The sequence below is a fragment of the Aotus nancymaae genome, unplaced genomic scaffold, assembly GCF_030222135.1.
Source record: "Aotus nancymaae isolate 86718 unplaced genomic scaffold, 86718_ANA_hifiasm-v0.15.2.pri h1tg000029l, whole genome shotgun sequence".
Taxonomy (NCBI): Eukaryota; Metazoa; Chordata; class Mammalia; order Primates; family Aotidae; genus Aotus; species Aotus nancymaae.
The window spans coordinates 15861271-17006660 of NW_026988442.1; the positions used below are offsets into that span (position 1 = coordinate 15861271).

At 47.0% G+C, this 1145390-nt stretch overlaps 19 protein-coding genes, 2 long non-coding RNA genes, 4 other non-coding genes and 1 pseudogene across 93 annotated transcripts; 14 read left to right on the plus strand and 12 right to left on the minus strand.

Moving 5' to 3' along the window:
* Positions 1 to 8703: 8703 nt before the first annotated feature.
* On the minus strand, positions 8704 to 8826 carry LOC135277130 (U4atac minor spliceosomal RNA). Its single transcript, XR_010344729.1, has one exon. It is a non-coding gene; the product is annotated as a U4atac minor spliceosomal RNA (small nuclear RNA).
* A 13529-nt stretch (positions 8827 to 22355) lies between these two features.
* EPB41L1 (erythrocyte membrane protein band 4.1 like 1) lies at positions 22356 to 165425 on the plus strand. Of its 30 annotated transcripts, XM_064382363.1 has the most exons (26): positions 22356 to 22408; positions 42351 to 42404; positions 105656 to 105846; positions 107416 to 107580; positions 109835 to 109939; positions 110516 to 110558; positions 114351 to 114426; positions 117565 to 117783; positions 120446 to 120533; positions 121432 to 121584; positions 123490 to 123587; positions 123850 to 124025; positions 126695 to 126843; positions 127778 to 127813; positions 130663 to 130845; positions 133613 to 133717; positions 137545 to 139467; positions 139988 to 140095; positions 141175 to 141585; positions 143947 to 144051; positions 146042 to 146125; positions 150588 to 150674; positions 151457 to 151540; positions 153588 to 153668; positions 154002 to 154118; positions 161934 to 165425. In XM_064382363.1, exons 3-26 carry the CDS (start codon positions 105670 to 105672, stop codon positions 161940 to 161942), a joined length of 4782 nt encoding a protein of 1593 aa, XP_064238433.1. In that variant the 5' UTR covers positions 22356 to 22408; positions 42351 to 42404; positions 105656 to 105669; the 3' UTR covers positions 161943 to 165425. The 30 variants fall into 30 exon arrangements, with proteins under 30 accessions (XP_064238433.1, XP_064238434.1, XP_064238440.1 ...); XM_064382364.1 differs by lacking the exons at positions 22356 to 22408; positions 42351 to 42404 and adding an exon at positions 57873 to 57960; XM_064382365.1 differs by lacking the exons at positions 22356 to 22408; positions 42351 to 42404 and adding an exon at positions 85462 to 85524.
* Positions 51010 to 51113, plus strand: LOC135277139 (small nucleolar RNA U13). Its single transcript, XR_010344737.1, has one exon. It is a non-coding gene; the product is annotated as a small nucleolar RNA U13 (small nucleolar RNA).
* Positions 165426 to 168284: 2859 nt separating the features above from the next.
* Positions 168285 to 191460, plus strand: AAR2 (AAR2 splicing factor). The gene is made up of 4 exons (XM_012455082.2): positions 168285 to 169068; positions 172499 to 173309; positions 177006 to 177235; positions 188249 to 191460. Exons 2-4 carry the CDS (start codon positions 172553 to 172555, stop codon positions 188414 to 188416), a joined length of 1155 nt encoding a protein of 384 aa, XP_012310505.1. The 5' UTR covers positions 168285 to 169068; positions 172499 to 172552; the 3' UTR covers positions 188417 to 191460.
* Positions 191461 to 291386: 99926 nt separating this feature from the next.
* On the plus strand, positions 291387 to 461408 carry DLGAP4 (DLG associated protein 4). Of its 12 annotated transcripts, none has more exons than XM_021665844.2 (14): positions 291387 to 292014; positions 294296 to 294622; positions 296777 to 297007; positions 358105 to 359175; positions 362419 to 362660; positions 366377 to 366491; positions 369328 to 369378; positions 373465 to 373705; positions 426312 to 426673; positions 429157 to 429245; positions 429767 to 430218; positions 457592 to 457683; positions 458633 to 458859; positions 459601 to 459688. In XM_021665844.2, exons 4-13 carry the CDS (start codon positions 358177 to 358179, stop codon positions 458843 to 458845), a joined length of 2856 nt encoding a protein of 951 aa, XP_021521519.1. In that variant the 5' UTR covers positions 291387 to 292014; positions 294296 to 294622; positions 296777 to 297007; positions 358105 to 358176; the 3' UTR covers positions 458846 to 458859; positions 459601 to 459688. The 12 variants fall into 12 exon arrangements, with proteins under 12 accessions (XP_021521519.1, XP_021521521.1, XP_021521518.1 ...); XM_021665846.2 differs by lacking the exon at positions 429157 to 429245 and adding an exon at positions 428823 to 428902 and having other exon boundaries at positions 291799 to 292014; positions 426312 to 426457; positions 458633 to 458788; positions 459601 to 461408; XM_021665843.2 differs by lacking the exon at positions 429157 to 429245 and adding an exon at positions 428823 to 428902 and having other exon boundaries at positions 291806 to 292014; positions 458633 to 458788; positions 459601 to 461408.
* LOC135276966 (uncharacterized) lies at positions 450878 to 549322 on the minus strand. Of its 4 annotated transcripts, none has more exons than XR_010344538.1 (5): positions 549238 to 549322; positions 545454 to 545540; positions 541605 to 541654; positions 514589 to 514692; positions 450878 to 452621 (listed from the first exon to the last, which is right to left on the minus strand). It is a non-coding gene; the product is annotated as an uncharacterized LOC135276966 (long non-coding RNA). The 4 variants fall into 4 exon arrangements; XR_010344537.1 differs by lacking the exon at positions 450878 to 452621 and adding an exon at positions 510601 to 511383; XR_010344536.1 differs by lacking the exon at positions 450878 to 452621 and having other exon boundaries at positions 512873 to 514692.
* Positions 472286 to 479491, plus strand: MYL9 (myosin light chain 9). Its single transcript, XM_012455069.3, has 4 exons — positions 472286 to 472348; positions 475601 to 475810; positions 477786 to 477947; positions 478801 to 479491. Exons 2-4 carry the CDS (start codon positions 475627 to 475629, stop codon positions 478971 to 478973), a joined length of 519 nt encoding a protein of 172 aa, XP_012310492.1. The 5' UTR covers positions 472286 to 472348; positions 475601 to 475626; the 3' UTR covers positions 478974 to 479491.
* Positions 499395 to 499501, plus strand: LOC135277031 (U6 spliceosomal RNA). The gene has a single exon (XR_010344644.1). It is a non-coding gene; the product is annotated as a U6 spliceosomal RNA (small nuclear RNA).
* Positions 515802 to 535830, plus strand: TGIF2 (TGFB induced factor homeobox 2). Of its 2 annotated transcripts, none has more exons than XM_064382398.1 (3): positions 515802 to 515851; positions 521309 to 521534; positions 533838 to 535830. In XM_064382398.1, exons 2-3 carry the CDS (start codon positions 521343 to 521345, stop codon positions 534357 to 534359), a joined length of 714 nt encoding a protein of 237 aa, XP_064238468.1. In that variant the 5' UTR covers positions 515802 to 515851; positions 521309 to 521342; the 3' UTR covers positions 534360 to 535830. The 2 variants fall into 2 exon arrangements, with proteins under 2 accessions (XP_064238468.1, XP_064238469.1); XM_064382399.1 differs by lacking the exon at positions 515802 to 515851 and adding an exon at positions 516337 to 516451.
* A 141-nt stretch (positions 549323 to 549463) lies between the features above and the next one.
* On the plus strand, positions 549464 to 560510 carry RAB5IF (RAB5 interacting factor). Of its 2 annotated transcripts, XM_021665838.2 has the most exons (4): positions 549474 to 549768; positions 551126 to 551229; positions 557349 to 557478; positions 559969 to 560510. In XM_021665838.2, exons 1-4 carry the CDS (start codon positions 549655 to 549657, stop codon positions 560008 to 560010), a joined length of 390 nt encoding a protein of 129 aa, XP_021521513.1. In that variant the 5' UTR covers positions 549474 to 549654; the 3' UTR covers positions 560011 to 560510. The 2 variants fall into 2 exon arrangements, with proteins under 2 accessions (XP_021521514.1, XP_021521513.1); XM_021665839.2 differs by lacking the exon at positions 557349 to 557478 and having other exon boundaries at positions 549464 to 549768.
* Positions 559972 to 590301, minus strand: SLA2 (Src like adaptor 2). Of its 5 annotated transcripts, XM_064382393.1 has the most exons (9): positions 589350 to 590292; positions 589035 to 589177; positions 584115 to 584248; positions 577245 to 577344; positions 575827 to 575913; positions 574882 to 574985; positions 563188 to 563337; positions 562275 to 562407; positions 559972 to 561955 (listed from the first exon to the last, which is right to left on the minus strand). In XM_064382393.1, exons 3-9 carry the CDS (start codon positions 584203 to 584205, stop codon positions 561835 to 561837), a joined length of 786 nt encoding a protein of 261 aa, XP_064238463.1. In that variant the 5' UTR covers positions 584206 to 584248; positions 589035 to 589177; positions 589350 to 590292; the 3' UTR covers positions 559972 to 561834. The 5 variants fall into 5 exon arrangements, with proteins under 5 accessions (XP_064238463.1, XP_064238462.1, XP_064238466.1 ...); XM_064382392.1 differs by having other exon boundaries at positions 589035 to 590292; XM_064382396.1 differs by lacking the exons at positions 589035 to 589177; positions 589350 to 590292 and adding an exon at positions 586380 to 587909.
* On the minus strand, positions 573799 to 573939 carry LOC135277181 (U4 spliceosomal RNA). Its single transcript, XR_010344766.1, has one exon. It is a non-coding gene; the product is annotated as a U4 spliceosomal RNA (small nuclear RNA).
* A 9275-nt stretch (positions 590302 to 599576) lies between the features above and the next one.
* On the minus strand, positions 599577 to 685889 carry NDRG3 (NDRG family member 3). 6 transcript variants are annotated; one of them, XM_064382415.1, is made up of 17 exons: positions 685832 to 685889; positions 667454 to 667555; positions 653409 to 653444; positions 635928 to 636033; positions 634387 to 634507; positions 631055 to 631117; positions 629473 to 629533; positions 627417 to 627503; positions 619247 to 619303; positions 612096 to 612199; positions 611343 to 611408; positions 611170 to 611221; positions 607278 to 607325; positions 604046 to 604081; positions 603908 to 603959; positions 602658 to 602696; positions 599577 to 601583 (listed from the first exon to the last, which is right to left on the minus strand). In XM_064382415.1, exons 2-17 carry the CDS (start codon positions 667508 to 667510, stop codon positions 601402 to 601404), a joined length of 1167 nt encoding a protein of 388 aa, XP_064238485.1. In that variant the 5' UTR covers positions 667511 to 667555; positions 685832 to 685889; the 3' UTR covers positions 599577 to 601401. The 6 variants fall into 6 exon arrangements, with proteins under 6 accessions (XP_064238485.1, XP_064238486.1, XP_064238482.1 ...); XM_064382416.1 differs by lacking the exon at positions 685832 to 685889 and adding an exon at positions 685295 to 685500; XM_064382412.1 differs by lacking the exon at positions 685832 to 685889 and adding an exon at positions 684275 to 684585.
* On the plus strand, positions 638280 to 639683 carry LOC105719165 (acyl-protein thioesterase 1-like). Its single transcript, XM_012455067.3, has one exon. The coding sequence runs from the start codon at positions 638398 to 638400 to the stop codon at positions 639088 to 639090; it is 693 nt and encodes a 230-aa protein (XP_012310490.2). The 5' UTR covers positions 638280 to 638397; the 3' UTR covers positions 639091 to 639683.
* On the plus strand, positions 685012 to 716166 carry LOC135276967 (uncharacterized). The gene is made up of 3 exons (XR_010344540.1): positions 685012 to 685208; positions 709434 to 709489; positions 716090 to 716166. It is a non-coding gene; the product is annotated as an uncharacterized LOC135276967 (long non-coding RNA).
* Positions 690952 to 713055, minus strand: DSN1 (DSN1 component of MIS12 kinetochore complex). Of its 4 annotated transcripts, XM_012455063.3 has the most exons (11): positions 712928 to 713055; positions 710367 to 710415; positions 709827 to 710147; positions 706120 to 706193; positions 705054 to 705126; positions 701793 to 701880; positions 698444 to 698503; positions 698002 to 698076; positions 695585 to 695732; positions 694038 to 694125; positions 690952 to 692516 (listed from the first exon to the last, which is right to left on the minus strand). In XM_012455063.3, the coding sequence occupies exons 2-11, from the start codon at positions 710398 to 710400 to the stop codon at positions 692413 to 692415; spliced, it is 1065 nt and encodes a 354-aa protein (XP_012310486.1). In that variant the 5' UTR covers positions 710401 to 710415; positions 712928 to 713055; the 3' UTR covers positions 690952 to 692412. The 4 variants fall into 4 exon arrangements, with proteins under 4 accessions (XP_012310486.1, XP_012310487.1, XP_064238489.1 ...); XM_012455064.3 differs by lacking the exon at positions 710367 to 710415; XM_064382419.1 differs by lacking the exon at positions 709827 to 710147.
* A 524-nt stretch (positions 716167 to 716690) lies between the features above and the next one.
* Positions 716691 to 810027, minus strand: MTCL2 (microtubule crosslinking factor 2). Of its 3 annotated transcripts, none has more exons than XR_010344539.1 (16): positions 809347 to 810027; positions 784403 to 784627; positions 775519 to 775677; positions 761478 to 761540; positions 759188 to 760369; positions 755878 to 756018; positions 752104 to 752229; positions 750646 to 750876; positions 747742 to 747846; positions 746623 to 746790; positions 744159 to 744410; positions 738781 to 738852; positions 736810 to 736880; positions 732620 to 733970; positions 721004 to 726151; positions 716691 to 719690 (listed from the first exon to the last, which is right to left on the minus strand). XR_010344539.1 is itself a non-coding variant. In XM_064382401.1 (16 exons), exons 1-15 carry the CDS (start codon positions 809416 to 809418, stop codon positions 731216 to 731218), a joined length of 4305 nt encoding a protein of 1434 aa, XP_064238471.1. In that variant the 5' UTR covers positions 809419 to 809456; the 3' UTR covers positions 726068 to 726151; positions 731171 to 731215. The 3 variants fall into 3 exon arrangements, 2 of the variants coding, with proteins under 2 accessions (XP_012310485.2, XP_064238471.1); XM_064382401.1 differs by lacking the exon at positions 716691 to 719690 and adding an exon at positions 731171 to 731302 and having other exon boundaries at positions 726068 to 726151; positions 809347 to 809456; XM_012455062.3 differs by having other exon boundaries at positions 716691 to 726151.
* An 8667-nt stretch (positions 810028 to 818694) lies between these two features.
* TLDC2 (TBC/LysM-associated domain containing 2) lies at positions 818695 to 833727 on the plus strand. 2 transcript variants are annotated; one of them, XM_012455060.3, is made up of 7 exons: positions 818695 to 818757; positions 821507 to 821588; positions 823248 to 823424; positions 824398 to 824550; positions 825947 to 826042; positions 831692 to 831765; positions 833065 to 833727. In XM_012455060.3, the coding sequence occupies exons 2-7, from the start codon at positions 821556 to 821558 to the stop codon at positions 833198 to 833200; spliced, it is 669 nt and encodes a 222-aa protein (XP_012310483.2). In that variant the 5' UTR covers positions 818695 to 818757; positions 821507 to 821555; the 3' UTR covers positions 833201 to 833727. The 2 variants fall into 2 exon arrangements, with proteins under 2 accessions (XP_012310483.2, XP_064238470.1); XM_064382400.1 differs by lacking the exons at positions 818695 to 818757; positions 825947 to 826042 and having other exon boundaries at positions 821502 to 821588.
* Positions 833728 to 834229: 502 nt separating this feature from the next.
* SAMHD1 (SAM and HD domain containing deoxynucleoside triphosphate triphosphohydrolase 1) lies at positions 834230 to 894631 on the minus strand. Of its 2 annotated transcripts, XM_012455058.3 has the most exons (16): positions 894357 to 894631; positions 889707 to 889773; positions 884781 to 884853; positions 876375 to 876535; positions 871618 to 871733; positions 869847 to 869917; positions 863173 to 863331; positions 860802 to 860902; positions 860575 to 860683; positions 855970 to 856061; positions 854621 to 854736; positions 850505 to 850644; positions 849308 to 849400; positions 842183 to 842287; positions 841562 to 841699; positions 834230 to 836796 (listed from the first exon to the last, which is right to left on the minus strand). In XM_012455058.3, the coding sequence occupies exons 1-16, from the start codon at positions 894562 to 894564 to the stop codon at positions 836662 to 836664; spliced, it is 1884 nt and encodes a 627-aa protein (XP_012310481.2). In that variant the 5' UTR covers positions 894565 to 894631; the 3' UTR covers positions 834230 to 836661. The 2 variants fall into 2 exon arrangements, with proteins under 2 accessions (XP_012310481.2, XP_012310482.2); XM_012455059.3 differs by lacking the exons at positions 860575 to 860683; positions 860802 to 860902 and having other exon boundaries at positions 894357 to 894610.
* Positions 894632 to 897083: 2452 nt separating this feature from the next.
* Positions 897084 to 898802, minus strand: LOC105719159 (perilipin-2-like). The gene is given in 3 exon segments (XM_012455057.3): positions 897084 to 897779; positions 898112 to 898259; positions 898261 to 898802. Coding segments are annotated over 3 exon segments (1326 nt in total). The 5' UTR covers positions 898743 to 898802.
* Positions 898803 to 916376: 17574 nt separating this feature from the next.
* RBL1 (RB transcriptional corepressor like 1) lies at positions 916377 to 999468 on the minus strand. Of its 5 annotated transcripts, none has more exons than XM_012455055.2 (22): positions 999313 to 999468; positions 991272 to 991405; positions 981560 to 981757; positions 980533 to 980597; positions 980303 to 980431; positions 980030 to 980190; positions 979021 to 979070; positions 977450 to 977636; positions 976486 to 976652; positions 973900 to 974012; positions 972957 to 973060; positions 964098 to 964235; positions 961486 to 961650; positions 958204 to 958336; positions 953183 to 953449; positions 950969 to 951180; positions 939923 to 940099; positions 937263 to 937334; positions 934603 to 934693; positions 924747 to 924895; positions 921423 to 921587; positions 916377 to 918473 (listed from the first exon to the last, which is right to left on the minus strand). In XM_012455055.2, exons 1-22 carry the CDS (start codon positions 999466 to 999468, stop codon positions 918303 to 918305), a joined length of 3204 nt encoding a protein of 1067 aa, XP_012310478.1. In that variant the 3' UTR covers positions 916377 to 918302. The 5 variants fall into 5 exon arrangements, with proteins under 5 accessions (XP_012310478.1, XP_064238472.1, XP_064238474.1 ...); XM_064382402.1 differs by lacking the exon at positions 999313 to 999468 and adding an exon at positions 918861 to 918941 and having other exon boundaries at positions 991272 to 991401; XM_064382403.1 differs by lacking the exon at positions 999313 to 999468 and adding an exon at positions 918861 to 918937 and having other exon boundaries at positions 918389 to 918473; positions 991272 to 991401.
* LOC105719022 (ubiquitin-ribosomal protein eS31 fusion protein-like) lies at positions 965178 to 966694 on the plus strand. The gene is made up of 2 exons (XM_064382232.1): positions 965178 to 965270; positions 966209 to 966694. The coding sequence occupies exons 1-2, from the start codon at positions 965178 to 965180 to the stop codon at positions 966692 to 966694; spliced, it is 579 nt and encodes a 192-aa protein (XP_064238302.1).
* Positions 999469 to 1026971: 27503 nt separating the features above from the next.
* Positions 1026972 to 1070379, minus strand: MROH8 (maestro heat like repeat family member 8). The gene is given in 14 exon segments (XM_064382411.1): positions 1026972 to 1027190; positions 1036608 to 1036768; positions 1039597 to 1039703; positions 1039706 to 1039748; positions 1042359 to 1042483; positions 1045724 to 1045859; positions 1053789 to 1053893; positions 1057105 to 1057200; positions 1058433 to 1058577; positions 1059616 to 1059695; positions 1060631 to 1060753; positions 1062311 to 1062456; positions 1064696 to 1064817; positions 1070093 to 1070379. Coding segments are annotated over 14 exon segments (1824 nt in total). The 3' UTR covers positions 1026972 to 1027042.
* On the plus strand, positions 1027377 to 1027461 carry LOC135277177 (small nucleolar RNA U3; annotated as a pseudogene).
* RPN2 (ribophorin II) lies at positions 1069973 to 1133263 on the plus strand. Of its 4 annotated transcripts, XM_064382407.1 has the most exons (18): positions 1069974 to 1070239; positions 1075274 to 1075467; positions 1089602 to 1089697; positions 1090442 to 1090617; positions 1095539 to 1095614; positions 1096418 to 1096552; positions 1099770 to 1099946; positions 1101310 to 1101428; positions 1105271 to 1105376; positions 1115456 to 1115547; positions 1117254 to 1117368; positions 1120227 to 1120421; positions 1121634 to 1121720; positions 1123959 to 1124054; positions 1125665 to 1125740; positions 1128242 to 1128371; positions 1130028 to 1130075; positions 1132943 to 1133263. In XM_064382407.1, exons 1-18 carry the CDS (start codon positions 1070227 to 1070229, stop codon positions 1132953 to 1132955), a joined length of 1944 nt encoding a protein of 647 aa, XP_064238477.1. In that variant the 5' UTR covers positions 1069974 to 1070226; the 3' UTR covers positions 1132956 to 1133263. The 4 variants fall into 4 exon arrangements, with proteins under 4 accessions (XP_064238479.1, XP_064238477.1, XP_064238480.1 ...); XM_064382409.1 differs by lacking the exon at positions 1123959 to 1124054 and having other exon boundaries at positions 1069973 to 1070239; XM_064382408.1 differs by lacking the exon at positions 1130028 to 1130075 and having other exon boundaries at positions 1069975 to 1070239.
* Positions 1133264 to 1138678: 5415 nt separating this feature from the next.
* GHRH (growth hormone releasing hormone) lies at positions 1138679 to 1143476 on the minus strand. Its single transcript, XM_064382895.1, has 4 exons — positions 1143394 to 1143476; positions 1142995 to 1143099; positions 1140794 to 1140921; positions 1138679 to 1138725 (listed from the first exon to the last, which is right to left on the minus strand). The coding sequence occupies exons 1-4, from the start codon at positions 1143474 to 1143476 to the stop codon at positions 1138679 to 1138681; spliced, it is 363 nt and encodes a 120-aa protein (XP_064238965.1).
* Between the last annotated feature and the right edge of the window lie 1914 nt (positions 1143477 to 1145390).

The window sequence follows — 1145390 nt, forward strand, 5'->3', positions numbered from 1 at the left end:
AGTCTGAGAAACATTGGTGGAATGATTGTATTGGCTCTAGTGTCACACTGTCTATATCAGATTCTCAGTGCTACTACATAAGGGCTATGTGACTTTGACTAAGTTATTGAATCTTTCTGTGCCTTTTCTCATTTGCATGCTTGGTATAATTATGATTACCTTAAATTATTGTTGTACATATTAAAATATATAAAAACATCAGCATGGCTGGGCACGGTGGCTCATGCCTGTAATCCCAGCATTTTGGGAGGCCGAGCAGGTGGATCATCTGAGGTCAGGAGTTCAAGACCACACTGGTCAACATGGTGAAACCCCATCTCTACTACAAATACAAAAATTAGCTGGGTGTGGTGGTAGGCACCTGTAGTCCCAGCTACTTGGGAGGCCAAGGCAGGAGAATTGCTTGAACCTAGGAGTCAGAGGTTGCAGTGAGCTGAGATGGTGCCACTGCACTCCAGTCTGGGCGATAGAGCCAGACTCCATCTCAAAAAAAAAAAAAAAAAAAAAAAAAAGCACCATCTCAAAAAGAAAAGCGCACAATTCCAATTCTGGGAACATATCCTGTGGACACATTTCTTTTTGTTGTTGTTGAGACAGAGTTTCACTCTTTTCGCCCAGGCTGGAGTGCAATGGCATGGTCTCGGCTCACCACAACCTCTGCCTCCTGGGTTCAAGTGATTCTCCTGCCTCAGCCTCCCTAGTAGCTGGAATTGCGGGTGCCCACCACCACGCCCAGCTAATTTTGCATTTTTAGTAGAGACAGGGGTTTCACCACGTTGGCCAGGCTATTCTCGAATCCCTGACCTCAGGTGATCCACCCACCTCGGCCTCCCAAAGTGCTGAGATTACAGGCATAAGCCACCCACCACACCCAGACCCATGGACATATTTCTGCATATGCTGAATGACAAATGTAAAGGATATTCATTAATGTGTTGTTTATAATAGAAAAGAAACATGCTCTTATTTATTTATTTTTGAGATACAGTCTCACTCTATCACCTGGGATGGAGTGCAGTGGCGTGATCTCAGCTCACCACAACCTCTTCCTCCCGGGCTCAGGCAATTCTCCTGCCTCAGCCTCCCAAGTAGCTGGGATTACAGGCATGCATCATGACACCTGTCTAATTTTTGTATTTTTAGTAGAGACAGGGTTTCATTCTGTCGCCCAAGCTGGAGAGCAACGGCTCAGTCTCAGCTCACTGCAACCTCTACCTCCTGGGTTCAAGCAGTTCTCCTGTCTCAGCCTCTTGAGTAGCTGGGATTATAGGCACACACCACCACACCCAGCTAATTTTTGTATTTTTAGTAGAGATAGGGTTTTGCCACATTGGTCAGATTGGGTCTTGAACTCCTGACCTCAGGTGGTCTGCCTCCCAAAGTGCCAGGATTACAGGCGTGAGCCACCATGCCTAGCCAATGCACTCATTTCTGTAAAAAAAAAAAAAAAAAAGAAAGAAAAAAATTTCATAAAATCTTTATACAGATATAGGCTCATGTACATCTGAAAGGATACTCAACTGTTAACAGTGGAAGAAGAAATGGGTGGCCGGAAATAGGAGAAGAAGGAAACATTTTTACTGTATCTACATCCTCTTATTACTTTTAGATTTTGCAGTGTGTGCATGCATTTTCTATTCACAAAAATGAAATTTTTTAAAAAAGGGGCAGTACTTAGCACAGTGCCTAACAGTGGTAGCGGTGGTGGTAATAGCCTTTTTGCAGTTCTGGGCAGACAATTCACTGCAGAAATGCAGCCCAGAGATATCTAGAGGTTGGCCATAGCCTCCAGACTGTCCTCCCAGCCTCTTGGTCTCCCTTCTTCATTCTGTATGGTCCATGTTTCCCCATTGGAGAATCTTTGCATTTTAGAAATGTAAAGGGGCTTTAGATTTTCTACTGCAACTGTTTTATTTTAATGATGAAGAAACTAAGTCCCCAAAAGATGTCGTAACCAGTCCAAGGTTATCCAGAGGGTTCAATCTAGGGCCTTTTTCACACCATCCTAAGTTTTCTAAAATTCTGCTTTTATCCCATTACTGCTCTGCCTGTGACTCCTCAACCTGGCTATTAAGACTAGCTGTGGTATAGACCAGGCACAGTGGCTCACGCCTGTAATCCTAACACTTTGTGAGTCCAAGGTGGGCAGATCACTTGAGGTCAGGAGTTTGAGACCAGCCTGGCCAACATGGTAAAACCCGTCTCTACTAAAAATACAAAAATTAGCCCCATGTAGTGGTGCACATCTATAATCCCAGTTACTTGGAAGGCTGAGGCACAAAAATCACTTGAATCTGGGAGGCAAAGGTTGCAGTGAGCCCAGATGGTGCCACTGCCCTCCAGCCTGGGTGACAGAGTGAGACTCTGCCTCAAAAAAACAAAACAAAACAAAAGACTAGCTGTGTTTAACTCTCAACCAAATTTTCCAGCCTTATTTGCTACCCTTTTCAATGTGAATCCTCTACCTTAGCCAGAGCTCTTTATTGACTCCAAATGCTCCTGCTTTCCAGATGCTATACCTTGTCAGTGCTATGCTGTCTGCCTGAAATGCCTTTCTCTTTCCTGTCCATTTATCGTGGAGATTCTATCCAAACATGGAAGCTAAGCTTAAATCATACTTCCTCCGGGAAGTCTTCCTTAATTACTTCAGTTCACAGGCCTCTCTCCCTCTGAACTAATTTAAAAAGTTCTTGTGGCCAGGTGCAGTGGCTCCACCCGTAATCCCAGCACTTTTGGAGGCCAAGGCTGGCAGATCACTTGAGGTCAGGAGTTTGACACCAGGTTGGCCAACATGGCAAAACCCCATCTCTACTAAAAAAATAAAATACAAAAATTAGCTGGGTGTGGTGATGTGCGCCTATAGTCCCAGCTACTTGGGAGGCTAAGGCAGGAGTATTGTTTGAACCCGGGAGGCAGGGGTTGCAGTAAGCTGAGATCATGCCACTGCACTCCAGGCTGGGCGACAGAGCCAGACTCCATCTCAAAAAAAAAAAAAAAAGTTATTGTAAAAAACTCCTGCCCCTTAAGAGGGATATAGGATGTTTGTCTGCTCCTCGAGCAATGGGAAATGAACTTGGATAAAGCCCATTCTTTATTATTTTTCCTGCAGCTATGAAATTGGGCCAATGACCTTAGCCCTCCTTATTGTCTCAGGAAAGCCCTGGGTGAGGATGCCACTGAGCCTGCCCGGAGCCAGGAGCTGGTCTGCAGAAACTGCTGGGCCTGTTTCTACTCTGATGTTTACTTGGCCTGGAGGCCCAGTGTGATGAAACCCGGCCCTGTTGCCGAGCACCTTGGGAGGCCTCCCTCCAGGGTCCCTCTGTGCTCAGACAGTGGCCCTTTGTGGAGTGGAAGAGCAGACTGAAAGCAGAGCTGCTGGAAACCCTTTCCTCCCCCCTGCCTCCAGCAACCTCCGGCAGCCACGGACCATCCTGTGCCTGGGTGGCCTCTGCTTTAAGTCTGTGGCTGCTGGGGTACGATAGGGTCTCTAGGCAGCTAGCTACGCTGGAAGGGTGAGGAGGGGTCCTGGCAGGATGGCCAGCTGAAACAGCATCCCCTAACTCAATACAGACTGCTTATAATGGGGCTTTCCAAAGAGGAGACTGGCCCATACAGGCAAGACTAACATTTTACCATCCCGTGCCACCACCCATTATGCCCCTAAGATTTAGGCCAGAACTAATGTGGTTTGTCCCTTCTGTCCCTACTTCACTAGCCCCTATACTCACTAGGAGGAGATTGGGAATCCTTAGACATAATCCCAAACCTGGTGGAGTAGGAGTTCAGTAAAGGGAGAGGAATAGGGACAAGAGGAAAGAGGTTTAAGAGTGTGGTGTAGGCCGGGCGCAGTGGCTCATGCCTATAAACCCAGCATTTTGGGAGGCCAAGGTGGGTGGATCACCTGAGGTTGGGAGTTGGAGACCAGCCTGACCAACATGGAGAAACCCCATCTCTACTAAAAATACAAAATTAGCCGGGTGTGGTGGCGAATGCCTGTAATCCCAGCTACTTGGGAGGCTGAGGCAGGAGAATTGCTCGAACCTGGAAGGCAGAGGTTGCAGTGAGCCAAGATGGCACCATTTCATTCCATTACTCCAGCCTGGGCAGCAAGAGTGAGACTCTGTCTCAAAAAAAAAAAAAAAAAAGATTGTGGTATAGGTGGAAGGACACTTACTGGTCTGGGGGCAGGGTGGGTTGGAGGTAAATAACTGGCAGGATGCCTTCCATAGATTCACCCGCAGTCCCCAGGCAGCTTCTCTGCCACTAAGATCTCTTCCCCTTCTGTTTCTCCCCCTCTTTTTTCCACCCACTCTGAGGGCTTCTTGTGATGAGATCTAAAAGCTGTTTTACTTACAATTGTCTTATCTTACCTATCTTTTGCCCTCAAAGGGAGGAGACTGTGCACAAGCATGGAGGGCACTGGCAAGTCTGGTGGAGAGGGAAGGAGGTCAGGAAATAAAGGAGAGGAAAATTAGGGGGAAGTATTGAAAGAAAGCTCTGGGAGGGAGAAAAGGAAGGAAAAGGGGAGGAGAGGAGGTGAAAGTGAAGGAAAGAGGTTGAGTGCAGTGGTTATTCCTGTAATCTCAGCACTTTGGGAGGATCACTTGAGGCCAGGAGTTCAAGACCAGCCTGGGCAACATGGCAAAACCTCATCTCTACAAAAAATACAAAAATTAGTGGGACATAGTGGTGCACTCCTATAGTCCCAGCTACTCGGGAGGCTGAAGTGGGAGGATCAAATTAAAAAGAAGAAAGAAAGAGAAAGGGTGGAATGAAATAGTAGAAATGGGAGAGAAAAACAGGAAGAGAAATCGTAGGAGAAGACCAGAGCCTGGGCAAACAAACACGCAAGTGGAGACATAGCGTTTTCTAGGACAACAAACAGTTTAGTTTGGCTAGAGCTAAGAGTGTGGGAGGTAGACAAAGTTAGAATCAGATTATAGAAGTTCTTGAATGCCAGGTTAATGACTTTGAACTTTATATTTCTTATTTTCTTCTGCTCAAATCCCCTGTGATAAGTTATTTTATTTTATTTTTTTTGGAGTGGGTACCAGGCAAATTTCTGGGTGAAATCCAGAGGAGCATTTTTATTCCTCCATCCATTCAACAAGGTACTATGTCTTGTCCAACTTGTATCCCTAGAATATAGCACAACGTCTGCACATAAGACAGAAAGTAAGTGCTTGTTAAATTGAGCATTTAGTCTGGGTACACTGGCTTATGCCTGTAATCCCAGCACTCTGGGAGGCCAAGGTGGGTGGATCACCAGAGGTCAGGAGTTCAAGACCAGCCTGGCCAATATGGCAAAACCCCGTCTCTACTAAAATTACAAAAATTAGCCAGGTCTGGTGACACACATCTGTAATCCCAGCTACCAGGGAGGCTGAGGCAGGAGAATCTCTAGAACCCGGGAGGCAGAGATTGCAGTGAGCTGAGATCATGCCATTGCACTCCAGTCTCAGCAACAGAGTGAGACTCCATCTCAAAAAAAAAATTATTTTTTAGCATTTGGAGAAATCAATAGTTGAGACATTCTCACAGAGAATATAAGAATAATCATATTAAGGACAGGCACAGTGGCTCATGCCTGTAATCCCAGCACTTTGGGAGGACAAGGTGGGCGGATCACTAGGTCAAGAGATTGAGACCACCCTGGCCAACGTGGTGAAACCCCATCTCTACTAAAAATACAAAAATTAGCTGGTTGTGGTGGCGCACGCCTGTAGTCCCAGCTACTCAGGAGGCTGGGGCAGGGGAATTGCTTGAACCTGGGAGGCGGAGATTGCAGTGAGCCGAGATCACGCCACTGCACTCCAGCCTGGCAACAGAGTGACTCCCTCTCGAAAAAAAAAAAAAAGAATAATCATATTAAAAGGTAAAAAGTGCTAGGCACCCAGAGAGAGGCCCAGATAAGGGAGATCAGTGGAGAGTGAGACAGCCTTCCCTGCTACCTTTAGTAGAAAAGTCCCAAAGAAGATTACAATGGGGCAATCTTGGCCACATGAATTAATCCTTGTGGTCTGAAAGATAACATTCTGTTGGAGGATATTGGGTTCTGTCTGTCTTCTGAGTGAAGGGCAAAGAGTTCTCCAAAGAAAAGGGAGGGATTATTACTGGAAGAAGGGAAATTAAAACTGTCATGTCCGCCCCAATCCGCTATAGTGGAACAAGGTGAGGCATGTATAGGGAACAGTGAGAAGAATTAGGAGCTGTTCAAGACTGATAGCAGGCCGGGCGCGGTGCTCACGCCTGTAATCCCAGCACTTTGGGAGGCTGAGGTGGGTGGATCACGAGGTCAAGAGATCGAAACCATCCTGGTCAACATGGTGAAACCCCGTCTCTACTAAAAATACAAAAAATTATCTTGGCATGGTGGCTCGTGTCTGTAATCCCAGCTACTCAGGAGGCTGAGGCAGAATTGCCTGAACCCAGGAAGCGGAGGTTGTGGTGAGCCGAGATCGCGCCATTGCACTCTAGCCTGGGTAACAAGAGCGAAACTCCGTCTCAAAAAAAAAAAAAAAAAGACTGATAGCAGTTAAAAATAGAGCTACAGGCCAGGTGTGGTGGCTCACGCCTGTAATTCCAGCATTTTGGGAAGCTGAGGTGGGAGAGTTGCTTGACCCCAGGAGTTTGAAACCAGCCTGGGCAACATAGTGAGAACCTGTCTCTACGAAAAATAGAATACTAGCCAGGTATGGTTGGGTGTGGTGGCTCACGCCTGTGATCCCAGCACTTTGGGAGGCCAAGGTGGGTGGATCACCTGAGGTCAGGAGTTCGAGACCAGCCTGGCCGACATAGTAAGACCCACCCCCCCATCTCTACTAAAAATAAAAAATTAGCCAGGCGTGGTGGCACATACCTTTAAAAAAAAAAAAGGAAGAAAAGAAAAAGAGAGAGGTGTACCATGGAAGCCTCAAATACCTAGTTGTGGAGTTTGTATGGAATGGACCAGAGGCCAGAAGACCAGGACTGATAGGAAATTGTTCTGGCATGTCCTCTGGCAAAACCTAAGCACAAGATCCTTCACCCACATCAATGTGTTTTCCACTGAAACTTAGTTTTTGTTTTCTTTTTTTATTGTTGTTCTTCCTATTCTAGGTCAGAGGACTCAAAAAGATGAAAGGTCACACCTCTGTCAAGAGACACTGTCCTTTTCTGGTCAAGTCTCTTTTCTTCTGTTAGGGCTGCAACCTTTTCACCTGAGAAATGAATAGTCCTGTGATTTACAAGCACAGGTAAGCACCTGCAAAGAGCTTTGAAGATGGATGGGCAGAGTTTCCAGCTCAATTTTTGGGGAGTGTCAGTATCAGCAGCACCCTCTCCCTGGCTCTGACATAATGATGGAAGAAGCAGCTCCAAGGCATCCTGCTTTTGAGCAGGAGGTGGCCCAGGCCGTAGCCTAGAGTCAACTCTCTCCTCATCCCAAATATCTCCACAAAGGAAGACTCTGTAGCATAGCCTAAGAGGGAGCCTAAGACTTTGAATCAGGAATCCCTGGTCTCGGTCCTGAGTTGTGCTTCTTCCTAGCTCTGGTATTTTGAATAAGTTATGTAAGTTATCTGAGCCTATTTCCTTGTATATAAAATGGGGGTTGTAATACTAATTTCCTGGACTCATGAGAGTAGAGTAAGCTAAAGCTTAAAAAAAAGCACTTGGCACAGTGCCACACAAGCCACAGGCACTCGACAATGTGAATTTACATTCATTTTTTAAGGAATAGAGTCCTTAATGGACTGGTGTGATATATTAAATTAAAAAAAAAAAGAAAAAAGAAATAGAGTCCTGTACTGTTAGAGGTAGAGAGGTGTTAGATATTCCTAGTCCAATCCTCTCATCTACAGTGGTGAAAGGACTCCGAGGAAGGTTTTCTCTTAACTAATCTAATTCTCTTCTGTCACAATATCTGCTGATTCTATTCTCAACTAGAAGCAGAGAACTGAGCTCTTCCTTCTGTGCTTAGCTACATAAATCCTCTGTGAGTTCTGTACCTGTTCAGAAAAGGGTATTTTGGTTCCTCCATTTTTTCCCCCCAAGAACATTTGCCTGTCATTTGCTCTTTGCTCTGCTAAAAGTGAAGTCAATTAGTGTACCATACTCAAAGTGATCATGAATATGTGGGAAGATTATGAGCAACACAGTATAGGTGAATCCTAAATAAATCCTGCAGTCCTGGAATATCTGAAGGAATTTGCTCCCAATTATTCTTAGATAAGCTAAGAAATGAATACAACTGTTAGTTATTGTGTTTGTGTTTTTGTTTTTACTCTGCTTAATTTTTTAACTTTTTAAAAATTTCTATAATTATAGAGATGGGGGGGCGGTGTCTTATTATGCTGCCCAGGCAGGTCTCCAACTCCTGAGCTCAAATGATACTCTTGTCTTGACCTCCCAAAATGCTGGTATTACAGGCGTGAGCCACTGTGCCCAGCTTCTGCTTAATTTTTATTACCCAGTTGGCAGGAGCTCCTACTTCTTTAACTTTAGTCTTTTTATTGGATAAAATATACATAATGTAAAATTTGCCATTTTAATATATATATTTTTTGAAATGGAGTCTCGCTTAGTCACCAGGCTGGAGTGCAGTGGTGTGATCTTGGCTCACTGCAACCTCCACCTCCTGGGTATAAGGGATTCTGCTGCCTCAGCCTCCGGACTACAGGCACACGCCACTATGCCCAGCTAATTTTTGTATTAAAAAAAAGTTTTTTTATAAGCACCAAGGTAAAGCAAAGCTCTAGTTGATGCGAGTGTGTTGTTTAGGCGTTAGCAGCACTGCCCTCACTATGCGCTCATTGGACAGTAGTGCAACCTCAAGAAAAGGATGGTTAATTTTTTTTTTTTTTTTGAGACGAAGTCTTGCTCTGTCACCAGAGCTGGAGTGCAGTGGTGCGATCTTGGCTCACTGCAACCTCTGCCTCTCGGATTCAAGCAATTCTCTTGCCTCAGCTTCCCGAGTAGCTGGGACTACAGGCATGCGCCACCACACCCAGCTAATTTTTTTGTATTTTAGTAGAGACAGGGTTTCACCATGTTGGTCAGGATGGTCTTAGTCTCCTGACCTTGTGATCCAACTGCCTCGGCCTCCCAAAGTGCTGGGATTACAGGCGTGAGCCACTGTGCCTGGCCTAATTTTTCTATTTTTAATAGAGATGGGGTTTTACCATGTTGGCCAGGATGGTCTTGGTCTCTTGACCTCTCCCATTTTCCTCTTCCCTTGGCCTCTGGTAACCTCTATTTATTTTTGTCTCTATGAATTTACCTATTCTAGATACTTCATATGAGTATGAGCAGAATCATATTATATATCTATATTTGTTGTTATTGTTGTTGTTGAGACAGAGTCTTGCTCTGTCTCCCAAGATGGAGTACAATGGCAGGATCATAGCTCACTGCAGCCTCAACCTCCCAGGCTCAAGTGATCCTCCCACCTCAGCCTCCTGAGCAGCTAGGACTATAGGCACACACCACCGCATCTGGCCAATTAAAAAAATTTTTTTGTGGAGACGGTGAAACAGGAAAGGTTCCCTTGTCCCTCTCACAGGGCGTGCAATGGGGGTGTGGCTCGCTTCTTCAGTGCCCTGCTGCACAGACCTCTAGGGGAGCATACAGATGGGCAGGCTGTGGGGCTCTGACCCTACCACAGTGTCTAGGTGTGAATGTTTACAGCTGAAGCCCCAGTGGGCGTGTGTTGCAGGGAGCTCTTTTAGGTTGCCGTCTGTAGGCAGCTTGTGTTAACCAGGTCAATTAAACCCCCTTCCTTATGACAAGGACAGCGGGATTTCTGTATCCTGGGGTTTCTAGCCTTGGTGTACCTGGAAGAATCGGATCATGTGGGCTTGGAGGATGATTGCAAAGTTTTATTGAGTAGAAGTAGCTCTCAGCAGATAAGCCAGAAGGAAAATGATTTTCCCCTGGAAATGTTCTCACCATGTTCACCAACATGATGAAACCCTGTCTCTACTAAAAATATTTAAAAACTTAGCTGGGCATGGTGGCAGGTGCCTGTAATCTCTGCCACTCGGGAGGCTGAGGCAGGAGAATCGCTTAAATCCAGGAGGTGGAGGTTGCAGTGAGCGGAGATGGTGCCATTGCACTCCAGCCTGGGTGACAGAGCGAAACTCCATCTCAACAACAACAAAAAGAAATATCTTTTTATTAATATCTTTGAGCTTGACTTAACTTTCGCAAAACAAGAACTAGAACATTTCTCCGGTGTAGGTCTTTGATTCCAGAATTTCCTTTTACTTAGGGATAGACCCATGACTACATGGTCCTACCATGTCCCAGGGGAAATAACTTAGTGTCAACTCAAATCTTTCATTTCACATATTAGGAAACATAGGTCAGAAACAGAAAAAAAAAATTATTCCAGAATCACTCAGTGAATAAGAATTTCCCCTCAGTTACCAGTCCCCTCCCTCCAATGTCAATTTCTGACAATTTCTCAATGGCAGTTTGGCTCTCATGTGAGGAAGATAATTTGGGGGCCCCAGAAAACCTGCCTCACACTGGAGCTGCTTTGGGCTGATACTCTGAACTGACTCATTCCACTCTAAGATTTGCACTGGCGGGCTGGGCACAGTGGCTCACACCTATAATCTTAGCACTTTGGGAGGCCGAGGCTGGCAGATCACGAAGTCAGGAGTTCAAGACTAGCCTGGCCAAAATGGCGAAACCCCATCTTTACTAAAAGTACAAAACTTAGCCAGGCGTAGTGGCAGGCGCCTGTAATGCCAGCTACTCAGGAGGCTGAGGCAGGAAAATCGCTTGAACCTGGGAGGTGGAGGTTGTAGTGAGCCAAGATGGAGCCACTGCACTCCAGCCTGTGTGATGAGAGTGTGAGACTTCATCTCAAAAAAAAAAAAAAAGATTTGCACTGGCTTCTAAGATGGACCTAGCCCTTCCTTCTCCATGCCCCCTGCCATAACCGTCTAAGATACTTCTCTCTATGGGGTCATCTACAGCATCCTCCTGCTGGCCTTCTGTTTCAACCCAAACTAGATACCATCACAGCACTCTTTCTTTATTAAACACTAAATTATTACAAAAATAGTTATGTAAAAAAGCATAGTGCATACAACATCGCACTCATTAGGATGGCTGTAATAAAAGAGAGACAATGAGGGAGGATGAGGCAGGAGAATTGCTTGCAGGAGGTGGAGGCTGCAGTGAGCCAAGATCATGCCACTGCTCTTCAACCTGGGTGACAGAGAAAGACTCTTGTCTTAAAAAAAAAAAAAAAAAAAAGAGAGAGAGAGACAAAACAAATGTTTGCCTGTAATCCCAGCAATCTGGCAATCTGGGAGACCACAGTGGGCAGATCACTTGAGGTCAGTAGTTCCAGACCAGCCTGGCTAACATGGCAAAACCCTGTCTCTACTAAAAATACAAAAATTAGCAAAGCATGGTGGCACATTCCTGTAATCCCAGCTACTCGGGAGGCTGAGGCAGGAGAATCACCTGAACCTGGAAGGCAGAGGTTGCAGTGAGCAGAGATCGAGCCACTGCCCTCCAGCATGGGTGACAGAGTGAGACTCTGTCTCAAAAAAAAAGTAGGGGGGTGGGTGGGTGTGGTGGCTCACGCCTGTAATCCCAGCACTTTGAGAGGCCGAGGTGGGCGGATCACCTGAGGTCAAGAGTTTGAGACCAGCCTGGCCAACATGGTGAAACCCCATCTATACTAAAAATAAAAAAAAAATTAGCTGGAGTAGTGATGCTTGTCTGTAATCCCAGCTACTTGGGAGGCTGAGACAGGAAAATCACTTGAACTCGGGAGGCAGAGGTTGCAGTGAGCCGAGATCGCCTCACTGCACTCCAGCCTGGCAACGGAATGAGATTTCGTCTCAAAAAAAAAAGTTTACACCAAAACTTGTACACAAATGTTTATATTGTTATTATTTCTTTTTTTCTTTTAATTTTTTAATTTTCTCCTCAGTTAGAAGCAATATTGTTATTATTTCTGATAGCCAGCAGGTAGAAACAACCCAAATGTCCATCAACTGATGAATAGATAAACAAAATGTGGTATATCCATATGATGGAATATTATTCAGCCAGAAAAATGAATAACATACTGATTCATGCTACAATATGGATGAACCTTGAAAACCTTATGCTAAATGAAGGAAATCAATTACAAAATAACACACATTGTATGATTCATTTATATGAATCAATCAAGATAGAAAGTAGATTAGTGGTTGCCAAGGGATAGTAGGAAGGGGGGAATGGGGAATGACGGTTAATAGTGTGACTGCCCAGTGGGTTCACCTTGCCTGCTGCCAGGACAGAGCTGATTTATCAACACAGGGAAATTGCAATAGAGAAAGAGTAATTCACGCAGAGCTGACTGTGCAGGAGACCAGAGTTTTATTATTACTTAAATCAGTCTCTCTGAGCATTCAGGGAGCAGAGTTTTAAGGATGACTTGGCAGGTGGTGGGAAGCCAGTGAGCCAGGAGTGCTGATTGGTCAGAGATGAAATCACAGGGAGTCAGAGCTGTCTTCTTGTGCTGAGTCAGTTCCTAGGTGGGGGGTCACAAGATCCGATGAGCCAGTTTATCAATCTGGGTGGTGCCAGCTGATCCATCAAGTGCAGGATCTGCAAAATATCTCAAGCACTGATCTCAGGAGCAGTTTACAGAGGGTCAGAATCTTGTAGCCTCCAGGTGCATCACTCCTAAACCATAATCTCTAATCTTATAGCTAATGAAAGCAATCTAGTCTCCCGGCAAGAAGGAGGTCTGCTTTTGGAAAGGGCTATTATTGTCTTTGTTTTAAGCTATAAATTATGTCTAGGCGAGGTGGATCACACCTGTAATCCCAGCACTTTGGGAGGCTGAGAGAGGTGGATCACTTGAGGTTAGGAGTTTGAGACCAGCCTGGCCAACATGGTGAAACTCCCTCTCTACCAAAAATACAAAAATTAACCAGGTGTGGTGGTGGGCACCTGTAATCTCAGCTACTTGGGAGGCTGAGGCAGGAGAATTGCTTGAACCCAGGAGGTGGAGGTTGCAGTGAGCCAAGGTCATGCCACTGCACTCCAACCTGGGTGACAGAGTGAGACTCCATATCAAAACAAAAACAAAAACTAGAAACTAGAAACTAAATTTCTCCCAAAGTTAGTTCAATCTATGCTTAGGAATGAACAAGGATGGCTTGGAGGTTAGAGCAAGATGGAGTTGATTGAATTAGATCCTTTCACTCTCTCAGTCATAATTTTGCAAAGGCGGTTTCAATAGACATGAGATTTCTTTTTCGGGGTGATGAAATGTTCTGGAATTAGAGAGTGGTGATGGTTTCACAACTTTGTGGATATACTAAAAACCAACTAAATTGCACACTTTAAAATGATTACTTTTATATGTTAATTGTATCTCAAGAAAAAGTATAGTATTGAATAGTAGGCACCCATGTACATACTACCTAATTCAAGAATAAAACTGTTACAAATACAATTCCAATTTCCAATTATAATTCCGTTCCATTATAAATTCCATTCTCCCATCTCATTCCCCTCCCTCTCTACCCAGAAGTGGCCACTACCCTGAAGTCAGTGTTTATCATGGCAATTGTCTTCATTTATTTGGGCTGCTATCACAAAATACTTTAGACTGAGTATTTTATAAGCAACAGCAACTTATTTCTCACAGTTCTGGAGGTTGGAAAAGCCAAGATTAATGGGGTGGTGGTGTCTGGTGAGGGCCCACTTTCTCATAGACTGCACCTTTCAGTGTCTTCTCATGGTGGGAGGAGCCAGCTAGCTCTCTTAGATCTCTTTTATAGCGCACTAATCCCATTCATGAGGGTACCTACTCATCTCCTAAAGGCATCATCTTCTAACACTACCACATTTGGGATTACATTTCAATGTATGACTCTTGGGGACATACAAACATTCAGAGCATAGCAGTAATACATGTCTTTTAACATTTTAACAAACATTTTAACTTTTAACAAAGGTATGAATATCCCTAAACAATATATAGTATTTCTGTGTGTGTGTGTGTGTGTGTGTGTGTGTGTGTTTTTCTGAGCTGGAGTTTCATTCTTGTTGCACAAGCTGGAGTGCAATGGTGTGATCTCAGCTCACTGTAACCTCTGTCTTCTGGGTTTAAGTGATTCTCCTGCCTCAGCCTCTTGAGTAGCTGGGATTGCAGGTGGCTAACTTTTTGTATTTTTGGTAGAAACAGGGTTTCACCATGTTAGCCAGCCTGGTCTCAAACTCCTGACCTCAGGTGATCCGCCTGCCTCAGCCTCCCCAAATGCTGGGATTACAGGCCCACCATGCCTGGCCTCTTTGTGTGTTTTTAAGCTTAATATAAATCATATAAGTTGCATCCTCTGCAATATTCTTTTTTCCTACCAACATTATGTTTTTGAGAATTATCCATATTCTTTTTTTTTTTTTTTTTTTTGAGATGGAATCTTGCTCTGTCACCCAGGCTGGAGTGCAGTGGTGCCATCTTGGCTCATTGCAACCTCTGCCTCCCGGGATCAAGTGATTCTTCTGCCTCAGCCTCCCGAGCAGCTGGGATTACAGGCACGTGTGCCACGACACTCAGCTAATTTTTGTATTTTTAGTAGAGATGGGGTTTCACCATCTTCTCCAGGCTGATCTGGAATACCTGACCTCAAGTGATCTGCCTGCCTCAGCCTCCCAAAGTGTTGGGATTACAGGCATAAGCCACCGTGCCTGATGAATTATCCATATTCCTACCTTTCACTGTTGGGTAGTATTTCATTATATACTATGCTATATTTTGTATATTAACCTATTGGTGAACATTTAGGTTGTTTCTGATTTTTCAATATTTCAAGCAATGCTTCAGAGAACATCTTCAACAGGTTTCCTTTTGCACATGTTCATCTCCCTGGGTTTTATATTCAGGAGCAGGATTGCTGAGTCAAAGGCCTGCATATCTACTTTGTTAGCTATTGCCACAAGCCCATTACTAGTCAGGTGAAGCTTTTTCATGCTTATTGGTCATTTGTATTTCTTCTGTGGCTTTATGTTTACATACTTTGTCCATTTACCTAATATAAGTTTGTTAGGAATTCTTTATATATTTTTGAATTCTCATCCTTTGCCAGCCAAAACGTTGCAGAGATTTTCTCCCAATTAGTAGTTTATCTTTTTTCCCTTTATGACATAGTCTTTTGATGCACAGAATTTCTATATTTAATGTAGTTGACCATATTAAGTTTTTTTTATTTTTTATTTATGTGATGATTAATTTTATGTGTCAACTTGACTGGGTCATGGCATGCCCAGATACTTGGTTAAACATTATTCTGGGTGTGTCTGTGAGGGTGTTTGTAGATGAGATTAACTTTTCAATCCATAGACTGAGTAAAGCAGATTGCCCTTCCCAAGTGAGTGGGCCTCATTCAATCTATTGAAGGCCTGAATAGAACAAAAACGTGGAGTAAGAAAAGTCTGTCTCCCTGTCTGACTGTGCTCATGCTGGTACTTTGGTCTCCTGCCTTTGGACTTTTTTTCTGAGACAGGCTCTCTCAATCACCCACGCTGGCATGCAGTGGCAGGATCTCAGCTCACTGCCACCTCCGCCTCCCGGGTTCAAGTGATTCTCCTGCCTCAGCCTCCCAAGTAGCTGGGATTACAGACTCCCACTACCACGCCCAGCTAATTTTTTTGCATTTGTAGTAGAGGCAGGATTTCACCATGTTGGCCAGATTGGTCTCGAACTCCTGACCTCAAGTGATCTGCCTGCCTTGGCTTCCCAAAGTGCTGGGATTACAGGCATGAACCACTGTGCCTGATCTGCCTTTGGACTTTTATTTGGACCATTGGCTCTCTTTGTTCTCAGGCCTTTGGACTCAGACTAGAACTAAACCATTGGCTCTCCTGTGTCTCCAGCTTGCTGACTGCAAATCTTGGGGCTTAGCCTCCATAATTACATGAGCTGATTTTTTATAACCTTTCCCTTCCCCAGGAGAAGGACAAGTGTAAGTCCTTCCCTTATGTAGTCTGGGCAAGTCTCTACTCATTACTCCTAGGAGGACTGGAGGGTGCAGAGGAGGAAGCCCTGACAATCAGCAAGACACCAAACTGCACCATGGAAGACTTTACTAATTTGTCCAAGTGATTGAATTTACCTTCTCTGAGCTTCAGTTTCCCCTACTATAAAGTGATGACAACACTGATCTTGCCCTCCTCCCTAAGTTGCTGCAAAAAGACACAGTAAAAATCTTTAGGGTGCTGGGTGTGGTGACTCACTCCTGTAATCCCAGAACTTTGGGAGGCTGAGGCCAGTGGATCACCTGAGGTCAAGAGTTCAAGACCAGCCTGGACAACATGTTGAAACCCTGTCTTTACTAAAAATACAAAAATTAGCCAGGCATGGTGGTGGGCACCTGTAATCCCAGCTACTCAGGAGGCTGAGGCATGAGAATCACTTGAACCTGGGAGGTGGAGGTTGCAGTGAGCCAAGGTAGTGCTACTGCACTCCAGCTAGGGTGATGGAGCAAGACTCCATCTCTCCTTTTTTTTTTTTTTTCTTTTTTTTTAATGGAGACAGGGTTTTGGCCAGGCTGGTCTTGAACTCCTAACCTTGTGATCTGCCTGCCTCGGGCTCCCAAAGTGCTGGGATTACAGGTATGAGACACCGCACCTGGCAAAAAAAAAAAAAAAAAAATCTTTAGGAATGCAGCCTTAGACTCACACAGACTTGTACTGGAATCCTTCTCATAAGCTACATGACTGAGAAAGTTACAGAACTCCCTGAGCCATTACAGCTACTTCCCAGGGTAAGAAAACTATGTAAGTAAGTTGCTTAGCATATACTAAGTACTCAATAAAGTTGGCTATTCCTATATGAGATGATCATACTTATTATTATTTAAGGAAAGTCTCAGACGAGGCCCCATCTATAAACATTGAAAGGAGGGAGTACAGAGGCTAACTTTTCTTAGAATGTCTGCTTCTTTTAGCCAAGTATAGGGTGTGGCTTGAAGGAATGAGGAAGCAGTTTATGAGGTGACAGGGCACAGAACACTGTCTTCACAGACCTTGGGGGAGAGAGGGAGTGGTCAGCTGACCCTCCCGAAAGATCAGAGATCCTTGTCGCTCATCTACCCACTGATGCAGTCCTCTTGACTCTGTCCTATCCTCTCCTACCAGTCCAGTCACCAAGTTCTGGTGAGGCTGCCTCTGAAATAATAATAACAATAGTAATTGTTGTGATGATATTGTTACCTTGAAGTGTACAAAGGCTTTCTAATACATTATCCCAATTATCCTTCATTATCTCTCTTCTGTTCTTAGGAAGGATATTGCAGATCATTCTGCATTTTACAGATAGGAACTCTGAAATTGGAATAAAGGAAAGGATTTATTCAAGGGCTGGGATTTACCTGAGACTATACAATAAGTCAATGGCAGAGGCAGGACTAGAACCTGCAGCTTCTCACTCCCAGACTAATGCCAGTGCCCCTTTCAAGTCACACTTGCGTTGGCTTTCCATTCCCATGGCCTCCCAGTCTACTCTCTTATCTTCTGGACCACTACAGTGGTTCCTACTGGTCCTGCCTGCCTCTGATCCCTCTCCTCCCATTTGTTCTACACAGGTAGTCACATTAATTGTCTGGAAGCGCAGCTTTGATCTTGTCTTTCCCTTCCCAATATAACTTGCCCATTTTTTCAACTTGAGGGGTCACCTGGATCCTAGTTCAGTTTCCCAGTGAAGTCCTAATCTTTCCTTGAATACATATATTGACAAAGAATTCATCACTCCCAAGGTGGTCCGTTCCATTCTTGGGTAACTCGGACTGTTAGGGAGTTTTTTATATTAAGCTGAAATTGTCTTCCTGGATATCTGTTCACTGGAGCTGATGGAATATATATATATTTTTCTTTTTGTAAGACAGGTTTCTTTTATTAGTTTTTCCTAAACTTGTCTCATTTACTGAATGATTTTCTTAGTGTAAGAATGTGACCTGGAGCTTTAACAAATCAGTTTGCATAATGCAACCTGGATAAATGCTTGTCTGTACACAAGCCATAAATTACCACTCTCTGGCCTGGCCTCTATGTAAATCCAATTGGTCTTATAGCCTGTCTAAGCAGAGAGCTAGCAGACCACATCATCTTGTTTCTAGTTTTAACTTCAAATTCACCCCCATCCCAACACCCACACCCTTCCCCACACACATACACCCCCCCAAAAAAATTTTTTTTGGGGGAATTTTTTTTTTAGGGCATTTCCATCATCATGGAAAGTTCTATGGGACTGCTGTGGTTTGAACATAAGAGCAGGAGTTTATAGTTACTCTGAGGCACTGTATCTTGAGAGTTCCAGCTCAGCTTCCAAGGCTGCTGAGAGCTTTAAGAAACTGATTCTGAGGCTGGGTGCGGTGGTTCATGCCTGTAATCCCAGCACTTAGGGAGGCTGAGGCAGGCGGATCACCTGAGGTCAGGAGTTCAAGACCAGCCTGGCCAACATGGTGAAATCTCATCTCTACTAAAAATATGAAAAATTATCACAAAGAGTTTGTTTGGAGTTTTAAATTAAAAATTAAAAAAAATTAGTTGGGCATAGTGGTGGGCACCTGTAATCCCAGCTACTCAGGAGGCCGAGGCAGAATTGCTTGAACCCAGGAGATGGAGGTTGCAGTTAGCCAAGATCGTGCTATTGCACTCCAGCCTGGGCAACAAGAGTGAAACTCTGTCTCAAAAAAAAAAAAGAAAAAAGAAAAAGAGCCAGGCGTGGTGGCTCATGCTTGTAATCCTAGCACTTTGGGAGGCCGAGGTGGGTGGATCACCTGAGGTCAAGAGTTCAAGACCAGCCTGGCCATCGTGGTGAAACCCCATCTTTAAAAAAAAAGAAAAAAAGAAAAAAAAAAACTGATTCTGGTTGGTTTCTGGAGTGCTCACTTTCCCTCCCAACCTAATAACAACAGTAGATTTGATCAACGCTTTGTACCTTCCTCAGCTTCATTTAAAACTGACTGATAAAAATGCCCAGCAGAGCAGAGAGGCCTGCAACTGAGCCCTCTGTGTGGCACCCTGCTCTCCAGCACCAGGCGGCAGTTATGCCATTATTTAACAAATTAGGCCTCTATTCTAGGTGCTCTGCTGGGTACCAGGTAACTACACGGAAGACAGAAGACATCAATTAAAAAAAAGTTGCTGGGCACGTGCCTGTAGTCCCAGCTACTAGGGAGGCTGAGGCTAGAGGATCACTTGAGTCCAGGAGTTCTGGGCTGTAGTGCGCTTTGCCAATCGGGTGTTTGAACTAAGTTCGGCATCAATATGGTGACCTCCCAGGAGCAGGGGACCACCCAGGTTGCCTAAGAAGGGGTGAACTGGCCCAGGTAGGAAACAGAGGAGATCTAAACACATGTGCTGATCAGTAGTGGGATTGCGCCTGTGAATAGCCACTGCACTCCAGCCTGAGCAACATAGCGAGACCCCATCCCTTAAAAAAATAAAAAAGTCCTACTGAGTTGGGTGCTCTAGTAGTTCAAATGTCTTTGCCTCCCTTTCAAGGCTGCTGCTTCTGTCTGTTTTCTGCTTGTTAAAAGTGGAAGCTTGGAGCTGGGCTAGGTGGCTCACAGATGTAATCCCAGCACTTTGGGAGGCCAAGGTGGGCGGATCACTTGAGTCCAGGACTTCAAGACCAGCCTGGCCAACATGGTGAAACCCCATCTCTACTAAAAATACAAAAATTAGCTGGACATGGTGGCACATGCCTGTAATTTCAGCTACTCAGGAGGCTGAGGCAGGAGAATCACTTGAACCTAGGAGGTGGAAGTTGCAGTAAGCCGAGATCGTGCCACTGCACTACAGCCTTGACAACAGAGTAAGGGTCTGTCTCAAAAAGAAAAAAAAAAAATGGAAGCTTGGGAGTCAGCTTTCCAAGTTTGGATCCTAGTTCTGCCACTTTGGAAGCTATGTAATGTCTTTGTGCATAACGTGGGAATAAGAATAACCTCTAGTGTTATTGTGAGAATTTTTTTTTTTTTTTTTTTTTTTGAGACGGAGTTTCGCTCTTGTTACCCAGGCTGGAGTGCAATGGCGCGATCTCGGCTCACAGCAACCTCCGCCTCCTGGGTTCAGGCAATTCTCCTGCCTCAGCCTCCTGAGTAGCTGGGATTACAGGCACGCGCCACCATGCCCAGCTAATTTTTTGTATTTTTAGTAGAGACAGGGTTTCACCATGTTGCCCAGGATGGTCTCGATCTCTTGACCTCGTGATCCACCTGCCTCGGCCTCCCAAAGTGCTGGGATTACAGGCGTGAGCCACTGCGCCCAGCGATCTATTGTGAGAATTAAATGAGTTAATGCAAGTAAAACTCTTTGAACAAGAACCGGAATAACACAGTAAGTGTTCCAACAAACAAGTTAGTTATTACTGGTTCTTATTTATTTATTTTTTTTGAGATGGAGTTTCACTCTTGTAGCCCAGGCTGGAGGGCAATGGTGCGATCTCGGCTCACCTCTGCCTCCTGGGTTCAAGCGATTCTCCTGCCTAAGCCTCCCTAGTAGCTGGGATTACAGGCATGTGCCACCACGCTCGGCTACTTTTGTATTTTTAGTAGAGACAGGGTTTCTGACAGGGTTTCTCCATGTTGGTCAGTCTGGTTTTGAACTCCTGACCTCAGGTGATCAGCCTGCCTCAGCCTCCCAAAGTGCTGGGATTACAGGCATGAGCCACCGCACTCAGCCTATCAGTTCTTTCCAATTTTTAGTATATGTGCTGCCGAAGCGAGCACATGTTCTTATTGTTAATCATAATCTTCCTTCCTGGACAAGCCATGTTCAGTTCCTCTTTGGGGCCTCAGTTCCCTTAGTTTTGCCCTCCTTTGTGGGTCCTTGGAGGCCCAAACTCTGCCTCTTCTCCCTGCTTTCTTATGTTCTCAGCTGCTTCACTTTGCATTTGCTCTTAGTATCCTATACCTGAGGTGTGGACCACAGTGAAGAACCAGAATTGTTGGGCTTCACTTTAGCTCTGTGCTGCCTGGAGGGGAGGCCTGGGATAGGCTCCCATCTGCAAAATGGGGGTAATCCCAGCTGCCACTTAAGTGAGACAAGTAGGTGAAAGCTACTTGGTAGGCCTTTGCATATGTCCTGACTTGCCTGTCCACCCTGGCAAGCGAGTGACTTTTGCTTCTTCCTTCTGTTTCTGCCTTTAGCATCTAACAAAGGAGGCCCAGGCTCATTATTCTGGGCACTTCTGGAGGGCCTGGCCCTGCCCCAGGAGCCCTAGGGCAGGAATTCCTTTCTTTATCTAAAGATGGGAGACACTTCATCCCTTCCCCATCTTCTTCTAGATGCTATCTTGGGCTCGCTGAACACGGGTTCCTCCTCTCTCCTAGCCTCAGTGTGTACTCCAAGCAGGACCTAAAGGAGCGGCTATAAGGGCCGTGGTGGTTATAACCCTAATTTAGAAAAGTCCTTTACTCTGGGTGTGTTTGGGCTTGTGGAGGGTGGGCGTCGGGAACCTGCAGCCAGGGACTCGGCCCTTGGAGAGCCCCCAGAGAGTCCAGAGGTTGCCACCTGCGAGGGGCTGGAACGCGCTGGGTGATCCTCCGCGAGCCCTGGCCGCGGGAACAATGGGAGTGCAGCGTGGAGGCGGGTGGGCGTGGGCCAGGTCTCGGCTGGAGGTAGACGAGGTCGGCGAGCTGGGCGCGGGGCCGCGGGGTTAGCCCGGGGCACCGGGCACAGAGCCGAGAAGTCTAAGCCAGGGAAAACCGAGGTCAGCGCTGGCGGGGACCCAGGAGGAGGCAGGGGCCCCGGGTGGGGTCTGCTCCTCTTCTTTGCCGGGCCTCTGAGCCCAGCCGCGGGGCAGGTAGACGCCGGGCCCACGTGGGGAAGCCGGCGGCGGGCCCCCAGCGCCGGGAGGGTTCGCTGGGCTCAGCCCCCTTCCTTGTTCCCTTCCCGGGGACCGGCGCGGCGGCCCCAGCTCCGGCGGCTCCGGCGCTCCCCTGGCGTTGGCTGCTCGCCGCTGCTGCCTGCTCTTTCGCCCGCCCGCGGCTGCTTGAGGGGCCGGGATCGCCGCCGCCTCCTCCGGGGGAGCCGGCCGGGGCGGGGCGGAGCGGGGAGAGGGGGTGTGGGGTGGGGGGCGGGCGAAGAGGGGGCTGAGCGCCGTGGGAGGAAGAGCAGGAGCGAGCGCGCGAGCGAGCGGGGCATTTCTGCGCAGCTCGAGCGCGCCTAGGAGTCCGCCGGGGCGGCCGCTGGACGCCAGGACCTCGAGACAGCGCCCGGAAGCCGCGCCGCCGCCGCCAGGTTAGCCGCGCCCGCCGTCCCCCTCCGCGTCCCGGGGTCCCCGCCGCGTCGGGTCCCGCGTGTGCGTGTGGGGTGGCTGCCGAGGGCGGCGGGCTAGATCTCCGATCTTCGGGCACTGACAGGCCGGCGGGCCATCTCCGGGAGCCCCGGGCTTCGGTTGGTGCGTGTCGGGACTGGCGCGGGTTCTTGTGTGGGGCTCACGTCTCCGGGTGTGTGTTAGGTGTGAGCGCGCGTGTGCCTGTGGAGCTGTGCGAGCGGCCGCTCGGGGTGCGCGCGTGCGTGTGTGCACCGTGTGTGCGCGTGTGAGGGTGTGTTCCTGTGTGTCTTCGCGCGCCAGGGCTGAGCGGTGCGTGCGCATCTGGGTGAGGGTGCGCGTGTCTGTGTGTGTCCGTCGGTGAATGTGCCTGTGAGAGGGTGTGTCCGAATGTGCAGCAGCGTATACACCTCTGGGCGAGAGCGTGTGCCCGTGGCTTCGCTTGTGGCTGGAGCCTGTGGCGGGTGTGTGTGTGTGTGTGTGTCGCTGTGTGCGCTCCAGTGTGACTCCCGTGTGTGCGCGTGTGAGGGCGGGTGTGCGCCCGCGTAGCCCTGCGTAGCCCCAGTGTGCGTGTGCGCGGCTTTGTCTTCGCACTGCCGGGAGGAAGGGGTGGAGGCGGCTGCCTCGCTGCCGTCGCTGGGAGCTGGGCACCTGGCTCGGGCAGAGGGTGGCGGCGGTGGGGGCGTCCCTTCCCGGTCGGGCGGAGACTCCCTGCTGGCAGGTGGGCGGCCACACCCCGGGGGCCGTGGGGAACCGGGCTGACAGCGGATCCCGCGTTCTGACCTGCGCTGGAGCGGAGGGCGTGTCCTGCCTGAAGCGTGTGTGTGTGTGTGTGTGTGTGTGTGTGCGCGCGCGCGCGCTCGTGCGCGTGTGTGGATGTGGGTGTGGGTGCAGGGTGGTGGTAATAGCAACAGCAGTTTCCAGGCTGGTGACCATCCGGTTCAGGGATTCATTTCCTATTGTGGCCAGGACCTTTTCCCGTTGGGCTCCCCCAGTCCCCCACCAGACCTAGCCTGTGCGCCCAGTCTCACCCGTGCAGCGCTCTGGGTGGGTGGGTAGTTAGGTGGGTAGAAGCTCAGGTGCCCTGAAAGGACTAGGAGGGAGAACCACTCTCTTAAAGGGCCAGCTCCTCACTCCAAGGAATCCCTCCTCAGGAGACCTCTACTTTCAAAGAGATGCCTCTGGGTATGTCGTTACCCCTTTTCTTCGAGTACTGCTGCAGTGAGGCATTTCTAGATCTATAGTGTGTGCGCATGTGTCCCCTCTGTGTACTTCTTGTACATTTGGGTGTATGGTGAACAGTGAAAGTGCATCTCTTGATGTATATGTGCATGTGTTTTTACAAGTTCTGGTATATTTGTTTTTATGTATGTGTAGTTGTTTGTATATTAGTCTGTGCATGTGGGTTTGTAGAGAAGTGGCATTTTGCTGCCAACTGGAATAGGATAGAAACATTCTGTCCAGGGCCACTCTATTTTTGAAAAACTGAGTGAAAAGGAAGTTTGGGAATTTAGTCTGTGGCTTTGTAGGTTTCAGATACTGGTACTGAAATGTAGGTAGATTGGATTTTGACTGTGATACAAGGGTAGAGAGAAGTAGAGCCTTGCAGGACGAAGGAATCATCTGCCAGAAGGATATCCAAGTGCAAGAATTCTTCCTTTGGTTCCAGTTCTTCCCCATAATGTCACCTCTCCCGTTGCTGCTTGGCTTGCCAGGATATAGGACACAGGATTCGGAGTGCAAAGGGAGGGAGCTGCAAGTGTGAAAGGAAGGAAGGTGGATGGGTGATAGGATTGGGGGCCAGCAGCAGATTTCTGCAAGTCTTAAAAATGTTTCCCTGCCAAAGGCAGCAGAGGCTGGGGAAAGCCGAGCTTGCTGTCTCCTCCTTGAATCCGAGATTCCCAGGATATGGGGAAAGCTGGCCTGGAGTTCATGAGCTCTGGAGTCTGGGCCAGGGATCTCTCGTCCTGTTCTGTCACCCACACTGGAGTGCAGGCACTGGCACGATCTCAGCTTACTGTAGCCTCTGTCTCCTGGGTTCAAGCGATTCTCCCACCTCAACCTCCCCAATAGCTGGGACTACATGCACATGCCACCACGCCCAGCTAATTTTTTTTTTTTTTTTGAGACAGAGTTTCTCTCTTGTTGCCCAGGCTGGTGTGCAATGGCACAATCTTGGCTCACTGCAACCTCTGTCTCCTGGGTTCAAGCAATTCTTCTGCCTCAGCCTCCTGAGTAGCTGGGATTAGAGGCACCCACCACCACGCCCAGCTAATATTTGTATTTTTAGTAGAAATGGGGTTTCATCATGTTGGCCAGGCTGGTCTTGAACCCCTGACCTCAGGTGATCCACCCGCCTTGGCCTCCCAAAGTGCTGGGATTACAGGTGTGAGCTACCACACCCAGCCTAATTTTTGTTTTTTTTTTTTTTTTTTTTGCCACCAAGTTACCATGAGATAATTTTTGTATTTTTAGTTGAGACAGGGTTTTACCATGTTGGTCAGGCTGGTCTCGAACTCCTGACCTCAAGGGATCTGCCTGCCTTGGCCTCTCAAAGTCCTGGGATTACAGGTGTGAGCTCAGGATCTTCTTTTGACTTTAGTCAACCCCTTTATGTGTTTATGTCTTCACCCAACACTTTTTATTAAGCTTCTTTATATGAAAGAGCCTACACTCCATAAGCCTCGATTTCCTTGGCTGAGCAGCTAGCAGGCTAGTTTGGAACTTTCAGGCCCCTTCCCTTGCTCAGATTGCTAGAGTTTGTCTCGTTTTTACCCAGGTTTGGGAATCCACCCTTCTAGTCCCCAGAGATCCTGGCCATGGTCCTCACTACTGATCTCCCCACCCATATACTCTAGTCTAGAGCTATGGTTCTTTCACCTTGCCAACAGCAGCAGAGTCACCTGGGAGTTTGTTAGAAATGCAGTTTCTTGGTTCTCATGCCAGACCTAGGAATCAATAACTCTGGGGGTATGGCCCAGCAATGTACGTTTTAACAAACACGGGTGATTCTTATGTACTCTGGAGGCTCAAGAGAGGTAGAGACAGGGAGCTGGGAATCGTCTATTAACTGAAATATTTGGAAAGCCTCCTGTCCCTCCCACAGGTGCCTGAAATAGCCCTCAGGCCCCACCTGGAAGGTAGGAATTCTGCTTTCAAGTCCCAGGTCTTGTGATCTGGGATAAGTTTCTCCTTCAGTGACTAGTGCAGTGACTCTTTGACAGCTTGCTCTGGCCCAGGTTCTGAGCAAGGGGGTTCCCTGATCTGCTCAGTTTCTCCAATTCTTACTTTGATCTATAAGGCCCTTCAGGATCTGGTTCCTGCCCACCTCTGTGGAGACCAGCCACTTTCGCCTTTTAGTTCATCTAGGCACCATGATCTCTTTTGCTTCTGTAATTTTGCACATTCTATTCCCTCTGTCTAGCATACTCTTCCCCTGCTTCTCATCTTGATTAACTCTCACTCTTAATACCTCAGCTCAATAGTCACTTTCTCAGGGGGGCCTTTGCCAGCTCTCCAGGCCATATCACTTTTCCCTGTTGTATATTCTTAGAGCTCTCTGCGTCTCACAGGGCCTGTGGGAATTTGTAATTGTTGTTGGATTTTCTTTCTCCCTTCCCTAGACTGTAAATGCCATGTGGGCAGGAACTTGCTTACTAATCTCCTTAGTGTCCCACATGGTGCCTGATTTATGATTTGTGTTCAATAAGCTTGTCAAAATGAATTAATTTATAAAATGGCAGATTGCACTAAATGATACCCAAAGTTTCATCTCAAGCCCTGACAATGTGTAATCCAAGCAGGCCTCAGCCTTTTCTCAAGTAGATGTACCTGTCTTTTTCACTGCTGTGTCTCCCATCTCTGGGCCATAGATTTGAGCACTTGCCGTGTGTCTAGGTCCATGCTGGGCTCTGCTCTGGCAGAGGCAGGAGGAAGCTCCTCAGGAGATACAACCTAGCTGGGGTTCTGTGTCCTCCTGGATTAGGATTCTGCTGGAATGAGAAGAGGAAAAGCATTGGAAGAGGAATCTAAAGATCTGGGTCCATGTCTTGTTATATCACCGAGGGCCAATCACTTTCCCCTTTCGGCACATGTCTGCCTCTGTAAAATGAAGGTATTGGGATGGTTGCCATTCTTAGTAGTGGTTACTAGCATTGGCTCTGGAGTCATTCAGGCTTTGCCATGTGCTAGTTGGGGGGACTAGGGCAAGTGATAACATCTCCTCATTTCCTTACTGTAAAATAGGACCAGTACTAGTATCTGTTTCATAGGATTGTTTTGAGAATTAAATGAGATAACATACATGAAATGCTTAGCATAATGTGAGTACATAATAAACATTTGATAAATGTCAGCTATTGTGACCATTATGGCTACTCCACAATTCAGCTCAACATTCTTTTTTTTTTTTTTAATTTTTCCGAGACAGAGTCTCACTCTTATGCCCAGGCTCGGGTGTAGTGGCGAGATCTTGGCTCACCACAACCTCTGCCTCTTGGGTTCAAGCCATTCTCCTGCCTCAGCCTCCCAAGTAGCTGGGATCACAGGTGTGAGCCACCACACCTGGCTAATTTCAGCTCAACATTCTTGAAGGCCTTTGTATCGGTTGGCCTAGAAAAACAGAAATGAATCCAGCAGTGTTCACAGGCTGAGGGTGGGAGCAGACACATAAAGATGCAATACCACCACAAGGGCAATGTGCAAGCTGCCAGGGCGTGGCTGCTTATGGAGGAAAAGGCTTCCTGGAGGAGAGAGATGGTGTTTGGGCTGGATTTCACCTTCTGGGTATTTGGAACAACATGTGCAAAGGCAGAATGGCTTCTTAGGGGAACCCCAAATAGTTCCACTTGGTTGGAATAGGAGGTGGTGAGTGGCGGGGATGAGGGTGGAGGAGTGAATGACTGGAGATAAGGCTGAGAGGAAGGTTGGGGGCAGATCTAGCACAGGCCAAAGAGCCTGACCAAGTCCTACAGATGGTGGGGAGCTAGGGAAGAGGATTTAGCCAACCAGGAAGGATCAGATTTGCATTTCAAAAACACAGCTCTCCAGGTGGTGACAGAGGATGGTTGGCTGGGAGGAGGGGGAAGACTTTTGACCTGGAGACCTGGACACAGAGGCTGCTAAACAAACTCAATGGGAAGGCCCCACTGGGGTCGTCAGACACCTAGAACAGGCTGTTGTAGGAAGCCTTTTCCTCTATAAGCCTGTCTTCAGCCTGTTTTCAGGACAGCCTGGCCCCGGAAGGTGCAGGAGAGGTGAGAGTGACTTCTCATGAGGAGCCTCCAGAGCCTCCTCTACAGCTGCCTAATGAGTGGGAATCTGAAAAACAGAGTTTGAGGGTCCTGCCTAGGTCAGCTACTGAAAGGATACACAGTGTATTAACTTCCTAGGGGTGCTATCACAAAGCACACGAACCAGGTAGCTTTGAACCACAGACATTTATTCTCCCAGCTCTGGAGGCTAGAAGGCTGAAATCCAGGTGTCAGCAAGGTTGGCTCCTTCTGGAGGCTCTGGGGCGGTCTGTTTCCTGCCTTTCTCCTGGCTTCTGGTGGTTGCCAGCAATCTTTGGCATTTCTTGGCTTGCAGCTGCATCTGCCTCTGTCATCACGTGGCTTTCTCCCTGTTTCATTTCCTCTTATAAGGACACCGTCATATGGGATTTAGAACCCACCCTAGTCCAGTATGACCTCATTTGAACTTAAGTAATTGCATCTGCAAAGACCCTATTTCTAAATATGGTCACATTCTGAGGTTTTAGGTAGATGTACATCTGGGCAGGGAGTAGACACTGTTCAACCCAGTATATGCAGGAAGATGGGGAGGAGTGCAGGCCTTTTCCACAAGTCTACATCCAAATTTAGGCTTTGCAGTGGAGCCTCTATGAAATGGGGACAGTAGGCCAGGCTTGGTGGCTCACGCCTTTAATACCAGAACTTCGGGAGGCCAAGGCGGGCGGATCACCTGATCAGATTTGCATTTCAAATCTAAGTGATCCGAGGCGGATCATTCCTGAGGTCAGGAGTTCGAGAACAGTCTGATCAACATAGTGAAACCTCGCTCTACTAAAATACAAAAATTAGCCAGGCATAGTGGTGGGTACTTGTAATCCCAGCTACTCAGGAGGCTGAGACAGGAGAATCACTTGAACCCAGGAGGTGGAGGTTGCAGTGAGCTGAGATCGCGCCACTGCACTCCAGCTTGGGTGACAGAGTAAGACTACGTCTCAAAAAAAAAAAAAAAAAAAAAGAAATGGGTACAGTAGCACCTACAGTAGTGTCATGGTTGTGAGACTTGATCAAAATAACATATGAGCATGCCTAGTGGGGTAGTACACAGTAGGCACTCCATAACTGCTTCCTCTTCAGCGCTCCCTTCTCTGCACTTAGGAGGTTGGACGAGTCACCTAATCTTGCTTCACTTTCCTCATCTGTCAAATGTGAATAATCATCATCCAGCCCTGCCTGCTTCACCAAATTGCGATCCCAGGAGATAATGAGAAAGCTCTTTGTAAATTGCTTAAGGGTTTGTAGCTGTGATTTTTAATTATAATCGTCATCATCATAATAACCCTTGGCCATTGCCATATCCACTGCATTCTCCTCAGAGCCCAGCCCAACCCGCTGGCTCCTCTCCTGAGACAGGTCCTCTTTGCCTCTGTGCTCAGAGGCATCCCGTGAAGTGTGGCCTCTGTCTGGGTTGGGAGGACCTTGGAGATGGTCCTTGCCATTGCTCTCATTAGCCTGAGGAGGGAAACTGATGCTCAGGGAGAAAAAGTGACACCCACAAAGTCACACAGCTGGTCGGTGGCAATTGGAACACCTTATCTGTGGCTCCTGTCTTTAGTCTGAACAGTGCTTTTTCCCTAGTTACAACTTCAGGCCCAGAAGCAGGAGCTCGGGGCAGAAAGAATCCTGGAGTGAGCTCTGTACATGTTTCAGAGATGAGGATGCAGCTGGGAGTGTCCTGCTAAGTCAGGATTAGAACCCCAAGAGAGGGGTCCCTGAGCTGTCAGTGAGCAGGCTGAATGGGCGGGTTGTTCTGTTATCAGTCTGGCTATGACCATCTCTGCCTACTCTGGTGGGAGGGCCACCATGTGGGGCTCTGGAGTCTGGATGTAACCTAAGGCTTCAGTGTCCCTGTTGACAGCCAGAGTGGCATTTCTCAGCAGGTCCTGTCCCTCTAAGCCTTGCCATGGTGGGTCTAGGGAAGGCTCTGGAAAAGAGAGAGGGCTTACACTGTCCTGGCAGTTTCCGGCAAGTCACCTTCCTTTTACCCCAAACTGGGGAAGCCAGGCCCCTCCTTGGCCACTTGATTCTTCTTTCCTGTCCTCCCTCCTCTTAGTTTGCTCTCACTCCCTTCTGTCTGCTTTCTCCCCACCTTGTCCCCAGATTACAAGTCTAAAGATAGAGTCTACATACAGGCCCACTTCAGGTGGGTGGTTTGGGTTTGCTTGAGGCCACCTAGAATTAGAAAGTCTTGAGTCTTCCTCGTAAGAGGCTCACTCTGGTGACTTATAATCAACTGCTTATGTTTATTGGCTTACTGTGTGCCAGGCCCTGTGCTAAGCGCTTTACATACCTTATGTCTTTTAATCCTTTCAACTACCAAGCGTGGCAGAGATGATGATCCCCATCGTATTACAGGAGGCTAAATAACTTGCCCAAGGCCTATACAGTCCTCAGCCAGCAAGTGGCACAGCTGGGATTTCAATCTAGATCCATCCGAAGCCCACTGGCACTCTTGAGTCTTTCCTATACTGCCTGTGATGGGGCCTGCGGGAGCATTTAGGGGTCCACGGAGGGGCATGCGTTTGCTCAAATTCAGAGAACAAATTTTTTTTTTTTTTTTTGAGACAGAGTCTTGCTCTGTCGCCCAGGCCGGAGTGCAGTGACACAATCTTGGCTCACTGCAATCTCCACTGTCTGGGTTGCAGCGATTCTCCTGCCTCAGCCTCCTGAGTAGCTGGGATTACAGGTGCTTGCCACCATGCCGGGCTAATTTTTGTAGTTTTAGTAGAGACGGGGTTGCACCATCTTGGCCAGGCAGGTCTTGAACTCCTGACCTCGTGATCCACCCACCTTGGCCTCCCATAGTGGTGGCCTTTTAGTTCCACAAGGCTATGTCCAAATTTAGGCTTTGCAGTGGAGCCTCTATGAAATGAGGACAGTAGGCTGGGCACAGTGGCTCACCCCTGTAATCCCAGCACTTTGGGAGGCCACCGCACCTGGCCGAGAACAAATTCTTGACTCTGCGAGCAGGGCTTCTAATACAGGAATCTTGCCTCCTAGGCTTGCACTCTGCCAGCACCTCTGGGACCAGCCTTTCTACAGCAACAGCCTTGGAGCCCGACAGGGCTCTGAGCCCATCTCATTCTAGGCAGCTGCCCACCTGTAGGAGAGACACTGCATCGGGGGTGGGGGACAGGGCGCATCTGAATGCACTTGACTTTTTTCCTAGTTACTGTTTCGTCACTGGCCACCTCAATTTTTCGTTGCAGAGTCTTCCACTTAAAGAAGATGCATCTGCAAAGAGCATCAGTTTTGTCACCGTTTTGTCTCCTCGGAAGGGTGCTTGGGGGCTTGGATATGCTGTCAGGCTCAGTGGCAGGTGGAACTCTGGAAGAAGTGGGGAGAGAAGCAGAGACTAGAGCCAGGAGACCTGGTTCAGAAGTACACATCCACCAGAAGAGAAAAAGGAGCTGGCCTGAGGGACAGAAGGAGGCAGCCTGGAGAGAGGGAGGAATAGAAAACCTGTTCTCACCCCAAGTGCAGCCCAGGAGTCCAGACTCCTTCCCAGGCAGAGCTGCTGATCTCAGAGTATCCCTCAGGAATCTGGGCAGCTGCAGTCAGCTTGCTGAGCCTCCACCCACCCCAATCAAGACCATTATGTTGGTCAGCCTGGCCCAGCTCAGCCACCTGCCTGCCTGAGCAGGTGGCTCAATCAGGAGGGACCTTGGTGAAGGAGTGGTGGCTTTGAAACTTCTAGCCATAGAGCCACTCTTCGTGGGCAAGGAATCAGAGTTCAATTTGTGAAACAGCTAAAAGGGGAAGCAAGTTAGCACCTCACCCCATCCCCCTCCCTCCTAGGCTTCCCTAAGGCTGGGCTTCTCAAATTTTTCTCCCTCTAAGAGCAATAAAGGTGGGCGTGCTAAAAATAACAAAACAAAAACAAACAAAACCCTGCTGGGGGTCGCAGCGGCTCAGGCCTGTAATCTCAGCACTTGGGGAGGCCGAGGCAGGTGGATCACCTGAGGTCAGGAATTCGAGACCAACCTGACGTGGTGAAACTCCGCCTCTACTAAAAATACAAAAATTAGCTGGCGTGGTGGTAGGCGCCTGTAATTCCAGCTACTCGGGAGGCTGAGGCAGGAGAATCGCTTGAACCTGGGAGGTGGAGGTTGCAGTGAGCTGAGATTGTGCCATTGCACTCTAGCCTGGGTGAAAGAGTGAGACTCCATCTCAAAAAAAAAAAAAAAACAACATCCTGGTTTGGGGTGTTGGGGGAAGAAAATTAAAAAAACAAAAAACAAACCAATACTCTTCCAGGACTCACCCAAGAAATTCAACCCAGCTGCTCCACGGTGGGGGTCAGATCTGAGGTGGGACCCTGGAAGCAGCCTGCTCTAACAGGCTCTCCATCGAGATGATTGGGACACAGATGGTTCTTAGATTGCCCTTGTAGAAGGCTGGTCTCAGGTGCTGGTGAACTTCTCAAATGGCATGCACAATTTTAAGGGTGTATATTGTCCCCAGGAGAGGATCCACAGGCACCATCTGGCTTGGAGTCACAACCCATAAAACTTTAGAACCGCTGTCTTCAGGGTTGTTTTATGGAGTAAGAGCCTAACGTCTAGAGAAAGGTCACCAGGGAGCCAATGACAGAGCTGGGTGGAGAGGGCTGGTCTCTCATGCCTCTCAGCATGTTGCTGGCTTTGCTGTGAAGGTGGTCAGGGACTGTAGACCTGCCCCTTCCTCTGTCTGGGCCTCAGTTTCCCCAGCTATAAAATGGGGGTTGGACAGGATAATCTCAAGGTCCCATGCAGCTTTGATCTGTGGTTCTGAAAGTCATGTCTCCTGTTGCCCAGTCCAAGTTCTTTGTCCTTTTCTTTTTCTTTTTTTTTGAGATGGAGTTTCGCTCTTATTGCCCAGGCTGGAATGCAATGGCATGAGCTCAGCTCACTGAAACGTCTGCCTACCGGGTTCAAGTGATTCTCCTGCCTCAGCCTCCCAAGTAGCTGGGATTATAGGCATATGCCACCACACACGGCTAATTTTGTATTTTTAGTAGAGATAGGCTTTCTCCATGTTGATCAGGCTGGTCTTGAACTCTTGACTTCAGGTGATCAGCCCACCTTGGCCTCCCAAAGTGCTGGGATTACAGGCGTGAGCCACCGCACCCGGCCTTTTTGTCCTTTTTCTTGCTGCCTCCCTGGCTTCACCCACCACTGGGGGATCACCTCCTTTAGCATGTTCCATCTTCGGAGATTCTGGACACAGCCTGCATTCTGGCCCCTGGAATCCCTTCTGTCCAGCCACATGCCCAGGTGCTCAAGCCCTTTCTCCCTTTCCGTCCCCACTCACCATAAATAAGCAAAGTACCCCTGAATCTGGGGATGCTCAAGGTGGCCTCTGTTCAGGGCTGGACCTGTGGGTCAGTGCCAAGGGGAGGGCTGTGAGAACTAATTTCCTGAGGCTCCTGGGACATGCCCAGTGCTTCCTATGTCTTTGCCCCAGCTCCCTCTGTTCCTACCTGCCAAGAATGTCACCCCCTCCATTCCCCAATCACTTGAATTCCTGTCTGCCTTTTCAAGGCTCAGCTCAGATGCCAGCCTATGTCCCACAAAGCCTTGTAAGCCCTCCCCCTCACCCCAAGATGAAATTTGTCTTTAACTCCTCTGCATTCCCTTAGTACCTTATCTGTCCCCCTCTGGGGGATGAGTTCTGTTTGGTCTTAGCTTTTTCTAGGAGGCAGCTTTTTCCTTCCACCAGGTTGTGAGCACTGGGATATCTTATGTCTTATTATTTGCTTCCCAGCACCTAGCATGGGGCTGTGCACAGAACGAGTGCTTTCTTGAGGCTTACTAAATTTTATTTGCAGAATCTGCCTCCAGCCCTGGGCTGGGCTGGCCTCTTTAGAGCCCCCGTGGCCCACGTCACTAGCAGGCCATGGTTTCTCACATGGCCCCTCCTCTATTTGTGGATTGGAGGGAGGCCAAGTAGGGCAGTGAGTAAGAACTGAAATTCCAAGCTTGATTCTTCCATATCTGGGCTGTGTGACCCTGAGCAGATCGCTTCCCCTCTCTGAGCCTTAGTTTTCTCAGTTCAAGAGGTAGGGATGAGAAGTTTATTTGGGGCTTGGGAGAATTAACTGAAGTGCTCTGTGCAAAATACTGATAAGAGCATTGTAAAGAACACATAGCCAATAAATGATGATGATTTATTATTTTTTGGTTAATAGTTGTTACCATTGTTTCAACAAACATCTACATTCTGAGCATTGTGCTGGGGGGCTCAGGGTGAAAGACAAAAAAAAAAGTCATGACAGGAGTTCCTCGGTCTCCAGGGTCTTAAGGTCAAGCTGGGCAGTAAGACTCTAGTACAAGAAGTCAGTGTCTGGCAGAAATGTGGCTGAGTGAGTTGAGGGGTAAGTCATTAGTACAGACGCCAGGCTAGAGGTGACATTTGAGCCAGAAGGGCATGAAGGGCAATGACAGGCTGGGAGCAGACCCATATTTCCTGTGTAGAATGGGGAAGTAGGGTGCATATTTGGAGAGTTTTAAGAACGATGTGGGAAAGAGCAAAGTGGAAACAGAGTTAGACTCTCCCTGCAGAAGGGGCATAGGGTCGGTACCCAGGATGGAGTGGTTGCTTCAAGCTTTGTTTTGCCAAGAAGAATTTGGGGTAGTGATGACTCATGATGCCACCATTGAGGGCAAGAGAGAGATTGCCGGGAAGATGGGGTAGAAAAGTGAGGCTCTAGGCCGGGCACAGTGGCTCACGCCTGTAATCCCAACACTGTGGGAGGCAGATCAGGAGGTCAAGAGATTGAGACCATCCTGGCCAATATGGTGAAACCCCATCTCTACTAAAAATACAAAAATTAGCTGGGCATGGTGGTATGAGCCTGTAATCCCAGCTACTTGGGAGGCTGAGATAGGGGAATTGCTTAAACCTGGGAGGTGGAGGTTGCCATGAGCAGCTGAGGTCACACCACTGCACTCCAGCCTGGCAACAGAGTGAGACTTCATCTCAAAAAAAAAAAAAAAAAAAGCAAAGTGAGGCTTTATGGCAGATGTGGCAGAGGGAGTAGGGACCAGTGAGGTGGGGAGAGATTGTCACTCTCTTCCTAGGCTTGAGCTAAGCATAGTGGCAGGTGGGCTTCAGTTTCGGGCTTCTGCAGGGCTGCCTGTTTATCTGGCCAAGATTGGGATTTGAACACTGATGTCTGAAGTTAAAGCACGAAATGACTCCAGAAATGTCAGAATCTCTATATATCAGAGCCCACAGCAGAAGCGATCTCCGAATCCACCTCCCTCATGCCACACTCCACAGGTGGGAAGCAGAGGCCTGGGAGGAGGAGTTGCCACCCAGGAACACTGAGTGAACTGGTCCCGCACGCTCTGGACAGGCTGAGGACCTAGGCCTGTGTTAGGGTGAGGAGGGGGCCAGGGAACCCAAGGAGGATGAAAATTACAAGCAAACGTCAAACTGGGAGCAGTCTGTTGCTAGGGTGTGTGCGTGATCCCAGGTGAGTGGGATGTGAGTGGGCCAGAGCCGTCATCATTCCAGGCTTTCCTTCCTGAAAAGGAGAAAGGGCCACATAGGTGGGAGCCAGGGGACTACTGGGATGTGGGGGAAATCAGGGGGTGGCCTGAGAAGAGGAGGCTGTTGCCAAGCAGCAGCAAGAGACATGACTATGAAAACAGCATGGGCACCCGAGTGTCTGTGCACCTGGCTCTGTACAGACAGCCCTGGTTGTAGTGGTGTCACCTCCATTACAGGGGAAGAAACCAGGGCTCCCAAAGCCAGAGCTAGGAAGAATGGAGTCAGGAGTGGCATCCAGGACTGGGGGACGTCAAAGCCATGTCCCTGGCATGCTCTGGGTGGTTACCATTCCAGTTCTCGTGAGGTCCTGGGGTCAAAGGGGTCAAGGAGGTGTTCAGCCTGGGACAAGCCGTCTTTCACTTCCTTTCACTTCTCCAACAGTCTGCCCATCTAGCAGGCCTATTTTCTTCTATTTACCCACCCCCCTTAATTTGTTGATTAAAAATATTTATTGAGCACCTACTATGTGCCAGTCACTGCCCTTGATTTCATGGAACTTATGCCATCACCTCTTGGCACGGAGGACTATCCCACATTGCCAGGTAGGGATGTGAAGGAGGAGGGGAGGGGGCCACTGGCCACTCCTCTCCCTTCATGTTAACTCCTCCCTCTTCTCAGCTTCTCTCCCCTTGCAAATACCCCTAGCCCCAGATGGTTCTTGCTGCAACTACCTCCTGCTGAAATGAAAACTACAGTCAGAGTTAATTGTTAAACCTAATAGCTGGTGAGAGTTTCACTCTGCTGGGCTGGTGGGAGGGAGGCTGCACCCCAGGAGTTGGGTGGAGTCACCCAGGTTTTTCTGGCTGGTACCTGCCACCTTTTCCCTACTCTGGAATCTGCTTCCAGGGCTCTCTTCTCCCCACTTTGCCAGGAGTTAGGCTGCCAACTGGCCCTTTCCCCTGCCTCTAGCTAAGGTGACCCTGGGAGGTGAGCATTGGCTCTGGCCCTAGTCCAAGGGCCTCTGGGTGAGTGCTCTTAGGGGAGGTATGGGGGAGGGCCTGGTGCCTAGCCCTGGAGACCTGCCAGAGGGCAGGCAGCCAGTGGACCTTGCTGGCTTTGCCTCTTGCTGGGTGTTTGTGGGGGGAGCTAAGGATGGTGCCACAGCCTAAGCCCTGTACTCAGGACCACTGCCCATGCAGCCCATGCCATACCTTTGTCCTGCTCTCCTTCCCTTTTGTCCTCATCATTGGGTTTCTTATTCTGGGCCATTCTCTGCCAATAAACTGGGAGATATGGACACCCTGAGAATAGTGGCAAAGGCTTATTCCTTCTTTTAGAAGGCTGAGCCTCAGGGCAGGCCCCTGCCAAAGTTTAGGGACAGAGCTGAGGCTTCGGAGTCAGCAGGCATAGTCAAAGCTGGGTGACTTTGGGCAGGTGACTTACCTCTGTGAGCCACAGCCTCATCCTCTGAACACTACAGGAGGTCCTATTTGGGACTGAGGGTTCAGTGAAGGACACTGGGTAGTCAGATCCCACTGTCACCATCACTGTGTAGGCACCAGAGGTAAATATTAATATTAGGCTCAGTAGGGGTTTGTTGAAGGAGTAGATGCCATTCTATTCAGATTCAACTTTACCTCCAAGGCTTAGCTCTGGGCTAGGGCCAAGGAGGTCACCAGCCCAGGCCCTCAAGGACTTGACTGCAGAGCTGCAGATGCCCCAGACAGCATCCATTAGCCACATATGGCTAATGGACTTGTAAAACGTGGCTAGTGCCATGGAGGAACTGAATTTTTTAGACAGGGTCTCCCTCTATTGCCCAGGCTGGAGTGCAGTGGCGTGGTCTTGGCTCATTGCAACCTCCGCCTCCCAGGCTCAAACAATTTTCCTGCCTCAGTCTCTGGAGTGGCTGGGACTACAGGCATGTCCACCTATGCCTGGCTAATTTTTTTTTTTTTTTTTTGAGGTGGAGTTTCACTCTTGTCCAGGATGGAGTGCGGTAGCACGATCTCGGCTCACTGAAACCTCTGCCTTCTGGTTTCAAGTGATTCTCCTGCCTCAGCCTCCCAAGTAGCTGGGATTACAGGCATCTGCCACCATGCCCAGCTAATTTTGTATTTTTAGTAGAGACGGGGTTTCACCAAGTCGGCCAGGCTGGTCTTGAACTTCTGACCTTGTGATCCAGTGGGCCTCCCAAAGTGGAATTACAGGTGTGAGCCACCGTGCTTAGCCAAATTTTTTGTATTTTTAGTAGAGATGGGGTTTCACCATGTTGTTCAGGCTGGTCTGGAACTCCTGAGCTTGGGCAAAGTAATCCCAAAGGATTACAGGCATAAGCCACCATGCCCAGCTGAATGTTAAATTTTATTTAATATTTAATTTTATTCGATTTTAACCAATTTAACATTTTAAAAGAATACTCCATTTATTTACTGACAAATTATACTTGTTTGGAAACTTAGATTTGTGAGTACACTGTTTTTGTTTTTGTTTTTAATTGTAAAGGCGGCTGGGCTCTGTGGCTCACTTCTGTAATCCCAGCCCTTTGGGAGGCTGAGGTGGGCAGATCACTTGAGGTCAGGAGTTTGAGATCAGCCTGGCCAACATGGTGAAACCCCATCTCTACTAAAAATACAAAAATTAGCTGGGTATGGTGGTGTGTGCCTGTAATCCCAGCTAGTCAGGAGGCTGAGGCAGGGAATTGCTGGAACCTGGGAGGTGGAGATTGCAGTGAGCTGAGATGCACCGTTGCACTCCAGCCTGGGTGGCAGAGCGAGACTCCATCTCAAAAAAATAAAAATAAAAATAAAAAATTGTAAAGGCAAGGAGAATCTAAATATCTTAGGAATATTTAGCATCTGAATCAAGATGTGCTGTAAGTATAAAATACACACTGGATTTAGAAGATCGTATAATAAGAAATATAAAATATCTCTATAGTCTTTTTAATTTTAGTTTTAATTTTTTTCAGAGACAGATTCTAACTCTGTTTTGCAGGCTGGAGTGAGTGACACGATCATAGCTCACTGCAACCCCTCAACTCCTAGACTTAAGGGATCCTCCTACTTCAGCTAGTAGCTGAGACTATATGCATGTGTCACCTCACATGCTGAATTTTTTAATTTTTTGTAGAGACAGGGTCTTGCTATGTTTGCCAGGCTGGTCTTGAACTCTTGTCCTCAAGGGATCCTTCTACCTTAGCCTCTGAAAGTGCTGAGATTACAGGAGTGAACCATAGTGCCAGGCCTATAGTATTTTTGTTTGTTTTAGACGGAGTTTCACTCTTGTTACCCAGGCTGGAGTACAGTGGCGCGATCTTGGCTCGCCCCAACCTCCGCCTCCTGGGTTCAAGCAATTCTCCTGCCTCAGCCACTCGAGTAGCTGGGACTACAGGCTCGTGCCACCATGCCCAGCTAATTTTTGCATTTTTAGTAGAGACGGGGGTTTCACTACGTTGACCAGGATGGTCTCGATCTCTTGACCTCGTGATCCACCCGCCTCGGCCTCCCAAAGTACTGGGATTATAGGCGTGAGCCACTGCGCCCGGCCTAGTATTTTTTACATTGATTACATGTTGAGATAGATATATTGGGTTAAATGAATATATTATGAAAATTAATTTCCCTTATTCCTTTGTGCTTTTTAAAAATGTTAACTACTAAGGCCAGGCATGATGGCTCACGCCTGTAATCCCAGCACTTTGGGAGGCTGAGGCAGGCAGATTGCTTGAGACCAGGAGTTCAAGACCAGCCTGGGAAATATGGAGAAACTCTCTCTACTGAAAATCCAAAAATTAGCCAGGCATGGTGGTGCATGCCTATAATCCCAGCTATTTGGGAGGCTGAGGCATGATAATTTCTTCAACCTGGGAAGGCTGCAGTGAGCCAAGATTGTGCTACTGCACTATAGCCTGGGTGACGGAGTGAGACTCTGACTCAAAAAAAAAATAAAGTGAAAAATAAAATGTAGCTACTATAAACTTTTAAATTATATATGTGGCTCACATTGTATTTCTATTTGATAACACTATTGTAGCCAGAGTTGAGTTGGACACATTTGATTAATAATAGGAGACTATATAAAGTCTAGTTATTTGGGGAAGGTTGGGAGGTCAATGAAGGACAGATATTCCCCACCTCACCCTAGCTCAGGCCTTGCCCCTTAGTGGAATGTTACCTTGGACAGCCCCATAGCCTTGAGGGTCAGATCAGGGCTTCTGATGGCAAATGAAGAACGTTGGTCTGGGTTCTCATCTTGGCCATGCCTTTCAGTTGCTCTGTGTGTGACCTTGGGCACTTCTCTTTGCTGAACCTGAGCTTTTCATCTGCAAACTGAGACTAATGGTGGTTAAGGGGATGGCCTGAGAAATAATCCAAAGGAGTATTTAGCACAGTGCCTGGCATGCCTGAGCAGTCAAATATTTGCTGTGTGGTGGTTGCTACTATTATGGGTGTGGGGGCTGTTGGCGCGACAGTACTGTTGCAGCCAACAGCTCATATTCAGTTATTCCATGTGTCTCAAGGGGACACTGGCCAGAGGGGAAGAAGTTAAAACAGCTTGAGGGTGGGAGTTGGGATGGGGATTTTTGGGGTGCTTTGTATGATTCCTCAAGAGATTGCTTGGCTTTCGGGTAGCTCCTTGGATCTTCCTTTCTGCAAGTGATCAGGCAAAGATAAATTCCCATTTACAGATAAGGAAGCTGAGGCCTGTGAAGGGAAAGTGATGTGGCGACACAGCCAGAACCTGAATGCAGGACACCCCGTCCCTATTGTGGTAGTATTGGAACCAGCTAACGCCACCATTCGAGGTTGTAGGAGCAGCGCCTGACCAGAAATCCAGAGTTTATTAGTCTTCTATAACTGGAAAGGATCTTGACATTGTTTAGTACAACAGTCTCATTCTGAAATTGAAGAAACAGAGATGAGAGAGACAGAGAGAGAGAACTGCTGATCACATAGCAAGTTGGTGGCCAAGCTGGAACGGATTCTGTTTGCTTAGATCCAGCCTCTAGCTCAGCCCCAGCACGATGGATAGCCCTGCTTGTTAGTGCCGTTCTTTCCTGCCCAGTCCCCAGAGAAGGCTTCTGAGAAAGCAACTTTTGTTTCATCAGCTCCTCCTGGTTTCCTCTCAAGGTAGCTGCACACATATGCGTACACACACATACACACACACTCTCACACCCATTGGCTCCAGTTTTCATTTATTACACACACACACACACACTCTCACACCTCATTGGCTCCAGTTTGCATTTCACACACACACACACACACACACACACACACATACACCCATTGGCCCCAATTTGCATTTGTCCCTATTCCAGGTTTAAAGGGCCCTGAAATTTGAAGCCTATCCACACATATCTACTTTCTGGGCATCCATAGAGAAACCATAGGCTTTTTGGTCAAGGAGGCTTGAGTTCAAATCCTTTTTCTACCTACCTTTGATTCTCTCTGTGACCTTGGAGAAGTCACTTGTTCTTTTTTTTTTTTTTTTTTGAGATGGAGTCCCATTGCCCAGGCTGGAGTCTCAGCGCAATGGCACGATCTCGGCTCACTGCAACTTCCGCCTCCTGAGTTCAAGCAATTCTCTTGCCTCAGCCTCCTGAGTAGCTGGGACTACAGGTGTGCACCATCATGCCTGGCTAATTTTTTTTTTTTAGCAGAGATGGGGTTTCACTGTGTTAGCCAGGATGGTCTCTATCTCCTGACCTCGTAATCTGCCCACCTCGGCCTCCCAAAGTGCTGGGATTACAGGCATGAGCCACCACACCTGGCCTATTCACTTGTCCTTTTTTGACCTCAACTTCCTCATCTGAAAAGCAGGAATGAGAATGGTATATGTACAACATAGTGGTTTAGCTGGGCCCCAGACCCCAGCCACCAGTATCGGGGTCTTAGCTCTGCCACTTATTCACCACCTGGTCTTCAGTGAGTCATTTCATCCTTCTAGGTCTCAGTTTCCCCATCTTTGAATGGGGCTGCTACCTCTTGGATGGTTGTGAGAAGGCGCTCTGCTGAGCTGTTCACAGGTGTCATCTCATTTAGTCCCCGCTGTTAGCCCGGTGCACAGACACTATTACTCCTATTTTCTAAATGAGGAAGTAAAGTGACTTCCCTGGGTCACATAGCTAGTAAATGTTAGAACCAGAATTCAAACTAGGTTTGAGTGACTCCAGAGTCTAAGCTCATAAACCACTGTACATTCTTCCTGTTCACCCGATTCTCATATTCTACATGAAGCAGGAGCACCTCATCCCATCTGGAGACTGGCTGTTCTGAGTGTATGAGTCCAGAGTGCCTGACACTTCTCTCTCTGATCTCCTGCCGCACTGCATACTAAGCCCGACCTGCAGTTGGAGCTCAAGGAAGATTGAAAAAGGACTTACATACTCTGAGTGAATTACACCAGAACAGGATATGAATGCTAAAAAGACCCTGAGGGATCACTGATTCCAACCATATTTATTTCACAGATGGGGAGACTGAGGCAAGGATAGGTCAAGTGGACAGCTGCGGGTATAACCATGGCACCTGAGGAGGCACCTGGAGGTGGGGACACCCCTCCTGCCTGTACATCTAGTCCACCAGCAAGTTCTGGGGATACCACTTCTTAAATACCTCTTGAGTTGGAGTCTCGCTCTGTTGCCCAGGCTGGAGTGCAGTGGCACAATCTCTGCTCACTGCAACCTCTGCCTCCTGGGTTCAAGGGATTCTTCTGCCTCAGCCTGCAGAGTAGCTGGGACTACAGACGCATGCCACCATGTCTGGCTAATTTTTGTATTTTTACTAGAGACGGGGTTTCACCATATTGGCCAGGCTGGTCTTGAACTCCTAACCTCATGATCCGCCTGCCTTGGCCTCCCGAAGTGCTAGGATTACAGGTGTGAGCCACTGCGCCCTGCCCAGTACACCTCTTTCTCTTCTGCAACCACCCTAGCCTAGGCCCTCGTAATATCTTCCCTGGACAATCACAAACCTCTTAACTGATGCTCCTGCAGCTTCCCCTGCCCCTCTCCTGGCCAGTCTCTACCCTGCAAGTCAGTGGCTTCTCTTTGCTCTCAGAATAAAGAAGGAATCTTCACTTTGGCCTCCAAGGCTATTCGCTGCCTGGCGCCTGCCGCTGCTTCAGCTGGATATTTGTTACTTTCTCTTTTGCTCTCTGGCTTGTCCTAAGGCCTTGTGTTTAACAGGTTCAGCAACTTCTCTAAGGTGCCTCAGAGAGTCAAATGCCAGCCTCTCAATTTCCAGCACATGCTGGCTGGGCTGTTCTGAGGAGCTAACGCTGTTTCCTCCCTCTAGGTGCCTGACTGACGGACCTTCTAGCCCTGGAGAGCTGGTGTGGACAGAGGAGGGGTGAGTGTTCTGGAGGCACAGCCTTATTATTTTCCTGCTGAGGTTGGGTGAAGAGATCTTCCAGGCCCTCAGGCTCTTGATTTTGACATATTTGACTGCTGGGGAGGTGTGAGGCTTGTCTAGGCCACCTGCTTCTGGTGGAGTCGAAAACGGTGGCAGTTCTGGGGGCTCTCCCTGGTTTTCACTTGTTTTGGGGTAGGGGCTGAAATGCGTATTCATCAAGCTCTGTAGTCGACAACAGCTTTGCCTCTATTGCTCATCCATGCCACCATGGCTGGTGAAGGATGGCACTGGGCCTTGAAGGAGGGTTCGACTAAATGAGTTGTTTTCAATCTTTCCAGCAGGGAAATCTCCTTTTCCAGTGCACTCCAAAGACTCTCAAGGTACAAAGCAGCTGAAGGGGTTGGCGTGTAGGTTGGAGTTGGTGGAGGGCTGGCCAATTCCTCAGCCCCCAGCGGCCTCCAGACAATGCAGCTGACCCTTTCTTGGCTTTGTGTGAGACTTTGGAAACCACTATCCTGGGGCGTGTCAAAGCTTCTTCCCAACTGGGAGGTGCTGTGACTCTGGCAGGGTGAGGGAGGAGAGAGGGAACTCAGCCAATGGAGTTACGTTGATTGGGAAATTGCGAAGTAGCATGCAGATGTCACTGTGGGGTTATTAGTAAGGCACAACTGCCAGGGCTGTGATGTTGTCATTCTGGAATCCTCTGGTTTTTGATTTTGGTTTGGTGTGAAGTATCTTTGTACCCCTAGGAGAGCTTTCCATTTCTGTGTGTGTGTGTGTATGTGTGTGTGCACATGTGCATGCACATGTAGGGGCCAAGCCAGGCTGCGGCAGGTAGAATGAATGGTGGGCAGAGCTGGGAGTGTGTTGCTCCTGGGAGTGGTGGGGGTAGGGGGTGGCTGTAGCTCAGTTAAAAGGAGTGATTTGGCTCCTTCCTACATGGGCCCCATAGAGATCTCTGGGCAGGAAGCACTGGGAACAAGGAATCCTCTGTCCACAGCCACAGCACAGCCAGGACAGTGGAGGTGGATTAGGAGTTCCCGGGAGGGGCCTGCCCAGCCTTTCCGTGACATTTGGGCACACGTGTGGGGAGACGGGGAGCTTAGAGTATGTGCGCATAGGGGAGGCAGGCTAGGTAAGAGGAGGTTGAGATCGGCTCATACATTTATTCCACACATTCCTCAAGCTTCCTAAAGCCTTTCAAGTTGCCAAGCTCAGAGGCAGACAATTCTGTAGGAGTCACAGCCAAGAAAGATGAGACTCTAGGTACTAACCACCATCAGTTTACTGCAGGAGACAGGAAATGGGAGAGATAATAGACTTTAACAGGCAGCTGGGTGCAGTCGGAGCTATTTGGCCTGTGAGTCTAGAGCACCATGTTCAAGTCCTTGCTCTGCCTTGATGGTCTCATGACATCCCCTTTCTGAACCCTCGTTTCTCCTTCTGTAGAAGGCAGATGAACACATCAGCCCTAGCTACTGCTCTACGCTCTTCTAAGTGTCAATTTGAATGGAGTTTTTTACATCTCTTTGGGCAGCAGAAACCCAATATTGTAAGCATTTGTAGCGGAGTTTGTCTGGTTCTGGGGCAGTTTACCCAGAATTTTGCCCTCCTCATGGCTCTTAGTTTCCCAGGTGCTTTTGGAGATACCGCTGTAAGTTCCCAGGGCTCTGGGAAGCAGGGTCTTAAGACCACTGGGTCAGGGTATTCTTGAGGACATGCTTTGAAAACTGCCCACTGTAACCCAGATGATAGGGGTGGTGCCACATACATAAGAGTAGTTAGAATACTGGCTTCTGCTTGGCCCTGCCCATGGCCAGCACTGACCTTATCTTAGTTAGGATCTATACAATTGGGCATGGCTTTTTTCAGAAACCAGTGACAAAAACTCAACTCAAAGTGGCATTAGGCCGGGCATGGTGGCTCATGCCTGTAATCTCAGCAGTTTGGGAGGCTGAGGCAGGCAGATCATGAGGTCAGGAGATTGAGACCATCCTGGTTAACACAGTGAAACCCTGTCTCTACTAAAAATACAAAAAATTAGCCAGACATGGTGGCACACAGCTGTAGTCCCAGCTACTTGGGAGGCTGAGGCAGGAGAATTGCTTGAACCCAGGAGGCGGAGTTTGTAGTGAGCCGAGGTCACACCACTGCACTCCAGCCTGGGTGACAGAGCGAGACACCGTCTCAAAAAAAAAAAAAAAAAAAGAGTGACTTTAAACCAATAAATGACTTTAATGGATCCTGGGGCAGTTCATGGGACTGAAGAATGAGGAATCAGGTTGACTCTTTCTCTCTGCCATCACTGCTTATCTCTCCCTTTTAAACTGTCTGCTGCTCCAGCTTAGCAATCCAAACAGAAAAAGGAGACTCTTTTTCTTCTAGAGTCTATATGTCAATCCAAGGGAAGGACTCTGAGTGGTTCAATCACTGTTACTGGGAGGGTAGGAATATTCTGAGTGGCCAGATGTGGGTCAGGTGCCTACCCATGTAGCTAATGGAGGGGCAGAGCTAGCACCATACACAAGCGGGGTAGAAGCCAGTTGGCAGACCATGAGAACATGCTGAGATATTAGTAGAACCCTTGGTTGTAACAGCTCATAGACCTGCAAGAGGCTATAACTCCCCTCTTCAGTTATAGTAATGCAAATACCAACAGTAATAACAATAGCTAATGTGCATTGAATTACTCTTCCTGTGCCAGGCACGTTCTGTTGCTTTATGTGTATTCTTTCATTTAGCTCTCATGACAGTGTTTTGGGTAGGTCTTATTATTACTATTATTTCCCCCTCTTATAGATGAGGAAACTGAGGCCCAGTTAAGGCCACACTTTGAGTAAGTAAGGGAGCTGGGTTTGAAGCCCAAGGGGTCTGGCTTTAGAACCCATGCTCTGACTACTGCATCTCCAGCCTCTGTCTGGTAGACCAAGTGGCCATGTTGCCTCTGCTTGTATGTACAGAACTCATGACCTACAGAGGCAGCCCAGGCCCAGGTTGCACTGCTCTGCCTGTTGGAAAGGGCTTCCCTATGCAATGCACACATCTACCTCCATACAAATCTATCCAGTCAGCATATGGCTCTGTGTTAGGTGTTTCAGGAGATGTCAAGACAAATCATCCATGAACCTGCCTGAATGGTCACCATCACAATAAGGCATATTACTAACATTGTGCCAGGCTCCATGTTGAAATCTTTATGTGTATTATCTCATTTAATTGCAACAACAGGCCACGCATGGTGGCTTATGCCTGTAATCCCAGCTTTGGGAGGCCGAGGTGGGTGGATCAATAGATGTCAGGAGTTCGAGACCAGCCTGACCAACATGGTGAAACCCTGTCTCTACTAAAAATACAAAAATGAGCCAGGTGTGGTGGTGCACGCTTGTAATCCTTGTAATCCTGGCCACTCAGGAGGCTGAGACAGGAGAATCACTTGAACTTGGGAGATGGAGGTTGCAGTGAGTGGAGATTGTATGACTGCACTCCAGCCTGGGCGACAGAACAAGACTGTCTCAAAAATATGATGATAATAATAATTGTAACAATAACTCTAGAGAGTAGGTTCTGTTATTGTCCCCATTTTCCAGGGGGAACTGAGGCTCAGAGGAAATAAGTGACTTACCCAGGGTCCCATGACTAAGAAACTGCAAAGCTGGTATTTGAGTTCAGGTCTGCCTAGCTCCAGAGCCTGTATCAGGACCCACTGCTGCCAGCTGTGTCCCCTAGAGGGGGAATACATGTGTGCAGATGTGACCAAGACACAGTCAGCATGCAAATTGCCATTAAGAGGGACAGCAAAAATGCAACTGGAGTTCAGAGGAGAGAGATCAGGGAAAGTGGGAGAAGGGGACGTTGGATCTGATCTGGGCTGAAGGGTAATAGAATTTGGACACTTGGTCCAGGGAGGGGTCTCCAGGAAGGTTTGGAGAGAGAAGAAGGGATAGTGTTTGGGAGAACCAAAGAGCTGAGGTGGGGGTGAGGATGAGGGGTGGTTGTGGCCAGCTATACTTTCAGGCCTCACACAAGGTGCCTCCTTCTTCCAGACTGTTCTCTTCAGAGATGTGAAGAGGTTTGATCTTCTCCAGGACAGCTCAACACAGGTGCCCAGTTCCTTCCTTTCCTCCTGATGTGAGGTGGGCAGGCCCCATATGGAGGGTAGACAAGGGCACCTGGGCACCAACAACTGTCAGTGCTTCATTCCCCTCTTCCTGGTGGTGAATGGAGGGAAGGGAGGAATGGCCCATTCCCCAAGGATCAGCACTTTCTCCAGACAGCACAGAGCTCCAGGCACCAGAATGGCCTCTATCAGCCTTGATGAGAGAGAGGGTTCTCCAGGTCCTCCCTGGACAGCAGGTTGAAGCACGTGCCTCTCACCCATGGAGGGTCTCCTTCCTCCTGTGCCGTCTCTTAGCTAAACTCATCTGTTTGTTGGAAGGTGGATAATGGCCCCAGAGGACTGGGCTCTGTCCCTAAAGTGCCTTTGGATTTTTCTCCAAACAGCACAGATGGGAAATTAGGGGAAAGAGTATGATGTAGTGCTAGGAGCTCTTGGTTTCCAAGGATAGAAAAATAGCAGTTATTTTTGTTGAGCTGGACTCACAGTGAGTTAGGGGTTTTATCACCCCATTTTGCAGATGAGAAAGTTGAGGTTCAGAGAAGGAAAGTGATGCAAATGTAGTTGTCACATGAAATATGAATGGCTGTGTCACTGACTCCTGAAGGGGGGACATAGCGTGGAGACTCAACATGGAAAACAGCCCCTTCTCTCCCCTGCTCTTGACCGTCAATTCCTCCTCCTGTGGCAGTGGCTCTGAAATGCTGACTCTGGATACCCTGGCTGCTCTCCAGCCTCTCCCCTACGTGGTAACAGATGATTCCTCCTGGCTTGCTGCTTGCCTGAGAGCCAGAGGGGTGTCTCTGGGGGACCCAGGCCTCAGGAATGTCACCCACATAAGGTCCAGACACCTAGTATTTCTTCTGTGACTCTTATGGTCTCTGGAGTCCCTGGATTTCTCCAGTCCTTCTTGAAGGGAATCCAGCATTTCTGTAAGGGAAAAAGAGGCAGAGAAGGGCAGAGAAATTCTTTCTTTAGGGTCCTTCAACCCCATAGCCCTTATCACCTGGCTCACACTAGAACTAGAATCAAAGTCCTGTATATTTTTTTTCTACAAAGGGCTTTTCAGTGTATCATCTCATCTGATTTTCCTTGTAATCCTGAGAGGTAAGGCAGGAAGGGCATAATTATCCCCATTTTGTGGGTAGGTTAACTGAGGCTCAGAGAAGGTAAGTGACTTCTCCAGGGTTACACAGATGATACTGGCAGAACAAGGCTAGAAGATAGAAGCCAGTGTCCAGGAAACCCGACCTTTATTCTTAGTGCCCAGTGCTGACAGCTACTGGGAGAGCCTCTGGCTGGCCTCTAAGTCCCTCTCCACCTCCAGGACCCCTCCCTGGTTCAGCCCAGTCTAGGGGGTTCCTGTTCTGAGTTCAGACCTTCCCAGGCTTCCTAAGGCCTCCCAAGTAAAGCCTCACTCACCAGTTCCGTATTTGAGCATTCCCCAGATCCAGCTCTTGCTAATCTCAGCTAACATAACAGGCTAGACTTTTCCTTCTGACAAGGTGGACAAGATTAGCCATTTGTTAGGGGGCATCCCTCTGTGGGCTATTGGAGGAATGGGTTTCAGCCTGCTTGCTGCTCAGGGAGTAGATAGGGAAACTGAGGCAGGGGTCAGCACAGTCACTGCCTTCAGGACAGCTTAGAGAAGCAAGGCTAGGAAAAGGCTTGAACTGGGCTGATATGATGGGCCTTTCCCCAGGAAAATCTACCGCTTTGTTTCATTAAATGAAACACAGAGTGTACTGAGTGCCTATTTCTATTCCTTCCAAGGGATACCCTAGGCTTTCCCAGAAAAGTAGCATCTGGGCCAAACCAGAACCAGAGACCCAGGTTCCTAAGGAGCATTGGAGGTTACAGCTCAGCACTTAACAGCAAGAACAACTGGAATTCTGGAATTAGTGATGATGATTGCACAACTCTGCATGTAAATATACTCAAGAGGAATTAATTGTATGCTGTAAAGTGGTACATTCTCTGGCACATAAATTATATCTCATTTTTTTAAAAAAAGAATACCTGAGATCATATTAGAGCATGCCCTGCACATGTCGGTGCTTAATAGATATTTGTTGAATGAATGCATTAATGGAGGTAACATTTGTTTATTTATTTTACTTAAAAACTTTGTTTTGATGTAATAACATCTTTTTTTTTTTATTTTTTTGAGACGGAGTTTTGCTTTTGTTGCCCAGCCTTGAGTGCAATGGTGCAATCTTGGCTCACCACAACCTCCACCTCCCAGGTTCAAGCAATTCTCCTTCCTCAGCCTACTGAGTAGCTAGGATTGCAGGCATGCACCACCACACCCGGCTAATTTTGTATTTCAGTAAGGATGGGGTTTCTCCATCTTGGTCAGACTAGTCTCAAACTCTCCACCTCAGGTGATCTGCCCGCCTCGGCCTCCCAAAGTTCTGGGATTACAGGCATGAGCCACCACGCCTGGCAAGAACATCTTAAAAAGCACATTTATTTGATCCTCACAGCAGCTGTGTGTGGAGGAGGCAGGGCAAGAATAATGATCCCCATTGAACAGATAAAGAAACAGAGGCCTGGAAAGATTAAATGACTCACCCAGGGCAATTGATTAGAGTGTTAGAGGGTTGAAATAAGTTTTTCTGCTATCTGCTCCAGCCCTTGATTCATTAAGCAAACCTTAACCAAACACTTCTTCTATAATTGAGCTGTCCCTGAGGATGCTGAGAAACTGATATCAATGTGACAAGACCTCTCTCATTCCTTGTAGTCGAGAGGGAGACTCAGAAGAAGAATCAAGCACGGACAACATGGTGTGATTAGGGTTGAGCAGAGGTGGGCTCAGGGGCTGCAGTGCCCAAAGGGGCCCTGACCAGCTTTGGGGAAAGCAGGGTGACTGCCCAGGAGGCTGACAGCTGATTGGACCAGGGAGGATCAGAAACATGGCCAAAAGAAAGGGCAAGGTATGGCTGGGTGTGGTGGCTCACACCTGTAATCCTAGCACTTTGAGAGGCCAAGGTGGGCAGATTGCTTGAGGTTAGGAGTTTGAGAACAGCCTGGCCAACATGTGAAACCCCATCTCCACTAAAAATACAAAAATCAGCCGGGCATGGTGGTACGCGCCTGTAATCCCAGCTACTGGGGAGGCTGAGGCAGGAGAATTGCTTGAACCTGGGAGGGTTGTAGTGAGTCGAGATTGAGCCACTGCAATCCAGCCTGGATGACAGAGCAAGACTCCATCTCAATAATAATAATAATAATAATAAAGGGCAAGGTGGGCAGGGCAGGGTGTCTTCATGCCAGTCCAAGATGCCCTGGAATCCTGTGATGAGATTAGGGCTGGCTTTGATTCAGAAGAGCAGGAGGAGTCACTGATGAATTTTAAGCAGGGGTGGAACAATGATAGATTGCCCACTGCCCTCCATCCAGGGCAAGCCCATCTCAGCCCATTCTTCAATATCACTCTCCATGCCCACCCTTCTCCTCTGAACCCTCTGTACTTGTCACGTGGTGAGCCTGATAGAGGTGAACTTGAGCCCAGATGTCCTCTCTCCCAGAGCAAGCTAGTCCTTGCTTCGTCACTCCAAGTGGCCCTCCTCAGTTTGAGTCAGCCCCTGACATTGCTATTCTGGCCTTCAACTGATCACAGCTAGAAACTGTCAGTAACATTATTACTAAGTGCTAATAACCATTAAAACAGATGACCATTCATCAAGCCCCTACTCTAAGCCAGGCATGGTTATAAGTGATTCATTTCTGTATGACTTAAAGTCATTTAATCCTCATCCTAAGAAATAGGTCATAGTATAAACCCTAGTTGGCAGATCAGAAAACGGAGGCACAGAAAGGTGTCATAATTTGCTTAAGTGTTGGTGAAGCTGGGATTCAAAACCAGAGGCTGTGCTGAGTCTTACTCACCGGACTATAGAGTACAGAGGAGGGAAAGGGCAGCTGGTTTAGCTGGAGACTGAGTGAGCGAAAAGGGACTGGCCCCGTGAACTTGGCAAGCCACAGAAGCACACACAGGCCTTGAAGTCCATTCATTCAGCATGATGGGGGCAATCTGCCTTTTGCCTTTGAACGCAGCATTTCTGAAGCTCTAGGCCGACAGTGTCCCTGCCTGTGTGATGTAGCCTGGCTGGAGCCTGAGTCTGGACAGCCAGATTCATATTTTCTCTCTCATCTGTTTCTCGTTCTCCTACTTACCACCACAGTGCTTGGGCCTAGAAATGGATTCTGCCTCCAGCTGCTCCTCCATCGGGTCCTGATTTAGTCAGCAAATTTTTATTGAGTTCCTACCATAATCCAGACACTGTCCTATGTACTGAGAGAGGCGAACATGGCAGGTAAACACATGCTATGGTCTGGATGTTTGTGTCCCCCTGTAATTTATTTGCTGAAATTGTAACTGCCAAGGTAATGGCATTAGGAGGTGGGGCCTTTGGGAGGTGACGAGGTCATGAGGGCTCCACCTTCATGAGTGGAAGAACGTCCCTGTAAAAGAGATCCCAGAGCCTTTTGTAGTTCCTGAGCATGATGATTCAGTGTTCACACACATGTGTGAGATGTGCCATCTTTGAACCTTGTTACAGTGTCAGCGTATTACCTGTCTGACACGAAAAAAAAAGAGATCTCAGAGAGCCAGCTTTCCCTTCTACCATATGATGACAAGCTAGAAGGCGCCATCACTGAAGTAGAAAGCAGCCATCAGTAGACACTGAATCTGCTGGCACCCTGATCTTTGACTTCTGGCCTCCAGAAGTGTGAGAAACACATTTTGTTGTTTATGAGCCACCCAGTTGATGGTGTTTTTTTATAGCAGCCTGAAAGCAGAACTTCATACCATTCTCTGGCATTTCCCAAGGGGTATTGACAAAGATGTCTCCTGGTTCCTCCATGGGATGCATGATTTTGAATTTGGAAAAATACCTCTGTTGGGGAAGGTAGCATGTGCTGGGAGCCCTGGGCTGGGGGTCAGGCTTGGGCTGTGATCCTGCCTCTGCTATGGCCTTGTTGGGTGACCTTAGGCTGGTCCTTGACTCTCTTGGGTTCTCTTCCTCCCCATCTACCAAAGGAGAGGATTGGTTGGGATATGAGAACAGTCCCTGGCATTTGTGGGGCATTTGCCTGGCCTATGTCTCATGTGCTCACAGGAGCCCAGGCTGATTCCAAGTTCCCTTCCTGCCTAGCAGTTGGCTCCTGGGTCTCACATGCCCTAGAAGTGACCTCTGGGATGGGTAGCTCATCAGCTCCCCCATACTTTAGCTTGAGGAGTCTTCTGCTGGCTTCTCAGAGCTGACGGAACAGGTTCCAGCAAGGCAGCCCCTGACACAGGAGCCAGACCTGTCCAGCAGGGACCCCATACACTGATGGGTGTAACCTATTATGCTTTCCTTTGAGCAGGAAGTGGGGAGGGCTGGAGTGCAGCTGGAGTATGAGCAGACTTTCAAGGCCCCCGAAAACTATGCAGTTAACCTAGTCCTGCCTCAGGAAGGGTGGTGAAACCGAAGCCCTAGAAGGGCCTCTTTCCCCAAGACTTTGCTGAGTGCCACCAAACTATGCTGGGACCCAGATCTACTGACCTCTCCCTGCATAAGTGCATTGTGTGCTCAGCTGTTCCTGGGCCTTGCTCGCAGAGTAGGGGAGGGCAAAGGATAGAGTGTGTTTGCACCCGGCCAGGTTTTTTTTTTTTTCCCAACAATAATTGTAAAATTTTATTTTCTAGTAAATTGGGACATACACATAGCCTGTGATCCAGCAAGTCTACTCATAAGTCAACATAAATAATACTAGTTATAGCAAACAACACTCAAACCTCAGTGTCTTACTGCAACAGTTTTATTTCTTGCTCATATCATATGCTGATGTGAGTCAATGTGGCAGGAGTTCTATTCCACACGATTACTCAATCTAGTGGTTCTTCTAGTGGCCACATTTTATCCTGGTGCTTTGGTTGGGGGGTAGAAGTGTCTCCATGTCATTTGTCATGTTTCCCTGCCTCCTGTCATGTTTCTCAGATAAGTTTCTGGGTCTCTTGCCCAACTGACGCAGACAGCTGATAGATTGAGTGTCCAGAGGAGAGGGCGATGCAGAGGGCAGGCCTTTGTGCCTAATGGGGACAGGAGGCCTGGTGAGTCCTGCTGTGCGCCATTCCTGGTGGTGAAGCCGCTCAGCGGTGAGTGCCCGTCCTCTCTCCAGGCAGTGGCCATGTGGCCTCAGCTAGCAGGCCTGGAAGGGCCTCTCTGTGTCCTTCCTGACCCCTGGTTCTTGGTGTCCACAGCCTCACCCACACCGCTGCAGGTTCGGGCTCTGTGACTCGGCTCTGGCACAGAGACTGGTTTGGCAGGTTTGACCACACCTATGAACAGTGTGAGGGCTGGGAGCTGGGGTGGGGCAGGTCTGAGGAGGCAGTGCTGCCCTGTCCTTACCGCCATGCCCCCAAATCCCAGCCTCACTTCTGCCGCCTTTTCACCTTTCTCAAGGGAGGCTTCCTGGGAAGCTGGAAGGCAGAAGCCACGCAGACTTCTAGTCCTGATTCTGCTGCTTACTTGGTATGTGGCCCTTGACCAGCCCCTTTCCCTTCTTGGACCTCAGTTTCAGCACCTGTACAATGGGGTTTGAGCTCAGCAATCCTCAGACAGCCACGCTGTATGATTCTAGTTAGGGCTTTGCCATTGTCTCTCCATCCCTAAATAAATGATAGAGCACTGACTGCTGTAGGTCCTGGCTGGATAAAATGAGTGCCTCGACCCCTGCTTGCTTCCTGGGGATGTTGATAGGATCAGCCAACATCCTAGCAAGGATCCAGTCTCCATGGGAAAGTTTTCTTTCTACAGTCTGGCCTGCCCTTATCTGGCTCAAGCAGAAGGAGAGAGGATACCTAGAGAAGGGGCTTTCTCTAGGTCCCCTCCCATGCTCCACTTACCCTGAGACCATAATTGACTGAGAACCAGGCTTTCTGAGAACCATGATCAGGGGAGGGGCAGAGGTAGAGAACAAGAACAGAGGAAAGGCCCTTGTACTTGCTGCTGACCTTCAGATCAGCCCAGGGTCTAGTTCAGGAGAAGAGGGGAAGGCAGGAAAGTCGCACCACTGCTACAGGCCACCTCTGTGACACTGGGAAAATTGTATACTCTCGCTGGACCTCAGTTTCCCTATCTAACCAAGAAGACACATGTCTTCCAGATCACATGTCCTCAGAAAATTTAAGTTCTTTTTTTTGAGACAGAATCTCACTCTGTTGCCCATGCTGGAGTGCGGTGGTACAATCTCAGCTCACTACAACCTCTGCCTCCCAGGTTCAAGCGATTCTCTTGCCTAAGCTTCCCAAGTAGCTGGAATTACAGGCATCCACCACTATGCCTGGCTAATTTTTGTATTTTTAGTAAAGATGGGGTTTCACCATGTTGGCCAGGCTGGTCTCGAACGCCTGACCTCAGGTGATCCATCTGCCTTAGCCTCCCAAAGTGCTGGGATTACAGGAGTGAGTCACTGCCCTGGGCAGAAAATTTAAGTTCTGACAAGGTATAGATTAGAAGAAGGAATGGGAGTTAAATGAAGAGGATATTCCCAGCCTGAGATGGGGCATAGAGAGAGAAGGAAAAGGGAATTAACATTCATTAAGCACCTATGTGCCAGTGCTATGCCAATTACTTTGTGTGCATTACATATGAAAGAAGGAAAAAGGGAATTAACATTCATTGAGCACCTATATGCCAGTTCAATGTGAATTACTTTGCGTACATTACATACACCATTTATATTCTCAAGTCTCCTTTCCAAGTGGCAGCCAGAGTGAACTTTGCAAAACACAAATCTGACCATGTCACTCAGTGCCTTTCCTCTGCCCTTAGAATAAAATCTAAACTCCTTACCATGGCGTACAGAGCCCTGAGTGAGCTGGTCCCTGCCTCCCTGTTCCAGCCATCTGTCTCTCCATTGGTCATTTACATCAGCCACAGGAGTCTTCTCTCTATTCATTTAGAAAATTCATTCCAGCCTCAAGACCTTTACACATGCTTAGGTTCCCTCTTCTTAGAATTCTTTTCCTGGCTCTTTGCCGCCTTGGCTCCTTCTTATCCTTTATGTCTCCATTTAAGTTAGTCTTCCCACTCCGTGCACTGCTTTCTGCCACCACCTCTTGATTCCTCCATAATGCTTATCACAATTTGTAGATATTTTTCTCTTTCTTTCTCTCTCTCTCTTCCCTCCCTCCTTCCCTCACTTTCTTCCTTCCTTTCTTGAGTCTGTCTGTCACCCAGGCTAGAGTGCAGTGGTGTGATCTCGGCTCACTGCAACCTCCGCCTCCTGGGTTCTAGCAATTCTCCTGCCTCAGCCTCCCGAGTAGCTTAGTGTCCGCCACCACACACGGCTAATTTTTGTATTTTTAGTACAGACGGCGTTTCACTGTGTTAGCCAGGATGGTCTCAATCTCCGGACCTCGTGATCTTCCCTCCTCGGCCTCCCAAAGTCCTAGGATTACAGGTGTGAGCCACTGCGCCCAGCCCTGTCTTTTTCTTTTAATGTCATGTTCATTCTTGATTCCACATGGCATGGCACACAGTGTATTCAATAAGTATTTGTTGGATGAATGAATGAGTGACTTGTAAGGAAATGAGAGAGTGCTGCTTGAGTGCCTGGCATAGGGTATGGCTCTTAGGTGCTCAATAAATGGCAGCTTTTAGTGAGAACTGACATGCAGACATAATAAATACCCACTGATAGATTGCATACATGGCAGTAGGGGACGCATCGGGCAATTAATGTTGGAAAGTGATGAGCTCGTGCCAGATCTTGCTGGTCCCTGATGCTCGGCCAAAGAGTTTAGACTTCCTGAAAGACAGTAGCTGGAAGTAATTGCTGGGCCATTAATGTAACTATAAAGCTCTGCTTCTGAGGTGTGAGCTCAGCCACTTTTCATACTCAAGGGGCTGTGCTGTATGGTGGTGGGGGTGCAGGGTTGGGGACAAACCCAGAGAGAGACAGGCTGGGAAACTTCCTGGCCTTTACACTGTTTCTAGGGAGCGGAGGATAGGGGTGGCCTAAGAGTCAGATGCTTGGATTTCTATTTGAGCCCCTTCCCTTGTCAACCGTGTGACTTCTGCCAGGCTCATCCACATCTCTGATTGTGTTTCTTCATCTGTAAACAGGCTGCTGTTCGTACCTGCCTCATAGTTTTCTTGCAGAGGATCAATGAGGTAGAACCTGCAAAGGGCTTAGGAGAGAGCCTGGCACGTACTGAGCACTCAGTAAAGGTGAGATATTATCTTCCATTCAATGGTGGGGGATTCAGAAAGGTAGAGTGAACAACAAATGCACAGAAAAAAGCATAGTGGCATAAAACAGGAGGATGCTTTGGAGTGGCAGGAGTTTCCTGTGTGTGTTGGGGATGGCAAGGAGGCAAGTGGAGCAGCCAGTGGGTCTAGCTCCTGCAGCCCGTGTGTATATTGGGCCAGGAGCTGGCACTTAACCTGGAGAGTGATGAAGACACTGCAGGGTATTAGGTTGGGAATGATGTGATCTGATTTCTGGCAGTGGGAGAATGAATTGGAAGGATAAGGCTAGAGATCAGGAGACAGATGGCAGGCTGTTGGTGTGGCCTGGGGAGAAGTGATGGGCTTCATCTCAGGCTCGTGGAAGTGTAGAAGAGGAAACAGATCACAGAGTGAGTAGAGACCGAGAATGGATGGAGTGTGGGGCCTGATGGGTGTGGGGGAAGGGAGGGGGAAGGAAGGAACTCATCTTGGATAACTGCAGTCTTTCTCGATGGGGTGGCTAACGAGATTATAAAGCTGAAAAGTATGGACAGTGCATGTGGGTTTTGATGCCTGTAGTTTGACTTTTCTGGGAATTCAGTAGCTTCCTGAGAAACCTCTCTTTTATCTGACTCTCAGTGTAGAAAATCTTTCTAAAATCTCTGACTGATGAGTCCTCCATTAGGGATGAGGAGGGCCCCCCGTGGGGACACTGTGCATACCTCCTAAGGAGGGGTGGCCGCTCAGCCCCTTTGTGGTGACAAAGCTGGGGATTTTATTTGGAAGCTGTATTTCAGAGTCTATCAGTTTTCTTGTGATTTTCTTCAAAGCATGTACAAAGAGGCAGTTCCAGTTAGTGGAGCGTTTTGTGTATGTATTCCTTGGCTCTGGACCAAGGCTAGGCAACTTTTCAAGAGTGGTGAGCTCCTGCTTGCTCCCTCTTCCCATTATTTTCTTGATGGATATGGATGGGAAGCTCACACTCCAGAGAAACTTAGGTCTTAGATTATCCAGTCTAATTTTCCTTATGGATGGGAACAAGAGAAGGTGCATGAAACTTACTCATCATTGTGAATAATGCCTGGGCTTGGCCCAGGCACCTCACTGGCAGCTACAGGCTTTCCCATGGCATGCAGCTGGCACTGCCTCTGTAGAGGAGGATGAGGTAGTGAACTGATGAACATCAGCACAACCCCTGGCCCATCTCAGAAGCACACACCTAGTGGCAGCAGGAGGACCCTCGCAGACTGGAGAGGACTCAGCTATCATTCTAAGCCTCCAATAGTGAGGCTCATCCCTACTCCGCCTGCCATCTGAGACGAGCTCAGGGATATGACTGAAGTTTCAGGGCTAAAACCAAAGGGATTGGGTTGGTATGCCTCCTTATCAGAAGGGGAGAGGAGAGGCCTGTCTGGGTTGGGTGGAATACAGTCTGCATCCCCACCCCAGCTGATTGCAGTGATGAGGAGATGCCTTTGTCTGAGTTGCCAGGGGAACCAAAGTTTCTGCCTTATTCTGAGGCCCTGATTGGCTCCTGCTGGAGCTGGAGCTTTGGTGAATGGAAGGGCATCTCTTCTGCCTACAACTTCCCTGAGGTGAGAGATGAGCAAGGCTGGAGTCCCCATGGATGCACTGTGTAGGTGTCTCTGTCCCACCTCCTCAGCTTGGGGTGCCGGACCCCCTTGTTCATCCATCTTTCACTAATCCCAGGCAGCATCTGCTCCAGGTCTTTCATCCTCCTAGGTCCAGGAAAACTAGTCTAAGAACCAGGAAACCTATATACCAATCCTGACATACCCAGACTTACTCTTGGCCTTGGGCAGGTCTCTTCTCCCTGGGCCTCGGCTTCCCTGCCCTATAAAAATGAAGGCACTGGGCTAAACTCTGGTCCTTCGAGCTCTGACTTCCCTGACCACACAGCCCAGATGCCTTCCTCTCTGACCTTCCATAGCCCTCCTTATGCCTCTTGCGTGCCTCTGACTGGATTCTCTCTCTTGTAGATTCCCTTGTAAGATGCAGGTCAGAATAGGGGGTTGCAACCAGCTTTGAGCATTGTTTTGGTTTTCTCTAGGAAAATTGTGCTCCCTGAAGCCTGTCCTAGAAGCCCCACATCCTGCAACCCCTGTTGTCCTCATCTGTCTCACCTGGACCAAGGCCCAGGATCAGAAGCCGGGAGGAACGAATGATGGGTGCTCGTGTCTGCTGCAGGGTAGGGCTGGGCAGCTAGAAGAGTCCTGGAGCTCAGCAGTCCTGGGTTCCAGGCCTGACTTGTCTACCTGCTGGCTAGGTAACCTGGGAGGTGGCTCAGTTGCCCCATCTATCACACAGGAATAATAATGCCATTTCACGGGGCTTGTTGCCAAGATGACATGTCTGCCATATAGGAGATAGCAATTCCCTTCCCTGCTCTCTCTTCTAAACAAGGCAGGGAGATGGGAAAGGCAGGGAGATGGGGATGAGGAGGGACCATTGGCTGCAGTACCTGAGGTGCCCCAGGCCAGGCCTTAGATACTGCTCACTCCTGGCAGTGCCAAAAAGCAGGGAGAAAAAAGTATTGCCTTGGGTGGATGAGGGAGGCTGTGTGTCAGAGCTAATGTTTGAATAACACTTTTAAGATCCTCCAGGGAGCTCAAATGAGGATTTTTCAGATGAGTTCGAAATGGAGCAAAGTAATGAGACTGAGGTCACTGGCAGGAAAGGGAGCAGCTTAATTGGTACTGGCCCTGCCTTGGCCCAGCGACACTCATTACCACAGGCTACCCAGGAGGATGACCTGTGCATTTGGACTGTAAGCAATGTCAGTTTCTTAGCATGGGGGGTGATGGGGTTGCATCTGGTAGTGACTCAGCTCCTCTTCTTGTCGACTCACCAGATTGAGGGTCAGAGGGGGCTTCTTAGGTTGTCGGCCTTCAGAGCCTGGTTTAGTTTTTAGCTTTGTGACCTAGCCTCCCTCCACCTCTGGGCTCTGGAGGCAGCAGCCTAGACCTGGCCACTGTCTGTCACAGGTGTGGTGGGAGGCAGGGATGGGACGTTGAAGTCAGACATGAATTGCTGGGGGACCTTCCCTCCTTTGCTGAGGTTTGCCTGGGATCCTGGATGAGGTGAGTGGAGAGAGGGAGGAAGGGGAGTTCTCAGAAGAAAAAAGGCTGATGGGTGTGTTGGGAGGGTGAATTTGTGCCAATGAAGATGTGACTCTCAGGGCAAGCTTGTGTAGCTTACATGGAAGAGGCACAGAATCTAAGGGACTTGTCTCAAAGAGGCTGAGGGATGAGCCTGGGAAGCCAGCATGGGTTGGGGTGAGGAGCGGGTCCTGGGGATGTTTGCAGTCCCCGTGGAAACACAGGTGGTAGAATTGGTGAATGGTATGGATCAAGAGAGTCCTATCCTGAAGATACTAGGAAATTCTGACTAGGCTATTGTACGTGAGGCTGCTTCTGTTTTGCTTGGGCTGGACTGGGGGTGAATGGCCACAGGTGGGTGTGTTACCGCTTCTCCTGGGAGCCCAGTTTGCATTGTAAATACTGCTCCTGGGGCCACTGGTCATAGTGGGGGCAGTTTTTCAGGCTCCTTCCTGGGGAATGTGTGAGGCTCGATTATTAGATCATTCTTGGCACCTGGTTTGCCGTTATGAATGCCACTAGGGGGGATAAGGGGAAGTGTCAGGTCACTGTTGGGTCCCAGGCCACCCTGACCCCAGGCTCACTGCTCCCGAAGTGCTCCCTCTCCTTGGTCTCTGGGACAGCACACCCTTTCCTTTGGCTTTCCCACTCCCTCTCTGGCCTGCCCTCATTTGCCTGTTCCTGCTCCTTTCCTTAACTGCTCAGCATGTGACTTCCTCAGGGCTGCATTGCAGTTATTATTGTCATGTTTAAAATAATACTGGTTTTTAATTTTAAAAATTCGATTTGTTTATTTATTTTAAAAAATAAAAATGAGATCTCACTATGTTGGCCAGGCTGGAGCGCAGTGGCAGCTCACAGGTGTGATCACAGCCTCAAACTCTTGGACTCAAGGGATCCTAGAGTAGCTGGGATTGCAGGAGTGTGCCACTGCACCCGGCATTTATTTATTTATTTTGAGATGGAGTCACACTTTGTCACTCAGGCTGGAGTGCAGTGGCTCGATCTCAGCTCACTTCAACCACAACCCGCCAGGTTCAAGTGATTCTCATGACTCAGCCTCCCAAGTAGCTGGGATTACAGGTACCCACCACCACGCCCAGTTAATTTTTCTATTTTTAGTAGGAATGGGGTTTCTCCATGTTGACCAGGCTGATTTTGAACTCCTGACCTCAAGTGATCTGCCCTCCTCAGCCTCCCAAAGTGCTGGTATTATAGGCATGAGCTACTGTGCCTGGCAGTTTTTTTTTTTTTTTAATTAAAGCCATAATAGCATAGTACCAAAATTTGGGAAAACAGGAAGCAGAAAAAAATTACTCCTGAATATGGTTGGGAGTTTGGTGTGTTTCCTTTCACCGGTTTTCCTTTGCTCTTTCTTTCATACCCATAATTTCTACTGCATCATCAGTACCGTCCTGCGTTTTTCTCTTAACAATGTATTGGAAGCCGCCTTCTGCGTCGTTACTGAGGATTCTATTAAACACATGATCGACTCATCTCTCTTCCTGCTGATGGATATTCAGGCTGTTTCCAGTTTTTGCTGTTATGAATAACAGTGCAATGAACATTGCATAAAATGTTCTTCCTGTATTTCAGATGATGATGTCTCTTGGGGTGAGGACCCCGGAAGGGAATTCTGGGTAAAAGGCTGTGGCTGCCTTAATAGGCCCTCGGTAAACTTGCCAAACTGCTATGCCAACCTTTAACCCCCAGCATCCAGGGTAAATGGGCAGGAACTGTTTTTTATTTCTCTCTCTCTCTCTTTTTTTTGAGATGAAGTTTTGCTTTTGTTGCCCAGGCTGGAGTGCAATGGCGCGATCTTGACTCACTGCAACCTCTGCCTCCCGGGTTCAAGTGATTCTTCTGCCTCACCCTCCTGAGTAGCTGGGATTATAGGCATATGCCAACATGCCTGGCTAATTTTTGTATTTTTAGAAGATAGTTTACCATGTTGGCCAGGCTGGTCTTGAACTTCTGACCTCAGGTGACCCACCCACCTCGGCCTCTCAAAGTGCTGAGATTACAGGCGTAAGCCACTGCACCCAGCCTTTTTAAAATTTCTCTTAGATCTGAAGAGTCCGTTTCTTGTGTATAGGGACTGCTCCCAACCGTCCACTGTCCATCCATTCATTCCCTCTAAGGCGGGAGGCAGAATAGGGCTATGGAGTGGGCTGCCTGGGTTCAAACCAGCCTCCCCTCTTAACCACCTTGAGTCCACTTCCTCAGCTGTAAAGTGAGCATCATGACAGGGAGCCACCTCACAGGGTCCCTGTGAGGCTTTCTATGCGTGAAAGCATGTAAGACACTTGATATACAGTGAGCCGTGATGACAATGGTCAGGCCCAGAGAGAAGAAGGGGCTGGTCTCTCACCACCTGGTGACACAGGGGCAGAGCTGAGGCCAGAACCAGGCTTCCTGCCTCCAGCACTCTTTCCCTGATGCCAGGCTACTGCTGGGGATGGTGTGGTTTATGGGGTAGGTGGCCCTCTGTTCAAGAATATGTGGGAGGGGTGGAGTCCCTGGATGGAGCTATAAGGTAGGGTTTCTCCCTTGCCTCCCAGAGCCATCACCTTCTTTCTGGGGTGGTTTCCCCCACAAAGTTATCTCTCTAGGGTAGAGCTTGGGGCCCCAGCTCAGGCTTCTTCCCCAGAGGTATATCCAGGGGATATCTGGATCCACGGAGTCTCCCTGGCCAGCCTTTGAGGAGGGAGTTTGGGTCTGGAGGGAAAGGTGAATTCTGAGGACGCCTCCCTAGGTGGCTGTGTCAGTTTTCTAATGCTGCCCTAACAAATTGCCACATACTTAAAACGACACAAATGGGTGACCTTAGACTTCTAGAGGTCAAATCTGAAAATGGACCTTATGGGGCCGAAGTCAGGGTATTGGCAGAGCTAAGGGAGCACCCTCACCTGGCCTTTTCTAGCCTGCAGGCTGCCCACATGCCTTGGTTCATGGCCCCTTCTAGTCGCTGCGTCCCTCCCACCTCTGCCACCGTCATCATGTCTCCTCTGACTCTGACTCCCCCAATTCCTCCTTTGGCTTACAAGAGCCCTTGTGGTTACATGGAGCCCATTCAGATAATCTAGAACCATTCTCCATCTCAGAACTCTTCACCTGCTCACTTGTGCAACGTCCCTTTCGCCATGTGAAGTGACATTCACCTGATTCTGGGGATGAGAACATGGATATCTTTGTGGGAGGCATTATTATACCTACCACAGTGGCCAGTACCAAAGATCTCTCTGGATTACTGGACCTCCAGGTCCTGCTGGAATTGTACCACTAGCCTCCAAGATAGAGGGAGGGCTTGGGAGTCCAGGCCTGATGTGCTGTGGCTTGGGAATGGGATGCGAGATTCTCCATGATGGGGGGCCCAGAAGGGAGGCAGGGCACCTGTGATAGTGTGATAAATGTGTTCAGTGAGGCAGACACTGGGAAATGTCACCCCTGGCCTTCAGCGGTAGGCCTGGTAGGTGTGGGACCTGCTGTGAGGCACTGCCCACAGAAAGCCAAGCGCCCGCTCCACACACCACCATCGCTGCTGTGTGTGTACACGTGCTTATGTACGTGTGCACTCATCTGTGTCTCTGCATGAATACTCTTGGGAGGGCCAAGAAACCACTCTTGAAAAAGGTCCTTTCTGTTCTTGTTCTAAGAAAAATAATTACACAAGTGACTAATTTTATCCCTAATCCCATAATTACTTTATTATGTAGCTGGTGAGAGGGCCTGAGCTGTGCCTTTGGCGCCACTCTGGCTGCTGGCCCAGTTGGCCTGGTCCACCAGCATGGAGCCCCGCCTTGCTTCTGGCCTGGGACTGCTGTGAGGGCAAGGTGACTCTAGTTCCATTCTGGCTGAGGTCCAGCTACCCTTTGGTATTTGGGGTCTGAAAGACCACCATTTCTCCCCGTAAGCCCACGCACAAAGTAAGAGCTTGTGTTTAGGGAATTAAGTCAGTAGATTCAAGAGATCTGGGTTCTAGTTCACCCCTCTCATTAACTTGCTCCTTGACCTTAAGCGTGCCATTTCCCTCTGGATCTCAGTTCTGTTGTCTGTGATACAGGGCCTGGCCAGCTTAACACTCCATGACTCCATGATGAGAAATGGGAGAACTAGAGCTTTGAGAAAGAGGTACCTTCTTGTTACCTGCAGAAAACATACTCCAATCATAGCATTAAAGCTAATATTAATAGCAGCTGGGCACAGTGGCTCACGCCTATAATCCCAGCACTTTGGGAGGCCACAGCAGGCAGATACCTTGAGCTCAGGAGTTTGAGACCAGCCTGGGCAATATGGAAAATCCTGTCTCTACAAAAAATGCAGAAATTACCTGAGTGTGGTGACACATGCCTGTGGTCCCAACTACTCAGGAGGCTGAGGTGGGAGGATCGCTTGAGCCTGAGAGGTGGAGGCTTGTGGTGAGCCGACATCATGCTACTGCACTCCAGCCTGGGCAACAGAGTAAGACCCTGTCTAAAAAAAAAAAAAAAAAAGAAAAGAGAGAGAAAAAGAGATAACAGTAATATCCATTATTACTTCATAGCAAACTTTGTACCCAATTCTTCATTTATATTTTTCTCATTCTATACTTGGAAGACTAGGTGAGGCAGGTTTTACGGAAGAGGAAGCTGAACCAGCAGTTGATAAAGTGACTCACCCATCATGAAATGGCAAAGCTAAGACTATAGCCTATGCTCTTAGCCTCCGCCCCCATTGTCTTTTTCTACTATATAAATAAGTTAAGGGCCACTTGGCAAGGAAGTGGCGGTGCTGGGATTTGAACCCAGGTCTGGCTGTCTCCAAAGTTATTCCCTTTTTCATAGTGCCATCTCCCAGAATTAGACTTGCAGGGGCGACTAGACTCTTGAACTTTGAATATGTAAACTTAAGCTTGACACAACAAGACACAGGGATGGTGAAATAAATCACCAGTAGACCAGAGAGGTGGTAGCCCAAGGTTGTGTTCTAGCTTTGCCACTGGCTCTCGCTGTGAACTTAAGCAGGTCCCCACTAATCTCTAGGCCTTAGTATTCCCATCTGCATGAGGGTTGGGATTAGACGGTATCCAAGGGCCTTCCTGGTATTGATGGTTTGACATTCTCGGCCATCTGGTCCCAGAAGGTGCTGTGGGGCAGGAGACCAGCCCATGATGAGACTAATGGGTGGGTGAGTTGGCAGCCCTAGATGTTTCTATTACATTTATTCCCATGAGAACAGAGACTGCTTGGACTGTGTCCCACAGAACATTTGCAGAACAACTTAGCCAGGTCATGGAGTTGAAAACAGAGTGGAGGTGGTAGTTTCCAGGCTGTTCCTGCAAGGCTACTGCCCAGCCTGGGCTATTTAGCTACTCAGGGGTCCAGGTCTGGCATCTGCCTTGCTCCATGGGCTGCACTGGCCTCAGGTAGGCAGAAGTAATGGCTGCATATCTGTCTGTGGGAGTCTGCGAGGAGTGCCTAAGCATAATAAATAAGAACAACTACTTTGTATTTTCTCTTTCTTGATTTTTTTTTTTTTTTTTTTGAGGCAGGGTCTCACTCTCACCCAGGCTGGAGTGCAGTGGCATGATCATGGCTCACTGTGACCTCTACCTCCTGGGTTCAAGTGATTCTCCTGCCTCAGCCTCCCAAGTAGCTGGGATTACAGATGCAAGCCATCATATCTGGCTAATTTTTGTATTTAGTAGAGACAGGTTTTGCATGTTGGTCAGGCTGGTCTTGAACTCCTGGCCTCAAGTAATCCGCCCACCTCAGCCTCCCAAAGTGCTGGGATTACAGGTGTGAGCCACTGAGCCTGGCCTACTTTGTATTGTCTAGTATCACTGCCTGCAACCCACTTTCCTTGAAATATTATGTTTAATTCTCTTAAAATGTCTGAGGCAGGTGTATGGTCATTCCTACTTTACAGTTGAGGAAACTGAGACTCAGAAGGTTAAGTAATTTCTTTCAGATCACACAACTAGTGAGGGAGAGTGGGATTTGGGATTCTGCCTCCAGAGCCCACGGTCTTGACCTTAGGGACTGATAACATGGACTGAAGCAATAAGCATGAGGTCAGGAGTCAGCTGGTTTGGAATCCTTGCTTAGCTCACCATCTGTGTTTCCTTGGGCAAGTTACTTTATGTCTGGATTTCCGTTTCTCTCTCCATTTTAGGAGAGAGAACTATGTACCCATTTTAGGGTACATTAATACCTGCTGGTTGGGATTAGCTTAAAGGTTACTGAGGTGTCGGGAAGTGCAAGTGTCTAGCCTGTGGCCTTTTGCCTTTTGCCCCTGCCTGCTTCTTGCTTCCCGCTACATACCTGAGGCTCCTGCCGCCCTGGAGGGTTCCCATGGTAGCTCATACCTCAGGCCTTTGCACAAGCTGCTCTTCTGCCTGGAAGTTGCCATCTCTGCTTGTTGTAAAGATAGACTTCCTTCACATCTAGACTTAGATCTTTTATGGTTTCCTTGAAGATTCTGGAAAGTGTAAGAGGGTGAGGTAGATTCTCTCACAGGCCTGTTCAGTGATTATCAGAACAACCCCTCTGTAGGGGAAGAATTGAGGGTAGCGGGTAGGGTCCTGAACACCCTGGAGGTATAAATCCCTGCAGAAAATCTCCTCCCGTTATACTTGACAGCTTAGGAAGGGTGTGCATGGAGGTGCGTGTTTCGTATTCCTATGGTCTCACTGTTACAGTTTCCCCTATTTCTCTGGCATTATCTCAGCCTTTTACTTGCTTGTTTGGTTTTCTTACTAGAACTTACAAAAAAATTTTCAAACTTGTGGTAAAATATACAGAACCTAAAATTTATCATCTTGGCCACTTGTTTTTTGAGGGAGAGTCTTGCCCTGGTGCCCAGGCTGGAGTGCAGTGGCGTGATCTTGGCTCACTGCGACGTCTGCCTCCTAGGCTCAAGCGATCCTCCTGCCTCAGCCTCCTGAGTAGCTGGGACTACAGGCACATGCAACTGTGCTCAGCTAAGTTTGTTTGTTTATTTGTTTGTTTTTGAGAGACGGGGTTTCACCATGTTGCCCAGGCTGATCTGGAACTCCTGGCCTCAAGTGATCCAACTGCCTCGGTCTCCCACAGTGCTGAGATTATAGGTGTGAGCCACTGTGTCCCGCCCATCTTAACCATTTCTAAGTGTACAGTTCAGTACTGTTGGGGTAGGTTCATGTTGTACAACACCATCACTACCACCCATCTTTAGAACTTTTAAATCTTCTTTCTTTCTTTCGACAGTGTCTTGCTCTGTTGCCTAGGCTTGAGTGCACAGGTGGAATCATAGCTCACTCTGTCCTTGAACTCCTGAACTTAAGCAGTCCTCCTGCCTCAGCCTCTTGAGTAGCTGGGACTACAGGTGCACGCCGTGGTACCTGACTAATGTTTTTATTTTTCGTAAAGGTGGGTTTCTTGCTTTTTGCCCAGGTTGGTCTTGAACTCTTGGCTTCAAGTAATCCTCCTGCCTCAGCCTCCCAAAGTAATGGGATTACAAGTGTGAGCCCGAATCTTTAAATTTCTTTAAATTTCTTTCTTTCTTTCTTTCTTTTTTTTTTCATTTTTCTTATATAGGACTCAGCCAGCTAGAATAAATTTATTTTTTCAAGGAGACTCTCGTTCTGTTACCTAGACTGAAATGCAGTGGCACAATCACTGCAGCCTCGACCTCCCAGGCTCAAATGATCCTCCCACCTCATCCTTCCAAGTAGCTGGGACTACACATGCATCCCACTATGCCTGGTTATTTTATTCTTTTCTTTCTTTCTTTCCATTCTTTCCTTCTTTCTCTCTTTCTCTCTTTCTTTCTTTCGACAGGGTCTTACTCTGTTGCCCAGGCTAGAGTGCAGTGGCTCAATCTTGGTTCACTGCAGCTTCTGCCTCCTGGGCTCAAGGGATCCTCCCACCTGAGCCTCCCAAGTAGCTGGGGCTACAGGCATGCACCATCACACATGGCTAATATTTTTATTTTTTGTAGAGACAGAGTTTCATCATGTTGCTCAGGCTGATCTCAAATTCCTGATCTCAAGTGATCCACATGTCTCAGCCTCCCAAAGTGCTGGATCTATAGGTATGAGCCACCGTGCTGGGACAGCTAATTAAAAAAAATTTTTTTTGGATAGAGATTGTGTCTCACTATGTTGCCCAGGCTGGTCTCAAACTCCTCGGCTCAAGCGATCCTCCCACCTCAGCCTCCCAAAGTGCTGAAATTATAGACATGAGTCACCATACCCATCCTAATTTTTTTTTTTTTTTTTTAGGACCGAGTTTTACTCTTGTGCCCAGACTGGAGTGCAATGATGCGATCTTGGCTCACTGCAACCTCCGCCTCTTGGGTTCAAGCAATTTTCCTGCCTCAGCCTCCTGAGTAGCTGGGATTACAGGCATGCACCACCATACCCAGCTACTTTTGTATTTTTAGTAGAGACAGGTTTTCTCCATGTTGATCACGCTGGTCTCGAACTCCTGATCTCAACTGATCCACCCGCCTCAGCCTCCCAAAGTGCTGGGATTACAGGCATGAGTCATCACGCCCGGGCAAACTTTTTAATATTAAAAAAGTGAAACTCTATATCCATTAAACAGTAACTCCCATTTCCTCCTCCCCTAGCCTGTGGCAGCTGCCATTCTCCTTTCTGTTTGGACTAGATACCTCAGATAAATAGAATCATACAGTGTTTGTCTTTTTGTGACTGGCTTATGTCAGTTAGTATAACGTCCTCAAGTTCACCCATGTTATCACGTGTATCAGAATTCCCTTCCTTTCTAAGGCTGAATAATATTCCACTGTATGTATGTACAGTATTTTGTTTATCCATTCATCTGTTGATGGACACTTGTTGCTTCCACCTCTTGGCAATGTGAATAATACTACTATGGCCTTGGCTGTATAGCTGTCTCTTTGACACCTTGCTTTTTTCTTTTTTTTTGACAGAGTCTCAATCTGTCACCAGGCTGGAGTGCAGTGGTGCGATCTCAGCTCACTGCAACCTCCGCCTCCTGGGTTCAAGAATCAAGCGATTCTTCTGCCTCAGCCTCCCAAGAAGCTGGGACTACAGGCATGCGCCACCATGCCCAGCTACATTTTGTAGTTTTAGTAGAGACAGGGTTTCACCATTTTGGCCAGGATGTTCTCAATCTCTTGACCTCATGATCCGCCTACCTCAGCCTCCCAAAGTGCTGGGATTATAGGTGTGCGCCACCACAACTGGCCTGACACCTTGCTTTCAATTATTTTGGATATAGCCTCAAGAAGTAAAATTGCTGAGTCATATGGTTAGCACTTTTTTTTTTTTTTTTGAGACAGAGTCTTGCTCTGTCGGCCAGGCTGGAGTGCAGTGGCATGATCCCAGCAGCTTCCGCCTCCCAGGTTCAAGCAATTCCTGCCTCAGCCTCCCAAGTAGCTAGGATTACAGGTGTGTGCCATCACACCCGGCTAATTTTTGTATTTTTAGTAGAAATGGGGTTTCACCATGTTGGTCAGGTTGGTCTCAAACTCCTGACCTCAGGTGATCTACCTGCCTTGGCCTCCCAAAGTGTTGGGATTACAGGCGTGAGCCACCATGCCTGGCCAGCACATTTTTTAAAGCCACTATTTATTGCATACTTAATATGTGTCAGGAACTGAGTTAATGATTTCACATATATTGCCTCACTCAATCCCTAGTATACTCGGAGAATTATCTCCAGTTTGCAGCTGAGAAAATAAAGACTCAGAAAGGGTAAGTTACTTCCTCAAAGTGTCACAGTTAGAAAGCTTTGGAACATGCCCTGGAGCTTTGACCTGCCGCCAAAGCCTTGCTTTTAACTATTGTGACATGCTGCCTCCCAGTGGCCTCTCTCTTCAGCTGTCTATAGAATTTTCTGCCTCTGTTGCATCCCATTTTTCTTCTCTCTTGCCTTGTGTGTTCACTCTCTCTGGAAACTTTGAGCAATTTGAGTAAAGGCCCTTTGATTGCCAAGAAGTTTTTGTGAGTTGGAAACCTACAGTGGGAGGCCTGTAATTTGCTTTCTAATCATAGTCCTCTGGATTTATAGCTCTGCCTGTCTCCCGGTGACTGACAGAATCTCATTCAGCCTCAAGTGGTGGTTGGCTTGTGGATCCACAGAAAACCGGCCCAGGAGGGCCAGCTTCCAGGCATAGGGACACTGTACCTCCAGAGAAGCAGTGTAGGAAGGGAGAGGGCCTGCCTAGGCCAATGAGGATTCTCTTGGCTCACTGATTTCCAAGAAACAACAGAGGCAGAAAATTTTATAGAAAGATGGGGAAAGAAAGGCTATGAAGTAGGTTACGCTACACTTGCCTTTTTCTGATTTTTAAAACTATCAGAGCAAAACTATTCCTACATTTGGTGATTTTACTAATTGTTAAAGTTCAAGCCAGACTTCAGATTTGCATGATAGTCATCTTTCTGTTATCCTTTTTTTTAAAAAAAATTTTTGTTATGCAAAATTTCAAGCATACATAAAAGTAAAGAGTCTAGTGTAATGCGCTTCTGTGAACCCATTGCCCAGGTGTAGCAATGATTGCTATAGAGTCACAGCTTGTCTATCCAGTAACACAGAAGTTTACATTTTTCCTCATTTACAGCACTAGGTCAGTGCGTCAGACCTAGTTATTACTCAGTAAATAAATAGATGTTGACTTACTATGAAGTCCTTCCCCTCTCTGGGTCTCAGTTTCCCCATCTGTTCAGTAAAGGCATAGGATTAGGTGCTTTTTTTTTGTTTCGCTCTTGTTGCCCAGGCTGGAGTGCAATGGTGCAATCTCAGCTCACTGCCTCATGGGTTCAAGCAATTCTCCTGCCTTAGCCTCCCAAGTAGCTGGGATTATAGGCACGCACCACCACTCCCAGCTAATTTTGTATTTTTAGTAGAGACTGGGTTTCTCCATGTTGGTTAGGCTGGTCTTGAACTGTTGACCTCTTAGGTGATTGGACCACCTTGGCCTCCAAGTGCTGGGAATTACAGGTATGAGCCACCCTGCCCGGCCTAGGTGCTATTTTTTTTTTTTTTTTTCAGACAGAGTCTCACTGTGTCACACAGGCTGGAGTGCAGAGGCACAATCTTGGCTCACTGCAACCTCCACCTCCCAGGTTCAAGTTATTCTCATGCCTCAGCCTCCTGAGTATCAGGGACTACAGGTGTGCACTACCACACCCAGCTAATTTTTGTATTTTTTTTTTTAGTAGAGATGGGGTTTTGTCATGTTGCCCAGGCTGGTCTCAAACTCCTGGCCTCAAGGGATCCACCCACCTTGGCCTCCCAAAGTGCTGGAATTACAGGCGTGAGCCACTGCGCATGCCCGGCCAGGATTAAGTACTTTCTAAGAGATGTGGTAGTCAAAGTATACACTTGGATGTCAGACACAATTGTTCTTCTACTTATTAGCTAGGTGTCTTCAGGTAAGTTAGGTCTCAGTTTTCTCATCTGTAAAGTGGGGATACAACTTCTCAAGGGTGGTTGTAAGCACTGAATAAAGTAGCTGTTTTGTTACTAATATTTTCATTATTGCTATGTGCAATATTAACATTCTGGTGGGAAGAATCCATGTATTTCAGAAATGCAAAAATAAATTGGAATGGACTAGAATTCATGATCTAGGATTTGGCTTCTTTTTTTGTCCCAGTCAGTAGATAATCAGAAGCCCAAGAAATAAGTAGTGCAAGAGCAGGCCCAGAGTGAGGGCCATCCAGGCTGATTTCATCTCCTTGCTTCCCCTGACCCTGCCATGTATAGGTGCCACAGCCCCCACCCCCATGAGAAAGCCCACAGCCCCCACCCCCATGAGAAAGTCCCCTAATGAGACAGGCCTGAGATGGAAGAGCCCAGAGATGGAGAGAGTGGCATTGCAGAATGTCTTATTGCTAGGAGATCCAAGGAGGCAGCAAGAGCCCGTTTCCAGAGCTGGGAGGGAATGATGGGCTACTGTGTAGACATAGGGCATGTGGCCCCAGATGGGATTTTGTGGGATTCTGGGCAAGGGATGGCAGCTGGGAGAAGGGGCTGGGGGCAGGAGGAGGGGCTTTGTAGAATATGGCCCCTTTCATAGACGGCGGGCTCAGGATTACCTGTTCATTTCTTCCATTTAGCTCCTTATATGTCAGTTTCAGAGCTGCATTTGAATCCTGACTCACTCTACGACCTTTGGCAAGTGTTGTGCTGCTATACTGGCTGGCCTTCAGTTTTCTCACCAATGGGAGGGCTAAGTGAAACATTTATAATAAAGTGCTCTGAAAAAAGGAAGACAAAGTAGGAATGTGAAGGTTTGCTACCACTGTCATCTTTATTATTATAATTATTTTTTCTTTTACTGTCAAATGAGGGAATTGAACTCTGTTTAGTTCCTATGCATGAACAGGGAGCCCTGGAGGGCACTTCCACTGTGAGGACCTGTGTCAGGAGGCTGTGGGGATTGGCTAGATGGGCCCCGTTAGCAAAACTCCAGGGGGCATCTGAGGCAGGCAGTGAAGTTCAAACCCAGAGAGACCGCCCAAGGTGGGCTGTGGTTGCTGAAAGGTGGGGCTGAAGTAAGATTCCCAGAAGGACTTATTTCTTTCTCTCCCTCCCTCCCTCCCTCCCTCCCTTCCTTCCTTCTTCCTACCTTCCTTCCTTTTTTCTTTTTCTTTTTCTCTTTGTCTTTCTTTTTCTGTCTCTCCTACCTTCCTTCCTTCCTTCCTTCCTTCCTTCCTTCCTTCCTTCTTTCCTTCCTTCCTTCCTTCCTCCCTCTCTCCCTCCCTCCCTCCCTCCTTCCATTCCTGTTCCTGTTTCTTTTGTTTTCCTTTCTTTTCCTTTCTTTCCAGAGTTCCACTCTTGTTGCCCAGGCTGCAGTGGTACAACAGCCCGATTTCAGCTCACTGCATCCTCCACCTCCTGGGTTCAAGTGATTCTCCTGCCTTAGCTTCCCAAGTAGCTGGGATTACAAGCATGCACCACCATGCCTGCTAATTTTGTATTTTTACTGTTAAAAATGGAGAGACAGGGTTTCTCCATGTTGACCAGGCTGGTCTTGAACTCCTGACCTCAGATGATCTGCCCACCTTGGCCTCCCAAAGTGCTGGGATTACAGGCATGAGCCATCGTGCCTGGCCTCCAGGAAGGACTTTCAATGGTTCAGGCCAGAAGTTTTGAGTGAGGTAAAGGTAACAGACCTTTCTAATATAAATATGTTTACACACATATACCAGAAAGTAAGCAACAAAACAAAACCCAAACATACACAAAAGAAATAATTTCACTCTCATAAAACAACCTCTGGAAAATGTTTTAAAATATTTCCTTCCAGTTTGCTTTTTTCTAGGCATGTACACATACATACATACTTTATAGAAATTGGGGCCGGGTGTGGTGTATCACGCCTGTAATCCCAGCACTTTGGGAGTCTGAGGTGGGCAGATCACTTGAGATCAGGAGTTTGAGACCAGATTGGCCAACATGGTGAAACCACATCTCTACTAAAAATATAAAAATTAGCCAGGCGTGGTGGTGAGTGCCTATAATCCCAGCCACTTGGGAGACTAAAGTGAAAGAATTGCTTGAACCCAGGAGGTAGAGGTTGCAGTGATCCAAGATCCTGCCACCGTACTCCAGCCTGGGCAACAGAGCAAAAACTGTCTAAAAAAAAAAAAACGACAACATATTTTATAGAAATTGGATTATTTGTTACATACCATTTCCTATCTCCTTTTTTACCTGTATTGTGTTAAACAGGATTACATGCCCACATATAGATCCACAACATTATTTTTTAGTAGCTGAATAGTATTTCAGCATATGTATATATCACTATTTCTATAATGTAGTCACTATTATTGGACATATATACGAATTCCAGTACTCTACTTCACTCTTGTATACAGTGCTTATGCAAATGTTCTTAGAGCCACATCTTTGTGTCACTCATTGTTCTCTGAGCATCAATTCTTAAAAAAAGAATTTCTGCATTAAAAGGTATGTACACTTTCAAGGCTTATCATATACTTTTTCAAAGTGCCCTCCAGAAAGGTGAAACCAGTTGATAGCTGCATTGACACTGTCTGAATCTGCCCAGTTTATTGGAGGCTCATTGTTTTAATAACCTGGCAGTGGTGGCATAGGGGTGGGAGGGTCACTTGCATGGATTAGGCTGAGGGAGGCATCATAGCCACTCTAAAAGGGACTTTGCAGAGAGAGGCCCCAGGTGGCCTGGTGGGGCTGGGTTGGACTGTATAGAAGGGGCTTACCCACACAAGCCATGCTGTGCTGCGCTGTGTTGGCCTGACTGTATTGGTTATGGTAGGCCATGAAGGGCAGTTGGTCTGGGTCGACTGCACTGGCTCAGGCCTGGCGGTCTTGTCCCTGGTGTGATCCTGGGCTCAGCCTGGTGTGATCAGCATGGTCACCAATCCAAGACATTCATTCTAGAAGCTGGCGTGGCCTCCCTGGCCATGCTGACAGGCTTGTCCATTCACGTAGTGGAGAGTGATTCATCGGAGCTGGTGGTAGCAGCAGTGACTCTGACAGAGTGGAACTGCTCTCACCATCCTGTCACTTGGCCTCTAAAAATAACTCTTGCCTGTTTCGAGTGACCGCACCACCAGGTGTGTGGAGGTACTGTCCTGTGGTTGTGGCTATGTGAGGGAGGGCGTGTGTGTGTGTGTGTGTGTATGTATGTGTGTGTTTTGGGGATAGAGGGACCATCTGGGGGCCTCTTTCTTGGTTGGCCGCTGAGTCAGGGATTTGGGGTTGGGATATGAGAGGCAGACCAGGCTCTTTCTTTTCTACCCTCTCATAGATGGGGACAGAGACAGCTAGTGGGGGTAGGGATATCTTTCAGGACTGTATGCTCACTCCCTGCTAAAAAAGGGCGGAGAGAGCGCAGTGGAGAGGGTGACTTCAGAGGCAATATGACAAGGGTGGGGCAGGCTCTGGGGAAGCACAGCATTTAGCCAGTCAACATCTGTGTCCCACAAAAGCTCATTTCAAAGCTAATCTTCTTAGCCAAGGCTTTAATGTAGGGTTCCTTTAAATTAGATACAAAATACAGACAAATACAGCTAATTTCTTATCGTGGCTGATTAGAGATTGTCTAGCCCAAGCTTAACCAAGTGTCCATGGACTCGGGGTGGGTGATCTACTCATGGGCTTCATGAGGTCTCTTGATGCCTAAAAGATAATAAAGGTAGAGGTGTGTGTGTGTGAGAGTGTGTGTGTCTGTGTGTGTGTGTGTGTGTGTGTGTGTACCTGTGTATACCCATGTACATTTTTCTGGGAGAAGCTCTGCAGTTTTCACGGCATTTTCAAAGGAAATCACGACCTATAAAAGGTTTTCTTTTTCTTTTCTTCTTCTTCTTTTTTTTAGATGCTCCCCTGTACAAAGACAGAGGGAGGGTGGCTCCAAAGCCAAAAGAGAAGTTCCCTCTCTTTTTTCTTTTTTTTTGAGACAGTCTCTCGCTTTGTCACCCAGGCTGGAGTGCAGTGGCACAATCTTGGCTCACTGCAGCCTCTGCCTCCCGGGTTCAAGTGATTCTCCTGCCTCAGCCTCCCAAGTAGCTGGGACTACAGACGTGCATACCATGCCTGGCTAATTTTTGTATTTTTAGTAGAGATGGGGTTTTACCATGTTGGCCAGGCTGGTCTCAAACTCCTGACGTCAGGTGATATGCCTGCCTTGGCCTCCTAAAGTTCAGGACAGGTGTGAGCCACTGTGCCCAGCCCTCTAAAAGGTTTAGAACTAACCAAGTCCAGCCCCCTTACATTACAGATAAGGAAATTGAATCCAGAGGGGAAAATGACTACCTAAGATCTCACAGCAAAGGCCAAATCAAGGTGTCTTTATGCCCAGCCATGCACCCTCTGCCACACAGGACACCACCTTCCGCCACACAGGACACCACCTTCCCCTATCTGATTCCTTGAGCCAGGGTCTAGCTACCTACAGTGGGCAGGATCACAGAACCATTTTCCGTACCCTCTTGGCTGGCATGGATCCAGCCGAACAGGCTTGAGGCTTTCAATCACAGTGGGCAGCTGAGCACTCACCTCTAGACCTTCCCACTCCCAGGGGAAAACCCACGAAGCATCTCCTGACTCATTCCTTTAGAGGGCATCTTTGTGTAGGACAATTAAATCTGTCTCATTCTGGCAGGACACTCCCTGATACAGGAAGTGCCTCTGCCTTGTGGGAAAGGAACTGACCCTCGGGTCCTGGAGGAAAGGAAATGGAATGGGTGAGTGGGCCTGGGAGTATATATGATGGAAAGGCAGGAGGTCATAGCTAGTGGCAAGAGACAGATGCTCTCCCATTATATATGGGAGGAATTAAACTGCCATAGGTGTTAGTAATAGGACTGATAAGCAACATTTATTGAATTCTTACTGTAAGTTAGATGCTCTTCTAAGAAATGTACAAGTATTACCTCCATTAATCTTTATAATAACTCCATGTGGTTGTTTATTTTTATTTTTATTTTTTCTTTGAGACGGAGTTTTGCTCTGATTGCCCAGGATGGGGTGTATCTTGGCTCACCGCAACCTCCACCTCCTGGGTTTAGCGATTCTCCTGCCTCAGCCTCCCAAGTAGCTGGGATTACAGGTATGCGCCACCATGCCTGGCCAATTTTTTTTTTTTTGTAGTTTTTAGTAGAGATGGGATTTCTCTGTGTTGGTCAGGCTGGTCTCGAACTCCTGCCCTCAGGTGATCTACCTGCCTTGGCCTCCCAAAGTGCTGGGATTACAGGTGTGAGCCACTGTGCCCAGCCCCTTATGGTTATTATAAAGAAACTGAGGCACAAATAAATTAAGCACATCTAGGAAACAGCTGAGCCAGGATATGAAGTCGGGTCCTCTGACTCCAGAGTATAGATCACTCTGGAGCCAAAGTGTAGGCTCCTAGCCTCTGTGCCCTCAGACCTGAAACTTTAGCGTGCGTTAGACTCACAGGAGGGCTGATGAAGGCACTGTTGCTGTTCCAAACCTCCTAGTTTCTGACTCAGTAGATCTGTGTGGGGCCTGAGAATTTGTGTACTTAAGGGTTCCCAGATATTGCTGCTGTTCCAGGGACCACACTTTGAGAATCACCCCTGTTTCCTGATGGGAAGAGGTGAACAGAGGGAAAAGAAGTGGTGGCTGATCTCACCTGGATTACTGCAGTGTTCCACTGTGGTTCCAGGCTTCTCCCACCTTCCCATCACTAACTCTTCACCAGGAGCAAACTAATTTTCCTAAAGCCCATCTCTAATTATGCCTTTGCTCAAATCTCTGGATTCGCTGACACTATCTACCATCGCCGTCCAGTAGAACTGTCTGCAGTGATGAAATGTTCTATATCTGCACTGTCCCATATGGTAACCACTAACCACATGTGGCTATGAATTTTACATTTTGTTCCATTAAATATAAATAGTCACATGTGGCTAGTTGCTAGATAGTGCAGGAAACCACCTGGTTTGTCATTCAAGGCTCTGCTTGGCCCCAGCTCCTGTCCATCTCCAGCCTCAACCCTCAGCATCCCAGCCTCCAGGCCATTTGCAGCATTTCCTGATTCTACCTTGTAATTTCCAGCCACTGTGGCATGTGTTATGCTCTTTCCTCACTCTGCATTGTCCTTCTGCCCTGCCTTTTATGCTCACCCCACAGGTGACCTCTTCCTCAAAACTTTCTTTGACACCTGCTGCTCTCTAATCTCTTTCTCCTCTGAACTCCCTGAACACTTTGTCCTCTTCTTACAACCTTTGGCGCTTTCAGTCTTACATGGCAGTTGACTGGTGTTGGTATTTTCTCTTACTAAACTGTGAGCTTTTGGAGGATGTGACTGTTTTCTGTAGAGAGCTCTTGCTTCCTACCGCAGGTCCCTCCAGGTACACAGAGGAGCTCGACAAATCCCACAAACCTTTGCACTGGCACTCTGGGGATACAGAGATCAGTACCATAGCTTCCCTGTCCTCAAGCTGCTCACAGGCTTCTACGAGAGTCTGATTCATGCCCAGAGAACCATTGAAGCCAATAGTTATTTTGGGCGGGAGATAAAAGCCACAGAGGGCCCAGTTGGCGAGGGGAGTGCAGCAGGAGCTGCATAAGCAGAAGGCTGTGTTTACACACACAGACGACTTCTCTGCCCAGCCTGGCCTGGTGTGGGGAGATGGGAACACTCAGGCGTCGCTGCCTGACTGCCCCGTGAAGCTGGGGATTAACCAGTGATGCAGCGGCTGGTCTAGCTGTCTGGTCCCTGCAGATGGATGGATGAAGAGAGGGTTGAAAAGACTGCAGAGCAGTGCCAGCCTCTGGAAGTGAAGTGCTGGCTGGGTGGAGTGGGAACCTGGGCTGGGAATGTGAGTGCAAGCAAATGTTTGTGATCTGACAGCAGACAGCAGGTGGAATTCTGCTGGGTCTGGCTTGGGGGTTTGTGAGGTCTTTGTAACAGTCCCTGTTTGAAATGGAAAAACTGTTGAAAAGAAGAAAAAAAAAAAAAGGAGGCCAGGTGCAGTGGTTCATGCCTGTTACCCCAGCATTTTGGGAGGTCAAGGTGAGTGGATCACTTGAGCTCAGGAGTTTGAGACCAGCCTAGGCAACATGGCAAAACCCCGTATCTACAAAAAATATAAAAATTAGCAGTGCATGGTGACATACATCTGTAGTCCCAGCTACTTGGGAGGCTGAGGTAGGAGGATTACCTGAGCCTGGGGAAGTTGAGGCTACAGTGAACCATGATCACACCACTACTAGTAGTCCAGGATGGATGACAGAGTGAGACCCTGTCTCAAAACAACAACAATAACAGAGAAAAAAAAGATAGAAACAGGTTTCTAGCTTTACACTCTAATCTTAAGAGTGTTTTACACCCTGGGCCAGGCGTAGTGGCTCATGGCTGTAATCCCAGCACTTTGGAGGCCGAGGCTGGCGAATCACAAGGTAAAGAGATCGAGACCATCCTGGCCAACATGGTAAAAACCCATCTCTACTAAAATACAAAAATTAGCTGGATGTGGTGGCATGCGCCTGTAGTCCCAGCTACTCAGGAGGCTGAAGCAGGAGAATTGCTTGAAGCTGGGAGGTGGAAGTTGCAGTGAGCCAAGATTGTGCCACTGTACTCCAGCCTGATGACAGAGAGAGACTCCGTCTCAAAAAAAAAAAAAAAAAGGTATTTTACTCTAGCATATATTCATCTCTGGGACAAAGTCATAAAAAAAGTAAACTTTATTGATGTTATAACATAAATATAGAAAAGTGCACAGATCATAAGTTTACACATACTTGTGTAATTGCCCCCAGACATGAACAGAACATGTCAGTATCTCCACAGTAAATCTGTGTGAAGCCTCATGTGTGTAGGATTAGTGATAGAACAGACAGAGGCTCTAGAGTCAGGCATGCCTGGGGTTGAGTCACACTACCTACTAGCAGTGTGACCTTGGATGAGTGACTTAACTTCAGTTTCCTCTCCTGTAAAATCAAGGTGAATCCATCATCTCTGCCTTACAGAGAAGTAGGAGATTTAAAACTGAAGATAGGCAAGCTGCTAGGCATAGTGCCAGCACTAAGTGGGGACTCAGATGCTCTCTGCAATGGCCATGTTAATTGATGGTGATGCTGCAGTACCTTCTGGCACCCGGGACCATGGACACACACAGCTTTTCTCCTGTTGCCTCTCACTGCTCCCAGCCTCTGTATGGTACTCTCCAAGCTCTCTTCCAACTGCAAGGAATTAGTGACGCTGTGATGATGCAAACCTCAGCTGATGCTTTGGGCACCCAATGGGAGGCTGGGTGGACATCTGTATCCAGCGGTAATATAGCCAGATTTTTCAGGTTCTGGCCTCGGGAATGTGGCTCCCAGACCTTCTAGAGGGGCTGATTTCCCAGGGAGCAGCTGGAAGCATGGGGACCCATTAAGAAACATAGCTGAGGTAGAGATGAGGCAGAACTCAGCCTCAGGGATGTCCTGGCATCCTGGATGGACTCCTGACCCCTGCTTGCTCCCTGGCCTCTGGCTCTCGGTGTGAAGATGGCCAACACATACTATACATGCATTGTGAACTGGACACTGATGTGGGCCTTCAGGGGTGTGTGTGTTAGGGGGAAGGGAGTATGATGAAAAGTGGCCCCTACCCTAAAGCTCATAGTGCAATTACAACCCCCAGGCAGGTCACATGACTCTGAACTTGAAGGTTGCAGGAGGGAGAGAGGCTAAGACATTATTTCTAGCCAGAGCAGTGTGTCACAGAGGAAGGGATCAGGAAGGACTTCCTGGAGAATGCCTAGAAGAATAACTATGGGAAATGGGAAGAGGATCTCCCAGAGAAGAGGGCACAACCACTGTGCCCTGGGAACCTGGAACCAGCCCGTTTGACAAAGCTCATCACATGGAATCTGAGAATGAGGCTGGAGAGCCAGGTGAGACCAGGCTGTGGAAGATCTTGAGAGTCGGGCTGAGGTGTTTGAGTTGCTTTATCAGAGAATGGGGAGCCACTGAAGCTTCTTCCATTGAGGAAGCAGAGCAGGACCAGATCCTCTTACTGTGCTCAGTGGAGACCAGCATTGTTTTTAGCCAAAGATGGCAGTCAGTGTCCAAGCCACTAGAGTGGGCTGTGAGAGCCTCTGGGATGCCCAGGCATGTATAGGGGGCCTTGGCTGTGGGTACAGAAGAGGAGGAGGGGCATGGACTAGATCAGGCTCCTAACTTTGAGAAACGGCAGTCTTAGTGGAAAAGTTGGAGAGCCTCATGACAACTGAGCCCCAAATTCAGAAGTAGAGGCAAGGATGAGCTGAGGATCCAGTGGGCAGAGAAGAAGAGACTGGCTAGGGAAGCATGCAGGGAGGACACGGGACTGGGCTTTCTGGAGGGTAGGCAACCTTGAGAATAGGCAGGCTTTGGAGAGACTGGGGGTACTGCAGGGGCACCCTAGTGGGTGCACCTGAGGTGCAGAAGGGAGCTTGGAGCATGCCAGCACCACACAGAGCCTTTGTGGGCATTCTTTCATATCATTCTCATAGCTCTGGAAGACGGTGCTCATATTATTCCCACTGCACAGGTGGGACAACTGAGGCTCAGTGAGGGTAGGGCCTTGCTCAAGGTCATGCAGCTCCTATGCTAATAAATGTCCCCCATCTCTGCCCCAGCCCCCTCGCCAGAGGTGAACATTGCCCTTCGGCTCTTCAACAACATGACACTAGACACATATAGAAAAGTGCTTTGTACACTGTGACCTGCTGTGCAGTTTGGAGGCATCCTCCTCATCATTCCACACTAGAATAAGGCTTAACACAGGAGGGTGTGGTCCGCATGGTCTGAGCTGGATGGAAGGTTATAGGGAAGGGTAGGGTCTCTGAGAACTGCCGTGCTTTGAGAAGCTTCTTAGAGGAGATGGAGAAGAGGATGTAATCGGGAGCCAGAGCGGGGAGGTCCCTGCAAGGTGGGCACTGCTGTCTGTCCACCCTGCCTACTTCCTCCTCCCAGACACAGCTGCCCTGTGCTGCCCTCCGCAGAGTGCCAACCTTAGTGAAATGGCCTGCCAGGCAGTACTTCCCAGGCTGATGGGTCATTCTGCTCTGGAAATTTTGGCTCTGGTAGCTCCCTCCCTCTGGCCCAGCTCCCAGTGGCCTGGGGCTGTTGCTGGGCCCAGCTGCCCTCCAGGGCAGGAGCCAGATGCCCTGCAGCTCTCTTGTCTTGGAATACCCTCCTCCCCATGACCTCACCTTTAACCCAGCTTGACTTGGTGTCTTCTCCAGGAAGCCTTTTCTGATCCCCATGGGCTGACTTAGGACTCCAGAGTATCTAAACTTATACTGACCAAAATAAATAAAATGTGAGCCACATATGTAAGTCAGATGCAATTTGAAATTTTTTTTTTTTTTTTGAGACGGAGTTTCGCTCTTGTTACCTAGGCTGGAGTGCAATGACGCGATCTCGACTCACTGCAACCTCCGCCTCCCGGGTTCAAGCAATTCTCCTGCCTCAGCCTCCCGAGTAGCTGGGACTACAGGCATGCGCCACCATGCCCAGCTAATTTTTGTATTTTTTAGTAGAGACGGGGTTTCACCTTGTTGACCAGGATGGTCTCGATCTCTTGACCTCGTGATCCACCTGCCTCGACCTCCCAAAGTGCTGGGATTATAGGCGTGAGCCACCGCGCCCGGCCCCCAATTTGAAATTTTTTAATAGTCACGTTTTTTAAAAAAGTTAAAAGAAACAGATGAAATTATTCAAATGATTGTTTAATTTAACCTAGTACATTCATAAAGTCACTTTTTTTTTTTGAGATGGAGTTTTGCTCTTGTCCCCCAGGTTACAGTGCAATAGCATGATCTCAGCTTACTGCAACCTCTGCCTCTTCAGTTTAAGCGATTCTCCCACCTCAGCCTCCCGAGTAGCTGGGATTACAGGCATGCGCCACCACGCCCGGCTAATTTTTCTATTTTTAGTAGGGATGGGGTTTCACCATGTTGGCCAGGCTGGTCTTGAACTCCTGACCTCAGGTGATCTGCCCCTCTTGGCCTCCCAAAGTGCTGGGATTACAGGCATGAGCCACCATGCCCAGTCATAATGTCGTTTCAGTATAAAAATTATTAATGAGATATATTACCTTTTCTTTTTGGTATGAAATCTTCAAAATCTGGTTTTTACATATATAGCACATTTTGATCTGCACAAGCCACATTTCAAGTCCTCCATAGGGCTAGTAGCTACCATATTGGTTAGCACAGCCCTAAAGACAGGGAGTTTATAAAGGTTGAAGCTCAGAGTTTGGCACCAGACAGATCTGGCAGTCATATTCTGGCCCTGCCATTTATTAGCTGGATGAACTTTGGGAAGTCGCTAACCCTTCTGAGCCTCAGTTACTTCAGCTGTGAAAGGGATTAATAATTTCAGTGCTTTGAGGATTAAACAAAGAATTGCTTTGAGGATTAAACAAATGAATGTGTGTCTAGTGCCAGGAACAGAGGAAGTACTCAGAAAATGGTGGTGGTTAATTTTCTAGTACCCTCTGATGTGCAGGGGTACGTACCTCCACTGGATTGATTGCAAATTCAAGGGCAGAGGCTGTATTCAATTCCTCCTGCCTTCCCCAGTGTCCAGGGCCTGGCTTGGTGTGAGCGTTACTGCTTGCTGAATGAAAGATTAAGTCCTTGGGCCAGGAGTGCTCCCCACCCCACCCTGCTTGCCCAGGAGTCAAGGGCCCTTGTGGCTGGGAGTCAGGAGACCACTGACTACCTGTGGGTGACCTTGGCAAGTCACTGCTTTGCTGAGGGCCTTGGTTTTGTCCTTGGAAAGATAAAAGGGAGATAAGAGGGGCCCTGACTGATATGTTTGGTTGAGTCTCTGCCCCGCAGTGACCTTGGGGGCTGTGGCTGACTCTGTGTCCCTTGCTTTCCCAGACACTGGAGTAAATCACTTCCCTCCTCCTCCTGACTTTCCTGTATCCTGGACTTTTGCACCATTAAGCTCCCTGCAGTTAAAATTTAAGAGGAAAGAATTTCTCCTGCCTCTTAGAGCAGAGAGGGGATGGAGGGTCCTGTCCCTTCTCTTCTACCAGTATCTGCTGATTTCCCATTATAGCAGCCCAGTGACAGACATGGGCAGGGATTCTCCCATTTTATAGGTGAGAAAATTGAGGCTCAGAGATGTCAAATAACCTGCCCTTTGTTGGATGGGCTCCTCTTTCTTTCTTTCTCCATGAGACTTGGTCCTGGCTGGGTTGAGTCCTATCCCCATGCCTCAGTTTCCCTGCTAGGGGAATGAAAACAGTCAAGTAACTAGAGTAGTAATTTGCAACTGATAGGGACCATATGATCTTAAGTGTCTCTCCTGCTTCCTCCAGCCTGATTTTTCTGGAAAGGGTTACTGTCGGGTAAAGTGGAAAGTATCTAGTCCAGGGAACCAGCGTTACTGTGCAAGGGTAACCTTGGACAGTCACTCCCACTCTGAGCCTCAGCCTGCCTATTTATAAGATGAGAGATGATATTATCACACAAGATGCTGTGCAGATGACACACAAAAGTACTTTGCAAACTGGAAAGTGCTAATAGAAATGTTAGTGAATAATAATAATCATCGAAATAATGAAAATAGCAGCCTCATTTTCTGTGTGGGCTCATTGACCTGACGTGAATTGAGCCCTTTGGGTATAAATGCAGAATGATGTCTGGGAACTTCCTGCCTTGGTCTTTGGAGTGTAGCCTGGATTCTCCTGGGAAAGTGAGAGGCTCCATCTGGTTGAGGAGGGTGGGAACGTGGCCCTGCCCCAGGGGAGGAGTGGGGAGGGCTTCAGCCTGGGGGAAGGAAGGAAAGGGAGAGGGCCAGGGAAGGAGAGTTGAACTAAGAGGAACAGAGAGGACCTTAGCCACGCAGCCCAGAGCCTCCTGCCCACAGGAGCCCATGACTGGGAAGGCTCAGCCAGCAGGGGAGACTGAGTCTATTTGGAATCAAAATATTTGAAGGCAGGCAGTCAAGAATCTCTTAGCAGCTGTGCCTCTGAAACAATAAATTCATCTGGTGTAACTCCTGAGTTTTACTGGTCCTTTCACTCATTTCTTTAAATACATGTGTGGTGAGCTCAACTCAAACATAGCACCTTGTGTGGCAGAGTGACTTGCCCAAGGCCATAGCCCCAGGGGCCTGCGTGAGACTCCCTGGGGAGCTCCTGGGAAAAAGTGAATTTGAAAGGCTGGGGGATGAAAAGTCCAAAGGCAAAGGGCAGGATTTGTACAGAAGGTTGCCAAGGAGGCCACTGGTCCTTCTGTCAGTCAGCCTGGACAGATTTGTCTGTCTTCCCACCTTCTGTCTGGAGGGTGAGCATGTTCTCTGGGACTGGGAGGAGCTGGCTTCATTCTGCTCTCTGCTTTTCATCCACTCCTGAGCCTGGTGAGCAGGGGGAGTGCCGACAGTGGAAGCTGTGTCTCGAGACACCTGATGGAGGTTTAACTTGGAGAAGAGAAGGTTTGCTTTGGGCATGGCACAAAGGGGCACAGTTGTATCTTGAGTTCTCTAAAGGGTGCTGGGGAGAGAGCCTAGCCTCATTCTCTGGAGGCCCTAGAGTGCATATGAGGACCCAGGGTAAAAGGTCACCATGATGGAGCTGCACACTGGGAGGAAGGAGTTGGGGGAAGGAGGTGCCTGGTCCTGTGGTGTGTGACACACAGAGATGGAGAGCCCACTGGTGAGGCTGATACTGAGGGAATCGCAGCAGAGAAGAATGGAGGGCTCAGCTCACCTCAGGGCTGCTTCCCATCTCAGGGCCTCTGTGCTTCCCAGGGCAGTGAATTCTGTAGTAAGGAGAACCATGGCCCGCACATGGTAGGTGCTCAGGAGTGATATGGAGAATGAATGAATAGTTGTGAATGCCTGGGGGTAGGGGTGGTGACTGGGGGGTCGTGGTCATATGGATTGCAGTGGACCCATGGACAGAAATCTTTGGAGATCATGCTGTGGTTACCTGCCATTCTCTCCATGCCTTCCCCATGAACTAGGGACGCTAGAGATAGGAATGTCCAGCCCTGTCTTCATCTGCAAATGAGGCCCACAGCATGGGAGCAACTTGCCCAAGGGTACTTGCTGAGCCAGTGGCAGAGCTGGACTGGAACCCAGGCCCTCTGCCTCCCAGAGTCCTCTGTGACTTGTGGTCTCCACCTTTGGATTGTGTGAAGTGGAGGTGCCACAGTGGCTGAACTGGTTTTTGAGCCTGTAACAGTGCTCCCGGAGGGAAGGAGCAGGGCTTAGCTAGGTTTTGAGTGATGATCTCTGCCACAGGCCGCTTGGCCACCCCTGCCCCTTCCTGGAGCTCTGGTGTGCACTCAGCCCGTGCTCACACACATACAGCAAGCCCGCCTGTACACAAGCCCCGTCCCCAGTAGGTCCCCGGACTCACTGTTACACTTACTGTCATTGTCACCAAGGCACATGTGGACAAATGTATACACAGACACCCTCTAGACACACTCAGAGGCACAGAGGATTCCCAGGAGACAGTTGCAATACCTCCTCCCGGTGGGTAAGGACGCAGAGTCCCAGGTGGGTTCTGCCATGCGCTGCGCTGCGCTGCAGGGGTGGTGAGGGGATCCAGCTCCGGTGGGATGGGAGGCCCACTGAGGCTGAGTCACCCCTTCTGAGTCAGGGATCCATCCCCCTTCTTCTGTCCTCCCCCTCCCTCTCTCGCTGCTGAGCCCCCCAAGAGGACTTGGCGAGAGCGAGGAGGCCCGGGGCTGTCTGGGACCAGGGCGGGGGCAGCCGGGGCACTCGAGGGGCCTCCTGCAGCACAGTCCCGCAGTGGTCTGGGAACTGCCTGTGTGTCAGGGATCCGGAGGAGGTGGCCTGGGAGCCTGAGAGAGAGGGCGGGGGGAGAGGAGACGGGCAGAGAGGAGGCGGAGGCAGGGGCTGGGCCGCCGCGAGCTGGGAGGCAGGCGCGAGCAGCGGCCACCCCTGGGCTGGGCTCCGAGGCCGGAGCGGGGGCTGGCCGCGCGTCGGGCGCCAGGCCCGGGGCTGTGGGCACCGTGCCCAGCCCCCGGCGCACGCCGAGCCGCCGCTGCCGCCGCCGCCGCCGCTGCAGTCAGCATCCATCAGCGGGCGGGGGTGTCGCGGAACAGGCTGCTCCGCAGAGCCCGTGGCGACCCCGCGCCGCCCCGCCCCGCGGCCTGCTGGCCAGAGGAGCCGAGGGGGCCGCCCCTCGCCCAACCTGCCAGAGATGGGGACCCCTGGGCCCAGGTAGGCACGTGGGGGAATCAGGTGGCTCTGGGGGCCGGGGACTTGCAACATCTAGGCCTAGCCTCCAGCCCTGGGGGGAATGGGGGTGAGACCGGGAACTGAGTTTTCTGGCTGTTGGTCCCCTGGCCAGTGTGGGGGAGGGTCTCTCAGTTCCTCCCCACCTCCTGGCCGGCAACCTCCCCCAAGGCCTGGAGAGAGGATCAGGAGGCTGCGGGGGGCTGGTCCTGCTGTAGGAGGAGCGGTGCGTGGGTGCTGGGCTCCCACCGACTGGCCCACTCTCTTCTCGGAGAGCACTCCTGCTACCGCCTCCGGAGGCCAAGGGCTCTCTGGATTTCTCCGGCTTCAGATGCTGCAAAGGAGCTCTTGGCTGGAGCCTGGGATGCTGGCGAGCTCTTGCCCTCCCTCATCTGTCCTCACTGTCTGGTTAGGGACCCTTCCCCGCTGTAGGCTTGCCTTGCCTCCATCCAGTCTCTCTTCCAAGTCCCTCAGAGCTGCTAGCAGGGATCTTAGCTCTAGGACTTCTGTGGCTCTGGCCTGGCATTGTCCTGGCCAGCGACTGTCCCCTAATCAAAGGGAGAGGACTTGTGTGTCCCACTTGCGTCTGGCACCTTCACACTTGGGGAGGTCCAAGGGCCCAAGAGGCTGGGGTCTCAGGGATAGGCATGGTGGGGGCAATGTCTACAGTCACTGGGGTACTTACTGGGTTCAGAGGCCATGGACCGGCAGACCTATATGGCTCAGAGTGGTCCATGGGGACCTTGAAGGCCAGACAAGGACCAAGAGGGAGTTCTGGGGTTGCTGGTGTCTCCCTCAGCTGCCAGCCATAGTTGTTGCTTTTCCCTCGGAGCTCTGAGGATGCATTGGTGGGGGAGAGAGTACCACGTGTTCCCACATTCACTTCTGGATCCGCATAGCACCTCCTCTGCACCCAAAGGTGGGAATGTGAGACGGCCGGATTTAGGACCTCTCCAGGGCTGTGCGGGGTCCAGAAGCTTGGCTCCATTCCCATCCCCGTGCCCCCACCCCCAGCATTAGGAGCCTTCCAGAATCAGGAGCAGTTGGGCCAGCTCGGGATCTGGGGCCTGGATGGTGCCCTCAGCAGCTCCTGGAAGACCCAGTGCCTCCTGTCCTGGGCAAGGGTGTGGAGAATAGAGACAGCTGTGTGCCTGTCTGCCTACCCATTCCTCCAGATGGAGCCTGCGGCAGAGGCAGCCTGTGCCAGCCTCCTCTGTGAGCCACCGTGGCCCAGGGAGGCTCTGCCAGCTCTGTGCAGGGATGGAGCTGGCTTCTCCTGGCCAGCCTGAGGTCATACCTGCCTGGCAGCCTAGGCACAGTATTTGTGGCATGCAGAGCATGGTCCCTGGGATTTCAGGGGCACCTCAAGCCAGTCCTGGAAGAGATCAGTGCAGAGGGCATTGTTCCTATTAAAAGCCTTCCTGGGCTATGTGACAGTCCCCCTGGGCTCAGCCCTGTGAGCTCCTTGAAGAGCTTCTTCCATAGAACCCTGCATGAAAACAATGCTTGGTCAGGTAGTCCTCACTTAGCCGATATTGAAAGGTTGAATGGGGCCTAGAGAGGAAGAGTGACTTGGCCAAGGTCACAAAGCAGCTGAGTGGGAGAGTCAGCACTAATGTACCCAGGTCTTCCAGCTCTTGCTCTGGAGCTCTTGCAGCCCAGATGCCAGCTTCCCTGCTGCGGTCGCTGTGCCATAGACAAGACTCTGCCAGGGGCTAGGCATTGTAGCCTGGAGCCTGAGGCTACCTGACCCCTTAGGAAGGGCCTTATGTTGGCCTCCAACCCTTACCCTCAATAGATGAGCAGGAGAGGCCAGGGCTGAGAGAAAGGGCCGCCAGTGGCCCTGGACCCTCTTGGAAGTGCATAGAGCTGAGAGGATGGCAGATGCCCAGGGATGTTCTGGCCTGAGCCTCCAGGGGGCAACAGAGAGGGTTTTCTGACTTGAGGCTGCCGTGGGAAGTGCTTTTAGCACCAGCCCAGACTTCTCTAAGGGCCCCTTTCTGGGCTTCCCTGTCCCATTTGTTAAAAGGGGATCGTCACCTCGGCTGGGTGCAGTGGTGCTTGCCTGTAATCCCAGCACTTTGGGAGGCCAAGGCAGGCGGATCACAAGGTCAAGAGATCAAGACTATGCTGTCCAACATGGTGAAACCCCGTCTCTACTAAAAATACAAACATTAGCTGGTCGTGGTGATGTGTGCCTGTAGTCCCAGCTACTTGGGAGGCTGAAGCAGGAGAATTGCTTGAACTCGGGAGGTAGAGGATGCAGTGAGCCGAGATCACACCACTGCACTCCAACCTGGGTGACAGAGCAAGACTCTGTCTCAAAAAAAAAAAAAAAAAAAAAAATGCTAGTGGCAGGGTGGGGGAGGAATGCCTGGAGAGTAGTACCAATGATTACACAATCAAAACGACGGCATTTATTGAACACTTACTGTAAACCATGTACTGCAAGAAGTGCTTTGAGTGATTTCACAGTATCCCTATCAGATAGGTATGATTAATTATCTACTTTTTACAGAGGAGAAACTGAGGCTTCAAGAGGTTATATCACCTGCCTAAAGTTACACAGCTGGCACATGTGGGGCAGTCTGAGTCCAGAGTCCTTCTTTCTACCATGACATTTACTGGGGGCAGTGTCTGGAAATACCAGCCTGGTGTCCAGCAGAACCAGGCAATTCCTTGGTAGGCCAAGGCCGGTCCAGGTGGAGAGGTGTGTGTGTGTGTCTGGCGAGGCAAGGTGGCTTTGTGGGCTGAATATTACTATGGTCCTAAGGGATAGGGGCAGATCGGTACTGACTAGGAGCTCTCAGGGAAGGATCAGCCTTGGCCTTCTGCTTCCTGGCCAGGATCCCCCAGAAGTGAGGAAGCACCAGACTCTCTGCTCCCATTGGCTTTTAGGGGATATGGGCTGGCCCTGGACACATCCCGAGGCCCCAGTGGGGACTGGGCTGAGGAGGCCCTGTGGGCAGGGAGCTGAGCCTGGGTGGATGGGTGGGGGTGGAGCAGGCTGGCACTGCTTCCTTTGTGGGCTGGAGGCTTGTGGATCAGAATAGTAACAGCTAACATTTATTGAGCATTTATTATATGCCAAGCCCAGTTTTAAGGGCTTCCTTGTAGAACTCATACGTTTTTCAGAAAGCCCTATGAGGTGTAGATGAGGTATAGGAGTTATTATTCTTCCCATTTTAAAGATTGAGGGAGCTGCGGCTTACACAGTTGTTCAAGGTCAAACAGCTTGGTTGTTGGGGCATCAGGATTCAAACCTAGGCAGTGCAGGTTAGAGCCATGTTCCTGAGGGCCATGCCTGTAGTTTCTCAGAGGCCATACTCTGTTTTGTTCAAGCTGAAATAGTCACTTAGTCAGATGTATCCCTCTCCTCAAAGGCCTCCCGATCTAGCTGGGAGAGATGCAGACATGACACTTTGAAAGTAAAGAATGTGCCATGGCATATGCTCTGCATAGATTCCTATTTTGGTGCTCAGGGAAGGCTTCAAGAAGAGGGGGGGCCTTTGAGCTGGGCCCTGAAGGCCAAGTTGGATATCAATGGTTGAAGGGGGAGGGGCACTCACTTCCCCAGGTCAGAGGGGAAGGAAATAGGAATGCCTCTGAAGAAGAGTGGGTGGGCTGGTGTGCGCGGGACAGATAGTGTGTGTGGCAGGGTGTGAGCTGGGAGGTGACTCAGAAAGTCAGCTTGTATTTGGGTTTTTGATGACGCTCTGGAATCCACCAGACATAGGCTCTAGTCACAGTACTGCCTTGTACTAGCCATGTGGCCTTGAGCACGTCACTCAGCTGGCCCGCGCCTCAGTTTCCTCATTTGTAAAATGTAGATAAACATGCCTGTCTCATAGGGACCACGTCGTGGTTGTTACATAAAGCACCTAAGTGTAATGCTAACACATTGCAGGAACTCAGTAAACATGACTTCTCTCCCCGTTCTGTCTCTCTTAAATGTCAAGCCAAGGTGTTTCAACTTGACTTGAGCCTGAAGGCTCTAGGAACCTTTGCAGGATTTTGGTCTGCTGAGGAGCATGTCAGAACTGTGTTTTGGGAAGGTCCCTTTGTACAGGAGAGGATGGACTGTGACCTTACAGGGAGAAACCTTAACTGTGGGCACCTGGAGGGCTGGGGAGGGAGCAAGATTGGCACTCACTAAGGTGTTTCTCCAGTAGTGGGTGGCCAGTTTGGAGAAGGAGGAGCTTGGAGTGGGTAAGGCCACAGGGGTCAGGAATTCCTTCTGAGGCCTGGTGAGTGTGAGAAGAAGGGCTGGTCTCCCTTCAGTCATCTGGAAGATTGGGCAGCATCTTTTTTTGCGCATCTGGCCTGTTTTTCTTTTGAATTATTTCTTTTGAATAAATCCCCATCAGAGCTTCCTCTATAATAGCAGCAAATTGGGACTAAGTGCCCAACAATAGGAAGAGGATGGAGAATGCTTTGGAACATCCACTGGATTAAATAATATGCAGTGGTGAACAGCCACAGAAAAACTGTTTGCAGTGGATGGAGCTGTACAATTGTAAAGCTCTTTTGCATCCTTGATTCATTTTGTGCTCATGGCTGCCTTTCGACAGAGGTGGGGCCAGGGCTGTATCCCTGTGTGTGAAGAGAATGAAGCTAGACTCCAGTCTCCTTGAAGGCAGAGTTCACATTTTATTCATTGTTTAGTCACAGCATGTTGCTCAGTGGTTTGCAAATGCTTGTCCAATGAAAGAATGAGTGAACTCATCAAGAGGGGAAGTGACTTGATTAAGGTCACACAAGTCGTAAGACATAGTACCTGCCATATTCTTGCTATTTGCTACTTCCCACATTCTTCTCTCTCACCACTCACTATCTTCCAGGGGAGTAGGACAGAGAGGTTCCCAGTGAGGACTTGGGACTTGCATAGAACAGGGTGTAGGTCTTGTTTCTGTTTTTACTTGCTGTGACATTGGCAAGTGAATTAATCTTTCTAAACCTCAATTTACCCAGCTGTAATGTGGATAGTCCAAGTACCTGCTTTTAGGGTTGTCATCAAGAGTAAATAAGTTAAGGCATGTAAAAATCTTGGTATGGTAACTAGCACATAGTAAAGTATCCATGAATGTTAGTGGAGATGATAATGTCATATGTGATGTCATTAACTGTCTGATACAATTAATTTTTTTTTGAAACAGAGTTTTGCTCTTGTTGCCTCCACCCCCACTCTTTTTTTTTTTTTTGGAGACAGAGTTTCGCTCTTGTTGCCTAGGCTGGAGTACAATGGCATGATCTCAGTTCACTGCAACCTCTACCTTCCAGGTTCAAGTGATTCTTCTGCCTCACCCTTCTGAGTAGATGGTATTATAGGCATGCACCACCACACCTAGCTAATTTTTCATTTTCTCATAGAGACGGGGTTTCTCCATTTTGGTCAGGCTAGTCTTGAACTCCTGACTTGAGGTGATCTGCCCTCAAGTGATCCACCCTCTTTGGCCTCCCAAAGTGCTGGGATTACAGGCATGAGCCACTGCGCCCGGCTACAATTAATGTTTAATGGGAAAAAAGACCCATAAAATTATGAGTATTCATATTAAAGTGGTATAAAATTAGGTATGAACATAGATACAGATTGGAAGAAAACAGGCAGAAAATGGAGTAACAGCAAGCATATGGGAAGTAAATAAAACAGAAAAACAAATCTTTCTTTACTGATGTATTTATTTTTTCTTTAATTATTTATTACAAAAGAAATTTGTGAAAAATCCTAATAATTCAGAAGTGTAGGCTAGGCACAGTGGCTCACACCTGTAATCCCAGCACTTTGGGAGGCCAAAGCGGGTGGATCACCTGAGGTCAGGAGTTCAAGACCAGCCTGACCAACATGGTGAAACTCCATCTCTATTAAAAATACAAAAAATTAGCTGAGTGTGGTGGCAGGTGCCTGTAATCCCAGCTACTCAGGAGGCTGAGGCAAGAGAATTACTTGAACTGGGGAGGCAGAGATTGCAATGTGGTGAACCAAGATCACACCATCACACTCCAGCCTGGGCGACAGAGTGAGACTCCGTCACAGACAAAAACTGTATTCTCCCCTTAGATCCCCAAGCAAATCTCACTCTCCAGTTGTAGCTAATAACAGCACAGTGTGTATTCTTCTAGGATCTTTTCTATACCAACATAAACATACAAACCAGAGTGGGATCATACATTGCATTATTGTTTTACAACTTGCATTTTTCACATTGACATCTTTTCATGTCAGTAGATATAAAATCTATCTTACAACTTTTTGCAGTAGGTATGTAATACTTTTATAATTCATTTTTTCATGGATAAACCCTAGCTAATTTGGCCAGCCCCCTGTGGATTGACATTTGACATTGTGCCCAATTTTACAGTATTTTAAGTAACACTGACAATGAACTCTAACAGCGTTTAGACAATTAATGAAAATCAAGTGAGAGAAAGAGTCAGAAACCATGAGACCGTGAGAGTTGCCCTCAAAGGTCTGCTGCTTCTCCCTTCTCCCGTTCCCTCCTCTCCTCACTGGAGCCTGAGGGGACTGGTCTTGGAAGAGGCCTCTCTCTGTCACCCTCAAAAGGTGGTGATGTCCCAGGGAGACCCCTTCTTTTACCCACCCAGTATGCAGCTCTCCTAGGAAATTTTCAAATTCTCTTAGGATGCTGTAAGCTGCTGCTTGGGCTGTGCTGCTGGCCACACCCAGAGCATCCTTAGACAAGCTTTTTACCTTTTTTGCACCTCAGTTTGTCCATCTGTCTGGTGGTGATCAGAGCCATTGCTGCCACTGACTATCTATTATATGTTAAATACTGTGCTAGAGCAAGCTTCATGCACATTACCTGGTTTTCTCTTTTTTATTATTTTTTTATTCTTGGATTTTTTTTTGAGGTGGAGTCTTGCTTTGTCACCCAGGATGGAGTGCAGTGCTATGATCTCAGCTTACCACAACCTCCGCCTCCAGGGTTCAAGCAATTTTCCTGCCCTGGCCTCCCAAGTAGCTGGGATTACAGGCACACACCACCATGCCTGGCTAATTTTTGTATTTTTAGTAGAGACAAGATTTTACCATGTTCGCCAGGCTGGTCTCAAACTCCTGACCTCAGTAATCTGCCTACCTTGGCCTCCCAAAGTGCTGGGATTACAAGCGTGAGCCACCGAGCCCAGCCATTATTCTTGTTTTTTTAAAGACAGGCTCTTGGCCGGGTGCAGTGGCTCACGCCTGTAATCCTAGCACTTCGGGAGGCCAAGGCGGGTGGATCACGTGAGATAGGGAGTTTGAGACTAGCTTGACCAACCAGGAAAAACCCCGTCTCTACTAAAAATACAAAAAATTATCTGGGCATGGTGATGAATGCCTGTAATGCCAGCTACTGAGGAGGCTGAGGCAGGAGAATCACTTGAACCTGGAAGGTAGAGGTTGCAGTGAGCCGAGATTGCACCATTGCACCCCAGCCTGGGCAACAAGACCGAAATTCCATCTCAAAAAAAAAAAAAAGAATGATAGGCTCTCACTCTGTCACCCAGGCTGGAGTACAGTGGCATAGTCATAGCTCATTGTGACCTCAAACTCCCAGGGTCTAGTGATCCTCCTGCCTCAGCCTCATGAATAGCTGGGACTACAGGTGTACCCCACCATGCCCGACTAATATTGAGGGGGCACAGGGTAAAGACAGTGTCTTGCTCTGCTGCCCAGACTGGTCTCAAACTCCTGAGCTCAAGCAATCCTTGCACCTCAGCCTTCCAAAGTGCTGGGATTACAGGCGTGAGCCACCACACCCTGCCTATCTCCTTTAATTCTCACTATACACCTTGGAGAGGTGCAGGGGATATTCTTCTCCATAGAGGTTAAGTAACCTGCCCAAGGTCACCAAGGCTGTGGCATCAGGATTCCAACTCTGACTCATAAGCCCATGTCCATAATTGCTATTTCTTGCCCACTCTCAACAATAGCTAATTGGTGAGATCCAAGCAAAATGATAATTATAAAAAGATCCTTTAAATTGTAGAGTGCCCTGCACATGGGAGGGACTGATACTGCTGTTATTATTTCTATATCCAGAGCAACAGTAGCTTTGGTTACATGGTATACAGCAAGCTGGAGGTCATGGGATGTAGCAGCATTGAGCGGGGAGAGCACTGGATGTGAGCCAGCCCACCTGAGTCCTAGTCCTGGTTCTCCTTGGAACTGATTAGCCACATGGCCTTGGCTTAAATAAGGTAGGCTTATTTAAGCCTACCTACTCCGTGTGGCCCTCATCCAGCTCAAATGAGATAAAGCCCCGAAGACAGCCAGCATGCTGTGTGGCTCTCAAAGGATACCCTGCTAGCGGGAGGTCTCGGTCTGCCTCCTGTACCATCATCAGCATGGGCCAGGTGGGACGCATTTCTCCTTTTTGATGCTGTCACTCTGCAGTTCTGTGCTGTCACATGGTCCCCGGCCCACCACTGCACATCAGCCTGAGGCTCCCCAGTGCCGTGAAGCTTTTGGGCAAGAAGCTAAGGCTGATGGGGGGTGGCCTCTCAGGTTGTTTGGTTTAATTTGAAGTGGTGTCCGTGGGTACCACAAGCCTCTGACAAATTGTCATCTCCCCACTGCCATGTACAAACCTGAGCACCAGACAGCATGACCACAGACCCAGCTCCCTCTTTGATCCTTCAGTCCTGGCTGTGAAGGTGGTCTGAGGCCTCAGAGGTGGCTCTCTCAGCCTGTACTCTCCCCTTCTTTCATTCATGTCCATGCAGGCACTATCGCTCAGGGAAGGGAGTGTGCCCTACTGGGGAAATACCCTTGGGAAGTCACATCATCTCTAGCAAGTGAGAGAAAGAATAAGTCCTAATAGGCACCCTTTCTGGTTTTTTTTTTTTTTTTGGCTGTAATTCTTTTTTCCTTTCTGACTTCCAAAGTAATGCATGTTTGTAGTAGAAAATTGAAAAATACAGAGAAAAAGGCCTCTTTTTCCTTCTCTAAGGAAATGCTATTGTTAGCATTTTAGTCTTTGGACTTAATTGGAGAATAGCTAATATTTCTGGAGCAAATATTTCTAATATTTTGGCACGTGTTTAGTGTTTTACAGGCATGATCTGATTCCATTTTCACAGTAAGCCTGTGAGGTAGGCAAGATTATCATCATGACTTTACAGATGAAGAAACTGAGGCACAAAGAGGTTAGGGGCTTGCTCATGGTTCCTTTGCCTTCCTTGACTTCCTAGCCTCTTCTGCCTCTTCCCAGGCTCCCCTCATCCTCAATGAGCATCAGGTGGTGGATCAGTCAGATTCTGACAGGAAACAGAATTCCACTCAGATGCTTCCTCTGAGGAGATGTTAATAAAGGTGTGAGCAGTGTGAGGGGAACCCACAAGGGATGCTGAGGCACCTGCAAACTCACAGTGACAGCAGATGTTACCAGCTCTTAGCCTGAATGAGCAGGAGGTGGTGGCGTTACCTGAGTTCTGTGATGGGTAAGGGTGGGCAGGGAGCTGTCACAGAGGGCTCAGCCACCACCAGGACCACAGGGAGAGAAATTGGGAAAGGTATACCCAGGATCTTTCTCCTTCTGCCTTCTGACTTCCTGCCAGTGCCTTTTTTTTTTTTAAGATGGAGTCTCACTCTGTCTCCCAGGCCTGAGTGCAGTAGCATGATCTTGGCTCACTGCAACCTCCCACTCCCAGGTCTGCCTCAGCCTCCTGGTAGCTGGGACTATAGGTGTGTGCCACCACACCTGGCTAATTTTTCTATTTTTATTAGAGACAGGGTTTCACCATGTTGGCCAGGCCCGTCTCAAAGTCCTGACCCCAAGTCATCTGGCCACCCAAAGTGCTGGGATTACAGGTGTGAGCCACTGTGCCCAGCCTCTGCCAGTGCCTTCTATTGGCCAAATGGAACCAGCAGCCAGCAGTCAAGGGACAGTCCAATGGGTCAGCCTCCTGCTTCTTCAAGCAGGCCGTGGATCTGGGAGTGCAAATGGAGACTAACAACCCAGGTGGTAGTTGTAGGGAGATGGGGGAGACGTGTCCCCTGATTTCCCAGAAAGAAAGAGTTGTCTTAGTAACTGGTTTTTGAAAACATCATTCAAGGCCGGGCACAGTGGCTCACACCTGTAATCCCAGCACTTTGGGAGGCTGAGGAGGGCGAATTACGAGGTCAGGAGTTCAATACCAGCCTGGCCAACATAGTGAAACCCCGTCTGTACTAAAAATACAAAAAATTAGCTGGGTATGGTGGTGTGCATCTGTAATCCCAGCTACTTGGGAGGCAGGAGAATCACTGGAACCCGGGAGGCAGAAGTTGCAGTAAGCTGAGATCTCGTCACTGCACTCCAGCCTGAGTGACAGTGCAAGACTCCATCTCAAAAAGAAAAAATAAATCATTCAAAACAAAAGAGTTTTTTCTGTCTGGCAGTCTCTTGGTGTTTTGATGTCTCCTCCCTCCCCTGCCCCCCATCTCTTCTCTCACCTGGCTCAGAATTCCTAAGAAAACCTGGACAACAGTCTTCAGTGTCATCAGTGTGCAGGATTTAGAAGAGACAGCCTTGCTGTGATACATGTGGTTGTGTATGTTCTCATGTTGTTTCACTGCTGTGCCTATGCATACAAAAACAAGCTTCTTGTGTACATGTCATAAGCATCTATAACATACTCTCCTCTGTATCCAGCAGGACGTTAAGTTTTTTAAAATTTATTTATTTTTGAGACAGAATCTTGCTCTGTTGCCCAGGCTGGAGTGCAGTGGTGTGATCTTGGCTCACTGCATCCTCTGCCTCCCAGGTTCAAGTGATTCTTCTGCCTTGGCCTCCCGAGTAGCTGGGATTACGGGTGCATGCCACCATGCCTGGCTAATTTTTGTATTTTTTATAGAAATGAGGTTTCACCATGTTGGCCAGGCTGGTCTTGAATTTCTGGCCTCAAGTGATCCACCTGCCTCGGCCTCCCAAAGTGCAGGGATTACAGGTGTGAGCCACCATGCCCAGCCCAGGACATTAACTTTTGTATCTCAAAGTCCTTCCATTCTCTGTAATGGCCTTGATCTCCATGGCCGCCTTCTGATGTGGAGGACACGGGCTCTCATCCCTGTTTGACAAATGAGGAAACTGATGCTCAGAAAGAGAAAGTAGCTGGGCACGGTGGCTCATGCCTGTAATCCCCGTACTTTGGGAGGACAAGGTGGGTGTATAACCTGAGGTCAAGATTTCAAGACCGGCCGGACCAACATGGTGAAGTCCTGTCTCTCTAGAAATACAAAAATAGCTGGGCATGGTGGCAGGCACCTGTAATCACAGCTACTCTGGAGGCTGAGGCAGGAGGAGAATCATTTGAACCAGAGAGGCAGAGGTTGCAGTGAGCCAAGATTGTGCCACTGCACTCCAGCCTAGGTGACAGTGAGACTCCATCTCAAAAGAAAGAAAGAGAGAGAGAGAGAGAGGGAAGGAGGGAGGGAGGGAAAAGGAAAGGAAAGAGGAAAGAAGAAGTGACTTGCCCAAAGCCGATCAGATCAGAAGTGGAAGCAAGGCAGCAGTGGTCCTGATTCTGAGTTCAGCTCTTTTGATATATTTCTTCTTCAATGGTGGGAGGTCTTTCTTTAGCCAGCTCCAGCCCTGGAAGAAATCAGTACAGCCTGAGCCCCCTGAGGTTGTTGGAATGCCATACAGTGGGAAGAACTCTGGAGTCAGAGATGCCTGGCATAGCCTTATGACCTTGGGCAAATCCGTTGGCCTCTTTGAGTCTGTGCATCCTCATTAGTAAAATAAGGAGAATAACATCAGGACTTTGGATGGAAAAATCAGGGGTTGAGATTAACAAATCATCAGGAGAGGCTGGCTGGCTGGTAGCCACAAAGGCTCCCAAGGTGAATGCAGCCCAGGTCTCTAGCCCATTTGGGTAGAGTAGAAATTGTCTGTTTGTGTTCTATCCATCAGTCATCCATGTGTTCAACCTTTTATCCATCTACCCAACCATCTGATGCCAAATCTGCTGAATGTGAGTTCTGGCACTTCTGTTTACTAGCTGTGTGACCTGGGGCCAGTTTCTTAACTTCTCTGCTTCAGTTTCTTCTTTTGTAAAATGGGGATAATAAGAGTATCTATAACCTATTACAGGTTATTTTGAAGATGAAGTGAGTTCATTGATGTAAAGTACTCAGATCAGTGCCAGGCAAATAGCAGACTACAAATGATAATGTTGTTATTTATCAAGAACTGCGCTGAGCCCTGGGGATAATGGCTAATGAGACAAAATTCTTATCTTTATGGAGTTTATTTTTGAAGGAGGGATAAAAAGAAATAAGCAATTCTTCTGCCTCACTCTGGCACTTTGGGAGGCCAAGGCAGGCGAATCACTTGAGGCCAGGAGTTCAAGACCAGCCTAGCCAACATGGTGAAACCTTGTTTCTAGAAAAAAATATAAAAATTAGCCAGACATGGTGGCACGTGCCTGTAATCCCAGCTACTTGGGAGGCTGAGGCAGGAGAATTGCTTGTTTGTATTAAAAAAATAATCGATTGATTTAAATCGATGAGAGAAGTTCAGTTTGTGATAATTACTATGAAAACCAACCACCCAGCTAGGCATAGTGGCTCACGCCTGTAATCCTAGCACTTTGGAAGGCCAAGGAGAATGGACTGCCTGAGCTCAGGAGTTTGAGACCATCCTGGGCAACACGGTGAAACCCCATCTCTACTAAAATCCAAAAATTAGCTGCAGGTGGCTGCATGCGCCTGTAGTCCCAGCTACTGGGGAGGCTGAGGCAGGACAATTGCTTGAACCTGGGAGGCGGAGGTTGCAGTGAGCCGAAATCATGCCACTACTCTCCAATCTGCGTGGCAGAGCAAGACTATCTCTAAAAAGACAAAAAAAAAAAAAAGAAAGAAAACCAGTCACCCAACCCAGCATGCTTGCTTAATGGATTCAAAGATTCTGTTTGGGGTGATAAGAATTTTTGGAAATGGATAGTGGTGATTTTTGCATAACATTGTGAATGTAATTAATGCCTCTGAATTGTTACCCTTAACAATGGTTAAAATGGCAAAATGAAACAAAAACAAAAGCAATCTGGCATGCTGTAACCAAAAAAATAGGGGAAGAGACTTAAATAAATTAGACAGGGTGGTCAAGAGGCACACAGATTCATGATCTGAAGGTGGGAGCTGCCAAGCTATCCATGCAGAGGGAACATTACAGACAGGCATTAAGGACAAAGCCCCAATGCCTGGCACAGTAGAAGAACAGACGGAAAGCCAATGTGACAGGCTCATGGTAATGGTGGCAGCGTGGGGAGGCAACAGGGGACCAGTAATGGTGGGAGCTGATGCTGAAAAGATGGGCAACAGCCATATACAGAGGCCTGTAGCATTGATAAGGAGTTTGTGTTTTATTTTAATGGGAGGGCCTTGGGGGTTTTAAAGAGGGCATCTGGCCGGGCGCGGTGGCTCTTGCCTGTAATCCCAGCACTTTGGGAGGCTGAGTCAGGCAGATTGCCTGAGCTCAGGAGTTCAAGACCACCCTGGGCAACATGGTGAAACCCCATCTCTACTAAAATACAAAAATTAGCTGGGTGTGGTGGCGGGTGCCTGTAGTTCCAGCTACTTGGGAGACTGAGGCAGGAGAATCGCTTGAACCTAGGAGGTGAAGGTTGCAGTGAGCTGAAATCACACCACTGCACTCCAGCCTGGGCCATGGAGTGAGACTCCATTTTCAAAACTAAAAAAATAAAGAGGATGGGCCAGGTGCTGTGACTCATGGCACTTTGGGAGGCTGAGGTGGGCAGATCACTTGAGGTTGGGAGTTCAAGACCAGCCTGGCCAACATGGAGAAACCCTGTCTCTACTAAAAGTACAAAAATTAGCCAGGTGTGGTAGCACATGCCTGTAATTCCAGCTACTTGGGAGACTGAAGCAGGAGAATTGCTTGAACCCAGGAGGCAGAGGTTGCGGTGAGCCAAGATCACGCCATTGCACTCCAGCCTGGGCACCAAGAGCGAAACTCTAAAAAAAATTTGAAAAATAAAATAAATAAATAAATATAAAGTAAAAAAAATTAAAGAGGGTTTTCATTGAGAATTTTGAAAGTTTCTCATGGCTGCTTTGTGGATAATAAAGTCTAGGAGGGCCCAAGTGGTCACAGGGAGACCATGAAACAGGCTGGGGCAGCTGTCCTGGAACAAGCTAATAGTGGCTTAGATTTAGGCAGTTGCAATAGTGATGGAGAAAAAGAGCAAATCCAAATTACTGGACTCAGAGGTGCTGACTCATGCTAACCCTTGCTAGAGGGCCTGATGTATAAAGCAGATACCAGTTGATTCATTTTTAAGGCATGATTTACTGCCAGGCTGAGTGGATATTGCCTCATCTGGGCTAGGACACCCTCTCCCTGCAGGCCACCCGGATAAAGAGCCACAGATGAGAAGGCTGCTGAGTGCCCCTGGAAGGTGAGCTAGAGGAGCCAGAGGGTGGTTGCCATGTTGAAGATTGTCAGATGCTGACAGCCTGCTGGGCCAGCCCCAGCTCAGCCCAAGCGAGCATCCCTGGCCTCACTGAGCCCCTTTCCCCCAGAGAGCAAGTACGGGCGCTGTCAGCATTTACTTCTCTGACTGACCTTTCTCTTTTCTAATCCTGTGCATTAGGCCTTTCATATGTTAGTGTCATCAGTCTGGCCCTGCTGGCCTCTGTCTCTTAGAAACATCTCTTTCTCCATTCGTTGTGGGTGGATGCTTCTGAATTCCCGTTCTCAGGCTCCTCCTCACTGTAGCTTCCCATTACTGCTGGTAATTATAGTCCCTACCTCTCAGGCTTGTTTTATTGGGTGCATACCATGCTAACTGCTTTCTCTGTTATTTTCCTAACTCTCCTTCAGTGTCCTGAGAGGGAGGGAGGAGTGTCTCTGTTTTATAGAAGACGCAACTTAGGCTCAGAAAAGTGAAGTCACTTGTCCAGGGTCACAGAGTGAGCAAGCATTGACACTAGGCTTTGGGTCTGGGTCTGCCTGACTCCAAAGCCTGTCCTATGAACCACTGAGCCACAGGGCTGCCTACCCTACCTCCCTGCAAGAGGTCCATGAATGACTGTGTGAAGTCTCTAGCCGTGGGCCTGGCTGGCAGCAGCACTCAGTGATGGGAATCCCATCCTTCTCCGGCACAGAGATGCTCCTGACTCTTGCAAGGCTGCCTGCACCCTCCCAGCCCTGTCACTCCTCCTGAGCTCCAACCAGTCTCTCCTTCCAGGCTGTTTGGTGCTTACCCTCCCCTCCTTTTTTTTTGAGACAGAGTCTTCCTCTGTCACTAAGCTGGAGTTCAGTGGCCTGATCTAGGGTCACTGCAACCTCCGCTGCCCGGGTTCAAGCAATTCCCCTGCCTCAGTCTCCTGAGTAGCTGGGACTACAGGCATGCGCCATCATGCCTGGCTAATTTTTTGTATTCACCATGTTGGCCTGGATGGTCTTGATCTCCTGACCTCATGATCCTCCCACCTCTGCCTCTCAAAGTGCTGGGATTACAGGCATGAGCCACCATGCCTGGCCGGTGCTCACCTTTATAGGCTTCTCACTCTGAAGTGCCAGAATGTCAAGGTCTCCTGTCTGTCCCCTGTCTAGTCCCCTTGTTCCCATCTCTGGGCATCTGCCCACATGGTGACTCAGCTCAGATGCCCTCCCTGCATCTCCTGTCTAAATGGCTCCCTTTTTCAACACCGAATTCCACATTCACTCCCCACCCTAGAAGCATCCTTTGGGAACTCCAGGCTACAGTCCAGATCACCAGGTCCCCAGACTCTGCTGAGAGGCTGAAACATACATGACAAATCTAGATCGTCTCCTTCCGGAGTGTTTAGCCATTTCCTGGGTGAGCATCCTCCTCCCACATTGCAGCCAGCTCCTAGAGAAGCAGCACGTGCTTCACTCCAGGGGCCACTACGATGCCTGGCCTGGCCTAGCTGAACAGCAGTCTCCATCAGTCTTCCCACCTGGGCCTGGAGGGAACCATGCCCACATGGCGGGCTATGTTAGAAGCCAGGCCAGGCCCTCAGCTCCCTTTCTGTGGCCTAGTGAGAGTACCATGCTGTTGTCCTTGGATTTGTGAAATTAAGATTTCATCCTAGATTTTTTAAAAAAGATGTTATTTTTGATTTATAAATTTTTAAAAGGTTTAAACAGACCTTTTCTCTTTCTCATACTGTCATACCAAGCCACGTGCATGAGAAACATTTCTTTTTTGACCTCTCACTTAAACCCATTCAAGGAATCTCCAAGTATAGTAGCAAAACCAAGAAGTACAGTTAAACAGAAAGAAGAAAAAATAATAATCTGTCTTCCTGCCACCCAGAAATAACTATGGTTAATGCTTTGCTGAATTTTCCATATCTGTGCATGTGTATTCATTAAAATAGGGTCAATCTGTTGACATGATACACAAACTGTTGTGTATCATGCTTTTTTACTAAAATATTTTCCATGATTGTTTACATTTTTTTTTTTTTAACTCTGTAGAGTGGATGAGCTATCATTTATCTCACTAGTCTCTGGCCATGGAATGCAGAGGTGGCTCCTGCTGCATCCTTGGCATTCAGCCTGAGCTTGAGTGCTTTCTCCTTTGGGGGTTCTTTTGGGGTTTGCTTGAGTTAGCCAAGTACAGTGGAGAGAAAGCAGACCTAGAGTTAGGATCTGGGATTTCCAGGGGCTGGGGAGGGAGGAGAGTGGGTGGAGGAACCGGGGAAACCTGTCTGAGGAAATGACCATCACTTAAATCTTTTTTGCTCGACTGTAAAGGGGTCTCACCTGTAAAGGAAGAGGAGTAGAGTGAATTATCTCAAAAGCATCCAACTCCTCTGTGGTTCTGGGAGCGCCAAGCGTTTGCTGCCAGCAGGATCTGCTGGAGACCCAGGCAGAGGAGGACTGGGATATTTATTTAAGGTTGCTTTCCTGGCTATTTCAAGAACCCTCAGGCTCGGGAAAAGTTCCGAGAGTATGAGCTGAAATCAGATTGAGGCCATCTGAAAGGGAGGAGTGGAAGTGTCTCCCGGCTGCCTGGGCCCACGAGGGGTCATGTAGATTCTGCATCTCACAGCAGAAAACACACAGATGAATCTGTGGATGCTTTTTTTAAATTTGTAAGCAAAATTAAGCAGGCAGTTATTTTAAGGGTTCTTGCCTATCGGCCTTATCTGACATGACCAGTATCCTTAAGTGCAGGCTCAGAAAAGATCCTGAGCCTGGCACACAGGTATCACGTGGACACTTCCAAGGCTGCGTGCTCCCCTGGAGCAGCTCTCATTGCTTTGTATCCTGGCCTGGAGTCAGCACACATTGTCCCATATGTGACAGAAAGCCTTTATCCAGCTATGGCTTTAAGTTATCCCCATAAAGCATAGAGTAGTGGCTTGAGTGGAAAGCATTTCTGGGTGGGGAGGAGGCAATGGGGACCCAGGCCTTCCCTTCTTCCTCCTCTTACTTCTTAATAGCAGCATTAATATCAGCAAACCCTATCATTTGTACTCTAAGCTTCAGCCTACAAAGCCTTTCCCCTGTCATCCACTCTGTGGTGGGGCTGAGGATATTCAGGGCCCCGGAGCTCTCCTGTGGCTGAGTGGGGTGCTTGGGGTGCTCAGGGTCCCTGGCTTTCTGTCCAGTGCTCTTGGCTTTGGGCCGGGCTGATGCCCATTGAGATGCAGGGAGAAAAACTGAAAAATGAAAAGGAAGTGTGGGGCAGGGGACCTGGAGCACTGGCTAGCCCAGAGTGGATGCTATGTCTGTCTGTCTGTCTGTCTTTGTCTGTCTGTCTGTCTGTCTGTCTTGTCTGTCTGTCTGTCTGTCTGTCTGTCTGTCTTGTCTGTCTGTCTGTCTTGTCTGTCTGTTGGTCTATCAGAGTCCTCCCACAATGGATGGTGCAGGGGAGAGGGCCTGCCAGGTCTAGCCTGAATCTCTCTCATGTAATATGATAGATTTAGAGGAAGGGCCTGGACTCAGGGGGAGGGTTCCTGCTTTCCTGCTCATTTCTCTCTATTTTCCTGGTTTTAGCTTTAAAGTTTTTTTTTGAGGCTCTGTTGATTGGGGGCAAGAATGGTTGCATTTGATGCTCCCTCCCCTACCGAACCTTTTTAAAAAGCTAACTTGTGAATTAAAAAATACATATGTGTATTTTATTTATTTATTTATTTATATTTTATTTTATTTTGAGATGGAGTCTCGCTCTGTCACACAGGCTGGAGTGCAGTGGCTCACTGCAACCTCTGCCTCCTGGGTTCAAGCGATTCTCTTGCTTCAGCCTCCTGAATAGCTGGGATTTCAGGTGTGTGTGACCACACCAGCTAATTTTTGTATATTTAGTAGAGACGGGGTTTCACCATTTGGCCAGCTAGTCTCAAACTCCTGACATCAGGTGATCCGCCCGCCTCAGCCTCCCAAAGTTTTGGGAGTATAGGCATGAACCACTGTGCCTGGCCTATATATGTATATTTTAAAAGATAAAAGTAGTTCCAAAGCATATAAAGTGAAAAGTGAAGTTTTCTCTCTTATGTCACCCTGTTCCCAGGGATCTCTTTTGTTTTCCTTTACCCACTTCTGCCTTACCAACCTCTCTTAACAATTTGGTGAGTATCCTTTCAGACCTTTTACTAAATGTGTGCAAACACAAATATATGTTGTTGAGGTTACTGTTTCGTTTTTCTTTTTTTTTGGAGACGGAGTCTCGCTCTGTTGCTCAGGCTGGAGTGCAATGGTGCAGTCTTGACTCACTGCAACCTCTGCCTCCCAGGTTCAAGTGATTCTCCTGCCTCAGCCTCCCAAGTAGCTGGGATTACAGATGTGCCCCACTATGCTGGGCTAATTTTTGTATTTTTAGTAGAGACAAGGTTTCACCATGTTGGCCAGGTTGTCTCAAACTCCCGACCTCAGGTGATCCGCCCTCCTTGGCCTTCCAAAGTGCTGGGATTACAGGCATAAACCACCACGCCTGGCCTGCTTTGTTTTTCAAATATAAAAATGAGACCATGCCATTCTCTCTCTCTCTTTCTCTTTCTCTCTCTATAACTTGCTTATTCCAGCAGAATAGCTGGGCAATGGGTCTTTGATTCTGAAATCTCATTTACCACTAAAAGGGGAAAATGACAAGAATAGTTTATCCCAGAGAGTATTTCTCTACGTTGTTCACTTTTTTTTTTTTTTTGAGACGGAGTTTCACTCTTATTACCCAGGCTGGAGTGCAATGGTGCAATCTCGGCTCACCGCAACCTCCGCCTCCCGGGTTCAGGCAATTCTCCTGCCTCAGCCTCCTGAGTAGCTGGGATTACAGGCACGCACCACCGTGCCCAGCTAATTTTTTGTATTTTTAGTAGAGACGGGGTTTCACCATGTTGACCAGAATGGTCTCAATCTCTTGACCTCATGATCCACCCACCTCGACCTCCCAAAGTGCTGGGATTACAGGCGTGAGCCACCACGCCCGGCCCCACTTTTTGGATGAGTCCCAGAGAGGTGAAGTGACTGCCACATTTGTGGCCAACTGGGGGCCTGAGCCTGGTTGTTTTTTTTTGTTTTTTTTTTTTTGACTTTTACATCGTTAGGGCTGTGCAGTTTTTTTGTTGTTTTTTGTTTTGTTTTGTTGTTTTAAGTTTCTTCCTGTCATTCTCTTTTTGGATCCATTCTGTGAAGCTAGCAGGGCAGGAATTATTGAAGCTTGGGGCATGAAGAGGTGTGCCCAGATTCAGCACTGGAAGGGTCTGGAACCCAGGGCTCTTTTGGTTAAATTCTGTGCATCCAGCTTTTCTGATGGGCAACCAAGCACCAGGTGAGGTGGCTGGAGAGACAGCCTGGCTTGGGCCCTGCCTGGATGCGGTCACTGGCTGCCCCGTGTGCTCCTGGCAGAGCAGAGCTCCCTGGAAGGACTCATCATCCCTAGCAAGGGCCAGAGATTAGGGTCCCTGAGGAGCTGCAGACACAGGGTGGCAGGGTGCCTGTGACCTCGGCCACTAACCCCTCACCTCCCGTGACTCTCCCCCATCCCCACTTCCTCTGTCTCTCCCTCCCTCCTCCCTTCACCCTATGACTCTTTGTCCCTTTGCCTCCATCTGTCTCTCTCTGCGTGTGGTTCCTGCCCCTCTTGCTGTCACACCATTGCTGTCCCTCCCTGTCCAATGTTCTCCTTCATGTCAATGCAGACGTGCTGGTCACCATGACAACAGAAACAGGCCCCGACTCTGAGGTGAAGAAAGCTCAGGAGGAGACCCCACAGCAGCCTGAGGCCGCCGCTGCTGTGACCACCCCTGTGACCCCCGCAGGCCACGGCCACCCAGAGGCCAACTCCAATGAGAAGCATCTTCCCCAGCAGGACACGCGGCCTGCTGAACAGGTGTGTGCCTGAGAGCATGGACATCCCTTTCCTGCCCAGACTGTCCTCCAGGGCCAGTTCTTAGGGCCCCAGTATTTTTTCTGGAGGGAGGAAAGAAAGAAACTAAGATTTATTAGTGACCCGTTACATGCCGAGCACTGTGCTGGGAGCATCGTAGTCATTTTATTTTCTTTCTTGAGACAGGTCTCACTGTGTTGCCCAGGCTGTAGTGCAGCCTCAATCTCCCAGGCTCAAGCAATCCTTATGCCTCAGCCTCCTGAGTAACAGGGACTACAGGCGTGCACCACCACACCTGGCTGATTTTTTTAACTTTATTTATTTAGTTTTTGAATTGGAGTCTCGCTCTGTCACCCAGGCTGGAGCGCAGTGGTGCCATCTTGCCTCACTGTACCCTCCACTGCCCAAGTTCAAGCAATTCTCCTGCTTCAGGCTCCTTAGTAGCTGGGATTATAGGCATGTACCCCCATGTCTGGCTAATTTTTGTATTTTTATTAGAGACAGAGTTTCACCATATTGACCAGGCTAGTCTCGAACTCCTGAACTCAGATGATCCACCCGCCTCAGCCTTCCAAAGTGCCGGGATTACAGGCGTGAGCCACTGTGCCCGGCCATCATTTTTTTTTTTTACTTTCAGTAGAAACAAGGTCCTTCAGTAGAGACAAGGTCTCGCTATGCTGCCAAGGCTGGTCTCAAACTCCTGGGCTCAAGTGATCCTCCTGCCGTGGCCTCCCAAAGTGCTGGGATTGCAGGTGTGAGCCACCAAACTTGGCCCATTGTGGTCATTTTAAAATTTTATTCTCTCAAACTAAAGCGTAACTACCCCATTTTACCCTTGGGGAAACTGAGCACCAGCAGGATAAAGTGAGTTACCCAAAGTCACATTGCCATAAGGTGACAGAGGTGAAGTCAAATCTTGATCTGATTTTGAAGCCTGAGTTCTTTCCATTTCTTTTCCTACCCCCGAACTTGTCTGTTCTAGCTTGGCCAGCCCCACGTGACCCCAGAGCAAAACCCATTGCCCTAAAGCTACAAGGGACTCACCTCCTCATGTAATTCACAACTTCCTTAATTCATGACAGGCCTGGAGAGGGCAGGGAATAGGCCAAGATCACCAAGGGAGTCGGCAGTGGAGTTAGGATCGGGGGGCAGGTCTCTGGCCTTCCTTATCTCCTTTAGCTCAGTGCACAGCTCCCAGCCTCCTGCTAGATCCAGTGACGAACAGAAAGGAGGAGACCAGATGGATGCTGTGATGACTCGTGCGCTGCTCTAGGAGGGAGACAGGGCAGCTCAGGCCACTGGCTTTGGTTTCGTGGGATGCTCTTGCCTCAGAGGATGCCTATAGCAGCAGTAGCCTGCAGGGAAGATGGGACCCCTCACCACATGGCAGCCCTGGCTCTCCTCCTGTGCACACCAGCCATAGGTCCTGGTTGCCCTGTGGGTCTCAGAGAACAGTAACTCTCATTCAGGGGTCTGTCTTGGCCCCAGCTGCCTCCATATTGCTTCTTATTTATATGAAAGGCCACGGCTTAAAATTCACTGAGCAAACTCTTCCCTTGCTTGGTCCTGCAGAGCCTAGACATGGAGGAGAAGGACTACAGTGAGGCTGACGGCCTGTCAGAGAGGACCACGCCCAGCAAGGCCCAGAAGTCACCTCAGAAGATTGCCAAGAAATACAAGAGTGCCGTCTGCCGGGTCACTCTGCTTGATGCCTCGGAGTATGAGTGTGAGGTGGAGGTAGGGGAGCACTCCGTGCCATATGTCCCGTCAGTGGTTGGCCAGTCTCAGGTCCAGGGCAGGCTCCTGTGTGTACCCAACCTGGTCCAAACCAGAGGAGTCCTGGACCGGCTGCAGTGTCCAGAGAGATGACCTGGCTCAGAGCTCCTTTGTACAGATGGTTGCACCAAAGCCTGAAGAGAGTGGTTATGATTGCAAATAGAATTAGACGAGGCACAGGGCTGGCACCAGGGGAAGATTCTGCAGGGTGACTGTACCTTGGCAAGGATACCAGCATGTAAGGGCTGATCTACATCCCAGTAGACCTAGGAGCTGAGCCCTCCTATTCACCCAGGAGAGTGATTTCCATTAGAATCATTTTTCTATACTGGTTGGAGAGAGGGGTTCTCCCTTCCTAGTGAATATCCCTGTCCAGGGCACCATCTCAAGTCTCCAGGACAAACTAGTCACCTGAGGGTTCTATGGGAAGCCCGCCACTTGGTCATAGGGAGGCGGCCCACTGGGAGGATGTCACCCGGGCCGTGTATAAACCCTGTGGGATGGCCCTGCCCCATGGTGGTGACACAGCAGACGCCTCCTTCTGGGGTTGGCCCTCCGAGCCCCATGTTTAGGTCTCCTTTTCCTGTATAGGTTCTGACTCTCACCCTAATTCTGAGGTCTTGATTGCCCCCTCTGTGAGTTAGAGGCTCTACCCCTGCCAAGACAGCATCTCTGGCCCTTCTCTGCATGTGTGAAAGGGCTCAGAGGGTGTCCTTGCAACTGAGATTTACAGGAGATGCCTCCTTTTCTCCCCCATGCCCAGGTTTTAGTGATGTGACTTACTCCTGAGCCCTGGGAGTCTGAGTCCCTCTTCTCTACGGGTTTTTTTTTGTTTTGATTCTTTTTGCTTTCTTTCTTTTTCTTTCTTTTTTTTTTTTTTTTTGTCTTTTTGAGACAGAGTCTTGCTCTGTTGCCCAGGCTGGAGTGCAGTGGCACTGTCTCAGCTCACTGCAACCTCAGGTTCAACCTCACTCGGGTTCAAGCGGTTCTTCTGCCTCAGCCTCCTGAATAGCTGGGATTACAGGCGCTCGTCACCACGCTTGGCTAATTTTTGTATTTTTAGTAGAGACGGGGTTTTGCCATGTTGCCCAGGCTGATCTTGAACTCCTGGCCTTAAGTGATCCACCCGCCATGGTCTCCCAAAGTGCTGGGATTACAGGCGTGAGCTACTGCGCCTAACTGTGTATGTATTTTTTCTTTAGAAAGATTTCACTTTCCCTGTTCCTGGGACAAAAGAAAGGGCTGTCTTCTATGTCGTCTCTCCTACCTTGATGGGCCCCAAGATGCCATTTCTGCCTGCCCTAGAAGTGCATAAAGGGTTTGGCTAAGGCCAGGTCCTCTTTCTTTGATGATCTCCAGGTGTAGGAATTCCCGGTCAGGCATGGTCCTGAGGGCCCAGCCAGACTTTACAGGAGCCTCTCTCCCTCTCTAGAGTCCCTGCCTCTTTGGGTGGTGACTGCCTCCTGTTCCCCTGCCCTGTGATCCCCTTATTGGTGATCATCTTCACCCCTGTGGGTTTGGAGTGCCCAGCTGGGTTCTGGGCTTCGTCATTTTGAATGGTGGTTCAGAGAGCCCCAAGCCTAGCTATACAGGAGTGGGAGGAACCTACCCTGCTCTATCAATGATTCCAGCCGAAGCTGAGTGAGGCCCCATGAGCCTCTGTGAAATCTCACTGGCTGTGGGGAAGGGAGTGGTGGGCTAGACTGGGCTGCCCTGGATTCCACTCAGTGAAGGGGAGGGGCCCAGGAAGGGAGGGTCACACTGGGACCCTGAGTCCCAGGCCTTCCCCTTCTCCCCCTGCCTGCTTCTGTCATATTCCAGGGGCTTCTTCTCTTCCTCTCCACACCCAAAGCTTAGGACTTGGTTTTCTGCTCCTTGGGTCTAAGTTAGTCTCCTTCTCTTAATCACTACAAAGGAAGGAGAAAGCAGTCACTTCTCATACCCTCCACTCCAGCTTCTCCCCAAGCAAGCTCAAGGTCTAGAAACCCCCACCAGAACTTGGAAGAAGGCCATCAGGGGGCTGGGCATTGTTGTCACCCCCAGGATCCCTGAGGACTCAGAGGGCGGAGTCAAGTAGGTGGCAGGAGCACTGCATTCCTGTGTAGACGCTGAAGGCCCTTGGGGTTTCTGAGTTGTCCTGGTGGAGCCTAGGGTATCTCCCAGCTCCATCCCGGGGTGTGCTGCAGCCTCACAGCCACTCTGATTGCCTCCTTAGAAACATGGCCGGGGCCAGGTGCTGTTTGACCTGGTCTGTGAGCACCTCAACCTCCTGGAGAAGGACTACTTCGGCCTGACCTTCTGTGATGCCGACAGCCAGAAGGTACCTGGGCTGGGGAGCGGGGCAGGGCCTCCTCTTCTGTTAGGCCCCTGTAATTCTGGCCACATCCCATGGCTTCCACTAGTGCTCAGATCACTAGGCATCTTCTGTTTGCATGTCCCCAAGGTTCAGCCAGCCCTATCCACTCTCGGTTCTCTGTCACAGCCATTTCTTGGTGACACACAGGTCACCCCCAGATGGGTATTTGCAGAGCCCTGGTTAGGCTGCTAGAGTTGCTGGGGAGGCAAGGAGCTCCCTGCCAGAGCCTCTTCCCTACCCTTGGGAAGCTCTGCCTGAGTTTCCTTCTTCCTGCCAGGCTCCCTGCAGCTGTGTTACTTGCTCACTGGAACTGCCTCAGGGCTGTGGTGGCTCCAGGGCACTGAGTCCAAGCCTGGTGGTAAACCCCAGCCCCATTCCCCTCACCCTCTAGTCCCAAGGAAAAGGAACCAAGAGGTTTAGACAAGGAAGTGTGCTCCCCACGAGGGGCTGTTGACCGGCCACCTCAGGATAGTTCTGTCCCCAGCCCAGTCAGGTCCTTTGCTGCATCTTCCCTCTGAAGATCTCGATCTTTTCTTTTAGAATTGGCTGGACCCCTCCAAGGAGATCAAGAAGCAGATCCGGAGTGAGTGGCTTGCTGTGGTTGGGATGTGGGTGGGTGAGGGGATCCAGACCATGAGAGCCCCCCTTGTATTGCTCTTTTCTCCTTTGGAAAGTGCACTCAGGCCGGGTGCTGTGGCTCATGCCTGTAATCTCAACACTTTGGGAGACTGAGGCAGGCGGATGACTTAAGGTCAGGCGTTCGAGACCAGCCTGGCTGACATGGCGAAACCCTGTCTCTACTAAAAAAAAAAAATACAAAACTTAGCTGGGCCTGGTGGCTGGCACCTATAATCCCAGCTACCTGGGAGGCTGAGGCACTGGGACTGCCTCAAAGCAATTCTCTTGAACCTGGGGGGCAGAGGTTGCAAGGAGCTGAGATCACACCACTGCACTTCAGCCTGGGCAACAGAGCAAAACTCCACCTCCAAAAAGAAAAAAAAAAAGAAAGTTTATTCAGATCCATGAGTCTGTGTAATCCACATGGCAGATCTCAAGAGAAGCCAGGGCAGGAAGGACAAGTCTAAGGCCCAGAGAAGAGAGATGACTGTGCAGAGTCACACAGCAAGTTAGCAGAGGAATCAGAAATGCATTCAGGACGTCAGTTCTAGAAGGGAAGTGCAGAGCCATCGAGGACAAAGGACAAGCAGATGGAAACAGCCACCCTGCTGTCCAGGGATGGCGCAGACTTCAGTAAGCAATGACCCTTCCCTCAGAGGCTCAGAGAGAGGCAGTTATTACCTAAGGTCACAGAGCCAAATGTTGGCTGAGCCAGGTCTTGAGCCCTGGTCTTCCAACACCATCCTGTGCTCTTTTCAAGGCCTGGGGTGAAGGCAGATGAACAGACCAACAGCCTGTCGTTTCTGGCCCAGAGAGAGAAAGCATGTCGGGAGGGGATGGGGCAGCTCCCAAATGGCAGAAGCGGGAGGTAGGTGGCCTCAGCGAGCCAGCCTGAGCAGGTTGGGACCTGGAGCCTCGAGGCAGAGATGCCTCTACCCAGGGCCCCTCCCCCTTGGCTGTGGTTGGTCTCTCCTGGACTCCCTGGTCCCCTGACTGGAAAGCTGTAGCTGAGCCTGTTGCCATGACAGCGGGCAGCTGGGCCCAGAGATGCCAGCTGACTCTGCAGGAGGGGGCTCGAGGAATTCTTCCTGTAGGTTCCGTCAGTTGGAGACAAAGAGGCAGGCACACAGACAGTGCGCACTCCTCGGGGGGCTGACAGATCCTCTGCCTGGGCTTCAGACTGTCTCCCAGAAGCCCCCACCTGGCTGGGAGGCCTGCCTCTCCTGACTAAAGGGATCGGAATACATACAGGAGTCGAGCGTGCAGTGTTTGGTTAGGACCAGGAACTTGGGAAAGACAGGCGGCCGGACCAAATGGTCAGGTGTCAGCATCTCTCTCAGAGCTGGCCTGCAGCCCAGGCCTGGTGGATGTCACTCCTTGTAGCCATCTCAAGTCACTGAGTAATAGTCTTGATCCCTAGCAAGTGTAGAGCCACAGTCTCTGACTCTACCCCTATAACTTCCAGCCATTCATCCTTATCCTACCTTCTGGGGCCCCAGTGGAGCAATTTGTTACCCTCTTTCTTCTGTTTATGACAGCACCTCAGCCTTCTGAAGGTGGCGCCATTGGTCCTTGTGGCCTGGGCTTCGGAGTTGGGTGTATCTCCTCCCAAACCTCAGTGCACCTGGGGCAGGGTAGGGCAAAGTAGGGTACCTGGGGCAAGTTCTCCACATCTCTGGGCCCCTGCTTCTCCTTGGCCAGTGGGTTAGTCATTCCTGCCTCACTAGTTGGGGGTGACAGTTAAATGACATAGGTATGGACAGCACCAAGCACATAGTAGGTGCTCAGTAGCTGTTTTCTTCTTGCTTCCCTGAGGCAATCTGGTGTGATTGTTAAGCAGACAGACCCTGAGGCCAGCCCACCTGGATTTGAATGTTAACTCCATCACTGCTTCTGGTGTTGACTGTACTATGCCTTGGTTTCCTCCTCTGTAAAGCAGGATACTTATATTTACGATGTTGTGAGGATTGAATGAATATTATATGTAGAACAGTGCCTGCACACAGTAGCACCCAGTATGTATCAGCTATTATTTATTATTATTATTGATTATTACCATTATTATTCCTGAGATAGGAGTTCCTGAGGCTTATTATTCCTTGAGGCTGCTTTTTCCAAGAAGTCGGTGTGGTCAGAAGTGTGGGCTCTGGGGCCAGATGACCAGTTAGGATCCCGGATCCCGATTCTCTACCACTGACTAGCTGACTTAGTTGCTCTGAGTGATTTAACCTCTCAGAATTCATCTATAAAAAAGAAAGTTGGGCCAGATGCGGTGGCTCACGCCTGTAATCCCAGCACTTTGGGAAGCTGAGGTGGGCGGACCACGAGGTCATGAGTTTGAGACCAGCCTGACCAACAGGGTGAAACCCCATCTCTACTAAAAATACAATAATTGGCCAGGCATGGTGGCACATGCATGTAACCCCAGCTACTCAGGAGGCTGAGGCAGGAGAATCCCTTGAATCCAGGAAGCAGAGGTTGCAGTGAGCCAAGATCTCACTATTGTACTCCAGCGTGGGAGACTGAGCGAGACTCTGTCTCAAAAAAAAGAAAAAAGGAAGTCAACTTCAGGATGATTATGAAGATCAAACCCCTATACATGTGCATAAGTTCTTAGCAAGCGCAATGACTGGCACCGAGTAAGAGTTTGAGATGTGACCTCTGGATGGTGCAGATGGTGGTTACTGCAGGGACAAGGATGGTAGTGGCGATATGGCCTACAGCGGTCCATGGCCACAGCCCTGCCCTGGATGGGCCTTGCTTTCTCACTTTGTCAGGGGCCTCTTTGATCCTGGAACCTGGAATGTCCCAGGCGTGGTCTGACCAATTTTGTCCAGTGCCTCATCCCTGCCTGCCTTCATCCCCTCTCAAGTGGCCACCCCTTCTCCAGGCTTGCAGAGCTTGCATCCAGTGATAACCTCAGCCTTTATTCCCCTGTGTATCTTCTTAAATGTATATCACTGGTTTCCCACATCTAACTGTGGAGGTTAGCGTTCGTCCCCCTAAAATATCTCTTTGTTACATTTAGCCCATTATATTTGCTTTTAGGTCTTGTTTATAATCCAATCCTGTCATCCGAGATGGAGTCAACATGATACAGGGCAGAGTTTTCTAATGTGTGTTCTGAGAAGCATTAAGCTTTCAGGATGCTCTGTTAAAAATGGATACAACAGATCGAACCATTTTTGGAAATTCCTGAATGCATGTTCCCCTCAGAGAGTTGCAATGCACAGTAGCAGAGTGAGGGCTCTGACAAGTCCCGATTTAGGAAACCTGTTTAATATGATATTATCTAGAGTTTTTTCTTATCACTAACATCCTGTGACTCAGACTAGGATGTAGACCAAGGAACCAGGTGGCATTGCCACTTCCAAGTGGGGTGACCTTGGGCTGACTGCTTTACTGCCTGGGCCTCAGCGTCTGCAAAATCGGACTAATCATAGGACTTACTCTTGGGGTTGTGGTGAAGTTTACTGAAGTCATGTTTGTCAAGTAATGAACAGTGTGCCTGGCATGCAGCATCAGTTTTCTTTCTTTCTTTCTACCTTCCTTCCTACTGCTAGCTCACAAGTCTCTTAACCTGGGCCTCAGTTTGTTCATGTGTCAAATGAGAATAATGTTCCAGCCTTCCTGATTGGATTGTCCTAAGATTAGAGATAGGAGAAGACTTTGAAAAACTGCCCATAGGATGGTGCATCTGGACCACCCAGTGGGATGACAGGGCCTCTCTGATCTCTCTCCCACCTTCTTCTCTCAGGTAGCCCCTGGAATTTTGCCTTCACAGTCAAGTTCTACCCCCCTGATCCTGCCCAGCTGACAGAAGACATCACAAGGTGAGAGCTTGAGAGCTGTTGTGGGAGAGACAGGTATGCTGGCTGTGTGGGACAATGGATGAGGGCCCTTGGCCCTGGGGACACAAGCAGTATGTGACAGCAGCTGCAAATGCAGGCACCTACTGAGGTCAGGCAGACAGCATCAACCCAGGAAGCCAACTAATTGTTAAGAAACACAGTGTTGCAAGCACAGTGGTCAGTGGCAGCTGACCCTTGATGTCAGAGGAAGAGGTATCACAGGGAGCTGTGGGGCCCTTGTAGATTTAAGAGGACAGAAGCCACCTAAGACTGTTGCTGTTCTCCTCCATGCCATCACTGTCATGTAGGAATTGGGCCTGATTGTTGAAATGAACCTAGAGATTAAAGAATAAAAACCACAGTTTCTAAATGTTGGGAATGAATGCAAACTTTAAAAAACATGGCACGGTCCATCTCTGGGTGGGACATACCAAACCCATGTGAAGGCTCCTGTGCTGGGTGACTCACCAGTTTGCAGTGTTGAGGATGTGGAGAGGGTAGAATGGGATGCCTTTGCACGTGGGAACTTTGGTCTGCATGCAACTCTGTGCACATGTCAGACATGTGGAAGTCAAATGGGGCTTGGGACTCCCCCCAGAGAAAAGCCTAGACTGCCAAGGCAAGCGTGGACTGTGCATGCAGTCTCGTTGTGCCTCAGGACCAGTAGATAACATGGCCTAAAGATTGGAAGTGAGTGCAAAGCATCCTTCAGTATGGGAACTTCAGTGGGGTCATCTCATCTCTGGAAACCAGAACAGGGGGAAGCCCTTCTCTTAAGCCCTTTCTAAAGAGATAGTCTCACTTCATGATATCCTGGGGCTGTGTCATCCAGGTGATGGGCCTTATACCCTCAACATAAGATATGGGCTGGAAGTTCCCCTACAGCAGGGGAGGGGGTCCTAAGCCGGGCAATCTCTCCCACTGGCTCCCTCCTTCACTTTCATGTCGATTGCCTGTTTACCAGGCCATCGATCAAGGTCAAGATGCTGACTCTGGCCTTGGGAGGTAAGACAGATGTTCCTGGAACAGATCAGGCCTGGGCTTTGGTGTCATTAACCCTAGTTCCAAGCCCTGAGGTCAGGTGGGGGATAATGTGGCAGCAGCAGGATCTGAAACCTCCATTCCCAAGTGGACTGTGTGGGTTAGGCCAGTACAGCCTCCATCCCCCTGGTCTTACCTACTGATACCTCCCCTCTTTGTGCCAGAGCCTGGGCACTGTGCTTCCAGGCACACCGAGAAGGAAGTTAGGCCTGCCTAGCACAGATGGCCCCAGGAGATGGGTGCTATAGCAGCTGATTTTGCCAAAAATAGTTAGGCCTGAAATAAACTGGTCAAAATGACAAATTGATTGAAATGAAAGATTGGTCAGAATATTTGGCAGTGATTTCTGAATTTTGAGACTTTTGAACAGAATGCCCATAAGCTTCTACTCAGTGCTTATGATATCTGAGCTCCTGCTGATTCTGACTCCTTGACCCTGGGCACACACTGAGGCTGCATATACTTTTTGCCAGGACTTCAGTTCTGACTGTGAAATAATATCACAGGGTAGTAAAAATTATATTAAGTAAAAGGTACTTAAAATAGGCTGGGCACAGTGGCTCATGCCTGTAATCCCAGCACTTTGGGAGGCCAAGGTGGGCAGATCACAAGATCAGGAGTTCAAGACCAGCCTGGCCAATATGGTGAAACCATGTGTCTACTAAAAATACGAAACTTATCCGGGTGTGGGACAGGTGCCTGTCGTCGCAGCTACTCAGGAGCTGAGGCAGGAGAATCACTTGAACCCGGGAAGCGGAGGTTGCAGTGAGCTGAGATCGTACCACTGCACTCCAGCCTGGGCAACAGAATGAGACTCCGTCTCAAAAAAAAAAAAAAAAAAAAAAAAGGCCAGATGGGGTAGCTCACACCTGTAATCCTAGCACTTTGGGAGACAATGGCAGGAGGATTGCTTGAGCCCAGGAGTTCGAGACCAGTCTGGGAAACATCGTGAAACCTTGTTTCCATAAAAAAATACAAAAATTAGTTGGGCACAGTGGTGTGTATCTGTAGTCCTGGCTACTTGGGTGGCTGAGGTGGGAGGATCACTTGAGGCTGGGAGATCGAGGCTGCAGTGAGCCAAGATTGTGCCACTGCACTCTAACCTGGGTGACAGAGTGAGACCCTGTTTCAGAAAAAAAAAAAAAAAAAAAAAAAATAGGCAATTGAAAAAAAATGGTAAAAATAACAAAAATGGGCAGCATGGCATCATTGGCTAAAAATGAACGGAAACATTTTTTTTTAATACACAGTAACCAAAAAAGCAATAAAAAATGCTTTTAAATGGTTCTAAAATTGTAAAATCTTCCAAGTATGCATAGAAGTTATAAAAAATCATGGCCTGGTAGTTGGAAATGTTTCTTTAAACCAATTTGTTTTCAGACAATTTACTTAGAGCTGGAGGCAAAATAAGAAAGTTTTGGGAAAGCATTGGCAAGCAGGTTCATCTGGCAATGATATACGACATGGAAGTTAAAATGAGTGGGGTAGAGTGACGTGTGCTGACATGGAAAGGCTCTAAGGCCTGGGTGTGAAAAGTGAGCTGTTAGAATCAGAGGCAGCATTTGATGCCCTTTACAGGTAAGAAACACCCATAGATCAAAACCACATACATTTCTGTATGTCCAAGGAGAGGAAATGTCTAGAACACCACTCGATAACTCTGGAGACTGAATGAGAGTCATCAAGAGGAAATAGAGTCACCGCTAAAATGTGCATTTTTCCTCCACAATATGAATACAGTATATTACTTGTATAATTAAAACTACACCACATTTTGTGATGGCCAAACCAGCAAAGTAGTCCTATTTAGCTTGAAATTGAATAAGAAATTGAAAATGCTCTCATAATAGAAAACAAACCCCTCAAATTTAGAAATACACAAAAATGCTTAAAGTCATGTGAAATGTTGCAAAACCATCTCATGAGACATACCCAGATCGTCAACATATGAAGCACCAGTGTCTACAAACATCATTTTCTGCTGACCTGTGTTCTGTTTGGTTCTGATGGACAGCTGTGCTTGGGGGATCTAGGGAGGAGTAGGGCCCTGTGCCCATGCTGGCTCTCCCCTATCTCCAGATACTACCTGTGCCTGCAGCTGCGGGCAGACATCATCACGGGCAGGCTGCCCTGCTCCTTTGTCACGCATGCCCTGCTGGGCTCCTACGCTGTACAGGCAGAGCTGGGCGACTATGATGCTGAGGAGCATGTGGGCAACTATGTTAGCGAGCTCCGCTTTGCCCCTAACCAGACCCGGGAGCTGGAGGAGAGGATCATGGAGCTGCATAAGACATACAGGTAAGAGGGTGCCAGCCAGGGCCTTCCTTGACTCCTTAGCCAGTGTGAGCCTTCCATGCAGGTCTGAATGTCCTAAGCCACTGCAAGCTGTGCTGTTTGTACTCCACCTGGCTCTGCCCCTAACTCGAGGTCTAGCTGAGAGCAAATCATCTCTGCAAATAGGAATGATAGCGACTGGCTGTGTGGCCTTGATGACCTTATGGGACCGAAGTTTCTTAAGCTCCTATATAGGTGTGATAATTCCCTGTCCTTGGCCTCTGAGAATCAGTTTATCTGCCAACTGGAGATAATAATCACTACTGTGTGTCTCTGAGTAAGTGTCCTGCTGTCTAGATCTTGGTGTAGAGTTCAAAAGTTTGGACCTGAAAGCTAGCCTGCTAGGGTTTCTGTTCTGGCGCTGCCACTTTCTAACCAGGGGATTTCGGGAAGGTCTTTCACTTCCTGTGCTTTGGTTTCCTCACCTGTTCAAGGTGGATGCTGTGAAACCCACCTTGTAGGATTGTTGGGAAGCCTAGACAGCACTTTTTTTTTTTTTTTTTTTTTTTTTTGAGACAGAGTCTCGCTCTGTCACCAGGCGCCAGGCTGGAGTGCAGTGGCGCGATCTCGGCTCACTGCAACCTCCGCCTCCTGGCTTCAGGCAATTCTCCTGCCTCAGCCTCCCAAGTAGCTGGAACTACAGGCGTGCACCACCATGCCCAGCTAATTTTTGTATTTTTAGTAGAGACAGGGTTTCACCATGTTGGCCAGGATGGTCTCGATCTCTTGACCTCATGATCCATCTGCCTCAGCCTCCCAAAGTGCTGGGATTACAGGCGTGAGCCATCGCGCCTGGAGACAGCACATATTAAAGGCACATTGCATGTTGGCTATTAGTGTTGCTGTTTGTGGAATGAGGGGTTGAATAGTTGATCGTGCAGGGAAAAGTACTCCTTCCAGCAGTTGGATGGTAATGAACTAGTGTGATTATAGGCTGGGTATGTAACCCATCTAAGCCCCATTTTTCACCTGTATATGCACGAAGTTAGATTATCAGTGTCTCTCAACTGTTGGCATTTGGGACAGGGGAATTCATTGTGCAGAATGCTTATCATCCCTGGGACCCAGTAAATGCCCACATAACACCTTCTCGGTCATTGTAACAACCCAGATACTCCCCTTTGCCATTGCTTCTGTACAGGCTCCCCTGGGGAGGAACCGTCAGAACTAAATGATTTCTAGGGTTCTTTTAAGCTGGAAGTATTTGGGGCTGTAAGTCCAGGATTGTTATGGGAACACGATGTAATTAATAATATGAAAGTGCATTATAAGCTGTAAAGTGCTGTGCTCAGGGAAAGGAGTATGGTGATATTGTCTCATTCCTGTTGAGGATGGAGGGAATTAGGAGGCTTGTGTCCTGTGGGCTTCCTCTGGAGAGGCGGGATAGGGCCAGATGTGGAGGGGTTATGTACTTGAGGCAGAGCCTGCTGAGGTGTGATGAATGCTAGGTCAAGGGTGGCAAATGCTGTCTCTGAGAGTCACACAGTAACTCTGCTTCACCAATAATGACTGCTGTGGTGTTGTGTTGAGTAGGACCCTGATTCCCTACAATGCCCAGGTTAGCAATGTACCTACCACCTGGGCATAGGAATAGGGAGTAGTGGCTTGCTTCCCATCTATTTGTCATCCCTGTCCTAGATAGCAAGACATCTTAGGATTTGTAAGTCATAATAATTCAGAGAAAGATGTTCAGGTTGATATGGGCTGGAGAAATACTCATGGCTCTCCCTACAGCTCTTTGGACCTAAAGCATACTGACATCTAGTGTCCAAGTATCCCATACAGCAGCCCAGAGGTAGACAGGTCACAGGAAACAGGCCTGGAGGGTATACCAGACATGTAATGAAGTGATTAGGAGCATACACTCTGGAGTCACATTGTCTAGATTCAAATCCTGACTCTTCTCCTTAATAGCAGTGTGGCCTTGGACAAGTTACTCAACGTCTCTGTGCCAGTTTTCTCATCTGTAAAATGAGAATAGTAATAATACCCACCTTGCAGAGTTGTTATGAGGATTCAGTGAGTTAATCCATGTAAAGTGCTTAAAGCAGTAACCAGCACATATACTCAATAAATGTTTACTGTGACTAAGTGTAAAATGTCCAAGTTTCCTGGCAGCCAAAGCAAAGAAGGAACTTGATTAATTACATAACTCTCCTTTTTGGAAAGGAGAATGTGCATCTGTTCCTTAGGAGAGATTAAGTGGCTTCCGATACTAAATTCTGCAAGAAATATCTTATGTGAGTAATAATTTAGGAGCCCCTGGGTGGTTATAATGAACAGTGTCCTTAACAATGGTTTTACAGTCATGGAAAAGTAGAATTTATAGCTCACAGTCAACTCCGTGGCAGAATGAGGCAAAAATCCTGACTCCCAGCCCAACCCTTGTATGCTCCCTGGACTAACAAGACTGGACTTGAGCTTTGGCAGAAGATGGGGGTTGGGTGGGCTGAAGTGGAAGTTGGGGTACACCCTCCTGCTCTGAGGGCAGAGGGAAAGGATTAGGGTGAGGCTCAGCACATTAGACTTGCTGGAATCGTGAGTTCTGATGGTGGCCACCTTCGGCCAGCAGGACTCAAGGCTGGGCCTTTCCCATGGTCACCTGTTACCGCTTTCTTTCCCTCAGGGGGATGACCCCAGGAGAAGCAGAAATCCACTTCTTAGAGAATGCCAAGAAGCTTTCCATGTACGGAGTAGACCTGCACCATGCCAAGGTACCACTGGCTTCCTGGGTTCCCCTCGTGTCTGGGTGGTGCACCCGAAGGACTATCCGGCCTTTCCCTAGGGCTTGGTGTGTCAGAACCTATGTTACCTCCAACTTGAAACCTTTTCTGTTCTCATTCTTCTTCCTCAAAGTTCCATAACCTTTTATTTTCTCATGATCTTTATCATTTTCTACATGTATTTTATTTATGAACCTGTTTGAGCCACTGCTAGATTGGGAGCATCATGAGGGAAAGACATAGGCCTTAGTTTAACTATTTCTGTATCCCCAGCACATGGTACATAGCCTGACACCCGAGAGTGTGCCACTGAATGTTTGCTGGGTGAATGAATGATGCAATGATTGGCAGAGCAAATGATGGAACAAGTGAGTGGGTGAATAAATACCTAAATAGGGGCTGGGTGTGGTGGCTCACACCTGTAATCCCAGTACTTTGGGAGGCTGAGGTGGGCAGATCACCTGAGATCAGGAGTTTGAGACCAGCCTGACCAATATGGAGAAACCCCATCTCTACTAAAAATACAAAATTATTCAGGCATGGTGGCGCATGCCTGTAATCTCAGCTACTCGGGAGACTGAGGCGGGAGAATCGCTTGAACCCAGGAGGCGGAGGTTGAGTGAGCTGAGATTGCACCACTGCACTCCAGCCTGGGCAACAAGAGTGAAACTCTGTCTCAAAAAACAAAAACAAAAAATACCTAAATGGATGCATGAATGACTGAATGACTGTGAGAGGGACCGGTCAGTGGGACTCCAGCATGGAGGCTGTAACCCTGTTCCTGAGAGCTCGTTACAGGCAGAGCACAGGGTGGCGTTTTTGGGGTGGGTAGCAGGCCATTCCCAGGCATGGCCCTGGGCCTCCTCTTCCATGGTCTCTTCTCTTGCAGGACTCTGAGGGCATCGACATCATGTTAGGTGTCTGTGCCAATGGCCTGCTTATCTACCGGGACCGGCTGAGAATCAATCGCTTTGCCTGGCCCAAGATCCTCAAGATCTCCTATAAGAGGAGTAACTTCTATATCAAGATCCGGCCTGGGGAGGTGAGCCTGCCTTGGGAAACCCACCTCCGCACCGGAATCAAGTAGAACGGAGTGGACCCTGGCAGCTGGGACTGGGTGTTTCCTACCCAGGATACATGGATGGGAGTTCTGGGGTTCTGAGTAGGGGGAGGTCCTTCTTCTTCTGTGGCTCTCTACATAGACTTCACACCTTAGGTATGTGCATGCCAACACACACACACACACACACACACACACACACACACAGAGAGAGAGAGAGAGAGAGATAGAGAGAGAGACAGAGAGAGAGAGAGAGAGGAGCCTAAATACAGAGAGAGAGACAGAGACAGAGAGAGAGAGAGGAGCCTAAATAAAAGTATAACCACATACGGGTGGGCACGATGGCTCACACGTGTAATCCCAGCACTTTGGAAGACCAAGGTTCGAGACCAGTCTGGCCAACATGGTGAAACCCTGTCTCTACTAAAAATGCAAAATTAGCTGGCACTGCACTCCAGACTGAGTGACAGAGTAAGACTGTCTCAAAAAACAAAAGGAAAAGACGGGGAGGTGTGGAAAATGAGAAGTATAACCATATGCATTCAGGTCACACAGATAAATGAACACATGTCTGTGTAAAGTTTATATATTTACTTACATGTTGTAAGTATGGAAGTTTGTACACATTTTAAGATACATAGACTTGGCTACACGCATAGTACCCACAAATGCAAACATGTATATATCTACACCTCTTTTCCTTCAATCCCCACATCTCACCCATCAAAAAGCCCACTTGGTTGTACCTATAGAACACACATGAACCCATCTGCTTCTCCTCTCCACCACACCCACCTCCAGCAGCCCCCGTCTTGCACCTGCGCCTACAAGGGCCTTCTCACTGCCCTCCCTGGCCTCTGGGGCTCCCCAGGCCATTTTCCTCGCAGCTGCAAGAGAGATCTTAAAAGTCTCTTAAATTAGATCATGGCAAGCTCACTCTCCCTTCCCACTCACGCCCTTGCTTACACCTTTCAGGAACTCTCTTTAGCTTTTGGGCTAAGGTCCAAACTCCTTCTGTGGCCACCCACCACTTCTACCCATCCCTGGCCACACTGCCCCACGCCCAAGGTGCTTTAGTCCCTTTGGCCTTGAGATCTTTGAATAAGTCAAGCTCTTTCCTGCCTGAGTGCTTTGCATGTGATGTTTCCTCTAACTGAAAGTGTCTCCCCATCTCTTGCTTCTCACATAGCTGGTTCCTTTCCATTCTTCAACTGTCAGCTCAAGATTACCTGTCTAGAGGGCATCCCCTGCTCTTCCTTAGACGGCAGCAGCCCCCATGCCTTCCCAGTTCTGCCACACCACACATCTCCCTTCCCCTGTAGCCCTGATCAGTCTCTGCAATTATCTTGTTTTCTTATGTATTATCGGAGGCCCCCTTCCCCCACTAGAGTCTTCTGTCTTGGTCTCCACATGTTTCTAATGTGTAGCAGCGGACCCATCATAGAATAAGGGCTCAGTCACCATTATTGATTCAGTGAATGAACAGGCCAAAGTTTCAGATGCCTGAGAAGAACTCAGAAAGGATTTTACTCACATCTGTGATCCCAGCACTTCAGGAGGCTGAGGCGGGAGGATGGCTTGAGCCCAGGAGTTGGAGACCAGCCTAGGCAACATAGTGAGACCCATTCTCTACAAAAAAAATTAGCCACATGGTGCCATGTGACTGTAGTTGCAGCTACTTGGGAGGCTGAGGCAGGAGGATCCCTTGAGCCCAGGAGTTCAAGGTTACAGTGAGCTATGATTACGCCACCACACTCCAGCCTGGGCAAATGATCGAGCCCCTGTGTCTCAAAAAACATTCAGTAAATAAAATAAAAAACAAAAAATGGGCTAGTGGTGAGAGTGGGCTCAGGCTCTGCCTCTAACCTGCCCTTCTTGGTTTTCCAGTATGAACAATTTGAGAGCACAATTGGCTTTAAGCTCCCAAATCACCGGTCAGCCAAGAGACTGTGGAAGGTCTGCATTGAGCATCACACATTCTTCCGGTGAGCCTGACCTTGGTTGGGGTAATGGGGATGGGGCAGAGGCCATGCGTATGGAGGGGAGTGGGGAGGGGAGCAGGGGGAGGAGTTAGTGAGAACTCTAGGAAAGTCCTCCTCCCTTTCCCCAAGTCTCTCTCTTCCTGGACCACTTTGAGTTGTCATAGTTGGTGGGATGAAAAGGTGGGATGAAAGTCCAGCTGTGGTCTAACCTTGGGCCTGGAATGCAGGTCTGATCCCCCTCCTCCCCTCCATCCCTCTGCTGCAGGCTGGTGTCCCCTGAGCCCCCACCCAAGGGCTTCCTGGTGATGGGCTCCAAGTTCCGGTATAGTGGGAGGACCCAGGCACAGACCCGCCAGGCCAGCGCCCTCATTGACCGGCCTGCACCCTTCTTTGAGCGTTCTTCCAGCAAACGGTACACGATGTCCCGCAGCCTTGATGGAGGTATGGCCCAAATTGGAGGGCTGCAAGGGAATGGTCTTTAGAGGGAAGTGGTTGAGTGGACATGCTGGGTTCTGCAGAATGAGCAGGAAAATGGTAGATGCATCCCAAGTTCATCTACACCAGGCTGGCCCCTCAAGACAAATGCTGTCCCTGGGCAGCTCTTGGTGGCTTAGTCCCAACCTACAGCTCACTCCCACTTGGGATGTGATACTACCACCCTCTGGATTTCCCACAGCTTCCCTGAGTTGTGGTCTTTTGGGGACCCAGGTTCAGCCATGTGGTTTTGGGCCACCTACCCAAGAAGCTTAGCAATCCACTGGTCATCGTCATCATATTAGGAGAATGGTGTCTTGTGAGTGCAGTGTGGAGCTGATGATGCCTTATCTGCTGGGAGACCAGGGCATAGTTCCTGATCAGTCTTTTGGTTCTACTAGGCTCTGGGCTGATTGACAATCTAACCACATGGCACTCTCCACTGTCCCCATTTCTGTTGGACTGATGGGTGCCTTTAACATCAATGAAAACTGGTCCTATGTAGTCCTGTAGCAAGCAGACAGGGCTTTACATGTGGTGCATAGACCATGTCTCAGAGTTGCCTGTGACATTGTTAAACATGAAAATTCCCTGTTCTGCCCCAGACCTACGAAATCAGCACCCTTCAGGGCCCAAGTCTCTCCCCAGGATGTACATACTAGAGTTTGTGGGTGATGTTCACAAGTCACATGGGGCACTGGGGAGATTCAGGATTATGCAGATCTGAATTCAAATCTCAGCCTTGACAGTCACCAGCTGTTCTCTGGACACAGGAAGTGGCTCATAAATATCTGAATGATCGGATGTGTGACCATAAGCAACCTGTTTCCTCTTCTACGAAATAATTAGTACCTGCTTTTGCTGTGTTCTAGGGAAAACTAAGTGAGATCATGCCTAGAAAACATTCCATGGCATATAGTAGCACCTTAAGAAATTGTACCCATTATTACTATTTTTAGATTTGTACAGAGTGGCTTAAAGGTGAGAAGTGAGGACTTGGGTGGGGAAACCATGGATGCTCCCAGAACACCTTGGGGCAGGCCTCCAAGCAAGTTCTACTTATATTTTCTGAGTGTTATATGTGTGCCAGGCCTTGTGTTGGGTCCTGGGTATAGTATTTAGAGTGAATAGATTTGGCTCTTTCCTTTGGGGAGCTCATAGAATAGCAGGTTGTAGGCATTTTGTTGTGGTTCAGGCAATGGGAGAAGCATGTGCAGAAAGCAGAGCAGCCTTGAGGAGGGAGGAATTAAGTCTAGGAGGGGCAGAAAGGGCTCTGCAGAAAGGGTGCCACCTGGGCAGGGTTTTGAAGGATACCTAGGAGTTTGCCAGGTGATCAAGAAAGTCTGATACTTTTTCTGGTATATGAAAGTGAGACCTGTCTCAGGACTCCTGTGCATGTTTAAAAGATGTGTAGTTGTGCAAGCGTTCGTCTGAGGCTGAAGAAGCTCCTTCTTCTCCTTGGGTAGACAGAGGACTGACACCTGGGGTTTATGCACAGGGAAAGGTCCCTCCTCTGTTACTTCCATTATACATCAGGGGCCAGATGAAGCCCAGATTCTGGCAGGCAGCCAAGGTTAGCCCGGAGCTGGTGAAGCTCATTGGAGAGGAACAGAAACTTGGACTCTAAGCCAGGAGGCCTTGGTCCTTGTCCCAACTCACCAAAGGGTCACCAGTGGGATATTTTCTTCCTTGACATCTCCAGTTATCCTCTGTAAAATGGGGATAAGTCATTCCCATTCCAGCCATCAACACGGGGTATTGTGTAAATCAAAGGAAATGTATGCATAAATGGGTACTTTGCAAAGTGAGTGTATATGAATAGAAAGGATAATTATCCTCTTTTTAAAATCTAGGCCAACCCCAAGGATAATCTGAGCTCTGGTTATTTTAAACCTGTGTTTTTCAGCCTATTTTCCACCAAGACATAATCCATGGTTGGGCATAGTCGGATTATGCCCAATGCCTGTGGAGAAGTCTGTAATTCTACCCCTTCCATTCCTATTCAGAAAAGCAGTTTGGAATACCAGTGAGTGAGAAGCGTGTTATCGCAGGGATGTCCCTGAATTCTCCCTAATTTATAAAGAAGGTATATCAGTTGAAAGCTTTAGGACTGTAGCTTTCACTAGTAAAGCTAATCTCACAATATTTGTGTGTTGCTAAATGATGATCAAGTGAGTTTCCTACCACAGCCACCACAACCCAAACAGCAGCATTTATGGGCCGCCGTTGATGGAAGACTCACTCTGTGCCAGCCGCTCTTCCATAAATACTTACATACATTAGCTTGTTCATTCCTCACCTCTGCTTTCTAAAGCAGGCACTGCTTCTAGATGAGGAAACGAAGACCCCACAGAGACTGTGTAACTTACACAAGGTCACACAGTCAAGAAGAGATGTTGAGATTTGAACCCAGGCTCTAGTGCTGTAGAAATCAGGAAGGAGTCCTGGGTTGAGAGGCAGCTCTGTCACTCCCCGACCATGTGACCAGAAGTCTACTTCACCACTCTGGGCAACGGGTGAGGGGTGTGGAGGAGTTGGCTCCACTCCAGGCGTGGTTGGGCAGGGCCAGGCTGGTTCTCTGTCTGTTCTCTGGGAGGGGCCTCACATGGTTGCCCCGCCATCTCCACCCACTTCAGCAGAGTTCTCCCGCCCAGCCTCGGTCAGTGAGAACCATGATGCAGGGCCTGAAGGTGACAAGCGGGAGGAGGATGGCGAGTCTGGGGGGCGACGGTCAGAGGCCGAGGAGGGAGAAGTCAGGACCCCAACAAAAATCAAGGAGCTAAAGGTAGGAGCCTGGCTTTCTTGTACCCTCTGCGCTGGGGATCAGGAGGCTGACCTGAGGTCTCGCCTTGGCCTTGGCCTTCATGTGCCCCCAGCCGTGGCCACGCACCCTTGCTATGGAGTGCACCATGGGCAGGGCCTTGCCTTTGGGTCATGCTCAATACCTGGCCCTCCCCGGGCTGAGGTGGGCGTGGGGGTGGGTAAGCTGCCCGCCCTGTACCCTCCCTGACTTTGCCCTGCTTTTCCAGAGGGACACTCTGTCCCCTGGAGGACTCAGTTCTCATTTTGCACACTCTAATTTGCCCCTTTGACTGGGATTGGATCTGAACCACTCTTTTCCCCCTCAGAGCATGACCAGGTGTCACCAACAGCTCTCATGAGTGTGAGGTACAAGTGTGTCCCCTTCCTTCTGCCCTACACCCCAGTCAGGTGCACACACACTCCCAGTATCTGTGTGTACATGCTTGTGCAGGATTGCATGACCTCAGCCTCATATGCATTCAGTAACAGATGTATGCACCCCTCACCCTGAGATCCATGCATGCAGATGTGCAAACATGCACACACACAGGTTCCTCTTGTATTAAGCTGTTAAGCAGGTTTCTTTCCATCTACCTTGTGAGCACAGGGCCTTGAACATGCTCCCACTGACAGCAAGAGACGGGAAACCCCATCCTCACATTCTGTCTGCTGAGTGTGGCTCTGCCCACTTGGCCTCTAGTTCCCTTCTCTGCCTTCCTGGGACAGCGCCCTGCTTCACAGCTGCACCTTCTGACTACCTCACTGCCCTGCTGGTGGCCTGCCCAGCTGCCCTGGCCTCCACTTGGTCGAGTGTGAGTGCTCTGGGCTCCTTGCTGGACCAAATCCGTCGTGGCATCTCTAATCCATCTGCTCTACTGACCCTGCTGCTTTCTTTCCCTCCTACTACATCCCACTAGCCGGAGCAGGAAACCACGCCGAGACACAAGCAGGAGGTACTGCATGGGACTTGTCCCTCCCTACCCAGCCGTTTCCATCCCCAGCCATTTGTCACCATCCCACAGGTCCATCCCAGGCTCACTTCCCTTGTACCATCCCAGCTGCAACTTCATCTCTGCTCCCCAGCCATCCCCCTCTGCAGCAGCCCTTGCTCCCTATTCTACCACCCCCTAAGCTCATCTCTCCAGCTCCCTTCGTAGACTCTCCTGGCCAATCGGCTATCTCTCCCACCTTCCTCAGCTTTCTCCAGCTCGCCTGGTCCTCCATACTTGCACCTCACCTGCTGACCATCTCTCCTGTGCCATCAGCTCTTCCAGGCCATTCTGCACTTTCATTTAGCTCATCTCCCCCACCCACCCCTCCCCTAGATTCATCTCCTCCCCCACAGCACTGTTTGGTCCCACCTCCATCTCATCTTTGTCCCGTGTCCTCATCCCAAGCTTCTTTTTGTATCTATTGGCGACCAGATGTGGGAGTGGGGATTGGGGTGGGGAGGGAGGCACCTCAGAGCACATCTGTCTGCGTCTGCCCCAACTCCAGTCCCACACCTTCCCCAGGCAGGGCCAACCACTGCTCAGCTCTGGCAAAAACCTCCTCTTTCTCTCCTCCTTTCCTCGTCTCCTTCCTATCTGTTGTTTTCCCCAAATTATTCCTCCTGTGTTAACCACTTATTACCTCTCACACAGTCACTAACTCTTCATTTGAACTATAACTGCAAGAGAAGTGGGTTTATTCTTGGGCTGCCAGAGGAAAGGGTCAGAGTCTGGGACATAAGAAGAGCCTGGCCTTGGAGTCCTGAGATCTGGGTTTCAACCCCACTTCTGCCCTCAACTCTTTGAAGGTCTTGGAAAAGTCCCCTCAGGCCCCAGTTCCCTGCCTGCACAGCGAAGCATTCAGACTAGGTTTCTCCAACACCCTTAACCTTGTTCCCCATAGCCTTCAGGAGCACAACACACCCACAGAGACTGTGGGGCAGGTTTGGATGGAAGATAACAAGCCATATCTCAGGCTGGGACTCACTACTCATTGCAGCCCAAACCCCCTCCCGTGCAAACACCGTCAGGTGTGACCTGTCAGACAGCCATTGTCCCAAGGGCAGCTCAGCTTGGGAAGAGATGCCTGAAGAACAGACATGTCTGGAGGGAAAGCAGGGCCTTCACTGGGTTGGTTTCCTTCCTGAGGGACATTGGGAGTCAACCATAGTGGATCCTTGGGTACCAGTGATGAGCCCAGGGGAAGATTCTAGCTTTGTCCAAGGGTAAGCTTACCTTCCAGGGCCCCAGCCCAGACCTACTGAATCAGGTATTTGGATTCAGTGCTGGCACGGGTTCTTCCAGAATCACCTGATCTGACTTTAGTAGGCTGAGACTGTCCATTTCTTATCCTGAATTGAGATAACATGAATTTTTAAACAGCCTTGCAGATAAGGGTCCTTAGGCTGCCAGCCACCACTTTGCCCCAGAAGTAGGCAGATAAACAGCTTTTGCAGGTCCCTGCCAGCTCCTGTAAAAAGCACGTCCTCCGTTGACCTAAGGAGATGACTCTGTCATGCTGCACTGGCTTGAGCTCAGACTTGGTAGCAGTTTTTTTTTGTTGTTGTTCTTTTTTTGAGATGGAGTTTCACTCTTGTCACCCAGACTGGAGTGCAATGGCGCGATCTTGGCTCACCACAACCTCCGCCTCCCAGGTTCAAGTGATTCTCCTACCTCCGCCTCCCGAATAGCTGGGATTACAGGCATGTGCCACCACACTCGGCTGATTTTTTGTATTTTTAGTAGAGATAAGTTTTCTCCATGTTGGTCAGGCTAGTCTTGAACTCCCAACCTCAGGTGATCCACCCGCCTCGACCTCCCAAAGTGCTGGGATTACAGGCGTGAACCACTGCGCCCAGCCAGACTTGGTAGTTTAATGGGGAACACTACCCTATGTAGTTATAATCCTATAACTCCAGCCATACCTGGCTCAATTCTTGTGCCCAGCCTTCGGACTTAACCGCTCTTTTTCCTGGTCTCTAATTCTCCTAATCTTCCTGAATACTCCACAGCATCCTAGTTTCTCTATCTGGCTGTATCTCGCCCTGTCTGCTATTGGTGAGTCAGTACCTGAAAGGTATCTGGAAGGTCCGGGGTGGCTGGGGAAGGTAGTGGCCCATTGCAGAGGAGACTGGACACAATCTGTTCCTGCCCCTGTTTCCTGGCATGGGAGCTTGGCCATTCTCCTGGATGTCCCTGGCCTGAGGAGGATCTGTACTGTGGCCTCCCCAGGGCCTGAGCAGTTGCGCATGTTGGGCTGGAAGGGGCCCAGACTGGACATCCTATTAAGTACAGTGGCCCCAGTTCTGACCAGAAAGTGGACACTGGGATCCAGGAGGGATCTAGGAGGCCCCTGAACAAGCCAGAGCAGCCCAGTGAACAGGGTTAGTGAGTTCTTACAGCTCTCTGGCACTTGCCGCCTGCTTTGCCTTGGTTGTAACCAGAGGGAAGTCTCCTCTGTGACTAAGCCTGGGCTTGTAGCACCAAAGGGAACCACCCAGACCTGTGGGCTTTGGGTAGAGTTGGGTGTTCAGAGGCTATGGAGCCAGGCAGGGAAGAAGCAAAGGTGGCTTGACTAGACGTCTCCTGTTCTTCATCTTCAGTGCTCTGTGTCTTGGGCTGTGCACCTGTTGGCGTGGTTGTCCTTGTCCTGGTTGACCTCTGGGGCTGCCATGAGGGGTGACACAGGCCAGAGTGGGAACCACATTGCTGGTGGAGGGTGGTCATGATGACTGCCGCCATCATCCCTGCACCTCGCATCTCCCACTTGGAGCCGTTCCCCTAACACCACCACCCTCTCCGTCTGTCCCTAGTTCTTAGACAAGCCAGAGGATGTCTTGCTGAAGCACCAGGCCAGCATCAATGAACTCAAGAGGACCCTGAAGGAGCCCAACAGCAAACTCATCCACCGGGATCGAGACTGGGAACGGGAGCGCAGACTGCCCTCCTCACCAGCCTCCCCCTCCCCCAAAGGCACCCCCGAGAAAGCCAATGAGGTAGGTGTCGCCCTGAACCCCTGGATAGGGGCCTTGGGTAAAGAGGCATTGGGGTGGTTGCTACCTACTGACTTACACTGATCCTCCACATCAATATGCTTCCCCCATTGCTGCTTAGGGGCTGGTGGGGATGGAGAGGGTAGTAGATGAGGCTGAGGGAGATGAAGTCACTAAATCTGGGTCCTAAAGACCAACTTGAAACATGAAAAACTCAAGACTCATGGTAGCTTGGCGTACTCCCCTTCCATCAGCCAGAGTATAATGGGGAAGGGGTGCTTGTTAGAAATGCAGGTTTCAGGGCTCCAGCCCAGACCTACTGAATCGGGTATTTGGATTCAGTGCTGGCACGGGCATTTGAACAAGTGCTGCAGGGGCTTTTCATGCACACGTTTTGAGAATCCCAAAAGCTCCATCCAGAACCAGATCCTGTTGTGCCTATTGTGAAAACACAGATCCGGGAGTGGTCCCTTGTGGAAGGGGCTTCAGAGCCCACTGGAGGGGAATGGACTTTTCCCAGAAATTAGACCTGCTTCTGAGGCTTCAGAAAAGGATCCCACATGACCTGCCTTTCCTAGTGGAAAGCGTAGGGTGTTTTCTTGATTGCGAAAGAGATGAAGTTAGGATTTGGGGAAACCCTGCATTTAGACTCTCAAGTCAGTATTTTTAGCCCTCGCCAAATCTTGGTGATATTTACCCCAGTTTAGACTTAAGTATTTTCTCCCTAGAGCTGTTGCTTACTGGTCTCAAACCCAATTGTGACGTAGACTTATACTGCCTGGGTTCGAATTCCGGCTCTGCTGCCTGCTAGCTGGATGGCTTTGGGCTTGTTACTTAACGTCTCTGAGATGCGTTGGGTAGAGATAATCAAAGCACCTACTTCATGGGGATGGATAACGCGCATAGGAGGGACCAGCAGAGTACCTCAATGCGCAGTGTGAGTTATTGCTTCACTTGAGAGTTCCAGACTCTTCCACAGAGGAGGTTGATTTCAAATCAGGATAAAGAAAGCATGTTTCAACCCAAAGTGTTAAAGTCAAGCATACTAATTTAACTAGAGGCATTCACAGATGACTTTTCTTTAACAAATAAAATCTCTCTTTCTCAATAAAATAAAAGTTGGAAGGATCCTGGGAACCTGCTCAGAACCTTCATTTTACAGACAGGGGCACTGAGAACCAGAAAGAGGAAGGACTTGTTCAGTGTCATAGCTGATGGAAGAGGAGCCAGAACCCAATTTTCTTGTGACCCAGGCTATTGTATTTGCTATTAAATCACAGCTGCCTCGGAGCAAGACCAAATCATATAAAGACCCAGGTAGAGAGTCAATTGTGTGTGTGCTGCCCTCTAATGCTTTGAAAATTGGTGATGCAGCCATGATCTAATTAGCAGATCATTTGATTGGATCAGTACTACCCATGGCCTGAACCTGCCAGATAATAGAGGGCTTTGTCTAGTAAGGCATGAGTCCAGAGTAATCTACTGTGGTGGCTCCCTCATTGGTGATTTTAAGTCTGGTGCCATGGAAGAAGGGCAGACCTCTTTGTACATGAAGGGCCTCTGTTTGCTTCTGGCACAACCAAGACCCTGGACTGGGTGGCGGGGTCTGGTCTAGTGGTCCAGTGAACAGCACCCCCTCCTGCCCTTCAGCGTGGCCTCTAATCAATCCTGATGTGGGCTGGCCAGGCTTGGCCTGGCTATGGGTGAGGTGGGATGCAGAGGCTACTGAAAAGAGTGAGACTCCAGAAGAGAAGGGGAGGATGAGCCCTGGGGAGTGGGGTCTAGAGCTCTGGAGAGTTTCAATGTAGCCTGGTGTAGGGTATGCCCCACCTGCTGGTGATAGCTAGAACTGCTAGATGATGAGTCTTAATAAAAGGTAGCATCTGTTCAACTCCCAGCCTTTCCCCCAGTCCCAAGAAGTACAGTACACTGTCTGAAAGAACTATGGTCCAGGAGCTCACCCTGGAGCTATGGACCATCCATTCAGAAACTGGCTTACAGGCCCCCTTGGCATTTAGGGACTGGGGAGATGGGGAGGTGTCATAGACAAGGATTGACTGGGTCCTTGGGTGAGTAACTTCCCCTTTCTGAGCCTCATTGCCTAGTCCATCTGTAGGGGGACCAGAATTGTCATTCCATAGGGTAGTTGGGAAGGTAGAAATAATGAATATAAAAGCACTTTCTCAACTGGAAGGTGCTGGGCGGTCATGGGCCTGTTGCTGATGGTGACTAGAATCCCTGATCCAAAAACCAGCCTTGTGGGGAGTGTCCTGCAGATGCCTGTATCATCCAGAATTCCTAGCAGCTTCCTTGTATATTGTTGGGCCCCATCTGGGCCAAGGGGAAAACAGTGGGAACTTTTTTGCCAAACCCAAGTTTGAATGTTTAAAGGGAGCTGTAATCCATACTGCAAGCTTGAACCATAGCCTAAGCCAAAGACATCCAGGGAGGAGCTGGAACCAGCATCTGAATGGTATGGCCCCAGCATCTCTGAATGAGAGTGGGCAGGCCATGGGAGAAGGGCCCTGGGGCTGACTGTGGGCCTCCCTCCCTCAAGTGGCTCAGAAGGGTAGTCCCTCCCTAGCTCACCCCACAGAGCGGCTTACTCCCTGACCTAATCCGCTAATCCTAAAGATGTGGGACTTTATGGACTTTATGTGTGTGTATGTGTCTCTCCTACTTTTTCTCTCTCCCTCTTTCCCTGTCTCTGTCTCTCCTTCTTCCCTTCCTCCCTCTTTCCCTTTCCTCTGGCTCTGGGCCTCCCCTGCAGTCCCAGAGGACCCAGGACATCTCTCAGCAGGACTTGGTACCTGAGCCTGGAGCAGCCGCAGGCTTGGAAGTGTTCACTCAGAAAAGCCTCGCAGCGTCTCCTGAGGTTACTGTCTTTACCTACCTGTGCCCCTTCCTCCTGCCCCCCAGAACCACCCTCTGTGGTCTTAAGAAAACATTTTCTCTGGGGTGAGGGGAATGTACCAGATTCTGCCAAGCAGATGGAAGCAACAGGTAGCCCATGCTGTGATAAGGAAATGTCCCCATCCCAGAGATCCATAAAGGGCCAGCCCCTCCTTCATCCATTGTTTCTCAGGAGGGACAGGACTGCAACCATTCTGGGAAGACAGAACAGCCTGTATTGCCTTTGGCCTTGAAGGGGAGGCAGGAATGCCCTCCCTCCTTCAGGCCCTGGTGAGGCAGGTGACTCTAGAGGCAGGCTCTGACTTCTAAGCTTAGGATCAGGGGTCATGGCACCCAAATGCCTTCTGCCTTAAGGTCTTGCCTCTGTTCAGAAGCCTGAATAAGGTCTAGCAGTGGCTAGTTAGGGTATGACATTCCAGCCATCTCCTTCCTGCATCTTCTCTGACTCCTTCTCAAAAAAAAAAAAAAAAAAAAAAAGCAGGCCCCAAAATGCGACCCAGAGCTCCAAGAGGGGCCTGAACAGCCTATAGTCAGGAGAACTGCTGGGCTGGAGAGTTCCCTGTCTGTGCCTCGGGTGCTGACAGCTACAAGCAGAACTGGCTCGATTTCTCCCAACCCCTGTTGTGTAGTTTCCCTTGCTGCAGTTCCCCCAGATGACGGCAGGAGGCGCTCCGAGCAAGGCACTAACGGTCCCCTAGCTTGGGAAAGAATGGCTGCAGAGCAGCGGCTACCTGGGGCTACCCTAACAATATCCCATCTTATGAATCGAGCTAGAACGACTTTGACACCAACCCCTCGGGCCAAGTGTGTAGCTCCACCAGTGCTTTCGTACCGTGGAAGTTTTTCTCTTTTTTGTTCAGTCTTCTTTTCCTCTTCAGGATCCTACATTTTACTTCGTCTCCCTGCTGCTCAGTCTGTGATTTTGTGCATGGCCCCTCCCCTCTGCGATACCGTTTCCCCTTCCGAAATAAGGATGACGATATGTGCTTCACAAATTGCCATTTGGATTAAATTTAATAATTTAGAGGGCTGGCATTGCTTGTTACATAGTAACTAACAATCACCACAATTCCCCTTTCTTCCTGCAGAGTCTTATTTTTCATTCTCTGCCAGCACCTGCCCCACTCACTCTTGCTTGTCCAGCCTAGTTGCTAGTTAGAATTGGGGCAGGAATGTTCCAGAAGGAGGCTTATTGATTAGCTTTGGCCATCATTGCCAGGTAGATGATGTGAGTACAGCTGGAATGGAGGCAGCCGAAGGAACCCACTTCTCAAGGAGATGAGCAAAGGGACCTGGCTTCTGTGGGCTCTCAAAGCACATTCTTTTGGGATGGTTCAGGAGCTGTGGTCCTGAAGGCTTAATGACCAGAAGTAAAAACTCAGAAACCTACCTCAGACCTTTCCTAGACCTTCCTCCTTCCTTTTTTTTTTTTTTTTTTTTGTGACAGAGTCTTACTCTGTCGCCTGGGCTGGAGTGCAGTGGCGTGATCTCAGCTCACTGCAACTTCTGCCTCTTAGGTTCAAGCAATTCTCCTGCCTCAGCCTCCCGAGTAGCTAGGACTACAGGCACGTGCCACCACACTGGGCTAATATTTGTATTTTTAGTAGAGACAGGGTTTCACCATATTGGCCAGGCTGGTCTCAAACTCCTGACCTTGTGATCTGCCCACCTCAGCTTCCCAAAGTGCTGGGATTACAGGTGTGAGCCACTACGCCCAGCCTCCCCCTTCCTTTTATCTCACTTTCCCGTGGACAAGATTATCTTAATGGGTTCTGATTCCCTGGCAGTCAGAGAGATTTTGCCAAAATGCGGTGGCGAACAGAGGGTTTTGGTCCTTCAAAATTCGTCAGATCTTATGGGATCTGACAGACTCCTCCCAGTGGGGTGGGATGAACCGACTCCTCATGAAGTCATAACCTGAAAAGGATCCCAAGGTCATATAAACCTTCCCCCTCCTGCTGCCAGGAGCAGTTTTGGGCACATCTCCCTGTGGAGGTGGTTATGGTAGGGTGGAGAGGACACACTTCACAGAACTTGGCATCAGAGACGAGTTCGAGGCCTGCCTTTCCACTTGCTCCCTGTGTGGCCTTGGGCAAGATGCTTCTCCAGTTCTCAGTTTCCATACCTGCATCATGAGGAGCTCTAGTTTTGGCAATGATTTCAAAGGACACAGTTACCTCAGGGCACTAAGGCCGCCCACACCCCCACCTTCACCAGGGCAGCTCTGTATTTCTGTCACATCCCAGACTTCCATTAGAATTCTGTGGGAAGTATCCTGTGGCTACAAGAAGATGAAAAACCCAGTGACCTTCCTGCTTTTCTAACCATTTTAGAAGTCCATCATCCCCTCCCAGGCATTGTTTGATGAACTCTTGGGGGAGGTAGAAGCCGTTAGGAGATGGCCTGACAGTGCTTTTGGTTTTTTGTTTTGGTTTGGTTTTTTGAGACGGAGTCTCGCTCTGCTGCCAGGCTAGAATGCAGTGGCACAATCTCGGCTCACTGCTACATCTGCCTCCTGGGTTCAAATGATTCTCCTGCCTTAGCCTCCCGAGTAGCTAGGATCACAGGCGCCTGCCACCACACCCGGCTAATTTTTTTGTACTTTTTAGTAGAGACAGGGTTTCACCATGTTGGCCAGGATGGTCTCGTTCTCTTGACCTCGTGATCTGGCCACCTCAGCCTCCGAAAGTGCTGTGATTGCAGGTGTGAGCCACCACACCGGCCTCTGGTGCTTTTGATGCACGATGATGCTTGGATCTTTAGCTCTCTCCCTTCCTTGATGCATTCTGGTCAGTCCTTTTCTGCTCTTTTGGTGGGGTTTGTTAGAATTAGAATGGGCCCTGGTATTTGTTTCTTTTAGATTGAACCCCACAGTGTTCAAGCTGTTTAAGCCATTGTGGTGCCTGGCACTAACCTGGCCATGTGGTATCTCCACAACTACTCTGCTTTCTTCCCAGAAGCCCTCGTAGAAAGGTTGGATTTCAGGCTGCGGCCTATGGAACTTAATGCATCCCTTCAACTTGACGTTAGATCACAGTTGGCACCCATATCCTGTGGTTGTGAAATAAGTTAGAAAAGATCTCCAGCCTCAAAAATCAGGCTTTCTTTTCCTGACTCTGCCTTCTCCTAACAGTGACCTTGGGCGAGTCACTGACCTTCTCCAGGCCTGTTTCCTTATTTACACCATGAGGAGACGAGACTGGATAACATCGTAAGAGTACTTTCGGCTCTAACATTTAAAGATGCCACGTGACAGAAACTACCTCCCCCTCTGACAGTGGCAGTTATGTTATTAAAAGAGGAAGTGGGGCCAGGCAGGGTGGCTCACACCTGTAATCCCAGCACTTTGGAAGGCCGAGGGAGGATCACGAGATCAGGAATTCGAGACCAGCCTAGCCAACATGGCAAAACCCCGTCTCTACTAAAAATACAAAAGTAAAAAAAAGAAAAAAGAGGAAGAGGAAGGGTCCTGACCCATCCATGGATCTCCATTTCCTCATGGCTGACATGGGGGAAGGCATAATACCCCATCCCATTTTATTAAGTTAGGGGAAGTGGTTGAGGAAAATTGGTCAATAATTTATCACGTGCCTGATGGGAAAGAGTGACCTCGATGAGAATAGCTGGCACTGTCATGCCTTCCTCTCCCCAGCCAGTTCTGGGGATGTGCTGTCCCAGAGTCAAACCTTTCCATGGTAGATTGTTCCCCTCTTACAAAGGGAAAAACTCACCCATTTTTCAGGTGCCTGATATTTCATGTTAACTCTTCTTGCTCCAATTGAAACACAGGGTTCAGAGCATTGGGTATTTATAGAAAGACAGTATACTAGGCCAGAAGATCTCGGTCTCCTAAAAGTGACCACCACGCAGCAGGAAGAAAGGCAGGCAGACCTTGCTGGTATCCTTGCCGACGGCAGACTCTCCAAGGTAGACATTCTGGTGGACAAGTTCAAAGTGGAAGTGGCCATGGAAGAAATGGTGGGAACCAGAAGAGCAAACACCCAGCAACGAGGAAGGATGATTGCAAGTCCTGAAGACTTTGAGTCAGTGTGGGAGGGAGTCCCCTGGATCAGGGAAGGCCCAGAAGGGGCTGCCCTGGCTTCAGGCCACACATTGGCGGAAAAACTCCTCGAGGGCTCTGAGCTCAGGGCAGATACTAGAGAGGCAACCATCAGGGACCGCTACATGTCAGATGGTCAGCTGGAGGGCCAGACAGAGCTGAGAAAGGGGCTGGAGGAGCCCCACACTAGTGGGAGGCCCACTGCTCCAGGGACCAGGCCAGCAGAGGTGGACGTCCTCTCTTCAGCCTCCAACAAGGGAGGACTCCAGTCGTTTCTATTGGATCCAGCCCACACAGAAGCCAGAGCTAAGTCGAGCGACGAAACTGATACCTCCTTTGCAGAGAGGAGCTTCTATTTAAACTATGAAGAAAAAGACTCAGAAGACCAAGTCTTCCCTCCACCCCTGGAGGAGAGACAAGGGCGCCTGGATGCCCCTCCTGGAGGTGAGCCCAGGCCGTCACTGAATTCCTCAGACCTGAGGGGTTCTGCCACCGCTTCTAGCAGGAGCAAGGACGAAGCCCACATGGCTTCCCCAGAGGAGGGGGCAAGGACCCTCAAGAACCATGGAGGACCTGGTGACCTGAAGGGACCTACTACAGCACAGACATTTGCTGGAGACTGCGAGGATGCCCAGTGGGGAGTGGAAGGATCATTTACCCACCCAACAGCCAGCACAGCCTTCGAGGAGGAGGCCCCCATGAGTGGAGATTTGCTGGGAAAGGCTGAGAAAAATCCCACAGAGGAACTGAAGAACCGCCCTCTTCACAGAGGAGGAGGTATGCATCCCGACCCCCAGGCCTGCGCCCTTCCTTGGGCCGTCCCTCCAAATGTCAGGAAGCCAGCCAAACCAGACAGAGTCAACTTCCCACCCAAAGACAGGGGAGCAGTTCCCACCCAGAAAGGCGGGGCTGAGCTGAAGGACTGCGAGGCCTCAGCATTTCTTCACATGGAGGTGATCATCCCCCTGCTGGCCTCCCCCAGTCATTCAGAGGACCTGGCGGCTCAGGAGGAAGCTTCTCCAAGCCCAGCCTCCCATGGGTCAGGGGAGCCCTCAGAGCTCAGGGAGCCCTTTCTCAGACATGTCCATCTTTCGAAAGCTAGTCCAGAGCCCAAGGACCAAGCAGGGTTTGTGGTGTCCCCTAACACAGGAGTTGAGCGCAGGCCACCTCCCATCACCAGCAGAAAGCCCAGAGTAGTCCCTGAAGAAAGTGAGGGGCGCATACCTCCGGGGTTAGTGTTCCCTTCAGGGAAGCAAAGGGAGAGGACCTCTTTCCAGGCCGGGGGCCAAGAGGGCTCCCTAGAAGATATTAGCAAGACCTCAGTGGCCAATAAAATTCGAATATTTGAGACCCATGGAGCTGAAACTCGCCGAATGAGCCAGGGTGATGCAAGGGCCCTTCCAAATGACTTGTCATCAGAGGCCCCTGTGGGACCTGCAGAGTGGCAGTGGAGTGTGCTCTCAGACCTGGGCTTCGTCCAGCTCCAGCCCCCAGGGGACTTTGCCAGCCCCAAAGCCACAGTGATGCCTCTGGCTACCAGGCACGTCAGGGAGGACACTTCTGCATCCCACCAGGAAGTACATACAGAACTGGGGCCTGTGTCCCCCGATTCAGGCTGTGAAACCACGCTGGCAGAAGCTACTGGAACTGGGGTAACTGGCCGTGTGAGCCCCCACCCCCACTGCTGCTCCCCACCCATGGGGGCTGGCCGCATGCTCTGTAGCTCTTAGAAGCATGTTTCAGTGGCCCCTCGTCATTACTGCAATCAGAGGCTGCTTATCCATCCCTGTGAGTTCATTTCCCTAAACGGGCCTGGTGTAGCTCAGGCTGAATGATGGGCTTCTCCGCTTGGCCCATGTTAGCTTGGCCACAAAGACCCTCAGCTTTTGGTGTGACCTGGTGCCCAGAGGGCCACACAACCCCCATGGAGAAGGTGGCACCACCACCAGCAAATGACACACCTGCTTTGCCTTGCCGCTCCTACCCGCTGGGTTCCTGCCTACCTTGCTTGGCTTGTCCAGCGATCTTTCTTCATCTTTTCCCATCCCTGGTTCTCCTGCCTTGGGAAAGCTGACAGTCCAGAGGTTTCCATCCTTCGCTTCTGGTTCCCTCTCAATCCCCGTGCCAAGTTTCTTTCTGACTCCTTAAGACTAACTGTCTTCTCTAATCCAGAACAAATCCGGAGATGCGGTCAGGGAAGAGAAACGCTCCACCAACTTAGCAGCCAACACCCCTGGGAAGGGGGGGCTCCTGAGATTCGCCAGCCCCTCAGGCCCTCAGGTCTCTGCAGTCCCTCTGTGCCCTGATGACCCAATCACCTTCACCTGGCCAGGATGCATCGCCGCCTTAGGTTCCCACCTGCTGTGGCAGCACCTCTTGTGCTGCTCAACTCTGGCTTGTCTGGAATGTCTCCCTCACACCTCTCAACCTTCCAGAAACTGGCTAAATGGAGGCTCGCTTAGCAAGGGAATGTTTAAGCCCACTGAATCCCTAGAACCAGAAGCCACGTTCTTTAAAAATCTTTCATGGGTATTAGGTTGGTCTTTTAAAAGAATGTCATGAACCAGCCAAACATGTGTGTGTGGTGTTTAATCCCTGACAGGCCAGTTGAGAGGTATGTATGTCGGACAAGAGTTGCTGGTTCCCCCAGGCACTGCCTTGGCCCGCTGTTGTCAATTTCACTGATGGGACCAGAGCCTCTGACCTGCCTGTGGTCCACTCATGGTGCTCAGGGTGGAGCCGGCATAACACTCAGCTCCCAAGAAACTCTTGCCCAAAAGGCCTGACCCCGAATTGCTCCTCCCTCTAGTCGATGCTGACCCCTCCCACAGAGACTCAGTGGAATTGACAAATATGTTGGCTTCCTCTTTTTTTCCTCAAAGCTCTTGGCTCCAACCTCTCTCCATTCCCTTCCTGGGTCTCCCTGAATCCCTGGGTCTCCCTCCTTAGTTTCTGTTTCTCAACGCCCGCCTGCACGGATGGGCCTGGGGTCCAGGCTTCCATCCCTGCCTTTTGCGAAATGCCGCTTACAGTGAGCTCCCAGATTCAACACCCTTGGATGGAGCCCCCTGTCCAGGACTCACTGGCAGGACGTTTGCTTTGTACTTGCTTTTGCCATCAGTGTGAGGCCCTCGGAAAGGGGCATCTCCACTCTTGAGTCGTTTTTGGTTTTTTTTTTTAAGCTTGTTATGATTTCAAGGAACCTTTCCTGGGGGTGTTTTTAGTTTCCTGGCCTGCTCTTCCATTCGGGATGTCGACATAGCCCCGAGGCATCTCCTGACATTCACCATCTTGATTTCTCTCTTTCTCTCTCTCTCCCCACCCCACACCCCTGTCCTTTTGATTTTATCTGGCCATAGAGAGCAGGGCTGAGGGAGGGCTCCGAGGAGAAAGTCAAACCACCACGTCCCCGGGCCCCAGAGAGTGACACGGGCGACGAGGACCAGGACCAGGAGAGGGACGCGGTATTCCTGAAGGACAACCACCTGGCCATTGAGCGCAAGTGCTCCAGCATCACGGTCAGCTCTACGTCCAGCCTGGAGGCTGAGGTGGACTTCACGGTCATTGGTGACTACCACGGCAGCGCCTTCGAAGATTTCTCCCGCAGCCTGCCTGAGCTCGACCGCGACAAAAGCGACTCAGACACTGAGGGCCTGGTGTTCTCCCGGGATCTCAACAAGGGGGCCCCCAGCCAGGATGATGAGTCTGGGGGCATAGAGGACAGCCCGGATCGAGGGGCCTGCTCCACCCCGGATATGCCCCAGTTTGAGGTACAGTGGAGCTTCCTCAAGAGCTGGGTCCACCAGGCACCGCATGCTCAGAGGGCCCTGGGCCACCCGTGAGAAGACGGAGCACCCAGCCTGCAGCCTGAAGCTCTGTCTCGTGTTGCATGACCGCCCCTCCGCAGAACAGCATGGTTCTGTGCTCGCATGTTTGCCGTCTCGGTTCACCCCTAATGCGCTCCTTGGTGTTTTAACCCTGTGACCCCGTCGCTTGCTGAGGTTGAGCGATAACAGGTCGTCTGGTCTTATGTGATGCCCCCACCCTGCCTGTGTTGCATGGCACCTGCAGAGACAATGTGTCTGTGGACTCTCAAGGGCTCCTGCAGACTGGTCTGAAAGTTGAATGGTGTTTCCTGATCCGGGGGCCCAGGCTTATCTCTCTGGGGTCTGGGCTTTCTGGGGAAAGGGAAGCAGTTTAAATTCATCTGGCCTTCGGGTCTCAGGGTGTTAATGGAAGCTCCTGGAAGAGAGGAGAAATGGTCATTGAGGAGGCACAGACTGTGTCTGGGCCTCTCTTTGGCCTCCTCTGCAGAGCTGCAAAGAGATCTCTCTAAGGCACATCTGCCCATGTCATTTCTTTGCCTCCTCATCTCTTCTAGACCCAGCCTCCCTCCCACACTCTCCTTTCCCCAACGTTCCAGGCATTGAAATACGAGCTTAGCCCCTCTGGGCTCTCACTTCATGCTGTAGTCTCTGAGCAGAAGGGTTTTTTTCTCCCTCTCTGTGCCTTACAAACCTGTCATGTTCCAGGACCAAGTTCAAATGTCAGTTTCCTAGCAGGGGATTTCCTGATCACCCTGGGCAGAAGTATTGGCCCCCTTCCCCTGCAGTGCCTATGCTCCAACACTATCCAAAGCTGTCAGGTCAGTGGCTGATGAGCCTGCTCTCCCACCAGGTGGCAGCTCCTCTAGGCCTGGCGTATACTAGGCACTAACAGATGATTAACTGGATGAATGGCTGGGTTACAGGGTTGTAACCATCTATAAGAATCCCCTTCAGCCAGGCACAGTGGCTTATGCCTGCAATCCCAGCTACTCAGGAGCTGAGGCAGGAAGGTCACTTGAGCCCAGGAATTTGAGGTACAGTAAGTTCCAGTGAGATCATGCCACTGCACTCCAGCCTGGGCAACAGAGTGAGACCTTGTCTCTAAAACACACACACAAACAAACAAACAAAATGGCTGGGCACAGTGGCTCATAGCTGTAATCCCCAAGCACTTTGGGAGGCTAAGGCAGGTGGATCACCTGAGGTCAGGAGTTCAAGACAAGCTTGGCCAACATGGTGAAAGCTTGTCTCTATTAAAAATACAAAAATCAGCTGGGCATGATGATGTGCACCTGTAGTCCCGCTACTTGGGTGGCTGAAGCAGGAGAATCACTTGAACTCAGGAGGTGGAGGTTGCAGTAAGCTGAGAGATCTCACCATTGCACTCCAGCCTGAGCAACAGAGTGAGACACCATCTCAAAAAAAAAGAAAAAGACACTCAGAGGTCACAGTCACAGTTGGCCACACCCAGATAGATCCCACATGCTCTCTAGTTAACCCCAGTCCTCAACAAACCCTCTTCACTCATTGGCCTCTCTTGCCTGGATGCTGTAGGCCTCCTAGATGTGTGGCTGCTCTAAAGAATAGTCCAGGCTGGGCGAGGTGGCTCACGCCTGTAATCCCAGCACTTTGGGAGGCTGAGGCCGGTGGATCACTTGAGGTCAGGAATTCGAGACCAGCCTGGCCAACATGGTGAAATGCTGTTTCTACTAAAAATACATAAGTTAGCCCAGTGTGGTGGTGCAGGCTTGTAGTCCCAGCTACCTGGGAGGCTGAGGCAGAAGAATTGCTTGAACCTGGGAGGCAGAGGTTACAGTGAGCCGAGATTGCACCATGGCACTCCAGCCTGGGCGACAGAGGGAGACTCTGTCTAAAAAAAAAAAAAAAAGAAGAGATCAGCTGAAGCAGCTGAGAGGTGGTAAGCTCACCATTGAAGTCATTCAGGATTCGGTGAATTATATATACAAGGAAAACAATTAGCCCGGGCCCTGGTATAGAGTATGTTAATGAAATAGTAGATGTTCTAATTGTAGCCTAAAAAACAGCATATAGCCACCATGAGGGTGCGTGGCACAGGAGCGTGGAGCAGGCCTGCCTGGTCCTGGTGGTGGTACTGGCTCTCCTTGTGGGCTGTTTGTCTGTGATATCACACCACATATCTGTTACCCTGACCTGGGTACCCTTCCAGAGACGTGGCCAGCTGTGGGGATAGGAGATATCTGTAAACCCCACACTGCAACTGCCTGTGAGCAAGGGTCATGCCAGGGCTTCAGTTACAGAGCATTCTCCCTTCTTTCCCTACAGCCCGTGAAAACAGAAACCATGACTGTCAGCAGTCTGGCCATTAGAAAGAAGATTGAGCCGGAGGCTGTACTGCAGACCAGAGTCTCCACTATGGATAACACCCAGGTAACCTGTGCCTTCCAATGTACCCTGAGCATGGGTATTGGGCATTTAGTGGTAGGGTCCCCACTGCTGTGGCCAAACCCCTTGGCCAATCCTTTTAATCTCAGCTTCCCTGGAACTCCCATTTTAATCCTGATGCTCTTCTTTGCCTGTGTCCTCCCTGAGCTCTGGGGAGGGGCAAGAGGTAAAGCAGGTTCTTGTCCTGGGAAGACCATACCTCTTAAAGCCTCTTTTTAGCCATCCATAAAATGGGAATGACCCTGTCTACCCCTTCCTCCTGGACATATTGGGAGGACTGTACTGGCTAGTGGATTAGGACCTTGGTGCTCACATTGCTTGGAGGAGTTGGAGAGGTTTCTTGAGGCATCCCAGGAGCTGCTTGGAGAGAGAAGAGGGAGAATCCCAATTTAGCTTCAGTCAGAATAGCTCACCTTGGGTCATTTTTTATGCATGCAAGTTCCACATCAGATCAGTAAAATGAACAAAGTGAAGGAAGAAAACCAAAAATCGTGTGTCCTGACAAGAGGAAGCATCCTGCCCACCCTGGAGAAAGCCACCGTGCAGAGGTGATGTGCCCAGGTGCACGACTTCCAATGCATTCCCTACACTCCTGTGATTTTTAAACCTAGGAAATTAAGATTGAGGGTCTGATAGATGCCCTTTTGGTTTTTCCTGGCCAGAAGAGCTACAATGCTAGGAGCTTTTTTGCTCTGAGACTAACCTTTGTCTCAAGAACTGAAATAAGACCAGGCACAGTGGCTCACACTTGTAATCCCAGCACTTTGTGAAGCCGGGGCAGATCGCCTCAAGCAGATCATTTGAGTCCAGGAGTACAAGACTAGCCTGGGCAATATAGCAAGACCCCATCTCTGCAAAAAATATAAAAATTAGCTGGGCATGGTAGCACATGCCTGTAGTCCCAGCTACTCGGGAGGCTGATGTAGGAGGATCACCTGAGCCCAGGAGGTCGAGGCTGCAGTGAACTATGAGCTATGATTGCACCACTGCATTCTAGCTTAGGTGACAGGGAAAAAAAGAGAGAGAGAAAACTGAAATAAGACATAAACAAATACAACATGAGCAGTTCTTTTGTTCCCAGAATTTTTTCTTCCACTCTTATAATGATGGTAGGAGTTTATGAAGCCGCCTACTACAGGTCAGGACTCTTGAGTTCTGATGAGCTGTGTGACCTTGGGCAAGCTGCTTTCCCCCTCTGTCCTGTTTCGTTTTAGTAACATGTGTTTCTGTCGTGTTTTCATACAGAAAAGTATAAAGAAACTAAAAATAGCCCTAGATCCCACAGCCCAGTAACCCTTATTGACCTAAAAACAAAACAACAAAAAAAGTTTACAGTTATACAATTCAAGCAGAACAAAATGAGATTTTTCGTATAATACCACCCAGAAAAAAATGAAGCTGATTCCAACACAGATAGCTACATCTTTATATACTTAAAAAATGTTTACACAGAGGTGATCTTTTCCTACACCTTACCTTTTTTCTTAGTAATTGTTTTGGAGATCACTCCTCGTTGGCATATATAGCCCTACTTTACTCTTCCTCATCTCACTTAGGAGGCAAATCCTCATTTCTTTCTCTGTCTCCCATTGGCGGGCCCTGTGGTTGTTTTAGTCTTGTGCGATTCATGATGAGCGCTGCCGTGAATTTCCTTGCTCATACTTGTGGGCGAACTTTTCAAAGGTTATATCCAAAGAGTCGGTACCCAGAGATTGCTAGGTCAAAGATTACACACACTGAAATTTGGATAGAGTTTGCCAGATAGTCTGAGATTATTTTTTCTTTATCACATGAGTTGGTTGGAATGTAATGAGGGCCTGTTGCCCCTCTGTGAGCTGGTCTGTGTGCAGCCCCCTGCCAGTGGTGTTCCCTCACACAGCCTGTCGCTTTGTAACTGGAAGGCCATGAGCCCAGGTGACAGATGCTGCAGGTGTACCTGGCTCTCCCCAGCTCTAACGACTCCTCCTCTGGTCAGCAGGTTGATGGGAGTGCCTCAGTGGGGAGGGAGTTCATAACAACCACTCCCTCCATCACCACGGAGACCATATCGACCACCATGGTAAGTTGAACCCAGGAGGCTTCCCTCTCTGACCAGCCCCCTTGTCCTGCCAAACAGCCAGAGAACAAGCTAACACCACCTGGCTGCTTCGGGAAGCCGCGAGCTGCTCTCGCTGCCTCATGTGTGGGACATAAGTCAGCTATTTATTTTCTGGGGCTTTAGTTGCTGCAGGCCTCAGTTTTCCAAAGTGAATAATGTGGGTGGTGGAATTCCTGAGAGTCAGTTATCTAGACCATCTCAGCCACAGCAGGGGGAGAGAGAGGATGGTCCTCTTTGGTTATTTGCACCCACGAATCTCATCTTGCATTGAGATTTCATTGGCTTATCTCACCTCCACTCTGAAGGTGAGGCTGGAGTCCTTCCTGTGGACCCATCCTGGTGGCTGCACGTTTTCTTGTGTCTTAGACCACTTCCTTGCCTTGGTCCGCAGATGGTATGCGGTGACCCTAAGTTGGAAACAGGAATTTTTGGGACCGCCTGTTGAGGGACCTCATGGTTCTGCTACATATTTGCTGTCTAACCCATTAAGGAAGGTCCTTGGCTTCAGGTGTCCTCATCTGTAAAAAAGCAATAATCCCCATTCTGCAGTTCGTTCTTAAGAGACCTCTTCAACACTAGCTCCTTTCACGATTAAACAGAGCACATAGCGGTCAGCACACAGGCTGTGGTTCCAGGCAATGTGCTGAGACTCCTGAGTGGATAATCTCAGTGGATGCTCTTCCCTCCACATCCTCTACAGATGAGGAAACTGAAGTTCAGAGAGATAAAACGACTTACCCAAGGTCACACAATCAGTAAGTGGTAGTGCCAGGTTATCACCAGGTGCTCTGACACCAGGAGCCCCACTTTCGACCCCAGCTGCTCTGCTCTGCTCTTCTCCCTTGATCCTGACCATGGTGAACCTCAGCCGCGTGGGGCTGGGGCTGCGGTTGTGGCTGCTGCTGGGTCTAGGGAAGGTAGGGATGCTGGAGCCAGCTCTATCTTGAGCCATTGAGAAGTTGTTTTCAAGATACTTTTTCTTGCCAACCCCCTGACATATACATAGGAAGGGAATTCCATCAATCTAGACTAGCCAGCAGATAGGTTTTAAATACACAGAAACTTTAAGATCAGTAAGCCCAAGTTAGTTACCAGCTTGCACAGCTTTCCCTGGTCACTCAATTCCTCCTCTCCCCTCAGTCCTTCACCACGTGTCATTGGGATGTTTGTAGGGCTATATTTAAATCCGTTCGTATGGTAAGCAGGCACTTATACCATTCATTTACTCATCCATCCATCCATCCATCCATTCATTTGTTCCAAAAACATTTATTAGTCTGTACTATCTGCCTGGTACTGGGGATACAGTTGAAGAAACAATACTGCCTGCTGGGATTCATTCATTCAAATGACTGTCATGAGCACCTCTAATGTGCTATGCCCCTGTATTTAGGTTCCGGGCTTACAGTGGAGAACAAGGCCCAGCTGTCCCACTTCCTGGCTGGATGACCTTGGGCAAGTTACCTGAACCTCTCCAAGCCTCAGTTTTCACTTCTGTAAAATGGGTGAGGGTAGAGAGCAGGAATAGCACATACCTCAAAGGGTTGATGTGAGGGGGAACCAAAGCAACCTGTGCAACGCCCTGAGAACAGGGCCTGGCGCATAATAAGTGGTCTGTAGATGTGAGCTGCTGTTACTTCTTTCCTGCCTTCATGGGACAGTGTAATAACGCTATCCTAGGGGCCACCAGGAGGACAGCTATGGGGTGACATCTGTGTCAGGAGGAGCCGGGAAAGGCTTTCCCTAGGCAGGGACATTTGAGTGAGCTATGCTTGAAGGATAAGTTAAGGTGCAGTCCTAGGAGAAGGCATTCTAGACAGTGGGAATAGCAAGTGCAAAGGGCAGAAGGGAAGATGTGTAGCATTTGGGGAAGGGCAAGTGGTCAGGAAAGCCAGATGTCAAGCACATGGAGGAGGAGCCGGGGGTGGGAGGTGGTGGAGGGGAGGAGGCTGGAAAGGAAGGTGAGGCCAGAGCTTGAAGGCCCTCAAATGTCATATACCAAGTTCAAACCTCTGTCCTGCAGAAAATGGGGAATCACTTAAGTTTTTACATTAGGAACATGATGTCATCAGATATGTGTTTCTGTGTTTTAGAAAGATTATTCTAGCAACATGTGTGGAGGAGGGACTGGAGCCAAAAATTCTTCCCTCCTTCTCTCTCTCTCCTTCCTTCCACAAATATTGATTGGACACCCATGATGTGTGCAGTTCCGTAGCAGGCTCTGTGAATCCAGGTTGAAGAAGGGAATATCTCTGAGCTCTGGGGCCCACAAGCCACTGGGAAATACAGAGAGAGAAGGCAGGGAACCAGCTTAGATGCCGGTGCCCAGGCTAGGGTGGGGCTGGAGGGCAAGGAGGTAGATGCAGAGAAGGGGTCAGGGTTAAGGGATACCTGGAGGGGAGAAAGCACAGGATTTGGTTGTTTGTAGAATGTTCAGGGGACAAGAGGAAAAATGAGCTTGTGACACTGTTCACTAGCCAGTGGTTCTCAAAATGCAGTTCCAGGAACCTGTTAGCAAGGCAGATCCTTTGGGCTCCTCCTTAGACCTATTGACTCAGAAACTCTAGGGTGGGGCCCAGCCGTGAGTGTTTTTCCAAGCCCTCCAGCTGATGCCTCTGAAGTTGGAGAACTGCTGATATAAACAGAGTGCTAGGGGAGGGTGCTCTGTAGTGACAAGCGTGTGTTGGAAGTGGAGGAAGCAGTGAATTCCATTCGAGATCGGATGAGTCTGAGGTGCCTGTGGGACATTTCCAGGGGAAAATGTCCAGGACACAACTGGTTTTAAAGGCCTAAGATCCAAGAAAGATCTGGGCTACAGGTGAAGGGATAGAGGACTTTGACCTCGATGAGGCAGCAGAAGCCCTTGAGTAGCTGAGGTGGCCTAGAGAGAGGGTGGCGAGTGAGGAGAGCCTGAGTGTGGAAGAACAGAGGGCTGAGTTTGCCTTGGTCAGGGAGAGGAACCACTCCTCCTGGAGGCAGGTGACGGGACTGGCCGAGGATACGGGAGAGGAAGGGAGGAGCAGAGGGTGCCTTGTTTTGAATGATTGATGTCCCTAGTGGTGGCCTCTGTTTTCAGTGTGAAGGTGGAGGTGAGGCTTTGCCTTGGGAAAGACAGAACAATGAGAGAATAAGAGGCTTTAAGGGAGAAAGGCCCAGAATGATATTAGGATTCAGAGGGGCTAGTGGCTCTTGCCTAAGCCAGGGGAAATGAAGTATTGAGCCCAGACACTGCCCTTGGAAGGCCTGCTGCTGGGCCACATTCTGGGACTGCAGGCGCATCTGGAACGTGCCTTGTGGGTGCAGTACCAAGGAACCAGACTGCTGGCAGCCTCAGCTGCAGGCAGGTGTGGGAGGGGCAGGGGAAAGTCAGTGAGTTTCTGTCCTCACCTGCCCCTTGGTAGGCAGAGGTCCACATCTAGTGCCATGCCTGGACCAGAACCAGAGGTCAAGCCACTGAGGACCTGCAGAATGGACACAGTTCTGGGCCCCTGGACAGACAAGGCTGAGCCCTGAGATGGTGCAGAAAGTAGGAGGTAGAAGCAGGCAGCTGGGCCCTGGCCAGATGGGGGGCAGTGAGTCCGGGGACAATTCCAGGAAGCTCTAGCAGTTAGAATTTAAGGTAGGGCCAGGAGAGCTGTCTGAAGAGAAAGAGTCGCAAGGGCAGAGTGACGTGCTGAAAGAGCGTGTCGGACTTAAGAGTCGGACAGTGTGGAGTTAAGTTCCAGCTCTGTCACTTACTTGCTGGAGGACTGAACATTTAACTTTCTCTCGTCCTCCAGTTTCTCATCTGTAAATCAGGAATATTTAAAATAATGCCCTATGGGTGTTATGAGAATTAAATGAGATAAGGCATGTAACATCCTTAAACACTAGCCTAGCACATAGCAAGCACTCAGAAAGTCATTATTATTACATTCTAAATATCCAGCTTTTATGCCCCTATATTTATCCTACGTATTTTCGTTTGCAAAACCTTTTCTACTCCATTAGCTTCATAGGTTCTCTGTGGGATTGGGGCAGGGGGCCCTTTTTACAGATGTATCTGCAAGGTGCATAGAGAGGAAGTGACTCTGCCCCTGGTCACGTGGCTCGAAGGTGGCGGGGAGGGACATGAGCCTGAATCTGGCAACTCCTCTGCTAGTGCTTCTGGAGAACAATGCCATGTCTTGATTACTACAGTGTTCCTAACGCCAGACTCTCTGTAAATGTTTGTTGAATTAGTGAGTGTGTGAGTGAATGAATGTGTGCCTGAGCGAGTGAGGGATGAATGAGAGGAAGTGGAACTGAATGATGCCTTCAGTCCTTTGCTTCTACTGTTACTACTCAACCTTGTGGTCGTGAGAGCTACATGGCCATGTGCTCCGGCCATCCTGGGGGCCCATCCGCCTGAGAGCTGGCCATCTGAGCACTATTGTTTCCCCAGGAGAGCAGTCTCAAGTCCGGGAAGGGGGCAGCTGCCATGATCCCAGGCCCACAGACGGTGGCCACGGAAATCCGTTCTCTTTCTCCGGTAAGTGGGCAAGGCCAGCTCAGGCTAGGGGACTCCGCACTGAGAATATGGGCATGGACCCATGTATGGCTGTCAGAAAGTGCAGCGTTGAGCCCAGAAGGTACACTTCTAGGTGCAGAGCCAGGAAACTGGACCCTTTTCGGATGCCCACAGGGCTCCCTGGTGCCCACTAGAATCTCATGAGTGGCCCTCTCCCCCCCAACCCACACATGTACGCAGGGCACTGGTGGCATGTGAGGGTGAAGCGGCCCCTCACCTTCGTGGTGCCTCTGATGGTTCTTTTGCATCTGACCTCCCTACTAACCAGGAAGAGCAATGGTCTAGGAGGCCAGAGGCTTGGAATCTGGAGCTGCCTCTGTTGGTGCCTGCCCGGTAACCCTGAGTCCATCACTGTGAGGTCTCTTCCAGCTCTTGCATTCTCCAAGTCTGTGGTTCTCATTGTTTAGCTCTGCAGAGAGTGTGCACCTGGCTGTGACAGGATGGGGCATCAGGAGGATTCTGTTTCCACCTTGGATCCCTTTGGTCATTCTTCCATGATGCCAGGATTCTTAAATTCTAGGGTATTGTTAGGATTCTGAGCCTCAGGAATCTTAGCATCTAGGAATCTGAGATTTGGGTATAGGTTTCTGAAGATTCCAGTATTCTTGAATTCTTAATGGTTCAAAGCATCTTGGCTTTGAAACGTCACCTTCACGGGGCCCTTTACCCCACCCCGCCCCCACCCCTCCAGAGCCCAGTGTCCTTACCTGACACCCTGGGTGGGGGGTGGTTATATTCTGCAGATCATCGGGAAAGATGTCCTCACCAGCACCTACGGCGCCACTGCGGAAACCCTCTCAACCTCCACCACCACCCATGTTACCAAAGTGAGTAGCAGCAGGGCACCCCATGGCCCCAGCCGGGCTGCAGGCGAGAAGGTCATGACTGTCGTTCTGCTTTGGCGTCGCCATATGTAAAGCGGACAAAGAAAGCCTGTAGTGTTTGCCAGTTTCTGGAATGCTGTGTGCTTTGTCCTGTGCCACATGTTGTTCTAGGCACGGGCCCTTCTCTTACGGCGTGGACAGCCAGGCTGGGGGCACAATACTCTTCTCTTTGAAGTAACTGTGAACCGTGGCATGTGCGCCTTGTAGATGGAAAGTGCTGGAGGAATCTAGATGGGGTGATGCTATGGGAGGCCCTGCAAGAGTCAGGAAGCATCTCCTGGAAGAAGTGGGGACTGAGTGGAGTCTTGGAAAGCCAGGCAGGACACCTGAGGGAGGAGAAGAAAGGTGCAGGTGTTTTAAGAGAAGCAGAAGAGGGAAGCAGAAACCGTGTGTTTGATTATTTGTTTGTTCGTTGAGCAGATGTCAGTGAGGGTCAACTTTATTTGTGTTGGCCTCTGTGCCAGGGGCTATTGGATGTAGCCATAAGTGAGGCCTGTTTATGGGACATGAGAAGCACATGTAAGGGGTATAACTGGAAAATTAGGTTGCACTGGAGGCAGGTAGGTGGAATATAAAGCAAATAACACAAATACCAGGACACATTTGACTCTGGAGGATCTGGGCCTTGGGGAGATTGGAAAGCCAGGAAAGTTTTTAGACTGGAGAGTAACCCAGTGAAAATAGATTTAAGGAGAGAATAGCAGGTCCACTGGGATATGTAGATAGGTGGGAGAAAGAAGAGGCAGAAGTATGGAGAGAAACAGATAATAAATAACTCAGGCCTGGTGGGGAGGGCCTGGACCAGGGTGTGAGTCAGAGCCCAGGCAGAAAGAGGCAGGGACAAAGGAGGGAAGCCTTCCTGGGTGACCCACAATGAGGACAAGGGCTCATTGGGAGGCAGGCCAGCTGATGCATCCACACCTGTGTGGCCAGGAGGAAGGCAGGAGGGCACCTAGCCAGGGCTGGAGGCCTGGAGCAGCCAGCTTGAGGCGGGTCGAGTTGGAGGCTCTGGTGAGCCATCAGAGGCAAATTCTGGTCAGTTGCACTGGGCCTTCGTGCACAGACTGTCCTGGGCTCTGCCTGTGCCTCTGCAGGACTCAGCACTTTCTCACAAACCCCACAAAGAACCCACTCTCAGCAAAAGCATTACTGAGCAATTTTGACTTCTCTGAAAGCTTTATGAGAGGCTTTACATCCCACGCCCATAGCAGACAGCTCAGGAAACTCTTCTTCCCAAAGTCCCTGCCAACTGGGAGCCCCTTCTTCTTTCTATCTGCTCCTGACTCCAGCTGGGATTCCCCACAGACACCACCCTGCTTTAACATGCCAAACCATTAGGTCCTGCCTCAGCTATTACTTCTATACTTGCCCAAACCCCAGGCCTTCAGAAAACAGTGGAGGTCATAAGTATCATCAATGTAATTTTCTCTTGTACTATTGTTTGAAGTCGTTTAAGGCAGAACCTTGTCGCCATTCACATTTCATTCATGTGTTCATTCAACAAATCTGCATTCAGCACTGCCCTGGTTAGACTGGGTGAGGGAGTGGGGAGGAGGGAGTACAGAGATGAACAAAATTCAGGCCCTGCCTTCAGGAGCTGGCAGCTTGGTGAGGTGAACAAGGCCACAGACACACATAAGGTCAGCACCAGGCAGAGAGGTCCAGAACTGTGAGAGAGACAGAGTTAGGGCTCGGGAGTACCAAAGCAGGAAGGCGGAAGCATTGCCAACGAGTGTCCGGGAGGCAGCAATGGAGCTGGGCTTGGAAGATCTAGATGGGGTGGTTTGATAGTTGCGGGGAGTGGTGGCAACCAGGCAAAATCTGCAGTTCAAAGTCCAAACCCAGAAAAGAAAAAATCTGAGGAAGTCAGGAGAGAAGGTAACTGCTGGTTCTCAGCTCTGCCCTTGAGAGATGCTTTGGTTAGGTCCCCTCTTGAAGCTGTTGCCCCAGTAGGACCCAAGAGTGACCTCACCCCCCTCTCCCTTTGCAGACTGTGAAAGGAGGGTTTTCTGAGACGAGGATCGAGAAGCGAATCATCATTACTGGGGACGAAGATGTCGATCAAGACCAGGTATGGGGGTAGGGATTGTTCTTCCCAGTGGCACTGCCCAGTGCTCAGTCCCTTCCATGTCGGGTTATCCATGGATGGCTGCCCTCATGGGCAGAGAAGGTGTCCACTTCTTGCTGACCCTGTTCAGATAAGAAACCCCCAAGGAAGGGGCATTGAATGGGAGCCAGTAGGATCCAGAAGACCCGAGCTCTAGTCTCTCCCTTTAATTGTTTGACTTTGCCCCTCCCTGGGCCTCAGTTTCCCCAGCTATGCACTAGAGGGCTTATTGTTCTCCACAGTCTCTCTCATCTTAGATATTTCATGGTTCCATCCTTTGCTGTTCTTTCCCACCAGGCCCTGGCTTTGGCCATCAAGGAGGCCAAACTGCAGCATCCTGATATGCTGGTAACCAAAGCTGTCGTATACAGAGAAACAGACCCGTCCCCAGAGGAGAGGGACAAGAAGCCACAGGTAAGGCTCTTGATGCCCAGCAACCATGAGAGAGAGAGGAGGGAGCAGTAGCAAGATCCTCTCAGGGCCATTTCCATCTGAGAACCCAGTGGCTTGACCCCCAGTGCAGCTTTGACCCACCCACCCCCACCCTTCCTGATTTGCTGCTCAAAGGAGAGAGGCAGCTCCCCAAGATACAAGTCAGTGGGGAAAGGAAGGAAGACTGGTTCCTTGGTTTCTTTGGGGTTTCAGGCTCCAGATCTAGAAAAATAAATCCAGAAGTGTTTTCAACAATTTTTTAAAGGGAAGGAGATGAGATGGAGAGAAAATCGACAGTCGATATTGAGGTAGGCCAGATGGAAGCCCTCATTTTCTCACTGGCTATTACCTATAAACTGGAAGTCAGAAAAAGTCCTACTAGGCTCAGTGCCACATTCTTGGCCCTGAGTCTCTCTATCATAAGTCACTGATTGTTGTTAAGGGCACATCATGACCAGAGCCCTTGATCCCTTCTGTCTTGCTTGGTTGCAATTTTTTTTTTTTTTTAATTTTTGAGATGGAGTCTTGCTCTGTCACTCAGGCTGGAGTGCAGTGGTGCAATCTTGACTCACTACAACCTCCACCTCCTGAGTTCAAGCGATTCTCCTGCCTCAGCCTCCCAAGTAGCTGATACTACAGGTATGCGCCATCCCACCTGGTTAATTTTTATATTTTCAGTAGAGACGGAGTTTCACCTTGTTGCCCAGGCTGGTCTCAAACTCCTGTTCTCAAGTGATCCACCTGCCTCAGCCTCCCAAAATGCTGGGATTGCAGGCGTGAGCCACCATGCCCAGCATGATTGCAAATTCTTGACTTCTGAGACCTCCAGGGGCCAAAATCTTAGGGACCCTAATATTCTCCTGTTTCATTGTGGGCCATCAATGCCTTGATGAATAAGAGAAATAAGATGACATTGGGGCAGGCAGGGCTTTTAGCAGCCTAAATTAGGAGAGATGTTCTTCCGGGCCCTCTGGAAATTTGCCAGATTTTATTAGATCTACAAAACAAAATCCCATAGACATTGAGTTGGGTGAAGTAAGCCAGGCACAGAAAGTATAAAATGTATGATTCCATTCATAGGAAGTCCAAAAGCAGGCAAAACTAATCAACAATCTTGAAAATCAGAATAATGTTACTTCTGTGATGTGGTATTCACAAAGAAGAGGGAAGAGCACAATGGAAACTTCTGGGCTGCTGGAAATGTCACATTTTCAGCTGAGTGGGTTACATGGGTGTATACATATAAACACATTTGTAAAATTCTTCTCACACTTAGAGTTCTGTACTTCATACATTTTTTTTTCTTTGAGATGGAGTTTTGCTCTTGTTGCCCAGGCTGGAGTATAATGGCACAATCTTGGCTCACCGAAACCTCCACCTCCTGGGTTCAAACAATTCTCCTGACTTAGCTTCCCAAGTAGTTGGGATTACAGGCATACACCACTACGCCTGGCTAATTTTTTATATTTTTAGTAGAGACGGGGTTTCTCCATGTTGGTCAGGCTGGTCTTGAACTCTCAACCTCAGGTGATCTGCCCACCTCAGCCTCCCAAAGTGCTGGGATTACAGGTGTGAGCCACTGCACCCAGCCATTTCACATATTTCCTGGGTTCTACCACAATGAAAGAAAGTCCATCTCAAAGACCCCACAAATAACTGGTCTCCTTTTTGCCCTTTTCCTTGAATGAATAAAACAAGTCTTTTCTAGAAAGATACAAGAATATTTCTCTTCCTTTGATTATGAGACCCCTTAATGCCAGAAGAAAAAGCACTGAAACATTTTCCTGCCGCTTTGAAAGGCTGCTAACCTCTGGTCTGGGCTAGGGCTGTTCAATAGAACTTTCTGTAGTGATGGAAGTGTTCCTTCTGTGCTGTCTGGGATGATAGTTGCTAGCTGCACATGGCTATTGAGCACTTGAAATTGGCTAGTGTGAAATGAGATGTGCTTTAAGGATGAAATATGTGCAGGATTTTGAAGATTTAATATGAAAAAAAGAATGTAAGGCCGGGTGGTGGCTCACACCAGTAATCCCAGCACTTTGGGAGGCCAAGGCAGGCAGATCACGAGGTCACGAGATCGAGACCATCCTGGCTAACACAGTGAAGCCCCATCTCTACTTAAAATTAAAAAAAAAAATTACCTGGATGTGGTGGCACACGCTTGTAGTCCCAGCTACTTGAGAGGCTGAGGCAGGAGAATCGCTTGAACCTGGGAGGCGGAGGTTGCAGTGAGCCGAGATCTCGACACTGCACTCCAGCCTGGGCGACCGAGCAAAACTCAGTCTCAAAAAAAGAAAAAAGAAAAAAAGAATGTAAATGATCTCAATACTTTTTACATTGGGTAAATATTTAAGTGATAAGGGATATATTAGATTAGGTAAAATGTACTATCAAAATTAATTTCACCTGGCAGGGCATGGTGGCTCATGCCTGTAATCCCAGCACTTCAGGAGGCAGAGGCAGGTGGATCACCTGATGTCAGGAATTTGAGACCAGCCTGACCAACCAACATGGTAAAACCCTGTCTCTACTAAAATACAAAATTAGTGGGGTGTGGTGGTGGGTGCCTGTAATCCCAGATACTGGAAAGGCTGAGGCAGGCGAATTGCTTGAACCCAGGAGGCAGAGGTTGCAGTGGGCCAAGATGGTGCCATTGCAGTCCAGCGTGGGCAACAGAGTGAGACTCCATCTCAAAAATAAAATAAAATAAAATTAATTTCACTTGTTTCTTTTAAAATCATTTTTAATGTAAACTAAAATTGAGAACTTTAATTGTGAAATTAAAATTTTCTATTTATCTAGAAAATTTCAGAAAAATAGAAATATATAGAAAATTTAGGAAATGTTATCTAGAAAATCTATTATCTAGGAAAAACAATTTTTTGGGGGGATGGAGTCTCACTCTGTCACCCAGACTGGAGTGCAGTGGCACAATTTTGGCTCACTCCAGCCTCCACCTCCTGGATTCAAGTGATTCTTGGTGCTTCAGCTTCCGAAGTAGCTGGGACTATAGGCTTGTGCCACTACACCCAACTAATTTTTTGTATTTTTAGTAGAGACGAGGTTTCACCATATTTGCCAGGCTGGTCTCTAATTCCTGACCTCAAGTGATCTGCCCAACTCAGCCTCCCAAAGTGCTGGGATTACAGATGTGAGCTGCCACGCCCGGACCTATCTAGGAAAATTTTAAATTCTATGTGTAGTTCACATTCTATTTCTATTGGACAGCACTGATTTAGAAGTGTAGGTTGGCCATGGGTGGAGCCTACCTCCCAGCCTTCAACAGACTTTCATACAAGTGATTGTCATCCCTATTCCCTCAGTTTTCCAATAATTCTTACTTTATTCCCCCCAAATCTCAGAGTGGTAAACTGTAGGCCACTTGCTGAGCTGGGTGTATCACCTGGGGAAGCCTGTTTAAAAGCCAGGCACTAGAGAACCCTCTCAGAAAGTCTGATTTAGAAAGACTGGCCTGGGACCTGGGATCTGTATTGCCTGGGAATCTTCATTTATACCTTGGTCCTTAGGGAGTCCCCATGCAGCCAGCTCTAGGAGCCACTGCTGCCAAGAACTCTGTACTGGGAATCCGGAAACCTGGCTCAAAAGCTATTCCGCTGACTGATGTGTGACCATGGGTCCATTTCTTCCTGCATGGGGACTCGGTTTCCTCATTTGTAAAATGAACAGGTGGAGCCATCCCCTTTCCAATTATAGTCCTCTGGCGATTTGCTTTCCTGGGGTTATCTGTTATGTGTTTTTCATCTCTTCTCCATCCCCTCTCTCACGCCTCCTCATCTTTCCCAGGGCATTCAGAACCAGGCCCCCAGGCTCCCGCCTTCCCATTTCCCTAGCCATTCAGAGCTCTCCTCTCGGCCTCCACATCCTGCCTGCCCTGCCACCATGCAGTCTTTCACATCTGCCCACCTGGCTGCTCCTTTTGCTGTCTCATTCCCTCCTCCTAGCCTCTCTTTAGTTCTTTCTTTGCTGCCATTGCCCCACGCACCACCATGCAGCATCTCTGTGTGTTCTGGGTTGTTCTGCAAAGGTCACCTTGTTTATGTTGCCCTGGCAAGCTGGCAGTTTCTCTCTCTTGCTTTTTCTGCCCACATGCTTTACCAGTAGTTATGGTCAAGTAGAACCCACGTCTGACTCGTAATACAGTCGGACTCACTCATTCTGGAAGATGTCTCTTCTGAATTAGAAAACTCCTTTTTAAAGTGCTTGGAAACATTGACTTCATGAATAGATGCCTCATGGTAACCCAAGGAAGAGCTCTGTAATCCTGCAGAGTCTCAAGCCCTGCCCTTTATTAGCTGTGTGACCTTTAGCAAATCATTTAACCTTTTCAGCCTGTGTTTCCTTGTCAGCCAAATGGCAGTGATCATCACAGTAATGACAATTGCCATAATTTATGGAAAGCTTACACAGTGCCAGGCACCAGGCCGTGCACTCAACACAAGTACTGTTACCTGCTCATTCATTTTACAAACGAGGAAACTGAGGCTCAGAGATGTTAAGTGGCTTGCTCGCAGTCATGAAGCTGTGAACGTGACTGATTAGCGAGTGAAACCCAACCTGTTAGACTAAAAAACCAAATGGTTTTAACCTTCTCGCCACACTCATTTTTCTTTTTCTCATTTTTTGAGATGAAGTCTTGCTCTTGTCGCCCAGGCTGAAGTGCAGTGGTGCGATCTTGGCTCACTGCAGCCTCTGCCTCCTGGGTTCAAGCAGTTCTCCTGCCTCAGCCTCCTGAGTATCTGGGATTACAGGCTAATTTTTTTTGTATTTTAAGTAGAGACAGGGTTTCACCATGTTGGCCACCCTGGTCTCGAACTCCTAACCTCAGGTGATCCACCCTCTTCGGCCTCCCAACGTGCTGGGATTACAGGGGTGACTGGCCCACACTCATCTTTCATAACATCTGTCTCATAGGGCTACTGAGATCATCCATGCAGCATGGTAGATAGCACAGTGCCTGGCACATAGTAAGTGCTTAATAAAAGTTCATTATGATTACTATTACTACTTGAAGTAGGCTAACAAAATGCTGCATGCAGGGTCCATACTGTGCTGTAATAAACCAAGAAGAAGAAATCATAGCACTGTATTGTTTAGATGTCTCTGGTACTTCTGAAGTGTCTGTGGGGTTACAAAGACATCCCACATACCCAGAATAATGATTACATTGACTTATAGGGCACCCACTTCATTAATTGATGCACAAACTTAAAGTGCAGCCTGTCACTGTAAGGAAAAAAATAAAAATAAAAAATAAAATATAAAAACCCCAATGCCCAGTTAGGATGTAGTAAAATTGAGTAGAAAGAATACTACTGAATTTTGACCAGCAGCCAGGCACAATGGCTCACACTTATAATCCCAGCACTTTGGGAGGCCAAGGTGGGAGGATTACTTGAGCCCAGGGTTTCAAGACCAGCCTGGCCATCATAATGAGACCTTCATTTCTATAAAAAATGTAAAAGATTAACTGGGTGTGGTGACTGGCACCTGTAGTTCCAGCTACTTGGGAAGTTAAAGCAGGAGGATTGCTTGAGTCCAGGAGGTTGAGGGTGCAATGAACTATAATTGTGCCACTGCACTCCAGCCTGGCAATAGAGCAAGACGCTGTCTCAAGAAAGAAAGAGAAAAAGAGAGAGAGAAAGAAAAAGAAAGAAAAGAGAGAAAGAAAAACAAAGGAAAGAAAAAGAAAAGAAAGGGGGAGGGAGGGAGGGAGGGGGAGGGAAGAGAGAAAGAAAAAGAGGGAGAGGGAGGGAGGAAGGAGGGAGGGAAGGAAGGAAGGAAGGCAGGCAGGCAGGCAGGCAGGCAGGCAGGCAGGCAAGCAGGCAGGCTGACTTTGGAGCTGGAAATACCTTGGGAGCTGTGTACCCAGAGGAACCTCTCTGACCTCAGTTTCCTCATCTGTAAAATGTCATTAATTTATAAATTGGAGTTGCTGTAATAACTAAAAAACACCTGTGATATACTGGATCATGTCTTGCCTACAGAAGGTGTTCAGCAAGGTGAACATGCTTCCTTGTCCCTCTGAGGTTTTTCTATGTTTAAGGGTTGAAGAGTGCGCTGAGAAAGTCAGACCATAATTGTCCACCACCAGCCTAGTGCCTGATGCTCTGTCTCCATGAGGGTGTTCATGTGGCTGGTCTTCATCTTCTCTTCCCTCCCTGAATTCTCTAAAACATCTGTCCCTGCTTCAGCTGACTCTTCATCTTCCCTCTTAAAGTTCTTCCTTCTTGAAGGTCTTGCTATGAGTGTAGAATGTCACTCATCTCACACAGAACCTTTTCCCTTCTTTCCCTGCAACCTCCCAGGTCAGAAATCTGGCTTCTGCTCCATCTTCTACCACTGACTTACCTCCTTCCAAGAGGGCCTGTCTCCCAAACGCCGCCCACAAGAGGGCAGCACTTGCCCAGCTTCCCAGTGCTTCCTAACCTTCCAAAATTGGTAAAAAATGGACCTGTTCCCAAACAGGAACCTTGGGCTCTAGTCTTGGTTTTGCCAACTTGCTAAGCCAGTGAAGTCCCTAGGTCTCAGTTTTCCTATCTGTCAAATTAGCCAAGAAAGATCTGTTTTCTGCTATTCCATTAGCACTTGACTGTATGCAAGCAGCAGAAATGATATTTCATGTGTTAAATGGTTTTGAGTAGTTGTTATGTGCCAGGCACAGTGTTGGACACTGAAAAGACAAGAGTCAAAAGACAGCCCTTGCCCCCAAGAAGATCAGAGTAGTGTGTGGTTAAATTAGCAACAGCAACCATCGTAATGATAAGAGCAGCCAGTATTTATTCAGCACTTACTATATGGCCCTTGCTTTGATTCCTCCCTGTAATAGGAGGCAGGACCCATTTTACAGAGGAAGCAATTGAGGCTTAAAGAAGTTAAGAAACTTGCCAGGCACTGTGGCATGCACTTGTAATCCCAGCTACTTGGGAAGCTGAGGCAGAAGGATCACTTGAGGCCAGTAATTCAAAGTGGTAATGTGCATTGATTATGCCTGTGAATAGCCCTGCACTCCAGCCTGAGCAACATAGTAAGACTCATCTCTTAAAAAATTTTTTTAAGTAAAGGAAGTTAAGTAACTCACCCAAGATTACAGAGCTGGCAGGTCAACAGAGTGGGATTTGAACTCAGGGAGTCTGGTTTCAGAGCCTGCTCCCTTAAACACTGAGTTTTGGAGCCAAACCTGGAAGCCAGGCTCCATTTCTTTATTTAAACATGGCTGTCTGTGGTTTAATCTCCAGGATACAGCAGGCCCACAGACAACAAAAAGGAAAAACAAATGAAAAATGAACATCTGCAATCATGACTAAACATTTCTTAAAACTGATAAAAGATAGGAAGAAAAAGTGAAATGATGATGGTCTTAGCTTCTCAGTGTTAAAGGACATTTAACACATTTTCAGGGCAAAGTACATCACCTCCCTGGAAACAAGTGAGCAAACACACATGGGCTCTGGAGTCTGACAGATGTGAGTTCAGTTCTCTGCTGCCACACACATGCTGTATGGCCTTGGAGTGCAGTGGCTATTCACAGGCATGATCATTACACATTACAGCCTCAAATTCTCACCTCAAGAAATCCTCCCACCTCAGCCTCCCAAGTAGCTGGGATTACAGGCGCAAGTCACCCTACCTTGCTGAGTCACAATAAAGGGCATACGGTAAAGGGTAGCAAAAACAACCTCTTGCCATATATTTAAAAACGAGTGACAGAAGTTACTAATGTTTCTTGTCCTCTTCCTTCCTTTACCCTTCTTTCTACCCCATACCTCTGGCTTCCAGGAATCCTGACCTCTGTGAAGAGATCCTGGCATTTCTGCTCCAACCCAAGCCAGAGAACCATTAAGAAGGGGCCTTCATTCTGGATTCTCCGACGCAACACCGACGTCCCAGCTGCGACGTACTGTCACTGACGAGAGACTGGGAAGGGAAAAGCATATATATATAGATATATAGAGATATAGATATATATACAGGAAACACCACGTCCTTGCACTGCTGCTGGGGCTGGCAGAGCAGTTGGCCGACAGCAACAACCAACATCTGAACACCTACATTTCCTTTGCAGACAAATTGAAGAACTGGTGGGATTTTTTTTTTTTTTCCAGGAAAAAAAATTATAATAATCATAATCCCTTGCTCACCCCTTTTCCCCTGCGAAATAACAAAAGCAAGCCAGACCACGATGATCGTAGAAGTCCCTCCCACCCTGGTTCTGCACGTTGCAGTTAGCAGACGAGTGATTCCATTTGTTCTTCTCCAGCATCTCTGTTGCCCACTCTAATGCAAAGGAAAACACTCACGCAGCAAAGCAAGAGAAGTCGCAGCAGCAAGACACGCACAGCCAACCATTTTCTGAGAAAGAAAGAAAGAAAATTCCCCACTTGGAAAGAAAGAGGAGGAACACTGGATTCTTACTTTCTGGATCTTGACACTGGGCTGCAAAATCCACCTTCCTCTCTCCCACCTCCCCTCACCCTCAACTCTCAATGTCTTGCTGTCATTTTCTGTCTCAGCTTCTTCCTCCCCCTTCCCCTACCCCACATGCCTCACCCTCTGTGTCCTGGTCCTGCTGAGGGCCACTGCAGATGACTCTCCTTTGAAATGAGAAAAAGGAAAGAAAGCAAGTACAGAAAACGAAGCCACAGGAAGGGAAGTAGACATTGTGTGTTTATGGTTTCTCATGATGAAGGTGCAGCTTGTAGGAGATTTGTACGAATGTGCTTTTAAGTTATGTATATTACATATAACGGGAAACAAATATTAAAATAAACAGTGCTGGTAAGTATGAAGCTGACATTCTAACATTGTAATTATCTGACTGTGATTGATGTATCCTGAGGTTCCTAGATCTCACTGAACTGGCCCAGCTAAGGAGACCTGGACTCTGGGTGTGGCTTGGCTCACAGTAGGGGCTGATGGGTTCAGTGTAGTAATACTGTGTGTGGTGTTTGTAATTGGTTGATTGGTGGGGAGGGGTGGGGCCCCATAATGGAGAGGTGGAGGTTTGGCAAGAAAGATGCAACACAGATGTTCCCAAAATGCCAGTCCGAGATGCCTTCTCCCTGCCCCCCAGGTAGTAGCAGTCAGGGCCTGGTCTGTGTTCAGGCACGGGGTCCCCAGTTTGGGACTCTGCTGCTGGAGTTCCCACAGTAGAGGTTCCTGGCTTAGTCCTCCTACCTCCCTATGGGGCTTGCCTTGGTTTTCAGTCTTCTCTTTCTCTCTCTCTCTCTCTCTTTTTTTTTTTTTTTTTGTTTTTTTCCACATCCTGCCCTTCCCTGACCCCATTGTAATAACCAACTCCATATATATCCAAAGGGAGGTGGTCTCCCAGCCATAGTAGAAGATGGTGGTTTGAACCTGTCTAAAAATTCTCAGCTCAGTCTTTTCCTCCACCCCCTCTGAATCATTTGTTCTGAATCATTTCTTCTTCTGGGGCCAAAGTAGCCATGGTAAGGAGGCTGCATGGGGCAGACCCTGAGATCCAAAACTGTATTTGCAAAGGGCTCCCCGTCCCAGGACAAAGCTGAGCGAGACAGGCGGTGCTGCTCAAAGGCTCCAGCTCTGCATCAGACCTTGGCTTTAGAGACCTCCCTCTCAGTCAACGTCTGAGCTCTGGGCTTGTGCCCAGAAATTGCCCCAAGACCACAGGAGCTCTTCAAGAAGCTCCCGTCACAAGCTGGGCATTGCCTTCTGCCACATGTGGGCTTCCTCAAGCCTGCCTGTCACAAGCTACTTCTCTGAGCTCAGCAAGTGCTCCTTGATAGGGGAAAATGTCCCACTGCACTGCTAATTTCTCAGTTCCATTTACCTCCCAGGCCTCCTTCTCAAGCAGTTAATAAAGTTATTCCACAAGTATTTACTGATTACCTGCTTGTGCCAGGGACTATTCTCAGGCTGAAGGAGAAGGTAGAAGGGGAGGGCGGAGCCTGAGAAGCCACCCGAGCCAGCTTTATATTTCAACCATGGCTGGCCCATCTGAGAGCATCTCCCCACTCTGGCCAACCTATTGGGCATTGCCTAGGGATACTCCCAGGTGGCCCAGATGTGCCCCCTTGGCTGGCTTGTCAGCGATGACATACACCTTAGCTGCTTAGCTGGTGCTAGCCTGAGGCAGGGCAGGAAATCAGAACAGTATTTGCTTCTCTGGGCAAGTGGGAAGTTCAGTGGGGCAACAGAATCAGCTGCATTCCCCGTGATGTGGGCCGGTGGGCCCACTCCAACCCCCCTGCGTGCAGCAGCACACTTTCCATACACCGGGTTCTTTCTGCAGTCCTGGTGGGAAAGCCACAGAACCTTCTTCCTGCCCTTCTTAACTTGAGAACTCTCTCTCTTTCTGGGTCGAGAGCTGGAGTGGTGGCTCCATCCTCTTTGGGCCAACTTTGGTCCAGGAACTCATCTTTGCAGGAACCAGGAGTCCTGAGCACACTGGACACACCTCAGAGGGAGGATCCTTGTTCTGAATTGTGCACCTGCCTTCAGGGCCGGGATGAGGTGATGAGGCTTAGCTTGCGGAGCTTGTGGGCCACCTGGGTTTTGGGAGATGGCCATCCCATGGATGCTCTGACCTTCCTTCTATGGAGACACAGGCAGTGCCACTAGGGAGGAGGGGACCTGCAAAGCTAGAATCTAGGGCACTGTTTCCTCCCCATCCTCCTCTTTGTAGAGAATAGAGATGTTTGTCTTGTCTGTCTTCAACCTACTTTTCTCTTTTTTTTTCTCATCCTCTGTGCTGCATCTCCACCCAGGAGATCATGTAGCATAGTGGAAAAAGTCCTGGAGGACGGTTGGGAGTTCTGCATGACCATCCTGGCTTAGCTCCTAACTCACCATGTGACATCAGGCTATCCCCGTTCTCCCTCTTGGGCCTCAGTTTCCCGACTTGCAAAATAAGCAAAGAGAACCAGATGCTCTCCAGGGTCTCTTTCTACTCTGCCATCTCACGGGTCTTCATTTTCTCTTATATTGTTTTCTCTGGATCTTTTCCATCCGAGGGTATAGGAAGTGTCAGGACCTGTTTCAGTTTTTGAATCCTATAAGCACATTCCAAGACTGGCCTGAAATTGCATGAGCAACATCACTCGATATACTTTTTTTTTTTCAAAAGCACCTTAACAACCAATTGCGATGCTGTCCTGTTCCTTTTTACTCACACCCTTCTCTCCTCTCTCGTCCCCATGCTCCCCCACCTCAGTGCTCTGTGCTGTATGCGTGTGCTCTCTGTTCTTGTATACTCAATAAAAGTGAAATAAATGTGTTTGATGCCGAACCATACTTCCTTGGCACCTCTCCTCTCTCCTGTCTCTGTCTCTGTCTCTCTCTCTCTCTCTCTGTCACTCTCTCTCTCTCTCTGTCTCTCTCTTTCTGACCTTGGCTACTGGTACAAGTTAGCATTGTGGGAAGGGCTAAAACCAAAGTGGAGACATCCCAACTTAGAACATGTTTATTCAACAAATAATTGGAGCTCAGGGTGGTCCAGGCCTTGGTGACTCTCCAGGCACAACACAAACAAGACGAAAGTCCCAGCCCTCCAGGAACTCACAGACTAGTGGAGGAAACAGATGCCAACACAGGCTGTCAGTTACAGAGTAATCAGCACTAGACAGGAAATACACAGGGAAAAGAGAAGTAAGGTCACTGAAGGAGACCACTTTAAATACGGTGGCCAGGTAAGGCCTCCCTGAGGAGGCGATCTGTGAGCTGAATGAAGAGAAGGATCAATCAACAAAGATGAGGAACTCAGGTGCACATTCTAGGAGAGGGGGACAGCAAGCATTCAGGCCCCAGGACGTGTAGGGGGTTGCTGAGCGGAGAAACAGCATGGTCCCTCCTCTTCCTGAAAGAAGAGTACCTACATTGGAGTCTCTCTTCCTGTAACCCTTCTACATTAGAGCCTAGTGGAAAAGAAAATACAACAATCCTCAACTTCAGCCTTTGCCCAAAACCTCTATATATGTTCCCATATCCTCATACCACCTGTCCCATTATTCACTTATTTTTATTTAAATTGACTCAGACCGAGTGCCTGAGTAATCCCAGCACTTTGGGAGGCCGAGGCAGACAGATCACCTGAGGTTAGGAGTTCAAGACCAGCCTGACCAACATAGTGAAACCCCGTCTCTACTAAAAATACAAAAAAAAAAAAAAAAAAAAGCCAGGCGTGGTGGTGCGCACCTGTAGTCTCAGCTACTTGGGAGGTTCAGCTGCAGTGGGAGAATCACTTGAACCCAGGAGACAGAGGTTGCAGTGTGCCAAGATGATGTCACTGCACTCCAGCCTAGGTGACAGAGACTCTGCCTCAAAAAAATAATAAAATAAAATAACTAAATTGACTCACTTTAAAAGCAACTGTATTTAAAAAGGAAACTATATTGTTTCCACAAATGAAAAGCTTATGTCATTTTCCAAGAAAGGAGATCTTCATAAAATAAATGCAAAAATACTAAAATTAAAAGCCATCATGCACGTAAAACCTAAACTCATCCCTAGACCACCTAAAGTGCACACACCACACTGCTTTTATTGCACCAAGCAACTCATCTCAGGCCACTTTGCTTTATTGCTGCAAATCTCCCCAGCGAGTCTTTTCCATGTGTATGTGTTTTTCCAGAGTTGAAGTCATCTTGTATATACCATTGCAAATACTTTAAAATATATATATCTTGAGCATTTCCTTATACTTTCAAATACCAAATACTTCTTTTCTTTGGAAAGATAATTCATTAAATGATAGACTATGCAGTGAAAGGTGATCCTTCAGCCTTCTCCAGATATCTGTCTCTTGTCAAAGGCAATTGCTGCGAGGAACATCATGAATCCTTCCCCGAATTTTCTCTGTCAGTCTCCTTTAGCAATCTGTTATCTCTAGGGCTCTGGAATAGGACTTGGTTTACAAACAGTGGGTCTCCATACGATTTTTCAGGCCCCGTACACCCTGATCTATATTTCTGCCTCCCATAAAGGGCCATCCTCTCTGCTTTCAGGGAATAATCAAAGGTAAGTTCACCCAGATCATTATTTTTCGACTGGGTTGAGGGTGGGGGAGTGATCCCTCCTCCTTTCCCCCAAACCCTTTGCCACCCCAGGAACATTTAGCAATGGCCATCACAACTGAGGGGTGCTGCTAACACCTAGTGGGTAGAGGCCAGGGCTGCTGCTAAACATCCTACGATGCACAGGACAGCCACCTGCAACAAAGACTTATCTGGCCCCAAATGTCAATAGTGCCGAGGTTGAGCCATTCTGATCTAAATGGACATGTAACCCAAAAGGTGGGACTCCTAGGTCACCATATACAGCTTCTACACCCAGTGTTCAGTGCCCTGGAGTCTCTGAGAAGATGGTGAGCCCAACTGAAACCAGGGACTTTGAGACCAGACCACAGAGCTCAGCGCCAAAGACTGGAAGTTGGGGATGGGTGGAGAGGGAGCTGAGCTTCTTCATGCAGGAAATGAAACTTGACAAGACAGGCTGAGATTGATAAGCATGACTGTGACTGATGGAGGCTGTCTCTGGTTAATCCTGCAGCAGCTCATTGTGATTAACCATGACTGCAGGGCCCTGTCTAGTCTGCAACCCACTAAGAGATAAATTTTGACCGAGACAGATTGGCGTGTCCAGCTGTCACTGAGGAAATGTGACAGACAAGCTAAGGAGCAGCAGCACAGAGATAAGAACACACAGGCCTTGGTCTGCATTCTAGCTCTGCCATTCTCTGGCTTTGTAACATCATCTCTTTGAACCTCAGTTTTCTCTTCTGCAAACTGGGAATATACATACCTACTTACTAGGCTAGTGTAAGGATTAGAAATACCCAAGTGGCCTGCCCTAAAATCACATAAGCCAATTCTTTTTTTTTTTTTTTTCCAGACGGAGTTTTGCTCTGTCACCAGGCTGGAGTGCAGTCATGCAATCTCGGCTCATTGCTCTCCGCCTCCTGGGTTCAAGTGATTCTCCTGCCTCAGCCTCCCTAGTAGCTGGGATTACAGGCACACACCACCACACCCAGCTAATTTTTGTATTTTTAGTAGATACAGGGTTTCACCATGCTGGCCAGGCTGGTCTCAAACTCCTGACTTCATGATCCCCCTGCCTTGGCATCCCAAAGTGCTGGGATTACAGGCGTGAGCCATGGCACCTGGCTTCACCTAAGCCAATTCTTTGCAATAAATCACTTAATATAGATCTCCTACTGGCTCTGCGTCTTTGGTGGAACCCTGATTAATAGTGCAGAGTTAGACCCACAGTATCGTCATTATTCACTAAATGCATAATATATGTACTGAGCTGAGCTTTTGTGCCTGGCTTTGTGCAAGGTTCCAGGGAAACAGTGCAGAACAAGACAGGCAGATTCTTTCCCTCATGCGTTGATAGCCTGACTGAGATGTCGGACTTGGCCTGCAGAAAGGACACTGGGTGATTGTGGGCAGAGGGACTGAGGTAATGGCTGCTGCCGCTGCAGCCGCAGCAGCGGACGCTGGTTCTCTGGGCTGGTGGCTGGGTTTCTGAGGCTCTCCCCGAGGGCTGAGTGTGACTGGAAGCTGAGACACTGTGACCGGGATAGAGATTGGCTGACAAAGACTGTGACCGAGCGCCTGACTGACTACTACTGGATAGCCATGGCCTTGGTGGTGCTTTAGTGACAATGACTGCTTGAGCCCAAAGTAAGATGGCTGGTGGCTGTGTTTCTGGATGGGGATATAAAATGCATAGGTTAGTCAAAGTTGTTCACAATTCAGAAGCTAAAACAAGACACTAATAGCAAAAGGCAACATTGGATCCGGCGGAACCTGCAGGCACGGGCCATTCTTCCCGCGACCCAGGGCTCCGCCGGACCGCTCTCTCCGTTGCTCCAGTCAGGCGCCAAACAGGAGAACTTCCGGTGTGTTTCCGCGGTACCAGAACGCGGGGCGAGGAGGTGAGTGTGCCCTCCTGGCCTCTCTTTCCTCTGCTGATTCCGTGTGTGTGTGTGTGTGTCCTCTCTTTCCTCTCCTGATTCCGTGTGCCTGTGTGTGTCCTCTCTTTCCTCTCCTGATTCCGTGTGTGTGTGTGTGTGTGTGTGTGTGTGTGTGTGTGTGTGTGTGGCCGGGCCGCCCCTCTTCTCGGCTCGGAATCGCGGAGTGCCTTGAACTAGGCCCACCTCGTCCGGGCGGCTGGTTCTATGCCTATGGGACTCTTGGTGTTTCTGGAGGCCTTTCCTGAGAAGCCGTCGCCAGGGCTTCCTGGGACACTCGGGGTTACTTCGCGTTTTTTTTTTTAACTTTAGAGCCTGGGGCCGTAGACCCTTACTGCACCGAACCTGGCTCTGCCCTACTGTCTGCGTGACTTCCAGTGAGGTCTTTTCCCGAACTGAGCGTTTGTTTCTCGTTTACAAAATGGATATCATACTTGTATTAAATAAATATTTACTAAGCGTCTAATGTGTGCTAGGAATACAGCAGGACTCAAGTCTCGTGACGGCGACAGGCCTCAATCAAACATGCAAAACTGCAGTGGTCATAATTGAAACGGACGGGTACAAGGCACCCCAGAGTGTGTCACAGGAGACCTGACCTAACCCCGGGTCAAGGAACCTTTACTGAGGAGGTGAATAGTGAGCTGAGATCAGAAAAAAGATTTGACAAAATGGAGAGGGAAGAGTTTTCTATCTGGAGAGAGAGCCTCCAATTTCAAGGTCGAAAGGGGAACAGCGCTTGTTGGGGACCATGGTGTGAAACAAGTTAAAGGAGTTCCCAGAGGTCAGACCATGCAGACTTTATAGGTCATAGGAAGAATTTTGGTTTTCTGAGAACCATATGGGAAACCACTCAGAGGCTGACATGGGTGGTGATGTGATTAGATTGGCATTTTGAAACGGATACTGCTGTTGATTGGAGAATGGATTGAGAAGCAGGCACTCTCTGAGTTAGGGACAATGGTAGCTTGGATTAGGGAGGTGGTGGAGAGAGGGGGATGGATGTGATTTTAGGTGTTCCAGGACCGTGAGGAACTCACAGAGCCGTCAGTGACAGGGGTTGGTAGACTGCAGAGTTCTGTGCATATTGAATAAACCTTTTCCTAACATCTCCTCTGTGCCAGGCCATGTGCCAGCTGCTGGAGATATAGTGAATAGAATTACAGGCTGGTGGAATTAGAATGCAAGAAATGTTATTATCAAGGAGGAGCACACAGATGTCACAGGGGAAAATGGCTAATTGATGAGAAGTTATTCTAAATGGAATCTCTGTTCATTCAGCAAATATTAAGTACTTTCTGAATTCAGAATTACAAATAGAAAGATACAAATTATTTAGAGCAGTGTCTTTCAAACTTTTATGACTGTGACCTACAGTAACAAATATATTTTATGACACAACCAAGTGTACACACAAACACACAAAGCTCCAGAAAACAGTACTTAGCTTCACTACTTATGATGTATTGTGATATTCAAAATTTCTGTTATTTTCATTTAAAAAATAATGCTGGTTGAGATCTTTACATTGATTTCCTAATCCATTGATGGGTTGTGACTTGCAGTTTGGGGGGAAAAAATGTTGATTCAGGGTAAGAGTCATTTGTAGTGGTTTTGGGGTAATGATGATAAAATGTACTCTTATTTTTGGAACAGGATTTGTTTTCCTTTCCACACTGTTTTTATTTATTTATTCATTTAAAGTAAAAAGAGTAACAGGGCTGGGCATGGTGGCTCACACCTGTAATCTCAGCACTTTGGAGGCTGAGGTGGGTGGATCACTTGAGGACAGGCATTTGAGACCAGCCTAGGCAACATGGTGAAACCTTTTCTCTACTAAAAATACAAAAGTTAGCCAGGTGTGGTGGTGCACACCAGTAGTCTCAGCTACTCGGGAGGCTGAGACATGAGAATTATTTGAACCCAGGAGGTGGAGCATGTAATAAGCCAAGATCGTGTCATTACACTCCAGCCTGGGTGATGGAGCGAGTCCCTGTCAAAAAAAAAAAAAAAAAAAAAAAAAGAGCAAATAAAATTAAACAGGTCAACAGGCAGCAGGTTTTCTGTGTGTGAAATTTTGGCATCTTGTTTGTACATCTGGCTAGATTGGAATTGCCTAGAGGGCAGTGACTGTCTTAATCTCTGATGTTTCTTCAGGGGCCTGGCAAAGTGCAGGCACTCAGTGAATATTTGTTAGATTAATCAGGTAGGTATTTTAGGACTAGAAGATTAGATAATGGTTTGTTTACATTTGTTCATGTTGGAACCATTCTTGCCAATATCCCAGAGGCACTGTCTGGGATATTCAGAAGTAGGTAAAATAAGTGTACTAAGCTCTTTCTCTTCTGGCCAGCTTTCTCTTCCTAGGCTAGCTTTATCACCTGAATTCATTCTGGATGAATGATCCAGAGCCACCACTGATTGTGGGCTCTTTAGGAAGTTGTTTCACTCCCTGAAGTTTAGGTTTTTTACAAGTGAAAGAAGAGGAGATTTGTGGTTGAAAAGCTCTCTAGACCTCAAACCAATTTTAGATGCTGAACCTCCACTTTCTACCTTCTGTCCGTTTCTGGGCCTTTCCTGAGGCTTACGGGAAACTGGGCATGTACTTGATTTAATCTTTCCAAATCTTTTGGGATAGTTTCCTGCAGAGTTGTAGCTTCAAATGATTGGGCATAGTTATAGTTTAGAGTGAGCCATCCAGGCATTTTCCACTCTCACCTTCTGTTGTGAGAAAGAGACCTGAGAAGATACTAAGAGTGGATGGTGGACAGAAGAACACTGGCCTACAGGCTGGGTACCCAGATTCTAGTTTGGGTCCTGGTATGACCATGAGCATGTCACTTTTCTTTCATTGGTATCATAGCTGTGAAGTGAGTGTCCTTGCATGTTAAACCAAAACACAAATTTTTTTGTTGTTATTGTTGTTTTTTTAAGATGGTGTCTCATTCTGTCACCAGACTGGAGTGCAGGGGCGCGGTCTCGGCTCACTGCAACCTCTGCCTCCTGGGTTCAAGTGATTCTCCTGCCTCAGCCTCCCTAGTAGCTGGGACTACAGGCGCACGCCACCACACCCAGCTATTTTTTGTATTATTTTTTAGTAGAGATGGGGTTTTACCATGTTGGCCAGGATGGTCTCAATCTCTTGACCTTGTTATCTGCCTGTCTCAGTCTCCCAAAGTGCTGGGATGATAGGCGTGAGCCAGCACACCCAGCCAAAAATCGTTTTTTTTAGTTCTCATTTTCCTCATCTGTAAACTCAATGCACAGTTGTCATGAGGATTAAGGGAAATAATTATGTCAGGGGTCTCATTGAATATCTGGCACATACAGAATGCTTAGCAAATAAAGCATCTTTCCCCACGATCTAATTAACTCTGATTTCTTTCTTTCTTAGCTGTTCTGGAAGACTAAAGAAAAATAGTTCTTTTGGTCACCCACCACTGGCCCCATGGCTGCCATGCAAATGGATCCTGAGCTAGCCAAGCGCCTCTTCTTTGAAGGGGCCACTGTGGTCATCCTGAACATGCCCAAAGGAACAGAGTTTGGGATTGACTATAACTCCTGGGAGGTGGGGCCCAAGTTCCGGGGCGTGAAGATGATCCCTCCAGGCATTCACTTCCTCCACTATAGCTCTGTGGACAAGTCTAATCCCAAGGAAGTAGGCCCTCGGATGGGTTTCTTCCTTAGCCTGCAGCAGCGGGGGCTGACAGTGCTACGCTGGAGCACAGTCAGGGAAGAGGTAGACCTGTCCCCAGCCCCTGAGTCTGAGGTGGAAGCCATGAGGGCCAACCTTCAGGAGCTGGACCAGTTCCTGGGGCCTTATCCATATGCCACTCTGAAGAAGTGGATCTCACTCACCAACTTCATCAGCGAAGCTACAATGGAGAAGCTACAGCCTGAGAACCGGCAGATCTGCGCCTTCTCTGATGTGCTACCTGTGCTCTCAATGAAGCACACCAAGGACCGGGTAGGGCACAATCTACCTAGCTGGGGCACTGAGTGCAAAAGCTACCAAGAGGGCCTGGCGCGGCTACCTGAGATGAAGCCCAGAGCTGGGACAGAGATCCGCTTCTCAGAGCTGCCCACACAGATGTTCCCAGCAGGTGCCACGCCAGCAGAGATAACCAAGCACAGCATGGACCTGAGCTATGCCCTGGAGACTGTCCTCAACAAGCAGTTCCCCAGCAGCCCCCAGGATGTGCTTGGTGAGAAGGAACAAGGCTCTTTGGGAGTGGGCCAAGGGGAGGATATTAGCAGAGGTGCTTTAGGATAGGGAGTACCTCTTGTGTCAGTCCAGCAGTAACTAAACCTGGCTAGGAGGCTGAAGATACAGGTGTATCTTTACCCTTAACCCTGGAGATTTTGCTTCAAAAGATCTGGAGTAGGGCTTCAGCAGTTTCTGTATATCTGTCAAATAAACAGGCATCCTAGGCGTGAACCTGGTGCAGATAATCTTCTGTTTGGGAACCACTGATAGAGCCCAGTCCTACAGAAGGGAAAGATTTGGCCCACTGGGTGACTGAACTGAAACCAGACCTATGCTCGTTGTAGCCTCTTAACTATCCCCGCAATTTGCTCCTGACCCTCAAGATGTTCGTCCCTCAACAGGCTTAGAACATAACAGTGATTTTTTTTTTTATCGTTACAGTTTTTATTGTTGTCTTCCCTCTTTGTTACAAAAATGATAGATATTAATCATAGAAGAAAAACAAAATTCACTTCAAATCCCACCACTTAAAACCATTTGTACATTCTGGTATATTTACGTTCCTTTTTTTCTGTGTATTTCTATGTATTTCATTTCAATCTCTTCTCTGTTTATTTCTATGTATTTCCTCTCAGTCTTTTAAAAATTTAGTATATGCATCTATGTATATATGTGAGTTTTTATAAAAACAGGATTGAAGTATATTACTTTGTAATCTGCCTTAATATAAACGTTTTTCCATGTTTTTCCATGAAACAGTCACTTTTTTAGTGGCTATTTCATGTTCATAGTTATTGGACCAGTTCTCTATTATGGATCATTGAGATGTTCCTATTTTCTCTATTATAACTATCATCTAGTGTCCAGGTGTGGTGGCTCACACCTGTAATCCCAGCACTTTGGGAGGCCAAGACGGGTGGATCACCTGAGGTCAGGAGTTTGAGACCAGCCTGACCAACATGGTGAAACCCTGTCTGTACTAAAAATACAAAATGAGCTGGGCATGGTGGTGGGCACCTGTAGACCCAGCTGCTCTGGAGGCTGAGGAAGGAGAATCATTTGAACCTGGGAGGCGGAGGTCGCAGTGAGCCAAGATCATGCCATTGCACTCCAGCCTGGGCAACAAGAGCTGTCTCAAAAATATGTATATACATATGTCATCTAGTGAACATTCTCGTATGCACTATGTGTACATTTAGGGATAGAATCATTGGGTCAGACTGTGCATGATGCCCGGAGGTTTTACGTCCTTGCTGACTAGTAGGTGGCTGTTGCCCATCACCTTTGACAGCATTGGGCATGGCAGTTTAACAAAAGCCTCTTCCAGTTGGATAGTTGAAAAATGGCACCTTGTTTCTATTTACATTTCTTAAATACTAGTGACAGCAAATATGTGTCACATCTTAAACAGCTATTTATATATATGTTTACAGATTTTCCAGGTAATTTGCATATTTTCCTGTCGGAAGTTCAGCGAGAAATTTGAATTTAGGACTTTTTTTTTTAAGACAGGGTTTCACTCTGTTGCCCAGGCTGGAGTGCAGTCACACAATCATGTCTTACTGCCACCTCAACCTCCCGGGCCCAAGCGATCTTCCTGTCTTGGCCTCCCAAAGTGCTTGGATTACCATGCCCAGACAGGACTCTTTATATCATTGGTTCAGCTGATGATATAAGGTATATTTTAACAGGTACATCATAATGTGTTAGTATTTTCATGTAATAAGTAACATTTGAAAGTCTGGCTTAAAAATGAATAGAAATCCTGTCCTACTTCTTAAACATTTCAGTTCTTCAAAATGTATCTTGTGAAAAGGTCTGTTACAGGAGTAACTTTGTTGGTTGCTTTTTTTTTTGGAGACAAGGTCTCACTGACATGGGCTGGAGTGCAGTGGCATGATCACAGCTCACTGCAGCCTCAACCTCCTGGGCTCAAGTGATTCTCCCACCTCAGCCTCCCAAGTAGCTGGGACCACAGGTGTGTCCCACCATGCTCAACTAATTATTTTTGGTAGAGATAGGGTCTCCCTGTGTTGCCCAAGCTTGTCTCAAACTCCTGAGCTCAAGCTATCCTCCTCCATTGACCTCTTAAAGGGCTAGAATTATCCCTGTCCCCCGACCTGTCCAGGGATAATTTTGAATCTGCATCACAGCTCTTTGAAATTATTTTTGGTGTCATAATTTAATTTTAGACAAGGTCAGAAATGCACACATTTAAATGTATGTCCTAAATGCAAAGAATACCCTAATACTTACTTTCACAAACTAACCAAGTAAAGCCAGTTGAAGAAGCAAATCATTAACCTATATTACACAAAGAAAATTTGACTGTATTTGAAAATATTGGTCAGACATCCAAAATATCTAAACCAGGTAGCTAGTCACACAAATCAAACTTAGTTCCATATACTTAGGAACAGGGAGCTAGTTTTTCCAGGTCTCTGGAGGTGGCAGAGATCAAATGCCATGCATTTGAAGAGGTATTTAGTGTTGAGTACATCTCTTCTTTTTATGGCCCACATGTATGTATACCTCATTAAATTTATAGCCACCTTTGAAGCTAGAGAGAATGTCTGTGATCAGTAGCAGTATTTCTGTGGTAACCAGAGACCCAGTTGCTTGCCCAGAGACAGTGGTGTCTGAATCATCAGGTCTCTTTGTTTGAGATGAGCACCTGATAGAAATTGGGAATATAATATTATTTGAGTGCTACTTTGTGCCATGTGTTATTCTAAATGCTTTAAGTGTACTATATCCATTCATTTAATATTTGCTGCAACCCTCAAATAAGGAAATTGAGGCCTTAATAGATTAAGTAACTTGCCCAAGGTCACACAGCTGCTAAGTGGCAGAGCTAAGATTTGAATCTAGGCAGTTTGGCTCCAGAGCCCATGCTCTTAGCCACCAAGCTTCTCAAAGAGATTAAATCACAGAGCCCTGTGATTAAACAAACAAAAATAATATGGCTGGTAGGCTGACACTGGAATAAGTACTCATGAATTTGTCTTTTGTGGGAGGTTCTAGAAGTGTTCCCACCCAATAGCGAATCTGTTTTATCTTTCCATTGCCCACATTGTGCAGCATTAGATGTGCATGGCCTTGGGCAAGCCCTTGACTTCATCTATAAAATGAGGCAAATACCACCTTCCTGATTGCCTGATGGAGTTAGGCTGAGGGTTACATGGTGTAGTGCAGCATTTCCATGACCCTGGAGCAGATCATCCGTTATCAGAAGCACCCGGGAAGCTTGTTAGAGCTACAGACACAAAGGCCCCATCATCTCTTCTCAACCAAAACCTCTGAGGGTGAAGCTTGGGTAACTTTAATTTTAACAGGCTCTCAGTGATTCTGATGGGCAGCCAGTTTGAGATCCACTTGGTATAATACCCATGAACACATTTTGTAAACTTAAAATGCCAGGAAGATACTAGGAATACCTTTTCTCTTGCAATCTGATTTTACAGAAATCCAAAGCCACAGGTTGGTTTCCCAGGGCTTTAATTCATAGCAGTTCAGCAAACATTTATTGAGTACCTATTAAGTGCAAAATCCCATATCAGGCTCTGCAAGAGTGACAAGAATAAAAGGTCACCTGTTGCTGAAGTCCAGTGGAATTGATGACCTTGTGAACAGTGATGGAGAGTGTCAGCTGGTTCTCCTCTCCCTCAGAATCACTTCTCTCTGCATCTTTCAGGTGAACTCCAGTTTGCTTTTGTGTGCTTCCTGCTGGGGAATGTGTATGAGGCATTTGAGCATTGGAAGCGGCTCCTGAACCTCCTGTGCCGGTCAGAAGCAGCCATGGTGAAGCACCACGCCCTCTACATCAACCTCATCTCCATCCTGTACCACCAGCTTGGTGAGATCCCCCCTGACTTCTTTGTAGACATCGTCTCCCAAGACAACTTCCTCACCAGCACCTTACAGGTGAGTAGTTCTTCTGACTGAGCTGATGCTGATGTGGGTCAGAATTGAGGCAACAGTGAGTGTTTTGTTTCTTGCTATTTTTCCATGACCCGAAGATTTTTAAATTTCAGTTTCCTAATCTTGGGATATTTCCTGGTTTTCTCTCTCTTACTCAATTATAAGTGCCTCTGTACCAGAAATTGTCTTTCTGTACCACCCTCGCCCCACCTCGTCCCCAGAATGCCTAACACTGGGGTTCTTGGATTTGAATTCCTTCCATTGCTTTGGTTTACTCAGCTTAAAACAGATTTTCTTTCTCCCTGTAGCCATGAATTGCTACAACCCAGTAAAGCAGAGTTCTGAAGCTTGTTATTCCCAGTGAAACATCTGCCTCTTCTTAGATCTCATTTAAGCATTAAAATAACTTTGATTTCCTGTTCAAACAAAATGTGCCAGTTTCTGCAGAGATTCTATGACAGAAAAAGTGAAATTTGCTTTTAACTTGGCAATTAAATTTTCATTATGAGTGGTAATTAGGAAAGAAGCTTCAAACAACTTATAATCTTCATCCTATGCTATTTCCTTCCTTTGCAAACAGATTAGCTTCCTTTATGTACTTGGGACAGCCTCTGTCACTCACATTGTGTAACTTTCAAGAATAGAAGAGGCAGAAGCTGCTAACTGTTGGTTTCCATGCTTTCCCTCCCATGAGCTGCTTTCTTCTCCTTATGTGTGGTACCCCATGAGGCCTGCTCCATATAAGGCCGCTTTTCACCAACCTTCCATTCCTACTTGGGGTAACGGAAGAAACGAGCATTCATTAAATACTTGTTGGGGCTGGGCGTGGTGGCTCATGACCTTAATCCCAGCACTTTGGGAGGTGAAGGCGGGAGGATTACTTGAGCCCAGGAATTCAAGACAAGCTTGGGCAATATAGTGAGACCCTGCGTCTACAAAAAATTAAAAAATTAGTCAGGTCATGAACAACTGTAGTCCTAGCTACTTGGGAGGCTGAGATAAGAAGAAGTTTGAGGCTATAGTGAGCTATGATCATGATTGTGCCACTGCACTCCAGCCTGGGCAACAGAGTGAGACTCTGTCTGTAATAAATAAGTATTAAATAAAGACTACTGGGTATCAGGCACCATGTTTGTTACGTTCTGTGGATTCACTCATTGAATCCCTTTGGAACCCTGTAAGATGGGAGTATTATTCCCATTTTACAAATGAGAAAACTGAGAAAGGTTAAATAATTTACTTGAAGCCAGACAGCTGGCAAGTGGGTGTCAGGATTTGTATTCAGGCCTGAGTCTTGGTTTCCTGCCTGTGCTTATGCCCTTGTGTAGTGAATACAGTGTGAATCCCCCAAGAAAGGATTCTTGATTGACATCAGTAAAGACTTCATCAAGGTCCTGTTTCTCAGGGGTACAGAACACTTTTCTAAAGCTGGCCTATTGTTGGGCGAGCCCCTGTGAGCAGGCATCTGACTTGAAACTGGCAGTTGGAGGACCTGTGCAGACCATGGCAGTGAGTCAGTCAAGTGCATGTCTTGAGCCCGGTTTATTCTACTCAGAAGAGCTATAGAACTGTCTTTTTACTGGTTCTTCATTTAACAGAGAAATTAAACCCCTTTGTCCTTCCTCTGTGGGGAAAATTTTCCCCAAAGGTACTGGTTATGGGTTGTGAGGCAGTGTGAGGAGGCATTAGCCTGCTAACTTGCCTCTGGCAGTGGCTGCAGCTCAAGAGAATGAAGTACTTCCCTTGTGATGCACGTGGATGCTGTCGCACAAACACAGGAGAGCCAAGGTGTCGCTGGCTGTCCAGACCATTGTTAGCACAACCACAGCTGAGCTCTAATTGCCAGGCGTTGTTCCCAGCAATGATTTACAAAACAGAAAGTGCCCAGCTGGATTGCTAGATGCCCAGGTGGATTGTGCAAAGCTGATGGTTGGAAACATTCAGTCTTTGGACTTTCCACCAAGAAAATTTGATGTCATTATTTGGAAAAATCCAGGACATGTACCAAAAAAAAAAAAAAAGGAAAGAAACAAAACAAAACAAAAAAACACATGTCTTTGAGCATCCTTCATATATAACATTCTACTGAAAGTGTTGAGGAATATATATATGTGAGTTAGCCAGGGTTCCTGCCCTCAAGGGATTTATTCATTGATTTAGCAGGTAATTGCTGAGCACCTGCTGTGTAGAAGACTCTGTTCTAGAACTGGGAATATAGCTGTGAGCAAGACAGAGGCACTGTCTTGACTCTTGTATTTTGAGAAAGTTAATAGAAAGTTAACTAACTCCAGATAGCAGACTCTTGTATTTTGAGAAAATTAACAGAAAGTTAACTAACCAAGCAACTCCAGATAGCAGTAAGTGTTTTAGAAGGCAGTCCTGACCTGGTACCATTTCCCTAGCCCTGGCCTTTTGGTCTCAGCTAGACTGCTTACCCTTGTTACCCCATCTCTCCCCATGCTGCCACCTGAGGTGCTGCACCATAATGCAGCTATGATCCTGCTTCTCTGTGGCTCCTCATTGTCTAGAAGATTAAAAGCCCAAACATTAGTCGCAAAGGCCATTCTGATCTGGCTTCTTAATTCTGTTCTCCAGCTTCTTCCTCTCCGTGTTTTTCCCCATCAACTCCAGCAACAGTGGTCTCCTTGCAGATTCCCAGACAGGCTATGCTGTTTTGCTGTTTCATGCCTTTTTAAAAATTGTGGTAAAAAAAACATGGCTGGGCGGTGGTGGCTCATGCCTGTAATCTTAGCACTTTGGGAGGCCAAGGCTGGAGGATCACTTGAGATCAGGAGTTCAAGACCAGCCTGGCCAACATGGTAAAACCAGGTCTCTACTAAAAACACAAAAATTAGCCAGGCATGGTGGCGGATGCCTCTAGTCCCAGCTACTCAGGAGGCTGAGACAGGAGAATACCTTGAACCTGGGAGGGAGAGGTTGCAGTGAGCCAATATTACACCACTGCACTCCAGCCTGGGCAAAAAGAGTGAGGCTCTGTCTCAAAATAAATAAATAAATAAAAATAAAATTGTGGTTAAAAAACACAATTTAACATGAGATATGCCCTCTTAACAGATTTTCAGTGTTCAGTACAGTATTGTTAACTGTAAATATCATGCTGTCCAGCAGATCTCTAGAAATTCTTCATCCTGCATAATTGAAACTTTATACATGTTTTAGACCTTCTTGCCCAAACCTGATTTTCCCTCTTCCTGGTACAAATTTGCTCATTCTATAACATGCCCTCAAGGCATTTCTCTCTATCAAACTATCCCTCTTCTCCCCTCTCCCCTCTCCCCTCCCCCCCGCTCTCCCCCCCAACTCTTAGCCTACTTTGTACTTGTCACTGCTATATTGCGTGAGATGTGCTTACTGAAACTAATATATTGTCTGCCTGACTCCCACACTGAGTCATGGGCTCCTTTTACAAGAGGCCTATTTTTTGTTGATCTGGTTATCTTCTTTTTTTTTTTTTTTTAAGACGTGATCTTGTTCTGCCACCCAGCTCGATCTCAGCTCACTGCAACCTCTGCCTCCCAGGTTCAAGCCATCCTCTGGCCTCAGCCTCCCAAGTAGCTGGGATTACAGGCACGCACCACCATGCCCAGCTAATTTTTTTGTATTTTTAGTAGAGACGAGGTTTCGCCATGTTGGCCAGGCTGGTCTTGAACTCCTGACCTCAGATGATCCACCCAGCTCACATCTGGTTATCTTCAGTATGTTGTCAAGGCCTAACATTTATCTCATTTGATGTTATTGGGTGTTTTTAGATGGATAGAATTCATAATTCTTGTGGCAATATAAATATCATAGGTATAAACAGTGGAGTCTGGTCAAAGGGCATTAGGAGCACCAAAGAGGGAGTGGTTAATTCTGACTGTGGTTGAGATTTGAGGGGATAAAGGACTAGAAATGGCTTTATGCAAGGGCAGAAGGTAGGGGGCATTTGACCATACACTTGAGGGATGGCTGAGATTTCAAAAGGCACAATGTGGACAAGGAGATTACAAAACTTTTTTTTTAATGGAGAGTCACGTTGATGCCATGTTGGCAGTGAGAGTCCAGTTCTCCACACAGAGGCATTCACTCAGGGTATTTGTGACTGAATGAATCAGCCCATAAAAGCCTTCCTCAGCCAGCCGCCTGCCCTCGCCCCAGGTAGTCAAGTAAGTGGAACTGGCTTTCTTACTTAGGAGCTTAAATGGCTACTACCCGTGGAGAGGGACTGGTATTTGTATGTGTAAGCACTTAAAGACAGCCACATTAGCATGAATAAAATCAGCCAGTAATGGAATGCTCTTAGCCATTAATTTTTTTCAACTTTCCCATGTGAGGCCCTTTTGAATAGAAGCCACTAGTTTTTACAAATCCCTTGGATTTCACTTGAATCAAAATGATTTGTTTTACAAAAATAGATAGTTTTTTCTTTTATTTAAAGCAATGTAAGTTCCATCATTCATTTAAAACCAATGAAAGGATGATCTGAATATAATGGTATGTTAGAAAATGAGTAATGTGCAAAATAAGGAGTTATTGCTGATTGCATAGTGTTTAGGCATATAGTCATCTAACCTGTTTTTAAAAATAATTTTAGTTACAATAGGTCATATATGCTTTCCACCTTGTTTTCTTGCTAGTATTCTAAATGGGTGTCCGTTTTTTTTTTTTTTTTTTGAGACGGAGTTTCGCTCTTGTTACCCAGGCTGGAGTGCAATGGCGCGATCTCGGCTCACCGCAACCTCCACCTCCTGGGTTCAGGCAATTCTCCTGCCTCAGCCTCCTGAGTAGCTGGGATTACAGGCACGCACCACCATGCCCAGCTAATTTTTTGTATTTTTAGTAGAGACGGGGTTTCACCATGTTGACCAGGATGGTCTTGATCTCTTGACCTCGTGATCCACCCGCCTCGGCCTCTCAAAGTGCTGGGATTACAGGCGTGAGCCACTGCACCCGGCCCATGGGTGTCCGTTTTTAACTCTTGAAGGAAAACACCGACTCTGACAGTGAGGTCTATGGTATTTTCATCACGCACCCATTATAATAAATTTGCCTGCCTACTCCTATACCTCTTGCTGTTAGCTATCACTTTTGCGTGCTTAGTCTCATTGAGCCCCCACAACAGTGCTAGAAGCTAGGTCTGCAATCCCATTATACAGATGAGGAAGTAGGCTTAGGGAGGTCACACAATTTGCTCAAAATCAGCAGAGCTAGTGGAAGGCAAGGCTGAACTTTACATTCTAAAGCCTGTGGTGGGCTCCCCGTATATGATTGGAGTCCCAGATGAAACATCCCAGATTTTTCAAACTCACCTCAGATGATTTCATTCGTGCTGCTTTTCACATTCCTGGGCATCGTTGTGAAACAATAGTCTTGCTTTTAACATCACTTTCTTCTGCTGTAAGTGAAAACAAAATCTTTACCTATTGCTAGTTTCATTCTAAGTTGAGTAATTATTTGGGAATTGAAAAAATTAGGAAATGTCATCTTTTTGGTCTAGCTAAAAAAAAATAGGGTAAGATAGTGACATAGCTACCTGCCTTGATAATTTGAATTTCTTGAGGTGACCTGACTGAACTCAGTTTATTTAACTTAGGTTTAAGAAAAGCTTTCACATGTATGACTAAAGTAACTTAGAATTTCATAATACACAGATTAAATGATTAAAGTGTTCATGCTTTATTTTATATTTGAAGAAAAACACCCAGTAGATGTGCTTTTTGTTTGAGATAAATGCATTTGTTTGCAAAATGTTATCCTAGCTCAAAAAATTTTAAAAATATTCAGTATTAATCTGCTGACATTAAGATGATTTATGTCCCAGTATGTTAAAAAGTGTTGACTTGATTTTGTTTTAGTTAATAAAATAACCAGATCACTATTAAGTTTCCTGAAGAAGGCATAAAATTAATCTGAAAATAAAAGAATCAGAATAAGTTATTGCTTGGAAACTGTTATTTAAACATATTCATTTCTGAATTGTGAGTAGTTTTTAAAAATACCAAGTTTGTAAAACCGTGGTCAAAAATAGATCAGGGGATGCCAGATGGTAGGGGTGAGGAAGGGTTTGACTGCTAAGGGGCAGCATGAGGGAGCTGTTTGGAGTGATGGGATGGTTCCATGTCCTATTTGAGGTGATGGTTACACAAATTTATATGTACTTTCAAACTCAGAACTGGATACCAAAAGTAAACACTATGAACATATATCATATAGTGGTTGCATGGGTATATATATATTTGTCCAAATGAACTGAGCATTTAAAATTGTAGAACTTACTAACCTGGGCAACATAGCGAGAACCTGTCTCTACAAAAAATTTAAAAAAATATTACCAGGCTTGGTGGCTCATACCTGTATAATCCCAGCACTTTGGGAAGACAAGGTGGGTGGATCACTTGATCCCAGGTGTTTGAGACCAGCCTGGGCATCATGGTGAAACCCTGTCTCTACAAAAAATACAAAAATTAGCTAAGTGTGGTGGCATGCACCTGTAGTCTCAACTACTCAGGAGGCTAAGGTGGGTGGATCACTTGAGCCCAGAGGTTGAGGCTGCAGTAAGCTGTGATCACATCACTGCACCCCAGCCTGTGTGGCAGAGTGAGACCCTGTCTCAAAAAAAAAAAAAATTATGCAGGTGTGGTGGAGTATACCTATAGTCCTAGCTACTTTGGATGCTGAGGTAGGAGAATCCCCTGAGCCCAGGAGTTGAAGGCTACAGTGAGATATGATCATGCCACTGCACTTTAGCCTGGGTGACAGTGAGATCCCGTCTCTAAAAAATAAATAAAATAAAATGAATAAAATTAATTGTGTATAAGTTATAGCACAATAAGGTTTTATTTTATTTTTTTTTAAGTCAACCCAGACTGTGCCCTGTGTCCTGGAGGCTGCAGAGGGGACAGTTCCACAAGCACCTTAGTTCCCCACAGGGCAGTGCTAAAAATAAATATCAGGATGGATTAAGCCTCTGTCAAGACAAAACTTCTGGGTAGGAGAAGGATGAAGCAGAGATACCTCTGCTTGGACAGGACTTTGCTCAGTTTTTGTCACTACATGTTGCAGCATGCCTAGCATCCCACCTCTACAATGGGAATAGTAAAGTCCTGTACCTCCCAGGCTGTGGTAAAGACCAACTTAATGAGTTCTTTAAAAAGGATGAAGCACTTTTTAAATTAGACACCTTATTTGTTAAACTGAAGGCATCTCTTGTGCCTGCTTCTAGTGGATTTTACTCCCAGACAGTGTTTGAGAGGTGCTTCAGGAGGATGGGTGATGAGCATGAGTCCAGCTTGTTCTAGCCTCTCACAGCTGGCCATTGCCAAGTGCAATCCCTGGGTCTCATTAGGTCATCCAGTGAGCATCCTTTGGGCCATGACTCTATACCTGGCCCTGGGCAATATGCTTTGTGGGGCACATTGATAATTAGGATGCAGTGCCTACTTTTAGAGGGTGCAGATTACTGTGATACAAGCGCAGCATGAGGAATGCCATGAGGGAGGCTCGGGCACAGTGCTGGGGAACAGGAGTCTGAGCAATTCATGTCACAAGGAGGTGGCTTGAGAGCCATGGTGTTCAGGGGCCTGGTAAAGAAGCTGCCTCCTCCTTAGGATGAACCTCTCATTCTCCCCGGCACCACCACATCATTATTGAACAGCTGTTTGGTGCCAGGCACTGTACAAAAGTGAACCAAAAATTGAACCTGTGGTTGTCTTCATTCTTCTGTTCATGAAACATCTCGTGGGTTCTTCTTGTGTGTCAGGCGCTATGCTGAGAGTAGAGCACAGTGTGAAAGAGCTACTGCTGTGGGGTTGCTCCTTGTTTGGTAGGTGAGATCAACAGTAAATGGCCTGTTGACTTACTGAGACTGAGACCATGATCAAGGTAGCCCTGGGGCGGAGGGCGCGCAGAGGAGCACTCGCTCCATCCTTGGCCTGGAAGACATGCTAAAGGAGGTGATATCTGAGCTGAGCCTGAGTCCTTTAGGAGAAGTTGGTTAGGTGAAGGAGGAGAAAGCAGGAGGTAGAAGGGTGTTGAGAGCAGAGGGAAAAGCATGTGTGCAGAGAGGCACAGCGGAAGCAGTGGCACACGTTTGGGCGGCTGCTCAGTGTATCTAGAGAGCAGGGACTGTGTGGAGAGTCATACAATTCCCGTGTAAGGAAGGGAAACAGGAAGGGACTTTTGCTTATTCAGCCCAGCAGGCTCACCACAACCGCTGGGCATGGCCTAATGGGTATGCAGGGCCTCCAGAGCCAAAACTGTTTGAGAAAAGGTTTCTGTGCTGCCCATACCAGGCCCCTCCCCAGAGTTCAGCCTTGCTCCAGGCAGGTTCCACTAGCTGCCTACAGACAGGCCTACCGCTGGCTTCCCCATGGCCCTCACCACCAAGATCACACAGCCCCTCTAATTAGTTATTGATCTGGCATTTTGTTGTGGCTGTGCTTCTCACTCCTGTGTTAGTCAGTTCCCAGTTAATGAAGCTGGATTCCATAGTGCCCTCCCACCCAGCCCCCCATCACTTCTCCCTGTGCTACCAGTGCTGCTACTCCAACGGAATGACTCCAAAGACCACTGCAAACGAGCCGCACTCCTGCTAATAGGAAGACGGCGTAGAAGCGGGTGGGAGGAATATTGCCCCTGGAATCAGCTGCAGAGGACGCTTGTTGCCTTTGTCAGGTCAGGTCTCCTGGGGCCCAGCATCTTTCCATGGTGGCCTGAAAGCCAGCTGTAGCATGAGGGTGCTGTGGATCAAAGAGCTTCTTCCACCTTCACACCCCTGTGTCTCTGGGTGGGCCTGTAGGGTAGCAGATGGTAGTCTGGGAAAAACCAGTTCTTTCTTTCTGGGTAATTTTTATTCAGTCATTTAATTCCTCTCAGCTTCCATTTCCTTAAAATAGGCATTCTGTTGTATCTTTCCAGGGTGTTGGGAAGATCCAGTTGGATGTTCTGTGAAATTTCTTTGAAAACAGTAAAATAGTTTAAGAAGGAATCATGGGTTTGCTGTTACTCTTAGGAAGGGACTGGGATCCAGGAATATCTGGAATGGGGTTTCAGATGTGGAAAAATTACCATTCTACTCCCTGCCTATGTTTGTATTAAATGAAACTGTTTATGAGAGCATCAAAATAAGGGCTTAATATCCAGAATATATAAAGAACTCCTATAACTCAACAATGCAGAAACAACCCAATTTAAAAAATGGGCAAGGAAGTGAATGGACATTTCACCAAAGAAGATATACAAATGGCCAATGTGCACATGAAAACATACTCAATATCCACTGATCATTAGGGAAATGCACATCAAAACTGCAACTACCTCCCACCTATTAGAATGGCCATTATTTAAACACACACAGAAAATGCCAGGTGTTGGCCAGGATGTGGAGAAATTAGAACCTTTGTGTGTTGCTGGTGGGAATATAAAATGGCACAGCCCCTGTGAAAAACAGTATGGCAGTTCGTCAGATTTTAAACAGAGAGTTACCATATGATCCAGCAGCTCTGCTCCTGGGTTTATATGACAGTGTGGCAGTACATCGGAATTTAAACAGACAGTTACTCTGTGATCCAACAGCTCTGCTTCTGGGTTTATAAGCAAAAGAATTGAAAGCAGAGACCCTAGGAGGTGTGTGTACACCCATATACCCATGTTCATAGCAGCATTATTCACAACAGCCAGAAGGTAAAAACAACACAAATGAACATTGACAGATGAATAGACAAACAAAACGTGGTGCCTGCATACAACAGAATATTATTCAGCCTTCAAAAGAAAGGAAATTTCGACACATGCTGCAACATCAGTGAACCTGGAAGGATACTTTGCTAAGTGACATTAGCTACTCGCAAAAGGACAAATGCTGTACAATTTCACTTAGATGAGGCGCCTAGGGTAGTTAGATTAATAGAGATGGAAAGCAGAATGCTGGTTGCCAGCGCCTGGTGGGAGGAGGGGATAGGGAGTTGCTGTTCAATGGCTGCAGAGTTTTGGTTAGGGATGATAAGGTCGTTCTGGAGATGGATGGTGGAGATGGTTGTACAACAGTGTGAATGTACTTAGCTACTCAACTGTACATTTAAAATAGTAAATATGTATATCTTGCCACAACTTAAAAAATAAAATATTTTTTAAATGATTGAAACAGTAGATCTTATGTACAGGTGCTCCTCAGCTTCCCATGGGATTATGTCTTAATAAACTTTAAATTAGATATACCATAAGTCAAAAATGTACTGATTATACCTAATGCTCCTAACATTGCAGCTCAGCCTAGCCCACCTCAAACGTGCTCAGAACACTAACACCGGCCTACAGTTGGGCAAAATCATTTAACACAAAGCCTATTTTATAATGAAGTGTCAGATATCTCATGTAATTTCTTGAATACTGTACTGAAAGAAACAGTTCAAAGTACAGCTTCTTCTGAGTGTATATCACTTTGCATCATCATAAAGTCGAAGTGTCGTAAATTGAACCATCATAAGTCAGGGTCTATCTGTATATTTTACCACAATAAAAAAAAATCAAAGACAGCTTTTAAAGGGGATAGAAGCCTCAAACTGGCAGCCTGTGGCCCATTTAGAAGATTAGAGCAGCAATTCAGTCTTGTTGGCTTGGGGCCTGGGACTTCATGGGATCCAGGGGCTTATAGGCACCCTCAAACCTTTCTTAGGACCCTAGTACCAGCTGGTTTAGCTACTACCTGTTACTCTGAGTTACTGCCCAAGTGTCCAATAGAACCCCCCAGGGGGTGGGGCCAGGGTGATAGCCCCCAGCATTATTCTCAGTGGGGCATCTCTGCTCAGATAGTAATTTTCCATTCTAGTCCTGCCCTAGCATCTCAGCTGGGTTTGGACCTTCTTTCTTGGTTTGAGGGGAGCACAGCAGGTGTCCTGGGCCTATGCCAGCAGCAGCTGATCTACCCGCCCCAGAGAGCTGAACACCATGAGGAAATTTCCACAGCTTTCTCGGCCCCCTCTGTCTTCTCAGGAGTGACTTATCCTCTGTTCTCTGTAGGTTTTCTTTTCCTCTGCCTGCAGCGTTGCCGTGGATGCCACCCTGAAGAAGAAAGCCGAAAAGTTCCAAGCTCACCTGACCAAGAAGTTCCGGTGGGACTTTGCTGCGGAGCCTGAGGACTGTGCCCCAGTGGTGGTGGTGCTCCCTGAGGGCATCGAGATGGGCTAACTCGGAGTGCTCTCAGCCTCGAGGGGCCCCTTCCCACAGGGCTGCAGTCCTGGCCTCTCCATTTACTGCTTCCCATCTTGGGACCTGCCAGGGCCTCAATCTCTCCAGGTCCTGCAAAGATGGAGCCAGAATTCCCTTTTCCACTGATACATATGTTTCTTCATTGCCAGAGAGGCTGTACCAATCCTGAAGACACATGTGTGGGTTCCCCGTCAGCCAGGCCTTGGTGCTAACCTGACTGAATTTCACACAGGCTCTTACAGAGGCACCTGGGAGAGACCTGCCTACCAAATTCCCTCTGAATGGAAGGAATTGAATGAGAAGTCCAAGAAAGATCTGGTTGTTTGTTCCATAGGAGCTTAGAAAACAAGAAACCTTGGATTGCCCAGGGAGTCTGAGAAGTCAGTTAAATGGAGGGTGATGGGGAGGTGAGCCTGAATTGCTGCCTGCCCCTTGGTGAATGGGAGCACATCAAAGAGGACTTGGGCCTGTGCCTCCTCAGGAGCCCTTGATTGGGAAGAGAGTGTCAAGGGAGGCAGCTGGATTCAGTCTGGCAGGTGGTTAGCTTCAGCTTTCTCCATCAAAATCCCATTCTCCTGTCCAGAGACCCAGTGGGTTATCTCCCAAGGTGGGTGTGGCTCTGGCCTCAGGGGCCTTGCTGGTGCTGTCACCTCCCACCTGTTCCATTCCGAGGCCTCACCCAGAAGTGGGACCCTCCCATACGTCCCCTCCCTCACCAGAGCCACCATGACTGTTTCTGATGACCTGGAGAGTCAGCAACAACCAGGAAGGCTTCTGCCCAGAGTAGGCTTCTTAAGGCCCTTATGAAGTTGTGTGCCTTCCATGCTGAAGAAATCCTGGTCAACCTAAATCTTCCAAGCCCTGCTGTGGAGCTGTCAGTCACCAGAGTAATGAGCTCCTCGTTCCTCAGGAGTCCTTGGGGCATGCCCATCGTGCTGTGTGGCAAGGTTCCTCTCTAGACAAGCACACAGGCGCTGCCACCCTGACATAAAACTGTTATACTATGATCACAGTCCCTGTGCCATCCTTTTCCAATGCTGGGGCTCACACCAGGTTTTTTGAATGAGAATCCCTGTTGGTTAAGACTTTTGGTTCCACTTATTTCCTTGGAGATGTTTTTCCAAGAGCATAATGTACATTAAAGTCTTCGAGTTGAGACAGAATCCCCTTGTGTGTGTGTCTCTTGCAGTTAATCCACCTGATCTCCAGAGCAGCCAGGCTGCTGTCCATAGACACACACTTCCATCCAGTGTCTGGGAGACCCTGCCCTACTTTTGGAGTCTCTGGAAGAGTCAGGCAGCCAGTGTTCCTCCTGTTTCTTTGAGGCCCCGGAGACAGGCACACCAGAAAGAAGGGATGAGGCTCTGGGTCTCAGTAATAACCCAGATTTCACCTCGTATGAATGTCCTCCTCTTCTTCTCCCAAAGGCCACTCAGAACTACCTGGGGAGCTTGTGAAAACTGTGTCTTAAAAGGAATGAAGTCCTGATACATACTACATGGATGAACCTGAAAACATGCTAAGCCAAAGACACAAGGGCCACCTATTACATGATTCCATTCACATGGCATATCCACTATAGGCAAATCTATAGAGAGGGGGAGTTGATTAGTGGTTACCAGAGAATAAGAGAGTATGGAATGGGAGTGACTGCTGATGAGTTTGGGATTTCTTTTTGGGGTGGTGAAAATATTCTGGGATTAGATGGTGATGATGGTTGTACAACTTATGAATTTACTAAAAACCACTGAAAGTATGCACTTGAAAATGATGAATTTTATGGTACGTAAATTCCATATCAGTAATTTCTGAAAATGCAGATTCCCAGGTCCCATCCTGCAGGGATTCTGAGGCAGCAAATCCAGATGGCTCCTGAGTTCTGAGGCACACTCAGTTTTAAGTAACATTCCCTGGAAGTGACAGCATTGTGATTAGTACCTGGAGCTCCCCTGAGACAGAATTTGTCTCCCACTGGCATTGTCAGGGCAGTTCCTGAAAGTTGGATCATGTAACCTTGTTCCCTAAGCTTGTCAGTCAGTATTCCTGTGTTTACACAGATGCATGCCCCCCTACACCAACACACACATACCAGGTTAAACAAAACTAGCTACTGTTTATCAAGGGCTTTGTTCTGTTACTTCACTGAAATCCTCAGCAATATGTGGTAGAACTATAATTATCCCTTTTTCTGATAGGAAAATGGGCTCAGCTGAAATCACTTTGCCAGGGTCAGAGCCAGTGAATACTGAGAACCAGTCAAGCCCCTGCCTCTGGTGTCCACGACCCACTCTGCCGCTGCATTCACAGCTCCGATTTCCTTCCTTGCTTCCCCCACGTGTCCAGGGCAGCCTTTCCCTCCACTCTGCTCCCTGGGCCTGGCCTTGGCCCTGCCGCCAGCCAGTTGTGTGATCTTGAGCAAGCTGCTTATGTTGTCTGAGCCTCAGCTCCTTGCATGAAATAAGTTGGCTTTGGACTGGGCACGGTGGCTCATACCTGTAATCCCAGCACTTTGGCAGGCTGAGGTGGGCAGATCACAAGGTCAAGAGATTGAGACCATCCTGACCAACATGGTGAAACCCCGTCTCTACTAAAAATACAAAAATTAGCTGGGCGTGGTGGCACACACCTGTAGTCCCAGCTACTTGGGAGGCTGAGGCAAGAGAATCGCTTGAACCTGGGAGGCGGAGGTTGCAGTGAGCCAAGATCACGCCACTGCACTCCAGCCTGGCCAAAGAGCGAGACTCCATCTCAAAAAAAAAAAAGAATTGTCTTGGATTTAGGTATCGATATAGAATCTGCAGGCTCCCACAGGTATTTAAAAGTTGGCTCTTGTGTTATTTTTTAAATTTTTTCAAAAGGGAAACTGTACATTTATACAGGATAATATGGCTGGGCTGACAAAAAAAAAAATAACAATAGGTCTCTTTTGTTTGGGGCTTCAGTGACATCAGCTTTAGGTCTTCTGCTCATCCCAGCTGGCAGTCCTCTGTGTGTATTTGATGAATAAAAAATGTGAAAACAGATTAATTATTACTTAATACTTGCAGTATTTTTGGAAGGCAGATGCCTTCAGAACAGAACCAGTGATGTTGCTGATCTCTAAGCTCCCTTCCAGCTCTAAGACATCTACGTGTGAAGCTATTGGCAGGACCTGGCCTGATTTTAAAACCCTCTCAAATGCAGGCCTCCTGGGGTCTAGCTCTTATTTGCAAGGCTGGTTCATGCTATTAGAATCAGCAGAGGTAGCCAGTTTCTAACCCCTTCCACTGTACCCACGACAAACCCTCCCACTGTGAGCATCATTCCCATTCAATATCTCACCACTTGAGCAGTGGAGGAGTTCCCCACTGTTGACTGCCTCTTACCATTGGTAATTATCTCCCCACCATCATCCCCTTGTAAATATTACTTAATATTCCCAGGGCACTGGGACATGCCAGTGTCTCCAACTAATCAGACTTTGGCTTGACTAAGATGCTGTTCCCTGCTGACATGTGGGCTAAAAATGCAGAGTGAATGCCATAGTCAACGCCCACACTGAGTCACGTCCACCAGATTGGAAGGAGAACCTGTATTGGGAGGCTCACCTGAGCTACCCAGTAATCCTGGGAACCCATGTGGTCCTTCAGCTCTGCAGACGCTGCTTCTCTTTTCAGTCCCCCACTGACCGTGGATGGCACTTCCTCATCTCATATTCAACAGTTCTGGCCCGGACATGCTTTGTTTCTATTAGCGCTTTCTAGACCCTTCCATCTCCAGAGCATCCAAATTCTCTGGTACTGGCTTGTTCTCCCCCAACCCTAGGCTCCTGGCAGGGCCTCCTTGCTGAGAGGTGGGATGAAAGCTGAAAATAATGTCAGCTGCTCACTGCTGGGGGGCAGGGTGCACAGGCATTAATCTGGCGCTCAGCTCCCCTTGTCCCCTGCCTCACCGCCGCGCCCACCAACCCCCGGCCTGCCAGGCTTACTGTCATGTGTCCTGGATCTGTGTTGACTCCCTCAATTTCTCTGGAAAACAGGAATCCTGAGCACTGTCAGGCTGACAACTGCTTGGTGGGAGGAGGCAAAAATAGGGGCGTCTCAGGGGCATTGTCCAATGTCAGGTGGCCTGCCCGAAAGAAACTCAACAGGTCCTTCTTCCATGGATCTTTGTCTTGCTGATTCTCTCTCCTGATTTCTCTCTTTTCCCTCTGTCCACCTCCAAAAATGTGCACCCGGCTCAGGTCTGGCCTCTCACTTCTGAAGGAATGCAGACAGATGGAGTTACATCTTCAGGAGAGCCTGCTTGCAGTGAGGAGCACTGGAGAAAAATATAGGACCTTCACCCAAGAGCAGAGCAGTGGGAGGGCTGGCCTAAGGAGAAGGTCTCCACATACTTGAGAGTGCACAGTGGGGACCCAGAGAGAAGCCACAGGGCAGCCAAGGTCAACTCCATGCCTGTGGCAGCCAGGCACCACGCCCCTGCCCAGTGAGCTAACATCCTCGTGGGGGAGCCACATAGTAAGTGTGCTAAGTAGATTGCAGAGTGTGCGCATCCTGAGAAATGCTCTGGGAAACCAAATAGAGCAGTGTAAGGGGAACGGAGAGCCCTGTCAGGGTGAGGGGAGATGCTGCAATTTAAAAGGGGTGGCATTTGAACAAAAATTTAAAGGTGAGCAAGTGAGCCATGTAGGTGTCTAGAGAGTGTTCCAGGCAGAACGAACAGTGAAGGCAAAGGCCCTGGGCCAGCAGCCTGTCTGATGTATTGGAGGAGCATCGGGGGTCAGGGTCAGCAGGCAGGAGTGAGGTGATCAAAGCTAAGAATGGTAGGAGAGGAAACCAGAGAGTAACTTACAGAGGGACCTGGTTTTCCAGGGCCTATGGGCTGTGGTAAGACCTTTCCATTTTACTCAGTGAAATAACACATTTGAGGTGTCACACAGAAGAGTGTCATGACCTGGCTTCCATCTTTTTGCCTTTTTTTTTTTTGAGATGGGGTCCCACTACATTGCCCAGGCTAGGGTGCAGTGGCTATTCACAGGTGCTATCACAGCACCCTACAGCCTCAAACTCCCAGAGTCAAGTGACCCACCTCAGCTGGGACTACAGGCATGAGCTACACCTGGCAGCTGACTTCTGTCTGTAATGGGATCCCAAGGTGCTGTGCTGGATGTAGACTGCAGCGGGTGGGGATGAAAGCAGAAGGACCACTAAGGAGCTTGTGTGACAATCCAGGTGAGAGATAACAGTGTCTCAGGCCACAGTAGCGTCAGGGGTGCAGGCCCTGCTGTACCACAATTCAGAAGAGAGACAGACTGGATGTCTTTGAAGGTCTCTTTTAGCCTGATAGTCCCCACTTCTCCAAGGTCGCAGATCTGGGCAGAATGCCAACTTGTTGGGCCCACACCCCCAATGGGAGTTCCCTCCTGACTGTCCCATCATGGGGTATGTTGACCCTTCCTATTCTCAGATGTCCATGGTACATTTGGGGAGGTGAGGCATTGATGAAGGATTGAGAGGGCTGTCACAGGGCTGCTGGGTGATAGGGTGGCATGGAGGACTTGGAATGGCCGTGTTGAGAAGCAGTGGGTGAGTCAGGGCCCTTAATAGATGGTGGTTGCACCATCAGCACCTGTGTGGATGTTCTTGCTGCCGACAGGCAGTGAGGAGGGTCCTACTTACTATCCAGGTATCCATATGACTAACAGAGAGTTGAGGGCCGGCCGCGGTGGCTCACACCTGTAATCCTAGCACTTTGGGAGGCTGGGCAGCTTGCTTGAGCCCAGGGGTTCGAGACCAGCCTGGGCAACATGGCGAAACCCCTTCTCTACAAAAAATTTTAAAATTAGCCAGGCATAATGGCACATACATGTAGTCCCAGTTACTCAGGAGGCTGAGACAGGAGGATTGTTTGAGCCCAGGAGGTTGAGGCTGCTGTGAAGTATGATCATGCCACTGCTCTCTAGCCTGGGTGAAAAAGCAAGATCCTGTCTCAAACCCCTCCAAAACAGGAGTTGAGGGCATGTGAATTCTCTATTGGTACGTTAATGGTTCTTGGTTGGAATCATTCATACACCCACTTCTGCAGGATTTCCTGGATGTAGAGGTGATTACTAAGAGCTGGTGTGTGTTGGGGGCTTCCCTCCTGGCTGCTGAGCACTGTGTTAGGCCCCTTACTTGCCTTCCTCAGTCTGAAGCACTAGCGTTCCAAGGAAGGTCTCATCCTTCCTCCTTGTCCAGACAAGGAAGAAGGAAACCAAGGTGAAGGGACTTTCTGGAAAGCAGAGGCTGCCAAGCCTGACTGGCATTGGAGCCCAAGCCTGTGAATCCCACCCTGCCCTTGCCACTGTGCAGCACTCCTCAACAAAGATGGTTACTTAATCCAAGGTCATCACCAGTGGATCCAAGGCTGCCAGCCTGGCAACTGGCAGTATCAGTCACTTACAAGGTGGCAGCCAGGCCCCACTGGCCTCTGGAGTCATGACAGCTTGCTGATATTTCCACCCACACCCTTTGTGTCTGTATATGGGCCTCTGGGAACACCAGACTGACCTGGCTCAGGGCAAGGTGGTAACTGCGGGTGGAGTTGCTTCTGATCCAGAAGGAGCCTGCCTCTGCCCTCCTTGGGGACAATGAGGGCCAGTGAGGGGCCACTCGGGGACAATGAGGGGCCTCCCTCCTCTCGCCCATCCCTGTCCTACCAGAACTGCTGTTGATTTTTGCAAAAGGTATCTGCTTTAGATAAAGGTGCTGCATACGGGTGTGGTGGCTTACATGTGTAATCCCAGCACTTTGGGAGGCTGAGGTGGAAGGGTCACTTGAGCCCAGGAGTTCGAGATCAGCCTAGGCAACATGGCTTGAGACCCCTTCTCTAGGAAAAAAAAATAATAATTAAAAAATAAAAAGATGCTGCCAAAGCAAAGCCCCTAAGGGGCTGACTCGAGGACTGGCTGTCCTCTGGATAGGCCTCGCCTCAGCTGCCCGCCCTGTGGATCAATAAACAAGACACCACCACTCCAAGTACAGCAGCCTGAAAGCAGGAGCAGGATAGGTTAGTTAGAGATCTCTGTGGTCCACTTGAACGAAGAAGACCACACCATCGTTCATTTCCCTTTTGGAAATTGTCTATTCATGTCCTTTGTCCATTTTTCTCTTGGTGTCCTCATATGTTTTTGAAACTATGCATTTATTGTATCACAAATATGTTAATAATAGAAATATTTCCCCCAGTTTGCCATTTCCTTTTAATGTTTTGATTTTGAAATGTATGCTTTTTTTATGTTATATATGTCAAGCTTTATTTTTTATTTTTTTCATTGCTTTTTAAAAGTCCATTCTCATCTTAAGATGAAAGGTAATTAATCTATATTTTGTTCTAGTTTTTCCTAGTGTTATTCTTTTTTTATTTTGTATTTTGCTGTGGTCAAAATCATGTTTCCTCAGCCCCACCTGGTTCAGCCCCACTGCCACCTTTCATTGCTCACGTTTCTTCTTGACTTTTACTCTCCTCTTAAGTCCTAGCATGCTGCCTCACACCTCCATCCTTGTCCCCTCCTTGGACACCAAGGGCTTCTCACAAACCTTCCAGACCCCTCCCGGCATTTGCAGCCCAAAGAACCACACATGTAGCTGGCTCTGGGTGTCAGAGTCTGGTAGAGTGGAGTGTTTTCTTGTTGCTTCTCAGGGACTAGAATCGTCTGCTCAAGGTTCTGCATGCCCATGCTTGGAAGGTCATTTACATAAATACTTCATTGATTGGAAGATTTCCCCCCTCCTCTGTCCCTGCACTGAAGGCCCCTAGAATGGCCAGTGGTTGCTGTTATTTTAGATTTCACAGACCATTTCTGTTCATCTGTCTTCTGATATCAGGCCTCCTTTGCTTTCAGGAAGACTTTTTATGCTCCCTGTCATCTTTGGTGAGAGTGCCAATCACAGTACCTCACTCACTCCATCCTTCTACTCACCGGGATAGACACACAAGTCTAGCTAGGCCAACTGGCATCTTCCCTAGGATGCCTCTTGAAAGAGGCACAAAAGGACTTCAGGACCTCACTTGCTTTTAGAGCTGTGGCTCTAGAGGACTCTCAGTTAGACCTCCTAGCGGGTCAGCATCCCCATCACAGAAAGCCCTTGTACCTGAGATGGGGATGAGCCCAACACAGAAGGAAGCTGATCTGAGGGACAAGAGCAAGAGAAGCCAAGAAAAATCTTTGGAACACCTGGATCCAGCCTTGCCTGCATCCCACAGTCCCCAGGCTTCCTCCTACATGAGCCAATAACGTACCTTTTATTTTGAGTCCCTTTATGACAGGTTTTTGCTAAAAAATCCCAATTCCCTCCTGCATTGTGACGCTTTGGCCTTCATTGCCTGCCCACCTGCAAAACTCCTAAGATGTCAAAGCTGAAAGGGGCCTTAAAGACCACAGTCTCATCCTGCATTTGGTGAAACCAAGGGAAAAGAACTTGTCCAAGGTCACGTGGTACATTGTTTCCTGCCCTCAAAAGAAAAAGAGCTTAAACTCACCGCCCAGCAGCCCGGATGGTGCTGTGGTCTCTGTGATGGCATTGCAGTGCTCAGTGGCTATTGATCTGTTGTTTTGAATGTGTTACCCAGCCAGGATTGCCATTGCCACATGAGTGCATGTGCAGCACAGGGAGAGCTCTAGGTCTGGGCCAGAGCAGGGTTGGGGAAGGAGGGCATCATTGCTGCTGCTCCTGACTCTTCAGCCCGCTTTGGGAGAGAATGAGAAAATGGTGGTGATGAAGACCTTGCTGGCATTTGCCAATACTCACTATGGGCCACGCGGCATGTTAAACGGGTGCAGTAGCTTTATATTCGTTCTTCTCAGCCTTGCAGTGTCTCTGTGAAGTAGGTGCTATAGGAATCCCTGTCCTATCAGCGGGAAAACAGGAACTTCCCAATGGTCACAGTGTGATTGAGCCACACGCTTGGACTAACCGGAGTCAACCCGACTCCAGAGCCTGACCCTTGCACCAAGGAGAGGCAAAATGGGATGCCACAGGGGTCAGGCAGGCCACATGGGTGAGTGGAGGGCTACATGAGGACTGTGGGAGAGCGTGCCTTGGCTCCCCAGCTCCGGCCCAGGGCAGCCAATTCAAGGCAGACTTGTCAGAGCTTCCAGTTTTTTCAAGAGAAGCCGGAAATCTGGATTTTTATGTGAAATGTCTCTATTTTTAAATGTTGGCAAAGAAATTCAGATTAAAAAAAAACACTGTTCAAGGCAACCCAAACCACATTTGCAAGCCAGCGGATTGCAACTTTTCGACTTTACTATAATCCTTCTGTGGCTGGAGGAAGTTCTTCTAACTCACAGGACTCTGTCCATCACCTGGCAGGAGAGGGGACCTACCTGGATGTGATTAGGATGCCACCCTGCCCTGCCCACACTCATTCCTGAGTGTGTGTCAGAGGCCAGCTAATGCCAGAGGCAAGGATTGGGCACGGTATGGGGGGCGCAGAAGGGGCATATGTGCTTGCTGGGGAGGTCCAGGAGCGCAGAAGAAACCTCCTTATCCAATGTTACAGGTGAGGAAGTTGAGACCAAGTGAGGCTGTATAAACAGCTGGGTCCCCAGCAATGCATGGAAAGGAGCTGCTGGGACCATGTCCAAGTTCTTTCTGAGCCATAAGTATGGTCCTCTGAGCACACATTACCCTACTGTTGGCCTTTTGACTGGTAGAGGAGACACCCGGATTTTGGGATGTGACAGATCCCAGCCTTGCCCATGATAAGAATAATAAGGAAGTCACTGAAACTCTCTGAGCCTCAGTTTCTTCATCTGTAAAATGGGCATCATAGCCAGCTCTCAGGATAAGAGTGAAGAATATGAAGAGCCTGATGCAACGCAGGCCAGGGCTCACCTCCTCTCCTTCCCGCTCTGTCCAGGACATGGCCAGAGCCTGGAAGGCAGAGAAAGAGGCCTTGCCCGTGCACTTCACCCAGAGCACAGTCCTTCCTGCCTCCACTTGGGGACTCTTACTCGGCCCACCTGGAACACCAGCTTGGTCATCTGCCAGAATAGATCAGAGGGCAAGGCAACAGGGAGCCAGCTGACAGCAGGGCTGTGTGACTATGAAGATGGGCTGGAGAACACACAGCCAGCTCAGCTTGGGGGTCCCCGGGGCAGTGCGGGTCCATGGCACATGGCACCTGGCTGCTGTTCAGGCTCTACATGTTTCCTGCCTCCTGTGGGGCCAGTGAGACCTCGAGGGGCACTCAGGGAGACTTGCAGCACTCAGGCTCACAGGAGACCAATGCCCAGAGGGCCCTCATGATTCCCTGATTCCCTGACCCGGGCAGGGTGCATCCTGGTGCCACACACTGCACTCCAGTCTCTCACAATGTGACTCATTATGACGCTACCCTTTCCTTCTCAGCAGTGCCCCAGGCAGCCATGGCCAGCAGCAGGAGGCTGTACCTGGAAGAAAACTTGCTTGTCCTTCCTTACCCAGATCTAGCTCCCTGGCCTGGAAGTAGGGGAAGACAGGCCCAGAGAGGGTGAAAGCTTTATCTAAGGTGGCCCAGCACATTTGTTCCAGGGCTGGGGTCCAAGCCATCCCGTGTCTAGGCCAGGCTGCTGCCAGCCCCTACCAGCCTGGGGTGCAGCTCAGTGGACAGGTGACCCCATGGCCTCACCTAACCTGCTCTAAGCTCAACAGCCCCATCCACGTGCAAGGCCTGGGGATCTTACATGTGTTCCCCCTCCGGAAACAGCAGCTCTGCACCTGTGTCTGGAGTCCTTACCCTGCCATCACCCCTTGGACAAACATCTCTCAGGCTTTCTTCTCTGTAAAATAGAGCCTTGGCTCTGCCCCCATGCCCATGTAAAACTATGGCACCCAGTCCCAGAGGGGTAGGGGGTGGCAGACTTCTCACCTCTGGGAGCAGGGGACTGAGCCAAAGATACCTGCAGCCCCCTCTGCGGTGCCTCTGGGGCTGGGACTATTCTGGGCACATGCTGAGTTATGATGACACATCCAGAGCTGAGTCTGTCTCTCTCACCTGCCCAGTCCTCTGGGACAGGAGTGGGGGTCAGGAAGGTGAGGGGGTCTTCATTTCCAGGTCATCAGCCCTCAGCCCTGGGCCTGGCACAGAGGAGAATGAGTGAATGCATGAGAGGATGGATGAACAGAATCCTAACAGCAGTTCTTGTCCACACCCCCACCGCCCGTGTGCCAAGCTCTTAGCACACGACATCCTTCATCCCAGTGGAGTCTTGTGCTGTGGGGGGAGCCGCAGCCCTGCCCTCATCCGTTCACCATGCATGCACCCCTTCTTTCCAGGTGGTGGCTCCCAGCTCTTCCCAGGGCCCAGAGTTCCCCCCGAGACCCTGACCCAGGCCCAGCCAGGGCAGCCATCCCCAAGCTTCCCTGGGACACTTGGCGTCAGCTGCCTCCCCCATCCTTGGCCTGGTGGGACCTGGGGGCTCTTAGCTACCCTACCCAACCAGGAGATTAGCCCCCGAGCAGAACGGCCCTCCCTCAGCCTCTCGCTGTCTTTGAGGGTTCTCAGCGCTTCATCTGGCCTCAGAAGCTACCTCTCAGCCTGATGGGCCCCACAGGCTTTGGACTGACGCCCCCTGCCTCGGCATGAATGATGGAGGTTGAGCCTCATGGGCACCAGAGGGCAGGGCTGAGACCCATGGGGTGAAGCCACGGGAGGCAGATGGAAAACCTTAGTGTGAGGTACAACTTACCATCAAAGCTGCCTAGAATGGAATGGGCTCTTTGTACGAGGTGTTTTCTGTTCCCAGAGATTTGGAAATAAAACTTGCAGCCAATGGTGCTAACACAGACGTCCACTAGGACAGTAGCTTCACTAAATGACTGTGAGGTTCCCTTCTAGTTCTTAGACCATGAATCTCCTTTCTAGGGTTTTTCTCCCGAGTCCACCCGCTAAGACAGACACAGGCCTTAGCAGGCCTGATTCAGGGCGGAGGAAGGGGAGGCCCAGGCTGAAGCCGAATTGTTTGCAACCCACAGCTGGGCTCAGGAGCAGGGACGCTGGAACCCAGCTGCCTTTTTGCAGGGGCTTTACCAGTCCTCCAAGGACCAAGGCCATGGCTGATATGAGTGCCCGATCTGGCCCAAGAGGTTCCCACAATGGTCCTGGGTGGTGGGTCCAGCCACTGGGTAGGTGTGGGAGCTGAGGGTTGCAGGTTCAACTTGGCAAAATATCAGTACACCCACGGGGGCAGGCAGCTTTTCAGGGGCCCAAGGCCATGGAGCTCCGAAGGAGGGCAGCAGGGAGCATGCAGAGAACTGTCCCCACCCAGCTCCCCTCCCACAGGCTCCATGGATCACACTCTGTCTCTCTCGCACGCTCCAGGAGAGACACGGCAGCACACAAACAGGCAGACACAACCAGCACTCACATCGGCGTGCTCACACACACCAGACACGTCGTGCACGTCGTGTGGAGACACCCACACAGAGACACAGATACACACCCTCCCGGAGCCACACAGACACCCACATGCACACAGGCACAAACAGGCACTACCTACTTGCGAACCAACTCCACCTCCAGCACGGCCACCCTGGCTGGGGAAAATGGGCCAAGAGGTGGGTGCCCTTGCTCTGGGAGTCCCGATCAGCTGAAAGCCATGGCCTGCCTCTCCCCATGGCCTTCCCTGCCCATCGGAGATCTGCAGGGTCAGGGGCTACCCAGAAGTAGCAGAGCAGTTCAGCAGGGCCCTGGGGTCAGCTGATCTGGGTCAGGTCTCAGTTCTCCCACCTCCTGGCTCTGTGACCTGGGCAAGTCACTGGACCTTCAGTGGAGCTTTAGCTTCCTCATCTGGAAAACGGGCATATCATAGTGCCAACCCGTTGAGTCCTATGATCTCTATAGCACCCAGGTCTGAAACATCCTAGGGGTTCAGTAAACAGAGACTGTTGCTGTCACCCCGGGGCGGGAGCTCCGTTGACAAGTGGCCACTCACCCATTGCAGCCTGGCATTTGGTAAGTGCACTGTATTCATGAGCTATTATTTTCATGTCTACTTCAGGGGGATGCCTAGGGTCTGAGCCTTACTTGTAGGGATGCAGGATGTCAGTCTCCATGTCCAGAGTGGCAAAGAGAGCCCCACGCCCCTGGCAAAGGCAGGGCTCAGCTAGGTAGTCTTAAACAATAAGCAGCCACTCAGCTAGAACCTAGACCGGAATCTTCACAATTTAATACTGTGGCATTCCAGAACCACAACTGCAAAAACCAGAGGCTTTTCTTGCTGGTGTATTTTAGACTCTCAAAGATCTCAAAGCACAAATCTCAGAATGTCAGAGCTATACAGAGGCCTTGGAGACATCTAGTCCAGCTGCCTTGCTCCTAAGATGTAATCCCAGAAACATGGAGCCTCAAAGTAGGACCAGAATGTTGAGTCCATTCCAGTCCAAGTTGACAGAAATTGGGAACTGAGGCCCAGAGAGGGTGAGTGACTGAGCAAGGCTGCACAGTGAGTTAGTGGAAGCGTTGAGACCAGACCCCTGGTCCCGGCTTTACAGCAAGTTTACATTCGGCCCCTCTATGGAGGCCTGGAGGAAGGGAGGCAGAAAAATAAACATTTGGGCCAAAGTGAGGATTTTCTGGAGAACTGTTTTCAAAAAATCAAACCAAAAAGGAAAATGGGAAAAGGGTGCTGGCTTCCTCTTATTTTCTGCCTGTCTTCCTCTGGGCACTCACTTGCTGCAGCTCTCAGCCGGCTCTGGCTCTGCTCACAAGCTGCTTCCAGCCGCCCACGGACTTCCTAAAATGGTCTCTGCGAGCTAATTCCAGAGGGTGAATGACAGAGAGCAGCGGACCTGCAGGGAGGGGTGGGCGGGGGGCTTCCTTAGCCAGCGCAGGCGCAGAGAGACTCCACATCAGTGTTGGACTGGCTGCCCCCATCCCCAATCCCCTCCCCAGGGGCTTCCATGGCCCCCAGTTGCCAGGACCAGGGGACCCAGCTTTCACCTCTTACTGCCTGACCTCTTGGTTATTCTTCCTTCTCAAAGAATTAATTTTAAAAATTATGTAATAATACATATTTATCATCAAATAATCAGGAAAATATAAAGAAGAAAATTAAGATCAGCTGTGATCAGCTCCTCTAAATGAAACAACCATTAGAAATTAAGCATATATCCTTCCAGTCTTAGGACTCAGCACGTATTACAGACAGAGGGGCTGATTCAGTACATAATGTTCTAAAACCCCTTCTTGTCTTCCAATCATATATTCACAAGCATCTTTCCTAGTCAATAGTTGCACTTCCACAGCATGATTTTCAGTGGCTGCACGGCACCTTGCATATGACTACAGCACAATCACTCAACCAATCCCCAACGCCCAGCAGTTTAGCTTGTGTCCATTTCTCCCCTATGAGAAACAGCACATGGTTTATTCTCATAGTCACATCTTTGTAATCAACCTAGTTATTTCCTTAGGACAACTTCCTGGAATTGGAATTACTGGCCAAAGGATTTAGACTTTTTAAAAAAGATAAAATGCAAAATTATAATACTATTCTCCCTTCCTATAATGAATGTGTAATAATTAGGTAATAAATAAAAATTAGAAAATATAGATAAGGAAAAATAAGAGAAAAAAATCACAACCTTCCCCAAATCTTACTACCAAGACATGGTTAAGAATTTTTGCTGTAAAGCATCTAGACTTTTTTGTATGTGTGTGTACGCATATAATAGGATTATACTATACATGCTGTTTTGTAAAACCATTTGTTCACGTCAATAAATAAATTTACATTCCCAGTATCACTTTTTTTTTTTTTTTTTTAGAGACAGGGTCTTGCTCTGCCACCCAGACTGAATTACAGTGATGTAATTATAGCTCGCTGCAGCCTGAGACTCAAGGGCTCGTATGATCCTCCCCCCTCAGCCTTCAGAGTAGCTGGGACTATGGGAATACACCATCACACCTGGCTAATTAAAAAAAAAAAAATTTCTTTTTTTTGGAGAGATGGAGTCTTTCTGTATTGCCCAGGGTGGTCTTGAATGCCTAGCTTCAAGCAATCTTCTGCCTTGGCCTCCCAGAATGTTAGGATTACAGGCACAAGTCACCACACCCAGCCCATGGCATCATTTTTATCTACCACAGCGTATTTCATTCTGTGTTTATACCTTGGTATAAACTCTCCTGTTTTGGGGAACTAGGTTTCTGGTTTTGCTCCAGTATAAATAGCTCTGTAATTAACATGCTTGGAAAAGTAGCTTTGCTTCTTGTCCATATGCGTTCGTAGGCTCTGTAGTAGTAAAACTGCTGGGTCAAGGTTTTTTGTTGTTTTGTTTTGTTGGTTTGTTTTTTGCTGTTGATACCACATCGTTTCTGACCGGAAGTCTAAACAGCAAACCAGCACAGAGGCTCCGCTGAGTTCCATGGACGTCTATGGGAAGTGCCCGAATCTGTAGAACCAGTCAAGAGCTTGTGCTGCGTCTCCTGTTCTCCAGGCTGATTGCTTAGAGAAAGGCCTTGGCCTTGAATGGAGCCTTTGCCCAGGAAGGCTCCTCTGTGCCAGGAAGCCAGCCTCAAAACTAGCCCCCCCAGAAACCATGAACACACAAGCTGGTTCCTGCTGGCTTTCCCAGTCTACTTCCTGCATACCCGATACCTCATGTGCCCTCTTCGTGTCTCCAGATCCCACTCACCTGAGACCATGCACAGCGGGAGAGCGAATGTGACGTGTTACAGAAAGGAGGAGAGAGGTGCAGCCAGGGCACTGCCAGGGCAGGTGGCCTCGAGACTGGGCAGGTGTGAGCCCAGGCGTCGGGTCTCAGAGGCTCATGGAGGGTCAGCCCAGAGAGGACAGAGTGTGGGGCTAACCCACAGGCTCAGAGCAGGAAGGACCTGGAGCCTGCAGAGGGCAAGAAGGGGAACAGGCCCGGGGAAGGGTGGAGAGGGCCTGCCCAGAGCTTCCGAGGGCTCTGACGGCCGGGCCAGCTGGGACGCCATCTCATCTCTTCTCGTCTCGCTCCATCCTTCACTGCGCTGTTCTGATCTCTGCGATCTCACTCCATTCGGAGTTGGGAAAGGAAAGATCCATCTGAGGAAAAGGTGAGCTGAGAACTAACCAGAAAGAGAGGGAGGGAGCAGGGGAGGAAGGGAGGGAGGGAGAGAAAAAGGAAGAAAAGGGAGGAGAGGCCACCACCCAAGAGAGGAAGCTATGCCCTCCAGGCTTCTGACTGACCAGCACAGGTCTAAGTGAAGAACTTCCCTGTGGTCCTCTCGGTAGTGGCTGCAAGCCAGGCGTGGTGGCTCATGCCTGTCATCCCAGCACTTTGGGAGGCCAAGGCAGGCGGATTGCCTGAAGCCAGGAGTTTAAGACCAGCTTAGACAAAATAGTGAGACCCTGTCTCTACAAAAAAATTTTTTAAATTAGCCAGGTGTAGTGGTGCGTGCCTGTAGTTCCAGCCTCTCAGGAGACTGAAGTGGGAGGATTGCTTAAGTCTGGGAGTTAAAGGTTGCAATGAGCGGTGATTGTCCCCTTTCACCCAGGGGACAGCTGGGAGCCTGAGGGCAGGGGTCTTGGAGAAAGAACAGAAGCACACCCTTGGCTCCTTTAGGTAGGGGGTGAGTGGAGTGAAGAGAGGGGCTCTTACCTGAACCATCAAATTATAAAGCTGTGAGGAGCTGACCTGGCGTGGTGGCTCATGCCTGTAATCCCAGCACTATGGGAGGCCAAGATGGGTGGATCACCTGAGGTCAGTAGTTCGAGACCAGCCTGGCCAACATGGTGAAACTCCGTCTCTACAAAAAATACAAAAATTAGCCAGCATGGTGGTGTGTGCCTGTAATACCAGCTCCTTGGAAGACCGAGGTAGGAGAATCACTTGAACTTGGAAGGGAGAGGTTGCAGTGAACCAAGATCATGCCACTGTACTCCAGCCTGGGAGACAGAGCGAGACTCCATCTCAAATAAACAAACAAAAACTGTGAAGAACTGACATTTAAGCACGCTCAGGATGTGCCTGGAACTAAGTACTTAATTGTTAGTACCTTACTTACAGTCACAGGAGGTGGGTGCCACCATCATCCCCATTTTATAGATGGAGGAAACAAGGTGCAGAGGTTAACTGGCCCAAAATCTCACAACCAGCAGGTGGCAGAGCTGGATTTGGAGCCTGTGATTGTCACGCCCAGCCAAAGTCTAATCAGGCTTTCTGTCCTCCAAGCTCTGCCAAGCCATCCTTGGCTTCCCAGAACCTTTCTTTCCCTGGTCTGAGCTCCCGACCCACCCTCTGTCTGGGCTTGAGAGAGGAAGTCTGGAAGCCACCCAGTCTCCATCCAGTAGGAACACGCTCCTGCCCACTGTAACCCCAGTGCCTACACAAGTGCTTGCAATATAGTAGCTGCTCAATAAATATTTGCTGAACAAGGGCTAGGCTTGGTGATGTGTACCTGTAATCCCAGCTACACAGAAGGCTGAGGCAGGAGGATCTCTTGAGCCCAGGAGTTTGAGATCATATATTGAGACCCCCCCATCTCAAAAAAAAAAAGTTTGCTGAACAAGCTCTGCCCTATGTAGCTGGTGCTGGGACTCACAGCAGGCCTGTAGCAGTCAAGAGAAAGGCCTGGAGTCAGGCTGCCCTATCCAGTCCCAGCTGTGTGACGCTGGACGAGTCATCACATACTTCTGGGATGCACTTCTCTGCCTGTAGAAAGAGAGATGCCCTAGTGCCTGGCTCCCTTCGTGGAGCCCTGAACACACGCTCCGTGGAGACGTAGCTGCTGTTGCTGCTGTTACCCCGGGACACCATCCGTGTTCGACCCTGGGGCTGGCAGAACGTGGTTCTCTCCCGCCAGCCCCTCTCCTTTTGCTGCTGGAAGCCTGTGGGGGTGTGAGGAGCCCAGCCTGGCCCAGGTCCTCCCCTCACCAGTGTCAGGAAAGAGACTTTGTCTGCACCTGTCCCCAGCACCAGCCCAGCTGCTATTCTTAGTCCCTCCCCATATCCCTCATCTCCAGGCATTTTCCCTCCTAAACTTGCTCTGTGTTTCCATGGGAACCAGGGGAGGGTGGAGATGGGGAGAGGGTCCTCCCCCACGGAAGGGAACTTCATTTGGGGCTGTTTGGGAGCCGCTGGCAGTGCTGGTGGAACTTCCCCCATTGCGCCTCTCCCCTCCTCCTCAGACCCCTCCTTGAACAGCCTGTTCCTCCGACCGTTATTTTTAATGCATTTATCCTGCCGCTTAATTTATCCCGCATTGTGATCAGATTTAGCTGAGAGCGCTCCGCAGCCAGGCCTGCCTGCATATTCATGAGCCAGTTCATTCATGCCACCCCCAGAATACCAGGCAATAGTGGGCAGCAGTCTCATCCCCTAGTCCCACCTACTAAAAGGGCAACAGGGGGTCAGAGGTCAAGGGCCCAGGCTGCAGCCAGAGGTTGGTGTAGGATAGAGCACCTGTGGGTAGCAGGTGGGGGGTGTCCCTAGGTGGAGGCTCTGGAGCCAAACTGTGCTAAAATCTTTCTCTGCCATTGCTGATAAAATCACTTCACCTCTCAGTTTGCTCATCTGCAAAAGGGGACAATAATATCCCCTGCCTGGTTCACTGGAAGATCAAGTGAGAGAATACACATGAATGATCACAGTGGGTATTCAGGGTGGTCCATGTCGTCATTGTCGTTCCTGCTGAGCAGTGGCTCATCGTGGCTCTGGTTCCTGGAGAAACAAGGCAGCAGGCTAGTGCACAGGTCTGCTCTGGCGACGAGGCTGTGGGCTGTTTCTGTCCAGCCTGTGCTGCTTGCTGATACGAGTTTCCCTCAAGTGAGGGTCAGGAGGCCAGTTCCCAAAAGGCAGGAGGGGCCCGAGGATGCAGTCTGGTATCTCAGGAAGGACCCCTGGGATCGTCCCAGGTATGCAGCCTGAACCAGGGCCAGCGGGGAGGCTGGGGCTCTGGAAGGAGGCAGGGCTCTAGACTTCAGGTTCTTCTAGCCCTCAGGAAACTAGGTCAATTACTCCATTCAATTATTCATTCTGTTATTTTACTGATGCCAAACCCATGCTGGGCACTGGGGACATCGCCCTGTCCTCAAGGGGACTACATCCCATCAGAGAGGTGAACCCCAGGCTACAGATTGGTCAGGGCCTGCAGATGAGCCAGATCAATTGCCTGGGGGTTCAGAGGGGAGGAAATCATCCCAACTGGGCATCAGGGAAGGTTTCCTGTAGGAGGCAGCATTTAGGCCGAACCTTGAAAATGTGGCTGTTACAAGATTGGACAGAGTAAGATGGACATTTGGGGTCTAAGGGACAGCAAAGGCAAAGGCTGGTGATAGGAACACAGCTTGGGAAGGATCAGCTAGATGGAGGCTGGGAAATCCCTGAGCTCCAGGTGAGGGGGTCCCAACTGACTTCAGCCATCCCCTGAGGTGGGAGCCAGAGGGGCCTTACCTTTGTACTTCACAGTCATGTGTGCATGCAGGGGTCACATTCCAGCTTGTTGGCAAAAAGAGAAGAGCTCCTGCCTGGGTCTTCTGATTAATCTGTAATTAAATCAGCACAGAACCATGTTGTCATGGTGGTGGGCAGACACTGGCCTTTTCTGGAACAAGCTCTTGAGATGGTGGGCAGCTGGTGAGGGCAGACTGGGATTTCCCTGGGAACCAAGAGGCCTGCCGGCTAGCTGCAGCCCACACCATGCACGGGCAGCCTTCAGGGATGAGCGGCAGGCACGAGAGGCCAGGGCCTCAGCCAGGAGTGAGAAAAACAGCAGCTCACTGTTGGCCATGTACAGTGTTACCATCACTGTCTTGATTAATCCTCATGACATACCATGGGTGGGGCCAGGTGGGGTATTATTATTTACTCCCATTTTACAGATGGAGAAACTGAGGTGTAGAGAGCCAGACTGGATCCATGGATTTTGGAATCAGAAAATCGTGGGTACAAAATTCCCTTGCCATCTGTGTGCTCTCAGGCAGATTGCTTACCTTCTCTGTGCCTCAGTTTCTCCATCCGTATATTGGGGACAAGATGCTATCACTTCAAATCATTGCTTAAGGATTGAATGAGGCAATTCACACAAAAAATTTAGCACAGTGCTTGGTGCTTGGCAAGTACTCATCAAATGCTACTACTTACATTTCACTGTAGCCGCTTCTCTCTTGTCCATCTTTCTTACCAGAATATGGGCTCCATGAGGATAGGGACTGTGTCTGTCTTGTTAATTTCACAGTGTTCAATAAATTGCTAGTATTTAAGACAGCCTTTGGTAGCTGCAAAGTGCAAAAACAATTAGATACTATTTTCTCTATCTATGTTCTGCCTTGCTCTAAAAAGGATTCAAGGAGACAAGAATTAATATGATTATCTTTGTTATTATCACTGTTATGTACCAACTGTGATACTCAGAGGTGGTTCTTCCTTAAATGAATATAGAAAAAGTCTAGGCCAGGTGTGGTGGCTCATGCTTGTAATCCCAGCACTTTGGGAGGCTGAGGCAGGTGAGTCATTTAAGGCTAGGAGTTTGAGACCAGCCTGGGCAAGATGGTGAAGCCCCATCTCTACTAAAAATACGAAAATTAGCCAGGCATGGTGCTGTGTACCTGTAGTCCCAGCTACTGAGGAGGCTGAGGCACGAGAATCACTTGAACCTGGGAGAAGAAGGTTGCAGTGAGCGGAGATCTCACACTGTACTCCAGCCTGGGTGACAGAGTAAGACTCTGTCTCAAAAAAAAAGAAAAGAAAGAAAAGAAAAATAGTCAAGGAGCCTCAATTCATAGGTGGCCACTAAGAGGTGAGGCAGAGACCCGGCTTCTGGAGGGAACATCTAGATACAGCTGCAGAAACCTTTGGGCCAGCCAGGGAGCCACATCCTGGGAGTCCCTGGAAGAACTCGGTCTTGTAATTTGGGAGGCTCTGGACTTTCAGCAAGACCAGAGGGGCTGGAGCCTGCAGCCCACCTAAGCAGATTGAATCTAAGGAATCTGCCTTTGAAGAGTGAGAGGGCATTTGGGGATCATCATTATCTCCGTGGCACAGTGGTTTCCACACTCTCCACTGGGAACTGAGGTTTCTTACACAAATAACTGTTAAAGTCCCAGATTCTCCAAATGAGTTACTTTAAATACGATCAACTAGAGCGGATTCAAAGTTATCCCTGAGGCATTGGGGCCCCATGCACCTGCATTCTTGAGTGGACAGTGAAGGACCAGAGCTGTCTGGAGTTCACAGAGCCTCTCTCAACTGTGCTCAAGCCCCTGAGGAGCGATGACTGTTGACTGTCCCTCACCTGTAGACATCACGTTATAGCACAGTGCCCTGCCCGCATTCCCAGAGGTGACTGCTGAGGGCTTCCTGTGATTCTGCGCAGAGCCCATTCCTCTAGAAGTACCAAGACTTGATTGCCCTCAAGCAAGGGACCTGGGAGCTGGCCAAGAAGGACTTCCATGCCCCTCAGTGGGACAGTCATCCACAGCAGCAGCTCAGGTCTCTACTTCCCTCTCTTTCCTGGCTCGGTCCCCTTGTGCCAAGTAAACTACTTGCACCCAACTCCTCATCCCAAGATCTGCACTTGGAGGAACCCAACCTAAGACACACTCCAAAATCATGGGTGTTTTACTGTCCTGCAGGAGTTTTTGAGAGGTGTCCAAGTCTGTGGATAACCCTGGGAGGGCATCCATCATGTGAGCTGGGAGGGCATCTGGGACTTGGGTGGGACAGGGTTGGGTGCGGGGGCGGCAGTCAGAGGATGGTTCTGGTCAATAGAGGCTGACGATAAATTGAAAGCCTCACCTCAGTGCCTGGCAGGAGCAGGTGCAGATCCTGAACTGAGGACTCTGTGCTGAAGCAGAGAGGCACCTGATTTGTGTGGTAGTCGCCAATTAAGCACCTACTGTATGCTGAGGATAAAACAGGTGAATGAGATGGCAAGCGTCCTTGTCCCTGGGGAGGTCCGAGTCTGTGGGTGAAGAGAGTCGAATCAATACATGGATCAAGGTTAGAGATGAGTGAAGAAGAACTTCAGAGGACTCCAGTAAATTCATCGATTCATTGAAGGCATTTATTGAGTACTTATGGCATATAAGTCACCGTGTTAGGCCTCGTGAATGAGATAGGCTATCATCACACTCTACTCAGAAAGGAGGCAAGGTAACATCTGACATTTATTAAGCTCCTACTGTGTGCCGGGCATGGAGTAGGGTGCTTTCCATAGTTTATCTCATTCCTTTTTGTTTGCTTGTTTTTGTTTTGTTTATTTATTTTGAGACAGAGTCTCGCTCTGTTGCCCAGGCTGGAGTGCAGTGGCGTGATCTCGGCTCACTGCAACCTCAATCTCCTAGGTTCAAGCAGTTATCGTACCTCAGCCTCCCAAGTAGCTGGGTCAACCTTGAGACAGGGTCTTACTCTGTTGCCCAGGCTGGAGTGCAGTCATAGTTCACTGCAGCCTCAATCTTCTGGGCTCAAGTGATCCTCTCACCTCAGCCTCCCAAGTAGCTGAGACTACAGGCACACACCACCACGTCTGGCTAATTTTTGTATTTTTTGTAGAGATGGGGTTTCACCATGTTGCCCAGGCTGGAATCTCATTTCTTATCACAACAAATCTGTGATGGGGGTAGCTATTCTTATCCTCACACACAGAAGAGGCCCTGAAAGGTGATGCAACTCACCAGACCACATGGCTGGAAAGTGGCAGAGCTGGGCTTCAACCTAGATCTCTCGGATTCCCAACCCCCCATACTATTTTTTCCCCTCGCATCAGACCAAGGTCTCTGGCTTTTGTCTTAAATACCCACTGAGTGAACCAGTTTTAAAAAGAACAAAACCTGGAAGCAAACCAGGCCAGGCTCAGATAGAGTTAGAACAAGCTTTTGCTGGAGTCAAGCTCCTGCTCTGAGGCCCTGCCTCTTCTACAGGGGGCCCAAGCCTGGTCTGTGACCCCTGTCTGTAGGGAATCCAGGACACCTGGAAGCTGACCTCATTTCACCCTGAAGAGTCAAGGAGGGAGGCTTGGGAGAGGCCCTGCTCCCTATGCCCAATGGGCCTCCGATGTGGACTGATACATGGTTCAGCAAAGCCCAGACCCTCCCCACCATCTCCCCAAAGGTAGTCAAGGCAGGGCCTGGCTGCTGATGGGAACATGTTTCTATTATTATTACAGGAAAAAAAAATCAGCCTAAATCTTAGTGATCTGAACTAATGATTTTGTTACATTCACAGACTCTGTGGGTCAAGAATTTAGACAAGGCACAGTGGGGGCGTGGCCTAGTGTCTCACCTTGGAAGACTAAGTCACTGGGGGCACCATGACAGCTGGCAGCTGGAATCATCTGAGGATCATCACCCATGTGTCTGGCGGTTGATGCTGGCTGTCAGGTAGGACCTCAGCTGGGCTGTCAGCCAAAACAGCTACCTGTGTGATGTCTCTTCCTGTAGGTTAGTTTGGGCTTCCTCCCAGCATGGTGGCTGAGTTCTAAGGGCAAGCTGGGTTCTAAGGGCTCTCTTCCTGAGAGAGCCACGTAGAAGTTGAATCTCTTTTATGTCCTAACTTTGGAAATCACATAGCCTTGCATCACTTCTGCAAGAGTCACAAGTCCACCCAAATTAAAGACAGGGGACACAGACCTCACCTCCCAATGGGATAGCATATGGAATTGGAGATACTGTTAAGGACATCTTTGGCCTTATAATTTACTACCGAAGACAGTAGGGAGGAATTGGATGTCCAACTGTGAATGGTTGCCTCAAGGGTGGAGGGGCACCTAGCATTGAATGGGGGCCAGTCTGAGGGGATGACAGGGTGAGCAGCTTAGATTGAAGTTGACTTCTGAGATCCAGGCAACAAGGCCAGAGATACCAAGGCAGAGCTTCAGTTGGATGCAGAGGAACAAACATTATTTTATTTATTTACCTACTACCCCTCCATCAGTCTGGCCACCCTGTGTCCTGTCTATCCATCCATCCACCCATCTACCCATGCACCCACCTATCCATTAATCCTCCATCTGCCCACCCACCTATCCATTCATTCATCCACCTATTCATCCATCACCCATCTATCCATTTATCCATCCATCTATACTTTCATCCATCCATTTATTTTACCCACCTGTATATCTTATTCACTTTCACTATGACTCAGTTTCCTCATCTGTAAAATGGGAATTGTAATCTAAACCTCATGGGGTTGTTTGAGGATTCAATGAATTGATCAATATAAAGTCCCCAGCACATACTAAGAACTCAATAAATAATATCTATTTTTATTAACATTAGTATGATTCTTACTGTTATTCAAGCATGCACCCACCTATAAATCTATCTTCCCATCCACTCTCCCATTCATCTGTTTTTTCACAGCAGTACAGTTAATCATATGCACATTTCATTTATATGAGTTCAATTATACTCTTAGCAATAAAGAGAGACAGAAAACCAATTTTAAAAGCACAGTTGACTTTTTGCGCCATTTTGCACAATGGGTGTGTGCCCCAGAGGGAATATGAGGTGAGCCATGTTACTAATTGCAGGGTGAGAGCAAAACCATGTAGCTGCTTTGCTGGGGCAGTTTATTGGATTTTGCAGGGTAATGTTAACTATTCATGGTTCATGCTGACTTTCCTACCTTTTGGATGGGATGGGACCCACCACAGATACAGTAGGACCTGGTCCTTGGCCTCAATATGCTCACAATGCATGGCACATTCAGTGGCACAGACACATAAACAGACCATGACCGTGTAGTGTAAAAACTTCAAGCTGGGGAAGCACTGTGGGGCAAATGGCTGCTGTGGGGAGGGCAGAAAGAGCAGCAGGCAAGCCTTGGTGAGTGTGTGACATTTAAACAAAATCTTAAAGCATATGAGCGTAAATTCTCAAGACACTCAAGAAGGAGAAGGGCACACCAGGCAGAGGGAACAGCACATTATGCAGAGAGAGGAAAGATCACAGGGTGTGGAGAGAAGAGAGAAGGTGGGAGGGCGGGAGCAGAGTCTGGAGGTGCCATCAGGGCCGATCTGAAAGGGCCTATGGTACCAGCCAGGGGAACATGGATTTTATCCTACAGGTGGCGGGCGCTACAGGGAGAGAGTTGGGCAGAGGAAAGGTAAGGGTCAGAGTTGTGTTTTCAATATATCGCTCCGGCTGCTGTGTGAACGATGAACAGGAAAAAAAAAGTCTGGAAGCACAGAGATTAGACAGGGAGGCTGAGCCTCACCTTGCTTCTAATGAGTTCTGGAAGGGTGGGACTGACACAGAGGAGGTTTTGGAGCAAACAGCCCTGAAGACAGTGAACCAAGGGCCCCATTATTGGGCAAATTTCCCACTCTGGGCTTGAGATTCCTAATGTATGGCCTCACAAGTGTTCTAAGTCGAAGCAGCAGATGGCTCCCCTCAGGGTCAGCTAGAGGCTTAGGTTCTGCACCCCATAAAGCCTGCCTGAGGCTGGAAAGGGCTCCTCACTGGATATATGATTTCATTTCACTGGTTTTTTTTTGTTTGTTTTTCTGTTTGTTTTTTTAGATGGGGTCTTGCTCTGTCACCAAGGCTGGAGTGCGGTAACATGATCTCAGCTCACTGCAACCTCTGCCTCCAAGGTTCAAGCGAGTCTCCGACCTCAGTCTCCTGAGTAGCTGGGACTACAGGTACACACCACCACACCTGGCTAATTTTTGTATTTTTAGTAGAGACAAGGTTTCACCATGCTGGCCAGGCTGGTCTTGAACTCATGACCTCAAGTGATCCGCCCTCCTCAGTCTTCCAAAGTACTGGGATTACAGGTGTGAGCCACTGCGCCCAGCCTGTTGTTGTTTATTTTTAAAATTTATCTCCCTTGGGGTTCATTTTGACTCCTGAATCTGAGAGTTCATGTCTTTCATCAGTTCTGGAAAGTTATTTGAATGCATTCCCTCAGTTATCTCTTCTTGGAACTCTAAGTAGAGGTTGTCAGACCTTTTTCATCTATCCTCTGTGTCTGCCTTAGTTTTCCCTCTCTTTCTTTCTGCTGTATTCTAGACAATTTCTTCAGATTCCAGGTCACATTTTTTTTTTTCTCTTCAGCTGAGGTTAACAACCTGTTGTTTAACACTTCTAAGAGTTAAAAAATTCTAATTATTATATATTTTTTTTTCTGGAACTTTGACTTGGTTCGTTTTCAAACCTGCCTGTTCTTTCTGTCGTGTCCCTCACTCCCTATTCATTGTTTCAACTTCCTCTACTCTGTCTCTAAACACATTGAATATATTTACTGTATTTTACATTTTGAATCCTGCAGTACCAATATCTGAAGTCTTTGGGGATCTGACTTCGTTGTTTGCTGTTTCTTCTGTCTTGCTCAGGGTGGCATGTCCCTTGGATGCTTTGAATTTTATTTTTATTTTCAGTTGGACCTGTAGGAATTTCACTGAGGACCGGGCTGAAGGTATTTTCTTCCAGGGAGAGTACAAAACATTGAAATTGAATTGTTATTGAGGGAAACATACAATAGAGTGCATTAATCTTAAATGTACATTTTAAATAGGTATACATTCCCATAATCATCATCTAGATCAAGATACAGAACGTTCTCCGCACTCCAGAAAGTTTCCACATGTCCCTTTCCAGTCTACCTGCACCCAGAGAGGGAACCACCATTCTAACTCCTACCAAATCACTGATGAGTTGTGAAATGATATGCAAATGAAACCATATAGTACTTTTTTTCCCTTGTTTTCAAGACAGGGTCTTGCTCTGTCACCTAGGCTAGAGTGCAGTGACACAATCACAGTTCACTGCAGCCTCAAACTCCTGGGCTCAAGCAATCCTCCCACCTCAGCCTCCCAAGTAACTGGGACTACAGGTATGTGCCACCACACTGGCTAATTTTTAAAATTTTTTTGTAGAGATGAGGTTTCCCTATGTTGCCCAGCTGGTCTCAAATTGCTGGCCTCAAGTGATCCTCTGGCCTCAGCTTCGAAGAGTGCTGGGATTACAGACATGAGCAATCTTACCTGACTGTAGTATTGTTTACCTTGATGTATATCTGTGAGATTCATTCATGTTATCTCATGTGGCAATACTGTATTTATTTTCATTTCTTTATAGTATTCCTTTGTATGAATATATCACAATTCAGTTTTCCATTCTCCCGATGAGCTATCCAAGTTACATTTGGGTAATTTCCAGTTAGGAACTATGATGAATAAAGTTACCGTGAGCATTACTATATATTACTTTCTGTGGGCATTGCATTTGCTTTTATAGGGTAAATTCCCCAGAGTGAAATTACTGGGTGATGGAATATATGGATATTTGACTTTAGTAGATCCTGCCAAAATTTTCCAGGGCAGTTGTGCCAATTTACTCTCCCACCAGCCACATATGATAATTCTGATTACTCTACATCCTTCCCAGCACTTGGCATTGACAGTTAATAACATTTGCCATTGTGGTGGGAGTGTAGTGGTATTTCACTGTGGTGTTAATTTTTATTTTCCTGATGATTAATGATGTAGAATACCTTTCCATGTTTATTGGTTATTTTTACCTATTTGATGTAGTGCAGTCTGTTGCCCCCTTTTTTTCTGAACTCAATTAAATGGAATTCACTGGAAAGATAAAGTGGCTTATATTCCAAGTTATATAACACCTCCAGCACAGTGTAGGGCAGTGATGTGCTGGTAAACTGGTTCTCAGATTTTTTTTTCTTTCTTTTTAGACAAGGTCTTGCTCTGTCGCCCAGGCTGGAGTGCAGTGGCACAGTCTCGGCTCACTGCAGCCTCAAGCTCCTGTGCTCAAGCAATCCTCCTGCCTCAGCCTCTCGAGGAACTGAGACTACAGGAATGTGGTGCCATACCCGGCTAATTTTTGTATTTTTATAGACAGGGAGTTTCACCATGTTGCCCAGGCTGGTCTCGAACTCCTGGGCTCGAGTGATCCGCCCACCTCGGCCGCCCAAAGTGCTAGGATTATAGACGTGAGCCACTGTACCTAGCCAGATTGGCCAGATTTTTTTTTTTTAGTAGCCTGATTTGTAGTATTTTCTGATTTCCGTGATATACATTCTTCAACCGTAGACAATTTCAAGCTACTGAATGGCTCGCAAAATTCCTGACTATTTAACAAATGGCTCCCATGAGCCAGGATGGATTGGCTCCAGGATACCACTGCGTCTAGGGTAGCACCTCTAATAAAACTAATTGATATTTCTGCAGCAAACTGTGTAAATATTCACACCAATTGGTATAAAACATCTTCATATCCACTGAGGTCAGATTTTTGCCTGCAAATGAGGCAACCGTGAATTAACTGTAAAAAAAGGACTTTCAGTTGAGAAAGATCTTTGGATTTTCACCTTGCACATAAAAGATAGTGGGTCTGTTTCTGCATGGATTCCACCAACTGCAGATTTGCTGATCCTGTTTGGATCCTTTGGGAAATCCTGTTGAACTTTGTGAATAGCAGTGAACAATGATTTTGAGATCAGTGATTTCCAAGGTACCTTCTAGTTCTAGAAGTCTATGGCTAAAAATTTAAGAAATATTTCACTTAACTGCCCATTTGGCTTTATTTCTATTTTAGTACTACTGTGGGCTGGAGTCTTTTAAAACATGGTTTCTGCAGCCATGGAGTGCTGGTTTCTGGTAAACCCAGCGCTCACGTGGTCCTTCCCACAGAAGATTCTGGAGTCAGGCTGCCTAGATTCAAATCTTGCCTCCACCACTGGCTTGCTCTTGGATTTGGGGCAAGTCACATGAAATCCCTCTGTGCATTTGTTTCCTCACTGCTCACGAAAACTGAGGTTTAAAACACAGTGGAATTCCTGAGGGCCATCTCTGGGCTGCCTGCTGGGGACTTCCTCAGACATGGGACCTCAGATGGCACTAAGCATCATGAGTCAGCCAGCGTTGGCCAGTGGAGGGGGGCAGTTTGCAGTAGCCACAAGAGAATCTAACTCCCCATGACTTAGCACCCCGGTGCTTCCCCATCTTCCCTGAGGCAGCTTCTTGGTCAGCAGCGCTCAGGCCCAAGGCCCAACCCTTCCTTAGGAAATCCTTTGCCTACCTGAGGAAACTTCACATCCAAGTCCTCCCCCAACCCTGGCAAAACTTTGAAATCCATCACTGTGCGGTATCTCAGACCTGGTTTCTTGAGTCTTTTTCTTCCTGTGGGGCCTGTTGGGAGAACCTGATTTAGATCTCGCTTTTCTGCTCCCTCTAGGGTCAGTGGAAGCTGTGACCAAGCTCACACTTTGTGTCCTGGACCGTCCAGGCTCAGGGAAGGCCACCTGCCAGAGGCAGGGCCAGTGGCCACTCTTGTGTCTATTTGTAAAATTGGGTTGTCTGTCTCATTCCTGTAGATTTCTGGGAGCTTTTTGGTCTGGCTATCAGCCATCAGTCAGATATCTGTATTGAAAACAAGGACTCCTAGACTAAGGCTTGTCTTTTACCTCTTCTAAATGAAGGGTTCAATATTAACAAAGTCTAATTTATTATTCTTTTCTTTTATCATTAGTGTTCCTTTGTTTGTTTGCTTTTCTGAGACAGGGTCTTGCTCTGTTGCTCAGGCTGAGTGCTGTGGCATGATAACAGCTCACTGCAGCCTCAACCTCCCGGGCTCAAGTCATCCTCCCACCTCAGCCTCCCGAGTAGCTAGGACTACAGGTGCACACCACCATGCCCAGTTAATTTTTGTAGAGATAGCATTTCACCATGTTGCCCAGGCTGGTCTTGAACTCCTGAGCTCAAGTGATCCTCCTGGTTCAGTATCCCAAAGTGCTGAGATTACAAATGTGAGCCACCATGCACAGCCAGTGTTTCTTACATCTTTTAGGAAATGAAGATATTTATCCATGTTTTCTTGTAGAATCTGTATTGTTTTTGTTTTCACATACAGATCTATGAAATTGATCTATCTTGAAATTAATTATATCTTCAATTAATTTTTGTGTATGGTGCATAAGAGTCAAAATTCCTTTCTGTCATATGGATATCTAGTTTTGATGGCATTATTTATTGAAAAGACCACCCTTTCCCTCACTGAATTTCAGGGTACCTCATGAGCCAGGTGACAGGTATGCGTCCAGTTTTGAACTGTCTTCAGTACTTCTGATCTATTTATCTTTGCACTAATGCCACATTGTCTCAATTACTATAGCTTATTTTTATGTAACATTTTGGTCTTGAGAGAATTGTAGATATGCATACAACTGTGAGAAAGAATACAGAGAGATCCCACATTCCCTTTACCCAGTTTCTCCCAATGGTAACATCTTGCAAAACTGTAGTATAATATCACATCTAGAACGCTGATATTCATACAACCCTCTGGTCTAATTCAGATTCCCCTAGTTTTACCTGTATTCATTTGTGCATGAGTGTGTGTATGTTTAGTGCTGTACAATTTTATCACCTGCGTAGGTTTGTGTATCCACACACAGTGGAGCTTCAGAACACTTCCATCACCACCAGAATCCTGTGTTTCCCTTTTTTTAGCCATACTGCCACCTCCCACATTCTCTCTCCACCCCACCCCTAAACCCAGCTCCTGACAATCACTAATCTGTTCTCCACTTCTGTGTTTTTATCCAGAAATGTTATATAAATGGAATCACACAGTGTGTAACCTTTTGGGATTGGCTTCTTTCACTCAGCGTAAATTCCCTTGGGATGCACATGGCAGTTCTGCATGTCAGTAGTTTGTTCCTTTTTATTGATGAGTGGTATTCCATAGTGTGGATGTACCAATTTGCTTGGCCATTCTTCCGTTGAGGGATATCTGAGTTGTTTCCAGTTTGGGGCTACTCTGAATAGAGTTGCTATAAACAATCATGCGAACATGATTTTTGTGTGAACATAAGTTTCTATTTTTCTTGGATAGATGCCCAAGAGTGTAATTTCTGGGGTATATGGTAATTGCGTGTTTAAGTTTTTTTTTCAATTGGCTTTATTTTGTAGAACCATCTTACATTCACAGAAAAAAGTGGAATGGAAGGTATGGAGAATTCTCACGTACCCGAATCCCAAAATACATAGAGCCTCCTCGACCTCAAAATCCCACCACCAGAGTGGTACATTTGTTACCAATGAGCCTAAATTGACATATCGTTATCACACAGTGACCATAGTTTACATTAGAGTTCACTCTGGTGTACATTCTATGGTTTTTGGCAAATGTAAACCGACATGTGTCCCTCATTACAGTGTCATTCGGATCGTTTTTGGTGCCCTGAAAATCCTCTATGTTCTACCCATTCCTCCCTCTCTACCCCCAGCCCCTGGCAACCACCTGATGCTTTTACTGTCTCCATAATTTCACTTTCTCCAGAATGTCATATACAGCTGACATTTAAACAATGCAGGAGGCAGGGGTGCTGACCCCTTGTGCAGCTGAAAATCTGGGTATAACTTTGGACTTCCCCAAAACCTAACTACTAATAATCTACTGTTGATCAGAAGCCTTACTGATAACAAACAGTTGATTAACACCTATGTTGTATGTTATATGTGTTATATACTGTATTCTTGCAATCAAGTAAGCCAGAGAAAAAATCCACATGTAAGTGGACCTGTGTGATTAGGACCTGTGTTGTTCAAGGGTCAACTGTAGTTGAAATCATACAGTAGGTAGCCTTTTCAGATTGGCTTTTTTCCCTTAGTAATATGCATATAATATTTCTCTATGTCTTTTCATGGCTAGATAGCTCATTCCTTTTTAGTGCTGAATAATATTTCGTTGTCTAGATATAACACAGTTTACTTGTCCACTAACCTACATCTTGGTTGCTTCTGCGTTTTGGCAATTATGGATAAAACCGAAATAGACTTCCAAGTGCAAGTTTTTATGTGACATAAGTTTTCAACTCATTTGGGTAAATTAAAAGAGCATGATTGCTGGATCGGATGGTAAGAGTATGTTTAATTCTGTAAGAAACTATCAAACCATCTTTCAAAGTGGCTGTACCATTTGCATTCCCACCAGCAGTGAATGAGAGTTCCTGTTGCTCCACATTCTCAGGATTTTTGCCATTCTGATAGGTGTGTGTGTAGTGGTATCTCATTATTGTTTAAATTTACAATTCCCTGATGACATATGATGTTGAACACTTTTCACATGCTTACTTGATATCCATCTATCTTTGGAGAGGTGTCTGTTAAGGTCTTTTGCCCAGTTTTAGGTTGGGTTGTTAGTTTTCTTATTGTTGAGTTTTAGGAGTTCTTCATGTGTTTTACCTAACAGTCCTTTACCAGGTGGGTCTTTTACAAATACAGTCATGCACTGCATAATAATGTTTCTGTCAATGACAAACCACGTATATGAAGTTGGTCCCATGAGATTATAATGGAGCTAAAAAAAGTCCTATTGCCTAGTGACATAGCAGATGTCTTAATGTTCTAGCCATTCTTCATGTGTTTGTGGTAACGCCAATGTAAACAAACCTACTGTGCTGCCAGTAGGATAAGAGTCTAATGCATACAATTGTGTACATTTGATAATGATAATAAACAACTGTCACTGGTTTATGTATTTACTATATCATGTTTTATTGTTATTTTAGAGTGTACTTCTACTATTAAAAAAAGTTTACTGTAAAACAGTATGCCATGGAATGCTGGCAGCAGCTCATGCATCTCATGTTTATTTTTGTACAACTGTACAATGTGTTTGTGTTTTAAGCTAATTGTTATTACAAAAGAATCAAAAGATTCTTTTTGTTGTTGTTTTGTTTTGTTTTGTTTCTGAGAGGGAGTCTTGCTCTGTTGTCCAGGCTGGAGTGCAGTGGCACAATCTCAGCTTACTGCAACCTCCACCTCCCAGGTTCAAGCAATTCTCCCTGCCTCAGCCTGCCAGGTAGCTGGGATTACAGGTGCCAGCTACCATGCCCGGCTAATTTTGTATTTTTAGTAGAGACAGGGTTTTGCCATGTTGGCCAGGCTGGTCTTGAACTCCTGACCTCAGGTGATCCACCTGCCTCGGCCTCCCAAAGTGCTGGGACTACAGGTGTGAGCCACCATGCTCAGCCAAAAAGTGTTTTTTTAAGTTTAAAGTTCATAAAGTAAAAAAGGTATAGTAATCTGAGTTGAGTTGCTGTTGCATTTTGAGAGTTCTAGGGTTAATTTATTATTGAAGAAAGAAAAATATTTTTTATAAATTTAGTGTAACCTAAATGTACAGTATTCATAAAGTCTACAATAGTTTACAGTAATGTCCTAAGCCTTCACATTCACTCAGCCCTCACTCATTGACTCACCCAGAGCAACTCCCAGTCCTGAAAGCTCTGCTCAAAATAAATGCCCTATACAGGTATACCATTTTAAAAATTTTTACACCATATTTTTACTGTAACTTTTCTGTTTAGATATGTTTCAATACACAAATATGTACCATTGTGTTACAGTTACCTACAGTATTCAGTACTGCACCATGCTATACAGGCTTACAGTCTAGGAGCAATAGGCTATACCATCCAGCTTAGCTGTGTAGTAGGCTATAGCATCTAGGTTGGTGCAAGCACGTTCTATGATGTTCTTTGCACAAGGACAAATTCACCTAATAACGCATTTCTCATAACATATCCCCATCATTAAACAATGCATGACTGTATTTCCTCCTAGTCTGTGTCTTGTCTTCTCATTCTCTTAACATTGTCTTTTGCAGAGCAGAAGTTTTTAATTTTAATGAAACGCAGCTTGTAAATTATTTCTTTTATGTCTCATGTCTTTGGTGTTGTTTGTTTGTATCTAAAAACTCATTACCATTCCCAAGGTCATGTAGGCTTTATCCTATGTTATCATCTAGAACTTTTATAGTTTTGCATTTTACATTTAAGTCTATGATCCATTTTGAGTTAATTTTTGTGAAAGGTGTAAGGTCTGTGTTTGCTCTTTTTTTTTTTTTTTTTTTTGGCATAGGGATATCCAGTTTTTCCAGCACCATTTGTTGAAAAGACTATCTTTGGCCAGGCATGGTGGCTCACGCCTGTAATCCCAGCACTTTGGGAGGCCGAGGCAGGTGGATCATGAGGTCAGGAGTTCGAGACCAGCCTGGCCAATATGGTGAAACCTGTCTCTACTAAAACACACACACACACACACACACACACAATTAGCTAGGCGTGGTGGTGCACACCTGTAGTCCCAGCTACTCAGGAGGCTGAGGCAGAAAATTTGCTTGAACCTGGGAGACAAAGGTTGCAGTGAGCCAAGATCACGCCACTGCACTCCAGCCTAGGTGACAGAGTGAGACTCTGTCTCAAAAAAGAAAAAAGAAAAGAAAAGACTATCTTTGTTCCTCTGCATTGCCTTTGCTCCTTTGTCAAATATCAGTTGACTATACTTATGTGGGTCTATTTCTCTGGGCTCTCTATTCTGTTCTATTGATCTGTTTGTCTTTTCTTTCACCAATGACCATACTGTCTTGACAATAATAGCTTTATAGTAAGTCTTGAAGCTGGGTAGTATCAGCCCTCCAACTTTATTCTTCTTCAATGTTGAATTGGCTATTCTTAACCTTTTGCCTCTGTTTATAACTTTTAGAATCAGTTTGTCAATATCCTTAAATAACTTGTTAGGATTTTGACTGGGATTGTATTGACTCTATAGATAAAGTTGAAAAGAACTGACGTCTTGACAAGATTGAATCTTCTATCCATGAACATGGAATAATATTTCATTTATTCTGTTCTTCAATTTCTTTCATCAGAGCCTTATAGTTTTTCTCATATAGATCTTGTACATATTTTTTGTTAGATTTATAACTATTTCATTTTGGGGATACTAATGTAAGTGGTATTGAATTTTTAATTTAAAATTCCACTTGTTTGTTGCCAATAAAAGTAATTGATTTTTGTATATTAACTTTGTATCTTGCAACCTTGCTATAATTGCTTATTAATTCCCAGAGTTTATGTTTAATTTTATTTTTTAAAAACCTGTCAAACTGTTTCCTGGAGGGGCTGTACCATTTTACATTCCCACTAGCAACATATGAGTAATTGAATTTTTCTGCATTCTTGCCAAGATCTGGTGTTGTCACTGTTTTTTACTTTAGTGCTTCTGATAGGTGTATAATGCTATCTCATTGTGCTTTTAATTTGCATTTTTCCTGATGGCTAATGATGATGAACATCTTTTCATGGGCTTATCTACCATCTGTATGTCTTCTTTGGTGAAATGTCCACTAATATCTTTTGCTCATTTTCTTATTGAATTGTTTGTTGTTGTTTTTAAAAAAAAAAAAAAAAACTGTTGAGTTTTGAGAGTTCTTTATACATCCTAGATACTAGCCCTTTTTTGTAAATATTTTCTCTCAACTATATGTTTTAATATACCCTGAAATCTAGTAATATTAGTCCTATAGCTTCAGGCTGTTTCTTCTATATAGTTTCTGCAATTGAAGGTCTGTTGGATTTTCATATAAATTTTAGAATGAGCTTAGCAAGTCCCCAAGACGATGTTAATTGGGATTGGGATGTATAAGATCCACGTGGGAAGAACGGACATCTTTCAAATAGTGAGTATTCTAGTCCATGAACATGATATATCTCCCCATTTATTAAGTTCTTTTTTATTTCTTTCTGCAGTGTTTTGTGATTTTCAGTGTAAAAGTCTTACATCTTTCATTAGAGATATTTCTGGGTATTTTATGGGTTTTGATGATATGTGTTATCTATTTAAATTTTCTTGTTTGGGCCAGGCATAGTAGCTCATGCTTGTAATCCCAGAACTTTGGGAGGCCAAGGCAGGCAGATCACCTGAGGTCAGGAGTTCGAGACCAGCCTGGCCAACATGGTGAAACCCCGTCTCTACTAAAAATACAAAAAAATTAGCTGGGCGTGATGGCATGCACCTGTAATCCCAGCTACTTGGGAGACTGAGGCAAGAGAATCTCTTGAACCCAGAAGGCAGAGGTTGTAGTTTGCTGAGATCATGCCACTGCACTCCAGCTTGGGCGACAGAGCAGGACTCCATCTCAAAAATAAATACATAAAACTTTTTTTGTTTGTTGCTCATATGTAAAAATACAAACAATTTTTGAATATTTGTTTGTGTACAGAGACTTTGCTAAACTCACTTCTTAACCCTAATAGTTTGTAGATTCTTTTGGATTTTCCACATTCACAAAATGTCATCCGTGAATAATGATATTTTTACTTCTTCAATTTCAATTTGTATATTTTTTTCTCACCTTTTTGCACTGACTAGGAACGTTAAATAAAAATAATGACAGTAGACAGTTAATCTAAAGGGAAAAGCATTCCAAATGTTTTTCACCAATAAGTGTGATGTTAGCTATAGGGTTTCATAGGTGGCTTTTATAAGATAAATGAAGACCTTTTCAGTTTCTGGTGTGGAGAATTTTTATTTTGAATGGGTATTGAATTTTACCAAACATTTTCCACAATTTTTAAAAATTTTTTCCCACATTTTTTGAAATTATCGTTTCTTAGAACTTTTTTTAGTCCTGAATTTTATTGACTTGTTTGTTTGTGTATTTTTCGAGACAGAGTCTTGCTTGTCACTCAGGCTGGAGTACAGTGGTGAGATCTCGGCTCACTGCAACCTCTGCCTCCCGGGTTCAAGTGATTCTCCTATCTCAACCTCCCAAGTAGCTGGGACTACAGACATATATGACCACGCCCAGCTAATTCTGAGGCCGTGTGCGGTGGCTCACGCCTATAATCCCAGCACTTTGGGAGGCCGAGGTGGGTGGATCACCTGAGGTCGGGAGTTCGAGACCAGCCTGACCAACATTGAGAAACCCCGTCTCTACTAAAAGTACAAAAAATTAGCTGGGCATGGTGGTGCATGCCTGTAATTCCAGCTACTCAGGAGGCTGAGGCAGGAGAATTGCTTGAACCCGGAGGCAGAGGTTGTGATGAGCCGAGATTGGGCCACTGCACTCCAGCCTGGGCAACAAGAGTGAAACTCTGTCTTAAAAAAAAAAAAAATTAGCCAGACATGGTGGTACATCTCTGTAATCCCAGCTACTCAGAAGCTAAGGCAGGAGAATCACTTGAACCCTGGAGGCAAGGTTGCAGTAAACTGAGATCACCCAACTGCACTCCAGCCTGGGTGACAGAGGGAGACTCCATCTCAAAAAAAAAAAAAAAAAAAAAAAATTCTGAGCTTGAATTTTTTGGTATCACATAAATATTTAGAATTCAGGCCTTGAACTCGTTTGAGGGCCAGTCAATATCCACAACTTCTCAGCGGGTACTCCTCTTTAATCCCACCCAGACCCAAAGCTGAGACAGATCATTTTCTTTGCTGTCTGCCTCCATGGGGCAGGATTTTTTTTTCAATCATGCCTTCCCTGAATCTGTAATTTATGTAGGGTGATCTCTGACTCATTTGGCTCTCTGTCCTGTATAGGTTGCAGACTTTGTATTACCTAAGTTAGAAATGTCTGCATGACATCCCACAATGTCAGTGTAGGCTGATCTCTTAGGACTCATATTCCTGCTTTGTTTCTGGCACAAGATAATTTTTCTACTTCTTTAAGACTTACTCATTTCCATATAATTTTTAAAATTGATAGCATTTAACAGTGGTGAGATAGTAGTATTTCTCACCTTAGGGTTTTTGTATTGGCTGTTCCCTCCAGCTGGACTGCTTTTCACCGAGATATCTGCAAGGATGCCTCCTTCACTCTGTTCCTCAACCCTTACCTTCTCAGTGAGTCCCACCTGCTTCCCTATTTAATAATCTTCACCAACTCCAGCACCCCCCTTTCCCCTGACCTTCTCTGCTTTTCCCTTTTTTTTTTTTTAGTTTCTGTATTTGTTTGCTTTTTTCAGACAGGGTCTTACTCTGTTGCCCAGGCTGGAGTGCAGTGGTGCAGTCATAGCTCACTACAGCCTCCATATCCTGCACTCAATCCATCCTTCTGCCTCAGCTTCCTAAGTAGCTGGGACTGCAGGCACAGACCACCACGCTTGGCTAATTTTTAATTTTTTTAGAAGAGATGAGATGTGGCTATGTTGCCCAGGCTGGTCTCAAACTCCTAGGCTCAAGCGATGCTCTCACTTTGGCCTCCAAAACTGCTAGGATTACAGACGTGAGCCACCATGCATGTCTCTTTCCTTTTTTTCATAGAACTGATAACCATCTGTGTCATTTATGTCATTTACTAATTTATTATGTTTTTTATTTATTGACCAGTTCCTTTTGCTAGATGTAAGCTCCATGAAGCCAGGTTCTTTATGTTTTGTTTACTCCAAATTCCTAGAATAGTGTCTGGCACATAGCAGACTCTCAGTAAATATTTCTCAGTAAATGTTCTTTTTTTTTTTTTTTTTTTTTTGAGACAGAGTCTCGCTCTGTTGCCCAGGCTGGAGTGCAGTGGCGCGATCTCAGCTCACTGCAACTTCTACCTCCTGGGTTCAAGCGATTCTCCTGCCTCAGCCTCCCGAGTAGCTGGGACTATGGGTGCCCGCCACCATGCCCGGATAATTTTTTGTATTTTTAGTAGAGATGGGGTCTCACCATGCTGGCCAGGCTGATCTCGAACTCCTGATCTCAGGTGATCCGCCCGCCTCAGCCTCCCAAAGTGCTGAGACTACAGGCATGAGCCACTGTGCCTGGCCCAGTAAATATTCTTTTAAAAAATGTCCAGAAACTGAAGCCCTTTTATTGGACAGAGGGAAAAACAGGAGTGTAGAGAGGGAAAGGGATTTGTCTAAGGTCACCTGGAGAGACAGTGGCAGAGCCAAGACCAGAACAATTTCCTGTGGCCAGTTACGATATACACTCTGTCTCCTCGGAGCCTCCCCCCAGGGCTCAGGTGTGGGTGGTGCAGAAGCAGTCTGCATCTCATAGCACTGTGGGCCACTTGCTCCCTGGGGAAGCACAGTCTGCCCTGACTTCTGCACACGCCGTTCCCTGTTTTCCTTCTCCTTACCTGCTCACATTCTTTTAGCCTCTTTTGCTCAACCCGTGAAGTAGTGGCTACTTCCTGAGGCTCTGCCCCGATCACTTTCTTGTGTCTCTCAAGGCTCTCTAATTGAATGACCTTGCTTACTCCATGCTTTCAGTCATTCCCTCTCCAAGCCCAGCCTCTCCCCTCAGTGCCCATTTTTTTGAATATCTCTTTGCAAGCCTCTGGGTGCCTGGCAGGCTCCTTTTGTGCAAGAGAAAAGCCTTGGTCTTAAAACAAAATACCTGGCCCACACCCACTCAGTAAACCTGTGGGTCGGTCATCACCACTCTCTGAGCTTTGAAGTCTCCCTCTGAGAAAAAAGATGTCTTTTCATTCAACCCCTACAGGTTTGTTGGGAGACTGTGGATTGACAGCTCTTTGCAAACTTAAAACATGGTGCCTACATGAGGAACAGCACTCTGTGCCCCATAGACACTGCACACAAGTCCCCAAGTGGGCCTTCCTCTTCCTGCCTCCCCCTCCCCTTTGCCCAGACCTCCTGTCTCCAGGGAAACGCTACCAGCCCCCCACACCAGATATTGGAGACTCTTTTTGCCTCTTCCTCTCCCCTCATCCCACTTTGGGATCCACCAACAACAATATTGGTTCTGCCTACTTGGTATCTCTTTCCACTGTCCCCTCCTCCTGCTTCCTACACGCCAGCCCAGTCCAGGCCCATCAGCTCTCCCTTGGAAAGTTTCAGTGGCCTCCTTCCTGGTGACCCTGCCTCCTTTCTATTTGGAAAAAGCCTCTCCTTTCCTAGGCTTAACCATCAGATGTGAGAGTTGCCTCTAAACCCAAGATTTGGGTTAGTGGGCTCAACAAGATGGGCTGCTTATTGGCTGGGTGCAGTGGCTCACGGCCTGTAATCCCAGCACTTTGGGAGGCAGAGGCGGGTGGATCACGAGGTCAGGAGATTGAGACCATCCAGGCCAACATGGTGAAAACCTGTCTCTACTAAAAATAAAAAAATTAGCTGGGCATGGTGGCGGGCACCCATAGTCCCAGCTACTTGGGGGTCTGAGGCAGAAGAATTGCTTGAATTTGGGAGGCGGAGATTGCACTGAGCTAAGATCACGCCACTGCACTCCAGCCTGGTGACAGAAAGCAAGATTCCATCTCAAAAAAAAAAAAAAAAAGAAAGGGTTGCTTCAGTGGGGTCACCAGAGGATGCATGAGTTGATGGTTGACCAGGTGTTCACTGGTAAGGCCTGTTTATGAGATGCTTTGAGTGGGATCACTAGATGCTGAAGCAGGCAGGGTTTGGTTGTCCCTCTACTTGGGTGAAGGTGTCAGATACCCTGGTGAGGTCAGGCCCAGAGGGAGTTGAGGCCAGAGAGGAGCTAAGACCCATCTGTCTACATCCCTCTATTTCTCCCTCTCCACCCAAGGGTCCTTAGGTTCCCAGCCACAGCCACCTCCCTCATCCCACTTTGTATGGGTCTCTGGGGGAATTCCAGCAAGTTGTCTTCTGCCCACTTCAGCATAACCTGGGATTTTATCCTGGCTTCACCACTTACTCCCTTAGAAAAATGCATTTACTTCCTTGGGCCTCAGTTTCCTCTCCGAAAAATGGGGTTTTTAAATCCTCCCAGCTGAGGTATTGGGAGAATCAGTTGAAACAGTCTCTCTGAAGCCTTCGGTGCTATGCACAGGAAATACATGGGCCAGGGATCACTTTCTCTCTATTTTTCCACCCCTCCCACTTGCCCTACACTCTGAGCATTTGAAGGGAGAAGAGCTTGTCTTGTTTCTGAGACACTCCTCCTACCTCATGCCTGGCCCCAGGGCCTGACATACGACAGGTGCCCAGAAATGTTTTCTGAATTGAATCAAGGAAAGGAGAGTATGTTGGGAAACAAGCAGTGCCCTGGTCAGGACATTAGGACTTGGGATAGGGACAGGACTCTCCCTTTTAGTCCCAAACACACCTTTCCATCCTATCAACAAACTTTGGCTTTCAAGTCTTACAGACCTGGGTTTGAATCCTGGCCTGCTCCAAGGCCTAGCACAAATGATCTCAGGTATGCGAGCCTCAGCTCCTCATCTGCAAAGGCCCCGGAACAAACTCCAGCTCACAGGAGTGCTGACACACAGTAGGTGCTCAGGAAATGGCACCCAGCCCATATTCCTCCTCCCCTTCCTCCTTTCTGCCTTTCCTTTCTTCCATGTGAGAGATGTCTCCAAGGAAACAGGAGGAATTATTTTAAGAAAAGAGCCGAGGACTTGGGTGGGAGTGGATGGTGGCTCGGGCATCTGGGAGGCAGAGGCAGGCTGTGCTGGCCTTTCAAGGAGACAGTGGGACCAAGGTGCCTTCTCATCTCAGACAGCACCAGGCAGGGCCTATGGCAAATCTACACTGAGGGGCAGAGGAAAAATGCTCCTAGCACCACAAGGTAGGAATAGAGCAATGGACCCCACTCTGCATTTGCCTCACTTGGTGGCCTTGAAAAAGTCCCAGCCCTCCAGCCTTGTGGCCTGGGGGTGGGTGGGAGGTACTACTGCAGGGGAGGTGGGCAGGGGGAAGGTGTATTGGGGCTGGTGAGTTCCGGACTTAGAAGAGTATATGCAAAGGTCTCAGGGTGGTCCTGAGTAGGGCAGAAATTAATTAATTAATTAATTAATTCACTCATTCATTCAACTCATATCTACTGAACTGAACACCTTCCTTCTCTCTTCCAGCCAATGAGCACACCTCATTTCACATTTTCCTCAGAATATCCTTGTTGTGGGATTTTTGCCCCTATTGTACAGATGCGAAAACTGAGGCTCTGAGAGGTCAAATGAATCACCCACGTCCACAAAGTCAAAGATTCAAGCAGGGCACGGTAGCATGCACCTGTAATCCCAGCTACTGGGGAGGCTGAGGTGGGAGGCTCACTTGAGCCCAGGAGTTTGAAGCTGCCTTGCGCCATGATCACACCATTGCACTCCAGCCTGGAGCCAGACCCCATCTCCAAAAAAAAAGTCAACAGTTCTTTCCCAGTCTTGTCCTCATTTTCTATAGATCGCTGTCACCTTCAATGGCAAGTCCTGACTCCTGGAGAGTCCATCCTGACTCACGGTCATGATGATCCAGCCCCTGCCGACCTTTCTGGCTTCACCTTTGAGCTCTTGAGGCTTCAGTCTCAGTGAGCTGCCAAAGGTGTCCCAGCCTGGCCTCCAGGTCTCTGAGTACGTCCTTATGCTGCAATGTCCCCTCTGTTTCCCCTTGCTCTTCAAGCTAAGTCCTGCACAGCTCAGGGGTCACCTCTTCCTGGAAGCTTTCCCATCCTCTCCCAAGGCTCAGTCAGTACCCTCAGGAGTGGTGGATTTTCTTGTGTCTCCTCCATGGACAGCAAGCCCCTTGAGGCCCATGACATTCCTCATGGAACTCTACATCCCTGGTACCCAGCAGGGGCTGGACCTGGGTGGGTATCAGTGGACATCAAGTGAGTGAGTGAATGAATAAATGAATGAGATAAGGAACAATGTGGAATTGCTACTCCTAGCCTCAATCATTTTGTTCTCCATTTTTCAGGCACCTCGTCCATGCCAGGCCTGATGCCAGCCCCAGGGAAGACGATAACTCAGCCTTGCAGTTCGCTTTGTACTTCACAAAGTGCTTCCATTATAAGAGTCACAGCCACCCTGCAAAGTAAGTGTTTGTATTGTTTTGGGCTGTGTCCATTTTTTGAATGTGGAAACTGAGACCCAGTGAGGTTGGGTAACTTGCCCAGTCATAGCCAGTGTGTGGCAGAGCCAAAATAGAAATCTAGGTCTGCTCACTCCAGAGCCCACACTCCCTCCACACTGGGAAAACAAAGCAAAACAGAGCAAAGGAATACATGACACTTCAAACTTTATTTTGGAACAAATTTGGACAGTACGGAAAATTTGGAAAATATGTGAAAGGAGAAGAAATGAGGTAATTCTGCATAGTTCCCCTCCCCTGGGATACATGTCATTAAATGTCATTAAAAGTTTGAGAATCTTCCGCTTGTTTTGGCTAAGCCTGGTCAAGCTCATACAGAGGCAAGCAGGACACAGTACGAACCTAGACAGTCAAATGCTGCCTTAAAAAAAAAAATTTTTTTTTTGAGGCAGGGTCTCACTCTGTTACTCAGGCTAGAGTGCAGTGGTGCAAACATGGCTCACTGCAGCTTTGACCTCCTAGGCTCAAGTGATCTTCCCACCTCGGCCTCCCAAACAGCTGGGACTACAGGCATGCACCACCACACCCAGCTAATTTTTTAATTTTGTAGGGATGGAGTCTCACCATGTTGCCCAGGCTGGTCTTGAACTCCTGGCCTCAAGCAATCCTCCTGCCTCAGCCTCCCAATGTACTGGGATTACAGGCATAACTATACCAGATCTCAAATACCACAATTTGAGATGAATTTAACGTGGCCTGAACTCCAAGGAGCTACTTCTAGTCTTGTGGGAGAGGTGGAAATATTGGGTATACCTAAGTGTGGGTTTCCCCTAAGTGGACCCTGAGACAGGTAGTAGAGTGCAGCTAGTTTATTTGGGAGGTGATCCTGGTCTGCAGGAGGGAGACAGAGAAGGAGGGAAAGTCAGTCAGATGTGTATTTGCAAGCAGGGCACCGCTGTGGGCCACTGGAGCTCCATCCTGCTGGGGACCTTCTCAAGAACGGTGGAAAGCATACCTGATACCGTCTCCCTGAAGGTTTGGAGGCTTAGGCATATCCTCCGTGACTCTCTTCTCCAAGGGACTGAAGGTTCTGCTGGGGGCCTTACTCTCCTGCATTTCCAAGCTATCCTGTGCTTGGATGGGACAAGCTCCTGCAACTTCAGAAAACGCCATCAGACAGAAAAGTGGAGAGACCTGGTGGGTGCTTGCAGAAGACCAGGGTTCAGGAGCTGTCCACCAAGGCTGTGGCAGAACACAATGTGGGAGCCAACAGCATTTGCTTTGAGACATGGTATGGCTTTATGTCATCATAAAGTATTTTGGGGGTGTAAAACCAGGAATGAGACATAGAAGTCAGGGATGATTTCCCCAGAGTAGGTGACATATGAGTTGAATTTTGAAAAGTTACTACTCAATGGGAGAGGAGGCATTTCAGGTAAAGGCCGAGGTGTGAAACAGCTTGTTGTCTTCAGGAGAAACTGCAGAGCTTGTACCTGAGTCATGGGGTTTGGCCAAGATCAAGTTAGGAGCAGATGCGAAAGCCAATTTGTGATGGGCTTTGAATACCAGGCTCAGGAGGTCAAACTTTATCCCCAGGTACTAGGGAGCCAAGGCAAGCTTCTGAGCAGGGGAGGGGCACAGTCAGATCCATGTTATAGAAAGATCTCTCTGGGGCTGGTGTGGAGGATAGATTGGGAAGTGGCAGACTGGAGCCAGAGCCCTGGGAGGAGACTCCCTGCATCGGTCCTGGGCCCAAGACAGACTGTGAGGGTCCTCCCTTCCCATTTCCTTGAGGGGCTGGCCCTGCCTGACATGTGCTTGATGAGCCCAGAGAACAGCACTGGAGTGGGCATTCCCCACATCCATCTTGACCAATCTGGACCTTATCTGGTTTGGTACAAGCTCAATGTCATCATTAGCTAGATATGGTCATTATCCGGATTTAATCATTATCAAATTACAGACCTGGCTTATATTCCTCTCTCTCTCCATCTCTGTGGCCCTCTCCATCTCTTTTTGTGTCTTTGTCTCTATGAGTTTCTCTCTTTCTTTTTAAAAATATCAGATAAACACAAGTGAGTGGAACTGAGTCCTTGGTTCATGACATGCCCTCAGCATTGGCACATCAAGTCCTACAATGTTTATAAGATAAGATAGTATAAAACATAATATAATATATGCACCTTGAACCACTACTCACCCCAGGAACTAGAACAGAATCAATATCTGACATCACCTCTGCTGCACACCCTTCCCATCCCCCAGCTCTCTGCTGGAGGTCACTAAGATTCTGAATTTTGAGTTTATCCTCCCCTGGTTTCCTTGTTTTTAGTGTTATTACGGGTATGCATACCTAATTAACATGTAGTTTGTTTTTACTTGTTTATCAATTTGATGTTAAAGTCTTGTCTTTTCTTTTTAACTCAATGTTGTCAATGAGAATGTGTCCATGTTGTTGTATGTAATCACGATTTGTTTGTTTTGAAGGCTGTATGTGACTATACCATTATTTATTTATTTACTTATTCTCTTGTCAATTGACAATCAGGTTGTCTTCCAGTCTTCTGCTGTTGCAAACAATGCTGTGTGTCTATTCCTGTGCATAAATCTTTTTTTTTTTTTTGAGACGGAGTTTCGCTCTTGTTATCCAAGCTGGAGTGCAATGGCACTATCTCGGCTCACCGCAACCTCCGCCTCCTGGGTTCAAGCAATTCTCCTGCCTCAGCCTCCTGAGTAGCTGGGATTACAGGCATGTGCCACCATGCCCAGCTAATTTTTTGTAGTTTTAGTAGAGACGGGGTTTCACCGTGTTGACCAGGATGGTCTCGATCTCTTGACCTCGTGATCCACCCACCTCGGCCTCCCAAAGTGCTGGGATTACAGGCGTGAGCCACCGCGCCCGGCCGCATAAATCTTAAAGCTCTGCAAAATGTAGTCTGGGCATCCTCAGCCTGGGTATCACCTGGAAACTTGTTAGAAATGCAGAATCTGGGGCCCTGCCCTAGCCCCACCAAAACAGAATCTGCGTTTTTTTTTTTTTTTTTAGACAGAGTCTTGCTCCATTGCCAGGCACCAGGCTGGAGTGCAGTGGTGCGATCTCAGCTCACTGCAACCTCCGTCTCCTGGGTTCAAGCAGTTCTCCTGCCTCAGCCTCCCAAGTAGCTGGGATTACAGGCACGTGCCACCATGTCCAGCTAATTTTTGTATTTTTAGTAGAGAAGGGGTTTCGTCATGTTGGCCAGGATGGTCTTGATCTCTTGACCTCATGATCTGCCCGCCTCGGCCTCCCAAAGTGCTGGGATTACAGGCTTGAGCCACCGCGCCCGGCCCAGAATCTGCGTTTTAACAAGTCCCCTGGGGGATTCACTGGCACATTCACGTGTGAGAAGCACTGGCCAAGTGTACCTGTGCATGGGTTTCTCCTGGACGTGCACATCAGGAGTGGAAGTGCTAGGTCACAGCAGGAGGCCCAGATCACTCTCCCGGCAGCGGCTTCGGAGCTGCCACTGAGCTACGGCTTCCCCAGCTCTTGGTGTTGTCCCGTGTTCTCATTGTTGCCAGTCGACTGGGTGTACAGTGGCATCTCATCATGGTCTTGACTTTCATTTCCCCCATGACTAACGAGGTCAGGCACCTCCTCGTCTGTTTACTGGCCATATGTTTCCCCTTCTGTGAAACGCCTGTTCCTGTTTTTTGCTCTTTTTTCTTTTAGGCTCACTCAACTCAACTCTGCCTTTGCATATGCTGTTCTTTCCATCAGAAACACCTTCCCCCTTCGCTGCCCTGTGTCAGTTCTTCCAGGAAGCCCTCCCTGACTGCTGCTTAGGTCATGAGCCTCCTCAGCCTCACAGGCAGGAAAACTCGGTGCCATTGTCTGTTCATTTCATCTCCTGCAGACTCGTCCTCACCGGAGAGACTGCAAACCCATATGGCTTGGTCTGTACAGAGTTAAAAATTTTTTTCACTTTAGTTGCCACAATTTTAAGGAATTTTCTGAAGTTTTATATTTCAGAAAGTCTTAACTGCTAGTTTCTCTTGAAAAAATAAGATACGGCTCCACTGTCTCCTTCCCTAGATGGCAAAATCAGCTGGTGCTTAGTAGGGGCTGCCCCTGTGGGACCATGGGTCCCAGTCCCCACAACTCCAGGCTCATGACTTGTTTAAACAACCCGTCTGGGCCCTGTGGGCACTTAGGTTTGTGACTCTTGCATAAGCATGCCCAATGTATATGATTCTAAATCTCGCCCTTCCTACCCTCCTCCCCGTAACCCTGTCCCTGTTTCCACTCAGGCCCTTGCATGTCTCCTCTGTGCCATCACACTAGCCTCCCTTACCTTCCTTTCTCTAGTCTTCCCTCTTCCAGTCCACTGCCATGTCACACTCCTGCTCAAGAACCAGCAATGGCTCCCCATTGTCTTCCCAGGCACCACCTGACTTTCTAAAAAACAAATGAGTATTACAGTAGGAATACTTTATGTCCACAAAAAAGTCTAGAGAAAAGCATGACCAACACCCACGTGCCACCACCTGGCTTAAGAAATAAACCATCACAAGTATATTTAAAGCCCTTATAACAACATTCCCTTCCCTCTCTCCCTCACAGTCACTACTCTCTTGAATTTGCTGTCTATCACTCCCATGCATGTTTTTACACTTATATTTCATATGTATGTGTCGCTAAACAATATATGGTATTGTGTGTTTTCAAACTTTATATATCTGGCATAAAATTATGTTTTCCATCTGCAACTTGCTTTTTCCATCCAACAATATATATTTTTATTTTAAAGATTGTATTGAAGTATAACATTCATCCAAAGAACACACAAATCATAAGTGTACAACCCTGGGTTTTCACAAACTGCATCAACAGTGTTTTTGAGATTCATCCTCACGATGCATAAGCCTGCATTCACCTATTTTGAGGATTGTGGAGCAGAGACAGTTTTCCATTATCTGAATGCGTTGCTATTTGTCCAGTTTCCAGATAAGGGACATTTAGGCTGTGTCCAGCTTTTCACTCTTACAAATGATGCTGCTATGAGCATCCTTGTGCAACCCTCCTGGGCCCCACGTGAGGTGTTCTCGAGGGCAAAGCCTGCTCATCTTCAACCTGATCATATATATACTGCCAGGTTGCTGCCCAGCCCCTGGCTCTCCCCCGCTCACAGCTCATTCGCCAATATCTTCCCACTGCTCCAGAGAGCCCACTCTCCTCCCTGCTGACATCCTGCCCAAACATGTCACCTCTTTGCCTGCTGCATACGAGTGTTAAACTTACCTCTCTATCCCGGCTTTACGGAAGCCCCGCCTCTTCCAGGAAGCCCTCTTGGGCAGTGCTGGGCCTCAGGGTGTCATCTCCTTTGAGTGATTGCCTCTAACCCCAGTTGTTAGAACCAGAGAAGATAGAGACAAACCCAGACCAGACACTTGGGGGAGAGGCAATCACTCAGTCCAGACACTTGGGGGAGGGGAATATGTTCAGGAGAAAGGAAACATGGGTAGGCTAGTAGGGAGTGTGAGAAGCTGGGGTATGAAACAGATGGCTCTGGGCCTTGATGGATGAGTAGGAGTTTGTCAGGTAGAGAGGTAGGAGGGCATGGCAGGCAAAGGGAAAGGCAGAGGGTGGGCACTGGAACAGCAGTCATCACTGGATTAGGGATGTGAGCAGGGTGGGAAGGTGGTGGAGGAGACTGGAACAGGGTTGTGAGGAGCCTTGCAGGCCACCCTTTCACGTCATTCTGACCCTTCTGCATTTAGCAGGCATTCTCTGTAGATGGCTATGTGTGGGAGCCAGGGAAGGCAGGCACATTCATTTGACACCTACTGAATGCCAGGCACCGGCAAAGAGCTCATACCCATTATCTCTTTGGTTTCTCACCCAAGTTGGGGATAGAGAGTTGTGGTGTCCCCATTTTACAGGTGGAGGAATGGGGCCAAGAGACGAGCAGTCTTTTGTCTGTAACCACAGCACCAGGAGAGGTCGGGCCAGTACGCAGTTCAGGTACATCCCATTCCAGAGACTGCTTTTAACCCCAGTTCAGCCAGTGGTGAGAAGGCCCCTGGGAGAGGGTTCTGCAGAAGCAGGTCACCAGGAGGGGGCACCCATTCCCAGAGGCAGGAGCCCCAAGTTCTTGGGGGTGGGGTGGTTCCTGACTCGCTCAGTGTGACCGTGGCCAGTCTCGTTCTCTCTGAGCCTCAGTTTCCCTCCTCCAAGGGGCGGCGATCATCTACACGGGTTCCTGCCGGCCAGCCCCATAGCCTGGGGTTCCAGGCTCCCGTGCCACCGTGGCCCACGCTGTGTGACCTTGTTCTAATAGCTTGCCTTCTCTGGACCGCCGGCCGCGGATTTCCAAGCGCTCTTCTGGCTCGCGACAGAGCGTCGCCTGCTGCGGAGACCCTCCCCCTCCCCCAGGGTTGCAGGGGTGCTGGTGGGGGCGGGGAGCTAGGAACGGCGCGGTCTCCCCAAGGCCCTCCCTTGCGCCCTCCCCAGCCCTGCGCCCGTGGCCCGATCCGCGCCTGGTTTTGGACGCAGCCGCACGGCCCCCTCCCCCGCGCGCCTCTCCCCGCCCTCCGCCCCCTCCCCGCCGCTCTCGGGGAGCCGGGGCCGCGCGGCTCCTCCTCCCGCAGCCGCATCTGGGGCGCCGCGCCGGCCGGAGGAGAGACATGGGGCGCCCACGGACCGGGGCCGGGGCCTAGGCGTACGGACCTGCGTGCGGACCTGCGAGCGGACCCGAGCGGCGGCGGCGGCGCAGCGGAGCGGCCGAGCGGGCCGTAGGCGGCCGAGGCGCCGGGCGCAGGTGAGGGCGCGGGGGTGGCGCGCGGCAGCTCCTACCCCCTTCCCGGGCCGGCGTGCTCCGTCCCTTGGCTAGACCCCCGATCCGGTCTGCTCCCTGACAGACCTCCCAGAACCGGGGGGCGGTGCTGGCGCAGAAAAGCCCCCTCCCCTGCCAGTTCTGTCCTCCTAGCCCGGGTCCGAGGGGCCGGCTGCGAGGCTGGGAAGCGCCTTCTCTGGGTGGGATCACCCCATCCACGTCTCCTCGGACCCTCAAATCGGGGGCGGCGGCAACCGGGCCCGGAACCCCTGTCCAGGGCCGGACCCCCATTTTTCCCGCGGACTCCCTGGCACCCTATATCAAGCGGCTGCCAAAGCTGGGAAGCCCCCTCCGCAGGCCCGCCCCCCAGTCTGCAAGGCGGCCTGGGGGTCAGGCGGACCCCTCCCGTGCCCAGCCAACCTTGGCGCTTGGGAGAGCAGGGCTATGCCGGCCGGGGCATTCCTCCATTCAACCCAGCTGCCTCGGATCCCGCCTCGGTAGCCCCGGGAGCCACCGGCTCCTTCTTCCCGAGCTCTTTCCCGGACCTGACATCTGGGGAGGGGGCGGGGGCAGCACCCCCCTCCCACTGCATAGCGCCCCCTCCCTGTTTGCGTGCCTGGGAGAGGCTGGGCTGACCCGGGCACCTGGGCTGGAGGGGGGAGGCACTCACATGGCTACCGGAGGCCCCCACGTGCGGCGCCCCGCGGAGACAGGGGTTCGTGTTTGGAACCGGTGGCTAATGAACCAGGTGGCCGCGGGGACCAGCTGGGTCCAGATGTGCCAGGCCTGTTGGGAGGGGACAGGTCCTATCTGGACGGGTGATGGCCCCTGGTCTCTTTTGGCCGAACCTGCTGCTCGGATCCCCCTCCATCCCTCCGTCCCTCCGTTCCTTCTCCCCTTCTTCCTCCACTGCCTGTGTGCAGAGAGGGGCTGTCAGAGACTGTTGATGTGGGAAAAAATGAAATGGGGGAGGGGTTGTGATTGCAAAGGCCAGTTGTGTGGGGGCGGTGGGTAGAGGAGGTGCCCTGAGAATGGGAACCCCTAAGCTTGGTGGAGGGCAGCGCTGGTGAGGAGAGGGTTCCCGGCACCCCCACCTGCCTGGAAGTGGAAATGACAGAGTGGGAGGGGGCTGCAATTCCAGCCCCCCCGGGAGACTGGCCTGCCCGGCCTCTACCTCCACTGCACCTCCTCTCTTTGCCTAGTCCCCACTGGGGAGGAGGGAGTCCTGGCTCTCTCTACCTCAGAGCCCTCACTTGCTGGAGGGGGCTGTTTTCCACCAGCTGGAGGTGGTGGGAATCGGTTCTACAGGACCATCTCTGAGAACGCCTGTTGGAGGAGCCCTGTTTCTGTCCCTCCTTAGAGGCCACCTCTCCCTTGCCTTCTCTGCCAGAGGGCACTGGGCTGCCTGGTCCCAGGGTGGGGCTGCAGAGCTGTGCCCTGGCCTGACCGATGGGTGGCTGGAGTGTTGGAGCCACCAACAGGCCCCAGAGCCGGCCGTTGGGGTCAGTCAGCGGCAGACTCTGAGTGTGTTCCCAGCAGGTCCGCCGACGCTGGCTGTGCACGTGGGGCTGGCGAGAGTGCCTGTGACCACGCTGTGGAAGGGGTGGGCCAGGGATCCTGGGCCCTCCAGGAGCTGGGACAGCACAGCTCAACTTCTGGGAATGTGCCTGTGTGTGGTGTCCATGGCCACGTACTCACCTGCCAGAGGCCTGGTGAGGCCTGTGCTGGGCTCAGGGGAATGTGATGGCTGACAAGATCCATACCTCAAGAAGCCTGTTTTGTGTGGGCAGGGGGGCAGCCTGTGTCAGGCATTGGAGACAGTGTCCATGCTGAAGAGAAGCTGAGCTGGATGGGACCTGATGGCTGGGTTATGTGGAACCCCGGGAAGCATCCGGCTGGTGCCAGCCTTGAGATGGAGCCGCAGGTCTGAGGGCTATGCCCCGGGCATGAAGCTGCCTGGCAGCCGAGTTGGTGTTTTTGAAGGAAGGCTGTGCAGCACTTGGGAAGTCGGAGAGAATGTGTGCTTTGGAGCTTCGGGAGATGCTGACGTATCGGATGTATCAGGGCACCCACTGACATCTCATTAGGTTCTTGTGTGGTTTGTGAGCCACAAGCTTCGTAAATGCCGGCAGTTTCACATGATGGGAAGGCTCGGAGGAACCATATCCTGGGCACTCTATGTGACAGAAGCAGATGATCCCTACCCTCCTATACTTCTGTGATGGGTACTCATTCATTCAGAAAAGCATCAGAAGCCAGGGTGGCTCGCCCCTGTAATCCCAGCACATTGGGAGGCTGAGGCAGGTGGATCACCTGAGGTCAGGAGTTCGAGACCAGCCTGGCCAACGTGATGAAACCCTGTCTCTACTAAAAATACAAAAATCAGCCAGGCATGGTGGTAGGAACCTATAGTCCCAGCTACTTGGGAGGCTGAGGCAGGAGAATCGCTTGAACCCAAGAGGCGGAGGTTGTAGTGAGCTGAGATCGTGCCACTGCACTCTAGCCTGGGCAACAAGAGTGAAACTTCCTCTCAAAAAAAAAAAGCATTAGAAAATCGTATTCTTTGACATCAGTGCATTTGAACACTTTTCATTTAAACATTCAGAAATGTGAATTAATAAAATTTTGAATGCAGGCTTTTGTTTTGTTTTTTTTTAGAAAGCACACAGTAGGTACTCAGTAAATGCCATGGCTCCCCGCCCCCTCCCACTTTGGCTCAGGTTCCCCTAGCCTGCCTTCAGTTCCTGGAACAGGCCACGTTCCCTCCAGCTTCAGGGTCTTCACACATGCTGTCTCCTCTGCCTGAACATCTCCAACCCCTTCCCCCATGTGCCTGCTCAACTACTGCTCATCACCCAAGCTTAAGCATTACTTCCAGAAGAAAGCCTTCCTCGATGCCCAGGCCAGGCTACATCACTGTCACCACCTGCCCAGCCCCGTGGGCCTCTGCTTCATTACCCCATTCCCCATCCTTCTTGGATGTCTCTGGGTGTGGCTGGTGTGGAGAGGGGCAGGGTCATGTCTGCCTCTTCATGCCATTCTCCTGGTCCCAAGAAGACAGCTTGTCTCAATGTGGGCACTTGTCTATTTCTTTTGACTTTTGACGACCTGGTCCATTCTGAGTGGAGGGCTGAATGCTGGGGAATGGGGGGAGACTTGGCCAGGCCATCGCCAACATGACTGTCCATGTGTGTTCCCCGTCTCCAGCTGGGTCTGCATACCCAGAGGCGTTTAGCCAGGATCTGTAGGAGTTACAGGCCTGTAGCCTCAAAATCCCAGTGGGTCTGTGGGACCCCAAAGGCTCTACAGGAGGGTGAGGGGCCATGCTGGGGCAGACCTGGCATCTTTGGGGGTGTGCCCCCAGCCAGGCGCTTCCCCCTGTGGCCATTGATTTGCTAGCATCATTACCTGTTTCCCTGTTCAGCCCTTCCTTCACTTGCCAGGTCACTGGCCTGTTCACTTTTCCATTTCCTAGTCCTCTGTTCGTTCTTTGGGCTACTAGTGCTTCCTGAGGCCCACTCAGTACCCAGCCCTGTGCCAGGCTCGGGGACGCAGAGTCAAACCTGCAAGGACCCCACTCTGTAAACTGTAGCCATCCTGCCAGGCGCTTCCTAGTGATGGATACTGGTGCTGTCCAAGGGCTGGAAGTGCTTCCTAAAGGACGTGTACTTGAGCTGGGTTTTGGAGGATTTAGGGTTTTGGGTAGATGGAGGATACAGGGAAGGACACTGCTGGCTGCAAGAGCTGCATGGACAAGGCACAGTGGCCCATGCTTGTAATCCTAGCACTTTGGGAGGCCAAGGTGAAGGACTGCTTGAGCCTAGGAGTTTGAGACCAATCTAGGCAACATAGTGAGACCCTGTCTCTACAAAAAAAAAAAAAAAAAAGGAAAAAAGAAAACTGTATGGATAAAGGCAGGAAGGCAGCCACATGCTGGGTGAGCTTGGGGATGCTGAGGGTTATGTGTCCTTCTAAGAGGAGATGGCCACTCCTAAGTGGGCCTCAGGGAGGCTGGTCATGGAGGGAGTAGGGTGCAGTCATGATAGGCATCCACTCTTCTAGGAGCCCTGTTGCTAATTGCCGTGTTTCTTTGGATGAGGCGCATCCCCTCTCTGGGCTCCCTTTATCAAGTAAAGACTTAGACCTGGTGATCTCTGAGGGACCTTCTGCCTTCTGCTGTCCGAAGTCTGTGCTCCTGAGAGCCCTGCATCTTGGGGCATCTGGTGGGCTGTCCTCCCATTTTATGGACAAAGAAACCAAGTATTAGTTTACTTATTAGTAAGGTCTCCAAGGCTGCACAGCTGATGAGGTGGCGGTGCCAGGGTTTGGATCCAGAGCAAGCCACTGGGTTTGCTCTAGTGGCTTTGAAGGGCAGCTTTCATGTGTAAGCTCCCAGGGCTGGCGTCACCGGGGGCTGATGAGGCTTGGCAGTTTCTTCCAACAGATGACCCTATTGGTTAAGGGAGTGAGGGGACTGGAGAGCAAACTCACTGGGCATCTTTGGGAAAAGCTGTCACTGAGGAGTCCTGTGCATTGCACCAAAGACAAGCCCACTTCCTAATTCATCAGAATATGGGGGGACGCTTTGAGACTCACATGACTAGACTTTCTTTCGTTGTGACCTTTGGGGGAGAGGGTTGCCTGTTCTGTTCCTACATCCCCTCCATAGTGTCTCCTAGCAACTCCTCCAGGCCAGGACTGGAGTCGTTAGGGGTATGTAGCACTCTACAGTTTGCAGAATTCATTTAATCCCCCCATCTTCTAACCACAGCCAGGGTTAGGAATGAAAAGGGATATTGTCTCCATTTGATAGATGGGGATACTGAGGCTCAGAGTGGTTGGGTGGCTGGCCAAGGTCACTCGGAGGGTGGGGGTGGACCTGCAGCCGAGGCGCCCCTCTCATTGGGTCCTTGGGAGGAGGGCAGTGTATAGGGGCTTCTCACTTGCAGATCGCTTATCATTTTCTGAGCCGAGGAGTGGGGCCCGGGATCCTTCTGTGCTGGGTTTCGCAACGCCGCCTCCTCCCCACTCAGCTGTCTGACGTGGCCTTTTCAAAAACCCAAAATGAATGGAAGCACATTTTGTTTGGAGAATTTTGCTACACCCCTCACCAGGGCTGGTTGCAAAACCAGGCTTGGGGATCCCTGCTGATGTTGACGATGATAATAATAATAATAACCGTATCATTGGCTAGCATTTCTTTTCATTCATTCATTCCTTCAACAAAGCATTTTAGACCATCTCCCAGGCCATGCACACTGCTCAGCCCACTGTTAGTCAGTCCCGACGCAGTACTTGATGTCCGGACTCTCTTTCAGCCCCCATCACATCCAATTATTATTATAGCTCCCATTTTATGGAAGAGGAAACTGGGGCACAGAGAGCCCAAGGCTGCACAGCTGGTGAAGTGGAGGTGCCAGGTTTTGGATGCATGTCAGTTAGAGTTTAGAGGTTGGTCTTAGCCCTGTGTTCTGGAGATTCTGAAGTTCCTGTTTGTTCCATAGCAAGCATTGAGTGGGGAGGGAATTAAGTGGAGCAGACCCAGTTTCTGGCTTTGGGGAACCTGGACAGACGCAGTGGTGACGGAGCTGGGCCTGGTCCAGAGAGGAGCCTCAGGACGACCCTTGGACTCAGTGGCCACTCTGCTGTTGGCAGCCACCCCTCCCCAGCCCCACCAGAGGCCCCATCTGAACTGTGAGGTTCACGGGTATCGTGGCCTCTCTCCCGGCTCCTCTGCGCTTCCCTGGCACACAATTCTGGTTAAGCCAGCTCATCTCTCAGGCTTCTCATGGGGAACGGGGAGCAATATGAGTGATAAGAAGTGACTATGACTGGCAGCCCATTGATAAGGAAGGACAAGATGTTTGGTTCCTGGGACCGTTCATGGAAGGGTTAGACCCCTCAAAACACACACACAGACACACACACACACAGACACACACACACAGGGATGGTTCATGGAAGGGGTAGACGCCTCAACACACACACACAGAGGGATGGTTCATGGAAGGGTCATAGACCCCTCACACACACACAGATACACACACACTGGGATGGTTCATGGAAGGGGTAGACCCCTCAACACACACACACACACACACACACACACACACAGAGTGCAGCCACCCCCTGCTCCCAGGCGCAGTCACAAGGGTGCAGAGGCCCCTGAGAAAGCAGCAGAGCAAACATCACATTTGCACTCCTCTTGTTAGGAGAGGGAAGGCCTGCGCAGGTCACCCATCTCTGGGAGTTTGCTTCAAAAGTGGCTAACGGAACATTTGGTGCGTCAGGGGGTCATCTTTAGAAAGCACAAGATATGGGCAGGTTCTGTCTTTGATGATGTAGAAATGGGGCAGGCATCCTGGTGTTTAAATGGAGCAAAAGACTTATTGAGGCACTTATGGAGTGCCTGCTGTGTACCTAGCACTGTGCTCGGACTCGGGCAGGGGATCAGAACCACGCCCTGAAGAGGTGTTGTGCTGGTGGGGGCAGTGAGATTCTGCACCCCAGGTGCTGGGCTAGGAGTGAGCACTTGGTCTCTGGGTTCAGGTGTTTCTCTTTTTTTTTTTTTTTTTGAGATGGAGTTTCACTCTTGTTGCCCAGGCTGGAGTGCAATGGTGCGATCTCGGCTCACCACTACCTCTGCCTCCTGGGTTCAAGAGATTCTCCTGCCTCAGCCTCCCAAGTAGCTGGGATTACAGGCATGCGCCACCATGACCAGCTAACTTTGTATTTTTAGTAGAGATGGAGGTTTCTCCATGTTTGTCAAACTGGTCTCTAACTCCTGACCTCTCAGGTGATCCACCCACCTCGGCCTCCCAAAGTACTGGGATTACAGGCGTGAGCCACTGGCCAGGTTCAGGTGTTTTTCTTCCTGCAGTGACAGATAAGCCTGCAGGGGCAGAGGTGGGGCCAGGAGGCTTTTTGTTGCACCTGCCAGGAGATGGGTGCTGGGTATTTGGGGGTTTGTAGTAAGAGGAATGAACAAGTTTGCTGTTGTGTGTCCCTGACTGATTGCCTGCACTTCTCTGGCCTCCATCTACTTGGTGGGAATAGAGGTGGGAGTTTGGTTTCTGAGTCTTTCCCAGCTTAGCCCTCTGTGACTCCAGGGATGAAATGCGCTGGGCTTCCCTCTGAGAGGTGTCAGGGAGCCCTCACTGTCCTCACCCCTGACCGGCTGCCTGACTTCCCCACTGCCCTCTGTCTTCCAGCCCCTGTCACCGGGAGGAAGCCTTTCCTTCCGCCCACTGCAGGCTGACTGCGTGCGGTGACGCAGCACCCGAGGACTCTGGAGTGCAGCTTGGAAACAGGGATCTGGGTTTGCTAAAGACAGGGGGAAAGGTTCTTCCCACCACCCCCAGCTGCCTGCCTGCCTCTCTCCCTCCCGTGGCTGCCACCAAGCCCGGGCGCCTCCTCGGCTCTGCCAGATCCATTTAGGGAGTGGGAGGCTCTGGGCTGGAGGCTTAGCTGAACAGGGCCCAAGTTGGGGTCTTAGCATGTCGGGGCCTTGCTGTATGACCCTGACATGCTTGCCTGCCTTTTCTGGACAGTGTGTACTCTGAGGGCTGGGCTGTGGAATTCTGGGCTGACCAGGCAGCTTTTCAGTGATAGCTGTGGGGGGTCACCTGTAATTGGGGAGGAGCTCCTGGCTGGACTTGGCCTGCTGCTGGGGGGACAGAGCTGTGGGTTGGAGATAGTGCCAGGGCCCTCTGCCGCCTTTGTTTTCCATGGGTGCACCCTGCAGCTGAGGGAGCAAGGTGCCACGGTCATTCCTGTTTTACATCTGGGGAAACTGAGGCTACACAGCTGGTGTGTAGTAGAGCTAGGATTTGAACCCAGGTGTGTGTGATTCACCCAGATTAGAAGGTAGACCTGGGCAAGAGGCCAGCTGGGCAACTGCACACCTCCCTGTGCCCTCTCTGAGTCTCAGTTTCCCCATCAGAGCAGCAAGAGTCAGGGGGTGATGTTGGGGTAGCCTCACCCTTCTCTTAGCCCCAAACTGCGGGGAATTGATCTGAGGCTCCCCACCTGACCTCCAGCTCCCATCCTCAAAGTGAGGTGTGGCGGCAGGCGAAGGGGTGTCAGCATCTGGCACTTCCTCAGGGACCTGCCACCTCTGGGTGTGAGGGATTCCTGGAGGACTGGGGGTGGGGGGGGTGGGGTGGGAGTGCACAGGGCCTTCCAGGGATGGCACGCTGGGAGCAGAGGTGTGTGCAGAGGCAGCTTGGCTCTGGTCTGCCTGGGGATCTACACTAGACCCAGGGCCAGGCCCACCTCTGCCCATCTATGCATCTGACCCTCATAGAGCTGGTTCACGGGGGCCTCTGAGAGAGTGCAGGTGGGGACAGGGAGGGAGGGGTGCCCTTGGGGTCCTTCCCACTCCCTGTGTTTATGGGTGCGTGTGTGTATGGGGTATGTGTGTATGGTATATGTGTGTGTATGGTGTGTGTGTGTGGAGGGAGTGTGGAGGGTGTGTGTATGTGTATGCTGTTTGTGTGTGTATGTGTAGTATGTGTGGTGTGTGTGATGTGTGTGTGGTATGTATGTGTGGTGTATGTGCATGGTGTGTGTAGTGTGATGTGTGTATGGTGTGTGATGTGTGTGGTGTGTATGGTGTGTGTGGTGTGTATGATATGTCGTGTGTATGGCGAGTGGTATATGTGGTGTGTGTGTGTGAGGTATCTATTTGTGGTGTGTGTATAGTGTGTATGGTGTTTGTGGTGTGTGTTTCTTGTGTATATGGTGTGTGTGTGCTGCAGGGTGTGTGCTGTGTGTGTGGTATGTATATGGTTTGTGGGGGTATATGATAGGTATGTATGGTGTGTGTGTGTGGTGTGTGTGGTGTGCATGATGTATGTTTGGTGTGTGGTGTGTGTGATGTGTGTGGGACTATGGTATGTATGGTGTGTGTGGTGTGTGATATGTGCATGTGAGGTATGTGTGGTGTGTATGTGGTGTGTGAGTGTGGTGTGGGTGTATGATATGTAGGTGTGTGTGGTATGTATGAATGGTGTGTATGATGTGTGGTGTGTGTGTAGTATGTAAGCTTGGTGTGTGTGGTGGCATGGGATAGGTTGTGTGGTGTGTGTGGAATGTATATGTGATGTGTGTGTGGCATGTGTGGTATGTTGTGTGGTGTGTGGGGGTATGTGTGGTATGTATGGTGTCTGTGTGTGATATGTATGTGGTGTGTGTGGCATGTTTGTGATGTGTGTGTGGTATGTGGCATCTGTTGTGTGTGTGGTGTGTGTGGTATGTGTGCTGTTTGGTGTGTGTGTGGTGTGTATGGTCTGTGTGTGGCATCTGTATGTGTGTTGTGTATGTGTGGTGTGTGTGTGTGGTATATGGTGTGTGTGGCATGTGTGGTATGTTGTGTGTGGGGTATATGTGGTATGTATGTATAGTGTCTGTGTGTGGCATGTGTGTGTTGTGTGTGGCATGTATGTGATGTGTGTGATGTGTGGTGTGTGTGTAGGGTGTGTGATGTGCGTTTTGTATTTGGTGTATGTGCTGTGTGTGGTGCATGGTATCTGTTGTGTGTGTGGTATGTATGCTGTGTGTGTGGTGTGTGTGGTATGTGGTATCTGTTGTGTGTGTGGTGTGTGTGGTATGTATGCTGTTTGGTGTGTGTGTGGTGTGTATGGTCTGTTGTGTGTGTGGTGTGTGTGGTCTGTATCTGTGTGGTGTGTGTGACTTATGTAGTATATGCAGAGTGTGTGGTATGTGTGTGGTATGTGTGTGGTATCTGTATGGTATGTGTGTAGTATGCGTGTGTGGTATGTGTGGTGTGTGGTGTGTGTACTGTGTGTGGGATATTTGTGTGGCATGTGTGGTGTATATGTGACATCTGTGTGGTGTGTGGTATGTATGCTGTGTGTGGTATCTGTGTGGCATGTGTGTGGCATGTGTGTGGTGTGTATGGTGTGTGGTGTGTACAGTGCGTGGTGTGTATGGTGTGTGGTGTGTGTGTGATGTATATATGTTGTGTGTTTGGTAGTTCTGTGTGTGGTGTGTGGTGTGTTTGTGTGTTATGTATGATCTGTGTGGTGTGTGAGGTATCTGTGTGGCATGTATATGGTGTGTGTGTGGTATCTGTGTGGCATATGTGGTGTGTGTGGCATCTGTGTGGCTTGTGGTGTGTGTGTGGCATGTGCATGGTGAATATGTGGTGTGCATGTGTTGTGTGTTTGGTGGTTGTGTGTGGTGGATTTGTGTGTTATTTATGGTGTGTGTGAGGTATTTGGCATGTGTGTAGTGTGGCAGTATCAATGTGGCATGTGTGGTGCGTGTGCCATATGTGTGGTGTGTGGTGTATGTGATATGTGTGTGTGGTGTGTGTGTGGTATTTGTGTGGCATGCATGTGACGTGTGTGGTGTGTGCATGGTCTGTATGTGATGTGTGTGTGTTTGGTGGTTGTGCTGTGTGTGTGCTGTGTGTGGTGTGTTTGTGTGTTATGTATGGTGTGTGTGTACTATGTGTGTGCGTGTGGTGTGTGTGTTACATATGGTGTGTTTGTGTTATGTATGGCGTGTGGTGTGTGTGTGGTGTCTGGCGTGTGTGGGGTGGGTGTATGCTGTGATATGTATGTGATGTGGGTGTGTGGTGTGCGTGTTATATATGGTGTGTGGTGTGTGTGTGGTGTGTGTTATGTATGATGTGTGTGGTGTAGGTGTGGGGTGTGGGTGTGTGTGTGATGTGTGGTGTGTGTGGTGTGATGTGTGTGATGTGTGTGTGCTGTGTGTGCTATGTGTGTGGTGTGTTATGTATGGTGTGTGGTGTGTGTGCTATTTGTGTTATATATGGTGTGTGTGGTGTGGGCGTGTGGTGTGTGGTATGTGTGGTGTGTATTATGTATGATGTATGTGATGTGGGTGTGGTGCGTGTGATGTGTGGTATATATGTGGTGTGTGGTGTGATGTGTGTGATGTGTGGTGTGTGTCGTGAGATGTCGGTGTGGTGTGATGTGTGTATGGTGTGTGTGATGTGGTGTGTGTGGTATGTGTGTTTGTGTGTGTTGTGTTACATCACCTCCCAGGTGAGTGTAAACTCACATGAGTGACAGGCACTGCGACCCAGGAGAGCTAAGAGGAGATGGTAGCTGTCTTGGGGTCTGGGAGCTAAGACCTGAGAGTAGGAGGGGTGCAGTGGTGGCAGCATGGAGAGCCAGGGGTCACAAGCCTGGAGAGAGTGGCCAGGAGCTTGGAGTGAGGAGCAGTCAGGGCCAGCTACATGGGCCTCATGGGTCACATGGAATGCTGACAGGAGGAAACTGAGGCTCGGAGCCATGAAGCAGCCTGCCCAGACAGGACTGGAAACTTGATGGACGTGGTTGGGTCCCTGGGGGTTCCTGGATGGTCTGCCCTGGCCACAGCTAGCAGAGCCAGTGGCCATTGCTGAATCCAACTGAGGACATTTGAGCAACATTCCTGAGGCCCTGCAGCAAGTTAGAGTGGGGCTGGGCCTCCCCTTCCCAGTCTCTCAGCCTCCCTTGTGTGGGTGCGTCCCACTGAAAGAAATTAGGGAGCCACAGAAGGTTCCAGAGCAGGGCAGACCTACAGTGCTCTCCTGGCTGACCACTCCCCAGGCCTTCCTGGCACTGGCATGGGGTGTTGGCTGCCTGCCTGCTGCTGAGTCTGAGGCCAGAGCTGAATGACCTCTGCTGTCCTAGTCTGTGGCCTCCCTCTGCTGACGCTGGCTGGGCAGAGGCAAAGGCAGTGGGCAGCCTGGGAGGGCATGGGTGGCCCACCAGCCCTGTGGTTTTCAGGAACCATTTGCAAAGCTGGGTTTGATCATGACAAGGCTGGTCCTGGAGGCCAGTAGGGAGGCAGCCTCTCATCCTCAACCCTTGAGATGCATCTGGGGGATCAGCAACAAAGCGGAAGTCGGGCTCTTTCCCCACTGCACTTCCCCTTCTCAAGCACTGGCCTTCATGGCCTCTGGCCAAGATGACCGTCCCCACCTCCTACCCGATTTTCTGCTCGTATGTCCTCCACACAGATTAAGTTATTAATCCAGTAACCACACCCGCTGCTTATGGCCCAGATCCCTGAATGAGGCCATCACGGCCCCTGTCACCTGCCTCTGTGCACTTCCTCAGCTCTCTCCTGCTGTGCCCCCATCACACCCCACCCCTAGCTCACCTGAATGACTGGGCATGCCTGGAAGCTTCCATGTCCTCTGGCCTTCCTGCCTTTGCCCTTACTGTTCTCTCTCCCTGGAAACCCTTCCCCACAGTCTTTGCTTGGTAACTCCGATTTATTACTGATGGCTCAGTTCAGACCTCCCATTTCGAGGAAGCCTGCCTTTTCAACCATGCGTGTCACCCTACCTCCGCCAGCGGACTGGACTGTGAGGGTCTCCCACCGGGCAGAGACTGGGGCCTGGCACACAGCAGCAGCACAGCTTGTGAGTGTTACCTGAGCATCGTTGAGCCTGGTAGTCCAGGTGGGGCCTGAGAACAGGTGGGAGAGGAAGGGCAGCCCAGCTCACCAGCTCATGCCCCTCAGCAGTGCTCCCAAGCCCCCACTCACAGAGGAGCTGAGTCACCCAGGGGTGCCTTGGACAGCAGCCCAGGCCAGCCTGTCCCATTGCAGCCCGTCACCCCTTTCCTCCCCAGCCTCTTCACCCACACCTGGCACTGAGGAGGTAACTGAGGCTGGGCAAACAGGGAGCTGGATGACCAGCTGGCTTTTCAACTTGGGAGAAGCTCAACTGTTTGAAAATCTTTCTCCAGGATAGGAATAAATTTCTTGTTCTTTAAGGCTTTGAAAGTTTAGAGTCTGTTTATTACTGTAGCCTAGTCTACACTAATATGAATATGTGTTATGTGCCAGAGATTATTCTAGGCACTGGGAACAATAATATTAACCTCCAAGGAGGCTACTATGAAAATTTTCTTCCTTTCTCTCTCTCCCTTTTTCTTTCTCTCTCCCCCCCTTTCTTTCTTTTCTTCTTTTCTTTCCTTCCTTCCTTCCTTCCTTCCTTTCTTCTCTCTCTTCCCCTTTCTCTTTCTTTTTCTTTCTTTCTCCTTCTCTCTCCTTCCTTCCTTCCTTTCTTCCTTCCTTCATTCCTTCTTTTCTTTCTCTTTCCTTTTTATTTTATTTTTTATCTTTGAGACAGGGCTCTGTTGCCCAGGCTGGAGTGCAGTGACATGATCATAGCTCACTGCAGCCTTGAACTCCTGGGCTCAGTCTTCCTGCCTCAGCCTCTCAAGTAGCTGGGATTACACTTGCACGCTGCCATGCCCAGCTAATTAAAAAAATATTTTTTTTAGAGATAGAGTCTTGTTTTGTTGCCCCGGCTGGTCTTGAACTCCAGCCTGGGCAACAAAACAGGCAGTAGACTGCCTCAGCCTCCCAAGTTGTTGAGATTATAGGTGTGAGCCACCAAGCCTAGCTCTGTTGTGAGAATTTTCTGAAAACTGAGAGGTGAGCACCTCTAGCTGAGTGCTACACATAGCTGAGTCAGATCCGTTCTTGAGTCCAACACAGTCATAAAGAGCAGCCACACGGGGCTTGCTGAGGTTGGCAGGGGTGGTCCGCTAGACAGATCAGGGCCACTAGAGGAAAGAGCCCTGGGTGTGCCCAGCCTGGGAGCATGGCCCAGCACAGCCTCTGAAGCCAACCCTGGTCCTCTCCAGCCTCTATTCTACTCTGTCTCAAGGCTCACCTTCTATACTCGCTACCTATTACTGTGGAACAAATTACCCCCACACTTAGTGGCTTAAAGCAGTAATAAACGCGTCCTCTCTCTCACACACACAGTCTGCTCCAGGAGTGACTTTGAGGCCATCCATTTTACCCTCGTGATGATCAGGCTAAACAGAGTCATAAAGGCTGTTCCAAGTTGTGATCCAAGCCTGGGTCACAACTTGACAGCAGCTGTCTCTCCAAAATGTCCTGGGACTCTAAGCAGAAGGGGCCACTGTCCTCACAGGAGGGGATGCAAGGCACAGAGAGGAATAGTGACACTCCTGACATCACCAATCTGGCAGCTGGTGGACCCAGAATTGTCCCCCTGTCTCCCAGGCTGAAATGCAGTGGTGCAGTCATGGCTCACTGCAGCCTCCCACTCCTGGGTGCAGACGATCCTCCCCACTCAGCCTCCCGAGTAGCTGGGACTACAGAGATACATCAATGGACCTGGCTAATTTTTTAATTTTTTTGTGAAGCTTGGGTCTCACTTTGCTGCCCAGGCTGCTCTTAAACTCCTGGCTTCAAGTGACTCTCCCTCCTCAACCTCCTGAAGTGCTGGGATTACAGGTGTGAGCCACAGCACCCAGCCCTGGCCCAGGCTCTTAACCACTGCACCTTCCTGCTTTGGGTGAGACGGATGCAGGCAGGGAGGCTGGGTGGGGTCTTCATGCCTGTCTGGAAATGAGGTGTTCTTAGCAGTGAGTGTCGATGACTAGCTGTTCTAATGAGCAGGGGTTTTTTCTGATTTTGTTTTTCATTAAGAGCAAAACTGAGGCTGGGCGGCAGTGGCTCATGCCTGTAATCCCAGCACTTTGGGAGGCTGAGGCAGGTGGATCACGAGGTCAAGAAATGGAGACCATCCTGGCCAATGTGGTGAAACCCCGTCTCTACTGAAAATACAAAAATTAGCTGGGCATGGTGGTGCGCACCTGTAGTCCCAGCTACTCAGGAGGCTGAGGCAGGAGAATCGCTTGAACATGGGAGGCAGAGGTTGCCTGCACTCCAGCCTGTGTGACAAAGTAGACTCCATCTCAAAAAAAAAAAAGTAAAACTGGTTGGAAAAATGGGCATCTGTCTCTGGAGGGAGGGAGAGAGCTGATTTTGAGGGGTGGCCCAAGTTTGAGTCCCAGCTCTGCTCACTGGGTATGTGAGTTTGACAGGCAGGTCACAGAAACTTTTTCAGCCTCAGTTTCCCCCTCTGTCCTCGGAGGGATAATTGTGTCATTGCCTGTCTCAGAGGCTTGGTTTGAGGGTGAATCGAGGTCCTGTGTGTTTAAGTACTGAGGACAAAGCCTGACATACAGCAGGTCCCCTGAATAAGGCAGCTGGTGTTACTGTGCTCTCTCCTGACACCCGCACACACTCTGGAAACTTCTGGTACTCCCTCCCCCAGCCTAGCCCAGGGCAGCTCACAGAAGGACCAGCCTGGGAAAGTGGGCCAAGGGTGAGCACTGTGGGCAGACCCCTGCACAGAGGGCACTGTGCTTGTCCCCATCGCACAGAGGGGGAACTGGGGCCCACAGATGACTGGCCTAAAGGCCTCAGGGGTGGAGCGGGGACTGGATCACAGGTCTCATGACTCGCAGTCCAGTGCCTTTCCTGCTGCCCGACTCCTTAGGGATTCTTGGGAGAACTTGTAGGAGCTAAAGAGAATTTTAGGGGCTCCCAGGGTGCCTAGGAGGCCTGGGAGGCAGGTGCTTGGGCCCTCCTCTCCTCGCCACCCCAGGCCTCTGTGTGACCCTGTTGGAGGTGCCTCCTCCTCTGTGCCTCTGTCACAGCAAGGCAGTGGGGAGAGCCTGGAATCTGGACAGCCTGGGTTTGAGGCCCCTCCTCCAGGCCTTCCTCTGTGTCTCCCTCTCCCAGGCCTCCTTCTGTGTCCCCTCCTCCAAGCCCTCCTCTGTGTCCCCCTTCCCCAGCCCCACCCCATGTCCTCTCCCTCCTCTGGTGTCCTGGTTTGTGCCTGGCCCACATTCAAGGCGGCAGCTTTGGGGTGGGAGCTCAGGCAGTGGGAACCCTGCTTGGAGGGGCCCAGCTGGGCCCACCCTGACCCTCGCCCCGGTGAACTCCCTCTGCCAGGGCAGGTGGCAGTGGGGCTGTGGGGCCGTGGGGCTGTGGGCGGGGGCTCCAGTTCTCCCAACACTGCAGGTCTGCATTGTGCCCCCCACTCCCTTGCTGCGTGCCCTGCATTGGAGAGCAGATATATTTAGACGAAATTCTCTGTTCCACACAGATTCTGCATACACTGTACTTGTCAGCGCTGGGGGAGGCGGGCCTGTGAGCAGCCACACCTGGTACCTGGAGTCTGGGCCTCCCTGAGCCCTGTGCCCATCTGCCTGGGACCGCTAGGGGCTGCTGGCTGGATAAGGGGAACACTGATCAGACAGAGGCCTGGCCTTCTGCTTACTGTGGACGGGTCTCCCTCTGCACCCTCTCTGCTACCTAAGGCCACGTCTCTCTCTTTACCTCCAAGTCACAGCCAAATCAATCCTTGGCTCCCCATCTGCCTCTGACTTCCTCTCAGTCCCTGAGTCCTCCTGTACCCCTTCCAGGACTCAGTACTTTGTCCCTTGTGTAGTCAGTCAGCAAACGAGGATTTGCGCCTGCTGTGGGCCAGGTCCTTGCTGGATGTAGGACATGGAGATGAAGGCCCTCAAAGGAGCCACATCACAGCCTAGGAGAGGGATCATAGACCACGAAGACGACAGCAGGTACCTGCGTGGCAGCAAGAAGCCCTAGGCCAAGGGCACTGATGCTGCGGTGATGGTCAGGGAAAGTTTCTCAGAGGAGGGAGTGGTCCACGCTGAGACTTGTCAGTTAAGTGAGAGTGAGCCCACACCTGGAGACAGAGCAAGCCTTCCTGGCAGAGGGAACAGCACATGCGAAGGCCTGGGGTTGAGAGAAGACCTGGCTGCACATGGGAGAATGAGGAGCAAGAAGATGGGCAGGGATGGGATCTTTCAGAGCCTCAAATGCCAGGCTGAGGGCCTCAGCTGCCCCATGGGCCCTGGAGGGCTGCGGAAGAGTTTCCAGTAGGGCAGTGGCCAGGTCTGGTGTGAGCATGGCTGGGGCAGCTGGTCATTGGTTCCACCGCCACTCGCCAGGCTTCTACGGCAGATGCGCACTGTCCAGCCTGGTGGGAGTCAGAAATAGCTCACACGTGCTCAGTGCCTGGTGAGGCGCTCCCCCACCTCAATGCGTTTCATCTGCGCCCGAGTCAAGGAGGGCTCAGTGCTTGAGAGCTGGGTGACCTTCTCACTCCTGCTTATTCATATGCTGCCCACTTGGGCTGTAGGCAGAGTCGGGAGAATGATTGTGGAGAGGGAGCGGGGGGTGGGGAAAGGTGGGAGTCCCAGAGCAGGAAATGCTGAGGGCTTGGAAATGGTACCTACCCACCAGAACAACATCCAGCAGATAGATAAACCCCAAATATAAAGACAAATGTGCAGATCCGCCGTGATCCACTGCTGTAGTGACCACATTTTGATGTCCGCCTTCCAGAGGTCTCTCCAAGTCTGTCTGCCGTGGCAGATTGATTGATTGATTGATTCATTCATTCATTCAACAGATATTTGTTGAGTGCCCACTCTATGCCAGACCCTGCGGTGGGCAGAGGGGACGACATGGCTCTGAGTGAAAGGGACTCATCCTGGCCCTTAGGGAACTCAAAAAGGTAAAACAGTGATGAGGCCCATGGGGGAGGGTCACAGGAACTATGGGCCCTGACTGGAGTCACGAAGGCTTCCTGGAGGAGGTGACGCTTGAACTTGAGACCTAAGGGATGAGGAGAAGTTGCCCCAGCAAAGAGGAGCAGAAGAAAACATCCCGGCAGAGGGAACTGCAAATGTGCAAACCCTGGGGTGTGAGGAAGGTGGGGTTTTCAGGGAAGAGAAAGGAACATGATGAGCTGGAGTGTTGGGAAGTGGAAGGAGGACAGGTGAAGCATTAGAGGATGGCGGGGGCCAGACCATATGGGGCCTTCTGTACTGTGGTCAGGGTTTAGAGATTTACATAAGAGCATGGGTTGTGGTGCCGGAAGGTCTAGATGCAAATCCAGCTCTGCTGCTTATTAGCTGCTTGACTTCAGCAAGTTACCTAACTTCTCTGTGCCTCAGTCCCCTCATCTGTAAAGCAGGGGCAGTTATGGTCCCTGCCTCATAAGACTGCTGTGGGGATGAAATAATACCATAACCTGCTTAGGACAGCATGTGGCATACAGCAAGTGCTTAGAAATGACAGCTCACATAATGTCAAAGTCATCTGAGGATGGAGGGCATCTGTGCAGATGATTTTGCAGTAGGGTCACATTAGTCCTGCTCATCTGCAGCTCCTTCTCCCCTTGAGACTCCAGTCAGGGCCCATGGTTCCTGACTCCCCATCCTCCTGAGTCACTGACTACCGAGTATTATTATATTTGAAATATCTGAGTTGTGGTATAACACATGCTGTAGAGTGTACTCATCTTAAGCGTATAGTATAGCTTATGTATATGTCTCACCCTTGTAACCACCACTAAGATCAAGATACAGGATATTTCCAGGCCAGGTGCAGTGGCTCACACCTGTAATCCCAACACTTTGGGAGATTGAGGAGGGCGAATCACTTGAGCCCAGGAGTTCAAGACCAGCCTGGACAACATGGTGAGACCTCGTCTCTACAAAAGATACAAAAACTAGCTGGGTATGGTGGTGCAGTACCTGTGGTCCCAGCTACTCTGGAGGAGGCTGAGGTGGGAGGATCGCTTGAGCCTGGGAGGTTGAGGCTGCAGTAAGCTGTGTTCTCACCACCGCACTCAGCCTGGAGTGAGAGGGGGACCCTGTCTCAAAAAAATAAAAATTAAAATTAATAAAAAGATATAGGATATTTCCAGCTCCACCAAAAGGCTCTGCCATGCCTTTTCCAGTTAATTCCCCACCTCCCTCCCCCAGGGGCACCCACCAGTATTCTGACTCCTAAAGCCATAGCTTCATTTTGTCTGTTCTGCACCTTCATATAAACGGCATCATGCAGATTGTCTCTTTTGTGCTAACTTCTTTTGCTCTTCACCTTGTCAATGAGATTCATCACAGCTGTTGTGTGTATTGGTAGTTCATTCTTTCATATTGCTGCCTAGTATTCCACTTAGTGAATATGTCATACTCTATCCATTCTATTGTTGATAGACTTTTGGAATATTTCTAGTTTTTGACTATATAGATAATGCTGCTTTGAGCTTTCTTAGAGATGTCTTTTGGGAAATTTATGAGGTTATTTCTGTTGGGCATATACCAGGAGTGGAGTTTATTTATTCTGTGGATTGTCTCTTCGCTTTCTTGATAGTACCTTTATAGCAGGAGTCCCCAGCCTTTTTGGCACCAGGGACTGGTTTCATAAAAGGCAAGTTTTGGGATGAAATTGTTTCACCTCAGATCACCAGGCATTAGTTAGATTCCCATAAGGAGCATGTAACCTAGATCCCTCACATGCACAGTTCACAATAGGATTCATACTCCTGTGAGAATCTAATGCCGCCGCTGGTCTGACAGGGGAGGGGCTCAGGCGGCAATGCTGGCTTGCCTGCAGCTCACCTCCTGCTCTGCTCCTGCTCTGCGGCCCAGTTCCCAACAGGCCACAGACTGCTACAGGTCCATGGCCCAGGGGTTGGGGACCCCTGCTTTATAGCTCAAAGTTTTAAACTTTGATGAAGTCCAATTCATCTATTTTTTTTTCTTTTGGTGTATGTTCGTTTGGTGTCATATCTAAGAAACAGCTGCCTAATTCAAGGGCATGAATATTTATGCCTGTGTTTTCTTCTAAGAGGTTTATAGTTCGACCAGGCACAGTGGCTCATGCCTGTGATCCCAGCACTTTGGGAGGCCGAGGTGGGTGCATCATTTGAGGTCAGGAGTTTGAGATCAGCCTTGCCAACATGGTGAAATCCCACCTCTACTAAAAATATAAAAATTAGCCAGGTGTGGTGGTGGGCACCTGTAATCTCAGTTACTAGGAGGCTGAGGCAGGAGAGTCACTTGAACCCAGGAGGCAGAGGTTGCAGTGAGCTGAGATTGCACCATTGCAGTCCAGCCTGGGCAACAGAGTGAGACTCTGTCAGGAAAAAAAAAAAAAAAAAAAAAAGAGCTTTATAGTTCTAGCTCTTACATTTAGGTCTTTAATCCATTTTGCGTTAATTTTTTTGTGCCTAGTGTGAGGTAGGGATTCAATTTGATTACTTTGCATGTGAATAATAAGTTGTGCTGACACCATTTATTGAAAAGACTGTTCTTTCTCCATTGAATGGTCTTGGCACCCCTTTTGAAAATCAATTAACCACAAATGTGAGATTTGTTGTTGTAGTTGTTTTTAGATGCTCGATTCTGTTCCATTGATCTGTCCTTATGACAGTTCCACACTGACTTGATTATTGTAGCTTTGTAGTAAGTTTTGAACCTTATTATCCTTTTAATATCTGTAGACTCTGTAGTGATGTGTTTCATTCCTGATATTTGTAATATGTGTCTGATCTCTTTCTCATTTTAAATTTTTGATCAGTCTGGCTACATATTTATTCATTGTGTTGATCTTTTTGAAGGACAGCTTTTGGTGTCACTGATATTTCTTGTTGCTTATTTTCTCTTTTAGTGATTTTCTGTTCTGGTGCTATTTGCTTTCTCCTACTTAGTTCAGGGTTAATTTGTTTTTCTTTTTCTAGTTTTCTTTTTTTTTAAGGTAAAAGCTGAGGTCATTAATTTTAAAGCTTTTGTCTTCACAAATATAGGCATTTGGTGCTATAAAGTTTACCCTAAGTACTGCTTTAGCAGCATCCCACACACTTTGATATATTATATTTTCATTTTTATTCAGTTCAGAGTACTTTCTAATTTCCCTTTTGCTTTCCTCTTTGACCCATGGGTTATTTATAAATGTGTTATCTAATTTCCAAATATTTGAAGATTTTTCGGGAATCTTTCTGTTAATTGTTTTTAGTTTAATTCCATTGAGATTATATAACATATTTTGCATAACTTGAATCTTCTAAAATGTATTGAGAAGTGTTTCATGGCCAGGAATCTAGTCTATTTTGGTAAATGTTCCATGAAAAAAGTATGTATTCTATTGTTTATCACAGGCGTGAGTGTTCTCTAAATGTCAGTTAGGTCAAGTTGGCTGATAGTATTCAAATCTTCTTTATTCTTATTTATTTTCTGTTCACTTGCTCTACCAATTATTGAGAGAGGGCTGTAGACATCTCTGACTATATTTGGAGATTTTCCTGTTTCTCCTTATATTCCTATCACTTTTTGCCTTATGTATTTTGAAGCTTTATTATTTAATGCATTCATATTTAGGATCATCTTTGACCTGTTTATTATTATGAAATGATTTTATAATATTACAAAATATACTTTTTTTTTTCTGAGACTGAGTCTTGCTCTGTCACCTGGGTTGGAGTGCAATGGTGCGATCTTGGCTTACTGTAAGCCTCCACCTCCTGGGTTCAAGAGAGTCTTCTGACTCAGCTTCCTAAGTAGCTGAGATTACAGTCAACACCACCATGCCTGGCTGATTTTTGTATTTTTAGTGGAGACAGGGTTTCACCATGTTGGCCAGACTGGTATTGAACTGACCTCAGGTGATCCTCCTGCCTTGGCCTCCCGTAGTGCTGAGATTACAGGCCTGAGCCACCGTGCCTGGCCTGAAATAGACTTTTTCTGATGTTAATGTAGCCCTCAAGTTTTTCAAATTAGTGTTAACATGGTCTATATATTTTTTATCCTTTTACTTTGTACCGGTTTGTGTTTTTATATCTGAAGTGCATTTCTTCTAGGCAGCATATATCAACATATCAAAATTTGCAGGGTGCTGTTAAAGCAGTACATACAGGAAATCCAACAAGTTGGACCCCAGATTCACCCCAGGTTTAAATCTTTTATCTCGCTATTTGTTTTCTATTTGCCCTATCTATTCTTTGTTTCTCTTGTCTTCTGTTTCTGCTACTTTTAAAATTAATCAAATTTTTGTTATCCCATTTTATCTCTTGTTAATTATAGCTATAACTGTTTTATTTTAGTGGTTGCAGTATGGCTTACAGCTACACTTCTAATTTATCGCAGTCTACTTTCAAGTGATGTTATATCAGTTCCTATAGAGTACATCACAATAGCATACTTACATCTCTTTGATCTTTAGTATTATGTATTTGACTGTTATATATGTAATAAATACACCACCACATTGTTATTATTTTTGTCTCAATGGTCATTTTAAAGGTATTTAAATAATAAGAAAAATAATCCTATATATTTACCCAGGTGGGTATCATTTTCAGTGCTCTTCGTTCCTTTTCATAGATTTGTATTTCTCTCTGGTATCATGTTCCTTCAGCCTAAAGGATTTTAACAGTCCTTGTAGCATGAGTATGGTAGTGAGGAATTCTTTCAGCTTTTCTATGTCTGAAAAAGTCTTTATTTTACTTTCATTTTTTTAAGGTATTTTTGCTGGGCATAGAATTATAAGTTAACAGATTTTTTTTCTTTTGGTGTTTTAAAGTTGTTCCACTGTCTTCTCACTTGCATTGTTTTTGACAAGAAATATGCTGTCACTCATATCTTTGTTACCAGTATGTAATACATTTCTTTTTTTTCTGGCTACTTTTAAGATTTAGTTTTTTTTTTTTTGAAACAGTTTCACTGTGTCACCCAGGCTGGAGTGCAGTGGTGTGATCTCAGCACACTGTAGCCTCCACTACCCTGGTTCAAGTGATTCTCGTACCTCAGCCTCCTGAGTAGCTGGGACTACAGGTGCATGCCACCATACCTGGCTAGTTTTTGTAGTTTTAGTAGAGACAGGGTTTTGCCATGTTGGCTGGGCTGGTCTTGAACTCCTGGCCTCAAGTGATCTGCCTTCCTCAACCTCCCACAGTGCTGGGATTACAGGTGTAAGCCACCATGCCTGGCCTAAGATTTACTCTTTACCACTGGTTTTGAATACTTCGGTTATGATTTACCTCCATATGGCTTTCTTCATATTTTTTGTCTTTGGGTTCATTTAGTTCCTGGAATTTGAAGATTTATAATTTATAATTTTACACATGGCAGAGTGCACCACAGGAATAGAGAGGATGTGTCAGAGCCAGCAGCATGGTGGAGGCCACGCCTGACTCAGTTTCTCCATCCATCAGGTAGGCTGAGGGATACCTGCCTTCCAGGACATTCCACTGTTCCACATACATTATCTGGTTAAATTCTAAGGTTAATGTGCACAGTGGCCGAGTGGCCAGTGTGTCAGATGGTTGGGTGTGCCCCTTAATTTGATCACTCAGTTTCTCCTGGGTACCTTTGATGCTGAGTAGAGCTTCCAGCTAGGAGGACATCAGACTCTGACAAGTTGGGCCCTAGATTCACCCTGGAAGCTAAAAGCTCACAATAAGATTAAAGAAACACCATTAGAAACAGCAATGGTTCGTCTTATTTGTATACAACACTGGCAGGTTTTTTTTTCTTTTTTTAAAATAAAGTCCAGCATAGACAAGAATGTAGAGAAATTGGCCTTCCCAGACTCTACTGGGAGGGCTATAAATCAGAAACCACCCCGCCCTCCGCCACTTTTGTAAGGTAGGTTGGTACAGAATTGTCACAAAGTTTGGATTTTTTGGTTTTTTAGGTGGAGTTTTGCTCTTATCACCCAGGCTGGAACGCAGTGGAGCAATTTTATCTCACTGCAACCGCCACCTCCTGGGTTCAAACGATTCTTCTGCCTCAGCCTCAGGCATGCGCCACCTTGCCCAGCTAATTTTTGTATTTTTAGTGGAGATGGCATTTCACCATGTTGGCTAGGCTGGTGTTGAACTCCTGACCTCAGGTGATCTGCCCACCTCAGCCTCCCAAAGTGTTGGGATTACAGGCATGAGCCACCGTACCTGGCCAAGTTTGGAATTTTATATATGCTTGGCCTGGCAATTTCAGCTCCAGGAAATTTTAAGAAAACAGTTTAGATTATTGGAGCCAAACAGCCATGAGTATGAACCTGGATGTACTAGAGGTCACCAGTTATGTGACCTGGCACAAGTTACTTTACCTTTCTGAAGCTTCATTTGCTTATCTGTAAAATTGGGATTTTAATACTTATATTATCTAGTTGTAGTGAGGTTAATCTCAACTACCTGGGAGGCTGAGGCAGGAGAATCACTTGAACCCTGGAGGTGGAGGTTGCAGTGAGTGAAGATATTGCCACTGCTCTCCAGCTTGGGCAACAGAGCAACTCTGTCTCAAAAAAAAAAAAGACTAAAGAACACACACTATAATATCAGAAGCAGTCATCTCTGGGAGAAGAATGTTTTTATTTTCCTAATGCCTTTCTGTTTTCTTCCAAATTTCTACAGTGAACATATATTGCTTTTGTAATGAGGAAAAAAAAATGATGACAGTGAAAACACAGCGCGTCTCATTCTTCCAGAGCCTACCTTTGAAGGAGTGGGTAGTCCAATGGGCCAGGGCAGAAGAGGGTTTTGTGGGGGAGGTTCTGACCATATTGGTGGGGGCTGCAACCATTGTAGTGGGGGCGGCAGGACTGGAGAAAGACCAGGTAACTTGACTGACCCTCTACGCCCAAGCCCAGAGCTGAGGTTGGACTCTGAGTGGAGATCATGGAGGGAGGTGGTGGACTATATGACTTCCAGAGGCAGACCTACTTACCCTCCGTGGACCTCAGCTCAGCCCATTCATTTCTCTGTGCCTTGGTTTCCTCATCTGTAAAATGTGCCTATATGGGACCCACCTCATAGGGTCACTGAGGCTTCAGTGCCTTTTGAGTTTTTATTACAGTGCCTTGTGGACTGTAAATGTTAGCTATCGTCACTGTTGTATTGTTATTATTAGTATCATGATTATTATCATCCATCATTCCCTTGCTTCCAAGTCAAGTGGTGAAGAGAGAGAACTGGCCTGTCCCTCACAAAGTGGAGCATGTGAGAGAGACATGCCCATCCCAACTGGTGGCCTGTGGGGAGGCCACTCCACCTCCCTGGGCCTTGGCTTCCCCTCTGACCTGTGGGGATGGCCGCTTCCACCTTATGAGAAATAAATGGGTCCTCCTGTCCAGTGCCCACACTCCAAAGGCACCTATTGAGCATCTGCTCCTGGCCCTTCAGGGAGGACCCATGCTGTCAGGGAATGAGGGGAAGAGTGGGAGAGGCCAGGTGGAAGGGTCAAGTTGGAATCAGGTGTCCCAGCCACTGGGAAGCCCATCTCCTACAGCCCAGCTGCCCCTCCTCCAGCTCGCTGATGGCCTTGGAGGGAGCAGGACCAACACGGGAACATTAATCCACCTCATTACCTCCCTTTGCTTGGGAGTTGTAGCAATTAGACCTGCGTCTGGACAGCATTAGGAGCAAGGCAGGGGTCACCCAGGCTGCTGGCCCTCTGCCCGCCCAGCCTCAGCCAGGACTCACTGTATCCCTGGGGAGAGGGGCCAGAGAAGGGGATTTCCCTGGCAGCAGAATTTCCCACAGCACTAAAGAGGGATGCAGAGATGGAAGTCTCAGCTTTTTTCACTTATCCACTCACAGGCATTTAACAGATGTTTTTATGGAGCCCCTACTGTGTGCCCTGGAGACAGATGTGGTCCCTGCCCTCACAGAGCTCTCAACAAAAGTAAACTAATTGCTGCAGTATAAATGCTGTAATGGAGAGCAGCAGGGTGGGAGGTGTCTTCTGGGGTGGTCAGGGAGGGCCTTTCTGGAGAGGTGATATTTGAGTTAAGGCCTGAACACTTAACCAGTCTTTTGAAGATCTGGGATGGGGTGGGGGGTTCCAGGCAGGGAACAGACGGGGAGGCTGTGCTGGTGGCCATGTTTAGATGTGGCTGGAAAAGAGTCGGGGGAGGGTAGGGGGAGATGAAGTCAGAGAAATAAGGACAGGGAGTGTGTATAGCCGTAGGAAGGATGTGGGATTTCCCTGAGTCAAACCAGAGACATTGGAAAGCTTGGAGCTGGGAGATGATGTGATCAGATTCATGGGCACGAGAGTTCATCTGGAGAAGGGATGCCCAGGAGGAGGCTGGGCCAGTTATCCGGATGGGATGGAGAGGATGAGGTCTGGGTAGGGGCAGGAGGTTGGTTGGGCTGGGCAGGGGGTTCAGAGCCTTCCAATGAGTCCTTCCCAGCCTTTAAGCCTCATCCTCTTCACCAAGAAATGGACCGATCTTCACGGCTCCCATTCTTCCCTCTCCTTTTGACACCTACAGCCTTTCTGTGTCCTGCCAGCCATTCCCTGGGGTTTTTTTGTTTTGTTTTGTTTTGTTTGAGACAGGGTCTCACTCTGTTGCCCAGACTGGAATGCAGTGGCATGATCTCAGCTCACTGCAACCTCCACTTCCTGGGTTCAAGCGATTCTCCTGCCTCAGCTTCCTCAGTAGTGGGACTACAGGCATGCACCACCATGCCTGGCTAATTTTTGTATTTTTAGTAGAGATGGGGTTTTGCCATGTTGGGCAGGCTGGTCTCGAACTTCTGACCTCAAGTGATCTGCCTGCCTATGCCATCTTGGGTGCCTTGCTGTGTATTATCTGTCCCGGCAGTCCCAGGAGATATCCCCATTTTACTTACTTTTCACTTTTCACAGGTGAGGAAGTGGAGACTCAGAGGGGAAAGGAGTTGCCCGGGATCAGAGCTGGGCCTGCCTGGGTCTCCATTCTCTCAGGCACCTCCTCTCCCGTCCCAGCCCCCCACCAGTCAAGGCCCCCTCTGAGCCATGACCCCAATTTTCCAAGGTAAGGCAGCTTGTTAGCATCTCAAAGAACACTCTCGCCTGCCACCATGTATATTCATGGAGCTTCAAAGAGGAAGCTCCAGACAGGAGGCTCTTTCTTTCCTTCCAAGAGCAAATTCTCACCCTCTCAGATGCAGGATGTAGTCTGGCTGGAAAAAGACTTATTTTTTCTTCTTTCTCCCTCTCTTTTTTTTTACTAGCTAGTAAAAGGGAGATGCTACCTCCAGCTCTTAACGACTGAACATTTGTTCTGCCTGGTTGGTTCGAGAAGTTGTGGGGGCTTCAGAGACCCTGGCCTTGCAGTGGATTCCGAGGCCATCTGGTCCCATTTTGAGGGTCACAGAGGGTGGGGACAGGGCTCAGAGGGCATCAGAGCAGCATACTCACCCTGCTGCAAATGCACGGTGAAAATGAAGCTCTTTTCCTTGTATTGGTGTATGCTTGACATTTTTCGTACTAGGAAGTTAATAGAGGAGTTTTTTTAAACCCTGAAAACAAAGCATTCTGCAAGCTGGTATCTTTCGGGTGAGGGCTGCTGCCTCCTGGGCATGGCATCCCAGGCCATTCATAGTTGGTGTCTCTAGGGTAGCCACAGGGGATGCCTGGTCTCTGCTCCCTGAGCACCTTATTCTGTTCCAGCCACCCCCCTTTTACCCGAGCTTGCCCGCTGCCTGATGCGCCTCCGCGTGCCTGGTAGATTCCCGTGCATGTTTCAAGGCTTGGTTCCAGTGTCATCTTCTCTCAGAAGCCCCCCTTGACTCCCTGGGTGGTCATGACTGCGCTGTGCTTCCTCCTTTATCCAGTGGATGACTGTGATTCCTCATAGCAGTCCTATGAGGAAACTGAGGCTTGTCCAAGCCTGCATAGCATGGGTGAGGATTCGAATGTGTGGGTGCCTGTATGACTCCTCTCAAACCACTCCACTCTTCTGTCCTGCACATCACATGGCATTCTGTAGCCCAGGTCTTCCTGGCTGGGTCTGTCCCTGCTGGCCTTGAAGCCCTTCGAGGTGGGGGGGCATGGGTCTGGATTCCGGGTACCCAACTTGGGGCTGGCACTGAGGAGGCACTTACACGTGTTTCCCAAATGGGTGAAAACCTAGATAATTTTCCCCAGTCCCTGCCATCATGGAGCTAAGGCAGAACTTGGGAAGCTCATGGGACCTGCCTTTAGAGACACTAGGAGCAAGAAACACAGGCAGGCTGGAAAGCTACTGTCCCCACCCAGTGACCCACAGGGGTGACCAGCTATCTGGGGAGTGGCAACTCTGTGGACAGCAGGGATGTCATGTTTGCTGGGTCATTCAGAAAATATGGATTGAGCTCTGCATGCCAGGCACAGAGTGGGGCACCAGGAGCACAGCTGTGAACAAGCCAACCCAGCCCCTTCCCTCCCAGGGCTATCACAGGAGAGGTGGAGGGTGGACAGACCAGAAACTGACAAAAATGCTACAGTGCGGAAAAGAACAATTGGGGGATTGGTCTGCAGGGCCTCTGGGGCAGGGGGAGTTATCAGAGACTTTTCAGGGGGTGTTACTGAGCCTGAGCTGCGCTGGCCGGTCAGGGAGGTGTCTGACCAGTGTACTGCAAAGGACCCGAGGTGAGAGAATCTAAGCTCACTCAGAGAAGAGATGAGAGGGCGTGTGACCTGAGGGCCAGGGGAAGGGGAGCCATTGATGGTCTGAGGGGCATAGCAGCAGGGGCAGGGCTTGGTTGTGGTTTGAAAAGCCCCCTGTGTGTGCAGCTGGGAGCGCAGTTTGCAGGGGCCCAGGTGGCCATGGAAAACCCATGTAGGAGGCTGGTGCTGTTTTCAGGGGAGATGATGGTGGCTTGAATCAGGACAGGGGCTGGGGAGGTCAAGGCAAGGGGCCAATTCATTTTAGTGGCCGAGCCTGCTGGCTTTTGTGCTGGGCTAGGTGAAGGGTGAGAAAAGTGCTGAGCCCTGCAGGTGGGGAATGCTGGTTACTGAGATTGAGTGGTGGGGGCTGCTGGAGACCTAGCAGCTAAGGCTTTCTTTGTGAGGATCCCCCACAGTGGCCTGGGGCAGCTGGGTTCCTGGCACGGGATGGTTCCTTTTCCCTAGTCCTGCTTCTCAGCCTGTGTCTGGGACCGACATGTCTATTGGAGGTGAAAATCATGCCTCTCGCCTGAGCCCAGTTGCCCCCCGGGGGTGGCAGAATGCCAGGTACCCGTTTTAATTCTCCGACAGTCATACTGCTTTATTGTTCCTATTTGGGATTTTATTATTATTGCTGCTAATGGTTTGAAAAGGCCTTTTAATTAAAGCTGCAGGTTGGAGCTGGTGTCTGAACCCCTGGAGTGGGTGGGAGGAAGCTTTGCCAAGCGCTCACCTCACCTTTTACAGAGCAGGAGGCTTCTAGATGAGGGCTGTGACCCCTTCCATGGGGAAACGAAGGCAGGGAACCCTGCCATTGAGACCATGGTACAGCCACTGCCAGGCCTCAGTTCTCTGCCTGTGATACAACCAGAAGATTTTCCCAGCACAGATGGCATGACATTTGTAAATGGACCTGGTGGTAGGGAGCTGGTGGGACACACTAGGTTCGAGTTTCATCTTTGCCACTTACTGGCTGCAGGACCTTGGGCAAGATGCTTAAATGGCTGCAACCTCTGTTTGCTCATCTATAAAATGGGAGTGCTGAGTTCCTGCCTTCATAGGGCTGTTGAGGAATAAAGAGATGATCCAACCTCTGGCCCATGCTGAACCCTCAATAAATAGGGGTCATATTATTGTGAGTGTCGAGACTGTGGGGATCAAGTGAGGCTGTGTGTCTGCCTAGCACGTGGTAGATGCTCTGGACATGTCAGCTGCTCTTACAGCAGATGTTGCTGCCTTCTCTTCCCCTTCTTCCTCCCTCTTGTTCCCCAACATGCAGGAGGTTTGACTTGTCTTTGCCTTTGCGCATGCTGTTTCCCCATCTGTTGTACCTCCCCTCATCTTTTGCCCACCTGGACATCCTTTTAGACCCAAGTGTGGAGCTGCCCCCTCTGGGAAGCCTTCTCCAGCTCCTCCTTTGGGACCTGGTTTCCCAGAGCTGCCCAAGCATCCCCTCTTACGGGCCTGGTCTTCCTGCCTTTAATGACTGGTTTACTCCCAGGATTTGCAAACTCAGGGGCCTGCAGGACTTGGCAGATCAGGTCAGAGAGGAATGTTGTTGAGTGAAGGATGACAGATTCCTGTTTCCAAGTGCTGCTCCCACCTTGTGGCTAGGGCCATCCTCCCCTGCCTCCCGAGGACAGTTCCCTTTAGAGAGCTTGCCAATCCAGTCCATGCCCATGGAACACCTATTGTGTGTTGCCCTGAGCTGCAGGGCCCCACCAACAACAACGTTCTCCATTTCCATCCTCGTACCCGCCTATGACATCTTTCCATGCCCATTTGGCTGATAATGAGACAAAGTCCACAGAGCTGAAGTTTCTGGCCTCCAAGGTCACCCAGGAGACAATTGCTGATGCCCCATCCTGATTTCCTCCCCTGACTGATATTGGCAGCTCCATCAGAATAATGTTCTTCCCTAGGATCTTTGCACTTGCTGTTTCTTCTGCTGGAGTCTCTGCCCCGAGACACCTGAGGGGCTTCCCGCCTCATTTCCTTCAGGCTGCATTAAATGTTCCCTCCTCAAAGAGCCCTCCTCTCATCCTTCTCCCTTCTCTGTTATGCCTTATGGCTATGATCACACCCTGACATGTTGTACATTTGTTTGTTTAATCTCCGTCTTTCCCACTGGACTCCAAGTTAGCAACCCTGTGTGTTTTGCTCACGTCTTATCTTCAGTCCCTAGGATGATGGCTGGTATGAGTACCAGTAGGTGTTTGTGGATGAGTGACTCTCCTAACAGTGGGTGTGGGTGGGACTAAGGGGGTGATGGGGGTCAAGCAATTTCAGGGGCAGGAAAACTGGGAAACTGGAGGGCCCGGGGGCAACTGGTCCCCCACTTCTCTGGTTTTCTTTGCTGCCTTGATGTGCCCTCCCTTGACTGTGGCCTTGTATCTTACCAGAGTGGGCATCAGTCCAGCTTTGCGCCTGCCTGCTGTGGAAACAGCCAACCCCCTTCTCTTTCCTGGGGCCACGGGAGCCCAGCAGACCCCAGAGGGAGCCCCCAGCCAGTATCCAGTCTCCCATCTCAGCCCCCTCTCTGCTGTGCCCACATCCCTCCCTCCTCCTACAGCAAATACATTTTGGACTTAAAATAAAAAGCAGATACAGCATAGGGAGCTGGGGGGAGTCGGGAGAGAGTTGGTGGGGCCCAGCAGCAGCTGCAGCAGTGTTTCCCCATGCTGGATGGGGATGACCAAACCCATGCTGCGCATCAGAAACTGGGTCTCAGAGAGGTTAAGTGACTAGCCCAAGGGACAAAGCCCAGATTCAGCCCCAGCATAATCTACATACATACTGGAGGTCAGGCTTGCTCCAGCCCTGAGGGCAAAGCTAGAACCAACAGGGTGTTCTAGGGGTTACTGCTCATTCACCCAAGAATTTGTGGAAATGACATGGTGTGCCCAGCGGCAGGCCGTGGTGGGGGGATGGGAGGGGAATGGTGGGGGCGGTGCAGGGGCGAGGCCTGCTGGGTAGGTGCAGAGAAGGCTCCAGGTTTGGGATGTGAAGGATGAGTGGGCATTTCCAAGCAGCAGGGGAAGGCGGGAAGGGAGTCCAGGTAAAGAGGGAGGCCTAAGCTACTCAGCACTGAGTTGAGATGGGCCTGAGAAGGTGGGTCTGCCTTCTCTGTGAGCTCTGGAGGGTGGGTTCAGGCATAGATGGGAGGCAGGGACACTGGCTCCTCCTCCTGGGGTCTCCTGACTCTGGGGTCTTGAGGGTTAAATTTGCAGTGGATGCAGTTGTCACAATAAACCCTCCTCTGGGAAGAGGGTGCTTCCCTCCCAGGGTGTTTTAAGTCCAGACTTCCCCACCCTACTGTGTCCCTCTGCAGCCCATGGCACTGTGCCCTTTCTGCCTCTTCTGGTGGAAAAAGGCCTAGACTGGTTGTTGCCTGCCACTGCATTAGGATTGGGGGTATGCCTGTGACCCCTCTTGATGGCTATCAACGTGCTGGGCACCCACAGGCCCTTTCCTCCCCTCCTCTGCCTTTCTTTATCCTCACCACTATGCCAAAAGGGAACAGGGCTTGGCCTGTGCCAGGATGAGGAAGCTGAGGCAATAAGAGGGGAGGGGAGGGAGGAGTGGGACTGGGGAGTCTGGCAGGCCTGGGTCTGCCCCAGCCCTATGGTCCACATGTGTGGGCAAGTAGCTTGTGCCCCTTAATCTCATGGTTCTCACTGCCCGGGAAGCTGGAAAGGTTGTGGGGTTGGGAGGGGAGCTTCCTAAGCTGTCTGTGATGCCCTGGATGCATGGTGTGGGGAGCTCTGTCTGCTGAGAACTGGGCTTGAGAACTCAACCACGAGTGCAAGAGCGAGGCAGGAGGGCCCATCTGGAGGCTATTGGAATGGTAGTAAGAAACACCAATCATTCATTTAGTCATGTATTGAGCACTACCTGTGTGTAAGGCCCTGGGCAGACTGGCCTCTGTCCTCAGGGAACCCTTGGTCCAGTAGGGGAGTCAACAAATGACCACAAAAAAATAAATGAATTGCAACTGTGCCACACAGAGAAAGGTCCCAACTCGGTCAGGGGCTGGGAGGTCCTCCCTGGTCAAGTGCCATTTGAGCTAAACCCTGAGGAAGAAGTTACAGCTACCCAGGTGAAGAGGGAGAGAAGGGCATTCTGGGCAGGGGAACGGCATGGCAAAGGCACTGAGACAGCTGGGGCAGAGCAAGCGTGAAGGACTGGGAACATTGGTGATCCAGGGAGCAAGAGCCAGAGGGAGGAGGCTTAGAGGGGCTGGGGACTCAGCAGCCACCTCGGGAGACATTGAGATTTTATCTCAAGAGCAGTAGGGAGCCATGGAGGGCTTTAGGCAAAAGGTAATATGATCTAGTATACATTTATTTTTTTGAGATGGAGTCTCACTCTATTGCCCAGGCTGTAGTGCAGTTGTGCGATCTTGGCTCATTGCAACCTCTGCCTCCTGGGTTCAAGCAATTCTCGTGCTTCAACCTCCCAAGTAGCTGGGACTGCAGGCCCTGCCACCACACCTGACTAATTTTTGTATTTTTAGTAGAGATAGGGTTTCACCGTATTGGACAGGCTGGTCTTGAATTCCTGACCTCAGGTGATCCACCTGCCTGGGCCTCCTAAAGTGTTGGGATTACAGGCATGAGCCACCACACGCAGCCTGTTTTTTGTTTGTTTGTTTGAGACAAGGTCTCTATCTGTAGCCCAGGCTTGAGTGCAGTGGTGCGATCTCTGCTTGCTGCAGCATCAATCTCCTGGGCTCAGGTGATTCTCCCACCTCAGCCTCCTGAGTAGCTGGGACTACAGGTGCATGCTATCTATCCTGGCTAATTTTTTAAAAAAAATTTTTAGAGACTAGGTTTTGCTTGAACTCCCACCTTAAGTAGCTGGGACTGCAGTGGCATGCTATCACTCCCAGCTAATTTTTAAAAAAAATTTTTTAGAGGCTGGGTTTTGCTCAGACTCTCACGTTGTCTTTCCAAAATGCTGGGACTGCAGGCCTGAACTATGGTGCCCAACCCAGTGTGTGTTTTGATGTGCTTACTCTGCCCCCAAGTAAGGGAGGCTGGAGGAAGCCAGAGTGGAGCAGGGGGATGGGGGACACAAACTCCCCGTGGGCCATCTGTGGGCCAGCAGTGTGGTGTTTCCTGTGGAGGGGCAGAGCCAGGGCTGGCATTTGCTTGCGGAGGGGGCGCATAGCTCCGGCAGAGACGTTAAGGTGGGAATGGCAGAGGAGGGGAGATCCTGGAGGGTGTGAGCTCCGGACCTCTGGCAAGAGGTGCATGCTGGACAGGCAGTGGAGGCTGGGTAGGGGAGCCAGGCCGAGGCAGCTGCAGCAGAGCCAGGAAGGAGAGGAGCCTGGAGTAGCCAGGGGTGTTGATTAGTATATTCATGATCTTGACGCCCACATGAATATGCTAATAAACCCTGTGGAGTTTGGGGTTTTTTCGTTTTCCCCTCTGTGGTAGAGGGAGGCCTAAGTTCCCAACACCCTCACCTCTGTGAACAGAGCCCCAAGTAGGAGTGGGGTAGGAGGGGCCCCACATCCCCAACATCAGCTCCTCCCTTCTCCTGGCTGCCCGACAGCCCCTGCACACCCTCCCTTTCTTGGGAATTTCTGGCTGTTCCAGAAGTGGAGATGGTGAGGAAGGGGATGTCCTTGGGATGCCTACGCTGCACCCACACTGCAGGCTGGGCCAAGGCTGCCCAGCCCCATGCTGTGGTTCCCTGCACGTGGCTGCTTCTCGGGAGAGACCCATGCGCGGGTCTTCAGTGACTCACCCTCTCCGTGGCACGTGTGGCGGGGAGTGGGGCGACTCAGGCAGGAAACACCAGGGGCTCCCCACAATCGCCAGCCCGTGCCCTGGACACATGCATGCCCCAGCCCAGGTCAGGGGTCTCTCCTGGCCTCCTTACACCCTAATCCCTGTGGCTGGGGAAATGGCCACATCAGATTAGCAGCCTTGGTTGTGTCCCCACCCCTGCCCACCCTCTGGCATGAGTTCCTAGGTGGCAGGGCTGAGTGCGAGAGAAGAGGCGGAGACACTGCTGCCCAGATGAGGCCTCCCTCTGGCATCTGGGCAGAGACCCCAGGGGTCTTCCCAGTTCAGCCTGGTCCCTGAGGGGGGCTGTCAGGAGCCAGAGAGCTTGATGCAGGTGCCGCGATCCCACGGGTGGAGCGGGAGGCATAATTAGCTGTCACCGAAAGAGTGAGTCAGGCACCACTCGTAGCTTTGAGTCAGTCCCAAAGAGGAAGGGGACATGGCCAAGGTCACATGCCAGCAAATTGGGCCAGGTCTCCCTAAGCGCCTCCCACCCCTCCCCATGCTCCTCCGGGAACAAATAGGGCCTGCTCTGAGTGATAGCTCTGAGGAGAGCTGGGAGGCACTTCCATCACCCCATTGCACAGAGAGGGAAACTGAGGCCAGAGAGGGAACATGCTCCCTCTGCATAATCCTCCCTGCCTACACAGCTCTCTGTTCATGTCCTTAAGCCTTTACCAGGCTGCTCCCCACCTCAGGACCTCAGCTTGGCCACTCCTTCTGCCCAGAACACTTCCCTAGTTCTTATCCATCAAGACTCTCCACCCGAGTGTCCTTTTCAAAGGAAGCTTCTGTGACTGTTGTTTTGGCCCCTGGTTTTCTCTGTCCCAGGCTCTTGGGACAGTTATCACGACTTACAATTGTTTTGCCAGTTTTGTCTCACCCCCTTGCCAGGAGCTCAGCGTCCTCATTTGTCTTGTTGACTGCCCCAACCCCATCCCCTAGCAAAGCACCTGGCATGTACCAACAACGGTGATGCCTGGCACTCATCGATATGCACTGTGTGCCAGGCACCATGCAACCACCTCCGAAGGCCTTTGTGCCTGCAGTAACCCTTTGAAAGAGGCCCGGTTTCCATCCTGCCTGGTTTAGAAATGAGGAATGAAGTCCAGGGGGCCACAGGCCTTGCCGAAGGGCACATGGCTCCTGCAGGGAGGAGGTGGGGTCTGATCTCCCTGAGCTGCACTCGGGTGGGCCACTGGGCTGCCATCCCCTCAGTTCCTCTGCTCTAGTGCACACAGTAGGTGTTTGGTAAATATTGGGTGGATGAACAGTTGGGAGAACAAGCTTCTCTCAGAGTTGCCCAGACATCTGGGGAAGGGCGGGCCTGTTGTCCCAGCTTCCGCTCTCTGGAGTTTTCCTAATGCTGCTGGGGTGCCGTCCTCAGCACCCAGTGGGTACCACAACAGCCTCCAGCCTTCCTGCAGGCTGGCAGAGCACGCTCAGCTCCCCAGGCACACCTCATTTGACTTTGTCCTCATTTCCTTGAGCAGATTGAAGAGTGGGAACAGTAGCAGGCTGTCGGATCGGGGTGTCAGGCACAAGAGAGTTCTTTCCCAGGAGCCCCTGGTGGCCGGAGTGGACCCCTGAGCTCCAGGTAGGAGGCTGTGCACATAGTCCCCCACCACATTCTTTCTGGGCTGGGGTCTCCCCAGCCAGGGGCCAAAGGTCAGAAATTTAGAGCCAAGGGCCTTCATACATTTGCTATGTGGCCTTGGGAAAGTCACTCCTTCTCTCTGTGCCTCAGACTCCTCTTTGGCAAAGTGGAGAACAAGATGTCTCCTGTCTCTTAGTGCCACTGCAAGAACCTGGAAGCTGAGGCGCTGCCTCCAGAGGGGATAATGGGAGTGCTTGTTGACTGGAATTGGGGGCTGGATAGACAGACAGGTTGGGCCAGTGAGTGTGTCTGGGTACGGGCCTATCAGGGAAAGGGGAGTCTGTTTGTGGCTTGAGGCCTCAGCCCCACAGGTTCCCAGGCTTGAAGGCCAGGCCCAGCTCCCGCCAAGACCCTATGGCAGCCTCAGTACTACCGATGCTGATGAATGACCGGGCACCAGCAACCGCCCTGCTCAGTGGAATCAGCTGTGATTTATGGGATTGGGGCCCACAGGGAGCAACTGTGTGAGCTCAGAGAAGCCTCAGAAAAATGGGTCAATGCAGGGTGGGGCCGGAATGGAGGTAACCTCTGCCAGCTGGAAAGGCTCAGGGACTGGTTCCTTTGCTGCAGAGTCTTGGTGGGGAAACTGAGGCCCATGGAAGGTCCTTTACTGGCAGTGAGGCCCTCTAACTGGCAGCAGAAATCAAGAACCAGAGCTAGTGTCCAGTACTGGGAGGTACCTTAGACTGTGGGGTGACCAGGGAAGGCCTCTCAGCAGAGGTGACATTTGTGCTCAGCGCTGAGGCATGAGAAGGAGCCAGTTGTGTGAATGCTGGTAGGAGGTGAGCCAGTGGCAGGGCCAGCAAGGGCATGTGCTTGGAGGTGGGACAGAGGCTGGCTGAGGCTGGCATGTTCAGGGAAGAACGAGGAGGGCAGGGCACCTGTGGGGCTGAGTGAGGAGGAAGGGAAAGGGAGAGGATGCTAGAGAGGAGCCGGGACTGCTCAGCCCTGAGGGGCCTTCTGGGCCTCAGTCCCTGTTTGTGCCTTTCCCTAAGTGCACTGGAAAGCCTCTGAGGTGCCACCAGCTCACTGGCTCACATTTTACAAAGACCCCTCTGACCTCTGTGGAAGTGAATTGGGGCAGCATGTGGAACACAGGGAGTCTAGGGAGATGGCTGCAGACATCACGGTGACAAACAGCTGTGGCTTGGACCCAGGGTGGCCAAGGAGGACCCAAGCCTGGGGGCTGGGATTTGTCTCTGGGATTCCAGTTTAAGCCACTCATCCCCTCTGGGCAGTGACCAATTTTAATGTCTCAAAACTGTGATCCCTTGATGCCCCACACCAGGGCCCAGGAACTGTGTTTCAGAGTCAGTGCCACATCAGACCAACTTTATGACATGCTCAAGGTCAACCAGCTTGGATGGAGCAGAGCTGGGATGGAAAGCCGGGTTTCTGAGTTCCACCCCTTTTTAATGCCTCATTTGCCCCCATTCCCACTGGAGGAGAAGGCTGCACCTCCTCAAGGAAAAACAAATGGATTTTTGAGGCTGCCAGGTCCCCCTCACCCCCTGTTGGGTGAATTTGAACTATATCTGTGTCTGCACGCATGCATGCACATACTTCACTCAGCAGAAAATTTGGGACAGGAGCAGCTTGGGTGATTGTCTGGACCTTCTTGCTGGAAAACCAGGCCAGAGCTGGAGGGGCCCCAACAGTTCTGCTCTGGTGCCACCCTCTCGCTGGTACTCAGATGCCTGCTGGCAAGGGCACTGGTGGGCCCTGAGTGGCTGCTGGCCCATGGCTGCAGCTGACACACATTGTTTCTGCCTTTGACAGAGAATCCTCCAGCAGGGCAATGGGATCACTACAGAGGGAGCTACCTGCCTGCTGTTCCGGCCGTGGGGGTGAGGGTGAGTCCTGTTCACCTTGCCAGGGGAGCCTAGCTTGGAGCATTGGGAAAAAGTCTGTGCTAGGAGGTGGAACTGTGGGTTTTCTGGGTGACTTGTGGTAAGTCAAGTACCTCTCTGGTCCTCACTTCCCCCATCTGGACAGTGGGAGTGAGGTGGGATAGATTCAGTGATTTCAAAGCTAGTCTGAATCTCTGCTCCCCACTTCACTAGCTATGTGACCTTGGGCAATTAACTTCAGCTCTCTGAGTCTCAAATACTCATCTGTATTCTTATCCCCATGTTAATACTTACTTTACTGGGCTGCTGAGAGTAGAAACTGGTAAAATTCTTGAAGATGAGGCACACAGCAAGCACCCAAGCAATCAGCCTCCCAAAATAATAAGTCCACAATGTAACAGTGATGGCTGATGCTCACTGGGCCCCTCCATCCACCACATGCCTCATCTGCACTTGGTCTTCACTACAGACCCATGAGGTCAGTGCCTGTATTGTCCCCAATTTATATTTGAGGGGACTGAGGCACAGGAGAGGAGCTGGCCTGAGATCACACTGCTAGGATGGGTAGAGCCCAGCTGACCATGGCTCCCTACCTGTCCCCAGGTACTAATCTTCCTTTCTGACTCCTGAACCTCCACGTGCTCTCAGAAGTGTTTTCCAAGGGGAATCTGGTCTGGGGAGCCTAGTTGGGATTTCAGCACCTCGGACAGCGCCCACTGGACCTGGGCCTCGGCTGGGCCTAGGGCCCTGGGTATCAGGTCCTATTCAGTGGGATGAGACCCTCCACTTCATCCTGGCCTTGTGGAGGCAGCAGGGCTCTGGATGAGCCAGCAAAAGCTAAGGGTCCCCCCTCCTTCCCTAAGCACAGCAAGTCCACTGGACCCAGAGTCCCTTCCTCCTGGGAGGGGAGGAGCCAAGGCCCTATTTCCAGGTCCTAGCACCTCCACACCCCTCCTAGGGCTTGCCATCACCGTGGAAATGGGTGGAGGATGCACTCCCAAAAACCCCACTTCAGAAACTTGGCCTTTGGATGCTCAGGACTAAGTTTGAAGGTATCTAAAGTCATTACTGGCTCTGTTCTCCCTCCAGCCCATTATACAAGATGGAGAAACTGAAGCCTAGAGAAAGGAAGGTTTGATTCTTGAGATATCCCAGCTGGAAAGTTCCCAAGTGTCAGCTGGCCCCACTATTCCATTATATAGATGACAGAACTGAGGCAAAGGGACCATCTTCAGAGAGACTTGCAGTAGGTGCCCCCTGCAATTGGCTTCTGGAGGAATTGCTTTTTTTTCCTTCCTTACAGGTGCCATCATTTGAAGCATGTGTTGTTTTTGTGTTTGGTATCTCTTCTCCTGCTGGTGAACAAATCAAGGCCAGGGCCATTTGTTTATGGTCATATCCCAGGGTCTGGTACACACTGTGGCAGACAGAGCATTGGCTCTGGGGCCAGCTGGCCTGAGTGCAAATTCCAGCTCTGCCAAGGCTGTGAGACATTGGGTGGGTCACTTCTCTTCTCTCTCAGGCTCTTCATCTGTAAAATGGGAGAATGATGTCATCTGCATCATAGGCTTGTTTTGAAAATTGACTCTGATTGTCTAAGCCTCCAGCCTTGCCTATGGCAAGTGTATAGCCAATATCAGCTGTTACTATTAGTGGATGCCCAGTACATATTTGTTGAATGAATGAGCAGAATCCACCCACCTGTCCCACTGTAAGGGCTTTTCCTCAGGATGTCTGGGGCTACCTCCTCCCGACTCTATTACTTTTTTTGAGATAGGCTATTGCTCTGTCACCCAGGCTGGAGTACAGTGGCATAACCATGGCTCCCTGAAGCTTTGACCTCCCAGACTCAAGTGACCCTCCCACCTCAGCCTCCCAGGTAGCTGGGATTATAGGCATTCACCACCACACCAGGCTAACTTTTTTATTTGTGTAGAGACAGGGTATCACTATGTGCCCTGGCTGGTCTCAAACTCCTGGCCTCAAGCAATCCTCTTGCCTCAGCCTCCCAAAGTGCTGGGATTACAGGTGTGAGCCACTGTGCCCAGCCTCACATTTTTTTCATTCCAGCAGACATTGACCTCTCACCTGCCTTGTTAGAGGGCCTTGAAATTTAGCATAAATTATAATCCCTTGGAGGGACTTGATGTGAATCCCTGGCCTCACCAAGACTACTGGGATCGAGGTCTCTGTGGGCAGAGTCCAAGGTGTGATGGCCGTGGGCACTCCATGCTTGTCAGTGGCTCTGGCACTGTTGTGGTTGCTTCGAGGGGTTCAGTGAAGAACTGTGCTGTAGCCATTGTGCTGACCATGTGAGTGAGACAGCCTTGCTCACTCTCGGCAGGAGCTCTGCCCTCTGGGACAGGTGTTGGAAGCTTGAGCAAGGTGCTGGGCCCAGAGAGGAGCCATCCGGGATGGCCTCCTGGAAGCAGTGGGTTTTGGCCAGGCCTGAAAGAGTGGGATGGATGTTGCCCAGCTGAGATTGGCAGATGGCATTGTGGATAGGGGAACAGAGCCCACAAAGTGGTGCAGGCAGGAAAAACAGGTTGTGCCTGGTGTGTGGTGTGGGATGAGCTGGTAGATGATATATTTGGAGAAGTAGGTGGGATTTATCTGGATTGTCAAAGACTTCAAATGCTACATCTTATACAAGCCCCTTGATTTCCTTTCTCTATTTTCCTTCTGTCACTTGGGGGTTTTAGGACCCATTTTTTCCATTCGATGACCCCAATTTCTACTCTTCCCCACCAGCTCCAGTTCTTTCCCACTCCCCATCTCCTCTTTAAACTCATGCATATCCTGACCTCCCGATCTGTTTTCTATGAAATGAATCCATGCTGAAGTCGCAGTGGGCAAAAATGAGTTGATTGTCTCAGGTTCGGGGAGGGGTTTCTTGTAACAGGGGCCTTCAGTACCTCAGCCCAAGACAGAGACTCCAGCGGTGGAAACTTGGGCAGCACAGTGGGGACATCTGAGAGAACATTGTTAGGTCTGTCACCCCACAGTGTGTGGTGTGGCCATTTCCAGGCTCTCTCTCCTTCCTGAAGTTTTGCCTGTGTCACTCCCTGTGCTGGGCACTGTCACTGCCCTCAGAGTGCTCTTTCTGGCTAGGAGATGTGGTGGTGCAGGACTTCCAGATCTCCTGGAGGCAGAACCTCAGGGAAGGCTGAGGCTGGTCCATCATCAGCAATCCTAGCTCCCAGCTAGGGCCTGGCCCAGAGAGTTACTCAGAAGAGGGCTGACTCCCTGTGTCTATGGACTTGACAAGAGTCAGGTAATAGGATCAGATTAGAAGCAAGGCTACTGGGGCTTAGAGGGAGGAGAGATGGATTCTTTAGCGTGTGTGGAAGGGGCAGTGGGAGAGGAGTCAGGGGGCAGTTGGGGCCAGATCGTGGGACACTGAGCACCAGCATCAGCCCAGTCCAAGAGAAGCAGTTGTCATCTGCTTGTTTGTCCATTCATTCAGCTAGTATTTGTTGAGCACCTACCATGTGCTGGCGTTGAGCACCTACCCTGTGCTGGGGTGCTGTGGAAAATGAAACATGCTCACACAGGCGTGATGGTCAGGGTATGCATTTTGGCACTTTCATGGAAAAGCTATGGGACTCTGGCTACAAGTGACAGGCGACCTCAAAAGAATGTGGCTTACAGTTTAGGCAACATAGCAAGACCCCATCTTCACAAAAATTTAAAAATTAGCCAAATGTGGTGACATGCGCCTGTAATCCTAACTACTTAGGAGGCTGAGACAGGAGGATCACTTGAGCCCAAAAGTTTGAGGCTACAGTGAGCTATGATTGTGCTACTGCACTCCAGCCTGGATGATAGAGCAAGACTCTTAAGTAATAATAACAACAACAGTAGCTTAGATAGGATGAAAATTTATTTATCTCCTAAGTATGAGACTGGCTAGGCAGTTCAGGGCCTAATTGGTGGCTCCATGATTATTAAGAACCTAGACTCCTTCAATTAGGAGTTGTTACTGTGCCTTCCATATAATGGAGCTTCACTTCATGATACCCGATGACTGTTCCAGCTCCAGCCATCTTATCCACATTCCAGCCATATTGTGTGCATGACCCCTGAAGCTGATTTTCTTAGAAATTGCACATAAGACTTCCGTTTAGATCCTTCTGCCGAAAACATAGTCACATGGCCATACCTATCTGCACAGGAGGGAGGGAAATGTATACTTTATTCTAGATTGCCAAGGGCCCAGCTAAAATCAGCAGTTCAGTACCGAAGAAGGAAAGAGGAGATATGGGGGAGCAATTAGCAATGCCTGCCACGCTGTTTCTTCATCAGACTGGAGGTCATTACTCTTTGTTCATTTATCCAACAAATATTTAGTAAGCATTTACTCTGAGTTATGGCCACACTTTGAATGCTGTAAAATCCTTGCTCTCACAGAACTTTCTTTCTTTTCTTTTCTTTTCTTCTCTTCCCTTTCTTCTCTTCTCTCCTTCCTCCCTCCCTTCTTTCTTTCTTTCTTTTTTTCTCTTTCTTTCTCTCTCTCTCTCTTTCTTTCTTTTTCTTTCTTTCTCAGTTTTGTTCTTGTCTCCCACGCTGGAGTGCAGTGTATGCTATCTCAGCTCACTGCAACCTCCACCTTCTGGTTTCAAGTGATCCTCCTGCCTCATCCTCCCAAGTAGCTGGGATTACAGGTGCATGCCACCATGCCCAGCTAATTTTTGTAGTTTTGGCACAGATGAGGTTTCACCGTGTTGGCCAGGTTGGTCTCGAACTCCTGACCTCGTGATCCACCTGCCTCAGCCTCCCAAAGTGCTGGGATTACAGGCGTGAGCCACCTCACCCAGCCGAGCTTACTTTCTAGAAGGGGAAACAAACATTAAACAAACAAATAACTTCAAGCAGTGAAAACTATTATGATTTTAAAAAATCAAGAATAAAGAGTGATACAGGACCAGGCACAGTGGCTCACGCCTGTAATCCCAGAATTTTGGGAGGCCAAGGCAGGCAGATCACCTGAGGTCCAGAGTTCGAGACCACACTGGCCAATATGGCCAAATCTCATCTCTACTAAAAATACACAAAAAATTAGCCAGGCATAGTGGCATGCACCTGTAATCCCATCTACTTGGAAGACTGAGGCAGGAGAATTACTTGAACCCAGGAGATGGAGGTCGCAGTGAGCCAAGATTGTGCCACTGCACTCCAGCCTGGGCAAGACAGAGGGATACTCCCTTTCAAAAAAAAGAGTGATATGGATGTACAATTTTAGGTGTAGGGAATGTAGCCTGAAGAAGAGATATTTGAGCACAGACCCAAATGAAATAAAGGACAAGCCATTAATGGAAAGGGGGCTCTGAGCAGAGGAAATGGCAAGGGTCAAGGCCTTGAGGCAGGAGGGCGCCTGGTTCCTGAGGAACAGGAAGGAGGCCGGAGCTGCTGCAGTCACTTCATGGGTCACTGTGAGGATAAAAAGGGCGATGGATATGATGTGCCCAGCATTCATCCCAGTTGTTCAACAAATAAGGTACCCACATGTCATGATTTGCCCAGGACAGTTCTGGAGTAATTACTAACAGCTTCCTTTTCAAGCTCATTTTCAATCATCTCCATTGGGATAATAAAGTATGTGGTCATCACATCAATAAATAATAGCTATTTATTGGGAAACTAAATTCCCCAAGGCATTTCTGGGAAAGCAGCATCCCCGCATCTCAGGGGATGAGCTGTCTTCCCCTGACTGCCATCCTCCCAAGCACTGCCCCGTATTCCTGCCCTGAAGGAGCAGCCCCACCAGGCACAGCTGTGCCGATGCCGGGCCCTTATCCCCATGGGCTCCCGAGCAGGTGAGTGCACTGGTGTCTCACAGTTGCCACATTTTTAGCCTGTGGGTTCCAGGCGGCTTCTTCATGTCCTCAGACATGTATCTAGAGGAGGTGCCATGGGGACAGGATGGGGATCTGCACAGGGAGGCAGGAGGCTGGCAGGGGCCACGCCTAGATCATCCCCTGAGCTCAGCTTGCCCCTAGTCCCCCCAGCCCCTCGGCCTCAGTTTCTCTTTTTGTGCTGGAGACAGTTTCCTTGTGGACATGAGGGACGCAAATGACGTAGCGGATGAGTAGCCCAGGGGCTGTGGGAGGCAGGAGCAAGTGCCTGGGTGAGAGCAGTCCCTCCTGGGTGGGGCAGTGGGGTCCTGTAACCTTATCCATCCACCTGGCCCTGGTGAGATCCCTTCTCCATCCCCAGCACTTGCCTCGTCCTGACCCCGCTGAGACTCAGAATTCAGCTTCCTTTAATATCTCGATTTGCAGGTGCTTAATAAAAATACATGCCTCACTTCCTTGGTCTTTGAAATGGGCCTGATAGTGTCCATCTGTCATTTCCCTGGGGTGAATCAGATGATACAATGGCTAACAAGCTCATGCCCTCTATACCAGGGCAGCAGGTGAGGAGGGGCCAGGTCATGACTTCCTTTTTTCCAAAAAGTGTCAGCCTGGGCCTCTGTACACAGGTGATCATGAAATGCTTCTCACAGCAGATGGCAGAGAGGTGATATGTGCTGAGGGCTGCTGACCAGTTTGGCTTAGTCTCCCTTTTGCAGATGCTGGAGGGGACCGTCCTTCACTACCTTACTCCTTCCCTGGTGGTCTGTGGGCCTCTGCTGCCCCAGAGGCTGCTTGTGAGTCGGGGAAGGGGGACTGCTTCTACCAGCACCACAAGTCTGTCACTCAGGAATCCCAAAGGCCTGAGGTGTCAGATGCCACATTGGGGCAGCTGGATTGTTGGTTTATGTCTGTGGGCCCAGATATATCTAAGCTTCAGTCCCGACTCCAGCATGTGCCTCGGGCCCTCCAGCAAGTGACTTCAGCTCTCGAACTTCCGATTTCTCCTCTGTGAAATGGCGATCGTAAGAGAGGCTACTCCTGGAGTGGCTGGGGGCACCCCTGCCTGGCACAGAGGAGGGAGTGGCACCTACTGCTCCCACTCTGTTGGGATTACTGCCATCTTTGTGCAGTTTTTTCTGGGTGGGCAAGACCTGGGTGTCATAGTACTTTGTAAATGGCAGATCACCTACAAGAGGAGTCCCTAATCCTTGGGCCATGAACAGTACTGGTCCATGGCCTGTTAGGAACTGGGCTGCACAGCAGGAGGTGAGCAGCAGGCCTGTTAGATCAGTGACAGCATTAGATTCTCATAGGAACTCAAACCCTGCTGTGAACTGTGCATGCGAGGGATCCAGGCTGAGTGCTCCTTATGAGAATCTAATGCCTGATGGTCTGTCGCTGTCACCCATCACCCCAAATGGGACCGTCTAGTTGCAGGAAAATCAGCTCAGGGCTCACACTGATTCTGCATTATGGTGAGTTGTATAGTTATTTTAGTATATATTACAATGTAATAATAGTTACGATAAAGTGCACAATAAATGTAATGCACTTGAATCATCCTGAAACCATCCCCACTTCTCTGTGGAAAAGTGTGTTGGTCAGGAGGATAGACAATATCTCCCCTCCTGGAGCTTGCTTTAGAAATGAGGGCTCCTCCAAACCCACCTGCCCTGGTGCTGAAAGGATTGGGGACCACTGCCCTGAGACAGCAGGACAGGCACAAGGTCACAGTCTTTCATTTGTTTGACAGATATTTACTAAGCACTTACTATGCCCCAGACACTGTGCTGGGGGCTGTGGGTGTGATGCACTGCCGGGTTGGGTGGTATGAGTGCTAAAAAGCAAAATGACCAGGACAAAGTGCTAGGAAGTGCAGGCAGACAAGACAAGGTGTCTGGTCCGGGACCAAGTAGGCCTCTCTGAGGAGGTGACAGCTACAAAAGCTCAGGGAAAGGAGGGAGGGAGGGAGTACTGGGCCATCCAGGGAAGAGTGGTCCTGGCGGCGGAAACAGCAAGTGCAAAGGGCCTGGGGTGGAGTGGCTGCAACTGAAGAAGAGCCAGGAGGCCAGAGTGGGGGAAGGAGGGTGTGATGGTGAGAGTGGGGGGTGTCAGAGATGTGCATGGAGCCAGACCTTGTGGGACCCTGTAAGCCAGGGCGCTCTCAGCCTCCACTCAGTGAGATGGGAGCCAGTGAGGGCTTTGAGCAGAGACTGTCTCAATAGGACCATCTGGCTACGGTGTGGAGACCAGGCTGAAAGGATCATGAGTGGAGGCAGGGAGGCCATAGGGCCTCTAATTTGGGGGAGAGGTGATGGTGGCTGGGACCCAGTGGCTGAGGTGGAGGTGAGGAGGGACAGCTGGATTCTAGTGATGCTTCGAAAGGAGGAGAAGCAGGGTTTCCTGGAGGATTGGGTGTAGGGTGAGAGAGAGGAGTTCAGGAAGATGGGAAGGTTTTTGTCGGGACAAAAAACCTGGAGCCACCCTCAAGTGGGATGGAGAAAACTGCAGGAGGAGCAGGTTCAGGAGAGGAAGGGAAGGTGGTGAAAATGGCCCAATACCTTTTAGACATGCAGGTGGAGAGGTCCCGTGGGCAGTGCTGCATGGAGACATCTGGAGTTTGGGGGAGGCTGGGCTGGATGTGCCAGTGAGCAGGACAGGAGGCTGGAAGGGTCACCAAGGAGTGAGTGTTGGTGGAGGGTGAGGGGCTGGGGCCCTCATGATCACTTCAGGCAGGGAGGTGTAGGTGACAGGAAGTGTATCTGGTAAACTGAAAGTCTAGATGTTGGTCTGAGTTATAAAGACATAAAGAAGACTGGGCCCCTTGCTGTTATATAACATCTACGAGAGGGGGCAGCAGAAATGAGTGGCTACTCAGGAGGCCTAGGTTCTGTGCTGCCCCCACCTCCTCCTCCGTCCACTGTGTGGCCTTGCTCATGGACCTGCCCTCTCTGGGCCTCGATTCCTCAACTCTGATGAATTGTCCTTTTGGCATCTTCTGTGGAGGTGCTGGGGCAGCCTCAGAGACTCCAGGGGCCCTAGAACCATGGAAAATGGGGAGAAGGGGTGGGCAGGGGTCCCGATGAGCTCAGAGTGAGGGTGGGGAAAAAGCTGGGCCTGCAGAGCAGCTTTCCTGGAGGGGTTTGCAGACAGGGCAGCCACAGCTCAGAGAGAGGAAGACCCCCTCCAACCCACTCTGCCCTGTGGCAGGTCCTGCTGGGATAACTGAGAGGGGGCGGCTCTGGCAGGAGTCCCATGGTGACCTCAGCTGTCCCTGCAAAGTGGCCGAGTCAGCATCTGGGCTGGGCTGGGCTTCAGTGCCCAGGTGCGGCTTCTCCATGGCCAGACAGGAGAGAGGAGGCCCCTTCCGCCCTCTCCCCAGCCTTGGGGCCTTTTTTCTGCTGCTGACCTTTTTGAGGACTCTTTTTTGTTTTCACCATAAAGGGCAGAAGCATTTCTTGTAAGTACCTGGTTACAAACTTAGCACATGCAGGCCACAAGGGGCCCAGGAGCCATATGGCTGGGGAAGCTTAGGCCTGGTGTTGGAGAGGGGCTTGTCCTGGTCACAGGAGCTGGAGCAGAGCTGGGGCTCCAACCTGGGTCTGCCACTTTGCCATTCAGAACTCTGAGGAACTTAGGGGATCGGGGAGGAAGAGAAGCTGGCAAAGGCAGTGAGAAGATGCAGCAGCTCTGATGGCCAGCTCAGCCCAAGAGGCAGGAGGCCGCACTTGCCAGGGGCTTCCTATAGATCCAGTTCTATACAGAATGTCCCATGTGCTGCCCACAACTGTGCCATCATCATGTCTGTATGAGTCAGACAGGTTGAGCAGCTTACCTAAGGTCACCTGGCAAGTGAGGGGCAGAAGTGGGTTTGCATCCAGGTCAGCTCCCTCAAGCACCTGCTCTATTTCCCCCACTGCCCCTTGACAACCGTGGAGAACCAAACGGGAGGCCAGCGGGGGTCAGGTGGGGATGGGTGTGAGAAGGACAGAGTTCTGTGCCTGCTGGCCAGTCTCTCACCCCAGACCACACTCTCTCTGGAGGATTTGTCAACTCCACTGGTGTCCCTCTGAACACTCACAGTCCCCATATGGGCAGCTCCATCCCTGACCTTTCCCTGGAGCTCTCCTGGACGGCATTCCCAATGTCCTGATTGAGCCCAGAAGTTCAAAGCTGCAGTGAACTGCTGTCACCCCACTGCACTCCAGTCTGGGCGACAGAGCCAGACCTCAGCCTCCCAAAGTATTGGGATTACAAGCATGAGCCACTGAGCCCTGCAGCATGTTTTTGATGTTCATCTATGTTGTTGCATGTATCAGTGCTTTATTCCTTTTTAATGCTGAGTAATATTCCATTTTATGGACATTCCACATTTTGTTTATCTTTTTGCTGGTCAATGGGCATTATTTCCAGCTTGGGGCTATTATGAATAATACTGCTATGAATATTCACATACAAGTATTCATGGGGACGTATGTTTTCATTTCTCTCATATAACCTCCCTTTTTCCATCCCACCAGACCTTGATTCCTGTTGAGGAGCCACACAGTTGTAGGGAAACTGATGCTACCCCTCCCATGAGGATAGAGCTCAGGCCCCAGGGTAAGCCAGTCAGGGCATAGAGCTCATGATCCAGGCTAGGCCAATCAGTGTGTTCCATCCTCCAGGCTTGATGATTGGTTCTTGGATGGGCAAGTGAGATAAGCCAGTCCAATCAGAGTGACTCTTAGGACTGGGACTGGAACATTAGTCCTTTCTCATGCCCCTAATGGTATGCTTGTTTTATCTGGAACAGACATCCTGTGTGCATTAGCAAAGCCAGCTTTAGGATGTAATTGACACACGGAGGAGGACAGGGCTGAGAAGCTGGAATCCTAATTCAACCGTGCCTGAAGTACACCACAAATCCAGACTTTCTCAATTACATGGATCAATCAGTTCACTTTATTGTTAAAGCCAGCTTGAGATGGTTTCATTGTAGTTCTTTTTTTTTTGAGATAGAGTCTGATTCTGTCGCCCAGGCTGGACTGCAATGGTGCAATCTTCGCTCACTGCAACGTCTGCCTCCTGGGTTCAAGTGATTCTCCTGCCTCAGCCTCCCAATTAGCTGGGATTATAGGTGCCTGCCACCATGCCCAACTAATTATTGTATTTTTAGTAGAGATGGGGTTTCACCATGTTAGCCAAGCTGGTCTCGAATCCTAACCTCAAGTGATCCACCGCCTCAACTGTGCTGGGATTACAGGCATGAGCCACCGTGCCTGTCCCATTGTTGTTCTCGTTTGTATCTCAGGGGTCAGCAAACTATGGCCTATGGGCAGCCTGTTTTTCTTTAAAAAAAAAAAGTTGGAAATGCCACTTACTGATGTATGTCATATGGCCTGCAAGCCTGAAATATTTACCATCAACCTTTTAAGACAAAGTTTGCAGGCCCCTGTTATAACCAAAAGCTTAGTATTCAATATACTCCCCAGTCATCAGGACAGAAACCTGCGAGTCATCCCTGACTCCTCCCTCTACCTCATTCCCCGCATCAAACCAGCCCCAAATTGGATTGATTTTTAGTTGAAGTGTCTCCTGAATCTGTCTGCTGTCTTCGGGCCCCAATGCCCCAGGTGAACCATTGTCAGCTCTCGCCTGAGTCATGCCACCCACCTCCAGACTGCCCCACATAGCTACTGGGTGATCTTCCTTCCATACATACTTGATGAAGCCCCCATTGCTCCCAGGGTAAAGGCCAGACTCCCTGGATTGTTACTGCAGGACCCTCATAAGCAAGCCCTCACCTGCATTTCCAGCCCCGTCTCTCCTCTCCCTCTTCTTCTCCTTCCCCAGAGCATACAGACCAGCACCTGACTTGTGCAGGAGTTATCAAACATGGCATGCTCTTCCCTCTTCCCGGCTTTTGTGCCATTTGTTCTTTCTGCCTCCAATGCCCTTCCCCACTTTACCTGCCTAGTAGACACCTGTGTATCCTCTAAGGCCCAGCCAAAGCCTTGCCTCCTTTTTGCTCTTTCTGTAATCACCCCAGCCTGGGTCAGGGCTTCCTTCAGCCCTTGGGGCTCAAGAAGTGTTGGTTTGTGATACAGTATTTCTGCCTTTTGCTCCAAACCCACTGTGAGGAATCAGAAGAAGGTTTGAATGAGGGAAGATTTGAATGTGGACTGTCTGAGCTCGGTGTGATTAAGGGGATATGGAAGGACTGGAACTGCTTGAGTTTCCAAGGCCCAAAGACCCCAGGCAGGACCATCTTTAAGAAGCGCATAGAAATGCCTCCCAAGATGAACAAAATGAACTAACGATGAGATCGGAGGATGGTTCCGGAAAAGAAAAGTAGGGCAGGCGAGAGTGGGCCACTGTGGCAGGCCCTGAGAGTGCGGAATAGAAACAAAGAGATTACAGGGAAATGTCATTAAAGTGAAGATTTTCCACAGCCTTCGGAAGTCACCAAATGGGACGAGAGGAGGCCAGGTAGCCATGAGGGGGCCGCGGATCCCATCAGAACTGCCAGAAAGTTTAAGGATTTACAAGACTAGCCCTTTGGAGGGCTTAGGGAGCATCTGATTTCTAGGTTCTCAACTGAAAACAAATTTGGGCACCACCTGGCTGGGTCCTGAATGAACCTTCCCAAGAAGCAACTGTAGAGGATTCAGGGGAGCACTGGACAGGGAGTCAGAGCCCGCTCTGCTGTCACTTGCTGTATGGTTCTTGGCTGCCGTGTCCCAGGATTTAGGGCTGTGGCCCACACTCACTGCTAATTCTGGAAGTGAATCCAGGGCACAGAAAACCAGAAACCAGTTGGGGCCTGACCTCCCCAACAGGGCTATAGCGAGGCACGCATGAGTCAGTGGACGTGAAAATGCAAACTGCAGTGCGGTGGCCCCACGTCACTGTCCCTCCTCTCACTTCTCCAGCTGAGTCAGTCCCCATCCTCGTGGCTCCCCAGCTGGTGCACAAACCTCACTCTTACACTGCTCTGGTTTGGAACCTAATGTACAGCACGCCTCCTCTCCTGCCAGGCCCTGAGTCCCTGAGGAGAGGGAGAAGCATGTCAGGCTCCTGTCCCCGACATGTGGTACAGTGCCTGTCCCAGAGCAGGAGTTGGGCAACTATTTCTTGAAGGACTTTGAATTGTAAAGAAACAGTTAACTTGAGAGTGCTGGTCAGCCTCATTTTATAATAGCAGAGACCAGGTGGATCATGGTAGAAATCTTTCTAACAAATTGGCAAAATATTTTGTGAGTTGTCAAAAAATATAAGTGTCCCAGAAATGCAGTCTGGGGTTGAGAAGGCTAAAAGTTTCCTGGCCCCGAGCTGTCCAGTAGGGTAACCACAAGCCACATGTGGCCATTGAACTTCAAATTAAATTTAAAAATCAGTTTATTTTATTTATTTTTATTACTATTTGTTTTTTGAGACAGAGTCTCTCTCTGTCACCCAGGCTGGAGTACAGTGGCATGATCTCGGCTCACTGCAACCTCCATCTCCCGGGTTCAAGCAAGTATTGTGCCTCAGCCTCCCAAGTATCTGGAATTGCAGGCACGTGCCATCACACCTGGCTAATTTGTGTATAAAAATCAGTCTTTTAATTGCACTAGTCACATTTCCAGTGCACAGTAGCCACATGTGGCTCACAGCCACCCTATGGGAGAGCGCAGATTAGAGCATTTCCAACATGGCACAAATTCTATTGGACAGTATTCCTCCATGCCTTGAAAATCCATGCCCATGTGTTATCTTAAGCCCTGATCCTTCCACAGGGGCTTCTGAGCATTAGGGGAGAGAGCTGGGGCTCTGCAGTCTGACCCAGAGTTCAAATCCCTGCTTAGCCATTTACTTGCTGTGTAGCCTGAGGCAAAGGAACTTCCTTCTCCTCCCTGAGGCTCAGTGTCCTCACCTGCAGTCCACACAGAGCTGTGGATTCAAGGAGAAAGCTAGGTAAAGGGCTTCCCAGTTGGTACTGTGTGCAAGGACCTGCTATGAGGCACAGAGCGGTGTTCCTAGAGCTGTGAGAGACTGCACGGGCTGTTCCTATCAGAACATTCCTGGAGGGGATACCTCCCAGGCCCTTGCAGCTTGGAGCCACTGCCCATGCTTCTCAAAATGAGGGCAAAGCATGTTAGGAGTTCATCGGGGCCGGGGGCTGATCTGGAACAGTGGCCAGTGGGTATGACTGGCTTGGGGCAGTTGGTAGGTAAGGGCAAGGCTAGAGCTGGTGAGGCTGGGAGGAAGGGCCGGCCCACTGAATCCTGGGCAGGCACATGTGCCCTCCCTGCATAAAACTCCGTTGTCTACTTGCTGATTGGGGGATAGAATGATATGAACACAAGCGGTCACAGCAGCTTTATACTCCTTGAGCATTTCCCATCTACCAGACACTGTACTAAGAGATACTGAGTGTTTGCATTGGCTCAGCCCTCACAGCAGCCCTTTATAATAGGTATGTTATTATTGCCATTTTTCAGACAGGGAACACTGAGGCCATTCATCCAAGGTCACACAGCTATGAGGCAGTAGAGCTGGGATCTGACCCCAGGCTGTTTAGCTCCTCAGAGTCCATGCTGGGATGAAGTCCAACTCCTGACCCGGTCCTGCAGGCCCTGCGGAGCCAGCCTCAGTTGCCCTTTCCACCCTCGTCTCCATCGTTCCCCACCTTCTTCTGGTCAAGTTCTCAGACATCCCAGGTGTCTCCCTCCAACATCTGTGCCCTTACTCACCCTTCGATGTAGATGCCACTCCTGGTCCCCTCCACCCTCTGCAGATTCCTGTTCACCTGCCAGTACCCCATTCTGGTATGTGAGCATCTCCAGGCTGAAAACGAGTCTAAGTCATTTTTATGTCATAAAGTCCTGTCATGGCTTGGGGCATTGGGGCCATGGTGAATTGTGGGTGGCGGCTTGGTGGGTGGGTGATGAGTAGCTGGAAGGGTGGGAGGAGTGGATGAAGGGTGAACCAAGGGGCGGTGGACAGACTGGGGGAGGAATGCATGGATGGTGCACGCTGCAGTGCCCTGAGGGGGATGGGGCCTGAGCAGAGCATGGGGGTGGGCATGGGGAGGGATGGGAGCACGGAGGGGTCTAGGGTGATGCCTACTTTTCTAGCTTGGAGACTTGAGTGGATCATGGTGTCATCAGGGAGGAGTGGGTTTAGGGGAGAAAGGGATGAGGTCCCTTTTGGACGTGGGGTTGTGAGGAGCCAAGGGTTCAGGTGGCCGCTGGGGAGATGAGCCTCAGGTTCAGAGGCAACGCTGGGCTGCACAGAGAGACTCGGGAGGTCAGTATGGGTTGTGATTTGAGTCATGGGGGCCAATGGGGTCACCGCCTGGGGGCTGGGTGAGAAGGACTCAGAACAGAGGAACAGCCACATCTCAGAGCCAGCAGGGGAGGGGGGAAGAATTATAGTCCCAGAGATAGAAAAGCCAGGAGTGTCAGAGCAATGGAAGAGGCTTGCGGAGAGGAGAAAGAAGGTGTGGGGGGTGAGAGAAGCCCCTAGGGCATGAGGGAACTCCGTCAGTGCTATTTTAAAAAACTATTTTTCCATTTCAGTTCAACTTCACAAATATTCACAAATATTTATTGAGCTAAAATGTTCTATGTAAATCCATTTTGTAAATTAAATTTTTATACAACAAATACCATTTTAACTGGGCCTGGGGTGGCAAGGTTTGGGAGACCATTCATTATCTAAGAAGCCCTGAGTTGAATTCTTTTGAAAAGCCTTGTTTGGTTTGTTTTTTGAGTCAGCAAGGATTTTGGCTTCTCAGGCTTGCAGAGTGAGGCGTTCATTTGTTCCACATGCGTTTTGAAAAGATCCTTCTGGCTGCTGCAGAGAAGATGGGCCAGGGAGGCCACTGGGCACCTAGGGAGGAAGCTGGTGCAATGTCTGAATGAGAGATGGTGCTGACCCGGACGAGGGCGACTCTGGGGGTTCAAGGAGAGGGGATCTGAGGGATGTGTAGGAGGTTTTTTAAAAAGATAGGACACAGCCAGGCATGATGGCTCACACCTGTAATGCCAGCATTTTGGGAGGCTGAGGCAGGTGGATCACTTGAGGTTAGGAGTTTGAGACCAGTCTGGCCAATATGATGAAACCCCATCTCTACCAAAAATACAAAAAAATTATTAGCAGGATGTAGTGGTGTGTTCCTGTAGTCCCATCTACTTGGGAGGGTAAGGCAGGAGAATCACTTGAACCCAGGAGGCAAAGGTTTCAGTGAGCCAAGATTATGCCACTGCACTCCAGCCTGGGCAACAGAGCAAGACTCTGTCTCAAAAAATAAATAAATATATATATATATATATATGACATTGCCAGGTGCAGTGGCTCACACCTGTAATCCCGGCACTTTGGGAGGCCGAGGCGGGGCAGATCACCTGAGGACAGGAGTTCAAAAGCAACCTGGCCAACATGGCAAAACTCCATCTCTACAAAAAATACAAAAAGTATTCTACTTGGGAGGCTGAGGCACGAGAATTGCTTGAACCTGAGGGGCAGAGATTGCAGTGAGCCAAGATTGCACCACTGTATTCCAGCCTGGGTGACAGAGTGAGAATCTGTCCCCAAAAAAAAGAAAAAAAGATAGGACAGAGTCTTGGGCTTTACTTCTGGGTGAAAGAGATGGAGGTATAGAAGCCTCCTGGCTTCTTGGTCACCCCGTGACCAGGTTAGATGATACTGGGCTGAGTGCAGAGTCTCCAGGGAAGGACACAGACTGGGTCCTGGATACACTGAGCACACAGTGTCTGTCCACAAGATGGCCAGCAGAGCTGCTGCAGGAATTTGGAGCTCAGAGGTATGAGCTGGGCTGGAGAGAGAAAAGTCACATCTGTGACTGGGAAGGAGGGAATACCTAGAGCTCATGACAATTGGTCAAGAAACATTTCCAGCGTTTGAAAATATTTGTTGAATGTCCCAGATACTCGGGAGGCTGAGGCAGGAGAATCGCTTGAACCCGGAAGGCAGAGGTTGCAGTGAGCTGAGATCACGCCAGTGCACTCCAGCCTGGGCAACAAGAGCGAAACTCCATCTGAAAAAAAAAAAAGAAAATATTTGTTGAATGAAGTATTCATGCAGCTCCTCCATGTGCCAGGTACAGTGTGTGGCAGTGCCCCTCGGGGCTGACACTTTAGTGAGAGGAGCAGGAAATGATCAGGATAAATTATGCAGTTACATGGCCTGTTGTATAATGATATGGGCTCAGAAGAACAGGAAAGCAGGCAGGGACAGGCCCAGAGCATGTGCTGTGGAGGGCTGGGGAGTGAAGCAGACATACAGGTTACACTCACTGAATTCATTTGAGCCTCACAACCTTCTTCTATGAAGAAGGTGCTATAACTACCCCCATTTTAGAGATGAGCAGCTGAGTTGCAGAGAAGATATTTGCCCAAGGTCATGCAGCTACGTAACTAGTAGAGCCTGGATTTTTACCTGGAGTTCATACTTTCAAGTTGAGTCCTCCCACCATGCTAAAACCACCTCTCCTTGACAAGGCCAGGTCTCAGCAAAGATTCTGAAGGAAGTGAGAGGGTAAAGTTCACAGACATCTGGACACAATCAACATTCCAGGCAGAACGAGAGCACGTGCAAAGGCCCTGAGTCAGGCATGTGCCTGGTATATTTGAGGAACAGCCCAAAGGCCAGCATAGCTGGGGCAAAAGGAGCAGGCGGAGGAGAGACTTGGAGGTGGCACAGGGTTGCCAGCTTTTACTCAGGGTGAAGCGAGGCCATGGGGAGTATGGAGCAGAGGAGGAGCAAGTTCTGACTTAAGGTCCAACCTGATTCCTCTGGCTTCTGTGCTGGGAGCAAGGGCAGAAGCAGGACACCAGAGAGGGCATGAACAATCTGGGCACAAGGTAACGGTGGCTTGGTCCACAGCAGTGGCAGCAGGGTGGGTGAAGGGGGGCTGCTGGCACTGCTGACAGCTTGCGTATGAGAGGGGAGGGTGGGAGCGGTCTCAAGTCTGGCTTGGGCCTGAGTGGCTGGAAGGACAGAATTCTGTTGACTGAGATGGGGGCAGCTGTGGAAGGAGCCACTTCATAAAGAACTTTCCATGTCCATTTCCCTCTGAATCCCTGGCTACCCTGAGGTAGGTATTGAGACTTGAGGCAGTTCCATGATTTGCCCGGGATCACTCGGCTGGAAGGTAATAGAGCCAGGGCCAGAAGCCAAATGTGCATCTTAGGGTTTGGAATTTTGTCTCATTTATTCAATCAACAAATATTTCAGGAGTACCTCCTTTGTGCCAAGTTGATGGAGAAGGCCACATCAGCCAATGATCATGGCAATGGTTACCTCACATCTGCATGAGCAGTGGTGAGGAGAAGCTGAAGGAGCCCTAGGAGCCAATAACGGGCAGGAGGGGAGGGTGCTGGGGGGCCAGGGAAGGCTTCCTGGAGGAGGAGAATATGACATACAGGGACCACAAAGGACCACAGGTTCCCAGAGGACGACTGTCCATTGGGAAGTTGCAGAATCTTTTGTTTTGTTTTGTTTAAGTGTTAATAATTGAGATATAGAAGCTAAGTCTGGTGGCACATGCTTGTAGTCCCAGCTACTCAGGAGGCCAAAGTGGCAGGATCCTTTGAGGCCAGGAGTTCAAGAGAAGCCTGGGCAACATAATGAGACATCCATCTCTACAAAAGTTAAAAAACTAGCAGCCATAAAAAAGGATGAGTTCATGTCCTTTGCAGGGACGTGGATGAAGCTGAAAACCATCATTCTTAGCAAACTAACACAAGAACAGAAAACCAAATGCCACATATTCTCACTCATAAGTAGGAGTTGAACAATGAGAACACATGGACACAGGGAGGAGAACATCACATACCGGGGCCTGTCAGCAGGAGAGGGGCTAGGGGAGTTTCAGCATTAGGAGAAATATCTAATGTAGATGATAGGTTGATGGGTGCAGCAAACCACCATGACACGTGTATACCTAGGTAACAAACCTGTATGTTCTGCACATGTATCTCAGAACTTAAAGTATAAAAAAAAAAAGTTTAAAAACTAGCTGGGTGTGGTGGCTCACGCTGTAGTCCCAACTACTTTTGAGGCTGAGGTGGGAGGATCTCTTAAGCCCAAGAATTTGAGGCCAGGCCTGGACAAGGTAGTGAGACTCCATCTCTAAAGGAAAAAAAAAAAAAAAGAATTGAGAGATCATGCACAAACCATACAACTCACCCATTTAAAGTGTACAGTTAATGGCTTTTAGTATATTCACAGGGTTGTGTATCTATTACCACAATCCATTTTTGAGCATTTTCATTACCTCCAAAAAGAAATCCCACAGCCCTTAGCTGTCACTGCCTCCCAGTCCCTGTCCCCGCACCAGGAAGCCTGAAGCAGCCCAGATCTACTTTCCTTCTCTACAGTGGCACCTGTTCTGGACATTTCATCGAAATGGAATCATGCAGTGTGTTGTCTTCTGCATCTGGCCTCTTCCACTTAGCATCACGTTTCAAAGTTCATCTGTGCTGGAAGCTGCAGAATCCCAGCCCGGACCCAAGAGACTGTCTGGGGTGCTTCCCGACCATTAGAAAGAAGTGGGGCCAAGCACCCTGGCTCATCATGCCTGTATTTCCAGCACTTTGAGAGGCCAAGAGGCCGAGACGGATGGATCACCTGAGGCCAGGAGTTTGAGACCAGCCTGGGCAATATAACGACATTTCATCTCTGCAAAAAATACAAAAATTAGTCAGGTGTGGTGGTGTGCGCCTGTAGTCCCAGCTACTCAGGAGGCTGAGGCAGGAGGGTCGCTTGAGCCCAGGAGGTCGAGGCTGCAGTGAGCTATGATTGCATCACTGCACGCCAGTCCGGATAACAGAGCAACACTGTCTCAAAAAATAAGAGGAAGGGGGAATCAAGGAGGAGACTTGCTGTTCTGTTAGCAAGGAAGAGGTGGGGAGTTTGAGGAGGTCTCGGGCTCCTAGGCCAGGGCCCTGCCACACCCTGCTGTGCTGTGCACAGCCCGCCACCTCTTTTCCTTCAGCTTTGGGCTCTGGGTGAATTTGGCTAAAAGTGATAACTCGATCAGGAATGAATCTTCTCAAACACTGGTCTTTCCCACCCTGGCAATTTTCACACCTTATAGTGAATCTTGAAATTTTTTGTGCATCTTCAAGAATTTGTTTCTACTGACTCAGAATGTTTTGGAGTTTGTATTTTATTTTCCTGCTCCTTAACACTTTTGTTCAGGTGGCTATGCCTGTTTTCTTGGTTTGGTGATGTTCTCCCTGGGGGAGGCTGCATCGTCCCAGAGTCAGATGCCTGGGTTGAAGGCTCTGCCCTGCCTCCTCCTGGGTGTCTGGTTGTCAAAGCTGTCTGTGCCTTGCATGCTTCCTTTGGAAAATAGAGATGTCATTGTAGGGCAGTGGCAGGAAGGAAGTGAGGTAAAGCCTGTTACAGGCTTGGCACAGAGTAGGTGCCAGAGGTTTGTTTCTTGATCAGATGCTCAGGAGAGATGGCGAGGCCTTTCCAGAGCCCTGAGATAGCGAGGGGAGAAAGCTGAGCCTCCCCTACTGGGGACCACCTTTTTCTCCTCATTCCTCCCATCCCAAGGCGCCTTGGACCTGGACCTCTCCTCCCAGGGCTCAGATGTGGAAAGCCTGAGTTCAAATCCCAACCTACCACTCGGATTCTGTGTCCCCACACCAGCTTGGCTTCCTACTGTGTCTGTTTCTTGACATGTAAAATGGGAGGGCAGAGGGTGGAGGGTGGGAGGAGGGTGTTCCACTGAGGCCTCCAGGACAGCTGGGAGTGGGTATGGAATAGAGGGGCCTTTTTTTCTCCCAGTAGGCCCTGGTTCCTGCTGATTTGCTGGTTTGTGGTCTTTTGTTTTTTGAGACAGTCTCGCTCTGTCACCCAGGCCAGAGTGCAGTGACACCATCTGGGCTCACTGCAATCTCCGCCTCCTGGGAGGTTCAAGCAATTATTCTGCCTCAGCCTCCTGAATAGCTGGGATTACAGGCACACGCCACCATGACCAGCTAATTTTTTTATTTTTGGTAAAGACAGGGTTTCACCATGTTGGCCAGGCTGGTCTCAAACTCATGACCTCAAGTGATCCACCTGCCTTGGCCTCCCAGAGTGCTGGGATTATAGGCGTGAACCACTGCGCCCGCCTGGTTCCTGCTGATTTAAAGATCCAGGCAGGAGCAGTGACAGCTGTTCAGGGGAAGTGGGTGGAGAGGGACACCTGGCTTCCCTCTGCTGTTACACGAGACGTGCCACATGGAGGTGCTGATGCAGTGAAAGACCTCTTAGAAGGGCCTTTATTGGGCCTTCTAAGAGGTCCTTCACTGCATCACCACCTCCCTGTGGCATATACTATGTGCCAGATATTTCACCTGCACTGTCTTCTCAGTCCTCACAGTATCCTTCAGAGGAGGCACTCTTGTTCCCATTTGGCAGGTGGGGAAACTGTGGTTCAGAAAGGGGAAGCTGCCTCCCTGATGTCACCCCACAAGTGAGAGGCTGAGCTGGGATTTGAACTCAGGACTGCATGCCCCTTTTCCAGCTCCCTCCATCTGGGGAAAAGGAGGGAGAAGCAAGACAGGGAAGGATTTGAGCCTTTGGAACCCAGCTTCCCAGCTGCTGTGGGGATTCTGTGGGTGGTGGGAGAGGCATCATAAATATGCATGACATGCAAACACTCCTCTAAAAAAACAATGTGGGTGCCCACATGAGCCGGGATGCCAGGGTGCTCTGGAAAATGTAGTGTTGTATAAACACTTGGGTTTCTGTGACCACTGCTGCATGTCGTCCCCCTCATGTCCGCAGGGCCGGTCCAAGGGTCTCAGGTGGAGGGCTTACCTCCAGCACCTCCTAATCACCATTCCTCCCCATCCCTGCAGGCACCCGTGCCTCCCCCTGCCAGGAACCTTGGGGCCCTGTGTGTGACGAAGACCTGGTGGCCCCCGGGGCACTGGCAGGGCCCCTTTCCCAAGCTGCTTCCCGCCAGCACCTCTGATGGAGTGCCTAGAGGGATGTGTGCGCCAGCCCTCAGTCCAGTGCCCGCTCCTGAGCTGACACCTGCTGGGCCCCGACAGCTTGCCGTGTTTCCTGTGCCCGTAACTCTCTGGTTGGTAAGTAACTGCGTCCACAGGCCTGGGCTCCTCACCAGCCCCCATGCTTGGCACAGTTGGGAAATGCCCAGCCTCACTTCCACTGGCACCCACATGCTGGCAGAGGGACCTCAGTGAGAGTTTGTGTATGTCTGGGCACCATTTATAGTTCAACTGGCCCGTCTTAGCCAGTCCTCCCTACAACCAGGAGGTGGGTGTGGTGATCACACCCATTTTCCAGAGGAATTAGCCTCAGAGAGGGGAAGCCACCTTCCTGGGGTGCACAGCAATCCCAGCTCTGTCCACCTCAAAGCCCAGCTCTTGCCACACCCAAGCAGGTGGGGGCAGGTGGTACACATAGGCTCAGAATGGGAAGGGAGCTGTGAGCTGTGCTGTAGACCATGGAACCTTTAGGACCCCCAGGGCGGCTTGAGGGGAGACCATCAGAGTTCTTGAATCTTGGGGGGCCCTGCATTCCTGCCCCTCTGGCCTATTCTCCCCATGCTCCTCGAGTTCCCACCTTGACAACGAGATGAGGTGCTGGGCCCGCCCTTATCTCTGACCTGTCTTTCTGGGGGTGTGACCACAGTGCCACCACTTCACCATGCTGCTTCCATCTTTTCTTCACCTTCCACCTCCCAAAGCTCTGCTGTCACAACAGTCTAGTTCACAGATGAGGAAACTGTGGCTCAACCAGGCCAAGGGGCTTACACGCAGGCTCACCCAGCCACCACTAAGTACTACATGGGGCCACTGGGGTAGGATCTGCCTCTTTCTCTGGCCTCTGCTCTACAAGGACAAAGAACAGCCACTTCATTCCCCTCTGGCCAACCAGCAGCTGGCCCCATGCCTGGCATACAGTGGGTACCCAGCAAATAACTGTAGAAGGAAGGAAAGAGGGAGAGAAGAAGGGAAGCCTCTCTCACTTCCCTTTACCCAGACAGCAGCAGTATCTGAGAGCCTGCTGGCCTTTTGGCCAGTACCAGTGCCTGCTGCCCCAGATGGCTTGCAGTGAGCCCATGCCCTCAGCAGGGTGGCCAGCCCCTCTGGTCCTGATTTTCTTGTCTGCCAGAGGCTGCTCAGCTTCCCTAATGGGATGGTTATGAGAAGGGAAAAGATTTGTAAATATGTATAATATGCAAATGTCATGGGATCATTTTTTTTAAACCTGTGAATTTCACTACTAGATAATGTATGTAGAAGTGCTTCTATGAGAACAAGGAGCTACATGCTGGGGTGGCGCCAGCCTCATTATGACTAACCATGAAAAGGGCCCCATTAATTAGCCGCCCTCCAACCTGGCTTTTCCGACCCAGCTCCTAGTCTATTGTTGCGGCTGCAGATAGCTGTTGCTTTTGGCTGAGAAGCTGGTGCAGGAAAGGTGATAAGGACAGCTTGGTCCGAGAGCTGTGTCTGTGGGGTTTAATCATTTGCAAATACTCCTTATTGTGCTCAAGAAATGCAAGGGCCTCTCCAGAGACTAAATGTGTAATGAGGACCAGCTGAATAACAGCAAGCATTTCTTGAGCAATTACTATGTGTCTGGCATCGTCCTAAATGCTTTGTGTTTTTCATTATCTCAGTTAAACTCCCCATAATCCTGTGGAAGGTGGAGGGGGAGACTGAGGCAGGGACCTGGGGGTGAGGGCTCATCTGTTAACAGCCCTCCTTTCAGGAGTCGTTCTTGAAAATTACTGCCATCCAGTGCCCACTTCCACCCACTGGGCCAGGCTCTGAGAACGCAGCTGAGCAGACAGCCCCTGGTGTGTGTGGCCCAGTGACGAAGAACGGGATTCCTTGGCATGAGCTGGGTGAGCAGCCGTCAGCATCGCGTGGAAAGATGGAGGCCTGGGCGGCAGTGAGGGAGGTGTTACTGCTGCTATTTTGCTAACAAGCTGGTTATTTAAAGAACAGACGAAGCCGGAGCTGGGAAATGGGATGAGGTGTCTCCAGGGCAGAGGCAGCCAGGAGTGCCAGGTCCTAAGACCTGGGTACCTGGCTGGATCACAGCAGAGTGGCCACACAGTCATTTATTTTTTTCATCCACTTATTAATAATAGTAATGGCAGCCAGGCACAGTGGCTCATGCCTGTAATCCCAACACTTTGGGGGGCCAATGCAAAAGGATTACCTGAGGTCAGGAGTTTGAGACCAGCCTGGCCAACATGGTGAAACCCTGTCTCTACTAAAAATACAAAAATTAGCTAGGCATGGTGGCATACCCCTGTAATCACAGCTACTTAGGAGGCTGAGGCAGGAGAATTGCTTGAGCCTGGGAGATAGAGGTTGCAGTGAGCTGAGATCGTGCCACTGCACTCCAGCCTGGCCAACAGAGCAAGACTCTGTCTCAAAAGAAAAGGAATAGGCTGGGCACAGTGGCTCACACCTGTAATCCCAGCACTTTGGGAGGCTGAAATGGGCAGATCATGAGGTCAGGAGTTTGAGACAAATCTGGCCAACATAGTGAAACCCCATCTCCACTAAAAAAAATACAAAAAATTAGCCGGGTGTGGTGGTGGGCACTGTAATCCCAGCTACTTGGGAGGCTGAGGCAGGAGGATCACGTGAACCCAGGAGGTGGAGGTTGCAGTGAGCTGAGATCGCGCCATTGCACTCCAGCCCGGGCAACAGTGTGAGACTCCGTCTCAATAAATAAATAAAAAGGTAAAATCATAATAGTAATGGCACAATAAAGGCTGGAAAAGGATTGCCTTGGTGGAGAAAAGAAGGCAAAGGATTGGGAGGAGAACCTCAGGGGGTTTCTCAGGGGCCAGCGGTGACCTGGGTGGTGGTTACATAACTATTTCCTTTTGATACTTTATTGCACTAAACATCTTTGTTTTGTGCACTTTTCTCTCTATATCACATATCACAGTAAAAAGGATAAAAACAATTGTAACGATAATATCTAACATTTATTAAGCACTTACTAACAGGCTGTTTGCTAACCATTTTACCTTTTGTCTCCTTGAATCCTCCTGGATTCTCTTATTCTGCCCATTTTACAGAGGAGGAAAGTGAGGCTTGGAGAGGTAAAGTTACTTGTCATGCTGCCCAAGAGCGAAGGAAGTGAGATGAGAAACCAGACTGACTCAAGCCCCATGTGCAAGGATCAGGGGCCAGGAAGTTCCCCGCAAAGGGTCAGGGGCTCCTCCATTTGTGCCTCAGACATGTCTGTGCCTCTTGAATTTTTAAGGCTTGGGAGGCCAGGCAGGTGTGTGCAGTCATAGGTAGCAGATGATGGGCCTGGGAGTCGCCAAGGGGTCAGAACAGAGAATTTAGCTGTTTAACAAGTGTCAAAGAACCGGGTGCAATGGCTCATGCCTATAATCCCAGACTTTGGGAGGCTGAGGTTGGAAAAGTTGCTTGAGCCCAGGAGTTCGATTAGCCTGGACATTATAGTGAGACCTCATCTCTACCAAAAAAAACAAAAAACAAAAAAATTAAATGGCTGAGTGTGGTGGCATGTACCTGTAGTCCCAGCTACTTGGGAGGCTGATGTGGGAGGATCACTTGAGCCCAGGAAGCAGAGGTTATAGTGAGCTTAGATTGTACCACTGCACTCCAGCCTGGGTGACAGAGTGAGACCCTGTTTCAAAAAACAAACAAACAAACAAAAAGTTTTAAAGGATAGGAGTGGGACATTCCTAGGGACAGCCCCGGAGGGAAAGCCAAGGCATACTCGGGTCTCATCTAAAGTAATAAAAGAATGAGGTGGGAGAATGGCTTGAGGCCAAGAGTTCAAGACCAGCCTAGGCAACATAGCAAGACCCCCTTCTCCAAAAGAATGAAAAAAATTAGCCAGGCATGGTGATATGTACTGGTAGTCCTAGCTACTCAGGAGGCTGAGGTAGGAGGATTGCTTGACCCCAAAAGTTAGAGGCTGCAGTGAGCTATGATCATGCCACTGTACCTTAGCCTGGGCAACAGAGCAGGACTTTGTCTCTTAATAAATAAATAAATGACATAAAAATTTTTTAAAAGTAAACAGGCCACCCAGGTGAGACAGGGTCAGACCCACCTCTGAACTCACTGGATCGGGAGTGGGGGCAAACAGTAATTTTCTGAGGACCTATTATGTGCTAAGCACATTTGTTACCTTCTTTAATCTTCAGAACAGCTTTGTGAGATTAGCAGTATTGGCCCCATTTTACAGATGAGGGGACTGAGGCCTAAGTCCACACAGCCAGTGGGTAGTGGAGTTGCTCTGCCAGACTCCAGCACTTTGTATCATGTGTGTGCAGAAAGCCTTGCTTGGTATGGGGTCCCTGGCAGGGCAGGCATCTGGGCATAGATGCTCCAAGCAGCACATGGCTGGAAGCGAGTTCCAAGGCAGCTCTGTGGGGTCCTGAACTGAGGCTGGGGACATGTCATGGAGCGGGGCATGCTGTGCTGAGAGGGCATCTCTTCATTCATGCGTTCCAAGGACATCTCTTGAGTCTAGTCCCTGCCAGTCCACACCCTTCCTGGAGCACACAGGCTTGGGGAGGGACAGATATTATACAGTCATCCAAAGACACAAACAGAATGAGGAGAGGCTCCATTGGCGCAGTGAGGGAAATTAGCATGGTGACATCATGAAGATGAACCGGGTAGGAGACCTGTGTGACATGGCACTGTCCAGGATGGCCCTCTCTAAGGAGATGGCACTTGACCTGAGACCCGAAAGGATGACATGGATCCAGCCATGCTGGACAGTGCTCATATAACATTGTTGCTGTTAGCAGGACAATTGGGGACAATCCATTTGTCCATCACCACAGGACCAGTTAAAGCCATTTTACTGCAGCCACACAGTGGCGCCTGCTGCAGCTGTTAGAAACGGGGCCACGGAGCTAAATTTATTGTTGCATAAAGAACTTCATAGTGTGTCGTAGAGTTTTTTTTTTTTAAAGAGGTTATAAAACAGCATGGGTAGCATTATATCATTTCTGTAAGAATTATGTGTGTTTCTGAAAACTGCACAGTGCTCCTCCTGGGAAGTGGGGGCATGGGTGATCTTTGGTTCTTCTTTCTACTTTTCTAGATTTGGAGTCTTTCCTGAGTTTTAGGACTTGTGGGGAGGAACAGAGGATTTTAGCGTTCCCATGGTCTTGCCTAGGGTACTTCTTCTCTCCTGCTATCCACCTCAATGGGATAAGGCATGGGCTGGGGAATCAGCAGATCTGGGTCATCCCTTTGACTGTGTGAACTTAGAGAAGTCACTTGCCCTCTCTAAGGCTGAGTTTCCTCTTCTGAAAAACAGAGATAAGAATAGCATTGGAGGATTGGCATGGGGCTTAAGTGAATGAAAACATGTGGAGGGCTAGGGCAGTGCCAAGGTTGCATCCCTGATGGCGCTGCTGCCGTGACAACTGTGACTGCCTGAGGTGGCACCTACTGTGTGTCACCATGTTCTGCCAGGGCTCCCAGGCTTACCTCTCCCTCCATCAGTGGGAGTCATACCCAGTTGGGAGACAAGGTCCAGGGTGGTGGTCAGCTTGGCTGGGCACAGGACCAGCTGGACCTCGGGTTAGCACCACCTCACACCCCACCTCCCTCCCCACCACCTCCCTCGCATCTACCACTGAGCATCCTTGCCAGAGACATTGTGATGGGGACACCCTGGCCCAGGATTTGCTTTTTTTTTTGTTTTTTTTTTTACAACTAGTACACCTTCAGATACTACTTTACAGCCACAAAGAGAATCTTAAAGAGAATCTTAAATCTCAGGCAGAACAATGTACGCTATTGTAGTCAAACTCTCGGAATTGTGGAATCTTAGTCATAAATAATCTGGCAAGTGCAAACATATGCATTTTGCAAGTAAGTTCACTGCACCTTTCTTGATTATAGTGATAAATTAGAAACAACCCAATTCTCTATTTATGAGAGTTGGTTAAATAACTTACATCCGGCCAAACAATGGCATTCTCTGCAGCTATAGAAACAGGGCTCTGAATCTCTATTTGTTGACATGGAAACTTGTCCATGGTACCTTGTTGGGGAAAAACAGGAGGTTAAAAATGGGTGTCTGTTGTGTGACATCTTGATTTGGAGTCTTTCCTGAGTGTCAGGATTTGCAGACAGGAACAGGATTATCTACTCATATATCTACTGATTTTTTCACTTTTGTTATGAAAAATGTATATGAATATATGCATGCTCCTGGCTCGGGAGATGCTCAGAAGGTTTATCATTAAACTGTTGATAGTGGCTTCCTCTGGATGGTGAGATATAGGTGAGCTCTATTTTTATTTTTTTCATATCATTCAGAGTTTTTTCCAAGTAAGGTGACAGAAAACCCACCTCAAACTAGTTTAAAGAAAAATGGATTTTATTGACTTGTAACTGTAAAGTTCAGAGGTCTGATGGCTTCAGGCGCAGCTGGATCCGGGGGCTTGGGGGCCACCAGAACCTGATTTTTCTCAGTTTCTCAACTCGGCTGTCTCTGGGTTATTCCCATGTTCTCATTAAACTCTCACGTACAGGTAATAAGATACCTATCCAAAGAAATAAGCAAGAATTTTTCCCCCAATTGCTCAAACTCAAGTCCCAGAACTGAGTCTTGGCCTTGATTGGTCAAATTTGTGGGTTACCCCCAACCCTCAATCAGTTGCTGTTGCTAGGGGGAATTCAGCACTCTGATTGGTAGCCTGGGCTTCTGTATGCTCCCCACCCCAGCTGGGGGTGGAGTCAACACCGCTGGAACCTCAGGAGTGGAGAGTAGAGAAAAGTAGCTTCCCCAAAAGTAAATGTAAGCTATGGCCTAAAGTAGACCAAATAGTGGCCGAACCCAGCAACCCCAACCTCCTGTAATTATCTGAATTTCCCAAAATGCATGATTTTCATAATCAGAAAAACAAAAAAGCACCTATTGAAAGGGGTCCTGGCCAGGTGTGGTGGCTCACGCCTGTAATCTCAGCACTTTGGGAGGCTGAGGCAGGTGGATCACCTGAGGTCAGGAGTTCAAGACCAGCCTGGCCAACATAGTGAAACCCTGTCTCTACTAAAAATACAAAAATAAACCCAGTGTGATGGCCAGCCCTGTAATCCCAGCTATTTGGGTGGCTGAGAATTGCTTGAACGTGGGAGGCGGAGGTTGCGGTGAACCAAGATCATGCCACTACACTACCGCCTGGGTGACAGACTCCGTCTCAAAAAAAAAAAAAAAGAAAAGAAAAGAAAAGAAAAGAGTTCTGAACCCAGATCTTACTTTCAGAAGCTCACTGGGGCAGCCTTAGACTTTCTTGGAGTCAGAACATTGGAATCTCTGAAGTACTGATTTCGCTCAGGAGACATCGACCCACTCTGTCCTTGAAGGGAGCTGTCCTGGCCCTCTAAACGACTGCAGTCTTTGGAGGATGATTTGTCTGAAATGTGAGTGGTGTTAAGGTGGATGTGCATACAGGAGCTGTGGGAAGGAAAAGGCCAGCCTGGGAGCAAGGAAGCCTTCCTGGAGGAGATGATGCCTAAACTGAGAAGCCAAGCAGAGTGCTGGAAGTATGTTATAGGCAAGAAAAACAATGTGTCAAAGGCCCAGAGCATGTGGTGGGGGTGCAGCTATAGGATGAGAGGAGCCAGGCTCAGACCATAGGAGCCTTCAATGCCAGGGTAGAAACTTGGACTTGATCCTGAAGGCAGTGGGGAGCCTTTGGGGGATATTGTGGGATGAGGGAAGTGCCAGTGAGGTCACTCTGTCTTGTGCTGACAGCATAGCCTGGAGGAGTTAGATCGAGGCCCCACATGAGGAAGGAGAAAAAGAACCCAATGGCCCCTCAAGGGAGCCTTAGATATCTACTGGCCTAAATTCCTTCCCACCCTGAGTCAGAATTCCTGTCCTGAGATGCCCAGCCACTGCTTGTATACCTCCAGAGATGGGGAGCTCACTACGCATTTTCTCCACTGCTAGTTAGAAAGCTTCTTCACAAGACGAAGCCCACAATTCTGGTACTGCTCAAGACACTGAGGGCTGTCCCCCAAATGACTGCTGGGAGGGCAGGCAGAAGCCTGCATTTCCAGCTCGGCGGGGGGAGGTCCAAGATTAGGAAGCCCTGGATGTCTGCAAACCCTGCTGGGAGTTTGAATGGAGGGCAAAGAGTCCCATTACCTTGACAATAAAGGAATTTTGGCCTTTAGACACACATCTGCTGCCTCAGTTAACTTTCCAAATGCCCCCTGTGTTTTACACAGAAGGAAACTGAGGCTCAGAGAGGCCAAGCCACCTATGTGACAACACAGAGCAAGTTGGAGGCAGGGCTGGGACATGGACCCAGTCTCTCCACCCTCACCACCTCCATGGCCCTACTCCTCATCTCCTGCCACCCTGCAGGTGGGATCTGGTCGCTTCGTCTACTTGGGTTTGGGCAGCTTTTTTCTGGAAACTCCAGTCATTCCCAGATTATCCCCTGATTCCCTTCTAAATCCTCAAATGTTTTGTGACTGTTCTAACAGCAGCATCTTTTGTTTCTGATATAGCAAAGTTATGACTTGCACAAGCTGTGTTTCATGGGTCATCTCTAACTTTATCATGCCCCACGGTCTTCATTTGGTCATTCATCCCCACACTCCACAGACATTTATCTGTGCCTACCATGTGTCCGGTGCTGCACTAGATGTGGAGCTACAGGGACGAATCAGAGCTGCCCCTGCCCAGGGGAAATTTTCAGTTCAGCCCAGGAGAGAGGCATCTCCATCAGTGATGACAGGTGAGGCATGAGAGATGAGAGGTAAGTGCTGATCACTCAGGGATCTCCAGAGCCAAAGCAGTTGATTCTGTTCCTCTAAGCAGTGTTGAAGGATGAATAGGGATTCTCCATGGAGAAGCAACTGGGAGGGGCTCTGTGAAGATCTCACCTGCCACCTGTTTAGCTGTTAGGCGGGAGGGTGTGAGGGATGGATGTTGGGGAGACACAGGGCTAGAGAGGTAAGCCAAGGCTGGAGCTTAAAAGGCCTCAACTATTGGGCTGGGGTGTTTGAATTTGACCCTTAGGATAAAAGGGAGCCAAAGGCAGGTTAGGTCTGGGTGTTGGAAAGATCCTGGCTTTGTCCAGGAGTTCAAGGCTGCAGTGAGCTATGATCCCACCACTGCACTCCAGCCTGGGTGACAGAGCAACACACACACACTCTCTCTCTCTCTCTCTCTGTGTGTGTGTGTGTGTGTGTGTGTGTGTGTGTGTCTGTGTCTGTGTCTGTCTGTCTGTCTATCTCTGGACAGTGTCTGTTTGATCTGTTGCCCAGGCTGGGAGTCCAGTGGCGTGATAAGGGCTTATTGCAGCCTCTAACTCCTGGGCTCAAGCGATCCTCCTGCCTTGGTTTCCCAAAGTGCTGGGATTACAGGCTTGAGCTACTGTGCCCAGCAGAGACCCTGTCTCTTTAAAAATATATTTTTTTAAATAAACCAAGATCCTGGGCTGGTCTTGGAGGTGACAGTGGGTAGGACAAGACCATGAGGATAGCACAGACGGGTGTTTAGCAGGGAGATTCAACACAAATTGGGGACTGGGTGCTACTCAACAGGAGAGAGAGGATTAGGAAGGCATGGGCTTGGGGCCCTGTGGACTGGTGTTGAGATGAATCCTGGCAAAGCCTGGGTCAGTGTCCCCAGGTGGGGCCCGCAGGGACCTCTTCAGCTTCATGAGACTTAGAGCAGCAGCCTGGTGAGGCCTCCAGGGTCCTGCATCTCTGCTGAATGACTAGGACAAATCTCTTCCCCTTGCAGAGCCTCAGTTTTCTCCTATGTAAAGCTGAGGTGATGAGAGTACCACCCCAGGCATCGTGGAGAAGGTTGGAGGACAGTGTGTTAAGGGAAGGTTCTCCACGGTGCCTAGCACATAGGAAGTGCTTGGTGACTGGAGGCTGTTCTGGTTACCATGGTCCAGGGGCAGAGATGGATGAGAGAGCTGGCTGGCACTGGAGCTCCAGATCCCTGCTTGGGCAGCTGTGTGAAGACCTGGAGTGTGTCACCTGGAGAAGGGAAACCAGAGAGGGGCCTAGCTCCCTGCCTTTCCATCACTTTTGTGGGAGGCAGGGTCTGGGTCTGATACTCACAGGAAAAGCTCCAGGGAAGGAGATCCCAGCTTAGGCTAGGAAAACCTTTTGGATACGAAGAATTCTCTGCAGATGGGCTAGCTTGGGTGGTAGGTAGCAAGCTCTTCATCACTAGGAGTGTTCAAGCAGCAGCTGCACCACAGCTTGGCAGAGAGTCTGTAGAGGATTTGTGATTCAGCTGAGGATCTGAAAGGTCCTTTCCAGCCCAGAGAGTGTCTGATTTCAGGTCCTTCCTTCTCTGAACCTTGGTTTCCTCATCTGTAATATGAGGATAACAGCAGCCCCCATCTTAGAGTTGGTTGCAAAGTTTAAGTGAAATCATCCAAATACAGTGCTTAACCCAGATTTGGCGCATTTCAAGCGCTCAGTGAATGGTGGCTATTATTACTGTGGATGTTGTGCTAGATTCCTAGGCGTGTCACTTCCATCTGAGAGCCTCAGGCGCCTCTGCTCATCAGGGTGCTCCTGCCTGCCTGCCCTTCGGGACCCACTTTCTGCCCTTCTCATTGCCACCATCTCTGTCTCCAGCTCCCCCTTCAACCTCCCTGGGAGGTGGTGGGATTTCCAGACCCTTCTGGGCCCCTTTTAGCTCCCACTTGAGCAAGAGTTGGCAGGTTGGGGCGGCGGATGCCATCCGCCTCCCATATGCTTCCTGCTATTTAGAGGAAAACTCTCCCCGCGTTCCTCCAACCACACGGGCTGACATTTCCAGACAGACGCTGGAATCAGCTCTTCGGGGGATTGGCAGATAAATTTGGCCCAGGCTCTTGGGAAAATCTTCAGCCTTACTGGGGAAGCAGAGCCCAGGCTCAGAGACTTCCGTCCACCCTGCGACTCCTCGGGCCTGGTCCTGCAGGGGGCTGGAGCACTGTTCTACAGCCTTGCTGATTAGGGTAAGTCTTACCAGCCCAGCCTTCCCCCAGGAGATCCCCCCTCCGCTGGGAAGTTGCTGCTTCCAGCCTTTCACTCAGAGGCAGCTGGAGTTGCAAGGGGAAGCTCCTCCCCCCAAGCCAAGACACCTGGGTGTTACCCTTCTCAGCCTGGCAGAGGAGCAGGTTTGGGATGATAGATACCTGAGCTCCAGACCACTTCCTGTCTCTGTGATCTCAGGTGACTCCACCTCTCTGAGCCTCTTTTTCTTCATCTGTAAAATGGGGATAATAATAAGATCTGTTGATTAAAAGCCTTAGGATGGATGGTGCCTGGCATATGCTAAATGCACAACAAATATTAGCCACTATTATTATCATCATCCTTGCTTTCATTATTATTTGGGCTAGAATGGCGCCTAGCACTTAATAGGGGTTCAGTAAATGTGAATGTTTTTTCCCTTCTTCTTTCCTACAGCTGTGGCTGCTCAAAGAATATAGGGGCATTTCAGACTTAGCTCAGGTTGGTGTAACCAGTGGCAGAAATGCAAGAAGAAAGACAAGCAGAGGCTGCCACATTCAGGGTAGAATGTAGACGGCCAGTCCCCCCATACACACACACACACACACACACACACACACACACACACACACACAGGCGCACGCACCTATGTCCCAAAATCTCATTCATCCCATCAGAATCTGGAATTCCCCTCTGCTTGGTTTTGCTGGGCGAAAGGGAAGAGGAAGTCCCGGCAAGGCCCGGGCTCTCTGCGGGCCTGGCTGGAGGCAGAGTCCAGGAGACACTTGGGTGTCAGCCACAGTAGGAGGGTTCGGGGAAGCTGGAGTAGTTCTGTTTGGCTGGAGTAGAAAGTGGGTGGCGGGAAAGCGTAGGAAGCAAGTTTGAGCTTCATTCAGCACCTCCTGATTGAGCTCAAGTACCGGGCCTTGTGCCAGGGACTGGGGAAATGGGTGGAAAAGATGGGCACGCTTCCTGCCCTCAACAAGCTCTGGTTCTGGGACGGAGAGGCAACGGCAAACGTGCCAACGGTAAGCTAGCAACACTCTGTGTTACACTCAAATAGCCCCAGGTGCCGAGAGAGAGGGAGCCACAGGACAGTGGTAGTGGGTACCTGGTGGAGACAGGGTGGTCAGAGAGGGCCTCTTTGTCTCCTCAAGCACACGCTGGAGCTGGCCCTGCGAATGCTGGGTGGGCAAAGTAGCAGGAGGCAGAGGGGGCAGTGAGAACAAAGGTTGGGAAGGTGGCCGGAGCCAGACCCTGGAGGCCTCGAGGGCCAGGCGCCCATGAGAGATGCTCTTGAAGATTATTCTGTGGTGTGTGTGGGACATTGTCGGGGGTAAGAGATGGAACCAGGAGACCTGTCTGCAGAGATGGCTTGAGCATCTGCCGTGCATGCTATTGGAACAGTTGGGGGGATTTCTGGACTAGGGAATGGTGGATGAGCAGAGAGCATCTCACAGGGTCAGGCTCTGAGCAGAATCCTGGGACTCCAGGCACATATGTTTTGAAAGGAGGATCTGGACCTGTGTGTAGCTCAGGTGGGATCTGGTAAGAGAGAAGCATCAGGGAAACTTAGAGCCAGACCTCAGGGTAGTCAGGAAGAGTTTTAGAGGAGAGCTCAGTAGTGGTTGTGGAGAGGGGCTTCCTGGCAGCCTGGGACTGCAGGTGGGAACGATAGCACACAGGTGGAGTGAGCACAGACTTTGGCATTCAACCCAGCAGCCAATTCCAGATCTGCTTACTTGCTGTGTGACTTTGGGAAATTCATTTGACCTCCCTAAGCCTCTCCTGTTATCATAATACAGAATCAGTTAAAATTGCATTTGGCTGCATGTAACAGAAGAAAACAAGTAACATTTGTATAAATACCCAGAAGGCTATTCTTCTCATGTAACAAGAATCTCAGGGCTGTGGCTCATACCTGTAATCCCAGCACTTTGGGAGACCAAGGTGAGAGAATCACTTGAGGTCAAGAATTTGAGACCAACCTGGGCAACATAGTGAGACTCTGTCTCTACAGAAAAGTTTAACAATTAGCTAAGCATGGTGGCAGGCACCTGTAGTTTCAACTGCTCAGGGGACTATGGTGGGAGAATCGTGTGAGCTCAGGAGTTCAAGGAAACAGCAAGCTGTGATCATGCTACTGCATTCCAGCCTGGGCAACACAGCAAGACCCCATCTCTACAAAACATTAAAAATTAGACCAGCCTCGGCAACATGGCAAAACCCCACCTCTACAAAAAATACAAAAAAAAAAAAAAAAATAGCCAGGTGTGGTGGTGTGTGCCTGTAGTCCCAGCTACCTAGGGGGCTGAAATGAGAGGATCACTTGAGCCCAGGAGGTCAAGGCTACAGTGAGCCAAGATGGGACCACTGCACTCCAACCTGGGTCACAAAGTGAGACCCTATCTCAAAAAAATAATAATAATTTAAAAAATAATAATTAGCCAGGCATGGGGCTATAGTCCCAGCTATTTGGGAGGCTAAGGCAGGCCTCTGCCATCCTTAGCATGCATCTTTCATTCTCATGGCTACAAAATGGCTGCTCCACCACCATATGCTGCATCTGAATTTCAGGCAGGAAAAGGAGAGTAAAGCCTCCATGCTTCCCGAGTTTCCTTTTCTTACCAGGAAAACAAAGATTTCCTGGAAGCCTCATTTAGTGGATTTTTGCCTACATCTCTTTTCCCAGATTTGGTCACATGGCCACCCTACCTGCAAGGGAAGCTGATGAAGTGAATATTTCTAACTGGGCCCTTCTGTTAGGTAAAAGGGAAGAATAGCTAGCAGGATAGCTAGCATGATCCACCTCAAAGTACTCACCTCACAGGGAAAGATTCCAAGATATATTTAATGTGCATAAAATAATTGGCAACCTCTCAATAAACAGCGGCTGCCTTTATTCTACTACTCTACCTACATGTATTCATTCATTCATTCATTCAGCAAGCATATATTGTGTTTTGGGCACTGAACACAGTACTGGGCATGACAGTGACAGTTCCTGCCCCTTTGGCACTCACCACAGGTAGGGAAGATGGACAAGGAAACAAATTCACTCTATTTCAATCAGTGTCAAAACAGAGGATTTTTGTCTGTGTTTTCTTACTGCTGTGGTTTCTCCACCTAAAGCAATGGCTGGGACACACTAGGCACAAAATAAATAGTTATCGAATGAATTATATAGTTTAAAAAACACCTACTAGGGGCTTACTACATACAAGATTCTGGATTGGTTAGAGAAAGTGGGTGACACATTGTCCCTCCCTTCAGAAGAAGCAGGGAAAGAAAGTCACTTTGTTGTGGACTTTGAGGTGGGTGCTGGGGACCTAGCAGTGAACAAGAATGTTGAGACTCCTGCCTTCATTGAGGCCCCAGTCTGGGGATAGAGGCACTGGAGGAGTCTAGAGTCCTGAAAACATTCTGTTCAGGTGTCCTGGGTTAGGTCCCTTCCAGTCCTTGGGTTTCCATTTTCTCACCTGTATGACAGGTATGATGGGACCTGGTGGGGCTGTCACTGATGCTGGTGATGATGGTGGCACGTGTTTCATGAGCTCTGCTCTTCTGTATGTGTAGGAGGCTGATACAGAGCTGGGGTGGGGGTTTCTCCTTGCCATGTTAGGAGAGGAGGCAACTGTTGCAGGAATGGGAGTGGGCTGCATCTGAGCCCCTTGGAATCGCATGGGGTCCCAGGAGGGCAAAGAATCTGGGCCCCGCTTCCATCCTTGCCCACCCCAGTATCTGAGTCTGGCAGCTTGTTGACAGCTGGCCAGCTGGGCATCCAGCATCCAGCACTGGATGTTGGCAAGCAGTGAATGGGCTGTGCTGGGTACCTGAAGGTGAGAGATGAGGATGATTGTAATTTTGAGAGGTCTGGAGGTGGAGAAGCAGCCTGGAATTTGAGGGCAGAGATCTGATTTTGTTACTTGGTTGGCTGTGTGACCTTTGAGAGATTTCTTGGCCCATCGGGACCTTGGTTTTCTTTTTCTGAGATAGAGTCTTGCTGTCTCCCAGACTGGAATGCAGTGGGGCAATCAGAGCTTACTGCAGCCTTGAGTACCTGGACTCAAAGAATCCTGCTGCCTTAGCCTCCTGAGTAGTGCCACTGTGCCTGGCTTTTTTTTTTTTTTTTTGTAGAGACTGAGTCCTGCTTTGTTTTACAAACTAGTCTCAAACTTTTGGTCTCAAATAATCCTCCTGCCTCGACTTGGTTTTCTTCTTTTTTTCCTTTTTTTTTTTGAGACAGAGTCTCACTCTGTCGCCTAGGCTGGAGTACAGTGGTGCGATCTCGGCTAACTGCAGCCTCCATCTCTTGGATTCAAGCAATTCTCCTGCCTCAGCCTCCCAAGTAGCTGAGATTACAGGCATGTTCCACCATGTTCAGCTAATTTTTGTATTTTTAGTAGAGACAGGGTTTCACCATGTTGGTCAGACTGGTCTTGAACTCCTGACCTCAAGCAGTCCACCCACTTCAGCCTCCCAAAGTGCTGGGATTACAGGCATGAGCCACTATGCCTGGCCAGCTTGGTTTTCTTATCAGCAAAATGGGTATAATTGTCCTTGTCTTGTCTAACCCTCAATACCTTGACCTAGCACATAGTAGACACTCAACATGAGTAGTGATCATCATTGCCATCATTACATTGTCCTTGTTGGGAAGTGGGAACAGTTGTTTACCAAGCCCTTATTATGTGCCATGCTTGGTGCTGGTCACACCATCTCATTGCATCACAACTCTGAGGAGGTGTCCTTCCCATGTATCAGAGGACACTGGTGATCGATTGTGTCCCATCTTCCCTTCAGCCACTGTAGAAGGACTGAGTTGCTGGCTCTGGTGGGGTCTCCACTGAACTAAAGTCCTGAGGGTCCTTAAAGAAGGGCTCAAGACAGCTCCAGCTGTTTGCTTTGAGACCATGTGGGCAACCAGTGATGTCAAAGAGGTGGTCAGGGCAGGAATAAATCTAGCCCTCATCAAATGGGTGAGGAGCCAATAAAAGATGGCCTCAGGGATGATTGATGGAGTGGGACAGGCTGAAGGATCATAACTTCTTCTCCTTATTCACTTTCTTGAGAACAGGGCCACAAGGTGAGATGAAGTGGCATTAGGCCTGTCCCTTGCTGCTGCACTTTGCTGTGACACTGTATCCAGTGACTGTCCCCACTTGTGTCTGAAATGAAGCCAGTAGGTGAAAAAAAAAGGAGGGGGGAAGGTTTGGGAGGCTCTCTTGGCCTAGGGAGGTGTGTTTTCATAGTCAAGAACCTCCAGAAAGCCTTCCTGAGCTACCCCAATCCAGGGAACTTCACTGGGTGAGAAACACGCCGGAAAACTGGCCCCTGGAGTAAAAGACATGCAAATAGAAATAGAACTGGAAGTAGCTTCTCGAGGTCTTAGTAATTGTAAGGCAGGTAAGTAGCTAGAAAAAAAAAAAGAAGAAGAAGGTTTCATTGCCACTTCAGGATGAGAGAAGGGGATTTTTGACACTTTGACCTTTGAGCTGTGCTCTTTGGGGTACAGGGCACTCATTTGCCTCTGTCCTTGGTGCTGATGTCAGGGGCGTTGTCCGTGGTGCTGAAGATAGAGTACGGATTTGAACCGTTCCCAACGCCTGGGGGTACTGTGCTCGGTTCTGTCTTCAAAGAGCTTTCATGAATCATTTGCAGGACTGTGGTTTTCTAGGGACCCAACTGGGAGGTCAGAAGCTTTGGCCCTGGCATTGTGCAAATCTGAGCAATATCTGAGGTAGGATTTGAGCCTCTGTTACCATCTCCCAGGCACCCTTTCAATAACTGGACAGGAGGCCAGGAGTGGTGGCTCATGCCTGTAATCCCAGCACTTTGGGAAGCTGAGACAGGCAGATCACCTGAGATCAAGAGTTCAAGACCAGCCTGGGCAACCTAGTGAAACCCCATCTCTACTAAAATACAAAAATTAGCCAGGCACGGTGGCATGCACCTGTAATCCCAGCTACTCGGCAGGCTGAGGCAGAAGAATTGCTTGAGGCTGGGAGGCGGAAGTTGCATTGAGCCAAGATCGCACCAGTGCACTCCAGCCTGGGTGACAAAGCTAGACTCTGTCTCCAAAAAAAGAAAGCAAAAGAAAAAACTTTGGATGTATTATGCCATTTATTTCTAAACAGCAACCTACAGGGGAGGTACTGTTATTTAGTCCCATGTTAGAGAACAGCAGACTGAAGGTTAGAGAAGTTGAGTGACCTGGTGACTGTATCTCTAGCCCCAGTTTCCTCACTGGTAATAGGAAGGCTGTTGATAATGTAGCAAAAACTAATGAGTCGGGCAGGCTTTGTAAACCAATGCACAGATGTGGTGGCGTTAGTCTTACACACAGAGGAAAGCATGAGTGGATTGTCAAACACAGATACTCTTGGAACCTCATAGGACTTCCTGGAAGGTCTGAGGTTTGAGCTGGAAAGGAAACACAGAGGTTGAGGGTGGTGATGTGTAGGGCTCAGAGATTCTGTGGAAAAGAAGGAAGTGCCCATTTACTGTGCACCTACTGTGTGCCACACCCTGTACTGGGCACCTGACAAACCTGGTCACTCTATCTGCAAAACCACACTGGTGAAGAGCATCTAGCTTCATTTTACAGATATAGAAATGGAAGGGGGTTACTTAGGAAGGTTACTTAGCTGGGAGATGGTGGAGCTGAGAAAGGCCTTGAGAACTGGAGACTTGAGTATCTAATCCTGGGTGTCATCTGGTTCAGCCCAGAGAAGGGGTGTGACCTGCTGGGGGCATGCTGAGTTGGCAGCAGGACTCAGGCTGGATGTGGCTTCCTTTAGTGTCTTTCCTCTCCTAGGAATATGGCACCACCACCCTCCCCTCACCACTAGCTTCAGGAAGATGAAGAAATAGTGTTGTGTCACAAACAGGGGCTGTGTGTCAAAGAGGCCTATGATTCAAATTCTAGATTTGCTAACTGTAAGCTATGTGGCCTCAAACAAGTCTCTGGGCCTCAGTTTTTCCACCTCTAGCTGAGCAGAAGAGCACTGTAATCACTGCTCTGTGGGTGGTCTTCAGGATCAGAAGAGGGAGTGGCTGGAAAAGGGCTGGCAGGTTAGTTCTTAGTAGTAGAAATAAGACCCAGAGGAGGGAAAGACCCCACCCTCACCCCAGGAAGCACGGTAAGAAGCAGAAGCACAAAAGGGCCTGGAACTGCAGCCCTGAGCCACCAGTGCCACTTCCCAGCAGGACTAACAGCCATGGCTGGGGCAGCACCTGGCAGCCCCAGCTGACAGACATTCCTTCAGGCAGGCAGTCTTGAGCCCCAGCGCCAAGCATCCCTGTGGGGGGTCAGTGGCTGGGCCAGCTCTGGCTGTTCCTCCACCAGCCTTCCTAATGGCTCCAAGCTGCATATACCTCACGGGGCTGCTGTCATGCCTAATTAGGCCGTCCTCAGCCACCCTCTCTCCAGGGCCCTGTTGTGGCCATCTGAGGCTCTGGACATGATTATGGCAGCTGCCCTTTGCAGCTGTTTGGCTTTTGGAAGGAGGTGGCCACCTGCTCTCATGATCACCTATGGCCTAAGAGATCTGCCTCCCCACTTCAGCCCAGGAGGCTTAGCTCTGGAGCTCTGGGCCCAGAGATCTAGCTGCACCCTCCCCACACACCCTACCCTGGCTCCAAAGCCTGGCACTAAAGCAAAGTGAAGAAGGAAAGGAGAAAAAGATGGCAGGAGTGATAGGGAGAACAGGAGGGAAAGGAAGGCGGGGGCCTCAGCACCACCAGTCAGCCTCCTCAGCAGAGGCTGGGATCATTTAGGAGACAACACCTGCCTCATCCACACTCTCCTCTGAACCTCTCAGCAGCCCATGCAGCCAGCAGGACACAGAACCATTGGGCAAGCAAGACTGACACATTGTCTGAGGTGAGAGCTTAGTGTGGGGCCAGGGTCGGGGTTGTTCTGGGGCTCAAATCATAGGGGAGTTCCTTGCATAACAAGGATAGAAATTGGGGCCTGGACCTCATGTTCAGCACCTGTCAGCACAGAGCAAGTGTGTTTGCTAAAGGCAGGAAGGTAGAGAGGGAGGAAGGGAAAACGGAGGGAGAGAAGGAAGAGAGGGAGGAAGAAACAAAGAAGGAAAGGAGGGAGGGAAGAAGGAAGAGAAGGGAAAGAGAGAGGGAGCAAGGGAAGAAAGAAAGAAGGAAATGCTAAAAGGCATTCCATGCAGAGGGAACTCATAAACCCAAACCCAGGAGTTTTGCTTGAACGGTTTTCTTTTTGGGTCGGGGGGAGGGGGAGATGGGGTCTCACTCTGTCACCCAGAGTGGAGTGCAGTGGCACAATCATAACTCACTACAGCTTTGACCTCCCAGGCTCAAGTGATCCTCCCACCTCAGCCTCCCAAGTAGCTGGGGGACTATAGGTGTGCACCACCATGCCTAGCTAATTTTTGATTTGTTGCAGGGACGAAGTCTCACTGTGTTGCCAGGGCTGGTCTCAAACTCCTGGGCTCAAGTGATCCTCCCGCTCAGCCTGAATGATTTTCTTATATATATTATATCATAACCAATTAATATATTTGCATTTTTCTTTCTGTTTTCACTCATTTTTGAGATGTATACAAGTGCAGCTATAGTTCGCGCATTTCTTCTGCTGAATAGTATTCCATCGTATGCTTACAACATATCCTCCTGCTGGTGGATGTTTCAGTGGTTCTGGTTCTCCACCATGAAGATCTCTGTGGATGTGCATTACTATTTCTCTGGAAGCAGGATTTTCTGTGTTAATAAATACTGCCAAATTGCCCTCCAAGGTAATTATGCCACTTTGCACTCCTGTTAGTGATATATCTGAGTTCTCATTTCCCCAGCACCTCAGCATCAGTTGATTTATCACTCTTTAATTTTGCCAATGTGCTGGGAGAAAATATCTCATTTTCATTAGTGTCGCCTGACTGTTAGAGAAGCTCAGTGTCTCATGATGTGTTTAACGGTCATCTGAATTTTTCTCTTCTGCAAAATGCCTGTTCATATATTTTGCCCAGTTTTTTATGGGTCACATCTTTTTCTTATTAATTCATAAAAGAGGTTTATATATGTGAATATGAATCCTTGTTATGTTTGTTGCAAATATTTTCTCCAAGTGTGTTGCTTGTCTTTTAACTTTGTGTCTTCTTCATTCAGAAGTTTAAACTTCAGAGGTAGTAAAATTTATTTTCCCCTTTATTTGCTTTTATTTCTTTGTGACTTCTCCACCCAAGGTCATAAAGATATTCTAGATATCTTCTAAGTATTTTCATTTTATTTCCTTTTATGTTTCATATTGAGATCTTTAATCAAGTTTAGGTCTTTTATCTTTGCATGCAGTGTGAAATAGGGATCTGATTTCATTTTTCTATGGCTGGCCTATGGTCCCAGCAGCATTAATTGAACACTCTGTCCTTTTCTCACTGATTTGAAGTAGCATCTCTGTTTTATGTTTAAGTGCCCATGTATTTATGGATCTGTTTCTGGGAACTCTTTTCTGTCTCATTGATCTCTTTGTCTATCTCTTTGTCTATTTCAGTTCTACACTAATCACTGTATCTCATCGTTTTTTAACAAGGACATCTTGGCATTTGGGGTACAACAATGCTTCCTTGGGTGGGACTGTCCTGATCATTAAAGATTCTTGAGCACCCATCATCCAGTCCTTGGCACTCAGTAGAACCCTCCCCTGAGTCAGTGTTATGGACAAAAATGCCCCCAAGCATTTCCAAAGTTGCCCTAGGAGGGCAGTCCCTTGGCTGTTGAGAACTACCACAGATAGCTTGATATCCGGTAGGACAAGCCTCCCTCTCCCCACTACTTGATTCTTCTTTTGTATGTTCTCTTCCCACTGTGCGCTGCCAGCAGTGGAATCCATAGCATGACAGTGTAGGCACCTCTGGAGATGGGACTCCCAACAGCCAAGGCAGCCAACTGCTTTGTGTGTGTCTGCTAGGGACCTGATTGTTAGAAAGTGCTGTCTTACACTGAGCTGAAGTTGACCTCCCTGTGGCCCACTTCCTCCCCAGCTCCTGGATCCCCAAGAACACACATCCCTCCCCCTTGGCCCACCCTTCATTGACCTCAGAGAGTAGACATTTCCCTTCCACCTCTGCTCTTCTCTCCAGACTCCCAAACTCAATAACCCCAGTTCCCTCTGATGCACGTCAAAGACTTGGCTCAGTGGCAGACAGCATGATGTGTTTCAGCTTGAGTCAGACACATTGGGGTAGAATTCCTGCTCGCTCACCTATTAGCTGTGTGACTTCTGGGAAAGGCAGTTAACCTCTCTGTGCCTCATTTGTTAAATGGGGTTAATAGATCCTCTACCTCAGAGGGTTGATGAGAGATGTAAATGATTCAGAGCATAAGGCCTGAGCCTGGTGTGGGTGCCCAGGAAGTGATAGCTATTCACATTTTTCTGGCGATTATTACTTCTTCATGACACTCCTGGTCACTGTTCCATGCCTACTCATCAGGAGAGGTGCCCTGAGCTGAAGGGGCACCCAGATGGGCTCTGGCCAGGGCAAGGACCACCACTGAATCCTCTGCACAAGAAACTAAGATGACAGGATTTGCTGTGGGGCTGGTTCTGGGGATGACAAAGAGGAGTCAGGGCCAAGTCCGGGGTTTTGATCTGATTTATGGTGAAGATGGTGCTCCCATCAATGGGAAGGAGAAGATTGGGAAGAGCAGATTTGCGGGATCAGGAGTTCAGGTTTAGACATGTCAAGTTGGCGATGCCTGTTAGACGTCCAAGTGCAGATGTTGAGTAGAAAATGGGATATATGAGTCTAGGGTTTGGCAGGAGGAAAGATTCCAGGCCTGATGTGTCAATGTAGGGGATCATCAGACCTTCCCAGACCATTTCCTCTGCTACTGCATAGACATAGTTTTATTTTGAGAGGTAGGACAGCACAGTGGTTAAGAAGGCTGGTTCTGGAATCAGGTGGTTCAAGTCCCAGCTCTGGCTCTTTCTAACTGTATGTTTTGGGACAAGTTACTTACTTTCCCTGTGCCTCTGCTTTCCCATCCACAAAATGGGTAATAGTATTGCCCACCTCCCCCTTATAGATGTCGTAGGGATTACAGGAGATAATTAATGATGCCAAGTCATGGGCTTACCTAAGACCTTTTGTACACTAAGCACTCTATATGTACTCTAGTAATTATCATTTTTAGCTATGAGTCTAAGCTATGGTTTCCTGATTGATTCCTTTGTTCCTTTTCTTTCTCTCTTTTTAAAAAAAATTCTCTTACATAAGCAAGAAAAATAAATAAGAGAGCAGGAGAAAAGATAGAAAGAGATCATTCTAGGTTATACTTTATTAAATAAAGATAGGCTATAAATTTGCCTCTGAGCTTCCTAGTAGATAAAGAAAAAAAGGAAACAAGAAGTAGCATGACTCACTTATACCCCTGAAAGGAAAATAAGTCAATTAATTGCTCAGGTGTCTGCAGAGTATCCATGTCCTCAGAGCCATTCATACAGTAAATACAGTAACAACTGGGGCTGCTGCTATGACTCTAGTCCCCAAAGGCTCTGGGGTTCAGAGGGGCTGACTTTGGTACTCTGAAAGCCATGAGACCAAGGCATGGGTGGTGGAGCGTGGGCTCCTGGCCTCTGAATTGGGGAAACAGACAGGACCACACCTATCCTGCTACATGGCAGTGTGGGCTCCGGGCTGAAATGGGGGCAGAGGAGTGTGCAAACTGGACCAAGGGGTGGTGAATTTCAGCTGGGAGAAGACTTCACAAAGGATGTCATATTTGCCCTAAATCTTGAAAGCTGAGTAAGGCTCTGTCTGACCCCTGGAGATGACAACGGAGGTCATGAGTTTCGGGGAGGAGCATCGTCCACAGCCTGTTACAGATAAAGAGAGCTTAGAGATTCAAGTTCAGCTGCACTCCCGTGATAGGAGAACTGAGGCTCAGAGAAGGAAGGGCTAAAGCTGGAGTCACATAGAGAGGCAGGGACCTAGCAGGCCTCAAACCCAAGCTGCCTGCCTCCCTGACCAAAGCTAGTTCCTCTTCCTCACTCCCACTACAGCTTCTTCTCTGGGTTCTGACGCCTCCTGCAGGGTCATTAACCACCTACTGCTTGCCATGTGGTGTCCCCCTATATTTAACTCCCACGCTATGACTTACAGAAGCTCAGAATAGCAATCCTGAGTGGGGGGCATGCCTCCACTGTACCCCCCTCTAGTCTAACTGAACTTCTGGTCACAGCTCCCTTCCCCAAAAGAGGGCAGAGTCCTGGATCCTGGATCTGTGTTACTGCAAGAGGAGAACTAGCTTTTCCCTAAGTAAGACTTAGTATAAGGAGTGAACTACCCACTTGAGGAATCTTGGATATACACTGAACCCTGATCCTGGCTCCAGACTGAGCCTTGATCCCTATCCCCAGATTGAGCCTTGATCCCTGCTCCCACACTGAGCCTTGATTCCTGCCCCCAGACTGACCCTTGACTTTGATCCCAGACTAAACCCTGACCCTGGTCCCAGACTGAGCCCTGATCCCTTCTCTAGGTTGAACCGTGACCCTGGCCCCAGACTGGGACCTGACCTTGATCCAAGACTCAACTCTGCCTCCTTCTTCAAGCTGAGCCCTGACCCTGGCCTCAGACTAAGCTCTGAGCTCTGGTCTTGACCCAGATGGTTGGCAGTTGGGGACATGAACATAGTTGGGAGTCCTTCTCTCCCTTTAACTGCTAGAAACTCAGCTGAGGGACCCCACCCCCTTTTAGGCCAGTGACTTAGATTGTGCCCTGAGGGTTCTATCTCAGAGACTGCCCCCCACACCCTGGCCTCGGCTGCAGTAGCCTGGGGACCTGTAGCCATGGGTGATAGACAGAACCATTCAGGCCGCCCACTCTGACCATGAACTCCTCTGCAACCCCAAATGGGCTGCCAGCACAGCTGAAAGCTCTCCCGCCCCTTCTGCTAATTTGCCTCCTCTCTAATTCTCCAGGCCATGCGATCTGTGGTGAGGGCTGAGATATTTATAAAATCTGTGTCCTTCATGATAAAACCAGCCCCAGGGACCAGGTTCAGAGCAGCTCTATTCATCCTCTAAAGCCCCAAAAACTTCAAACGCACCCACCAGAGAGGGCCCTCATCACAGTCCCACCTGTCGCCAATTGAAGTCACAGCCCTTGCATTTCGGAACTGCCTTCTCTCTTGTGCCCAACACTGTTCCCAGCAGCCATGAAGCCTGGCTGGGTGGAAGTGGCTGGGGCGCTGGAGGCTGATGACAGCTCTGCTTCCTGACTGGGTGTCTCAGATGAGTCACTACTTGGCTCGGAGTGCCGGTCCCTTTGTCTTGCAAATGGAACAGCGCCCACCCTTCACCCCCTAGTCTATAGTGCTGGGGAGTGGGATTCTGTGAGGTGCAAAACACTCAGCTCTGGGCCTGGCAGAGAGGAGCTGCTGGGTGTTAATGCCATCTCCAATGCAAGCAGTTTCACATGAGCAAGTGGGCAACACCCGCCGTAGCTTTCCCATAGCTTGTCCCGGTGCCTGAAGGTGCCCCATCAGGGTTATCCAGAAATCTCAGTTAAATCACAGATCGCCCTGGAGGGGAGCTGGCTTGAGCTTGTCCTTTTGGAGGAATTGCAGAGGTTCCTGGGAGCATCCTTAAACTCATAGACTTCACTTGGTGGGCCTCAGGGCCTGGGTGATAGGCAGGGAGTGACTTGGGGTCATGTCCCAAACAGGAGGTGGTGGTCTGGTTCAGAGTGAGGCAGCAGGGATGGAAAGCCAGTGAGCTGGGGGGAGGAGCTATTGAAGCAAGAGCCAGGGAGCCAGGGGACCTCAGCTGCCAGCACAGGTGCTAGGGGCTGCCACTAGGAGGGAGACAGGAGAGGAGCAAGTCTGTCAGAGGAGACCTGGAATTCAGTTCAAATGTGTTGAGTCTCAGATGTCTGGCCAGCATGCAGGGGAGACAGCCAGGAGTGGGTAGAGTCTCAGGATTGCCTGTCATTCATTCACTCATTTGTTTATGCATTCATTCACTTGACAGATATTTATTAAGCTCCTACTATGTTTCAAGCACTGTATCAGGCACCAGGCTATTGCAACAGACAGGACCCAACCTTAACTTTCCTGAGGTTCTCAGTCTAGTGGAAGAGGTAAACAATAAGTGAAATAAGTGAACAAATGCTGTGTTCATGGGTGACATGGGAATGAGGAAGGGGGTCAGGGAGGCATCTGAGGAGGTGACATTTGGGCTAAGCCCTGAATGAATCAAGGGAGAAGCCACATGAGGGTCTGGGGCAGAGCATTCCTGATGGAGGGAACAGCCAGTATGATGCTCTGAGGCAGGAAAGAGCTCAGTGAGTCCTAAGAGGGAAGAGGAGGCCAGGTGGACTGAGGACTGGGAAAGGGAGGCTGGGAGGAGGGATGGGAAGGGTTGGAATGGTCAGGAAGGAATCATGTGGCCTTCATGAGGGATTTCCCAAGAGCTCAGGGGTGAGACTGCGGTGGGACCGGAGAACTGGGAGTCATTAGGGCAGGAGAGGTGGAAGGGGTGATTCGAATCCCAGGAAATGAGGTGCACCAGGGAGGTGACTGAATGGGACACAGACCTAAGAGCTTGAGCAAGACTGGAAGTGCCCTCTTAGCCTTGGGTCAGAGAGGCCTGGATGAGAACCCCAACCCCTGCTCTCCCTCACTATGTGACCTGGAGTCTCCACTTTGCTGGGCCTCAGCTTCCTCACCTGGTAAATAACAAAATTGATCCCTGCTGTTCACTTATGAAGTGCTGGGTTCCTGGGAGGCGCTCTGGGGTCTGTAAGGCCAGCCCTGTTGGCGAGCTGGGGAGGATGGGGCTGGCCTGGATTTCTGGACTTATTTCCCCTGAGGTCTCCACACCAAGCCTCTGGGGAGCACAGGGAAGGGAGCCAGCCACTGTGGAGACTGACCCAGACCAGAGCTTGTCCCAGTCCCAGCCCCTTTAGTGAGCTGATGACCAAAGTGGGAAACTGAGGCTGACCCTGGTACTTAGGAAGGAAGGAAAGGGAGGCTCCACTTAGTAGTTACTCTGTGTCTGTACCCTTTGTGGCCCTTTAGCCATGTTGCCTTGGAATTAAACCTAGATCGGGGCCTCCACTGATCAGATGAGGAACTGAGGCACAGAGAGGGAAGTGACCTGCCCAAAGTGATACAGGGATTGTGTGCATTCGAACCCCAGCCTGTGTCTCCAGCAGTCCTGAGGCACCTGAGGAGGGGACTCATGGACTCATCCCTCACCTGCCCACAGTCTGTGCCCCAGGCCCTCCTGTACACACGGGGAAGTGGCCTTCACTGGGCGCCCCCCTCCCTCCTCCATGCCGCACTGGTCTGCCTTCTATTTCTCGGAACCTGTGAATCTTTTTCCAGCCTCAAAGCCTTTGCACATGCTGTCCCCTGTGCCTGGAAAATTCTCTCTCTCCCTGTCTTTCACATACACAAACATATTATCCTGTCATTTCCTACTCATCTTTCAGACTTCAGGTCAGACCTCACTTTCTCCCTGTGAAGTACTCTTGTCAGCCATCTACCCCATCTCCCAGGCTCTGGCGGCCGCCGTTGCTGTCATCCGTCCGTGTGATTAGATGTTTATGATCTCTCTTCCCTGACACACTCGTTGGGGCCTATCACAGAACAGGGCCTGAGGAAGCATTGGCTGGATGACTGCTTGGGGCACTGTCATGCACCTCTGCCCCATAGGGATGTGAGCTGCAGGGAGTGTCCAGGAGCTCTTGGAAATGTTGCCCCCTTCCCTACTCCTGAGACGGACTCCATGGTCCCAATCTCCCCCGAGACGTGACGTCAGTCATTAAGTGGCTTCTGCAGTGAGCCATCGCTGTGTGGGCTCTGGTGCGTGTGTGTGCACGTGGCCCTGGGTACATGCACGTGTGCACACGGGCCTCCATGAGTAATTCCAGCGGTGCTTCTACACGCTGTCGCCATGGAGAGGCCGCCCCCGCCCACCCAACCCCAGGTGGCTGCCTCTGCCACCCTTTCTGGTCCCTCTCCCAACCTCTCCATGACCCAGATTCGACCTGCCTTGCCTCCCACATTCACAGGCCCTGGCTTCTGGAAGCTCAGGGTTCAGAGGCCTCTACCTGAGACACACCTCCCATTCAGGATGGGCTCCAGGTTCCAGCAGTGCTCGTGGAGGCCATGTGGAAAGAGTGGGCCCTGGCATGCCTCTGCCTGGGCAGGCATCTGGCTCCTCCACCCCGATTGTGCAACCTGGGGATAAGAATGCCTCACTGGGAGATTCAGAGGTTCTGCTGTGGCCCTCCAGGACCCTCCCTAGAGCTGCCCCTCCTCTTACAGCCTCACCTCCCCGTCGTTCTCTCTGCTCCAGCCACACCAGCCTCCTTGCACCAGTCCCTCACCCAACACACACACACCAGCTGCACACCCATGCTACACTCACCATTCCTCTACCAGGAATGCCCTTTCCCCAGGCATCCACAAGACCCACCCCTCACCTCTGCCCAAATACTGCTTTTGCAGAAAGAGTTTCCCGACCCCATCACACTGCATTCTTCTTTATCTGCTCTAATTGGCTTCCAAGAAGCTATCGTTGTCTGACATTACATTATATATTCATTTAGCTGTTACATGTCTCCCCAGCTAGAATGTAGACTCTGTGAGGGTAAGGACTTAGTCTTCTTTGCTGTTATATCCCAGAGCCTTGAGTGCCTGACACATAGTAGAGCTCAATATCTAAATATCTGTTCAATGAATGAGTGAACCTAAAGCACTTAGCCCAGAGCCCAGCACTCAATGATTACAATGTAGCTAGCACAGTCAGCACTGCTTTTTTTTGAGATAGAGTCTTGCTCTGTCACCCAGGCTGGAGTGCAGTGTTGGCCAGGCTGGTCTCAAACTCCTGACCTCAGGTGATCCACCTGCCTTGGTCTCCCAAAGTGCAGGAATTACAGGCATGATCTACTGCACCCAGCCAGCACTGCCATTCTCGACCATGCTCAGAGCAGGAGTGTGGTGAAAGTTGGTTTCTTTCTGTTGGACAGTCACACATATTTGATCATTTGTTGCCCTCATGATCAATTCCATGAGACAGATACAGTTATTACTAGTCCCATTTTCTGTATAAGGGCATGAGGCTTCAAGAAGTCCCAGAGGTCCCTGAGACTGGCTGGGCTGATGAGATTGAAGCCCAGGCCTGCCTGGTCCCTGCCTCCAAGCCCTCATCAGCTCTGAGGAGCCCACCTGCAAACACAGCAATATTGGGAATCCCACTGAAATAGCATCATGGCAGTGGGGACTCCAGCCCACTGAGGAGAGAAGCACCACCTCCAGAAAGGCTGGAGCCCCAAGGTCTAGTCCAAGGTGGACATCCGTCTTATGGGGTGACCTTGAGCCAGCATCTGCCTCTCAGCACCACAGAAGTGTAGTGAGTGGGGTTACTCAACTGGCCAGAGACCTCTTCCAGGTCTGATGTTTCCACATCTAAGAGGATGATCATCTCAATCCCCTCACCCAGAACCCAGCACACACACACACACACACCCCCCACATATACCATGAGGGATAGATGGAAGTTTTGACCTTCCTCTGGGGTGATTCCAGGGACCTATTGAAGATGTCTCACCCTGAAGGCGGCCTCACTTAGCCTCAGTTTCTCCATCCATAAAACAGGGACCATAACGAGCCCTGCTTGCCCTCTCAGGGCAGTTGTATTCAAATGATTCAGAAGAGGGAGAGTGGTTTTTGAGAGCTGGGCCCTGTTAAAGAGTGACAACCCACTCTGGAACAGGAAGTTGACCTGTGCCCCAGGGAGGAGTTTCTGGGAAGAAAAACCTTGAGGCACCCAAAGTTGCAGAGGAAGAACCATCTTTATTCCCATATTCCAGGCAATTAAACTGAGGCTTAGATTTGGAACATGATATCTGTAAGTGGTATGGAGCTGGTAACAAAAACATCAGTGGGGAGGAAGGTCCCTAAGGGGAAGGGCGAGTTCCCTTAACAGACACGCCTGACCTTGTAAGTTTCCCTGAGGCAGCCCTATACTCCCTTGCCATAAGGGATAAGGATCAGTACAGGTGGACTTGCCTGAGAGCTTGTTAGAAAATGTAGGTTCTGGGGTCTCACTCCATTTAGACTCGAGTGAGTCCTAATTCAGGGGTTCTGGGAACCCAACTTGAGAAACGCTGACATAGAAACGAAGTAGTAAAAAACCAAAACTATTGTATCCAGAGCATGCTTTCAACTGACATTCACTAACAGCCCTCCCTTGTCACGCCCTGGCCAGCCTGCACTGAGGACCCAGAGATACCCCCCAGTGCCGTACGGGAGGAATATGTGGAAATTGGCAAGCATTCCACCCTTCTGCCTTCTTTGGATTTATTCTGGTATTTCTTTTCTAACTTTTGTAGTTGATGTTTATCGTGTTACTTTTCAGTTTGTTTTTTCTTTTCCTTTTCTAATATAAGCACTGAAAACTACACCTGTCTCTAGATACAGCTTTAGCTGCATCCCACAAATTTTGATATATTGTATTTTCATCATCATTCATTTCTTTTTTTTTTTTTCTTTTTGAGACAGAGTCTTGCTCTGTCGCCAGGCGCCAAGCTGGAGTGCAGTGATGCGATCTCGGCTCACTGCAACCTCCGCCTCCCGGGTTCAAGCAATTCTCCTGCCTCAGCCTCCTGAGTAGCTGGAACTACAAGCATGCACCACCACGCCCACCTAATTTTTGTGTTTTCTTTAGTAGAGATGGGGTTTCACCATGTTGGCCAAGATGGTCTCGATCTCAATCTCGTGATCCTCCTGCCTCGGCCTCTTAAAGTACTGGGATTACAGGCGTGAGCCACCATGCCTGGCCTATCATTCATTTCTAAGTCTTTTCTCATTTCCCTTTTGGTTTCTTCCTCAGCCCATGAATTATTTAGAAATCGGTGTTTTTAAAATTTCAAACGTAAGTTTCAGTTATCTTTTGTTACTGCGTTGTTTCTTTGGTATTTGTTGAGATTTGCTTTGTAGCTGAAAACTTGACCAATTAGGCCGGGCATGGTGGCTCATGCCTGTAATCCCAGCACTTTGTGAGGATGAGGCAGGTGGATCACCTGAGGTCAGGAGTTCAGGACTAGCCTGGCCAACATGGTGAAATCCCTTTACCAAAATACAAAACATCTCTACCAAAATACAAAAATTAGCCGGATGTGGTGGCGAACGTCTGTAATCTTAGCTACTCAGGAGGCTGAGGCAGGAGAATCACTTGCACCCAGGAGGCAGAGGTTGCAGATACCTGAGATTGTGCCATTGCACTCCAGCCTGGGTGACAAGAGTGAAACACTGTCTCAAAAAAAAAAAAAAACTTGGCCAATTTTTGTAAATGTTACATGTGTGTTTGAAAAAACGCATATTTGCTAACTGTTGGGTTCAAAATTTTCTCTGTTCTTGATGTTCAGTGGCAATTCTGGTGTGTTAGAGAGAACCAAAGGCTGTGGGAGCCAAAAGGAGATTCCTGATCCAGTCTGTGTGTCTCAGGGAAGGCCTCCTAGAGGAGATACTACTTAAAGATGTGTTAGGCTAGGAGGCAAGATGGGAAAAGCATTCCACCCAGAGGGAACAGCATGGGCAAAGGCATGGAGGTATGGAGTAACTCTTGGCAAAAGTGGAAACACTGATAAAATTTGCTAGGGATAAGGGTGAGGTAAGATCAGTCTGGTGGAGGTGGCATGGTCAAAAGAGTGATGTTATTAGAGAAGATACTACTAACACAGCCATAGAGAAGGGCACATCAGGTGGCAGGAGCTGTGGGAGCAATAATACCAGCTAGGATCCATTAAACTCTTACTGCTTGCTAGACACTGTGCTAAATGTTCTGTGTGATTGCCTCATTTAACCCCCTTTAACAGCTCTGTGAGATAGATACCATTATCTCCATTTATAGATGAGGAAATGGAAACCAGAGAGGTTAAGTAGCTTGCCCCAGGTCACACAGCTCCAAGTGGTGGAGTCAGGATTTGAAGTCAGCCAGATACAGTCTGACTCTAGCTCCCACATTCTCAGCCACTATGCTGTGGTTCCTGGGTATGATGGGAGTTGCTGAGAAACAATGTGTGACTGACTGTGACTGGCTGTGACTGGCTGTGACTGGAGTTTGGATTACCTGAGACAGAGCAAGGCTAAAATGCACAGGCTGGCCGGGTGCAATGACTCACACCTGTAATCCCAGCACTTTGGGAGGCCGAGGTGGGTGGATCACTTGAGGTCAGGAGTTCAAGACCAGTCTAGGCAACAAGGCAAAACCCCATGTTTACCAGAAATACGAAAATTAGCTGGACATGGTGGTGCACATCTGTAATCCCAACTACTTGGGAGACTGAGGCACAAGAATTGCTTGAATCCAGGAGGCAGAGTTTGCAGTGAGCCAAGAGGTTGCTGGAGGTTGCATTCCAGCCTGGGCAACAGAGTGAGACTCTGTCTCAAAAAACAAAAATAAGCAACAACAACCAAGAAAAAAAAAAACATAAAAAGCACAGGCTAGACAAGATGAGGGCTTTACATTCAAGAGAATTGGGTTCCAGTGCTACTTCCTAGCTCTGTGACCTTGGGCAAGTCACTTCCACCGAAGAGCCTTGGTTTTCTTATCTATAAAATGACATGGATACTCTTGCTCTGCCGGCCTCACATTCTGTGTAAGCACTACATAAGATCATGCCTGCTTTGCGGTCTCTGAAGTGCTCTGCCTGTGTCTGTCATTGTTGGATCAACCCAGAGAGAGCTGGGAATGGCCAGCCAAGGGAGCAGAGCTGCCTGCTGCCAGCACTGGGGAGCTATGGGTAGGCCTTGAGCTGGGGAGGGGCAGGGAAGCCTGGAGCCTTTGAAAGTGAAGCTAAAGAACCTCACAGACCCTTCAGTTAGCTCTGTCAAATTCTATAAATATTTGTAAGAGTTGAATGAGTTTGAACTCTGAGCCAAGTTTCAGCTCCTGAGCTAATTCCAGTGGGTTGCATAGAGTGCAGAAATGAAGATTCTAGGCCTTATCCCTTGGGTGAAAACGTGAGGTTTCCGTTAGTTATGTCTGCCACAGGTACAGGAAATACAGCTGGTGGTGAGTTCTGGATCTGCCAGTCAAACTGAGGCTCTCAAGGGCACAGTAGCACCTCCCAGGGGCTATTTTTGTTACCACAGTAACTGGGCAGGGACTACTAGTGTCTAGAGGGCAGGAAACTGGTAACATTCAGGCCAAACTTTCACAATGAAGAATTACCCCAGCTGTGTTCCATGTGACTTTCAAATGTCCTGCCAGCCATTCCTGTAGGCAAAAATAACCAAACTGAAACAAACAAAAAAACCTGTTTGTAACTCCCTGAGCCTGGACACTCACTATATTTTATACACAAGCATGAAGTATTTTTTTAACCCAGTTTTAATATACCAGGAATGTAACTGTCATGAGTGCCAAAGAAAGGATGTGCTTCTTCTATTGGTTCAGAATTTTACCAAGAGTTGGTCACCATTTTAGAAGGATCACCCCCTCTGGCTTGTGGTACCAGTGATATTTGAGCAGCTGATTCAACAGCACATCTTTCTCTGTCTGCATTTGTAACTGTCACGGATTCTGCATGTAGGTGCTGGCATCTGATTCCTTCATTATGCCTTCTTGACGAGTTGTGTCCCAGCATTTGTGCTTTATAATACGACTCGTATTACAAATTACTTTCCTTTCACCTCTCCTTTATATTTCAGTTAGGGCATTGTATGTTTTTAAATTATGTGTGTAGGTAGGTAATATGATCTATGAATTTTATTTCAGGAGAATAAAAGGGGACATTACAAAATATTTCCAAAAAAAATGGCATTTGGGGTCTGAGGGGGTTGGGTGGCAGTAGGAACGTTACAACCCAACTCCTTCCTTTTGATGGGGAAACTGAGGCTGGGGGCGAGGAAAAGGCTTGCCTTTGTTCGTATGGAAAGTGGGAGGCAGAACTTGAAACGTACACTTCAGAAAGATCTGTCGCATTCTGGAGTGGGGGAAGTCTGGGGGCAGAAGACCAATGACGTGCCTGGTGCAGGAGAATGGGAGTGAGAGGAGTGGGTGACTGTGGCAATGGTGATGAAAAACAGGTACAGAGTTTCAAGATGTTTTGAAAGCTATCAGGCAGCTGTCATTGGGCACTGGGGGACCCAGGGTGAGGGGGAATATGCTTTCTTGAGGAATTTCTCCCTTTGCCGGAAGAACTGGCTTTCTGTGGCTGGGAACCTCGGAGGAAATCAGGCCATCCCACAGAGAGGCCAGTCAGACTCCTCCTGCCACCCTCCCCAACCCCCCAGCAACCAGAAACCCAACCTGGCCCTGGCCAATTGGGCAGCCTGAGGCCAAAACAGCACCCACCCAATCCTGGGCGGCAGAGGCTGCCGCTCCCTAAGAAAATGATGTGTCTGTTCCAAGAAACCAAATATCCTACAATGAATCCAATTAGATTTCATAGGCACATGAAAACGCGATCCATCTTAAATGTCCTCTGCAAACCTCCAGCCACAGATAAATATTTTATTCCATTCCAAGCAGTCCCGGGCAGAATATCAATTAGCATCCAGCTGCCTCCCTGGTGGGTCCAGACAGTCCTGGCTGAGGAGGGGGCTCTAAGCTGAAAGGCGAGCCCCCAGTCTTTGCCACATGCTGCTGCTTAGCCCTGGTGTCACCCCAGGCAGGTCTCTTTTCCCTCCCAGGCTGTTTGGTCTCACCTGCAGAATGGGTTTGCAACATCACTCATCCTGCTTCTCCCACGATGTCCTAGTGCTGAGCAAGGAAGTTCATGTTCATTCATCTGACAGAGAGTCTCTGAGCAACTGCTGGGTGCCAGCATCGTGGTTAGTGTTGGGGACACAGCCTTGAATAAGATAGGTCAATCTCTCCCCTCTGGCAGAGCTCACAATCTGGGAAGAGGGTGGCAGAAATAAGCATGTAAATGAAGACCGCTTTTGACAGAGATGAGTTTTACAAAACACACAGTTAGGCTGCTGTGATAGAGAAAAACAGGGAGCACCCATTGTAGACCGAAGGATCAGGGAAGGCCTCCCTGAGGAGGTGACATCTGTGCCGAGATCTGAATTGGGAAAAGTATTCTAGAAAGAGGTACAGCCAGTATGAAGGCCCTGAGGCAGGAAAGTGCTTGGTGAGCTGAAGGATTAGGAAAACCAGTGTGACTGGGAGAGAGGCAGGGCCAGAGTCTGGGGGGTCAGTTCATGCTACATCTCTGTTCCGTAGATGAATTGTGAAACCATTCACAAGTGCAAATGAGCAGGTCCAGGAAGACACATGTCATGCCAGTGGGAGGGCCACCAAGTCAGTGCAAATGCAAACCTGGGCCCAGGTTCCTTGCCAGGCCTCTACTGATAAGAATAGGCTGACAAAAAGGAACTGCCCATACTCAGGATATCCCTCGACCTGGTCAGAGCCGTTTGGGGTTCAAATCTCATCTCTACCACTTACCAACTGGGCAAGTCACTTTGCTTCTCTGGATTCAGTTTCCTCCTCCTCTATAAAAGAAAAGGCATAATCTCACCTATACTTCAGGTCTGTTAAATGGGCTAATGTGTGTCAAGTGTCTGATGGATCATATGTGCCTAATGAATGAAACAGTTCTGTTGGCAGAGTGTGGTGGCTCATGCCTGTAATCCCAGCACTTTGGGAGGCGGAGGTGGGTGGATCACGAGGTCAGAAGTTCAAGACCATCCTGACCAACATAGTAAAACCCTGTCTCTACTAAAAATACAAAAATTAGCTGGGTGTGGTGGTGTGCACCCTGTAATACTAGCTATTCAGGAGGCTGAGGCAGGAAAATCGCTTGAACCTGGGAGGCAAAGGTTGTAGTGAGCTGAGATTGCACCACTGCACTCCAGCCTGGGCAACAGAGTGAGGCTCTGTCTCAAAAAAAAAAAAAAGAAAAAAAGAAATAGTTGCTATTACTACTGCTATTATCATCATTACGGTAATTCAGGCTGGGTGCAGTGGCTCATGTCTGTAATCCCAGCACTTTGGGAGGCTAAGATGGGAGGATTGCTTGAACCCAGGAGTTCAAGACCAGCCTGGGCAACACAGTGAGACCCTGTCTCTACAAAATATTTAAAAATTAGCTGGGCATGGTAGTGCATACCAGTAGTCCCAGCTACTTAGGAGGCTGAGGCAGGAGGATTGCTGAAGCCCAGGAATTTCAAGCTTCAGTGAGCTATGATCACAAACTCCAGCCTGGGTTAGAGACAGAGCAAGACCCTGGCCCTAAAAAATTTTTTTAAATAAATACAGTAATTTATTTATCCTCCTAGTCACCCTCTGTTACTACCTTTATCTTAACAGTGGCTCAGAGAGGGGAAGCAACATACTCAAAGTTCACACAGATAGTGGAGGAATTGGAATTTTAGCCTGGGTCTGCTGGATCCTGTAACTGGTATTACTTCCTCTTTGCCACTGAGGTCTGTGATAATCTGAACATGGCTTAAAGCGAGCACAGAGTGGGTAGAAACCTGGAGCCTTGTCCTCTAAGAAAAGCGGACAGAAAAAGGGGTGGGTTTGCCCAGGGCTGTGTAGCTGGCAGAAGAGGAGACAGCCAGAAGGGATATGTCTCAGTCCATTTTGTGCTGCTGTAACAGAATACCACAGGCTGGGTAATGTACAATTAACAGAAATGAATTAGCTCACAGTTCTGGAGGCTGGGAAGTCCAAGATTAAGGTGCTGGCATCTGGCAAGGGCCTTCTTGCTATGTCATAACATGGGGAAGGCATCACGTGACCAAAGGTCAAAGAGAGAGAGAGAGAAACAATGAAAAGAGGAGGTGAACCCACTCCTGCAATATCATTCACGAGGCAGAGCCTTCATGACTTAAACACATCTTAAAAATCCCACCTCCCAAGACTGTCACAATGGCAATTAAATTTCAACATGAATTTTAGAGAGGACAAACATTCAAACCATAGCAGGATGCAATCCCTGCATGGCCGGCCAAGGTCAAAGGGAGCTTGTGTTACCTATAATCCCACAGGGCAAAGCTGGGGCCAAAGAAGAAACCTCAAGGAGACAGATAGTCTGAGCTGCCCAGTGGTAGAAAAGACTGCTATGTAAGGTACTGATTTGCCCATCTTTGGAAGTATACAAACAAACTCAACATGTTTCCAGAGGATATTTGTATTGCTTATCTATTGCTGCAAAACAACTTTAGCAGCCTAAAAAAACACTAAACACATGTTATCACACAGTTTCTGTGGGTTGAGAATTTAGGAGCGGCTTGGCTCGGTGGTTCTGGCTCAGGGATCTCTTATTAGACTGCAGTCAGGATGTCAGCCAGGGCTGCAGCCATCTGAAGGCTTGACTGGGGCTGGAAGATTTGCTTCCAAGCTCACTTATAGGACTGATGGCAGGAGGTCATGTGGGTCACTCCATAGGGCTGCTTGTTGCCTTCGTAACACGTAGATGTCTTCCCCCAGAGCAAGAGATCCAAAACGGCAAGTTGAAAACTGCAGCATCTTTTATAATCTAGCTCTGAAAGTCACATACTGTCATTTCCACAATATCCTGTTAGTTACACCGGTCAACCCTAGTCAGTATGGGAGGGTACTGACTATTCCAGGCTGCGAATACCAGGAGACAAGACTCACCAGGGGACACCTTGGAGGCTGGTTATCACAAATTGAACTATGAAATTTTGTATTTTTTTGTTTGCTTGTTTTTTTTTTTTTTTGAGACAGAGTCTCACTCTGTCACCCAGGCTGGAGTACAGTAGTGTGATCTTGGCTCACTGCAACCTCTGCTTCACAGGTTCAAGCAAATCTCCTGCCTCAGCCTCCCGAGTAGCTGGGACTACAGGCACCCGCCACCATGCCCAGCTAATTTTTGCATTTTTAATAGAAACAGGGTTTCACCATATTGGCCAGGCTGGCCTCTTGTGATCCACCCACCTCAGCCTCCCAAAGTACTGGGATTACAGGTGTGAGCCGCTGTGCTCAGCTGGACTATGAAATCTTAACTGTACCTTCCAGTGTCAAGTGTCCCCTCTAAACCTCAGTTTCCCCATCTGTACAATAGAGGTTGTATTTGGTGATTCCTAAGAGTTCCTGTAGGTCTATGGTAGGGTGAACTCAGGGGCAGTGTGTCAGGCCAGCTGCAGAGCCCCAGGTGGTGGAACTCAGGGGCAGGGCATGCCAGAGGGGGACATAGAGGCCTTTGTGGTCACCCCCAAAGTCCCCAAGAGGCATTGATGCAGGCTGCAGGCTCTTCCTCTGGAAGGTACCATCCCTAGGCACCAGACCACCTCATTGTAAAAGAGGCGTTTTAAGCAGATAGGCTGAGACTGGCACATCCCTCCACTCCTGAAAAATCCCACGTAGATCAGATCCTATTTCATCCATCTCCCCTTCCAGCAAGCTTTTTCTGAAAGCTCCTCTATGAGAGACTGTGTATGAGGGGGTGGAGTGGAATGGGGGGAGCAGAGAGGACGGGCATGCATAGATGGTATTCCTGTGCGTGATGTCAGTCCTCCCCACAAGACAGATCTCATAGGGAGCACTGACCTATCCCATAGGAGATGTTTACAAATATCTGTTGGATGAATGAATGAATGAATGAAGCAGAGACAAAAATGAGTAAGCTGCCATTGCAGCTTGTGCAGAGCCCACCAGTCCTGTAGGGACCCTCATTCCAGCTCAGTACAGATGATCTAGCAGCCTCTGCATGGTTCAGGGCCTCCTGGAGGGAGGTGGCTATGGTTGAGAGGGTAGTTGAGGAGTAGGTCAGGGAGGGCCAGGAGGGCCTCTGGAGGAGGTGGTGTGTGCGCTGGCCCTTGCTGCAGACCCAGGGGAGGAGAAGACCAATCAAGGCAGAAGGAACACACAAACAGCCTGGAGGGAGTGTGTCCTGGGAAGAGTAAATGGCATGGGCTGGAGATGCTGCCGCAGAAGTGGGTGGGGACAGGTTGCCAAAGGCCTTGAATACCAGGGATGCAGGGCAGCCAGGGGAGGCCCTTTAGTCAAAGAAGAGAAGACTGGCATCAGGAAGATGTGGATAGTGGTTAAAAGTATGGACTCTGGACTTAGATGGCCTGGGTTCAAATCCCATCTCCATGACCTTGGGCAAGTTACTTATTTTCAGTGTCTGTTTCCTCATCAGCAAAATGGAGATGCTGCTAGCAGCCAACTGTCTCAAGGAGCTGTTGGGGGTGAAAGTGAGTTAACAGACGTAAGGTGCTTAGAACAGAGTCTGATACATCATGAGGCAGTGTAAGTGTTAGTTATTCTAAGTATTATGTACACATGCGAGGGAGGCTGGGACATTTCTGGCAGACCACATGAGAAATTCCAGGGAGTACACATGGGGCGCCTAGGTGGGAGGGAGACTTACTATTCTTTGAACACATCCTGGGCATGTGCTATTTTAATAATGATGGTGGATGGGGCAGGGAGGCTGGAGCAGGCTGGGGACTAGTTGAGCCAGAGCTGATGGGACCCAACCATGCAGAGAACATGGGGATGGGAGCCAGGACTGGGTTAGGATGTTGGGCGCTGCCACTTTAGAAGGACCTGGTGCCTGTTAAATGGGGAGTGGAGGAGGGCGTGGAGGGCACCCCAACGGTGACACACCCATGTTAGGACATCCAGGCCCACCTGGACTCCAGGTTGGGGACCTCCAGGAAGGGGAGACCAAGGAACCGTGCCAGGCTGGTCCCCGAGAGCAGGGCCCAAAGTAAGAGCAGCCCCTGGGGTGCAGTAATGCTTCTTCAAAGGTGCTGAGGCAGTGATCCAAGGAAAGTATTGGTGCCACCGGGATGCTGGAGCTGCAGGCTCCAACTGTGGCACTGGCTCTTGGAAGCTGGGGCCATAAGGAGAGAGTTCAGCCCCCCCGTTCTACCCATTCAACCCCTCACATTGGTGGCAAGTTGAATGGCAGTGAAAAATTCACCCTTGAAGTCGTGCTGGATGAGTCATCTCTGCTCTGCAAGGCACAGATGCTCTGCGTGTCTTGGTCACAGGGCTGGGAAGGGTGACAGAGCACCTGTGGGGACCTCCTGGGGGCTAGCCCATCAGTTGTTGATGCCTCTCTTTAAAGTGGGGGTGCAGCTCATAGCAGTATGTTTGGATACCATGGATGATTCCCAACGCTAGAACACAGCTTTGTAACTACAAAGTACTGTGTGCAACCCCCCTTCCCATCCCCGAGTGAGGAAGGGACAGGGCAAGTCCCCTTCACCCAGGGCAGTGGGTGGCCACACCCTGGAATCCTAGGCTGTGTGAGCTGTAAGAGACCTTAAAGACCCCTTTTCTAGCCAACCCCTACATTGCACAGACAGGGAAACAGAGGCCCAAAGATTAGTAGGGTCCAGCCTCAGATTATGTAGCGAGTTAGGGGCCCAGTGAGACTAGGCTGTGCCCCACTTTTCTAGAGTAGGGGTGTGGGGGACAGTGGGAAGCCTTCAGGAGTCCAACAGACCCAGGTTCATAGCCTAGCTCTGCTACTTACCAGAGGAGTTAGAGCCTCAGTTTCCTCATCTTTCAATCAGAAGTAATAATATCCTTTGGGAGGCCGAGGGGGCAGGATCACTTGAGGCTAGGAGTTTGAGACCAGCCAGGACAACATAGCAAGAACCCCATCTCTACAAAAGTGAAAAAATTAGCAGGGTGTTGTGGCACTTCCCGTGGTCCCAGCTCCTCAGGAGGCTGAGGTGGGGGGATCACTTGAGGCTAGAGTTTAAGGCTGCAGTGACCCATGATTGCATCGGGGCTGGAGCACAGTTGACCTTCAGTGAGTGGTGTTCCCCTCTCAAATGTGATTCTAAATGGTCATTGACTTCTTCCTGCATTGTTCATTCATTCATTCACCAGGTTTTTATTTAGCACCTGCTGTATACCAGGCTCTGAACTGGGCATACAGACGTGACTCAGACATGTATTTCCCCTCAAGGAGCTCACAGAGCGTGGGAGAGAAGACTCCAGAGTTGCTGGAAGGGTGACTCGAGCACCATGTACCCACCAAGAGTCAGAAGAAAGGGAATTTGGGCCTGGCCACGGAGATGAGTAGGTGTTCCCTTGGCAATCAAGGAAAGGGAGACCATTCCAGACAGAGGATATGGCAACCGGCTGTGGTCAGTTGAGGAGCAGTTGAGGAACAAGTCAGGGAGGGCCTTCGGAGGAGGTGGTACAGGCGCTGGGCCTTGCTGCAGATTCTGGGGGAGGAGAAGGCCAGCCAAGGCAGAGGGAACACACAGCCGGGAGGCAGTGTGTCTTGGGAAGAGTAAATGGTGTGGGTTAGAGATGCTGCCGCAGAAGTGGGCAGGGGCAGGTTGCCAAAGGCCTTGAATGCCAGGGATGCAGGGTAACCAGGGGGGCCCTTTAGTCAAGGAAGATGTGGTTGGAGTTAGGAAGATGTGGAGAGTGGTTGAGAGCATGGACTCTGGACTTAGGCAGCCTGGGCTCAAATCCCAGCAAAGTCATGGAAGTCGGGGACATCAGAACGTGTTCTGGGAGCTCCAAAGGGCCCTTTGTGTATGGCTTCCAGGTGGGAAGCTGGTGAGGAAGAAGACATGGGGATCTGGCTAAGGTCGGACTTAGGGGCCAGGCCAAGGCGCTTGGGTTTTATCTTAGTTTGAGTTTTCTTGGAGACCCTGAGACAAGGATTTCGGGGAGTTTGTTTGGGAGATAATCCCCTGAAACTATGGTAGGGGAGTGAGGAAGGGAAGAACAGGGAGTAGGGCGAGGATTATTATCCAGGCAGTTATCCCTGTGGACAGCTGGGCTCAGCTCCTCTGGGGACCCCTGGAGGACCAAGCAGAATATACAACTCAGAATTATCTGCACCCGAGGACTAAGCAGGAGGGATGTTTGTTTATCCACCAGTTCCCCATCCATCATTGGTTGAGGGCCGCTTCTGCGGGTATCATCTCCCAGATACTTCCTGCTTGGCCCATGTCCAAGCTGAGCTTGTTCCTGTAGGCAGTCACAAGCATTTGCAGTAGGCAGCTCCAGCGGCCTCTGCCACAGGTTTCATCCTCCCATTGCCTTTGCGGGAAGAGGGACCAGCCAATACCTGTGCTGGGGGAACCCTCAGAGTAAGAAGCTGCTGTGCACTCTTTGCACAGCCTGGGCTCACCTTCCCCAGGTGTCTAGCCCTTAGGTGCCATCCGGTAACCCCCAGTCAGGTCATGCCTGCTGGGAAACCTTTGAGGACTCCCAGAAGCCTGCAGCTTATTATATTTTAAAATAAATTTTTGCAATAGATAATATATTCATATGATTAAAATTCTAATGACTAAATGCAATGCAGCATGCTCAACTGGATCCTGAAACAGAAAAAGGACGTTAATGGAAATGGTGAAATCTGAATAAAGTCTGGAGTTTAGTTAATAGTAATGCACCAATGTTAATTTCTTGATTTCGACAAATATACCACTGTTATATAAAATGTTAACATTGGAGGAAACCAGGTGAGGGTTGTACAAGAACTCTCTGTACTATCTGCAACCTAGAATAATCTAAAACTATTGCCAAATAAAAGACTTTTTTTTTTTTTTTTTTTTTTTTTTGAGACAGAGTCTCACTCTGTCGCCCAGGCTGGAGTGTGGTGGCGCCATCTTGGCTCACTGCAATTTCCGCCTCCCAGGTTCAAGCGATTCTTACGCCTCAGTCTTCCAAATAGCTGGGATTACGGGCATATGCAGCCATGCCCAGCTAATTTTTTTGTGTTTTTAGTAGAGTCAGGGTTTTGCCATGTTGGCCAGGCTGACCTTGAACTCCTGGTCTCCAACTCCTGTCCTCAGCCTCATAAAGTGCTGGGATACAGGCATGAGCCACCACACCCAACCTAAAAGACTTTTTTTTTTTTTTTTCATGTATCCCAGAACTTAAAGTATATTTTTTAAAAAAGACTTTTTTTTTAACTCTAAAGAAACATAAGCCAGGCGCGGTGGCTCATGCTTGTAATCCTAGCACTTTGGGAGGCCGAGTTGGGCGAGCAGATCATCTGAGGTCAGGAGTTCAAGACCAGTCTGGCAAAACTCCATCACTACAAAAAATATAAAAATTAGCTGGTCATGGTGGTGTGCACCTGTAATCCCTGCTACTAGGGAGGCTGAGGCAGGAGAATCGCTTGAACTCAGAAGGCAGAGGTTACAGTGAGCTGAGATCATGCCACTGTACTCCAGCCTGGGCAACAGAACACGATTCTGTCTCAAAAAAAAAAAAAAAGAAACATAATAAAAAGTCCTACCCTTTCTTCCATCTACCCTGTTCCTGTTCCTAGTTTCTTGGGTACCCTTCCACTGATAAGCAAACATGAATAATATTCTTTTGCTCCCTTTTTTAGAGGATTAGTAGCCGCATACTATAGCAGACACTGTCAGTGCCCTGCCTCTACCACCTCAAGCTCAGTTTGGTTTATGCCAACCACTTCCTTCTGGAAAAACCTGCATTTCTCCAGTTGAGGGCTTTCTTTCAGCCTGCATTGGGAGGGTAAAAGTGCTGAGCTGTTCATTCCCCCAGGGGCAGCCCTCAGCCATTGCAGAAGGAAGTGGAGAATACATACCCCAGCTCCCTCGCCCCTCCATGGGATAACTCTGAGATACGTGTTCCACCTGAAGTGTAGTTGTGTTAGTCCAGTTTTGTATCACTATAAAGAAATAGCTGAGGCTGAGTAATGTATCAAGAAAAGAGCTTTAGGCCAGGCATGGTGGCTCACATCTGTAATCCCAGCACTTTGGGAGGCCGAGGTGGGCAGATCACGAGGTCAGGAGTTTGAGACCAGCCTCAACAACATGGTGAAACCCCATCTCTACTAAAAACACAAAAATTAGCCTGGTGTGTTGCTGTGCACCTGTAATCCCAGCTACTCAGGAGGCTAAGGCAGGAGAATCACTTGAACCCAGGAGGCGGAGGTTGCATTGAGTTGAGATCTTGCCCCTGCACTCCAGCCTGGGCAACAGAGCAAGACTCCGTCCCAAAAAAAAAAAAAAAAAGAAAAGGGTTTTAATTGGCTCACAATTCTGCAAAGTATACAAGCATAGCTCCAGCATCTGCTTCTGGTGAGGGCCTCAGGAAGCTTCCAAACGGCTCAAGGTGAAGGGAGAGCAGGCACTGTCACATGGCAAGAGAGGGAACAAGGGGGATGGGGAGGTGCCACACCCTTTTAAACAACCAGATCTCCAGTGAACTACCAGAGTGAGAATTCACTCATCACCACGGGAATGGTGCTAAGCCATTCATGAGGGATCTGCCCCCATGATCCAAACACCTCCCACCAGACCCCCACCTCCAACACTGGGGACGACATTCCAACATGATATTTGGAAGGGACAAACATCCAAACCATATCAGCAGATTTCCTATCTGGGTTGAGCCTGGGTGCCCACAGCGAGGTTGTGCAGCCTTCATTGGCTCTCCTTGTGTCCACACTCCCACACTGTACTTCCTGAGATCACCTCCCAAATAGATTCAGATTCTTTTTTTGTTTTGGTTTGGTTTGGTTTTTTGAGACACAGTCTTGTCCTATTGCCCAGGCAGGAACGCAGTGGCATGATCTCAGCTCACTGCAACCTCTGCCTCCTGGGTTCAAACAATTATTTTGCCTCAGCCTCCGAGTAGCTGGGACTACAGGCACATGCCACCACACCTGGCTAATTTTTGTATTTTTAGTAGAAATGGGGTTTCACCATATTGGCCAGGCTGGTCTCAAACTCCTGACCTCAGGTGATCCACCCACCTCGGCCTCCCGAAGTGCCAGGATTACAGATGTGAGCCTAGCCTTAGATTCAAATTCTTATCTAAGAGTCTGCTTCTCAGAGAACCCAAATCAAGACAGATGCCCTAACGCTGTTCTGCCCCTTGCTGTTTTCACTTCACAGTACCTTTGGAGGGCTTTCCATGCCAGTACACTCAGTGCTGCCTTATTCTTTTTGACAGCTGCATAGTATTCCATAGTGTGCTGGGTGATCATTTACCTGGTCTCCTCATGGACAGCCATTTGGGATGTTTTCAGGCCTTTGCTAATACAAATCATATGTCAGGAAAGGCCCCACACATCCATTATTTCCTATGTGCATAAGGCAAGACTGCTGGTAATTCCTAGAAGTAGAATTGCTGGCACCCATGGCCTTTAGGGGGTCTCTATTTTGACGGGTGATGGCCTACAGTTTAAACCAGAGTTCCTAGAGGGGCAGGGGGCATCAAGGCCCTCCATGATCTGAGCCCAGGCATCTGCTTCCCTGTCCCCCTCAAAGCCCACGCCCACCACATGGACAGTTTGCTATCTCCAGCACTCCCCGAATTCCTCACCTTTGGCCATGATTTTGTCTCTGCTTATCCCCTTTTATGAAATGCTCTTCCCTGTACTTTTGTCTGTTGAAATCTTACTTGTCCTCAGAGATCTGGCTGAAATGCCACCTCCTCTGGGGACCCTTCCTGATGCCCCAGTGAGTATTAATCTCTGTCTTCACTGGGCTGCACATCCTGGCTTCAACACTCTGGGATTTATTTTTATGTGTTGTCCAAGTGCTGTGTGTATTTCTGCCTCCTTCACTTGTCCACAAGCTCTTTAAGGGCTGGGACCATCTGAGTCACAGAGCAGGCCCTATAAATGTTGGAAGAATTGAATTAAATGTGCTGGCAGTTGCTGCATTCTGACCATTTTGTTCTGCTGTTTGCCAGCATGACCTTCTAGGATGGTTCCCTAGTGGGGGCCGGAATGAAACAGGCCAAGGCAGGTGGCCTCCAGAATCTGCCTGCCTCACACAGAGCTTTGGGGCTGGAGGGCAGGGCAGCATGGACAGCCTTTGCACAGCCCTCCCCTAAGAGTCATCTCCCAGCCCATCAGAGGAAGGTTTTGGTGACCCCACAGTTAGAGGCTGTGTCCCCTGAGCATGGCCCAGGTTCAGAGTTCTGTGAGGTGGTGGCCCACTGGACATTGTCTCCTGAGAGCTGAGAAGCAGCACAGGAAACTCATTGGTGGCATAGGCTCTGGAGCGAAACTGCCGGGGTTCAAATTCCAGCTCTGACATCTGTGTGACCTTGTATAAATCATTTCTCTCTGTGCCTCTGTTCTCTCTCTGTAAAATGGGACCAACAATGAGACCTCCTTCGTAGGACTGATTTGAGGATTCAAAAAGATCATCCAAACAAAGTGCTTATGTGTATGCAGGAAACACTTGATCAGTAAGCTCTGAAGAGGTCTTGATTCACAAGAGTTTTGGGAGTTCCTGTAACAACCACAGCTCCTCTTTATTGAGCACCTACTAGAAACCTTACGGGGTGCTCTCTGTACACACTCGTACTTGAGCTTACAGGTACATCCTCCAGTTGAAATGCTTTTTAAAATTGAGGTAGAACACATATAAAATTAGCCATTTTAGTATGACAGATTGGATTAAATCTTAAATTTTTTTTCTAAGTTAAAATTTTTTTTAAATAATTGGCCATTTAAACCATTGTAGAGTTACAATTCGGTGGCATTAAGTATATTCATAGTGCTGTACAGCCATCACCACTATTTATTCCAGTTTATTCCAGAACTTTTTTTTTTTTTTGAGACAGAGTCTCACTCTGTCACCCAGGCTGGAGTACAGTGGTATGATCTTGGCTCACTGCAACCTCTGCCTCCTGGGTTTAAGCAATTCTCCTGCCTCAGCCTTCCGAGTCGCTGGGATTACAGGCATGTGCCATCATGCCCAGCCATTTTTTTGTATTTTTGGTAGAGACAGGGTTTCGTCATATTGACCAGGCTGGTCTGGAACTCCCAACTTCAGATGATCCACCCACCTCAGCCTCCCAAAGTGCTGGGATTACAGGCATGAGCCACCACACCCAGCCTTATTCCAGAACTCTTTCATCACACCTGGAGTAGTCGCTCCCAATTCCTCTGTCCTCCCATCCCCTGGCAACTACTAATTCACTTCTAGTTCCTATTGATTTGCCTGTTCTGGACATTTCATATAAAGGGAGTCCTACCTTACATGGCTTTTGCATCTGGCTTCTTTCACTGAGCATGTTTTGGAGGTTCATCCCTGCTGAGTCATGGATCAGATCGTCATTCCTTCTTATGGCAGAGTAATATTCCATTGTATGGCAGTGAAATGTCTGATACATGCTTCCCAGGTTAAGAAACGAAGGCTCAGAGAGGCCAGCTGACCTGCATAGGGTCACACCATGAAGAAGATGTGGAATGGGATTTGTACCCAAGTCAGATAAGGTCCAGACCTGTTCTCTTCCCCCTTTAGGGATGTCTGGTTTATAAGCGCATTCCCATCCAGCTGGTCCTATTTTCCCCTCACAAGAGCCCCACACCTTTGGGATAATCATCTCCAGTTTCAAATGGAGAAAACTGAGATGGAAAATGTGACTTGCCTGAGGTCACAAGGTGAGTTAGCCAGCACTGGGGTCCCAGCCCCCGCAAGCACAATAAATACTGCTTGAAAATGGCAGCCAAGGGAGTGATCGAGATCCATCCTGCCCATGCTGGAATGGGAAGGGGGACAGATCAGCGCCTGCCCTGGACCCCTTCCCAGCCCTAGAGTTGTCCCATTGATGACCTGGAGAGGTGCCTCTAGGGCTGACCGGTGCCCACCCTGCAGCTATGGCCAGCTGTCCCTCACCAGCTCTTCTGCAAGGCCCCAGGAATGTCCATACCAGGGTGGTTTTTGGTATTAATTCATCAGCAAAAACTCGTTTCTGTTGACCAGCACCTCTGCCAAGCATGGCCAGGCTGCTGATTCTCCAGCCTGAGTATGCAGAAAGCTCAGAGTCGGGAGAACTGAGCCCTCGGCAGCCTCCACCTGCTGTGTGACCTTGGGAAGTGTCAGCCCGTGCCTGAGCCCAGTTAGCAAAGTAGAGCATGAGAGAGTTGGACCAGACATGACAGGTTTAGGGCTGAGTGACATCCCACAACCCATAGGCTTTAGAGAGTATTCCATGGGGGCTCCAGAGGGCAGAGGCCCTGTTCCTGTCCCTCTCCAGTTCCATGTAAGCCTCATGGAGAACACTGACATGCAATGATCACATTCTAGGCCAGTGCTGCCTAGGGAGAACTGTCTGTGCTGATGGAAATAGTCTGTATCTGCACTGTCTACAGGGTGGCCACTAGCCATTTGTGGACACTGAGCACTTGAAATGTGGCAAATGCAACTGAAATTTTAAATTTAATTCTATTTAATTTTAATCATATGTCTAGAGCAGGTCTAGACAGTTGTGCTCTGGGAATACAAGGAGAGATCAGGGCCATGCAGAAAGAGCTCACAGCCCAGAATACACCCAACCTTTGTTGGTTCAAAGCCTCCAGAGAGGGCCGGATGCAGTGGCTCATGCCTGTAATCCCAGCACTTTGGGAGGCCAAGGCAGGTGGATCACCTGAGGCCAGGAGTTCGAGACCAGCCTGGCCAACATGGTGAAACCCCGTCTCTACTAAAAATAAAAAAATTAGCCAAGGATGGTGGCACATGCCTGTAATCCCAGCTACTTGGGAGGTGGAGGCATGAGAATTGCTTGAACCTGGAGGTGGAGGTTGCTGTGAGCCAAGGTTGTGCCACTGCACTCCAGCCTGGGTGACAGTGAGACTCTGTCTCAAAAAAAAAAAAAAAAAAAGACAAAAAAACCTCCAGAGATCGTGGCCTAGGAGTCCAGAGGTCTGGGTACAAATTGCAGCTGCCACCAATATGCTGTGTGACTGGGCCAAATCTCAGTCTCTCTCTGAACTTCTAGATGGCTAAACAGAGACAGGGCCCAGCACTGTCTGGCTGTAGAGCCCACACTTCCTCTAACACCCTGACCTCCTCTTGTAAGTGCGTCTCATTGTTAGGGTTAGTAACAGCAGTACTTGTGTATTTGCTGTATGCCAGCTGCTGTGCTGAGAGCCATCTGACTGTGTTAACTCATTGATTTCTCCCAACAATCCTTTTAGGACACTGGGGCTCAGGAAGGTTAAGTAAGTGGCTCAAGGTCACACAGCAAGTAAATGTCAGCACCAGGATTCAAACTCGAGGAGGCTGGCTCCAGAGCCACATTCCCAACCTCCATGCTGCATGCACATATACACTACCTGCAAGGGTGGGCTCGTACTCAACCTCCCCTGAGACCAGCACAGGGAGTGGCACCATGTCTGGCTAATTTTTGTATTTTTAGTAGAGACAAGGTTTCACCATGTTGGCCAGGCTGGTCTCGAACTCCTGGCCTCAGGTGATCCACCCGCCTTGGCCTCCCAAAGTGCTGGGATTACAAATGTGAGCCACTGTGCCCGGCCCCACTTGTTTTTTTGTTTTGTTTTTAAAATACTTATTTATTTATTTATTTAGAGATGAAATCTCACTCTTGTCACCCAGGCTGGAGTGCAATGGCACGATCTTGGTTCACTGCAACCTCTGCCTCCCGGTTCCAGCAATTCTCCTGCCTCAGCCTCCCAAGTAGCTGGGATTATAAGCACTCACCATCAGGCCCAGCTGATTTTTTGTATTTTTAATAGAGACAGGGTTTCACTATGTTGGCCAGGCTGGTCTCAAACTCCTGATCTGGTGATTCACTCACCTCAGTCTCCCGAAGTGTGAGTGGGCCCAGCCCATTTGTTTGTTCTTTTTTGTTTGCTTGTTTGTTTTTTTCCTGAGACAGAGTCTTGCTCTGTCACCAGGCTGGAGCGCAGTGGCGCAGTCTCGGCTCACTGCAATCTCTGCCTCCCGGGTTCAATTGATCCTTCCGCCTCAGCCTCCCGAGTAGCTGGGACTACAGGCGCATGCCACCATGCCTGGATAATTTTTGTATTTTTAGTAGAGACGGGATTTCCCCATGTTGGTCAGGATGGTCTCGATCTCTTGACCTTGTGATCCGCCCCCCTCAGCCTCCCAAAGTGCTGGGATTACAGGCGTGAGCTACCACACCCTGCCTCATTTGGAGTTTTTAAAGGACAACTCTGGTTCCATCTCTGTAGTCTCTTTGTTCTGAGGGTCTAGAAGCCTTCAGTTCTTAGGTCTGTGTTTTCTTATCCTTTCTGTGTCTACCACACAAAGATGAGTGCTGTGTATGGAGACTCTGTGACCCATATAGTCTCAGCTGAGGCCAGGCAGGTTTCAATGGGGTGGGGTCACAGAGAGGCTGAGTAAGCAGCCCTGTCCCTACCTAGCCCCGAGCCCCTGGGGAGCTGTGGCATCCACATCCTGGGTCCTGTGTTCAGAGTTCACTGTCAGGATGGGCCCAGGAATTCACTTCTCATGGTTGCCTTCAAATGGAGGAGGGGCCCGAGGTAGGAGCAGTGTCATCACATGTCCCCAGCAGCCATGGCCTGCTATCTTGTTGACCAAACAACTAGTTGATTGAATGTCACGCTTTTCAGACAGTTGCTATGGACATGAACTTAGGCTGGAAACAATTCAGACCTTGAATACATCAGGATTAGGAGCTGTCTTAGATTAAAAAAATCCCGGAATCTCAACTCAGCCTGGTGGGCAGGGCCATGGAATGTGGACTCAACAATCAGACTCAGATTTGCACCCAGCGCCACCTTCTCCTGGATGTGGGGCCTAGCGAGGTGACTTCAGCCATCGAGCTGCCACTTCTCCTCTAACATGGGTGAATTCATGACCTATTTCTTTCTTTTTGAGCTAGGGTCTCACTCTTGTCAACTAGATTGGAGGGCAGTGGCAAAATCATGGCTCACGGCAGTCTTGACCTCCCGGGCTCAAGCAATCCTCTCACCTCAGCCTTCTGAATAGCTGGGACTACAGCTGTGTGCCATCACACTCAGCTTATTTATGCTTTATTTTATAGAGATGGGGTCTTGTTATGTTGCCCAGGCTGGTTTTGAACTCCTGGCTTCAAGTGATCTTCCTACTCAGCCCAAAGTGCTGGGATTACAGGCGTGAGCCACCACACTTGGCCTTCAGTGACCTATTTCTGCATAGCAAATCACCCCAAAACTTGGCCATGGTTTCTAACAATAAATTTGTATCATCTCACAGAGCTTCTAGGGGTCAGGAATCAGTTAATGGCTCGGGGACTTTCATGAGATGCAGTCAAGGTGTCAGCTGGGGCTGCCACCATCTGAAGTCCTAACTGGGGCTAGAGGGCCCCCTTCTAAGGTGGCTTACTCACAGGGCTGGCAAGTTAGTGCTGGCTCTTAGCAGAAAGCCTCAGTTCCTTCCACATGGCCTTCTACTTAGGACTACTTGAGTGTCCTCACAACATGTGGCTAACTTCTCCAAGGGAGCAAAGCAGAAGCTGCAGTGTCTCTCCTGACCTAGCCTCAGAGGTCACACTCATTCATCTCCACAATGTCCTTTTGGTGACACAGATCAACCCTGCTCATGTTGAGAGGGGTATACACAAGGATGGGACTCCAGGAGGTGGGGACCACTAGGGTGTATCTTGGAGGCTGGCTGCCATGGTGGCCGCAGCATTCCCATCAGGAGGAGTTGTAGTGAGGATTAAACGAGCTCACATATGTGAAGCACCTGGTACACAGTAAGCACTCAAAAAGGATCACACACAGCTCTCTCCACTAGCCTGATTGGCTTGAATGGAAAGCTTACTACCCTGTAGCTGCCTCACTTTCTGCATCGTTTCTTGGCACCCCTAAGCCTTCCACCGCTCTTTCATTCAACACAATCTTTATGAACATCCAGGCCCTGTGCTGGATGCTGGTGGCACAGCAGTGGCAGAAACACAGTCTGTCCTTGCTGTTCCAGCCCACAGGCTGCTTTGGGCATCCATCCAGGCGAGATAGCAGAGAGGGGCTGGCAGGTGAGGAGCTGCTTTGGATGGTGTGGTTAGGGATCACCTCTCAGTGGAGGGAGCCTGTGAGCTGAGCCCTGAATGAAGTGAGGGGGCATTGTGTGGACACAGGAGGGAAGAGCACTCCAGGCAGCTGAAGCAGGCAGGGCAAAAGCAGGAGCAAACCATCCATGTCCCAAGAACAGAATGAAGACCCAGGGGAAGAGGGGCAGGAATTTAGACTGGGAAAGCCAGAAGAAGACTGGTTTTTAGGCCTGGCACGGTGGCCCACACCTGTAATCCCAGCACTTTGAGAGGCCAACCAGGCGGATCACTTGAGCCCAGGAGTTCAAGACTGGCCTGGGCAACACAGGAAACCTCGTCTCTACAAAAAATACAAAAATTAGTAGCTGTACATGGTGGTGCACAGCTGTAGTCCCAGCTACTCAGGAGGCTGAGACTGGAGGATCTCTTGAGCCCAGGAGGTCAAGGCTGCAGTGAGCCATGAACTGCACTCCGGCCGGGGGCGGGGGGGCGGGTGGGGAACACACACACAGCAAGACCCTATTTCAAAAAATAATACTAATAAAGAAGGCAGGCCGGGCGCGGTGGCTCACGCCTGTAATCCCAGCACTTTGGGAGGCCGAGGCAGGCGGATCACGAGGTCCGGAGATCGAGACCAGCCTGGCTAACACGGTGAAACCTTGTCTCTACTAAAAATACAAAAAAATAGCCAGGCATGGTGGTGGGTGCCTGTAATCCCAGCTACTCAGGAGGCTGAGGCAGGAGAATCGCTTAAACCCGGGATGCGGAGGTTGCAGTGAGCCAAGATGGTGCCACTGCACTCCAGCCTGGGTGACAGAGCAAGACTCCATCTCCAAAAATAATAATAATAGTAACAACAACAACAACAAAAGAACAATAAAGAAGACTAGGGGCCGGTGTGGTGGCTCACGCCTGCAGTCCTAGCACTTTGGGAGGCCAAGGCAGGTTCAGGTTGAGATGATCCATATTTTTTGTTGGAAACCATGGCTTGAAGTCAGGAGTTTGAGATCGGCCTGGCCCACATGGTGAAACCCTATCTCTACTAAGAATACAAAAAAATTAGCTGGGCATGGTAGCATGCACTTTTAATCCCAATTATTTGGGAGGCTGAGACAGGAGAATCGCTTGAACCTGGGAGGCAGAGGTTGCAGTGAGCCAGGATTGCACTGCTGCATGCTAGCCCTGGCAACAGAGCAAAAATCTGTCTCAAAAAGAAAAAAAGGCAGACATGGTGGCTCACACCTGTAATCCCAGCACTTTGGGGGGCCAAGGCAGGCGGATAACCAGAGGTCAGGAGTTCAAGACCAGCCTGACCAACATGGAGAAACCCTGTCTCTACTAAAAATACAAAATGAGCCAGGTATGGTGGTGCATACCTGTAATCCCATCTACTCGGGAGGCTGAGGCAGGAGAATTGCTCGAAACTGGTGGGGTGGAGGTTACGGTGAGCCAAGATTGCGCCATTGCACTCCAGCCTGGGCAATAAGAGTGAAACTCTGTCTCCAAAAGAAAAAGACTGGGTTTTAGTCCAAGGGCCATGGGAGTCTTTGAAAGGACCTGAACAGCAGTCATCTGAGTGAGAGACAGTGGGGACTTGGCCTGGGGCAGGGCTGTGGAGGTGGTAGGTAAGTGGAGGAACTCCGGGGAGATGTGGAAGGGAGACTTGTTTGTAAAGTATGTGCTGTTGAATGGGATGCAGGGGTAGCGAAAGAAGAGTCAAGAGTACTTTCCGGCTTCTGACCTGAGCAAGCAGGAGGGTGCTGTTGTCTTGAGTGGAGTCAGGCAGACTGTGAGCGGAGCAGGTCAGGGTGGGTGAAAGATGGAGTGTTCTGTCTTGGACCTGTCAGACATCCAGGGCAAGATGTCAAGGAGGCAGTTAGAGACCCGAGTCTGGTGTCTGAGAGAGAGATTGGGCGGAAGATGTAAATTCGGGAGTTGTCAGATAGGTGGTGTTTAAAGCCACGAGCCAGGATGAGATCAGCATGGGAGAGGGTGTGTTAGAGCGAGGCGAAGAGCACCCGGGTCCTCTAGCGTTTAGACATCAGAGGAGAGAAGCCAGCAAGAGCCAGAGCAGGTATGAGAGGTGTGGGAGGAGCATGGGAAGGGTGCCCAGAGACAAAGCCACGGCTCAACACAGCAGCCACTCTACCTTCACCCCACCCCAGGCAGCAGCAAGGCCTTGGGGGCCCCACAGAACTCATCCTTCCCCTTCCATACATCATCCCTTCAGAGGTTTAAGGCAGAGGCTGTGTCCTCCATGGACTGCTCTATGCATCCCCAGAATGTTCAGCCATTCCACCTCACTTCATTTCTTTTAAATTTTTTTAATTTTTTTTTTAAATAGAGACAGGGTTTCATCATATTGGTCAGGCTGGTCTCGAACTCCTGACCTCGTGATCCGCCCACCTCGGCCTCCCAAAGTGCTGGGATTACAGGCGTGAGCCACCTCGCCTGGCTAACCTCACTTCATTTCTAAGCCTTCATCACCTAACTCAGCGTTGAGTAGGACAAACCCTCCCCTCACTTAGACTCTCTACCTCTGTTAATGCAACCTTAGACAGAAGTAGGCTTTCTGGTAGCAGCAAATATAGAAGATATGAATGGGGAATTGTAAGGGATCCGGGCTGGTTAAAGGGAAGGGCTGTGAAGAAAGGAAATGGCATTGGTAATGAAAAAGGGTTTAGGGTTAGATCAGTGAGGGTCTTGATTGCCACACCAAGCAGGGTGGACTAGGGGGCGGGAAGAAGGATTCACAGAAGGTTTTGGTTTAAGGGAATGATGCAGTCAGGCAAGTTTTGTGTCAGGAAGAGCCATGCTGGGTCCTGTTCCTGGCCTTGTCCCTAATTAGCTCTCCCTTGCTCACAGACCCATCGATGAGGTGAGGTAGGGCAGGGAGGTCCCACTCTGGTATGTGGGGGTAGCAGCTGCAGACACAGAGGCATGGTGGAGCAGGGAAGTTCCCAGGGAGGCAGCAGCTTTGCTGGGCCCTCCACGTTTCCATGAGGGCAATGAGGCTTATATTAATGAGCGGTAATTATGGGCACCCGGATGGGCCTAAGTATAGCTCATTGACAAAGACAGCTAGAGGCAGCCAACTGCTTCCCCCTGCAAAGGCAAGGCCTGCCTATTTTAAGACATCCCCAAAGTAAGGATTCTTCCACCCTGGATGTTGGGTGGCTAAGGGTCTGGCACCCAGTGGGCCAGGAACCCTGACCAAGGGAGCTCAGAGTAGTCAGGGTGACCAGACACTCAGACCATCCTCACTTGAACAGCACCCCCCGCCCCTCCCCCGCCCAGAGGAGGAAACTGAGACACAGAATGGGGAGGGGACCAGTTCGAGGTCACAGCAAATAAATAGCATTAGAATTTAAATCCAAGGAGCCAGGCACAGCGGCTTATGCCTGTAATCCTAGCACTTTGGGAGGCTAAGGCAGGCAGATCACTTGAGGTCAGGAGTTTGAGACCAGCCTGGCCAATGGTGAAACCCCATCTCTACTAAAAATATAAAAATTAGCCAGGCGTGGTGGTAGGCACCTGTAATCCCAGCTATTAGAGAGGCTGAGGCAGAAAAATTGCTTGAACCTGGGAGGTGGAGGTTGCAGTGAGCCGAGATTGCACCACTGCACTCCAGCCTGGCCAACAGAGTGAGACTCCATCTCAAAAAAAAAAAAAAAAAAAAAAGTAAGGATTATTATCCCCGTGTTATAGAAGAGGAATCTGAGGCTCAGGAGGAATGACTGAATCACCAAGTGCCCTGCAGTGAGGAAGGAAAGGAGTAGAATCCAGTTCTGTCCTGTCTCAGGTCAGCTTCCCCAGGAAACATACTCAGGTTTCCATGCAGAAGTTTCCTTGGAAGTCTTTTCGGAACACCTGTGACAGGTGAAGGGACAGGATTGGGCAGAAGGAAGAGTTGAACCTTGATACAGCACAACAGAGGCCTCAGCGAATCCCACGGGGAGCTCTGGAACTGGGATGGCCCTTTAGGGTTGTTATGAACTGGGGCAAGGGAGCCACACCTTGGTACCCAAACATTGACCAGTTATTGGATGCAGGGTGCCCCTGAGGAAGGAGTGTAAGGACAGACTGTGGGTGGAGAGGTCAGGGTAGACAGGAGATTGAGTGCTCTATCTTGGACCTGTCAGACTTCCAGGGCGAGATGTCAAGGAAACAGAGATCCGAGTCTGGCATCTTGGGTGAGGCAGCTTGAGCAGCTCCTAGCAGGAACTTGGCTATAAATTGTCAGCAGCCAATGTTCTTGGCAGCTGGGGGTGTGAGTGCCTCAGTGCAGGGGGGACCTGGGTGGCCACCACAGTATCCACTGTGCATCCATTTCCAGAGCCGATCTCGTTCCTCTGCCTGCAGATCAGAACCAACCCCTGCTCTCAGGAAAGTTAGAGTACATGGACTCCTGGTTGGTTGGTTGGTTGGTTGGAGTGCAGTGGCACGATCTCAGCTCATTGCATCCTCCACCTCCCAGATTCAAGTGATTCTCCTGCCTCTGCCTCCTAAGTAGCTGTAATTATTACAGGGGCTAGCCACCACGTCCGGCTAATTTTTGTGTTTTTTAGTAGACATGGAATTTCACTATATTGGCCAGGGTGGTCTCGAACTTCTGACCTCAAGTAATCTGCCCACCTTGGCCTCTCAAGGGATTACAGGCATGAGCCACCACGCCCGGCCTTGGACTCCTTTTCTTTATGGTGCTCACAGGCCAGGGGATGCTGGGGGGAAGGGAGGTCATCAGTGCTCATAAGGAAGGAAAGAGTGAGTAAGTGGCCCGTCTTGGAAGAGGAGAAAAACACTACCGAAACCCCTAGAGACAGAACGGGAGAAAATATTTACAAACCATATATCTGCTAAGGGTTCAATATCTAGAATATATATATAAAGAATTCCTAGAGCTCAACAACAAAAATGACAAATAACCCAATTATAAAATGGGCAAAGGACTTAAATAGACATTTCTCCAAAGAAGATAGACAAACAGCCAATAAGCACATGAAAAGATGCTCAACATCATTAGTCATCAGGAAAATGCAAATCCAAGCCACAATGAGATACCAGTTCACACCTACTAGGATGACTGTAATTTTTTTAAAAAGGAAATAAGTTCTGGCAAGATGTGGGAAAATTGGAACCCCTGTACATTGCTGGTGGGAATGTAAAATGGTGCAGCTGCTATGGAAAACAGTTTGGTTGTTCCTCAAAAAGTTATACATAGAGGCCGGGTGCAGTGGCTCACACCTATAATCCCAGCACTTTGGGAGGCTGTGGTGGGTGGATCATGAGGCCAGGAGTTTGAGACCAGTCTGACCAACATGGTGAAACCCCGTCTCTGCTAAAAATACAAAAAATAGCTGGGTGTGATGGCAGGTGCCTGTAATCCTAGCTACTTGGGAGGCTGAGGCAGGAGAATCGCTTGAACCCAGGAGGTGGAGGTTGCAGTGAGCCAAGATCATGCCATTGCACTCCAGCCTGGGCAACAAGAGCAAGACTCCATGTCAAAAAAAAAAAAAAAAAGTTAAACATAGAATTACTATATGATCCAGCAATTAATTCCACTTGGATATTAACCCAAAATAATTGAAAACAGAGACTCAGACAGATACTTGAACGCCATTGTTTGTAGCAACATTATTCACAATAGAAGCGAAGTGTCCATCCAAAGATGAATGGATTAAACAATATGTACTGTACATGCACAATGGAATATTATGCAGCCACAAAGCAGAGACTGTGAGACTCTGTCTCAAAAGAAAAGAAAAGAAAAAAAAGTAAAGAAATTACCAGGTACTAGGAGAAGGAGGAGGAAAGTTTTTGCTTAATAGGTATATAGTTTCTGTTTGGGGTGATGGAAGGATTTTGGAAATAGATAGTGGTGATGATTACACAAGTTCTAACACATGCTACAACATGAATGAACTTAGAAAACATTATGCTATGTAAAATAGGTCAGACACAAAATGACATATGCTATATGATTCCACATATTGAGAACAATTTAGCATAGGCAAATTCAGAGAGACAGAAAGTAGGTTAGAAGTTACCAGGGGCAGCTGGGCACAGGGGCTCACGCCTATAATCCCAGCACTTTGGGAGGCTGAGGCAGGAGGATCACTTGAAGTCAGGAGTTTAAGACCAGCCTGGCCAACATGGTGTAACCCCATCTCTACTAAAAATACAAAAATTCATTGGGCATGGTGGTATGCGCCTGTAGTCCCAGCTACTCAGGAGACTAAGACAGGAGAATCATTTGAACCCAGGAGGGGGAGGTTACAGTGAGCCGTGATCACGCCACTGCACTCCAACCTGGGCAACAGAATGAGTCTAAGACTCTGTCTCAAAAAAAAAAAAGAAATTACCAGGTACTAGGAGAAGGAGGAGAAAAGTTTTTGCTTAATGGGTACAGAGTTTCTGTTTGGAATGATGGAAAGGTTTTGGAAATAGATGGTGGTGATAGTTACACAACATTGTGAGTGTCTTTAATGCCACTGAATTGTACACTTAAAGATGGTTAACATGGCAAATTTGATGTTACATGTATTTTACTACAATAAAAGTAAAACCTATGGGAAATAGGTAAATTCATAGATATGGAAAGTATCTATGGATTGTGGTTGTCAGGAGCTGGGAAGAGGGGAAAATAAGGAATGACTGCTTATTAGGTATGGGGGTTTCTTTTGGGGTTATGAAAATGTTTCAGGGCTGGTCACAATGGTTCATGCCTATAATCCCAGCACTGTGGAAGGCTGAGGCAAGAGCATTGCTTGAGCCAAGGAGTTCCAGACCAGCCAGGGCAACATAGTGAGACTCCTGTCTGTACAAAAAAAAAATGTCTTTTCTAAATAGCTGGGCATGGTGGCACGTACCTATAGTCCCAGCTACTCGAGAACCTGAGGTGGGAGGACACTTGAGCCCAGGAGGTCAAGGCTGCAGTGAGCCATGATCACGCTACTGCACTCCAGTCTGGGCAACAGAGTGAGACCTTGTCTCTATAGAAAGAAAAAGAATAAAATAAAATAAAATATTTCAGAAGTAGATGGAGATAGTGATTACACAACATTGTGAACTTACTAAATGTCACTAAATTGTGCACTTTAAAATGACAAATTTTATGTTACATTAATTTCTCCTCAATTTTTTTAAAAAGAGAAAAAAGGCTGGGCAGGCTGCAAGTGGTGGCTCACGTCTGTCATCCCAGCACTATGGGAGGCAGCGGTGAGCAGATCACAGGAGGTCAGGAGTTTGAGACCAGCCTGGTCAACATTGTGAAACCCCATCTCTTCTAAATATACAAAAATTAGCTGGGCGTGGTGGTGCATGCCTGTAATCCCAGCTACTAGGAAGGATGAGGCATCAGAATCGCTGGAACCTGGGAGGCGGATGTTGCAGTGAGCCGAGACCACACCTTTGCACTCCAGCCTGGGTAACAGAGTGAGACTCTGTCTCAAAAAATAAATAAGCAAGCAAACAAACAAATAGGCACGAAGGTCAGAGTCAGAGGAGATGTGCCAACAAAGGCAGAGATTAGAGTGATGTGGGGACATGAGCCAAGAAATGCAGGCAGCTTTCAGAGGCTGGCAGAGGTGGCTGGGCACAGTGGCTCACACCTGTAATCCCAGCACTTTAGGAGGCCAAGGCAGGAAAATTGCTTGAGGCCAGGAGCTTGAGACCAGCCTTGGCAACAAAATGAGACTGTATCTCAAAAAAAAAAAAAAAAAAGATGGATTCTCCCCTAGGGCCTCCAGAGAGAATGTAGTTCTGCAATCCGTTTTAGACTCTGACTTTCAGAACATCCTGTGAGACAACGAGTGCCAGTCTGGGAACCAGACAGCACAAAGCCACACAGAGCCAGGCCACTGTGCCCGGCCATGCCTGTTTCTTTTTTTGTTTTGGTTTTGAGACAGAGTCTCATTCTATTACTTAGGCTGGAGTGCAGTGGCACGATCTCAGCTCACTGCAACCTCCACCTCCTGGGTTCAAGCAATTCTCCAGCAGCATCAGCCTCCCAAGTAGCTGGGATTACAGGCACATGCCACCACACCCGGCTAATATTTTTTAGCAGAGATGGGGTTTCACTGTGTTGCCCAGGGTGGTCTCAAACTCCTGGCCTCACGTGATCAGCCTGCCTTGGCCTCCAAAAGTGCTAGGATTGCGATGTGAGCCACCATGCCCTGCCCATGCCTGTTTCTTACAGGGACTGAGTGATTAGGTTGTGCCCATCCAGATAATTCAGGATGGTCTCCCCATCTCAAGATCCTTAATTTAATCACATTTGCAAAATAACCACACCTGCAAAGTTCCTTTTGACAAGGTCATGGGCATATTTGGGGGCCATTATTCTGCCCTCCATGCTGTGTGTCAGCCAGAGCCTTTGCGCTGTGACCTCATCCAGCCCCTCCGAGAGCCCTTCCTCCATGACCCTTGTCCTCACTTGCTCTGCTCCAGCCACACTAACTCTGCCAATCCTCAGCACACCAGGCTCACGCCAGACCAAGTCTTGGGACTCTCACATACAGGGCCAGTGGGGGCCAGGGGCTTAGAAAGCTCCCTAACCTCTGCTCCATGGTAGACAGAAAGATTGAGGCCCAGGCCCAGAAAAGGGAAGGGACTTACGTAAGTTTTGGACTAGTATTTCCAGGATGGTCCTGGCTGGAAAACTCTGGAAATGGGTCCAACTACCCCATTTTATAGCCGGGGAAACAGAGGCACATCCACAGCACCTAAATGCCACCCCCTTGTGAGGCCTTGCCTTCCTGAGGATGTGCTCCTATTACTGACTCTGAGAGCTCCCTTCCAGCCCCTTGTTGCTTCATCTCGATTGGAAATGATGGGCCTGTGGCCCTGTTGGCTTCTTTGGTGTCTGAAGCTCTCAGCACCTAGCCCAGCAGTCCCACTCGGTAGACATTTGGTGAGGGGCAGAGCAGGTTTTTGCAGAGGGCTTACATTTGGCCATAAGAATTTCTGTTAAAGAGTTAGATGGGGCCAGGCTCAGTGGCTCACACCTGTAATCCCAGCACTTTGGGAGGCCGAGGCAGGTGGATCACAAGGTCAGGAGTTCAAGATCAGCTGGGCCAAGATGGTAAAACCGAGTCTCTACTAAAAATACAAATAATTATCTTGGTGTGGTGTCAGGCGCCTGAAATCTCAGCTACTCAGAAGGATGAGGCAAAGAATTGCTTGAACCCAGGAGGCAGCGGTTGCAGTGAGCCAAGATCGTGCCACTGCACTCCAGCGTGGGCAACAGAGAAAGACCCCATCTCAAAACAAACAAACAAAGAGTTGGATGGTACTGCCCTCAGACCTGGATGAGATGGGCCCTTGCCCTGGGTCCTGCTTTTTGGAAGGCCTCTCTAGCCAGGCACAGTGGCCCACAGCTATAATCCCAGCACTTTGGGAGACCAAGGCTGGAGGATCGCTTGAGCCCAGGAGACCAAGACTGCAGTGAGCTGTCTGTGGTCTTGTCTCAAAAAAAAAAAAAAAAAAAGGTCTGGGTGCTGTGGCTCACGTCTGTAATCCCAGCACTTTGGGAGGCCAAGGTGGGCAGATCACTTGAGATCAGGAGTTCGAGACCAGCTTGGCCAACATAGTGAAACCCCATCTCTACTAAAAATACAGAACTTAGCCAGGTGTGATGGTGGGCACCTGTAATCCCAGCTACTTGGCAGACTGAGGCAAGAGAATCACTTGAACCCGGGAAGCAGAGGTTGCAGTAAGCCGAGATCACACCACTGCACTCCAGCCTGGACAACAGAGTGAGCCTGGACACTCTGGACAGCCTGGACAACTCCGTCTCTAAAAAAAATGAAAATAAAGGCCTCTCTGGCCCTCTAAAAGTCTGTGATTTTCCCCATAAGGCAAGGAGAATTCAGGAGCCCCGGGGACATGCCCACCAGCTGCCTGCATCCCCCCGTAGACCACTGTGGATACTGGGCACCCTGGATTCCCTGCCCAAATGACCCAAACCTGCCTCCAGGGCCAGTACAGGGTCCTCCCGTGGGAGGCAAACACTGCCACAGGGACCATCCTGGGGTTCCAGGGTGACTGTTTGGGGGCCTGTGGACAGAGTTTGGAGATGTGGGCTGGGGTATTTGCCTGCATGTGGCCCCTCAGGATGAGGGACAGAGTCAGAAACAGAAAGAGAGTGGAGGGTGGGCAGCCCCTCCCCTACATATTCCATCATGGAATTCAGAGGAGACCCAGAACTCTGGGTCTGAGCCTGACTTTCCAGGTTGTTATGAAGATATAGTTATCAAGCTAGAAGAATGGAAGATACTGTGTTTGTCTAACAGTTGGTAGCTTGAGTTGTAACTTTGATTTATACACAGAGTACGCGGACCTCTGTGTGTACTCCTGACCTCAGCCCCACAACATTGAGGACTGGCTTCAGAGACCCTCCCAGCCCTGCGATCTGACTTTCCCAGCACCCTCCCCTCCAATCCAGCTGACCAGCTGACTGCTCTCTGTCTTCTCTCCTCAGGATAGCTGCCGCCCGGGAGAGGCGACCCTGGCGCCCTGCTAGGGCGACGGCCCCTGCCCTTGGCCCGGGATCATGAAAGGCCTCGGTGACAGCCGCCCCCGCCACCTCTCCGACAGCCTAGACCCACCCCACGAGCCCCTGTTTTCAGGGACTGACCGCAACCCCTACCTGCTGTCGCCCACAGAGGCCTTCGCCCGAGAGGCCCGCTTCCCCGGGCAGAACACCCTGCCGGGGGATGGCCTCTTTCCCCTCAACAACCAGCTGCCCCCACCCAGCAGCACCTTTCCCCGCATCCACTACAACTCCCACTTCGAGGTGCCAGAGGAGAGCCCCTTCCCCAGCCATGCCCAGGCCACCAAGATCAACCGGCTGCCTGCCAATCTCCTGGACCAGTTTGAGAAGCAGCTGCCCATCCACCGTGATGGCTTCAGCACCCTCCAGTTCCCCCGTGGCGAGGCCAAGGCCCGTGGTGAGAGCCCTGGCCGCATCCGCCACCTGGTCCACTCAGTGCAGCGGCTTTTCTTCACCAAGGCACCCTCAATGGAGGGCACAGCGGGCAAGGTCGGTGGCAATGGCAGCAAGAAGGGTGGCATGGAGGACGGCAAGGGCCGGAGGGCCAAAAGCAAGGAGCGGGCCAAGGCTGGGGAGCCCAAACGGCGCAGCCGCTCCAACATCTCAGGCTGGTGGAGCTCCGATGACAACTTGGACGGCGAGGCCGGCGCCTTCCGCAGCAGCGGCCCAGCGTCTGGGCTGATGACACTAGGCCGCCAGCCAGAACGCAGCCAGCCACGCTACTTCATGCACGCCTACAACACCATCAGCGGGCACATGCTCAAAGCCACCAAGAACAACACCACCGAGCTGACCGCCCCACCACCTCCACCTGCACCCCCAGCCACCTGCCCCAGCCTTGGAGTGGGCACTGACACCAACTATGTCAAACGGGGCTCCTGGTCCACTCTGACCCTCAGCCATGCCCACGAGGTCTGCCAGAAGACCTCGGCCACCTTGGATAAGAGCCTGCTCAAGTCCAAATCCTGCCACCAGGGTCTAGCCTACCATTACCTGCAGGTGGGTCTCTGCCAGGGTCAAGGGTGGGGCAAGGGCTCTGGGGACGGCACCAGTTTTGAGGCCCAGCTGTACCAGGGATTCATGTGGAAAGTCATTTCATTCTGGGCCTCTGTGGCTCAACTATAAAATGGGGGGCCGGTGGTACCTGCTAATCAGGGAGTACTTCCACTAGTCATGCTCTCAACAGATTAATTAGTGCCTTTCTGAGCCCAGCCCTGTGCAGGGACTAAAATATGTTCCTGCCCTTTAGAAGACAAATCTGGAAGCTGTGCCATCCCAACCCCTCACAGAGCCAATTGCATAGCATTCTTATTGCCAGCCTCTGCCTGCCACCCCCATCAGACTGACAGCTCTTTGAGGACAAGGATCACATCTGATGCAGCCATGTGTCCCCAAGGCCCAGGATAGGGTCTGGCATGCAGGAAGTGCTCAGGAAATGTGAGTGAGGGGGGGTAGATGGGCAGATGGACAATTAAATGAACAGAGTTGGAAATAAAGACACAGTCCCAAAGATCAGGATACTGGGAAAGACATGGATGGTCATGTCAGTGTCGGCAGCACCAAGAGCTGCAGGAGCCCAAGGGGTCCTAACCCAGCTTGAGGAAATAGCCTTCTCCCTTCACATGCTAACACTGATTGGGGAATTCGCTGTATACCATGGTCACATGGCTTGAAAGTGGCAGAAGGCTGAGACATCACTGTGGCTGCACACTTCCACGTGACTCTCAAGGGGAGGGTGAGGGGCTGTGAACTGGATGGCTCCCCAGGGCAAAGCCAGGCTGTGGGTAGAAATTACAGGAAGCAGATTTTAGGTGGAAGCAGCTGCTTCTGTAGGTAGTGAGCATCTCATCTCAAGGAGAATGCAAGCGTAGGCCTGGCCAGCCCTTGGGAACTCTGATGAGAATCATTTTTTTTTATTTTAGGCAGAGTTTCGCTCTTGTTGCCCAGGTTGGAGTGCAGTGACACAATCTCGGCTCACTGCAACCTCTGCCCCTCCACCTGCTTCAAGTGATTCTCCTGCCTCAGGCTCTCAAGTAGCTGGAATTACAGGCACCCACTACCATGCCCAACTAATTTTTTGTATTTTTAATGGAGATGGGGTTTCAGCATGTTGGCCTGACTGGTTTCGAACTCCTGACCTGGTGATCCAGTCGCCTCAGCCTCCCAAAGTGCAGGGCCTGAGCCACCTCGTCCAGCCTTTGTTTTGTTTTGTTTTTTGTTTCTTTTTTTGAGACAGAGTTTTACACTTGTCACCCAGGCTGGAGTGCAATGGGATTATCTTGGCTCACTGCAACCTCTGCCTCCTGGGTTCCAGTGATTCTCCCTGCCTCAGCCTCCCAAGTAGCTGGGATTACAGGCATGAGCCACCACACCCGGCCAATTTTTGTATTTTTAGTAGAGACAGGGTTTCATCATATTGGCCAGGGTGGTCTCAAATTCCTGACCTCAGGTAACCACCCACCTCAGCCTCCCAAAGTGCTGGGATTACAGGCGTGAGCCACCGCGCCCAGCCATGAGATGCATTTTGAACGAGATGATCTTTGGGGTCTAACAAAGCCCTGAGTTCTTATCATTTTGTATGAAATTCCAGAAACAGTGAGACTATTTTCTTTTTCAATAGGAGGAAACTGAAATCCAGGCAGCACTTGATATGTTTAGGACTCTTGTGGTTCTAAAACTGCTTCCTTGGTTTAGAAGCATTAAAGAGGGTGATATGTGACCTGGCTTCCTCTCAAAATGGTGTAGTTGGGTCTGATCATGTAACAATGCCGCAGAAATACCATGAGAGGGTGGCCCTGTGGGCTCCGGAGTTCGTGCTGCCTGCTTGGGTGACAGGAGGTGAGTAGGTGGCTTAGCAACAGTTTCTGAGCAGGGATGTACAAGGCCACATTCCCAAGGGACAGCAGGGGTAGTGGAGCTGTACTAGCAAGTGACTTGTGGGTAGAATGCACTGGCCCTAGGCTGGCAGTTTGCTGGGAAGATATGGGAAGGCTGGACGGGGCTGGTGTGGGAGAACTGGATGGCACCTTTCCTTTGTGGAAAGTGGGCCCCTGGCACAGAGGGCACGGAGAAAGGTGCGGTACCTGTGTGGGTGTGGCACTTGGGGAGTGTGCATTTGTGTATGCAACAGAGAGTGGGCATGCTGTGTACACTGAATGTGTGGGCTTGGGCATCTGTGGTGACATGTGCAGCCCTACTGAGGGGTACGCTGTGTGCATGCTGAGTCGGGGACAGTGCAAAGTGGACACAGGTTGAGATGTGTGTCCACAGTGCAGTAGTTGCTGGTGCGAATGTCTAGAGGGAGGGTAGTGGGAAGGTGGGTGTGCTCTGTGTATATGTTGCATACTTGTGGAGGGGTTGCCATGATGAAGTGGTTGCTGGTGTGTGTCCTTGGTGAAGTGTGTGGCACACTGGGGGTACTCCCTGAGGGGCATGGGGCATATGCTTGTTCTGTACATATTGAGATATGTGTACAGGATGAGGCATGTTCACTCTGTGCACAGCCTGTATGTAAGTATCCCCTTGGTTGGCTACTGCCACCATAAAGACTGGGGACTCAGAGACCAGGGCTGCCCTCACAGCTGTCACCTTACCTGCCCTATCACAGCCTTGTTCCACGGACAGAGTCACTGAAGTTCGGATGGGAAAACTGAGCCCTTTTTCCAGCCCACCCCGTGGCTACCTCACCCAGGGAAACCCCTATGCTTTCTGTACCTCAGTTTCCCCACCTGGGGGACAAAGAATAGCCATTGGCTCTGGGACCCCATGCCGACGTGCCAGGGTCCTCTGATTCCCCCATCCTAGGCTCAGGCTCTGGATCCAGATCTGGGGCCTCTTTCTGCAAGTGCCTGGCATCCCTCAGGCCTGGTGTTCTCATCTGTGCAGTGGGATCATAAGCATCTCCTGAGACAGCCCAAGGGACATGACTGTGGGGCTCCATAGAGATGGCTACAGTGGAGGCCACTGTGCCCACAGGGCCTAGGGCATTGCTTCTGGGCAAACCCAGCCTGAGATCCATGGAGAAATCCGAGGCTGGAGATGCTCTGAAACCTGGGTATTCCTCCCAGCCCAGGGCTCTGCTCTGCTGCCGCGTGGTTTCAAAGGCAGGAAATCCAGCACGTGAGGCCGAACTCTCCAAGGAACGAGGGAGCTTCAGGTCCCGGAGATGGGGATTGTCGCCCTCTACTCATTTTCCACGGTGGCCCCGCTGAGTCCTGTGCCCTATCCTTGCCCCATCCCCAGGTGCCCGGCGGCGGCGGCGAGTGGAGCACTGCGCTGCTGTCCCCACGCGAGACGGATGCCGCGGCCGAGGGCCCCATCCCGTGCCGGCGCATGCGCAGCGGCAGCTACATCAAGGCCATGGGCGACGAGGACAGCGATGAGTCCGGCGGCAGTCCCAAGCCCTCACCCAAGACCGCGGCGCGGCGCCAGAGCTATCTGAGGGCCACGCAGCAGTCGCTGGGAGAACAGAGTAACCCCCGCAGGTGAACGCGCAGCGCCACCCCTAGGGTCCCACCCACAGGCAAGCCCCACCCACTATGAGTCCTGCTGTCTGAGAACCTCCCATTAAAATAAGTCCCGCCCGGCGCTGTGTCACGCCTGTAATCCCAGCACTTTGGGAGGTCGAAGCCGGTGGATCACTTGAGGTCAGGAGTTCGAAACCAGAATGGCCAACATGGTGAAACCCTGTCTCTACTAAAAATACAAAAATTAGCTGGGCGTGGCGGCAGGCGCCTGTAATCCCAGCTACTCAGGAGGCTGAGGCAGGAGAATTGCTTGAACCCGGGAGGTGGAGGTTGCAGTGAGCTGAGATCGTGCCACTGCACTCCACCCTGGGCGACAAAGGGAGACTCAGACTCAAAAACAAACAAAAGAACAGCCCCATCCGCGTGGAAGCCCTGCCCAGAGACAGTTTTCTCCCCTTCGGGTGAGCCCCGCCCACTTGTGAGCCCTCCCGGGGAAAACCTCTTTCAGTAAGTACAAGTCCTGCTCACCCGCAAGCCTCGCCCACTAAGTGAATCCTCACAGGTATGCCCCACTCTGGGAGCCTCACCTTCCTCCCATTCGGCCGCCCCCAGAAAGCCCAGACCACAGATGAATCCTGTCCCTCAGCTTCAGATCCAGGTGAACTCGCTGCTATAATGATCCAGGCCCCCTAAGTGAACCCGCCGTCAGGTTAGCTCCCTCAAGGAGATCCTCAGACTGGCCCTGCACTCTGATGAATTGACTTATAAGAGCCCTGACAATTGGAGACCACCCCCTGAGCCCCACCCACAGTTCAGCCCTGACCACAGGTGAGTCGCATCCTTTGGTAAACCCGGATAATGAAAATCACCCTCAGGGTATGGGTCCAGGGAAACCCCTCCCACAGGAGCCACATCCCCAGGTAAGTTCCGCTCCTACAGGGGAACTGTCCCAGGGGATCTTGGTCTCCAGGTCAGGAGAACCTGCCGTGAGTGAGTGCATCACCTGTAACAGCACTGCGCAGGGAAGGCCAGAGCCCTCTCTACCCTTGCCGCTGTAACTGATCCCTTCGGGGAGCTCTGAGATGGGGAAGGGAGGTGAATCCAGAAGCCAAAGAGTAATGGAGAGACTTTGCCTGTCCCAGTGCCTTCCTGAAATTCACCAGCCAACCTCCATGGTGTTGCTGCTGTAAGATTTGGAGCAGTGAGAGAGAACAAGCTTATTCCTAGATCTTCAACTACAGGTGACAGAAGCCAAGGCTTCATGGAGGAGGTGGCCTGAGAAGCCTGGGGAAGAGAACAGGTCAGGTAACACTGGTACCTAGGCAGGAAGAAGGCAGTGTTCTCGGAGCAGCTAGGAGTCTAGGTGGCTGGGCAGAAGACAGGGAATGGCCTCCAGTTTGCAATTCAGGATACCACCAGCCAATACCAGGTCTGTCCCTGTCTGAACCTTAGTTTCTCCATCTTTTTGGGGGGGTTGGGGGTGGGGAACAGGGTCTCACTATGTCACCAGGTTGGAGTGCAGTAGTGCAATCATGGCTCACTGCAGCCTCAACCTCCTGTGCTCAAGCGATCCTCCCACCTCAGCATCCTGAGTAACTGGGACTACAGGCATGGGCCACCATGCCCAGCTAATTTTTTTTTTTTCTAGACGGAGTTTTCTTCTTGTTGCCCAGGCTGGAGTACAGTGGCGTGATCTCGGCATACTGCAACCTCCACCTCCTGGGATTCAAGCGATTCCCCTGCCTCAGCCACCCTAGTCTGGGATTACAGGCACCCACTACCATGCCCAGCTAATTTTTTGTATTTTTAGTAGAGGCGGGATTTCATTATGTTGGCCAGGCTGGTCTCAAACTCCTGATCTCACACAATCCACTCGCCTTGGCCTCCCAAAGTTCTGGGATTACAGGCATGACCCACCACGCCCAGCCAAATTTTTTTTTTCTCTATTCTTCTTCTCCACCTTGGTGGAGAACAACAGCCAAATTTTTTAATTGAATTTTTTGTGGCCGGATGTGGTGTCTCACACCTATAATCCCAGCACTCTGGGAGGCCAAAGCAGGCAGATCACTTGGGGTCAGGAGTTAGGCACCAGTCTGGTCTACATGGCAAAACCGCATCTCTACTAAAAATATAAACATTAGAGGAGCTTGGTGGTGCACGCCTGTAATCCCAGCTACTAGGGAGGTTAAAGCACAAGAGTCATTTGAATCTGGGAGGCAGAGGTTGCAGGGAGCTGAGATAGTGCCACTGCACTCCAGCCTGGGCGACAGAGCAAGACTCTGTCCCCCTCACAAGAAAAAAAAAAAAAAAAAAAAAATATATATATATATATATATATATATATATATATATGGAAAGAGAGAGAGGGAGTAAAGATGGGGCCTCACTATGTTGCCCAGAGTGGTGTTGAACTCCTCGGCTCAAGTGACCCTTCTGCCTTGGCCTCCCAAAGTGCTGAGATTATAGGTGTGAACCACCATGCCTGGTCAGTTTCCCCATCTTTTTGTTGAGATGGAGTCTCACTCTGTTGCCCAGGCTGGAGTGCAATGGCACAAACTCGGCTTACTGCAACCTATACCTCCCGGGTTCAAGCAATTCTCCTGCCTCAGCCTCCCGAGTAGCTGGGATTAGAAGTGCACAGCACCATGCCTAGCTTATTTTTGTATTTTAGTAGACACAGGGTTTCACCATGTTGGCCAGGCTGGTCTTGAATTCCTGACCTCAGGTGATCTGCCTGCCTTGGCCTCCCAAAGTGCTGGTATTACAGGCGTGAGCCACTGCACCCAGCCCATTTTCCCCATCTTTAAGTGAAGAGGCTGAGCTGGAGGATCTCTAAGATCCCTTCTAGTACTGAGATCCTACAGTTCTATGAGTGACCAGTGGGCATTAAGGTGGGAAAGGCAGGAAGCCTAGGGTTTAGGCCTAGAATTCGAGGGAAGCAATAATAACAGTAGTAGTAGTAGCAGTAATCGTAACAGCTGCTGTCAGCACTTGCCCATTGGCCACTGTGCCTGACCTGGTACCCTTTAATCTGCATTACTGAATGAATCCTCACTGCAGCCCCAGCAAGCAGGCAGTGTCATCCCCATTTTAGAGATGAGGCAACTGAGACTTAAGTAAGGAGTCATGACTTGCCCCGGACCACCCAGTAGAGAAAGCTGGATTCCAATCCAAACCCTTCTGTATCAGGGGCCCGAGCTATAGGATGCTTGGATTTTATCCCCAGAACGAGGATTGGGAGAGGCCCAGGGTCAGGTAGATGTGAGACAGATTGAAGAGCTGGGGCCATGGAGGTACCGGTTGAGTCTAGGGGCCTGATAGAAGCCACTTGAACATCGCAGCAGAGCTGATGCCCTTTGGGAGCCCTAGACTGTAGAACTTGATCCACCTCTATCCAGCCTCTGGAAATGTCCCGGACTTGCAGGGAGGAAGGAAAGGAGCTGTAGAATTGGGCAGGGCCAGCCTTGGGCCTTAAATGCAGGCCGGTGCTGCCACCCCGTGGCTACAGGGGGCATCACAGGTGCAGACCACCTGTGCATCACAGATGGTCAAGGCCTCCAAAAGCTGGGTGTTCTCCCTTTGCTCATCACCCCCACACTGCCCAGGCTGGCAGTGACTTCCGTTTTTCCCTCTGCCACTGGATGACCTTGGCCAGTCTTTTTCCCTCTGGGCCTCAGTTTCCCAGGCTGAACAATGGGTGAGCTGAGCCCTGTCTGCTCCCCACTCCCCACCAGGAGTCTGGACCGCCTGGATTCAGTGGACATGCTGCTGCCCTCCAAGTGTCCAAGCTGGGAAGAGGACTACACCCCCGTCAGCGACAGCCTCAATGACTCCAGCTGCATCAGCCAGGTGAGGGTAGCAGGCAGGCTGGAGGGTCAGGGGGCTTGGGAGAGCACTGACTCCCATCCGGGAGGAGGACTGATGTCCAGGCCCAGCCCCTGCTGAGTGACCCTCAGATGTCTGCACTGTGCTTCTGTTTGGCCCTTGTTCCCAAAGCCTCCTGTATGTGTCTCTGCCCCACCAACTGTCCTGTGGCTGGAGAGCACAGTTATGAGGCCTGACCCAGGACGCCAAGGGAAGAAGCCCACACCACCACTGTAAACACAAGCTGCCAGCGGGGCACTGGGCTGTGTCACTTCTCAGTAGGTTCAGAACCATGAGGATAGGGAACTGGAGACCTGGGTTCAACTCCTAGTTTTGTCACTTGACAGTATGAACCCAGGATAGTCACCTTCCCTCCCTGAGCCTCGGTTTCCTGATATACCAGAGGAGGATGAGCATTTCTATTCAGGGGCTATTGAGAGGAATAAGTGGAATCATGATTGTGATGTGCTCAGCAGGAGGCATCTGCCTTTCTGGTTATTATTAGCATCTTGTGTGACCTCCAGCAAGCGACTGCTCTACTTTGGACCTCTATGCCCACCTGCTTAGTGGGCAGTTGGGATCCCAGGTGCAGGCAGCTCTGCCTGTGTCAGTGAGGAGCACACTGTGCTGCACATTGGATTCTTATGCCACCCTCTCAACCTGCAACTCCTTGAGCCCTCCACCATCCCTAGAGGTGGCCTTGTTATCCATATCCCCATTTCATAGGTGAGACAGCTGAGGCTGAGAGAGGTGAGGTCATGCAGCTAGGAGAACTCAAAAGTTGGGCAGGGATCTGGAGCTGTCCAACTCGGACCTGGACCTCAGCTCCTGCCATGTACTCAGCACTTTAGGGTTTGCAAAGGGAGAACCAGCTAGAACCGAAAGGCACCCCCTATGGTGTGGATGGGGAGATGAGCGCCCCAAGAGGGGCAGACACCTGCTGGTAGTAGCAGACAGTGGAGCAGCCAGGTGCAGGCCCAGGACCAGGGCTAGAGGACTGCTTAGAAGGTGTTGGGACCCCAACTCCTCACAACTCCATTATTCCTGGCCTAGCCAAGCCCCTCCTCCACCCCTGAGAGCTGGAGAAGGGTAGAGTGCCCCAGCCCCGGGAACCCCCTGCCCCTGCCACCCTCATCCAGGCCCCACCAAGTCACACCTAAACGGCTGTTCTCCAGTCCCATACTCAGTGGCAAAAGGGAGCTGTCAAAGCCACACCCCTGCTCCAAACCCTCCCTTGGCTCCCACCTGCCCCTGCGGGAAAGACAGAGTCCTTCCTTGGACCTGGGAAGCCCTGTAAGACCTAGGCCCTGCCTCCCTGTCAGACCCCATCCCTTGCCCTGCTCCAGCCACACTGGCCTCCTTTCTGCTCCTGATATACCTGCAGACCATGTCATTCTGCCCCGAGCTCTCTGCTCTTGCTGTTCCCTCTTGCAGGAGCTCTCTTCTCAAATCTTCGCACAACTGGCTCCTCCTCGAGTTTCAGGTCTTGGCTCAAATATCACGTCCTCAGAGAGGCTGCCTGTGATCGCTGTGTCTAAAGTAGCCCTCCCAGGCGCTGTTCCCTTACCCCGCTTAACTATCACTGCCTGGAATTAGAATCGTTTGCTTATTTACTGAATGTCTGTTTCCCTCTTAAAACTGGGATCTCCTGGGGGCGGGGGCCTTGCTGTCTTGTTCCCTGCAGTGTCCCCAGCACCTGGCACAGTGCCTGGCACAGGGCAGATGCTCAGTAGGTGTTTGCGGAGTGGACGGCATCCTTCCCTGTCTCTCCCATCCCACCACATTCTCTTGTCTCAGTCTTCCCCTCTGTGTCTGTCTCCGTCTGTTTTTCTCTCTCTCTTCTCCCTCCCCTCATTCACATTTTTCTCTGACTCTCTCCAGTGTGTCTCCATCTCCATGTCTCTCTGTGTGTCTGTCTGTCCCTCTACACATCCCATCTCCACCCCCTCCTGGGCCTGGCACCTGGGACACCTTTGACCTTTAACTATATAAAAAGACTTATGAACGGGCCAGGCTGGGACCCCAGCAGACCTCACCCACCACCCGCTGCCCAGTCCCAGTTCTGTCCTAGTCCAGGATCCTCTGACCCCTCACAGCCTCACCCTGGAAGCTTGAGTGACCCAAGCCACATATTTGGCCCCAAAGTCAGAGATATCTGAGCCTGGGGAAGAGCAGGCTCTGGGGTCCATTGGTGGGCTGCCTGCCAGATGAGAGGCAGCAGGCAGAGCATCCATGGTTCCAGGGGCTAGACCTAAAGAAGGACTTTTATTTAATTTATTTTTATTTTTATGTATTTATTTTTTTGAGATGGAGTTTCGCTCTTGTTGCCTAGGCCGGCTGGAGTGCAGTGGCGTGATCTTGGTTCACTGCAACCTCCACCTCCCAGGTTTAAGTGATTCTCCTGTCTCAGCCTCCCAAGTAGCGGGGATTACGGGCATGCACCACCACGCCTGGCTAATTTTGTATTTTTAGTAGAGATGGGGTTTCTCCATGTTGATCAGGGTGGTCTCAAACTCTGGACCTCAGGTGATCTGCATGCCTTGGCTTCCCAAAGTGCTGGGATTACAGGCATGAGCCACCATGCTCAGCCAAGCAGGACTTTGAAACAGCAGATTATAAGTCCTCAGTAATGCCCAGTCCTAGAAGGAGTGAGCCCCCCATCCCTGGAAGAAGCTGAGTGAGACCTCCTAGCCCTGGGTCCCAGCCAGTCTGGGGAGGAGGTTATACCAGCCAGCTTCAAGTTTCCTTGCAACTGACCCTGAATCCCCCACCCCAGCCCCAGCCCTGACCCTCCCATAACCCTCACCCTCTCTTTCTGCAGATTTTTGGACAGGCCTCCCTGATCCCCCAGTTGTTTGGCCATGATCAGCAGGTCAGTATGTTTGCCCTTCTCTTGCACCCTGATCCCAGAATCTAGGCCTGGGTCTTAGGCCTGCCCTCTGAGTGGTCCCAGCACCCAGCCCAGGCCAGTACGAGCAAAGCTATCACCAGGAATGCCACTTCCAATGGACGGAGTTAGGCTCACATTGGTGTTCTGACCCTCCTCCCCTGCCCTTATTGCTTCACCTCTGTGTGCCTCAGTTTCTTCCTCTCAAAAATGAAGAATGAGACAGGTGCTGTGGATGGGGCAAGAAATAACTCCAGGACTCCTGCCCTTCTCTCCTCCTGAAAAGCCTGAGTCAGGCCCCAGGAGACTGTTTGAGTCGGACCGGTCAGGGGCTGGGGGCTGGTGATATTAGCTTCCAGGACCCAGCCCCCAGATCCCTTAGCTTTTTTTCCTTTCTGGAGCCCCAGGGCGGCATTTAAGGATGTTGGGGTGTTGGAGTGAGTGTGGAGACTTTCCAGCTTCACACAGGTTGGTGAGATAGTGCCGCTCATGGTACTGTCTGGCTGCCCGGGGGGCACTGCCTCCCAGACACTCCTATCCTGCCCCTGGAAGTGGCTCCCTCCTCCCTCCAAGGCCAAAGACCAACCAGGGGCAAGAAAAGTACTTCGAGATCAACCCCACTTTGTAGCCAGGAGGGGACAAGAGACTTGTGAAGGCCACACATCCCACAGGGGCAAAACTAGGGCCAGACCTCCAGCTCCTAATTCCAGCTGTAGATGCCTCGTGTGACCCTCTCCCCCATGTCACAGGAGTTGTGTGTTCCTCTTTAACACGATTCAGGAAGTTGTTTAAAGAGCCCACAGTGGGACAAGCAACCTCTTCCCCACCTACCTTTAATAGATGAGTGGTAAGGGTGTGATGTGTTAACATACAAAGCCCCCGGGACAGTGCCCCCCACACAGTAAATCCTCAGTGATACACACACCAGAAGCGCTGACCAGCTGGCCTCCGCACCAACAACTTGAGAGCATCTTAACCAACGTTGACAGACTCCACAGAGCTACCCTGTATTTGTGGGTGGAGGTTACTAGGTGCATACTCTCTTGGACCGTATCCTAAGCCTGTGATATGAGTTCTCTCATTTCATCTTGCCCACAACCCTGTGAAATGGGGACTATAGTTAGCCCTATTTTATAGGTGGGGAAACTGAGGCACAAAGTGATTAAGTGACTTGCCTACATTCATATTTCGAGGAAATGGTGGGCCCAGGGTTGGACCCCTGGCAGTCTAGTTCCAGAGCCATGTGGTTCCTGTGCCACCCTGAAGCAAGACCTCATGCCCCGAGCAGTCACAAGGGTCTCTTCATAACTTCAGGCCGCAGTTTTGGAGGAGAAACACCTATCTCTTTAACACTCCTTCTGAGTGAATTTGGGTATGCCACATGGCCTATATTTTGATTTATCAGTGCTGTACAGTAGAACTTGGCAGTGATGGAAATGTTCTATAATCCACACTGTCCAACAAGGTAGCCATTAGCTATATGTGACTTTATTTATTTGTTTATTTTTGAGATAGGGTCTCACTCTGTAACCCAGGCTAAGTGCAGTGGTGCAATCATGGCTCACTGCAGCCTTGACCTCCCAGGCTCAGGTGAACATCCCACTCAGCCTCCCAAATAGCTGGGATTACGGGTGTGCACCACATGCCTGGCTAATTTTTTATAAGAGACAGGGTCTCGTTATGTTGCTTAGGCTGGTCTCGAACTCCTGAACACATGAATCCTCCCATGTCAGCCTCCCAAAATGCTGGAATAACAGGCGTGAGCCACTGTGCCTGGCCTGCCTGTGGTCTTGAGCAAGTCAAATGTGGCTACTGTGACTATGGAACTTTATTTAATTTTAATCAATTTTTTTTCTTTTTCTTTTTCTTTCTTTCTTTCTTTTTTTTTTTTTTTTGAGATGAAGTCTTGCTCTGTTGCCCAGGCTGGAGTGCAGTGGCGCGATCTTGGCTCACTGCACTCTCCGCCTCCCGGGTTCAAGTGATTCTCCTGCCTCAGCCTCCCGAGTAGCCGGGACTGCAGGTGCCTGCCACCACACCCAGCTAATTTTTGGTATTTTTAGTAGAGACGAGGTTTCACCGTGTTAGCCAGGATGGTCTCCATCTCCTAACCTCATGATCCACCTGTGTTGACCTCCCAAAGTGCTGGGATTACAGGTATGAGCCACCATGCCCAGCCATTTTTTTTTTTTTTTTTGAGACGGAGTCTTAGGTGAAAGTCTTGTTCTTTCATCCAGGCTGGAGTGTAGTGGCCCAATCTCCACTCACTGCAACCTCCTCCCCCAGGGTTCAAGTGATTCTCCTGCCTCAGCCTCCCAAGTAGCTGGGACCACCAGCACATGCCACCACGTCTGATCAGTTTTTGGATTTTTAGTAGAGACAGGGTTTCTTCATGTTGGCCAGGCTGTTCTCAAACTCCTGACCTCAAGTGATCTATTCGCTGTGGCCTGGGATTACAGGCATGAGCCACCATGCCTGGCCTAGTCAATTATTTTTGAAAAAAATTTTTTTAGAGACAGGACCTTGCTTTGTCCCCCAGGCTGGAGTGCAGTGTCACAGTCATAGTTCACTGCAGCCTCAAACTCCTGGGCTCAAGTAGCTGGGACTTGAGGTGCATACTACCACACCTGGCTAATTTTTGTATTTTTAATTTCTTTTGTAGAGCTGGGGTCTCACTGTGTTGCCCAGGGTGAATTTTAATTAATTTATACCTTAATAGCCACACATAGCTCATGGCTGCTATATTGAAATGCACAGATGGGGGCGGGGGTGAAAAAAAAAAAAAAAGAAATGCACAGATTTAGACATTTCCATCCACCCTCCAAACTGGGTGAACACCCATCTAGTTGTTTGACCTGATGCAGTCTCAGATGAGTCCACAAAATCCATTTCATGTAGATGAGGAGAAACTGACCCAGAGAAGATAGTGATGGCCTGAGGTTACACAGCTGAGTGGGACACAGCTGGCGCCAGGACCAGATCAACCCTTTCCTCCACATGGTCATTCAGCTTGTGCCCCTCCCCATCTGGCCCAGGCCAACCCCCAGGACGTCCACATCTTTGGCCAACTGACTCCCCAGCTTATCCTCTGTGGTCTTCAGTTACCAACATGGCCTGAGACATGGGTAAGATGGCCCTTCCAGAACCCTCAAAGGGTATGTGCATGGTGAGACCCCTCAATGCTCACACCCTTGACTTCAGATTTGCAGGGTCTTAGACAGTCATTTGTGGAGAAATACTTAGAAACTATCTACACGAAGTTGAACTAGATGCAAGATAGCATATAGCATACACACCACCATTTTCCATAGTGTCCATGGCAGACATCATTAATCAATCCTCACTGCAACTACCCTCACTCCAGTTTTATCTTCTCCTACCAGACGATTGCTTCAGCTTCATCTCTGGCCTCTGCCTCCATTCCAGACCCCTTTCCTAACATCCATTCTGTATACCAAGGCTGGATTAATCTTCCTTAAATACATATTTGGAGTGTTGGCTCTGCCTCTTCCTCACTGGGTACCCCTGGCGAGTGTCTTCCCCTTACTGACCTTTGGTGTCTTTCTTTGTAAAATAAAGGGATTGAACCATAAGATGGTGAATATCCAGCATACCTACTACCACTCCCATTCCAACATTCAGGACAGACATTACTAATTGATTACAGACCTCTTTCTTTTTTTTTTTTTTTTTTCTGAGATGGAGTTTCGCTCTTGTTGCCCAGGCTGGAGTGCAATGGTGCAATCTTTGCTCACTGCAACCTCTATTATAGATCTCTTTCCCACTGAATTCATATGTGACCTTAAAATCTACTATTAATCAGTGTGGACCCTGATTTTTATCAGAGTTAATATCCTTGATATTCCAACTTTGTCCTCATTATAGAGATGGGAAAATTGAGGCCCAGAGAGGTAGGGCTGTTTCTTTCTTAAGGGCTCCATCTGCCCATCCCATACCCTGAGTGAGATGGAGCTGGGTGGGCTGAGGTCAGGCCCCACAGACCATCCAGCCCTGCAGCTGAGCCCACTACCAAGAACTTCTCTCCCCGCCTCATGCCTGCCTTTGCCTGGACAGGTACGGGAGGCAGAGCTGAGTGACCAGTATGAGGCAGCCTGCGAGTCAGCCTGCAGTGAGGCGGAGTCCACAGCGGCGGAGACCCTTGACTTGCCACTGCCCAGCTACTTCCGCTCCCGTAGCCACAGCTACCTGCGTGCCATCCAGGCAGGCTGCTCGCAGGAGGAAGACAGTGTCTCCCTGCAGTCCCTCTCCCCACCGCCCAGTACTGGCAGCCTCAGCAATAGTCGCACGCTTCCGAGTGAGTACTGTGATGAGAGAAGGGTTTTTTTCCTTCTTTTCAAGGTGACCCTAAGGATAATGCCTGGTGGGCCAGCCTGGGAGAATTCAGGGAGGAATCTGTCTCAGGCTGACCCGTACCAGGGCGATGGTTGGGAGCAAAAGCAGAAGGCCTTGGAGCTGAACTTCCAGCCTCCTGGCCACTAGAGCTCAAATGGAGGTCCCAGAGGCAGATGCCACCCCTGGTGGGCATGGGAGGTGTTGGAGGGGCTGGAGCTTGTGGGGTTCTTTGTTGCTCCTTGGCTCAGAGCAGCCACCTGCTGTAGTCAGGGTTTATGGGAACCCGACCTGCCTGTTGGAATTAGGTCAGGGGAGGTTGGAACCTGCAGAGAAGCCTGCAGTGAGGGTGGGGTCTGCACTGAGCCTTCTCAAAGGGATGTGTTTGCAGGCTTCTCTCATATTCACAATCAGGGAATACCTTCTGGATTCTTGCGTGTTTTCTTTGTTGTTGTTGATTTTGAGAGTCTCACTCTGTCACCCAGGCTGGAGTACAGTGGCATGATCTCCGCTCACTGCAACCTCTGCCTCCCAAGTGCAAGCAATTCTCCTTCTTCAGCCTCCTGAGTAGCTAGAATTTCAAGCATGTGCCACCACACCTGGCTAAATTTTTATTTTTAGTAGAGACGGGATTTCACCATGTTGGCCAGACTGGTCTTGAACTCCTGTCCTCAAGAGATCCGCCCACCTCAGCCTCCCAAAGTGCTGGGATTATAGACAGGAGCCACCCTACTGGGCCCTGGATTCTTGTTCTAAATCATCTGAAGCTAACCCACATGTGATCAGAGAAAAAAGGGGACCCTGTGTAACTGAGGAAGCCATGAAATAATAGAAAATTGCATGTTCTCACTCATAAGTGGGAATTAAACAAGGAGAACACATGGACACAGGAAGTGAAACATCACACACCTGGGCCCTTCAGGGGCTGGGGGACAAGGGGAGAGAGAGCATTAGAACAAATACCTAACGCATGCGGGGCTTAAAACCTAAATGATGGGTTGATAGGTGCAGCAAACCACCATGGCATATGTATACCTATGTAACAAACCTGCATGTTTTGCACAAGTATCCAGAACTTAAAGTTTAAAAAAAAAAAAAACATTAAAATGGTCAAAAAAAAGAAATAATAGAAAATTAGCTGGGCTCAGTGGCTCATGCCTATAATCCCAACATTTTGGGAGGCTGAGGCAGATCACTTGAGCCTAGGAGTTGGAGACCAGCCTGGGAAACATGATGAAACCCTGACTCTAAAAAACTAAAAAAATTAGCCGGGTGCGGTGGCTCACACCTGTAATCCCAGCACTTTGGGAGACTGAGGCAGGCAGATCATGAGGTCAGGAGATTGAGACCATTCTGGCCAACATGGTGAAACCCTGTCTCTACTAAAAATACAAAAAAAATTAGCTGAGCATGGTGGCACATGCCTGTAGTCCCAGCTACTCGGGAGGCTGAGGCAAGAGAACCCAGGAGGCAGAGTTTTCAGTGAGCCGAGATCACACCACTGCACTACAGCCTGGGCGACAGTGCCAGACTCCATCTCAAAAATAAATAAATAAATAAATAAGCCGGGCATGTTGGCTGACGCCTGTAATCTCAGCAGTTTGGAAGGCAGGTACATCATGATGTCAGGAGTTCAAGACAAGCCTGACCAACATGGTGAAACCCTGTCTCTACTAAAAATACAAAAATTAGCCGGGCATGGTGGTGTGTGTGTAACCCCAGCTACTCAGGAGGCTGAGGCAGGTGAATCACTTTAACCTGGGAGGTGGAGGTTGCAGCAAGCTGAGATCTCGCCACTGCGCTCCAGCCTGGGCAACTGAGTGAGACTCTGTCTCAAAAAAATAAATAAGTAAAAATAAGGTTAAAATTAAAAATTATCTGGTTGGGTTGGCATACACCTGTGCTCCTTGATACTCAGGAGGCTGAAGTAGAGGGATCGCCTGACCCCAGGAGGTCAAAGGTGCAGAGAGCTGTGTTCACACCACTGCACTTCAGCCTAGTAGACAGAGTGAGACCTTGTCTCAAAATAATAATAATAGAAATTCAAACCCAAGGAAAAACAGCACAATTTACAGTTTATCAATAGTAGAGAGAGATTTGAGCTTCCTATAGCAAGCTAGTTCTCTTCCCAGAGCCTCAGTTTCTCCATCTATAAATTGAGGGCATAAGCCAGACCCCAGGGAGCTCTTAGGGAGATGAAATAAGACTGTGCATATGACGTGTTTAGTCAGAGCCTTGCTTGTGGTAGGAGCTTGGTAAGTGGTAGCTGTTATTATTGGTTCTCTGACCTGACTCTGAGCTTCCTGAAAAATCAAAAGCAATTGTGGGGTGGGCATGGCAGCTCACACCTGTAATCTCAGCACTCTGGGAGGCCAAGGCAGGCCTTGAGGTCAGGAGTTCGAGACCAGCCTGGCCACCATGGCAAAACCCCATCTCTACTAAACATACAAAAATTAGCTGGGTGTGGTGGTATGCACCTATAGTTCTAGCTACTTGGGAGGCTGAGGTATGAGAATCGCTTAAACCCAGGAGGTGGAGGCAGTGAGCCAAGATTGAGCCACTGCACACCAGCCTGGGCAACAAAGCAAGACCCTGTCTTTAAAAAAAAAGAAAAAAGAAAAAAGCTGGGCGCAGTAGCTCACACCCGTAATCCCAGCACTTTGGGAGACTGAGGTAGGTGGATCACCTGAAGTCAGAAGTTTGAGACCATACCGACCAACATGGTGAAACCCTGTCTCTGTTAAAAGTACAAAACTTCGTTGAACTTGATGGCAGGCACCTGTATGTAATGCCAGCTACTCAGGAGGCTGAGGCAAAAGAATCACTAGAATCCGGAGGCGGAGGTTGCAGTGAGCCAAGACTGAGCCATTGCACTCCAGCCTGGGGGACAGAGCAAGACTCCATCTCAAAAAAAAAAGCAATTGGGGTTGGATTGTTGTAGGAAGAGAGGCACTGCTTCAAGTGTTCAACTGCTGTTTGATGTAAATAAATGAACTTGAATCCTGTAGATATTCTGTATACAGGTAACCAGTTTATTGACTGAATGAACTTCTATTTGTAGGAGGCAGAGCAAGAAACAACTCTCTCACTATTGCTTGTCACACCCTCTCTGATCTCCCTGCCCTGCCAGTGGGTTATATCTGGGGCAGATCCTTGAGCTTTTCCAGCCACTTTTAAGATTTAAGAAATGGTCTCGTTTTCAGATAGTAAGGGTCCAATCTTGTCTGATTTCAAAACTTCATTCTTGTCCACCCCAAATGTCACACACCCGCAGCTGGGGCTTGACCTCAGCTGGGAAGCCCATAGCGGGGAGCTGAGTGTGGTGATCAGTGTCTTCTCTGTTCCTTGTTCACCTCGGTCTGTTTCTGGTTCCTCCACTTGGGAATGGTAGGTAGCTAGGGAGGTGTTGTCTGGCATCAGGACTCCCTGATGCCACATTCTGGCTCTTTCTCCCACACTGCAGGGGCGCCCAGTGCCTTCTTTCCTGGCACAGGCAATCTTCCTTCACCTCACTGCTTCTTCTTCCCCCTCAGCTTCTCCATCTGGCAGTCTACCTCCTCCCCACTCAGCTTCTTTTTGCTAGGGGACTTGACCCTGGTAGCCAGGCATCTTTGGTAGAATCCTCTGAAGACAACTCCAGCCCTACTTTCCCTCTTGGTGATCACTTAACACACTTGAAAACAAGGGCCTTTGCCTTGTGGGACTCTGAAAGTACAGACTGGTCTGCTACTGCCTTCCTTCTAGACCTGCTGTCACCTGTAGCCCTGCCAGCCTCTCCACCTTCAAGGTCTCCAAACAGGAGCCAAGGCCCAGGTTCTGTGGCCTCCAAATCCAGAAGAGCTGTCCCAGGCTGTCCCAGGCACTCTGCTACAATTCCAAAGGGGCCTTGGGTGAAGGATCATATCCCCCATATTCTCACACCCATGTAAAGTTCTCTAAGCAGGAAGTGGGCCTGGTGGGATAGACAGCACCCCTAGCAGTTCTCTTCAAATAAACCGTCCTTTACCAGTTTTTCCAACCCCAGTCACTCATGAATGGACTGAAGACAGAGGATGGGCTACATGTCCCAATACTGCCTGGGTCCCTGTATTGGTCTGCTCTTGCTACAATAATGCTGCATAACAAACAACCACAAAATCAGTGTAATATAACAATTCACATTTATTTCTTGCTCCCAAGTTTGTCAGTTGGGAAAGTTGTACTCTATATGTCTCATCCTCCTCCTGGGACTAAAGGGCCCTCCTGGGATCAGTGGTCTAGCCAGGACACATTCTTCTTATGGTGATGGCAGAAGACAGAATAGCAAGCCTAACTAACCACACAAGCACATTTTAAGGCCTCTGCTCATGTCACACCTGCTAACATCCTATTGGCTAACACAAGTCATATGACTGAGCTCACAGACAAGGGATGGAGAAGTACCTGCTCACCTCTGTGTAGGAAACTATATTCATATGGCAAACGGTGTGGCTACAGGGAGGGGAAAAGAATCAGGGTCTGCCTGAGCATGGTGGCTCACACATGTAATCCCAGCACTTTGGGAGGCCAAGGTGGGTGGATCACTTGAGGCCAGAAGTTTGAGACCAGCCTGGCCAACATGGCAAAACCCCATCTATACTAAAAGTACAAAAATTAGCCGGGAGTTGTGGTGCCCACCTGTAATTCCAGCTACTCGGGAGGCTGAGGCAAGAGAATCACTTAAACCCAAGAAGTGGAGGTTGTAGTAAGCAGAGATCTATCATTGCACTCCAGCCTGGGCAACAAGAGACTTTTTCTTTAAAAAAAAAAAAAAAGAAAGAAAGAATCAGGGTCAACAATTCAATGTTCCATGATCCACTGTCTTGACTGTATTTACTCACACCCTTTCCATGTGGAAAACGTTTATTCCCAAGACCCTCGAAAGTCTCATCCAATCATGAGATTGCATCAGACTCTTATGATCTCTGTCAGGTCTGAATGTGGCTTCTGTCGAACAACTGACATATATATATATATATATATATATATATATATATATATATATATATATATATTTTCTTTTTCTTTTTTTGAGACAGAGTTTCACTCTTGTTGCCAGGTTGGAGTGCAATGGCGAGATCTCAGCTCACCGCAACCTCTGCCTCCTGGGTTTAAGCAATTCTCCTGCCTCAGCCTCCTGAGTAGCTGGGATTACAGACATGCACCACCGTGCCCAGCTAATTTTGTATTTTTAGTAGAGACCAGGTTTCTCCATGTTGGTTGGGCTGGTCTCCAACTCCCAACCTCAGGTGATCTGCCTGCCTCAGCCTCCCAGAGTGCTAGGATTACAGGCATGAGCCACCGCACCCAGCACATGACTTACAATTTTTTAAAGAAATTACTTATCTACCCCACCGTCCAACCCTCCCCAACCACACAGCATACATTGGTGAAATAAGGACAGGATAACTGCAATTTACATTCCTGTTCAGGAAAGGGGAGAATGGAGATTCAGAGACTTACTGATCCATGGCAATTCTAAAGTTCTTCTGAGCAATGGTTGGGCAAATGCGTTGAGCTTTGTTGATTAGATCCAAGTTCTACTCCCTGGGGTTGATTTTCCAGTCTACTGTTCACAGCTCTTGGTTCTGCTCTCTGAAAGCCCTTCCTTCTCCATCCGCATTTTTTGGTGACTTCTAAAGAGAACTTGGAGAATATAGCCTTGGGGCCGGGCGTGGTGGCTCAGGCCTGTAATCCTAGCACTTTGGGAGGCCGAGGTGGGTGGATCACCTGAGGTCAAGAGTTCAAGACCAGCCTGGCTATCATGGTGAAACCCCATCTTTTAAAAAAAAAAAGAGAGAGAGAGAGAATATAGCCTTGGGCAAGCTGAACACCTTTCTTAGCTTGTTTCCTTCCTAAAGAAGGTTAGGGCCAGGCGCGGTGGCTCAGGCCTGTAATCCTAGCACTTTGGGAGGCTGAAGTGGGTGGATCACCTGAGGTCAGGAGTTCAAGACCAGCCTGGCCATCATGGAGAAACCCCCATCTTAAAAAAAAAAAAGAAAAGAAAAGAAAGTTAGGGAGCTAGATGTCTTTTGCATCTTGAATGGTCTTATTCCCTTTAGCCTAACCTGGTCAATCTTACCCATGCACCTGCCTCAAACACTTGATGAGTTTTTTATGTATTTGATTCCATGTAACTTCAAGTGCCAAAAGCCACACCCACAATTACTTTTGAGTCATGCCTCTCTCTTGACTTAATTATGCCTACTTTGGGCTTTTGTTGGTCCATGTCCTTAAGCTTTCTGTAGGCCCTTTTGACCAGATAATAGCATCTTCTACCTGGTATCTTACTATTTTTATTTATTTATTTATTTATTTTTATTTTTTTGTTTCAGACAGAGTCTTGCTCTCTGTCACCCAGGATGAAGTGCAGTGGCACATATTTAAGCAATTCTTATGCCTCAGCCTTCCAAGTAGCTGGGACTACAGGCGTGTGCCACTACGCCCTGCTAATTTTTGTATTTTTAGCAGAGTTTCACCATGTTGGCCAGGCTGGTGTTGCACTGACCTCAAGTGATCCACCCGCCTCAGCCTTCCAAAGTGCTGGGATTACAGGTGTGAACCACCACGCTTGGCTCTACTATTTTTAGAGTGTTAATAAGAGATATTTAACCACACCTTGATTCAACTTGATTTGTCCAAATACCTTATCTTAACTGGCCATGACCTTGGTTTGATCTTTGCCCTGGGGCTATATCTTTTGTTTGTTTGTTTCTTTTTTGAGATGGAGTTTCACTTTTGTTGCTCAGGCTGTAGTGCAATGGCACAATCTTGGCTCACCGCAACTTCTGCCTCCCAGGTTCAAGTGATTCTCCTGGCTCAGCCTCCCTGAGTAGTAGCTGGGATTACAGGCATGTGCCACCACGCCCGGTTAATTTTGAATTTTTAGTAGAAATGGTGTTTCTCCATGTTGGTCAGGCTGGTCTCAAACTCCTGACCTAAGGTGATCCAGCCACCCTGGCCTCCCAAAGTGCTGGGATTACAGGCGTGAGCCACCACACCTGAGGAGGCTGAATCTTTTTTTTTTTTTTTGAGACAGAGTCTGACTCTGTCACCTGGGCTGGAGTGCAATGGCACAGTCTCGGCTCACTGCAACCTCCACCTCCCAGTTCAGGTGATTCTCCTTCCTCAGCCTCCCAAGTAGCTGGGATTATAGGTGCCCACCACCATGGCTGGCTATTTTTTATATTTTAGTAGAGATGGGGTTTCACCATGTTGATCAGGCTGGTTTCAAACTCCTGACCTCAAGTGATCCACCTGCCTATATCAATCTGACAATGGTTTACTGTGTGGAGGGGCTGGAGTTGACAAATTTATTTTCCAACTAAGCAAGTTCTGGTCTTCTTCCCTTTCCTCTAAACACTCCTTGAAGATTGGCTATTTCTTACTTTTTTAGACAGGGTCTCCATGTGTCACCCAGGCATGGGTACAGTGGCATGGTCATAGCTCAACATAGCCTCAACCTCCCAGGTTCAAGCGATCCTCCTGCCACCTAAGCCTCCTGAGTAGCTGGGACCAGAGGCATGCACTACCATAACTGGCTAATTTTTAGATTTCTTGTAGAGATGGGGTCTCCTTATGTTGCACCAGGCTGGTCTTGAACCCCTGGGCTCAAGCAATCCTTCCACCTTGGCCTTCCAAAGTACTGGGATTAGAGGTGTGAGCCATGGCACTAGGCCTGGCTATTTCTTATGAGTTCCTCTTTTTCTTGTAAATCTTTCCTATTTCTTTTGAGTTTCTCTTTTCCTTGTAAATTTTTTTTTGAGACAGAGTCTTGCTCTGTTGCCTAGGCTGAAGTATATGATGTTGACTCACTGCAACCTGTACCTCGTGAGTTCAAGCAATTCTCCTGCCTTAGCCTCCCAAGTAGTAGGGATTACAGTCGTGTGCCACTACACCCAGCTAACTTTCATATTTTTAGTAAAGATGGGGTTTCACCATGTTGGTCAGGCTGGTCTCGAACTCCTGACCTCAGGTGATCTGCCTGCCTCAGCCTCTCAAAGTGCTGGGATTACAGGCGTGAACCACTTTTTTTTGTGCTCAGGCTGGAGTGCAATGGCACAATCTCTGCTCACTGCAAAGTCTACTTCCCAGGTTCAAGCCATTCTCCTGCCTCAGCCTCCCAAGTAGCTAGGATTACAGGCATGCGCCACCATGCCTGGCTAATTTTTGTATTTTTAGTAGAGATGGGGTTTCACCATGTTGGCCAGGCTGGTCTCAAACTTCTGACCTCAAGTGATACGCCCTTCCTGACCTCCAAAGTGCTGGGGTTACAGGCATGAGCCACCACACCTGTCCCCTTTTTCTTGTAAGTCTTTAACAAATGCAGCCAAAAGGAGCATGCTCGGGCCAAGTTCACTGCTGAGCACAGTACTATAATCCCAGCACTTTCAGAGGCTGATGTAGGAGGATCTCTTGAGGCCAGAAGTTCAAGACCAACCTCAGCAAAATAGTGAGACCTTATCTCTACAAAAAATAATTTTTTAATTAGCCACTGTACTTTCAGCCTGGGTGAGAGAGCAATACCCCGTCTAAAAAGAAAAAGAGGCTGGGTGCAGTGGCTCATACTATAATCCCAGTGCTTTGGGAGACCAAGGTGAGAGGATCACTTGAGCCCAGGAGTTCAAGACCAGTCTGGGCAACAGTGAGAACCTGTATCACAAAATAAAAAATTAGCTGGGCATGGTTGTCGCAGCTACTCAGGAGGCTGAGGTGGGATTTGTTTGAACCTGGGAAGTCGGGCTGCAGTGAGTCATAATCATGCCACTGTACTCCAGCCTGGGTAACAGATTGAGACCCTGTCTTCAAAAAAAAAAAAAAAGAGGCTGGGCGCTGTGGTTCATGTCTGTAATCGCAGCACTTTGGGAGGCCAAGGCGGATGGATCACTTGAGGTCAGGAGTTCCAGACCAGCCTGGCCAACATGGCAAAACCCATCTCTACTAAAAATACAAAAATTAGTTGGGCACAGTGGCAGGCGCCTGTAATTCCAACTACTCTAGAGGCTGAGGCAGAAGAATTGCTTGAACCCAGGAGGCTGAGGTTGCAGTGAGCTGGGATTGCACCATTGCACTCCAAGCTGGGTGACAAGAGTGAGACTCCATCTCAAAAAAAAAAAGAAAAAGAAAAAGGCCAGGTGCAGTGGCTCATGCCTGTAATCATAACACTTTGGGAGGCTGAGACAGGTGGATCACCTGAGGTCAGGAGTTCGATACCAACCTGGCCAACATGGTGAAACCCCGTCTCTACTAAAAATATAAAAATTAGCTGGGCATGGTGCTGGGCGCCTGTAATTCCAGCTACTTGGGAGGCTGAGGCAGGAGAATCACTTGAACCCAGGAGGTGGAGGTCGCAGTGAGCTGAGATCACACCATTGCACTTTAGCCTTGGCTACAAGAGGGAAATTCCATCTCAAAAAAAAAAAAAAAAAAATTAGCCGGGCATGGTGGCCCACACCTATAATTCCAGCTGCTCAGGAGGCTGAGGCAAAAGAATCACTTGAACCTGGGAGGCGGAGGCTGTGGTGAGCCAGGATCGCATGCTATACTCCAGCCTGGGTGACAAAGAGAGACTCCATCTGAAAAAAAAAGGGCACTCCTTAAGACACTTAACTGCCATCTGTTGAAAATTGTCATGATGTACACTTTTTATTAGAATAAGGTCCTTTACCTCCATCTGCCAGAAATTTATCATGATAATTATATAATTGAATTATGTCTATGAGATGAATGGCTCCCCACTGATATGTAACATCTTTGATCAGTGTAAAATGTGTACAACCTTATATGGCAAACCTGCCCCTAATCACTCCCTCCACAGACAAACACCAGCACACACAGGCACATCCTCACCTCTGCACATCTAGCCACTATCTCCCTGCAGGGTCACCCCTGCTCAGAAGGCCACACTCTTATTTTTCAGCACCTGCCTCCATGGGGTAAGCAGTCAGGTCCTGTCCCCACCCTTAGGGTTGTTCTGAGCCTCCAAGTTGCTGAGGGGCATGAAAGCTCCATTCCTTTCACAGGGGCATCTGTGCACTCAGGCCCTGTGCAGGCTGGTGGGTAGATGTAGGGGAGCGGCAGTTATGGAGGCAGTGAGAGCCCCTCTCAAGCAGGGCGTGGGCAGGGTGAGGAGCTTCCTGCCTGCCTGCCTGCCCGCATGCCCACCCACGTGGGTCTGGCCAATTCCTCACTGCCAGTGCCACTACTGTTGTCCCCGTTCTCCCTCCCCCTGTCTGACCCAGATTCTACATTCCAGAAATAGCTCTGGCAGGTGACTGGCAGGCGGGGTCAGCTCTAGCTGGGATGGTGGGAGAAACAGCCGCTGTGGATGGGTGCCCCTCCCCAGCCAAAGCACCTATCTGGGAGGCAGTTTGGGGGTGCCATCACTCCCCAGTCTGCCCCCTCCTGCCTCTCCTTTCTTTATGCCTCTGAGAAAAAGAAGAACAGCCTCCCTCCTCCTCCTTCCCTCCTTTTACTCTGCCCATCTCCCTCTCTTTCTTCCAGCTTCCCCTCCCTTCCTCTCGCTTTTTCTCCCCCCACCATCTTTGCCTTCTGTCTGCCTCCCTCAGTTCTCTGCTTCTCCCTCCCACCCTCTCTGGGTTCCTTCCCTCTCAGTTTCTGGCCCTCCTCCCCATCCTCCCTTTCTATGTCTCTCTCACTCCCTCTGAATCACAAGGAGGCTGTGATGACAGCCAGTGGCCTGGGCAGACATGGTGGTGGGCTACAGGGTGCACCCCCATTTTTGCCAGCTGCATTCTCTGCACCTGGGTGTGTGCAAGCACACAGGCACACATACTTGGGCTCACTCCCTGACAGTACTTGTGGCTCTAGGCTGAGCTGGGTTGGGCTCCAGGCCTGGGAACCACCCTTGCTCCTTGCTCAGGGACCCTGAGTTCTGTGTCACTCTGAGTGGGTACCTGCCCTTCCCTGGGACTCAGAGTCTCCATCTGTGTTGTGAGGCTTTGGTTTGGGGAACCACGGGTACCTCCCATCTGTGACAATCCAGTCACCAGCTGCTGTGCCTGCCCCTCTTTGTCCCTTCTTCCATTTCTTCTCTGATTGACTGCCCTCTTACCCCTAACCACTCCCCAACCCCATACACAGGAAGGGAGGCTGATAAAACTGCAGTACACAGTCAACCCTCCAGTCAACCCTGTCCCCCAAGCCTACCCTGGGCCCACCTGTCCCCTCTCTGTGGTTACTCCACTGCAGGCTCTTGTCAGCCCAGTCCATCCAGTCCTCACAGTGTCAGGGTTAAGAGGAACCTCAAAGACCATCATATCCAGAGATTGTAAATGGACTTCAACCATGTGTCATCTCTGATCCCTGGAGCTCAGTTCTGAGATTTGGTTAAGCAGAGAAATGTGCCACCATCGATTAGAGATGCCTGCTGCAGCCAGAATAGTGCCTATGTCTCCAATTCCTGATCTAACCCACTTATCTCACATGCACATGGGCACACACAGACACACACGTTTACAGACATTTCACAAAGAAATGTCAGCCTAGAGAAGATTATTATCAAGGCCAAGGTCACCCAGCTAGTAGGTCAGGGAGCTGTTTCGCAACTGGGTCTGTCTGACTTCAAAGCCCTGAGTTCTTCATTGTCCCCTGTGCATGGGAGCCATCCAGTCCTGGTAAAGAGGTACAAACGTGGGTGATGAAGGTATGTTACAGGAGTTTCAGGGCAAGTCCTCCAGCAACATGAGCAGGATGGATTAGAGGCTAAGAGGCCACTCACAGGTTGGTGCAGTGGTCTAGGTAAGTGACAGTGAGGTCAGGATGGAGGCCACAGGGTCAGGGAATAATGGGAGGACCCAGGAGGTCTTCCCAAAAATGAGTGATGAGGACTAAAAATTCCCTACTGCTGGAACAGGCACCTCTCCACAGAGGACACTGGGAAGAAGGCAGGCTTCCTGTCTGGGGTCCAGCAAGCCTTGGACTAGGACATCCCTGATTAATCAAGTGCCTACTGTGTGCTGAGTATATGGATCCTCACTCTTCCATGTCCTGTTTTTAGACAGATCCACTCAGCCTTCTGGGGGAAATAGTGACCAGGACTGAAGGACTGGTGGGCAGGCCTCCAATCCCAGGATTGAGACTCTTGAGACAAGACAGGGGCATTCCTTATAACCTCAGGGGGTAGGGAAGTCACCCCAAAGGAAGAGTCACCCTTAAGTAGGCTGGGCGAGGTAGCTCATGCCTGTAATCCTGAGGTGGGTGGATCGCCTGAGGTCAGGAGTTCGAGACCAGCTTGGCCAACATGGTGAAACCCCCATCTCTACTAAAAATGCAAAAAATTAGCTGGGCATGGTGGTGGGCGCCTGTAATTCCAGCTACTTGGGAGGCTGAGGCAGGAGAATCGCTTGAACCTAGGAGGTAGAGGCCAGGCACGGTGGCTCACGCCTGTAATCCTAGCACTTTGGGAGGCCGAGGTGGGTGGATCACCTGAGGTCAGGAGTTCAAGACCAGCCTGACCAACATGGTGAAACCCCATCTTTAAAAAAAATAATAATAATAATAATAATAAAAAGAACCTGGGAGGTAGAGATTGCAGTGAGCAGAGATCCCGACATTGCACTCCAGCCTGGGAAACAAAAGTGAAACTCGGCCGGGCGCGGTGGCTCAAGCCTGTAATCCTAGCACTTTGGGAGGCCGAGGCGGGTGGATCACAAGGTCAAGAGATCGAGACCATCCCGGTCAACATGGTGAAACCCCGTCTCTACTAAAAATACAAAAAATTAGCTGGGCATGGTGGCGCGTGCCTGTAATCCCAGCTACTTAGGAGGCTGAGGCAGGAGAATTGCCTGAATCCGGGAGGCGGAGGTTGCGGTGAGCCGAGATCGCGCCATTGCACTCCAGCCTGGGTAACGAGCGAAACTCCGTCTCAAAAAAAAAAAAAAAAAAAGTGAAACTCCATCTCAAAAACAAAAAGAACGTGCTTAAATAAAACCTTGGAGACCCTACTGCATGGTGGTTAAGCACCTGAGCCTTGCAATCAGGCATCTTTCATTGATAGATATTTATTGATCAACTGCTGTGGGCCAGGCTGTGCTGTAGGTACCAGGGACACTTGAGTGAGCAAAATGGAAATCCTTGCCTTCATGGAGATTGTATTCTGTTGGGATGGGGAGGGGCAGACAAAACAATTAACATAAGTAAGTGTGTGGTTTGTTGGTAGGTGACACAGCATAAGGGGTCCTGGGAGTGGTGTCAGAGTGCAGGGAGGGATGTTGAGGTGTAAACAGGGTGGCTAGGGTACAGCTCACTGAGAGGGAGATTTTGAGTGAAGACTTTTTTTTTTGAGATGGAGTCTTGTTCTGTCTCCCATGTTGGAGTGCACACATACTTGGGCTCACTCCCTGACAGTGCTTGTGTCTCTAGGCTGAGCTGGGATGGGCTCCAGGCCTGGGAACCACCCTTGTTCCTTGCTCCTTGCTCAGGGATCCTGAGTTCTATGTCACTCTGAGTGGTTACCTGCCCTTCCCTGGGCCTCAAAGTCTCCATCTGTGTTGTTAGGCTTTGGTTTGGGGATCCATGGGCACCTCCCACTGTGACAATCCAGTCACCAGCTGCTGTGCCTGCCCCTCTTTGTCCCATCTTCCATCCCCCAGTTTCTTCTCTGATTGACTGCCCCCCTACCCCTAACCACCCTCCACCCTGTGAGATCTTGGCTTACTGCAACCTCCACCTCCCGAGCTCATAAGATTCTCCTGCCTCAGCCTCCCAAGTAGTGGGGAATATAGACACACGCCACCACGACCAGCTAATTTTTGTATTTTTAGTAGACACGAGGTTTCACTGCCAGGCTGGTCTTGAACTCCTGACCTTGTGACTCGCCTGCCTAAGCCTCCCAAAGTGCTGGGATTACAGGTGTGAGCCACTGCACCCAACCAAGACTTTTCTTTTTGAGACGAGTCTCGCTCTGTCACCCAAGCTGGAGTGCAGTGGTGTGATCTCAGCTCACTGCAACCTCTGTCTCCCAGGTTCAAGCAATTCCCCCTGGCTCAGCCTCCTGAGTAGCTGGGACTACAGGCGCGCACCACCACACCCAGCTAATTTTTGTATTTTTAGTAGAGACGGGGTTTCACCATGTTGGCCAGACTGGTCTCAAACTCCTGACCTCAAGCGATCCACCCCACCTCCCAAAGTGCTGGGATTACAGGCGAGCGCCACCATGCCTGGCCTGAGTGAAGACCTGAAGGAAGTGTGGGAATGAGTGGTGCTGGGGAAGTGCTCCAGGCAGGGGGTGAGTGGTACAAAGGCCTGAGGCAGGAGGTACCTGGCGGGCTGGTCAAGGGGCAGAGCACTGAGGAGAGAGCCATGGCGAGAGGTGAGGTTCAAGGACAGGGAGGGAAGGGTTGGGCCTGGCCACCAACTATGGAAACTACTTTGTCTTTTGGCTCTGAGTGAGAGGGGGAACCACTGGGGCACTGGAGCACAAGAGCGATATGACCTGGTGTACATCTTAAAAGAAATACTCACACTGGGCATGGTGGCTCACGCCTGTAATCTCTGCACTTTGGGAGTCAGTCAGATCACCTGAGGTCAGGAGTTTGAAACCAGCCTGGCCAATATAGTGAAACCCCGTCCCTTTTTTTTTTTTTTTTGAGATCGAGTCTTGCTTTATATGCCCAGGCTGGAGTGCAGTGGTGAGACAGGGTTTCACCATGTTGGTCAGACTGGTCTTGAACTCCTGACCTCAGGTGATCCACTTGCCTCAGCCTCCTAAAGTGCTGGGTTTACAGGCATGAGCCACTGAGCCCGGCAAAACCCCGTCTCTACTAATAATACAAAAATTAGCCAGGCGTGGTGGCATGCATCTGTAATCCCAGCTACTTGGGAGGCTGAGGCACGAGAATCACTTGAGCCTGCGAGGTGAAGATTGCAGTGAGCCAAGATTGCACCATTGCACTCCAGCCTGGGCCACAGAGCAAGACTCTTGTCTCAAAAAAAAAAAAAAACCTCAGGGGGCAGCATGGAGTCATGTTTGAGGGGCAAAAAGTGAGTGATCGGCCGGGCGCGGTGGCTCATGCCTGGCGTGAGCCAGCACTTTGGGAGGCCGAGGCGGGTGGACCACGTGGTCAAGAGATCGAGACCATCCCGGTCAACATGGTGAAACCCCGTCTCTACTAAAAATACAAAAAATTAGCTGGGCACGGTGGCGTGTGCCTGTAATCCCAGCTACTCAGGAGGCTGAGGCAGGAGAATTGCCTGAACCCAGGAGGCGGAGGTTGCGGTGAGCCGAGATCGTGCCATTGCACTCCAGCCTGGGTAACAAGAGCGAAACTCCGTCTCAAAAAAAAAAAAAAGTGGGTGATACGGTAATCCCAGGGTGATGATGGTGGCTTAGGCAGGATGACAGTGAGGGAGGTGGTGACAACTCACTGGATCCTGGGAGGGCTCTGAAAGTGGAGTCAACAGGATTCCTTGGTGGATTGGATGTGGGTGAGAGTGAAGGAGAAAAGCTAAGGGGTGATGAGAAGGAATGGTTACACAGCCAGCTCTCGTGGGGACCGCCCTTCCCTAACTGCCAGTTCTGGCATCTGACACAGGATAGTGACTATCTGGGAAGTTGGCAGAGGAGCTTCCCGAGGAGGGGGAAGCCTTGGGGTCCAGGCTGGAGATTGAGGGGGGAGCATCTGAGTCCTGTCTGTGCCCCATCTCAGGCTGTGGTCCAGCCAACTCTGCCTTGTAGGGATTCCAGCCAGACTGGGGAGCTCTTGGGGGAAGGGCCCGGTACAAGAGTACAGTAAATGTTCCATAAATATCTTCTGGGACCCTAAATCATCACCATCAGAAGGGACTGCTAAAATCTCCTAGCCCGAGGGTCTCAAATTTGGTAAAATACAAACAACTCTTGGAGCCCACCTGAGTTCTGTCCCAGGAATCTGCTTTTCTTTTTGTTATTTTTGAAACAGTGTCTCACTCTGTTGCCAAGGTCTGAGTGCCGTGGCCCGATCACAGCTCGTTTTAGCCTTGACCCCCTGGGGCCAAATAATCCTCCCACCTCAGCTTTCTGAGTAGCTAAGGGACCACAGGCACATGCCACCACACCCAGCTAATTTTTAAATTTTTGTATAGACAGGGTCTCCATATGTCGCCCAGGCTGGTTTCAAACTCCTGGGTTCAAGCGATTGTCCCACCCTGCCTCTAGAAGTGTTGGGATTACAGATGTGAGCCACCATGCCCAACCAGAATCTGCTTTTCTTTTTTTGAACATAGTCTTGCTCTGTGGCCCAGGCTGGAGCACTTGACGTGTTGGGATTACAGGTGTCTGCCCAGAATGTGCTTTTCAGTTGGTGCCCTCAGTGATCTCTATTCAGGGTGTCAATCACAGTTCACAGTTTGAAAAATCTTGCCTTGGTCCAGTTTCTCTCCAGGGAACATATAGGGCTGGTGAGTCCCAGAGAGGGAAAGGGATTTGTCCAAGGTCACATGGGGAGTGTGTTATTGAATTAGGGAGGGTGGAGGTGGGATAATAAGATTTCATCCTGTGCTGCCTTGGGTCATCAGGGCCCATAACAAATGTACCTTGTTTTTTTTCCTAAGTAAATCAACCTTGGCTTACACCTGTAATCCCTACACTTTGGGAGGCCGAGGTGGGAGGATCGCTTGAGCCCAGGAGTTCAAGATCAGCCTGAGCAAGAGTGAGAGACTTTGTCTCTACAAAAAATAAAAATAACCAACTTAAACATTAAGTGATAGTACAGGCGTAGCATAAGTGACTGAGATAGGATGAAGTAAATTATAACCTTCAAATTGCTTAGCACAGTGCCTGGATTCAAAATGGCAGGATAACTCTCGGTTCCGTTGTTATTTTTACGCCTTATTGCAAAAACCATGACAATGGTATTGGAAATATTATCATCTTTGCCAAGCCTCAAAATAGGTTGATATGTCGAAGATTCTTTTCTATTTTTTGGAAAAGAGATTTGAGAAAGGAAAGGACTTGCCTAGGTCACCCAGCAAGGCAAGTCGTGAACAAGAGTTGGGTTTGCCTCTGGCAGACCTACCATAGGTGCAGCCTGGAGAGATGAGGCCCGCAAGGCAACGACAGGACCTAGACTCAGGAGAGGGGACTCACGGGGTAGAAGCCAGGAACCGGGAGGGCGAGGAGGCGTGAAGGCAGCACCTACTGCCAACCCGGCTGGGGCTGGTCACTTGGCCTCCAAGAGATCATAAGTGTGCTTGTTTTATTTTACGGGGGAGGAAAGGAAGGCGCAAGGAGGTTGAAAGCGCATGTTGTTCGAGGTCACACAGGACTCCAGAGGCTGAGCCAGGATTGGAACCCAATCTCGAGCAAAGCAAAGGGAGGATGCAGTGGCGAGGACAACTAGAAACATCCAGGACGCAGAGGGCTAATCTGACTATGCAGGGGTGAGAGGGCCAACTTGGGCGGCTTCCTCGGAGCCTCAGTTTCCCCCCTTACAGCGAGGTATCGCTCGGGTGAACTGGTAGGAACTCCCGCCTTGGTCCACCTCCCTCAAAGAGCATGCGTCGCGTTCCAGCTGGAACCGGTTTGCCGCGGCGGTTCGAGGGGCGGACCCCCCGTGCTCGAGCATGCGCGTGCCGACGTGGGCGCGCGCTCCTTTCCAGGGCCGGCTGGCCTGGGCGGGGGCCGAACGCAGCGGCCCGCACGCTTGCGCACCAGCCCGGTTGCGCGCGCCGGGCCAAGTGCCAAGCGGGCTGCGCGCGCCCCCGCCCGGCCCGGGAGTCCCTGGCGACGCGCGCGCGTCTGACGCGGGGGGCGGGGCGGGGCGGGGCAGGCACGGGGCTTTAACCCGGAGGCCCCGCCCCTCGGGCGTACAAAACCGGAGCCTCGGGCTGGGCTGCGTGAGGGAGGAGGGTGAGTGCCTGCTTCTGGCTGCCGCTGCCGCCAGTACGTCCGTCACTCCGTCCGTCTGTCCGGTCCACGTCGTCGCCGCTGCCTCCTCAGCCCGGACGCCCGGGGCCCGCCCAGCGCCGCCCGGAGCAGCCGCGGCCCCGCGAGGACACGGGCGCCGCCCCCACCCGGCCCGGCCCGGCCCGGCCCTGCCCCCGCCCTCCTCCCCGTCTGTCCGTCCGTCGGTCCGCCCGCCTGCGCTTCCGTCCTTCTGTCCAGCCACCAGTCCTCCGGCCCTTGTCCCCGCTCCGCCCGCTTTGTCTCTCCCCAGCTCGCTGTCTCTTTGTCTCTGCCCTCGCGCTCCCCCGCAGCCCCTCCCTCGCTCCCCATCTCGCGTCCCCTTCTCAGAGCGCTCCTCAGCCCTTAGAGCCGCCCTTTCTGGGCAACACTATTCTTCGGGACTCTCCCTCAGAGCACCTCCAGATCTTTTGGGGCCTCCCCTTGAGAACACCTTCCACTCTCCCCAAGAGCTCCCCGTGAGCTTCCCGCACATCCTTTGGAGGTTCTTCTGCACCCCAAATCCCTGTGGTTTCGCCTCCTCTGAGCCCCCATTACCCCTGGGCTTTCCCTCTTCAGGGTGTTCTCCTAGGAGCTGGGAGCTCCTAGGTCCCTTGAGGTCATTCTCCTTGGGACCCCCCCAATATGTCCTCAGCTCCTTGACATTAGGAGCCCCTCTCTGCTTTCCCCTGGTTTGTCCCCTGTCGCTGTCTCTCCTTGTTCTCTCTCAGGTCTCCGAGCACCCCCCACTTCTCGGGATCGGGTTCCCCAGCTTTGCTCTCCCTGCCCCTCTGTGCCCCACATCTGTCTCGGTGGTCTCGCCACTCTGTGTCTCTTGCGCTGAAGGGCCCCCCTTTGAGTCTGCTTCTTTGCCTGGGGCTCTTGCCCCCCCCTTGCTTTTTCTGCCCCAGCCCCCTGTCTCCCCTTCTCTCTGCTCCCTGTCTCCCTCTCCCTTTTTCTATCTTTGCCGGGTCTCTGGGTCTCTGACCCCCATCCGGCCCTCATGGCTTTGTGTCTGGAGCTCTTGAAGCAATGTGAGTGGTGGGTTGTCCGGGTCGGGCCGGAGTTTGGCCCGCAGGCTGGCCGCGGCCGAGGCTCCATGGGGTTGGCGCTGGGGCAAGGGCTGGCGCTGGGGCAAGGGGGCTCTGGGGCCTCCCACAAAGGGGGGAAGGGAGGGAAGAGCCAGGCTGTCTGGCGGAGGAGGGAGGTGGGGGGGGGCCTTCCTGCTCTGAGGCTTCTGCTTTAGTTGCTTGAGTGTGGAGGGCACCACGGGCTGGGCATCCCTGCCCACTTGGCCCTGCATGGCCTGGCACTTTGTGATCGCTTGTGGGCAGGCCTGGGCTATTTTGGAGCCGGCAGGATGTGATATCATTTGGACGTTTATTTAGACCCGGCTGGGTGTGGGGGCTGCGTTCTTGCCAGCTTGAGTAATGAAATTTTGCAAGGGGGATGGGGCTGGGGCTGGGGCGCGGGTCAGCCTCCTAGGCAGCTGGGTTGTGGGGTTCGTGGCCAGAAGTTTGCAGAACACTAGAGTGGGCAGGTGTGTGCTGCCTGGATCTTGCTGAGACTTGATTCAGGATGAGCAGGGAGAGGACTTGTTCCTAATCTGACCACCCTTGAGGATTGGCTTTGACAGTCTAACCTCTGGGACGTTGGTTCTGCCAGCTTGATGGTCTGTAACCTTGAGTGAGACCCTTGTTCTCTCTTAAGTGTCAGTTTCCCCATCTGTAAAAAGTGGATAATTGTGCTGGCCTCAAAGGGTTGTCATGATGATCAAATGAAAAATCTGTAGACATGCTTTGTGAACTGTCGGCCTGTCTTTAAGCAGCCCCATCGAGGAGAGTAGCTTGCCCAAGGGTAAACAGCTAGCGCCAGCCAGAGCTGGGACAGGGATCCAGGCCTAAGACACTACAGTTCAGGGCTCTTTAACCTCCTCCCCACTGCCTCCTGGTTTTTCAGGAATGCACCTGCCCTTCCAATAGAGCAGGGAGATGGCTGTGTCTTGTTCAGGTCCCAATCCTGGTTGCTCTTTGTTAGTCCCTTTGTAAAGATAGATGGGCATGCCCATCGGGATGTCTGTGCTGGGAGACAGTTGAATTTTCCATGTTCCATCCCGTTGTTGTTTAAGGGTGAGCCCTGCTTGGACAGTGGCACTTGGAATAAAGTCACTTTGTAATTGTGAGCCTTGGCTCCTTTTCCTGCTTCCCCTGTAGAGTAGGGGAACAAAAGCCTCAGCTGAGAGAGGCTCTGCAGAGAGGTGGGGTCTGCTGTCAAGGAGCTTAGGATGTCCTAGAACCTTGATGCAGGGAATGAGATCAGCTGTTCAAGCGCTTTGTCTTACAGATGAAGAGATGAGACCCAGAAGAGCCAGGGACTCACAGAGGGTTGAGCCAGGACTGGGTCCTGTTCCATGGCGCTGCCTCTGAAGAAGTCACTGTCATGCTAGTATCACCTGCCCCTGGTGTATAATGACAATCTCTAACATCTTTTGACCTTTTATACTGTGTGCCCTGTGCTTGGCTCTTTACTTTGACTCCTTGCAGTGGGAAAGAAGAAGGCTTGGTCCCTGGCCTGGAAGTGAGGGGCTCAGGATCCCAGTCCCCACATCTCATCCACGTTTAGGGATGTCACTTTTTTGGGGGCTTCAGCTTTCTAATTCATAAAATGGTAATAACATTCCTTATCCTAAGACTGATTCTGACATCATGGAATCCCTCAAGAATTGTATGAGCAGCAGACCACTCCTGTAATCCCAGCACTTTGGGAGGCCAAGGCAGGCTGGTCATTTGAGCTCAGGAGTTCGAGACAAGTGTGGCTCACGAGGTCAGGAGATCGAGACCATCCTGACTAACACGGTGAAACAGGGCATGGTGGCATGCGCCTGTAGTCCCAGCTACTTGGGAGGCTGAGGCAGGAGAATTGCTTGAACCCAGGAGGTGGAGGTTGCAGTGAGCCGAGATCGCACCATTGCTCTCCAGCCTGGGTGACAAAAGCAAAACTCTATCTCAAAAAAAAAAAAAAAAAAAGAAACTTCCAGAGAGTAGAAACTCTGGGTTTGAGAACCACAAATGCCTGACTTTAATCAGTCTCCATCATTCACTGCCTTTGTCATCTTGGGTGAATGACTTTCTTTGAGCTTCAGTCCGCTCATCTGGACTCAAGGTTTATATTACAGGATTATGATGAGGATTAAATGAGATTATGTGTTTTTTTTTAAAAACCTGATACACAGTAGGCACTTAATAAATGTGAACTTTCCCTTCCCAAAATATTTGGGTGACTTTTCTCTTTGTAGGAACTAGGCAGAAGCCCAGCCTTTCCCCCACCACGCCCTGTGGTTGGGGTTTGGGTAACTAGGAAAGCACCTGTGACTATTCTAATAGTAATAGCAGTGATCTTCTAATCTCTCTCAGGCTGTGTGAGGTATTGTGTAATCAGCCAGGCTCTTTCCAGACCATTGTTTCCCTCCAGCAGGCCTAGAAGGAAGTCAGAAGCCAGTGGAGTTCTCCCTGTTTCACAGGTGAATGAAGAATAGGGGGCCTAGAGAGAGACAAGGACCTACTCAGGGACCCACAGCCACAGCAGTGACTTCATGGGCAGGGTTGGAGTCCAGGCCTCTTGACTTCTTCACAGCCCACAGCATTTCTCCAGGTTTATGGCTTCTGCCTGATAGCCTACCCATCAGGCCGCCTTCCCTGGGTCTATTCCCATCTGTTCTGGGAGGAGGGTTTTCTTGACATTTCCTCAGTCTCTGAGCTCATCTTGGATTTAAAAGCAGGCTATCTGGAGGCTGGCTGGGGACTGAGTCACCACCTTCCCTGGCTTTCTCATCCTGAGTGGCAACCACACCCAGAGGGGCCACTGCAGGAGACCTGTGGGTTGTAAACACCACACATGACAGGCTTTCTTCCCAGAAGCTCAGATGGGCTCTTGGGGGAAGGCTGCAGCTGTGGTTCTGTATGTGTTTCTTCATTCCCCTAGCCACTTGGAGAAGTTGTTGCCTGTCCTTTCCTGCTTCAGCCTTTATTAATGCTGTCCTCTTCCCCTATAGTGCCCTCTCTTCCCCTGAGGTGCACATGTCAAATGCCACCTCCTCCAGGAAGTCTCTCTTTGTTGGCTCTGGAGTCCCACCAACTCCCAAGTATGCTTAAGGTATGACCTTGGCAGGTCATGTCACCTCTCTGTGCCTCAGTTTTCTCATACATAAAATTCAGGTTTCTTGTCTTTCTAAAACTCCATCCCTAGACGCTCTCATTTGGCAGGTCTGGGGGCAGGAATCAAATGCCCCTAGGTTTTTAAACTAGCCCTCTAGAGGATACTGGTGCTGAGAGCCTGTTGGCTGCAATCTGGGAAAAGCTGAACTGAGAGGCCCCTGGGTTTTGTATGACAGCCCGGCTTGTCGCTCCTGTGTGACCTTGCAATAATCAGCTTTCCGTGCCTCAGTTTTCTTCCCTGTCAGATTGGGATGGAAATGAGAACTCCTGTAGTCAAGGCCCCTCAAGAAATGGCAGTCATCACCATCATTAGCTTTGTTTTGTGTGGGGATTGGTGGTTTTCAGAAGCAAGTCACCCTTCCCTTACTTGGTCCTGGCAGCAGCCACTGTCAAGTCAGTCTGGGCCAGGGTGCAGGCTGTGGAATTAAACACCTGAGCGGCAATGAAGTGTAGTCCTCACAAGAGTTTAATGAGGTTGATGAGGTGTGCGGTGTAAATCTCTCTCAGGTTCCCAGATTTCCCAGACCTGGCTGTGGCTCCCTTTCCTCACTTAACCTGTGCTGGAATCAGCTGTGTTCCTCACCCACCCATTCTTGGAAACAAAGGCTACCTTAAAGAGAAATACAAGTATTTTCTAGAGCTAAAACATGGCTGTTTCTTGTTCCAAAGCATGGAAGCAGGCCCAGGGAGGGGGAGGGATGCCTAGGATCCCACAGCAAGACTAGAGTCACAGCTCTGCCCCCTGCCCGGGGATTCCTGTCTCTCTAGGTCACTAGCCTGGATCCCCAGGTAGAGCCCTGGGGTCTGGTTTGGCCAGTGAACAGTTTCCTCACAGGACAGGAGCAAGAGAAGTGGTCCCAAGTGGTCAGAGCAGAGACTCTCAGCTTGGCCTGGAGCTGAATGAGGCTTGGAAAACTCTCTTCTCTGGGGCCTGCCTTCCTAGCCCTGGGCCAGGCTTTGAGAGGATGGGGAAGAATAGACAGACAAGGCCTCTCTGCCCTGAGAAACTTATGGTCTGACAAGAAGACAAGCCTACAATTATGAGAGACTGTGTGACAGTCTGTAATTAAGTGTCTGCTGAGGAAAAGCATTGTCTGGGAAGGAAAAAGTGAGCATGAGCCAGAGGAAACAAGAACCCTTTGATGGGGGCTGGATTTGCAGAGGCAGAGGGTGGTGCTGACATTCCAGGGAGGCGGAGGTTGCAGAGGGTACAGCTGGATGGTAAGTGTACATTTAGGGAAACAGTGAGTCCGCTAGTTTTGCTGAGGCATCAGGGCTCTGGCTGGAAAATCGGGGAGGAGCCAGGACGTTGTAGGCGGTGTTAAACATCAGCTGAAAAGCAGAGGCATTAGGGAGCCATGGAAGGTTTTAGAGCAGAGGTGGCACAACTGGAGGACTTTTTCAAGAAGATGAATCAGGCTGGGTAAATTGGAATGAATAAAAATGACAACAGGGAGGAGGCTTTGCAGGCATCCAGATGACACAGAGGGTGAGGCTTGGGTGGGGCTCATGGGAGTGGGAAGAGCCAGTTTGGGTATCAGAGAATGCTGTGCTCCCTTAGGAGAGCCTGGCCAGCGCCCTGATGGGCCAGAAGGGAAAATGTTGGGTGTTGCTGGTTTGGGGCAGGAAGTAGCAGTCTGAGCACATTTCTTGTACACCTGCTGTTTGCCTGGCTCTGTGCCAGGGGCTCCACAAGGGCGTTCATGAAATCTGTATAACAAGCCAGAGGCAAGTGGACTTACCATCCCTGTTTTGCAGATAAAGAAGATGTAGCTCAGACCCAAGGCCAACTGTCCAAACTGTGGCTTTTCCACAGCTCAGCTCTGCTTCTTGGAAAGGGAACTCCTGCTTTTAGGGTCCCAGGGAGCTGAGCCTTCTTGCCCTTTCATTAGGAGCAAGCAAAGTTATTCTAAAAGCCCACAAATCCTGTTTTCTAAGGATCCTGAAGGTCAGGGTGCCAGTTTAGAATTCCTTCAAGGTGGAAGAGTCAGAGGAGCTAGGGACTTTCACACCACCAGTTTTACACACCGTACTGTGAGAAGCCTCCAGAGTTGTACTGCGTGTATGTCCAGTCTAATAATAGGCATGCCCACCACTGGGTCTGCTGGAATTCTCAGCCAGTCACCACCAGAGAGGGGCCCAGCCACAGTAATCAGTCACCCACAAAAGCAAGATGCCTCGCACAGGAGAGCCAAGTGACAGAGCCTAGGACCCATTTCTCAGGCTGCAGCCAGGAATACCCCGTGGGTGGAGGGAAAGGGAAGGAGACTGGTACTTAGAGAGTGGCTAGCATGGGAGGCAGCAATGGTTGGTTCCAGTGTACAACCAGTAAATTGATGGCTTGGCCAAAGTCTCCCAGCCAGTCATTCTCTCTGTGTGCGGAGAGAATGTGCAGTCACACTCCTCTGAACACAAACTTAATCATGCGGCAGAGCAACCACATGGCAGGCACACTCTCCAGGTGCCCCTCACCCCGCTGCTCCCTTGCCTCCAGCAAACACCCCAGAATCTGTATGCCAGTTTGCTTTGGCAGATACTCTCTGAGCCCAGCCATATACGATTGTAACTGTGACCATGTTCTTCATACCAAAATCTGGACGAAGGTTTTGAGGAGAGATTTTTGTGGTCCTTTGGAACAGAGATGGCCTGTTAAATGCTATTTGGACATTGGAACAGCGGAATAGAGTGACCTATGCTGTCCCTTCCCATTGTAGTAATTCATTTGGTGACCATCTGGAGCCAGGTGCTTTCTTGTAAATTTACCCATTCTCACGTATATTCATTCTTTTTGTTTTCAGCAGGTTGGTTTTGGATCTTTAATATTTGTTTCGACTGTTTTGATTTGCAAAGCACTGTTATCCACATTATCTCAGTAGATCCTTATCCAACCCTGGGAGCTATTACTATTCTTGTCATCCTTGTTTTCCAGAAGAGAAGACTGAGGTTGACTGGTAGAAAGAGGCGTGACCAAGGTCACTGTGGCTGAGCTACTTATTTATTCAATAAATATGTATTAACTGCTCCTCTGTGCCCAGCAGTGAGCTGGCCCTGGGGAAACACTGACAGTCAGAGCTGCCTTAGAGACTTAGTTTCTGACCTCCAAGAGTCTGCAGCAGCAGCAGCATCGAGATCTAGCCAGGATCCACCACCGGGCTCCTAACCTGCATCCTGGGCTCTCTCCACTTCAGGTCCTTGTAGTTTGGGCCTGTGGCTTAGGTCTACACTGTCGAAGCCTGTGAGCCCTCAGCCTGGAGCATCATGGAGTAAAGCAAGGCAAGGCGAATTCTCTGCAAACTGAACTTCAAAAGTAACAAAAGAGGTCTTCAGTAATGACTTAATTATTAACAGGATGAGGAAGGGTATCTCAGCAGAAGGCCATCTGCTCCTTCTCCCTAGGGGGATGTCGCCCAAGGGCTGCTCTACCCAAGATCCTGGCATGAATTTTCTGCAGCCTCCAAATATTTGATTACACTCTGCACAGGTGTGGAGTTCTATGGCCATGTGCTGAGCTGGGGACCCTCCCCACCTCCTTTAATATTAAATGAGATGAAATAAAGGCAGGTCCTAGGATAGCAGGTCTGGAAAGGACTCTGGCCCATCCCCTTCCTTTCCCATGAGTAGGAACGAAACCTCGGAGGGAAGGGACTTGCCAGGATCCCATGCTGAGAGACATTCCTTCCCCTTCCCCTACTTACCAGCCTCACTTAATTTCCCCAGTCCTTCCTAGTAGGCACCCTCTCATCTCAGCTGTACATTCAGAGCCTTCTTCAAATCCTTCCTATGCCTCAAAGCCAAGTTTTCCCTCAGTCTTCCCTGACACTCTCCACACCACAGCCCCACAGTGTCCAGGCTGCCTCCGTCTATTCTCAGGGGCTGACTGCCTATTCTCCAATGCTAGACCAGCAGCCCTTGAGGAGACTTTTCAAAATCTGGGTGCCTGGGTCCTGCCTCCCCTCCCAACCCAAGGAGTCTGATGCCTGAGATCTAGGAAGAGGCATCTCTGGACACATTTTGCTGGACGGTATTTTTTGTGTATAAAAGTTACATTTTTACTGTAAAAGCAATACATGTACGTTGGTTAAAGTCGAACTTGGTTAAAAAAAAAAAAAGGCCCAATGAAAAATTAGTCCCTGTCCTACCCAGACACCTCATCACTGTGACCATCATACAAGTTTCCTTATAGAAATACTCAGCATACAGGTGCAGCTATTGTCAGTAACATCCCTTTTTATTACTTAAACAGTGGCATATTTTCTCCCTGCTTTTCTATACCTTGGGTTTTTCATGCAAGTCTGTTGCAGGTTTTTCTCTGTGGGCATATACAGGTTCATGGCCACCTTTTCTTGTGAGCATGTAGCTTTCCATTGATGGATAGACCACCAGTTGTTTGTCCTCTACTCAAGGATGTTTAGCTTGTTCTCAGTCTTGCTGCTGTAAACAGTGCTGCAGTGAACACTCTTTTCTATGTGTCTTTATGCACAAGTGCATGTGTCACTGTTGGAGCCATTCCTGCACACAGAATTGCTCTTTCCAAGAGTCTGTGCACTGAAAATTTTGTCAGATATTTTCGTTTGTTTTTTGTTTATTTTGTGTCAGATATTTAATTACCTTCTTTTCCATTCTGAAAATGTATATATTTTAAAAGGCACACCACCTTCACCCCCAGATTCAAATTTATTTCCTCCATGAGCTCCTCTAGTGCTGTACCTGCTTGGCAACAGCGAGGCGGGTGAGCTCATTCAAATATTTACTGACCTCCTGAACCTTAGTGCTTGCTTGGCCACGATACCCCTGCCCTTCACTGAACCTCAGTTTTCCTCATCTGAAGAGCTGGGAGACTCATTCCTGCCTTTCTTATGTCCCTGGGCTATTTGAAACCAGCCAGTGGGAAAACATTGTGAAATATATTACAGCAGTCTTAGCTAGCCAGAGTGGGCATGCCAGGGTGAGCAGAAATTCCGAAGTCTAGAACAGTCCTGGGTAGGTCATTGTCAGTCCTAGCAAATGGTTGGGTCAGCCCTCAGGCTGGAAATTTTAGGGCAGCTGTTGGTAGATGTCTCCTCTTGCTGTGCTGAGACAGGGTCAAGATCACACTTAGGCTTTTGTTGGAAGAACATACAAGATGAGAAAAAAAAAAGATTATGCTTAGGGGCTTCCTAAATTTGCTCTGCCCAAGTTGCTGGGACCTCCAGGGCCTGTGCAGGCTAAAGGAACTCAGTTGGTGGATCCAAGAGAGGTGGTCAGGGAGACCAGGAACATGCCTACACAGTTACCAGAGTTTTGTCTCCTCCCCCAAGTCAACAGAATGGCCCAAAACCACCCCACCCCCAACAGATCATCTTTGCAGCTCCTTTTTAGCTCCACTAGTAGCAGGGATGAGGAAGGGGAAGTTCCATCATTTTTTTTTCTGGTTTAAAATGACTTTTAAAATCACTAGCCTAGTGGCCAGGCATGGTGGCTCACGCCTGTTATCCCAGCACTTTGGGAAGCCAAGACGGGCAGATCACTTGAGCTCAGGATTTCAAGACCAGCCTGGGCAACATAGTGAAACCCCATCTCTATAAAAATACAAAAATTAGCTGAGTGTGGTGGTGCACACCTGTACTCTTATCTACTTGTGGGGCTGAAGTGAAAGGATCGCTTGAGCCCAGGAGGTCAGGGCTGCAGTAAGGTGTTTGTGCCACTGCACTCTAACCTGGGTGACAAGGCAAGACCCTGTCTCAAAAAAAAAAAAAAAATCACTAGCTTAGTTTCTCCCTCCTATTTTATCAATGGGAAAACTGTGGCCTGAAGAAGCTGAGGATCTCCTCCCAAGTCTCCCAGTAAACTTGACAGCTCTTGGCTCACTTCTGCTGGGATTAGAAGCCAGGCGTTTGACTCTTAACATCTTTCCCAAATGGTTCCAGTTGTCAGTTTCACTTTGGGGTTAAAAACCAAAGTGAAAGAAAAACAGCAAAGCAGGAAGCAGCTGCTTCAGACCTAGCCCAGGCGAAGGGAAGGCTCTGAGGGACCCAGGCCCAGGTGGCCTCACAAGGAGGGGAGCAGGCCTTTTCCATACCTACTCCCACCCTCGCTCTGGAAGCCTGGCTGGGGCAGGGACTGGGTGGAGCCCTGCAGGGAGAGGCACCAGGCTACAGACAGGCCGTGGCGTCCTGGCCTGGCCCGGCCCACCGCTGTCTGGGAGACAGCCAGTAGGACGGGTTCCCTGGTGAAGTCAGCCCCATGTGGGTGTGGTCCCAGCCGGGCACCAGGTAGGCCTTTTAAACTCTTGTTCTTCCGGGGCAGGGCTGAGCTGGAGCTGGGCCTCTGTCAGCTTGGTAAAGAAATGCTGGCTTCCCAAACCCAGCTTTCACAGAACATTTCACTTTCCCTGAAGGTAAGAGCCAGCGCCCTGTCTCTACCGTGAAAACTCTTAAACTTTCGGTCACTGTGGGCACTTACCTCCTTTAGTTTCTTCTTGGGACCCAGATGGCCTGAAAGCAAGGGATGGGGGAGCAAGAACTGCTGACTTCTCACCTCTTTATGCCACTGAGTTGATGGGTGGCCTCTGGCAAGACCCTTCCCTGCTCTGACCTGCAGATTCCTTATTTGTTTGTCAGCAGGAGGGAGCTCCTTCTGTCTCTGCTATTAAGTTGAATTTGGTTCCTGGAAGCTGGTTAGAGAGTATCATAACACCCAGTTTGGTTGGTCTGTGTATTTCAGATATTAGCTTTTACCTGATTAGCTGGGGTCTCAAGTTCCTATTTCCTGTGCATTTACTAAGGAAGTTATCAGACTTATCAGTGCAAATATGGTATCAATTTTGTTGCTAGACTAAATATGATTTTTTTTAAATAGAGATATCCCACTATGCTACCCAGGTCTGGTCTCGAACTCCTGGGCCCAAGCGATCTGCCCGCCTCAGCCTCCCAAAGTGCTGGGATTACAGGTATAAGGTACCATGCCTGGCCAGCAGTTATGATTTTTATGTACCTCTCCGCTCCTTTGCACAGTTACAAGGTCCCTAAGCACAGAACTGGAGTCCAGTCCCTAAGGGCACCCACTGAGCACACAGTAGGTGATCAGGAAGCCCACACCGCAAAGGTCGTTTGTACCCGTAGTTAAGAGCATCTCTCCAGAGTCGGACTGCTGGGGTTTGGATCCTGAGCTGCCAGCTAGATCTATGAGACCTTGGGCAAGGTACTTAACCTCTCTGGGTTGTTTCTTCGCCTGCAAAATAGAGATGCTAGTAATACCTGATTGTAGTCTCAACATGACAAGAGAAATGTGTGCAAAGCACTAAGCACAGTGCCTGATACAGCGGAAACGTTTAAGAAGGATTAGCTGCTGCTAATTATTGCTTACTAATAGTAATATTAGTTACTAATATCCAGGGAGAAAGAGAAGACTTGAAATAGCCAAACTGCCCATGTCCCATGCCTGGAAAGATGTAGGTGGATTGGGTGGGCTCTTCGGAGTGGAGTCAGTCATTTGATGGCTGTTTGCCAAGTGCTGGGGCTCTGATGGGAGAAGGTGGCCTGGGTGGGGGAGAGGCGAATGCCTTGCGTGAGGGAATGGGAGGAAGGGCATTCTGTCCAGGGTTCAGGACACCCAAGATCAGGCTGGAGAGATCTACCCAGGGTTGTCAGATTCTGATGGGTATTTTGAGCTAGAATTTTGTCTGCAGGGTCATCACTGTATCTGGGCAGCTTCCTGCTGTGGGCTGTGAATAGGTTTGATAGTTCTAGCCTCTCCTGGAACTTTCTTCCCTTCCCACGCTTCCTGACGTGGCTGTTGCCCTGCACAGGGGTGAGGTAGTAGTCAGGAGTTGTCTGCCTGCCTGTGGCAAGTGCAGACCAAGGTGGGGTGGGGAAGGGGGGGCCTTGTCTGACATCACCCAGTAAAGGTAGGGCTGCCACCGTTGCTGCTGTCCCAGCAGTTTCTTTAAATGAGGCACGTGCAGCAGTGTGTGTGATTGGTGGGGGTGAGGGCCAAAGATTGGGCTCCTCCCTCCTTCCCACCCCACCTCCACTTCTCTTTCCAAACAATCAGCCACTCATTTACTTGAGTGCCAAGTGCATGCGCCTGGAGCCAGGGAGAGACTAGGGAACAAAATTGACTTCCCTCCAGCTTGGAGTCCCCACCCAAGCAGGTAAAAAATACTGTCTAATATGATTGTGATGAGAGCTCTAAAGGAAACAAATAGGTGCTGAGAGATTGGGGAAGGCATCTCAGGGACAGTGACTGGGGCGTGGGAAGGAGGCAGTCCAGGGCAGACTGGGAGATGTCACGACCCTGAGGTGGGGGTATCTTGAGGGAACAGGAGAGGTAGGGGTTACATCTGGAGCAGTCTCAAGGTCAGGATCTCAGTTAACCTAAAGAGGTGTGATAATGAAGGTACTACAAGTAATTATATTTTCTTTCTTTTTTTTTTTTTATTTTGAGGTGGAGTCCTCTGTCACCCAGGCTAGCTCTGTCAGCAGGCTGGAGTGCAATGGCATGAATCTCTGCTCACTGCAACCTCCACCTCACGGGTTCAGGTGATTCTCTTGCCTCAGCCTCCTGAGTAGCTGGGATTATAGGCATGTGCCACCATGTCCAGCTAATTTTTGTATTTTTAATAGAGACTGGCTTTCCCCATATGGACCAGGCTGGTCTCTTAACTCCTGACCTCAGGTGATCCACCCACCTCCCAAAGTGCTGGGATTACAGGTATGAGCCACCATGCCGGACCATTGTGATTATGTTTTCAAATGAACATTAAAACTTTTTTTTTTTTTTTTTTGAGACAGAGTCTCTGTCACCCAGGCGGAGTGCAGTGGCATAATCTCAGTTCACTGCAACCTCTGCCTCCCGGGTTCAAGTGATCCTCCCACGTCAGCCTCCTGAGTAGCTGGGACTACAGGAGTGCGCTAACACGCCTGGCTAATTTTTGTATTTTTAGTAGAGACAGAGCTTCACCATGTTGGCCAGGTGCTGGGATTACAGGGGTGAGCCACAGCCCCTGGCCATAACTAAATACTTACTGTTGATTTTTATACTGATCATAAGTCATCAATAAATGGTTTCTTCAGCATTCTCTACTTGTTGCTAACTTTTTTCATGTAACACTGCACAGTGCACAGAGCCCTGTTGCTTCTCCAGGTGCTGAGGGAGGCAAGTTGCAGTTATTGCTATTTTCAGAGGTGATGGAACAGAAAGGTAAAATGGGCTAGGCATGGTGGCTCATGCCTGTAATCCCAGCACTTTGGGAGGCTGAGGCGGGTAGATCACCTGAGGTCAGGAGTTCGAGACCAGCCTGGCCAACATGGTGACACCCATCTCTACTAAAAATCCAAAAATTAGCTGGGTGTGGTGGTGGGTGCCTGTAATCCCAGCTACTTGGGAGGCTGAGGCAGCAGAATTGCTTGAACCCCAGAGGCAGAGGTTGTACTGAGCCAAGGTCGCCCACTGCACTCCAGCCTGAGCAACAGAGCGAGAATCTGTCTCAAAAAAAAAAAAAGAAAGAAAGAAAAAAGAAAAAAAAGAAAGGTAAAGTGATTTTCATGCAGTCACACAGCTTAGCCAAGATTTGAAGTCCTGGCCATACGTGGTGGCTCATTCCTGTATTCCTAGCACTTTGGGAAGCCAAGGCAGGAGGATCACTTGAGCCCAAGAGTTCAAGACCAGACTGTGGCAAAAACTTGTCTCTATTAAAAAAAAAAAATACAAAAATTAGCTGAGTGTGGTGGCAAACGCCTGTGGTCCCAGCTACTTGGAAGGATAGGCGGGAGGATGGCTTGAGCCTGGGAGGTGGGAGTTGCAGTGAGCCGAGATTATGCCACTGCAGTCCAGCCTGGGTAACAGAGTGAGACCTTGTCTCAAACAAACAAACAAAAAAAGCCAAAGCATAAGTTTCTATGCTTGCAGGATTGCAATTAAAAAGTTTTGGTATGGAATGTATTAGGGCAATGAGACTAAGATGACTTTTTTCTGTTTTATATAATATCATACAATATATTTATAAATTATTTTCTTTTTTGAAGTCTTAGTTTTTGTTTTTTATCTCCATACCATCTCTTATCCAATTCCTGTCCAAGTTTCTATGATACTAACACATCCATGACTGCCTTTGTACACCTCTGATATTTATTTTCTATTTGGATTCTTTTTCTCGTATTTATATTTGGTGAATTTCAGTCAAGAGATTATAGGCAGATTATTATTAATCAGCTCTTGCTCACAAATACATTTAACTCAAATCAGAAATTTTTTAAAATGCTTAGTTTTAAATATTTTATTTGTGACTTTTAGGTTTGGAATGAGAAAAATCAAAGCAGTTTGATAATTGCTGGGGCTCATTGTAGAGTACTCTTCAGTGGGCTGCTCACTAGTCCATTGTTAGACTGTAGTAAGACACACATAAAATTGACATCGTAACCTTTTTTTGTTTTGTTTTGAGACAGTCTCACTGTCACCTGAGCTGGAGTGCGGTGGCGCCATCTTGGCTCACTGCAACATTTGTCTCCCGGGGTCAAGCAATTCTTGTGCCTCAGCCTCCCGAGTAGCTGGGACTACAGGCGAGTGCCACCATACCTGGCTAATTTTGGTATTTTTAGTAGAGACGGGCTTTCACCATGTTGGCCAGGCTGGTCTCAAACTCCTGACCTCAGGTGATCTCCCAAAGTGCTGGGATCACATGTGTGAGCCACCATGCCTGGCCCATCTTAGCCATTTTTCAGCCTGCAGTTCAGTGGCATTAAGTTCATTCCCATTGTTATATAACCATCACCACTATCCATCACTGGAACTCTGCATCTTTGAAAACTGAAACTCTGTGCCTATTAAACATTAACAACTCATTCCCCCATTGCCCAGCCCCTGAAAACCACTTTTTTTTTTTTTGAGTTGCAGTCTCGCTCTTACCCAGGCTGGAGTGCAATGGTGTAATCTCGGCTCACTGCAACGTCTGCCTCCTAGGTTCAAGCGATTCTCCTCCCTCTCCCTCCCGAGTAGCTGGGATTACAGGTGCCTGCCACCACGCCCGGCTAATTTTTTGTATTTTTCGTAGAGATGGAGTTTTACTATGTTGGTCAAGCTGGTCTCAAACTCCCGACCTCAGGTAATCACCCGCCTTGGCCTCCCAAAGTGTTGGGATTACAGGAGTGCGCCTTCGTGCCTGGCCAGCAACCACCATTCTTTCTATGAATTAGATTTACTCAAGGTATTTCATTCACTATCCCATTTTAAGGAGATGTATTTGAAGAGCAGGGAAGGGGAATGTCTGTGAATAATTAACTCTTATGGTAGTGATTAATTCTCCAAGTTTTTTTTTTCTTTTTTTTGAGATGGGGTCCTACTCTGTCACCTAGCTTGGAGTGCAGTGGCACAATCTCAGCTCACTGCAACCTCTGCTCCCTGGTTCAAGCAATTCTCCTGCCTCAGCCTCTGGAGTAGCTGGGATTACAGGCACCCGCCACCACGCCTGGGTTTCACCATGTTGGCCAGGCTGGTCTAGAACTCCTGACCTCAAGTGATCCACCTTCCTCGGCCTCCCAAAGGATTGGGATTACAGGCATGGGCCACCATGCCCAGCCAATTCTCCAAGTTAATGCACAGTGCACATCTAAGCTTATGTGCGGCTGCATCCTGGCAGAATTGCTAAAGGACTGATCATCTGGGAGAGCCTCCTCTGCAGAGGTAGCCTTGGTTCCAAAGCCCCTGGTGGCTGTGAAGAGCCTGGCCACTGCCCCCTATGGAGGCAGGATAATGGGATGAGGAAGGCTGTGGATCTGATCACAGGGCCCAGGCATAATTCCTCCGTTAGCTACTTGCTCTAGAATTTGGGCCAAGTCCCTCCACCTGCCTCAGCTTCCTCTTCTGGAAAACGGGACAATACTTCCCAACATATGTATGTCTCAGAGTCAGTGAGACAGATGATGGACTTCCCTTGGCAGTCTTGAGAATCCTAGCACAGTGTCTGGGTACAGTTGACTGCAAGGAGAATAGGACTCCTGATCCAAATTTCTAGAAGTAGTGGAGACCCAGAAATACAGGGACTTGCCCAAGGTCATAGAGCACTTCACTGATAAAATTGGGCTGAAACCCAGCTACCCTCACTCCACAAGTTGCAGCTATTTAGGATTTCTTGTTGGTCAGTCTTTCAAAGGACAGTGGACTTGAAATAGATGTTTGCTTTTCCATCTTACTGGATTTAACACATTGCCGAAGAAACCCCAGTGTTGATGGGCCTGTGAGGGAGGATAGAGTGTAAAGGTTTGGATAGGGAATAAGGATGATAATTCTGTATCATAGGACTAGAGTCCTAAATGACTTCCATGGTGATTGTCTTGTCCATGGACAGCAAATATCTTGCCCTTGGCAATTACCCCTCATACTGGACCCATGGCAGACAGCATCAACCACAGCACTCCCAATTGACCCCTGGATGCAGCTTGAGGAGCCTTTTCAACACAGGCAAAACCAGTCAGCCAGAAGTACCATGCCCAGTGGAACCTGTGCCCTCCACAATCTAAAGCAATCCCCCGCTTTTACAGATGGGTGGCAGTCCTGGGAGGGGAAAGGACTATGAAGGGCAAGTGATGTCACGGGTCTCTTTGTGAGAGCAGAAAAGAGTCTGGCAGGACAGTTTGAAGCTTGGGGAAGTATGTTTGCAAAAACATCGGGGCAGAGCAGCTCTCGGCGTAGACATTATCAAGGTAAAGTCTGTTTTCTCCGGATGTTTCTTGGGATGCTGGCTTGGCCTCAGGGTGTTTGTGAGAGTGTACTATAGTCAGATTCCACCAGCCAGAGGGGGAGGACAAACTTGTCTTTCTGTAGCAGCTTCTAAGCTTTGTAGGAATGTATGTGTCTGTCTTGCTGAAGCAAGCTTGTGTTTTTACTACTTATAAGACTGGATTCTGTAAAGGTTGCGTTTTGGAGGTTGAACCTGTAGGGTTTGCACTCAGCAGATAGAACATGACTCACTGTGTGATCTCGAGCAAATCCTTCAACCTCTCTGAGCCTCCTTTTTCCTTAGCAGCACAGGGCTGATGATGAAAACATCTCCTTGAGGAGATCAAATATAACAGAGGCTGGGACCTCGGATGGTAACTGGGCTACTGCAATAACCAATTCCTGAGCAGGTAAAAAACATCTGGCAACTATGATTATTAGCCACTAATATTCAGCTACTCCTCACAGTGTGGCTGACCCTTCGCCATTGTTGGGGCAGAGTTCTGTGGACAGGATGGGGTGGTTGATGACCTTCTGATTGGTAGGTGTTCTTTCAAAGAGATCTTCCCAGATGTTACCATGTTGTGCTTTCAGAAGTAGTTGAGAGGAAAATTGAGTGGGGAGGTCTCTGTGGGCATGAAGGGGAATGTATAGACAAGACTTGTTCCAGCATCTCTGTGTTCTGCTTGCTAAGTTGTCTCTTACAGACTTTCCTCTGCTTACGCGTCTTCAAGGTCTTCCAGGGTGAGGGCTCTGCCAGCCTGTGTCACTTTTAGGGCAGAATCAGAGGGTAAGGTCCTATCTCCTAAGTGTCAGCAGGCATTCACCTGGGTACCTCTTTTGGGCCAGGAATGGAGGTCACAGGGATGCAACCCTGCCTTTAGGAGGCTCAGGGTCTAAAGAGGGAAGCAGAAAAATAAAGAGGTTTGTAAAAACAATACAGTGGGCAAAGGCCTGTGTTGTGCCTGAATGTGGGATATTGTTCAGGGCAGGAGCCTGGGAAGACTGTCAGGGAAGACTTTTTGGCAGGAGTGATGCTGGAACTGAGACCTAAAGGAGGAGGCAGAATCAGTGAGGAAGAGGGTGTTCAACCAGCACAGAGGCCTGGAAGCTGAGCACGGTGTGTTGGCATGAAGCGGGTGATGGAGAGTTAGAGGGGTGATTGGCAAGGCAGAGAGGCTAGTGGTCTCTACACTAAAATGTTAGAATGGTGCTGCTACAGCATGGTATGGAGGGGCTGGATGGTTGTGGGTACTGGGCAGGGCACTGAACCTTCCTGAACTCAGTCCTTGGAGAGGATGAGACCCCTAATTTCTGCACCAGGCCAGAAATCCTCAGCCTCCAGAGCACAGAGTCCCTGGAGGGCCTGGGATTGGGCAGCAGCTCTGTGGGCACTTTGCTCGGGAGATGTATAGGCTCCTCAGGCATTTGTAATGACAGTTCCTCACTTGCCCAGCTCTTTCCCACCTGTCTTCTCAGGAAACTCGCAGCAGTCCTAGGGCAGACAACCAGGCAAGCCAGCATTATTCTCATTTTATAGATGGAAGAAATTCAGGCCCAGGAGCCTAAGTCATACAGTGAATGAAGGCTAGTTCCAGGGATTCCTAACCTACTGGCAGTTTCTGTCATAGCAGATATTTTGAGGAGGGCGGGGGAGCAAGTATCAGCTAATCTCATATTCTCAGGATGGATTTATCATCTTAGATGGGAGCTTTTGTGCAGCTAGACTTCCCACATGAAGGTGTTTTACTTCCTGACTTTGCTATCTGAAGCCCTGGTGTTAGTCCTCGCAACATTTCCCATGTGGCTAGGCTGTGTGGACGTTCTCCATTCTTTCGCTGTTTGTTGATAGCAATTCTCTGGAGGTGGGGGGAAGAAAGGCCAGACGTGGTGGCTCACACCTTTAATCTCAGCACTTGGGAGACCAAAGTGGGATGATGGCTTGAGCCCAGGAGTTTGAGATCATTCTGGGCAACATAGCAAGACCCTGTCTCTACAAAAAATTAAAATTAAAAAAATTAGGGATGGTGGTATGTACTGTAGTCCTAGCTACTCAGGAGGCTGAGGTGGGAGGATCACTTGAGCCCAGGAAGTTGAAGCTACAGTGAACTATGATCACACCCTGTACTCTAGCCTGGGTGACAGAGCGAAGCCTTGTCTCTAAACAAAAAGTTGGCTGGTCACGATGACTAACACCTGTAATCCCAGCCCTTCAGGAGGCTAGGTGGGAAAATTGCTTAAGCCCAGGAGTTCAAGTCCAGCATGGGAGACATAGTGAGACCTCATCTCTACAAAAACTAAAAAAATTAGCCAGGCATGGTGGCACACGCCTGTGGTCCCAGTTACTCAGAAGGCTGAGGTGAGAGAATTGCTTGAGCATGGGCTGTCAAGGCTGCAGTGAGCTGTGATCACACCACTACACTCCCGCCTGGATGACAGAATGAGACCCTGTCTCAAAAAAAAAAAAAGTTGAACTATGAATGTCATGCACACAAAGATGATGTCCAACATCACATCCAGAACTGGATGTAAAGTTGGCGGGCAAAGAAAAAGCGTCTCAGGCCTGGTAGAAATGTTAACGCTCATACCCATGGGGACTTAAGTTTCCCTGGCATCCATCCTGCCTACATCTAGCCTGGCTGGCCATTTTCTAGGCCCTTCTTCCATCTTTAGCCAGCTCTGCTTCTTAGAAGGCTCCTTAATTAGGCAAAGTCTACTTCCCATTAAGAATCCCCACCTTCCTTTTCCCCTCGGGCATGCAGAGTCCCTGGAAGGCCTGGGATTGGCAGCAGCTCTGTGAGCCCTTTTCTCAGCTTGTAGTGTGACCCTCTGGGGCCACATGTGTATTTGACAGACTTTCAGGTGTTTGAGGACAGTAAGTAGCCATGCCTTTTTAAATTGTCTCTCTTCTCCAGGATGACCATCCTAGTGTCTCCAAACCATCCTTCACTTTACACTAGGCAAAACTTTTGGTGCACATGTGTCACACACCCTATTTGTGACAAGTCCGTCCCAGACACACTAATCACTCTTGTCGAATCAGTCCTGGGCTTTCTCATGCCACTCCATATGACTGCCACAGTGCCCAGTTAGTGGAGGAGGCTTTTCAGGACTACTCATCCTGGGTCCCTAGCAGCTGGCCCTGTGCATGGCTTTCCCCTTGTAAATAAGCACTTGGTGGAATGGGATGGAGTTGAGATTTCTCCCTGTGTGGATCGCCTTCTGTCGTCAGGCTCCAGTTTGATGATATCCCTTGCCCGGAATTACCTATGACACCCTCAGTGTTATCCAAAGTTCAGTGGGGACTGCTCCCTCTCTGGTCCTGTGACTTTGCTGTAACAGTGCAGCCTCCAACAGTATCTGTGGTCAGCTGGCATCGCTAAGCCATTTTTTCACTTATGCTGCTTTTCTTGTGTAATTGTCTCACTTGGGATCCCAAACTCAGGGTCTTAACATAAGCTCTGAGGGAAAAAAAACCTCTCCTTTCCTCCGTCTCTGTCCCCAGGACCTGCCTGGCACAGGGGCAGGCAGCATTACCTCTGCTGACCTGAAGTGAACTCATGGTTTTCCCCATTCAGTCCTGCACTATTAGTCTCATCTCGACTCTTGGCTGCCCAGGGATCTTGGCTCCTGCTCCTGTCACCTGATATACCACCTGCCACTCCAGGCCCAGTGAATGAGCCTGTTAACACTGCCTTTCTATTCTGGGATTCGCTTGGTCATTCAGAATAGTGAAAGAGGCCAGCAATCGAGGTGCACAGGGCCTGGCAGCGTCTGGCTTTGCACAGTGGACACAGGACCTGTGACAGTTTGTGAAAGCCGGGCTTTTGTGACCTATCACCAGGGTTTGCCGTCAGCCCTCCCGAAGTGAGGGTAGATTTTTTGAGGCTCTTTTCAAGTAGTACTTCCCAGGCTGGGCTCCTGGGGATCTTAAGGCTTTGGGAAGTTAGCAGCAAAACTTGTATGATAGAGGCAATATTTGAAAAGCCAAATCGTATTTGAAAAGTCACATTTTGCATTCTCTACCCTCAGTCCTTCACCAGACCAAACGGGCTGCACATGTCAAGTTTTTGCATTGGACTGGAGCCGAGGCAGCTCTGTAACTGGCCAGCTTCTCCTGCTCACTCGCACTGCCTTCTAGGGGTTTGGGTTTTTTGGTTTTTTTTGGTTTTTTTTTGAGACAGGGTCTCGCTCTGTCATCCAAGCTGGAGTGCTAGAGTGCAGTGGCATGATCTTGGCTCACTGCAACCTCTGCTTCCTGGGTTCAAGCAATCCTCACACCTCAGCCTCCTGACTAGCTAGGAGTACAGGTGTGAGACACCATGTCCAGCTAATTTTTGTATTTACCGGCTAATTTTTGTATTTTTAGTAGAGATGGGATTTCACCATGTTGTCCAGTCTGGTCTCAAACTCCTGACCTCAAGTGATCCTCCTGCCTCAGCCTCCCAAAGTGCTGAGATTACAGGCATGAGCCACTGTGCCTGGCCAAGTGGTTATAGTTTTAATATACAGCAAGATCGTGATTTAGTAACAGTAGCTTGGGAGCTACCATGTCTTTAAAGTGGGCTCCTAGGGATGATGGTAATAAGGTGTCCAGGGTGGGGTGGCGCAGAGGCCACTGAGCAGAGCTCTTGGCAGAGCAGACTCTGCAGGTGGGTCTCTGAGGATAGATAAAATGATGTTTGTGGCAGATTCCAATACAGAATGGGCAAGGAGTGGATGTTTCCTGACAAGCTGCTTACTGGATATGGTTGCAGTGGTGGTAGAAATGGTTTTTCAGAAATGACGTGCTGTTTGGACATGCTGTTTGGGGGTCCGTGGTCAGGGGCTGGAGGAGGTGGGGCTCAGCCACAGGAGAGTGCCTCCCTGAATGCCTGGAGCTGGTGCTCTCCAGGCTGGGGGTAAACCAGAAACATTCCCACGCTCAGAGCCCCAGGCAAGGGTTTCTGCTCTGCTGCCAGATCCTCAGCAAGTGCATTTGCCCTCCTTATCCTTTTCCATGTGTACTATGAGAGAGTGAATTAGTCTGGTAGGTCTCAGAATAACCATGTGGGAATTCTGTACAGAGAAAAAAGGGGAAACGGAGCTGCTCTTAGAGACCTGGGGTCGGTGAGAGTCCAAAGAACCTTCCCCAGGCCCCCTTGGGAATCCCCAGAATGAGACTCAGCCAAGCTGAAGTCCTGAGAGGCTGGGAACCCATGTCAGCGATTCTGGTATTCCTGGTGAGAGTCAGAGCATGTGGGCCATGTGTCTGAGACCAGGATCTGCAGGAGGACAGTGAGCAGCAGCTGTCACAGGCAGGGTGGGCACCTTAGTCATGTGCTGGAATTCTGCACCAGGGGTCACTAGGTCCGTGTTCTCATGGTCAGCAGAGCCAGAGCTGCCACCCTCTAACCCACTCAGGAAATAGTCAAACCCTGCCTGAGGACCCTAGGAATAAGGGCCCATATAGGCCTTGACTGGGGAACTGTCCTGGCTAGGATCTCAGCCAGGCTCTGGCAGGTGGCACCCAACTCCCAGCCCTAGAGGGTGTGGCCAAGGAGCAGCTAAACGTGCTGGTTGTGGACTGAAAGCCTGGGCTCAGATCCTGGCTTTTCCACTTCCTGTCTATGTAACCCTGGGCTATTCACTTCTCTGAGCCTTTGTTTGTTTTTTCTCTTTGAAATCAGAATGGTAGGCCTGGTGAAGAGTTGGTGAGCCGATACAATTAAAGTGCTTCTTGCTAGGCCAGTTCACATCCCATCCCTCTGTCAGTGGGAGATGCCATGGAGCTTCTGAAGTTTCCCAGCCAGCAGACATATTCCCAACCACTGAGAACCTGCTGCCCTGGACTGTGGGTGTGCCTAGAGGCATTGCTTAACCCCTTCCCCCACTCCTGTGGCCCAAACATGTCAGGAAAACAGCCCCTCACACCCTTGACCCCAACTGGGGAGTGAACAGCTCTCCTAAGGAGCAGCTGGGGGTGGGATGGAGGCATTGCCCTGGCAACAGAGCAGGTCCCTCTTAGGCCACTGCTCCAGGCCCCTGAAGGCGGGTAGCTGTCTGCACTCTGGATACAGCTCTCCTGCCGCCTGTGACCTGGTGCCAAGAGCCTGAAACCAGACCTGGCCTTCCGGCCAGAAGGAACTTTCTCTGCTTTCACGCAGCCGGAACCGAGATACCAGTAGAAGTTCCTCCTGCTACCCCTACCTCAAGATTCCCACAGGGCTCCTGCCTTTCTGAGAGTAGGCTCTTAGGGACAGGCTTCCTGGGGAGCAGGGGAGGGGGCTGGAGCCCCAGAAGGAGCAAGGAGGTCTGGGGCAGCTGCTGTGGCAGTTATAGATTCATGTGCCATGGGCCACTGCCGCTACACTCACACCTGCATAGTAGTTCTTAAAGTTATGAATTAATTAACACCATTTGAAAATTCAGAGTTTTTTTTGCCAATTGATTGTTTTTTTCTGTTGAGTGTTCCTCAAATGGTTTTTCTGTTGATACATGATGTACATATTTTCAGGGTAGATGTGGTATTTTAATACATCCATATAATGTGTAATGATCAAATAAGAGTAATTAGGATATCCATCACCTTAAACATGTTTCTATATGCTGGGAACATTCAAATTCTTTTCTTTGGCCAGGCAAGGTGGCTCACGCCAGTAATCCCAGCACTTTTGGAAGCCAAGTCCAGAGGATTGCTTGAGACTAGGAGTTTGAGACCAGCCTGGGCAATATAGTGAGACCCCATCTCTACAAAATATTAAAAATGAACCAGGCATGGTGGCGCACACATGTGGCCCCAGCTACTTGGGAGACTGAGGTGGGAGAATCATTCGAGCCCAGACGTCAGGGTTGTAGTGAGCCATGATAGAGTCAGAACCTGTCTTAAAAAAAAAAATCTGCTAGCTAATTTGAAACATATATTTTTAAATCCAGATTTCCAGCACATTTGGCAGCTTGACAGATGCTGGGCCCAGGCCTCCAACATGGCAGCTGTGAGCCAGAAACGGCCAATGCCCTGTACACATCTGAACTGTGGCCCCCATTCAGGACCAACCCACTTAGTTTACAGCTGTGGAAACTAAGTCCAAATAGGGACTCAGGCCCTGTGCAGAGTACACAGCCCACCATGGCCAGCACTGATTTTAGATCCCGGCAGCCTGGCCTTGCAAAGCAGAGCTTTCTGCACTGACACTCATAAAAGTAAAAAGCTTCTTCTCCCATCTATAAAGTGTCAGTGATAATTACCTCTCCTCCCAGAGCTGTGTCAAGATAAAGTAGCGCCTGGCCCAGGCCTCAGTAATGATTCTCTTAAATCTATACAAATGATACATGTTGCCTGGAAAGTGTTGCTAGAAGCACAATGTGCTTTCTCTGCCACCTTTCAGAAATGATTGTTTTGCACACACTTTGCAGTGCTCGGTGCCAACGATTTCTTGCACTCTCATTCCCACAGCTTCATTGCCCAGCTTCAAGCAGATTTGCTCAAGGCTCTACCTCCCACCAGACTGTGCTTCTCTGTGTGTGGAGGCAGGTAATCTGAAGGGAGGTCAAAGCCCTGGCCCTGGGCATTAGATCCAAACTGGAAGGCCAGGAATAAGTCATTCTGCTTCCCTGTGCCTCTGTTTACCCAGTTGTCCAACAGGGATTTGTTCATTCAGTAAATAAGTATTTACTGAGCCCAACAATGTATTGGGCCTGGTACTGAGAAAGCACCATGATTATATGGGATACTCAAAGTCCCCACCATCAGGGACCTGTATCAGATAGGTTCCCTGTCTGGTAGCAGAGAGAGGCCAAAGACACGTGAGCTGATAAGTGACCAGTGCTTGAATGAAACAAGCAGGGTCCTTAATGAAAGAATAACAGCTTTAGACAGGGTGGTCAAAGAGGCCTTCACTGAAAACGTGCCACTTGAGCTGGGACCCAAAATCATGATGAGAAGGAGCAGGCATGCCAACATGAGGATGAAGTTTGTTTCAGACAGGGCACAGCGGGTCCGAAGGCCCCACATGGGAGCATGCTTGGAGCATTTGAGGAACAGCAAAAGCATGGTGTAGCTAGAATGGAATGAGGAAGGGTGAGCCAGTTCCTATTGTAGGCCCAGGTGAGCAATGTGGATTTTATTCTGCATGGAGTGGGGAGCCTTTTTTTTTTTTAATTTTTTTTTTTTTTTTGAGACGGAGTTTCGCTCTTGTTACCCAGGCTGGTGTGCAATGGCGCGATCTCAGCTCACTGCAACCTCCGCCTCCTGGGTTCAGGCAGTTCTCCTGCCTCAGCCTCCTGAGTAGCTGGGATTACAGGCACGCGCCACCATTCCCAGCTAATTTTTTGTATTTTTAGTAGAGACGGGGTTTCACCATGTTGACCAGGATGGTCTCGATCTCTTGACCTCGTGATCCACCCACCTCGGCCTCCCAAAGTGCCGGGATTATAGGCGTGAGCCACCGCGCCCGGCACTTTTTTAAAATTTTGACACGGAGTTTTGCTGTTGTTGCCCAGGCCAGAGTGCAGTGACGCAGTCTCGGCTCACTGCAACCTCCACCCTGCCTCCCAGGTTCAAGTGAATCTCCTGTCTCAGCCTCCTGAGTAGCTGGGATTACAGGTGTGCATCACCATGCCCAGCTAACTTTTTGTATTTTTAGTAGAGACAGGGTTTTACCATGTTGGCCAGGCTGGTTGCGAACTCCTGACCTCAGGTGGTCCACTCACCTCAGTCTCCCAAAGTGCTGGGATTACAGGCATGAGCCACCTCACCCAGCCCGGAATGGGGGAGCTTTTGAAAAACTTTAGAAAATGGGAGAAGTAATCCAGTTTGACCTTTTAAAAACTGTCAGGGTTCCAGGAGTGATTATGGGTAAGATGCGCCAGAGAGAGAGCAGGGAGGCAAAAGACCAGGCCTGTGGGGGTAGAGAGAAGCTGGTCTCTGTTAGATGTGTTTTTGTGGTAGAGGAGTAAGGCTTTGCAGATGGAGGAGGGTGAAAGGAGCAGGTGGGAATTCCCAGCCTTCTGGAGTGGATAACTGAGTGTTCAGGGTCCCCTCTCTGGGAGAGCAAGGCTGATGTGGAGGAGGAGAGGATTCAGATTCATTCTGGACACACTCAGCTTGAATGGCCTTGGCACTCACCAGCAGAGCTGCCTAGTGCACTGGGACTCTTCAGATAGTAGGTGATACTCCCTCCTAGCTCTTGTCAGTGCCTGTGTACTGTAAAATCCTCTGCCATGTCTGGAGGGACTTCATGAGGAATGTGATGCTATAGGCAGGAGGAAGATGCCTCTGTTCCCACTGCTGCTTAGAGCAGCCCCAGGAAGCTGAAGATCCTGTCTGAGAGGAGGCAGCCTTCCTTGGATCTCCTTGCTTCAATCCCTATCCTCCCTCCACCAACTAAGGTAACTAAGTTACATTTTGCCAAACTTGCCCCACTCAGTATCTGTCTTCCCATGCAGTGGGGCTGTCCTGCCCTGCTCCTTTGCTCACAGAGGTTCCCTTCACCAGAAAGCTCTGCATTTCCTTCCACTCAGTGACTCTGGCCACCCATCCAGACACAAGCAACCTTAGTGTCTTCCAGAAAGGCCCCCATACTCTCCCAGGAGGCAGTCACTTTCTCCTTCATCCAGAAACCATGGTAACAAGATTGGCATGGGCCTACCCCAAGATCAAAAAGTACCTCATGCCTGTCAGTGTCTTGGCTCCTACCCAGAGCACATTGAGTATCACATCCTATTTTTATGCGTGAAACAACTGCCGTGTTCAGGGCAGTTAGTGCAGCAAAGTGGCCATTAGGTAATCGTCAGCCTTTAGGCACCTCAGGTTCAGGCCGCAGCTTCTCACTGCCTAGCTGGGATGTGAGTGCAGGCGAATCTCCACCTCTCTGTAAGATGGCGCATTTACATTTGAGAAATGGGAACCTCCCTTATACATACTGGTTTTGAGCATTTAGTCAGCTAAAGGATAGCTAAAGTAGATTCTCATTATTCACTATAGTTATATTAACAGAGTCATAGTGAACGCTAAACCATTGCTCTTCTGGGCAATATAGGGTCACTGCAAGCCTGTGGTCATAATGTTTCCACCAACTAATCAATCCATAACCTTGTTTTATGTGTGTCTCTGTTGAGAGTATTTTTTTTTTTTTTTTTTTTTTTTAAGACAGGGTCTTACTCTTGTTGCCCAGGCTAAAGTGTGCAGCGGTGCAATCTCGGCTCACTGCACCCTCTGCCTCCCAAGTTCAAGTGATTCTCCCACCTCAGCCTCCCAAGTAGCTGGGACTACAGGCACCCAGCACCACACCCAGCTAATTTTTGTATTTTCAGTAGAGACAGAGTTTTGCTATGTTGGCCAGGCTGGTCTCAAACTCCTGACCTCAAGTGATCTGCCCGCCTTGGCCTCCCAAAGTGCTGGGATTACAGGCATGAGCCACTGCGCCTGGCCAAAAGATTCTTTACTTAATATACTAATGATTCATTAACACTGAACTCATGGCCAGCAGCACTATGACTCATGAATGGATGAAGTGTACCTAACACTTTCTCCATAAGGGACATCACAACCTTCTTGCACTGAGAACACGGGGCAGCGCTTCAGCACTATGTGGGGCCATTTTAAACAGTGAAGTCACCAACAGAAAGCTCACAAATGGGAAAAGTATAGCACTAAATAGATCAGAGGAAAGGATACTTGTTTATAGTATGAGAGCTGCAGTGAGAAGGTGGAGTGTCACCCTGTTCGACCTCAGCTGGGGATGTGTCAGTGGGCACATGTCTGCAAGCCCCTCAAGTGCCAGTTTTGCAAGTAAATTCAAGTGAGTAGGTAGTTTTGCACATATAGAATTAGTGAGTAACTAGGATCAACTATATGAAGCACTTGCTCAGGCCTGGCCATGGTCAGCACTCAGTAAGGTCAGCTGTTAGCATCAGAATCATTACCGATAGGAGTGCATCCTGGCTTCTGGAACAGGCTCCAAGGACAGAGCTAGCTCCGTGAGCTTTATGGCTTTGTCTTCACCAATCTGACACCTTTTTTTTTTTTTTTTTGAGACGGAGTTTCACTCTTGTTGCCCAGGCTGGAGTGCAATGGCATGATCTCGGCTCACCGCGACTGTAACCTCCCAGATTCAAGCAATTCTCCTGCCTCAGCCTCTTGAGTAGCTGGGATTACAGGCATGCACCACTACACCCTGCTAATTTTGTATTTTTAGTAGAGACGGGGTTTCTCCATGTTGATCAGGCTGGTCTTGAATGCCCAACCTCAAGTGATCCACCCGCCTCAGCCTCCCAAAGTGCTGGGATTACAGACATAAGCCACCATGCCCAGCCTGTCTGACAGCTTTTTAACTTGTTGGCTTCTGTGGATGTTGGGGTCTGAAGTAGCTGCAGATTCTGGAGGCCCTGAATACCCCCACTAAAGGGTTTGTTCCATGTCTACAAACCATTGAATGGTTACAGTCAAGCAGTGACATGATTGGATTCCTCAAATGGCTAGGGTGGAAGAGGGACAGGAGGTCAGAAGGCCAGGGGGCACCTGTGGTAGTCTCAGGGAGGCTGGCTTCAAATGAGGGGGAAAAGGTAAGGATGGGAGGGGCCTGGTTGTGGGGGGCAGAGGAGGATCCCCAGAAGGACTTGGGAGGATGCTGCCATGAGAGTGCCTGCCAGCCCCTCTTGCTGGAGTTTGAAAGTAAAGTTCGATGTTGCTAATTCTTAAGCCACAGTGAGGGAGGTGGCTTTCAGACTGAAACATTGGGAAAGGAGAGGGTTATATGGACTGTCAACAGAAGTGGCTTTGAGAGGACAATCTGTCCCTGATCCTGACCTAGCTGCTTGGAATTCTCTTCTCAGCTCCTTCTGCCTTGGAGGAAAGGAGGGAGGGATTTGAGGCTGGGTGGATGGGAGTCTGAGCTGTTTTACTATAGCACACAGACAAGTTGCCCAATTTAGCTGCATAGTTTGACAGGTTACTTGCTGGCTGAGAGAGGGAGTGGGATCTTACCAGCCCTCAGCCTTTCCACTAATGAGCCTTTTCCCTAGCTTGGCAGTACCAGCAAAGGGAGTTAAGGGAGTCTGCCTGTCTTTGGGGTCAGCTTAATCCATTCATGGCGGGCCTTGAGCTGGGCCCCATTGCCTTCACTGTAAAGCCTGTGCCATGGCTCCCACATTGTCTGTGGCCCCCTGGCATCTGTTCCTCTTGAGGAGTCTAGACTTCCTCTCCTTTGCCCCCTGCCAGGCTCAGACATCTGGGAGCCAGCAGGCATGAGGCCTAGTTGACCATCTTATATGCCTTTACATTAAAAAACAAAATGCAGAAACAAATTCATTCTGACCTGATACAGTTTAGAGGATAAAATCTTGAGGTAGAAGGCAGAAATAATGACATAAAGGAAGTTTCTCTTTAGAAGGAGCAAAGAGTTAGGTGCTGAGAGGCAGGGAGGCTGTGCTAGATGTCTGGGGCTGGGAGCAGGCTGCACAGAGGATGCATCGCACAACTGGCTCGTGGGCTGTGGCATGAAGGACCTGCATGGCTGAGGGGGCTGGGAGAGGCAAGCATGCAGCCCATGGGGATGGGTGGTTCTGCATGCCGGGGTGTAGCAGGCGATTCACTCAGGATCTTTTAAAATATGCATAAGGACCAGCTGGAGGACACAGTCATACTGGAGGGTGCTCACTCCCTAGCTTCCTGGGCAAATCCAGTTTTCCAGACTGAATGAGCAGAGTTGGACTCATGTGTCCTGTTGTAAATTGTGGCATGTAGAGCATCTCCCCAGGGCAGAGGGACAGTGATCACATCCTGGAGGATGCAAGGCTCCTCAGTTCCAACATCTTGGATCTCTGGGGCACTTGCCTCCCTCTATAGCAAGCTTGTCCAACCTGCAGCCTACAGGCCACTTGCAGCCCAGGATGGCTTTGAATGCAGCCCAACACAAATTCATAAACTTCCTTAAAATATCATGACTTTTTTTTTTTCTTAGTTCGTCAGCTATTGTTAGTGTATTTTATGTGTGGCCCAAGACAATTCTTCCAGTGTGGTCCAGGGAAGACAAAAGATTGGACACCCCTGCACTATAGTTTAATTGGCAAATGATGGCTTTGCACCCTCTAGGCTGGGCACTGGGCTGCCAGCACACATGGGACACACTCAGTTGGGGGACATGACCACAGCCCCGAGTGCTCCAACTGATGCTTGAGAAAGGCGAGTGCCCGACCGGCATGGGCCAGACAAAGCTAGAGGTGGAGGGGCTGGCAGGACAACAGGAAGCCTGGAGGACGGGGGAAGGGGGCTCCAGCAGAAACCCATGCACTTTAAAGGCTTCGATGCATGGAGGTTGGTGTGTTTGGGAATGGTGCACTGTGCACTTGGTTCTCTGAAGCTAGAAGGGGTATGCTGAGGGGCAGGAGGGGCATGAGATGAAGCTGCCGAAATGGATGGGCAGGGACCAAGCAGAAAGGGCTCAGGTTTGGGAGGAGCCCTAGGACCTTGAATACTAAAGTGTTGGGAGCCTTTGCTATAGGACCAGATAATCTGGGTTTTTGGCAACTGAGGGTTTTTGTAGTGATACTGAGGTTCATTTTCTCTTTCAACAAATTATTGACAGCCTTCATGCTTGAGGCATAACCCCAGCCCTGGCATGTGGCGTGATTTGTCAGGACAGAGTTCCCCTAATTGCCCTGGGCCCGTAGCTGTCAGGTGACTCCTCCAAGCCCACAGACTAATGTGGTCGGTGCTCTGATGGAGATTCCCAGGTGGAAGAAGAGATGGCAGTCAGGGGAGGCTCTCAGAGGAGGAAATTCCGAAACTTGTGAGTAGCTGAGGGAAGCCTTCCAGGCAGAAGAACAGTATGTGTAAAGACCATAACGGGGGAGGAAGTGGCTGGGGTGAGGTACTGGAAGAGGTAGGGGTGAGGTATTTCCTCACCGTATTTCCTGCATTCATACACTTGAAATGAGAGCTCTCCTGTACAAGGTTAGGTCTCATCTTCCTGCTCCAGTGAGGCAATACTCAGAGCTGAGGGGTGCCTGTCCCCCAGGGAGCCCCTGAAGCCCGAAAATCTTGTTTGCTAGTCAACACCACTTATGTGGCTGTGGCCCGTGTGTGCCTTGGGAGACATAAAGGATCTAAGATAAGCTCACTTTCCTCTTACTGAATCAGGCCTGAACTTGCTTTCTGGCTGGGTCACTTTCCCTTTGATGACTGCCTGGGCCAGGGCCCAGGGCCTCTGAGGGTGCTGAGTAGAACTCTGGGCCCAGCAGTTCTGAGAGAAAGGCTGGAGGTTCAGTCCTTTGTCCAGACCCTGGCTGTGGGCAGTCCTATTGTCTTCCGTTGGGAAGAAGGTGTGCCTCTTCCCCACCAGACCCCGGTGAATGCTGCATGCAGACTCTTCATGGACAGTGTCATCGCTGCCCCACAGATGGGAACAGGAACTCTGGTGTCACACCCAGTTCTTGCTCCCCCATATTAACTATATTCCCTCCTCAGGGAATATACCCCCTTCAACATTTTGAGCGAAGTGGGGTTGGCTTCAGTGTTCTGATCTAGGGCAGAAAACCCCATTTGTTTGGGACTTTTAAGGCCAAACAAATCCATTCCTTTCCTGAAATCCTCAGTGAGTTACTCTTGTCTCTGCTGCGCACTAGTGGCCATAGATTTCAAGAGCTGCTCTGAACAAATGTCCAGGTCTTGAGGGAAACTGTCCCTGGGCTGGTCAGAGAATCAGCCAGACTCCCTGCCAGTGGCTGGGGAGTGGTAGAAATTTGGCCTGCCCTACCCTACCCACAGGCCCAGTTGCCTCTGTACCAGAAATGATAAGTCATGCCAAGCCTAGGCCTGGCCCAGCCTTAGCTTCTGCAATGCAGCCTACATAATCACACCCTTTTTACAAGGAGTAAACTGGAGCCATACAACTGGTCAGTGACAGACCTGGGATTTGAACTCAGGCTAGTCTGGTTCCACACTGCCCCCTGGCTTCTGGACCCTTACCACGAAAATGACTCTTAAATTAGAGAATTTCAGGCATCAGTGGAGAGGGCATTCAGAGGGGATCTTTCCTGAAATCACAGTGATGGGAGGCTCCACACGATCCTTGAGGGACAGGATGAATGGGGCAGTGCTTTGAGTTTGTCAAAGGCTGTGTGAATACAGTGTGCTGTGACCCAGTAAGAACCCCTCCCACTCTGGCCTCTGGAACAGATGAGAGTATTAAGTCCAGAGGGCAAGCAGGAGCCTGGAAGCCAGGACTGGGCCTCAGTTGAGGCCCTTTCTACTCTCCACAGTCAGATTTTGGGTTGGTATGCCCCTGCAGACTGGTCCCAGGGCCCAGCAGGATGCTGTGGGGGTGTGGGGATGAGTGAAGGTCCCAAACACCTGCAGCCCAGCCTAGCAAGGAGGGGCCCAAGGCCTGGAGAGCGGAATGAGGTGGCCGTGCTGGGGAGCAGATGCAGCTGCTGCTTACTCCTGCAACTCTGGGCAAGTTGTCTAACCTTCCTGAGCTTCATGGGCCCCGCTGCAAAGTGGGCATAATCATGATCCCCACCTCACAGGCACTGTGAAGCTTACACTACAAAGCCGAAAAGCTGCTGAGCACAGCTTAGTAAATGACCCAGCTTTTGGCCCTCAGCCTGTGCCTTGAGGCCAGCTGAACGCAGGCGCTCCTTTTCACTGAGCAGGCCTGTCCCTCCTCTCACCATTCTGCTTTTGAACTGAGCCCTGCGTCCTGCTTCCCTGCTGCCTTTCTTCTGGCCCAGAGAGGTGGCTGTCCTGCCTGCACACTGCTCTTAGGTTGGTAACCAGAGATTGCAGGTGTCTGTCTGGGGGAATCCCTCAGTTTTTCTCAAGGCCTGAGCAGGACGGAGACATTTCGAACAGATAGTAGGAAGTAAGTGCTCCTGGCTTGGAACTCCGGACCACTTTGTTGCTTCCGGACTAGGCTGGGCACAAGGCACAGCATCCAGCTTCCTGGGCTTCACATCGTGGCATGCGTTACTTTCAAAGAACTCAGTGCAGAACTGTTTGTCTGCTGATGAGGGCTCCTGGCTTTCCTGGAATTCAGTATAATGCCTTAGCTTGTTTCTTCAAAAAAAAAAAAAAAAAAAAAAAAAAGGCCTTAGCTTCATAGATGTCTACTGGATGAACAATGGATTATTTTTAATTTAATTTAAATAATTTTCTTTAAATTTTTTGATAATTGTAAATTCACATGCTGCTATAAGAAATAATACAAAGGAATTCTTTGTACCCCTCACCCAGTTTCCCTCAATAGTAAGATCTTGCAAAACTGTAGTACATTGTCACATCCAGAATATTGACAGATACAGTCCAGCTGTCTTACTCAGATTTCCCCAGGTCCACTTGTGCTCACTTATGTGTTAGTGCTGTGCAATTTTATTCAGATAACCATCCCCACAATCAAGACACAGAACTACTGCATCACCTCATGCAAGGGTCCCTCTTGTTACCCTTTTATAGCCACACCTACTTCCCTCCTGCCCTACCCTTCACCTTCTCTCTAGTGACCTCCTCTTCCCTGGCAACAACTAATCTGTTCTCTATCTTTATAATTAGGTCATTTCAAGAATGTTATAGGCCAGGCACAGTGGCTCACATCTATAATCCCAGCATTTTGGGAGGCTGAGGCAGGAGGATCCCTTGAGTCCAGGAGTTTGAGACCATCCTAGACAATATAGTGAGACCCCATCTCTACCAAAAATAAAAAAGTTATAAAAATAGAGTCATAAAATATATAATTTGGGGATTGCCTTTTTTTTTTTTTTTCGAGACAGAGTTTTGCTTTTGTTGCCCAGGCTGGAATGCAATGGCGCAATCTCAGCTCACCACAACCTCCACTTCCAATGTTCAAGCGATTCTTCTGCCTCAGCCTCCCGAATAGCTGGGATTACAGGCATGTGCCACCATGCCTAGCTAATTTTGTGTTTTTAGTAGAGACGGGGTTTCTCCATGTTGGTCAGGCTGGTCTCGAACTCCCAACCTCAGGTGATCCGCCAGCCTCGGCCTCCCAAAGTGCTGGGATTACAGGCATGAGCCACTGCACATGGCCAATTTTGTATTTTTTGTATTGGAGAGACGGGGTTTCTCCATGTCGTCAGGCTGGTCTCAAACCCCTGACCTCAGGTGATCCACCCGCCTTGGCCTCCCAAAGTGCTGGGATTGCAAGCATGAGCCACAGTACCTGGCCAGATGTGTTCATTTCTGACCAGATGGAAAGGGGGCATACAAGCAGAGGGAATAGGGGAGAGGGAAGGTTGTGTGGAAGGAAAAGGCCAGGGGGAGCAGAGAGTCTCTCAGTGACCTTGAGGTCTGTCATAGCGTTTTGGCCCCACACACCTCACCTAGCTCATGCCCCAGCTGGATAATAGGTTTGTGTGCGACTGTGAAGTGTGGGATCTTTGACCAGTGGCAGCATCCCCTCAAGACTTTGTCTTGAATGAGGGTGGGTAGGGCCTGTGTGTGTTTGGCTTGGTTGTTGATGTCTTGACTCTTGTTCTCCTGCTCCAGAAATCCTGGAAATGTGGCTGTATATCTGTCCCAGAAAGCTTACCTGGCCCCTACTTCTCTCCACAAGGCCAAGAGACTGAAGAGTCCCCAGTTTCTGAGGATGCCCTGAACCCCTGGTGCCTTATGCCCTAGGTTGAGTGTGGATTCTCCCTCATTGCTGATGGAATAGCTGAGGCCAGAGAGCTAGGGCCAAGTCAGGCAGGGCCTCTGCATTGGAAGGGGCTTGAGAAGGTTGGAGGTTTTGCCATCTCACCCTCTCCCCTGCCCTTCTCTCATCCATCTGCAGGTTCATCATGCCTAGTGGCCTATAAGAAGACCCCACCACCGGTCCCTCCACGCACCACCTCAAAGCCGTTCATCTCAGTCACAGTCCAGAGCAGTACCGAATCTGCCCAGGACACCTACCTGGACAGCCAGGACCACAAGAGCGAGGTGACTAGCCAGTCGGGCCTGAGCAACTCATCGGACAGTCTGGACAGCAGTACCCGACCGCCCAGCGTGACACGGGGCGGAGTTGCCCCAGCCCCTGAGGCCCCAGAGCCACCCCCAAAACATGCAGCTCTGAAAAATGAACAAGGGACACTGACCAGCTCTGAGTCCCACCCCGAGGCCGCCCCCAAAAGGAAACTGTCATCAATAGGAATACAAGTAGGGGCTCCTTTTGCACTCTGTGTCCTCAGCCCGCTCTGTGCACCTGCCTGTGTGTAATTACATCTGGTGGAGGCCCACTAGGTCTCCTGGGAAAAGGTGGTTTGCCTCTCTATTTTGGGGGGATCAGCCCCAAGTGGCCATACTGAATTCCACCATAGCCACATCTCACTGGTATCTGCCCACACATGCTGCTGCTCTGCAGCCTCAGGCATGTGTTTCTGCTCCCCCAGTGGGTTGTCCCAGTGAATGTAGTTACACCCAGCCAGCCATCTCCTGTCCACTGTTTGCCTGTCCACTGTCTGTCTGTCCACTCCACCCTTTGCCCTGCCAGCCAACCCATGGGAGGCGGGACTGGCCTAACAGTTCTCTAATCCAAGGTCAGCTCGGGTGCGAGGCCATAGCCCCGCTTGGCGGCAGGAGCAGCATGAAGCATAGACGCCGATGGGCCAGGAGCCCAGGACCCAGGGCCCTTGAGCCATGGGGGTTGCTCAAGGGGAACTTTGCCCAGAGCCCTCTCGGGCCTTGGGGACAGGTAGGTGGCTTGAGGTACCAGGCCATGTCATTGAGAAGGGCGATGCCGGTCTCAGTGCCTCCCTCCATGGGATAGAGTCCAGGCGATGGTTCCCCAGGGCCAGGTGGCCAAAGCCAGCAGGCCCTCCATAGTTGTGGCACACGGCAGGGCAGGTGTGCCAGCTTCCCCTCCACTGCTTCATTGCACCTCCTGCATGCACCCGATACCAATAATCTGTCTTGTTTGCTGAGCTGGGAAAACTTGGGCCCTGCCTTGTAGTTTTTAAGAGTTTCTCTAAATCCAAATTGAGTGGACTCTCCTTGCCCGGGCTGGAGCTGCAGACCAAACTAGGGTATATTCAGAGCCGTGAGGGAGGGGCAGCTACAGTGGGTGAGGGCAACAGGGGAGACAGGGCCCTCCCAAGCCCAGGGGGGTGAATCAAGGAGGATGAGGTGTTGTGCATTGTGGCTTAGGCTGCAGCGGTCTCCTCCAGCCACCCCTGCGCAGTTGACTGTGGCCCAGCTGATGACAAAGCACTGGAATGCAGGAGCATGGGACACAAAGTGGAGCTTGAATGGAACAGACAAGGCTCACTGAGCAATTTCTTGCAGTTGCCTGAATTTGTTTCCCCCCCAAGAGGCAGCTCTAAGTTTCTGCTTCCCCACATATAAACAGGGAGAGAGTTGGCCAGGAAACTCTGCTGTCTGTTTTCTGGGCTTATTAAGTATCCAGCCCCTGCCCTGCACAGGTGGGATTCTCAGAAACAGCGAGTAGCCTGATCTTTGGGCAGCCCCACCCTCTTCTTGGCCAAACCAGATTCTCTTACCTTCTCGGAAAGCCTAAGAATTAGGACCACCCTTGATTCCTTTCACCCAGAAAATGACACTGGGATAAGGACTCTCTTAGGCCTGTCCTGGGCATCTTTTTCCCTGGATTCACCGAAGCCCCATTCCATGTTCTCACTGCAGCTCCTTGGAGATCCAGTGATACTGCATTTTTGAGCCAGCTTTTGCTGAGGGGAAATGTGGCTGTATCCCTATCCCAGAAAGCTTCCCTGGCCCTACTTCTCTCCACAAGGCCAAGAGACTGAAGAGTCCCCAGTTTCTGAAGATGCCCTGAACCCTTGGTGCTTCATGCCCTAGGCTGAGTGTGGGTTCTCCCTCATTCTTGGGTGATGATAGAAAAGCTGGCCTGGCTGCCCCGTCGCCAGGCACCTTCGACCCAGAAAAGAAAGGCAGCCGCAGGGCATCACTGTTGCCATGTTCCTTCCACTCCACAGGAGTGGAGGGAGTAACGGCTTCCCACTTGGCCCTGACCCCAGACCTTCCTGCTGCTCCCCAGGGCCACCCAGTGCTAAAAGTAACCTCAGCCAAGTGTGAATAATGCCCAGGGACTTCGGTGGCTCCTGTCTGCGTGGCAGTTTCTGAATCTATAACTGCTGTCCAGGGTTTGTCCTTAGTGCACGTGCCTCTGGCCTGCCCCTCTGGGCTTCCGCCACAGGGTTCGGGGAATGATCTTTGCCTCAAGACAGCCGCCAGCTTCAACTACACCAGATAACGGCTGTGGCTTTGTGTGTGTGTGTGTTTTCTTTCTCTTTCGTTGTCCTTTTTTTCCTTCTCTCTGATGCGTGTGAAGGAGAGGACTAGAAGGAACGGTTCCCACCTCTCGGAGGACAACGGACCCAAAGCGATCGATGTGATGGCACCCTCCTCAGAGTAGGGAAAGCCAGTCATCTCCATCCCATCCCACCTCCCACCCACCTGCCCGCCCGCCTCCGCGCGAATGAGCAGTGCCCGGCTTAACCTGGTCCGGCCTCGGGACCATGTGCAGTGTCCGCATGCCTCGTGTCTGTCTGTCCACACGTCTGTTTGCATTGTCCCACTAATGTGAATTTCAGCAGCAAGTGTGGTGTTTGTTTTTTATTTTTGTCTTTGTCTCCGTGCCGTTGCTGTCGTTGTCCTTCAATAAGGTTGACTGCATTCAGCCAGTGCCAAAAGAGGAGCCCAGTCCCGCTACCAAATTCCAGTCCATCGGGGTTCAGGTAGAGGACGACTGGCGGTAAGTCGGACAGAGGTGGCCGCTGCTTCTCCCCTCTCCTCTCCCTCCCTTCGCTCTCACCTCTCCTGCTCTCCCTAACCCACTTCTCCTTGCTGGATTTCTAATAACCAAGCTGGGTTTGGGGTGCGGGCGGTAGCCCAGGCGTGGGAGGCTGGGTGGGGGCGGGCGGGGGGACAGATGAGCACTTGCTCTGCGAGACCAGTCACCCACCGGGCCATGGCTGGGCCGGGACATGGCCTCAGCTGCCCTGATGGTGGTGGTCTTCCTAGCCCCACTGCAGTAAACAGGCAACCTTATGACCTTGTCCTCGTGTGTGTGTGCGTGTGGGCTTGGGCAGGATGGGGCAAGGGCTGAGCCAAGAATGAGATGGGGGCTATGGGACCCGCTTCAGGCGCATGGTGAGCAGATGATGCATCCGTTTCTCTGTCTCCCGTGTGTCCGGGTCAGGGTGGCCTCTGGTCTCTGGCCCTTTTGGTGACTCACTCCTTCCTGTCCCCACCCCATCCACCCCCTATCCACAGAAGCAGCGTCCCCTCTCACAGTATGTCCTCCCGACGGGACACGGACTCGGATACCCAGGATGCCAATGACTCAAGCTGTAAGTCATCTGAGAGGAGCCTCCCAGACTGTACCCCTCACCCCAACTCCATCAGCATCGATGCTGGCCCACGGCAGGCCCCCAAGATTGCCCAGATCAAGCGCAACCTCTCCTATGGAGACAACAGCGACCCTGCCCTAGAGGCGTCCTCGCTGCCCCCACCTGACCCCTGGCTCGAGACCTCCTCCAGCTCCCCAGCAGAGCCAGCACAGCCAGGGGCCTGCCGCCGAGATGGCTACTGGTTCCTAAAGCTACTGCAGGCAGAAACAGAGCGGCTGGAAGGCTGGTGCTGCCAGATGGACAAGGAGACCAAAGAGAACAACCTCTCTGAAGAAGGTGGGTGCGGCAAGGATGATCCTTCGGTGAGGGAAGAAGGTGTGCATAGCTAGTTCTCCAGCTGGTGGCCAGCCAGCTTCTGAGCCTCTTAGTGGGGAGGGTCTCTTAGGTTCTCTTATTGGGCTAGTTTTTGAGCTCCCTCCTTCCTTTCTTCACATTCTTCTATCTATCCATCCACCTATTTAACCAAACCTCTTTCCAGAAAGGGTTACTGGTAACAGCTGCTGGTTGTGCAGGCTGTGGGGTCAGCCACACCTGAATTTGAATCCAAGCTCCTGCCTTACTAGTGAAGTGATCTTGGTCAGTTTACTTTGAACCCTTGTTTCCTCATCTGTAAAATGGAAATAATCCTCCGATCACCATGTGAGCATGTTGTAAGGATTGAATATCATGCATGTAAAGGACCTGATGACCTGTCAGACACAGAAAAGGTAGGAGCATAATTATGCTTTCAACAGCTTCCTTTTTTTTTTTTTTTGAGATGGAGTCTCACTCTCACCCAGGCTGAAGTGCAGTGGCACAATCTCAGCTCACTGCAACCTCTACCTCCCAAGTTCAAGCAATTCTCCTGCCTCAGCCTGCCAGGTAGCTGGGACTACAGGCACACACCATTATGCCTAGCTGATTTTTGTAATTTTAGTAGAGATGGGGTTTCACCATGTTGGCCAGGCTGGTCTGGAACTCCTGCCCTCAGGTGATCCACCCACCTCGGCCTCCCAGAGTGCTGGGATTACAGGCATGAGCCACCATGCTCAGGCAACTGTTTCTTACTGAGTGCTTCCTGTGTGCCAAGCACCAGGGATCTAACTGGGTCTCAACAGGGTGGGAAGAAGTTACACTTTTCTTTTCCACTTATGTTTCTACCTATATTATGCCAATTTCCAAAAATTCCCTTGAGAAATTAGTTCAAGCAAGAGCTAGACACTTGTAGGGAGCCTAGATTCACAGGTGCTTGAAGGGAGAATGGGTGGTTGAAGGCAGGTCCTGGGAAGCTCCAGGCTATTGACCTGCACCCACCTGGTTCACCTGAGGCTCTGGTTCCCATTGAGCTACTCCTCCACTGGCAAGAAGGACAGGTCTTCATGGACCCACATCCCATACCTGGGATGGAGTGGGGCCCTGAGGACAGCAGCCTTTGATGATGCAGAAGGCATGTCAGAGTCATTGTTTTCACTGTCCTCTAGGCCAATTCCCAGCTTTGCTGTCACACCCACTAGTGCAGGGAACTGTTTTGAGGGAAGTGCCTAATAACTTTTTACAGTAATAGTATTTTAAAAAATCAAAACGGAGACAAGGATGAGAGAACATTAGACATCCAGCCCACCTCCCAACCCGGGCCTTTCCCTGTTTGCAGTTTTTACTAGCTGTATATTCTGGTATTTGCCTTCATATATATCTTTTAAAAAATGTGATTGGTTACCTTGTATTTCCCCTCTGAAATTAAATCATTACTATTAATTTGCTGTTACCATAGGCATAGATGAATGTTTAGCTCTCACACTTCCTCCATCTCCCTTTCCTCCACCCTCTGTATGTATCAGTTTATGGTTAAATAATAATCAGTGTTTCTGTTTACTATGAGTATGTTAATACTGTTTATTGCAGAGCCTAAAAGTATATTATCACATTTTCTTCTTTTTACATTTTGTTTTTCCTAGAATGGTTTCCCTTGTTGCCACACTTTTAAAATATACTCCATTTGCTAAATTAAAAAAAAAAATTTTTTTCTGAGACAGTGTTTTTTTTGCTCTTGTTGCCCAGGCTGGAGTGCAATGGTGCAATCTTGGCTCACTGCAACCTCCACCTCCTGGGTTCAAGTGATTCTCCTGCCTCAGCCTCCCAAGTAGCTGGGATTACAGGCATGCGCCACCATACCCAGCTAATTTTGTATTTTTAGTAGAGATGGGCTTTCACCATGTTGGTCAGGCTGGTCCTGAACTCCCAACCTCAGGTGATCTGCCCGCCTCTCCCTCCCAAAGTGCTGGGATTACAGGCGTGAGCCAGTGCGCCAGGCCAATTTTTAATTTTTTTTAAGAGACATGGCCTTGCCCTGTCATCCAGGTTGGAAGTGCAGTGGCATAAGCATAGCTCACTACAGCCTCCTGGGCTGAAGTCATCCTCTCATCTCTATGGTAGTCCCAGCAAGGGACTACCATAGAGTGCCACCATGCCCAGATAACTTATAAACTTCTATTTGTTCTATTCTTCTTTTTGTAGAGACAGGGTCTCCCTGTGTTGCCTAGGCTGGTCTCAAACTCCTGGGCTCAAGCCATCCTCCTGGGTTGGCCTCTAAAGTGCTAGGATTACAGGCATGAGCCACTGCAGCCAGCTACAAAACTTCTTTTTTAAAGAAAATTTAGCTGGTCATGGTGGTGCATCCCTGCACTCCTAGCTACTGTGGAGGCTACAGCAGGAGGAACACTTGAGTCCAGTAGTTTGAGGCTGTGGTGAGCTATGATTGAGCCCCACGCTCCAGCCTGGGCAACAGAATGAGATCTTGTCTCAGAAAAAGAAAAAGAAAAAAACAGCTGGGCATGGTGGCTCATGCCTGTAATTGCAGCCCTTTGAGAGGCCAAGGTGGGTATGGCTTGAGCCCAGGAATTTGAGATCAGCCTGAAAAACATAGTGAGACTTTATCTCTACAGAACATTTTTTAAAAATTAGCTGGGTGGACTGGGTGCAGTGGCTCACACCTGTAATCCCAGCACTTTGGGAGGCCAAGGTGGACAGATCACCTGAGGTCGAGAGTTAGAGACCAGCCTGAACAACGTGGAAAAACCCCATCTCTACTAAAAGTACAAAAATTAGGTGGGCATGGTGGCCCATGTCTGTTACTTGGGAGGCTACAGGGAGGCTGAGGCAGGAGAATCGCTTGAACCTGAGAGGCAGAGGTTGCAGTGAGTGCCATTGCACTCCAGCCTGGGCAACAAGAGCAAAATTCCATCTCACTAAAAAAAAAATCCAGATGTCGTGGTGCCCACCTGTGGTCCCAGCTACTCAGGAGGCTGAGATGGGAGGACTGCTTGAGCCCTAGAGGTTGAGACTACAGTGAGCTCTGCCACCACTGCACTCCAGCTTGGGTGACAGAATGTGACCCTGTCTCAAAAAAAAAAAGAATAGATTTATATGTAAATACAATTTCTATATAAACATAAAAATAATATGAAGTTAAAAATAATTTTCCCTCGGAATCTTAAAGGCTCCATCATTATTTTAATTTTTTTTGAGATGAAGTCTCACACTGTCACCCAGGCTGGAGTGTAGTGGCGTGATCTCAGCTCACTGGAACCTCTATTTCCTGGGTTCAAGTGATTCTCCTGCCTCAGCCTCCCGAGTAGCTGGGATTACAGGTGTGTGCCACCACACCCGACTAATTTTTTGTACTTTTATTACAAACAGGGTTTCACTGTGTTGGCCAGGCTGGTCTCATAAACTCCTGACCTCAGGTGATCTGCCCAGCCCAGCGTCCCAGAGTGCTGAGATTACAGGTGTGAGCCACTATGCCCGGTCACCTTGTATTAATTTTTAAAAGTAATTTTCTCGCTTCTATTTGTTCTATTGTCTGGCTCTGGAATTTCTGTCAGTCACTGTACCTGCTGGATGGATCCTCAGGCTCTCACCTTTTCTTCCTCATGTCTTTTTATTGGGCTTTTCTGCAAGGTTTTCTTTCTCTTTCTCTTTTTCTTCTACCCTGTAATGGCTTGACTGAGATATAATTCACATACCACAAAACTCACCCTTTTAAAGTATACATTTAGTAAATTCACAGTGGCACTTGCACCACACTGTGAATACACTATCTATTTTAAGAACATTTTCATTGCCTCTAAAAGATGCTCAGTACTCATTAGGAGTCACTCCCACAGCCTTAGGCAACCTCTGATCTTTCTGTCTCTCTGGATTTGCCTATTCTGGACTTTATATAAACAGAATCATACCATATAAAGCCTTTTGTGACTGGCTTCTTTCATTTGGCATGTTTTTGAAGTTCATCCATGTTGTAGCATATGCCAGGATTTCATTCCTTTTTGTTGCTGAATAATATTTCATTTTACACTATATTTTATTTATCCATTCTTCTGTTGATGGACCTTTGGGTCGTTTGTACTTTTTGGCTATTATGAGTAATACTGCTAGCATATTCATGTAAAAGTTTTTGTATGGATGTATATTCATTTCTTTTGGAGTGGAAATGCTAGGTCATATTTCTATTTTTGTTTTTCTTTTTTTGTTGTAAAATATATATAACATAACATTTACCTTTTAACTGTTTTTAAGTAGGCAATTCAGTGGCATTAATTTCATTCACAATATTGTGCTACCATGACAGCCATCTATTTCCAAAACTTTTTCATCCAAAACATAAACTCTACCCATTAAACAATAATTCCCCGTTATCCTCTCTGCCTAGCCCTTAGTATCCTCTACTTGCTGTGTCTACTTGTCCTTTTGTGTTTGGCATGTTTTCAAGGGTCATCCATGTTATAGTATGTATCAGAACTTCATTTTTATGGCTGAGTAATATTCCGTTATGTGTATAGTATATACCACATTTAGTTCATCTATTGCTGGGCACTTGGGTTGTTTCCACCTTTTAGCTATTGTGGATAATGCTGCTATAAAGATTGGCATGTACAAGTGTCTATTTAAGCCCGTTTTCAATTCTTTGGGGAATGAAAATGCTGGTCATCTGGTAACGCTGTGTTTAACATTTTGAGGAACTGCTGAACTGTTTTCCATAGAAGCTATACCATTTTACATTCCCACCTGCAAAGCACAAAGGTTCCAGTTTCTCCACATCATCACCAACTCTTGTTACTCTCTTTTAAAAAAATTATAGCCATCTTAACGGCTATGAAGTAGATGAGTTAGTATCTCATTGTCATTTTGATTCGTTTTTTTCCTTATGACACTGAGCATTTTTTCATGTGCCCATTGGTCATTTCTATGTCATCTTGGAAGAAATGGCCAAGGCCTTCGCCCATTTTTTAATAGGGTGGTTTGTCTTTTTGTTATTGCATTGTAAGTTCTTCATATATTCTGGGTGCTGGACCCTCATCATATATATGATTTGCAGATATTTTCTCCCATTCTGTAGGCTGTCTTTTCACTTTCTTTCTAGTGAATTTTGATGCACAAAGGTTCTTAGTTTTGATAAAGTTCATTTTTTCCTTTTGTTACTTGTGCTTCCACTTATTTTTTTTTTAATGATGAGCATATATTAAGAAAACTTTAAGATAAACAATTGAGGCACTGAGAAGCTGCCTGGTAGTTTTGTGTGGGCAGGGCTTGTTTTAAGGCTTCTATGGACCCCTTCTTAGAATAATGGCTTTAGGCTGGGCATGGTAGTTCATTCCTGTAATCCCAGCACCCCAGCACTTTGTGAGGCCAAGGCGAGAGGATCTCTTGAGCCCAGGAGTTCAAGACCAGCCTGGTCAACATAGAGAGACCCCCGTCTCTACCAAAAATATAAAAATTCACCAGGCATGATGGCATGTGCCTATTATTCCAGCTATTCAGGAGGCTGACAAGCAGGGAGGATCACTTGAGCCCAGGAGGTTGAGGCTGCAGTGAGCCCAGATTTGGCCACTGCACCAGCCTGGGTGATGGAGTGAGACCCTGTCTCAAAAAAAAAAAAAAAGGGGAAAAAATCATAAAGAAGAGAAAATATATCTACTGTTCATTAAGCAGAAGTGGATCATCATAAAGGTCTTCATCCTTGTTTTCACATTGAGTACACTGAGGAAGAGGAATGGGGAAGAGGAGGAGTGTTGGTCCTGCTGTCTCAGGGGTGGCAGATGGGAAGAAAATTGATACATAAGTAGATCCATGCAGTTCAAACCTGCGTTGTTGACAGGTCAGCTGTATTTCACCGTATAGTCAATATAAAAAAGTACTGTGATATCATATATTCCTTTTCATAGTAAGTATTTAAAATTCAGTGTATATTTTACTCTTATAGCACATCTCAATTCAGACAAGCTACATTTCAGGTGCTTACTAACCACACATGGCTAGTAGCTGCTGTATTGAACAGCACAGAGTGAAACAGTAAGCCTGGGGCAGGGTGCACAGATTGCTTAATCCCAATAGGGTGATTCTGTGGGTTTAATTCTCTTTAACTTTCCTATACTATACTTAATTCTAGTTATTTCTGTAGCAAGAAGATGTTTACCTGCAAAGGAAATTACATCATGCCAAACAATATTGTTATTACCTCCCTGCCTACCTGAGAGGGAAGGGGTCTTATATGATGTTTCTGGGTAACCAGACCACAACTCCTGCTGTTCAACATGAACTCTAGAGGGAGCCCTTTTCATAGCCCCGTATCAGTTACTGTAACAAAGACGGAGTCGCGTAGCTCATGTCCCTTATCCAAAATACATATTCTGACTGCTCAGGGAACTGGGCAGTGCCCCCCAGCCCAGGTGGCTGTCTCTCTTGACTGGATTTTGCATTACCCTCTTGTCTAAACCTGAAAACCTTTAAACTTCACAATGTTCTTTTCAGATACTTTCTTTTTCTGAATTGTGGTTAAATAATATAACATGAAATTTACCATTTCAGCCAAGTGTACAATTCTGTGGCATTAGTTACATTCACATTGTTGTACAGCCATCCCCACCATCCATCTCTAGACCCTTTTTTGTCTTCCCCAACTGAAATTCTATACTCATTAAACACGAAATCCCCATTCTCCCCACCCTTCAGGCACTGGCAGCTACCATTCTACTTTGTCCGAGTTTGACTATTCTAGCTACTTCACGTAATTGGAATCATGCAGCATTTGTTCTTTTGTGACTGATTTCACTTTGCATAATGTCTTCAAGATTCATCCATAGCATTTGTCACAATTCCCTTCTTTGTTAAGGCTGAGTAATATTCCATTATATGTAGAGACCACATTTTGTGTATCTTTTCATTTGCCAGCGGATGCTTGGGTTGCATCTACCTTTTGGCTGTTCAAGTAATGTTTCCTGTCTCTTAAGAATGATATTCTTTGTTGAAATTCCAAGGTTCTCTGATTAAATGCTGTACATCCACTCAAGGCCCTGACTTGTGGCCACAAGTGTGTGTTTGTTTGTGCAACAGAGTCTTACTCTGTCGCCCAGGCTGGAATACAGTGGCACAATTTCAGCTCATCAGAACCTCCGCCTCCTGGGTTCAAGTGATTCTTGTGCCCCAGCCTCCTGAGTAGCTGGGATTACAGGCACGTGCCACCATGTCCAGCTAATTTTTGTATTTTTAGTAGAGACGAGTTTTTACCATGTTGGCCCGGCTGGTCTCAAACTCCTGACCTCAAATGATCGGCCTGCTTCAGCCTCCCAAAATGCTGGGATTACAGGTGTGAGCCACCACGCCTAGCCGTGGCCACAGTTTTAAGGTCACTCCTCTTAAATCTGTGAGGAACTCCACCAAGGAGATACTTTTCATAGCTGGGCCTCAGAGGATATCTGCAAGGTGTGGGAGAGGAAAGGCATTCCAGATGGAGGGAACAAAGGCACATAAGCAGGAAGGGCATAACAAATCACTCCAATGCTAGTGGCACAAAACTACCATTTTATTTTGGTCATGGATTCTCTATGTCAGCAGTTCAGAAAGAGTATGGAACTCTTGTTTCTTCTTCATAAAGCCTGGGGCCTCAGCTGGAAAGACTTGAGGGCCGGGGGTAACATGACATCTGAGAGATGGAATTACTTAAAGGTAGTTCATGTGTGCCTGGCATTTAGACGAGGATTACTCAAAGGCCAGGACTGCCAGCCAGAGCCCCTCTGTATGTCCCTCCATGTGCCTTTGCTCCCTTGCAGCCTGGCAGCGTTCTTGCTTGGTAGCTCCAGGCTCAAGTATATTGAAACTTTGAAGGTGAGGCTGCATCACCTTTTCTGACCTAGCCCTGGAAGTCACCTAGTAACTCTTCCACTGTATTTGCTTGGTTACAAGCAAGTCACAAGCCCAAGGCAGGGCTTCAGGTTGATGGAGGGGAGTATTAGACCCTAGCTCTTGATAGGGAAGTATCAAGGTTCCAGAAGAGGAGGAGAGGGGACAGGAGATACTCTTGGGGCCTTTGGAAAATACAATCTGCCACAGCAAAGAAGCAGTTACAGCCACTGTTACGCTGCAGTTAAAAGAACGGTTTTATATTGAACACTGTGTCTTGGAGTTCTGTCTACTTTGATACATAGAGATCTAGTTCATTTCTATTAAATTCATATGCATATACTACATTATCTTTGACTATTTTCCTAATGATGTTTTGGTATTTTCAGCATTTCATCAACACCCTGGTGCATGTTTCTCTGCCATGACATGGGAGAATTCCTCTGGGGTGCTTACCTTGGACAGAATCACTTGATGGGAGGAAACACATATTTTAATCAGTTCTGCCTGATTGCTCTCTAAAGAGGTTATAACAGTTTATCCTTACACCAAGTGTTTGAAAATTGCCATTTCCCTAGTATACTTACACTTGATCTTGTTGGACTTTAAATCACTTACTTGTTAAGTGGAAAATTAAAACCAGTTGATTTATTCTGCACTTACTTGGTTACTAGAGAAGCTGTGCATATTTCCATTTTATTTATATTGGCCATTCAAACTTTACTTCTGTGAATTACTTGTATATTCTTCATTTTTCTGTTTGATTGTCATATTTTTCAAATCATCTGGGCATGGTGGCTCATGCCTGTAATCCCAGCACTTTGAGAGGCTGATGTGGGAGGATTACTTGAGTTTAGGAGTTCAAAACCAGCCTGGGCAACATAGTGAGACCTCATGTCTACTACAAATGAAAATTTAAAAATAAGAAATTGGCCAGGCATGGTGGCTCACGCTTGTAATCTCAGCACTTTGGGAGGCCAAGGCAGGTGGAGCCCTAGGTTGGGAGTTTGAGACCAGCCTAGCCAACACAGTGAAGCCCTGTCTCTATTAGAAATACAAAAATTAGCTGGGTGTGGTGGCATGTCCCTGTAATCCTAGCTACTTGGGAGGCTGAGGCAGGAGAATCGCTTGAACCTGGGAGGCGGAGGTTGCAGTGAGCCGAGATAGCGCCACTGCACTCCAGCCTGGGTAACAGAGCTAGACTATGTCTCAAAAAAAATAAAAAATAAAAAATAAAATCATAAAGTAAAATAAGTTAGCTGGGCATCATGGTGCACACGTGTAGTCCCAGTTACTCAGGAGACTAAGGTGAGAGGATTGCTTGAGTCTGGGAGAGTAAGGCTGCAGTGAGGTATGATTGTGCCACTGCACTCCAGCCTGGGCAACAGAGTGAGATCCTGTCTCAAAAAAAAAAAAGTACTTTAAAAATCAATTTGTAGTTCTTTATATATGTGGATAGTTACACTATGCCTATTATAATATGATCAATATTTTCTACCACCATTATTGCTTGTCTTTTAAAATTAATGGTGTCATCACTGTAATTTTTATTTTATATATATGTGGTTTCAACTTTTAAGTTCAGGGGTACAAGTGTAGGCTTATCACAGATAAACTTGTGTCATGGGGGTATGTTGTACAGATTATTTCGTCCCCCAGGTATTAAGCATAGTACCCATTAATTATCCTTCCTGATCCTCTCCCTCCTCCCACCCTCCACCCTCCACAAGGCCCAGTGTGTATTGTTCCCCTCCATGTGTTCACATGTTCTCATCATTTAACTGCCACTTATGAGAACATAGGGTATTTGGTTTTCTGTTCTGGTGTTAGCTTGCTAAGGATAATGGCCTCCAGCTCCATCCATATCTCTGGCAAATGACATGATCCCATTCTTTTTTATGGCTGCACAGAGTACTCCATGGTGTATATGTACTGTAATTTTTAATTCTAATAGTTTATTCTTATTTTGTGCCCTCCCCCCACCTTTTTTTTTTTGAGATGGAGTTTTGCTCTTGTTACCCAGGCTGGAGTGCAATGGCTCCATCTTGGCTCACTGCGACCTTCACCTCCCGGGTTCAATCGATTCTCCTGCCTCAGCCTCACAAGTAGTTGGGATTACAGGTGTGCACCACCACGCCCAGCTAATTCTTGTATTTTTAGTAGAGATGGGTTTCACCTTGGTGGCCAGTCTGGTCTCAAACTCCTGACCTCAGGTGATCCACCCACCTCCGCCTCCCAAAGTGTTGGGATTGCAGGCATGAGCCACCGCACCCAGCCTCAGCTGATTCTTAAGAACAGTTTCTGTTGTCCAACAATAGAGACTTTTTCCACATAGTTTCAAAGTTTCGGGGGTTTTGCTTTTTCCTATTTAGGTGTTTAATCCATGAGCACTTTATGCATTCTCATTTTCTTTGTTTCACAATATTAGTAGTTTTATTTGTGTTTGTTTTTGAGACAGAGTCACTATCACCCAGGCTGGACTCTAATGGCACGATCTTGGCTCAGTGCAACTTCTGCCTCTTCGGTTCAAACAATTCTCTTGCCTCAGCCTCATGAGTAGCTGGGAGTACAGACACGTACCACCAAGTGTGGCTAATTTTTATATTTTGTTAGTAGAGATGGGGTTTCACCATGTTGGCCGGGCTACTCTTGAACTCCTGATCTCAAATGCTCTGCCCACCTTGGCCTCCCAAAGTGCTAGGATTACAGTGTGAGCCACCACACCCAGCTGAAGCCTCTTTTTTCCCTCAGTGTTAGTGATGCTAGCCAGTCATAATCTTTCAGATTCCTACTTATGCAGGGGTGTGTTTCTAGGCACTGTTCTATTCCTCTTTTGGCTACTTTTGTGTTAATATAACTTCATTTATTTATTTTTTTTGTGAGAGTCTTGCTCTGTCACCCCATCTGAAGTGCAGTGGCATGACCTCAGCTCACTGCAACCTCTGCCTCCCAGGTTCAAGCAATTCTGCTTCAGCCTCCCAAGTTGCTGGAACTATGGGTGCATGCAACCACACCCAGCTAATTTTTTTTATTTTTATTAGAGATGAGAGAGGTTTTGCCACGTTGGCCAGGCTGGTCTTCAACTCCTGACCTCAGGTGACCCACCCGCCTCAGCCTCCCAAAGTGCTGGGATTACAGGTGTGAGCCACTGCACCCGGCCCATGCCTAGGTAGTTTTTGTATTTTTAGTAGAGATGAGGTTTCACAATGTTGGCCAGGCTGGTTTGGAATTCCTGACCTCAAGTGATCCACCTGCCTCAGCCTCCCAAAGTGCTAGGATTACAGACATGAGCCAACCGTGCTCAGCTATGTTAATATAACTTTAATTACTATGGCTTTGTAGCATGCCTTGTATCTAGTGGGGTGAATGCCCCTTCTTTATCCTTTTTGTGCAAAAAGAAAAACTGTTTGTACACCTTCATTCTTCCAATATAAATTAAAGAATTTGTATATCAAGTTACTCAGACAAATTCCATTGGGATGAAAGCTCGAAGTAGAGTGAGCTTATAGATTAATTAGGGAAGAACTGATACATGTAAAATATTGAATCTTCTCAGCTATAAATCAACTTTATCACTCCATTTAAGAATCCTGTTAAGCCTTTTATCCAAGTTCGAGTAATTTCTCTATGAAGGTCTTGCATATTTTAATTTTCATTTAATTTTTTGAGAAAAGGTCTCGCTGTTTCACCAAGCCTGGAGCACAATGCCATAATCTTGGCTCATTCCAGCCTCAACCTCCTGAGGTCAGGTGATCCTCCTCCCTCAGCCTTCCAAGTAGCTGAGGCTACAGGTGTGTGCCACCATGCCCAGCTAACTTTGAGATTTTTTTATAAAGATGGGGTCTTTGTTGTCCAGCTGGTCTTGAACTCCTGTGCTCAAGCAGTCCTCCTGCCTTAGGCCCACAAAGTGCTGGGATTACATGCGTGAGCCACTGCACCTGGCCTTTTGCATATTTTTATTAGATTTATTTCTTGGTACTTTCTAGTAGCTTTTGTTGAGTTTTGTGAAATTGATCATTTAAAAAATATTTGCATATTATAATTAGTCACAGCTAGTAGGTAGAAAAGTTTGATCCTTTTATGTTGATCTTGTGTTCAGCAACCAAGAGAATCCAACATGGTTCTTTTGGATTTGCATGATAAATAATTATATCGTTTGCTAAGAATGCCAATTTTGTGTGTCTCTCATCTCACTGATATCTTGTCCAACTGTATGGCAAGGTGCTTCGGGACAGTGTGGAATAATAGGTCTGTAACTCTAGCTTGGGCCTGACCGTCATTACTTGGTGAATATTTATTGAGAACCTATCATATGCCAGGTACTGTTGTAGCTTCTGGGGATGCAGCAGTGAACAAAACAAAGTCCCTCCCCTCATGGGAAGAGATAAATAACCAAATGTGGTAAGCAATAACCAGGTGAGCACTAACAACCAGGAAGGGTGAGAGCAGTATAGTGTGCGCCGCACAGGCAGGGGCAGTGTTGCTGTTGCGTCGAGGGTGGTCAGGGTCCCTGGCCAGGTAACCTTGGAGGAGAAACCTGAAGAGAGGGAGAGAGATCTCTCTAGAGATCTGGGAAGGAGAACCTAACTGTGATGGGCAAGTGCTTGACATGTTCAAGGCTGAGGGGAGCCACCGGTAGCTGGAGCCATGAGCCAGGGGAGAGGGATTGGGGATGAAGTCAGAGTGGGAGCGCCCTAAATCACAGGGAGTCTCAGAGTCCTTTTTTGGGGTTTTTTGCGGGGCAGAGGGGGAGATGGGGTCTCACCCAGGCTGGAGTACAGCAGCATAGTTTTGGCTGACTGAGACCTCCACCTCCCAGGCTCAAATCCTCCCACCTCAGCCTCCCAAGTAGCTGGGAGCACAGGCCCACCACCACACCTGGCCGGGAGTTTCACCATTTTGCCCAGGCTGGTCTTGAACTCCTGAGCTCTCAGGTGATCTGCCCATCAGAGGCCATTACTAAAGGCTTGGTTTTACTCCAGGAAGAGCTCATTGGAGAGTTTTGAGTGCTGCAACTTGACATACTTTTTTAAAGGATTAATCTGGCTTCTCTATTCAAATGAGACCCTCCATGCACCTTCCATTGGCACACAAATTGAAGCTGGGAGATGAGTTAGGAGGATTTAACAATCTGGGTGAGAAAGACTTCAATGGAGGAATCAGATTGTGGATATATTTTGAAGATGGAATAGGATTTCCCGACAGATTAGATATGGGGTAAGAGTAAGAGAGCCAAACATGGTATGGAGTCTGAGTGAAGAAGAGGAGGGCATCGCCACTGAAATGGGGAAAGCTATAGGAAGTGTTGATATGGGGGGGAAGTCAGTTGTTGAGTTTTGAATATGTTAAATTTGATATGCTTTGTTAGACATCAGAATAGAGAAGTCAAGCAGGCAGTTGGATATGAGTCGGGATAGGTCCAGTTTGAAGATTATATTTGGGAGTCAACAGAGAATAGATTAAGGTTAATGAGATGAGAATGCCTAATGAGTAGAGAAGACAAGCAGCCTCAGGACTGAGCCCAGAGACATGAATACTAAGCAGTGGGAAGGGAAGAATAAACAGCAAGATCAAAGGAAGAACAATTGGAAGCCACCTGAACAACATTCTCAAGGAGAGAAACCACTGTGTCAAAGGCAGCTGATGGACTCACCAAGCCAGATCTAGAAAGGCAGAGGTCATTAGATACCTAGAGGGCCATTTTGGTGGAATGGTGATGGCAGAAGCATGATGGTCAGGCAGCCTGATAGGAGGAGAATTAAGAGAAAACAGGAGAGTAACTGGAGACCACATGGATGGATCTTCCTGTAAAAGGAAGCAGAGAATGAAGGAATGTAGGGTCAAAGGAGACAGGTGTTTCATTGTTGTTGTTTTGACGTAGGGTCCCATTGTCACCCAGGCTGGAGTGCAGTGGTGCAATCTTGGCTGACTGCAGCCTTGACCTCCTGGGCTCTACTGATCCTCCCACCTCAGCCTCCCAAGTAGCTGAGAACAGAGGGGCGCACCACCACACCCAGCTAATTCAAATTTTTTTCTGTAGAAATGCAATCTCGCTTTGTCTAGGCTGCTCTCAAACTCCTGGGTTTAAACAGTACCCCCACCTCGGCCTTCCAAAGTGCTAGGATTACAGGCAGGAGCCACTTCGCCTTGCCTTGTTTTGTTTTTTTAATGGAGTAATATAAGCAAGTTTATATGTTGTTGAGAATGACCTTGTTAGAGGAAAGGGAGCTTATTATGCTGGAGAGAAAAGGGGCAACTGTTAAGGTTGTCCTTAGGTGAGAAAGAATCAAATTAGTGCCCAAGTAGAGACAGAGAACAGATAGCTTCTCCACAGGGACAGGAGGAAGGCCATGTCTGAGGAGAGGTGAGGTGAAGTACGTGGGAGCAGAGTCATCACCTCAGGGTGAGGAAGTGGGGAGGACGCGTAGGACGTCTGTGGAAAGCAGATATGAAACGCATCTAGAAGAGAGGAGGACCGCCAGTCACTGCAAGGCCCACTGAGATTAGGTGTGAAGGCAGAACTGGAATAGCGGAGGGGTGTGTCCATCCAAAAGATGAGCTTGTGTTTATTGTTTTCCATTCACTGCATTATGTCTGTATCACACCACTTTCTATAAAAATGGTTTGTCCATTTCTCCTTAAAATTCTGTCAGCTTTTGCTTTATATATTTGAAGATACTGGATGCATCAGGTTTAGAATGGTAATATTCCTGGCGAATGTTCACTGATGCATTCTGTTTTTGAGAATCTATGTTTGTGTTTGCCTGAGAGTCATCTTATATGTATTATGACTACTGCAGTGGCAGCCTTCCTTTGATTAGTGTTTGTCTGGTATATCTCTTTCCATCCATTTACTTTTAAGCTTTCACTGTCCTTATTAATCATGTCTCTCATAATCAGCATATACCTGGGTTTTGTTTTATCCAGTTTCCTGATTTTTATTTTAGAAACAGGTAATATTCATTTTTACAAGGTGATTTCTATATATTTAGGTTTATTCTTACCATGTTATTTTGGGGGATTTGTATTTTCTAATGTATTTAAGTAGACATGGGGTCTCACTATGTTGCCCAGGCTGGTCTCAAACTCCCAGCCTTAAGCAATCCTCCCACCTGGGCCTCCCAAAGTGTTAGGATAACAGACATGAGCCATTGCACCCAGCCTCATTTTTTGAGGTGTCTTTTTTCCTTTCTTCCCTTCTTTTGGATTAACTCCTCTCCCCACTCCTTTTACAAATCCTTTAATTTTGAGGCTACATTAATTGGGATTACATTTGCCTATAAATAACCCTAAAAAATTTCTTAAGTGATTTAAACAAGACTGTTTATTTCATTCTCAACATCTGAGACAGTGATGCTGGAGCCCCAGGTTTTTTTTTTTTTTCTTTACCATTTGATGCCATTAATTGGCTTCCATTGATAAGATCCTCTCATCTGTCAGAGTGCTGCCAGATCCCAGCACTCTAAGTGCATTCCAGCCAGCAAAAGGAACCAATAGCAAAGGAGAGCAAGCTGGCTCACCCACTGCTTCTGCTTCCACTCCTTTGGCCAGAATTTAGACATATAACTATGCATATCTTGCTGCAGGGGAGTCTATGAAATGCTTGATTCCAGGCTATGTGCCCAGTAAAAATAAAAGGTCCACACAGATCACTTGTTTTCAGAAGCCTGTGCTGTGCTTAGTAGACAGTGTGCACATTATAGAGAGTTGGCTTAATGCTAACAACAGAAGTCCTTATTCCAATCCTGATCCTAGCATAACTTTTTGTAGGATTCTAGTATTTTGCATGCCATGCCTCAGAGTTTTAATTTGACAGTACTGGCTGGGCATGATGGCTTATGCCTGTAATTCCAGCACTTTGGGAGGCCAAGGTGGGTGGATTGCATGAGCTCAGAAGTTCGAGAGCAGCCCGGGCAACACAGTGAAACCCCATCCCTACTAAAATACAAAAAAATTAGCCCAGCATGGCAGTGTGCACCTGCAATCCCAGCTACTCAAGAGGCTGAGGCAAGAGAATTGCTTGGAGGTTGCAGTGAGCCAAGACCGCACCATTGCACTCCAGCCTGGGCAACAGAGCGAGACTCTGTTTCAGCAAAAAAAAAAATTGACAGTACTTTGTCCTGGGAAATTCACACTATGCCTAAAGATTTGCTGTGTTTTCATTTCCTCTGAATAAAATTGCTATTTGACATGAAGGAAAAATAGAAGTTCTGTGTATGGCTGGGTGCAGTGGCTTATGCCTGTAGTCCCAACACTTTGGGAGGCTGAGGCAGGTGGATCACTTGACCCCAAAAGTTCGAGACTAGCCTGGGCAACATGATGAAACTCCATGAAACACCACATGAAACACCCCACACGAAACACCACACCTGGCTAATTTTGTATTTTGTATCTTTATAAAAAATACAAAAAAAATTATCCAGGCATGGTGGTGTGCACTTGTAGTACTCAAGAGACTAAGGTGAGAGGATTGCTTGATCCTGGAGGTAGAGGTTGCAGTGAGCCAAGACTGTGCAACTACATTGCAGCCTGGGCAACAGAGCAAGACCCTGTCTCAAAAATAAATGAAAAGGTTATATTTCTGAGGGAGAAGTGGAAAACATATTGGGGACAGCTAGCCATATCTGCCCCAGAAATCACTGTATTTGTATGCTTTCTAATCCATGTTGAAAGGGAAAAAACAGGCTGGGTGTGGCACTTCACACCTGTAATGCCAGCACTTTGGGAAGCTGAGGCAGGAGGATTGCTTGAGGCCAGGAGTTTGAGACCAGTCTGGGCATCATAAGGAGACCCCCATCTCTACCAAAAAAATTTTTTTGAGACAGGATCTCCCTCTGTCACCTAGTCTGGAATGCAGTGACATGAACACTGCTTCACTGAAGCCTCAACCTCCTGTGTTAAAACAATGCTCCTGCCTCAGCCTCCCCAGTAGCTGGGATGACAGATGCACACCACCACACCCAGCTATTTTTTTTTTTTTTTTTTGAGACGGAGTCTCGCACTGTCGCCCAGGCTGTAGTGCAGTGGCGTGATCTCAGCTCACTTCAATCCCCGCCTCCTGAGTTCAAGCAATTCTCCTGCCTCAGCCTCTCCAGTAGCTGGGACTACAGGTGTGCACCACCACGCCCAGCTAATTTTTTTGTATTTTTAGTAGAGACGGGGTTTCATCTTGGCTGGGATGGTCTTGATCTCCTGACCTCGTGATCTGCCCGCCTCAGCCTCCCAAAGTGCTGGAATTACAGGCATGAGCCACCGTGCCCGGCCAATTTTTTAAATTTTCTGTAGAGACAGGGTTTCACCATATTGCTCCTCAGGTCTCAAAGTCCTTGGCTCAAGTGATCCACCCACCTCAGCCTTCCAAAGTTGCTGGGATTACAGGAGTTAACCTAGCAGTGAGCCCTGCCTGGAAGTGTAAATTTCATTTCAGATGGTTCATTGGTAATGTAACAGAAATACAGTTAATTTTTGTATACTGATCTTGTATCTTGCAACCTTAATACACTTATTTATTAAGTCTAATATTTCTTGTGGATTCCTTAGGATTTTATATATACAAGATCATGTCATCTGAGAATAGAGATCATTTTACTTTGTTTTTTTCAATATAGATTGTTTTTATTTGGTATTTTCCCAAATGGCCCTGGCTCCAGTATAATGTTGAATAGAAGTACAAGGACAGACATCTTTATTTTTATCTTATTCCGCTCTTAGGGGAAGTAATTTGGTCTTTCATCGTTAAGTAGGGTGCCAGCTGTGGATTATTATGAACATAATAAATTGTGTCTCATGGTACACATATACAAGGGTTTTCTGAGGTATGTACTGGGATTGGAAATGCTTGTCAGAGGATATTTGTTCATATTTATGAGAAATGCCAAATTGTTCTCCAAAGTGATTATACCAAATAATACTCCCTTCAACACTGCATGAAAGAACTAAATGTTCTATATCTTTGCTTACTCTTAGAGTATACTCTCCAGATTAAGAAAATTATTGAATTGAATGGAATATTCTTTTTTTACTCTGTCCACTTAGTCATATGGTTTTTATTTTTTAATGTAAAAATGTGAATTTTATTAATAGATTTTGCTCCTTTCTTCCTTTCTTTTTGAATTAATCAAGTGTTTCTTTCCACTTTTCTCATGTGAACTTAGGAAATTCTTTTAGTAGTCACTCTAATAAGAGATTATAACCTGCATTCTTGACTTTGTAGACTACCTTTATGACTTCCCAGACGGGAAAGGACGACCTTAGGACACTTTCATTCCATTTGTTTCCCCTCCTGATCTTGTACTACTGCTGTACTATTTTAGATCTAGACATATTCTTTTTTTTTTGAGACAGAGTCTCGCTCTGTCACCAGGCTGAAGTGCAGTGGCGCAATCACAGCTCACTGCAACCTCTGCCTTCCGGGTTCAAGCGATTCTCCTGCCCTAGCCTCCCAAGTAGCTGGGATGACAGGCGCGTGCCACCACACTGGCTATTTTTTTGTATTTTTAGTAGAGACAGAGTTTCACCGTGTTAGCCAGGATGGTCTTCAACTCCAACCTCGTGATCCACCTGCCCCAGCCTCCTAAGGTGCTGGAATTACAGGCATGAGCCACCACACCCAGCCAGATCTATATATACTCTAAATGCTGTAAGACATTATTTTATGCAATCAGTATTTACTTATCTTTACCCTTATGTTTACCCATTTTGTTACTTTTCATTCCTTTCTATATGTTACTTTTCTTTGTTTTCTTAAATAACATTTCACTATCCACCTGGATCTACATGTTACTTTTCACTTATTTCTATATATCAGTGCTTCTACCTACAATTGTTTTCCTTCTGTCCAAAGAACTCCTTTTAGTATTATTTAATGCTATTTTACCTTTTTTTTTTTTGAGACAGCCTTGCTCTGTCGCTCAGGCTGGAGGGCAGTGGTGCAATCTCGGCCCATTGCAACCTCCACCTCCCAGGTTCAAGCAATTCTCATGCTTCGGCCTCCCAGGTAGCTGAGATTACAGATCCCTCACCAAGCCCGGCTGATTTTTGTATTTTACGTAGAGATGGGGTTTCATCACGTTGGCTAGGCTGGTCTCAAACTCCTGGCCTCAAATGATCTGCCCACCCTGACCTCCCAAAGTGCTGGGATTACAGGTGTGAGCCATCACACCTAACCTTTTAAATGTCTTTTCTTTTTTTTAAGACACAGGGTCTCATTCTGTCACCCAGGCTCCACTGCAGTGGCACAGTCATACCTCACTGCAGCCTCAACCTCCTGGACTAAAGCAGTCTGAGTAGCTAAACTATAGGTACACACCACCACATCTGCCCTAATTTTTTTCTTTTTTGTAGAGACGGCTTCTTGTGGCTGGGCACAGTGGCTCATGCCTGTAATCCTGGCACTTGAGGTTGAGGTAGGTGGATCACCTGAGGTCAGGAGTTCAATACCAGCCTGGCCAACATGGTGAAACCCCATCCCTACTAAAATATAAAAATTAGCCAGATGTGATAGCGCATGCCTGTTATCCCAGCTACTCCGGAGGCTGAGGCAGGAGAAACACTTGAACCCAGAAGGTAGAGAGTGCGGTGAGCCAGTACTACAGCCTGGGTGACAGAGTGAGATTGTCTCAAAAAAAAAAAAAAAAAGAGAGAGAGAGAGAGAGAGAGATGGGGTCTTGTTATGTTGCCCAGGCTGGTCTGAACTAACCCCTGAACTCAAACTCAGGCAGTTTCAGATCTGCTCTCCACAGATGTCCTATGTGTCCTTCCTACCTCCTTGCCCTGAGGTGATGACTCTGCTCCCACCTGCCTCACCTCACCTCTCCTGTCCCTGGGGAGAAGCTATCTGTTCTCTACTTGGGCACTAATTTGATTCCTTCTCACCTAAGGACAACCTTAATAGTTGTCCCTTTTCTCTCCAGCATAGTAAGCTCCCTTTCTCTGACAAGGTCATTCTCAACAACATATAAACATGCTTATATTGCTCCATTAAAAAAAAAAAAACAAGGCATGGCACAATGGCTCACGCCTGTAATCGTAGCACTTCTGGAGGCCTAGGCTGGGGGACTGTTTAAACCCAGGAGTTTGAGAGCAGCCTAGGCAACAAAAGCGAGATTGCATCTCTACAAAAAAAATTTTTGAATTAGCTGAGTATGGTGGTGCACCCCTGTGGTCTCAAACTCTTTGGCTTTAAGCAATCTTCCCACCTCAACCTCTTAAAGTGCTGAGATTATACTGTGCCAGGCCTAAAGATGTCTGATTGTCTTCTAATTTCCAGCCTTTCTATTGAAAAGTAAGCTGTCAGTCTTCCTGCTGCCCTTCTGATTAATTTTATCCCTTCTATCTGCTTTTAACATTTTCTCCTTGGATTTGAGTTTTACCAGTTTTACTATGAGAGCTAGGTATGATTTTCCTTTTATTTTTCCTGCTTGATATTCACAGGGCTTCTTGAATCTTGAACTGTAATCTTTCATGAGAAAGTTCAAGATACAATCTTGAACTATATCTTTCATGAATTTCAGAAAAGGCCTGGCCATTTCTTACTCAGGTTTCTGTTCCATTTGATTTCTTCTCTAATTGTGGACTCTAATTACATGTATGTTCGACTGACTCTGATTTGTCTCTTTATTGTTTTTTATATATATATATATATATATAGTGTTTTAGGTTTTGGGGTGCATGTGAAGAACATGCAGGATTGTTGCATAGGTACATACATGGCAATGTGGTTTGCTGCCTTCCTCCCCATCACCTATATCTGGCATTTCTCCCCATGTTATCCCTCCCCAACTTCCCACCCCCTGCTGTCCCTCCCCTAGTTCCCCTCAACAGACCTCAGTGTGTGATGCTCCCCTCCCTGTGTCCATGTGTTCTCATTGTTCAACACCCACCTATGAATGAGAACGTGCGGTGTTTGATTTTCTGTTCTTGTGTCAGTTTGTTGAGAATGACGGTTTCCAGGTTCATCCATGTCCCTACAAAGGACACGAACTCATCATTTTTTATGGCTGCATAGTATTCCATGGTGTATATGTGCCACATTTTCCCTGTCCAGTCTATCATTGATGGGCATTTGGGTTGGTTCCAAGTCTTTGCTATTGTAAATAGTGCTGCAGTGAACATTTGTGTGCATGTGTCCTTATAAGAGAACGATTTATAATCCTTTGGATATATACCCAGTAATGGGATTGCTGGGTCAAATGGAATTTCTATTTCTAGGTCCTTGAGGAATCACCACACTGTCTTCCACAATGGTTGAACTAATTTCCACTCCCACCAACAGTGTACAAGTGTTCGTATTTCTCCACATCCTTTCCTGTTGTCTCCAGATTTTTTAAAGATCGCCATTCTAACTGGCATGAGATGGTATCTCAATGTAGTTCTGATTTGCATTTCTCTAATGACAGTGATGATGAGCATTCTTTCATGTTTCTTGGCCTCATATATGTCTTCTTTTGAAAAGTGTCTGTTCATATCCTTCGCCCACTTTTGAATGGGCTTGTTTGTCAGATGGGTAGATTGCAAAAGTTTTTTCCCATTCTGTTGGTTGCCAATTCACTCTAATGATTGTTTCTTTTGCTGTACAGAAGCTCTGGAGTTTAATTAGATCCCATTTGTCTATTTTGGCTTTTGTTGCCAATGCTTTTGGTGTTTTAGTCATGAAGTCCTTGCCTATGCCTATGTCCTGAATGGTTTTCTTCTAGGGTTTTTATGGTGTTAGGTCTTATGTTTAAGTCTTTAATCCATCTGGAGTTAATTTTAGTCTAAGGTGTCAGGAAGGGGTCCAGTTTCTGCTTTCTGCACATGGCTAGCCAGTTTTCCCAACACCATTTATTAAACAGGGAATCCATTCCCCATTGCTTGTTTTTGTGAGGTTTGTCAAAGATCAGATTGTAGATGTGTGGCGTTGCCTCCGAGGCCTCTGTTCTGTTCCATTGGTCTATGTCTCTGTTTTGGTACCAGTACCATGCATTTTGTTTACTGTAGCCTTGTAGTATAGTTTGAAGTCAGGTAGTGTGATGCCTCCAGCTTTGTTCTTTTTGCTTAGAATTGACTTGGCTATGCAGGCTCTCTTTTGGTTCCATATGAAGTTTAAGGTGGTTTTTTCCAGTTCTGTGAATAAGGTCATTGGTAGCTTGATGGGGATAGCATTGCATCTATAAATTACTTTGGGCAGTATGGCCATTTTCACTATATTGATTCTTCCTAACCATGCGCATGGAATGTTTCTCCATCTGTGTCCTCTCTTACTTCGTTGAGCAGTGGTTTGTAGTATTCCTTGAAGAGGTCCTTTACATTCTTTCCTAGGTAGTTTATTCTCTTTGTAGCAGTTGTGAATGGCAGTTCGTTTTTGATTTGGCTCTCTTTAAATCTGTTATTGGTGTATAGGAATGCTTGTGATTTTTGCATAGGTGACAAGAACAAGACTCCATCTCAGGGAAATAAAGAAGTATCTTTTTTCTGAGCGCAGAGGTTCACACTGGTAATCCAAGCATTCTGGGAGGCCAAAGTGGGAGCATCATTTGAGGCTAGGAGTTACAGACCAGCCTTGGCAACACAGTGAGACCCCATCTCTATTTAAAAAAAAAAAAAAAAAAAAAAAAAAATTTTTTTTTTTTTTGAGATGGAGTTTCATCCTGGGTTCAAGCAATTCTCCTGCCTCAGCCTCCCAAATAGCTGGGATAACAGGGCCCGACCACCACGCCCAGCTAATTTTTGTATTTTTAGTAGAGACAGGGTTTCACCATATTGGCCAGGCTGGTCTTGAACTCCTGACCTCAGATGATCCGCCCACCTCAGCCTCCCAGAGTGCTGGGATTATACATTCATTCTTGAATGATACTTTCTCTGAGTGTAGAAGTATAAATTATACCTTTGTCTGAATACTTTGGGTATATTATTTTACTGTTTTCATCCATTATTATGGTTGAGAGTTTGCTGTTTAACTCATTCCTTTGGCAGCAATTTTTCCTCACCGTTTGTTTTTTTTCAGGCTTTTAAAATAACCTTTATCTCTTTTTAAGTTAATATGTAGGCCAGGTGCAGTGGCTCACACATCCCTAGCCCTTTTGGAGCCCAGGAGTTTAAGACCAACCTGGGCAACATAGTGAGATTTCATCTCTACAAGAAATATAAAAAAATTAGGCCAGGCACAGTGGCTCACACCTGTAATCCCAGCACTTTGGGGGCCGAGGCGGGTGGATCACCTGAGGTCAGGAGTTTGAGACCAGCCTGATCAACATGGTGAAACCCCGTCTCTATTAAAATACAAAAATTAGCCGGGCATGGTGGCACATGCCTGTAATCCCAGCTACTCGGGAGGCTGAGGCAGGAGAATTCTCTGAACCTGGGAGGCAGAGGTTGCAGTAAGCCAAGATGATGCCACTGACTCCAGCCTGGGCAACAAAGTGAGTCTCTGTCTCAAAAAAAATAAAAAGAAATAAAAATAGCTGGGTGTGATGGTGCATGTGCCTGTAGTCCCAGTTACTTAAGTGGCAGACCTATGTAGGAGGAATGCTTGCGTCCAGGAGGTTGAGGCTGCAGTGAGCTATGATGACACCACTGCACTCCAGCCTGGACAACACAGCAAGAGATTTTCTCAAACAAAAAATGTAAAAAGTTAATATATGCATTACAGGAAACAAACACAAGAACAAAGTCATTCACAATCACAAGCAGTTTACAGTTTGACATGTTCTTCTAGGTCCTGTGTGTATTTAGACACAACATCCAATTTTATGGGATCGAGATCGTACGTTCTTATCTCTTTCACTGCCTTTTAAGAGCTTTTCTTTGTGTGACTGTAAATAAGGATTCTGCTTAGGATTCATTTGGCTCCTGCCTCTGAGGGCTGGGGCAATTTCTGGAAAAAAAAAAATTTTTTTTTTGAGACAGAGTCTCACTCTGTTACCCAGGCTGGAGTTCAGTGGCACCATCTCAGCTCATTGCAACCTCCACCTTCCAGGTTCAAACAATTCTCCTGCCTCAGCCTCCCAACTAGCTGGGATTACAGGTATGTGCCACCACACCTGACTATTTTTTTGTATTTTTTGTAGAGATGGAGTTTTGCCATGTTGCCCAGGTTGGTCTCAAACTCCTGGCCTCAAGTGATCTGCCTGCCTTGGCCTTTGCCTTTAAAAGTGCTGGATTATAGGCATGAGCCACCGCATTCATAACCATCATCTCTCTGAATTTTTCTCCCATCTCTCTGTCCCCTTTTAGAACTCTGATAGATGCATGTTCTTTCTCTTCCATGTCTCTGAATCTCTTTTTAGTAGTTTTTTTTTTAATACTCAGTTCCTGCTTCTGTTTCTAAAAAGGTACCCAGGTGCAGCCTTATAATTAGTAATTTTCAGGAAAACCTCCCTTTTTTTCCTACTCTGAGCCAGGCACAGGCCCCTACTGTCTACCCTGGGGGGCTCATTTTATTCCCCGCAGCTTAACTATTCATTTAAAAAAAAAAAAAAAGGCTGGGTTCAGTGGCTCACACCTGTAATCCCAGCACTTTGGGAGGCGAGGCGGGCACATCACCTGAGGTCAGGAGTTTAAAGACCAGCCTGATCAAAATGGAAGAACCCCGTCTCTTAAATACAAAATTAGCCAGGCGTGGTGCTGCATGCCTGTAATCCCAGCTACTGTGGAGGCTGAGTCAGGGAATAGCTTAAACCCAGGAGGCAGAGGTTGCAGAAAGCCAAGATCGCACAATTGCATTCCAGCCTGGGCAACGAGAGTGAAACTCTGTCTCAAAAAAAAGGAAGTTGTTCTGTTGATGGGTCAGTTGAAGCATTTTGCACCTGGAGCCTTTGAGCCCTCCTTTCCCCGTAGGGCTCTGCTACGCAGGAGTCTTCAGCAGGGTTGAATCTCTGTACAACTTTCAGTGTGGCTTTGTTTCTATGATGGCCTGATTTTCCTCCTACTCTAGAGCCCCTGTTTTATCTCCTTCCATTGTTTCACTGTCTCTGCTTCGAGCTCTCTTTTACATATTCATGGATAAATGTTACAGTTTTCATCTATTCTTCCCAGCAACAATTTCTGGTAAGTATTCATGTGCCATTTGCTGTTCCTGTAATATCTTTAACTCCTGTGTCAGCTCCCACTAATTTCTTAATGAGGCAAATTCTTCCTTAATGAGCTCTTGTAAGTAGATCATGTGTGTCCCAGGCTGGCAGGAGTCCATCCATGGGAATGGGTGCTTGAGAGAGTTCTATCTGGCTTTTTTTCTCCACGGGCAACTACAGGGCTGATCACCATGCAGGGCTGCCCCACCCATCATTCTTGTTGCCTGCTAGGTTCAGGAAAGCTCTTACTGTAGCCCACACTCTCTTTTTTTTTTTTTGAGACGAAGTCTCACTTTGTTGCGCAGGCTGGAGTGCAGTGGTGTGATCTCGGCTCACTACAACCTCTGCCTCGGCCTCCTGAGTCCAAGCAGTTCTCCTGCCTCAGCCTCCCAAGTAGCTGGGACTACAAGCACCCACCAGCATGCCCTAATTTTTGTATTTTTAGTGGAGACGGCGTTTCACCATGTTAGCCAGGATGGTCTCGATCTCTTGACCTTGTAATCTGCCTGCCTCAGCCTCCCAAAGTACTGGGATTAAAGGCATGAGCCTTTTTTCTTGTTTTTTAAGACAGGGTCTTGCTCTGTCACCCAGGCTGGAGGAGTGCAGTGGTGCCATCATAGCTCACCGCAGCCTTGAATCCCTGGATTCAAGCAATCCTCCCGCCCCAGCCTCCTGGATAGCTGGGACTATAGGCACCCACCACCACACCCAGCTAATTTTTAAATTTTTTCATAAAAGACAGGGTTTCACTTTGTTGCCCAGGCTAGTCTTGAACTCCTGGGCTCAAGTTATTCTCCCGCCTTAGCCTTCTAAAGTTACTAGGATTATAGGTATGAACCGCCATGCCCAAGCCTCCTTTTTTTTTTTTTTAATTTCAAATAAGAGATTATTGGGTGTGCTACTTTGTTTGGTTTTTGAGATGGCATCTTACGCTGCCGCCCAGGCTGGAGTGCAGTGGCATGATCTTGGCTCACTGCAACCTCTACCTCCCAGTTCAGGCAATTCTCCCATCTCAGCCTCCCAAATAGCTGGGATTCCAGGCACCCGCCCCACCCCCGGCTAATTTTTGTATTTTTAGTAGAGACAGGGTTTCACTATCTTGGCCAGGCTGGTCTCGAACTCCTGAGCTCAAGTAATCCACCCACCTCAGCCTCCCAAAGTGTTGGGATTACTAAAGGTGTGAGCCACAGTGCTGGGCCATGTTTTAGCTTGTTTTGTTTTGTTTGCTTTTTGGTGATTTCTAAGGGGGTTAGGGATGGGTAGCATTGTCCTTATGCCAGTGCTGTATTTCTGTGGGGCAGGGGGGGACAAGGTCTCACTTTGTCACCTAGGCTAGAGTACAATGGTGTCATCACAGCTCACTGCAGCCTCAGCCTACCTGGTTCAAATGATCCTCCAATGTAGCTGGGACTACAGGCACATACATGCTACCATGCCTGGCTAATTTTTATATTTTCTATAGAGATGGGCTTTTCACATTGCTTAGGCCTCTCAAAGTGCCCGGCTGTGCCAGTAGTTTATAATTTTTTGAGACAGGGTCTCACTGTGTCACCAGCTGGAGTGCAGTGCCGTGGTCTAAGCTCACTGCAGCCTCTACCTCCCAGGTAGCTGGGACCACAGATGTGCACCAGCACGCCCAGCTAATTTTTTATATTTTTGGTGGAGACCTACCACCTCCTCAAGTGCTAGGATTACAAGCATGAGCCACCATGCCAGGCTGATGCCAGCACTTTAAAATTGGATGTCGCAATACAAGATCAACCTTGTATTCCTGAGTTCAATACTTCTCAATTAGGATGTTTTATTTTTTTGCAGTTCTTCTGTTAGATCCTATTTGCTTATACTTTAAGACGTCTACGTTTATGTTAGTGAAAGTAAGCCATTCTTGGCATATCCTATCTGCTGTCAGGGTTTCTAAAACAAGCTGCATCATTTTCCATGTTTGTTTATTCTCTGAAACAGAATATATAAAAAAGGGGATTTTTAATTTCTTAAAAATACTTATGAATCTAATCAGATTTTCTATTTCTTCTTGGAGTCTCACTCCATTGCCCAGGCTGGAGTGCAGTGGCACAATCTCAGCTCACTGTAACCTCCACCTCCTGGGTTCAAGTGATTCTCCTGCCTCAACCTCCTGAGTAGTTGGGATTACAGGCACCTACCATTATACCCGACTAATTTTTGTATTTTGTAGAGATGGGGTTTCATCATGTTGGCTGGTCTTGAACTTCTGACCTCAAGTGATCCGCCTCAGCCTCCCAAAGTTACTGTTTTCATATTTTTGCTGTAAAATGTCCTCAGAAAATGGGGTGGGGGTTCGTTTTATCAATATAGTTTGCGTTTTTCTCAATGAGAGTGGATTAATGTGTAGATAAAATGAGTACCCCACCATCATGAAATAATGAGTTCTACCCTAAGAGGGTGTAGGGAGATGAAAGGCATGATGCCATCCCAACAAACCCTGTGCTAAATCGTCTGTTTCTCAGTCTTAGGAAAAGTCCTCAGTGCTGTGGGAAGTGCCCAGCTACTGATGTCCCAGAAATTCCAGCAGTTCCGGGGCCTCTGTGAGCAAAACTTGGTGAGTGTGATTGTTCTTCCTCCGCAGGAGGGCATCCAACCTGTGGCTGCCCACCACACCCCAGGTAGATTGGGCTTGGGTGCCTGCCAGCCCCTCGAAAACTCTGTACCCTCCTCTGTAACACAAAACAGTGCGGCTTTCCCATGGTGTTGGAAGGAAAATGGCAATGTGTGTCAGTGTCTAGCACAAGAAAGGGGGCGAGGGCAGCCCTATCAGATCTCTAATACCTTTCCACGTTGAAACAGCCATGTGGATGTTTGGTCCCTTAGCCTGGTTTATTTATATAAAATATGTTCTGTATCTAAGAAGACACTCAAGGTAAGAACTAAAGAAGTACCACTGCTGGGATTGGTGGCTTGGCTTTCTCCCTCCCTCTTACCTGTTAGGAGGGCTGGCCCTGCTGGGGTCAGAAGCAAAGGCCTGGGCCGTTCTGCCTGTGGGAGTCTGTGCGCTCCCAGCGGGAGACAGTGGAGAGTGTTTGTCTCCAAGACCTACAGAGACCTGGGGGTTGCGTTGTCATGGAACAGAGTGATACGAGGGAAACAACACGAATTCTGTAATCTTCCCACCTGGGAGTGAATCAGGCTTCTCTCGGTGTCACTGTCGCACCATGGCCAAGAATTTCTGCTTCTTCCCCGCGAAACAAAAACAACAAAAACAAATGTCTGCCTGACCTACATTAGGGACAGGATTGCTTTCCTCACTACAGCCCTACAGTGACCTCTAGTCCTCAGGATGAGACTGTCCCCAAGGATCCCCACCACTGGGGCTGGTGCTGACCAGAACTGGCTTGATTCATTCATATAGATACTGACCAGGACACTAGACCTCAAGAGCCCCTGAGGGTAGGGTGCTGGCAGGGCCAGGGGAACCATGCTTGGGTGGGGTGGGGTGGGGGCAGGACAAGCTTCTGCCGAGCCGGCCCCACTGATCCCCTTCTGGCCCACAGAACCCTGACGCCAACCCACGCCCCACAGCCCAGGACCTGGCAGGGTTCTGGGACCTGCTACAGCTGTCCATCGAGGACATCAGCATGAAGTTCGATGAACTCTACCACCTGAAGGCCAACAGCTGGCAGCTGGTGGAGACCCCCGAGAAGAGGAAGGTGAGCATGGAGCAGTGCGGAGGGGAAGTCCAGGGACAAATTCCTGGTCGGCAGTAACGCTGCCCACATCGGTCAGTGCTGCTTGGCTCCCTTCTCCGTGTGTTGTCTTTGAGCTGGGGGCTCACGTCCATCACTGCGTGGGGTCCATGCTTGGCCCTTGTCCGGCATGCCGCATGCTCTGTAGTTGAGGCTACCCCTAGAGCATGTGTTCTGCCCTGCATGTCCAGAAAAGGGGATCCTGGGAGAGGCACGCCCACAGCCTCAGCACGTTACAACAGAGGTGGCAGTAGAATGCTCCTTTCTCCTGGGGCCCTGCTGCCAGGAGTCCTGGGGTCTAGAGCCAGTTCTGTGACCTTGTGGTAGCCAGCCTCTTCCCTGAGGCTTCCTTCTGCAAACCAGCAGAACCAGTGACCCCTATTGAACCATGGCCCTTCTGCCTAATCCCCTAGAATAGCCTGGGAAGTGTGACCTGGGAGTCGAAGCCCTAAATTGAAGTCTGACTGTGTGACTTGGGCTAGCTCCTGCCCGAGTCTCAGGCTCCCAGTGGTTCAACACAAGAGTGGACATGGGGATATGTCCGTCCCTCCCTGCTTGAGTGCTCTTGGAGTCTGAGCTTGCTTTCTGCTCCTCCGCCTTGTGCTTTTCCCACTGTCATCGCTTCTCGTGGCTTCCTGATTCCAAGTGTGTGTTGCTTGTGCCTGATGCGGGGAGGCTAGGGCGGAGACTCGCTGCTGGCATATGGTGGGGGTAGCGCCACACAAAACGTGGCACCTTTATTTTATTTTTGTACCCTCCTCACTGCCTCACTAAAGGAAGAGAAGAAACCACCCCCTCCGGTCCCAAAGAAGCCAGCCAAATCCAAGCCGGCAGTGAGCCGTGACAAGGCCTCAGACGCCGGTGACAAGCAGCGCCAGGAGGCCCGCAAGAGACTCCTGGCGGCCAAGCGGGCAGCTTCTGTGCGACAGAACTCAGCCACCGAGAGTGCAGACAGCATCGAGATTTATGTCCCGGAGGCCCAGACCAGGCTCTGAGACCATGCAGGAGGAAGGAAATGATTTTAAATCATTAAAAAACACACACAAAAACTAAGTGTGAACGGAACAGTTTTCTCAGCCTTTGCTATGGTTATTCTGTCTAGAGACCCTGAGCCAACTTTCAAATTGACGCATATAAGGGCTCACGATTTGGCTTTTTTGGGTCCCTCCCAGCTTTAGGTTATGAAGATTTTACTCACAAAAAAAATCACGAAACTTCTAACTTTTTTTTCCTCTTGCTGGCCGTGGTGGACTAGATAGATGGACGTCGGCACCTCCTGGCCCACCCTCCGGACTGTGGTCTTTTTACTCGTTCTATCTGATGAGAACTCACACTAGCTTGTTTACAAGATGACGAGAGTCCAGGGGCAGCCTTGGACACCTGCCATGTCCCTCCTCCTTTCCCCGGCTACCCCAGCTCTGACCTTGGATTTTTCATTCTTACCTTTTTCTCTTTTCCCTTCAGAGCTCACACAGCGGTCGCCATTGTGGCAAGCGGCTTTCTGGGTCTCAGCCCTCCCTGTGGTTGAGGGCCTAGAGGATAGAGAGACGGACATGCATCCCCTCCCTCCCCCACCAAGTGCTCACACACAACTTCACGCGCGCGCGCACATACACACACACACACATGCGGATGGAGGCATCTCACGGGGAGGTACCCCGCCAGCCCCATGCAGTGTCAGGCAGGACTCGCTGCTGAGCAGATGAGGGAGGTTTTACTCTTGGAGGGGAAATGAAACGAAGCCACAGTTATCACACTCCAGACTCCTGCCTTTTTTTATTCTCTACAGCCCCTTCTTCCTTCAGCAAAATCTAGGACTCTGAGTGGCTTCCAGGGGGCTGTCCGTCCTCAGCCGCGCCTGTGTCTAGTGCCCGAGGGGCGGGCGGCGGTGTCTGTATGTATGTGTACATATGCACATAGACCTTAGAGTGTATATTTAACAAACACCCATCTGCTCACCCATGCCCACCAGCGCCGCCGCCGCTGGCTCTCGGGGCACCTGGCAGGAGGCGGGTGTGTGAATAGCATATATTTTTACATGTACTATAGCTAGGTGTGTGTACAAGTGTGTGTAAAAATATATACCTTGTGTGTAAGCAGCCCTGTTTTTTGGGGGGGTCTCCATCCCCCCTCCCCCAAGGAGGGGGATGCCCAGCCTCTGAGTTTTCCTTTTTTTTTTTTTTTTTTTTTTAACCCCAATTATCCTCTCTCTCCTGCCCTCCATCCCCACTCCCAGGGTGTCAGGAGCCCTGAGCTGCAGTGGCCCAGGCCTGCAGGGCAGGGCGGGGTGGGGGAGGGCAGGGGCCCAGCCCCACAGCCAGCTCAGTACCCAAGGGGCTGCTCAACGCTGCGTATGCGCCTCTCTGGCATCAGAGACATCCTCTTGGCTGGCGCTTGCTGCAGCGGGGACTCCCCAGGTGAACGAAGGGCCTGCTTCGGGGCCCCATTCCAGCTTGGCCGCCGTCTGTGACCCTGGGCAAGTCACTTGACCTCTGTGTGCCTCAAATTCCTCCTCTGTAAAACGGGGATAGTCCCTCCTCCCTACCTCACAGGCATGTTGTGAGAATAAATGAGGTAACGTGTACCAAGGGCTCATGGCATTATTGCAGGGGGATGAGCAGGATGGGCCCAGGAAACAGCCAGACCCCTCCCAAAAGGCAGCTCTGTGGAGACACAGCCTGACAGGAGTGCTGGCCGGGATGCCAGCTGTCACACGCCAGCTCTTTGATCTGAGGCAGGCAGATGGAGCTGACCATCCTCTCTCCCAAAAATGAGTATGCATGACTTACCTCACCAGCTTCCTGTTTGAAATAAACCTTTGGAAGACAGATGTTATCACAGGAGCCAGGATAGGCCGATAAAGACCACCCTAGAGGACACCCCCCACAGATCCAGTCTGCACATTCTCCAGGGCAGAGTACCCGTATCCCCCTGCCTGGCAGCTATTTCCACCCTGTCGGCTGCGAGCCCTGACTCTCATCTCCAGGGCACCTCCTTTACAGGCCCAGTGCCGGGGCAGGCCCCTGGGGCCAAGCTCACTCTGGTGAGGGAGACAGATACTGAACGGGGCAGATAAGGTCAAGTCAACAGGTGGAAAACAAGACGCAGCAGAATGAGGCTGCAGGACCCCAAAGTGGGACCGCCAAACCCAGCCTGGGCAGGAGTGTTATGGTAGAGACTGGAAGGATGAGTAGGTAACCAGCTTTCGGGGAGGGAGCAGCAGGCATTCCAGGCGGAAGAAACAGGAGGTGCCAAGCCCTCACGGTAGACATTTTTTTTTTTTCCCCAAGACAGTGTCTTGCTTTGTCACCTAGGCTGGAGTGCAGTGACACAATCTTGGCTTACTGCAACCTCTACCTTCCAGGCTCAAGCAATTCTCCTGCCTCAGCCTCCCGAGTAGCTGAGATTACAGGTGCCTGCCACCACACCCAGTTAATTTTGTATTTTTAGTAGGATGGGATTTCACCATGTTGGCCAGGCTGGTCTTGAACTCCTGACCTCAGGTGATCCGCCCACCTCGGCCTCCCAAAGTGCTGGGATTACAGGCATAAGCCACCATGCCCAGCGAGAACATGCCTTTTAGAAAGTTCTCTGGCCAGGCTCTGGAGCCACAGATTCCTGGTCTCCTCCCTTGGCCTAACCCAGCCAAGAAGCTTGTGACCTCAGGCCCAGGGTATGCATGGACCCTACCTTCCCAGGAGCTTTGTTCAGGCTGCTCAGCCCTCCCCAGCAAGGTCCCAGGAGCCCATCCCAACCGTGTGGCCAAACCCCTATGCTTGGAGCAGCCCTTGTCCCTGGATCCCAATACACCTGTTAGTGGTGACCACAGGTGGCTCAGATTAACTCCCAGGGCTGGCACCTTCTCAGACCTACCCCTACCCTGAGACCCAGCTGGGGGTGATCCGAAGGGTAAGTGAGGAAGTTTCAGATTGCATCAGGCATTACAGCAGGCGTTCAGAGGTGCGACAGTGCAGGGTGGGAGGCCACTGTGCAGCTATCGGCCAGCTCCCCTGGATAGGCCATGGAGACTGGGGATAGACCCTTAGCCTTTCGGAGCCTGCTTCTGCTGTAGCAGGGGAAGGAGCTTGAGTGTTGGATTAGGGTCTCAGGAGGGATCCTGCACACTCTATCAAGCACAAGATGGGGTAGGGGTGTCTGATATACAGAATCTGGACCCCCACGCTCAGCCCTCCTGGCACAGCAGTAAAGAAGACACCCCCTCTGTTGAAGGAACAATATAATAACACATCTGGTGGCCAGAGGGTGGCCAATGACCAACATTTCGCCATCTGTGCATTATCCCTCTGAGATACACACACATTGGTTTTCCCCAAGAGCCATGTGAGAGTCAATGGCATACACGGTGATATTTCACCCCAAAACACATCATGCAACTCCTGCACAACCACAAAACCATCACCACCCTCAAACTTAAGAAAGGAATGTTCCAAGGAGCACCTCCTTTGCCCAGGAGGGCACTCACTGCACATGTTAATATGACCTGAAGCACAGCCCGCACGCCAGGTGCCACCACAACCATGTCCCTTATAGCTTTTCTCTTTCATCCCTCCAGGGTCCCATTAAGGATCAGTCACTGCTTTCAGTTACCATGTGTGTCTTTTTTCTTTTTTTTTTTTCAGACAGGGTCTCACTCTGCTGCCCAGGCTGAAGTGCAATGATGGGATCATGGCTCACTGCAGCCTCAACCAAATGGGCTCAATCAGTCCTCCTGCCTAAGCGTCCCAAGTAGCTGGGACCACAGTCACATGCCACCACGCTCAGCTAATTTTATTTTTTTTTGTAGAGACGGAGTCTCACTTTGTTGCCCAGGCTGGTCTCAAACTCCTGGGCTCAAGTGACCCTCCTACCTCTCAGCCTCCCAAAGTGCTGGGATCACAAGTGTGAGCCACCACTCCAGGTCACTATGTCCTTCTGGTCTCTTTAAAAATCAAAATTTCCCTACTTTTTTTGTTTTGCCAGAAGTTGGTTTTTTGTTGTTGTTGTTGTTGTTTTGTTTTTGTTTGTTTTGAGACGGAATCACTGCAATGCCCAGGCTGGAGTGCAGTGGTGCGATCTCGGTTTACCGCAACCTCCGCCTCCCTGGTTCAAGAGATTCTGCTGCCCCAGCCCCCTGAGTAGCTGGGACTACAGGTGTGGGCCACCATGCCCAGCTAATTTTTGTATTTTTAGTAGAGACAGGGTTTCACCATATTGGCCAGGCTGGTCTCGAACTCCTGACCTCAAGTGATCCACCTGCCTCAGCCTCCCGAAGTGTTGGGATTACAGGCATGAGCCACCATGCCTGGGTGAGATGTTGATGTTTTTAAAGTATCCAAGCACTTTATAGAGTGGTGCACCATTTGCGTTTATGTTTTCTCATGGCCAGATTCAGATTAAATGGTTTTCACAAGAATATGACTAGACGATGTCCCATGTCCTTGTACCTTGATCCATCAGGGAGGCATTTGTTACTTCAGGGAAAGGCTGACAGCAGCTTCCCAGAGAAGCTGGGAATAAGTCCTTGGCATCTGTGTTTCCAAAGCCTAGTCCTTGAGGAAACAGAGGGGACCAGGACAGAGACAGGAAGTGCCCTCCTAAAGGCTGCAGGATGACCACAGAGGCGGCACAGGGGACAGAAGACTGTCAGCCACCCATGGGTCCCTCCCTGAGAACCCTATACGGCCCAGATTTCCCTTCTGGAACCCCAAGCTCCCCAGGGTTGCACCTTTCCATAGTCTTGGCACAGAGAAGGCTCAGCTACCACTAGGAACAGCACTGGTGGTAGCTGACCTTATAGACAGGACAGCAGGACAAAGCCACTGCCACCAGGAGCCTGAGGGCCAAGGACCATGCGGAGCCTGTGTGGGCAAATGCTGTGGAGAACAGACCCACTGAGATGAGGTTTCTACCACCAACAGTGGAATGGGCTGTGACAGAAATCCTAAATCAAGTCTCCTGCCCATCTGAATCTGTGGCCAATCTGAAAGCTGGCGTGATCTCTGCTGCTGCCCCTGCCCCTACCATATGGTGGCCAGGGGGCTTTTCAAAATGCTGACTGGGCTGCATCACACTCTGCTTAACCCGTAAACCCAGCCTCCTGACCTTGGCCTTAGAGGCCGCCGCCCACCTCTCCAGCCACACTTCCAGTGAGAGCTGCCCTCAGCCACCTCAGGGCCTCCCACAGGGTGCCCCAGCCCTCCACCGATGAGCTGACATCAGCTCTTGCCTCCACTCTCAGGACAGGTGGCCTTTCCTCAGGGAAACCCACAAAGCACCTGGGCCAGGCCAGGTTAGTGCTCTATGCTTGGAGCACAAGAGTCACTTTCCTTTGCTGTTGTCATGAATGTGATGATGCTTTAATATCTGTGTGATATTAAAGCCAGGTGTGGTGGTGCATACCTGTAATCCCAGCTACTCAGCAGGCTGAGGCACAAGAAGCGCTTGAGCCTGGGAGGAGGAGGTTGCAGTGAGCCAAGATCGAACCACTGCACTCCAGCCTGGGCAACAGAGCAAGGCTCAGTCCCAAAAAAAAAAAGGTAAGGCTTTTGGGGCCAGCTTGAAATGGAGCCTGGACATTTCTTGCCACAGAACCCCACTTCCCATAAAACATGAGGCCCCAGTACCAGCTTCCATAGACCCATGGTACTCTCTGGACCCAATGAGCCCATACTTTGTCTCCAAAATGTGTCACTCCAGCTCAGGCCCTGTGAAGCCCTGTGGCCAACACAGGACATGGGTCTTCGGGGCCCCTCTGCCGCCTTTATGGCTTTAACTTTCTGTAAACTGACAACTCCCGCATGTAAGTCTCCAGCCTGTGTTTCTCCCTGAACTCCACCCTTCCCACTCAACATCTCCACTTGGATGCATAACAAGCAATTTACACATCCACCACTAATAGCAGTGGATGAAATTCAGGAATTAGAAAACCACCATTTGGGCTGGACACAGTGGCTCACGCCTGTAATCCCAGCACTTTGGGAGGCTGAGGCAGAGGATCACTTGAGGTCAGGGGTTCAACACCAGCTCAGGCAACACACTGAGACCTGCATCTCTATTTAAAAGAAGTTTTTTTTCTAAATGAAATACTTACAAATAAATGTAACATAAGATTTGCACAGTCAAAACTACAAAACATCATTGAAAGGAATTTATAAAGATGTAAACAAATAGAAAGGGATCCCATGTTCATGGATTGGAAGATTCAGTATTGGTAAGACGGCAACACTCCCACAAATTCATCTACAGACTCCACACAACCTTAATCAAAATCCCAGCTCCCTTTTCTGCAGAAATTGAGAAGCTGATCCTAAAATTCACGTGGAAATCTAAAATTTACTACAAAACTAATGTAATCAAGGCTGGGCATAGTGGCTCATGCCTATAATCCCAACATTTTGGGAGGCCGGGACAGGAGGATCTCTTGAGCCCAAGAGTTTGAGATCAGCTTGGGCAACACAACAAGATTCCATCTGTACAAAAAATACAAAAATTAACCAGGTGTGGTGGCACATGCCTATAGTTCCAGGTACTCAGAAGGCTGAGACATTAGGGTCACTTTAGCCCAGGAGGTTGAGACTGCAGTGAGCCATGATCACAGCACTGTAGTCCAACCTGGGTGACAGAGCAAGACCCTGTCTCAAAAAATAAACACTCAAGATTATGTAGTACTGGCATAAGGGTAGACATATACATCAATGAAACAGAATTAACAGTCCAAAATAGACCCATACATTTATGGACAACTGATTTTTGACAACAGTGCCAAGGGGATTCAATGAGGAAAGAAGTATTAACAAATGGTGCTAGTATAACCATCTAAATGCAACAAAAGGAAGCTGAACCCTTACCTTGCAACATATACAAAATTAACTCTATGTGGATTAAAGACCTGATAGCTAAAACTATCAAACTCTAGGCCAGGTGCAGTGGTTCACGCCTGTATAATCCCAGCACTTTGGGAGGCCAAAGCGGGCAGATCACAAGGTCAAGAGATTGAGACCACCCTGGCCAACATGGTGAAACCCCGTCTCTACTAAAAATACAAAAATTAGCCGGGCGTGGTGGTGCATCCCAGTAGTCCCAGCTACTCAGGAGGCTGAGGCAGGAGAATCACTTGAACCCAGGAGGCGGAAGTTGCTGTGAGCCAAGACTGCATCACTGCGCTCCACAGCCTGGTGACAGAGCAAGACACTGTCTCAAAAAAAAAAAAAAAAAAACTCTTAAAAGAAAACAAGTGTAAACATTCATAACCTTGGATTAGGCAATGGTTTCTTGGGTATGACACCAAAGCATAGGCAACCAAAGAAAACACAGATAAACTAAACTTCAAAGTTAAAAACACTTGTGCTTCAAAGAACTCTACCAAGAAAGTGAAAGGATAACCCATGTAATAGGAGGAAATATTTACAACTCATGTATCTATAAGGATGCAATAGCTGGAATATATAAAGAACATTTAACAGCTCAACACCAAAAGACAAAGTTTTAAATACGTAAAGGATCTAAAGAGGTATTTTTTTTTTTTTGACTCACTGTCTGTCACCTAGACTGGAGTGCAGTGGCGTGATCTTGCCTCATTGCAAACTCTGCAATGAAAAAGACTGAGGTACTGGGACATTCTACAATACAAATGAACCCCAAAAATATTATGCTAAGTGAAAGAAGTCAGACATTATATGACTGAATTTGTCTGGTTTCTAGAGTAGGCCAGGCGCAGTGGCTCATGCCTGTAATCCCAACACTTCAGGAGGCTGAGGCAGGCAGATCACCTGAGGTCGGGAGTTCAAGACCAGTCTGGCCATCACGGTGAAACCCTGTTTCTACTAAAAATACAAAAAAAATTAGCTGGGCATAGTGGCAGGTACCTATAATCCCAGCTAGGCTGAGGCAGGAGAATCGCTTGAACCCGAGAGGTGGAGATTGCAGTGAGCCCAGAACAGGCCATTGCACTCCAGCCTGGGCAACAAGAAATTCCATCTCAAAAAGAAAAAAAAATGAAGTTTCTAGAGTAAACAAGCTGGCTGGGGATGGTGACTCACACCTGTAATCCCAGCACTCTAGGAGGCTAACATAGGGAGGATCACTTGAGGTCAGGATTTCAAGATCAGCCTGGACAACATGGGGAAACCCCATTTCTACTGAAAATACAAAAATGAGCCAGAGCGTGGTAGCAGGCGCCTATAGTCTCAGCTACTAGGGAGGCTGAGGCAGGAGAGTCGCTTGAACCCAGGAGGCAGAGGTTGCAGTGAGCTAAGATCATGCCAGTGCACTCCCATCTGGGTGACAGAGCAAGACTCCATCTCAAAACACAAAAACGAATGTCTAGAGTAAGCAAACTGATAGAGCGGGAAAGTAGATCCACAGTCACCAGGGGCTGGGATGAGAGGAAAATGAGGAATGCCTGCTGACAGGTACAGAGTTTCTTTGGGGGATTACTTACTAAAATGTTCTGGAATTACATAGCAGTGCTGTTGATTACATAGCTTTGTAGATACACTAAAACCACTGAATTGCACACTTCATAGGTGAATTTTATGGTTTATAAATAACAATTTAAGCTTTTCTTTAAAATACAGAAAACCTTTAGAATAAGAAAAATATTTGCAGGCCAGGCGCGGTGGCTCACGCCTGTAATCCCAGCACTTTGGGAGGCCAATGCAGGCAGATCACCTGAGGTCAGGAGTTCGAGACCAGCCTGACCAACATAGAGAAACCCCATCTCTACTAAAAATACAAAAATAACTGGGCATGGTGGCACATGCCTGTAATCCCAGCTACTCGGGAGGCTGAGGCAGAAGAATCGCTGGAACTTGAGAGGCAGAGGTTGCAGTAAGCGGATATTGCACCATTGCACTCCAGCCTGGGCAACAAGAGTGAAACTCCATCTTAAAAAAATATAGGCTAGGCGTGGTGGCTCACACCTGTAATTCCAGCACTTTGGGAGGCTGAGGTGGGCGGATCACCTGAGGTCAGGAGTTCCAGACCTGACAAACATGGAGAAACCCCATCTCTAAAAAAATATATATATACACACACATACATAAATATATATATTGCAAACAAACATATGTACATATATGTGTATATATATATGTTTGCAAATCATATAAAGGGATTAATATCCAAAATATGTTTTTAAAATGCCTAGAATCTTAACAAAAAAAAATCTGCTCTTTAAAATGGGCAAAGAACTTTTTGTTCCCTTTTTTTTTTTTTGAGACCAAATCTCACCCTGTCAACCAAGCTGGAGTTCAATGGCACCATCTTGGCTCACTGCAACCTCCACCTCCCGGGTTCAAGCAATTCTCCTGCCTCAGCCTCCAGAGAAGCTGCGATTACAGGCACGCACCATCATATCCAGCTAATTTTTGTATTTTTGGTACAGATGGGGTTTCACCATGCTGGCCAGGCTCGTCTTGAACTCCTGGCCTCAAGTGATCCGCCTGCCTTGGCCTCCCAAAGTGCTGAGATTACAGGCAAGACTCCATCTCAAAACACAGAAACGAATGTCTAGAGTAAGCAAACTGATAGAGCGGGAAAGTAGATCCACAGTCACCAGGGGCTGGGATGAGAGGAAAATGAGGAATGCCTGCTGACAGGTACAGAGTTTCTTTGGGGGATTACTTACTAAAATGTTCTGGAATTACAGAGCAGTGTTGTTGATTACATAGCTTTGTAGATACACTAAAACCACTGAATTGCACCCGGCCCCTTTGTACGATGTTGATGGGAATTTAAAATGGTACAGCCACTGCAGGAAACAGTTATTGCAGTTTCTCATATTAAAAATAGAATAACCATTTGATCCAGCAATTCCATTTCTGGGCGTATGTCCAAAAGAATTGAAAGCAGAGACTTATATGTTCACAATGTCAGGTTAAAAAAACAACAGTGGAGACTTGAAGAGACCACGTTCACAGGAGCATTACTCAGAACAGCCAAAAAGTGGAAGCAACCCAAGTCCCGTCCATGATGAATGGATAAACAAAATATGCATACAATGGAATATTATTCAGCCTTAGAAAGGACGAGAGCCTGGGCAACATGGCAAGACCCCATTTCTACAAAAAGAATTTTTAAAAAATTAGCCAGGGCCAAGCACAGTGGCTCAGGCCTATAATCCCAGCACTTTGGGAGGTCCAAGCAGGGGACCTTGTTTCTACAAAAGGGTTAGCCGGGTGTGCTGCCACATGCCTGCAGCCCTAGCTACTTGGGGAGGGTCGAGGCAGGAGGACTGCTTGAGCCTAGGTCAAGGCTGCAGTGAGCTATAACTGTGCCACTGCAGGCCAGCCAGGGCAACAGAGTGAGACCCTATCTCAAACCCCCCACCCCCAAAAAGAAATTCTGATATATGCTAAACATGGATGACCCTGGAGCTTGAGGACATTATGCTGGGTGAAATAAGTCAGTGACAAAAGATCAAATACTATATGATTCCACTTACATGAGGTTCGAATGAGTAGACAAACTCACAGAAACAGAAAAATGATGACTACCAGGGGCTGGGAGAGGGGCAAGGTGGAGTTAGTGTTTAGTGGCAGGGAGTCCAGCTGTGGAAGATGAAAGTGTTCTAGAGATGGACGATGGTGATGGCTGCACAGCAAAGCGAATGCACCTCATGCCACAAAGCTGTACACTTAGAAACATTGGCTCTTGGACCAGAAAAAATTCCTCTAAAGGACATACTGGGATAACTGGCACAACCTCAACATGGACTGTAAATTAGGTAATTAAATCAATGTGAAAATTTCCCTAACTTTTATAATTGTACAATGCATATTTATGAGAATCTCCTTTTTAGGAGGTACTCATGAAAAATGTAGAGATAACAAGACATATGTATGCAAGAAACTCTCAAATGGTTGGAGGTGGGAATAAATAAATATAAATATACCAGGGCTTATAGCCGGGTGCCATGGCTCACGCCTGTAATCCCAGCACTTTGGAAGGCTGGGGTGGGGTGGGGGGGGTGGATCCCCTGAGGTCAGGAGTTCAAAACCAGCCTGGCCAACATGGCAAAACCATGTCTCTACTAAAAATACAAAATCAGCTGGGCTTGGTGGTGCATGCCTGTAATCCCAGCTACTCAGGAGGCTGAGGCAGGAGAATTACTTGAACCCGGGAGGCGGAGGTTGCGGTGAGCCAAGATCATGCCACTGCACTCCAGCCTGGGCAACAAGAGCAAAAGGCTGTCTCAAAAAAAAAAAGAAAAAAAAGATTATATTTTCTCATAACGGAAAACATGCCAAGAAAAAATATATAAATATAAATGGTGACAAATGGAGAATCTAGATGAAGGTACACAGGGTTCTTTGCACAGTTCTTGCAACTTAGTCCTAACTTTGAAATCATTTCAAAATAAAGTTTTAAAAAATTATTTTGTCAAAAATAGTTTCTTATCCCCAAACTGCCCCACACAGCAAATCCATCTTAGAAAATGGCAGCTCTATCTTTCTGGTTGCCCAGATCGAAATTCTCAAGAGTCCACCCTGACTCTTCTCTTTCACACGTGTTCCAATCCACCCGCAGATCCTACCGGCTGCACCTCGGAAATGGTTCCAGCACCCACCCCTCGGCCTCCCCGCTAGTTTGGATCAGCCTGACACTTGCTGGGTCCTCACAGGTCCCCTGCTCTGGGACTCAGCCCCCTCCCTGCTATTTTCAACACAGCACCCAGAAGGATTCGGTCAAAACCCAAGCCTGGTTGTCATCTCCTGCTCAGAACTCTCCGACACCCCACGTGGCCTACTGGGAGCCAAGAAGGGGTCCCCGCTGCTTCTCAGCCCCTCCGGCTCCCGCCCCCATCCTCCTGGCCTCCTGGGGCTGGCAACCCTGAGCCCTGGAGCCCTCATGGCAGGGTGCAGCCTCGCATCTCCTGTCTGCCCAAATGTCACTGCCCAGGGCACCCCCCAGACAGCTCCCCCGCCCAGGCCCCAGGCCGCGGAGCTGCTTGTTCATCGTTGTTTCCCTCCACAAAACCAGTTCCTTCAGCCCCATTCTGGCGGGCGGCTGCTGATGTGGACAGAGCGAGTCATCGGGCGTCGGGGGCCCTGGGGCCCCCTCACCCACCTCCTCTGCCCGCCACCCGCCAAGAGCCATTCCCCGCCAGAGGAAGCTGCGCTCCCACGGCCCGCGTGAGCCGGAGGCCTCTGGGGAAGCGGCCCTGGACGTTCTGCTTGCCTCGCTGGAGGGGAAGGGGCAGCCCAGAATGAACCCCCACTCCCCGACCCCCATTGCCTGCTCATCCATCACCTCCCCTCCCTACAAGGACCTCGGTGCATCCCGCGCAGGCACAGCAAGGAAGGGGGGCTCACCCCAGAGTGCCCCCGCCTGCCAGCCCGTGGGCCGAAGCCAAATAAGGCCGAACGGCAGCCTAGGGCCGCCCACCCTGCCCCGCGGCCCCGCCCCGCGCACATTCTTCTGCCTTGTAAGGCCAGGCCGCCGGGCCCCGCCCCTGCCCCGAGTCCCGACCCGACGGCCGGCCCAGGTCCACGCATCCAGCGAGCCCGAGCGCCTTCGTACCAGGTGGGAGCCGGGGCCCGGGGGTCTTGAGGACGGGCCTGATGGCCCAGGGCTGGAGATGAGAGGTGGCCCGGGCCCGACCCGGCTGTCACGGGGGCAGAGGCGGGCCCCACGGACCGGGATGTGGTAGGGTGTGGGGCTACGAGTTTGCTGGGGGCCGACAGGGACTCTGGCCAGAGGTCGGGCAGCAGGAAGGCGTTCTGGCCTCTGGGAAGCAGTGGTCCTGCGGCAAGGGAAGGACATTGTCCAGGCTCTGCCCCTTTGCTGAGGAGCTAGAGACGCCAGAACTCAGGGGAGCCGGGGAGCCTCGGTGCAAGGGTACCGGGGAGGGGGTTGCGATTGCCAGTGTCCCGGACCCAGTAGAGCCATGTGTGTCACTGATGGAGAAACAGCCCTGTGGGACTCCACGCCCCCCAGAGCATCCACGTCCCCTCCCCATCTCCCATCCCCACACACTGGGAGAGGAGAGGGGGACAAGACCAGGGGCCCTCTCAACACAGCCCATGCTGTATGTGTGGACCTGAGCCTCCCCTCTCTGGGTCATCTTGCCTGTGAGTGGGGAAGGTCTGCCGAGAGCCCTGATGGACTCACCCCTGGGGGGCAGGACGAGGACTCCGGGCTGGGAGAACTCGATCCCTGCTCTTCCTAGCCCTCCAGCTGCTCTAAGGAGGAGCCTCAGATGAGGTGCACTCAAGAGGGAGGCATCTGGCCTGCCCAGCTCCAGGCACTGGAGGTCATGGGGGCACTGCCCTGTGCTGGCTTCAGCCCAGCCTTTGCTGTTATAGTGGGAATCTGGAAACCAGGATGGGGGACGTGGCATCTAGTCACAGCCAGGCCAAGTATCAGTACTGATTCCTGGTGTCTAGGGCCCCTGAAGGGGGAAGCGATGGCCCCAGAGCTAAAGGCCCTGCCTATGCCTGAACCTCGCCCATGCCTGACCCTGGCCCCTCCACCAGGCCCAGAAGGCGCCTCTGGTCACGGAGAGCTCTTTGCCGCTCCGCTGCCACAGGCCCGCCTGAGGACGGGTGCTCCCTGTTTTGTTCCAGCCTCGAAGGCACCAGGGATCAAGTTTGTTCCCCACTGACACAAACCTAGCCCAGGAGTCCTGGCCTCCAGGTGGCCTCTCCCCATCTCGTGGGCACTCCACTCCCCTTCTGGGGCCTGTTTTTCTAACTGCACCATGGGGGGCACCCCCTCTCTGCCCACCACTTCCCACTATTGCTGGGGTAGACATGGTGGCCTTATGCAAACCCTCAGGAACAGTGCTCCCAGCCACACCATGGCAGAGAGTGCAGACCAGGTGGCCATAAAGGCAGAGGGGTCCAGCTGGGATCAGACCCAGCTGTGGGTGGCCTGGCCATGCCTGCCTTAGAGCTTTGCCGGACAAGTGTGGTGGGACAGTGATGGCCATCACAGCCTCTGCTGGCCGCAGTGCACTGCCCCTCTGCACACAGCCTTCTGTGGGCACCACAAGTCAAAAGTTCCAGAGAACACTGGACTCATGGAAGGACTGGGCCCGTCCAAACCACGAGAGGAGGGGCCAGCATCTGGGGACAATAGCACTCCCTTCCAGGTCATGGGTGAGAAGGACTTCTATCTTTCTGAACCATGCAAGAAACACTGAGGGCTGAGTGTGTAAGTCCGTGGGACATGGGCAGCCACTGTCTTGTGACTACAGGCAGTGATGGCCCTGGGGACCAGCTGGGGCTGGCCAGGATCCCGGTCTAGGGTTGAAGATCTCAAAGGCCAAGGACTGAGAATGACTTGAACAGAGTCATGGGATGAAGGCCTGGAAACAGCTCGAGTCACAGCCACACAGCCTGGGGTGAACAACAGACAGAGCGGGCTTCCTGGAGGCCCTGGACCCAGGGGCTTGGGCAGAGGGAAGAGGGGCCACAGTCCTGAGACTTCAGCCAGGCCCACCGCCCCAGCCGAGGGAAGGAGGCACTGGGTCTTCAGGTGCATATCCCCGCAAGCCATGACAAGTGTTCAGGGAAAGAATTGCAGGCCTGGCCTCAGTTTCCCCATCTGTACAGTGGAAATAGCAGACTGCCATAGTTGCCTTCATACAGTAATTCATCAAACAAGCATCTATTAACCCCACTGTGGCCTGGGATTGGTATAAACTGGGGGATCTATGCTGGCCCATGAGGGAGAGAGATCTTTAGATGTTTACTGTGGAAGCAAGGGTGAAGGGAATAGCTCCCCAAGGCGGGATCTCAAGAACTGGGCTGGAAAAGAAAGAGCACACGGGAGGAGGGACCACAAAGGAAAGTCTGGGAGTGTCCTGGGAATCGCAGAGGTCAGCAGGGCAGGATCGCAGATCACAGGAGGGATGCCATGAGGGCTGTCAGAGAGGCCAGGAGGGACTCACACAGGGCCTTGAATGCCAGGATGAGAGGTCCAGACTTGCTCTGAGAGGCAGCAGGAACCTTCAAGGGCTTCAAAGTGACAGATGTAAGTCAGGGTCTGTATGGGACAGAAGAGGCCGCTGGAGGCTAAGAAGCCAGGTCTAAACAAGGGTGAAGAAGCTGGGGTTCTAAGCCCAAGCAAGCCTCACACCCCAATAAGCACTGGGGAGTCAGAACAAGGAGGGACCCAGGATCAGTCTATGACCACCCCCCCAGGGGCTAGTCAGACTCCCTGAGGTGGACAGGCAGGGGGTTGACTGCCCAGAGCCTCCTAGAACCTCAGGCAGGCAGCGGAGGGATGGCGCGGGAGGGTGAGGAATGGCAGGAATGCAGGACTGCTGATGGAGCTCCTTCTAGCGGGGCCAGGGAACCTGGACGGCAGCCCCGGAGAGCCTTCACGGACTCCCACAAGTGGACCCACTTTGTCACTTGGAAAGAGACAGGGATAGTGCAAATGCTATTAAGGATTAAAGGAGATAAAGCATGGTAATGGCTGGCACCAAGCCCAATCCTAAGTGTTTTACCCAAACAGTCACAGCCAAAATAGCTGACTCCCCAGCCGGCACTGATCCAGGGGAGTGCTGATTCGTCCCTACTGCTGGGCACTCCCCTCATGCCCCCAGCCCCAGATGAGGACTCTCGGGCTCAAAGAGGTAGAGGAAGTTTGTTCAGAATCACACAGCCCACATTTGTCTGCTTTTGTGAAGAACTGGGTGGTGGGAGCCCCAAATCCGTGGGCAGCCTTGAATGCCAGGCCCAAGTGCTAAAACCCAGTCTGGAGGAAGCAGGAAGACTCCCCGGCCCAGAGGCATAGGGTCACCCTGACTTCCACCCCTTCCTGCAGGGAAGCCCCACCCACCTGAAGCCAAGATGTCCAGCAAGCGGGCCAAAGCCAAGACCACCAAGAAGCGGCCACAGCGGGCCACATCCAATGTCTTCGCAATGTTTGACCAGTCCCAGATCCAGGAGTTTAAGGAGGCTTTCAACATGATCGACCAGAACCGTGATGGCTTCATTGACAAGGAGGACCTGCACGACATGCTGGCCTCGCTGGGTGAGCTGGGACAGGGACGGGTGAGATGGGGCGGGGCTCAGGCATTTACAGGGCGCCTCCTGTGTAGTGAGACACGTGGTGTCCACCTTAGAGAAGAGTTGCCATTACTTAGTCTGTTTAACAGGGAAACTGAGGCACAGAGCAGGTCAGGCACTGACCTGAGGTCCAGCACAGGGTCTGAACCTAGAGAGGCTGACTCCACAGTGGGCCTGTCTTAGGCAGATTTGTACACTGGGCTGCCAGGTATCATTTCATTTAAAGAAAGGGGTCAGCATCTAAATAAAAGTGTGAACTGCAGGCTGTCCACTGCACAGACGGGAAACTGAAGCCGGGTTGCGGGGGGGCAGACCAGTTCCCCTCCTTTAGAGGTCACCCATCCCAGGCTCTCATAGCCTCTCTGGTCCCAGTGACTTCCCCAGGATCAGGACCTTAGAACTAAAAGGGTACAAAAGTCAAGTGCCATGCTCTATTGCAGATGGGAAAACACAGGCCCAGAGGTAAGGCCTCCAGAGACCATGCCCTAGCTCATGGGCCTGCCCCGACATCCCTCCCAAAGCGCCGGCCGCAGCCAGCCACTCTCAGCCCAGTTCCTGTGCACCCTTCATCCCGGGTGACAGCTTTCAGACCAGACACTGCCTGGGGGAGGGAGAGTCCAGGACCAGAGGACACAGCCCCATGACAGTCAAGCCTCGAGCTTTGGGGCCAGAGAGTCAGTCCCTAGTACAGTCCTGTGCACGTTTCTCTTCCTGTGAAAGGAGGCCATGGCCCTGATGTTTACCTACAAGGCATCAAGCGGGAGGACCAGGCAGCCCTGAGCACCAAACCTCTCCCGGCTTCAGGCCAGGCTCACTTGAAGGGTCCCTCCCCAAGGAGGTCACTTGGCAGGAAGTCAATTCCAGGGTTCTTATCTGGGGCCTTCCCAACTTCATGGAAGGACTCCTCTTGAGCCTCAGCCTCCCTGACCATCCCAGGAGGACACAGCAGAGTGCCTGAGGTTCAGAGACATGAAAACTTCCTATTTCCAAGGCCGCACCCTGCGCCCATGCCTCTGAACCCCTGAGACTTGATGACAGCCCTGGATGTCTACCCAGAAAAACATGGCTCGTGTTTGTAGCTCATATCAGTGGGTCTGCAGATGAGTCATGGCTTCATCTTCAAATTAAAAACAAGAGCAGCAAATTAATAATAATAAACCCTGCAGGTATTATCTTAAATCTCAAAGCAATTCTATTGCACAGATGCAATTATCATTCCTACTTTGCAAACAAGGAAATTGAGGCTCAGAGAGGTTAAGTAATTTACCCAACATCACACAGCTACCCAGTAGTGGGACTGCAACAGAAACCCAGCAGTTGGTTCCAGAATCCGCAGGCCTGTGCCAGGCATTGTTATGAGCCTTTTGCAACTACTGTCTTATTCGTCTTCACAGTTCCCCTAAGAGATGGGGGAACCCAAGGTGCACAGCTGGGATCCAAACCCAGGCCTGTGTGACAGCAAAGCACTGTGTCTGGACTTTGGGGTTAGTCTGCCTGGGTTCAAATGCCAGGTCTACTCAAGTCCCCTCCTTACTTCCTGTCTGACCCTGGACAAGTCACCTGGCCTCTCTGTGCCTCAGCTTCCATACCTGTGAAGTGGAGGTAAGAGTGCAGACCTCACAGGGTGGTGGAAGTTAAATGCAGTTAAGGCACGTGGTGCACCAGCCACAGTGATCTGTCTGCAGAGGGTCATTTTTATCAAAGGTTAGTGAGCACTGCCGACTGCTGACATCCAGGCCACAGGAGGGAACGTGGAAGCAAGCAGGGGCTCCCAGCCCCACTGCTGTGGCTGCTCTGGTGCCACACTTTATAGTTCGCAAAACTCACTACCTCCCGTCTCACACACAGCCGTGAAGGGCAGGGGTGGATGGGGATGGGAGTTGCCCCAGCTGGGGACAAAGGGCCCAGAACCACTGACTGGAACACCCTACCTGCCACAGGGAAGAACCCGACAGACGAATACCTGGAGGGCATGATGAGCGAGGCCCCAGGGCCCATCAACTTCACCATGTTCCTCACCATGTTTGGGGAGAAGCTCAACGGCACGGACCCCGAGGACGTGATCCGCAATGCCTTTGCCTGCTTCGACGAGGAAGCCTCAGGTTCGTGGTGCCCCTACCACCACCCTGCATGCAAGTGGGGCCAGGCCCACCCCAGGCATTCCGTGCCTCTGCCTCTAAGGGCCAGAACAGATATCACCCATCTCCCAGGTTCTGTTACCAGAACTATGAAAGCCAGGCCACCTTATTCTCGCTGCAAAGGCTAGGCCAGAACAGCCCATGGTCACCAAGGCTGCTGCCTTCTTGATCTCTGCTGCTGGCCCAGTGCACATTCTCCATCTGCTTTAGATCTTTCCAGAAATCAAACCATTTCATGCCTTTCTTGCCAACAAGGTACAGAAACTGGCTCCCATCCTCAGATCTCCTAGCGGTCGTTGTGTCCCTTGGCTCATTTTTCCCAGGGGCATGTCAGGGTGATGATGGCCATTGCCAGGGGCCACACGGGGCTGAAGCACATTCAAAGAGTTTTCCTGACCACCTTCACAGTCCCTCACCAGCATGGCATATTTTCATCCCCGTTTTCTAGATTAAACAGGGGTTAAGGACCTTGCCCAAAGTCACACAGCTAGGGAGAATAGGAATCAGTATTTCAACTCAGGCAGTGCAACTCCAAAGCTCACGCTTACAACAGGGTGTACCCAGCACCCCCTCTGTCACAGCCCCAAGTTCCCCGAGTGACACCTCGGAGACAGTCCCACTGCACAACACCTCCCCCTGGGACCCTGGCAAGCTCTCCACGCACATCCCCATTCCTCAGACTGACCAGCAACGAAGACTATCTTCCCAGCCCCTCTAGGTCTGCAAGAGCTGCCAGGGGGCTGAGGGATGGGGGTGCCATGTGTGTCCCAGCCCGAGTTCCTATTCTCACCCACCCTGCCCCTGCCCCTGCCCCCAGGTTTCATCCATGAGGACCACCTCCGGGAGCTGCTGACCACCATGGGTGATCGCTTCACAGATGAGGAAGTGGACGAGATGTACCGGGAGGCACCCATTGACAAGAAAGGCAACTTCAACTATGTGGAGTTCACCCGCATCCTCAAACATGGTGCCAAGGACAAAGACGACTAGGCCACCCAGCCCCCCGACACCCTGGCCCCTGCCAGTCACCCCTCCCCACACACTTATCCATACCAGCTCCTTGCCCATGACCCTCGCTCAGGGATCCCCCCTTTGAGGGGCTAGGATCCCAGCTCCCATGGAGGAAACAGGCCAGGAGATGCACGTGCCGGGCTGAGGCAGGTGTTCCCACCGTGACCCCAGAGCCCTGGGCTGGAGTCTCTGACCCCTCCAAGGAAAGACCACCTTCTGGGAACTGGAGGGTAGGACCTGGAGGCACTGAGGAAAGGCCCCATTCCTGGGCTGCTCCCCGAGGAGGAAGGGGCCCTGAGTCCTGGGATCAACACCACTTCACAGGCATCCCCACACAAACAGAAGCTCACCAAGGTCCCCTCCCTACACCCTGACTGGCCACTGCTGCACACCCACCCAGAGCACGCCACCTGCCCTGGGAGCATGCTCAGGAGTCGCGGGCAGCATGGACATCTGCCCCAAAGGAGGCAGAATCTCCAATAGAGGGCTGAGCACTGCTTCCGGTCTGTGTGTCTGTGGTTTGGGCGAAATAAGGGGCCCCCAGGCCTGAAACCCCCTCCCACCCTCTCCTGCCATCCCAGATACTGCCCTGCTCCTCCCACCCTGGCCTGGGGAAGGCTGGGTGTCCTCCAGCCACACAGTCCCCAAAGCCTCTGGGGACCAGAGTCTCTAGTATGGGGGCTCTGTGGTCAGCTGAGATCAGCCGGGGGCAGGGGACAGAGGGAACGGGCCTGGTGGCCTTCTCAGGACTTGTGGGAAAGGGAGGACCATGGGAATCACCATGTCCAATCCCATGGAGGGTTCCAGGCCTCTGGTCGGGCAGAGGTCAGGCCACAAAGCCCTCAGGACTAGAGCTCTGGGTCCCCGAAGAACAGGGAGGCTCCAGGAATAGTGATGAGGTGGGCATCCCAGCAGCTCAGGGTTGGAGGTGGGAACAAGGGGTTTCCCAGCCCTGAGCAGCTGGTGGGCAAGGTCAGCCCCAGAACCAGCAGCACAGTCGCTGCAGCTTTCCACATCCCTGTGTACGTATAGCAGGCAGTGCGGGGCCCCCTGCTACTAGTGAATGATGGGGACACTGTCAATGCCTAAGGCCTGAGGGGTAGAAAGAGCGGCTGAATGACTGAGCAGAGAGCCCAGAGGGGAAGGGACTGCCTGGGTCACCCACTGGGCCTGGGGCAGAGTGAGGACTGGACCCACCCCACTTGACCCCAGCGAGTGGACTCAGCTTGGTCCTGAGGACTTCTCCAGAGGTCACCCAGTGCAGGCAGCTGCAGCACTCAGCAAAGGTCCCAGATCAGTGCCAAGGGGGAGCTGAGCACCAGGAGACCCCGCGTCTGACCAGGAGGCCCTAACCTCCTGCAGGCCTTAACGCCAGGCCCTGCTCAAAGCCTGGGTGAAACTCCTCATCCTGGCTCCAAACAGAGCCCCAAGAGTCCCTGATCTCAACTCCAGAAGGGGCAAGCCCCAAACAACTTCCAAACCAGGCCCAAATAGTATCCCAGACTCGGTCCCAACCACATCCTTGCCCGTGGCCACAGACTGCGGGTTTCCAACTACACACACAGCCCTGTGTGATGCTCAGCCTGGCCACTCATTCGATGCTGCCAACCTGAGGGTGTTATGGGGGGGGGTCTCAGGGTGTCCCAGGGCACACATGCCTGACGCCAGGGTCATAAGGTCCTCTCAGCAGAGCCACTGCACCACCAAAGGCCTTTCTAGAAGGAGGCAAAGACATGTCATCTAGAGGCCAAGCCCCAATGTGCAATTCTGTCACAGCCCACCCCCTCTACCCCAAGACAGAAGAGCTCACATTCAAGCGGGAAGAGGTCAGGACCAGTCCAGCCTCACTGGCTTCAGAACTGGCCTGGGGCTACCAGGACCCACAGGAAGGGAAGAGGAACGTGCTCTGGGCAGGGCAGGGCAGGGCAGGGCAGGACCCGCAGCACCAGCAGACCAGCAGTAAAGACCACCCAGAACTTTCTAAGTCGCACAAAACCCAGAAGCCACAAAGGAAAAGACTCATCAATTTAAATGCATGAAGTCGAAATTCTTTTTGTAGGGCTAGAAACCATAGCAAAGTTAAAAGCCAAATGCACCGGGAGGAAATATCTGCAGCATATTTAACAAAACAAGACTTAACATTAATCTCTTAAAGCTTCAATAACTGAATCAGAAAAAGACAACGCGGTAGGAAGAAATGGTAACATGAAAAAGAATCTGAGAAGAAATACATACACTTCATAAACACATTTTAAATACTCAGCAAATATGTTTTTACGTGTTCAACATCATTGTAAGACTGTAAATTTTCTATTTTGTTCCTAGTATTTTTCTAGCCTTTTGAGACCGGGTCTCTCTCTTGCCCAGGCTGGAGTGCAGTGATGTGATTACAGTTCCCTGCAGCCTAGAACTCCCAGACTCAAGCGATTCTCGAACCTCAGCCTCTTAAGCAGCTAGTACTGCAGACCTGTACCACCATGCCTGACTAGTTTTTTATTTTTTTGTAGAGACAGGGTCTCACAGTGTTGCCCAGGCTGCTCTCAAACTCCAGGGCTCAAGCAATCCTTTTGCCTCAGCCTCCCAAAGTGCTAAGATTACAAGTGTGAGCCACCACACCTGGCCTTAATTTTTTAATTTTTGTGGTTTTTCTTTTTTGAGATAGCGTTTCACTCTTATTGTCCAGGCTGGAGTGCAATGGTGTGATCTTAGCTCACTGCAACCTCCATCTCCCAGGTTCAAGCAATTCTCCTGCCTCAACCTCCCAAGTAGCTGGGATCACAGGCACCCACCACCATGCCCAGATAATTTTTTGTATTTTTGGTAGAGATAGGGTTTCACCATGTAGGCCAGGCTGGCCTCAAACTCCTGACCTCAGGTGATCCACCTGCCTTAGCCTCCCAAAGTGCTAGGATTACAGGCATGTGCCACCACATCTAGTCAATGTTTAAATTTTTGGTAGAGACAGGATCTCGCTTTGTTACCCAGGCTGGCCTCAGACTCTTGGCTTTGAGTGATCCTCCTGCCTCAACCTCCTGAGTAGCTAAGACTACAATGACACAGCACCACACCTGACAAGTTTCCTTTTTTAATTCCTCCAAAGCCTAGCACTTTTAAAACATAAGAACTTCCATGTATTTTCTGAAAATTTTTATGTTTCCTTATCTTTCTGGCAGCCTCATTAGGCTCTATAAAAGAATCAAAATAAATCTTAAAATTTTTTTTGACACAGTTCCTCTGTCACCCAGGATGGAGTGCAGTAGGGTGATCTTAGGTCACTCTAACCTCCGCCTCCCAAGTTCAAGTGATTCTCCTGCCTCAGCCTCCCATGTAGCTGGGATTACAGGCATGCACCACCATGCTCAGCTAATTTTGTATTTTTAGTAGAGATGGAGTTTCACTATGTTGGTCAGGCTGGTCTCAAACTCCTGACTTCAGGTGATCCACCCACCACAGCCTCCCAAAGTTCAGGGATTACAGGTGTGAGCCATAGTGACCAGCCTAGATCTTAAAATTTAAGAGATATTATAATTTAATTTGATATACTATGGAGGTAGAAAAATATTTCAAATTCATATAGACACAAACACTTGAAGCTTCAGTTCTACAATCTCATTCATATGTCAAGTTAAACCAAAATACACAAAAATTCACTTATCCACATCTCAATAGGCTTTCTCCTTTCAATGTTTCCTTAACAGACCTGAGATCACAAACACATGAAATAATGACCAAAAAAACCTAACAAATCAGGTTTTCTGTCTTCTCTCTCTAGATAGAAAATAGACCCTCCACCATCCTGATAGAGATAAATAAAGAGATCATAAAACCACTGTTGCCATCTACGAGAAACAGCTTTGTCAAGAACCAGAAACAAAACAGAGAATCAGGCCAGGCACACTGGCTCACGTCTGTAATTCCAGAACTTTGGGAGGCCAAGGCGGGCAGACCATTTGAGGTCAGGAGTTCAAGACCAGCCTGGCCAACATGGTGAAACCCTGTCTCCAATAAAAATGCAAAAATTAGCCAGGCATGGTGATGCACACCTGTACTCCTAGCTACTCAGGAAGCTGAGGCAAAAGAATCGCTTGAACCTGGAAGGTGCAGGTTGTAGTGAGCTGAGATTGCACCACTGCACTCCAGCCTGGGCAACAGAGTGAGACTCTGTCTCAAAAAAAAAAAAAAAAAGAGGCTGAGGTGGGAGGATTACTGAAGACCAGAAGTTCAAGGCTATGTTGAGCTATGACTGCACCACTGCACGCCAGCCTGGGTGACAGAGGGAAACTCTAAAAATATATAAATATTTTTATATGTCACTAAAACTGTATAAATAAATCAACAAAAAATGAAAGATAGATAGATGGGGGAAAAAACAGAGTCCATGAAAGTATTTTGTTCCTGTTCTTTTTTTTTTGAGACAGAGTCTGGCTCTGTCACCAGGCTGGAGTGCAGTGGTGTGAGCTTGGCTCACTGCAACCTCTGCCTCCCGGGTTCAAGCGATTCTCCTGCCTCAGCCTCCCAAGTAGCTGGGACTACAGACATGTGCCACCACACCTGACTAATTTTTGTATTTTTAGTAGAGACAGGGTTTCATCATGTTGGCCAGGATAGTCTCTATCTCTTGACCTGGTGATACGCCCACCTCGGCCTCCCAAAGTGCTGAGATTGCAGGCGTGAGCCACCACACCCAGCCATTGTTCTTTTTTGAGATGGAGCCTCACTCTGTCACCCAGGCTTGAGTGCAGTGGCATGATCTCAGTTCACTGCAACCTCTACCTCCTGAGTTCAAGAGATTCTCCTCCCTCAGCCTCCAGAGTCGCTGGGATTATAGGCATACATACCACGCCTGGCTAATTTTTATATTTTTAGTAGAGACTGTGTTTCACCATGTTGATCAGGCTGGTCTCAAACTCCTGACCTCAGGTGATCCACCCTCCTTGGCCTCCCAAAGTGCTGGGATTACAGGTGTAAGCCACTGTGCCTGGCCTTAATGTATTGTTTTTTGGTGGTATTGTTATTTTTTCTTCTCAATATTTTCTTTTTATTTTATTTATTTATTTAAGACAGAGTTTTACTCTTGTTGCTCAGGCTGGAGCGCAATGATGCAGTCTTGGCTCACCGCAACCTCCGCCTCCCAGTTTCAAGCGATTCTCCTGCCTCAGCCTCCTGAATAGCTGGGATTACAAGCATGTGCCACCACACCCACCTAAATTTGTATTTTCAGTAGAGACAGGGTTTCTCCATGTTGTTCAGGCTGGTCTCGAGCTCCCAACCTCAGGTGATCCACCCACTTCAGCCTTCCAAAGTGTTGGGATTACAGGCTTGAGCCACTACGCCCGGCCTTCTTTTCTTTTTAAAGACAAGGTCTTGCTCTGTTGCCCAGGCTGGATTGCAGTGGTACAATCATAGCTCACAGCAGATTTGACTTCCTTAGCTCAAGTCATCCTCCCACCTCAGCCTCCTGAGTAGCTGGGACTACAGGTACATGCCACCATGCCAAGCTAATTTTTTTTTTCTTTTGAGACAGCCTCTCGCTCTGTTGCCCAGGCTGGAGTGCAGGGGCACAATCTCAGCTCACCACAACCTCTGCCTCCTTCAAACAATTCTCTTGCCTCAGTCTCCCGAGTAGCTGGGACTACAGGTGCAAGCCACCATACCCAGCTAATTTTTGTCTTTTTAGTAGAACAAGGTTTCACTATGTTGGCCAGGATGGTCTCAAACTCCTGATCTCATGATCCACCCACCTTGGCCTCTCAAACTGCTGGGATTACAAGCGTGAACCACCACGCCTGGCCATGCCCAGCTAATGTTTGTATTTTTAGTAGAGACAGGGTTTCACCATGTTGGCCAGGCTGGTCTCAAACTCCTGGGTTCAAGCAATCCACCTGCCTCTGTCTCCCAAAGTGCTAGGATTACAAGGCCTGAGCCACCATGCTCAGCCAAATGAATTTTAAAATACATTGAATGTGGCCCCATAGTGGTTTGATAGAAAACATTTTGGTTATGTAAATATAGTTCAGAGGATCCTAGTGGAAATCATAAGCTCTGGAAAGGACAATCTCAAAAGCTAAGAAAAAATGACATCAGTGAATTGTGATACAGATTGAGTGTCCTTTATCCAAAATGCTTGAGACCGGGTGTTTTAGGTATGGATTGTTGAGATTTTGGAATGTCTGTATACACATAATGAGACACCTTGGGGATGCGACCCAAATCTAAATATGAAATTTATGTTTCATATACACCTATCCTGAAAGTAATTGTGTGTGTGTGTGTGTGTGTGTGTGTGTGTGTGTGTGTGTGTATGTTTTGGGGGGGAGTTAGGATCTATTGCTGAGAATTACTGTGATCCTGTGAGGGTGTCATAATACCTTGCTTTTTCATGCTTCCTGTGTATTTATTGGTTTCAGCACATCTGAAGTAGCAATAGCTTTTTTTTTGAGATGGAGTCTCTCACTCTGTCACCCAGGTTGGAGTGCAGTGGCATGATCTTGGCTCACTGCAACTTCCACCTCCCAAGTTCAAACGATTCTCCTGCCTCAGCCTCCCGAGTAGCTGGGATTACAGGCATGTGCCACCACACCCAGCTAATTTTTTGTACTTTTAGTAGAGACGAGATTTCACCACATTGGTCAGTCTGGTCTCGACTCCTGACCTCATGATCCACCCGCCTCAGCCTCCCAAAGTGCTGGGATTATAGGCATGAGCCACCAGACCCTGTCTAATATATATATATTAGACAGGGTCTCACTTTGTCACCCAGAATGGAGTACAATGGTGCGATCATGCCTCACTGGAGCCTTGACCTCCTGGGCTCAAGTAATCCTCCTGCTTTAGCTCCCACAAGTAACTGGGACTACAGGTGTGCATGACCACACCCAGCTAATTTTTTTATTTTTTTGTAGAGATGGGGTTTCACCGTGTTGCCCAGGCTGGTATATAATATTTTTTTTTTTTTTTTTTTTTTTTTTTTTTTGAGACGGAGTCTCGCTCTTGTTACCCAGGCTGGAGTGCAATGGCGCGATCTCGGCTCACCGCAACCTCCGCCTCCTGGGTTCAGGCAATTCTCCTGCCTCAGCCTCCTGAGTAGCTGGGATTACAGGCACGCGCCACCGTGCCCAGCTAATTTTTTTGTATTAATAGAGACGGGGTTTCACAATGTTGACCAGGATGGTCTCGATCTCTCGACCTCGTGATCCACCCGCCTCGGCCTCCCAAAGTGCTGGGATTACAGGCTTGAGCCACCGCGCCCGGCTGGTATATAATATTTTTAACCATTCTGTGCACAATACAAAGTTGTGACTGTGACCATCACATGTGGTGAAGTATGGACTATTCCACTCGTGGCATCATGTTGGTGCTCAAAACATTTGGTTTTGGAGCATTTCCAAAATTTGGATTTTCAGATCAGGGATGTTCAACGTGTATACAATAACAAAACACATAGGATTTGCTGGCAAGTGAAGCCCCATTCAGTAAATACAATGGTGTAAAGCAAGTACGAGAAATGCATCCAAGCAAATAACAGCAACTAAAAAGCAAGCCACAGTGCAAAAATATACTAGAGAAATCCTACCCAGCACCTGCAGCAAAAATAAACGTATCAACAAAATCTGGTACAAAGCTACAAAACCCCTTCCTGTCAGATATGATGTTGCCACACTTCACCACTAGGGGGCGACCAAGATCACCCAGTGAATTTGGGCCACGATGCTCAGAATTCCTGGTCCTGTCTGCTTTGCCAGACACTGGTGGCCTCTTCAGCACCTATAAGGTCCCCCCATCTGTAAGATGCTAGCAAGCAATCTCAAGGGACCAGCAACCCCAGGCCTATGGAGCCCTCAAGAGCCTAAATCAGCCTGGGGTACCCAAGGGCCCCACTTTGCACCATTCTCTTCCATCCACAATATGGGCATGTTGTAAGATGATAGAGAGGGCCAGGCATGGTGGCTCACCCCTGTAATCCCAGCACTTTGGGAGGCTGGGATGGGTGGATCACTTGAGGTCAGGAGTTTCAGACCAGCCTGGCCAACATGGTAAAATCCCATCTCTACTAAAAATACAAAAATTAGGCCGGGCACGGTGGCTCAAGCCTGTAATCCCAGCACTTTGGGAGGCCAAGGCGGGTGGATCACGAGGTCAAGAGATCGAGACCATCCTGGTCAACATGGTGAAACCCCGTCTCTACTAATACAAAAAATTAGCTGGGCACGGTGGCGCGTGCCTGTGATCCCAGCTACTCAGGAGGCTGAGGCAGGAGAATTGCCTGAACCCAGGAGGCGGAGGTTGCGGTGAGCCGAGGTCGCGCCATTGCATTCCAGCCTGGGTAACAAGAGCGAAACTCCGTCTCAAAAAAAAAAAAAAAAAAAAAAAAAAAATTAGCTGGGTGTGGTGGCAGGCGCCTGTAATCCCAGCTACTCAGGTGGCTGAGGCAAGAGAATCACTTGAACCCAGGAGGCAGAGGTTGCAGTGAGTGGAGATCGCACCACTGTACTCCAGCCTAGGTGACACAGCAAGACTCTGTCTCAAAAAAAAAAAAAGCCAGGCATGGTGATGCACGTCTGTTAACCCAGCACTTTGGGAGGCCAAGGTGGGCAACCCCTTAAGCTCAGGAGTTCAAGACCAACCTGGGCAACATGGCGAAACTCTGACTCTTCAAAAAAGAAAAAAAGAAAAAAAAACCCTGAAGCATAATTTATGTATGGAAAAATGCATAAATTCCAAGCACACAGCTACATGACCTCCAACAGCCTCTTAATTGGCCATCCTGACCCTCTCCTCCACCCTCCACAGGGCCACTTCGGGTTGTGCTTTCCAAGTCTATCTGACCACATCACTACCCTGGTCAAAAACCTCCAACAGCTTCTCCTGCTCTAAGAATAGAGACCCTCAGAAACAGAACTACAAGAAAAATGAGGCCGGCTGTGGTGGCTGGCACTTGGGAGGCCAAGATCACTTGGGGTCATGAGTTGGAGACCAGCCTGGCCAACACAATGAAACCATGTCTCTACTAAAAATACAAAAATTAGCTGAGCGTGCTAGTGCATGCCTGTAATCTCAACTACTAGGAAGGCTGAGGCAGGAGAATCGCTTGAACCTGGGAGGTGGAGGTTACAGTAAGCCAGGATTGTGCCACTGCACTCCAGCCTGGGCAACAGAGAAAGAACAGAGAGAGACTCTGTTTCAAATAAAATAAAATAAAATAAGATAAAGCAAATGAAAAGTCAGATCTAAATCTGCCTTTAAGAAAGGAATCCACTTTAGTTAAAGGGGAACTATCAGGCACATAGTACTTTGACATTTTTTTTTCTTTCTCATTTTTTAAAATTTTTTTCACTTTATGTTTTTCCCTTCTTTTTACTTGAGACAACATCTGTGTTGCTCAGACTGGAATGCAGTGGCATGATCACGGCTCACTGCAGCCTTGACCACCCAAGCTCAAGTGATTCTCCCACCTCAGCCTCCTGAGTAGCTGAGACTACAGGCACCCGTCACTATGCCCAACTAATTTTTATATTTTTTGCAGAGATGGGGTTTTGCCATCTTCTCCAGCCTGGTCACAAACTCCTGGGCTCAAGCGATTTGCCCACCTCATTCTCCCAAAGTGCTGGGTTAACAGGTGTGAGCCATCACACCTAGCCTTGATCTTGGACTCTAAAGGACACTATTTATTCAAATGCTGAGCTGCAAAATGTCTCCATCTGGGGTGATGAGAAAGTAAACTTACAACCCAGTGAACCAAGAGTATAAATTCACTGAGTATGGAAGCTGTCGGTCAACTTCAATTTGATGTCTGATTAAGTTTTTACTATTGTTGAATTTCCTTTTCTTTACTATTGGTTTGTCCTTGTCCCGTAGCTGTGTAAGGTTTTTAAAAACCATATAATTTGGCCGGGTGCAGTGGATCATGCCTGTAACACTAGCACTTTGGAAGACTGAGGGGGAAAGATTGCTTGAGGCCAGGAGTTCAAGACCAGCCTGGGCAACACAAAAGGCCCCATTTTTTCCATGGAAAAAATAAATATTCTCTTACTATCAATTTGACTTACTACAGAAGCTAGTCGTTCTCATATGAAACACACACACAGTGATTTTTTTTTTTTTTGAGATGGAGTCTCTCTCGCTCCTGTTGTGCAGACTGGAGTGCAGTGGCGCGATCTCGGCTTACTGCAATCTCCACCTCCCAGGTTCAAGCTATTCTCCTGCCTCAGCCTCCTGAGTAGCTGGAATTACAGGCGTGTGCCACCATGCCCAGCTAATTTTTGTATTTTTAGTAGAGATGGGGTTTCACCATGTTGGTCAGGCTGGTCTTGAACTCCTGACCTCAGGTGATCCACCTGCCTCAGTCTCCCAAAGTGCTGGGACTACAGGCAAGAGCCACCTCACCTGGTCTTTTTTTCTTCTTTTTTTTTGAGATGGAGTCTTAACTCTGCCATCCAGGCTGAAGTGCAGTGGTGAGATCTCAGCTCACTGCAACCTCTACATCCCACGCTCAAGCAATTCTCATGCTTGGGCTCCAGAGTAGCTAGGATTACAGGCACACGCACCACCACATCCGGCTATATACACACACTGATTTGTGAAATATATCAGACCAACCAGGCGTAGTGGCTCATGCCTGTAATCTCAGCACTTTGGGAGGCTGAGGTGGGTAGGTTCCTTGAGCTCAGGGGTTTAAATGTAGCCTGGGCAATGTGGTAAAACTGTGTCTCTACAAAAAAATACAAAAATTAGCGGGACATGGCCAGGCACAGTGGCTCACGCCTGTAATCCCAGCACTTTGGAAGGATGAGGCAGGTGGATCGCGAGGTCAAGAGATCAAGACCATCCTGGCCAACATAGTGAAACCCCATCTCCACTAAAATACAAAAATTAGCTGGGCGTGGTGGTGCGCACCTGTAGTCCCAACTACTCAGAAGGCTAAGGCAGGAGAACTGCTTGAACCCGGGAGGCGGAAGTTGCGGTGAGCTGAGATTGCACCACTGCACTCCAGCCTGGCGCCTGGCGACAGAGTGAAACACTGTCTCAAAAAAAAAAAAAAAATTAGCTGGGCATGGTAGAATGAGCTTGTCGCCAGGTACGCAGGAGGCTAAGGTGAGAGGATCACTTGAGCCTGGGTGGCAGAAGTTGCAGTGAGCTGAGATTGAGCACTGCACTCCAGCTTAAGCGACAGAGTGAAATCCTGTCTCAAAAAAATTAATTTTAAAAAAGAAACATATCAGATAATTGTAGGAAGTCATCAAATGTGAAAAGTGAAGGTGTTTTTTTTTTTTTCTGTAACTTTCTGTACTGCTTGCCAAGCATTTGGCAGAGCATGGCAGGAGCATTCTGTCACTTCTCTCTCACGATAGCCTCAGGAAGACAGTGCTGCTACCCATTTCCCAGATAGGAAGTTAGGCTCAGGGAAGTGGGGGATGGCCCAGTGTACACCCACCTCAGGGCCCGCCGGAGTCAAGATAGATCCCAAGGCAGGGGCCTGAGGAACTGGCTCCACCACTGACTTGCTGTGAGCCCTGCCTGGGCCTCAGTTTGACAGTTCCCTCAGAATCACAAATCTCTGATATTCTTCTGGAGAAGTGCTGACTTCAAATATTCTGCTCCTGACATGTGTGATGGTTCCTGCCTATAATCCCAGATCAGGAGGCTGAGGCACAAGGATCACTTGAGGTCAGGAGTTCAAAACCAGCCTGGACAACATAGGAAGACTCACCTCAAAAAAAAAAAAAAGTTATTCTCCCACCAGTCATCAAAATGTCCAGGAAATGCCAATAGTAGTCCCAGCTACTCATGAGGCTGAGGCCAGAGAATTGCTTAAGCCGGGAGGCTGAGGTTACAGTGGACCTTGATCATGCCACTGCACTCCAACCTGGGCGACTGAGTCAGATCCTGTCTTTAAATAAATAAATAAAATATTTCACCCAATCACAGTAGAAAGTTGGAACAAGAAAGCCAGCATGAAATAGCCAGGCGAAGAGGTGCACACCTGTAATCCCAGCTACTCGAGAGGCCGAGGTGAGAATCTCTTGAACCGAGGAGATGGAGGTTGCGGTGAGCTGAGATCGCACCACTGCACTCCAGCCTGGGTGACACGGTGAGACCCTGTCTCAAAAAAAAAAAAAAAAGAGCATGGGAAGCCAGGTGGGAAGTTTTCTTATGTAACTGCCTCCATATCCCTCTTACTAAATTACTATGGGCTTGACCAAGGAAGACAGTTAGAACCTGACCCTTGAGGGGCCAAAGAAACAAAGACAACAAAAGCAGCCATTAAATGGCTTTGCAGGAGGCAGGGGAGATAAATGCTTTTGCTCCAGAGAAGAAAGGGGAGAGGAAAGGAGGGCTGGGAATGGAGGGAAGAGGCGAGCAGAGCCAGGAGCAGGTGACAGTGACAGGAGGCTGGGTACTGGTGGGATAAGTCAAACCCTATAAAGCCAGGGCCCAGAGGATGCCCAAGGATGGAGAAAAGGAACTGACCTCTGTGTTTCTGTAAATTGTGCCTTTTCTCTCACCCTCCCACAGTAAAGGGCTCACTTCACTTGTGTTACCAAGGTTTGGTGACTGGGGAGTCTAAGGGGAGCCTGGCAGAGATGAAGGGGAAACAGAATTGTGAAAACTACCAACTTAGACAATTTTGTGTTTCTGTGACAGAATACCTGACACTGGTAACTTATAATGAACAGAGTGTATTTGGCTCACAGTTCTGGAGGGTGGGAAGCCCAAGATCAAGGAATTACATCTGTGAGGACCTTCTTGCTGCCTCATCGCATGGCGGAAGGTCTCATATGGTGAGAGAGTACACAGGAGAGAAGGCAAGAGGGTGCTGAACTCATCTTTTATCAGGAATCCACCGCTGTGGTAACAGCGTCAATCCATTCATGAGGGCACAGCCTCTGAAAGGTCCCATCTCTCAATACTATTGCATTGGGGATTAAGTTTACAACACATGAACGTCGCTCTTGGGGCACATTCAAGCCATAGCAACTACACAGCACCAGGGTATGCTGTAGGCAAGCAGGCCCCAAAGGCCAAGATGATGGAGAATGGGAACTTCTAGGAATCTACAGGCATCTAGGGAAGGGCTGAGGACTTCTTCAGAGTAGGGAATAAAATTTCAGCTGGTCTTATCAAGATCCAGGACAGGGAGACCAAGTTGACAAAGATCACTTAGGTGAGTCCAAAATGAATGAGGATACAGGAGGTAAAGAAATACAGAGGACACACCTTCAGGGACAGGGCAGTTGGTATGGGCATCAGAGCATGGGCTTGGGAGCCAAGATTGTCTGGGTCTAAGATACTATTTCCTACTAAAGCAGGATATTTTATAATTGTAAAAAGGTCACTCCATCAGAAAGAAGTAAAAGTTCTAAACATATATGAAAAAAGTAGAGCACCAAAATACAGGAAGCAAAGGCTGACAGAAATAAAGGGAGGAGACAACTCAACAGCAATAGTTGGACTTGAATTCCCACTTTCAATAAAGAAAGAAGATAGAAGTAGGCAGAAAATCAATAGTAAAACGTAAGACTTGAACACACTAAACCACCTAGACCTAAAACCAATCTGCAGAGCACTACTATACCACCTAGACCTAACACCCATCTACAGAACACTGCACACTACACCACCTAGACCTAACTCCCATCTACAGACACTGCAGCCTACACCACCTAGACCTAACACCCATCTACAGAACACTGCACACTACACCACCTAGACCTAACACCCATCTACAGACACTGCAGCCTACACCACCTAGACCTAACACCCGTCTACAGAACACTGCACACTACACCACCTAGACCTAACACCCATCTACAGACACTGCAGCCTACACCACCTAGACCTAACACCCATCTACAGAACACTGCACACTACACCACCTAGACCTAACACCCACCTACAGACGCTGCAGCCTACACCACCTAGACCTAACACCCATCTACAGAACACTGCACACTACACCACCTAGACTTAACACCCACCTACGTCACACACCCATCTACAGAATATGCACCCTACAACCACCTAGACCTAACACCCATCTATAGACACTGCACCCTACACCACCTAGATCTGACACCCATGTACAGAACACTGCACACTACACCACGTAGACCTAACACCCATCTACAGAACACTGCACCCTACACCAGCTAGACCTAACACCCATCTATAGACACTGCACCCTACACCACCTAGACCTAACACCCATCTACAGAACACTGCACACTACACCACCTAGACCTAACACCCATCTACAGACACTGCACCCTACACCACCTAGACCTAACACCCATCTACAGAACACTGCACCCTACACCACCTAGACCTAACACCCATCTACAGAACACCGCACCCTACACCACCTAGACTTAACACCCACCTACATCACACACCCTTCTACAGAATACTGCACCCTACAACCACCTAGACCTAACACCCATCTACAGAACACTACCCTACCCCACCCAGACCTAACACACATCTACAGAACACTGCACCCTACACCCCTAGACCTAACACCCACCTACAGAACACTGCACTCTACACCCCTAGACCTAACACCTATGTACAGAACACTGCACCCTACACCCCTAGGCCTAACATCCATCTAGAGAACACTGCACCCTACACTACCTAAACCTAACATCCATCTACCAAACACTGCACTCTACACTACCTAAACCTAACATCCATCTACCAAACACTGCACCCTACACCACCTAGACCTAACACCCATCTACAGAACACTACCCTATACCACTAGACCTAACACCCATTTATAGAAAACTCTGCCCTGTATCACCTAGACCTAACACCCATCTATAGAACACTGCACCCTATACCACCTAGACCCAACACCAATCTACAGAGCACTGCACCCTACACCACCTAGACCTAACACCCATCTACAGAACACTGCACCTTACAACCACCTAGACTTACCTATCTACAGGACACTGCACCCTACAACCACCTAGACTTACCTATCTACAGGACACTGCACCCCACACCACCTAGACCTAACACCCATCTACAGAACACTGCACCCTACAACCACCTAGACTTACCTATCTACACGACACTGCACCCTACAACCACCTAGACTTACCTATCTACAGGACACTGCACCCCACACCACCTAGACCTAACACCCATCTACAGAACACTGCACCCTACAACCACCTAGACTTAACAACCATCTATAGAACACTGCCCCCTACAACCACCTAGACTTAACACCCATCTACAGGACATTGCACCCTACACCACCTAGACCTAACACCCATCTACAGAACACTGCCCCCTACAACCACCTAGACTTAACACCCGTCTACAGGACACTGCACCCTACACCACCTAGGCCTAACACCCATCTACAGAACACTGCACCCTACAACTACAGAATACAACACTACCAATCACCTAGACCTAACACCCATGTAGAGAACACTGCACCCTACACCCCTAGACTTAACATCCATCTACAGAATACTGTACCCTACAACCACAGAATACACATATTTTTTATTTATATATATTTATTTTTTTGAAATGGGATCCTGCTCTGTCAACCAGCCTGGAGCGGAGAAGCATGATCACAGCTCACTGTAGTCTCAATTTGCCAGGCTCAGGTTATCCTCCCACCTCAGCCTCCCAAGTAGCTTGGAGTACAGGCATGCCCACCCCAGCTAATTTTTTGTATTTTTTTGTAGAGATGGTGTCTCACTATGTTGCCCAGGTTCATCTCAAACTTCTGAGCTAAAGGGATCCTCCCATCTCAGCCTCCCAAAGTGCTGGGATTACAGGCGTAAGCCACCATGCCAGGGCCACATTATTCTTAAGCAAACATGGAACATTCTCCAGGAAAGACCATATGCCAGGTCATAAAACAAACCTCAATTAACTTAAAAGGACTCAAATAATACAAAGTGTGTTCTCTGAGGACAATATAATGAAATTAGCAATTTGGGAAACAAACATGGGAAACTCACGTGAAGTATGTGGAAATTAAACAACATATTCCTAAATAGTCAATGAACGATTCAAAGAAGAAATCCAAAGGAAAATTAGAAAATACTACAACACGAGGGCTGGGTGCGGTGGCTCACGCCTATAATCCCAGCACTTTGGGAGGCCGAGGCGGGTGGATCATGAGGTCAAGAGATCAAGACCATCCTGGTCAACATGGTGAAACCCCGTCTCTACTAAAAATACAAAAAATTAGCTGGGCATGGTGGTGAGTGCCTGTAATCCCAGCTGCTCGGGAGGCTGAGGCAGGAGAATTGCCTGAACCCAGGGGGTGGAGGTTGCGGTGAGCCGAGATCTCGCCATTGCACTCCAGCCTGGGTAACAAGAGCAAAACTCCGTCTCAAAAAAAAAAAAGAAAGAAAATACTACAACATGAATAAAAATGTTTAAAATTTATGGAATGCAGCTAAAGCAGTGCTTGAAGGAAAATTCATAGCTATAAATGCCTTTTTTTCCTTTGAGACAGTGTCTCATTTTATTGCCCACATTGGAATGCAGCTATGCAATCAGGGCTTACTGCAGCCTCACACCCCGGGCTCAATCTTCCCACCTTAGCCTCTGGAATGGCTGAAACACCACCACACCTGGCTTAATTTTTTATTTTTTGTAGGGATGGGGTGTTGTTACATTGCCCAGGCTGGTCTCAAACCCCTGAGCTCAAGCCACCCTCTTGTCTCAGCCTCCCAAAGTGCTGGGATTACAGGTATGAGCCACCATGTCTGGCCATACATGTCTTTTTTTTTTTTTTTTTTTTTTTTTGTGGAAGAGCGATTTATTAGAGAGAGAGAAGACAGCTCCCATGCTGTTGTGGAAGGGGAACCCAGAGTGGGAAATCCACATGTCTATTTGTTTAAAAAAATAAAGACTGGGCCGGGCGCGGTGGCTCAAGCCTGTAATCCCAGCACTTTGGGAGGCCGAGGCGGGTGGATCACGAGGTCGAGAGATCGAGACCATCCTGGTCAACATTGTGAAACCCCGTCTCTATTAATACAAAAAAAAAATTAGCTGGGCACGGTGGCGCGTGCCTGTAATCCCAGCTACTCAGGAGGCTGAGGCAGGAGAATTGCCTGAACCCAGGAGGCGGAGGTTGCGGTGAGCCGAGATCGCGCCATTGCACTCCAGCCTGGGTAACAAGAGCGAGACTCCGTCTCAAAAAAAAAAAAAAAAAAAAAAAAAAAAAAAATAAAGACTGTAAATCAATAACCTAACCTTTCACTTTAAGATACCAGAAAAATTAGAAGAGCAAACTAAATATAAAGTAAGCAAGAGGAAAGAAACAACAAATGCTGGGGCAGAAATAAATGAAATAGAGAATAGAAAAACAATAGAGAAAATTAATAAAACCAAAAGTTGTCTCTGAGAAAAATCTAAACAATTGACAAATCCTCAGCTAGGCTGACCAAGAAAAAAGACTTGAAATGCCTAGAGTCAAATAGAGGAGATAATATCACCATTAACCTTTCAGGAATAAAATCCTGTCTCCTCCAACGACCAGCTGTACAACCAACCTCAGGTGTTACTTGGCCCCTCTGTGCCTCCCTTTTCTCTATTCTTTAAAAAGAAAATATTTTTCTCAAACTGCTATGAAGAACAGTAAACAAAAGGATTTTCTGGGCCAGGTGCAGTGGCTCACACCTGGAATCCCAATACTTTGGGAGGCTAAGGCAGATCACTTGAGCCTGGGGGGTCAAGGCTGCAGTGAGCCACTTTCACACTCCAGCCTAGGCAACAAAGACTCTGTCTCAAAAGAGAAAAATAATTTTTTTTTTTTTAAATGAGATTTCTCCATGATGGCCAGGCTGGTCTTAAACTCCTGACCTCAGGTGATCCACCCACCTCGGCCTCCCAAAGTGCTAGGATTACAGGCGTGAGCCACTGTGCCCGGCAACAAAAACAAATTTTTTAAAAAAAGACAAATATGATTCCATTTACATTAAGTACCTGTAATCGAGAGAGATCCAAGATGGCTGATCACTAGCAGCTTGGGATTGTAGCTCCCAGAGAAAGCACACAGAATGAGAGGATGCCACACTTTCAGACGAATTTTTGTTACCCACGGACTGGAAGATTCCCAGTGGAGGAGCCCCACGGGTCGCCAGGGCGACTCTTGTGGCCGGCGTCACGGTTTTGCCGGCACCCCCGCGCGGCGGTTCTTGGTGCAGAGTAAACAGGACTGGGTCCCCTTTTGATTAACGTTTGGAGCTCCGGGAAGGCAGAGTCGCCCATTTACCTGATTGAAGAAGGGACTCAAGAGGGAAGCCAGACCAGAGATTCCAGGGCGGAAGGGCACCACGAATCTTAATGCCACTGTTTTGGCCGGCGCAGTGGGTTGCTCAGATTTCGGTGCTGGGAATCAACAAGTTTGACGTCCACTCAGAGACCTAATTTGAAAGTAGGCAATTACAAAGACGACAGGTGGATGAACTTACAATGATGGGAAGAAACCAGCATAAAAAGGCTGAGAATACCCAAGATCAGAATGCCTCTCCTACAGGTGATCACAGTTCCTCATGCACAAGAGAACAAGGCCTGATGGAGAACGAGTGCGTTCCAATAACAGATTTAGGCTTCAGAAACTGGATAATAAGGAACTTTAGTGAGCTAAAGTAACATGTTCTAGCCCAATGTAAAGAAACTAAGAACTTTGAAAAAAGGTTTGACGAAATGCTAACGAGAATTGACAATTTAGAGAGCAATATAAGTGAATTAATGGAACTGAAGAACACAATACGAGAACTCCGCAAAGTATGCACAGGTTTTAATAGTCGAATTGATCAAGCAGAAGAAAGGATATCAGAGGTCAAAGACCAATTTAATGAAATGAAATGAGAAGACAAGATTAGAGAATAAAGAGTAAAAAGGAATGAGCAAAGTCTTCAAGAAATATGGGACTATGTGAAAAGACCTAATTTACGATTGATAGGTACACCTGAATGTCATAAAGAGAATGAATCCAAGTTGGAAAATATTTCTCAGGATATTATTCAGGAAAACTTTGCTAATCTAGTAAGGCAGGACAATACTCAACTCCAGCTAATCCAGAGAACACCACAAAGATATTCCTCAAGTAGAGCAACCCCAAGACACATAATCGCTAGATTCACTAGGGTTGAAATAAAGGAGAAAATTCTAAGGGCAGCTAGAGAGAAAGGTCATGTTACCCATAAAGGGAAGCCTATCAGACTCACAGCAGACCTCTCACCAGAAACCCTACAAACTAGAAGAGAGTGGGGATCAATATTCAATATCCTCAAAGAAAAGAATTTTCAACCCAGAATCTCATATCCCGCCAAACTAAGCTTCATAAGCAAAGGAAAAAGAAAATTTTTCGCGAACAAGCAAGCACTCAGAGATTTCATCACCACCAGGCCTGCTTTACAAGAGCTTCTGAAAGAAGCACTACAAACAGAAAGGAACAACCAGTATCAGTCATCCAAAAACTTACCAAAACGTAAAGAGTATCTCTATAATAAAGAATCTACATCAACTAATGGGCAAAATAGCCAGCTAACATTAAATGACAATATTGAACTCACAAATATTAATATTAAATTCTAAATTTAAATAGATTAAATGCTCCAATCAAAGACACAGACAGGTAAATTGAATAAAAAGTCAAAACCCATCGGTACGCTGTATCCAGATCTATTTCACAAGCAACAACATACAAAGACTCAAAACAAAGGGATGGAGGAAGATTCACCAATTAAATGGAGAGAAAAAAAAACGGGAGTTGTAACTTTCGTCTCTCACAAAATAGACTTTAATAGTAACAAAGACTAAAAGAAACAAAGAAGGACATTACATAATGGTAAAAGGATCAATGCAACAACAGGAGTTACTGATTATAAATATATATCCACCCAATACAGGAGCACCCAGATACATAAGACAAGTTCTTAATGACTTATAAAGAGACCTGGACTCCCGAACAATAATAGCGGGAGATTTTGACACCACATTGTTAATATTCGACGGATCGACGACATAGAAAATTAATAGGGACATCTATGATTTGAACTTAGACCTGGAATAAGTAAACTTAGTGAATATTTATAGAATTCTCCACCCCAGGCCCACAGAACATACATTTTTCTCAGTATCATATTACACCTATTTTCAAAGTGACTACATAATTGGAAGTAAACCACTCTTCAGCATTTGCATAGCATTTCACAGACTTAAATGAAATATTGGTTGGCTGTTTGTTATTTTCTTCCCTTATTCCTTCCTGTCTCCATTGTTAAGCACAATTATCGGCATAAAAGAGGTTTTTAATACCTATTTTTAGATTGCATTCCAGCCCGGGCAATAGAGCAAGAATCCTGTTCTCTCTCCCCGTTTTTCTTTCTTTCTCTCAAAAAAAAAAAAGAAGTGCTCGCTTCGGCAGCACATATACTAAAATTGGAACGATACAGAAAAGATTAGCATGGCCCCTGCGCAAGGATGACACGCAAATTCGTGAAGCATTCCATATTTTTAAAGGGCTGATATCCAGAATTTACAACAAACTAAAACAGATTTACAAGAAAAAAACAAACAAGCCCATTCAAAAATGGGCGAAGGATATGAACAGATACTTTACAAAAGAAGACATACATGAGGCCAACAAGCATATGAATAAATGCTCATCATCACTGGTCATTAGAGAAATGCAAATCAAAACCACATTGAGATACCATCTCACGCCAGTTAGAATGGCGATCACTAAAAAATCTGGAGACGACAGATGCTGGAGAGGATGTGGAGAAATAGGAACACTTTTACACGTTGGTGGGAGTGTAAATTAGTTCAACCATTGTGGAAGACAGTATGGCGATTCCTCAAGGACCTAGAAATAGAAATTCCATTTGACCCAGCAATCCCATTACTGGGTATATATCCAAAGGATTATAAATCGTTCTACTATAAGGACACATGCACACGAATGTTCACTGCAGCACAGTTTACAATAGCAAAGACCTGGAACCAATCCAAATGCCCATCAATGATAGACTGGACAGGAAAAATGTGGCACATATACACCATGGAATACTATGCAGCCATCAAAAACTATGAGTTCGCGTCCTTTGTAGGGACATGGATGAACCTGGAAAACATCATTCTCAGCAAACTGACACAAGAACACAAAATCAAACATCGCATGTTCTCACTCATAGACGGGTGTTGAACAATGGGAACACATGGACACAGGAAGGGGAGCACTATACACTGGGGTCTGTTGGGGGGAGGGGGGGACAGCGGGGAGTGGGGAGTTGGGGAGAGATAGCACGGGGAGAAATGCCAGATGTAGGTGAAGGAGAGGAAGGCAGCAAATCACACTGCCACGTATGCACCTATGCAACAACCTTGCATGTTTTTCACATGTACCCCAAAATCTAAAATGCAATAAAAAAAAAAAAGAAAAGAAAAAAAAGAAATTTCTCTATGATCCACTAGAGGGAAGAGTTATTACTTCAAATAACAAGGTTTTGTGCTTTTTTTTTTTTTTTCTTAGACTGAGTCTCACTCTGTCACCCAGGCTGGAGTGCAGTGGCATAATCTTGGCTCACTATAATCTCCATCTCCCGGGTTCAAGCAATTCTCCCGCCTCAGCCTCTCAAGTAGCTGGGGCTACAGGCAAGCGCCACTGCGCCCAACGAAGTTTTGTATTTTTAGTAGAGATTTGTATTTTTAGTAGGGTTTTCACTATGTTGCCCAAGCTGGTCTCGAACTCCTGATCGCAAGTGATCTGCCCACCTCAGCCTCCCAAAGTGCTGGTATTACAGGCCTGAGACACTGTGCCTGGCTTAATTAAAAAAAAAAAAAGTACCTATAAAAGTCAATTCATAGAGACAGGCTGAGCACAGTGGCTCATGTCTGTAATCCCAGCACTTTTGGAGGCCAAGGCGGGTGGATCACCTGAGGTCAGGAGTTCAAGACCAGCCTTGACAACATGATGAAAGCCTGTCTCTACTAAAAATACTAAAATTGAGCCAGGCGTGGTGGCGGGCACCTATAGTCTCAGCTACTCGGGAGGCTGAAGCAGGAGAATCACTTGAACCTGGGAAGCAGAAGTTGCAGTGAGCTGAGATTGCACCACTGCACTCCAGCCTGGGCGACAGGAGCAAAACTCTGTTTCAAAAAAAACACACAAAAAACTAACAACAACAACAACAAAAACAGCCTGGGGAACACAGTGAAACCCCACCTCTATAAAAAATTTTAAAAATTAGCCAGGTGCAATGGCGTGTACCTATAGTCCCAACTCCTCAGGAAGGTGAGGCAGAAGGATTCCTTGAGCCCACGAGCTAAAGGTTACAATGAGCTGATTGCGCCACTGAACTCTAGCCTGGGTGACAAAGCAAGAAGACCTCATAAAAAAAAAAAAAAAAAAAAAAAGACCAGGCACAGTGACTCACGCCTATAATCCCAGATCACTTGAGGCCAGGAGTTTGAGACCAGCCTGGGCAACACAGCAAGAACCTGTTTTTATTAAAAATAAATAAGTAAAAAGAAAAAAAAATCATAGAGATAAAAAGAAGAGGGGTTCCCAGAAGCTTCAGGGCGGAGAGACTAGGGAGTTACTGCTTAATGCATTTAGGGTTTCAGTTTGAGAAGATGAAAAAGTACTGGAGATGAGGCCGGGCGCGGTGGCTCAAGCCTGTAATCCCAGCACTTTGGGAGGCCGAGGCGGGTGGATCACGAGGTCAAGAGATCGAGACCATCCTGGTCAACATGGTGAAACCCCGTCTCTACTAATACAAAAAATTAGCTGGGCATGGTGGCGCGTGCCTGTAATCCCAGCTACTCAGGAGGCTGAGGCAGGAGAATTGCCTGAACCCAGGGGGCGGAGGTTGCGGTGAGCCGAGATCGCGCCATTGCACTCCAGCCTGGGTAACGAGCGAAACTCCGTCTCAAAAAAAAAAAAAAAAAAAAAAAAGAAAAAGTACTGGAGATGGATGGCAGGTGGTTGTGCAACACTGAATGACATTATTGTCACCTCAAAATGGTTAAAATCAAAAATTTTATGTTATGTCCATTTTACCATAACAAAAGACAAATCTACACTCCAGCCTGGGCAACAAGAGCAAAACTCCGTCTCAAAAAAGGAAAAAAAAAAGAATGAGGAAGCTCTTCATGTAGCAACAGAGAAAGGTCTCCAAGATATGCTGTTAAGTGAAAATGGCCAGGTAAAGAACACACTGTATAAACTGCCATTCACTTAATAATCCCTTTGAAAGTCTTATTGTGTCAAAATCACAGTTAGCAGATACGGCATATGAAAAAAGACAAAAAATAAATCAGAGTAAAAGACAAGAAATTCCAATTTCCAAAGGGCCAGAAGAGACAAGTTATAACCAGATATTCTAAAGAGTTAAGGCTTCACCTTTGCCATGTATTCATCCTAATGGTTGAAGGCAGATCCAGGTTTCATGTGACCTGAACCTTCTATAATTTTTGGAGTCCCCATTTAGAAAAAGAATGTAAAATTAAATACACAAAATCTGGCACAAATGTGAATGTTTACTGAAAATGAAAAAAAGGAAAAGAAATTATAGCAAAGTATAAATTTGTAAAAGTTGAATATCACATCACAAAATACGGAAAAGATAACATAGTATTTTAATTATTTGAATGCCGGGAACATTTCTCTCTCTTTTTTTTTTGAGACAGAGTCTCACTATGTCGCCCAGACTGGAGTGCCAGTGGCATGATTTCGGCTCACTGTAGCCTCTGCCTCGGAGTTCAAGCAATTTTAATGCCTCAGCCTCCCAAGTAGCTAGGATTACAGCCATGTGCTACCACGCCCAGATAATTTTTGTATTTTTAGTAGAGATGGGGTTTTCCCATGTTGTGATCTAACCACCTCAGTCTCCCAAAGTGCTGGGATTATAGGTGTGAACCATGGTCCCAAGCCTTCCTACTTTTTTGGGCATACTTTTTTATTGTCCTTCACATGATAATGGTTTTATAATTTCATTTTATAAAGAGAAAATAAAAGTAATTCAGTGTTTCTTCTCAAGTACCTTCCTGGCAGAAAAAAACTCCTTCCTCTTCCTTTTTGGAGACAGAGTTTTGCTCTATTGCCCAGGTTTGAGAGTAGTGCCATAATCACGGCTCACTGCAGCCTTGACCTCTTGGGCTCAAACAATCCTCCTGCTATCATGAGGTCAGGAGTTCAAGACAAGCCTGGCCAACATGGTAAAACTCCATCTCTACTAAAATACAAAAAATTAGCTGGGCGTGGTGGCACGAGGCTGTAGTCCCAGCTACTCAGGAGGCTGAGGCAGGAGAAGATCCTGAACCTGGGAGGTGGAAGGCTGCAGTAAGCCGAGATCATGCCACTGCACTCTAGCCTGGTGACAGAGCAAGACTCTGTCTCAGCGGTGGGGCGGGGGGGGGGCGGATGGGGGGGACTCGGAGAAAAAACTATCCTCTTGCCTCAGCCTCCTGAGTAGCTGGGAACACAGGTGGGCACCACAAGTGGGCACCACCATGCCTAATTTTTAAATTTTTTGTGGAGATAGGGTTTCACCATGTTGCCCAGGCTGATCAAAATCCAAACTCCTGGGTTCAAGTGAATACTCCTGCCTCAGACTTTTTTTGGATCCGGCCAAGGGTTGAGTTTGGAATACGTTTACTTTGAGTTTATTTATTTATGTGGTTTGCAGTCACTTCCCTGGGCAGTTCAAATATAGATAACTGTCCTGATATACGAAAGGCTGCCATGGCACAAAGTTGCAGGAGCAGAGGTGAGATCATGATACACAGGCATCCTGTAAGTCCATATCAAAAGTACCTAAGTAAAATAAAAGAAACGAGCCAGTCGCAGTGGCTCACGCCTGTAATCCCAGCACTTTGGGAGGCTGACGCGGGCAGATCACCTGAGGTTGGGAGTTCGAGACCAGCCTGACCAACATAGAGAAACCCCATCTCTACTAAAATTACAAAATTAGCCGGGCGTGGTGGCGCATGCCTGTAATCCCAGCTACTCGGGAGGCTGAGACAGGAGAATTGCTTGAAACTGGGAGGCAGAGGTTGTGGTGAGCCAAGATCGCGCCATTGCACTCCAGCCTGGGCAACAAAAACAAAACTCCGTCTCAAAAAAAAAAAAAGATAAACAAGGTTTAAAACGAGCATAGTTAGAAGCTAGTCTACAGGAAATTCTTTCAATCATGAAAACTATAAAAATGCAAATGGAAGGGCCGGGCACTGAAACTCATGCCTATAATCCCAGCACTTTGGGAGGCCAAAGCGAACAGATCATCACCTGAGGTCAAGAGTTCAAGACCAGCCTGGCCAACGTGGCGTAACCCTGTCTCTACTAAAAATACAAAAATTAGCTGGCACACACCTGTAGTCCCGGCTACTTGGGAGGCTGAGGCAGGAGAATTACTTGAACCTGAGAGGCAGAGGTTGCAGTGAGCCAAGATTGCACCACTGCACTCCAGCCTGGGTAACACAGCAAGACTCCACCTCAAAAAAAAAAAAAAGTTGTCTTAACTAATTATGATTAGAATTAAAATTTCTTAATTTTGTAAATTTTATAAAAACATGACTGTTCCTAGGGCAGTGGAAGAGGATATGGGTAATTAGGGTCCTTAAAGGACACATTTCGTTTGCTTCATGGGAGGTATCTGTTTCCACTACAGAAATGGCCTTCCCAAGCCAAAATCTGTCTTTTCATCCTCTAAAGTTGTAGTATTAAGGTAGCTCTCCTTGGGTCATACCATGAAAAATAATAGAAGAACTTGGCCGGGCACGGTGGCTCACGCCTGTAATCCCAGCACTTTGAAGTGGGTGGATCATGAGGTCAGGAGATCAAGACCATTGTGGCCAACATGGTGAAACCCCATCCCAAAAACGAACAAAAAAAAAAGAACTCAACAACTTGGAAAAGCCATGAAGAAGGGAAAGATAAGGCCGGGCGCAGTGACTCATGCCTGTAATCCCAGCACTTTGGGAGGCTGGGGCAGGAGGATCACTTGAACCCAGGAAGTCAAGGCTGCAGTGAGCCATGATCCTGCCACTGCATTCCAGCCTGGGTGACAGAGTTCTGGCCGTGTCTCAAAAATGAAAAAAAGAAGAAAAAGAATCCTTACTAGTATAAAAGAGCTTATACGTCAGAAAGAAAATCACCATGACCCCCAAAAGATATTAAGATGATTCACAGTGACCAGTGTCCAGTCATTGTGAAATTGTAAGATGTTCAATCTCACTAATGAAAAATGCAAATTAAAAACCTAGGCTAGGCCGGGCGCGGTGACTCACGCCTATAATCCCAGCACTTTGGGAGGCCGAGGCAGGTGGATCACGAGGTCAAGAGATCGAGACCATCCTGGTCAACGAGGTGAAACCCTGTTTCTACTAAAAAATACAAAAATTAGCTGGGCATGGTGGCACACGCCTGTAGTCCCAGCTACTCGGGAGGCTGAGACAGGAGAATTGCTTGAACCCAGGAGGCAGAGGTTGCGGTGAGCCAAGATCGCGCCATTGCACTCCAGCCTGGGTAACAAGAGCGAAACTCCGTCTCAAAAAAAAAAAAAAAAAACCTAGGCTAGTCTTCACCCATTAAATAAGGAAAGATTAACACAAAATTGCTAACACTTGCTGTGGCTGCAGACTGGGTAAGACAAGCTCACCAACATCACAAATGCCAGCACGTGAGCACTTTGGTAATCTGCTTTAACAATATTCACCTATACTCTCAGTCCCAGTAATTACACTTCAGAGGATCTATTTCAGGAATTTCTCAGAACTGTAGAGATGTTTATGTAGGAAGTATTAAATGCAGACCTGTTGAAAATTGAGGAAAATAAATAAAGAGAGAGTAACAGGGAAGAGAGAAAGTATCTCTCAGGATGCGTGTGGACATTTGCACACACTTATCTGAAGGTGGAAAGGTAAGAAAGAATACACACCTAATTGTCATCACTGCTAATGCTGAAGGGAGGGCTGAGGGGAGGGGTCTTCGCTTTTTCTTTGTGTGCCTCTCAACGGTTTAACTTCCCATCCCAAACATGGTATATTTGCTCTTGTGATTTAAACAATATTCTAAGAGGTAAGAAAATTCCCACATATAAAAAGGATGAAACCATGCAAATGGAATCTGATCCCCTTCCATCCTATCGCCCTGACCCTAGTAAAAAGAATGAAGAAAACAGGCTCATTAAGCTCCCTGGCCACACAACAATCAACTTTGACCTGCTGATTTCTACTGCTTGATCGGGAATACCATACCCAGCTGTTTCTGGGTCTGAACGCAGACTCCTAGAACATCAGAAAGTTGTTGTTGTTTTTTTTGAGACAGTCTCATTCTGTCGCCCAGGCTGGAGCGTAGTAACGCAATCTAGGCTTACTGCAGCCTTCACTTCCTGGGTTCAAGTGATTTTCCTGCCTCAGCCTCCTAAGTAGCTGGGACTACAGCCACACACCACCAAGCCCGGCTGATTTTTGTATTCTTTAGTAGAGACAGGGTTTCACTATGTTGGCCAGGCTGGTCTCAAACTCCTGACCTCAAGTGATCCACCCGCCTTGGCCTCCCAAAGTTCTGGAATTACAGGCATGAGCCACGATGCCCGACGCAGAAAGTATTTTCTATATCTGAATTAAAAGCACCGCATCCACTACTTAATCTGGGTCTAAGAGCCAGACAGCATCAAGAGAAGAGACAACCTGCAGCCTCGGTGTCTCACACCTGTACTCTTAGAATTTTGGGAGGCTGAGGTAGGCTGATCACCTGAGGTCAGGAGTTCAAGACCTGACCTATCAACATGGTGAAACCCTGTCCCTACCAAAAATACAGAAATTAGCCAGGCATGGTGTCCCACACCTCTACTCCCAGCTACACGGGAGGCTGAGGCAGGAGAACTACTTGAATCCAGGAGGCAGACATTGTAGTGAGCCAACATTGCACCACTGCACTCCAGCCTGGGCGACAGTGTAAGCCTGTCTCAAAAAAATAGAGAAGAGACAACCTGCTGGTCACAGCCACAGGCCTGAAACACTGCTCAGTTATTATGCCGTCACTGAAGCCCATTTGAAACAGTCCTTTGATGCAAACTGTTTGCACAGGAAGAAAATCATATAATTGAACATAGCTAGAACAAAGTTTGGCCTGACCATTTAATAAAGCCATGCAGACATATACAACTTTTACGTAACATGCCTCACCAGTTAAACTGGCAAAGATGAAATAAAAAAGATATATCCCAGTGTTGCCTACTCTGCAGGCAAAAACAACAACAACAACAACAACAAAAAAAACTTTATTGCTAAATTCTAACGATCATCTAAGCCCTCAGCAAGTCAATCTTTTGGCTGGTGGAGGGTCTTGCCTCTATGTTGATAGCCACTGACCGATTAGGGTGGTGGTTGCTGAAGGCTGAGAAGGCTGTGGCAGTTTCTTATAATAAGATGAAGTTTGCCACATCGATAGACTCTTGCTTTCGCGAAAGATTTCTCTATAGCATGTGATGCCGCTTGATGGCATTTTACCTACAGTAAAATTTCTTTCACAGTTGGAGTCAATAGTCTAAAATCGTGCCACTGCTATATCAACTACATTTATTTAATATTATAAATCCTTTAATGTCATTTTAACAATGTTCACAGTATCTTCACATCAGGAATAGATTACATCTCAAGAAACCACGTTCTTTAAGAAATAATTCCTCATCCAGTCAAGTTTGATCATGAGATTGCAGCAATTCAGTTACACCTACAGGCTCCATTGTAATTCAGTTCTCTTGTTATTTCCACCACATTCACAGTTACTTTCCCCACTGAAGTCCTGAACCCCTCAAAGTCATCCATGAGGGTTAGAATCAGCTTTATCCAAACTCTTATTAATACTGATATTTTTATCTCCTCCAAGAATCATAAATGTTCTTAATAGCATCTAGTTTGGTGAATTCTTTACAGGTTTTCAATTTACTTTGTCCAGATCCATCAGAGAAATCACTATCTATGGCAGCTATAGCCTTATGAAATTTCTTTCTTTTTTTTTTTTTTTTTTGAGATGGAGTCTCACTCTGTCACCCAGGCTAGAGTGCAGTGGCACGATCTCGGCTCACTGCAACCTCCGCCTCCTGGGTTCAAGCGATTCTTCTGCCTCAGCCTCCCAAGTAGCTAGGAATACAGGCATGCACCACCACATCTGGCTAATTTTTGTATTTTTCGTAGAGATGGGGTTTTGCCATATTGGCCAGGCTGGTCTTGAACTCCTGACCTCGTGACCACCCGCCTCAGCCTCCCAAAGTACTGGGATTACAGGCATGAGCCACCAAGCCCGGCCAAAATTTATTTCTTAAATATAAAAATTGAAAGTTGAAATTACACCTTGATCCATGGGCTGAAGAATGGATAGTGTGTTCACAGACAAAGAAACAGAATCTCAGCCGGGTGCGGTGGCTCGAGCCTGTAATCCCAGCACTTTGGGAGGCCGAGGCGGGCAGATCACCTGAGAGCAGGAGTTTAAGACCAGCCTGACCAACATGGAGAAACCCAGTCTCTACTAAAAATACAAAATTAGCCAGGCATGGTGGTACATGCCTATAATCCCAGCTACTCAGGGGACTGCAGCAGAATCACTCGAACCTAGGAGGCAGAGGTTGCGGTGAGCCGAAATCGTGCCATTGCACTCCAATCTGGACAAGAGTGAAACTCTGCCTCAGAAAAAAAAAAGGGGATGGGTGCAGTGGCTCACTCCTGTAATCCCAGCACTTTGGGAGGCCAAGGCAGGCGGATCACGAGGTCAGGAGATCAAGACCATTTTGGCCAACATGGTGAAACCCTATCTCTACTGAAAATACAAAAATATTAGCTGAGCGTGGTGGCGTGCACCTGTAATCCCAGCTACTCGGGAGGCCGAGGCAAGAGAATTACTTTAACCAGGACCCAGGAGCCAGAGGTTGCAGTGAACTGAGATTGCACCACTGCACTCCAGCCTGGGCTACAGAGTGAGACTCAGTATCAAAAAAACAAACAAACAAAAAAAACCCAGAATCTCTTTGTACATGTCCATCAGAGCTCCTGGAAGACTAGGTATCAATGAGATCGATGAAGACTAGGTGTCAATGAGCAGTAATATTTTATAAGGAATCTTTTCTGGACAGTAGGTCTCAAGAGTGGGCTTAAAATATTCAGTACACTAGGCTAGGCATGGTGGCTCATGCCTATAATCCCAGCACTTTGGGAGGCCAAGGCAGGCAGATAACCTGAAGTCAGGAGTTCAAGATTAGCCTGACCAACATGGAGAAACCCCATCGCTACTAAAAATACAAAATTAGGTGATCCACCAGTCTCAGCCTCCCAAAGAGGCCTGGAGTTCAAGAGCAGTCTGACCAACATGGAGAAACCCTGTCTCTACCAAAAATACAAAATTAGCCGGGTGTAGTGGCACATTCCTGTAATCCCAGCTACTTGGGAGACTGAGGCAGGATAATCGCTTGAACCCGGGAGCAGAGGTTGCAGTGAGACAAGATCGTGCCATTGCACTCCAGCCTGGGCAACAAGAGCGAAACTCCATCTTGGAAAAAAATACAAAAAATAAAAGAAAAATGCAGTACACTACGATATAAACAGAGGTGCTGTTATCCAGGCTTTGTTGTATAAAAGTGCATTTTGTATAAAATTGTATAAAAGTGTATAAAAGTCCATTTCTAGAGCACAGGCAGAGTGATTTAGGATCATTCTTAAGGGCCCTAGGATTTTTGGAATAGTGAGTGAGCGCTGGCTTCAACTTAAAGTCACCAGCTACATTAGCCCCTAACAAGAGGGTCAGCCTGTCATTTGAAGCCAGGCATTGACTTCTAACTGTGAAAGTCCTAGATGGCATCTTCTTCCAACAGAAGGCTGTTGTTTCATCTGCACTGAAAAGCTATTGTTTAGTGAAATCATCTTCATCAATGATCTTAGTTAGATCTTCTGTTGAACTTGCTACTTCTTCATCACACTTGCTGCTTCCCCTTGGACTTTCATGGATTGCAAGGTGAAAACTGGTTATGGAGACTGTGTCCTTCCTTGAACCTGAACCAATGTCTAACAGCTTCCAACTTTTCTTCAGCAGCTCCCTCACCTCTCTCAGCCTTCAGAGAATTGAAGACAGTTAGGGCTTTGCTCTGGATTAGGTTTTGATTTAAGGAAATGTTGTGGTTGGTTTGATCTTCTATCCAGACCACTGACACTTTCTCCATATCAGCAGTAAGGCTGTTCCCTTTCTTATCATTCCTGTGTTCACTGGAATAGCACCTTTTAAATTACTTATTTGCATTTGTATTTTGTTTGTTTTGGGTTTTGTTTTGTTTTGTTTTTAGTAGATATGGGCTTTCACCATGTTGGCCAGGGTGGTCTCAAACTCCTGACCTCATGTGATCCGCCCACCTTGGCCTCCCAAAATGCTGAGATTACAGGCATAAGCCACCATACCTGGCCAGTTTTTGAAACAGGTTCTCACTCTTTCACCCAGGCTGGAGTGCAGTGGCACAATTATAACTCACTGCAGCCTCGACCTCCTGAGCTCAAGCCTTCCTCCACCTCAGCCTCCCGAGTAGCTGGGACTACAGACATTCACCACCATGCCCAGCTGATTATTTTTTGCAGAGATGGGGTCTTGCTATGTTGCTCAGGCTGGCCTCCATACAAAAATTAGCTGGGCATGACAGCGGGCACCTGTAATCCCAGCTACTTGGGAGGCTGAGGCAGGAGAATTGCTTGAAAATGGGAGGTGGAGGTTGCAGTGAACTGAGATCATGCCACTGCACTCCAGACTGGGCAACAGAGCAAGACTCCATTTCAGAACAAACAAAAACTATCTGGGCAGGTGTCTTAGCTCAAGCCTTTAATTCCAACACTTTAGGAGGCCAAGGCAGGAGGATCACTTGAGCCCAGGAGTTGGAAGCCAGCCTGGACAACATAGTGAGACCCTGTCTCTACTAAAAACTAAAAAAAAAAAAAGGCCTATCTTGTCCTTGTCTTTCAACACGCCTTTCTCACTGAGCTTAATTATTTCTAGCCCTTGATGTGAAGTGGGAGATTTGCAACTCTTCCTTACATTTGAACACTTAGAGGCTATTGTAGGATTACTAATTGCAAACAGCTGGTTGGTGAAACAGAATGTATACAATATTGATGGATTAAGTTTGCTGTCTTACACAGGCATCATTCATGGCGCCTCAAAACAATTACAACAGTAACATCAAAGATTATTGAGCTCAGATCACCATATTAGATATAACAACAACAAACTTTGAAATATTGCAAGAATTATCAAAATGTGGCACAGAAACACAGACTGAGCATGCTTTTGGAAAAATGATGCCAGAAGACTTTGCTCAACGCAGGGTTGCCAAAACCCTTCAATTTGTGAGAAACGCAGTATCTGCAAAGCACAAAAAAGCAAGACATAATAAAACAAGGGGTGTGCCTATTTTCTTTGACTCTCACCAAACCCTTATATTTCCACAACATGAGAAAAAGGAGGTTCAGAAGGTGTGGATGATTTGCCTAAATCACCTGGCTACTAACCAAGTCCCGGTGCCACCACCTTTTCACCACAAAATACTGTCACCCAAAGCCTTCAGGATAAGCTCAGCTGTGAAGCCTTAGGCACACAGCCAGACACAAGTGGGCACTCAGAAATTAGTTAAGTGAGAAAATACCCAACAACTAGGAGAAAGCTAGGCAAATTGTGGTTAACCAAGACACTACAAGACTTTTCAGGAGGAAGATGTGGAATTCCACCTATCAACATTAGATGAAAATGCAGAACCTCATATAACAGCCACACATCTCTTAGATCTCAGAGGCAGGTCTCCATCCACTTGGTCTCAGTTACCCAGAGCTGAGTCACCACCTACCCTCCCTCCAGTCTCTTCCCAGCATTCAGCAGGAACCTGCTGGGACTCTACTGCCCACACTGCCAAATCCAAATTCTTCATCCTGGCCTTCTCGGCCCTTCTATCTCACCCAATTCAGTTGTTTCCTAAATTAGTCACTTTCACTTTCCCAGGCCTTTGCTGGACTCTTCCCTCTACCTCACAGAACCCCATCTTCTCCTTTGTCCTAAGTCTCGACTTGGCTCATATGCACTCTCAGTGAATGCTGGTGCCTTTCCTCACTTCCATCAAAAAGGGAGTGGTGGCCAGGAAGGTGGCTCACCCCTGTAATCCCAGCACTTTGGGAGGCCGAAGCGGGCAGATCACCTGAGGTCAGGAGTTGGAAACCAACCTGGCCAACACGGTGAAACTTCGTCTATACTGAAAATACAAAATTAGCTGGGCATGGTGGCGCATGCCTGTAATCACAGGAAGCTGAGGCAGGAGAATGGCCTGAACCTGGGAGGCGGAGGTTGCAGTGAGCCGAGATCATGCTACTGCATTCCAGTGTAGGCAACAAAAGCAAAACTCCATAACTCCATCTCAAAAAAAAAAAAAAAAACAAAAAAACAGAAGCAGCTCGATTTTTGTTTTTTTGTTTTTAACAAAAGTGGATGGGGCCGGGTGCGGTGGCTCACGCCTGTAATCCCAGCACTTTGGGAGGCTGAGGCGGGTGGATCACGAGGTCAAGAGATCGAGACCATCCTGGGCAACATGGTGAAACCCAATCTCTACTAAAAATACAAAAAATTAGCTGGGCATGGTGGCGCGTGCCTGTAATCCCAGCTACTCAGGAGGCTGAGGCAGAAGAATTGCCTGAACCCAGGAGGCAGAGTTTGCGGTGAGCCGAGATCGTGCCATTGCACTCCAGCCTGGGTAACAAGAGCGAAACTCCGTCTCAAAAAAAAAAAAAAAAAGATTTATTCATTTGAACCTATATGATCACCAAGTTCACTAGAAACTGGCAGGATAAACCTGGAGCCCCATATCCAAGAGTCTCTGGTTTGGGGCTTTTCTGGTATGGAGGCACGGAACTGACTTAAGATGACCTGGGCAGCCAGATTGGGCTGGGCTTGGATGCCCTTCCTTCTTCTCCTACTCTCTCCAAGCTTCCTCTCAGGGGTCAGGACCCCAAACTCAGTATCAGGCAAGTCTCTTCTTCCCTTACCAACCCAGTTTCTTCATACATGGGGAAAAAAGGTGGGGAGAGCTTATTATCACAAAATTTCTTTTTAATTTAGAAAGAGGGGGAGAAGGCCAGGCTCACACCTGTAATTCCAACACTTTGGAAGGCTGAGGTGGATGGATCAGTTGAGGTCAGATCAGCCTGGCCAACATGGCGAAACTCCGTCTCTACTAAAAACACAAAAATTAGCCAGGTGTGACGGTGGGCACCTTTAATCCCAGTTACTTGGGAGGCTGAGGCAGAAGAATCACTTGAACCCGAGAGGCAGAGGTTGCAGTGAGCTGAGATCGTGTCACTGCACTGCACTTCAGCCTGGGTGACAGAGCAAGACTCTGTCTCAAAAAAAAAAAGGGGGTGGGAGAGAAAAATGACAATAAAATAACTTATCACTTGGAAGAAATTTTCCCACAAAAGTTCTCAGCAAGTATGTCCAAAGTCCCTCCTTGTTGAGACACTGTAAGCTGTCAATAAATATACCCTGGCCATGTCCCTAGATTGGCATGCAGAGACTTAACCCATTTTAAAAGCCCGCAGTAGAGGTCTGAGTTCCTGTAAGGAACCAGCTCCTGGTGAGGGGTATTTAGCTGTTTGCAATTTCCCTGAACAGTTCTGCAAAGAACAATCGTCCATAAGCATTTATCCTTGTTGAACAGCTACTTCTTTTGGTTTTGTTTTGTTTTTAGAGACAGGGTTTCACCATGTTGACCAGGCTGGTCTTGAACTCCTGACCTCAGGTGATCCACCCACCTCCCAAAGTGCTGAGATTACAGGCATTAGCCACCACAGGCCTGTACAGCTACTTCTAAAGATAGATTCCTAGAAGTGGAATTACTGGCTTAGAGAATCCACACATTTTAAATTCTGATACTTACTAGTTGAGAAACTTTACACAGTAATTCTCAAACTCTGATTGCACTTAGGCTTTACCTGTGAAGCTTGTTTATGTGCAAAATCTGACCGGCTCCCAGCCTCCCTCCACCCCTACCTCATTCTCCAGGAGGCAATCTGGAGGGGCTACAGGTTTTTTGTTATGCAGCTCTTAGGTGGAGGAGGAGGCAGTCACTCCTTTCCACTTCCCCAACCTCATCTAGCACCAGACTTGGGAAGCACTGGTCTAAGGGGCTGCTGCGGGCACAATTTTAGGGTGAGACCTCTGCCTCTAGCCCAGGCCCCCAGTGACTTCCCCAAAAACGGCAGAGTGTGGCTCTCAGGCACACAGGAGAAAATGCCTAGTTTGGAGTTCAAGCTCAGTGGCCACTACCAGAGTCCCCTCTCCAGGCTCACCTGATTCCCCCTGGAGCTCCCCTCTTCTGAAGGTTCCTGTCCCATACATTTCCTAAAAGGTAAGGCCAATGGGTTTTACATTTCTTACTGAAGATAACTCAGATCTGGCTTTTTCTTTCAGAGGGCCGTGGAGGAAGCACCATTTATTTGGCCAAAAAATTGTTTCTGACCCACACTCTGGGCCTCAGTTTCCCTGTCTGTGAAATGAAGAGCAACGGGCAGTGCCACTGACATCTCACCTGCTGCTGTGAGGAGGTTAACATTTGCAGGAAGTCTTGCTTCGATGGAGTGTCCAGGTGAAACCTTAACAATCCTTTAATCAGCATTCTGATTGGCTTAGGGCCTGTTTGGAAAAAAAATTAGAGTTTTGTTTCCACAGTTCTCCATTGCTAAAGGGCAATTAAGACCAAAAGCTGTTTTCAAGGCAATTTCCAAGCTCAAGGGCCCTAGATACACAGGCCTAGGCCTGTCCAGGTACAGGGCTGGGGGGCGTGGGGGGATGCCCTAGGGAAGTTGGTTAACAGGTATTTCACAGTATGTGGTACCCACAGCAGACAGCGGAGTAAGAGTGTGTTGACCAGGGTTGGGGAGGCCAAGGAAAACCATCTGGAGTAGGATGTAACCGGCAGAAGAGTAAGCCAGAGACTTACATAGGACAGCACCTACCCCATCACCCGAGGATGAGACGGGATGACACACACGAAGTGCCCCTTACAGCATCGTTGAAAGCGTTGGCTGTTTTCATCTCTGGCAGCCCCCTGTGAGCCCAACCAGGTGCTTTTTGAGCTTAGGTCGGGAGGCGGCCTCCCAGACTCTACAGGCCCTTGAGGGCATAACAGGCGTCCCCATCACAGCCGAGTCCTTTATCAGCTGCGGTTAAATGCCGGGACTAACTGGCCTCAGTTTCCCCTCGAGGCAATGAGAGCAATCGAAAAGCCGGCAGGACGTCTGGTGCAGGGCGCGGAACTGACAAAAGTTAGAATTTCCAGGAGTTCCCCCTTCGGTAACGACCCCCACCCCGGCGAGGAGCACAGTAGGCGCTCCGGAAACGCCCTCCACAAGGAGGGCCGGGCCACTTCCTGCCCCCGAGCGGGCTCTCCCGGGCCGAGGCTCCCACCGCCGCTCGGGGGAGGCCATGCAGCATTCCTGAGGGCGGGGTGGGCGCAGGAAGAAGGTGCCCGCGGCCCCGCCCCCTCCGGGCGCGCTGGGCGGGGCGAAGCCCCTCGGCGCCGTCGGCCCGCCCCTCAGGGGGTGGGCGCAGCACGCCGCGCTCCTCACAAAGTTTGTTTTCTCCCTCAGGGCGGGTGGGGGAGGGCACGAAGGGCGCGGGGGGAGGAGAGGGGATCTGACGTCAGGCCGCGAGGTGCTTTCCAGCCGCGAGCTGTCAGGCCGAGTGTCAGGCCGGGCAGGTACGCGGCGCGCGCCCCCGGCGCCCCCTGCCCCCCGCCGGGACGTCCAGCTCCGAGCCCTAGGCCGCGTGGACCCGAAAGCCGCTCGGAAAAGTCAGTGCGGGGAGCAAGAGGGGGCCAGATGGGGGTGGGGGCGCGCGGACAACTTGAAAAGTTTCTTTCTCTCGGTCGGGCGGGGGAGGGGGCGTCGTCCTGGCGCTTGCGGTTGGGGGTGTGTGAGCTCGGGGGTGTTTGTGAGTCCCGACGGCCCCTGAGAGGTGTTTGTGAGTCCAGACGGCCCTGCGGTTCCAGCCCCCGGGAGGAAGCCCGCTTGGGGCCCTGGTGGGGGCCCAGCTCCCTAGGATCCCACCCCGGGAGAGGGCCGCTCCTGCGCCAGACCTGAGTGAGCGCGCGGGGCGGGGGGGGCGGATTTGTTTGGTTTCAAAAGTGCACGTTGCTAACCGCCGGTAGGGCCCCCCCGCCTCCGAGCCAGGGAGGGGGCGGCCAAGACTGACAGCTGGGGGTGGGGGCCGCGGGAAGGGCCCGGAGCGGGGGGGCCCTGGGGAGCCCGCGCGAGTTCCCCTTTCCTTTGGAACAAAGGAAAGTCTGTCTCCGAGGCATCTGTCACTCCCAGGCGGGCCAAGGAAGCGGGGCGCGTGGGGCCGGCGCCCCGGAGAAAGTTTGTTCGCGCCAGGACCCTCGGGAAGGCCAGGGGTGAGCGGAGCCTCCGGCAGGAGAAACGCTTACTCTAGGGGGCAGGGGGCGGCCAACATGGAGTCTGGGCGCAAGGCGGGGGGTGGGGGGGCGGCGCAGAGGTGGGAGCCCAGCCCCCTCCTCTCCTCTACCCTCCCCTCCCCCTCCGGGCCGAGTTCGGAGCACAAAGCCGAGCGCGCACGCTCGGCCGGCCCCGCGCCCCGAAGAGTCTGCCAGCCCCAAGCTGCGGGGGAAGCGGGTGGGAACCAAACTTTTTTACTGCCCCGGGACAGACACGTGAGTTTCTTTCTTCCAGAGCCCCCGCCCCACCGGGATGGTGGGCCCGCGGGGGAGCTGGTGCACGGAGTCGGCCTGGGGTGGGGTGAGGGGCTGGGGGGTGCAGGCGCCCCGAGCGCCGGCCGATTCCTCACCGCCCCTGGAGCCATGTGCTCCGACTCGGTCTGGGCCGCGGGGGAGGTTGCGCGCTTTGTCTGAACGGCTGGGAATGCGAGCGTGAGTGCGCCGCCCGGGGGAGTGTCGGGGCCGAACTAGGGGAGTTGTCAGAAAGTTGGTGCGAGAGTGGCTGCAGGTGGCGTCGTGGGAGTGTGTAGGAGGGTGCACGGGATGTTGTATCGAGGGGGTGCTGCCCCAGGCCGCCACTGACGGTAGAACTGATTGCTAGAGTGATGACGCCCGGAGTTTTTCCTGTGGGAGAGATCAGGGTGGGCGGGTACAGAAGTTGGGCTTGTTGAGTGGGTCACAGTTGTTCGGGCTAGGCGTGGGGTCTCTAAGCTCTGTGTGTGCCTGCTGTATGTGTCGGTGAAAACTCTAGGGTTTGTAGGGCTTGAGCGATGGGTCAGACCAGTTATCATAGTACTGTTGGTTAGTTGCCTGGCGTTTGTTTGGGTGCGGTGTGGGTGTATATGTGGGAAATCTCCCAGACTATAGATGGGCCTGGGATGCAGGACACCCAGGAGAAGTTTGTGTAGACTGAGGGGTCATTTCCCTAGGGCCCACCTGGAGAACCCTGCAGACAGACTTGGCTGGCAGCCAGGGTGGAATTTGTACAGATAACCTTGAGTAAACTTTTCACAGCCGGCGAGGGCTGCATCCCTGAGCCCAGATCCCAGCTGCCCTGGCCACCTAGAAATGTCTGACCTGCTGGTGGTGCTCTCTAAGGAGTGGCACCTCTAACCAGTGCCTGTCTCACCTCCAGGTGGCCTGGCTGAAAGGGTAGACCCTTCCCTCGAAAGCCTGGCCTAGCCAGCCCAGAGATCTGGGCTCAGGTCCAAGAAGAGGAAACAAAACCTGGGAGATGCCAGAGTCTGTTGGCCAGCCTGCTGGGGAGCTGTTAAAAGGCTGAGAAGGGAGGAGCCTTGAGATCCTGGCATCAGCCTGGCCTAGAACTTTTGCTTTTAAAATGAAAATCTGGCCAGGCACAGTGGCTTATACCTATAATCCCAGCATTTTGGGAGGCCAAGGCAGGTGGATCACCTGAGGTCAGGAGTTCAAAACCAGTCTGGCCAACGTGGCAAAACCCCGTCTTTACTAAAAATACAAACAACAACAACAACAACAAAAAACTAGCTGGGTGTGGTGGCGCATGCCTGTAGTCAGTCCCAGCTATTTGGGAGGCTGAGGCAGGAGAATTGCTCGAACCCGGGAGACAGGTTGCAGTGAGCCAAGGTCGCACCACTGCACTCCAGCCTGGGCAATGGACCGAGACTCCATCACAAAAAAAAAAAGAAAAGAAAATCTTTTTTGCATGTGTGAGACAGAACTTTGTCTGGGGCCTGAGCAGCTGAGTTGGGTTATCTAGGGAAAATCCTTCCTTCATTTGATAGGTGAAGAAGGGAGCTTGGCCTCCCAAAGTGCTAGGAGTACAGGTGTGAGCCACAGCATCTGGCATTTTTATTATTACTTTTTTTTTATTATTATTAGAGATGGGGTTTCACCATCTTGGCCAGGTTGGTCTCGAACTCCGACCTCAGGTGATCCACCCGCCTCAGCCTCCCAAAGTGCTAGGATTACAGGCGTGAGCCACCATGCCCAGCCTATTATTACTATTATTATTTTAGAAGCAGGGTCTCTTAGTCCCAAAGGTCTGTAAAAAAAAAAAGAAAAGAAAAAGAAAGAAAAGAAAAGAAACAGGGTCTCACTCTGTTGTCTAGGTTGACATGCAGTGGTACGATCACAGCTTACTGCAGCCTTGAACTCCTGAGTTCAAGAATCCTCTCACCTCAGCCTCAGAGTAGCTAGGACTACTGGCACACCAATACACTGGGCTAATTTTTATTTTATTTTATTTTTTTCTTTTGTTGAGACAGAGAATTGCTCTGTAGCCCAGGCTGGAGTGCAATGGCACATTCTCGGCTCACTGCAATCTCCAGCTCTCAGGTTCAAGCAGTTCTCCTGCCTCAGCCTCCCGAGTAGCTGGGATTACGGGCACTGACCACACCCAGATAATTTTTGAGATGGAGTCTCTCTGTTGCCCAGGCTGGAGTGCAGTGGCGCCATCTCAACTCACCGTAACTTCTGCCTCCTGGATTCAAGCAATTCTCCTGCCTCAGCCTCCCGAGTAGCTGGGATTACAGGCATGTACCACCACACCCAGCTAATTTTTATATTTTTTGTAGAGACAGGGTTTCACTCTGTTGGCCAGGATAGTCTCCATCTCCTGACCTCGTTATCTGCCCACCTTGGCCTCCCAAAGTGCTAGGATTAAAGGTGTGAGCCACTGCGCCCAGCCTCAAACCCAGCTAATTTTTCTGTTTTTAGTAGAGACTGGATTTCACCATGTTGGCCAGGCCGGTCTCAAACTTCTGGGTTCAAACAGTCCACCCACCTCAGCCTCCCAGAGTGCTGGGATTTCAGGCGTGAGCCACCACACCCAGCCCTAATTTTTATTTTGTGTAGAGAAAGGGTCTTGTTTTAAATTTTTATTTTTTTAAAGAGGCAGGGTTTCTCCATGTTGGTCAGGCTGGTCTCGAACTCCCGACCTTAGATGATCCACCCGCCTTAGCCTCCCAAAGTACTGGAATTACAGGCGTGAGCCACCATGCCTGGCGAGAAAAGGGTCTTAGTGTGTTGCCCAGGCTGGTCTCGAACTCCTGGTCTCAAGGGATCTTCCTGCTTTAGCCTCCCAAAGCATTTGGATTACAGGCATGAGCCACCACAGCTGGCCCAGGATGTTTTTGCCCCCTCAGAAAGAAACTCCATACACTTTAGCTACCACTCATCCTTCTATCTCCCCAGCCCTAACTGCGGAGCTGTTAGTTAGCTAATCTACCCTGCCCCTATAGAGTTCATGATCCATGGAATCATATAATATGTAGTCTCTTATGACTGGCATTTTCCCCTTAGCATAATGCTTTCAAGGACATCTATGTTGTAGCATGTGTCAGATTTATTATTTTTTTAAATGGAGTTTGGCTCTTGTTGCCCAGGCTGGAGTGCAGTGGCACAATCTCGGCTCAATGCAACCTCCATCTCCTGGGTTCAAGAAATTCTCCTGCCTCAGCCTCCTGAATAGCTGAGATTACAGCCGCACGCCACCATGCCCAGCTTTCTTTTTTTGAAACAGAGTTTCACTTTGTCACCCAGGCTGGAGTGGAGTGGCACAAACACAGTTCACTGCAGCCTTGACCTCCTGGGCTCAAGCAGTTCTGCCTCAGTCCACAAGTAGGTGGGCCTACAGGTACGCACCTCAACACCTGGCTGATTTTTATATTTTTTTTGTGAGCCACTGTGCTGGCCTTGGGCAGCTTTCTTAATCTCTTTCTGTTACCTCATCTATGAAATGATGATAATAATAGCTTCTCCCTTTTTGAGGACTTATAATGATTAAATGAGATAATATGTAAAATGCTCAGTACAGGTTGGGCACAGTAGCTCACGCCTGTAATCCCAGCACTTTGGATGGCTGAGGCCAACAGATCACTTGAGGCCAGGAGTTCGAGACCATCCTGGCCATGGTCAGGTAAAACCCCATCTCTACCAAAAAATACAGAAAATTAGCCAGGTGCGGTGGTGCATGCCTATAATCCCAGCTACTCGGGAGGTTGAAGTGGGAGAATCACTTGAACCTAGGAGGCAGAGGTTGAAGTGAGTCGAGATGGCACCACTGCACTGTCTCCAAAAAAAAAAGGGCATGGTGGCTCACACCTGTAATCCCAGCACTTTGGGAGGCCAAGGTGAGTAGATTGCGAGGTCAGGAATTTGAGACCAGCCTGGGCAACATAATGAAACCCCGTGTCTACTAAAAATACAAAAAATTAGCTGGGCATGGTGGTGGGTGCCTGTAATCCCACCTACTTGGGAGGCTGAGGCAGGAGAATCGCTTCAACCTGGGAGGCAGAGGTTGTAGTGAACGGAGATTGCACCATTGCACTCTAGCCTGGGCGACAGTTCGAGGCTCCGTCTCAAAAAGAAAAAGAAAGAAAGAAAAAATGCTTAAGCCGGGTGTGGCGTCTCACGCCTGTAATCTAAGCACTTTGGAGGCCAAGGCGGGCGGACCACCTGAGGTTGGGAGTTCAACAGCCTGACCAACATGGTGAAACCCCGTCTTAAAAAAGAAAGAAAAAATGCTCAGTACCAAACATGGAAAACAGTAGACCTCAGTGAAAGCTCTGATTATTTCCAGTCTGAATCCTGCTTGTGAATGAACTGCCGTTTGGTAGTCACTTACCTGTTCCACAAAGTGGAGGAACTTTGAACCCATTCCTTCTAGCTTGCTCTGGCTGTGGTATGGCCTGAGACTCTGAACTGCACCTACCCCATTTCTGGTATCCCAGGCTCGAGTAATGCTGAGCGTGTTTGGAGACTAGGAAAGGCATTGCATGCTAATGATGTTCCCATCCCCTGTGTCACTTGTCCCAGGCTTACCCAAGGTCCAGCCTAGCCCCTAGACACCATGTCAGACAGTGATCTAGGTGAGGACGAAGGCCTCCTCTCCCTATCGGGCAAAAGGAAGCGCAGGGGAAACCTGCCTAAGGAGTCAGTGAAGATCCTCCGGGACTGGCTGTACTTGCACCGCTACAACGCCTATCCCTCAGAGCAGGAGAAGCTGAGCCTTTCTGGACAGACCAACTTGTCAGTGCTGCAGGTAAGGAGGGGATCTGGATGAAGGGGTGGCAGAAGGACCTGGGTTCTAGTCCTGTCCCAGCCGTGTCACTGACTCACTAAGTCTTGGGCCAGTCACTTCCCCTGTCTGGGCTTCAGTTTCTTCTTGGGTTGGGGAGAATATCCACTCTCCGTGTCTCAAAAGGAGACAATGAAATAGGGTCACTGAGGTCAATTTCAGACTTCGGAGAGTTCTGATGAGGCAAGGAATTAAATGTCAAAGTCTAGGTGTCATCATTAACTTTGGAGCCCACGGGAAGATGAGAAGGCATCAAGAGTCTAAGATTTGGCCCTCAGCCCCAAAGCAGTATTGGACGGGGACTTGGTTGCAAGGGGCAACTGTGATTTGCAGTGTGGTTAAGAGATGAGGCAGAATCACAGTCCAAGAAAGGGCAGAAGTCGGAGGTTCTGCATTTATAACCCAGTTCTGCTTCATGTCTTGATTTCCTTATCTGTAAAGGGGCAGGGAGCACAGAATCCTCCCCTGCCTGGTGGAACTGTTGTAAGGAATAGATTCAGAACTGGATGTGAAAGTGCTTTGGAAGCCATACACATGAACACACTCAAAAGATAGCCTTATCCCCTTTTTGTAAGAGTGCAAAGTATTGTCCCCTTTGAATTGCGCCTGTTGCTGACCCACAGGTGTCTTTGTTTTCCTTTCCTGGTACTGAGGCAGGGACCCTGGACCACCACTGCTTTGCCTCCAGTTTGCCTCTCCCCTTCTTGGAGACACACTGTAGGCCCTTAGCCTAACACCAGAGGCCCAGCCCTGCCCTGCTGGCCCTCACTGCTCCCTTCCGGAGCCTGCCAAACCTCTCCCCCAAGCCCTCCTGTTTCTCTTTCCCCCTCTGTCCTTTCATAGCCTGTTACTCCTTCGGTGCTGTCTCCCCCTCCTTCCCTTATCCCACTCTGAACCTCCCACTTCTTCCCAGCTCCTCTCTTTCCTCCATGTAGAGACATGGTAAGTATTTCAGCCTTCAGAACTCCTGTCACCTGACTTTATACTCTCTGGGCAGTGGTTAATCCGAGTAACTGTATGAGAAAGGCTCTAAAGTTACAGATCCTGACTCAGATTCCATCTTCTCCACAAGAGGAAGCCTGGACCTTGGCCAAGTCACTGCCTTCTCTCTGAGCCTCATTATTCCCTCATTTGAAAAAAAAGGGAGGTGACTGTAGCATTTTCAAGAGTGTAGGGAGGAAGGGACCAGAAGAAGAATTCAAGGCTCACTGGGACCCTGCACAGTGGCTCACGCCTGTAATCTCAGCACTTTGGGAGACTTAAGCAGGAGGATCACATGCACTCAGGAGTTTGAGACCAGTCTGGGCAACATAGGGAGACCCCACCTATATAAAACAAAAAAATTAGCCAGGCATGGTGGTACATACCTGTAGTCTCAGCTACTTGGGGGGCTAAAGTGGGAGGATCTCTTGATCCCTGGAGGTGGAGGCTGCAGTGAGCTGTGATTGAACCACTGCACTCCAGCATGAGTGACGGAGTGAGACTGTCTCAAAAGAAAAGGTCCAGCCCAGTGGCTCACACCTATAATCCCAGCACTTTGGGAGGCCTAAGCAGGTGGATCACGAGGTCAGGAGTTCAAGACCAGCCTGGCCAAGATGGTGAAACCCCGTTCCTGCTAAACATACAAAAATCAGCCAGATGTGGTGGCGAGTGCTTGTAATCTCAACTACTTGGGAGGCTGAGGCATAGAATTGCTTAAACCTGGGAGTCAGAGGTTGCAGTAAGCTGAGATGGCACCATGGCTCTCCAACCTGGGCGGCAGAGAGAGACTTCATCTCAAAACAAAAAAAGGCCAGGTGAGGTGGCTCACGCCTATAATCCCAGCACTTTGGGAGGCCGAGGTGGGTGGACCATCTGAGGTTGGGAGTTCGAGACCAGCCTGACCAACATGGAGAAACCCCGTGTCCACTAAAAATACAAAATTAGCCTGGCATGGTGGCACATGCTTATAGTCCCAGCTATTCAGGAGGCTGAGGCAGGAGCATCGCTTGAACCTGGGAGGTGGAAGTTGTGACCTGAGATTGAACCATTGCACTCCTGGACAACAAGAGTGAAACTCTGTCTCCAAAAAAAAAAGGCTACTGGTCAGTGTTTGGCACACAGTGGGTGTTTCTACTGTTTTCAGATTCATCTTTCTGCCTAAGGTACAAAGTTTTGGGCTGGCCCTCCTGGTTGCCCAGTAGTGCATGGCATTTCACAGTGTACCTCCTCAGCATGGAGCTGGGCAGAGTTGGGATCCCAGAGAGGAACCAGAAACATTCTTACCCTCAAGGAGTGTCTAGACAGCCTTTTTGCAGGTCTCCCTGCCTTCAGCCTTGTTCATTTAATCCATTCTTTTGAACACAAAATCCCAAATCTGATAGGGTCAGGCACTTGCGTACTCTCCTGCCCTCAGAATAGGGTCCAAAATGATATTTGCAGCCTAGGTTTGGGGCTGCTGCTTGTATTCCGAGTGCACCTCATCCTGTTCTGTCAAACCACTTGTCACACTCTGTTAGAATTACTTTTTGTCAGGGGCACTTTCTCAAACCTGAGAAATATGCTAACATCCTTTTATTTTATTTATTTATTTTTATTTATTTAGTTTTTTTGAGACGGAGTTTCGCTCGTTACCCAGGCTGCAGTGCAATGGCGCGATCTCGGCTCACCGCAACCTCTGCCTTCTGGGTTCAGGCAATTCTCCTGCCTCAGCCTCCTGAGTAGCTGGGATTACAGGCACGCGCCACCATGTCCAGCTAATTTTTTGTATTTGTAGTAGAGATGGGGTTTCACCATGTTGACCAGGATGGTCTCGATCTCTTGACCTTGTGATCCACCCGCCTCAGCCTCCCAAAGTGCTGGGATTACAGGCGTGAGCCACCGCACCCGGCCCCCTATTTATTTTTTATTTTTTTGAGACAGAGTGTTGCTCTGTCACCCAGGATGGAGTACAGTGGTGCGATCTCAGCTCACTGCAACCTCTGCCTCCTGGGTTCAAGCGATTTTCCTGCCTCGGCTTCCCGAGGAACTGGGATTACAGGTGCCCACCACCGAACCAGGCTAATTTTTGTATTTTTAGTAGACACGGGGTTTCGTTCTGTTGGCCAGGCTGGTTTCTAGCTACTGACCTCAAGTGATCCACCATGCCCAGTCTAATTTTTGTGTTTTAAGTAGAGACAGGGTTGCAGTATGTTAGCCAGGCTGGTCTTGTACTCCTGGCCTCAAGTGATACTCCCACCTCCCACCTCAGCCTCCCAAAGTGTAGGGATTACAGGTGTAAGCCACCATGCCTGGCCCATCCTATGAAAGAAAACATTTTTCATGGACCCATTTATAACTTGAATCATTTTTATCACATCACTTATGTAAAACATAAAACTGGGTATTAAAAAACACTTCTTTTTGCTTTTGTTCTTATACCTAACCTTAAACAGTTTTCCAAAGTAGATAAATGTAAAAACCAAGACCTTCCACCTGACTGTGTTAACTGAAAATGGCAGGTGGTGTTTTGCTGACTGCACTGTGGGATGTGGTGTGACAAAGACACAGACTCAGCAGAGTAGGTGTGGATGGCCCTGATGCTCCTACTGGTGATGAAAATGGAAACCCAAAGCCAAACATCCATCTAGAGAACTGGTAAACCCTTTAAGGTGACACATCCACAGATCCCACCTGGAGAAATGTGAATCTAAGGACAGGAGACTGGGTATCCCCTGGAGGGTGGGGACCCATGGTGGCCACCTGCTCTAGAGTCATGCTGACAGTTAAGAGCAGTGGGGACCACCCACCCCTCCTTGATGTAAAATGACCATGAATCCCATGTCAGCCCCAGCTGCACACCTCTCTGATAACTCCTCCCAGCTAGCTTATTCCCCTCAGCTCATTTGGTCAGTTACCATCTCCTGTCCATATATCCCTTAAATATTTCAGGGTTTTGGCTTCTTTCTTACCCTCATCTAAATCATCATTATCTGATCACAATCATTTATCACTCCCAGACTTAAAACCCTTCAGGCCAGGCACAGTGGTTTATGCCTGTAATTCCAGCACTTTGGAGGCTGAGGCAGGCAGATCACTTAAGGCCAGGTGTTCAAGACCAACCTGGTTAACATGGTTAACCTCTTCAATACTAAAAATACAAAAATAGCCTGGCATGGTGGCACATGCCTGTAACCCTGGCTACTCAGGAGACTGAGGTATAAGAATCACTTGAACCAGGAGATGGAGATTGCAGTGAGATCACGCCCTGCACTCCAGCCTGGTCTAAAAAAAAATTTTTTTTTAAAGAAACCTTCAACGGACTGGCAGGGTAACTCACTACTTTGGGAGGCTAGGGTGCGAGAATTTCTTGAGCCCAGGAGTTCAAGGCTGCAGTGAGCTATGATCTTGCTACTGCCCTCCAGCCTAGGTGATAGAGCGAGACCCTATCTCTAAAAGGAAAATAAAAGACTGGGTGCGGGTGCAGTGGCTTATGCCTGTAATCCCAGCACTTTGGGAGGCTGAGGTGGATGGATCACCTGAGGTCAGGAGTTCAAGACCAGCCTGGCCAACATGGTGAAACCCCATCTCTACTAAAAATACAAAAATTAGGTGGTGTGGTGCCATGTGCCTGTAATCCCAGCTATTCGAGAGGCTGAGGCAGAATTGCTTGAACCAGGGAGGTAGAGGTTGCAGTGAGCAGAGACCACACCGTTACATTCCAGCCTAGGCAACAGAGCGAGACTCCCATCTCAAAAAAAAAAAAAATTAGCTGGGCATGGTGGCGGGTGCCTGTAATCCCAGTTACTTGGGAGGCTGAGGCAGGAGAATTGCTTAAACCTGGGAGGCAGAGATTGTAGTGAGCCAAGATTGTGCCATTGCACTCTAGCCTGGGCAACAGAGTGAGAGTCCATCTCAAAAAAAGAAAAAACAAAAACAAGTCTTCAGTGGCTTCTGCCAACCTAATGATATCACCTACCCGTGTCTATGTCTTGAGCTTCAACCCTGGTCCTCCACATTCCTGCTATACTGATCCACCTCCCCAGACCATTTTCTTCCCACCCCTGACCAGAAGGCTGCCAGCCCCTAAAGGAGCTGTGTGTTCCTGCAGCAGATAGGCGAGGGCAGAGCACTGGGACACTAAACTGCAATTGCTTTTAGACTACCAAATTCTAGAGATGTGGAGAGTAGTGACCTAATTTTGTTTATAGTTATAGCCCTAGTGTAGCTCATTGCTTGGTATCTGGTAGGCAGGTGCTCAGTAAATAATGTTGAAGTGGCAGAAAAAGACTATATAAAGTGTTGGAGAGGTCAACAGGCAAGACCTCAGAAGTAAGGAAATGTATGGCTCCTAATCATGAAAAATTGCCTAAAGCCTGGGGGCATAATTTTTTCCAGTAATTATTTATTTATTTATTTTTATTTACTTTTTTGAGACGGAGTCTCACTCTGTCGCCCAGTCTGGAGTGCAGTGGCAGGATCTCAGCTCGCTGCAAACTCTGCCACCCGGGTTCAAGCGATTCTCCTGCCCCAGCCTCCCCAGTAGCTGGGATTACAGATGCCTGACACTGCGTCCTGCTAATGTTTATAGTTTTAGTGGAGACGGGGTTTCACCATGTTGGTCAGGCTGGTCTCGAACTCTTGACCTCATTATCCACTCACCTTGGCCTCAAAAGTGCTGGATTACAGGCGTGAGCCACCGCATCCGGACTCCTGTATTTACTTTTTAAATTTCATTTTCCATTATGAACATTAAAGAATATCTATAAAAGCAGGGTGCAGTGGCTCACACCTGTAATCCCAGCACTTTGGGAGGCTGAGGTAGGCAGATCACTTGAGGCCAGGAGTTGGAGACCAGCCTGGCCAACACGGTGGAACCCCATCTCTACTAAAAATAGTTCCAACTACTCAGGAGACTGAGGCAGGAGAATCACTTGAACCCCAGTGTGGTGGAGGTTGCATGAGCCAGGATCACACCACTGCACTCCAGCCTGGTTGACAGAGCAAGACTCTTGTCTTTTAAAAAAATCCCACAAAAAAGAAGGAAAAAAAAAAACCCACAAAAGTAAGAGAACACTATAATCAACCACCAGCACCAGTCACTTGGCTTGAACAAGTATCAACATTTTGCCAAGCTTGTTTTATCTCTCCCTGAGGGTATGATTGTCTCCGTTAACCCTCCCAGGAGCGACTTCATTAGCAAGTCAGTGAGTCACTTAACTAACTGGTTTGCTGGTACTTGCCTGGGGCTAGGCAGTTGGGAGGGTTAGGGGAAAAAAAAAAGTCTTGTAGGAAGGCGAGGTAGCTCACACCTGTAATCCTAGCACTTTGGGAGGCTGCAGTGGGTAGATCACCTGAGGTCAGGAGTTCGAGACCAGCCTGACCAACATGGTGAAACCCCATCTCTACTAAAAATACAAAAATAGCCGGGCATGCTGGCACACGCCTGTAATCCTAGCTGCTTGGCAAGTTGAGGCAGAAGAATTGCTTGAACCCAGGAGATGGAGGTTGCAGTGAGCTGAGATCTTACCATTGCATTCCAGCCTAGGCAAGAAGCAAGACTCCATCTCAAAAAAAAAAAAAAAAAAAACCCAAGGTGATTCTATTACAGACAGCTGCCTTCAAGAACACCTGGATATGGCAGTCCCAGTGTGAATGGTGGTACCATGATGTTTGGGAAAGGCCCCTTGGTGCCTTCACTTCCTTGACATGAAAATGAGAGGGCTTGTTCCTGCCTTGATTATCTGCAGCTCCCAGCTTCATGGCCTTTGTCAGACTCATGGTGCTCCTCCTACCCCCATTTGCCACAGTGATTCCTTCCTTGCCCTTCATCTCAGCAGCCTTTCAGATAGAGCCCTGTTTCCTGGAAGAGGACAGCTTTCAGGCCCCCAGCCTATGTTCTGCCATAAAAATCACAGAGTTCACCTTGCCTTCCTTCCTACCATCTCCCCAAGGACCTTGAGTGAGGACAAATCACAGGATCTTTTCCTGACTTAGGCACAGGCAGGGCAGCTGGAAGGGGCTGCAGAAGGGGCACTGGCAGCTACTCAGTCCCCCTGCCTTGCCTTGCCCAGCCCCTCAGCTGTGCATTTTTCTGGGCTAAGAAGACAAAACAGACAGATGCTAGGCTGCCAAGTGCTCTGGACAGGACAAGGCTTGTGGGGGAGTGTGTGGAGGAGGTGTTTTTCTGTTCTCTGAATCCTCAGCCAAAATGAGAGGTGCCATTAGGGGCTAGGTGCCCACACAGATGCCGAGGAATGCCCAGGCTCCCATCGCGGAGATTGCTTGCTCAACAACACTCCTTACTTTGCCTGACCCAGGTCACTGTGGCTTGACCATTTTTCCCCTGCATCCAGGGCTGAGGTGGAGAGGAGCAGTGGGCTCCTGCAGCACAAGTATGGGAGGAGGCAGCTATGGGAGGGAGGGAGAGAAGGCCACAGGCGCAGCTCCTGTGTAAGGAGGCCTCCCTCTCTCTCTTCTTCAGCTGGCAGTGGGGTGGCTGCCCAGAACCAGGCTATCTGGATGAAACCTAGCTTTTGCACTTGTGACCTTAAACAAGTTTCTGAATCTCTCTGACCTCTATTTCTTAAACAGAGATCATCATAAAACCTGTGTGATAGGCTGAGATTGAATGAATAATTAGATATGAAATGTGAATGAATAATTAGATATGAAATGTGAATAGCACATGAGGCCAGGCATGGTGGCTGACACCTGTAATCCCAACACTTTGGGAGGTCAAAGTGAGCAGATCACCTCAAGTCAGGAGTTAAGACACCAGCCTGGCCAATGTGGGGAAACCCAGTCTCTACTAAAAATATACATATACAAAAATAAGCCGGGCATGGTGGTGGGTGCCTGTAAGTAATCCCAGCTACTAGGGAGGCTGAGGCAGGAGAATCTCTCAAACCTGGGAAGCAGAGGTTGCAGTGAGTCGAGATCGCACCACTGCACTCCAGCCTGGGCAATAGAGTGAGACTGTCTCAAAAAAACAGAACGAAACAGAAGAGCACCTGATGTATTTTGTGTTCAAATGTTTGCTATCAGGATTATGATGTTTATTACTCAGCTGTCCCCTCTGTTCCTCTGGAAAGATACAGCAAAGCTGGCCAGGCGCAGTGGCTCATACCTATAATCCCAGCACTTTGAGAGGCTGAGGCAGGCGCACTGCTTGAGTCCAGGAGTTCAAGACCAGCCTGGCCAATATGGTGAAACTCCATCTCTACAAAAAATACAAAAATTTAGCCAGGCATGGTGGTGCATGTCTGTGGTCCCAGCTACTTCGGAGGCTGGGGTGAGAGAATTGCCTAAACCCAGGAGGTCAAGGATGCAGTGAGCTGTGATTGCACCACTGCACTCCAGGTGGGTGACAGAGTGAGACCGTGTCTTTGGAAAAAAAAAAAAAAAAAAGACTGGCCTGGCACAGTGCCTCATGTCAAGTAATTCCAGCACTTTGGGAGGCCAAGGTGGGCGGATCATCTGAGGTCAGTTTTAGACCAACCTGGCCAACATGGTGAAACCCTGTCTCTACCAAAAATATGAAAATTAGCTAGGTGTGGTGGCAGGTGCCTGTAATCCTAGCTACTTGGGAGGCTGACGTATGAGAATCACTTGAACCCAGGAGGCAGAGGTTGCAGTGAGCTGAGATCACGCCACTGCACTCCATCCTGGGCGACAAGGGAAACTCCGTCTCAAAAAAAAAAAAAAAAAAAGAGAAAAAAAAGCACAGCAAAGCAGTGGAGGCCTGAAAGCCAAGAGGCCTGGTTTTAAATCTCAGCTGTGTAATGGGAGGTTGTGTGACTGGACAAGGGCTTTCTTTTTGAGCTCAGTTCTCTCTAGTACTTGGGGGGACACCATCCTCTACCCTCCAGGTTTGTATGCAGATTAAACATAATGCAAGTGAGGTGGCTGGCATGATACTGCTATCAAAGGTGTTTAAGCCAGGCACAGTGGCTCATGCCTGTAATCCTAGCACTTTGGGAGGCCAAGGCAGGTGGATCACAAAGGTCAGGAGATTGAGACCATCCTGGCTAACATGGTGAAACCCTATCTCTACTAAAAATACAAAAAATTAGCTGGGCGTGGTGGCACACGCCTGTAGTCCCAGCCACTCAGAAGGCTGATGGAGGAGAATCGCTTGAACCCGGGAGGCAGAGGTTGCAGTGAGCTGAGATTACGCCACTGTATTCCAGCCTGGGTGACAGATCAAGACTCTGTCTCAAAAAAAAAAAAAAAAAAAAAAACAGCTGTTTGAATAAGTTTGTTCCCTTCATCCCACCCAGCTGTTGAGCCCTTCCTCCTTTTTTTTTTTTTTGAGATGGAATCTCGTAGTGTTGTGTTGGCTACAGTGCAGTGGTGTGATTTCAGGTCACTGCAATGTCTGCCTCCTGGGTTCATGCAATTCTCTCTCAGCCTCCCAAGTACCTGGGACTACAGGCACATGCAACTGTGCCTGGCTAAGCCCTTGCTCTCTTTAGGGTTTTCCTGCAGCTCTAGTCAGTATTTGGCTCAGCCAGCATTCACTGAGGCCTGCTGGCGTGTGTGTGCAGAAGCCTGTGGTTCTGCCCTGCTTAGGAGCCTTGCAGCCTGACAGGACAAAGGCCTGGTACTGTCTTTGAGTCACCTGTGGAATAGATGGCAGCTGTAGTTAGCTAGGCTGGGAGAAAAGACACAGGACCAGAAAGACCTAGAGTGTGAAATTTCAGTCATGCCACCGTATAGACCACTTAGTGGTTTTCCATGGTGTTCTGGCTGGTAGTCAGCCCTGCCCACCTCTGAGCTCATCAGCTACTATTCCCTGCTGCTGTTGGTTCCTTAAGCCAACCCTTTCCTCCCTTCGTTCAGCTGCATTGGAGGACCATAGAGGTGAAAAAGGGCAGATGAGAACTCCATGGCCAGGGCCTTTCCTTGGAATTGTCTAGAACATTCTTAGCTTTCTGTATGGCTCTTCCTTTTCCTTACGTCTTAGCCTTCCAGAACGCTTAGCTATGGGAGTTTATCTTTATAAACCCCTCCCATCCCCCTTTATTCCTGTTTCCTTTCTGGTGCTTACTGGTGGTTATTAACCTAGCTGTTGATTGTCAGCCTCCATGACTAGGTGCACTGTAAGCTCCATAGGGTAGAGTGCATGTCTGTTTAGTTCACAAAGGCATCCCTGCACCGAGAACTGGACCCAACATAGCAGGCAGGCGCTCAAATAATATTTGAATGAGCAAGAAGCCTTGAAAGGGAGAGCAACAGGAAGGTGAGAAGCTCTAACTGACTTTTTTTTTTTGAAAGGAGTCTCATTCTGTCACCCAGGCTGGAGTGCAATGGCGTGGTCTTGGCTCGCTGCAACCTCTGTCTCCCGGATTCAAACTCCTGCCTGAGCCTCCCGAGTAGCTACAGGTGCCTGCTGCTACACCTGGCTAATTTTTGTGGTTTTAGTGGCAATGACGGTGTTTCACTATGTTGGCCAGGCTGGTCTCAAACTCCTGACCTCGTGATCCGCCCACCTCAGCCTCCCAAAGTGCTGGGATTACGGGCATGAGCCACCGAGCCTGGCTGGCTTTTTTTTGTTTGTTTTTTTAGACAAGTTCCAAGCTATCACCCAAGCTGGAGTATAGTGGCACAGTCACAGCTCACTGCAGCCTCATCCTCATGGGCTCAATTCATCCTCTCACCTCAGCCTCCCAAGTAGCTGGGTCTACAGAAATGCATCACCATAACCAGCTAATTTTCATACTTTTTGTAGAGACAGGGATTTGCCATGTTGCCCAGGCTGATATAGAACTCTTGGGTGAAAACCATCCACCCACCTTGGCCTCCCAAAATACTGGGACTGCAGGCGTGAGCTACAGCACCCAGCCTGACTCAATGCACTGGCATGATGATGGCTCACTGCAGCCTCGGCCTCCCTGGCCTCAGCTGATCTTCCCACCTCAGCCTCCCAGGTAGCTGGGACTATAGGACACATATTATCACAACAGGTAATTGTATTCTTGTGGAGATACGGTTTCACCATGTTGCCCAGGCTGGTCTCGAACCCCTGGGCTCAAGTGATCTGCCCACCTTGGCCTCCCAAAGTGCTGGAATTACGGGTGTGAGCCACTGTGCCCAGCCAGGGGAGGGTCTTATTGTCTAGGTTCTGGAGTCTGGACTTGATTCTGTAGGCAGTAAGAGACAAATGGCAGTTTTCTAGAACAGGAATGACAGCTGTGGCATTTTCGAAAGAGAACTGACAACGAGTAAAGAGGTTAGACTGGAGAGCTGCGCAGCTAGGGGCTATGCAAGAGTTCAGAGATTGGGGCAGGGTGCTAGAGGTGTCCCCCAAACCACATGCATACCACTTAATGCTTCTAAACAATCAGCTAGATGGGAATGGAGTCAGAGTTAGTGGTAGCTTTCTCAGCAGCATGTAGAAAAAAGACAAGGATGTTGGTTTAATGCGTGTTCTACTGAGGCTACTAGTCCTGGTACTGCTTGGAAATAAGACTTTCTTCCAGGCCAGGCACGGTGGCTCAGGCCTATAATCTCAGCACTTTGGGCCACTGCACTGTAGCCTGGCAGCAGAGTAAGACTCGGTCTCAAAAAAAAAAAAGAAGCAAATCCTCCCCCAAAGAGGTAACCTTCAGTTACCACGCTAAGCTCCAGCCACATGGGGTTTTCTGTTTGTTTGTTTGCTTGCTTTTTTGAGACTTGCTTTGTCATCCAGCCTGGAGTGTAGTGGCGTAATCTAGGCTCACTGCAGCCTCCTCCTCTTGGGTTCAAGCTATTCTCCTGCCTCAGCCTCCTAAGTAGCTGGGATTACAGGCACCCGCAACCACACCTAGCTAATTTTTGTATTTTTAATAGAGACAGGGTTTCACCATGTTGGCCAGGCTGGTGTGTGTTCTTATTTAAACTCTCTCTGTGCACTGTGAACCTCTGTCTGTGTTGTTTTGTGCTGTGTTCCTGGGTCCTGGGAATAGTAAGTACTTCATAGCTGTTTGTTTTGCCTTATTTTGAAACAGGGTCTTGTTTTGTTGCCCAAGCTGGAATCCAGTGGTGTGATCATAGCTCATTGCAGCCTCCACCTCTTGGGTTCAAGTGATCTTCCCACCTCAGCCTCCTGAGTAGTTGGGACCACAGGGACGCACCACTACACCTGGCTAATTTATTTTGTAGAAACAGGGTCCCCTGTGTTGCCCAGGCTGGTCTTGAACTCCTGAACTTAAGCAATCCTCCCGTCTTGGCCTCCCAAAATATTGGGATTACAGGTATAAGCCACTGTGCCCAGCCCATAGCTGTTTTTGATTGAGCAAACTAATCGGTCTTGTATATTTATTTCAGATATGTAACTGGTTCATCAATGCCCGGCGGCGGCTTCTCCCAGACATGCTTCGGAAGGACGGCAAAGACCCTAATCAGTTTACCATTTCCCGCCGCGGGGGTAAGGCCTCAGATGTGGCCCTCCCCCGTGGCAGCAGCCCCTCAGTGCTGGCTGTGTCTGTCCCAGCCCCCACCAATGTGCTCTCCCTGTCTGTGTGCTCCATGCCGCTCCACTCAGGCCAGGGGGAAAAGCCAGCAGCCCCCTTCCCACGAGGGGAGCTTGAATCCCCCAAGCCCCTGGTGACCCCTGGTAGCACACTCACCCTGCTGACCAGGGCTGAGGCTGGAAGCCCTACAGGTGGACTCTTCAACACGCCACCACCCACACCCCCAGAGCAGGACAAAGAGGACTTCAGCAGCTTCCAGCTGCTGGTGGAGGTGGCACTACAGAGGGCTGCTGAGATGGAGCTTCAGAAGCAGCAGGACCCATCACTTCCATTACTGCGCAGTCCCATCCCTTTAGTCTCTGAAAATCCCCAGTAGCCATCTGCCAAGAGGGGTGCTCGAGGCTCAAGCCAGCTGTCCTGGGTTTCCATTTTGGTTCCCTTTCATGCAGAGGGTTTTCTATGGATCACTGCCAAACATTGGGATCATCTCCTCTGTGCAGAGGTCTTCAGCAGGAAGATGTCAATTGGCACCACTGCACTGTGATGGGGGACCTCTCCTCTGCTGACTCTGCCGTTTCTCCAGGCCTCCCCTCAGTGATGAGACCGAGATCGGAGACAAGCATGGTGCTGCTGCTGCTGCTGCTTCTCCAGAGAATCCCTGGGACACATTTGTTCCAGCCTGGTTTCCTGGGCTGGGCTCAGGAAAGCTGCCAAGTTCAGTCCTATGTTGGGTCCAAGCTACCCCTGTGCTGTTTCTGTCAAGCCAGGTATGGACATTCCAAGTTCATATGCATGAACAAAAGAAGAGGAACCCAGTGGATGTACCGGAACCGACTCCAGTTGAATGTTTAGATTTTTGCTAAACTGTTTTGTTTTTCCCTTTTTTGCTGTGGTTTACATTCACGGCAGTAGTTAGCCCAGGTGTGGGGAACAAGAGTGCACTGCATGATAAGAGTTCTGGTGAACTGGGAAGGACCCACCACTGTAACTGGGGATTGTTTTGCAAGAAAGGAGTATTTTTATTTTGGGGACCAGCTAAGTCTCTGCAGTAGTGTGAAATTTCAAATGGTTGTTTTGGTTTACCAAAAAAAAGCAGAAAAAACAACTGTATGAGCGCATTGGCTTTTCTGCCACCGGCACAGAAGGGTAGAAAGCCACAGTAGGGGGCAGTCCAGCAGAATGTGACTAAACCTAGGCACCGAGCAGAGAAGGATAAGATCAAAAGGTGTTTGCTTTTTCTTTTAATTTGTATTGTAGTTTTTTTGGGGGGTGGGGGAAGTAAACTAGACTGAAGCGATGGATTTTTTTTTTCTTTTTTCTTTAATATTTTTCCCTTTGTTCTTGAACACTTTTGCCCTGTACCCTGAGTTTTGAATTCCTTTAGGAACTTGGATTAGAGGGGCTCGAATGTCAGAAGCTCCCAGCACCTCCTACTTGGAGAGAAGTGAGCCATCTGCTGGTCAGGAAGTCCTCCAAATAGGCAGCTCTTCCCACAATGGTGGCAACTTAGGGAAAGCAGATAGTGTCCTGCCGAGGAACTGCCTTGAGAGGAGGCTGGGGCTGGAAAAGGGTTAGAAGCCTGCTATCTGAGAGTGTCTTTGTTTTTACCTTTCTCTTAAACTAGAGTTGCAGAGGCCCCTGACCTGAACTTCCCAGTGAAACAGACCACAATTGGTGTTCTGCTCCTCCCTCTCTCCCATTTTTGTTTTGCTCTTTTGTTGTTGTTGTTTTTTTTGAGACAGAGTCCCACTGTGACCTAGGCTGGAATACGGTGGCGCAATCTTGGCTCACTGCAACCTTCGCCTCCCGGGTTCAAGCAATTCTCTGCCTCAGCCGCCCAAGTAGCTGGGATTCACCACGCCCAGCTAATTTTGTATTTTTAGTAGAGATGGGATTTCACCATCTTGGCCAGGCTGGTCTTGAACTCCTGATCTCATGATCCACCTGCCTCAGCCTCCCAGGGAGCTGAGATTACAGGTGTGGGCCACCACGTCCAGTCTCTTTTGCTGTTTCATTGCTAATAGTGTTAAACAGCAATATGCCCCATCTTTATATATGCTAAGAAACACTAATTCTAGGTTATTATTAGCTGAAATATTTTTGTCCTGAATAACGTCGTTACTGGGCCAAAAGATAGATCAGGACCCCCAGCCTTTAGTTTCCTGAAGTCACCAGCTCAGGTACAAGGAGAAGGGGTTCCTGGATATTGACTAATGTGGGTGGGCCTAGCCAGGAGAAAGATAGTAACATGTTCTTTACTTTCTGGGAAGATCCCTGAAGCCATCACAGAGGCTCCCCAACTTCTGAGTCACCCATCTCTTGCTGAGGGAGTGGGAATGGATTGCTTAAGGAGAGGGAATTTTGCTCTTTCCAGGTGGGCAAGTTTCCTGGGCTCTCTGTGTTGCCTCCTTCTGGCTTCTTTCTCCCTTGCCCTCTCCGTGTGTGCCCCAGGGGGATCAGGGATCCTCACCCTCCTGAGGCCCAGTGGGGAAGAATGAACATGGCTGCTTCCAGGTTAACTGAAGCTGCCATTTGCCCAGCCCTGTCAGTGAGCCCAGGTCTGATGCAACAGTTGCAGGATTTCTGTAGTAGAGAACTCTGGAAGTATATTGGGCTGAAGTGGGATTTTCCCTCCCCACAGTGCACTGAGCAATGGAGGGTGGTGAGGGGTGAGGGAGCCATGCTGCTGAATTCTGGTTGGCATTCCCCCCTTGTGTAAAATGGGGTGTTGGGGTAAGGCAGACTCTGCTTGGGTTTGGTTGTAAGATAAAGCTGGAGGAGAAGCACAGTTGTCCCATTGGATTATTTGAGCAAAAACTACTGTAAATAACTTTTTTGTCTTTTGTCAAATAAAATTGTTTTTGTTTTTTTAAGCAGAAACAAACAGGGTTCTTGATGTTTGATCCATCAGGGCTTAGGGCCCAGGCTTGAAGACAAAGCAGTCACTAGCTTCTTATTTTGCCTTACATTTTTCACCCTCCCTCTAGTAGCCAGCTATGAATTCTGTGCACGCTGTACCCCTATCCCTTTCACCAACTCCATTCTGTATCCCATTCAACTCAGGGTGAAGGGGGCCTTTGCATCCTACACTAGGCCAGTCTTCCCTGGGATCAACAGTTAAGCTTTGGAGTTGCTAAGTGGCGAGAATGTAACCTTGAGGAACTGGCAACTCTGTCCTCACCCTCTCTCAGTGAGGAAAGAACATGACTGCAGTGTGAACCCAGCACAGAGAAGCAGCTATGAGATGGTAGCTCCAATCATGTCTGAAACCAGGACCACCTCTAGACTTCCCTATTATGTAAGCTAGTAAATTCCCCTTTTTGCTTAAACTAGCTGTTAATACATTTCTGCCATACTGAAATGACAATACACTAACTGCAGACCAAACTTCAAAAACCAAGGTCTGCAACAGTGGGAAACCAAGTTTGGCTGAGTGTGCCTGGGTCTGTGCTATATTCAATCTCTTTTTTTGGTGTTTTTTTTCTCTTTTCTTTTTTTAGGCAGAGTCTCACTCTGTCACCAGGCTGGAGTGCAGTGGCACAGTCTCGGCTCACTGCAACCTCTGTCTCCCAGGTTCAAGCGATTCCCCTGCCTCAGCCTCCCAAGTAGCTGGAACTACAAGCATGTACCACTATGCCCAACTAATTTTTTGTATTTTTTAACAGAGACGAGGTTTCACGATGTTGGCCAGGATGGTCTCGATGTCCTGACTTTGTGATCTGCCTGCCTCGGCCTCCCAAAGTGCTAGGATTACAGGCATGAGCCACCATGCCCAGCCCCAATCTCTTAATTTTTGTATACACACACATGAAAGTGAGATGCCCTAGGTAAAGAAACTGAGTGGGCTGTGGCTTGTGCCTGTAATCCCAGCTACTTCAAGGCTAAGGCTGGAGGATCACTTAAGTCCAGGAGTTTGAGGCTGTGGTGAGCTGTGATTGGGCCACTGCACTCCAACCTGGGTGACAGAATGAGACCCCATCTCTTTTTTTTTTTTTAAAGGGGCCAGGCACCGTGGTGGCTCACACCTGTAATCCCAGCACTTTGGGAGGCGGAGGCAGGCGGATTACCCAAGGTCAGGAATTCAAGACCAGCCTGGCCAACATGATGAAACCTTGTCTCAAAAAAAAAATGAATAGGTATTAAGATACTTGCCTGAACTCATGGCCCATATAAATATGGAGCTAGAATTCAAATTCAAATCTATTTTGCTTCAGGGTCACTCAGGTCTGCTCAGAACCTACCTGAACTAATAATATAGTGGGCACTTATATAGTGGCCAGTAATGTTGTATCATCTAGCTGTCTAGAACTGTGCTATGGGCTAAGCACAAGAAGTTTCTTCTATGAACGAAATCTTGGTGATTTCATCCCAGTCACCTGGATGGAGGACGTCTTATCTCTCCTGCAGGTCACTCTCCTTTAGGAATTTGGAGAGCCTCCCCACTCAAGTTTCCCAGATTAAAGGCCTCAGTTCTCTTAGCCATTCACCCAAGGTCCTGATTTTCCCCCACTTCTCTCTCAGTATCTCAAACTGCACACTTGGCCCTGGGGCTCAGCAAAATAGGCACATGCTGTTAAGGCTTTTCAAAGTAAATTTAATACTCAATTCACATCAGCCGAGCGTAGTAGCTCATGCTTGTAATCCCAGCACTGTGGGAGGCCAAGGCGAGCGGATCACGTTTGAGGTCAGGAGTTTGAGACCAACCTGGCAAACATGGTGAAACCCTGTCTACCAAAAATGCAAAAATTAGCGGGGTGTGGTGGCACACCCCTGTAATCCCAGCTACTCAGGGTTGAGGCAGGAGAATCGCTTGGACCCCAGAGGTGGAGGTTGCAGTGAACCAAGATCGCACCACTACACATGAGCCTAGGCGACAGAGTGAGGCTCCGTCTCAAAAAAAAAATGCAATTTACATCTAGAAAATACTAATATTCCCCGAAAAGGGGAAGTAATTTGGATTGTTCAATCCCCTAGGGAGAGATGGCTTCTGACAAATACTTTTCAAAGAACTGAAACAAAAAGTGTCTTCTGCATCAAGCTTCCACTGAGCCCTGGAGTGAGCAAGCACTTTAGATAATGAAAGCGAACTTTGGGATAATGTGGCTAGGGCCCCTCTGAAGCTGGGAACATGATCTAAGGACATCTACCTTTCTTGCCTCATTCAGGAAACAGCTTTTAAATGCATCAGCCTCTGGTCATGAATACCTGCTGTCTCTTTGGGCTGGCTGTGTATTGCCTGACTACCTCTCTATACCCTTGTTCTTTTTTTTTTTTTTTGGAGACGGAGTCTCACTCTGTTGCCCTGGATATAAGAGATTGCCACTGCACTCCAGCCTGGCCCACAGAGCGAGACTCCATCTCAAAAAAAATAAAGGTAGTGGTAGTGATTGGTGGGGAGGGGGCATGCCATCCTCTAGACCGGTCGTCAGGGAAGTCCTCCTCCTTTCCGCTGTTTTTTTTTTTGAGACAGAGTCTTGCTCTGCCGCCAGGCTGGAGTGCAGTAGTGCAATCCCGGCTCACTGCAACCTCCGCCTCCTGAGTTCAAGCAATTCACCTGCCTCAGCCTCCCAAGTAGTTGGGACTAAAGGCATGCACCACTACACCCAGCTAATTTTTGTATTTTCAGTAGAGATGGGGTTTCACCATGTTGGCCAGGATGGTCTCAATCTCTTGACCTCGTGATCCACAGGCCTCAGCCTCCCAAAGTGCTGGGATTACAGGCGTGAGCCACCATGACCGGCCCCTTTCTGCTGTTTTCCAATGGTAGTTTCTCCATGGCCCCCAGGCTTAGAACCACTGGGAAACCTTTTTTTTTTTGGCCCCAACTCAGCCCTATGAATAAGCATCATTCTGGGGTAAGACTCAGGACTCCGGATTTTAAAAATACAGTCTAGCTGGAAAGCTGGTACATGAAGACTCCCACAGGGCAGAGGCCAGGTCTGTCTTGTATGGCTATATCCTTATTATTTTAGGCACTAGAGCTGCAGAGGATAAGGTCTGGCACTCAAGAAGGATGCAGAAATAACCATCTCTGCTGTCAGTGTTACTGATTTCAAAGGCATTTCTCTATAACCCAAGCCTGGGTTCAAATTCCTGGTCTGTCACTGAATAGCTGTCATGACCATAGGCAAGTCAGTTCACTACTCCAAGCTTCAGTTTTCATCATCAATAAAATGGGAATAGTAACACTCACCTCTTGGGAGGATGAAATAGGGTAATCTATATGTTACTATCCATCCTTGCTCAGCACACAGCTGAGGGAAAAACAACCCGTAAAACAACTCACCCCATACCATACAGCTTTTAAGTGGCAGAATTGGCCCTAATTACCCAGAAAAGTGATTCTCAAGCCTAAATATGCATCAATATCATCAGGAAAGCTTACAAAAATGCATATTCGCAGACCTCATGCCCAGAACAGCCTGGGTAGGAATCTGCATTCCTGCCACAGGAGATTCTGATGCTCTTGCTCCAGAGACCTTCATCATTATCAGGACTTATCCCCAGGAAACTGGTGGGCTAGGAAAGTCGCAACTCTTTGTCTTTCAAAGTTACCAGAAGGGTCTCTGGGCCATCTGACTTTGCTTCGGAGAGGCTATGGTAACTTGATGGTCTAGTGTAACTTTGGAGAGGATTAATTACTTCGGTAATTAACCCCATTTTAATTACCGAAGTAATCCATGCTCAGTGTAGAGAAACTGCAAGTAAAGGTATAAAAAGGGAAGAGTTTAGTATAATGGTTAAAAGCCCAACCATGTTTTGGATGAAAATGAATGTACTGGGCATGGTGGCTCATGCCTGTAATCCCAGCGCTTTGGGAGGCTGAGGCGGGTGGATCACCCAAGGTCTGGAGTTTTAGACCAGCCTGGCATAGCAAAATCCCCGTCTCTACTAAAAATACAAAAATTAGCTAAGTGAGGTGGCGGGTGCTAAGTGAGGTAGTAGTTCCAGCAACTAGGGAGGCTGAGACAGGAGAATTGCTTGAAGCCAGGAGGTGGAGGCTGCAGTGAGTCAAGATCGTACCACTGCACTCCAGTCTGGGTGACAGAGTGAGACTCCATCTCAAAAACAAAACAAAACGAATGTGAAACATTTAGCAAAGTAACTGGTACCTAGCAAGGGCTCATTAAGTGCTAGTATGACATTTATTGTAGGCGAAAAAAAAAAGACCAGGATGCAATCTCAGACCTCCATTTCAACAACAGACGCCCTTTCCATGACTGGTGGTTCCCCCCAGGATTTCTGATACCTGTGATCCATCAGTGCCTGAGAGGGGCCAGTTACCCCTCAGAACATACCTTCCTCTCCAAAGCCCACTACAAGCAGCTGGCAGTGCTATCGAGGCATTCAGCTGCAAGGAAATAGCTTTAAGGCTGAGCTCATGTGTTCAACTAGTGCTAAAAAGCTACAGACTCACAAAGACAAAATTTGTCCTACTTCCAAATCTGTCTCTCCCACTTCCAAATCTGACCCTTCATCAAGTTCTTTTCTATCTCAGACCACCCAAGATGTTTATTTTAACCAGATGGATTCACTGAGATTCAGCCAGATCCCTGCTTCCTCAGATAAGGAAAGCCTTGGGTGAAAGCAAAAAGAGAACAAGTTTGAGTCCCATAAATACCTTCTAGGCAAGGGCTTCCACTCTGGCTGCCAGCTTAGCTTTGGCTGCTCCTAGAAAGAGGAGGAACAGGGATCAGGTTTCAGATGCCTGTTGAACTTCTAACTTGCTGTATGACCTTGGGCTACACTGCAGGATTTGAGGACCCTTCCAACTAGAACTTTCTGTGACCTCTCCCAATCCCATGCAAATATAATGACTCCTGGTGAGAGCTTCACAATGTAATATAAACATGACCTAGAGTTGGGCGTGGTGGCTCATGCCTGTAATCCCAGCACTTTGGGAGGCTGAGGCGGGCAGATCACTTGAGGTCAGGAATTGGAGAGCAGCCTGGTCAACATGGTGAAAGTCCATCTCTACTAAAAATACCAAAATTAGCTGGGTGTGGTGGCAGGCACCTGTAATCCCAGCTACTCAGGAGGCTGAGAAGAATCGCTTAAACCTGGGAGGTGGCACCACTGCACTCCAGTCTGGGTGAGACAGGGAGACCCTGTCTCAGAAGAAAGAAGAAGGGAAGGGAAAGGGAGGGGAGGGGAGGGGCGGGGAGGAAGGGGAGATGAAAAAAATAGTGCCTAATGAAATGCTCAACCATTACTAATCATTATGGAAGTACAAATCAAAACCACAAAAAAATACTACTTTGCACCTAGTAGGATGATTATTAACAACAGAAAAAAAAAATTTATCTCTGGGCCGGAAGCAGTGGCTCACATCTGTAATCCCAGCACTTTGGAAGGCCAAGGCGGGTGGATTACCTGAGGTTGGGAGTTCGAAACTAGCCTGAGCAACATGGCGACACCCCATCTCTATTAAAAATACAAAATTAGCTGGGCATGGTGACGCAGGCCTATAATCCCAGCTACTCAGGAGGCTGAGGCAGTAGAATCGCTTGAACCTGGGAGGCGGAGGTTGCAGTGGGCCAAGATCACGCCACTGTACTGCACTCTAGCCTGGGTGACAGAGCAAGACTCTGTCTCAAAAAAAAAAAAAAAAAAAAAAAAAGGGCCGGGCGCGGTGGCTCACACCTATAATCCCAGCACTTTGGGAGGCCGAGGCGGGTGGATCATGAGGTCAAGAGATCGAGGCCATCCTGGTCAACATGGTGAAACCCCGTCTCTACTAAAAATACAAAAAAAATTATCTGGGCATGGTGGCGTGCACCTGTAGTCCCAGCTACTCGGGAGGCTGAGGCAGGAGAATTGCTTGAACCCAGGAGGTGGAGGTTGTGGTGAGCCGAGATCGTGCCATTGCACTCCAGCCTGGGTAACAAAAGCGAAACTCCGACTCAAAAAAAAAAAAAAAAAAAGTCTGGGCGTGGTGACTCACCCCTGTAATCCCAGCACTTTGGGAAGCAAAGACGGGTCTCAAAAAAAAAAAATCTCAGAACCCTTGTGCACTGCTGGTGGAAATGCAAAATGCTGCAACTGCTGTGGAAAACAACAGTTCCTCAAAAATTAAAAATTGGATTACAATATTATCTAGCGATTTCACTTCTGAGAATATTCCTCTTCTGAGAAATAAAGCAGAGATACGAACAGGTACTTGTACACTCCACATCTGTAGAAGCATTATTCAGAATAGTCAAAGTGTAAGCAACCCAACTGTCTATCAGTGGGTAGGCAAAATGTATGTACATACAACAGCTTTTAAAAGGAAGAAAAGTCTACCACATGCCACAACATGGGTGAAACTTGAGGACGTAATGCTAACTGAAGCAAACCAGTGACAAAAGGACAAATACTGTACTTATGAGGTATTCATTAGAATACTCAAATTCCTCCAGAGAAAGTAGAATGGAACTAGTTTCCAGAGACTGGGGAAATGGAAGAATAAGGAGTTATTTTTCAATACGTACAGAGTTTCAGTTTTACAAGATGACAAAGTTCTGAAAATGGATGGTGGTGAAGGCTGCACAACAAAGGGAATCCACTTAATGCCATTCAACTATATACTTCTTCTTTTTTTTTTTTTTTTTGAGATGGAGTCTTGCTCTTGTTGCCCAGACTGGAGTGCAATGGCACAATCTCAGCTCACCGCAACCTCTGCCTCCTGGGTTCAGGCAATTCTCCTGCCTCAGCCTCCCAAGTAGCTGGGATTACAGGCATGAGCCACCGTGCCCAGCCAACTATATACTTAATAACTGGTGAAATAATAAGCTTTGTTAAATATATTTTACTAAAATTTAAAACAACAATTTTTTATTTTATTTTATCTTGAGACAGGGTTTCTCACTCTGTCACCCAGGCTGGACTGCAGTGGTGCGATGATCACAGCTCACCTGCAGCCTCGATCTCCTGAGCTTAAGCAAGCCTCCCATCTCAGCCTTCTGAATAGATGAGACAACAGGTGTGCACCGCCATGCCTGGCTAATTTTTGTTTGTTTGTTTGTTTTGTAGAGATGGAGTTTCCCTGTGTTGCCCAGACTAGTCTTGAAACCCTGGGCTCAAGTGATCCTCCTGCCTCAGCCTCCCAAAGTGCTGGGATTATAGGTGTGAACCCACCAAGCCAGGCCCTTAAAAATATTTTTAATTCCTGGCTGGGCACGGTGGCTCACATCTGTAATCCCAGCACTTTGGGAGGCCGAGGCAGGCAGATCACGAGGTCAGGAGATCGAGACCATCCTGGGCAACATGGTGAAAACCCATCTCTACTAAAAATACAAAAATAAACTGGGCGTGGTGGCACGTGCCTGTAATCCCAGCAACTCGGGAGGCTGAGGCAGGGGAATCGTTTGAACCTGGGAGACAGAGGTTGCAGTGAGCTGAGATCACACCATTGCACTCCAGCCTGGCAAGAGAGAGAGACATCATCTCAAAAAAAAAAATTTAATTTGCTGGGCACAGTGGCTCACTCCTGTAATCCCAGCACTTTGGGAGGCCGAGGCAGGCGGATCACCTGAGGTCAGAAGTTCAAGACCAGCCTGACCAACATGGAGAAACTCCAACTCTACTAAAAATACAAAATTAGCTGAATGTGGTGGTGCATGGCCTATAATCCCAGCTACTCGGGAGGCTGAGTTGGGAGAATCACTTGAACCTGGGAGGCAGAGGTTGCGGTGAGCCGAGATCGTGCCATTGCACTCCAGCTTGGACAAAAGGAGTAAAACTCTGTCTCAAAAAAAAGAAAAATTACTTTGGCCAGTCATGATAGCTCATGCCTGTAATCCCAGCACTTTGGGAGGCTGAGGTAGGCAGACTGCCTGAGCTCAATAATTCAAGACCACCCTGGGCAACACAGTGAAACCCCATCTCTACTAAAATACAAAAAATTAGCCAGGTATGGTGGTGCATGCCTGTAATCCCAGCTACTCCGGAGGCTGAGGCACGAGAATCACTTGGGAGGCAAAGGCTGTAGTGAGCTGAGATGGAGCCACTGCACTACAGCCTGGGCAACAGAGCAAGACTCTGTCTCCAAAATAAATAAATTAATAGATAGATAAATAACATGTTTAATTTAAAAAAGACTTTTGAATCTAGTTTCATCCATCTTCAATGCCCTCACCAACTCTCACCTAAATGACTTCAATAGCCTTTTAACTAGTCCTCCATTCTGATCCAGTCCCCCAAATAGCAGTGAGCATGATCCTTCTAAGATGCAAACCTGATGGCTTCCCCTGCCCCTGGGATAAGAAGCAAACTCTTCAGTATGATTCTTGCGTCCTTCCCCTCTGGTGGCTTCATTCCTTACCATTAGCCCACACGGTTTCATTTCCCTAAAGGTTCTCTCCCACCTTCACCTCCCTCTTCTCCTTCTAATTTCTTCCTTCAGAGTTTAGCCTTCCCTAATTCCTCCAGATCAGGTTCCCCATTGTACATCTTCACCAGGAGGAGACCTGGCAGAGTGAAAATTTACCTTTATGTAGGCCAGGGCTAGTCATTCTTCCAACATTCTTTGACAGATTCACCAGTTTGTCTTCTGAACTACATGCCAGCAGGGAGTCTGTAAAAAAGGTTTTATAACAATGGTATATTTCCAAACAAGTGAGTTTGGAAGCTCTTAGCCCCCTGAAGTTTCCCTGAAATCTGACATGAGGCAGATTGATTAACAGGAGAAAAGGCATACAAATTTTATTTAATGTGTATACCCAGGAGTCTTCAGAATGAAGACCCAGCTCCCCAATAAGGTGCAGAAGCTTGTTTTTTTTTTTTTGGCCCAAGCTGGAGTGCAATGGTGCAATCTTGGATCACTGCAACTTCTGTCTCCCAGGTTCAAGCAATTCTCCTGCCTCAGCCTCCTGAGTAGCTGGGATTACAGGCATGCACCACCACACCCGGCTAATTTTTTGAATTTTAGTAGAAACAGGGTTTCACCATGTTAGCCAGGCTGGTCTCAGGTGATCCTCCCACCTTGGCCTCCAAAAGTGCTGGGATTACAGGCATGAGCCAACATGCCCAGCCAGGTACAGATGCTTCTCTACCATCTTGAGGTTACAGAAAGAATGGGGGCTTGGATCCTGGTAGAATAGGTTATGGAAGGGGGAGCAGAGGAATTTTACTGAGGGACAACAAAAGATGACTAGGAAGAATGACTGGATGGGGATCAGAAATTGTAAATAGTTATCTTTGGAATTTAAATGATTCTTAGAGACAGTTATTACCTTGAAAAAGGGTCTATTCATGTGTGGTTACACTGTTCTCTTCTGCAATAGAAAGTGAGATAACTGGGAGAGGAACAAGAACTCTTCTCCTTGGTGGGTCAGTCATATCTTTATGTAGACAGGGGAAAAGTCTCTTCCAACACCTTGATCTCTAAAGGTTTTCAATTTCAGATATTATGTTAGGCACAGTGGCTCATGCCTGTAATCTCAACAAATTCGGAGGCCGAGGTGGGAGGATTGCTTGAGCCCAGGAGTTCAAGATCAGCCTGGGCAACATAGTGAGACCCTGTTCCTACAGAAAAAAAAAAAAGGCAGGGTATGCTGGCTCACACCTGTAATCCCAGCACTTTGGGTGGCTGAGGCGTGTGGATCACTTGAGGTCAGGAATTTGAGACCAGCCTGGACAAGATGGCAAAACCCCGTCTTTACTGAAAAATACAAACATTAGCCAGGCATAGTGGCACATGCCTGTAATCCCAGCTACTGGGGAGACTGAGGCAAGAGAACCGGTTGAACCTGGGAGATGGAGGTTGCAGTGAGCAGAGATCATGCCACTGGACTCCAGCTTGGGCGACAGAGTGAGACTCTCCCAAAAAAGGAAAAACTTAGCCAGGTGTGGTGGCATATGCCTGTGCCTGCAGCTTCAGCTTCTTGGAAGGCTGAGGTGGGAAGATCATTTGAACCCAGGAGATCAAAGTTGCAGTGAGGCCGGGTTCGGTGGCTCATGCCTGTAATCCCAGCACTTTGGGAGGCCGAGGTGGGTGGATCACCTGAGGTTAGGAGTTCAAGAAAAGCCTGACAAACATGGGAAAACCCCGTCTCTACTAAAAATACAAAATTAGCTGGGCAGGTGGCGCATGCCTGTAATCCCAGCTACTCAGGAGGCTGAGGCAGGAGAATTGCTTGAACCCAGGAGGTGGAGGTTGTGGTGAGCTGAGATCATACCATTGCACTCCAGCCTGGGCAACAAGAGTAAAACTCTGTCTCAAAAAGAAAAAAAAAGCAAGCTGCAGTGAGCTCTGTCATGCCACTGCATTTGAGCATGGGCAACAGAGTGAGACCCTGTCTCAAAAACTAAAATAAAATAATCATTATACTAGGGAGCCATATTTTGGGGTAAAATATTTTTATTTCCTTCAACTGGCTAAGCTTTACCATTGCATATGGGAGGGAAACTGGATCAGAAAAGAGGCAGGGCTGAAAAGAACAAGACCCATGGGAAACTTAGGACAAAAGGTGTGCACCCATATAATGTATGTGGCCCTTCCACCAGCTCCAGACAGTAATGTGATTGCAGTGTGTCTCACCTTGGGGGTCCAGCCCCATTTAATCTACTAAAATAATGTCAGAGTGGGTTTGGGGTGGAAAACATCAGCTATGGTATTCTGAAAAAGCTCTCTAGGAGGCTCTCTTTTTTTTTTTTGAGATGGAGTCTTGCTCTGTTGCCCAGCCTGGAGTGCAATGGCGCCATCTTGACTCAATGCAACCTCCACCTCCTAGGTTCAAATGATTCTCGTGTCTCGAGCCTCCTGAGAAGTTGGGATTACAGATACCCACCACCACACCCAGCTAATTTTTTGGCATTTTTAGTAGAGATGGGGTTTTCAACCATGTTGGCCAGGCAGGTCTTGAACTCCTGACCTCAAGTGATCCACCCACCTCAGCCTTCCAAAGTGCTGGGATTACAGGCCTGAGCCACGGCGCCCAGCCTCCCTAGGAGGTTGTATTGTTCCCGAAAAGTGAAGAACTGCAGGTGAATGTTGAAAGGTATGCAAAAGATGCTCTGACCCATTGATACTCTAAGATTTAAAGTTTAATGGTTAAGAGCACAGATTTAGAGTCAGACAAACCCAGGTACCAGGTGAGTGATTCTAGACATGTTACTTGCCTCTATAAATCCACTGTCCAGAGGCCAGGTGCAATGGCTTACACCTGTAATCCTAGCACTCTGGGAGGCTGAGATAGGCGGATTGCCTGAGCTCAGGAGTTTGAGACCAGCCTTGGCAACGTGGTGAAACCCCCGTCTCTACTAAAACACACAAAAAAATGAGCCGGGCGTGGTGGTGGTGCCTGTAATCCCAGCTACTCGGGAGGCTGAAGCACAAGAATTGCTTGAACCCTGGAGGCAGAGGTTGTAGTGAGTGGAGACACTGCCACTGCACTCCAGCATGAGCAACAAAGTGAAACTCTTGTCTCAAAAAAAAAAAAGGCCAGGCGCAGTGGCTTATGCCTGTAATCCCAACACTTTCAGGGCTGAAGCGGGTGGCTCACGAGGTCAGGAGATGGAGAATGGCTTGAGCCCAGGTGGTGGAGGTTGCAGTGAGCCTAGATTGTGCCACCGCACACTAGCATGGGCAACAGAGTGAAATCCTGTCTCAAAAAAATAATAATTAAAAACAATAAAAAGGGCCGGGCGCGGTGGCTCCTGCCTGTAATCTTAGCACTTTGGAAAGCCGAAGTGAGTGGATCACCTGAGGTCAGGAGTTCGAGACCAGCCAGGCCAATATGGCGAAACTCCGTCTCTACTAAAAATACAAAAATTAGCCAGGCATGGTGGCGCCTGCCTGTAACCCCAGCTACTTGGGAGGCTGAGGCAGGAGAATCGCTTGAACCCTGGAGGGGGAGGTTGCAGTGAGCTGAGACTTCGCCACTGCACTCCAGCCTGGGCAACAGAGCGAGACTCTGACTCAAAAAAAAAAAAAATTAAATTAAAAACCCTCATTTCCTCTTTTGGTGTCTCAGGGCTCTCGTGTGCCAAAAGAGGGTGCTGGGCAATCATGTTTAGTTACTACAGAAAAGTTAACATCTTGAACAAGTCCCTACAGAACTGGCAGGGTTAGGGGAGAAAACGAGCAGGCTAAATTCTGCGAGGCGGCTTGGGGATACCCTGGAGCAAGGTCTGGGCTCAGCAGGCGAGCAGGTCGCAAGGCTGCCTCAGGAAAGGTAGAGCCGCTCCTGCACCGCTGCTCGAGGGGGAGCCGTGGCCAACTGGGGGACGCTCACGCCTCGGTTTTCCCCACCTCCTCGGTCTTCCCCTACCTCCTCGGTCTCCACAGTGCCTCCTGGCGCCCATGTCGCCGTTCTCCCAATATTGTCCCTTCCCTCACACTCTACCGCGAGCCTGGGGGAGGCTAACGTCATTTCCGTCACGCGTAGCGCGCTTGCGCCAAGGCGACGGTCGCTCTTTCAATCGGAAGGATGCGCGGCAGCCGATTGGCTGCGTGGGCACGTCGGCGGGAGGACGCGCGACACTGCGCCGCCCCTCCCTCCGTGGAACCTGCTCTGTGGAACCAGTGGAGCCGGCAGCTTGGCCAGGTGGGAGGATCCGCAGCGCATCGCAGGACGGGACTGCTGATCCTGCAGCCGCCCAGCGCCGTGACCTGCGGACCCTAGATCCCGACTCCTTTCGGCTCAGCCCGCGCGCCCCAGGCCCGGCCCGGGCGGCGCGACGGGAGGATGAGCGGCGGGCGGCGGAAGGAGGAGCCGCCTCAGCCGCAGCTGGCCAACGGGGCCCTCAAAGTCTCCGTCTGGAGCAAGGTGCTGCGGAGCGATGCGGCCTGGGAGGACAAGGTACGGTGGAGCCTGAACAGGGCGCGGGTGCGAGGAGCCGGCTGGGACTCGGGGAACGGGAAGACGGGCCCGGGCCTGTCCTCGCCCCCTTTCCGGCGCTATCGAGCGGGTGGCCCAAGGGTGTCAGAGCGAACTTGGCGGGTACAGGGCGGACAGCTCGGCTTGGGAGCTTCCTGAAGGGTGGCTTAAGGATGAAGCTCCCTGGTCATGAGGGAGCGGCGAGGAGCGGGGAGAGGCGTTGTCATCCGCGGGCAGGGCGTGTGCCTGAACGAGAAAGGGAGCTGAATTCGATTCAGCCTCCGCCTTTTATGTGCAGTAGGGTCTTGAGTAAGTTACTCGTCTCTTTCGAATTAACTACCTAACACAGTCGTTGGTACAAACAGTAACGGTAACAGACTTCTACTGATTTCTACGTGCCAAGTGCTCTCCATGCGGAATCTTAATTAATTCTCAGAATAACTCTGAAGTGGGGTACTCTGGTGCATTAAAGCGTTTTGAACATACTGAGGCCCGCTGATCTTGAGCTGCTGTTGCTTGTTGAATAAAAGGACAGAATACTTTGATAAGCGTGAGTCCAGACAGGAGACTAAGACCACCCCGTGGGTGAGTGTGAGATTTTGGGGTGGAGAAACGCCACCAAATATGTGCGAGAAATGGTTGGGACTCCAGGACGTTCTTAACTCATCCCATTCGGAGGTTGCTTCGTAACTCCATGATCTGGAAGGGGCCATCACAAGCAGCTTGATTTCAGGTAGCTTGAAAATAATATTTTATTTGCAGTCATTTCTTTAGTATTCTGGACTGCCGAAGTGGGTTTTCCTTCCTGAAGTTCCCGTAAGGGGGGATGGGAGGCACTTCCTGAAGGTGCCCTTGTTCTGCCACCATCCCTGCCCAGCTCTTACAAAACCTGCAGTCTCTAATCTGCTGTGTCATTTCTTTCTTTCTTTGTATAAGGACTGGTTTCTGCAATCTAGGGCAGATCAGAAACCTGAGTCGTCTTCTGTGTTCTTCCATGAAACTTAAATATGCTGGCACCTGCCTCCAGCATTTTTCTTCTAATCTGTATGTATGGCCAGCAGCACAATTACTATCACAATCCTAATATGTGCAGCATCATTATGCAGCTCTAGAATTTTGATTTAGAGCACAGGTTCTGGAAATGATCACTTAATGATGTCTAAATATCGTTTTCTACCACGTTAGTAGAAATAAGAGGTGAAGCAGGAGGCACATACTGTTGCCTTTGGGGGAAAGAAATTCCCTGGATGTGTTTAGCAGAAAGATTTAATATTTCCCACTCTGGCTGTCCTGTGGCACCCACCCCAGATAATTGTTGCATTTTCTATCTTTTCTACAGGATGAATTTTTAGATGTGATCTACTGGTTCCGACAGATCATTGCTGTGGTCCTGGGTGTCATTTGGGGAGTTTTGCCATTACGAGGTTTCTTGGGAATTGCAGGGTAAGTCTTGGATATCTTACGTTTTCATGGTATCATTTCTTTTTAAATAGAGGTTTCCTTTTATAGAAAAGCCATTGTTGCTCTGGAGCTTGCACGCGCGCACTCTCTCTCTCGCTCCCGCTCGCTCTCTCTGTGTGTGTGTGTGTTAGAAGTAGCCCTACAATGGCACTCCTGGGTCTGGTGCACCACTCCTCAGGAGTATCTCAGGTCAGGCAGGTTACCTTCCTGCCTTCCTGAAGGCTGGGCCAGTCCATTCATTCGTGGGTCTAAAGTGACCTTAAGCAAGAGGCTATCACATTACTTATTGGTGGCATACACTGTAGTTCTGCTGTGATCTTTGTACCTGTGCAAGTTTGGGAAGTAGAAACTTTTGTATTTGCCAGGCGCGGTGGCTCACGCCTATAATCCCAGCACTTTGGGAGGCCGAGGCGGGTGGATCGCAAGGTCAAGAGATCGAGACCATCCTGGTCAACATGGTGAAACCCCATCTCTACTAAAAATACAAAAAAATTAGCTGGACATGGTGGCGCATGCCTGTAGTCCCAACTACTCAGGAGGCTAAGGCAGGAGAATTGCTTGAACCCAGGAGGCAGAGGTTGCGGTGAGCCGAGATCACGCCATTGCACTCCAGCCTGGGTAACAAGAGCTAAACACCGTCTCAAAAAAAAAGAAAAAAAAAGAAACTTTTGTATTTGATGACCATTTCCTTTGTGCCTGGCACTGTGCTTAATGTGCTAAACCTTGGATTTGGCAGAAGTTATTTCAGGTCACTCCATTTTATTTAGTTATTTTTGAAACAGGGCCCCACTTTGTCGCCCAGGTAGGGGAGCACAGTGGCACCATCACAGCTGACTGCTACCTCAACCTCCTGGACTCAAGTCATTTTCCTGCCTTAGCCTCCTACTAAGTAGCTGGAACTACAGGTGTAAGCCACCACACCTGGCTAATTTAAACAAAAAAAATTTGTAGAGGTAAGATTTCTCTACATTGCCCAGGCTGGTCTTGAACTCCTGGGCTCAAGTGATCTTCCTTCCTCAGCCTCTCAAAGTGTTGGGATTATAGGCATGAGTCACCATGTCTGGCATAGGTCCCTCTTTTTTTTTTTTTTTTGAGATGCAGTCTCACTCTGTTGCCCAGGCAGGAGTGCAGTGGTGCAACTTCGGCTCACTGCAGCCTCTGCCTCTCAGGTTTAAGTGATTCTCCTTCCTCAGACTCCCGAGTAACTAGGATTACAGGTACCCACCACCATGCTTGGTTAATTTTTTTGTATTTTTAGTAGAGACAGGATTTTGCCATGTTGGCCAGGCTGGTCTCGAACTCCTTACCTCAGGTGATCCACCCACCTCAGCCTCCCAAAGTGCTAGGATTACAGGCGTGAGCCACGCGACCAGCATAGGTCCCTCTATTTTAAAAGCAGCCCCAAAATAGGAGGTTGGGCCCTCCATGTTTTATTGTGTTCTGTGGCCAGTGGCAGCACACTTGATACCAGCCTCTGGCCATGGCTCAGTTTATTCACAAGGCACTGAAAGTGAGTTCACGTGCTCGTCAGATTGAGTTTAAAAGACATGTGTCAGATGCAGTGGCTCATGCCTGTAATCCCAGCACTTTGGAAGGCGAAGGTGGGTGGATCACCTGAGGTCAGGAGTTCGAGACCAGCCTGGCCAACATGGTGAAACCTTGTGTCTAGTAAAAATACAAAAACTACCGGGCATGGTGGCTCATGCCTGTAATCCCAGCACTTTGGGAGGCTGAGGCAGGTGGATCACGAGGTCAGGAGATTGAAACCATCCTGGGTAACACGGTGAAACCCTATCTCTACTAAAAAAAACAAAAAATTATCTGGGTGTAGTGGTGCACGCCTGTAGTCTGAGCTACTTGGGAGGCTGAGGCGGGAGAATTGCTTGAATCCAGGAAGTGGAGGTTGCAGTGAGCTGAGATCATGCCATTGCACTGTAGCCTGGGCAACAGAGTGAGACTCTGTCTCAAAAAAAAAAAAAAAATTACCTGGGCATGGTGGTGGTCACCTGTAATTTCAGCTGCTCAGGAGGCTGAGGCATGAGAATCACTTGAACCCAGGAGGCAGAGGTTGCAGTGAGCCAAGATCACACCATTGCACTCCAGCCTGGGTGACAGAGCAAGACTCCGTCTCAAAAAAAAAAAAAAAAGATGTGTGAGAGTTGATTCGAGATAGGAATCATGGGCAAGCTGTTATAGAAGTGGATAGGAGGGACCGTCCTTATATCTCCATTTTTTTTTTTTTTTTTTTTTTGCATTTTTTGATGTATCATAGTTGCGTATATTTTGGGGGTACATATATTTTGATATGTGTATACAATGTGTAATGATCAAATCATGGTGATTGGTATATTAATCATCTCTTTTTTTTTTTTTTTTTTTTAAAGAGACGGGGTTTCACCATGTTGGCCAGGATGGTCTTGATCTCTTGACCTCGTGATCCACCCGCCTTGGCCTCCCAAAGTGCTGGGATTACAGGCGTGAGCCACCGTGCCCAGCTATTAATCATCTCAAACATTTATTTTTTTTCTTCCTGGCCTTTTCTCTTTTCATTCAGGCAGTACAAACTGTCACCCTTCCCCCATGGAAAACCACATTAATTGTTTTAGGGCTGACACATCTCTTCTCATTCCCTTACTCTAGGGTAAAAGGAGTGAAATATATTTCAAATGTTTGAGTTGTCCATTTTCTCAGAATATAACCCAAAAGAAGTGAACAGTCCCTTCTCCTTTTTTTTTTTTTTTTTTTGAGACAGTCTTGCTCCGTCACCAGGCTGGAATACAGTGGTGTGATCTTGGCTCACTGCAATCTCCACCTCGTGTGTTCAAGCAATTCTCCTGCCTCAGCCTCCTGAGTAGCTGGAATTACAGGTGCCCGCCACCACGCCTGGCTGATTTTTGTATTTTTAGTAGAGATAGGGTTTCGCCATGTTGGCCAGGCTGGTCTCAAATGCCTGACCCCCTGACCTCAGGTGATCTACTCACCTCAGCCTCCCAAAGTGGTAGGATTAAAGGCATGAGCCACAGAGCCCGGCCAGCTGGGACTTTAGATGAGTGCCACCAGGTGTGGCTATTTTTTTTTTTTTTTTTTGTTAGAGACAATGCATTGCTCTGTTGCCCGAGTTGGTCTCTCAAACTCCCAGGCTGAAGCAGTCCTACCTTGGCCTCCCAAAATGCTTGGATTACAGGTGTGAGCCGCCATGCCTGGCCTCAGTTTTTCATGTTCTTTTTTTTACCCCTACTCCAGCAAGTTCATCTCTTTGTCTACATATATGCTGTGTGGTTTTCTCTCTCATTTACAAAATAGAGATAATGCCTACCTTTTTGTGTGTGTGTCTTAGTCACTCCAGCCTGGGCTGGAGTACAGTGGCATGCTCACAGGTCCTTGTAGCCTCAACCTCCCTGGGCTTAGGTGATCCTCCGACTTTAGCTGCCTCCTGAGTAGCTGGGACTTTAGGCATGCATCATCACACCTGACTAATTTTTGTATTTTTTGTAAAGACGGGGTTTCCCTATGTTGCCCAAGTTGGTCTCGATCTCCTGGGCTTAAATGATCCTCCCATCTCAGCCTCCCAGAGTGCAGGGATTTAAACCTGGTATAGACCTGTACTCACGAGCCACCACACTCCATCGCTGCCCACCCTTGAAGCTCAGTTAAAACCCTTCCATCCCTTTCCTGACCCTTTGCTTTGAACATCAGGCATTAGATTTGAATTCTTTTGTTTCTGTGACTTCAGTCTGTACTTACTGTGTAATCCTTGGAAGGCAGGGCCTACGTCAGCCCCTTTCTCAGCCTCTTTCTCTCTCCCTGTCATCCCGGTTCCCTGAGTCTCCAGTCATTCTCCAGCCCTAGCTTATTATGTGCCTCAGAGTGACACTTCCAACTGCTATTAGTCATCTCCATCCAGAGCCACTAAGTCAGCCTGTCCAAAATGAAACTCCTGTCAGAGGAAGGTGGCCAGATTTGGTTAGGTGCCAAGATTTCTGACAAACTAAGGACAATATTTCTTTCTTCTTGACTCATTTCTGTTCCTGCAACCATTGTACTCAGAGGCCCTTAGGCTTACAGCTTTGGGTCTTCTTACCCCTCCCCCATTCAGCCACTTGTCTGGTGTGCTTCCATGTCTTGAAACATGAGTACAGGTCTAAACCAGTTAGTCATCTTTTTTTCTTTCCTTTTGAGACAGAGTTTCGCTCTTGTTGCCCAGGCTGGAGTGCAACCTCCGCCTTCCAGGTTCAGGTGATTCTCCTGCCTCAGCCTCCTGAGTAGCTGGGATTACAGGCGCCCGCCACCATGCCCGGCTAATTTTTGAACTTTTAATAGAGATGGGGTTTCACTATGTTGTCCAGGCTTGTCTTGAACCCCTGACCTCAGGTGATCCATCCACCTTGGCCTCCCAAAGTGCTGGGATTACTGGCATGAGCCACTGCCCTCCACCTAGCCATCCTGTTTCTTCCACTTGTGAGAAAGTCCATATTCTTACTGCTCACCAGACTCCTGAAGTATGAAGTATGAGCATCCTACCCCATCCCCACCTTGCTCACATAGCCTCAGAGTCTCCCTGTACTCCTCCCCTGCTGATTTATACTCTGCACGACTGCACTGCCCTCCCCTACACCAGCCCACGCTTCATCCATTGAGAGGAATCAGTTCTTGCATTTTTCCACCTCAGCCTTCAGAAGAGATGTGGCCTGAAATACACAGTCCCCCATTTAGATTAGATGCAATAACTGGAAAGGGCCAGGCCCATTAGTTCATGGTCTCTTCCAAAAATACAAAAAATTATCTGGGCATAGTGGCGTATGCCTGTAGTCTCAGCTACTCAGGAGGCTGAGGCACAAGAATTGCTTGAACCTGGGAGGCAGAGGTTGCAAAGAGCCAAGATCGCACCATAGCAAGACTGTGTCTCGAATAAGTGAATGAATGAATGAAGATTACAAAGAAGGTCTTGATCACTCTATGAAAACAAGAGATCAGGAGGGCAAGGATATATCACTGCTTACTGCATTCCTGCAGTGTTTATGCTCCCTTCATTCCAACTCTTACACCAGCTAAGTATATTATGTGGGTCAAAGACATTGGGGGTACTCAGAAACTGCTGGTTTCAATTCCACTGTCATTGCTGTTTGTTTTTTGTTTTTTTGAGATGGAGTTTTGCACTGTTGCCTGGGCTGAAGTGTAATGGCACAATCTCAGCTCTCTGCATCTCCATCTCCCAGGTTCAAGCAATTCTCCTGCCTCAGCCTCCTGAGTAGCTGGGATTACAGGCACCCACCACCACACCCAGCTAAATTTTTTTTTTTTTTGTATTTTTAATAGAGACAGGGTTTTACTATGTTGGCTGGGCTGGTCTTGAACTCCTGACCTCATGATCCACCCGCCTCAGCCTCTCAAAGTGCTGGGATTATAGGCGTGAGCCACTGCACCCAGCTCATTGCTGTTCTTAGCTCCCTAATTGATGGTGAGCTGAGGGCAGGAACGATCATCTTCACGTCTGCATCCAGTAGCAGTAATAGACAGTGGACATCCAGAAATGGTCTCCCATTGGGAGTTATACAGGGGAAATGGTATTGCCTGCTCAACTAGGCTGTGAAGCAGCAACTTTCACATGTGTTTCTCCAATAGCCACCCCCTAGCTGGAGCTCTCTGGAGTCCTATGTCAGGTTCTGTTTGGTCCTGTTTGGGATGGCTTAGCAGCCATTCTGTCTTACTTCAAGAGGCTTGGGAGAATTACTTACTCTCTATATATACTATATATTATATATAGAGTTTTCGCTCTGTTGCCCAGGCTGGAGTGCAGTGGAGCAATCTTGGCTCACTGCAACCTCTCCACCTCCGGATTCAAACGATTCTTCTGCCTCAGCCTTCTGAATAGCTGGGATTACAGGCACCCACCACAATGCCTGGCTAGTTTTTATATTTTCAGTAGATACGGGGTTTTACCATGTTGGCCAGGCTGGTTTAAACTCCTGACCTCAAGTGATCCACCTGCCTCAGCCTCCCAAAGTGCTGGAATTACAGGTGTGAGCCACCAAACCTGGTCTTAAGTTTTGACTCTTCTAAGCTTAGAGTTTATGTTTTGTACTTGTTCTCTCTCGCTTCAGATTCTGCCTGATCAATGCAGGAGTCCTGTACCTCTACTTCAGCAATTACCTACAGATTGATGAGGAAGAATATGGCGGCACGTGGGAGCTCACGAAGGAAGGGTTTATGACCTCTTTTGCCTTGTTCATGGTATGTGTAGCTGATAGTTTTACAACAGGTACTGTTCATTTCATGAGGTGTCACTCACAAGAAGGGACCTCACTGACTGAGTTAATACTATGCGATCAGGGTGCTATTTTTCTAAAGGCTTCTGAGGCTCAGAGCCATGGCCTGTGTTGAACCATATCCCAGAAGATGTGGTGTGATACACTGTACAGTTCTTTAATGTGTAAATCCAGGGCCCATCGTTAGCTTCTACATCTGATTCTCAACCCTGGCTACATATTATAAACTAAGGCCGGGCGTGGTGGCTCACACCTGTAATGCAAGCACTTTGGAGGCCAAGGCGGGTGGATCACCGGAGGTCAGGAGTTCAAGACCAGCCTGACCAACATGGTGAAACCTCGTCTTTATAAAAAATAAAAATAAAAAATAATAATAATAAATAAATAAAAAGAAACTAAGAGAGCCGGCCGGGTGCGATGACTCACGCCTGTAATCCCAGCACTTTTGGAGGCCAAGGTGGGTGGATCACAAGGTCAGGAGATCGAGACCATCCTGCCTAACATGGTGAAACCCTGTCTCTACTAAAAATACAGAAAATTAGCCGAGCGTGGTGGCACACGCCTATAGTCCCAGCTACTCCAGAGGCTAAGACAGGAGAATCGCTTGAACCGGGAGGCAGAGGTTGCAGTGAGCTGAGATCTTGCCACTGCACTCCAGCCTGGGCGACAGACTGGACTCTGCCTCAAAAAAAAAAAAAAGAAAAAAGAAAAAGAAACTAGGAGAGCCTGGTGTGGTGGCTCATGCCTGTAATTCCAGCACTTTGGGAGGCGGAAGCAGGCAGATCACCTGAGGTCAGTGTTCAAGACCAGTCTGGCCAACATGGTGAAACCCTGTCTCTACTAAAAATACAAAAAATTAGCTGGGCTAGCTGGGCATGGTGGCAGGCACCTGTAATCCCAGCTGTTTGGGAGGCTGAGGCAGGAGAATCGCTTCAACCTGGGAGGTGGAGGTTGCAGTGAGCCGAGATCATGCCCTTGCACTCCAGCCTGGGCAACGAGAGTAAAACTCCAACTGAAAAAAAAAGAAACTAGGAAATATTTTTCATAATAGCTAAAAAGTACAAACAATCCAAACGGCCATCACTTGATGAATGGATAAATAAGATACTATATTACATATGGTATAATGTTATTTGGCCTTAAAAGGGAATGAAGTACTGATAAATGCTATATAACAGGGATGAACCTTGAAACATTATGCTAAGTGGAAGAATCCAGACACAAAAGACCACATATTGTGTGATACCATATGCAAAATGTCCACAGTGAGCAAATCTGTAGAGGCAAAAAGTAGATTGGTGGTTGCCAGTGGCTGGGAGGAAGGGGAAGGAGAGTAGCTGATAAAGGAAACAGGCTCTTTTTGGAGTAATGTTTTGGAATCAGCGGTGATGTTTGCACAACTGTGTCCACACAGAAAACCTCTGAAATGTACACTTTATTTGACCCAAGGTCTCACTCTTTCACCCAGGTTGGAGTGCAGTGGCACTATCTTGGCTCTCTGCAACCTCTGCCTCCCGGGTTTAAGCAGTTCTCCTGCCTCAGGCCTCCTGAGTAGCTGGGACTACAGACGAGAGCCACCATGCCCAGATAATTTTTGTATTTTTTTTTTTTTTTTAGTAGAGATGAGGTTTCCCATGTTGGCCAAGCTGGTCTTGAACTCCTGACCTCAAGTGATCCGCTTTCTTCAGCCTCCCAAAGTGCTGGGACTACAGGCATGAGCCACCATGCCTGGCTTTTTTTTTTTTTTTGTATTTTTAGTTAATGGGGTTTCACCATGTTGGCCAGGCTGGTCTTGAACTCCTGACCTCAAGTGGTCTGCCTACCAAAGTGCTGGGATTACAGGTGTGAGCCACTGCATCTGACTCATTTTTCTTTTTTAAATTATACTCATGGCCTGGCATGGTGGTTCATGCCTGTAATTACAGCATTTCAAGAGGCTGAGGCAGGCAGACTGCTTGAGTCCAGGAGTTCGAGACCAGACTGGGCAACATGGTGAAACCCATCTCTACAGGAAAAAACAATTAGGTGTGGTGGTATGCGCCTGTTGAATCCCAGCAGGACTCAAAAAGAAAAAAAAAACAAACACCTTATGTGTCCAGACTCTAACCCAAGCCAATAAAATCTTTCACACTGGTAGCTGTAGCACCTGCTAGCAGTGTAGTGTGCTTTACTTGAATCATTTCCACATCTGAACCTCAACTCCCTGGGCCTGGGGTTGCCATTTGGTAGGGGAGGAGCTTATCAGGAGTTCCTTTGCAAGTGCAGGTGGGCAGTCCTGGGCTCTGTTAGTGACAGCTTGATTTCATTGAAATAATTTAAACGCCTCAAGCACATTGTGCAATGAATAGCCCCTGGAGAGTCCCCTGTGAGTACATTCTCATCTGGCATTTTTGTTTTGTGGAATTGGCCTGTGTTAACCCAGGTGACCTATGAACCATGCTTGTCTCCTCACTAGGTCATTTGGATCATCTTTTACACTGCCATCCATTATGACTGATGGTGTACACCTCCCACCTGCTCCCTGTCCAGTCCAAAGGACCCTCTTGATAACAGCACAGAAACTTGATCACTGGGGAGCCCCAGCCCCTTGGAACTTGGAAGACCCGTGTTTCTTGGACCACGAATCAGTGTATTGGGTGTCAGTGTTTTCTGCAAGGGTTGTGACCTGAAACTTTTTAAAAAACCACCCACCTTTGGGGAAGCATTTCTGAATTTATCCATCACCATTTCTTCCTGGATACCATCAAGTAACAGCTGTTTGCCAAGTGGAGCTGTCATTTAATTTGATGCACCTCCGGATTCAGATGATGAAACATTAAATTGTCTTCCTCGATTCTCCATCAGCTGTACAGTTTTTAAACTATCAGTGGCATTTCAAGTCTTCTGAAACAGCATGGCTGTATGTGCATGGTCCATAGCACAGTACAGGCAGCATCTAACAGTTTCCATTGTAGAATGTTTTCAGATACTTGAATAAATCAGATCTTTAATTGAGAACCTGTTGATGATACCTGAAAAAGCCTTTTTCATCCCACCTGTAGCTTGGGAACCCAGTAGGAACACTAGAGGTGGTCCCTTGTTCCTCTTTCTTCCTCTCCCTGTTCCCTTAGCAGATCCAGCAGACCTCTTGCTCTTTATGGGAGCAGTAGGAAAATGAAGGGCTGCGTTTGGTGTAGGCTATGGCCTCGGTCTTGGCATTGTGGAGAGAGGTCTTAGCATCTTCTGATGCCCCTGCCCAGCACTGAGAAGGGTGGCCTCTCTGCAGTGTGCTAGACCTAAGAGGTGTTATTTTGTATTTGGCCACAAGATGGCAAGGCCAGTGTGTTAGGGAATGGTAAGCCACAAAATGAAATACAAATCTGAGAGCTAAGCTGGGTGCAGTGGCTCACACCTATAATCCCAGCACCTGGGGAGGCCAAGGCGGACAGCTCAATTGGGGTCAGGAGTTCGAAACCATCGTGGCCAACATGGTTAAAAAAACCCATCTCTACTAAAAATACAAAAAATTTAGCTAGGCATGGTGGCATGGGCCTGTAATCCCAGCTACTCAGGAGGCTGAGTCAGGAGAATTGCTTGAACCCAGGAGGCAGAGGTTGCAGTGAGCCAAGATCACGCTATTGCATTCTAGCCTGGGCAATAGAGCAAGACTCCGTCTCAAAAAAAAAAAAAAAAAAAAATCTGAGAGCTGGGGCTGTTGTCCTCAGTGGGGGACATTTGAAGACCTAGACTGTCAGAAGTCTTTCTCTTTCTTTGCTCTGGGGGTCATGTAGCGGCTGGACCACCCAAGATCTGCTGCTATGGTAAGACGACATCATCTCAGCTTTCCCTTCTAGGCCACAGTCCGACCTGCTGCAGTGTGGTGGTGGTCTCAACGGGACTTGTAAATTTTCTGAAAATGATTTTCTCATTGATGCTAGGGGTTGTTTCTACTTTGCGGGTGGGGCCTGGTTAACGGTGGGGATGTGGAATGGGACTCAACAGGCAGGGCATCCAGATGGTACTGGCAACCCCAAACTCAAGAACTGGCTGGGTCACACCCCCAGGAGGCTTACTTTCTTTTTGGAACCCTGGCCCTGCTCCCAACTTTTCTGCACTCAGACTAGAGGTTGCAGGTGGGATCACAGCACAGGGAAGAGGTAGGTGACTTCCTAAGGCCAAGGGAGGAAAGAGCAAGGTACCGGTAGGACCCTGGATGCACCTCTGTGTTCCAGCCCTCCCTCACTGAGTGCACAGCCTTGCCTCTAGCATGCTCAGGAGGTTGGGCTGAATTGGGGTTCTAGGTGCTACAGCCTTGGTTTCCCTTTCTGCCTCTCCTTTGGGCCTAGGCATCATCCAAAGAGACAGTCTTCTCAGTCAGGCTGATGTAGGAGCTAAGTGACTCCCGGAGACCCTCACTGAGAAGAGATTCCTCCCCTGTGACAGCTTCAGAAAACAGGAGGGAGCTGTGGACAAAAGAAGAGAACTGGGTCAAGGAGCCTCCTTCTCCTCCCTGCATTCACTACACACAAAAGTGCACTGTTCTCAAAACCTCTCACTCCTGCTGAAGACCTCACGGGGCTCCCCTGTTCCCTATCAGATCAGCTCCCCCAGCCCCACCTGCTGAGCCTGGGCTGGGCTTCAGGAGTTAAGGCAGTGCCCTCTGGCTCTGGCTCCCAGGTATCCCTGAGTATGACAGGTGCATTCTGGGTTGTGGGTTTCCAGGGGTGGGTCCTTCTAACTCTTGGTCCCACTTTCATGTTTCCAGGAGTTCCCCCACTTTACCTGTCCATCTCTTTCCAGTTGAGTGGTGTCCTCTGCACAGTCACAGGTAGAGGCATGTCCTTGCCAGGGAGTGGGCTAGCCCTCTGCAGGACACAGGGCTCCTTGAGGAGGCAGCAGATGTCTTCTGCCAGCTCTGAGGAAGAGACCCCCATCCCTGACATGGCCGACTCACCCTGCTTCTCCCCAACAGCCCTCACCCTGACAACCTCTACACGTGGCAGGAGGGGGCATAGCTACCAAAGCGGGACAGGACATGAGCCCCAAGCTGTCGCTTTCATGGGGACAGATAACAGTCAAAGGTCTTTCTGGGCTAATTTTGGGAGACAATCCACTGTACGATTTAGGGTGAATTAATGGACCTCTTGAGCCCGAGTTCTGGTTAGGAAAGTGCTTTGAGCAGGAAAAAGCTAAGGAATGCCCAGTCTCTACTTCCACTGCCAGTGCCTGCTCCCGCAGGGAATGACTTGCAGAAAACCCCAATGAGTTTGCCAGGAGTGCTCTTCGCTCTCTGTCCCCTGATGCTGTGCCCAGTGACTGCATCTTCTGGTGTCTGTGAAAGGACAGGATCAGGAAGTGCTAAGGAGAGTCAGGATCGAATCCCACACAGCAGCAGCTCTGGGCCTGGTTCCTGTGGAGAGAACTGCTGCCAGGCGCTCTGAATCAGAACCAGAGTGGTAGGCAAGGTACTGACCCGAGCCTACAGAGGAGATCTGTGGCTTTTCTGCCAGGGCATGAAGTAAAGACAGGGCTCCCAGCCTGCATTTCTTGGCACAGGGCCTGGCATGAAAATAGGGGAGGCCTCTCTTCTGTCTGTTTGAATACTCCATAGCAGGTAAAATATACAAGAGCACAACTGCCTGCTCCTCCCCATAGACTATCCTAGCCTACTCCTGGAGGTAGAGGAAGGCCATACCAGAGTAATGGTCCACCAGGGCCTGGAGTGAGGGGAAGGTGAGGCGCGGTGAGATGTACAGCCAGCCATTGTCAAGGCGCTGGATCCTGTAGTGTCTGATCCGGTCCCAGGAAGCAGGGTGGCTGAGGCGGACTGACAGGGAGTAACAGCCTGAGGAGAGAGGGGTCCAGGGTGGCACCAAGGCCCTGCTGGGACTCAACGCCACCCAGGTTGGGAAACAAAGATAGGAAACATGGCCACAGGGCCCCAGCAGAAGGGAAGTGTCTGGGGCAGAAGCAGGATAAAGACTTGCTCTCTTGGTCATCAATAACACATTCATAATAGATGGGGATCTTGTGAGGGTGAAATCACACACACACATAGCCCTCAGCACAGAGTCTGGCACCATGTACTTGAACATTCAGCATTGGCTATTCTTACAAAGACTCGGGTGGCAGAAGTGTTAGGATGTGAAAACGTCAGTAGATGCCAGCAAGGAAGTGGAGAAGTAGGAGCTCCCAGCCTGCTGGTGGAAGAGATTAACACAAGCCACCTTGGAAATAGTTTGGCATTAACTAGATGAGCTGAACATGCACTCACCCTACAACCCAGCAGTTCTACCCAGGCACATTACCTTAGAGGCACACGAACAAGGATATTCATGGCAGCATTGTTTGTAAAAGTCAAAAGGGCAAACAGCTCATTTGAGCTCAAGAGTAGAATGAATTGTGGACTATAGAGTGTAATGCTATACAGCAGTAAAAATAACTGCTACATACATAGGCATAAGTAAATCTTGGAAACAATAAGCAAGAACATTACAGAACATACATTCAGCTGGATTCTATTTAAAGTTCAAAGATAGCCAAGATGACATTATATGTTTCACAGAGACACACGGCAAAGCTCTGAAGAAAAGCAACTGAATGACTAATACAGTGAAGTACGAGAGGGGGCTACAAAGCGTTTGTTAGGTAATTTCCACTGGCAAGTGGGCATGTGGACGTTATTTTTATTTTTATTTTTATTTATTTCTTATTTCTTTTTTTTTTTTTTTGAGATGGAGTTTCGCTCGTTACCCAGGCTGGAGTGCAATGGTGTGATCTCGGCTCACCGCAACCTCTGCCTCCTGGGTTCAAGCAATTCTCCTGCCTCAGCCTCCAAGTAGCTGGGACTACAAGCATGTGCCACCACGCCCAGCTAATTTTTTTGTATTTTTAGTAGAGACGGGGTTTCACCTTGTTGACCAGTATGGTCTTGATCTCTTGACCTCGTGATCCACCCGCCTCGGCCTCCCAAAGTGCTGGGATTATAGGCGTGAGCCACCGCGCCCGGCTTATTTATTTTTTGAGATGGAGTCTTGCTTTGTTGCCAGGCTGGAGTGCAGTGGCATGATCTCTGCTCACTGCAACCTCTGCCTCCTAGCTTCAAGTGATTCCCCTGCCTCAGCCTCCTGAGTAGCTAGGATTATAGGCATGTGCCACCACGCCCAGCTAATGTTTTGTGTTTTAGTACAGATGGGGTTTTGCCATGTTGGCCAGGATGGTCTCAATCTCCTGACCTCATGATCCGTCTGCCTCAGCCTCCCAAAGTGCTGGGATTACAGGCGTGAGCCACTGTGCCCAGCCTACAATTATTTTTTTATTTTTATTTTTATTATTAATTTTAGCAATTATAGTGGACAATAGCAATCAAATTATAGACCCATGAAAGGGGTAGTTTTGGTAGAAGAAGCTTGAGCAGTCCCTATGGTGGTGCTTATGGATCTGGTGTTGAAAGTGGTAGCTATAGGCCAGGTGTGGTGGCTCACGCCTGTAATCCCAACACTTTGAGAGGCCGAGGTGGGTGGATCACGAGGTCAGGAGTTTGAGACCAGCCTGGCCAAGGTGGTAAAACCCTGTCTCTACTAAAATACAAAAATTAGCTGGGTGCAGTGGCAAGCGCCTGTAGTCCCAGCTACTTGGGAGACTGAGGCAGGAGAATTGCTTGAACCTGGGAGGCAGAGGTTGCAGTGAACTGACACTGTGCCACTGCACTCTAACCTGGGTGACAGAGTGAGACTCCATCTCAAAAAAACAAAACAAAACTGAACATCACTTGATTAATGATGAGGATATATAAAATTAAAATTTATTTTAAAAATAAGAACTGGGCCAGGCACGGTGGCTCACACCTGTAATCCCAGCACTTTGGGAGGCTGAGGCTGGTGGATCACCTGAGGTAGGGAGTTCACGACCAGCCTGACTAACATGGAGAAACCTCATCTCCTCTACTAAAAATACAAAATTAGCCAGGCCTGGTGATGTATGCCTATAATCCCAGCTACTTGGGAGGCTAAGGCAGGAGAATTACTTGAACCCGGGAGGTGGATGTTGCAGTGAGCTGAGATCGCGCCACTGCACTCCAGCCTGGGCAACAGAGTGAGATTCTGTCTCAAACAACAACAATAACAACAAGAAAAAACCATGATCACCTGAAAAAAATGCAGAAAAATCATTTGACAAAATTCAACACCCTTCATGATTAAAAAAACAAAAGCAGAAAACGATGGATAGAGTGTGTTAGTTTCCTATTGCTGCTGTAACAAGTTACCATCAATTTAGCAGCTTAAAGTAACAGGAATTATTCTTTTACAGTTCTGGAGGTTAGAAGTCTGAAATGAGTTTCACTGGACAAAAATCAAGATGTCAGCAGGGCAGTGTTCCTTTTGCAGGCTCTAGAGAAGAATCCATTCTCTTTTCTTTTTGTTTCTAGAAGCCATAGGCATCCCTCTGCTCATGGCTCCTTCCTCAGTCTCCACAGCCAGTAGCATCTTCCTGCCTCTAACTCTAATCTTCCTGCCTCCCTCTCATAAGCATCCTGGTGATTATACTGGGTCCAACTGGACAATCCAAAATAATCTTCCCACCTCAAAATCCTTAATCACATCAGCAAACTCTTTTTACGATGTGAGGTAACATATTCACAGGTGCTGTGGATTAGGACCTGAACATTGTTGGGGGATGATTATTCTGTCTACCACAGAAGAATACCTGATATAGAGCATCTGTGAAAAATCTACAACTAAGGCCAGGTACAGTGGCTCACCCCTGTAATCCCAACACTTTGAGAGGTCAGGCAGATCACCTGAGGCCAGGAGTTGGAGACCAGCCTGGTCAACATGGTAAAACCCCATCTCTACAAAAATAGAAAAATTAGCTGGGCATGTGGGCATGATGGTGTGCACCTATAATCTCAGCTACTTAGGAGGCTGAGGCAGGAGTATTGTTTGAACCCAGGAGGCGGAGGTTGCTGTGAGCTGAGATTGGGCCACTGCACTCCAGCCTGGGCAACAGAGCAACACTATGTCTAAAAAAAACAAAACAAAACAAATCTACAACTCACATACTTAATGGGAAAGATTGATTATTTTCCTTCTAAGATTGGGAACAAAGCAATAATGTTCTTACCATTTCTACTCAATGTTGTACTAAAGGTTCTAACAAGTGCAAGAAAAAGAAAAGAAAAAGAAACTAAAAGTATATGGACTGGAAAAGACACAATACAACTGCCTTTACTTACAGACAATACAATCATATGTAGATAATCCTAAGGAATCTGTCAAAAAGCTACTAGAATTAAAAAGTTAATTTAACAAGGTGACCCAAAGTCAATATGCTTTGAGAAGATGTTGACACCAGTAGGGTCTCTGCTTCCTTTTGTTATTTTTGCCTGATTGGGAGCCCTTTGACCTTTGAACCTTAATTTTTTTTGTTTTGCAACAGAGTTTCACTCTTGTTGCCCAGGCTGGAGTGCAATGGCACAATCTCGTCTCACCACAACCTCTGCTTCCTGGGTTCAAGCGAATCTCCTGCCTCAGCTTCCCGAGTAGCTGGGATTATAGGCACCCGCCACCACACCTGGCTAATTTTGTATTTTTAGTAAAGACAGGGTTTCTCGTTGGTCAGGCTGGTCTTGAATTCCCAACCTCGGGCGATCCACCCGCCTCGGCCTCCCAAAGTGCTGGGATTATAGGCGTGTGCCACCATGCCCGGCCTTTTAAAAAAATTTTTTAGAGACAGTTTGACTATGTTGCTCAGGCAGGCCTCAAAATCCTGGGCTCAAGTGATCCTGTTGCCTCAGCCTCCCAAGTAGCTGGGACATAGGTGTGCACTACAATGCCGGCTTGTATTCTATACCTTTGAGAAGAGTCTCTTCTTGAGCTGTGCTGTAACCCTGAAAAAACGCTGGTTGGGAATGGGCTAAATATTTGAAAATAGGCCCAGAAGTCCAACCAACCCAGCTGAACTAGTGACCAAGACCTTATATCTTTTGCAAGGTTCTTCAACCACTCTACCCTGGCCACTGTCACAACAGTTATTAGAATCAGAAAGGGTAGCTACACTAGGGATCTGGTTGTTGGTCTCAGGGATAAGAGGTTCTCAGGAGTCATCCATCCCTGATTGGTTCCTTTCTCTCAGCCTTACATCCAACCTAACAAAAAGCCCTATTTGGTATGGTCAGAACAGAGCCAAGAGCCCACCACTTCTCACCTGGACAGAGCCTGCTACCACTTCCTGCGAGGCTTCCTCTCTTTGTAGCAGGTCAGGGGTGAGGTCGTCTCACTCCCCTACTCAGAATCCTCCCTGTCACACTTAAAATCAATCCCAAGTCCTCTCCCTGGAAAGGCTCTGTGTGACCTGATTCCCAACGCCCCCCTCCCCTCGTCCCATCTCCCATAGTTTCCTGCTGAGGCCTCCCCTGAGGCCTGTGCTCACACACTCATGCCCTGGCACTCCGTATCCTCCGAACACTGCTTTATTTCTTCTTGGCACTTATCACTCTCACACTCTTTCTTATTTATTCACTGTCCACCTTGCCAACTAGATTGTGGGCAGGAATCTTGCTTTTCATACTGCAAAGTCTCTAGTGTTTTGAACAGTGCCTGGCACTGTCAACACACAGTATGCATTTGTTGAATGAAACTCTGTGATAAACACTCGGACAGAGCCATAATTACAAGCGGTTTTAGGGAAAGCTCATCACCATTTGCACTTTTACTGTCTGTGAGCACAGATGGTGTTGGGATTGATTCTTGAAGGCTTATCATTGCATGGTTTGCAGCAAACACATATTGAGCATTTACTAAGCCCTACCCAGCCTTAGGCATAGAAGACCCACCCAGAGCCATCCCTTAGCTGAAGATGGAGTGCTGTGGGGTACACAGGTCCAGCTGACTGACTGGGGAGCAAGGCGACTTTGGTTCTGTCCTTGGCAGTCTGATGCTAAAAATAGCCTGAATCTTCCTATTTGGAGAGGGCCATCTTCCCAAGCTCTTCATCCTCTCTCCGTCTCTCAACATGCACAGGTGTGCTCACCTGCTCATTCATTTATTCAATAAACATCCGCTGAGTACCCACTACATGCCCGACACCGCTCTAGGCCCAGACACAGGTATGAAATCACCACACTCAGGGGAAATAAGTGCAGTCTTGCCAGCACATCCACAGCTGGGATTTTCCTTAACGGTCCTCATTTCAAATATTTAGTTCCTGTATTATTCCCATCAGACCATGTACACTGATTTTTTTTCCTTTTTTTTTTTTTTGAGATAGAGTTTCGCTCTCATTGCCCAGGCTGGAGTACAGCGACATGATCTTGGCTCACTGCAACCTCCACTACAACCCCACCTCTACTAAAAATACAAAAATTAGCTGGGCCTGGTGGTGCACACCTGTAGACCCAGATACTCAGGAGACTGAGGCAGGAGAATCGCTTGAACCTGGGAGGCAGAGGTTGCAGTGAGCTGAGATCACACCATTGTACTCCAGCCTGACAAGAGTGAGACTTCGTCTCAAAAAAAAAAAAAAGAAAAAAGAAAATATTAGCAGGGCCGGGCGTGGTAGTTCATGCCTGTAATCTCAGCACTTTAGGAAGCCAAGGTGGGTGGATCACTTGAGGTCAGAAGTTCGAAACCAGCCTGGCCAATGGGCTGGTCCACTATCTGCAGCCTGAGGACAAAAGCCATGACTTAGCAGGCCTGACTTGGGGGAGATGCTCAGTAAGTGTTTCCCAATTGACAGTGGACAGAGGTGAGCCCCACAGGGGCAGGAACTATGTCTTGCTCATCAATCCCCCTTATAGTGCCTGACACAGAACAGATACACAGCAGGATAGCCAGTGGGGGCTGCCGCTGGAGCCTGTCCCCAACCCTATGCTGATGTCTGCACAACGCTGTGACCTCCGCAAAGTCTTCCAGACCCCCTTCACAGACCAAGATTTGGGGCCTGACTAGAGCCTGGCCATGGCTGTCCCCAGGCCTATCATATAGCCAGGTATGCCAGTGGGACTCAGGAAGATGGGGTCTTCACACTCCGGACTCTGATTAGTGTCCCTGGTAGCTCAGGGTCCCAGGCCTTCCTCCTTGGTCCACACACAGGCTTGAAGCCCCTGTGGTATCCCCATCCCAGAGGTGCCTTTGGGCGAATGAAAAGCTGATCCTGGTATCACTCACTCCTCACTCAGTCAATGGCTGATTCCCACTATATAAGACAAAAGCATAATGTAAAATACATGGTCTCTTATTTCATTCTGGGTTCCCTAGATTCGAACTGTGTTTTCAAACTCAAGAGAACAGTAGAACCATCCAGAGAGCTTGCCCAAGAAGCAGATTTCTGACCTCTGCCCCCAGAGTCTGATTCAGTTAGGTCTGCAGTGGGCGCACAAGTCTACAGTGTTGTCACGTTCCCCTGATGATTCCTGTACATGCAAGGAATCCTGTGTCAAACCACAGTACGGAATTTTACGCTGTGACCCGGGACACACCTTATAAAAATCCTGAAACAAAAGTTCTATGACGCAATATTTACCCCAACCATGGTGATGTTCTCTGCTCAATTTCACTACAAACACACACTGGTCCAGACCCATTAAAGTAGTGGGTTCTGACCCTGGCTATACATCAGAATCACCTAGGCAGCTTTTACAGTGTGCAGGCCACATCCCTGACCAGTGAGATCAGAAACTCTGGAGGTGGGTGCATGCATCGGTAGTTTGTTTATTGAATTTATTTATTTATTTTTAAAGACAGGGTTTTCCTCTGTCATCCAGGCTGGAGTGCAGTGGTGTGATCACAGCTCACTGCAGCATCGACCTCTTGGGCTCAAGTGATCCTTTTGTCTCAGTCTCCCAAGTAGCTGAGACAACATTTACATGCCACCACACCTGGCTAATTATTTATTTATTTATTTATTTATTTATTTATTTATTATGACAAAGTCTCACTCTGTTGCCAGGCTGGAGTGCAATGGTGCAGTCTTAGCTCACTGCAACCTCCGAGTCCCTGGTTCAAGTGATTCTCCTGCCTCAGCCTCCCAAGTAGCAGGGGCTACAGGCGTGTGCCACCACACCCAGCTAATTTTTGTATTTTTAGTAGAGACAGGGTTTCACCATGTTGACCAGGCTGGTCTCATCTCCTGACCTCATGATCTGCCTGCCTCAGCCTCCCAAAGTGCTGGGATTACAGGTGTGAGCCACTGCGCCTGGCCAAATTTTTTTTTTTTAAGAGATGGGGGGGGTCTCCCTTTGTTGCCCAGGCTGGTCTTGGAGCTCCTGAGCCCAAGCAATCCTCCTGCCTTGGGCTCACAATATGCTGGGATTACAGGTCTGAGACACTGTACCTGGCCCCTAAACTGATTTCCTGACCCACACATTGGCCATGACCTGCAGGAAAACTTTACCTTTCCTAGAGCATTGGCAAATTTCTTCTTTACTTTTTTCTCCCCCGCTAACGTTTTTCATCTTCCTCTCTGATAACAAGAGCTGCATTCTGATTCATCCCCTTTTGGAGCTGGCTATGGGGATCTGGGGACTTTAGTCCCAGTAATTATGTGGATCTTTTTTGGTTTTTTGTGTTTTTTTGAGATGGAGTCTCGCTCTGTCACCCAGGCTGGAGTGCAGTGGTGCAATCTTGGCTCACTGCAACGTCTGCCTTCCAGGTTCAAGCAATTCTCCTGTCTCAGCCTCCCAAGTAGCTGGATTACAGGCACCTGCCACCATGCCTGGCTAACTTTTTTTGCATTTTTAGTAGAGACGGGGTTTCGCCATGTTGGCCAGGCTAGTCCCAAACTCCTGACTTAAGGTGATCCACTCACCTCGGCCTCCAAAAGCACTGGGATTACAGGCATGAGTCACCATGCTCGGCCTTATGAGGATCTTATGGGTCCTTAAAGATCTCGTGGATCTTGCTGGGCGAGGTAGCTTATGCCTGTAATCCTAGCACTTCGGGAGGTCAAGGCAGGCAGATTTTCTGAGCTCAGGAGTTCGAGACCAGCCTGGGCAACACAGCAAAACCCCGTTTCAACTAAAAATACAAAAAAAATAGCCTGGTGCAGTGGCTCATGCCTGTAATCCCGGCACTTTGGGAGGCTAAGGTGGGTGGATCACCTGAGGTCAGGAGTTCAAGACTAGCCTGGCCAACATGGTGAAACCCAATCTCTATAAAAAATACAAAAATTAGCTGGGCATGGTGGCACAAGCCTGTAATCCCAGCTACTCAGGAGGCTGAGGCAGGAGAATCACTTGAACCCAGGAGGTGGAGGTTTCAATGAGCTGAGATTGCGCCACTACACTCCAGCCTGGGTGACAGAGCAAGACTCTGTCTCAGAAAAAAAAAAATAATAACTACCTGGACATGGTAGCATGTATCTGTGATTCCAGCTACCAGGGAGGCTGAGGCATGAGAATCACCTGAACCCAGGAGGTGGAGGTTGCAGTGAGCCAAAATGTGCCACTTCACTCCAGCCTGGGCGACACAGTGAGACTCTGTCTCAAAAAAACAAACAAACAAACAAAACTTCATGGATCCTTATGGCTTTCTCCTCTGTCACTCACACGGTTTTCTCCTTGTATCTGTGCCTTCTTAGGTAAGGGGCAGAGTGGCCATAAGAGCCAGCCACTATACTCTTGGGGCTGAACCAGGTCAGAGAACAGGCCAGGGGTTGGGCAGCTGAGCAGTTAGCACTTCCTGTGGCTTCTCAAGCTCCCAGGGACAGTCTGCAGTGGGGCCCTGCTCCACTCCGCACCGCTGCTGTGGTTTCCTGTTTGCAGCTGTTGTGCTGGGCTGGCCTCCCCAGCCCCACTACCAGCCTATGGGTGTATGTGAGGTGGGGGTGCTGATGCTGCCTAGAAAAGAGCAGGAGGGGCCTTGGAGAGGTCAACCCAGGAACAACCAAGGGCAGAGGAGGAGAGGCAAAGAAGCTGGAGAGGGCCCTAGGAGGGAGACTGAGTTAGAGAACAAAGGTCCCCACAACCTGTCACAGTTGGTTTATATCAAGGCAGGCGCCAGGAGGTCTGTCTGCTCCTGATACCTCCTTCTGTGGTCTGTGGCTGTGCTTGCAGTGCCAACATGAATGCCTCATGCCAACATGACTGTCTTAAGGGACTCAGGGCAGGGGCAGCAGCTCAGAGCATCTCGCACCTGGGGTGGGAGAAGTCCCACATGCATGTGCGATGTAGCGCATCCCAATCCCTCTTGCCTCTGTTTTTCAGTCTGTACAATGGGAAGAGGAGGATTCATGAGATGATTTCCAATGGGTTTCTAGCTCTGACTGGCTACTGACCCAAGAGATCCTGTCACCATTTCAATGTTTTGCCAAGAGATCAGAATCATGTGTCTTTGAGAGGGAGCAATCACTATTGGTCAGTGTAAGGAAATTCTGTGACTATACTCTTTTACAAATCCTAGTTGCCAAAGTGTTGGCTGAGCCTTGATCCCTACTGTGGGCCATTCACATTCACTTTTATTTTTTCTCTTTTTTGCCTCTGTAACAAGGTACCTTAGACCACTTTTATTTTATAGAGATGGAGTCTGGCTCTGTTGCCCAGGCTGGAGTGCAGTGATGCAGTCATGGCTCACTGCATCCTGGAACTCCTGGGCTCAAGTGATCCTCCCGCCTCAGTCTCCCAAGTAGCTCAGGCTACAGGCACTCACCACCATGCCTCACTAAATTTTAAATTTTTTTGTAGAGAAGTGGTGTCATTATGTTGCCTAGGCTGGTCTCAAATTTCTGGGCACAAGTGATCCTCCTTCCTCAGCCTCCCAAAGTCCCGGGATTATAGGTGTGAGCCACCGTGCCCAGTCTATATTCATTTTCAGAAATGAAGTTTTTTCATTCTATTGCTTATAGGCTCTCGTGGCAGCAACATGGCAGATAACAGCCAGACTGCTCAACACCAAGGCTAGGAACTCCAGCCCTTCACATCTGGCCTCTGCCCTACCCTCAAGTCCCATCACACTCTTGGCATTTGAGGGACAAGCCCTGGCATGACTGCGAATCTCAAATAGAGTTATGTTTCCCAAACTCTGTGCCATGGAACACTGGCTTCCAGTGACCTGGGAGCTCCCTGAGAGCAGGACAATGCCCACCTCACTCACCAGAGGTGCCTAAGACCTGGCACATACAGTAGGTCCTGTCATTCCCTGCAGCCTCCCCACATTGTAGGTGCTTGAGAAGCATTTACCAAATGAATGAACATGGAGTGACTATTACAGGTGCTGCATGAAGAAATGCTCCTGTTTTCAGAAGCACTTGGGAAATGCTCAGTTAGGCAAAGGCAACGCCCTAAGAAGTCTTATGTTGTTTTTTTTTCCAGTCTCCACAGAGACTGTCAAAAATTGCCAATGCTGACTATATTGCAAGTCGTCACAGCGGGGTATTGGGAAAAGTTTTCAATTAGCAATAATCACACCTCGGATAAACCTCATTGGCTACGATACAGCCACTGCGCAAAGCTGAGAAGTCTTATGTTAACACAGATTACCAACCTCTCAGAGAAGGATACGATTTTCGGTGTCCCCTAAACTGACCGCCCCACCCTCTCTATCTCTAAGCAAGTGGCCCGCAGAACACACTGAGAGTCACGGTAATGCATCCTCTTGTTTCCCCCAGAACACACACCCAGCACTGTGTCTCTGCTGAATAGCAACTCCCACTGCCTTGGGAGAAAACCCAAGCTTCTTAGCCTGGCATTCAAGGCCTCTGTGCTGGAGCCTTGCTCACTTCTAGCCTCCTATTGTTCTGAGGTGCAGCCCCCTGGTCCACCCCAGCACCACTCTGTCTTGTTGCCTGGGATCCTGTGGGAGCATCCTTAAGTTTCCATTCATGGTCCACTCCTCTCTGAAGCCTCCCTTGATTGCTCCAAAGTTAGCTGCCTCTCCTCTGCTTTCATGGCTTGTCTCCATCTCTCCCAGCCTGGGCCCAACATGGCTCATATGGGCAGGGACAGAGCTGGGGCTCAGGATATCTTGGTTGACCGACTGAGGAGTCAGGCAAAGCCTATTTTCTTTTCTTTCTTTTTCTTTTTTTTTTTTTTTTGAGACAGAGTCTCACCCTGTGGCCCACTCTGTTGAGTGGCGCAATCTCAGCTCACTACAATCTCCACCTCCCTCGTTCAAGCGATTCTCCTGCTTTAGCCTCCTGAGTAGCTGGGATTACAGGTGCCCGCCACCATGCCCAGCTAATTTTTGTATTTCACCATATTGGCCAGGCTGGCCTCGAACTCCTGACCTGTGATCCGCCCACCTGTGCCTCCCAAAGTGCTGGGATTACAAGCATGAGCCACCATGCCTTGCTGGCAAAGCCTATTTTCTGGGCTGCACCTGCAGCCATATATCTGTGGGATCCTTTCTGAGACCTCCACGCAGGAAGGGCCTGGGCTGACGCTGAGCTTACCCACCTCTCCTGGTCTGGCTCTCTCGGATGAGGAAGGCCCCTCCAGGGTTCCCAGGTAACAATAACAGTTCCTCGGCTTTCTCCCTGCTCAGGCCCTCATACAGCCACCTGGAGGAGCAAGAGAGAGGGACAAGGGACAGGGTCAGCCTGGAGGAAGAGGGAAGCCAAGATTTTACTACCGCCTCTGAGTGACCCTCACAAGGCCCTCCCTCTCTGGGCCTCAAAGTTCTGTCTGTTCCATGAACAGCTGGCCTTGGGATCTCTGAGGTCCACACCATCTTTGTCCTCCTAGTCCTGGCTCCAGGGCCCTGGGAGGACAAACTCATGGGGATAGCCCCAGCTTTCTCTGCCTGGAGACCTCATTCCCAAGTAACCTGGGGTGATCCCAGCCTCTGTGCTATCCCTGCTCAGTCCCCCCAGCACCCTGATTCTATCCACTAACCTTTCTAAGCCTCACCTTTCCAAGCACTGCCCCTCTGTTTTTACTTTTTATTGAGACAGGCTCCTGCTCTGTGGCCTAGACTGGAGAGCAGTGGCACAATCGCGGCTCACTGCAGTCTTGACCATCTAGACTCAGGTGATCCTCCCACCTCAGCCTCCCTAGAAGCTGGGGCTACAGGCGCACACCACTGCACCAGCCCCTCACGTGGTGTGCTCCCATCTCCCACATGGCCCTTTCAGTGTTTTCCACCACTAGATCCTGGCCACCCTCCAAAGCTCAGAGCTCCACACCTCCTCTATAGGCCTTCCCAAACCCCTCCTCTGGCTCCCATGTCTCACAGGCCAACCTGTGCTAGGAAGAGCTGTCTGTTCCTCCTGAGGGCAGGGCCTGGGCTTGATTCTCCTCTACCCCCAGCTTTGCTCAGCACAAAGCCGTGCATGAAGGGGAGTGCTTGTGGGAAGAGAAAGCAGGAAACTCCCGCAAGGCAGGTCTGAGGTGGGAACTCACCCATGGGAGATTTTTGCCACATGGACACTGGGGATGTTGTACTCTCTGCCTGAGACTTCAGACAGCACCGTCCACCAGTCTCCATCCCTGGAGAAAGAAAGGAGTGGGGGTACCTCTTTCAGACGAGCCAAGGCCCCAAAAACTGCACATTCTGGGTTTGCAGGGACACTCTCAGGCTGGATCCTACGGCTGTCTGTCCCACCTCTTTCCCAGGCTTCCCTACACTAGCTTGTCCAGGTACCTCCTGGGCCAGAGCTGGGGCTGGTGGTAGATGGCATGATTCCAGGTTCCCTGCTACAGGGCCCTGCCCACCCACGGTTCTACCTGTGGGGATGTCCAGCCACCTGAAACCCCACCACGGGGATTCTGTGAGCATTTCAGCAAATACCTTGTGCTTTTCTACTGGGAGGAAGGGACCCTTTTCCCTTGAGAGCATAGCCATTCTTTCCTTCCTTCATTTATTTTATTATTATTATTATTATTATTATTTTATTTTTATTTTTTTTTTTTGAGACGGAGTCTCACTCTGTCACCAGGCTGGAGTGCAGTGGCGTGATCTCGGCTCACTGCAACCTCTGCCTCCTGGGTTCAAGCGATTCTCCTGCCTCAGCCTCCCGAGTAGTGGGGACTACAGGTGCCCGCCACCACACCCAGATAATTTTTGTATTTTTAGTAGGGGCGGAGTTTCACCATGTTGGCCAGGCTGGTCTCGAACTCTTGACTTCATGATCCACCCACCTCAGCCTCCCAAAGGGCTGAGATCGTGGGTGTGAGCTACCATGCCCAGCCTATTTTTAATTTTTTTATAAAGATGGAGTTTCACCATGATGGCCAGGCTTGTCTTGAACTCCTGACCTCAGGTCATCCACCCACCTTGGCCTCCCAAAGTGCTAGATTACAGGCGTGCGCCACCGCACCCGGCCTAAATATTTTTTTTTTTTTGAGATAGAGTTTTGCTCTTGTCACCCAGGCTAGAGTACAATGGTATGATCTCAGCTCACTGCAACCTCCGCTTCCTGGGTTCAAGCAATTCTCATGCTTCAGCCTCCCGAGTAGTTGGGATTACAGGTCCTGCCACCAAGCCCATCTATTTTAGTAAAGACAGGGTTTCACCATGTTGGCCAGGCTGGTCTCAAACTCCTGACCTCAGATGATCCACCCACCTCAGCCTCCCAAAGTGCTGGGATTACAGGTGTAAGCCACCACACCTGGCCCATTCATTTATTTTTAGAGATAGAGTCTTGCTCTGTCACCCAAGCTGGAGTGCACTGGCTTGATCATAGCTCACTGCGGACTTGAACTCCTGAGCTCAAGCGATTCTCCCATCTCAGCCTTCCAAACAGCTGGGACTACAGGCACACACCACCACACCCGGCTCTATTAGTGCATATTCAGGTACCCAGTGCCCATGGACTTACTCAGAGATGATGATCAATGGCTCCCCAAGTCTCAGCGATAGCTCGGCCTGGCCACCTGCCGGGAAACTGCCCAGGGCCACGGCTGTGGCCTTGCTTCTCTCTAGATGGAGGGACAGAGATGGTCACCCACTTGGCTAGCAATGCATGAGGTCTAGTGGAGTCTGGCTCCAGCATCAGCCCTCCACAAGCACCCTGAAGGAGTCCCATCCACTTCCTAAGAGGGCTACCCTGGAATCTGAAGCTTTTCCAGCAGAGCTTTGCAGAGCCCTGACAGTGCCCAGACAGAGAGAGAGACAGAAAGAGAAAGAAAGAAAAAATTAAGAAATAGGGTCTTGCTCTATCAGCACTGCACTGCAGCCTGAGTGACAGGGCAAGATCCTATCTCTAAAAATTAGGCTCGCTGCAGACTTGACCACCTGGGCTCAAATACAGGTGTGCTACACTACACCAGGCTAATTAAAAGCAATTATTTAGTAGAGATGAGGTCTCGCTATGTTGCCCAGGACATGGTGGCCACGAAGCTCAAGATGTGGAGGCCATAAGGCCCTATTTCAAGGCTGAGGCATCAGGTGGCAAGGGCATCCTCAGCATAGGACCCACGCCCTCACCAACCCCAGAGGGCAGCCTGCTCAGGCCAACCATACTCCCTATGACTGCCAAGCCTCGTAGCCTGAAAATCCAGCCTTCAGTGGCTGCTGAAGGCCACTTCACCGCAACCTAGTGTCCCTCCCTTCCCCTTTGTCCTTTTTTTGTAAGGATTCCTGAAAGAGATGCTTGTAGCACGTTAACGCTAAGCACATAAAATTAAGCACATAATTGGAAGTAAAACACTCCTCAGCAAATGCAAAAGAACGTAAGTAATAACAAACAGTCTCTCTGACCACAGTGAATCAAATTAGAACTCAGGATTAAGAAACTCACTCAAAGTCCAGGTGCGGTGGCTCACGCCTGTAATCCCAGCACTTTGGGAGGCCGAGGTGGGAGGATCACAAAGTCAAGAGATCGAGACCATCCTGGCCAACATGGTGAAACCCCGTCTCTACTAAAAATACAAAAAAAGTACTAAAAATACAAAAAAATTAGCTGGGTGTGGTGGCGCGCGCCTGTAGTCCCAGCTACTGGGGAGGCCGAGGCAGGAGAATTGCTTGAACCAGGAGGCAGACGTTGCAGTGAGCCGAGGTCGTGCCACTGCACTCCAGCCTGGCGCCTGGTGATGGAGTGAGACTCTGTCTCAAAAAAAAAAAGAAACTCACTCAAAACCACACAACTACATGGAAACTGAACAGCCTGCTCCTGAATGACTACTGGGTAAATAACAAAATTAAGGCAGAAATAAATAAGTGCTTTGAAGCCAATGAGAACAAAGGCACAACGTAGCAGAATCTCTGGGACACAGCCTAAAGGAGTGTTTAGAGGGAAATTTATAGCACTAAATGCCCACAGGAGAAAGCAGGGAAATATCTCAAATTGACACCCTATCACAATTAAGAGAACTAGAGAAGCAAAAACAAATTCAAAGCTAGCAGAAGATAAGAAATAACTAAGATCAGAGCATAGCTGAAGGAAATAGAGACACAAAAAACCCTTCAAAAAAACCAATGAATCCAAGACCTGTTTTTGTTTTGTTTTGTTTTTGTTTTTTGAGATGGAGTCTTGCTCTGTCACCAGGCTGGAGCACAGTGGCACGATCTTGGCTCACTACAACCCCTGCCTCTAGAGATCAAGCAGTTCTCCTTCCTCAGCCTCCCAAGTAGCTGGGACTACAGGTATGCGCCACCATGCCCGACTAATTTTTTGTATTTTAGTAGAGATGAGGTTTCACCCTGTTGGCCAGGATGGTCTCAATCTCCTGACCTTGTGATCTGCCTGCCTGAGCCTCCCAAAGTGCTGGGATTACAGGAAGCTGTTTTTGTTCATTTGTTCATTTGCTTTTTTTGAGACAGTCTTGCTCTGTCACCCAGGCTGGAGTGCAGTGGCATGATCTTGGCTCACTGCAACCTCCACCTCCTGGGTTCAAGTGATTCTCCTGCCTCAGCCTCCTCAGTAGCTGGGACTACAAGCACATGCCACCACACCTGGCTAATTTTTTGTATTTTTTTAGGTAGAGATGGGCTTTCACCATGTCAGCCTGGATGGTCTCAACCTCCTGACCTTGTGATCTGCCTGCCTCAGGCTCCCAAAGCGCTGGGATTACAGGTGTGAGCCACCGAGGTTGGCCAGGGGGTGGAGAGTTCTATAGATGACTATTAGGTCTGCTTGTTCCAGAGCTGAGTTCAAGTCCTGAATATCCTTATTAATTTTCTGTCTTGTTGGTCTGTCTAATATTGACAGTGGGGTGTTAAAGTCTCCCACTATTATTGTGTAGGAGTCTAAGTTTCTTTGTAGATCTCTAAGAACTTGCTTTATGAATCTGGGTGCTCCTGTATTGAGTGCATATATATTTAGGATAGTTAGCTCTTCTTTTTTTTTTTTTTTTTTTTTTGAGACGGACTTTTGCTCTTGTTACCCAGGCTGGAGTGCAATGATGCGATCTCGGCTCACCGCAACCTCCGCCTCCTGGGTTCAGGCAATTCTCCTGCCTCAGCCTCCTGAGTAGCTGGGACTACAGGCATGCGCCACCATGCCCAGCTAATTTTGTATTTTTAGTAGAGACGGGGTTTCACCATGTTGACCAGGATGGTCTCAATCTCTTAACCTCATGATCCACCCGCCTCAGCCTCCCAAAGTGCTGGGATTACAGGCGTGAGTCACCGCGCCCGGCCTTAGTTAGCTCTTCTTATTGCATTGATCCCTTTACCATTACGTAATGTCCTTCTTTGTCTTTTTTGATCTTTGTTGGTTTAAAGTCTGTTTTATCAGAGACTAGGACTGCAACCCCTGCTTTTTTTTTGCTTTTCATTTTCTTGGTACATATACCTCATCCCTTTATTTTGAGCCTATGTGTGTCTTTGCATGTGAGATGGGTCTCCTGAATACAACACACCGATGGGTCTTGACGCTTTATCCAATTTGCCAGTCTGTGTCTTTTAATTGGGCCATTTAGCCCACTTACATTTAAGGTTAATATTACTATGTGTGAATCTGATCCTGTCATTATGATGCTAGCTGGTTATTTCAGCCTTTTTGCACTGGTTTTTCCTCATCTTGGTGGATTCCTCTGGATCTAACTGTAGGCAGAGGTCCTGAAGCCACTCTGAGTCATGCCTGGGGCTGCTCAGGGTGGTGACCACCCCTGTCCATGGGCAGAGCCTTCCCTGCCTGTGGGGACTCGGGGAGCTATGCCCTCCCCTCCATCATACTCTATCCTCAGTCCAGGGAGGAGTATTTTGGGCAACCCCATCCATGAGCCCTCCACCAAGGTGGAGTCTGCGTGGTTTCCCAGTCTCCTTCCTGCACGGCCTCTCAGTGCAGATGAGGTGGCTAAAAGGAGGCAGCTGCCTCTCCACCAGGAGTCCTACAGGGCTCAGGGGATCATGGCGTGTGAGCCTGGGCAAGGCTGGAATTAGGGAGATGAGGATACTGGGGGCTTGGGCTGAGGAGAAGGAGAGAAGTCCCTGCAATATAGGGGATTTTTCTTGTTTTGTTTTTAAGACAGGGTGTTGCAGGCCAGGTGCATTGGCTCATGCCTGTAATCCCAGCACTTTGGGAGGCTGAGGTGGGCAGATCACCTGAGGTTTGGAGCTTGAGACCAGCCTGGCCAACATGGTGAAACCCTGTCTCTACTAAAAATATAAAAAGATTAGCCAGGTGTGGTAGTGGGTCCCTGTAATCCCAGCTACTTGGGAGGCTGAAGCAGGAGAATTGCTTGAACCCGGGAAGCAGAGGTTGCAGTGAGCCAACGTGGTGCCATTGCACTCCAGCCTGGGTGACAATGTGAAACTCTGTCTTAAAAAAAAAAGACAAAGTTTTGCTCTGTCACCCAGGCTGGAATGCAGTGGTGCAATTTTGGTTGACTGCAGCTTCTATCTCCCAGGTTTGAGCGATTCTCCTGTCTAAGCCTCTCAAGTAGCTGGGACTACAGGTGGGAGCCACCACACCTAAGTTTTTTTTTTTTTTTTTTTTTTGAGATGGAATATTATTCTGTGGCCCAGGCTGGAGTGCAGTGGTGCAATCTGGACTCCCAGCAACCACTGCCTCCTGGGTTCAAGTGATTCTTCTGCCTCAGCCTCCCAAGTAGCTTGGACTACAGGGGTGCACCACCACACCTGGCTAATTTTTGTATTTTTAGTAGAGATGGAATTTCACCATATTGTCCAGGCTAGTGTCAAACTCCTGACCTCATGATCCACTCGTCTCAGTCTCCCAAAGTGCTGGGATTACAGGCCTGAGCCACTACACTCAGCCAATTTAGGCGATTTAACCAAAGTCCCAGTAGCAAAGCTTGTACAAAAGCCATATAAAGTACATGTCCCTAGGCTCTGTCTAGGAGAGCGAGAAAATACACTGTGAAGTAATGTGATCTTGTTATCTGTGCTGGTTGATTTTATGTGTCATTGTGGCTAGGCCACACAACCCAGATATTTGGTCAAATACCAGTCTAGATATTGCTATGAAGATATTTTTTAAGATGAGATTGAATTTAAATCAGTAGTCTGAGTAAAGCAGATGATCCTCCCATAATGTGGGTGGGCCCCATGCAATCAGTTGAAGGCCTTAAAATAACAAGACTGACGTCCTTTGAGGAAGAAGGAATTCTGCCTCCAGACTGCGGTTGGACTCAGGACTGTAGCATCAGCTCTTCCCTGGGTCTCCAGCCTGCCCTGCAGATTTGAGACTTACAGACTCCACAATCATGTGAGCCAGCTCCTCAAAAATAAATGTCTACACACACACACACACACACACACACACACACACACACGCCACTACCACCACCACCTATTGGTTCTGCTTCTTGGAGAACCCTAATACATTATTGAAATTCCAATAAAGATGTGACTTGAGAAAGGATTTGTCACCTGTTATGGAGAACAAGAAACAGACCTAGGGCCATAGTTCCAACATCAAAATACTAGAATTGCTAGGATATTTTGATTGTTCAACTGTCCTAAAAACTAGGAGTTTTAGTCAAGACTCTTTTAGAAAATCACAGTTATAGACTCAGCATATGCACTGTATATGCTATTTTCCCCAACTGAGACAGCCCTGGCAAGGGCCAGGTACAGTGGGTCATGCCTGTAATCCCAGCCCTTTGGGAGGCTGAGGTGGGCAGATCACCTGAAGTCAGGAGTTTGAAACCAGCCTGGCCAACATGGTGAAACCCCATCTCTACTAAAAATACAAAAGTTAGCTGAGCATGGTAGCATGCGCTTGTAATACCAGCTACTTGGGAGGCTGAGGCAGGAGAATTGGTTGAGCCCGGGAGGCGGAGGTTGCAGTGAGCCAAGATCGTGCCATTGCACTCCAGCCTGGGCAACAAGAGCGAGACTCTGTCTCAAAAAAACAAAACAAAACAAAACACAGCCCTGGCCAGGCACAGTGGCTCATGCCTGAAATCTCAGTACTTCAAGAGGCCAAGGAGGGAGGATCACCTGAGCCCAAGAGTTCAAGACCAGTCTGGGCAACATAGGGAGACCCCATCTCTACAAATAATTTAAAAAATTAGCCAGGATGCCACGTGTGGTGGCTCACGCCTGTAATCCCAGCACTTTGGGAGGCCAAGGCAGGCGGATCATGAGGTCAAGAGATGGAGACCATCCTGGCCAACATGGTGAAACCCCGTCTCTACTAAAAATATAAAAATTAGCTGGGTGTAGTGGTATGCGCCTGTAATCCCAGCTACTTGGGAGGCTGAGGCAGGAGAATTGCTTGAACCTGGGAGGTGGAGATCGCAGTGAGCTGAGATCGTGCCACTGTACTCCAGCCTGGCGACACAGCGAGACTCCGTCTCAAAAAATAAAACAACAACAAAACAAAAACAACAACAACGAACCCAAAAACAACACCCACCATCATAAAAATAAAAGAGACAGCCCTAATTTCACTTCAGGTAATTACACAGTACCTCTTAGGTCCATTAGAACATTATAGCAAAACTTTCTGCAACGATGGAAATGTTCTGCAATTCTGTACTGTCTAACAAGGTGGTCACTTGCTACATGTGCTATTGAGCACTTAAAATATGACTGGGGTGATGAAAGACGTTTTATTTATTTGTATTTTTTTGAGATGGATTCTCACTCTGTCGCCCAGGCTGCAGTGATGCAATCTCGGCTCACTGCAACTTCCACCTCCCAGGTTCAAGTGATTCTTTTTCCCTGCCTCCTGAGTTGCTGGGATTACAGGCATGTGCCACCAGGACCAGCTAATTTTTGTATTTTTAGTAGAGACGGGGTTTCACCATGTTGGCCAGGCTGGTCTTGAATTCCTGACCTCAGGTGATCTGCCCACCTCGCCCTCCCAAAGTGCTGGGATTATAGGCATGAGCCACCATGCCCGACCCCGGCCTAAAATTTTAAGTTTAAGCAGTTGCGTGTGGCTGGTGGCTACTGCAGTGGACAGTTCAGCTCTGGGGGGCTGCAGAGGTGGGGCTGGCCAGCTTGGTGTTTGGATAAACAACTGGTTGAGGAGGAGGGAAGCCTTGGGGAATGCCTGGGGGATGATCATGCCCTCCTGGTTTAATATTCTGCTTTGTGCCTGTCGCTTTCTCCTATTTTCTTATTTATCTGATTGTTGACTGTTCTTACTGCTAAGGTAGGCTCCACAGGAGCAGGGACCCTGCTGCACGGCTCAGTAGGCAGGGCCTGGTGTGTAGCAGGCATTCAGTGGTGCTAACGCTGTGTTGGAGCTGCTGGCCAGGGAGGCCCACAGAGGCAGTGACGTCTAGGACTGTGTGGGAAGGGCCTGGCTGTAGAAGACCCCAAGGCCTACCTGCTTCCATGGACACAGGTCCCTGGCCTTGGACAGAGGGGCTCAAGCTTGGACTTGGCAGGGATTTTCTTCTGCTGGGCAGACTTCCCATTGTTCCTCAGCAGAGCACACAGAAGCACATCATCAAGGGAAATCTGAAAGAGACACCATGATGTGGACAGAGCTGAGGCTCCTGCCCTGATCTCAGATACCCCTCCCTCCCCAGCTCGGCCCTGGCTATCTCCTCACAGAGCATGTGAACAACCTCCCTCCTGTGGGACCAGGCTCCAGCCTCTGCCAGACCCTGAAGGCTTCCTGCACATTGGACCCTGTTTTCTGCACATCTCATCTTTTTATGCCACAACAGGCGCAATGCTTTCTTTCTGGGCCTCTACTTGTGTCCCTCCCATGGTCAGTCATGCCCTCTCCTCTCCTTCAGTCCTGTTTGGATCCCATTCTTCCTTCCTCAGGAAGCCTTCCCAGCCCCCCAGCCTTTGTTAATCACTCCTTTGAATTCCTATGGCTCACTTAGAACCTTTTCTCTGACCCAGGATCATATTCTGCTACTGAGTGGCAGGGGACAATGACAGGACAGTGAGGTCCCTCCAGGCATACCAGGACCTGTGGCTTGGGTCAGAGGTCTGCAAGAGAGGCTGGGCACAGTGGCTGATGCCTATAATCCCAGCACTTTGGGAGACCAAGGTGGGTGGATCAACTGACGTCAGGAGTTCGAGACCAGCCTGACCAATATGATGAAATCTCATCTCTACTAAAAACACAAAAATTGGCTGGGCATGGTGGCATGCACCTGTAGTCCCATCTACTCAGGAGGGAGGCTGAGACAGGAGAATTGCTTGAACCTGGGAGGCTGAAGTTGCAGTGAGCTGAGATTGGGCCACTGCACTCCAGCATGGGCTACAGAGAGAGACTCCCTCTCAAAAAAAAAAAAAAAGAGGTCTGCAAGGGGGATCTGAGCAGGCTTGAGAGCTGGTGTCACAGCTGACATGGATACACTGTTATTGGTGTCGCAAGGCCAAGTAAGAGTACCTGTCTCAGCCTCCTGAGTTGCTGGGTTACAGGGGTGAGCACTTAGTAAGAGGCTGATCGCTTTAAGAGGCCGAGGGGGGGCTGACTGCTTGAGCTCAGGAGTTCAAGACCAGCCTGGCCAACATAGTGAAATCCCATCTCTACCAAAAAACCCACAAAAATTAGCTGGGTGTGGTGGCGCACACCTGTAGTTCCAGTTATTCAGGAGGCTGAGGTGGGAGGGCGGGAGGATTGCTTGAGCCTGGGAGATGGAGTTCACAGTGAGCCAAGATCATCCCACTGTACTCCAGCCTGGGCAACAGAGTGAGATGCTGTCTCAAAAAAAAAAAAAAGGACTGTGGGGTTGTATGATGCAGTGATGACTTGCAGGGCTCTGGGGGACTGACTGTTGAGCCACTTCCCCTCTCTGTGCCCCCTTTTCCTCATCTGAAAAATGGGGATAATGACATCCAACATATAGGTCCAAGAGATAATGCACATGAAAACCCTAGCCAGCCCCATGTTTCCTTTACCACGTCCTGAATGTCACTTCATCAGAGGCCTCTCCTGGGAGCCTCCCCAGGAGGTCTTGCTCTGTCACCCAGGCTAGAGTGTAGTGGCACAGTCCTAGCTCATTGCACCCTTGAACTCCTGAGTTCAGGGGATCCTCCCACCTCAGCTAGGATTACAGGCATTAGCTGCCACCACAACCAGTTTCTTTGCAAGTTTTAAGTTATGGGCTCTTGCCATGTTGCCCAGGCTGGTCTTGAACTCCTCCCACCTCAGCTACCCAAAGTCCTGGGATTACAGGTGTGAGCCATGGCACCCAGCCTCTCTTTGAAAGTTTTCATCATTCATTTGAGAGTTTACTTGTTTAATCTGCCACTATCCTGTAACTGCAAAAGGACAAAGACTTCTTTTGTTTGCCTATTACTCAGCATTTAGTGAGGCATGACAGAAGGCACGTGGTACACATTAACTAAATGAGACTGTTAGTTCTTCAGACAGGTGTCTTATCCTTAGAATAGTTTAAATTCCCAGATTCCTAGGGTAGTGCTAATTTTCCCAAACACTATATTTTGTTTGAGGAGTAGGAGGCAGAGCTTTGTATTTCTTTTCAAATGGTTTCATTCTTTTCAGTAGGGACAAGGCACAATTACACGTTTGGCCCAATGCAGCTGGTATTCATGGAGCTCCTGCTCTGTGTCAGGTACCTGCCAAGGGCTGGCAGTCCCTGGAAGAGGAATCCATGCTTCTTACCCTGGAGGAGCTTACTGAATGGGGTTGTGACAGAGTGGGCTTCTTCCTTGCCTTTGAATCCCACACTGCCTGGATGAGGACGGTTATCCATCAATAACATGGAGTGATTTCTGTGGCCTCCCGGGCCAGTCCTGTTTGGGGAGTAAAGATCCTACCTTAGAGGCTGGAACAGCCCTCTCTATTCTTCAGCCTGTAATTGACATGGGAATAACAATACCTGGGCCAGGTGTGGTGGCTCACGCCTGTAATCCCAGCACTTTAGGAGGCTGAGGCAGGCAGATCACATGTGGGTCAAGAGTTTGAAGCCAACATGGTAAAACCCTGTCTCTACTAAAAATACAAAAATGAGCCAGGAGTGATGGCTCACACCTGTAATCCCAACACTTTGGGAGCCTGAGGCAAAAGAATTGCTTGAACCTGGGTGGCTGAGACTGCAGTGAGCCAAGATTGTGCCATTGCACTCCAGCCTGGGCAACAGAGTGAGATTCTGTCTCAAAAAAAAAAAAAAAAAAACCTGCTTGCTGCTGCCTGCCTATGGGAAGTTCAGCATTCATCTGGAAGGAAGCTCTTGAACACAGAATGGGTATATCACATGGAAATGTCTCCTGACAGCCACTTCCTGCTCAGACCTTAAGGATCCTGCAGCCTGGGTACATTGAGATGGCGCTGCTGTTCTTGAGGAGGCTTTTTGGTTTTGTTTTAAATTATAGGGGTCTTGCTGTATTGCCCAGGCTGGTCTCAAATTCCTAGGCTCAAGCAATCCTCCTGAGGAGGTTTTTTACAATCCTAAGACCAGGAAACTCCAGGGAGAGAACCTCTGCCTTCGGTAGCATGAGTGCTCCCTTGAACCTCGTTGGAGCTGCGTGGCCTCAGGCAAAGCATGCAAGCTTCCTGCATCTCATCTGTGAATGAGGGTGCTCTATAGGCACCACAGGACTGTGTTGCAGGAGTCTGGTACTGAATGGGTGCTCAGTAAGGCTTAGTTTCCTTTCCCCTGCTTCAGGAAGACCACAATCACCACCTGCAATAGACCCAGAGGCTCCTTCCTGCCGCAGGTGGAGCTGGGGGCTGGGCCCAAAGGCAGACGCAGACAGGGGAGCTATACTCAGGCTGAAAGCCTCCCCAAAGTCTCTGCAGCTCCCTTCACCTGGTCAAGGACTCGGGCAAATTAAGGCAAAGATGCCCCTGGGGGCAAAATAAAGACTATGCGGTGGGCAGGCCTAGGAGAAGGCAGTATTAGTCGCAACTTTTATAAGACAGCATCTGATCATTAATGACACAAATTTTTGAGCAACTTACTATGTGCCAGGCACTTTCCGGAGAACATGAGATACTGGGTGAAAGGAAAAAGTTAGTCAAAGGCATCGAGATCAGCATGCTGCCCAGAACATAAATATTTATATATATTTTAATATTTCACTTGAGTCCCATTTCAGATACAGTGACCAACAAGTCCCTGAGAGGACCTTGTGCTTCTGGTCATGTAGCCCATTCGTCCAGGGCTGGGCCTGCCATCATGTGTATTTTGTGCTTCTTTTTTTTTTTTTTTTTTTTTTTTGAGACGGAGTTTTGCTCTTGTTATCCAGGCTGGAGTGCAATGGCGCGATCTCGGCTCACCGCAACCTCCGCCTCCTGGGTTCAGGCAATTCTCCTGCCTCAGCCTCCTGAGTAGCTGGGATTACAGGCACGTGCCACCGTGCCCAGCTAATTTTTTGTATTTTTAGTAGAGACGGGGTTTCACCGTGTTGACCAGGATGGTCTCGATTTCTTGACCTCGTGATCCACCCGCCTCAGCCTCCCAAAGTGCTGGGATTACAGGCGTATTTTGTGCTTCTTAAGATCATTTTTCAGCAGTGGGGGTAAGAGTGATGAATTTGGCCAGGCACGGTGGCTCATGCCTTTAATTGCAGCAATTCAGGAAGCTTTCTGGTTCAGGAGGATTGCTTGAGGCCAGGAGTTCAAGACCAGTCTGGGCAACATAGTGAGGACTGCCCCCCACCCCCGCCACCACTTTATCTCTACAAAAATATAACAAATTAGCTGGGCATGGTGGTACATGCCTGAAGTCCCAGCTATTCGGGAGGCTGAGGCGGGAGAATCGCTTGAGCCCAGGGGTTCAAGTCTATAGTTAGTCATAATCCTGCCACTGCACTCCAGCCTGGGTGACAGAGTGAGACCCCAACTCAAATAATAATAATAATGAATTTGGATTGAGTTAAAGGGAGACTTCTCCCTCCCTCTCAACTGAAAAATATCACCCTTTTGAGAGATTTCACTGTAGGCTGTACAGCTGAAATGTCTTGAGAGACGATAGCCCTTGCGTTCCTGACTTTGGAGTCTGACTGCAGCGCAGAGAGGGGCCCAAAGTCACACAGCAAGTGCACAACCGAGATGAGACTAGGACGGGCGTGAAGACAAGCTGCAGGGAAGGATGTAAGCTCCAAGAGGCAGTCAAAGGTGGAGCAGATAGGTCTTGGTTCTTCTGGGACCCCCAGAAACCACCCCTCTTTACAGCCTCAGTAGAACCACTTCCCCTTCTCCTTGAGCTCTTTTTTTTCCCAACAGCAAATAAAGCCCAGTCCCAGTCTGGGCCGGGGAGACCATTCTTCCTCACCTGTCGCCAGGCCACCTGAAAACAAAACCAAGTGTACTTACTGGTTTGTCCTCAAAGGCTTGGGAAGAGGGCTCCGCTGAGATGCATGCTCTGGCTGAACAGGTTAGGGCTTTGAGGGACGTTCTGGAAGTCTGCCAGTGTTCTTGGTGCTAGGGCACCCAGAACTCTCCCAGCCTGGGAGGATCTTCAGGGAGAGGCTAGGTGTTGGTTTGGGTAGCTCAGCATCCGTCTGCGGTCAGCAGTTTGTACACCAGGGATGGATCAGCTGCCCCATGCTCTTTATGGATTCTGGACTGGGGAACCCTCCCAAGCACAGCCGAGCGAGGGAGGAAGGCCCAGGGCCCTTTGAGCTTTACCATAGAGACACAGGCGCAGGGTCCTTGGAGCTCCAGCTCCGTCTGCAGACTCTGTGGTTCTCACAACCACCCGTTTCCTCTGAAGGCATCACAGACCATCGAGGAGCCACCTTCTCCGAGTTCCTGTTTCTAGGGGAGCAGCTGCTGTCTTGTCACGATTGTGGAGCTCAAGGTTTTTCTCTGGCTTTGCGGCTTGTTCTTGTCCAAGGAACACAGGACTGAGGAAAATAAACAGGAGTTCCCATGCTGGCCTGACCATAATAGTCACCCAGAGGGGCTTAATTGTAGCAATTTCTGGGAAGTCCCACACCTTCTAAATCCAAGTCATCAGATAGGGAGCCGAGGAATCTAAATTTTAAACCCTCCAAGAGATTCCCTTGATGGGCAAGTTTGGGAAGCACTGCCTTCTCAACCTTTAATGTGTATAGGAATCACTTGGAGATCTTGTTAAAGTCCAGGTTCTGATTCGGTAGGTCTGGGGTGGAGTTCAATAAATATTTTGCATTTCTAATAAGCTCCCAGGTGACACCCATGTTGTCAGTCTGGGACCACACTTTGAATAGCAATATCTGGACAGTGGTCTCAAAGTGTGGTCCTTAGACCAGCAGCCTCAGTGGGAATTTGTTAGACATGCAAATTCTCAGGCCGCATTTCAGATCTATGGACTCAAACTCTGGGAGTAGGCCTGGTGATCTGTTTTCATACCGCCAGGTGATTCTGATGAATGCCCAAGCTTGATTTTTTTTTTTTTGAGATGGAGTTTCGCTCTTGTTACCCAGGCTGGAGTGCAATGGTGCGATCTCGGCTCACCGCAACCTCCGCCTCCTGGGTTCAGGCAATTCTCCTGCCTCAGCCTCCCGAGTAGCTGGGATTACAGGCACACGCCACCGTGCCCAGCTAATTTTTTGTATTTTTAGTAGAGACGGGGTTTCACCATGTTGACCAGGATGGTCTCGATCTCTTGATCTCGTGATCCACCCGCCTCGGCCTCCCAAAGTGCTGGGATTACAGGCGTGAGCCACCGCGCCCAGCCCACTTGATTTTTTTTTTTGACACGTCTCGCTTTGTCGCCCAGGATGGAGTACAATGGCACAATCATAGCTCACTGCAGCCTTGACCCAGGGTCAAGTAATCCTCCCTTCTCAGCCTTGAGTAGGTAGGACTACAGGTGTGCACCAGCACTCTTGGCTAATTTTAAAATTTTTTTGTAGAGACGAAAAAATGCTCATCTTTCTTTTGTTTTCTTTGCTGTGTTGCCCAGGCTGGTCTCAAGCTCCTGGCCTCAACTGGCCCTCCTGCCTCCACCTCCCAAAGTGTTGGGATTATCAGACCAGCATGAGCCACAGTTCATGCCCAAGCTTAAGAATCACTGGTCTAGGATAAAGAATCTAATTCTGACTGAATTGTCTTTGATTAATGTGTTACATTCAGTCCACCCTTCATTAAGATTTAACCACACCTTCTCGCTGCTTCCCCATTAGGGGGATTAGTATTCCTGGAGACAAAGGGCCCACTGCATTGAAATGACTCCTGACTCCAGCTCAGCCCATGCAGCCCTTTCTGGGGCCTTGCCAGCTAGAGCACTCCTGCTTAGGTTCTCCCTTGATTCTGGGGAACCTGGGGAAGGCTGGTTTGATTTTTATCTTTGTAGGCACTTGGCATAGAGAGCTGAAGGAGCCAGAGTGGAGGCACACCGCTGCAATAAAGTTCTAATGAGTGACAGCCCAATAATGTTAGCAGGGAGGGACTTGAGCTCAAGCCCACCTTCCCACTCCTGCTTCCATGCAACTCTAATGCCTGTCTTATGACAGGCAAACTTTTTTTTTTTTTTTTTGAGATTGAGTCTTGCTATCTATCACCCAGGCTGGAGTGCAGTGGTGTGATCTCAGCTCACTGCAATCTCTGCCTCCTGGGTTCAAGCGATTCTCCTGCCTTAGTCTCCTGAGTAGCTGGGACTACAGGTGCCCGCCATCATGCCTGGCTAATTTTTTTTTTTTAATATTTTTAGTAGAGTTGGGGTTTCACCGTGTTAGCCAGGATGGTCTTGATCTCCTGAGCTCATGATCCGCCCGCCTCGGCTTCCCAAAGTGCTGGGATTACAGGCGTGAGCCACGGCGCCCGGACATGACAGGCAAACTTTCTTTCTTTTTTTTTTTCTTTTCTTTTCCCTTCCTCCCTTCCTTTTTTTTTTTTTTTTTTTTTTTTTTGAGACAGAGTCTCGCTCTGTCACCAAGGCTGGAGTGCAGTGGTTCGATCTCAGCCCACTGCAACCTCTGACTCTCGGATTTGAACGATTCTCCTGCCTCAGCCTCCCAAGCAGCTCGGACTACAGGCACATGCCACCACGCCCAGCTAATTTTTTGTATTTTTAGTAAAGATGGGGTTTCACCATATTGGCCAGGCTGGTCTTGATTTCCTGACCTCATGATCCACCCATCTCAGCCTCCCAAAGTGCTAGGATTACGGGCGTGAACCACTGCACCCGGTCAACAGGCAAACTTTCAAAACAAGCCTCAAGGTGCAGTTCATGAATGGGACAGGAAGTAGGGAATCTCCGGTCTCTTCTTAAGAAAAGAATCCTGCCGTATAACTCTCCTTTTCCACTTAGGGAGGCACCTAAGAATTACAAAATTTAAAATCCTAGGTCTTCCACTAAGAAATATGCACTGATGTTTCTCCCTGGCTCCTGGCAAGAGCTCCTAAAACCCTTCTAATTTCCTAGGTGACAGAAGTGTTTTCTATTCTAATGAGGCAACACTTGGTGGGCTCCTGGATGGGGACTGGTCACTAGAAAGACAAAGCCATCATTATGAGCTTGGAGCTTTCAGTCCCACCCTCATCTTCTGGAGTGGGGAGAGGAGCTGGAGATTGAGTTAATAATTGATAATGCTTATGTGATGAAGCTTCTATAAAAAATCCCTAAAGTACGAGGTTCAGAGAGCTTCCAGGTTGGTGAAAACATCCAACAAACGGGAAGGGTGGCAGACCCCAACTCCCTGAGACCCCTCCAGACCTTGCCCTATGTACTTTTTTTTGGGGTGAGGGGGAGACGGAGTCTTGCTCTGTTGCCCAGGTTAAAGTGCAGTGGTACAGTCTAGGCTCACTGCATTCTCTGCCTCCCGGATTCAAGTGAGACTCCTGAGTAGCTGGGATTATAGGCATGTGCCACCATGCCCAGCTAATTTTTGTATTTTTAGTAGAGATGGGGTTTCATCATGTTGGCCAGGCTGGTCTCGAACTCCTGACCTCAGGTGATCTGCCTGCCTTGGCTTCCCAAAGTGCTGGGATTACAGGCGTGAGCCACAGCATCCAGCCTCCTACATACTTCTTTATCTGGCCATTTACCTGTATCCTTTTTATTTTTTGTTTTTATTTTTATATTTTATTGCATTTTAGGTTTTGGGGTACATGTGAAGAACATGCAGGATTGTTGCATAGGTACATATATGGCAATGTGGTTTGCTGTCTTCCTCCCCATCACCTATATCTGGCATTTCTCCCCATGTTATCCCTCCCCAAATCCCCACCCCCTGCTGTCCCTCCCCTAGTTCCCCCCAACAGACCTCAGTGTGTGATGCTCCCCTCCCTGTGTCCATGTGTTCTCACTGTTCAACACCCGCCTATGAGTGAGAACATGCAGTGTTTGATTTTCTGTTCTTGTGTCAGTTTGTTGAGAATGATGGTTTCCAGGTTCATCCATGTCCCTGGAAAGGACACAAACTCATTGTTTTTTATGGCTGCATAGTATTCCATGGTGTATATGTGCCACATTTTCCCTGTCCAGTCTATCATCGATGGGCATTTGGGTTGGTTCCAGGTCTTTGCTATTGTAAACAGTGCTGCAATGAACATTTGTGTGCATGTGTCCTTATAAGGGAACGATTTATAATCCTTTGGATATATATTCAGTAATAGGATTGATGGGTCAAATGGAATTTCTATTTTTAGGTCCTTGAGGAATCGCCACACAGTCTTCCACAATGGTTGAACTAATTTACACTCCCATCAACAGTGTACAAGTGTTCGTATTTCTTCACATCCTCTCCAGCATCTGTTGTCTCCAGATTTTTTTAATGATCACCATTCTAACTGGCGTGAGATGGTATCTCAATGTTAGTTTTGATATGCATTTCTCTAATGACCAGTGATGATGAGCATTTTTTCATATGTTTGTTGGCCTCATATAGGTCTTCTTTTGAAAAGTGTCTGTTTATATCCTTCGCCCACTTTTGAATGGGTTTGTTTGTTTTTTTCTTGTAAATCTGTTTTAGTTCTTTGTCGATTCTGGATATTATGTCAGATGTGTAGATTGCAAAAATTTTTTCCCATTCTGTTGGTTGCCAATTCACTCTAATGATTGTTTCTTTTGCTGTACAGAAGCTCTGGAGTTTAATTAGATCCCATTTGTCTATTTTGGCTTTTGCTGCCAATGCTTTTGGTGTTTTAGTCATGAAGTCCCTGCCTATGCCTATGTCCTGAATAGTTTTCTTCTAGGGTTTTTATGGTGTTAGGTCTTATGTTTAAGTCTTTAATCCATCTGGAGTTAATTTTAGTGTAAGGTGTCAGGAAGGGGTCCAGTTTCTGCTTTCTGCACATGGCTAGCCAGTTTTCCCAACAACATTTATTAAACAGGGAATCCTTTCCCCATTGCTTGTTTTTGGGAGGTTTGTCAAATATCAGATGGTTGTAGATGTGTGGCGTTGCTTCCAAGGCCTCTGTTCTGTTCCATTGGTCTATATCTGTTTTGGTACCAGTACCATGCTGTTTTGATTACTGTAGCCTTGTAGCATAGTTTGAAGTCAGGTAGCATGATGCCTCTTTGTTCTTTTTGCTTAGAATTGACTTGGCTATGCAGGCTCTCTTTTGGTTCCATATGAAGTTTAAGGTGGTTTTTTTCCAGTTCTGTGAAGAAGGTCATTGGTAGCTTGATGGGGATAGCACTGAATCCATAAATTACCTTGGGCAGTATGACCATTTTCACAATATTGATTCTTCCTTACCATGAACATGGAATGTTTCTCTGTTTGTGTCCTCTCTTATTTCCTTGAGCACTGCTTTGTAGCTCTCCTTGAAGAGGTCCTTTACATCCTTTGTTAGTTGCATTCCTAGGTATTTTATTCTCTTTGTAGCAATTGTGAATGGCAGTTTGTTATTGATTTGGCTCTCTTTAAGTCTGTTATTGGTGTATAGGAATGCTTGTGATTTCTGCACATTGATTTTGTATCCTGAGACTTTGCTGAAGTTGCTTATCAGTTTCAGGAGATTTTGGGCTGAGATGATGGGGTCTTCTAAATATACAATCATGTCGTATGCAAATAGAGACAATTTTTGACTTCCTCCTTTCCTAATTGAATAAGCTTTATTTCTTTTTCTTGCCTGATTGCTCTGGCTAGAACTTCCAATACTATATTGAATAGGGGTGGTGAGAGAGGGCATCCTTGTCTAGTGCCAGATTTCAAAGGGAATGCTTCCAGTTTTTGCCCATTCAGTATGATATTGGCTGTGGGTTTGTCATAAATAGCTTTTATTATTTTGAGATACGTTCTGTCAATACCTAGTTTATTGAGAGTTTTTAGCATAAAGCACTGTTGAATTTTGTCAAAGGCCTTCTCTGCATCTATTGAGATAATCATGTGGTTTTTGTCTCTGGTTCTGTTTATGTGGTGAATTACGTTTATAGACTTGCGTATGTTGAACCAGCCTTGCATCCCTGGGATGAAGCCTCCTTGATCGTGATGGATAAGCTTTTTGATGTGCTGTTGCAATCAGTTTGCCAGTATTTTATTGAAGATTTCTGCATCTATGTTCATCATGGATATTGGCCTGAAGTTTTCTTTTCTTTTTGAGTCTCTGCCGGGTTTTGGTATCAGGATGATGTTGGTCTCATAAAATGATTTGGGAAGGATTCCCTCTTTTTGGATTGTTTGGAATAGTTTCAGAAGGAGTGGTACCAGCTCCTCTTTGTATGTCTGGTACAATTTGGCTGTGAACCCATCTGGACCTGGGGTTTTTTGATTGGTAGGCTATTGCTGCCTCAACTTCAGCTCGTTATTGGTCTATTCAGGGTTTTGACTTCTTCCTGGTTTAGGCTTGGGAGGATGCAAGTGTCCAGGAATTTATCCATTTCTTCCAGGTTTATTGGTTTATGTGCATAGAGTTGTTTGTAGTAATCTCTGATGGTGGTGTATTGCATCTATTTGATTATTCTCTTTTTTTTTTATTAATCTGGCTAGCGATCTGTTTTGTTGATCTTTTCAAAAAACCAGCTCCTGGATTTATTGGTTTTTTGAAGGGTTTTTTGTGTATCTCCTTCAGTTCTGCTCTGATCTTAGTTATCTCTTGTCTTCTGCTAGGTTTTGAGTTTTTATCTTGCTCCTCTAGCTCTTTCAATTTTGACGATAGGGTGCCAATTTTAGATCCTTCCTTGCTTGTCATGTGGGCATTTATTGCTATATATTTTCCTCTAGACACTGCTTTAAATGTGTCCCAGAGATTCTGGTATGCTGTGTCTTCGTTCTTGTTGGTTTCGAAGAACATCTGTATTTCTGCCTTCATTTCATTGTTTATCCAGTCAACATTCAACAGCCAGTTGTTCAGTTTCCATGAAGTTGTGCAGTTCTGAGTTAGTTTCTGAGTTCTAACTTGATTGTACTGTGGTCTGAGAGACTGTTTGTTATGATTCCGTTCTTTCGCATTTGCTGAGGAGTGATTTACTTCCAATTATGTGGTCAATTTTAGAGTAGGTGTGGTGTGGTGCTGAGAAGAATGTATATTCTGTGGATTGTAAATGTCTATTAGGTTTGCTTGGTCCAGGTCTGAGTTCAAGTCCTGGATATCCTTGTTAATTTTGTCTCGTTGATCTAATATTGACAGTGGAGTGTTAAAGTCTCCCACTATTATTGTGTGGGAGTCTAAGTCTCTTTGTAAGTCATAAGAACTTGCTTTATGTATCTGAGTGCTCCTGTATTGGGTGCGTATATATTTAGGGTCGTTTCTTGTTGCATTGATCCTTTTACCATTATGTAATGTCCTTGTCTCTTTTGATATTTGTTGGTTTAAAGTCTATTTTATCAGAGACTAGGATTGCAAATCCTGCTTTTTTTTTTTTCTCTCCATTTGCTTGGTAAATCTTCCTCCATCCCTTTATTTTGAGCCTATGTGTATCATTGAATGTGAGATGGGTTTTGACTTTTTATCCAATTTGCCAGTCTGTGTCTTTTGATTGGGGCATTTAGCCCATTTACATTTAAGGTTAATACTGTTATGTGTGAATCTGATCCTGCCATTTTGATGCTACCTTGTTGTTTTGCCCGTTAGTTGATGCAGTTTCTTCATTGTGTCGATGCTCTTTACCATTTGGTATGTTTTTGGAGTGGCTGGTACTGGTTGTTCCTTTCTATGTTTAGTGCTTCTTTCAGGAGCTCTTGTAAAGCAGGCCTGGTGGTGATGAAATCTCTGAGCAATTGCTTGTTCATAAAGGATTTTATTTCTGCTTTGCTTATGAAAGTTAGTTTGGCTGGATATGAAATTCTAAGCTGAAAATTGTTTTCTTTAAGGATGTTGAATATTGGTCCCCACTCTCTTCTGGCTTGTAGGGTTTCTGCTGAGAGATCCACTGTGAGTCTGATGGGCTTCCCTTTGTGGGTAACCCAACCTTTCTCTCTGGCTGCCCTTAGCATTTTTTCCTTCATTTCAAACCTGGTGAATCTGATGATTATGTGCCTTGGGGTTTCTCTTTTGAGGAATATCTTTGTAGTGTTCTCTGTATTTCCTGGACTTGAATATTGGCCTGCCTTGCTAGGTTGGGGAAGTTTTCCTGGATAATATCCTGAAGAGTGTTTTCCAGCTTGGATTCATTCTCTCCGTCACATTTAGGTACACCTATCAAATGTAGATTAGGTCTTTTCACATAATCCCATATTTCTTGGAGGCTTTGTTCGCTTCTTTTTATTTTTTTTCTCTAATCTTGCCTTTTTATTTTTTTAAATATGTATTTTTTCTGTTTCTAGAATAGAGTCAGAGTCTCGCTATGTTGCCCAGGCTGGTCTTAAACTCCTGGGCTCAAATGAGCCTCCTGCCTTGGCCTCCTAAAGTGCCAGGATTACAGGTGTGAGCCACCACACCCAGCCTCATATCCTTTAGAATAATAAACCAGTAAATTCAGTGTTTCCCTGAGTCTGAGCAATCTTAGCAAACTAACAAACCTGAGGGAGGAGGTCCAATTTGTAGCCAGGTTGAACAGAAGTGTGAGTAACCTGGGGATCCACTGCTTGCAACTGGCATGTGAAGCAGGGGGCAATCTTGTGGGTCTGAACCCTTAACCTGTGGGGTCTAACTCCAGGAAGCTGGTGTCACAATTGAATTTAGGACACCTACTGTCTGGGGTGTTGAAGCCTTTGTTGGTATGGGAAAAAAGCCCACACATTTAGTCACAGAAGTGTTGAGTGTAGTGGAAGAAACTGTTTCCCGTACTGCCACTTACTAGTTTTGTGACTATTTACAAACTAGTTATCTCTGGGCCTGTTTCTGCATCCATAAAATGGGAATAGGATGTATCTCACTGAATCAATAGAAGGAAATTTATAGGAAGATGTTAAGGGCCTGGCCTATACAGATGCTCAATAAAAGGCTGATTCCCACACTTGTAATCCTAGCATTTTAGGAGGCTGAGGCAAGAAGATCACTTGAGGCCAGGAGTTCAAGACCAGCCTGGGCAATGAAGTGATACCCTGTCTCTACAAAAAATAAGAAATTAGCCAGGCATGGTGTTGCATGCCAGTACTCCCTGGTACTCAAGAAGCTGAAGTGGGAGGATGGCTTGAGCCTGGGAGTTTGAGGCTGCAGTGAGCAATGATCACACCACTGCCATCTGGCTTGGGTGGCAAAGCGAGACATTGTCCAAAACAAAAAAGGCCCAGTGTGGTGGTTCATGCCTGTAATTTAAGCACTTTGGGAGGCCGAGGTGAGCAGATCACTTAAAGTCAGGAGTTCCAGACCAGCCTGGCCAACATGGCAAAACCCCATCTCTACAAAAAATTAGCTGGGCTTGGTGGCACATTCCTGTAGTCCCAGCTACTTGGGAGGCTGAGACAGGAGAATTGCTTGAACCTAGGAGGCAGAGGTTGCAGTGAGTGGAGATTGTGCCACTGCACTCCAGCCTGGGCGACAGAGCAAGACTCTGTCTCAAAACAAAACATAACCAAACAAAAAACAAAGGGCAACTGAGGCCATCAGATCAATTCCTTCCCATGTCAGCATTCTGTGGAGCACGGGCCTGCATCGTCAGGTGTGGGCTTGGTAGTCTGCAACTGTTCAAATGCATTTGTTTCAACTTCTCTGCCAGAATGAGTAGGGTCCATGTCATTTTACAAGTGCCTCTCGCATGTGCAGCAATCCAGATGTGCTTTTGCTGGCACTTGCCCCTGGGTCACTGAAAAACTCATCTGAGATGGTGGTCTCCTGAAATTATTATTATTATGATTTTTAATGGAATCTCACTCTGTAGCCCAGGCTAGAGTGCAGTGGCACGATCTCGGCTCACTGCAACTTCTGCCTCCCGGTGATTCTCCTGCCTCACAGCCTGCCAAGTAGCTGGGATTACAGGCATGCACCACCAAGACCAGCTAATTTATATATTTTTAGTGGAAACAGGTTTTCTCCATGTTGGCCAGGCTGGTCTTGAACTCCTGACCTCAAGTGATCTACCTGTCTTGGCCTCCCAGAGTGCTGGGATTACAGGTGTGAGCCACCACACCTGGCCTGAAATTATTCTTGACAGGTACAAATATAGCCATTTCTGGAGAAACACAGGCTGGTATCAGAGAGGAACCCAGACAAGTGGTTGCAGATTATTAAATGACAGGTGGGAACCAGCAATCCCACCCAAGTGGTGGAGCTGCGACGTGGACCGCCTTCTCAAGACCTCAGCTGCTTCTACTCCATCACAAACAACACTATCAGGCTTCTCCTGATTTTTGGCTTGAGGGAAATACAGACACATCAGATGGAATTCTGCATAATTCCCTGGGATTTAATCCTGGCTGGACTTACTGGCTGTAGGACCTTGGGCAACTGATTTATCATCAGGCTTCATTTCCTCCTATAAATGGACAGTGTTGCTTGGTGGATAAGCAATCACATGTGAAAATGCCAACACCAGCATACAGCAACTCGATCCCGCCCTGAACCCCAGTGAATGGCTTGAGAGAAATAACACCAGCAATCAGGTAACAATGAGACATATACAGCTTTATTTAATAATCTGTAAAAAGTCATACTCTAGCAGTGATGCATTCCTTATCTCAGCAGAAAGCAAACAATGTGTCTGAAAAGCCCCTTCCCAAGATTTGGAACTGTGTAACCCTGAGCTTACATCTCAATGCTCCCAAGAGCTGGGCTCTTGCTATGTGGCAGCTGGTATCCACAGTTCTTTCTCTCACCCTCCAGTGATACTCTCTGGCTGGCTGTGACTCCCTCACCTAACAGTAGACAGGAGGCTGAAAACAACTTTACCTGGACAGGGCTGCCTCTACAGATGGGCCCCTTCCTTCCTACAAAAGGGAGTTCATAGGATTAAGAATATTTCTGACGGCCAGGCACAATGACTCACACCTACAATCCCAGCACTTTGGGAGGCCAAGGTGGGTGGATCACCTGAGGTCAGGAGTTTGAGACCAGCCTGGCCAACATGGCGAAACCCCATCTCTACTAAAATACAAAAACTAGCCAGGTGTGATGGCAGGTGCCTGTAGTCCCAGCTCCTCCTGTAATCCCAGCTCACAGGCAAGGATGACACAGCCACTTGAGACAAGAGTGGCTTGTGTTCTCACTTGCCACTGAGAGGAGAACTGTTTGAGCCCGGGAGGTAGAGGCTGCAGTGAGCCAAGCTTGCGCCATTGCACTCTAGCCTGCGCGACAGAGCGAGACTCTGTCTCAAACAAAAAAAAAAACAAGACTCTTTCTGAGAAATGAGTTCTGTATTAATTTAATTTGGCTCCCATATGGCTGCTGAAATCAAGCTTATTAAACATGATACAAGGTTAATGCCTGTTTCTTTCCCCCCACCCATTTCTCCACCATCTACGTGCTTTTTAAGCCATCCCTCTCCCTTTTCTGGGAAGTGAGGAATGGAGACATACTCTCATTATAGACCTAAGAGATACTTCTTGTGGATATGTGGATGTCTGGTATCAGACACTGCAGCAATAGCAGTTTTGTTCTTGCAGAGCAGAGGCCTGGCATTTTGTTTTCCACCTTCCTGTACTAAGTGAGTCCAGTAATTAAGCCACACTCACTCCTTGGAAACAACTCTTATGTTGTATCAGAACCTCACCGATGGTTCATGGGCTTCCAGCAGAATATATTCCTCCCTTTTATTTATAGAATAGTATACAGGAATTCATTTGGACAGAAGGAGCCTCTCTATGTAACAGGCAGCCTTCTACTATTGGTCACAATCAATCAATGGTCCAGGCAGTAATTATGATTTTCCACATTCCTCAGAGCTGCTCTCTCCTGAAATCACTTTGCAAATTTTGTTGACCAATTTGCAAACAAAAGAGAATGCAGTTGGCCTACCCAACCTAGAAATCTGTTCTGCCTAATTCCCTTAAAAAAACCATTGAGAATGCAAAATAAGTCCCTTTTTCATTTTTCGCAGAAGCACTACAAGAAAGCATGTCTAAAACCACAGAACTATGCACACACAAACACAGACACGCGTGCTCGCACACACACAGAGTCGGGATCAAAGAATCTTATCTGATACATAGTTGAGGGAGCACGGAAAAAAGCTGGCAAGAGAGGATATGGAGAGATCTGATCAGCTAAAGATGTTGGAATGTTACAGTATGGCATGGAAGTGGTTCTTGGGATATACAAAAAAGGGGTGGGCAGGCAGAGAGAATGATAAATCCAGGCTACTAGAGAGAGGTTCAGTGGCCATGCATGAGTTAAAGATAGTAGAGGCCAGTTTACTGGATGAAATGTTATATTATGGAGTGGTCATTTGAAGAAGGATGGACTTGCAATGATCCAGGGGAGGAGCATCTGTTTAGCAGGACACCTCCATGGTCTGGTGTCTGTCCAGGACATCAGGGGACTCACAGGATTCTTGAGTTCCATCTGACTGATTGCTGGTGACAGACCGGCTGAAGGGACTTTCTCCAGAGCCAATGCTACTTGAGGTTGAGTGGGTTCGTGACCGGGCGAGCCGGGTCATGCTGGCAGATGGTACTGTAACAGAGAACCAAAGGGGACTAGAAGATGAAGCCCTGGTTAAGCTCAGTTAACCTAAGAGTCTTATCAAAGGCTTTATGTTTAGCTTTTCCAACTCATTTACGATGACACCCAGGACAAGATATAGCCATCCCCATTTTGTATTATTTGCTCTAGGTGAGTGGTGAAACATGAGGGCACTTTAATCCTTTAGATCTGGTTGGAATCTCAGCTGATTGTAGTCCCCAGCAGAACAAGGGGAAACCCTAAGTCCAGAGTATAGCCTCTCAGCTATGCCCGCACCATTCAGACAGTGATAGAATGGAAGCTTTGGGAACCCAAACAGGTAAATAAAACCTACAGTACATGCAAGACTAAACCAAAATAAAAGAAAGACAAACACACAAGTATGAAGGTGTTTCACAAACACAGTGCAAGCCCGATACAACGAGACTACCATCCGTGTCCACAGGCTACCTTGCTACCCGGGGAGGAGACGTGTAGGACAGTGTGGGTCAAGGGGAGGGCAGGTTGGCTTGGAGCTGACCTATACACAGGGATGACGTGTTTAACTTAGACTCCTGTTCTGCCACTGCTTGACCCTAAGGTCCTTCCAGCTTGGCTGGGACTGGGCCTTACCTGGCATAGCCTCCCTGCCTATCTTCCTGGGCAGCAGCCACTCCCCTAGCTGTCCTTTCAATGCTGGGGTCAAAAGGTGCCATTATCTGCAGAGTTCTCTGGGCACAGGCTCTGACCCTCCTATTCAGAGCCAAAGCTGCCCTTGGATTCCTGTGTCTGGAGGTTAATTCAAGGATCAGTAGGTGGTGGTGGAAGACAGGCCCTGCCTATCAAGTTTCAGCTGCTGCTGTGACCCTGGATTTAGGATGACAAGAGGAGGCCTTCCCCTTACAACCAGATCCTTTCTTACTCCTGGGGCACCAGGGCTGGACCTGTAGGCTAAATCTCTTGGGGCGTACTGAGCCATGTTCTATCGGGCTCTCACTGCACAGGAAGACCGCGGACATGCTACAGGCAGCCAGTGCAGCCAGGAGAGGCTGGAAGGCGGGGCAGAGCCAGCACAGAGGAAGGTACCTGACTCGGTGCTCAAGTGACTGAGCTGCACATACGGGACTGGAAGCAGGATGGACATAGGAAAAGCCAGGTTAGTGACCCGAGAGGGCCAAGTGGCAACCTTAGTTGCCTGGTAGACACTGACAGAATTCTCTAAGACAGGGATAAAATTTTATTTTAAGGTCCCAGAGAGGTGAGGCTGACAGATAATTCAATAGCATCTCAGATGTTACTTTCCTCAATTAGACAAAAGCAATTGTTTTCCTCTCCGCTATAAATAGTCATCTTGCTTTGGATCAGAAATGGGCTGGAAGATCAGCTGTTTCTTGGCAAAGGATAAGAATGGGCTAGGAGAGGGGCTCCTGTTCCTCCCAGTGAGCCATAGGGCTGTGGGTGTGGGCTCGGTTGGTAGCAGCTCACAGGCAAGGATGACACAGCCACTTGAGACAAGACATACATGGTCTGCCTGGCAGGTACAGGGCTGCACCCAGGGCCCAGCTGCCCAGAGCAGCTGACCAGGTGGCTCACCAATGACCATTATCGACACTAATACCAAAGACAGGAGAAAAATCACCTTACTGGGTAAAGAGCTCTGTACCTGGGTGAAAGAGTTTTTCTTAAAACTCCAAGAAAGGAGCACATGTAGAGAATTCTGTGACCATGAGAAAGCTCAGGGGTTATACAATACAAGAGACCAGGACAATGGCATATGATGTGGACACACCCTTGGACTTGCTCTAAAACTTAACTCTCCAAGTTCATCTCCTGGGGAGAAAGGCACTTCCAAGGATACTGCCCTTTTCTCCTGGAGTCTCTATTTCACATCTCTAGGTCCGGAGTTATTAACCAGCTGAGTTTAAATGCAAATCATAATTTCAGATTCACACCTAGGACAGACAGCCTAAGCTTCAGTGGTTCAAAATGTGGGCTCTGGAGTCAGACTGCCAGAGTTTGAATCATGGCTCTACAGTTGAATTTTTACGCTGGGAAATGTGCTTAGTCTTTTTGAGACTCAGTTTCTTCTTCTATAAAATGGCACTAATAACAGAATGACCTCTTAGATTAAGAATACATAGTACCTGACAAAAGTAAGTGCTGAGTGTTAGAATATCATAAATACACACGAATGAATGTTCCATCAACATTTTGGTTTCTACTTTGCTTAAGGCTAGCTGGTACAGTTATATCCCAAGAATTGTGGGCTCCCAGACGCGAAGCTGACCCCCAATATTCATAAATTGTTGCTAGATAGAAAGCTGTGTACTACTCACTGTAGCCCATTCCCTGCAAAAAGTACTTGAAGGCCTCGGTGAGCTTCCCAGGCTGGGGGCACAAAACGAGAGGGCATTAATCTTTGCCTAGAAAGACAGGCAGAATTAAAAGGGTGTTTTAAAAAAAAATCTCCTTACCTGAACTACCTGGGGCAGTCCCCCACAGTCTGCCATCTAGAAAAGGAGAAATATGCAAGTCAGCTGGGACTTACCCTTAAGAGAATTGCTCTGAACATCCCAAGTCCTTTCAAACAGAACAAAATCGAGTTCTAGGTTTTAGTTAATGTTTAACTGCAAGTTTATATCTCAATGCACTCACATACAAAGACTTACAACCTTGGATGAAAATCTGAAATAATTATTCCATACTTATTTATCAATAAGACTGAAGGGCTGACTTTCAGGCCCATGGTGGGAATTTTCTGTTGCGGTCATAGTGAAGTTAACCACTACTCTCAATTGTGGAAACCACCTGAGAATGTTCCTTTCAGAGTTCTCGAACAGTGTGACCCTAACTTCTCTGTGCATCATGTTTCCAAGTCTCATTTCAACTCTACATTATCTTTTGTTCCTTCATGAGTAAGGGCACTCTGCCATCAGGAGCTGATACTGATTCAGCCAGCTCACTCAGTCAACCACTTTCAATAGCTGGGTTTGGTAATGCTGCTTTTCACTTCATACAGCTGGTTATTCTCACATGTGCAAGCATTTCTAGGGTACGGCTTCATTAGTGTACACTGGAATTACCTGAAGGACTTATTAAAACTCAGATTCTTGGATCCCTGTCCCAGAGATTCTGATTTGATAGGTCTGGGGTATGGTTCAAGAAGGTGCATTTCTAATAAGCTCCCAGATGATTTGAATCTACTCTCCACAGAAAAGCATTTTTAGGGCATGGTGGCCAAACACAGGCCTGCTCTCTTTCTTCCAGCTGTTATGAACTCTGGGCTCAGATGGTATCCTATTCAGGCTGACTGGCTTTTTTTAAAAAAAGGGACATGAACCCCATGGTTTCAACTCACTGGCATTAAAACTTATTTTGAGGGGGGACTGCTACTGAGGAGAGTGCCACAGAAGACACAGAAATTTGAGATTAACAAGGGCGAGTCTCCTGAAAATTCTAAGCATAAGATTGTAAACAAACAATCTAACAAATATACACAAAACCAAACCAGCCCAGGTTGTATTTTCACGAAGTTTAGGAGCTGAAACCTGATGAGAACCACTGAACGGTTCCCATATGCAGAGAAAATACTGGGAGAAACTATTCCCAAGATGGGTACCTATCAAACAGTTTGAGAATAAGTTCAATCTGCCGTAGGAGTTATCTACTCTATTCTATGGGGTTGTAGATGGGCATTTTTTCCCAAAAATAACTGTCTATGGTTATTGTAGTTTTGTGCTTTTGAATATTGATTCAAACTTGAAGTGAGAAATTAATTTGAAACTGCAAACTTAAAAAACAATCGATATTTTATTTTTATTAAAAAAAATTTTTTTTTGAGATAAAGTCTCACTCTTGTTGCCCAGGCTAGAATACAATGGTGCAATCTTGGCTCACTGTAACCTCCACCTCCCAGGTTTAAGTGATTCTCCTGCCTCAGCCTCTGGAGTAGCTGGGATTACAGGCACCTGCTACTATGGCTGGCTAATTTTTGTATTTTTAGTAGAGATGAGGTTTCACCACGTTGGGCAGGCTGGTCTTGACTCCTGGCCTCCGCTTCCCAAAGTGCTGGGATTACAGGCGTGAGCCACCATGCCCAGCCCCCAGAAAAAATTTTTAGACCAGCCATCAACTGACTGGAGGCCAGAACATTTTGAGTGTGGTCACCTCAGAGCATTAACCTCACGTTATCTTTCTAGGAACTACAGGCTGTTTCTGGTAACAGCACTTTCCTTTCAAACACACCTCAAAGAGAAAAGGAAGAGGCAAAGGTCTTTCACACTGAAAATGTAGCAGTAAGCAACATATGATCAGCATGTAAATCTACAGTAGTCCAAATTCAAACTAGACGGTCAGCTACCTAAAAACTTTAGTAGGGGCTCTAGGAAAAGCTAGGTTGAAACAATGTCAGGTAAAAACTCCTGCCTGGGATATACTCAAAAGGGGAGACACTTGATACTAACTCTAGAAATTTAGCCTAAGAGTCACTCTGTATTTGCCCTAAGAGAACATGCATCCACCCTCATCATTAGAATTGTTACTGAAGGTTTCCTTATCAATACAGCAGGATTTTGCATATAAAAAATTTATATCCATTGTCTTAATTCTCACAACACTAAATAGTGTTTATGAAGTTTTTTCATTTTTTTTTTTTGAGACAGGGTTTCACTCTGTCACCTAGGCTGGAGTGCAGTGTCAAGAGCACAAATCCTCGAATTCCTGGGCTCAAGGAATCCTCTTGCCTCAGCCTCCTGAGTAGCTGAGGCTACAGGAGCACACCACCAAGCCCAGCTAATTTTCTTATTTTTTTGGTAGAGACAGAATCTCACTGTGTTGCCCAGGCTGCTCTTGAACTCCTGGCTTCCCACCTTGGCCTTCCAAAGCGCTGGGATTATAGGTGTGAGCCACTGCACCCAGCCAAAGTTTTTAGTTACATGGGAAAAGGCTTGGTCATAAAGTTGAGTAAAACAGATACAGGGTTGTAAATACTCTCTGACAGGGTCTCACTCTGTCGCCCAGGCTGATCTCAAAATAACTGGACTCAAGTGATCCACCCACCTCAGCCTTCCAAAGTGTTGGGATTACAGGTGTGAGCCATCGTGCCCAGCACCTCTCTAATGATGTAAAAATGTATAGGAAAGGACAGCAATATTTTACCAGAGGTTTGGGTGGTAGGATTATGGGTAATTTATTTTATTCTTTACGCTTTTCTCTTTTTTGCAGTGTTCTATAATGAGAACATAATCAGCAAAAAAGCATTATTTTATTTTATTTATTTATTTTTGAGACAGAATCTCGCTCCGTTGCCCAGGCTGAAGTGGTGCGATCTCGGCTCACTGCAACCTCTGCACCCGGGTTCAAGCAATTATCTTGCCTCAGCCTCCCGAGTAGCTGGAACTACAGGCGCGTGCAACCACACCCAGTTAATTTTTGTATTTTTAGTAGAGACAGGGTTTCGCCATATTGGCCAGGCTGGTATCAAACCCCTGACCTCATGATCCGCCTGCCTCGGCCTCCTGAAGTGCTGGGATTACAGGCATGAACCACCATACCCAGCCAAAAACATTATTTTAAAAAGAGAATGAGATAACCAAAGAGAGGGAAGCTTTGCTTCCTTCTGGGCAATTATTCCAGAAAACATGATTAATCTGAAGCATATATAATATACTCACAAAGGGTTGGAAGTGAAGGAAGAAGACACATTACCTTTAGCAAAGTTGTATTTATAGGGTTCAGGCGGGAATTACATTCGACCTAAAATTTTAAAAAGGAGAGAATAGTTTTATGAGTTGCTAGGAAAAAAATGAAATAGCTCAGCATGAGAATGATCTTGCAAGATCAACAGCTCAGTTTGGAGAAGGCTGAACCAGCCAAAGAGATTACCAAAACACATAGTGAAAGACATATTTATATGATACACTTCGAAATTTCTAAGCAGATCTAAAAATTTCACTTATCTAATTGTCTAATATCCTGTACCCTTGTGTTCATGAGGGCAGGGATCTCAAAGAAAACATTTTGGGGAGACAATCTCTAGGTTCAGCATTGTTTTAGGGCTATTTTGGTCAACTGGATCTCTTCGTTTATACGTTTGCTAAGAACACACATATAAAATCTGTGCTGATAGTCTGGATCCAGCAGGGTGAAACATGTAATACAAAGCAAAATGAACCACTGCAAACACTTCACAACTAAGCTGAGTGAACACAGAAAGAGGAGTGGGATTTCTACAGATAGATAAAGGGAAAGTGTGAGTGTTTGAGGACTTCTAGAATCAAGGTGAAAGCATAAGCATAGCCCAGGGGTGGGAACGGAACATCTGCTGAGGCAAGTGTGAGGTAAGGTAGACTGGAGGTGAGGCTGGGGCACAGGCTGGAGCTGACTGTGGAAGGCGGGATGCCACAGAAGGTGTCTGAAGTGACAGGATTTTAGTTGTTTTAGGAATGGCCTACATGACAGACTGCAGTGGCAGCAAGCAGTCGTTAAAATTACCTAGGCAAGACCCAGTAATCCAGATGAACTTTTGCTCTTGGGATTGTGGGTGGGCAGGTATACAAAACTCTTCTAAAATCAGGGATAATATAAAAAGTGAGGATCACCAAATCAGAGTTTTGATTTGCTCTACACAAAGGACTATGCAGGCAGTGACAAACAAATGTATCAGTTCACTACAGAATGTGCATTAACTCTAAAAGGTAGAATTTAAAAACTGATCTCTAACTGCTAGGCACAGTGCTTAGAACATAGTAGATACACTATAAATATTTTCTGGAAGAATGAACTCCAAAATCTGGATTTAATATAATAAATCATGCTTTCCTTGATTCACCACTTTGCAATTTCTACAACATTATAAGAAGTCTTGATACCTGGTAGACCAACCACAATCATTGTTTTTGTTTCTGATTTTTTTTTTTTTTTTTGAGACAGAGTCTTGCTCTGTCACCCAGGCTGGAGTGCAGTGGCACGATCTCAGATCACTGCAACCTCTGCCTCCTGGGTTCAGGCAATTCTCCCACTGAGTAGCTGGGATTACAAGTGCGCACCACCACATCCAGCTCATTTTTGCATTTTTAGTAGAGACAGGGTTTTGCCATGTTGGCTAGGCTGATCTACAACTCCTGACCTCAAGTGATCTGCTCACCTCAGCCTCCCAAAGTGCTGGGATTACAGGCGTGAGCCACTGTGCCCAGCCACACGCCATGTATTTCACACCAGACACAGAGTGTTTTACAGAGCAGTTCAGAGACATGCGAATATATCCTTTCACATCTGCATATTCTTGCCCTACAGTCATTTCCCTGCTCCACAAACCTTCTCAACTATATCTACACCTCTGATCATTTGTTAGACTTCCTTTCCAAAAAGCTTTACTCCTTAATGTTTTGCTCTATTTAGGGCAGAAGTGAAGATAGCCAAAGAAATCAAGTAATTTCACAGAGATACTTGGTTAAGTTATATATGCTGTGGGAAACACATAATTAGACATATGAAAAACTATCAACTTCATTTTTAATCAAATAAATGCAAATTAAAACAGTGAGATACTATTTTTAACCTATCAAATTAACTACTAATAAAAAAAGATTCAATGCTAGACAGCATGCAGTGAAACAGGCATGCTTATACAGTGCTGGTGGCAATATACTGGTATATCCTTTCTGGAAAGGAATCTGGCAAAATGTATTAAAGACTTTATAAAGATTTATAATTTTAGACATATTAATTCCACTTCTGGAAATCCATCCCAAAGAAATAATCAAAGATTCAAAGATTTCCTAAGGATGTTCAACAGTAACAGTTTATTTATTTATTTATAGATGAAATCTCACTTTTGTCCCCCAGGCTGGAGTGCAATGGCACAATCTCGGCTCACTGCAACCTCCACCTCCTGGGTTCAAGCCATTCTCCTGCCTCAGTCTCCTGAAGAGCTTGGATTACAGGCACCTGCCACCATGCCTGGCTAATTTTTGCATTTTTAGTAGATTCGGGTTTCACCATGATCAGGCTGGTCTCGAACTCCTGACCTCAGGTTATCTGCCCACACTCCTTGGCCTCCAAAATGTGGGGATTACAGGCATGAGCGACTGGCACTCTTGGCTCACTGCAGCTTCTGCCTCCCGGTTTCGAGTGATTCTCCTGTCTAAGCCTCCCAAGTAGCTGGGACTATAGGCATGCACTACAACACCCAGCTGATTTTTTGTATTTTTAATAGAGACGGGGTTTCACCATGTTGGCCGGGTTGGTTTTGAACTCCTGACCTCAGGTGATCCACCCACCTCAGCCTCCCAAAGTGCTGGAATCCCAGTACTTTGTGCTGGGATTACAGGTGTGAGCCACCACACCCAGCCAACGGTAATATTATTAATAGCACAAAATTGGAATTAATCAACATGAGAATAAAGTTAAATAAATAGTGGTAAATCTACAGACATACTGACTCTATAATGGAAAAATGCTATCAAAAGTGTTAAGTCAGGCCCCCAAATCTTATATATTCAATATAATCAGGTCTATGTAAAGCAAAAGGTAATCATCTGTCTTTAGGTAATGGGATTACGATTTTCCCCTCATCTTTCTATTTTTACATTTTTTTCATATTTTCTACAATGAGCATATATAATTTTTATCCATGTGCCATGTCCTTCAGAAGAAGGTAGAGATGGCCTTCCAGCCTGCTCAATTTATGGTGGCAATCTATTCCAGATTACAGGCTGAGGCTGTCAGAAATCTGATAATAAGTAAATGGTGTTAGTTGTACTACTTGCCACAAAGTAAACTACACCACACAAAACAATCAAGAATAAAACTGATCCCATCTGATGAAATCTAGTGATTGATGAATTAACTTTCTAAAATGTATGACAAAGAGCAAACCCTGATATGTGTAATCAGTAAACAAAAATTAGTATTTACCAACTGTTTCTAGTGTGTCAGCAGTATGCTACCCACTTTTTTTTGAGACAGGGTCTTACTCCGTCACCCAGGCTGGAGTGCAGTGGTGCAATCATGGCTCACTGCAGCCTTGACCTCCTGAGCTCAAGCAATCCTCCTACCTCAGCCTCTAGAGTAGCTGGGACTAAAGGCTGTCCTAATTCAAAAAAATTTTTTTTGTCGAGTTAGGGTCCCACTGTGTTGCCCACTGGTCTCAAACTCCTGGGCTCAAGTGATCCTCCTGCCTCAGCCTCCGAAAGTGTTGGGAATACAGGTGTGAGCCACTGGACTCAGTCTATAATTTTTTTTTTTTTTTGAGAGGGAGTCTCGCTCTGTCACCCAGGCTGGAGAACAGTGGCATGATCTTGGCTCACTGCAACCTCTGCCTCCCAGGTTCAAGTAATTCTCCTGCCTCAGTCTCCCAAGTAGCTGGGATTACAGGTGCCCACTACCATGCCTGGCTAATTTGCTTTTGTATTTTTAGTAGAGATGGGGGTTTTACCATGTTGGCCAGGCTGGTCTCGAACTCCTAACCTCAGGTGATCTGCCCGCCTCAGCCTCCCCAAGTGCTGAGATTACAGGTGTGCTTACACCACACCCAGCCTGGCCTATAATTTTATTACATTTTAATCTCATTATCTTCACAGCATCAGAACATACTTACCACAGCCTCAACTGCAGGCGAACTGTCCCCTACCACCAGTAAAGTAGAACACCTAGGTAGGCAAAATAAGAGGTGTCATTCAGCAAATAGGCACATAAATTCCACTGAACACCAAATTAGTCTATGAATGCAAAGACATTTGGCAAGTCAGTTGAGGAAACTGAGGAACTTACTTTAATGTTTTTAATTTGTTATCATTTTGGCCCAGTATGGGTCTTTCGATCTCCAGGTCTCTGCGTCTAGAAAAACAAAGCAAAAGCAATGCCCTTTTTGGGTAAAGTCATAGCAACTCAGGTTATTTTCTGGTCATAAACACCAAAATGTATCAAGGAATGTGAAATTACCTTTCCTTCACACCTGAGAAGGGGAAACCCTGTGACTTGGTTCTCGAGTCGACACTTCAGTGGTGTCCTGAGTGGTACGGGGCAGGAAGGAGGCTCCTGGCTAAACCCTGCGGGACTCTTCGGGATGCTACAAGGAGACAGCCTCAAAACCCAACAGCAACACCACTGAAGCTCTCAAGTCCTAAGTGTTTAATTTATAGGAATAAATTCCTTAAGAGAAGAGAATGACTAACACTTTGAGGAGAGGGGGAAGGGTGTTTTCCTTGTAACTAACAAGAGTTTAGCACAGGACTTAATCTTTCTAATTTCAGCTAAAAATAGGGAGGCTCTGTTATACAGAAGAGCGAGCTAGAGAGACAAGGTTCAAAGTCTGGCTTTGCTCCTTCCTGGCTGTGTAACTCTGGGTAAGTTACAGCTGAACCATTTCATCCATCTTTGCCCTTGTTTCTAGAAAGCCAGAAGGGGCTCACATTTTCACCTCGAAGAAGCTGGTCTCAAGATTAGATACAGTCCTCTCTCCTCCCCTGCCTCCTCTTTTTAGACCTGTCTACATTTAAGTGAAGAAATAGGAAAAAAATATACCCATTATAGGAATTCAAGAATAGCTGCAGGTTGTCTTGGTTGATGTCTTGGGCAATATGCATTCTGTAGGTTTGGATCAGGTCCAGGTTGGCCTGTAACTCTTCCTAGAACAATTCAAAGAAGACACAGGTAAGCTTCTGAGCTCCAGAACAAGTCCATCTTATTTATTTTGCATTTTCAAGACCACAAGCCAAACCATACGGCTCATGATGGGGACTGGGGCAGACCCTGGAGGCTACTGATGTACTGGTAGGCTGAATGGCTGATTATTTGCATCAGACTGGTTCAGTGCCATATTCTGTGTCAGATGAGGGCAGCAAAGGACCTATTATGGATTAGCTGTGGAACTTAGGTCACCTCATTACTCGGAACCCTGATTTCTTTGTATGTTTTTTTTTTTTTTTTAATGAAAGAAAGAGAAAGAGAAAGGGGGAGAGAGAACAGGAGTCTTGTTCTATTGCCCAGGCTGGAATGCAATCTAAAAATAGGTATTAAAAACCTCTTTTATGCCGATAATTGTGCTTAACAGCGGAGACAGGAAGGAATAAGGGAAGAAAATAACAAACAAACAGCCAACCAATATTTCATTTAAGTCTGTGAAATGCTATGCAAATGCTGAAGAGTGATTTACTTCCAATTATGTGGTCGCTTTCAAAATAGGTGTAATGTGATACTGAGAAAAATGTATGTTCTGTGGACCTGGGGTGAAGAATTCTATAAATATTCACTGAGTTTACTTGTTCCAGGTCTGAGTTCTAATCATAGATGTCCCTGTTAATTTTCTATCTCGTTGATCCGTCGAATATTAACAATGTGGTGCCAAAGTCTCCCACTATTATTGTGCGGGAGTCCAAGTCTCTTTATAAGTCATTAAGAACTTGTCTTATGTATCGGGTGCTCCTATATTGGGTGCATGTATATTTATGATCATTGACTCCTGTTGTTGCATTGATCTTTTTACCATTATGTAATGTCCTTCTTTGTTTCTTTTAGTCTTTGTTACTATTAAAGTCTATTTTGTCAGAGACGAAAGTTACAACTCCTGTTTTTTTTTTTTTTTGCTCTCCATTTGATTGGTGAGTCTTCCTCCAATCCTTTATTTTGAGTCTTTGTGTGTCCTTGCTTATGAGATGGATCTGGATACAGCGTACCGGTGGGTTTTGACTTTTTATTCAATTTGCCTGTCTGTGTCTTTGATTGGGGCATTTAATCCATTTAAATTTAGGATTAATACTGATATTTGTGTGTTTAATATTGTTATTTAATGCTATCTGGCTATTTTGCCCATTAGTTGATACAGATTCTTCATTATGGAGATACTCTTTACCTTTTGGTAAGTTTTTGGGATGACTGATACTGGTTGTTCCTTTCTGTGTGTAATGCTTCTTTCAGAAGCTCTTGTAAAGCAGGCCTGGTGGTGATGAAATCTCTGAGTGCTTGCTTGTTCAAGAAAAATTTTATTTTTCCTTCACTTATGAAGCTTAGTTTGGCTGGATATGAGATTCTGGGTTGAAAATTCTTTTCTTTGAGGATATTGAATATTGACCCCCACTCTCTTCTAGTTTGTAGGGTTTCTGCTGAGAGATCTGCTGTGAGTCTGATAGGCTTCCCTTTATGGGTAACCTGACCTTTCTCTCTAGCTGCCCTTAGAATTTTCTCCTTTATTTCAACCCTGATGAAGCTAACGATTATGTGTCTTGGGGTTGCTCTACTTGAGGAATATCTTTGTGGTGTTCTCTGTATTACCTGGAGTTGAGTATTGTCCTGCCTTACTAAGTTAGGAAAGTTTTCCTGAATAATATTCTGAAGAATATTTTCCAGCTTGGATTCATTCTCTTCATGACATTCAGGTACACCTATCAAACGTAAATTAGGTCTTTTCACATAGTCCCATATTTCTTGGAGACTTTGCTCATTCCTTTTTACTCTTTCTTCTCTAATCTTGTCTTCTCATTTCATTAAGTTGGTCTTCGACCTCTAATATCCTTTCTTCTGCTTGATCAATTCGACTGTTAAAACCTGTGCATACTTCACGGAGTTCTCATATTGTGTTCTTCAGTTCCATTAATTCACTTATATTCCTCTCTAAATTGTCTATTCTCATTAGGATCTCGTCAAATCTTTTTTTCAAGGTTCTTAGTTTCTTTATGTTGGGCTAGAACATGTTCTTTTAACTCACAGAAGTTTCTTATTATCCACCTTCTGAAGCCTAAGTCTGTCGATGGAACACTCGTTCTCCATCAGGCCTTGTTCCCGTTGATGAGGAACTGTGATCCCCTGTAGAGGGAGAGGCATTCTGATTTTGGGTATTCTCAGCCTTTTTACACTTGTTTCTTCCCATCATTGTAAATTTATCCACCTGTCGTCTTTGTAATTACCGACTTTCAAATTAGGTAGGTCTCTGAGTGGACGTCAAACTTGTTGATTCCCAGCACCGGAATCTGAGCAACCCACTGCGCCGGCTAAAACAGCAGCATTAAGATTCATGGCGCTTTTCTGCCTAGGAATCTCTGGTCTGGCTTCCCTCTTGAGTCCCTTTTTCAATCAGCTGAATGGGCGACTCTGCCTTCCCAGAGCTCTAAACGTCGACCAGAAGAGGACCCAGTCCCGTTTACTCTGCACCGAGAACCGCCGCGCCAGCCACAAAAGTTGTGCTGGCGACCCGTGGGGCTCCTCCACTGGGAATCTCCTGGTCTGTGAACAACAAAAATTCGCCTGAAAGTGTGGCGTCCTCTCGTTCTCTGCGCTTTCACTGGGAGCTACAATCCTGAGCTGCTAGTAATCGGCCATCTTGGATCTCTCTCCTCCTTTGTATGTTTTTTTAATGTTCTGCCATTCTTCACAAAAATGGAGATATTGTAAAAATGAAGATAATAACCAGCTATCTGACAAGGCTGTTTTAAAGATTAAATAAGAAAAGTTATATAAACATATAAACCGTAAAGTGTAAAACAAATGGAAGGTAACATTTCTTTTCTTTTTTATGAGGCAGAGTCTTGCTCAATCACCTTGGCACAGTCTTGGCTCACTGCAATCTCCACCTCCCCGGTTCAAGCAATTCTCCTGCCTCAGTCCTGAGTAGCTGGGATTAGAGGCATGGACCACCATGCCCAACTAATTTTTTTGTATTTTTAGTAGAGATGAAGTCTCACCATGTTCAGGATATTCAACAGTACATTATTTTATTTTTTGAGACAGAATCTCGCTCTTTCTCACCCAGGCAGGAGTGCAGTGCATGATCTTGGCTCACTGCAACCTCTGCCTCCCAGGTTCAAGCGATTCTCCTGTCTCAGCTTCCCAAGTAACAGACTACAGGCGTGCACTACCACACCTGGCTAATTTTTTGTATTTTTAGTAGAGACAGGGTTTCAACATGTTGGCTAGGCTGGTCTCAAACTCCTGATCTCAGGTGATCTGCCTGCCTCGGCCTCCCAAAGTGCTGGGATTACAGGTGTGAGCTACTGTGCCTGGCTACATTTCTTTTAATAACCATAAAGCTGTCCAATTAACTTATCCATACCTTCACTGATATAAGCAGCATATTACCTATCTATATATACCACCATTTAACATTATACATTGTATAATTGTATATTCCATTCTGTTTGTGATACTTTATTTAGTAATTTATTATTTATTTTAATCTTTCAAATTTTATTTTAGAGATGGGGATTCACTATGTTGCTCAGGCTGGAGTACAGTGGCTATTCACAGGTAATTCATATTCATATAATGTACTGCAGCTTGGAATTCCTGAGCTTTAGTAGAGATGAGGTTTTACTATGTTGGGGGTTTCACTATGTTGGCCGGACTGGTCTCAAACTTCTGACCTTGTGATCTGCCCACCTTGGCCTCCCAAAGTGTTGGGACTACAGGCGTGAGCCACTGTGGCCGGCCTTACCAATACTTTTAAAGGTATAAAATACGAGAGAAACAAAATGGTCTATACAGTGAAAAGTAAGTCTCCCTCTTCACTACCCACTGTTTAATGGTCACTCTGTTGCTGGCCTTCTCAGACATCATCAGAGCTAGCTGCCAGGTTCTTGAGTACATAAGCATACATGTAAATATGTGTGTGCATACACACAGATATCATTAAACAGTTTTAAGCAGAAAGGAAAATTCTTGCATTGAAGGAAAGAAATATATCAGGGATAATTAAGAAGTCTGTTAATCCAGGGCAATGTGTAAACTTCACCACCAAGCCTTATTAGAGAAATAGAGATATGGAAAATTTGTTTGCATTTTCACCACCATGCACATGTAATGAGCCCAGAATACAGTTGGATACTGAAAAGAGTCTACCTGAAACTGTAGGGTACCCAAATCATACTAGAAAACTTTGTGAGAGCCCCAGTCTCATTCTAAAGATATTATAGTAATAAAAGTGAATACCAAATGACAGGCCAGGTGTGGTGGCTCATGCCTGTAATCCCAACACTTTGGGAGGCTGAGGCAGGAGGATCGCTTGAGGCCAGGAGTTTGAGACTAGCCTAGGTTAACATAGTGAGACCCCATCTCTACCAAAAAAATTAAAACTAGTTTAATGTGGTGGAACATGCCTGCAGTACTAGCTACTCAGGAGGCTGAAGGAGGAGGATGGCTTAAGCCCAGGAGATTGAGGATGCAGCAAACTATGATGGCATAACTGTAATCCAGCCTGGACGACAGAGCAAGACCCTGTTCTCAATAGACAAACTGACTCCCACCTTTTTAAAAACACAAATTATAGTTCTCTAGACATTGCTCTACGCTTGCTTTCCCATGTAAAGTATAGTAGAGATCATTCCTTAACCGGATATATAGACTCTCTCATTTATTTACACTACCTGTCTTCCCACATCTTTGCTAGTACAAATATTTTTTTTTCTCTTATTGGTGAAGATGAGCATTATTCATGTTTAAAAACCATGTTTGCTTCCATTTCAAAGCAATACAAGCATTAGTTTGCTTATATTTTTTTAAACTTATTTTTAATTTTTATTATCTTTTTGGCTGGTCAAGAGCAGTAGAGAGAGAAAGGAAAGAGTAGAACAAGGAATTCAATCTGTAACTAACTGTACAATCAATTCAGATAATTCACTACCTTTAGACCAGACTGAATGCTTAAATTTTAAATGAACTCTTCAGCCTTATGACAATCCACTATGACCTCATATGTTTTAAATTAAATGCATATATTTATATAGTTATATATAGAGAGTAATATATATAAAGTTATATATATATGTGTATATATATTACTGTACATATAGTGAGGATGTTCTTGCTTTTTAGAAATTATTAAATACTGCCCTTAGCTCTCCCCTCAGAGGCCTATATAAAGTAGTATTTATTTTTGCTATATTGCCCAGGCCAGTCTTGAACTCTGGGTTCAAGTGATCCTCCCACCACAGCCTCCTGAGTAGCTGGGACTACAGCTACCAAGCCCAGATGATTTTTGAATATTTATAAAGATAGGGTCCCTCTATGGGGTACCTGCCTCAGCCTCCCAAGTAGCTGGAACTACAGGTGTACGCTACCATGCCTGGCTAATTTTTGTATTTTTATAGAAACAGACTTTCACCATGTTGGCCAGGCTGGTCTCAAACATCTGACTTCAAGTGATCTGCTTACCTCAGCTTCCCAAAGTGCTGGGATTACAGATGTGAGCCACTGCACCCAACCCCTAAATTGCAGTATATTAACACAATGAACTGCTGCTACACAGTAATAAAAAAGAATGAACTACTGACACATGGAATGACATGGATGAAAAAAAGACAGTATGTTGAGCAAAAGAAGCCAGACTCAGAGAAATATACATTCTGTTATTCCATTTATATGAAGTTTAAGACAGTCAAAAATAATCTACGGAGGTAACAGAATAGTGAATACCTTGTTTGGGGTGGGGAATTATTGAGTGGGAAAGGATAATGAGGAAAGCTTTGTGGGGTGATGAAAATGATGAAATGTTAATGATGAAAATGTTCTGTTTGTGTTCTGGGTGGTAGTTACATTAAAGTGTACATCAGTAAATGGTCACTGAGATGCACTTAGGATGTGTGCATTACACTGTTTGTAAGTACTACCTCAATTAAAGAGAGGGCAATGTGGAGGCAAAACCCAAAGGAATCAGCTGGAGGAATTAAAGTGGTTGCCACTAAAAAGCAGAATGTGGGGTAGGTGACAGCCTCTTTGTAATAAGCCCTGTAGAACTTCTCTACTCTAAAATATATGTGAATTTGTAACTTCGATAAAAATATAATGAAATAAAAGACTATAGACTTTGGACTTAGCCTGACCTGGATTCAAATGTCAGCTCCACACACACCATATGGATGGTGGTGGCAAATTATGTTGCCTCTCTGGTCTTTGGTTTCCCTATCTTAAAATCAGACTAATAGAACCATGTAAAAACTAGTTTGCACATCTAAAGTCTTATAAATAATCAACAGTTGGTAAATGCTAGTTTTCTTCCCATCTGCCATTTTCCTTCAGGATAATATTTTAAATGAAGCAGATTACAATTAAGTACCCACTATTCCTACATATATTATTCTCCTCTCCCCACCCTAGACACCTCACAGCTCTCTGACCTCATTGCCTATATTCCATCACTTCTTTGTCGCTCACCCAACTCATTCTTCCCTTTGAAGAGGACCAGGGTCCCCCTCACCTGCCAGTTAAGTCCCCTTCCCCATCCAGCAATTATGTACATGATAACTGCCACTTTTTGTGAAGACTTGTTTCCTTTCCTCCCCAGTCGAAAAACATGGGACTTGAACAAGTTAATCTCTAAGCTTCTTTTAGTACTATCATTTCACAGTTTTTTTCCCTGAAATTTCTGTTTCTGTGAAGCCTTTTCCAGACCTCCTAATGGCTCTAAAGATGTTTGGGGAGGCACGTGATGCTGTCAAACATTAACAGATGGCATGCTACTTACAGAACAGGTAGCCGGAGACGCTGTCTTCTCTCAGAGTTCCACATGGCAACAACCATGTGGCAATAAGTTAAAGATTCACCTCTGCAAGGCCACATGCCTTTCAACATTGGAAGTGTTATTTGCTGGGATGAGGTAAATTCTAAGACAGCCCTTCTTTCCTGAAGTAAAATAAGAATTTGCATGCAAGCCAATAAACACAGCTCTTCTGGCTGGAACAGGCACTTACCTGCCCAAAGTGATGAGCCAAAATAATGTCCACAACATTGGTTGTCAGGCCAGAGAGCTGAAAAAAATAAAAACTCTGTCTTAAGAGGGTAAGCATATGCCAAAATTTACCAAGCTGCCCAATTAAAACAAGTACACTTTATTATATATGTTATCTTTTAAAAAACAAACGAAAAACCCCATAATTCAGTGTTATACATTTTCATGAGATGGTGGTTTCAAAGAAACACAGAGACGAGAAGCAAGTCAGAAAAAACTAAGTCTCTTTTCCAGGGTAATAATAAAGCCTGCTGTGAAATAGGGAACTGGAAGAGATGCTGACCATTCCTTCTCTGAAAGCCTGACCTAGACCTCATGGCTGTTTGCTACTTCATTCCAGCCTGTGTTTCTGCATTTACACTGGATTTATGGCTGATAAGGACTGACTTAACAATCACTCCCATGACTTCCAAGAGACAAAAACAATTTTTTTCTCTTTCTTCCAGTTTTTGCTATCTGGATTTCAGGGAGTGGGAGGAAATGATTTGTTTACAGAATGTTCTTGAGTTTTAAACATTTTTCTCCAATTTTTCCCATTTCAAAATGATGCATCCCACAGCCTAATAAATGCAGCAATATGTGTAAATCTGCATACTGTTAGTCTATTTTCAGAAAAATTTCCAACTCAAATTATGTTGCTAATTCCTGTTAAGCCTTCTTCCTTGGTTTTATGCTGAACTACTGCTGATTAGGGGTGAAGTATTGAATTGGGGATAGGCACAGAGAAGAGGTAGTGAGGGATAGACATGGCTATGCCTGGAGTAGGATTATATAGTCCCAGAAAGACTGAGGAGAAGTCCTGAAATCTTCACATAGGTTATCAGTGATGCACAGGTTATAAACTACAGAAAATTAGGCCAGGCGCGGTGGCTCACGCCTGTAATCCCAGAATTTTGGGAGGCCGAAGCCAGCGGATTACTTGAGGTCAGGAGTTTAAGACCAGCCTGACCAACATGGTGAAACCCTGTCTCTACTAAAAATACAAAAATTAGTGAGGTGTGATGGCACATGTCTGTAGTCCCAGCTACTCAGGAGGCTAAGAAAGAAGAATCACCTGAACCCAGGGAGTGGAGGTTGCAGTGAGCCGAGATCATGCCACTGTACTTCAGCCTGGGCAGCAGAGCAAGACTCCATCTCAAAAAAAAAAAAAAATTGTACCCACATACTAAGTAAGAATTAGGACAAGATTGATTGACTGATTGATTGATAGGGTCTCACTCTATCACCCAGACTGGAGTGCAGTGGTGTCATCATAGCTCACTGTAGCCCTGACTTCTCAGGCTCAAGAGATCTTCTGGCCTCCTGGCTAATTTTTAAATTTTTTGTAGAGATGAGGTCTCACTATGTTGCCCAGGGTAGTCTTAAACTCCTGAGCTCAAGCAATCTTCCAGCCTCAGCTTCCCAAAGTGTTGGGATTACTGGTGTGAAACACTGTGCCCAGCCAGGACAAATTTTAAATAAGCCAGGCTGTGAGAAGGAATTTCCACAGCATCTGCCAACAGCATTGTTAATGTGTTTTAGCTAAGAAATACCCCATTACTCCAAAATGTAAATATAGGAAGAGATGGATAAATTATTTAGAATCTAGTTTGCTGGTAAGTAGAATATTTTAATAGTTTTAATAAAAATATGCTTATCACAGAAAATTGCAAAAAAACGGAATGCAAAAAAAAAAATTCATTTTTTTTTTTTTTGTTGTTTTGTTTTGTTTTGAGACAGGGTCTCATTCTCTTGTTCTGTCACCCAGGCTGGAGTGAAGTGGCACAATCCAGGCTCACTGCAATCTCTGCAACCCAAGTTTTCAAGTGATTCTCCAACCTCAGCTCCTGAGTAGCTGGGACCACAGGCACGTACCACCACACTTGGCTATGTTTCTGTATTTTTAGTAGAGACAGGCTTCACCATGTTGGCGAGGTGGCCAGGCTCGTCTTGAACTCCTGACCTCAAGTAATCTGCCCACTTTAATGAATGCTTTAAAGCATTAAAAGAATGCTTTAATGAATATTCTGGGTCTGCAACTTACTAGCAATGTAATTTTAAGTAAATAATTTCTCTGTGGGATAGTAATGGTACCAGTGGATTGTCCTGAAGATGAAAAAGGTTAAGTATATCTAAAACATTTAAGAACAGTGCCTGGTACACAGTAAGCACTATATAGGTGTTATATTTTTAAAAAATTATTACCCAGCTCTTTAAATCTATTTAAGGATCACTACCTTTCAGAAAAGTTCCTAGATATTGACTTATTGAATTTCATGGTTTGAGTATCAATATGGCTTTATTATTTATTTATTTTTTTTGAGACAGGGTCTCTCTCTATCACCCAGGCAGGACTGCAGTAACATGATCATGGCTCACTGCAGCCTTGAACACCTGGGCTCAAGCAATCCTTCCCCTTCAACCTCCTGAGTAGCAGGGACTACAAGCATGTAGCACCATGCCTAATTTTAAAATTTTTATAGAGATAAAGTCTTGTTCTGTTGACCAGGCTAGTCTTAAGCTCCTGGCCTCAAGCGATCTTCCTGCCTTGGCCTCCCAAAATGCTAGGACTATAGGCGTGAGCCACCATACTCAGCCAAATTCTTTTTTTTTTTTTTTTGAGACAGGGTCTCTCTGTCACCCAGGCTGGAGTGCAGTGGTGTGATCATGGTCCACTACAGCCTCGATCTGCTGGGCTCAAGCATTCTTCCCACCTCAGCTTACCAAGTAGCTGAAAACACAGACATGTGCCACAACAACTTTTTTTTTTTTTTTTTTTTGAGACAGTCTCACTTTGTTGCCCAGGCTGAAGTGCACTGGCGTGATCTCAACTCACTGCAACCTCCACCTCCCAGGTTCAAGCAATTCTCCTGCCTCAGCCTCCCAAGTAGCTGGGACTACAGGAGCCTGCCACCACATCCAGCTAATTTTTGTATTTTTAGTAGAGACAGGGTTTCACCATGTTGGCCATGCTGGACTCAAACTCCAGACCTCAGGTGATCCACCTGCCTTGGCCTCCCAAAGTGCTGAGATTACAGGCATGAGTCACTGTGCCTGGTAGACAACTAGCTACTTTTAAAATTTTTTTGTTTTTGTTTTTTTGAGATGGAGTTTTGCTATTGTTGCCCAGGGTGGCATGCGATGGCATGATCTCGGCTCATCACAACCTCTGCCTCCCAGGTTCAAGTGATTCTCCTGCCTCAGCCTCCCAAGTAGCTGGGATTACAGGCATATGCTACCACGCCTGGCTAATTTTGTATTTTTACTAGAGACAGGGTTTCTCCACGTTGGTCACGCTAGTCTCGAACTCCAGACCTCAGGTGATCCTCCCGCTTCAGCCTCCCAAAGTGCTGGGAATAAAGGCATAAGCCACTGTGCCTGGCCTATTTATAAAAATTTTTTGTAGCGATTGGGTCTCACTCTGTTGCCCAGGCTGGTCTCAAACTCGTGGGCTCAAGCGATCCTCCTGCCTCAGCTTCCCAAAGTGCTGAGATTACAGAGTTAAACCACTGTGCCTGGCCAATAAAGATTGTTGATACGTTTAAAAAGTTGGGTGGTAGCATTCTGGAGACAATGTCCTGCAATGGTGTATTAGAATATTTATGGCAACGTGAAAGTACTGAGAAGTAAGCATTTGTTTAAAATGAGATTAACATATTAGGGACATTTTAGCAGGAAATAAAAACTTAATTTTCTCTTTGGAAATCAGTGATTTACTATAAAATACCATAGTTTTACATTAAAATAACATACACATAACATTTGTACTTCATCAAGAAAATGGTTCAAAACTGTTTCCTTTCTAACTTGAAAACAGTGCTTTTTTGTTTTTTTTTTTGAGATGGAGTTTCGCTCTTGTCACCCAGGCTGCAGTATAATGGCATGATCTCGGCTCACTGAAACCTTTGCTTCCCGGGTTCGAGCAATTCTCATGCCTCAACCTCGCAGATAGCTGGGATTACAGGTGTGCACCACCATGCCCGGCTAATTTTTTAATTTTTAGTAGATGGGGTTTCGCTTTGTTGGCCAGGCTAGTCTTGAACTCCTGATTCAGGTGATCCACCCTCCTTGGCCTCTCAAAGTTCTCTGATTACAGTGTGAGCCACTGCACCCCACAACAGTAAATTATTATTATTATTATTATTATTTTGAGATGAAGTCTTGCTCTCTTGCTCAGGCTGGAGTACCATGGCGCAGTCTGGCCTCACTGCAACCTCTGCCTCCTGGGTTCCAGTGATTCTCCTACCTCAGCCTCTTGAATAGCCAGGATTACAAGCACGCGTCACCACACCCAGCTAATTTTTGTATTTTTAGTAGAGATGAGGTTTCACCATGTTGGTCAAGCTGGTCTCAAACTCCTGACCTCATGATCCGCCTCTCTCGTCCTCGCAAAGTACTGGATTACAGGTGTAAGCTACCGTGCCCGGCCTAACAGTGAATTATTTTTAGCATAGGTAAGTTGAATGCAAGTGATGGCAGTGACTGCTGCCATCATGCTGTGTGGCTGGGGCTACACATTCCATGGAGTAGGTGGAAACCCCACCCCTTCTGGGTTGGGATGGGAGCTGCCAACCGCTGCAGACCCAAGCCCCCTGCTCTATGAAGCAAGCAGGAACCCTGCCCTCCTGGACAGGGCGCTACAGTTGTCCAAACTGAAGCTGTGGATCTGAGCCTCCCTGTGCTCTTGGGGGAACCGTGAACAAACAGGATTTGCCTTTCCAGGTGCTGCTGCAGCCACCACGCTGGTGGTTGCAGACCTGGGCCTCTGGCTGCAGACCTGGGCTTCCGGCTCTAGGAAGCAGGCAAGAGCAGGGGACAAGCGGGAGTCCTGCCCCTTCTGAGTTGGCGGGGTGGGAGCTCCCGGGTGCAGCTGCAGTGGCAGGACCAGGGAATTCCTGCATCCTGCATTCTTGGGCGCCCCAGGAAGGACCCTGCCACGTACTGGGGCCATGAATGGCAGCAGGAGGCAGATGGAGTCCTAGGCAGAAGGGGGTGGGGTCCCCAGTAAGGCCCCACCCTCAGGGCAAGGAGACCCTGAAGTCTGGGGGCCGGACTACTAGTCCCCTGGACTGGAGTGGGGACTTGTGACACCTCTTCCTGGCCTGCCCATGGACCAGTCAGCATGCACTTCATCCTTTCTGAGGTCCATAAAAGCCCTAGCCTCAGCCAGAGCAGGGTAGAGGATAACCAAAGGATAAGAAGACAGAGAGACTGGACAACCAGTTGCAGAGAGGAAAACACTCTCCACTGGAGCTATAGAGATGACCTGTAGGCAGAGAAGAGCTATCCTCTCTGCTGAGAGCTTCAGAAACCTGCAGAGACATCGGAATGACTTGCCTGTGGAGAGGAGCCACCCTCTCCAGGGCCTCCTGCCTGCTAACAGCTGAACACTCAACTGGACAACCTGCCTACAGAGAGGAGCTACCTACTCCTCTGAGCTATTCTAACACTAAAACTCTTCTTCATCCTTCACTTGTCTGTTTAACTCATTCTTCCTGGATGCAGGACAGGAACTCAGACAAAGGTGTTATGTTTCCAGCTAGAAAAACTGACACCCCAGAGATCCTATAACGCAAGGGATATAATTTTTTCCTTATTCCCACTTTTTTCATTTTAAAAAATATCCTTTGCCAACAGAATCACCCATTCTTTAGTCTGGTTTGGGACTAGGAGTGCTTATATTTGTAAAGTCATTAACATTCCCCTTTAGTTTCCTATCTCCTTAATAGATTTTAGAGGTTAAATTCCTTCATTTTTCAGTTAGCAAACATCAGCAATCCACATGTCTTTGGAAGCAGTAGCACAGATAAGGTGTTGGGGTTCACTGCAGAGTGATCCATTAATTTCATTAAGAAAGTGAAAATGCAAACTATAGACTAGGAGAAGATACCTGTGAGTCCATGTACCTAGGACTCACATATAGAATTTTTTTTTTTTTGAGACTGAGTCTTGCTCTGTTGCCCAGGCTGGAGTGCAGTGGTGCAATCTAGGCTCACTGCAATTTCCGTCTCCTGGGTTTAAGCGATTCTCCTGCCTCAGCCTCCTGAGTAGCTGGGATTATAGGTGTGCACCACCACACCCAGCTAATTTTTGTATTTTTAGTAGAGACAGGGTTTCACCATGTTGGTCAGGCTGGTCTTGAACTCGTGACCTCGTGATCTGCCTGCCTCAGCCTCCCAAAGTGCTGGGATTATAGGCGTGAGCCACCACGCCCAATCCAGAATATATTTTGAAGTGGGGAGGGGAATGAGGGTGAGAGCAAAAGACTTGAACAAGCACTTCACAGGAGGATATTCAAGAAAATAAGCTTGATATCACTTAGCCTTCGGGAGATACAAATTAAAACCCAGGATTATCTACCTATAGCATAGCTTAAAATTTAAAAGATGATATAATTAAAAATTCTTAATGACTAAAGCTATTTTGGTGATGGAAAACATAAAGTATATTAAAATATTAAAACTGCTCGTCTTTTACTACAATTAAAAGTACTTGTAATATCGAATGTTGGTGAGGATGTGGAGCAACTGGAACTTTCACACACTGCTGGTGTGTAAATGGTCAGATACTTTGAAAACAGTTTATTTTATTTTTGTTTTTTTTTTCTGAGACAAGGAGTCTTACTCTGTTGCCCAAGCTGGCATGCAGTGGCGTGATCTCGGGTCACTGCAACCTCCACCTCCTAGGTTCAAGCAATTATCCTGCCTCAGCCTCCTGAGTAGCTGGGATTACAGATGTATACCACTATGTCCTCACACCCCAGCTAATTTTTCTATTTTTAGTAAAGACAGGGTTTTGCCATGTTGGCCAGGTTAGTCTTGAACTCCTGACCTCAGGTGATCCTACTGCCTCACCCTCCCAAAGTGCTGGAATTACAGGTGTGAGCTACCATGCCTAGTCTTGGTCAAATACTTTGGAAAACTGACAATATCTACTAAAGCTAAACATACAACTGCCCTGACCAGGCGCAGTGGTCTCATGCCTGTAATCCCAGCACTTTGGTAGGCCGAGGTGGGCGGATCACGAGGTCAGGAGTTCAAGACCAGCCTGGCCGACATGGTGAAACCCTGTCTCTACTAAAAAAATACAAAAAAATTAGCTGGGCGTCGTGGCACGTACCTGTAATTCCAGCTACTCATGAGGCTGAGGGAGAAGAATTGCCTGAACCCAGGAGGCGGAGGTTGCAGTGAGCTGAGATCACACCACTACACTCCAGCCTGGGCAACAGAGTGAGACTCCGTCTCAAAAAAAAAAACAAAAAAACTATACAACTGCCCTATCACCCAGCAATTTCACTCACAGGTATAAACCCAAGAGGAATAAATGTGTATGTCTACTGAAAGACATAAGGAATATGCACAGCAGCTTTACTAATAAGATCCAAGTAACAGAAACAACTCATTCTGTGTATTCACACAATAGGTTACTAAACAACAATTTGGAACCAAGGTTAAATTATAATTTTTTTTTTTGAGACGGAGTTTCACTCTTGTCATCCAGGCTGGAGTGCAATGGCGCGATCTCAGCTCATTGTAATCTCCGCCTCCCAGATTCAAGTAATTCTCCCATCTCCACCCCGAGTAGCTGGGATTACAGGTGCCCGCTACCTTTTCTGGCTAATTTTTGTATTGTTAGTAGAGATGGGGTTTTACCATGTTGGCCAGGCTGGTCTCAAACTCCTGACTTCAAGTGATCTGCCCGCCTCAGTCTCCCAAAGTGCTGGGATTACAGGTGTGAGCCACCACGCCCAGCCAAATTGTAATTTAGAACTACTGCTACACATAACTTGGATGAGTCTCACAGACACTGTGATGAATGAAAGAAACCAGACAGAAAAGAATACATTTTCTATGATTCCAATTTAACAGATAAAAGTCTTTAAAAACAGATAAAACATCTCTGGTGACAAAAGTCAGAATAGGTTATTTCTAGGAAGGAGAGAAAGTATCAATTAGGAAAAGATACAAGGGAATCCCCAAGTGAGCTGGGAACATTCCATATTTTGATTGGATGGTGATTATATATGTAAACATTCTTCAAGCTACATACTTAACATTTTTACCCTTACCTGTATATATACCTCAATGAAAAATAGGTAAGCTGTTTCGAGAGGGGCGAAGAAAAGCTGATGGACACCTTCATGTGGTACTTACTTTGGAAGCTGCCCAGTCAATCCAGCCTTTAGCGCAAGGGTCAATATTAATGAGCACAAGGCCTTCCACAAATTCTGGATGATTGAGCTGAAAGATGAGGTAAAGACAATAGAATGAAAGCTACACTCCCACAGTTCTTCTAAACAGCTGGAACATGGTTGATCAATTCTTACTTACATGGCTTAATGCCTCACATTTGAAAGTTAAGACTACAAATGGGGAGAATCTGTGGAAAAATAGCTCTTCCTGGACTTAGCATCTGGAAACCACATTCTAGTTTTACTATCAAATTACTTATTTTACTATCAAATTATCTTGCTTTGCAAAGACCTATATGCAGTTGTTCAAATCATGGTGGATACTCATTGGGAAAGTGCCCTTGGCACAAGGGGCTGCTCCATACTCACTTATCTTTGTTCTCAACAGGGGCTTCTAAAGTTTTTTTTTTTTTTTCTGAAACCACCTGAACAGTTTATATCATCCCCAGAAGACTCTCCTATCACTGAGGAGGTATTAAAAATAATAATAATAATAACTTCTGGCCTGGCGCAGTGGGTCATGCCTGTAATCCCAGAACTTTGGGAGGACAAGGCAGGTGGATCACAAGGTCAGGAGTTTGAGACCAGCCTGACCAACATGGTGAAACCCCATCTTTACTAAAAATACAAAAATTAGCCGGGTGCAGGGGTGTGTGTCTGCAATCCCAGCTACTCGGAAGACTGAGGAGAATCGCTTGAACTCAGGAGGCAGAGGTTCCGGTGATCCGAGATCACATCACTGCACTCTAGCCTGGGCAACAGAGCAAGACTGTCTCAAAAAAATTTTTTTTCTTTAATAGGAGCATTTCCATGTAATCTCAAAACTCTCTAGCTTATTTTTTAAAAATTTAATTTCTTTTTTGTTTTTGAGACAGTTTCACTCTTGTTGCCCAGGCTTGAGTGCAATGGTGCGATCTCGGCTCACTGCAACCACCACCTCCAGGGTTCATGCAATTCTCCCGCCTCAGCCTCCTGAGTAGCTGGGATTATAGGCACCTGCTACCACACCTGGCTAATTTTTGTATTTTTAGTGGAGATGGGGTTTCACCATGTTGGCCAGGCTGGTCTTGAACTCCCAACCTCAGGTGATCTGCCTGCATCAGCCTCCCCAAAGTGCCAGGATTAAAGATGTGAGCCATCACGCCAGGCCCCTAGCTTTTTTTTTTTTTTTTCTTAACATCTCCTTGAATTATCTAGCTCACTTTTTTTCCTCTTACTACCGTGATTACATTCACTGTAGAAAATTTGATAAGCCGAGAAATTACAAAAAGCAGAAAATAAAATTTCATATTCTTTTTTTTTTTTGAGACGGAGTTTCACTCTTGTTGCCCAGGCTGGAGTGCAATGGCACAATCTCGACTCACTGCAACCTCTGCCTGCCAGGTTCAAGCAATTCTCCTGCCTCAGTCTCCCGAGTAGCTGGGATTACAGGCATGTGCCACCATGCCTGGCTAATTTTGTATTTTTAGTAGAGACGGGGTTTCTCCATGTTGGTTAGGCTGGTCTCGAACTCCTGACCTCAGGAGATCCGCCCACCTCGGCCTCCCAAAGTGCTGGGATTACAGGTGCGAGCCATGGCGCCTGGCCAAAATTCATATTATCTTACCACACATCAATCCATTAATACTTTTTGGTACATTTTCTTCCAGTCCTTTCCTATGGCTATGACATACTTTATGTGAACCTATATTCTAACTTTTTTGGTTAACATTATAATGTATGTAAACCATGTATCATTATAAAGCTTTTCATAAACTTAACTTTAATGGCTGTATAAAATTCCATTATAAGCAGTATCTTGGACTTGCTTTTTATTGATGACATACTGCCCCCATTTGTGATTTTTCAGGTACTGTAAGTACAAAGCAGACTTTATACAACCTATATCTAAAGCTGACAGAAGTTACAGAAAAACTAACATAAGGCCCAGAATACTGTCTGGTTGTTTGACACAGCAGTAATAGCTGTGACCCAGACAGTGCCTCAAAGATGTTGACGTTAATCCTCTGCATACTTACTGCAAATCTGCTGAGGATGTAAGCTCCAGCTCCAACTCCAATTCCAATGACACTTTTCAGGCTGTGAATGAGACATAAGGACAACTGACAGAGTCAACTTCATTTGGAGGCAGCATTGCTTAACTGAAAGCATACAAACCTGGGTCGAAATCCTGGCTCTGATATTTATTAGATGTGAGAATTTGGGCAAGTTTTTTTCTTTCCCCTAACTTTCTGAGCTTCAGTTGCTTATCTGTAAAACAAGGATCCCGGACAGGTGTGGTGGCTCACGCCTAAATCCCAGCACTTTGGGAGGAGAAGGCAGGTGGATCACAAGGTCTGGAGATTGAGACCATCATGGCCAACATGGTGAAACCCCATCTCTACTAAAATACAAAAAAATCAGCCGGGCGTAGTGAGGCGTGCCAGTAGTCCCAGCTATTTGGGAGGCTGAGGCAGGGGAATCACTTGAACTTGGGAGGCAGAGGTTGCAGTGAGCCGAGATCGCGCCACTGATCTCAAGCCTGGTGACAAAGTGAGAATCTGCCTTCAAAAAACAAACAAAAAAAGAAAAAAACCAAGAAGGATCCCACCACCTACTTTCAAGTTGGTTTTAATGGTTAAATAAAATATAACTGAGGCTGGGCATGGTGGCTCACGTCTGTAATCCCAGGACTCTGGGACGCCAAGGCAGGCGGATCACTGAAGGTCAGGAATTTGGGACCAGCCTGGCCAATGTGGTGAAACCCTATTTCTACTAAAAATACAAAAAAAATTAGCCAGGTGTGGTGGCCTGCACCTGTAATCCTAGCTAAACGAGAGCCTGAAGCAGGAGAATTGTTTGAACCTGGGAGTCAGAGGTTGCAGTGAGCCAAGATCATGCCATTGCACTCCAGCTAGGCAACAGAGTAAGACTCTATCTCAAAACAAAACAAAACAAAACTATATATGACTGAAACCTGGGAGTTATTCTTGGCAGCTTACTGTCAGTATCCAACCCATCAGCAAGTCAGTGGAGAATATATCCATCTATCTACTAGTATCTACTTCAATCATCCCCCAACAGCATGCTATTATTATCTCTTGCCCAGACTATTGTTAATAGTTTAACTGTTCTCCCTGCTTTCTCTTACTCCTCTCCAAACCATTCTCTTCACAGTGAGATGAACCCTTTTAAAAAATTTTAAATAGCTTTATTTTTATTTTTTAGATACAGGATGTCACTGTTACTCAGGATGAAGTACAATCGTGAGATCACATCTCACTGTAGCCTCAAACTCCTGGTGTTAAGTGATTTTCCCACCATTGGGCCCAGCTCAAGGTAGCTTTTTATAATCTTCTAGGTCTCAGTGTATGTGCCACCTTCCTAAAGGAGAATTCCCTAATTAGCATTACTGAGGTAGACTCCACCCTTATTCTCTATCACAACACCCCCACTGACTTATAAAACTTTATTATTTGTCTGCTTACTTGTTACCCCAATAAGCTCTAGGAGGACAGTGACTACTGTTTTGCTAACCATCGTATCCTCTGAAACAGACACTAAAGAATTCACCATAGAAAGTCAATACAAACTGCATGAAAGACTGCAGAATGAACCTACCTTAAGTGGGTAAGAACAGGAGGCAGCATTTCGGCCAGCTCATCCATTGTGGGGTACTGATACCTGAAATCCAGAAGCATATCTCCTGAATTACAAAGCACTCACAATTTCCAGTTACGACAACAGCTGGAAAGGTACAGAAGTCTTAGATAAAAGGCCAGTTGTGGTGCCTCATGTTTGTAATCCCAGTACTTTGGGAGGCCGAGGCGGACGGATCACCTGAGGTCGGGAGTTCAAGACCAGCCTGACCAACATAGAGAAACCCCATCTCTACTATAAATACAAAATTAGCCAGGTATGGTGGTACATGCCTGTAATCCCAGCTACTCAGGAGGCTGAGGCAGGAGAATTGCCTGAACCCAGAAAGCAGAGGTTGCAGTGAGCCGAGATCGCACCACTGCACTCCAGCCTGGGCAACAAGAATGAAACTGTCTCAAAAAAAAAAAAAAAAGGTCTTCGATAAAAGCATTTCCTTTTACCAAAGGCTCAAAGGAGGTGATGTGGTCCTGAAAATGATTGTGGCACATTGTGTAACTCTCTACAACTGCCATGCTAAGGAGAAAGTAAAAGAATCCAGTTTCTATATCCTAACGAGCAGCCCTTGAGACCAGAGGGTGCCACATGAAGAGAACTAGTAATACGGTTCTCTCTTAGGGTATTTCCAAACCTCTAATAATCTCTTCAGTTGGAGTCGGCTCAGTAAACCACCAGTAGCAAGAGTCAACTCAGGAAGTGGCTCTCGGTCTACTGCTTATATTTAGGCAACTAAATGCAAAAATAAACATAGCTTTTCTAGGTATAGGCACACAGTTACGAATCCTTAGCATGAATGCTTATTTGTTTCACTTAGGCATAAAATAAGTTATTTTTAAAAATTTTTTATTATTATTATTTTTTGAGACGGAGTCTTGCTCTGTTGTCAGGCTGGAATGCAGTGATGTGATATCAGCTCACTGCAACCTCCACCTCCTGGGTTCAAGCAATTCTCCTGCCTCAGCCACCTGAGTAGCTGGGATTACAAGCACATGTCACCAAGTCCAGCTAATTTTTATATTTTTAGTAGAGATAGGGTATCACCAGGATGGTCTTGATCTCCTGACCTTGTGATCCGCCAGCTTCAGCCTTCCAAAATGCTGGGATTACAAGCGTGAGCCACCGCACCTGGCCTAAATTTATTATTATTAATAATTTCTTAAGAGACAGGGTCTCACTCTGTCACCCAGGCTGGAGAGCAGTGGTGCATTCATAGCTCACTGTGACACTGAACTCCTGGGCTCAAGCTATCCTCCTGCTTCAGTATCCAGAGTAGCTAGGACTACAGGTGCATGCCACCATGCCTGGCTAATTTTTCGATTTTTTGCAGAGATGGAGTCTCGCTATGTTGCTAGGACTGGTCTTGAATTCCTGGCCTCAGGTGATCCTCCTACCTCGGCCTGACAAAGTGCTAGAACTATAGGTGTGAGCCACTGTGTCTGGCATGGTTATTTTATTAATTGTTTTTGAATTTCGTTTGTAATATGAACCATCTGATCCTAAGATGTTCGAGCAAGCCCAGAAACAGATCCAGATCAGAAATCCTAGAAACATAGTAAGCAGCTGTCTGTGAGCGTTGGTTCATGCCTGTAAATCCCAGCACTTTGGGAGGCTGAGGCAGGCAGATTGCTCAAGCCCAGGAGATTGAGACCACCCTGGGCAACAGGGCAAAAGTCTGTCTCTACAGAAAATACAAAACTTAGCCAGGTGTGTTGGCACATACTTGTAGGGAGGCTGACATGGGAGGATCACTTGAGCCCAGGAGGTTGAGCCCATGCAGTGAGCCATGATCATGCTACTGTACTCCAGCCTGGGAAACAGAGCGATACCCTATCTCAAAAAAAAAAAAAAAAGGGATTAGAGAATTGAAGATGGAATTGATCATAAGACGACGACTTATATATGAGGCAGGATCTGTTCAACATCTCACAGGGAAGTCAGCCTGCCTCTGCTTGAACACTTAAGGGATGGTGTGCTGTGGAACCATTTGTGCACAAAATAGAAAAAAGGAACTGGATCCAAATCTTGTTAGATATAAACTGACCAATGGCCAATTTGCATTTCAAAGGTACAACAGCACAGATTCTGGCAACAGACTGTCTGGGTTCAAATCTTAGCTCTGCTACTTATGTGTTATCTAATGTTAGCCACGTTACTTAATTTTCTGGGCCTCACTTTCTTCACTTATAAAATGGGAATAATAGTAAATTTATCCCACAGGGTTGTGAGGAGTAAATGAGTTAACAAATGTAAAGCATTTAAAGCAGTGTCTGGAACATGGTTTGAATACTATTTAAGTATTAGCTATTATTTGTCTGCAAATGTCTATTTCCCAGCAGTCACTGGCCAAAGGCAGCTCTGGAGATGAGTGAAAGGAGGGGACGAATTAGCATTCCACAGTGTGTGCTCTCACTCCACCTAAGGTCTTCTCAATAAGCATACCATCCAGGGAACAAACAGGTAGGGAGCCTGTAACTCTGCCCTGCAAAGCAGACACAGGAGGAAGCTGAGTGCCAAAGCTAATCAATTAGCCCACACCTTGATCTGCCAGGACAGCCTCTAAGAATAAACAGTTACACAGATAGTCAAATTTCCATTACTAGATTGAGAGTTAAGGATGGGGAGATACCCCCAGTAAAGCTTAAAGGGATGTGAGTCTGGGCCTAGGTAGTCGGGAGTTTCGAGGAAGTACACAAAAATGAGTTTTTTGTTTACTTGTTTTCTTTTTGGATACAAGGTCTTCACCCAGGCACTGTAGCCTCAATCTCCTGGGGTCAAGTGATCTTCCCACCACAGCCTCCCAAGTAGATGGGACCACAGGTGAATGCCACCATGCCTGGCTGGCTAATTTTTAAATTTTTGGTAGAGACAAGGTCTTCCTATGTTATCCAGGCCGGGGCTCAAGCAATCCTCCTGCCTTGGCCTCCCAAAGTGCTGGGATTACAGGTGTTGAGTGACCACGCCTTGCTAAAAAATGACAGATTTCAAATAGATGAGGAAGGGAACAGATAAAGACAGTGAGAAGTAGGTGTTCCAGACACGCCTTGAGATTACAGGAAAGCAGGCACCTGCTATGGAGAGCCATTCCTGGATATGGGAAAACATACAGTTTCCCCCAAAAGACTACACATTACAGTCCTCTCAGCCCGAGGAGAGAAAATATGAGGATGGCTGGTTGATAAGCATAACCTATAGACTGTAATAAAACCAAAGGGAAGCACACACCACTTCTCCTATTGGGGCTCAGCCAGTTGCTCTTCTGAGTGCATGTCTCCCAGAGGGTCTTTTCACGGTCTTACCCTGTGGGGAAAGAGGGTGCACCTTCCTGCTGGCCTGGAGCATCCACATGACAGACAGCAAAGTGTTGGGTGATCTCTTGCATATCCTCAAAGTTAAAGAATGCATTGAAACAGGATTTATCTATAAGAGTAAAAATACCCATAAGTCACAGGCTCTCCATTTCTCCCCAGTTTTCCTCTATTCAGTCAATGCCTATCATTGCCTTCTTTCACTACTTTTTAATCACCATTCCACCAAAGCAAGGTATCTGAACAATCTGTCTGATTCAAGCTGCCCAAAGGCTGAATATAAGACATCTGAGCCAGGCACGGTGGCTCACACCTGTAATCCCAGTACTTTGGGAGACTGAGGCAGGCGGATCACCTGAGGTCAGGAGTTCGAGACCAGCCTAACCAACATGGAGAAAGCCCATCTTGTAACAAACTATAGAAATGATCCCTGAAAATATAGTCTTACCCCATCTCTACTAAAAATACAAAAATAGCTGGGTGTGGTGGCACACGCCTGTAATTCCAGCTACTCAGGAGGCTGAGGCAGGAGAATCGCTTGAACCCAGGAGGTGGAGGTTGTGGTGAGCCGAGATCATGACATCGCACTCCAGCCTGAGCAAAAAGAGTGAAACTCCATCTCAAAAAAAAAAAAAAAAAAAAAAAGACATCTCATATTGAGATACATACTGAAAACAATTCTCAATTCTAAACAATGTCTGCAAAGTAGAAACTACTTTGTTAACGTTTGGTGGTTTCCAATTACTGCACAAAATAATCTTACACCCATAATGCTGTCATTTCTCATGCACATCATTCTTCCATCACACAAAGAGACACTGATTATACCCCAACAGCATAGATAGAGTGAATGCCCTGAGCTGCTGACATTCACCACATGGGAGTTTGTCTCTTGGCAAAATTGCCAGGTGCAGGAAGGGGCTGCGGCTTACACTTCTACCCTTTTGTATACCTGCTTAAATCACTTCTCATGCTAAGGCAGCTACAAAAGCTTTAACATTCAACTGCAGCCTCAAATGCAGGCCATCTTTGAAAGCCAGGGTAGTGTGAAAGAAAGCACATGTATGCAGACTCTGTGTGTCTATGGCTGGAGCCAGAATCTTACACTACCATCTAGAAAAGTCCACTTAAAGTCACTGGTGACAAGCTCTAGCAAGAATTCTTTTACTAATTCATTGAAGAGCTCACAACAAAGTTAAGTTCCAACTCTGAATTTTCTAATTTGAAACATAAAAAAAACAAAGTACAGGCTTGAAAACATGGATTTCAGTTCTACTTTCTTAATCAATTCATTGTTTAATCTTCAATCCTTCAACAGACACGATAGCAAGATATGACTCCAGTATCCCCAAAACACATTCCCCTGCACATTTTCCGGGAACTTTATACCATTAACAAATGTAGGAACAAGGAGAGAAGGTTACCACAGAGAGAGGAAAACCTCTGCTCTATTAGAATATCATTGTCATTTGTTTTTTAATATACAAAGATTAAGTATGATAAGAAGGGAAGGTGTAAAATAAAATACATACGGTTGAGGCCAATGTCATGATATGTTAGTACAACTGGTCTGTTTCCTTTGGGTAAGCCTCTTATAGTGACGTGGACCACACCATGAGTTGTTTCTATGTCATGTTCCTGTAACAAGAGAATAAAAGATCTCAGAAAAAGCAGAATGAACTTCCCAGGTTGTAAAAGTTTCACAATACCTGCTTTACCACCATTTCCCACTAGCTTGGGCAGGACACATTTATAAACTACACTTGGCTGGGTGCAGTGGCCCACACCTGTAATCCCAGCACTTTGGGAGGCCGAGGTGGGTGAATCACTTGAGGTCAGGACTTGGAGATCAGCCTGGCCAACATGGTGAAACCCTGTCTTTATTAAAAATACAAAACCAGCCAGGCGTGGTGGCACATGTACATAATCCCAGCTACTCCAGGGGCTGAGGCTGGAGAATCACCTGAACCCAGGAGGCAGTGGTTGCAGTGAGCCAAGATTGTACTACTGCACTCCAGCCCGATGACAGAGCGAGACTTCGTCTCAAAAAATAAAAATAAAATAAAATAAATGAATACCAGAGAGATGCTATAGCATATATAATATTCCTACTTTCCAATTCTTCCAGAAAAATAAATAAATAGGGAGCAAAACACACCTTCTTATCTCCAAAGCTCACTTACGAGCCAAGGGATCTGTTGAGAATACATTCACAATTGGCTATGGAAAAGAAATCAGCAAATTGGGTAAGGAGCCGGGTAGGACTTGAGGGGAAAAAAGAAAATGGAAGATACAAAGAAGTTGCTGGGTAAAAAGTCAGAGGCTTCAGAGCTTCTGAACACATGCTCAGCTAATTTATAATTAATTTCAGTAGATAATTTCACTAGACACCTATGGGTATATCTGTCTAGGATCTCTTTTTTCCTGGGAGCTGCCCTTCTGTGTCATCCACACGTTACAGGGGTGGGTCTTGGCTACCATGTTTGTAGAACATAACCTTATGGCCACAGCTTATTGGAGTCAGGGAGGCAACTGGCCCATGGTGGGATGGCATCTTTCCCTAGGCATTTGTAATTGGAACTAAGAGATTCCAACTTCAGCTTGGTTCTTCTCTTGAAAAGAGGAATCAACTTGGGAGCTTTTAGTAGGCATTTCCACTACTCTTAATTTCTAGCTGTGTGTACTTGTAAGTTCTGAGACATCCCTGGATTGCCTCTGGTTTAAGCTATATTGGGTGAGTTTGTTCCCTATACTCCTAAAAGATCTTAACCAAGCCAGTGAGTTAACGACATAGCCAGAGCAAAGCTCAGGAAGTGAATAAAGCCAACAAAGGATGCACCGAGCTGCTGAGAGTAAATGCCACACTAAGAGTGTTTGGGTGGAAAAAAAAGGGACTGCAGAAAAGTTAACTAAGATTTATTCTAGTTGTGCTCAAGTTTTATATTTCTCAAAAATAAAAAAATTACCACGCCTAGCCTACTGAATTTCTGCTGATGAAGCTGCCTATGATCTATCTCAGAAAGTCTTATATTAGGTAAGACAAGAATAACTGTCAATGAGAATCCCAAAAACGGCAAAGGGCTTTCAGTTTAATTTCCTATCTAATAATGAACTGCATCAGAGCTTTGTTTTCTTCTCTGATGTGGGCCACAGAGCAACTACTTGGACTAATTGGACATCAGGATATCTCAAATTACAGGCCCTAAGCTGGAGCTGATAACCATTCCTATCAAATCAATCCATGTGTGACTCACTATTTCTGTTATTCTCTATTACTACTACCTCCTAGTCAAGTCTATTCAAAGCCTTGAAAAATGAACAAAAGAAATGAAGACTATAATCAGGTACTATGAACTGGCTATGAAATAAAGTATAGGCCAGGTGCTATGGCTCATACCTGTAATCCCAGCACTTTGGGAGGCTGAGGTGGGCAGATCACCTAAGGTAAGCAGTTCAAGACTACCTGGCCAACATGGTGAAACCCTGTCTCTACAAAAATTAGCCAGGCATGATGGTGGGTGCCTGTAATCCCAGCTACTCAGGAGGCTGAGGCAGAAGAATCACTTGAACCTGGGAGGTGGAGGTTGCAGTGAGCTGATATAGTGCCACTGCACTCCAGCCTAGGCGACAGAGCGAGACTCCATCTCAAAAAAAAAAAAAAAAAAAAGAAAGTATAACGTTTGGGTAGGAGGAAGATAAAGAAATAACTTTCTATTTCTGTATTTCTCTTACAATAACGTCAGATTTATTAAATGACCCACTTCCCGACCTTGGTTCATTCATTAAATACCTATTGAATGCCACTCCATACCTTACTGAGCTGGGAATAAAACAGTAAACCTGAGTGGACGCGGGGGCGCGCGCGCAGAGTGGGCAGAAGGAAGGGCGCCGCTCCTGAGCGTGCGTCCGGTGGGGCCAGCCGCAACTCGCCGCTCGCACGCTCTTGGGCCAGGGCCAGGCGCCTGCTCTTCCTTCCGCTTGCTGTGTGAGCTGAGCTGGTGTATGTGCGGCAATAACATGTCAGTCCAGCTGCCCGCCATCGTCCCCGCTGCCCGGAAGGCTACCGCCGCGGTGATTTTCCTTCACGGATTGGGAGATACTGGGCACGGATGGGCAGAAGACTTTGCCGGTATCAGAAATTCACATATCAAATATATCTGCCCGCATGCGCCTGTTATGCCTGTTACATTAAATATGAACATGGCTATGCCTTCATGGTTTGATATTATTGGGCTTTCACCAGATTCACAGGAGGATGAACCTGGGATTAAACAGGACGCAGAAAACATAAAAGCTCTGATTGATCAAGAAGTGAAGAATAGCATTTCTTCAAAGAGAATTATTTTGGGAGGATTTTCTCAGGGAGGAGCTTTATCTTTATATACTGCCCTTACCATGCAGCAGAAACTGGCGGGTGTCACTGCACTCAGTTGCTGGCTTCCACTTCGGGCATCATTTCCACAGGGGCCTATCAGTGGCACCAATAGAGATATTTCTATTCTTCAGTGCCACGGAGATTGTGACCCTTTAGTTCCCCTGATGTTTCGTTCTCTTACGGTTGAAAAACTAAAAACATTGGTGAATCCAACCAATGTGACCTTTAAAACCTATGAAGGTATGATGCACAGTTCGTGTCAACAGGAAATGATGGATATTAAGCAATTCATTGATAAAGTCCTACCTCCAACTGATTGACATCACTAAGAGGCCTTGTGTAGAAGTACACCAGCATCACTGTAGTAGAGAATAAACCTTTTCCCATGCCCAGTCTTCAAATTTCTAATGTTTGCAGTGTTAAAATGTTTTGCAAATACACTCTAGTGACACAGATCAAATAATGTCTCCTCATGAGAAATATATGATCTTTTAAGTTTCTATACATGTATTTTTATAAGAAGATTCAGGATATACCATATTAAAATAGATGAAGCAGATAGCTTCTTTTTTCTCAAATGTAAGTCAGCAAAATAATATAGTCCTGCCACCAGATTTTTTATTACATCATTTGAAAATTAGCAGTATGCCTAATGAAAATTTGCTCAGGTATAAATGAGCAGTTAAAATATAAACAATTATGCATGCTGTGACTTAGTCTATGGATTTATTCCAAAATTGCTTAGTCACCATGCAGTGTCTATATTTTATATATGTATTCACATATACATAATGATTGTAATACATAATAAGAATGAGGTGGTATTATATTATTCCTAATAATAGGGATAATGCTGTTCATTGTCAAGAGACAGTAAACTGTTCTCTTCAATAAATGGCCCTTTTATTTTGGGGGAAAAAAAAAACAGTAAACCTGAGAAATGTGATCCCAGCCTTCACAGAGATTATGTTCTAGATAGGGAGGCAGACAATAAACACACAAACCAACTCACTCATAATAACAGCTTGTGATAGGTGCTATAAAAGAAACAAACAGGGTGCTATGATAGAAAAGTAGGAAGACATTACCTTCACTAAACAGACAGGAAAGTGAAAATTTAATTCAATAAAATACTACTTCATACATACCAGAATGGCAAAAACTTAAAGTCAGATAATGCCAAGTGGTGTCCAGGATGCAGAGAAATAAATAAGAACCAACATATACTGTTCTTTTTGTTTTTGAGACGGAGTCTTACTCTGTCGCCCACCTAGGCTGGGATGCAATGGTGTGATCTCAGCTTATTGCAACCTCCACCTACTGGGTTCAAGCAATTCTCCTGCCTCAGTCTCCCAAGTAGCTGGGACTACAGGCACGTGCCATCAGGCCTCACTAATTTTTGTATTTTTAGTAAAGATGGGGTTTCACCATGTTGTCCAGGCTGGTCTCAAACTCCTGACCTCAAGTGATCCACCTGCCTTGGCCTCCCAAAGTGCTGGGATTACAGGCATGAGCCACCGTGCCCGTCAAGAATCAACATATACTGTTGGTAAGGCATGTAAACTGGAACAACTACCGGGAGAATAATTTGGTAATTTCCAGTAAAAGTAAGAGGTACCTACCCTACAGCAATTTTACATATAGATATAATCTAAGGCTGGGTCATTAGATTTCTGATGCTAGCTGTATGTATTTATAAGTTCTGAGACATTCCTAGATTGCCTCTGGTTTAAGTTACTAGGTGGGTTTCTACCCTATACCCCTAAAGGATCTTAACCTGGTCAATGGTGATGGCTCACATTAGTAATCCCATTGAGAGGCTAAGGTGAGAGAATCGCTTGAGCCAGGAGTTCAAGACCAGCCCCAGTAACATAGCGAGACCTCATATCTACAAAAAAATAAAAATATTAGCCAGGTGTGGTAGCATGTGCCTGTAATCTCAACTACTCGGGAGGCTGAGGCAGGAGAAAGGCTAGAGCCCAGAGGTCAAGGCTGCAGTGAACTATGATCACAATACTTCACTCCAGCCTGAGTGACAGAGCAAGACCCTGTCTCAAAAAAAAAAAAAAAAAAAAAGATATAATCTAAATAAACTATCAAACATGGTCACACACATAAAAGGACATTTACAGAGATACATGGGTGACCCTCAAACAACACAAGGGTTAGTGGTGCTAACCCATTGTGTAGTCGAAAATCTGCATATAATTTTTGACTCCCCCAAAACTTAATAACTAATAACCTAATATTAATAGGAAGCCTTACTGATAACATAAATGGCTAACACATATTTTGTATGTTATATACTGCAGGGGTCCCCAACACCTGGGCCACAGACTGGTACCAGTCCATGTCCTCTTAGGAACCGGGCCACACAGGAGGTGAGTGGCAAGTAAGAGTGAAGCTTCATCTGTCTTAAGAGCCGCTCCCCACTGCTTACATTACTGCCTGAGCTCCACCTCCAGTCAGATCAGCAGTGACAATAGATTCTCATGGGAGTACAAACTCTACTGTGAACTGATCATACAAGGGATCTAGGTTGTGTGTTCTGAGAATCTAATGCCTGCTGACCTATCACTGTCTCCCATCACCCTTAGATGGGGCCATCTAGTTGTAGGAAAACAAGCCCAGGGCTCTCACTGATTCTACATTATGGTGAATGGCATAATTATTTCATTATATATTACAATGTAATAATAAAAAGTGCACAATAAATGTAATGTGCTTGAATCATCTCAAAACCATCTCCTGCCCCCTCAAGGACATGGAAGAATTGTCGTCCACAAAACTGATCCCTGGTGCCAGAAAGCTTGAGGACCACTGATATACTGTATGCTTACAATAAAGTAAGCTAAAGAAAAGAAAAACATTAAGAAAATCGTAAGGCAGAGGAAATATATTTACTATTCATTAAGTGGAAGTAGATCATCATAAAGATCTTCATCCTTGTTATCTTGTTGAGTAGGCTGAGGAAGAGGAGGACCAGGAGGGGTTGGTCTTGCCATCTCAAGGGTGACAAAGAAGGAAGAGGTGGAGAAGGCGAAAGGGGAGGCACAAGAGGCAGGTATACTTGATGTAACTTTACAGAAATACATGGTAATTTGTCTGACTTTTTATGTTTTCATTTTTCTAAAAATGTTTCTATATGGTACCATTCCTTCTTTCACTGTTTACTTTAGTTAAAGTGTGCATATCACAGAATAGTTCATGACATAACAGAGTGAAAAGTGGTCTTAAATAACTAAATAACTAGAACCCTTCTGCCAGGCTGTCTATTGTCAATTTGTTTTCTGGCACTGCTTCTACATATTCCTCATTGCCTGGCACTGGTTCAGAAGCATTCATCTCCATCAAGTTGTCTTCTGCTAATTACTCTGGTGTGGTATCTACTAGCTCTTAAATTTCTCCAAGATCCAAACCTTGAAACCCTTCATCCTACAACCCACCTTTTTTTGTCATATTCATAATCTTTTTAATGATCCTTGTTTGGTTTTGTCGTGAATCTTGTGAAGTCATGTACAACATATGTACAGAGTTTTATTCAGCAGGAATTTATTGTTTTGGGTTTCATGGCTTTCAAGGTCTTTTCTTTTTCTTTTTTTTTTTTTTGAGACAGGGTCTCATTCTGTCACCCAGGCTGGAGTACCGTAGCGTGATCTCGGCTCACTGCATTCTCCACTTCTCGGGCTCAAGCGATTCTCCCACTTTACCCTCTTAATTAGCTGGGATCATAGGTGCACGTTACCATGCTCAGCTAATTTTTATACTGTTTGTAGAGTCAAGGTTTCACTATGTTGCTCAGGCTGGCTTTAAACTTCTTTTTTTTTTTTTTTTTCCTTTTTTTGAGATGGGGTTTCATTCTTGTTGCCCAGGCTGGAGTGCAGTGATGTGATCTTGGCTCACTGCAACCTCCGACTCCCTCATTCAGGCGATTCTCCTGCCTCAGCCTCCCAAGGGACTGGAAGTACAGGTGTGTGTCATCACTATGCCTAGCTAATTTTGTATTTTTAATAGAGGTGGGGTTTTACCATGTTGGTCAGACTGGTCTCAAACTCCACACCCTCAGGTGATCCACCCAATTTGGCCTCCCAAAGTGCTGGGATAGTGGCTTACAGGAGTAAGCCACCCTGCCCAGCTGGCTTTGAACTTTTGAGCTCAAGTAATCTGCATGCCTTGGCCTCCCAAAGTTCTGGGATTATAGGCCTGAGCCACTGCACCTGGCCTCTGGCCTTTCCTATAACAACAATAGCATCTTCAATGATGTAATCCTTCCAGACTTTTATGATGTTCTATCTATTGGAATTCTCTTACATAGCATTGACAATCTGTTCCATAAAGTACCATGTAAAATGAACCTTAAAGATCCTTATGACCCCTTGATCTAGAGGCAGACTTAAGAGATATTGTGTTTGAGGGCAAGTAGACCACTTAGACACCTTTGGTATTGAACTCAATACTGAAGTTCTGGGGTTCTCAGTGGCCAGGGACATTGTACATATCAAAAGAACTTGGAAAGGCAGTCTCTTACTGGCAAGGTATTTTGTGACTTCAGGGACAAGCATAGATAAAACTGACCCAGAAAAAGGATTCTCATTACCTAGGCCTTCTTGCCATACAATCAAAACACTGACAGCTGGCGTTTTTCATTTCCCTTCAAAGCTTAGAGGTTTACAATTTTAAACATAGGACAATCCTGATCATAAACCTGGCAACATTTACACAAAATAGAGTTAGCCCACCCCTTCCTGCCTTAAATTCTGGTACTCACTTCTCTTCCTTACTAATATGTCCTTTGTGGCAGTTTCCCCCCACCCAGAATAGGGCACTTTGTCTGCATTAAAAACCTGTTCAGGGCCAGGCATGGTGACTCACGCCTGTAATCCCAGCATTTTGGGAGGCTGAGGCAGGTGTATCACTTGAGGTCAGGAGTTCCAGACCAGCCTGGTCAACATGGCGAAACCCCACCTCTACTAAAAAGTGCAAAAATTAGCTGGGCATGGTGGCGGGTGCCAGTAATCCCAGCTACTCAGGAAGCTGAGGCAGGAGGATTGCTTGAACACAGGAGGTGGAGGGTGCAGGGAGCCAAGACCACGCTGTTGCACTCCAGCCTGGGCAACAAGAACAAAACTCAGTCTCAAAAAAAAAAAAATACCAACATTTAATATTTCTATTTAATATTTCTCTCAACCACAAATAGTGCCATGTATGACCTATAAATGTGTACATAAGTTTTAACTTTGTACACTAGATGTGTATATATTTTATGTTAATGATAAAAACTATATGTAGACTAATATCTACATATAGTTTATGCATTCATGACATACCTAACTTTTTCTTAATTTTTTCAATAGCTCTAGGCTACATAGTTTGTGAGTTATTTTTTCTTTTCTTTCTTTTTTTTTTTTTTTTTTGAGACAGAGTCTTACTCTGTCACCCAGGCTGGAGTGCAGTGGCCTGATCCTGGCTCACTGCAATCTCCACTTCCCAGGTTCGAGAGATTTTCCTGCCTTGGCCTCCTGAGTAGCTGGGGCTACAGGCACATGCCACCACACCTGGCTTATCTTTTGTATTTTTAGTAGAGATAGGGTTTCACCATGTTGGCCAGGCTGGTCTCCAACAGACCTCAGGTGATCTGGCTGTCTCGGACTCCCAAAGTGCTGAGATTACAGGCGTGAGCCACCTCGCCCAGATGCAGGATTTTTCAAACTGCTACAAATCTCCAAAAGCTTTCTGGCTGTGTGTGGGGGCACACACCTATAATCCCGGCACTTTGGTAGGCTGAAGTAGGAAGATTGATTGGGTCCAGGTGTTTGTGACCAGCCTGGGCAACATGGTGAGACCGTCTCTACAAAAAATTTTTTTAAAATAGCCAAGTGTGGTGGTGCATGCCTGTGGTCCCAGTTACTCAGAGGCTGAGGTAGGAAAATCACTTGAGCCCAGAAGGTCAAGGCTACAGTGAGCTGTGTTCCTGGCACTGCACTGTAGCCTGGGTGACAGAGTAAGATCTTTTAAAAAAAAAAAAAAAATCCAATATATTTATTGAAGAAGTCATGTATAAGTGGACCCACACAGTTCAAACCTGTGTTGGTCAAGGGTCTAAACATCACAACCTTCTCTATAATGTCAAAAAAAAATTGGAAACAGCCCAAATATTCATCAATAGGGAAACTGATAAATGAATTATGACTTATTCATATGACATACAGATAAAAATGAACTAGAATTATTAGCATTAATACACACAGAAAATCTTGAAAAAAACAGTGTAAAAGAGCAAGATGAAAAAGGATATATATTAAAAATACACCATTTATGTCAATCTTTTTTTTTTTTTTTTTGAGACGGAGTTTCGCTCTTGTTACCCAGACTGGCGCGATCTCGGCTCACTGCAACCTCCGCCTCCTGGGTTCAGGCAATTCTCCTGCCTCAGCCTCCTGAGTAGCTGGGATTACAGGCACGCGCCACCATGCCCAGCTAATTTTTTGTATTAGTAGAGATGGGGTTTCACCATGTTGACCAGGATGGTCTCGATCTCTAGACCTCGTAATTCACCCTCCTCGGCCTCCCAAAGTGCTGGGATTACAGGCTTGAGCCACCGCGCCCGGCCTGTCAATCTTTTAAAAAGCAACACTATAGATTCTGATTATTTATATATATGTATACATACATATACACACACATATATATTTAGAGATAGGATCTCACTCTAGTGCCCAGGCTAGAATGCAGTGATGTGAATCATAGCTCACTGTGGCATAGGACTCCTCGACTCAAGAGATCACCTCACCTCAGCCTCCCAAGTGGCTAGGACTACAGGTGCACACCACTACACCTGGCTAATTTTTATTTTTTAGATTTCTTGTAGAGATGGGGTCTCTCTATTTGCCCAGGCTGGTCTTGAACTCCTGGCATAAAGTGATTTTCCCAAATCAGCCACCCAAAGCCCTATTACAGGCATGAGCCAGAACAGACAGCTTATATTTTAAGTATAAAAACTTGGAGGAGAAAGAAGGTACACTAACTTTAGTACTTTGTTTCTTTCTGGGAGTGGATAAATTATTAAAGAGAACTAAAGGAGGTTTCAATATCTCTCATGTTTTGTTTCTTGAGAGAAAAAGAATAAAGCGGGGAAGGAGGCAAAAAAAAAAAAAAAGGAGAGAGGGAGAAAGTGTCTGTCATATGGAGTGACACTACAGGGAAATCCAAGTTAAAGAGAATGTCCAACAACTTGCCACCTTGACAATCTGGTTGCTGTAACCTATCTTTTGTCAAACTCAAACCTTCAGTAAGGTCCTACTTAAATTTTCAGTCCTACTTAAAAATTCCAGTTTGGCTGCTACTCAGAACTGAGGGAAATACCAGTTTATACTCTGGCCCTAAACACAGCTGGACCTCACCAAGGCCCCATAACTGATGGTAATTGGTGGTGGTGGTGTGTGTGGTGTACACACAGGATGTGGATGGGGATGAAACAGTGAGCTTCCAGGGAAGGTCAGGAGAAGGATGTTAAAAAGAGAGATATAATAGATGGGATAAAAGACAATACTTTAAAAGTAGATGAGGGGGGCCAGGAGCGGTAGCTCATGCCTGTAATCCCAGCTCTTAGGGAGGCCGAGGCAAGTGGATCATGAGGTCAGGAGTTTGAGACTAGCCTGACCAACATGGTGAAACCCCGTCTCTACCAAAAATACAAAAATTAGCCGGGCATGGTGGTACGCACTGCAGTCCCAGCTACTTGGGAGGCTGAGGCAGAAGAATCGCTTGAACCCAGGAGGTGGAGGTTGCAGTGACCTGGTATCATACCACTGCACTCCAGCCTGGGCAACAGAGCGAGACTATCTCCAAAAAAAAAAAAAAAAAAAAGTAGATGAGGGAATAGGGCAAAGTTACTTCTTTGTTGTCATTTCATAATCTGGATGATATGCAAAAGTAAAATTGGCTCCTTACAAAATTTCAACTTTTTAGGGAGATGTCAGCCCCTACCATGCCGTAACATGCCCTCAAATCATGTAACAACCAAAGTATCAAAGGCCAAGAGTCCCAGGCCCTGTTCATTTCCTTATTTGGAGGGGCCCCCAGTTGTCAATGTCTCAAAGTTCTTCATTTTCAAAGTATATGAATTTAAATATTCTTAGCAGAATCAAAAACAAAAAGAAAGGAAGCACTCACCCCCATGGTGACTGGCATGTGCATTTTTCGTGACCTTGTGAATGAACAGCTTGAAAGAAACTCCATCTGAAGATGAATGTGCAGAGACCCTGACTAAGGAGCTGATTCAATTGTCAGACCACTGCTGGGAGTAACGTGTTGTTGCTATCTTTTTGTCTTAGTCAGCTATCATCTGTTTTATAGGCTCTTTCTCCAGCTACCTCACCTCCCACCCAGCATTCTAGAGTGTGACTACACAACGAGCCTGTGCTCAAGGGGCACAGCCTAACAGAGCATCTAATAGGCTCTGGTCATAGATCTCTCCCATTTCCCAGCACTTTCTTTTCTTTTCCTTTTTTTTTTTTTTTGAGAAAGGGTCTCGTTGTCACCCAGGCTGGAGTCCAGTGGTGTGATCATAGCTCACTGTAAGCTTGAACTCACAGGCTCAAGTGATCCTCCTACCTCAGCCTCGCAAGTAGCTTGGAGCACACGTGCCTGCCACCATACCCAGCTAATTTTTAAATTTTTTGAAGAGATGGGGTCTCCCTATGTTGCCCAAGCTGATCTCAAATTCCTGGGTGCAAGTGATCTATCTGCCACAGCCTCCCAAAGTGCTGAATTACAGGGATAAGCCACCATGCCCTGCTCTCCCATTACTTTCTGATTATTTATCATGTACTTCTTGAACATAATCCCTTTAATTCTTCATGTTTATAAAACAACCTGAAATCATAAAGGTCCTTGACATACTTCTCTATTCTGGACTGTCTCTCCAACCTAACGAAAAGATGTAGTCTTAAACAGAAGGTGTTTTTAAGGTCAGGCAGGATGGCTCATGCCAGCACTCTGGGAAGCCAAGGTGGGAGTATCACTTGAGGCCAGGAGTTCAAGACCAGTCTGAGCAACATGGCAAGATCCCACCTCTACTGAGAATACATATTTTTTCTTTTTCTTTTTGTTTTTTTGAAACGGAGTCTTCCTCTGTAGCCCAGGCTGGAGTAAATTGGAGTGATCTCAGCTCACTGCAACCTCCTCCTCCTGGGTTCAAGCAATTCTCCTGGCTCAACATCCTGAATAGCTGGGACTACAGGCGCGCATAACCACGCCCGGCTAATTTTTGTATTTTAGTAGAGACAGCGTTTCATCATGTTGGCCAGGATGGTCTGGATCTCCCGACCTCATGATCTGCCTGCCTCGGCCTCCCAAAGTGCTGGGCTTACAGGTATGAGCCACCACACCTGGTCTTTTTTTTTTTCTCCCCTCGAGATCAAGTCTTGCTCTGTCACCCAGGCTGGAGTACGGTGAGGCGATCTCGGCTCACTGCAACCTCTGCCTCCCGGGTTCAAGCAATTCTCCTGCCTCAGCCTCCTGAGAAGCTGGGATTACAGGAACCTACCACCACACTCAGCTAATTTCTGTAGTTTTAGTAGAGATGTGGTTTCACCATGTTGGCCAGGCTGGTCTCGAACTCCTGACCTCGTGATCTGCCCACCTTGGCCTCCCAAAGTGCTGGGATTACAGGCAAGAGCCACCGAGCCTGGCCAAAACTTAATATTTTCTAATTAGCCAGGCCTGTGGCTAGCTACATGTGGCATGCACCTGTAGTCCCAGCTACTCAGGAGGCTGAAGCGGGAAGATTGCTTCGGCCCAGGAGTTTAAGGTTACTGTGAGCTATGATTGTGTCACTGTACCCCAGCCTGGGTGATACAGTGAGGTCCTGCATTAAAGAAAAAAAAAAAAAAGCCTTTCAAGAATGTAAGAGTTTGGCCGGGCGCGGTGGCTCAAGCCTGTAATCCCAGCACTTTGGGAGGCCGAGGCGGGTGGATCACGAGGTCAAGAGATCAAGACCATCCTGGTCAACACGGTGAAACCCCGTCTCTACTAAAAATACAAAAATTAGCTAGGCACGGTGGCGCGTGCCTGTAATCCCAGCTACTAAGGAGGCTGAGGCAGGAGAATTGCCTGAACCCAGGAGGCAGAGGTTGCGGTGAGCGAAACTCCGTCTCAAAAAAAAAAAAAAAGAATGTAAGAGTTTAAGATATTACCATTGATAACCATCTTTCACTTTTATCTTGAGTCCTCTGACTTCGATAAATGTATTGTCACCAGAATGACATGATCTGACCTGTCCCCTATTTCTAAACTTAACTAAATCATGCTAAATCATGATCATTTCGTACCTGTTACTATTTCTTCCTCTCCCTGGCCAGTCTGAACTAGTTTAGTTGTATTTTCATGACAACATATTCTAGGAAATGTCAACATTTTTATTAGTATGAACTATTACTGTTTCCAATAAACAGGCTACTGTACAAGCCTTGGGTATAGTTTTTGTCATTATACAGGATTTTTTTTTTTGAGACAGTTTTACTCTTGTTGCCCAGGTTGCCATCTGGGCAACCTCTACCTCCTGGGTTCAAGCTATTCTCTTGTCTCAGCCTCCCAAGTAGCTGGGACTACAGGCACCTGCCACCATGCCCAGCTAATTTTTTTTTTCTTGAGATGGAATTTCACTCTTGTTGCCCAGGCTGGTGTACAATGGCATGATTTTAGCTCACCTCAACCTCCACCTCCCAGGTTCAAGAGATTCTCCTGTCTCAGCCTCCCGAGTAACTGGGATTACAGGCATGTACCACCATGCCCAGCTAATTTTGTATTTTTAGTATAGATGAGGTTTCTCTATGTTAGTCAGGCTGGTCTCAAACTCCCAACCTCAGGTGATCTGCCAGCCTCAGCCTCCCAAAGTGCTGGGATTACAGGTGTGAGCCACCATGCCCAGACTAATTTTTGTATTTTTAGTAGAGACAGGGTTTCATCATGTTGGCCAGGCTGGTTTTGAACTCCTGATCTCAAGTGACCCACTCGCAGGATTATAAGCAATCTTTATTTTCATGCTTTTCTAAGTTTTCTAAATCTGTTTCTGATTATACAGAAAGTAAGTGTTATTTATCTAAAGCAATATATCATATACACAGATAAACTATAGCATCTATCCCAACATACTCTCTCTCTAATATATGTATACTATATGTGTATATATGTATACCATATATATGTATATTAGAGAGTGTTGGGACAGATTTTGTAGTTATCTGTAATCTATCTATACAGTTTATGTGTGTATATATGTATATATATGTACACACATACGTATACATATAAACTCAACATAGTGAGACCTGTCTCTAAATACATATATATATATATTTATATATATATAAAATATCCCATCTCTCTCTCTCTCTCTCTCTCTCTCTCTCTCTCTCTATATATATATATATATATATATATATATATACACACACACACACACACACACATACACATATATAGAGAGAGAGATTGGGGTTTCACTATGTTGCCCAGGCTGGTCTTGAACCCCTGGGCTCAAGCAATTCACTCACCTCAGCCTCCCAAAGTGCTAGGACTACAAGTGCATGCCATCATGCTCAGCTCATTTTTTATTTTTCAATTTTTTGTAGAAAATGGGGGTCTCCCTATGTTGCTCAGGCTGGTCTCAAACTCCTGGGCTCAAGCAAGTCTCCTGCATCAGTCTCCCAAAGCTCTGGGATTACAGGAGTGAGACACAGCCCACAGCCTATTTGTAACAGAACTGAGTTCTATTTCACAAGGCCAGAACATGTTACTATTTTAAAAGTTCTATTTCACAAGGCCAGAACATATTACTATTTTAAAGCTTTACCCAAAGTATCAAGAATTTTTGCCAGACTATTTTTAAGCCTTAATATTAAAAAGTGATTCATAATTATATTTCTAAAACTCAATTTCTTATCTACAATTATATTTATGTATGGAAAAAATCTCAAATGATGTATGCCAAAATATTAACACTGGTGAAATAATAGGTGATTTTTATTTATTTACTTTTTGGTGTTTTCTCATTTATTTTGTAACAAGTATGTAATCTTTTATATTCTAATTTTCTTACTGTGGGCGAAGGTGCTGACTTTGATGAAAATTAATACTTCTACACTTTGGGGCAGGAGCATAAATGTATACATACACTATTTCTGGAGTTCCTCACCTTGAATTTTACTGTCACCCTCTCTCAAATGTTTTCCTTCTTGGTAAATTATATGAAATACTAGTAGTAATCAAGCTCTACTGGTTCAACCTAGGATCCAAACCATAACTGAAGTTAGATCAAATTAAAAACAACCAAACCCAAACTTGACTGTCACTATTTATTAAAAAATAATGTAACTTCTTGTTTTAGAGGAAAGGAACCATCGCCTACAGTGAATGACTCACTAGGCTGATTATGTTGTATATATAAAGTACCAAATAGTTATTACAAGAGGTGTTTGGGACTGAGATTCAGAACTCTATAACTATACTATAAGCCTGACTCTTCCAAGGTGAGTCTCACCTGTTCTGCCAAGGAACCTCAGCTTTAAGGGCAACTAATTCCTTACAACATTTCAGCTCTGGACATGTCCAGGTGGGAAAGAATGGGCAATGGATTCAGGAAGAACAGAATTTTTCTTTCTTCCTTTTTTTTTTGAGATGGAATTTCGGTCTTGTTGCCTACACTGGAGTGCAATGGCGCCATCTCAGCTCATTGCAACCTCCGCCTCCCAGGTTCCAGCAATTCTCCTGCCTCAGCCTCCCAAGTAGCGGAGATTATAGGCATGCACCACAACGCTTGGCTAATTTTTTGTATTTTTAGTAGAAACAGGGTTTCACCATGTTAGCCAGATTGGTCTCAAACTCCTGACCTCAGGTGATTCGCCCACCTTGGCTTCCCAAAATGCTGGGATTACAGGCATGAGCCACAGTACCCAGCTGGGGTTTTTCAATGGCAACCATTCAATGTTAAGTTATAAAACTTAATTTCTTGACCTCTAAAACAGGAATAAGAAAAACCATCTAGTAATATTGCTCTAAATATTGGAGATACTGTATGTTTAGTAGGTAGCCTGTAGTAGGTACTCAAATTATTTTAACTGGTTTGCTTATAATAGTTCTTTCTTCTGATGCTAATGCTTAGAGATTCCACTGTACTTAATATAAAATGCATATTTGAAAATAACTGTTTGCTGGTGGGTATACAGATTGGCCAAATACTGGAAGCTAGGACGTTGCCAGCACCCTCCTTTCCTGCTAGTATCATCTGGGTCTACTTCATGTCACTTTTGTTACTGCTATGGCATCTATCCCAAAAGTAAGAGGGTCAGGCTGCCCAGCTTATAAAGTTCCCATTTCCATGTACTTATTTCTTACTCCCATAGTTTTTTTTTTCTAATTTTTTTTTTTTTTTTGAGACAGAGTCTCACTCTGTTGTCCCAGCTGAAGTGCAGTGGTGTTATCTCAGTTCACTACAACCTCTGCCTCCCAGGTTCAAGCAATCCTCCCACTTCAGCCTCCTGAATAGCTGGGATTACAGGCATGTGCCACCATGCCCAGCTAATTTTTGTATTTTTAGTAGAGACAGGGTTTCACCACATTGGCCAGACTGGTCTCGAACTCTTACAGACTTCAGGTGACTGACCAGCCTCAGTCTATCAAAATGTTGGGATTATAGGCGTGAGCCACTGTGCCTGGCCCTTAGTCCCATTTCTTTCAGGACCAGCCAACAGATAAAGTTGGTAGATGGAGAACTGTTGGTTCATTTTATTGATTTTCAAACTGGCAACAGAGCTGATGCAAAAGCAGACTAGGAAGAATACTTTCATTTAGGAAAATACTAATGAATCAAGTTGAATTTTTCATTTCCAAACAGAAACCCAAGAGAAATCTGCATATTGTATTCATAACAATTTAGCCTTTTCTTTTAGGGAAACATTTTACTGTCAAGAAATCTATCCTCCATCTGCCCCTCTCCTATCTTCTCTGCGGTAAGGGAGCAACCCTCCATTTGCCACCTGTGACAAATGCAGTTTCCAATATCATGTGAGGAAAAGAGATCTTAATCACAAAGAGACAGCTCTATCCAGTAACCTACAATCATAAAACAGGTACCTGGCAGGCAATTTCTGAACATGATAGCAAATCATTGTTATTTTTTTTTTTTTTGGAGATGGAGTCTCACCTTGTTGCCCAGGCTGGAGTGCAGTGGCATAATCTTGACTCATTGCAACCTCCACCTCTGGAGTTCAAGCGACTCTCTTGCCTCAGCCTCCCGAGTAGCTGGGATTACAAGCGTGCACCACCATGCTTGGCTAGTTTTTGTATTTTCAGTGGAGATGAGATTTCACCATGTTGGCTGGCTGGTCTCAAACTCCTGACCTCAAATGATCTGCCTGCCTCAGCCCCTCAAAGTGCTGGAATTACAGGTATGAGCCACTGTGCCCATGGCCAATGACTGCAAATCATTTTAAATGAACTTGATCCAATGACCAAACCAACAGTAAGAACTCATTATTAGCTATAATAAGAGATCCACTTCTACAAGACCACCACCACAGAAAAGGAAACACTGCAGAGATCCTGTACAGAGCCTCCTTGTCACTTGTACAGTCCTTACCTGACAGTCAAAGTCCTGGAAGTTTCGTGTACCATTCTGTCAACAGAAGACAGAAAACACAGTCAGTTTTCCCACATGGTTTCCCCACATGTGCAGCAAATTCAGTTCACAGTGAAAGCAGTGCATGTACATCCTCTTGGTTGCATAAAACTGAAATGGTTCTCATCAGAAGGTTTCAGAGGCAGGGTGGGTTATGAACATGTGTTAATAAAGGTTAAATCTGGCCAGGCGAGGTGGCTCACGCCTGTAATCCCAGCACTTTGGGAGGCCGAGGCGGGTGGATCACGAGGTCAAGAGATCGAGACCATCCTGGTCAACATGGTGAAACCCCGTCTCTACTGAAAATACAAAAAATTAGCTGGGCATGGTGGCGCGTGCCTGTAATCCCAGCTATTCGGGAGGCTGAGGCAGGAGAATTGCCTGAACCCAGGAGGCGGAGGTTGCGGTGAGCCGAGATCGCGCCATTGCACTCCAGCCTGGGTAACAAGAGCGAAACTCTATCTCCAAAAAAAAAAAAAAAAAAAAAAAAAAAAGGTTAAATCTTCAGAAGTGAGATTATGCTTTAGTAGGCTTACTGGGAAGATAAAGGGAAGGGGTTTAGTTTTCTAGCAAGCTTGTAACTTCTTGCCTTTGTACCTAAGGAGAGCAGTGAGAATGTGTAGGAAGACGGTAAAACATGGATCACAGTCTGGAAGCACACCTTGAACACACAAAGTGAAGTAGCTGGGAGGAAACGAGTTGGAGGCCAATGTAGAGAAGGGTGAAGGAGACCAGGTGTGAGGGTGCCCAGAACTGGGAATTAAAGAAAGGATTAGGAAGAGGACAAAGACATGGATGGATCAGAAATGGAAGTCTTGAAATCTAATAGAGAAGAAAGACAATGTCACTGAAGGAGAGAAAGAAAGACAACACAAAGCTCTTAATACACTGGCCTATCTGTTGCATCCTATGAAATAACTGACAGGGAAAAAGGATAAGTCACTGAATCATTTAAAAAGTAAAACACAGTCAAAAAATCCAAGGAGAATTCACCAAGCTTCTAAAAAGGATTATAATAATGACTGATTGAGAAAAAAAAAATCAATGGCAATAATTCAGAAGCATTTCTGTAGCATTCCATGTGCCAGAATTGCAACTCATAAGAGTACAAAAAAGGGGCGGTGGCTCACGCCTGTAATACCAACACTTTGGGAGGCCGAGGAAGGCCAATTACCTGAGGTCAGAAGTTTGTGGGCAGCCTGGCCAACATGGTGAAACCCTGTCTCTACTAAAAATATAAAAATGAGCCAGGCATGGTGGTGTGCACCTGTAATCTCAGCTACTCGGGAGGCTGAAGCAGGAGAATTGCTTGAACCCAGGAGGCAGAGGTTGCAGTGAGCCAAGATCGCGCCACCGCACTCCAGCCTGGGTGACAGAGCGAGACTCTATCTCCAAAAAAACAAAAACAGGTAACAAGTAATGTATTTGGGAAGAAAAGAAAGAAAACTTCTATTTGATTTTTCACAAAGTGTAAGCCCTTTCCTGAAAAAAGTCTCCCATTATGTAGAAACTGATTTATCATGACTATTTATTCTATCTCTACAATGACTTCCAGAAGGTTCCTAACAGCTTCCCAAAAACTCCCCCTCCAGAGAAGCTCTAGACATCTGATCCCAAGGAAATACTAAGTAGTCCCATTCTCCTTCAACAAAATCCTCCTAGAAATAATTCTTTGGGGTTGGACACAGTGGCTCATGCCTATAATCCCAGCACTTTGGGAGGCTGAGACGAGTGTATCACCTGAGGTCAGGAGTTCAAAATCAGCCTAGCCAACATGGTGAAACCTGTCTCTACTAAAACTACAAAAATTAGCTGGGCATGGAGGCAGGTGCCTGCAATCCCAGGTACTCGAGAGGCTGAGGCAAGAGAATTGCTTGAACCTGGGAGGCAGAGGTTGCAATGAGCCGGTATTGAGCCACTGTGCTCCAGCCTGGGTAACAGAGTGACACTCCATCTCAAAAAAAAAAAAAGGAAAGAAAAAAGAAATAGTTCTTCAAGATTCCACCAACTACACTGGCAGGACAAAACAGAGAGGTTAAAAAGCACAGCCCAGGCCGGGCATGGTAGGTCACAACTATATTCCTAGCACTTTGGGAGGCCGAGACGGGTGGATCACCTGAGGCTGGGAGTTGGAGACCAGCCTGACCAACATGGAGAAACCCCTGTTCCCTCAATGTCTACTAAAAATACAAAATTAGCCAGGCATGGTGGTGCATGCCTGTAATCCCAGCTACTTGGGAGGCTGAGGCGGGAGAATTGCTTGAACCCGGGAGGCGGAGGTTGTGGTAAACCGAGATTGCGCCATTGCACTCCAGCCTGTGCAACAAGAGCGAAACTCCATCTCAAAAAAAAAAAAAAAAGCCACAGCCCAGTGTGGTTCAAACACCCAAAGAAACAAAGTATCTACTCCTTAAGTGAAACTAGTAGATCCCACTGGGACTACCTAGAGCTGCACTATCCAGTATGGCAGCCATTAGCCGTATGTACAATTTAAATTCAATACAATAAAAATCTTGGTGTCTCAGTTACATTAGCCATATCTCAAGTGCTCATACTCTGCTCTTGGGCAGTATGGACACAGAACATTTCCAATCCTGCAGAAACTCCTACTGGACAGCACTGATCTAGAAGCCAAAAGCTTTTGAAGAAATAAGGTTATGAATGAGCAGCCCTTGTCTTTCCAAAGGTGGCAGTAATGTCACAACAGATTACCAATCATAGACAGACTGCAGATGCCACTGAGAATGGGCAAGAGAATGGTAGAGACCGTAGTCTAAAGTATTATTCCTAATAAGAAACTGAATTCACAAAAAGTCTGATGCAGTCACGGCATGGAAAGACAACTAAGCTACTGTGCAGACGGGAATAGGCAGTACATTTCCTAGGAATGTTGCTATTGATTAAAAGGAGCATAGTGTTCCATGGCTCCCACTAGCCCCATGAAATGTCTGAGGACTTCTTTAGACACATCATTGTGTTTAATTTACAGACAGACTACGAGAAGCAAAAGGAAGGGCCCCTAATGGATTAGGACAGATGGTTTTAGAAGGATATAAATGGCCAGCCAGTGAATTTCTGGTTCCTGATTCAACTTGTACCTTCCTCGAAATATACCACAGGGCCTGATATAAATCTGGTGCTTGATATAGATTTATAAAATGAATAAGCCAACATAAAAAAATTAAATGTTGAGGAAATTGTTAAAACTTTGGGTCAAAAAAAAAAAAAAAACACTTATACATTCCAGCTTAAGATATGATATGTTTGTAAGAGGGAAAAGAAAGTAGGATACAAAATAGTCCTTACAGTTTGACCTTGGCTACATTAAAATATGTATTAAAAAAGACCGGGCATTGTGGCTCATGCCTATAATCCTAGCACTTCGGGAGGCTGAGGTGGGCAGATCACTTGAGCTCAGGAGTTCAGGACCAGCATAGGCAATATGGCGAAACCCCATCTCTTCAAAAAATGCAAAAAAAATTAGCCAGGCATGGTGGTGCATGCATATAGTCCCAGCTACTTGAGGGGCTGAGGCAGGAGGATCACTTGAGCCTGGGAGGTTGAGGCTGCAGTGAGCTGAGACCACATTACTGCACTCCAGCCTAGGTGCAAAGTGAGATCCCGTCTCATAAATAAATAAAAGACAAAAACATTAACAATAGCAGCTGTTTCTGCATAGAAAGGTTATGGGTGATTATAATTTTCTTCATATTACCTACAATGAGCATGTACTTCCCTTTCTGAAATTAGAAAACTAGAAAAAAAGGGTCTAGAAAACCCAAAAAAAAATACCAAATTTAGTATTTTGTAATATAAGATTTAAAGGGTCAGGTGCGGTGGCTCCTGCCTGTAATCCCAGCATTTTGAGAGGCTGAGGTGGGCAGATCATGAGGTCAGGAGTTCAAGTCCAGCCTGGCCAACATGGTGAAACCCTGTCTCTACTAAAAATACAAAAATTAGCTGGACATGGTGGCATGCGCCTGTAATCCCAGCTATTTGGGAGCCTGAGGCAGGAGAATTGCTTGAACTGCGACCCGACAGGCAGAGGTTGCAGTAAGCCAAGATCGTGCCACTGCATTCCAGCCTGGGATACAGAGCGAGACACCGTTTCAAAAAACAAAACAAAACAAAAAAACAAAAATTAGCCGGGCATGGTGGCACAGGCCTGTAGTCCCAGCTACTCGGGAGGCTGAGTCAGGAGAATCATTCGAACCAGGGAGGCAAAGGTGCAGTGAGCCAAGATAGTGCCACTATACTGAAGCCTGGGAAACAGAGCAAGACTCCGTTTCAAAAAAAAAAAAAACACAAAAAGATTTAAAGATTGACCTAACCTTTTGAGGAACTATTTATAATGATGTCTCTCTAAACAGACCATATTAGAGCTTCAATCTAACAGAATTTCCAGAGGTTTCTTTTGCAATTATTTAGAAAGATTAGAGAAAATCACTCAAGCCTGAATCAAAATCTCAGTCATAGAATACAGAGCCACATATTCTGATGAGCTCTTTGGGAAGCATCTGTCACTGTATGCATGAATTCTCCTTCCTTAGAATGATGTGACCATGACCATGAGGCATTGTGTCAGTCATTGTGTCAGCCCCTGACATGAGCACAAAGGGGCATGTCAAAAACAGAAAGGCAATACCCTCAAGAACCTCAAGCTATGTCTTACTTGTTAAGTACCTAGCAGAAAAAAACTCTGTGTTCTCAATCCCATGTACACAGCTATACACCCAAATAAAAGGTACCAATAACTGAGCGAAGACTGTTTAGCATTTGTTTTCCGTGTGTGTGTGTGTGTGTGTGTGTGTGTGTGTGTGTTTCAAAGAGAGAGAGAGAGGAGAGTCGGAGGGGGGGGGGAGAGAGAGAGAGAGAGAGAGAGAGAGAGAGAAAGAGAGAGAGAGAGAGAGAGAGAAAGAGAGAGAGAGAGAGAGATCCGAGACTCTCTTGGAGAACTGCTTCTAGCTTCATGAGTAGTCACCCTGGAAAATGGGAGTGATTGAGTCTATCTGACAGTGTTTGGCTCCGGAGTTTCTGAATGAAGATCATTAGCTGGTTCTTACTTAACTGTGGTTAACTGAGGCCATGTTATTTATTCTCTGTACTCATTAAAAGTTCAATACTACTCATTGGGGGCATTCTAAAAAGGCTGACCTTCTGGGGTCCTTCCCTAGAGACTTTTTTTTTTTTTTTCCTGAGATAGGGTCTTGTTGTCGGCTAGCCTGGAATGCAGTCATGTAATCACAACTCACTGCAGCATCGACCTCCCAGGCTCAAGTGATCCTCCTGCTTCAGCTACTTGAGTAGCTGGGACTACAGGTATATGCCACCCTACCTGGCTAATTTTTATTTTTTTTTGAGATGAGTCTTGCTCTGCTGCCCAGGCTGGAGTGCAGTGGGGCAATCTTGGCTCACTGCAACCTCTGCCTCCTGAGTTCCAACGATTCTCCTGCCTCAGCCTCTCGAGTAGCTAGGATTACACGGCATGACACCATGTCCGGCTAATTTTTGTATTTTTATTAGAGATGGGGTTTCACCATGTTCCCCAGGGTGGTCTCCAACTTCTGAGCTCAAGCGATCTGCCCCCTTGGCCTCCCAAAGTGTTGGGATTACAGGTGTGAGCCACTGCACCTGGCCTTTTTTTTGCTCTTTGAGACAGAGTCTTGCTTTGTCACTTAGGCTGGAGTGCAGTGGCATGATCATAGCTCAATGCAGCCTTGACCTCTGGGCTCAAGCAATCCTTCTGCCTCAGCTTGTTTCTGATGTTCATAGTACATGGTTCAACCCTAAAAAAACTTCTAGAAATTTCAGGCTATGGATGCTTTCTTTTTTCTATCCATTTTGAAGATGCCATTAATTCCATATTCAGAGAAATTCTTACACTAAGCAGACTTAAGCAGCAGAAAGAGATTCAAGGAAAAAATTAAAACAACAGAATAATTTGAAGAGGAAAAAAATCAAGGAAAGCCATCAATTATTACTAAAAGTTGCAGTCAAAGCAGAAACCAGCTAAGAGGAGTGTTTTCTGATGGAGCCTAGTGGCCATATGTAGAAGGTAAATAAAGGAACCCAAGAAGGTAAATTAAAAGCAAGTAAGCCTCACAATACAAGCTTAGAGAATAAGCAAAAAGCAACTAAGAACAGGTCAATGATTAAAGTGAATTATGGAAAAAAAGGGGGATGTGAACGGGAGAAATGTTTCAAAAACAAGTCATTGCTAGGGAGAAGAGAGATTTAGTTTCCTAACATGAGATCTGGTCAAGAGGCATAAATAGTTTCAAAAGACAGAAGCAACACACATGTAAAGAAAAATGAGATAGGTAAGACCTTAGACCAACTATCAATAGGAAGAGATTTTGGGCAAATTTACCTGTTCTGTGAATTTGAAGGAAGTCTGTATCTAATTCACCACTCTCTTCCTGGCCCTGACACTTAATGAGTGCAATAAACATCATTTTGTAGAGGTTATGAACATCTCAAAATAGAGATACTTGATTTGAGGAAGAAATGAATACCAAGGAAGAAAGGTTACATGTAACTGACATGCTGGGGACTAAAGTGGAGAAAATGAGTTGTTGCAATAGTTTAAGGTTTTAGAAATAAGCTGATTTTAAAAAACTTGGCCAGGCACAGTGGCTCATGCCTGTAATCCCAGCACTTTGGGAGGCTGAGACAGGCAAATCATGAGGTCAAGAGATGGAGACCATCCTGGCCTACATGGTGAAACCCCATCTCTACTAAAATACAAAAATTAGCTGGGTGTGGTGGCACGTGCCTATAGTCCCAGCTACTCGGGAGGCTGAGGCAGGAGAATTGCTTGAACCTGGGAGGCAGAGGTTGCAGTGAGCCGAGATCATGCTACTGCACTCCAGCCTAGTGCCTGGTGACAGAGCGAGACTCTGTCTCAAAAACAAACAAACAAACAAAAAAAAAACGTTAAAGAGAATCAAATATGACTTTTCGTATCAAAAAGACATACACAAAAAAGATAATCCTTCTAAACAAAAAGTGGAAATAAAGATGGGGGATTGTTCAAGCATAATGAGTTAGATATGCTCAGAAAATACTCAGTTTTTCTTTAATAATAAAGAATATAATCAATTAGTATAATAAAGCAGTGTATTAAAATCATCAAATCATTTTCAAGTAGAAATCTGTTCAAACTGATAATCCAGAAATAAGAGTGAAAATCCTATATGTGTGTGCATATATATATTTTTTTCTTATCTATATCAATCATTACCCTCAAAATATACTAAGAAACAGATTTCATAAAGAAATTTATTAAAAGGTTGGATACTTGGATAAATCTACAGTCAGATAATCCCCCGCAGATTGCTCAAAAAGTACAAATTTCCAATCTAAAAATCCCATGGGCACCCTGCTAAGGTTTGGCTAAGTCTTGGATCTCCTATTGCCTCTTGTAACAGGTTGAGGGTCATCTGGTCTGTAACGGTGGCACCACTACTTGCTTGGGAATGCATTTCCTGCTCCAGTCCCTATAGAGCATTTCTGACAACAGATGCAACAATTATGTCTTAGTACATTAAGGGATACCCACTCTAGTCCACAATGTAGCACTTCATGAATATTCTTTGATGAAAATGTCAATAAATCTATTTTTAATTGCAGCTGCCTTTTCTTTTCTCTCTCTCTCCCCCACCGTTTTCTTCTTCTTTTTTCTTTTTTAACAAAAAAAGCAAGCTTTGAGCTGGGTACGGTGACTCACGCCTGTAATCCCAGCACTTTGGGAGGCCGAGGCAGGAGGATTGCTTGAACCCAGGAGTTTGAGACCAGCCCAGGCAACATAATGAGACCTCTTCTCTACAAATAATTTAAAAATTGGCTAGGCATGGTGGTGCACACCTGTGGTCCCAGCTACTTGAGAGGCTAAGAGAACTGCTTGAATCCAGGCGGTAGAGACAGCAGTAAGTCATGACCATGCCACTGTATTACAACCTGGATGACAGAGACCCTGTCTCAAAACAAAAAAAAAAGATTCTGGGGCCAGGTGCTGTGGCTCATGCCTGCAATCCCAGCACTTTGGGAGGCTGAGATGAGTGGATGGCTTGAGCCCAGGAGTTTCAACATGGCAAAACTCTGTCTCTAAAAAAATACAAAAATTAGCCAGACATGGTGGCATGAGATACTCAGGAGACTGAGGCAGGAGGATAGCTTGAGCCCAGGAGGCTACAATGAGCCATGACTGTGCCATTGCACTCCAGCCTGGGGAACAGAGGAAGCCCTTGGCACAAACACTCTGCCTGTCTCTGCTGTCCTGGAGGTTACAAACTGTTGATCCCAGGGTTCTCCCAACTCCAGTTCTAATACCCCTCTCCCTCCTCTGCTTACATGTCATCATTAGTGGAAAAGGAAAACTTAAATTGCAGTAACAGTTACCTCGCTTTCAGCCGGGCGCGGTGGCTCATGTCTGTAATCCCAGCACTTTGGGAGGCTGAGGGAGGTGTATCACTTGAGGTTAGGAGTTCAAGACCAGCCTGGCCAACATGGTAAAACCCTGTCTCTACTAAAAATACAAAAATTAGCCAGGCATGGTGGTAGGTGCCTGTAATCCCAGCTACTTGGAGGCTGAGGCAGGAGAAACACTTGAACCCGGGAGGCAGAGGTTGCAGTGAGCTGAGATTATGCATTCCAGCCTGGGCAACAGAGTGAGACTCCATATCAAAAAAAAAAAAAAAAGATTTATCTCACTTTCTACTGTAACAACCAAAACAAAGTAAATAACTAATTTCTGTTCTCTCTACTAAACATTTATCCCCCTTTCTGATATTTCCTCAATTCTTCAGAAGCCAAATGTGGACTTCTACTTGTTTTCTCAAGCCTTGCCTTTGGCTTTCACCATGTTCGGTAGTATCTAAACCAACAGTAGGTACAGGGAGGCAGGGAAAATGAAGCAAAACAGTCTCTTCTCCTGTTTATTACAAGGTATTTTGGGTGAGGAGACTGGAACAACCAGCTATAAGAGGCACTAGATGGTGGGAAGAACCCTAGGCCTCCAGGTCCAGGTCAAAGTCCAAAGATGTAGGTTCTAGCCTGGCTTCACTAACTTAACAGATACCAGCTTTGAATAAGTCACATAACCTCTTAGCATCATCTGTAAAACAGAGTTAAAATATCTTCAACTACTTACTTTACAAGAGACTGGAAGATTAAAATAAGATATTATTTGTGAAAGTGCTCTGAAAATAGTTAAATGCTATTTTAAAAATCATTTCATATGCCCTTGCAATTTCTGTCCCCCCACAAAACAAAGTACTGGTGGTTGCTTCTTTTCATCACTGGAGCCAAAACAAGCATGGCAAAATTATCCACTTCTTGACAATTCTGAGCAGTAGACAAAATTACAGGCATACTAAAATAAAATGGGAAAAGTACCAACAAATGACAAGAGACTAGTTAACATAAGCCTCGCTTAAAGCTATATTGAGAGTGCCTCCTTACAGTCATCTCAGGACAAATTTCTCCGTAAGAGGTTGGTTCTTGTCTTCCTCTAGCTCTCTGAAGCCTGGAGGATGCAGCAATGTCTCCAGCAAAAAGTATGTTTATGAGAATAATGGACAGAATGATAAGGTGAAATACTATACATCTTTAGGCTTCTCCTTAAAGAGATAGGGCAAGCCAAAAAGGTGATGCCAAAACATCTATAGAATTAACACGGTGGAACAAGCTCAGGTTTTTTGTTTTTTTTTTGAGACAGAGTTTCACTCTTGTTGCCCAGATTGGAGTGCAATGGTGTGATCTCAGCTCACCGCAACCTCCGCCTCCCGGGTTCAAGCGATTTTCTTGCCTAAGCCTACTGAGTAGCTGGGATTATAGGCATGCACCACCTTGCGCGGCTAATTTTTGTGATTTTTTTTTTTTTTTTTTTTGAGACGGAGTTTTGCTCTTGTTACCCAGGCTGGAGTGCAATGGCGCGATCTCGGCTCACCGCAACCTCCGCCTCCTGGTTCAGGCAATTCTCCTGCCTCAGCCTCCTGAGTAGCTGGGATTACAGGCACGCGCCACCGTGACCAGCTAATTTTTTGTATTTTTAGTAGAGACGGGGTTTCACCATGTTGACCAGGATGGTCTCGATCTCTTGACCTCGTGATCCACCCACCTCGGCCTCCCAAAGTGCTGGGATTACAGGCGTGAGCCACCACGCCCGGCAATTTTTGTGATTTTTGTAGAGACGGGGTTTCTCCTGTTGGTCAGGCTGGTCTCGAACTCCTGACCTCAGGTGATCCACCCATCTTGGCCTCCCAAAGTGCTGGGATTACAGGTGTTGAGCCACTGTGCCCAGTCATCAGGCTCAGATTTTACGAGTAGGAAAGACTCAGGTTTCCATCTGGTTTTGCCACTTCTTTACTGGGCAAACCAGCCTTTCATTCGGATTTTTAATCTGTGAAGTGAGGAATAATACCACCTATCTCAAAGGGATATTCTAAGAATTAGAATGTATGTAAAGCACTTGGCACATAAAAGGTAATAAATAAATAATAGCAGGATAGGCAACAACAACAACAACAAAACCCTCAACACATCTACTTCTATCCAAATCTGGAGTATTTTCCTCTACACCAGTGGTTTGTTCTTAACCAAGGCAATTTTGCCTCCCAGGGACATCTGGCAATGTCTGGAGACATTTTTGGTTGTCACCACTGGGGAGTGCTATTGGCATCTAGTGGGTAGAGGCCAAAGATGCTGCTAAACATTCTACAATGCACAGAGCAGTGTTCCACAACAAACAATTATCCAATCCAAAACATCAACAGTGAGAAGTCCTGCCAAACAGCAGGGCATTCTTTGATACTAAATAGGAGTAAGCTACTTCACCTTTCCTAGCCATCCTCACTAGCAATGTGGGAATAAATTTATCTGTGCTCCCTTCCTCATCAAGCTTTTGGGAGGTTCAAATGAAGTAATGGATGAGAGGCATTATTATCATTACACCTTTTACTACATACACAAAAGTTTCCACTTGCTGAGCAAAGACAAAAGTATTCACATACTGGGGAGGGAGACAGGGAGGCTAATGGGGTAGAATTCTCTGTTTGGAGGCGCCATGATCTAAAGAGAGCCTCCTGTCTATCTACCTGCTTAGTGAGAGCCAAGAGACTTCTCATGAATAGTGACGGCACAGGAGCACTTATGTCTCAGGGAGAGAGAGGAGTAAAGTGGAATGTGGGAAGTGGGTAGGAACAGCACAGGCATACCAAAGAGGAGCTGACAGATGTTAGGAAGTGAGACACTGCTTGGGCTGTCATAACAAAATAACATAGATTTGATGGCTTAAAACAACAAAAATTTATTTTCTAACAGTTCTAGAGGCTGCAAAGTTCAAGATCAAGGTTCTGGAAAGGTTCAGTTTCTCAGGATCAATCTCTTCCTAGTTTGTGGACAGCTGCCGTCTCGCTGTGTCCCATATGGCAGGGGGAAGGCAAGAAAAAAAAAAGCCTCTTTCTCTATTTGTTTATTTTTTGAGACAGAGTCTCACTCTATTGCCCAGGCTGGAGTGCAGTAGCACAATCTCAGCTCACTGCAGCCTCAACCTCCCAGGCTAAAGTGATCCTTGCAGCTCAGCCTCCCATGTAGCTGGGACTACAGATGTGTGCCACCACACCTGGCTAATTTTTTAAATTTTTTGGTAGACAGGGTCTCCTTTGTCACCCAGGCTGGTCTTGAACTTTTAGCTTCAGGTGATCCTCCTGCATCAGCCTCCCAAAGTGCTGGGATTATAGGTGTGAGCCTGGTTATAGGCATGTGCCTGGCTCAGATTTTATGTCCTTCCTCCTCTCCTAGGCACAACATTTTTGGGATAGCCCTTCACACACACACACACACACACACACACACACACACACACACACAGAGTATTTAAAGGAAAGAGTTTTCTGGAAATATGAGGGGAAGCAGCAGGAGAAACCAAATGGAGGTTTTAAAAAAGCGTGCAGCTGGGAGGCTGAGGCAGGAGAATGGCTTGAACCTGGGAGGCGGAACTTGCAGTGAGCCAAGATCGTGCCACTGCACTCCCGCCTGGGCAACAGTGCAAGACTCTATCTCCGAAAAAAAAAAAAAAAAAAAAAAAAAAAACAAAGCCCGCAGCTTGCCAAAGGAGAGAGAAGTCTGGTCAAAGATAAAAAAAAGGGGCAGGAGTGGGAATGGAGCTGTCACAGGGATGTAAGTGGGGGTGGTAGGATTCAAAAGCAAATTAGTAAACACATAATAAGTCAGCAGCCCCAGAGGCTGCACGTGAAGGGCCTTGCCTTGGGCAGATAAAGATAACAAGAGACAGATCCATCTCCTGGTGTCATCGCCATCCCTCCCCAACCCATCTTTATTCTTACACTCCATCAACACTCCCTCAGAAAAGGATGGCATGGCCTCACTCACGTCAAGCTACAAGAGTATTTTAATAGGGGACAATGACAATAAACCAAAAGAATAGAGTAGAAAAGAAGGAATTTCAGGCACATTTACTGAACAACAAGGAACAAGAGAGAAGACAAACCTTTCTTTTCTTTTCTTTTCGAGACAGAGTCCTGTTCTGTCGCCCAGGCTGGAGTGCAGTGGCATGATCCTGGCTCACTGCCACCTCTGCCTTCTGGGTTCAGGTGATTCTCCTGCCTCAGCCTCCTGAGTAGCTGGGACTACAGGCCTGTGCCACCATGCCCAGCTACTTTTTGTATTTTTAGCAGAGACAGGATTTCACCATGTTGGCAAGGCTGGTTTCAAACTCCTGACCTCAAGTGATCTGCTGGCCTTGGCCTCCCAAAGTGTTAAGATTATAGGTGTGAGCCACTGTGTCCCGGCCAAAATCTTTCTTTTGGTAAATCATTTTACACCAGTTCTGGTGTCTAATGGTGGTCAACTGTGCTGCTCATCTGCTCATTGTGTAGTTCTCTAACAATAACATAAAAAATGTGGTATATTACTGACATCCAGTTCTCCTTGATGAAAACTGTGATATTGACAGAAAGATCACATCACAGACTTTGCAAACTTTAGGGAGAGTATTATAGCCTATGTACATCACCAGTCATGGATGGTAAATTTCCCTTATTGAAACTGAAAGTCAAGACATTTGGATTCTGAGTCAAACTCCACCCTCATACATTTTTTTTTTTGAGGAGTCTCACTGTGTTACTCAGACTGGGGTGCAGTGGCGTGATCTTGGCTCACTGCAACCTCTGCCTCCCAGGTTCTAGTGATTCTCCTGCCTCAGCCTCCCAATAGCTGGGATTACAGGCACATGCCACCATACCTAGCTAATTTTTCTATTTATAGTAGAGACGAGGTTTCACCATGTTGTCCTGGCTGGTTTCAAACTCCTGACCTCAAGTGATCCACCCACCTGTGCCTCTCTAAGTGCTGGGATTACAAGTGTGAGCCACTGCGCCCAGCCCCACCCTCACACTTTCTGCTTAACTTTGCCACATTATTTTTCCTCTTAACATCTCTATAAATACAAAAATCTCAAAGGTAACTTGATTGAATTTGCCCTGGGAAACAAAAGTAGGAAGAAAGAAAAGGGGGAGGGAAACATTGAAAAGATGCTTCGGAAATAGATTTTTTGGGCTGGGCATAGTGGCTTACGCCTATAATCTCAGCATTTTGGGAGGCAGAAGAGGGTGGATCATGAGGTTAGGAGATCAAGATCATCCTGACCAACATGATGAAATCCAGTTTCTACTAAAAATACAATAATTAGCTAGGCATGGTGGTGCATGCATGTAATCCCAGCTACTCAGGAGGCTGAGGCAGGAGAATCACTTGAACCAGGGAGTCGGAAGTTGGAGTGAGTCAGCGCCACCGCACTCCAGCCTGGTGACAGAGCGGGACTCTGTCTCAAAAAAAAAAAAAAGGAAATATATTTTTTAAAGTATTCCCTTCATTGAAAGTCAAGCTAAATATGTTCTAAGTTACTATTTAGATGATACAGAAAATGAAGTACTATCAGAAGAAAAGGCTTGTACATATTTTAGTGAAAACAGAAAAGTCTTTACCTTATCATTTAGAAGTGGTTTGATCTCTGTGAGTTGAACATCCTGAAGTTCATCCATGAGGACAGATGAGAGTAGAAGAGTCTCAAGAATAAATCGGTAACTCTGAAACAGAGAAGAAAGAAGTGAAGAAAAAGGCTTAAGCCAGGAGTTGGAAACATAATAGTCACGGTACATCCATTCATTCAAATATGAGACTTAATTTGTGCCATGCCCTGCTCAGGGTGCTAAAGACACAGTTACAGCAGGCAGGCACTAAAGTGGTCTGTAGGATTCTTGCCTACTGGTATTCACATCCTTGCATAATCCCCCCAGTGAATGTGGGTGGAACCTATGGCTTACTTTTAGCCAGCAGAATATGGCAAAAGTGATGGAATGTATATGAGTGACTTTACATGATTGCATTACATAATATTTTCACATCTGTCTTGCTGAGGGGCACTCTCCCCTGCTAGGTTTGAAGAGGCAAGCTGATGTGCTGTGACAGGACCATGTAACAAGGAACTGAGAGCAGCCTCCAGTGGAAAGACAGCAAGACACTAAGACCCTCAGTTCAACAGTCTACAAGGAACTGAATGCTGCCAACACAGGATGGAAGCAGATCCTTCCCCAGCTGAGTGTCAGATAAGAAGCTGACCGACACCTTGATCGGTGTGTTGTAGAGGACCTACACAACCCACACTAGACTCCTGAACCACAGAAACTGTGAGACAATGAATGTGTGTTGTTTTAGGCCATGACATTTGTGGTAATATTTTTATGCAGCAACAGATTAATACAATTAATACAATAGTCATTGCCCTCATGGAACACACATTTTAATTACTGAAGATGGATAAAGAAACAACATACTCAAAGCTATGCTCGGAACAGACTGGAAGATGGATTAAGCAGGGACAAAAATTGAAGGTTATTACCGCAGGATGAGGCCTTGAATTAGGAATGGCAATGGGAATGAAGGAGGAGGGAACCAAGGATAAGCTTACTAATTCTCACTTAGGGAATCACAGCAGTGGATGAAAGGTATGGTAGTCAGCTCCAAGATGGCCTTCAATGAGCCCAATGATCCTTGACTCCTGATTTTCATTTACACATATGTATAATCCCTCACCCAAATAAATCAAGGATGGCTCATGTACTAATAGAATATAGAGGAAGCAACAATAGGTGACTTCTGAAGTTACATCATAAAACACAATACAGTGTCTGCTTCAAGACACTATAGTCTTAAACTACTAGTTCTGGGGGAAGCTAGCCACCATATCATCAAGACACTCAAACAGGCCTTTGGAGGGGCCCACGTGGAGAGGAGCTAACTTGCCAGTACCAACCTGCTAGCCATGTGTGTGAGCTACTTTGCAAGTGAATCCTCTAGCCCCAGTCAAGAGTTTGGATGACTAAAGACCCAGGGACATCTGGCTGCAACCACATGAGAGACCCTAGGCCAGAACTACCCTACCAAGCCTGCTCCCAAGTTCCTGACCCACAGAAACCATGAGAGATAATAATTTTGTTTTAGAGTGATCTATAGCAATCGATAACTAATACAGAGGGAAAGCAGAATGGGGAGTTCAGAGAGAAGGGGCAAGCTAGAGAGAGGTAGGCAGGATAATGAACTACAAATTCTTCTTCCATCCCACCATACAGAAGCCAGGCGGATAGGCTGCAAATACTCAATATTGCAGGAAAGTGATTCCCACCTAGATTTCAAAGTTTCAGGCATCAACCTTTTTGCCTGGCCCTAAACCTATCAAGTCAGGAAAAATGTTAATTCAGAGTTGGGGATTTACATTTAACAACCATTTACTGAATACCCATTGCACTATGGAAGATACAAAAAAGGTCCCTGCCTCTAAAGAGTAGAGATGACATAGATCTATAAATTGATAAATAAAAAGAAGGGCCATAGGAATTCAAAGGAGAAGCAATTACATCTGATTGGTGGAAATCAAGAAAGCCTTCAAAAGATATTAGTCTTGTATGTATGTATGTATGTATGTATGTATGTATGTATGTGTGTGTTTTGAGACCTTGTCTTGCTCTGTCTCCCAGGTTGGAGTGTAGTGGCGGGATCTTGGCTCACTGGAACCTCTGCCTCCTGGGCTCAAGCGATTCTCATCCCTCAGCCTTCTAAGTAGCTGGGACTAGGGGCACCCACTACCATGCCCAGCTAATTTTCGTATTTTTAGTAGAGACAGGGTTTCACCATGTTAGCTAGGTTAGTCTTGAACTCCTGCCCTCAAGTGATCCACCGGCCTCAGCCCCCAAAAGTGCTGGGATTATAGCTGTGAGCCACTGTGCCTGATCTAGTATGCCATATTAATCCACTTTTCTATTTATCTTCTAGAGATAGAATGACAAGATTTTAATTTAATTACCTATGGAGAGGTTGTGTTCCAGGCTACCTTTTAGCTGTTACTGCCCAACACACTAAAATAAATCCTGCTCCCAACTATGCCTATGTTAGGACAGACTAACAAAAAAAGCCTTCTTATCATTTAATTCAAGGGATCCCAGGGGGTGCCTACTGGGAACACTCCTCAGGCTATGAACCACACATGCTAACTGTGAATATTCCAAAAGTATGAACCACGTAGAGAGCACAAGTTTGATGATGTTTAACCTCCCTATAGGGCAGTGGTTGTTTTGTCAAATCCCAGGCACCCATATACTTGATTGATCTACTTAATACTCAGAAGGTGAATCTTTATTTTTTGTTTTTATACCAGTCACATTTCAAAAGGGTAGCTTGACTCCTACACAGTGAATTTCAGCCAGCATCTACATTCCCTCTTTCACAGTCCCCACTTAACTCTCAAAATATTGGCCTAACTGGAATCTACTCCTTGTTTATTAACACTATAAACTGTGGCTACTTTTTATTTGGACTTTACTATTTATCAGCTATTGAAAATGGCAATTTAAAAGCTTTTTCTGGCTGGATGCAGTGGCTCACACATGTATTCCCAGAACTTTGGGAGGCTGAGGTGGATCACTTGAGGTCAAGAGTTCGAGACTAGCCTAGCCTGGTCAACATGGTAAAACCCTGTCCCTACCAAAAACACAAAAATTAGCTGGGTATGGCAGCACATGTCTGTAATTCCAGTTACTCGGCAGGCTGAGGCATGAGAATCGCTTGAATCCAGGAGGCGGAGGTTGCAGTAAGCCAAGATCGGGCAACTGCACTCCAGCCTGGGCAACAGAATAAGACTGTCTCAAAAAAATTCTTATTTTTAAAAAGCTTTTTCCCTTTTATAAAAGCAGTATGTGCTCATTTTAGAAAACACAGAAATCAGGCAGGTGCAATGACTCACAATTGTAATCCCAGCACTTTGGGAGGCCGGGGTCAGGTGTTCATTTGAGGTCAGGTGTTCAAGACCAGCCTGGCCAACATGGTGAAACCCCATCTCTACTAAAAATACAAAAATTACCTGGCAGTGGTGGCACATGCCTATAATTCCAGCTACTCAGGAGGCTGAGGCAGGAGAATCGCTTGGTCCTGGGAGGCAGAGGTTGCAGTGAGCTGAGATTGTGCCACTGCACTCCATCCTGGGCAACAGAGTGAGACTCTGTCTCAAAAAACAAAAAATAACAACAACGAAATAGAAAATACAGAAATCAGGTGGAAACGGTGGCACACACCTGTAATCCCAGCACTCTGGGAGGCTAAGGCGGGTGGATCACCTGAGGTCATGAGTTTGAGACCAGCCTAGACAACACGGTTGAAACCCCCCTCTACTAACAATACAAAAGTTAGCCAGGCGTGGTGGTGGGGGCTGTAATCTCAGCTACTCGGGAGGCTGAGGCAGGAGAATCCCTTGAGCTCAGGAGGCAGAGGTTGTAGGGAGCCGAGATCATGCCACTGCACTCCAGCCTGGGTGATAGAACAAGACCGTATCTCAAAAAAAACAAAAAAACAAAAAAGAAAATACAGATATGGAAATCACAGAATAATGAACAAATAATTTACTCATAGACCTTCCATCTAAAGAAAACCATTTTAGCGTATTTCCATTTGTTCTTTTTTCCCACTTAAATGGTGATTTCCTGAAATTGTTTGTTCAACTCACCCACGTTATTCCCTACTTTAATATTCACTCACTAGAAAGCAATGTACTTCAAGGGGGACTTATTCAAATATGACTTCACATGGGTGGGCCTGTCAAATGATCAGAGAAAGGCCTAAGGTGCTCTCAAGTCCAAAGTGACTGGCATTAACCTAGTGCTCTTTTTTTTTTTTTTTTTTGAGATGGGGTCTTACTCTTTCACCTAGGCTGGAGTGCAATGGCACAATCATGGCTCTCAACCTCCCAGGCTCAAGCAATCCTTCCACCCCAGCCTCTCAAGTAGCCGAGACTACAGGCATGTGCCACCATGCCTTGCTAATTAAATTAAAAAAAAAACTTTTAGAGACAGGAGTCTCACTATGTTGCCCAGGCTGGTCTTGAACTCCTGGACTCAAGCAATCCTCCTGCCTTGGCTTCCCAAAGTGCTGGGAGTATAGGTGTGAACAACCATGCCCAACCCTACATATTTTTTTAAAGATGAAGAGAAATGCAATGCTTGCACAAACAAACACTTGAAGACACAAATTAAATGAGAAGGCTATCCCTATCAGCTAGGCCCAATGCAGGCTCAGGCAATAATGCTGTGCAGGACAGTAAGCTGCTCCAGGGTGACTTAGGATTTGGCAACATGGCAGTAGACATTTACCTTCCACATATTAGGGGATCTAATGCATTCTTCTGGAGACTCCATTTTCAATGTCTGAAGCCCTGGCCAATGATCAGTTTTATAACATATACAAGAAAACTAAGATTCTGGTGGAAAACTCCATCTCCAGATCCCTCAGCTGCACAGACGGGCTCCCTCCTGGAGATCTAAGGCCTGCAGTTCTGGCATCTGCACAAATGGTATGACTGCCAGATCCCATACTAGTACTAAAAGCTATTAATATTTTCAAAAGGCTAGTAGGGATTTTATAAACTGCAGTAAACAATTTTTGCCTCTTTCCTAGTCATATAAGAGGGAGGATTGATAAGTAAAAACTAGCCATCCTCAAATTAAGGAAATGAGTGATACCAAATGGCTAGAAACGGCAAGGAGAAAAGGTGACTACCTACTCTGTCAGGAATTATAATCTCAGCATCTTATTAATCCTGATAACAATCCTCTCTGGTAGATTCCTGATCCCTTCCTTCCCTTCCTTCCCTCCTTCCCTCCTTCCTTCCTTTCTTCCCTCCCTCCCTTCTTTTTTTTTTTGACAGAGTCTTGCTCTGTGGCCCAGGCTGGAGTGCAGTGATGCAATCTCAGCTCATTGCAACCTCTGCCTCCTACGTTCAAGCAATTCTCCTGCCTCAGCCTCCCAAGTAGCTGGGACTATAGGAGCACTCTACCACGCCTGGCTGATTTTTGTATTTTTCGGTAAAGACAGGGTTTTCCTGTGTTAGCCAGGCTGGTCTTGAACTCCTGGCCTCAAGTGATCGGCTAGCCTCGGCCTCCCAAAGTGCTGGGATAACAAGGGTTAGCCACCATGCCCAGCCTAGATATCTTTCTTTTTTTCTTTGAAACAGAGTTTCACTCTTGCCACATAGGCTAGAATGCAGTGGCACGATCTCAGCTCACTGCAACCTCCAACTCTTGGGTTCAAGCAATTTTCCTGTCTTACCCTCCCAAGTAGCTGGGATTACAGGCGCCTGCCACCACCCAGCTAATTTTTATACTTTTAGTAGAGACAGGATTTCACCATGTTGGCCAGGCTGATCGCCAACTCTTGACCTCAGGTGATCTGCCTGCCTTTGCCTCCCAAAGTATTGGGATTACAGGCGTGAGCCACCGCAGCTGGCCTTTCTTTTATAGATGAGAAATTTAGGCTCAGAAAAGCTAAGTAACTTTTCTAAAATCCCAGATCTAAGTAATAAAGAGCCCAGAGTGGTGGCATGCAACTATAGTCCCAGCTACTTGAGAGGCTAATGGAGGAGGATTGCTTGAATTTGAGTCCAGCCTGGGCAACACAGCAAGACCCTGCCTCTAAATAATTAAGTGAATAATAGGGAAAGGATTTTAAAACCTTTGCTTTTCCCATTACAGGTTGAACATCCCAGATTTAAAAATCTGAAATCCAAAATGTTCCAATGGGTTCCTGGGAGAAGTGACAAAGGATGGATGGATGGGTGGGTGGATGGATACATGGACACATACATACATAAACAAGCTTCAGTGGGCGTCTCCCTTGAGCATGAAGTCCATGCTCAAAAATATTTGGGTTTTGGAGTATTTTATATTTTTAGATTTGGGATGCTTAAACAGTAAGTATAATGCAAATATTGCAAAATCAGAAAAAATCCAAAATCTGAAACACTTCTGGTTCAAGGCATTTTTTTAAATTTTTAAATTTTTTTTGAGACAGAGTCTCACTCTGTTGCCCAGGCCAGAGTACACGGTGTGATCTCAGCTCACTGCAACATCCACCTCCTGGGTTCAAGCAATTCTCCTGCCTCAGCTTCCTGAGTAGCTAGGACTATAGGCATTCACCACCACACCCGGCTAATTTTTGTATTTTTAGTAGAGACGAGGTTTTACCATGTTGACCAGGCTGGTCTTGAACACCTGACCTTAGGTAATCTGCCAACCTCAGCCTCCCAAAGTGCTGGGATTATTAAGTGTGAGCCACTGTACTCAGCCTGTTCAAGGCATTTTGGATAAGGGATACTCAACTCATATACCATAATGTCTGTGCCAGGTGTCATCTACTGATTGTAGGACCCTGGGCATTTCCTTGAGGTAACAGAAGTCTAAAGGAAGTCTACCCACCCTGTGGCATCTCCTTGAGGTAACAAAAGTCTAAAGCAATCCTATACATACCAACAATGACTCAGACACCTTAGAAATGAAGCTCTGAGTCATCACACCAGGACAAGAACCCTATCTCAGTAGCTATAACGCTAAGGGCATAAAGAATGTGGAATGAGTAGAGAAAAAAAGAAATGAAGTTCTGGCTATTACTTGTCAACCAGTTTCAGAGGCAAGGGCTATTTCTTGCTTGTTAGAACAGTGAGCTTCAAAATCTATCACCTGGGAATAATCTTGTTTAGGATCTCAGACATAAACAGTTTTAAGTGATGAGAGTAACATGTGACCTCATCACAGACTAGAGGTGGAGATAATCTGAGCTGAGGAGATAAACTGAAAGGCTTGATTATTATTAGCAACAATCTTCTTCTTCTTCTTCTTTTTTTTTTTGAGACAGGGTTTGGCTCTGTCACCCAGGCTAGAGTGTGGTGGCACAATCTCAGCTACCTGCAACCTCTGTCTTCCAGGCTCAAGCCATCCTCCCACCTCAGCCTTCCAAGTAGCTGGAACCACAGGGATGCACAACCACACCTGGCTAATTTTTGTACATTTTGTAGCATCAGGGTTTCACGTTCTTGCCCAGGCTGGCCTCTAACTTCTGAGCTCAAGTAATCCACCCACCTCAGCCTCCCAAAGTGCTAGGATTATAGGCATGAGCCACCTCACCCAGCCAATTAGCAACAATCTTCAATAGAGATAGAGTGAGGATGGGGTAAAGAAAGACTCCATTAATTTGCTTTCATCCTACCTTCTTCCAAAATCTCAGTAAACTAGAGGGAATTTTTATTTTTAAATTTTTTTTGAGCTGGGCATGGTGGCTCACACCTGTAATCCTAGCACTTTAGGAGGCCAGGGCAGGAGGATCATCTGAGGTCAGGAGTTGAAGACCAGCCTGGCTAACGTGGTGAAACTCAGTCTCTAGTAAAAATACAAAAATTAGCCAGGTGTGGTGGCACATGCCTGTAATCCCAGCTACTCAGGAGGCTGAGGCAGGAAAATCGCTGAACCTGGGAGGTAGAGGTTGCAGTGAGCTGAGATCATACCACTGCACTCCAGCCCGGGAGAGAGAGCAAGACTTTTGCTCTGTCGCCCGGGCTGGAGTGCAGTGGCACCATCTTAGCTCACTGTAAACTTGAACTCCTAGGGCCAAGCAATCCTCCCACTTCAGCCTCCCAAGGAGCTACAACTACAGACATGTACCACTATGCCTGGCTAATTTTTGTTTTTTTGGTAGAAATAGATGTTGCCTAGGTTTAGACAGGATTTTTAAAAGACTCAACAAGTCCGATCAACTAAAATGTAAAGACATTGGAGAACAAAATAGTTTGGGGAAACCTCGCTGAAAGATAATAAGGGGTTTGTCAGGCTCCTGTAATTATGAAATGTAAAAAAAAAAAAAAAGAGAGAGAGAGATAAGGGAAAATCTGGGATATAAAGTTAGTAAAAATAGCTCAAGGTAGGCCAGGGCACAGTGGCTCATGCCTGTAATGCCAGAACTGTGGGAAGTCAAGACAGGTGGATCATTTGAGGCCAGGAGTTCGAGACCAGCTTGGCCAACATGGTACAAGCCCGTCACTACTAAACATGCAAAAATTAGCCAGGCATGGTGGTAATTCCAGCTACTTGGGAGGCTGAGGCAGGAGAATCGCTTAAACCCGGGAGAAGGAGGTTGCAGTGAGCCAAGACTGCGTCACTGCACTCCAATCTGGGCAACAGGCTTTAAAAAGAAAATCAATTTCAGTCAGGAATCCAAGAGCGACCCAAGCACAGGTGGAAGTGAGAATGAGTGAGGTAAGCCTCCAAATGATCACCAAACCAGAGATAAGGAGGTCTGCAGGTCCTGGGCTTTTCTGAAGGACAACTCAGTGATGGAAAAGAAAGAACCAGTAAGAGACAAAGAAAAAATGTTCAGAGATGCTAGAGGAAAAGCAGAAATACAATGTCAAAGAACTCAAGGGAGAAGAGAGATTTACACAGAAGTGGAGGAAAACTGTCAAATGCTGAAGAAAAAAGGAGGATGAAGACTATGAAAGGGCCATTAACTTTTGGCAGTAAAAGTCAATGATGTTAAAATCACGGGAGGCTGAGGCAAGAGCACTGCTTGAACTCGGGAGGTAGAGGTTGCAATGGGCCGAAATCGTGCCATTGCACTCCAGCCTGGGTGACAGAGCGAGATTCCATCTCAAACAAACGAACAAAAAAGTGGTGACATGGATTGACCAAAATACCACAACTAATAAATGGCACAGCTGGAACTGAAACCCAGGTCTTTTGATCCCAAATGCTCACTCTATGCCCTAAATCACAGTCTCCAGGTCATCACAGATGAAAAGATTGACAGTAAAAAAAGAACAGAAATTCAGGATTGGGAAGACTGCCTCACCACACCCACACCACACTGAACATTTCTTTATCTCTGGTTAAGCAGTCAGGATTAGGCCACAGGCTGTAGGATTAAGCCCTGATACATAATGAATAACAAGAAAGCACAGATGGAGGACTGGAATTCATCTTCACCCATTAATTCAATTAAATAGGGGAGAGAAAGTCTATAAACACATTGTTACAGTTCAAGGCAGTATACACATAAGCTTATGAACTGGATAAACTCAAAGGCAGTTTCTCAACCTTGGCACAACTGACATTTTAGGCCAGCTAATTACTTGTTGTGGAAGGTTTGTCCTGTGCATTGTACAATGTGTAGCAGCATCCCCAGCCTCCAATACTAGACTACAGTGGCACATTCTCCCAACAGTTATGACAACTAAAAATGTCTCCAGATAATGCCAAATGTCCTCTCTGGGGCAAAATCACTCCCAATTGAGAACCACTGCTCTAAGGGTTACAGAGGTTTAGGGCAAAATTGAGTCAATGCAGTTTGTGGGTGCTGAGAAGTTGTTTCACAGAGGAGGTAATGTCTGAACTGCACCTTGAGAAACAGATAAAATTCCTATAAATGAGGATAAGAATAAAATAAGAAATTCCAGAAATGGAGGATAGAGAACTTAAAGGCAAAGGAAATGAGAAAGCACAAGGTCTGCTAGAAATAGGAAATAAGGATAAAAATGACAGCTGGAGGCCAGGCACGTTGGCTTATGCCTGTAATCCCAGCACTTTGGGAGGCTGAGGCGGACGGATCACTTGAGGTCAGAAGCTCGAGATCAGCCTGGCCAAGATGGTGAAACCCTGTCTCTACTAAAACACAAAAATTAGCTGAGCATGATGGCTCATGCCTTAATCCCAGCTCTGGAGGCTGAGGTTTGAACCCAGCAGGCGGAGGTTGCAGCGAGCTGAGATCATGCCATTGCAATCCAGCCTGTGTGGCAGAGCAAGACTCTGTCTTGAAAAAAATAAAAAAAGACAACACATTCAGGAGACACAAAGAACAATGTAGCTGGGAAAGAAGACAAGCTGCAGAAGTAGGCTGGGTCAGAATGCAAAGCACCTGAGCTGGACTTTACTACAGATAACCCCTGAAGGTTTCTGAGGAGCAGGATGACACAGAAGCTTAACTTTTTTCAGTTGTTTAAAACTCGGTCATGTTGTCCAGTAGTTACCTTAGTTGGACTTAAACCTGGGAAGCAGTGAAGATTATCAATGACTCAGCTCCAACCTTAAAGATCCAATTTAATTGGGGTAAGGTAGGGCCTGAGTATTGTTTTTAAAGCTTCACAGGTAATTCTTACATGCAGCTAGGGCTAAGAACCACTGGTTTACAGTAATGCCCTCATTCTTCAACGAGAAAAGAGGCCCAGAAAATTTAAGTGATTTGCCTGAATTCACACAGCCAGCTATGTGTGGAGCAGGAGCTGGCATGTAGATTCTTAGCTCAGCTCTGAAAGACATCCCAGAGTACTGGGCTAAATTCCATACTTCAGTCTAGAAGATGCACAATTACTTGATGACATGGCTCTTAGGTTTCCTCAGGGTTAAAGGCTGAATTAATCTATCATAAAACTACTGACTTAAACATCCATCAAGTGTCTAGGGTAATGGATGTTGGTTCTATGGCTGTCTCCTGGGGGCCCTTAGGAATGCAAAGGATCTCAGGAGAATCCCCCAGGAAGCAAGATAAACAAATCAAACCACCCAGCTCCAGAGAAGAAACAATGTCTTTTAAAAATACAGCTCACTGAGATTTTTCACTGCATAAACGAAAGTCCGGGTAGCTCTTCGCCAGAAGAAATATGCTCAGAGATGCTATCCCCCTATCTACAGAAGCTAAGGGGTAGGGAGGAATCACAGGCAGCTGCTGGAGTAGCTCATATGCTCACAGATCCTCACTGTAACAGCAAGTACCCCTGCTCATCTTCAGGCCTGGATAAGAGCCATTCACATTCCTCATGTTTTCCTGAAAGGAAAAGGGCAGCAACCCCTGTGATAGGCCCACCTTCCTGTTGTGTCGCTCCCAGGTTCTGGCAGCAGGTGGTAAATGAGAGGTTTGTACAGACTACCAAGCTGGGAATCTGAGTCTGTCCTATATATTAATTCTATCCATTCCAGGGTCCTGGTATAAATAACTGCTAGAACAAAGCAACCCCCATGTAGGAGCCTTCTTGCTAATCCCAGACATCCATCAGCCAGTGGAGGTTTTAACATAGGAGTCATACTAAAGTAACTCTAAAAGCAGAAGCACAACCTCCTGCCTTCCACTCCTGAAGGCAACTCAGGACACTACCACTGGCAGAGGCCTGGAGCGTGCTGTTAGATGGCTCTGGGTTCCTGCCAGCTGTAAGGCTGAATCCCTGAAAACAATCTGTACTTTAAGTCAGCCTGAGTGAAGTAAAGGACAAACAAGAGCCCTAATATGCAATATATAATACTCATACTAGCCAAATTTATTGAGTGCTTATACTATGCCAGGTAGCATGATAAGCACTTTATCCATTTTTTTCTTTTTTTATTTATCAAATGAAACAAATGTGTCATTTAAAGCATTTTATCCATTTATTATTTCATTTTGCTTCCCAACATATTTAGCTAAGTACTGTAATCCACCCCATCTTACAGATGAAGAAAGTGAGGCTCGGATAAGGTTTTGTAATTTGCCAAAGATCACACAGTTAGCAAGCAGCAGAGCAAGGATCTGAACCTGAGCAATCTGCATCCTGACCTCTATAACCAATTTTCCCCACTTGATGCCATCTGATAATTAATTCTTCTAATGTATTTTCTCAGGTCAGGTTACTGGTGCTTACCAGGATGTTACTGTAAAAGAATTCTGAAAATTAGCCAGTCATGGTGGCTTACGACTATAATCCCAGCACTTTGGGAGGCTGAGGTGGGCAGATCACTTGAGGTCAGGAGTTTGAGACCAGCCTGGCCAACGTGCCGAAGGCCCACATCCACTAAAAATACAAAAAATTAGCTGAGCGTGGTCGCAGTCACCTGTAGTTTCAGCTACTTAGGAGGCTGAGGCATGAGAATTGCTTGAACTCAGGGGATGGAGGTTGCAGTGAGCCGAGACTGTGGCACTGCATTCCAGCTTGGACAAGAGAGCGAGACTCTGTCTCGAAAAAAAAAAAGAACTCTCAAAGTTGAAAAGCCCCATACAAAATGTATGTTATCATTATTGTCATTACTACTTTAATATGAGACTTGTACCTATCTGAGGTATTGGAAATGCAATATACCCTGCGGACTAATCACCCAAAGTTATATTTTAGTGAACACCCTGGTTAAACTCATCCCAACACAATGACTTAAAAGTAACACTTACTCCTAGCACTTTGGGAGGCCAAAGCAGGAGTTTGAGACCAGCCTGGCCAACATGGAGAAACCTCATTTCTACTAAAAATACAAAAATTAGCCAGGCGTGGTGGCGCGCACCTATAATCCCAGCTACTTCCCAGCTATTTGGGAGGCTGAAGCAGGAGAATTGCTTGAACCCAAGAGGCAGAGGCTACAGTGAGCCAAGATCCTGCCACTGTACTACAATCTGGGTGACAGAGCAAGACTCCATCTCAAAAAAAAAAAAAAAAAAAAAAAAAAGCAGTCAAGTTGTATCCATGAAAGAAAATTCATGGATAGAAGCCACCACTGTACTTAAAAAATTAATCTTTGGTGGTGGCTCATGCTTATAATCCCAGCACTTTGGGAGGCTGAGGCAGGCAGATCACCTGAGGTCAGGAGTTTGAGACCAGCCTAGCCAACATGGTGAAACCCCATCTCTAAAAAAAAAAATAGAAATAAAAATAAATAAAAAATAAATAAATTGGCTGGGCTTGGTGGCTCACGCCTGTAATCCCAGCACTTTGGGAGGCCAAGGCGGGTGGATCACCTGAGGTCAGGAGTTTGAGACCAGCCTGGACAACATGGTGAAACCCCATCTCTAAAAAAAAATAAAAATAAAAATAAATAAAAAGTAAATAAATTGGCTGGGCTTGGTGGCTCACACCTGTCTGTAATCCCAGCACTTTGGGAGGCCAAGGCAGGCGGATCACCTGAGGTCAGGAGTTTGAGACCAGCCTGGCCAACGTGGTGAAACCTCGTCTCTAAAAAATTATAATAATAAATTAATTAATCTTAATTTACTATATTAAATCTCTAGGGAAGATAAAAAGTGGCATCTCTACACAAAAAGACTCCATATAATACATTCTTCCCATATCTGGGGAGGACACCAGCTCCATATCAATAACATTAATTAATGTTTGCCACTGTAATTAGTGTTTATACAGAATTCAATTCAGAATGCAAAGAAGCTGTATTCCTCCAAATTGCATCCCATTCGGCTATCAACAACAAATTTTCTTTTTTTGAGATGGAGTCTTGCTCTTGTTGCCCAGGCTGGAGTACAATGGTGTGATCTCGGCTCACCACAACCTCCGCCTCCAGGGTTCAAACGATTCTCCTGCCTCAGCCTCCCAAGTAGCTGGGACTACAGGTGCATGCCACCATATCTGGCTAATTTTTGTATTTTTAGTAGAGAGGGGATTTCGCCATGTTGGCCAGACTGGTCTTGAACTCCTGACCTCATGATCCACCTGCCTTGGCCTCACAAAATGCTGGGGTTACAGGCGTGAGCCACCATGCCCGGCCAACAAATTTTTATTTACAACTGATAATATGTCAAATTCTGTTAGGTACTGTAAGAAATATCACAGAACTTTGAGTAGACTACTAGCCCTTTCATTGGAGATAAAAGTAAAAGACATAATACTAACCATTTTTGTATAACATTTAAAACATCCTCCACATATCAGTTAATTTCACATAAATTAGAGCACAATTGTAGGTAAATATTATACATTAGTTTTACAGAATTAGCACTGTGATTTTTAAAAATTCATTTACCAAAGAAAGCCCTGAAACCTGGTAAAAACCCATAATCAAGCCAGCTAAGTTTTTGTGTACTGTTTTCAAGCACTATTTAAGAAGCGGGGGCATCTTTCAGAGTAAACAATTTGACATCCAGCCTGCAGTAAACCCAAAATGTTATCAATCTTTGTATTTGAAAGTTCTTTTTAATGCACCCCTTCCCTTCACCATTTCTATCCAAGCTTGTCCGTTTTCTTCCAGAATCTCTCATTTGGCCTTTTTTTCCTTCCATCTTCACTTCTTACCATTTGCTCATTCATTCATCATCTACTAAGTGCCAATTATCAGCCAAGCACAGAGCTAGACCCTGGTCCCTGCTCTTAGGAAGTTTACACGTCACTAAGTAAAGTTGTTACCTGCCCATCTCAATCCCCATCACTAGCCTGCAAGCTTTAGCAAAGGCTTTGTATTTCCAGAAGCTAGCAGCATCTGGCATATAGCAGACACTCTAAAAATGTCTGTTCTATGACACTAGATTACGTTAGCAAGCTCTTTTAATCCATAAATATTTTAGTATGTATCTTCAAAAAAGATTCTTTTCTTTCCTTTTTAAAACACAAAAGCATTATATGCATAATGCAAAAAATAATATAGAAAGGTAAAAAAGTAAATTCCCCAAACCCCTAAATCCCACTCCTAGAAGTTATGACCATTAGAGCTTGGTAAATATCTTTCCTGAACTCTCCTGTATCAGTATACCCCCACGCCTGACACACACATACTTTTTTGGAACAAGTTATTTGACAGTTCTCAAAGCGTGATCCTTAGACTAGCAGCATTATCATCTGGGAACCTGTTAGAACTGCAAATTATTGGATTCCACTCCAGAGATAATGAATCAGAAACTCTGAAGGTCGAGCCCAGGAATATGGGTTTTAATAAGCTCTCCAGGAGATGCTGGTGCACACTAAGGGTTGGGAACCACTGCTCTAAGCCAGCCAAGCCAATTTTTTTTACTATCCCTTAACCATGGCAGGCATTGCTATCTTGTCTGTTTTATCACCCCCGATTCAAAACGTTTTCCTTGTCCTTTTGATTAATTCTGACCCTATCCACCTGTCAATGCCCAGAAAGTCAAAGCCCAAAGCGGTCTCACCACAACAGCTCATACTGAACCTTCTTGCCCCCTTTCCCCAACTCCCATGATACAATTAGTCCCTTATATATACACAGGCTTCAACATTAGAGAACGGTGCTTTACTCTTCCCCAACAGACCATAACCTCCTTGAAGACATGAATCATGTTTTCGTATGTCTTCCCCAACTCCTGTTCTAAAAACATAAATGGAATCTTTATAGAGTTGCTGGTTAATGTCTTTAAGGATGAATTCATTGAGAAGAAACACTGATAAACCTTTAATGGCTAAAAAGTCTCGAATTTCAAGTTGTAGCCCCAGTTCTATGACCTTGAACAAGTTCAATTCTCAGGATGATGTCTATAAAAGTGAGAAGGTTGGACTTAATTACTCAATGCTCCTTTTCAGTTTGAATAACATACAATTTTATGAAACATCCCATGTAGGAATATCTTATTCCATTATAGTCAAATATTACTTTGCTTGTAACATTAATATAGGAATTTTTAGACTTTATTTTAGTGCAGTTAGATACAATGTTTCTCAATTAGCTAGTAAGCTCTTTCAAAAGGAACCTGTTTCATTCAACTGTGAATCTTCTACTATCCGGCACCATACATCCATGTCTTACTCATAGTCAATATATTTACAGAAAATTATTTGGAAAAACTCTTTAAGAAGCTTTATTTAGATAGAGAATCTATGCACATATCTGCTGCCTCCCAAAGGACCCTTTTGAATATTTATTATTATAAATACCATCAAATGATATACAGTAAAAATTGTGATTACTTTGATACCACCAGGGGCAGTCAGCCACAGAAGACAAAAGAATGTAAAAATGGATTTCTCATGCATTTAGGGACAGACTAATGGGGTGTAAACTTCGGGCTATCCTACTGCAACATACAAATGAAAACTGCCCTGCACACCGAAACAGCATAAACCAACTCCAGTCTTGGGAATAAACAGGCATTCTCCCCCTTCAAAAGTAACAATTTAGAATAAAACAAAAGCAGCCAGGCTCGGTGGCTCACCCTGTAACCCCAGCACTTTGGGAGGCCAAGGTGGGTGGATCACCTGAGGTCAGGAGTTCAAGACCAGCCTGGCCAACATGGTGAAATCCAGTCTCTACTAAAAATACAAAACATTAGCTAGGCATGGTGGCAGGTGCCTGTAATCCCAGCTACTTGGGAGGCTGAGGCAGGAGAATCACTTGAACCCGGGAGGCAGAGGTTGCAGTGAGCTGATACTGCACCACTGCACTCCAATCTGGGCAAGAGCAAAACTCTGTCTCAAAAAAAAAAAAAAAAAAGAATAAAACAAAAGCAGCTTAATTGTGAGCACACCTTTGAGTAACACAAACAGACTTTTTGATGCAAGACTCTTATCTGCAAGTTTTCAAAAACAACAGGGTGGATGGAGGCCTCTGAGTGGTAAATGGTGATGACAAGTTGAATCTAAAGGATGGGACAAGCAAAGAGACACTGAAGGGCAGGAAGGAGGAACAAAAGACGGCAGAAGAACACCACCCTTTGAGTAATGAAAAGGGGCGGTGGAAACACTAAGTCCTTACCAAGGATTTACTGTGAGCTGGGTATTTGGAGCTGCAAAGATGGCCCATGCCCTCAAGGGGCTACAAGTCCGCAGGCTAAGACCTTGTTTTGTGAACGTGTAATTCTAATTGGGAAAATCAAGCAGGGAAGGCTTCACAGAGAAGGTGGTGATTTAGTGGAGCCTTTGAAATGTGGAGGAGGATTTGCTAAGGGAGAAAAAAGACAGTTTGAGCTAGTTATTTTGGGGGAGAAACATTCACATATTTTTATAGTTGTTCATTTGGAACTTTAAATCATGGGAGGCTTCTTAAATTCAGCACCACTCTATCAATGTTCTCTCTCTTTTTACTTTATCTTAAATACTGAAATGTTCAAGCCCAACCTTGGGGCAGAGCCAGAAAGCTCCGGAAGGAGGTGAATTCTAGCCAAATTTGCTCTGTCACCTAAAAGTCCAGCCCGCCCAACTAGCCCAGTCAGCCCAGTCCTGCTCTCTTGGCAGCCAGGAAAGGAAGGTTAATAATATCCCCAGAGGGCCAGGGTGATGGGGGGAAATCTGGATGACGGCAGGAAAGGCCCACACTTGTTCTGTCAGTAAACCACCAAAGGAGAGCTTCCTTGCCTCCTAAGCCAAGGGGCTCCTAGTCTACCTGTGATAGGGAGGCCAGCTCTGCAGGGAAAAAAAAAAGAAAAAGGGCTTCATGAAAAGGAAGGGGGAAACGTTTGAATTGGGAAACGCAGAGGTGTTATGCGAGGTTATCTTAATAAAACGCTTAGCAAGATACCCGGCACAGAGCGAGCGCTGGAAGAACGTTAGCTCTTATATTGATAACACTATTATTATTACAGTAACACCTCAACTGTACTCCGACAAGAAAATCTTCTCTGTGCAGCCTACTTTGATGACGTTCGAGAGCAACTTCAGAGATGACAAGTGATACCAAAAATATTTCAAAGGTACGAGATCAAATTCCAACCTCACTGGCCTAAGAGCCCTAGACCCTGAGTAGAGAGCTGACCCTGCCACTTGTCAGCTGCCTGACCTTGGGCACGGCACTTCACCTTCCCGTGCCTCAGTTTCCTCGGCTGTTAAGTGGGGCTTCTTAGCCTCTCCCAGGCAGGGTCGTCGTAAGGTCCCGTTAGAAAATACCCTCTGCTGCTTTGGGACCGCACAGGTGCAAGGCGTGCTCACGGCTCCTCTTCCATGCATCTGGGTTCTTGGGGCGGGCAAGGTAGATAGATGAGCAACCCCGAGGCCCACCGAGCTCTGCCGCCTGCAGAGCCAGAGCGAGAGAGGGGCTCGCGCCTGCTGGGGCCGTCCCTGTGACCCAGGGTGTTGAGCCTGGAGGGAGGCTCTCTTGCTGCCCGCGCGCTGTGCGGGCGGGCTAGGCGCGGGGAGCGGCCGAGGGAAGCCCGGCTGACCCAGGTCCTGCGGGCGGGGCGGGGCAGAGGGTCCCGGGGGCCCGAAGGAGGCAGGCAGCACCGGCCCCCAGGGCCTCGCCGAGCCGCGGAGATGATGCGGGGAAGGAGCAGGGCAAAGGAGCGACGCCCCCGCGGGCCTGGCGGAGGCGCTCACTCACCTGAGGGGCGGGCAACCGCGGTCAGTGCAGCAGCAGCGGCGGCGGCGGCGGCGGCGGCGGCGGCGGCGGCGAGAGGGGCGGGGGAGGCGATGCGGCCGCGCAGGCGTGCCGGAGACGCCGTGGTCGCGCATGCGTGGTGTACCCGCCCGCCTCTGGAACTACCGAGAAGATGGTAGCTGAGCCTGGAGAGGCTGGCGGCGCCATATTTGATGTAGTTTTTCTTGCTGCGGAGTTTCCTCAGAGAAGAATCTTAGATTTTGGAGGTGCTGGAGGGAGGGCTATGGAGCGCTGCGTCTGGAGCGCTTCCCTCCTTTCTCTGAGTCGCATCCTTATGAAGCCCCTAAGAGCTCTTGGAGGGTATGGCGTACTCCTTTTAAGCTGACCTAGCTAGAGCCATACCCAAGGTCACGGGGCGCCCAGCACAGTGCCGGCACGTTGAAAGAGCTTAACAAATTTTTGGTGAATTAACATAGTAATTTAAGAACTAGAGTCCAAGATTCAGGGCTCCGAATTATCTGTTCTCCATTGTATCACTTCTGTCAGCCAAGTCATCTACTTTCTTGATTGCAACATTAGAAATGGAATTTATTGGCCAGGCGTGGTGGCTCACGCTTGTAATCCAAGCACTTTGGAGGCCAAGGCGGGCGGATCACCTGAGGTCGGGAGTTCAAGACTAGCCTGACCAACATGGTGAAACCCCGTCTTTATTTATAAAAAAAAAAAAAATTAAAAAAGAAAGAAAGAAATGGAATTTATTTTACCCAGAATGATTGCAGATACAACTTAATGACCCAACAATTTAACATCAAAATGTACAGGACGCACTCTCTTCCTCTAGTTTATTTTTATTTTTTTAGTATTAAGTATCACTGATTAATTTTTTTTTTTTTTTTGAGACGTATTACAGGCGTGAGTCACCGCGCCCGGCCCCTCCCTGCCTTTCTTTTTTTAAACAGTTTCCCGTCGCCAGATCGGAGTGCTGTGGCGCCATCTTGGCTCACTGCAACCTCCACCTCCTGGGTTCAAGCGATTCTCCTGACTCAGCCTCCTACTCAGGTGTAGCTGGGACTACAGGCATGCCACCACGCCCGGGTAATTTTGGTATTTTTTTTTTTCAGTACTGACGGGGTTTCACCATGTTGGCCAAGCTGGTCTTAAACTCCTGACCTCAGGTGATCTGCTCTCTTTAGCCTCCCAAAATGCTGGGATTACAGGCATGAGCCAACGCACCAAGCCACTAAAAGTATATTATTTTAAATAAGGCAAATTGAACAAATAAATATTACCAAACATCTCAGAAGGCAGCAATAATATTGTTATTCATCAAGCACAATTCCTGAACCAAATTTAGTTGGAGGGAAAACTAACATTAATTAACCACAGCCATTTATTATATGGTTTATGTTAACATTTACTGAATTCAAATTAGTTCTAGTTCACCATCCACTATTTAACTATCCATATGTCCTTGGTTAGACTATTAAAGCCTCTCCACTTTGTCTATAGTCACACACGCAGAAATAGAAGTTACAAGGTTGTAGCAAAGACTGAATAATAATATGTATGTAAAATGCTTAGAGTTCAGTAAGTGTTATTTGTCTTTGTTGTATCCTGTTTTGCTGTTGAAGACACAAAACATACTTCTTGAGTTTGAACAAATCCTTATAAGCAAAAAATGCAACACAATGTAATAAATGAAATGGGGGAGGGTATAATCATCTTTAGAGAGATAATCTATCCCCATTTTACAGATGAGGAAATTGAGGATAAAATGAAAATTCACTCCAACTCTCTCCATTCTACTACTCTCCTTATGAAAGAGTAGGGAATTAAGAGCATTCCTGGGCCGGGCACGGTGGCTCATGCCTGTAATCCCAGCACTTTGGGAGGCTGAGGCGGGTGGATCACGAGGTCAAGAGATCAAGACCATCCTGGTCAACATGGTGAAACCCCGTCTCTACTAAAAATACAAAAAAGTAGCTGGGCATGGTGGCACATGCCTGTAATCCCAGCTACTCAGGAGGCTGAGGCAGGAGAATTGCCTGAACCCAGGAGGCAGAGGTTGCAGTGAGCCGAGATCGCGCCATTGCACTCCAGCCTGGGTAACAAGAGCAAAACTCTGTCTCAAAAAAAAAAAAAAAAGAGCATTCCTCTGATTCTTGAGATATAGATAATGACCATAGACGAGGGTCTCACTATGTTCCCCAGACTGCTCTAGAACTCTTGGACTCAAGCAATCCTCCTGCCTAGGCCTCCCAAAGTTCTGGGATTATAGGCATGAGCCACTGTGTCCCGCCCTCCTCTGATTCTTAAATGTTGGCTTTCCATGAGGTCATCCAAACTTTCCCTTCTTGCTCTACTCTGGACTATATCATTCATTCTCAAGTCATCAATAACTAGACATCAGCAACTCTAAAATGTTATCTCCAGTCCAGATTTCTCCACCTAGTTTTCCACCTGTGTTATTTGATACACCAGTTAATTTCTCCATTTGGTATCCCAAATAGAACTAGCTTTCCCGTCTCTAACTGCTCCATCATCTACCCATTGTTCAAGCTTTACCCTCTGCAGCATACTGACACCACTAAACTTTTATATTATTTAATCCTTATAGCATCCCTGTGATATAGGTTCTATCATTCTCCCAACCTTCGAGATGTTAAAAAACTTTCTCAGCCACAGTTAATAAGTGGCAGAGTTAGGTTTTTAACACCTAGGTTACACGCTTATGTTCCAGACACTGTGAGCAACCCAAGCAGTCCCACCCCACTCATCCACTGCCAACACCCAGCACAAGCTGTCATTTCTCACCTAGGCTCCTGCAATAACCTAGCTGGTCTCTCACACCCACACCTTGCTTGCTTCTGTCTTTTCCCCACACCACAACTAATCTTTTAAAAATAAAGTTCTGATCCTCTTGCCCTTTCTTGAAGCCGCCTAATGACTTTCAATTATACTTGTCTCAGGCCAGTCTTCTACTGGTGCCCAGCACTCCTGCTCTATTTTTTTTTTCTAGTGTCCCAGAATGCTCCACTCTCCTTCTCAAGCCTTTGAAAATTGCTTCTCCTTTTGCCTGAAATACTTGCCCCATTTAACTCCTTCATCTTTCCCAAGTCAGCTAAAATATCTCTTCTGCAGTTCTCTCTTGTTCCTTGTGTCTTCAGCAAACTGAGCATCATGAGGGAGAACCCATGTGTTTTTGCTCTTTGCCCCCTCCTCCAATCCTAGAACTGTGTGTGGCATATGTAGATACTCGGTAAATATATAAAGGAATAAAGAACAAACGGTCAAAGCAAGGAGATGTCATCTCTCATTAACTGGCACTTGCGCCAAGCTTTAAGACTTAAGATTATGACTGGGTGTTTAACTGAAATGGGATTTGTCCCTTTAGTGGGATCAGAGAATAAGAAACAGTTTATTTTGGCTGAGCACGGTGGCTCACACTTGCAATCTCAGCATTTTGGGAGGCTGAGGTAGGTGGATACCTTGAGTCCAGTTTGAGACCAGCCTGGGCAACATGGAGAAACCCTGTTCCTACAAAAGTACAAAAGTTAGGCCGGGCACTGTGGCTCATGCCTGTAATCCCAGCACTTTGGGAGGCCAAAACAGGTGGATCACCTGAAGTCAGGAGTTCAAGACCAGCCTGGCCAACATGGTAAAACCCCATCTCTAGTAAAAATACAAAAATTAGCTGGGCGTGGTGATGCATGCCTGTAGTCCCAGCTACTTAGGAAGAGGCTGAGGCAGGGGAATCACTTAAACCTGGGAGGTAGAGGTTGCAGTGAGCCGAGATGGTGCCACTGCACTTCAGCCTGGGTGACAGAGGGAGACTGTCTCAAAAAAAAAAAAAAATTAGTCAATATGGTGGTACACACCTGTAGTACCAGCTATTTGGGAGGCTGAGGTGGAAGAATTGCTTGAGCCCATGAGGTTGAGGGTCCAGTGAGCCATGAGTGTGCCATGGCACTACTGCCTGGATTTATTTATTGAGACAGGGTCTTGCTGTTATCCAGGCTGCAGTACAGTGGCACGATCATAACTCATGGCAGCCTTAAACTCCTGAGCTCAAGGTATCTTCCCCCCTCAGCCTCCTGAGTAGCTGGGACTACAGGCATGAGGACTACAGCCACACACCATCAAGCCTGGCTAATTTTCAAATTTTTTTGGAGGGACAGGGGTCTGGCCATCTTGCCTAAGCTGATCTTGAACTCCTAGCCACAAGTGATCTTTCCACCTTGGTCTCCCAAAATGCTGCATTACAGGTGTGAGCCACCATACCTGGCCAAAATAAGACACATAATAAGCAATAAATTAGATGGTGGGTTTTTTGTATGCTGTTTTTTTTTTTTTTGAGGTAGGGTCTCACTCTGTTGCCCAGGCTGGAATGTTGCTACAGGCACACATCACCACACCCAGCTAACTTTTTATATTTTTTGTAGAGACAGAATTTCACTTGGCTGGAGTTGTGTGATCATGTCTTACTTCAGCCTTGGCCTTAAAGGCTCAATTGATCCTCTCACCTCAGCCTCCCAAGTAGCTTGAACTACAGGTATGCACCACCACTCTCAGCTAATCTTTGCATTTTCTGTAGATAGAGTTTTGCCATGCTGCCCATGGCTGGTCTCAAACTCCTGGGCTCAAGCAACCCACTCACCTCTGCCTTCCAAAGTGCATGGCCTAGTTGGTATTCTACTGGTAATTGATGCACAGGTATATCTCAACACTACTGCTCACTTCAGCATCTTGGCAAAGAATCCTATTTTCTCCTTGTGTTTTTTTTTTTTTTTTTTTGGAGACAGAGTCTCGCTTTTTTGCCCAGGCTAGAATGCAGTGGTGCTACCTTGGCTTACTGCAAGCTCTGCCTTCCGGGTTCAAGCGATTCTCCTGCCTCAGCCTCCCAAGTAGCTGGGATTACAGGTATATGCCCCCACACATGGCTAATTTTTTATATTTTTATTAGATATAGGGATTCACCATGTTGGCCAGGCTGGTCTCAGACTCCTGACTTCAAGTGATCCACCTGCTTCGGCCTCCCAAAGTGCTGGGATTACAGGTGTGAGCCACCATGCCTGGCCTCCCTGTCTTTTTAATTGTTTATACACCCAAAACATAGACAAAGACAAGGGAAAGCTTTTATTTATGTGAAATTTTACAATACAGATTATAAACAAATAGAACAATAAATAGTAGTACTTAGGCCTTTCTCGTCATGAATCCAGGATTTAGGTCAACAAAGTATTAAAAACTGAAGCACACTACATACAACAGGACATACAGAATGAGTTAGGTATTCCTTCAAACTGGACATCTTGTGAAGTGATATATGTATCCCAATGATGCAAATAATGCTCATAACTCTTTTATTTTCATTTTTTTTTACCATTTTAAATTTTTTTTTGAGATGGAGTCTCACTCTGTCACCCAGGCTGAAATGCAGTGGTGCAATCTCGGCTCACTGCAACCTCCACCTCCTGGGTTCAAGCAATTCTACTGCCTCAGCCTCCCGAGTAGCTGGGACTACAGGTATCCGCCAACATGCCCAGCTAATTTTTGTATTTTTAGTAGAGACGGGGTTTCTCCATGTTGGTCAGTCTGGTTTCAAACTCCTGACCTCAGGTGATCAGCCTGCCTTATCCTCCCAAAGTGCTGGGATACAGGCGTGAGCCACCTCGCCCGACAATTTTTTTTTTAAGACAAGATCAATTAGTCGGCGTGGTGGTAGGTGCCTGTAATCCCAGCTACTCAGGAGGCTGGGCAGGAGAATCACTTGAACCCCTGAGGTGGAGGCTGCAGTGAGCCAAGATCGCGCCATTGCACTCCAGCCTAGGCAACGATAGCAAAACTCCATCTCAAAAAATAAATAAATAAAAGACAGGGTCTAACTCTGTCACTCAAGCTGGAGTGCAGTGGTACAATCAGGGCTCACTGCAGCCTCAACCTCCTGGGCTCAAGCAGTCCTCCCACCTCAGCCTTCTGAGTAGCTGGCACTATAGGCACATGTCACGACACCCAGCTTTTTGTATTTTTGTAGAGACAGGGTTTCACCTTATTTCCCAGACTGGTCTTGAACTTCTGGGCTCAAGCAATCCACCCGCCTCAGCCTCCCAAATTGCTAGGATTACAGACGTGAGCCATTGCACCCAGCCTCAAAACTCTTCTACCTAAAATCACCTTCAGAGCCATACTAGAAAATTAGTATCATTCCTTTACAACCAGAATCTAACTTGGTCACTAAAATGTTTCCTTAGACTTTGTCCTAAATCACTTTTAGATTGTTTCAAAACCTGAAAAACATCTTCACAGGATAAGGATAAAAGAATGGGCCATTGGATCTGAAGATCATTTCAAAAAAGAAGTTTAAACTTTCAAGCATTTTGCACATTCCTGTGAAAAACGTCTATACAATGTTCATTTGGATGCATACATTCCATCACTTTTTGAAAAAAGTCAAAGTGCTCTACAGTCAGTCCTGCCAGTTATCTTCAAAGGCAACAGAACAGAAATCACATAGTCACCATGTTCTAGGGTACTCTTCCCATTCCTCTCCTCTCGGGCACCTTGTGGCAGAAAAGCTCATAAGGTCACTGACAAGATCCAGATCCACGTGTGGCAGGTGGGTTCTGTAGCTGAAGCTTGAGCAGTTTTCGAGCTGGTGAGGGATCTAATTGTTGCATGCTTCTCTTCCCTGCAGAGAAAAGAGGTCAAAAAATAAATTTCAATTGAATTAATGTAACATTTATTGAAAACTTAATGTATGGACACTGTGCTAGACATGGAAGGGCATTACAAAGACAAATAAGAGTCTCTGGCCTCAAGGAGATGACAATCTGGGAAGAAAGCCAGGCACACCTGGGCATGGTGGCTCATGCCTGTAATCCCAGCACTCTGGGAGGCCAAGGTGGGGGGATCAATCGCTTGAGTCCAGGAGTTTGAGACTAGCCTGGGCAACACAGTAAGACTTTGTCTCTACAAAAAATTAAAAAATTAGCCTAGCATGGTCCTAGCATGATCCTCTAGCTACATGGGAGGCAAGAGGATCACCTGAGAGCCCAGAAAGTTGAGGCTGCAATAAGTCATGACTGTACCCCTGTACTCCAGCCTGGGCAACAGAGCAAAACCTCATCTCAAAAAAAAAAAAAGGGTGGCTTATGCCTGTAATCCCTACACTTTGGAAGACCAAACTTGGCGATCACTTATAGACTGGAGTTCAAGACCAGCCTGACCAATGTGGTGAAACCCCATCTCTACTAAAAATACAAACATTGCCAGGCATGGTGGCATATGCCTGTAATCCCAGCTACTTGGGAGGCTGAGGTGGGAAAATCTCTTGAACTCAGGAGGCGGAGGTTACAGTGAGCCAAGATCATGCCACCATACTCTAGCCTAGGCGACAGAGCGAGACTGTCAAAAAAAGAAAGAAAGAAAGAAAGCCAGCCACCACTATAATCACAATACAGTGTGATCAATAAGATGGTCAGGTGTAGTGGCTCATACTTATAATCCCAGCACTCTAGGAGGCCAAGGCAGGAGGATCACTTGAGCCCAAGAGTTGAAGACCAACCTGGATAACACAGGGAGACTCCATCTCTACAAAAAAATTTAAAATGCAGCTGGGTGTGGTGGTGCACAATTATAGTCCCAGCTACTCTGGGAGCCCGAGGTCAAAGGATTGCTTGAGCCTACCAGGTTGAGGCTGCAGCGAGTTGTGCAGTCATTGCACCGCTACACTCCAACCTGGATGACAGAGCGAGAGTGAGACTTTGCCTAAAAAAAAAAAAAAAGAAAGAAAGAAAGAAAGAAAAAAAAAGAGGAAAGAAAATTAAGATACATATAGCAAATAATCTAGGGATGGGAGGAGACCAGGAAAAGCTATAGAGGAGTAACATCTGTGTCAGTTAGTGGATTCTTGAGAAATAAAGAGGGAAAAAGCAATGGGTGGGTATTTCCTAAGTCTTGGATTTACAAAAGCAACAAAATATTTCATGGGGATTTAATTCTCAGTTTACTGTGCTTCTGTAGAATTTCCATCTAGAAATTTCCTATCAACTCTGAGTACCCATAACATACTACTTATTGTGGGGAGAAAAACAAATCACCATGCCTAGGTCTTACCCTCTTGGACCATAGGCTTTGAAGGGCAGTTTTTATCCCAAAGGCTATCAGATGGAAAATAGCCCAAACTGGTCCCCTCAAGGGACAAGCTTACCAAGCTGTACTGACACCTTCTGGAAGCACTGGGTACTTTCATCCATAAAGGCCTGCAGCTGTTTCACTGATCCTTGCAGCTCATCCACCTGTAGAAAAAAGACAGCTGTGAGCTGGAAGGGTCCATGGCTTCTTGGATGTTCCTCAAATCCATGAAGCAAGCTCTTGCTCAGGAGCTTTGGGCTTGCTGTTCTTTCAGCCTGGAATGCTTATGCCAGATATTCTGTTTGTTCCTCCAAAGCCACACTGCATTCTTCTCCAGGCTGCTCTATGCTCCAGGAGGCTGACCCATGTAACCTTTACCAACAGAATGCCTAAGTGGGAAGGAGCTGAATGAGTTATCTTGAGTTGGCTCTCTCAGATCAGCTAACTATGTGACTTTCTCCCATTAGGTGCTACAGTAACTGTTACTCCTTCCTCACTTTCAGGCCTAGGGGAAGAAAGAGCTCTGCTGCCTATAAGCCCCAGGTTACTCTACTAACCCTTGTGGTTCTCCAATACCCATACCTTTCTTTTTTTTTTTTTTTTTTTGAGACGGAGTTTCGCTCTCGTCACCCAGGCTGGAGTGCAATGGCGCAATCTCGGCTCATCGCAACCTCCGCCTCCTGAGTTCAGGCAATTCTCCTGCCTCAGCCTCCTGAGTAGCTGGGATTACAGGCACGCGCCACCATGCCCAGCTAATTTTTTGTATTTTTAGTAAAGACGGGGTTTCACCATGTTGACCAGGATGGTCTCGATCTCTTGACCTCGTGATCCACCCGCCTCAGCCTCCCAAAGTGCTGGGATTACAGGCGTGAGCCACCGCGCCCGGCCACCCATACCTTTCTATTTAGCCTTTTTGATAACTCTCCTTGAATTACCCTTTCGAATGCCCTCTGCTCGGTGTTAATACTTGGATTGCCACAATACTATTCCCCCAAATGTTCTCTTGGCTCATTTCCTTCAAGTCTCTGTTAAAATGGTACCTCAGAGAGGCTTTCAATAACCTTGCTATAGGCCAGGCGCAGTGGCTCACGCCTGTAATCCCAGTACTTTGGGAGGCTGAGGCGGGCAGATCACAAGGTCAAGAGTTCGAGACCAGCCTGGCCAACATGGTGAAACCCCGTCTCTACTAAAAATACAAAAATTAGCTGGGCGTGGTGATGGGGGCCTGTAGTCCCAGCTACTCGGCAAGCTGAGGCGGGAGTATCGCTTGAACCCAGGAGGCAGAGGTTGTAGTGAACTGAGATTGCACCACTGCACTTTATTTATTTATTTTTTTTGAGTGACAGAGCAAGACTCTGCCTCAAAAAAAAAAAAAACCTTGCTATATAAAATAGCAACCCACCAACCTCCCTGTACTGTCTATCCCTCTTACCCTGCTTCATCAGCATTTACCACCATATATTCATTTATTATTTTTTAATTGTCTCTCCATGTTTTCCCAAGGTAAAGTCGAATATACTTATTCAACTTACACTTATATATATTCTCTAGGTCTTTTAATTTCCAAGGATTACAAGGTGGCAAAGCTGGATAACTCAACCAAATAAACATGAGCCCACTTACCACCAACTCCATACAATCAAAAACTTTGCTCTGGTTCTGTAATATTTTCTGGTAGTCAGGTTTTGTATTAAGAACTTCATTCTGAGAAGACCCAAGATATGTCATAGGTTCCACTTTGACCTCAGTAATTTTGGCCTCAGTTGATCCTCTAAAAACAAAACAAAAGAGCTTTCGAGCAATTCTGTAATCATTTTCTGGAAGAGATACCAAAGATTACCCTATAAAGCTTAATCTATATTTCTCCACTCTACGCTAGTTACAGGCTCTCTTCTTAACAAGAAGTTCTGAAACAATTATCTGGTATTTGTTTTTATAACTCCAGACTCTAGAAAATGCTGGAAATTTTCAGTCAGTTGAATCCACCTAATAGTAAGGTCCAGAAGAACTATACTTGGGAGAGAGTGAAGCCAAAGCTTGCTATCCTAAAGTCAGTGCCTACAATTGTTTACCAAAACATGTTGGCCTACCTGAATTATCTAAAATAAGCGAACAGGACTGAGAGCTCATGAAAACTGATCACGCCTGTAATCCTATATGACCCTATAATAACAACAATTTACTGAGTGCTAAGTAGGTACCAGATACTGCTGGGCACTTGCCATTTAACCTCATTTGACACTCACAATAACTCAATAAGGAAGGTACTAATATCATCCCCATTTTCAAATGAGGAACCTCAGGCTCACTCAAGACTAAGTGACTTGCCCAAGGTCACAAACTAAGGAAAGTTAGTTAGAGTCTGAACAGAGAAAGTCTGCTTCCAGAACCATTCCTCTTAACCTACAAACTTTGACACAAAAGTTTTTATCCTAAACTGGCATCTTACACATTATCTATCTTCATAAATAGAATATGTAAGAAGTGAATAAAGTAACTGATAACCATCATTACCTAGATTGGGGAAGTTTTTCCAAACCATGTTCCTCAAAGCCCCCCTCTACTGAGAGGCCACTTTTGCAATTAGGGTTTTGACTAAAATTTTATAGTTGGGATTCTAGCTAAGATTCTATTTCGAAAAAACGCTTAAAATCACTGGCTTAAATGTTCAACTAAATCAAAATCTAGCATTTTCTGGTCAGGTGCAGTGACTTACACCTGTAATCTCAGCACTCTGGGAGGCCAAGATGGGCAGATCACTTGAGGCCAGTAGTTCATGACCAGCCTGGCAAACATGGCAAAACCCCATCTCTACTAAAAATACAAAAATTAATGGCCGGGCACGGTGGCTCAAGCCTGTAATCCCAGCACTTTGGGAGGCCGAGGTGGGTGGATCACGAGGTCAAGAGATCGAGACCATCCTGGTCAACATGGTGAAACCCCGTCTCTACTAAAAATACAAAAAATTAGCTGGGCATGGTGGTGGCTGCCTGTAATCCCAGCTACTCAGGAGGCTGAGGCAGGAGAATTGCCTGAACCCAGGAGGCGGAGGTTGCGGTGAGCCGAGATCGTGCCATTGCACTCCAGCCTGGGTAACAAGAGCGAAACTCCGTCTCAAAAAAAAAAAAAAAAAAAAAAAAAAAAAATACAAAAATTAGCCAGGTATGATGGAGCATGCCTGTAATCACAGCTACTCAGGAGGCTGAGGCTGGAGAATTGCTTGAATCCAGGAGGCGGAGTTACAATGAGCCGAGATTGCACCACTGCACTCCAGCCTAGGTGACAGATCAAAAAAACAAACAAACAAAAAACAACAAAAAAACACCTAGCCCAGCCTGGCCAACATGGTGAAATCCTATCTCTACTAAGAATACAAAACTTAGCCAGGCATGGTGGCATCTGCCTGTAATCCTAGCTACTAAGGAGGCTGAGGCAGGAGAATTGCTTGAACCCAGGAAGTGGAGTTTGTAGTGAGCTGAGATGGTGCCACCACACTCTAGCCTTGGCAACAGAGTGAGACTCTGTCTCACAAAAAAAAAAAAAAAAAAAAATCACCTAACACTTTCCCACTTTTCCTCTACCTTCAAGACTCAAAGAGCCTCTCTTTCCTCACATCCTCCTCCATCACCCCTTCATGTCTTTCAGTCTCCAAGAAGGCCCTAGCCAAGTGCATCTCCCAAACCTGCAGCTCAAAAGCCATGTGCTCACTGAAGCCTCTTGATTACTGTTATTGGCCCAGCCCCACGCTGCCAGGTACAAGGTAGAGATGTGCTTGTCTCCCCCAGAATATGAAATAGTAGCTCAGGACACAGAACAGAATCAATTGTGTTCCTGTACCGAAAATAGTGACACCAACTCCTCTTCCTCTCACTCACTTCCCATTTATGGTCAGAGAGTACTAATACACACTACAGAATTTGATGAGCTTATTGGCCTGTGAGAAAGGATTCATCTTTCAATTTGTGCTAACAGAACTGAAATAAACACTAATCTAACTCCATAGGTTTTTAAAGACAGTTTTTACAGTTCATAGAACTAACCTGGACAATATCTCTTCAGCCTCCTGCTGGTAGTGCTGCAAGAGCTTATCCCAAGTCTGACGTTCTAAAGAAAACCTATAGAATCAGGAAAAAGAAATTCAGTTATTTTTTATAATCTTATTCTGAATCACTTAGGGTAACAATAGATATGTTATGTGTATAATCTGGTTATAAAATGTGAGTTGAAATGTCATATCAAACCTGAAATAATCTTCAAGTCAAATTAATATTCGTATTTCCCTAGACTCCATTCTATGAAATTGACCAATAGTAGAGTCCATAAAATTCTCAATATGCAGCCTTCTAACTTCTAGTATTGGTGCACTAATGCTGACTCTCCAAGTACAATGCTTATTATTCATTTTTTCCAAGTTTAGTTAATTTCTCCAGATGGGAGAATGAATTTAGATTTTCTAACAAAGGTTCACTTGTTTTCACTTACTTTGTTATGTACTCCTTCATCTCAGCCACAGATGCTTCCAGAGAAATATCTGATGCTTTTCTGGAAAACAGAGAGGACTATGACACAAATCTTTCAAGAAGCATTTGCTTTAATATAATCTCTTACAAAGATTTTATTTATTTATTTTTGAAATGGAGTCTCGCTCTGTCACCTAGGCTGGTGTGCAGTGGTGCAGTCTTGGCTTACTGCAACCTCCGCCTCCTGGGTTCAAGCAATTCTCCTGCCTCAGCCTCCCGAGCAGCTGGGACTATAGGCAGCTGCCACCAAGCCTTGCTAATTTTTTTTTTCTTTGCGAGATGGAGTCTTGCTCTGTTGCCCAGGCTGGAGTGCAGTGGTGTGATCGCAGTTCACTGCAACCTCTGCCTCCCAGGTTCAAGCTGTTCTCTTGACTTAGACTCCCAAGTAATCTGGGATTACAGGCACATGCCACCATGCCTGGCTAATTTTTATGTATTTTTTAGTAGAGACAGGGTTTCACCAGGTTGACCAGGCTGGTCTCGAAGTCCCAACCTCATGATCCACCTGCCTCAGCCTCCCAAAGTGTTGGGATTATAGGCGTCAGCCACTACGCCTGGCATCAGCTAATTTTTGTGTTTTTAGTAGAGAGAGGGTTTCACTATGTTGGCTAGGCTGATCTCAAACTCGTGACTGCATGATCTACCCACCTTGGCCTCCCAAAGTGCTGGGATTACATGCATGAGCCACCACACCTGGCCATTTATTTATTTATTTTTAGTAGAGATGGAGTCTTGTCATGCTGCCCAGATCTCAAACTGCTGGGCTTAAGTGATCCTCCCACCTTGGCCTCCCAAAATGCTGGGATTACAGGTGGGAGCCACTATGCCCAGACTTCTTACATAATTTTAATATTTCAAAAAATACTTAATGTTGGACTCTATTTCACTTTTGCACTAGGTTAATAGCTTTCTAAGTGGTCTCTTTATATTCTATTTCTCTCATCGATTCCAATTCACATCATGGCCAGATTAACCTATCTTTGCTTAAAAAGTCTGACTCTTCTGCATATAGAAGAAAAGTCAAAACTCCTTAACCTGGCACTTAAGGCTCTCTGTGTTCTGGCACCACCTAGCTTACCAACTTTGATTCCTACTGTTACCCAATGGCTTAAATGAGTTGGGTAATTAATTCTAATGGAAAAGAAGCAGGCACTGAAAATGCCAAAATACTGTGTATGTACTTGGTATTCTACCTCGCAAAAGCAAATTAGTTGTGCCACCATTCATGTTTTTTTTTCTATGAAAGCCTCAGACACAAAACCATTTCTACCTCTGGCTAAGAATCACTAGCCTGTGCTAAAATATACTGCATTAAAAAGAAGCTGGGTGCAGTGGCTCATGCCTGTAATCCCAGAACTTTGGGAGGCCAAGGCAGGTGGATCGCCTGAGGACAGGAGTTCAAGACCAGCCTAGACAATATGATGAAACCCTACTAAAAATTCAAAAATTAGCTGGGTGTGGTGGCAGGCATCTGTAATCGCAGCTACTCAGGAGGCTGAGGCAGGAGAACCGCTTCAACTCAGGAGGCAGAGGTTGCAGTGAGTTGAGTTGAGATTATGCCATTGCATTCCAGGCAAAACTCTGTCTCAAAAAAAAAAAAAAGAGATGCTACTTTAAGCTAAAATATTTTTCATTTCCTGACTAGCAATGTCAATCCTAAGGACCTTTGTGAAGCCAAAACTTAAAGTTCATGATGTAAGCCCAAGTAAAGTGACTTGTTGCTGGGTGGAAATTAGGGGGTTCGGGATGTTAGCCTCACCCCTGCAGAGGAAGTACCAGTTTTGGGGGTAGGAGTTTTAAATTTCTGCTAATATTCAAGAGCCATGTTCTTTGGCTGTTGGCAAGCTAGCAAAGATCTGAATTATGTTTTTCCCCTCATCTTTTCATAGCTGGTTCCTTCTCACCATTCAGATCTTACAGGTTTCAACTCCAAGGTCAAATCATTAGAGGTCTTCTCTGAACACTCCAGTTAAAATTGCCCGCCCTCTCAAGTCACAATTACATTTACTGACCTAGATTATCACTATCTGAAATCATTACTTCCTATGTATTTGTTTGATTGTGTCTTCTATTATAATGTATGACAAAAGAGACCTTGCTTATTTGTCATTATATCCCCAGCATCTAAAAGAACCTGGTACATAAGATGCTGAAACAACTGGGCGCTGGGGCTCATACCTGTAATGCCAATATTTTAGGAGGCAGAGGCAGGAGGATAGCTTGAGCCCAGGAGTTCTAAATGCCTGGGTAACACAGGGAAACTCCACCTTTAAAATTAAAAATAGGCCAGCACGGTGGCTCACGTCTGTAATCCCAGCACTTTGGGAGGCCAAGGAGGGTGGATCACCTCAGGTCAGAAGTTCCAGACCAGCCTGGCCAATATGGTGAAACCTGTCTCTACAAAAATACAAAAAAATTAGCTGGGTGTGGTGGAAGGCACCTGTAATCCCAGCTACTCAGCTGTAATCCCAACTACAGGTGCCTGTAATCCCATCACTTTGGGAGGCTGAGGCAGTTGGATCACTTGAGGTCAGTTCAAGACCAGCCTGGCCAATATGGTGAAACTCTGTCTCTACTAAAAAAAAAATACAAAAATTAGCCGGGTGTGGTGTTGGGCATCTCTAATCCCAGCTGCTTGGGAGACTGAAGCAGGAGAATTGCTTAGACCCAGGAGGCGGAGGTTGCAGTGAGCCAAGATTGCGCCACTGCACTCAAGTCTGGGCAACAGAGCGAGACTCCATCTCAAAAAAATATAACATGCCAGGCACGGTGGCTCACGCCTATAATCCCAGCACTATGGGAGGCTGAGGTGGGCGGATCACCTGAGGTCAGGAGTTCGAGACCAGCCTGACCAATATGGTGAAACTCCATCTTTAAAAAAAAAAAAATTAAAAAAAAATATATAACAAAAAAATAAATAGGTTGAGTGTGGGACTCACGTCTATAATCCCAGTGCTTTGGGAGGCCAAGTGGGGCAGATCACTTGAGGTCAGGAGTCAGGAGTCACTAGCCTGGCCAGCATAGTGAAACCCCATCTCTACTAAAAATACAAAAAAATTAACCGGGCATGGTGGCATGCACCTGTAGTCCAAGCTACCTGGGAGGCTGAAGTTGCAGCAGCTGAGATCGCGCCATTGCACTCCAGCCTGGGGGACAGAACAAGACTCCATCTCAAAAAATAAAAATAAAAATAAAATAAATAAATAAAAAGAGAAGATGCTGAATAAATGTTTGCTGATGAATCAACTACTATCATATAACAAAAGTCCTAATTCAGTCATAATTTAGAACAGAAGGGGAACTGCTCTTACCCATTTGAATCTTCAAAACATTTTTGTAGAGTTCCGTCAGTTTCCAGTCTGTCTGCAAAATGTTTCAATTCTTCAGAAAGAGAAGATGCTAGACAGAACAAATTTATGTGTCATAAAATAAAGATAATATACGTTTTCACAGTGAGATGCTGACAAAGATATAATATACTTAAGGTAGTCTCAGCTCTATGGTCTGCTGTTACATGTTGGTCCTCGAGCCCACCCAAAAGTGTGGAGTTAAGTATGTAGGAAACTTTTATCTTTTTTTTACTGGTAGGTATAGATAAAATGAAAGACAACTCATTTTTATTTATTTATTTAGAGAGACTCTCGCCGTGTCACCTAGGCTGGAGTGCAGTGGTGTGATCTCAGCTCACTGCAACCTCCACCTCCTGGGCTCAAGCAATACCCCCACCTCAGCCTCCCTATTTGCTGGGAAGACAGTCGGCACGACCATTTCCAGCTAATTTTTGTATTTTTTGTAGAGATGGGGTTTTCCCATGTTGCCCAGGCTTGTTTCCAACTCCTGGGCTCAAGCGATTCACCCGCCTCAGCCTCCCAAAGTCCTGGGATTATAGGCATAAGCCACTATGCCCAGGTTTTATGACATTTATGATAAATGTTTCTATAAATGACCTGTGAAAAAGCAGTTTAAAGTATATCTGGGGCTGGGCGTGGTGGCTTACACCTATAATTCCAGCACTTTGGGAGGACAAGTCAGGTGGATCACTTGAGGTCAAGAGTTCAAGACCAGCCTGGGCCAAAATGATGAAACCCTGTCTCTACTAAAAATAGGAAAACTAGCCAGGAATGGTGGTGCACACCTGTAATCCCGGCTACTCGGGAGGCTGAGGCAGAAGAATCACTTGAACCTGGGAGGCAGAGGTTGCAGTGAGCTGAGATGGTGCCACTGTACTTCAACCTGGGCAAGAGTGAGACTCTGCCTAAAAAAAAAAAAAAAAAAAAAAAAGTCAGGCAATAGGCAAGAAGGTAATAAGAAACACTAAAGGCAAATGAAAACTTATGGGCATAGCCGGGCATAGTAGCATGCACTTGTAGTCCCGGCTAATTAGGAGGCTAAGGCAGAAGGACTGCTTGAGCCTAGAACAGCCTGAGCATCATAGTGAAACCCCATCTCTTTATTAAAAAAAGAAAACCGCCAGGCGTGGTGGCTCACACCTGGAATCCCAGCACTTTGGGAGGCCGAGGCGGGTGGATCACGAGGTCAAGAGATCGAGACCATCCTGGTCAACATGGTGAAACCCCGTCTCTACTAAAAATACAAAAAATTAGCTGGGCATGGTGGCGCGTGCCTGTAATCCCAGCTACTCAGGAGGCTGAGGCAGGAGAATTGCCTGAACCCAGGAGGCGGAGGTTGCGGTGAGCCAAGATCGCGCCATTGCACTCCAGCCTGGGTGACGAGAGCGAAACTCCGTCTCAAAAAAAAAAAAAAAAAGAAAACCAAAAAGGCAAGGCACAGTGTCTCACTGCCATAATTCCAGAACTTTGGGAGGCTTAGATGGGAGTTTCACTTGAGCCTAGGAGATCAAGACCAGCCTGGGCAACATGGCAAGACCCCATCTCTACAAAAACATTTTTTTTTTAGAAAGTTAGCTGGGTGTGGTGGCAGGTGCCTGTAGTTCCAGCTACTTGGGAGGTTGAGGAGGGAGAAATGCTTGAGCCCCGGAGATCAAGGCTGCAGTGACCTGTAACCATGCCACAGCACTCCAGCCTGGACAACAGAGTAAGACCCTGTCTCAAAAAAAAAAAAAAAATTATGGACATGAGGTTGAAAACAGGCTAGACTTGAAGGGTCCACTACTACATTCAAGTAAAGAATGCAGAGGGAAATGGCTATGCTAATTAGTTATCAAGATAATCCTAGCATATATACTTTAATTAAGTTGATGGTAAAATTCTGAGATAAACAATTTTAATTGGCAAGTAAACCTAAGTTCATATATTTTCTAGATCTTTTAAGTGGGTAAACTTGAGTATTTCTGACCCTGGATAACTGTATATTTACACTATTAGCAGAATAGGTACTTCCTAGAAAGCTGAATCATTAGTAATTTATTTCACAGACAAACAGCTAATTTCCTCATAATATAAAGAGTTCCTGCTGGGTGAAGTGGCTCACACCTGTAATCCCAGCACTTTGGGAGGGTGAGGCAGGCGGATCACGAAGTCAAGAGATCAAGACCATCCTGGTCAACACGGTGAAATCCTGTCTCTACTAAAAATACAAAAATTAGCCAGGCGTGGTGGCATGTGCCTCTAGTCCCAGCTACTCGGGAAGCTGAGGCAGGAGAATTGTTTCAACCCGGGGAGCGGAGGCTGCAGTGAGCTGAGATCCCACCACTGCACCCCAGCCTGGAGACAGAGCAAGACTCCATCTCAAAAAAAAAAAAAAAAAAAAAAAAAAGGGCCGGGCACGGTGGCTCACGCCTGTAACCCCAGCACTTTGAGAGGCCAAGGCGGGTGGATCACAAGGTCAAGAGATTGAGACCATCCTGGTCAACATGGTGAAACCCCGTCTCTACTTAAAATACAAAAAATTAGCTGGGCATGGTGGCGTGTGCCTGTAATCCCAGCTACTCAGGAGGCTGAGGCAGGAGAATTGCCTGAACCCAGGAGGCGGAGGTTGCGGTGAGCCGAGATCGCGCCATTGTACTCCAGCCTGGGGGACAAGAGCAAAACTCGTGGCCTCGGTGTCTCACACCTGTAATCCCAGCACTTTAGGAGGTCGAGGTGGGTGAATCATCTGAAGTTAGGAGTTCGAGACCAGCCTGGCCAAAATGGTGAAACCTCGTCTCTACTAAAATGTACAAAAATCAGCTGGGCGTGGTGGCGTGCACCTGCAATCCCAGCTACTCGGGAGGCTGAGTCAGGAGAATCGCTTGAACCCAGGAGGTGGAGGCTGCAGTGAGCCGACATCATGCCATAGCACTCCAGCCTGGACGACAGGGCAAGACTGTCTCAAGTCAAAACAAAACAAAACAAAACACAAAGATTATCCAGGCGTGGTGGCATGCGTCAGGAGGCTCAGGCAAGAGAATCGCTTGAACCCAGGAGGCAGACATTGCAGTGAGCTGAGATGACCCCACTGCACTCCAGCCTGGGCAACAGAGTAAAACTCTGTCTTAAAAAAAAAAGGTGGGGGAGCTAGATTTATGAGGCAGCAGCTTCTCTAAACAGGGATGCTGCGAGTAATGTTTTGACTGCCCAGTGTCAAAGCTCACTTTTCTGTTAGCGACTTACCTTTGGCTCTAAAACTTTCAAGGCTGAAGCCCTTAGTGTCTCTTAGGAAAGGTTCAAGTTTCTGAACAGAGAACTTAATAAAGAAAAGCATTTTTAGTACAATGACCAAAAATTTCCAGGCCAGTCCTAAATTTATGTCAATTTATGATGTTTAATAAATGTGAAACTAAAACTGATTTAATTTTTACACCTAAGACTCTTCACATAAACGAATAAATAGATCAAAGAAAAAAACCTTTCATTGTCTGGGCATGGTGGCTCACGCCTGTAATCCCAGCACTTTGGGAGGCCAAGGTGGGCAGATCACGAGGTCAAGAGATCAAGACCATCCTAGCTAACATGGTGAAACCCCGTCTCTACTAAAAATAAACAAAAAAATTAGCCAGGTCTGGTGACGCATGCCTGTAATCCCAGCTACTCGGGAGGTTGAGGCTGGAGAATCACCTGAACCTGGGAAGCGGAGGCTGCAGTGAGCCGAGATCGCACCACTGCACTCCAGCCTGGTGATAGAGCATCTCAAAACAAACAAACAAACAAACAAACAAAAAAAAACAACCCTTTGTTGCTTGGACTATACATTTTGACTTTTGGTTTAGGAAAAAAAAATTGTTATTTAATTCACGAAAATTACCTGCTTATCTAAACTGATGTAAGTACCTGTTAGCCACATAATAAGTACATAAAAATATAACTTTTTAAAAAACTATATAACACAGGTAATATATTGATTTAGTACGTAGTCAGAACTCAAATGTCCATCATAACTTAGATACTTACCTCTACCCATTTGAAACCCCTATAATTTGCTGCCATAGGCAAATAAGACTACTGGGGAAATCCCTGTTAGCTACTTGGTTAGCAATACCAGCACAAATGGGGTTGGTACAGAGCCTAGTCCAGAGAGAAATCAGCTAATTGGTCTAAATCTGGCTTTCAAACTAATCCTACCCAGAGAGAAACATCTTTTAATCTTAATAGGTTAATTACACAGCATTGATATCTCTTTAAGATTGTCATAATAGCAGTTAATGCCCACAAAAACATTTCCCAGTTCTAAGAGTCTCACCTGGAAACTGGAAAGCAGGAGACAGCCAAGCCGTTTGCTTTCTGCTAAATCGACACTGATAGACCTGCTGAGCTCTAACATAAAACATTGCCACATTTAAGGAGCTGGACAATTACATAGTTAGCAACTAACAAAACTGAAAAATTGCCTCCCTCTTAATAAATTGAACTTAAGGCAAGAACAGCCTTTTCTGATTTAAGAGACAATTCTAATTTTTCCAGGATCACTAAGGAATGAAGTTTACCCATTTGTGCATCCAAACTTAAAAAAAAAAAAAGTTTTCTGGGCACAGTGGCTCACACCTGTAATACCAGCACTTTGAGAGGCCTAGGTGGGTGGATGACCTGAGGTCAAAAGTTGGAGACCAGGCTGGCCAACATGGTGAAACCTTGTCTCTACTAAAAATACAAAAATTAGCCAGGCATGGTTCTGGGCACCTGTAATCCCAGCTACTTGGGAGGCTCAGGCAGAAAAATCGCTTGAACCCGGGAGAAAGAGGCTGTGGTGAGCCAAGATCGTGCCACTGTACTCCAGCCTGGGTGACAGAGCGGGACTCTGTCTCAAAAAAAAAAAATTATAAGAATCTTTGGGCCGGGCGCGGTGGCTCAAGCCTGTAATCCCAGCACTTTGGGAGGCCGAGGCGGGTGGATCACGAGGTCAAGAGATCGAGACCGTCCTGGTCAACATGGTGAAACCCCGTCTCTACTAATACAAAAAATTAGCTGGGCATGGTGGCGCATGCCTGTAATCCCAGCTACTCAGGAGGCTGAGGCAGGAGAATTGCCTGAACCCAGGAGGCGGAGGTTGCGGTGAGCCGTGATCGCGCCATTGCACTCCAGCCTGGGTAACAAGAGCGAAACTCCGCCTAAAAAAAAAAAAAAAAAAAAAAGAATCTTTGTATTGTCCGGGTATGGTGGCTCATGCCTATAGTCCCAGCACTCTGGGACCAAGGCAGCAGATCGCTTGAGACTGGGAGCTGGAGACCAGCCTGGCCAACGTGGTGAAACCCCATCACTACCAAAAATAGGAAAATTAGCCAGGCATAGTGGCATGCACCTGTAATCCCAGCTACTCCAGAGGCTGAGGCACGAGAATCGCAAGGGCCCAGGAGGCAGAGGCTGCAGTGAGCCAAGAAGCTGCAGTAGCTGGGACTACAGGCATTTTTAGTAGAGACAGAATTTCTCCATGTTGGCTAGGCTGGTCTTGAGCTCCTGGCCTCAAGTGATCTGCCTGCCTTGGCCTTCCAAAGTGCTCTGATTACAGGTGTGCGCCACCGTACCTGGTGACATTTGAGTATTTTTTTGTAGGATGGGCACTGCAATGTGCTTTAAACACTTTGTAATGTATACTATAAGATGAGTACTATTATAAAGTTCCATTTTACAAATGGAAAAACTGCAGCTCTGAGGGGAAATTACTTTATTTGAGGCCAGAAATTGGTGGAGCCAGAATTCAAACCCAAGTCTGTCACCAATATCTGTGTTTTTTCCACTATTACCACAATGCCTCTCTATAATGACCTAATAATAGCATTAATAGCTAACATTTGTTGAACACTTGCTATATAGAGTATTTTGTGAAATGCTATATACATACTTCATTAAACCTTGAGGCAAGTATCCTATGAATTCCATTCTGATGACAGATAATGACACAAGCACAAAGGCTGTACAGTAATAGGTAACTTGCCCGAGGTCATACAGTGAGTTACTAGACTGAATTGGGTATTTTACATAATTATACGACTAAATCCCTAACCAACTGCAAGATGTAGATACTGTTTTTTTAAAATTATGTCCACTTGAAAACAATTATTACATAGCAAAGGAAGTTTGCTTTGTGAATTATGAGAGCTACATTTCTTTTTGCCCTCTAGCTTCAGTTGGTTGTGTTTTTAAAGTTCTCTTGTCTCTTGACTGTCACTACTATTACCAAGAAAAACAGGATACTTTCTGCCTATAACCAAGGAAACCTGGTAGTTTGCCAGAAATAACCAGGCAATAACCAATCTTATTACATTGGTGCCTTTCTGTTTATTTATTTATTTATTTTTTTGAGTTGGAATCTCTCTCAGCCGCTCAGGCTGGAGGGCAATGGAGTGTTCTTAGCTCACTGCAACCTCTGCCTCTCAGGTTCAAGCAATTCTCCTGGCGTAGCCTCCTGAGTAGCTAGGTACCAGGCGCATGCCACCACATCCAGCTAATATTTATATTTTTAGTAGAGACAGGGTTTCACCATGTTGGCCAGGCTAGTCTTGAACTCGTGACCTCAGGTGATCCGCCTGCCTCAGCCTCCCAAAGTACTGGGATTACAGGCGTGAGCCACTGTGCCCGGCCGGTGCCTTTCTGTTTAAGTCTAAATGCTCTGGCATAGAGCTAAAGGTAGGGCTAACTTTGGGGATGCACTAATGTTTTCTCAGCACATCTAGGGAATAAAGTACACGGGCTTTGTGGCAGCAATTTTCTGATACGCTAAGTGGCTATTTTTACCCAGATTTCTTTCTATGCATCAGACCACTTGAAAATGAAATACCTTAAAACGAATCACAACAGCTTAACATTTCAGGGCTTATTATGTACCAAGCACTGTGTTATGTAAGATAGGTATTATTTCACCCCCAGGTTGCTGATGAGGACCTTAAAGCAAAGAAGGTCAAGTAATTCACTAAAGATCACAGAGCTAGTATAGTCTTCCTGAAATATGGAAGCCTTTCCATGTTATATTCTGTACTTAGATGCTTACTAAGATATAGTTACTATCGTAAATTCACACAAAATAACACAAATCATTCTGTATAGCATCCCTAAAAACTAAGTTTTTCACTCCAGATACAAGTGCATGCACACACACACACATGCACACACACATGCACAGAAAGGAAGTGGGGAGGGAGGAGAGAGGGGGTAGGGAGAAAGAGACAAAAGTTTTTCAGAGACAGGGGTCTCACTTTTTCACCCAGGATGGAGTGCAGTGGCACAGTCATAGCTCACTGCTGCCTTGAGTTCCTGGGCTCAAGTGATCTTCTTGCCTCAGCCTGTCTCCAGTAGCTGGGACTACAGGTACATGCCACAACATGCCTTGCTATTTTCTATAAAACTTTTTGTAGAGATGGGGCTCGCCATCTTGCCTAGGCTGTTCTCAAACTCCTGGGCTCAAGTGATCCTCCTGCCTTGGTCCCCCAGAGTGCTGGAATTACAGGCATGAGGCACTGTGCCTGGCCCACTCTAGATATTTGTATGTGCATCCTCTGAGATATTTCTAGTTATAAAGTTTAAAATCAGGTATCAACCCAACTACCTTCTGCTCCACTTTAGGGTATGAGACAGAAAACTGCAGGAAGAAATCTTTAATGTCTCTCGTCCTAGCAGAGGTAAGTACTGAACAATTAGAAATTTATTTGTAAATAAATTTCTAATAATAAGTAATAAGTAGTAAGCCAGGTGCAGTGGCCCATGCCTGTTGTCCCAGCTACTTGGGAGGCTGAAGTGGGAGGATTGCTTGAGCCCAGGATTTCAAATCCAGCTTGGGAAACATGGCAATATCCTGTCTCTTAAAAAAATATAGCAATAATGCTGAACATTTACTAGGTGTTTGACGTAAGTACTTATAAAGTAGCAAGTCATGTCTATTCAACTACACTTTCTGCCATACCTCACTGCCTCTTATCTGAGCTGGAACCTCACTGTCTTGTGTACCCAGCACCCCACCTGTGATGCCCTGGTGAATGGGATGCAGTGACTTCCGCCGGTTCGTTTCTTTCATACTTGCTCGCCGCCAGGATTGCCTCCTGTCTTGATAACTGGCAAATTGTTCTTGAGGGGACAAATGAAGGGACCTTGAGTGAAGTCTTTCCTCGTGGCTGAGATCATAATTTTCCCCTTTTTTAGGGCTAGAGCCAAGGTGAATTCTTTCCTCTGAAACGCCTTGATGCTTCTCCAGGGAGGCAGATGTTTTAGTAAACACTTCCACAGGGCTGAGACTTGATTCCAATTGATGATCATGAGTCTTAGACATCACTGGTCCTTTTTCTAGCATTTGTTATAAAAAAGTCAAAATACAAAATCAAACTGCCACAACTATTTGTGCAAAAAAGAGGAAAAAGTAAATATATGCCCGCAGATCGTGGAAACATTAAGAAAGCATCTATGCAAATAACGAGTATGTGACTCCAAATCCACCAGGAGCCAGGAAAGATTTGAGTATAGCTCAGAAGCCTGAACCCAAGGTAAGAGGTACTGAATACTTACCATCTATGATCTCTGATTTAGTCACTGAAGTCATCCTAGGTGGTAAACTCTGAAAATAGGAAAATGAAGGGATCTGTTCTTCACATTTCAGCTGCAGTCTCAGTGGGGTTTTATTGCTCCAAAATAGGCCTCGTGCTTTCCAGCCTCTCTGAACTGCCCTTATCCACCTCCCTGACAGAGAATATCAGCAGGGGCCATTATCTCCTCTTCTGAATTTCTATACACCTTGTTGGTAGAAATATCCAAATCTCCCTTAACAAACACCTTACCTTACTTCCCAATTACTTTGTGTTTAACTAGTCCCTAATTCCATTGATGACATTATGGTCTACTTGGTCTTTCTTTTTTTTTTTTTGAGATGGAGTTTTGCTCTTGTTACCCAGGCTGGAGTGCAATGGCACAATCTCGGCTCACCGCAACCTCCGCCTCCTGGGTTCAAGCAATTCTCCTGCCTCAGCCTCCCGAGTAGCTGGGATTACAGGCACGCACCACCATGCTCGGCTAATTTTTTATATGTTTAGTAGAGACGGGGTTTCACCATGTTGACCAGGATGGTCTCGATCTCTTGACCTCGTGATCCACCCGCCTCGGCCTCCCAAAGTGCTGGGATTATAGGTGTGAGCCACTGCGCCCGGCCCTTGGTCTTTCAAACCAGAAAAACCACACCATCCTTTACTTCTTATTCTTAGTTCTCCAAATCCAAAATCCTAACTGTTCTATAAACAATCTCTAAATCTTTTCTCCATTCTCACTGTTACTAGTTTGTTTATTTATTATTTTGAGACAGGGTCTCGCTCTGTTGCCCAGTGCAGTGGCACAATCTTGGCTGATTGCAACCTCCTCCTCCCCAGTTCAAGTGATTCTCCTGCCTCAGCCTTCCCAGTAGGTGGGATTACAGGTGTGCACCACCATGCCTGGCTAATTTTTGCATTTTTGGTAAACAGATTTCCCCTTCTTGGCCAGGCTGGTCTGAAACTCCTGGCCTCAAGTGATCCTAGGCTTCCCAAAGTCTGGGATTACAGGCATAAGCCACCACGCACAGCTTCACTGTTACTAGTCTAGTAAAGGTGTCATAATTTGTGGTGCCCCCTCCCACTATCTAACAGTCTCTCCACTAGTTTTCCTATCACCAACTGCCCCTCTCCAGTCTACTCTTTTTAGTTTTTTTTTTTTTTTATTTGAGGTGGAGTCTCACTCTGTCACCCAGGCTGGAGTGTAGTGGCGCAATCTCGGCTCACTGCAACCTCCACTTTCCAGGTTCAAGCGATTCTCCTGCTTAAGCCTCCTGACGAGCTGGGATTACAGGCACCCGCCACCATACCCATTAATTTTTGTATTTTTAGCAGAGACAGGGTTTCCTCATGTTGGCCAGCCTGGTCTCGAACTCCTGACCTCAGGTGATCCGCCCACCTCGGCCTCCCAAAGTGCTGGGATTACAGGCCTGAGCCACTGCACCCAGCCCAGTCTATTCTTTAGACAGCTGCCGAAACTCTTCCAAAGTGTACTCAACACCTTAGATAAACTAGTCCCAATCTACCCATTCCTGCTTTCTCCTCCCACTCCTATTCCCTGTACTACTTCTCAATCTTTGCACATATCTGTCCTTCTACCTGTTAAAACTTATACATCCTTCCCAACCTAGCTCAAATATGAAGCTTTCACATCACTTTGGCAGAATTGGTGGCTACGCCCCTTGGTCTTCTTAGCATTGGCTATAAAATCTGTTTACATGTCTGTCTCCCCAGCCAGACTGTATTTGTATGCCTAGTGCCTGTCATGAACACCTAACTAGAAGAAGTCAGGGACGTGACTTGGGCATCTGTGCATTTTCCATGCTATCCCTGATTCCCAGCAGAAGTCTGTCTGCGAGCGGTGCGAAGTAAAAAGATATGAACATATGCAGAAGGACAAAAAAGAAAAGATAACAAGGAGGGGTCGGTCAAGGATCTGAATCCCCCACAGTACTTACGACTGTATTCCACAGTTCCAAGCTTGGATATAACGACTGTATCATACAGATCCAAGCGTGATAATAATGACTGTATTACACAGATCCAGGCTTGAAAAAGCAACAACTGTCAACTGTTAAACGCTTATTCTATGCCAGGACCTGTGCTATGTAAGCGCTTTACTTGCATCATTATTCCATCTGATCCTTTCCACAACTTCGTAAGTACCATTAACTCCATTTTGCAGACAGGGGAACTGACGTTCAGAGGGGCAAAACGCCTGGCCCAAGCTTGTGACACAGCCAGCCTTGGGGCAGAGGGGAAATTCGAATCTAGGCCTGTCCCCCCGGCCCTCTGCCCAGTCCTCAATCCCGTTTCTGGAGCCTAGACCCCTGGCTCGGCAGAGAGGTCTCTAACGGAGTTGGTGGCGGGGGCCTGCCCTCGGGTTTCATTTCACCCGGGAGGAGATCGCTGCGCCCCCGGGGGCTCCCCAGTGTCCATGGTTGGGGCCGTGGGGTGCGGCGGGTGGGGCTGGGCCGAGGGGTACGAAGCCAAAGAGTGGTGCGGCGGTGGGCGGGGCCACATCAGGGGACAAGTCTGTGACTTCCTAACCTCAGAGCGACGCCCGTCCAGTCCGGAGCCTCCGTCCCTGAAGCACAAGGCCACGGGTCGCTTTCCACAGCCCTAGGTCACTCCTGGACCCCCTGCACCGCTGCAGCCGATCTTCCAGTCAGGGTCAAGCGGTTCGCCCGCCTTCTACGTCACGGTCACCGCCTCCAAAACTCCCGCCAACCAAGGGCGCATGCGCGACCGTCAGCTTCTCGGGCACGCGCGCGCAGAACGCCTGCCTCCGACGGCGCGCAGGCGTACACCGCCGTCCAAGGCTCCTGGCAGCCCTGCTCCTCTTTTCCAAGTCGTTCACGTCCTGTCCGGCCATCTCACCACCTCCCTCCAACACCCCGCCCAGGAGTCCCTTTCCGGGACCCGCCAAGCTATCGTGTCCTTTTGCCCCCGACGGCCCCAGAGCCCATCCAAGATGGGAGAAAGAGGCCCAGAGAGATTCTTGGCGAAGGAATATAGTGCCTCAAAGGGCATCTGATGCCCGGCCCCCGTCGCTGGGCTCTAGTCCCCACTCCCTTTATCTCCTTAACTCCCAAAATGTGGACCGTGACTCCCCAGGTTGGACTGGAGCTCTGAGTTCAGTTTGCCTCACAGCCTATCCTCCTACTCTAGGACTTTTTCTTTCATTTCCAGGCCACCCCCTCAAACTGCTTGTTTTACTCAAGCTGCTCTGCCTAGGAAGGACTTCGCTGCTTTTCCTAGCAACATCGTCCAGTTTTTTTGTTTTTTTGACACGGAGTCTCGCTCTGTCGCCCAGGCTGGAGTGCAGTTGCGCAATCTTGGCTCAGGGAACCTCTGCCTCCTAGGTTGAAGCGATTCTCCTGCCACAGCCTCCCCAGTAGCTGGGATTACAGGCACCCACCACCACGCCTGGCTAATTTTTGTATTTTTAATAAAGACGGGGTTTTACCATGTTGGCCAGGCTGGTCTCAAACTCCTGACCTCAGGTGATCCACCCACCTCAGCCTCCCAAAGTGCTGGTATTACAGGCAAGAGCCACTGCACCCAGCCACATCCTTCGACTTTAAGCCTCAGCTAAGGAATGATTTCTCTCGGAGCCTTCTCTGTGTCCCCAGGCTGAAAACCAACTGTCCTTTCTGTGCTCCCAAGCCTGGGAGGCTTCAGGGAGCGGGCTGCTTCCTTAGCACCCAGCACGGCGCCACCAAAATGTCCCCTTGGATGTGCACAGTCCTTTCCACAGGGAAACCTCCAAATGTTAAATTATAAGCAGCCCACAAAGTCCAAAAGAGGGGATGGAGAGAGGCAGCTGGAGCTGACTGTGGTCATTCTTCCATAACAGTTGTGATCCTTGGAAAAGTTTTCTGGTGGGAGACAAAAATCTGCCTTCCTGAAATTTCTACTCCATGGTTCCAGCCTGCTGGCTACAGCAGCCATTCTGAAAGTAGAGATTTGCCTTTGGCTCCCTGAATATCACTTTCTAGGGCTGAGAGGTACCCAGTTTCTTTTATGCTTGCCTGCCTCTTAAACTCCTTTCTGTCAGTGTGCCAGGAAGAGAACTCTGTTCCCAGCTAGGGCTGGCCATGCTGGGGCACACTGAGAATATTACTTCATGGAATCCAGACCCAATTCATCTTCTACATCGTGTTCCTACTTTGAATTGTTACATGGCTCCCTCCTGTCCCCAGGAGGCACATTTTTTTTTCCCTATAAGGTACTGTGTCATCAGGCCAGGTGTGGTGGCTCATGCCTGTAATCCCAACAGTTTGGGAAGCTGTGGCCAGTGGATCAGGATCACTTGAGGTCAGGATTTCAAGACCAGCCTGGCCAACTTGGCAAAACCTCGTCTCTACTAAAAATACAAAAATTAGATGGGCGTGGTGGTGTGCACCTGTAATCCCCGCTACTCGAGAGGCTGAGGCAGGAGAAGCGCTTGAATCCAGGAAGCAGGGGTTGCAGTGAGCTGAGATCACACCACTGTACTCCAGTTTGGGAAACAGAGCAAGACTCTATCTCAAAAAGAAAAGAAAGAAAGAAAAAGAAAAAAGGCACTGTGTGATCTGACCCAACCTCTTCTTTCAGTTCCCCAGTTCTGCTCTGCTTTTTTGTTTTCTTCAATCTTGCTCTGTCACCCAGGCTGGAGTGCAATGGCATGATCTCAGCTCACTGCAACCTCTGCCTCCCAGGTTCAAGCGATTCTTCTGCCTCAGCCTCCCAAGTAGCTAGGATTACAGAGGCAAGCCACCATGCCTGGCTAATTTTTGTATTTTTAGTAGAGATGGAGTTTCATCATGTTGGCCAGGCTGGTCTTGAACCCCTGACCTCTAGTGATCCACTCGCCGCAGCCTCCCAAAGTGCTGGGATTGCAGGTGTGAGCCACTGTGCCGGCTGCTCTGATCTCTTTTTATGAGGCTTTCATATATGCTATTCCCTCTCCCTGGAATGACTTCCCCTCAGTTTCCTGCCTACAACACCATGGCCTTCATTTGGTCAACATCTCAACCTTAGGTGTTATTCAGATGTCCTTTCCTCTGTGAAGCCTTTCTTGTTTTCTCTGGGCTTGCCGAGCACCCTGGGCTCCCCCTGCCATTGCCATTTGATTTTAAATCTTCCAGGTCATTCTATTATATCCTCAATACCTAGAACACGCCTGGCTGTTATTAGCCCCTCATAAAAGAGATCTATGAAAGTATCATGTAGCCAGCTTCCAAGATGGCCCCCAGTGATCCCTGCTTCCTGGTGTTCATGGCCTTGTGTAGTCCCCTCCCACACTGAAGAATGCTGGTTTATATTACCAATTAGATATTGCAGAAATTATAGTCTGTGGCTCTTTCTCTCTCTCTCTCTCTGTGTCTTGACAGAGTTTCGCTCCTGTTGCCCAGGCTAGAGTGCAATGGTGCGATCTCGGCTCACTGCAACCTCCACCTCCCAGGTTCAAGCGATTTTCCTGCCTCAGCTTCCCGAGTAGCTGGGATTATATGCATGTGCCACCATGTCCGGCTAATTTTGTATTTTTAGTGGAGGGTTTCTCCATGTTTGTCAGACTGATGTCAAACTCCCAAACTCAGGTGATCTGCCCGTCTTGGCCTCCCAAAGTGATGGGATTATAGGCATAAGCCACTGCACCCAGCCTAGTCTGTGACTTTCAAGGCTTAGCTATAAAAGACATTGTGACTTCCTTCTTCTCTCTCATAGATCACATGTTTGGCTATGTTGTGAAGACACCCCAGTAGCCCTAGAGGTCCACATGGTCAGGAACCGAGGCCTCCTGCCAACAGCCAGCACTGACTTGCCAGGCATGAGAATTAGCTACTTTGCAAATGGATCTTCCAGCCCCAGTCAGGTATTCAAATGACTGTAGCCTGACAACTGACTGCAACCTCCTGAGACTCTGAAGCACAACTACCAAGCTCCCAAATTCCTGACTCATAGCATCTGTAGGGTGTAAGAAATGTTTTGGAATAATAGACAATTGATGCACATCTAAAAGTGTCTTTTTTTATGATAAAATTGTTAAAGTTTTTTGTAGAAAAGTTCAATTCTATTTTTCTTCTTTCTGAAGACTCTGTATTTGTTTCTCAGTGGTCATATCACACTTTGTGGGAGACACTGACGTATCAGCAGGCAGCAGCCAGAACACCTGGTAGCCCCTCCCAAGTGACCCCAAGCTGGCTGGGGCCCTTCCAGGGCTCCCCACTTCCCAGGCACCTGGAGGTGGGAAAGAGTTGGGTTTCAAATTTGCTGGGGCCGCCACCCACCTCATTAGAAAAATCAGAGAGGAGGCCAAGTCCACGGCAGCTGTTCATATGACATACTTTATTTCCAATCTACAACCATTAAAAACGCTTTATAAGTTTACACTGTACAGTTATTCTCATATCTGAAATAAGACACAGGGGCAGGGAGAGCTGGTGGATTGGACCGCAGTTGTCCTAGCACCCGATACATCCTGGGAAGGAGCCTTTTGAAGACAGGAGTGTAAAGGAGAGAACAGTGGACAAGAGAAGTGGACAGTTGGCCCAAGGATGCCCTTGGTCCCTTCCCTCCCATGGGCCTTGCCCTGGGGGTCCCCCAGGGTCCGTGACTGCAGGACCCTCACCAGGAAACCAGGCTGAGTGGGAAGGGGGTTCACAGTATTGGCGGGGGCTGGGGAGGGGGGCCAGGATGAGGAGGAAGGGCAGCTTCTGGCTCTCTTCCCAGCTGCTGGGGATTGGAGCTGTTTTTGGCACTGTCTACAAGGTCTCCCTGGGGTTGGGAGGAGGAGGAACTGGGGATTTAGGATTTTTTCCTGGTGGAGTTAGATTTCTTTGCATTTAAGGGGGACTATTTGGCCTATGGTGAGGTTCCCAAGGGATAAACAGTCAGGGTCTTTTGCTTCCTGCCTCTCCAGGACTCCCACCCCCTCCCTGGCGGGCACCATCTACACAACCTTTTGTAAAACCAAGACAAGTGAGAGACGTGAGCAGGAGCAGGGAAAGGAAAAACGTATGCTTTTTCCAGGCCCTCCAGCTTCTCTTCCTTTTCCAAGAGGAGAGACTAAAGGGTTGGTTTTTGTTGGTGATTCCCAATCTCAGAGTCCAGATGAGGCTGCTGTTTTCCACTGTTCTTGGCCTAGTCAGCCCCAGTCCCTCCCCAGGCTACACTAATGGCTAGCCCAGATTGGCAGCTGGCATATTCTTGTGCATGTCGGAACCATCTGGAGGGCTCCTTCAAACCCCAGCTTGCAGGGCCCCACTCCACAAGCTCTAATTCAGTGGGTCTTGGGTGGGGCCGGTAATTTGCACTCTATCAAGTTCCCAGGTGATATTCCCGCTGCTGGAATGCAAAATGAGAACCACTGGCCAAGAATGGTGCCCACAGTCACTCATCCTTAGCAACCTGGTGCCTCCTGGGCAGCACTAAGGAGCTGGGCCACAGCTGGCAAAGCCCAGGCTTGGGGCAACATATCACCTGGGAAGCAGCTGGGAATGGTCCTGGGGTGAGTCCCCCATGCAGAGAACTAAAGTAAGGCACAGAGATCAGCAACAGAGCTGAGAGAGGAGCCAGGATACCAGGGCACAGTAGAGAAAGGATGGGGCTGCAGGACCCTACAGCATGAGGGGATGCTCATCACAGGATCACAAGACTGGGAGGGTAGGAGAAGTGAAGACATCTGCCCAGACCTGGGCCAGGTCTCCAGATTGCCAGCTGAGGTCCCTCTTTTTGGGAATGGCTTGAGTGGTTCCAAATAAAGAGTGACAAGGCAGCTGGCCCTGACTGCCTCAGCCCTTCAAAGATGTTTAGAGAAAACCAAAGGTCCCTTCCTCAGGGATGGTGTCCAGAAAGCTGGTGAAGGGACACCTTCAGGGAGGGAGGGGAGCAGGGCCAATGGAATAGACAAGCAGCAGAAGAGGCTCCAAGGAGGGTGAGGGAGGAGTGGCAGGGCTGGCAGTGGAGAGGAGCCCTGGGCAGGAGACTTGGGCCCAGCATCATGTCCTCAGTCCCCTTAGGACCTTGGATCTATGGATTTTGCAAACTGCAAATGCTGTTGGGTTGGGAGGGGTAAGGGGTAGAGTCTGGATGAACTGTAGATTCTGCCAGGACAAGCAACTCAGGGTGGTGAGGTCCAGAGGAGAATGGAAAGGATGGTTGGATATTGAATGGAAAGAGATGGATAGATGATGACCAGAGAGAGGGAGAGAAGAACCTGTCAGGCAGCACCTGCTTTATAATCAAGGCCATCTGGGACTGGGCAAGGCAGAGGAGGAAAAGGAGGGATCCAAGCGCCCCCCACCCCATCACCACACACACACCCAGTGCAAAGTGCTGGGGCTGCTGCTGGCAGGCTGTCTGCAGAGAAGATAGCATGGCTCAAGGGTGGGACTTGGGGGGGTCACTGGGGCAGGGCAAGCCCAGTGAGAAGGGCTGGCAGGGCTAGTGCCTCCTGATGCACTGGGGGAAGAGGGTTTTTTGTGTTTTTTTTTTTGGTGTGAGGAAACACAAACACAGAACCAGGACACCACCACATTTGAGAGTAAATATCAGAGTTGGAAAACCACAGATGTGGACAGGAAGGCTTCCCTGAGAGGAAGCAGGGGGACAGGAAGTGAGTTACTGAGATACAGGAAAATCCATAGGAGGGAGCAGTGCTGGGAAGAACATCCTTGGAGGGAGGTCTGAGAGCTGACTGCTACAGTGAGTCCAGGGCCCAGAAAAGGAAAACCTGGCATGGGCCAGGGCCAACTCCATCTGCTGGCAGGAACCAGTCAAGGAGAAGAGGCAGGAAGACAGGAGGCTTTGGAGGCAGAGGATAAAGAAAGGATGAGTGGGTGGTGGGAGGCAAACAGATTGACCCCAGAGAGGAAGGGGCTAAACCACGATTACAGAAAGTCAAAGCAGTGTCTCATTCACTACTGGAGATGCAAGAACTGTTGAGTCAGGAAACCTGGGTTCTGGTCTTGGTTCTGCCTTTGGTTTGCTGTGCGACCTTGGGTTAGCTACTGCCTTCTCTGGGCCTGATTCCTATCTAAAAAAAATGAGGGGGCTGGACACAAAAGGACAAATACTATATGATTCTACTTATAAGAAATATTTAGTGTAGACCAAGCCACAGAGAAAAAAAAGTAGAATAGAGGTTACCAGGGGTTGGGGACTGGCGGAATGGGGAGTTACTGTTTAGTGGGTACAGAGTTTCAGTTTGGGATGAAAAAGTTCTGGAGGTGGTTACACATTGTGAATGTATAAAGCCACTTAGAAATGTTTAAAATGGTAGATTTTGTTATGCTCATTTTGCCCAGGCCAGGTTCAAGCGATTCTCCTGCCTCAGCCTCCGGAGTAGTTGGAACTACAGGCATGCGCCACCACATCTGGCTAATTTTCTATTTTTAGTAGAGACAGGGTGTCTACATGTTGGTCAGGCTGGTCTCAAATTCCCAACCTCAGGTGATCCACCTGCCTCAGCCTCCCAAAGTGCTGGGATTACAGGCATAAGCCACCGCACCTGGCCTCACAATTTTTTTTTTTTAAAGGAAGGGGTTTGGTCCAAATTATGTTATGGCCTCCTTGCTATTCATGAAGACTAGTGAAGCGGGTGAGGAGGATATTGTCCCCCACTCCAGGGCCATGGCACTGAAAGGCTGGGCTGGGGACACTTTCCATTTGTGTAGAACCTCACACTTTTCCAAGGAGACTTGTAGGCACAGTGTTGCAGCTGGTCCTCACTACAGCTACATGGGGTGGGACGTTACCCCACCTTACAGATGGGGAAACTGAGGTATAGACCAGTCACATGATCTCACCAAAGTCATTCACGTCAGTGGATTATTTATTTTTTTAAATAGTCACCTGGAAAACATCCTTGCATCTTAGGTTCACCCGTTGAATCACCAACTGGCTCATTGGCCCTTGATGAAAGGATATATGCTATAAATTAGTAGAAGAGTTCGTCTCCTGAGGCAAACATGCTTGCTTCTCATAATTGGATGACAAAAATTTTAAATCCTGATGTGTTTCTCTTTTTACTATGGCTGCCAGGAAACTCAACAGTAAAATTTAATTGCATGATTATGGGAATTATACCAGTTAAATTTACAGAATAATTTGTTTTGCTTTTTTACTTTCTATTTTACTGAACCCCTATGACTAAGGTTGTAAATTGTCTCTGATGCCTTTTGGAAATCCTGAATAATTAAACAAATCAGTTTGGTTGAGGACTCGGTCCCTTAAGTCCCTGCTCAGTGCTCAGTGCTCTTTTTAAGATATAGCATCAGCCGGGCGTGGTGGCTCATGCCTGTAATCCAAGCACTTTGGAGGCCAAGGCAGGCGGATCACTTGAGGTCGGGAGTTCAAGACCAGCCTGACCAACATGGTGAAACCCCATCTTAAAAAAAAAAAAAAAAGATACAGCATCATGGTTATTGGTTAATAGATGAGGCTGGATGCGGTGGCTCACGCCTGTAATCCCAGCACTTTGGGAGGCCGAGGCGGGCAGATCACCTGAGGTCAGGCGTTCAAGACCAACCTGGCCAAGATGGTGAAACTCTGTCTCTACTAAAATTATAAAAATCAGTCAAGTGTGGTGGGGTCCACCTGTAATCCCAGTTACTTGGGAGGCTGAGGCAGGAGAACTGCCTGAACTAGAAAGGTGGAGGTTGCAGTGAGCCGAGATGGTGTCACTGCACTCCAGCCTGAGCAACAGAGCAACACTGTCTCAAAAAAAAAAAAAAAAGGAAGATGGCATGGTGGCCGATGCCTGAAACCCCAGCACTTTGGGAGGCTGAAGAGGACATTTCACTTGAGCCCAGGAGTTTGAAACCAGCCTGGACAACATAGGGCAACCCCTGTCTCTAAAAAATAATAATAAATAATAAATTAAAAATAAATTAAAAAAAATAAAGACAGCCTAATAATCAGGGCCATGAACACCAATGGTGTGGCCAATAGTGCCAAAGATCCCCCTGGGAGGGCTGTTTTTTTAAATTTTATTGTATTATTATTGAGATGGAGTTTCGCACTGTCACCTGGGCTGGAGTGCAGTGGTGCAATCTCAGCTCACTGCAACCTCTGCCTCCTGGGTTCAAGCGATTCTTCTGCCTCAGCCTCTTAGGTAGCTGGGATTACAGACATGCACCACCACACCCAGCTAATTTTTTGTATTTTTAGTAGAGAAGGGTTTTCACTATGTTGGCCACACTGCTCTCAAACTCCTGACCTCGTGATCCACCCACCTTGGCCTCCCAAAGTACTGAGATTACAGGTGTGACCACCATGCCCGGCCTCCCCATGAGAGTTTGTTAAACATGCAGATTCAGGGTGGAGCCCAGGAATCTGCATTCTGAACATGCTCTCCGAGAATTCTGCTGAATGGGGAGTTCAAATCACCCTCTGGAATACACAGGCTCAGTGATCTGGAATGGTCTTGTTTTATGCCTGGGTTGGCCAGCAGCATATTCTGGGTATTCTGGACCCACATAAAGCCCCCAGTAGGGCAGTGGATTTGCACAGCAAACAGGAGAGTTGGACTCAAGTTCTTGTCTAAACTCAGTGACTTCTCATGTTCTAGGATAAGACCTGAACCTCAGTCTCCTCATCTGCAAAATGGGCGCACTAACCCATATCCTGCCAAGGCTGCTTCCCAGAGTTGTCCCCAAGAGGTCTGAAGGAGATGTGGAGTGGGAAACTATTTCTTTTTCTTTCTTTTTTTGAGACAGGGCCTCACTCTGTCACCCAGGCTGGAGTGCAATGGCGCGATCTCTGCTTCTGCCATCTCTGCCTCCTGGGCTCAAGCCTCCCAAGTAGCTGGGACTACAGGCGCCCACCACCATGCTCAGCTAAATTTTTGTATTTTTAGTAGAGACAGGGTTTCACCACTTTGGCCAGGCTGGTCTTAAACTCCTGACCTCAAGTGATCCTCCTGCCTTGGCCTCCCAAAGTGCTAGGATTACAGGTATGAGCCATCGTACCCAGCCAGGGGAAACAATTTCTAAATGGTAAAGTGCTTTAGGCGGGATGTGCAGGGGATGATGATGACCATTATTATTACTATGATTAAGGAAGAGGTAGTGGGAGCTTCAGGGTCTGGTGAGGCTAGAAGCAGGGGACATTCTAGATAGGAGGGGAGGGGGAGAAAGAGCCTGGGCTCTGGGTAGGCCAGAGGAGTAGAGGCTGAGTGATGAAACTATAAAAGTGCATCCGAGTGGACGTGATGGAACCATGTCAGCACAAGGTGTTAGAGGGTCAAGTTGTTGGGCCTTTCACCTTGTCACATGGGAAGCCAACTGGTAGAAGAGTGCCCTTGGGGACACCTGGAAGTGGGACCCATCTTGAGTTCATAGAAAGCAAGACCTCTTAGAGGTCAGCCATTGGTGGGAAATGAACTGGGGGAAAGGGCTGGCACAGGGTCAGGGGATTGGATTCTGATGTCTCGTGCATGCAGGCCTAAGAGCCACTGATGCCCCAAAATGGTTTGATTTGCATTTTTCAATGAAGTCATCATTCCGAAAGGGTCTGATTTGGTTCTGGAAAGAGGTCAGACATAAGAAGCATGTGGCTTCCCAGTTTAGGGCCAGTCATGTCAACTGGTCCCCTATTTCCCCCAACCAACTGGTGCCAACCCCATGGACCCAAGCCAAGCAGTCTATGGGGGATTGGGACCCCAGGGTTCCTTGGGACTTTGGTTGAAAAGAGAGTGGAGATGGGGAAAAGAGAAAGAAGGATAAAGGAGGAGAAGGAAGGAGCTAGCAGTACAAGACAGGAGGCAGGACGGAGTCGGGGAGAAAGGGGAGGGCAGCATTCCTTCTTGGGACCCCAATTCTCCAGGGGAATCCCCACTATGGGTCAGGCAGTTTTCTGCTTTGGGAATGTTACCAAGACTTAAAAGGCATTTGAAGAAACAAACAAACTTAGAAATGACATTCTAAAAGAGTAGAGAGTTTTTACAAACCAATCCCCCCACCCCAAAAAAGAAAACACAACCAGTTACCAAGTAAAATGCTAAAAACCAAACCAAACCAATACAATATTTACATGTAACATGTTCAATCCCATCAAGCCCCACGTCCAGAGGCTTCTGCAGAAACAGTGATGAGTGGCCTTGCACAGTGGCATGCAGGAAGTAGGAACTGGAGCTTCACTGAAAACCGAGGTCTGGCTGAGACAACAAAGATGGCAAGGACAATCTTGGATAGTACGATGGTAAGGCTGAGTAGTCCGTAGGTCTTGGGGCTTAGGTCCCACAGGGATTTCTCCCCAAGGCTGGGTACGCAGGTTCCCTGGCTCTCTGCTGCTCTGGGAGGTGGCAGAAGGCCTCTGGTGACTTGTGGCCTGGTGTGAATCCCCTCGCCTGGAGATAACCTTGGAAGACCCCCCGACCTCATGGGTGAGAGCAGCAGCATCCCAGAGGGGAACTGACCCACAGCTCCACTGGCTGCCTGCTCTGCCTACATATGTCACTGGGGCATGGAGGAAGCAGCTGGTGGGACTGACATGACCCTGGTGTTCAGCCTGCAGGGAAGGGAGATGCAGGGCTTTGGGTAACTGGTCTAGGTGATCCCGAATGGGTGGGTCTGGGAACTAGCAGGTGGGAGGTGGAAGTGCAGGGGTGCCTCCAGAGTCCTGGGGGCAAATCAGCAAAGCTACTGGGTTTTGGTCTTCCTGATGAGCAATTCTGCAGACAAGCCGATCCACCCTGGTGTTTCCACTGTGGGTCCCCAGCCAGTTACAGGAACCTGCATGTCTATGTGTATATGGGGAGCATGCGTGCAACCAAAATGGGTTCATTTGTACCAAGGGGAGGCCACAGGAGGCGCCCCCACACATGCTGCAATGAGCCACGTCAAAATCCAACCAATAGCTCAGGCAGCTCATGGGGGATATGAGGAAGGGCGGGCAGCGGAGCTGGGGCAAGGAGAAGAGCCGTGAAAGGCCATAAGGCTAAGGAGAGAGGCTGGTGAGAAGGCTGGCAGGCTGGTGAGAACCGAGGCAGGCTGGGAGACACTCTCAGGTTTATGTGCAAAGCTGCAATAAACAACATTCTCGAAGTTCAGTCCTGTTTTCCTGCAAGTTCTCATTTGGGAAACTTGGAGGGATCTCCACGCTCTTAAGAGAGCCTTAGTAATCCACATTCGACTCATGAAGAAAGGTGTCAGAGGCAGGAGGGAAATGAGACAGCAATGGAGAATGTCCGGGGAGTGGTGATGGCTGTCCAGCCCTCCACCTTGTCAGTGAGTATTTACAGACTGACCGCTGGGGCTGGCCAAGTACCAGGCACTGAGTAATAAGTAGTGTTCTGAGGCCACATGGCCAGCAGTGTTGGGGTACAGGGCTCCAGCTCTGTTGAGGGGCCCTCCAAATCTGACCAGGAGACCAGGTCACCAAACCTGGCTGCCAAACTGCCTCATCCACCCGGGGGACCCCGTGCCTGTCTGTGCTGTTAGAAGCCCCATGTTGTCCCAGTGGCAAGAATGCATGTTCCAACCTCCAATAAATTACCTTAGGGACTGTGGGGTAAATTAAGTTATTAAAATAAATTAAACCACCTTAAATATTTATAGTATGAAAAATTCAAATAAACAGTCTAGGCAAGATATGTGTTCCCAGGCCCCAGTCTACTGCTGTGTCCTGGGCTCTGGCGTCTTGGTGTTCTCCTGGGCCTGACCTGGCCAACTGGGAATCTCTTACTGGGAATATCTTGCCTCCCCCGACCAGCTGCAGGATGTAAACACAGTGGAGATGTAGTACCTGCCCCCTCTCAGGGTGCCAGGGAAAGAGGCCTCTGAGATCGAGATCAAGGCAGTGTATTTAGGCATTTATCTATGCACCAGGTCTGGAGACTGACTCTACCTGTTTCTGTCCTCAAGGGGTCTGCTGGGAAGGTTGGGGCCCCGAGTCACTTTGGCAAGGAAGGCAACTGCAATCACTCCCCAACCCTGCACCCAGTACATTTCTACTTTGCCTCCCAGCTCTTGCTGTACCCAGGCTATGGGCGGGGAGATCCAGGGCTCCAGAATTCCAAGTGGATACTTGGCCCTGGCTACTGCCCTATCATACCCCCTAGTGTCCCAGCAACCTAGAGCAGTGGGGCTGGGAGGAGGAGGTGGTGGAGAGAAGGAAGTGATGGTGATGATGCCCAGCTGGGCTCCACCAGGAACCCAACACAGAGCCCTAGAACAAAGCCTGTTCTTCTCAGTACTGTCTGCTCCTGCATGAAGGGGTGGATGTTCAGCAGGAAACAGCTCTCTGAGTCCTTTTCCCCAAAGGCATGGCCAGACATATATCCTTCCTGGGCTCTTCCAAGAGGGGGACATGGGCAGAACCAGGCAAGGCTCTCTCTTAGGACCCAGGGATCAGCTCTTGAGGGATCTCTCAGTGGATGCTCAGTTTTGGTCTCTCTCCCACTCACTGCCTTCCCCTGGGAAGTTGGAGCTCACCACCCAGGGGCTAGCAAGAGACCCAGCTTTACCTTGATGTGAGAGCTGCATTCTGGCAGTGGCATCGTTGCTGTCCCTCCAGGGCCAGGCAGTGCTGAGGACACAGCCCCTCGCCTCACCTCATCTTGTCTTGTCTTCGCTGGTTCCCTTCTGCTATCCAGGGGCTGGGCTGGTTGAGGCGGGGAGCTTGGCTGCTCTGTCACTCACTGGGGGGGGCCGCCCTCTCCTCCCCACCCCAGCTGGACTCTGAAGGATGCAGCTTGCACTTGGAAGGAGAGTGGCGGATGGCAGAGCGGGATGACCGGGCGAAGCAGGAGGTGAGAGACTGGGTGCTACAGTCACAAACAGCGTCCTGGGAAGAGGGAGGCAGGGAGGCAGGAAGTCAAGAGGAGCCAGGAGACATGGGCCTCTGTGGTGCACCAGGCAAGGAACTGAGACTCAGCCATGGACCAGTTCCCAGGGGCTGAAGCTCCTCACTGGGCCAGTTTTTTCATTTTATTGTTCTTCTCCCATTAAAGCAGTAATGGATGTTCATTATAATATATTTTAGGCTATAGAGAGGACAGTGGACACTGTCCATGGTCCTGTACACCAAATAGATTCTCAACATACATTTACCAAAATGACCTCATCCCCTACAGCTTATTTTGCAGCTGTAAAACATGAACACTTTTCTGTTACTAGGTATGTCTACCTCTCCTTCCTTTTTTTTTTCTTTTGAGACAGAGTCTCACTATATTGCTCAGGCTGGTCTTGAACTCCTGAGCTTAAGCAATCCTCCTGCCTCAGCCTCCCAAACTGCTGGGATTAGTACCTTTAGGTGCTCATACCTCCCAAAGGCATGAGCTACCATGCCTGGCCGATCGCCTTCTTTTTTAATGTCTCTATACTATTTCACTAGATAGAAATAACTGATTTATATACCCAATTCACTTTTTTTTTTTTAGACAAAATCTTGCTCTGTCACCCAGGCTGGAGTACAGTGGCATGATCTTGACTCACTGCAACCTCCACCTCCTGGGTTTAAGTGATTCTTATGCCTCAGCCTCCCAAGTAGCTGAGATTACAAGCATGTGCCACCATGCCCAGCTAATTTTTGTATTTTTAGTAGAGATGGGGTTTCACCATGCTGGCCAGGCTAGTCTTGAACTCCTGACCTCTAGTGATCCACATGCCTGGGCCTCCCAAAGTGGTGGGATTGCAGGCGTGAGCCATTGTGCCAATCCCCAATTCACTTTTGATATCATTTGGGTAGTTTCTAATTTTTTACTATTATTAACAGATAGAAATAATGATTAAAAGTGCTGCTGGGCAGCTGGGCATGGTGGCTCACACCTGTAATCCCAGCACTCTGGGAGACCAAGGCAGGTGGATCACCTGAGGTCAGAAGTTCGAGACTAGCCTGGCCAACATGGTGAAACCCTGTCTCTACTTAAAATACCAAAATTAGCTGGGCATGGTGGCGCACCCCTGTAGTCCCAGCTACTCGGGAGGCTGAGGTAGGGGAATTGCCTGAACCCAGGAGGCGGAGGTTGCAGTGAGCCGAGATCGTGCCATTGCACTCCAGCCTGGGTAACAAGAGCGAAACTCCGTCTCAAAAAAATAATAATAATAAAATAAAAATAAAAATAAATAAATAAACGAAATAAAAGTGCTGCAATAGAGTCAAACTGCTTGGTTCAAATCCCAGCTTTGCCAATTACTAGCTGTGTGCCCTTGGGAGAGTTGCTTAACCTCTCTTGAGCTTTGATTTCCTTCCCTGTCTCTTTTTTTAAAATTTTTCTTTATCTACTTCTGTGAATATTTCCATAGGCTACATTCCTAAAAGAAGAACTACTGGGTCAATGGGTAGCACACACATTTTACATACTGAACAACATTTGGATAAACTTTAAAATCAACAGTCAAACTCCAGCCAGCTTTGTTCTATTGTTTCTTTCTTTCTTTTTTTTTTTTTCTGAGATGGAGTCTTGCTCTGTTGCCCAGCTCTGTTGCCCAGGCTGGAGTGCAGTGGTGTGGTCTCGGCTCACCGCAACCTCTGCCTCCCAGGTTCAAGCAATTCTCCCGCCTCAGCCTCCTGAGTAGCTGGGACTACAACACACCCAGCCTTGTACTGTTGTTTCTTGATGTGGTGCTGGTTATATGGGAGTGATGGGTAATTTCATATGTCAATATGACTGGGCCACTGGGTGCTGAGATATTATATAAAACATTGTTCTGGGTGTTTCAGTGAGAGTGTTTTGAAATGAGATTAACATGTAAATTCTCGGCCAGGTGTGATAGCTCATGCCTGTAATCCCAGCACTTTGGGAGGCTGAGGTGGGTGGATCACTCAAGGTCAGGAGTCTGAGACCAGCCTGGCCAACATGGTTAAACCCCGTCTCCACTAAAAATAAAAAATTAGCCATGTGTGGTGTCACCTGCCTGTAATCCCAGCTACCTGGGAGGCTGAGGCACAAGAACCGTTTGAGCCTGGGAGGCAGAGGTTGCACTGAGCTGAGATCGCACCACTGCACTCCAACCTAGCTGACAGCGAGACTCCGTCTCAAAAAAAAAAAAACCCAAAAAACCCGACATGTATATTCTCTTTAACGTGGGTGGACCTCATCCAGTCAGTTGAAGGCTTGAACAGAACAAGAGGGCTTACTCTCCCTCAAGTAAGAGAATTCCTCTTGCCTGACAGCCTTCACACTGAGACACTGGCTTTTTTCCTGCCTTCAGACATTTATTTATTTATTTATTTTTGAGACTGAGTCTCACTCTGTTGCTCAGGTTGGACTGCAGTGGTGCTATATTGGCTCACTGCTTCCTGGGTTCAAGCAATTCTCATGCCTCAGCCTTCTGAGTATGCCACTTAATTTTTCTATTTTTTTAGTAGAGATGGGGTTTTGCTATGTTGGCAAGGCTGGTCTCAAACTCCTGACCTCAAGCAATCCACCTCTCTTGGCCTCCCAAAGTGCTGGGATTACAGGTATGGGCCACTGCTCCTGGCCCTTCCTTCAGACTTTAACCGAAACATCTGCTCTTTCTAGGTTACTGAGCTGTTGGCATTTGGACTGAAACTAAACGACCAGCTTTTTTTTTTTTTCTTGAGATGGAGTCTTGCTCTGTTGCCCAGGCTGGAGTGCAATGGTGCAATCTCAGCTCACTGCAACCTCTGCCTCCTGGGTTCAAGAGATTCTCATGCCTCAGCCTCCTAAGTAGCTGGGACTACAGGCGCCTGCCACCACACTTGGCTATTTTTTTTTTATTTTTAGTAGAGACAGGGTTTCACCATGCTGGCCAGGCTGGTCTCAAACTCCTGACCTCAGGTGATCTACCTACCTTGACCTCCCAAAGTGCTGGGATTACAGGCATGAGCCACCGTGCCAGGCCAAACTTAACAGTTTTTTAAAACTTACAAAAAATAGGCTGGGCACAGTAGCTCACACCTATAATCCCATCACTTTGGGAGGCTGAGGCAGGCAGATCACCTGAGGTCAGGAGTTCGAGACCAGCCTGACCAACATGGTGAAACCCCATCTCCGCTAAAAATACAAAAATTAGCTGGGTGTGGTGGCTTAGGCCTTCAGTCCCAGCTACTTGGGAGGCTGAAACAGGAGAATTGCTTGAACCTGGGAGGCGGTGGTTGCTCGTACCACTGCATTCCAACCTAGGCGACAGAGTGAGTGAGACTCTGTCTCAAAAAAAAAACAGTTACAAAAATAGAAAGACATATATTTTTTCTTTTTTGGAGACAGGGTCTCCCTTTGTTGTCCTGGCTAGAGTGCAGTGGCACAATCTTGGCTCACTGCAGCCTCGACCTCAGGGCTTTAAGGATTTTCCCTCCTCAGTCTCCCAAGTAGCTGGGGCCACAGGCACACAGCACCACCATGCCTGGATTTTTTTTTTTTTTTTAAGATGGAGTTCCTCTCTGTCGCCCAGGCTGGAATGCAATGGTGCGGTCTCAGCTCACTGCAACCTCCACCTCCCAGGTTCAAGCAATTCTCCTGCCTCAGCCTCCCAAGTAGCTGGGATTACAGGTGCCTGGCACCACACTTGGTTAATTTTTGTATTTTAAGTAGACACAGGGTTTTACCATGTTGTCCGGGCTGGTCTTCAACTCCTGACCTCAAGTGATCCGCCTGCCTCGGCCTCCGAAAGTGCTACGATTACAGGCACGAGCCACTGCTCCCGGCCTTTTTTTATTTTGTTAATGTAGAGGTGAGTCCTCGCCATGTTGCTCAGACTGGTCTTGAACTCCTGGCTCAAGTGATCTGCCCACCTCCATCTCCCAAAGTGTTGGGATTAGAGACATGAGCCACTGTGCCTGGCCAAAATAGGAATAAATATTTAAAAGATGTTTTTTTTTTTTTTTTGAGACGGAGTTTCGCTCTTGATACCCAGGCTGGAGTGCAATGGCGCGATCTCGGCTCACCGCAATCTCCGCCTCCTGGGTTCAGGCAATTCTCCTGCCTCAGCCTCCTGAGCAGCTGGGATTCCAGGCACGCGCCACCGTGCCCAGCTAATTTTTTGTATTAGTAGAGACGGGGTTTCACCATGTTGACCAGGATGGTCTCGATCTCTTGACCTCGTGATCCACCCGCCTCGGCCTCCCAAAGTGCTGGGATTACAGGCTTGAGCCACCGCGCCCGGCCTAAAAGATGTTTTTAAATGGCAGCCAGCTGAGTGACAGTAGAGAAAAGTAAAGCACTCACCACACACTGCTAGAGGCTGTAGAAATGGCACACTTTTGAGAAACAATTTGGGAATATTTATCAAATAACTTTAAAACATTTATTTTTTCATCCTTTAATCTCATTTAATCTGCAACTTACACCTAAGGAAATAGTCTGAAATGTGAAAAAAACGGGTTTTGCACTAAGATGTTCACCACAATATTATTTACAATAGAGAAAAACTTGAAACCACCCAAATGTATAATAATAGAAAAGTACAATGTTTGCTCGGCGTGGCGGTTCACTCCCGTAATCCCAGCACTTTGGGAGGCAGAGGCAGGCAGATCACAAGGTCAGGAGATGGAGACCATCCTGGCCAACATGGTGAAAACCCGTCTCTACTAAAATATAAAAAATTAGCTGGGCATGGTGGCAGGTGCCTATAGTCCCAGCTACTCAGGAGGTTGAGGCAGGAGAATCGCTTGAACCTGGGAGGTGGAGGTTACAGTGAGCTGAGATCATGCCACTGCATTCCAGCCTGATGACAGCGAGACTCCCTCTCAATAAAAGAAAAAAAAAAGTGGAATGTTTGAGTTCATCACAGCCCATTCCACACACAGCACTTCTCATGTCTTTATGCCCACACTGAGTCCACAGCAGACCACATGGTACCACTCCCAGCCACAGCTAACTGGAGCAAGGGATACACTTGCCTCTAGTTGGACCAATCAGAGTTTCCTTCTTTCAGAAATGTGGAATTAGGAGAGAAGGATCTGTGTCAGTGTCTCCCAGGGGCTTGAGATGGAAGATGTTATAAAGCCAGAGCTGGGACAGCCCACCCAGTCCTTGTGCAAATGCAACAGAGAGAGAAAGACAGAAAAAGAAGGAATATGATATCAGAGACGGTGAAGCTTAAGAGAGAGGAGAGGAAGATAGGGAAAAGCTGCTGAGGTCTTCAGGTTCCTACTCTTTGGGTTTTATAAAATATGCCATCTGGCCGGGCACGGTGGCTCACACCTGTAATCCCAGCACTTTGGGAGGCCAAGGTGGGCGGATCACCTGAGGTCGGGAATTCAAGATCAGCCTGACCAACATGGAGAAACCCCATCTCTAAAAAAAAAAAAAGAAAAAAAAGAAAAAAAAAATGCCGTCCTTCAACTTCGCCTTCCCTTTCTGCAAAGTTAACTTATATGCTGTCTAACATTCAAATAATGCTCACTAACATTCAAATAAGGCTCACTAGCTAACTTAAAAGAAATTGATAGCAGGAGTGGGGTATGGGTATGCAGCAAAAGATTCTAAGAGGAAATGTGAGCACTTACGTGTGAAGTCTTGATGGGGTGGGGAAGTGGTATGCCTGCGAATGTTTAACAATTCGTTTTCCGGGAGTGAGAGGAAGAGGCCTGATTTGAAGTGTTTGCCATTTTTATGCTGTAAGTCCTCCCACTGTCGCCAATCTCAAGGTACCAAGGTGATGTTAAACAGATGCTGACAATTGGCTCCCACAAGCCAAATGAGCTGGCTCCAGCACACCACCGGTTGGCAGGAGAGCAGTGGGCACACCCCTTCCCTGGAGGGGACGCTGGCAGTCCCCGGTGGGTGGTGTGAAAGCAGCAGGTTAAGCCATGTTCACTAGTCTTGTGGCATTCAGATCACGTGACCATTAGGTCTACGTTGTTCAAGGTCTGGGACCTTCCAACTCTATCACAGACCAGCATAGGAACTTCCTGGGACACATGGCCATGTCCCTGAATTTTTTATTTTATTTATATTTTTATATTTATGTATATTTTTTGAGATGGAGTCTTACTCTGTCACCCAGGCTGAAGTGCACTGGCATGATATCAGCTCACTGCAACCTTGGCCTGGGTTCAAGTGATTCTCCTGCCTCAGCCTCCAGAGTAGCTGGGACTACAGGTGCATGCCACCACACCTGGCCAATTTTTGTAATTTTGGTAGAGATGGGGTTTCACCATGTTGGCCAGGCTTGTCTCGAACTCCTGATCTCAGGTGATCCGCCCGCCTCGGCCTCCCAAGTTGCTGGGATTACAGGCATGAGCCACCTTGCCCAGCCCATATCTCTGAACTTAAAAACCAAAAGAGCTTGGACCGTATATACTAACTCCACCTCCCAAGATAAAGGACAGATCCCACCCACCTACCTCATTGGGAAGGACCATGGCTCCGTCTCCATCCCGCAGGACACCATCCTTCCCCACCTGGGAGAGCATGGTGGTTCTAGCCTCCTCACTGCTGCCTGACTTGGCTGCCTTCTTGTTCAGGATCCTGGCCACCCCCTCCGGCTGATGGTAGCTGGCCGGGGAGAGGGGCTCTGGCTTCTTGGTGCCCTCCTCTCCTGCTGCCGAGGTGGGGCTTGGCGCCCGGCCGCACACATTCCGGAAGAACTCCTGCACGATGCCATACTTGGGAGGCTCGGGCTTGGCCCGCGTCTCAGACATGCCTAGTTTCCAGACAGACTCCGTGCTCCCTGAGTGCTCCACCACACTGAAGAGGCTGGAGAGTCCATCGTTGATGTTTCTCAGTACAGGGCTGTCCCGCGTGGTGGTGGAGCGGGCCCAGGCCGAGCCGTTCTGCTTGCCCTGGTGCAGGTTCCACAGGCTGCGGTCCTTGCTGCTGTCCAGCTTGGACACGGACCGCCTCTGGAGCTTTGGTGAGCCATACTTGGGGGAGCAGCAGGGCCGCTCGATGCGCGAATGGACCTTGTCCAGGGAGGAGGAGATCTGCTTGCTGCGCACAGACACGAGCGAAGAGCTGCGGGGTGACCAGGCCTTGCCGTGGAGGCTGCTACGGGGTGGGTCAGTCTGCAGGCCCACGCTAACTGTGCGGATGGTCTGTGTGCCCACACTGGCCAGGCCCACTGTCTGGCTGGACGTGCTCTTCACTTTCCTCTCCAGTGAGCCTGAGCGCATGGCCTGGCGCACGCAGTTGGTGATCTCCTTCATGTCATCACTCATGTTGCCTGACATCTCGAAGTCATGCAGGGCTGCTGGGAAGTCAGGCCCGGCCGCCGAGGGGCTGCCCCCTGAGCCTCCGTCCAGGCGCTGCCGTGAGAAGTTGCAGAGCCACCGACCATAGGAGCTCTCGGCCAGCCCATCAGCCTCGGCCGACTCTTTGGGCTTGGCTGTGGTGAAGAGGAAGCCGGGCTCGATAATGATCTTGCCCTCTTTGTCATGAACCACAGGGACTCCCAGGCGCCGGGCCACCGGGGGGCTATAGTAGACTCGGATGCCCGTCTTGTCAGGAGCCGTATAGCTGCGCTGCATCTGCCTCCCTGGGGGGTCCTGACAGGCCAGGGCACCCAGGTGGTTGCAGTCCCTCGAGGAGAGCCCAGGCTTCTCCTTGGTGTCTTTCTCTGGATCTCCTGGCTCAGAACTCACAAAGCCAAAGGCAGGGTTGTTAGGCAGCTTCTTGCCCCGGGCATCTCCACCAGCAAGGTAGGGGGAACAGTCCAGCAAACTTTCAAACTCAGACATAGAAGAAACAGATTTGGTCCTACAAAGGGCAGAGGAGGAAACACGGTTATGAGTGGAAATAACAATGAGTACACACTCTGGTCTACCACCCTGGTCCGGGAGCTGTGTGAGGGCAGAGACCAGGACTGTCCTGTTTACCTTGTTTTCTTTTAAATTTTTCTTTTGAGACATAGTCTTGCTCCATTGCCCAGGCTGGAGTGCAGTGGTGTGATCTCAGCTCACTGCAACCTCTGCCTCCCTAGTTGAAGTGATTCTCCTGCTTCAGCCTCTCAAGTAGCTAGAATTACAGGCGTACACCAGCATTCCCAGCTTATTTTTGTATTATTAGTAGAGACAGGGTTTTGCCATATTGGCCAGGCTGGTCTCGAACTCTTGACCTTGTGATCCACCTGCCTCAGCCTCACAAAGTGCTAGGATTACAGGTGTGAGCCACCATGCCCGGCCTTGTTCACCTCTTGTAGAAGATGTTGTTGGTGTCCAGCCCCACATTGTCTGCAATTTTCTTTTTTTTTTTTTTTTCCAAACACATCTTGGTATGTCACCCAGGCTGAAATGCAGTGGTGCCAACAGTTCACTGTAGCCTCAAACTCCTGGGCTCAAGTGATCTTCCCATTTCAGCCTCCAGAGTAGCTGGGACTACAGGTGTGCACCACCACACCTGGATAATTTTTTTTTTTTTTTTGAGACAGAGTCTCGTTCTGTCACCCAGGCTGGAGTGTAGTGGCATGATTTCAGCTCACTGCAACCTCTACCCCCTGGGTTCAAGCGATTCTCCTGTCTCAGCCTCCGGAGTAGCTGGAATTACAGGCGTGCGCCAGCATGCCTGGCTAATTTTTGTATTTTTAGTAGAGGCGCAGTTTCACCATGTTGGCCAGGCTGGTCTAGAACTCTGACCTAAAGTAATCCACCCACCTTGACCTCTCAAAGTGCTGGGATTACAGGCGTGAGTCAGTGCTCCCGGCCTAATGCCTGGGTAATTTTTAAAATTTTTTTGTAGAGATAGGGGTCTCCCTACGCTGCCCAGGCTGGTCTCAAATTCCTGGCCTCAAGCAATTTTCCTGCCTCTGCTTCTCAAAATGCTGGAATTACAGGCATGAGCCACTGCACCTGGCTTCTCTCTGCACTTTCACCTATAAACCTAAAACTGCATACGAAACCATTCTCCACCTGATGGCTTCTTTTTCTGCCTGTGGGATCATACTTGACCTCCACATAGAAGATGCTAGACCCAGCACTTTGGGATGCCGAGGTGGGCAGATCATCTGAGGTCAGGAGTTCAAGACCAGCCTGGCCAACATGGTGAAACCTCATCCCTACTAAAAATACAAAAATCAGCTGAGTGTGGTGGCATACGCCTGTAACCCCAGCTACTTGGGAGGCTAAGGCAGGAGAATCGCATGAACCTGGGAGGTGGAGATTACAATGAGCCAAGATCCCCCAGCTACTTGGGAGGCTGAGGCAGGAAAATTGCTTGAACGTGGGAGGCGGAGGTTGCAGTGAGCTAAGAACACACCATTGCACTCCAGCCTAGGAGGCAGAGCAAAACTCCGTCTCAAAACAAAAAATGGAAGCTAGAAATAGCACAGAGTTAATGCCCCTAAACATAGTCCTGAAAATAGGTGGGATATGGTAAGCAAGTTCCCCAACCTCCTGTTCCTCGGGTGGGAAGACGCTAAGCTGCGTGTTCTGCTCTGGCTCCCTGAGTTCCTCCGAGAGCCTGAACTCCAACTGCCCACGGGATAACCCCGCTGAAGCTCCTTTTAGCGGCTGCTTTCTCTTCCCTGTTTCACTTCCAAGTGTTTCCTGAAAATCTGTCCCAGATAAACCATTTGCAGTTAAATTCTTGTCTCAGGGTTTGTTTATCCCTCCCGAGTAGCTGGGATTACAGGCATGCTCCACCACACCCAACTAATTTTTGTATTTTTAATAGAGACAGTGTTTCATTATGTTGGCCAGGCTCGTCTCGAACTCCTGACCTCATGATCTGCAAACACCTCAGCCTCCTAAAGTTCTGGGCAGGAGCCACTGTGCCCAGCCTTCTTTTTTCTTTCAAAAAAGAGTCTTACTATGTCACCCAAACTAAGATGCCATGAAACTCCTGGCACACATGTTGCCTGAATCACTGAACATGCCAGGCATATGGAAGTAGGTTGCATGTGTCAGACCACTCTGATAACTCTAAGAGGCAGCTCCTATCATCCCCACTAGACAGAGATGGGAAGTACTGCTCAAGGTCAAGATCAGAGAGCTAGAACTGGCAGGGCTGGCATTCAAACCTGGCCCTCTGACTCCACAGCCTGTCCCGCCTGCCTTGCTTCTGGGCTGGTCTGATGGTAGCTGGGGTTCTGTTTCCCTTACTCCTTTCACGGGCTTCCTAGCAGTGAAGACATGGTCCTTATGCTCTTGGGGTAGGGGTCTCCTTGGCCACAGCACAGGACTGGGCCCAAAGGATGCTGCTCAATAATCCCAGGAACAGAGGTCCATCTTAACTCTCCTAACTCTGGAGACAGAGAGAAAAGAATCCCAAGAGGAAGTAAACGGTTTGTTTCCCAGCAAGGATGTGCTGGGGCCTGTCTTCCATGACGGGAATCAACACGCAGCAGCCTCAATTCCCACTGCCCCAAGCTTTCCAGCTCCTGAGTGGGTTCCAGAGAAACCATATCGCGATGCTTTCCCAACTCGGATACGGTGTGGTGGTGGCAGGAAGAGGGGCAAAGAGGCGGAGTGGGGCTGCAGCGAAAGCGGGCAGAGTGGGTGCGGGGCGCAGCAGGGGGCGGAGAGGGGTGGTGCTGAGGGGGGAGAGGGGCGGGGCTGTGGGGCGGGCAGAGAGGTGGAGCAGGGGGCCAGGATGTAAGCACCTCTTCAAACCGTTTCCTCCAAGCTCAACTTCGGAAACAGCCTCCTTGTCGTGGATCTTCTCACTGCGTGTCTGTCAAAGAAGAGAGACAGGAAGGGTCAGTTCTGGCCACCAGAGCTCCAAGGACATGGAACAGGAGACCAGCCTGGACCTCAACTCCTGAATCTCCTCATCTGGAGAGCAGGAATGCCGTCGTCAATGATCTAGCATGGTCAGTTTCTGGCTGCACTGCACCTAACATCTCCACCATATGTGATCCAGGCTGGGCCAGAAACGACTTAGAATTTAATCCAAAGGTGGTGACTGCAACAAAGCATCCAGTAGCTCACTATTCAGTTGGTGGTGGCAGCAGCAACCCAGCAGCTACTGTTCTGGGTAGGCTTGTCTTCTCTGTCCTCACCCTCAGCCCCTCACTGAGCCCAGTCCCTGGGTTTTCTTTTTCCTTTCCTTTTTTTTTTTTTTTTTGAGACAGAGCCTCTCTCTATCACTCAGGCTGGAGCGCAGTGGCACGATCTCAGCTCACTGCAACCTCCAACTCCCAGGTTCAAGTGATTTTCCTGTCTCAGGCTCCTGAGTACCTGGGATTACAGGCACCCACTACCACGCCTAGCTAATTTTTGGTATTTTTAGTAGAGACAGGGTTTCCCCATTTTGGCCAGGCTAGTCTCAAACTCCTGACCCCAAGTGATCTGCCCGCCTCAGCCTCCCCAAGTGCTGGGATTACGGGTGTAAACCACTGTGGCCAGCCTTCTTTTTTCTTTTCTTTTTTTTTCCCTGAGATGCAGTCTTGCTCTGTTGCCCAGGCTAGAGTGCACTGGTGCGATCTTGGCTCACTGCAACCTCTGCCTCCCGGGTTCAAGCAGTTCTCCTGCCTCAGCCTCCCGAGTAGCTGGGATTACAGGCATGCTCCACCACACCCAACTAATTTTTGTATTTTTAGTAGAGACAGTGTTTCATCATGTTGGCCAGGCTCGTCTCGAACTCCTGACCTCATGATCTGCAAACACCTCAGCCTCCTAAAGTTCTGGGCATGAGCCACTGTGCCCAGCCTTCTTTTTTCTTTCAAAAAAGAGTCTTACTATGTCACCCAAGCTAGAGTGCAGTGGCACGATCCTGGCTCACTGCAACCTCCACCTCCCAGGATCAAGTAATTCTCCTGCTTCAGCCTCTCTAGTATCTGGGATTAATGGTGCATGCCACCACGCTCAGCTAACTTTTGCATTTTTTTAGTAGAGATGCGGTTTCGCCTTGTTGGCCAGGCTGGTCTCAAACTCCTGACCTCAAGTTATCAGGCCACCTCAGCTTCCCAGAGTGCTGGAATTGCAGGCATGAGCCACCACACCTGGCCTCGCACTGGTTTTCTGAACTACATCACCATTATCTGCTTTTGAGCCCCCAATAAAATCCTCTCCTGTCTCAGTTCCCCAGAATAGGTATGTATTTGCAACCAAGTCTCCTGACTGATGGACCACTGCCTCAGGCTGTCGTAGGATGAAGTGGGGCAATGTGAAGGGCATTCACTGTTTGGTTATTCACCGGGTGCTATATGGACAGTGCACCTGAGGCTTATGGACAAACTTCAACCATGTGACCTTATTGGTCTCCACACCTAGGGATGGGTTAAGGCAGAACATGGGATTCTTATTTCCCAATGAGGCAACTGGGGCTCAGAGGGAGACTGACTTATGCAAGATCACACAGCTATTTCGAGGCCCTGCTTTTCATAGGGGCAAAAGTGAAACCAAGATGGGCCTGGGGTTTCTCCCTCGGAGTTGGCAGAGGCTCAATCCTCCTCAAGTTCCAAACCACAGGCAGGAACTATGAGATACAGACCCCAGGGCTGAGGAGCCCAAGGTGCAAGGGTGTGACCTGTGAGACAGGGTTAGCAACTTCCTATCATGTCCCCCACAAGCAGGGACCTTTCCGGTGTAGCCAGGAGCCAAGAGAACATGGCAGCAGCTGCCCTACTCACCTCCTTCCAGCTGTTGTCCTGTTTCTCCAGCTCTGAGTGCTTCAGGACCCAGGGGTCAGCAGCTTTCTGCAGCTGGGCAAGGGCAGAGAGGGTGGGTCGGTAATGGGCAAAGCTGGTAAGCAGGACCCCGCTCTAAGCAGGGCCACTCCCCAGATTCCACTCTGGAGCCCACAGAACCTACATCATGGACCAGGGGCCACCATCTCAGTGGGTAGCAGCTCAGAGCGCCCCCTCCCACCCACTAGGTGGATTTGGAAAATGATAATAAAAGGAACTACTTGCAGACATCCTTCTAGATGTCATTATACCTAATATAGTAACAGCCATTACTGTGTGAATTCATGGTACAATTCACGGAACAGCTAGACTAGCTAAGCAGCAGCTATATCCCATCAGAGAGGCAAATATAAGACCCAGGCACCCCCGCTGCTCCATCCACAGTGGTCATCACTCATGGATCCCGGCAGTCTTTCCTGGTGGGCCTTGAGATGGCCTCTGGTTCCCTCCCTTCTTGGAGTTCTATCACCTCCAGGTGGCCTGTGATGGAACCCATCTCCTATAAACACATTAGTTAATTTTTTTTTTTTTTTTGAGGCAGAGTCTTACTCTGTTGCCCAGACTGGAGTACAGTGGTGTGATCTTGGCTCACTGCAACCTCTGTCTCCTGGGTTCAAGTGATTCTCCTGTCTCAGCCTCTCAAGTAGCTGGGACTACAAGTGCACACCACCATGCCTAGCTAATTTTTGTATTTTTAGTACAGACGGGGTTTCACCATGTTTGGCCAGGCTGGTCTTAATCTCCTGACTCAGGTGATCCACCTGTCTTGGCCTCCTAAAGTGCTGGGATTACAGGTGTGAGCCACTACGCCTGGCCACATTAATTTAATCCTCACAGAAACTGTATGGTAGGTGTTCCTACGGTTATTCCCATTTCACAGATGAGAGCATCAAGACTAAGAGGTCGGGCAGCTGAATGAGTGAATGATTGTAACAACAGTGTAGCACATCTCATTGTTGGCGGCTCCATCTGTGCCATGTGGCACTACAACCTTCTCTGGAGGATTGCCTTGGGCAACCAGAACCCAATCACTGTCAATGGTGGACAAAGCCAGGGTTCCAAAAGACTGGCCCAAAAGGCAGACCCCTTACCTTAAGACAGATCAAACTGCGGGGTGATTTACTGTTTACACCCCGGGCACGCCATGAGATAAGGCCAAGGGCAGACTTCATCTGCAGGCTTATCTTGCATGGTTTCTTCTTCCCCATGCTGGCTCCATCTGTTAACAAATCGCTTGCACGCAGGGTAACTAACGCATCTTGGTTTGCCCAGGACTTTCTCAGTGTTTGCACTGAAAATCGCACATCCTAGAACCCTCAGTTCTGAAAAAACTAGGAGGCTATGACTGAGACTATTCTAATTTTAAACGTCAAAGTCCTGGGGATGCCCGCAGTCCCAGGCCAGCCAGCATGGGTTGGTCACCTCACTTGTACTTGAATCCATGTTTAGGGCTTTGCTTCTAGGAACCCAACATGAGACAAACAGTATTAAGGGCAACAATGAAAATAACACTAGGCCACGTGTGGCAGCTCACACCTGTAATCCCAGAACTTTGAGAGGCCAAGGTGGGAGGATCACTTGAGCCCAGCAGTTTAAGACCAGCCTGGGCAACATGGTGAAAACCCATCTCTACAAAAAAATACAGAAGTTAGCCAGGTGTGGTAGAGTGTGCCTGTCATCCCAGCTACATGGGAGGCTGAGGTGGGAGGATCACTTGAGCCTGGGAGGCGGAGGTTGCAGTGAGCTGAGATGGCACCACTGCGTTCCAGCCTGGGTGACTAAGCAAGACCTCGTCTCAAAATAAGAAAAGAAAGGAGGAAGAAAGGAAGAGAAAGAAAGGAAAGGAGGAAAGCAGGAAAGAAGGGAGGGAGGGAGGGAGGGAGAGAGGGAGGGAGAGAGGAAGGAAGGAAGGAAGAGAGGGAGGGAGGGAGGGAGGGAAGGAAGGAAATAATGCTAACATCAGTGAACAGCAATGACAGATGTAGACCACAGAATCAAACCAAACCCCAGACAGGAGTGAGCCTAGGAAGCACTTTGAATCTTGTGGCTATCTCACTTTATTTCCATAGCTGCCCTGTAAGATAGGAAGGTCAAGTATGGTCATCCTTATTTTACAAATGAGGCCCAGAGATCAGAGGTGACTTGACTGGGATTGTACCTGGTGGAGCCAGGTATAAAGATTGGGGATTCCTGGTCAGAAGCTCTTTCCCACCAGCCACTCTGCTGCTTTCACCAGGCTGGCTTAATAATCAGTCCAGTGTAAAGAAGAATGCTGCTTTGGGGGATCTGGTTTATTTTATTTAAAAATTTATTATTATTATTATTTTTTTGAGACAGAGTCTCTGTTGCCCAGGCTGGAGTGCAGTGGCGCAATCTTGGCTCACTGCAACCTCCGCCTCCCAGGTTCAAGCAATTCTCCTGCCTCAGCCTCCCAAGTAGCTGGCACCACAGGTACGCGCCACCATGCTGGGCTAATTTTTCTATTTTTAGTAGAGGCAGGTTTTCACTATATTGGCCCAGCTGGTCTTGAACTCCTAACCTTGTGATTCGCCCACCTCAGTCTCCCAAAGTGCTGGGATTACAGGTGTAAGCCACCGTGCCCGGCTAGGGGATCTGGTTTAAAGTGCAGGAGGCAGAGGAATGTCAGAGAGACCCAAGAGGCTGGAGCTAGAGGGCTGGCAAGTCCCTGATATGAAAACATCAGGACATGGAATCTGTGCCCTGATGAGCTGACAAGATCCACCTGTGGGTTGATATGTTCCCCCAGGAATGACATAAAGCTTGCTTCATAATTTCAGAATCATTTTAGAAATATTTTGTTGTTAATAAGAAGGAATTCTTCTTTTACAGACAGGAATTTGATTTGATGGTGCAAATAGACGCATGCATCTGACCTGCTTTCCATGGGAACCTGGCTGGTTCTGGGATTTGTCAGTCATCTTGCCATCCTGCACTCCCCAAGCACAGGCTCCTAGCAGGTGTGAACCTCAAAGGACTGCTGTCCCTGCAGAAGAGTGGGCAGGGCCCAGAACCAGGAACTTTCCAGATTTGGGAGTTCTGCCAGATTCTGGTCCTATCCTTTACTCATTTTATGACCTTGGGTAAATCATTTTCCCTCATCTAAAAAAGGGGTTTCATGATTGTGACCTTGCGGGGCTGCTGAAGTACTGAAAATAACATTAGGAGAAGAAAATAGTAAGATCAATAAGCTCATGAAAAATGCTAACCTTCAGTAGAAGTCAGAGAAATGCAAATTAAAGCAATGAGAGCATTTCACACCCTACCTTGGGCAGACGTTTCAAAGACTGGTAATCACAAGAACTGGCAAAGATAAAGCAAAAAGAGGCTTCTTGTCCTTCTCACTGTGTGGCTGGTGGGAGTATACACGGGCATAGCCTTTCCAGAAGGCAGCTTGGCAGTTACCGTCAACTATAAAGGCATATGCCCTTGAATTTAGCAATTTCACCTCTAAGAATCTATCCTACTGAAATATTCATGCATGTGCAGAAATATATGTGTGGAGATGTTCACTGAGGCACAACTTGAATTTTTTTTTTCTGTTTTTAGATACAAAGTCTTGCTCTGTTGCCCAGGCTGGAGTGCAGTGGAACGATCACAGCTTACTACAGCCTCTATCTCCTGAGCTCAAGCAATCCTCCCACCTCAGGCTCCCATGCAGCTGGGTCTGTAGGCACACTCTGCCACATCCAGCTTTAGGTACAACTTTTAATAATGAAAAACCAGAAACAATCTAGATTTCATCACTGTGGATAACAAATCATAGCATCTCCACACTAGGAACACCAGGCAGCAGTCACACTGAACAAGGAAGGCCTCTATTCCCTTTTGTGAACAGATCTTCATGAAAGAGGCAAAGTATAAATAACATCTACATTACAATTTGATTAATGATTAAAAAACAAAACAAACCCCTGTAAATATAAATTTAAATAGTAAGAAAGGCCCAGCTACTCAGGAGGCTGAGGTAGCAGGATGGCTTGAGACCAGGAGCTCAATCTCAGCCTGATCCATATAGTGAGACCTAATCTTAAAAAAAAAATTTAATTAAGAAAAAAATGACATGAGGGCTGGGAGCGGTGGCTCACACCTATAATCCCAGCACTTTGGGAGGCTGAGGCAGGTGGATCACCAGGTCAAGAGATCGAGACCATCCTGGTCAACATGGTGAAACCCCGTCTCTACTAAAAATACAAAAATTAGCTGGGCATGGTGGTACGCGCCTGTAGTACCAGCTACTCGGGAGGCTGAGGCAGGAGAATTGCTTGAACCCAGGAGGCAGAGGTTGCGATGAGCCGAGATCGCGCCATTGCACTCCAGCCTGGGTAACGAGTGAAACTCCGTCTCAAAAAAAAAAAGACAAGAAAGGGATTGTGCTGAAATATGCCTTTGTAATACTGGACCTTATATAAAGATGAAGTCCTGATTTATGTAATCAAAATTAAAAGTAAGGCCAGGTGCGGTGGCTCACACCTATAATCCCAGCATTTTGGGAGGCTGAGGTGGGAGGATCACTTGAGGCTAGGCGTTTGAGACCAGCCTGGCCAATGTGGTAAGACCCTTTCTTTACTAAAAACACAAAAATTGGCTGGGTGAGGTCACACACACCTGTAATCCCAGCTACTCAGGAGGCTGAGGCACGTTAATCGCTTGAACCCGGGAGGCGGAGGCTGCAGTGAGCCGAGAGTGCGTACTGCACTCCAGCCTGGGCGACAGAGCGAGACTGTCTCAAATAAATAAGTAAATAAAAATAAAAGTGAAAGAAAGGGAAAAGTCAAAATAAAGAGTGCAGGAGAGCAGCATATGGTAGGTGGTGGCTGGCTGCATGAAGTGAACTATAATGGGGAGTGATGATCAATGATTGCTTTTCCCGTCCTCCTTCTTTTGATTGAAGGACTCACAATTTTCCCTTGGGAACCACTCTTAGTTCCTCCTTCTTGGTTCCTGGGTTTGAGTAGGCTCCAGGGGTGGGCACATGACTCAAATCTGGCCAATCCACTGTAATTGCTAAGCTCTAAGATATGAGCATGAAACTGACAGTTGCCATATTTGGGAACAGCTAGTTTAAGAGTAAAGCTAGCACAGAGGAAAGCAGGCCTGACAGACTAAGGCAGACAGAAAGATCTAGTTCCCACTGCACTCTCTAAGTGCCTGGATCCAGCTATACCTGAAGGAGATACTGCACCAGACCTCTCTGGATGAGCACCTAGATCCAGCTATAGCTGAAGGAGATCCTGCTTCTGAATCATTTCTGTAGCAACTCTCCCTTGTGGGTGGAAGCAGCTGGCAGGTGCGAGCCTCACCTGGCTTAGGCGGTTCTGTAGCTCCTTCAACTGCTGCTCCACCTGCTGCTTCTCACCCTGCAGCCGCTCCACCAGCTGCAGCTTCTCCTGGCTCCAGTTCCGCTCACTGATCTGCAGCTGCCTCGTTAGCTCCATGACAGCGCTGTAGGACTCAGCCAGGAGGTGCTGCTGCTCTTCACGCTCCCTCTGTAGGGCTGCCTTCCAGTCGGGCCCTGCCCGCTCCCCGGCGCCCTTCCCTGCCTTCAGCTCCATCTGCGGGAAAGAAGCAGACTGGGCGGCTGGCACCAGGAGGCCACTCCTCTCGGCCCTCCTCTCGGCCCTCCTCTCTCCTTCCCTCCTGGGTGCCGGCAGGGGAAAAGGGGACAGGTCCCCTCAGAAGACCCCTCACCAGGGACTAACCAGCTTAGTCCTCCTCACTCAGAACTAACCCCTAACCCCTCTACGCAATAAGGGTTTGAAGAGCTCTTTTTTTTGTTTTGTTTTGAGACAAAGTTTCGCTTTTGTTGCCCAGGCTGGAGTGCAATGGCATGATCTCGGCTCACCGCAACCTCTGCCTCCTGGATTCAAGCAATTCTCCTGTCTCAGCCTCCCAAGTAGCTGGGATTACAGGCATGTGCCACCACACCCAGCTAATTTTTTGTATTTTTAGTAGAGATGGGGTTTCTCCATGTTGGCCAGGCTGGCCTCAAACTCCAAACCTCAGGTGATCCACCCACATCAGCCTCCTAAAGTACTGGGATTACAGGCATGAGCCACTGTGCCCGGCTGAAGAGCTCTTTCTATAAACCAACTTCTGTGCCGTGGGCTTTTCAGGAATGATGTCAGTATCCTCATGAAAACTCTGCAAGATTACTATAGGTATCTATATTTTATAGAGGAGGGAGAGGTTCAAAGGGGTTATTTGGTCACACAGTGACATCATGGGACGGTTCCTAGTCATTGCTTCTTATGATATCCCATCAACTCTTACCAGCAGTATGGGTTTGGGTTGATGGAGAACATGTTTTACGTCCCCTCCTAGCAAGCTGGGGGCCTCGCCTTGCCTCCCACAGGCCTGCACGGGCACATGCACACAGTCACAAACACATGTGCAGTGGTCACTCCATCAAGATGGCCTTCTCGGCCCCTGACCTCCGGGTGGCAGGAAGGGGAATATGCAACCTTTAGACTCAATGTCCCCTTTTATCCCCAGTGGGCTGGTCAGGTTCTTGGTGGGAAGAGCACCTGAAATGCCCAGGTCTATGGGGGCAGTGGGTGCAACAGACACCGAGGAACGTGCAGATGGAGGGAGCTGAGAGATCTGCAGAGAGGATTAGGAGTGGGGAGTAGTGGCCCCAGGAAGTATCCAGGAGACTGTGAGCAGTGGGAAGAAGGTGGAATTGGGGCCGGGTGCGGTGGCTCATGCCTGTACTCCCAGCACTTTGGGAGGGTGAGGCAGGCGGATCACTTAAGATCAGAAGTTCAAAATTAGCCTGGCCAACATGGTGAAATCCTGTCTCTACTAAAAATACAAAAATTAGCTGGGCGTGGTGGCATGCCACCTGTAATTCCAGTTACTTTGGGGGCTGAGGCAGGAGAATCACTTGAACCCGGGCGGTGGAGGTTGCAGTCAGCCAAGATTGCACCCCTGCTCTCCAGCCTGGGCAACAGAGTGAGACTCCATCTCAAAAAAAAAAACATACACAAAAAAAATGGAGGCAGAATTGGGGTCACAGGGAGCCAGAGGTCAGAGGTTTCAGGGAGCAAGGGTCAGTCCACCACTTATTAGCTGGGTGACCTTCGGAGAGAAATTTAACTCCTCTGTGCCACTTTTGTCATCTGTCCAGCAGAGACCATCGGAGTGTCTGCCTCCCAGGGGCTGGTGATGCCCAGGAAGGCAGCTTGCAGTAGGGGCAAGCTGGATGGAAGAAGCTGGAGCCCGAGCTGTGGGGTCAGATCATCCTCTCCGAGTGGGAGGAAGTCCACCCTCTCACTTTTCAGGCCAAAGGAGAGCAGCAAGTAGCCCTCAAGCACACAACAGACACTGAACCCCCAGGGCTCCTGGTTAAGGCTCCTTTGGGCATGCTGGGGAGCTGGGAGGGGAGGCCCCCAGTTTGAGTGGAGAGAGCAAAACAGAGCCAGGCAGTAGGGCTAAGGGAGTGCTTATGAGGAAAGGAAGGAGCAGATGAGAACAGCCGGCAGTGAGGCAGCACGCTGGCCTCACCTGTGAGCCCATGGTGCAACAGAGGTGCCTGTGATGCTCCCGTGCCTCTTTGTCAATCGCCCACCTTCCTTCCCTGCCCCATTCCCCACCATTTCTGATACTCTTGCTGTGTGACTTCAGGAAAGTCTCTTGCCCTCTCTGGGCAAGCGAAGGGGTTCTTATTCCTCTAGGAGCATGGCCTTGGCATCCTACTCCCAGATCCGACAGCTAAAGGCCTAGCTGAGGGCAAGGGGAGAGGCCTCTGACAGGTGGGGGGCTCACCTGGGTGGTATGGCCCTTGAGCTCTGCCCGCTCTGTCTCCCAGGTAGCCTTGGCCTTGGCAAACTGTTGCTGAAGCTCCGTCAGACCACGGCGTTCATCCCGGAGCAGCCAGCACAGTTCCTTCAGCGTCACCTTCATGTCAGCCAGTGTCTTGATGTACTCATTGGGCTGCAGGCAGGAGGCAAAGCCTGAGTCAGGAGCCTCCGGGGGGTAGGGGGGGAACCTGGCCTCAGAAAACTCACCTAGAAGTCCAGCTCCAACTCTACGAGGCCTCGGGCAAGTCCCACGACCTCTCTAGGTCATCTCACCCATAAAATGGGAAGGACAAGCCCAGCCCTGCTACCTCCTAGGCTGACATGAGTCCCAAATCTGACACTAACAAAACCCTGCAGTTACAGTAATCATTACTCAGCCTAAGTCTGAGCTGAATCATCTGGCTTCTTCTTCAAGGCTCAGCAGGGTCTGAGCTTTGGGTCTTTCTCCTCACTCAGGATCTGCCTCTCTGATCCACTGCAGGCCAGATGTGGGGTCTAATGCATGGAGACCCTCAGTTTGCCTAACTCCATCCCAAATCTTCTCTCCTGGGCCCATGCCCTCATTTCCCATCCCTACCCCAGCTCACCGTGTGTGACCCTGGGATCCTGACCCCACTGCTCTCTCTGACTTATGGCTTGATTTGAGGGTTCCTGACCCTAGACCACAAGGCCCCTCTTCAGATGACCCTAGCCTGATGTCCTTGCCCTCACCATACTCAATACCAAGCCATACTCAATACTGGAATACCTTGCCACACCTCTGCACACGTAGTTCTCTTGGTCCAGAATAGTCTTTCCCCCATTCTCTATTAGGTAAACTCCTATACAACCTTCAAAACCCATCAACCATGACCCCTTCTCTGTGATACTGTCCCTTATACTCCAAAGAGAATTAATTGCTGTCTTGCTTATGATCCCACAGTCCATCATCTGAACTCTGTCACTGCCCTGGGAAGACCAGGCAATAACCCTCTGCAGCTCCAGTGTCCAGGGATGGAGTCAGAGAAAGCAGCAGGAATTGATCACTGAGCAGACCAAAGGAATGAATGGACACAACAGGACAGGGAAGGGGCTGGGGACGCACCGTGTTCTGGGTCCAGCTGTCCCCTGTGCAGGCCTTGTTATCAGAATGCTGAGCATTTATCTCCTCTTCTTCCATCAACAGGTACAGCTCCTTCATGCTGTTCACCTGTTTGTTAAAAACCATGCTTAACAGCGGGTGGGAAGTTTTCCCAAGTTTTAATTTCAACCTTGGGGACCATGTAGGCCGAGGAGCATGGCTGGACAGTCAGGCCCTCCTAGCCTCCCATGACATCTACTCTGCCCCAAAGACCAGGAAGCAGCCCTGACAGTCACTCTGAAAGAACCATGTTGACAGGCTGGGCCAAGGCAGGCACTGTGGGTGAAATGAAAAGGCCACAAGCACTCCCACGATGCTACATAAGGGCAACCAAAGGTTTGCGTGGACAGAAGGGACCTTGCTGGGTGTGGGTTGGATTTATTGCTGATGGATTCTGGGCAGGAGTCCAGGGCCAGCCAAGGAGATCAGGGACCTAGTGCAGGATGGAAATAAAGCAAAAGGAAGCGAGCCACCTTCTGTGCTCAAGCAATCCTCCTGCCTCAGCCTCCCCAGATGCTGGGATTCTAGGTGCAAGCTACTGTGCCCAGCATGATTACACTGATATCTTATTAACCATGCCTATTTTTGGTAAATGTATATATTTCTTAACTATAGGCATATATGTTATGTAATTTTTTTTTTTTTTTTTTTTTTGAGATGGAGTTTCGCTCTTGTTACCCAGGCTGGAGTGCAATGGCGCGATCTCGGCTCACCGCAACCTCCGCCTCCTGGGTTCAGGCAATTCTCCTGCCTCAGCCTCCGAGTAGCTGGGACTACAGGGATGCACCACCATGCCCAGCTAATTTTTGTATTTTTAGTAGAGACAGGGTTTCACCTTGTTGACCAGGATGGTCTCGATCTCTTGACCTCGTGATCCACCCGCCTCAGCCTCCCAAAGTGCTGGGATTATAGGCGTGAGCCACTGCACCCAGCCTGTTATGTAATTTTTTGTGTCTCTTTTTTTTTTTTTAAGATAGAATCTTACTATGTCACCAGGCTGGAGTACAAAGGCATGATCTTGGCTCACTGCAACCTCTGCCTCCAGGGTTCAAGTGATTCTCCTGCCTCAGGCTCCCGAGTAGCTGGGACTACTGGTGCACACCACCACTGCCAGCTAATTTTTGTATTTTTAGTAGAGACAGGGTTTCACCATGTTGGCCAGGCTGGTCTCGAACTCCTGACCTCAAGAGATCTGCCCACCTTAGCCTCCCAAAGTGCTGAGATTACAAGTGTAAGCCACCGCACCTGGCCCATTTTCTATGTTTACACCCTATTTTCTTTTTTCCTAAAGTACGTTTCTCTTTTTCACTCTAGGATATGGAAATGACTAGAAAGGTTTTCACCAAATGTGGAGGGTTTGTCTGAGACAAACTGACTTAAAACATAGACTGTGTGGCCTGCAGGTCACTCGCTTAAGCTGAGCTTCATCCAGAGGCCTGTGAGGCTTCCAAACAGCTGGGAGGGCTCCTGTTTCCAAACATCACAGAAGAGACACCAGACAGGAGGCCCGAGGCAGATGCTCCCAGGGCAGCCCTGCTGGGCCCTTGAGCTTCCTCTCCCATGGGTGCCTCTGTGTCAGGCACTGCAGGGCCAGGGAAGCAGGTCCAGGGAAGCAGGGTATGGGCCCATGGAATGGTGATAGAGACTCTCCCATGAGCCCCTGGGGAGGAGCTGGTGGCCTGCGAGAATGAGCCCCACTGAGATAGGGTGATGCAGGGTCTCACTACACACTCAGGTCTGTCATGCCTGGCCCCTGGGGCATCTGGGCTCCTCTGGGGTACCCCTGATGGTGTATGTGGCAACTTGAGGCATGCCAATGGTCCGTACTGCCTCTGGAAAGGGGCCTGCACACAGTAGCTTGGACCAGAGGAGGACCAAGCCTGGGCTAGACTCGAGGCACCTGAACCCAGAAGGACAAGGCCAAAGTGAGCAATGTCAACTAAGATGAGTGTGACCAAGGTCTGACATCCTTCCAAGTCCCCTTCTCCACCCCGCTGCTGTGCTGATGACAGGAGGCAGGGGCTCTGAACAGCAAAGGGTCCTGCACAGACTGGGGCATGAATGGGCCAGGTGGGTCCCTTCCAAGCTTCATACATTCTCAAAGCTCCACCCCCCGTTTCCTGCCACATCCTAAAACTACTGTACTATCACCAGAGTTTTTAAGCCAGCCTACTGCCTTTAGTTAAATAAACATATCTTTCAGCCTGGCATGGTGGCTCATGCCTGTAATCCCAGCACTTTGGAAGGCCGAGGCGGGCAGATCACTTGAAGTCAGGAATTCAAAACCAGCCTGGCCAATGTGGAGAAACCCTGTCTCTACTGAAAATACAAAAATGAGCTGGGCGTGGTGGCATGTGCCTGTAATCCCAACTACTCAGGAGAATGAGGCAAGAGAATTGCTTGAATCCTGGAGGCAGAGGTTTCAGTGACCTGAGATAGTGCCACTGCACTCCAGCCTGGGCAACAGAGTGAGAATTCTGTCTCAAAAAAAAAAAAAATTCTAGGAAGGGGCACATGGGAGCCTCCCAGGGCACTAAATATAAATGTATACTTGTACCTGATACTACAACAACAAAACTGGATTACGACATTCACCTCGATACCGTGGCTGCCGAGGACTGTGTTAAAGACCTGCCAGCCCCAAGGATCCTTTCTCCTGTTGGGGCCAGGACCAAGCTTGTCATCTTCCTCATGGTATCCCCAGCAAGCACCCTCTAATGCCCAGTAAAGACCAACGAATGCAGGGAAAGAAGCCTGCAAGGTGATGGCAGGTATGGGAGCCTAGGAGCTGTGTCAATACCAGCTGGGTGTCCCTTCCTTGTCCCTCTCTCCACAGCCCACATGTCCCAGTCCCAGGCCCAATCTTACCTCAAGGAAGTCATCCCCTTCACTGGGCAAAACCTTGCCCTGCCGCCAGCGCTTGAGGAACCACCTGAGCTTCATGAAGAGCAGCAGGAAGTTGTGCTTGAACTGCTGGGACTCCTGCACCAGCATGTTCTTCTCCTGGCTCCAGAATTTCTGCTCCAGCCTCCGCTGGAGGCTCAGACTCTGCAGCTCAAACTCCCGCCTCAGGAGCGCCCTCTGCTGGTCCTCCTTCAGCTGCGGGGGACAAGAGCTTGAGCAACCCCAGGACCTTGCCCTCTCCCCCGCCCCATTTCCAGGCCCCTGAACAGGGGCAGGGAGGAGAGTCTGGGTGGCGTCTGTGGGTGATTCTTGCCAGGGATCCCACCATGTGTGGTGCAATCTATTCAGATGAGCACTGCTCTTTGCTACCGGAGCCACAGTGACACATCAGTGAAGGAGTTGGGATTTGACCCTGGCTCTGACTAAAAAAACCATGACATCATATACTGAGCACCTCCTGGGCACCAAATGTCTCACATGAACTTTCATGTTCAATGAGGAACTGGTGAGGGTGAACCTTGATAGTAGGGATGGGTGACACATAGAGAGCAGAAGGTGTGCCAGGGTTGAGGACGGCTGATGACTATGCACCACCCTCGGAAGCAATGCAGTGTCATGGCTAACAGAGGGACCTGGATTAGAGGCCCAGCCCCGCTGAGCTCTGGGTGTGCAACCTTGGGCAGAGCACTCCGGCTCTCTGGGCATCAGTTTCCTCATCCATAAAATGGTGATAAGGGAGGGCACGAAGATTAAAGGACATAATGGGTGGAAAGTGCATTGTATGGGGCCAGCATACAGTAAGGGCTTAACAAATGTTATTCCAGAACTATTATCTGGATTAGGAGCCAGGCCTGATGAGGGCACCATTTCATAAATGGGAGACTGAGGTCCTGGGAGAAAACAGGACTGGCCCCAGGTCCCACAGGCAGCCAATGACAGCCCTGTCACACAGCTAATGTACAATTGCAAGTACAGTAACACCCCAGCAGGGCACAGGGGCTGAACTCAGGTTTCCCCTGACATTCTTTTTTTGTTTGTTTTGAGATCACTCTCTTGCCCAGGCTGGAGTGCGATGGTGTGTTCTTGGCTCACTGCAACCACTGCCTCCCAGGTTCAATCGATTTTCCTGCCTCAGCCTCCCGAGTAGCTGGGATTACAGGCATGCACCATCATACCTGGTTAATTTTTGTATTTTTAGTAGAGATCGGGATTCACCATGTTGGCTATGCTGGTTTCAAACTCCTGGCCTCAAGTGATCCACCTGCCTTGGCCTCCCAAAGTGTTGGGATTACAGGTGTGAGCCACTGCGCCTACTCGCCTGACATTCTTGATTTTGGAGGGCCCACAGATGCTCAAGGCCTCTGCCTCCAGCTCAGAGAGGCTGTAGGGATAGGTGCCTGGAAAGCACTGGGCACCACGCACCTGGACCATTTTCTGGTTGAAATTGTCGGCCTCCTCCTTTCGTAGCTGCCGCTCCTGGGAGAGCTGCTCTTGCAAACCCCGGAGGCTGTCGTGGGCCTCAGCCAGCACCAGCTGCAGCTCCTTGATCTGCAGTGCAGACAGGGACACAGATAATGAGGAGGGAGAGAGAGGAAGAAGTGGATAGAAATTGTGATCTGAGGATGACAGTGGTAGGGGAACAATGGGAAGTTGGACCCAAGCTGTCCAAGTACAAATCAGGCACAATGACTGTCCCCACCTCAGAGGGTCATCATGCAATTAAATGAAATAGTACATATCAAATCCAGCTTTCATTACCACTAGAAGTTGATCTTTTCTCTTTGAAATTTATCTTAATAATGTACTGGGAAAACTGAATTACTAAGTTTGATTCAAAAAGATGTTCATTGTTTCATTGTTTATAATTGCAACATTTAGGAAACAACTTAGATACTAAATGATGGGAATTAAAAGATGTTTAATGGATCTATACATATGTAACAATCCATTCAGTGGTACCCTTAAGGATGATGTCCTTTATAGTATGTATGTTATTATGTTATACTTCAACAGAAAGTTAAAAAACAAAACCAAAAAAGCTATAGACCTCCATAGAAAAATATGTAAAGAACGTGGACACACACACTAAATGTAAACAGTGGGAATTATGTGACGACGTTCAGACCTCCGATCTTGACGTCCTTCTTTCTTTCTTTCCCTCCCTCCCTCCCTTCCTTCCTTTCTTTATTTCTTTCATTTTGCAACAGAGTTTCGCTCTTGTTGACCAGGCTGAAGCACAATGGTGCAATCTTGGCTCACTGCAACCTCTGCCTCCCAGGTTCCAGCGATTCTCCTGACTCAGCCTCCCAAGTAGATGAGATTACAGGAGCCCACCACCACGCATGGCTAATTTTTTGTTCTTTTAGTAGAGACAGGGGTTTCACCATGTTGTTGGCCAGGGTGGTCTCAAACTCCTGACCTCAGTTGATCCACCTGCCCTGGCCTCCCAAAGTGCTGGGATTACAGGCATGAGCCACTGCACCCAGCCGACTTCCTTCTTTATATCTTTATGCAATGCTGCTTAGGGGTTTTGTTATAGTTATTTATTGTTTACAAAAACTATAGGATCTTTTTAAAAATGTAATAAAACTATAGTTTTTGGGGAAATTGTGTTTAAAAATATTTGTAGCTAAGCAGGCAAAACTGATCTATTCTGTTAGAAGTCGGATGGTTACTAGAAGAGAGTATAGGGAATTCTGGGGGCAGGTTATGCTGTGTTATTGATCTGAGTGTTGACGACATAGTAGCATTTAGTTTGTAAGAAGTAACTGAGCCGCCAACTTACAAGATGAGCACTTTTCTCTGCGTATATTATACCTCAATAATTTTTTGTTTTTTGTTTTTTTTTTTGAGATGGAGTCCTGCTCTGTCACCCAGTCTGGAGTGCAGTGGTGTAATCTCAGCTCACTGCAACCTCTGCCTCAGGTTCAAGCGATTCTCCTGTCTCAGCCTCCCAAGTAGCCGGGACTACAGGTATGTACTACCATGTGTGGGTAATTTTTGTAATTTTAGTAGAAACGGGGTTTCACCATGTCGGTGAGGCTGATCTCAAACTCTTGACCTCAGGTGATCTGCCTGTCTTGGCCTCCCAAAGTGCTGGGATTACAGGCGTGAGCCACTGCGCCTGGCCAAAATTTTTAAAAGCACTTCTAGTAACAGAGAAATGTGTACACTGTCACATTAAGCAAGGGAAAAAAAGAAGGGGAATGTCTGTCCCAACTTGTTTTTTTTTTCTTTTTCTGAGACAGGATCTCATTCTGTTACCCAGGCTGGAGCGATGATGGCTCACTGCAGCCTCGACCTCCCAGGCTCAAGCAATCTTCCCACCTCAGCCTCCTGAGTAGCTGGGACTACAGGTGTGCACCTCCACGTCTGGCTAATTTTTATATACTTTTTGTAGAGATGGGGTTTTGCCATGTTTCCCAGGCTCATCTCGAACTCCTAGGCTCAAGCAATCTGCCCACCTCAGTCTCTCAAAGTGCTGAAATTACAGGTGTGAGTCACCATGACTGTCTGCAGAACTCCTACATAAAAGCTTCATAGGTATGGCAAATGTCCCTCTGTGAAAGTAAACATTCATTATATGGTCAATAATATGATGATTTGGCAGTGGAAGGCATAGTGACCTGAGGTATATCTTCTATATCTGCTTTGCACTAAACATTTTTGCACAGCTACATACTGTCTGCTGCCTCTGGTATCCTCTTTGAACTCAGTGTTCAACAGTGTTGGGCAATTGTCACTGCTCAATAGAGTGGCTGAATGAAACAAATAACTGAATGTGTATAGGAAATTATTTTCTCTACAGGTAAGCCTATAGAATAGGCCTATTTCCTGGCAGGGTGTGGTGGCTCATGCCTCTCAGCCCAGCTCTTTGGGAGGCTGAGGTGGGAGGATCACTTGAGCCTAGGAGTTTGAGACCAGCCTGGGCAACATGGCAAAACCTGGTCTCTACTAAAAGAACAAAAATTAGCTGGGCATGATGGCGTACACCTATAGTCCCACCTAATCAGGAGGGCTAAGGCATGAGATTCGCTTGAACTTAGGAGGTGGAGGTTACAGTGAGCCAAGATTGCACCACTGCACACTGCACTCCAGACTGGGCAACACAGCAAGACTTAGTCTAAAAAAAAAAAAAAAAGAATAGGCCTATTTCCTTTTCTTAGAAAATGAGAACTAAGTTATCTCAGTTTTTTCTCTTTTTGCCATGGCTTCTAGGAAGCTCACTTAGAGAGTCTGATCCATCAGCTTCAAGCGAGCTTCTCCTTCCTACATAGTCATGGGCTGGCCTTCCTGGGACCACTGAGTTATCTTCCAAGGGATGCTCAGTAATGTGCTCAGGCTGGAGAATACACAGGACTCTGCATGGTTCGGGGTTTCAGGGATACCCCACCCACTCTGTAGGAAGCTTTTCCTGCTTCAGGCTCATTATGAAAAACAAGGAGAAGCTCAGTAGGCTTAGAAGGGCTCAGAACTACCCAGAATTTCCCAAGGATCAAAGAATCCTAGCAATTCAATAGCTACCATTCACTCTAACCCTCGCATGTTACAGATGGGGAAGCTGTAGCCAGAAGGTGGAAAGCTGTCGAAGGTCACCCAGCAACACTGGTAGAACTGAGACTTGAACTCAGGTCCCCTGAGTCCCAGAGATGTGTCGTTATCATCATAATAATCATCCTCCTCCTCATCCTCTTCCTCACCCAATGTGGACCAGGCCTCAAGCTATGGCTTTTTGTGTATTTAATCCTTTCAACAACTCTATGAGGCACCTTCATTTCACAGGTGAGAAAACTGAGAATCAGAGAGGTAAAATGACCTCTTCAAGATCTCACAGCCAGTATAGAGTGGATCCACAATTGACACTCAAACTGCCCAACTCTAGACTGCTGCCTTCCTGCTACATAAATGAGTAGTTCCATTAAGTGACATAAATTGTCAAATTCTCAGTGGAATTTCGCACGGGGGGGAAAAAGCAATTTATGCAGATGAGTTTATAAGTTTTTGGATCAGGCCATGAGAATGTCCCAAACTTCCTTATTTCCTGTCTTGCCCTGACTGCCAGGAAGCTTGGAACCAAATGGAATGGCCAAAACTCATATCCTCACCAGCTAAGTGATATATGGATCACTCTGCTTTTGAGAGGCCTCAGTAACTCTCCACCTACCCAATCCCCTGCTTGCTCAGGTCTAGACCCACCTCAGAGGCATAGGAATCATTGTCTTCAGCTCGGTAAGGCCTGAAGCTCCGGCTGGGGTCGGGCTTAGAGTCCAAGTCACCAGTGCGGAAGGCTTCTCGGATCCTGGGCTCCCATTCTGGTAGGTCCCTGAAGTCAGGTGACTGCATCCAGAGGTACAGGCAGAACAAACCAAAGATCACCATGGGGAGGGGCCCAAGAGGTGCCAGAAACACCCACCCCAGGCCTCTGGGCTCCATGAGAGGCTTGAACCACCCACTTGAGGGCTTGGACCCTGGCAGATTCACCTCTGTAGCTCAGACCCAGCCCTGGCTGGGGGCACTGCTGTCATTCAATGAATGAATGTTGAAAGGATGAATGAGTAGGTAAGTGGGGAGCGATTCTGTGAATGTGTGTCTTGTGCACAAACCTTCTCAGTCAGCCCCAACTGTCCTATCACATGTGTGACCTCTGTTCATTCCTCTTTCAAGAAGAACCAAGAGGGAGATAATACAGAGCAGTCTACGGACACAGTGGCACGTGCCTGCATGCCTGTAATTCCATCTACAATTTGAGGCTGCAGCGAGCTATGATCATGCCACTGCACTCCAGCCTGGGCAACAGAGCAAGACTGTTTCTTTTTCTTTTTGAGACGGAGTTTTGCTCTTGTTACCCAGGCTGGAGTGCAATGGCACGATCTCGGCTCACCGCAACCTCCCCCTCCTAGGTTCAGGCAATTCTTCCTGCCTCAGCCTCCTGAGTAGCTGGGATTACAGGCACGCGCCACCATGCCCAGCTAATTCTTTGTATTTTTAGTAGAGATGGGGTTTCACCATGTTGACCAGGATGGTCTCGATCTCTTGACCTCGTGATCCCCACGCCTTGGCCTCCCAAAGTGCTGGGATTACAGGCATGAGCCACCGCACCTGGCCTAAGACTGTTTTTTTTTTTTTTTAAATTTATCCTCAAGGAGAGCAGCAAAACAAACAAACAAACAAAAAGAAAAAAAAATTTTTTAAAGGCCGGGCACAGTGGCTCATGCCTGTAATCCCAGCACTTTGGGAGGCTGAGGCAGGTGGATCACAAGGTCAAGAGATCAGACCACCTTGGCCAACATGGTGAAACTCCATCTCTATTAAAAACACAAAAATTAGCTGGGTGTGGTGGTGTGCGTGTGTAGTCCCAGCTACTCGGGAGGTTGAGGCAGGAGAATCGCTTGAACCCAGGAGGCGGAGGTTGCAGTGAGTTGAGAGCGCGCCACTGTACTCCAGCATAATGACAGAGTGAGACTCTGCCTCAAAAAAAATAAATAAATTTTTTTTAAAAAGGCAGTCTGAGCCGGGCGCGGTGGCTCACGCCTGTAATCCCAGCACTTTGGGAGGCTGAGGCAGGTGGATCACGAGGTCAAGAGATCGAGACCATCCTGGTCAACACAGTGAAACCCCGTCTCTACTAAAAATACAAAAAAATTAGCTGGGCATGGTGGTGCGTGCCTGTAATCCCAGCTACTCAGGAGGCTGAGGCAGGAGAATTGCCTGAACCCAGGAGGTGGAGGTTGCGGTGAGCCGAGATCGCGCCATTGACTCCAGCCTGGATAACAAGAGCAAAACTCCGTCTCAAAAATAAAAAAAAAAAGGGAGTCTGCTTGCCTAAAAAAGCAAGATGAAGCCAGATCAACAGGGCATGAGTTAAAGAAATTGTGGCACATATCCACTGTACAGTTGTTAAAAAGAAAGTGCTAAATCTCTCTCTTTCCCTGGAAATGAAAAACTCCCTGCCATTGCTCTGAGGATGAAGATCAAACCTCTCCCATGCTCAGTGCAGGGCAGCTTCACGGTGTCTCTTCACTCAGTGCCCTGGACACACCACACTCCTTCCGCCTCTGATCTGAGCTGTGCCTTTGCACAGGCTCTTTTCCTCTGCAGAAAACACTGTTCCCCCAGCCATCCATCCCTCTGACCTCTGGTCAGATCAGAGGCCTTTCCTCAGCATAGGGTCTAGGCCAAGTTCCTTGTTCGTAAAACCATGTACCTTTCCTTTAGATTCCTCTCTCAGTTTATAAATGCACATTCACTGGCATGATATTTTGGGTGACTCTGCCCCACTAGATAATAAGGGCCGTGAGACGGGGAATCATATCTGTTTTTGCTTGTCATGACACCTTCAGCAGTGAGCACAAAAAGTGTGTGAACAACAAACAAGGCATCATAATGAACAAACTGATACACTGTGTAAAAAATAAGTTGTATAGTAACAGTAGATATAAAACAATCTGTGTGGAAAAACAAATATGTGATAGTACATGTAGAGAAGGATTTAGATGAAATATTCTAGATCCACTCCATTAGACACACACAAATACTGAACATTTAAAATGTGGCTATTAGGCCGGGCACAGAGGCTCACACCTATAGTCCTAACACTTTGGGAGGCTGAGGCCGGTGGATCACTTGAGCTCAGGAGTTCAAGACCAGCCTAGGCAACGTGGCAAGATCCCATCTCTACAAAAAAAATTTTAAAATTATGGCCAGGTACGGTGGCTCACGCCTGTAATCCCAGAATTTGGGAGGCAAAGGCATTTGGATCATTTGAGGTCAGGAGTTTGAGACCAGCCTGGCCAACATGGTGAAACCCCATCTCTACTAAAAATACCAAAAGTTAGCTAGGCATGGTAGAAGGGGCCTGTAATCCTGGTTACTTGGGAAGCTGAGGCAGGAGGACTGCTTGAACTCGGGAGGCAGAGATGGCAGTGAGCCAAGATTGCACCACTGCACTCCAGCCTGGGTGACAGAGCGAGATCTCCAAAAAAAAGCTAGGTGCAGTGCCTCACGTCTATAATCCCAGCACTTCAGGAGGCAGAGGCGGCTGGATCACCTGAGGTCAGGAGTTCAAGACCAGCCTGGCCAATGGTGAAACCCTGTCTCTACTAAAAAATACAAAATTTGCCAGGCGTGGTGGCGTATACCTGTAATCCCAGCTACTCAGTAGGCTGAGGCAGGAGAATAGCTTGAACCCAGGAGGTGGAGGTTGCAGTGAGCCAAGGTCATGCCATTGCACTCCAGCCTGGGCAACAAGAGTGAAACTCCATCTCAAAAAAAATAAATAAATAAAAATAAAAAATAAAAATTAGCTAGGTGTGGTGGTGCTCACTTGTGGTCCCAGATACTCAAGAGGGTGAAGAAGGAGAATGGCTTGAGCCCAGGATGTCAAGGCTGCAGTGAGCTGAGATTGCACCACTGCACTTTAGCCTGGGCAGCAGGGAGAGACCCTGTCTAAAGAAAAACAAAAGCAAACAAAAAATAAATAATAAGATCTGTGCATGAGACACCTTACCTGAAAGTCTGGGCCAAGGTCTTTTGCCAGAAGAATCTCCTTGGAGAGCCCCTGGGAGCCCAAGGAGGGCAGTGATGAGAAGGACTCCTGCTGCTCCTTGACAGAGCCCCCGAGGACTGTGTCTGCCTTCCGTGTGAAGGCGTTCAGCTCCTGCTGTAGCACACTCAGGCGCACCAGGATGGCATGGATAAGCTTGGTGTCCCTGGGGCCCTCGCTGTTGTCGGGGGCCTCGTGCAGCCGGAAGTCAGCACACTCATTGTCCAGACACAGCCGGAGGCCAGCTGAGAAGCCGTTGGCATCAGCCACCAGGACATCGATGGCCTTACTGACCAGGGAAGCCTGCTCCCTCAGCCCAGGCAGTGCCTCGGCCTCCCTGGCTCTGCAGAGTCGGGCCACATGGGACTCGTGTGTCTCGCCCAGGGGAGCAGGCACACACTGGGCAGAGTCTCCGGCCTCGGCGTCCGTCTCCAGCATGGGCCGTGTACTCTGGCAGGAGGCGAGGTCGCAGCGCTGGAGGTTGGACAGGAGCACACGGTTCTCGTACTGCAGCTTCTTGACCTTGCCACTGAGCTCGCCGATCTGCAGCTTGGCGGCCGCCAGCTCCTCCTGCGAGGGCTCACTGAGCACGGAGCAGCTGTCCTCTGAGAGCGCCACGTCCAGCTCGTGCTCCGAGCGGAACTTGGCCAGCTCATTCAGCAGCAGCTTGTTCTGGTCCTCGAGCTCGGCGGAGGAGCGCCGCAGCAGCTCGGCCTCCTCTTCCACGAACTGCAGGTGTCGCCGCAGCTCCGCTAAGCTCTCCCCGCACTCGCCGCTACCCAGTGTGGAGAAGGCCAGGCGTGCCTCAGGTCCCCCACAGCCACCTCCGTGATCCTTCATGTCGTCCATCTCAGCCCGCAGGCCTCGGTTCTCCACCTCCAGCTCCACAATGCGGCGGCTCAGCAGGTTGGCCTCCTCCTCCACCAGCTTCAGGTGCACCTTCAGCTCGGTCTCCCGCGAGTGGGGGGCATCGGCCAGCTCCTCGGCTGATAGTGCGCTGTCCAGGTCCCCGTAGAGTGAGCGGTACTTCAGCAGCTCCTCCTTCATGCTGTCATTCTCCTTGGCCAGCTTAGTGAGCTTCTTGCACATGAGGGCCGACTCCTCCTTTGCAAAGTGCAGCTGGCACTTCAAGTCCGCACTATCCTCCTAGGGACATGGGGACAGTCACAACCCAGGAAGGTTAGTGCTGGGGGGCTCAGTACCAGCCATACCATTTTGGCGGGGGGGCACTAACCATGTGCTAGGAACACAGGGATGAATCAGACACAGCCAGACCCTCAAGGAGCTAAGGGTCCGGGGGAGACGCAGAGGGGCAGACATTGAAATGACGGGGCACCACACACAGCCTGGGAGTCCAGGAGCGGGCAACATACTGATGAGCAACTACTGCCACTATTGCCATTACCACTACAGTTTCATCAGTAAAATAGGGCAGTAACATTACTTCCCTCCCAGAGCCACAGAGGATTAAATGAGCTAAGGATGAAAAGGGCCTGGCACTCTGACAATCCCATACTACTAGGAGTTAACAGTATGTGGCCTGTGATGCATATAGTACTTTATCTGATTCTTCCAATGAACCCCCAAGACAGGGATAAGTAGGAAATGGAGCCCCAAAACTCAAAGTGATTCACCCCAATCACATGGCAGTCAAGTGGCAGAGCCAAGATTCAAACCTGGATCTCTAACTCTAGACCTTTGGATTTGACTGTAGTGCTGCTTGCTAAGCTCCTGGCTGGGGTGGGGAGTGAGCATCTAAGAACCATGGGCTCAGGGTGTGGTTTTGGGCAGTGAAATTAAGAAAATGAGCAAGGGGGCCAGGTGTGGTTGCTCACACCTGTAATCCCAGCACTTTGGGAGGCTGAGGCAGGTGGATTGCTTGAGGCCAGGAGTTCAAGATCAGCCTGGCCAACGTGGTGAAACCCTGTCTCTACTAAAAATATAAAAATTAGCCAGGTGTGATGGTGTGTGCCTGTAGTCCCAGATACTCAGCAGGCTGAGGCATGAAAATCACTTGAACCTGAGAGGTAGAGGTTACAGTGAGCTGAGATTATGCCACTGCACTCCAGCCTGGGGAAGAGAGTGAGACTTCATCTCAAAGAAAATAAAACAAAACATAAAACAAAAAAAAAAGAAAGTAAGAAAAGAAAATGAGCAACGGGAGGACAGGGCAGAATCTGGGATCCCCAGGCCACTTGGAGTCAGGCTCAGGCCTTCAGAATAAAACCTTCCTACAGGGGCTGCTGGGAATTACCTGCACCGAAGGCTTCTTATCTGCCTTCCCCAGGGAGCGGGTTCCTCTTTTCTTCAAAGAATGCTGAAGGGAGATTAAAAAAAAAAAAAAAAAAGTCAGGACTAAAAGCTCACAGGGTGATCACATGCAGACAGCTGTCACGGTGCCCAGGGTCCAGGGAGGGCCCACTCCCCGGGCCACCCCACCCTGAATGTTGAGCAAGAGGAGCCCTTCAGATCACCCAGCAGTGGAAGACAGGTCAGAAGCACTGGAGAAGATGATTCTGCAAACACCTGCCCAGGGTGTTTGCAACCTCTACCCCACACCCTCCCCTCTACCCCACACCCTCCCCTCTACCCCACTCCCATGTGTGACCTGGCTGGCCTCAGCCAAATCTTGGAAAGCTGTGTTTCTGTTCTCATTTGTCTTTCATCAGAGGATTTCCTAAGTACCTATCATGTACCAATAGGTAGGTATAGAGAACACAGCAGTGAACCACAGAGGATGTTGTGGTGCTTTTACAGATTCCTCTTTGGAACTGAGACACTCATTCCCCAAGCTGAGCCCTCAAAGCTGAGTACCCCTCCCAGTGACAGCCATTGGTTGAGGGGAACCACCTTGTCCAAGGGCAGGTGCTGTCCATGGATGGAGCCCACATCTATGCACGGATCCTTGACCCCTTGCCTCGGCCTTACAAGGAGGGCCATCCTTGCTCCAGAGCTCCCCATGGGGACTGACTGGGCTCACTGGCACAATTCAGCTTCCAGCTCTGCCTCACTCCCTGTGGTGGTGTTCCCAAGGAGACTCTTCCATAAACCTCTGCACGCAAAGCTCCATCTCAGAGAAAATCTGTCCTCCTGAAACTGACATCTAGTGCAAACTTTAATTCAGAATAAATAATAATGAATAAAATGAAAATGGGGGCTGGGTGTGGTAGCTCATGTCTGTAATCCCAACACTTTGGGAGGCCAAGACAGGAGGATTACTTGAGGCCAACAGTTCGAGACCAGCCTGGCCAACATAGCAAGACCCTGTCTCAAAAAAAAACAAAGAACAACAATAAAACGAATATGAGTACAACAAATGGTAATTACACAGGAGAAATGTGTAATTACAACTTGAATGGTCATGAGAGACTGATGGTGAACAGTGATTCAAAAATCCAGAAGCTGGCCAGGCACGGTGGCTCATGCCTGCAATCCCAATACTTTGGGAAGTTGAGGTGGGAGGACTGCTTGCATTGAAGAGTTTGAGACTAGCCTGGGCAACGTAGCAAGACTCCTCAAAAAAAAAAATTAAATGAATAAAATAAGATGTTTAAAATCCAAACGCAATAGGGGAAAAAAATAGATATATTCGATCACACAGGCAAATTCTGCATGGAAATAAAAGCACCCTAACACAAGTAAAAACATAAATGACAAACTGAAAAATATCGACAATGTATTAACACAGACAAAGGGTTGATATCCTAAATATGGAAACAGCTTCACAAACAGCATTAAAAGGCCAGCAGACCTGTAGGAAAATCGGCTGGAGATATGAAAAACAGTTCACAGGAAGAGAAAGGCAAATGGATCATGGCACATGAAGATATTCTACCCCGCTCCTGTTAGATAAATGCAAATTCAAATTACACTGAGATACCATTTCTCACCTATCAGATTGGCAAAAATCCAAATATCTGACGACATATTCTATTGGTGAAGCTATGGAGAAACAAAAAGGTACATAAATTGCTGGCAAGAATGCCAAATGGCACAAGCCCTACAGAGGGAATTGAAGGAAATGTTACAATAACAATTACTGAAGTTTCTCAATGTTTAAAGAAGTCATTCAACTAGATGCACGATTATATTGAGTGCTTCCTCCCAAGAGAGGAGGGGTGATTTGTGTTGGTGGTGTATGTATAAAACCATGCTTATGCTGTTTTGACTTTTCAAGGTGGGCTGGTGTATTTTTGAAAACGACGCCCAGGTGATTTGGATACGTGCTTACTCCCATCCCCCACCTCTCACACCCCATCCCTGAAAGTGGCAGCCACTGATCTAATCCAAGTCCCATTTTTCTGAAGCCAAGAGACAGGAACAGGGACTTGTCCAAGGTCCCACAGCACACCCACAGCTGACCTGGGACCAGTTATTGACATAGCTTTCAACTGAATTCCAAAGAGTTGGCAGGAGAAAACATGCTTTCTCTGATGAGGACCAGAGTGGAGCTAGCACAGTAGTTCTCAACCTGGTACACATCAGAATTACTCATAAAAAATACTGGTGGCCTGGGGTAGGTCTGAGACATCAGTATTTGTTGTTGTTGTTGTTGTTGTTGTTGAGACAGAGTTTCGCTCTTGTTGCCCAGGCTGGAGTGCAATGGCTCGATCTTGGCTCACTGCAACCTCTGCCTCCCAGGTTCAAGCGATTCTCCTGTCTCAGTCTCCCAAGTAGCTGGGACTACAGGAGCCTGCCACCACACCCAGCTAATTTTTGTATTTTTAGTAGAGACCAAGTTTTACTATGTTGGCCAGGCTGGTCTCGAACTCCTGACCTCAGGTGATCCGCCCACCTTGGCCTCCCAAAGTGCTGGGATTACAGATGTGAGCCACTGCACCCAGCCGAGACATCAGTGTTTTTTAAATGCTTTCAGGTGATTCTGAAGAGCAGTTCGGATCTACTGTGCCAGGCAAGGAGAGCTCCAGATGGACCCTTAAGTACAGAATATCTTAGAGCTCAATCAAATCCTAAAGAAACCTTTTGAAATGCAAATGAGGCAGGAAGGCAGAGGCTGATATTTCAGACGCTGGGTGTCAAGAGCCAGGAGCCAGTATTTGACAAGTGCTTTCAAAAGCTGGAATGGAAGAGGAGGAAACAGGGCTGTGGGTCAGACAAGGAGTCCTTCTACAAGAGCCAGGAGGCAGCAGCAAGCACAGTCAGTGGGGCCCTGGGCAGGGCACAAAGAGGCAGCCCCCCGTGTAGAGTGCAAGGCGGGGGCTCTGGGTTCAGCCCGTCAGGCTACGGAAGGATCCGGGCCCACCTATTACAAGCTGAGTGGGAAGGGCTGTGGCCTCACTGGGAGTTGAACCCTGGAGATCCTGCAAAGCTGAGTTTATGATCCCTGGGTGAACCCTTTCCTCTCCCTGAAATTGCATTTTCTCATTTATAACATTGGGCCATGGATTAGGTGACCAGAGCCCCGCCAAGCACTGCAGACTCCCTGGAGGAAGGAAGTGAAGTGACAGAGAGGAGAGCCAGGGGTCTCCACGGGTACCGAGGGGTCAGGCATTGCATATGAACAAATGAGATCACCTAAAGCCAGCCAGGCACGGTGGCTCATGCCTGTAACCCAACCACTTTGGAGGCCAAGGCAGGCGGATCACCTGAGGTTGGGAGTTCAAGACCAGCCTGACCAACATGGTGAAACCCCCATCTTTAAAAAAAAAGAAGAAGAAGAAGAAAAAAAAACAAAAATAGAAAAAAAAAAAAGAGATCACCTAAAGCCATTCAAAGGACTAAGGGATCATGAAATTCACTGACATGTAAATCTCCCAGACACTCTGTTAAGGGAAAGAAGTAACCGGCAAAACAAAACCTATAACCCAAATACGTCCACCAACTTTAGAATGGATGAACAAAATGTGGTCTAGCCACACAACAGAATATTACTCAGCCACAGAAAGAAGAAAGAAATGGCCGGGTGCAGTGGCTCACGCCTGTAATTCCAGCACTTTGGGAGGCTGAGGTGGGCGGATCACCTGAGGTGGACGTTGCTGTGAGAGTGTGCCATTGCATTCCAGCCTGAGTGACAAGAACAAAACTCCAAAGAAAGAAAGAAAGAGAGAGAGAGAGAGAGGGAGAGAGAGAGGGAGGGAGGGAGGGAGGGAAGAAAGGGAGGGAAGGATGGGAAGAAAAGGAAGGAAGGGAAGGAAAGAGGGAAAGAAATGAAGTCCTGGCTGGGCATGGTGGCTCATGCCTGTAATACCACCGCTTTAGAAGGCCGAGGCAGGTGGATCACCTGAGGTCAGGAGTTCAAAACCAACCTTGACCAACATGGTGAAACCCCATCTCTACTAAAAATACAAACATTAGCTGAGTGTTGTGGCATTTGCCTGTAATCTCAGCTACTAGGGAGACTGAGGCAGGAGAATCGCTTGAACCTGGAAGGTGGAGGTTGCAGTGAGCTAAGATGGCACCATTGCTCTCCAGCCTGGGCAACAAGAGTGAAACTCTGTCTCAAAAAAAAAAAAGAAAGAAAGAAAGAAAGAAAGAAATGAAGTCCTGGCCGGGTGCGGTGGCTCACGCCTATAATCCCAGCACTTTGGGAGGCCGAGGCGGGTGGATCACGAGGTCAAGAGATCGAGACCGTCCTGATCAACATGGTGAAACCCCGTCTCTACTAAAAATACAAAAAAAACATTAGCTGGGCATGGTGGCGTGCGCCTGTAGTCCCAGCTACTCGGGAGGCTGAGGCAGGAGAATTGCTTGAACCCAGGAGGCAGAGGTTGCAATGAGCTGAGATCGCGCCATTGCACTCCAGCCTGGGTAACAAGAGCGAAACTCCGTCTCAAAAAAAAAAAAAAAAAAAAAAAAAATATATATATATATATATATAGAAACTCCCTGCATTGTATGAGACTAGAGAAAGAAAAGCCTAGAATACAAAGCAAACTGCTGATGCTGGGTCAGGCTGAGGAGTAGAATTGAAGGAGCCAGTTAGGGAAGGCTTTCTTCTTTTATTTATGACTTTTATTATTTCTATTATTTTTGAACAGATAACAAAGTCACATGGTTCAAAATTCAAAAAGTACAAAAAAGAATACAGTGACCAAGTCACACAGTTATCCTGCCCCAAGGCAACCAACGTAACCAGAGTGCTGCAGCTTGCTCTTAGAGGCATGCTAGGCATGCATTAGTGTGCTTTTCTAATGATATTTTTGCTTCACTGAGTTTATATTACTTTTTTAGATAAAAAATGCATATTCTTGGCCAGGCCTGGTGGCCCACACCTATAATCGCAGCATTTTGGGAGGCTGAGGTAGGCAGATCACGAGGTCAGGAGTTCAAGACCAGCCTGGCCAACATGGTGAAACTCCAACTCTACTAAAAATACAAAAAATTATTACTTGTATTTTTGGGTGTGGTGGTGGATGCCTGTAATCCCAGCTACTTGGGAGGCTGAGGCAGGAGAATTTTGTGAACCTGGAAGGCGGAGGTTGCAGTGAGCCAAGATTGCGCCACTGCACTCCAGCCTGGGCAAGAGAGCGAGACTCCATCTTGGGGAGAAAAATGCATATTCTTTTTTTTTTTTTTTTTTTTTTGAGGCGGAGTTTCGCTCTTGTTACCCAGGCTAGAGTGCAATGGCGCGATCTCGGCTCACCGCAACCTCCGCCTCCTGGGTTCAGGCAATTCTCCTGCCTCAGCCTCCTGAGTAGCTGGGATTACAGGCATGCACCACCATGCCCAGCTAATTTTTTGTATTAGTAGAGACGGGGTTTCACCATGTTGACCAGGATGGTCTCGATCTCTTGACCTCGTGATCCACCCGCCTCGGCCTCCCAAAGTGCTGGGATTACAGGCTTGAGCCACCGCGCCCGGCCAAAAAATGCATATTCTTAGCCAGACACTGTGGCAGGTGCCTGTAGTCCCAGCTACTTGGAGGCTGAGGCAGGAGGATCACTTGAGCTCAGGAAGCAGAGGTTACACTGGGCCAAGATCACGTCCCTGTACTCCAGCCTGGGCAATAGAGCTAGACCTTGTCTCCAAAGAAAAGAAAAAAAGCATATTTACATTTACATTTAAATGCACATATATGTAAATATAGAAAATCTTAGCTGGAAGTATATGTACCTCCCCATCCACACAGAAATTCCCTATGGCTTATTTGAATTTTCTAATCTTTTTCTGCTAAGCATGTACTACTACCTGGTGGCGGTGGGGGATGGGGGAGGGAAAAGTCATGATAAAAGGTTTTTAAGTCTGGGCACAGTGGCACATGCCTGTAACCTCAGCACTTTGGGAGGCTGAGGCGGGTGGATCGCCTGAAGTCAGGAGTTCAAGACCAGCCTGGCCAACATAGTGAAATCCCATCTCTACTAAAAATACAAAAATCAGCTAGGTGTGGTGGCAGGAGTCTGTAATCCCAGCTACGTGGAAGGCTGATGCAGGAGAATCGCTTAAACCCAGGAGGCGGAGGTTGCAGTGAGCCGAGATCATGCCACTGCACATCAGCCTGGGAAACAAGAGTGAAACTCTGTCTCAAAAAAAAAAAAAAAGGTTTTTAAAATATGCTTTCTCCAAGAAGTCACCAAACACCTTTCCAGCAGGCAGAGAAAACGTTTGAATGAGCTGAGTGGCTTGAATCTCACCAGAAAGCAGAGCAGTGGGCAGAGGAGAGGGGTTCCAGCCTTTTCTGGTGGACCTGACACTTCCCCACCTTATATAAGCCATGTGGGCTCCCACACAGCCCTGACATTCTGGAGGGAAAACAAGGCAGGTTCAGAGTGCTCAAAGACCTTTCTCCCCTCTGCCTGGCAGCAGATGGCCAGGCGGCTGGGGGGCTGCCACCCCTCAAGAAAGCCAGGGCCTGTCAGAGCCCCTTTGTGAAGCCCCCAGGGATGAAGCCAGTTTCTGCTGGAGAGACAGATGTTCTGGCTCTGGGCCTTGGGAGGGCGGGACAGGGCAGGGCGGTGCCTGGGCACTAGCAGGAATGCAGCCACAAGGCCTGGGGATGCGCCCAGCCCTGAGGACACTCTGTGTGGCCTGGCATGCAGCAGGGGCTTCCCCACCCGCCAGCAACTCACAAGGCTGCCTTTCAGCAGCCAGGGTGGTGCCTCCAAGCATTGCTGATCTATAGGCTTTTAGGAGAAGCCTGAGCTATGTCCTCCCTTGTCTTTCCTCCAGCCCAGGAGAGAACTGCCTGAGCCCAGCTCTGGAGGGGCCTGTGCACTCAAACACCTTCCTGCCCACCTGCAGCCAAGAAACAAAGGTCAACCTTCCAAGGAACGAAATAACCTTCTGCCAAAACAGCGGGGCATATTTTCACCAAATCTGGAGGAGATGTTTGGAAAGGTCTCACTGAAAGCACAGACTGTGCTTCAGGTACAAAATTTATTCTAGATTATTATTATTTTGAGCCTGGGTGTCACTCTGTTGCCCAGAACTGGAGTACAATGGCATGATTTTGGCTCACTGCAACCTCCACCTCCCAGGTTCAAGCAATTCTCATAAGTCAGCCTCCCAAGCAGCCAAGACTATAATACAGGTGTGTACCACCACACCTGGCTAATTTTTCATATTTTTTGTAGAAATGGAATTTCACCACATTGCCCAGGTTGGTCTCGAACTCCTGAGCCCAAGTGTTCCATCCACCTCGACCTCCCAAAGCGTTGAGTTTACAGGTGTGAGCCACTGCGGCCGGCCTGCTCTAGATTCTAGAAGGAACCCAGGGTTGGGGATGTGCCTCAAAGACAGGCATTCATTCTTCCTCTAGAGTGGCTGAAATGGCCAGAGAGAGAGGCCGTGTGGCTCCTGGTTGGAGAGAAATCATATAGGGGAGGAAACAAAGAATGGTTTAGACATTGGCCCCAAATCAAATGTCACAAGGACAGATGGAGCCAACTGCACGCAAAGATTTGCAATGTAGCTGCTCCTTTCCCAGGCAACTGGCAGCTCTAGACAGAGAGCTCCTCACCAGAGGCAGCAGACATGTATTTATTTAACTAAGGCCAATGCTTCTCCAGACCCCCAGCCCTCACAGTGGTTGTGATGGTAACAATAAAAGTCCTTAGTCTATGTTAAGCACTTTACTTGCTTGTCTTGTTTAATTTTCACAAACACCTCTGAGAAGTAGTAATATTCCCATTTTATAAATAAACAAACTGGGCTGGGCACGGTGGCTCATGCCTGTAATCCCAGCACTTTGGGAAGCTGAGGCAGGCGGTTCGCTTGAGTCCAGGAGTTTGAGACCAGCCTGGGCAACGTAGTGAGAGACTCCATCTCTTTCAAAAATACAAAATTAGCTGGATATGGTGGCGTGCACCTATACTCCCAGCAACTTAGGATGCTGAGGCCAGAGGATCTCTTGAGCCCAGAAGTTTGAGGCTGCAATGAGCCATGATCACACCACTGCACTCTAGCTTGAGCAACACAGCAAGACTCCTGTCTCCCTCTAAAATAATAAAGATAAATAAATGAACAAACTAAGCACTAGAGCAGTTATATCATTTCCCCAACGCTATAGTCACTTGTGAGTAAGTGCCAAAGCCAGAGAAAAGGTAAAACCGGGCTTTGGGAGCCGAGCGCAGTGGCTCACACCTGTAATCCCAGCACTTTGGGAGGCCACGGTGGGCAGATCACGAGGTCAGGAGATCGAGACCATCCTGACTAACACAGTGAAACCGTCTCTACTAAAAATACAAAAAATTAGCTAGGTGTGGTGGCGCACACCTATAGTCTCAGCTACTTGGGAAGCTGAGGCAGGAGAATTGCTTGAACCTAGGAGGTGGAGGTTGCAGTGAGCTGAGACTGCGCCACTGCACTCCAGCCTGGGCAACAGAGCAGGACTCTCTCTAAAAAAGAAGAACCGGGCTTTGAACAATCAGCCCCTTCCTATCCCACCAGGGAGGAAATCTAGACGAGAAGGCTGTGCCACAGAGGGAAGCAGTCGCTGGAGTGGGATGCCTCTTCCAGGGTTCTGGAGACAAAACAGGGTCCTAGGAAAGCAAGGATGGGGCAAGGAGCTCAGGGGCAACAACCAGAAGAGTCTGGGTGGGTTTGGGAGATGGGGAGTCCTGGGTTGGAATCCCATCTTTGCCCTTCCCCAGTCCCGTCTACAACCTGCAGTTGTACTCTCCAGATCTACACAAGAGAACTAACACAGAGTCTCAGAAATGTGCACATGAATGTTCACAGCAGCATTATTCACAGTAGCCAAAACAACCCAGATGTGCAGCAGCTGATGAATGGGCAAATCTCGTGTGGCGTGTACCCACACAATGGATGATTACTCAGCCATAAAGAGAAATGAGGTCCTGCTACATTCTTCAACATGGATGCATAAAGCTTGAAAATCTGATGCTGGCTGGGCGCGGTGGCTCATACCTGTAATCCCAGCACTTTGGGAGGTGGAGGCAGGTGGATCACGAGGTCAGGAGTTCAAGACCAGCCTGGCCAACATGGTGAAACCCCATCTCTACTAAAAATACAAAAATCAGCCAATTATGGTGTCAAGTACCTGTAGTCCCAGCTACTCGGGAGGCTGAGGCAGAGAACTGCCTGAACCCGGGAGGCAGAGGTTCAGTGAGCCGAGATCGTGCCACTGCACTCCAGCCTGGGTGACAGAGCGAGACTCCATCTAAAAAAACAAAAAACAAAAAACCTGACGCTAAGGAAAAGAAGCCAGTCACCAAACACTCCATTTGGATGATGCGTCCAGAACAGGCAAATTGTAGAGACAGAAAGATGAGTGGTTGCCAGGGGCAGGAGGGAAAGGGGGAATGGGGAGTGACTGTTCAGAGGAATGAGGTTACTTTTTGAGGCCATGGAAGTGTCCTGGAACTAGATAATGGTGACAGCAACACAACATCATGAATATACTAAAAATCACTGAATTAGTAACTTAAGCATATCCTAAGAGTGACAGCAAAAAAAAAAAAATAACTGAATTGTACACTTTTTTTTTTGAGACTGAGTCTCACTCTGTCACCGGGCTGGAGTGAAGTGGCATGATCTCAGCTCGCTGCAACATCCACGTCCTGGGTGCAAGCAATTCCCCTGCCTCAGCCTCCCGAGTAGCTGGGATTACAGGCATGTGCCACCACACCTGGCTCATTTTTTGTATTTTAGTACAGACGGGGTTTCACCATGTTGGCCAGGATGGTCTCGATCTCCTGACCTCATGATCCGCCCACCTCAGCCTCCCAAAGTGCTGGGATTACAGACATGAGCCACTGTGCCCAGCCCACTTTTAATTTTTATTGTTTTTAGTTTTATAATTAATTTTTTTTTGAGACAGTCTCGCTCTGTTACCCAGGCTGGAGTACACTGGTGTGATCTTGGCTCACTGCAACCTCCGTTTCCCAGGCTCAAGCAATTCTCCCACCTCAGCCTCCTGAGTAGCTGGAACCACAGGCTCATGCCGTCATGTCCAGTTAATTTTTACAATATTTGTAGAGATGGGGGTCTCACTATGTTGCCCAGGCTAGTCTCAAACTCCTGGGCTCAAGCAATCTTCCTGCCTCAGCCTCCTAAAGTGCTGGGATTACAGGCGTGAGCCAATGTGCCTGGTCTGAACTGTCCACTTCCAAATGGTGAATTGTATGACATGGGAATTAAATCGTGATTTTAAAATTGCCAAGAAACGGTGGCACCTTATAACAAGACAACCACACCGTGCCTGTGGGAAGGCTATTGGAGGGTTAAACAATGTGCTGGTGTGGCCTTGTGCGGTGCCTGGCACAGAGTGAGGGCTCAGACACAGCAGCTATACCATAATAAATCACGTCAACACTCGTATTGGCTTTCTGCCTAAAACACAAGGAAGCGTGTGACGCTGGAAAGGAGGGTAGCTGGGCAACAGTGCCACTGCAGCCCTCAGCCAGGGCCTGCCACCTCCCCTCTCTCTAGTAGAGAGCTGTCTCCATGGTAACCACATCAGCTCAGGCCAGGGGCTCCTGTTCCCAGCCGGGTGACAGCACCGCCTCAGCAGCCTGTCAGGATAGCAACGGCAGATCTTGATGATGGGACTGAGGAAGAACTGCTCAGGGACCCTCATCTCCATAGAAACCACGTCAGGAAAGAGGGAGGAGGGACAGGATAAACAGCAAATAAACACAAGCTTCTGCCTCCTGCGCACAAGCCTGAGACGCCATGGGGCACGTGAGGAGGGCTAGACCAGCCTCACTGACACCAGCCGCAGAGGGACGGGAGCCAGTGTTTCTTGAGCACCTACTCTGTACCAGGCACCACAAAAGACTACAGGCATGCACCACCACGCCTTGCTAAATTTTGCATTTTTTGTAGAGACAGGCCTTCACCATGTTGCTCAGGCTGGTCTTGAACTCCTGGCCCCAACCAATGTGCCCGCCTCTGCCTCTCAGAGTGCTGGGATTACAAGCATGAGCCACTACACCCAGCCTCATTCCTTCTTAAGGTTGACTAGTTTTCCATTATTCATATACACCACACTCTGTTTATCCATTCATCCGCTGATGAACATTTGGGTTGCTTCTACCTTCTGGCTATTTTGAGTTATGCTGCTATGAATATGGTTGAGTAAATATCTCTTTGAGTCTCTGCTTTCAATTCTTTTGGGGACATAACCAGAAGTGAGATTGCTGGATCATATGATTGTTCTATGTTTAATTTTTGAGGAACTGCCATACTATCTTATTCTTTTTAATTTCTTTATGGTTATATAATCTTACTAATGATCCCAAACAACCTCATAGGCTGGATATCATCCTGTTGTCTTATTTATTTATTGGAGATAGGAGTTTTGCTCTTGCGCCTAGTGAGTGCAGTGGCGTGATCTCAGTTCACTGCAACCTCTGGCTCCTGGTTTCAAGCAATTCTCCTGCCTCAGCCTCCCAAGTAGCTGGGATTACAGGTGGGGAGTGACTGTTCACAGGTATGAGGTTACTTTTTGGGGACATGGAAATGTTCTGGAATTAGATGATGGTGACAACTACACACCACCATGAATATATTAAAAAATCACTGAATCGTACATTTTTTTTTGAGACGGAGTCTCATTCTGTCACCAGGCTAGAGGGCAGTGGTGCGATCTCAGCTCATTGCAAACTCCACCTCCCAGGTTCAAGTGATTCCCCTGCCTCAGGTGATTACCACCACAACCAGTTAACCCTTTTTTTTTTTTTTTGTATTTTTAATAGAGACAGTGTTTCACCATGTTGGTTAGCCTGGTCTCAAACTCCTGACCTCAGGTGATCCACCCACCTCAGCCTCCAAAAGTGCTGGGATTACAGGCATGAGTCACTGCACTTGGCTCTCCCCTTTTTTTTTTTGAGACAGGGTCTTGCTCTATCTCCCAGGCTAGAGTGCAGCAGTACAATCTCACCTCACTGCAACCTCCACCTCCTGAGTAGCTGGGACTACAGGTAGGTACCACCACACCCAGCTAATTTCTGCATTCTTTAGAGAGACAGGGTTTTGCTATGTAGGCCAGGCTGGTGGCAAGTCCTACACGCCCAGTGCGAAGGATGGCTGGAGGACTGTTCTGGCCTCGGGCTGTGCTGTCTCAGTCCAGGGACGCTGGCAGGCTGGAGATCTGCCCACTTTGGCCTCCCAAAGTGCTGGGATTATAGGTGTGAGCCACCATGCAGGCTTTTGTTCGTTTGTTTGTTTGCTTATCCTGATGTCACAGATAAAGAAACTGAGACTTAGAGAGGGGAAGTGGCTTTAGGGTTCCAGCCGCATCTCTGCTAAAGACAGGCTGGGTGAACTCAGGCAAGCTGTTCCTCTTGGGTCCTCAGTTTCATCAATTGTACCATGAGCTTAAAGTGCTTTCAGAAATTGTCTCCCCTTTTCACTATCAAGGGTGGCAGCAGCAAGATGGTGTGAAGATGGTGCTCTGTGTTATGGGCCAGTCCATGGCAGGCAGGCAGCTGTATGAAGGGAGGGGGCTAGCCACGCTTAGCAGCAGACGCCTCCTCTCCCTGCACACTGAGAGGGCACTGGCACATCATGCCAACACGCCCAGTGGAAAGGATAGCTGGAGGAAGGTTCAGGCCTTGAGCTGTGGTGTCTTAGTCCAGGGACACTGACAGGTTTGCCCTCAGGGGAGGCAAGCAGGCAGTGCCTGCAGCAAGGAGTGTGCCCTAGTAGATCCTCATACCTCATTAGCAGCCAGAGAGCTAAGGCCTGGCTCTGCCTCTAGGGCCAGAAGCCACCCCAGGCCTTTTAGAACACAGACCCCTGGAATAGGGGGATTCCAGTCTTTAAGGGACATCTAGGTTGACAGCTTCCAGTCTGCATTCTGCAGAACCCCTTAAGCCCTGCATAACCTTGAGGTCATCCCTCCCTCTCCAGGGGCTGTTTGGTCATCCACAAAATGGGCATGACTGCAACCTTGCTGGCATGAAAATGTTTGAGATAAACTGTCAAGCAGGGTGTATAACACGCTGTATACCCAACACACAACAGGAGGAGAAGGTCTGCCAGGAGGAGGAACTGGCATGAGCAAAGACAGACAGGACGGTGTCCAGGGGTCACATTCAGGAAGCACCTAGTAACCCAGAGACACTGGCCTGAGCCCTAGCCCCAGCACTGACTTCACACTTCACACCAAATGGCAGGACCTGGCAGTCTTTTTTGTGTGTCTGTGAGACGGAGTCTTGCTCTGTCGCCCAGGCTGGAGTGCAGCGGCACAATCTCAGCTCACTGCAACTTCCAGCTCCCGATTCAAGCAATTCTCTGCCTTAGCCTCCCAAGTAGATGGAATTACAGGTGCCTACCATTATACCCGGCTAACTTTTGTATTTTTAGTAGATTTGAGGTTTCACCATGTTGGCGAGGCTGGTCTTGAATTCCTGACCTCATGATCTGCCTGCCTCGACCTCCCTAAGTGATGGGATTACAGGCGTGAACCACCACACCGGGCCAGACCTGGCAGTCTCTTGCAGCCACTCCATATGCGTTATTTGTGTTGGTCCTCACAATGACTCAGGGCACCATGGCTCCATTTTATAGGTAAGGAAACTGAGGCACAGAGGGTTGAACCCCATGCCTGACACTGTTGCATGTTTTCTCAGTTAATCCTCCCACTGCGGCTATGGTTCTTTGATGAATGACTCTCTTGTTAGCCTGTGAGCTCCCTGAGGACAGAAACTGAGTATATTTTGTTCACCATTATAACCTTAGTGTCTGGCACACAATTTACACAGTAGGTGCTCAGGAAATGCATGCTGGAGGATGAATGAATAAACAACATTGCCAGGGAGACATAAGCTACCCATTTCCCACAAGCGGAGGTTCACAGAGACACTGGTTTGGGGGGTTTACATGGGCCTGCCTGCCCTAGGCTGGCCCTGCTGGATGCACGAAGCCCTCACCTCTCTTGGCCGCTCCAGCTCCGTCTGCAGCACCTGCTTAGCCAGCTCAGTCTCGATAAGCCGCTGCCGAAGCTCCTCGTTCTCCTCCTCCAGTCGTGCCCGTTTCTTCTCCACCACCTCGAGCTCCTTATGCAGCCGCATGGAGATGTCCTTAGAGACCTGTGCAGGGAGACAGAAGGATGTGAGCAGGCCGAGGAGAGCCCCCACTGTGAGGCCCACTGACCACCCCACTTTGGCAGCAGAGCAACCCCAGACACAGGCAGGTTCCTATCGCATCACTGCCACGCTGCAAACCAGCAAACTGAGGCATGAAGAGACCAAGAAACTCATGAGGGAAGCAGCAGAACCAAAACCCAAACTCAGGTACCACAAGCTCCCAGTGTCTGTATCATGGTACAGCCCCAGAAAGCTGGGAAGACCCTGTTCTCAGGAATGCCTTTTCATTTCCCTGGGGCTTCTTTTTTTTGAGACAGGGTCTTGCTATGTCTCCCAGGCTGGAGTTCAGTGGTGCAGTCATGGCTCACTGCAGGCTTGAACTCCAGGGCTCAAGTAATCCTCTCATCTCAGCTTCCTGAGTAGCTGGGACTACAGGTATGCGTAACCACACCTGGGTAATTTTTGCATTTTTTTGTAGAAATGATCTTGGCCAGGTGCAGTGGCTCACATCTGTAATCCCAGCACTTTGGGAGGCCGAGGCAGGCAGATCATGAGGTCAGGAATTTGAGACCAGCCTGGCCAATATGGTGAAACACTGTCTCTACTAAAAATACAAAAAATTAGCTGGCCATGGTGGTCCATGACTGTAATCCCAGCTATTCAGGAGGCTGAGGCAGGAGAATCGCTTGAACCTAGGAGGCAGAGGTTGCAGTGAGCCGAGATCGCACTACTACACTCTGGACTGGGCAACAGAGCGAGACTCCATCTCAAAAAGAACCCAAAAAACAAAAAACAAAAATTAGCCGGGCATGTTATGCTGGCAGGTGCCTGTAATTCCAACTACTTGGGAGGCTAAGGCAGGAGAACTGCTTGAACCCGGGAGGCAGAGGTTGCAGTGACTGAGATCGCGCCACTGCACTCCAGCCTGGGCAACAAGAGCAAAACTCTGTCTCAAAAAATAATAATAAATAAATAAATAAGAAGAAACAGGGTCTCACTATATGGTCCAGGACAGTCTTGAACTTCTGGCCTCAAGTGGTCCTCCTGCCTCAGCCTCCCAAATAGCTGAGATTACAGGCATGAGCCACTGTGCCTGGCTACTTGGGCTCTTTAACACTTACAAAGCCTCTCCCAGCCACCCTCTTGCCCAGTCCTCACAAAAGCCTGTGGGAGGGCCAGAAGCTCATCTTTTAAGATGAGTTTAATAGATGGGAGGGGACTGAGGAGCCGGATGCAGTGGCTCACATCTGTAATCCCAACACTTTGAGGGACTGGACATGGTAGTTCAATCTGCCTGGGCAACATAGCAAGACCCCAACTCCACAAAAAAACAAGTTAGCTTGGCATGGTGGCACACACCTACAGGCCCAGCTGCTCAAGAAGCTGAGATGGAAGAATCACTTGGGCCCTGGATTCAAGGCTGCAGTGAGCTATGATTGTGCCACTGTAGTCCAGCCTGGGCAACAGAGTGAGACCCTGTCTCCTCAGAACAAAACAAAACAAAACAAAACAGAGAGGGGATTGAGCTACAGTGGAAACCCAGAGCAAGATGGGCCCTGGACCACTGAATCCCATCTCTGCCAGTGACCAGCATGTCGTCCTGGGCAAGTCACTTTCCCTCTCTGTGCCTCAGTCTCCTCATCTATAAAATGAACGCAGTAGTAACAGGATCAACCTTACAGGCATGACAGGGTAACTGAACCAGCTATTGCACAACAGCCTTGGCCTGGGGCCTGCACACAGTGAGTTCTGGGTGAGTGGTGGCTGCTGCTCCAAGGAGCTGAAGCCCAGAGAAGGGTGTGATGGCTGGAGGTCACAGTGTGGCCCTGAGACCTATTTCTAGTTGTCTGGGATGTAAAACAGGCCTGAAATGACAAAGGCCAGGCAAGTGTCCAAGTCATCCCTATAGAAAGAAGCTAGAGGAGCTGCAATCTCCGATCCTGGTCCAGGACTCTGCAGCAACAGCACCCCATTCCCGGCAGATACCCTCTGTTCTGTCCCCTGCTGGCTGCTTGAGGGAGGCCAGGAAAGGAGGACTGCAGGGATGAGGAGGGAAGGCCCTTTTGAGCTGGGAGATTGCAACCAGCCTCCATCTTTGCATGGGCTGGGAACTACTGTTTGGTGAATACCTACTGCATGCCAAACTCAGCCATCTTCACCCCAATCCCATCCCCATTTTACAAGGAAACTGGAGCTCGGAGCAGAAGTAACACACCCAGGGTCATGCAAAGCCAGTGTGGGCCGAGCTGGGCTGGGAGCCCTGGGGGTTTGGCTGAGGGGCCAGTATAGCCCAGAGTCTCCCAGGGGTGCCAGGGTTTCACCAGCCAGAACTCCATGCAGGGCAGAGAGCCCAGCGCCCCATGCCTGCTGGTCTCGGAAATGACTATGGTGCCTCCTCCCTGCCGGAAGGGAAGAGGGCCCTCCCTGGCTCTGTCCTCTGCCTGGGCCCAAGCCCAGCTCGGCACGGACCCCTTGGCAGTATACAAGGCAGGCCAGGAAAAACAAGTATCAGAAAGGAAACCGGGCAGGGCCTCTCCCTCCCTCCACTGCCACTGCCTCTTTCTGCCCCTGAGGATCTCCTAGGACAGCCCGGAGCGGGCCCATGAGGCTCCTCTCACAGCCTCTCTGGGCACCAGACCTTCCTCATCCATAAAGTGGAGAGAGTAACCCCTTAGGATCAGAACAAGGACTTTGCAGATGGGAAAATGAGATTCAAGCCCAGTTCCAGCATTTACTGGCTATGTGAGCCAAGACAAGTTATTTAAACATGGTCCCCAGTTTGGGGCTAGGTCACCCAGTAAGCCCCTATCCTGATCAACACTCCATTCATTTGCTCACTCATTCATTCATCCTGCTTAGGCACTAGAGCCTGGTGCAGAGATCAAGGCCACAGACATAGATGGGCTCATTCACATCTATGTGTTCCAGCAACAGCACAGGGTCAGGAACACACTAAATGCCTAATAAATGCTTGTTGGACGAACAAATAAATCCAAGGGTCCAACAAGTGAAAAGGGAGGGAGATGAATGAGTAAATGACTGAATATATATAGGGAGTAGCACCTGCCCTCAAACGCCAACCCCACCCACTGTCCAGGAAGGGCTGCATCCTGGCTGGGGTGAGGAAGCAGGTTGCTACAGGTGAGGGCTCCTCTCTCAAATGAGCTCCCATCTGGGCCAGCTCCTCTCCACCTGCGGGGATGCCGCATCTCCACCACATCCTCCACCTGGGGAGGCTACCAGTCCCCATCAAGAAGTCACAATCCAGGCGGATTTCTGGATCCTCTGGGGTTCATGAACAACTCTATGGATTTCATCCCTCCCATCCCCTCCATGATTCCCCAGTTCCCTTCTGCCCCATTCTCCATGGAATCCCTTTCCCATTCACTCCTCTCCCCTGACGCCTGCTACATCAAAAGAAAGCACAGGCTGGGTGCGGTGGCTCACGTCTGTAATCCCAGCACTTTGGGAGGCTGAGACAGGCAGATCACTTAAGTCAGGAGTTCAGGACCAGCCTGGCCAACATGGTGAAACCCCGTCTTTACTGTCTTTCTAAAAATACAAAAGTTAGCCCACACATGCCTATAATCCCAGCTACTCGGGAAGCTGAGGCAGGAGAATCGCTAGAACCCAGGAGGTGGAGGTTGCAGTGAGCTGAGATCACGCCACCGCACTCCAGCCTGGGCAACAGAGCAAGACTTTGTCTCAAACAACAACAACAACAAAAAATCACAACTCCAGGCAGCCAGACTGGGAGGCAAGAGCCTTGTGGCCTGGGCTTGTCCCTGCTCCTCGGTGAGCCTCAGTGGTCCTAGGCCCCCTCGGCCCTCACAAGTGATTTACAGAATCTGCTAGCACATTCCCTGGTGCTCACCAAGCGCTTTTCATCCCACTGGGAAACACTTTGATTATTATTCCCATTTTGAGGCTGAGAAAGGAAAGGTCACTTCCCAAGGTCACACAGCTAGGAAGGCTGTAGAACCCAGGTTTGAAATAGAGTGGGGTCAACTCTAAAGTCTTGCTCTTAGCCCGATCCTGCTGTATAGGCTCAACTCGTGAAAACACATTACTTTAATATCAACAATAAGAGTATTAATAATAAGCTCCAACAGTGGGCTTACTGTGCCAGGAGCTTGAAGGGCCCCACGTGTCTGTCTCATTTGATCCTCCCAGCTACCCTCAAGGTAGGGGGGCTGAGATATTAAGGGAGGCGCGGCAGCTGTGGCTTCCGGAAACCAGGGCAAATCCCCAAAGCACAAACAAATGCACTCAGCCATGAGGTCACTGTTTACAGCGCTCGGGCTTGGCTCCTGCCAAGTGCAACCAGCAGCCTCCAGCCCCTGCTCCTGGGCATCAGGCCCCTCGGCTCCCGGGCCTCTGTCATCCTGATCCTCAGGGAAAGGGATGCGAGCGCTCACGAAAGAGCAGTCCCTGGCCAGGAATGGTGGCTGACGCCTGCAATTCCAATACTTTGAGAGATCAAGGTAGGAGGACTGCTTGAGGCCAGGAGTTCAAGACCAGCTTGAGCAAAATAGGGGGATTCCCCCATCTCTATAAAAAATACAAAAATTAGCAGGGCATGATGGCATGTACCTGTAGTACCAGCTACTCGGGAAGCTGAGGCAGGAGGATCCCTTGAGCCCAGGAGGTCAAGGCTGCAGTGAGCTGTGATCGGCTGCTGCACTGCAGCCTGGGTGACAAAGCGAGACTATGTCTCAAAAAAGAAACAAACAAGGCTGGGTGTGGTGGCTCATGCCTGTAAATCTGACACTCTGGGAGGCCAAGCCCGGAGGATCACTTGAGGTCAGGAGTTCAAGACCAGACTGGTCAACATGGTGAAACCCCATCTCTACTTAAAATATTAAAAAAATTAGCCGGGCATGGTAGCACACCTGTAATCCCAGCTACTCAGGAGGCTGAAGCAGGAGAATCACTTGAACCCAGGAGGTGGAGGTTACAGTGAGCTGAGATAACGCCACTGCACTCCAGCCTGGCTGACAGAGGGAGACTTCATCTCAAAAAAAAAAAAAAAAAAAAAAAAAAAAAAAAAAAAAGAGCACCCTCCTGGCCAGCATTCTGGACTCCATGTGGCTGAATCTTCCTACAAACCCCAGGAGGGGTGCGAATGTCACCCCTACTCTACAGATGAGAAAACTGAGGCTCAAAGAAGGGAAGTAACCTGCACAGGTCACCTAGGAATTAAACCCAAAGCCAGAACATTATCTCCAGCAACATCTATATCTAAGGAAGGGAGCGTGCTCCTGGTGCGTCCTTGGCTTCCCACAGGAGTCACTTTAGACAAGAATTGAGGTCCCAGATTCCCTGGACCTGACCCCCTCATATCTGGTCTCAGGTCCTGAGGGATCCTGGAAATCTGCATTGTGAACAAGTCCTGGTGATTTTTATTCACCCTGTGGGGCTGAGATCCTGGCCTACCCTCCCCTACCCTTGCCCCAGACTACCAGTCTACTACTACCAACCAGTCCTACTAGTCTACTACTACTAGTCCTACTGAGCTAATACTTAGAAGAACTTACACTTACCGTGTAAGTTCTTCTGAGCAATAGAAAACCACAACCAGACCAGGCCCAGTGGCTCACATCTGTAATCCCAGCACTTTGGGAGGCCAAGACAGGTGGATCACCTGAGGTCAGGAGTTTCAGACTAGCCTGGCCAACATGGAGAAACTATCTCTACTAAAAATACAAAATTAGCCAGATATGGTGGCAGATGCCTGTAATCTCAGCTACTTGGTCTTGAACTCCCGACCTCAGGTGATCCACCCATCTTGGCCTCCAAAGTGCTTGGATTACAGGCGTGAGCCACCACGCCTAGCCAATCTCAGCTACTTGGGAAGCTGAGGCAGGAAAATTGCTGGAGCCCGGGAGGCAGAGGTTGCAGTGAGCCAAGATCACACCACTGCACTCCAGCCTGGGTGACAGAGTGCTTCTTTTTTAATCTCAAAAGAAAAAAAATAAAAAAGAAAAAGAAAACCACAATCAATACACGTTTATTTGTCAGACCTAGAGTTTAATACTCTCTTCACTTGAACACTTGAATTATTTCATTTTATCCTCACAAAAATCTCTAGAGGGAGGGACTCATTTTATCACCATTTTCCACATGAGGAAACAAGCTCAGAGATGTGAAGACACTTACCCAAGGTCACACAGCAAACAAAGTGGCACAGCAGCTCTCCACCCCTGACCTTGCTCTCCTCATGCTGGGCAAAGGCCCCACTGAGGTTCTGCAGGTCCTGTCAATTGTGAGGACCAGCAGAGAGGGAGAGCCTGGGGTTGGGGGGGGCTCTGAGGCCTGTGGTTTCATTCATGACCCCTACCCCAATACCCCTCTGCTCAATAAAACCACTGGAGCTCAAAAGCCTTGAATATTCAGCTGGTCTAAAGCCACATTTAACATAAGGGGGAAATGAGGCACCAAGAGGTAGGGGCCAGTCAGGGCATGGGCCAAGGAGCTGGCAGAGCAAGTCAGGGGAGACCCGGGGTACCCTCCTAGGCCAGCTCCCACCCCTCCCCACTCACAAGCCCTCTAAGACAAAGCAAGGGAAGTTAGCATTCTGATAACCTCCCCAAAACCCCGGAATGGTCCCAGCGCATGGGGCTCAGGGTGGTGGCCAGGGGTGTCTGTCCAGCTGAGGCCTCAGGCCGGCAGATGAGCTCAGCCCTCCAGCTGCAGGGTGGGGAGAGGAGGGAGCGAAGGGGCAAGGTGGATGCTGATTGGTTAATTCAAATCCCAACAGAAGGGGCCCCTCCTCTCTGCCCAGACTCGGCAGAGCCACACACGCGCTCCCCACACCCTGCCCCCACACCCCCCTCCCCGCTGCCGCTGCTCTGGCCCCACCCACAGAGGCCCGCAGCCCGCATCTCCTCCAGGTCCCAGCCTCTCCTCCGCCCCTTCCTCATCTTTCTGAAGTCTGACATTTTTTTGGGTCCCTCCCAGAAATCTTCCACTATGTAGGCCCAAACGCAGCTTCGTCTGAGCTTCTCCAGCTATCCCCTCCCCACCTTTCCCCTCCCTACTGCCTTTCCCCACCCCCACCCCACTCCTCCCAATCCAGTGATTGGAATCTGAATATGCCGGGTATCTGCCCTGTCAAGTAGAGGTACGCTTTGAACTTAAGAGACTAACTCATTCTTTTTCTCTTTTTTCTTTTTTTAAGAGAGAAGGTCTCGCTCTATTGCCCAGGCTGGAGTGCAGTGGTGCAATCATAGCTCACTGCAACCTTGAACTCCTGGCCTTGGTCATGCGAGTAGCTGGCACTCTACGCACTTACCACCACACCCTGCTTTTTTTTTGTTGTTGTTGAGACAGAGTTTAACTCTGTCACCCAGGCTGGACTGCAATGGCATGATCTCTGCTCACTGCAACCTCGGCCTCCCAGGTTCAAGCAATTCATCTGCCTCAGCCTCCTGAGTAGCTGGGACTACAGGCGTGTGCCACCACACCCAGCTAATTTTGTATTTTTAGTGGAGATGGGGTTTCACTATGTTGGCGAGGCTGGTCTTGAACTGCTGACCTCAGGTGATCTGCCCACCTTGGCCTCCCGAAATGCTGGGATTACGGGTGTGAGCCACTGCGCCTGACCCACATTATTTCATTTAATCCTCATAGAACCCTGTGAGATAGAGATTACAAACCCATTTTACAGATGAGGACACTGAAACAGGTGACTTTGTTTGAAATCATGAAATTCAGATATATTGGAGCCAAGATTTAAACCAGCCTTGACCAACTCCAGACCTTCACTACTTTCCATTAGCGTAATTAAGAAACCTCTGCCTGACACAGTGGCTCATGCCTGTAATCCCAGCACTTTGGGAGGCCAAGGAGTATCATCACTTGAGCCCATGAGTTTGAGACCAGCCTGGGCAACATAATGAAACCCTATCTCTACAAAAAATAGAAAAATTACCCAGGTGTGGTGGTGTGCGCCTGTAGTCCTAGCTACTCAGGAGGCTGAGGTGGGGGGATCCCTTGAGCCCAGGAGGTGGAGGCTTCAGTGAGCTAAGGTCACATCACTGCCTGATGCCTAGACAACAGAACCAGAGCTTTTCTCTAAAAAAAACAAGAAGAAAAAGAAACCTCCATGGAACAGTTCAGGGACACATTAGAGCCCAGCACCAGGTGTGTGGTTGATACTCAATAAACAGTAGCTGCTCAGCCACGCAAGGTGGCTCACACCTGTAATCCCAGAACTTTGGAAGGCCGAGGCAGGTGGATCATCTTAGGTCAGGAGTTCAAGACCAGCCTGACCAACATGGTGAAATCCGTCTCTCTTAAAAATACAAAAATTAGCCGGGTGTGGGGCAGGTGCCTATAATCCCAGCTACTCAGGAGGCTGAGGCAGGAGAATCGCTTGAACCCGGGAGGTGGAGGTTGCAGTGAGCCAAGATCATGCACTGCATTCTAGCCCAGGCAACAAGAGAGAAACTCCATCTCAAAAAACGAAAACAAAAACAAAAGCAGTAGCTGCTGCTAGAAGGAAGGATTCATATTATGATATCACTTTGGGGCACCCTTGATAGAAGGCCTGTGAGTTCACCAGGAATTCCTACTTAGATGAGGAAACTGAGGCCCACAGAGGTGGTAGAACTTGGCCACGGACACACAGAAGTGAGATGCAAGGCCAACCTAGGCCCCATTAGACTGTGGTTCCATCCCAGCAACAAGGGCACCCAAGAGGGTTGGGGGAGACCCCCGGGCTGACCTTGACATCCTGCTCCAGACCGCGGATAAGCTCGCCGTCCACCTGGCCAGTCTGGGCAGCACGCAGACTGCGGCGCTCGGCTTTGCGCAGCCGGTACTGCAGGATGCGGCAGGTCTTGCTGGCCTGGTCTAGCTGCTGCCGCAGCTCCTGCAGCTGATACACGTCCTCCTCCATATAGACGTCCCGCATCTCCAGCATCTCGGCCCGCAGCTCCTCAATCTCGTCCTGCAGAGGGAAGAAAGGGTCAGTTCACTGGGTTCACAGTAGCAGCTCGGAAGCCTGAGTGCCAGCCACACCCAGTGCTGAACAAGGCACTACGGGTACCTGGATGTGGGAGGCTGAAGGGCAGACCTCCAAAGATGTCCGTGTCCACAGTCCCAGAATCTGTGCATGTCATCTTACATAGCAAAAGGGACTTTGCAAATATGAGTAAATTAAGGATCCCAAGACAAGGAAACAGAAGCAGAGGCTGGAGATGCTTTGATGATGGAGGAGGGGCTGCCGCTAGAAGCCAAGGAAAAGGATTCTCCCCTGGAGCCTTCCCAAGGAATGCAGCCCTGCCCCGACCTTGATTTTCTAGGCTTCTGACCTCTAGGACCAGAGGATAATAACCTGGTGTTCTTTTAAGCCACTAAATTTGTAGTAATTTGTTACAGAAGCAACAGGAAATTAACACATTGGGGAAGCAGGAGAGGCCGTTTAAGAAATATGGATGAGCATCAACTATGTATGTACTAGGCTGTGTGCTAAGCGCAGGGGCAGGGAGGGACAGTGGGTCCAGCCCCTTCTTTTTTTTTTTTTTAAAGACGGGGTTTCACCATGTTGGTCAGGCAGATCTTGAACTCCCGACCTCAGGTGATCCGTCCACCTTGGCCTCCAAAGTGCTTGGATTACAGGCGTGAGCCACTATGCGCAGCCCAGCCCCTTCTATATATTCTGTATGGAGCCCCAAGCTTCATGGGGAAGATACACAGTAAACCAGCAAATAATAATAACAAAAAAAACCAGCTAGGCTTGGTGGCTCACACCTGTAATCCTGGCACTTTGGGAGGCCGTGGCAGGCAGACCACTTGAGGTCAGAGTTCGAGACCAGCCTGGCCAACATGGTGAAACACTGTCTGTACTAAAAATACAAAAAAGAAAAGAATGCTGGGTGTGGTGGCTCAGGCCTGTAATCCAAGCACTTTGGAGGCCAAGGCGGGTGGATCACCTGAGGTCTGGAGTTCAAGACCAGCCTAACCAACATGGTGAAACCCTGTCTTTATTAAAAAAAAAAAAGAAAGAAAGAAAAGAAAAAGAAAAAAAAAGAGCCAGGTGTGGTGGTGCACACCTGTAATTCCAGTTACTCGGGAGGCTGAGGCATGAGAATCACTTGAACACAGGAGGCAGAGGTTGCAATGAGCCTAGACTGCACCATGGTACTCCAGCCTGGGTGACAGAGTGAGACCCTGTCTCCAAGAAAAAAAAAAAAAAAAACTCAGATAATTTAAGTGCTATAAAAACAAAAACAAAAACAAATCAAACAACGTGAATAATATGATAGAATGATGGGGGAGGCTGCTATGTTAGGGGACATGATCAGGGAGGCTGTCTCTACAAAAGAGACATTTGAGCTGAGACAAGAAGGAACAGCCATGCAGAAAAAGCCAGGGAGACGTCATTCCAGGCAGAGGGAACAGTGTGTGCCAAGGCTCAGAGGCAGGAAAGAGCTTGGCGTGTCAAGGTACAACAAGGAGGCCAGGGCAGCTACTGGGTTAATTTGAGGCTGAGGATACTGACAGGAGTCAGCCACCTGGGGCTTCGAAGGGCCAAGTAAAATCTGGGTTCAGCGTTTGTTTTGAGACAGGGTCTCACTCTGTTACCCAGGCTGGAGTGCAGTGGCACATTCTTAGCTCACTGCAACCTCTGCTTCCCAGGCTCAAGCCACCCTCCCACCTTAGCCTCTCAAGTCATTGGGACCACAGGCATACATCCCCATGTCCGGTCAATTTTTGTTTGTTTGTTTTTGTAGAGACAGGGTTTTGCCATGTTGCCCAGGCTGGTCACAAACTCCTGAGCTCAAGCAATCTGCCCGCCTCAGCCTCCCAAAGTGCTGGGATTACAGGCATAAGCCACCATGCCCAGCCTGGGTTTGGGTTTTAAGCAGAGAGGGTAACAGTATGACCTCACTTCCTCAAAGCAGCTTCTGCTACTGCTGTCATCAGCTTCCAGCTGTTCCTCACTTCTCCTTTGTAATCATTATTAGCAAACCTGCAGTTCTATGTTTAATAGTTTGTCTCCCAGTGAAACCATGACTGCCTAGAGGCCACCCCAACTGGCTTAGCAGGCGGTAGGCTCCCAAATATTAACAGAATGGATGCATGTATGTTCAGTTTGGTTCAAAAACAAAAAAGGCAAACCAATGTGCAACAATCATTAGATACTAAGGGGGAAGGGAAGTAGAATTACGCAGAAGAAATGCATGATTGTTATGTCTCGTACAAATGTGAAAACCCAGTCACAAATGGGAACGATAATACCTACTCTAAGTGTGACCGAATGATTTAAATAAGATTGTATATTAAGAAGGTAAAACTGGCCAGGTGTGGTGGCTCACGCTTATAATCCCAGCACTTTGGGAGGCCAAAATGGGCAGATCACCTGAGACCAAGAGTTCAAGACCAGCATGGCCAACATGATGAAACTCTGTCTCTACTAAAAATACAAAAATTAGCCAGGCGTAGTGTGGCACATGCCTGTAATTCTAGCTACTTGGAAGGCTGAAGCAGGAGAATCGTTTGAACCTGGGAGGCGGAGGTTGCAGTGAGCTGAGATTGCACCACTGCATTCCCAGAGCAAGACTCTATCTGTAAATAAATAAATAAATAAATAAATAAATAAATAAATAAATAAAGCTGGGGGTGGTGGCTCACGCCTGTAATCCCAGCACTTTGGGAGGCTGAGGCGGGTGGATCACAAGGTCAAGAGATCAAGGCCATCCTGGCCAAAATGGTGAAACCCTGTCTCTACTAAAAATACAAAAATTAGCTGGGTGTGGTGGCATGCACTTGTAGTCCCAGCTACTAGGGAGACTGAGGCAAGAGAATTGCTTGAATCAGGGAGGTGGAGGTTGCAGTGAGCTGAGATCGTACCACTTCACTCCAAACTGGCAGCAGAGTGAGACTCTGTCTCAAAACAAAAACAAAAACAAAAACAAAAAATAAAATAAAATAAAGAGAAACTGAGTCACCAGGGATGAATGACCTGCTAAAGCTATCTCTGAAGAGCCAGAGGAAGCACTGAGGATGGCGCTGATGGAAGCAGGGATGGGGGCGTCTAAGGGGCAAAAAGGCCTCTGCAGGCCCTGGAGAGGGCAGATCTGGAGAGCTAGATTCCTCAGCCTTCCCTACCCTCTTTCCCCAAGGAAAACGGAAAGAAGGGACTGGGAAGTGGGGTCTCGTATTCCTCCCTCCTCACGCTGCCACTGCAAGGAGGGAGTGTCTACTCTGCCCCCATTAGAGGGACACCTCTGGCTTCTATCCGAGCAACGCTCACCACACTCCTGCTGGGGCTAGCAGGAAGGCCGATCTGGCCTTGAGCCTGGGAAAGGAACAAATATGGGGGTCTCTGTCTTCACTCCTGCCTGCCCAGAGGTAAGGACAGGTCTGCTCTTCCAATGGTCAGCGTGGTAGGATGGCTCCCTGTGGGGAAGGGGGTATGGCTGGGGTTGCCAGCGCCCCCTGAGGCTGGATGGATTTAATTCAGGGTCAGGGTTAGGGAGCCCTACCCTCCAGGCCAGTTCTCAGCATTGTGAAGCTTGGGAGGTTTTCTGGCCCATGGGTTTGACTCCTGGGGTTGCAGAGGAACAGTCATTTTGCCAGCCCCCCCACCCCCACCTCCATCCTCATAGACACACAGAGTCACCACCCCACCAGCATACCACAGGGACAGAACCAGAGTGGAGAGGAGGAAGTGGAACAGTCAATGATCACACCAGTTAAAGAAATGAGGAAGTGAGGGATCCATGCGCTGTTTCAGGCAGCCTAAGAGGGAAGCATGAAGGAAAGAGCACTCAGGAAGTGCAAACCAGTTGTCTAAATCCAGGCTAGGCCAGCATCCAGATGATTTGTGTTCAAATCCTAGTCATGCTGGTTACCAGCACCTCACTTATTCTCTCTAGAAAGTTAAAATGACAGGATATGGTGATGGAAAGGATATGAGGGTCTAAGTGGACCCCAAGCTCAGGATGAACCAAGGGGAAATGCACACAAGCTTACAATGCTGGGCTACGTTACAGATGTATGACATTTAGATCATGAGAGGTGACATCTCTCACATAAGATCACACCCAGAGCACGAGAGTCATTTTTGGAAATCATTTTTTTCAACTTTTAAGGAACTGATTTTCTTATTTATAAAACAGGCTAGGCTGGGTGCAGTGACTTACACCAGTAATCCTAGCACTTTGGGAGGCCGAGATAGGAGGATCACTTGAGGCCAAAAGTTTGAGACCAGCCTGGGCAACATAGTGAGACCTCATCTCTGTTTTTAAAAATTAATAAATAAAGCACTGGCCGGGCACAGTGGCTCACTCCTGTAACCCCAGCACTTTGAGAGGTTGAGGCAGGAGGATCACTTGAGCCCAGGAGTTCAAGACCAGCCTGGGCAACATAGTAAAACCTCATCTCTACAAATAATAATAAATAAATTAGACTGGCCTGGTGGTGCACCTATGGCTCCAGCTACTTGGGAGGCTGGGATGGGAGGATTGTTTGAGCCTAGGAGGTTGAGGTTACACTGAAATATGATTGCAACACTGCACTCCAGCCTGGGCAACAGAACAAAAACCTGCCTCTAAAAAACCAAAAAAAGTAAAACATCATCATAGAGACAGTTTTGAAAATAGAGAAAACAGGCCAGGCACAGTGGCTCATGTCTGTAATCCCAGCACTTTGTGAGGCCAAGATGGGCAGATCACCTGAGGTCGTAAGTTCAAGACCACCCTGACCAACATGGATAAACCCCATCTCTACTAAAAATACAAAATTAGCTGGGTGTGGTGGTACATGCCTGTAATCCCAGCTACTTGGGAGGCTGAGGCAGGAGAATCGCTTCAACCTGGGAGGTGGAGGCTGCAGTGAGCCAATATTGTGCCATTGCACTCCAGCCTGGGCAACAAGAGTGAAACTCCATCTCAAAAAGAAAGAAAGAAAGAAAATAAAGTAAACAGGCCAGGCACAGTGGCTCACACCTGTAATCCCAGTACTTTGGGAGGCCAAGGTTGGTGGATCATTTGAGGTCAGGAGTTTGAGACCAGCCTGGACAACTTGGTGAAACCCTGTCTCTAGTAAAAATACAGAATTAGCCAGGTGTGGTGGCAGGTGTCTGTAATCCCAGCTACCGAGGCAGAAAAATTGCTTGAACCCAGGCAACGGAGGTTGCAGTGAGCTGAGATCACAGCACTGCACTCCACCCGGGGTAACAGAGCAAGATTCCGTCTCAAAAAAGAAAAAGAAAATATAATCCATGCATAATTCCAATACCTGAATACAGTAGTTCTCAAAGTGCAGGTTCTAGACCAGTAGCATCAACATCACCGGTGAATTTGTGAGAAATTCTCATGTCCCAACCCAGACTTGCTGAATCAGAAACCCCTATGGTGAGCCCTCAAGGGGTTCTGATGTGGGGCATTTTCTTCTAGTTTCTTTACCCCATAAAAGGGCAAGAGTCAAGTTCCAAGGCCAGGGCCTGACACAGAGCAGCATCTCTGTAAGCATCCCTTGAATAAGTGAATGAATGAATGACAGTTCTCACATGAGCAGCTGTCTCCCCAGGGCCTGTCCTTCACCACAGTCAATCTGCGACAGCGAAAGATGTTGCATTCACGCCAGTTCCGTCCCTCAAGGGGGGCCTAGGCCTCCTAGGGGGCTAGTCCCAGCTGCAGGCAGAATGCCCGTCAGCCCCTGCTGGCATGGCCCCACGTGAGAGGGTGAGTTGACAAAGGCAGGCTTGTGGCCCGGCACTGGGTCTGCAGGGACGTGGGCGGGAGAGGCTGGCAAATGCACGGCTTAGGCAGGGGCGCTGAGCTTTTGGGGCCCAGGCGGGGCTAGAAAAGGGGCTGCTGGGGCTTGGAGAGGGGACCCAGAGGGCAGGCTCCGGCGGTTCACAGTCCTCAGGGTGCCTAAGAATGCTCTGGGGCTCATGCAGTCTGGCCCCCATCCCAGGAGAGCTCCAGTGACAGATCCAACTGATGGAGCTGGGGGTGGGGGGCCCTGGGGGTGGGAGTGAGGAGCACAGGCTTCCCAGCTCCTTCACAGACAGCTCAGTGCTTCTGAAGAGCCTCTCCCAGCTAGCTCCCAGACCCCCTCACTGTGTGGAAGGGGTGCGGGAGAGGCTCAGCTCCGCTGGACTCCGTGGGCCTTGTGGCTATAGAACAAGGCTGCAGACATGGTGAAATGCTGTCTCTATTAAAAGTACAACAATTAGCCAATGCGGTGGCTCACGCCTGTAATCCCAGCTACTTGGGAGGCTGAAGCAAGAGAATTGCTTGAACCCGGGAGGCAGAGGTGCAGTAAGCTGAGATAGAGCCATTGCACTCTGGCTTGGGTGACAGAGCAAGCCCCTGTCTTAAAAAAAAAAAAAAAAAAGAAAGAAAGGAATTCCCCCAGCACCAGCAGGAAAACCCTAAGCCTCATCCTCTGCCAGACAACAAAAGGGCAAAAGGGTATAGTGCCTGGTAGTGTCCACCTCAGAGCCTTGGGGCCCCTGACCCTCAGGCCCACCACAGCCTGGCCACCTCTTTCAAGTTGACCTCTTCTTCTTAAAGGCTACTCTTGAAGCTAACCCAGATTTTTTAGCCTGGACTGGAAACAGGGAATAGGACCATGGGGGAGGATTGGGGAGCAGGGCACCCACACTGCTGCCAGGATAGGCCGTGCTTCCCTTTCTAGAGAATGCTTTTTTGCTCTGATTACACAGTTAATAGCTGCTTATTGGAGAAAATCTGAAGAAGGCAGATGGCTTTCTATCTCTTCCACCATTTCTCACCAGCTTCTGCATCAGGTCCAAGTCCCCTTACCTGGCCCTGAACCAGCCCGGGTCTCCTCCTTTCTCCCACCTTACTCCAGCCCTCCAGCATCCAAATAGGCAGTGACTTTAAAAATGGCTACCATTGGCCGGGTGTGGTGGCTCATGCCTGTAATCCCAGCACTGTGGGAGGCTGAGGCGGGCAGATCAGCTGAGGTCGGCAGTTCGAGACCAGACTGACCAACATGGAGAAACCCCATCTCTTAAAAACAAAACAAAACAAAACAAAAAAAAACGGCTACCATTGGTTGGGCACAGTGGCTCATGCCTGTAATCCCCAGGACTTTGGGAGGCCGAGGAGAATGGATTATCTGAGGTCAGGGGTTCGAGATTAGCCTGACCAACATGATGAAACCCCATCTCTACAAAAAATTTAAAAAAAGTAGCCGGGTGTGGTGGTGTGTGCCTGCAATCCCAGCTACTCGGGAGGCTGAGGCAGGAGACTTGCTTGAACCCTTGAGGCAGAGGTTGCAGTGAGCTGAGATTGCACCATTGCACTCCAGCCTGGGTGACAGAGAGAGACTCCATCTCAAAAAAACAAAAATTGGCTGCCACCTATTAGGAGGGTCACTAATTTCCAGGCCCCAGCACAGGCAGTGTGTGCATTATCAGTTGATAGTTTAATCCTCTTACCAACCCTGTGAGTTAGGTGCTGAAAATGTTCCTATTTTGCAGATGAGGAAACCGAGGCTCAGAAGCTTCACAGAGCTTAAGCAAGGGACCTGTGGGGCTGGATTCCAAACAAGCCATGTGGCCCTGGGCCAGTGTGTCATAACTGTGCTCTTCCCATTTCTTCAGCTATTCCCTTTGATGGAATGGACTTTGCCAGGCTGACTCTTGACTGTCTCATGCTTCTAGAACATTTCCTCCCCTCAATCTGATTCAAACACCATACTCTGGCCAGGCACGGTGGCTCACGCCTGTAATCCCAGCACTTTGGGAGGCCGAGGCGGGTGGATCACAAGGTCAAGAGATTGAGACCATCCTGGTCAACATGGTGAAACCCCGTCTCTACTAAAAATACAAAAAATTAGCTGGGCATGGTGGCGCGCACCTGTACTCCCAGCTACTCGGGAGGCTGAGGCAGGAGAATCGCTCGAACCCAGGAGGCAGAGGTTGCGGTGAGCCGAGATTGAGCCATTGTACTCCAGCCTGGGTAACAAGAGTGAAACTCTATCTCAAAAAAAAAAAACAAAACACCATACTCTGAAATCTACGGTCGCTTATGCTGGTAGTTTTAGGTTGTATTTGTCTGTTTTCAAGTCAGTCTTGCCCATGAGCTAGGGAGAAGGGCAGGGGCTGGTTTGTGTCTAGTCCCCAGCATCACCCAGGGCAGGATGTGGTACAGAGCAGGTACCCGTCACGGCCTATGGGTAGATGTAGGAATTAAAGAATGAGTATGGGGCCAAGCATGGTGGCTCACGCCTGTAATTGCAACACTTTGTGGGGGCCAAAGAGGGAGGATCCCTTGAGCTCAGGAATTTTGAGACCAGCCTGGACAACACAGCAAGACCCCATCTCTATAAAACATTTAAAAATTAGCCAGGCATGGTGGTGTAGCCTCAGATACTCAGGAGGCTGCAACAGGGGGATCACTTGAGCTTGGGAGGTTGAGGCTGTAATAAGCAAGGATCGCACCACTACACTCCAGCCTGAGTGACCAAGTGAGAGTCTGACTCGAAAAAAAAAAAAAAAAGAGTATAGCATCTGTCCTGCCCAGTCCAAACTCCAGGCCAGCTGCAAAGAGTTAGGAAGACAGGAGTTCAAGACCATCCTCGGCAACACAGCGAGGCTCCATCTCTGTGAAAAAATTAAAAATAAAAAAAACTAAGCTGGGCATGTCTGTAGTCCCCAGCTACTCAGGAGGCTGAGGCAGGAGGATCACTTGAGCCCAGGAGTTCCAGGCTGCTGTGAGCCATGACTGCACCACTGCACTCCAGGCTGAGTGACCGAGTGAGACCCCTGTCTCTAAATAAAAATAAAAGAGGGACAGCCTGGGCAGATCAGAACTGGTCTCAGTTCCCCATGCCACCCCAGGAGGGTAGGCAGGGTCTGCCTATGCAGGGAACCTCCTGCTCACACACCCACTCCCTGCCCACAAAGTGTGTCTCTGTCCACCCCCTGCCAATCCTTGAGCTCAGCCTCCAGGAAGCAGCCTCTCAGAGACAAAGCTGCTCCCCTCGATGGACTGGTTCCCAGGAATCCTGGGAGAATTGTCCAGGAAGAGACTCTTGGTCCCGGCTGGGCCGGACGGCCAAACATGAGCTCACACTACTGCTAATAATAGCAAGATCTTACACAGCAGCAGAGGGCTTCACAGTTTACAAAGACATTCCATCTGAATCATCTCATGAGTCCTCACTAAAACCCCCAGTCAGGCAAGACAGGAACCATCATCCCTGTTCAACAGATGAAGAACTTCAGAGAAGCACAGGGAAGGTGGGCTGTGCCCAAGCACATGCAGACGGGCAGGTGGAGGGGGTGACACCTCCAAGGGAGACTCAGACTCCAACCACTGACTTCGAGATCCTTCCTCGGAACCAGAACTCAGGGAGTCCATGAACTTGGAAAATCACATCTTCCTTTTCACTGACCTCTGAGTAAAATGTAGCATTTCCTTTTATTCTGGGCCTATAAACAAACCATCATTATATGAGTAATACCTGTGATTCTGCCACCAAAAGAAAGCACAGATATTTTCATGTCATATAACAGTTGCTGCAAAAGTGTCAAAATATTATTTACACTCATCAGTACTTTGAAATTATGCTAGTTAGACCTGTCACCAGAATTTATGAGTTAAAAAGCACACATATTACTATGTTGTAATTTTAAAATACTTTAATAACTATTTCAATATAATTGGTTTCCTTCGTATTTCATTTTAAACATTGAAAATCGTATCTTATTTTGGCTGAGCATGGTGGCTCACATCTGTAATCCCAGCACTTTGGAAGGCCAAGGCAGGTGGATCACCAGAGGTCAGAAGTTCGAGACTAATATGGGAGAAACTTTGTCTCTACTAAAAATACAAAAATTAGCCGAGTGTGGTGGCGTGTGCCTGTAATCCCAGCTACTTGGGAGGCTAAGGTGGGAGAGTCACTCGAACCTGGGAGGCAGAGGTTGCAGTGAGCCGAGATCATACCATTGCACTCTAGCCTGGATGACAAGAGTGAAACACCATCTCAATAAATAAATAAGTTATATCTTATTTTATTTCATTTGTAATTTTATTTATTTATATATTTATTTAGGTAGAGACAGTCTTGCTATGTTCCTAGGCTGGTCTGAAACTCCTGGTCTCAAGCAATCCACCCACCTTAGCCTCTCAAAGTGCTGGGATTACAGGCGTGAGCCCCTGCGCCCAGCCCATTTTAAGCGTTTAAACATGTTATTCTGGGAGTTATTCCAGCAGAGAGCCAAAAGAGGTCCATGGCACAGAGTAAGATGGAGGCTCTTTTCCCTCTGGAGCCACCTCATCTACAGGGCCGGGGTCGCTACCCCAGAACCTCGATCTCCACCACCAAAGCATAAAACTGGAGAAACAGAGCTCCACTTTCAAATCACACTTTTAATTTATTTTTTGAGACAGGGTCTTGCTGTGTCACCCAGGCTGGAGTGCAGTGACTTGATCACAGCTCACTGCAGCCTTGACCCCTTGGGCTAAAGTCATCCTCCCACTTCAGCCTCCCGAGTAGCTGGGACTATAGGCACACACTACCATGCCTGGCTGAATTTTGTATTTTTTGTAGAGAGGGGGTCTTGCTCTATTGCCCAGGCTGGTAAATCACACTATAAATGTTCTAAGAAAGGGTACTTTCTGTGAGAAGCCCACACAGATGTAAGATGATTTGCCTTTGCTCATTGAGGACAGCAGGAGGAAGTCGAGATTTTGGGCCCACTGGAACCTTTGCACGTGGCTCCAGATGCATGGCTATGATGGAATTGGCCTGCAGGAGCTGGTGAGCCGTGGGCCTGGAGATGAAAGTGACCAAACACCAGGACCCTCTGCAGAAACACAGCAAGTGGCAGTGTGTGGTCTGAACCCAGCAACAGCTTCCAGCTGGTACTGGGAGGACAGGGAGAGAACCAAGGGGACATAAGGCTCCTGAAGGCAGGAGCAGGTTGCCTCGTGCCAGTCCCTAAGGAAGAGACTTCCAGAGTGGAAGTCCCCCAGCTACCTCCCACCTAAGAGTCAGCTTCCGGTGTCCCTGGGAACTCTGATATGACCCCTACGGACCACATTCTAGAAACCCTGGATATGCCAAGGCTGGGTCAGGAGCAGGGAGCTGGAATCTCAGCCCACCTACTTCCCATGGGACTCTGCACTGCCTGGGCCACCTACTCTACACATTTCTCACCTCAAAAGCCACCTCTGGCGGGGTGCAGTGGCTCACACCTGTAATCTCAGTACTTTGGGAGGCCGAGATTGGTGCATTATTTGAGGTCAGGAGCTTGAGACCAGCTTGGCCAACATAGCAAAACTCATCTCTACAAAAATACAAAAAATTAGCCAGGCATGGTGGTGCACACCTGTAATCTCAGCTGCTCGGGAGGTTGAGGCAGGAGAATCACTTGAACCCAGGAGGTGCGTGTTGCAGTGAGCTGAGACGGCGCCATTGTACTCCAGCCTAGGCGACAGAGTGAGACTGTGTCGAAGGAAGAAAAAAAAAACTGGGTGTGGTGGCTCACACCTGTAATCCCAGCACTTTGGGAGGCCGAGGTGGGTGGATCATGAGGTCAGGAGTTCAAGACTAGTCTGGCCAAGATGGTGAAACCCTGTCTCTACTAAAAATACAAAAAATTAGCCAGGCATGGTGGCACACGCCTATAATCCCAGCTACTCGGGAGGCTGAAGCAGAGAACTGCTTAAACCTGGGAGGCAGAGGTTGTAGTGAGCCGAGATCACACTACTGCACTCCAGCCTGGGGAACAGAGCAAGATTCCGTCTCAAAAAACAGAAAAGAAAAGAAAGTGTAACCATTTAAGCCGGGTGTGGCTCACACCTGTAATCCCAGCACTTTGGGAGGCCAAAGCAGGCAGATCACAAGGTCAGGAGTTCAAGACCAGCCTGACCAACATGGTGAAACCCCATCTCTATTTAAAAAACTAAATTAAAAGTTTTTTTAAAAAACTACCTTCACCAAGAAGCCTCCCTGGCTTCCCCAGGGCACAACCCTTTTATCTGAACAATTAATGAGTGCCTATGGTGGGCCAGGCCCTCACCAAATTATTGGATTTAATCCTTATGATGGCCACTCTGCTCCCCACTAACTTGTTCTCCATTCAGTACAGTGATTTTTTTTTCTAAAACCATGTTTAAAATGTGGTTAAAACTGTTTAAAATTCTCCAATAATCACCAAAACCTGGGAACCACCCAAATGTCCCTCAGCTGGTGAATGATAAACTGTGGTATGTCCACACAATAGAATACTACTCAGCCATGAAAAGGAACTGCTGACACCTGTAGCATGGAGGAAGCTCACATGCAGGAAGCTTAGGGAAGGAAGCCAGAATGAATAAGCTACACAATCTATGAGTCTATTTTTGACACTCTGGAAAAGGCAAGGCTATCAGACAGAAAACAGTCCGGTGGTTGTGAGGGTCTGAGATCGAGGGAGGAACCGACCTCACAGGGCGAAATTTGGGGTGTGAAGGAACTGTTCTTTATCTTGGTTGTGGTGGTGGCTACAGAACTGGATGCACTTGCCAAAATTCATTTTATTGTACATAGATTATACCCAGTACACCTTATCTAAAACCCCAAAATGCGAAACGTGAAGGAAAACAAAACCTCCAATGAGTTTTCATCACACACAAAAGAAAACCCAAATCCCAGCCAGGCACGGTGGCTCAGGCTTGTAATTCCAGCACTTTGGGAGGCTGAGGCGGGCAGATCACGAGGTCAGGAGTTTGAGACCAGCCTGGCCAATATGGTGAAACCCCATTTCGACTAAAAAATACAAAAATTAGCTGGGCACGGTGGTACATGCCTGTAGTCCCAGCTACTCGGGAGGCTGAGGCAGGAGAATTGCCTGAACCCAGGAGGCGGAGGTTGCGGTGAGCCGAGATCGTGCCATTGCACTCCAGCCTGGGTAACAAGAGCGAAACTCCGTCTCAAAATAAAAAAAAGAAAAGAAAACCCAAATCCCATCACAGGGCATATAGGCAAGCCTGGCCTGAGCCCCGTCCACTTCTCCATCTTCATCTCCCTCAACTCCTCCTCTCACTGGCAACCCAGCAGCCACTTGGGTCTTAGGCAACCAGCAGCCACCTCACCCGTCCCACCTCAAAGCCTTTGCCTTTGCGGGCCTCTGCCTGGATTTCCCTGTCTACCATCTCTGTACTGCTGGGTTGCCTTCTTCCTCAAGCCTCCACTGAAATGCCACCTCCTCTGAGAAGCCTTCCATGCTTCTCCAGGCCCATTATGTCCATCTTAATCCCTTCCTTCTTTCTTGATATATATATCACAGGCTTATTTGTGATACTTGTCATTTTATTTATTTGTCTGTTTGCCTGCAGAAGTCAGTCTCTATGACTAGGATGTGATGTCAGGAGAACAGAGCCCAGCACAGTGCCTGGTACACACAGAACAGCTCAATACAGAAGTGCTGACCTGAGGTCAGGAGTTTGAGACTAGCCTGGCCAAGATGGTGAAACCCTATCTCTACAAAAAATGCAAACATCAGCCAGGCGTGGTGCCGCTTGCCTGTAATCCCAGCTCCTTGGGAGGCTGAGGCAGGAGAATTACTTGAACTCAGGAGGTGGAGGCTGCAGTGAGCCAAGATCAAGATCATGCCACTGCACTCCAGCCTGGGCTACAGAGTGAGACTTCATCTAAAAAAAAAAAAAAAAAAAAGAAGAGGTGCTGAATGAATAAACAGCCCTCAGAGGGGAGGAGACTCCCCCTATTCTACTCCACTGCAGAAAATCATTTCCAGTCAGCACTCTTGTGACTGAATTTAATTCCTTGATTCTGTGGAGCTAATGCCCACAGGTGCTTCAGACTCCAGTGGTGGGGCTCAAATCCCAGCCCAGCAACACCCAGGCCACAGCCCTGCCAGATTCCAAACCTTACCCAAGTGTACCACCTCCTCCCTAGGTTCCAGGGGCCCAACAAGCCCTCCGATGGGCAGACCAACGCAGAAGAATGACACAGCTGAGCTGAGAGACCAAGAACCTTCACTCTGTGAGACAGCAACCACACTACAGAGGAACAGGAGTCTCTGTCTGGCCCGCCTGCTCCCACACTGCCCTGGCCACCATGGTCCTTCCCTCAGGCCAAGGCCTGGGCTGCCTCCCATCTGCCACCCTGGCTCTGGGCCACTTGTCTCCTGCCCAGGCCACTCACCCCAGCCCCAGAAGGGCTGCTCTGTGGAGTAGGCCAGCAGTGGCCACAGAGGCGGCTTGCCAGCCCCACCCAAGAGGCCAGGGCAGCCATCTGCCGTCCCTTCTGCCAGTCCCCCAGGAGTCTGTCAAGGCTCCAGATGAGATCATTGCACTTGGACCCCAAGGAAGGGTCTGCAAAAAACACCGCAGAGCTCCACTTCTCAGCCCAAATGCAAACACTTGGGGCACAGCAGCAGGGGAGGGAACCCAAAGACTCCATCCCTTCACACCCAGGGACACAGAGGCCTGAAGAGGGACAGGGGACAATCCCACAGTCCCTGGAGGGGACAGCACTGAGTTTGTGGGGGAACTCTGGGCACATGCCTCCAGCCCCAGAGCTCAATCTAGCTTAGCATCCTTGGGAAGAAGCTGGGCTCCAGTTTTTGGGGAGTTGCGTCAAAGGTCCTGAGGAGGCCAGGCACACTCATAATCCCAGCACTTTGGAAGGATGAGGTCAGGAGTTTGAGACCAGCCTGGCCAACGTGGCGAAATCCCGACTCTACTAAAAATACAAAATTTAGCCGGGCTTGGTGGTACAGGCCTGTAGTCCCAGCTACTCAGGAGACTGAGGCAGGAGAATCACTTGAACCCAGGAGGCAGAGGTTGCAAGAAGCCAAGATCATGCCACTGTACTCCAGCCTGGGCGACAGAGTGAGACTCCAGGGAAAGAAGGCCAGGACACCCAGCCCAGCATCGCTATGCCACACAGTGTCCCCACTCCAGCCGACACAGAGGCTTCGTGGCCCTGAGACCCACAGGGTCCTGCTCCTCTGGTTGGGAATAAAGAGGCAAGACTGGGGCCTGGACCCGCCTTTCCAATGCCAAGAAATAAGAAGAGATGCTCCCTGTGCAGTCCCCATCCTGTTGGCGGTGCACATTTGCTCACTGGAGCTGAGCAATCCCTGATGGGAGGGGAACCGCAGAGAGGACAAGTATGTTGCCCAAGGTCACACACTAAGTGGCACAGCCAGGATTCAGGTCCAGCTGGAGCTCCTGTAAGCCAGACTAGACAGCCTTATAATGAACAATAGTGACAATAACAATAGCTAACATTGACAAGGGCTTAATGTGTTCCAGACACCGGACTGAGACAGAAAAGCCATTATCTCTTGCTCAGTGATGAGCCTTAGAGGCAGGCACTATCATTGTCTTATCCCCATTTTACAGATGAGCAAACAGAGGCCCAGGAAGATAATGTCTACACAGCCAGTCAGGAGTGAGCCTCCTAGATCCGTGTGGTACAGCTCTGTACGCGAGACCACAGATGCTCTATCACCTATCAGGAAGCGGTGTGTTTGTTTGTGTGTGTGTCTGTGTGTGTGTGTGTTGGTTGTTGTTGGTAAGGAGATGCCCAGAGACCACTGCCCACCAAGGCCACATCTGGCTTGTCACTGTTGTCACTGTCCCAATCAAGGCCTCACCTGGCAGAGCAGGGAGACATCACAGGCCCTGCAGCCTCTGGGAGCATTCGCGGCAGGAAGCGCCTGACAGTTTCCTCCCATCCTTTCCATGTGAACAGGAAGGAAGGCAGCATTCGGACCTGGATGTGTTTAAAACATCCCCCAAACAGCCTCTGGGTTGCGACGTAATCTCTATCTCAGAGCAGGGGTCTGAGGTCTTTAGGGATAGAAGGCAAGGCTACAAAGAGGGCAGCCCAGGGCTACACAGCCTGAAGCTCCAGACACCCCAGCACTTCACACCCCTGCCATTCCCCCGCCTGGCATCCTGGAAAGAGAAGCACAAGACCCTAGTCTTGCCTCTTGCCACTTACGGGCTGCATGGCCTTTAACAAACCCCTTAACCTCTCTGGGCCTCAGTTTCTGCCATTGTAAAAGGAAGGGGCTAAGTACCCTGAAAGGTCCCTACCCTCATGCAGGGCAAGGTGGGGTGGTGGTGGCATGGAACCTGTCATTACCCCATGAATAATCTAATCACCATCGAGGTAAATGCCCCAAGGGAAGGTCCAGCGAGCTCCGAGGTGTCTGACACAGGAGCCGGGTCCTGGGGAGCTGCTTCTGGGGCTGGGTGCTGTAAGGTGCAGGAAGAAATCAAGGGAAAGGGCCAGAACTGCAAGCACAAAGGCAGGGTGGGAAGAGCACAGGACAGAGGCCGGGGTGTGTCCAGCACCCGGAGAGCTTGGGCGGGGCAGGGGTGGGTGAGGCTGCGGGAGGCAGGACCACACAGGCTGATCCACCACTGGGGCAGGGCCAAGGAGGGGCAGGGAGGGGAGACGCCGGTGCAACTGACTGGAGCCCAGAAGATCCAAAGCAAGCCTGGGCCCCAACCAAAGTAAAGATGTTCAACTGATCAGCTGACCCCAGCCTAGCTAGGGCACCCCAGACTTTATGCCATAGAGGCTGAGCTTTTCCCTGTGGCTCAGGCAGATGATTCACCTGCACTTGAGAATGAGGGACCCCCAAAGGTGTCCTTCCATTAGCAAATGAGTATCACCAGTTACTAAGCTGGAGGCACTAGCCTGGGCCATTTAAGGAAGAGTGACACCACGGGTGGTGGGGGAGGGGGACACAGATAGGGGAGATATGTTTGGGGTACCCAAAACACAGTGCAGCTCTGTGCATACCACTCAGACTGATGCCCCAAGCCAACACCCATGGAGGGACACCCAGAGCCAAGCACAGCCCCTGCCATCAAGGACCCAGCTTAACCTGGGTTCACGGGGATCAGACCAGAGCCAGATACACAGGCAAGGGCCAAACACTGTTGAGTCCATCGCAGGAGCCAGACCCAGTTAACGGGACCCTTCCATGCACGCCTTCTCTTACGGACCCCTCATAGCCACCTGTGGGGTAAGCACATCCACATCCCCATTCTACAGATGAGGAGACTCAGGCTCAGAAAGGGAAAGCTCAGAAAGGAAAACGCAGAGCTGGGATTCGAGCCCAGGTCAGCTTGGCTCCAGATCACAGTGCTCTCACCCAGCACCCCTGGACCCTGGAGAAGGGAAGTGCTGGCCTGCTGCTCCCACCCGCTCCGACCCCCTGCTGCACTCACTGCCACAAAACAGGCGGATGCAGTGCTGACTGAGGCCTCCAGGGATGCCAGGGTCAGCCTGGCATGGAACACTCCAGAGTCGCTGGCTCTTTCCCCACCACAGCTCCAAGTTCCTTCCAGCACCAACGGGAGTGAACGTGACCATGAATGAGGTCATGCATGTGGGGACCAGGGAAACGACATCGGTGAAAACCTTAGCTGCTGGGGAGGCCCTTGCCTCGAACTTAGCCTTTTGACCCTCACCTGGAGAGCTCTCTCTGCCCTGGAGGCTATGCAGGACATGGGGCTTCCTCCCCTCCTCTGTGCCAGAATGGTAGTGGGTGCACATAACACCTGACCTCTCTGCCTCCCAAGTGCCCCGCTAAAGAGGATCACATCCCCATTGTACAGGAGGAAGACGGAAGCTTAATGAGGACTTGCACAGGGACAGCATGCATAGGGAGGAGGTGACACAGTGAGGTTTGGCTACAGACTTGACCCCAGAGGCGGAGTTTGCCCCGGAGACCACACAGCCTTGCTCTCCTCCCTCCCAGGCCTCTCTGGCAGGGCAGGTCTCAGGCCCAGGGCTATGGACACATAAGAGGAGGTGGCTGCAGTTTTACTTGCATTAAGATCCCTCCCAGCAAGGTGCTGACGGGGCTGCGGATTGGCATTCAGGGCCCTTCCCAAACCAGCCCAACTCCCCTTCCCAGACTCCCATCACGGCTAGCTCCCACCACTCCTGCCCGCTTTGCTGTTTCAAGCCTGTGGCCCACCTCAGGCCCCGCCTATTGCCTTTCACTTAATCGCACACATATTTACTGAGCTCCTACAACGTGGCAGGCACTGTTCTAAGAGCTGGGCACAGACACATCCACTCAAGGCTAACTCCCCAGCACTAACTAAGGACGCCTCCTCCTCCAGGAAGCCTGCCAAGCCCCTCCTCTGAGCTCCCACACCTCCTCTGGCCGCCTTTACCCTGGCCTCCATCACTCCCAGCCAGAACTGGGCACCCTTTACTGATGGGAGTGGCATGGCCCTCTGCAGCCCCCAGCTAGGGAAAGGAGGAGGAGGGGGAGATAGGGCCAGCAGGAAATTCCAAGGAGATTAGAAGGGAGTTGCCCCTGGGCAGTGTTTCTTCTGTGGGCAGCCCGACAATCTGTCCACTTCACTCAGCCCACTGGCCCTGGGCCCAGGAGGTGGGCATCAGGGACCTGGGAGCCTTCGGTGGGCGCAGCTTCTTCTGACTTCAAGACCTGCCAGCCCCCATCCATCCATCGCCCAGGATCCCAGGACCCCCAGCTCCAGAGGTTACAAAGTCAAGCCCCTGGCCACACTCCTCAGTGTTCCCAGCAGCTTTGTGGGAGGAAGCCTCACGAGGCACTGAAAACAGTTGTAGTTTGTACACATTGGCTCCAGGGAGACACAGACCAGGATTTCCTGTGTTTCTGTGTGTGGATGAAATGTCACTGTGTGTGTGTGTGTGTGTGTGTGTGTGTGTGTGTGTGTGTGTCTAGGTTCCCTGATTTGAGAGCCTCTGGCTCCTGTTGGGAAATGCTACACGCCTAACGTTTGCATGCCAGACTGTGCCATGTCCCTGCTCATGTGCATGTGACTGTGTGTGCTATCTGTGTGTAAATGTCTGCGTGGGAGTCCCCTTAGTGGGTGTCAGTAAGCCTTGGGTAGCTATGCAAGTTTCTGCTGCTCTTTGTAGAAGAGGCAGGGGAGGTACCTGGGTGGTGAGCTTATGCCTGGACCAGCCTGGCAAGGGTAGATTTGTAGACTTCCGTGGATGCTAGTGTGCGTGGAAGCTAGTGTGTGTGTATAATGTCTGCGTGGGTTTGTGTACCCACCTACATGTGTACTTCTGTTGAGTCTGAGTGTGTCGCCAGGATGTCAGTCTCTGGGACACATCCAGGTGTGTCTGGGGGTGTAAGATGTGTATATGAGGATGTATTTCTGACCTGGGGGCTGCAGCAGGGTCTGAGTCTCTGTTGTGTGTTTGGTGACGTGTGGGTGTGATGGAACGGGAGTAGTGCAGCTGCATGGGTTTGTGCACTTCTCTGAGTTGGCATCCTCTCTAGTATGTCTGGAGGCATGCTTCTGAAAGCGTCCAACACCAGCGAGGCACTGGATGGGTCTGTGAGATGTGTGTGAGTGGCTGTGTGGCTCTGAGCTTGAGCTATGAATATGTATATGTGCATTTCTGTGTGCAAGAGAGGGTGGTGCCCAGGGACACAAGCTCAGCCCCTGGGAGGCTGAGGCTGGGACTCAGGGTAGGGAGCAGCCAAGAGCTTTGCTGACTGTGGTAACCTCCTCTCCACCACCCAGTGACAGACTGGAGTCCTCACCCTGTAGCTCCCGGGAGACAAGAAGAGAAGAGCTACATGGAGATTCAGTATGTGGCCACTGGGTCCAGACACCCAGCACAGGGCCTGGTACCCAGGAGGCACTCGGCAAATATGTGATGAATGAATGAATGAATGAATACCTGGAGGAACAGATAAGGGAAAGGCAATGACTAGTAAGGGCACTAACATTCACCGTGCACTCCAGCTGCATCCTCACACTGAAAAGGGTCCTCAGGGCCCTGGGCAGGCATGCTTGTTCCCCGTGTTACGTAAGAAGGAGTGATCTCACGCACGTGCACACATACATCCCCTACCAACCCCCACCAGGCTCCAGGCCCCCAGCATGCCTTAGCCTAGAGCTTGGCCCATGACAGGATTCCTCTCACCAACCTGTGTTCCAGCCTAGACACGCTAGTTAGCAACCAAAAGCTCACTGCTCTGGTCACACTGCAGAAAGAACAGGACCCAGAGTTAGACCAACCTGGGTTGGAATCCTGCCTATGTAACTTAGAGCCTCTGTTTACTGATCTATAAAATGGCAAGTGGGGATGGATTAGGTGCTTCCTCCAGATCCTTCTGGGCCGACACCTAGACTGGCTGCACTTCAAACACTCACATCTAGAATCACCAAGGAGGTAGGGAGGCCTGGCCTCCCAGAACCCACACATGGCAGGGAAGGTGATCACACTTTCCTGTCCTCCCTAGACAGCTACTGACCTATTAACATTCTAAAACTAAGGAAACCCACCCTCCTGCATTCTCCCAGTTCCTCCACGAATGAAGACGCAGACATCCTGTCTGCCCACTTGCAAGGAATAATAGCAATTCCTCAGGCAACTCAGGATTTCACTGCTTGCAAAATGTTTACCTATTCATACTTCCCTGATTCCTGGTGACAACTGTATGAGACTGTCCAGGCAGGTTCCATCATCTTTATTTATTTATTTACTTTGAGACAGGGTTTCACTCTGTTGGCTAGAGTGCAGTGGCGCGATCTCAGCTCACTGCAACCTCTGCCTCCCAGGTTCAAGAGATTCTCCTGCCTCAGCCTCCCAAGTAGCTGGGATTACAGGCGCCTGCCACCATGCCTGGCTAATTTTTGTATTTTTAGTAGAGATGATGTTCGCCATGTTGGCCAGACTGGTCTCAAACTCCTGATCTCAGATGATCCGCCCACCTCGGCTTCCCAAAGTATTGGGATTACAGGCATGAGCCACCGCGCCCAGCCCCATCACCTTTATTATACAGATGAGGAAAAAAGCAGCTCAGAGAAGCCAGGTAACTTGCCCATGGCCACACAGTAAACAAGAGAGTCAGGTCTCAAAGACAGGTCCTCAGGTTCCAGCTCTCAGATTCCTCCATCCACACCCAGTGGGTTCCTACGTGTCCTGGCCACATGGTATGTGCTTAATGGCTAGTGGCGATGAAAGGCTGGAAGACCTCAGATCACCAGGTCTTTGAAGGTCACAGGTGATGTGTCTGCTCTGCATCTAAAGGTGGATCTTAGAATCCTGGAACTTCCATAGTTAATAACCTTCAGACTTCCTTGGCTAGAAGGGACCCAAGGTCAGGCAGCTCAACTGCAGCCATTACATCAATCGCCTGTGAACCCTCCTCAATCATTCCACAAACCCTCTATCTTTATCCAAGCATGCAAGGTCATCTAGCCTCTCTCTGAATAATTAAAGTGACAGTGAGCTCACTACCTTCTCTGTAGAAGCACCTTCTTTTTTTTTTTTTTTTTTTTTTTGAGATGGAGTCTTGCTCTGTTGCCTAGGATGGAGTGCAGTGGTGCGATCTTGGCTCTCTGCAGCCTCCACCTCCCGAGTTCAAGCGATTCTCCTGCCTCAGCCTCCTAAGTAGCTGGGACTACAGGTGCGCACCACCACACCTGGCTAATTTTTGTATTTTTAGTAAAGATGGGGTTTCATCATGTTGTTCAGGCTGGTCTTGAACTCCTGACCTTGTGATCCACCCACCTTGGCCTCCCAAAGTGCTGGGATTACAGGTGTGAGCCACAGCGCCCAGTCTCCTTCTATCTTCTCACCAGGAGAGAGTTGCCCAATTTATGCTTTTCTCACTTGGGCCCCAGAGCAGGCCACACCAGACTGGAGATCACCCGAGAGTCCTTCCCAGTTGACAGTTCGCAGTGCCCCTTACCAGGGGAAGGTAAGCTTGAGCAGGGCCACCTACCACATGTGGTGGGACCTCCTTCGACTGTGTTCCTGCAGGGGACATATTGGGGATTTGGAATCCTTTCCCTTGTTACTACTCAGTTTCTGCATCTTAGAGGCAAAGTGGTCCAGAAAGGCAGAAACACATCAAGAGTTTAACACATGCTCATTCCAAAGCCCTGGCAGCCTAGAGACCCAGCTCTGGGACCCGGAGCAAGTCTCTTCCCAACTCTGGCCATAGTTTTCCCATCAGTGGAATAGAAGTAACACCTCCTGTAATAACCCCTCTACTTATGGTCCACATTCAGTCTTTGGATTTTGACCCTGCCTCTGTGAGGCTGGCGGCTGTGATAAAGAGATATCCAGAGAAGTTCAAGGGCTAACCCGAACGTACACAATGAGAAGTGGCATGGGCTGGCCTTGCCCTCCTCTCTTACCCACACTCCTTCCCCTCTCTGGTCTCGGTGCCGTTCTTGGACTCATCGAGCTCTTTCCAATTTCCCTAAGCCTGAAATGTTCTTAGCCCCTCACTCAGCTGGCTCCATGGCATCCTGCGGCTCTCAGCCTCCCTGCGCACCCAGCCCCTACCTTCCTGTGCTCCTGGCAAACTGTCCCCTTCACCCTCATTATGATCTGTGTTGTGATCTCTTGTATGACTATTATTTAATTCTGGTCTCCCTCAAAGCTCTATGAAAACAGACACCTCACCCTCCCTTGTCCACTGCTGTATCCCCCTGTATCCCAGATCTGCCCTAGCACACAGCAGGTTCTAAATAAACAGCTGGCGAATGAACCAATGACGGGCCAGAAAAAGAGCCCAGCCTGCCTGGGGTGATGAAGAGGATCTATTCCGCCCTCACAGAATCCACAAGAGAATAGGCTGGGTGCATATGGCAACGTGTCCCATGCTACTGAGAAGAGCAGTGATCAGAGCTATGTCACCTGAGGTTTACTACATGCTAGGTGTTCTAATGGCATTTGCGGGCATCAACTCATTTAACCCTTGAGGTTGGAAAGCGTGTAACTGTCCCATTTTTACAAATGAGAAAGCAAAAGTCCAGGGCCGTTAAATAACTTGCCAAAGATCACACAGTCAGGAAGCTACAGACCCCAGATCCAACAGCAGCACAAAGCCTGAGCTGCTGAATGAATGGTGGAAATTAAGGCTCCGTGCTGGCCCAGACAGTGGGATGTCCCCAGCTGGGCCCTGGCCCCTGTGAGACCCTGAGTTCAACCCCCAGCCTCCTGGGACTGTTTTCCCCTTTAAACAGTCATGGGTGCCTCAAACAGGCTTTGGGTCAGAGCCCGATGACTTCCTGGGATGGACAGGAGCCCATGGGATGGCTGCCTAGGAGCCCAGAAGCAAAGCTCTGCGTCCCATCTTCCCACACCAGGGCGGGTAGCAGGGACCACGAGGCAGGGGTGAGGAGCTCAGAGTTTCAGTTTAGGGCAACTCAGGCAGCACTCACTGGAAGCAGCTGAGAGCACCAAGAGGGCAGGAGCAAAAGATCCTTGTCCTGGCTCGTCGTCTCCCTGCTCCTCCCCACCTTCCACTTGCCCTCTCCTTACCACTGGCTTCTGACAACTCTGAGAGCCAACTGAACACCCAGTTGCCAACACTGAACGGGGCCCTTGGGAAGACATCCTCCCATTTAACAGATGAGGAGATTGAGGCCTGGCTTGGGGAATGGTGAGGCTGATGGGTAGAGACTCTTGATTCAGACAGATCTAGTCCTTCCATACTACAAGCATCTCCAGAACTCATGCTAGAGAGCAGATTCCGGGGAAAATGGGGAGACAGAGACACAGCTGAGAAAGACACCAACACTCTAAAGAGAGAGAAACCCATTTGGCCAAAAGAGCCACGAGGAAAAGTTAAAAGCTAAGTGCTGCAGAGCAGTCATAAATCAGCAGCCTGCTGTGAGCTTCTCGGCTCTCGGCCAGGGGCACTCCAGGTATTGTGCCAGGCCATCCACTGACAAGAGTGGGCAACATTTCAGCCTCCTCCAAAACCTGCCCGCCAGCAGCAGGAGAGCTCAGGAAGCTTCTAGCCTCTCAGGCAGAGGTCAACACGTGTGAGCTGCGTTGTCCCAAAAGCTGCCATGGTACCGAGAAGCATGCAGATGGAGCCCAGCAGGTGTTCACATCCACTGAAAAAGCAAAGGCAAAACCTGCTGTCCCGGGGAAGCCCCGGGGTCCCCACACGGCCACAGGGAAGGCCCTTTCCAGGTGGGCAGCTTCCCTCCTTGCACTGGGAACATGGAAAGGCACTGGCCACGAGGGGCCAATGGGGCTGCTGAGGCACAAGACTTGCCCCAGGGAAAGCAAAAGACACTGTCCTGGGATTTAAGAAGCTGCCACTGAACCGGTTTTCCCACATCATCCTCCAGGCTGTGGGACCGTTAGGCTGGGCGGAAGTGGACTCCAGCCAAGGGGATGTTCCCAGATGTCATGCTTTCAAACTGGACCCGCCCTGAAAGGCAGGCGGGGACAGGCCTGGGCCCGGGAAAGCCCTGGATAACGACTCAGGATGGCATGCAGGCCTCTCCTTGGCAGGGGATGGCCATAGGTTTCCCTGGCGGGGGTGCCCACAAATGCCTGTCCCAGGAAGGAGAGCCTGGGGGTGGAGGTTCTGAGCAGCTGAAGGCAGAGATCCATCCCTTTCCTGGCTACCCACCCCCACCCCAGCAATGCCTCCCAGAACCCTCCCTAGCCGTTTTCTCAAGTCCCCGCTCCTAGGTCAGGGCCCTGTGGCCAGTTTCAAGGTCTATTTCAGGAGCCCGCTTCCCAAATAAAGTTGTAGGGGGTGGGGGATGCGGGAGCCTCAGATCCACCTCAGGGTGGTCCCCACAGGACTTGGGCCCCTTTCTCCAGACAGCTCGGTGGGAAGGAGGGATGGTTGGTGCCCCAGGCCCGCCGGGCTGTGACAGCCGGTGCCCCCCTCGGCCTCCCTTTCTCCCTGGGCGCCCCCACCTTGAGATAGTCGTTCTCCGAGCGCAGTTCCTCCAGCTCCCGCAAGAAGCCGCCGGGCCCGCAGTCCAGCATCTCCTCGGTGAGGTCGGAGAAGGCGAGCGAGGCGCTGAGCTGCAGGCGGCTGCTGCCCACCGACGACGCGGCCACCGACGGCTCGTCTGGGGAGGCGGGCGGGCGCGGGGGCTGCTGCGCGGACGGCGCGGGCTGGCCCGGCTGCCCCGTGCGGACCCCTGCCGGGCCCCCGGCCGCCGACTCCGCGTCGCTGCTCAGCGCCAGCTCCAGGCCCAGCAAGCGCGCCTCTTCCGACGCGCAGTCCGACACCTCCGAGCTGCTGTCGGTGAGGCTGGGGGGCGGCGGCGGCGGTCGCGGCCCCGCACCCGGGCGCGGGCGACCCTTGGCACGGACCCCGGTGCGGACCCCGGCCACCCGCGCCCCCGCGCCCCGAGCCCCAGGCGCCACCGCGCGCCCCTTCTTGTCGGGCCGTGAGGAGGACGCGGCGCTGCAGGCTACAGCTGCGCCCGGGCCTGGGCCGCGGCGGCCCTTAGCCAGCGACCAGCCGGCCACGTCTTTGGGCCGGGCCGGCGACGGCGCGCGGTGGCTCTTTCTCCTCTCCGGGGCGGGCGCGGACGCGGGCTGGGGGCCACAGCCCCGGACCTGGGGCTCGGCCGCCGGCGCCTCCATCGCGGCCTCCGTCGGCCTCAGCGAGCCGCGCGCATGGCCCAGGCCCGCCCGGCCTCGACGTCCCTGGGGAGGGAGCCGGCGCGGCTGCGGCTCCGGCCGCTCGGGCAGCGGCTGTTCTCGGCCCACCTCGGCCTCGACACTGCGTCCCCGCCCCACGGCCCGCCGCGCGGTCTCTCCGCAGCTCTGGGCTCGGAGAGTGCGGCCCGACCGCCTCCAGGCGCCCCGGCTCCGGCTGCGGCTCCGCCCGGTGCCCGCCCCCTCGGCCTCGCCGCGCCCCCGGAGCGCGTCCGGGACCCCGCCGCCCGCACGCCGATCGCTCCCTCGGGCTGCGAGTCCGGCTGCGGCCCGGGCCCCGGCTCCGCCCGGCGCGGCCCGCCCCCCGCGCAGCCCCGCCAGCTCCCCGCCCCGCCGCCTCGGCTCGGGGGCGCGCGGTTCCGCGAACAAAAGGCGGACGCGGCGGGAGCGGCGGGGAGGGACGCAGGCAGGGAGCGAGGGAGGGATCTGCGAGGCAACAGCGACCCCCTCGAGGGTCAGGCGGGCGCGGGCAGCCGCGGCCCGGCTTCCCTCCTCCTCCGCTCCGCCGCCTCCTCCCCTGCCCGCCCCAGGAACGCACCCGGCGGAGGCCCCCGTGCGCCCGGCGTCCTGGCAGGGCCCGCGAGAGCGGCGGGAGCGGGGACTCCCGGGCCGAGGCCGGGCGGACCTCAGTTCGCAGGAGCCTACATCCATGCACGCCGAGCGCCTCGCCCCTCGCCCGGTGCCGAGCCTGCGCGAACTCCGCCCACTCGGCCGGCCCCACCGGAGCCGCGATCCCATCGCACAGATGCGTACCCTGAAGCCTGGGTGCACGCGCCGAGCTCACGGTCAAGGCAGCGCCGACGGAACTAAAGCTCACACTTCCTGGGCGCGCTCGGGCTCCTCCTGCTTCGGCTTCCCTCCCTGGCGTAGGGACCGTGGAACCCTGCGTGCAAGCCTGGCTCGCGCACCTTGGCCCGCAGGATCCCTGCCCATGCGCCCCCGACCCCGGTTTCAGGCTATGTACAGCTAAAATGGAGGCGACCCGTTCCGAGGTGTCAGCCTAGGGATGCTTTGGAAGGCCGTTTTGGCCCCGGTGGGGGCTGGCATGGACTGGGACGGTGGCCCTGACCCCACAGGTCCCCACCAGGAGCAGCGCGGGGGGACCCGAGCTCTAGGGACATGTGTTCTTTCCTCTAAGTCGTCTCCTTGGCTCCTGGCCGGGTTGATTTTCCCGTGTCTCTCACACTTTCCCCAGCCCCCATGCCGCCTCGCTGCTATACCCCATCTCTGAGCCACCGCAGGGCAGAGCTGGACTGAGTCCTTTGCCCCACGGATGGACCCTCGTTCTCAGGGTGCTCCCCACCCCTTGCCACTGGGAGGACAGGGCTCTTTTTGCTCTCTGGAGCCTCTTCCTCCCCCTGCTCTCTCCTCCCCCGCCCATTTATCCCCTGCTCTTTTTTCCTTATTCTTCCACCTTCCCCTTCCTTTCCCACCTCCTTTTCCAAGTCTGCCTCCTCCCTAGTTCCCTTCTTTCACCTCTGTACCCGCCTGTGACACCGAAGGCACCAGGTCCACTGCTTTGTCTCTGTCCCACCTCCCCCACATGCAGTGAATACACTCCTGGGGCATCCCCTCCCTCCAGAGGCTTGATTTCATCTGGATCCAGGTGTGTGCATGCCCTTCCACCCCCACGCTAGTTTCCCCCATGCAGCCAGGTGAGGAGCAGGCACTCAACAGGCTCTTGGCAAACACTTCTGCAGGGGCATCCCCTCCCCCTCCTGGCAAGACACCAGCTCCCCTCACCCCCACTGACTGTCCACAAACCTTGTTTGCACAGGCACCAGGTACACTGAGGGACGCAGTGGTGGGCGTGTCATTGTCTGACCTCATGGAGCACACAGTGTTGTGGGGGGGGTGGACCACAAGACTCAGCACAAACAGGGTGGCATGGCATGGCATGGGGGCAGGAGTGCTGGAGAAGGATGTGGGAGCCTCAGGCTAGTGACCCAGGGCAGGCCTTCCTTCTGGGCCTCAAGAGTTCCTAGCTGCTCTAGTCAAATGTAATGGATGACAGAGTCTGTCCAGCTCAGATGCCCCTGGCTCTAGTACGCTGCATCTAGTCTGGCACAGAAAGATGCTGTGAAGCTCTTGGAAAGTGTATTCCCTTCTCTGTGCTTCAGTTTCTCCCCCTATGCAGAACATGGGCTTGGAGGTGTTGGGTAGTGCAAAGCCATGCAGGGACACAGCAGACCACTGGCTCAGCCACTCCTGACACACCCTTGGTCACACCAGCGGTCCCGAGATTAGAGTGGCCTGCATCTCTCTACTAGGGCGGGGATCTGAATCCTGGCTCTACCACCTAGCCTCTCTGGGCCCCAACACTCATGGCTGGCCAGGGAGGGGCCTGTGAGTCCCACCTGCTCTGAGAGTCTTTGGATTTGGGGAGATCTTCTCTGAGGGCTTTTGGATTTGGCAAGCCAAGAATCTATATTGCAGCCCCACAGGAGCCTTGAGAACAGCAGGGCCCTGGTGGTGAGTGACTGGGTGGGGCCGAGGTAGGGGCTCTGGACTCAGGGTCAGTTCAGACCAGAGATACCACAAAGGAGATGAGACTTGTTGAGAGTCCAGAACTGGCTACATTGGTGACAGGGTGACTGTCCCTGCTGCCAGCACACCCTGCAGCTGTGTGACATGTGGCCACTTCCTGTATGCTGGGCTCTGTGCTCCACATTTCAGTAAGGGATCTCCAAAAGGTGAAGATACTTCCTGTGGCTGATTATATTTTCCAAAGGGTATATCTCATCCCAATTGCTCTTCTTACAAGCTGACATTGATGCTCCTCCAGTTGAGCGGCAGGGTCTGCGTGCCCCCACCTTGAATCTCAGCAGATCTCGTGACTGCCTCAACCAACACAGTAGGACAGAGGTGTTCGTCTGTGACTTCCAAGGTCAGGTCATTCCTCCCAGCTTGCTTCTCTCTCTCTCTCTCTCTCTCTCTCTCTCTCTCTCTCATTCTCTCTGGCCACTCACCCACCACGATGGGAGGAAGCCCAGGCCTTATGCAGAGACCGTATGAAGGTGGTTTAGCCAGCAACTCCAGCTCTGGTCCCCACTAACCACTGGACACGTGAAAGAGTGAGCCTGCAGATGATTCAGCCCCCAGGCTTGGAGCCGCCCCAGTGGACAAGTGGAGCAGAAATGAGCTGTCTCGCCAACCCTGCCCAAACTGCAAAATAAATATTGTTGTGTTCAGCCACTACGTTTTGGGGTCATTTGTTACGTAGCACTGGGTAGCTGGAATGCGTGACCAAGGTCACATAGCTTGGAAGTGGCAGGGCTGGGACTGACTTGAACCCAGGGCTGCCTGGGTTCCAGAGCCTGTTGTGGTACTCTATTGGGCTGTGAACTGCCCAGCGCAGGCACACAGTGTGTGCTGTAGAAAGCTCTACTCAAAAAAGAGTGAAGCATTAGATTGTAATAATTATATAACATAAGAAGTGAAGATGCTGATTACCCAAGTGGAAAAACGGTTTCATTTCTCCCATTGAAGCTGCTAAATTGACCAACATGATGAACACTGAATGGAGACTCACTCCTGGAAAGCTTCCAAGAGGAGGTGTGGCTTTTATTCTTTTAAACTAAAGTGGATTTTTTTTTTGTTTTTTCATTATACAAATTATGAAAAAAAACAAGTAACTGGCTATGGGAGAATCAGTCTTTAGGAGACTCAGAAAGGCCTCTCTGAGGAGGCAGCCTTTTTTTTTTTGAGACTGAGTCTCGCTCTGTCGCCAGGCTGGAGTGCAGTGGCATGATCTTGGCTCACTACAACCTCTACGTCCTAGGTTCAAGCAATTCTCCTGCCTCAGCTTCCCCAGTAGCTGGGATTACAGGCACTCACTGCCACATCCAGCTAATTTTTGTATTTTTAGTAGAGATGGGGTTTCACCATGTTGGCCAAGATGGTCTCAAATTCCTGGCCTCAACTGATCCTCCCACCTCAGCTTCCCAAAGTTACAGGCGTGAGCCACCACGCCCAGCCGAGGAGCTCAGCCTAGTCAGGGCCTTGCCTTTTTCTTTTTTTTTTTTTTTTTGAGAAGGAGTCTTGCTCTGTCACCCAGGCTGAGTGCAGTGACGCAATCTCGGCTCACTGCAACCTCCACCTCCCAGGTTCAAGCGATTTTCCTGCCTCCGCCTCCTGAGTAGCTGGGACTACAGGCACATGCCATCATGGCTTGCTAATTTTTTGTATTTTTAGTAGAGATGGGATTTCACCATGTTAGCCAGGATGGTCTCGATCTCCTGACCTTGTGATCTGCTTGCCTTGGCCTCCCAAAGTGCTGGGATTACAGGCGTGAGCCACCTCTCTTGGCTGTGTCTTTTTTTTGTCTTTTTTTTTCTTTTTTTTTTTGAGACAGAGTATCACTCTGTTGCCCAGGCTGGAGAGCTGTGGCACCATCTTGGTTCACTGCAACCTCTGCCTCCCAGGTTCAGGCGATTTGCCTGCCTCAGTCTCCTGAGTACAACACCCAGCTAATTTTTGTATTTTAATAGAGAAGGGTTTCACCATGTTGGCCAGGCTGGTCTCAAACTCTTGACCTCAAATGATCCACCCACCTTCACCTCCCAAAGTGCTGAGATTACAGGTGTGAGACCTGGCCCAATTCTGTTTTCTCAATGAATGCAGTTGCCAGCCATTCAAGAGTAAGGGAAAGAAGAGATTTCAGAACGTGAAAATCAAACCTTCTGGAACGTGTCAGGGAGTGTCAGGTCATCTTATACTCACTTGAGGTTCAAAGGGGAGCCAGTCAGCTCAGTGAATGCTGGGTGTATTATCTTCTAGTCATTTTCTCTTTGTTAATTTCAAGTTTGTTTTGCATAGCTGAAATCCTACTGCCTGTGCAATTTTGTATCCTGCTTTTTTCACTAAACAGGGTAGCAGAAGCAGTTCCCCACACATTTAAAACACATTTATAGCCGGTTGCAGTGGCTCGCACCTGTAAACCTAGCACTTTCGGAAGCTGAGGTGGGCAGATCACCAGGTCAAGAGATGGAGACCATGCTGACCCACATGGTGAAACCCCATGTCTACTTAAAGAAAAACAGACACACACACACACACACACACACACACATTTATAAGCTCTTTGCAAACAACACTTCTCATGCTTAGAAATAATCCACTTGATGGATGATGTTCCATGAATCATCTCACCTTTCCCCCTTTTACTGGACACTTAAATTGTTTCCTGGATGACTATTGCAGTTCTGAAAGAGGCAGCATGAGATCTGGTCAAGAAGAACAGAAAAGGGAAATTGCCAGTTGCAGTGGCAGCCTATAGTCCCAGCTACTTGAGAGGTTGAGGCAAGATGATGGTTTGAGCCTGGGAGTTCTGGGATAGAATGCACTATGCTGATCTGGTGTCTGCACTAAATTCTGCATCGGCATAGTGACCTCCCGGAAGCAGGGACCACTAGGTTCCCCAAGGAGGAGTGAACTGGACCAGGTCAGAAATAGCAGATCAAAACTCCCACGCTGGACCAGGCGAAGTGGCTCACACCAGTAATCCCAGCACTTTGGGAGCCCAAGGCAGGTGGATCACTTGAGGTCAGGAGTTCGCAACCAGCCTGGCCAACATGGTGAAATCCCATCTCTACTCGCAAAAATTAGCTGGGCATGGTGGCATATGCCTGTAGTCCCAGCTATTTGGAAGGCTGAGGCAGAAGAATCATTTGAACCCAGGAGGCGGAGGTTCCTATGAGCCAAGACTGGGCCACTGCACTGCAGCCTGGATGATAGAAGAAGACTCCATCTCAAAAAAAAAAAAAAAAAATTAAAAATAGACTGAGTGCAGTGGCTCACACCTGTAATGTCAACACTGGAGGCTGAGGTGGGATGCTCACTTGAGACTGGGTGTTTGAGACCAGCCTTGGCAATATAGTGAGACCCCCCCCTCCCGCCCATCTCTACACAAAAAATAAAAGAAATTAGCAGGGCATGATGGCACATGCCTATAGTCCTAGCTACTCAGGAGGCTGAGGCGGGGGATTGTTAGAGCCCAGGAGACCGGCTGCACTGAGCTATGATCATGTTGCTGCACTCTAGCCTCAGTAACACAGCAAGACCCTGTCTCAAAAATAAAGTTAGATTAAAAAACAAATACATAAAGATATAAAAAGAAGGTAAACTTCAAGGCAGAGTCCAGACATCTGTCAGGCATTCTGGTATCTGGAATGCCATCATAAAAGTTCTTTTTTTTTTTTTTTTGAGATGGAGTCTGGCTCTGTCGCCCAGGCTGGAGTGATTTCACTACAACCTCTGCCTCCAGGGTTCAAGTGATTCTCCTGCCTCAGCCTCCCAAATAGCTGGGACTACAGGTGTGCACCACCATACCTGGTTAAATTTTTTTTTTAATTTTTAGTAGAAATGGGGTTTCACCATGTTGGCCAGGCTGGTCTTGAACTCCTGACCTCAAGCAATTCACCTGCCTTAGCCTCCCAAAGTACTAAGATTACAGGTGTGAGCCACTGTGCCTAGCCTTTTTTTTTTTTTTTTGAGTTGGAGTTTCACTCTGTTGCCAGGCTGGAATGCAGGTGGCATGATCTTGGCTCACTGCAACCTCTGCCTCCCAGGTTCAAGTGATTTTCCTGCCTCAGCCTCCCGAGTAGCTGGGACAACAGGTGCGTGCCACCACACCCAGCTAATCTTTTGTACTTTTAGTAGAGATGGGGTTTCACCATGTTAACCAGGATGGTTTTGATCTCCTGACCTTGTGATTCTCCTGCCTCAGCCTCCCAAAGTGTTAGGGTTACAGAAGTGAGCCATCGTGCCCAGTTTTTTTTTTTTTTTTTTTTTTTTTGAGACAGAGTCTTGCTCTGTTGCCCAGTCTGGAGCGATTTTGGCTCACTGCAACCTCCGCCTCCCAAGTTCAAGCGAGTCTCCTGCCTCAGCCGTCTAAGTAGCTGGGATTACAGGCACCCACCACCATGCCTGGCTAATTTTTATATTTTTAGTAGAGATGGGGTTTCATTATGTTGGCCAGGCTGGTCTTGAACTCCTGACCTCAGATGATCTGCCCATGTTGGCCTCCCAAAGTGCTGGGACTACAGGCGTGAGCCACCATGCGCAGCCTCCATCATGGAAGCTTTCTAGCAGCCGGTTATGTGGCAACTGATGTTCCTGCCGGATCACATGTTGAGTTTTCCTGGATGTGAGGACAAAGAATGGGACAGCAAGGCCAACCCCATTGGCTTCTCAAAGTGCTCAGTGGTTCAGGTATTGAGCTCGGAGGAGGGGAGGCAAGAAGTGCTAGGCATGTGATCCCCAAGCCGTTTACAGCTTAAACACACATTGCAACAACCATGTTTGCGGTGGTAACAGGGCCCTTCGCTCATTTGTTTTCCCCATAATACAAGTCCTTTTGACATCCCACACCTCCTGGAGGGAAAATTGCCCCAGGACACTCGGTCATGAGCAGGGTGTCTGGGGACCCAGGTCCTCTCCACCAAGACCAGCAGAACGGGGGTCTCTTTCAGCTGTGGGAAGATGGCACAAGCCACCTGTGAAACCGTGGGCTCACCTACCTAACAGAGGCTGGTGACCACTCAATGGGCACATTCCCCAGGGGATTCCTGCCCCAGGGTCAGGCTACTGAAGCCCCTTCCAGCTTTGAGTTTTGTGAGTCAACAACAGAGCAGTCATCAAGATCTTACTGTGAGCTGGGGACAGAGAAGTGGCCCCCTCTTCAATGGAGCATCTACTGCATGCTAAACAAGGCTTGCTGTGTGTGACCTCACCTAATGTCACCTCAGTCCAGCGAGAAATGTCCTCATCTCATCTGAGAGGAAACCAGCAGGTGCCAAGCCTGCTGGGCCTGGAGCAGAGGGTGACTGAGAGAGAACCCACAACCTCATCCTTTCCTGTAGTGTTTGTATAGCACAGATTTTATTTTCTTCTATTTTTGAGACAGGGGCTCACTCTGTCACCCAGGCTGGAGTGCAGTGATGTGATATTGGCTCTTTGCAGCCTCAACTTTCCCAGGCTCAGGTGATCCTCCCATCTCAGCCTCCTGAGTAGCTGGGCCTACAGGCATGCGCCACCACACCAGACTAATTTTTTTTTTTTAGTAGAGATGGGGTTTCATCATGTTGCCCAGACTGGTCTCAAACCCCTGGGCTCAAGCGATCCTCCCACCTGGGCCTCCCCAAATCCTAGGATTACAGGTGTGAGCCACCACAGATTTGGTGGCTCACACCTGTAATCGGCCATATTGCAGATTTTAACCTTAAGGGTTATAAGGAAACTTTTCTGAATGGTAGTTTCCATATCTATAGTCCGAGGGTTATAAGGTCTTCAGTGGTGGCCATCAAGCACCAGGACCTGCCATCTGGCAGCTGTGGTGAGAGGCTTCAGGAGAGCCAAAGTGCCTGGTATCCTCACCTCTTTGGGCTGTTGGGGGCAGAGCTGGGGGCCAGGGGGATGACAAGGTCTTGTTTGTGTGTGTTTGTGGCATTTGAGTTTCTGATGTGTCATAATCACTGCCAGGCCTTCCCAGCTGGAACTAGAGTGGGCACAGGGCCAGGCTTGCTGCCCTCTGGGCATATATAAGAGCTAGGGAGGAGAGCCTGGAGCCAAGGCCGGGGTGGAGGGGCCAGTCACCTGCCCAGGGACCAGGGATCAAAGCCACAGCTGCCGCAGACAGACCACCAGGTGGGCAGGGTCAGTACCGGGTGTGGCCCCCTCTCTGGGGATCAGGGAGATACACTAAGGGCACAGTGAGTACATCCTTCACGGCTCCCCGCTTTCCCTTCTCCCTCTGAGCTCCCTGCAACTGACCAAGTGACTGTCTGTCCCAGAGGCACCCAGGTGGAGGCTGAGGGACCACTTGTCAGGTATTCGAGCCCTAGACTCTCAAAGACTCAGTGTGGGGGGATTGTAGTAAGTACTGCCACTCACCCAGCACCCACAAACAACACAAGGTACTGTGGGGTTATCTCACCAAACTGAGGTCAGGAGGTTGGATGCCTGGCTTAGCACTCTAGCTCTCTAGACATTATCTTCATTTACTCTTATAGCAGCCCTGATGTAGATGTAGATATTAATATTTACAAGTGAAGTGACTGAAGAACAGAGATGTTAAGTAATTTGCCCAAAGCCACACAGCTAAGTCAGTGGCAAGACCAGGATACAAACTCCCTGACTCTAGATCTTTTCCTCTTAACCACCGTACTGCACGGTCATGTGACTGATGAGTCTCTTCCCTCTTCTGAATGGCAGTTTCCTTATCTATAGTTCGAGGGTTATAAGGTTTGATGACCAGAAAGATATGACCTTGAGCTTCCCTAAAAGTCCTCGGACATGGGTCAACTTTAAGCACCTGGGAAACCTGGTTGGAAACACTTATCAAGAGCTATATGTATGGCCTTTGACCCAGCATTCAACTTTTAAAATTTATCATAAAGGATACAATCCGAGTTATGAACAACGTTCATTGTCGTTTTGCTAATAGAGAAAATTAGAAGTAAACAAAATGTCCAACAGCAGGGGGAACAAATTACCAATGTCTTGAGAGAAGATAATATGCGGCCACTGGAGGAATCATGCAGCAAGGGTGTAGGGTGTCTTGGAGAATTCTCGATTGTCGTTAGTAGAAAAACAACTTTATAAAACTGTGTGGTCAGCCAGGCACCATGGCTCACGCCTATAATCCCAGCACTTTGGGAGGCCAAGGAGGGCGGACTATCTGAGGTCAGGAGTTAGAGACCAGCATGACCAATGTGGCGAAACCCTGTCTCTACTAAAAATACAAAAATTAGCCAGGCATGTTGGGGCACACCTCTAATCCCAGATATTTGGGTGGCTGAGACAGGAGAATCGCTTAAACCCAGGAGGCAGAAGTTGCGGTGATCTGAGATCTGGGTGACAGAGCAAGATTCTGTCTCAAAAGACAAAAAACAAAAAAACTGTGTGGTCAGTATGGTATGAACATATAGTATGATCCCTTTGCAAACGTGTATTCATGGGTCTATGTGAAATAAATATAAAAGACTGGGAAATACACTTTGGGGGGATGAGAATGTATGTGTGAGAGATGGAATTGTGAATTTTTTTTTTTTTTTTTTTAGAGACGGGGTTTCACCATGTTGGTCAGGATGGTCTCGATCTCTTGACGTCGTGATCCACCTGCCTCGGCCTCCCAAAGTGCTGGGATTGCAGGCTTGAGCCACTGCGCCCGGCCTGTGAATATTTTTATATTCTTATTCTTTTCTGGTTTCTCAAATTTTCTACAATATCTAAGTATCACTTACTTTTTTTTTTTTTTTTTTGAGACAGGGTCTCATTCTCTTGCCCAGACTGGAGTGCAGTGATGCGATCTTGACTCACCACAACCTCCGCCTCCCAGGCTCAAGTGATTCTCCTGCCTCAGCCTCCTCAGTAGCTGGGATTACTGGCGCACACCACTACTGCCTGGCTAATTTTTGTATTTTTAGTAGAGACAAGTTTCACCATGTTGATCAGGCTGGTCTCAAACTCCTGACCTCAGATGATCCAACCACCTTGGTCTCCCAAAGTGCTGGGATAACAGGTGTGAGCCACTGCGCCCAGCCAAATATCACTTTTTAATTAGGAAAAAAAGCTTTTAAAATAATCTTTTCTTTTCTTTTTTTGAGACAGGGTCTCACTCTGTTGCCCAGGCTAGAGTGCAGTGGTGAGATCTCGGCTCACTGCAATCACCTCCTCTCAGGCTCAGGTGATCCTCCTATGTCAGTCTCCCAAGTAGCTGGACTAGAGGTGCGTGACACCATGACCAGCTAATTTTTGTATTTTTTGTAGAGACAGGGTTTCACCATGTTGCCCTGGCTGGTCTCAAATTCCTGGACTCGAGTGGTCTGCCTGCCTCGGCCTCCCAAAGTGCTGGGATTACCAGCGTGAGCCACCGAACCTAGCCACATCTGTTCTTTCACTCTAGGCATGCCCCCTTCTAGCTTCTATTCTAATGCACTCATCGGTTTGGAGAGGGAAGTGAATAGCAGACTGTCAGTCCTTCGAAGGCTTTGAGATTATCTGGTTCAACATGTTACATGTTATGCATGGGGAAACCGAGGCTCGGTGTACAAATGGGCTTATCCAAGGTAATACGGGAAACTAGAGGCTCCAGACCTCCAGCCTGGGCCTTAGGCATCTGCCCTGTGGGCCACAGCCCCCAGGCCAGGCTGCCAGAAGGGCAAGGTGGTGGAAGGGAATTGCAACTAGAATTTATGGTATATGATTAACACATGTTAGATGCTAATTGCAAATGAGGCCTTGAATGCCAAGTTGCTCACAGACCCACCCAGCAGCTTGGCCTGGGAGTGACAGGTGAGAGGGAGCAAAGGGCAGCTGGGTGGGTGTGGAGCTAGCTGGGTGTGCCCCAGGCCTCTCCTTCTCATCTGTAGGCCTCACCTATCAGGGCTTCCTTTCTGGGCAGGGCTGAGGATTCACTCACTGCCCACGGCCAGCTGGGCAGGGACAGGAGAATGAGAGGCCTCCGCTGGCGGTACACTCGGCTGGTAAGAGCTCCAACTCCGGCTGTGGTGCAGGTTGGGAGGTGGAAGGAGGTGAGGCCTCTGGCAGGGTGGGGCCTGGGCTAGGGTTGGATGCAGGCAGTGACTTGTTCCCCTCTCAAGTCTTCCCTGGCAGGCCTGGGGTTTGGAGCAAGGACTGACTCAGGAACCTGGGATCTTAAATCCTGTGCTCCAAGGTCCTGAGGCCTTGAAGGGAGACAGACCAATGTCTCTGTCCCTTCCTCCCTGGAGTGGGTGCTGGATGGAGTGTTGTCCAGAGCCACACACAGCTAGACTCTGCCTCAGGCCTGAGCCTGGAGAACAGAGGAGGGCAGGAGAGTCCCTGAGAGGTCTCTTCTTCCTGTGAAAGGCCTGCAATGTCATTGTGTGGAGGCACACGCATGTGCACACACACACACACGCAAACACACATACACATACACACACATACACATGCAAACACATACACACACAAATACACACACACTTGAAAACACGTGCATACTCAAATGCACTCAAACACACATACACTTTCAAACACACAGTCACACATATTCAAACACACTCAAACACACTGGTACAGAGTGGAAGCTCAAGTGAATGAATGAATAAATGAATGAGTGAATGACTAATGATGCCCCCTGCTGGACACATATTTATACCATCCCAACTCACACAAACACATTGATATGTAAACATACATATTTACACTCAATACCTTCTCACATCAATTTGCCTACACAACTGTATTGCAAGCCAACACACAATTCACGTGAGCAACACATTTTACATGAACCTACATATATGATCTCACATGTGACTGTACCCGTCATTTCACTAGCTTAACCGGGAAGCCTTCAGGCTTCATTTTCTTCCTTTGTAAAATGCTGATAAGAAGCAATACACAGAAGTCCAGGCACGGTGGCTCACACCTAAAATCCTATCACTTTGGGAGGCTGAGGTTGGTGGATCACCTGAGGTCAGGAGTTCCAGACCAGCCTGGCCAACATGGGGAAACCCTGTCTACTAAAAATACAAAAATTAGCCCGGGCGTGGTGGTGGGAGCCTGTAATCTCAGCTACTGGGGAAGCTGAGACAAGACAATCGCTTGAACCTGGGAGCTGGAGGTCACAGTGAGCCAAGACTGCACCACCGCACTCCAGCCTGGGCGACAGAGCAAGACCCTGTCTCAAAAATACACAGAGATCACAGACAGTGCACACTGAACACAGGCCTGGGCATGCGCGGGTTTTTGTTGTTGTCATTATTTAATGTACAAACACACACAATTGAAGCTCCCAGGGCTGGGCCACCACCTGCTTTCTCTTCTGCTCCCAAGCTTAGAACTTGATCCCTGTCACCCTCCCAGGATCCAGAGCAAACAGGCCGACAAACCGCAGGGCCCATGGCCTCGTGGTGTGCTGGCAGAGGCGATGGGGACTCTGCTCTGGCTTTGGCCTGCAGGGGCCAGGGAGGAAACAGGCCAGCGGCAGGGCAGCATCCTGTCTGCTGTGGAAACCCCCAGCTACCCTGGACTGGGCCGGGGGTTACCGGCACCAGGGCAGGGAGCGATGAGGTGGCCTGTGGAGGCTCTCGGGCTCAGGAGATGGTGGAAGCTGCGACCTCCTGTCCCTGGACCCACGAGGCCTTTTTGTGTTTTCACAGACCAGCCAGGCGGAGGATACCCTGTCTGGGGAGGAGGGTAAGGAAGAGGAAGAGGAGAAGGAAGAGGAAGAGGAGGAGGAGGCGGCAGCTCCAGCCTCAGCTGCCGCTCCTGAGGATCCCATGGTGCCCCAGCTGACAGAAGCCAGCCAGGTTCTGAGTGCCTCAGAGATTAGGCAGGTCTGGGCATTGCCCACGGCACAAGAATTTCAGCCCTAAACCTAAGGGTCTCACCCTCCTGCCCTATACCAGCTACGCCCAGGGGCACCTAGCGTCACTCTTGCTCTGCTCCCATCTTGCGTTACCTCCGGCAAATTGCTTCTTCCCTCTGGGCTTTGCTTTCCTTTCCTTTCGTGTAAAATCATCCAGTGTTGCTAGCACCTCCCTCTTCACTGGGCCAGGAGGTTAAGGAGGTAAAGAAAGAGGTTAGGCCAGGCGCAGTGGCTCATGCTTGTAATCCCAACATTTTGGGAGGCCAAGGCAGGAGGATCGCTTGAGGCCAGGAGTTGGAGACCAGCCTGGCCAACATGGCAAAACCCTGTCTACTAAAAATACAAAAATTAGCCAGGTACAGTGGTGCACACCTGTAGTCTCAGCTACTCAGGAGGCTGAGGCACGAGACTCACTTGAACCCAGGAGGTGGAGGTTGCAGTGAGCTGAGATCATGTCATTACTCCAGCCTGGGTAACAGAGTGAGACTGTCTCAAAAGAAAAAAAGGAAAGAGACTAATTCCTACATGGAAGCAGACCTTGGGAACTGAGGCCAAATCTGGAGAGGGATGGGAGGAAGAGACAGAGGGTCAGGAGGAAGGGTTCAGCATCTTTCCTCTTCTCTGGCCTCTGTGGGGCAGACTGACCAAGCAGAGTGTCCTGAGAGAGTCCTGGGTTCGAATCCTGGCTCTGCCATTCACTACCCCTGTGGGCTTTGGGCTAGTTGCTCCACCTCCCAGAGCCTCTGTTTTCTCATCTGTAACATGGGAATAACAAACCCTATCTCCGAGGGCTATTGCTCATGGCACGAAAGTCCCTGGAAACAGCTCTATCGCCTGTAAAGCACTGTGCTGGATGCATGATGGCTGTCCAAGCCCACCCCCAGGATATGGCAGGAGGGCGTTAGGAGAACTCCTTCACTCACCTCCAGCCCTGTCCCCAGCTCAGCTGTCACTTCCCACCAAGAGTCACCGGCCATCCCTGGAGTCTGGTCTTCTGCACGTCAAGGGACGGTTTCAGCCTGCAGAGCCTGTACCGGCGGATGGAGGGCTGCAGTGGGCCAGTGCTGCTCGCGCTCAGGGACCAGGACGGGCAGGTGAGCTGGGCAGGGTGCCGCCCAAGGCTCTGGGGGCACCCCACCAGGTGCCTGTGGGCTTTGCCCCAGGGCAGCTCAGGGATGAGCAGGCAGAGTGACTAAGTTACCTATAATGGACACTAATGATAGCAATGAGACCTGGCCACTCAGAGCCATTCCCTATTTATGCATTCAACACATCTACACGAGGCGCCTTCTGTGCTCCAGGTGACAGATGGGATAGAGCAGAATCAACCCAGAAGCGGCCCCAGCTCTCTCGGAGCTAATGGTCTAACGGGGGAAGGGTCAGACAGAAAGCAAATAATCATTTGACTGTAAAACTGCATGTTCATCCTCAGAAGCAGAAGAAACTATGGGGCTCACACCTGTAATCCCAGCACCCTGGGAGGCTGAGGCAGGAGGAGTGCTCGAGTCCAGGAGTTCAAAACCAGCCTGGGCAACATAGCCAGATGCTATCTCTACAAAACAACAACAACAACAAAATTAAGTGTGGTGGTGTGTGCCTAGAGTCCCAGCAACTGGGACCGAGGATCTTGCAGGGAGGCTGAGGCAGGAGGATCACTTGAGCCTGCAAGGTTGAGGCTGTAGTGAGCCATGATCACACCACTGCACTCCAGCATGGGGGACAGAGTGAGACCCTGTCAAAAAAAAAAAAAAAGAAAAAAAGATATACACTGGCATTAAACTGATGTCAGAAGGAAACACACCAAAATATTAAGGTAGTTATCCTGGGGAAGAAGGAGGAGGATTGGGAGATAGCTTTACTTCTTTTCTTTTGCTTGTCTATAACTTCGACTTTTTGTATGATTACTTGTATAGAATAAGTACATATATATACACACACACACACACACACACATACATGTATATTTTTTTTAAACAGAGTCTCACTTTGCCTCCCAGACTGGAGTGTAGTGGCACAATCTTGGCTCACTGCAACCTCCACCTCCCAGGTTCAAGCGATTCTCCTGCTTCAGCCTCCTAAGTAGCTGGGATTACAGGCACCTGCCACCACACCTGGCTAATTTTTGTATGCTTAGTAGAGACGGGGTTTCGCTATGTTGGCCAGGTTGATCTCCAACTCCTGACCTCAGCCTCCCAAAGTGCTGGGATTACAGGTATGAGCCACTGCACTCCGCCTAGAATAAGTATTTTGAGAAAAAGGAGGGCCCTGACTGCCCAGAGGAGGAGCCACCAGGAGCTCTTCCTTGAGGAGGGCTAAGGGAAGGATGCATAAAGATTTCTGCTCATGGGTGTGGAGCCCCCATGCCCCAGCTCTGCCCCAGCTCTCCAGGTGCGCTCTAGGATGAGCCCATGTTACTAAATCTGGAGAATGGGGGTTGCCAGAGGACCCCCAGCCCCCTCCCAGCTTCAGACTGCAACTTCCGCTTTCCAGATATTTGGAGCCTTCTCCTCCTCGGCTCTCCGACTCAGCAAAGGCTTCTATGGCACCGGCGAGACATTCCTCTTCTCCTTCTCTCCACAACTGAAGGTGATGTTCCCACCTTCCATGGGGGGAGTGGGGTGGGTGGCAAGACAAAGCTCCTGGGGTCCCAGTGGCCCCCAGCTGTATCCTCCATGATGGGCTGCCTGGTGTGCCACCATCTTTCCACAGGGGGAATGAGCAGGGCAGGGGTGGGCAGAGCATTCCCCTTGACCTGCCCATCCTTCATTTAAAACATGCTTGGTGGGTGTCTGGGAACCGCTGACTGGCTGAGAGGAGGGAGGACAGTGGTTGCCAGGCACAGGCTGGGAAGACAAGATGGTCCAAGGTAGACCTGAGGGCATGGTGGCAGGATGATGAGGGAGGACTCAGCCAGAGGCTTCTTAGGAAGTACGGAGGCTGAGCACCGTGGCTCAGGCCTGCATTGGAGGCCAACGCAGGTGGGTCGTTTGAGGCCAGGATTTCAAGACCAACCTTGGCAACATAGGGAGACCCCACCTCTACAAGAAATACAAAAATTAGCTGGATATGGTGGAGCACACCTATGGTCCCAGCTACTTGAGAGGCTGTGAGGGGAGGATCGTTTAAACTCGGGAGGTTGAGGCTGTGGTGAGCTGTGATCGCACCACTACACTCCAGACTGGGTGATAGAGCAAGACCCTGTCTCCAAAAAAAAAAAAGGACTAAATATGGGGTGAGGTCATGGCTGGAGGAGGGCGAAGGAGGGAATATCACAGTCATCACAGGTGTGGGAAAGGAGGGAAGCAGGGAAGCCTGCTGGAAAACACAGGAGCAGCAGAAGCGCTGTTGGGCTGTGTGAGTGGCATTTGGTGTTGTGAGGTCAGGGCGCTGCCACTTCAGTGCCTGCTTCTTCAGCAGCATTGGCTGCTTGGTGCAGTCCTGCAGAGTGGGGGCAGCAGAGAGTGGACTGCAGAGAGCGGCCGCCAGGGTTGGGATTTTGCCAAATGGGTTTAACAGTGGCAGGGAACCAAGAAAGTTGAAGGTAGTGAAAATACAATATGGACCATAGAGCTCAGACTGGACACGGCGGGGAGGGAAGCCAGGGCGCTGAGGGGCACCCAGGCAAAGGTGGACTCAGGGCATGAGAGGTCTCCTTGATGTCAAAGACTTGAGGCAGCGACAGCAGCTGAACAATGTGTTGGAAGACAGGAGAGAAGGACATTTGAAATAGGCTGTGGAGGAGCTGCCTGCCATCTCTGGTGAGGACAAATTCTCAGACGTGACCACAAAAGACAGTGGTGGAAACCCACTCTGGGGGAGGCCCTGGATGGGTCCACACGGATGGTGAAGTTTACCAGGGAGCTGGGAAGGGCCAGGGGTGGTGAGTCCGAGCTCAAGTTTCTAATTAACGATGAGCAGAAGAGTGACAGGCACAAGGTGACTGGTACAGTCAGGTGGCACAAGCTGCCAAGGAGATGGATGAGAATCACAGTCCCAAACGCCTTCCATCCAAAGACTTCCTGCCTCTGGGCTATTTATCAACTGAAGCTATTGAGCAGTACCTGCTGGGCACAGAGCATACTATTTTTACTACTAATAAAAATGGCCAGGCCAAGCACTGTGGCTCATGCCTATAATCCCAGCACTTAGGGAGGCAGAGGCAGGAGGATCTCTTGAGCCCAGGAGTTCAAGACCAGCCTGGGCAACAGAGTGAGAAGCCATTCTCTACGAATAGGAAAAAACAAAAACAAAACCAAAAATGGCCAGGTGCGGTGGCTGGCTCATACCTGTAATCCAAGCATTTTGTGGGGCTGAGGTGGGAGGATTGCTTGAGCTCAGGAGTTCAAGACCAGCCTGGGCAACAGAGTGAGATACTGTCTCTAAAAAAAAAAAATTTTTTTTAAATTGTTCAGTGGATGAACTCGTTCCAGGTGTTTTGCTAGTAGAGAGTTGTCCAATGCACAGACTAAGATTCATTCAGACACGTCCAATCACACAATCACCTGGTCTCATGAGAGGGAGTTCACAAGGAGCTATGGACTACCTTGCTAACGGCAAAACATATTGTATCTATTACATCGCTGCCATCAGCCAGAGGGGCTCCATCAATTTTTCCAGGATCCAGGAAAGGGTCAGTGATGCATGGTGAGCCAGTGCTGGTACTACTTATCACCGCTTGCCTTCCTGAGCTTAAATCCTAGAATAATTCTAACGGTCTAAAATTTTCTTTCCACTGCACTGACAGCTTCTAGTCAGGAGTTTGAGACCTGTCTGGCCAACATGGTAAAACCCCATCTCTACTAAAAATACAAAAATTAGCTGAGCATGGAAGTATGTGCCTGTAATCCCAGCTACTTGGGAGGCTGAAGCATGAGAATCGCTTGAATCTGGGAGGCGGAGGTTGCAGTGAGCTGAGATCGCACTACTGCACTCCCCTGGGCAACAGAGTGAGATTCCCTCTTGAACAAAAAAAAAAAAAAAAAAGAAAGAAAGAAAAAGGGAAGCTAGAACTCATAGCATGTCGCTCCTTGGCTTCCTCTTTCACTTGGAGAAAAGCACAACTGTGTATAATGATCTACGAGTCCCTACACCTTCTGGCCTCTATCTGATGTCATGTCTTGCCACTTTTCCTTTCTCCCGCTCTGCTCCAACCACACTGGCCTCTGAGCTGATTCTCATGCCAGCTGGCTCCTGCCTCAGGGCCTTTGCAGGTGCTATTCTGCCTAGAATGTCTCTCCACTGGATTGGTACCATTCTCACCTCCTTCTCTGTTCTGATGTCACCATCTCAGTGAAGGCTTCCCTGGCTATCTGATGCAAAATGGCAACACCCAGCCAGTCGTGGTGGCTCATCCCTATAATCCCAGCACTCTGGGAGCCCAAGGCGGGAGGATCACTTGAGGCCAGGAGTTCAAGATCAGCCCTCACAACATGGTAACATCTCATCTTTACAAAAAACAAAAAATAGCTGGGTATGGTGGCACACACCTGCAGTCCCAGCTACTCCTGAGGCTGAGGCAGGAAGATCTCTTGAGCCCAGGAATTCTAGGCTGTAATGAGCTGTCATTGATCATGCCACTGCATTCCAACCTGGATGACAGAACAAGACCCTGTCTTTAAAAAAAATAAATAATGGCTGGGCGTAGTGGATCACGCCTGTAATCCAAGCACTTTGGAGGCCAAGGCAGGCGGATCACCTGAGGTCGGGAGTTCAAGACCAGCCTGACCAACATGGTGAAACCCTGTCTTTAAAAAAAATAAAAACTAAAAAAATAAAATAAATAATAAATAAATTAAATGACAATACCTACCCCTAGGAAGCCCTTAGTGTCCTTCTCCCCCTAGCATTTGCCATCATCTAACAGATAACTTTTTTTTTTTAAGACAGAGTTTTGCTTTTGTTGCCCGGGTTGGAGTGCAGTGGCATGATCTCAGCTCACTGCAACCTCCGCCTCCCAGGTTCAAGCTATTCTCCTGCCTCAGCCTCCTGAATAGCTGGGATTACAGGTGCCTGCCAGTATGCACAGCTAATTTTTGTATTTTTAGTAGAGATGGGGTTTCATCACGTTGGTGAGGCTGATCTCAAACTCCTGACCTCAGGTGACCCACCTCCTCAGCCTCCCAAAGTGCTGAGCCTGAGCCACCGAGCCTGGCCAGAGAACTTCTTTTACTTTGTTACTTGCCTTCTCCCACTAGAAAGAGAGTCCTTTGAAGCAGAGGTTTTTGTCTGTTGTGTTCACCATTTTACCCAGGGCCTACAGTGCCTGGTGCAAAAATGCTTAAAAAAGTTGTTGAATGAAATGAATAACTTTTTCAGGGGAATCTGTCTTTCCAGCCTATTGTTATGGAATGTCATCTTCTAAAAAATTGGTTAATTCTTACCTATCTTTGGTCTTCTGGCACTTGTATTCCCCATGAATTCCTGGTAGTCCCTTGATCACTATTCCAAGCGGCACCATGAACTTGGTCTTAATTTCTTCCACAGCAATGTTTACTTTACTCCTTCAGGTCAAAGGTCATGTCCTTGAAGAAAGTAGAGGAGGACTTGAATGATTTTGTCTTCTTGTGGTCACTTGTTAATATGATCTCATTCCTCCTGAGCATAGGATGTATCTCTTATTAGTCTGTTTTCTTGCTAAAACCCTTTGGTTGCTCACAGCATTTTGGGCCACTGATTAAGGCAGTAACATCCTATCCTTTTGCAGCCATTTAAAACGAATTTGACTCTTCGATAATTTATGCATCCCACAAATATATATGTGCCAGGAATACAGCCAGAAATAAGGCCACATGGAACGTACATCTTTAAAATAAATAAATAGAACTAAAACAGGGTCTGGGAGGAAGGACTGCTTCGGATAGGGTGGTCCAGGAAATTTCTCTGAGATGACATTTGGGCTGAAGGATAAGAGGTGGGCCCTCTGAGGATCTGGGGGAAGAACATTCTGGGCAGAGGGATCCTAGGGCAGGAATGGGCTTTGAGTGTTCCAGAGATGGAAAGGCTGGTGTAGCTAACGTGTAGTCAATAAGAGGGAGAAGGGGTCAGAGAGAAAATCCGCTTTTAAGTTTTGACACTTTTAAGTGCACTTTTAAGTTTTGAAGTTTTTTGTTGTTTTTTGGAGTTGGGGTCTCGCTCTGTCACCCAGACTAGAGTGTGGTGGTGCAATCATAGTTCACCGAAGCCTATACTCCTGGCTGGGCTCAAGTGATCCTCCCTCCATAGCCTCCCTAGAAGCTGTGACTATAGGTGCACACCACCATGACCAGCTAGGTTAAAAAAATTGTTTCTAGAGATAGGGAGGGGTCTTACTATGTTGCCCTGGTTGGTCTAGAACTCCTGACCTCAAGGAAACTCCTGGCTTCAAGGAGACTCCTGGCCTCAAGTGATCCTCCTACCTCAGCCTACTGAGTAGCTGGGATTACAGGAGCACACCATCACACCTGGCTAGTTAAAAAAGTGCTTTTATAGAGATGAATTCTATGTTGCCCAAGCTGGTCTCAAATCCTGGCCTCAAGTGATTCTCTGGCGTCGGCCTCCCAAAGTGCTAGGATTACAGGCATGAGCCACTGCGCCAGGCCCCGGGCTGCACTTCTGGCCATTGTTAAGGAGTTGAATTTTATTCCCATTGCAATAGGAAGTCATTGGAGGTTTAGGCAGAGGAGTGGTAACATCTAATTTGGATGTCGAACAGATTACACAGATTGCAGCCTGGGTATGGCTGTAGGCACAGACAGTGGAGGCAGAGAGACCAGCTGGGAGGCTGTGATCCAGGCAGAGGATGGGATAGAGATGGGGGCAGACAGGCATATGTCTAGAGCCGCAGGGCTTGTTAATGAGCTGGATGTGAGGCAGCACTAAGGCCAGGCAGGCTGGTGACCTGGGTGAGAGGCCACGATGAGTCAGTTAATTAATGGCAGTATCAGTCCCAGCTCCTGGCCTGGACTACTCCCCCGCTCCCTCCAGCTTTGGAAGCAGGAAGCCTCAGGGGTTGTTGTCCTATTCTAGAACGAAGTGGCTTCTAGGCTGTAGGAATTCAAACTAGAGGGCATGTGGTGGTGACTCCAGGGAGACTGAGAAGAGAAATCCTAAGAGCCTTGAGCCCAGAGTCCCACCTACGGCGCGGCTGGGGCCTGGATGCTGTTCCCGCCACAACACTGCCACCCAGTGGTTTGGGGTCAAGCTGCAAGGGTAGGACTCACTCGGCCAGTAACCTGAGCCTTTTTCCCTGTCACCCAGGTCTTTAAGTGGACTGGAAGCAACTCTTTCTTTGTGAAGGGAGACTTGGATTCACTGATGATGGGCAGTGGCGGGTGAGTGTCTCAGTCCTCTCGAGTCTTGGGGTGTCTGTATTATGGTCCCTTCCCCTCTGCTGAACTGCTGGGCTAGGCTGCCCTGGATGCAATGGGAAGGCTGGTGGAGAACTCTCAGGCCGTTCCCTTCATTGCTCAGCCCCCTAGCCAACCCCATCACTTTAGCCAGTATTAGGAGAAAGGACGCATGAGCGCCCCCACTGAAGCGTTGTTACAGCTGGTGACAGTTTAGTCTGAACATGTGCAGCTTTGGGAATAGAATTCTACATGGTTGGATGAAGCTAGCATCAAGAGATGGGCGTGCCTTGTTTTTCCATCAGCCCAGGAATCGCAGGGGACATAACTCATTGCAGAAGCCTCCCTCGGTGAGGACAGGGAGTGGAAAGAGATAGGAAAAAAAGAGTTAATCTCATCCTGATGTGACCTTCACATTGGGGGGGAATGTGCCTTATCCTGAGGGCACAAATGAAAGCATTGCTTGACTAGTACCAGGCAAATTGTTTGCTCTCCCAACTTCCTGAAAAGCTTCCATTGAGGGGCAGCTTGGCACAGAACTCATCAGCCATTGCTGATCTGCAGGAATCCAATTCCTGGCTCCAGCTGCGGTTTTCTATCAAATGAGGGGATTAAAATGGATGCTCTAAAGCATTTGGGCTCTCAGAGTTTGCACCCTGAGATGTACTAGCTTTGGTCAAAGAATTGCCATCTTAAAAATGCTCCAAATGTTCTAAAACTGGGCTGTGGTGATGGTTGTGCCACTGTATATACTTATTAAAATAATGAACTGTTTCAAAAATGCTCTTGGCCAGGTGCATTGGCTCACACCTGTAATCTTAGCACTTTGGGAGGCTGAGACAGGCAGATCACTTGAGGTTGGGGGTTTGAAACCAGCCTGGCCAACATAGCAAAACCCCACCTCTACTAAACATACAAAAATTAGTCAGGCATAGTGGTGAGTGGCCTGTAATTCCAGCTACTTGGGAGGCTGAGGTGGGAGAATTGCTTGAACCTGGGAGGCAAAGGTTGTGGTGAGCCAAGATGGTGCCACTGCACTCCAGCCTGGGCAACAAAGCAAAACTCCGTCTCAATAAATGAATAAATAAATAAAAAATGCTTTTAACCTCATGGGGAACAATGTGCTGAGTCCCCAATAATTCAGTATAAGTTGGCTTAAGGGGCAATAAGACAAGTGAACCTGGGCTGCTATCCTGGTGTGGCCAAGAGCTGATGCTGGTGGCAGAGCCTGAGGGCTTCAGCACGCAGGAGTGAGCCGCACCAAGATTGTCCTCTTCTCTCCAGTGGCCAGTTTGGGCTGTGGTTGGATGGAGACTTGTTTCACGGCGGAAGCTACCCTTGCGCGACCTTCAACAATGAGGTGCTGGCCCAGCAGGAGCAGTTCCAGATCCAGGAGCTGGAGGCCTGGCTTCTCAGCTGACAGCCCTGTGGCAACAGGTACTCAGCCCTGCTCATGAATGCCACCCATGCCTCCCTGACACCCGTGCTGTCCGAAACACAGATGGTGAAGGGCCCTGGAGTGGGCTGTGGCTGCTGGCCAGCCTCCTTGTGGCCTGGGGACCCAAGATACAGGTGGGGGCAGGCACTACTCTTTTGCAGAGGTGACTCTGAAGGATTAAAAGATGCTTACACCCTACCCAAGCAGCACAGAGTTCCTCATGAACATTATCATTTTAGAAGTTCTACAACTAATTCATGTTTATAGTAGAAAAGCCAGAAAACATTTAAAAAAATTAAAACTGCCTAAAATTAAACCCTCCAGAAACTCTTAACATTTTCATATATATCTTTCCAGACAGTGTTCTATGAATATGTATATGAGTGTGTATATTTACAAAAGTGGGATTCTACTCTGTATGTGTGGAAGTGATTTTAACTTACAGAATATTGTCAAACCTTAGAAACCTGGGCTTGAGCACCGGAACTAATAAAGGCTTTAGCAGCGTCGTTCTTCCTCTGGTCTGCTCTGGAACGTTGAGGCCCTTCTGCCTGCCACCAGTTCCGGGTGCCTGTGACTCTGTGATTTAATTTAATGACGAAAGTATGAAAGCAGCAAATGAATAAAATGCACATTTGGACAAAGAGGGCAAAACCTTTGTAGACAGGAACCTCAGGAAGGTTAAAAGAGAGGAAGGTGTATGTTTTCAGGCACAACGGGGTCTTGGAAAACTAAGAAAAATCCACTTCCCTTCCCGTGCTAGTGTCTGCCTCCTCGCAAAGAAAAGATTTTTCACTATGCTGCTAGTCACCAGCAACTGAATGAGGAAAACCAAACACCATAGAACCTGTTAAATACCATCCTCTCTCACAGACCCAACAGTGCTGAGGTACTAAGACATGTCTGGACAGATTCCCATACAAAACACATTTCCTCTGCACAGAAGGGTCAAACTGGACACACCGTAGTATGAGAAAAAGTGGTCAAGGAACACACCTTTCAAGATGGAGATACATTCATGAAGCTTTATTGCAGCTGTTTCCCTTACCAATTGAAGGAGCCAGTGATTTTAACTTCAGTTCTGTTCACATTCCCAAGGTAACCAGGTTCAGTAACTCTCTAGAGGCTAAGCTGTTAAAATTTCCATTTTTATACAAATAGTGAAGATGTTTCTTTCTTTTGTTTTTTTTGAGACAGAGTTTTGCTTTCGTTCCCAGGCTGGAGTGCAGTGGCCCAATCTCAGCTCACCGCAATCTCCGCCTCCCAGGTTCAAGCAATTCCTCTGCCTCAGCTTCCCGAGTAGCTGGGATTACAGGCACCCACCACCAAGCCCAGTTAATTCTTGTATTTTTAGTAGAGATGGGGTTTCACCATGTTAGCCAGGCTGGTCTCAAACTCCTGATCTCAGGTGATGCGCTTGCCTCTGCCTCCCAAAGTGCTGGGATTACAGGCATGAGCTACCTCCCCTGGCCAAGATGTTTCTTAAGAAAAATGTAACCTTGTAAATAGCATAGAGTTCTTATAATGAAACAGTTGCACAGAACATAAAGTGCAGCTGCCTTACATGTAACAAAAGATGCATACAAAATAGATTCAAGTTGTTTTGCAGATAGTGCAATGATACAATAATAGGACTACAAAATCCCAGAGTAAACCACAATGATTTACAGGTAAGATACACAGAAATAAAATGATTTTAACAGAAAAAATATGACATTCTTAACCTTAGGTCTGAACACATGTCTGACCCCTGTAGAGGCACCCTGGCTAAAACAGGTATGACCTAGTGCCATGGCTGACCTCACCTGTGCGTTGCTGAGCCCATGTGAACAAATCCTCCCCGATACAGCACCATGGTAGGCGTTAGAGGAGAAGGGTTTTAACTATTCTCTTATGAATTATAACCAACCCTTATTATCTACTGATGGATGGACGGGGGGTGGAGTGATCATACAGGATGGCAGACATTCCAAGTACTCTTCACCCCAATGTGGACGGAACAGAATCTGGCTACACAGTGGCTGGTGACATACTGCTGGGAAATCTGCTGGCCTGTGGTCTGAGTTCCCCTACTTGCTTGGGGGGCCCCTCACTCCCAGTCTGCCAGGGAGGCCTAGTCCAGGGAGCGTCAGAGCAGAAGACATTCGGGGCTCATGGCTGCCATCCCCACTGGCTTGCATCTTCAGCACCCTCTGGACACCACCAGCTTTGGCTCTAACTGCAGACTTTGTTCTTGGTGAACTGCTATAGACCTGGGAATGCGGTGTGCCCTGGGTACACCTCACTACCCTACCAAGGTGGTACCCACTCCACTGCTGGGAAAACCAAGTTACCTAGGGGATCCTGGAACCCACTGGGTGGTCACTAATTTCAGCACAGGCAGTGCAGTGTTTGCTCTTAAACATACAAAATGCACTGAACCAGTAAAAACAAAGTCCCAGGTCTGAGGAGCTCTGAAGACGGTGCTTGTGATGGCCTCTGGCCAGCTCTCCAGGATACTCAGAGAGCAGGTCAGCGGAGGCCTTCTCCAGGCTGGCAGTGGGAAGGCCCTCTGGACCGGAGGAGTGAGTATTCAGGAGACGAAGACACTGCTCAGGTCTGGAGCCTCCACTGAGTCTGGGCACAGCCTGGTTTGGGGAATCCCTCTGTCACTGGGGATAGGGATCTCCCAACAAGAGGCGCCTTCATGCTCCACTCACGAGGAGGCCAGAGCTCTCAGATCTTCCCCAAAACCTAATCAGCCCTCTCTAGCATGTCGGAGACCACTCCTGGCCATTGTCTCCTACCATTTACCCCAACCTGGCAGCTTGTAGGGGGCTAGAAGGGTGACTTGAAGAGGACTATCCTCAAACTTGAGGTGATAGGGAATTCTTCAGAGGGGCAGGATTTGCTGTTTTGTTTTTAGCCATGTTTGTCTATGACAATGTCAACTTCTAATTCCAATTTGTACCCTCGTCTCATTTCTACGTTAAAAACAAAAAAAAAATCATCTATCATAAAAGTTCAGAGTAAGCTGGGTGTGGCAGCACGTGCCTGTAATCCCAGCTACTTGGGAGGCTGAGGCAGGAGAGTCACTTGAGCCCAGGGAAGTTCGAGTCCACCCTGGGCAACAAAGCAAAACCTTGTCTCTTAAAAAAAAAAAAAAAAAAAAAAAAAAGAGTTCAGAGTAGATAAAAGAGTTGTTATTCTAAGAAAATAGACTATCAAAGGAGAAAAGCTTTAATTAATATTAAAAATAGGCAAGGTAATGCTTTTTGTATATAATAAGATTTACCTAATACCATCTTATTTCTTTGATTAAAAATTACTTCTCTTCAGCATATGTGTACATTCAAAATACAAAATTAAAGCATGAGTTGTCATAAAATTTGTAGAATACTATGACTGAAGCCCCTAAGTTAATTGTGTAGGGGAGGGCATTTGTAAACAACCGCCTGCAGACATTACACCGGGTCATCCTTAAAAAGCTGGAGTCTGCTTTTGGATGCTTCTCGGAGGCGAGCTGGACTTTGGGTTGAAGCCCTGTAGTTCCATTCGTCTTTCTGAGGTGTTATGAGTGGGGCTACAACATCGCCATCCTATTAGGAAGAGAGAGAAAAACGGAACAGAGAAGAGCCAGTCTGTATCATCTTATTTCTGAGGGAGTCTCAGGTGTGCACATCCTTGTCTTGCTATAGATTGCTTCTAGGTATACTCACTCTAGGGAAACTCCAAATTACATATGCCCTGTGCTTGGGATAAATTAGAAACACCACAGCCTTACTCAAGAGGAGCCTTCATGAAAACAGCCACTGGCCTCTGCAGGGATGACTGGAAGTAGCACACCCCTGCCCACCTCTACAGCCTCCTTCACACACCTTTATGGAGCACAAACCCTGTCCTGTTTGCCCAGGAGAAAGATGGGCTGCGTTGAACCCTTGGCTTCTCTTACGCCTGGTCCCCTCTGCAATAAATAGCCCAGGTCTACAAGATGGCAAAGAAAGGGAGGAAGGACAGTATGTACCTGCAGATTTTAAATTTTTCTCTGCATCAAAGCTCTAACGTTGGCCCAATCAGCACAGGCTCCAGACAAAGGAGCTCCTCCACCCAAAATGAGGGAAAGACCCAAAGCGAGGTGATACAATGACCTGAAACCAGAGCAGTTAAGAAGCAAGGCCTGCTAACATCTGACTCTATGCTAAACTGTTCTGAACTTGTGGGTAGATCCTCTTTGGTTACAAGATAACACAGGATCTTAGGGAGCCTCTGTTGTACCAGAAATACAATGCTGGTAGGAGGATTTGTGCTCTTCATCTGCCTATTTGCTCTCAGACCCATTCTTCACTCCTCCTCTCCCTACTCTGTTTCATAGGAGCTACTCCGGTAAATTATATTTTTTAGTTCCCATGCCTGTTGGTTTCCAGTTAGTTTGGTCAATGGGAGGCACTGGTGGGAGACTGGAGGTGAGAGGAGGGCAGAGAAGTCAGATTCTTTCTCTCCATACCTCCTCTGGCACGAGTGGCAGTGGCAGTGACTCTTCCATGGTTCCAGCTTCTGTAGATGGCCCCAGCTCCTGGACTTCCACCTGCTCCCTTGGTCTCTCCTATCCTAGAGGGGGTAGCAGCTTCCTGCTGTTGAATCACTGTCCTCTGTGCTCATTTAGCTCTGCCAAAACTTTTGTATCTCATCCCCCATGTTAAATTTCTTCTGTTGAACTACACTGTATTTGACTTGACAGAACCATTAAAAGCAGTTTTTAAAATTTTTATTTATTTAATTTTAATCTTGCTCTGTCACCCAGGCTGTAGTGCAGTGGCATGATTTCGGCTCACTGCAACCTCCACCTCCAGGGTTCAAACGATTCTCTCACCGAAGCCTCCCAAGTAGCTAGGATTACAGGGTGCACCACCATGGCTAATTTTTGTATTTTTAGTAGAGATGGGGTTTCACCATGTTGGGCAGGCTGGTCTCGAACTCCTGACTTCAGTAAAGGTAATCATTCAGGCTGAATTCGGTGGCTCACTCCTGTAATCCCAGCACTTTGGGAGGCCAAGGCAGGCAAATTGCTCGAGGTTGGGAATTGAAGACCAGTCTGGGCAATGTCATGAGACCCCATCTCTACTAAAAATACAAAAATTAGCTGGATGTGGTGGCACGTGCCTGTAATCCCAGCTACTTGGGAAGCTGAGGCAAGAGAATCACTTGAACCCGGGAGGCGGAGGTTGCAGTGAGCTAAGACAGTGCCACTGTACTCCAGCCTGGGCAACAGAGCTTAAAAAAAAAAAAAAAAAAAAAAAAAAAAAAGTCATTCGATTGTCATGATATTCGTACTCGAAGGCCTATCTCAAAATCAGCAGTATTTGTCTTTAAACTCATCTCTATTTCTACCCAGCTTTCTTTTTCTTTTTTTTTTTTTTCTGAGATGGAATTTTGCTCTTATTGTCCAGGCTGGAGTGCAATGGCACAATCTCAGCTCACAGCAACCTCTGCCTCCAGGGTTCAACTGATTCTCCTGCCTCAGCCTCCCAAGTAGCTAGGATTACAGGCATGTGCCACCACACCCGACTAATTTTGTATTTTTAGTAGAGACAGGGTTTCTCCATGTTGATCATGGTCCCGACCTCAGGTGATCCACCCGCCTCAGCCTCCCAAAGTGCTGGAATTACAGATGTGAGCCACTGCACCCAGCCTTTTTGTTGTTGTTGTTGTTCAGACAGTATCATGTTCTGTCAACCAGGCTAGAGTGTAGTGGTGTGATCGTAGCTCACTGCAGCCTCAGACTCCTAGGCTCAAGCAATCCTCCCACTTCAACCTCCCAAAGTGCTAGGATTATAGATGTGAGCCACCATGCCTAGCATATAGCCAATTGTTTTACTTCTACCCATTCTAATTTCAACTCTAGTGAATTTTATAAATGTAAACAAATATGTCACTTTCCTGCTTAATCAGTGCTAATGCTCCCCACTCTCTTGGCTGACAGGACTTTGCATAAAGCCCCAGACACCTCCACACTCTATGCTCCTTCCTAAAATGCACCATGTTCTTTCTCATCTTCCGACCTAACCCTGTGGTGTCTATGCCTCAGCCCCTCCCCTACCACCACCTCCTGCTGCCAGCCCTTCACCCAGACAACTCTTCACTCAACCTTCAGGTCTATAAGCCCTTCTTTAAATAAGCTTTTCCTGACCAACCAAGACCAGCTACATCCTCCTCGTCTTTCCTCCTCTAAGACCGTACCCACCCCACCCCCAAAGTACTTACCATGCTCCTATAATTATTAATTATGGAGCAAAATTCATAATAATTGTTATTATCCCAAACTAGATTGTCATCCCCAACCTGAATGGGATCCATGGGAATAAGAAACTGTCTACCTTAGGTGCTAACACAGGGCCTGGAGAAACACTCAGTGAGTGAATGCACCAAACTTATAGTAGTTATCACCACATAGTCCAACTTTAATAGCCTCTCCTGACTCTCTGTTTCCAGCCTCTCCATGTTCCAGTCTATCTGCAGCGAGAGTTTTCAGTGATTTAGTTTCATAGTACCTAGGACAGACATACAGTTGGCCCTCTGCATCCATGGGTGGATTCAAGCAACTGTGTAGATATAAAATATTGTGGGGAGGAGGGAATGGCTGTGTCTACACTAAGCATGTACAGAGGTTTTTTTGTCATTATTCCCTAAACAATACAGTATAACAACTATTTACATAGCATTACAGATGTGTAATACCTACATTGTAGTGGGTATTATAAGTAATCTAGATATTTAAAGTGTAAAGGAGGGTATGCATAGGTCATATGCAAACACTATACCATTTTATATAAGGGACTTGAGCATCTGTGGATTTTTCTGTCTGTGGGAGTCCTGGAACCAGTTCCCCACAGACACCAAGGGACAATTCTACTTCCTTATTCCCATGGGTCTCAATCTAGTTGGAGATGACAAACACTCAGGTAGATCATACAGTGGATGGTAACTCTTGAATACTCTCAATGATTCCCTCCCCGCTGTAGAGAGGAAAAAATCTCTTAGCCAGTTATCTAAGGCGTTTAATAATCTAGTCCATTCTTCCCATTTAACCTCTCTGCACTTAACAGTAAGAATTTCCTACCTGGAAAGATAGGTCTCCTTGTGGTCCCCTAAACACTCTCAACTCATTCCAGTGTCATGCCTTTGTGCTGCTCCCACTGCCAAATACACTCCTCCTTCTCCCTGCTACTCATCCAAACATAGCCACGCCTTCCAGATCTAGCAGATCCTGCCGCTTCACCAGGCTTCTCCCATAGCTCTCTCAACTCTCTGAATCCTCAGAGATCTAATCTGGATCACGCTTTGTGACACTTGGTAAAGCACCGACATTCTGAGTTATGCTTTCATGTCTCACCCTATACTTCATTCCCTTTAGCATCTAACACACAGGGAGTGTGAGGGAGAGTTCTAGACAAGGCAGTAAAGCACTGTTTCCCTGCCTGACAATTATATTCATTCATTCAGTCAATAAATGCCAATTGGCCGCATTCTCTGTGCAGACACCTACTATGTGTAGGTCAGTAAGAGACAGTTTTAACAACATTCTCTACAGGGTTGCCAACTGTGGCTTGACTCCTCTTCCCTCTACTCTCATTCTAGATAATTTAAATAATTAACTAATATACTAAAGTAACAAAGTTTAGAAACATAAAGTCTATTATCAATTTTTTTTTTTAAATTTTGAGAGGGGGTCTCACTGTTTCACTAGGCTGGAGTGCAGTGGCGCCATCTTGGCTCACTGCAACCTCTGCCTCCCAGGTTCAAGAGATTCTCCTGCCTCAGCCTCCCGAGTAGCTAGGACTACAGGTGCGTACCACCATGCCCAGCTAATTTTTGTATTTTTTAGTAATTTTAGTTTTTTAGTTTCACCATGTTGGCCAGGATGGTCTCGATCTCTTGACCTTGTGATCTGCCCACCTCAGCCTCCCAAAGTGCTGGGATCCCACCCGCCAGGCCAATTATAAGTTGTATGTTAAACAAGTTAACTACTCAGCTTTGGTAACCTCTGAAAGATGGAGACACTATGACTAACCTTCCAAGGCCACTGGTGAGCATGAGAAAGCATTATTTACATGTTCACGTTTTTATCTTTTATTATTAGGACAATAATGATAAAGAATATCCATTCCAACTCATGTAGGCAGAAATCACTGGTTGACACAGATTTAGACATTTTAAAAGGAAATAAAGTGAAAGACTTTATTTTCAAAATCATAACCAAATAACTATAACTTAAATGAGAACTTTTCATCAGATAGAGTTATTTTTGGTTATTACTAAAAAATAAAAAATTGTGCAAAGTTTGTGAGTAACGAACAGGCCACCTACCTGCGGCTTGGTGAAATTTCTGTCGGAACACCATTGAACAAAATGTTGTTGTGCAGCATACAAACTCTTCGCATCTGTCTTCTTACAGTATACTCGAATCAGCTGCTCTGCAAATTTCTCTGGCAGAAGTTGTGAAACCTTTTTTAAAATAAAAGATTTCACTATCACCTTGAATTCACACATTGGAGATATCAGCGGGTGCCTAGGCTCCTAACTATTCCTTTTTTTTTTTTGAGACAAGGTCACCCTCTGTCACCCAGGCTGGAGAGCAGCAGCACAGTCACACCTCACCGAAGCCTCAACCTCCCAGGCTCAAGCAATCCTCCCACCTCAGCCTCCTAAAAGCTGGGACTACAGGCATGAGCCACCATGCCTAATTTTTTTAGTTTTTGTAGAGATGGGGTCTCGCTTTGTTGGCCAGGCTGATCTTAAACTCTTGTCCTCAGTAATCCTCTCGCTTCAGCCTCCCAAAGTACTGGGATTACAGGCATGCGCCACTGTGCCAGGCCCACTTTAATTGTAAAGATATGCCTTAAAACCTAATTTACACATAAAATGCTAATTTACTATAAAGGTTTGCTATATGCCACTGTAGTATATTTGTTCTGCCAAAGCAGTTACCTGGTTTTTAGTAATCATTATTGCTTTGCTGGGGTCACTCTTACAATAGAATCGAACATGATCAATTGGATTCTTGTCTTGCATTCCATAATCCATGTTGATAACCTAAATAAAAGTAATACATAAGTAATCATGTAGCAACCAGGAGAACTGAACTCAGGGCTGAAGGGGCATCACAAGAAATTGAACAGAGGCTGAGTGAGGTGGCTCATGTCTGTAATCCCAACACTTTTGGAGACCGAGGCAGGTGGGTCACGAGGTCAGGAGTTCGAGACCAGCCTGACCAACATAGTCAAAACCTATCTCTGCTAAGAATACAAAAATTAGCCAGGTGTGATGGTGGGCGCCTATAACTCCAGTTATTCGGGAAGCTAAGGCACAAGAATTGCTTGAACCTGGGAGGTAGGGGTTGCAGTGAGCTGAGATCGCGCCAATGCACTCCAGCCTGGGCAACAGATCGAGACTCTGCCTCTAAAAGTAAATAAGTAAATAAAATCCCAGCCCCCACAAACCATTCAGCCCCAGATTAAAGTTCAACAAATAATTATAAAAGTATTCAACCGCATTTGTTATAAGAGTTACTAAGGAAAAGCACAGGGTGTTTTGAAATGTTCTAATAGGGTACCTGATGTAGCCTAGGGTGCTAGGAGTATGACTGGAAATGTTTTCCTGGGAAAGTGACTTTACTAAGTGAGCAAGAAAGAAGAGAAATAGGCTTAGTTGAGAAGAAAAAGAATTGCAGACAGAAGAAACAGTTCAGAGGCAGAGAGGACTGAAATTGTCTCCTGGGTTTAGCAACACTGAAGTCACTGGTGATCCTGGAGAGAGTATAGTGATGGCAACAGAAACAAGGTTCAGGAAAAAATGAGAAATACAAATTTAAGAGAAGGCAACTCTTAAAAGTTTGGCTGTTAAGAGGAAGCAAGATGTTAAAAAAAACAAAATTACAGCAAGATAAGAGAAGTTAGTTCTAGGGTTCTATACCACTGTAGGATGACTATAGTTAACAGTAATCTTTTTTTTTTTGAGACAGAGAGCCTTGCTCTGTCACCCAGGCTGGAGTACAGTGCAATCTCAGCTCACTACAACCTCCGCCTCCCTGGTTCAAGTGATTTTCCTGCCCCAGCCTCCTAAGTAGCTGGGATTACAGGCACCACCACACCTAGCTAGTTTTTGTATTTTTAGTAGAGATGGGGTTTCACCATGTTGGTTGGCCAGGCTGGTCTCAAACTCCTGGCCTCCAGTGATCTGCCTGCATCAGCCTCCCAAAGTGCTGGGATTACAGGCATGAATCACCGTGACTGGCCTAGTTTTAATAGTCATCTATTACAGTTTAAAAAAATTTTTTTTTGAGACAGAGTGCAGCTGTAGAGCACATTCTATGTTCATCACTTCTGTGGAAGCTTGCAGTATTAGTTATCTCCTCCTTCTTTTTGACTTTCCCAGCAACAGTTAAATAGACTTTCATCTTAAGAAAATCACAGGTCGGACACTGAAGTTCACACCTGTAATTTCAACACTCTGGGAGGCTGTAGAAGGCAGATCCCTTGAGCCCAAGAGTTCGATACTAGCCAGGGCAGCATGCGAAACACCATCTCTACCAAAAAACAAAAATTATCCAGGCGTGGTGGTGCATGCCTGTATTCCCAGCTACTTTGGAGGCTGAGGTGGGACGATCACTTGAGCCCAGGAGGTGCAGGTTGCAGTGAGCTGAGATCGCAGCACTGCACTCCAGCCTGTGAGACAGAGTGAGACCTTATCTCAGTAAAATCATGAACACCACACTCCTCTTCACACCCTCCTCTTTTTCAGGGTCAGACTCATCTTCTCTTACCTTTCTAAGGTACCAAATTCCTCGCCGGGTACTTCTTTCTTGCTGCCTTTTTTCCTTAATGTTTTCATTTTACTTACATACACACACACACACACACACACACACACACACACACACACGATTTATTTTTTAATTTATTTTAATTTTTTTAGACTAGTCAAGTCCAGTAGTGAGAAGGGGGAAAAGAATAGAACAAGGAGTTCAATCTGTAACTGTGAATAATCAATTGAGATAACTCACTACCTTCGGACCAGCCTATTTTTTAAATTGACAAATAATCATTGTCCATCTTCATGGGGTACATAGTGATGTGCTGATATACATAAATGTATGGTGATCAGATCAGAGTAATTAGCACATCCATCATCTCAAACATTTATCATTTCTCTGTGTTGGGAACATTCAATATCTTCCTTCAAGCTATTTAAAACTATGTAATAAGCCAGGCGCGGTGGCTCACACCTGTAATCTCAGCACTTTGGGAGTCCAAGGCAGGTGGATCAGGAGGTCAGGAGATCAAGACCATCCTGGCCAACGTGATGAAAGCCAGGCTCTACAAAAATACAAAAAATTAGCCAAGCGTGGTGGCGGGTACCTGTAATCCCAGCTACTTGGGAGGCTGAGGTGGGAGAACTGCTTGAACCCAGGAGGTAGAGGTTGCAGTGAGCTAAGATTGAGCCACTGCACTCCAGCCTGGCAATAGGGCTAGACTATGTCTCAAAAAACAAAACAAAACAAAACAAAACAAAAACGAACAAAAAAAGACCAAGCAACCAAACAAACAAAATGTTAAAAACAAAAATTAACCAAGTGTGGTGGCATGTGCCTATAGTCCCATCTACTTGGGAAGTTGAGGCAGGATGACTGCTTGAGACCAGGAGGTCAAGGCTGCAGCAAACCATGATCATGCCACTGTACTTCAGTCTGGGACATGGTGAGAGACCCTGTCTCAAACCAAAGTTTAAACTAACATTAGCTGGGTGCAGTGGCTCATGCCTGTAATCCCAGCATTTTGGGAGGCTAAGGCAGGAAGACTGCTTGAGGCCAGGAGTTTGAGACCAGCCTGGACAACATAGTGAGATGCTGTCTATACAAAAAATTAAAAAATCAGCGGGGCATGGTAGCACGTGTCTGTAGTCCTAGCTACTCAGAAGGCTGAGATGGGAGGATAACTTGAGCCCAGAAGTTCAAGGTTATAATGAGCTGTGATTGCATCACTGCACTTCAGCCTGGGCAACAGAGTGAGACCTTGTCTCTAAAAAATAAAATAATTAACAGTAAATACAATAAAATTTAGTTACTCACTTACAGCAACCACATTTCAAGTGCTCAACAGCTGCATGCAGCTAGAGGCCACGGAAAGGGACAGCACTGACCAAGAATATCTCTGTCACTGCAGAAAGTTCTACTGGACAACACCTCTCTAGAACACAAGTAGAATTACCCTAACTAAGCCTTTGACAAGAACAAAGATGTTTCCCCACTATGCAAATGGGAATACTGAATACAGCTGTCAATGGAGGCAGGCTTGTTTCTTTGATGAGAAAGGTCTAAGGAGTTGCTATCTAATGGCCTATAGTTTATCTTGGAAATAAGAGCCAAAGGTTGGGTTATTCATGAGGATGAATACAATTGGAGGTAGGAAGCATGGTTGGGAGTTCTGAGAGGAGGGAGGATAGTCTGAAATGATGATGATGATGATTATTAGTATTATTTTTTGAGATAGGGTCTTGCTCTGTTGCCCAGGCTGAAGTGCAGTGGCATGATCTTGGCTCACTGCAACCTCTGCCTCCCAGGTTCAAGAGATTCTCCTGCCTCAGCCTCAGGAGTAGCTGGCATTACAGATACCCACCACCATGCCTGGCTAATTTTTGTACTTTTAGTAGAGATGGGGTTTCACCATGTTGGCCAGGCTGGTCTCAAACTCCTGACCTCAGGTGATCTGCCCACCTCAGCCTCCCAAAGTGCGGAGATTATAGGCATCAGCCACTGTGCCTGGCCTGAAATGATTATTACAGAGATTGGGAGAATTGCACTAAGCCTGCCAGAGGGCCCAGCTTAGTTTGATGGCCAGGAATTTATAGATATGACTGTACAGTGATGATATCCAGGAGCATTTATGTGTCCAGGTGTAGGTGTGGAGATGTGTAGATTTGACTTATTTAGGTTGTTCAGCCTTCTGCCAGGTAGATGTAAAGAAGGAAAAGGGAGTTGAGAGTAACTGCAGAAAATGAGTGAATTACTATATCACAATATCTAAATTACTTTTTTATTTTGAAATGGAGTCTCACTCTGTCTCCTAGGCTGCAGTGCAGTGATGTGATCTTGGCTCACTGCAACCTCTGCCTCCTGGGTTCAGGTGATTCTCCTGCCTCAGCTTCCCAAGTAACTGGAATTACAGGTGCGCACCACCACACCTGGTTAATTTTTTGTATTTTTAGCAGAGATGGGGTTTTACCATGTTGGCCAGGCTGGTCTCGAACTCTGGACCTCAAGTGATTCACCTGCCTCAGCCTCTTAAAGTGCTGGGATTATAGGCCTGAGCCACTGCACCCAGCCTCCATTTGGAGAGAAATGAAGATAGAAGGCCACTGCCAAGCTGGAAGAAGTGAGGACACAATAAACTAGAGGTCCCATTGAGCTAAGAAAGTGTAGATGAGGAGGAAAAGGGTTACTGAACAGAGAAGAGTATGCTTAAATTAGCGATTTTACAGGGAGGGCAGTTTTTTTTTTAAGACAAAGTCGCACACTGTCGCCCAGGCTGGAGTGCAGTAGTGCAATCTTGGCTCACTGCAGCCTCCGCCTCCCGGGTTTAAGCAATTCTATTGCCTCAGCCTCCCAAGTAGCTGGGATTGCAGGTGCCCGCCACCACACCCAGCTAATTTTTTATATTTTTAGTAGAGTCGGGGGTTTCACTATATTGGCCAGGTTGGTCTTGAACTTCTGAACTTGTGAGCCTCCTGCCTCGGCCTCCCAAAAGTGCTGGGATTACAGGCATGAGCACGGCACCTGCCTGGGAAGGCAGTTTTGAATGTTGATAAGGTCCAGGGTCTCACTAGTCTCAAACTCCTGTCCTCAGGTGACCCTCCTGCCTTGCCCTCCCAAAGAGATAGGATTACAGGCATGCACGACCATGCCCAACCTGTACTGCTTTTTTTTTTTTCCCGTTTATATTACAGAAATCTTTCTATGTTAAAAAAATTTAATGTTTACATTATTTCACAGTATTTCCTATTGACAGACATATGTTTTCCTCCTAATTTTACACTACAATAATATAATACAATAATTGTACTTTTTTTTAAAGTTAATTATTTCCTTAGGACAAATTCCTAGAATGAAAATTGTTGGGTCAATTAACATTTTAGAACATACTTCTAATTTGGCCTTGTACCAATTTACACTTTTATTTTCACATACTATATTAACAGAATTTTATAATACTTTTGTTCTTACAAGTTTGATAGTAAAAAAATAATAATATTCATTGATCCATCAATTTCACTTAATGTCTTATTGATAAGGTTAAACTTCTTTTCATGTCTACTAGTCATGAGTATATCTTTTCCTATGTGTAGCTTCTTTGAGTACTTCTGATCCTACATCCTTTTGGAGACTGTACTTTTGAGAGAAAAACCAGATGGCAGCTGGAGGGACTGATGAAGACAGTGGCAGTGCCCAGGGGAAAACATTCTGGGGAGTGAAGTCTCTCAGAGCCTCAGGAAATTGAGACATGAGATCCCTTTATTCTAATGAAACCTCATTTAGTGAAACAAGAAACTGCAGCTTGATATGAAGATCTGAGGTACTTCAAAATCAGCCAAGTTAACAGACAGTGAGCCCGAGGGCAATTCACTCATAGTATCATTTGGCAAAGAATGGTTATGAAGAGATCATCCTTCATTCATGAATTTTTCAGCAACAAAATAACAAATAAGAGGTTTATGGGAAAAAACAGAAGGGGAACACTGCCCTGAGATTTCAGAGGAATAGAACTCCAAAAAGAATTCCCTACAAGAAACAAGAAAATGTGAGAAAGTTGTTTGGCATTCTCATTAGAACATGAAAAGACACTGCAGCCTCTATGAAAAGGGGAGTCCCTGGAATCCTAGTGTTTTGGGAGGCCAAGGTGGGAGGATCACTTGAGCCCAGGAGTTTGAGACCATCCTGGGCAACACAGAGCTCTTCTCTACTGCGAGCCTGTCATCCCAGCTATTCAGGAGGGCTGTGGTGGGAAGATCACCTTGAACCCAGAAGGTCAAGTTTCCAGTGAGCTGTGATCCTGACACTGCACTCCAGCCTGGGCTACAGCAATCCTGTCTCAACAACAACAACAAAGTAAAAAAAAGCTTATATTGAAGGAAAAATATACACAAAAACAAAGAAGCAAACAACCCCACAACTTTTTCTTTTTTTGAGACAGAGTCTCGCTGTCACCCAGGCTGGAGTGCAGTGGCGCAATCTTGGCTCACTGCAACCTCTGCCTCCCAGGTTCAAGCGATTCTCCTGCCTCAGCCTCCTGAGTAGCTGGGACTACTCAGGTGCATGTCGCCATGCCCAGCTAATTTTTGTGTTTTTAGTAGAGACAGGGTTTCACCACGTTGGCCAGGATGGTCTTGATTTCCTGACCTTGTGATCCACCCGCCTTGGCCTCCCAAAGTGCTGGGATTACAGGCATGAGCCACTGTGGCTGGCTCTTTTTTTTTTTTTTTTTCCTTTTTCTATTTTTTCTGGAGTAGTCTTACTCTGCTGCCCAGGCTGGAGTGCAGTGGCACGATCTTGGCTTACTGCAACCGCTGCCTCCTGGGTTCAAGTGGTCCTCCTGCATCAGCCTCCAGAGTAGCTAGGACTACAGGTGTGTGCCACCACACCTGGCTTACTTTTTTGAATTTTTAGTAGAGATGGAGTTTTGCCATGTTGGCCAGGCTGGTCTTGAACTCCAGACTTAGGTAATCCACCCATCTTGGCCTCCCAAACTGCTAGGATTACAGGCGTGAGCTATTGCACCTGGCCCCACAACTTTTTCCTTTGTGTTTGTATGCAGGCAATAAAAAAAATTAAAATGTATTACTTGTGTAATTAAAAAAATTTAATATAGACAACGTAATCACATGAATTTTTTTTTTTTGTGGTTAATAACCTTAATTCTCTTTGTTAGGCCACAGATGACTTCCTTCCTTCTATCTTTCTGTATTTTTCTAAGTTGTTATAATGAACATGCACTACTTTGATAATGGTGAGGTGCTTTATCTTTAAAAAATGATTCACTTATTACTGGACTAATTACTTACATCCACTATAAAATGTTCAGCCTTCAGCTTTACTTCTAGCGGTACTTTGGGTTTAGCATCAGCAACCTCTTTTGGAAGACATTCATAGCTCTCCTGGAAAACACAAGCCTCCCATGTTAGAATCCATTTTTCATCATTAAGTGTTCAAGCTACAAACAGGTTTTCTTTATTAAAATGGCACCTAAGAAAAATGATTAGAGATATCCTTAACAAATATCACTCCCACCAATGCCGCCCTTTAAACAAATTCAGCAATTTCTGTGAAAAATTGTAAAAGAGAAAAAAAATCACCGGGCACGGTGGCTCACGCATGTAATCCCAGCATTTTGGGAAGCTGAGGTGGGCAGATCACCTGAGGTTGAGAGTTCGAGACCAGCTCGACCAACATGGAGAAACATCATCTCTACTAAAAATACAAAATTAGCCAGGTGTGGTGGCGCATGCCTGTGATTCCCGCTAATTGGGAGGCTGAGGCAGGAGAATCACTTGAACTCGGGAGGTGGAGGTTGCAGTGAGCCAAGATCGCACCATTGCACTCCAGGCTGGGCAACAAGAGCGAAACTCCATCTCAAAAAAATAAATAAATAAAAAATAAAACAAACAAACAAACAAAATTTACATTTAAAAAAAATGTGGTATTAACCTATTAGTACAACAAGAGGAAGTAAAGTATAACCCAAGAAATTATTGAGGTAGGATGTGGTTATCAGTATGATTTGTGTTATGGCTTTCTGGTAAAGAGAAAATCCTTCACAAGTAGGAGGTGAAAATAGATATTTGAGTTAAAGCAGACAGTATTTGCCATCTAGGAGACTAATATCCTGTGAAGGAACCAAGTCATTGAAACAGGTCACCATAGCCTCAGTGAAGCTCATGCAGGCACTTTCTTTGAATCTACCCAAATCGGAGACCCACTCTCACTTCCTGAATGACAGCAAAGATTTGGAGTTAAGTTAGACCTTGCTTTTGAATCCTGGCTAAACATGCTTTCATGAGCAAGTTATTTAATCTCAGCAAAGTCTCAGTTTCTCTATCTGTAAAACAGGCCTAAGAACCCTACACTGTTGCGAAGATTAAATGAGAATTAAAGTAAAGCACTTAGTACAAAGTCATAGTATCATGATAGGTTAGTGGTTTCCTCTTGGAGGACAGAGACAACCTTTCACTAATGGAAAGATGTCTGATAACCCAACTCACCCTTTTAATCTTTATTTGTCCTGTTGGCTGGGTCTCACCCACATACTTGTATAAATTACGGTATTCAATACTTTTTAAAATCTCTTGTGCAGCCTTCAGTTTGGGATCAGTAGAGTACAAAATCTCCAGAAAAATGTTATCTGCCAATTTGATGACATTTCAGTTATATTAAAATGAAAACACAGAGTTAAAGAGTTATATAGTGCTATGCTACTGAAATGATCTAAACAGGCAGTTCACAAACATAGGTACATTATTATTTTAGCAATATAAGAAAATGTTTTAAAAGACTTAAGTGAAAAAACCATTTAAAATTGTTCCAGTTGGCCAGTCACAGTGGCTCATTTTATCTTTTTTTTTTTTGAGATGGAGTCTCTCTGTTGCCAGGCTGGAGTACAGTGACACAATCTTGGCTCACTGCAACCTCCATCTCCTGGGTTCAAGTGATTCTTCTGCCTCAGCCTCCCAAGTAGCTGGGACTACATGTGCACACCACCACACCCAGCTAATTTTTGTGTTTTTAGTAGAGATGGGGTTTCATCATATTGGCCAGGCTAGTCTCAAACTCCTGACCATGTGATCCACCCACCTAGGCCTCCCAAAGTGCTGGGATTACAAGCATGAGCCACCATGCCTGGCCTCTTTTTTTTTTTTTTTTTAGGAGACAAGGTCACGTTCTGTAGCCCAGGCTGACGTACAGTGGCACTATCATAATTCACTGCAACATTGTGCTCAAACAATCCTCCTGCCTCAGCCTGAGTAGCTGGAACTACAGACGTGCACCACCATACCTGGCTAATTTTTTTTTTTTTTTAAACAGGGTCTCGCTCTGTCGTCAGGCTGGAGTGAAGTGGTACGTGATCATGGTTCACTGCATCCTTGACCTCCTGGGCTGAGGCAATCCTCATGCCTCAGCCTCCTGAGTAGCTGGGACTACAGGCACATGCCACCATGCCCAGCTAAACTAAAACGTAGTTTAAATGTAAGTATAATTTGAAAAAATTAATCTTCCTGCCTCAGTCTCCTGAACAGCTGTGACTAAAGGCACATGTCACCACACCTAGATGAAGATGACTTCTAAAAATATGGCATTACTTGCTTTATTATGAATGAAAATTAAAAGCAAATATCCTCAGCTTGTTCAATTTTTTTTACTTTTATTTTATTTATTTTATTTTTGAGATGATGTCTCGCTCTGTCATCCAGGCTTGATATCAGCTCACTGCAACCCCTGTCTCCTGATGATTCTTGTGCCTCAGCCTCCGAGTTGCTGGGACTACAGGCACCTGCCACTACACTCAGCTAATATTTTGTATTTTTAGTAGAGATGGGGGTTCACCATGTTGGTCAGGCTGGTCTTGAACTCCTGACCTCAAGTGATGCACCTGCCTCTCAGCCTCCCAAAGTGTTGGGATTACAGGTGTGAGCCACCCTGCCTGGCCTTACATATATATTTTTAAAGAACAATGTAGCTGGGCGAGGTGGCTCACACCTGTAATCCCAGCACTTTGGGAGGCCGAGGTGGGAGGATCACCTGAGGTAGGGAGCTCGAGACCAGTCTGACCAACATGGAAAAACCCTGTCTCTACTAAAAATATAAAAAATTAGCTGGGCATGTGGCACATACCTGTAATCCCAGCTACTTGGGAGGCTGAGGCAGGAGAATGGCTTGAACCTGGAAGGCGGAGGTTGCAGTGAGCTGAGATCACGCCATTGCACTCCAGCCTGGGCAACAAGAGTGAAACTCTGCCTAAAAAAAAAAAGAGCAATGTATATAGTTTTTTATAATTTAATTTAATTTGTTCTCTATTATTATTATTTTTTATACACAGTCTCACCCTGTTGCCCAGGCTGGAGTGCAGTGGTGCAATCTTGGCTCACTGCAACCCCAACTTCCTGGGCTGCAGTGATCCCCCAGCCTCAGCATCTTGAGTTGCTGGGACTACAGGCACACACCGCCATGGCTAATTTTTAAATTTTTTGTAGAAACAGGGTTTCACCATGTTGCCCAGACTGGTCTCAAACTCCTGGACTCAAGCGATCCGTCTGCCTTGTCTCCCAGAGCACTGGGATTACAGGCATGAGCCACCTTGTCTGCCTATTATGTATCTTTTGATTAAATTTACTGAAATGTAATGGGAAGTCTGTCAAGTTGAATAATAAAAATTTGGGCTTGTATTTTACATATCTTTTCCCTCCATTTCATTTTTCTAGTAATTCATTTTTATCATACTTTACAGAAATATCAATCTGTAAGGGTTGGTAATTTAAGAAACTGGTTCTACAAAGACAGTTTAGGAGGAGCTAGTTTAGGTTGCATTCTGTCAGTGTGCAGCAAATAGAATCCAGCTGTGGTAGAACAGCAGCACTCTAGGCAGGAAGCTACGGTAGAGCGATTTGGTTGTGTCTTAGGTCATTTGGCTTCTATTGTTTTCTCCATTTTCAGAGCCTCCAGCCTTTCCACTGATTCTGTAAGCTATAGGATTGCTTTACAATTTAATTTTTATTTTTTGTTTATTTATTTATTTTTAAGACAGAGTTTTTGCTCTGTTGCCCAGGCTGGAGTGCAGTGGCACGATCTTGGCTCACTGCAACCTCTGCCTCCTGGGTTCAAGTGATTCTCCTGCCTCAGCTTCCTGAGTAGCTGGGATTACAGGTGCATGACACCACACTTGGCTAATTTTTGTATTTTTAGTAGAGATAATGTTCTACCATTTTGGCCAGGCTGGTCTCAAACTCCTGGCCTCAGGTAATCTGCTCACCTCGGCCTCCCAAAGTGCTGGGATTACAGGCGTGAGCCACTGCACCTGGCCCAATTTTATTTTTAGTTAAATGGTTTCATAATTTTTAACTAAGAACTCTGACTGTGGTACACTTTTTGTTCTACTTCTTTTGCTTTATCTCAGTCAATACTTTCCCACAATAAAGAACCACCTGTGGCACCTTTACCTCTCTTTCCTCCTTCCCACACTAAGCTGAAGATTTTGTTTCTGCAAAAGTGTGGATTGATATTCCTGGCATCTTGTGTTTTTGCAATGAAAATAATCTTCAATGGCCGAGTCAGTTTGTTGGTATTCAGGTATATTATGAGTTAAATAATGACAAGTTTGGGCAACATAGTAGGACCCTGTCTCTACAAAAGTTTAAAAAACTACCCAGCTGTGGTGGTATATGCCTATAGTCCCAGTTACTTGGCTGAGGCTGAGGGAGGAGGATCACTTGAGCTCAGGAGGTTGAGGCTCCAATAAGCTGTGATGGCACCACTGTACTCCAGCCTGGATGACAGAATAAGATCCTGTCTCCAAAAAATAAAAATAAATAAATAAAAATAAAATTAAACAGTTAAATAATGGGTTGGGCATGGTGGCTCATGCCTATAATCCTAGCACTCTGGGAAGCTGAGGCAGGCAGATCACCTGAAGTAGGAGTTCAAGACCAGCCTGGCCAATATGGTGAAACCCCATCTCTACTAAAACTACAGAAATTAGTGGGACATGGTGGGCTACACCTGTAATCCCAGCTATCCAGGAGGCAGAGGCAGGAGAATCTCTGAAACCTAAGAGGTAGAGGCTGTAGTGAGCCAAGACTGTGCCATTGCACTCCAGCCTGAGCGATAGAGCGAGACTCTGTCTCAAAAAATAAAAGTAAAATAATGCATATTGAGTACTTATGTGTCAAGTCTATACTTGGTGTTATGCCTCATTTAAATATCACAACAAACTATATGTTAGGTATCATTACCCTCATTTTATAGATGAGAGGTTCAGGTAGGTTAAATCACTCAGTCAAGGTCACTTTATCAGTACAAGACAGAAATAAAACTCAAATTCAAAAGGAGATAATTACTTGGGAAGCTAAAATAGTTCCATCGGCTGGGTGCAGTGGCTCACACCTGTAATCCTAGCACTTTGGGAGGTCAAGGCAAGAGGATCGCTTGAGCCCAGGAGTTTGAGAGCAGCCTGAGCAATATAGTGAGACCCCTTCTTTATTTTTGTAAAATTAAATAATTATTTTTAAAAATGAAAAATAAAATAAAGAAAAATAACCTATTGGCAATTCAGAGACATCTTATAGTTTATCTGAGGTGGACCGTCTATGTTACCTGTTACTTCTTACCTGTCAGCTTAGTGTAGGCTTCCATGTCATCAATTGCTGTAGAAATGCTATACTTCCTTCCTTCAGTACCTGTAATTTCTATGTAGGGGTCTGCTTTGAGGAACGCATCTGTAATCCTAAAAATCATTTTGCAAAAATTGATGCTTACGAGGAATTTTGAATATTTGCCTTATTTCTTGCTTAAGGAAATCTTTCTACTTTTGGGAAATAAAATAATGAGGCACAATGTTCTAAAGACAATTGCTTCTCAACCATACTAACCATGTGCATGGTGGCCTGTGAGCTACCATGCTTACTGTGTTCCAGGCACTGTGGCAGGGCTTTACATGCATCATCTTCTTTAATCTTCCCAACAATAAGGTAGGGATATTCAGTCCCAATATATATGTATTTTTTTTAGAGATGGGGTTTCACCATGTTGGCCAGGCTGGTCTCAAACTCCTGACCTCAGGTGATCCAGCTGCCTCGGCCTCCCAAAGTGCTGGGATTACAGGTGTGAGTCACTGCACCCGGCCCAGCCCCAGTTTTATAGATACAGAAATGAAGTAAATTTTCATTTAATCAAGTTAGGAAGAAACAGTGCCAGGCTTTGAACTTATATCTCTCTGAATTCAACAACAACAACAACAACAACAACTCCTCTTAACAAAGTATTTATAGGAGAATGTATTCCAAGTATTCTGCTCATGACAAAGGATAGGTGAAAAATAGGAATGAAGATAAATTTCCTCAACACAAATGTAAACATGAAATGAAAGGTTAAATCAACTTAAGGCTATTTTAGAGTCATGGAAGAAGTAACTTGACTCACACCCAGTGTTTGATAACTCCTCACGGAGTCTTTGAGTCATGTAGAGACCTGGCTGTACAGTTTTCTGCTACGGTTCTGACTGGGTCAGGAAGAGGTAAAATTCCTGTTGGTTTTACCCTTTGGTACTATTTTTGATGCACATTTGACAGGATAGAATTAGACATTAATCTTAATCCTTAAAGTTTATCTTTGTAATTAATCTCAGAATTCAAATATTCATGCCCTACCTCCCATTCTCCTGATGATTTATATCTGGTATATAAGTGACTACCTGTTCAGAGGTCCTGAGTGATCCCAGCACCTCCACTTCACGCCTGGCCGAAGCTAGCTCTTCTTCATCTGCCCCTTTATCTATTTCCCTCCTTTTCCTCCAACTAAATTAACTTTATTCTAGAGTTTTTCATTAAGGAAACCATTTTAGATTTAATCACTTAATATTCACTTGAACTTATCTAGAAATGTCAAGTTGAGCCTAGTATGATACTCTAGCAAAGGATCATGGAATATTCTATAGGGAAATGACCATCAAGTTTCTTACATTGTATCAATGATGTTGCCAACTTTGTGTTGATAAGCTCTACGGTGTAAACAGTTGCGAGTGTGGAACATGTCATACAGATTTCCAACTTCCTGCAGGAAAATACGAAATAAATATTAATAGGATCAAATTACATTAACCTTATTAATAGACAAGTATATAGGACAAGGAAAAGGGATAGTGGCAGACAAGAGGGCTACACACAGGGGCTACTTCATTAACACCTTCAAGCCTAATAAAAAATGAGGAGGCAGATTAGTAAAGCCATTTATTGGCTTGCAACTTTCATTCCTTTTTTTTTTTTTAAAGACAAGTTCTTTTAGGCTGGTATGAAGTGATCATCCCATCTCAACCTTGCTGGGACAATATGCATCAGCCATTGTGCTCAGCTAACTTTCATTCTGTTTTTTTTTTTTTTTTTTGAGATAGAGTCTTGCTCTGTTGCCCGGGCTGGAATGCAAGTCTTTCATTGCAAGAACTTTCATTCTTAATAAACTAGGCTGGGCACGGTGGCTCACACATGTAAATCCCAGCACTTTGGGAGGTCGAGGTGGGCAGGGATCAGCCTGGCCAAAATGGTGAAACCCCATCTCTACAAAAATACAAAAATTAGCTGGGCATGATGGCAGTTGCCTGTAATCCCAGCTACTTGGGAGGCAGGAGAATTGCTTGAACCCATGAGGCAGAGGTTGCAGTGAACCAAGATCGCACCATTGCACTCCAGCCTGGGCGATAGAGCGAGACTCTGTCTCGGAAACAAAAACAAAAACAAAAACAAACTCCTAAAATCTACTATGTGCCAAACTCTGTGACAGGTTCTGTTTTAGGCCTCTTAAATTATATATTTGAATCCTCCCAATAACTCTAGGAAATAGGTATTGTTATTCTTATGTTCTTCATTCTTGACTTTTATTTTTTAAGACAGTCTCACTCTGTCACCCAGGTTGGAGTGCAGTGGCACATAATCTCGGCTAACTGCAACCTCCACCTCCCTGGTTCAAGCAACTCTCATACCTCAGCCTCCCAAGTAGCTGGGATTACAGGTGTATGCCACCACGCCCGGCTAATTTTTGTATTTTCAGTAGAGACAGGGTTTCACCACGTTGGCTGGGATGGACTCAAACTCATAAGCTCAACTGATCCGCCTGCCTTGGCCTCACAAAGTACTGGGATCCCAGGCATGAGCCACCACACCTAGCCATTCTTGACTTTCTATAGTAGAGTACTATACTACTTTTTGATTACATGGCTGCCATCTAACAGGGACCTAGAGACTTCACTTGTTTAACCACAGCTGACCTTTAACAACACATGCTTGAAATGTGAGAGTTCAATTATACAGATTTTCTTGCCCTGCCGCCACCCCGACACAGTAAGACCAAGACCAAGGCCTCCTCTTCCTGAGCCTACTTAATGTGAAGATGATAAGGATGAAGACCTTTAGGATGACCACTTCCACTTAATGAATAGTAAACATACTTTCTCTGCCTTATGATTTTTTCTTTCTTTTTTTTTTTTGGAGACAGAGTCTTGCTCTGTCACCCAGGCTAGAGTGCAGTGGAGCAATCTTGGCTCACTGCAACCTCTGCCTCCGGGGTTCAAGTGATTCTCCTGCCTCAACCTCCCAAGTAGCTGGGATTATAGGCACGTGCCACTGTACCCAACTAATTTTTGTATTTTTAGTAGAAACAGAGTTTCACCATATTGGCCAGCCTGGTCTCAAACTCCTGACCTCAAGTGATCTGCCAGCCTTGGCTTCCCAAAGTGCTGGGATTACAGGAGTGAGCCACTGTCCCTGGGCTTGCCTTATGATTTTCTTAATAACATTTCTCTAGCTTACTTTATGGTAAGAATACAGTAGACTGGGCATAGTGGTTCACACATATGAGCACTTTAAAAAGCCAAGGAGGGTGAATTGCTTGAGGTCGGGAGTTTGTGACCAGGCTGGGCAACATAGCAAAACCCTGTCTCTACAAAAAAAATAAAAAATAAAAATAGAAAAATTAGCCTAGTGTAGTGGCATGCACCTGTGGTCCCAGCTACTCAGGAAGCTGAAGTGGGGGATTTGCTTGAGCCCAGAAGGTGGAGGATGCAGTGAGCTGAGATCACGCCACTATACTCCAATCTGGGTGACAGAGTGAGATCCTGTATCCAAAAAAAAAAAAAAAAAAAGAAAAAAAAGAATATAGTATATGATACATGTACCTTTCAAAATAGGCTGGATGCAGCGGCTCACACCTATAATCATAGCACTTTGGGAGGCTGAGGTAGGTGGGGTGGGTTGCTTGAGCCCAGGAGTTTGAGTCCAGTCTAGGCAACAGAGTGAAACCCCACCTCTATAAAATTAATTGAAAAATTAGGCTGGGTGCAGTGGCTCATGCCTATAATCCCAGCACTTTGGGAGGCCAAGACGGGTGGACCACGAGGTCAAGAGATCGAGACCATCCTGGTCAACATGGTGAAACCCCGTCTCTACTAAAAGTACAAATATTGGCTGGGCACGGTGGTGCGTGCCTGTAATCCCAGCTACTCAGGAGGCTGAGGCAGGAGAATTGCTTGAACCCAGGAGACAGAGGTTGCGGTGAGCTGAGATCGCGCCACTGCACTCCAGCCTGGGTAACAAGAGCGAAACTCCGTCTCAAAAAAAAAAAAAAGAAAAATTAACCAAGCATATGCCTGTAGTCCCAGCTACTCAGGAGGAAGAGGAGGGAAGATCAGTTGAGCCCAGGAAGTCAAGGCTACAGTGTACTCTGACAGTGCCACTGTACTCCAGCCTGAGTAACAGAGCAAGACCCTGTCTGGAAAGAAAACAAAAGACAAAATTTAAAAACCATACAAAATGCGTGTAATTTACCATTAAGTTTATCAATAAGGCTTCTGGTCAACAGCAGGGTATCAGTAGTTAAGTTTTTGGGAAGTCAAAAGTTATACGCAGGCCAGGTGGAGTGGCTCATGCCTGTAATCCCAGCAGTGTAAGAGGCCGAAGAGGGTGAATCACTTGAGGTCAGGAGTTTGAGACCAGCCTGGCCACATGGTGAAACCCCGTTTCTACTGAAAATACAAAAATTATGGGCCGGGTGCAGTGGTTCATGTCTGTAATCCTAGCACTTTGGGAGGCTGAGGCGGGCGGATCATGAGGTTAAGAGACCGAGACCATCCTGGCCAACATGGTGAAACCTCATCTCTACTAAAAATACAAAAATTAGCCGGGCGTGGTGGCATACTCCTGTAGTCTCAGCTACTTGGGAGGCTGAGGCAGGAGGATCGCTTGAACCCGGGAGGCAGAGGTTGCAGTGAGCCAAGATCACGCCACTGCACTCCAGCCTGACAACAGAGCAAGACATGGTCAAAACACACACACACACACACACACACACACACACACACACAAATTAGCCAGGCATCTGTAAACCCAGTTACTCCTGAGGCTGAGGCAGGAACCGGGAGGCGGAGGTAGCACTAAGCAGAGATCGTGCCACTGTAAACCCAGTTACTCCTGAGGCTGAGGCAGGAACCGGGAGGCAGAGGTTGCAGTAAGCAGAGATCGTGCCACTGCACCACAGCCTGGGTGACAGAGGGAGACTCCATCTCAAAAAAGAAAAGTTATATACAGATTTTCCATCCGGAGAGGGGGCAACACCCCTTAAACACCGTTTTGCTCAGGTGTCAACTATATAAAAATTTTCAAAACTAATATAGTGATTAAAAAGGAGATTCTGAAACCAAACTTTCCAGGTTGAAATTCCAATTCTATCAGTTGTTAATTATATGCCTTCTCTGTGCCTTAATTTGCTCTCCTGTTGAATGGAATAATAGTATCTATCTCACAGGATTTTAAGGATTGAGTTGATCCAACTGAAGCACTTAAAATAATGCCTTACACAAGCCAGGCATGATAGTGTGTATCTGTAGTCCCAGCTACTTGGGAGGCTGAGGAAGGAGGATCACTTGAGCTCAGGAGTTCAAGACTAGCCTGGGCAATACAGTGAGATCCTATCTCAAAAAACAAAAAAACAAAAAGTAAATAACACATGATAGTGTGCACCTGTAGTTTCAGCCAAAAAACCTCCAAAACCAGTGTCTAAATCAAAACTTAATAAATGTCCATTTTAATTTTATTACTTTTTTTTTTTTTTTTTTTTTTGAGACGGACTTTCGCTCTTGTTACCCAGGCTGGAGTGAAATGGCGCGATCTCGGCTCACTGCAACCTCTGCCTCCTGGGTTCAGGCAATTCTCCGGCCTCAGCCTCCTGAGTAGCTGGGATTACAGGCACGCGTGACCATGCCCAGCTAATGTTTTTGTATTAGTAGAGACGGGGTTTCACCATGTTGACCAGGATGGTCTCGATCTCTTGACCTCGTGATTCACCCGCCTCAGCCTCTCAAAGTGCTGGGATTACAGGCGTGAGCCACCGCGCCCGGCCATTTAATTTTATTACTTTTTAACAATACAGTAGAAGTGAAGAGATTAAAGATATTTATAAATCCTAGGAATTAAGTAAAGAGATTGACGATTTAACAATTATTTCATATTGTTAAATGGTTCTTTGCAAATTTCAGACCAGAAACGACACTCTTCTTGCTGTTTCCTCTGACATAGCTTACCTTATCTCTAGTACAAATATGAAACTTGCTTTCTACTTCACAGACACGGGCAAACTTAATAAAACGCTTGTAATCAAAATTATTTTGGATTCCAAGATGATGGCAGTCCCTAGAAGGATTCCAAAGCAGAGATATGAAATCTTTCAACATGGAAGCCATACCTTAAATAGTAATACTAAATTTATATAAAGATTTTAGCCAATTTTTCAGAAGTGTTTAGTGCATACCTGGCAAAATAATCCCACTTGTCCACATCAATGCCATTTCTTTTATTAGCCACTATCTCATAAAGGAAGCTTTTCTCTTTAGGACGCCCTTTATATGGCCACTGGAAGGCAAGAAAACCCACTGGAAGTTTTAGGATAGGCACCAAATCTATTTATAAGCAAAGCAAAGCAATTCTATTAATCTGTAAATTATAAACAGATATGAGATAAACTAGAAGGTTCTAATCTTTCCTTTTTCCACTTCATTTCTAAACTAGTAAAGAGGGAAAAGAAATGCTAAGGTATATGATACCCTATTGTTACCACATTTTCTTGTGCCACTGAAAAGATCTTAACTCTATTACATTTCCCAAAACCAACAACTTTTGTATTTTCTTGGTTTATAAGTTTTTTAAAAATATAAAACCTAGGTCAGGTGTGGTGGCTCATGCCTGTAATTGTGGTACTTTGGGAGGCCAAGCCAGGTGGATCATGAAGTCAGGGGTTCAAGACCAGCCCGGCCAAGATGGTGAAACCCCGTCTCTACTAAAAATACCAAAATTAGCCAGGTGTAGTGGCAGGTGCCTGTAGTCCCAGCAACTTGGGAGGCTGAGGCAGGAAAATCACCTAAACCCAGGAGGCGGAGGTTGCAGTAAGCCAAGATTGCGCCACTGCACTCTAGCCTGGGTGACAGAGCAAGACTCCATCTTAAAAAAATTAAACTTTTAAAATATATACAATCTAATAAACTAATAATACCTGATTTCATGCATTAAAACAGTACTATCTTTCAAAGTAGCTACACACCTAATCTAAATAATATGCATTCTTCAAAGTATTCTTTGAGCTTCATTTTTTTGGAAATAGGATATTTGCTACAACACCCACCTCTTTATAAGTATACCTGTATATATTTGAGGTAAAAGCCCTAAAAGTCTCAGGGGAAAATTATTTTCCAAATTTATTTTTAATAAAAAAAAAAAACAAAAAAAAAACAAAAGATCAAAAAGGAAACAAAATAGATTCACCATTGAACCAGTTCAACTTTTTTGTAGATCTTCATATATCTAAACATTTCAAATAAGATTTTTAAAAATTCAGAGACAAGGTCTAGCTCTGTTGCCCAGGCTGGAGTACAGCTGCACAATCACAGTTCACTGCAGTCTGCCTCAGCCTCCGAAGCTGAAGACTACAGGCATGAGACAGGGTTTCAGTATGTTACCCAGGCTGATCTCAAACTCCTGGGCTCAAGTGATCCTCTCGCCTTGGCCTCCCAAAGTGCTGGGATTACAGGCATGAGCCACTGAGCCTGGCCAAATATGTTTATTTTAATGGTTAAATGAAACACACATTTACATTCCAAACAAAGTTACTTTAGGATTCTATATAAAATAATGCAGGCCAGGTATGGTGGCTCCCACCTATAGTCCTAGCACTTTGGGAGGCCAAAGTGGGAGAATCACTTGAGCCCAGGAGTTCGAGACCAGCTTAGGCAACATAGTGTGACCACATCTCTAAGAAAAGTGTTTTTTAAATAAATAAAATACTGCATATATATTCACTAAAAAAGAACTTATGGCTGACTGTGGGGGCTCACACCTGTAATCCCAACACTTTGGGAGGCTGAGGCGGGCGAACTACCTGAGGTCAGGAGTTTGAGACCAGCCTGGCCAACATGGTGAAACCCCATCTCTACTAAAAATACAAAATTAGCCGGGCATGATGGCATGTGCCTGTAATCCCAGCTACTGGGGAGGCTGAGGCAGGAGAATTGCCTAACCCTGGGAGACGGAGGTTGCAGTGAGCCGAGATCATGCCACTGCACTCCAGCTTAGCCGACAGAGTGTGACTCTGTCGCCAAAAAAAAAAAAAAAGAATTTATGCTGAGCACAGTGGCTCACACCTGTAATCCCAGCATTTTCAGAGGCAGAGGTAGGTGGATCACTTGAGTTCAGGAGTTCAAGATCAGCCTGGGCAACATGACAAAATCTCATCTCTACAAAAAATACAAAAATTAGCTGGGCATGGTAGTGGCATGTTTGTGGTCCCAGCTACTCATGAGGCTGAGGTGGGAGGATCACTTGGGCCTGGGAGGTAGAAGTTGCAGTGAGCTGAGACTGTCTCGCTGTATTCTAGTCCTGGTGACAGAGTGAGACCCTGTCTCAAAAAAAAAAAGAATTTCTATATTTTTTTTGGGAAGTAACTTCTAAATAATTCAGTTGAGAGGTAGAAAAAATATAAGCCTTTTATTGTTGCATTAAACAGTAGAAATATAGAACTCATAGTTTATCATTTAGCCTCTAAAATAGCCAAATGTATAACTCGGAAGGAATCATGAAAAGACTAGATGAAAAGCACCAGTCAGTTAAAATTAAGTTGTACATAAACTTACCAAAGAATCTTCCTTGATAGGTGATTCAGGTGGTCCTGCAATTTGTTCCTTGATAAAGCAAATATCTTCTTCAGGGATGAGACCATAGCGTTCCATGACAGCCTTGAGTCCATTAGAATTAATTAGATGCTCAAACATCTTAACCGAGCCTTCTTCATGCTAGGAAAAGTAAGCACAATATGATGTGTTATAGGTTCTGGCCCACTGAGGGCCCTGATTAACAAAATTATCCTCAATTCCAAGTAATTCTGAGATAAGGGTCTATTGCATATTAATTCTCTAGTTTCTAACCATAGTCTTAGGAACATTTTTAAAAACCTGTCAGATTTTTCACGATTTTACTAGTCTGCAAACTTTTTACAAATCTATTATTTCATAAACATATTTAATGCATTTTATGATATAATATAGTACCTAAATGAATATTACAAGATCATGTATATAGAATTACATTTTAATAAATATCATCATAAAATTGAATTTTATTTTTTCATCAGCCTTTGAACGTGTGCAGTTATAAAGTGTTAGCACTGCCCTCTAGTGGTGAAAAGGAGTAGCTGCAAACTTGCCAGTAAAAACAAAGATCTCAAATTGGCCTGTTTGTTTATGTCTCTCTGCTCACTCATTCACAATCAATGTAAAGGAGCAAAAGAACCCCTGAAGACATCTGCCCTTTTCTAGGACTTACAAAAACTAAGATAAAAAACAAAACCTGAATTGTCCTATATTCTTTTTTTTTTTTTTAAGAGATAGGGAATCTCTGTTGCCCTGGCTAGAGTGCAGTGAGGTGATCATGGGCACAGTGCAGCCTTGAACTCCTGGGCTCAAGCAATCCTCCCACTTCAGCCTCCCGAGTAGCTGGGACCACAGGTGCACACCATCCCACCCAGCTAATTTTTAAATTTTTTGTAGAGGCAGGGTCTTGCTTTGTTGCCCAGGTTCATCTTGAACGCCTAGGCCCAAGTAATCCTCCTGCCTCAGCCTCCCAAAGTGGTAGGATTATAAGCGCCTCACCCTATAACTATTTCCACCCCCTCCCCCCGCAGGAAACAATTCTTGCTCCAGAAACTACTCTTAAAAGCGGAATCATGATCAGGTATGGTGGCTCACACCTGTAATCCCAGCATTTTGGGAGGCCGAGGTGGGAGGATCTCTTTAGGTCAGGAGTTCAAGTTTGGCCAACATGACAAAACCCCATCTCTACTAAAAAATACAAAAATTAGCCAGGCATGGTGGCACACACCTATAATCCCAGCTACTTGGGAGGCTGAGGCAGGAGAATCACTTGAACCCAGGAGGCAGAGGTTGCAGTGAGCCAAATTTGCCCCACACTCCAGCCTGGGCAGGCAATAGAGTGAGACTCTGTCTCAAAGAAAATAAAAATAAAAACACAAAAACCAAAACAGAATCAGACTGGGTGCAGTGGCTCATATTTGTAATCCCAGCATTTTATGAGGCAGAGGCAGGAGGACTGCTTGAGCCCAGGAGTTTGAGACCAGCCTGGGCAACAAAGCAAGACCCTGTCTCTAGAAAAAAATTTAAAAATTGGCTGGGTATAGTGGCATGCGCCTGTGGTCCCAGCTACTTGGGAGACTAAGGCGGGAAGATTGCTTGAGCCCAGGTGGTTGACACTGCAGTTAGATGTCTTCGTGCCTGCACTCCAGCCTCGGCAACAGAGCAAGACCTTGTCTCTAAAAAAAAAAAAATTGAATCAAGATATATATATATATATATACACACACAAAGAGGAAAAATAGTAACTTTATAGTGGAGAAATTTGACAGACAATGCCTTAACCAAGTAAGCAGAATTAATATCATTGGTATTGGCTCAACTAGATTTTATGTGCCTCCTGAGATGATACACTATCAAGGTCGTATCACTTTTTTTTTTTTGGAGACAGAGTCTAGCTCTGTCACCCAGGCTGGAGTGCAGTGGCACGACCTCGGCTCACTGCAACCTCTGCCTCCCAGGTTTAAGCAATTCTCCTTCCTCAGCCTCTCAAGTAGGCGCATGCCACCACACCCAACTAATTTTTTTTTTTTTTTTGAGACGAAGTTTCACTCTTATCCCCCAGGCTGGAGTGAAATGGTGTGATCTCAGCTCATTGCAACCTCCACCTCCGAGGTTCAGGCAATTCTCCTGCCTCAGCCTCCCGAGTAGCTGGGAATATAGGCGTCCACCACCACATCCATCTTTTTTTTTTTGTTGAGATGGAGTCTTGCTCTGTTGCCAGGCTGGAAGGCAGTGGCGCCATCTTGGCTCACTGCAACCTCTGCCTCCTGGGTTCAAGCGATTCTTCCGCCTCAGCCTCTCAAGTAGCTGGGACCACAGGCGCGTGCCACCACACCCGACTGATTTTTGTATTTTTAGTAGAGGCAGGGTTTCACTATGTTGGCCAGGATGGTCTCCGTCTCTTGACCTCGTGATCCCCCTGCCTTGGCCTCCCAAAGTGCTGGGATTACAGGCCTGAGCCACTGCGCCCGGCCCCACCCGATTTTTATATTTTTAGTAGAGACAGGGTTTTGCCATGTTGGTTGGGCTGGTTTCAAACTCCTGACCTCAGGTGATCCACCCACCTCTTCCTCCCAAAGTGCTGGGGTTACAGTGTGAGCCACCATGCCCGGCCTGGACACATCACTTTTGTGGCATTCTACCAAAAATGCACAGCTTGAATCCATGAGGAAACATTACACTGAAACTCAAATTGAGGAACATTCCATAAAATAGCTCACTTGCTTTTTAAAAAAATGACAAAGTCACCAAAGATAAAGACTGAAGAACTGTTCCCGATCAAAAGAAACTAGAAAAATGGCAAGTAAATGCAATGTATAATTCTGGACCAGGGAAAAAACGTTTTTTTCCCCTTTTTCTATATGGACAATTGTTAAAATTTGAAAGTCTGAATTAGATAAGAGTACTGCATCAACATTTACTGATTTTTATAATTATACTATGGTAATATAAGAAAATTTTTTTAAGGAAATACCCACTGAAGTATCTAGAAATAAAGTATTTCAACAATTTAAGTTTCTTTCTTTTTTTTTTTTTTAAGACAGTCTTGCTCTATCGCCAGGCTGGAGTACAGTGGCGAGATGCCCACTCACTGCAACTTCCATTTTCCGGTTGCAAGCAATTCTCCTGCCTCAGCCTCCCAAGTAGCTGGGACTACAGGGGCGTGCCACCATGCCCGGCTGCTTTTTGTATTTTTAGTTGAGATGGGGTTTCACTGTGTTAGCCAGGATGGCCTTAATTTACTGACCTCATGATCTACCTGCCTCGGCCTCTCGAAGTGAACCAGGGGGTGATCGCAAAGAGGAGGTGATCACAAAAGTTGTCAGGAATGTTCACTGGGTTACAGAAATAATGTTAGTTAGTGATTGGCCACATATTGTTGAACTACGGGGTGTACGGCATTTGATGGTTACCTGGCATCCCACATAGCAGCTGGCTTCCAGAGGTAATAATTATTTAGCTCAAGGGAGAGTGACGTGATTGCTGTTCTATTTCAATGCCTCTCTGGGCCTGATAATGTAAAGGGGCTCATATTTCTGACAAAAATTTCTTTTTTTCTTTCCCAAGTAACAAGTGTGAAAACAGAACAGAATGCATAATGATTCATCACATATGAGAAGTTAATAAATGTTGGAGTTGGTATTACAGTCAGTCGGGATAGGATGAACTATTTAAAAATTTGATTTCTCCCACATACTTACACAAAAGTAAATTGTACATGAGCTATGGATTTAAATGTAAAAGGCAAAATACTTAAAGGAAAAGACTTGGTAATGATTAAGTAGATCCTATTAGATCACCTGCAGGAGAAAATAGCTATAAGCTCTGGACAACTCCCTGAAGGTCCTGGAGAGCAACCAAAACCAAGCGGATGATAGACATCAATGCTTAGAAGGGAGAGGTACTGAGCGACATTCCAGTTTTATGGTATTTAGCCTGAGGGCAGACCCAGCACAGAAAAACTGGTGAGAAAGTATCCATTTTACTGGCTTGATGAACCAGAGTACTTCATCAAAATTTAAAATGTCTGTTTTTCAAAAGGCACCATTAAAAATGAATTGGCAAGCCAGACACTGGGGAAAAATATTCACGATACATTTACCTAACAATATATATATAAAGAATTCCTGGCCTGGCACTGTGGCTCACACCTGTAATTCCAACACTTCGGGAGGCCAAGGCGGATGGATCATGAACGAGGTCAGGGGTTCAAGACCAGCCTGGCCAACACAGTGAAACCCCATCTCTACCAAAAATAGAAAAAATTATCCGGGCTTGGTGGCAGATGCCTGTAATCCTATCTACTTGGGAGGCTGAGGCAGAAGAATCACTTGAACCGGGAGGCAGACGTTGCAGTAAGCTGAGATCACACGACTGCACTCCAGCCTGGGTTACAGTGCAAGACTCTGTGTCAAAAAAAAAAAAAAGAATTCCTACAAATCAATAATCACAGAGCAAGCAATCAAACTTTTTAAATGAGTAAAATGTTGAGAGTTCTTTGCAGAAGAAGACATATCAATAACAAAGTAGAGGCCGAGTGTGGTGGCTCACACTTGTAATCCCAGCAGTTTGGGAGGCCAAGGTAGGCAGATCACCTGAGGTCAGGAGTTCAAGACCAGCCTAATCAACATAGAGAAACCCTGTCTCTACTAAAAATACAAAAATTAGTCGGGTATGGTGGCACATGCCTGTAATCCCAGCTACTCAGGAAGCTGAGGCAGGAAAATCGCTTGAACCCGGGAGGTGGAGGTTGCAGTGAGCCAGGATCGCACCACGGCACTCCAGCCTGGGCAGCAAGAGTGAAACTCCATCTCAAAGAAAATAATAATAATAATAATAATAGTAACAAAGTAAAAAGTACAGGAAATGGCATTTAATATACATTAGAAAATCAAACCACGAAATATCATTTGACACTCATTAGAAGGGCTAATCTGAAAGACCAAATGTTGTTGAGGCTGTAAAACAACTGGAACTCCAATATGTTGCTGATGGGAGTATAAAATGGTATTACCACATTGGAAAACTCTGGTAGTTTCTTATAGAATTAAACACATATCTACCATATGACCCAGCAATTCTAACTCCTAGGTATTTACCTAAGCAAAATGAAAACGTATCTCTTTATCTATTTTTATTTTTATAAAATGGATAATGTATTTCTGCTGAATGCATTTGTTTTAAAAAATTAACTTTCCACACTACAGAAACATAGATAGTGTATTTCTACCAAAATCTTGTACAATAATGTGCATAACAACCTTATTCATAACAGCCAAAACCTAAAAACAATGCAAATTCCAACAAAAGGAGAAAGGGTAAACAAATTGTGACTTATTCACACTACCTAGGTGATAAAAAAGGGACAATGTCACACTACCTAGGTGATAAAAAAGGGATCAACTACTGAGACACATAATATGAACAAAAGCCATTATGTTGAGTAAATAAGGCAAGAAGTAAAATAGGACCTCCTGTACAATACTGCTTAATCAAGTCTAAGACCAACAAAATTCATTTATATTTGTAAAAATCAGAAGGTGACGATGGGGTGAGGGGGAGTGGGAGTTGACTGAAAAAAAGCACATGGGAATTTTTCAGGAAGATGAAAATGTGCTATATCCTGACTAGGTAATAGTCATATGGATGTATACACTTGTCAAAACTCACTGAACTTAAGATATGGACAACTTATTGTATGTGAACTATACCTCAAAAAATGAGAGAGAAAGAGAAAAAAATTGACATGTAAGAAGTTTTCAAAATATATTAATATCCTTTTCTACTCCCATTCCAGAAATGCAGTGTAGTTAAAAACTAGGGGGCCAAACCTAATTTTACTTCTCAAAAATTGATTCAAAAATATGGGACAACCACCTGCAAATGTCTAATTTTAAAATGGTTCATTTAATATACATGACTTAGCTGGTAACAGTTCATGGTCATATCAAATGTGTCAAAATTGGAGTTGGCCTTTTATTTCTTTATTATACAATAGTACAATGGAGTAGAAGGAGCATTAAACTGGCAACTGGCTTTCTATTGCTGATTCCAGTATTTAACAGCTTTGTGATTTTTGATGCATCAATACACCTCCAAGAGTTTCTAGTTCCTTTATTTGTAAAAAGGGAGATAGGCTGGGCGCGGTGGCTCACATTTGTAATTCCAGCACGTTGGGAGGCCAAGGCGGGCAGATCATGAAGTCAAGAGATCGAGACCATCCTGGCCAACATGGTAAAACCCCGTCTCTACTAAAAATACAAAAATTAGCTAGGCTGGTGGCACGCACCTGTAGTCCCAGCTACTCGGGAGGCTGAGACAGGAGAATCACTTGAACCGGGAGGCAGAGGTTGCAGTGAGCCGAGATTACACTACTGCACTCCAGCCTGGTGACAGAGCAAGACTCTATCTCAAGAAAAAAAAAAAGGAGATAATGATAACTTCCTTACAGACTACTGTGAGGATCAAACAAAAACATATGTGTGTGTGTGTGTGTGTGTGTGTGTGTGTGTGTGTGAGAGAGAGAGAATTAAAGCACCCTGGACACTGTAATGGAAAAGTATTCTCTAACACAGTAGTAGAACCAAACAGATAAATTAACTAAATAACCTGCTTAAATAGTCTTTCTTTTATTAACTATTGAATGTATGAATACATACTGTCCATTTCACCTCCGGGCGAGCAAGTGGAATAAATCGTCCATCAAACATGTGAGAAAATGGCCCATGACCTTAAAAACAAAAGCAGCCTTAGAATAAGAAGAACATCTGTAAATCGACAAAAACCGAATTTTTTTTTTTTTTTGAGACAGTTTCACTCTTGTTGTCCAGGCTGGAGTGCAATGGTGCGATCTTGGGTTACCACAACCTCTGCTTCCCAGGTTCAAGCAATTCTCCTGCCTCAGCCTCCCAAGTAGCTGGGATTACAGGCATGTACCACAATACCTGGTTTATTTTCTATTTTTAGTAGAGATAGGGTTTCACCATGTTGGTCAGGCTGGTCTCAAACTCCTGACCTCAGGGGATACGCCCGCCTTGGCCTCCCAAAGTGCTGGGATTACAGGCATGAGCCACTGCGCCCAGCCAAAAACTAAATTCTTTAATCTTTTTAGTTTAACTTGAATAGCAACAGAAATTAATCATCTAAAAATACAATCACAAAAAGGGACAAATCCTTCCTTCCTATTTCTAAAACAAGAGAACAGAAAGCAGAAACATGGAAAAGTAAGCTCTCCATCAAGTGGTCTCCAGTCACCAGGGCTTACATAAGCTAATAAAAGGGCAGTTTTGTTTGTTTTTTTGAAGAGACAGAGTCTTACTATGTTGTTCAGGCTGGAGTGCAGTGGCTACTCATAAGCATGATCATTATGCACTGTAGCCTTAAACTCCTGACCTCAAGTCATCCTGCCTCAGCCACCTGAATAGCTGGGACTACAGGCATTCACCACTATGCAGGGCTTGATAAATGGATAATTTTGTGTAACTAAAAAGAATGTTAATGCCAAAAACTTTTTTGAAATCTTCGGATTGAAAATATTTAGATTAAAATAACAGTTTTAAGAAAATCCACTGGGGCCAGGTGTGGTGGCTCATGCCTGTAATCCCAGCACTTTGGGAGGCCGAGGCGGGTGGATCACTTGGAGTCAGGAGTTTGAGACCAGCCTGGCCAACATGATAAAAACCCTGTCTCTACTAAAAAAAACAAAAATTAGGGCATGATGGCAGCTGCCTGTAATCCCAGCTACTCAGGAGGCTGAGGCATGAGAATCTTTTGAACCCAGCAGGCAGAGGTTGCAGTGAGCTGAGAATGAGCCACTGCATTCCAGCCTGGCCAACAGAGCGAGGCAAGACTGTCTCAAAAAAGAAAAAAAAAACTTGCAGCAAAGATGTTTAACATGAGAAATTCACTGAAAGATGCCAAGAAAATAAAATAGCAATGTTTTCTACTTATGAATCGTTCTAGGAAGAAGCAACGGTACATTTATACTAATGTCAATTGATGAATTAAAATACAATTTCCAGCCGGGCGCGGTGGCTCAAGCCTGTAATCCCAGCACTTTGGGAGGCCGAGATGGGTGGATCACGAGGTCAAGAGATCGAGACCATCCTGGTCAACATGGTGAAACCCCGTCTCTACTAAAGATACAAAAAAATTAGCTGGGTATGGTGGCGCGTGCCTGTAATCCCAGCTACTCAGGAGGCTGAGGCAGGAGAATTGCCTGAACCCAGGAGGCGGAGGTTGCGGTGAGCCGAGATCGCGCCATTGCACTCCAGCCTGGGTAACAAGAGCGAAACTCCGTCTCAAAAAAAAAAAAAAAAAAAAAAAAATACAATTTCCATATTCTCTTGGTTGATCTGCTTTTTTAATGTGAAAGAGAGGTAACGTATGTTATGATTTTACATAACAACTTTGGCTTTTTGTACAGCTTACCAAGATCATGACAAAGCCCAGCAATCTGAACACAGAGCATATCTCGTTCACTTATCTGCAGCTCTGGTTGTTTTTCACACAGTGCTCGAACTAGACATCCTGCCAAATACCCCACCCTGCAGAGCAAAAACACAAAAAGTCACTCTTCCGTTTGAAAGAGGAGTGTTATTTCTGGTCCTCAAGAACTTTAGTATGTTTCCTCAAACATTCTAACATATATAGGGCAACTTTACAGAACAGTCTATTTCAGAACTAGGCAGGAATACACACAAACAGAATCCCAAAAGCAGGACCTCTGGCTCAATATCACCAATCATTAGAGGAATGCAAATTGAAACCACAGTGAGATACCACTTCACACCCCTTAGGATAGGTACTATTAAAAAAAGAAAACTAGAAAATAGTAAAAATATCAAGTGTTGGCCATGACGTGGAGAAACTGGAAAACTGTGCACTGTTAGCAGGAATGTATTACGGTATAGCTGCCATGGGAAACAGTATGGGTACTCCACAAAAATAAAAAATGGAATTACCACAGTGATTTGGCAATTTCACTTCTGGGTATATACCCATAATAACTGAAAGTAGGGTCTTGAAAAGATTGGCTGGGCTCAGTAGCTTACACCTGTAATCCCAGCACTTGGAGAGGCCGAGGTGGGTGGATCGCTTGAGGTCAGGAGTTTTGAGACCAGCCTGGCCAACATGTTGAAATCCCATCTCTACTAAAAAATACAAAAATTAGCTGGGCGTGCTGGCGGGCACCTGTAATCCCAGCTACTTGGGAGATTGAGGCAGAAGAATTGCTTGAACCCAGGAGACAGAGGTTGCAGTGAGCCGAGATTGCGCCACTGCAATCCAGCCTGGGCAACAGAGGAGGACTCTGTCTCAAAAAAAAAAAAAAGAAAAGAAAAAAAAAGATATTCACACAGACATGTTCATAGCAGCACTACTCAAAATAGCCAAGAGCTGAAAGCAGCAGGTATTCATCCACAAATGAATGTTTAAACAAAATGCGGTATGTACATACGATAAAATATTATTCAGCCTTAAAAAGTAAGAAAATACTGACACATGCTGCAACATAGATGAACCTTGAGGAAATTATGCTAAGTGAAATAAGCCAGTGACAAAAAGACAAATATTGTATGATTTCACTAAGATGAGATACCTAGAGTAGTCAAATTCATAAACAGAAAGTAGAATGGTAGTTACTAGGGAGCTGCAGGGAGGGGGATGTGAAGAGTGAAGAGTTGTTGTTTAATACATATATACAGTTTAGGGTTTGTTTTTTTTTTTTGAGACAGAGTATTGCTGTGTTGCCCAGGCTGGAGTCAAGTGGCCTAATCTCAGCTCACTGCAACCTCGGGAGTAGGTGAAATTATAAGCGCACGACACCATGCCCGGCTGTTTTTTTAATTTTTAGTAGAGGCGGGGTCTCACCATGTTGCCCAGGCTGACCTTGAACTCCTGACCTTAGGTTATCTGCTGGCCTCAGCCTCCCAAAGTGCTGGAATTATAGGTGTGAGCCACCACGCCTGGCAAATTTCAATTTTGTAAGATGAAGAGTTTTGGTAATCGATTTGTTGCACAATGTGAATGCATTTAACCTTACTAAACTGTACACTTAAAAACAGTTAAGACCAGCCGGGTGCGGTGGCTCACGCCTGTAATCCCAGCACTTTGGGAGGCCGAGGCCAGTGGATCACGAGGTTAAGAGATCGAGACCATCCTGGTCAACATGGTGAAACCCGGTCTCTACTAAAAATACAAAAAATTAGCTGGGCATGGTGGCGCGTGCCTGTAACCCCAGCTACTCAGGAGGCTGAGGCAGGAGAATTGCCTGAACCCAGAAGGCGGAGGTTGCAGTGAGCCGAGATCACGCCATTGCACTCCAGCCTGGGTAACAAGAGCGAAACTCCGTCTAAAAACAAAAAAAAAAAAACAGTTAAGACCGTATATTTTCTATTCTGTGTATTTTTTTTTTTTTTAAGACAGAGTCTTACTCTGTCATCCAGGCTGGAGTGCAATGGTGTGGTCTCAGCTCACTGCAACCTCTACCTCCCATGTTCAAGCAATTCTCCCTCCTCAGTCTCCCAAGTAGCTGGGACTACAGGCACGTGCCACCACACCCAGCTAATTTTTGTATTTTTAGTAGAGACAGGGTTTCACTATGTTGGCCAGGCTGGTCCCAAACTCCTGACCTCGTGATCTGCCGGTCTCGGCCTCCCAAAGTGTTAGGATTATAGGCATGAGCCACTGCGCCCAGCCTTATTCTGTGTACTTTACCACAATTTTTTTTTAAAGTAGGAATATCTGGCTTCGTAATGTTTACAACATAGATTGGAGATGAAGTACCTAAATGCACTTTCAGCACTTCCATCTGAGTCATTCCTAAATAAATACAATATCATTCTTTTCCCCTGAACTCTGACAATTGCTATCTTTTTGTGGTTTGGTAGGACTTTGTAAGTGTTGGATAAATATTTGTTGATGAATGAACATTTGAGTATAGACACGTGTTTTGGCTAACTAAAAATGCTTCCACACAAAAAACCAAAGTAATACACTGTGAGTACTTCATGAAAATCTGGAAGACTGTCTGTTCTTCCCTGTCCACTTCCTCCTGGCTCTACACTGAATAGTGGAAAAGCAGACCCAAGTCTCAGCTTATAGAGGCACCACCTTTTCTAAAATTATGAATGCTTTTTTAACTTACGCATTTCCTGATAGGTAACAAAATGATCTGATTTGAAAAAGCAATTATGTACCAGGGTACACAGAGAATACAGAAAATTAAATAATCAAGTATATATAATGAGTCGTATCAGTAACCAACTCTATTAGCTTTTTTTTTTTTTTTTTTTTTTGAGACAGAGTCTCACTCTGTTGCCCAGGTTGGCGTGCAATGGTGCTATCACAGTTCACTGCAACCTCCACCTCCCTGGTTCAAGCCATTCTCTTGCCTCAGCCTCCTGAGTAGCTGGGATTGCAGGCATGCACCACTATGCCTGGTTAATTTTTGTATTTTTAGTAGAGACGGGTGTTTTACCATGTTGGTTAGGCTGGTCTTGAACTCATGACCTCAAGTGATCCACCTGCCTGTCCTCCCAAAGTGCTGGGATTGGCCGGGCATGGTGGCTTACACCTATAATCTCAGCACTTTGGGAGGCTGAGGTGGGTGGATCCCGAGGTCAAGAGATCGAGATCATCCTGGCCAACATGGTGAAACCGTCTCTACTAAAAATACAAAAATTAGCCAGGCGTGGTGGTGGGTGCCTGTAATCCCAGCTACTCGGGAGGCTGAGGCAGGAGAATCCCATGAACCTGGGAGGTGGAGGTTGCAGTGAGTCGAGATTGTGCCACTGCACTCAAGCCTGAGTGACAGAGTAAGACTCCATCTCAAAGAAAAAAAAAAGCGTTGAGATTATAGGCATGAGCCACTGCACCAAGCCCCTATTAGCTTTTAATTAACATTTAAACACAAATCCAAGTGACTTGTCTATAGAAACTTTCATTATCTATAGATAATTTCATTGTCTATAGATACTTTCATTATCTATAGATAATTATTTTATGTATTCTTATCAAGCACCCCTGAGGTAAAGCACCTCAGGGGTGCTTGATAAGAATACATAAAATACGGCTGGGCGCGGTGGCTCAAGCCTGTAATCCCAGCACTTTGGGAGGCCGAGGCGGGTGGATCACGAGGTCAAGAGATCGAGACCATCCTGGTCAACATGGTGAAACCCCGTCTCTACTAATACAAAAAATTAGCTGGGCACGGTGGCGCATGCCTGTAATCCCAGCTACTCAGGAGGCTGAGGCAGGAGAATTGCCTGAACCCAGGAGGCGGAGGTTGCGGTGAGCCGAGATCGCGCCATTGCACTCCAGCCTGGGTATCAAGAGCGAAACTCCGTCTCAAAAAAAAAAAAAAAAAAAAAAAAAAAGAATACATAAAATAATTAAAATGCAACAAGGTAAATAAAAAGCCCCAATTTTCTCACCAATGAAATCAGGACATTACCATCATTTTGTAAAACTATTTATTCTTTAAAAGATTAAGACAGGGCTGGGCGCAGTGGCTCATCCCTGTAATTACAGTACCTTAGGAGGCCAAGGCAGGTGGATCACCTGAGGTCAGGAGTTTGAGACCAGCCTGGCCAACATGGTGAAACCCTGTCTCTACTAAAAATACAGAAACCAACCGGGTGTGTTGGTGGGCACCTGTAACCCCAGCTACTCGGGAGGCTGAGGCAGGAGAATCACTTGAACTTGGTAAGAGGAGGCTGTAGTGAGCCAAGATAGCGCCACTGCACTCCAGCCTGTGTGACAAAGCGAGACTTCATCTCAAAAAAAAAAAAATTAAGACAACTATTTCCTTTTTTTTCTTTTCTTTTTTTTTTTGAGATAGAGTTTTGCTCTTGTTGCCCAGGCTGGAGTGCAATGGCACGATCTCAGCTCACTACAACATCTGCTTCCTGGGTTCAAGTGATTCTCCTGCCTCAGCTTCTCAAGTAGCTGGGATTACAGGCATGTACCACCATGCCTGGCTGATTTCGTATTTTTAGTAGAGATGGGGTTTCACCATACTGTCCAGGCTGGTCTTGAACTCCTGACCTCAGGTGATCCTCTCGCCTTGGCCTCCCAAAGTGCTGGGATTATAGGCATGAGCCACCATGCCTGGCCTGAGACAACTATCTCATGAGACAGAGAAAATACTTAAAAACTGCAAGTTCCCCACCCCATTCCCTTCTTACCCTAGACTATGCTCAAATCGATTGTGTGAAGCTCCTGGAAAAACATAATAACCGCCTCCCAGCTGTTTGATATATCGAAGACGTTGAAATTGAGGCGTATCAATGATTCGGATGAGGAGAGGGTGGAGCTCAATGTGGCCATGGATAGGATCATTAATTACCTAGAAAAGTATGTTTAATTAACATGAGTAACAACGTAAGTCCACCTGCAGTTTTTGTGCAGCCATTCCTAACTATAGTGCAAAGTCAAAGCTATTTAATTTTTCAAGTAAAAATACTAAGGGATTCTATACAAGCGGAGTCAAAAAAAAAAAAAAGATAAAAAAATACTAAGGGAAATGACGAGATATTAACATCATTACCTTATTTACATATCACTACTAGACAGATCAAGTATATTGGATCTGAGTATATTTTACTTCTTCTTAATGGATTCTAATAACAGAAAAATAAGGATTTCAATCTTATTATGTATATGACTTAGTCTTTAAAAAGTTTGTCTTATATTCAGCTGAAACATACATATTCATTTCTATTTAAACACATTCATTCACATCATGTAAGCTATATCACTATAGGCAGTATGTCTAAACTTTTTTTTTTGAGACGGAATCCCACTCTGTCCCGCCCAGGCTGGAGTGCAGTGACACGATCTTGGCTCACTGCAACCTCAGCCTCCCAGGTTCAAGCCATTCTCCTGCCTCAGCCTCCTGAGTAGCTGGGACTACAGGCGTGTGCTATCACGCCCAGCTAATTTTTGTATTTTCAGTAGAGACAGGGTTTTACCATGTTGGCCAGGCTGGTCTCAAACTCCTGACCTCAAGTGATCCACCTACTTCGGCCTCTCAAAATGCTGGGATTACAGGCATGAGCCATCTCACTCAGCCTAATTTTTTTTTCTAAATATATCTATACAGTACTCATTATTAAAATAGGAAGGAAAGGAGGAAGGGAGGCAAAGAAAGAAAGATGGAAATTCCTCTACCATATAGATAAGAAATCATACAGGTACAAGTGCAGTGGCTCACATCTGTAATCCCAACACTGAGGAGGCCAAGAGTTTGAGACCAGCCTAGGCAACATAGTGAGACCCCATCTCTCAAAAAAAAAAAAAAAAGAAAAGATGCAGTGGTGCACATCTGTAGTCCCAGGTCCTCCAGAGGCTGAGGTAGGAAGATTCTTTAAGCCCCAGGGGATCAAGGCCGCAGTAAGCTATTATTGTGCACAACACTTCAGCACCGGGTAACAGAGAGAAACTCTGTCTCCAAAAGAGAAAAAAAGAAAGAAAATAATTTTCTATCACTGAACAATGTGTTTGTGTGTGTGAGTACTGTTTTTGTTTTGTTTTTGTTAGAGACAGGGTCTTGCTTTCTCACCAGGTTGCAGTGCTTTGGCTATTCACAGGCACAATCATAGCTTACTGTAGCCTCAAACTCTGAGGCTCAAGGGATCCTCTTGCCTCAGCCTCCCACATAGCTGGGACTACAAGCATGTACCACCATGCCTAGCTAATTTAAATTTTTTCTTTGGGGAGACAAGGTCTTGCTATATTGCCCAGGCTGGTCTCCAATTCCTGGCCGCAAGCAATCATTGTACCTTTGGCTTCCCAAAGGGCTTTTTTTTTGTTTTAATCATTTTTACTATAGTTATAATCTGCCTTTTCTAAGTTTAGATATACAAATACTTACCACTGCGTTACAATTGCCTACAGCAGAAGACTATTGATCCTAGGCTCTAATGCTAGGTAAGTATTTTGTTTTGTAACACACAAATATTTTGTTTTGTAACACACAAATACTTACCTAGGATTAGAGTTTAGGATCAGTAGGCTCCTGCTGTAGGCAACTGTAACACAGTTGTAAGTATTTGTATATCTAAACTTAGAAAAGGCAGAGTATAACTATGGTAAAATGATATTTTTAAAGCCCTTTGGGAGGCCAAAGGTGCAATGATTGCTTGAGGCCAGCAGTTGAGACTAGCCTGGAGTGTAGGAGCAATACACTCTATTACATAGCCTAGGTATGTAGAAGGCTATAACATCTAGGTTTGTGTAAACACACTCTGTGTTCCCATAATGATGAAACTGCTTAATGACACATTCCTCACAATGTATCATCATTAAGCAGCAGATGATTATAGCTCAATTCAACTTGGGTATTGACAGTGTGAGTCAAGTAATGACTAGAATTTACAACTCTGTTAAACAATAGGTATGTGTGTTAACATATAACAGAGAGACATATGGCTGATATTTGGTGATTATTGTTTTTTCATCCTTCTATAAAACCACTTTATTATATTAATAAAATATATCAAATTTAGTCATTTGGACTCATACACCACAAATGAGGTCAAAGTATCTCAGGAATAGAAGAAACCATGAATGCCATCATTTAACTCTGTAAATATTCTTATCAAAAAAGAAAAAATTCTTCAATCTTTAAATATTTGAAAATCAAATACTGGTGGCTGCATACAGTGGCTCACTCTGGTTAATCCCAGCACTTTGGGACAGCGGGGTAGGCAGATCACTTGAGGTTAAGAGTTTGGAGTTTGACACCAGCATGGCCAAACTGGTGAAACCCCATCTCTACTAAAAATACAAAAATTAGCTGGGTATGGTGGCAAATGCCTGTAGTTCCAGCTACTTGGAAGCCTGAGGCAGGAGAATCACTTGGACCTGGAAGGTGGAGATTGCAGTGAGCCAAGATTGTGCCACTGCACTCCTGCCTGGGCAACAGAGCCAGACTTCGTCTGAAAACAAAAAACAAAGATTCATTGATACATTTTTTTTTCTTTTTTTTTTATTGATACATTTGAAAAATTAGTCCTTATTATGTCAAACACTGCAATTCTTCTTCACCATTACACAATCTCAGCTTCAGAGGCCACCTGTACTAAATTTAGCATGAAGTACACTATGTCAAGAACAAAACATGGTGACCTTGGATTTGGCAATGGTTTCCTAAATACAATACTAAAAGTACAAGACACAAAGGAACGAAATATATATATATTGGAATACATAAAAATTTAAAACTTTTGTGATCCAAAGAACACCACCAAGAAAATAAAAAGACAACCCACAGATTAGGAAAAAATATTTGTGTATCATATCTCTCATAAGGATTTACATCCAGAATATATAAAGAGCTCTTATAACTCAAATTGTGTGTGATTGAACAAAACTGTGAACTTCCTAAAAAACACTGTCTTACATACTAAAAATGAGTGAATCATAAGACTTATGAATTATATCTCAATAAAGCTATTTATGTTTTAAGTATCAAATTAGGGTAGAAATCCTTGAGGGCTGCAACTGAGTAGTGAACTAGGTCAATTCTTTGTTGAACTGCTCTGCTGATGAAGTCAAATTTGTTTAAGGTATTGATTACTAGGCAGTGATTGAGTAGTTTGAAAATGTATTTTCAACAACGTCATTTATAATTTATAAATGAGGTTAAACAAATTTTTTTTTTGAGACAGGGTCTCACCCTGTTGCCCAGGCTAGAGTGCAGTGATGTAATCACAGTTCAATGAAGCCTCAAACTCCGTGGGCTCAGGTGATTTTACTTAAATCAGCCTCCCAAGTAGCTGGGACTACAGGTGTGCACCATCACTAGCTAATTTTTCTATTGTCTGCAGATGGAGTTTCGTTGTGTTGCCCAAGCTGGTCTTGAACTTAAGAGCTAAAGTGATCCACTCACCTCAACCTCCCCAACTGCTGGGATTGCAGGTGTGAGCCACCACACCTAGCCAACAATGTTGTTTTTAAGGAAAAACAGAAAAAAAAAAAGTGGGCAACTGAAACCACTGACTACCTTAAATATTATTTCAAAAATATCTTACTGGCGGGGCATGGTGGCTCACGTCTGTAATCCCAGCACTTTGGGAGGCCAAGGCAGGCGTATCACAAGGTCAGGAGTTCATCATCAGCCTGGCCAACATAGTGAAAACCCATCTCTACTAAAAATAAAAAAAATTAGCTGGGTGTGATGGTGCACACCTGTAATCCTAATCCCAGCTACTCAGGAGGCATAAGCAGGAGAATTGCTTGAACCAGAAAGGTGGAGGTTGCAGTGAGTCAAGATCTTACCACTGCACTCCAGCCTGGGGACAAAGCCAGACTCCATCACAAAAAAGTAATTGAAAAAAGAATCTTGGCCAGGTGTAGTGGCTCATGCCTGTAATCCCAGCACTTTGGGAGGCCAAGGTGGGTGGATCACAAGGTCAGGAGTTCAAGCCCAGCCTGGCCAAGATGGTGAAATCCCATCTCTATTAAAAATACAAAAATTAGCCTGGCAAGGTGGCAGTTGCCTGTAATCCCAGCTATTTGGGAGGCTGAGGCAAGAGAATTGCTTGAACCCGGGCAGCAGAGGTTGCAGTGAGCCAAGATCGCACCACTGCACTCCAGCCTGGGCAACAGAGCAAGACTCCAACTCAAAAAAAAAAAAAAAATCTTATTGCTGCTAATGGTAATTGTGAAAATGTGATTGCAGAGATTTCCTGAGATTATCTGACCTAATGAAGAAATCTCACCCTTCCTATGCTCTACCTGAAGAGAACACCCTATGCTGCTGCTACTGAGGAAGGGCAAAACATAAGACAGCAACTTTCTTCCAACTGCAGGACAAGATATTTAGACTTCACTTTTGATGTCTCCATTCTATTTACTTCTCCGTGAAGAGAATTAAGTTTTTGGTTTTTTTTTTTTTTTTTTTTTGAGACGGAGTTTCGCTCTCGTTACCCAGGCTGGAGTGCAATGGCACGATCTCAGCTCACCGCAACCTCCGCCTCCTGGGTTCAGGCAATTCTCCAGCCTCAGTCTCCTGAGTAGCTGGGATTACAGGCACGCGCCACCATGCCCAGCTAATTTTTTTGTATTAGTAGAGACGGGGTTTCACAATGTTGACCAGGATAGTCTCAATCTCTCGACCTCGTGATCCACCCGCCTTGGCCTCCCAAAGTGCTGGGATTACAGGCTTGAGCCACCGCGCCCGGCCTGGTTTTTTTTTTTTTTTTTTTTTTTTTTTTTGAGACGGAGTTTTGCTCTTGATACCCAGGCTGGAGTGCAATGGCGCGATCTCGGCTCACCGCAACCTCTGCCTCCTGGGTTCAGGCAATTCTCCTGCCTCAGCCTCCTGAGTAGCTGGGATTACAGACACGCGCCACCGTGCCCAGCTAATTTTTTGTATTAGTAGAGACGGGGTTTCACCATGTTGACCAGGATGGTCTCGATCTCTTGACCTCGTGATCCACCCGCCTCGGCCTCCCAAAGTGCTGGGATTACAGGCTTGAGCCACCGCGCCCGGCCTCTGGTTTTTTTTTTTTTAGATGGAGTTTCACTCTTGTTGTCCAGGCTAGGGTGAAGTGGCTCAATCTCAGCTCACCTCAACCTCTGCCTCCCCGGTTCAAGCAATTCTCCCGCCTCAGCCTCCCAAGTAGCTGAGATTACAGGTGCCAGTCACCACACCCAGCTAATTTTTGTATTTTTGGTAGAAATGAGTTTCACCATGTTGGCCAAGCTGGCCTCAAACTCCTGACTCAGTTTATCTGACCGCCTTGGCCTCCCAAAGTGCTGGGATTACAGGTGTAAGCCACCGCACCCGGTCTGAGAATGAAGTATTTTAATATTAGGTTCCTCAGGCCAGGCACGATGGCTCACGCCTGTAATCCCAGCACTTTGGGAGGCCAAGGAGAGCAGATCATGAGGTCAAGAGATTGAGACCATCCTGGCCAACATAGTGAAACCTCATCTCTACTAAAAATACAAAAATTACTCACATCTGTAATCCCAGCACTTGGGAAGCCAAGGCAGGTGGATCACGAAGTCAAAAGATTGAGACCATCCTGACCGACATGGTGAAACCCCATCTCTACTAAAACATGGAAAAATTAGTCGAGCGTAGTGGTGTTTGCTTGTAGACCCAGCTACTCAAGAGGCTGAGGTGGAAGAATCACTTGAACCGGGAGGTGGAGGTTGCAGTGAGCCAAGATTGTGTCACTGTGCTCCAGCCTAATGTCAGAGCAAGACACCGTCTCCAAAAAAAAAAAAATTAGCTGGGTGTGGTGTCACACGCCTGTAGTCCCAGCTACTCGGGAGGTTGAGGCAGGAGATTGATTGAACCTGGGAGACAGAGGTTGCAGTGAGCCAAGATCAAGCCACTGCACTCCATGCTGGTGACAGAGCAAGACTCTGCCTCAAAAAAAAAAATTAGCCTTCTTCTTCAGAAAGGGCTAGGATTTTATTATTCCTCAAGTAAAATATTTCCTACGGGAATTACTAATTTGCCTATTAAAAAAACATTATTATAGAGTTGAACCAAATATGTTCATTAATATTTTCAGACATGATTGTCAATAGAAAATAAGCCTAGGCCGGGCATGGTGGCTCATGCCTGTAGTCCCAGCACTTTGGGAGGCCGAGGTGGGCGGATCATGAGGTCAGGAATTTTCGACCAGCCTGGCCAACATCATGAAACCCCATCTCTATAAAAATACAAAAAAAAAAAAAAATTAGCCAGGCATGGTGGCAGTCGCCTGTAATCCCTGCTACTTGGGAGGCTGAGGCAGGAGAATCACTTGAACCTGGGAGGCGGAGTTGTGGTGAGCTGAGACTGCGCCACTGCACTCCAGCCCAGCAACAAAGCAATACTCCATCACCAAAAAAAAAAAAAAAAGAAAAGAAAAGAAAATAAGCCTGTAGTGGTGGTTCACGCCTGTAATCCCAGCACTTTGGGAGGCCAAGGTGGATGGATCACGTGAGGTCAGGAGTTCGAGACTAGCCTGACCAATATGGTGAAACTCTGTCTCTACTACAAAAATACAAAAATTAGTCAGGCATTGTGGCATGTACCTGTAGTCCCAGCCACTCAGGAGGCTGAGAAAAAAGAATCACTTGAACCTGGGAGGCAGAGGTTGTAGTTAGCCAAGATTGCACCAGTGCACTCCAGCCTTGATGACAGAAAGAGACTCCATCTCAAAAAAAGGAAAAAAAAAAAAAGAAAGTCTGTAACTTGCAAAAGCAAAATTAAAATATGTATTCTTATAGGGAGGGATCTGAAATAACTCAAATACTATATATCACATGTATTAAAAAAAAAACAGTGAAAAATGCAAATGATTGGGCAAAAAGCACAAGAGAAGATATCCCGCATCTTCTTTCAGGTCTGAAACTAAGTTTTCTTAACCTAGGAATATCAAAAGATTAAATAAGGTGTATTTCCTGTCACTAACAAAACAAGAAACATTTCATCTAGTACAGTATTAGAATCACTCTGAAGGGCTTGTGAAAAATACACATTCTGGCCAGATGCGGTGGCTCACGCCTGCAGTCCCAGCATTTTGGGAGGGCGAGGCAGGCAGATCACTTGAGGTCAGGAGTTTGACACCAGCCTGGCCAGCATGGTGAAACCCCAGCTCTACTAAAAATACAAAAACATTAGCCAGGCACGGTCGTGTATGCCTGTCATCCCTAGCTACTTGGGAGGCCAATGCAGGAGAATCACTTGATCCTGAGAGGCAGAGGTTGCAGTGAGACAAGATGGCACCACTGAACCCCAGCCTGGGTGACAGAGCAAGATTACGTCTCAAAAAGAGGAAAAAAAGAAAGGCGAGGCTCTGTCTCAAAAAATAAAATAAAAAAGTCTAAAAAATATGTAAAACAATTCTATATATTGTTTTTGGATATACATAAATATGTACTAAGAGTAAAAACCATTCATGATAATGATAAACACCAAATTCAGGATGATTCTTACTTCTAGGGAAGAAAGGTTAGAAACAGAAATAAATATAAACAGGGCCAGGCGAGGAGGCTTACATCTGTAATCCTGGCACTTTGGGAGGCCAAAGCAGGCCAGGAGTTTGAGACCAGTCTGAGCAATATAGGAAGACCCTGTCGCTACAAAAAATACAAAAATTAGCCAGGTGTGGTGGTGTGGTAGTACCCATAACAGTTCAAGCTACCGGGGTGGCTGAGATGGGAGGATCACTTGAGCCAGGGAGATGGAGGTTGCAGTGAGCTGAGATTGCACCACTGTACTCCAGCCTGGATGACAAAGCATGACCCCATTTCATTAAAAAAAAAAAAAGGTACAAAGGGAGTCTTCAATAGTTTCTAATATTTTGCTCTAAAAATAACAGACTTAAAGCAAATTAGGCAAAATATTAAGATTTGACAAGTCAGGTAGTGGTCTACTTATGCTTTCCTGTATGCTTAACATATTTTAGTTCTTCTGATTTAAATACTCATTTTAGAAAGTGCAGAAAGTTTAGAAAAGATCCACTACTCACAATTCCATCACCAAGAAGCAGATTTCCTCCTATTTTCTTCAAAATGAATTTTACATAATTGAGTTATATCGCTTTATACTCCAAAAACATAACAAACTCAGATCCTCTTACCTTGATTGTATCAATATGGATTTGACTCATTCGCTGGATATAACTAAGCAGCCTCTTCCTCTCCCACAAGGAACTAAAATTACAATAGGATAAGCAAGTCTATCATTATTTGCTTAATGATAATCCCTGCAGTATATAGTAGTACATAACCAACTTTAGATTACTTACACTAACAGAGAAGTTAGATTGGAAGGAACAATCAATAATTCAAACATACTCCTCCGCGAAAGTCTCTCCTTCCTTTGTTCCTAAGATAGGGCATTCTCCTGCTGAATCAATGTGGGCCTCCCTCAGGCTTCTATCCCTGATTCTCTTCTCTCTTGATAAACTTAAGACTTGAAAAACTCCACATCTCTTTCATGTCTACTCAGTGCTCAAGCTGTACTTCATTTTAACCAAACTAAAGTCAACATCTACCCTCATAATCCTCGATTGATTTATGAGCACCAGGTATGACTCAAGCATGAATGAAATACATATGAAGGCTTTAACTTTATTTATATTCATTTTCCATTGTCAGTAATCCCTCATAATGCTCCAGTTTCAAGAAAATACGTAATGGGAATTAAATATGAACAGCTCAAAGTCATTTGATTCATTATTCTACTTTATTTACAATTACTAGTTGGGCCCAGCATATCATCCTTCCTCTGACTGGGTGTCAACACAGAGTGCAGGCAAAGGGTTTTACTGATCTACTAGCAAACCAGATTTAAAAAAAAAGTATCTTCTATAAATCATACATAGACTTGGGAGTCAGAGGCACCACACTGGCCTCTATGGTGCACCCTGAGACCCATGGTAATAAGAACACCTAAGGATGATTTCTTGGGATGCATAGAAGCATTATTACAGCTGATAAACTGAAGCAGTATATTTTGTATTTTCCTATTCCCCATCATCCTCATCAGTTTGACAAAACAAGTACAGCACAAACCAGGTTTTCAGAAGTACTTATAGGTGGACTCAGGTTAAGGGGAGTCACATAGTTGAGCATAACCAGAGTAATAGCATAAAATACCAAACCTAAACTAACCCCATGACTACCTAGTATTTTCCTAAACTGACATTCAGTATTCATCACTTAACACCAAGAAATTGGGCTGGGTACAGTGGCTCATGCCTGTAATCCCAGCACTTTGGGAGGCCAAGGCAGGTGGATCACAAGGTCAGGAGTTCAACACCAGCCTGGCCAACAGAGTGCAACACCAGCCTGGCCAACAGGGTGAAACACCATCTCTACCAAAAAAACAAAAATTAGCCAGGCATGGTGGCGGGCGCCTGTAGTTCCAGCTGATGGGGAGGCTGAGGCAGGAGAATCTCTTGAACCCGAGAGGCAGAGGTTGCAATGAGCAGAGATTGTACCGCTGCACTCCAGCCTAAGTGACAGAGCAAGACTCCAACTCAAAAAGAAAAAAAAAAAAAACTCAAAAATCACTGTAGAGTATATAAAAATAACCACCCAAAACCTGGGGGTTGTTTTGTTTAGCCAAGTACATGGCATTAAATAAAGATTTAAAGTAGTCATGGGCCAGGATACTTAGACTATAAAAGAATTTTATTCCTGTGTTCCAACATTTCTGAAATTTAATGCTTCTTACAATTGACATGTACATTTAATGTGACAATGTTTCTTACTTCTTAAAAAAACCTTTATAAATCAATGGTTGCTCATAAAATTGAGGGCCTAATCAGGAGTGCTTGTCTAAGCTGGATTCTCCCTAGAAAGCAGAGTCCAGGATAAGAGCTTGCAAGTAATTAATCTTGGGGTGTGAACCCTGGGCACAGGGGTTGGGGATTCTAGGAAGGGTTAAATGGAAAATTAGATAAAAACAGTGCAAAGGTCCATTAACAAGTTGATTGCATTGGTATTACTGTGAGCAACTGAATGGAGTGGTGAGTAGGGCTGATCCCACTGGCAACCTGTAAGGCACCACTGTCCTGTAGAACTTTCTGCAATGATGGAAATGTTCTATATCTGCTCTGTCCAACACAGTATCCACTAGCCATAGTGACTACTGAGTACTTAAAATATGACTAGTGTAACTGAGGATTTTTAAAGTTCATCTACTTCTTATTAATTTAAACATGAAGCTAGTTGTTATCATATAGAACAATACAGCTCTAAGGAGTCCTACAGAATTTGAGTTATGAGGTGGGGCACAGAGATGTGCAGTATAGTGGTCCTTCTGGAATTTTGTCTGTTTTGTTCACTCATGTGCCTCAAGTTCATGAAAGAATGCCTAGTACAGTGAGCCTTCCAAAAATACTGACTGAATGAATCAATAGCACTTGGGTCACAAAGATGCACATGGCTTCCTTGAAAAGAAAGACTATATTAGAACAAATTTCATTCAGTTCAAATAGTAAGCAACTATTATATACAAGAAACAAGTAATAAGGGGGACTTTGAGAGGACTGAGAGGGTTGAAATGTGGTTATGAAAGAGCCATGCTGGGCACGGTGACTCATGCCTGCAATCCCAAAACTTTGGGAGGCCGAGGCAGGAAGATCATGAGATCAGGAGTTTGAGACCAGCCTGGCCAACATAGTGAAACCCCGTCTCTACTAAAAATACAAAAATTAGCCAGGCATGGTGGCGCACGCCTATAGTCCCAGCTACTTGGGAGGCTGAGGCAGGAGAATCATTTGAACCTGAGAGGTAGAGGTTACAGTGAGTCAAGATCACGCCACTGCACTCCAGCCTGAGTGGCAAGATTCCATCTCAAAAAAAAAAAAAGAGCCAAAATAAGGTCCCTGGAGATTCTAATCCAAAGCATATTTACTGAAAGTCAGTTAAAGTTATATGTTCTTTTTTTTTTCCCACCAGAGGCCCACTGAATTCCTAGAGGAAGGGTTATGTGTTCTATAGTAATCTTGTTTCACAATCTACTTCCAGTATCAATTACTAAGTAAACTAAGTGAAGTAATTTAGTATAATTCTTTATTTTGATTCTTGGTTACTGTTACCACAAACAACATGTAACTAAGTGAAATTTCAGAAGAGAAGACCATATTTCTGTTGCCAATTCTCTAATAGAAACAAAATTTCACTTTAAGAAGTATTTAAACACCAGATCCTCAACTGAGATCTTTAAAGGAGCCCCACTCTAATCTAGACCCTAGAACTTTCAGCCATATATAGAGATGGATCTATGTAACTATACATGTATGCATTTATGTATGTATCTATCTACCTACCTACCTACTTACCTATCTGAACAGGATCTTGCTCTGCTGCCCAGGCTGGAGTCTAGGAGCTCATCAAAGATCACTGCAACCTTGAACTCCTGGGCTCAAGGGATCTTCCTGCTTTAGCCTCCTGAGTAGGTGGGACTATAGGTACATGCACAGTGCTGGGCTAATTTTTTAATTTTCTGTCGAGATGGGAGTCTCACTTTGTCACCATCTATAAAATCTACTAAGGGCTAATCATATGCTTCAACACACTTTATGTACATCATCTCGTTATTATCCATTTTACAGGTACAGAAATTGAAGGGTTAAATAATTTGTCCCAAATTATACAACTAAAAAGTGCCTGTTTTGCATAGTGTCTTTAAATCTAATACCAGGGCATATTACAATCTTTAGGAAGACCTAGAAATATGCTCAAGATAGGGTTGTAGCCTTGATTTTCTTACCAACATTTTTTTCCCTGTTGGTTCTTATATATTTCCCAGTGTATATAATTCAATTATTTTAAACTTGAGAGTAAAAAGTTGGTCACTACAAACTTGATGAAGGTTTATCTGCAAAATTATTATTATTATTATTTATTTCTTTTTTTGAGACAGAGTTTTGCTCTCATTGTCCAAGCTGAAGTGTAATGGTGCGATCTCAGCTCACCATGACCTCCACCTCCCAGGTTCAAGGGATTCTCCTGCCTCAGCCTCCAGAGTAGCTGGGATTATAGGCACTGTGCCACCATGCCCGGCAGATTTTATGTTTTTAGTAGAGACAGGGTTTCTTCATATTGATCAGGCTGGTCTCGAACTTCCAACCTCAGGTGATCTGCCCACGTTGGCCTCCCAAAGTGCTGGGATTATAGGTGTGACCAACCATGCCCCGCATGCAAAATTATTTAAAATAGGAATAAGGCTGGGCATGGTGGCTCACGCCTATAATCCCAGAACTTTTGGAGGCAGAGGCAGGCAGATCACCTGAGGTCAGGAGTTCAAGACCAGCCTGATCAACATGGTGAAACCCCATCTCTACTAAAAATATAAAACTTAGCCAGGTGTGGCGGCAGGCACCTGTAGTCCCAGCTTCTTGGGAGGCTGAGGCGGGAGAATCACTTGAACCTAGGAGGTGGAGGTTGCTGTCAGCCAAGATCACACCATTACACTCCAGTCTGGGTGACAGAGTGAGACTCTGTCTCAAAAATAAATAAATAAATAAAAAATAAAATAAATAAAATAAAATAGGAATAAACAGAAATAGTAAACACAGGATTTGTACAGCGAAAACAAACAGCAGGTGGCCAGGTGCGGTGGCTCACACCTGTAATCCCAGCACTTTGGTAAGCTGAGGCAGGTGGATCATTTGAGGCCAGGAGTTCAAGACCAGCCTAGCCAACATGGTGAAACCCCATCTCTACTAAAAGTACAAAAATTAGCGGGCATGTTGGTGGGCACCTGTAGTCCCAGCTACTCAGGAGGTTGAGACAGAAGAATCACTTGAACCTGGGAGGCGGAGATTGCAGTGAGTGGAGATCCTCCAGCCTGAGTGACATAAGAGACTGTCTCAAAAACAAACAAATAAACAAACAAACAAAAGAAAACCAGCAGGCAAGGGATTCTGCTGTTTTAAAACACTTCATAGATTTAAAATGAGGATAGTTTATATCAGAGATTTTGGGCTTTGTTCCTCAAAGTTGGATAAAATGTGTTTGGTTACAATGTGAATTTATTTCTTCATTCTTACCTTACTCCAAGATTTTCAAAATGAGACTCATCAAGACAGGGCAGTAATGAGCCTGTGATTTTATTTTCTGTGGAAGAAAAAAGACAAATTCAATATGTACTGTTAGAGATGAGCTGTGCTCTCAGAAAACTCCTCCATGCAGGCTGACCCCTTCCCCTCTTTTAATTGCTCTTCAGCTGCACTCCTGAACCCTTACCTAGGCGCCACACCAAGGCTGCCAGACATGTGGCAATTAAGCAAAGCCTGATTACAGCCATCTGGGCAGCTTGAGGGAGGACAGGGAAAACATATGTTGGTTATCCTTACTGGTAAATTCCTGTTTGACACGTATCTGTAAAAAATCCCGGTTTCTTTTTTTAAAGAAGAAAAAGACTTTTTTAAAAGACTGCCGCCACAAGTCACAGGATGATGTATTGTAGGTCTCTTACAAGTTAACAAACTATCTCTGTGCCTGTTATCAGTGAATAGATTATGCCCCTCTCACCCTATATAAACCCCTGGTTTTGTAAGCTCAGGGGTACCTCCTCTGACTGTTACAGAGCAGCCCAGCAAGTTAATAAAACTTTCTTGCCTGACTTTGAGTCTATTCTTCTTTCTCTCAGCTACCCTTACATATACAGCATATGTTTTTCACTTTCTTTCAATTTGGATGCACCAAAATTTACCCAGATCCACATTTATTGAGCACCCACTACAGGCAAGTACCATTTTTTTGATCTGCTACTTGTAAAGACTCAATTTTAATTAAATAACTAAACCAAGAAGCATTTTTCTGATAAATCACGTGAAAAATTTCAAAATTATTCGTGTAAATTAGTTGCAAGAAAAACCAGTTGCAAAAAGTGAAGTGAAACCTGACTCCCTGTTGGGGTTTTGCCAAGTTAGCAGCTTCCTTTTAAACAAGAAAGGTTTGGGTTGGGGAAGGGAAAGAAACTTAAAAGTCTATTGTTTTTAGAATTAACAATTAAAACGATGGCTTCAAGAGTGCTTAAAGTGTTGATTTCTCTTAAACCTCTTGGGAAAGCACTCAGTACTCTGATTTGAAAGAGTCTTATCTCTCTCTTTCTCTCTCTCTCTCCATATATATATATATATATGTTGTTGGTTTTTTTTCTCTTTTTATACAATTCATTCTAATATTTCCTGACCTCAGATTCCAAAACTCTGGACCACTTTATTTTATTGTATTTTCTTTGAGACAGGGTCTTACTTTTTGCCCAGGTTGGAGTACAATGGTGCGATCACAGCTCACTTACAGCCTTGACCTCCTGGGTTCAAGTGATCCTCCTGCCTCAGCCACCCCAGTAGCTGGGACCACAGGCATATGCCACCACACCTAGCTGATTTTTAATTTTAATTTTTTTGTAAATATGGGGTCTCCCAATGTTGCCCAGGCTGGTCTTGAACTCCTGGGCTCAAGTGATCTTCCCACACTGGCCTCCCAAAGTGCTGGGATTGTAGGTGTCAGCCACTGGGCATGGCCTCCAGTGGTTTTTGATGAGAACACTTGTTAAGGTATAGCTCACATGAGTTCTGAAGTCCAAAGACCTAAGCTTTAAAAATCTAGCTCTTTTTTGTAGTGGTATGATCTTTGAAAAGTTACTTTACATCTTTGGACCTCATATACAGCATCTGTAAAACATATAGAGTATAGCAACTTATTTCAGACCTCTTGTGAGGCTATTATATTCCACAATGAAAAAAGGGACCTAGTACCTTGTTCTTGGCGTGTCAAATAAAAACAAATTTGGGCTTAGATAAAGAAAGACTTTTTTTTTTGAGATGGAGTCTCACTCTGTCGCCCAGGCTGGAGTACAGTGGCGCAGTCTCCGCTCACTGCAACCTCCGCCTCCCAGGTTGAAGTAATTCTCCTGCCTCAGCCTCCTGAGTAGCTGGGATTATAGGCACGTGCCACCACGCCTGGCTAATTTTTGTATTTTCAGTAGAGACGAGGTTTCACCATGTTGGCCAGGTTGGTCTCAAACTCCTGACCTCATGATATGCCTGCTTTGGCCTCCCAAAGTGCTGGGATTACAGGTGTGAGCCACTGTACCCAGCCCTTTTTTCTTTTTTTTTTTTGAGACGGAGTCTCACTCTGTCACCCAGGCTGGAGTCCAGTGGTATGATCTTGGCTCATTGCAGCTTCTGCCTCCCAGATTCAAGTGAGTCTTATGCCTCAGCCTCCTGAATAGCTGGGATTACAGGCACCCACCACCATGCCTGGCTAATTTTTGTATTTTTAGTAGAGATAGGGTTTCATCATGTTGGCCAGGCTGGTCTTGAACTCCTAACCTCAGGTGATCCGCCCACCTTGGCCTCCCAAAGTGCTGGGATTATAGGCATGAGCCACTGTACCTGGCCAAGAGAGACTTTTATTAGAAAGAAAGACTATTGCTATAGGGAGAAAGCTCCAATATCAGATATCTGCAAGAGGCTCAAGAATCAAACAGAGGCCCAGACAGGTGTGGTGGCTCACGCCTGTAATCCCAGCACTTTGGGAGGCTGAGGCAGGTGGATCACTTGAGGTCAGGAGTTTGAGCCCAGCCTGGCCAACATGGTGACACTCTGTCTCTACTAAAAATACAAAAATTAGTCAGGTGCAGTGGATGTGCCTATAAGCCCATCCACTTGGGAGGCTGAGGCAGGAGAACCACTTGAACCCAGGAGGCAGAGGTTGTGGTGAGCCAAGAACGAACCACTGTACTCCAGCCTGGGTGACAGAGCAAGACTCCGTCTCAAAAATAAATAAATAAAAATAAAATGACAATAAATAAAAAAAAAAGAATCAAACAGAGGCCCAAGAACCAAACAGAGGTTGGGTGCGGTGGCTCACACCCGTAATCCCAGCACTTTGGGAGGCTAAGGCAGGCAGATGATCACTTGAGGCCAGAGAGTTTCAGACCACAATGGCCAACACGGCAAAACCCTTTCTCTAATTAAAAAAAAAAAATCCAACAGAAAAAGGGTCTTCTTTTATAGGGTAAAGGATGGGCAAGCAGAAATAAGCAGGATCTTTGGAAGGGAACCTGGACGAGCAAGGGAAAACGACCAGTGTAGTCCAACAGGACAGCATCCCACTGTGGTCAGCCGATTCTCAAAAGAAACTGACCAGAGAGAGGCATATTCCACTTCTTCAGTGCCTGCCTGCTCAGACCTGGGGGTAAGCAAGAGTTGAGGGACCCATAAGGCAAGAGAGAAGTCTAAATAAAGTTTGGTCAAGACAAAGCAGCAGGTAAGACATGAGCAACTGGGAAGAGTTGGTCAGTTTTTACCAAATGAAAGTACATAGTGTCTTTGATAGCACTAGGTTGTGGGTTCAAGAGAGCACACATCATTCTGGATAGTACAGAGTTCATCTATAAAACACCACTGAAACAGCCAACCACATTCTGAGACAGAAAATATGGAACTACTTCACTCCACTTGTTGCTAGTAAAAGAAAAAATAATAATAATCCATCCCAGCAGTGGAGAAAAACGAAAGGACAAAAGGGGAAAATAAAAAAGAGAAATGCAATTTCCCACACCCATTCAAGCTATGTTTGGGTCCTGAACCACTAATGTTCCTCCTACTCCAGTTTCCAACCTAGGCAAACAGGGCTCCACCTAACAAATGCAAAAGTTTACCTAGGCAAACAGGGCTCCACCTAACAAATGCAAAAGTTTACTAAATTTACAAATCCCAACCACCAAAGAACCACCTTCCTATTGAACACCTAGTGGAAATACGGCAGGAATGAAGTCTCACACCCACCATAAAAAGTTGAGTAGACTTCACACGGATGGATGCTTGGACACGAATCCGTAAAGTCCGCTTTAAACTCAACCTAAACACTTTTACCGGTAATGTGGCCAAATTGTTGCATGCTAGAGATTCAGTGGTCAACGGAACAACCTCAGTGTTCAGATTGTGGAGAGGAACCTGCTTTTAAAGAGCAAAACATGATCCTTACCATGTTCTGCAAGTGCAGTCAACACACACCTATCGGGCGCTACTGGGACGCTAAGGGAGGCGATGGGAATTCAGAGTTTAACCAAACCAGTTCCTCCCCTTTCAGGAAAAGCCTCAATTCAGGGAGGAAACAGAAACTTAAAAGCCCCAGAACATCCTCTCATGTGGCAAGTATTCAAGCAGCTGCGGTTAGCGCAGAGGGGTCCCCCGAGCCTGGCGAACCTGGATGACAGCAAGCCGCCCACCAAGGTCTGGGGAAAAATCTCCTTCTAACTAAAAAAAAGACCCGAGTCTCGCCTGTCCGGCGCCGGGCTGGCAAGTTACTGAATAAACCCACCAAAGTCAGATCCCAATCTACGACTGCCTCTCCCAGGTCCTCAGTCCCGGGAGCCTGCTCCCATCCTATGGATCGCCTACCCCAGACACCCCCGTCTCCTTCCTCCGCCTCGGGGAGTCTGTCCCGTGGGCCCCCGCCGCAGGTCCGCCCTCCTGGGAGCCCCCCCGCTGCAGGGCTCCCTTCCCCCTCACCGGGTCTTCCCTCCCTCGGCGCCGCCAGCCTCAGGTCAGCCCTCCCGGGTGCCTCCCGCCGCAGAGCTCGTTCCTCGGCCTGAGTCCTCTCGTGGGGCCCCCTCCCTCAGGGCGCCTGGCCCGCGCCCCGGGTCGCCGCCCCTCGCCCCTCAGCCCCTCCGGCGCCGCTACCTCGGATGTTCTTCATCAGCCCCGGCTCTTTGAAGCCACCGCGCCTGAGGAAGGAGCACACCTGCTCCGGGCCCCACGTCTTGTGGTCGGGATGGAGTTCCGGGCCCAAGGACCGGTCTGCCTCTGCGGAAGGGGTGTTTGGGGGGGTTCTCGGGCTGTCATCGCAACGGGGCCGCTTGGAGGGCTGCTCGGAGTCGGCTTGCTGCATGTCTACACCCGGCGTCCGGCACAGCAAAGTCAAGAACCGCGGCGCCCAGCCCGCGCGCAGGCGCACTGACAGCAGGGCCCTGGCGGGGAGTCCAGGGAGCATTGGCAACCTACTGGCCTCTCGCGCAGGCGCACTGACAGTTGAGCCTTTCGGGCAGGGCAGCCCAGCGGCACTAGCCCCGGGCCCCCTGCGCAGGCGCAATGGCAGTCCAGTCCTCAATCCCGCCAGGCCGCTGGACGTGAACGCAGAAAGCCGTGGCTAGAAGCAGAACTGAGGGCAACGCTGGTGGAGGGCGGGGAAACCGCGCGTCCAGCACCCCACCCCCAATTAGGGGCTCGTCTGGTGAATTGGGGGTATCCTCCTTCGAATGAGTACACTACCCCCTGCACCTTAGCCAGGTTTCAGATGCCCCAAACTTAAAAGAAACCGAAAAGGCCATTAGGCTGCCAGCACCTTCCCAGTGAAGAGGAAAACAGTCAAGGTGCTGAACTGGAAGACCCCGGAATGATTTCACGTGTGACTTGAGGGTGTCTTCTTCATTCCACAGTATTGCTGGGCAACTAGAGGGCCCTGGGATACCTGTTGTCTGGTGTCCACACAGGAGGGGACTTCAGACTTCTTTCCAACTGGAGACAGATCCCTCCATCCCAACTGCATTCCCAGAAGAAGGGAAGTGGCCAGTCTGATTACTTAAAATTGAACTTCCGAGGACTTTTACTGCCTGGTCCTAAGAGCAGGTGAAAATGGCAGGCATTTTCCCGTCACTTAGCCTCTCTGCAGCAGGGCTAAAACTTCCCTATAAATACTGGTCCATGCAATTGACTGGTAAAAGGACCTATCACTATTACTGCTAATAAAGCCAACACACCTTCCCAGCAACCAAGCAATAGACCTATTTAGGGGGTAAAGGACGAATGAGGCGGATTAGCTTATCATCAAGCAGTATGAACTAGTGATCTACTGGTGAGCCAAAATATTGTTAGCAAACAGAGCTTTACTGTGTGCCAGGCACAGTTCTAGGGCTTTACAAATACTAAATAATTTTATATTTATACATATTACTTAATGAATTAAATAAATTAAGTAATTATTTAAATAGTAAATAATTTTATAACTTCTAAGGGTTTTACAAATATTACTTCATTTAATTATCACAATTACCTTAGGATGTAGGAAAAAGTAATTTGCTTAAGGTCTTTTTTTGAGACAGTCTTGCTCTGTCCCCCAGGCTGGAGTGCGGTGGCACAATCTTGGCTTACTGCAACCTCTGCCTCCCAGGTTCAAATATTCTCATGCCTCAGACTCCTGAGTAGCTGGGACTACAGGTGCATGCCACCAAATCTGGCTAATTTTTGTATTTTTAGTAGAGACAGGATTTCACCATGTTGGCCAGGCTGGTCTTGAACTCCTGACCTCAGGATATACCCATGCCTCAGCCTCCCAAAGTGTGGGGATTACACAGCCGAGCCCAGCTGCCCAAGGTCTTACAGCTAGGAAATGATGAAGCCTGTATGCAAACCCAGGAGATGTAACCTGGCTCCAAAGTCCATGCTGTTGCTAACTTGCCAGCCATTGCTTGTTAAAGGGGGTTTGGGGCTGGGTGCAATAGCTCATGCCTGTAATCCCAGCACTTTGGGAGGCCAAGGCAGGTGGATCACTTGAAGTCGGGAGTTTGAGACCAACTTGGCTGACATGGTGAAACCCTGTCTCTACTGAAATACAAAAATTAACTGGGTGTGGTGGCACATGCCTGTAATCCCAGCTACTCAGGAGGCTGAGGAGGTTAAACTATTTTCTATTGTTTAACCCACAATTTTCAATTGCTTCCTTTTCCTGCACACCCATGGGGGAAAGTATAAAGAGGTGTTCTGGCCAGGCTCCGTGGCTCATGCCTGTAATCCCAGCACTTTGGGAGGCTGAGGTGGGTGGATCATCTGAGGTCAGGAGTTCAAGACCAGCCTGGCTAACATGGTGAAACCCTGTCTCTACTAAAAACACAAAAATTAGCTGGGCGTGCTGGCACATGCCTGTAATCCCAGCTACTTGGGAGGCTGAGGCAGGAGAACCGCTCGAACCTGGGAAGTGGAGGTTGCAATGAGCTGAGATCGTGTTTGTTCAAAGCAATTGCTTTTATGAACTTTTTTAAAAATTTCATTTTATGTAATTTTCTTTATTTATTTATTTCTACCCCAGCCCACATGAAGATGTTTTTATTCAATACAAACAATAACAGAGGCAACACACTGGCCACAAAATGAGAACATAAGTGCACTTGAATTTTTTGTGACTTCTGGCTAGGCTTTGACAAGACTATGTCATTCTTTCCTTACCAGGTAAACAGAAATCATCTGCTAATGGCAGAAACTTTAAAGCTCTTAATTCAGCTGGAAATAACTATAATTGAGGGCCTTTTTACTAGCTACTTGCTTCCCAATTTAGTGTTGTCTAGTAGGTTAATTTCAACATAACAAAAGGTGTCATCTGGCTGGCCACATCATGCACTGGTGACAGGGGCAGCTTTAATGAGTTTTGTGCTCAGATTGCTGGGTCTCTTGGCTGCTCTTGTCCATCTCTGCACCTTGGTCCTGAGCGTTCTGAGACTCAGTCATCTGAGGATAAAAGGGACCTACCAGCCAATTGAGGGGTGTGTTGTTAACAAAATAATCCATCACATCATCTAAAGATTCCTTCATTTTCTGTAGCTGCCCCTTGCTAGAAGTGAGGAGGCTGTCAGACACTTCCTTAAAGGAGACAGCATTGTGGAGCACTGAGTAGATGTCGCCGGCCATCACCCCTATGTGCTTGGCCTGATCTTGGATGTTCTGTGATAAGCCTTCGATGTTGGACAGGAGGGTGTGGCATGTGGTCTGGAGCTGCTGAGTCAGGTTGTGGGCAATAGCAAGAGTACCTGACCCGATGTGCTCAGCACAATGGGACTCATCAGCATCATCTTATCCAATGCTCCTTCTCCACTCCACCCATGAGAGGTAGAGTTTATCCTGAGCATCCTGAATTTTCTGATTGGCACTATGCACATTCTTCCTGGCAGATTCAATCAGGTGAACAGTAGAATGGAGCCAAGAAATGGTCTCTTGGTTTTTTTGCTTAACTTCTTTAACTCTGCTGAGAGCCTGCTGGTAGGTGCGGGAGCGAAGCTTGGTAGACAGGGATCCCAGTCTAACATAATAACTTGGCTTCTGAACCATATCAAATCCCTCAACTTTTTTATTTTTTAATATTTTTTATTTTTTATTTATTTATTTTTTGAGACGGAGTTTCGCTCTTATTACCCAGGCTGGAGTGCAATGGCGCAATCTTGGCTCACCACAACCTCTGCCTGCTGGGTTCAGGCAATTCTCCTGCCTCAGCCTCCTGAGTAGCTGGGATTACAGGCATGCATCACCATGCCCAGCTAATTTTTTTTTTTTTTTTGTATTTTTAGTAGAGACGGGGTTTCACCATGTTGACCAGGATGGTCTTGATCTCTTGACCTCGTGATCCACCTGCCTCGGCCTCCCAAAGTGCTGGGATTACAGGCGTGAGCCACTGCGTCCGGCCATCCTTCAACTTTTTTTGCTTCTTTTTCTAGTTCTTCTTCAGTGAGAGGGAGGTACTGTTCTACCAACAGCTCTGATTTGGTGAGTGCATTTTCTACACCACTGCTCATGAGCTGCATCATCCAACTCCCCAAGACTGTTAATGCTGCCACTGACCACAGACTTGGTCTTCTCCACACTGCCAGTCACTGCCCCTTTGGTCTTGTCCATCACCCCTGTGATTGTGCTGGCCACGGAATCCTTGGCCCCAGTCACAGTAGTCGTCACAGCATCTTTTGGCCCAGTCACAGCACCTTTGGCATTGGCAACAACCTGAGTTGATGGCTGATTCAGAATAGGCAGTCTCTCCTCCATCCTGTCTAGCCCCTTACAGGCATAGGTACTGGCAATTGCAATTTGTGGCTCCAGCTTCTGGATGATGGGCAGAGCACTGGTCAGGGCCACAGAGGTGATGGTCTTCACGCTCTTCTCTGCCATCTCACACACAGACTTCAAGTAGGGATACTGGTCCTTTGTATTGACGTAGGCTGAGGACATGAGGTCATATGTGGAGCTCACCAAGGGCAAGTTGACCACCCGAGTCGCCACACTGGGTTGTGGATCAGCTGCAACGGATGCCATTTTTCTTTATGGAGAGAGAAATTGTCAGACGGCAGCGAAGGGCGAAGAGCAGGCGTGTCCCAAGACGACTTCGGCAGCCACGACCCAGGCAAAACCTATTTATTTATTTTTTTGAGATGCAGTCTTGCTCTGTCTCCCAGGCTGGAGTGCAGTGGTGCAATCTCAGCTCACTGTAACCTCTGCCTCCCGGGTTCAAGCAATTCTCCTGCTTCAGCCTCCCAAGTAGCTGAGATTACAGATGCATGCCACCATGCCCAGCTAATTTTTGTATTTTCATTAGAGACAGGGTTTCACCATGTTGGCTAGGTTGGTCTCAAACTCCTGACCTCAGGTGATCCACCCACTTCAGCCTCCCAAAGTGCTGAGATTACAGGTGTGACCCACCCATGCCTGGCCTAAGCTACCGTGCCCAGCCAGCGAGTCTTATTCCAACATAAATTTGCTTGAGATCCCCTGTGTTACAACAAAAGGGGAACTTGCCATCCTAAAACCATTAGAAGAGCTATGAAGAAGCAGTCACTATGGAAAGACCTTAGGTTTTTGATGAGAATATTCAGCCATTTGATCAACTAACCAAAAAGTCCACCCTATCTTTGCACTTCTGAGGCAGGAAAATACAGTCTGAAGGCAGAAAACATAAGGCTGATTCACACTTCAGCTACGACAGGAAATATATATATATATATATATATATTTTTTTTTTTTCTTTCTTTTTTTTTTTTGAGTCGGAGTTTCGCTCTTGTTACCCAGGCTGGAGTGCAATGGCGCGATCTCGGCTACCGCAACCTCCGCCTCCTGGGTTCAGGCAATTCTCCTGCCTCAGCCTCCTGAGTAGCTGGGATTACAGGCACGTGCCACCATGCCCAGCTAATTTTTTGTATTTTTAGTAGAGACGGGGTTTCACCATGTTGACCAGGATGGTCTCGATCTCTTGACCTCGTGATCCACCCGCCTCGGCCTCCCAAAGTGCTGGGATTACAGGCGTGAGCCACCGCGCCCGGCCCTACGACAGGAAATATTGAACGCCAAGTAAATGACTTTGTAAATTACTTCATCCTCTTCATTTACATATGGCATACACCAAGTGACTAATGGAAACCCCTAGAGGGTATTTAAACCCCTACACATTCTGTAATGGGGCCCTTAATCCCCTATGCTCGGGCCACTCCCACACTGTGGCGTGTACTTTCATTTTCAATAAATCTCTTCATTCCTTCCTCGCTTTGTTTGTGTGTTTTGTCCAATTCTTTGTTCGAGATGCCAAGAGCTTGGACACCCTCCACCGGTCACACTTCCAACTACATAAGCCAGTAAAAGTTCCTTCATTTTGAAGCCAGCATAAATTGATTTTTCTCTTGTGTGTGTGTATGTTGAATTTTTGGATTTTTTTTATCCTTTGTAACTGACAGCATCCCTGAAACACCTTGCAACTCCAACAGCTGACACTCAGCTCCAGGCACCCAGTGTTATCCGGCTGGTTTTCCCCTTGTAGTGACACTTGTATGCAGTCCAGTTTACTCCAGTTCCTCATCATCTCATGTCCTACTATCTCTAGTGAACAGCACTGTCCATCAGCCAAGCTCACAAAGATCCTTTTCTCTGAGAAATTCCTCGTTGCTCCCTGAGGGGGCCCACAGAATTATGGACTGAATTGTGGCCAGCCTGTCCCCTGCATTCACATTCTGAAACCCCAAACCTCAATGTCACTATTTTTGGAGACAGGGCCCGTAAGGAGGTAATTCAGGTTAAATGAGACCAATAGGGTAGGATTCTGGTAGGAGCAGTGTCCTTATAAGATGAACAGACACCAGAGATCTTTCTTTTCCTGCTCACTCACCAAAGAGAGGCTGTGCGAGGACATGGCAAGAAGGCAGACTTCTGTCAACAAGGAAGAGAGACCTCACCAGGAACCAGCCCTGCTAGCCCTTGATCTTGTAATTCCAGCTCCATCACTGTGAGAAAATACAATCCTCTTGTTTGAACTGGTATCAGCCACAGGTTCTTTGACTCTTGTGTAATAAAAATTGACGTGAGTTTCCCAGACAAGGCATTTATTAGGTGGTTATTTTCTTTTTCTTTCTTTCTTTTTTTTTTTTTTTTTGAGAAGGAGTTTTGCTCTTGTTGCCCAGGCTGGAGTGCAGTGGTGGGATCTTCACTCACTGCATCCTCCACTTCCCAGGTTCAAATGATTTTCCTGCCTCAGCCTCCCGAGTAGCTGGGATTACAGGCATGTGCTACCACACCCAGCTAATTTTTTGTATTTTTAGTAGAGATGGGTTTTCTCCATGTCGGTCAGGCTGATCTTGAACTCCTGACCTCAGGTGATCCTCTCATCTTGCCCTTCCAAAGTGCTGGGATTACAGGCGTGAGCCACTGCACCCTGCCTAGGGACTTATTTTCAAACACAGGGAAGACAGCACAAAACAGAGAATTCTCTTACTGGCTCCCCAAAGAGAGTCAGGAGAGTAATTTTTTTGTTGTTTTTTGAGACAGAGACTTGCTCTGTTTCCCAGGCTGGAGTGCAGTGGCGACATCTCAGCTCACTGCAACCTCTGCCTCCTGGGTTCAAGTGATTCTCCTGTCTCAGCCTCCTGAGTAGCTGGGATTACAGGTGCTTGCCACCATGCCCAGCTAATTTTTGTTTTTTTTAGTAGAGACAGGTTTCACCATATTGGTCAGGCTGATCACAAACTTCTGACCTTAAGTGATCTGTCTGCCTCGGCCTCCCAAAGTGCTGGGATTACAGGCGTCAGCCACCATGCCCGACCCAGAGAGTAATTTTAAAGTGGCAAAAACAGGAAGGGAGTGACATTTACATATGTAGAGGCAGGGAACTACTGGCACCTTTGCATTGGGTTACATGCTTCTTCCTGTATCGCATGTCTCATTTGCATGTTAACTCTTCACCCCTGGGTGTGATTTTTCCTATTACCATGAAGCTAGTATTAAGGATCGGTCATTCTCCTGGGCTTGTGTGCATGTGGGTGGTGGGGGTAGTTTTCCTGAGAAAGATTTATGGTGGAATCCTTCTTATCTTGGTTTCTTCAGATAGCTTGCAGCAGCTGCAAGGTTTTGACCACAGGTAAGCTGCCAGGATGGTGGTGGTACAAGGTCTAGTAGTTAGTAGGTATATCTAGAGGAACGCAGGAATTCATTAGTGGGGTGGCACAATAGGAGACACGCCGAGGGCCATCCCTACCCCATCTCAAAACCATCCAATCTGTGATATTTTTCTATGGTGGTCCTAATAGATGAGTAATATGTATACTAACATGTGTGTACTATGTAATGTCCACTCCTGAGTTGATGGCCTAAAGGTGGACATTTTGACTCAGTGGTTCCCACACTTTGGGCCCCAGGTTTCTGAGGGGCTATAAAGCTGCTTATTACCAGGACCCCCTGTATCTTTTAGGGTATGATGCAGGTTGGGTGCAGTAGCTCACGCCTGCAATCCCAGACCAAGGCAGGTGGATTGCTTGAGGAGTTTGAGACCAGGGTGGCCTCATGGTGAAACCGTCTCTACTAAAAATATAAAAATTAGCTGGGCATGGTCGCACACGTTTGTAATTCCAGCTACTCAGGAAGCTGAGGCATGAGAATCGCTTAAATCTGAGAGGCAGAGGTTGCAGTGACCCAAGATCTCACGACTGCACTCCAGCCTGGCGGCCGAATAAGATGCTGTCCTAAAAAAAAAAAAAGATACGAAAAAGAAATTATGCAAAATAAAGTCCCACACTTACTTATCTATTTCTCCATGCTAAGTGTGCTGTTATTAACAAAACCCACATTGATTCAAGTGTTAAGGAAGCCTTTAATCACTTTTTAACATTCTTTTCCCAAAGATAAATAAGTTGCTTACATGGTGATCCTTACCTTGACCCCTGTCCCAAGGCCTGAAGCCATTCCTTGCTTGGGACTTGGTTCTCACTGTGATTCAGAAGCAAAGGAACAATAGTTTCAGAATTTCTCTAATTCTAGCTCTGATCCTTATTTAGAGAGAGAAATAAAGAATTTCTCTAATTCCTTAAAACTAGTAACCCAGGTGGGACTGGAAGATTGATCTTTGAAGCTGCATTTGTGTAACAAGCATATTGTTTTTACCTATATTGTGACTTCAAGTAGACCAATAAACACAGTAATGTTTAAGATGATTTTATTCACATTTTTTACGAGACTGAGAACACCTTGGTTATTATTTATATTAAAGAAGAGTATTGCCAGGTGTGGTGGCTCATGGCTGTAATCCCAGCACTTTAGGAGGCCAAAAGGATGGATTATGAGGTCAGGAGTTCAAGACTAGCATGGCCAACATACTGAAACCCTGTCTCTACTAAAAATACAAAAATTAGCCAGGCACAGTGGCACGTACCCTTAGTCCCAGCTACTCAGGAGGCTGAGGCAGGAGAAACACTTGAACCTGGGAGGTGGACGTTGTGGTGAGCCAAGATCGTGCCACTGCACTCCAGCCTGAGCAACAAGAGCAAGACTCTATCTAAAAATATAAAGAAATAAGGCCGGGCGCGGTGGCTCAAGCCTGTAATCCCAGCACTTTGGGAGGCCGAGGCGGCTGGATCACGAGGTCAAGAGATCGAGACCATCCTGGTCAACATGGTGAAACTCCGTCTCTACTAATACAAAAAATTAGCTGGGCATGGTGGCGTGTGCCCGTAATCCCAGCTACTCAGGAGGCTGAGGCAGGAGAATTGCCTGAACCCAGGAGGCGGAGGTTGCGGTGAGCCGAGATCGTGCCATTGCACTCCAGCCTGGGTAACAAGAGCGAAACTCCGTCTCAAAAAAAAAAAAAAATATATATATATATATAAAGAAATAAAAATAAGAGGAGTATTATTTTCAGTTGGGGTGGCTGCAGGGAAGTGAGGTTTCCCCGAGCAAGCATGCTCTGAGTGTCAGGGAGGAAATTAGCACTAGATTCAGAGGGAGAAATCAGGTCTTCCTTAGGGGAAATACACTTTTCTTGTTCCCAGAAGGCGATTAGGGAGATAGGGTGTGGAAGACAAGGAACAGCAAGGAGAGAGCCCTAAAATTGCGTGAAGGGAGGAGATTGATTGGAACACATTCTCCACCCCTAGAAAGGTTTGTTGTGATAAAAATCTTTCAACAAGCTGAGTTTCTTCTGTGTGTGATAGAAGGGGTGGGAAGGAAAATTTACTCTAAAATAAAGGTAACAAATGAGGATGCTTTCCAGGGCAAAGGAAGACAAGCTTGAGAAAGAAAGAAGAACACCTGGGAATTCCCAAAATATGGGGGATACTTATAGAAATCTGAATTAGCCCAAGATTGTTACCAAAAGACACAGTGTAGGCTGAATGCAATGGTTCATGCCTGTAATCCCAGCACTTTGGGAATCCGAGGTGGGAGGATTGCTTGAGCCCTGGAATTTCAAAACCAGCCTAGGTTACATAGGAAAACCCTGTTTCTACACAAAATAAAATTAGACAGGCATGGTGGTTCATGCCTGTGTTCCCAGCTACTCAGGAGGCTGAGGTGGAAGGATCATTTGAGCCCAGGAGGCTGAGGCTGCAATGATTACACCACTGCAAACCAGCCTGGGTGCCAGAGTGAGACCCTATCTCACAAAAAAAAAAAAAAAAAAAAAAGGCCAGGCGTGGTGGGTCATGCCTGTAATCCCAGCACTTTGGGAGGCTGAGGCAGTGGATCACCTCAGGTCAGGAGATCGAGACCAGCCTGACCAACATGGGAAAACCCCGTCTCTACTAAAAACAAAAATTAACCAGGCATGGTGGTGGACACCTGTAACCCCAACTACTTGGGAGGCTGAGGCAGGAGAATTGCTTGAGGTGGAGGTTGCAATGAGCCAAGTTTGCACCATTGCACTCCAGCCTGGAAGACGGAGTGGGACTCTGTCTCAAAAAAAAAAAGTATGCTTGAGGCCAGGCGCAGTGGCTTATGTCTGTAATCCCTGCACTTTGAGAGGCTGAGGTGGGCAGACCACCTGAGGTCAGGAGTTCAAGACCAGCCTGGCCAACATGATCAAACTCCATCTCTACTAAAAATACAAAAATTAGCTTGACATGGTGGGTGCATGCCTATAATCCCAGCTACTTGGGAGGCTGACACATTAGAATTGCTTGAACCTGCAAGGCGGAGGTTACAGTGAGCCAAGGTTACAGATAGTGCCACTGCAGCCTGGGTGACAGAGTGAGACTCTCTCAAAAAATGAAAGTATGCTTGAGCCTCCTTGTTAAATTCATTAATTTAACAAATATCAGTCCATATTTAATTATTTAATCTATGCATCAATCTATACCCTGGGAAAACCACATTAAAAAAATACTGCCTACATGGAGCTCCTATTCTAGCGGGGGATTCAGCTAGTATATGAGTGGATTATAAGTGCTAGGAAGGAGGCCAGGCCTGGTGGCTCATGCCTGTAATCCCAGCACTTTGGGAGTCCGAAGCAGGCAGATGACTTGAGGTTGGGAATTTGAGACCAGCCTGACCAACATGGAGAAACCCCATCTCTATTAAAAATACAAAAGTAGCCAGATATGGTGGTGCATGCCTGTAATTCCAGCTACTCAGGAGGCTGAGGCAGGAGAATCGGTTGAGCCCGGGAGGTGGAAGTTGCAGCGAGCCGAGATCACGCCATTGCACTCCAGCCTGGGCAACAAGAGCAAAACTGTCTCAAAAAAAAAAAAAAAGTGCTAGTAAGGAAAATACAACAGGATAAGAGTGTAGGTAAAGCTGAATTGGTCTAGGAAATGTGACCTGACACTTGAGGAAAAAGATCTTGATGTGATGAAATACCTTTAGCATTTTAACAGTCATGATGTTATAGATTAGCTAATACGTGATTTTTAACTTTGCAAACCTTATACTCACTAAACAAAATTTATTCCAACTGTCAATATCTGAAATAAATCCAACCAAAATGCTCCTTACCCTTTTTATCTTTCCTTGTTTGGTAATAAATAATGGGAGATTCATACGTTGGAACACAGCATTAAAATAGTCACAGAAGTATAATTTAGACAATACAAGGATGACCCTGATGTATTAAGTGATATGCATGAACCATTTTTACATTAGAAATACATAATGTATGCATTTTTTAAAAAAAGTCTAGGAAGATTCATTTCAAAACATGGCCTTGATATAGAGCAAATAGAGATTTTAAATATTGCTGGTTGGAATGCAAAATGGGTAGCCACTTTGATAAAGAATATGGCACTATCTTACGAGTTTTTTTGTTTTTCTGAGACAGAGTCTTGCTCCATCACCGAGGCTGGAGTGCAATGGCGAGATCTCAGCTAACTGTAACCTCCACCTCCCAAGTTCACGCTACTCTCCTGCCTCAGCCTCCCAAGTAGCTGGGACTACAGGCAAGCACGATTTCACCTGCCTAACTTTTGCATTTTTTTGTGGAGACAGGGCTTCACTTTGTTGCCCAGGCTGGTCTTGAACTCCTGAGCTCAAGCGATCCTCCAGCCTCAGCCTCCCAAAGTGCTGGGATTACAGGCATGAGCCACCTCACCTATCTCAAAATGCATTTTAAAACTTTTTTTTGGCTGGACACAGTGGCTCATGCCTGTAATCCCAGAACTTTGGGAGGCCAAGGTGGGTGGATCACTTGAGGTTAGGAATTCGAGACCAGCCTGACCAACATGGTGAAACCCCGTCTCTACAAAATATACAAACATTAGTCGGGCATGGTAGGCCCAGCTACTCAGGAGGCTGAGGCACGAGAATTGCTTGAACCCGGGAGGTCAATGTCGCAGTGAGCTGATATCATGCCACTATACTCCAGCCTGAGCTACAGAGTGAGACACCATCTTAAAACAAACAAAACAAACAAAAACCTGTTTTTCCCCTTCTCTTTTCTTCCTAGTCTTAAGATTTAACCTTAAAGCAAACTGCAAAAGCCTTTTCCCTTAAACTTTTAATTTTTTTTGTGTGTGTGTGACATGGAGCCTCACTCTGTCACCCAGGCTGGAGTACAGTGGTGTGATCTCGGCTCACTGTAGCGTCTGCCTCCGGAGTTCAAGCACCCTTTTCAGTATACATCAGGACCTTCAAGGTTTCAGAGTTTTGCTCTTGTTGCCCAGGTTGGAGTGCAATGGCACGATCTCAGCTCACTGCAATTTCTGCCTCCCAGGTTCAAGCAATTCTCCTACCTCAGCCTCCCGAGTAGCTGGGATTACAGGCATGCACCACCACGTCCAGCTAATTTTTAAATTTTTTTTTTTTTTTTGAGACAGAGTCTCGCTCCATCGCCAGGCGCCAGACTGGAGTGCAGTGGCGCAATCTCGGCTCACTGCAACCTCCGCCTCCTGGGTTCAAGCAATTCTCCTGCCTCAGCCTCCTGAGTAGCTGGGACTACATGAGCAGGCCACCACGCCCAGCTGATTTTTGTATTTTTAGTAGAGACGGGGTTTCACCATGTTGGCCAGGATGGTCTCGATCTCCCGACCTTGTGATCCGCCCACCTCGGCCTCCCAAAGTGCTGGGATTACAGGCGTGAGCCACCGCGCCCGGCCAATTTTTAAATTTTTAAAGTAGAGGCAGGGTTTCTCCACATTGGCCAGGCTGGTCTCGAACTCCCGACCTCACATGATCCGTCTGCCTCAGCCTCCCAAAGTGCTGGGATTACAGGCGTGAGTCACTGCGCCCAACCAGGACCTTCAAGGTTTTATTTGAAAGGAGGGAAGTCCAGCCCCCTTTTGTCAGCTGAAAAACAGTCTTCTCATCTACTTAAAGAACATGGGATATGGGAATATGAGAAAAGAGATGATCATTTTGTTGTTACAATGCTCAGAACAAGAGTCACTATAAGGTCATGGAGACAAGGATATAGGCTGGCCCAAGGCCAAACATGCAAAGACCAAAGTACCCACAGAACAGAGCTGAGGGCTAGTCCCAAGCCATAGTAGGCACAAAACAGGTTACCCCTAGAAGAGTTGAAGGCTGGTCCCAGAAATGGGATGAGACCAGGGTTAGGGGTACCCAGTAAGCAGTGGTTCATTCTGGAACCCTAGGATGAATGGGAGGACACCACGTTCACTCCGGTCTGCCATAAGTGCAGGAAAAAGATAGAAGGGAAACTAGAGGAGATGCCTTTTCCCTTCTCTCCTCTGTTCTCTCTTCACAGATGGGTAATTGCATCTCCATACCACAGGACATGCCCCTTGGATGCACCTCAAGAATTGGGGTAAGTTCAACCCCCAAACCCTAAAACAAAAAACTAATTTTCCTTTGCAAAACCAGAGGAACTCTGGCCAAAACACAAAAGTACACATTTTAGGCCGGGCGTGGTGGCTCAAGCCTGTAATCCCAGCACCTTGGGAGGCCGAGGCGGGTGGATCACAAGGTCAAGAGATCGAGACCATCCTGGTCAACATGGTGAAACCCCGTCTCTATTAATACAAAAAATTAGCTGGGCATGGTGGCGCGTGCCTGTAATCCCAGCTACTCAGGAGGCTGAGGCAGGAGAATTGCCTGAACCCAGGAGGCGGAGGTTGCAGTGAGCCGAGATCGCGCCATTGCACTCCAGTCTGGGTAACAAGAGCGAAACTCCGTCTCGGAAAAAAAAAAAAAAAAGTACACATTTTAATACCATCCTCCAGCTGGACCTTTCCTGCCACCGTCATGGCAAATAGTGAGAGGTTCTCTGTTTACAAACCTTCATGACCTGAAGGAAAAACCCCAGTCCTTATAAAGGTTGTAAGGCAAACCCCATCATCCTAGCTATGCTAAGCTGCCTTCTCCAGGGCCCTTCACTGGGACTCATCTCCTGACTCCCTTCTCCTCCAAAAGCCAAGGGGAAAAATTGCCTCCTCCTCCGCAGGCCAAAAAGTGAAAAACAGCCACCTGGCTCCTCCTCTATTTATCTCACTCTCAGACATTTGGAATCAGCCCTGCCCTACACAGAGCCTCTTAGTTCTCCCTCCAGGCTCTGCCCCTTAGAGGAAGTAAGTGACCCAGGTGGATCCATCCAAGTCCTCATCTCCTTTTCATTCTGGACTTTTGGCAAATTAAAACAAACAAACAACAACAAAAAACCTAGGAAAGTTCTCAAATGACCCCAAGAGGCTCATTGAAGGCTTCCAAATGTTGCCCCTTACATTTATTTATTTTTTAAAACATCTTGCTCTGTCCCAGGCTGCAGTGCAGTGGCATGATCTCAGCTCACTACAACCTCTGTCTACTGGGTTCAAGCAAGTCTCCTGCCTCAGCCTCCCGAGTAGCTGGGACTACAGGTGCGCACCACCATGCCTGGCTAATTTTTCTATTTTTAGTAGAGATGGGGTTTTACCATGTTGGCCCGGCTGGTCTTGAACTTCTGATCTCAGTCGATCCACGCGCCTCAGCCTCTCAAAGTGCTGGGATTACAGGTGTGAGCCACTGCCCCCAGCCAGTCCTTATATTTAGATTAACTTGAAAGGACGTAAATATCCTCCTGGGACAAGCCCTCTCACGGGAGGAAAGACAAACCATCTGTGAAGCAGCCAGCCACTGTGGGGATGACTTACACCTGGCAAACGTCAACGACTCTCCAGGGCTACAGCTGTTCCCCAACAAGACCCCAATTGGGACTACAATACTCAAGCAAAAATATGCACCAGGAACTACATACTGCTGTGTCTAATAGAGGGAATAAAATGAAGTAAGGTCAAGCCAATAAACTCTAATAAGTTAGCCACCATAAACCAGGGGCCAACCAAAATTCTATAGCCTTTCTCAAAAGGCTGCAGGAAACCCTTATTAAGCATACCAACTTAAACCCAGAATCCCCCAAGGAACAAGTAGTCCTAAAGGACTATTTATTTACCCAAGCCATCCTGGATATTAGGAAAAATTACAAAGTCAGCCTTAGGACCCAGTGCTCCTATGCCAGAAATCCTCAAGCGATTCTCCTGCCTCAGCCTCCCGAGTAGCTGGGACTACAGGTGTGCACCACCATGCTCAGCTATTTTTTTTTGTATTTTTGGTAGACACAGGGTTTCACCATGTTGGCCAGGATGGTCTTGATATATATATATTTTTCTTGAGATGAAGTCTGACCTTGTTACCCAGGCTGGAGGACAGTGGTGTGATCTCAGCTCACTGCAACCTCCGCCTTCTGGGTTCAAGCAATTATCCTGCCTCACTCTCCCGAGTAGCTGGGACTACAGGCACAGCCACCACGCCCGGCTCATTTTTTGTATTTTTAGTAGGGACAGGGTTTCACCGTGTTAGCCAGGATGGTCTTAATCTCCTGACATTGTGATCTACCTGCCTCAGCCTCCCAAAGTGCTGGGATCACAGGCATGAGCCACTGTGCCTGGCCTGTCTCGATCTCTTGACCTCATGATCCACCTGCCTCGGCCTCCCAAAGTGCTGGGATTACAGGCGTGAGCCACTGCAGCCGGCATCCTCAATCTTTTATAACCCAAATCAGGACAAGTAGGACAGGGCTAAGGAAAAGGAAAATGTAGGGACAAGGGGCAGGCTCAACTACTGACTGTTCTGCAAGCCCACCAACCCCCTCCAGGTTGCCTTCAGGACACTCCTCCAGGTAACTGCCATCAGTGGGGAAGACTAGGCCACTAGAGAAGGAATTGTCCAAATGGAAGGATGCTACACTAGCCTGTCCCATGTGCCATAAGTTTGGCTCCTGAAAGGACTGTCCCAGGAGCTAAAAGGCCTCCCAGTCAGACCCCCACCCAATAATGGCCTTGAACTGAATGAAGGTGCTCTCCAATTACCAGCTTCCAAATCAGATGTTGTCCTTTAAGGAACCAACCCAAGAGCAACTCTGGAAGTGGCAGGTAGGATTCTACAAATTTCCTTTGAAATACAAGAACCGTCTACTTTATGCTAACTTCCTTCTACAGGCAGATTTCCTCTAAATCCTGTGGGGTAACGGGGGCAAGTGGCACCCCCTCCCTCAAAAGAGTCAGACCCCTTTCTTTCTTTCTGACATCGCTACTTAAAACCTGAAGAGCTGGCCAGGCGCGGTGGCTTATGCCTATAATCTCAGCACTTTGGGAGGCCGAGGTGGGTGGATCACGAGGTCAGGAGATCGAAACCATCCTGGTCAACACGGTGAAACCCCATCTCTACTAGAAATACAAAAAATTAGCTGGGCATGGTGGCGCGCCTATAGTCCCAGCTACTTGGGAGGCTGAGGTAGGAGAATTGCTTGAATCCAGGAGGAGGAGGTTGCGGTGAGCCGAGATCGCGCCATTGCACTACAGCCTGGGTAACAAGAGCGAAACTCCGTCTCAAAAAAAAAAAAACCTGAAGAGCCTTCTATATTCGTAGCCAGTTATTTCACCAACGCCTCTCCACTAACTGGACTGGAATGTGTGCCATAGGCTGTGTATCCCCAGACATCTTCAAAGCCCCTGGCAATCTCTCTCTTCCTGTACCAATCTATGGGCATCCCATCTTTCCCAGGGTGAAGAGGGGTATCCAACTAATTCCCCTTCTTGCTAGACCTGGCATTATATCTAGTATGGGAACCAGAATTGCCGGAGTCACAGAAGTCTCCTTGACCTATAGCCAACTCTCAACAGAAACAGCCAACATTGATACCATGGCTAAAACCTTAATAGCCGTGCAAGAACAAATTGACTCTTTAGCAGCCATAGTCCTCCCAAATCACTGAGGACTACATATGTCTATGGCAGCACAGGGAAGAATTTGTTTAGCTTTAGATGAAAAACGTTGCTTTTGGTTAAATCAATTGGGAAAAGTACAAGACAACATAAGACAACTCATAAATTGAGTCTGTTATTTACGGGAACAAACTTCTCAGTGTTGGTTAGATTGGGAGGGAACATGGAAATGGTTCTCCTGGGTTGTCCTCTTTTCAGGCTCACTTGTTAGTCTCCTACTTTTGGTCTTTTTTTTTTTTTGAGGCAGAGTCTCGCTCTTTCACCAGGCGCCAGGCTGGAGTGCAGTGGCACGATCTCGGCTCACTGCAACCTCTGCCTCCCGGCTTCAAGCAATTCTTCTGCCTCAGGCTCCCAAGTAGCTGGGACTACAGGTGCACACCACCATGCCCAGCTAATTTTTGTATTTTAGTAGAAACAGGGTTTCACTATGTTGGCCAGGACGGTCTCAATCTCTTGACCTTGTGATCCGCCCGCCTCAGCCTCCCAAAGTGTTGGGATTACAGGTGTGAGCCACCGCACCTGGCTTGGGTCCAGGTCTTCTAAATCTGATAACCCAATTTGTTTCCTGTCACCTTAAGGCCATCAAGCTCCAGATGATCCTCAGCGAGGGATACCATCCTCTCAGTATTCAAGTCACCCTTCTACAGAGGACCCCTAAGTGACCTATCAATGAGACATCACAGAGGTGAAATCCTGCCCGTCTCCCTTGGACCTGGCTGGACACCACTTTCACCAACCCACAGAGTCACCCTTGCCAGAATCCCAGAAGCCTCCTTGAGATTTTGGTCCATGAAGACATGGACCAAAAGCAAAAGTAGGAGACTATCAAGTGGGCCTAAAAGAAGAGAGTCCAGGAGAACCCTGACAGCTAGCAAGAGGCCCAGACCACCACTGCTCCTCTGTCAGCAGGAAGCAGTTACAGAAGACTCATCTTCATTCATTATCCCAAAGACTTGGGTGTTGGACTCTTGAGTGGGGGAATGTTACAGTAGGTAGTCAGGCAGACATGAGCAGGGCAGTAGAGGGCCCTCCCCCCAGGAATGTCAGGCTACCATCAGGTAATAGTCAGGTGGTTGTTAAATTGTCTCTCTGAAATGATTATTGGTCTCAGTCAGTGTCAGGGAAGACAGTCTCCCAACAGTCAGAAAACACGCAGGTAAACAGCAGCTTCTCAATAAGATCTCAGGAGTTAGGTGAGTGGGCTCAAGCCTGCACACCAAGAGGGAAAATGGTGGATGTATGATCTTTCTCTGGGGGTGTTCAACCGGTAAAGGACAATTGCCCATAGAGAGCATGTGCACAGCCTCAGTAAACGCACTGTGCATATGGACACCCTACCAAGTGCTGACCAACACTGCATATGGTAGTTGAGCAACAACCCACTCCCAAGGGAAGAATCAAGGGAAGAGAAAAGAAAATCCCAGAACAATGCCAGTGTATAAAACCCCAAGTCAAGGGTTGAACAGGGCACTGGGATCTCTCAAGTCATCCACTTGGCCCTCTTTCAAGTACGCTTTGCTTCCTTTCATTACTACTCCAAAACTTTTTAATAAACTCTCAACTGGGAGCAGTGGCTCACGCCTGTGATCCCAGTACTTTGAAAGGCCGAGGCAGGTGGATCACCTGAGATCAGGAGTTCAAGACCAGCCTTGCCAATGTGGTGAAACCTCATCTCTGCTAAAAGCAAACAAAAAAATAAAAATACAAAAAATAAGCTCAGCATGGTGATGTGCACCCATAATCCCAACTGCTTGGGAGGCTAAAGCAGGAGAATTGCTTGAACCAAGGAGGAGGTTTCAGTGAGCCAAGATCATGCCATTGCACTCTAGTCTGGGCAACAAGTGGGAGACATTGTCTCAAAAAAAACCAAAAAATGTAATCCCAGCACTTTAGGAGGCCGAGGCGGGTGGATCACGAGGTCAAGAGATCGAGACCATCCTGGTCAACATAGTGAAACCCCGTCTCTTACTAAAAATACAAAAAATTAGCTGGGCATGGTGGTGCGTGCCTGTAATCCCAGCTACTCAGGAGGCTGAGATAGGAGAATTGCCTGAACCCAGGAGACAGAGGTTGTGGTGAGCCAAGATCGCGCCATTGCACTCCAGCCTGGGTAACTAGAGTGAAACTCCATCTCAAAAAAAAAAAAGAAAAAAGAATTTTTAAGCTGTAGGTCTCATGTGGAGAAATACACCTTGAAATCACTCCAAAAATGAGCCTTTTCCTTAATTAACTATCATAACGTAGTCCACATGTTCATTCCAAGGCCTTGAAATAATCCTGTTTCTTCATATGTATCTGATATGGTTTGGCTGTGTCCCCATCGAAATTTCATTTTGAATTGTAACTCCCACAATTCCCACATGTTGTGAAAGGAACCCGGTGGGAGGTGATTAAATTATGGGGGTGAGTCTTTCCTGGGCTGTTGTCATGACAGTGAATGCATCTCATGAGATCTGACAGTTTTAAAAACAGTTTTCCTGCATGAGCTCTCTCTTTGCCTGCCACCATCCATGTAAGATGTGATGCCTTTTGCCATGATTGTGAGGCCTCCCCAGCCATGTGAAACTGTAAGTCCATTAAACCTTTTACTTTCTAGTCTCGGGTATGTCTTTATCAGCAGCATGAAAATGGACTAATACAGTAAATTGGTACCAGAAGTGGGGTGCTACTCAAAAAGATACCAGATATGTGAAAGTGACTTTGGAATTGAGTAACAGGCAGAGGTTGGAACAGTTTGGAGGGCTCAGAAGAAGACAGGAAAACATGAGATAGTTTGGAATTTCCTAGAGACTTGCTGAATGGCTTTGATGAAAATGCTGATGATATTGACAATGAAATCCAGGCTGAGGTGATCTCAGATTGAGATGAGGAAATTGTGAACTGGAGTAAAGGTGACTTTTGTTATATTTTAGCAAAGAGACTGGCAGCATTTTGCCCCTGCCCTAGAGATTTGTAGAACTTTGATCTTCAGAGAGATGAGTTAAGGTATCTGGTGAAAGAAACTTCTAAGCAGCAAAGCATTTAAGATGTGACTTGGGTGCTATTAAAGGCATTTTTTTTTTTAGAGATGGGGTCTCGCCATGTTGGTCACGCTGGTCTTGAACTCCTGACCTCAGGTGATCTGCCCACCTCAGCCTCCCAAAGTGCTGAGATTACAGGTGTGAGCCACTATGCCTGGCTGACATTCAGTTTTATAAGAGAAGCAGAGCATAAAAGTTCAGAAAATTTGCAGACTGTCAATGTGATAGAAAAGAAAATCCAATTTTCTAGGAGAAATTCAAGCTGGCTGCAGAAATTTGCATAACCAACGAGGAGCTGAATGTTAATCACCAAGACAATGGGGAAAATGTCTCCAGGGCATGTTAGAGATCTTCATCGCAGCCCCTTCCATCACAGGCCTGGAGACCTAAGAGGAAAAAGTGGTTTGGGCTGGGTCCAGGGTCCGTGATGGTTGCAGCCTAGGGACTTGGTACCCTACGTCCCAGCTACTCCTGCCATGACTGAAAGGGCCATGGCTTCAGAAGGTGCAAGCCTCAAGCCTTGGCAGCTTCCATGTGGTGTTGAGCCTGTGAGTGCACAGAGATCAAGAACTGAGGTTTGGGAACCTCTGTCTAGATTTCAGAGGGTGTATGAAAATGCCTAGATGTCCAGGCAAAAGTTTGCTGTAGGGGCACGGCTCTCATGGAGAACCTCTGCTAGGGCAGTGTGAAAAAGAAATGTAGGGTTGGAGGCACCACAGAGACCCTACTGGGGCACCGCCTAGTGGAGCAGTGAGAAGAGGGCCACTGTCCTTCAGACCCCAGAATGGTAGATCCACTGACAACTTGCACCATGTGCCTGGAAAAGTTGCGGACACTCAATGCCAGTCTGTGAAAGCAGCCGGGAGGGAGGCTGTACCCTGCAAAACCACAGAGGTGGAGCTGCCCAAGACCATGGGAACCCATCTCTTGCAACAGCATGACCTGGATGTGAAACATGGAGTCAAAAGAGATCATTTTGGAGCTTTATGATTTCACTGCCCTGCTGGATTTCAGACTTGCATGGGGCCTGTAGCCCCTTTGTTTTGGCCAATTTTTCTCATTTGAAATGGCTGTATTTACCCAGTGTTGTGCCCCCATTGTCGCTAGGAAGTATCTTACTTGCCTTTGATTTTATAGGCTCATAGATTGAACTGACTGCCTCCGATGAGATGTTGAACTGTGGACTTTTAGGTTAATGCTGAAACAAGTTAAGACTTTGGGGGCTGTTAGGAAGGCATGACTGGTTTTGAAATGTGAGGACATGAGATTTGGGAGGAGCCAGGGGTAGAATGATATGGTTCGGCTGTGTCCCCACTCAAATCTCATTTTGAATTGTAACTCCCACAATTCCTGTGTGTCGTTGGAGGAACCTAGTGGGAGGTGACTGAATTGTGGGGACGGGTCTTTCCTGGGCGGTTCTCGTGATAGTGAATGTGTTTCACAAGATCTGATTCTTTTAAAAATGGGAGTTTCCCTGCATAAGCTCTCTCTTTGTCTGCCACTATCCATGTAAGATATGACTTGCTCTTCCTTGCCTTTCACCATGATTGTGAGGCCTCCCAGCCATGTGGAACTGTAAGTCCATTAAATCTCTTTTTCTTCCCAGTCTTGGGTATGTCTTCATCAGCAGTGTGAAAACAGACTAATACAGTATCTAAGACTTAAAAAAAAAAATTAAGGTGAAATTTACGTAACACAAAATTAACCATTTTAAAGTGTACCATACAGTGGCATTTAGTAAATTCACAATGTTATGCAACTATACCACCTATATCAAGTTCCAAAACAGTTTTATCACTCCCCCCCAAAAAACTCTATATCCAGTTATTTTTCATTTTCCCCCTAGACCCTGGAAACCACAGGAACATTAAGTTATACTAAGAAAATTTAAAGACATAAGTAGATATTTAAAGACAGATTTTAGATGGCTGTGCAATTGCTTCTAGTCATACAGAAAATAGTTTTTTCAATAATCTCAATTCCAATTTTTATTAGCCATTTTATGTACATTGATACTAAGTCCTGAAAACTGATAAAAACATGTCCAGAATTTCTTTTTTTTTTTTCTTTTCTGAGACAGGGTCTCGCCCTCTCACCTAGGATGGAGTGTAGTGGTGCAATCACAGCTCACTGCAGCCTCAATCTCCCGGCCTCAAGTGATCCTCTCATGTCAGTCTCCTGAGTAGCTGGGACTACAGGCACATGCCACCATGCCCAACTAATTTTTAAATTTTTCTGTACAGATGAGGGCTCACTATGTTGCCCAAGTTGGTCTTGAACTCCTGGACTGAAGCAATCCTCCTCCCTCGGCCTCCCAAGTATTGGGATTATAGGCATGAGTCACAGCACCCAGCCCAGGGTTTCTTATACAGTCAATGTACAAATGCTTATTTACATTTTGCACAATAATGAAGATAAAAATGATACAACAGTTATGACAACATACAAATATGTACAAGGATTCAAGACAGACTTTGTTATTTGGCTTATAACAATGTGTAGATACTACACAAAGAATGAGGATGTAATTTTCATTTACAAGCAAAATGTGACCAAAATCCCTTTTCTTCTTAAAATAGAAAAATAAAATTCTTGAGAATACTAATTAGTGACAGCCAAATCTTAGACTGTTTTAAACTAGCCTGGTTAAAGACAGGCGAGTTAAACATTGTGCCTTTCAAAAATTAAGGTTTGCAGTTAGAAACATAAATATTTGATAAAACTTCTCAAAATAAACGATGAATGGCTTATCCATGTCTTCTGGATTCTGGACACATATTAGAAAAAGTAAATGTTAAAGAGGTAATATTTTGGAAAGCTACATCCCTAGTACTGGAAAACATCTTCAGGAGTATCCAATGGTCAAACACTAGCAGGAAACTCATGATGCACTAATAATATTGAGAACAAAGCCGGGGGAAGTAATAAGCAGCTGCTTTACTGATGTATTCAATATATTAGAATTATGAGGCATGAGATGATATTTATGCGGTTTTTTAAACGGTTTCAAATATTCTTAGGGACTCAATTAGACATGACTGACAGTACGATCTGAAAAATAGTATACCACACATCATCATGATGTTACCTTACTAATAGGAAATTTAGCTTTTAATAACTAACTGAATTTTATTCTACTGGGTTGAGAAGCAGCTGCCAATTTTGAGAACTACATGAGTTAATGTAATCATGTATGATTAAGTTAATGTCATAGAAACCAAAACGATAGTTTACAAAAGAAGAAAGTGCCCCATTTATTGGGTTGTAACATCAGGCTAATATGGCTTAGGGCTTGAAAGCAAGGACAAGGGTAGCACTGGGGCTCAGGTACGAATCTGCTTATGCTCAAGGAGAGAAAAGGCATGAGAAGGGGTGAGACAACCCTGAATGGTGGTGGCACCTGGATGTGGAATTACCACAGTGGGCCAGAGACAGGCTGGTACATCACCCTCTGGCTCAGGTACTCTGGGAACCAACTCCCTCCTTCAATATTAAATTGAGAATACAAAATCTGAAAGCATGCTTACCAAAAGTAGATTATTTATCCTCATATTACAAAACACAGAAGAAGGAGACATTTATTTTTAAAAGACAGCTAAAAAGTTACAGGGTTTCTCCTTATTTCATCTTGAAAACTAACCCAAGGAGCACACATTAAAAAAAAATTCCTTGACTATTAATATTTTTAAAAGGCACTTAAAATATTCCTTTCCAATCCAACTTAAAATACATCTCTGTCAACTATATTTTGGATGTTAAAAGCATATAATTTTTGTGCAATTTTTTTTTATAACCCAGTGATATTTACCATCTATAGGGCCTAAAAGGTTTGAAGGACAGAGCTCCAACTTTCTACAGAACAATCTGAAAGTGCTTTTATCACAGAAACAACAACAACATTAATGACTTGCTCTCTCACTGACAACATTCTGTAGTCGTTTCAGTAAAACATCATCATTTTCTTGACAGGCGCGTTTGGCAGGGGATTCTGCATCACTATCGATGGCTATTGCTCGCTTCTTGGTTCTCTGCTCACCTTGCCTTATCATGTTGTTGATATCTTTCAAACTCTGTACAGAAACAGAAAGTGTGTGAATAAAAGGAAAGGGAAATGGCAGCAAACAACCAAGTTAATTGTTTTTTCCTGCACTCTATCCTCTATCCAAATCTTAACAATGGGATAACAATTCTTTTTTAAACTTAGAACAACCTAATAAGGGATGGCTAGAACTAATCTTTTCAGATGTTTAAAAAATCAGATTTAAGGCCAGGTGTAGTGGCTTATAATACCAGCACTTTGAGAGGCCAAGATGGTTTGATCACTTGAGGCCAGGAGTTCAACACGAGCCTGGGCAACAGGGCAAACCCAGTCTCTACAAAAAATACAAAAATTAGCCAGGTGTGGTGGCTTGTGCCTGTAGTTCCAGCTACTCAGGAGGTTAAGGTGGGAGCATTACCTGAGCCTGGGGAGGTTGAGGCTGCAGTGAGCAGTGATCATGCCACCGTACTTCTGCCTGGGCAACAGAATGAGGCCCTGTCTCAAAAAAAAAAAATTTGAATTTACTGTAGAACAGTAGTTCTCAATGTGTAGTACCCAGACTAGAAGCAGCAGAAGCACCTAGAATTTTTTTTTGTTGTTGCCTAGGCTGGAGTGCAGGGCACAATCTTGGCTCACCTGCAACTTCCGCCTCCTGGATTCAAGTGATTCTCCTGCCTTAGCCTCCCTAGTTGGGATTACAGGTGTGTGCCACCATGCCTGGCTATTTTTTTGTAGTTTTAGTAGAAATGGGGTTTCACCATATTGGTCAGGCTGGTCTCGAACTCCCAACCTCAGGTGATCCACTTGCCTCGGCCTCTCAAAGTGCTGGGATTACAGGCGTGAGCCACCATGTCTGACCAATTTTTTGTATTTTTAGCAAAGACGGGGTTTCGCCACGTTGCCCAGGCTGGTCTTGAACGCCTGCACTCAAGCAATCCTTCCCCCTTGGCCTCCCAAAGTGCTAGGATTACAAGTGTAAGCCACCTCGCCTAGCTGCTTTTCAACCTTTAATGCGCTTACTAATCATTTAGAGATCTTGTTAACCTGCAGATTCAAAATTAGTAGGGCTGGTGTAGGGCCTGAGATTCTGGAATTCTCACAAGCTCCCAGGTGATCCTGATGTTGCTGGTCCATGAACCATACTCTGAGTAACAAGGTCACAGAGAAGTGGTTCTTGAAATCCATGTATATAACAATTATAGGGAGCTTGTCACAGAGTCCTAGACCTGCTAGCTAGTGATTTGTTATTCACAAGGTCTGTGGGACAGGTATCTGCATTCAACAAGCTCCCCAGGTGATTCTGATTCATGATTTCAGAATCACTGTCTTATAAGTCAAGTCAATCTTTGATTCCATGCAGCAATCTCTTCTGAACATCCTTATGGGAAATAAATTTGCAAAAGGAAGAAATGTAAGTCCGTGAAGAAGTGAATCTTTTTGTTTTTTGAGACAGGGTTCCACTCTGTCACCCAGGTTGGAGTGCAGTGGTGCAATCACAGCTCACTGTAGCCTCCAGGGCTCAAATGATTTTCCCACCTCAGCCTCCTGAGTAGCTGGGACTATAGATGCATTTCACCAAACCCAGATAATTGTTTTGCTTTAAAAATTTTTTTGGGCCGGGCATGGTGGCTCACGCCTGTAATCCCAGTACTTTGGGAGGCCAAGGCGGGTGGATCACGAGGTCAAGATATCGAGACCATCCTGGTCAACATGGTGAAACCCTGTCTCTACTAAAAATACAAAAAATTAGCTGGGCATGGTGGCGTGTGCCTGTAATCCCAGCTACTCAGGAGGCTGAGGCAGGAGAATTGCCTGAACCCAGGAGGTGGAGGTTGCGGTGAGCCGAGATTGCGCCATTGCACTCCAGCCTGGGTAACAAGAGGGAAACTCCGTCTAAAAAAAAAAAAAAAATTTTTTTTTGTTATTGAACAGTAGTTAAGAGTACAGCTGCCTGGGCTCAAATTCTGTCTGTTCCACTCTCAGTTTTGTGATGTTAGGCAAGTTACTTACCTACTTGTGTCTCAGTCTCTCCATTTGAAAAATGGGTTTTATAGGTTTGTTGTGACAATTAAATGTGTTGGTATGTGTACAGCTCTTAGAATACTGCCTGAAATACAGTAAATGCTATACCAGTGTTTGCTATAAAAAAAAAAAAAATTTTTTTTGTAGAGATGGTGGCCTGCTATGTTGCCCTTCAACTCTTGGGCTCAATCCTCCTGCCTTGGCCTCCCAAAGTGCTAGGATTATAGGCTTGAGCCACTGTGCCCAGTCAGGTATATTATCCTAGTCAACTTTATCAAGTATAGTAGGAACTCTATAGGTATCTGTGTAACTGAATAAGAAAGTAATGAGTTAAGAAGCAGCCACTGTATTTGGACTGAGTTACAATGTGCCCCACTACAATTTCTTCCAGTTTATACTGATTCTGACTTCTGGAGACATACTGAACATATCTGCTTGATAGTCCATGAAGTATGTGAAAACAGCAATCATGTCTATCACGTATCATTGTTGAACAGGGATAAGGATGGAGATAATCACAGAGTTGTCTATGCATATAAGAGGAGGCTTCTGTTTTCAGACGTTTTCCTGGTTACCGTCCAATAAATGCACTTTGACTTCCAACACCTTTCTTTAAACTTGACATCATCCCCCATGTCTGACCACGTGCAAGTGTTGCCTTACTGGTCCCGTCTCAAGATCTTGCTTGAACAGAGAAACATGCTGGGGACTTTCAAAGTGAACTCCACAAAGACCATGTCAATAGTAATGGATTAAACTACCTCAAACTGAAGACACTGATCTTGATGAGAGGAGACATGCCATAGTTAGCAGTTCATATTTTGTTAGCACAGTAGTAACTTGGCCAAAAAAAAAAAAAAGAGGCAAGATTAACAATTGCTGACTGTTAATCTGAAATCTAACTTTTAACCTATGTATGTATGTAAGTTGCTTTGGAGTAAAGCCTGTATCACCTTACCTTAGAAGGGCTACCATTGAACTTGTACAGCAGAGCACTTCTTGGTGTAAGGCCTGACCCATTCTTGTGAGGGGAAATATAAATGGAGTGCTGTTGGGAAATGCGGCGCGGTGAGCCTGGCTGTTGTTTAATATGAGGAAAAGGAGAGAGTGGTGGAACATCCATCTAAAATAACCCAAAAGTCAGATTTTTAGATAAAAGTGTTTCTTTGTTTTTGAATCTCATATTTTTATTCTTATGGTAATTCCTAGTTAGGACTCAGTTATACTGTAAAAGCTCACTTATGGCTGAGAAAAGCAAAAAAAAAAAAAAAAAAAAATCCATTACTTCTTGTTTTTTTTACTTTTTTACTTCGTTTTTCTTTTTCTTTTTTTTTTTAGACGGAGTTTCGCTCTTGTTACCCAGGCTGGAGTGCAATGGCACGATCTCGGCTCACCACAACCTCCGCCTCCTGGGTTCAGGCAATTCTCCTGCCTCAGCCTCTTGAGTAGCTGGGATTACAGGCACGCGCCACCGTGCCCAGCTAATTTTTGTATTTTTAGTAGAGACGGGGTTTCACCATGTTGACCAGGATGGTCTTGATCTCTTGACCTCGTGACCCACCCGCCTCGGCCTCCCAAAGTGCTGGGATTACAGGCTTGAGCCACCGCGCCCGGCCTACATCGTTTTTCTTTAACAACAACAGATAAACCCGAATTTATTTTCCTGAATCTTTCAGGATGTCCTATAACTAGTATTAAGAATTCTGGCAGGGCGTGGTGGCTCATGCTTGTAATCCTAGCACTTTGTCAGGCTGAGGCAGGTGGATCACAAGGTCAGGAGTTCAAGACCAGCCTGACCAACATGGTGAAACCCCATCTCTACTAATAATATGAAAATTAGCCGGGTGTGGTGGAATGCACATGTAATCCAAGCTAATCAGCAGGCTGAGGCAGAAGAATTGCTTGAACCCGGGAGGTGGAGGCTGCAGTGAGCTGAGATCATGCTATTGCACTCCAGACTGGGTGACTGAGCAAGACTCCATTTCAAAAAAAAAAAAAAGAATTCTGGCCAGGCATGGTGGCTCACAGAGACCAGCCTGGCCAACAGGGTGAAATGCTGTGCTATCTCTACTAAAAATGCAAAAATTAGCTGGGCATGGTGGCACATGCCTGTAATCTGAGCTATTTGGGAGGCTGAGGCACTAGAATCACTTGAACCCAGGAGGGAGAGGTGTGGCAGTGAACCCAGGTTGTGCCACTGCACTCCAGCCTGCGTGACAGAATGACACTCTGACTTAAAAAAAAAAAAAAAAAAAAGAAAAAAAAGAATTCTGGAGCAGGGCGCAGTGGCCTACTCCTATAATCCTAGCACTTTGGGAGGCCAAGGTGCTCAGATCACTTGAGGACAGGAGTTGGAGAACAGCCTGGACAACATGGCAAAACACCACTACAGCCTCCTGAGTAACTCCTAAAAATATAAAAGTTAGCCAGGCATGGTGGTGTGTGCCTGTAGTCCCAGCTACTTGGGAGGCTGAGCACAAGAATTGTTTGAACCCAGGAGATGGAGGTTGCAGTGAGTTGAGATTGTGTCACTGCACTCCTCCCTGGATGACAGAGTGAGACTCTGTCTCGAAAGAAAAAAAAAAATCCTGGACAAGATGCCAGGAGGTAAGCCACGAGCATCAGAATGTCATATTCATGCTCAGAAAGTAGAGACAAAGAGTAACTAATCTTCTAACACTTGCTATAACAGTCTCTCTCCACAAACACACCTTCCACAACCAAAGCAGTAGGAGAGATAATAGAGAGAGGCAGAGAATTCTATAAGCCAGCAGGATGATTCCAACATGGAAAAAATCTGTTAATGAAATGGGAAAGACTTCATATGGAAATAGAAAAGATTTAGAAATAAGTTGGTGAGCAAGGATTTAATTTTTCTTTAATATCCTGTATAATTGAAATAAATTAAGATGGTAGAGATATTCAGGGTATAGCACATGACAGACAGGAAGTGAAACTGATGGAGTAGGATGAACAGTTTTGACCTCTGAGGATAGTCACAGGCCATATTCCTTGAAAAGAGGAAGAACAGAAATGTAGAGATGCACACAGATACATACACACAGCTATTGGCTGGCTGGATGCAGCTTCAGCTACAGCCCTCTTTCTTTTCTTTCTTTTTTTTTTGAGACAGGGTCTCACTCTGTTGCAGTGCAGTGGTGTGATTGTGGCTCACTGCAGCCTTGACCTCCTGGGCCCAAGCGATCCTCCTACCTTAGCTCCTGAGTAGTTGTGTAATATTCATTAAAACAATTAATTTGGTAATTTTGGTAATCCAGGCCTATCTACTTCCTTTTGTCTTTTTTTTTTTTTTTTTTTTTTTTGAGATGAAGTCTTGTTCTTGTTGCCCAGGCTGGAGTGCAATGGCACAATCTTGGCTCACTGCAACCTCTGCCTCCCAGGCTCAAGTGATGATTCTCCTGTCTCAGCCTCTCAAGTAGCTGGGATTATAGGTGCCCACCACCATGCCCAGCTAACTTTTGTATTTTTAGTAGAGACAGGTTTTACCATGTTGGCCAGGCTGGTCTCGAACTCCTAACCTCAGGTGATCCCCTCACCTTGGCCTCCCAAAGTGCTGGGATTACAGGCATGAGCCACTGTGCCCAGCTCCTTTTGTCTTTATCTTGAGAAAAACATTAATCTCACAATATAACAAGAGAAACAGAAAACAACAGAAAAAAATTACCAAATTAACTGTTAATATTCATGTTCCCATCAAGTTATTACCCATATGTATACAGAATTTCTAGCAACATAATCACAGTACAGCTAAAATTTATGCCAGGTGTGGTGGTTCATGCCTGTAATCCCATCACTTTGGGAGGCTGAGGTGGGTAAATCACTTGAGTCCAGGAGTTCGAGACCAGCCTGGCCAACATGGGGAAACCCAATATCTACTAAAAATACAAAAAAAATTAGCTGGATGTGGTAGCACGCGCCTGTAGTACCAGCTACTCGGGAAGCTGAGGTGGGAGGATCACTTGAGTCCTGGAAGCAAAGGTTGCAGTGGGCTGAGATTGCGCCACTGTACTCTAGCCTGGGGGAGAGTGAGACCTGTCTCAAAAAAAAAAAAAAAAAAAAAAATCCCATGATTTTCTCTGCTATCTGTTGTACCATAGCCTTAATGAAGTTACTAGTCATGCTCTGATTAATTGCTAGTAATTTTCTCCTATATATATATTAGTGGGGCTTTAAACTTTGACATATTTATCTAGCAAAATAAACTCAGCGTAATCCAACTATGACGGCAAACAATAATAAAATAGTAAAACATAAAACATACCACATGGTCCTGATTCGACAAGTCGTATTTCAGTGCAAATGACTTCACTCTTCCTACATATATTGTATTGTAAAATTTTATAAGATCACCTCTTTCCTCTTTCACTGGTCCATCGGAACAGTCAGGTGTTTTTGCAGCATCTTCCAAGTCTGTTAAAAAGAATGCAAAGTTGTGATACAAAGCATAGTTTACTTTTTTATTTTTGAGACAGGGTCTCACTTTGTCACCCAGGCTGCAGTGCAGTGGTACAATCTTGGCTCATTGCAGCCCTGATCTCCTGGGTTTAAGTGTCCTCCCATCTCACCCTCCTGAGTAGCTGGGACTATAAGCATGCATCACCATGACTGGTTGTTTAATTTTAATTTTTAGTAGAGATGGGGTTTTGCCATGTTTCCCAGGATGGTTTCCAACTCCTGGGCTCAAGTGATCCCCTGCCTCAGCCTCCCAAAGTGCTGAGATTACAGGCGAGAGCCACAGTGCCCAGCCACAAAGCATACTTTAATATACAAGTTGGTGATTTAAATTACCTTTCTACAATATTAAGAAAATCCCACAAATCTTTACGTAGAGAAATCAGTATTTTTACAGAAGGTTCAGAAATCCATCTGTATTACTTATAAGTCAAATTGGAATCTAGAGAAATGCAAACATATGAACTGAAGGTGGTGCTCTTTTCTCTAGATGCCACTTCAGAAAGTTTTCACAACCACAGCTTTTGAGCTTACTGTCACTGGTGGCTCTTAGAGGGACAACAGCTTTGGGCTGGTGTTTAGCTAAGTTCTACAGTATGGGAGGCAGTGGCAAACCCCAGCTTCAGATAACAAAAGGGACTGTAGATATTTCTTCTTGGCTCTTTGAGAAAGGTGGAAAGATTCTAAAAGGTAAAGCATATCCTGAGAGGTTAAGGAAAAAGCAAAATGAATTAGGTTTATTTCTCTGCAAATACATGGTAGGTAACAGGTGTTCTAAGAGCCTTATTATACCACGTACAACAGGAACCCTGATCAGGAACCAATGTTCAGATTTTAGTGAGCACCCTCAGTTGTAAAATGATAGCTTGCCCCAACAGTTTCCTATTTATTGGTACAACTCTGGGATAGCTTGTGAAACCAGGCAGAACTTTGTCCTACTATTTTTTGGGGAGGAAGAGTATTACAGAGTATTACAAACTATCACCTACCTGTATATACAAGAACCATGTGTTTAGAAGAGCTAAGAAAACCACTGCCAATTAAAAAGAATTTAGCATATATACGAAGAAAGCTCTCATTCTCACCATACTGCAAAATTTGAGAACCTAGGTAGAAACATGCCTTCACTTTAGGAAAACCAGAAAACTCAAACTTGGTTCAAAGGCCAAATAGCCCCAGGGGATCTCAGTCCTAATTTGGATATCTTCTTTACTTCTGTTATTTTTATTTATTTATTTATTTATGTATTTTTTGAGACGAAGTCTCGCAATGTTGCCTGGGTGGGAGTGTAGTGGAGTGATCTTGGCTCACTGCAACCTCTGCCTCCTGGGTTCAAGTGATTCTCCTGCCTCAACCTCCCGAGTAGCTGGGATTATAGGCACATGCCACCACGCCTGGCTAATTTTTTGTATTTTTAGTAGAGACGAGGTTTCACTATGTTGGCCAAACTGGTCTCCAACTCCTGACCTCATGATCCGCCCACCTCGGCCTCCCAAAGTGCTGAGATTACAGGCGTGAGCTACCGTACCCAGCCCACTTCTGTTATTTTTAAACGATCTTGACTGGGGAAGGAGGGGAGCTATGTGGTTAAATAAAGTTGAGGAAATGTTGTATGTAATATTGGAAATTCAGAATGCATGTTAGTATAGGGCTCTGAGAAGTACTGCAGTTGGGAAAAAAGAAATAACTTACATGTTTACTTTAATTCCATACTTCCCAATTTTTTATGTATAGTCTCTCTCTTCCTCCAAAACACTTATACTACCATTCTGGGAAACACTGTTCCCCAGTATTCCAAAGCATACTGACTTGGTAACAGCTATCCTAGGTTATTCTCATTATATGGATCAATTAAAATTATTTCTTTTGTTCTGGTTTTATGACAGGTTCTTGATCCTCTTGCCTCAGCCTCCTGAGTAGCTGGGACTACAGTTGCATGCTGCTACACCAGGCTTTTTTTTTTTTTTTTAACCTTTTATAGAGACAGGGTCTCCCTATGTTGTCTAGGCTGGCCTCTAATTCCTGGGCTCAAGTGATCCTCCCACCTTGGCCTCCCAAAGTGCTGGGATTACAGACATTAGTGATGATACATGGCCTAAAATTATTTAATGTCCTCCTTGGATAAGAAATTTCTTGAGACAGAAACTGTAGTGTCTTCATATTTCTGTGTCATTCCGATTCCAGTTGTTAATATTTAAGGAAGGTAAAGAACTACACTTTATTTGAATGTACCAAACATTTAAAATTGTGGGAGGCTGGGTGCGGTGAAACCCTGTCTCTATAAAAAAATTTAAAAATTAACTAGGTGTGGTGGCATGCGCCTTTAGCCCTAGCTACTCAGGAGGCTGAGATGAGAGGATTGCTTGAACCCACGAAATCAAGGTTGCAGTCAGCTATGATTGCCCAACTACACTCCAGCCTAGGCAACAGAGCAAGATCTCATCTCTAAAATTAAAAAAAAACTAAAGAAAAAAAAAAAACCAACTCAGCCAGGTGTGGTGGCTTATGCCTGTAATTCCAGCACTTTGGGAGGCCGAGGTGGGAGGATTACTTGAGCCCAAGAGTTCGAGACCAGTCTGGGCAACATACTGAGGTCCCATCTCTAGTTAAAAAAAAAGCCATACTCATTAACAAAATACAATAAATTTGATATTGTATATAATAGCTTATAGATATTGTATATATAGCTTATTTATTGTATAAAATAGCTTATAAATAATAACAGCTATTACTGAGGATTTACTATGAACAAGCCTTCTACTAAATATTATATATATGTGTATGTGTATACATAGTTGTGTATTGCATAATGATGGGCTATCTTCTCAGAAATGCTTTGTTGAAATGATTTTGTCATGAGACTATCATAGAGTATACTTACACAAACCTAGATTACATGGCCAACTACACACCTAGGCTGGATGGTAGAGCATATTGCTCCTAAGTTATAAACCTGTACAGCATGTTACTATACTGAATAATGCAGGCAATATATTACAATGGCAAGTATTTGTGCATCTAAATATATCTAAACATAGAAAAGGTATAGTAAAAATATAGCATTATAATCTTATAAGACCACTGTTGTATATGTGGGCCATCATTGAAATGTCATTATATGGCGCATGACTGTGTGTGTGTGTGTGTGTGTATATATATATACAACATACATACATATACATATAATTTTATATATATATATATTTATTTATTATTTTTTTTTGAGACAAGATCTTGCTCTATCACCCAGGCTGGAGCACAGTGGTGCGATCATAGTTCACTATAATCTCAAATTCCTGGACTCAAATGACCTTCCTGCCTCAGCCTCCCAAGTAGTAGGGACTACAGGTGTGAGCCACCACGCCCAGCTAATTTTTTATTTTCATTTTTTTCATTGTGTTGCCCATGCTGGTCTTTAATTCCTGGGCTCAAGGGATCCTCCTGCCTCAGCCTTCCAAAGTGCTGGGATTACAAGCATGAGCCACCACATCTAGCCTAAATATAATTATTTTTAATCCTTAAAACAAGTTTCTAAGGAAGTAATATTAAGTTTTCAATTAACTACAAACAGTTGAGTACAGTGTTATGTCTGTGTTACTTAGGTTAAGCTATAATCTGGGTCTCACAAGTATTCTAATCAAGACTGCAAGTCTTGGGTGGTCTGCTAACACGATATCGAAGAATGCATGGCCTATGAGGAGAGAGCTGGTGTTTTAATCAGGAAATTCATTCTTCACTACAACAGTTTCTGTTAGGCATATCTCAATCAATGACCAATGGTTTGCTCATTAACATACTCAAGGTCAGAATTTTTTTTTTTTTTTTTTTTTTTAAGATGGAGTGTTGCTCTGTTGTCTAGGCTGGAATGCAGTGGCACAGTCTCAGCTCACTGTAACCTCTGCCTCCCGGGTTCAAGCAATTCTCCTGCCTCAGGCTCCCCAATAGCAGGGATTACAGGCATGCACCACCATGCCCAGCTAATCTTTGTATTTTTAGTAAAGATGGGGTTTTACCATGTTGGCCAGATGGGTCTTGAACTCTTGACCTCAAGTGATCTGCCCACCTCACCCTCCCAAAATGTTGGAATTACAGGTGTGAGACACCATGCCCGGCCAGAAATGGGTCTTTACTGATGAAAACAGTGAATGTTGGCCAAGTGCAGTGGCTCATGCCTGTAATCCCAGCACTTTGGGAGGCCGAGGTGGGCGGATGACCTGAGGTTGGAAGTTCAAGACCAGCCTGACCAACATGGAGAAACCCCGTCTCTACTAAAAACACAAAATTAGCCAGGCGTGATGGTGCATGCCTGTAATCCCAGCTACTTAGAAGGCTGAGGCAGGACAATCAATTGAACCCAGGAGGCAAAGGTTGCAGTGAGCTGAGATTGTGCCATCGCACTCCAGCCTGGGCAACAAAAGCAAAACTTTGTCTCAAAAAAGAAAAAAAAAAAAAAAAAAAGAAAATAGTGAATGTTTATTAAGTGTGACTAATGCCAAAAATGAGCTTATGTTCAAGAAATAAGAAGTATTTAAGATAAGCAGCTTGGTTAAAATATTTGAGACACTACCCTCAATAGCATGAAAGGGATGAAAAGTCTCTCAGCTTTACTCTTAGGGGTGATAATGTAAGGCTAAAAGCTCTGAGAAATCCCATGTCCAGCCCTGAATTCTGATCCATGGTATTTGCTTGATGCTAGCTTTAAGGTTGACTGGATCCTGCATTTGAAATCTTGGCACCTGTTCTTTAGCAAATCTCTTCTATGGGTGGTAGTCAGACAGAGAAATGGGACATCTGAACTTACTGCATAGTATACACAAACTGTATGTGTGTGCTTTTTAAACAGTAGTTATTTTACCACCCATAATGAATTTGTTTATAGAACCAGAACTGTTCCTACGTTGGTATTCTTTGGTGTGTCCAAGTCTAGGTCATAGCATCCAGCCAAAGCTCCAAGAACTGGAAGGTGACTTATCTGAATATAGACTTGTTTGACTGTGTATCTTCCTATATAACTTTTATCTTTTGTTTTTTTCTTTTTTTCTTCTTTTTTTTTGAGACAGGATCTTGCTCTGTCTGGAGTACAGTGACAAGATCATGGATGGCTCAGTGCAGCCTTGACATCCTGGGCTTAAGCCAACATCCCCAATTCAGCCTCCTGAGTAGCTTGGCCTATAGGCATCCACCACCACAAGTGGCTAATTTTTAAAATTAAAAAAAAAATTTTTTTTTTTTTTTTTCGAGACAGTCCCTCCCTCTGTCACCCAGATTGGGAGTGCAATGCCTTGATCTCAGCTCACTGCAACCTCCATCTCCTGGATTCAAGCAATTTTCCTGCCTCAGCCTCCTGAATAGCTGGGACTACAGGAACCTGCCACCATGCCAGCTAATTTTTGTAATTTTAGTAGATACAGGGTTTTACCATATTGGCCAGTCTGGCCTCAAACTCCCTACCTTGCAATCCACCCACCTTGGCCTCCCAAAGTGCTTGGATTACAGGCATGAACCACCACACCTGGCCCTAATTTTTTAAATGTTTTGTAGCAATGGGCTCTCACTATGTTACCCACACTGGTCTTGAACTCTTGGGTTCAAGCAATCCTCCTGGTTTGGCCTCCCAAAGTGCTGGGATTTTATCACTCTCTTTTTGAGTGCCAGAATTCCTGAGTTCATTATCACTGAATATTTTCCCTGCCCTGTGCCATCACCACTGTACAGGATCTGTAACAATGGTTTTTTGCTTACTTGCTAATAAATATCTAGTTAATAACTGTATGTAAGGCAGAGTGTAGTGGCTCACGTCTGTAATCCCAGTACTTTTAGAGGCTGAGGCAGGCGGATCACCTGAGGTCAGAGTTCAAGATCAGCTTGGACAACATGGCAAAACGCTATCTCTACTAAACATACAAAAATTAGCTGGGTGTGGTGGCAGGTGTCTGTAATCCCAGCTACTCAGGAGGCTGAGGCAGGTGAATCACTTGAACCCGGAAGGCAGAGGTTACAGTGAGCTGAGATCGTGCCATTGTACTCCAGCCTGGGCGACAAGAGCAAGACTGTGTCTCAAAAAAAACAAAAAATTGTGTAGCAGAATTTTATCTGAAAACTATATATACAGGAAGTGGCAAAACTTCAGTTACCTCAAGCTTCTCTGGCAGATACTTATCAAAAAGAAAACAAAACGAAAAACATCATCTATTATCTTTTGCTTACTTCTACTCTCTAGAACTTCGCTGCTCTTTTATCTCAGATACTTGCTAGGAGTTAGTTTCTCATAGAAAAAACACAAAACAGGCAAGGGATCCACAGCTTTCTAGCTGACCTCTGATGTTTTGTTTTGTAGGAACAGAAAAACCGTTCTGGATAGGCAAGCAACATGTATAACAGATACAGAAAAAGCCTTTTTAATAGTTTGTCAGGGTTACTGTCTGTTTTTTTGTTTTTGTTTTTAAGACGGAGTCTCACTCTGTCACCCAGGCTGGAGTGCAGTGCCGTGATCTCGGCTCACTGCAACTTCTACCACCTGGGCTCAAGCGATTCTCCTGCCTCAGCCTCCTAAGTAGCTGGGATTACAGACACCTGCCACTGCACCTGGCTAATTTTTGTATTTTTAGTAGAGACGGGGTTTCACCATCTTGGCCAGGCTGGTCTTGAACTCCTGATCTCGTGATCCATGCGCCTCCCAAAGTGCTGGGATTACTACAGGCATAAGCCACTGAGCCTGGCCTTTTTTTTTTGAGATGGAGTCTCATTCTGTCACCCAGGTTGGGGTGCAGTGGCATGATCTTGGCTGACTGTAACCTCCACCTGCTGGGTTCAAGCAATTCTCCTGCCTCAGCCTCCTGAGTGGCTGGGATTACAGGCGCTCACCACCACGTCCAGCTAATTTTTGTATTTTTAGTAGAGACAGGATTTCACCATGTTGGCCAGGCTGGTCTCAAACTCCCAACCTCAGGTGATCCACCCACCTCGGCCTCCCAAAATGCTGGGATTACAGGTGTAAGCCACTCCAGCCGGCCAGGGTTACTATCTTATGTACTCCTCATTGCCTTGAAAAGGCTCCAGAATAATACACTTACATAAAAAAAATTGAGTTTGGCCTATTATCCTCAAATGGAGTCAGATTATAGGACATTATTAAACGATCTTTTTGGGGAATGAAATGTTAAAAGTTTACACCCGGCCGGGCACGGTGGCTCACGCCTGTAATCTCAGCACTTTGGGAAGCTGAGGCAGGCAGATCACAAGGTCAAGAGATCAAGACCATCCAGGCCAACATGGTGAAACCCCGTTTCTACTAAAAATACAAAAATTAGCTGGGTGTGGTGGTGCGCGCCTATAGTCCCAACTACTCGGGAGGTTGAGGCAGAAGAATTGCTTGAACCCAGGAGGTGGAGGTTGCAGTGAGCTGAGATTGCACCACTGCACTCCAGCCTGGTGACAGAGTGGGACTCTGTCTCAAAAAAAAAAAAAAAAGTTTATATCCCAATGGACACCATAATGATTATGGATATTTTTGAATTTTTATTTTTCTTTTTTAAAAAATTTCTTGTTTTTTTTTTAGAGACGGGGGTTTCACCATGTTGGCCAGGGTGGTCTCAAACTCCTGACCTCAGGTGATCCACCCGTCTCAGCCTCCCAAAGTACGGGGTTTACAGGCATGAGCCATTGTGCCCAGTCTCGATATTTTTGTAATTAAAAAATCTGTTTTAATTCAGCAAATTTTCTCTTAAGAATTTATCCTGCCAGGTGCTATGGCTCACACCTGTAATCCCAGCACTTTGGGAGGCTGAGGTGTGCGGATCATGAGGTCAGGAGACTGAGACCATCCTGGCCAGCATGGTGAAACCCCGTCCCTACTAAAAATACAAAAAAAGTAGCTGGGTGTCATGGCACATGCCTGTAGTCCCAGCTACTTGGGAGGCTGAGGCAGGAGAATCGCTTGAACTTGGGAGGCGGAGATTGCAGTGAGCCGAGATTGCGCCACTGTACTACAGCCTGGGCGACAGTGCGGGACTCTGTCTCAAAAAAAAAGAATTTATCCTAAAGATAATTAGGCCTAAAGATTAAGCTACAAATGATGATCATCACAGAGCTGTGCGTAACTAGAAGCAACTTGGCCAGGCATGGTGGCTCACACCTGTCATGTCAACACTTTGGGAGGCTGAGGTGCGTAGACTGCTTGAGCCCAGGAGGTGGAGACCAGCCTGGGCATCATGGCAAAATCGAACCTCTACAAAAAATTAGTCGGGTGTGGCAGAAAGACTGAGATGGAATGAGTCCCGAAGTCAAGGTTGCTGTGAGTCATGATTTCGTCACTGCAGTCCTGCCTGGGTAACAAAGTGAGATCCTGTCTCACAAAAGAAAAGAAAAGAAAAAAAGGGGAAGGGAGGGGAAGGAGAAAGGGAAGAGGAAGGGAAAATGACCTAAATGTCTCACACTGTGGGACTGAGGAAATCACAGTACCTAGGCTTGGCATGTGGCTCATGACTGTAAACTCACTACTTTGGGAGGCTGAGGTGAGTGGATCACTTGAATTCACGATTTTGAGATCAGCCTGAGCAAACATGGCAAAAACCTGTCTCTACAAAAAATATAAAAATTAGCCAGGGTGGTGGCACATGCCTGTAGTTCCAGCTACTCAGGAGGCTGAGGTGGGAGGATTGCTTAAGCCTGGCAGGTCAATGCTGTAGTGAGTCATGATCATGCCACTGCACTCCAGTGTAGGTGACAGAACAAAACTCTGTCTGAAAAGAAAAAAAAATCACAGTATCTATATACACATGTATGTATTACTTATACTTTAAATACATGGAAAGATGAGACAAGGGAAAGGAGGTAGGCGGAATAGTTGTATAAAAACTAAACATTTGATTTTCCTTTCTTTGAAAAAAAGATAATTGGTGCCTGAAGTTTTAGCATGACAGTGGCAAGAGGGTGCATTCTTGCCTGTGGTAGCAGAATTACCTATACATAATACTTATATGAACAGGATGTTTTGTCTTTTTTGTTTGTCTTTTTTTTTTGAGACAGAGTTTTGCTCTTGTTGCCCAGGCTGGAATGCAATGGTGCAATCTCGGCTCACTGCAACCTCTGGCTCCTGGGTTCAAGCAATTCTCCTGCCTTAGCTTCCCGAGTAGCTGGGATTACAGGAATGTGCCACCACGCCTGGCTAATTTTGTATTTTTAGTAGAGATGAAGCTTCTCCATGTTGGTCAGGCTGGTCTCAAACTTGCGACCTCAAGTGATCTGCCCGCCTCGGCGTCCCAAAGGGCTGGGATTACAGGTGTGAGCCACCACGCCCCACCTGAACAGGACATTTTGTTAGTAGACTCCTCAAGAAGATTACTGTCAGCTATCTTCTGTCATTCAGATTTTAGAATTTTATTAAGTTTCTTTTATGTGTTCTTTTATGTTTTATGTGTTTCATTAACATGTATAAATAGACTAGAAAACTTCTTCCAAAACACAATTAACCGGGGACAAAATAATGGTTTTAATACACTACACCAGCACATTCTAATCTCAAACTTACTTGTTTTCAAAACATGCGTGTATTGTCCATCTTACCTCCTCAGGATTCACATTTCCATGTTGTCTGATACTCACTATATTATGTACAGTGTGATCCAATGTGTTTTACATATAGCATGTTAAATTGGATAACTTACCACAATCTATCATTTCAAAGTCATCATTTATATTTTTATTATATGCCACAACTTCTCTTGGAATACTTTTCAGCAGAACACTTCTATATACCTACAGGCCAGAGGTGAAAAAAGAACTGCTCAGTCACAGAGGTACAGGTTAAACAAAATCAAAACGAGAAGAGGAAAATATCAAGCCAATTAAAAACTATTTATTTGGGCCGGGCATGGTGGCTCATGCCTATAATTCCAGCACTTTGGAAGGCCAAGGCAGGCATATCACGAGGTCAGTCTGACCAACATAGTGAAATCTCATCTCTACTAAAAATACAAAAAATTAACTGGGCATGGTGGCAGGCGCCTGTAATCCCAGCTACTTGGGAGGCTGAGGCAGGAGACTCACTTGAACCTGAAATATGGAGGTTGCAGTGAGCCAAGATTACGCCACTGCACTCTAGCTTGAGTGACACTTCAAGACTCCGTCTCAAACAAACAAACGAACAAACAAAATCAAAAAACAACTATTTGACTGTATAATTGATACTCAAGGGTAAATGTTAATTAGCTCAAGTAAGTATAGATTATAACACATACCATAAAAGAGGGGATACTGGAGAAGAGCCTACAACCTAAGATGGGCTTAGTTTATAAAACAGAAGAAGTAGCAACTAAAGACTGATGATCAGGTTTTACTAAATAAAAGCAACTTCAAAGACCTGAATTTGGCCAGTATAATCCCAGCACTTTGGGAGACCAAGACAGGTGGATCACTTGAGGCCAGGAGTTTGAGACCAGCCTGGCCAACATGCTAAAAGCCCATCTCTACTAAAAATACAAAAATTAGCTGGGCATGGTAGCACACACTTGTAATTTCAGCTACTAGGGAGGCTGAGGCAGGAGAATTGCTTGAACCCAGTGGGTGGAGATTGCATTGAGCTGAGATTGCGCCACTGCACTCCAGCCTAGGCAACAGAGCGAGACTCCATCTCAAAAAAACAAACAAAACAAAAAAACAAAAATACAAAGACTTGAATTAATTCCTCCTCCTTTTTAATTCCTTACACAAGAATCAATTGGCCTTTCTTTTCTTTTCTTTTTTTTTTTTAGAGCCAGGGTCTCACTCCATGGCTCAGACTGGAGTGCAGTGGCACAATCATGGCTCATTTTAGCCTTGATCTCCTGGGCTCAAGTGATCTGCCTGCCTTGGCCTCCCAAACTGGTGGGACTACAGGTGTGAGCCACTGCTCCGGCCAAGAGTCATTAGTTCTTAATGAATCTTGTTTTCCTGCTCCCAGCCCATTCCCATCTCCTTTCAGATGGCCACATGAGAATCATTTCCCCTCCCTGCCCCTAAACTGTTTCTCACCTCTGGGATAGCTGGAAAGGCATGATTCATTCCCCCTTGTACTATTATTACAGGTTACTGGTATTAAGAGGATATATAGGGAGCTGTGGCTTGGCCCATTTCTGACTCATACTAACCTCACCTTAATGATCTTCAAGGATAATCTAGAGCTTTCTAGGCTCTGTTTCTGAGGAATTTTCTAAAGAGGCCCAGAAAAATCTTAGTTTATCACAGGATATAACAAATGTCTGTACTTGGTTCTCCAAATGTTTCTATGTTGCTTGCTATAATATATTTTAGGGCTTAAACAAAGCTCTCTTAGAAGGGGATATAACTACTAGTAGTGTGAGGCCCCATCTCTGTTTTAGTCTGCAATCTAGGCCACTACGTCTGTCTACAATTTTCAGGGCCAAAGAAGAGGCCATTATGCTTCCTAAGAGCAGAACAACTAGGTTCTTCTTTTTTTTGAGACAGAGTCTTGCACTGAAGGCTGGGCTGCAGTACAGTTGCACAATCTCTGCTGACTGGAAACTCCAGCTCCCAGGTTCATGCGATTCTTCTGCCTCAGCCTCCTGAGTAGCTGGGATTACAGGTGCACACCGCCACACCCAGCTAATTTTTTGTATTTTTAGTAGAGACGGGGTTTCACTATGTTGGTCAGACTGATCTCAAACTCCCGACCTCGTGATCCACCCGCCTCAACCTCCCAAAGTGCTGGGATTACAGGCATGAACCAACCCGCCTGGCCAGCAGCTAGGTTCTTGAATGATCATTAAAGTAATTTACTTGTGTTCTTCAGGTACAATAATAACAACAATATGACATTAACATTCATTAAATGCTTACTGTGTGCCAGTCCACTCTGCTACCATGACCGAAAGGTTTTACTGAATTTTCACCATGGCCAGAACAATATAATCAGAAATGTTTAATGTCTATTCAAAGATGCAAACATTAGGATGCTTAGCAGATGGCAAACGCTGTAGTTAAGTTAATGAATCCTCAAATCTCACTGGGTTTAAACATCATCAAAAAAATCAGTCTCATATAATTAAAGAATATTATTATACATATCTTTCATTAAATGAGCAAATGGAATGGCAGAACTTATGAGAAGTATATGCAAGTGTATGGATGAGTCAGAAACAGTCAGATTTCCTGGCTTCTATTGAAACTGTCCTTCAGTGAAATTGTCTCTTGAGTTTAATGTTATCCATTAAAGCAGAATATCTAAAGTATATTAAAACTATAAAAGAAGTTTACCTTTTATATGATTTGTCAGTGGAAAAAGAGAGCAAATCTATTTTTGGACAGTAGGAAAAATAATGTGACTCACATGACTATTAGCTTGGGGCTGATTCCTATAACTTTTCATAATTTCTTGAAAAGTTCTTTCTTCTTTTGTTACCTAAGGAAAATAAAAACTGCATTTATCAACTGCTTTTCGGAAGAAAAATGGCTCTGAACAAAAACTTTAATTATAAGTTGGCACTGAGAGCAGCCTTGCAGAAAACCATTAACCCCAGACCAGTCCATGACTAAAAACCACTAACATTTATGATTTTTTCTACCTTTAAAGTTCAGGCTTTGTGGCCTGTGGGGACTCACTTAATAGTTTCATTAATCAAAAAGCACTGAAACTGCTATAACGTGACTTTACTAAAATGCATTTTATATAAAAAATGATATAAGCAAACTCAGATCTGTTGAATCCCTTGCAGTCTCTAGTTTTATTAATTTTAAAAGTACTTACTTAAAAGTAAATTAACCACATACTAAGGATTGAAAATACTTCACAGTGATTCTCCATAAAACTGAGTAGCTATTATAGGATTAGGTTCTAACATTTCAGGACAGACTATAGGGTTTCTTTTTTTTTTTTTTTGAGACGGAATTTTGCTCTTGTTACGCAGGCTGGAGTGCAATGGCATGATCTCGGCTCACCGCAATCTCCGCCTCCTGGGTTCAAGGGATTCTTCTGCCTCAGCCTCCCGAGTAGCTGGGATTACAGTTGTAGGCCATTACACCTGGCTAATTTTATATTTTTAGTAGAGACGGGGTTTCTCCATGTTGGTTAGGCTGGTCTTGAACTCCTGACCATGTAATCTGCCCACCCCAGCCTCCCAAAGTGCTGGGATTACAGGCATGAGCCATTGCACCCGACCGTTTCTAATGCTTAGACAGAAGTCTAAGTGGTGGCCAAAAGGAAGAATATGGATTAGTGATCCAAAAAGGAATTCCTTTTGGTATCTCTGTGATCATAAACTTCATGTAAGTTACTCTTTTCCCCTGCTTCACTGTCCATTAGTGCTAAACCTTTCTCTATAATGATGAGCTAGCTAGAAATGGCAAAGCCTGAACTCTGACTTCTGGAAAACACATGATTAGTTAGCCAGTCTTCTGGAAAACATGATTTATCTTTTAACTTTTTAGAAATAGAACTTTGTATTTGCCACTATTATAAGTCTGAACTTTATTTTAAATAGACTTTTGGACTAGTGTTTCATATCCATCAGCTCATTCAACTTTGGCACCTGTTTCACCCCAGTTCCTTTTCCAGAACTACTACCTTCACCATGAAGCTCCATGAGTTTTCCCAATTCAAACTTGGGCTTCTTCAGCATTTTTACTTTTCTAACTAAGGCATCACGGAAAGGATAAACAGATTGGCAAGGCTTTTCTATGGTTTTTTCTAATGCTGTCTAGAATCAATTTATTGACCACTTCCTTCAAGTCATTTGTCTGCACCTCTTGGGTCATGATTTCCATCATCTTCCTCTGGATTTGGTGGACCTATTGGTACTGAACACAAGAATTCTTCTGTATCTGATGTGTTTTTTAGTAAAACCAACACAGAACAGTTGAAGCAAATGACTGTTTTTTTTTACTTTGGTAGTTTTGACATCGACATGAGCATCAACCATGATATGCCATTTTTGGACCATGGAACACACATTGTCATGAGTGATCCATGCCATGGAAGTTAGGCAGTTTTTGTCCTAAATATCTTCAGTAATCAGGTTGAGTTTTCTAACTGAGAGTTCATGATTCTGCAAATCAGCAAGATTCAATTCAAACACATGACTCTTGAGGCTATCAGATGCAATTTGGTTCCCTGAGTCCTGGTAACTAGCATCTTTCCAATATTTCTTCTATTGAATATAGCAGATATTTTTACAAGTACATACCAATATTTCTTAGAAAACAGACCAATCATTTTCTTCTTGGCTCCCTTTTTGCTGCCTTTTGAAAGGTGCTTGTTCTTGTCAACTGCCATAGTTCTACAGTAACAATTACTAAGACCTACTTTTTACAGAGATTTCAAAGTGGCATTGTGGGAGGAGGGTCACAAAGGAGTTTAAGAACATATCCTCTGTCTCAAAAAGCTGAAAAATCAAGTCTTAACTGTATATACCTGCTAGGACTGCCTGTAGCCAGTAAGGTCAAGACAAATGATTGTGTCAGATATATCAGAATTTTAAAAAACAAGCAAGATATGTTATTCTATAACTTAAAACACGTTGTAGCAACTAGAAAGTAAAATGCTCTTCTGAGTCAGCACAATAAATCATGAGAAAGCAATATGCAATATGGTATAGAAACTTTTTTTTTTTTGAGACAGGGTCTCGCTCTGTTGCCCAGGCTGGGTGTAGTGTCATGATCTCAGCTCACTGCAGCCCTGCGCTTCTAGGTGCAAGAGATCCTCCCACCTCAATTATCTTTGGCAGAAAAACACCTATAAACTGAGCTTAAAAACTAATTTAAGCTACTCAATAATCTAATAGTAGAAAGCCTCCCAAGTAGTTGGGACTATATGTGTAAGCCACAACGCCCAGGTAATTTTTATATTTTTTGTTGAGACGAGGTTTCACCATGTTGTCCAAGCTGGTCTCAAACTTCTGGGCTCAAGCAATCTGCTTGCCTTGACCTCCCAAAGTGCTGGGATTATAGACGTGAGCCACCATGCCCAGCCTCTTCTTCCAATTTATACATTACCTTTGCCATGATATAAAAGGCACAAAGGAGGAGCTGATCCAAATGCCTGTCTTTCATTAGATCAGGGCAGTGAACTAAAGTGAATTCAAAACACGTCCATATCTTCCTTCGCAACTCATTTGACACATCCAGTTTTAGACATAGATCACGTAAGCGTACACTTGCCAAATGATAGACCTAAAATGGAAGGTAACATATTGATGCAAAATGCCAAGTAAATCATTTCTCAAAAAAATTTCTTTTTTGAAATGGAGTCTTGCTCTTGTTGCCCAGGCTGGAGTGCAGCGGCACAATCTCGGCTCACTGCAACCTCTGCCTCCCAGGTTCAAGTGATTCTCCTGCCTCAACCTCCTGAGTAGCTGCGATTACAGGCACGAACCACCATGCCCAGCTAATTTTTTGTATTTTTAATAGAGACGGGGTTTCACTATGTTGGCCAGGCTGGTCTCGAACTCCTGACCTCAGATGATCCACCTGCCTTGGCCTCCCAAACTGTTGGGATTACAGGCATGAGCCACTGTGCCTGGCCTCAAATTTTTGTCTTACCATGAACATAGGCTTCAGGCCAAGATTAAAAAACATACCATTGATACACTAAACTAAATAACATATCTGTTCTATAGGACTAGTTAACTGCTATGGCAGGAGGATATAGATTAGAGCAAAACTACTTAACATTTTTTTAAGATGTCATCTGTTACTCTATGCTGCCAACTATGTAAAGTAAGAAAAACTGAAATGTAGGATTTACCTGCATCATGACAATTATGAATGCCTAATTTTTCTTTTTTTTTTTACAGGTGGATTCTTACTCTGTCACCCAGGCTGGAGTGCAGTGGCACCATCTTGGCTCACTGCAACCTCTACCTTCTGTGTTCAAGCAATTCTCCTGCCTCAGCCTCCCGAGTAACTGGGCTTATAGGTGCATGCCACCACTTCTGGCTAATTTTTGTATTTTTAATAGAGACGGGGTTTCACCATGTTGGCCAGGCTGGTCTTGAACTCTTGACCTCAAGTAATCCACCCACCTTGGCCTCCCAAAGTGCTGAGATTACAGGTGTGAGCCACCGCACCTGGCTGAATTTTTCAAAGCTCAGAAGTCTGTCTATTCTCTTTGGGTTCAGGTAAAATTCCTAAGAGGCCTAACATGCCAAATAATAAATGTCTGACTCCAAAAGAGTCAGAAAGCAAAACCATTTAAAAAATTGCTCCTATATTCTACACTGTTTTTATGAGCACAATGGGAACAAAATAGGAATGTTAAAATAAAGATACAAAGTTTTTTTTTAAGCATGTCAAAGTAAATTTAGTTCAATTTCCTGAGCCCTGAGCCTTTTATATATATTCTTTATATGAATTGATACTAATGCAAATGGCCCTAAGATTCTGCAAGATTGTTTTGTTATTTTAAGAAGTGATAACCCTGATGTCGTATTCCTAAACAAGACTATTCTATTCAAATTCTTATTATTTTTGAGACAGGGGTGTAGTATTCCTAAACAAGACTATTCTATTCAAATTCTTATTATTTTTGAGACAGGGGTCTCATTCTGTAGCCTAAGTTGGTAAGCTGGAGCGCAGTGGCATGATCTCAGCTCACTGCAACCTCTGCCTCCCGGGCTCAACTGATTCTCGTGTCTCAGCCTGCAGGCAGCTGGGACTACAGACACATGCCACTATGCCTGGCTTTTTTTTTTTTTTTTATTTTAGTAGAGATGGGGTTTCACCATGTTGCCCACGGTGGTCTCGAACTCCTGAGCTCAGAGGATCCACCTACCTTGGCCTCCCAAAGTGCTGGGATTACAGCTATGAGCCATTGTGTCCAGCCCAAACTATGTCTTTAAATGTCCAGAGGGAAAAAAAGAGAGAAAGAAGTTACCCCTTACAGAAAATTATCTTTGGCAGAAAAACACCTACAAACTGAGCTTAAAAACTAATTTAAGCTGCTCAGTAATCTAATATAAAGAGAGATAAAAGTTGACTCCAAAGCTGCCAGTGATTTATTTTATAGCAGACAATTTTCTGCATCCTCTCCCCTTGTTTCTGGTCCAGTCATGCTGAGGAAACGGGAGGCTCAGAGCAGAGGGAAAGATGCTAGAACTCTATATTCATGAAAGGAGAAAATAAGAGATATAGTCCTGGCTAGAAGAATTTAAAAAATATGTAATTAACTAATGCTTGGTAAAGTATCTCTTACAGAGCCGATCCAATGCTTACAGATACACATATGCTGGGAAGGCTTTTGAGTCTAACAAAAAATTCACAGTAAATTCTATTTAGGCATAGAACACCAGCATCACACTGAGTTCAGCATAGATAATCATTATAATTTATTCAATGAATAGTTTTGAATTTATTATAGATTCAGACATTTCAGTTCCTTTTATAATATTTTCTAGCTTCTAATCTGTATGGAATAGGTTATATTTAAATGAAAGGAAAAGTATATTAGATTCTAAAACAACATTCAAAATAAAGAATTCACCAAAAAAAGCCTTATTTCTGTCAAACTAAGATTAATTATCAAAGGCAGAAATTTACTATTTTGAAAATTAAAAATGGGAAGTGAATGGGGAAACCACTGTATTTTCTCTTTTTTTGAGTCAAAGTCTCACTCTGTTGCCCAGGCTGGAGTGCAGTGGCATGATCTTGGCTCATTGCAACCTCCGCCTCCCTGGTTCAAGTGATTCTCCTGCCTCGGCCTCCCAAGTAGCTGAGATTACAGGCACATGCCACCACACCTGGCTAATTTTTTTTCTATTTTTAGTAGAGACAGGGTTTCACCATGTTGGCCAGACTGGTCTTGAACTCCTGACCCTGGCAATCTGCCTGCCTTGGCCTCCCAAAGAGCTGGGATTACAGGTGTGAGCCACCACGCCTGGCCTCTGGTTTCAAGCTCTGTTTTTTAAACAGTCCTTAGGCATAGGAAGGGATGGAGGGACAGAAGAGAGAAGCCAGTAAAGGTGATGAAAAGAGCAAGACTCTCTCTAAAGCATCCTACCTGCCAATCAAAGCAGCCCTGCTTTTATATGTTTTGTTTATACTTCTGGAGACTATTTCATTCAAAGAAGGGGTTTCCCTACAAGATAAAATTCCTTGGATAATTAGCTGCTCCAAAACCCACAATGTAATGAAAATAAATGAGCTATAATTAAAAGGAACAGAAGACAAAGAATGGTTGTAGAAGCTATAAATATAAGTAGATTTCCAGTGACTGCCTCCTCTTTAGCATTAACAGAACCCTTGACATTTACACCCAGCTTCCTGTAATAAAGGCTATATTTGCCCCCTTGAAAATTCTGGCTGGGCATGGTGGCTCATACCTGTAATCCCAGCACCTTGGGAGGGTGAGGTGGACAGACTGCTTGAGCTCAGGAGTTTGAAACCAGCCTAAGCAACTTAGCAAAACCCCTTTTCTACAAAAAATTTAAAAATTAGCTGGGCATGGTAGCCCGTGCCTATAGTCCCAGTTACTCAGGAAGGCTGATATGGGAGGATCGCTAGAGCCTGGAAGGTTGAGGCTGCAGTAAGCCATGATCTTGCCACTGCACCCCAGCTTGGGTGACAGAGTAAGACACTGTCTCCAAAAAGGAAAAAAAAAACCACACACACCAAATTCTAGAAGTGGCTATATGACTACTAAATGGAAAATAAACAGCACTGGTGTATGTAACTTCTAGGACAGGTTCTGAAGGTGAGGAGGCATGCTCTTTTTCTTCCCGCTGGCTAGAATGCAGATATGGTATCTGGAAGGGAAGCAGTCATCATGGACTGAGTTAGAAATCTTATATTGAGAGCGGCCAAAAAAGCCTTGAAGGGACCTGGGTTCTTAATGATAGTGATAACCATAGCAGTCCCACACTACTTACACAGACTTTACATGAAAGATAAATTCTTTTCTTATTTAAGCTACTATTATTTTCAAACAGCTAAACCAAAATCTAAGAAATAAATAGATGATTGCTATGCTCAAGGTCAGAAAACACATTAGAGGTACTGTGAAAGAAACAGGATTTGAATAAAAACATAAAAAATAATCCTCACATTTTATCTTACTATAAAATGATCTAGGCCAGGCACGGTGGCTCATGCCTGTAATCCCAGCACTTTGGGAGGCCAAGGTGGGCAGATCATTCGAGGTCAGGAGTTTGAGACCAGCCTGGCCAACACTGGCCAACACTGTCTCTACTAAAAAATATACAAATTAGGTGGGCATGATGGCATGTGCCTGTAATCCCAGCTACTAGGAAGGCTGAGGCAGGAGAATCACTTGAACCCAGGTGGGGGAGGTTGTAGTGAGCCAAGATTTTGTAATGCACTTCAGCCTTGGCGACTGAGACTCTGTCTCACACAAAAAAAAAAAACAACAAAAAAACAAACTATCTAATTCAGAGTGTGGGCTGAGACTTTCCATGACAGCAAGTGACAAAAGAATGGAGAAAAACATGACTGAGGAAGCATAAATTATGGAAGATTTATTTAGCACAGAGGAAAAAGGACACATAAAAAATTAATACAAGAATAATTGGCTGGGCATGGTGGCTCACACCTGTAATCCCCTGAAGTGTGAGGCTCATTTGAGCCCAGGAGTTCGAGATGAGCCTGGGAAACACAGCGAGACTTCGTGTCTACAAAAAATAAAAAATCAGCTAGGTAGGTGGGGTGGTGCACGCCTGTGGTCTTCCTACTCATGAGGCAGGAGGATCTCTTGAGCCTGGGAGGTAGACTGTGGTGAGCTATGATCGTGCCTCTGAACTCTAGTCTGGACGATAGAGCAAGACCCTGTCTCAAAAACACTAAAAGAACAATTAGTAGAGAAATACACTTAAATTTGCCTATAGTCCCAGCTACTCAGAGGGTAAGGAAGGAGGATCACTTGAGCCCAGGAGTTTGGGGTTGTAGCATGCAATAACTGTGCTTGTGAATAGCCACTCCACTTCAATCTGGGCAACAGAATGGGCTAGCCAACCATCTAGTTGTGGGATGCATTGCAGTCATGTTTGGTTATAAATATCTGATTAATATGTCTATCTTATTAGAAGTTGATGATCAAAATGTGCTTGTAAGAGATAGGACAAATTGAAGTTATATCTAAGGTCAACCTTTTAGTTCTTTTTCATTAATATTAAAATAATTTAGGCATTGTAATAAGAAACTGGTCATATGCTAATTTAAAAGGTAACACACTAAATTTACTTTATTTTTTATTTTTGGAGATAGGGTCTCACTCTGTTGCTCAGGCTGGAGTGTAGTGGCATTTTCTTAGCTCACTGCAGCCTCGAATTCATGGGTTCATGTGATCCTCCCACTTCAGCTTCCAGAGTAGCTGGACTACAGGTATGTGCCACCATGCCCGGCTAATTTTTTAATTATTTGGTAAAGATTGGGTCTCGCTATGTTACCCAGGCTGCTTTGGAATTACAAGCCTCAAGAGACCCTCTTGCCTTGGCCTCTGAAAGTACTAAAATTAAAGGGATGAGCCACCATGACTGGCCTAGATTTATAATAAAAATTATGTGTCTGAGCTGAGCATGGTGGCTCATGCCTGTAATCCCAGCACTTTGGGAGGCCATGGTGGGCGGATCACCTGAGGTCAGGAGTTTGAGACCAGGCTGGCCAACATGGTGAAACCACATTTCTACTAAAAAAAAAAAATTAGCCAGGTGTGGTGGTGCACACCTGTTGTCCCAGCTACTTGGGAGGGTGAAGCAGGTGAATTGTTTGAACCTGGGAGACAGAGGCTATAATGAGCCAAGACTGTGACACTGCACTCCAGCCTGCGCGACAGAGTAAGACTCTGTCTCAAAAAAAATAAATAAATAAAATAAATAAATTATGGGTTGGGTATGGTGACTCACACCAGTAATCCCAGTGCTTTGGGAGGTCAAAGAGGGAGGATCACTTGAGCCCAGGAGGTCGAGGTTACAGTGAGCCATGATCATGCTACTGTACTGTAGCCTGAGTGACAGAGCAAGACCTTGTCTCTAAAAAGAAAAAACAATGTAGCTATCCCATAGTATCCCACTAATCTTTAGACTGAGTCTTTGCTAATTCGTCCATGGGATCCAAGATGTATTTGCCCCACAGTGAACTCTATTCTATAGCAACATAACACAATGGAGTTTCAGTAAATTCCAGAGGTTGGCCAACTACTTAAAGTTATAGAAGAATACAAGCTGGCAAAAAACTAAGTTAGATCTGAAAACGAAATCAAATCCTGTGAGCCTGAGTCTAAACATAGCTTACCAAGATCATGATGTTCTCTTGAGAGGTCAAATGTTTATTTTTTTTTGAGATGGAGTCTCGCTCTGTCACCTGGCTGGAGGGCAGTGGCAGATCTCGGCTCACTGCAACCTCTGCCTCCCAGGTTCAAGCGATTCTTCTGCCTCAGCCTCCCCAGTAGCTGGGACTACAGGCAGGTGTCACCACGCCCAGCTAATTTTTTGTATTTTTAGTAGAGACAGGGGTTTCACCATGTTGGCCAGGATAGTCTCGATCTCTTGACCTCATGATCTGCCCACCTAGGCCTCCCAAAGTGCTGGGATTACAGGCGTGAGCCACTACGCCCAGCCCAAATATATTTTTTAAATGGCTAAAGGTACATTACTTGATAGCAAAGCCAAAGAAAGCATAAGAAAAAAATACAGACCACTATATTTTATGAATACTGGTGCAAAACTCCTCAACTAAATACTAGCAAAACAAATTCAACAGCATATGAAGAGGATATACACCATGACCAAGTAGAATTTATTCTTAGAAGGTAATGATAATTTAACATAAGGAAATCAATCTGTGTAACACACCATATTAACAGAACAAAGGGAAAAAGGCTATATAATCATTTCAATACAGAGAAAGCATTTGACAAAATTTAACACCCTTTTATAATAAAACTACTTAACAAGCTAGGAAGAGAAGGAAACTACCTAAACATAATAAAGGATATACAGTCATCCTTTGGTATACACAGGAGATTTGTTCCAGGAGCCCCTGAATATACCTCAATCTGTGCATACTCAAGTCCTGCATTTGGCCCTGTGGAACTCCCATGTACAAAAAGTTGGCCCTTGGCCAGGTGCAGTGGCTCACCCCTGCAATCCCAGCACTTTGGGAGGACAAGGAGGGAGGATCACCTTAGGTCAGGAGTTCAAGACGAGCCTGATTAATCTGGTGAAACTCTGTCTCTACTAAAACACAAAAATTAGCCAGGCATGGTGGTCTGTGTTTGTAATTCCAGCTACTCGGGAGCCTGAAGCAGAAGACTTGCTTGAACCTGGGAGGGGGAGGTTGCAGTGAGCTGAGTTTGTGCCACTGCACTCCAGCCTGGATAACAGAGCAAGAGTCCATCTCCCCGGAAAAGAAAAAAAAAAAAAAGTTGGCCCCCTGTATACACAGGTTTCACATTCCTCAAATATTGTATTTTCATGCTGTGTTGGCTTAATAACATCTGTATGTAAGTGGATTTGTACAGTGCAAAAAACATGTTGTTCAAGGGTCAACTGTATATAAAAAACCCACAGCTAACATCATACTCAAAAACTGAAAACCTGAAAGCTGTTCCTCTAAGATCAGGAGTAAGACAAGGATGTTTGCTTTCATTAATTTTATTCAACATAGAACTGGAAATCCTAGCCAGAGCAATTAGGCAGGAAAAAGAAATCCAAATTGGAAAGAAAGAAGTAAAATTATCTTTGTTTACAGAGGACATGATCTTATATATGAAAAACCCAAAAAACCTAAAGAATCCATAAAAACTAATAGAACTAATAAATAAATCAGCAAAGCTGCAAAATAAAAAAATCAATACAACACCACCACCACTTGTGTTCCTTTATATTAATGAACAATCTAAAAAATGAAATTAAGAAAACAATTCCACTTACAATAGCATCAAAAATAATACAATACTTAGGAATAATCTTAAGCAAGGACTTGTCTTGCAAAAGACATATACTGAAAACTACAAAATGTTGTTGAAAAAAATTAAAGAAGACACAAATGAATGAAAAGACATCTTATGGTCATGGACTGGAAGACTTAATATTCTTAAGATGTCAACACTAGCCAGCCAATGCAATCTCTATATTCAATGCAATCTCTATCAAAATTCCAACACCGTGTTTGCAGAAAGAGAAAAACCCATCCTAAAATTCGTATGGACTGTCAAGAAATCCTGAATAGACAAAACAATCTTAATAAAGAAAAACAAAGTTAGAGGTTTTACACCTCCTGATTTTAAAACTTACGACACAAAGCTATGGTTATCAAAACAGTGTGGTACTGAATACAGACACACATATAGACCAATGAATAGAATACAGAGCCCAGAATTAACCCCCCATATCTATGATCAAGTGACTTTTGAACAAGGATTCTAAGCTCATTCAATGAGAAAGGACAGTCTTTTCAACAAATGGTGCTGGGAAAAATGGATATTCATGTGCAAAAGAATGACTTTAGATCCTTATCTAACACCATATTCAAAAATTAAAATGGGCTGGGCATGGTGGCTCACGGTGGTAATCCCAGCACTTTGGGAGGCTGAGACGGGCAGATCACTTAAACTCATGAGTTCCAGACCAGCCTGGGCAACATGGTGAAACCTGTCTCTACAAAAAAGGCAAAAATAGGCTGGGCATGGTGGCTCACACCTGCAATCCCAGCACTTTGGGAGGCCAAGGCAGGTGGACCACCTGAGGTCAGTAGTTTGAAACCAGCCTGACCAGTATGGTGAAACCCCATCTCTACTAAAAATACAAAAATTAGACAGGCGTGGTAGCATGAGCCTATAGTTCCAGCTACTTGGGAGGCTGGGACAGGAGAATTGCTTGAACTGGGGAGGTGGAGGTTGCAGTGAGCTGAGATCACACCACTGCACTCCAGTCTGGGTGACAGAGTGAGACTCCATCTCAAAAAAAAACCCCAAAAAACAAAACAAAACAAAACAAAACAAAAAACTAGCTGGGCATGGTGGCACGTGCCTGTAGTCCTAGCTACTTGGGGGGTCGAGGTGGGAGGATCATTTGAACACAGGAGGTGGAGGCTGCAGTGAGCTGTGTTGTGCCACTGCACTCTAGCCTGGGTGACAAAGTGAGACACCGTCTCAAAAAAAAAAAAAAAACAGCTATAATAGGCCAAGCACGGTGGTTCACACCTGTAATCTCAGCACTTTGGGAGGCCAAGGTGGTTGGATCACTAAGTCAAGAGTTCAAGAACAGTCTGGCCAAGATGCTGAAACCTCATCTCTACTAAAACTACAAAAATTAGCTGGGTGTGGTGGCAGGTGCCTGTAATCCCAGCTACTCAGGAGGCTGAGGCAGGAGAATCGCCTGAACCCAGGCAGCAGAGGTTGCAGTGAGCCAAGATCATGGCATTGCATTCCAGCCTAGGTGACAGAGTAAGACTCCATCTCAGAAAATAAATAAATAAATAAAAAATAGACATAATAAATGTAAGAGCTAAAAATTATAAAATTCTTAGATGAAAACATAGGGGAAAAGTTTCATAATACTGGATTTGGCAATTATTTCTTGTATATGATACCAAAAGCATAGACAATAAATAAAAAGAATAGATAAATTGACTTTATTAAAATTAAAAACTTTCATGTGTCAAGAACACTATCAACAGAATGAAAAGACAACCCATATAATGGGAGAAAATATTTGTAAATAGTATATTTTATAGGGGATTAATATCTAGAATACATAAAGAACTCCTACAATTCAACAACAAAACCCAAAAAACGTAATTAAAAAATGAGCAAAAGGCTTGAACAGACATTTCTACAGTGAAGATATATAGATGGGCAAAAGCACATGAAAAGATACTCAACATCACTAATCATTAGGGAAATGAAAATTGAAACTATAGTAAGATGTCTCTACACTCACTGGATGGCCATTATCAAAAAAACAAATAAACCAGAAAACACCAAACATTGGCAAGGATGTGAAGAACTTGGAACACTTGTGCCTTGCTGGTAGGAATGTAAAATGGTCCAGCCACTGTGGAAAATGGTATCATGGTTCCTCAGAAAATTAAATACTGAATTACTCTCCCATTTCTGGGAATACACCCAAAGGAATTGAAAGCAGAGACTTGAATAGATATTTGTTGCTTTTTTTTTTTCTTCTTAAGGCAGGGCCTTGTTCTGTTGCCCAGGCTGGAGTGCAGTGGCGTGATCTCAACTCACTGTAGCCTCAACCTCCTGGGCTCAGTGATCCTCCTACTTCAGCCTCCAAAGTAGCCAGGACTATAGGCATATGCCACCACACCTGGCTAATTTTTTTTTTTTTTTTAATTTTTTGTAGAGATAAGGTCTCACTGTGTTGCCCAGGGTGGTCTCAAACTCCTGGGTTCAAGTGATCTTCCTGTCTCGGCCTCACAAAGTGCTGGGATTACAGGCGTGAGCTACTGCACCTGGTCTGAACAGACATCTGTACACAAATGTTCACAGCAGCATTATTCACAATAGTCAAAAGGTAGAAACAACCCAAATGCCCATCAACAGATGAATGAATAAACAAAATATGGTATTAAAAAAAAAGTATATTCATATAATGGAGTATTTTTTCTTTTGTTCTTTTTTTTCTCTTCTTTATACAATGGAATATTATTCAGCCTTGAAAAGAAAGGAAATTCTGGCACAAGCTATAATATGGATGAACCTATATGACATTATGCTAAGCCAGTCACAAAAAGAACAAATATCGTATGATTTCACTCATGTGAGGAACCTAGAGTAGTCAAATTTACAGAAACAGAAAGTAGAACAGTAGTTGCCAGAAGCTGGGGGAAGGGAGAAATGGGTACAGTTTCAGAATGGGAAGACAAAAAAGTTCTGGAGATGGATAGTAATAATACTGAATAGCTGCACAACAATGTGAATGTATTTAATACAAATGAACTATACACTTAAAAATGGTTAAAATGATAAAATTTGTTATGTATATTTAAAAAAAGAGACCAAAGTCTGTCTGTTACTCAATCTTTCTTCCACTGATTAAATGAACTCTTTTTAAATGCTATAAAAACACATACCTTTCTGTAAAATAGTGCTAAGGACCCAGTTCTCTTTGGTTTGCTTATTCCAGTTGGATGTACCTCTTGTGCTTTAGTCAGATTGGTCTGTTTTGGAGAAGCACCAATTAATGAATGAGCAGTAAGTGATACAGGACTCTTGACTTTGGAATCTTGATTTGTATTCATAGAAATAGGTATCAGCGTGATCTCTCCAGCATCATTTGCAACACCTGAATGTATAAGCATTATTAGAAATAATCTGCATATATTCTTGAAAAATTGTCAACTACATATAGTTTGTTAATTATATATACATACATTTGTGTGTATTAAAACGCTACAAAATAGTAATTCTAGGTTGTGACTGAATTTTTTTTTCCTCACTTGGTCACCCAGGGTGAAGTGCAGTGGCGCCATTTCAGCTCATTGCAGCCTTGACCTCCTGGGCTCAAGTGATCCTCCCACCTCAAGCCCCTCAAATAGCTGGGACTACAGGTGCAAGCCATCATGCCTGGCTATTTTTTTGTATATATTTTTTTAAGAGACGGAGTTTTGCCATGTTCCCCAGGTTGATCTCGAACTCCTGAGCTCAAGCGATCTGCCTGCCTCAATCTCTCAAAGTGCTAGGATTACAGGCATGAGTCACTGCACCCAGCCTTTTTTTTTTTTTTTTGAGACAGAGCCTTGCTCTGTCGCCCAGGTAAGAGTGCAGTGGAATGATCTCGGCTCACTTGAACCTCCGCCTCTTAGGTTCAAGTGATTCTCCTGCCTCAGCCTCCCAAGTAGCTGGGACTACAGATATGTGCCACCACACCCAGCTAAATTTTCTTGTATTTTTAGTAGAGACAGGGTTTCACCATGTTGGCCAGGCTGGTTTCAAACTCCTGACCTCATGTGATCTGCCCAGCTTCCCAAAGTGCTGAGATTACAGGTTTGAGCCACTATGCCCGGCCCCCACCCCCTCATATATATATATATATTTTTTTTTTTTGAGACAAGGTCTTGCTCTGTTGTCCTGACTGGACTGCAGTGGCATGATCATGGCTCACTGCAGCCTCAAATTCCTGGGCTTATGATTCTCCTGCCTCAGCCTCCTGAGTAGCTGGGACCACACAGACACACATCACCATGCCCAGCTAATTTAATTTTTTATAGATATAGGATATTACTATGTTGCCCAGTCTGGGTCTCAAACTCCTAGACTAAAGTGATCCTCTTGCCTCAGTCTCTAAAAGTGCTGGGATTACAGGTGTAAGCTACCATGCCCTGCACAAATCCTTATTTTCTATTTCTTCCCTGAAACAAGAATATTCTGTTTTGTTTTCGTACTTTAAATTTACTGAAAAGAAGCAAATTTTGTTCTTTATTTTGTATATGCCTGTGATGCATTTATAGTTTAAATTTATTGAAAAAAAGGATTAAAATTTTTTTAAAGCACTTTAGATGCTAGTCAAAAAACAGAGTTTTTGCTCAAACATACACATTGGAAAGCCCAGATAAGAAAATAAAAAGTAGCTCAGGAGTTTGAGACCTGGCCAACATGGTGAAACCCCATCTCTACCACAAATACAAAAAATTAGCTGGGAGTGGTGGCACTTGCCTGTGATCTCAGCTACTCAGGAGGCTGAGGTGGGAGGATCACTTGAGTCTGGGAGCAGAGGTTGCAGTGAGCTGAGATCATGCTGCTGCACTCCAACCTGGGTGACAGAGTAAGACCCTGTCTCAGAAAAAAAAAAAGAAAAAGTAAAATAAGTCTAATCAAACAAATAGTAAATTTATATAATTTGAAAATTTAAAAAACACTATAGGTTTAAAACAAAAGACAAGGTGGGGTACAGAGGATTTACAGGGCAGTGAAACTACCCTGTATGGAGCTATAGTGACAGATACATGTCATTATACACTCTCAAAATCAAACTATTCAACACCAAGAGTGAACTCTAATGTAAACTATGGGCTTTGGGTAATGTGTCAATGTGGGTTCATCAACTGTAACAAATGTAGCACTCTGGTGTGGGAAAGGGGGAATATGAGAAATATCTTTACCTTCCTCTGAATTTTGCTGTGAATATACAACTGCTCTAAAAAAATCAAATCTATTAAAAAAAGAAAAAAGTATAGGTTCAAGAAAAAAATGAGTTAGGAAAAACCACGTGATCTAATCCAGTAAGACATTTCTTAAATTTTTATCCAACTCAGAAAAAATAGAAAACAAATGCATTAAAACGCTACCATGTAATGGAACTGTAACTTTATGTCCTGCTGTTCCTGTTACTGGGGCTGTGGCCATTGTTAGAAGAGTTTGACCAGGTAAAATTGATATATTTTCAGCGGCAATGCTTGAAGAAGGAGCGATTTTCAATTTTGTTCCTTCTGTTATGATCTTGTCCATAAGCATCTCCTTTGGGGGGTCTTCGCCAAAGAGTCTTCTCTTAGCACTCCCTGCGGTAGGAGAACTGTAGCGTTCATGGACAGGAATTGGAGACAATGGTTGCATATCTAAAAATAAATAAATAAATAAATTTAAAACAGAAATGTATTCTAAAATAATAAATTAGATTTACTCATTCACTCAATAAATTAGGTTTACTCATTTATAATGAGTTACTATGCTGGGCATTAGCTAGACATGAACATAGCCTTTGCCCTCATGGAGTATGAAGTCTTCTGGGAGAAAGAGGCATAAAATAACTCATATATTACATACAAAATGTGAAAATTATGATCACTCATCTTACTGGTTTCTTGAACCTCTGTCTATATTAACAGAGCAAAACATTAAGGATAAAGTAGCGGTTGAGAGGTAGAATGATATAAGCACTAAATTCTAGTAGTAGTTCAATATCTCCCAATCTTAACTAGTAAAGAGCACCTGAGAAGAAGGGAAGAAAAGCAAAAATCAGTAATTTGAGTTGCAGTTTTGCCCCTTCATGCATATTTGCACTCCAAGCAGCTTAAGGCAGTAGTTGTGGCTTTCTGATTTAATAGATATGGAATCATCTTTAATAAATTCATCAGAAGATATGAGTAAAGATGATATAAATCTGCTTATCTTGCCTTAATCTGAGGATTGGCAGTAGTGCGTTGATCAAAAATAAAGTAAGGATTATGGATTTTGCCTCTCTTCCTGTGCTATCCTTTCATAGGATCTGCTTTCCATTCCTCCTCTATCAGCTGCACGAGTTTTTCTAGCCCCTTACAACCCTACATCTTTTCTACATCTTTTCCCACAATTCTTCCCTCAACCTTACAGGTAGGTCAATAATATGCTTTTAAAGCAAAAGTATTTATTTATGAGATGGAGTCTCGCTCTGTCATCCAGGCTGGAGTGCAGTGGCACAATCTCGGCTTACTGTGACCTCCGCCTCCTGGTTTCCAGCGATTATCCTGCCTCAGCCTTCCAAATAGCTGGGACTACAGATGCATGCCACTATGGCTGGCTAATTTTTCTATTTTTAGTAGAGACGGGGTTTTGCCATGTTGGCCAGGTTGGTCTTGAACTGCTGACCTCGGTCCACCTTGGCTGGGATTACAAGTGTGAGCCACAGTGCTTGGCCTTCATTATTTATTTTTACATTCACTAGATAATTAGATAGTCATGTAATCTATTTTCAAAACATGCTTAAAAGGTCATTAAAATGACCCCTAGCAATGATTTAGAAGCTCTCTGTATTAGTGAGATGACTGGGGAAATAGTTATGGTTTAATAAAAATCTTTCCATAATTCTTCAGCGTATGAAAGTAGCTTCCACTGTCTTCAGTAAACAAGTGGAAATTTCTATAGTAGTTTCCATACTCCTTTACAAGAGTCCATCTTAATGCCCTATAACTAAGAAATCCACATGAGCTCTTGAATCTGACTAGGCATGTTCAAAGGTGACAATTCAATGGAAGACTTGAGTTGAAGCCATAGAGTAGCTGCAAATCCCTTGAAATGATCTCTTCTTAGCACAGTACTGGAAAAGCTATGGTGGCTATTCAATAAGAATGCAATGAATATATAAATGAAAAGCTGATCCAAATTTAGAAAGAAACATCACAATTTGCCAAGGTACAGAAAAAATGCTCACTTAGTTATAAATTATATGAGAGGAAGGTGGCAAGCACAGTTTAAACTATTCTTGGTAAGTTTTTTTTTTTTTTTTTTTTGAGACGGAGTTTCGCTCTGTTACCTAGGCTGGAGTGCAATGGTGCGATCTCGGCTCACCGCAACCTCTGCCTCCTGGGTTCAGGCAATTCTCCTGCCTCAGCCTCCTGAGTAGCTGGGATTACAGGCACGCGCCACCATGCCCAGCTAATTTTTTGTATTTTTAGTAGAGATGGGGTTTCACCATGTTAACCAGGATGGTCTAGATCTCTTGACCTCGTGATCCACTCGCCTCGGCCTCCCAAAGTGCTGGGATTACAGGCGTGAGCCACCGCGCCCGGCCTCTTGGTAAGTTTTTTAAAAAGAAAATAAGCCAGGCATGGTGGCTTAAGCCTGTAATCCCAGCACTTTGGGATGCCAAGGCAGGCACATCACGAGGTTAGGAGATCAAGACCATCCTGGCCAACATGATAAAACTCCATCTCTACTAAAAACACAAAAAAATTAGCTGGGTGTGGTGATGCATGCCTGTAGTCCCAGCTGCTTGGGAGGCTGAGGCAGGAGAATTGCTTGAACTCAGGAGGCAGAGATTGCAGTGAGCTGAGATTGTGCCACTGCACTACAGCCTAGGCAACAGTGTGAGACTCTGTCTCAAAAAAAAAAAAAAAAGAAAAGAAAAGAATTATCAATATTTCCAAAGTTTTAAATTACATTATACTAAATGTTTTTACTGTTTTTTCATTTCTGTAAACATTAACAACTGACAGTAGGAAGAGTTTTTCTTTTCTTTTCTTTTTTTTTTTTTTTTAACATTTTGACAAGATTGGTAAAGGTCAAAATGAAGTGAGCCTAACAGACTCCATCTTAAATGTGAGCCTGACCAACTCCATCTTAGCCTCACCTTCCCCGCCAGTCCCCCTTTGGGTGCATAGCTGGGTCATACTGTACCCAGGACCTTGCAACCGTTGTAACCACATCCTGCTTGGCAATTCCCCTGGCTATTGTGATTACCCCCCTTAGTAACCAACAATCATGAGAACCATTTACCTCCTGGTAACCAGCTCCCCCTTCTAACTTGCTTGTTTTGCTTCTGTAAAATTCCGCTTCAGCTAGGCTCCTCCTCCCCTCCCTAAAAATGGGTATAAAAGACTTTACCTCCTCTTCATCGGGGCCGAGAGGTTTTTGAGTGTGAGATGACTCTTGGTCGCCGGCAATAAAGGACTCTCAATGGAAACACAGAGTATGGCACTTTCCTTCTAACTTGCTTGGGTACATCTTGTGCAATCTTGTTGTTGTTGTTTTTTTTTTTTTGGGAGATAGAGTCTCACTCTGTTGCCCAGGCTGGAGTGCAGTGGTGCGATCTCGGCTCTCTGCAACCTCTGCCTCCTGGGTTTAGGGTTCAAGCAACTGTCCTGCCTCAGCCTCCCAAGTAGCTGGGACTACAGGCATGCGCCACGATGCCCAGCTAAATTTTTTGTATTTTTAGTAAAGATGGGGTTTCACTGTGTTGCCCAGGCTGGTCTTGAACTCCTGAACTCAGGCAATCCACCCACCTTGGCCTCCCAAAGTGCTAGGATTATAGGCATACAGGAGTGAGCCACCGCACCCGGCCTTTTTTTGAGATGGAGTCTTGCTCTGTTGCCCAGGCTGGAGTGCAGTGGTGTAATCTCAGCTCACTGAAACCTCCATCTCTCAGGTTCAAGCAATTATCCTGCCTCAGCCTGCTAAGTAGCTGGGATTGCAGATGCCCACCACCATGCCCAGCTAATTTCTGTATTTTTAGTAGAGATGGAGTTTCACCATGTTGGACAGTCTGGTCTTGAACTCCCGACCTCAGGTGATCCCCCTGCCTCAGCCTCCCAAAGTGCTGGGATTACAGGCATAAGCCACCATGCCTGGCCTGCAATCGCTTTTATGATCCTGCATTGCATGTAAAGCAAAGATTGCAGACAGACAAACATACATACACAATCACACAGACTCCAGAAATGGGTGTCCCGTACTATGTAACCTGAACACTTGTTCATCTAAGATTTGTTAAGGGATACTATGTGGTCAGGAGATTTTAACTAATTTTTTAAAATCCAAGAGCTGTATAACCCACAAGATGCACACATCAGCTTGCTACGTCACAAGAGAAAATAAGGAAGAATGAACTAAAATCTTTCCATTGGTAAGTCTCAAATTAACTATTTTAAGAGTATAAATAAGGAGTTTATTAGATGAACTTAAGCATTCTAAAGAGAATAAGAATTCTGTTTTGCTTTAAATGTTTTTCTACTGAGACATACACAGGCAAAGGAAGAATATAAATTTGGGAAATTTGGAAAAGTAGGTATTTAGCTTAGTGATATACTTTGGCTGTGTCCCCACCGAAATCTCATCTTAAATTGTAGTTCCCATAATTCCCATGTGTCGTGGGAGGTAACTGAATCATGGGGACAGGTCTTTCCCATGCTGTTCTCCAGATAGTGAATAAGTCTCATGAGATCTGGTGGTTTTATAAAGGGGAGTTCTCCTGTACAAGCTCTCTTGCCTACTGTCATGTAAGACTTGCCTTTGCTCTTCCTTTGCCTTCCACCATAATTATGAGGCCTCCCCAGCCATTTGGAACTGTGAGTAAATTAAACCTCTTTCCTTCATAAATTACCCAGCTTCAGGTATGTCTTTATTAGCAGTGCCAGAACAGATTAATACACTTATCTTTTTTTTTCTTTCTTCTTTTTCTTTTTTTTTGGGGGGAAATGGGGGGTGGGGTCTCACTATTTTGCCCAGGCTGGGCTCCAACACACAATCCTCAATCCTCCTGCCTCAGCCTCCTGAGTAGCTAGGACTACAGAACGATGCCATCATGCCTGATTTTAGCTTATTTAAACAGTTTCCCATTAGCATTCAGGAAAGATTACATACATTTATTAAATAAACTACATGTAAAATTCTATTAATATAGTATACACTATAGTATATAATATATATATATATATAATAGTGTATAATATACAATGAGCTACACAGGGGTGCTAGTACAAGCATCAAGCTCCTTTTCAAATCCTGATAAATCTGATTTCTGAATAATATACTCACAAGACTTAAAATTTTCTCTAAAAAAAAAAAAAAAAAAAAGACCTTTGTTACTTTTTTGTTACTCTCCCAATGTTGAACCTACCTCTTCGAAGACTCCCACCATCAGTTCGAACTTCCTTGACTCTTGGATGCACTAGAGGAGACACTGGCATCATGGGAAGATGTCCCTGTACATTTCCTCCATTTCCTGTTTCAAAGTTATTTGGGAATATAACCTGTAGAAAACAAAAACCCTCTGCTTTACATACAGATAAACTTACTGATTAAAACTTAGAAAAAAAAAAATTTCTTTTTTTTTGAGATGGAGTCTCAGTCTGTTACCCAGGTTGGAGTGCAGTGGCATGATCTTGGCTCACTGCAACCTCTACACACTAGGTTCAAGTGATTCTCCTGCCTCAGCGTTCCAAGTAGCTGGGATTACAGGCACGTGCCATCATGCCCAGCTAATTTTTATATTTTTAGTAGAGACAGTTTCGCCATGTTGGCCAGGCTGGTCTTGAACTCCTGACCTCAGGTAATCCACCCACCTCAGCCTCCCAAAGTGCTGGGATTAGAGGTGTGAGCTACTGCGCCTGGTCAAAAAAATGTTTTCTTAACTTTTTAAAAAAATATTTTATTTCCCTTTCTCATGTCTTTGCAAAATACAACTTGGATAAAGTGCTCAAGTGATAATGTTAACAAACTTAAAAAAAGAGTTCATTTCTTTAAACCTTATAATTCATATAGGTAAGTTATCGACCAGTAGAACTAAACCTATGAGGTAGGCAGTATCATTCTCCATTTAGGGATGCGAAAATTGAGGATCTGAATGTGAAATTTGCCAAAGGTCACACAACTACTAAGTTATAAGAGCAAAGGCTTCAATACTGATGCTTCTTAAAATTCATAGTTTTTTTTTGAACTTGAAGGAGTTCAAAGTTCTTCAATGGAAATAAACTGATGAATACTGAAAAGTGTCCAATAAATTACAGTCTTCTGCAAAACACCAAAGAAGCATGGAAGAGGGATTTCAAGAAACCATCTTCTTTCAATTCTTCCTGGCCTTGGACAGTTCTAGTAGTTTGGGATTAGGGAAAAATTCAGGAAGATTAAGGAAGTACATAAGGAGACAAAACAAAAAAGAATCAAAAGATAGGAGTTACAAAAGAGTAACAGAAGTAGGGGAAAAAAAACCACCTCAATTTCTCACATAATACTACTATTAAAAATGTTAATTTCTGCACAACTTTGGGCACACATTTTTTATTTTTAATTAATTAATTAATCAGTTTATTTATTTATTTTTAAGACAGATCTCACTCTGTTGCCCAGGCTGGAGTGCAGTGGTGCAATCTCAGCTCACTGCAATCTCTGCCTCTCGGGTTTCAAGCAATTCTCCTGCCTCAGCCTCCCAAGGAGCTGGGATTACAGGCGTGTGCCACCAAACCCAGCTAATTTTTTGTATTTTTAATAGATAAGGGGTTTCACCATGTTGGCCAGCCTGATCCCATACTCCTGACCTCAGGCAATCCACTTCTCAAAGTGCTGGGATTATAGGCGTGAGCCACCAAGCCCGGCATCTATTCTTCCTTGAATTCTAAATACCACGAATGAAAAGTGTTCAATCTTTACACAGACATTAGAAAAATTTTAAATAAGTTTAATAGTTTCTTAGACATAACACTAAAAAGCACAAGAAAAAGAAAAAATATCTAAATTGGACCCCATCAAAATTAAAAATGTTTGCATTCCAAAGACACCATCAAGAAAGTGAAAAAACAACCTAGAAAATGGGAGAAAAGTTTTGCAAATCATTTATCTGACAAGGGATTTGTATCTAGAATATATGAAAAACTTCTGTAACTCAATAATAAAAAGACAATTAAAAAATGGGCAAAAGATCTGAATGAACATTTCTCCAAAGACACGCAAACAGCTTATAAGCACATAAAAAGATGTTGATCATCATTAGCCACCAGGGAAACGCAAACCAAAACCACAATGAGATATTACTTCACACCTACTAGAATGGCTAGAATTAAAAAGGCAGATAATAACAAGCATTAGCAAGGATATGAAGAAACTGGAATCTTTCTACACTGTCGCTGGGAACAATAAAATGGTGCAGCCACTTTAAAAAACAGTCTGACAGTTTCTCAAAAGCTTAAACAGAGTTACCATATGAACTTGCAATTCTACTCCAAGAAAAATGAAAACATATGTTTACACAAAAACTTGTGCCTGAATGTTCACAGCAGCATCATTCATAATAGCCAAAGGGGGTTACGAACAGTGGCTCATGCCTGCAATCTCAGCACTTTGGGAAACTGAGGTGGGAGGATCGCTTGAGCCCAGGAATTCAAAACTAGCCTGGACAACATAGGGAGATCCCATTTCTACAAAAACCACAAAAATTAGCCAGGTGTGGTGGTGTAGGAAGCTGAGAGGAGAAGATCACTTGTGCCTCATAGGTCAAGGCTGCAGTTAGCCGTGATGGCACCACTGCACTCCAGCCTGGGTGACAGAGTGAGACCCTGTCTCAAAAAAAAAAAAAAAAAAAGTCAAAAGGTGGAAACAACTCAAATGTTTATCAACTGATGAATCAATAAATAAAATGTAGCATCCACAAAATGGAATATTACTTGGCAAAAAAAGGAAATGAGCCAGATGTGGTGACTCACACTCACAATTCCAGCACTTTGGGAGGCCAAGACAAGAGGATTATTTTAGCTCAAGGGTTTGAGATCACCCTGTGCAACATGGTAAGACCCTGTCTCTACACACAAAAAAACAAACAACAATAACAGCAACAAAATTAGCTGGATGTGGGTGTTGGTGGTAGGTGGCTGTGGTCTTAGCTACTTGGGAGAATAAGGCAGAAAGACCACTTGGGCCCAGGAAGTTGAGGGTGCAATCAGTGAGCCACGTTTGTGCCACTGCACACCAGCCTGGGCAACAGAGTGAAACCCTGCCTTAAAAAAAAAAAAAAAAAGGAAATGAAATGCTGATACATTCTACAACATAGATGAACCTTAAAAACATTATGACGAGTGACAGAAGCCCAGTCACAAGGGACTACATTTTTATGATTCCATTTATATGAAATGTCTAGAACAGGCAAATTTATGGAAACAGAAGGCAGATCAGTGGTTACTTAGAGCTAGGGAGAAGACATGGGGGTAGGGAAGTGATAGCCCAAGGATGTAGGTTTCTTATTGAAGTGATGAATATATTCTAAAATTGCGGTTATGGCTGCACATATCTATTTATATACTAAAGCCACTGAACTGTACACTTAAAATGGGTGAACTGTATGGTATATGAATTATCTTCAATAAAGCTGTTATTTTTTAATGACATGATTATCAGCCTTGCCCAGACTCACTTCTTCACAGGTAGGAACTTTGTTTGTAGAAACCTGGACAGCCTCCCACAGTGCAGAATTGTGACTCCATGCTAAACTCTCCAAAATCTGTTCTTCAATGCTGTTTAGGTGTTTCACCATGTCCCTTGAGAGCCCTTCTTCTGAGCGGATCACCACCTCAATAACCTGCAGAGGAGTAAGTTGAGAAGGCAATGTGGTTTCAAGCAGTTAGTTCTAGTCTGGACTTGCATGTAGGACTAGCTGTGGCCTTATTCTTTTTTTTTTTTTTTTTGAGATGGAATCTCATTCTGTTGCCCAGGCTGGAGTGCAGTAGCACAATCTCGGCTCACTGCAACCTCTGCCTCCCGGGTTCAAGCAATTCTACTGCCACAATCTGAATAGCTGGGATTGCAGGTGTGCACCACCACGCCCAGCTAATTTTTGTATTTTTAGTAGAGATGGGGTTTCATCATGTTGGTCAGGCTGGTCTTGAACTACTGACCTCTTGATCCACCCGCCTTGGCCTCCCAAAGTGCTGGGATTACTGGCGTGAGCGACTGTACCCAGCTTTTTTTTTTTTTTTTTTTGAGATGGAGCTTCCCTCTGTGGCCCAGGTTGAAGTGCAGTGGTGTGTTCTCGGCTCACTGCAACTTCTGCCTCCCAGGTTCAAGCAATTCTCCTGCCTCAACCTCCCAAGTAGCTGGGATTCCAGGAGCCCATCACCACACCCAGCTAATTTTTGTAGTTTTTAGTAGAGACGGGGTTTCACCATGTTAGCCAGGCAGGTCTCAAACTCTTGACCTCAGGTGATCTACCCACCTCTGTCTCCTAAAGTGCTGGGATTACAGGTGTGAACCACCGTGCCTGGCTGCTGTGGCCTTAAATTCTGTAGCACAGAACCAAAGTCATTGTTGAACCGTAATTCTGTGGCTTACTAACATCTAATTTACGAAGGAGCTTTTAGGGTCTTTAAAATATTTTCACATACGTTTCTGTTTTTCACATTTTATTTTATAAATGAAAAACTGAGGCAATGACAGGTGGAAACTGGTCAACAGCTCAACAGTGGGAGAAGTCAGGTCCTGGGTTCCAAGTCTAGTCCTATTTTGAAAGTACTGCTCCTTTCCAGACTATTTATCTCACTCACTCAAAATAACAGAATGAATAAACTATTTAAAGTGACTTTGCTTATATACAGTGCAATTCTATTTTAATAAGGGAAATATCTAGAATAAAGTTTATATACACAGAAATACCAACTGTAATATAATTGTTAATAATTAGATTATGATGTAGGACTTTAATATTCACATTTATATTTATTTTATGATTTTCTTCAATGAGCACATATCATTTATATGGTTTAAAAAAATAAAGGCATTTGGCTTCTTGAATAAAATAAGGATGCTACAAATAAAAACAAATTACTATGCCACAAATAACTTTTGCCGTTAGGCAAAATTAAATTTTTCCTAACGGCAAAAGTTAAATATACACATTAACATTAAGTATATAAAACTATTTCTCCCTAAGAAACCTAGAAATACTTTAATCACACTCAACAGTTCACACAGATAAGCTTTCCAATGATCTGCATTTTCTACAACTTTAACTCAGGCATACTTTAGGTATAAAAATTTAACTCTTGAACCAATTTTTCTATCATCAGTAGTTTGAAAAGTAGCCTAGATGCCTAATATTAACTAAATCATACCAAGAAGCATAACAGTACCATTAGCCTTCAATTCAGATACTAAGTAACATTAAACGTTATTGACTGTGATGACTAAATGTTACTGAGGGTGATGTAGTTCAATAGCTGTGACCTCTGTTTTATTTTGAAAAGGTTAATAAAAATAGTTCTAGCAAGAAAAACAAAGGTAAGTGAGATTCATTCATAAGTATGGAAAATTTGAAGTTAAAAGTACTAGTTCCAGGTCACATTTTGAAGTCCGTAATAAAAAAGGAACTGAAGCTATAAGACTGACTTAATTTACTGACACTCTCACTCTCTCTCTTTTTTTATTTGAAACAGGGTCTTGCTCAGGTGCCCAGGCTGGAGTGTGGTGGCACAATCATAGCTCACTGTAACTTCAAACTCCTGGACTCAAGCCCTCCTCCAGCCTCAGTTTCTCAAAGTGCTGGGATTACAGGTGTGAGCCACTGCATGCTCAACCCTCTCTTGTGTTCTTAATTTCATCCAAAAGGAATATTTTATTTTCTTTTCTTTGAGATGAAATTTTGCTCTTGTCGCCCAGGCTGGAGTGCAATGGTGTGGTGTCCACCCACTGTAAACCTCTACCTCCCAGGTTCAAGCAATTCTCCTGCCTCAGCCTCCCGAGTAGCTGAGATTACAGGCACCTGCCACCATGCGCAGCTAATTGTTTTTGTATTTTAGTAGAGACAAGAGTTTCACCATGTTGACCAGGCTGGTCTTGAACTCCTGACCTCAGTGATCCTCATGCCTCAACCTCCCAAAGTGCTAGGATTACAGGTGTGAGCCACCATGCCCAGCCAGGAATATATATTTTCAGAACACATTTGGAAACATTTTCCAGATGTCACAACAGTGTTTTTCTTCAACACTAAGATAAATACAATATTTCTGTAACAGAACTTTGTTTTCATCTCACCTTATAAAAGTAAAATGGTTGCAAGTTGAGAATTTCAATAATCCAAGGAAAAGTACGAGGTGAGCTATAGGCAAAGAGCACAATTTCCAAACAACAAGCCATCAAGGAATGATGAAATATATCTTGCTCTAAAAGAACCTGGGGGAAGAGAAAGACCACAGTTTAATATTTTACAGCAATTTCAGTCTTTGCCATTCTATAAAGAAAACTATAGAAACAAGAAAAAATAACTTGTGCAAATTATATTATGCTAGATTACTGGAGATAAAAATTTGAGTTCTCAAACTGCTAAAGTTTTCCTATAATACCTAATCATGCTCAGTGGTAGGTCATAAATTTAAATGAGATGTACATAAGAATCTGCTTTGAAATTTGAACAAATAATAAAAGTCAATATTCCCATCAAGAGAAAAGCATTAGAATTGGTTCTTTTTTTTCTTAATGACAGTTAATTGTTTTGTCAACATAAGAGTTTATTTATCAAAGCACAGAAAGGTAATATGCTACAGTTTAGACAAAAATGTTTAGAAAACATTTCACTGAGAATATAAAAATCCTACATTACTACTAAGTTTAATATAAGTTTTTCAGTTTTAAAAATGGTGTTTGTTGCCTTCTTTCTTTCAGATATCACCCCAGACTGGCTGGGTGGGGTGGCTCACACCTGTAAGCCCAGCATTTTTGGAGGCTGAGGTGGGTGGACTGCTTAAGGTCAGGAGTTCAAGACCAGCTTTGCCAATGTGGTGAAACCCTGTCTCTACTAAAAATACAAAAATTAGCTGGGTGTGGTGGCGCATGCCTGTAATCCCAACTATTCAGGAGGCTGAGGCAGTGGAACCACTTAAACTTGGGAGGCAGAGGCTGCAGTGAGCCAAGATCACCCCGTCCCAGATGGGGCGACAGAGTGAGACTCAGTCTCAAAAACAAACAAACAAACAAAGAAAAAAACCCAAAACCAAATATCACCCCAAGTCAAGAGAGGATGAGAAACAGAAACTCCATCATCAGTAAAACTAGGCGTCATCTGTAACTGTAAACCACAATATATGAAGGATGACAGATTACTCAGCAGAAGGGACGATGGTCAAGCATAAGGACCTGCAGAGAGATAAAACAAATGAATCTGCTCTAAATACACAGCAACTGAGGACACAGGCAGAATGGGAAGTGGGGGTAAGGCAGTGGATGGGTGATCTGAAAGTCTTAGAATCCTCAGGTCCCCACACAACCTCTATTCTGTCTGCACAGGAATCTACAGAATTATTCTCTAGAGAAACTGAACTAGAGACTCAGAGGTAGAGAACACCAGTCACAGGAAAGACTAGGGTTTGAGGTGAAAGTCTGCAGACTGAACCATGAGACCAAATTTCCCTTCCTTCTGATCCACACCACCAACAGCCAGGCAAGAGATTTACAAATGTCTCTGGAGGAATTGAGATATTCCAGGAAAGTCTCATGGGTACCAACAGATAAGAGTCTCTAATACTAAGTGATCACCTGAGGTCAATGGATTTTTATTTCTACTCTTGAAATAAAAGAGTTTTGAAACAAACTTTTACTGCCTCACAGAGCTCTGAAAATAAGTTTTTAGTGCCTCAAATATAAGTGAACCAAGAATTATCCGACATTTGAGGAAAACCTCTTAACTGAAAAACGTAGGTCAAAACAAACAGAAAAGCGAGGTGTAGCAGCATGCACCTGTAGTCCCAGCTACTTGGGAAGCTGAGGCAGGAGGATCACTTGAACCCAGGAGTTTGAGACCAGCCTAGGAAACATAGCAAGACACCATTTTATTAAAAAAAAAAAAAAAGCCAGGCACAGTGGCTCACGCCTGTAATCCCAACACTTTAGGAGGCTGAGGCAGGCAGATTACCTGAGATCAGAAGTTCGAGACCAGCCTGGCCAACATGGTGAAACCCCGTCTCTACCAAAAAATATAAAAATTAGCCGGGTGTAGTAGCACACGCCTGTAATCCCAGCCACTCAGGAGGCTGAGGCAGGAGAATCATTTGAGCCCAGGAGACAGAGGTTGCAGTGAGCTGAGATCATACCACTGTACTGGGCGACAGAGTAAGGCTGTCTCCCTCCGCACCCCCCCTCACAAATTAAAGATCTGCCATCTGCAAAAGCACATTTTTGTGAAAACCCTTACAGGGAAGACCATCATCCTCAAGGTTGAACCCTTGGATACGAGAGAAAGTGTAAAGGCTGAGATCCAGGATAAGGAAGAAATTTCTTCTGATCAGCAAAGACTGATCTTTGCTGGCAAGCAACTGGAAGGTGGACATACTTTGTCTGACTACAATATTCAAAAGGAGTCTACTCTTCATCTTGTGTTGAGACTTCCTGGTGGTGGTAAGAAAAGGAAGAAGTCTTACACCACTCCCAAGAAGAATAAGCACGAAAGAAAGAAGGTTCAGCTGGCTGTCCTGAAACATAAAGTGGATGAGAATGACAAAATTAGTCGCCTTCGTCGAGAGTACCCTTCTGATGAATGTAGTGTTGGTGTGTTTATGACAAGCCACTTCAACAGACATTATTGTGACAAATGTGGCCTGACTTACTGCTTCAACAAACCAGAAGATAACTGTGTATGAGTTAATGAAAGACATGAACTAACATTAAAAAAAAAAAAATTTTTTTTAAATCCTGGGATTATAGGTGTGAGTCACCACACCCAGACTTTTTTCTCTTTTTTTAAAAAATATTTTCAATTATAGCCGGGCATGGGAGGCTGAGGCAGGAGAATCACTTGAACCTGGGAGGCGGAGGTTGCAGTGAGCCGAGATCGCACCATTGTACTCCAGCCTGGGCAAGAAGAGCAAAACTCTGACTCAAAAAAAAGAAAAAAAAAGAAAGAAAAAGAGAGAGAGAGAGAAATGAGTAAAAATTCAGGAGAAACAGAGATGAAGCAGGCAAGATAAGAAAACTTCAAGTAAATCTAAATTAGTAACTTTAGAGAACAAGAAAGAGAAATGAAAATATAGTTGAAATTAAAAGTTCATTGGGACTAGATGAAAAGTTGAGTAAATATCTTTAAAAGTAGAATAAGGCTGGCACAATGTGAGGCCGAGGCAGGTGGATGATCTGAGGTCAGGAGTTCAAGACCAGCCTGGAGCCTGGCCAACATGGTGAAACCCCATCTCTACTAAAAAATACAAAAAAATTAGCCAGGCATGGTGGCAGGCACCTGTAATCCCAGCTACTCAGGAGGCTGAGGCAGAGATTTGCTTGTACCCAGGAGGCAGAGGTTGCAATGAGCTGAGATCATACCATTGCACTCCAACTCCAGCCTGGGTGACAAGAGCAAGACTCCGTCTCAAAAAAAAAAAAAAAGTAGAATAAAAGAGATTAAAAAAATGAAAATTAAGAGAAGGAATTCAGAAGGTCAATTCAGAAGGTCCATCATCTGAAAAATAAAAGTTCCAGAAAGATAAATCAGTGGGCAATACATCATCTAAGAAATAACACAATAAAATGACCAAGAACTGCAGGACATAAATTTCTAAATGGGCAACTCAGTGGGAATGACAAACACATGAATTAAAAAAACATAATAAGACATATTTTTTATAAATGTAAGAACATCAGTGATAAAAGAAAGATACTGAAATAGGGCCAGGCGCGGTGGCTCACGCCTGTAATCCCAGCACTTTGGGAGGCCGAGGCAGGCGGATCACGAGGTCCAGAGATCGAGACCATCCTGGTCAACATGGTGAAACCCCGTCTCTACTAAAAATACAAAAAATTAGCTGGGCATGGTGGCGCGTGCCTGTAATCCCAGCTACTCAGGAGGCTGAGGCAGGAGAATTGCCTGAACCTGGGAGGCGGAGGTTGCAGTGAGCCGAGATCGCGCCATTGCACTCCAACCTGGGTAACAAGAGCGAAACTCCGTCTCCAAAAAAAAAAGATACTGAAATATTCCAGAAACAAAAAACAAGTGACATAGTACTAAATGGGAATGAGAATGTCACTGGACTTCTCATTAGTAACACTGGAATCTATAACAAAAAATAATGCAACAATGCCCTCAAAATCATAAAGGAAAATGATTGTCAATCTTTCTTTTCTTTTTTTAAATTAATTTTTTGTTTTTGGGGATGGGGTCTTACTATGTTGCCTAGGTTGGAGTACACTAGCTATTCACAGTGTAATCATTCTACACAGTATACATACAGTACACAGTATACTACAACATCAAACTCCTGGGATCCAGCAATCCTCTTGCCTCAGCCTCCCACCAATCTTGTTTTTTTTTTTTTTTTTTCTGAGATGAAGTTTCCCTCTTGTTGCCCAGGCTGGAGTGCAATGGCACAATGTTGGCTAATTGCAACCTCTGCCTCCTGGGTTCAAACGATCCTGCCTCAGTCTCTCCCAAGTAGCTGGGATTACAGGCATGTGCCACCATGCCTAATTTTATAATTTTTAGTAGAGATGGGGTTTCACCATGTTGGTCAGGCTGGTCTGGAATTCCTGACCTAAGGTGATCCACCTGCAAAGGCCTCCTAAAGTGCTGGGATTACAGGTATGAGCCACTGCACCTGGCCTCTCCCACCAATCTTGAATTCTGTACACATACAACTATCAACCAATTGTGAGTCTAAAATAAAAGGACTTAAGCAAAATCTTTAAAAAGGGTCTTTAGGTGAGGTAAGGTTTCTATACTTAAATTGGTAAAATGGCTATACAAAACATCTATACAAAAAAAATCCTTACAAGGCTCTAAAAAATGTTCAAGTAACCCACAAAAAGGCAGAAAAAAGAAAACAAAATAAAAAAGAGTGAGAACAAACAGAAAACAAAAATAAAATGGTAGACTTAAACTCTCACATAACAATTACTAACTGTAAGTCATCTAAATTTACTAATTAAATGACAGAGATTAGCACAGTAGATGAGGAAAAAACAAACAAAAACCATTACCCAACTACATATTGACTATAAGAAATTCAACAGTCACTTGAAAAAGGATGGAAAAAGATATACCATGTAAACATTAATCAAAAGAAGGTAGGAGTGGCTATACATAAACATCAGGTAGATTCAGGCAAAGAAAATTACCCGAGACAGAGAGGAACATTTTATTTATTTATTTTATTTTAATTTTTTGAGATGGAGTCTCACTTGGTTGCCCAGGCTGGAGTGCAGTGGTGAGATCTCAGCTCACCACACCTCTGCCTCCTGGGTTTAAGCAATTTTCCTGCCTCAGCCTCCTGAGTAGCTGGGACTACAGGTGTGCACCACCATGCCTGGCTAAATTTTGTATTTTTAGTAGAGACGGGGTTTCACTATGTTGGTCAGGCTTGTCTTGAACTCCTGACCTTGTGATCTGCCCGCCTTGGCCTCCCAAAGTGCAGGGATTATAGGCATGAGCCACTGTGCATGGCCTTATTTATTTATTTTGGGATGCAGTCTTGTTCTGTCTTCCAGTGGTATGATCTTGGCTTACTGCAACTTCTGCCTCCCCGGCTCAAGCGCTTCTCCTGCCTCAGCCTCCCAAGTAGCTGGGATTACAGGTGCCTGCCACCACACCCGGCTAATTTTTGTTTTATTTATTTATTTATTTTAATTTAATTTATTTTTTTGAGATGTAGTCTCACTCTGTTGCCAGGCTGGAGTGCACTGGCGTGATCTTGACTCACTGTAACCTCTGCCTCCTAGGTTCAAGCAATTCTGTCTCAGCCTCCTAAGTATCCAGGACTATGAGCGTGTGCCACCACACCCGGCTAATTTTTGTATTTTTAGTTGAGACAGGGTTTCGCCATGTTGGTCAGGCTCGTCTCAAACTCTTGACCTCAGGTGATCCACCTGCCACAGCTTCCCAAAGTGTTGGGATTAGAGATGTGAACCACCACACCTGGCCTTCTGCATTTTTAGCAGAGATGGTGTTTCACCATGTTGGCCAGGCTGGTCTTGAACTCCTGACCTCAGGTGATCCACCTGCCTTGATCTCCCAAAGTGCTGGGATTACAGTTTGAGCCACTGGGCCTGGCCAGAGAGGAACACTTCATAATGATTAAAGTGTCAATTCATCAAGAAGACAGACAGCAATCCTAAACGTGTAAGCATCAAACAGCAGAGCTTCAAAATTTGTGGAGAATAACTGATAGACTTGAAAGAAATAGACAAATCTACAATTATACATGGACACTTCAACATCCTCTGTCAACAATGGTCGTAACAACTAGACAGGAAATCGTCAAGAATATAAAATAACGACATCAACCAACAAGATACAATTGACATTTACAGAATGCTCCATCCTTCAATAGCAGAATACAGCAGGTCCTTGAATAACATTTCGCTCAACATCATTTTGTTATAACAATGAAAAATAATGGATTCCCTGCTGGGGCCACTGTATGAAATGTGCACATTCTCCCATGTCTGCATGAACTCTCTCTGGGAACTCTGGTTTCTTCTCAGATTCCAAAGATGTGTACATTAGCTTTATCGGAAATATCTGAATTGTGACAGTATAAATGTGGGTGTGTGAGTGTGTCCTATGATGAAATGGTGTCCTGTCTAGGGTTGGGTCTTGCCTTTTGTCCTGAGCTGCTGAGGTAGGCTCTAGCCACTTATGACTCTGAACAGGAATAACTGGATAAATAATAATCTTTTTTTTGTTTTTTTTTTTTGTTTGTTTTGTTTTTTGAGACGGAGTTTCGCTCTTGTTACCCAGGCTGGAGGGCAATGGCGCGATCTCGGCTCACCGCAACCTCCGCCTCCTGGGTCAGGCAATTCTGCCTCAGCTTCCTGAGTAGCTGGGATTACAGGCACGCGCCACCACGCCCAGCTAATTTTTTGTATTTTTAGTAGAGACGGGGTTTCACCATGTTGACCAGGATGGTCTCGACCTTATTTTTATTAATCTTTCTCTTATCTATTTCAATGTTTAACATTATAAGTGTTTTGTCTCTATTTAGAAGTTTGGTTATGTTTTTGTGAACAGACATGTGCCATACGAACTTAAACTCTTGTTTATATCAGTTAGCCTATGGTAAAATTGGTTTCATTATGACATTTTGCTTAAAGTCAGTTTCCAAGAACCTACTGACAAGGTTAAATATGAGGATTTACCGTATACATTCTTTACCAGTGGCCACAGAATGTTCACTGAGATAAACCATATTCTGGGGTACAAAATAACTTCAACAACGTGAAAAGAACTGAATTCATACAGTGTGTAGAATTGGAAAACAGTAAAGGCTGAGAGGAGTAAGTGTAACTAACTATAAAGGGGTAACAGGAGGGAGATCTTTAACAGTTTAGTATCTTGATTTTGGTGATGGTTATATAATCTATGCGTAGAAACAATTATATACATATATATATACATTGTTTCAATGTCAATTACCCAGTTTTGATACGGTAGCATATAAAATTGTAACCATTAGGGAAACTGAGTAAAAGATATGTGGGACTTCTCTGTAGAATTTTTGCAACTTTCTGGGAATCTATTATTATTTCAAAATGAAAAGTTTAAAATTTACTTCTTTTGGCCAGGCTCAGTGGCTCATGGCTGTAATCCTAGCACTTTGGGAGGTCAAGGTGGGCAGATCACTTGAGGTCAGGATATCGAGACCGGCCTGGCCAACATTGTGAAACTCCATCTCTACTAAAAATACAAAAATTAGTCAGGCATGGTGGGGGACACCTGTAACTCCAGCTACTTGGGAGGCTGAGGCATGAGAATCGCTGGAACCCAGGAGGCAGAGGTGGTAGTGAGCGGAGATCGTGCCACTGTACTCCAGCCTGGGCAATAGAGCAAGACTCAATTCTCAAAAAAATAAAAAATTACTTCTTTCTCAGGAAGCCATGGGAGTGTACGTACCATCAAGATGTTAATGTAAACCATGAAAGAGAAAGACACAGAATCCAGGAAAAAGAGAAGCCAACACAGAAAAGATATGAAAAAAATTTCCAGGTGAAAACAAAAAGAAATTCTATTACCATACTTACACAGCATCCTTAAGACATCAACCTGTTGTTCCTATTGGGATAGAAAGTTAGAAGACTCCAAGAGTGACTACAGAGGAAAAGAATGAAGGAGGAAACAAACATCATATGATAGGTTTGAATTTGTAGAAAAATTATTTTACATGGCTTATTGGAGAGAGTGGTCTGACTTGGTCAAATAGTTAAAGAAAAATAAACAATTAAAAAAAAAAACCAATCTGGCACAGTGGCTCACGCTTGTAATCCCAGCATTTTGGGATGCTGAGGTGAACAGATCACCTCAGGTTGGGAGTTTGAAACCAGCCTGGCCAACATGGCAAAACCCTGTCTCTACTAAAAAATACAAAAATTAGCCGGGCATGGTGGTGCATGCCTATAATCCCAGCTGCTCAGGAGGCTGAAGCAGGAGAATCGCTGGAACTCGGAATGCAGAGGCTGCTGTGAGCCGAGATCACACCATTGCACTCTAGCCTGGGCAACAAGCGTGAAACTCTGTCTCAAAACAAAACAAAACAAAATTAAAAAAACCAAAAAATAAAAAAAACCAAACAACAAAAAAAAACCCACCATTTTATAATCCCAAATCCTTTAAAGGTATGGACAAATGTCTTAATTATCAGTTGCTTTAGCACGTGGAGGAGGGATTCATTGTCAGTAGCTTGGAATGAAGGACAAAAAAACAAAAAAAGGACACTGATGTGTACCAAAGATGAACTTCATGTTATTTCACATTTCTGCCTAGATGTGATTAGCTTTATGTGCTAAAGTCAACTAAATGTCATCCTGGTCAAGTTTGCCATAGACTGCTGACCCCCACAATGCCTTATAGTGCCTCTCAAAACTGCTTCCACACTACGACTTTTGGGCCTTGCCAGTATCTTGGAGAGTGGATTTACTTACTGACATGTCCATTCCATGAAGTCTTCGTGTTTCCTGAACCATTATAGTCTCTAATATTTTATAATACAAAATTTCTGCCAGCTTTAGTCTGTTTACAGCAAAGTCTATGGGGGAAATACAGACAAAACATGTGTTAATGAATTGTACTTGTTAAGGACTGCAAAGTAAAAATTATATATATACTTAAATCTGATACATTAAGAATAGCAGGGCATGGCTGGGTCCGGGTGTGGTGGCTCACCCCTGTAATCCCAGCACTTTGGGAGGCCAAGGTGGGCAGATCACGAGGTCAGGAGATTGAGACCATCCTGGCTAACATGGTGAAACCCCATCACTACTAAAAATACAAAAAATTAGTTAGGTGTGGTGGCACGCACCTGTAGTTCCAGGTACTTGGGAAGCTGAGGCAGGAGAATCACTTGAACCTGGGAGGTGGAGGTTGCAGTGAGCTGAAATCATACCACTGCACTCCACTCTGGGCGACAGAGCGAGATCCCATCTCAAAAAAAAAAAAAAAAAGAATAGCAGGGCAGATCAGGAGAGGTGGCTCATGCCTGTAATCCTAGCGCTTTGGGAGGCTTAGGCAGGCTAATCACCTGAGGTCAGGAGTTCGAGACCAGCCTGACCAACATGGTGAAACCCCGACTCTATTAAAAATCCAAAATTAGCCGGGTATGGTAGCAGGCACCTGTAATTCCAGCGATTTGAGAGGCTGAGGCAGGAGAATCACTTGAACCCAGGAGGAGGAGGTTGCAGTGAGTTGAGATCGTGCCATTGCACTCCAGCCTGGGCAACAAGAGTGAAACTCTGTCTCAAAAGGAAAAAAAAAAAAAAAGAAAGAAAGAAAGAAGAATAGCAGGGCAGGAAAAAACTTGAATTTCTAATTTTGGGGAGTGGGTTACTTACTTTCAATGTTATAACAACTTTAGTTTTCTTTTCTTACCTATGTGAGATCCTGGCTGTTCATCTGTTGATTGAGTATAGTGTTGGCAGAAAGTCTCTCCTATTCCTTTTAATATTTTCATAATGTTTTCCATAGGATTACGCACACAAGATCTACAAAATACAAGAGGAATCTAATTACCAAAAAAAACAAACAAACAAAAAAAAACCCCACACCAGAGTACTAACATGCCTTTTTTCTTTTTTTTTTTTTTTTGAGATAGTCTCACTTTGTCGTCCAGGCTGGAGTGCAGCGGCACGATCTCAGCTCGAGACCAACCTTGCCAACATGGTGAAACTCTGTCTCTACTAAAAATACAAAAAATTAGTCAGGCGTGGTGGTGGGTACCATAATCCCAGCTACTTGGGAGGCTGAGGCAGGATAAACAATTGAACTAAGGGGACCGAGGTTGCAGTGAGCTGAGATTGCGCCATTGCACTCCAGCCTGGGCAACAAGAGCAAAACTCTGTCTCAAAAGAAAAAAGAAAAAAAGAAAGAAGCAATGGCCAGGTTTTATTTATTTTGTTTGTAGAGATGAGGTCTTGCTATGTTGCCCAGGCTGGTCCTGAACTCCTGAGATCAAGCGATATACCCACTCTGGCCTCCCAAAGTGCTGGGATTACAGGCATGTGCCACTGCAGCTGGCCTCTAATATAAATATTTTAACAATATTAAGTCTTCCAGTCCGACAAACACAGATGTCTTTACTTTTTTTTATTTTTATTTTTTTAGATAGTGCCTCGCTTTGTTGCCCAGGCTAGAGTACAATGGTGTGATCATGGTTGGCCTTAAGTGATTCTCCCCTCTCAGCCTCCTGAGTAGCTGGGATGCATGTCAGCATGACTAATTTTTAAATTTTTTCTGTAGAGACAGGTTCTCACCATGTTTGTCAGGCTGATCTTGAGCTCCTGAGCACAACTGATCCTCCCACCTCAGTCTCCCAAAGTGCTGTGATTACAGGAATGAGCCGCAACACCCAGCCTTTCCATTTATTTGTGTCTAGATTTTTTTTCTTTTGCATTCTATACTTCCTTCTTTTTCTTATTGACATATATGTATAGTTGCTTTGTCACTGCTTTTCAACTTATTCATGCTTGAACAGTAGTTCAATTCAGATCTATTTACTCAAATGCTACAGAGGGTAGATCTCCATGACAGTCTTCCTACCTTACTGGCAGTATGCTTTTCTTCTGACCTATTTCGGAGGCTGGAGACTGTTCTGTCTATTTTCTTGTATCCTGAAGGTTTGAGGAATAGGTGTGAGCTCAGCTATGTTCAGCTTTCCTTGGAGGACAAGGGCTTTGCTTTCTCTTCTGAGATTTAGTTAAATATTCCCATTCCAGGGTTCACTATTCCTAGTCAGGGATGTCTAGTTATATTAGGATATCTCCCCAAATCATCATAGTATGTTGGAAAACAGCAGGCTTGGCAGTTGTTCATATTTCTGCTGGGATCCTGTTGGTGGTACATAGGGACTTTCACCTGGGGAGGTTTGTATGACTTTTTATCAGTCTGCCTACTCCCCCATTTGTTTCTCTCCAAAAATGAAGTATTAATGAGCATTCTCGAGATCTATCAATATACTCTCTTTCCCCAACACTGCTTAGGGATGGGCATACCAGAATCATCAATTTTCTTTTTGATTTCTACTTTGGAAATTTATGTCATGAAATCCTATCTCTCATTTGGTTGCCACTGATAAATATTTTGCCGGTTTTTACTATTCTCTTTTTTTATTAGGTATTAGGAAAGAAGGTTCTCTGATCTGGCTTCATTCTACCAGCTTTACCAGGAGTCATGCTTCCTTAAAAAAGAAAAAAAAATGTATATAATTCCATTTTATGGCTGTACCACCAATATGCAATTAGTCCCCTATCTAATGGATGTTTAGAACGACTCCATTTAAAGTTAATGTATGTCCTTATACAGGTGATCTTTAGAAACAAACAAAAATAAAAATAAATTAAAAAATAAAGTCAACGTAAAAACAAAACAAAAACATGCATAACTCGGCGGTAGTTACAAGAGTGAAATATCAGAGCTAAATAATCTGTAAGGTACACTTATCTCTGAAAGTCTATACTCCCATGAAATAACATCATATATAATTTTTTTTAAGAGACAAGGTTGGCCTGGCATGGCTGCTCACGCCTGTAATCCCAGCACTTCAGAAGGTTGAGGCAGGTGGATCACTTGAGCTTAGAAGTTTGAGACCAGCCTGACCAATATGGAGACCCCTGTCTCTACTAAAAATACAAAAAAAAAATTAGCTGGGCATGGTGACACGTGCCTGTAATCCCAACTACTTGGGAGGCTGAGGCAGGAGAATTGCTTGAACCTGGGAGGCGGAGGTTGCAGTGAACTGAGATTGCCCATCGCACCATTCACTCCAGCCTGGGCAAGAAGAGTGAAACTCCATCTCAAAAACAAAAAAAAAAAAAAAAAAGAAAAAGAAAAAAGAAATGATATAGTAAAATCTGCCAGATGAATATCCACTATCTTAAGAATTCTGAATATACTAAAAATAGAATAGAATAAGAAATCTAATTTTAAAAAGACGTGGAAAAATAACAGTATTGTACATACTCAAAAATATTTAGAAGTTGTTCACTTGGTGCATTTTTCAGACCAGCCACAATACTCTGTAACCGGCTCACACTTTGGGTGGCTGATGCAACAGGAGTAATGAGTGCTTCTTTTTCTCGTAAATATCTCCGTCCTGTCAGTGGGGTAGAAGGTGCAAATGATCTTTTCTGTCAGAAAAGAAAAATCTGTGAGTTTTTAAAAGTTACCATCTTCCTCATTATGTGTTTAATTCAGTACATATACTATCTTCTCTATTCATATTTATAATAACCATGAAACTTTTAACAATACTATGCTAATAACATCCTTATATTTAAATAACATTTTAAAGCATTTTCTACCTATAATTTCATTTAATCATCACATCACTGATTTGAAAGATAATGTATACATATTTTAATATTATATATGAGGAAATAAGAACAGAGAAATTAAAAAACTTGTTCCAGCTGACAAAGCTTGGACTAAAACTTGGGTTTTTCTATGTTCTAGATAAGTGAATTTTCCATTGGATCTCTTCCTCCAACCCATTTTACCCATAAATACAGAATTAAGACTTGGCCATTAACAATCAAGTCTTGAGTTTTACGGCTGAAGTTATAGAAAACACATAGTTTGTGTCATGGGTAGGAAAGCAAACTAAATTTTAAAGCAATGAAATAGAGGCTAAGTTGAAGCAAAGAAAGAATGATAAGAAAGCAAAACTTCCCCTCTATGTCAAAAGAAACATACTCTACTAATAAACCGAGGCATGCTGGGAAAATGGATGTAAAACATGAATGTAAGAAATGAGATAAAAATACTAAATGCCAATTTTAAAAATTACCTTTTAAGGTTTTCATGGCAAATATGAATTAGTAGAAGAAAATCAAGATTTAACTTGAAAGACGCTTCTGCTGTTAGTAGATTCACACACACAGAGAAAAAGATCATTCAAGATTGAGGCCAGTCTAGGTTATATTACTTTTTCAAAGTGTTGTTGAAGGTTATACTCCACATTAGCCTGTGCTGTCATTTTCCCTAGGGAGGTGTCACCAGTGAACTTTCGAGGTGTTCCAATTTCCTCTTCTGCATCTGCTCCCAAAAAGATCCTCTCATCAAAATCACCAACAGTTAGAACATACTCTTCATACTCTTTATTCACTGCTTTGCTGCAAAGAGAATTATCTTAAGCTATAATGATAATACTAAGTTATACAATGGATTTATCTTGACTTGAAGACAGCTTTAGTGTTTACAGCTTAGAAAACTTGACAACTTTCTAATTTTTATTAACTCTGCCCATCTAACAGTATCAGAGGGTCCTATCTGATTATGCACATTCTTCACATTCATTTATATGGCCAATAAATTACTTTGAAAAGTGAGTAAAAAAGAGACTACATATACTTAATCTGAAAACTAGTTGAATCTGATTAATGACAATGGGTTCTGATCACTAACAGAACAATAGTTTCTTTGAATTATGGGAGGTAGGGGTTGCAGTGAGCCAAGATCACGCCACTACACTCTAGCCTGGCAATAGAGAAAGACTCTATCTCAAAAAAAAAAAAAAAAAGAAAGAAAGAAAGAAATAAGGGCACTGCCAACAGGTACTAATAATGTAACATCAAATACAGAGTCACTGGGTCCATTTACGAGTTTCTCAAGAGAGTAGCTGTTTTGTCTGTTTGTTTTTGTTTTTTTTTAAAGAGTCTCACTCTGTCACCCAGGCTGGAATGCAGTGGCATGATCTCAGCTCATTGCAACCTAGGTTGCATGATCTCAGCTCTGCCTCCTAGGTTCAAGCAATTCTCCTGCTTCAGCCTCCCGAGTAGCTGGGACTACAGGCATGCGTCACCACATGCGGCTAATTTTTGTATTTTTAGTAGAGATGGGGTTTCCCAGGCTGGTCTCAAACTTCCAGCTAATTTTTGTATTTTTAGTAGAGATGGGGTTTCACCATGTTGGCCAGGCTGGTCTCAAACTCCTGACCTGAAGTGATCCACCTGCCTCGGCCTCTCAAAGTGTTAGGATTATAGGCATGAGCCACCATGCCTGGCCTTTCTTTCTTCTTCTTTTTTTTGAAACAGGGGCTCGCTCTGTCACCTAGGCTGAAGTGCAGTGGTGCAATCACAGCTCACTGCAACCTCGACCTCCTGGATTCAAACGATCCATCCTACCTCAGCCTCCCAAGTTGTTGGGACTACAGGCTCAAGCCACTACGTCCAGATGATTTCTGATTTTTGTATTTTATGTAGAGACAGGGTTTCACCATGTTGTCCAGGCTGGCCTCCAACTTCTGAGCTCAAGCAATCTGCCTGTGTTGGCCCTCCAAAGTGCTGGGATTACAGGTGTAAGCCACCATGCCCAGCCTTGATTTCTTAAATGTATTTAAAGCCAATAAGTCTTAGTGATAATACCCATTCAATGCCACTAAAGCAGAGAGAACTTGAATTTGGATGTTTTACTTTGATGTAATGTTATGCTTAACCAATTTTAACAAATCAACAAATACTTCTGATTTGCCAGGCACCATTAGTACTACATATTTACCTATTATCAGTAAAACTTGAAAGGTCCAGGAGGCATTCTCCTTTTAGTATCTGTGAAGAAAAAATTATTTTGGGATACCATATCATTAAGCATATTAATACATACACAAAAACATTTATCTATATTTACAGATTAATACACACATAATTTATTTAAATTTCCATATTGTTAGTTATAACACACACACAAAACAGAATTATTAAATATTTCTTTCAGACTACGAAAACCTATTTAGCATGCAAATAACATTTTTTTAAACGTTTTTTTTTTTTTTGGTTTGAGGCCTAACTACATTTAATGGCTTGATGTTGGAAAAATAAGAAATTGAGACCCAAAGGAACAAGCCAATTCATAAATGTAGAAATAGCTAAGTTAATGACTGAGGAGAAAATGTCCAGAATGCACACAGATAGCCTACAAGGGGCTACAAAACTATAATGGACTTTCTGCTTGATTTACATGGAATTAAAACTGTAGTTGTTACACATTATCCTACTTTTAGTAAACAGTCAGCAGTTATTCAAATTGTGGCAGTAAACTAGTCAGCTTATTCTGACTTCCTGTCTTTCCTAATTCTTTGTCAGCTTTACGCTGATGTTCTGTTCTGTTTTTTTTTAGTAGAGATGGGGTTTCTCCATGTCGGTCAGGCTGGTCTTGAACTCCCGACCTCAGGTGATCCGCCCACCCTGGCCTCCCAAAGTGTTGGGATTACAGGCCTAAGCCACCACACCCGGCCTATTCTGTTCTTTACAATTCTTTATCAGCACCTCCTACAGTTGCCTCTGACAGTACGTTTACCTAACAGTACATATAATAGTTGGTCACATTTTTCAACAGCTCAGTTTCTCACATCACACAAGCTCATAATTCTGAATTAGAGCAGAGGCTAAAGCCTGGGAATCCTGACCTTGAGGTTCTATATTGTTGAGAACTTGCTTAAAACATTTTTTTCTTTAGACATTACTGCTGACCTGTAAGAATCTCAGTCATTTAATTATAAGTACAGTACCTTCCTGTCAAAGAGTTTTGAAATATATGGCTTAAAGTAGTGTTCCTTTATTCCTTTTGCTTCTACTAGAAGTCCATCATGCAGTTCACATAGTACAGCAATGATGCAGGGTGGCTCCTCAGAAGCCCTAAAGTCAGCAGTATGAAAGTCAGATGGTAAACCTAGTTTGGCAGTGTAGGAAGAGGAACAGAGGGAAAAAAAATATGGTCAACTTTTAAAAGTCTTTTTCTAAAAACTGATAATCATTTTTCAAAAATAAATGAAAGGTCTTACCTTTAAATGATGGATTTAGCAAGTCTTGTCTATTTGGGCACATAATGGCATTGGCAAAAATCAGATCCAAGCAGCACAGAAGTAAATGATAAGAGTTTACTAAATCATCCCCAATCATCCGAAAATTACCTTTATATTAAAAAAAAAGACAGAAAAACGGAAACTTCTCATGTCAAATAGCACCAAGTTCCCACAGCAGAAATGTAAGACCACTGAAAGTGTCATCTTACCCTTCGTATAAACAAAGAGTGTCCAACAGAAATTAAACAGATCCTTAACACTGCAAGGAATCCTCCTAAAAAGAGAAAAAAATTACTTTATGTCTGACTAGCTTGTTAAATATCATATAAATTAAAATAGTAAATATGAAATTCCATTCATGAAGAAAAGTAATCTATCACTTATGAAATGGACTTAAGTAAGCCTTTCCAATCTGCATAAAATAATCAGAACATAGGGCCGGGTACAGTGGCTTACACCTGTAATCCCAGCACTTTGGGAGGCCAAAGCAGGTGAATCACCTGAGGTCAGGAGTTCAAGACCAGCTTTGGCCAACATGGTGAAACCTTGTCTCTACTAAAAATACAAAAAATTAGACCGGGCGTGGTGGCTCACACCTGTAATCCCAGCACTTTGGGAGGCTGAGGCAGGCAGATCACCCGAGGTCGAGAGTTCGAGATCAGTCTGACAAACATGGAGAAACGCCATCTCTACTAAAAATACAAATTTAGCTGGGTGTGGTGGTGCATGCCTGTAATCCCAGCTACTCGGGAGGCTGAGGCAGGAGAATTGCCTGAACCTGGGAGGCGGAGATTGTGGTGAGCTGAGATCGCGCCATTGCACTCCAGCCTGGGCAACAAGAGCGAAACTCCGTCTCAAAAAAATATACATAAAAAATTAGCTGGGTATGGTGGTACGCGCCTGTAATCAATCTCAGCTACTCCAGAGGCTGGGGCAGCAGAATCGCTTGAACCCGGGAGATGGAGGTTAGAGTGAGCTGAGATCGTGCCACTGTACTCTAGGCTTGGCAGCAGACTGAGACTCCGTCTCAAAAAAAAAAAAAAAAAAAAAAATCAGAACATAGAAAAATAAGTAAAAGTATTACCCTAAATTTCCAGATATAGATAATTGTACATGAATTTAAAAATAAAATAATTAAGTTCTTTGCAGGAATACTTTTCATAAAAAGTAGACTTTCAAAAAAGTAAATTCTCTTAGTTTGTCGTAGTCTTTATTACATATGGATTAAGGGCTCACCTCTGCTTCCTGCTTCGTAACTTTGGTGGTTCTTCATACGGATTTTGAAATATGTCTAAAAAAATTGGCTGAAATTTTTTGAAAATTACAGTAGACACCTCAAAATTTCTCTCTAGCCTTTCTATACGTTCACGAAATTCTTGTGGTAGGTTTGACATGTCCATCCATTTCTTCATTTTACTAAAAAACTGTATTAAACTAAAAAATAAAGAAAAAGGGCACCTTTAAAATTCATTTATATAATGGATTGAAAAGGAAACATTCTATTCATGACTAAGATTTTTATTAAAAAGCCAGACCTCCCGGGCAACATAGTAAGACCTCATCTCTACAGAAATTTAAAAAATTAACTGGGCATGGTGGCATGCAACTGTAGCTCCAGGTACTTGGGAGGCTGAGGTAGGAGAATTGCTTGAGCCCAGAAGGTCAAGGCTGCAGTGAGCGTCGATCATGCACTCCAGCCTGGGTGACAAAGCAAGACACTGTCTCACATGAACAATGATCAAATACCATCCCTCAAGCCTAAATTTAATTAAAACAAACAAACAAACAAAAATCCTCACTATGAAATTACTTTGGTTCCCAGGATCACCAGGAGAATACAGGTTATTAATGAGTGGTCATCACCTAAAGCTTAACTTCTATGGAGGAAGTGAAAGCACCTATCTAATTCCTTTATTCTCTATATCACCTAGACAATATTCTGCATAAAATTTACAAAGTTAATGTTAGTTAACAGATTAATAGCTTATAAAATTAGTTTGAGGAAAAACAGAAGTCTCCCAAATGGAAAGACAATCCCATTTTCCAAATGAGAATTTGATTACAAAGCACCAGATTGTTACAGGTTAGGAGTAAAATTCAAGAGTTTGAGTTCCAATGTGTGTGTTGCCACCACCAAAAGTAAAGAAGGTAGCACATACTCAGAAAAAACTTAATAGCTCTGCTGCCCAGGCTGGAGTGCAGTGGCACCATCTTGGTTCATTGCAACTTCAGTCTCCTGGGTTCAAGCAAGCTACCATGCCCGGTCCAATTCTGGGTGCATTTTTTATGTCCCTATGTTAGCGTGGTCTTAGATGGAAAACCTGTCATGTAAAAGCTCACTAATTAAAGATCTATCAATATATACAGAATCATACAGTATATACATATACATACACTCACATACACATATATTTTGAAATGGAGTCGCACTCTGTTGCCCTGGCTGGAGTGCAGTGGTATGATCTCGGCTCACTGCAACCTCTGCCTCCCAAGTTCAAGCAATTCTCCTGCCTTAGCCTCCTGACAGCTGGACTACAGGCGCGTACCACCATGCCCGGCTATTTTTGTATTTTAAGTAGAGATGGGGTTTCACCATGTTGCCCAGGCTGATCTTGAACTCCTGACCTCAGGAAGCCTGCCTTGGTTTCCCAAAGTGCTTGGATTACAGGCATGAGCCACCACGCCCGGCCAATACTTTTAATTTTTTCAGTTTTTAAGGCAACAGAAGATATTAACAGCAAATCATCCAAAGCTATTTAATATGGTTTGGATGTTTTGTCCCCTCCAAATCTCATGGTGCAATGTAATTTCCTTGGTTGGACATGGTAGCTCATGCCTGTAATCCAACACTTTGGGAGGGTGAGGGTGGAGGATCACCTGAGCCCACCAGTTTGAGAACAGCCTGGGTAACATAGTCAGAACTCATCTCTACAAAAAATTTAAAAGTTGGCCCCATGCAGTAGCTCACACCTATAATCCCAGCACTTTGGGAGGCCGAGGCAGGTGGATCACGAGGTCAGGATCACGAGACCAGCCTGACAACATGGTGAAACCCCGTCTCCACTAAAAATACAAAAATTAGCCAGGCGTAGTGGCGCATGCCTGTATTCCAGCTACTCAAGAGGCTGAGGCATGAGAATTGCCTGAGCCCGGGAGGCAGAGGTTGTAGTGAGCTGAGATTGCACCACTGCACTGAAGCCTGGGCGACAGCATGAGACTGTCTCAAAAAAAAATTTTTTTTTAAGTTAATCAAGCATGGTGGTGTATGCTTGTGGGCCCAGCTACTCAGGAAGCTGAGGCAGGAGGATCACTTGAGCCTGGGGGATTGAAGTTGCAGTGAGTCATAATCATGCTACTGCACTCCAGCCTGGGCAACAGAGTAAGACCCTGTCTCAAAAAAATAAAAAAGAAATGTAACCTCCAATGCTGGAGGTGGGCCTAGTGGAAGGTGTTTGGGTCATGGGAGCAGATCCCTCATGAATGGCTTGGTGCTGTCCTCATGGTAATGAATTTAGTTCTCACTCACATGAGATCTGGTTGTTTAAAAGAGTGTGGCACTTCCCACCCTCAATTGCTCCTGTTCTCATATAATGTGCTTCCTTCTGCTTCACCTTCCACCATGACTGTAAACTTCCTGAGGCCCTCACCAAGAGCAGATGCCAGCCCCATGTTTCCTATACGGCCTGCAGAACCCTGGGCCAATTAAATCTCTTTTTTAAAAAAAATAAGTCACCCAGCCTCAGGTATTCCTTCATAGTAACATAAAACGTCCTAATATAGCATTCAAACTTTGGATATGCTGATTAAAATCTGACACTCTTAAGAATCTCATTAAAAGATTCTTACCAATATCAGCGAAAAATTTGTCAGATTACTAAATATATTTTGGCTCACAAAAAATTATATCCCTTATAGAAGACTTAAAAATTTTTGTTTTTTTGGCTGGGTGTGGTGGCTCATGCCTGTAATCCCAGCACTTTGGGAGGCCAAGGCGGGTGGGTCACCTGAGGTAGGGAGTTCAAGAGTAGCCTGATCAACATGGAGAAACCCCACCTCTACTAAAAATACAAAATTAGCCAGGCATGGTGGCAGTTGCCTGTAATCACAACTACTTGGGAGACTAAGGCAGGAGAATCACTTGAATCCATAAGGTGGAGGTTGTGGTGAGCCTAAATAGAGCCATTGCACTCCAGCCTGGGAAACAAGAGTGAAACTCCTTCTCAAAAAAAAAATTGTTTTCATTTTTGGATGATCAGCATGTGAAACCCTTTGCTTTGAGGAAATTTCCACTTTTGAGCCTTGTCTACCACTAGACAGATCAGCTTTACTGGAAGCCAGGATGAAGGTATATAATCTGATATCCTTTATGAGATACATCTTCTTGAGATTTTGATCTGAAGCTGGTGCTGCAGAGAAGTGAGGAAGTAGTAAATCCTTTTAGCGGGATCAATAGCAATATTTAGCTCCTGGGGCAAATAAAGTGGCAATGTCCAGGGACAGCACTGCTAGCAATGCAAACTGTGTCCTTGCTAGATGGATTCTGTGATATGCTTTTTGGCTGTGTGGACAGCCTCCTTTTGTTCCTGGCCTTTTCTAAGCCTAGTTTTCTTAAGTCATCCTAAAGATTTTATCACCTATCCAATACTTCCTTTCTCCTTAAGTTAGCCAAAGTTGGTAAGTGATATCTTTTATTTTTTTGAGACAAGGTCCCACTCTGTCACTCAGGCTGGAGTACAGTGGTGTGATCGTGGCTCACTGCAGCCTCGACTTCCTGGGCTCAAGTGATAGATCCTCCCGCCCCAGCCTCCCAAACAGTTGGGACTACAGGAATGTGCCACCACACCCAGCTAATTTAAAAAAGTTTTTTAGAGATGGGGTCTCACTTTTTGTTGCCTAGGCTGACACCTGCTTTCTATAAACATGAGCCTTGACTACTACATCATCATATAATGCACTGTACATACCGCTGTCACAAGAATGGCTTTCCTAGACTGGAACAAAATGCATCAGAGTGTTTGGAAAAAACATAAAAACCTTATAGCACTGTTATCACTTAAACCATGATTACAATTTTTAAGACTAAAGTAAGGAGCAAAGTAAACTTCACAGTTTTCTATTCATTGGGATTCTGTTATAAAGAATATGCTACTGCTAGGTGTAGTGGCTCACACCTGTAATCCTAGCACTTTGGGTGGCTGAGGCAGGAGGACTGCTTGAGCCCGGGAGTTTGAGACCAGCCTGGGCAACATAGTGAGACCTATTTTCTACAAAAAATTTAAAAATTAGCTAGACTTGGTGATGTACACCTATAGTCCCAGCTACTCAAGAGGCTTAGGTAGGAGGACTGCTTGAGTCCAGGAGGTCAAGTCTGTAGTGAGCTGTGATAATACCACTGAACTCCAGCCTGGGTGACAGAGCGAGACCCTGTCTCAAAAAAAGAAGAAAAAAAAAAAAGAATACACTACTCAAGCTGGGTGTGGCAGCATGCACCTGTAGTCCCAGATATTCAGGAGTCTTAGGCAGGAGGATTGCTTGAGTCAAGGAATTCAAGATAAGTCTGGGCAACATAGTGTGATCTCATCTTATAAAAAAAATATTAAAAATATTTTAAGGCTGGCATGGTAGCTTACACCTGTAATGGCAGCACTCTGGGAGGCTGAGTAGGGGAGGATAGCTTGAGTCCAGGAGTTTGAGACCAGCCTGGGCAATATAGAGAGACACTGTCTCTACATAAAGTTTAAAAATTAGCTTGACATGGTGGCATGTACCTGTGGTCTTAGCTACTTGGGGAGCTGAGGTAGGCAGATCGCTTGAGCCTGGAAGATTGAGAGTGCAGTGAGCCATGATTGCACCACTGCACTCCAGCCTGGGTGACAGAGCAAGACCCTGTCACAGAAAAAAAATTTTTTTTTTAAGAGAGAGAGAGAGAAAAGAGAATACACTATCCTAGCAAGCACATAAAAAGATGCTCAACATCATTAGCCATCAGGGAAATGCAAATCAAAACTGGGATGGCTACAATAAAAAGGATGGATAATAGCAAGAACTGGCAAGAATGTGGAGAAACTGGAAGCCTGGTAAACTCCTGGTGCGGATGTAAACTGGTACAGTCACCTTGGAAAAGTCTGATAGTTCCTCAAAATGTTAAACATAGGGTTGAGAGCAGTGGCTCACGCCTGTAATCCTAGCACTTTGGTTGGCTGAAGTAGGCAGATCATTTGAGGTCAGGAATTTGAGACCAGCCTGGCCAAGACGGTGAAACCCCATCTCTACTAAAAAATACAAAAATTCTCTGGGCATGGTGGTACACACCTGTAATCCCAGCCACTCAGGAGGCTGAGGCACGAGAATCGTTTAAACCCAAGAGGCGAAGGTTCCAGTGAGCCAAGATCATGCCACTGCACTTTAGCCTGGGTGATAGAGTGAGACTCTGTCTCAAAGAAAGGTTAAACATAGAGTCACCATATGACTCAGCAATTCCACTCCTCTCTATATATACCAGAAAGAAATGAAAAGATATGTCCACATAAAAAGTTGTATACAAATGTTCATAGCAACACTAATCATAATAGCCAAAAGGCAGAAATAACTGATAAATGAATAAACAAAATGTGGTGTATCTATGCAATGGAATATTATTCAACCATAAAAAGAACTGCTGATACATGCTACATCATGGATGAACCTTGAAACCATTATCCTAAATCAAAGAAGCCAACACAGAAGACCACATATTATATGATTCCATTTATATAAAATGTTCAGAGTAGAAAACTCTATAGAGACAGAAATTAGATCAATGGTTACCAAGAGGTAGGTGTGGGGATTGTAATAAAAAGTGAATGCTAACAGAGGTTTCTTTTGGGGGTGATGAAATGTTCTAAAATGGATTTCACGACTCTGAAAATACAAAAAATCACACAACTGTATAGTTTAAATGGATGAATTATATGGTATGTGGTAATATCTCAATAAGGCTATTTAAAAAAACCTCCCACAACACTACTCCAAAAATGTTACAGTAAATATGTGTAAATATGTTAGAAGTATTAATCTGTTCACTTTTTTTTTTGAGTTGGAGTCTCGCTCTGTCTCCCAGGTTGGAGTGCAGTGGCACAATCTAGGCTCACTGCAACCTCCACCTCCCAGGTTCAAGCAATTCTCCTGCCTTAGCCTCCTGAGTAGCTGGGATTATAGGCACATGCCACCATACTTGGCTAATTTTTGTATTTTTTTTTTTTTTTTTTTTTGAGACAGAGTTTCGCTCTTGTTGCCCAGGCTGGAGTGCAATGGCTTGATCTTGACTCACCAAAACCTCCATTTCCCGGGTTCAAGTGATTCTCCTGCCTCAGCCTCCTGAGTATCTGGGATTACAGGCATGCACCACCAAGTCCGGCCAATTTTGTATATTTAGTAGAGATGGGGTTTCTCCATGTTGGTCAGGCTGGTTTCAAACTCCTGACCTCAGGTGATCCACCCGTCTTGGCCTCCCAAAGTGCTGGGATTATAGGTGTGAGCCACCATGCCTGGCCTAATTTTTGTACAATACAGAAGTCTTCCATATGTATAACCTCTTTAGGACCCACAGAAGGGGCCAGGCATGGTGGCTCACTCCTGTTATCCCAGCACTTTGGGAGGCCAAGGTGGGTGGATCACAAGGTCAGAAGAGCGAGACCATCCTGGCTAATATGGTGAAACCCCATGTCTATTAAAAATACAAAAAATTATCTGGGTGTGGTGGCACGTGCCTCTAGTCCCTGCTACTCAGGAGGCTGAGGCAGGAGAATCACTTGAAACCGGGAAGCAGAGGTTGCAGTGAGCCAAGATCATGCCACTGCATTCCAGCCTGGGAGACAGAGCAAGACAGAGTGAGAATATGTCTCATTCTCTTCAGTGAAAGCAATTCTTTGAGCAATCATTATTCCAGGCTTTGCAGTTGTGCCTTGACTTAATTGTAAACAAATGCAGCCAGGTGCGGTGGCTCATGCCTATAATCCCAGTACTTCAGGAGGCCAAGGCAGGCAGACCTCTGGAGCTCAGAAGTTCAAGACCAGCCTGGGCAACATGGTGAAACCCCATCTCTACAAAAAACAAAACAAAAGAAAACAAAAAACTACAAAAATTAGCCTGGCATGGTGGTGTGCACCTGTTAGTCCCAGCTACTTAGAATGGTGAGGTGGGAGGATCAACTGAGCCCAGGAGGTAGAGACTGCAGTGAGCAGAGATGGCACCACTATATTCTAGCTGAAGCCACAGAGACCCTGTTTCAGGCCAGGCAAAAAAAAAAAAAAAACTCCCCAAAAAACAAATGCCATAACAGCAGTGTAGACAAACAAATGATTATAATTTTTAGAGTAAGTAACATTTTTTTGTTATCAAGTTTCCCAAGATCTAAACCAGCTGTTTAGCCAATCTTTTATCTGGGTCTTTGTAACGGCCATTAACTTAGTGATGTTATCCAATTTATCTGGGATATACACACTTAGTTTTTGAGTCCAGGGGTCAGCCAGTTGAGATTTTTAGATGCTGGGCTTGAAGCATTTTTTTTTTTTTTGAGAAGGGTTTTGCTCTGTTATCTAGGCTAGCATATAGTGGCATGATCAAAGCTCACTATAGTCTGAACTCCTGGACTCAAGTGATCCTTCTGCCTCAGCCTTCCAAGATAACTGGGACTATAGGTGCATATCACCACACCTCACTAACATTCTTTGTAAAATTTTTTTGTAGAGACTAAAAAGTAGCCTGGCTGGGCCAGGGTCATAAGGCTTCTGTCTCGCTAAGGGACAACGCAGGGGCATAGGGACAAGAACACCACAAGCAGAACCCCCAGGGACCTGCCTACCTCCTTCTTTTCCTCCTCCTCAGGCTGGGGTCAGCCATGTCCCCTGCTGGTGCTGATAATGTCAGTCCTGCACCTTAGTGGAGCAGAGCACAGCACAGTTTACCAAGGCTGAGCTGGGCCAGACAACAGCTAAGCAGCTGAGTTACTGTTCAATGGGTATAGTTTGGGAAGATAAGAAAGTTCAGAAGATGGTGGTGGTGACGATTGAACAAAGTGAAGGTGAAGGTACATGATGTCACCGAACTTAAAAATAGTCAATTTTACGAATTTTATGTTATGTATATTTTACCCCACCACCACTACCACCGCTGCTGCCACCATACACACACACACACACACACACACACAGGCAAGTTGACTCTCCATATCTGTGAGTTCCACGTCCATGGATTCAATCAACCACATAACAAAAAATATTTGGAAAAAAAGGATGATTTTGTCCGTATTGAACATGTACCAACTTTATTTCTTGTGATTATTCCCTAAACTATACAGTGTAACAACTACTTACATAGTATTTACATTGTATAAGATATAATCCAGAGATGGGACCAGGTGTGGTGGTTCACGCCTGTAATCCCTGCACTTTGGGAGACAAAGGCGGGTGGATCCCTTGAGCTCAGGACTTGGAGACCAGCCTGCAGAACATGGTGAAACCCCATCTCTTTAAAAAAAAAAAAAGGAGCTACAAAAATTAGCTGGGCATGGTGGTACACAGCCATAGTCCCAGGTACTCGGGAGGGTGAGGTAGGAGGATTGCTTGAATCTGGGAGGCAGAGGTTGCAGTGAGCCGAGATTATGTTACTGTACTCTAGCCTGGGCAACAGAGTAAGATCTTGTCTCAAATAATAATAGTAATAAAAGTTAAAAAAAAAAATTATATTTAAGTTGAAATGTTGAAAATAGCCCAAATTATTATAAGTCAAAGCAAATAATATAATTTGACATTTTTGTTTATTTGAATAAACACATTGGGGTAACTGCTCTTTTAGCATTAAAAATCCACTTAAAAACATTTTGGGGGAGGCTGGGTGCCATGGCTCATGCCTGTAATCTAGCACTTTGGGAGGCAGAGGCAGGTAGATCACTTGAGGCAAGAGTTTGAGACCAGCCTGCCCAACATGGTGAAATCCTGTCTCTACTAAAAATACAAAAATTATCTGGGCATGGTAAAATGCACCTGTAGTCCCAGCTACTCGGGAGGCTGAGGTGGGAGGACTGCTTGAGCTTAGAAGGCAGAGGTTGCAGTAAGCCAAGATCTCGATACTGCACTCCAGCCTGAGTGACAAAGTGAGACCCTGTCTCAGACAAAAAAAAAAAAAAAGATTTAACACAGAGGTTTCTAGCAGAATTTAGGAAAGAAAGGCAGAGAAAGAATATGAAAATTGGGAAAGGATTATCTGTGTTATAACAAATTTAGAATTAAATGATGACATGCAGTGGCTCATGTCTGTAATCCTAGCACTTTGGGAGGCCGAGGCGCGCAGATCATTTGAGGTCAGGAGTTTGAATCCAGCCTGATGAACATGGTAAAACCCCATCTCTACTTATAAAAATACAAAAAATTAGCTGGGCGTGGTGATGCACACCTGTAATCCCAGCTACTAGGGAGGCTGAGGCACAAGAATCACTTGAACCTGGGAGGCAGAGGTTGCAGTAATCCAAGATTGCATCACTGCACTCCAGCCTGGGTGACACAGTGAGACTCCATCTCAAAAAAAAAAAAAAAGCCAGGTGCATTTTTACAGGCTCATGCCTGTAATCCCAGCACTTTGGGAGGCTGAGGCAGGCAGATCACCTGAGGTCAGGAGTTCAAGACTAGCCTGGCCAACACGGTGAAATCCCATCTCTACTAAAAATATAAAAATTAGCCAGGCATGGTGGTAGGCGCCTGTAATCCCACCTACTTGGGAACCAGGAGGTGGAGGTTGCAGTGAGCTGAGATGGTGCTATTGTACTCCAGCCTGGGCAAAAAGAGCGAAACTCCATCTCAAAAAAAAAAAAAAAAAAGAATTAAATGAAGTCAAATGATTTCAAAATAAGAGAAAACTGATTCTAAAATTTAGAGCTTACATAACAACATTTGAAAACATCAAAGTGGTTTACCTTAATTTAGCTGAACGTAGTATTCTTGTGAGTGAAACACAGTTGCCTTCCATGATCCCCTTTCCAACCGTGGGAATAATGCTTTTGCGGCATGCAACATATAATGAACATGCCAACCAGTGTGTAACTTCTCCCTGGCAAGCAAAAGACAAACAGCAAAACAGATATAATATTATGTTAAAATGCTTGAATTCTAGAAACAAAAGATATGTAGAATTATCTGGTCTCAATTTTCCTTATATAGACAAAGGGCCAGAGAAGTGAAGACATTTGCCCAAGGTCACAAAGCTGTTAGTTGCAGCAACGACTATAAAACTCCTTACTCTTAGTTCTGTGTTTTTACAACTATAACATGCTAAATTAATATTAATTTAAAGATAAAACCTGGCTTGGTGGCTCATGTTTGTAATCCCAGTGACTCAGGAGGCTGAGATGGGAATATTACTTGAGGCCAGGAATTCAAGACTAGCCAGGGCAACGTAGTGAGACCCTGACTCTAAAAATGAAAATAAAACAATTAGCCAGGCACGGTGGTGCTTGCCTGTAGTCCCAGCTACTTGGGTGGCTGAGGCAAGAGGATCGCTTAAGTGCAGGAGTTCAAGACTGCAGTTAGCTATGTTCGCGTCACTACATTCCAGCATAGGTAACTGAGGTGAGATCCTGTCTTTAAAAAAAGATAAGTCTTTCACCTACATGCCAAATCTAATACAGGCATATGCCACATAATAACATTTTGGTCAACAGTGAACCACATATACAATGGTAGTCACTTAAGACTGTAATACTGGCTGGGCATGGTGGCTCACACCTGTAATCCCAGCACTTTGGGAGGCCAGAGCAGGCAAATCCCTTATGGCCAGGAGTTCAAGACCAGCCTGGTCAGCATGATGAAACTCTGTCTACCAAAAATACAAAAAATTAGCTGGGTGTGGTGGCACGTGCCTATAGTCCCAGCTACTCAGGAGGTTGAGGCAGGAGAATCGTTTGAACATGGGAGGCAGAGGCTGCAGTGAGCAGAGATTGTGCCACTGCACTCTAGCCTGGGCAACACAGGGACACTTCGTTCGGCTCCAAAAAAAAAAAAAAAAAAAAGATTATAATACTGTATGTTCTAACTGTTTTATACCAAAAAAAAATTATAATTTACTGTATCTCTCTTACGTTTAGATACACAAATACTTACCATTATAGTTGTCTATGGTATTCAGTACAAAAACATGCTGAACAGGTTTGCAGCCCAAGAGCAATAGGCTACGTTACACAGCCTAGGTATGTAGTAGGCTATGCTATCTAGGTTTGTGTAAGTATATTCTACGAAGTTCGCACAACAAAATCACCTAATGTTGCATTTCTTAGAATGTGTCCCTGCCTTTAAGGGAAGCATAACTGAATTATCAGAAGAGTTCTCTTAAAATTTGTCAGCATGACTTTCTCGATTTTAAGAAATGGCCTTGATGATCCTGAAGTTTCTTTCTACCATTTTTATTTTTCTCTTTAACAAGTTTGGCAGGGAAAGGCAAGAACAGAGTAAAAAGTTGGTAACAGAGTCACACATAAAAAATTAATACTAATCTTATGCAACATAAAGGAGACTGTCATTTTTTTTAGGTAAAAATTTGGGGATTTACCCCAAAACATGTCATCTTTAAAATATAGTCATGCATTGCTTAATGACAGGGATATATTCTGAGAAATGCAATATTAGGCAATTTCATTGTGCAAACATCATCGCATAGCCTACTAAACCTAGGCTAGATGGTACAGCTTATTGCTTCTAGGCTACAAACCTGTGGAGCATGTTACTATACTGAATACTGTTGGCAAATATAACACAATGGCAATTATTTGTGTATCTAAACACAGAAAAGATACAGCAAAAATAAAGTATGTGGTATGTGTGGCCCATCACTGACAGAAACGTTTTGCAGCACATGACTGTAGTAAGCATGGCTCTTCATATTAGCATATATTTCAATTTACAATGCTACAAAAAAGGTGACATTTGGGAATTCAACAATTTTCTGCATTAGACTTGAGACATCTCCAAGCCAGAATCACTTCATGACATCATTACCGAAATACAATAGGTGAAGTTTAAGAATTAAGAATTACAGAAAAATGCCAGGCACGGTGGTTCATGCTCATAATACCAGCACTTTGGGAGGCTGAGGCAGAGGATTACTTGAGCTCAAGAGGTCAAGATCAGCCTGAGAAACATAGTGGAAAAAATTAGCCGGGCATGTGGCACATGCCTATAGTTCCAGCTACTTGGGGAACTGAGATGGGAGGATTGTTTGAGCCAGAAGGTTAAGGGCTGTGATTGACCTGTTGGACTCCAGCACGGGTGAAAGAACAAGACCCTATTTAAAAAAAAAAAAAAAAAAAAAAATTACAGATGTAATCTCATAGCACAACATAACAGGGCTATTATTCACTGTTCCACAGATTCTCTTTAACACCAAACCCTAGAAGGATAAAAAGACTGATAAAAAGACTTCTTGAAATAATCTAAAAGAGATGGATAGAAATGGGTAGCCCTCAATAAACCCAATGTTCCTACCCTGAAGGAATGAGAAGTCTTATTTTCTCAAAGCACTAAATGAGGCAGGTAAGCTTAAGGATGAATATTTTTAGAAACTTTAATTAATGAATTGTTTGGGAATAGGGGCTGGTTGTGATGACTTACTCATGTAGTCCCAGCATTTTGGGAGGCTGGCGTGGGTGGACTACTCGAGTTCAGGGGTTCGAGACTAGCTTGGGTAACATGGCAAAACCCTATCTCTACAAAATACAAAAAAACCTAGCAGGACGTGGTGGCATGAGCCTGTAGTCCCAGTTACTCTGGAGGCTGAGATGGGAGAAGTGCTTGAAGTCAGGGAGGTTGAGGCTTTAGTGAGCCCTGATTGTGCCATTGCACTCCAGCCCGGGGGACAGAGTGAAACCCTGTCTCGAAAAAGAAAAGGAAAATTGTTAGGGAATAGCATCCAAATATTACGGAACCTTTGGATACAAGCTACCAAATAAAAATTCTAGCAAGATGGTGAAAATACTAGTCCTAAAATTATCATTTTGATTTTTTTTTTAGACATAAAAGATACACTGATTTTTATTTTACTTTTTTTTGTTGTTTTGAGATGAAGTCTCACTCTTGTTGCCTAGGATGGAGTGCAATGATGCAATCTCAGCTCACTGCAACCTCTGCCTCTCGGGTTCAAGTGATTCTCCTGCCTCAGCCGCCTGACTAGTTGGGATTATAGGCACCTGCCACCATGCCCAACTAACTCTTTTTTTTTTCTTTTTTTCTTTTGAGACAAAGTCTAGCTCTGTCGCCCAGGCTGGAGTGCAGTGGTTTTATGGTGTTGGCCAGGCTGGTCTTGAACTCCTGACCTTGTAATCCACCTGCCTCAGCCTCCCAAAGTGCTGGGATTAAATGCGTGAGCCACTGCTCCCGGCTGCCCAGCTAATTTTTGTATTTTTAGTAGAGATGGGGTTTCACTGTGTTGGCCAAGTTGGTCTCGAACTCTTGACCTCAAGAGATCCGCCTGCCTCGGCCTCCCAAAGTACTGGGATTACAGGCATGCGCCACTGCGGCCGGACTATTTTACTTTTTAAAACAAGGTCTTACTCTGTTGCCCCAGGCTGGAGTGCAGTGGTGCAATCAGGGCCACTGCAGCCTCAATCTCCTAGGCTCAAGGATTCCCCACCTTAGCCTCCAGAGTAGCTGGGACTAAAGGCACACACCACCACACCCAGCTAATTTTTGTAGAGATGGGGTTTTGCCATGTTGCCCAAGCTGGTCTCAAACTCCTGGGCTCAAGTGATCCACCTGCCTCAGCCTCCCAAAATGTTGGGATAACAGGTGTAACCCACCACGCCCAGCCTATTTTATTTTTCGTAGAGACAGGGCCTCACTATGTTGCCCAGGCTGGTCTTGAACTCCTGGGCTCAAGTGATCCTCCTGCCTCAGCCTTCCAAAGTGCTGGGATTATAGGCGTGAGCCACTGTGCCTGGCCTGTTTTTCTTTCCTTAAAAAAGTCAACTATTTTATTCCATGAGAATAAAATAGAATACAATTCTATTTTATAAAATCCTATTTCATAAAATTCTATGAATTCTATGAGATCAGAAACCGTTTTTTGTATTTCTAAGGCCAATTTGTCAGGCCTTAGAAATATACAAATAGTTTCTGATCTCATAGAACTCGAAGTCTGGAGCTAAGAAGACGAACAGATACTATTATTTATAATTGGGTTAGATTTAGAAGCTGTAAGAATTGAAGATAAAGTGTTGTAGGAGATTATAGTGTAGTGAGTAACTGATTTTGACTAGAGTTTAGGAAAGGCCTCATAAAAGATGACAAAATTTGTAAATCACTAAAAGTGTAAGCAGGGGTTTGTCAGGTAGACTAGAGAGGGGTAGGGATTAAAGAAAGACTTTTTTTTTTTTTTTGAGACGGAGTCTTGCTATGTTGCCAGGCTGCAGTGCAGTGGTACGATCTTGGCTCACTGCAACCTCCGCCTCCTGGGTTCAAGTGATTCTCCAGCCTCAGCCTCCTGAGTAGCTGAGACTACAAGCGCCTGCCACCAAGCCCAGCTAATTTTCATATTTTTAGTAGAGACAGGGTTTCACCACGTTGGCCAGGATGGTCTCAATCTCCTGACCTCGCAATCCACCTGCCTCAGCCTCCCAAAGTGCTGGGACTACAGGTGTCAGTCACTGTGCCCAGCCAGAGAAAGACTTCTTAGGAAGCATCTGAAATATAGAAAAATGGCTACTCCAAATACCTTTCAACAAAAATTGATTTTAAAAAAAGAGTAGGAAAATAAAACACTGGATAGAATAAACACAAAATTTCAGTTCATACATTTGTGGTTTTTTTTTTTTTTTGAGATGGAGTCTTCCTCTGTCGCCTAGGCTAAACTACAGTGGTGCAATCTTGGCTCACTGCAGTCCCCGTTCTCCTGGGTTCCAGCGATTCTCCTGCCTCAGCCTCCTCGGTAGCTGGGATTACAGGCGTACACCACCACACTTGGCAAATTTTTATATTTTTAGTGGAGATGGGGTTTTGCCGTGTTGCCCAGGATGGTTTCAAACTACTGACCTCAGGTGATCCGCCTGCCTCAGCCTCCCAAAATGCTTGGATTACAGGCATGAGCCACCGAGCCCATCCCATTTGTGCTTTCTAGAGCAAACATTGGGCTAGGCACTGTGGCTCATGCCTGTAATCCCAATGCTCTGGGAGACTGAGGCAGAAGAATCACTTGAGATCAGTTCAAGACTAGCTCAGGCAACATAGTCAGATACTGTCTCCACAAAAAATTGAAAAATTAGCTGAGCATGGTGGTGCATGCCAACAGTCTCAGCTACTAGGGAGGCTGAAGCAGGAAGATCACTTGAGCCCAGGAGTATGAGTTTACAGTGAGCTATGATTGTGCCACTGCATTCCAGGCCTGGGCAAAAGAGCAAGACCCTGTTTTATTTTTGTGTTTTGTTTTTTTTTTTCATTTTCAGATGGAGTTTCACTCTTGTTGTGAAGGGTGGAATGTAATGGCATGATCTGGGCTCGCTGCAACCTCCACCTCCCAGGTTTAATTGATTCTCCTGCCTTGGCCTCCCAAGTAGCTGGGATTACAGGTGTACGTCACTACACCTGGCTAATTTTATATTTTTAGTAGAGACGGGGTTTTCACCATGTTGGCCAGGCTGATCTTGAACCCCTGACCTCAGGTGTTCTGCCCACCTTGGCTTCCCAAAGTTTTCTGTGGGATTAGGCCCCTGACTTGATTCTGACTCATTATGACTATTGGGATTATAGGCATGAGCCACTGTGCCTGGCCAAGACCCTGTTTCTAAGGAAAAAAATAAAAGAAAGAAAGAAAAAATAAATAAATAAAGCAAACATTAAAGATGTCGTATTCAACTCTGCCTACTTAGATATTTAGCTCTTCAACCTTTCTTGGTGTTGGGGGTCAGAGGAAAGATTCCAGGCAGAGGGAATAGCATGGATAAAGCACAAAACTGGGAACAACCTTATCACAGTCAAGAATCTGAAACAGGTGCATGCCATGACTGTAGTTTGACACAGTAAATGCTTATTCAATGACAGACCTTCTGCAGGAGAGACCAAATGAGACCTAGGATGTCAGAAATGCTTTCTCAGGCTTTCAAAAATCAATCTGTTTTCAACTGAGAGGCCATTCATTCTAATCTCCTCTACTTTCTTTTTCTTTCCACAGCTTTCCAGTCATGCCACACACAGATGCGGACCATTGTCCTTTACCCAGTCTATCCAGTCCTGAAGACACACGAGTCTTTTTCAGGTACGTTTCCTTCATATACAGACACACATACAGTCAACACATTTCCAACTCTATGCCTTTGAACCCAGCAATGATTTCGCTGGGTGGTGAGTCAGCGGTGCGCCCTGGGCATGAGTACAGTCCTCTTCGTACATGAAAGCCTTTGAACATGAGGCCACTGGAGTGCTACACGAATACACTCCATCACAATTCTGTCTACACTGGCCTTATGCTTGCCTGGGTTTCTTTCTTTTTCTTTTTTTTTGGAGACAAAGTCTCACTCTGTTGCCCAGACTGGAGTGCAGTGGCATGATCTCAGCTCACTCCAACCTCTGCCTCCCCAGTTCAAGCAATTCTCCTGTCTCAGCCTTCTAAGTAGCTGGGACTACAGGCACATGATGCCACGCCCACTAATTTTTTGTATTTTTTTTCGGTAGAGACAGCATTTCACCATGTTGCCCAGGCTGGTCTTGAACTCCTGAGCTCAGGCAATCCTGTCACCTCGGCCTTCCAAAGTGCTAGGGTTACAGGGCTGAGCCAAAGGGCCTGGCCTCTTTCCTTTTTTTGAGACAGAGTCTTGCTCTGTCACCCAGGCTGGAGTGCAGTGGTGTGGTCTCTTGTTCACTGCAGCCTCTGCCTCCTGGGTTCAAGTGATTCTCCTGCCTAAGCCTCCCGAGTAGTTGTGATTACAGGCAGGTGCCACCACGCCCAGCTAATTTTTGTACTTTTAGTAGAGACACAGTTTCACCATGTTGCCCAGGTTGGTCTCTAACTCCTGCCCTCAAGTGATCCACGCCCGCCCCCCACCCCGCCCCGCGTCAGCCTCCCCAAGTGCTGGGCTACAGGCCTGAGCCACCACGCCCGGCCTGGGTTTCTATATTAGAATAACCCTGGGCAAAACAACCTTCTGGGCCTTGCTATTATCACCCGGAAAGTAGGTCTAGTATTCATTGGCATGCCATGTTCACAGGGCTGTTGTGAGGATAAAATGCAAGAACAATGAGGAAAATCGAGTAATTATAATTGACATTTATTTTTTTCAGAGCCAGACACTGATAGGAAGCATCAGGACGATGCTCTGACGGAGGAGGAAATGTGGGGCTGAGATCAGCTTCGTGTGCACATTGGCTTTGATCAAACTGCTGCACAGCGACCAGCAGCTCCACCCTGGTGAAGCAGAGGGTGGAGGTTAAATGGCTCAGACTCTGGGTCTGGCTCCATGTATAAGTAAGTGTGACCCCGGGCCCGTAGCTTAACCTGTCTGGGGTTAAGCTGTTCGGTTAACTTAAGAGGAACCTGTCGGCTTCCTCTTGCGTGGAATGAGGACCGCAGAAGGGGTTCAGACGGAACTGAGTGAGAGGGTCCATTTAAAGCTCTCATCAGTGGTGTCTTGGCGTGCAAATTCATTTTCACTTTTACCATTATATTTGTTCTTACCTATTTAAGGGCAGCACCACGACGTTTGTGGCGCTCGGCGGGGTAGAGGGAAGTGTGGTCAGGAAGCCTGAGGTCCGAGTGGTGCGGGACCTAGGCCGTTCCTTTTTTGGGGCTTCAGTTTCCCGCCTCAAAATGATGGGTGGATTGGCTGAGTTATACCCAGCCTTCCCGCCCCTCGGCGTCAGGCTGGGCAGCGACCCTCCTCGGTGGGGAAACTCCCACCACCCCATAGGCCAGGGAAGGGGCGGGGCGGGGGTGGGGCCTTGCGACGGTCGGGTCCGGCTTTCCCACCTGCCGCCGCTCACCTCTAGGCTGTAGTTGCCTCGGATGGCGGTGAAGTCGTCTAGGGCTTCGGCCGCGCTCCCTTCGTCCAGATTCAGCTCCTGGCACAGCGCCTGTAGCGCCTCCCCGGCTGCGGCGACCACCGCCGCCCCCTCGGCGTGTGGCTCGTCCTCGAACATCCCTTCAGTCCCCGCGGGCGGCGCGCCACGACCCCCGACTTCTTTCTCTCTCTCTCTCTCTCTCTCTCTCTCTCGGACGAGCTACCCACAACCACCTGCGCCAAAGCGCGCGAAAATCGGCAGCTGCCGAGCGCTTCGTCTTCCACCGTCTGCCTCCGCTTTTCTCCTCAAAAAAAGTCCGTTTTTCCTCCGGAGCTCCTAGCCTTCCCTCTCCGGAAATGTGATAAGAAGACGGATCACAGATCCTGAATGACCTGGCCTTGGCCTTTGGCGGATCGCAGGGGGCGCAGCCGGCGGGGTAAAAAAAGAGCGGAGGGATCCGCAGCCTGCGCGCGGAGCCTGCTGGGAGGTGTAGTCCATCTCCTGGCAGATGAAGCCCGCGGCCTGCCTGTCTCCCTGGTTAGGCTCTTGGATTTGGGCAGGGCTGGTATGCCTACTGCGAGGTGGCCCCGTGCAGCATAGTGATATGCCTCCTCTATCCATGGGCCCTGGGTTTGTCACTGTTTCTCCTGCCTCAGGCTCCTTTTTGGAAAAAAAGTAGCCCCTGGACTAAGAGGGGCTCTTGGAACTCTCCCCAACGTCCCAGTGCCCAGTGAGCGGTTCACTAAATGACCGAGGGGAAGGACTGGTGAGGGTTATTAGGGGACGGATCCTGATCTCGTGTTAGTCACACGAGGCGGGCAGAGAGGACTGCAGTAATGAGGCAGAAGAATAGGGTCTGGAAGCAGGGAACCTATGGCTGGTTCACGTGACTTTCTAGAACAAAATTGAAAGGAAAACCCCAACTTTCCATGCCTAAGTAACAAAATGACCAGAGGCTATTTCGTTGGACCTTTTCTGCATGGCAGATGGGAAACTGTCCGCAACAAATCACACTGATTTGCTTGCCCGTCTTCGTTTGCAACTTTGTAACTTAACTCCAGTCTCTGAATAGTGGCTGTCCACAACCAATCAGACTCATTGAAGTAGAGTCTTCATTTGCATAGAAGTATAACTTTGTAACTTCACCCTAGCCTCTGATTGGTTGCAGAAGGCAACCAATCAGAAGCTATTCAATTGTCAAAAAATCCAAAAGTTTGAAAATGTTGCAGCGACTCCCCATTTCTTTCAGGGTTAAGCCAAGCTCCTTGTCATAGCCTATAAGGCACTAAGGGTCTGGTGGTCCCCCGTCTAACTCTGCCTTCATTTGCTCCTCTCCCCTTTCTCATCCTACGCTAGTCGTACTTGTGATTCCTTGTGGCTGCTTTTCTCCCCTTTAATTTGGAAAAATACAAACTCAATTTTTTATTTAGTGGTAACCCCAATGTTTAAAAAAAGTGAAACATTTCATCCAAATCACTAGCTAAAAGATAATAGCTAAGAATACTTGAACCAGATATCAAAGAATTGGGGAAATGGGGGCGGGCATCATGGCTCACACCTGTAATCCCAGCACTTTGGGAGGCTGAGGTGGGCAGATCACTTGAGGCCAGGAGTTCAAGGCCAGCCTGGTCAACATGGCAAAACCCCATCTCAACTAAAAATACAAAACTTAGCTGGGCGTGGTGATGTCCTCCTGTAGTCCCAGAAGCTGAGGCAAGAGGACAGTCGCTTGAACCGGGAAGGCAGAGGTTGCAGTGAGCCAAGATCTCACCACTGCACTCCAGCCTGGGCAACAGAGCAAGACTCAGTCTCAAAAACAAACAAACAAACAAACAAAAACCCTTAATGCAGTTAACCATTAGACATTTCCATTCTTCACCTGCCAGTTGTCCCATTTCCTTTCTTTTTTCCCATATTACCTCCAAGATGTCCCTCCACTGCCCTAGATAGCTCAGCTCTGGTTCTCTGTGTATATTCTTCAACCAAACAAGAGCCTGAGAATCAGATTGATGGTGACTATTTCTAATTAGTCCAGTGTGCCTCTTGGGGTCCTCCCACAATTCCACATGCAACTTATTAAAGTGGTCACCCAGCACAAACTAATCTCTTTTCTCAGAAAATTTCTGCTTGTAAGAAATTTTTATCCATTTATGCTTAAAGCAGACAGTGGGTACTCAACAAATAATAGTTCTTATCCTAGAGCCATTTGAGGATCTGACATCAGTTGTAGGAGAGGGAATCAAGAAAATGGAAAAAAGGGGAGAAGTAAGGAATGGAAAACTTGAATATATTGAGACAGATTTAGCATTACACCAATTCAGAGATTTTTTTTTTCTTGCTTGGAGGTTTTGTTTAAGACTGAGTCTTGCTCTGTTGCCCAGGCTGGCGTGCAGTGGCACAATCTTGGCTCACTGCAACCTCTGCCTTCCGGGTTCAAGAAGTTCTCCTCCCTCTGCCTCCTGAGTAGCTGGGATTACAGGCATGCACCACCACGCCCAGCTAATTTTTTGCATTTTTAGTAGAGATGGTGTTTCACCATGTCGGTCAGGCTGGTCTTGAACTCCTGACCTTGTGATCTGCCCATCTTGGCCTACCAAAGTGCTAGGATTACAGGTGTGAGCCACCATGCCTGGCCTGTTTTTTGTTTTTTAAGATAGAGTCTCGCTCTGTTGCCCAGACTGGAGTGCAGTGGTGCGATCTCGGTTCACTGCAACCTCTCCTCCCAGGTTCCAGCGATTCTCCTGCCTCAGCCTCCTGAGTAGCTGGGACTACAGGCACATGCCACCATGACTGGCTATTTGTACTTCTTTTAGTAGAGACAGGGTTTCACTATGTTGGCCAGGCTGGTCTCAAACCCCTGACATCATGATATGCCTGCCTCGGCCTCCCAGAGTGCTGGAATTATAGGCATGAGCCACCGCACCTGGCCATGTGGAAGTTTTTAAGGGAAAGAAAAAGGAAGAAGACAGGGCCATAAAGGATTTCATAAAAACACATCATTAAGTATGAAACTATAAGAATGGATTGTTGGCCAGGCACGGTAGCTCACGTCTGTAATCCCAGCATTTTGGGAGGCCAAGGTGGGCGAATTACTTAAACTCAGGAGTTTGAGATTATCCTGGACGACATGGCAAAACCCCATCTCTACCAAAAATACAAAAAATTAGCTGGACATGGTGGTGCACACCTGTAGTCCTAGCTACTTGGGAGGCTCAGGGGGAGGATCACTTGAGCACAGGAGGCTGAGGTTGCAGTGAGCCATCATCACGCCACTGCATCCAGCCTGGGTGAATGAGACCCTGTTTCAAAACAAAAAACAATATGTTATTTTATTCTTAAGATTGTTGGCAATTAAGCAAAGTCCTTGACAAAAGAGCCAACAACACTAACATTGCAACATTATTTATTTAGAATCTCTCTTGAAACTGTCCTCGACCTATTTCTCAAGACTGGAATTCTACTGGGCATGATGGTACATGCTTGTAGTCCCAGCACTTTGGGAGGCTGCCAAAGGAGGATCACTTGGGGCCATGAGTTCAAGACTAGCCTGCCTGCACAACATTGCAAGATCTCGTCTCTAAAAAACAAACAAACAAACAAAAAACATTAGCTTATTCATCTCTAGCTCTCAGTCCCTGATGTGAGTCCAGTACAAGGCGGGGGAAGGGGAATTAACAATCAATAAATATGCACTCTGTGCTCAATCTGTGCAATACCTCTTACATACGTTCTTTCATTTACGCATTCCAACAAGCTTTTAGTTAGGAAACACTATCTCCATTTTTTACATGAACCTGCAGTTGAGAAATTAATTAATTTTTTTAATGTTTCCAGAAAGTCAGCTATAATGCTGGCATTTGATCCCAGGCCTATATACTCCAAACTTCATAATATTTCCACTGCATAATTTGCCTATTCCAAATATATCTCTATTTACAGAGCAAATAATTGTGCTGATATTCGGTGAGATAGTGTGTACAATATAAAACCCAGTTTATAATTTAAATGGAGGCAAAAGATGTAGATGTAGCCAAATCCTAAAGTCATCACCTTATGTTAGCTCTTGTTTCTGTTTTGTCTTTCCCATTTGACAAAGAACCATGTCGAGAAGTTCAGGGTTGTCTTGCTTTCTGAGATGGAGACAACAGCATGAAGGGCCATTTAGCAGGTTTGGTTGTGTGTGCCTGTAGTTCCAGCTACTTAGTAGGCTGGGCAGGAGGCCAGACTTGGAGGTTAGTAAGTTATGATCACACCACTGCACTCTAACCTGGGTGACAGAGGGAAACCTTATCTCTAAAAGAAATTAAATTAAGAAAAAAAAGACATGAACTTTTTTTTTTTTTTGAGATATAATCTCTCTCCGTTGCCCAGGCTGGAATGCAGTGGTGCAACCTTGGCTCACTGCAACCTCTGCTTCCTGCATTCAAGTGATTCTCCTGCCTCAGCCTCCCAAGTGCTGGGATTACTGGTGTCTGCCACATGCCTGGCTAATTTTTGTATTTTAAGTAGAGACGGGGTTTCATCATGTTGGCCAGGCTGGTCTTGAACTCCTGATCTCAAGTGATCCGCCCTCCTCAACCTCCCAAAGTGCTAGGATTATAGGTCTGACGCACCATGCCCAGGCAAAAACCCTGTAGATTTTTAAATTGTATTTGCAATTTTAAACTAAGAAGTGCCCTTCCCTACAGCTTCTTAAAGGTTTTAAAAGCAAAAAACACGTGGGAGGTAATTAAATGGGTAGCGTGGCTTCATGCTGGCAGTTTTAAGTCTGAAAAAAGGTGTGGGGGAGCGCATCAGTGGCTTCTGTGGTTTCTGAAAGGATTCGTTTTTACCTGACATTACTTGCCTTGTGTTTCTAGGTAGGGGACCTGCCCATGAGCTTCCACAACCAGCTCACTCTCTGCTCAGGTTTTGGTTTGGCCCTCACCATCCGGACTAGAAACAGAGTGTGGTGGGCGATGATGCACAGCGAGGGCTCAGGGTCACACAGCGGGCCTCTCAGATCTAGTGGTAGGCAAACGCAGGTTGGAGGTAAAAGCCCCTGAGATCTATGGAAATGAACACAGGTCTAGACAGCAAAAGGCTTACATGCTGTAGCAGCTTAGAATGCAGGTCCAGGTTTTTCTAAGTCTCTGTCTAAAAGTTTATATATCAGTGGATGGATTCCAATTTTGATTGAGAAAATCTACTGGTTTCTGAGTTGTCAAACATTTCACTCCTTTGCAGTAATCACATTCCAAGTAGTCTTTCTAAAGTCAAATTATCTAGACCTCCCAAGCTATGTCTAATGTTAACATCTAAGTTCCTGTATTGGTCCTAGATGTAACTCTTACGTCGTTGATTTTTAAAAAAAATTACTTTTTATGTTTTCCTTCCCTCCCTCCTTTTCTCCCTCCCTTCCTCCCTCTCTTCCTTCCTTCCTTGCCCAGGCTGGAAGTACAGTGATGCAGTCTCGGTTCACTGCAACCTGTGCCTCCGAGGTTCAAATGATTCCCCTGCTTCAGTCTTCTCAGTAGCTAGGATTAAAGGTGCCCACCACCACGCCCAGCTATTTTTTGTATTTTTAGTAGAGATGGGGTTTCACCATGTTGGCCAGGCTGGTCTCAAACTCCCGACCTCAAGTGATCCACCCACCTCGGCCTCCCAAAGTGCTGGGATTACAGGCGTGAGCCACTGTGCCTGGCAGTTTTTATGTTTTCTTATTGCAAAAGAAATACATGTTCACTGTGTAGATAATTTAGATACTACGTGTAAGCACAAGAAGAAAAAGTCACCCATAATCCTACCATCTAGAGATATCTACTGTCATTTTGAATGTATATCTTTCTGGTCTTTTTTCTACACATTTATACTTACATACATATGTATACTTTCATTTTTTGTCCAGATGGAACCAAATGACCCAGGAATTGTAATTGCTGGTTTTATTTAATGATACCACATCATCATTTATCTGAGTCATTTAAAAATTATTCTAGGCCGGGCACAGTAGCTCATGCCTATAGTTGCAGCACTTTGGGAAGCCTAGGCAGGTGGATCACTTGACACCAGGAGTTCAAGACCAGCTTGGGCAACATGGCAAAACCCTATCCCTACAAAAAAATCAAAAAATAAAACATTAGCAGGTGTGGTGATTGTGCCTATAGTCCCAGCTACTTGGGAGGCTGAGGTAGGAGGATCCCTTCAGCCTGGGAGGTGGAGGTTGCAGTGAACTGAGATTGTGCCGCTGCATTCCAGCCTGGGTGACAGAGCAAGATCTTGTTTCAAAATAAATAAATAAAATAAAAATTATTCTATAATATTTTTCATGGCTATTCAGGTTGAGGATCCCTTATCCAAAATGTTTGGTACCAGAAGTGTTTTGGAAATCAGACGGTTTTGGATTTTGGAAGATTTGCCTATATGTAATGAGATATCTTGGGGATGGGACTGAAGTCTAAACACAAAATTCATTTACGTTCATATACACCTTATACATATGGCCTGAAGGTAATTTTAGAAACTATCTTAAATAATTTTGGTTTGACTGTGTGTTTTTTGGTTTGTTTGTTTTTTGAGATGGAGTCTCACTCTGTAGCCCAGGCTGGAATGCAATGGCACAATCTTGGCTCACTGCAACCTCTGTCTCCTGGGTCCCGGCTCAAGCAGTTTTCCTACCTCAGCCTCCCAAGTAGCTGGGATTACAGGCACGAAACACCATGCCCAGCTAATTTTTGTTATTTTTTTTTTAGTAGAGATGGGGTTTCACCATGTTGGCCAGTCTGGTCTTGAACTCCTGACCTTGTGATCCGCCCGCCTCAGCCTCCCAAAGTGCCGGGATTACAGGTGTGAGCCACCACGCCCAGCCTGTTTGTTTTTTTGAACAGAGTCTCACTCTGTTGCCCAGGCTGGAGTGCAATAAGGCGATCTTGGCTCACTGCAACCTCCGCCTCCCGGGTTTAAGCAATTCTCCTGCCTCAGGCTCCTAAGTAGCTGGGACTACAGGTACACACAACGAAACTTGGCTAATTTTTGTATTTTTACTAGAGACAGGGCTTCACCATGTTGGTGACACTGGTCTTGAACTCCTGACCTCAGGTGACCTGCTCGCCTTGGCCTCCCAAAGTGCTAGAATTACAAGAGTGAACCACCATACCTGGCTTTGACTGTGTTTTGTTCTATGGGGTCAGGTGTGGAATTTTCCCGCTGTGATGTCATGTTAACACTCAAGAAGTTTCAGGTTTAAGAACATTTCAGATTTTGGATTTTTTTGATTAGGGATACTCAACCTGTATATAATTCTACAATATGAATATGCTATAATTTCTTTAATTATCTATTGTTTTCAATCTAGTGTTTCCCACTTTTGTTATTCTAAATAACACTAAAATGAACATTGCTGTAACTATTTCTGCTTATTTTCATAGATTAAATTCCTAAATAGGAATTGATTAGTCGGACCAAGCACGGTGGCTCATGCCTGTAATCCCAGCACTTTGGGAGGCTGAGGCAGGTGGACCACAAGGTCAGGAGTTCTAGACCAGCCTGACCAACATGGTGAAACGCCGTCTCTTCTAAAAGTACAAAAATTAGTCAGGTGTGGTGGTGTGCACCAATAATCCAGCTACTCAGGAGGCTGAGGTAGGAGAATTGCTTGAACCCGGGAGGCAGAGGTTGCAGTGAGCCGAGATCATGCCACTGTACTCCAGCCTGGGCAACAGAGTGAGACTTTGTCTCAAACAAACAAACAGCTAAAAAACCAAAGAACTGATAAAATAAGTATTATTTTAAAGGATTTTGATACATACTGCCAAACTTTCCTATTAAAAATTTACGCTCATTGGCTGGGCGAGGTGGCTCATGCCTGTAATCCCAGCACTTTAAGAGGCTTAGGCAGGTGGATCACCTGAAGTCAGGAGTTGGAGACCAGCCTGGCCAACATGGTGAAACCCCGTCTCTTCTAAAAATACAAAATTAGCCAGGTGTAGTGGCACATGCCTGTAGTCCCTGCTACTTGGGAGGCTGAGACAGGAGAATCACCGGAACCCAGAAAGCGGAGGCTGCAATGAGCTGAGATTGAGTCACTTCACTCCAGCCTGGGCGAAGCAGAGAGAGACTCCATCTCAATAAATAAAATAAAGTAAAAATAAATAAGTAAATAAAAATTTATGCTCATATAAGCACAGTGTATAATGTCAGTTTTTCCTTAACACATCAAAGTTGAGAATTTTTTTTTTTTTTTTTTTTGAAATGAAGTCTTGCTCTGTTGCCCAGGCTAGAGTGCAGTGGTGCAATCTCGGCTCACTGCAACCTCTGCCTTCTGGGTTCAAGCGATTCTCCTGCCTCAGCCTCCCAAGTAGCTGGGATTACAGGTGTGCACCACCACACCTGACTAATTTTTGTATTTTTAGTAGAGACGGAGTTTCACCATGTTGGCCAAACTGGTCTCAAACTCCTGATTTCAGGTTATCCACCCACCTGGGGCTCCCACAGTGCTGGGATTACACTGTACCTGGCCCAGAGTTTAATAATTGGTAATCTTTGCCATTTTGACAGGAAAATGCATACTGGCATCTCATCATGATTTATTTTGCAAAATTCTGATTACTAGTGATATCAAATATCTTTCATCTATTTATTGGCCACTTGTAGTTATTCTATGAACTGCTTATTCATACTGTTTGCCACTTTTCTTTTGAGAATTTCTAACTTGTTTTAAGGATATTAACCCTTTATCATGTTGCAAATACTTCCCTCCATATTATTGTTTGTATTTCACTTTTAACTATTTCTCTCTTTTTCAAAGTTGATTTCCAAAATTTTTATGTAGAGAAATCTACCATTCTTTTGTTTTATGGATATGTCTTTGGTATCATACTTAGAAAATGTTCTCTTTTTTATTTTTATTTTAATTAATTAATGTTTTTGAGACCTCACTCTGTTGCTTAGGCTAGAGTGCAGTGGTGCATTCTTGGCTCACTGCAACCAACGCCTCACAGGTTCGAGTGGTTCTTGTGTCTAAACCTCCTGAGTAGCTGGGATTACAGGTGCCCGCCACCATGCCTGGCTAATTTTCATATTTTTAGTAGAGACAGGGTTTCGCCATGTTGGCCAGGCTGGTCTTAAACTCCTGGTCTCAAGAAATCTACCCACCTTGGCCTCCCAAAGTGCTGAGATTACAGGTGTGAGCCACTGCCCTGGGCCAGGTTCTCTTTTTTATGTATAATTCTCCAAGGTCTGAAAAATGCTTAAGACCTTCATAGTTTGGAGCTTTATTTATTAAGCAGTGTTTTGCCTTTAAATTAATCTTGTTTGCTTCCAAAATGTAACGCTTCACTAGTTTATAGTTTCTTTCACTTCTTGCATTGAGGTCTGTCTACATGTTCTACAAAAAAATTATTTTTATTTATTTATGGAGATGGAGTCTCAGTCTGTCCCCAGGCTGGAGTGCAATGGCATGATCTTGGCTTGCTGCAAACTCCATCTCCCAGGTTCAGGTGATTCTCCTCCCTCAGCCTTCTGAGTAGCTGGAACTGCAGGTGCACACCACTATGTTGACTACTTTTAAAAAAAAATTTTATAGAAGCCAGGTGCAGTGGCTCATGCCTATAATCCAGGCACTTTGGGAGGCTGAGGCGGGCAGATCACCTAAGGTAAGGAGTTCGGGACCAGCCTGGACAACATGGTGAAGCCTGTCTCTAGTAAAAATACAAAAATTAGCCAGGCATGGTGGCGGGCACCTATAATCCCAGCTACTTGGGAGACTGAAGCATGAGAATCACTTGAACCCAGGAGGCAGAGGCTGCAGTGAGCTGAGATCACACCACTGCACTCCAGCCTGGACAACAGAGCGAGACTCCATCTCAAAAAAAAAAAAAAATGTAAAGACAAGGTCTCACTATGTTGCCCAGGCTGGTCTTGAACTCCTGGGCTCAAGTAATCCTCCCACCTGGGCCTCCTAAAGTGCCAGAATTACAGGTGTGAGCCATTGCACCCAGCCTCCTTTCTTTTTGCTTCTGATATCTGTGAGAGACCTTAGAGAAAAGTGGCATGATCTTTCTTAAATAAGCTTTAGCTCCTAGCTGTTTCACCAGTTATATTTTTATTTTATAAGTAATGAATTTGCTCAGGATTTTGATTGCATTCTGCAAGTAATAATTTTGCATTGTAAGACAGTATTATATGGCATTTTCTAATGGGAGGACTACTGCTTAGTGGTAATAAAGAATGCATGTTTCAGTTGGGCGTGGTGGCTCATGCCTGTAATCCCAGCACTTTGGGAGGCCAAGGCAGGTGAATCACTTGAGATCAGGGGTTTGAGACCAGCCTGGCCAACATGGTGAAACCTGTCTCTACCAAAAATATAAAAATTAGCCAGGCATGGTGGTGCATGCCTATAATCCCAGCTACTCGGGAGGCTGAGGCAGGAGAATTGCTTGAACCTGGGAGGTGGAGGTTGCAGTGAGCTGTTATCAGGCCACTGCACTCCAGCCTGGGTGACAGAGCAAGATGCCGTTTAAAAAATAAAACCAAAAAACAGAATGCCTGTTTCTCAGAATAGGAAATTTCAAAGAAAAACATTACAGAAAAAAATTAAAGAAGAATATGACTATAAAACATCTTGCCAAGTCCTACCTGGGTTACAGGACAACCGCTTATAGAAAATAGTGCTGGAGTCATCTCTGTGGTACTTGTGAGGTATCATGATAATTTACTAGGATAGTACTTCTAGGTTAAGTCTTATCTGCTGACAGACAAGGCTCAGGAACTGTCCCCAAGATTTATCAAAGCTAGTTTTCAGACAAATAGGGTCATGTCCTTTCCTAAAGGGGAAACTGGACTGGGATGGGACTGTCATCCAGCTGAAATTACCAACAGCTTTCCTGCCATAAAAGCCAGGTTTTCTAGAGCTGAGTCTCACCTGTGCTATAAGGCCTTCCCACAGTGGCTACTTCAGATACCTTCCAAAATATGTGTACACTCCAAATTCAAGGACTGTTATTACTTACCATTCTCTATCCAGTCAGTACCCATCATCCTGAGCTCATTGTGATCCATGTACTTCGATAAGAGCCCTAAATGCAGGATAAAGTCAGTGAGTCTGTGATCTGGCTTTTGCTCTTAGAAATGAGTATCTAATATTCTTTATCATTAAGACATCTAAGCAGCTGGCAGAATATGCCTTCTGATAATTAGGCAGATTCCAAAACCCGGGCTTCCAGGTGCCTGGTAGTTACCTATAGGCAGCAGAGCCCCTTTTTCCTATAAGTGTTTTCAAGGTCATCTTCATAAAGAATGGGGCTTCTTGGCTGGGTGCAGTGACTCACAGCAGGGCACGGTGACTAATGCCTGTAATCCCGGCACTTTGGGAGGCTGAGGCAGGAAGGCTGCTTGAGCCCAGTTTAAGACCAGCCTGGACAATGTAGCAAGACCTTGTCTCTTAAAAAAAAAAAAATTAGCTGGGCATGGTGGCACATACCTATAGTTCCAGCTACTGAAGAGGCTGAGGGAGGTAGAAGGATCCCTTGAGCCCAGGATGTTGAGGCTTCAGCCAGCCATGATTGTGTCACTGTGCTTCAACTTAGATGACATAGTGTGACCTTGTCTCAAATACCCCCCCAACACACAAAACCCCCACATTGTACTTACATGAAAATGAGAATACTAACTGGTCATGGTGGCTCACGCTTGTTAATCCCAGCACTTTGGGAGGCTGAGGCAGCAGGAGCACCGGAGGTCAGAAGTTCAAGACTAGCCTGGCCAACATGGTGAAACCTCATCTCTACTAAAAATACAAAAATTAGCCGGGTGTAGTGGCAAGTGCCTGTAATCCCAGCTACTTGGGAGGCTGAGGCAGGAGAATCACTTGAACCTGGGAGATGGAGGTGGCAGTGAGCCAAGATCGTGCAATTGCACTCCAGCCTGGGTAATGAGAGCAAAACGCTGTCTCAAAAAAAAAAAAGAGAAGAAAAGAAAAAAAAGAAAAGAAGCAAAGACCTGGAACCAACCCAAATGCCCATCGATGATAGACTGGACAGGAAAAATGTGGCACATATACACCATGGAATATTATGCAGCCATTAAAAACGAGGAGTTCGCGTCCTTTGTAGGGACATGGATGAACCTGGAAACCATCATTCTCAGCAAACTGACACAAGAACACAAAATCAAACACCACATGTTCTCACTCATAGGCGGGTGTTGAACAAGGAGAACACATGGACACAGGGAGGGGAGTACTATACACGGGGGTCTGTTGCGGGGGAGAGGGGGGGACAGCGGGGGGGTGGGGAATTGGGGAGGGATAGCATGGGGAGAAATGCCAGATATGGGTGAAGGGGAGGAAGGCAGCAAATCACACTGCCACGTATGCACCTAAGCAACAACCTTGCATGTTTTTCACATGTACCCCAAAACCTAAAATGCAATAAAAAAAAAAAAAAAAAAAAAGAAAAGAAAAAAAGAAAAGAAAACAAAGGGGATGCTTGACAACACAATTTGGGAAAGTACAGGACAAAAGTGACTGTATGAATAAAAGGACTTTCTTTTTACCTACGAACAAGACTGCTGATCTTCTGATGGGAAGTTTAGCATTCTTGGTGTATGTCAGTGTTTGATCTAGGATGTTAATTTTCCCCTTGCACTTTTTTTCCTAAGTGGGAATAAAAGTAAGTAGAAAGCAATAAAGCAGCAGCACTATTTTGATCAGCCTTACCATAGTTTCTGGGGTCAAAGACTCTATCAGATAGACCCCACAGTAGTGTTTGAAATAACTACAGTTACTGAATGAGTTTTATACCAGAACAACAAGCCCCCAGACCAAGTTATTATAAATCCTGTGGCTATCCCCTTGCTGGCACCCACTCATGCCACGTATTGTGCCTGTATTGCTTTTAAAGCCATCCTGGCTTCTCTGTATCTAAGTCTTTGTTCTTTAAGCTCCATCTTCAGTTCTGCCTCCCTATGAGCTCGTCCCTGACTGCTTGCCTGCCTGACCTAACCCTGCTTTGAGCATTTTTCAGGTACTTGTCTCTGGCACGTATTCTTTTCCATCAAGGTTTTATCTCTCTTGCTAGCTTGCAGGCTCTCCTCAGGAAGTTTTAATCCTTGGGTTCTCTGTGGCCTGTCACGACTTTTCGGTGAATGAATGTACCTCTGAGTGGATCTTGTATAGGGACAGGCACCTGAAGAATAGGAGGGAGAGGCCAGGCGTGGTGGCTCAAGCCTGTAATCCCAGCAATTCGGGAGGTCAAGCTGGGTGGATCACCTGAGGTCAGGAGTTCAAGACCACTGTAGGCAACATGGCAAAACCCCAACTCTACTAAAAAATACAAAACTTAGCCAAGTGTGGTGGTGTGAGCCTGTAATCCCAGCTACTCAGGAGGCTGAGGCAGGAGAATTGCTTGAACCCAGGAGACGGAGGTTGCAGTCCAAGATTGCACTAGTGCACTCCAGCCTGGGCAACTGATTGAGACTCTGTCTCAAAAAAAAAAAAAAAAAAAAGTAAAAAAGAATAGGAGAGGGAAAACAGGAATTTGTTTTGATAGATCTTATGGCTTAATTAACATGGACAACCATTAGTTTTATCCATTAACAGCACCAAATTTCCTTCCATAAATACTGTCATCAGTGCATCAGCTATAGGTTTGGGTGAAGATCAGACATATAATCCCTAATGGAAAGCTTGACATAACGGCACTGCAAGTCTGATCAGAGGAACCTTCTGTGGGTCCTGTGGGTCCTTTTTTTTTGAGACGAAGTCTCACTCTGTCACCTAGGCTGGAGTACAATAGTGCAATCTTGGCTCATTGCAACCTCTGCCTCCCAGGTTCAAGCGATTCTCCTGCCTCAGCCTCCCGAGTAGCTGGGACTACAGGCGTGTACCACTATGCCTGGCTAATTTTTTTGTTTGTTTTTAGTAGAGATGGGATTTCACCATGTTAGCCAGGATGGTCTCGATCTCCTGACCTCATGATCCGCTCGCCTTGGCCTCCCAAAGTGCTGGGATAACAGGAGTGAGCCACCATGCCTGGCCCCTTCTGTGAGTCCTAAAGAAGCTACACATATGGAAGACTTCTGGGAATAGTCATTCCTAGGGTCTACTAGGTGGTTCTAGGGTCAGCTTCTAGAAAACTATGGATGGGCTTCCTGAAGCTGTCCAGGCTGAAGCTGACCCTGAGATCAGCCACAGTAGCTTCTGTGGAGTTCATTAAGAGAAATGACACCATCTGTGTCCTGGCAGAGCCAGTGGCATGCTGCCATCATGCTGCATGGCCACATAGCATGGCAGCCCTTGCTTGGGACTCCCTGAACATGCTCCGATGGAGAGTAAAACAATCTGTTCTATACAAGGAAAGGATTCAAGATAGTTATAAAAGCAATATATAACTCCACTGAAATTCAGTCCATAAGTAACTTTTTCAGCAGCAATGTGATTTTGTAGCCTCTGACCCATGTTAGTAGGGCTCCCAAGTGTCCACCAGTCTTTCATGAGTACAGGTGACAATCAAAAGTAAATTTGCGACTCAGTTGGGAGGGAACTATAGAAAAATGGATCCACAATAAAAAAAGAGGTCATAGATATCAACTGCTGTTGTGAAAATAAATGGGAAATGTTTCTTGTATGCCATGTTCTGTCACTAAGCAGTATGTCGGAAGAAAACAGGTCTCTTAGCATGTTAAAGAGTAAACACGCTGGGTGCGGCGGCTCACCCCTGTGATCCCAGTGCTTTGGGAGGCTGAGGCGGGAGGATCACAAGGTCAAGAGATTGAGACTATCCTGGCCAATATGGTGAAACCCTGTCTCTACTAAAAATACAAAAATTAGCTGGGTGTGGTGGAGCACGCCTGTGGTCCCAGCTACTCATGAGGCTAAGACACAAGAATGGCTTGAACCTGAGAGGCAGAGGTTGCAATGAGCTGAGATCAAGCCACTGCACTCCAGGCTGGTGACAGAGTAAGATTTGTCTCAAAAAAAAAAAAAAAAAAAAGGGTTACAAAGCCATTATTGCTCACATACAAAGAATCTGCAGATTGTTTCTGTTTCAATAGGTCTGACGTGCCAGGGATCTTTGGAGTACACTTCTTTGGGCAGCTTCCACTTCAGGAACTTGGCACATATAGTTAGGACTCGCCTGCTCTCCTGTGAAAAAGATGATCATAGATCAGCAGTGGCGCCATCTCCCCTCACTGCAACCTTCTCCACCTCCCAGGTTCAAGCGATTCTCTTGCCTCAGCCTCCCAAGTAGCTGGGATTACAGGCACGCACCACCATGCCCAGCTAATTTTTATATTTTTAGTAGAGACAGGGTTTTGCCATGTTGGCCACACTGGACTTTCCTGACTTCAGGTGATCTGCCCACCCTGGCCTCCCAAAGTGTTGGGATTACAGGAGTGAGCCACCGTGCCTGGCCTCAAATATTTTTAAACAGAGGTAATCTTTTTTCAATAAAACTAGTACTGAAGTACAATATGAAAAGCTGATAAAGAGAGCAGAAGAGTGGAAAGGAACTGGAATCCTGCCCTCCTTCTCCTCCTCCAACTTCCCCAAATAGTCCTTAAGTGGAATCCACAAAAACCTTAGGGTTCTGGGGAGGATGTAGAAACCACTGGTGCTGGGCAAAAGCAACAGCTTGCAGGTGCAATCCCTAGACCAAAGGTTTGGGCAGGAATTCCCACTACTCTGTGCCCTAGAGATGGAGCTCCCACCTCCACTTACTGTTCCTATGCTATTTCTCTGTCACTCTACAAAGGAAGTGCAGCTCCTGACTTCTGTCCTGTGGCATCTCTGGGTTGGAAGGAAGGAACTCTAGAGCATTCATCTCTTCCTGATCCACATTCTCCAGCAATATTTACCAAGTGGGCCTCTTTTCTAGTTCATTGTTCTCAGAATGCCACCCATACGCCATACAACACCTCTGATAAGTCTCCAAGTCAGTATTTTATTTCAGGTCCACTAGATGTTTGGGCTGTAAGAATTCCTTTGGTGAATGATGGGCATATAAATTAGTTTAGCCACTATGTTTAGTGATTTATAAATATCTAACAAATTAAAGATACCTAGATATTTTACTTCAGGGTTTATGCCCTCAAGAAAGTCTCATATGCATGCACAAGGAAATATGTAAAATAATTGCAGCAGTGTAATCACGAAAAATTGAAATGTCAGGCCAGGCACGGTGATTCACGCTTGTAATCCCAGCACGTTGGGAGGCCGCGGCAGGTGGATCACTTGAGGTCAGGAGTTCGAGACCAGCCTGGCCAACATGGCAAAACCCTATCTCTACTAATAATACAAAAATTAGCCAGGCATGGTGGTGGGTGGCTATAATCCCAGCTACTCAGGAAGCTGAGGCAGAATTGCTTGAACCCAGGAGGTGGAGGTTGCAGTGAGCTGAGGTCACATCACTGCATTCCAGCCTGGGCGACAGAGACCCTGTCTCAAAAAAAATACATACATATATATATGAATATATGAATGCTTCTTTTCTTTGCAGAGTTGGCTCTGGATTTGAAGTTATTGGGGGATGAAAAACACTGACAATAGGCATTACCTCAGCTATGGCATCGTTTTCATCCTGAGAATATAGAAGTAGTGGGACCAAGCTGTCCAGGACTTGGTTCTCTACACTCTTCTTTTCTGGGGTTTTCACAGACTTTATGGCAGCTCCTAAGAGAATCATGGAGAAACGATGAATGTCAGGTCTCACCTTGGAAGGGAGTAGCCAAAGGGAAGCAATTCATTGAACGTGTACATCCTCAGCTCATAAGAACTTGGGAGGGGTTGAAAAGCCAGTTCTGACATGAGGCTATTTAGCTGTATGTAGCTGCGAGCAGGAAATAAAACATACGTGGACACATGCCAGGTACAGTGACTCACACCTATAATCCCAGCACTTTGGGAGGCTGAGGTGAGCAGGTCACTTGAGGCCAGGAGTTCAAGACCAGCCTGGCCAATATGGTGAAACCCCATCTCTCCTAAAAATACAAAAATTAGGTGGCCATGGTGGTACATGCCTATAGTCCCAGCTACTTGGGAGGCTGAAGCAGAATAATTGCTTGAACCTGAGAGGCAGAGATTGCACTGGGCCAAGATCACACCACTGCACTCCAGCCTGGGCAACAGAGCAAGCCTCCATCTCCCTCTTGCTCTCTCTCTCTCTATATGTGGATACAGTAAGACTTGCTGCTTTGGCACTGCTTGTTTTCTCACTCTACAAGTGAGAGATGCACACAGTCCCACTTGTAGTTGGCACACCTCTGGCTGGTACAGGCAGGAACCATTCATACAGGCTGTATTTTATTTTATTTATTTTTTGAGATGGAGTTTCACTCTGTTGCCCAGGCTGGAGTGCAGTGGCGCGATCTCGGCTCACTGCAATCTCCACCTCCCGGGTCAAGCAAATCTCCTGCCTCAGTCTCCCAAGTAGCTGGGATTACAGGTGCCCGCCACTATGCCCAGCTAATTTTTTGTACTTTTAGTAGAGATGGGTTTTCACAATGTTTTACAGGCTGGTCTCAAACTCCTGACCTTGTGATTAACCCACCCTGGCCTCCCAAAATGCTGGGATTACAGGTGTGAGCCACCGTACCTGGCCCACACAAGGTGTTTTGCTGAAATTCCAAAGTCCAGCCTTGGCATGTTTTACTTTTTTTTTTTTTGAGGCAGAGTCTCACTCTGTTGCCCAGGCTGGAGTGCAAATGGTGCCATCTCAGCTCCCTGCAACCTCTGCCTCCCAGGTTCAAGTGATTCTTCTGACTCAGCCTCCCGAGTAGCTGGGATTACAGGCATGTGCCACCACATCCAGCTAATTTTGTATTTTTAGTAGAGATGGGGTTTCACCATGTTGGCTAGGCTGGTCTTGAACTCCTGACCTCGGGTGATCCGCCTGCCTCGGCCTCCCAGAGTGCTAGGATTACAGGTGTGAGCCACTGCGCCTGGCTGGCATGTTTTACTCATCCAACGATGCTGGTCATTGTGCTCCATGTATTTCCTCTTAAGAAATACATGGGTTTTGGGACAGGGACATAAGTATCATCTACCATCTTGACCCAGTTCTGATGGTTCTTGAAGGGAAAGACAGTGTTTTCTCCTTCCCCATCACAAATCAAGGTAGTACCTCAGCAAGTTTCTATATTCAGGTTTTTTGTTGTTGTTAAATCTGAAAAACAATAACATCAGCCCTTTCAACATCACAGGTTATCTAGAAGGGTCTTAAGACAGGAGGTTGGAAAAGCTCTGAAAATAAAAGTCCTATACCAAATAGAGTATACTTATTACTATACCGACTTCTGTTTGCTCTTATGCCTGTTACCCTCCTCCTAGGAAAATCTCTCCTCTCTGATTGTCTTACGTCACCAAATAAGGAGAACAGAGTCCTCATCATGGGAGCCAAGGTAGTGAAATCCATTGTTTTAACAAGTTTCAGGAGTATCTGGATGGCTGACTGAACAATCTTCTCATCGGTTTCACGCAAGCTGCCTAAGATGTATGGCAACAGGCTCTTGATGTCCTCTCTCTGTGTGGCCAAAGGGAGCACATCACCTTCTCTCTTGATTACACATCACCTGGTACCAAAGGGGGTGCTCCCCATCTTTACTCAGGACCTACTGCTCACTGATTTTTAGTAGCCCTGGCAGATCCAGAAGGGAGAAGGGGATATGATGGCCCTACATAGCGGAGGGGCAAAGCTGTTTTGAATTGCCTCAAGGGCAAAAGTGGGACCAGGCAGGGAAGATCTAGGGCTATGGGCTTGGGCTCACTGTAAGGAAGAGCTCTACTAACAAGGGAAAGTGGAGCAGGTAGTTCAGGCCACAATGAGCTCCCAGACACACAAGCTGGCTCAAAGATCCTCACATGGTTCGGCTCTGTGTCCCCACCTAAATCTCATCCCGAATTGTAATTCCCACATGTAAAGGGAAGGACCTGGTGGGAAAAGATTGGATCATGAGGGCGGATCCCCCATGCTGTTCTCATGATAGTGAGGAAGTTCTCAGGAGATCTGATGGTTTAAAAGTGGCAGTTTCAGCTGGGTGCGGTGGCTTAGGCCTGAAATCCCAGTACTTTGGGAGGCTGAGGTGGGCGGGTCACTTGAAATCAGGAGTTCAAGACCAGCCTAGCCAGTATGGTGAAACCCTATCTCTACTAAAAATACAAACCTTAGCTGGGCGTGGTGGTGCGCACCTGTAGTCCTAGCTACTCGGGAGGCTGAGGCAGGAGAATCGCTAGAGCTTGAACCCAGGTGGCGGAGGTTGCAGTGATCTGAGCTCATACCACTGCACTCCACCCAAGGTGACAAAGTGAGACTCGGTCTCAAAAAATAAAAATAAAAAATAAAATAAAGATGTCAGTTTCTCCTGCTTTCTGTCTCTCTCCTGCTCTGCCATTGTGAAGACGTACCTGCTTCCCCTTTGCCTTCTGCCATGATTGTGAGTTTCCTGAGGCTTCCCTAGCCACACAGAATTGTGTCTATTAAACCTCCTTTGTTTATAAATGACCCAGTCTTAAGAAGTATCTGTTTTTTTGAGATGGAGTCTCACTCTGTCACCCAGGCTGGATTGCAGTGGCGCGATCTAGGCTCATAGCAACCTCCGCCTTCTGAGTTCAAGCGATTCTCCTGTCTCAGTCTCCTGAGTAGCTGGGACTATAGGCACATACCACTACGCCAAGCTAATTTTTGTATTTTTATTAGAGAAGGGGTTTCACCATGTTGGTCTCAATTTCTTGACCTCGTGATCTGCCTGCTTTGGACTCCCAAAGTGCAGGGATTACAGGTGTGAGCCACTGTCCCCAGCCTAAGGAGTATCTTTATAGTAGTGTGGAAATGGATCCCCTGGAAGGAATTCAAGTAGAATTTGACTAAGGACTTAAGGGTTCTTCCCATTCTGAATGGGGATTCTGCTTGTCTGAAACTACTGAAAGGAAGCAGTCTCAGGGTTGTAAAGCTTAAACATACACATGAAAAAGTAAGTAGAATATAAACACAAGTTATGAAGCCAGTTTTTTAAAAAAGTAGAATAGTTAGTAGAATAAAGCAATTAACATACATTGACATTTGTCATTCTTGCTCCAGAAATACACATTTTTTTTTTTTGAGACAGGATTGCACTCTGTCGCTCAGGCTGGCATGATCATGGCTCACTGCAGCCTCAACCTCCCGGGCTCAAGCGATCCTCCCATCAGCCTCCCACGTAGCTGGGACTATAGGCATGTGCCATGATGCCAGCTAATGTTTTTGGCATTTTTTGTAGAGATGGGGTTGTGCCACGTTGCCCAGGCTGGTCTCGATCTCCTGGACTCAAGTGATTCTCCCACCTTAGCCTCCTGAGTAGCTGGGACTACATGCGTGTACCATCCAATAAGATTATACAGTCTTCTGAAGCCAGCAATTCTAAAGGGATGTAGAATTCCATCACAAAGCCAGTCTTTTACACAGGCAATGGAGTCTATATCTGGCTAATTTTCATTTTTTTAAAAAATAGAAACAGGGTCTTTGTTGCCCAGGCTGGTCTTCTGGTCTTGAACTCCTGGCTTCAGGGGATCCTCTCATCTCAGCTTATCAAAAGTGCGAAGATTTTTTTTTTTGAGATGGAATTTTGCTCGTGTTGCCCAGGCTGGAGTGCAGTGGCACGATGTTGGCTCACTGCAACCTCCACTTCCTGGTTCAGGCAATTCTCCTGCCTCAGCCCTCTGAGTAGCTGAGATTACAGGTGTAGGCCACCATGTCCAGCTACTTTTTGTATATTTTTAGTGGAGACAGGGTTTCACTGTGTTGGCCAGGCTGGTCTCGAACTCCTGACCTCATGATCCACCTGCCTCGGCCTCCTAAAGTGCTGGGATTATAGGCATGAGCCACCTCATCCAGCCAAAAGTGCTAAGATTATAGGTGTGAGCTACCTTGCCCAGCTCAAATATATATACATATGTGTGTGTGTATATATATAACATTTTTGGGAGATGGAGTCTTGTTCTGTCATCTAGGCTGGAGTGCAATCTTGGGTCATTGCAAACTCTGCCTCTCAGGTTCAAGCGATTCTCCTGCCTCAGCCCTGGCATTTCCAAGTAGCTGGGATTACAGGCACCCACCATCATGCTCAGCTAATTTTTGTGTTTTTAGTAAAGACAGGGTTTCACCATGTTGGCCAGGATGGTCTCAAACTCCTGACTTGAAGCAATCTACCTGCCTCAGTCTCCCAAAGTGGTGGGATTACAGGCATGAGTCAGTGCACCCAGCCTAGCCAAGATATTTTTATTTTTTTGAAATGGAGTCTTGCTCTGTTGTCCAGGCTGGAGTGAAGTGGCATAATCTCAGCTCACTACAACCTCTGCCTCACAGGTTCAAGTGAATCTCCTGCCTCAGCCCCCCAAGTAGCTGAGACTACAGGCACATGCCACCATGCCTGGCTAATTTTTGTATTTTTAGTAGAGACGGGGTTTCACCATGTTGGCCCAGCTGGTCTCAAACTCCTGACCTCATGATCCACTTGCCTTGGCCTCCCAAAGTGCTGGGATTACAGGCGTGAGCCACCATGCCCGGCCAATTTCATTAATTTTTAAATAGTCAGTACTTGCCTATTTTTTAGGTATAAAATTTTAAATGGTACAAAAGGATGTGCAGGAAAAAAGAATTTTCCCCCCTACTCTTGCCCCCAGGCTATCCAATTGTCCTCTCAGCTGTTTTCAGTTTCTTAGGTATAATTTTTGGGGTGATTTATTTGTGATTTAGGAATCAGTGGTCTGGGCCAGGCACTGTGGCTCATGCCTATAATCCCAGTATTTTGGGAGGCCGAGGTGGGAGGATCACTTGAGCCCAGGAGTTTGAGAGCAGTGCTGGCAACATGGTGAGACTTCGTCTCTACAAACATTTAAAAAATCAGCTGGGCATGGTGGCATGTGGCTGTGGTCCCAGCTACTCAGGAGGCTGAGGTGGGAGGATCACTTGAGCCCAAGAGGTTGAGGCTGCAGTGCACTATGATAGTGTCACTGAACTCCTGCCTAGGTGACAAAGCAAGACCCTATCTCAAAAAAAGGAAAGAAAAAAAGAAAAGAATCAGTGGTCTTGGGGCCCCTCCTACCCTCTTCTTGTGTCCAACAAGATTGTACAGCCACCTCAGGCTGATCATTCTAAAGAGATTATTTCCATCTTGTAGCCAGTCTTTCAAGCGGGCAACAGAGTATATGCTGGGCAGTCTCTTGGCCATTGGACTCTGGAGAAGCTGAAAGAACCCAGAGATCGTCAAAGAAATGACCTTTAAGCCCTTTTGCATGTGGGGAGCTACCTTCCCACCAATGCCAAAGTATATATTTTCCTTTTAAATCTCTACAATACAGCACAAACAGGGTGATGTTTACCCTGTAGGTACACAAGGAATACTGACTCATACATGCGTGGAAAGAATTTCGAGAGGCTTGAATCTGAAAATTCTTTCTTTTTTGTGTGTGTGTAGTTCTTTTTTCTTTTTCTTTTTTTTTTTGAGAGGGAGTCTTGCTCTGTAGCCCAGGCTGGAGTGCAGAGGTGAGATCTCGGCTCATTGCAACCCCTGCCTCCTGGGTTCAAGCGATTCTCATGCCTCAGCCTCCAGAGTAGCTGAGATTAACAGGCATCTGCCACCACACCCAGGTAATTATTTTGTATTTTTAGTAGAGATAGAGTTTCACCATGTTGGCCAGGCTGGTTTGGAACTCCTGACCTCAGGTGATCCACCCGCTTTAGCTTCTCAAAGTTCTGGGATTACAGTCGTGAGCCACTGTGCCCAGCCTTGAATCTGAAAATTATTTCTATCCTACACTTGAAACAGATCCCAACGTGCCACGAACTAGACATAGCCTAGGAAAGCAGGGATTGCTGCTTCACAGGCTTCCTGAATCCAGCTTCTAAAGAATGAGTCTTACCTCCACAAAAAAGCCTGCAGCTGTGAGTTTATGTTTATCATTCCCTCGGTTAAGAAGAGGGACTAGCAAGTACATGACCTTCTGTGCAAGGAGTGGATTTTTTTCCAGCAAAGCCCTGCAAAACACAACAGCAACAGAACGACTCTCAGAACTGCTCCCATCCAAAGGGCATTTTCTCAGGGCTGGGAACCCTCTGGAATTTCTTGCCCAGCTCCAGGTATAAAGGACAGTATGGTAGGGCCAGGACCTCTAAAAAATTTGACCAGCATTATGGATATTTGCCCACCCTCTTTTTCTTTCTTTCTTTCTTTCTTTTTTTTTTTTATGAGACGGAATCTTGCTCTGTTGCCCAGGTGCAGTGGTGAGATCTCGGCTCACTGCAACCTCTGCCTCCAGGGTTCAAGCAATTCTCCTGCCTCAGCCTCTCAAATAGCTGGAATTACAGGCGCCCACCACCACACCCAGCTAATTTTTGTATTTTTAGTAGAGGCAGGGTTTCACTATGTTGGCCAGGCTGGTCTCAAACTCCTGACCTCGAGATCCGCCTGCCTCAGCCTCCCAAAATGCTGGGATTTAAGTGTGAGCCATGGTGCCTGGCCTGCCTACCCTCTTATAAGGAGATTATTCAACCTTAGTTGCTGTGGTAACTAGAAGGGAAATAACTACTCAAAACAAGGTTGATTTAGAACAGGCAGGTGTAGGCATGATAAGGAAGCCTCACTTGGCAAGGAGAAATACTCCCTGAAGATGGCAATCTTCTCCTCCCAGGAGAGCCCATCCTTTATTCTTTTCCATGATGTTGAATTCCTGCCAGCACCATGTTCTGAGGAGGAGAGCCTTTACAGCCTGCATGGCAAAGCTAAACCAAACAAAAACAGTGTGGGTGATTTGAACAGGTCCCTCCAACTTACAGCACACAATCACCCCATTCTCACTGAGGAGGGCCATGCATTGACAACTCCTGGACTGTATTTCTCTCCTTTCCAGATTGCCCAAAAGACTCTTCTCTTTTTTCTTTTAGTTTCTTCTGGTTTTTTTTTTTTTTTTTTTTGACAGAGGCTTACTCTGTGGCCCAGGCTGGAGTGCAGTGGTGAGATCTTGGCTCACTGCAACCTCTGCCTCCTGAGTTCAAGCAATTCTCCTGCCTCAGCCCACCGAGTACCTGGGATTACAGGTGTGCGCCAACACGCCCGGCTAATTTTTGTATTTTTAGTAGAGATAGAGTTTCACCATGTTGGCCAGGCTGGTCTCAAACTCCTGACCTCAGGTGATCTCCCCGCCTCGGCCTCCCAAAGTGCTGGGAATACAGGCATGAGCCTCGTGCCCAACCAACAACACTAAGAAGTTTCTACTGAGACTCTAATGGGACTTACAAATATCTCTCCATGCAATAAAACAGAAAACAGAAATCACTGTATGGTGGATCAGTACAGTTTGGGAGGGAGGTTTAGGCTGCTTTGTTTCCATCTCTACTTGGTTTATTAGGAAAGGGCTGACACAATAGCACATTTGACTCAGATAGCCAAATTTACCTTGTTACTAATAAAACCAAAGATAACCAATGAAAGCTTAGAATGATTCCTCGGCATTTCGTCTTGATGTTTCGTGAGGGTTGCAGATTGTAAGTTCCCCTCCGGTTGGGACCACATCTTGGCGATCCCTGGGTTCACCACAGTGCCCAGTGCTTAGTACATGTTACTTAATGTCAGTGGAATAATGATGGGCAGTACCACAAAGGGGTGACCTCTGAAGACACTTCCTCTTCTGCGTACAGGCCACTTGGGATGGCTACATCAGACATGGTGAGGCCAATGCTATGATGAATTTGGATGAGCAGTGTCATGAGAAGCTGAGGAAAGAGTCGGAATGAAGCTGCTCGAAGCTTGTTTCCCAAAAACACCTCATAAAGGGCATCTGTTGCCTGTGGTGGAAAAGACACAGAGCAGAACTAAGCACCTGCCATTTTTGAAATTTGGAAGTCATGAAGGAAACTATTAACATATTTGACTACATGCAAATATAAAGCCAGGGCAACATTTATCATAAAGTTAGATGACAATAGGCCGGGTGCAGTGGCTCATGCCTGTAATCCCAGCACTTTGGGAGGACGAGGTGGGTGGATCACTTGAGGTCAGGAGTTCGAGACCAGCTTGGTCAACATAGTAAACCCCCGTCTCTACTAAAAGTACAAAAAAATTAGCCAACTGTGGTGGCTCATGCTTGTAATCCCAGCTACTCTGGAGGCAGAGGCAGGAGAATCATGTGAACCTAAGAGGTAGAGGTTGCAGTGAGCTGAGATTGTGCCATTGCACTCCAGCTTGGGTGACAGAGCAAGACTCCATCTCAAAAAAAAAAAAAGAAAGAGTTAGATAACAACCCGGAGAAGTATTTGTATCAATATATTATTCTTAATATATAAAAATGTTCTTACATAGCAGTAAAAAAAATGTGAAGGCTTATTACCCAAAGGGTAGGCCACACACCAGCAGCACTGGCATCGCCTGGGAGATGGTTAAACAGGGAGAATCTCAAGCCCCATCTCAGACCTTCCACATTAGAACCTGCATTTTAATAATATTCCCAAGTGATTGTGGTTTGTGTGCATATTAAATCTGAGAAGGACTGGCATACAGGACATAAACAGACAAGTCACAAAAGAAGAAATATAAATGGCCAATTAAAAACATATACAAGGCTGGGTGTAGTGGCTCATGTCTGTAATCCCAGCATTTTGGGAGGCTGAGGCAGAAGGATGGTTTGAGCCCAGGAGTTCGACACGAGACTGGGTAACATGGGGAATCCCTGTCTCTACTAAAAAGTACAAAAATTAGCCGGGCATGGTGGCACTCTCCTGTATTCCCAGCTCCTCAGGAGGCTGAGGTGGGAGGATTGCTTGAGCCCGGGAGGAAGAGGTTGCAGTGAACTGAGATCATGCCACTGTAGTCCAGCCTGGGCAACAGAGTGAGATCCTGTCTCAAAAAGAAAAATAGCAATAATTTAGACCGGAGAAAACTGGTAGGGGAGAAAATAATGTTAAAGTAAATGTTGATAGTAGGGCAGGCTGTGTGTCTGTGGAGGCAGAAAGTTTATGGGAACTCTGTACTTTCTGTTTAATTTTGCCGTGAATTTAAAACTGCTCTAAAAAATAAAGTATTTAAAAGGAAAAAATGGAAAAAAAACTATACCACATAGATATACCAAGTTTATAAATGTATAAAGACTTCTGGAAAGTTCATTTTTAGGGAGATTGTTACAGCCATGAGCTAAGAATGGTTTTTACATTTTTAAAAAGGATTGCTTGAAAAAAAATCCAAAGAATAGATGCAGAGACTATATGTGGCCTGCAAAGCTTAAAAAACTTACCATCTGGTCTTTTACAGAAAGTTGGCTAACCTCTGCTCAGGGAGACCTGGACTTTCCTCTTTTTTTTTTTTTGAAACGGAGTCTCACTCTGTTGCCCAGGCTGGAGTGCAGTGGTGCGATCTCGGCTCACCGCAACCTCTGCCTCCCGGGTTCAAGTGATTCTCCTGCCTCAGCCTCCTGAGTAGCTGGGATTACAGGCACCTGCCACCATGCCCAGCTAATGTTTGTATTTTACTAGAGACGGGGTTTCATCATGTTGGCCAGGCTGGTCTGGAACTCCTGACCTCAAGTGATCTGCCCATCTCAGCCTCCCACAGTGCTGGGATTACAGGTGTGAGCCACTGCGCCTGGCTTTTTTCTTTTTTTGAGATGGAGTCTCACTCTGTCGCCCAGGCTGGAGTGCGGTGGCACACTGTGACATGCAATCTTGGCTTTCTGCAACCTCTGCTTCCTGGGTTCATGTGATTCTCCTGCCTCAACTTCTTGAATAGCTGCAATTACAGGCATGCACCACCACACCTGGCTAATTTTGTACTTTTAGTAGAGATGGGGTTTTACTATGTTGGCCAGACTGGTCTTGAACTCCTAACCTCAGGTGATCTACCCGCCTTGGCCTCCGAAAGTGCTGGGATTACTGGTGTGAATCACTGCACCCGGCCTGCATTTTCTATTTTATACAGTTTACATCATTTGAAGTTTTTCTTTTTTTCTCATGAGTTTGATTTCTCTTTATGATGATACATAGTTTTTAAAGGATGAGGGAAGGAATGTTTTAAACATATTAAACTAGGGATATTTCCAAGGGAGAGATGACAATCATGGGTTTTTAGTTTCTGCTTCTGGTTGGGTCAATAAAACCCCTTCCTTATCCGCCTTTTCCGCTTATCATTAGAGACAGAAACTAAACACCATGGCTTCAGGCTGCTGAAAGCCTAAACCTAAACAGAACAGAACAACAACAACAAAAGGCAGGTTGGACAAGTTTGTATTAAATATTCTGACTCCTTCCCTCTCCCCAGCTCCCTCCATGTCAATCCCTGGGTAGAAACACTGTAGACTTATAAATGGATGAAGGGCAGGGCACAGTGGCTCATGCCTGTAATCCCAGCACTTTGAGAGGCTGAGACGGGCTGATTACCTAAGGTCGGGAGTTCAAGACCAGCCTGACCAACACGGAGAAACCTCGTCTCTACTAACAATACAAAATTAGCCTGGTGTGGTGGCACACGCCTGTAGTCCCAGCAACTTGAGAGGCTGAGGCAGGAGAACTGCTTCAACCTGGGAGGCAGAGGTTGTGGTGAGCAGAGATGGCTCCATTGCACTCCAGCCTGGGCAACAAGAGAGAAACAATGTCTCAATCAGTCAATCAATCAATCAATGGATGACAGATGCAGGCTTTTCGCGGGACCAAAAAGAACACTCTCCACTGGGGTGTGGGGTCAGTCATCCTGGGAGGGGCTGACATTAGAGGGGCAGAGCTCAAGGGCTTACAGCCACAGCCACATATGCCATCTTCTCTGGTGCAGGCTCATTATGGCATTTCTGCAGCTTCCTCAGGAGCCTCCACAGAATCCAGGTCGTGCTGGGCAGCTCCACCACCAGCGTTCTCCACGCCTCAGTCAGGTGCCTGGAAATCCCAAAGAACAAGAGGGTTCAGGAGAATGGCTGATTCCAATGCGATCTAGAAGAGCCTCTCCTCTCTACTCAGTTCTTCAGGGTGCCAAAGGACTGATTTTGATTTCATAACAGTAACTTCCCAGGTTTTTTTTTTTTCCTTCTTGTGAGACCCGTCTCAAAAAAAAAAAAAAAAGTGAAGACTATATTTTCAGGGATCATTTCTATAGTTTGTTACTAGAGAAGTTTCTCTGAATGTGTAGAGCACCGACACTTTATAAAAGAAGACATACATGAGGCCAACAAACATATGAAAAAATGCTCATCATCACTGGTCATTAGAGAAATGCAAATCAAAACCACATTGAGATACCATCTCACGCCAGTTAGAATGGCAATCATTAAAAAATCTGGAGACAACAGATGCTGGAGAGGATGTGGAGAAATAGGAACACTTTTACACTGTTGGTGGGAGTGTAAATTAGTTCAACCATTGTGGAAGACAGTGTGGCGATTCCTCAAGGACCTAGAAATAGAAATTCCATTTGACCCAGCAATCCCATTACTGGGTATATATCCAAAGGATTATAAATTGTTCTACTATAAGGACACATGCACACGAATGTTCATTGCAGCACAGTTTACAATAGCAAAGACCTGGAACCAACCCAAATGCCCATCGATGATAGACTGGACAGGGAAAATGTGGCACATATACACCATGGAATATTATGCAGCCATCAAAAACGATGAGTTCGTGTCCTTTGTAGGGACATGGATGAACCTGGAAACCATCATTCTCAGCAAACTGACACAAGAACAGAAAATCAAACACCATATGTTCTCACTCATAGGTGGGTGTTGAACAATGAGAACACATGGACACAGGGAGGGGAGCACTACACACTGGGGTCTGTTGGGGGGAAATAGGGGAGGGGACAGCGGGGGGTGGGGAGTTGGGGAGAGATATCATGGGGAGAAATGCCAGATATAGGTGAAGGGGAGGAAGGCAGCAAATCACACTGGCACGTGTGTACCTATGCAACAATCTTGCATGTTCTTCACATGTACCCAAAAACCTAAAATACAAAAAAAAAAAAAAAAGTGGTTGTACCAATTTATTTGCCAACGGGCAGAGTAGGATTCCTATTGCTCTAAATTTTATTTTCTTGTTTTAAAAATTTTATCATTATTATTATTTTTTTAACATGGAGTCTTGCTGAAGTCAGTGGGAAGATCTAGGCTCACTGCAACCTCCGTCTCCTGGATTCAATCAGTTCTCTTGCCTCGGTCTCCTGAGTAGCTGGGATTATAGGAGCCCACCGTGGTGGTGACAAGTCCTAACGTGTATGATAAATTGTATAGTTTGCTGAGAACGATGGCAAGGAAAACCCAGCTGGCCCCCCAAGCGGAAAACTGCTTGGGGCATTCTAAAGTAGTAAAACAATATATATGTATATCATACATCGGTTAAAACAATTCTTTAAGCATGGGATATGTGACCCTGCCCCCGTGGCTCCCTTGTGGAGAATGCTTTCTAGTTTGTCTTTCATCAGTGGTAAGCAGCCTGACTAGTTTATCTTGGTTCTATGGGAAAACACAGAAGACCTGTTTGTTAATAATAATCACCTGTTTAGAGAGAATAACTACATGGGTCAGCGTCTGCTCGAGGCTCTCAGCTTGGAAGGCTGTGAGCTCCCTGGTAGTCCCACTTTGCACTCTATCTTTGTGTCTGCTTCTTAATTCCTTCAGTGCTGCCTGGGTGGGGGTCTCTACGGCCGAGCTGGTCTTGGTATGCCCGGCTAATTTTTGTATTTTTAGTAGAGCTGGAGTTTCGCCATGTTGGCCAGGCTGGTCTCGAACTCCTGACCTCAAGTGACTTGCCCACCTCAGCCTCCCTGTAGGGATTACAGGTGTGAGCCTCTGCACCCAGCTAATTTTTTAAAATTTTCTTTAAGTTCAGGGATACATGTGCATAATGTGCAGGTTTGTTACATAGGTATGCATGTGCCATGGTGGTTTGCTGCACCTATCAACCCGTCATCCAGGTTTTAAGCCCATATGCATTAGGTATTTGTCCTAATGCTCTCCCTCCCCTTATCCCCCACCCTTCAAATTCCCCAGGTTTTATCGAATCAAATTCTCATTGCCTCAGCATGGACTTCAAGGCCATTCATAACCTTGTCCCGACTTAACTTTTTAGCCCCACCGCTTCCCCATCACACACTCTGTGTTCAATTCATCCAGACCAGTCACCTTTTTGGGATGCTGAGACGGGAGGATCACTTGAGCCCAGGAGTTTAAGACCAGCCTGGGAAACATGGCGAAACCCTGTCTCTATAAAAAACGCAAAATTAGCCAGGTGTGGTGTTGTGTGCCTGTAGTCCCAGCTACTTAGGAGACTGAGGTGGGAGGATTGTTTGAACCCAGGAGGCAGAGACTGAGGTGAGCTAAAATTACACTCCAGCATAGGTGGCAGAGTGAGATTCTGTCTCAGAAAAAAAAAAAGAAGAAGAAGAAGAAAAAAAAGTGTGGTCTTCCAACTGTGAGAATCATCCTAAAATTGAGAGGCTTAAAAACTATACCAGGCCGGGCGCGGTGGCTCAAGCCTGTAATCCCAGCACTTTGGGAGGCCGAGGCAGGTGGATCACGAGGTCAAGAGATCGAGACCATCCTGGTCAACATGGTGAAACCCCGTCTCTACTAAAAATACATAAAATTAGCTGGGCACGGTGGTGCGTGCCTGTAATCCCAGCTACTCAGGAGGCTGAGGCAGGAGAATTGCCTGAACCCAGGAGGTGGAGGTTGCGGTGAGCCGAGATCGCGCCATTGCACTCCAGCCTGGGTAATGAGCGAAACTCCGTCTCAAAAAAACAAACAAACAAACAAACAAAAAAAAAACTATACCAACATTTCACTCCTCACCCTAGTGATTCTAATTTGTAAATAAAACAAAGAAGGTCCTAAAGGACTCCTAAAGAAAAGGCCAGAAAGGCAATGTAGGCTGTTGAAAAAGCTCACAGCTGCTGAATGATGAGATGGCAGAAGAGGAACATTGATCTGGGATGACATAAAGAAATTCCCATGTTTACTTACCCTTGGTTATTTTCTCTGAATTCCTGAGGGAATAAATGAAGTACTTTGAGAAGCTGTTTATTGTAAGAGAAGTGTTGTGAAATGCTTTTGGTTTGCTGCACATTTTGTGTGCTGAAAATGTATCTGAATTTAGAAAGCACACAGCCTTTAAGCCAATGGTTCATGAATTTCAGTGTGAGAAACATCCAGAGAGTTTAAAAACTGGAAAAAATCTTCCCACTTCCAGTGATTCTGATTCTGTAGTTGTGACATGGGTTTTGTTTGCCCATTATCCTGTTGGGAAACCGCCTTTTCAAGATCCTTAATAATCCTGTTTGGTTGGTGTAGTTCGGTGGGAGCTGACTCCAAGCCAGGCTAATCAGAGTCCTGGCCCAGGACATCTCTCAGAGCTAAAGGGGAAATGACACAGCCTTTCCACTGCAGTTTTGAGCTCATGGTAACCATCTTTGCTACCTTTCGTGCAAGTTTATCTGAGAGATGAATGGAGCCCTGATGAAATAAACTGAGTTTCCGGATTCAATCCTGAAGACACACCCTTGGACTTTCCTGTAATATAAGCCTATACAATTCCTTAAGGTAGTGTGAGCAGCTCAGTTTCTGCTACTTCCAAACAAGAGTCCTGACCAAATATAGTAGGTCTGATGTAGGGTACTGGAAGATGGTTTTTGTTTGTTTGTTTTGTTTTTTTTAGACAGGGTTTTACTTTGACACCCACGCTGGAGTAGAGTGGCATAATCACAGCTCACTGCAGTCTCAATTTCCCAGACTCAGATGATTCTCCCATTTCGTCCGCCTATTTGGAACTATAGGCATGTGCTACCACAACCGGCTAATTTTGTATTTTCTGTAGAGACAGGGTTTCGCCATGTTGCCCAGGCTGGTCTTGAACTCCTGGGCTCAAGCTACCCACCCGTCTCAACCTCCTAAAGTGCTAGGATTACAGGCATGAGCGCCACCACGCCTGGCCAGAAGATGCATTTTTAACAAGCTTCATGGGGATTCTGAGGCAGTGTTTCAGACACTTTAACAAACACTGCTCTAGAGACTGAAGAAGCCTACATATTTCAGAGCAAATATCCTAGGCTGGGTGCAGTGGCTCATGCCAGTAATCCCAGCACTTTTGGAGGCCGAGGTGGGCGGATCATGAGGTCAGGAGTTTGAGACCAGTCTGGCCATCATAGTGAAACTCCGTCTCTACTGAAAATACAAAAAATTAGCTGGGTGTGGTGGTGTGCACCTGTAATCCCAGCTACTCAGAAGGCTGAGGCAGGAGAATCACATGAACCCGCTTGAACCTGGGAGGCGGAGGTTGCAGTGAGCCAAGATTTCGCCATTGCACTTCAGCCCAGGCGACAGTCTGAGACTCCATCCCCCCCCAAAAAAAAGAACAAATATTCTGCTGTAGCATCCTTATGGAATAGAAAGAGAAACAGCCACTTGTCTCTTCTGGTGGACTACTGGGACAGAGTACTGCACCAGGGTAGTATGAGGGACACATTCACATACGCACTCTATGACTTCTTTGATTTGGTCCTGCATTAGTGAATTGAGTTTCTCAAAGTATTTCATATCCCACAGAGAAATAGTCAGTGGTGAAAATGTAGTGTAATTCCTGTGTCAATAAATGATATCACCATTAACTTGGCCTCCAAAGCCAAAAACTGACGAGTAGGGAATTAGCCTGAATGCCTTCTTCTTCCCTGCCATTCCTCTCTGATTCAATCAAGGCCTGCCTACAGATGCTCCTATTTCTTTTTTCTTTCCTTTTTTTTTTCTTTAGACACAGTCTTGCTCTGTTGCCCAGGCTGGAGTGAAGTGGTCCAATCTTGGCTCCCTGCAACCTCTGCTTCCCGGATTCAAGTGATTCTCCTGCCTCAGTCTCCCGAGTAGCTGGGATTACAGGCTCTCGCCACCACGCCCAGCTAATTTTTGTATTTTTAGTAGAGACGGAGTTTTGCCATGTCGGCCAGGCTGGTCTGGAACTCCTTCCTCAGGTGATCCACTCGCCTTGGCCTCCCAAAGTGCTAGGATCACAGGTATGAGCCACCGCGCCTGGCTGCTCCTGCTTCTTTACTCCTTCCTCCTCTCCATCTCTGGAGTCATTGCCCTAATCAGGGCATCATCATCTTTTTCCTAAAAAGGTGCACCTGCTTAACTGCCTATCCTTCCTCCTGTCTGGCAGAACAGCCTCTAATACATCTCTGTCAGAGTCACACTAAAAAATGTGCATCTGATGACGTAAGTTCCTTAACTAAAGTTCTTCAGTGGCTTCCCAACTCCCATAGTATAGTCTGCTATCCCAATTCTAAGTTGGTCCCAGTCAATCGCTGCTAATTTCTGACCATTTTTAAAAAGCAGCTTTAATCAGTTATAATTTACCACCATAAAGATTACCTGTCTTAAGCATACAACTCGCCGACTTTTAGTAAATTTACAAGGTTGTGCAGCCATGACTGCAATCCATTGTTAGAACATTTCCATCACTGCAAAAAGGTCCCTGGTGTCTGAGCACTTCTTATTACCCATTTTTCTCTCCCGCCACTTTGACCTGCCATCTGGCTGTTAGCATTCATCAGTTTGGGGGCAGCTCTGCTTTCAGAGGTCATTTCCTGACCTCATCTAATCAAGTCCAGACCTAGGGGCTTCCACAGAACTCCCTACTTAGGTTTTGAATACTTATTCATCTATGTGGCTACCAGACTGTGCTGCTTAAGGGTGGGGTGCATGTCTTGTCCATTACTTATAGGGCCTAATAGCACCTCGCACATAGTTGATGCTTTTTTTTTTTTTTTTTTGACGGAGTCTCACTCTATTTCCCAGGCTGGAGTGCAGTGTCACGGTTTCAGCTCACTGCAAGCTCCACTTCCTGGGTTCAAGCAAATCTCTGCTTTAGCCTCCTGAGTAGCTGGGATTACAGGCGCCTGCCATCACGCCCTGTTAATTTTTGGATTTTTAGTAGACATGGGGTTTTGCCATCTTGGCCAGGCTGGTCATTAACTCCTGACCTCGTGATCCACCCGCCTCGGCCTCCCAAAGTGCTGGGATTACAGACTTTGAGACACCACGCGCGGCCAGTTGATGCTTTAAACAGCCTCCTAAGAACAATCACCCCAATCTAAATGTAAACCAACTAACATGTGGAGTCCTAATTAGGGAAAGGAAGCCAGGCTGGCGGGAGCAGGGGAAAGCAAAAAGAAAAAGCAGATAAGCTATAAGTCTGCCTCTCTTCATTATCCAGGACACAGCCCTCCTGTGCAATTAACTCACCATCCTCTGGTGCCCAGCTATCACCAGGTGCCTGCAAGTTAGCTAATTGCAACTTGGCATTATCAATACTGCACAAAGCCCTCTTCAACATACAGCATGAACACGATCCTATCAAATCCCCAGCAAGCCTCTGTCTCCCCAGAGTCGGCTTCTCTCCTGCAGGCTCCCCGTTGTCTCTCTGGCACCATTATATTCCTACTTTCTCTAATAAATCTGCCTTCCTCTACCCACAACTGTCTTGGTAAATTCTTTCACCCCAGCATCACCGGCCCAGTCATCACTCCTCTGTGACATAATGAACTTCAAGTAAATGACAAAAACTAATCAGAATAACATTTCCTGAGTAAGTCAGTTACATTTCTAAAAGATTCCATAGTTTGCATTTGATCTACAGCAGTTTTGAAAGTCCTCCCAGAGGTAGAACAAATACAAACAACAGAATAATGCGAAAGTATACTTAATTAAATAGGGCAGCACTCGGTGGCTCATGTCTGTCATCCTATCGCTCTGGGAGGCTGAGGCAGGTGGATCGCTGGAATCCAGAAGTTTGAGACCAGCCTGGGTAACACTGAGAAACCACCAAAAAATAAAAAGTTAAGCTGGGTCTGGTGATGTGCGCCTGTAGTCCCAGTTACTCCGGTGGCTGAGGTGGGAGGATTGCTTGAGCCTGGAAGGTCTAGGCTGCAGTAAACTATGACTGTATCACGGCACTGCAGCCTTTGTGACAGAGAAAATCCCTGTCTCAAAGTCACAAAAAACAAAACTAAATATATTTAACATTTTGTACTTAGATTTGTTTATTTATTTGTTGACAGAGTCTTGCTCTGTCTCCCAGGCTGGAGTGCAGTGGTGCAATCTTGGCTCACTGCAACCTCTGCCTCCTGGGTTCAAGTGATTCTCCTGCCTCAGCCTCCCAAGTAGCTGGGATTACAGGCATGCGCCACCATGCCTGGCTAATTTTTGTATTTTTTTTTAGTAGAGATGGGGTTTCACCATGTTGGCCAGGCTGGTCTGGAACTCCTGACCTCAGGCGATTGGCCCACCTTGGCCTACGAAATATTTATTTTTATAAAAGAGTCAAGTACAGATAAGCTATAGCAAGTACCAAGCGTTTAAGAACAATTTGTTAGAGGAATATGCAAAAGTAAGCTAAAAAATATTTAAAAAATTTAAAAAGCTTGAGTGTGGTGGTACACACCTGTAGTCCCAGCTACTCAAGTGGCTGAGGCGAGAGGATCGCTTGAGCCCAGGAGTTCAAGGCTGCAGTGAGCTATGCTTGAGTTGCTGTCTCTTCAGAAAAAAAAAAGGAAGACTGTCACTCCAGGCTGGAGTGCAGTGACTATTCACAAGTACAACCATCATGTACCATGGCCCAGAACTCCTGGGCTCAAGCGATTCTCCTGCCTCAGCCTCTTGAGTAGCTGGGATTACAGGTGTGGGCCACCACACCCAGCTTTTTAAAAAATCGTATTATTTTTTTCTCTGAATGGGTAAAAGTCTTCCATTATTTGATTTAGTTCAGTATAGAGGACATCATAAACACTACACCAAGATATTATGTGAGAGCCACTCACTTAAAAGAATAGTTTTCAAATAGTTTAAAGCAGGGAAATCTCTTCTTAAATAAAATAGTTGCCCAGAATCACAATAGAGAAAGCAGATAAAGAGAGGCGCTGCTCTGGTTAAAGTGGGTGGGGGCACGGGACTTTCTTCTGAAGCACTCCTGCCTCCTCCATAGGCATCTTTGTGGAACTTTCCAGGGTGCCTCCAAATGTGAAAAACACTATTCAAAAGGCTTCTTTACACCTACTATGTGCCCACAAAAATACGCAAAAAAACCCATCCTGTTTGATCCTCTCTCTGATTCTATTCTTTTTTATGTATACATATTTACTTTTTCGAGATGGAGTCTCTCTCTGTCACCCACGCTGGAGTGCAGCAACGTGATCTTGGCTCACTACAATCTCCGTCTCCTGGGTTCAAGTGATTCTCCTGCCCCAGCCTCCTGAGTAGCTGCGATTACAGTCGCACATCACCACACCTGGCTAATATTTGTATTTTTAGTAGAGACAGGGTTTCACCACATTTGTCAGGCTGGTCTTGAACTCCTGACCTTGTGATACGCCTGCCTCGGCCTCCCAAAGTGCTGGGATTATAGGCGTGAGCCACCACACCCGGTCCTGCTTTTTCAATGTATATATTTATTTCTGTATTTTTAGGCAAAATCATTCTCAAGTGAGTTGCAGACATTATGACACTTTACCCCTAAATAACTTGAGTATTTTATCTCCTAAGAATAAGGACATCCTTCTGCATAACCATAGTATTTCACACCTAAGAAAATTACACTAATTTTTGTTTGTTTGTCTGAGACAGTCTCACTCTGTCGCCCAGGTTGGAGTGCAGTGGTGTGATCTTGGCTCACTGCAACTTCCTCCTTCTCCTGGGTTCAAGCAATTCTCCTGCCTCAGCCTCTCAAGTAGCTGGGATTAGAGGCATCTGCCACTATGCACAGCTAAATTTTGTATTTTTAGTAGGGATGAGGTTTCACCCTGTTGGCCAGGCTGGTCTTGAACTCCTGGCCTTAAGTGATCTGCCCACCTTGGCCAAAGTGCTGGGATTACAGGTGTCAGCCACTGTGCCTGGCCAGAAAATTATAGTAATTTAATATTCTAGTATAGTATTCCATATTTAAATTTTCTCCAAGCTTTCTTTTATAGCTTTTGTTTTTGAACCAGGATCCAGTCAAGGTCACACAGTGCACTTGGCTATGTTTTCGAGTACCTTTTTACCCAGGACAGTTCCCCCACTACCAGTTTTACTTCCATGATGTTAACATTTTTGAAAAGTCCAGTTCAATTATCTTAAAGATGTTCTTCATTTGGAATCTGTGGGATTCTTTCCTGAGGATTATGCATTATGTTCTGATTTATATCACCAGCTTTATTTATATCGTGTCTTCTTTACAAGAGGATCATTAGACTTTTCAAGACAACCATGTTTTGCAATACCCAGAGCTATGTCATATACTCCAATTTAATCCAGAGGCCGTACAGGGTTCTGTTACCTGTTGTATGGCACTGGATGATACAGAAGGAAGCTGAGCACTACATCTGTGTACTTGGGCCTGGATATAAATAAACTCACGGTACTTATGATTTGTTGGCGGACTCTAGGCTGGCTGATTATGGATAGATGGGCACAGATAACTCCCATAATTTCTGGTACCTGATGAGGAAAAAGAAATTACTAAGACTGTAATCCTATAGGACACTGATGGTTATTGAGGATATTGTGGCCATTTCTGAAAGGTCCTGGGTGAGGGTGACTTTTTTTAAAGACAGGGTCTTGCTCTGTTGTCTAGCCTGGAATGCAGTGGCACAAACACAGCTCACTGCAGCCTTGAACCCCTGGCCTCAAGTGATCCTCCCACCTCAGCCTCCCGAGTAGCTGGGACTACCAGCGCAGACCACCACACCCAGATAATTGTATTTTTTGTAGAGACAAGGTCTCTCTATGTTGCCCAGGCTGGTCTTGAACTCCTGGGCTCAAGTGATCCTCCTGCCTTGGTCTCCCAAAGTGCTGGAATCACAGGTATGAGCCACTGCACACTACCCTTAGGGGGTGACTTTTAAATTAACTGTTCATTATTTTTTAAAGTTTCCGATGAAAACTACTTAAAATATATCTGTATGTGTGTATACACATATAAAGAATTTGGAAGGATTTATAATCAAAGCTGTCAATAATGTGTTTTTGAGTGATAGAATATTAGATTTTTTTGCTTCTATATTTTTTCTAATTTTTCCTTAATAATGATGTACTGATTTTATAACAAGACAAACTAATAATAAAGTGTTGCAAGGAAGCTGAGCTTTTTTCCATGGTGACTCTGAGAATGGCAGTGGACTCCTTACCTCTCTTCTTCCCAGAGATGTCCATCAGGCTCAGGTAAGGGAAATAGGAGCCACCGGGCTTTGGTCCAGTTCTCTGCTTGGATCACTCTTCTCACCCACAGACCCATAGGTTCGTGTCTCTGTGGAAATGTCAACTTCTCAGAGAGGCACACCTCAACCACTTAATATAAAATGGCCATTATCAGCACCAGTAGGTTAGGCATGGTGGCTCACATGCCAGCACTTTGGGAGGTTGAGGCGGGTGGATCACTTAAGGTCGGGAGTTTGAAACCAGCCTTGCCAACATGGTGGAACCCTGTTATCTGCTAAAAATACAAAAAATTAGCTGAGCATTGTGGTGGGCGCCTGTAATCCCAGCTACTTGGGAGTCTGAGGTGAATCACAGGAACCTGGGAGGCAGAGGTTACAGTGAGCCAAAATTGTGCCACTGCACTCTAGCCTGAGCAACAGAGCAAAACGCTGTCTCCAAAAAAAAAAAAAAATTTGGCTAACAAACACAAGGGTACATTTACTGGGGTTTTTGGGAAAGATTTTCTTCCCTGAATAAAGACATAAAAAGGAAGCAAACATCTTTCTTCTTTCTGGACATAGTCTATTCTTCTCAGAATGTCCAAAATTGCTCTGACTACCCTATGACCACATGAACAGACAAGGCAGAAAGATGAAGAAACCCCTGGGTCTTTGATAACACAGTTGAATCACTGAATCAATCCTGGAAAATACTCTATGTCCAGACTTGTTGTTATGTGAGAGGATAAATTCTTTGGTTGAGCTTCTACCTACTGGGTTTTTTTGCTGCTAAAGGCACCCAACTGATACAAGTGCCCAGCTCCCAGGCTCTTATCCTGTCATTCTTTTTGCATCTTTGTTATTTTAACAGGCTAAAATAAAGGGTGATCATCACTTTTTTTGTTGTTTTTAAAATGTTTTGTTGCTGTTTTTTGAGACAAGGGTTGCCCAGGCTGGAATATCAAGGCATGATCATGGCTCACTGGACTCAAGCAATCCTCTTGTTTCAGCTTCCCAAGTAGCTGGAAACACAGGTGTGTGCCGCCATGCCTGGCTAATTTCTAAAAATCTTTTTGTAGAGATGGGGTCTCCCTATGTTGCCCAGGCTGGTCTTGAACTCCTGGGCTCAAGCAAGCCACCTGCCTCAACCTCCCAAAGTGCTGGGATTATAAGTGTGAGCCACCATACCCGGCTGGTTCTCATCATTCTTAAATTACTTTTTATTTGTACCCAAGAACAACATGCACACAATTTAAAAAGTCCAGTGGTATTTCAAGATGCTCTCCTCCCTCTTCCCCAGGTCTGCTCTCCAGAGACAACTACTTTCATCCCTTTTATCTCTTCCAGCATGGCCTTCTTTATTTGTAAATTACATAATTATATAGGTATTTCTTAATTTTACATACATTTAGATAAATTCTCTTAATTTTAAGATTTCTAAGTCTGCCTCCTTCTAGGGTCACTTACGGCTTTTTATTTACATTTATTTATTTATTTTGAGGCAGGGTCTCACTTTGTTGCCCAAGCTGGAGGGCACTGGTGCGATCTCAGCTCACTGCAGCCTCTGTCTCCTAGGTTCATGCGATTCTCCTGCCTCAGCCACCCAAGTAGCTGGGATTGCAGGTGTTTGCCCCCATGCCTGGCTAATTTTTGTAGTTTTAGTAGACACAGGGTTTCACTCTGTTGCTGAGGCTGGGCTTGAACTCTTGAGCTCAAGCCATCTGCCTGCCTCGGCCTCCCAAAATGCTGGGATTACAGGCATGAGCCACCATGCCCAGCCACTTACAGCTTTTCAAATCTTGATACCTTTATTCCATCTGGATGAGTCTCTAAATTAAAGTCATTCTCATATGTGTTAGTTATATCTCTCCAGAAAAACTCTACTCTTCCAGGAAAGATGGACCACATCTTAGATAAAAAACAAAATCTCCCTCCCTAGTTACATACACAGTGGTTGTTTGGTGTATGTTTATAGAATGGATATTTGTAACTAAATAGACTAAGGCTTTGACCCTGTACCTATCAGTAGTTGTTCTCAGCTCAATAGGACAAGCAGAGACCTCAGTAGCTACAGGAATGAAGAGGTCTTACTGGGTTTTTGAACCCAGGAAATGGCCACTGAAAGTTTACCTTCTCAAATCGGGACTCTGCATTTTTTGCCAAAGTTAGCAGTAATTCTCCTGCTGATCGCTGGGTGCAGGGATGTTTCAGGTTTCTCAGAGTATCAAATGTAGTTGTACAAACTGGAAGAGCTCATTGGAATCAAGAAAACCTTCAAAAATCTGAAAAGATGAGGAAAATAAACTTCCAAGAAATATGGAAATATGGTATGATAGAAAGTGCCCTGAACAAGGACTTGATTCTAAGTTTGCAATCAGAGAAGTGGACAAATATGTACAATGCTGTTTTGAGTCTTGTGGTTTTGTTTTGTTTTTGGAGATAGCGTCTTAATCTGGCATCCAGGCAGGGGCACAATCATGGCTCACCGTAGCCTCAACCTCTTGGGCTCAAGTGATCCTCCTGCCTCAGCCTTCTGAGTAGCTGAGGCTACAGGCACGTGCTACCACATTCTGCTAATTTAAAAATTTTTTTGTAGAGACAGGGGTCTCACTATGTTGCCCAGGCTGGCCGCAAACTCCTGGCTCAAGTGATCCTCCTGCCCCAGCCTACATAAGTGTTAGAATTATAGGCTTGAGCCATGCACCTAGCCCAGTCTTGTTTACAAAGGTGAAAAGGTGGAAGCAACCTAAATGTCCACTGCTGGCATCTGTGCATGGCCTTTTGCTGCTCTGACACTGAGGCTGGAGTACAGCGGTGCGATCACAGCTCACTGTAGCCTGGACCTCCCAGGTTCAAGTAATCCTCCCACTTCAGCCTCCTGAGCAGCTGGGATTACACGCATGCACCACCATACCCAGCTAACTTTTTTATGTGTAGAGCTGAGGTCTCGCTCTGTTGCCCAGGCTGGTCTTGAATCCTGGGCTCAAGTGATCCTTCCGCCTCAGCCTCCCAAAGTGCTGGGATGAGAGGGGTGAGGTACTGCACCCAGTCTGCTGCTCTGACGTTTAGAAAGAAGCTTTATTGGCCAGGTGCAGTGGCTCACACCTGTCATCCCAGCACTTTGGGAGCCTAAGGTGGGAGGATCACTTGAGCCCAGGATTCGAGACTAGCCCGGGCAATATGGTGAAACCCTGTCTCTACTAAAAATACAAAAATTAGCTGGGCATGGTGGTAGATGCCTGTAATCCCAGCTATTTGGGAGGCCGAGGGAGGGGAATCACTTGAACCTGGCAGGTGGAGGTTGTAGTAAGCTGGTATCGTGCCACTGCATTCCAGCCTAGGTGACAGAGTTAAACTCCTTCTCAAAAAAAAAAGAGAAAGAGTCACACTTTTATAGGAGTAGGACTAAAAAAAAAAGCCCTAATGTTACACAGCTGACAGGTCCCCAGGCATAACTAAAATGCCTTGTCAGGTGACAACATATTAAAAGAATATGTCATTCTGTTTCTCATTGCATTTGGCAGTATTTAAAGTCCTTCATATGATTATAATAGGTACAATCTACTGGGCACTTACTATGTGACAGGCATTTAGCAAAGCATTTTCCATACGCTATCTCATTAATTAATTAATTAATTTTCATTTATTTATTTATTTTTGAGGTGGAGTTTCGCTCTTTTTTCCCAGGCTGGAATGCAATGGTGCCATCTCGGCTCACCGCAACCTCTGCCTTCTGGGTTCAAGCAATTCTGCCTCAGTCTCCTGAGTAGTTGGGATTACAGGCATGTGCCACCACACCCAGCTAATTTTGTATTTTTAGTAGAGACGGGGTTTCTCCATGCTGGTCAGGCTGGTCTCGAACTCCCGACCTCAAGTGATCTGCCCGCCACAGCTTCCCAAAGTGCTGGGATTACAGGCGTGAACCACCACGCCCAGCCTCATTTAACCACAATTGCATTGTAAACAGTGTAAATTATAAAAACTGTCCCAATTTTTACAGATCTCCATTGTACAGATGAGAAAACTGATGTACAGAGAGATGAAATTACTTGATACCTTTGACCCTACATGAGTAAGAGCTGTAGGTTTTCCTTATTTTCCCCTACCCCCTAGCATGCCTGGTACCTAGCGGATGTATAAGTATTTACTGAATAATGAATAACTAGATTAATTTTAAAATGTCTGGCTTGTTGGATCAACCATACTCTCTGGCAGCTCCTTTTTGTGACCAGCGTACACCTTTGCAAGAGGCTGGCAATTATTAATAGTAGGAGCAGAGCTGGTATGAAGTGAAATCCAGGGATACTGGCCTCAATGGCTGGTTGACCTTACCCCCAAACTAAGAGGGCAAGGTGTAGAGGAGCCAGGACATAGTGCCTTGTCTCCAAACTATGGAATGTTTTGGGCCACATTCCCTGGACAATTGTGTATGGTTTTGTTTTATTTATTTGTTTATTATTTCTTGAGTCAAAGTCTTGCTCTGTCACCCAGCTGGAGTGCAATGGCGTGATCTCGGCTCACTGCAACCTCCGCCTCCTGGGTTCAAGAGACTCCCCTGCCTCAGCCTCCTGAGTAGCTGGGACTACAGGCATATGCCACTATGCCCGGCTAATTTTTTGTATTTTAGTAGAAACGGGGTTTCACCATGTTGGCCAGAATGGTCTTGATCTCCTGACCTCGTGACCTGCCTGCTTCGGCCTCTCAAAGTGCTGTGATTACAGGTGTGAGCCACCATGCCTGGTCAGTTTTATTTTATAAGAAATGACCAGAACTTTTTCCAAAGTGGTTTTTACTATTTTACATTTCTATGAATAAATGCAGGAGACTTCTGGTTGTTCTTCACCCTCGCCAACACTTCCGGCTGTGGTTATAATTTTAACCATTCTGATTACCTGGGCAATTCTGAAGGGACAGCTGTAGAAGCATTTAACGGCACAGCTGGAGAGCTCCAGGAATTTTTGAAATTTTGTCAATGCTCTTTTCAAGTTTTGCTGATTTTTCTTGTCACAAGTGGTATCTGGGAAGAAAATATAAAATATTAATACTTTCTGGCTTCTTTTTTTCTTCTCGATTTTACAGGCCTGGTTGATCTCCAGTTTAAAGTGGATCCCAAGATCGCACTCTTATCACTTGAAGAAAAAAATCCCTGAAGGAGGGAGTGTGTGTTCATCTGAAGGCTGATTTATTTCTCTTTTCTTGTGGAACAATATATATAAAAAAAAGAGCCGAAAGAAAAGCAAAGAGGAGGTTGAGGCAGGTAGATCACTTGAAGTCAGGGGTTTGAGACAACCCTGGCCAACATGGTGAAACTGTCTCTACCAAAAATTTAAAAAATTAGCCGGGCGTGGTGGTGCTCTCCTGTAGTCCCAGCTACTCAGGAGGCTGAGGTGGGAGGATCACTTTAACCCAGGAGGCGGAGGTTGCAGTGAACTGAGATCATGCCAGTTCACTCCAGCCTTGGTGACAGACCTTGTCTTAAAAATAAATAAATAAATAAGCAAAAGCAAAGAGCTTTTTGCAAAAGCAGAGCATCTGAGTTATTTGAGAATACAACCAAAGCATGCTACCTCATTTTCCTGCTGGTGAGGAATTTTGAGGGAGTCTCCCTATAAAGCTTAGGTTTCCAGAAAAAATTGCCCAACTTTATACTGTGTATGATAATTCTGATATCAGAACTCTTCATCACATGTCTAGTTTTGCTGATCATTGAGGATGCCAACGCTACTTGTAGTGTCTTGTTTTTCTCATGTTTTATCGTGATCTCGTGTTTGCTGAAAATTTGTAGATGGAAAATTGATCTTTGAGCCCTTGGCTGAGGATACCCTCTCTCTAACTAGAAAATAAGCTCCCTGGGGGAAGGTATCTTGTCTGTCTTGTCTACTGATGCATCATGAGAACAATAAATGCTTCATAAATAGTTGCCGAATCAATAATCAACTATTTCTCTGGCTGTATATCTGGTAGACATTGCTCATATTCAGAGGTGCCCAAAGACAGGACAACTGCTTTGGGAAGCATGGAGCTTCCTCATCCATGTAAAGCGCAGACCCAGGCAGAGGTACTACAGTTGTGCACAGCTTAGCAATGGGTATATGTTTTGAGAAACGCCCCATTAGGCTATTGTGTCCCTGCACAAACATCACATACAGCATACTTTTTTTTTTTATACGGCGTCTCGCTCTGTCACCAGGCTGGAGTGCAGTGGCACGATTTCGGCTTACTGCAACCTCCGCCTCCTGGGTCCAAGCGATTCCCCTGCCTCCACCTCCCGTGTAGCCGGGACTACAGGCGCATGCCACGGTGCCTGGCTAATTTTTTGTACTTTAGGAGAGACGGGGTTTCACCATGTTGGTGAGGGTAGTCTCAATTTCCTGACCTTGTGATCAGCCTGCCTCGGGCCTCCCAAAGTGCTGGGATTACAGGTGTGAGCCACCTCGCACGGCCGATGCTATACTTTTATATGACTGGCAGTGCAGTAGGTTTGTTTACACCAGTATCACCACAAACATGAGTAACGTATTGTGCCATAATGTTATGATGGCTATGATGTCACTAGGTGATAGAAAATTTTCAGCTCAGCTGGGCATGGTGGTGGACACCTGTAGTCCCAGCACTTTATGAGGCTTAGGCGGGAGGATTGCTTGAGCTCAAGAGTTGGAGACCAGCCTGGGCAACATAGTGAGACTTTGTTCCTTTTTTCTTTTTCTGAAACGGTGTCTTACTCTGTTGCCAGGCTGGAGTGCAGTGGCTCAGCTCACTGCAACCTCCACCTCTTGGGTTAAAGTGATTCTCCTGCCTCAGCCCCGAGTAGCTGGGACTACAGAGGCACACCACCATGCTCAGCTAATTTTTGTATTTTTAGTACAGACAGGGTTTCACCGTGTTGGCCAGGATGGTCTTGATCTCTTGACCTCATGAACTGCCCATCTTGGCCACCCAAAGTGCTGGGATTACAGGCGTGAGCTACTGTGCCTGGTGGAAACTTCATTTCTTAAAAAAAAAAAATAAGGCTGGGTGTGGTGGTACACACCTATAATCCTAGCATTCTGGGATGCCAAGGCAGGCAGATCACTTGAGGTCAGGAGTTTAAGACCAGCCTGGACACATTAAGTAACATTTAGTAGAGATGTAAAACCCCATCTCTACTAAAAATACAAAAATCAGCCAGGTGTGGTGGTGGTCGCCTGTAATCCCAGCTACTTGGGAGGCTGAGGCATGAGAACCACTTGAATCTGGGAGGTGGAGTTTGCAGTAAGCTGTGATCACACCACTGCCCTCCAGTCTGGGCAACAGAGTGAGACTCCATCTCAAAAAAAAAAAAAAATGGAAAAGAAAAAGAAAAATTTCAGCTCTATTCTAATCTTATGTGACCCTTGTTATATACATGATTAGCTATTGGCCAAAATGTCATTACATGTGCATGAGCGTACTTGGTAGGGATAGAGTAGATTGAGCTTCAAACACTGCAGGGATGCTGGGTTAGATATCCTCTCAAGTCCCTTCTAACCACAGAAGTCAATGATTAATTCCTTGACCACACCAGCCCTATATTTTTCAAACTCCTCAAGCTCATGCCTCCCAAGGATCCTCTCCTTAGCCGTTCCTTCTGTCTAATACACTTTTCTTACCTCTCTAGCTGGCAAATTGCTCCTTATTCTCCAGATTACATTTTCTGAACCCTGCAACTAGATTTGATTCTTACTCATGGTTCCTGTAATTTCTCTTCATAAGGAAATTAATTTTCCTGCAGCCTCGACCTCCTGGACTCAAGTGATTCTCCCTTAGCCTCCTGAGTAGCTGGGATTATAGGTATACTTCACCATGCCAGCTAATTTTTAAAATTTTTTGTGGAGAAGGGGTTTCGTCATGTTGCCCAGCATAGTCTTGAACTCCTGGGCCCAAGCGGTTCTCCTGCCTTGGTCTGGCAAAATGCTAAGAATACAGGAGTAAGCCACTGCATCCAGGCTTACTGCTACTTCTGACCAAACTAAACACTCTAGTTTGTCCACAGGGCCACATGTTTAGCCACTCCCTGACTATGCAGATGGATGACAATGATAGGTCTGATCCAGAGTTCGGATTCTAATTACTAAGTCAGGGTTGCTTCATCTCTGCCTCTGGACCATGTATCTTTCTCTTTATGAACTCCTATAAAAAGCCTTTCTAGAACATGGGGATTGAGTGAGTAAGGAGGGCTGGTGCTTATGTTGTGCTGGAGAATTCACTCAGGACCTTGCGGCCTTCAGCAGTGCCTTACACTTCAGCCGCAGGGTGATATCCAGCAGGTAGTGAATGCCCTCTCCAGCCTCCTTGGCCACCTTTTCCTGTGGGTCCCCAAAGAGCAGTGCCATCAGAGCCACTAGGTGTCCGAGTCTTTGGAATCGCAGTGGAAGCTTAATTGAGAAAGAAAAAGAAAAGTGTCATCAGAATACCCATGCATTTAGTGCTTTCAGTCTGAATTGTTAAGAATTAATCCCAATTCTACTCCCAACTCAAGAAAGTGCAAGGGTCACAATCAGCCTGTGGATCTCTGTAGGGTTCATATTTAACATGGGTAGACACGGTATAGCCAGCAGATGGTATTATTAATAAATAGGAAAATTCTAACCTAAGTAAACAATCTGAAAAATGAAAACGCTTTGTGCATAAAGATGTTAATTCTAGCACTGTTTTTATTTTTCTTTTCTTTTTAATTTTTTTAGACAGTCTTGTTCTGTCGCCCAGGCTGGAGTGCAGTGGCACAATCTTGGCTCACTGTAACCTCTGACTCCTGGGTTCAAGCAATTATCCTACCTCAGCCTCCCGAGTAGCTGGGATTACAGGCATGTGCCAGCAAGCCTGGCTAATTTTTTTTTTGTATTTTTAGTAGAGACGGGGTTTCACCATATTGGGCAGGCTGGTCTTGAACTCCTGATCTTGTGATCCACCCGCCTCAGCCTCCCAAAGTGCTGGGATTACAGGCATGAGCCACCGTGCCTGGCTTGTTTTTATTTTTTAATTTTAATTTTTGTGAGCACATAGTAGGTTTATATATTTGTGGGATATATAGATGTTTTGATACAGGCATGCAATGTGTAATAATCACATTATGTAAAATGGAGTATCCATCCCCTCAAGTATTTATCTTTTGTATTATAAATAGTCCAATTATATTCCTTTAGTTATTTTAATTAATTTTTTTTTTTGAAATGGAGTTTTGCTCTTTTCGCCCAGGCTGGAGTGTAATGGCTTGATCTTAGCTCACTGCAACCCCTGCTTCCCAGGTTCAAGCGATTCTCCTGCCTCAGCCTCCCGAGTAGCTGGAATTACAGGCATGAGCTACTGCACCCAGCTAATTTTTGTATTTTCAGTAGAGATAGGGTTTTGCCATGTTGGCCAGGCTGGTCTCAAACTCCTGACCTCAGGCGGAGGTTACAGGTGTGAGCCACTGCACCTGGCCAATAAATGTACATTTAATATTACTAAATAAAAATATATTAAAATTTTAATATTAAAAAATTATTAATGCACAAGTAAATAATTTTTGACTATAGTCACCCTGTTGTGCTATAAAATATTAGGTCTTATTCATTCTAACAATTTTTTTGGTATCTATTAACCATCCCCACCTCTCTCCAACCCTGCCACAACCCTTCCCAGCCTCTGATAATGATCCTTCTAGTCTCTATCTCCATGAATTCAATTGTTCTGATTTTCAGATCCCACAATATGTGAGAACATATGATGTTTGTCTTTCTGTGCCTGGCATATTTCACTTAGCATAATGACCTCCAGTTCCAGTCATATTGTTGCAAATGACAGGATCTCATTCTTTTTATGGCTGAATAGTATTCCGCTGTATATAAGTACCACATTTTCTTCATCTGTTCATCTGCTCATGGACACTTAGGCTGCTTCCAAACTTTGGCTATTGTGAAGAGCACCGCAACAAACATGGGAGTGCAGATATCTCTTCAGTATACTGATTTCCTTTCTTTGGGGTATAAACCCAGAGGTGGTCTAAAGACCACACTTTGGGCTGGGGGTGGTAGCCCCCGCCTGTAATCCCAGCACTTTGGGAGGCTGAGGCGGGCAGATCACCCAAGGTCAGAAGTTTGAGACCAGCCTGACCAACATGGAAAAACCCTGTCTTTACTAAAAATACTAAATTAGCTGGGTGTGGTGGCACATGCCTATAATCCCAGCTACTAGGGAGGCTGAGGCAGGAGAATTGCTTGAACCTGGGAGGTGGAGGTTGCGGTGAGCTGAGATTGCGCCATTGCACTCCAACCTGGGCAACAAGAGTGACACTCTGTCTCAAGAAAGAAAAGAAAAAAACAAAACAAAACAAAACAAAACAAAACAAAACAAAAAAAACTCACACACTCTGGAAATAACTGCATGACAACAGTAAAGAGAATTATGGTACAGGCCGGGCGCGGTGGCTCACGCCTGTAATCCCAGCACTTTGGGAGGCTGAGGCGGGTGGATCACGAGGTCAAGAGATCGAGACCATCCTGGTCAACAAGGTGAAACCCTGTCTCTACTAAAAATGCAAAAATTAGCTGGGTGTGGTGGCGCGTGCCTGTAGTCCCAGCTACTCGGGAGGCTTAGGCGGGAGAATTGCCTGAACCCAGGAGGCGGAAGTTGCGGTGAGCCGAGATCGCGCCATTGCACTCCAGCCTGGGTAACAAGAGCGAAACTCCGTCACAAAAAAAAAAAAAAAAAAAAAAAAAAGAATTATGGTATAGCCAGTCTATGAATATAACCATTAGAAACCAAGTATCTGGCCAGGCATGGTGGCTCAGACCTGTAATTCCAGCATTTTGGGATGCCTAGGCGGGTGGATCACGAGGTCAGGAGTTCGAGACCAGCCTGGACAACATAGTGAAACCCCATCTCTACTAAAAATACAAAAAATTAGCTGGGCGTGGTGGTGGGCACATGTAATCCCAGTTACTCGGGAGACTGAGGCAGGAGAATCATTTAAACAGGAGGTGGAGGTTGCAGTGAGCTGAGATCGTGCCATTGCATTCCAGCCCAGGCGACAGTGCAAGACTTCGTCTCAAAAAAAAAAAAAACAAAAAAAGAAAGAAAGAAATCAAGTATCTAAGGAATTTATAATGTGTTGTTCTGCTAAGTAAAAAAGCTGAATGCAAAGTTGAGATATAGCACTTAATTCTATTTATAAAATTATTTCATTAATATCCTGCTTTATTATGGAAAAAAATCCATGTCAGGTAGCTGGCAAAAATCATACCAGAAAAAAATATATAACTTTAAATAAATACTGAAGAAAACTGGATAAATTAAAACATTGGCTGGGTGGGTGGCTCACACCTATAATTCCAGCATTTTGGGAAGCTGAGGTGGGCAGATCATTTGAGGTTTGGAGCCTGGCCAAGATGATGAAACCCTGTCTCTACTAAAAATACAAAAAAATTAGATTGGCATGGTGGTGCACGCCTGTAATCCCAGCTACTCAGGAAGCTGAGGCAGGAGAATTGCTTGAACTTGGTAGGCGGAGGTTGCAGTCAGCCGAGATTGCACCATTGCACTCCAGCCTGGGCAATAGAGTGTGACTCCATCTCAAAATAAATAAATAAATAAAAAATTAAAAACAAAAAATAATAAAAATAAAAAATTAAGGTGGAAAAGTTAAATGAAGTTAAGAATGTGGTTGGCACACAGAATACGTAATCATCATTTGCTTCAGGCAGGCCATGGAGCAAGGTTCTGCACTTTCTCATGGCTAACGTAAAGGTACACACAATGATCCATATAATATGATTCACACTGTCCTTAAGATAAGAAGCAACTAGCCATGCAGAGGAAGCATAGCTTCCTAGGGTTAAGACAGAAAGAAATTTCTTCTGTGGCTCTACAGAAATAAGACATATAAATATATAAATATATATATATATTTTGAGATGGAGTTTCACTCTTGTTGCCCAGGCTGGAGTGCAAGGGTGCGATCTCAGCTGACTGCAACCTCCACCTCCTGGGCTCAAGCAATTCTCCTGCCTCAGCCTCCCAAGTGGCTGAGATTACAGGCATGAGCCACCATGCCTGGCTGATTTTGTATTTTTAGTAGAGATGGAGTTTCTCCATGTTGGTCAGGCTGGTCCCAAACTCCTGACCTCAGGTGGTCCGCCCGCCTTGGCCTCCCAAAGTGCTGGGATTACAGGCATCAGCCACCTTGCCTGGCCAAGACATAGAAATATTGTGAACAGCCTTTGCAACCTATTTACAGTAAACACAGCAACACACAAAGCTGTATAACATCTTTAATTCACTGATATAACCTTTGTTTATTCAGTCAATAAATACAGTGTCAGTTATGTGCCAGGAACTATGACTGGCACTGGGGATATAAGCAGTGAACAGAAGAGAATATCCCTGCTTGCGGAGGCAATGATCTAGCTGGGGAAACACCAAGTAAACAAAATAAATATGTAAAATGTATCATGTATCCAATGATGATAAATGTCACGATTAACAAACATTCAGGGAAAAGGGATAATAATTGTTATTTTAGGATAGTCAAGGAAGGCCTCACTAATATTGAAATGAGAGATTGAGCCACGTAGATATCTGGGAGAAGAGTATTCCAGGCAGAGAGAATGGCAAGTGCCAAGGACTGAAATAGGAATGTTTGGTGTTTCTGAGGAACCATGAGTGGGTCAGATTGGCTGGGGCAATGCAAACGAGAGGGAGAGAAATAGGAAGTAGATGAAGAATGGGCCAGAAGGTGTGGCAACCTGAGAATACTGTGATTGAGGATTCTGGCTTTTATTCTGAGGCAGTCAGGCATTAGAGGGTATTGAACAGAGAAGGGACATGAAGTGACTTACATTTACTCAATAACATTTAATTGAGCATCAACCACATAGCAGATTCTGTGCTAGGCAGGCACTGGGGCTACTGTGGTGAATAAAACCAGCATAATTGCTGGGCACAGTGGCTCATGCCTGTAATCCCAGCATTTGGGGAGGCAGAGGTGGGGGGATTGCTTGAGCCCAGGAGTTTGAGACCAGCTTGGGCAATATAGTGAGATCCCTATCTGTATAAAAAATAAAAAAATTAACCAGGTGTGGTGGCACATGCCTGTAGTCCCAGCTACTTGGGAGGCTAAGGCAGGAGCATCACTTGAAGCCAGGAAGTTGAGGCTGCAGTGAGCTATGATGGCGCCAATGCACTTCAACCTGGGCAACAGAGTGAGACCCTGTCTCAAAAAACAAAAAAAAAAGGACAAGCATAATCACTGGTGGAATTCATATTCTGTTAGTGGGAAATAGGTAACACAGAAGTAAAGAAAGAATCAAGCCAGATAACCTCTGATTCTAGATAGCCCTAGCAAGGAGAGCGTGATGAGACAGACAGCAAGTGTAGCTCTATCTGTGGTGATCAGAGGCCCTTTTGAGGTCAAGACATCTGAACACAGTGCTAAAGAACCAGGAGGGGGCCGGGCGTGGTGGCTCATGCCTGTATTCCCAGCACGTTGGGAGGCCTAGGCGGGCGGGTCACTTGAGGTCAGGAGTTGGAGACCAGCCTGGCCAACACAGTGAAACCCTGTCTCTACTAAAAATACAAAAATTAGCCACGTGTGGTGGTGGGTGCCTGTAATCCCAGCTACTAGGGAGGCTGAGGCAGGAGAATCACTTGAACCCAGGAGGCAGAGATTGCAGTGAGCCAAGATTGCACCACTACACTCCAGCCTAGGTGACAGAGTGAGATTCCATCTCAAAAAAAAAAAAAAAAAAAGAGGAGGGGCTGGCTCTTTGCAGAGCTAGGGAAGGTCATTCCAAGCAGAGAAGGCAGCAAATGCAAAGGCCATGAGGCAAGAAGAGCCTTATGTGGGAAGAAACAGAAAGGCGGATGCCGTGTGGTTAAGTCAGAGGACAGGTGTAGAGAGGCAGGCAGAGCTACATCAGACACGACCCTGTATTCTAAGAAATGTTTGGAAATCACTGGATCAAACAAGTGACATGGGGAAAAAAAAGAAAATGAAGAAAAATAATGAAAAGATAAGGGGGAAAAGCAAAGAAACAAAAACAAAAGCAAGAATGACATGGGTCTGAAGAGGATGCCTCTGGCTATTTGTAGAGAACAAATTGGAAGTCCCCACCCCAACACACTCGTGTACCGAAAAGAACTTGGAAGGGGCCAGGCACAGTGGCCCACGCTTGTAATCCCAGTACTTTGGGAGGCCAGGCAGGTGGATCACTTGAGCCCAGGAGCTCGAGACCAGCCAGGGCAACATGGTGAAATCCCATCTCTACAAAAAATACAAAAATTAACCAGTTGTGGTGGTGTGTGCCTGTAGTTCCAGCTACCTCAGAAGTGGAGGCTACAGTGAGCCGAGATCACACCACTGCACTCTAGCCTGGGCTACAGAGTGACACTCTGTCTCAAAAAAAAAAAAAATTGTGTTGCAAATATGGGAGTGGCTAACCTAGGTGCCACTGGGGTCTGTGAATATCCAGAATGTGGTGTGGTGCAGTCTTCTGGATTTTTTTTTTTTTTTTGAGACAGGATCTCATTCTGTCACCCAGGCTGGAGTGCAGTGGCATGATCATGGCTCATGCACCCTTGACCCATCCCAGGCCCAAGCAGTCCTTCTGCCTCAGCCTCCTGGATAGTTGAGATTACAGGCGCCTGCTACCATGCCTGGCTAATTTTTATATTTTTAATAGAGACAGAGTTTCACCATGCTGGCCAGACTGGTCTCAAACTCCTGAGCTCAAGTGATCCACCCACCTCGGCCTCCTAAAGTGCTGGGATTACAGGCTTAGCCACCGTGCCCAGACCCATATTTGCAACTCTCTCTAGGACAAACATACGCTAAGGAAGGTCTCCAGGACCTGGAGAGAGAATAACGTACAGGAGGGAATCATCTGAAACTCTATTCTTTAGTTTGTAGCCAAAATTAGAGGTTGAGGGTTGTGGAAGGAAGACCAATGCATTGTTGGTATCAAAATAATAGGGCAGTCAGTGACAGCCAGAAAATACTTGCTTTCATTCACTAAAGAGAAAAAAGAAAATAGCATAGTTGGAGGGACTGCACTTACTTTAGTAAGTTTGGATATCTTTTCAATGTGAGAAATAAAGGACTGACTGGAACGCAGTCCTTTTAAACATGACTGTTAGAATATTTGTATCAGGAACAAATTATTTTCCCTCTTGTGCTTTGGGTAGGAAGATAAAAGAAAGAAGAGAGAGAAAAGAGAGAAAGAGAAAAAGAAAGAGAGAAAAAAAAAAGAAAAAGAAAGAAAGAAAATAAAAGAAAGAAAGAACAGATTATCTAAGGAAAATTTTGGTATAAGGACCATTCCTACCCTACCAGCCTCTCTTCCAATTCCCAGGCCTTATTATGCAAGTTGGAGAAATGATGTGTGGGGACAGGAGATGCACCAATGGCTAGAAAACCTGCTCAGGGAAGGGCAAAGAGAGATTATCAGGCGGAAAAAGGAGTAGACCCAGGAAAGAGGAAAAAAGTTTTGAGGAATTCTTGTTAGGAGTTATGGAGGGGATTCTCAACTGAGAAGTGAGTGCATGAAGAAGAAAGGAGAAGATGTTTTTAAAAGAGATATGGCTAGGTGCAGTGGCTCATGGCAGTAATCCCAGTGCTTTGAGAGGCTGAGACAGGAGGATTACTTGAAGCCAGGAGTTCGAGACCAGCCTGGGCAACAAAGTGACACCCCTGTCTCTACAAAAAATTTTAAAAATTAACCAGGCGTGGTGGTGTGTGACTGTAGTCCCAGCTACTTGGAAGGCTGAGGCAGGAAGATTGCTTGAGGCCAGGAGTTCAAGGCTGCAGTGAGCTATGATGGCGCCACTGCACTCTAGCCTGAGGGACGGAGCAGGACCCTGTCTTGAATAATCATCATCATCATAATGAGATGCCATATGGAGAAGATTCAGAACTGAGAAGTGAGAGAGAGAAAGGAAAAAATGAAGATCTGAAAAGAGGTGCCATAGCACCATTCTCTTTGAGTTGCTGGGAGATAATTAAGTTGATTTATTTAAACTTGCCTGCTGGACTCAAATACAACACTATACAGAGATTAGGCAACCGTGGCCCTCAGGCATTTTCAGGTTACATTTACTGTATCATTATGTTCCAGCTGCTTTGCTAAGCAATTGGGATGCAAAGATGAATCAACATAGTACCTGGCCCCAAGCTGCTTAGGAGAAGGACAGATATGAAGATGATGCTAAGCGCTATGATGCTGTGACAGTCCATGAGCATGAAGGGGACACAGGAGCAGTCTGGAGAGTCCTAAAGAGGAGGGCAAACAGGCAGTAGGGGAACGGCTTTGGATTTCTACAGGGCTGCTCACCTCCAAGCTGAGATGTCTGGATAAGCACTTCAGAACTTGAGCCACGCTGGCTGTGGCCCATTCCTGCTCATGGTCTTTGACTGACTGTAACCAGGGGTCCATGTGCTGTGAGAAATAAAAGGAGGCTAACTGGTCTATCAGGAAGATTTGGGGTACCATTTTTATTGTGTTTAGAAAAAAATGCAAAGAGAGAAGTTCCAAGCTGCTACCAGATCTGAAAATACTTTGCTAAATACTATTACAGCTCGGGTTGGAAATGAAAGTGGTAGAATGATAAGCAAGGCACAAAGACCTAGGCAGTGGGTGATTTGGCTGCTACATAGGAGCTTCATTTCTTTTTTTGAGATGGAGTCTTGCTCTGTGGCCCAGGCTGGAGTGCAATGGTGCAGTCTCAGCTCACTGCAACCTCAGCATCTCGGGTTCAAGCAATTCTCTCACCTCAGTCTCCCGAGTAGCCAGGACTACAGGCACCCACCACCATGCCCGCTAATTCCTGTATTTTTGTGGAGGTGGGATTTTACCATGTTGGCCAGGCTGATCTCAAACTCCTGACCTCAGGTGATCCACCCGTCTTGGCCTCCCAAAGTGCTGGGATTACAGGTGTGAGCCACGGCACCTGGCCAGAGCTTATTTTCCCTTCAGCCCAAGTCTTCAATTAATTTTTCTCTACTTCTGAATGGTTTTAGCCCTTTCAAATCTGCCTTGAAAAGAAATAAAGTTAACAACATACTATTAATATTAAAGAATTATGAGAACAGCCGGGTGTGGTTGCTCATGCCTGTAATCACAGCACTTTGGGAGGAATTACAGATTGCTTAAGCCCAGGAGTTGGAGACCAGCCTGGGTAACATGGTGAAACCCCATCTTTACAAAAAAATCCAAAAATTAGCTGGGCATGGTGGCGTGCACCTGTAGTCCCAGCTGTTCGGGAGGCTGAGGTGGGACGATTGCTTGAGCCTGGGAAGTGGAGATTACAGTGAGCTGAGATCTTGCCACTGTACTCCAGCCTGGGTGACAGAGTGAGACCCTGTCTCAAAAGAAGAAAAAAAAAAAAGGCTTGAATTAAGCTACCAAGGCAGGAAAGTACAAAGTACAACTGAATAAAGAGGAGAAACCCAATCTGGCTGGTATGTTAATGTACAAATAGAAGAGGAATGAGAAATAGTAGTAAGGTCAATTAGGACAAGAATAAATGCCCATCAGAGCATTTATTATTTGTTATTATTTATCATTTTCCCTTCATCCCAATTCTTTAATTAATTATTCTGTACAGAAGCACAGAAAATGAGCTAGAAAATAAGCTCCTGGGCTGGATGCAGTGGCTCATGCCTGTAATCCCAGCAGTTTGGGAGGCCGAGGCAGGTGAATCACAACGTCAGGAGTTCGAGACCAGCCTGACCAACATGGTGAAACCCTGTCTCTACTAAAAATACAAAATTAGCTGGGCGTGGTGTGCGCACCTGTAATCCCAGCTACTCAGGAGGCTGATGCAGGAGAATTGCTTGAACCTGGGAGGTGGAGGTTGCAGTGAGCTGAGATTGCGCCACTGCACTCCAGCCTGGGCGACAAAGCAAGACTCCATCTCAAAAAAAAAAAGAAGAAAGAAAGAAAAGAAGCTCCTTTAGCAGCCAAACCACCTGACCGACTGCCTGAGTCTTTGTGCCTTGCTTGTCAGTTAGGACAAGAATAAATGCATCATTAGGGTGCAGATGATTAATAATAGCTTAAAGGGTTATCCCTTTCTGGGATATTTGCACCTTAAAAAAGGGTAAGGCCGGGTGCCATGGCTCACGCCTGTAATCCCAGCACTTTGGAAGGCCGAGGCGGGCGGATCACGAGGTCAAGAGATCGAGACCATCCTGGCCAACATGGTGAAACCCCGTCTCTACTAAAAATACAAAAATTAGCCAGGCGTGGTGGCAAGTGCCTGTGGTCCCAGCTACTCGGGAGGCTGAGGCAGAAGAATCGCTTGAATCCAGGAGGCAGAGGTTGCAGTGAGCCGAGATTGCACCATTGCACTCCGGCCTGGTGATAGAGCAAGACTCCGTCTCAAAAAAAAAAAGGGTAAGAAAAATAAAAATAAAATAACAACAACAACAAAAAAGGGCAAGAGAGCAAGATACCTGAACTGCAGTGAACGAATTCCAACGAATAAATCTCTAGTTATGGAACAGCATATACAGAAGCTGGTGCAGGTCAGAGCAGTTGGTTATTATGACCTTTGAGTATCATCTGGTAGGAAGCTGCTTACTTACTAACTCTTTTTTTTCATTTGTTTTTGAGAAGAAGCCTTGCACTCTCACCCAGGGTGGAGTGCAGTGGCACAATCTTGGCTCACTGCAACCTCCGCCTACTGGGTTCAAATGATTCTCCTGCCTCAGCCTCCTGAGTACCTGGGACTACAGGCATGTACCACCACACCTGGCTAATTTTGCCTTTTTAGTAGAGACAGGGTTTCACCATGTTAGCCAGGCTGGTCTCGAACACCTAACCTCAAATGATTCACCTGCCTTGGCCTCCCAAAGTGCTGGGATTACAGGCATGAGCCACTGCACCCGGCCTTAGTAACTCTTGAGGCTGACCCTTCCCTCATCACTGAATAAAACCCTTCTATACTAGTAAGGAATAATATCTTTAAAATTTTTTTTTGATACAGAGTCTCTGTCACCCAGGCTGGAGTGCAGTGGTTCAATCTCTGCTTACTGCAACCTCTGTCTCCCGGGTTCAAGTGATTCTCGTGCCTCAGCCTCCCGAGTAGCAGGGATTACAGGTGGGCATCACCATGCCTGGCTAATTTTTTTTTTTTTTTTTTAAGTAGAGTCAGGGTTTTGCCATGTTGGTGAGGCTCGTCTTGAGCTCCTGGCCTCAAATGAGTCACTCACCTTGGTTATCAAGTTATCTTCCCACCCACCCAAGGCAGAGGTGGGAAGATAACTTGAGGCCAAGAGTTCAAGGCTGCAGGGAGCTATGATGGTGCGACTGCACTCCAGCCTGGGCAACAGAGCAAGACCCTGTCTCTGAAAATAAATAAACAAATGATTGAAGGCCATTTATTCAGTATTCACAATAATTATTATCTCCATGTAAAGGTGAAGAAATGTGACTCTGAGAGAGCAAATTCCTTGCAGAATTTCTAGCAGAACTTATAACCAATGAATGGAAGAGTCAGAATTTGAACCCAAGCCTCTGACTCAAAGTTGATAGCTGATACTCTTTACTACATTGCCTCTTAGAACCGAGTCCTTCCACACTTTCATCTCCCATTTTCACCAGTTAATAGGAATCATTTCTCATTCTCCCTTGATATCTTGTTTACCTTAATAATGGTGTCAAGATTTTCCAAATGTGGGTCCTTTACCACCAAACTCTGGAGCATCTCAAAGAATGCCTGAAATGTCTGCCTGTAAAGACACTGAGAAGGCACAGGATCAGCGATGCTCCCCAATCTCATGTGAAGCTCCCCTAGCATGGGATGCTTTGGAGGCTCTTCTTCTGATCCTAAGACTTTATTCAAAGTTGCAGAACCAGTGTAAAAGTACTGGTAGACAGTTTGTGGCAGGAGATAAAAAGGAATACATCTTCATTTCAAATGGATGCCTTGGCATTAGAGGGATCACAGCTGACTGAGTCTTACTACATCTGGGAAATTGCTTAAAGGTCATCATCAAGATTCTTTTATTTTTTATTTTTTGAGATGGAGTCTCACTCTGTCGCCAGGCTGGAGTGCAGTGGTGCGATCTCGGCTCACTGCAACCTCTGCCTCCTGGGTTCAAGTGATTCTCCTGCCTCAGCCTCCTGAGTAGCTGTGATTACAGGCACCTGCCACCATGCCTGGCTAATTTTTTGTATTTTTAGTAGAGATGGGGTTTCACCATGTTAGCCAGGATGGTCTCAATCTCCTGACCTCGTGATCTGCCCACCTCGGCCTCTCAAAGTGCTGGGATTACAGGCATGAGCCACCACGCCCAGCCAAGATTCTTTAAAGTTGACTTGTGACTCTTTCTGACATCTTGAAACAGAGGGCAATAGAGTCCTTTTGCATAACTGCTTTACCAACCAGTTTCTTAGCCACTGAAGAAGAGATCAAGGCCTGCGTGTACCCTTCCCTCTGCTTGAAAGCCTTCTCTCCAGATACACCACACACCTTCTCTCTTCTTTCAATTATCACCCCATCATGAAGGCTTTACCCGACCACCCATGCGCCTCCCAATCACAGGGCTCTTTATCCTGCTCTTTCCCTGCTTTATTTTTTTCGTAACACTTATTATCAGCTGACATATTATATTTATGTATCAATAGTTTGTCTCTCTGCACTAGAATGTAAGCTCCTTGAGTGGACTGTGCTCCTGTATTAACACTGCCTATCATCACGTTTGGCATATGGTGACCCTTAAATAAATGTTAAGCTTACAAATGAGTGCTCCTACCTTATTTTAAAACCAAAAGGAAGGAAAGAATAGAGGGAAAAGGAAAGAAGACAAAATGAAGACTTGAAAGAAGCTATCTTCTAATTTAACCACCTATTTTATTCACCAGACTTGGCTTATGGTTTTTGGCTAGTTTCAAAAAATCAAATGCACTCTCAAAAGGCCAAGATCAGCTGACCCTGTGGATGGAAAGTGGCTAAAGCAAAGCGTGAGTTACCTCTGTGTTGCAGGTCCCATTGGGCACGATTTCCCGCATCTGGGTAAGAGTCCTTACAGAGGGCAGAGTGATTATACTCCTGATGATAAGACTGAACAACTCGGCTCGATCTTCAGAGCCAGACAGCAAATGGACATCTTGGTAACTAAGAAAAGACAGTTAGGGAACAGCAAGCTGGGAAGATGGTTTGATTTGATATTGATAAGCACAGAGCAATGAAACTAAAAAGGAAAGGGTAGACAGGCCAGTGCACTGTTCTGATGGGAGAGATAAATGGCACGGCTTGTCAGTCTGTTCAGATAAATCTCACAAAAGGTTAGAGGAAGAGTTTCCCCCCAAGTAGTTACTGGAATAATATCCTTGCAGGGCTCCCTTCAGTTCAACCACAGAGGGAAGCCTTCTACAGCCTAGCATGGTAAGACACAATTTTCCAAAGCATATTCTGCTGAATGTTCATTTGGGGAATCATGGGTTGAATCTAGTTAAAAAACTTTTTAACTGCAAGACTTCTCAGGACCATTGATCAGCTTAATCACTACAACACAAATCTCTGACAGGTAAACAGCAGGCAGCCCTTCCAAATTTCTTACAAGTCGGAACTCTAAAGTCATGTGGCATATATGGGAGTAACTTCCTACCAAATATACTTGGGACAAAACTCAACTCTAAAGAGATTCTAGCAAGGGTTTTCAGATATGGATAGTAGCATATATGAAATCAAAGTGCTTATGCGAAAACATGGATTTGGCTCTCGCTTTTCTATAAAAACCGTTTTCAAAAATTAAAAATATGGATCATGGCTGGGCGTGGTGGCTCACATCGGAAATCCCAGCACTTTGGGAAGCCGAGGTGGGTGGATCACCTGAGGTCGGGAATTCGAGACCAGCCCGGGCAACATGGCAAAACCCCCTCTCTACTAAAAATACAAAATTCACCAGGCATGGTAGTGCACGCCTGTAATCCCAGCTACTCGGGAGGCTGAGTGAGGCAGGAGAATTGCTTGAACCCAGGGGCGGAGGTTGCAGTGAGCCAAGATTGCACCACTGCACCTCAGCCTGGGTGACAGAGCGAGACTCCATTGCAAGAAGAGAAACAAAACAAAAACAAAGGGTCATGTCAGTTGGACCTGGCATTGGCCCTGAGAGGAACCAGGATGCCCCTGTAAGGGGCATGTGGGCATCACCTGAGATCAGATATGGTGACAAAGACCTCCTGGTGCACAGGACTTAACAGAGAACACAGGTGCTCCTCTTGTACCAGTACCTGCAATGAGAGGGAAGAAGTTGAGAGTTGAGAAAGTACTCATTCGTTAGGCCACTGGCCATCCGAGACTGGGTGGCCTGCAAGAACCACAGCAGGTCCTTCTAGCCAGCCCTGCTCTGAGGCCCCAGATGACTGGCAGCAGGACAGTGGAGGGTCAGGGGTTTATTCTCTTGAGTCAGACCCCAGATCCTGGCTCTGTCTCTACCAGCTGTTTGAGCTGACACAAATGACTTTTATTTTATTTTATATTTTATATTTTGAGACTCGCTTTGTCGCCAGGCTGGAGTGTAGTGGCACAATCTCGGTTTACTGCAACCTCTGAATCCCAGGGTTCAAGTGATTCTCCTGCCTCAGCTTCCTGAGTAGCTGGGATTACAGGTATGCGCCACGATGCCCGGCTAATTTTGTATTTTTAGTAGAGATAGGGTTTCTCCATGTTGCTCAGGTTGGTCTTGAACTCCGAATCTCAGGTGATCTGCCTGTCTCGGCCTCCCAAAGTGCGGGGATTACAGGCATGAGCCACTGCGCCTGGCCGATATAGCTGTTCTTATTTTATAGATGAGGTAACTGAGGCATTGAGAAGTGAAGTAATTTCTTACAGTTACATAGCTGTAAAGAGGCAGGGCTGTCACCTGAACCCAGGCATTTGATTATGGTGACTGTCTGGGAACTACTGCTTGATTCATGAGAATGTAGCATTGGCCTTGCTGAGAAATTCAAATGTTGTTCCTGTCCTTTCTATTCTTCTTGTAATTGGTTTTCAAGGGTGATTACATGTGTGGGGTAGCCGTGAGTATTTCTCCTCCATGTAGAGATACTGATACAAGAAGAGTTCAAGTGGATTGATAACATAGGGGAAGCCACTAAAAAATGTTTTGGCCACATCATTGAATTTGTGTGATCCCAATCATTTGTGGTAAGGTCATAATACTTACATGTAAGGTATGCACAGTATCTGTGATGTGGCTGCGAATGAATGATTCTGTGTTTTCATCATAAGGTAAAGCTCGGCTGAGAGAAGACAGAGATCTTAGGAATGTCAGCTTTTCAAGTTCACCCTGAATTTGTGGAAAAATGATAAAAATACAATTATACATTACACTCTTATTTGATAACTGTAGAGAGCTTTTGAAAAGTTTCTTGGAATGCTTTAAATATCTGACATCTCTTTCAATCCAGTATCAGTCTTTTATTATAAGTAATGAGTAAATGACAGAGATTTCAGTGAAATTCCTTGTCCACTGGTCCTGCCTTGCTTTGGGACCTCAGCTCTGCTCTCAGCTCCATGTTCCAGCCTGGCTTTCCCCACCTCTAGTCTTTGCTTTTCCACCTGCCTCTCTGGGGAGTATTGTTCTGATTAAGCTTCCTAGGCCAGGCGCAGTGGCTTATGCCTGTAATCCCAGAACTTTGGGAGGCCAAGGTGGACAGATTACCTGGGGTCAGGAGTTCCAGACCAGCATGGCTAACATGGTAAATCCCTGTCTCCACTAAAAACACAAAAAGTAGCCAGGCATGGTGGTGCACGCCTGTAGTCCCAGCTACTTGGAAGGCTGATGAATGAGAATTGCTTGAACCTGGAAGGCGGAGGTTGCAGTGAGCCAAGATGGCACCACTGCACTCCAGCCAGGGTGACAGAGCGAGACTCTGTCTCAAAAAAAAACCAAAACAACAACAAAAAAGAAAGTCACACAACTGGAATCATACAATCTGTAACCTTCTGTGACTGGCTTCTTTCTCTCAACACAATGCCTCTGCGATTCATCTACGTTGTTGTATCAATAGTTCCCTCCTTTTATTGCTGAATAGTGTTCTGTTTTATGAGACCCTACCTCAAGAATTCTATTTCTTGAGACAGGGTCTCATAAATTCTATTTCTTGAGACAGGGTCTCACTCTGTTTGTGGCCCAGTTTGTTTACCTGTGAATAGACTTGAATCTTATTACTCCAACTTCTTCCACGCATCTAGCCCAACGCGTTATAAATGGTAACTGCTCGTTCATTACTTGCTGATTGGGTGAATGGGATTTAAAAGCCATAGAGGACTGGGCACAGTACCTCATGCTTGTAATCCCAAGCACTTTGTAATCCAAGCACTTTGTATTGCTTGAGGTCAGGGGTTCAAGACCTGCTTGGCCAACATGATGAAACCCGTCTCTACTAAAAATACAAAAATTAGCTGGGCAATGGTGGCACATGCCTGTAATCCCAGCTACTTGGGAGGTTGAGGCATGAGAATTGCTTGAACCTGGGAGGCAGTGGTTGCAGTGAGCCAAAATGGCGCCACTGTATTCCAGCCTGGGTGACAGAGCGAGACTTCATCTCAAAAAAAAAAAAGTCTAAAAAAATATAAACCAAAATGTCACCAGTAGTTATCTGAGGAGATTGAGATTACAGCTTTTCATTTTTATTATGGCTTTCTTTGTTTTTACATTAATTGTATAAATATATATGTAAATATATACATATAAATATATTCTATAAATATGAAACAAATGACAAATACGTTTTATAACCGATAATATAAAATTATTTGTATAATAAAGAAATAATATATTTAAAATTTTGTTAAAATAGAGGAATAAGTTAAATAACTCATAAAAATTGCTTGTGCATACCTTTAGCTCACCACTGAAAACCTCCTGGATGGACTGGATCAACTTCTCAACAATGGCCTCATTGAGTGGGTTCTGGTGGGTCAGGTGTCTGGGGCTATCTGACAGGGACTCCCAGTGGAGTCCAGGGATGTCACGGATGTCTGAGTCTAACATTGAAAGAAAGACACTGGATGATGCCTCTGTACTGTGTAAAGTGATGAGGTTTAGTGGGGAGTACCACTGGCTCTTACCTTTACTAGTTGCTCTATGACCTTAACCAAGTCCCATCCCTTCTCCTAGACTCAGTTTCCTCAATTATAAATTCAATATTCTCTAAGGGCCTCCTAAGCTACAAAAACCTTTGGGACTGAGCTGTAGCAGAATGGTTAGGAGCGTGGACTTTAAATCTCAGTTTGAGACCAGTTTGAATCTTGGTTCTATCACTTACAACTTGTATGACCTTTATCAAGTTAGTTTGCGTCTTGAAACCTAGGTTTCCTCATCTGTAAAACAGGGTTACCACAAGGATTAAATGAGGTAATACATGGAAAGAACTGATTCCAGTAATATTCCCCCCTTAACACATCTTTCATCTGAAGATTTTTACCATTCTTTTTTTTTTGAGATGGAGTTTCACTTTGTCGCTCAGGCTGGAGTACAGTGGCACGATCTTTGCTCGCTGCAACCTCTGCCTCCCAGGCTCAAGTGATTCTTGTGCCTCAGACTCCCGAGTAGCTGGGACTACAGGCACATGCCACCATGCCCGGCTAATTTTTGGATTTTTAGTAGAGATGGGGTTTTGCTATGTTGGCCAGGCGAGGTCTTGAACTCCTGACCTCAGGTGATCCATCCACCTCAGCCTCCCAAAGTGCTGGGATTACAGGCATGAGCTGCCGCTCTATTTTTGTATTCTTTTTGATTTCTTGAATGCCTCTTCTGCAAACTCTACCCACTTCCTGCCACAGTCCTATCATCCACTAATTGCAATAATTGAAACCATGTTCTCATTCTCATCTTTGCACAGGCTGTTCCTTCTGCCTACATTTTTCTCCTTCTTCTCCCCGCCCTTGCCTTATCTACCTTTGCCCTGCTAACTCCTACTCATCCTTCAAGTCTCAGCTCTAGGATGCCTTTCCTGTATCCCCTTTTTGTCCATTTTGGCTAAGTATCCCCTAGTCACTAATAAACTGGTCTGTATCCACTCTGGCTCCCCTACCCCCATCACACTAATTACACGGAGCTCCAATTGCCTGTTCATCTGTAAATATATATATATATTTAGATGGAGTCTTGCTCTGTTGCCCAGGCTGGAGTGCAGTGGTGTGATCTCTGCTCACCATAACCTCCGCCTCCTGGGTTCAAGCGATTCTCCTGCCTCAGCCTCCAGAGTAGCTGGGATTACAGGTGCTCGCCACCATGCCTGGTTAATTTTTTATATTTTTAGTAGAGATGGGGTTTCACCATATTGGCCAGGCTGTTCTCGAATGCTTGACCTCGTGATCTACCCGTTTTGGCCTTCCAAAGTGCTGGGATTACAGGGGTGAACCACTGTGCCTGGCCCATCTGTAAGTATATTGTGTCTGTTCTGTTCGCGGCTATATCTCTAGCTGCTAGATTAAGCTTAGAGCACAGGAGGGCTTCAGTAAGTATTTGCTGAATGAATACATGAATGAATGAAGGTAGTTCTTCAAACTCGCCAAGATCTTTTCCTGTCTCATGCTCATGTGGTCCCATCTATCTGTAGTACTCCCTCTACTCACATGGGTTACTCTGCCATCTTTGAGACCTCCTTTAGGTTTAAATAACACTCACTGTCTCATACAGGTGTTCTCCAACAACCAGAGTTTCAAGTAGGTTCCCATCTCCCTTATTTTTGGTCTCAGCCTCTTTTTCCATGCTGCTTACTACAAGTTGTAGTTACTTCAGTGACTGTCTGTTTACTCTTATGGGTCTCTTTTCTGCACAATAATGTAAGTTCTATGAGGGGAGTGACCACGTCGGTCACATTCACTGTTGTATTCCCAGCTCCTGGTACTCAATAAATGTTTTGTAGAATGAAAATTATTCTGACTCCCAATTCAGATCCCACCTTCTGCATGAAGTCTTCCCACTCTAAGGCATCCCACACCACCCTTTCCCTCCTCAGAATCCCTCCAGCACTCAGACTCTTCTCCAGAACTGTCTGTCTCAGGACCAAGCTTTGTTTCCTGTACATCGGGAACCATGTATCTCATCTGATTTTGCCAACTGTATTTCAAGGTCTCAAAGTCAGGGACCAAATTCATCATCAAAGTCTAGTCAAGGGCTGGTCACCCAGCAAGTACTCAATCAATACCTCTTGGCCTGAGTCGAAAATAGATTCTCTTTTCCCCTCCCCTCCCCTTTCAGGTCCTTTCCCCTTTTCACCTGTAAATTCAATGCTACTTGAGGCTTTTTTAACAGCCTCTAAGTTGCTCAGCTGCAAATCCACACTTCCTGAATCGCTGTCAGAAGCACAAGGGATTGTTACTACTTCCTGACTACAGGTCCTAGGAACAAAGAGGGGATTCGAAAAATTAGTTTTCCAGGACTGCTTCTGGCCATCATTCATTTGAAAACCTAAATGTCACTTTCTGAGAGAAGTATTTATTCATCACCAATCCAGAGTAAGTAGCTCCCGTCATTCTGGCCCGACAGTTACCTTATTTTTTTTCATAGTATTTAACCATCACCTACAATTACCTTGCTCATTTGTGTTGATTTGTTTGACTTCTCCTATCAGACTGTAAACTCCATTAGAGAGAAACCTTGTCTACATGGTCACAGTTGTAGCCCCAGCACCTAGCATGTTGTCAGTCTCATTAGGAGTGAATGGATAAGAAAGAAATACTATGCTGCTGTTAAAAACAATGCTGGGCGTGGTGGCTCACACCTGTAATCCCTCCCACTTTGGGAGGCCGAGGCGGGTGCATCACCTGAAATCAGGAGTTTGAGACAAGTCTGGCCAACATGGTGAAACCCCTTCTCTACTAAAAAACCTCTTCTCAACTAAAAAATAGCTGGGCGTGGTGGCACTTGCCTGTAATCCCAGCTACGTGGGAGGCTGAGGCAGGAGAATTGCTGGAACCCCAGAGGTTGCAGTAAGCCGAGATGGTGCCACTGCACTCCAACCTGGGCGACAGAGGGAGACTCCATCTCAAAAAAGAAAACAGAGCCAGGCGCGGTTGCTGAGGCCTGTAATCCCAGCTTTTTGGGAGGCTGAGGCAGGTGGATCACCTGAGGTCAGGAGTTTGAGACCAGCCTGGCCAACATGGTGAAACCCCATCTACACTAAAAATACAAAAATTAGCCGAGTATATGGTGGCACATGCCTGTAATCCCAGCTACTTAGGAGACTGAGGCAGGAGAATCACTTGAACTGGGAGGTGGAGGTTGTAGTGAGCTGAGATCACGCCACTGTGTTCCAGCCTGGGTGATATGGTGAGACTCTATCTCAAAAAAAAACCAAACAAAAAACCAGATTGAGGTAGAACATCTCTCACTAACTCCCTCTATCCTCCTTACCCTTTCCTACTTTTTCTTTTTTCCATAGCCCATAATACCTTCCAATTTATCTTTCACTTATTTACGATGTTCATTGTTTGTCATTTATTTCCTCCTGCTAAAATATAAGCTTCATGAGGGCAGGAATAGGAATCTTTGGCTGCTTTGTTCATAAATGTACCAGGAGTCTAGAACAGTGACATACAGAAGTGCTCAACAATTATTGCTAGAGTGAATGACTGAGCAAGCCTCTTTACTGAATGTTTAGCATAGATGAAAAAGCAAGCCGTCAAACAATGGATATGACACGTTTTATTAAAACAAAACAATGTTTTCACAAAAGTAATAAGAATTTGTGTATATACACAGAAACGCACACACACACAAATGTTGGCATACATGAAAAAAACTTATGGAGGCCGGGTGTGGTGGTTAACTCTGTAATCTCAGCATTTTGAGAGGCTGAAGCAGGAGGAGTGCTTGAGCTCAGGACTTCGAGACCAGCCTGGGCAACACAGTGAGACCTCATCTCTACAAACAAGTAAAAAATTAGCCAGGCATGGTGGCTTATGCCTGTAGTCCTAGCTACTCAGGAGGCTGAGGCAGGAGATTCCTTGAGCGCAGGAGTTTAAGACTGCAGTGAGCTATGATGGCACCACTGCACTCCGGCCTGAGTGACAGAGAGAACCTGTCTCTAGAAGAAAAACAAAAACAAAAAAATAACTTATGGAATTAATTTTTTTTTTTTTTTGAGACGGAGTCTCACTCTGTCGCCAGGCTGGAATGCAGTGGCACAATCTCAGCTCACTGCAACCTCTGCCTCCCGGGTTCAAGCAATTCTCCTGCCTCAGCTTCCCAAGTAGCTGGGATTACAGGCGTGCGCGACCAGGCCCAGCTAATTTTTGTATTTTTTAGAAGAGACAGGGTTTCACCATGTTGGTCAGGATGGTCTTGCCCTCTTGACCTTGTGATCCGCCCGCCTTGGCCTCCCAAAGTGCAGGGATTACAGGCATGAGCCACCGGGCCCAGCTGGAAATACTTTTTAAAAATTATGTATTTATTTAATTTTAATTTTTTTTTTGAGACAGAGTCTGGATTTGTCTCCCAGGCTGCAGTACAGTGGTGCAATCTCAGCTCACTGCAAACTCTGCCTCCTGGGTTCAAGTGATTCTTAGGCCTCAGCCTCCTGAGTATCTGGGATTACAGGTGCCCCACCATATCTGGCTAATTTTTACATTTTTAGTAGAGATGAGGTTTCGCCATGTTGGCCAGGCTGGTCTCAAACTCCTGACCTCAGGTCATCTGCCCACTTTGGCCTCCCAAAGTGTGGGGATTACAGGAGTGAGCCACTGCACCTGGCCAATAAAACAATTTTGGAAGGAAACCCCAAACCAATAAAGTTTGAACTTTGTCCTGTATGCATATATTTCTTTAATACAAAACGAGTTAATTAAAAACAAAGAAACCCTCTAGCAGCAGAATGGTTGGGTTGTGTGGTAGATCGTATAACTGACTTCTTAAGAGGGTGCCTGGCCAAGTGCTGTGTCTCATGCCTGTAATCCCAGTGCCTTTGGGAGGCTAAGGTGAAAGGATTGCCTGAGGCCAAGAGTTTGAGACAAAGCCTGGGTAACATAGCAAAACACGATGTCTACAAAAAATTTCTAAAAAATTATCTGGGCGTGGTAGCATGTGCCAGTAGTCCCAGTTACTCAGGAGGCCAGTGCAGGAGGATCCTAGAGCTCCAGAGTTGAAGGTGGCAGGAAGCTATGATCCCATCACCATACTCCAGTCTGAGTGACAGATAGAGGCCTTGCCTCTTAAAAAATAACAACCAGTGGCCTGTAATCCCAGCACTTTGGGAGATTGAAGTGGGTGGATCACTTGAGGTCAGCAGTTCAAGACCAGCCTGGCCAACATGGTGAAACCCCATCTCTACAAAAAATACAAAAAAAATTTTGTGTGCCTGTAATCCCAGCTACTCGGGAGGCTGAGACAGGAGGATCTCTTGAACCCAGGAGGTGGAGGTTGCAGTGAGCCGAGATTGTGCCATTGCACTCCAGCCTGGGTGACAGAGCCACTTTGTCTCAAAACAAACAAACAAACAAACAAAAAACAACAACAGAGAAGCTGTCAATCTGTTTCCAAAATAGTTGTAGCACTTTACATTCCCATCAGCAGGATATGAGCGATCCTGTTGTTCCACATCCTTGCCAGGATTTGCTATTGTTGGTCTTTTTGTTTTTTCTCTTTTTCTTCTTTTTCATTTAAATTATTCAGGTGTGGTGGCTCCCATCTGTGGCCCACAGCTAGTCACTAGGACCACAGATGCAAGTCACCGCACCTGGCTAATTAAATTTTTTTTGTAGAGGCAGGTTCTTGCTGTGTTCCCCAGGCTGGTCTCGAACTCCTGGCCCATCATGGCCAAAAGCAAGCTACCAATACTGCCTTGGGAAGAGATGTGCAATGGCACACCATCATATATTTCCACCACACAGTTACAATAGATATAAACAAGCACAAAAGCACAGCAAATGTAAAATGTAGTGGAATAATTAGGAAATAATCAGTTTTGTTTCTAATATACTTTATTTCATGCTAAGTTGATATAATTTTCTAAATGGTTGTATTTAACCAATTTGCAAAATTACTGAAAATTTAACAATTGACTCTCTAAAGACAGTATGAGACAGCTCCAGCACACCACTGCTTGGTTGTCTTATTCTTGAGTTGGGAGAATTCTTTATATATTCTAGATCAGCACTGCCCAATAGAACTTTCTGTGATAATGAAGATGTCCTATAATTTTGAGCTGTCCAGTCTGATAACCACTAGCTATCTGTGGCTTCTGAGGACTTAAATATGGCGGCTAGTACAAATAAGAGACTGAATTTTAAATTTTACTTAATTTTAATTCATTTAAATTCAAATTTAAATATCCACATAAGTCTAGTGGCTATTATAATAGACACAGAAAGAATTGACTCCCATCTGGATAAAAATATTTGGTACAATAATAAGTGCTGTAATCTCAGCACTTTGGGAGGTTAAGGCAGGAGGATCGTTTGAGCCCAGGAGTTCCAGACCAGCCTGGGCAACAAAGTGAGACGCGGTACCTACCAAAAATAATTTTAAAAGATTAGCTGGGCATCGTGGTGCGTGCCAGTGGTCCCAGCTACTCAGGAGGCTCAGGTGGGAGGATCTCTTGAGCCCAGGATGTCGAGGCTGCAGTGAGCTGTGATCGCACCACTGCACTCGGGCCTGGGCGACAGAGCAAGACCCAGTATCAATAAAAAAGGAAAGAAAATAAATAATGTTTGTAGAGCGCTCGGCACAGTGTTGGGTTATACTGTAAACATTCAATAATTAGCGCTAGTTATTAGCGTTGTGTTCCTGCATAAGCCACTTTCATGTTCAGTCTGTAAAACTGGCCTAATATGTTCTCTAGGAGTCACTGAATTGCTCTGTAAATTAGATAAAATATCACTCATAGGTCAGTTATTAACAACCCAAGTGATAATCTTTGGAAGGAACTGACATAATTTATTATTTTTCCCTTCCTCCCTTCCTTGGTTGACATTATTTCTCTCTCTCTCTCTCTCTCTGTGTATGTGTGTGTGTCTGTGTGTGTGTGTATGTATCGGTGTGATGGAGTTAGGCACTCTTGTTGCCCAGGCTGGAGTGCAATGGCGCGATCTCGACTCACTGAAACCTCCACCTCCCGGGTTCCAGCGATTCTCCTACCTCAGCCTCCCAAGTAGCTGGGATTACAGGCGCTTGGCTACCACGCTCGGCTAATTTTTGTATTTTTGGTGGAGACCGGTTTTCACCATGTTGCCGAGGCTAACTCCTGATCTCAACTCATCTGCCCGCCTCGGCCTCCCAAAGTGCTGGGATTACAGGCGTGAGCCACTGCGCCCGGCCAGAAACTGCCACGATTTTCTAAAGAAAAAAAAGAAAATCCCTTCTAATACTGCTCTCACCTCCCAACGAGACCTTTCTTGTTCCTTTAAAATGGGCCGGGCTGAAGAAATACGAGTGAATGACAGCAAATCGGCCAATCAGAAGCGGCCCCATCTCGGGCCCGCCCAGAAGCCTGGCCCAATCGCGTCCCGGTAGCTCCCGGAATAGGACGGTTTCGAGACGGTCGCTTTCAAGTGGGCCTGGGCGCGGGGGGGATGCGGGTCTGTCCTCGGGAACTGCGAGGCCCTGTGCGCACGAGGACTGGGATCCCGGCCTCGGCTGCTTGAAGCGTCCAGGCTTAGCGGGGCCGCGGACACTGACCTGTGCTTAGAACTCATCCTGTCCCGCAGAGCCTGCCGCAATTTCCTGCCGTCCCCTGCGGCGGTTTCTTGGAGCCGCTTTCCCAAGCGGAAGTCAGCCTGCGGCTTCGACTCCGGCGGGACCTGCACGGAGGAATGGCGCTGCCGGGTAAGGAGTTGCGCGTGGCTCGTCGACAGGGCCCCGCGGCCGGCACTCTTTGGGGAGAGGGCCGTCGCCCGCGGGAGGCTACTGGCCGCTGCTCGGGAGCCGACCAGGCAGGATCCTCTTCCCCTGCGGGACAAGGGCATGGGCACGGGCTTGGGTGGGGGCGTTCTTGGGTCGAGGATCCGCAGGAGGCCTGCGAGCTGGTGGGGAGTGCCGGTTACCTGTCGGGGTTGGTGCCTAGGGGAGGGGGTGCAGCGCGGAGCTACGGGTCGCCCCGAGGCCCAGCCGGGTGTACCGCGGCCGCGCTTAGCCGGTAGGTCTGGCCTCATTAATTTCACTCGCTCTGGCTCCTGGACCGGGCGGCCTAAGGTTCTGGTCCCGGCGCCGCCCCTTACTCCGTGTGAGCTTTTGGGCAGATCGTCCTTCTTTGGGCTGTAGTTGCCCCTTCAGTGAAAGGGGCAAAGAAAGCCCCTCACTTCTCTCTCTGAACTTGGAGCATATTCTGAAGTTACGCTCTCGATGCAGACTTGCTGGCGGACTCGTATTCATTGTGTAACCTAAAGCAGGTTACTTAATCCCTCTGCATCTCAGTTTCTTATTTGTAAAATAAGTTAGTCAAGTTAGCCACGTTATCTGCCTCGTTGCGTTGCTCTATTAAGTGAAATAATCTTCGTGCGTAGTTTAGAACAGTGCATGACACTAAGTAAGAACTCAGTAAAGTTAACTGTATTAGAAGTTACTGAGTGGACTCTGTGCAGGGTGGAATTTCACGTAGCCTCATCACGACTTTGGAAGCATATGCTGTTGTCGTTACCATTTGACAGATGAGAAGTTGGAATCCCACGAAAGGGAACTTACTTGCCCAAGGTGACACATGACTGAGTCAGTGGCTCACCGTTTCATTATTTGAGAAGTTCAGGATAGTAAAGTGGTTAAAAGTAGACTTTGGATTCAAATTGCCTGAAGCTTGATTCTCCGTTATGCCACCTAGGGTAGGTAACTACTTAAGTGCCTCACTTTCCTGCCCTGTAAAATGCGGAAAATAGCCATCTTACTTGTATGTTGTGAGGACTTAATGATTTGGTGTGTGCAGAGCACAGCATAGCATGGGCTTACCAAACACATTAAGGGCTCAACTTTTAGTCAGAAAAATTACTGCTTTCATTAACATGGAGTGAGATTAGGATTCTGACACAGGCGCTATTTTAGGGGAATTTATGGTCTAGGTGGGAAAATGCTAGTCACAATCATTCACTAGATCTTTTTTTTTTTTTTTGAGACAGAGTCTTGCTCCATCGCCGTGCGCCAGGCTGCAATGCAGGGGCGCGACGTCGGCTCACTGCAACCTCCACCTCCCGGGTTCAAGCAATTCTTTTGCCTCGGCCTCCCGAGTAGCTGGGACTACAGGCGCGTGCCACCACGCCCAGCTAATTTTTGTATTTTTAGTAGAGACGGGGTTTTACCATGTTGGCCAGGATGGTCTCGATCTCCTGCCGAAAACATCACGATCTGCCTGCCTTGGCCTCCCAAAGTGCTGGGATTACAGGCGTGAGCCACCGTGCCCGGCCCATTCACTAGATCTTCAGGGTGCCTGCGTGTATACAAGGCATTGGGTTTCAGCATTAGTATCTTGATTTCTCTTTCTCTTACATCTTTCTATTTATTAGCAGTTCTGATAGGCTTTGACTTTTTTTTCTTTTTGAAATGGAGTTTCACTCTTTCGCCCAGGCTGGAGTGCAGTGGCACTATCTTGGCTCACTGCAACCTCTGCCTTTCAGTTTCAAGTGATTTTCCTGCCTCAGCCTCCTGAACAGCTGGGATTACAGGCACCCGCCACCACTCCCAGCTAATTTTTGTATTTTTAGTAGAGACGGGGTTTTACCGTTTTGGCAAGGCTGGTCTTGAACTCCTTAACTTGTGATCCTCCCACCTCGTCATCCGCCTGCCTTGGCCTCCCAGAGTGCTGGTATTACAAGCGTGAGCCATCACGCCCGGCCTAGGCTTTGACTTTGAATTCTAGCCAGACTCTCATCACTTCTCATCACCTTCACTGCTGTCACCTTGGTTTGGACCACCGTTGTCTTCTGGCTTGGATTGTGGCGGTAGTCTCCCAACTGGTGTCCCCTACTCTGTCCTTGCTCCTGCATGGTCTGTTCTCGACACGGTATTGTTTATTCTCAACATAGTAATCCCATTAGCCTGTAAGTCAAATCACTCCTCTGCTTAGAACTTTCCAGTGGCTTCCACCACAGAGGCATACAAGGCCCTTTGGATTTGTTCTCTGCTCCCTCTGTCACCTCATCTACTTCTGACCCTTTGCTTACTCCACCCAAGCTGTACTATCTTTGCTGATCTCAGAAAACATCTTTTGTTTACATACTTCTCCTTCAGAATCTTTGCACTTGGTTTTTCTTTTCTTTTCTTTTCTTTTTTGAGACAGAGCCCCAGGCTGGAGTACAGTGGCACCATCTCAGCTCACTGTTGTCCTCTGCTTCCCGGTTCAAGTGATTCTTGTGCCTCAGCCTCCTGAGTAGCTGGGATTACAGGTGCAAGTCACCACACCTGGCTAATTTTTTGTATTTTTAGTAGAGATGGGGTTTTACCATGTTGGCCAGACTGGTCTCAAACTCCTGACCTCAGGTGATCCTTCCTCTTCAGCCTCCACACTGCAGTTAGAGGCGTGAGCCACCGCACCTGGCCACACTGGGATTTTCTTCTTGGCGTAGTTTCCCATCAGATATCTTTATGACTTGCTTCTCCTTCAGGTCTATATTCAATATGTTTATTTCTTACTTAGGCCTTCACAGACTACTGTATTTAAAATGTAGCTCTTCCCAAATATCTCATCTTTACTTTATTTTTTTCCACAGCACTTTTACCTTCTAATGTGATGAATAATATTTCTTATTTCGTTTGAGGTCTTTATTTTGTCACTAGAATACAAGCTCTATGAATGGTAGGAGTTTTGTTTCTTTTGTTTCCTGTTGTATTTTTTACACCTAAAGTAGTGTGTGGCACATAGTAACATTCAATATACATTTGAATATGCTACATGATAGATTTTTTTCTTTTTTTCTCTGTTCGAGAGAGGATCTCGCTCTGTCATCCAGGCTGGAGTGCAGTGATGCAATCACGGCTCACTGCAGCCTCAACCTCCTGGGCTCAAGCTGTCCTCCCACCTCAGCCTCCTGAGTAGCTGGGACCACAGGCTCACAATCACCATGCCTGGCTAATTTTTCTTTTTTATAGAGACAGGATTTCACCATGTTGCCCAGTCTGGTCTTGAACTGCTGGTGCCATTCATGTTAGCCCAGTGATTGTTTGTTATTGCTGTTACTTGGGTGGCAGACAATGCAGTTTATCAAGAAGCAGCCCATTCAAAAGTGTTTTTTGTTTTGTTTTTTTTAGATAAATGAAGTAGAAATGTACCACTCCTATAGCTTCCTGTCCCCTGGGGTATCATAGATAGGGATTAATTTTTCTTTCCATTTACTCAGTACCTGCTATGCACCAGGCAGTGTGCAAAGACTTGGGATGAACAAAAGAAGCAGTCTTTGTCCTCATGGAACTTACAGTTTAGCAGAGAAATCAGATATTACACTGTTAAAGTTATGGAAAATTCCACATAAGAGAAATACTGATTGCTATGAGTGGATATAACAACAACAATAATAATGGTAGTAGAAGTAGAAGTTAACATTGATACAGCACTTGGTATGTGCCAGTCGTTGTTCTAAGACTTTTTTTTTTTTGAGACAGAGTGTTGCTCTTGTCACCTAGGCTGGAGTGCAGTGGCGTGATCTCTGCTCACTGCAATCTCCGTCTCCCAGGTTGAAGTGATTCTCCTGCCTCAGCCTCCTCAGTAGCTGGGATTACAGGCGCCCACCACCACACCCAGCTAATTTTTTTGTATTTTTAGTAGAGACCGGGTTTCATCATGTTGGCCAGTCTGGCCTCGAACTCCTGACTTCAGGTGATCCACCTGCCTCGGCCTCCCAAAGTGCTGGGGTTGCAGTTGTGAGCCACTGTGCCTGGCCAAATCTTTCTATATTACCTCGTGTAATCATCCCTGAGAGAGATACTATTATTATACCACTTTATACTTGAGGAAACTGAGGTACCAGCTAGTTGAATAACTGCCAAGGCCACATTGCTAATAAGTAGCAGAGCTGCAATTTAAGCCTGGCCCCAGAGCCTGGGTTCTTTCCTACTATATTGTACTGGGACCTAATCCTAGGGAGAGTTTTTTTGTTTTTGTTTCTTTTTTGAGATGGAGTCTTGCTTTGTCACCCAGGCTGGAGTGCAATGGCCCGATCTTGGCTCACTGCAACTTCCGCCTCACAGGTTTAAGCAACTCTCCTACTTCAGCCTCCTGAGTAGCTGGGATTACAGGTGCTGACTACCACGCTGGGCTAATTTTTGTATTTTTAATAGAGATGGGGTTTCATCATGTTGGCCAGGCTGGTCTCAAACTCTTGACCTCAGGTAATCTACCCACCTTGGCCTCCCAAAGTGCTGGGATTACGTGTGAGCCACTGTGCCCAGCCAAGGGAGGGCTTCTTGAGGAAGAGATGTTTGAGCTGAATTCTGAAAGTAAAAATTAAGCAAAGCTGAGGTAGGGGAAAGCATGAAAAAATACTGGGCAGGAAAGAACCTGGCTTCTTAGAGGACAGAGAAGAAGCCAGAGAGCAACAGATGATGGGAAGCATGAGGGAGGAGATCTGGTTGAGAGGCTGGCAAGGTGTGAGGATTCAGGATGGGGTTTTCCTTAGAGGCAGAGGACTTATGGACATCTTTTAAATGGGAATAGTGGGATAAGCCTGTACTTTACATACCTGGAGGCTGCTAGGAGGACTGTCCTTCTACCAGCTGAAGAGCAGACTCCCTGCTCCCCAAGGCTTCTCAGGTTAAACCCCCTGGTTCCCTTGCTCTTTCCTATGTGATTTGGTTCCCAGATCTTGGTGCATATCATCACTGGGACTGTGTATAGCACCTTGGAAGAGTGTGAAATGTACTGAGTAGTCATTTCCCTCCAAGGTTCAAGCACTGTCATCCTGTTGGCCCTGACAATCATAGCCATCACCCAGGCTCTGACGCCCACTCACTACCTCACCAAGCATGATGTGGAGAGACTGAAAGCCTCGCTGGACCGCCCGTTCACAAATTTGGAATCTGCCTTCTACTCCGTCGTGGGACTCAGCAGCCTTGGTGCCCAGGTGCCAGATGCAAAGGTAAGGCTGCTTTTTTGTCTTGGTGGTCAGGGTGGTTCAAGAGAACCGTCATTGCCTCACTATATTCCCTGGGGTAGTTCAAAACTAACTCTTGCTCATTTGAGGATAACCAAGGTTAATCCAATATAAGAAATATTTGGCTGGGTGCAGTGGCTCATACCTGTAGTCCCAGCACTTTGGGTGGCTGAGGCAGGCAGATCACGAGGTCAGGAGTTCAAGACCAGCTTGGCCAACACAGTGAAACCCAGTCTCTACTAAAAATAGAAAAAATTAGCCAGCTGTGATGGTGGGTGCCTGTAATCCCAGCTGCCTGGGAGGCTGTGGCAAGAGAATCACGTGAACCTGGGAGGCGGAGGCAGTAAGCCGAGATTGTGCTGCTGCACTCCAACCTAGGCAACGGTATGAGACTCTGTCTCAAAAAAATTAAAAAAAAGAAATATTTATTTCAGTCTGACAGATCTGTTATTTTTGTTTTTGTTTTTTCCTAATGTGTGTTAAGGATCATGCCAGATCAGTTATTTTTAGTGAAATGTCAAGAAGAGTAAGTCATAGATCATCTAGAAACTTTTACTCCAGCTCTGGGAGTGAGACTGTTCAATACCACGTGTACTAACTAAGTGCCCCCCAAAGTGCCCCCCATGTGTGTGGTTAATAAATAATAAGGGAATTCAAGGTGGAAGGCACTCAAATGTATTAAATGATGGTAGTCACTACATTAGGCAATTTTGATACATGTTTTGGACTTCTGATGAGGAAAATGCATCATGATTAAAACCTTTTCTGGATTCAGGAGTCTTTATCTTTGAGACAGGGTCTGGCTTACCCAGGCTGGAGCACAGTGGCATGATCACAACTCACTGCAACCTCTGTCTCCTGGACTCGAACCATCCACCTCAGCCTCCCTAGTAGCTGGGACTATAGGCGCGTACCACCATGCCTGGCTAATTTTTGTACTCTTTTTTTTTTTTTTAGAGATGGGATTTTGCCATGTTGCCCAGGCTGGTCTTAACTCCTGGGCTCAAGTGATCCACCTGCCTCAGCCTCCCAAAGTATTGAGATTACAGGTGTGAGCCACTGCCTGCACAGGAACAGTCTTAGTGAATTTACATTTTATTAATTATAGTAGTATGAACGCCCGGACTAAACAGTTTCCCTTTGCCAGGTTTCTCATATCAGCCTTAGTTTTCTTTGGCCACATAACAAATTAGCTTATAGTTCTTCTTCTTTTTTTTTTTTAAGAGACAGGGTCTCACTGTGTTACCAGGCTGGAGTGCAGTGCAGTGGCTATTCACAGGCATGATTATAATACAGTACAACCTCGAACTCCTGGTCTCAAGTGATCCTCCTGTCTCAGCCTACTGAGTACCTGGGGCTATGGGTGCATCTCATTGCACCCAGCTGTTAGCTGCCAATCCTGCAAGTCAGAAGTCTAGACAGGCTTGCCTGAGTCCTCTTCTTAATGTCTTCTGAGTTCAAAATGAAGGCATCGGCCAAGCTGGGCTCCTACTGGAAGTACTGGGGAAGAATCCGCTTCCAGGCTCATTCACGTTGTCAGTAAAATCCAGTTCGTATGGTTGTGGGCTTGAGGTTTCCATTTCCTTGCTAGCTGTTGGCCAGAAGTTGCTCTCTGTTCCTCAGAGCCTTTTGAATTTCTTCTCACGTGCCACCTTCAAGCCAGTAATGGCATGGTGAGCCCTTAACGCTTCCATTCTCTCTGACTTCCTCTTCAGCCTCCAGCCAAGAGAAGACTGCTATTAAAGGGCTTGCCTGTTTGGGTCAGCCCACCTGGATAATCTCTGGATTGTAAGGTCAAACAACTTGGGGCTTTAATTATACCTGCAATATCCCTTTATAGCAGTTCTTAAATTTGTGTTTAAATGAATAATCAGTGGATGGAAATCCAGGGGGAGGAGTATGAACGTCTTTAGAATTCTGCCTACCTGCATCTAGCTTGCTGCATAGAGTTTCTTCAAGCAAATATCAGACATACCGTTTTACGTGTATCTCTTATTCTATTTATTTATTTATTTTTCATAGAGATGAAGTCTTGCTCTGTTGCCCAGGCTGGTGTCTCGAACTGGCCTCAAGCAGTCCTCCTGCCATGGCCTCTCAAAGTGTTGGAATTACAGGCATGAGCCACTGTGCCTGATCAACAGTAATTCTTTAATGTCATTTAATTCTCAGTCTCTGTTCAGTTATTTTGAGTCATTTCAAAAATGTTTTTTACAGTTAGTTGGCTTGAGTGAGGATCTAAAGAAGGTCTACACCTTCCATTTTTTGTTGATGTCTCTTAAGACTCTCTTCACCTATGATAATTCCCATTTCCTCTTTTTCCCGCATACCATTTATTTGTGGACTAGGCCAGGTCATTTGTCCTGGAATATTTTCCACATTCTGCCTTTGATTAATTATATCTTCATGATGTTTTTGAACATATTTCCCTACCCTTTTTATCCCTTTAAACTGATAGCTCTTAAGACTAAATTATATTCAGGGTTGGTTTTCTTGGTGAAAATATTTCACAGGTGGTGCTGTGAACTTCCTGTCAATAGATACATAATATCTGGTTATTTCACTTTGAGTGATGATAAAATTGTGAATTAAGGTGTTGTCAGACTAATCTGTCTCTTACAAACAGTATATAGTAGGGACTTGTTTTTTTTTTTTTTTTTTTTTTTTTTTTGAGACGGAGTCTCGCTCTTGTTACCCAGGCTGAAGTGCAATGGCGCGATCTCGGCTCACCGCAACCTCCGCCTCCTGGGTTCAGGCAATTCTCCTGCCTCAGCCTCCTGAGTAGCTGGGATTACAGGCACGCGCCACCGTGCCCAGCTAATTTTTTTGTATTAATAGAGACGGGGTTTCACAATGTTGACCAGGATGGTCTCGATCTCTCGACCTCGTGATCCACCCGCCTCGGCCTCCCAAAGTGCTGGGATTACAGGCTTGAGCCACCGCGCCCGGCCGGGACTTGTTTTTTTATCCAGTCTGACAATGTCTACTTTTTAATTGGGGAGTTTATTTCATTTATATATTTTTTTAAAATTTTAATTCATTTTCTTTTTCTTATGTTTAAGAGCAATCATTTATGTTTAATTCTACTGTTGGGTTTATGTCTACCCTCTTGTTATTTGTTTTCTCTTGATTTATCTGTTTTTTCCTCTCTTTTCCTATCTTTTTTTTTTTTTGAGATGGAGTTTCACTCTTGTTACCCAGGCTGGAGTACAGTGGCGTGATCTCGGCTCACTGCAACCTCTGCCTCCTGGATTCAAGTGATTCTCCTGCCTCAGCCTTCCTGGTAGCTGGAATTACAGGTGTTCACCACCATGCCCAGGCTAATTTTTGTATTTTTGGTAGACAGGGTTTCGCCATGTTGACCAGACTGGTCTTAAACTCCTGACCTCAGGTGATCCTCCTGCCTTGGCCTCCCAAAGTGCTGGGATTACAGGCATGAGCCACCACACCCAGCCTCCTGTTTTCTTTTATTATTTTATTTTATTTTTTTGAGACAGGGTCTCACTCTTGTCGCCCAGGCTGGAGTGCAGTGGCGTGATCTCTGCTCACTGCAACCTCTGCCTTCTGGGTTCAAGCGATTATCCCACCTCAGCCTCCTGAGTAGCGGGGACTACAGGCATGCACCACCATGCCTGGCTAATTTTTTGTATTTTTTTTTGGTAGAGATGGGGTTTCACCATGTTGGCCAGGCTGGTCTTGAGCTCATGACGTCAAGTGATCTGCCCTCCTCGGCCTCCCAAAGTGCTGGGATTACAGGGGTGAGCCACTGTGCCCAGCCCCTTGATTATTTTTATACATTCTGTTCTATCTCTTCTATTGGCTGTTTAGATCTAACTTTTTTTTAGTGTTTATCCTAGAGGTTATAACATGCATCCTTAATTTCTCATGGTATACCTTGAATTATTTTGCCATGTCACAAATAATAAAAGAACCCTATAACTGTATTGCCATTTAAACTCCCATAATTTCTGCTATCATTGTCATACTTTTTACCTTTCAAAGATCACAGGCTTTGCTGTCCATTCTTCAGTGTCTCAATTTCATATATTTCATTCAGTTTTATAGTTATTTATGGTAGAGGGTGAGTTCAATATGTTTAATTCTGTCAAGCACAGAATTCGTAGTCCCAATTGGTGTCTTTCTTTCTTTCTTTTTTTTTTTTGCAACAAGGTCTCACTCTGTTGCCCGGGCTGGAGTGCAGTGGTGCGATCACGGTTCACTGTAGCCTCAAACTCCTGGACTCAAGTGATCCTTCACCTCAGCCTCCCGAGTAACTGGGACTACAGTTGCATGCCACCATGCCTAGCTAATTTTTTTTGTTTTTTTAAATATTTGTAGAGACAGAGTATTGCCTGTAGCCCAGGCTTGTCTCAAACTCCTCGGGTGAAGCCATCTGCCCACCTCTGCCTCCCAAAGTTCTCGGATTACAGACGAGAGCCACCGCGCCCACCTTCTAATTGATGTCTTTTTGTTTGTTTGACATGGAGTCTTACACTGTCATCCAGGCTCGAGTACAGTGGTGCCATCTCAGCTCACTGCAACCCCTTCCTCCCGGGTTCCAGTGATCCTCTGGCCTCAGCCTCCGAAGTAGCTGGGACTACAGGCATGCGCCACGACGCCTGGTTAATTTTTGTATTTTTTGGTAGAGAGGGGTTTCACCATGTTGGCCAGGCTGGTCTCAAAGTCTTGACCTCAGGTGATCCACCCTCCTCGGCCTCCCAAAGTGCTGGGATTATAGGCATGAGCCACTGTGCCCGGCCACAATTGATGTCTTTCAATCCTTTTCAATTGTTGTTCTGTTTTTGCCAATGGGCCAAACTCTCTCTCTGTGTGTGTGTGTGTGTGTGTGTGTGTGTGTGTGTGTGTGTGTATTTTATGTTGTCCAGTAGCATTTGAGAGTTTTTTTTTTTTTTTAAGTATAATTTCCATTTTATTTTTCTCCAGAGAACAGTTCTTTTTCAGTCTTTAAGGACTCAGCTCTTACATGGGTTTTGCTGGGGGAGCACAGGCAGGGTCTAGATCAGGGTGAGGGTGTTGGTTTTTGTGGGCTTCACGAGATTGATTCCTGATACTTTGCCGCATGGCACAACTCACACAGTAATGTAGCTTCACTTACAGTTTGGAAAGCACATAGGCATCAAAGATGCTTGCTTCAGAAACGTCTCTGACTGCTGCGGCTTGCACTGTGTTTCGAATGATGAATTTCTTAATGGCTGTGGGCGTGCATTGGGCACAGTTCTTGTAGTGAATAGGCTGCATATGGCTGTGGCCCTTTTTGACATAGCCATTGTTCCTTCTTTTTTTCATCTTGGAGGCATGGGCCCAAGTGAGTTTCTTTGCTTTGGTACGACATGAGATGTCCTAGGCTTATCTTTTATATTTCCTGCCCCAGACTGGAATAATCAGTATTATTTACTGAGTGCTTTGTATGTGCCAGTTACACTTCATATGTTATCTTGAGTTACTTTTTATAATTCTGTATGGTCAGAAATGTCTTCTATTAGAGAAGAGAATAAAACCTCAGAGAAGCTGAGTAAATGACCCAGAGTCTGCCACCCATCTCTGAATACTGTGCAGCAGAGGGATTGATAAACTATGGTCCCCATGTCTGAATCTGGGTTGAAGACTGGTTTTCTAAATAAAGTTTTATTGGAACACAGCGACATCCATTCATTTACACGTTGGGTACAACTGCTTTTTCTCTTTAACGGTAGAGTTAAATAGTTACTAGACTGGCCAGAAAGCCTGAAGTATTTACCAACTGGCCCTTTACAGAAAAGGTTTGCTAATCCCAGCTATATGAGATCCAGCTTACTCAATTTCTTTCCTGATCACCAGCTCTCATTTCTGCCCAATGTTTTCTTCCTGTGTGTGACCCTATTAAAGAAACAGACTTTTCCTTATGATTACACTCTTATAAATCCTGAAGGTGAATGTACCTCCTGATAAAATTAGTTCAGCCCAAAAGTAATACGCATCAGTTAACCCAAGATTTTAATTCTGGCTTCACCTCTCTGAAAAGGGAGTTATGATGCCTACCTCACTGGATCATTGTAAGAAGAAAGTGAAATCACAGTATGCCCCTCAAAGGCTCTTCAAATGGTAGCTCTTATCGTTCTTAACATTTAAAAGATTTGTTATTTGTACTTTGTTTAGGTGAGTTCAGACAGTGCTTGGCGCAGATACTGTATTTGCGGTGCCTTCTGTAGTGATGCCTCATTGTACTTCTGCTTTTCAGTGACGTCTTTAGAAGCCCTGGGGAGAGAGAAAGAGCAAATTGGCTAGTGGAAGTTTTGTATTGTGAGGTATAGGAGATTAACAGCAGAATAGTAATGTTAACCTTTGGCAGGATTTGAGTGCAGGATAAAGTTTCTCCTGATGGTTTTCAAACTTTGGTGGAACCACAGGATTCAGTGTAGGGGGTCACAGAGGAATGAGGTGTTCTCACTTCATCCAGAGCATGCCTTTTGATCTGTGTTGTGATTTGGAGTTCTACAGGAGGTTTAGGTTGAACAAACACCCAGAGCTATTCTCTGCCATCATCAGAAGTTTGCAGGATGTTGGTTAGGGCTGAAGAGGTAGATTGAGAGGCATCCGGACAGCTGCCATGCAGTTGGGATAATTGCATGATTGGGCTGGCTATGTGCTTTATGTTCACAATGCAGACTGTAAAGTCCGAGTGCTTGGCTCCAAGTTGTTAAAACTTAACCTTTCAGAATTTTTGTTCTGTCATCGGTAAGATGGAGATAATAATACTCAGCTCACAGGTAATGTGTACAGGGTAGTTAGCACATTGATGGCATGTGGCAATACATAGTATTACCCTTATGAGTAGTATGACTATATATGGTAATAGTATTAGCAGCTGGTACTCATTGATTGACATTTTTTTTTTCAGATTGTCATCCCCACTGCTTAGGATACATCTGACACATGGCAGGTGTCTAACAAATATTTGAACTATAAACTTTAGCTCAATCAAAATGGGACCTCTGTAAATGTGCCTCCTAATCAGAAAATATATGGGTTAATCACATACTCCATTCTAATTGCTTATGAAATGTGCTGTGTTGATTAGGTGGTGTGCACTTTATAAGTAATGGAAGAAAGGGAGTTGTATGGATGTTTCAGAGCTGTTGAATTTCCTCATTAGATGTGCAAACTAAATAAATCAGTTGAGAGGAAGTCTTCATTACTGTCACTTCCATGTAGTGGTGCGTGTCCTGCTTAGCTGTTGCTGCCTTCAGCTTAGTAGAGAGAACTCCCTGGGCTCCACTAGATACACTGTCGCTTGTTCTCACAGATCAGTCTTTGGAGAGATTTTGGTTATTTTCTCACAAGAGGTTTTAGCAGCAAAACTGGGAGAAATGGGGTTTAATGAGAATAGAAACTGGAAACAGCAGTGTGGAATGAGAGTTGATTTTAAGTGTTAGAATGAGCATTGGCCAGGTGCGTTGGCTTATGTCTGTCATCTCAGCACTTTGGGAGGCCGAGGTCGGTGGATCCCTTGAGGTCAGGAGTTCAAGACCAGCCTGGCCAAGATGGTGAAACCCTGTCTCTACCAAAAATATAAAAGTTAGCTGGGCATGGTGGCGCCTGCCTGTAATCCCAGCTACTCAGGAGGCTGAGGCAGGAGAATCACTTGAACCCAGAGGCAGAGGTTGCAGTGAGCCAAGAACATGCGACTACATTCCAGCCTGGGTGACAGAGTGAGACTCTGTCTCAAAAAAAAAAAAAAAAGAGTGAGCATCTTTCATTTGGGCTATATTTATATAAAACATAAGCATATCAGAATGGTGATTTTATAGATATCATTGTTTAGCTTTTTACAAGATTAAGAACATGCTGGGCACAGTGATTCATGCCTGTAATTCCAGCACTTTGGAAGGCCGAGGCAGGAGGATCACTTGAGGTCAGGAGTTTGAGACTCAGCCTGGACAACATAGTGAGACCCCTTCCCCCCATTTCTGCAAAAAATAAAAGAAATTAGCTGGGCATGGTGGCATGTACCTCTTACTTAGGCGGCTGAGGCAGGAAGGCAAGGAGATCGCTTGAGCCCAGGAGTTCAAGGCTGCAGTTAGCTGTGATAGCACCACTGCACTCCAGCCTGAGCAACATAGCAAAATCCTGTCTCAAAAAAACCAAATTATTTTTAAAAAATACATCCCTTATAAAGTGTTGTGAGGATTAAATGAGATAATAAGTATAAAGTGCTTAGATAGCGCCTGGCACATGGTGAGTGCATATAGTCGTAAGTATATTTGTTTGTGGGTCAGACACTCAGCTCATTGCTGGAAATAGCAGAGAATGAGACAGTGCTTCACGCAGTAATCACTTATGGAGCCTCTGCTTTGTGCCAGACATTGTGCTAAGTGCAGAGAAGATAAGAGAGCTCATTATCCAGTGAGAGCACCCTAACAAAGTGCTAAGTACAGAGAGGCAGACAGGCCGTTTCTGGAAAGTACCGTGGGAGTCCAGCAGAGGGAGCCAGCACTCACCCTGTCTGCCTAGAAAGCCACAATCTTGCACAGGGGGTGTTGCCATCTGTGCTAACTGCTGCAGGATTCATTTGATCACTCAGCAAATAGATAGTGAGTTTCTGCTATGCATTGGGGATTTACTCTTGAACCGTAGAGAGGGAGAGGGCCCCTGCACTCTTAAGAATAATACATTGTCTAATAGCCAAGATAGGCATTAGTCATGTAATCAAATACATACGTGAATATTTGTATCAACACTAAGTTTTGTGAAGGTGAGATATGTGCTGTTATAAATAGGGGACTTTTACAAGGGTAGGATAGGGGACTTTAATTTGCCAGGAAAGGCTTTCCTGAGGAAATCTCTGAATTTATATCTCACTCTGAGCTAGTCGTGTTGGCTCACGCCTATAATGCTAGTACTTTGGAAGGCTGAGGTGGGAGGATTGCCTGAAGCCAGGAGTCTGAAACCAGCCTGGGCAACAAAATGAGACCCTGTCCCTACAAAAAGTAAAAAAAAATTATCTGGTTTAGTGATGTGTGTGCCTGTAGTCCCAGCTACTTGGGAGGCTGAGAATGGAGGATTGCTAGAGTCCAGGAGTTGGAGGCTGCAGTGTGCTACAATCATGTCACTGCAATCCAGCTTGTGTGAGAGGGCAAGACCCTGTCTCAAAACAAACAAAACAAAAACAAACCCAAAGTACATCACCCAAATCTCACTCTATTCTCTAAGGGCAGGGACTTTGTCCATTTTATTTGTTGTGTATCCCCCGTTTCTAGAAAGCACCTGACATGTGGTATGCACTGAAGTGAAGGAAGATATGATTGATCTGAATTCTAAAGGGAGAGGAGGAGTTACCTGGGAGACGAAGGAGGGAGGGGACTTCAGGCAGAGGGAGCAGCCTATGCAGAGGCTAGAGAGCAGGTTACATTTGAGACTGAAAGGAGCGGGTGTGTGGAACAGAGTGGGCGGGAGAAGAATGAGGCAGGAGGAGTTCTGATTTGTCTCCAACGAGCCGTAGATTTTCAACAGCTAGTATCGTGATTCAGTTTGCGTTTTGGAAAGATTTCTCTCTTGCTTTTTGGAAGACAGACTATAGCAGGGGGCTACAGAGCAAGGTTGAATGCGGGAGGGGTACAAAAGAGAACACCTGGACTTCCAGCTTCTGTTGCATGGATGGGTGGTTGGGCCATTGCATAAGATAGTAACACAGGAAGAGAATGAGGTTTGTCTGGGAAAGATCACGAATTTGGTCTTCACCATGGTGAGCTTGAGTCATGTAACCTTTGAGTCATGTAAGTTGCTATTGAGAGAAGTCTGGGCTGGAGGTACAGGCCTGAGAATTATCTGTGTAGAAGTTTGGGATGAAGCCATGGGCACGGATGAGATGGCCTAGGAAGGCAGGAGGTGGTGGGATGAGAGCTGGGCCTAGGAGTTGAGAAATGGCAGGAGAGTTTGAAACTGAGAAGGAGCTGCCAGAGAAGTGGGCGACCCCGGAAATTGTGGTGGTATCCCAGAAGGCTGCGGACGCGCGTGTTTCCCAATAAGGAAGTGATCGGTTTGTCCATTGTTGAGGAGTGAGCACTGGAAAATGTCCTCTGCTTTGACAATTTGGAGGTTGCCTCTGGCGTGCTGGGGGCAGAAGCCAAATTGGAGTGAGTGGAGGTGAGGACATGAAGACTGGAGCATAGGCAAGTTTTTGGATCAGTGTGGCTGTGTGGGAAGAGAGAAGGTGGTGCTGGAGGGGAGAGAAGGGTTGACGGAAGTTTTACTTATTTATTTTTGAGAGTTTTGCTCTTGTCGCCCAGTCTGGAGTGCAGTGGCTCCATCTCTGCCCACTGTAATTTCTGCCTTTTGGTTCAAGCGATTCTTCTGCCTCAGCCTTCCGAGTAGCTGGGATTATAGGCATGCGCCACCACGCCTGGCTAATTTTTGTATTTTTAGTAGAGACGGGGTTTCACCATGTTGGTCAGGCTGGTCTTGAACTCCTGACCTCGGGTGATCCACCCGCCTCAGCCTCCCAAAGTGCTAGGATTATAGGCGTGAGCCACCACGCCTGGCTGGGAAGTTGTTTTTTAAAATAAGTCTTGAGTTTTGTTAATGTGTTATAGGAGAAGCTGAATTGGTGAGGCAGTGGGCTTCCAGATGGAGAGAGCAGGCTGTATAAAGCCTGGAGGCTTCTAAGTGCTTGTGCTTCGGGGCAGTGAGAGATTTGTGCAGCTGGAGCAGAGGTGGGTGGGGAAGCGCGGTAAGAAGCACCGTGGGAAAGGTGGGCCCGGTTGGAAAGGATCTGGTGTGGGCCTGGGCAGCAAGCCACAGTAACAAAGTTTGAAGAGATTGCAAAGCCCAATCTGAGAGGCAACCATAGTAACTGGGAGCTGTTTCCGGAGGAAATAGGGCAGGGGAGGGCAGATGAGAGGTTTGTCGTCTTTTCTATGGGTCTCCATATTTGATTAGGTTCAGGGAGTTGTAAGGGAAAAAATACGATGGAAGAAAGCACTGCTGTTCTTTGCTCAAGAGGATGTTTGATTAACTGGAGTATTAACAGCATAGAAAGTTGGAAGCAAGCAGATCGGGGGTGGACATTTAGGGGGCAGTTTTCAGGTCTTCTGCTGCTGTGTAAACTCTGCCATCAACATCTTGGGCTTTGAAGCCACAGAACGCTGGACCTGTTTACCTTAATATGTCTTTGCAAAGAATTAGTGTAGGAATGATGCTTGTTTTACTCCAGAACAGATCGTTTTTAGTGGGCTCTTGAGAAGTACAAGTTTTATAGCTCAGACACCAGAGCCAGGCTATTATGGAGCGAGATAATTCTGTTTCCCCCAATTAAAAGCTAGGTGACTTTGGGCAAGTTACTTTGTCTCTCTAATGCCTCAGTTTTCTAATCTGTAAACTTAAGGTAATAAGAGTGCCCGATGCATGAGATTGTTTGGGGATTAAATGAGAAATGCTCATAAAGCACTTAGAACAGCGTTTGACACATTTTAAGTACTCAGAAAGAGGTAATGATAGAGGTAGAAGTAACCATAGTCATTGGTTTTGGGGTCTCCAGTGTTGTCGTTCCATTGGTAAAGCACCAGATGGCGACAAAGCACGCATTTTCGGCTTCCTTGCATTCCACTGCTAGGACTCCTTGAGTAGCTTAACTTGTTCTCTTCAGATCTCTAGTTGATGCAAAGTGAAGTATTTTGTTTCTTTCCTTTCTCCCTCTGGCTTCTTTAAAAACTTCTGGTTGAAACTCATTTGTTTTGAGTCTCTTATTTAAATTTCACTCGTAAAATTTAAAAAAAAATGTTTTGGTTGAAGTAGCACGTGCACACAGTAAAACGCTGGATGATGCAGAATAGCTGTTAGTGAAGGCACCGTGCCCCTGCCCCGCCCTCCACCCTGTCCTGCTCTCCAGGAGCACCTCCTACTTATTTTTCTGGTGGGAGAGATGGAGTCTCACTCTGTTGCCCAGGCTGGAGTGTAGTGGCGCAAATCTTGGTTCACTGCAACCTCTGCCTCCTGGGTTCAAGGGATTTTCCTGCCTCAGCCTCCTGAATAGCTGGGACTACAGGTGAGTACTGCAGTGCCCAGTCCCCCCACTTTTTTTTTCTTTGTTTTAAGACAGGGTCTTGCCCTGCCACCCATGCCCGACTGCAGTGGTGCAATCACAGCTCACTGCAGCCTCAAATGATTCTCTAGCCTCTGCTTCCTAAAGTGTTAGGATTATAGGCGTGAGCCGCTGCACCCAGCCAGCACCCACTTTTAACTGTTACTATGGCCACATCTTTTTTAATAGCTGAATTTGTATTACTTCAACCAAAATATTTGGCATTCTAATGATTTGATACTGTTTCTTGGAGTCGAGGAGAGTAGCAGTAGTGGGTTTCATGATGTGCTTCCTCTGTGTGTGTCACTGTGATGGGCATTTGGCAAAGTCCCCAATCTTGGGCCACTCGTCACTGGGGGAACTAGTAAGTACTAGTAAGTACAGTGTGGTACGTGCTTTGGGGGAGCACTAGAGAGGGTGAGTACATGGCCTCTCCTGGGAGGACTGTCTGAAAGAGGTAAAGATCTGAGCAGAGTTGAAGATCGGACCTGGTTTGGGAGGCAGGAGGACAAAGAAAAGGTGCTCCCGGCAGGGTGGGCAGCAGGTCAAGCATGGCAAATGGCGAGAGCATGGTACAGCTGCAGGAGGCTGGAGGGTAAGATTTTGGGTTGGAGGTAGGGCTGTGGTGATGAAGGCAGCATGGAGAAGGGAGGGTTAGTCAAAGGCATTTCATGCTATGTCAGAAGTTGGATCTTGTCTGAGAAAAATAAGGAACCGCTGAAGGGTTTTAAAGGTAAAGCAACACAGTTACACTTGTATTTTGCAAAGATCACTCTTGAAGCAGTGTGCAGAATGAACTGCATGGCTTTAGACCACTTAGGAGATGACTGGGACAGTCTAGGTGAGCAATGGCAAGGGCCTGCCTTGAGGCAGTGACAGAAACCGGAGGTGGACCGGGCCTGAGAAATGAAAACGAGGGAGACTTGATAGGAGGGGAATGGAGACGTTGAGGGCAATTCCCAGGTTTCTGGTTTGGGTCACTGGATGCGTGGTGATACCTGTGCATGAGCTGTGAAGTCCTGGTGAAGAAATAGGTTTTTTTTTTTTTAATTTATTTTTAATTTTTGAGACAGAGTTTTGCTCTTGTTACCCAGGCTAGAGTGCAGTGGCATGATCTCTGCTCACTGCAACCTCTACCTTCTGGGTTCCAGTGATTCTCCTGCCTCAGCCTCCCAAGTAACTGGGATTACAGGTGCCCACCACCACACCTGGCTAGAATTAGAAGGTTTTAAGCTCATTTTGTTGTTTATTTTTATTTTTATTGAGACTGGGTCTAGCTCTGTCTCCTAGCTGGAGTATAGTGGCATGAACATGGCTCACTGCAGCCTCAACTTCCTAAGGTCAAGCAGTCCTCCTACCTCAGCCTCCCAGGTAGCTGGGGCCATAGGCACATGCCACCATGCTCAGCTAATTTTTGAATTTTTTATAGAAATGGGTCTTACCATGTTACCCAGGCTGGTCTTGAACTCCTGAGTTCAAGGAATCCTCCTACCTCAGCCTCCCAGAGGCCTGGGATTATAGCGTGAGCCACTGCACCCAGCCTTAAGCTCATTTTAGATTTGTTGAGCCTGACTTGGCCTTGGTGACGTCCAAGTGGAGATGCCAGTACAGCTGGAATCAGAGGAGACTTTGCCACTTAGTAGCTTTGTCATCTTCATCAGATTACTTGCCAGTTTCAAGCCTCAGTTTCTTTTTCAGGTGATGGGGATAATATCTACCAAAGGGTCGTTAGGTCTTAAAAGGAAGAGCTTCATAAATACCCAGCACAGGCCATGGCCAGACCAGCGATTTGTGAAGTGGTTTCCTTCTTTCCTTTCTAAGGTTCAGAAGGACTCGAGTGCCTTTAGGCTTATTGCTCTTTGTATGAAGTGAGCAATTTTGGGTAATGTAGTGTCCTATAGAAAGTAACTACTTAAAAAACTAAATTCATGTAGCTCATTCTATAAGCCATCTATAATGGCTTAGAATGTAATCTAAAAACGTCTTTGCTTTTCCTGGTTCATGACATGTGTCACCACTTAACACTGACTTTTCCTCCCTGTGTAGAAAGCATGTACCTACATCAAATCTAACCTTGATCCCAGCAATGTGGATTCCCTCTTCTATGCCGCCCAGGCCAGCCAGGCTCTCTCAGGATGTGAGGTGAGTCCGGGTTCCTCCACTGACAATGACTTTAACTGTAAAGTGCATTTTTTTTTTTTTTTTTTTTGAGACTGAGTCTTGCTCTGTCTCCAGGCTAGAGTGCAGTGGCGCAATCTCGGCTCACTGCAACCTCCGCCTCCTGGGTTCAAGTGATTCTTCCGCCTCAGCCTCCCGAGTAGCTGGGACCACAGGCGTGTGCCACCATGCCCGGCTAATTTTTGTAAAGTGCATTTTTAAAGGGGGAAGGGTCATGTCAAAAATACTTTTTTTTAACTATGAGAGTTCATTGTGTGGGTGGGAATTCCATTCCTGTGATTTTTGAAAGTATAGTTTATGTTTCTCCTAAGTTTTTACTTTTCAAGATTTTTAAATAACCTTTTTGTGCAGTTTTTGCCTTTCTTCTGGGAGGTGTTGATTTTTTCCCTTCTATCTTCCTTTAACATTTAAAAATGTTCAACGTGTACCCCTACACCAGGTTTCTGGGAAGTAATTTTATTGAACATAGGAGAAACGTATAAGTAGAAAGGTAACTTGTCTGCATGTTTTCAAATGCGAGTGTTGTACTGAGGTTTTGCGAACATTTAATCCTGATGTCTGGGGATTAGAGGGGGATGAGCATATGTGAGGCGGGTGTGACTTTGGCGGGTGTGACTTTGGCAGCTGCTCTGCATGCTGTCTTTGCCATGCCTGCCACAAATTGCCAAGACCTGTTCTAAAACCCTGTGTCTGCCAATTCTTTCTTAGATTTCTATTTCAAATGAGACCAAAGACCTGCTTCTGGCAGCTGTCAGTGAGGACTCATCTGTTACCCAGATCTACCATGCAGTTGCCGCTCTCAGTGGCTTTGGCCTTCCCTTGGCATCCCAAGAAGCGCTCAGTGCCCTTACCGCTCGCCTCAGCAAGGAGGAGACTGTGCTGGCGTGAGTTGTCATCTTAAGCACTTTGCAGGCTTCATTTGTCTCGGGCCCTATCCTAAGAGGGCCCATTCATTGGCTCAGCAAATACATCCTGGGCAAATACTTCCAGTAATTACTTCTGTGTGCCAGGTGCTGTGCGAGGCACCGCAAACATGATTGCAGGTAGGCAGGTAAGGTCCCTGTCCTCATGGAGCTCACATGGACGCAGTCTTCTGCAAGCCTCGCAAAGAGGAGGCAAGTGCCCAGCCAGAGTGAGCACACCAACACTTAGAGATCCAGCTGCCCTCTGAGGTTGGAAGGCTAGAGCAAGGGCAGGTAACTGAGAAGGAGCCACATGCATGTCTTGTTGAGGCTTGGCCAGGGCAGGATGACATGTTGGCAGTGGAGGCTCTGCAAAGTGGGAGCTCACAGAATCCCTGGAAGTTGTGAGAGGCAGCATCTGGTGGAAGAGGTGGAGGCTCAGAGGGTGGAGTATTCCAGGAATCAGACTCCACTACTCTGCAAAAGGCTTAGGTGAAGAAGAAGCACCTTTCCTGTTTCTTATGAATGGAAATACTGTAACTGACTTTAGGGTGTTTTTGCTAAGCTTTTAAGTGATAATATATGTAGTTTTAAATTTTTATTTATTTAGAGACAGGATCTCACTCTGTCACCCAGGCTGAAGTGCAATGGTATGATCACAACTCAACTGCAGCCTTGAACTCTGTGCTCAGGTGATCCTCAGCCTCCCAAGTAGCTGGAACTACAGATGCAAACTACCATGTCCAGCTAATTTTTTTTTTGTTTTGAGACAGAGTCTTACTCTGACGCTAGAGTGCAGTGGTGCGATCTTGGCTCATTGCAACCTCTGCCTCCTGGGTTCAAGCAATTCTGCCTCAGTGTCAGTGGCTGGGATTATAGGCACACACCACCATGCCCAGCTAATTTTTGTATTTTTAGTAGAGACGGGTTTTCACCATGTTCGCCAGGCTGGTCTTGAACTCCTGACCTCAAGTGATCCACCTGCCTCAGCCTCCCAAAGTGCTGGGATTACAGGCGTGAGCCACTGTGCCTGGCTGCCTGGCTAATGTTTTTTACTTTTTAGTAGAGATGGGGGTCTCTCTATGTTGCCCAGGCTAGTTTAATTTTTTTTTTTTTAACACTTAAACGCCTCATTTAAAACAGTAATTTTTTTTTTTTTTTTTTTTTTTTTTTTTTACTGTTTTCTTTGTGTAGACCATTTAATTGCAAACCCTGAAAGAGGATGTGGAGTACATTTCTGGAGTCCTGTTCATTGTTTAGCAGGAGGTTGGTGATTCCCCTTTCAAAACAGTGAGGGTGTTTCCTAGGTTTTTTGTTTGTTTTTTGTTTTTTTGCTAACAACCAGATTTTCTCTAAGCTTAAAGCTTTGTTAAGGGCAGGTCACAGGCAGTTGACATTCCCTCTCTGTCATCCTCACACCCTCCTCATATTCACATGGTCAGTCATCAGTGACTCTGGGGCTGGCATTTTGTACACACTTTGCCCAGTGCTTGGCCCTTTTGGGGCTTTGATTTCAGGAGATATTTTGATCTCTGCTCATAATCCCTCATGGGGAATGCTTCTCCAGTCACCATCATCTCATGCCATGATGTCACTGTTGGTGCCTGTGCCTTACTTTGGTGCTGCCTTCTACAAAAAAACTTCCTATTTCCCTCCAAGCAAAAAGGAAAATCTCTTTCCTCAAAATCTCAGAACCCCAGGAAGAAGTACAAGGGAAGTATGTCCACTTTGGAGTCAGACAGGCTTAGGTTTGAACACCAGCTATTTCCTTCCTTGCTGTGTGACTTTGGCCAAATTTCTAACTTCTCTGAGCCTCCCCTGTAAAATGAAACCCATAATTCTCACATCAGAGCAACTGACAGGATTCAGTGAGATAATAGATGTGAAGACCCTAGCGCAATGCCTGGTTCTTAGTGGGCACGTAAGAAATGGAGTTCCTTTTCTGGACCATCTGTTTGTTAGATCTCTTTCTTAGAGAGTTTGTTACCTCCTTGATTGTTGTTATTTCTGTTAGATCGTAAGCTTTTTTTTTTTGGACACAGGGTCTCACTCTGTCATCTAGGCTGCTGTGCGATGCGATCATATTTAAGGCTCACTATAGCCTCAAACTCCTGGGCTTGAGCAGTCCTCCCACCTCAGCCTCCTGAGTAGCTGAGACTGTAGTCACTATGCGCCACCACACCCAGCCATAAGCTTTATTTATAGTGCTTACGGAGCCTGGTGCATGGTCTGTACCCAATGGAGTTAATAAAGGATGAAACTATACTTTTGTGTTTCTGCTGTCTTGTGGAAAGCTTGTAGTTAGAAAGAGCATATGCTTTGGAGCAGAAAGAACTGTGTTCAAATCCACTCTTCTACTCAACCTCTGTGACCCTGAGTGGATTGTTTAGCTCCCCTAAACCTCAGTGTTTTCATATGCAGACCTGGAGAATGTCTCGTAGGGTCATTGTGAAATCCAACAGGTAAGATGCCTTATATAATATTACTACTAATGTGCCCTATTACAGGCAATCTCATATAAATTAGGACTCTTCTGAGTGGGCCTTCCATATTTAAATGGACTTATTTTAGGAAGTATATATTTGTAAACTTTTCTTTAATGGAAAAAAGAAAATATTTGTAGGTTTGAATAAACCATCTGAGAAGATGTCATTTGTAGTCTCTCATAAATCAATTTCTCTGAATCATCTGCTGTATATTAGCAAGATAAGATCTGCTTTCTTACTGTTTGAATATAGTACTGTACTCCAGAGAAAAAGAAATTGCTGGCTGGGGAATAAGTAATTAAAACCAGTGACAAAACTTTCTAAAACTCAGTGGATTAATTTCATTCTAAAATTTCTGAGGTTGTTAGCAGCACGGCACTTACTCATTCCAAAGATAAAAAATGTTATCTTAATTGAGAAGTTCTTTCTGGGCTATCTTAACCGCCTTTTCTGAGCTCAGTGTTTATCATGGGCAGATGTGTGATTTTTATCTCCTTTGGAAATTCTGGTTTCATTTTCTCAAGTGTATTATAACAACAAGCATCCCATAGGTGTCGTTGAGTACTCTGGGGCTTGTCTCTCTGTAAATTGTGATTCTGCTGTTTTCCAACTTGTCATCTTAATGGAATTAGTTTCCCATGGAGAGAATCTAAATTGTTATGATCTTGACATAAGCAGACAGATTCTTGCTCTACATTCCCTGACACATTGACTTGATAAGTGGTGGTTTTACACAAGGACCCAGTCATCTCTTAGGAATTAGGAAGCCATTTGCCATGGAAGCAGCAGTCCGTTTAACCACCAGGGGGCCTCTGCTTTCCCCATTTCACTCAGAAAAGCACCATTTATATTTTCTAAATTATCTGCATTAAGAGAATTGAATCTAATAAATCTTACATGTATACACCTATCATATTCCATCTTAAAAAGCGTATCTTCCAGAATTACAGATAAAAATATATGAGTAAGCCAAAAAAAGAATGAAGTACAGATACATGCTACAACATGGCTGAGCCTTGAAAACATTATGCTGACTGGAAGAAGCCAGACCTAAAAGGACACAGATGTGTGATTCCATTTCTATGAAGTATCAGAATAGGCAAATCCATAGAGATAGAACATAGATTGCTGGTTGCTGGGGGGTAACGGGGGACACAGTGGGGAGAAACTGCTCAGTGGGTTTTATCTATCTATCTGTCTGTCTACCTTTTTTTTTTGAGACGAAGTCTTACTTTGTCACCAGCCGGGAGTGCAGTGACACTATCTTGGCTCACTGCGTCCTCTGCCTCCCAGATTCAAGCAATTCTCCTGCCTCAGCCTCCTGAGTACCTTGGTTTACAGGCGCGTACCACACCTGGCTAATTTTTGTATTTTTGGTAGAGACAGGGTTTCACCATATTGGCTAGTCTGGTCTCGAACTCCTGAACTTGTGGTCCACCTGCCTTGGCTTCCCAAACTGTTGGGAAAGCCACCGCACCCAGCCTTATTTATCTATTTTTTGAGACAGGGTCTCACTCCGTCACCTAGGCTGAGTACAGTGGTACAAGTGGTACAATCACAGCTCATTGAAACCTCGACCTCCCAGTTCAAGTGGTCCTCCTACCTTAGCCTCTCGAGAACCTGGGACTATAGGCATGTGCCACCATGCCCAGCTAATTTTTAAATTTTTTGTAAAGATGAGGTCTCACTATATTGCCCAGACTGGTTTCGAACCCCTAGGCTTAAGTGATCCTCCTGCCTTGGCCTCCCAAAGAATTGGGATTACAAGTGTCAGCCACCATGCTCAACAAATGCATTTTATTTTAGACTGATGGAAATATTTGGGAACTAGACAGGTGGTGGTTGCATGGCTTTGTGAATGTAGTAAGCACCCCTGAATTGTCCACTTTAAAATGGTTAATTTTATGTGAATTTTGCTTCAATCTTTTTTTTCTAAGACCTGGAGTACAGTGGCTCACCGCAACATCTACATTCTGGGCTCAAGCAATCCTCCTACCTCAGCCTCCTGAGTAGCTGGGACTACAAGCACATGCTACCATACCTGGCTAATTTTTAGTAGAGATGAGGTTTCATCATGTTGCCCAGGCTGGTCTCAAACTCCTGGACTCAAGGGATTTGCCTGCCTCAGACTCCCAAAGGGCTGAGATTACAGGTGTGAGCCACTGCGCCCAGCCCAGTGCCCGTGGTTTTTATTGCCAGTTCTGTTGCCTGGGTTGCCTTCTCAGCTGTGATTGTCTTTTCCAGGTTTTGTCATACCTGTCCTAACTGGATTATAAGTAAACTCCTTAAAGGCTAAGACCAACTTGTACTTCTAAAGAACAAGAGTAGGATATTTGTGAAGTTGTCCAAATATGGGAAGGGGTGAATTGATGAAAGGAGACTTGCTATTCATCAGGTTTCTACTCTTTACCTTCCAGAACGGTCCAGGCTCTGCAGACAGCATCCCACCTGTCCCAGCAGGCTGACCTGAGGAGCATCGTGGAGGAGATTGAGGTATGAATCTTTTGCCAAATGGATCTCCCAGCTCATATCTTTGACACCCTGCAGAAGAGTCTTGCAGGTAGCCATGCAAGATCTGTTATGGCCAGTTACATTGCTTCTTATATCCATGGCACACTTGTGTTCTTTGTATTAGGGTACTGTGTCCTGAGGAATATTTGTGCCTTTTACATAACAGGTGCTGGGGAAGTGGTGACAGTGGTTTTTATTATTGCTCTATCCTTGCCTTGGCCCAGAATATCATACTCCTCCAGGGCTTCTCATGGACTGCCTGGCCAGGGTAACAAGCAGTCCTGATGGTGTTCTCACTGCATAGTTCACAGGCACGTTAGCTGCGTAGTCATGTTGCCTAGGAGAGCAGTTTGTCTTTGTTTTTTGGAGCATTGAGTAAGAAATTCCAGGAAATGCCATGCTTTGTAGGTGATATTCAAATGGATGGCCATGGACTCCATCTGTGTCATGTTGCTTCCTGGGTGCACTGCAGCCTGGCCCACTGGCCTTCCACCCAGAGCAGCTGGTGCCTTCCTTGCCATGACTCCTGGGCTTGGGCTTGTGTACAAGGGGCCAGGGAAGGAGCCCTCCCAGAACTGCAGAAGATACTGTTCTCCTCAAATGTCTGTTTGATATACTTTGCTCTGCCTGAGCACCATTTTTGAGAAAGTATTAAGTGACTGAGATGGTCTTCAGATTTAGAGTGAGAGATGTAATGAAGCTGTCTGCAGTGGGGTTGATGTGGTTTGTGCATCTCATTTCTGCTGTTACTTGACATCCAGTGTGTTTCTGTTTTGTTATGGCAGGACCTTGTTGCTCGCCTGGATGAACTGGGGGGTGTGTACCTCCAGTTTGAAGAAGGACTGGAAACAACAGCATTATTTGTAGCTGCCACCTACAAGCTCATGGATCATGTGGGGACTGAGCCATCCATTAAGGAGGTACCCGTCTAACAGTTTTCGGGCATGAAACCCAAAGGGGTCATCAGTTTTATCTGCTAAGGATAGCTTTTATCAGAGAGGGATTTGTAGACAGTACCTTGGAATGCTGTCACTCAGTGTCTTGGGTTAGGCATTAAGAATGAGAAATAGAGCCGGGCGTGGTGGCTCATACTTGTAATCCCAGCACTTTGGAAGGCTGAGGTGGGCGGATCATGAGGTCGGGTTCGAGACCAGCCTGACCAACATGATGAAACCCCATCTCTACTTAAAAAATGTAAAAATTAGCAAGGCGTAGTGGCGCACACCTGTAATCTCAGCTACTTGGGAGGCTGAGGCAGGAGAATTGCTTGAACCCAGGAGGTGGAGGTTGCGGTGAGCTGAGAGCACACCATTGCACTCCAGCCTGGGCTACAGAGCGAGACTCCGTCTCAAAAAAAAAAAGAATGAGAAATGGAAAGATGTAATGCCTGTTTTCAAGAAATGGGTTGCTAGTGAGACAGACGTGTAAACAAACCACACTTGCCTTAAATGGGATATGTACATGTCATGCGGTAGTGTCAAGAAAGCCACACGTATTACTCCTGTTTCATCTCTCTTTCTTCCCAATACCCCTTTCTGCTTGTCTCTTGAATGCTTTCCACTCTGGTGGCCCATTCAAATCCTTCTCGGGGCTCAGAATTGCTTCTCCTCCCTTCCCCCTTATCCTCAGCAATGGCGAAATCTTAGCTAATCTTTGCTGATGGAATAGTTCAGGGAGAGGCATGTGTGTCTGTCACACATCTGCCAAGAGTTAATTCTTTATTTCAAGAGGAAGTTGTTAACCTGAAAGAACCTTTAGTTAGAATGTGTGTGGGAAGTCTTTTTGAGTAGGACCGTCTTTGTACCCTGTGTCTGAGAAGTTACCAGCTCTAAATCTAAAGTACTGAAAATACAAGCTGCTATTATTTAAATTTTAGGAGGAGAGATTTGGGTTTTAAGTGAGAACTTTTATTTCTTTATGCATTACGAGTTTTGTACCAAATTTCTTTAAGTAGTTATCTGTCTTGGATAATTGGAATTAATTTCATATTTTCTCCAGAGGATATGTATGGTCAAATAAGTTATTCGTGTGTTTGCATTCTTTCTGTGTCCCTTCCTTTGTTCTAAGTGTAGGAGTCTAGAAATATACTCCCTTTGGGGAACATCACACACTGGGGTCTGTAGGGGGAAAATAGGGGAGGGACAGCAGGGGGTGGGGAGTTGGGGAGAGATAGCATGGGGAGAAATGCCAGATATAGGTGATGGGGAGGAAGGCAGCACATCACACTGTCATGTGTGTACCTATGCAACAATCTTGCATGTTCTTCACATGTACCCCAAAACCTAAAATGCAATAAAAAAAAAAATTGAAAAAGGAAAAAAAAAAGAAATATACTCTCTTTAAATTTCTGTTATGGGTGAGAGTGCAGGAGTGTGAGTCTTATGGTACAGATTACAGATTGTCCTATATACAGTAAAGTAGATGAATTGATGATTTGTACATACACAACTTAAACATTTTCTTTCTTTATTTTCAAGCTGCTGCTAACCAGGTACTTGGCTGGAGTAATTTTGCTGTCACTGCTTTTGACACAATTGTGGTGAACAGTCACCCATTTTAACATGTCAACAGCCTAGTAATGGAAAATTGTAATTGGTCCAATTAAAGAAAATTCTTTCATGTTGACTATGAATAACACTGTCAAGAACAAGAGAGCTCTTTTGTTGGACGTTAGATTTTAAAAAACAAAACTGATTGAAGGGGAAAATGTTTCCTCCTAAGCAAACAACCTCTAGAATTTTAATAATGCTTTTTAGGTTCCACTTTTTTAAGAAATTGCTTTCAGTTTTCTCCTCTAAGCACCCTATTAGTTTTTCATGGAGAGTTATTTTAGTTTCCTTTTAATGTACATTTTAGCTATAAAGTTTGGTCTTATAAATAAAAACTTAGCCTCAGTGTACTACTTGCAGGCAGGTTGGGAGGAAAGGTTGCTTAGTTGGGAGGATAATGGGAGTCAGGAGAGAGCAGATTTTCTTGTAGAAGGACTTTGGAGACAAGCAGTCCTACATTTGAATGCTAGTCTTGCTAATGTTGTACTTGTAGAAGTTACTTAGCCTCCTTTAGCCTCGGTTTCCTTTAGCCTTGGTTTTGTTTTTAGGGAAACATTGGTAATACCAGTCTTTTATAAATTTTTGTCAAAATTTGAGTTAATGCATGTAAAGCACCTATCATGATGCCTGGCATATATAGACATTTAGCAAGTGATTATTATTTTATGTATTTTGTATTTTATAATATCTCAATAGTTATCTGGAAGTACCCTGCATTTGTGTAGTAAGTGTTGTTATGATTTTTTTTTTGAGACAGTCTCTATTGCCAGGCTGGAGTGCAGTGGCACGATCTCAGCTCACTGCAACCTCTGCCTCCCGGGTTCAAGTGATTCTCATGCCTCAGCCTCCCAAGTATGGGGGACTAGAGGCGCATGCCGCCACGCTTGGCTAATTTTTTGTATTTTTAGTAGAGATGGGGTTTCACTGTGTTAGCAAGGATGGTCTTGATCTACTGACCTCATGATCTGTCCTCCTCGGCCTCCCAAAGTGCTGGGATTATAGGCATGAGCCACCGTACCCGGACTGTTACGATTTGTTTTTTTTGAGACAGAGTCTTGCTCTGTCACCAGGCTGGAGTGTAGTGGTGCAATCTCGGTTCACTGCAACCTCTGCCTCCTGGGTTCAAGCAGTTCTCATGCCTCAGCCTCCTAAGTAGCTGGGATTACAGGCACATGCTACCATGCCTGGCTGATTTTTGTATTTTTAGTAGAGATGGAGTTTTTCACTATGTTGGCTAGGCTGATCTTGAACTCCTGACCTCGAGTGATCCACCCACCTTGGCCTCCCAAAGTGCTGGAATTACAGGCATGAGCTACCACACCTAGCCTGTATAGTAAGCACTTATTTAATAACTGACAAATCATGAATTTCAGTTTATAATGGAAGATGGATAAAAACAACCAAATCCAAGTTCTAAGTATAAATGGAGAATATTTGCGTTTTCTCCATCTATGAATTTGGATCAGTGGCCAAAAGACCTCCCATATGAACACCTGAAACAGATAGGGAGTGACTTTCATCTACAGCAGTGTCCCTCCTGCCTTCCTAGTGGAGGAAGATAAGCAGCTGCATTTCGCTTGTCTTTCAGGATCAGGTCATCCAGCTGATGAACGCGATCTTCAGCAAGAAGAACTTCGAGTCCCTCTCTGAAGCCTTCAGCGTGGCCTCTGCAGCTGCTGTGCTCTCCCATAATCGCTACCACGTGCCAGTTGTGGTTGTGCCCGAGGGCTCTGCTTCCGACACTCACGAACAGGCTATCCTGCGGGTATGACTTCCATGCCCAAAGTGTGCCCCTCTGATTGTCATTCCTAGTGGAGGGCTTTCAGGAATCTGGACTATGGTCCATTTTGTTGCTCTTGTTTGGGAACCAGCAATAAGCTAAGATCTTCATGAGAAATTAGCATTTTATTTATGTCTAAGAGTTGGGTTTCCACTTAGTTGTGTCTGTCCCATTAGTTCGACTTTGGTGTCCCCTGCAGATACCCTCCTGAGCGAGTACTCTGTTTTTCAAAATTGCCTATTTTCTGTCTACATATACAACTTGTATACCCTCAACAAAGAGTCAGGTATAAAGTAACGTGATTAACATTGTTTGCTGTGAGCTAAGAGGGGCTAAGAGAACAAAGTGGAAAAGGAATTGACTCTGAAGCTAAATAGATGGTTTGAGTTCTGGCTCAACCACTTAACTGGCCATGTGGGCTTCATCGGTTCCTTTACTTCTTGTGGCTTGTTTCTTCATCTGTGAAATAAGAATTATTCTGTCTGTCTCATACAATTGATAGGGAATATCTGTAAAGGGCTCAACCTAATATATGCATATAGTTGACTTTCAACAGGTGATAGTTATTAGTGCTATCCATATTTCTTCCATTTTCCCATTGCTGATACCATCCTAAAGTATTTTTCTGGCTGATTTATTTATTTATTTATTTATTGTAGAGACGGGGTCTCACTGTGTTGCCCAGGGTAGTCCCAAACTCCTGGCCTTAAACAGTCCTCCCATCTCAGCCTCCCAAAGTACTGTAATTACAGGCATGAGCCACTGCACCCAGCCTGGCTGGGAATTTTTTGTTTTTCAGAGACTGGGTCTCCCTGTGTTGCCCAGGCTGGAGAATAGTGGCGCAGTCATAGCTCATGCTAACCCTTGGGCTCAAGCAATTCTCCTGCCTCAACCTCCTGAATATCTGGGACTACAAGCACGTGCCACTATGCCCAGCTAATTTTTTAATTTAAAAAAATGTTATCTTTTTGATAAAAATGGGGTCTTGCCATGTTGCCCACACTGGTCTTGAATTCCTGGCCTCAAAGTGATCCTCCTGTCTCAGCCTCCCAAAGTACTGCAATTACAGGCATGAGCCACCATGCCCAGTCTGATAAATTCTTTTAAAGGTTCTGTAGTAGAGTAGATAGAATAGGGAATCAGAAAGAAGTAAATATGTTGGCCAGGTGCAGTGACTCATGTCTGTAATAATCCACTTTAGGATTAGGTAGCAGTCCAAAGGTCAGCGAAGATTTCCCCGACGCAGGGCATTTGCTTTCCTGAACCCTATAGATGAAGCGTCCCAGAAACAAAATTCTCACTCCTGCAACCTTTGTTGTAACAAATAATGTTTTCTTTAAATTTCCAGTTGCAAGTCACCAATGTTCTGTCTCAGCCTCTGACTCAGGCCTCTGTTAAACTAGAACATGCTAAATCTGTTGCTTCCAGAGCCACTGTCCTCCAGAAGACATCCTTCACTCCTGTAGGGTAAGTCCTGATCATATTTTGGCAGAGCGCTGACCTTTTTATTTGGGAAGTTAGCCTGCAGCCAGTGTAACAGATTAATGTGGATGTACCATGATCATGAAACCGAATTTACCTAAGTTTCAGTTAGGTAAATTTGATCTACTGGTATCAAAAGCCTATAGTGGAATATAAGAAAATGATTTTTTAAATGAAGATCATTTTGGTTTTACTGTTTCATTCTTTATTTCTATTTGGCTCTGTCTTGTCATTGTGACATAAGTAGCTTTTTATTTTTTCTGAGACAGAGTCTTGCTCTTGTTGCCCAGGCTGGAGTGCAATGGCATGATCTCGGCTCACTGCAGCCTCTACCTCCTGGGTTCAAGCGATTCTCCTGCCTCAAGCTATTTACCTGAGTAGCTGGGATAGGCACCCGCCATCATGCCTGGCTAATTTTTGTATTTTTAGTAGAGATGGGGTTTCGCCATGTTGGCCAGGCTGGTCTCAAACTCCTGACCTCGTGATCCACCCGCCTCGGCCTCCCAAAGTGCTGGGATTACAGGCATGAGCCACCGTGCCCGGCCTATAAGTAGCTATTTTAAAATTTAATATTTATTGATTTTTTTTCTGATAAATAATAATGTTTATTATAGGAAAATACAGAAAAGCACAAAAAAGGACATATAACTCACCCATAATTCTATTATTTCTTCTATTTAGAGAAACTTTTGCTAACATTTTTTTCTTTTTTGAGACAGAGTTTCACTCTTCTTGCCCAGGCTGGAGTGCAATGGTGCAATCTCAGCTCACTCTAACCTCCGCCTCTTGGATTCAAGCAATTCTCCTACCTCAGCCTCCTGAATAGCTGGGATTACAGGCACCCGCCACCACACCCGGCTAATTTTTTGTATTTTTAGTAGTGACAGTGTTTCACCATGTTGGCCAGGCTAGTTTTGAACTCCTGACTTCAGGTGATCCTCCCGCCCCAGCATCCCAAAGTGCTGGGATTGACCCACCGTGCCCTGCCTTGCTAACATTTTATAATTTTTTTTGACAGTCTTTTTTCTGTGTATGTAAATAAATTTTAAAAATTCAGTTAAGGGTCAGGCATGGGGTTCACACCTATAACCCCAGCACTTTGGGAGACTGAGGTAGATGGATTGCTCGAGCCCAGGATTTTGAGAGCAGCCTGGACAATAGCAAGACCCATCTCTAATTTTTATGTATGTATATATGATGGAGTCTCACTCTGTCACCTAGACTGGAGTGCAGTGGTGCGACCTCGGCTCACTGCAACCTCTGCCTCCTGGGTTCAAGCGATTCTCCTGCCTCAGCCTCCCGAGTAGCTGGGACTACTGGCATATGCCACCACGCCTGGCTAAGTTTTGTGTATTTGGTAGAGGCGGGGTTTCACTGTGTTGACCAGGCTGGTCATAAACTCCTGACCTCAAGTGATCCACCTGCCTCAGCCTCCCAAAGTTCTGGGATTACAGGTGTGAACCACCATGCCCAGCCTCCATCTCTGATTTTTTAAAAAATTTAAAAAATTAGGATATGCTTTATATATAACAATGTGCCACAGACATTTTTCTACAGGATTAAATATTCTTTTACAATGATTTTTTTGTTTGTTTTGTTTTTTTGAGACGGAGTTTTGCTCTTGTTGCCCAGCCTGGAGTGCAATGGCATGATCTTGGCTCACTGCAACCTCCACCTCCTGGGTTCAAGTGATTCTCCTGCCTCTGCCTCCTGAGTGGCTGGGATTACAGGCTCTGACCTCAGGTGATCCTTGCATCTTAGCCTCCCAACATGTTGGGATTACAGGCATGAGCCACCACACCTGGCCTTTACAATGATTTTTAATGGCTGTATATTATTTGCTGTGTAATTTTTTTAAAAATTAAGGGCCAAATGTATTGGGTATGGTGGCTCACCTATAGTTCCAGCTACTTGGGAGGCTGAGGTAGAAGGATCACTTGAGGTTGGGAGGTCTAGGCTATAGTGAGCCATGATTATACCATATCACTCCAAGCCTGGATGACAGAGGGAGACTCTGTCTCAAAAAAAAAAAAAAAAAAAAAAAAAAATTAATTAATTAATTAAGGGTCAAGCTGGGCATAGTGGCAGGTACTTGTAGTTCCAGCTACTTGGAGGCTGAGGCAGGAAGATCATTTGAATCGAGGAGTTTAAGACCAGTCTGGGCAACATAGTAAGACCTATCTCTTAAAGAAAAAAATTAAGGGTCAATTTTTTTTTTTTTTTTTTTGAGACGGAGTTTCGCTCTCGTTACCCAGGCTGGAGTGCAATGGCGCGATCTCGGCTCACCGCAACCTCCGCCTCCTGGGTTCAGGCAATTCTCCTGCCTCAGCTTCCTGAGTAGCTGGGATTACAGGCATGCGCCACCATGCCCAGCTAATTTTTTTGTATTAGTAGAGACGGGGTTTCACAATGTTGACCAGGATGGTCTCGATCTCTTGACCTCGTGATCCACCCGCCTCGGCCTCCCAAAGTGCTGGGATTACAGGCTTGAGCCACCGCGCCCGGCCAAGGGTCAATTTTTATATGAATTAATGTTTTTCCCAGCTAATTGTATAGAACTTTTTTTTTTTTTTTTTGAGACGGAGTCTTGCTCTGTTGCCCAGGCTGGAGTACAAGTGGCACAATCTTGGCTCACTGCAACTTCCGCCTCCTGGGTTCAAGCAATTCTCCTGCCTTAGCCTCCCAAGTAGCTGGAATTACAGGCACCCGCCACCACACCCAGCTAATTTTTTTGTATTTTTAGTAGGGACGGGGTTTCACCATGTTGGCCAGGCTGGTTTCGAACTTCGGACCTCAAGTGACCTGCCTGCCTCTACCTCCCAGAGTGCTGGGATTACAGGCGTGAGCCACTGGGCCTGTACGGAACTTTTAGAAGTGTTAAATTATTAAGTTACTGAGATCAGGAGTTTTCAGTTTTAGAGAGAAAATGCATTTCTTAGTCATAAGATACCTAGGCAATATGTGAAATTAAAAAGCAAAATCACTTTTAGAAGTATCAGTGGAGTGGTAAAAGATATTGAGATTTTGCGATAGAGTTAGGAACTCTCTACTTTTTTTTCCCCCTTTAAAATAAAAATAAATATTTTTTAATAAAAGTAAGATATGTTCTTTTTGAGAAATTCAGAAAACACAGAAAGGTAAAAATCATACCAAAAAATTAGCCACAATTATACTATTCTACACCAACCTCTTTATACATTTTGGGGTATTTTCTTCTACACTTTTGTTGTTGTCATCATGAAACATCATTGGGATCATACTGTAAACTTCCCAATTTTACATTACATTGTGGAAAGCTACCAGAAGGAGTTTGGATTTTAGGAGTGGTGGGAGTAACCAAGGAGAAGGAAAAGAAAACGTTGGAAACCTGGGGTGTTCATTTTAGATAGTTTTCTCCACGTTGTAATATATGATTAAGCTCGAGGGTTGGGCATGGTGGCTCATGCCCCAGCCTGCACTTTGGGAGGCTGAGGCGGGTGGATCACTTGCTCTCAGAACGCTGTCTCTACAAACATTTTCTGGGCGTGGTGGCGCATTGCCTCCCGTCCCAACTACTGGGGAGGCTGAGTTGGGATGATGAGTTGAATCTAGGAGTTTGAGGCTGTGGTGAGCTGTGATCGTACTGTACTACAGCCTGGGCAACAGAGTGAGAACCTGTGTCAAAATAAAATAAAAGGCACAAGATTGTCCAAGTGGGGAAGGAAGTCAAAAAGGTAAGGAGTGGGCTAGCCTTGGACAGTCTCTAGGAGACATTTTGTAGTTCCTGTTTGTTATATCCATGACTTTCCTACCTGAGTTCTTGCTAAGCCTGTTGTCACTCTTTACAGGGATGTTTTTGAACTAAACTTCATGAACGTCAAATTTTCCAGTGGTTATTATGACTTCCTTGTCAAAGTTGAAGGTGACAACCGTTACATTGCAAATACTGTAGAGGTAGGTGTTTTCCTTCCCATTGCCATGTTAATGTATCCAAGGAAATGGCCAAATTGATACACAGTATTAATCATCTGGTACATTGACTTCTTTACAACCAAGGCTGCATTCAATCTTTGCTATTTGACAGACATAGCCAAGGCAGTAAATCAAGAACTTGGTCATAGTGAATTTTGTTTTATTTGTAAGTTTTTCATTTTCCATTATAATTTAGCATTGCTAACTTATGTGAAATTTAGGTGGTAGGAAAAAAAAATCACCCATAATTCCACTGAGGTTTAACATCTTAAAAAAGTGTTCTGTGTGGTAGGCTTTGGTGGGTTTAGAAAAGTGCTTGATGCCAAATAGGTGACAAAAAGCTTCAAGTGACACATATATAACACTATAATGAAGCTATTTGGGTAAAGGATAAAAGAAAATCGGTCATCTTTCATAATGGACTGTTTCAGATGTTTAGCTAATGCTAGCTGGGCGAAGATCCATGTATCTTTAAAAATAGAAAGCCTTATTTACCTGATACTTTGTGGGAGTGAGGTAGTTCACATTAGTATTTTTCCCAACTAATTGAAATTTACCCCGTCCAACACCGTGGCTCCCATTTTAACTTTTTTAGAGAAGTAAGTTTATTTGAGATAAGCTACATGTTTTCCTACTTTCATATTTCCAATTTAAGATAGTTTCTTTGTCTTTCATGACTTTGACACATGAAGAGGACTGGCTCTCAATTTGTAGAATGTCTCTCAGTTTGGGTTTTTCTGTTGTTTCTTCATGATCAGATTCAGGTCATGCATTTTCTGCAGTTCTATCCCAAAAGTAATGCTCTGTCCTACTCAGAGCAAGAAGTGTATGATGTTGGTATGTCTCATTACAGGCCATGTTAACCTTGGTCACTTGAGTAAGGTGATTGTGTGCTAGGTTTTCCGCTGTAAAGTTACTGTTTTTCTGCTTGTATTTACATGTCTAGTTGGGCAATGCTTTGAGACTCTAAGTATCATAATGGTCTTGTCTGCAATAGTTATTACTCTGATGTTTGCCAGAGGGTGATTTTCTCTTTCATTTCTTGTACATTTTTAGAATTGGAATTCTACTGTAAGAAAACAGCTGTCTTTTATCCTGTTTATTCAATTATTTATAACTGCAATAAATCTTTATCATAACGTGTTTATAACATAATATCTATAATTCATATATTTACAGTAATTGCATCATAGATATTTACTTTACTGTATGCATTGTGATCTATGACTGCCATTTATTTTGTTGCTCATGTCATCCTAGGTTTGGCCTTTGAAGAGCTCCTCAGGTTGACTCCTGTGATACTTGCTTTCTTTTAATGACAGAAGTAGACAGCTTGAAAGTTTGACCTTTTCAAAAGTGGGGCATTACTTCCCATAGAGAGATTAAACACTTGTATTTAAAGTTTGACAGAAAGGAAGGTGTTTTCTGGAACTCGAATCTCTCTACCTCATGTGTGACCTTTTGAGCATGAGACATCTGATCCTAGTCCATTCAGTAAAACAAAATTTGGATAGAAGCTATTGTAGCGTGTACCTTGATCCTTTCAAATCCACATTCTTTTAATGTTAGTTTCCTTCGTTAAGAGGACTTATTTGCAACTGAAAATATTGAAAGGAAAGCTCTTCCTTTTTTTTTCCTTGAAACCTTCCCTCTACTGCCAGTCCATCTTAAATGCCAGGCTTATACCTCACAGTTGTTCTTAACCCCTTCCTTTCTTTTCACTTCTGCCTTCTAGTCAGTTACCAAGTCCTATTGATTCCACCTCTGATTGTCTTTTCCATGAGTTTTTTGTTGCTATAATCACCAAATTGCTCTTTTCTCCATATTTTTACCAATATTTGATATTTTCAGGTTTGGTAGTCTGATGCATATGAAAAGGTATCTTGTTGTTTTAATGTCTTTCCTTGGTTGCTGGTAAGGTTGAACATCTTTTTTTGTATTTAGTAGCCAATTAGGTTTCCTTTCTTGTGAATTGTTTTATATCTTTGCCTGATTTTCTTTTGGTTTCTTAGTCTTATTGATTTTTAGGAGTGATATATATTTAGTTGTGAGCATTAGATATCTTCCCCTAGAATTGCTTTATGGCATCTTTTGATGCACAAAATTTAATTTTAATGAAGCCTAATTTAAAAGTCTTCCTAGATCCAGGTGCAATGACTCACGCCTGTAATCCCAACACTTTGGGAGGCCAAGGCAGGCAGATTACTTGAGGCCAGGAGTTCAAGAACAACCTGGCCAATATGGCAAAACCCAGTCTCTACTAAAAATACAAAAATTAGCTGGACATGGTGGCCTGCGCCTGTAATCCTAGCTACTCGGGAGTCTGAGGCAGGAGAATCGCTTGAACCTGGGGGGTAGAGGTTCAGTGAGTCAAGATTGCACCACTGCACTCCATCCTGGGCAACAGAGTGAGATTCTGTCTAAAAAAAATAAATAAAATATAAGTATTTTGGTAGATTGTGTTTTTTGTATCTTCTTTACAACAATCCTGTGCTATCCCAAAGTCAAAAAGATACTGTCCAGTGTTTTCTCTTTTTTCTTTTTCTTGTTTTTTTTTTTTTTAAACCCCCTGAGACAGAGTTTCACTCTTGTTGCCCAGGCTGGAGTGCAGTGGTGTGATCTTGGCTCACCGCAACCTCCACCTCCCCGGTTCAAGTGATTCTCCTACCTCAGCCTCCAGAGTAGCTGGGATTACAGGCATGCACCACCATACCGGGCTGATTTTGTATTTTTAGTAGAGACGAGTTTCTCTGTGTTGGTCAGGCTGGTCTTGAACTCCTGACCTCAGGTGATCTGCCTGCCTTCGCCTCTCAAAGTGCTGGGATTACAGGTGTGAGCCACTGCGCTCAGCCTCTTGTTATTTATTATTATTATTATTATTTTTGAGATAGAGTCTCCCTCTGTCACTCAGGCTGGCATATAGTGGTATAATCTTGGCTCACTGCAACCTCTGCCTCCCTGGTTCAAGCGATTCTCATGCCTCAGCCTCCCAAGCAGCTGGGACTACAGGTGCATGCCACCACTCCCAGCTAATTTTCGCATTTTTAGTAGAGACAGGGTTTTGGCATGTTGGCCAAGCTGGTCTCCAACTCTTAGCCTCAAATGTCCCACACACGCTCCCAAAATGTTGGGATTACAGGCATGAGCCACTGCACCTGGCCCTCTAGTGTTTTCTGAACACTTTTTTAAGTTGTTTTCCCTCTTATATTTAGGGCTTCAGTCTATTTGAAGTCCATTTTTGTTGCTGTAGTATTTTACACCCTGTCTAAGATTATGCTTACTGCATTAAATTACCATTGTTTGTTTATATGCATTGCTTTCTTTTTCTTTTTCTTTTTTTTTTTTTGAGACAGGGTCTCTATTCTGTCACCCAGGCTGGAGCACAGTGGCACAATCACAACTCACTACAGCCTTGACCTTCTGGGCTTAGGTGATCTTCCTGCCTCAGCCTTCCAGGTAGCTGGGACTACAGGCATGCACCACCATGCCCAGCTAATTTTTTGTATTTTTTTCTAGAGACCAGTTTTGCCATGTTGCCCAGGCTGCTCTTGAACTCCTGGGCTTAAGTGATCTGTCCACCTTTGCCTCCCAAAGTGCTGGCATTACAGGTGTGAACCACCACCTGCATTGATTTTTCACTGGGCTGTGAATGCCTGTGGGTGGAGATTAAATCTTATTTTTTCAGTGCTTGGTTTCCATCTAACACCACTTAAAGGAAGAAAAGGGGTGAGACTTTGCTTTTTTTTTTGAGACGGAGTCTTGCTCTGTTGCCCAGGCTGGAGTACAGTGGCATGATCTTGGCTCACTGCAACCTCTGCCTCCCGGGTTCAAGTGATTCTCCTGCCTCAGCCTCCTGAGTAGCATGTACCTGAATTACAGGCATGTACCCCACCATGCCAGGCTAATTTTTTTTTTTTTTTTTTTTTTTTTTGTATTTTTAGTAGAGATGGGGTTTCACAGTGTTGGCCAGGCTGGTCTTGAACTCCTAATCTCAGGTGATATGCCCATCTTGGCCTCCCAAAGTGCTGGGATTACAGGCGTGAGGCACTGTGCCCAGCTGAGACTTAGCTTTCATTTATTGATTTAATAACAGCTTTATTGAGGTATAATTCTCATACCATAAAATATACCAATTAAAAGTTCAGGCTGGGTATGAGCCACCATGCTTGTAATCCCAGCACTTTGGGAGGCCGAGATGGGAGGATCACTTGAGCCCAGCAGTTAGAGACCAGCTTGGGCAACACAGGGAGATCCCGTCTCTACCAAAAATTTAACAATAAATTAGCTGGATATGGTGGTGTGTACCTGTAGTCCCAGCTACTTGAGAGGCTGAGGCAAGAGGATTTCTTGAGCCTGGGAGTTTGAGGCTGCAGTGAACTGTGATCACACCACTGCACTCTAGCCCGGGCTATTGCTGGCTGAGACCTTGTCTCAAAAAAAACAAAACAAAATTATGCAATCCAGTGTCTTTAGTATATTCACAGACTTGTGCAACCCTTACTGCAAGGCCATTCCAGAATATTTTTATCACCCTGGAAAGCAATGCTGTATCTTTTAGCAGTCACTCCCCATTCTCTCCTACTTTCTACTTTTTGTCTCTATGGTTTGCCTATTTGGGACATTTTGTATATATGGAGTCATACTGTATGTTACCTTTTGTGTCTGGCTTTTTTGTTTTTTCTCTTAACATAATATTTTTAAGGTTCATCTATGTTGTAGCATGTATTAGTACTTTATTCCTTTTTATGGCAAAATAATATTCCATTGTACGGATATATCACATTTTGTTTACCCACTCATCAGGTGATGACATTTGAGGTATTTTTCCTTTTTGGTGCTTATGAGTAATGCTGCTGTGAACATTTGTATATAACTTTTTGTTTTAACACTTATTTTCAGTTATTTGAGGTATATGCTTAAGAATAGAATTCCTGGGTCATATGGTGACTCTGTGTTTCACTTTTTGAGAAATTAATAAGTTTTCAAAGCAGCTACACCATTTTACATTTCTACCAGCAGTGTATGAGGGTTCCAATTTTACTGCATCCTCACCAACACTTGTTATTATCTGACTTTTGTTTCTAGCCATCATAGTGGGTATAAAGTGGTATCTCATTAATGATTTTGATTTGCATTTCTCTGATGAGTAATAATGTTGAGTATCTCTTCATGTGCTTATTGGTTTCTTGTATATCTTCTTTGGAAAAATGTCTATTCAAATCCATCATCCATTGAAAAAAATGTTTTTGGTCTTTTTTTCTTCCTTCCACACTCTGTACACCTCTTATTTCCTTTTATTTATCTTTTTTGTATTACTGGGTTGTAAGAGTTTCTCTGGCTCGGGTTTCCTTATTAGATACATGATTTGCAAATATTTTCTCACAGTCTGAGGTTGTAATTTAACTTTCTTGATGTCTTTTACAAAACATTTTAATTTTGGTGAAGTCGTTTTAAAATTTTTTGTTATTCTTGTTTGTGCCTTAGGTGTCATGTCTAAGAAACCATTGCCTAATCCGAAGTTATGAAGATTTACTACTTTTCTTAAAAGAATTTTATACTTTTGGCTCTTACCCTGAGGTTTCTGATTCATTTTGAGTCAAATTTTGTGTATGGTATGACATAGGGGTCCAGTCTTCTTTTGCAGTTGTTCTAGAACCATTTGTTGAAAAAATTGTTCTTTCCCTGATGAATTGCCTTGACACATCCTTGTAGAAGTCACTTGACCATAAATGTAAGGGTTGATTTCTGTACTCATAATTCTATTTCATTAATCTGTATTTTTGTCCTTATGCCGATACCATGCTGTCTTGATTACTGTAACAGCTTGGCTTTTTGTAACATCAAATCTGGTGTTTGTCCAAGTGTTTCTGTGATTGTTGGAAAAATTATCTAAGTACAAAATAGCAGAAATGGCTAATAGCTGTTGTTCATGCAATGATAATAAGCCCCCATTGAGACCATTTGCTGTCCTTTTCCTTCCTGGTGATGGAGTAAGCATTACAAAATCTTCTCTCTCCCTCCTTATTACATTAGAACTCTGTGTGTGTGTGTGTGCATGTGCACATGTGTGTTTGTGTGTGTGTAAGAAAGAGAAAGAGAGAAAGGGAGAGGCAAGGAGAGAGAGGGAGAGAGAGAGTCAGCTCTGACCTTTGCCATAGATGCAACTTTTCTTTGTAATTTCAGTAATAGTCACACTTAGAGCCTCAGAGCAGGTCATTGGATCCTGTTTGTCCTCCCAAGAGAAGCTCGACGTTGGTCAGAGTGCATTAAGGGTGGTTTGGTGTGGAAGTCCTGTAATAGCCCTCATTGACATTGGACTGGCTGTCAGGGGAAGCATAGGTTTTGGGAGCTTTCATTAGCATTAATTGCCCCAATGCACCATCATTTTTGACAGTAATAAGCTAAACAGGGGTGTTATTACTCCCAGCAGAAAGACTGCATTTCCTGGCGTTAAAACATTCTTTGAGATGTATATGGCATGTGGTGCAGGCAAAGAAAGGAATAGCATGATCCAGTGTAAAGCAGTCTTAGCTGCACTTAAAGTGGAGAAATAAGTCCCTTTCCTATTATAAAAACGAATCCTACGGTGTTGGTTAGAAGGAAGAAGCAGGTAATCAACAGGGATCCTACACGGAACTCTGTAAAATAAGGCTTTGGAAAAAGTTATGATTTATATTTCTAAATTTGCTTTAAAAGAGTAGCATAAAAATGCTTTCCTTTTGAGTGTTTCCAGAGACCCATTTATAGTGAGATTTTAGGAGCTGAAGGATTTGTTTTAAACTGTTCCCTATTTAAGAACAGCCCTACAGTGTTTCTGTGCAGCAAAGAAAGCTGTAACTTAGGAAGCCTTTTAAAATTAGGGCTGAGAGCAAACCAAAAATGATGCAAGTTCACTGCGGCTTGTCCTTTGCTCACTCCATGTGTCTGCATTGTCTGGAGATGCTCAGGATGTCTTTAGACACGAAGCTGGATCCTGATTAGCAGGCCTTGGTGGCCAAGTTAGTGCTGAGAGTTTAGAGTCAGGATTCTAAGTGAAAACCTAAAAGCAGATGGCTTCCTTATCACTCTCATTAGGAGACATTGAAGACTTTACACAATTCTTTTTTTTTAAAGGCAGAGTCTTGCCCTGTCACCCAGGCTAGAGTGCAGTGGCATGATCTCAGCTCACCGCAACCCCCGCCTCCCAGTTCAAGCCATTTTCCTGCCTCAGCCTCCCGAGTAGCTGGGACTACAGGCACGCGCCACCACACCTGGCTGATTTTTTTGTGTTTTTAGTAGAGACAGGGTTTCACCATATTGGTGGGTCTTGAACTCCTGACCTCAAATGATCCGCCTGCTTTGGCCTCTCAAAGTTTCTGGCATTACAGGCATAAGCCACCATGCCTGGCCTAGTTTGTTCTTTTTAATTGCTCCATAGTAATCAATAACATGCACATAGCATTCTTTGTTCAGCTAGTCTCCTGTTTATGGACATTTCAGTAGGAAGATCACATTTACAAATTAAATGAATGAATTCTTAAGAGAGTGAGTTACAGAAATAACCAGGGAATTATCTAGTTAATGTTGATGAAGATTGCAGAGTAGTTAACTACGAAGACCAATTATTTTTATAGCATGGAATATTGCTAATCCTCCTACCTCTCCCAAAATTGGAGGGCTGCTAAGCCCATCAGGCCTCCTCTTTATTCTTGCTATGTATGGAATGTTTCCCTAGTTGGAGGCACCCATGGGCAGACTTGGGTCACAGTTCCTTCTCCTGTGCTTTCGTAGCACTTTGTACATCCCTGTATTAAAGTAGCAACCTGGTTTATTATAATTATGGTTTGTATACGGGACAGGAAGGATTTCTTGCCATCTCTGTATATTGCCTGCACCTAGGTGCTCCACATATTACAGGGAAAGTGTTCTCAGCGGGTGTCTGATCACAGCTCTTTGGCTACTTCTTTGCCTGAACTTTCCATTCCGGTTTGTCCTCCAATGGAAATTATGTCAGTGTCTGTCAGGTTGTGCTTTATGCAGGAAAGCTTGCTCTGGTTCTGAGCCCTGTATGACTTGTAACGCAGTTAACTCAGCAGAGAACCCATAGAGCCAAAGTAGAGATTCCTAGCTCCTCCTTGGGGGTGTCTATTCAACCTGATGGACCATCTTCCCTCCTCCTCCACTGCCATAATTCACCCAGTTGCCTAGGCTCAGTGACAGGCAATGCTGCTAAATGTAATCCTGCTAATAGGTGGCTATGTATTCAAAAGTAGATGGTAATATCCTTATAGCTTCTGGTAATAAATCTTTATTTTTATATATATATATATATATATATTTTTTTTTTTTTTTAAGCAAAACAGAACACCCCTATTCAACGTGATAATTGAGTCTGTTGTCATAAAATAGTTATTATGGAGGCAGGAAAGAAGGCTGTTAGAAAGAATTACTTGATAGATATTTTTATTGCTTTTTAATTTTTCTTCTTTGGCCTTGATTTGAGGTTGTCACACCTCAATATTGACATTTTAGAAAACCACCAAAGTTATCCTTCAATTATTTACCCAGCCCTTTATCTCTATTCCTTGATCCTGACTTAGACTATAAACCAGTGGATTTGGCAAGGATTTCCTTAAGTGTTACATTTAAACCTATCAAATATTTGGAAGGCTTGTAGATCTGTTTGCACATAAAAGCGCTTTGGGTTTGCATAATTTGCACATTCAAACTCAGATTTTAATTCAGAAATTTAACATGTTTTCTATCTCTTTTGGATATTTACATTGATTTTAATCTAATTTTAAAATTTCTTATTTACTGGCATTAGCCCCTCTTAGTGAAGATGTTTATAAGGGACATATAAATTCAAACACTGTAAGAGTCAACATGGATTGGTTTGTGCTTATAACACTCCGAATCTCAGTGGCTTAAAACAGCAAAGGTTTATTTTTTGCCCATCTTTGCTCCAGGACCCCTGGCTGAAGGAGCAAGCCTCCGGATATTGTGTGCATGTCAGAGGAAAAGAGAGGAGAGACTCGCGCACTGATTTTTTTTTTTTTTTGGAGACGGAGTCTCGATCTGTAGCCCAGGCTGGAGTGTGCAGTGGCACGATCTCGGCTCACTGCAACCTCTGCCTCCCGGGTCCTGGTTCAAGCAATTCTCCTGCCTCAACCTTCCGAGTAGCTGGGATTACAGGCATACGCCACCACGCCCAGCTAATTTTTGTATTTTTAGTAGAGACGGGGTTTCACCATGTTGACCAGGCTGGTCTTGAACTCCTGGCCTCACGATCTGCCAGCCTTGGCCTCCCAAAGTGTTGGAATTACAGGCGTGAGCCATCGCACCCGGCCTCATGCACTGATTCTTAAAGCTTCCACCTGGAAGTGACGCGCTTCACTTCTTCCCACATTTCACTGGCCAAAGCAAGTTGTGGCCACACCTGACTCGATGGGGGCAGGGAAGTAGGATTCTACCACATGCCCGGAAGGAGAATAAGAAGTACTTGGAGAACAGTACAGGTAACCACACTGGCTGTCTAACAAGGAGGTGAAGTGTGTGGATTCTGAGTCAGAGTGCCTGAGCTCGAAACTGGCCTGATTACTTCCTTGAGGTCTGATTTTGAGCAAGCAGCTTCATCTCTCTAATCTTTTATTTCCTTATCTGAGTACCTTACAGAATTATGAAGATTAAATGAGATAGTCTTTACAAAGCCAGTGCCTTTCACGTGGTAAGCACTCGGTAAATCCTGGCTCTCATTAGAACTGAATTCTTACTGATTTGAATGAAAGGTACCTTATTTATTTTAAAGGACACATGAAAATATTTATTTATTTCTTTTCCTTTTTCTTCTATTTTTTTTTAATGCATACCATCCATCCAAAGCCAGAAAAAGATAGGCCTCAGAATGGGAAAGGTTGGAAATATAACTGGGCTGGGTCAGTGTTACTATCATCCTTGACGACTCTTGTCCTAGGATTTTTTCATGCTTTTACTCACCTTAAAGAAGAGAAAACGATATCTGCATGTGAGTTCCTGTACACCCACCAGTTGACCTGGCAGCTGTCTTCTCTATTTTCCTCTAGCTCAGAGTCAAGATCTCCACTGAAGTTGGCATCACAAATGTTGATCTTTCCACCGTGGATAAAGATCAGAGCATTGCACCCAAAACTACCCGGTAGGTGATACGCCACCTGAGCCCTCGGGGAGCTGAGGCTCAAGAGCTGAGAGGAGTATGCCTAGGCACTGAGCCCCTCCAGGCATCAGTTCTTGTCAACAGCCATCCAGCTTGCACCCCAAATTAAAGAGGCTGTAGTTCTCTGGTGTAGGTCCTGCACCAGGGATTCTGCGAGGCATCTAAGCGGATTTGGAAATTGTCTATACAGTGTTTAGTCCATGCACAAACTGTTCCTTACCAGTCCGCAACGAGATAAGGCGCTTACCTCAGAATGTTAGTCTGAGTCAGTCCGCTATGTCACTAGCACATTATTTAGTTCAGATGACAATTTTTAAAATAACAAGACCTTCTCAATGAAGGAAGCAAGGTATTAATTTACATTCTGGGCCAATCTCATCGTCACAGTCCTGAATTTGCTTTTAGTAACCTGATGGCAACTCTTTCTGGTCCATGGTGAGTCTGAAATTAGTTGGAAGCCTCATAGGTGCTTGAAGTTGAGATGGCAGATACCCAGCGCTAGGGCTGTCGCTCCCTTCCCAAGTCCATGGAGGCATTACTAGTAAGTCATAGCATTTGCTCCCGCCGAACTCAGACACAGCCTTAGAATCTTTTTAAACATAAGCTTCTAAGTAGACACTAACAGTTGATCGGAGTTAGGCCAGAATGCTGTAAGAAGCCTGCTTGTCAGCCCTCCCCCAGATCCTTATTGGTGCAGGGAGAATCTAGATATCTGGGTATAGTCCAGACCCCAATTTTACTCAAGTAGGATAGCTGTAGAGGCCAGAAGACAGTAGGGTGAACCCTCAAGTCTTTTTGAAGATGGGATGTTAGCCAGAGGCTGGAAGCCAAGCAGCTGCTCCTTTTAAATCATGTAGAATTGGCCTTTGTGTCTCTGGCTTGGCTATTTTTGTAGTGATATTGGAGGTAAGAGCACTGTTTGAGAATCCACTGAAGTAATGTCTGTGCGAGCGCTTTGCCATTTAATTCTCTGCACAGATGAAGAGTTGGTCTTACCAGTAAGTATAAAATGTGAGTATAAAATAAAGCCAGGTTTGAGCTCTATAAACATTTGACTGGTTTATCCCCTGGCCATCTTACCCTAAAATCCCAGGAGATAGCTGTGAGAAGTTTTCTTCATCAAGTCTGCCTTGTGGGAAAATGACTTTTCCCAAAATGAAGCCCAGTTTCAGCACAAAAAAAGAAATTGAAACAGCGTCCAGGAAAAAAATAAGACATTAAAAAAAGAAAAAGCTGGAAGTACCCTTCTTTCTTTTGTATCTCCTACCCCTGTCTTGACCCTGCTCATGTGTGCTGCTGGCATCAATCTTGTGATTATTTCTCCTTGTGGTTCTGCCAGCTCAACTCTCCTGTGTGCCCTCAGAGGCCACACATGAGCTCCACTGGTGCCTGACTTGGTGGAGTTGAGAGCCTTAGGTCCTTGGAGTGAAAGCCCAGAGGTACAAGTGTCTGCACACAGCATTTCCCCAGATCCTGCTGAAAGTTTGTTCTGCACTTTTCTCAGTCCAGGCTTTATCAGTCCAGTTTGCCCCCAGGGTGCAGCCGGTTCTCCACATCTGTCTGTCCACAACAGAAGTGTTACTGTGAGAGAGGGAGGATTAGGGAATGAAGTGAAGTATGTATTTTTTGCCTGTTCTCAGAGATATACTGATCCTCTCTGAAGACTGACTGTATAATGTTTCTTTCAGGGTGACCTACCCAGCCAAAGCCAAAGGCACATTCATCGCAGACAGCCACCAGAACTTTGCCTTGTTCTTCCAGCTGGTAGATGTGAACACTGGTGCTGAACTCACTCCTCATCAGGTCAGGAAGATGCCCAGACAGTTATCTTAACCTGAATGAAATATGAATGCTCACTAGAGTTTATAATGTGGTCTGTAATAAGGACTAGAGAGAATTTCAGATTCCTGCTTTCAGATCTTGACTGAACCGTGACAGTGCATCAGGTTCTCTCACATGACACTCTCACCCTTCTATCGATTATAATCCTTCACCTGGAATACACATTTCCTTTTTAAAAATTAGCTGGTATTGAAAAGAGGTACTTAAGGCAGAGTCACAGTGAATTAAGGCTTTTTCTTCTTCTTTTTTTTTTTTTTTGAGATGGAGTCTCTCTCTGTCACCCAGGCTGGAATGCAGTGGCACAATCTCAGCCCACTGCAATCTCTGCCTCCTGGGTTCAAGTGATTCTCCTGCCTCAGCCTCCTGAGTAGCTGGGACTACAGGCGTGCATTTCCACGCCCAGCTAATTTTTGTATTTTTAGTAGAGACAGGGTTTCACCATGTTGGCCAGGCTAGTATCCATCTCCTGACCTCAGGCGATCTGCCTCATCCTCCCAAAGTGCTGGGATTATAGGCATGAGCCACCGCGCCCCACCTGAGGCTTTTTCTTTCTGATTAAAAGGAATATACTGGCCAGGCATGGTGGCTCACACCTGTAATCCCAACACTTTGGAGGCTGAGGTGGAAGGATCACTTGAACCCAGGAGTTGGAGACCAACCTGGGCAATATGGTGAGACCTCATTTATTTGTACAAGGAGGAAGGGAGGAAGGAAGGGAGAACCTCATATGGCCCGTGTCCACTCAGACACCCCCACTCCCACACTGCCTGTCACCCGCCTTGATTGAGAATAACCTGTCTTTAGTGTTATGTTAAGGAAGATTCACATAAATACTTTGAATACTGAAAGACAAGAATGTGGGACCTAGTTTGGTATAGGGTACCCTGTACCGATGCTTTAGCAAGAACCAGCAGGCTAGTTGCCTTGAGGCAGCTTCAGGGCAGACCTCAGAGGCAAATGGATTTCCTTCTTGCTTTTTATTTCCTGCAGCTGCACTTGTTGTTGTTGTTGCACTTGTGCCCCAGGAGCGTGCTCCTTTAGGGCTACGGTCCCAGGAGTCCCCTGCTCCTCTCTCCTCCCTACTCCCAAACTCCAGACAGCTTGGTTAGGGTCCTTAGCCAAGGATAACTGACCTTTGAGTACTTCTGTCTCTTAGCATTCCCCAGCTTCTTCCCAGAATGACATTTGCCAACCTAATAGCTTAAGGGAAGGAAGAGTACCAAGAGAAGAAATTAGAAGACTAAATTAGTAGGATTAGGGTTAGAGCAGGGAGAGTTAGTGAGGAAATGTAACTTCAGCTGAATACTTGTCTCCTCCAAGATTCTGTTTTAGAATCATGGCTTAGAGACCTTCAGGTGGAGATGGCATTTTGGGGATGAACATGGCAGCTGCCTGCACTTGACTCTGATAGGAAGGAGATCTGGCATCTGGACTCCCAGATTCCATTCCTGGCCAAGAGTAATTGCTATAGTTGGGGTGCTTCATATCTCTGGGCCCCTTTCCCTAAATGCTTTGGTGATTGTTCTTTGTTGTTCAGGTATAGAGTAACAAATGAGATGTATGTTTTCTGTAGATGCAGTGCTGGCTCTGTCACCATGCCAACTCATTTAATGCTTGTGCTTTATGATCTGTAAATTGGATCTGCAAACCTACCTGCCTTGTTGAATTCTTTATTTTGAAACACCTGAGCCGAATGCAGTGCCTCATGCCTATAATCCCAGCACTTTGGGAGGCTGAGGGGCGGATCACCTGAGGTCAGGAGATTAAGACCAGCCTGACCAACACAGAGAAACCCCGTCTCTACTAAAAATACAAAATTAGCTGGGCATGGTAGTGCATGCCTGTAATCCCAGCTACTTGAGAGGCTAAGGCAGGAGAATCGCTTGAACCCGGGAGTTGGAGGTTTTGGTGAACCAAGATTGTGTCATTGCACTCCAACCTGGGCAACAAGAGTGAAACTCTGTCTCAAAAAAAAAAAAACAAAAAGAAAAAGAAAGAAAAGCTCTGGGTGGATATAAAGTTTTGCTCCAGTTCTAATGTACAGACACCATAGTTTCTTGTGCCATTTTGGGGGATAAAGTGATTAGACTCAGTACTATCGTATTGCTATTAACTACTGTTTGTTGACTAGCTAGTAAATACCATGCCCTGCACTAATGCTTTGTATACTGTATTGCAAATCTTCACACAGATACGCCACATCTGAAAGTTAGTTTTTCTGCCTTCAAGTTGAAGAAATCAAAGCATAAGGAGGTTAAGTAACTTGCTCGGCTAATAAGTAGTGGAAGCAAATCTGTCTGTCTTCCAAGCCGAGGCTCTCTCCATGACACTGGCTGCTCTTCTTGATTAGAACTCTGCCTTGCTATCAATACCCAAGGCTCCTCTACTAAATCTTTAGCTGGAGGCACTAGGAAATTGAAAATGGGCCTCTTGCAGTTCTACCTCATTTCCCTTCTTTTCACCCTCTGGTGAAGCAGTTAATTGGGCAGCAAAGTGACCAAAAGGCTGGCAGGAAAAAGAAACTGCAGCAATAGCAAAGGGCTTAAATCATCCACAAACTGGGCATTCAGCCTCCAACTAGACGAGAATTGGCTGGATCAATAAGTTAAATTTCCTTCCTTGTACCAGCAAAAAGTTACCTCTGAGCTAGGAACTAGGGTGGCATGGCTACTTCTTCTACTCTCTTGGGCAGGTCTGGCAGATCCCAGAGCTCTCGCCGTGACAAAGAGCTAACTGTCTGCTGCCTGGTGGATTCAGTGTTGGGCCCAGGGGGAGTTCTGAAGTTATCAGATGAAAGGTTGTATTATTCTTCCATCTAGACGTTTGTCCGTCTCCATAACCAGAAGACTGGCCAGGAAGTGGTGTTCGTTGCCGAGCCAGACAACAAGAACGTGTACAAGTTTGAACTGGATACCTCTGAAAGAAAGATTGAATTTGATTCTGCCTCTGGCACCTACACTCTCTACTTAATCATTGGAGATGCCACTTTGAAGAACCCAATCCTCTGGAATGTGGTATGTGCCTGAATGCACCCCCAGGTGAGAGTGGCTGTGCCCTAGGCACTGGTGGCTCCTTTTCAGGGGCATGGGGCTCTTCACCTTCGCCTTGCCTGTACCTCCTAAGTGTGATAAATAAGCTTGGGAGGTGAGGCACTGTGTGCAGGCTCCATAGATAGTCCTGGGGTCATGCACGTGGCTTGGCAGCATGGTAGGTGCTTAAAATTTTTAAGTGAATGAAGGAAGTATAAACCTGTGAGTGCTAGTATCTGTGAATTTCTATAAACGTTATACAGGAAGGTGGTTTTCATACTATAGCAAGGCACTACAGGGGTTACATAGATGTGAAAGTTAAGGCCCTGGCCTTAGGGAGACGGCATAGCTCATGGGAGCGATGAGATCTGAATTCTGGTAACAATTCAGGATGATGTAGAAAAGTGAATTGTACGATGTGCAAAATGCTAATTAACTAATAACCAACATTTGTGTAGCATGTTGTCGTTTACATAATGCCTCCCTTCATGCCCCACTTTGGATTGGTGTGATGAGAGTAAACGTATTGCAGGACAGGGCATTAGAACAGGGGGTTGAAGAAGTAAACGTCTTGCAAGATAGGGCATTAGAGCAAGGGTTTATCAGATCTGGGGCTGTGGGGTGATTGTTGAGGAACAGCCTGCAGAAAAGCTCAAGGTGCTTACAGTGCAGTGGGAGCCAGAGCACCTGAATCCTGTCAAAAGCAGGAGGTGATGAGCTTGAAAGGGTAGCAGAGGCGAAATCGCAGGCTTTGAATGGTGATTGACTCACTTGTGGTATTCAAGACTTCTTTTCTTCTCCTGGACTTCGGGCGGTTTTGGTATGAGAGTGCGTACTCATTTCTTTCTCTCGTTTTTAAAATATGACTAAATTGTACTTCCAGGGACACCAAGCAGTTTCTGATTGCAACTTTAACAGCCTGTGTACCAGGCTGGGATTTTTGTATTAAGCAGATCTATGGGGCTACTAAACCAGTAGAAAATTAGAAGTCTTGCTGTAAAAAGCATTTTCAACAAATACTTGTTCTATTCTTGAAATTTTTACTGCCTCAGTTTGTCAACTATTGTATCAGAAGTGATTGGACTTCCTGGAGTTTTTTTCAGTTATGGTCTTAGACATGAGTCGGAGAATATTATCTATTGAGTTTCACCTACTTCTCTGCCCCTGTGCCGTTAAAGACTGTCCTTATTTTTCTAGGCTGATGTGGTCATCAAGTTCCCTGAGGAAGAAGCTCCCTCGACTGTCTTGTCCCAGAACCTTTTCACTCCAAAACAGGAAATTCAGGTATATCCCAAAGGGCTTATCCACTAAACACGGGGGAGAACAGAGGGCAGCAAAGCCCTGGACTGTGGCTCTGCTCCGTTTAGCTTGTTTTCATGATATTTTATAGTTTGATCCTCACACTCTGTGGATTAGGCAGGGTAAATGCCAGCCCCATCCTTGAACTGAGCAAACAGGTTTAAAGAGTCCAGTGACTAACCCCCAGAAAGCCGAGAGTTGGAGATAAAATCAGAACCTGAGTCTGGTTTTTCTGACATCCAGCAGGTTCAACTGTCAGACCACAGCTTGTTAGCCATGAGCGCAGGTGGTTTTAGCGTTTATTCTCCCTGCTGCTGCATAAATCAGGGCTGATGGGGTGACAGGTGGGAAAACTCACCTGGGAGAACAGGGCTGTCTCTACTTCCTCAGGCAAGTCCTTGGATAAGCAAGCCTGGTCCTGCCCTGCACACAGGACTGTTGTGAGAATCAAAGTTGATGACAGATGAGTAAAGAAAGGTTTTGAAATGTTGCTAAAGCCCTTTACAAAATAAACACAATAATTGTTGAGCACTTTAGGTACTGGTTAAGGAAACTGAGGTGGATCCACTCTGAACAATTTTGCAATCTTGAGAAATGATCGTACTTGGAAGCCTACATATGAATTAATGTTGAAGTGTCGAAAACTAGACTACCTGCTGTCATTCCCTTTAAAAAAAAACAAGTGCCCCAAGGGTAGAGTAGTGGGATTGTTTTTAAAACTCCTCTTCATGTTCATACAGCATTATTTAAGAATGTAAAATGCAGCTCACTGGTAGGTGTGATGATGAAGAGCGCTGGCTGATTTGTAGGGTGAAGTAGGTGGCAGCAGCTGCTACAGTGTTAGAAATCCTTTAATGGCAGTGGCAGCAAAGAAGAGCAGAGGTGAAAATTTAGGAACAGGAGGCTCAAGTGGGGCTGCCTCCTCATGGAGCTGGGGAGGCTGGGCATTGACAAGCAGAAAAGATAGCACGAGTTGATATATTGGAGGAAAAACCTTTTTTAAAAAGTTCCGTTTGTATAATGAGTTACAGCTTACAAGGCATAATCAAATGCCCTATTTCATTTGGTCTTCAGAGTATCTTTACAAGCCTAGCAGGGTGGTCATGGCCTCCCCACCCCCAGTTTTCCAGCTGGAAACTGAGGTAAAGAGTGAAAGCGACTTGCCACCTGGTCGCACAGCCATACATACCAGTTTGGGCCTAAACAGAGGTCTCCGGACACCCACACCATTGCTGCTTCTGCTAGGCCACACTATCTAGGTGAGCTTCGCAAAGAGAATTCAGGTAGAATTGCTCAGGAGAAAGAAACAAAACCAAGAAATATCATCAGCATGCTTGTCCAGCCTTCTGGTTTAACTCTGGAAATCACAGTTGGGCCAGGCACGGTGACTCACGCCTGTAATCCCACTTTGCAAGGCCAAGGAGGGAGGATCACTTGAAGTCAAAAGAGTTCAAGACCTAGCGAGACTCCTTTTCTACAAAGAATTTAAAAATTAAGCTGGGTGTGGTGGTACACACCTGTAGTCCCAACTACTCAGGAGGCTGAGGTGGGAGGATCTTTTGAGCCCAGGAATTTGAGGTTACAGCAGACTATGATGGTGTCACTGTCTTTCAGCCTGGGTGACAGAGTGAAGTCCTGTCTCTTAAAAAAAAAAAAAAATCAGAGCGGGAAGTTTGTTTAGGGCTTCTTTAGAGCCATGACTCAGGGAGAGAGGGATGATTTATGGTTGGAAAGATGTGTAGTGCGGCTCTGTTACCTTTTAAAACAGGATGGCATTGCTACCATTAGCCAATTAAGATGGGCAGCAACATATGCCTGGGCCACCACAGGAACCCAGAAACATTGCACATCCAGAGTCCTGCCTCAGTCCTGTCACTCAAGCTATCCATATACCTGGGCACCCTCTTTGGCACTAGCCAAATGCCACTTGATGGATTGCATTCTTTGGCCTCTAAATGGCAGTGAGTCTTTAGGGGAATAAAGGGTTTTTGGCTAAGCATTGAGCTGGGGCTAATGCAGTGTCTGTGGAAGGAGACCTCTGGCGTCAGAAGCCAGAATTGAGAAGAGGCAAAAGGCCACTCGGCCACTTGCTGCCAAGAGGTTTTAGCCTCTGGGTGGCATATCCTCTTTACAACTGATGTTGATGCTTTGGTTCCTAGTATAAATGGCTGCCCCGGCTGGGAAGGGCACATTCTGAAGTCTTCTTGGTGTGTCTTTCGGCAGCACCTGTTCCGTGAGCCTGAGAAGAGGCCCCCCACCGTGGTGTCCAATACATTCACTGCCCTGATTCTCTCGCCATTGCTCCTGCTCTTTGCTCTGGTGAGTGACCGTAATTAGATTGGGCAGCGTGTGTCTGTCGCCAGACCCAGCAGTTGCAGCCCTTCCAAAGGAGGCTGTGTTGTCTGGCCTCAGCAAAGCTCCAGAGGGGTCCAGCAGCTGTGACCTGAACTGATGGTCAAGACGTTTTAAAATGACCAAAAGTTCCCACTGTGAAGGAGTGGCCAAATAAACTGCCCCATTAACAAGTGGGCATGAGAAGGTACCTAACAGACACTAAGAATAACAAAAGTGGATGGACTGTGATGCCGTAGGAGGGTTCAGATGAGATCTCGTGTGAACAGAGCGAGGCCTGATGCTAATAGCTATAAAAAACAGCACAGAGGCTGTGCATTTCATCACTGCTTGGGGCAGAAAACCGGAAACAACCTAAAGTTCATATGATGGAATAATACGCAGCTTTTCAAAGAATGGGTAGATGTATATACTGATAGGACAAGATTGCCAAGACGTGTTACTGAGTCAAGAAGGCAAGCGGGTAGGGTAGTGTGTTTAGTGGATCCTCTGTAAAGTTTTAAAAGGTGGCTGGGTGCGGTGGGTCATGCCTGTAATCCCACCACTTTGTGAGGCCGAGGTGGGAGGATCGCTTGAGCTCAGGTGTTTGAGATCAGCCTGGGCAACATAGCGAGACCCTATCTCTATTAAAATTACAAAATTAGAAAAAATAAATTAGTGGTGACATGTGCTTGTAGTCCCAGCTGCTTGAGGGGCTGAAGTGGGAAGATCTCTTGAGCCCGGGAAATTGAGGCTGCAGTGAGCCCTGCACTCTAACCTGGGTGACAGAGTAAGATCCTGTCTCAAAACAAAATTTAAAAGTTTTAAAAGGCGATATGTGTTAGTGTTGGTCATCTCTGAGGAGAGAACATTCTGGAGAATGTAGAGGAAGCAACTTTTACCTTTTCTCCTTTTCAGTACCATTTGATTTTTTTTTTTTAGCCAATTGTGTTTTTCTCTGTTTCTTTTTTAAAATTATAAACAATCGTGAATGCATATCAAAGCTCAGAGAATTTTGAGAAAAAAGTCATTAGATCTTTTGGAAAGTTGCCTGTGTTCCTAATTAATTTGTTGATTCTATTAAAAGAATAACTGTTTAATCTAAATCTAGTGGCCTTGCTACAGGTTTTCAGAAATCAGACCTAGGGTATGGGCACCTGCTCTTATATTTGAGTGATGAGAATTTCAAAAGACATGGAACACCGAGCAAGAGCATGAATGCTGCCAGCTGCCAGCAGGTTTATCTCACCAATTCTTAGAGAACTTAGTGGGGGTGTCAGTTACCTTATAAATGCAGTTTCTGACCTTTCAGCTTCATGGTCTCACCTGTTTTTTGTCATCATTAAAAATGATGTTCGGGTTTGAGTTACACGAGCCCATTTGAGAGCAGGTGCTCCATGCCTTTCTAAAGAAAAAGGGAACAGGCTTTCCCGAGGGCTTATAAGAAGGTGGTTGTCACTTGGAAGAATTTCCTGTCCTTCTAGGATGCATGAACTTTTAAGCCCTGAGGCTGTTGATTGGATTAGCACTGGCGTGGCATGTGTTGCCTCCCTTTGAAGTTCTAATGCCTTTTTAATTTATTTCTTCCCATCATTCAGTGGATCCGGATTGGTGCCAATGTCTCCAACTTCACTTTCGCTCCTAGCACGATTATATTTCACCTGGGACATGCTGGTAAGTGCCCCAGGCTGCTAATTCCATTTAACCTCCTCTGACATTTAGCTTGCCCATGCTAAAGCCCAGTTAAGTAGACCCACAACCTATTAACTATAATGACTTAATAGCATAACATTTCCCTCTTCCTCCTGGCCTTTCAGGACAATTAATATGATGATAAACCTGTTTGGTCCATCACTTAGAACAGCTGTCATTATATTGGGCTTCCGTTGTACTGCTCTACTGTTGGCAGACCATTTACCCTCAATTAATAACCCTGTTCTTTTCCAGAGATTACTCACTTATCGTATCTTTACACTGAGCCATCTTCCTGGATGAAGAGCATTAATGCAGTTTCCAAAGGTTATCTTTCCCCACCATATCAATTTTCACATTTGCTGGCAGCTCTGTCTGTGCAGTAATAGAAAACAGTCCTTTCTACACTCAGACATGCTGTCCTGCGTTGTTCTCTGGAGACTTTAGGACCTCACAGCCTAAACATAATGAGACAGTAAAGTCACAAATCACTTAAGCATTTCTGAGGCTTTTGATGCTGTTGGATCAGGGGTACCTTGCATTTCACTTTGACTTTAATATTTCTTGTTGTTGTTTTTTTTGTTTTTTTGAGACAGGGTCTTGCCCTGTTACCCAGGCTGGAGTGCAGTGATGCAATCATGGCTCACTGCAGCCTCGACCTTCCAGGCTCAGGTGATTCTCCCTCCTTAGCCTCCAGAGTAGTTGGGACTCCAGGCATGTGCCACCACGCTCGGCTAATATTTGTATTTTTTGTAGAGGTGAGGTCTTTCTGTATTGCCAGACCTGGTCTTGAACTCCTAGGCTCAAGCAGTCTTCCCATCTTTGCCCTCCCAGAGTGCTAGGATTATAGGTGTGAGCTACCATGCTTGGCCTGACCTTAATATTTTAAAAATTCTTTGCCTCTTTCAGGAGTCACTCTCTGTGCACCCATAGTAAACAGATTCTGTAGGGGTGCATAGATGAATCCCTTGAAATTCTAGGCAAATGTCTGTGTTTTTCTAGGGAAAAAGAGTTGTGACTTTGATCAGATTATTACGGTGCAGTGGTCCGTGACCTCAGAAGTGGTTAAGAGCCCTACTGTAGTTTATCCGTCATCCGTCTGGGCAAAACTGACAGGATGACCTTTCTCTCTAGCTCAGTTACTGGATTTGAAAGATAGCCCTCTGGGGTCAGACTGTAGATTTGATGAAAGCCATAGCTTTTCTTGCCACAGTGCTTTTCATGCACATTTTCTCATTTGATTCTCATCATAACCCTGATGAGGCTTACTGGGGCAGGAATTATGATCCCTTTTGACAAGGTGGGAGAATTTAGGCTCAGAGAAGTTAAGTGGCTGGTGAGGGCAGAGCCTGGACCAGACCCCAGGGCCCTCTGTTCTCAGCTCTGAGCCCTTTTCACTCAGCCTTCTTCCTGGGTCCTCCTTGCTCCCTTTCTTGTCACAGTGGCAAATTATCCTTACAGGTTTTGGGTTTTTTTCCCATAAAAAAGAAAATTATTCATTTATTTATATCCTGTGTTATTTTTTTTTTTTTTGAGACAGAGTCTTGCTCTGTCTTGCCTAGACTGGAGTGCAGTGGCACCATCTTGGCTCACTGCAGCTTCTGCCTCTGCCTCCCAGGTTCAAGCAATTTTCCCACCTCAGCCTTCTGAGTAGCTGGGATTATAGGCATGCGCACCATACCCGGCTAATTTTGTATTTTTAATAGAGATGGAATTTCACTGTGTTGGCCAGGCTGGTCTCGAACTCTTGACCTCAGGTGATCCACCCACCTTGGCCTCACAAAGTGTTGGGATTACAGGTGTGAGCCCCTGTGCCTGGCCTATTTATATCCTGTGTACTTTTGTTAAGAATTTGAAAAATGAAATGATTCCTAACTATAACATGACAGAAGTTTTAAACAAAAGCAGAGAAATAGATGTAAGCAGGAACATAGCACAGGTCACTGAAGTTCGGTTGTTAACCCTGGGTTTTCTTGTGTGTGTGTGTGTTTTTTTTTTGAGACAAGGTATCACTCTGTCACCCAGGCTGAAGTACAGTGGTGTGATCAAGCTCACTGCGTCCTTGACCTCCTGGACTATGGTGATCTTCCCACCTCAGCCTCATAAATAGCTAGGACTACAGACATGGGCCATTACACCTGACTAATTTTTTAAATTTTAGTAGACAGGAGGTCTCGCCGTGTTGCCTAGGATGGTCTTAAACTCCTTAGCTCAAGCAGTTCTCCTACCTCAGCCTCCCAAAATGCTGGGGTTACGGGCGTGAGCCACTGCGCCTGGCCATCCCTGGATTTCTTGGTGGCCACAGCTGAGAGGAAAGTATATTGAGTTAGCTACATTCTGGCATCAGAGCAAAGGAACGAAACAAGCTGGCCTAGGACTACAGACCTTTTCATGATCCAGCAGTTGCTGCCCCTAACTCTCCTCAACCCCAGCGAATCATTAGTGTTTCGCTTAATTGGATGTCATGGCACCTCTTCTTGCAGCTATGCTGGGACTCATGTATGTCTACTGGACTCAGCTCAACATGTTCCAGACCTTGAAGTACCTGGCCATCTTGGGTAGTGTGACGTTTCTGGCTGGCAATCGGATGCTGGCCCACCAGGCAGTTAAGAGGTAAGGCTGGACATGGGCCAGGGATCTAGAGAAGGGTTAGAAATACTCCACTCTGCCGGCCTAGTTCTTTAAAGGGTAGGTGGCAAAATGGTTTGTGTTCTTAGGGGCAAGTCTGACACCTTAACTTAGCCCAATACAGAAGCCATAAGCACTCTGAAGTCAGATAAGGGCCTTAGTGATCAGCTTTGTATGTATTAAAACCATAGTAATTTATGACCCAGTACAATAGAGTGAGAGAGGAAAAGAATTGCTTTATGAAGATGAAAATGCATTAGTAGATGTGGCAGAAGATTAATTCGTTAGCTGTGCAAAAATTCTCTGCTGCCACGGAGAATCCTGCACTGCCCTGCACCCACTACCCTCAACACGTCCCCGAGAGTTTCTCCTCTGTAACCCCTCACAGCTCAGGAGCTTGTCCCCAAAGCACAGGGTCTGTGTTCTTCCCCACAGAAGCTGCAGCAGGTTTTGCCGAGGCTCCCAGCAAGGAGTATCTCCTCAGTAGCCTGTGCCACCTGCCTGGGACCTAGACAACCTTAGAGTCACATAGATGGTCAGACCTTGACATGACGGCAGCTTGCTGGCAGCTTGACTTTTCGAAACAGAATTGGAGGCAAATTTAAATGTCACAAAGGTGTTTCTCATTGATTTGACTTTATTAGAACCTGAGTGATTTCAGGCACACAAAGGCCAATAAGAAAAGGTCAGAATTGCTTTCACCTTTGGAAGAAATCATTTTCAGATGTGCCGCTTTCTTCTATCCAGGACGTTTGCTGGAAGAATGTAATCTATAGTGTACCCTCAATGTGGCTGCCAGTTAGGTTGCTAGGATCAGAGAGAGGCTTTTTCAGGGAGACCATCAGTGGGTGGGAAAAGGTGTCTCATCTCTGCCCGAGTCTCCATTGTGAGCTTTCTAAGCACTTCACTGTGGAGACTCGGCACAGGCACGTTCCTTGGCTTTCCTGTAGGAATCCAGGGCCTACCAGAGCTTCCCTTAGCACCAGAAGTGGCAGCTGGTTCATTGTTCCACCCTGCAGTAGCCTTTTCCTGGTGGCTGTGCATTGTACCTGGGAAAGATCTGGGACTTTGTTGTTTTTACAAAACAGAACACTCTTCCCTTTGGTGCCTGGGCCCCCAGGGAGCCAAAAGATTGTGCTCTGCTAAGTTCTCTCTTTTCTAGAAGTTGCCCACTCAAGAAGAATGAAATCTGCCAGGCATGGTGGCCTATGCCTGTAATCCCAGTGCTTTGGGAGGCTGAGGCGGGAGGATCACTTGAGCTCAGGAGTTCGAGACTAGCCTGGGCAACATAGTGAGACATCATCTCTAAAAAATATATATAAAAATGAAAAATAAGAACAAAATCAAGACGAGAATTGGGTAGAAACCGTTTGGTTTACATCCTTCTTAGCAGGAGTTCCTAGTTTGGAATCCTAAAGTTGTACGCATTTTCTGGGGAGAGAGACCATGGCTTTTTTCAGAATCCCAGAAGGATCAGTAACTCCTTCCTCTCCTCTACTCATATATCCCATTCAAAAGCTTAAAGCCCACTCTTCTAATGAGTCCTAATGGAAGCTCTGGTTGGGTGTTTGTCATTTCTTTCCTCAGCTGATTTCTCCTCACTGTCCTTTCTTGATTCTCAAACCCTCTTTCCTTTGGCAGGATCGCTGCAGAGCAGAGCAGTAGATTGGCAAAATATAGGACACTACGGTAAAGATGAAGGGTGGACTCATCCCAGAAGCAGGGTCCCTTCCCCTTCTTACCCGCCTCATGCATGTCAGTTATCTTTCTCGTTTTCAGCCCACTTGCTCCTCCCACCCCTCCCTAAGCCACAGCTGAATTCTGAAGCTGTTTTGCAACTTGCTAGATAAGGTTGTGACTGGACCAGGGCAAAAGCTTCCTGAGTTAGCCCAGCTGATGGGATAACTTTGCAGTGAGTAGCTTTGGCCTGGCTTTGACTGTATAAGACTTCATTCTCCCTATGTCCCATGGTGTACTTATTTATAGACAGTCCTCTCTCTCTGTTTCCAGGAGAGCTGAGATAAGGACAAGACAAATCCAAAATTCATTAAATGATGGTCCCATGGCAAATCCTGGCACACCTTGTCACTGTTTCTAGACTTTTTTGTCACACCAGTCTCTAGTTGAGCCAAACTGTGTAGTTTGGGGAGACTGTAAATTACGAGGGACTGATGGCCACAAATCAAAGCCAGCATCAGAATCCAGGTTCCTAGCACTCAGGGTATGTTAAAAGGGCGATTCCCCATGAAACTAAAATGTGAAGTGAAATCTCACTCATGCTTCTTCTGCATACCAGTCCTAGGATGGGAGGGAAGTGGAGGGAAGGAGAGGGAGTGTCGAATGCTTCATTGATCTGCACCTCTAGACCAGGGGCTGGCAAGTTTCCTGTAAAGAGCCAGATAGTATTTTAGGCTTTACTGGCCATATGGTCTCTTGGCACCAACTACTCCGTCACTGTCATGTGAAAGCGGCCATAGACTGTATAAACAAATGGGTGTGGCTGTGTTCCAGTAAAACTTTATTCTCCAAGACAGGTGGTGGGCTGGATTTGGCCTGAGTGACACAGTTTGCTGACCCCTGCCCTAGACCAACAAAGGGAGGGAGGTATTTGAATTTTCAAGTCATGTTCTCTTTTATCCTTTGCCTTGGAAATGGCTCTTCTTGCCAAAGCCACAAAGCCATCTAATTTCTAATCCTCTGAAAATAGTAGAGATCAACAAAAGCGTAGGATTTAGAGCGTTTCCAGGGATGTGTGAGCGTAAGCTGGGTCACCTAGTCCCCAGCACAGAAGGGAACCGCATTTGTTTTGGTTTGGCTTTTTTTCAGGTTTAATTGAGGTATCATTTATCTGCAGGAAAATTTACGCTTTTTAGTGTACAATTCTGTGAATCCTGAAAAACCTATATAGTCATGTAACCACCACCTCAATCAAGATATTGGTATTGCCACACTCCAAAGAGTTCCCCTGTGCCCCCTTTAGAGTCAGTCCCTTCTCCCAGCCCCATTCCCTGGCTTTGCCCATTTGGTTTTATCATAAATTATAGTCACTCTGTCTGAGATGTGCTTTCAGAATTAGTCCTTTCTGCTAAATATTGAGTTCTCTAATTCTTTAAATAACTCAGTTTTTTTTCTCGATTAAAAAGAAATGTTTTTAATAGAGATGGGGTCTTCTGTAAGTAAATGAGAAAAGAAAAAGAAAAAAAAAAGAGAGAGATGGGGTCTTACTATGTTGCCCAAGCTGGTCTCAAACTCCTGGGCTCAAACAGTTCTCCTGCTTTGGCCTCCAAAAGTGCTGGAATTATTGGCATGAGCAACCTTGCTCGGCCTTTTGATTTTTAAAGTCTGTTTCTACTCTGCTATCCCCAGATCACTGCTTGAGGGAGAGGAAAGTCCCTTGATCATTTGGACATTTGGCACTTCCTAGTGTTTGAAAGGAAACCCCTGTTAGCAAAGTGCTCTCGATCTGAGGGCAGACATTGATTTGAGCAGACATATGGGACATAAGTTCCTAGCTACAGTCAAGGGTTGTGGGCCACTACCCTTCAGCTGTTCTTATTTCATACTTGTGCTATCCTTTCTGCGTGAACATTTCTGAATTTACACATTTTAGTGTACCTAGGAACCTCTGAATATTGGCAAGAAATTAAGGGTGCACAACCCAGCCCTCAAGATTAATCCCATGCCTGTGCATGTCTCTTGGAACTGCTTTATAAATGGGTTTGGAGCCTGCCATTCTGCAAGACTCTGTCATCATCACCTTAGTCCTTACCCCTGGGAAGAGCTGCCACTGAAGGATGGTGTGTGTGTCGGCAGCCCTGCCTCTGCCTGCTGGAGCCTGCCGGAATCGGTTACTCACAGCAGTCACCTCCTCAGCTGCACGGTGTGTCTAGATTGTCCTTTTCATTCATTGTGGTTCCCATCCCTCCTTAGAGCCTAGGAAAAGGCAGCAGAGAGGAAAAGAAGAATACAGGAGATAGGTTTTTATCCCCTTTAACATTTTCTGTGAGCTGAGTCCCATTTTTGAGAATGTTTCTGTGTTAGGTTAGAGGCTGAGTGTGACTTGGCAAGATCACGGCCACACAGCAGGAATGTGCAGGTTTGTGTAATGAATGGTCAGGATGTCATCTTCCAAGCTACAGAAGGGCCACGTGTTGGTTGGCAGAGCTGGAATCTGGGAGATTGAGGACAAGCATTCTTTAAGCTTTCCTCTCTGTTCATCCAGTTGAAATTTACACTCTGTTTTTGGCCTTGCACTGTGAGAGGTGTGCCTGGAATTAACTCATCTCCGTATGTTGTCACATACCACTGTCTTAGTTATTATCGAGTTTGTTTTGTTGTTTGTATTTAAGTCGTCATCAGCTTAATTATGAACTAGTTGTCTTACATTCTTTTGTAAAATGAGATGGGGCATAAATAGAATCGGTAAATGATTATTCCCTTATAAATGGGATCTTATCGCGGGAGAGTACCTTGGTCTCTCTGTTGTCACTGGTTAGGAACTGTAGCAGTGAACTGAAACCGTCAATAATTTTGTGTTTGTCTCCATTTTTTTTCAGAACAGCACATTAGTTCCAGATGAAGGATGGAAATTCTGAAAACTGAATGTCAAGAAAAGGAGTCAAGAACAATTTACAGTATGAAAAGAAAAATGGGAAAAAAAACACTATTTAAAAAGGACAAAGTCAAGATCGTAGTTTACTTTTGCTTGTCGTTTTTCAGTTTCCCCAACACAGAGCAGATACCTGGTGAGCTCCAATAGTCTCTTTGTTTGGCACTGTGCGAGATGCTGTGAATATTCCTAACTACCCAGATGTTGCATCTGAAAAGTTGAAATGTATAATTGTTTTGGAATAAAGCAGATGATAATAGGAACAAAGGCCCGATTGAGAGCTTATTCTAGTACTTCGGGTGGTGGGGTCCTTGGGTATGTGACATGACAACTGATTTGGAAATGCTGTTGATGCCAGCGTATTTCTCCAGGCTTTATACATTGGTCCTTCTTGCCCCTTTCCTAACAGAACTGAGAACTGCCTGGAAAGGCCAGCTTCCTTTCTTCTCCAGCAGTGAGCATGAGCTGTCTGCAGAGGAGCCCTGTTGGTATCTGAAGGCCCCACTTGTAGCAGTGAGGACCTCTGCTCAAGGCTCTTGTCTTGGGGCACCACTTTGTGTGGTGGCTCACATCTGTAATACCAGCACTTAGAGAGACTGAGGTGGGTGGATCACTTGAGGTCAGGAGTTTGAGACCAGCCTGGCCAACATGGTGAAACCCTGTCTCTACCAAAAATACAGAAATCAGCCAGGCATGGTGGTGTGCGCTTGTAATCCTAGCTACTTGGGAGGCTGACGCAGGAGAATCGTTTGAACCTGGGAGCCAGACCCTGTCTAAAAAAATAAAAATAAAACAAAAAAGAATGATGCATGGGGATTTCGATGCAAAGTGAATTTTCAAGGGACGCAAATTCAGACCAGAGCACTGACCATTTGAGTTACTTTAGGCTAGAAGGCCACAACCATCTCAAGAATGCCCCCTTTGAAGTTGTGCCCTAGGGCGACCATTACATGAGGTGATATAATAGCACGTAGAGAAGTAATACCGCATAGCATGGTTGACTGCATAGACTTCGGTGCCAGACAAACCTAGTGTTGCCACTTACTAGGGTGTGGGACCTTGGGCAAGTAGTTTGACTTCTGTAAAGCTCCTTTTGTGCTTCTGTAAAAGTGAGGGGATAACTGCCTACCTCATAGGAGTAAAGGAGTTGAATGCTCGTTCATCTTAGTGCTTGGCGTCTTTCCTGATTGACCTACAGTTATGTGCCTCGGCCCATTGCCTCTAGTTCTAGAATGGCAAAACCTGCAATTACTTTTGCACCAACCTAATATTAATTGAAACATGATACGTTTAGTTAACTTTTGAAATATGGTAATCATAGTATTTATTGAATTGGGGGGCTGGAAGTTGTTTTATTTTAATCAGATCGCTTTCCAACCTAGTTGGATCTTACTGCAGTGAAGAAATTGGCATTTTGATTGGGGAAAAGGGAAAGAAGATTCTGGAACTCTATGCTGGTTCTAAATGGGGTCCTACAGGTGAGAGGGTGATGTGGGCAGTTATAGGGATGCCTCTAAGATGGGAAGGAGGCTTCTCCTTCCCAGAGGTTGCAAACTTGTGATCTGTAGTGTTTTTTAAAAATTGAGTAAGTCACCAACATTTGAAGACAGATTTTATATAAAAATCTTGGTTTTGGATTCTGGGTTCTCTTGAAAGAGAAAATTAGAGCTGTCGATGGCAGGCCTGATTCCTGGATGGCAGCAGTCAGTTGTCACTGAATAGCACCTCCTCCCTTTGGACGGGGCCTGCAAGCTCCAGTTGGTCAGCTCCATCCCCACAGGTGTCCACGAGTGGGACGCTGGCGCTGGTCCACTGCCAGCTGTGCGCCTCTGATACCCGCCTGGCTCCCACAGCCGTATGCCTTTGGCACCCTCCGCTTTTAGTTTCTTATCCCACTCTGAGGGGAAGGGGTGACGGTGGCTCCCTGTTGCTCTTGGGTGGCTCCTAGTGTTTCTACTTAGGTGTGCTGGGACCTCAGCCGCTCAGACTGGTGAGGAAAGAGCGCCAGCAGTATGTGGGATGAGAGCAGGGGTGCTTTCCACCTATCATCAAACCTGTGCAGGCCCGGGAGACAGACTGGGTGTGGGGCTGGTGGACAGTGGTGTGGAGAAGGGGCAGTAGGGCCCGAGGGTGGAATTATAAAGGGTGCTGGGTGTCCTGGTCACTGGAAACAAACAACAGCCAGTGGCTGCAGGGAAAGAAGTCAAGAAACAGCTTTTTGGAGAAAGGGCTGGCACAGCTAAGTAAGGGGTTCTTGGGCTGGTTCCGGGCTGGCCTGCAGACTCAGACGGGAGCTGGAGGACACAGCCCAGCAAACATTGCCATGTGCCAGGCTGTGTTCTGTGTCCAGAGCTAGCAAGACAGTGAGCAAGACTGATCCAATCCCTGCCCTTGGTCCAGGTACAAGCCACGGGCAGGCTGGCTGAGGGAGAAAGGGAGCAGTGATTGCAAATGTGAAGGGCCTCAGAGGAAGCAGTTCTTACCTAGATGGCTTGGGAGGGCTCAGCTGAGACAAAGAATGAGAAGGCGCCTATGCCAAGCTGGGAAAGAGCACTCCGGGCAAAGACTCAGCCAGCACGGAGGCTCTGGGGCGAGAGCATGGCACATTCCAGCTGGAAGCAGGCCAAGCAGCCGAGATGTCACTGGCAGGAACAGCATCCTCGCTGGGATAGACGCCAGAACAAACTTGGCTTTTAGGGGCTGTGGTGAGGAGGATTGATTTTTATCTTAGGAGCTTTAAAAAAAAAAAAACAGAGAGAGAGAGAGATGGGGTCTCGCTATGTTGCCCAGGCTAACCTTGAACGCAAGGGATCCTCTCACCTCAGCCTTCTGAGTAGCTGGGACTACAAGCATCCACCACCACGCCTGGCCAGCCTGTATATTGGGGTATAGCAGAGACAGATGCTGTCTGTCTGACCCTACCCACTGGACAAAGCCCTTTTTTGTTTTTTGGAGACAGAGTCTTGCTCTGTTGCTTAGGCTGGAGTGCAGTGATGCAATCACGACTCACTAGAGCTTCAACCTCCTAGGCTCAGGTGATCCCCCAACCCACAGCCTCTGGAGTAGCTGGGACTACAGGCATGTGCCATCACACTGAGCTAATTTTTGTATTTTTAGTAAAGACAGGGTTTTATTTATTTATTTTATTTTTGTTTTTTGAGACGGAGTTTCACTCTTGTTACCCAGGCTGGAGTGCAATGGCACGATCTTGGCTCACCGCAGCCTCCACCTCCTGGGTTCAGGCAATTCTCCTGCCTCAGCCTCCTGAGTAGCTGGGATTACAGGCACACGCCACCATGCCCAGCTAATTTTTTGTACTAGTAAAGACGGGGTTTCACCATGTTGACCAGGATGGTCTCGATCTCTTAACCTCGTGATCCACCCGCCTCGGCCTCCCAAAGTGCTGGGATTACAGGCTTGAGCCACCGCACCCGGCCTCCTCTAAACTGTTTTTAAAAATTTTTTGAGACAGTCTCACTCTTTAACCCAGGCTGGAGTGCATGGTGTGATCTCAGCTCACTGCAACCTCCATCTCCCGGGTTCAAGCGATACTCCTGCTTCAGCCTCCCAAATAGCTGAGATTACAGGCATGCACCACCATGCCAGGCTAACTTTTGTATTTTTAGTAGAGATAGTGTTTCACCATGTTGGCCAGGCTGGTCTTGAACTCCTGGCCTCAAGTGATCCTCCTGCCTTAGCCTCCCAAAGTGCTTGGATTATAGGCATCAGCCACCGCGCCTGGCCCTCTTCTAAACTTTAAATGTAGGCGTTTCCAGGGGATCAGTCCCTGGACTTTACTCTTCTGTAGTCTTCCTTGGTAATCTAACTAGTCTTTTGACTTTAAAGACTTTCTAAATGGTGACAACTACCGAACCAAACCAGCTGTCCAGACCTCTCCCCTGAATTCGGGGGACTCTCTCCTGAACTAGGACCTGTACAGTCATGTGCTTACTCAGCTTCCTCACTTGGACCTTTCATAGGCACCTCACACTCAACATTCAAACCTAAACGCTTAATATTCCCCCAACCCCAAAGCTGCTGAGTGACAACTCCATCCTTCCAGTCCTCAGGCCAAAAACTCGGGAGTCATTCTTGACTTCTCTCCAATCCCTACACCTTGTCTATCAGCAAATGGCTTCTGCCCTAAGAATGTATCTAGAGTTTGACCATTTCTCGGTGATTTTAAACATAGGTCAGAGCCTGTCATTTCTTCTGCTTAAACTCCACCATGGCTTTCATCTCACCAAGTGTGGGATCCAAATCCTAACTGTGGGCCTGGCGCCGTGGCTCATGCCTGTAATCCCAGCTACTCAGGAGGCGGAGGCTGAGGCAGGAGAATCCCTTGAACCTTGGAGGTGGTGGTTGCAGTGAGCTGAGATCACACCACTGCACTCCAGCCTGGGCAACAGAGTGAGACTCTGTCTCAGAAAACAACAACAACAAACTCAATTTGTTACAATTATTTTTAACACTGCCAAGTGTCCCCATGAGCTGGCCTCGTGCTCCTCCAGGACTCTTTTCTTTCCACTCACATCCTTGCTCCTGCCCAGGTAGCCACACTGACCCCCTCGCTAGTCCTCCCTCCACATTCCTGCCTCCAGGCCTTTGTTGGGTTTTCACTCCACCTGGAAAGTTCTTTACTCTGATATTTACAAAGCCAACTCCCTCTCTTCCTCAGGTCTTTACTCAAATGTCACATCATCAGTGAAGCCTTCACATGTACACACTGTAGATCGAATTATACCTCCCAGCGCTCCCCAGCCCTTTAGAGCTTTATCCTTTGCACTCGCCAACATCTGACATATTCTATATTGACCTGGGTTTATTATTCTCTCCCCTACCACACACACATTGACTTGTCCTGTCAGCAGCATTTAGCAGAATGGATCAACTCTTTCTTCTAGAAACGCTCTTCATTTGGCTTCTGGGATTCTTCTGTGAAGTGGCTTTGCCGTTACCTCATTGCCTGCTACTTCTCAGCCTCCTTTGCTGGTTCCTCATCTTTCCTCTAAACTTTGTTTTTGTTTTTTTTTGAGACAGTCTCGCTCTTTCATCCAGGCTGGAGTGCAGTGGCGCGATCTCGGCTCACTGCAACCTCCGCCTCCCAGGTTCAAGCGATCTCAAGGACTTTGTTCATGGCTGTCTCTCCAGTGCCCAGAACAGTACCTGGCACAGAGTCGGTATTCTATAAATGTTTGTTGAATGAATAAATGGTATTGCTTATAGATGAGCAAGTCACCCATGGGCAAAGGATGCCTTTGACCCAAGGTAGAATGTGGTTAAGAGCTGGTTCCGGGTTGGACTTGCCTGCATTTGAATCCCAGCTCTCATTTGCCAGGTGTGACTGTGGGCAGTTGGGTTACACTTTCTGTGCCTCAGTTCCTTGTGTGTGAAAGGAGGAGGATGCCAATACCCGCCGTCAGCCCGTGCGAGGGGCATAGGAGATTCTATGCATGAAGCTGCCTGGTTTGCACTCTGCGTGCTTTAAATGTTAGCTTTTAAAAAAAAATAATACCTTGTAATACCACTTTGGGAAATGTAACTATGTAAAACCCATAGAAAGTTAGGCTGAATAGAAAAGAACATTTAAATGCACACCAGTATGGGGGAATTTTATTGTATTTACAAAGGAAAAAGTGGGTCAGAAATGAAAGAGGATTGACTGGATCCAGTTTCATTTTGGCTACAGGTAGCCCAGGTCACAGGAGGATTCTTCATTCCTGGTTCCTGCTGCAGAAAGAAAGATCAAGCTGAATCCAGGGGACTGAAGTGAGGGTGGCTGGAGGACGCATGGAACCGGGGCAATGGGTGCTTCTGTGGCAGGAGCTGGTTTTTTGGATTTCAAAAGAGGTAGTGTGGGGCGGAGGGAAGGATGCTCATGCGTGCCAGCAAGGTGAGTCCCGAACCTCAGTTTCCTTATAGGGCTGCTACATGGACACAATGTATGATGGGTGCAAAAGTATGCTATCTGTCACATGGCTCTGCCCTGCACTCTAAAGCAGGAACTTCTTCCTGCCTACCAGTGATATCCTGCTATTTGCAGCAGTGGAGCTGGCGGGGGAACTATGACTGTAGCAGCCTTCGGGCCCCTTCCTGCGAGCTTGGCGGGCTCTATGACTTCAATCTCTGTGAAGCCTCTGGCTTTTCACTTGCAGGAACAAAGCCTGCATTCTTAGGATTAGCCCTCCACGGAGCCATTTTCACCCTACCGAGGCCTGATGAGAGCCATAGCAGGTGAACAATTACCTAATCCCAGCCTGCAAGGTACAGAGGAGGCATTCTTCTTAGAGACATTATTTTAGAACTCTTGCCTTGTGGACCCTAGAGATGGTCAGAGCTAACTCCTTCTTTCATAGGGATGAAACTAAGAAGCGTGTTGCTGTGCAGCTAGCTCCAGAACCAGGCCTGGGGCCCAGGTGTTTCTCGCCTCCCAGCCTGGTTGTCACCCTCCTGTCATCTGCTGTAGGCCTGCTGCTGCTTGTAGGTGGTGAAATCTCTGGGCTAGTGGTGTCTGATACGGTTGGGAAGAAATTGAGAAAGGCCATGGAGAGCTCTGCTGGGAACTGGATTTGCTAAATAGGTTGGACCAGAAGTGCCCAGCAGAGCCACACTGGGACCTGCTTGTGCTCACAGTTAAATCAGGCTCTAGGCCAGGCGCAGTGGCTCACGCCTATAATCCCAGCACTTTGGGAGGCCAAGGCAGGTGGATCACCTGAAGTCAGGAGTTCGAGACCAGCCTGGCCAATATTGTGAAACCCCATCTCTACTAAAAATACAAAAATTAGCCGGGCGTGGTGGTGGGTGCCTGTAATCCCAGCTACTCGGGAGGCTGAGGCTGGAGAATCACTTGAACCCAGGAGGCGGAGGTTGCAGTGAGCCGAGATTACACCACTGCACTCCAGCCTGGGTGACGAGAGTAAAAAAAAAAAATCAGGCTCTGAAGCCCAGCTGAGTTTCTCCAAACAGCCACGGCATTTTTGGGAAACTTTGTTCATGAAGTGGGGCTTTGTGCAAAGAAGTTCCAGGGAGGCAAAACAGGTCTTGGGCCTCCTAGTCCCTGACTTGGGGCCAGCTGCTGCCCACTCTTTGCCTAACTTTTTCTTCCTCTGTAAAATGAGGAAACTCATTTCGGATCTCTCCTGACTCCCCGGGGAAACGTGAGGGCCAGTGAGCTGGGAACGACAGTCATCACTGCCTCTCCTCTGCTGATCGTGTGTCTGCGCACACTCAGCTACCACAGGGTGTGAGAGGGCTGGTCTGTCTTTGACTTTATAGTTTTTTTGAACTTGGCAAGGGATCCAGAGCACGCCTGTCAGATCACCTGCACCCGAATCCTTGGGGACACCTGTCAAAATTCAGGTTTCTGGGTCATTTCCCAGAGCCATTCAGTGAGTAACATTTTCAGGCATGGGCACTGAGCCTGGCCTCTGGCTGCGCAGTGGGATATAGACATGGATAAGTTGTGGTCTCCATCAGACATCTTCCACCCTTAATGTCTAAAGAACTCTCCTCGTCCTTATTTATTTATTGAGATAGGGTCTTACTATATTGGCCAAGCTAGTCTCAAACTCCCAGCCTCAAGCGATCCTCACCCCTCAGCCTCCCAAAGTGCTGGGATTACAGGCATGAGCCACCGCGCCCGGGCGCTCTCCTAGTTCTTAATGTCTGTCAGGAGGGTCCTTGTTCTTGATTTGTTTGGCAGAGCCCCATACCTTTAGACAGGAGTGGATTCTTTCCTTTTCCTGGCAAACCACGGGGTAGGAAGCCCTGAAGTCCCTAGATGCACACATGCACTCACGCCCATACCTGTGCTTCTGCCGCAGGGCCACCAGGATGCTCTCCAATGCCATTTGCTTTTGTTCTGCCCACACGCTGTCTACCTGACGGCCAAGCCGTGCCCTTGCTCCTCGCTCCTGGTTTCTCTCTCTATGTGGTTAGAAAAAGAAAACTAATTGCTATTTGGGTAGGACGTGGAGAGGCAGGGGTATCTCCCTCTGCCTGTTTAAATATCTGGTGTGGACTCTTCCACCCAACTGAGTTAGATTCAGCCACACTTAGGGAGGTAGTATACGGAGTAGTGAAGAGTACAGTAGTACAAGTGTACACAGTTGCAGAATGTCCCCCCACAGATTATTAATTATAAGGGGAAAATAACTTTATAGAGCAGAAACCTGGCAGACACCATGTTAGCCAACTGATCAAAGTTACCATCTACCAATAATCCACCAATAACGGCACAAATTGACATCCTGTGCCTCCTGATACCAGGCACTGAGAAGGATACAACACTACTTCTATGAGTGCATCACCTGAATCCTCCAATCATCATTAGAGGAATGCTAATCCTCTAATCATGATTAGGAATTCCCCATGATTAGGAATCCTCTAATCATGGGGATGTGTCTGGCACATTCAACATGAGGGACATTCTATAGATCATTAGCCTTTACTAATCAAAAATGTCAATGTCATGAAAGACTGAGGAATAATTCCAGATTAAAAGAAACTAAAGAGACATGACAACTAATTGTTATCCATGATCCTGAATTGGGTCCTAGATCAGAAAAAGAAATAATTGTTATAAAGGACATTTTGGGACAGCTGGCACAATGTGAATATGGATAATTGATAATTATACAATGATTATGTAAGGGGATGTCCTTTAGTTAGGTATTAGGAGAACTGCAATTTACTCTCAAATGGTTCAGCAAAAATGATAACTATACTAAATGTGATTATGTGTTTCTGTGTGTAAATATCTATATCTTTTTTTTTTTTTGAGATGGAGTTTCACTCTTGTTGCCCAGGCTGGAGTGCAATGGCGTGATCTTGGCTCACTGCAACATTCACCTCCCAGGTTCAAGCGATTCTCCTGTCTCAGCCTCCTAAGTAGCTGGGATTACAGGCACCTGCCACTATGCCCAGCTGATTTTTGGTAATTTTAATAGAGATAGAATTTCATCTGTTGGCCAAGATGTTCTAGATCTCTTGACCTAGTGATCCGCCTGCCTTGGCCTCCCAAAGTGCTGGGATTAGAGGTGTGAGCCACCACACCCGGCCAGTATATATCTATATCTAGCTATGGATATAGACTAAGCAAATGTGATAAAATGTTAGGAACTGGAAGGGCATGTGGAAGTTCACTGTGCTTTTGCTGCAACTTTTTGTAAGTTTGAGATTTTTTTCAAAGTAAAAACTGAAAAGCATACAGGCTGTAATAGGGTCAGGCAGTTTGGCTCCAAACTCTGCCACTCTTTGTGTGTCCTTTAGAAGCAATTAACCTTGTACAATGGGGATAAGAGTCCCTACTGTGTAGGGTTGTTATGAAGATTAAAGAAACTAAAGGCTGGGCAAGGTGGCTTACACCTGTAATCCCAACGCTTTGGGAGGCCAAGGTGGGAGGATTGCTTAAGGCCAGGAGCTTGAGACCAGCCTGGGCAACATAGCGAGACCCCATCTCTACAAAACATAAAATAGTTGCAGTGATGCACACTGGCAGTCACAGCTACTTGGGAGGCTGAGAGGATCAGTTGAGTCCAGGCATTTGAGGTTACAATACAATGAGGCATGATCGTGCCACTGTATGCCAGCCTGGGCAACAGAATGAGACCCTGTCTCTGAAAAAAAGAAAGCAAGAAACTAAGAATAATAGTAGCTGACACTACCAAGGGTATCCTGTGTGCCCACCACTGTGCCAATGTCTGTAAGTGTCCCAGGGCAGAGCCTTTGTTTTTGGCATGGAGTCATGATTAAATGGTAACTACCACCAGTGTGGTTACTGTTGGAACCTAGTAATGGCTTTGCCTCACGGAAGAAGCACGTGATAGGTGTGGAGGTAAGCTGAGGTTTAACACTGGAATCCTTTTGCTTTGGAAAGTCCAGGAATGACACTTGCTGTGCCAAGGAAGAGATCTGACTTGGTGCCTGGCCTTCTGCAGGGACCAACCTCCTGCACTCTGCTGCAGGGTGTGGGGAGAAATCACTAGAACTTCTGCTTACCCCTGCTGCCTGCTCATGATGTCCTGGAGCAGCTTGCGGGCAGACATCTGGCCCAGCACCTTCCGGTAGCTGTTGGTGAAGATGGCATCTGTGTACCGCCGCATCCTGTGCAGAAGGAGTCTGGTCAGAGGGCGGGGTGGGGGCCAGGTGAGAGGACAGTCACGGCTGCACTCACCATGTCACTGCAAGATCCTTCTGTTGCTATCTGTCCCACTCACCCCAAGAGAGACTCAGGCCCCTCTGAGTGACCTCTGTGAAGCTGTGTCTGCCTCCTCTGCAAGGACAGACAGGGGCTGGAGACACAGCTGGGCCCAGCTGAGAGGAGTCTGCATTCACTAACACCTGCCCATGGCAGGGATGGCTTGGGAGTGGTGGGAACTTTCCCCAGGGGTTGCTTACCTGAGGGCCAAAGGGGGATGCGGGAAGCAGTGGGAGCTGCTGCTGAGGGTGAGGATCACGAAGACGAACACCCAGAGTGGCATCCTTCACCCGGGGGCGGCACCTGCAGAGTGACAGGAGCGGAAGGTCAGGTGCAGCCACAGCCATCGGGATGCCATTTACTGGCCCAGCCCTGGGCTTGGCTCCATGGCAAGACTTGGTCCTTGTCCTTTGGAAGCTGTGGGATGGGAAAAAGAACCCAGACTCTGGATGTCAGACAGACCCGGGTTCACGTTCTGCCTCTGCCAGTCACCAGCTCTGACCTCATTTTCTCCATCTGTAGAATGGGCCTGATGCAGCTACTCTGCCAACCACATAGGGTTGAACTGAAAACCAATGATAGGAGTGAAATTCCTCCTTGCTATAAGGCACTGGAAGTGGGATTTGGGGCCAGGCATGGTGGTTCATGCCTGTAATCTCAGCACTTTGGGAGACTGAGGTGGGCGAATCACCTGAGGCCAGGAGCTTGAAACCAACCTGGCCAACATGGTGAAACCCCATCTCTACTAAAAATACAAAAATTAGACAGGAGTGGTGGTGTGCGCCTGTAATCCCACCTGCTCGGGAGGCTGAGGCACGAGAATCCCTTGAACCTAGGTGGCGGAGGTTGCAGTGAGCCAAGATCATGCCATGTACTCCAGCCTGGGGGACAAAGTGAGACACTGTCTCCAATAATTAATAATAATAATAATAAAGTGAGATCCCTTAGCAAGGCATAGGGGAGGTCAAAGAACCTTCTCTTGGTGCCCCTCTCTCAGCTCCATCCTGTGTGGTACTGACAGCAGGCAGCCAGGGTAACCGCTGGGCTCTGAGTCAGACAAACTGGAAGTTCAAATCCTGGCTCTGCTGTCATTAGCTGTGTGTCCCAGGACAAGTGGTTTCACCTCTCTGAGCCTCAAATTCGCTGGCCATAAAACCAAGTTGGTAACTAGACATCTTGCTTCTGCTCCTGTAAGGATCTGGTAAAGTGAGGTGCCTGAATGAATAAGGAATTCTCTAGAAACCTTTGCTGTGGCTACCTGAGACTGACCCTCCCAAGGGGCAGGTTCTTCCTGTTTTAATTTTGTATGGAGTTGGAGAGAGGCGAGAAGGGCTCTAAGTCTTCCTCTAAATGCTTAGATTTTGCTGAGGAGTTTTAGTCCTGGAAGAGACGGGAAAGCCCAGGGAGCCAGCATGGCGCAGTCATCTCATAGGTCCTGTAATTACCCTTAAGTGGGGCCTGCTGACACCGAACTCTGCAATTAGGCGAAGAGCAGCCAGCAGGGGACAGAGCCCGCCTCCGCCAAGGAAAGTGCCACCGCTGTCAGCCCAGACCTGACCGGGAACGGAAACACGGCCTCGGGGGGACTTGGTCACCTAGGAATTGGGTTCTCCCGTCTCCCATGGGTGCCTCCGTCTCTCAGCAGGATGTGTACCCTGTGGGGATGGAGCTCCATCCGGAGGCCCAGCAAGCCCTGGAGATGGCCAGCACCCCCGCCTTTCCCACCATCTCCTCACACGGCTTCCTGAGGAGTTCTGGCAGGCAGGGCCAGTGCTGGCAGAACCCACCTTGCTCTCCTGGGCTTACTGGCCCTCTCAGGGCATCACCCTCCTTTCTGAAGGCACTGAAGTCTCCTCTAACCCAGGGATGCCTTGGGCCCCCAGGCAGCACTCATGGGGGCTGCTCACTGCAGCCTGAGATCCTGCACCCGCAGAGCTGGAGGGAGCAGCAGCCCAGGCCTCAGTGGCCAGCCCCTCCCTCCCTGACATGAGCATCCCCCAACACACACACTGGCCGTCCTCCAGCTTCTGCTTCTGCCAGTGAATGACAGGGAGCTCACTACCCCCAGGCCCAGGGGCTAATTTCCAGGTGGTTATTTATTTATTTATTTTGAGACAGGGTCCCACTCTGTTGCCCAGACTGAGGTACAGTGGCCCAGTCATGGCTAACTGCAGCCTCAAACTCCTGGGCTCAAGCA

What these genes read in the sequence shown, in the direction of transcription:
- AAR2 (XM_012455082.2), top strand. Translation starts at nt 172,553, where the DNA reads ATGGCTGCCATGCAAATGGATCCTGAGCTAGCCAAGCGCCTCTTCTTT. An exon ending in CAGCCCCCAGGATGTGCTTG is followed by an intron (nt 173,310 to 177,005) that starts GTGAGAAGGAAC and finishes TGCATCTTTCAG; the next exon opens with GTGAACTCCAGTTTGCTTTT. An exon ending in TCCTCACCAGCACCTTACAG is followed by an intron (nt 177,236 to 188,248) that starts GTGAGTAGTTCT and finishes TGTTCTCTGTAG; the next exon opens with GTTTTCTTTTCCTCTGCCTG.
- MTCL2 (XM_012455062.3), bottom strand. Translation starts at nt 810,027, where the DNA reads ATGGAGGCGCCGGCGGCCGAGCCCCAGGTCCGGGGCTGTGGCCCCCAG. An exon ending in GTCTGGAGCAGGATGTCAAG is followed by an intron (nt 775,678 to 784,402) that starts GTCAGCCCGGGG and finishes CTCCCTGCACAG; the next exon opens with GTCTCTAAGGACATCTCCAT. An exon ending in AGGACAACAGCTGGAAGGAG is followed by an intron (nt 736,881 to 738,780) that starts GTGAGTAGGGCA and finishes CTTCTTTGACAG; the next exon opens with ACACGCAGTGAGAAGATCCA.
- TLDC2 (XM_012455060.3), top strand. Translation starts at nt 821,556, where the DNA reads ATGAGAGGCCTCCGCTGGCGGTACACTCGGCTG. An exon ending in GCTGGCGGTACACTCGGCTG is followed by an intron (nt 821,589 to 823,247) that starts GTAAGAGCTCCA and finishes GTGTTTTCACAG; the next exon opens with ACCAGCCAGGCGGAGGATAC. An exon ending in CCTTCTCTCCACAACTGAAG is followed by an intron (nt 826,043 to 831,691) that starts GTGATGTTCCCA and finishes CCTGTCACCCAG; the next exon opens with GTCTTTAAGTGGACTGGAAG.
- SAMHD1 (XM_012455058.3), bottom strand. Translation starts at nt 894,564, where the DNA reads ATGCAGCAAGCCGACTCCGAGCAGCCCTCCAAGCGGCCCCGTTGCGAT. An exon ending in TTTGAAAATCTTGGAGTAAG is followed by an intron (nt 884,854 to 889,706) that starts GTAAGAATGAAG and finishes TTGTAATTTTAG; the next exon opens with TTCCTTGTGGGAGAGGAAGA. An exon ending in AAGTGGGATTATTTTGCCAG is followed by an intron (nt 860,684 to 860,801) that starts GTATGCACTAAA and finishes GAATCCTTCTAG; the next exon opens with GGACTGCCATCATCTTGGAA.
- NDRG3 (XM_064382412.1), bottom strand. Translation starts at nt 684,322, where the DNA reads ATGGGCCATCTTTGCAGCTCCAAATACCCAGCTCACAGTAAATCCTTG. An exon ending in ACATCCTCAGCAGATTTGCA is followed by an intron (nt 627,504 to 629,472) that starts GTAAGTATGCAG and finishes CTCATCTTTCAG; the next exon opens with CTCAATCATCCAGAATTTGT. An exon ending in TGGCTCATCACTTTGGGCAG is followed by an intron (nt 612,200 to 619,246) that starts GTAAGTGCCTGT and finishes GAATTGTTCTAG; the next exon opens with GAAGAGTTACAGGCCAACCT.
- RAB5IF (XM_021665839.2), top strand. Translation starts at nt 549,655, where the DNA reads ATGAGCGGCGGGCGGCGGAAGGAGGAGCCGCCTCAGCCGCAGCTGGCC. An exon ending in ATGCGGCCTGGGAGGACAAG is followed by an intron (nt 549,769 to 551,125) that starts GTACGGTGGAGC and finishes TCTTTTCTACAG; the next exon opens with GATGAATTTTTAGATGTGAT. An exon ending in GGTTTCTTGGGAATTGCAGG is followed by an intron (nt 551,230 to 559,968) that starts GTAAGTCTTGGA and finishes TCTCCTCACTAG; the next exon opens with GTCATTTGGATCATCTTTTA.
- EPB41L1 (XM_064382363.1), top strand. Translation starts at nt 105,670, where the DNA reads ATGACAACAGAAACAGGCCCCGACTCTGAGGTGAAGAAAGCTCAGGAG. An exon ending in GAGCATCACACATTCTTCCG is followed by an intron (nt 123,588 to 123,849) that starts GTGAGCCTGACC and finishes CCTCTGCTGCAG; the next exon opens with GCTGGTGTCCCCTGAGCCCC. An exon ending in CGGATATGCCCCAGTTTGAG is followed by an intron (nt 141,586 to 143,946) that starts GTACAGTGGAGC and finishes CTTTCCCTACAG; the next exon opens with CCCGTGAAAACAGAAACCAT.
- RPN2 (XM_064382407.1), top strand. An exon ending in ACATCCTTCACTCCTGTAGG is followed by an intron (nt 1,101,429 to 1,105,270) that starts GTAAGTCCTGAT and finishes CACTCTTTACAG; the next exon opens with GGATGTTTTTGAACTAAACT. An exon ending in CTGAACTCACTCCTCATCAG is followed by an intron (nt 1,117,369 to 1,120,226) that starts GTCAGGAAGATG and finishes TCTTCCATCTAG; the next exon opens with ACGTTTGTCCGTCTCCATAA.
- DSN1 (XM_012455063.3), bottom strand. Translation starts at nt 710,400, where the DNA reads ATGACTTCAGTGACTAAATCAGAGATCATAGATG. An exon ending in ATGAAGGAGTACATAACAAA is followed by an intron (nt 698,077 to 698,443) that starts GTAAGTGAAAAC and finishes CTGATTCTATAG; the next exon opens with GTTTTCTTTAGAACGTCAGA. An exon ending in TTGATTGTATGGAGTTGGTG is followed by an intron (nt 694,126 to 695,584) that starts GTAAGTGGGCTC and finishes TTTTTTCTACAG; the next exon opens with GTGGATGAGCTGCAAGGATC.
- LOC105719165 (XM_012455067.3), top strand. Translation starts at nt 638,398, where the DNA reads ATGTGCGGCAATAACATGTCAGTCCAGCTGCCCGCCATCGTCCCCGCT.
- DLGAP4 (XM_021665842.2), top strand. Translation starts at nt 358,177, where the DNA reads ATGAAAGGCCTCGGTGACAGCCGCCCCCGCCACCTCTCCGACAGCCTA. An exon ending in CAGGTAGAGGACGACTGGCG is followed by an intron (nt 429,246 to 429,766) that starts GTAAGTCGGACA and finishes CCCTATCCACAG; the next exon opens with AAGCAGCGTCCCCTCTCACA. An exon ending in TCCTTCGGTGAGGGAAGAAG is followed by an intron (nt 430,219 to 457,591) that starts GTGTGCATAGCT and finishes TCTGTTTCTCAG; the next exon opens with TCTTAGGAAAAGTCCTCAGT.
- MYL9 (XM_012455069.3), top strand. Translation starts at nt 475,627, where the DNA reads ATGTCCAGCAAGCGGGCCAAAGCCAAGACCACCAAGAAGCGGCCACAG. An exon ending in CGACATGCTGGCCTCGCTGG is followed by an intron (nt 475,811 to 477,785) that starts GTGAGCTGGGAC and finishes TACCTGCCACAG; the next exon opens with GGAAGAACCCGACAGACGAA. An exon ending in CTTCGACGAGGAAGCCTCAG is followed by an intron (nt 477,948 to 478,800) that starts GTTCGTGGTGCC and finishes CCCTGCCCCCAG; the next exon opens with GTTTCATCCATGAGGACCAC.
- GHRH (XM_064382895.1), bottom strand. Translation starts at nt 1,143,476, where the DNA reads ATGCCACTCTGGGTGTTCGTCTTCGTGATCCTCACCCTCAGCAGCAGC. An exon ending in CATCCCCCTTTGGCCCTCAG is followed by an intron (nt 1,143,100 to 1,143,393) that starts GTAAGCAACCCC and finishes CCTTCTGCACAG; the next exon opens with GATGCGGCGGTACACAGATG. An exon ending in ATCATGAGCAGGCAGCAGGG is followed by an intron (nt 1,140,922 to 1,142,994) that starts GTAAGCAGAAGT and finishes CTAACCACATAG; the next exon opens with AGAGAGAAACCAGGAGCGAG.
- TGIF2 (XM_064382398.1), top strand. Translation starts at nt 521,343, where the DNA reads ATGTCAGACAGTGATCTAGGTGAGGACGAAGGCCTCCTCTCCCTATCG. An exon ending in CCAACTTGTCAGTGCTGCAG is followed by an intron (nt 521,535 to 533,837) that starts GTAAGGAGGGGA and finishes TATTTATTTCAG; the next exon opens with ATATGTAACTGGTTCATCAA.
- RBL1 (XM_012455055.2), bottom strand. Translation starts at nt 999,468, where the DNA reads ATGTTCGAGGACGAGCCACACGCCGAGGGGGCGGCGGTGGTCGCCGCA. An exon ending in CAAAACTCTTTGACAGGAAG is followed by an intron (nt 979,071 to 980,029) that starts GTACTGTACTTA and finishes TTTTCTTCACAG; the next exon opens with ATACTAAAAGGAGAATGCCT. An exon ending in CAACTTCTAAATATTTTTGA is followed by an intron (nt 974,013 to 976,485) that starts GTATGTACAATA and finishes TGTATTTTGTAG; the next exon opens with ATCTTGTGTGCGTAATCCTA.
- SLA2 (XM_064382393.1), bottom strand. Translation starts at nt 584,205, where the DNA reads ATGGGAAGTCTGCCCAGCAGAAGAAAATCCCTGCCAAGTCCAAGCTTG. An exon ending in ACCTGTGTCCATGGAAGCAG is followed by an intron (nt 577,345 to 584,114) that starts GTAGGCCTTGGG and finishes CCCTCCATCTAG; the next exon opens with AGAGAAGCAAGGCCACAGCC. An exon ending in GTGGCAAAAATCTCCCATGG is followed by an intron (nt 574,986 to 575,826) that starts GTGAGTTCCCAC and finishes TTGCTCCTCCAG; the next exon opens with GTGGCTGTATGAGGGCCTGA.
- LOC105719022 (XM_064382232.1), top strand. Translation starts at nt 965,178, where the DNA reads ATGGTCAAGCATAAGGACCTGCAGAGAGATAAAACAAATGAATCTGCT. An exon ending in AGGCAGAATGGGAAGTGGGG is followed by an intron (nt 965,271 to 966,208) that starts GTAAGGCAGTGG and finishes CACAAATTAAAG; the next exon opens with ATCTGCCATCTGCAAAAGCA.